Below are 911,990 nucleotides of genomic sequence, written 5' to 3' on the forward strand. Positions count from 1 at the left end.
CTTCGAGAACACTGTCCAACCATCTTGTCCTCTGCCGTCCCCTTCTCCTTGCGCCCTCCATCTTTCCCAACATCAGGGTCTTTTCCAGGGAGTCTTCTCTTCTCATGAGGTGGCCAAAGTACTGGAGCCTCAGCTTCACAATCTGTCCTTCCAGTGAACGTTCAGGGCTGATTTCCTTCAGAATGGATAGGTTTGATCTTCTTGCAGTCCATGGGACTCTCAGGAGTCTCCTCCAGCACCAGAATTCAAAAGCATCAATTCTTCGGTGATCAAACTTCTTTATGGTCCAGCTCTCACTTCCATACATCACTACTGGGAAAACCATAGCTTTAACTATACGGACCTTTTTAATTATGGGTGTTTATTTTAACGTTGTACGGAATTGTTGTATATTTTAATTATGTGTGGTTTTATTTTTTAATAATTGATGCCATACTTGTAAACCACATAGAATCTATTCTGGCATGTAAGCAGCATAAAACTTAATGATGATAAAAATCAGTGAACCCTGTTATAGCTTTAGCAATGGCCCATGATGCTGAGTGCGAGGAATGGGAACAATAGCATCATGTCAACACTAATGTTTGAGGAGTATTACTTCATCCAATACAGCAAGTTACTATAATATTATATAGATGGAAAACGTCATCAATTTGAATTTCAGTCTCGTTTAAGAGGGAAGACAAATGAGAAAGTTGTGTTTAAATTATTTCAAATTGAATCTGATGCACACACAAAAATGATTTAAGGGTTAGTCTTGTTTGTTCAAAAGTGGGCTTTACTTTTTGTTTACCCAAACAGCGTTCCTTTCATGAAGCACTCAATTAAAACAGATTGTACACCAGTTTGGAAATGATTTAGCAGGTTTAAATTAAACAATAGTTTCAAAGCACGACAACATTTGGTAGACAAAAATAGACACAAATTGGGAACTGGAGGGAGAGAGATATTCTAGTTGTATCAAAACAAGAAATTTAATCCACTTTATAAATGCATTGTGTTACCAGATTTTTGGATGCCTGTAGCTCATTGGAGGCCTACCACCAAGTTTCTGAAAACACACCAGAAGTGGAGCAGTGGGGATGGGGATGCTGGTTCCCCACTCTCTGGCGCTGTTTTGGTTGCCCTCATTTGTGGAGAGCAAATGATTGAAGCAGGGAGACTCCTGGATCCATGGAACTCCCTGTGAACAGTTCTGGAGTTTTGAAGACTGCAACCTCTTGAATTTCTGCTTATTCTCTTTGACTAGGAAAGTCCCCAAGTGAGAATAATGATAATCCTGCTCTGCTGTTCCACCCTGGTTATCTGGACTATGCTCTTTCAGTCTAAAGCATCTGATTTAAGAGGCATGGATATATAGCTCCAGTTTATCCTCTTTGTGAGCTGACTTAAGACATAAGACATGTTTTCCCTAGGTTCCTCTGTAAACAACTCGCCGCACTCCTGGCTTGATGGAAAGCCACTCCGACCCTTTAACACCAGGCTCAAAAGAAGGCTGACTTCTCACATCGCTCAGAGGTCCAGCATCCATTTCGTATGGCGAAGGCATTGGGTTCAGTTCCCACTGTCTCCAGGGTCTGAGAGCCACTGCCAGTCAGTGTTTGCAATAGTGAGCTAGGCAGGTTAAGGCTGCTTCCCATGCAGTAGCAGATGGGGCTTTGCTGCTCACCTGAGCTCACACCGGCTGATTTGCTGCTGCAAAAAGGCATGGAGAGGGGAAAGGATTGAGGCAGCAACAAGGTCAGTGCGGTGCAAACACCCGATGAGGCAATCTGGTGCCCAGGGCCAGCCCGCTCAAGAGGCACGGTGAGGCAACCAGCTCAGGTAGCAGGATCCACAGGGGCAGTGGATCCCAACGTCAATTTCCCCCGCCTCCCAGCAAGCACTTAACACTCTCTGCCATGCATAAAATCAAGGAACGAAGGCTGGTAATCCACAGGCCTGTGTCTAGCTTGTAGTCTTTGTTTTGTACTGAAGTTCTCACCCTGGGCCAGCAGGGGGATACTGTAGATAGTTCAGGTCCACATATGCAAATAAGGGATCGAAAGTGACGTTCAGTGATTGGATAGTTACAGAAAATGGTTACTGTTGCATTCTAGTGGAGCTCTATATAAGCAGGCTGGCTGAACCCTTCAGTTCAGTTCTGTTATGGCCTGTGAATAAACAAGAGCTGTTTGAAGAATCACTGTGTTGTCTGATATGTTCACCCACAACTTAACAGTTTTTAATGGTTGATGTGGCTGTGTTTTTATTATGTTGGAAGCCCCTCAGAGTGGCTGTGGCAAACCAGTCAGTTGGGCAGGGTATCAGTAATAATATTTATTAACAATAACATTCCCTTCAACATTTTGTAAGAAAAATTCAGGGCACTCCCCCTACCACCCACCATTTCTGTCGCTCACACTCTTGCCTTCCTTCCTTGCCCACCTGATCACCCCTCCTTCCCTCCCCTCTCTAACCATTGCACTCTTTGGCCTCCTGTTCAGCAGCCTAAAGCAGCCTCAGGAACGTAGTCCTAGGCCCAGAGGTAGGCCCAGGGGCCGGATCTGGCCCAATCACCTTCTAAATCAGGCCCGCGGATGGTCCAGGAATCAGTGTGTTTTTACATGAGTAGAATGTGTGCTTTGATTTAAAATGCATCTTGGGTTATTTGTGGGGCATAGGAATTCGTTCATATGTTTTTGCCCAAAATATAGTCCGGCCCACCACATGCTCTGAGGGACGGTAGACCAGCCCATGGCTCAAAAAGGTTGCTGACCCCTGGTAGGCCATTCGACTCTGGGAGATGCCGTGATGCCTAGAATGGCCTCCAGGAAAACTGGGGCATTCCAGATCGTGATCAGAAGCCAGGGCAGCTTCTGTAAATTTGGGATATCCCGATTAAATCGGGTCACACTTGAGGGGTCTTTAATCATCATCAGCCCTGAAAGAGGCTCTTTGACAGGAAAGGTTGATAGGAAAAAGGTACTAAATACTAAACATCTAGAAGCAGCTTCATAAAAAATAAGCCGTAGAAGACTGTCACAAATCAAAGGTATATCTATCTTGGGAAACATTTTGCCTCTGTACCCATCGTAGCAATACTTCATCTTTTACTGAAGAAAGCATCACAGGATGATAGCTGTTAAGGTTTTAAGAGTGTAAGATGGGATGCATCTAGCAAGGGTATCACATTCTGTAAGTTGCTTTAGTGCTATCAAGAGGGGTAATCTGATCTCCTCGGAAACACTGTATAGAATGAGTGGCTGAGTCCCCGTCTCCAAAGAAAAATCTATAATGGACATTTTCTTAAACATTTGCTTAAGAGAATGCAATATGCTGAAAAATTACTTTTTGCCATCAGAATTCCGATACGATGACATTTACCTTATAAGGAAAATGCTGTTGTATGCAATATGGTATATTTAAAATTGGAAATATAACTAAAAAGAACTACTTGTGGGTCTCTCTTTCTCTCTCTCTGTAGTGTTTGCATAGGTGCACAATTCCCTAGGAAGAGGGAATCTAGGTGACTTTCCTCCAATGGACAGCATTAGTGCTTGGAATTTATTTATCCTTTTCCTTATTAGCATCCTCTTGCTAATAAATGTGATCCCACGTCAACACACACATCCCAGCAACTGAAGCAACTTTCAGGATGGAGGAGAAATTAGCTTGGTCTGCATTTAGCAGCACACTGATCCAATCCAACTTTCTTGAGCCTTCTTGCAGAGTGGAAAGCAAGACCCGTTCAAAAGACGTGCTTTTCTAGGTTTTGCAAATCAGTTTCAGTAGAGGGAAAGTGTTCACAGGAATATGCTTTTTACACAAAAGATGTGTACAATGTGTGCATTTTATGGACATGCATTGAAAAGTTCATATTTTACGTTAAGAATGTGGGCAGAATATAGCTGGGATAGCTCAGTTGGTAAAGCATGAGACTCTTAATCTCTTTCAACCCCCACGCTGGGCAACAGATTCCTGCAATGCAGGAGGTGGAGTCGATGACCTTCATGGTCTTTTCCAACTCTTCCAAACCTACAATTCTATGGTTGAAAGAATGCATACAATTTAAGTGCAAATTTCCCACATGTTCTTTCAAAGATTCCACACAAAATGGGACTGAACAGACCTATGGCTGAGCACCAGCAGTACGGAAACAGGACAGAATTAGCTCCTCAGCCCCTCTGCAGGTGTAAGTGCTGAGTGCATTTCAAGTACCACTAACCCCTATTAGCCTTCTTGTGGCATCACTGGGGCAAGCAAGGCAAGTCCCTTTCCCTGCCCAGACCATTTTTGGCCTTGCCTTCCCACTCCTGTGTACTCCTGTGTACTCCTGTGTACTATTGTTAAGGGGTGATATGATAGCCATATTCAAATATATAAAAGGATATCACATAGAGGAGGGAGAAAAGTTGTTTTCTATTGCTCCAGAGAAGCGGACACGGAGCAATGGATCCAAACTACAAGAAAGAAGATTCCACCTAAACATTAGGAAGAACTTCCTGACAGTAAGAGCTGTTTGACAGTGGAATTTGCTGCCAAGGAGTGTGGTGGAGTCTCCTTCTTTGGAGGTCTTTAAGCAGAGGCTTGACAACCATATGTCAGGAGTGCTCTGATGGTGTTTCCTGCTTGGCAGGGGGTTGGACTCGATGGCCCTTGTGGTCTCTTCCAATTCTATGATTCTATTTCCCTTTTCAAAATACATTAGAGGCTGACTGTTCTCCCTTTGTGCCATTCATGGACCTTTTAAGTGGTCCTTTAAACAAACCAACAACGTCAAGAGCACCAGCAAGAATGCCTCTCTGCCTATGGCATTGTCCTACCATCTTATTCCTAGTTCTTCTTTCCCCTTAAAACAGTGGTGGGACCATTTTCTCCCCAAGGTCCAGCGTTCCTCATGAAGAGCCTTCTGGGGTGGGTGCAGCAACAGATGTGAGTCCAGTAGGCTGCAGTCCAGTTACACAAAGGTCAGGACTCTATCCAGGCAAGCAAGCAAGAGGCACGTGGGAAGGAGGTGTGATCTAAGGAGACACCTGAAGTCTAGATAGAGAGGCCCAGAGGGCTTCATTTGGCCCGAAGCCTAGAGTTTCCCAGCCCTGCCCTGACATTGTGTTTGAAAGTGAGTGCTCATCCCCTCAGCACAGTTTCTGTGAAAGAGGATAATCCAGAAGTCTCTCAGTTATCTCAGAGCCTTTTGGAGCCTCCTGCCATTTCAAACAGGGCCTGCTGAGTTCAGATGCTTCTGCTCATCGCTAGGCACAGCATGAGATGTCATTTCAATTTCAGCAGGTATTCCCCCCCCCCCATCCCAATATTGACAACAAACAATGTCATCCAGGGAATACAGGACTTCTCCATGATGACATCATGGTGCAACCCCCAAACAATTATGTATGGGAAGATCTGAGCTGAAAACATTGGCCCTCCCAGGGCTAATATGTATTGGTTAAGTAGGTCAACATTAAAACCTCAGTTGAATTTTCAGGTGTGGCCACTGACAGAAATGCTCCTGCCCCAAGAATCTTACAATGAAAAATGTGGCAGTGAAGGGCAAATGAAAGGAGTAGAGGAGTAGAGTAATAAGGGAGTAGAAATGGGGATATTGGTTTGGTTCACTTTTGCAAGCAAGCCCACTTAATTTGCACTTCCACAAGCCAATATATGAACTGAAGCACATCTATAATTTGAAATCCACACTTCTTTGAATTTGGTGACGCAGTTTTCCAAGTGCAAAAAAACACATATAAAAATGTGTGCACTAGAGGAATGGCACACTGTCTCTTGAGACAGACGGATGCCAACAAAAGGTGGCAAAAATATAAATATGCATTATATTAGGGTAAAATGCTTGCAAAAAAAAATGTATACTAGGAGACATGCACATGAAAAGATGTATAAATTTTAATGTGGGCTTTAAAAAAAAGGCCAACTAATGCAAAATGAGGTGAACTGAACCAAAGACTGGGGGGAAAGAAATAGGGAGAAATGAAAATTGACAGATTCATCCATCCTACAAAGGAAGAATTTGTACCTTGATATTTTGATATAACAATAATTACTGAAAAGTCTCCAAATGTCTCCTCTTGAGAGAGTATCATCATCTTCCCAGCTGTGAGGTTATTTGCAGATTCCATTTTTATATCCAAGAAAATATTAATAAAAGGAGATCAAAGACGGTAATCGGATCCCAAAGTAAGAAACAGGCAAACCCAACACAACAGAGCAATCTGGCAACTTTATTGCCATTCTTCCTATGCATTGCCAGAGATACATTTTGTCCACATGCTCATGTGATGCACAGCGCGAGTGAAATGTGACAGACTAGTTGGATGGACTTGAAGGTCCGCTGTTACAGGCTCAAATAAAATAGAGAAAAGCTGACGTGCAAGGGGGGGAAACATACGCAGTCTGAAAACATATGGGTAACCTGGATTTTGTTGAAAGAGAAGTACTGAAAGGGAATAATGGAGAAAAATCCAAAATCAGTATAATAGTTCCGATTTCCTTGCCCAGTTGTGAAGCCAGAGATGGCCAGGGTGCCATTATCTCTGCTTCACTCATGGAAATGTTTATTTATTAGATAAACAGTTGCTCAAAGGTTCAGTTCAGACATCATGTTGGGGCAGAATGTCAAAAACATCTGCACAGAAGTCAGAATTACAATGTGTGGTCCCAGAGGTCATGAAAGCGGACTCAACGTTCCAAGATCTGTATTACTCGAAAAGTGACATCACTAAAGCTCAGAGCTATTCACTCATTCTACATGCTACAATTCTACACATGCTTCCCTGGGACTAAGTCCCATGGAGCTCTTTTGGGTAGCATGCACAGGATTTCACTTCTAGCTACCTGCTTGTTAATCACAGAATCATAGAATCATAGAGTTGGAAGAGACCACAAGGGCCATCGAGTCCAACCCCCCGCCAAGCAGGAAACACCATCAGAGCACTCCTGACATATGGTTGTCAAGCCTCTGCTTAAAGACCTCCAAAGAAGGAGACTCCACCACACTCCTTGGCAGCAAATTCCACTGTCGAACAGCTCTTACTGTCAGGAAGTTCTTCCTAATGTTTAGGTGGAATCTTCTTTCTTGTAGTTTGGATCCATTGCTCCGTGTCCGCTTCTCTGGAGCAGCAGAAAACAACCTTTCTCCCTCCTCTATGTGACATCCTTTTATATATTTGAACATGGCTATCCTATCACCCCTTAACCTCCTCTTCTCCAGGCTAAACATGCCCAGTTTGTTTATTAAAAATATTTCCATTTAGCATTTGTCCAAAGCAGTATACAATGGGCGTGGGTCTGCCCCCATATAAAACCAAGAAGAACAGAATAAAGTAACCAGAAAATCACAAAAGTAATTCTACAGAGACTCCCAAGGACTCCCTACTCCTTGCCCTTTCTGCTGCCCATTTTTGGGAAGAGACAACAAAAGCAGGTTTAAATACAGTTAAATACAGTTTGATGACTATCGCTGAGGATCCATTTCAGCACTAGCTTATGGAAACGTAGAGATGGCCTTAATGAAGGCTTTTGATTCATTCGTTCATTTATACGCCCTCCCACCAGATGTCAAAGAGAACAACAACTACCAGACTTTTAGAAGACATCTGAAGGCAGCCCTGTTTAGGGAAGCTTTTAATGTTTGATGGATCACAGTATTTTAATATTTTGTTGGAAGCTGCCCAGAGTGGCTGGGGAAGCCCAGCCAGATGGGTGGGGTATAAATAATATATTATTATTATTATTATTATTATTATTATTATTATTATTATTAATTTGTATGCCTTATTATTATTATTATTATTATTATTTGTATGCCTTGCCTTAAGCCAAGTCACATTAAACCCACAATGCAATTCAGCCTTACACTTTCACCAGCTGTTTATTTTCTTCCTCGTCTGTGGGTCTGCCCTGTGACTTTGCTTTCCGCAGTCTATATATATCATGGGAAATATCTGCATTTGGTCAGGAAGTTGGCACACTTTTTTACAGCACGCTCACTGAGCGTTATCTTCAAATATGCCTTCTTCAAAAGAAAAGGCGATTGGATTTTGCTTGGGCCAGGAAGGTGATCTTTGTCAAAGGCTTGCATATACAGTTACTCTGAAAGCAGGGAGCAGCTATGAAAGAGAGTATCAGACCTTGGCCAAGGAGAAAAGGATCAATCTGACATGGGTTTTTACTCTCATTTCTTTGCTTGGATAATTAGTAATCGTCCCCCTGTCCTTTTGTTTCTGCTTTGGTGTTCTTTCCATTTCTACTGTATAATCTTAGGAATAACATATTTGGTCATGTACACTCGGTGTACAGTTTTTGTTGTACTTGTATTTCTTTTGACTGAATGCACAAGGACTTGCGGAAAGAAGAGTCAGAGGTGAAAAAGATAATTGTATGCTCTTGGTTAAGACCAATTCTTCTAGCACTCTTGCAGAATTCTGTTTGGGACAGAGAAGCTATGTTTTCTCAAGGAGTCTTGCTGCTTGCTTACTTGCTTGCTTGCTTGTTTTCTCAGCAGAAGGAAGTGAACATTCCTGTCTCAGAAGTCTTCTCTCAAGGAGCCATTTACTAACAAACCACTCTGTTCCTTTTTGATCCCAGGTATCGGCTTCCTTGTCAAATGGCCACCTCAGCCTGGGCTCTCTCAGGTTCTCTCAGGCTGAGTGAGGGTTCAGCCTCTGTCTCTAACTTGGAAGGGTTTTCTGTGTGCTATGAATGAGTCGGGAACGCACCCTGTGCATCATTCCAGGGCAATCTCTGGAGACAAGCCTGGTGAGGTCTCTCTCTGGATACAGAAGTCTTCTGGATCAGTGCCAAAGTTAGAGGAGGTTAGGGGATCCCTATTTTGGCCCTCTAAGAGGCCAGCATCTGGAGAGCAGCAAGCACTGAGTGGAACAATGCTGAAATCAAAAGAACTTGTCTTCAAGATCATCTGCCAGTGATTCAGACAGTGAAGTTGACGAAAAGATGAAAAAATCCTGTAAAGAAACAGAAGACTGCTAAAAGGTGCTGGATTGCAGAACAATTTGCAAGATGGGCATTTTTTAATGTGCATTAAAAGTGTATTCTGGGCAAAACTGCAAAAGAGAGAGAGAGAAGCATCTGATATGCCATAAAGTGGGTTTGAGGAACACAGCCACAGTTTTACAGTTATCAAATACTTTTCCTACCACATGGTATCTGTAAAAAAAAGGAAAGGAAAGGAATATGGTTCCAAACATTTTCACCATGCCAATCTGTAAATCTCAGAGGCTGACTTTTTTCATTAAGATTATGACTGCATTATTTGGATTAAACTGAAATGTAACAAGACAGCAAGAGTGATAATCTTTCGCTCTGAATCTCTAATTCCATCTTTTCAATGCTAAAATTGCATTTGATATACTTGGAGCTACGGAAACGTAGTATTTCCACATCCATAACAGACAAATATCTACTTCTCACAGTGATCTGAAAGCTCTCAGAACACATGAAAGAAAACATTCTGCTCTCCCCTTTTCCACTCAATTTTTAAATTGCTCTTCAATGTCTTTTATGTTCTTACTCTCATGAGCCGCATGAGCAGGTGCATAGTTGACTTTTGTTTGTGATCATTGTGTTGTAAACAAGTGCAGGGAGATCTGTATGCTGCAAGCAGCATGGGAAACTTCCTGAGCAATCACCTTGTATTGAAATGCCACTGTCCTCCTTGAATATTCAGGCTCCTTCCATCTGCTACAGCAATTCAGCTTAAAAAATCTGCAGCTGTATCTAAATTACTCAGGAAGATGCAAGCTTTCAGTACTGAAAATTACCATGTCCTGTTATCTCATTGAAATGATGATGGTTGCCTCTGATTTATCATTCAGTTGCAATGATAACCAGGTGACAAAATACATACACAACCCAAAAGACTTAAATGATCCTCAATGTATTTGTCCTTAACTTCAGAGGCCAACAATGGCATCAATCAACAAGCTGCTTACTGCACTGAATGAGGACCAGACCACTGAAGTACTTCTCATGAATGAATGAATGAATGAATGAATGAAAAGTAGAGAGTAGCCAGTTATCAGCTTTAAGATTCAAAACACCTGCACATTTAATCAAAGTGCCGCACTGCAGAAATTAACTCATTGCTGATCTTGATATACAATGAGCACAATTATCTAATTAACAGGGACCTGCTGGAAATCTATTTGTTTCAGCAACAATTCTTGGAGAATTAATTTGATTCAGTATTGATCATTTGTTCTGTAATTTATGATTTTATAGAATAGTTTTATGATGTTTTAATCATTTTATTGTTCACCGCCTTGATCTTCTTATGTGTTGGTGGCTTAGACATATTCTGACAAATTGGGGTTAGAGAAGCTCTAACCATGGGCCAAATTTGGCCAGGTGGCATGGGTGCCAATTTGACCCGTGAGGATATTTTTCCAAACCCCACTCATCTGTCCCCACCCAAATGTGACATTGTGTGGGGCAGATGTCTGTCTGAGCTGTCCAGGAAGAACTTGATCACACAACTGATCCCTTGCAGAAAGTAGCTTCGCTGAGGACAGAGCTGGGAAAACTGCAGTTCTTTAGCATCCAACAGCATCCAGGCTGGCGGTCAGGCACAGTGTCGTAGCGTGGGTTGTCAGCACCCAGGGCAAGGCAAGTAATTTGCGCCCCCTAACCTGTGGATTTGCGCCCCCTAACCCTAACCCCCAGATGTTGCGCCCAGTGTGGCCGGCCCCCCCTGCACCCCCCACACTACGCCACTGGTCAGGCACTTGGGGAACATTGCAGAAGGGACTGTAACAGGAGAGCGGGACTAGACATCAGGTGACTAACAAATGGGTCGTTTTGCCTACTTGTCAAAGTCAGCCTGAGGAGGTGGGGCAGAGAGAGACTTGGCCCGCCAGGCCAAAAAGCTTCCCTCATCACTTTTATACTTGAATCAATAAATCACTTATTAAATAAGTTGTTTGTTTAAAATATAGGGGCCCCTACCCACCAATTGGGGACATGGGTAGCACTGTGGTCTAAACCACAGAGCCTAGGACTTGCCGATCAGAAGGTCAGCAGTTTGAATCCCCACGATGGGGTGAGCTCCCATTGTTCGGTCCCTGCTCCTGCCAACCTAGCAGTTTGAAAGCACGTCAAAGTGCAAGTAGATAAATAGGTACCACTCCGGTGGGAAGGTAAACGACGTTTCCGTGTGCTGCTCCGGTTTGCCAGAAGCGGCTTAGTCATGCTGGCCACATGACCCAGAAGCTGTACGCCGGCTCCCTTGGCCACTAAAGTGAGATGAGCACCGCAACCCCAGAGTCAGCCACGACTGGACCTAATGGTCAGGGGTCCCTCTACCTTTACCTTTACCCACCAATTAACAATAGAATTAGCTCCCATAAAAAAGAAAACAGAATGACAATAAAACAGAATTACAGTAGCAGCACCAATGGACAAAAGCTAACTTGACAGAGCTACTTGAAGAGGCCAGCACTGAATGCTGCTGCTTTGGCTGACTGTAACTTAATTTTTCTTGTAACCTTTTAAATTGTAAATTTAAACTTTAACAGAATGGAAGTATATAAATGCAGCATATAAATATACATACTAACAAGAGATTAACATTCATTACAATAAAAGCTCCACTGAAATTAAGCTAGAAGGACTCTCTAACTTCTGCAGTGTTACTCAGAAGTAAGTCCCCATTGCACCCCGTTCAATAGTCCTTACACCCAAGTAACCACACAAAGGAGCTCATCTTCCACTTCTGATGTAAGGCCTAGCAAGAATATCTTGCAAAGGTGCTGGGAATGTATTCTATCATCTGTGTCGGAATTGGCGTATTAAAATTGAATAATGTATCAGATTTCTGCCTGAACTGAAAGAAAATAGAAGGTTAACAGGATGGCTTTTGATGGGCTTCCTGCTTTTACCAGCTGTGAAAACCACAGCAATATATTTAACATGATTTGAAATACCTCCTGTGATGCTAACATCCTGGCTTGCTTTTCTGTATTGTGGAATGTTTTGAGCAAGAATACAATGCACTAGTTATATAGCCTTCTTTTGTAGTGTTTTTTTCACTAAGGCAAAGCATTTTTACCATAATTTTGGAATAAGACTTTAGGTACAAACTGGGAATATGCACAGGTCACAAGATTTGCCTTCAATCTCGAGCTATAACATTGGGAAGCAACCTGGTCTTTATTAGATCTGACCTGATTTGACTTATTATTGGGTCCCGATCAGATCTATTAAATCTGGAACACTGTTCCCTCCCCACACCCACCCACAATTTATTATAATGGAAAATCTAAAACACCTATAACTTTTCCCCCTTTTCACAAATGAAATTTGCAGTCCAAGAAGCCCCTCTAGAGTGGATTAAGTTTGCCAAATTGCAGGCAGATCCATGCAAGGGCTTTTGTGCAGGGTAATGTTAAAGTTTATTAATTTTTAAAAAGGGAGGAAATATCTTAACTGTGCATCAATACGTATAAATTAGGATATATTATGAAAATCTGTGTGCTCGTGTCCTCAGGTCCTCTTTTCCAGTGTTGTGTAAGTTGTCAGCCTTTTAGCAACCAGGCAGGTGGCCTTCTCGGTGGTGGCGCCCACCCTGTGGAATGCCCTCCTATCAGATGTCAAATAAATAAACAACTATTTGACTTTTAGAAGACACGTGAAGGCCTGTATAGGGAAGTTTTTAATGTTTGATGTTTTGTCATGTTTTAAATATTCTGTAGGGAAACCCAGCCACATGGGCAGTGTATAAATAATAAATTAGTAGTAGTAGTAGAGAGGACGCTTGGGTTGTGAATGTGATCTGTGCGGGAAGCACGTTCGCAACCCACAGCGCTGCGAGTCGCGATTCGGCACTTCTGCGCATGCCCAAGCGCCAAAACCTGGAAGTAACGCGTTCCAGTACTTCCAGGTTTGGCATGGTGCGCAACCCGAAACTGCACGACCTGAAGCGTCTGTAACCTGAGGTATGACTGTAATACCTGTGCTTATTCTTCTAAGGTAGGGATGCGGGTGGCGCTGTGGGTAAAAGCCTCAGCGCCTAGGGCTTGCCGATCGAAAGGTCAGCAGTTTGAATCCCCGCAGCAGGGTGCTCTCCCGTTGCTCGGTCCCAGCGCCTGCCAACCTAGCAGTTCGAAAGCACCCTCGGGTGCAAGTAGATAAATAGGGACCGCTTACTGGCGGGAAGGTAAACGGCGTTTCCGTGTGCAGCTCTGGCTTGCCAGAGCTGCTTTGTCACGCTGGCCACGTGACCCGGAAGTGTCTGCGGACAGCGCTGGCCCCCGGCCTCTTGAGTGAGATGGGTGCACAACCCTAGAGTCTGTCAAGACTGGCCCGTACGGGCAGGGGTACCTTTACCTTTACCTTTTATTCTTCTAAGGAACATTGGGCTTTATTTTATTATTGCAACCTGTATGAACTGAACCATAGCAACCAACCAGCACCTCTTCTTGATTGCCTGCCAATAGTTACCTTGGCAGAGCTGAACTTATCTTTAAGATGAAGGCTAACCTTTGACCTCTTTTGGCATTTCCAGCTCTCTTGCATATCACGAATGTCTCCCTCATACTGCTAATCTTCATCCCTGTTGTTAAAAGACAGTCGCATAAAACTATTTAAATAAACAAGAACTACAACAGGCTCCCCCAGTCTGGCTACCTCCCAATTTTTGGGACTGCAACTCCCATCATCCCTGGCCACTGGCCATACTGGCTGGGACTGGTGGGAGCTGTAGCCAAAAGAATATGGAGAGCAATAGCATGGAAAGGTTGGAGAGTCCCTTTATTCCCGATTCCTCAAAATCATTTCCCCTTATTCACATTGACTTTTCTAGGTTTGTGGTTTGTGGTTCCATTATTAGCCTGGTTAATAGCAAAACGACTAAACCCAACACTTGGTCTCCATTATGTTTTATTCCTTATTGCTGTTTCCTCTGTTACAAGCTTTTTCTTAGAGCGGGCTACTTTTAATAAACAAGCAATTACTGGAAATGGCTTTCATACCCAACATAATCCTTGGAGGCCTGTAAATCTTCCTCTGCAGTCTTTTCTCCCATCCCTCCTCCCCAGCCCCTAGGTGAGGACCAGGGTAATGGCAACAACAACAACAAAAGGCATCCAGCGCTATCAAGGAAATTATGAATCAATTGATCAATTGGCCGAATCAATTGTTCTCGTTTTGACATTCTGCATTAATCAGTAACTAATTGCCCAATTTTAAATGCTTTTAAAAAATGTATTTAGGAAATCAATAATGCAGTAACTGCTTTTGAAACAGAAGACCGAGCATGGCTTCAGAGGGAGGAAATGGACAGGCAAAGCCGGGGCATGTTCGGCAGCACCGCTGCGCCTCGGAATGCCACTCTCCTTTCACGTGCCTTCCTCCTTCACGTTTGCTTCCTAACAAAACACGTCCATTTGCAGCAAATCAATAGCTTGCCTAGAATTTCAGGAACTGAATTTCAGGCTCGGGAATGTAAAGCCTCCTTCAGTTTCTTTCTTATGGGTTTTATAATACAGCATTCACAGGTGGAGCAGCAAAGAGAGATTTGACCTCTCATACTTTGCTTTCCACACTTTGCTTGGGACGCGGGTGGCGCTGTGGGTAAAAGCCTCAGCGCCTAGGGCTTGCCGATCGAAAGGTCGGCGGTTCGAATCCCCGCGGCGGGATGCGCTCCCGTTGTTCGGTCCCAGCGCCTGCCAACCTAGCAGTTCGAAAGCACTCCCGGGTGCAAGTAGATAAATAGGGACCGCTTACTAGCGGGAAGGTAAACGGCGTTTCCGTGTGCGGCTCTGGCTTAGTCACGCTGGCCACGTGACCCGGAAGTGTCTTCGGACAGCGCTGGCCCTTGGCCTCTTTGAGTGAGATGGGCGCACAACCCTAGAGTCTGTCAAGACTGGCCCATACGGGCAAGGGTACCTTTAACTTTACCTTTTACTTTGCTTTCCAGGAAGAACTCAAAGATCCTTTGAAAGGTACCGTATTTTTATCTCCATAAGACACACTTTTTTCTTCCTAAAAAGTAAGGGGAAATGTCTGTGCGTCTTATGGAGCAAATGCGAGGCCCCTGGAGCCGAATTGCCCAGGGGCAAAAAGCATATCATGCTCTTTTTTTTTTTGAAAGAGGGAAGTGGGTGTTGAAACAAAGCCGCTGATCAGCAAGCGATCAGAGGGAGATAAGGGACGCTAGCAATAAAGGAGGCTGCCTGGGAGGGGGCAGGTAAAGACACTTGCAAGGAGAGGAGACAGGAAGACTAAAGCAACAAGGAGAGAAATTAGAAGAAAAGGAGGAGCAAAAAAAAAACTGCTCCAGCTAAGGAAAAGACACTAAGGCAAACAAGAGGGAAGGGAGTGTTGAAAGGAAGCAGCTGATCGGCAAGTGATCGGGGAGGGAGATAAGGGAGCTAGAGATAAAGGAGGCTGCCTGGGAGGGGGGAGGTAAAAATCCATGCATCCATGCATCCTCAGGATTTTTGCATTGGGTCACCCCAAATTCACCATCAGATGACATAGCATGTCTATGGCTACAGCCTGCACCAAAAAAATCACGCACTCACTGTTGCGTGGTGCAAAAACGTGGTTACAAAGCATGGATCCACATGGATTCTCAGGATTTTTGCATTGGGCTACCCCAAACTCGTCAAATCACGTGTCTGTGGCCACAGCATGAACCACAAAAATCATACATCCACTCTTTCGTTCAGAATATTTTTTTCTTGTTTTCCTCCTCTAAAAACTAGGTGCGTCTTATGGTCAGGTGCGTCTTATGAGGTGAAAAATACGGTATCCCTATAAGCTCCCTGTGTAGAAGTCGTATGGAAAAGGAAAGGAAAAGAGCAGGTTCAAGATTGTATTTCTGCATTGCTTCCAATTATCTCACTTGGCTTGGGCAAGAGAACATACAAGTGGATTCTTTTCTGAAAATGATTTATTATGGGTCTTGCCATCATGGCTTCGGCATCCTTTACCCTTTTACAAATCGACTACGCCCACTTTTTTTCTGGATGAAACCAAAAACACAAGTTTATGTCCTTCATGCGGATCTGCTTTGTTCTTCTGGATTCCGTTTGCTGGAAAACCATTTGAGGGTTTTCCTTCTCAGACATTGGCTCTCATTCTAGAAACGCCGGCTGTAAAATGAAGAAAAGAATTCTTCCGAAGCTGAACTGCATGGGTGATTGTTGGGCTGGGGAGACAAGAAAGGACTGAGATCTATGTAGTAGATTATTCATATGCTTCTTGGGTGGTCATGTGCAAGTCATTTTCTCTTCATGTTTCAATGCTAGAAATAGGGTTGGGGGATAATATCCTGGCCTCCTTTCCTGCTCAAGATGCTGAGAAAGTTAATGGAACAATGATGTAAGTCACTTAATTATGTAAAGAGGCGCCGTGTAAAATTTAAGTGTTCTCCCCACACTTCTCGACTTGAATATGTTCTCTGGAAGTTGGAGAGCGGTTGTCTGGAGGATATTTTACATACATTTTCCACCTTCTTTATTCTACTTCTCTTTGCAATCTCCCCCTACTGCATTCATGAATCCATTCACTTAAATGTCTTGTTAATTTTGCCTAGTTTCTTTTCGCAAAAGCTCAGTTAATTGGGCCTGCTAGGCCTCCCCAATAAACCTGTGAGGCCTTTGGGGCCAAGCCACACCCACCTGCCCTACACCTGACATCAGGCCAAAGGGGGTTTCCAGCTGATCGGCTGATCGGCAGCACCTGCAAAGCCCTTTGCAACAGTGAACAAGAATGATGAGAGCTTGCAAAGCCCTACACATGGAGCTATGCAAATTCCAGTTATCAGCTGATTGTCAGGGCTTGCATAGCTCCATCTTCTCTGCAAGCCCTGATGATCATCTTCATGCCCTCCAAGCCCTGATTATCATCTTCATCGGCAAAAAATAGTCACCTGATATCATTGTGATGTCAGGCAAAGGACAAATGGGTGGCCTCATCCAGCGTTTACATTTGGCCCACAGGGGACGGAGGACATCCTACTGGCTGGATCCAGTTCGCCACGCCGGGTCTAGATGCAGTCATGCTCCATCTCAATATAAATGCAACCGTACAAATTGCAACAAGTTACTGCAGTTTGGGTGTTTACACTTGACAGCATCATACCCTCCAACATTTCTCTGATGAAAATAGGGATGTCCTGTTCCATACATTTATTATTTATACCCCACCCATCTGACTGGATTGCCACAGCCACTCTGGGTGGCTTCCAACGTACATTAAAACATAATACAGGGTTGCCTTCAGATGTCTTCTAAAGGCTGTATAGTTAGTTATCTCCATGGCTTAGGGGGTCACATAACTGCATACTCTCCAACATTTCTCTGATGAAAATACAGACCTCCTACTATAGCCTCCAATATTTCTACAGTGAAAATATGGACGTCCTAAGGAAAAATGGAACATTGCAGGATTAAATCAGAAATCAAGATGGCTTCTGTAAATCTGGGACTATCTCTGGAAAATAGGGACACTTGGAGGGTCTGCAGCAAATATTTAAACAGAACTGATTGCATGTTCACAAGGCTTTCTAATGCCTTCACCATGAATATTCCCAAACAAAAGGAATTAAAGCAGACTGGGGAACTCTTTTAAGTTCATAGGTATTGTAATGAGGCCTGAACTCCCAGCATAAAGGTACCCCTGCCCGTACGGGCCAGTCTTGACAGACTCTAGGGTTGTGCGCTCATCTCACTCTAGAGGCCGGGAGCCAGTGCTGTCCGCAGACACTTCCGGGTCACGTGGCCAGTGTGACAAAGCTGCTCTGGCGAACCGGCACCAGAGCAGCACACGGAAACACCGTTTACCTTCCCACTATAAAGCGGTACCTATTTATCTACTTGCACTTAGGGGTGCTTTCGAACTGCTAGGTGGGCAGGAGCTGGGACCGAACGACGGGAGCTCACCCCACCGCGGGGATTCGAACTGCCGACCATGCGATCGGCAAGTCCTAGGTGCTGAGGTTTTACCCACAGCGCCACCCGCGCCCCTCAAAACTCCCAGCATACCTCCTCCAAAACTTTAGAATGCAAGATGACACTTTTCAAAGTTACAGCAAACGCTTAAAGCAAAACCGAATCTAGTGATCCACCACCGTTTGAGAGGGAAAGCCTGTCACTCTGCTTGGTTGCACAGACTCTGCAGGAACAGGATGACAGAGCTGCTCCCGGAGTACTGTACTGCAGCCATGGGAACAAACCTGTGTACAAACCTCTTTTTGTTTCCTTGTGTAGATGTGCTCCACGGATTCACATTTGATCTGTGTTGGCTCCCTGGAGTATGTATTTCTGTCTGGAAGTAAAGTTTGCCCATGTAGGGCATGACTTCCCTGCAATCTGAAACACATCGCTCTGTGGCTCTATCATCTGAGGAAAACTAGGAAATGTCATTCTGAGACAGGGTTATGGACCTCTGTGAGAGAATTCTGAGGACCCTTGTGAAACCTCCTTCTCCCTGTCTTCCTTGGAGGTTGTGATGAGAAACACGCCGTCACTTTAAATAGGACTACATTTGTGGTACACATATGCCCTCTCATTTATCACAAGAAAACAGGCGTTCCTTCTCAAGTTTTAGAAAGGTACTAGGGAATTCTAGACCACAAGGGGAATTATCCATTTCAGACCCTTCTCAGAGAGAGAGAGAGAGAGAGAGAGAGAGATTGGAAATGTTCTGTGACTTTTAAATTCCTTGATACACTGATGTCAAACCTTTTCTTCAAGGGTGACAGAAATAGGCCTTTAGCTGATGTGAAGATTTAGGCTGATTTTTCCTCACTGCTAGTTTGTTCATTATAACATTCTATTGCAGCTTTAGTGTGAAATGTATATTTGATTTATTAATCATTTCAAAGGTTGGTTATTTTCTTGCCTTTATATTAAGGTTTGCGTGTTCTGCAAGCCACTTTGTGAGCCCTGCGCAAGGCAAAATACAGAATACAAAGGAACAAAAATAGATTTGATCCAAAGTATTGGTGTCACTTGCTACCTCAAATTCACATGGAGTTCTCCGCCTTGGAATTGCTTGTGCCGCTTGTAAAGGGATGGGGAACCAGTGGCCTTTCAGATGCTGTGGAATTACAAGCAGCACCTGATATAACAACAACTACCAGACTTTTAGAAGACATCTGAAGGCAGCCCTGTTTAAGGGAGCTTTTAATGTTTGATGTATCACAGTATTTTAATATTCTTTTGGAAGCCGCCCAGAGTGGCTGGGGAAACCCAGCCAGATGGGCGGGGTATAAATAAATTATTATTATTATTATTATTATTATTATTATTATTATTATTATTATTATTATTATTATTTTATTATATACTACTACTACTACTACTACTAATAATAATAATAATAATATTTGTATCCCGCCCATCTGGCTGGGTTTCCCCAGTCACTCTGGGCGGCTTCCAACAAAGATTAAAAATACATTAAAGTGTCACACATTAAAAACTTCCCTGAAAAAGGCTGCCTACAGATGTTTTCTAAAAGTCTGGTAGTTGTTTTTCTCTTTGACATCTGATGGGAGGGCGTTCCACAGGGCGGGCGCCACTACCGAGAAGGCCCTCTGCCTGGTTCCCTGTAACCTGGCTTCTCGCAGTGAGGGAACCGCCAGAAGGCCCTCAGCGCTGGACCTCAGCGTCTGGGCAGAACGATGGGAGTGTTGCAAGTGGTTTCCCCACACAGGACACCTAGGCCAGGGGGCGCAAAATTGAGAAGACCCATAACTGAGAAGATCCATTTGGAGTGCCATATTTTGCCCATGCATAGGGTGCTATGTAATGAAAGATTACCAAAGTCTGCCCCGGCTACAAGCCCTACAATACCTGATCACTAGCCCTGCTGGCTGGAGTTGAAGGGAGTTTCAAGTCCAAAATCAGGAGAGCCCCCATTCTGGTATGATTCTGGGTGCATGAACTGTGGAGCCATGACAGAGGAAAACAGAAGTGCAGGCCTAGCTTTATGCCACAGTTAGGTTCAAGCGTGCCAACCCCCCACTTCTGCCAATGGGGTGCATGTGATATATATATATATATATATATATATATATATATATATATATGATCATATTTTTCGCTCTATAGCAGTGTTCTCCAACCTTGGGCCTCCAGCTGTTTTTGGACTACAACTCCCATCATCCCTCGCTAGCAAGACCAGTGGTCAAGGATGATGGGAGTTGTAGTCCAAAAACAGCTGGAGGCCCAATGTTGGGGAATACTGCTCTATAGGACGGAATTTTCCCCCTCCAAAAATTAAGGGGAAATGTGTGTGCGTCTATAGGACTAAGCCCAAAGACAGAACAGGGAGACTGAACACTGCGGAAGAGTCTCACTCTTCTAGCTTGGGGTTAGCTGTGCAAAGCCTCTGCAGGGCAGTGGGGTGCCTTCACCCTGCTGCCCTGCAGACGCTAGAAAGGCTGTCCCAGAAGCCAGAACAGCGAAACGGAGCGCTCCGTCTCACTATTCTAGCTTGGGGATGGCCGCGCAAAGCCTCCGCAGGGCAGCGGGGTGCCTTCACCCCGCTGCCCTCCGGAGGTTACAAAGGCTGTCCTAGAAGCCTCAAGCCTTTGGAGTGCAGCGGGAACTCGCGCTGCGCTCCAAAGGCTTTGGGTCAGCAAAAGGAACCCGAAACCTTTGGAGCACAGCACGAGGTCCCGCTGCGCTCCAAAGGCTTCAGGGATCTTTGAGGCTGGCAGTGGGGGATAGCAGTGCTTCCCCCCACCGCCGCCTGCCGCACAAGCTCGGGGGCAGCGGGAAGGCGGTGTGCCGCCTTTGCGCTGCTCCCCGACCTCTTTGAGGCTTTTCCCCAAGAAGGGAGAAGGGACTGACACCGCAAGTCAGTCCCTTCTCCCTCCTGGTCGAAAAGCCCGCAGGAGCCGTGCGCTCCTTAAGGGGTGCGTGGCTTCTGCTGGCTTTTCTACGAGGTGGGGGAATTCCCCCACCTCATAGAAAAGCCCGCAGGAGCCGCACACCCTTTAAAGAGCACTCCACTCTTGGGGGCTTTTCCCCGAGGGGGGACGAGAGACTGACTGGCCGCGTCAATCCCTTCTGTCAGGACTCCTGCTCCTCCTTCTACGTCCACCCCGTCACTTCCCTTTCGGAGGTCCCCTGAGAAAACACCAATCCACACTGATTGGCTGCCCCATAAGGTCTTGTCCATTCAGTCCCTCCATGGCTTCCTGGGCTTCTTTGTACGTTTCTTTGTAACCCTTCAGGTAACCTGTCCGCCAGTCAAGATTCAGGTGGAGTTTCTTGATTTCCCTGAACTCTGCAAACTTGTCATGAATGTCCTCTTCGGTGGCCTCCTCATGGACACCCGTGACGAAGAGAATCCAGCCTTCCACCAATCTCTGGGGACCCGGCTCATCCCCATCTTGCTCCACGTTGTCATAATAATAATAATAATAATAATAATATCTTTATTGTCATTGCCCCCATCGGGGACAACGAAATTACTTAGTTGGGGAGCAACCAGCCGCAGCATCTACACGCGCCGCCATCTTACATCATCCTCACGGACTTGCGCTCTGGAACCCTTCTCTAACCCAAACCTTTCCTCTTCTTCGCTTGCTCCTTCAGTTTGTGGATGCTTTCATCGCCATCCTCACCGCCCGCCTCATGGAGGTCCAGTATGTCCGCCATCTTGGCCACTCCATGGGGTACATGTTATGACCACTTAATATGATACTATGAGACATCACTAATAAATGAGGATTATATCGACGAAAACTGAGGGAACAGCTAAATTCAGCAGAGTTATTTGCAGCTGAGATTGATCACTTTGTGCATTCAGCATCGTGCATATCATTTCTGGCATGTTCTGTAGAACAGCCAGATCTCCAAAAATCTGATTTGTAAGAAAGGGGATAATTGAGAACAAACAGCTGCACTGAGCATTTGTGAGGTTATTTGTTCCCGGAGTGGGGTAGAGATTAACAATTTTAATTAACACCAAATCAATCTATAAAGATGTCTTAAGAAGAGGGTTGTTGGAACAGGGTCGTTTTCATAGTTGAGCGAGTTGGCAAAGAGTCTGTAACAGCCCAGAAGTTACTCTGCCAAAACAATCACAAAGAGACTGTGACACAAAGGAATCAGATGCACTTATAACAGAAAAATACATGTGTCAGTAGGCTTTTCCCTGGAAATTGTGGGTTATAATCTCATATGTGATAGCCAGCCAGAGGGATAATGAAGGGACCCTATTTTTAGCCGGGGCTGTGCTCTCTGGCCTAGTTAGGATAATGATGGATCTAGCCCTAATAGCTCACTAGGGCAGCCTCCATCTGAATGGTGAAACACGGCAACATTTTTGAGAACTTTTCTCTCTGCTTTCTCTTGAGAGCATTAGAGAAACTTCTTCACAGGTTTTTATGAAACAGGGAACTACATTGTCTGGGAACAGGATGCAAAACTGTAGCAGCAATTTGACGAATTAATGAATGAATTAAAAAGGCAAGCAATTGTGACAGGGCAGCGTATTTCACAACCCCAATCTGCATGCCTTTCAAGCCTCTCGCATTCCCTATGTAATGGCCAGATATGGGAACCATTAAGTGGGGGAATTACAGGGTGTTCAGAGCCCCCCCCCCCCCCCCGCAGCCAGCCTCCCGGGCACAGAGTACTCTCACTTTCCGCTTCAGTGTAGCTTTCCAACTGCCCGGTGGCTTTATACAGAATCAATAGGACAGGAAGGAAATCTAGATTCTTGGCACCATTAAAGGGGACACGTATTGCTAGGCTACAGAGTGACTGTCAAACTGTGCAGATATTTAACTCTTAATGCATGTCTGCTTTCTTAAAATAGCTCCGGAGGATGCTGCTATCTTGCTTCCGTAGCTTTGGAATTAACTCCCCACATCTTCACCCTTTTCCTTTCTTTACCGCTTTCTCTGCAAAGAGCAGGGCTGCTTCCAGATGTGGGTGTTTTAGCAGCACCAAACAATGCTGTTCTGCTTTAATCTAGAAGAAGAATCCCAGCCTCTGCTTTTAGAATCTGTTCTAAAGCCAGTGTGGTGTAGTGGTTAAGCGCGGTAGTCACGTAATCTGGGGAACCGGGTTCGCGTCTCCGCTCCTCCACATGCAGCTGCTGGGTGACCTTGGGCCAGTCACACTTCTTTGAAGTCTCTCAGCCCCACTCACCTCACAGAGTGTTTGTTGTGGGGGAGGAAGGGAAAGGAGAATGTTAGCCGCTTTGAGACTCCTGAAGGGGTGTGAAAGGCAGGATATCAAGTCCAATCTCTTCTTCTTCTTCTTCTTCTGTAGCCAGGTGGGCTGTTCTTCATTCCCAAGCCTCAAATGTTGAAATACAGTGGAACCTCGGGTTACATATGCTTCAGGTTACATATGCTTCAGGTTACAGACTCTGCTAACCCAGAAATAATACCTCGGGTTAAGAACTTTGCTTCAGGATGAGAACAGAAATCGTGCTCCGGCTGCGCGGCGGCAGTGGGAGGCCCCATTAGCTAAAGTGGTGCTTCAGGTTAAGAACAGTTTCAGGTTAAGAACAGACCTCCAGAACGAATTAAGTACTTAACCCGAGGTACCACTGTAATGCCATTTCAATTATATGAGGTGTGGACCATGATGTAAGGGAATGCACTCCTAATCATGATACTCCCCCCCCCGGGGGGGTGGAGAAACAGGTATAAAGGCAATGGCAGTTGGAAAGGGAAGAGTTAATGTTATGTGCTGAATCGTAGAACAATAGGATCCAGAATGCAGCAGTCTAATTGGTCCGCAGGAGCCACCTAATCCAGCTCCTGGATGAAGTGAATCAGCAATCTGATTGGCCTGCAGGAGCAGCCAATCAGGCTTCTGGAGGAGGTGAATCAGCAATCTGATTGGCCTACAGGAGCAGCCCAGAATTAGCCAATCACGCAGGGTCCATTGTGTAAATAATGTATATATAGCTAGACATTTTAAGGAAAGTTTCGTTCATTGCTACTATGAGCTGAATAAAGAGCATGAAATTCACACTCAATTCTGAGTATATTTCAGTTAAAGTGAAGAGCCAATTTCCACAGAGGAAGGAAATGCAGGTTATAAGTAGTCAAATCCTCATAAAACAGCTGGGGGGGGGGATTGTGCAGTAGTTCACTTCTGTCAAATTGTCCATAAAGTCAAATTTTCTGAGTGGAGGGAATAAAAAACATGGGAGGAGGGTGTTTTGACCAGCATTGTATTTAAGTAATTTTGGAATCTGGACTTAGTGGTCTTACGGGGAGCCCTTGAGCTGGTAATGTCTGCTGCTTCATTTATTCCTCCTGTGTTTGAGGGACTATCTTCTCCTTCTGCTGAGTGGGATCCTGGGCTCCTGCCTCAAAGTCCTGCCCCAACACTGCCACTGGTTTTGATTATGATGCCGTGCAGATGCCCTGTTTAAAAGTGACTGAATGAAGCACGGCTATTCCACAATAAATGCCCATTGTGGAGGCAGCCTACTAACCACATGAATCTTTGGCAGCCATTTTTATACCAGTTTCTGGCCTGTAGCAATGAGGAAATAGTGTCCAGTGTCCTTAGGAATGACATCCTGCAAATAGGAGAGGCTTCATATGGCAACTCACAGACTGAGCAATCTATATTAGAGAATCCCCCAAATATCAATTAAGAGTTTAGAATAGACCTTTTTTAATTGTTGTGCACTAAAGTGCCTTTTACAGGCGCTTGACAGATGTGTGTTTCCTACAGGCGGTGGGGGGGGGGAGGAATCTCCAAAAGAAAGGGAATAATCTCTAGTGAAACCTTATAAATATTTAACTTCTCACCTAAAAAGAGACGTTTGCAGAGAAAAGAAGGTGAGCAAATTACTGTCACACTCTCACGGAATATAGTAATAGATGATGGCACCCTTGAAAAAGATGTGTGATACTCTCCCAGTCCGTGTTAATTGAGAACAATTACTCTTGTGAGGGCTCTGTTTAAGTTCATGCCACAATATGCTGTAAAAAAGCACAATGTGAATTGGGTTAGCCTTTTATGCAAATCCTTCCTGTACTTGGCATGGCTTAATTATTATTGATGGCCACTTAAAAAGCATTGCTGCTTTTTAAAGCACCTTGCATGTGAGACAGTTCTACTGCAGAAGACATTACTTTTGCATTCCAGTTTTCACATTTCCCTTCTTCCATGCCCACGTCTACCGCACTCCCTGCATTGGAAGTTTCTGTTCCACACTTGGAGGCGGATGGATCCAATTGGCTTATGACTGGCACTCCTGTCGAAGCCCTGGGCAACTTGCTTGTCGAGGTCCCCAGGGCCACCCCAATAACTCACACATCACACAGAATTTTTTGTTTAAGGTTTTTGGCATAATTTTGGCCACAACTTTATTAAAATACAAAAATGTGAGTGGTTGCTTAGGCATTGGTTGCGACTATCTGCCCCCACCATGGGGGACAGACTGACATTCCGCACGATGCGAAAGTCAGAATGGGGGAATACACTTGGGGGTTACACAGAGCAGGGAACCTGCCCTCACCCCAAATGCAACCAGGAGCTCATTGCTATGGCCCGAGCCCCCTTGACAGAGTGGACGAGCAATAGTTAGCCCCCAATTCCTTTAACGGAATCCCTTGCAGCAGCAGCACTAGAGGGGCAGGCACAGCCAATCCATGCCCCTCAACCAACCAAACCATAAACCAATGCCTAACTGCAACCTTACAAGTTGTGACGATTTGCTACGCAGTAGGCAAAAACCAAATGGCCCCAGCCAATCAGCCAGATGGACAAAATTCCTACCGGGCCCCTGCCCCAAGAGCAGACGACCCCATGACAGGCATAGCAAGGTCAAAGCGAACAACCCTAATTCTAGGGAGGGGGGACGGGCAATCCAATGCACGGGCGAAAAGAGGAAGCCCTAGCTTCGTGCAAGGAGTTATAGCATTTCTGGCTGTCAATCAACAAATGACAACATTAACTTCTTCCCAACAACAAGGGAAGCCCCAATCGCATCAGTGGCCAATTATCAATTAGCCCGCCCCCAACTTTGGAGTGTCCTGGCGGCCCCCACCACAACACGTGCTCTCCATGAAGGAGAACACGCTTTGTGGAACATCTGGATGGCTCAGGCCATTGACACAACCGCCACTTTGTGGAGCCCACTTCCGTCCCTGGTAGGGTGATAGCTTAGGGTGAGGAAACAAGCTGGGAAACAGCTTGAACATGAGTTGAGGTAAACTCCAGTCAAACACTGGTGAGGACTAACATCACTGAGCATACTTTGCTGCCTCCATTGCATCCTCATTGTGCCGTCCGGCAGAGCTTTTCCGAACCAGGATGAATGGCAATAAACAGCAACCCTAGTCTTTAATGTGCAGCAAAGCCGGCTGTTGTTTTTGCTGCAACAGAATAACCAGACAGTGGTTAGCTTTCTAGAAATAATTCCAGCTTGGGTTATACCTGCAGCAAGTTTGGGGTAAGAGAAGTTGTGGTAGCAGGACAGATATGGGGGCTGATTTGTACTTAAAAGAAGCAGACTAAAGGCTTAGCTACACATAATGCCAACTGTGTTTTTACTATATATATTTTCAGTGGCGTAGCGTGGGTTGTCAGCACCCGGGGCAAGGCAAGTAATTTGCGCCCCCTAACCCATGGATTTGCGCCCCCTAACCCAGATGTTGCGGCCGGCCCCCCCTGCACCCCCCACGCTACGCCACTGTATATTTTTAAGACAGGTAATGTTGGGAACACAGCACAGCAGAAGGGGCTGGCCAAATCTGTGAAAATTCCTGCTTAAATGCAGTACATGTGTGTCAGGGAAGGAGTTTCATTGTTTTCATGGTGGGGGAGAAGTTAAACCAGGGGTCAGCAAGGCTTACTGGGCATGGGCCAGATCACTCTCACGGAGATACTCTGTGCAGCACAACGCCGGAAATTGCATGTGCGCATGTCTGCAGCGCCGGAAATCACTTCTGCCCATGCCCAGACGCCGAAAATCGTGCCTGCACAGAAGCAATTTTTGGCATCTGGGCATGCGCAGAAGTGATTTCCGGCATCTGGGCATGTGCAGAAGTGATTTCCGAAGCCACAGAAGAGAGTCCCTGCGCTGCGCCAGACTAGCGCAGTGCACAGGGACTTTGTCAAGTGGGCTGCTCGGTTCAGGGGTGGCTCGGGGGCCAGTTAAACGGCCTCTGTGGGCTGCTTCCAGCCCATGGGCCTTAGGTTGCCGACCCCTGAGTTAAACCTTGCTTTTTGCAAGTTGTATTCCCAATGAGCATCACTCCCCCACACAAGCTGAAATGCTTGTGACAAGTTTGAATTTGGTGCTGCCTGTATACTTGTTTTTGCATCTCTTCCCATAATGCTTTGCAGCCTGTACACACATAAATAAGCACATGGCTACAGAAGAATGCCATAGTTGATTGGCACAGGCCGAGAATATTGCACCGTGGGCATTTGGTCCACAGGTTGAGACAGCTTTGGTGCTCCCTGTTTAGTGTCATTATGGTAGTTGCAAAGATGGACAGAGCAATCTGATTCCACTTCATGTCACTTTTGCATGTGTTGGTTCAATGTCTATTCCATCCTGTTTCCACATTAAACTATGAACTGTTGTTTATTTTTAAAAAATCTGTATGGAAATTATCACAAAATATTGATTTTATACCAAAGTACAGATTTCCAAAGCCAGTACTAGAAACTTCAGTTGTTGTTGTTTAGTCATTTAGTCGTGTCCAACTCTTCGTGCCTCCATGGACCAGAGCACGCCAGGCACTCCTGTCTTCCACTGCCTCCCGCAGTTTGGTCAAACTCATGCTGGTAGCTTTGAGAACAATGTCCAACCATCTCATCCTCTGTCGTCCCCTTCTCCCCTTCAGAGAAGTGTGAAATCTGAAGAATAACTCCAATTTGGTCTGGGAAGCAAGAGTTTTGCCTGTTCACTTAAAAACACAGACCAAATGAAATTTGCTTCCCTCCCTGTAGAGTTGCAATGCCTTCTACATATTATTTCTAAGATCCAAGTGGCATAGTTGTTTATAAAGAAATCCTATTTAGTTCAATAGACTGAAATATTGGCTTATTTTGCAATGTTCATTTTTTAAAAAGACTGAAATAAATCTAACATTATCACCATTATCGCCCAGGACACACATATTCACCATGCATAATGGTTATTATAGTAACTGCTGGCTCCCACATTATTATTAGTAGTAGAAGTAGCAGTAATAATAGTAAACTTGTTAGTCTCTCACTGCAAAAGTGTCTCTAAGCAATGAACAATAAATTAAGAGCCAAAGCCATAGCATAAAAACAAACAGAAGAAATTCAATAAAATGACAAAGACTCTCCTCCCCAGAGGGGAGGGGAGTGGTTGTGGACGGGAGCTCCAACCCCGCCCACGCAGGGGTGGGAGCCCCTGCTCCTTCTGGCTCACCTGGCCGGCGCCGCACGCCCAGGAGGCGGCTCCCACCTGGAGCCGCCCGTAGAGGGGGCGTGCCTGGCCTCCAGATATATGCTGGCGCCGGCCCCCACCTCGGCCTCTTTCCACGTCGCCGCTCCGAGAGTCACCCACCCTCCACTCCCTCTAGCTCAGGGTTAGTTTTCTTCTGGCCTTGCTATGGACCTTAGGTTGGTCGCCCGGTTGTCTGGGGGCCTGGTAGGAGTTTTTCCTGTTGGCCAGGCGATTCAGAAGAGGAGGAAGAAGGAGAAAAGGAGAAGAAGACAGATGAAGAAGAGGAGGAAGAGGAAGAGGAAGCTAAATTGTAAAATCAATAAAAAATTATTAAAATTAAAAATTTGGAGGACATGGCGCTGAAAATATGGAATTGGAACATCAATGGAATGAACGAAAAAAAAAAGAGGAACAGAATTGAACAATTTTTGAAGAAGAAACATTTAGATATAATTTGCTTACAAGAAACACACGTGGCAAGAAGACAGAAAAAGATACTGACTAATAAAAGATTGGGAAATGAATTTATATCTTCAGATAAACAAAAGAAAAGAGGAGTGGTCATTTACATCAACAACAAAATTGAAGCCCAACAAATATTTAAGGATGAAGATGGAAGGATAATTGCGGTTAGAATCAAATGGCAAGGAGAAAACTTAATCATAGTCGGGATCTATGCACCTAATGGTAACAAGACTGAGTTCTATAAAATTCTGGAAGAAAAACTATTTGAATATATGGATCAAAAAATAATAATAATGGGAGACATGAATGGAGTGGTTTCACTAGAAATGGACAGACATAGAGAAGGAGTAAGCAAAGAGGGGAAACTACCAAAATCTTTTTTCTCGATGATTAAAAATTTGAATTTGATAGACATTTGGAGACTCAGACACCCACTAGACAAACAATTTACCTACTATTCGGAACCGAACCAGTCGATGTCTAGAATCGATCAAATTTGGATCTCAACAGAACTTACCCCAAGAACCCAACAAATTGAAATTCAACCGAAGGTGATTTCCGATCATAGTCCAATAAAATTTGAATTGAAAGGCTATGAAGAAAGATCTTTCAGATGGAGGATGAATGACTACTTACTGGACGACCAAGAAGTAATAGAAAAAGCACAGAAGAAATTGACGGAATATTTTGTGGACAATTGTAATAAAGGGACAAAAATAAATGTCGTCTGGGACGCAAGTAAGGCAGTAATGAGAGGATTTTTCATCCAACAGAACTCAATCAAGAACAAAAACAAAGAAAAGAAGAAAAAAGAAATTTTGAAGCAAATAATGGATAACGAACAGAAATTAATTAGACACCCGAACAACACAAAGGTAAGAGAAAATATTAAAATATTACAAAGCCAATTTGCAATGATAATAAACAAAGAGGTGGAATGGAATATTAAAAGACTGAGACAAAATAATTTTGAACATGCGAATAAATCGGGCAAATGGTTGGCATGGCAAATTAAAAAAAGGAAAGAACAAAGCACAATAAACAAAATTACGGTAGAAGGAGAAGAGACAGCCAATCCGAAAGAGATTAGAAAGGGATTTTTGGACTATTATAGAGGATTGTATAAGAAGAAAGAAAAAAATAATTTGAGAAAAATTGAGAGATATTTAAAAGATAAAAAGGTGCAGAAAATCCCGACTGAGAAAAAACAGTGGTTAAATACCCCAATAGAAGAAGAGGAAATAAAGGAAGCTATAAAAGATTTGAAAAGGGGGAAAGCTCCTGGGCCAGATGGATTCACCGCAGGATATTACAAAGAAATGAAATCTATTATACTATCGCCGTTGAGGGAAGTTATGAATAATATATTAAAAGAAAGAGACATCCCGGAAACCTGGAAAGAAGCATTTATTACATTTTTACCAAAACCGGACTCAGACCTAACCCAAGTTAAAAACTACAGACCGATATCATTGCTGAACACAGACTATAAGATATTTGCAGGGATACTTGCGAAAAGACTGAAAAGAATATTACGAGATTATATACACAAAGATCAAGCTGGTTTCCTTCCAGGCAGACAGATGAAAGATAATATAAGAAATGTAATTAATTTAATGGAATATCTGTCTGTCAGGATTGATAAGCAAGCAACGATGATGTTTGTGGATGCAGAGAAAGCTTTTGATAATATAGCTTGGGATTTTATGTTGAAAAACTTGGAATATATGGAAATAGGTGAAGATTTTTTCAATGGAATAAAGGCAATTTACACAGAACAAAGAGCTAAGCTTATAATAAATAATGTCATTACAGAAGAATTGAAAATCTCTAAAGGAACAAGACAAGGATGTCCACTTTCGCCACTATTATTTATAACGGTGTTGGAAGTTCTTTTGAACTCGATAAGACAAAATGGAAACATAAAAGGAGTAACGATTGGGCAAAATGAATATAAAATCAAAGCATTTGCAGATGACCTGGTGGTTACAATAGAAGAGCCAGCAACTACGGCCAAGGAGGTGGTAGAGGAGATGGACAGGTTTGGAGAAGTGGCAGGTTTCAAATTAAATAAGAAAAAAACCAAAATGATCGTAAAGAATATGGACCAAAGTGAAATTGAAATAATGCAACAACAATTGGAGATAGAGGCAGTCAAAAAAGTGAAATATTTGGGAATATGGCTAACTCCGAAAAATATCGACTTATTTCAAAATAACTATGTACCAGTGTGGAATGCAATCAAGAAGGACCTGGAAGTGTGGGGAAGAATGAAATTCTCATTATGGGGAAGAATCTCCGTAATTAAAATGAACGTGTTGCCAAGAATGTTATTTCTGTTCCAGACGATCCCCATAATTAAGGGGATTAGTCTATTTAAAGAATGGCAAAGAATGATTTCAAGATATATATGGCAGGGCAAAAAGCCTAGAATACAATATAAACTCCTAACAGATACAAGACAAAGAGGAGGCTTTGCCCTGCCGGATCTGAAACTATATTATGAGGCATCATGTCTTTGCTGGTTGAAAGAATGGATAAAATTAGAGAATAAGGAACTGCTAGATCTAGAAGGATACGATAATAGATTTGGGTGGCATGCGTATATGTGGAAGGATAAGAAAAAAGTACATAAAGGTTTTGGAGACCACATCTTCCGAGGCCCATTAATAGAAGTCTGGGATAGGTATAAAAACCTATTAGAACCTAAAACACCACACTGGTTATCACCATTAGAGGTTATGAGTGTCAAAAGAACTAATATGAGAGGCGATTGGGCGACATATAGCCAATTGCTAGTGAAAGAAGGAGGAAAATGGAAGATGAAACCATATGAACAAGTCAAAAAATATGTTTACGATTGGTTGCATTATTATCAGGTAAATGAAATGTTTAGGAAAGACGTAAGAGAATGGGGTTATATAGATAAAGACTCGACATTTCAGTCCGAAATAGTCAATAAAGAGGTAAAAACCCTCTCAAAAATGTATAACTTGCTGTTAGAATGGAATTTGAAAGATGAAGAGGTAAAGTCGGTCATGATTCACTGGGCCAGAGACTTTGGCTATAATATACAATTGGTAGAGTGGGAAAAATTATGGAAAGAGAATCTAAAATTCACTGCATGCATGTTATTGAAAGAGAATGTGATGAAAATGTTTTACAGGTGGTACATAACACCGGTAAAACTGGCAAAAATGTATAAGACTTGTAATAAGTGTTGGAAATGTAAAGAAAATGTGGGTTCCTTCTACCATATGTGGTGGGAATGTAAGAGAGTGAAAGAATTCTGGGAACTGATATATAATGAATTGAAGAAGATTTTGAAGTACACTTTTATAAAGAAACCAGAGATCTTTCTGCTCGGTATTTTAGGAAAAGAAATCAAGAGAAAGGACAGTAAATTTGTTCAATATGCAGTGACTGCAGCAAGAATGTTACTGGCGCAGAAGTGGAAACAACAAGAAATACCGACACTCGAAGAATGGAGGTTTAAGTTGTTAGACTATGCTGAATTGGATAAGATGACTGGAAAGATTAGGTACATAAGAGACCAAAGGTTTACAGAAAACTGGGGGAAATTTGTTAAATATCTGGAGAGCCTAAGTGATGGACAAATAACGCTAGAAGGTTTTAAATGAGCACTGTGAATATTTGAGAGACATTGTCTAATGGAAGGTGAAGGACAAATATATCTAATGACAATGGGTAAAAAAAGAAATGCGAAAATCTAACTACGGCTACGAAAGATTTGCGGAAAAGCTGAAGGAAGTCTAAATCAAAAATTAAGAGACTGAAACATGAAATGTGAAATATATTTTATTTGTTTGTTATACTTGGTTGTAAATTAATAAAAATTATTTATAAAAAAAAAAAAGGAGTTTTTCCTGTTGGCATTAGGCCTATGGGTTTTTTCGCCTACCTCATAGCAACCGTCACAACTTTGGTGGTATTGGTGGGTAGGTTAGGCATTGGATTTGGGTGTCATGCTGTGTGGGAAGGCTAGGTGTGGCCATCGCCTACGCCTTCGATTTGGGTATTCCGTTAAAGGAATCCGGCGGTCGTGTATCCTGTCCGATGCCTGCTTGGCTGGAGGCCATGGCACGACCCCCGGTGACATCAGGGGTGAGCCTATAGTTGGATAGGCATCAACTGGCTCCATCTACTCTACTGATGATTCAACCCCTCTGCTGTGGTCATCCAATGCCTAAGCCAATACCTTTTCATTGCAGTAACCAATAAAGTTGTGGCCTTTTCCTTGCCCATAAACCTTATACCACGCGTCCTTGTGTGTTCATTTACACCTCACGGGGGTTGGGGGTCCTCGAACCACAAATGACCCCCTAAACTCACCTAGAAGTGCTGTGGAGATAGAATATAAAAATGGTGACCAAACTGATCTATTTTTCTAGTGTTGAAGAAGTTGCTCACTCAGTCTTTAAATGATTACATGTGTCAGAGGGCCTGGGCCAGGTTCCCGGTCATTTCACATTTAACCAAACAGAACTCCCCTTTGCTTCTAGGCATTTTCTCACCAAGAAATGCAAGCATAGCCATCTTCCTTCCTGGCCTTTGAATACTTTAACATGAGATGAAAACACAGATTGAAGTCTAAATGACTTACAGCCGCCTAAGGAGTCTTTTGTGATAAATGCTGGAATTGTAGAAATCTCATTTTGGTGTTTATGTGGTGTGAAGGCTAAGTGAGTTCATATTTCCATTTAGTAAATCAGTGGTCAGCTAGATGGCTTTCATATGGTAGCAGAAGTGGCAGGAGGAGAAAGTAATAAGATTTATTGGAAAACATAAGCTTAAATATAGTTGTTGTGACCACAGAAAGTTTCCAAAGTCCCGAAAGACCATTTCTCGTTCACTTACCCCCCACTGAAGCCATGCTGCACTTCTTTGGTTTGTTGCTGAAATGATGAGATTAAATGGTAAATAATAAGCGATAATCATAACCAGCCATATTGCACAGAATAGAATTGAAAGTCATGGGCAGAACAGCTGTCATTCTGTTTTCCCCCACTCTAAGATGCAAAGTGTCTGTTTCACATGGCTATACTAACAGCCTTATAATGGCTGTAAAAAATTAAAGGCAGACCCTCGCGGGAGTCTCCCTTGGGCAGCTTTTAAAATCTGAGGATGCAAATTTCAGGGGGCGCTGCCATTAGTGGTGTTATACAATATTCCCTTTTCAGGAATAGAGGGGTTGGTGGTCCACCCTTTGACATGAACTAGCCTAACCTCCAGCTTGGGATCAGCCTGTGCTATGACAACCTTTGATGCTTCTCTTATGGAAACACTTCGCAAGCACTTCCACATGAGCTGACAAATTACTGTGAGCAGTAACCTTTGTACCCAGTCCTCATGTGATATGATAATTCTTGGCATAGCTCTTTAGATGGCCTGCCAGTGCATTGTGGGATTTCACAGTCCCCCGTCTATTTCAATTAGCCTATAATAAAATGCTACCATATTTTTCAGTCATTGCTCAGAGTTGAGCACATGCATCATCCCTGTTAACATCCTTTAGGGTGAGGGAGGCTCTGCTAAAGCAAAAGTTCCCAATTCTTGTATAAAAGGAAACGGTTAATTAAATTTGCCTTTCTTTGTTGAAACTAATTCTCGAGCCCGCTCACGGTCTCAGAAGGAAACTCAGTTTTAGAGACACATACTTTGTGCTCCTTTATCTCCATCACACATTCATAGCCAGTTTATTAGATAAATGAGAAAAGCTGTCACTACCAGACTTGGAGCTGCTTCACACGTTTAGGACTATGTCAGGTGGTGGTGGAAAGACAAGATGGAGGTGAAAAATACTTCTGAGCAACATGGGAAGGGAACAAAGAGCAACAGGTGTGGTGAGTGAGTATACCCTGTTGTATGCCTGTCTGGTGTGCTCCAGAGCCCATAGTGTGCCAACCATATCACCTGGCATCTGTTTCTATAAAGGCAGGAATCTAAGAGAGAGACGTTTGGGTTGCGACAGGATCCCATGTCTAATCCAAAGATCCACAGTGACATAGAATCAGACTTTAAAATAAAAACTAGGAGTTCTGTATCCTCATTCCTTCACTGACCAGTCTTTCTCCATGTGCAGTCAACAAAAGAGGTTTAAAGACTCTATCTAGAACATGGGTAGCCAAACAAAGGCCTGGGGGCCAGATCTGGCCCAATCGCCTTCTAAACCCGGTCTGGGAATCAGTGTGTTTTTACATGAGTAGAATGTGTCCTTTTATTTAAAATGCATCTCTGGGTGATTTGAGGGCCTGTCTGGTGTTTTTACATGAGTAGAATCTGTGCATCTCTGGGTAATTTGTGGGGCATAGGAATTTGTTCATTTTTATTTTTCAAAATATAGTCCACCCCCCCACAAGGTCTGAGGGACAGTGGACTGACCACCTGCTGAAAAAGTTTGCTGACCCCTGTTCTAGGCAAATCAAAACAATCTAGTATAAACACTGACAATTGGGAGACACTGGCCTGCGAGCGCTCCAGTTGGAGAACAGCCTTTACCAAAGGTGTCATGGGCTTTGAAGACACTGGAACTCAGGATGAAAGGGAGAAATGTGCTAAGAGGAAGGCACGCTTGGCAAATCCACACCATGATCAACTCCTGCCTGGAAACCAATGTCCCCACTGTGGAAGGATGTGTGGATCCAGAATTGGCCTCCACAGTCACTTATGGACTCACTGTTATGACTGTGTTCATGGAAGACAATCTTACTTGGCTATGAATGATCGCTGAAGAAGAAGAAGAAGAAGAAGAAGAAGAAGAAGAAGAAGAAGAAGCTGTCATACCATCCCTTGACGCTGGTGCATGTGTGTATTTTTAGGCCTTAAAACAGTATTGTCACTTTAGCCCTCCAAAGAAATGAGCGATCAAAGGAGGAAGAAAATATAAAGAGTCAAATAGCATATTGGGAATAATAAGGGTGGCACTTTCAAATGAATGAATGTTCGTTGTTTTAGCTCTAGCCCCTAACCAAAGCAAAACTGTTGTCTATGTACTTAGTGATGGTGGTTTACAAATCCTAATGCGCTTGAATTGCAAACAGAGGGGCAAAAGCCTTTTTGTTTAATGCATGTTAAGGTCAGATTGCAGCATGTAAGGAAGCAAGAGGCCAGCCTCCTCAGAGACCTATTCTGCTAGAAGGCCAAGAGTCTACTTAATAATAACATACTTAGGCCTGTCTCCCATGGGTGCTCCAAGGATAATGCTTGTAAAGTGCTTTGAAGATGCAAAGTGCAATCTAAGTACTAAGAATTCGTAACCTTCAGAAGAGCCCTGATGAGAGGGATAAAAGTGCCTGGAGCCACTACTACCCTCCATTCAGCCTCATATGTCCTTACCATGAAGGCATAGGGAACAGGTCGACCTAGTTTATAATGCAGCGTAGAAGGCACCTCTTGCTTTGTTGCTTCGTCCAACACACAGAAAGAGCCTTGTGTTCAGGGTAAAGCAGTGCAATTGCTAAACCAATACATCATTCCTAACAATGATCTTTCAGAGCTGTTGACATCATGCTACCGCTTTGCTGCAGGTAAACATGTCAGGGTAGAAATAGGATTAGCACAGTGGTGGGGGGCCACCTCCCACTAGTGATTGGGGAGACCATTGGCAAAAGCAGGCTGAGCAATACATATAAATTTTAAACTAGGCTAGTTTCCACATACACTTACATACCCCTCTTTGTTCTCCATTGAGAGTTAGAATCATAGAATCATAGAGTTGGAAGAGACCACAAGGGCCATCGAGTCCAACCCCCTGCCAAGCAGGAAACACCATCAGAGCACTCCTGACATATGGTTGTCAAGCCTCTGCTTAAAGACCTCCAAAGAAGGAGACTCCACCACACTCCTTGGCAGCAAATGCCACTGTCGAACAGCTCTTACTGTCAGGAAGTTCTTCCTGATGTTTAGGTGGAATCTTCTTTCTTGTAGTTTGGATCCATTGCTCCCTGTCCGCTTCTCTGGAGCAGCAGAAAACAACCTTTCTCCCTCCTCTATGTGACATCCTTTTATATATTTGAACATGGCTATCATATCACCCCTTAACCTCCTCTTCTCCAGGCCAAACATGCCCAGCTCCCTTAGCCATTCATCATAAGGCATCGTTTCCAGGCCTTTGACCATTTTGGTTGCCCTCCTCTGGACACGTTCCAGTTTGTCAGTGTCCTTCTTGAACTGTGGTGCCCAGAACTGGACACAGTACTCCAGGTGAGGTCTGATCAGAACAGAATACAGTGGCACTATTACTTCAATGAAACGTTCTATACCAGGCAAACAAACTCAAAGTATGTGAGAAGCAGGGCTGAGGTTTCCCAGTGGTTTTGTTTAACTTGGGGATTGCTTTATATTTGAAATATTGGTTTCGGTTTTTTGACGTGTCAGCCACCTCGTGTTTTATCAAAGTAGGCCGGATTTATGTTTTTTTAAACGAGTCAATGTTGGGGACACCATTTGCATTTCCCTCAGTAGCCCAGAGCATCACTACAGAAGAATACTGTGGGGAGCTAAAATGGCAGCTTCAGAATCCTCCCCCTGCTTGCCACTGATGTTTGGCTGTGTCCCCTTTCGGCCTAGTAAAGGTTCTGTGGCATTGAAAAACCTTCATAAGCCCTGCACTGATGAGAGCCATTGGTCCAATACGAAAAGGTTGCCACCCCTTTACCGAGAGCGCCCCATCTTCCATGCCATTGTGGCCATGCCCTGTGGAAGCTATTAACAAGCTTATTAGCACTAACAAATCCTTTTATGAGGCATTTTGGAAGGCCTTCCCCTACCAAGGAGCAATGAACAGTTAATTTCCCTTCCATGCTTCACTTTCAGTATGTAAATAATTAATCACATTGATATTCTATCAATACATCTTTCTTTAATGTTTAAACACGTGTTAATAATTCAAATATCTATGGGTGACCTCTCTGCACTCCTGTGATTTTTGAAAGTCCCAGTGCTCTTTGAAGGAAGTCTATCCTTATCATGTACAGCACAAGTTAAAAGCCTTTTGTTTCATGATCTCCCTCCCTCCCCCTCTCCCAACCCTTCCAGCAGGGCTCCCTTTCAGAAGGTGTCCTCTTTGCCTGCACGGCCCCAGTGCAGTTTTTAATGGAATACAAAGTTCAAGGAGTTCGAACCACCAATTCAATTATAATAAACAGGCACAGCGAACCACAGGCTGATTGACAAAGGCAGCGTGATGTGAAATCTGTTCACCCTCAGTTACATCTTCGGGATGTGTTCTTGTTTGAGGACAAAATGTGAATGGGGGAGACTGGGTTCCATTTACATAATGAACTGGTGGAATCAATTGGCTCTTCAAAGCATACTTAAATACGGTGATTTCTCCCACAGTTTTCTTCAACGCACATAGCATATGACAAGACTGGGCATTTATTACTACACAATTGCTTCCAGGGCTATCTATCTATCTATTATCTATCTATCTATCTATCTATCTATCTATCTATCATCTATCTATCTATCTATCTATCTATCTATCTATCTATCTGGCTTTATATACTGTCCTGTTTAATCCTAAACAGCCTCAAAGCATTGTCATTGTACATTTCCGAGCACAATTCAAAGTGTTGGTGTTGACCTTGAAAGCCGTAAACGGCCTCAGTCCAGTATACCTGAAGGAGAGTCTCCACCCCCATTGTTCTGCTTGGACACTGAGATCCAGTGCCAAGGGCCTTCTGGCAGTTCCCTCACTGCAAGAGGCCAAGTTACAGGGGACCAGGCAGAGGGCCTTCTTGGTAGTGGTGCCCGCCCTGTGGAATGCCTTCCTATCAGATGTCAAAGAGATAAACAACTACCTAACATTCAGAAAACATCTTAAGGCAGCCCTGTTCAGGGAAATTTTTAATGTGTGACATCTTAGTGTATTTTTGGTCTTTGTGTCTGGGGAAACCCAGCCAGATAGGCGGGGTACAAATAAAAAATTATTATTATTATTATTATTATTATTATTATTAAGGGAAACAGACAAAAATAAACCAGCAACAGCAGCATTGTCATAACTTTACCCTTTTGGTATCATCTCAAGTAACATCTCAAAAACAGGAATAGTTGTTCAGTATAGTTTGTGACATTCATACGTGTGTATGGTCTGGTATTTTAAGTACTAAGACTGCAATCCTGTACATGCTTACATGGCGGTAAGTCTCATGGAATTCAATGAGGCTTACATTTGAGTAGACAATCCCTGTAAATATTTTTGTAAGCAGGGAAAGAAAAGCTACAGGGAACCAGGCAGAGGGCCTTCTCAGTAGTGGCGCCCGCCCTGTGGAACGCCCTCCCACCAGATGTTAAAGAGATAAACAACTACCTGACATTTAGAAGACATCTGAAGGCAGCCCTGTTTAGGGAAGTTTTTAATGTGTGACATTTTAATGTATTAAGCTTTGTTGGAAGCTTTGTTGGAGTTTTTGTTGGTGACTGGCTGGGTACAAATAATAAATTGTTGTTGTTGCTGCTGTTGTTGTTATCATTATTAACCTGTCCCCCTGTCCCCCATTGGTTTCATACATCACCCATTGTGGGATCCAGGTTAGCTAATGCATTTGACACCTTAAGATGTAGACCCTCTGTGGGCTAGGGTTAACATGCAAGAACTTCAGTAGATTTTCCAGCTTTCATGTAGCTATGCCACACAGAATAGCTGCCACTGCTTTGCCTTTTTCTAGGTCAGTAAAGCTATCTTGCTATCCCTCCCCAGAAAAGAAGTGCCTAGATCTGATGAGAAATCTATGCAGTCCCCCCACCCCATTTGAACCAGGGGTTCAACCGTATCGTAAACCTAATGTGTATTATCTAAGTACTAAGCAGGTTGATGCATTTACAGATTTGAACAGACATTCTGATCTCCAAGATAATCGTACACGATCCAGTTCTCTCCACCCCCTTCATCCAACCCGGACACTGAGGTCCAGTACTGAGGGCCTTCTGGCGGTTCCCTCGCTGCGAGAAGTGAGGTTACAGGGAACCAGGCAGAGGGCCTTCTCAGTAGTGGCACCTGCCCTGTGGAATGCCCTCCCACCAGATGTTAAGGCAATAAACAACTATTTTACTTTAAAAAGTCAACTGAAGGCGGCCCTGTTTAGGGTAGTTTTTAATGTCTGATGCTGTATGGTTTTTAATATTCAGTTGGAAGCCGCCCAGAGTGGCTGGGGAAACCCAGCCAGATAGGTGGGGTATGTATAAATAAATAAATAAATAAATAACAATAATAATAAATTACTACTACTACTACTGCTGCTGCTGCTGCTGCTGCTTTAAGCTAGCGCCTGCTTAGTCTGTACTATTTTTTTTATTTTTTTTGCAAGTAAATTTTTATTAATATTGCTCATTTATACATAAGAACAAATACAAAATTTATGCCATAACTTGCGCGTATCACATCAAATCAACAAATCAAAAATACAACACAAAATTCTTTTAGGCTCCGCCGAGCCGTAGACTTCCTTCCACACTTTTGGTAAGTATCAGATAAATTTGTATTCACGTATTTTATCGTTTTAATCCTGTATCATTTACTGTTAGAGTTAATTCAGCCCCGCCAGTGTCGTCTGAAAATTAGTTCCAAGATAAGTCAAATATTTATTCCAATTGTCATGAAATTTCTGTTCGTCTTGATCCCTTAATCTTCCTGTTATTCTAGCAAGCTCAGCATAATTTATCAACTGTACTATTTTTCCAATGGGCATCATAATATATGATTTGGCCTCCCAGAAATGCCTTCATTCTGTCCCACAGAAGTGCTCTGCTGACAGTAGACAAGTCATCAAATGGCAGGAGATCCTTGATTTCTGTTTTGATTGTTTGTTGAAAGTGTAGCTCATGTAGCAGTGATGTATTTGGTTTCTAGTGTGGAGATCTTTCACTTCCCATATTCTGAAAACGAATTGTGATAGTCACTAGGGTACGATCTGATATTATATAAGGCCCTATAAGTAACACAGCCGATAATGGGAGTGGAGATAAGAAAATAATCACGCTGTGAGCTTACAGTGGTACCCCGCAAGACGAATGCCTCGGAAGACGAAAAACTCGCTAGATCAAAGGGTTTTTCGTTTTCTGAGGTGCTTCGCAAGACGGATTTTCCAAAGGGCTTGCTTCGCTAGACGAAACAGCCCTGCCTCTCCTGTCATGGCGACGGTCACTGCACGCACGCTCGCTTCCCCGCTCCTCCGGCTCCCTCCCACCTTCCCGCTGACGGCTCCTCCGGCTCCCTCCCACATTCCGGCTGACGGCCGACCTTCCGGCTGCCTCGCGCCGCTGCCCACCCCCCTCGCGCGCTCCCCTCAGGAGCCGTTGCCGCCAGCAGCCAGCGTTGCAGCCAGAGTCACGCTCCTGAGCCCCGCCGCCCTCCAGCAGCCGCGTCGCGCGGTGGCCACAACGCGCTGGTGAGTCTGAGGTACCAGCTGCGGCAGCTGCCCTGCTTCCCCCCCGCCCCCCGCCATTGTTAGTGTTTAAATACAGTGGTGCTTCGCAAGACGAAAAAACTCGCACAACGAAAAAACTCGTGGAATGAATTAATTTCGTCTTGCAAGGCACCACTGTATTTGATAGTCTTTGGCAGATAAGTTATAACCCTTAATCTGTGAGCGACCCATCCCTACCTAAACGTACTTTGTACTTTGCCCTGTACAACTGGGGGGTGGGGACACGTCTGCAGAAGCCAGCTTCTCCCTATGCATGCCTCCACCTGGATTGCAGCAAATGTAGCACAGCTTCCCTGCACTGGCCCTACATTTCTGCACAACAAAGCAAAACTCTGTGTTTGCTTGTACGTGAGCAAGCTGAGATGCCAGTATAGCTATAGAGCAGTGCCACCAAGTGATTAACTGATTTAAGTAGCCAGAATGGAATATTGCATGACCACAAGCTCAATGTGAGTCAACAGTGCGATGCAGCAGCAAAAAAAAGGGCTAATGCTATTCTAGGCTGCATCAACAGAAGTATAGTGTCCAGGTCAAAGGAAATAATAATACCACTCTATTCTGCCTTAGTCAAACCACACTTGGAATACTGTGTCCAATTTTGGGCACCACAGTTGAAGAAGGATGTTGACAAGCTGGAACCTGTGCAGAGGAGGGCAACCAAGATGATCAAGGGTCTGGAAACTAAGCCTGATGAGGAACGGTTGAAGGAGCTGGGTATGTTTAGCCTGGAAAAGAGGAGACAGAGAGGAGATATGATAGCCATCTTCAAATATCTTAAGGGCTGTCACATGGAGGAGGGAGCATGCTTGTCTTCTCCTGCTCTGGAGGGTAGGACTCGAACCAGTGGCTTCCAGTTGCAAGAAAGGAGGTTCTTACTCAACGTCAAGAAGAACCTTCTGATGGTAAGAGCTGTTCAACAGTGTAACAGACTCCCTCCAGAGATGGTGGGTTCTCCTTCCTTGGAGGTTTCAAAACAGAGATTGGATGGACATCTGTCCTGGATACTTTAGCTGCAGGGGGTTGGACTAGATGACCCTTGGGGTCTCTTCCAACTCTACAATTTTTTGATTCTATGATATTTTAATGGGTAATATAAGAGATGACTGTCATTCCTAGTATAAATACAGAACCAGATTTTTCCCCCTTCTCTCCTAATGCTTCACTTTCTGTGCTTCCTGCCAACTCCATTTTCTTTCTTCTTTCTTTCTATCAGTATTTTTGATATGCTGCTGCTGCTGCTGCTATTATTATAATACCATCATTGTGCATGGCAAGTCACAGAAAACAAGAGAGTAGGTCCCTGCCCTGAAGTGCTTACAATGTAAAATTCAATACAGGGGAAACAACAGAGGAGGCAGAAGTAGACAGGAGATGAATGGGCAATTATTGCAGTTAAATGTACTTAGGATAACTTTCAGACTTAGTTATAGTGGGCCCTATTGGAAATACGCTGTCATATACAGTGGTGCCCTGCAAGACGAATGCCTCGCAAGACGGAAAACCCACTAGATGAAAGGGTTTTCCGTTTTGGAGGTGCTTCGCAGGACAAATTTGCTATGGGCTTGCTTCGCAAGACGAAAATGTCTTGCGATTCCTAGGGTGTTTTTTTCGCTCCCCACCCCCTTTTTCTAAGGCACTAAGCTGCTAATAGCCTTTTAGCAGCTAATCCGCTAATCCCTTAAGCCTTTAATAGCCGCTAAACCGCTAATAGCGCTAATCCGCTAATGGGCTTGTTTCGCAAGACGAAAAAACCGCTAGACGAAGAGACTCACGGAACGGATTCTTTTCATCTTGCGAGGCACCACTGTAATGACATTATCATTAACCTTACTGAGTGACATTATCTTACTAACATTTCTTTCCTAATTACACTTATGCTCAAATTTACGTGGTATGATTATTTCCTCTGTGGCCTTTTAAAAAAACCAAAACAAAACACCGAGACTTGAAGCAGCCTGCATCTGATCTGAAGCACAAGCAGAGAGAAGCTCACCACTTTCCCTCAAGCTAACCTAAAAGTCAGTTCCAGAACTAAAGCAGAATATAGCTCAAGTTTAGCTCTCATGTCTGCATTATTTGCTTTTTTCTGGAAGCAAATAACAGGGAAATGAGAGCTAAGCCTTTAAGTCATGTGAAAGCTCAAATATAATGCTGAAATTAACAGTTAGGGAAACATCAGGAGAACGGAATAAACTGCCCTATGATTTCAGCATTTGTCACTTCAGTTATGTACAGTGGTACCTCGGGTTACATACGCTTCAGGTTACAGACGCTTCAGGTACTAACCCAGAAATAGTACCTCTGGTTAAGAACTTTGCTTGAGGATGAGAACAGAAATCGTGCTCTGGCAGTGTGGCGACAACAGGAGGCCCCATTAGCTAAAGTGGTGCTTCAGGTTAAGAACAGTTTCAGGTTAAGAACGGACCTCCGGAACAAATTAAGTACTTAACCCGAGGTACCACTGTACATCTCACTTCTGCCTCCATGGCATACTTGAAATCTTTTAAATTTCAGTACAAATGTTGGGAGGGGCATAAAGGCTCTCCTTTTTCACACTATTAGCCAGAACCATGAAACAATAGGCAGGTGTTTCTTAAGAAGAAAATTCCATGTGGGTAACAATCAGCATGCTATGAGTTTTTGGGTTGCTGTGTTCAAGTCCCCCCACAGCGAAATATACAAGCAGGAACACGAAGAGGTATTACATGGTGGGATAACTCACTAAGTGGAGGCTGTTTCCAGAAGCAAAAGTAACAGGCGATCCTGCCCTCTGGCCCACTGGATGGTTTTAGTTTTCAGGAATGACCCAAAAGGAAGAAATCCATGCTTGTTAATGATGAACTTTCCAAGTCCAGTTACTTCATTCTCCAGTGAATGGCCAGTTTTAACCAGGAGCCGCATGTATCTTTATGCAGGAATTACCAATAAGCTGTCGTTGCCTTTTACCAAATGTGATACCATTAGAAGAACTTGTTTGATCACATGTGTCCTTTTTAAAAATATTTTTTAAAATAGATGATTATTTAAGAGTCATGTCGCATGAAAGCTGCAATGGAACACTTCCCACCCCCTTCGGACAATAAATGCTACATTCCTGAATTTGCAGAAAGCAACAAGAAGACAGCTTTTTAAAAGACAGACACTTCGATTCTATGCATACTTGAATACACAGCATACATGCCCAGAAGAATCCTGGGAACTGCAGTTTACCCCTCACATAGCACCCTTAACACACTACAGTTCCCATGATTCCTGGGGGCTAGGGTCGAATGTGCTTTAAATGCATGTGTGTACGCAAGCAAGTGCTGTTTATTTCATTGGACTCCTTGCCATTTAACTCTGCTTAGGATTGCATACTTACGACGTTGTTACCAATGGCAACTTACCCTGAGCTGGCATCCCAGCCTCCTCCTTCCTGAAGCATCTGTGCCTTCACTCCTTTGATTAAGGGACCGTCAGCATTCAAAGCAACACCATCTGCCTCTGTGGTGATTGTCTTGTTTGTTTCCGTTTATATCCCGCTTTTATGCAGCTTCACATTGAAACTGTGGTTCTAAATTCTTATTTAGCCGTGGGAGCTCATTGGGTCAGTGGAAGAAAGTCCCATTTTGGGGGCTAACTCTTACCTCACATATGGTTGTGTGGATGCAGTGGGATCACATACACAATAATAAATATATATGTCCGACAAAAGAGAGGTGTGGCGATCACACAGGGTTCCCGGATGTTTAACGGTCTATTGATCCCTGTGCCACCACAGTGATCGCTTCCCCACTGCCACCAGCCAGTTACTCTCTGGTAAAACACTGAATCCAGTCAGTTGTTAAAAGTGAACCACAAAAAACAAGTTCATTTTACAAACATAAACAAGTTTATGGTTTCTCCGATAATATTCCTGTCGGTATCTTAACTTTAGTTTCTTTACCAGCCTATACCTTCCTAATACAGTGGTACCTCGCAAGACGAATGCCTCGGAAGACGAAAAACTCACAAGACGAAAGAGTTTTTCGTTTTCTGAGTTGCTTCGCAAGACGGATTTCCCTATGGGCTTGCTTCGCAAGACGAAAACGTCTTGCGCCTTTTTTTAAAAAACCGCCAATGCATTCCTACGGGAAACCGTCAATATGCAGTGGTGCTTCGCAAGACGAAAAAACTCGTAGAACGAAAAAACTCGCAGAACGAATTAATTTCGTCTTGCGAGGCACCACTGTACCTTCTGACTATCTCAACTGTTTGACTGATTCCTCTTAACAAATTCTCTCACACCAGACTAGCCCAACCCACAGACTTATCTTCCCTCGCTCGTCTAACTCCAGACTGTCTTCTCAACCACTCTAACTTTTCTTAACAAATTCTATCTGTGCTTAGACCTTATACACAGTTAACTCTGCCTCTTGGGTTCCCATTGGTTAGTCATTTTACAATTAATGAACCCTTTCCCTATGAACCCAGTATGATGCCACACACATAGAAGGGCAATCGCCACAAGAGGTGCTTCTGTGTTTATGCTTGTGCATGCATAAGCATGTTCCAGACATGTATGAGAACACACACAGCAATGAGAAGACGCCTGCTGCCACAGTGCCACTCTCTGCCCTATGCACATTCGTTGAACATATGGAGCCCCAGAGGAATTTCTGAAAAGGCACTCAAGAAAGCACAGTACCACCAAATCCTATAGTTGCTGGAGACGTTTTAGAGAGGAGGATACAGTGGGACTCTGGGCATGTGCTAATGCAGGGGTAGGCAACCCAAGGCCCGTGGGCCGGATCCAGCCCAATCGCCTTCTAAATGCTGCCCACAGACGGTCCAGGAATCAGCGTGTATTTACATGTGTAGAATGTGTCCTTTTATTTAAAATGCATCTCTGGGTTATTTGTGGGGCATAGGAATTCGTTCTTTTTTCACCTTCAAAATATAGTCCGGCCCACCACATGGTCTGAGGGACGGTGGACCGGCCCACAGCTGAAAAAGGTTGCTGACCCCTGTGCTAATGGCATACAGTGGTACCTCGGGTTAAGAACTTAATTTGTTCCGGAGGTCCGTTCTTAACCTGAAACTGTTCTTAACCTGAAGCACCACTTTAGCTAATGGGGCCTCCAGCTGCTGCCGCGCTGCTGGAGCACGATTTCTGTTCTCATCCTGAAGCAAAGTTCTTAACCCGAGGTAATAGTTCTGGGTTAGCAGAGTCTGTAACCTGAAGCGTATGTAACCCGAGTGTCAGGGGTTCAGGAGCAGAGGCACAGGAAAGGGAGGAAATGGAGAGCGAGGGGGAGGAGTCCGAAGGAAATGTCAGCGATGACAGCGGTCCGAGGTCTCTGAGTCTTTCCAGCGAATCGGAAGATTCACAGAAAGGGGCTCCCATGGTCAGGGCAAGGGGGGTGCCTAGGGGGACACCCCAGGAAGAAGGGGCCAGAGGGGACTCAGAGAGCAGCAGTTGGAAATCGGGACCAGCGTCCACACCAGAGTGCAGTAGGGGGGAGGAGTCCCAGGCATCGGGATCAGGCGGCGCGCTGCCAGCGGGAGGACATGAGGCAGGACTGGCCACGCCTCCATCGGGGAGCGAGGAAACGGTCGAGAGGAAGGTTGAAGGCTGGGCGCGCACGCCAAGTTCAAATGTACAGGAGGGCGGCGCAGTTGGCAGCCCGGATAGGGAGCCAGGTCCCAAAGCCCGCCGAAGAGAGAGGGAGGAGTCAGGGGGGTCAACGTCTGCGTCGGAAGAATCCAGGAAGGAAGGGACCCCGGGGGGTAGCAGGACCCAGACGAGAAAGGAGAGACGGAAGAGGTGGAGTAAGGCTAGAATCTTAAACTGGTGTACAGGGGGCGGAGATTCAGATGGAGCTTCGCCGGTCTAAACCCTAGACGTAGAGCTGGGGCGCTCCGGCTTGAAAATGGAAACTGTACTTCAATAAAGACTTTTGTACATTACTACCGGCTAGCGTTGGTCCTCTGTGAGCTGGGACCTGGAGCCAGCTCTGACACCGAGGTACCACTGTACTTTCCTAAATGAGTGCTGCACAAGTCCTAATGGGAAGAAAACAGCAAAGTTGAAAATTGCAGCCCTCCCAAGTCAATAGGTTACCAGTCATGGCTAGATACACCTGTTTCCCACATAATGTTTTTATATATCAGGTTGAGATGTATTTCTTCCTTTAGGACTAAGGAGATGCCTGATTTAAGAAATAGCTTCTTCTACTTCTGGGTTGCTGTTTTATGATGTTTATTAGTTTTATGCTCTGTATCCACCTGGAGCAGGAACCGGCAAGCCACTCCAGTATCCCTGCCAAGAAAACTCCATGGACAAAGACAACAGGCATATAAAAGTTATGACGCTGGAAGATGAGCCCCTCAGGTCGGAAGGCGTCCAACATGCTACTGGGGAAGAGCGGAGGACAAGTACAAGTAGATCCAGAGCTGATGAAGCGGCTGGGCCAAAGCCGAAAGGACGCTCAGTTGCGGGTATGCATGGAAGCTAAAGGAAAGTCCAATGCTGTAAAGAAAAATATTGCATAGGAACCTGGAATGTAAGAACCATGAACCTGGGTAAGTTGGATGTGGTCAAAAATGAGATGGCAAGAATAAACATTGACATCCTGGGCATCAGTGAACTAAAATGGACGGGAATGGGTGAATTCAGTTCGGATGACCATCATATCTACTACTGTGGGCAAGAAACCCGCAAAAGAAATGGAGTGGCCCTCATAGTCAACAAAAGAGTGGCGAAAGCTGTACTGGGATGCAATCTCAAAAATGATAGAATGATCTCGATACGAATCCAAGGCAGACCTTTTAACATAACAATAATCCAAGTTTATGCACCAACTACTGGTGCTGAAGAAACTGAAATTGACCAATTCTAGAAGACTTACAACACCTTATAGAAGTGGCACCAAAGAAGGATGTTCTTCTCATTATAGGGGATTGGAATGCTAAAGTAGGGAATCAAGAGATAAAAGGAACAACTGGCAAATTTGGTCTTGGAATTCAAAACGAAGCAGGGCAAAGGCTAATAGAGTTCTGTCAAGAGAACAAGCTGGTCATCACAAACACTCTTTTCCAACAACACAAGAGACGACTCTACACATGGACATCACCAGATGGGCAGCATCGAAATCAGATTGATTATATTCTCTGCAGCCAAAGATGGAGAAGCTCTATACAGTCAGCAAAAACAAGACCTGGAGCTGACTGTGGCTCAGATCATCAGCTTCTTATAGCAAAATTCAAGCTTAAACTGAAGAAAGTAGGAAAAACCACTGGGCCAGTAAGATACAATCTAAACCAAATCCCTTATGAATACACAGTGGAAGTGAGGAACAGGTTTAAGGATTTAGATTTGCTGGACAGAGTACCTGAAGAACTATGGATGGAGGCTCGAAACATTATACAGGAGGCAGCAACGAAAACCATCCCAATGAAAAGGAAATGCAAGAAAGCAAAGTGGCTGTCCAATGAGGCCTTACAAATAGCGGGCGAGATAAGGCAAGCAAAATGTGAGGGAGATAGAGAAAGATACAGGAAATTGAATGCAGAATTCCAAAAAATAGCAAGGAGAGACAAGGAGAGCCTTCCTAAATGAGCAATGCAAAGAAATAGAGGAAAACAACAGAATGGGAAGAACCAGAGATCTGTTCAAGAAAATTGGAGATATGAAAGGAACATTTCGTTCAAAGATTACCATAATAAAGGACAAAAGTGGTAAGGACCTAACAGAAGCAGAAGACATCAAGAAGAGGTGGCAAGAATACACAGAGGAATTATACCAGAAAGATATGGATGGCTCATACACCCCAGGTAGTGTGGTTGCTGACCTTGAGCCAGACATCCTGGAGAGTGAAGTCAAATGGGCCTTAGAAAGCATTGCAAATAACAAGGCCAGTGGAAGTGATGATATTCCAGCTGAACTATTTAAAATTTTAAAAGATGATGCTGTTAAGGTGCTACACTCAATATGCCAGCAAGTTTGGAAAACTCAGCAGTGGCCAGAGGATTGGAGAAGGTCAGTCTACATTCCAATCCCAAAGAAGGGCAGTGCTAAAGAATGCTCCAACTACCGCACAATTGCACTCATTTCACACGCTAGCAAGGTTATGCTTAAAATTCTTCAAGGAAGGCTCAAGCAGTATGTGGACCGAGAATTCCCAGAAGTGCAAGCTGGATTTAGAAGAGGCAGAGGAACCAGAGACCAAATTGCAAACATGTGATGGATTATGGAGAAAGCTAGAGAGTTCCAGAAAGACATCTACTTCTGCTTCATTGACTATGCAAAAGCCTTTGACTGTGTCGACCACAGCAAACTATGGCAAGTTCTTAAAGAAATGGGAGTGCCTGATCACCTCATCTGTCTCCTGAGAAATCTCTATGTGGGACAAGAAGCTACAGTTAGAACTGAATATGGAACAACTGATTGGTTCAAAATTGGGAAAGGAGTACGACAAGGCTGTATTTTGTCTCCCTGCTTATTTAACTTATATGCAGAATTCATCATGCGAAAGGCTGGGCTGGATGAATCCCTAGCCGGAATTAAGATTGCTGGAAGAAATATCAACAACCTCAGATATGCAGATGACACAACCTTGATGGCAGAAAGTGAGGAGGAATTTAAAAACCTTTTATTGAGGGTGAAAGAGGAGAGCGCAAAATATGGTCTGAAGCTTAACATCAAAAAAACGAAGATCATGGCCACTGGTCCCATCACCTCCTGGCAAATAGAAGGGGAGGAAATGGAGGCAGTGAGAGATTTTACTTTCTTTGGCTCCATGATCACTGCAGATGGTGACAGCAGCCACGAAATTAAGAGACGCCTGCTTCTTGGGAGGAAAGCAATGACAAACCTAGACAGCATTTTAAAAAGTAGAGACATCACCTTGCCAACAAAGGTCCGTATAGTAAAAGCTATGGTTTTCCCAGTAGTGATGTATGGAAGTGAGAGCTGGACCATAAAGAAGGCTGATCGCCGAAGAATTGACGCTTTTGAATTATGGTGCTGGAGGAGACTCTTGAGAGTCCCATGGACTGCAAGAAGATCAAACGCATCCATTCTTAAGGAAATCAGCCCTGAGTGCTCACTGGAAGGACAGATTGTGAAGCTGAGGCTCCAATACTTTGGCCACCTCATGAGAAGAGAAGATTCCTTGGAAAAGACCTTGATGCTGGGAAAGATGGAGGGCACAAGGAGAAGGGGACGACAGAGGATGAGATGGTTAGACAGTGTTCTCGAAGCTACAAACATGAACCTGACCAAACTGCGGGTGGCAGTGGAAGACAGGAGTGCCTGGCGTGCTCTGGTCCATGGGGTCACGAAGAGTCGGACACGACTGAACGACTAAACAACAACAAGCTCTGTATTTTAATGAATTGTTTGTGTAACCAACCTAAGGTAAAGGTACCCCCACCCGTACGGGCCAGTCATGTCCGACTCTAGGGTTGCGTGCTCATCTCGCTCTGGAGGCCGTGAGCCGTCGCTGTCCGAAGACACTTCCGGGTCACTTGGCCAGCGTGACGAAGCTGCAGCTGGCGAGCCAGCAACAGCGCAGCACATGGAAACACCGTTTACCTTCCCGCTAGAAAGCGGTACCTATTTATCTACTTGCACTTTGAGGTGCTTTCGAACTGCTAGGTGGGCAGGAGCTGGGACCGAACGACGGGAGCTCACCCCACCGCAGGGATTCGAACCACCGACCATACGATCGGCAAGTCCTAGGCACTGAAGTTTTACCCACAGTGCCACCCGCGTCCCAACCCGCGTAACCAACCTGGGTTGGGTATAATACAGAAGAGAAGGAGAATTGATTTATTATTAGTACTTAAGAGCATTTTGTTGACATTGAAATGTCTTATTTTTTTGTCTGCCCGCCATTCTCATTCTTACTGGGAGAAAATATCTATGACAGGTTATTAAACTGTGGCTAGTAGAAGCAAGCTTCAAAGCACTCATTTTAAAAGCTTTTTATTTGTGCAATTAAGTGCACAGTTTTTTGCACACACTATGAAAATGGCTTGTGGTACATTATTTACTCAAGCAATACTATGTTTTAAACAAAAGAACATGTTTTGCGGAGTCCTGTTACGAAACAACACTGCCCAGTAAACTAGAAACTTTTCCTCAAGGAACTGTGTTCAAACATGTGCTAGAAAGTGGTTTATGAACATATTTAAGTATTTACATTCTGAAGACAATACAGCTCACCAGCCATGTTGAAAGCCTCTAGAAGAAATGTGACTTTCACATCCACCTAGCTCGTAGCACATGTCTACAGCAGTTCTGCTGCAGCCAAAGTCTTTCCCAGCCCCCTGAGATCCTTTAACTGGGCATGCCAGGAATTCAACACAATACCTTTTCCATACAGATCTTGAGCTCTAACTGAGCTTTAGGACTGAATCTAAAACCTACCCAAGTCCATCATATACAGCCTATGCTTGTTGTTGTTTAGTCGTTTAGTTGTGTCCGACTCATCGTGACCCCATGGACCAGAGCAGGCCAGGCACTCCTGTCTTCCACTGCCTCCCGCAGTTTGGTCAAACTCATGCTGGTAGCTTCGAGAACACTGTCCCACCATCTCGTCCTCTGTCGTCCCCTTCTCCTTGTGCCCTCCATCTTTCCCAACATCAGGGTCTTTTCCAGGGAGTCTTCTCTTCTCCTGAGGCGGCCAAAGTCTTGGAGCCTCAGCTTCACGACCTGTCCTTCCAGTGAGCACTCAGGGCGGATTTCCTTCAGAATGGAGAGGTTTGATCTTCTTGCAGTCCATGGGACTCTCAGGAGTCTCCCCCAGCACCATAGTTCAAAAGCATCAATTCTTCGGCGATCAGCCTTCTTTATGGTCCAGCTCTCACTTCCATACATCACCACTGGGAAAACCATAGCTTTCACTATACGGACCTTACAGCCTATGCTATCCCTCTACAATTGGGCTGCTGTGTGCATGTCTTTCATACCTTACGTGACAGACCAGAGCTAATTGCTGAGGTGCCTGAGCACTGCAGGGTGCTATTGGTTTGCGTTCATGTCCTGCTTGCAGCCTTCCCAGAGGCATCTGGTTGGTCACTGTGTGGTCAGAATACTGCGCTACTTGGGCCTTTGGTCTGGTCAAGGAGGGCCTCTTCTTATGTTTATCTGTGGCCAGCCATACCAACATTACATCATCATCTTTCCAACCTCATCCTGCCCTTTTGGAATGCTACAACTTACGGGAATTTAAAAAACAACAGCACTCACTGGCTACAAAGAGAGGGAGGTGTAACTGTTGGGATACTGCCAGGGAGACAAAGTCCATCATGACTCCACGTCGTCTCCGGATGTCCATCGATCTCCCGTAGACACGCGGTATCAGCAATTAGTGACACGAGCTCCAGAAATAGCTTCCCACATTCCAGAGCCGATGCACGCTCTATCAGCAGATAATGCACAGCGAAAGATGCACGCAGGAGAGCATTATTTACAAGTTTATTCAGCGTTGATCAGAACAAAGAAAACATGACTGCCTGCTTCAGTGTCTCAGACACACAGAGAGAAACGAAAGCAAAGACACAACAGAAACATCCTGTGAAACAGGAAATACGCAGGCTGTGACACAAACATCCTGCTCCCTTTTAAGGTAGAACGGAAATATCGTAACAGTAACAACAGGGCTTATTGTTTTTTAAATTCCATATTTATTTTTATTGTTGTTAGCTCTGTTAGCACCATTCATATACACGGGCGAGATACAAATCTAAATTATAAAATAGAAATCAATACAGGCATCCACTGAACCCTTTCTGGGGGGGGGGGGAGTTGCTGGAAATGAGCCAAAGTGCTGATTGTTCAAAAAGCTTCATGCCTTCTAAAAGGAAACGTTCTCTACAAAAGAGGTATTAATCCTGGGGGTGGGGAAAGTGATCAGCCCCCTTTGGTGCACTGGGTGAGAATATATTGCTTTCCATTTTTAGGAGGGGAACATCTGCATTCGCTGTGTCCACACAAATGTTATTTCTTCATGCAGCCAGGCACATGAATGGGAATACAGACAAAATGTCTCTGTCCCCTGCTTTCATTGCACAGTGTGATCCATAAGAAGCTTCTCCAGCTAAGAAACTAGAAGGAGGAAAACCAAGAGAGTATCATAAATCTCTCCACTCGCTCACTAAGCATAGAAGGAACCAAAGGACTAATGAATATGTAATTATTCACTGGCAAAATCTGGCAATTAACCAGCTACTTCTGTTTCCTTTGTTCGCTGAGCCAGGGGCCCACCTTCTTCTCTCCCACCCAGATATATTTTTGACATCCTTTCCTATTAGAATTCTGAACCAAAATTAAACCCATCTCACAATCGAGCCTTGTTGCTGAGGAAGGCTCCCACGTCATCTGTGTCATGACAACAGATGATAGAAACACAGCTATTCAGGATTCAGAGTGTGTATGTTTTTCTTCCCCTCCGTCCTCCTTCTCTCCCCCCCCCCTCCCCTTCTCTCTCTCTTTTTTAAAACAGCTTTAAAAAGATTGGATAACAAAAGTGATTACTTAGTGATGCTGTGCTGAGCTATCTAAAGCAAGGGGCAGGTAGACCTGCCCACACCTCAAGAGACAAAAATAAGGTAAAGTGGGTGATGCTTCCTGTTGAGTTGCGGGGGTGCAAGAAAAGGCACTTCCAGGGGAAAGAAGGTGGCCAGAAAATAGGGGTGCGAGAGGGAAGGAAGGAAGGAAGGAAGGAAGGAAGGAAGGAAGGAAGGAAGGAAGGTCATTAAAGGAGAAAAGCACAGCAAAAGCTGGGGAAGATCTAGCTATGGTAGAAGTGCCAGTATAAACATTTCAAATATATATTTTTGGCCATGTGGGCTCGGTGTTTTTTAGTTCCCTGTCAAAGCTAGGCAAGAGGCAAACTTATATATGTATAACCATTTGCTTGCTTGAAGGTGATTTAGCAATTCTGTAAGGAGAAACAGTTTTCCTCTGTTTAGGAAATGTGCAATTCAGTAGCCTTGCAAAGATATGGGGGAACATCCTCACCTCCTGCTCTGCCCACCCTGAATGCCTGACCACTAGGGATGTGCGATTCTGTCAATTTCAGTTTCAGCCCCACATACGGTTTTATAAAATCAATCCTCAAGGTTACAAATACTTGGGTAAGGACCCTCAAAAGGACCAGAACCTCTGTAGCAGACACTGGTGATAAACTTTTGGATGCTGTCACAACCTGTTTCTCCAGAAGGAAAGGAATTTTAGGAAAACATTTTAATTTTAGGAAATTTAAAATTTTAAGAAAACATCAATGCGCCAACATTAGTTTAGTTTGAGTACCTTTCCAACTTCGAAAGCAAGCATTAGAAATCCCTAGGTAACATTGGGGTTACTTACTAGAATTGTAGTCATCATGCCTTCATTCAACTCCAAGTCACTTGTCAGGACTTCCAAACTCTGATTTACGGCAAATTTGCCTATACAGTGGTACCTCAGGTTGAGAACTTAATTCGTTCTGGAGGTCCATTCTCAACCTGAAACTGTTCTTAACCTGAGGTACCACTTTAGCTAATGGGGCCTCCTGCTGCCCCTGCATGATTTCTGATCTCATCCTGAAGCAAAGTTCTTAACCCGAGGTACTATTTCTGGGTTAGAGGAGTCTGTAACCTGAAGCATCTGTAAGCCGAGGTAAAAGGTAAAGAGTAAAGGGACCCCTGACCATTAGGTCCAGTCGCGGACGGCTCTGGGGTTCCGGTGCTCACCTCGCTTTATTGGCAGAGGGAGCCAGCGTACAGCTTCCAGGTTATGTGGCCAGCATGACTAAGCCACTTCTGGCGAACCAGAGCAGCACACAGAAATGCCATTTACCTTCCCGCCGGAGCGGTACCTATTTATCTACTTGCACTTTGACGTGCTTTTGAACTGCTAGGTTGGCAGGAGCAGGGACCGAGCAACGGGAGCTCACCCTGTCGTGGGGATTTGAACTGCCGACCTTCTGATCGGCAAGTCCTAGGCTCTGTGGTTTAACCCACAGCGCCACCTGCGTCCCATAACCTGAGGTACCACTGTATTATTGATCCCAAGATCCAGATACTCTCTCACAACAATGTCATATAGATGTTAAACAACACTGGTGAGAAGCCATTATGTGTCAATTCTTCTTTTGCAGAACTAACTTCACAAATAGAAATGATAAGGGAGGCAGGTGGTGCTGTGGTCTAAACCACTGAGCCTCTTGGGCTTGCCAATCAGAAGGCTGGTGGTTCAAATCCCCACAATGGTCAGGAGTCCCTTTACCTTTTAAAAAAATATATAGAAACGATAGAAGCATATGGGACATCAGGCCCAGTTGGGGTAATCGGTTGTTGAAGTCAATCTAAACAAAGGTTATTTTCCACAACAGAGAGTAGGTGATCTTTTTGTTGACCTCCAGGGTCCACATGAGAGTTGTAAGAGTGCCCACCAGTGGGTACGGCCACCCCACATTCTTGCATGCACACACAGGGTGCCCAAACCCACCCACCCCTAATCTGATCCATGCAGAAGCCAGCTTGTAACCCCATTCATCAAATAAGTAATCTGACAACCAGGAAAGGGGTGATTTGCATCTCCATCAGAGTACAGAGCTAGGTGGGAAGATTTAAACTTCTCAGTGTACCTCAGCGCTTTGTCTGCTTTACACCCCCCCCCACTTCTTTTTGCTGTTGCTGCCAAAAATCAGTGAGATATTGAAGGGAAATTTGCTGCTTGGGCTCACTCAGGCCTGCAGGTCAGAGGTTAACCACCACAGTTCTACAATGTCAAAAGCTACGGAGAGGTTTAACCATATCAATAGGGAAACTTTCCCCGTCAGCCCTGAGGAGAGTCAGATTATTCATCAGGGCCTTTTATCTCAGTCCCATAACTACGTCAGGACCTAGACTGAAAAGAGTTTTGGGGAAGTTGTGTCATCCAGAAATGAACGAAGTTGCACAAAAGGTTGAATATTTGTTTAAAATTGGGATTTGCATCTTGTCAATAAAATATTACAGCTTAGGCAGATAGACATGTGATTTAATTCAGGGGGCATCGACCACCCTCTAAAGAACAACATATTATCCTAACTGGTTGATTTAAAGATGTGCCATGGCTTTTGGAGCGTAAGGTGTTGGTAGTTAGCTCTCAAAATAACTGCAAAAGCTGGAAGCAGAACCTGGGTTCGTGACTCCATTCAGAAATCCACTCATGCTTTCCATACAAGTCATTATGATTTATTACAAATTGTTCTGGGTGTAATTAACTTCCATTCTCTTCTGTCATCGATCCAATTGATGAGGATGGATTTGATTTCAAAATCTTTTAACGTGATAATTCTGAAACAGCTTTTCCTTTTACATCTGCGTAAAGTTAAAACAGCCACAAGAAAGCGCAAGCAAGTTGTGATGTAATGATGTGGGAAATGAAAACAAAAGCAAACTGTGCTGGCAAAGACATAAACTGGATTCGACTCCAGTAATTAAATGTGAGCTGTGGAAGACGGAGAGGAAAACCAGAAAAACATGCAAAACAAATTGCCAGAAAAGAAAGGGAGAAAGATAAATGAGAAATAAAAGGCCGAAAGATTATAAACAAGGCATCATTATATGAAATCAGGAAGACTGTTTTCTCTCACTTATCAAATTGTACACAAGTATAAAGCCACTTTTCTGTTTTAAGGGTAATAAGATTAAGGTCCCATGTAAATATGACCCAGTGCCTTTTTATATAAAATACGACATGTTCAGCAAGGAAGGATGTGGGACATTAGCATATCTTAACAGTATAGATTAAAGACAATTTCCCAGGCCCAATAAAGGCATTCCGCTTGCTCAAACAGATTGCCTCTCACATACAGGAAAAAGACTCTGCCATGGAAAATCCCTGTGAGGTGCTCTTGGCAGGACTGGAGCTGTATTTCAGTATTTGATCTAATATAGTCTGGGCAGGGTGGGGGGCGATCATCTCACACCCATCCCCACCATCCCACATGGTTCCCAAAACACACTCCTCCCATGCCTTTTTAATTAAAAATGAACAGAACATTTTTTTAAAGCTATGTTTTTTAGCTGCCAGGCAGTTATTTTTCCTACAGTCTACTTGAAATAACCATAGTTATCCCATATGAACCAAACCAACCAAGTCCTCAAGTGAACTGTCAGTGTGAGTGTCTTTAAAAAGCAGGCCCTACACGTTGCTTAAACGTAACAGGAAATCGCTTTATTCTGAATCCGACCATTGGACCATCTAGCTCAGGGGTCAGCAAGGCTTACTCCGTGGGCTGGACCAGTGCAGTGCGATGCTGAAAATTGCGTCTGCGCATGTCCGCGGCACCAAAAATAGCTTCTGCGCATGCCCAGACACTGAAAATCGCCTGTGCAGAAGCGATTTTTGGTGCCATGGACATGTGCAGACACGATTTCTGGTGTCTGGGCGTGCGCAGAAGTAATTTCTGGAACCACATAACAATTCAATGCCCTGACTGTTAAATGCGTATGACAGAACAAGATTGTGGGAAGAAGGTGTAACTTAGTGGTGGAGCCAGGGGTGCCATCTTGAATAAAATATTGGGGGGAGGCAGATAAGTTCCATCCCACATAATTGATCACAAGATTTGGCGTGTGTGTTCGTACACACACACACACACACACACACACACTGTTTGAATGGCTGGCCCCCTCAAATGTTTATTGGGGGACCCAAAGGGACCTTGGCCCCTAAGAGTTGGCACAATTTTAACATGCAGAAGATCTCAGTTTCAGCCCTGGGCATTTACACCGCTCTGTGCCGGTTTTCATGCAGCACTCGGGAACTTGCCAAGCGGGCAGCTCTGTTCAGGGGTGGCTCATGGGCCAGTTAAGCGACCCTCATGGGCTGCTTCCGGCCCATGGGCCTTAGGGTGCTGACCTCTGATCTAGCTCAGTACGGTCCACACTAACTAGCCTCAGCTCTCTGGGGGTTTAGGCAGGGATTGGAAGTGAGACCTTCTGGATGCGAAGCAGATCCTCTGCTCCTCAGCTATGACCCTTCAGCTAAGCAGGGGAATGTCCTTCCAAAGTAAGGTGGCTCCTTTAGAAAGGGAAGTCCTCTCTTTGGAGTGCTGTCTGCTCCAAGTCCAGTTTAAAGAGGAAGAATCATAAGAGTTCCGGCACCTCTTTTTCTAGAAAAATCACGCTGTGCAAAGCTGATACAAAACGATGTCCTATTTTGTCCTCCTTTGGTGAGGAAATATAAGTGGCCACCCTATTCCAAACAGGGAAGATTTCCCTAGTCACAATCTTCTTGGATACTAGGCCAAACCGCCTGTTTCTGCTGGATATTAACAGAATGATGAACTGCAGCAGAGTTCCCGTCTAATGAGATTTTGTTTATGAAATCCTTTAATAAAGCTGCAGAGAGTATATTTTTGTTCCCACTAGCTTCCAGCTCTCCTTTGAAAGGCAAAATTACCACAATTAATAATACCCTGTTTTGCTCTATATAATTCCTGCAGATTGCATTCTTTGTTCTGCTGTTTATCATCTGGAATTTTTAGTGTATGCGCATCAACTTCAGATCCATCTCTACACCCACTGGTGCTCTTTAGAAACAGAATACATTTCATGGATATTAAAAATAGTAAATGAATCCCATGTTTTCTTCTTTCTACAGCATTTTGTACCATGTAAAAGAGATGAAGCATATTTTTTTTACCGCTGTCTTGGCACCATGCCTCGTATATAGGGATAACACACACACCAAATTCACTTTTTTATAGTTGCAAGCATTTTTTCATTTGCCATCCTTTTTAGGTTGCAGAATTTTCACTCTAGGAATTTCCACAACAATATGCATTTTGACCAATTATTATGAATGTACAAAGCGACCTTTTAATGGCACAGACCAATGGGCAATCTACTACGATTGTCTGCTATGACTGGCAACTGTTAATAGCTCTCCAGGGTTCAGACAAGGATCTTTCCTAGCAGTGGCGTAGCGTGGGTTGTCAGCACCCAGGGGCAAGGCAAGTAATTTGCGCCCCCTAACCCGGGGCAAGGCAAGTAATTTGCGCCCCCCCCTGCTGCACTGTCCTTCCCCCAGATAGTCCGTCGCTCTCTCTCCGCACCGCACCGCACGCCTGGCACCCTCCCCTCCACAGTGGGCGGCGACCCGGCAGCTCGGATCGGATTCGCACAGCCAGCAGTGCAGTGAGAGAGAGTGAGTGAGCCAGGTGGGGGCAGAGAGCTGCGAGTGCGAGCGCGCGCCCCCCCCCCAGATGTTGCGCCGGTGCGGCCGGGCCCCCCCCCTGCACCCCCCACGCTACGCCACTATTTCCTAGCCCTACCTGTAAATGCCCAGGGCTGAAACTGAGATCTTCTGCATGTTAAAATTGTGCCAACTCTTAGGGGCCAAGGTCCCTTTGGGTCCCCCAATAAAACATTTCAGGGGGCCAGCCATTCAAACGGTGTGTGTGTGTGCGTGTGTGTGTGTGCGCACAAACACACACGCCAAATCTTGTGATCAATTATGTGGGATGGAACTTATCTGCCTCCCCCCAATATTTTATTCAAGATGGCACCCCTGGCTCCACCACTAAGTTACACCTTCTTCCCACAATCTTGTTCTGTCATACGGGTTTAACAGTCAGGGCATTGAATTGTTATGTGGTTTTTATCTCTGTTAAATGTTCATTGGCTCTCATGCTTCCACAAAACAGGGATTGGCCAATCAGTTGCTCCCATGGGTACCCACATGCAACCCAACCTCACTGCTGTCCTGTACTACCCCAGCTCCATTGCGGTTAGCTGCAACTAACCAGCAGACAATCATCCACTGAAGAGCTGTCCAGTCCAAGTCTGGTTTAAAGATTAAAAAATGCATTAATAGAGAGAGCAGGGCCCTTGAAGCTGTCCAACAAGAGTTAGCTCCAGGACAGCTGACTGAATAAGACACTGAGGTCACCAGGGCACAGTCTTCCTGTTAGAATTCCTGCTCCGTGATTGCAGTCATGGGATTGTTGTCTTTCACATGACGGTGTATGTTTTGACTCCACAGAGTGGGAAGTGACTGAGACAGGATGTTTGTGTTACTGTGTTACGTGAAGTGGGACTATTGTCCTTTGTTTCATTTTTTTCTCTTTGCTGTCTGATGCTAGAGAAAGAGGGAGCCATGGTGCAGTGCTCTGTGTGTGTTTATATGTAAATAAAGTAGATTAGCCAAAATGCTGAGTTGCTGAGATCTGTTACGCAAACTGCGAAGACTCTGCGGATCCCAAAGTGTGCCGATGTCTGTTGGCATCGGTCGCTGTGATGTTTGGGCTGAAGAAAGCTTTCGAAGCTCCCGAACGATTGACCAGGAGAGAGATAACATGCCAGTTGGGCATGTGGTCTCTGCCAGGGTCCTACTCGAGCTACTATGGTGAGATGCATTGTATTTCCATTTAGATTTACAGCTATTATTTCCAACTTGACATCTACACATATTAACATATGCAGTGCTTATGCAAATCTGCAACATCTGTTGTCCTCTTTTTTGTGACGTGTAATTGATCACCCTGGCAGGCGAAAGGACCAAGCAAGACCAGAAGGCTAGGCCCTTGTATTGAAGCCAGGCTTGGCCAATCTAAGGGATGCGGAACCTGCGGCTCATTTGATGTTGCTGTACTCTGATTCCTTTCAGCTCCAGCCACAATGACTAATGAGCAGGGATGATTGGAGCTTGTAATCCAAGAACATATGGAGGGCCATAGGATCCCCATCATGGATTTTGAAGGTTCAGAGTATCTACTTATCATAATGGCCAGTGCTGTGCTCACCTATTCCCTTCTGTGCCTAAAGAAGACTCTGATATCCAGTGCTTTTTTTCTTTAAAAAAAAAAAAAGTTTAGGGGTAATCTCATTTTGACTCAAGAAAATCACCAGTTTATAGTTCAAATCAGGGGAAATAAATACAGTAAATGGACAAAAGTACAAAGAACAAGCAATACACCGGGAAAGGAAATGAAGCCGCCATCAGAGGTGGTAACAACAAAACTGACCTATCATGGTGCTAGATTCCAACTCCTATTTCACACATTAAACGCCCGCTTCTGTCTGGGACTCAGGAAACACCATGACAGGAAATGAGGCCACCATCGAGGGTAGCAACGGAACTGGCGATTCACTGTGCTAGAGAAGAAACTAATATTTTTAAAGAAATTTAGTTTCTTCTCCCATTAGATTCACAAAGTGATTAAGGGTATGCGTACCCCAGTGTCCCCCCAGAAAAAAAGCACTGCTGATATCTAGCTAAGTGCATAGAAGCCTCCAAAGAAGCTAGACTAGGCATCAGTTCTGTTCTGTTCTCTCTCTCTCTCTCTCTCTCTCTCTCTCTCTCTGTGTGTGTGTGTGTGTATACATTCAGCATTCATTCACACAACTGCCCTGAACTGATCCCATGCAGACTTGAGGATTGCAATGCCATATGTCCTTTTCCACTTCCCCCAAAGCATTTTTTCCATATATTTGAATGGTGAAGGTGCATCTGTTTACACCAGGGGTCAGCAACCTTTTTCAGGTGTGGGCCGGTCCACCGTCCCCCAGACCATGTGGTGGGCTGGACTATATTTTGGAAAAAAATATGAACGAATTCCTATGCCCCACAAATAACCCAGAGATGCATTTTAAATAAAAGGACACATTCTACTCATGTAAAAACACGCTGATTCCTGGACCGTCCACGAGTTGGATTGAGAAGGCGATTGGGCCTCATCTGGCCCCTGGGCCTTAGGTTGCCTACCTCTGGTGTACACAATGGGGCATACACACCACAAAGCTGTGTCACACATTTAAATGACTGGAAATACCCATGCATTCAGAAACTCCATATTCAAATTACAGCTCTCAGGCTGTGCTTAAGAGTAATGTGAATCAATAAAAGCAATCCAAGAATTTCTCCTTAGTTCATGCTAGGAAGAGGTCTGCCTCCTCATACCACTGGATTTAATGCTGGTTAAATTAGTATGTCCTAGATTTACACGGTTCAGTGTTTTGAGGTTTTTAAATGTATTCAGCTGTAATGAAGTATGATCATACTTGCTGCATAAAGCCAAGCGATTTCCTGAAATCTGAAAGGCTTAGGAAATTGGTTTTTCACATCTCTTCAAGCACCTGTACCGACAAAATCCAGCAGTCCAAGGCCACATGCACAAGAAATACTTTACTGCTAAATAATATGATCCATTTTGTGTTTTGTTCAGCCATAAAGTTAGAATTTTATAAACATAAACATAGAATCATAGAACTGTAGAGGAACGGGGCTCAAACCCACAACCCTGAGATTAAGAGTCTCATGCTCCACCAACATCCTAGTATTAAGTGTTAGAAGACACTTAAATACTGGGTTGGATCCTGACTAAGGCTGCAATTCTAACCCAATTTGCCTCATAGTAAGCCCCATTGAATTCAGCTTCTGAGTAGAAATGGAGTAGAAATTGAGGTGTGCTAGTTAGCTCCCCTTTGTTCCCTTAAAATCAGTGAGACTGAAATCATGACCAACTTTTCAGACTGATTTAAATGGGACTCAAGAGCAACTAGTTTATTTGCCTCTAACCCACTGTCTTTATACTCCCAAATATTATTATGGTATACGCAACTACTCACAAGACTTGGCATGAAGAGTGGCGATAGGAAGGGGACTTTGTCACATTAATGAACAAAGGACAGACAGACAATATGTAGAATCTAGAAGGCTTGACGTTTACTACAACCCTGATAATGATTCTTTATTGAGATATATAATGAATGTGAACTAATTACACAGCAGGATCCTTGGAAAGAAATAACATTTATTTGCAAAAGAGGACCTCTGTGTCATTTGTCTTGTTAGCAGATGTATAATTGCAGAGCAAAAGTACCCAGATTGTCAGCCAGCTTGATGCTAAAATCTGCATTCAGAGGTGAAAATTCTGCAGTTATGCAGTTCTGGATTTACAAGCGTGACATTTTGTGAGTAAAATCTGAAGTTTGGCATCTAGAAAACGAAAATTTAGGAGGCAACATTTCCCCTCCTGAAATCAGTTTCTTGAACCTAAACTTACCTTTTTATTTCCATAGCAAACAAATTGGATTTCCAGTATATTTCTTTAAATCTGTCAAGGTGGATTCCTGATGTTCACTGAATGCAGTTTGAAACTGTAGGAGGAGGATTCTAATTGGTCAAGCTGAGCCTCATAGGAACATAGAAAGCTGCCTTCTACCTTCTATCCCCAAATGATATTCTTCAGGGACTTGGACGGAGAAAAATATTTTCCATCACCTGGTACCTGACCTTAAAACTGGGGAAGCAAGGAATTGAACCTGCAAAGTAGGTGCTTCACTACTAATCAATCAACCTGCTCTCATTTTTAATTTTTCAGTAACAACCTGGGAGCATGCATGCTACTTTGGGAAGCGGATGATTGTACCTTCACATATTTTAGAGAGATAAATGACCACAAATCATTTATTCCATTGTAGTCCCGTGGAACAAGAGATACAAGGCCAAATTGAAGAGGGTAGAGGTGAAGGTGCAGAGATCCCCCAAGCTGGTTCATTTTCTTTTTGATATTGGGGACGTTCCATGGGAATACTGTGTGCGGTTTTGACTGCCCCATCTCAAAAAGGACATAAGAGGCTAGAAAACGTGAGAGAGGGAAACCCAAATGATCTAAGTGTTGGCACATCTTACCTTCAAAGAAAGACACAAGCATTGTGGCAACCATATCTCCCTTATTCCTCTCTCACAATACTAAGTCACGGAGATACTCCATGACATTGATTAGGTTCAGGAAAGATAGAGGAAGGACTTCTTTGCATAATACAAATTTATGGAATTTGCTAACAGAAGAAGTGGTGATGTCCACAAGTTTAGATGTCTTTAGAATGGGAACAGACAAAAGTTCCCTTATTGCATAATCTGTTTTATACCCAGAAGAGGCCGGGGGACAGTGCTGTAGGCCCATCCCCAACATCATGTGGTAGCCTGCCTTGGTGTCCACTCATTGAGTATGGGCATCTGAGCAGGAAGCCTTCAATCATACAGCAATATGTGTATAGTTTTCCCACACAATAGTGAACCCTGATCACACAGGGTTCCAGATCACATGGAAATCCTACAGGTGGAGAGCTCTACATCTTGCTGAATGCTTCGTGATTGTTTCTTTTTTTGTATTTGTAATTGTTTGCTGAAGTTTTTAAGTTTCTCTATTCAGCTCCATTTGCCCACAGTCTTAGTATCTTCATTTCCTCTGTTGTTTCCCTACTGTCTATTTTTAGAGTGTAAGTTATTTGAGGACAGAGACCTATCTTTGCCTAGGGACCGTAAGGCTCAATGTACATGGATTGTGTTGAGGACAGAGATGTATGTATACGTTTGACTAGATCACTGTAAGAGACTCTGCAACCAATTGTGCTGAATTATTGTTATGATTATTGTGTAGAAGCAGTAGAAATTTATTAGTAGTAGCAGTACTTCAGTTTACTAAGATGAATGAACACAGGCAATTGAGCAGAGTGTTGGATCATCTGCTTTGCATACAGAAGGATCCAGGTTGAGTCCCTTGCACCACATTTTTAAAGGATCTGTCAACAGAGAAGTGGAAAGTTCTTTGCTTGAAATGGCTGCTGCGAGCCAGACTTGACAACACCAAGTCTGAGGGACAAATAATCTGACTTAGTCAGAGGCAGATTCCCGTGTGAGGTACTCCTGAATACTGGGGGATCTTTCCTCATAAATAATTCTGTGAATGTGGACCTTTTCCCATCCACCTCAGTAAGGGCTCTTCTGCGCTGCTCTCAAAAATCCACATTTTTCATATCCGTTTTGTGTATCGTTGCCCTCTGTGGTTCTGTACCTATTTGAGTTGTTCGCTGTTCTTGCATTCCGTTGTATCTGAACCACACATGCTGCCTATTTGTATTTCAGTTCTAGAGTCATGTTGCTTATTTAAAAAGCCCCACCCTTCACAAGCAAACCATAAAACCCACTGACATTCTCTTCTATCCCTGTTTCTGGCCTGCAGCATTACTGACAACTCAGTCTCAGGCACTCCTACTCAGAAGTACGCCTCACTGAGTGCAAAGGGACTTCATCCTAGGTAAATATTGTTACACACACACACACACCCAGTTTGTGAGCGGCATGAGATTTCAGGGGTTCCAGGTGCGTTTACCTGGGAAACCTGGGTTTCCTTTTAATAATGAGGCACAGCGGAGACTGTGGTATCTTTATGATCTATGGTTTATTTGCATATATATACAACCTGAGCCTATGACGGAGAGGTTCCATGCCACAGCCCTGGATTCAAATAGACATCAGCCATTGTGCCCTATGACTCACTATCCAACTCTCTAAGCTTCTAGCTCTCATTGCTTCTAAATTCTCACCCCTAAGCCTTGCCTTTTTTTGTAAAGTGAAAGCCAGCCCCCCCCCCCTCCATTTGCCATCACATGCAAAGTTTAATGGCTCATCTCCCAGGCTATCACACCATGAGGAAGTTAAAAGGTAAAGGGACCCCTGACCATTAAGTCCAGTCATGGACGACTCTGGGATTGCAGCGCTCATCTCGCTTTACTGGCCAAGGGAGCCAACGTTTGTCCGCAGACAGCTTTCGGGTCATGTGGCCAGCATGACTAAGCCGCTCCTGGCGAACCAGAGCAGCGCATGGAAACGCTGTTTACCTTCCCGCCGGAGCGGTACCTATTTCTCTACTTGCACTTTGACATGCTTTCGAACTGCTAGGTTGGCAGGAGCGGGACCGAGCAACGGGAGCTCACCCCGTCGCGGGGATTCGAACCGCCGACCTTCTGATCTGCAAGCCCTAGGCTCTGTGGTTTAGACCACAGTGCCACCCGTGTCCCATGAGGAAGTTAGCCTTGCTTAATTAGCTATCAATATTTTGTTGATTCCAGGAGATTAGCATTGTCTAGCACTAAGTTTAATATTCACAGGTCTGGCTTAATGCACACATGTCTTACACCCAGTCTTAACACTCCAAGCATTGATTAAATTCTAACCTTTGCTGGATCCAGAGATTATAGTGGTCTAGCACCCACAAACTCATAGCATTATGTTTCTCCCTGTCTGCTTCATGTTCGCAGGCACCCAGTGGCAGGATTCAGCAATTCAGAGGAGGAGTTAAGGGGAAAATGGGATAACCCCAATACTGTGATATGGCAAACACACATTACATAGCACAGCAGAATGTAATCGGTTTAAAAAAAAACCTTTTCAAATTGCTACTGATTAGCTGAAAAGCAGATTTTAGCTTCAGAAAAACTGATATGTCACCCAACCAGTAGAAAAGGCGGGTAATTTCTACTCCCAAAATGTAGGAAAATTTCATTTTACCTACACGGTAAAATTTGAGACAGTACAGATGAGGCTTAAAAAACAGCAACAACTGTTAGTGACAGAAAATGTGACTTAGAAAAACACTAGAGGGCAGTGGATGCTATGCGCTGTATCACAGTCTCCAATGAGCTCTCCATGCAAGTGAAGTTACCAAATTCCTTATCTTCAGCAAATGCCAGAGGATGACAAAGAACAGTCCTTTCAATTTTGGAGAAGGGACAAAGTGTGCTCGCAGGAGTTTACTGAACCTTAAAGATATGCCACATCCATTGCGCATCACTGTTCTTTTCAAGCTGGATTCCCATGTGTCTGTCTTAGGACATCCTTTTCAGACATCAAAGGAGGCTCTGTAGCAAAGCCACACACAGTGAATGCCAGCAGGCGCAGCAGAGGAGACAGAGACAGGAGAGACCTCAGAGTTAAAGTCATCTGTAATTACAGAGGCTGTGGGATCAAACAACAGGATTGTTTTTAAAATCCTGCCAAAAAGAAAGGGTCGCGTGAGTAAATAAATAACCACAGGGAGGCATTTGGGGAGAGGGTATTTCATTGATTAGCTTTTAAGCATTTGGCAGATATCTATCTATCGCATCTATCACGGCCTTAGTGCCACGATAGGTGCTTTGCATTTTAGTGCCCCAATCAAAGGCTTGCTCTTTGGGCTTTTGCTCAGGGGAGGCTTGGTGAAAGTAAGGGCTGTCCTGCTTTTCAGTTGCACAGGACAAAACCCACAGGAGAAAGGTGATTATTAACTCCCATCTGCTGGAAGGAGGCTGCTGGTGCTGTAGGGAGAGGTTTTGTTCCTGCAAGCTATGACGATCTGCTGAGAATTCTAATGCTTGTTTACCAACTGAAATGTGCTTTCTGAAAGAGCAGGTGAGCAAGCAAACAAGGTGTGAACATCTAACACACTCCTTCCCCTCTTTCCATGATCCCCACCCCCACCCTTCAGATAGAGTTAAGAATTTGGATTCAGTTCTGTGCAATTTCATTAACCCATTCATTATAATATTGCATACAAGAAGTATGGCATCCTTACAAAACAAAGAAAAAAAGATGGTCATTCCATCACTCTTTGTGCCTTTCACTAACGATGGCTCTGGAATATATATGATGGTTCCTTCTGCTGAAATGGCAGATTCGGGGTTTCTAATGCTTATGTTGGGACGCTGGTGGCGCTGTGGTCTAAACCACTGAACCTAGGGCTTGCCAATTGGAAGGTCGGCAGTTCAAATCCCTGTGACGGGGTGAGCTCCCATTACTCAGTCCCAGCTCCTGCCAACCTAGCAGTTCAAAAGCATGTCAAAGTGCAAGTAGATAAATAGGTACCGCTCTGGCGGGAAGGTAAACGGTGTTTCCGTGCGCTGCTCTGGTTCGCCAGAAGCGGCTTAGTCTTGCTGGCCACATTACCCGGGCAAACTGTCTGTGGGCAAACGTTGGCTCCCTCAGCCAGTAAAGCGAGATGAGTGCCACAACCCCAGAGTCGTTCACGGTTGGACTTACCGGTAACTGTCAGGGGTCCTTTACCTTTACCTTATCTCATTATATAGCTGTCCCAGTTTGTGGATTTATTTTTAAAAGAAAACTGAGAAATGTTTATAGGAAACAATCACGTGTAGCTACTGCTAAAAGAAATTGGGATTGGGCTGGGGAATAGCAATTATTGGTGCCGAGATCCCAGGGTGATCAACATGTGATCACATGTGATCAGCACCTTGCTGAAGCCAAGCAAGTCTAGGTTTGTTCAGTGCCTGAATGGGTGACTTCCAAAGATCTACTATGTGTTTACATGATGGAAGAAAGGTGGGAAATAAATGAAGGAAAGTTAACATTAAAATGAAAAAGTATAGACACCATGGTGCAAATTCAAACAGGAAAATCAAATAATGAGGGATGAAGTGTGAGGCAATGGTCACGAAGAGAGACAAAGGGCTCATCCATACTGGAGTTTAATGTGGATTTGAGGCTTCTTGTGTCTCTATTTTTATTTTTGCAGGTTCCACACAACAGTCTCCTCATCCAAGTGGCAGCATGAATTTCTCCTCCAATAAATTCAGATGTTCCTGATCCATGGATAATCTGACAAGGAAGAAAATATAAAATATAAAATCACGTCTAAACTAACTGTTGATGCTCTGAAGCATGTTGTGTGGGCAGGGTTTTAAAAACCTGTTTTGCTGAGTGTTGTCTATCACCACACCCCCTACTTCCATCAGTCCAAAGGAAACATGCAGCCTGCCCTTTCTCACAAGTTGTTGCTGAAGGCATGTCTGCTGCAGGCATTTTTATTTTGAAAAACTCCTTGGCACAGAAGTGCTCTTGCACAAAAGTATTGAAAAGGAAAAGGAGAATTGCAGCAGCCTTTTACAGGAATGACTCCAAATCCTTGCCTGTTATGGAGCGATACACATTTTATTTTATTTTTAGTGCTCTTTTGTGCAAATCAGGTATATAAGAAAACTTGTATTTTTAAAAAATAAGAAGAAGGTGCACTGGCAGATTTTGGAAGCATGAAATTGAAAGCACACATGGGTGCATGACAGTGACCAATATGGGCACAATGTATGCACAAATATGGGCACAGCCAAAGTGAAGGAGATGCCCAAACGAAGCACACAAAAACTTTTATCTTTTTGTTGGCACTGGGGCTGCTTAAATGATGCTCAGCCATTAAAAGAACAAACAAACAACTTCTCAATAGCCTTCAGCATTTTAGAGGAATCTAAATATTCCTACGTTGAGAAATCGGATAGCAATAATGTCTTTAAAAGTCAGAATTCACATGAGTATCAGGGATGGAGAACACCATGCTCTTCTTCATTGTTGTGTGGTACACTCTAAATATAGCATGTAGATAAGCCATGGGGCAGGGAGGGGGGAGAGAGAGTTCAGCACATCTTTTGTAAAGCCATAGCAGATAAAAGTGGCAGAACTGTGAAGTGAGCCCAGGAGCCAAGAGGGCCGCAGCAATATGGGGGAAGGACTGGCTGGGCCAATAAACTTATATTCAGGGTGAAAATATAGCCAGTAACAACAAGCTTTTTATAAAAGAATGGAAATGGTTTATTGGCTATCTGCAACAGATAAAGACATTGGCAGGATTATTTTAATAACCTGCAGTTTCAAAAGAATATATAATCAAAATAGATGAATAAAAGAATTTAAGGAACTGCAGAAAGAGGAGGAAGAAAGTCAAGGTTTGCAATGTTAGAACTATTGTTAAACTATTGAAATGTTTATAAATGAAATTATAAAAAAGAAAAAGAAAATATAACCAGTAGGTTTTTTTGTACCTAATTAATTAAAAGGAATCTAAAGCAGAAATATCGGTATACAAATTCCATTTGTCCATCCAATTAAAGGGAAAATGGAAAATATATAAGGAACCACCTGATTCCTTATATCACTGTGCAGTCACCGTGGTCTCCAGGGGAGTCACTGTTAGTGGTTTGCCATGGCCGCAGCAGGAGTTGTTCAGTATTGGGGGCCCAGTTCTGTGGAACTCCCTCGCAGATTAGATTCCCCCCCGCCTTGAACTTCCTATGCCAATTGAAGACCATTTTAAGTAATTTATCTGATTTTATGGTTAGCTTTAACTGGCTTTATCTTTATTGTATCTTTTTAACCCCACGGTGGCTGGATCTAGACACATCAAAGAAGCGTTTCAGTTAAACGTGTTGTAAACTCATACAGGGAAATCCAGTCGGGAAATACAGGACTCCACAGCGCCACCTGGTGTCACAGTGTTATATCACATTTTTTTAAATTGAAAAAGCCTGCGAATGCCCTGCCCCTGTTCTGCCCATTTAGTGACATATTTTATGACGTTTCCGGGTCATTCCGGGTTTGGCATGATGTGTGTATACACACATAAATGGGGTGTTGCTTGTAGTAATTTCTAAGCACTAAAACTGGAAGCTGACTGTAGACAGATACTCTGGTGATCACTGTACTGTTTCTATGCTGGAACTTTAATTAGGGATATCCCTAAGGACACCAAAGAAGTATTACTGGGCTGTGAAGTGACTGTGGAAAGTCAGATATCAGAGCTACTGGAACCAAAGTTTTATCCTAGCCTCAAAAGGTGGCGCACCAAACTCTGGCTCTGCCCACTACCACCAACACATTTCTTGGACCACTTAAAACCAGAAGGCATTAAGGGTTTCCCCAGTGGGATTGTGTGTATGGGTCTTGCCCAAGAAAGGAGATTCCAACTAAATATGAGGAATAACTTTCTGATGGTGAGAGCTGTTCAACAGTGAAACAGACTCCCTCCGGAGATGGTGGACTCTCCTTTGTTGTTGTTGCTTGGTCGTTTAGTCGTGTCCGACTCTTCGTGACCCCCTGGACCAGAGCACGCCAGGCACTTCTGTCTTCCACTGCCTCCCGCAGTTTGGTCACACTCATGCTGGTAGCTTCGAGAACACTGTCCAACCATCTCATCCTCTGTTGTCCCCTTCTCCTTGTGCCCTCAATCTTTCCCAACGTCAGGTTCTTTTCCAGGGAGTCTTCTCATGAGATGGCCAAAGTATTGGAGCCTCAGCTTCAGGATCTGTCCTTCCAGTGAGCACTCAGGGCTGATTTCCTTAAGAATGGATAGGTTTGATCTTCTTGCAGTCCATGGGACTCTCAAGAGTCTCCTCCAGCACCATAATTCAAAAGCATCAATTCTTCGGCGATCAGCCTTCTTTATGGTCCAGCTCTCACTTCCATACATCACTACTGGGAAAACAATAGCTTTTACTATACAGACCTTTGTTAGCAAGGTGATGTCTCTACTTTTTAAGATGCTGTCTATTCTATGATACCTTTAAAAGCATTCTTACTCCACTTCAACAGTCATGGCTCCCCCCCCCCAAGAATCCTAGGAACTGTAATTTAAGGGTGCTGAGAGTTGTTAGGAAACCTCTTGCAGAGCTATGGTTTCCAGCACCTTTAACCAACCATGCATGGTGTGGATGTGGCCTACACAAGCAACCTTATGACACCACTCAACTGGTTGGAGTACATTTTTCACATCAGCATTTATGCCACATACTGGAGAGGGTTATCTCTGCTTCTGCCACTGGTTCAAAGCCACACACTGGGCTTGCTTGTGTCCCTCACCTCAGAGATATACCCAACATGGTGAGAGAAAAGGAGAACCACGCCTATCAACTTCACCCTTGGTATGGGAGAACTCTCAGCCCTGACATCCATGTGATGGGCAGAGTATCAGAAAGAAGTATCTGCACACACCGACCACCTGTGCCCTCAGGAATCCTGATCATGCAGGCTTCTGGATGCTGTGCACAGCCTGAATATATACACTTGTACACACATGGGTTGGGACGCGGGTGGTGCTGTGGGTTAAACCACAGAGCCTAGAACTTGCTGATCAGAAGGTCAGTGGTTCGAATCCCCGTGACAGGTTGAGCTCCCGTTGCTCGGTCCCTGCTCCTGCCAACCTAGCAGTTCGAAAGCACGCCAAAGTGCAAGTAGATAAATAGGTACCGCTCCAGCGGGAAGGTAAACAGCGTTTCCGTGTGTTGCTCTGGTTCGCCAGAAGCTGCTTAGTCATGCTGGCCACATGACCCGGAAGCTGTCTGCGGACAAACGCCGGCTCCCTCGGCCAATAAAGCGAGATGAGCACCGCAACCCCAGAGTCGGTCATGACTGGACCTAATGGTCAGGGGTCCCTTTACCTTTTTACACACATGGGTACCCCCTTCCCACATTCTGTTTGACATGGATGTCTGTGGCATGTGAACACTGGGATGGGAGCAAGAGGCAGAGTCCCCCGCATGGATTATATGCACTGAGTGGGAACTGGAGAACTGCCCTAGGTCCTGGATTAGCAAATGACTATAATACCTGGGTCTACAGGCTTTGTTGCCAATGCAACAGGCCACAAAATCAAGCCATAAGGAGCTATAAAGAAGGATATGCATGAGAATAGCAGGTATGAGTCACCTCTGTGAATATTCATCTGTTGGATCAGATATCCATTTAGATGTGTTGTTCTCCTCCCAAGGAGCCCATTGTGTTAAGGTCTGTTACAAGACTCTGCCAGAAATACTCTTAGGTGTACAATAACTATATTGTGATTTGTCTGGCACAGAACAGAGATTTTTTTTTACAGATATTCCCATCACTGGCCACTTGTTCTTTTATGTTGCTCATCATGTCCTTCTTCCCTACCTGAGGCCCTCTAAGCAATCCTGTTGTGCTGTAAAGATTCTTGCTGTGTCCTTTCTTGCTGCGTTGTAGTTCCATGTAGCTGCAAGTACCATATATGGTTGTGCGTTTGTCTTATTTAGAAAATCAAGTTCTCTAGGAAGGAGCCAAGACAGCTTTTAACCCATTGACCAGAAATGAGAAAACATGCTCTGAAGAATGGACACTAAGAGAAAATGGTATCAGTATTTAGGTAGGGTTGCAGCTACAATGCAGCCTCTACAATAATACAATTGCTGAAGAACCGTGATGGCAAGTCATTATATTGACCGAAGGACCAAATTTCTTACCAGTGTTAAAGGTAAAGGGACCCCTGACTATTAGGTCCCGTCGTGACCGACTCTGGGGTTGCGGCGCTCATCTCACTTTATTGGCTGAGGGAGCCGGCGTACAGCTTCCGGGTCGTGTGGCCAGCATGACTAAGCCACTTCTGGCGAACCAGAGCAGCACGCGGAAACACCGTTTACCTTCCCGCTGGAGCAGTACCTATTTATCTACTTGCACTTTGATGTGCTTTCAAGCTGCTAGGTTGGCAGGAGCAGGGACCGAGCAACGGGAGCTCACCCCGTCGCAGGGATTTGAACCACTGACCTTCTGATCGTCAAGTCCCAAGCACCTTTTGGGTTTTCAGTGACTTCTTCAGGCAGAGGCTGCATAGCAGCCATCTCAACCTCCCCTTCTCACTTTCAAGAGCAATTCAGCAGGGAGACAGGGAAGCACGCTGCATTCATTTTCATTCTCACCCCTGGAGAAAACCTGCCATGTACTGAGCTGAATCCTAGAATAATATGATCCAGAATGCAGCAGTCTGATTGGTCTGGAGGAGCCACCCAATCCAGCTCCAGGTGGAAGTGAATCAGCGACCTGATTGGCCTGCAGGAGAAGCCAGTCAGACTTCTGGAAGAGGTGAATCCGCAACCTGATTGGCCTACAGGAGCAGCCCGGAATTAGCCAATCATGCAGGGCCCATTGTGTAAATAATGTATATATAGGTAGACGTTTTGGGGAAAGTTTCATTCATTGCTACTACGAGCCGAATAAAGAGCATGAAATTCACACTCAACTCCAAGTATATTTCAGAACCTTAAGTGAGATGAACAGCAAAGCTGCAGTTGAGTGGATGGGGAAAACACAGAGGCTTGTATCCAATGCAGGCATAAGCATCCTGTCAGCGCAAGGATTCCCACTTGTGCAATGGGCCGTGACTATGGGCAGCTCCCATTTAAAAGACTAACACTGAACCATTACCTTCCGGCTGTCAGTATTTTGTGGGAGGAATTCAAGTGCATACTGGAATTTTTTTAAACTAAAAAACAACAAAAAACCTATTTATCTGCAGCTAGAAAACTGACAGGGAAATATGTGAGATGAACAGATGATGAGTGGAAAGACATATAAGCATCCCAAGAGCATATCAGGATGAATGGTTGTTGCTGTATAACCACTCTGCAAACAAACTGGGATGAATACACTATAAAACTGGATATAGTCTAACTTCCTTGTGAACTTTGTGTAATCAACTTAGGATGAATGTTCAACTATTAGATCGCCTGGAGGAATGATCCCGCAGTTTCATTTGTTCTTTCTGGCACACTGATCTATTGGTCGATGGCTCACGATGGTTCATCTGATAGGCCAATTGTGCAACAGGCAGTTAGTTGCACTGTGTGTTTTCCTGCCTAGTCAACTTCATGAAGAAGAGATTTCATCCACAGGACACAAGATAAAAATGTGAAATGCTGTGCACATTTTTGGCTGTGGCCGGGCTTAGCAAATGAGAAAATATGGCTCATATAATTTATTTATATACAGGCATACCTCGAGTTGAACGTGCTTCGGGTTGAGTGCGTTAGAGTTGTGCTCTGTGATAACCAGGAAGTAATGGAGCACGTTACTTCCAGGTTTCGCCGCTCGCGCAGACGCTCAAAATGACATCACACACATGTGCGGAAGCGGCAAAACGTGACCTGCGCACGTGCAGACGCGCCGTCGCCTCTTGCGTTCCGTTCAGGATGCAAACGGGGCTCCAGAACGGAGTCCGTTCGCATCCTGAGGTACCACTGTAATTTATAAGTCAAATTTCCTCAGTAAGCCTATGGTGAAGGTGACAGACAGATAAATTAGAACTTAAAAAAAAAAGCCTGCACTTGGGTGCTTAGCAGTGATTCAAGCTTTAAAGAACTTGGGGAAACTTGTTCCAAAGCCCTGCTTTAGCAACCGGAGTACTTGGCTATTCTGTTTTGCTTTTAATGGAAATTGCTTCTAAAAAGCTCCTTTTATATAATGTGTAAGATGTCAGGAAAACCAATATAAATGTTATTGCAGGAGGAAACCTGTTTCAGTTCCCATGATTACACTTTAAAGCAGCTGTGCCCCTTGAGAACAATTGAGAGATTTATTTCTCTTATAAATCCTAATTTTATGAAAAGATCATGGTTTCCTTAAATAAAAAGGAATTTGTTGAAAGCTATAGGAGGAATGGCCTAAATTGTATTGTTATGAATTTGTGGGGAAGGAAGGAAGTTACATGCAAAATCCTTCTAAACTATGGTTACCAGATTTTTTCCAATGAATCCGGGGACACTTTAAAAATAATAATAATCATGTTTTATTATCCATAATAATAATAAAAATAATAAATTTTATTTATATCCCGCCCTCCCCAGCCTATTGCGGCTAACAACAATAAAATAGTACAACATTCTAAAATCATTTCACTATAAAATTAATTCAAATCAAATTGATGGCAACCATTAGGCTAAAGTTCTGTGAATATTGCCAAAGGAGGGAGTCAGGCTGTGCCCTGACCAAAGGCCTGGTTGAACAGCTCTGTCTTGCAGGCTCTGCGGAAAGATGTCAAGTCCTGCAGGGCCCTAGTCTCTTGTGACAGAGCGTTCCACCAGATTGGAGCCACAACTGAAAAAGCCCTGGCTCTGGTTGAGTCCAGCCTAACGTTTCTGTGGCCTGGGACCTTGTTTGAAGACCGTAAGTTCCTCTGTGGGACATACCAGGAGAGGCGGTCCTGTAGGTACGAGGGTCCTAGGCCGTATAGGGCTTTAAAGGTTAAAACCAGCACCTTAAACCTGATCCTGTACTCCACCAGGAGCCAGTGCAGCTGGTATAGCACCGGGTGAATGTGATCTCGCAGCGAGGACCCCGTAAGGAGTCTTGCTGCGGCATTCGGCACCCGCTGGAGTTTTGGGGTCAGTCTCACGTAGAGCGAGTTACAATAATCCAGTCTGGAGGTGACCGCCGCGTGGATCACAGTGGCTAGGTCAGGGTGAGAGAGGTAAGGAGCCAACTGCTTAGCTTGGTGGAGATGAAAAAATGCCGCCTTTGTTATAGCTGTAATCTGCGCCTCCATGGAAAGGGAGGTGTCGAAGATTACACCCAAAGTCTTAACGGACGGTACTGGCACTAATTGCACCCCCGCAAGAGATGGGAGTTCCCCCCCCCCAATCCCATACCGTCCCGTCCCAGCCAAAGGACCTCTGTCTTCGAAGGAGACATGCTTTTCATGGGGATCTAGGCTGTACACTCCTGTGCTCCTGGCAAAAAATCAAAGCCCTTGACAGGATCCAGTAAAAAGCTGGAAGTTTATTATTTGGAGGAAAATAAATACCTGTACAAATAAATTAATTCTCTAATAATTATAATTCCTTGGGTTTCTGGGCTGAACCCTATCTCAAATAGCTAGAAATATTTTTCGGAGGGGGAATAAATCTCCTCAGCCTTGACGATACAGCGGGTTCGTGCTGGTTTTTAAAAGGAGAAATGAAAGAGCCGGAAAGTCAGGTGACACGGGGGGGAGAGAAGCGCTTTGCTCATGCTCAGAGGCACTCTTCCCCCTCAGCCGTGAGTGAGCCTGGTGCATGGAGCTTCACGAGGGATCCTGGAAAGGCCCAGACAGAGGGGGGGGGGGGGCCATATGGGCCACTTGACCCGGGTCTCCAATTCCAAAGTGGGCCTCAGTCAGCATATTCACAATCACAGGAGATGCATTGGAGCGAACGTGGAGGTGCAAAGGCGGCAGTGGGTGGATTCCCTGGGGCCATGGCTGGCAGCGCGAGAGAAAAGCTTCCCCAGCATTTATATACTTACTTATTTACAGTCATACCTTGGGTTGAATATGCTTCGAGATGAGCGCGTTCGAGTTGCGCTCCGCGGCAACCCGGAAGTAACGGAGCGCATTACTTCCGGGCTTCGCCACTTGTGCATGTGCAGACGCTCAAAATGACATCATGCGCATGCGTAGAAGCACCAAAACGTGACCCCCGCGCGCGCAGATGCACGGGAAACGGGGTACGTTTGCATCTAGATGCGAACGGGGCTCCAGAATGGATCCCGTTCGCATCTAGAGGTACCCCTGTATAAGACTTCGGTTATCACCAGGGTAAAAAGGGGGAGGGACATTATCTACCTGGCATGGGCCTCTGCCTGGCTCTGCAAGGCCCTGATCCTGGAGATCAGCAGGCTGAGAGAGGAAAGCCTTTCTCTGCAGCCTCAGACGCAGCAGCAGCCACTGCTGCTGCCGCTGCTGCCACCAGTTTCCTGAAAGCCTGAGCCCCTCCTCCTCCAGCTGAGCCTCCTTCTGAACCTGGCTTGCCTTCTTTCCTTGCCACCAGCTCTGCATTGCCTGCATGTTTGACAAACACATAGCCAAATGATGCCAGCATTTTATACAAAATTTGCATATATTATACAGCACATGCACACACATTTTAAAATGATAGGGAGAATTTAAATAGAAATTGTTATGTACTGAAGTTCTCACCCTAGGCCAGCAGGGGGATACTGTAGTTAGTTATGCAAATGAAGGATCGAAAGTGATGTTCAGTGATTGGATAGTTTTAGAAAGTTGCTACAGTTACGTTGTTCTGGAGCTCTATATAAGCAGGCTGACTGAGCTCTTCAGTTCAGTTCTATTCTGGCCTCTGAATAAACAAGAGCTGTTTGAAGAATCGCTGTGTCGTCTGATATGTTCGCCCACAACTTAACAGAAATGCAGCACATCTTGTCACAAACTTAGAGCGGGTGACCATGTGCCTGATTAATCTGCTGCTGATGGGCAGCTTACAAGGTCCCTGCTCTCTCTTCCTATGGTTCTTTATGGTCTTAGCCCAATAGCACTTCAAATAGAGGATGCCTTCACACCAACAACTAAAAAACCAGAAAACTCACTCTGAATTGCCTGCTTCAACCAAGGAACCTACTTTTTTTCCTACATATTGTGGCACCTTTTCATCCCCCCCCCTTAAAACTTCTTATTCACATCTTTGCTGCTTCTGCATTAGCTCTGCAATTGGGAGACTCCCCACAAGAAAACCTCAAAAGGCTAAAATGTAGTTTTGTGCACATGTAGTGCTACTTCAAGTCTGGAAGTACTCAGAGTTGGAGCTGAGCAGGTCAGACAGGGCCAGTCAATCCAAAATAGTTCCCTTTGGGACTGTCTTTGTGAGTAGAATGCGTGGATCACTCTAAAAGTGGTTCTGTGTGGCATTTCCCTGGTACATTTTTATGGAAATAAAAGGATAAAGGTCTGCTGTCAACATCAGCTAGCAAATCACACTGGAATTTAGCAAGTACAAGACGATCTTCATATTCTGCCATCAGAAAGCCTGACTTCTGTGTTACAGATGACAGCAGCAAACCTCAGCCGCACACCAAACAGAAAACAAAGTTGGTAGCGGCCAAGTATGAGAGAAGATGGGTAACAGATTAAAAGAATGCATATGTCTTGGTTTTGGAAAAAGTGATTCAAGCAGGGATATTAATGGCATTGAATGCCAGTCGCCCTGACATATGCATTTGGTCAGACAAATGTTACTTTTCCAATAACATCCTTTGACTTTAGACTAACTTGCCAGCAATTTGCCAAACTATAAAATCACAAAACCACATTTGACAGGAAGCAACTCTTGCACAACATGAGTTTCAGAAAGTGTGGTGCAATGCACTTTGCTTGCTCCTGATTTCTGTCTGACTGAGTCATACTGCATAATATAGTGTTCTACAGTAAGCATTTGGAAGCTAGGAAGATCCCTAAGATCCAAGCATGGGGCAAGAGAGAGTCATCAGCAAAGTATTAAAATCACAGAATCATGCAGCACAGTGAAGCATGAGGAATAATAGGCTGTTAGACCTTTTAAATATTCTGTTTAGTCTGCTTACAGTGCTTCCCCTGTTTCAACCTCTCTCACGATGAACAGACCACACCATTTAGTAAATTCAAATGCTGTACTTACAAATTCCAAAGGTCAGATTCACACATTATTCCATGCAGCAGCAACTAAACTCAGGCAGAAATCTCGGGGTGCAAAATATAGTGAAATAGCTCTACGCACGCAGTCTGAGCTAGTAGGGAGCAATCTTAAATTCCTTCCTTCCAGGCAAGGGCTGTTACCCAACTGAGTCTAGGAATACAATTCTGTGGTCTTAACCCCTTCATGCAAGAAGGCCAATTTCAGAAAGCTTAAGGAGCTACTGGGTGAGAGACCATGGTCAGAAATCCTCAGAGAAGGTAGTCCAAGATGGATGGGAGTTTGCAAAAGGAAAAATACTGAAGGCTCAAATACATATATATATATAGCAAGTTGAAAAGTTAGCAGACATTGAGAGGAGAGGAAGTGCTGTAATGGCATCTGTGTGTTACGCAGCCATGAAAAGTCCATTAGACAGATCCAGAACCTCCATGCAAATATTCCCTTAATTATAATATGTATCTGGCAGGATACAGCCATCTTGTGAAGGAGTCACACTCACATCTTTGAACTCCGGGAAGGCCCTAGACCAGTTTGTGATGGGGAGCAGCAGCAACTAAACAATGAGAATGACCTTGGGAAGACAGGAATTTGCTACACATACTTTCCTAAAATCAGGGGAAATAATGCCAGCAATGTTTATTTTCTTATTGAAATTGGCTTCTAATGCTCCCAGATGTCCAGGATTAAGTAATGAATGGTAATGGGAACTGCTCTTGTCCAGGTCAGCCTTTTCCCTGGATGAATAATGTCAAGAAAAACATTACGGAACATGCCGGCCTTATATGCTTATACTCTCGCAATAGGGCAAAATTAAGGTTTGTGGGAGTTGCAGGGCAGTTCCTCCCTCCCTTGTATTAGAGGGCTGCCTAGGACAGAGGAAGCCTTAACCCATTTCTGTGTCTGTGTTTATAAGGATTTCTACACCATACATGAAGCCGGCCAAAGTTCAAATGTGAGGTAAAATTCTGCAGCTCCCGGCTGACTGCAAGAAAGTGATGTACAATGGGCTAGACAGCAAGTCACCACGGTTGCCTGTCAGTACCTCCTAAGTCACCTGTTAATGGTTTCACTAAAAATCTCCTCAAAAAGCCCCAAAGCATGAGAGATGGTTTGCTCTTCTTGCACTGAACACACAAACTGTTAAACATGTCAAATTTCAATGGATACCAGCATTGAAGACCTTCCGATCTCTTCTGAACAGAGGAGAGGTGAAAAGAGCTTCTCATCCGAGACCAGGGAGAAGAGTCGATGGAAGAAGATTGGAAAAAATTTAAAGTATATTTACAGAAATACTGCAAAATTAATGAATGCTAGAAGAATACTAGAATGAAGTTATATGGTTTTAGCAGAAATGTTATAAAGAATTAAGCAGAAACTGATTGTTAATGGGCTAAAGTGGAAAATGTAAAGTTAGATTGTGTTAAGATAAATTATAGAACAAAAAATTGAGAAAGAGGGGAAGGATTTGCTGAATTAGCTAATTTGAACTAGAATACAAAAAAGGGAGGTGTGAGGAAGTCGCGGAAACAAGTAAATGAAAGATAAAGATATGGAAACAGGATGTGTTTTTAAATGTTTTTGTTTTTCTTTTTGTTTTGATGTTTTTTTTGTTTTTCTTTTTATTTTCGATGTATTGTTAAATTTTTTATTGTTTCTTTTTCTCTCATACTTTCTTTTTGTAACTATAAAACTTCTAATAAATATTATTAAAAAAGAAAGGAAGAAAAGAGCTTCTCTTTGTGAGGAAGAACTTCAGGGCCAAATACTGATGGCTTTTCCCCTTCATGCGTGTGGGAGCAGGCTTATGGAAGGCATGCCCACCATTTTCTACTTTTTTAGATGTGTTAGCCATTTTGTGTTATGCCATGGCCCCACAGCAGTAATCTTTTGCTCTGTCATGCCACAGTGGCAGCCATTTTGTGACTGGCATTCACAGCACTCAAAATTATACATGTGCCCACTGGATCAAACATATTGGTGATCCCTGGTTACATATTATTGTCAGGCAGTTAGGAGAGATCAGGAGATAAGAAACAAATAGTAGTGGGACATGGAGATATTATCTTATGCTCCCTTAGTGGGGAGGGATTCATCTTTCTGTTTTGGTTTCGCTCAATCTCAAATATGCCACATTTCCACATCAGTTTGTGATATTATTATTATTATTATTATTATTATTTAAAAAACCCCACACTTCATGAAAATTCATCAAAGTTTTGGTGCTCCTTTTCTCAAATCCAAAAAGTTCAGATGCAATTTTGTCTAATATCCACGTGTTGCAAGTAACATTTCTTCATACAATGCAATTTTGTATGTTATTTTCTCACAATATGTATTTTTGCACACACTCTCCCCCACTATATGAATTTTCGTGCCCATTTGTTGGAGAAATGTATCACAAAATTCAGAAGTGTGTGAATTTTCAATAATAGTTTGAATAAAAGTTGTGCCCTTGCTTATGTATTGTTTTGGAAAGTGCAAATTAGGTAGGTTTGAATTAAAATGAGAACTGGACCCAATTTCACTCCTGTTTCCAAGTGCAAACCTTGGCAAGGGCTTCTGCAGTAGGGCTTTTCCCTCTTTCCAGCACCCCCAAAATTGGCTCTGGGGTCAGGAGAACCCCTAGAACAGCATACAGGGGAAGAACAATGTTGAATTCGATCCAAGTCCTTCTGATTCCAAATCATTCAACAGCAGCAAGTTTTAAAAACAACATCTTTCTGCCATGGCTGGCCTAGTGTTAATTGCTTGCCTCAACGCTCCTTGCCTGTAAAATCAGAGTATTGATTGGCTGCCCTTGATCAGATCTTTGTGTAGCCCTGTTTGTTGCTCTGCAAAAAGAGGAATAACCAGGCATCAATATGACATTAGAAATAGCAGCATTCAGACACCGGCAGGAGAAGGCTGCAATCTCACAAGACACTCTGTTGCTGACATCGAAGTTGCTATTCTCTAGCTTGAAATTGCTGAATTACTCAAGAGGGTTGATTCTATTTGATTAGACTTGAATGGAGTCAATTGTTTCATGCCCCGCAAGGGGTGTTAATTAACATAGCAGAATTAGGATGGGTTGTGTGATCAGCAATTACTGCTGTTGTGACCGGTCTCTTTGTTTATCTTAAAGTGCACAAAGGACTGTCGCAGACTGTACTTTTGCATTTCATTCCCATTTTCCCACTTCCACTGCATCCCATTCCCATGTATTTTGACATATTTTGTACAGTGGGGGGTATTTATATGTTGTTGTTGTTTAGTCGTTTAGTCGTGTCCGACTCTTCATGACCCCCTGGACCAGAGCACACCAGGCATTCCTGTCTTCCACTGCCTCCCGCAGTTTGGTCAAACCCATGCCGGTAGCCTCGAGAACACTGTCCAACCATCTCGTCCTCTGTCGTCCCCTTCTCCTTGTCCCCTCCATCTTTCCCAACATCAGGGTCTTTTCCAGGGAGTCTTCTCTTCTCATGAGGTGGCCAAAGTACTGGAGCCTCAGCTTCAGGATCTGTCCTTCCAGTGAGCACTCAGGGCTGATTTCCTTCAGAATGGATAGGTTTGATCTTCTTGCAGTCCATGGGACTCTCAAGAGTCTCCTCCAGCACCATAATTCAAAAGCATCAATTCTTTGGCGATCAGCCTTCTTTATGGTCCAGCTCTCACTTCCATATTTATATGTTGCAGTTATAGTTTGCCCTTCCTCCACGGACTTGAGGAGGCATGCATTGTTCTCCCTCCCTTCTTATCCTCATCACAACAACCTTGAGTCACTTAGTGAACTTCATGGTGGAGTGGGGATTTAAATCAGAGATTCCACTGTCCTAACTTGACACTTTAATCCAGCGTGGAGTCTTTTTTTCTAGGCCAAAAGCCACATTACCCCACAAGAATGTTTTCAGGGGGTACATTGAAGTTTTGGGGGGTGGCCAAGATGTTGCCCTCCAGATGTTTGGACCACAACTCCATCCAGCCCCACAGCCAATAGTCTGGGGAGGTTCCTGAGGGCTGGATAAAGAGGACTAGCGGGCTGCATTTGGACCCGCAGCCTTGAGGTACACCACCGCTGCCCTAATCCAAGGGATTTATTTTTGCTTCTTGTATTTAGCATTCAAAAGCTATGCTACTTTTGTGTTGCAGACCATATTAAAAGAATATTTTTTTCCCACCCTCTTTATCCCTAGGGACTGTACCTTTCAAGTAGGTTAACAAATGCATTTCCGGATCAAGAGGGATATTAATTTGCAGAGTTTTATCATTAAAGAAATCAATTGCTAACATTGCTTCACCTCTGAAGAAATCCACCATTACGTGTTTTGGCAAATCTCAGAACAGGGAGCGAATTGCTTCACCTCACTGGTAAATCTGCTACCTGACAGTTCATTGAGCGAGGGCAGAATTTGCTATAGGACAGCCAGTGTAGTCTGATAACCTCCTTCCATGCTATTCCCTCCTTTATCAGTTTTCTCAACTCAGCCAGTGGATCCCTGGTGGAGTCATCTAAGCCCATCAAATTCTGAAGCTGATTTTTAACTAGCGGCAGAAAGCAATGCATCTGAAGTAACCATAGAAACCACAGCAACTAGGACACAGCTGAAGGTTGCCATGTTTTGTTCTACCCCCTTTAAAAAATGTTCCTCATCCAAAGTCTTTTTTCACTTGCCATATAATTTCAGCTGGGGTTTTTTAAAATAATGCACGGCACCCTACGTAAAACCACCAAAAGCCCTGTGTTCGCAGGCTGCCTCTTGTGTTGTCCAAGCAGCGAAATTGTGGGGATGATAATGACTTACATCTGGCGGCCTCATACGCATTCCCATTTGCTTCATTGAATGATGAGTGTTCCTCTCCCAACCACATACAAGAACTGGATGTCTCTCTCCCAGATTACAAGACATTGTCAAACTTGAAGGAGAATGTCACATGTCATAAACATGAGCACAAGCTCGCCTTAAAAAGGCCTTCACTTTTTGAAATACAAGAAGATGTTATGTTCTCCTGGTTTTTCTGGGATGTGATGGGAGTCTATTGTTGAGCTGAAATTACCACCTGCTCCCACAACCCCATTCATAGGCCATGAAAGTGAGGTTGAACATCAGTCTTCAGTGCTTTCTTCAGGGGAATAAGACATTCTCATATACAGTGGTACCTTGGGTTAAGTACTTAATTCCTTCTGCATGTCCATTCTTAACCTGAAACTGTTCTTAACCTGAAGCACCACTTTAGCTAATGGGGCCTCCTGCTGCCACCGCGCCACCAGAGCACAATTTCTGTTCTCATCCTGAAGCGAAGTTCTTAACCCAAGGTACTATTTCTGGGTTAGCGAAGTCTGTAATCTGAAGTGTATGTAACCTGAAGCGTATGTAAGCCGAGGTACCACTGTACAGTAGAACCTCGGCTTACATTACCCTCGGGTAACGTAAACTTCGGGTTGCGGAAGTGGCAAACCTGGAAGTATTTTTCCGGGTTTCGCCGCTTGTGCATGTGCAGAAGTGCTCTATTGCGCAGCACACATGCGCAGAACAGGCATCTCTGGTTGCGGAAACCTCAGGATCCAACCTGAGCACTGAAATGGATCCAGTCCGCAATGGGAGGTACCACTGTATATATTGTAATGTCTATTTTTTCCCAATTCATAGAATCCTTTCTATATTTTTTATTTATTTATTTATAAATATTTTTATTAAGTTTAACATAGGAAAAAATAAAAAAGCATACAGTAAACAACAAACAGAACAAAAAAATACACAATTACAAAAAGAAAAAGGGGGGAAAAAGAAAAAGAATAAGAATGACAAGAATAAAAACAGTTTTATCTTCATACTGTTCCTTGCATTAACTTGTTTCTCCGACTTCCCCAAGCCTCCCTTCCCTGTATTCCAGGTCATACCATCAGACAGCAAATCCCTTCCCTCTGTCTTAAATAAATTTTTATCTTAATTTAAGTATCCTAATTTAGCTTATTCAATTCTTATATCTTAACATGTTGGGTCTTTTAATTTTTAAAAATTTTAACTAATAACCTTATTACATTCAATCTGATGTCTTCTAACATTCATTAATCTTATAGTATTTCTGTAAATAATCTTTGAACTTCTTCCAATCTTCTTTCACCGTCTCTTCTCCCTGGTCTCTGATTCTGCCAGTCATTTCAGCCAGTTCCATATAGTTGATTACTTTCATCTGCCATTCTTCCAGAGTGGGTAGCTCTTGTGTCTTCCAATGCTGTGCGATGAGTATTCTTGCTGCTGCTGTAGCATACATTTAAAAAGTCCTATCTTTCTTTTGCACCTGTTGGCCGACCATGCCCAGAAGAAAGGCTTCTGGTTTCTTCAGAAAGGTGTATTTAAATACTTTTTTCATTTCATTATAGATCATCTCCCAGAAAGTCTTAATCCTTGGGCACGTCCACCAAAGGTGAAAGAATGTACCTTCAACTTCTTTACATTTCCAACATTTATTATCAGGCAAGTGATAGATTTTTGCTAACCTGACTGGGGTCATGTACCATCTGTATATCATTTTCATAATATTCTCTCTTAAGGCATTACATGCCGTAAATTTCATACCAGTGGTCCATAACCGTTCCCAGTCAGCCAGCATTATATTGTCATAGAATCCTTTCTATATGGCAGTTGCATTCAGTGCGAGACACAGCTATCATAGGCCTTGTGGAAGAGGGGGAAGAGACATTTCCAGTGCTCGAGTGCTTACTTGGACATGTGGGGGAGCCTGCCCCTGCTTGTTCTCGTGTCAGACATTATTTCTCTGTGATCAGGGACAGGTGTCAGCCCTGCTATCAGCAATCCAGAAGGCTATCATTCTTCCACTCCATGTGCTGTTTCAAGTGAGGCATTATGGGGGTGGAGGGGAATATGGTGGCCCCCTGGCAGTGTTCAAGCTATAGTTTTGAAGGGGTGAGAAGGACGCTGCTGCTTCTGTCACTTCTCTTACCTTCCAAATTTTCTCTAACTTATTTCTGCCTTCCTAAATATCCTTCTCTCTCTCTTTTTCCTCTGCCCCTTTTTCAAATAAAGAAATATATTTTGGGCAGCCCTGGGTGGGGCTTATTTTCCTGTATCAGATCTCACTCATAATTGTCCTACTAATTTTTCCTGAGTCAACTGATTATACGTGATAAAACTTGAATTTTTCCTAGTAACACTTAATGGAATACTGTAAATAATTGACAATTTGCTGCCCTTTAAAGGTTCCCAAAAAGTTGCCGCCACATCCAGCCTAAACTGGGCTCTGTGTGAAATATTTTACCTCAGAAAAAGGTACATGGAATTAAGGATTAGGCTTTAAAGCATGCTCCCAAATCAACTCATCTTTTATCAGTATTGAACCTCTCTCTCTCCTTCCACAGCAAGATAGCCATGATAGTGTGGGTTGGGGTATACGGCGTCTCCGAAAAATTTTACACATCACTTGGGAAGACAGGCGAACTAATATCAGTGTAGTGGAAGAAGCAAAGATCACCAGTGTTGAAGCAATGATTCTTCAACATCAACTTTGTTGGACTGGTCATGTTGTGCGGATGCCTGATGATCGTCTTCCAAAGCAACTCCTCTATTCCAAACTTAAAAATGGAAAGCGTAATGCTGGTGGTCAACAAAGAGGTTTAAAGACTGTATCAAGGCAAATCTTCAAAAATGTAATATAAGCACTGACAACTGGGAAACACTGGCCTGTGAGCGCTCCAGTTGGAGAACAGCCTTTACCAAAGGTGTCATGGGCTTTGAAGACACTCAAACTCAGGACACAAAGGAGAAATGTGCTAAGAGGAAGGCATGCTTGGCAAATCCACACTGTGATCAACTCCCAACCGGAAACCAATGTCCCCACTGTGGAAGGATGTGTGGATCCAGAATTGGCCTCCACAGTCACTTACAGGCTCATTGTTAAAACCGTGTTTATGGAAGACAATCTTACTCAGCTACAAGTGATCGCTAAAGAAGAAGGAATACTGTTATTGAATAGCTTGGCTTCCAGTGGGGCTTAATTAGGTAGCATTTGATGAGCTCCTTCGTCATTTGATGGGGTCAGCTGTGGTGTGTCCATTTTCTCATCCCTATTTGGATCACGTCCCCAGGTCAATTTACAACTCACTTGTAAGAATGTTTGCTCAGAGGTAAGCCCTCTGAGATGTATTCAAGGAGACGTATTTTGCAGAAAGTGTGCACAGCATTAGTCTAAGGCTCCTTTCTAAAATTTCCTCTAATTTTAGGAAGGACTGTGGCAACATAACCACAAAAGTAGGAAGCTGAGCTGGCAGCAGCAAAAAGGGAAAGAACCGGAAACCACAGAAAGAAGAACAAGGGATTCTCTAGGATCCAAAATGTCTCCTCTGCCCCAGACAATGTCCCACTGAGATCTTCCTTTTCTGAACCATCAGCAGTCAGCAGACACATGTTCAAAGCTGTTCGTAAGGCACAGAACATTTGTTTTGGCGTTCTATTGAAAACAGTTGCGCGCCTCTCTTCATCCAGCAGATTCCAGGGCGGTGAACAATGAGCATATAAATAAATATATGTCATAGAAAACACTAAAATGTACAAGAAAACCAGAGTGTTGATCATCATACGACGCGGCAGGTTAAAAGCATTCAGTAGGCATTACATGAATTAAAATGCCTCGGAATAGAGACATGTCTTAAGATTGGTGTCCCCCCAAAAAGCGTAAAGGAAGCATACCTGTTTAGTGCATCAAACACATGGAAAACACGGCAGCTCGGAAAGTGCCCCCCACCCCATAAAAAGACAGCGATCCCAGTCCAACTATGTCCACATGTAGCAGCCAAACAGCGGACAGCTGTGGGTCTTGCTGGATCAGGCGCAGCTCTGGAAATTGGGGAGGGACGTGGGGCTCCATTTTGCAAGTAATGGTAGCGCTGCCTGCATTAGGAGCCCCTTCTGCTTGCATATTTGGAAGCAAACAGATATGACGGGCATACAGTAAGTCTCCAATGCTTTCTAGCTAAATCCTGTGGAATTCTCATCGCTGAAGGAAATTTGTGCTGTATGACAATACAGTGGTGCCCCGCAAGACGAATGCCTCGCAAGACGGAAAACCCGCTAGACGAAAGGGTTTTCCGTTTTGGAGGTGCTTCGCAAAACGAATTTCCTATGGGCTTGCTTCGCAAGACGAAAATGTCTTGCGAGTTGCTGCAATTTTTTTTCGCTCCCCACCCCCTTTTTCTAAGGCACTAAGCTGCTAATAGCCTTTTAGCAGCTAATCCGCTAATCCCTTAAGCCTTTAATAGCCGCTAAACCGCTACTAGCGCTAATCCGCTAATGGGCTTGCTTCGCAAGACGAAAAAACCGCTAGACGAAGAGACTCACGGAACGGATTCTTTTCGTCTTGCGAGGCACCACTGCAACACTTCAGCTGAATCCTAGATTTGTTGTTGTATCGGTTATATAGACTTACTGAACTCACTTACTGAGCAGAACACATCCTGCAGTGTCAGTTTTCATTCCAGGTATCAGAGTTAAAGGTAAAGGTAAAGGGACCCCTGACCATTAGGTCCAGTCGTGACCGACTCTGGGGTTGCGGCGTCATCTCGCTTTATTGGCCGAGGCAGCCAGCGTACAGCTTCCGGGTCATGTGGCCAGCATGACTAAGCCACTTCTGGCGAACCAGAGCAGCGCACACAAACGCCGTTTACCTTCCCGCTGGAGCGGTACCTATTTATCTACTTGCACTTTGACGTGCTTTCGAACTGCTAGGTTGGCAGGAGCAGGGACAGAGCAACGGGAGCTCACCCCGTCGCGGAGATTCGAACCGCCGACCTTCTGATCGGCAAGTCCTAGGCTTTGTGGTTTAATCCACAGCGCCACCTGCATCCCATGGTATCAGAGTTACAAGTAATCAAAACCTTACAATTTGGTTTTCAGGTTGTATGATACAGATGAGCAAGGTTGCTATAATGATAGAGGAATGCCTACTGAGAAAATATTCCAGTTCATAGTCTACGTATTGTTAATCTTTGAACTGAATCACATTATAATTTTCTAAATGAAAGGATGACATGAATGCCCCAAACGAGCCTGAAGTCCTGTACCACCTCACCTGGGAGTAAGCCCCACTGAAGTCAGTGCGACTTGCTTTTGAGTAGGCATGTACAGGATCGTGCAGTCAGCTCAGCTACCTTTAAGGGTGCATCTAAACTGCTGCCGGGCAGAAAGGATTTGGGAGGTATGGCTTCTCTCATAATTAGGCATTTTTGGGGTCTGGATTTGGCAACCTGAATAACGTCAATCTCCATTTCATTACAACTGCCTGCTATACTGTTTTCCTCATAAAAGCAGAATCTTGCTGATGTGAAGCAACAGACGGGAGGATACTGCCATCTAGAGCAGGAGACACATCAGTACATAACTGCAGAAAAGTCGTCAGGTTAAAGTCATAGTACACTTCAGAGATTTTATTTTTTAAAACATATTTTTATTAATGATTTCATGGTTTGCAAAAGTATGTGCAATGTCTCTTTTTTCAAGTTACATTTTCTAGAGATTTAGAACTTTTGTCTTGCAATAATGTGCATTAGGAGTGAGGGACAATTCTGCCACATGCAAACTCGTCAACTATATCCTGTCATAACCCAAACCCTGTCTCACTCAGTGACTCAGGCAATGCTACTATTATTGGAAGCTATTTGACAGGGCCTGTGGTATCTCTGATAGCAAAAGAACGTCCCTCTCCACCAGCCCTAGATTTGAAGCAGTTTTAAAAGGCTTTTTCTTTTTCAGATGAGCGTAAAACATGTGTGTCACCCTGTCTTACCACACAAGCAGCCCTGCAGGCGGAGAAAAAGAACCACACAAAAAATAGTGAAAGGTTACTGTTTTCTTTGAACAGTGCTCTGTCATTCAAGAACTGTTTTTATATTTACAATTGCTTTTTAAAATTGTTTGTTTTACACACACACACACACACACACACACATATATATATATATATATATATATATATATGTTGTTGTTGTTTAGTCGTTTAGTCGTGTCCGACTCTTCGTGACCCCATGGGCCAGAGCACGCCAGGCACTTCTGTCTTCCACTGCCTCCTGCAGTTTGGTCAGACTCATGTTTGTAGCTTCGAAGACACTATCCAACCATCTCGTCGTCCCCTTCTCCTTGTGCCCTCCATCTTTCCCAACATCAGGGTCTTTTCCAGGGAGTCTTCTCTTCTCATGAGGTGGCCAAAGTATTGGAGCCTCAGCTTCACGATCTGTCCTTATATAAAGATTATATATATATATAATCTTTATTGCGGTCCATAGACCACAAAAGTTTCAAAACAAGACACAGTTCGGACAACCAAACAACAGGCAGAAGAGACCAAGGTAGTCATTTTATTATGTCTAGAAGAGCATGATGGTCTTTTTTTTTTTCTGACTTCCGAAAGAAACTTTGCCACCGTCAGTGTAATATCATTTGACCTATCCTCCAGAAGGTATTTAATATGGGAGGCTTCAGATTTTCCCGGCAAAGGGTTTGATCAGTTGATCCCTTGCTTGCTCATACTGTCCACAATGCAGTAGGTTATGCTTCATACAATCAATGTCCCAAGAACATAAACAGAGCCTATTCTGATAGGGGATGCATCTCAGTCTACCATTTAGACTAAATGGAAGTACATTTAGTTTGGCTTTGGTAAATAAACACCGATAGGTAGGTACCAACAAATTCCTAAGGTATGAGGATATCTGAAAGCCGAACCTTATTGGATCCAGCTGCGACCAGGCTACAAATTACCTAAGATCGGGATCACAGGTCGCTATGTGAGATGTCCCAAAGCCTTTGCCTCAGGGATTCAATGACAGTGTCGTAACCCAGATGATATAAGAGGGATGATGGCAGTCCAATCGAGGTGGCTTTTCTGGCCATAGTTTTCAGCCATGGGCTGATACACACACACACACACACACACATGCAATCATCACATTCAAGAACTGTTTTTATATTTATAACTGCTTTTTAAAATTGTTTTTATATATGCAATCATCACTTTAACTGTTTTTACATATGTAACTGTTTTATATATGTTACTATATTGTAAATTGCTTCAGGATGCCTCAAGGGAAACTACTCATAAATAAAATAAAATAAATATTAACAACAACTAGAGATAAAATAAAATAAATATTAACAACAATAAGAACATTTCCTTCTTTGAAAAATGTGTGCTCTCCCTATTGACCAGCACCAGATTTCACATGTCCTTTAATAATCAAAAAATAAGAATATACTGTAAAACAAGATTCTCTCTTAAGCAGGTCTGGGTTCAGGCAAGATTCTTTCAGGCAACACACAGGGAGTGTACAAAACACACACACTGCTGCTAAATGGCTGGGACTACAACTACCACGAGAACTATAGGAGCATGGGAGAAATTATCCCAACTGATCCCAAAATGATCGTCGTCTTCATCTTGCGAAAAACAATGTTCTGACTCTTTAGAGACTTGGTCTCGTGATTGACCACAGAACTATTAAAGATGATTTTGAGAGTTTTCTTCCTCCCTGCTCCCTCGCATGTTCTGTGCAAAAGTGGTCATGAGAAACAGGATAGGCCAAGAGTGGCCATGACCTTACATGATATATTGGAATGAAGAAAATACTAGCTTACAGTGGAGTGCTGTAATTGTCTGTACAGAAGTAAATCCCACAAGACATATTCCCACGTAAATGCGTATAGGATTGTAGCCTTAGGCAGGCAAATACCATAATGAGACGAGTGAGAGCCTGAGAAAAATCTGATCTAAACCCAAAAATGCACGTTGTGGAGTCAGCAGTGAATGGCTATTCCACTAGACTCTAGTAGAGGGGGGAAATTGCTTTGTGGGAGGCCAGAGGGACAGTTTTTATTTCTTACATTAATAGATTTCCTCACTATCTCTATCTAACCTTTGGCTTCTGCAATTCTTTTGTATCAGTTTCGGAGCTCTAATGACAAAAGGATTGTGAAAACGAAGAAAATTCATCTCTGGGTGCTTAATTCACAATGTCCTTCCCCAAATTTTTACTGTTATTGAATAGTCAGTAAAGTAAAACTTTAAGTACTGATGGTTAACTTCAAATATATATCTGTTTAAAATATCAAGCAAAGGCCCATTTTCAAGTGAAACCAAAACAATACACAAAATGCAGGACAAATGAAAATAGAGAGGAAAGGAGAAGATTTTAATTTTTTTTTGCATTAAAGATGACCATAACGAACTCATTAAGGAGAAGAAATGTCTGTAATGTTTAATGCAAAGTACAATGGAGCACATCTATTTCATGTATTTGTAAAAAAAAGCTTTTGTTTCTTTTTTGTCGTCCGCCAAAGACATTTTTTATTATTTGTTCATTTTTCACTGGTTATTTATATATTTGTATCCAATTCAGTAAGTATAGTCCAAAGGTTCTACCCATCTATTAATTTTGAAATAGATTTATCAAGCTGAAGAGATCAGTATTTCATATATTAATGGAATAATGTCTAAAATGCTACAAGCAATGAAAAAAAACCCCAACAGGCAATGGAAATGAAGCTACCTTTAAATTTTGGAAATGCATGGTTATTTGGGCTTATTTTTTCTCTGCATGGTATATGCAGAGATACACAGAAAAGGGAACAGGTACCACATCTATATAGCAGCAGACCACTTATGTAGAGTTGTGCCTGCTTATAGGATATCCATTTTAAATACATGCATTGACAAGAAATCTACTGTATATTCATGTTGACATGAAGCAGAATTTGAAACGTATCAGATTCATTGCTCTTCGAGTTTAACAGAATTACAAAAATGTCTTAGTAGCAACACTAGTAATCTGTACCTCTTTTAAAACATGCCAAGACTTTCGCACTTTAAAGATTCTTTACACTCTCCAGCAAAAAAAAAAAGTACTGAAACCAGATGATAGTATTTTTTTTATTATACACTTACTTGATAAATAATATATCTGCAGGGGCATGCACAATAACATTGCCACAATTTATCATTACAGCATTACATTGAATAATTATTTTAAAACCTGGGCTTCCTGACTTCTCCAGAAACGTTTTCGTTTTGACAGCCTAATTTGAGTATTTGCTGCCTTTTGTCAGCTAAGAGAAGTGTAGTATTTCACATGATACTAACATCTGAAAATTGGCACAAATGGCAACCTTTGCCTGAGAGGTACAATACTTTAAAAGGAAAAATTCCAGCATTCATTAAAATGTATTACTGGAAAGATACACAATCTTCTCTCTTAAATTCAGGAAGTCCTCAAAAGTTAATAGGGAAGTACAACCCAAATCTATATACTTGCACCATTTCAAGCTTGCATCAGAAATCACTTTGTAAATTCAAAATTAGGTTAAAAGGCTTTTAAAAACACAGGGATTTATTCCATAACATTCACAGATTGCCTGCAAGATTGTTAAATCCTTATAGATTAAGGAGATGGGGAAAAGAAATGAAGTACTACTTGTTGTGCCAACGTAATTTATAAAAGCCCATGTTCACAAGAAGTTTGTTGGTTAGGACAATGCAAACAGCAAATAGGTAATTCTCATTTATGTTTATGGCAATATATCCCCACCACCACTTCTGTAAGTCACAAAAGGGATGGATCAAGGTTCTGATCCACAGTGTTACTGAACCACAGAGCAACAGATACGGGTTGAGTGCTGGCTCCTCAAACATCTGTTGAGGAGAAGGGAATCCTGGAGCCTGGTTGCGAGGATGTTACTGCCGCCAGGAGTCATTGCATGCCCCATCCTCCCAGCCAGAAATGTAATATCACCACTAGGAGAGTATTTCTATATACAGTGGTGCCCCGCAAAACGAATGCCTCGCAAGACGGAAAACCCGCTAGACGAAAGGGTTTTCCGTTTTGGAGGTGCTTCGCAAAACAAATTTGCTATGGGCTTGCTTCGCAAGACGAAAATGTCTTGCGGGTTCCTGCGGTGTTTTTTCCCCTCCGCCCCTTTTTCCCAAGCCGCTAAGCCGCTTAACAGCTGATTGCTAAGCCGCTTAACAGCTGATCGCTAAGCTGCTTAACAGCTGATCGCTAAGCCGCTTATCAGCTGATCCACTAAGCCCGCTAAGCCGCCAATAGCCTTTTAGCAGCTAATCCGCTAATCCCTTAAGCCTTTAATAGCCGCTAATAGCCGCTAATCCCTTAAGCCTTTAATAGCCGCTAATAGGCGCTAAACCGCTAATAGCGCTAATCCGCTAATGGGCTTGCTTCGCAAGATGAAAAAAAACGCAAGACGAAGAGACTCGCGGAACGGATTCTTTTCGTCTTGCAAGGCACCACTGTACCAGGGTCCCAGGGAACATTATTGGCACAGCATTCTGCAATGCTGCAAAGTGTAGCAAAAGTGACAGGTTGGGCCCTTAAATTTTTTTATACTGGTTTGGAACTACAATACTAATTCTTGGTTCTCGATATTTCGGTTCAAAGCATTTCATAAATTTATTCATTTTACCTTACAATGTGAAACACTTCCAAGCGTTTTTTTTAAAAAAGATCATTTGACAAACACACGCCAAAGAATGCTTTGATTATGTTATTTCTTTCCAGAAGTTTCTCTTGGTAAGTGAAGGACCAGTTACAAAATTAAACCAGTTCCTCTTGACCAACAAGCAGCTGGTTTAATTTGCAAAAAAAAACCCAAAACAAAAATGCAAACCAGCTCCATTTCTAATGCCCCCCAAACCAGAGACAGGTGTTTGTGAGGGTAAACAGGTGTGTTTTGTCTAGGAAGATGCAATGGGGAAGTAACACATGAAGTTCTGCCCTCTCAGTATTCATGCCTAGGTGCCAATTTTGCATCTGATTTGATATACAATCTCAAGAAAGTAAGATGTGGGGTGGGATGGGACAGAAACAGCAGCTATAATTGGGTATAGCCAAGACAAAATGAAAATTTGAGCATCTAGGGCAGGGGTAGGCAACCTAAGGCCCGGTTGCTGGATGTGGCCCAATGGCCTTCTCAATCCAGCCCACAGACCGTCTTGGAATCAGTGTGTTTTTACATGAGTAGAATGTGTCCTTTTATTTAAAATGCATCTCTGGGTGATTTGTGGGGCATAGGAATTCGTTCATCCAGCCCACTTCAATATAGTCCAGCCCACCACATGGTCTGAGGGACGGTGGACCGGCCCACAGCTGAAAAAGGTTGCTGACCCCTGATCTAGGGCATGTGCATATTTAGGAGAAATATTCCAGAGAAGAGGACACGGAGCAATGGATCCAAACTACAAGAAAGAAGATTCCACCTAAACATTAGGAAGAACGTCCTGACAGTAAGAGCTGTCCGGCAGTGGAATTTGCTGCCAAGGAGTGTGGTGGAGTCTCCTTCTTTGGAGGTCTTTAAGGAAAGGCTTGACAACCATATGTCAGGAGTGCTCTGATGATGTTTCCTGCTTGGCAGGGGGTTGGACTCGATGGCCCTTGTGGTCTCTTCCAACTCTATGATTCTATGTACCACATTTAAACTTTCTCAATTCTCATTTTAATTTTCTCTGAATCACGCTGAATTCTAGTGGTACAACAAATATGCAGCTGGAAACTCCATTCCAAATGGACACCACTATCCCTCTAGGAGTACATGTGCAGAACTGAGAAGTACAAGTGATGCATTCAGGGCACACACAATTTATTTTAGCTATGGGCATGTTAAATGGGGGGCGGGACTAAGGCATGTATCCAGCAACATTGCCCCATTTGTACAAGGACCTCCTCTTTCACAGCATACCTTCCCCCCTTCCCCGTGTGCCCTCTAAATCTGTTCTGTGGGTTCTTCCAAACCCGCATTTTTTTGGGGGGGGGCACAGGGAGAAGAGAGGGAGGGGAAGTCTTTTCATGAATGGGATGATTTAATTGAATACAACCATGTTCTTGGTATCTGTCACTAAAGATACATACAATTAAAGTTTATACTTACTAATAAAACAGGTTTCCCCCAAGTTTCATATTTACTTCAGGAGGAAGGTTATGAATGCATATATAAAATATATAACTCCTGGAAGGCTTAGTTCTCATAAAAAGCAGGTGAGATGGCAACTGTATGTCTGGACTATACCACTTCAATCTACAAGTGGGGGAGAGGCACATGACAGAAAGCTCCTCCATTAAAAAAAACCCACCACATAGAATGCTATGCCATGACGAACAGACTTCTGCCTGTTTTCTATGGTGATTTCCTATGCTCAGTAACTGTTTTTATATGGAGAAGTTTGCAACCATATGAGCTCCTACTTGTTGTATGAAGTGGTATAGTACAGACATAGATTGATGTGTTTTTACAAAGACTATCAAAGCCTTTGCCTGGCAAAAGGAATTACTGTGCAAAACACAAATATTTTCTGAATTAGATATTCAGATAGTAAAATCATGTAATCACATTTTATTTAAGGCTCAAGATATACATCACTCAGTACATCCGTTTTCTTTCTCAGTTAAGTGCAAAACAAACTACTGCAGAGCGAGCCCTGCGCTGTGTTAAACACAAACAGCAAAATGTGGAGGGGGAAATGTCCGCACAAACACACACAAAACCAACAAAGCTCTGTTTATGTGAGTTTCAGAAACCAGCTCAGAAGTCAGCATCGTGAGGAATAAAGTGTAGCTGCTGCCTTCTGAAACACCAATAACTTCTTACTTAATTTTTTTGGTAATTATAGGGATGAACACAAATAGCCATGCAACAATATTTAACAGGCAATCAAGTGATAAAGCTCAGTGCTCAGGATAAGAACTAAATTCTTTAAATAAAACAAGTGTCAACTCATTTAAAAGCCAGAGACATTTATTGTTTTTGAACTGGACTGACTGCAGTTAATTTGCTTGAGCAAAATCTCAGGATTAAATACCCCACCGTGTCCATCTTCCATAATCAAGCCAGAGTATTTAATTTCTTGTTTGTGCTCCAAGGATGTCTCAAGGCAAATGCGTCCTTGTAATTTCAGAGTCAGAATGTCCTTCTTCTTGGAGACTGGGCTCATAGTCACCAGCATTATTGGCCAACTCAACATCTGGCTCATCATTGCTCTCTGCACTATAGTCCACTTCTTCAAGAAAGCGAGGTTCATCTTCTTCCAGAACGTACGTAGTGGGGCTGCAGCAAGAACACCAGGAGAGTAGGCTTATCGTCTATTATGCTCAAGTGAAGCAGCTTCCCAGCATAAACATATTTAACGCAATAAAAAAACTAATCAGTTTTTCTAAAATGTGGCCAAGAGGCTCTGGACCAATAACATGATAACTATAGCCATTCATTCTATCATTGCATAGCTGTCAATTTACAGATTTGAAAATAAGGGATCAGCAGCCCAAATAAGGGATTTTGCTTAGCTTGTGAGTTCCATCGGCCCTTCCCCGCTCGAGAGAGAGGGAGACTCTTGCCCACGCCGCCCGTGAGCCCGGCATGAGGCGGTTGCGGCGCCGCAGCGGCCGCTGAAGCACCGCCCTTCTACGTCCCTCCCCATCCCCTCCTCTTCCTCCTCTCAGGCTGCTGCTGCCGCTGCCACCTCTGGCTTCCCCTGGCAGCGCGGCGGAAGCCTCGCAAGAGAGGGGCTGCCTGCCTGCCCGCCACCACCCGTCTCTTTACGACACACCCCCGAGGGGGAAAAGGGAGAGACAGAGACGCGGCAGCTCGTGCGCACACTCTCTCTCGCTCTCTCGAAGCGGAGGACCCCGAGCAGCTGCTTCCCTCCCGAGCCGGGCAAGCATGAAACCCAGGAAATTTAAGGGACATCATCAATCCGGGACAGCAGCAGGACACGGCGCTGGGATAAGGAAGTTCCCCGCCAAATAAGGGACGGTTGACAGCTATGTATCATTGAGTGCCAAATGTTCTATAGGAGATGCATTACCATTCTTCCCCAAAATTGGCAGCAACAACATCTTACTAAGCCCTTCGTCAATAAAGATGAATCTTATCTTATATTAACAAAACATTCTGAACTCTGAATTTTCAAAACACGCAACACATAGACCCGGAAATATGAAAGCCTGTGTGGCAAAAGGCCATATGCATTCTCTCTATCCTCTCTGCATAGATCAGCCCTGGTGGCTCCACCTATGACATTGCGCACTGAAAGGAAGGTCTGAAGGAGGAGTCTTGCATGTTCTCTTGAAGCCTCCTGGGAACAGAGATCTGTGTGATCAGGGCTCCCAATTACAGGAAGGATCCAGAGAGCATCCAGCTGGAGATGCAAAGAATCCAAGGCTGCAGCCAGCAGTGATGTGAATGTGGAGGCCAGTCATGCCTCCCCGCTCCTCCATCAACACATTTTTAGGCAGACACCAGAATAGGGCATTTTTATACACTGGGCAACTGTCCCTTTCACAGCATGCCGAACTGCACCAACTAGTTTGTCAGAGCCACAGAACGAAAAGACAAACTAAAAATAGAAAAGCAATTTCTACAGCAACATAACTGAGGCTAGTGTTTATAACAAAGTTATTCCAAGATTACTGAGATTTCAATGTGTTTTTATTAAAATGCAGTCAAGTAAAGAAAAACAAGCAAGGGGTATCAATGTGGTCTCCTAAGGAAACAGGTTTTGGAGATTCAATCAGGAGGACATTTTCTACAAGGCAAGTTTCTTCACTGAAGCTTTACCCTTCCCATGTGACAGAAGGGTCCCCCCCCCCTTACAAAACATTTTTGCAGAGCAAGTCAGGTCAACTTTCATATAAAACCGATTAAAGTGCATCGCACAAAGACAACAGAAATGAAAACAGTGAATCACTTCACGGTGACAGCACAGCAAAAAGCTTTAAAGCAATTGAAGTAGGTGAGTGAAACCACAGACAGTGGGAAGAGGGAAACGTCTTCACATGTCTGAAGACAAAAGGGAAATCTCACCATTTCCCAGGCTATGAGAATCTTTGCCCACTATCAATTCTAGCAGTGAAATGTGCCACTAGACTCTACCAAAAATCAATCTCAAAAGCTATCCAACAAAGATAATTTGAAACGTACCTCTGAAAGGAAGCTGGTCCTTTCATTTTAGGTGTTAAAATGATTAAAGAGCTGAGAAATCCATAGTACTACAAAATGTCTGTCTGAAATTGTGTTCTTTACACAGAGAGCCTGATCCAAGATTCAGCAACCCAGGCTACGGATGCAGAGTGTTCTTTACATGCACACATAGAAAAACTAGTTTGGACATGCTTGGGAGCAATGCTTTCCTTTCTCCATCTGTGTTACAGACACACACACACCCCAAAAAAATTTGCACTAAAATCTGCCTTCTGCTATAGTTATTTCATTTTAAATTCCCCGCCTCCAACTATTTCATAGGACATGACTGAGAACTGTTGCCTGGCAAGAGAAGACTTGCCTCCATCATGGACTGGATGAGACCCGGCTGCTCCATCCACGATCCCTTGTCTCTCAGATCATCAGTGATGTCTCATAGGCGGAGGCAGAGGGGCAAAACCAGGAAGGGCAAGGATGAAAGAAGGAAATGTTAGCTGCATAAGCCTGGCACCACAGGGGCACCATGGTATTCCTCTTCCTGTTACCAGATTTGAATGTATTTTTTTATTGTAAGAATCTCTTGAAAACAACTTCATAAGTGGAATTTAAGTGTTCTGAAACAAATAAACATTTAGCACAACAACATTTTAAGCTCTTACTACCTTGTCACTTTACAATTGGATTCAATCAATTCATTTTCAATGTCAAAGAGCGTAGATGGCAGGTTGTATTCTAGTGGTGATGTCAACCTTTTCAAACGCAATAAACCAGAACAGAACTTGGCTCCCATCTCTTCGAGTTCACGTGTCCCAATTTGTAAGCCCTAATTAGAGAACAACATATTCACGGAGTGGTTAGTTTAATTATGTCTGATGCTATTGCTAAAAATAACTCCTGGCGCAGTTTGTCTTATGAAGAGATGCAAGACCAGCTAATTAAAGTATTAAAGCAACAAATGAAAAACCGGATGATCCCCAAAGTTTATATCTTTATAAGATGTGTTTGGGGTCCAGAGTACAAGCTATGATAAACATGCCATACTTCAAAAAGTAGGCTAAACTGGCCACTTTATAAAAAGCAGTTTATAAAAAGCAGTTGCGGGACACCATTCTGAACACGCCTATTTTTTGCTTTAAAATCTCCTCTGCTATTAGCCCCCAAAGATATTGCTTACTGCAAAGCACATTCAGGGACAAATTACAGGCCTGGTTAGGGGCAGTTTTTGGCAGAAAACCTTTGCAAGGACACAATCCAGATCAGTGGCATGTCCCAGATTGAGACCTGACAGATTTTTCCCTTCCACCCCCCTTTTTTAAAGAAAGTGGCCAGGTTGAACCATTTTTAAAAAATGTTTGTTTACCCTAACATGTGGTTTGGCCCTTAGATAATACATATTTCAAAGTGTTGCTCTAAAGAGAATCCAGGCAATGAACAAGATTACTTTTTCAGACTCATTAAATATACAGATGCCATTTTTACAATTCAGTTTTATTTTTTACCTTGTACTTCCCCTGGTCACATCCACATAATGTGCTTTCCATGGTGTAACTCCGCTGAACGCCTATTTCTCTCCAAACAACCACACGCGCTGTAGATTCCTTGGACTTCTCTACCACAAAACTGCAGCTGCTCATGCAGAATGCTGGCGCCGTCTGACTCAGAATCTTTGGAAGGGTCTAGAGGAAGGAAGTGTTTAACAGCAGTCTGAAACTGTTAAAAAGTTTAGCAGGTACAATGTCAAGAAACCACTGAATATTAAAAGGTGCATTACTTGGTCCACTTTCAATATGTGAATAAGTACCATATTTTTCGCCCTATAGGACGCACTGTCCCATAAGGCGCACCTAGTTTTTTTTGGGGGGGGGAAATAAAGGGGGGGAAATTATTTTTCCCCCAGGCGCGGGGTTGGGGCGGGGGAAGCCCGAGCTTCCCCCAACCCCAGCCCCCAAACAGGCAGCTCTGTGCAAGCCATGGGAGCCCAGCGCTGGCACCCGCTGCTTGCTGAGAGGTCCGCGAAGCCTGGACGCGCTGAGCTCAGCGCACGCAGGCTTCAGCATGCAGGCAACTCTCCGCAAGCAGCGGGAGCGCTCCCGCTGCTTGCGGAGAGGTGCGCGAAGTCTGCATTCGCCCCATAGGCCGCACACACATTTCCCCTTCATTTTTAGAGGGGAAAAGGTTGGTCCTATAGGGCAAAAAATACGGTATATAACCGGAACTGAAGTCCTGTGGATTTCAGGCTACATATGATTTAGATGCAAATAAATAAAAAATTAAGGATAGAAGAAGGATGCATTCCAATAATTTATTTCAACCAATTTATACCCCACATTTCCCCCCAAAAGCAAGCCCGGGGCAGTTAACAAATATATAATTATAATAACACAAAATACAACAGCAGCAAAAAGCTCCACTTAAAATACCAATACAAACACAGAAAACTACTGTAATAAAACAGCAGGATGGTTAGCAGAAAAATTATTACACCACAAAGACTTGGCAGAATGAAAAAAGTTCTCACCGTGTGCCTAAAAGTAGCCAGAGTCAAGGAAAACTACACAAAAAAATGAGAGGAACTTTTGTGACGTAGTGGACACTCATGAGACTACCACCCAGCTATTGAAAAAAGGCAAAAAAGCAGGGCATTCCCTATTTACACAGTTTATACAACCAAATGGAAGTCCACTATGTGGGAGGAACAGCAGTATGAGATACAACCCAGCGTGTGGAGGCAGTGATACCAGATGTAGAACAGAGGGGAAGGAGCTTCTAGCCTCATGAGACTTGTCCAAACCGTTGAGGATCTGGCTTGCCAATTCTTCTACAATTGTACAGTGGTGCCTCGCAAGACGAAAAGAATCCGTTCCGTGAGTCTCTTCGTCTAGCGGTTTTTTCGTCTTGCGAAGCAAGCCCATTAGCGGATTAGCGCTATTAGCGGTTTAGCGGCTATTAGCGGCTATTAAAGGCATAAGGGATTAGCGGATTAGCTGCTAAAAGGCTATTAGCAGCTTAGTGCCTTAGAGAAACGGGGTGGGGAGCGGAAAAAAAATCGCAGCAACTCGCAAGACATTTTCGTCTTGTGAAGCAAGCCCATAGCAAATTCGTTTTGCGAAGCACCTCCAAAACGGAAAACCCTTTCGTCTAGCGGGTTTTCCGTCTTGCGAGCCATTCGTCTTGCGGGGCACCACTGTATTATAAATATACTTCTATTCTTAAGGCGGAAAATATGAAAACAACGAGAAGAGGCAGGAACAAAGATCTGGAGATATGCTTCAGAGGTCCAGACTATGGGGAGTCGGGAAAAATTAATAATTACAATTTGGATTACAATTTGGTTTTTTTATTTTATTTTAGTTTATTATTTTTAATTGGATTATGATTCAGGTATGTTGATTGGCTGTTTTTATTGGAAAAGCAATAAAAATTATTTTTTAAAAAATAAAAATAAATATACTTCTATTCTTTATCCTTTATAATTCTGCTGTCATCATAAAACTTTATTAAAGCATTTCCCTAATAATATATTACTGGGGTTTTAGGCTATAGCCGTAGAATGAACAGACAAGGAAAATTAATTAAAATATGTTTACATATGATGCATATCAACAATATATAGAATATTTATCTATCTATCCCCAATGTTTTAATAGTTTCTTACATGAAATTTTACTTTTTTAAAAAGGAAACTGTTTTATGTTCACTTCACTAATTAAAAACCAGATAGTTAAATTTTCCAAAATAGTGGGTTGTATTCATATTAGTCAAAGCTCATTGAGTGGACCCCCTGGAATTTGTGGATATGACTAACTTAGGTCTTTCAAATTCAATGGATCTCCTCTGGGCAAAATACTACTGGTATCTCTTGAGGATTAGACAAAAGAAATAGAAATAGAAATTATGAATCTGTTGTGGCCTTGTTTGGATTTTTAAAGAAACAACTCACCCTATAGCCAAGGTCTTCAACTACATCGCAAGAAGCAGCACTAAGATTAGTGTGCCACATGGTTTCCTTGATGCTGCAGCCATACATAAACACGTTTTTCTTGCGAGAATGACCATGATAATCACAAAAAACCTAGAAGAAATAAAGTTTTCAAAAGTTATAAAAGATGAAACTTTCTTGTATCCGTATTGGGCAGAGATACTGTCTTTTTTGTAAATAATTTTTTATTAGTTTTCAAATATTCCCCCAATAAGAGCCAAATTATAACAACATCAATTAATTGAGGGCAGAGATATTTTCACAAATATTCCCGCTCATCAATTATATACCGTTTGTTCAATTTCTGTGCCATCTTTTATTACTCTGTAATGAATCCCATTTCTTCAAGGAGTCAAAGACCACGTTTTGATGTAATGATCCCAGGCTAATAAACTATGGTTTATTGGCTCAGGAGCTAACTGCATGCTCCTGCCTTCTCTCACATAAGCAGCTTCAGTGAATCTATCTGTTTCTTAAACCAGTTTCTTATGATGCTTGAACTGGGAAATCGTTATTAAAATGTTCCCTCCAAATGAGGATATGAAACCAGAATCAGATCCTGCTTTTAATTGGGAACTCTTAGTCACAGATTCCCAGGGAAGGGCTAAGATGTTTTATCAGATCAGGACTGTTACATATGAACAAAGCGTGAAGCTTGGCTTAGAACTTTGATTTAAAAAAGAGAGAAGGAAACGTAACATAAAAAAGAAATGAATGAAATGGAATTAAGTATTGTTAAAAGTCACTTTACATAACAATGAAATCAAGTAACAAATCCTGAGAAATAGTCCAAAACCTCCTTACATTCTCTCTCAGATGGTTCAACTATGTAAAAAAGGAAGAACGAAAATTAGGCCCAACTAAATGTAACAGAGGGACGCGGGTGGCGCTGTGGGTAAAAGCCTCAGCACCTAGGGCTTGCCGATCGAAAGGTCGGCGGTTCGAATCCCCGCGGCGGGGTGCGCTCCCGTCGTTCGGTCCCAGCGCCTGCCAACCTAGCAGTTCGAAAGCACTCCCGGGTGCAAGTAGATAAATAGGGACCGCTTACTAGCGGGAAGGTAAACGGCGTTTCCGTGTGCGGCTCTGGCTCGCCAGAGCAGCGATGTCACGCTGGCCACGTGACCCGGAAGTGTCTTCGGACAGCGCTGGCCCCTGGCCTCTTGAGTGAGATGGGCGCACAACCCTAGAGTCTGTCAAGACTGGCCCGTACGGGCAGGGGTACCTTTACCTTTTTAAATGTAACAGAAGCATTCGTGTCTTTCCCTTTTCACCAATATTCTGCCTCCATTCACATACATACATCCTGGGATCTAATTTCCTCTGCCTGCTCTTCAAAGATTTTCTCTAAAGAGAGACCTTTGATCTTAGCATGAAACACCACAGCACTAAGATGTGGGATAAAACCTGCTTGCTTTTTGAGAGGGAAATGCAACATTTCCACACATATCCAATGCTGGAGTAGGGATAAATGCTGCTTTTTATGTTGCCTGGAATAACCTATGTTGGGACGCGGGTGGTGCTGTGGTCTAAACCACTAAGCCTAGGCCAATCGGAAGGTCAGCGGTTCGAATCCCCACAATGGAGTGAGCTCCCGTTGCTCGGTTCCAGCTCCTGCCCACCTAGCAGTTTGAAAGCACGTCAAAGTGCAAGTAGATAAATAGGTACCACTCCGGAGGGAAGGTAAATGGAGTTTCCGTGCGCTGCTCTGGTTTCGCCAGAAGCGGCTTAGTCATGCTGGCCACATGACCCGGAAAAACTGTTTGCGGACAAAGGTCGGCTCCCTCGGCCAGTAAAGCGAGATGAGCGCCGCAACCCCAGAGTCGTTCATGACTAGACTTAACCTTTACCTTTACGAATGACCTATGCATAGCAAACAGTACTGTGCACCTGCATGTCTACGTCTGCACATGCATGCATGCACACACGCTGGCCGCACACACAACTGACATGAGGCCTGCGGGGGGGGGGTGGCAAAGCGTCAAGATGGCTGTTGGACCAACAACAGTTAGTCACTCCTGATCTACAGAAAGCCACACCTACAGAAAACCACATGATGAGTCTCATCCGTCTAGGGCTGCTAATAATACTGACCATATTTAAAAGCAGAGCATGGGATCTGTGGAGGTAGAACTGTAGAAGTTGCTGAGGAGAAACATCTGTGAAAAGAGTTCCCTCACAGATTTCATATATTTTGGGAGAGGATGGGGCATTTTCATGCAACGCCAGAATGACTTCCGAGGCTTTTACTTCAGGAGAGTGAACTGGGTGAGCACACGGATACGAACACTTACCAGGGGCAAACGTTTTATGGTAGCCAAATACTGCAGTAGGCCTTTGGCATGATAAATGGTGGGGTGCAGATCTAGGTTGGGGTTTTGCCATTGTCTGTTCAAGTCCTCCCCGCTTAAAGAGCAGCGATGACTACAGGAGAAAGACAATCTCAGTAAGTTCTTACTGTCCCAAGCAAACATGTTTTCCCCCTCCAAGTAAGTTTGTGAGACAACTTTTGTGGATATTTTGTGCAATTTTATTAAGACAAAAAAAGGTGGCTCTTTAAAGTCTTGTTTTAACTGTTTGACTTTTTAAAAAACCAGTTCAGTGAAAATGAATCATGATATTAGAAAGCTAGCCTGCTTGTATCCAGTATTTGTCCAAACTGGTGGGAATTATTACATTTTGCGATAGTAAATTCCACAGTTTAGCTATGTGCTGCATGAAAAAGAGCTTACTTTTGTCTGTCCTGAATTTCCCCCCATAAGAGCAAACTCTTAGAGGCCGAGGTGCCTTTCCTCCCCCCCCCCCCAATTTTTTTGAGGGCACTGCCCCCCCCCCCCCCCAGCTGATGGGCATGACCATTCAAACGGTGTTTATGCACAACTTCATGTGAATTATTATGTGGGGCAGGGCTTACCTTGGGCCCCCTCAATATTTTATTCAAGTGGGCACCCATCACCCACATTTCAGCTTCACTGAAGACACGGGTTCTGGTGTTACGACAGGAAAAAGCCTATACAGTCATACCTCGGGTTAAAGTTGCTTCAGGTTGAGCGTTTTTGTGCTGCGCTCCGCAGCGACCCGGAAGTAATGCGTTCCAGTAACGCCTTACTTCTAGGTTTCGCCGCTCGCGCATGCGCAGACGCTCAAAATGACATCACACGAATGCGCAGAAGCGGCAAATTGCGACCCGCGCACATGCTGGTTGTGTTCTCTTCAGGATGTGAACGGGGCTCCGGAACGGATCCCGTTCGCACCTAGAGGTACCATTGTATACTTTTTCCACACCATGGATAATTTTACACATATAAATCATGTTCTCATTTAGTTTAGAAAAAGTAACCCCAAATGCTGTAATCTTTCCTTATAAGCCAGTTGTTCCAGCACCTGATAATTTTGGTTGCCCTTTTCTGACTTTTTCTAGCTCTACAATATCCTTTTTGAGGTGGGGCAGCCAGAACTGTGCACTATATTCCAAGTGTGGCCACACCATGGATTTGTATAAAGTTATTCTGATGTTAATTTTTATCGCTTTTTACTGATCCCTAACATGGAGTTCACAGCTGCTGCATATTGGGCTGACGTTTTCATTGCGCTGTTCATTGAATATTGAGGCAAAAGGACAAAAGGTCCATGGCCTAAACTTGGTTTGCAAGTGCCTAAGAAGCATTATCTTTGCTGCTGAATACACTTAAAAACTTACTTTCCATTAATGACCCCGTCAGGATTAAGCATTGGTACAATTTTAAAAATATAGGATTCTCGTAAACTTTGGGCAGCAGGAGTATTACTCATGAGATATTCCAAAGTTCCCTTCATAACCCAGCTTGCGTTAGTCTCTCCAGGATGAACACGAGCACATAAGAAAATATAAGGACGGTTTCCTAAAAAAACACAGCACAAGCAAAATAGCATGATACAATCACAAGTCACAGCAGCTTGCTTATTACAAATTGACACATATGAATTAGAACATGATATGCATGTAATTAAAGCACTTGAATTCATTAAATTAGAATATACATATGACATAGTGTTGAACAGGTAGGTGTGGCCGCCTGGCATGTTTAATTAGGCCCACAAATTACGCTTTCCAGAACATCTATATGCAATTCACGTATCTTTTACAAAGCAGCCTGCATTCAGGAATATATATATATATATATAAATTCTCAGTGAGAAAGAGAAAGACCTTATACTTACTGAACTGACAGATATGTTCATAGTAATCTGACTCCGGCATGGCTGTTATAGTTACTATGGGACAGCTGTTTCCAGAGAGAGTCTCACACAAAACGTCTTGTCGAAAATATATCTGCTGAGGATTGTGTGTGGAGTCCAGTTTTTTGAGATGCATCTTCATGACAAAAAGAAGTAGACTGTAAGCCTACAGCCAGGGTTCGTTTCATATTTTACCATAACTACAGGTTTAGCTTTTCCTGTGCTTAAAAGATAGCAGACACCACCAGCAGCTCTAGAACTGTTCTCCACCAGTATATTTGTAAAACAATGCAGTTTTATTTCAAAACAGAGTTTTTCTGAAGACCGCCCCCCACCCGACAGAAAACTGCTTCCTCTGTTATCAGAGGCCACCATACCTTTGGGGGGGGGCACTTGACATCTGTAAAGTTTTATATGTATTCCTACATTTATGGATCGTAACCTCTTGCAAACTGAATGTATTAAAGTTTACATTTATTATTTTGTACCAACATCATTTTGTCAAACCCAGTCTCTAATCTGCATTGCTATGGCCTACAGCTGAAACAAATCAAGTAGCGCCAACGTTGTGCTCTACATCTGCAAAGTCCTGGTTATTCAGAATTAATGCTAAACTTTTTACTGCAATAGTTTACAGGAGCTTTACTTGTAAAAAAAATTAAATTTTTACTTTCCTAAACTTTATGTATGAACATTTCAGCTGTTTTCAAACAGAAAGTGCTTTTGCATCTAGCTATTTTTGTGATCACTATCAAGCCATGTAGTTAAAATACTTGAAATCGTTAAAGTAAAAATGTGCATAAACAAATTATGCCTCTACCTAAGCTCAAATTAAAGGTAAAGGTAAAGGGAACCCTGACCATTAGGTCCAGTCGTGGCCGACTCTGGGGTTGCGGCGCTCATCTCGCTTTATTGTCCGAGGGAGCCGGCGTACAGCTTCCGGGTCATGTGGCCAGCATGAATAAGCCGCTTCTGGCAAACCAGAGCAGCGCACGGAAACGCCATTTACCTTCCCGCTGGAGTAGTACCTATTTATCTACTTGCACTTTGACGTGCTTTCGAACTGCTAGGTTGGCAGGAGCAGGGACCGAGCAACGGGAGCTCACCCCATCGCGGGGATTCGAACCGCCGACCTTCCGATCAGCAAGTCCTAGGCTCTGTGGTTTAACCCACAGTGCCACCTGCGTCCCATAAGCTCAAATTAACTCCCATAAGCTCAAATTAACTCACCATTAAAGCTGAGTAAGTATATGGGTAATGGTAAGCAAAGTAACAAACATCATCCTTATGCTGGAAACTGACAGTGAAGGTAATTGTGTAGTAGGATTTTCCCTTCTGGCCCCCGGCTGCAATGGAACTTCTTGAAAAGTGATTCCTAGAAACAACATTTTAGAATTAGATTAAAGATGCAGTGCATGCTACAATTTATGGTAAATAATCTGCAGAGATGCATCACTCACTCAACTATTACAGTACCTTTAGTACAAATTAACAAAGGTTGAAATTTGAATTCTCCTTTTATTAGTTTTTATTTTTAATTTTTTATTATAATTTTATTTACAACATAACACAAACCTCCCATCCCCAATACACAAATCCACCCACATTAAACATGAACATAACATACAGTGAGCATAACATACAACAATACAAACAACCAAATAAAAGACTTCCTTTATCCTGTATTAGGCCTCCTTATTTACTTCTTATAAACTGCTTCCTTTATGAATAATTATTAGGATTTTTCTAATTATAACTTAAATATCCACAAAGTCTCCTGCAGACAATAACCGAAACAAGTCCAGGTATGTATTTTAGGGCACTGTTTTGTGAAGTATTCTCTGCATTTCCCCCATGCTTTTTGAAACTCTTGTCTAGTGTGATCTCTAATTGCCTCTGTTAATCTAGCCAGTTCAATATACTCTATTATTAGTTTTTAAAACAGTGTTAATTACTAATATAGTTAAGTTAGTTTTTCAGCCCATTTAATTCAATGTTTTATTTCCTCCATTTACAGTTATACTTACTTGTAGTAACAAATATCAGTTCCTACACGAGTCCACCAGGGTCTGCCATTTAGTGCATCTTGAACAGAGTACATAAGGGGCTGCATACCTTCAAGCAAAATATATTACGTGATTCAACATGGTTGCATGTATTCAGTGAAGAAATATACTTGTCTAGAGCAAGGGTCAGCAAACATTTTCAGCAGGGGGCCGGTCCACTGTCCCTCAGCCCTTGTGGGGGGCCGGACTATATTTTGGGTGGGGAAATGAACAAATTCCTATGTCCACAGGCTGGATTTAGAAGGTGATTGGGCCGGATCTGGCCCCTGGGCCTTAGTTTGCCTACCCATGGCTTAGAGAGCATAAAGGAAAACTTAACTTTTTAATCAAGGAAAATACCATCTAATATATTAAAAGGTTATCATTCTGCATTCTGAATATGCCAAGATAAATAATCAACTAAGCTTGAGTGTCATTTTGACTGATAATAGTCGATAAAACTGTGTAACAATCTAACCCTTCAAAATATATCACTAGGGGGGAAAGCACCGTGAAGGTTTTGTACATCTGAATAAATCCACATTCTTCCTAGGCACTTCTTTTGAATAAGAGAAGAAAAACAGGTCTTACCATAATTAAACTGACTATTCGTCTTTTCACAGTTGATTATATTAAATCGGTAGGCAACTCCTGCTCGCATTCCGCTGGCTTCAAAGTAGAACCACTGGTGATAATGATTGCTGTTTATGTCAGAGTTCAGAATGAGATCATACTCATTTCTAAAGATGAACAGAAACAAGTCTTAAAACGAAGAACAGCTTCAAAATCAAAAAAAAAAACCAAACAAATGACAACATCTTACTTTCTGATCTGAATAACTTTGCGTAAATTTCCCGATTCAAATTTGGAGTTAAATTTCAGGACGTCTCCTTCATCTGGCACTGGACAGCTTAAAGAAATAAAATCACAGGGAAAGGAAAGTTATATATATATTTATCATTCCAATTTTATTCTATACTATAAATATGGCTGGGTGCATATAATGAAGAGGGCGATGGAAAATAAATAATAACAGTTCCTCCTTACGATGGGTTACAAATATCACTTTTAGTTATATGACCTTAATTATTCAGTGCTTCATATTCCTGGTTTCTTTTGAATCTGATTCAACCAATAAGGCACAGCCTACAGGAGTTTTGATGTTGCTCATCTGTAGGATTATTCTAGGGTAAAGAACATCAACTGAAGTATCTATGTAATGCTCAGTTGTCATATAGCAGTCTTTCCCAGCCTTCCAGATGATTTGGACTACAACTCCTATCAGTCCCAGGCAGTATATGTCTGTGTTGACACGGCCACATGGAAGTTGTAGTCCAAAACATCTGAGGCTGGGAATGGCTGCCAGACATTTTACTTTCCCCAACCTTTCTGGTCTTCTTACACAATAGGGTACCACAACCCACCATGATGTGTGTTCACCAGAGAATAACATCTCTCCAATCTTATTCTCACTGAATTTACAAAGAGTTTGGCAAAAACCTCAAACGGATACCTGCTATTTGCAGAAATCAAATATCCAATTAACTCAGGGATTTACTTAAACCCAACGAAAATGTTTAAGATGATATTTAAATATTAGAGTACAGTGGTGCCTAGCAAGACGAAATTAATTCATTCCACGAGTTTTTTCGTAGAGCGAGTTTTTTCGTCTTGCGAAGCACCACGGCGGGGAGGGGTGGGGAGAAGCAGGGCAGCTGCTGCAGCCGGTCCTTGGACTCACCCGCGCCTTGTGGACACCGCGCGACGTGGCTGCTGGAGGGCGGCGGGGCTCAGGAGCGCGACTCCGGATGCAGCGCTGGCTGCTGGCGGCAACGGCTCCTGAGGGGAGCACGCGAGGGCGGTGGGCAGCGGCGCGAGGCAGCCGGAAGGTCGGCCGGAAGGTGGGAGGGAGCCGGAGGAGCCGTCAGAGGGGAAGGTGGGAGGGAGCCGGAGGAGCGGGGAAGCGAGCGTGCGTGCGTGCAGTGACCGTCGCCATGACAGGAGAGGCAGGGCTGTTTCATCTAGCAAAGCAAGCCCTTAGAAAAATCCGTCTTGCGAAGCACCTCAGAAAACGGAAAACCCTTTCGTCTAGAGGGTTTTTCGTCTTCCGAGGCATTCGTCTTGCGGGGTACCACTGTAATCTTTGTTTCTCTTGGAGTGACTTCCAGTGGAGTCAACCTACTGATGCAATGGACCTCTGCTCACACAGATGTTGGGGATCTCTGCAGCAGACCGCAGGAGGGGACCTGCATAGCTATGGAGGGGAGGGAGCGCAAAGGGAAATCCCGTCACATCCATTCATGTGACGTTGGAATCACACATAAGACTTCTTTTAAAAAGTTTCTGAACTTGACAAAAAATAATGGAATAACACATTCCATATAAACAAGAATATGGGAATATTTGGCATAATGAATATCTAAGCGTGCAGTTAAATCGGCACACGTTAAGTTATTTAATGGCTTCAGTTTGCTACTCTACTGGCTAAAAGTGGTGTTTTTCAAGTGGCATAACTTAGAAGCTTTTATGGAGTTTGTTAAGGAGAAGACTAGTAAGAGGTGGAGAAAGCACACTTTTAGAAGTTTGCTCACTAACGCCAATCTTCACCTGCAGTGTGCATTCATAGGAGGGTGTTAGGGAAGTATTTTCAATTCCCATTTCATGGACCAATGGTGAGTTATTTTCCCAGAATACTCTGCAACACACAAGTGTTTCACTGCAGGCATAGAGAGGTTCCTCCGCAGATAAGGAGGCATATAATGGGTTACACGAAGCTGCAAAACTTGAAACCATTTGAAGTAAATATAATAGTGAATCAAATCAACCTATTTTACCAATTAATAAAGTGAGTTTTAGGTTCTTTTAATTGTTGTTTAAATACAAACAATTACAACTGATATTTTAAGCTATAACTGCATCTCATTTGAGCAGAAATTAACTCCCAGAACTTTTACAACTATATGAATAGTCTAGAAAAGCAACTGGCTACCATAACCTCACTTTCTCATCAGCTGCATTTTCTTACTTATTTTCTGTATGTATAAATTAATTTAAAACGAAAGGAAAACCAGACCAAAAGAGAAAGTTAAAACAGGAACTTTACCTGTGAAACCTACCTGGGGTTATCAAGGTCATACACAACTCTGTCTATGATATCATTAGGATGAATCAGCCTTTCAATATCTTGGGCAATTTTTGTCCTATAAAATAGAGAGAGCCCTTAGCTCATGTTTCATAACGAAAAAGGTACAACGCCAGTTATTAAAAATACATCATCAGGTAAGGAAAGATGAGGTATCTAATTTTGCATAGAATGTGATTATCTATCTGGGGGACACATCCCAATTATTTTCCTTATGGAGAGAATCAACCTGTACAGAAGACATCAAAGATTCAAGATCAAATGTTGGATTCCTTTTCCTTCCAAAGTGCATAATATCAGATATCAATTATTATTTCAATTAGTATTATTAGTTAAAACTAATTCAGCTTTGAGAACAATTAAGTTATATTAGCAATTCATGCAATTACAGCTGCAGTAAATACAGTTTCAAAGAGTACTGTGCAGTGATTGGGTTAGTGTGCGAGCTTCTCACCTGCGAAAACCTCTGCTTAAACATGAGGTTATAAAAAGTAAACTTAATGCAAGATTAACCGTGTGACACGACTATCATTTCTGCAAAATAATTCTATGCTTCCACTCTGTGGAGCATTATATCTGGTGTTTTTATTCTGCCATGTATAGATGCTGTAAGAACTCTTGAACCAGATCTACAAGTATGTCCGTAACCATGGGCACAGGAGACACAAAATTCTCTACACAAATGTGTTGTCTATGTCAGAAAGAAATATTCTTATGCCTCATGGCACAGAAAGCTTATGCAGTTGGAAATACCTGCTCAGAAAAGTTGAAAAACCCTAGAAATTAGCTTTATTCAATAGCTAAATAGTAAAGAGTGAAAAGCACGTACAATAATAAAAACAAAGAGGCAGATTTTGACATTGAAAAATATTTCTTAATTGCCATTCTGTGTCTGAAAATATATCCCGACTGGCCTTGATTTGGGATGTAGAAGTTGTGCCAAAACGGAATGGAGTTATTGTGTGGTAAGCTGACAGTGTGAACAAAATGAAAACCTACTGTAAACTATCATTCAGAAGACATATTAAGCACAGGCACCAAAATATAGAAATGAGTAGCTAAACTAATACAGTGGTACCCCGCAAGACGAATGCCTCGCAAGACGGAAAACCCGCTAGACGAAAGGGTTTTCCGTTTTTCGATGTGCTTCGCAGGACGAATTTCCCTATGGGCTTGCTTCGCAAGACGAAAATGTCTTGCGAGTCTTGAGGTTTTTTTCCGCTCCCCAACCCCTTTTTCTAAGCCGCTAAACCGCTAATAGCCTTTTAGCAGCTAATCCGCTAATCCCTTAAGCCGCTAATAGCCGCTAATCTGCTAAGCCGCTAATAGGGTTGCTTCGCAAGACGAAAAAACCGCTAGACGAAGAGACTCACAGAACGAATTAATTTCGTCTTGCGAGGCACCACTGTAACTAACATCTAATTCACAGCTTCCCTCTTTTACACTTTGTCAAAAGTAATGTTTATACAATGTCAAGAAAGTAAGTTTAGAATTGTTAGCAAGTAAAACCTAGACACACTTGCCACAATTTAGTTTTTTTAATGTCACCGTTAAGGACCCATCTGACTAGTCACATTTTTTAAAGATCCATTGCTACGGAAATTAGTCTTATTTTCTCCATCAAGTCTAACTAGGCTCATACAAACTTGTTTCTTAAGAAAAGCCTGATATTTAGGATTACAGGAATAATATAATGTAATAATAATGTATAATATAACGTAATGTATAATATAATATGTTTGGAATTATTCTGGAAATAATGTTTTGTTTGATTCAGTTCTTATATATTAAAATTATCTTAGATTTCTTCCTTTACAACGAAACAAAATCACTGACATACCGTACATATTCTAAGTTTGCTTCCCTGTTTATTTTATTATGCCTTAATATTTTCGGCATATTGGTAAGTGGCCCAGCTCGCACATAACACTAAGTCAAGGTTTGTTTAGCCAAACTGTAATTTATTTGAATGTCTGAACCCAGCTTAGCAGACTAACCATGGTTTATTTTCCGGCAACAAACCACAATGTTGAAACCATGGGTGGTGATTAGCTTATGAAGTACAGTTTGCTTTAACTATGGCTTGGCACTATGTCTGAACACAACAGCTATGGTCTGTTTGGCAACTCCACCTCAGGCACATTCCAGGTTACAAGGTAGATGGCAATGGCAAATTTTGTGTGTGTGTGGTTTTTGGTTTTTTAAAAAAAGCTTAATTTGTTTGCTTCTCTGCAAGATGGCCCTTGGCTTGTTGAACAAACCATAGTTCAGCATTCTGTAAACACAGTCATTATATTAAAATAGTTTCAGAAGGAAAGTAGGAAAAAACACATCTTTTAATGGAATAGTTTTGCACATGCTGTCAAAGTCTACTTGTGACGCTAGTCAATTCAATTTTTTTTTGAAATTATCTTACCTATTTTTTCTCAATACCAGAGACCAACATTATCTGATTTGGGGTTATTGCCAAGACCTGAAAAATAGTATTAAGCTAGACACTGAATATCTCTCAGTGGTCAAGTTGTAATTACACTTATTTATTATTTTGGAACTTTGATTCTTTGGAGCCATGACTACTAACTAACAAACAGAAGCTTCAACACTTCTAGTACACCTTTGAATCTTTCACTCACTGAACGTACAGTGCAAGGCAAACCAAATCTTTAACTATGAACGTTGCTACATTTACCTGTAACTCGCACAATGTTAACATGAAATTCTCTGAATATGGTGATGGGAGTCTTAGTTGTCACTGCATTTGTAACTGCACAGTGGCGTAGCGTGGGTTGTCAGCACCCGGGGCAAGGCAAGTAATTTGCCCCCCCCCCGCTGCACTGTCCCTCCCCCAGATAGTCCCTCGCTCTCTCTCCGCACCGCACCACACGCCTGGCACCCTCCCCTCCACAGTGGGCGGCGACCCGGCGGCTCGGATCGGATTCGCACAGCCAGCACTGCAGTGAGAGAGAGTGAGTGAGCCAGGTAGGGGCAGAGAGCTGTGAGTGTGAGCGCCCCCCCCCCAGATGTTGCGCCCGGTGCAGCCGGCCCCCCCCTGCACCCCCCACGCTACGCCACTGTAACTGCACAAGACACGTGCAACAAGAAGGAGTAATGTTGAACCAAAACTGAGGTGCAGAGGGCATCTCCATCGCATTTTCTAGCTCTGGCCCTTCCGGTAGCAAATGAAACCTGATCTAATTTGTAAGGCAAACACTTCCTTTCAGGTAATAATCTGAGGTACAGTCCACCTTCACAATAATGTAATCCTTGTTGCAGTCAAATTCTAACCTTAAACACAGAACCAAGAATGACAGCACAAAGATGAGGACATCAGAACATTTGCATCTGGTGCCCAATGAAAAAATGAAAGCAAGGTCTTAAGGTTCCCCAAAGTCTTTCTGAGTGTTTTGTGAACAAATGACCAGCATCAGTTGCTCTACTTATCCGCACACCATGCTGGGACTCTGGAATGACTGTAGATTCTACGTAGCACCACACCACAAGCTTTAGTAGCAATTCACACTGTGTATTAGAGCAATCCCATGTGTTTTTGATGTTATGGAAAAGAAAGGAAGGTTTTGAAAGAGAAGAGAGAAACCAAGATCATTTTTTAAAAAAACTGATTTTCTGCCCTATCAATTTGGAATAAGGTTCAAGGAAACTGCACACACCCATTCACTGCCAACTATTGCCAAAAAGGAGTTCAAGAGACCCCGATGTTATGAAGGAGAAATATCCAATATTTCTTTCACATACATCAGAGTTCGCATGTGACTGCCAGCCATTCTCTTCTTCCTTGTGGAAGAAAGGGAATAAAGTTTGAGATTATGAAACACCTGTGAAGTCCAACTCCTTTTTTTTCCTTTTTCACAACAACAGATCTTAGCATTAACATAGTACTTTAGCATGTTCACAGCAATTTATATACATTAACCCAGTAAGCTAGACCACCTCCCTGTGAAACAGGTTGTTGTTATAATCAAACACTGCAAATAAGGAAACTGAAGCTAACAGATTACTGAGGTTCATGGAAGAATGAGAGCTAGACAGGGGGCTTCCCAGCTCAGCTCACTTTGGTACTGTACCGCACCTATCTCCTGCTTTATATATATACTTCAGAATATTTATTTCAAGTTCTCAGTGGGCTTCATTATTGTTAAGCAGGGAGGGAGCTTAAGAGAAAACAAAATTCTGGGTTCAAAAAACATTCTCCCGTATTAGCTAAGAGCAATAGTCACAAAAGGAGTCCCCACTCATAGAAAAGGGTGTCATCACTTCTTTACTTCCTCTGTAGCCCTTCTAAATCCCCAGAGACAGTTTCAGGGAGGTTCGCATTGTGGGGGATATAGTCTGAATTGTGGGGGATATAGGGGGAAATGGCCTCCTCTGCACTGGCTCAAAGTCTCTTCCATTCACACACAAAAAATCATCTGCATTAAACCCAACAATATTTTATTTAATTTTACTGTTCACAGTGCAGTCATTCCTCGTGTTAAATATGCTTCAGGTTGAACGTTTTCAGGTTGCGTTCCACAGCAACCCGGAAGTAAAGGAATGGGTTACTTCCGGGTTTCGCCGCTCGCGCATGCACAGACGCTCAAGACGACGTCACGCACATGTGCAGAAGCAGCGAATCACGACACACGCAGACACGGGCTGCGTTCTGCTCAGGATGCGAACGGGGCTCCGGAACAGATCCCGTTTGCATCCAGAGGCACCACTGTAAATCGTAGCTTGAGATCATCCTTGAAACATGTTAAGAGAAATTGGAAACTCACCTCTGCACACCGTAAGGCCTTTCAAGAATAGGCTCTTTAAACGGAGGTGGAAAGTGTCCGAAATAATCAGGATAAGCCACTTCTGAATATTCAGGAACAGACTTCGTATTTTTCACTACCTCAATATAAAGTTCCGGGTCGTGGAGTTGTAGCTTATCAGGCGCCTCCAGCATCACTTGCTCTCCCAGAGAAATGGAACAGGAAATTTCCTCCTCTTCAGGCTCCGCTCCAGAACAGCACAGCTTGCCCAGCTGGACAGACCGCCCTTCAAACAACACACTTCCGCAGGATGAAGCGTGTTGAAAAGGTTTATTACAGGCAACTTCACTGAGGCTAGTTTTACACTCTTTTTTGGTCATGGCCCTTGTACTGTAAGAGTGCTCGTTTTTGGAAGCATTTTGCAATGAAATTCTGTCAAAGTCTCTAACTATTTCATGGTTTAGGCACTGGCATGATGAGAACAATTTTTTGCGATCGCTTTGATTCTGTAAGCTGTTGTCCGTGTTGCTATCACGGTTTACCAGACCCAAAAAGATGGGTCTTTTGTTACAGTCCTCTGTTTGTAGAGGAGGACCCTCCTTCGCGGGAATTTCTGTTGCAGGGTTTGCTGGAGATGGCTCCTCTCCAGCGGTAGGGACAACAATAGGCCCCCCTAGGGTTACATTGGGTGAAAAAGGCTTTGGTTCCTTGGAAACTAAGTCACACTCCTTAACATTAAGGAGAGAAAGGAAAAAGAGAAGGGGAAATCATTATTTAGACACTTGATATAACAATGCATAAATAACACCAAAACTCCTGCCCAGAGACCTTACAGTCTTAAGTTTTCAAAAGTGGAAGAATGAATCAGAAGGGAGAATCTTCCAGGCAACAGCAGCAGAATACCTAGAAGCGGAATAAAAAAGGAGGCGCCAAATGCAGGTGAACTGGTTTGCAAGAACAAGCAGAATGTGAAAAAAATGAGACTAGAGATGTATTTATAAAGAGCTTATAGGGTAAAAGCCTCAGCGCCTAGGGCTTGCCGATCGAAAGGTCGGCGGTTCGAATCCCTGTGGCGGGGTGCGCTCCCGTTGTTCGGTCCCAGCGCCTGCCAACCTAGCAGTTCGAAAGCACTCCCAGGTGCAAGTAGATAAATAGGGACCGCTTACTAGCGGGAAGGTAAACAGCGTTTTCGTGTGCGGCTCTGGCTCGCCAGATGCGGCTTTGTCACGCTGGCCACGTGACCCGGAAGTGTCTCTGGACAGTGCTGGCCCCCGGCCTCTTGAGTGAGATGAGCGCACAACCCTAGAGTCCGTCAAGACTGGCCCGTACGGGCAGGGGTACCTTTACCTTTACCTATACACTAATGCAGGAATCACTTTACAAGCATAAGGAACAATTTAGCAATATGTATAAATAGCAAATATCTTATCTTACTACTACTACTACTAATTTTTATTTATACCCCGCCCTCCCCAGCCAAGGCAGGGCTCATTTCTGAGAAGAAAAAAGAGTAGATTCTGACAACAGGCTACATTCAGGGAAAGAGAATATCTCTGAGTCTGACAGCAAAGGGTATGCTGGACTTTGGCAGGACATGAAGAGCCCCACCATTGGGAAGATCAGTTTGTTATCTTTAGATTCAAAAATTCACTCAGGAGCCGCTTCCAGTAAAATGTGAAATAGGACAGGGGATGAAAAAGAAGTGGAGAGAAAAAGAAAGAGTCAGCAATATAAAGGTGCTTGGTGAAGCCATAGGAACAAAATGGAAAAATAAGGTCAAAAGACCGTTAAAGTAGGGGAAATCATCAGAAAGGGACAGCACTGAGAAAGACATCGAGAGAACCAGGAAGAAAAAGTGTCACAGAAACCAAAGGCACAATTAACAAATTAACAAAAGCAGCAGACAGCTGAAGAAGGAGTGCTGAGAAGAAACAATTAGCTGGAAAAGGGTTATTAGAAATCTTGGTTACAGTGCATTCCATTAAGTGAAGGTCATTCATTCAAGGAGTCACAGAGGGAAGATGAAAGGGTAGCAGCAAAAGAAAAAGGGAGGTCTAATTAGGTGTTTTTCTTTCAACAAGCCTGAAATCAGATGAGTAGAAAGTGAGCAATGTTATGAAGAAAAAGGAGGGGTATGCTAAGGAAGCGTCAAAAGAGGCATTTTAACAGCTTATGGGAAAGGCAGATGCTGTTCCCTCCAGATGTTTCTGACTCCGGCTCCCACCATCCCTGACCATTGGCCCTGCTACGTGGGGCTGATGGGGAATCGGAGTCAATCAAGATCTGGAGGGCATCACACTGACTATCCCTGCCTTAAGATCTCCACTTTAACTTACAGAAATGGGCAGGTTTATTTACAGGTGGCAACCAATTCATGTGGGGGTTCTGTTCCCTGCCCCGGCGAGAATCGGTGGAGCGTGAATAAGCACGCCCCACCCTGCCTTCTTCTGGGTGCCAAAGGACCTGCATGTCAGCAATCTTGCTGGACACACCTAAAATGGTTTCTGCTTGTACTTACTGTGGCAATTCATTTTCTTTCTCCAGTTCAGTTTTTTGAATAGCAACTCTGCAAGCTTTGAATGCTGATTTGTATTTCAATAGAAGTAGCAGCCAAATAAAACGCATCTTAGCAAGACTCCTAAACTATGCTTTTATTATTATTATTTTTTAAAGATATCAGTGTCTGTACCTGAAAGTCCTCTATAAGTTCTGGGAAGAACTGTTCATACATTTTCAGATCTTCCACTGATCGCCCCAATTCCTGCTTTGGTTTCAGTTTGTTGATATCAGTCTCTATGTCATCATTCTGTTGGGGAGGAAATGAACTTGCATTATTAAAAGATTTGTGGGATACAGGATACAATTTCCAGTTTAAGAGAATGTCTAGTATTTTCTTCATACTGCAAATAAGGTTCTTTTGCACCTCAAGAGAAAATACACAAAAGCTCTTATTGACTGGCAAGCTGATAATGGAATGGATCCCAAAAGAAGGAATCTTCCTCCGTTCAACCCATTGAAATGATTTTACAACAAGATGCTAACATACTGGTTAAAGCCCTGATTTGTTGGAAGTGTTGTGATGTATTGTGAGGAAAAATATACACAGATAATGATCAAATGAAGAGAAGAGAAGCTTCCTTTGTCACACAGTATGGGGATGGTTGGAGACGGGGGGGCTAATATGCACAATGATGTTGGGTTGTGGCGTCCATGTATATATCACTACCCCCCATGCACACATTGAGAGTTCAGACAAATGGCTCAACGGGCATTTTCAAAATGCTTTGCTTGAAACAAGGCAATGCAACACCTGTCCCTTCCCCGACTGTTTTTACAATTAATTCACAAGCATATTTATGATTTGAAAAACAAGCGTATTTATGATTTGATGCACACACAAGCAATTTTTCTGAAAGCTAATGAAAATAATTGCACAATATCTTGAGTAGTATGCCCTCAGTTCCACTAACCTTAAAATCTATGTCATCTTCATTATCATTTTCAATCTCAGACTCTGTTTCGGCGTCATCATTGTCATCACTTTCATCTACTACGTCATCCACTGTGATATAAAATGCTCTATAAGTAGGGCAGATGTACGTTTTCTACAACATGTACATCCCAGAAAAGAAATGATGGCATGTGAAACTTTTCACTCTCCAACTGAAACCTAATACTACTTATGAAATTAAATGAGACCACATGCTGCATATGTAATTACACAGATTCTCAATCTTACAGAAACAAATCTGCTACACATAAGAGGACATGAACAATGTCAGGTAGAACAGAACAGCTAAGGCTATGCAAGCTATCAAAAGTTGTTCTCTGTATCATCCAGAGAGTAGAAAGAAATCTGGTAGTTTTTGTCCTTCTGAGGCACTCCAGCATCCTTGAATAAGGCACCTCAAATAGAAGCCCAGGGGAGTACAGAATAGAATGATGGCTTATGTAACTGTTCCTATACAGGATTATTTAAATATGAACAAATTCAGCAGCTTTAGAGCAAGGCCTTTTAAGGGTGGAATTACATTTATCTTGACAAAAGCATACTCCAAAACCTGCATTGGTTGTGAGTCCTGGAAGACCTGCTCCCAGCCTTGCAGGCCTTTTTCCACCTGGCCTGGGAGGGAGGGGCCCTGACTGACTCCAGCTACAAAAGCTGAGGCTGCTAACCAGACTCTTGGGCTGGGGTAATGCTTCGGGGAGTGTGTTGCGGGCAGTGGTGGTTGTTGTTACTTATTTATTTTTTTGGTATCTTTATGTTTAGTGAAAATTGTTCAATTTGGTTGCGTACATTTTGATGTGTTTTATTTATTGTTTAGGACTGCATTTGTTATATTTGTAATTATGTAAATGTTTTTCAGCTTATAAGCCACCTTGAACATAGTTTGAACTAGGTGGCATACAAAGAAAATTATGTATGTGTGGATGCATGCATGCATGCAATGCAGATTCAGGAAAAGTTGTATTTGTGAGAAAAATAGCCTGTGGGCTGGAGCGGTGCTTAACCCATTCCATGCCCACCATTTCTACCAAAGTGTATGTCTTTAATTCATGAAGGGCAGCACAACTTTTTATTTTACATACACTTCAAGAAGACCATACACATGGCTGTACACTAGACCATACTCCCCAATGCACCCATTCATTGTCAACTTCAAACCTTAAGTGGATGAAGTGCGAAAGTACTTTCACCCCTGAGATACACAAGCAAATTATAATTTTAATGTTCTGAATGCTGGATTAATAAAATGAATTCAGGATATACAGCACACATTTTCAGACTCATTCTTTTGGATCTGTCAGGCTTATTATATATTCTAAAGATTTCAAAAGGCAACAAACTTTGCTGCAGAATTTATCTTTGTGTTTTTGATTTTACTTAATCAAAATGGAAACTGAGGTGTCACATTTTGGTCTCCTATTTATGAGGCATAAATTTCAATCATCTAAATATATAAACTTTCCTTTAAAAGGAGGGTATAAGGTTGTTGTTGTTTTTTTAAAAAAAACCAAAGACATTCTGCATTGAACTGTGTAGTATTAAGACTTCAAAAGTAGGTTGCTAGAACAACCAGATAATTGTAAACTTCTGTGTCTGTTTTTTCCTAATTCTCAGATATACACAAGACCATGATGTTTCAAAATTAAACATACCTTCAGGAGGCAAACTATACAGCTGATACACTGGACCATTAACAGGGATGACAGGTAGTTGGAAATGGAAAGCACTTTTAATGGTTGGCAGTGGAAGACGGTTTTTAGGATAACATTTTCTCATGATTAGACTGGATGTGTTGACCAGTGGATCGAGCGTCCTTACTGCAAGGCATTCCTAGTACAATAGACAAGCATTATAAAACAAAGCACTGCATGTCAAATAATTTCATTGTTTGTGCACTATCGTTCTACTGTGGTAAAATGCTAGGAATAGGAACTCTTGAAGAAATCTCTTCATTTTATGATGGAATATTTGCCTTGATTATGTATTGTCATTATTAATATACACACACACCTTCAAATGATCTAAGCCAGGCATGGCCAAACTTGGCCCTCCAGATGTTTTGGGACTACAATTCCCATCATCCCTGACCACTGGTCCTGTTAGCTAGGGGTGATGGGAGTTGTAGTCCCAAAACATCTGGAGGGCCAAGTTTAGCCATGCCTGATCTAAGCAGTTCACATAGACAATATACAGAATACAATAAAAGACAGTTACAGATACAAATCACAAACTTCAGTATATAATAGAGTAAACTTAGAATGGAGATAAAATGCAGTCTAATCAAGGCCTGAGAAAAAAAGAAAGTTTTCAGTAAGTGTTGGGAAAATATATAAATTTGGTGCCTGTGCAACACATCCAGGGACAGAGCTCCAAAGAATAGGAACTACCAACCCAAATTTCAGTGACACATAACTGCTAACTAGAGACAAGGACCCTGCAGGACTTGACATCTTTCTGCAGGGCCTGCAAGACAGAGCTTTGGTCAGGGTGCAGCCTGACTCCCTCCTTTGGCAATCTTTACAAAACTTTAGTTTATGGTTGCCATCAATTTTGATTTTAATTAATTTTTATAATGTTTTTATAATGTTGCACTATTTTAGTGTTGTTAGCCGCCCTGAGCCCGGCTTCGGCTGGGGAGGGCGGGATATAAATAAAAAAAATTTTTATTATTATTATTATTATTACTACTACTACTACTAACTAGAAACTACTAACTGCCACATAACCATGGGGCTTGGAGTTATCAGTAAAAAATGTAGCATAACTCTAGTGAAATGAACAACATTCATGAACTATTGCTCAAGTTCAAAGGCGCCATAATGGCCCAAGGAAGTTGGGAAAGAACAAGGTAAATCCCATGTCCTGATACAAGGTAGAGATGTGGGATCACTGAAGCACAACTGTAAATGGAATTAAAATCAAAGTTCAAGCAGCAAGTGGGATGTTCAAGAATGGCTGCAGTTTACCAACATACTGCAAAATGTTGCAAAGGACATATGTTCAGTCTTGATTCAAATGCTTCTGCAAAAAGTCTATGACCAAATTCCTGATTACGTACATTAACCAACTTCAAGTAGGCCAAGTACCCAGTAATGTATACAATCCAATTTCAAGACAAATGGCCTTGCATAACTGTAAAAACTAGAACGTCATAATTCAGTTTGGAACAAATCAATAGCAGCACAGGTGTAGAATCTGCTCCCATGAAGATTGAGGGAACAACTGGCATAACATTCAGCAGATTTCTGCATTTCATTTTGCTGCTGCATTTGCAGTAGATAGAGGTGGCTTGCTTCAGCCTTAGCACCAAGAACACTGCAGACATTGATGCTATTACTGCTTTTAAGTACAGTCGTACCTTGGATCTCAAATGCCTTGGCTCCTGAACAAATCGGCTCCCAAAAGATCGAAACCTGGAAGTGAGTGTTCCGGTTTTCAAACATTCTTTTGGAAGCCGAACATCCAATGGGGCTTCCGTGGCTTCCAATTGGCTGCAGGACCTTTCTGCAGCCAATGAGAAGCCACACTTTGGTTTCTGAATGTTTTGGAAGTCAAATGGACTTCCAGACGGATTCCGTTTGACTTCCAAGGTACGATACATTGAGATCAGTTTTTTGTCTCCAATTGATTTAAATCTCCATCTGAGTCTCCCTCAAAAACTATCTGAAGTTCCACACTAACCCTTTCTAAGATACAAGTCTTTAAAAATAGCTTTTCAAGATTTTTTTTTAGTGTACCTTCTCTATGCATACTTCTTCCCTTTCTTAAAATCCACCACCACCCTTTTTTTGAGCATGATTCCTTGCTAGTGATAATAAAGATTCATAGAGGACTAAACAGATTAATACAGAACAGGGATATCAATTGTTAAGAGATGAGGTGATTGGGTAATGAACTGTCAAGTACAGATTAATTTAAATTTATAATGTCAAAAGTAGTGGGTGAGATTGAATGCATTTCCTGTGGTGTATGATGGATGATTTTTCAGTCGATGAAGAATAGCAATAATACAACTTATACGATTTTACCCATGTATTGGGACATGCACACAGGCAACTTTGTATTGTGGTTCAAGGACCCGACCCCCACAATGTGGAATGAATACACAAGGTCATGTGATATAAGGTTAATGGGCAAGAAAAGGCCACAACTTTATTGATTACAGCAGTGAAAAGGTATTGGCTTAGGCATCGGATGTCTAAAACAAGGGGGGTTTATTTCCCAGTAGGTGGAGCCTGTTGATGCTAATCCAACTATAGGCTCTCCCCTGATGTCACCGAGGGTCGTGCCATGGCCTCCCGCCAAGCAGGCATCGGACAGAATACACGACCGCCGGATTCCTTTAACGGAATACCCAAAAATTGAAGGCATAGGCGATGGCCACACCTAGCCCTTCGACACACCACAACACATTATTCCAATGCCTAACCTATCCACCAATACCACGAAAGTTGTGACGATTGCTACGAGGTAGGCGAAAAAACCAAAAAGCCTAATGCCAAATGGAAAAATTCCTACCAGGCCCCCCGGACAACCAGGGCGACCAACCTAAGGTCCATAGCAAGGCCAAGGAAAAAACTAAGACCCTGAGCTCAAAGGGAGTGGAGGGTGGGTGACTCGCGACGGGACAACGGAGAGTGAGGCCGAGGAGGGGCTGGCGCCGCAGCATTTAGGCTGCTGTAAACGCCCCCTCAGAAGCACCTGGTTGGGTGCCCGCCGATGGGCGTGGGCGCCAGCCAGGTGAGTGGGGGAGGCAGGGAGCTAACGCCCCCTGCTAGGGTCGGAGCTCGGGCTCCCGCCCACAACCACTCCCCTCTCTTCCAGGGTCTTTACCATCTTAATGGTACATATAAATACGCTTCACTGTGCATTCATAGCAATGTAAGCTTTTTAAACACTTACTTGTGAAGTGTTGTACAGAATTTTCATCCCATTGACATCAATGAATGCTTTTCTTCCCAACTTGATGTTCGTAATGCTCTTTATAGACTGCAAGATGCCCTTGCGGATCAACATGTGTCTATGCCGACTATCATGGCGATGCCAGTCGACGTAAATTGTCAAGAGCATTTGGACATAGCCTCTGTCTACGGCTTTCCTTGCATTTGTTTCTTGGAGGGGGGGAAATCAAGAGATCTCAATAAACTATAAGCAGTTACAACATGCCAAAATGTACCAAAATATGTAAATCTTTTTTAAAAAAAATGTCTTTTAGGATAAAATACATTTAGAAATGCATACACTGAGATTATCTTGTAATAAAATATGCACTTAAATATTTCCTCCCCTATATGCTTTAAAAAATATCTTTTCTGATTGCTGTGATTACAGGATGGAATGGACGTATGAACATATGCAAAATTGACACAGACAAGAAATAGACTTATCTGCCCATACCGAGCTATAGCCATGAACAGTTATTACACACAGAAGTCAGTGTGTGGTAGCTATCAGAATACTAGACTTAGACTGGGGACACTTGAATCAAATTCCCATTTAGGCTATTAAACTCGCTGGGTGCCTTAGCACCATCTAACATTCTTTCATCCCAACCTAACTCACAGTGTGGAAAATTAAAATGGAAGGCCAGGGTGAATGTATACATTTCTGAACAAACTGGAGAAAGTTTAGGAAACAAACTGTAATTTTTAATAACTCTCGATCAATCAAAATAGATATTGGAAACAATTCCAAATAGCATGATGAGTATTGCAAAACAGAGATTAATCCAAAGTGTTGCTAACAGATCTATGCATCTTCTGCATATTTTGTTCTGTTCTGTCATCAGAAGAGCTCACTGATCATGGAATTGCTGAGTCTTTCAATACACAATACTGGCTACTAAGCTGCAATCTTTAAAATGTTTATTTTCAGTTTTACCTGTGTAAACACAGGGTGATTGCCAGCAAAACTTATTTTAATCTGCTCACATTCCATATCTTCTGAAATATTAAGACACACACTTACTTGATTTTAGCAATGCAGCAAGGGTGTCTAAAGCAACTCTGTGAATATAAATATAAACAAACAAAAAACAGACAAACTATTAGAATTAGGTAACATTCCTGATCATTGATAAGCATCCTAACTCTGCATGTGACTGCAATCCTAAACATGAGAAAGTGTTGAAAATGAATTTTAATTTGTTTTATATTCCATAAGTTTGGTCTACCTGCAACAGCAAGTATCTTTGGGGTAGTGTGAGTTGAATGGCTAATATGCACAAGAACCGGGCCCAGAGCCCATTTATACTCACCATGTTTTCCCAGCTGCCACGCCTCCCCTCCTTGCCCCCCTCCAACACAAAAATTCAGCACAGCGGAAGTTTTTTAGAGCTTAGTTAGCGCATGGGAGGACAGGGCAGAGGAGAGGAGAGGAGGCCACAGACAGGATGGGAAGGGTCCGAGTCATATCCCACCTGTGGGCTACAAGTTCTCTACCCGTTTTGAAAGAACTTAGGTAATCTCATGGAAATCAGTAGGCCTTAATTCAAAATACATGTGCAAATGATCAGGCTGCATGTCTTTTGTGTACGTAATTAAGAATTCAGATGTTAAAAATAGATTTTCTGGTGCATTTATGTTATCATCAATTCATTCTTCCTTAGTTCTGTGAATGTATCAGGTGCTGGTTCTTGCTAGAAGGAACTTGTGGGGGGAGAAAACCCAAACTCCTGTAGGGCACACAGAACAAGCCACATGGTTCTCTGGAGAGGCTATTTCAGTATATTAAGTCTCAGGGACAAATACTTGAAAACAGAGATGAATCAATTCAATTGTTTTCCAAGACTCGTTTAGCAAAATGACTTCAACTGACCCATACAAATCACAATCTCCTCCCCACCACAACTGCTGGGTTTTATTTATCTACTGTTTGTACTTACATCCCACTCTTCACCAAATGACCCCAGGGTGGGTTACAAAAAGTATCGCAATTAAATCGGGTGCAATTTACATTCAAGTTGTAAAACAAAACTACAAAACGAACAAATGTCAAAGTTAACAAAACAGCAATGTTGTATTAAAATAAATGCGGTCCACAATATTAAAAAATATATATTTTCAGATTTTCTACTCACTTCATAAGACTGGTGTTCTTTTTGCTAAAAGGACCAATTATCTTAAATATCAATTCCACGAGTCCATTCCTGCCCAAGGATACAGCATTTACAGCTGAAATTTTATAAAAAAAAGTTACACCATAGTGCAAAGTTATAGATATAAATTCTTACACTTGAAGCAAGGCAAATATAACCAAAACACTGTCTTACCTATTTATATTTCACTAACTTAGCATAAAAATCCCAAAACTAAGCATTCAACTTGAAATTCTGTATGCACATGTCTAGTGAAGTTTCAGGATACCTAAATGCTACTTATATGAGTAAACTCTAATGCAGAACATCTGCTATTACACTGGAATGTTAACTATGTTTTGCAGATATACGCCTGTTGGCTATTGTTTCCAGAGCACCTGTGCCTTGGTTTTTGAACATTTTGAAACTTGTTTTCACAGCTTCAGCATTTCTGGAAATTTTACTATGCTAAAACACAATTCTTGCTTAATTGTGATTAAGGCACTGGGCCAAAAGAATCCTAATTCTAAGCCCCTCTCCTCCTGTTACTGAATTCCGCTTGTCCTTAACCACTCTTGAGGGTTATGTTGGCAGTAAATTAATAATGCCTAACACCAGTGAAAGTTTGCTGGCAAATCTTCAAGGGAATCCTGGTTATCATTAAGTATGGTTAATGTTAGCAATTCAACATTTAACTAAGATGGAGGCTGTATATCAAATTGAATTCAATGGGGCAAAAGTACACATGTGCAGAACTGAACTTTAAGGCTGGCAAAATCTTTTCCCCTCTACCCACTAAAACTGCTAGATCTACATACCTACTCTGCAACGTTCCATGCTCAAGAGTTAGAAAGCCAACATACAGATTTTTATAAGAAAAGAGAATGCCTACTAGCTTTCAGCACTAATGTAAATGGCAGATGAAGGTCCTTTGATCTTTCATATTAAACATCTTTGTAAACTGAGATACACTGAGAGAAGAATGTCACGGTACTTACAATTAGTTGAGTAGACTCGTAAAACTTGGAGACAAGGTAATATTAACCTTTGATTCTGCAAGTTCTGTTTCACTAGGTTAAGAGTTATATTTAAAGCACCATTAACTCTGGCTTTTACTCCAAATTTTTTATCTGGAAATTCAAAAGGAACAGCAGCAATATTAGAACCCATGCAAACTATAATTTGGGGTGGGGGGGTTAGCCGGCCACAGCTTTTTAGATTAAAAAACTGCTGTATTTTTTTACTTATTTATAAAATTTTCTGCCTTTCCACCATAAGATCCAGGGCAGGTTACAACGACCTTAGTAAAGATATGCATCTTCAGCACATAGCAGAAGCTGAATAATGATGGTGGTAGACACACCTCATTGAAGAGGGAGGGTCCACAATTTAGGGTCTGCCACAGAGATATACCTCTCCTCGACCACCATACCCTGCAATTTTTGGGGTGGTGGAACTACTACAGGATATTTGGGGGTCTAAGTCAGGGGTTGGCAAAGCTTACGGAGTCTGGGCCGGTCCACTCCCCTGGAGCTCTCTCTGCGGGCCAGATTGCGTGCGTGTTCACAGATGCTATTTTCGGTGTGGAGGAGACATCTGCATGTGCATAAGCGTACACTATTTCTGGCACTGAGGAGGTGCGGTGGTGGTGTCTGTGTGCACGACCCCGAGCCGTGCTGCGCCGGTTTAGCGCAGCGGGCAGGGACTTGCCAAGCGGGCGGCAGGGTTCGGGGCCGGCTTAAATTACTTCCGCGGGCTGGATATGGCCCGCGGGCCCACGTTTGCCGACCTCTGGTCTAAGTCATACTGGGCTTTAAACACTGATGTGATGACTGAACTGAACCCAGAAACAAACCGGCAACCAAAACAGGGAGAGTGAAGTGACAGAACCCACAAATCACACAGCACAGGAGAATGAATTACCCACAGAAGTTGGAAGAGAAGTTCATGTTAGTCTCTGAACAATATTCACTTGATTTGTTTCTCTTCCAGGCCCGTGCATGGGTCGATCTCAGTAACATAGTCTGGTACCAAGAAGGCCCTACATAGGGCTATTGCTCAGTAGAACAGCCCAAGCTAACCAGAGGCCCAAGATTCAATTCCTGGCCATGGACTTTTTGGGGAAAGAGACCTGCACAACCTACAGCCAATCTGTGCAAATGATGCAAGAACCAATTTACTAATTCAGGTGCCTCAAGTGGCCCCCAGTTTAGCTTTAGCTTCCCAAAACTGTTTCCCCTATGAATTTGCAAGCCTCCTTCATAGCCATGTGGTTAAATTAGAGTACCTTCAGTTTATTTTCCCACCTTGCTATCCATTTCCCCACTTCCATTACACAATTTCGCTGCATATAAACGGTATCACACCTGCAATGGCCACTGGAAGGAGAGTGAGATGTTGGCGCCTCCCGACTCAGATCTACCATTGTTCTTCCAATGGTAGGGTGCAGTTTTGTGGGGATGGAACTAGGCCCAGTTTGCATTGTGTGTCCAATCCTGAACACAATCAAAGTGAAAAACAAGGGGCTTGTGGGAATGTCACTATCTGCTAATCCTTAGTAGAACAGACCTGCAGAAGAAGCAGTCAAGGCTTTTATTGAACAGTGCCAGTAGCAGAATGAGTTCTTTTTTTGGAGGGGTTCTGAGCCTGGGAAAGCCACACGACGGCAGTTCCACAAAGACAACATATGCAAGAGGATTTTAGTTAGGTCTGACTTACCTTTTGGGCCAATTTTTGCAAGAAGAGAATGAAGCAGCACCATTAATTCTTCATTTGGAGGGGATTCTTTGCTGACATTCACAAGCAATTGCAGTAAAATCTGTGTCCCTCCTCTAGAAACAAGAACACTTGTTCTTCTGCTACTGCCTAGAAATAGAACGTGAGCCATTAGCAGCAATGCTAAGGTATTCAGATTTTACTACCAACTCTTACTTTTTAATAATATAGTCACAAGTATAAGGTCACATGTATAAGGCCAGTCATATATAAAAGGCCACATGAAGTATTTATTCTCTTTATGGCAGAAAACCTTAGCTATGTAAGTGTTTCTAAACCATCTAAGACTATAACAATTCACATTTATTAGATAAAAGACACTACAAGCCTAGACAGATGTTACAAATTTGCAATTTAATATAAAACACACCTGCTGCCACCAGTTCATTTAGGATGTTCAAGATATTTAGTGTAGTCTGAAGATCTCGGGTATTCTGAAATGAACAGAATATTTCATAGTTATCATACCTTTCATAATACATATATACAAACACTTTCTGATGGCAGAAAGTGAGGAGGAATTAAAGAACCTCTTAATGAGGGTGAAAGAGCAAAATATGGTCTGAAGCTCAACATCAAAAAAACTAAGATCATGACCACTGGTCCCATCATCTTCTGGCAAATAGAAGGGGAAGAACTGGAGGCAGTGAGAGATTTTACTTTCTTGGGCTCCATGATCACTGCAGATGGTGACAGCAGTCACGAAATTAAAAGACGCCTGCTTCTTGGGAGAAAAGCGATGACAAACCTAGACAGCATCCTAAAAAGCAGAGACATCACCTTGCTGACAAAGGTACGTATAGTTTGCTATGGTTTTCCCAGTAGTGATGTATGGAAGTGAGAGCTGGACCATAAAGAAGGTTGATCGCTGAAGAATGGATGCTTTTGAATTATGGTGCTGGAGGAGACTCTTGAGAGTTCCATTGACTGCAAGAAGATCAAGCCTATCCATTCTGAAGGAAATCAGCCCAGAGTGGTCACTAGAAGGACAGATCCTGAAGCTGAGACTCCAATACTTTGGCCACCTCATGAGAAGACTCCCTGGAAAAGACCCTGATGCTCGGAAAGACTGAGGGCACAAGGACAACAGAGGACGAGGTGGTTGGACAGTGTTCTCGCAGCTACCAACATGAGTTTGACCAAACTGCGGGGGGCAGCAAAAGACAGGAGTGCCTGGAATGCTCTGGTCCATGGGGTCATGAAGAGTTGGACACAACTAAACAATTAAACAACAACAAATATACCAACACCTTTTCTTAAAGCACTGGGATGGGGATCCTGGTGCCCTGACAATGTTGTTGGGATTCACAACTCCCATCTGTCCCACCACAGTGGTCAATGGTCAGGCATTATGGCAGCTAAAGTCTAACAACCTCTGGAGGGCCACACATTCCCTTGCCTTGACTTAAAGCTTTAAAAAGTACCAAAATTCCAGAATCAGGACCATGAATATAAATACAGTAGTATTTTAGATCAGGCATAGGCAAACTCTGGCCCTCCAGATGTTTGGGACTACAATCTCCATCATCCTTGACCACTGGTCCTGTTAGCTAGGGATGATGGGAATTGTAGTTCTAAACATCTGGAGAGCCGGAGTTTGCCTATGCCTGTTTTAGATATAAAAAATGACAGCTCTATCTCTGACATCAATGCTCTACGCTAGGTTTTCAAATCACATCTTAACTGTGGCACTGGCCAATTAACCAAAACTATCAATTCTTTTAAATGCCACTACTTTGGGACACCATCAACGTTGTGTTAAGTTGTGTTTGTTGTTGTTGTTTAGTCGTTCAGTCGTGTCCGACTCTCCGTGACCCCCTGGACCAGAGCACGCCAGGCACTCCTGTCTTCCACTGCCACCCGCAGTTTGGTCAGATTCATGTTTGTAGCTTCGAGAACACTGTCTAACCATCTCGTCCTCTGTCGTCCCCTTCTCCTTGTGCCCTCCATCTTTCCCAACATCAGGGTCTTTTCCAGGGAGTCTTCTCTTCTCATGAGGTGGCCAAAGTATTGGAGCCTCAGCTTCACGATCTGTCCTTCCAGTGAGCACTCAGGGCTAATTTCCTTAAGAATGGATGCGTTTGATCTTCTTGCAGTCCATGGGACTCTCAAGAGTCTCCTCCAGCACCATAATTCAAAAGCGTCAATTCTTTGGCGATCAGCCTTCTTTATGGTCCAGTTCTCACTTCCATACATCACTACTGGTAAGTTGTGTTAAGTTGTGTTAAATGAATCCTTCATTTAAAAAGAAGCTGCTATAGCTAAAATCTCTTAACATCTACTTTAAAGGAAAGTAACAAACTTCTTACTCTATTCCAAACATGAAAATCCAGTGAACAGAGTGACTACTCTGACTGAGAAGCAAACTTTAGAAATTCAAACTGTGCAAGAAACTTAAGTCATACCGACCCACTATCTTACCATAAATTAGTTTTTAAAATAAAAATAGTACCTCTAAAGTTGATAGAATAACTTCTATTCCAGTTGAACCTTTTGCAGTCATTTCCTTCCTGATTTTTTCTGAAAGTTAAATACATGTGAGCACTTGATAAACCAGGAAATTAATTTCAAATGTGGGCAACCAGATAGTAGCTGCCGAAAAGCATAAAGTTCAATAGTAAAAAAATGTTTTTAATCCCCAATGGTGATTACTTTAATTAATAAATAACAATCTACATTGCAAAAATACCAGATGCTTGAAATTATTCCTTTTAACAATGTAATAATTCCTACCTATCTGCATCAACAGAAATTAAAGTAAAAGAAGACTAATATTAGGAATGAACCTCATTATAAAAACTGAACTTTTTAAATACTGAGAACTCAGCTAGACTGGTAAAGAAAAAGCAAGCGTTATATATGTGATATAACATTGTGCCACCAGATGGCGATGTGGAGTCTCATTTTTCTCCACTCGTTTTCCTAGTTTAAATTTACAACGTATTAAACTGATACGCTTCTTTGATGTGTCTACATCCAGCCTGAGCTAAGTGACTACATCTTCTAATCAAGAAAAAAAAAGTGTTTCGTTCTATGTATGCAAGCATACTGACTACAATTTACCATCAGAACATAACTCTGTACCATGACATATGGGATGACATACGTATATTATATACAGAATATTTTCAAGAGTAAAATGCATATAAATTTAAAGGCTGATTTCAATGTACAAATATTTACCTTGACTCTGAGCCAGGTGGAGAATTTTTGATGTAACATATCTGGTAGTGTCTGCTTCCACTAAACATTCTGTGTTGATCTTTTCCAGTTGCGACAGCAAACTCAGAATCCGAGAATTGTTTGTTAGACTGGAGCAAATAAAATTATTATTATTATTATTATTTGATATTGTCACTTTTAATATGACAGGCATTTTTCAGAGTGGCATTTTAGAAATGCTTAACATTAGGGTGATGATCCCAAAATTAATAAGTAATTAGTTAATTACTCTCAGGTAAGAATGTAGCCTTGGTCTTAATTTAAGGTTGACACTGTGGAAAAACAGGGTCCTTGTGCCTTTAAGGGCTGTATGAGAAGCAGAAATTGAACAAGTTAAGCCCATTCACAATCAGGGCCTGAAGCCGACTTCTACTGATAACCATGATGTTGTTGGGACAGGGGAGTAGCAATTACTGTACTCTCTAATTTTCTGTTATGCCATGCCACCCTATCACAGCCATTTGGTGTTATGCTACACCCACTTGGCAGCCAATTTTTGACTGGCACCCACAACACCCTCTCAAAATTTGTGATGCATCTATTGGTCCAAAAAAGTTGGGTGATCCATGCTTTAAAGGTTCCAGTTATCCATTGTGACGTCACGCTCTTAGCCAGGGCTACCATCCTAGAATCCATTAAACCCAGAATTTCTGATGGGAAAACAGGAGAGAAAAATCCTCCCTTTTGCCTTTTGACATTGCTGCTGCTTTCGAAAAGCAGGGGAGGGAGTGCTGGTGATGGCATGAAACTTCATCTTCTAAGAATTCCTGAAAGCTCTGGAGAGGAAGGGTAGACATTTGAAGACTTGTTTCCGGTTTGGATTCAGGTCCTATTAACACCTTGGTTTCTATTCCAAGCCAGCCTCAGACAGACTTTCACACTATCTCTAGTTGAGACAACAAGAATTTCCCATCTTGGCAGAATTTCAGTTCTGATTAGTATCAAAAGGTCCATTAATTAATCCATTATGTAGCCTTAACATACCCCAAGAGAAGAAATATAAACTGCAAAAAAGTGGAAGTTTATTCAAATAAATTTTAGCTTTATCAGGCAGCACAGTGATTTACATTGGCTTCCACATTGAGATGTGGGAATGTGATTAAGCAATGTTTTTCATTCTATAATACATTTAATTAAGGATATTTATAACGTAAAATGTTTTCATTTTAAAGGGAAGTAATTCTACTCTCTGCCATGGATCCAGAGGCAGCTGTCTTTTGAAACTCTCAAACTCAAATAGGCCAAGTGGATTTCACATCAGGGGCAGACTCAAGTACCTGATGCTAACAATATCACTTAACATCTTGCTTTACCTGGCCTGAAATCCAGGAGGTGAGGATACCTCTGTGTTCACCTCTTCCTCTCACCCCAGTTCAGGACAAAATTCATTTTGCCTTGTCCCAACTCTCACCAGCCCTAGCCAATATTCACTCCTTGAGAATGAGTGAATATAGAGGACCACAGGCATCCCATCCCTGCTTTAAAGCAAGAAGATACACAAAATCATCCATGGAGACAGTGCTGCACTGGACTAGTTACAAATAGCACTTTAGGTTGGTTGGTTTGAAAGAAGTATTGATTTTGCATAGATTGAGATAATCATCAAAATGTTCACAGATCAGTTTCAACCCAGGACGGTATTTTTAAGCAATTGAGTTAGTACAAGGTTGTCATGAATTCTAGACCTTTTATCTGAAAACAGATTATTTTATTTACCGGAATGCTCAACTGGCAATACTCCTAACAAGTCCACTGAGTCATCATCGGGGCTCAGAACGGTCATGGATCTCTTACACACTTTTACACACACACACCTCAACTTACCTCTAAGCATCTACAGTGTAACACAATCTTTAAGCCATTAATGACATCCAAAATGTGACTCCACTGGTAAAAGTACACACGTTATTTTTGGAGTGATATCATTATGTAACTTTCCTTTGCCATCGCCTTTCTAGAGTGACAAAATGCTCCTGTTGCATTTAACTGGCACCATAAGCCATTCTGCTTGTCAGCTTACCATGCAGCTAGCTTATACAGCAAGTGACAATTTGTTATACATGTTACAATGAAATATGGTTAGCTGCAATAAAACTAAAAGTATATGGCACTAGTTTAATAAATACTGCCACTGCTGGTTTACCAGAGATATGATAAATTACTATTCTTCACTCAGCAGCTTGAAAACAGTTCAACTGCAGTTAGAAAATTATTCTGTATTTACCACCAAGTTGCTCTAAGATAGAGATCATCAATGTGGTGCCTTCCAGATGTTGTTGGACTCCAACTCTCGCCAGACCCAGCAAGAATCATAGAATCATAGAGTTGGAAGAGACCACAAGGGCCATCGAGTCCAACCCCCTGCCAAGCAGGAAACACCATCAGAGCACTCCTGACATATGGTTGTCAAGCCTCTGCTTAAAGACCTCCAAAGAAGGAGACTCCACCACACTCCTTGGCAGCAAATTCCACTGTCAAACAGCTCTTACTGTCAGGAAGTTCTTCCTAATGTTTAGGTGGAATCTTCTTTCTTGTAGTTTCGATCCATTGCTCCGTGTCCGTTTCTCTGGAGCAGCAGAAAACAACCTTTCTCCCTCCTCTATGTGACATCCTTTTATATATTTGAACATGGCTGTCATATCACCCCTTAACCTCCTCTTCTCCAGGCTAAACATGCCCAGCTCCCTTAGCCGTTCCTCATAAGGCCAGGCCTTTGACCATTTTGGTTGCCCTCCTCTGGGCACGTCCCAGTTTGTCAGTGTCCTTCTTGAACTGTGGTGCCCAGAACTGGACACAGTACTCCAGGTGAGGTCTGACCAGAGCAGAATACAGTGGCACTATTACTTCCCTTGATCTAGATGCTATACTCCTATTGATGCAGCCCAGAATTGCATTGGCTTTTTTAGCTGCCGCGTCACACTGTTGGCTCATGTCAAGTTTGTGGTCAACCAAGACTCCTAGATCCTTTTCACATGTACTGCTCTCAAGCCAGGTGTCACCCATCTTGTATTTGTGCCTCTCAATTTTTTTGCCCAAGTGCAATACTTTACATTTCTCCCTGTTAAAATTCATCTTGTTTGTTTTGGCCCAGTTCTCTAATCTGTCAAGGTCGTTTTGAAGTGTGATCCTGTCCTCTGGGGTGTTAGCCACCCCTCCCAGTTTGGTGTCATCTGCAAATTTGATCAGGATGCCCTTGAGTCCATCATCCAAGTCGTTGATAAAGATGTTGAATAAGACCGGGCCCAAGACAGAACCCTGTGGCACCCCACTAGTCACTCTTCTAAGAGTTGCCAATGGCCAGGGATAGAGGGAGTCAGAGCCCACCAACATCTGGAGGGTACTGTGCCGGCTATCCCTGCTCACATATGGCTGTATTTCAATCAAATACTTGTAAATACCAGGAACTTAGTGGAGGTTGGGGTATAAACAAGCCTCATCTAAAATTCACAAAACTATTCTAGTAGGAGGCAGCCTCAAACAGCGGTACCTCCGGTTACGAATGGGATCCGTTCTGGAGGCCCAGCCGTATCCTGAAAATTTCGTAACCGAAGGACTACTTCTGCGCACACACGAGTGGCAAACCCACTTCCGGGTTTGCTGCATAACCTGGAGGTTACGCAACATGAGGCACCACTGTACTCCTACATAGATACTGCAGTAAAACATGCAGCAACACAGAAACTGATACACTGGCACACATTCAAATAAGGGTCAGTGTAGCAAGTAAAAGCTATCTCAAGGTTCCAAGCTCTATTACATCACGTCAAAGCTGGCAACTTTGCACAACTGGCATAATCCTGATTACAAAATTGTATGTGCTACTTGCACAATTAAAGCTGCCCACCAATGACATCCATATAAACGTAGATGTGGGTTTTTTTGGGGGGGGGGGGACCTCCAAACTATATATAAACACACATTATTATTATTATTATTTATTATTATTATTAATCTGAGAGTGGAGTTGAGGTGGTTTAAACAGGCAAACTATTCTGAAAACGGGGTGCAGCTTTGGACATTTATAGACAAAATATTTTAAAAGTTTAAAGGAAGTAACATTCTCTCTTATTACATCTTTCAGAAAGATGAATCTCTTCCATGTGATATATGGAAGTTTGTTTTGGGACCAACAACTAATAGTATATGAAATAGGAACTTTCTAGAGAATTACTTTTAGGATACTTAGAGCACCAGCAAAACTTAAGTAACTGGAAACAGATACGCTGTTAGGACTAGTCTTAAAATAAATTGTTATGGAGATCCCAACTACTCTCAAGGCTGATATGAAAATAAACTGAGCAGCTGGAAGCAAAAATAGATGTTAAGTAAATAGTAAGTATAAATAAACATTAAATAAATAGTAAGAATGTTTCCCTTAGTATTATCATCATTCCACAGGCTTTTCCACTCACCGGGGATTAGTTCCTACAGGCCAAGGATGAGAGGAGTTGTCAGATGCTACCCACTTCCCAAGTGGTCTAAACATCCTGACTCTGATATGGATCCGAGTGCCGCGCCTCATGTTTGCATTATTTCCTCTAATGATGCCTTTGACCAAGCTACAAACTAAGTGCAACCTACAGCTTAACCATTTCTTACATAGTGACCTTATTCTAGAGTCCAACCCAGACACAATTGCATCGTAGGAAGTTACCATGGAAACCATTTTGTGTCATAAGGCTACAATTCCTCTAAGTTTACACACTCTCAGAGAGTTTTATTGGATTCAATAAAATGATTCTGGAATAAGCATAAGAAATGTTTAAATTTATTTGCAAGCAAGTTTCCTTAAAAAATATATGGGGTGAAGAATGGCCCCACAAAGTACCAATTCCAAAATAACTGGCACTTCAATGGATGACGTATTATATAACTTATATGTAGAGCAGTTCAGATTATTTTAAGCACATGTATCCAATGCTCCATGTGCTTAGTCCCACTGGCATAATGGAAGCCCCGCTTACATTCTTACATATGGCTTGATCAGGCCAACATTTGGTTCAGCACCCTGTTCTCATAACGGCCAATCAGACACAAGTAGGACCTGAGTACTAGAGCACTCTCCTTCTAACAGCTGGCTAGTAGCTTTCATTTCCTCTCATCCCACTGCACATCTGAACCATCTGGAGCTGATTTTGAGGGTGTGTAGGGAGCTTGAGGAGACCAAAGAGGAAGTTCGATTGCACACATAGAATCATAGAGTTGGAAGAGACCACAAGGGCCATCGACTCCAACCCCCTGCCAAGCAGGAAACACCATCAGAGCACTCCTGACATATGGTTGTCAAGCCTCTGCTTAAAGACTCCACCACACTCCTTGGCAGCAAATTCCACTGTCGAACAGCTCTTACTGTCAGGAAGTTCTTCCTAATGTTTAGGTGGAATCTTCTTTCTTGTAGTTTGGATCCATTGCTCCGTGTCCGCTTCTCTGGAGCAGCAGAAAACAACCTTTCTCCCTCCTCTATGTGACATCCTTTTATATATTTGAACATGGCTATCATATCACCCCTTAACCTCCTCTTCTCCAGGCAGAAGTCTATTATGCCAGCAGAGGTGCGTCAATTTCCATTGCGTTTATTATATACAAATGAAATCACAACTAACTGCAACTTCTAAGCATATGTTCACTACGAACACAAACCAGTGATAAGCTCAACAGTGATAAGCCCACATGCAAGATCATAGTAAGTGTCAGTTTACAGGATGCTATCACTAATTTCTAACCAGAAGTGTAGTATGTAAAGCAGTAGGGAAAGGAGGGACATGAAAAGAGCTCATGCAACCCTTGGATCCAATCCAATTTCCCAGTTCACATATCATGGTGAACACTAGTTACAGGTTTATCGCAAATGCTGACGTAGTTCCCACTGTGATCCCTTTGAGCCTGTAGCCATTGATGGATTGCATCGTAATCTCTATCTTAGTATCTATTCGAAACCAGGGATCATGGTTTGTTTTGCTCAAACAAAAAAAATGGGTTATTGTAAAATTACATGGATAGCATATAGGTACATGTATAGTTCTTTAAAATATCAAAGCGACAATTATATGTACACAATAAAAACTAAATAAAATTTATAATTACAGGCCACCAACGGAAAATCTTTTTCTTAATAATCTGAATAAGCCTGATGGCTTTGGGTTCATTTACAAGCTATCTTCAAGGAATACAAACCCAGCTGTTGGGGGAAAAAATCCTGCAAGGAAGATTAAGCAACCTCTGCATCTCCCCCCAATCCGCTTACCTTTTTTCTGATGCCATTTTTATTTTATTCATCATGTAAAGTTCTTCATATCAATCTGGAAAGCTTAGTTCTTCCACAGCAACATCTCTAATGATCGGCAAAAATGAAAAAAGAAGAAGAGTGTGTAAGTATACTCAAATTCTAGTGTGAGAAACAGGAGAATGTTTGAGAAAACACAGCAGAAATAACACCATCTGCAGAAACCAAGATAGCCAGCAAATACAGCCTTATAAGGGCCTGGGAACAAAAATGTCAGGGGGGAAATGTAGCTGTAGCCATTGGTTAAGCAATAAGCAAAGGTGTCTGCTAAAGAGGGTGTAGCAGTGACAAAGATGGCAGAGACTGTGGAAAAAGACATGGATAAGCAATCAGTGGAAAATATTGCTGGGGAGAGTAATAGGAGACCATTGTACCTCTTGGCAATAGGGACGTTTTGCCATGCTGACGTTTTTCACTCATTTCTGGCCCAAAATGGTAAATTTAAAAAACTGCAGCTCCGTACAAAATCCTGAAGAAAATCACTACTTTCCATTTGGGAAATGCCACATGTAATATTTTCTGACCAGCCCTCATAGAAGCTACTTGATATTAACATTACCCAATCAAAACAAGGTATCAGCAATTATATATAAGAAGCTATTCGTACCAAAAGCTTTTTCAAATTCTAGTCGTTGTTCTCAGCTAAACAAATCCATTTTTTTTATTACTGAATGCATACCTTCTTTAAAAGGAAAATGTTTTGCAGAATACTGAATTTTCCATCTTTGTGAGCAGCTTTTTTTTTGTTAATAGATGCTAGTATATTCTCAACTATATTACTAAGTAAAATCAAAATAATGTACTTTGCTGGAATAGTATGCTTTGCTTCATAATCACCCCTGTAATTTCTATTCACCAAAGATTTACTTATAATGGGGGTCTCTAAACTGTCATTATTCTTTAAATGATTTCATAACAGACACCAAGTTGTCATTTGCTTGCATTTACCATTACCGGAAAATCAAGATTTTCATAACAAATTGGAACCAAAAAGGTGCCATCCATGTGTTCCAGCTACCCTTTTTAATGGATAAGCCCCCCTTTTTACTGTAGAAACATAACTTCAACATTACATCAGGGAGTTATTATCAGTTACTCATCTCATTTAGTCCTCAGTTCTACTCCAAAAAGTTCTTAGCTTACTTAAATCAGCAAAACTGGAGTTTATAAATTAAAGACACAACCCACCAAAATATTATGTCGTACCGACAGAACACAATCCTTCCTCAAGGCAGCCAAGGCCTGGGGAGCTTCAGAAATGCATGGGAACCAGATATTGTGCAATCTGCATGCTCTGCATCTACTAGCTAAAAACCCCATTCTTTTGCAGGAGGAACTCTCCCAGGTCCTGCAGAGAATGTCCCTTATTTACTCTGATTCTGGATCCTCACAGTCAGACAAATCACTCTGAAAGCAACTCATTGCCCTCTGACGATAATAAAAGCAAAGGTAAAGGTACCCCTGCCCGTTCGGGCCAGTCTTGCCAGACTCTAGGGTTGTGCGCTCATCTCACTCTATAGGCCGGGAGCCAGCGCTGTCCGCAGACACCTCCGGGTCACGTGGCCAGCGTGACAAGCTGCATCTGGCGAGCCAGCGCAGCACACGGAACGCCGTTTACCTTCCCGCTAGTAAGCGGTTGCTATTTATCTACTTGCACCCGGAGGTGCTTTCGAACTGCTAGGTTGGCAGGCGCTGGGACCGAACGACGGGAGCGCACCCCGCCGCGGGGATTCGAACTGCCGACCTTTCGATCGGCAAGTCCTAGGCGCTGAGGCTTTTACCCACAGCGCCACCCGCGTCCCTTCTGACGATCATATCCTGGCAAAAACAAACAGTATGTGTGTTCCTATGCCCTGTAAATCATTGCCCCATACGAAAGATGGGGAAGTCAGTTTATATCAGACATTGCCCGACTCAGATGTATGGTTTCTTGAAAAATAAATGAGCTGTGAACTCAAATGTTTCCTCTTTCCTCACACTTGGCTTCAGAGGAAACTTCCTGGTTTATTAAACCACATGTTTGCCATGACAACCAAGCACAGAAAATGTGGTTTAACCAACCAGGAAGTTCCTTTGCAGTCAGATATGCAGGGGGAGGAAGAAGCGCTTAAGCTCCAAAGGTTGTATTGTGGTGTGTTTTTCTTTTGTGTGTGTGCTTTGTTGTGTCATTTTGAGATAAATGTGGGAAATCAATTTTTAAAAATGGGGGAAAAACCAAAGGTTGCTGGCTAAGAAATGCTAGATCCCTACATGGCACTGTTTGGTAACATCTTTGGCTAGCCACCCTTTCCAGCTATATTTTGATTTTGGCTGTTGTATTATAAAACCAATTCATGTTCCATATATATCAACTACTGTTCTGCTTTTCATAGTATCAAATACCTTAAAGTGCATTTCACTTTTCTTTTCTTTAAGATTTTCTTGATTTACAAAAATGCGTACAATGCCTCACTCTTGCATCCCCCCCCCCATGTAACATTTTTACAAATCAGTTTCATTTGTTGACACATTAGGAGGAAAAGGGGGAAAGAGGTGGAGGGGGGGGAAGCTGGGTGGGGGTGGGGTCGGGTGGCGATGTTTCTATTTTACTTAATATATGTAGGGTTTGGTGTCAGCGTTGCTTGTGCAGGTTCTCTGCTGTTCATTTGTGGTTCTTTGGTGGTGAGAGAGGTGGGGTTGGCCTAGGGTGTGGTTGTTCATTTGTGGTTGGCTGTGGTGGACTTTGTTTTCATGAGCATTTCACTTTTCTAAATCATAAACTTCATTAAGACCTTTCCCAAAATAGACCAACTGTTTTTTGAATGTATAGTATTGACACTTCCACATAGGACGAATAAAATTTAAAACTGAAGGTGAAAACTGGAGATACAACACTCACCTGAATTTACTACAAACAAAAATACCCACTCAACAGATATAATCAAAATTCTGCAGTATAGCTAATATACAGAAAAATACTACAAAACAATTTAGCAGTTCCCACATTCAATCCGCAGCATCTCCGAGCAGGGCTGGGAAATTACCTTGTCTGAAATCCTGGACAGTCACTATCAGTCAGTGTAGACAATACTTAGCTATATGAACCAATAGTTTGATTAGATATAAACCAACTTCCTTTGCCCCCATAGTTTTGCCTTAGAAAACTCAACAAACATGCTGTACTAAATGGGACACAGCTGTGGGCAGTCTGAAAAAGCACCATCCACCTTGGGCCTGCCCAGAAAAAGCAAGTCTTAAGTGAGGCACTGGGGTGATGTCTGCTGTTTCCAGAAACTCTTCTTGTGAGACTTTTGTGGGTGAGATGAAAGTTTGTTTGGACCCTGGGTGAGAATCTGGAGGCTGAGACGGTGTGTCAGAAGGAAAATGAATTGCTATTGATTTAGATGATAGACTTAATGTCTATGTAACTTCTGTAATATTTAAAGTTTCTGTTGTGTCAATTTCTTCTACAATTTTTAACATATTAAGCAGTATAGAAATTAAATGATCAATCAAAGGGCCCACAAGACAGACCGATAGGGCCTGACCTGGCTGATTTGAGGAGGAGTGCCATCAAGTATTTGGACCCTAAGTCATTTAGGGCTTTCAATGTTAAAGTCAACACCATGAATTGGGCCTAGCAGCAAATAGGTAGCCAGTGTCTTTCATGAGGATTGATGTTATACTGTTATAAGGTGTCTTGTGACACTGCTTACAGTTCTTACATCATTCCCGTTCCCTCCTTTCTCAATTTTGCTTCGTCCAGAATGTCTGTTTTCTGCCTAAACAGGTCCTACAACATTTGCTATATACAAATATCAACACTCACCAATTCTCGGAGACGTTTTATATGTTGTATCCGTAGCATGGGAGTAATTTTTATATGGCATTATTCCATGCTGCTGCTGTTCAACAGCAAACATAGAGAATCAAGCATTCATTCTCACTGGGTAGCCACTGCATGAGAAGAAGCCTTGAAATTAAAGGGCTTTAAACATACAGTCAGGATCAAACATTTCAGCAGAATAATGAGATGGAGCCACAAAAAAGCATTTCTACGTAGCTGCTGTAAGAAATAAAGGGCAAATGGCTCATCGCTCATATGATAAGGGATAAATCAGCTAAATCTCTGGCCAAATATAACATGAATTATCTTCTTACAGCCACTCAGTGCATCAGTCTCACAGCAACATGGAGAAATAAAAAAGCAGCTTTTGACTTCTAGTGCGCTCACAGATGCAAAATGACAGCTTGCTTCTTTCTGCAAACCGAGTGAGGCAAGGATATCTATGCAGACAGTAGATACCTTCCTGGAGACCTTTACATAGAACAAGAACCATTATCTCAGACAGACACATCCATATACTAGGGTGAAGTGAGCAAGTTGTCTTAGTGATAACCAAATGAAGCACGGTAAGACTCTGACTTTTGGTTTCCCTGTAACTTTTTGAAAGATCTGAAGCTGACATGTCAAAAACACTATAAGGGAAATCCAGAATAATGAAGAAAAACAAGGTGCCGTAATATCTCAGAGAACACAGTCCATTTGAAAAGGTAACCATCTCTCTAGTTGATTTTGATGGAATAATTTTTAAAATGCTGAACAAATACATTTTGGCTACGGCGAGTTGATGGAAACTAAAATAATCAGAATTCCATAATCAGTTCATTTCAATGCTTGTAAAATTAAACCCGTAACTACAGATGAACAAAACTGCCTATTGCAAACTGCAGACTTGACGCTTTCCCTCTGTTGGGACAAGGGGATGGGCTTAGCTAAGAGCTTAAGAGCTTTGTTAGCAATGCAAACCGTCTTGGGTGGTTGCCAACAAGTGATGCTAAAGGGCATCGGCCTAGTTTGTTGGTGTCCTTTTGCAGTGCTTCCAAATCCCAAACGCTCGCAGTAAGAAATAATGAAGGAGGTAAGAGGAAGCTTTATTTTTTTCTTCCTGCTCCTCAAAATTACTTTGTGGTAAAAAACGTGGAAGGCCATTTCCCAACACAGTGGGCCCAAGAAACCACATTTTTTGGTGTACCTTGGACCTAGTTTTGTCTTGGTGCTGTTCCTCTGCTACACAAGCAATGAGCTGCACAGGAGGCCCATGTGATCTGACAGATGGACTGCACTGCTTTGACTTTACTATGAGCTGTATCTAACAATGTTCTTCCATTCATAGAAGGCTCTTGGGTCCAGCAGAGGCTTCCATGAACACCAAACTATGTTCCAGATAGTTGTTGACGGGCCCTTTGAGAAAAGTATAGACGGTGCTAAATCAGACTGCAGCAGAAAGGGGAAATTATTAGAAATCTCGTTCCTTTTCCTTCAGTTCAGGGAAATCTCCAATGGATAGAAGTGACTTCTGTGAACAGCAGCTTTATGAGTTTAACCATTTTAATAGTATCTGACCTAATTTTAGCTGCACTTGCAATGTAATTTCAAGACTGGCAAAATAAAATACAAGCAAGCAGTGAGTTATTGTTTATAAATACTTTAGAGAACATTAATCAATTCCACTTTAAACATTTTACATTGCAGTTTTACTACATAAATTCATTTTGAAAGTGTGTGCTAAAATCCAAACTTGTTATGAGAAAGTTTTGAAGGTCACACAAATATGGCTTATAGTTGCTCAAATAAAGCATCAGTCTTCCAAATCAATCTTCCAAAGTCACTCAGGTTTGTAACTGCTCAAAATGCAGACCTTCAGCCACACTGAATCTCTGTGCAAACCATGGGCTTCCTGGATCTTTGAGTCACTCCACCCCATATCATTTGATTAGTCATTTTACCAAGAAGCTCAAATCTTGGAACTCAACACTATTATGGGTAAAATGATTACGACAACCAATCTTATTATTCTGTCTTAAACAGTCTGGTCCACAGTACCTCAGAAGTGCCTTCTCCCATATGAGCACGAAGATCAGGAACCCCCAAACGCGGCCCTCCAGATGTTTTGGGACTACAACTCCCATCATCCCTGACCACTGTTCCTGTTATCTAGGGATGATGGGAGTTGTAGTCCCAAAATATCTGGAGGGCCGAGTTTGGGGGTGCCAGCTGAAGCCCAGAAGGGCAAGCACTAATTCAAAGTGAAGCTTTTCCAACAGTGACACCTCATTTGTAGAAATTCTCAACTGCGAAACCTCCTGGGCTAGATCACGAAGGCCTTATGAACCATCCTGTTTCAGGAAGCCTTTGGAAAATAGCATGATGAGACCTGGCTTCTCCTCTCGCTGTGTATCAGGGGCTTGATTCATAGTGAAGGCACAATCTGCAAGCAGAGGTTTCTCCTATGGCTCACTAGAGCCACTTTTGTCTCCTCCCTTGCCTAGGCAAACAGAGAGATAGCTCAGTTGGTTAGACCATGGTGCTGATAACGCCAAGGTTGCAGGTTCGATCCCTGTATGGACCAGCTGCATATTCCTGCATTGCAGGGGGTTGGACTAGATGATCCTCAGGGTCCCTTCCAACTCTACAGTGCTATGATTCTGCTATAATTACCAGCTACACTAGGGGAACGAAAAGCTTGTACACACTTCCCATATCCTTGGCACAAGCTTCTCATTCTCCAGAACACACACAACCTGCATCAGGTGGAGCGGGAGAAGTGGCTGGGGATATGGGAGAACCACAAAGGCCTGGTTAACAGGGGTATACAAGAAGTAAGGACAAGAAGAGGGTTCTATTTTGTTCTATGGGAATTCCCACTACACAGGTGCCCACACTGCAAGTGGCTCGACCCACCTGTGCCTTACGGATCTGATCCCTTTTTTAAATGCCAGTGCATTATGATCTTATTATTGCCAGAGCTTCTCGTGGAATGGAAAAGCATAGGGGCCGAGCATCATAATAATTTATTCTTTATACCCCGCCCATCTGGCTGAGTTTCCCCAGCCACTCTGGGCGGCTTAGTGTTATAAACGATACAGCATTAAATATTTAAAATATTTTTTCAAAAACCATTAAAAACAACAACAGCTGATGAGGCCACTAACAATAAATCAAAGTTTGTTTACTGAACAGGAGCGCCGCATTGAAACGCAACGGGGCCGATTTCAAAGCTATCGGGGGGGGGGGGGGAGCAGCTTTGGGAAAGGAGGAAGGACCAACTTGGATGAAGCCTTTCGTCAAAAGGAGGTTTTAACGAGAAGAAGCTGCGGGGCCGAACAAGGCAGCCGCCCCCCATCCCCGCGCTGGGCGCCCCTTCTCCTCAGAGGGGTCGCCGCGACCTCCGCCCGCCAGGCAGGCTCCCGTCCCTCCCCTCACCTCACTTTTCGGCCAGGGCGGCGCTCTTCCTCAGCGCCCGGGCCCCCTTCAGCGCAGCCGCGTCCGCCCAGGTCGGTGGAGGCTCTTCTCGGGCGGGCCACCGAGCGAGGCAGGTGAGCCGCGGCGGGCCGGCTCCGGACAGCGCAGCCGCCGAACGCCGCTCGGAGGAGGAGGAGGGGCGACCTCGGGCCCCGCCCACAGCTCAGGCGGCGGCGGCGGCGACGAAGGAACCTGTCCGCATCCTGGAGACGTCACCGCGCTCTCCGTCCCCACCCCGTCCGCGCGCGCGCGTGCACGGCCGCCGCCGCGCGCTCTGCGCCGGTCTCTGCGCCCTTAGTTCTCCTGCGCGACCGCGTCGCCCTCAGGGCGCGCAGCTGCGGCCGCCACTCCCTGGGAGCCAAGAGCTGAGTGGGCACCCAGGTTGCCCTTCAGTTATAAAGAAGAATAATAATATAATAATATATACAACAACAACAACAACAACAATAATATTGTATTATTATATTATATTCTTTAATAATATAATATAATATAATAACAACAATAATAATATTTATTATTATTTATACCCCGCCCATCTGGCTGGGTTTCCCCAGCCACTCTGGGCAGCTTCCAACAAAATATTAAAATAATTATAATAATTAAAATTAAAATCTCTTTAAGCATTAAAAGCTTCCCTAAACAGGGCTGCCTTGAGATGTCTTCTAAAAGTCTGGTAGTTTTTCTCTTTGACATCTGGTGGGAGGGCGTTATTTGTGAACGAATAATGTAAATAAAAAATAAGGATTTGGGTTCACATGTGGGGGGGGGGTGTAAATACCTACAGTTTTTTGGGCAAATATAGACAAGGAAGCATGGGAATGATTGTGGAATATGGCAGTGTCGGATTTACGTATAAACTAGAGGGCCCCACGTATAGCTTAGGGCCCAACTCTCTTGGGGTTCCCCCAATGTTAAAGGGAACATTTCCAAAATGTAAGATAAAAAACAAAATAAAACCTACATACAGCAACAGTGTTTTGTGTTGTGTAGGCTCCTATGATGTAAGTAATGGGCCCTGCCTGCTAGCCTGCTCCCTAAAATATCACTGGTTTGCTCATTTATATATATATAGGGTGCCTACATTCTGCATGGACTTTTGGGAATTATAGGGACAGAACTACCTAAATTGTATAGAAACTTATTCATGTATGCTACTACCGCGGCAAGAATGTTACTCGCCCCAAAATGGAAAGAAGCAGAAGACCCAGCAAAGGAAGGATGGATACAAAAATCAACAGAATATGCAGAAATGGCAAAACATACTGGAAGAATAAGAAATCATGATAACAAGCTTTCTGTAAACGAATGGAAATGATTTATTGAATATTTACAGATAAATTGTAAACAGATAAGAACATTGGCAGGATTATTGTAATAATCTGCAGTTTTATAAGCGTATATATTTAAAGTGGATGAATAAATGAGCAAATTAAGTTTATTTGGATATGCAGAAGATTTTTTTAAAAAAATGGCAAAGGGTGTTTAAGGAGATAACAGAAATCACTGGGTTAAAGCTGACCCAAAATCCAGAGGTTGAATTATTATCAATTTATGGAAGGACTTGCTCACCAATTTATTGACAGGTGCGCGAAATATTATAGCTAGGAAGTGGAAGGGGCAAGGGTAATATAAAATGGAAGAATGGTATAAAGCGGTGTGGGATATAGCTATTAACGATAAATTAGCATGTGCCATTAAGGTAAGACGGAATATGCAGGAGAAATTATTTTGAGGAGATATAGGTGTTTGTAGAATTTGTACTGTTAAATACAGAAAGGGGTCAAACCATCGCAAGAGGTGTTGAAATTTTGGGAAGTTGGATAGTTACAATGGAATGGTCTCAATGGTAGGGTGCACATTTTTATTCTTATTTATTGATTCTTATTACTTTGACAAACCCGCTTCTCTTTGGAAGGCAGTTTTCATGTTTGCCACCCAGGAATTTTCATCAGGGCAAGGAGCCCTGGAACAGAATTGCGTGTGACTTGAAGCCCCTAGCACAACAGCAGAGAGAGTGTCAGAAAGAGGCTGCCTGCCTAAAGGTGTTTTGGGGCTCTATAAAGTTACCCAGGGAAATGGCCGGTGCCCCGACCTGTTTTGCTTCTGTTCTGCAGACAAAACATGGCGCACCATTAATAAGCAGTGTGTTGACAGGAACATTTTAAAGGGCGCTGCTAACAGAGAGCCCTCGGTAGTCTCCTTTATGCAAAGCAGGAGCGGCCCTTCTAATATTGTTATTTACTTTTCCTTTTACATTTATACCCCACCTTTCCTCCAAGGAGCTCAATGGTTGCATGGTTCTCTTTGCTCCCCCATTTTATTCTCACAAACGGCCCAAGGTCACCAGTGAACTATTGTACACTGCAAAATGAGGACTTGAATCCTGGTCTCCCAGGCCCTAGTCCAGTGCTAGCTACCCCACCACAGATGATGTTGGATCCCAGCTCACATCAGCCCTCGCCAGCATGGCCAATGGCCAGAGGTGATGGGAACTGAGGGCCCAACAGCAGCTAGAGAACCCAATATTAGCCATCCTGATAATGCCATCGACCCATTAAACACTTAAAGTTTCGCTACTCCATTTCTAGGGCAATTAAGACAATGTTTTTCAGTTTCCCAGCTTAAGTTGGATTTCAAGGAATGGAACATCTTTGATAGGCATATATCCTTGGTTTAGCAGCTAATATAGTCCATTAGAAGAAGAAAATATGCAAGATTTCCCTTTTTCAAGGGACCTCTGCTGGAGAATCAGTTATATATAATAGCCCCTTAGAAACCACAGTACTACAAGGAAAATTACTAATGCAATAATTTAGCTGTTGAGAATGAAAATGTTCATAAAGATGGAGATTAGATCTCAGTGCACAGGTTGCAAAGTGCATTTTAATAACATAACTTTAAGGGGAGATTAGAACATTTTTCAGTTAGAACTTGTACAATCCTATACATAAATGCCAAATCACTAATAACTGTATTTAGAATTGCAGTCTTCTGTCTTTGTAGCAAGGAACCCAAAAATGTTAGTTCAAGATTATACAGTATATTTAAAAAATATGGTGTTCAGGTTCTCAGGGCTGCAGGAAAATGTAATTTAAAATGTATACCACTTGGAGAGTGGATCCGCTCCAACTGTCCAATAATGCTAAATATGCAATGCTACAAATTACTCTCTACACTCTTGCATTTCTTCAAGGTCAAGAAAAACCCTCTAAACGTGGTATTGTCTACTGTACATTCAAGCTGGTAACAGCCCACAGCAAAAGGTACAAGGCAATATGGGAAAGGAATAATATTCATATATGACATACCTCCTTTCAGAACATTGAAAAAAAGGGAAAAGCACAACTATGAGTGCATACTCTGTCAAGGTTGTCCATTCCTAGTCAAACCAAACACCATTAAAATGTATAAAGCATCATAATCATACTCGTATCAAAATGTTCATTGGGTATGTAACATGACTGAGAATTTGACTGCAAAGTAATAACAACATTTAAGGAAAAGAGGGTAACTTTATGCTATTTCTTTATAAACGATTGCAGGCAAATATGAAAAGTATCAGTGTAGTTTCACTTGTAGATGTACTCTTGGATAAATGTCATAATTCAAGAGGTCATCTGTTTTATATTGTTTCAGGAGACATTAATAAAATGAATCACTATTCACATACGTCAAACTAAATTGGTCTCTTTCTGTGCATACATAAACAGAATGAGCAAAAGTTTGGTGACTATCCAAGAGAGCATTAAGAGCACTTAAGCCTGTTGAAATTAATGGTTTTAAGCGTACTTGACTCTATTGGATTGTGGCCTTTATTTTGATGATGACAACTGGAAATGTTGAACCTCCTATATAGCGGTAATTGTGGCAGTACACGTTCCAAATCTAGTATTCCAATAATGAAAGCGGATCAAAACACATAGTACAGCATGTAACAGAAGAAATGTTTGTGAACCACAATCCTGCAGTTGGCTTTATTTATCCTCTATATTTACACAATCATACCACCCATTCCTAAACACGCATACTCCATCTCTAGGCTTTTCTTCCAAATAAATCTATTTAGTATTGGGGTCTAGATTTCACAGTTGATAGCTTAACAAAACAATTTTTGTTTTCTGAAGTCCAGTCCTTTCTCCATCCATCTTAAGAATTGCTTGTCACTAGGTGATTCAGTTTCCTTTGTTGGAAGTCCTGTACAATTCCATACCTGCTTGCCAGAATGTAAGCCCCCTTGAACTCTTAAGTAGTCTTGTACAGGACCACACTGTCAGGTGTTATTTACTGGCACATAGCATTAGCAAGTAAGGTAATGGCTATTCAAGTAAGGCAAAGAGGAAGTGATTTGTACATTCATATACTGAGTTTTAATTGTCTTCCTTATTGGGGCTAGTTCTTTGATTCTTGCCTTCAGTAAACCCTTTTGGTGCAACTTCTGCCTGAAAGATACAGATTATCTGGTCTCATTTCCATCTGGCTTCCAAACTAGTTTTGAAATGACTTTGGCAACTTTAGTGGATGGCATGTTCCGAGACTAGAGTGCATCCTTTCTTATGCTTCTGGCTTTTCTGTCTGGAACGGGAGTTGGAAGCACCATGCTCAGTGGTTCTGTTCATATCTTACTGGTATATTTCAGAAGTTGCTCAGGGACAAATGCTCAACTCTGTGGCATGTATGCTACACGGTTCTGCATCGCTGTCTTGTTCCCCCAAGCTGTCTATCATCCCTCCTGATAGGGCCAAGGTTTAGTTTTGTTGCACCATCCATATACCGATTTCTGCCTTCATTTATTCTCCCTGCCTCATGGTGCTGCCGGAAGAGTCAATCACAGGCAGGACCAGGGTGGGCTTCAAGTTCAAAGAGGGCTTTAAATTTAGATGCTTATTAGTTTTTGACATTTGATAAGCTTCACAGCTTGTTTTTATGTGCATTGAACCAAAAGGTGACAAACACTCTCAGCTTAGAGCTGCAGATTCAAGATAGAGATAGGATTTGGTAAGTTAGATTTGAACATATTAAACTCTTTATTGGTTAAATTGATATCAAATAACAAAAAAGCCCTATCTGATCTGTTGGCACATAATCAGGAAGTGATCAATGAACTCTCTTAGACCAGCTATTCCTATAAACAAACAACTCCTCTTTTTTTCTGAAAGGAGGTACCTTACTATGTTAAATGCATCATCATTTTTTATTTTTATTATGGCTAAGGGCGTCAAAAGCTGGAAGTAGCTCAGGCCTCTCTGAATCTATCTGAGAGCCTGGCTACCTGAAGCAGGCTTCCCCGTTTGCATGGTCTGTCTGGCCCTGACCCCAGTTGTGGGATTCCCTGCCCAGACACAATCCCCTGCCATCTATGCCCAGTGATATTGATGTGATTACTGGTTTTAATTGCTATTCGTGTCATCTTTACTATATGTGCATTTACAAACTGCTCATTTCTGTTAGGGGCTTCTCATATTGTGTTATGGTGGCTTACAAATTTGACTTGAATGTCTGTATAGCAGAAAGACAGGCTCTAGATTTATTTTAGGTTAAGAAGAATACCAGAGAGTATCCCAACCAAAAGGAAACTCTGGAATGGTTTGACTTTGATTCTGAATGCTTCCTGAATAGGAAAAATGGCAATCTTTAAATAACAAATAGAAATAATCCAGCCTTTGGGAATTAAAATGAACATACTAATTATAGACTGTAGCAGGTTATCGTCTTTCCCACGCTTGTACATTATTCTTGGAGCCTTTATACACATTCCTCATAATTTCCTAATCCACAGAGTATGCATAGTTGTTCTTCATACTTTCTACAGTTAAGAGTTCTACACATAATTAACTGTATTGTTATTCATCACTCATTTTTTGGAAACATATTTCCCGTTACCATGGTACATTAAAAATGACATTCTACATTGCAATTTATTAATACCATTTATATGCCACCCACGATCAAAAACATAGAGACATGGCCAACTAAAATAAAAGTACATGAAAACCAATACGATAAAATGTACATCAGAATTCACAAGTAACTAAATTGCAGTAAACCACTTAATGGGGCCAAAAGGCTGAGTAAATGAATAGGTCTTCAACAAGTGTCAGAAGCACATTGCCATCAGAGCTTGCCTAATTTCAGGAGAAGTGATTCCATGGAGTGGCTGGCATGGCAGGGAAAGCCCTCCTGCTATTTACCAGAAGATGAACATGTACAGACTGCGGTATAACCAGGAGGGCTTCATTTACAGACCTCAGTGGTCAGGCAGGTTCATACGGGAGAAGGTGCTCTCTCAGGTAGCAGGTAGCCTGGCCCCAAGTTGTCTAGGACTTTAAACAGCATCAGCAAAACCTTAAATACAACTAGCGCAGATCTTTCAGAAGTGATTGTCATATACTCACATTCAGCAGCACTACCTAACTACCTTGTGATACTCTACCATTGCAAAACTCCACTGCACTGCTAGGTGGCTGAACACCTCCCTTTTCGCCTACTTGGCAGGAGGGGAGGCGTTCTGCAGAGCTTTGCTGCCAGTCCATCTGGGTGGTGGAATGAGGGTGGCACCCCTTGAGGATGCCGTCTGAGGTGGCCACTTCACCCTGTTTGGGGCTTGGGTCTATATGTATGACCCTTTGGATGAGCAGCAGCCTAGAATATTTCTTGATAAACAAGAAGCCTCTCCAAAGTGCAACAGAAGTGTGCACTTTTAAGTCCTTTTACTTTTCAATTACGTTTTGTGTGTTCTAAATGAGGTTACCGTATGTATTTGTAGCTCTGTATCAAGTTTAACTTTGCCTTTTTACATGATCAAATGAGATATGCAGCAAAAATAAACAGAACTGCTACTGTAAGCATTTTAACTCAAACGTTTGATTTTACTGTCTCTTTGAATGGGCTGTAGTTGCTTTGTTTAAATCTACTGTATTAGTTTGTATGTTTTTATTATTATTTATGATTATTACATTTTTATTTCTTACTATGCCGTTAGCTGCCCTGGAAACATAAATTTATTTTCAGGCGTGGGGTATAAATTATGAAAATAAATATGTTGCAGTGTGAAGTGTTTCTTCTTCATCATCCGGGCTACTTTGTTCGATTTCCTTTCCAATGCAGTGTTCCAGGTATTGCTCCCGATGTAGTCACTGAGCATGCTCAGTTATCAGTGGGATGATTTGGCAATTTTCCCCTTGAGGGTTCTTAATATTTTATGCATTTTGGATGCGCCACATACCTTGGGGTTCCCCCAGGACTGCCAATACTTCCCTCAAGCATATGTGTAGTATCAGGCAATGGAACTCATACCTGGACATCTGAATTAGAGGGAACAATACCAGATAAGTATACTTTTTAAAGCCCAGTGGTCAGGGACCAGTGCTCAGGGACAATGGGAGTTGTAGTCCCAAAACATTTGGAGGGCCGAGTTTGCCTATGCCTGAGTTAGAGACACCACTGAAGACTAGCAAGCCTTTGAAAATGCAGAGGTAGATTTAACTAAGGATGAGAACAACCATACTGTCGAAGTTCCTTTATTTTTTAATATTTCAATTATTTTCTTTTTTAACCTTTTGTATATTATTATTATGGGTATATGTCAATGTATACATATATTTTGGATGATAGGTGGTTTTTTAAATTGCATTAGCGTGAATTTTTTTTAACCAGTAGTTGATATGGCCACAATGGTTGAAAAGAACAACAATAAACTAACACATCTAGGAACAACCATACCACAATGCTAGAGCATTAGTTTTGCATGCAGAAGGTTCCAGGTTCAGTTCCCAGCACCACCTGGAAATGTCCCCTGCCCCAAACCCCAGAGAGCTCATGGAACCTCTGGTGCACAGATGTTGGACTACAACTCTCACCATCCCCAGCCAGCTTAGCCAATGGTCAGAGAGGATCACCCTATCTGCATAAACTAGGAATTCTAAAATATAGACGTGCTTTTACTCTTGCAAGATTGACTGTATTGCCCTCAGCTACACTTGAGGGACGATTCCAACAGATTCCACAAAAAAAACGCTTATGTCCCTGTGGAGATGGCATTACCAAATCGATGGCGCATGCCCTTCTGACTTGCACTCTTTATAAAGACTTGAGGAATGAGGTTATCACCCCTCTTTTATTGTCCATTCCGGGTCACCCAACCACTGCCACAGTGTCCTTTCTCTTGGCAGACCAAGATGAGCAGGTGACAGCAAAGGTTGCAAGGTTTTTAGCTGGGCAATCAGAATAAGATCCACGATTTGACTATTGATTCAAAACCCTAAAATGTATTTTATGTAAGTGACCTTTTATTTCTATTCTTTGTATATCGTATCGTTTTATTGCTATGGCCCATGCCTGGTGCAAATAGAAGATTAATTCAGTCAAACGGTCAGAGAGGATGGGAGTTGTAGTCTGGGGCCCATGGTGGTATTGACAATACCATGCTGCATGGCCTGATAAATTACAATAAAGTTTATTTCTATGCTCTTAAGGATATTAGAGTTTCTGAAGCGATATCAAAACCGACAGAAATGGACTGCAAGAACTCTATTAGCCCAAAAATGGAAGCAACAAGAAATACCAACAATCGAAGAATGGCAGGTGAAAATGATGGAGTATGCAAAACTGGCGAGGCTGACTGGGAAAATCTGAAACCAGTGTGATCAAGCTTTCCAAATAGATTGGAGTGAATTTGTACAACATTTGAAGGAAGGACAATTGTAAACAATTAACAACACTAGCAGGGTTGTTGGAAGAAGACTTGTAATAATGTTTATTATCGTTTTACATTTATTTAAAATATGTGATAAAACGAAGGAGGGAAACGTAAACTGGAAAAGGTACAAATGCTATGACGTAAAATTGGAATTATGAATATATATTTTTTTTAAATAAAAAATGTCCAGTAGCACTTTAGAGACCAACTAAGTTTGTTCTTGGTATGAGCTTTCAAGTGCATGCACACTTCATGCACACTGAAGAAATGTGCATGCACACAAAAGCTCATACCAAGAACAAACTCAGTTGGTCTCTAAGGTGCTACGGGACACACACACACACACACACACACATATATCTACTGCGTCAGACCAGCACGGCTACCTACCTGAATCTGGAATTATGAGGCAGAATAGAATAAGTCTTAGCTCGTATGAGCAAATAGCGAAAGGGTTTCATAAGGATGTATTTAATATTATAAAACGGAAAACTTAATAAATATATTATTTTTTTAAAAAGCGAGAGCTAGTGCCTTGACTGCACCGTCAGGAGGAGAGGGGTATCTCTGCCATCAGGTTTTACCTCACTCCCAACCTTTCTCAGCTTCCAGCCATAGGACCGCACTTGATCCATCGCCCTGGTCCGCCCTCCATTAAGGTCTCCCCTGAGCGAACGCGGCCCTCGAGACTCTCCCACCCCCCCCCCCCAGAAAAAAAGCCTCCCCGCCTCAGGAGCCAGACGCCATTCTCGCGCACGACACTCACCTGCCAGAGCGCCAGGAACAAGCCCGGGGCGATCCCTGAGGGGAACCCGCCCGGCATTGCCCTCAGTCGGGACCCCCGAGCCCTTTCGCGCGACACGCGCAGCCCCGCTTTCCTCCAACCGCGGCTGCCCCTGCCGCCCGCCCCGCGAAGGAAGCGACCCGGAAGTCCGCTCCCAGTCTCTGGGAAGAGCTTTCTGCTTTCTTATCTCTATGGCGAAAGGAAGTTACGGGCGCGACGTCGGCATCCGTTGCGGGGAAGGCAGGTGCGCGCGCATGACGAGGAGGGGGAATGTTTTGGTCCTGCGCACGCGCAGCAGGCGGGCCGGCGCTTCGGCGTCCTCTCTCTGGTCCGCGCCTGAGAGTGGGAGGGGAAAGCGGGCTCCTTCGGCTGCGCTGCGCGAGGCGAGCGACTCAGGTGAGGCAGCCACGGAGGGGGGGAGGGGAGAAGGTCGACCGCTCCCCCCCGCTTTCCCTTTTCAGCCGTTACGCTCCGAGGCGGGACAGGGAAGTGGCCGTTTCGGGGCCGGGGAGCCTCATTCCGGCGGAGCAGGTGGGAGGAGGCCCCGCCTCAGGACTGAGGCTGCTGAGGCGTCTCTCCTCCAGCCTCCTTGGTCGGGGGGGGGGGTGTCAGCAATTAACACGTCACGGTCAGGTTTTAAAACTGGCTCTCTCTCTCCCCCCCCCCCCCATGATAGTCTTAAAACCTCCTTGAAAACCGCAGTGACAGGACAAATGAGGCCCCTTTTCAAATAAAGCCCTTCCACTCCTCTCCGCGGTTCCGAAGGACCAGGTTTGAATGCTCTCTTTACCCCCCCCTCCCACCCCCGAAAAAAATCCTTGCAGGTTAAGATCATGGTTATGAAGGCTTCAGTAGAAGATGATGATTCGGGATGGGAGCTCAATATACCTGAGAAGATGGAAAAGAGTAACACGAGCTGGATAGATATCACCCAAGACTTTGAGGACTGCTGTAGAGGTAAACTAACACACACACACACACACCCGAAAGGTTTTTCTCTGCACAAGTCGATGCTATGCCCTCAAAACGTCTAGGGGGCAGATATGATACAGTTTCTGTAACTGAAATATATTGTCGTAATATAAAAAAAGGTGGAGTCTGTGACACATGAACTCTGCTGCTACTCCTGCTGCCTGCCTCTCCTTTGATGGGGAGAAATGCCAGGCGGAAACTTAGTGGAGAGTTGTGGACTTGACTTGGACCAGTTTGAAAAGTCCTTCCCATTTCCTCCATCACTCTCCCACCTTATGTGCCAACAATCTACTTTAATTAGTGGCAGCAGCTGCTTTTTGCCACTTGCTGAGATTAGGGGGTTGAAGCCCTCTTGGGGGCTGCCAAGATTTGTTTGTGTGTGTGTGTATATACACACACACACACACACACACACTAATGGATAGTGGAGAAATCAGGATTTCCCTTTTTTCTTGTGCAGCACGGGTCCAGAGGTTAAAATGGGGTCCACTGGCCCAGAGATTTTTAAAAAATCAGCCATGCCAGATTCTGTTTCATGCAACCCTCTTTCAAAAATACTATACTGTACTTTCTTCTTGGTTATTCTTATGATAGAGGCATGAATGGTTTACCTTCCTCTTTTTCTGGGAAGGGCAATGTTGACACTAGATGTGTATGTGCTGGACCTGAGCGCTAATTTCAGTGAATTGCTCAGTGTATTTTGTTATGATTTTCTAAAACCATGGATTTTAAAGTTATTTTCGAAATACTGATTTCTGCTTATTTCTCTTCATCTTTCTACTTACTTCTCTAAGTTCTGCAGCTCAGTTTAAGGAGACAATCAGAAGATTCTACTTTTCTTTTAGATTAACTGCAGTATAGTATGTCTTCCAAATCCTAAACTATGGTTAGTGAAAATAAGCCAGGATTGAAACTCATGCTTTGAACTTGGTTTGTTTCCACTAACCATATGAAGATCAACCATGTATGTTCAGATTATGCAACAAGCTTTGGTAAAGGGCAGTATATAAATGTAAGCCTCATGTTGCTCACAAAGTATGGAGAATGTATGAGCCAAGGTTGGGGAAAGTTAAGCTTGATGTTTTAATACTAAACTGTAGCTGAGCATTATGTCAAAACCAATCCAGTTTTTCTTTCTCTTTTATTATATATAATAGTTTTTGTGAGTAGTTATGTAAAGTTTTTGAGTTGTTCTTTTTTAATTTCCTTGTAGAATTGAAGTTGGGCGAGTTGCTTCACGACAAACTGTGAGTGAACCATTAAAAACAAGTTCTCATGTTTTTTCTCACATCTTAATCTGAAAAAAACACATAGAAGTGTCATCTACTGATTTTTGTGGTGCTTACGCTTAAGCATGTGCTCTTGACAAATCTGTTAGCTATTTAAAGAACATTAATTAACATTGTTTTGTGCTATCAATCTGAAAACTGTTTAAAGCAACCCAGAGCTTCAGCATTATGCACACTTACTTGTTGAGCTCAGGAGGACTTAATTATATATAAATACTGTATAGTCATACTTGCAGCTAATAACCTGCTCAGGAAAAAAAGCTGTTTAGGACTGGGGTATACAGTTCCTAGATAAACCAGATTCTTATGCCTCAGCCACAAACATGCTTAGTCAAAAATAACTATAGGTAGAATATTAATCTCTGGAACTGTTTTAACTGGCTTCTTTCATAATTGTTAATTCTGCTGCTTAGTTAAGTCCTCAATTTCTTAAAGCTTTGAAACCTTGGGCACATAACATATATTTGTAAAAGCTTTGTAAAAGTAGATGAAGATTGTAATCATTCAGATTATGGAAAACAATTAAACTCATGCTCTATATTTGTTACATTTGTTCACTCTATTTTTTTCACTATGGATATGACATTCACAGTAATTTCAGTCCATCATATATGTATTTTATGCATGCATGGAATGTCTAAGTCCATTAGCAGATTTGATTTCAATGTAAACTCTGACATCTGTGGACACAGATGAAATCTCCTCCCTGAGAATGCTAATTCCTTTACATCAGTGATAAGAAACCTCTGTGGCCCTCCAGATATTGCTGGGCTACAGTTTCCATCATCTCTGACAATTTGCTGTACTCTTGGGAGCTGGAGTCCAACAACATCTGTTGGGCAACAAATTCCTAATCCCTGTATCAGGGAAGCACACTTGCCAGTGTCACGGTGAGACTTACTTCTGTGTAGTCATGAATAGGATTGAACTGCTAAGGTATATCCATAGTAATGAATAATCTTACTGCTTCATTAATTCTGCATTTAGCTGGTAGTTTGCTTCTCAGTGTGCTGAATCTCCCAATTCCTTCCTTTAAAATGTTTTTGAAGACTTCATATATACGTTCTGCATCTTACCAGGGCATCTTACTATTCACTTAATTTAAGGTGACTACTCACCAGTTGCATGATATGAATACATTGCATAAACTCTTTGATTTTATTTCACAGTATTTGGCAGTTATGCTTTGAAACAACTTTTGCCTTATATATGAATTCATTAGTTCCAGCTTAGGTTTTCTTTTCTGTTTGTGTTGCTCTCCTTAGTTTTGGTCTTTTTGAAGCAATGTCTGCTATTGAAATGATGGATCCCAAGATGGATGCTGGTATGATTGGAAACCAAGTTAATCGAAAAGTTCTTAACTTTGAACAAGCTATCAAGGTTGGCACACTTTGTGTTTTTGTCAGCTGCTTGGTGATTCATGAAAATGATTATCATCATTTAATGAACTCTAATATGCTAAACTTCAAATTTAAAGCAGTGTGTAATTTCAGATCTACATGAGTGTAGAACAGCTCTGTTCCACTATTATTATATCCGCCTTTTTCTTCAACAGGGTCTAAAGGCAGCTTAGTACTAAAATAGATACAGTGTAAAACATAGGGGATGGGAAGCAATAATTAAAAAACAATTAAACATCAACTCACTTTGTGTGTTTGTGTTTTGATGATGTATTAAAACATACAGCCATTACAATAAAACTATGCATGGAGGAGAGGTTCTAAGGGAGAAGTCAGAGAGGACTGTATAGTGTTCGATACATGACTCTTGTTCCATCACACAGCACTACAAACTCAACAGAAAGCTGCACACTGCTTCTAGAGTCTCACTTCCATTTATGCACATCACTTTCGCCTCCCTGCCCCCATACAGGCGCTTTTTTTGGTAGGCTGATGAAATTTAATTTGCCAATGATGGAAATTCATGCGCGCACTCTCTCTTTTTTAGGATGGTACCATTAAAATTAAAGATTTATCATTACCTGAGTTGATAGGGATCATGGACACTTGTTTTTGCTGCTTGGTAAGAATTTTATGTTTTTATGTTTGATTAGTATGAGTAACAGTACTCCAGGAGTGTTTTGATAGAAGTTCCCAGTCAAGTTACTAGTTAGAACAGCTTATCCATTTTAACTCTATGGAGTTTCTGGAGATGCAGTTCTAAACACAACTACTAGATTTCTATTAATATGGGTGGGATTACTTCTGAGTAAACATGTATAGGAGTGCACTTTGAATTAGGGTCCAGATTAGAGCTATGGTATATTTCCTCCAGACAAATAATTTTTAAAACATGGCTCAGTTTGGATAATCAAACTTCTGACAAAATGAAAAATGTACAGTATTACATTTCATGCTCCCAGATTTTGTTTCCTTTGCAGAAATAAATTTATAAATGTAAACTAACATTGGGTAAAATCTAGGAAAACCAGCCAGTGCATCCTATGGAGGGAAGGTGAATTCCAAGGCCAGGTAGATTGCAGCCCTTACTGGTGCTCTTGTAGTGAATAGGGCTGTGTTTGGAGATGTGACCTACCATATTTTTCGCTCTATAAGACGCACTAGACCACAAAACGCACCTAGTTTTTGGAGGAGGAAAACAAGGAAAAAAATATTCTGAATCTCAGAAGCCAGAGCAGGAAGAGGGATCGCTGCGCAGTGAAAGCAGCAATCCCTCTTGCTGTTCTGGCTTCCGGGATAGCTGCGCAGCCTGCATTCGCTCCATAAGACGCACACACATTTCCCCTTACTTTTTAGGAGGGAAAAAGTGAGTCTTATAGAGCAAAAAATACGGTATTTGGCCCTCATCTGTCTGCCATGCCACAGCCTCCTACATACAAGTGCCCTGATAAGAGTAGTGACAATCTTGCAGCTACACTAGTCCTGAATAAACATCCCCTGCACAGATCCTGACTGATGTCTAGATGCTTTCCTGTAGGGCGTGGTAGTGTGTCCATTGTTGGGCCAAGCTTAGTGTGCTGTTTTATACCTCGAGCATATGTGAAAGAGCAAGTGGAAGGTCACTGTACCTGACTTCCTTTGGATTGCGGTTTTCTGATAGCGGCTCTGACGGAGTTTCTGCTTTAAGGCCCAGCTTATTGTGGAGTTTTATACCTGGTGAAAATGTGGTAGAGCAAGTTGGAAGGTCAGTGGGCCTGAAGTCCTTAAGAATTAACGCCATTTGCTGGTGGCACCTTTTAGGTTGCCACTCAAAGTTCATTTGTGCATGAAGTTTCTACTCCCTACCTTCTATGACTTTGCCTAGGATTCCAGATTGTGTCCATGAGCCTTACTACTTTATAGAACCTATTTGGTGCCCAATATTCACTGAAGTATAATGGATGTAAAACACATTAATGATGTAAATCAGAACATCTTTGTTTTTTCATGCGGTCTGTAGAATGGAGTAGGCAATATTCAAAGCAACATTTTCCCACCTCTTTTGGATCGTGGAATTGAAGTTAAATATTCAGTTACTCTTTAGTGAAAAAAATATGAATTGAGTAACAAAATTGGTCTTCTGCCCTTTTCATTCTGTAAGCTTGATTTCTTTTTCAGATTACATGGTTGGAAGGCCATTCTTTGGCACAGACAGTATTCACTTGCCTTTATATTCATAATCCAGACTTTATAGAAGATCCTGCCATGAAGGCATTTGCTCTGGGGATCCTCAAAATCTGTGATATTGCTAGAGAAAAAGTAAACAAAGCTGCAGTATTTGAAGAGGTAAGTCATTGTTCAGCTGATGATTTCTCCTACCCATTATTAGTAAATACAACTTGCCTTGTATAACTTTTTTTAGTTTGCTGCTGTCTTCCAATTGTAGTTTCTGGTTTTAAACTCATAACTAGTTCTTTATTTAATAATTCTTTATTTCATAAAAAATTACATACCTTTTGATTGTTTTTTTTAAATCTCATCGTGGCTTACAAAAAGAATAAACAATGAAATTATCATTAAAAATTGTGTGGGAAACTGATTTGTTAAACAGCTTCATGGGCAGCAGTGTTTTGTAACACTATGTCAAGGATAGGCAACATGTGATACCTTCCAGATGTTATGGACTACAAGCCCTAGCATCCCTGACCATTAGCCATGCTGGAGTCTGGAGTCCAGAACATCTGGAAGGACACTAGACTGCCTATACATCAGCTATATTATTATTCCAGGAAATTATATACAGCCTAGAATAGTTATCTTTGTTCCCCAGTACTTTGATGGAATGATGATTTAACATTTTATATTGCATTTTACACATCTTGCATTTTTTAAGAGCAGTCTACTGAAATTATCTGTAGGCATAGCTTCCACCTAAAGCTAGAACCAGATTTTCAGTGCTTTGTGCATAAAGTTATGAAGGAAGCTGTTGTTGGTAGATACACTTTGATTGTAGCATTTAATTTTTCTTTGGTGTGTTTAGGAAGATTTTCAGTCTATGACGTATGGATTTAAAATGGCGAATAGTGTGACAGATCTTCGCGTTACAGGTAAGAGCTGAAACAATTTGGTCCTTTTTCTGGGAAGAAAGTTGTGCTTCATAGGTTTTAAAGGATAAGATTCTAGTCCTATGCACAGTTACCTAGGATCCAGTTCCATTGAGCTCCATTGAACTTTGACACAAGTACTAATGCTCAGTCATTATGCACAGATTGTACGGTCAAGAAATTAGCTGTATTGAGATGGTCCTCCAAATGTCTTATCAAAGCCAAGCTTTATGTCCGATCTTGGTTTGGATTATTTGAAATGCAATGCCTTCAGGATAAGAATGCTGTCATTAAATTAGTGAAGGCAAATCAAAATAATAGATTTAGGGTTCTGAATTTTAAGATTTTAAGGGCTAAGGAACCTATGGCCTTCCAAATGTTGTTGGGTTGCAGCTCTGGCCATCATTCTTAATAGTGGGGGGGGATCAAAGTTGTGCTTCAACAACATCTGCAGGGACACAGGTACCCCCTCCCTGATTTCGTTAGAATGACTGTTGCATGTAGCATGGAAATATTCACTTAGATACACAAAGGAGTCTGCCAAGTAGCATTTATGCTTCTAAACTGAATTACTTTTTTCCAGGTATGTTGAAGGATGTTGAGGATGACATGCAACGGCGAGTTAAGGTACATTTCTTTTATCCCCCCCCCCCCCATTTTTTATTTTATATAGAAATTTGTAGCACAGTTAATGCAATCTAAATATAGCCCCAAAGTACAATCAAATGCAGCTAATATAAAACACAGAATCACAAACTTCAAGCTGTAGTTGCTGACTCTTAGTAGATCTGCAATATGATGTAACAATCTGGTGGCTCTTCATAAATTCTGTCATAACAAAACGTGTCTTAGGTTCTGTCACCAGGCAGTATTTATAAATATAGGCCAAGTTCGAGCACCTGAGAAGGAGATCATGGTGGCTTCGCTCCTTCATGGTTGTTTTGCTGATCTAAGCCATTGTTTTGCTTATTGTGTTGTCTGAGCCAATCTTTATCTTCTGACTTGTCTTAGTGAATGAGGACATAGAGTGCTCTCATCTAAACAGATTACTATGGAGGGATATATAATGGAAGACTTTATAAACTACTTAATCCAAAAATTTCTAAGCAGTGTGTATAGATAGAATCAGCAGAATCTGAAAAGTGAAATTTGTACTGCACTTAAGATCTAATTAAATTGTTTCTAATGTGTGTTATTGTAGAGCACTCGAAGTCGACAAGGGGAAGAGAGAGATCCAGAAGTAGAACTTGAAGTAAGAATGGTTGCATACTATTACAGATTGTAAAAAGGTTACTTAAGCAACTTCTAGTGACCTAGAATATGCTCTAAAATAAAATATTTCTCAAGAAACTATAGGCAATTATGCAAAAAGACCAATCACATGGGTGGTTTTTTGTTTGTTTGTTTTTGTTTTTTTTACTGGGTTTGAATTGCACACCAGATTATCTAGTATCTAAATATATATTAATCACATAAAATGCAATAATTTAATCTTATCAGTAGTAAAGTCCCAGCAAAACAATGGTTGTTGGAAAACAACTTTTGTATATATGAGGAGTAAATGTGCTTGTAGCATTTCGTCTAAACGTTATTTTTCTGGAAATTTGGAAATCATTAATTTTGGGATTTATTTTTCTCCCCTATAGCATCAACAGTGCTTTGCAGTATTCAGCAGAGTGAAGTTCACCCGAGTATTACTGACTGTATTAATAGCTTTTACCAAAAAAGAGGTATGATTGCTACAGAGTATTGCTGCTTCAAGTGTTAAAGGCAGATGGGTATGTGAAGCCTCGCTTTTCAGTGGCCCCCTATGGCTGAATAAAGATGCTGAGGCCAAAGAATGGTCGTGCTGGACAGGAGGCTGCTGTCTTCATGTCCTGCTTATGAGCATCCAAGATGTGCCCTTCATCTGTACCAGTAGCTGTTTTATGCCACACTAATGAAGCCTTTAGGATTACTATCAATTGCAGCATGTATAAAACAGAAGCATAGCTTTAGAGAGAAACTTTTACAATTATCTAACATATATAACATTTTTGTTGCATAATTTTATTGCTTTGTTACTAGACCATATGGTAGACATTTATCTGTTGCTCTTGAAATACAGTGGTGCCCCGCAAGACGAATGCCTCGCAAGACGGAATACCCGCTAGACGAAAGGGTTTTCTGTTTTGGAGGTGCTTCGCAAAACGAATTTCCTATGGGCTTGCTTTGCAAGACGAAAATGTCTTGTGAGTTCCTGCGGGGGGGGTTTCCTCCCCCCCCCTTTTTCCCAAGCCGCTAAGCCGCTTAACAGCTGATCCGCTAAGCCGCTTATCAGCTGATCCACTAAGCCGCTAATGGGCTTGCTTCGCAAGACGAAAAAAACCGCAAGACGAAGAGACTCGCGGAACGGATTCTTTTCGTCTTGCGGGGCACCACTGTACTGGTGTTATTTTATTGCCTGGTGTCATTCACAGAGATTTTTTAAATTGCTTTTTTAAGACTAGTGCAGTTGCAGAAGCTCAGAAGTTGATGACTCAGGCAGCTGACTTGCTTTCCGCTATCCACAATTCATTACACCATGGCATTCAGGCTCAGAATGACACCACCAAAGGAGGTAAGCAATTATCTTCAGAAGTGTTCTCTGCCTTTGTTCTCTGTTGAGGTATAAAACCACTCAGTGACCTGTTGCTACTCTCATCTAGGTTGATCTTTTGTCTTGATCTATTACTTTACCTTCTAGTTATTCAATCAGAGATTTTTTTACTGAACATCCTTCATAATATGTGGCTGTTCAGCTAATGCAGTCTTGTTCACCGATTCAGAACTCTTGTCCACAGAATGTAAAAGGTTGCAAAATTCTGTGGATTAAGAATTATTTAGGCAGCTTCCCATCTTGTAAATCTCCAAAACCCACTCTAAATGAATGGGTATTGGAGCTATTTCAAGAAGGAGAAGGAGCTAGTTCACATGTCATTAGGGAGGTTATTCTAGTGCAAGGTTGTGGAAGCTTTTTAGCCCAGTGGGTCAGATTGTTATCTCTTGTGGGCCAGGTGGGCCAGAGCTGCCCCCCAATCAATCACCTGTTGGCGCTAGGATGACAGGTGATCTATATTGCTTTTCTTCAGAAGCTCCTTTCAAAGCACTATTTTGCTCAGCGATTTGAAAAGGGCTTTTCAGGCACCACTGATTTGCAGTATAAACACCCCGTCTGCTGAACCAGGTGTTAAACTGCCCCACCCCCAGATGCTTGCCCTCTGTGCACAGGTGGGGTGTGGCAGAGCTTTTGTGGGTCTAGGCCAAGTTGGCAGCAATCTTTTACCTCATTTGCCCTCTGGATGTTATTGAATGATGCTATACCGTGCTTGATGGCATAGACTTCCCATGATACAGTCAGAGATTTGCATAGGTGCTGTGAAAAAGCAATCAGCTGGCTCTCATTGATAACAATTCATTAGCTATGATTTGATACATGTGAATCAGTACAAGGTTGTTTCTCAGAACACCCGACTGATGAGTCATAGTGGGCTATGGCCCTCTTAAAAACTCATGGCCAAAATCCAGTCACGTTGCATGTAGCTCTGAGACAGCGTCATCCGCACAAAGCAAAGTATACATTAATATGCATAAAATGGTTTCCCTCCTGAGAAGAAAAATGCACACTCATAAATCATAGTCACTTATTGATATATTGGGTTTTTTGCAGGTGCACTACTGCTCAAAGCAGTTTGCAAAAAAAAAAAAAAAGAATCTGTCTAAATACAACAGTACAAATAATCATAATACATAATAACAATTACAATGCCACTAACAAAACTAAATTACCTTGAGCATATTGTTTTTCTAATAGTCATTTTAAATTGTTTAATTGACAAGAAGAAATTGCTTAATATTTTGAATGCCTTGTCCCCCCCCCCCCCTAATTTTTCCCCCTGGCTGAAGTAGCTAGTGAATGATACAGCACTTAGTTGGGATTAAGAATAGTAATTGGACATCTGTCTTTCTTTTTTTTAATAGATCATCCTATTATGATGGGTTTTGAACCCCTTGTTAATCAGAGATTGCTTCCTCCAACTTTTCCTCGATATGCAAAAATTATTAAAAGGGAAGAAATGGTCAACTATTTTTCAAAACTTATAGACCGAATAAAAACTGTCTGTGAAGTTGTCAATTTAACTAATTTGCACTGCATACTGGTAAGTATCAACACTGAGCTTTTTGTTCATAGGGACATAAGAGAATGTTACTTGAATAGCTCCCGGCACTTCTGCCCAAATATCTGCATACTTTTTCTTTGATTTTACTTCTTGTTGTTTCACATGCGGAATAAATGTAGAAGAAACTTAGACTATAAAACTTTGATGAAAACTAGGGAGAGAAACTAGGGTGTGAAAACGGGGCTGGAGGCAGACATAAGCATTTCTTCTCACAGAAGACACGTTTTTGCTGATTTCCCCACCACCACCCATGGCAGTCCACCTCGTTATATTTGTTATACAAATCCCCCCACAACCCTCAGCAGGAGCATTTCAAGGGGTGCAGGGAGTGTGGCTGCAGTATGTAGAAAGGATCTGTGGCAACGATGTTGGGAATCTGAGGTGAGATGCCCATGCAATGGAAGTTGCCCTCAGTGCCAGTAATCATACAGAAGTTGCTTAAGGTCCAAAATAGTTTACAGCTGCAGAAGATAAGGCTTCAGTAATATAGTTTTGAACACTGATACAGTCATACCTCGGGTTACAGACGCTTCAGGTTGCGTTTTTTCAGGTTACGGACCGCCGAAACCCAGAAGTACCGGAACGGGTTACTTCCTGGTTTTGGCAGTTGCGCATGCACAGAAGTATTAAATTGCGCTTTGCACAGAAGCGCCGAATTGCAACCAATGTATGCGCAGACGCGCCGTTGCGGGTTGCGAACACTGCGGGTTGTGAACGTGCACCCCGCACGGATCACGTTCGCAACCCGAGCGTCCACTGTATATTCATACAGCTAGTAGTAGTAGTAATAATAATAATAATTTTATTATTTATACCCCGCCCATCTGGCTGAGTCTCCCCAGCCACCCCGGGCAGCTCCCAATCAAGTGTTAAAAACAATACAGCATTAAATATTAAAAACTTCCTTAAACAGGGCTGCCTTCAGATGTCTTTTAAAAATAGGATAGCTGCTTATTTCCTTGACATCTGGTGGGAGGGCGTTCCACAGGGCGGGCGCCACTACCGAGAAGGCCCTCTGTCTGGTTCCCTGTAACCTCACTTCTCGCAATGAGGGAACCGCCAGAAGGCCCTTGGCGCTGGATCTCAGTGTCCGGGCTGAAAGATAGGGTGGAGATGCTCCTTCAGGTATTTGCAGATACAGATATATACAAGCTCAAAGTATTTATGTTGCTCCAGCAATTCAAGATGTAACACAGATTTCACCTCACTTCTCATGGTTGACCCTGACACACTAGGATAGACTCCAATGCAGACAGCACAAGACCCCAGATATAATGAGCTGAGGCCATTGTCACAGCAACTGGCTTGGCTGACCTTGGACCTGTTGGCTTATCTTATATGTGGGGTGATTTGTGCTCATAAAGGAAATTAAGCCCTTCCTCCATGTCCAGTTCCTCCAACAAACTGGGTGTCCAGTCTTGCACAGGCAGAAGTGCTTCCGCTTCATGCCACTGCTGGCTGCAACCCTACAGTTAATGCAGAACTCAGGGAAGTTTTTATTTTTCTTCTCATTCTATCTGCCAAAATTTTCTCCATGCCAAATGGAGATAGTAAAACTCACCCAACTCTCTCTATGTCTTAGAGCAGTGTTTTTCAACCTTTTTTTGGGCAAAGGCACACTTGTTTCATGAAAAAAATCACACACACCACCATTAGAAAATGTTCAGAAATTTAACTCTGTGCCTATATTGACTATATATAAAGTAATTCTCTTGAATAGGGATCAAATAAACACAAAGAAGCATGGTTTAACATTCAAGCATGATTTAATATATTTTTTCTTTAATGGCAAACAAAAACGTCGCGGACCGTTCTCTGCTCAGCGGGGGTCGATCCGCTGATCCCCGCTGAGCCGACGGGTGACAGCTCCGTCTCCGCACTGTGTGCGGAGAGGGAGATGTCAGAGCCCCGCTGCTCTCTATGGGGAATCGGATGAGAGTGGACCGCCTGTCCACTCTCATCCGATCCCATCCGATCTGATCCCCACCCAGGACGGATGGAAAATAGGGCGGACACAGTCCGCCACCCCCCTAGTGGGCGAAAATTAGACTTTTTAAAAAAAATCTTTGGAATTTAATTTTTCAATTTTTCCCACGGCACACCAGGCAACATCTCGCGACACACTAGTGTGCCGGGGAACAGTGGTTGAAAAACACTGTCTTAGAGAACCAATACCCTCTCCCTTTCAACATTTTAATGGTATCTGCATCAGCAAAGTGGTCAAGGAGTAGACAAACAAATCAAATTATTGGCATTTAGGAGGTTATTGTGGAGAGTCCTTTCTAATGGACTCATGTGTTCACTGCAAAGCTGAATTTTATTTCTTCATGGTGTAAATCATTGTGTTATGCTAATCATAATTTTCCTCATTCTGTTTATAAATTAGGATTTTTTCTGTGAATTTAGTGAACAATCACCTTGCGTTCTTTCAAGATCATTGTTACAGGCAAGTAGAAAATGACGTATACAGAAAATACATTTTAGGTGTGTCAAGTCTCTGTGTGAAGTAACAAATGTATTGTTTGTTGCAGACTACTTTTCTTGTGGATAACAAAAAGGTATTTGGTACTCATCTCATGCAAGATATGGTGAAAGATGCCCTGCGATCTTTTGTCAGTCCTCCAGTACTTTCACCTAAGTGAGTAACAAAATCTAGTTTTGATATTATATGCATGTTTACCTCATGTCTCATTATTTAACAAAATCACACTGCATCTGACTAGATTCAGTTGAATGAAAATTGTTCATACTTTGGGACCTATACAAGGCAATTCTTTGCAGGCTGTGATACCAGAACGTGACTTAGATGCTACCTTCTACTGCATTGTAACTCTGTACGTGAATAATGGCCAATCATTTGCCTCTCCTTGAATGTCTGTAAGTAGGCCAAAAGGAGGTGATATTTATCTTCCTCATCAGGCAGTCCAGCATGACTGCAGTTGTTCCCATGTGACGCCAAACTTTTAAAGAGGAACACAAAAATGTTAGATGTAAATCTGCAAGGAACACTTAGAACCTAAAATAAGTTTATCTATTTTCCCATTCAGGATCATGCAGCTTTTTATACTATCAGCTACTTCATAAGAACGGAGTCCCTAATGAACACAATCTCTCACTAGTTTTCAATGCTTTTGGTTTACACATCCCCTTAGAAACAGTTCTGAGATCAATATGGCACAGCCATATTCAGGATGGTAAGCCAACCCCTTGATTTTACAACACTGCAGGATTTTCACTTAGAACAATTTTGTCCCTTCTCTCTTAGATGTTGTCTATATAATAACCACCAGGCTAAGGACTACATTGACTCCTTTGTCACGCATTGTGTTCGAGTGAGTATTGATGGCATTCCAGAATATTTAAACACTGATGCACATTAAGTATAAAAGATGGTATATTTTCATGTAAAAAGCAGGAGGACAGTACTACTCTCTCGCTTGCATTCCCCAGCCATTGGCATTTGGGTGCAAGCTGCTTCTGCTCCGAGAGGTAGTGCATGACTACCATGACCGGTAGCCTTTGATGGCCTTAAGTGCCATGCATTGTCTAGTCCCCTTTTTAAGCCTTCCAAGTTGGTAGCCGTTGCTACATCTTGTCATAGGGAATCCCATAGCCTATGCGCTGTGTAAAGAAGTACAGTGGTACCTCCAGTTGTGGATGGGATCCATCCTGGAGCTCCGGTCAGATCCCGAGGTTTCCACAACCGGAGGGATCACTTCTGCGCATGCACGCGCGGCGAAACACTTCCAGGTTTGCTGCTTTCGCAACCCGAAGTTTACATTATCCGAGGGTAACGTAAGCCAAGATCTTACTGCACTTCCCTGGTCATTCCTGAATCCCTTCTGTGACACTGGGGGTTGATATAATGACAGAGGGAGAAAAACGTCTACGTGAGGACCATGATTTATAATATAACTCCTTGGGAAAGGAGGAAGCCCAGCCTGAAGTTTTGGTTTCAGTGAGTTTGTTTTTTGTCCCCATGGCAGAAGTAAATGGAGAAATTCTGGATTTTACCGTAGCTGTGATTGAGTATCAAGTATCGCCTGCCCCCAGCACAGATTGCTCTCCTCTTCCTTGAGTTTCTTCAGTTTATCTGCCTGTAGGGATTGAAGTTACTTACACTTTGCAAGCTTGGATGAAGCAGTTGAGGCAGCAAAAGATAAAGTACAGAGATAGTTTGGATGGGCATTCTAAGTCACCTCAACTTGCTTTTCTGTAAAACAGACCTACCTCAGTCAGATGCTTCCCCTGCAAGCAGCATCTCATTGGGTCCTCAGGCACCTGATCAGGCTTTAGCACTCCCCCCCCCCCAATTGCAAGGTTCTATGGGAAAATGGAGTGTCTATGAAGCAGAACTCTTAAGGGTGCAGAGATCTCTGTGATGGAGACCTTAAAATACTTAGGAAATGTTCAGAACATTATCGCCTACTCTTCCTCCACCCCCAACAAATAGAAAAGAAAGAGGACTGACTCCTCATCCTTCTGAAGGCTCCTTCTCCCTCTTTACAGACCGTCCCTTAATGCCTGTTAAGGGCACTGGGACCCTTGCTATTCCTGCCCCACGGAGGATTAGAAGAAAGAGCTATTGGGGTGAGATCAATCTTTAGAAGCAAACTTTGTCCTTGTTCGATGATGGATAGAATGTTAACGTTTTAAAAGGCTTGGAGAGATCTAAGCAGAGGTTTCCACAGTCTTCATGCTGAAGAGCAATCCTAACACGAATGTTGAGCCTCCAGTTTTTACCATTTAAGGCACTGGTAGCAAGCTTTTACTTTGTTACTGCATCATTCTACTGAATCAGTGAAGTTAAATATCAGGCAGCCGGGGCTAAGAAACTGGCACCCACCTTAATCAAGATGTCACTAGTAGCAATATCTATTGCAGGTACCTCTCTCCAGCCTGGCAGACCTCTCTGCCCAAGCCATGTTCAGACTCCGAATCACTGATCCCCTCATCTCATACCCTCTTTGGCGAACCTCCCAACAGCTAATCATGGACCTATCAGAGAAAAAGAAAACGTTTCTGCCAAATCCTACTTTTTATCCCTTTGATTTCTTTGCTAGACACGTGCAGACGTTGTGCCAAGTGTATCCAGTTGCATCTAAAGCATCATCTTTGAAATGAGTGGCATCTTTCTACACCTGTTTGTTTTAGCAATATGCAGGATGTGTTTGGCTCTGTGTTGTCCAACCAGCACATAGACTCAGATAAATAGCACCCTGACTGCCTTAAGTCAGCACTGCAATTGAGCCAAGAACTCAGCCAGGTTTCCTTTGTTGGTGTTTCAAAAGGGCCAAGTTGGGCACTGATGGGCACAACAAAGTGTCAGGCTACCTCTAGTTAACTTAAGGAACAGCCTTATGATGTGTAATGCAAATAAAGTCTAGGGTGTGAAAATGAAGTATACAAGACTAAAAATTCACCAGACTTTCTTTTTTCCCAGCCATTCTGTAGTTTGATTCAGATTCATGGGCACAACAGGGCTCGTCAGAGAGATAAACTTGGCCATATTCTCGAGGAATTTGCTACTTTGCAAGATGAGGTAATTCAGAGGGAGACACAATACTGTACAGAGCGTAAGATCATGAACAGTGCTTTGTGTTTTCTATCCTTCCCCCACAACAGCTCTTGCAGTTGTCAAATGTGTAAGCTGTGCAGTCAGCATTAGAACCTTGGACAGAGTTTCTAATGGCCAGGCCTATCTGCTGCTGCTATTACTTCCTTGTGCCTCCAAGACCCCATTTGCAGGCTTGCTTTGTTGTACTTTCCTTGCTGTTTCAAAAAGCACTTAAATTTAATCCAAATTTCATTGTCCAGGAATATTTACCTTTAACTTTGGGGGGGGGGATTTTTCTTTACACATGGCCATACTATGTTTTATTGACAAGTGCTTAAAATGATGTGGCATTTACACAGGTGTATTAAAGTAGAGAATATGCACTGGGATTAGTGAAAGGAAAAGCATTTCACAGTGGGGAAATGCTGATTATAGTGGTTAAGAAATGTCTAGGTTACACACAAAAATTAATGTGCCTAAGAAGCAAATTTCTGGGGTGTGACATTCTCCAGGAAACAGAGTGCTTAATTTAATACAACTTAGAATATTTTGAGCATGACCTACTACTCCTTTGAACACTTCTTCAATTTTCTGTTTCAAGTACAGTGGTGCCTCGCAAGACGAAAAGAATCCGTTCCGCGAGTCTCTTCGTCTAGCGGTTTTTTCGTCTTGCGAAGCAACCCTATTAGCGGATTAGCGCTAATAGCGGATTAGCGGATTAGCTGCTAAAAGGCTATTAGCAGCTTAGTGCCTTAGAAAAAGGGGGTGGGGAGCGAAAAAAAATCGCAAGAATCGCAAGACATTTTCGTCTTGCGAAGCAAGCCCATAGAGAAATTTGTCCTGCGAAGCGCATAGAAAAACGGAAAACCCTTTCGTCTAGCGGGTTTTCCGTCTTGCGAGGCATTCGTCTTGCGGGGCACCACTGTATATGACATTCTTGTCATCTAGCTTCCAGCTTTGGATCTGGAATGTGACTGCGGGCATAAATCATGACTCTTGTCAATATTGTTTGGCAATTTACAGACGTGATACTTGAGCATAACGCCACTTTTTTCCACTTGTTAGGCAGAAAAAGTGGACGCAGCGCTTCACAGTATGCTGCTGAAACAAGAGCCCCAAAGGCAGCACTTGGCCTGCTTGGGCACCTGGGTCCTTTACCATAACCTTCGCATCATGATACAGTATCTTCTGAGTGGGTTTGAACTGGAACTCTACAGTATGCACGAATACTACTACATATATTGGTAAGAGGAACAAATTACTTGGGATCAGGGAGGAGATATTGTTGTCAGTAAAATACAGTGCATTCTGTAGCAGAATAGGCAGTGCACCATAAGTGCATTCTTTGAACTGATATTTTATACTGCACAAGATTTGCAAGAATTTACCATAAATTGCAAGGATGTTTGTTGTAGGGCTGGGCAGTATCTGGTTTTCAACATTGTACTATATCGTCAGGTAAATGCAACAATAGGCTGATGTATCACGATGTTTGAAATGCATCTCAACAGCTTCTTCCTCCCCACCTTAAGGAAGAAGCAGCCAAGATACATCGCCCATCCAAGCCCCAATACCTCTCCGACTTGTGTGTGAGCCAGAGGGACATTTTTGAACTGCTCAGCTGAGGCATGGAAGCCTTTCTGTGCCTCAGTTGAGCAAGTCGTGTGATAGCTAGAGGAAAGATCCTGCTCTGTGCCTGCTTTGTGGTTTGCTGCCCCCTGCAGGAGGCAGAGGAGAGCTGGACCAGTTAACAGACAAGAGCATTCTCTGGCTTCAAGCAGTTTATTGTCAGGGCAAATATTTTGAACTGCTTTATCACAATGTGGATTCAAAACTAGTTTTCAACAATCTGTCACCATATTGCCGAGGCCTGGTGTGTTGCTTATACTGAAAACCTGTTTTTGTATTTAAGGCATTTATAGTGGTGCTCTTCAGCTACTCAAGAATGTGGTCTTGGCCATCCCAGAAACGTAACCAAACTTTGCCTAAATTTGGTACTGTTTTCTGCTGTAGGTATCTCTCTGAGTTTCTCTATGCATGGCTAATGTCAACACTCAGCCGTGCTGATAGCTCTCAAATGGCAGAAGAAAGAATAATGGAAGAGCAGCAGAAAGGCCGGAGTAATAAAAAAACCAAGAAAAAGAAAAAAGGTATAGCTGCTTTTCAAATACCTTGCAAGCTGGTTTTTATCACATCTTATCTTTCTGTTAAGGGGACGCGGGTGGCGCTGTGGGTAAAAGCCTCAGCACCTAGGGCTTTCCGATCGAAAGGTCGGCGGTTCGAATCCCCACGGCAGGGTGCGCTCCCGTCGTTCGGTCCCAGCGCCTGCCAACCTAGCAGTTCGAAAGCACCCCTGGGTGCAAGTAGATAAATAGGGACCGCTTACTAGCGGGAAGGTAAACGGCGTTTCCGTGTGCGGCTCTGGCTCGCCAGAGCAGCGATGTCACGCTGGCCACGTGACCCGGAAGTGTCTTCGGACAGCGCTGGCCCTCGGCCTCTAGAGTGAGATGGGCGCACAACCCTAGAGTCTGTCAAGACTGGCCCGTACGGGCAGGGGTACCTTTACCTTTACCTATCTTTCTGTTAGAACACTTGAAATTGATGTTTTTCCAGCCATCTAAATAAGGTTCAATAGGTATTTCACTTATCTTCATATAGGATGAGTCTAATGTTTGTTGTTAACAATTTTAAAATGTAGATTCATAAGACTGCTATCTGTGACTGAATAATGAAACTGAACGATGAAATTGAATATAACTATTTATAGTTACTTTCCAAAATTGGTAACCACTGAATAAAGTGTTTTATTCTCTGTAGTCTAGGGATTACGGAACTAGATCTCGCCAGTAGGCCAGATCCTATATCCCCTACTACCCAGTCCCCAGGTCAGATTTGGCAAGTGCGTGGGGGAGTCCATCTGTTAATCACCTGACATCCCCAGTGATTGAAACCTTACTAATTGGCTGAACATTGGCGCTTCACTTTTATTGTTGGGTAATAAAACTCCTAATTCATCTTTTTATCATCCTATTTTAGTTCTTTATACAGCAACCGTTCTTCTGCCCCTGAGAAGTCGAAGCATGATTTTTGTTATGGCTACATGCATCTTGTAGTTAATTTTGGGTTTTGCAGGGTAGTAGGTCTGTCACTTGCAAGTTGTTTACATCCTGCATTTTTAAATTCTGGTGAAATCAACATTACATGGTAAAATATTTCTGTATATGAAATTTGCAGCTCGTCCTCTGAGCAGAGAGATCACCATGAGCCAAGCCTATCAGAACATGTGTGCTGGAATGTATAAGGTGAGTGATGTATTGTGAATTGTGATTGTAAAGATAACTTTAAAAAATAATAATGAAATTTGGATACTTTTCAGAATTAAGGCAAGAAAACTGTACTTGAACACTCCTAAATGACTGCATGTTTTCCTAAGTAATGCTTTGTGTAGGAACAGTGCAAACATAGCTTAACTATGAAACAATTTCAGTTGTTGGCTAAATTGGATCCCAGACTAGTTTGTATCATTCTTTCAGCTCAAAAGCTAGCTATGGGTTGGGCTTGGTGGGAATTTCTGGTGCTGGGAGGGAGAGAGCATGTGATCCTATAGTTTAAGAATGAGCAGTGTTATGTCTGCATTCCGTGACACTTTTCCAAATGAGTTAGTGTGTGGATAGAACTATAGTCAGCGTGTTGTGGTGTTAAAAACAAAGATTATGATCCAAAGAAACTGTGTTTGTCCTCATTTAAGATGGAATGCATTTTATATGCCAGATAGTACCTAAGGATGTGTTGGCATTCTTTTTGTTTTGTGATGACAAAGCAGAACTGGCACACACAGATTTGTTCCGTACAACTTGTATCAGAAGTTCCTCTCCTTAATACTGCCAAATTTGTCTCTAAGGTGTGAGGCTACTGGAATCAGTTTGGCAGATTGGTAAATACTTTTCAGTTATAACACCCCTTTCAAGAGACCAATGAGTGGAAACCATATGTGTCACATTTCACTGTGTTGCAGCTACATTTATTTTTCCTCTGGCATCTTTCTGGAGTCACTTGTGTCTGTATGTGCATCAGTGCTTCTGTTGCTGATACAGTGGTACCTCAGGTTACATATGCTTCAGGTTACATACCGTATTTTTTGCTCTATAAGACTCACTTTTTTCCTCCTAAAAAGTAAGGGGAAATGTGTGTGCGTCTTATGGAGCGAATGCAGGCTGTGCAGCTATCCCAGAAGCCAGAACAGCAAGAGGGATTACTGCTTTCACTGCGCAGCGATCCCTCTTGCTGTTCTGGCTTCTGAGATTCAGAATTTTTCTTCTTGTTTTCCTCCTTCAAAAACTAGGTGCGTCTTGTGGTCTGGTGCGTCTTATAGAGCGAAAAATATGGTATGCTTCAGGTTACAGACTCCGTTAATCCAGAAATATTACCTCGGGTTAAGAACTTTGCTTCAGGATAAGAACAGAAATCGTGCAGCGGCGCAGCAGCAGCAGGAGGCCCCATTAGCTAGAGTTGTGCTTCAGGTTAAGAACAGACCTCCAGAACAAATTAAGTTATTAACCCGAGGTACCCCTGTACATTGCAATAAGCAGATTTCTCATTCTGTGCATTTCTCTTCCCTGTCTCCCTGTTTCTCCTGAAGACTATGATTGCTTTTGATATGGATGGCAAAGTGAGAAAGCCGAAGTTTGAGCTCGATAGTGAGCAAGTTCGGTACGAGCACAGGTTTGCCCCTTTCAACAGTGTCATCACGCCGCCACCCGTACACTATTTGCAGTTCAAGGTGAGCCACAAGAACATTACAGGACGTGTGTATATTATATGGTTTCTTTTCCCTTCCTCTTGGATCTTTACCAGTTTTATGGGTTTCCCTCCATTGTAATGGAGGCAGGCAACATTCTGTTCAATAAGCCAGGGCACATCCCAAGGTTCCTTCTTTATTTGCCTGCCTACCTTGGGGAGCATGCCATAGTTAAAACCAAAGCACACGAAATAAAAAGCCATTTCCCCAAGTGTTCATTAGTTGCAAAGCATTAAATCTTTGCAAGTGGGACGCGGGTGGCGCTGTGGGTAAAACCTCAGCGCCTAGGACTTGCTGATCGCATGGTCAGCAGTTGAAATCCCCGCGGTGGGGTGCGCTCCCGTCGTTCGGTCCCAGCGCCTGCCAACCTAGCAGTTCGAAAGCACCCCCAGGTGCAAGTAGATAAATAGGGACCGCTTACCGGCGGGAAGATAAACGGCGTTCTGTGTGCTGCGCTGGCTCGCCAGATGCAGCTTGTCACGCTGGCCACGTGACCCGGAAGTGTCTGCAGACAGCGCTGGCTCCCGGCCTATAGAGTGAGATGAGCGCACAACCCTAGAGTCTGGCAAGACTGGCCCGTACGGGCAGGGGTACCTTTACCTTTAAATCTTTTTAAATTATTTAATAGATTGCCTTTTATCCAATTACAAAATTATACAAGGAAAAACTAGGGAGTAAATGTGTAGATACTATTTTGCTTCATTGTGCTGTCACCTCTGTGCCTCTAAAGTGTAGCCTCATTCAAAAGAAGGATCTATCTGGGGGATTTTGGCTGTTCTTAAAGGATGCTTATTTTTCTCATATTTAGGAAATGTCTGACCTAAACAAATACAGTCCTCCACCTCAGTCCTCTGATCTCTACATGGCTGCTAGCAAACACTTTCAGCAAGCTAAAATGATCCTGGAAAATATCCCTAACCCAGACCATGAGGTGAGATCCTTTCTAACATATTGCTAAGAACTGGCTGTATAAATTGCTGGCACTTGATTGGGGTGTTTTTTTAAACGGAGAACATTTAACGTTGCTTCAGTTACAGAATTGGAATTATCTTGGTATACAAATAGTCTTGAAGTTTGCAAAATACATTCAGTGTCCCCAACTCTGCTAGTATATACAGTGGTGCCTCGCAAGACGAAAAGAATTCGTTCCGTGAGTCTCTTCGTCTAGCGGTTTTTTCGTCTTGCGAAGCAAGCCCATTAGCGCTATTAGCGGTTTAGCGGCTATTAGCAGCTATTAAAGGTTTAAGGGATTAGCGGATTAGTTGCTAAAAGGCTATTAGCAGCTTAGTGCCTTAGAAAAAGGGGGTGGGGAGCGAAAAAAAACCCCCAGGAATCGCAAGACATTTTCGTCTTGCGAAGCAAGCCCATAGAGAAATTCGTCCTGCGAAGCACCTCCAAAACGGAAAACCCTTTCGTCTAGCGGGTTTTCCGTCTTGCGAGGCATTCGTCTTGCAGGGCACCACTGTATATATCCTTATTAGCATCAAATGTATCTGTCATGCCCTAAAATACCTGAAGTCTGTTTGAGTTTATGGTGGATGGAGATTCCTCTTTTAGGTTTCCCTTCAGTTGGCAAATGGATTGTAGGATCTGCTTTGAACTAACAAAAGTACCTTTTCTTCTTGCCCCATCTTCCAAAATCTTATATCCAAGTCTATAGAGTAGCAGCTGCAACTGTTTTGGTTTGGCTGATGACAGGTCTTGATGAGGTTCCATGTTTTGAAACTCATTTTACAGAAGTCCCCTTCCTCTTAAATCCAGCAATGGTTTGCTGATCTACTCCTATTCCTGAATTGGAGGATAAAGATTCTGTTGGCCTTACTGTTCAGTGGTGGTGCTCAGCTCTCTTCAGACTTCCTTTTTTTAGATGGCCGTTTCTACATGTGCTTATGGATTTCTTTGAGCCCTGACAGTCAAATGAGGTGTTGATTAGCTAGCTGTTTTAGGACAATCAGCTGTACTTTATTCACTGCCTTCACAACTTAAGTTCACTTTGGGATTTGGGTTAGAGGATCAACTCATCTGCCCATGTGTTTGTTGAATGAATGAATGAATGAATGAGGGTTTGTTTTTTGTTTTTTAAGTGCTTTTCCTTTAAAAGCTATTTGCCATATTCTAGCACATTAGATACATTTCAGCCCCACTGACTTCAGTTTGACGTTAGTATGCATTCAAATTTTAACTGCATTTAAATCAGTTTGACTTAATACTTAATATAACTTGAAAGCAGAGTGTTGGTGTTTGCGTCAAGTTTTGCTGCTTTTTAAATAATACAAAAAATGAATACAGTAAACACTGCAAGTACCATTTTATTGTGAATTCAGTTCTTCTTTTTTTGTCTGTGAACTATATCAAACTTTAATATTTCTGTTTAGGTCAACAGAATTCTTAAAGTTGCTAAGCCCAATATTGTGGTCATGAAGCTGCTGGCAGGAGGTCACAAAAAGGATTCTAAAGTAAGCGGATTGTTGCTAAATTAATATCACTGCTTTTGAAACGTAACATTGGACTATCAGAAGGGGTAGATGTATTGCAAATATGTCACATGCTAGCGGGCCATGATTAAATAATATATTTTTAATGGCACACTCGAGAATTGGTGCATAGTTTCAGTTAAAATGGCAGATAACAAACTATATTGGTGGAGCATGTTGCTGTAACTACTTAATAGTATAATATTTAATACATTTATTCTAAAGGACATTGTGCTATGTTGTAATACAGTGGTACCTCGGGTTACATACGCTTCAGGTTACATACGCTTCAGATTACAGACTCTGCTAACCCAGAAATAGTGCTTCAGGTTAAGAACTTTGCTTCAGGATGAGAACAGAAATCTTGCTCCGGCGGCGTGGCAGCAGCAGGAGGCCCCATTAGCTAAAGTGGTGCTTCAGGTTAAGAACAGTTTCAGGTTAAGTACGGACCTCCGGAACGAATTAAGTACTTAACCCAAGGTACCACTGTACCTTAAAAGTCTTGGTTGAGCTGCAGCCCTTTACCAAAATACTTGAGAATAAGCCCCATTGAACTCCATGTCCTGATTCGTACATAACACCAACCCACCAGTTTTGGGGGGTGGCGCTGTGGGTTAAACCACAGAGCCTAGGCCTTGCCGATCAGAAGGTTGGCAGTTCGAATCCCCGTGACGGGGTGAGCTCCCATTGCTCAGTCCCAGCTCCTGCCAACCTAGCAGTTCGAAAGCATGTCAAAGTGCAAGTAGATAAATAGGTACCGCTCCGGTGGAAAGGTAAACGGCGTTTCCATGCGCTGCTCTGGTTTGCTAGAAGCGGCTTAGTCATGCTGGCCACATGACCCAGAAGCTGTACACTGGCTCCCTCGGCCAATAAAGCAAGATGAGCGCCGCAACCACAGAGTCATCCATGACTGGACCTAATGGTCAAGGGTCCCTTTACCTTTACTTTCCTAAGTGAACACACCAGATCTCCACTTCCCAGACTAGTGTGCAGATTGGAATGTAGTTCTCTGTACGAATCTCACACTGTATTTTTATGAAGTGGTTGAGGGCTGATTTCAGTGCTTTTTGTTCTTTTAAAAGTTACTAGCTGCCTTGCACAGCTCAAAAACATAGCTCCCACCACTCAGGGTGACAATAAAGCTGTCATTGGAGTGGCAAGTCATGAGGATAAGACATCCCCCCAGAGACTTGTATAGAGGAAAAAATTGCTTTTTTCCATGCATTGTCCTTGAAAGCCTCCCAGGATCATTGTATGAGTGAAAATGACAGCTCCATAGCTGTCAACGTTTCCCTTTTTTAAAAAGGGAAATTCCCTTATTCTGAATAGGATTCCTCACAAGAAAAGGGAAAAGTTGACAGCTATGGACAGCTCAGTGGGTTTATCATGAGCTGCTATTCCCAGAGCCAGTTTCCACCCCATTTTCAAAATGTGTGGCAGGAGCTGCGCTTTAGTCACTCCAGGCAGTTTGCGCCTATGAAATGGGAAAAAATAAAGTCATCCCTTGCATTGCAAGTACTTTGAAGACCCCCAAAGCAAACCCTAACCCCCCCCAAAAAAAAATCAGTCTGCACACAATCAGGATGTACCGTATTTTTCGCTCTATTGGACGCACCGGACCACAGGACGCACCTAGTTTTTAGAGGGGGAAATCAAGGGAAAAAAATTTTCCTGTCTGCTTCTCCCAGAGCGCAGCCTGTCTGCTTCTCCCAGAGCTTCTTGGGGCTGCGGGGGAAGCCCGGGTTCCCCCACCAGCCCCAAAGAGCAAAGAAGCCAAGACAGCGCGCGGGATCCATAGCTACGCAACCTCTCCAGCCAGGAGCTAAACCTCTCCAGCGTGGCTAAAGAAGAAGACAAGGCAGTGAGCGCGATCCATCCCACTCGCTGCCCTGGCTTCCTCTTTAGCCTTGTGCAGCATCTTTAGTCTTGCGCAACAGGATGGATTGCGCCCGCTGTCCACCGGGGCTGGACTAGATGACTCCTAGGGTTCCCTTCCAACCCTGCAATTCTATGACCTCGGAAGGTGTTTGGGGTCTCCACCACTGGAGGCTTTTAAGCAGCGGTTGGGGGACCATCTGCCTGGCGTTATTTAGCTGTGATTCCTACATTGTGAGGGGGCTGGGCTAGATGACCCTCGGGTGGCCCTCCCAACTCTATACTACAGTTCTGCAGCAGGAGATCCACAGCCACTTCACACAATGCCCACTCCCAATTTTCATCTGAGAGACAAGTAGATTCAGTGTCTAGGTAGGTACCCCCCTACCTGCCACACTTCCCCCACCCCACTTAAGCTGAGGGAATTCCTGCCCAGAGAAGCTCCCAGGTGAGGCAAGGGTTAAGATCTACCTCTGGTAGATCTCTTGTGGCTGGAGAGGCGCGCAAGTCTAAAGAGGGAGCCAGGGCAGCGAACGGATGGATCTCCCTCCCTGCCCTGGCTTCCTCTTTAGACTTGCGAAGCCTCCCCCACCCCCCCACCCCACCCCCGCTGGAGAGGCGCGCAAGTCTAAAGAGGGAGCCAGGGCAGCGAACGGGATGGATCGCGCTCCCTGCCCTGGCTTCCTCTTTAGACTTGCGAAGCCTCCCCCACCCCCCCACCCCACCCCCGCTGGAGAGGCGCGCAAGTCTAAAGAGGGAGCCAGGGCAGCGAACGGGATGGATCGCGCTCCCTGCCCTGGCTTCCTCTTTAGACTTGCGAAGCCTCCCCCACCCCCCCACCCCACCCCCGCTGGAGAGGCGCGCAAGTCTAAAGAGGGAGCCAGGGCAGCGAACGGATGGATCTCCCTCCCTGCCCTGGCTTCCTCTTTAGACTTGCGAAGCCTCCCCCACCCCCCCACCCCACCCCCGCTGGAGAGGCGCGCAAGTCTAAAGAGGGAGCCAGGGCAGCGAACGGGATGGATCGCGCTCCCTGCCCTGGCTTCCTCTTTAGACTTGAGAAGCCTCCCCCACCCCCCCACCCCCTGGAGAGGCGCGCAAGTCTAAAGAGGGAGCCAGGGCAGCGAACGGGATGGATCGCGCTCCCTGCCCTGGCTTCCTCTTTAGACTTGCGAAGCCTCCCCCACCCCCCCACCCCACCCCCGCTGCAGAGGCGCGCAAGTCTAAAGAGGGAGCCGGGGCAGCGAACGGGATGGATCGCGCTCCCTGCCCTGGCTTCCTCTTTAGACTTGCGAAGCCTCCCGCGGCTGGAGAGGTTGTGCAAGGCTTTTCTAGAGGAGGGAGAAGGGACTGACTGGCGGTGTCAGTCCCTTCTCCCTCTTGGGGAAAAGCCCGCAAGAGCCGCGCGAAGCTTGTGTGGGGCTCTTGGGGGCTTTTCCTGCCTGCCTCCGCCCTGCATTCGCTCCATAGGACGCACAGACTTTTCCCCTTAGTTTTTAAGACGGGAAAAGTGCGTCCTATGGTGCGAAAAATACGGTATTCAAAAGGCACATGAAATGGATAAAGACTGGCCCATCCATCCCTAGTCCGATATAGTGCGCTTGGCAGTGTATCTAATTTTTGCATAAGTTCTTTATGGTTTGTGCCTGGAAGAGATGGCAAAGAGTGCTTTGTCTCACCTTTTTGCTGTTCGTCTTCAGGGTTTTCTCACTCTTGGAATCCAAAATGCTTAATTAAGGAGTTATTTGGACATCCTTTAAAGTATCTTTCCATGCTTTTTCTTCTAGGTTCCGCCAGAATTTGACTTCTCCCCTCACAGATACTTCCCAGTAGTGAAGCTTATTTGAGGCAAAGGATTAGAAGAACAAACCATCTATAATATGTACAACAGAGCTGCTTTGGTAGGCTCTTTTATACTGTGCTCAAAAGGGACATGATCCACTTGGACAAAAGTACTGTTGTATTGGGAGTAGCTTTATTTTGGCTTCCACACAGCCTGAGTGACAACTGCTGTTTTAAAGTGGTTTGTGTAATGTTTTACCCTTGGGCCTGATTTTAACAACTTCATTGTTAAAGCATTGTATGTTTTGGTTTTACTTCAGTTTTACCCATAAATCATTTTTATGAATGGCTTTTGAATATTTGTAAGCATTTCAGAACACGCTTGCCCACTTCAAAAGTACACTGCAGTAAGGGAGCGGTTATATTTTGATGACTAAAAAGCAGAACTCTCCTCTGAAGGAACACTGGTAGGCTCTGCGGATGTGCTGCGTGTTTTCATTAGACCACATATGAAATGTTCTTAACTTACACACACATAAAAGTGTATTGGAGTTTTGCTAAGAAATAATTTGGAAGGCATATCCTTTTAGAGTGCAAAATCTTCAAAAGAAGGGGGTGAAATTTCTGGCCACTGGTTGAGTATTCTAGACAGATGTCTTTGGATTTAATTGCTGAGAGTTTGCATTCAGGACCTGACATTATTTGGCAAACCTTTAGACATACATGGTTGCACCTTCCTCTCCACTTGTTTTAAAGGCTGCCCTATACCAAGTTATTTCCGTAAATTGAAAGACTTAAAATGATTTGGACCACTTTTATTTGGTTAGCTAAATGTTCTGTGCACTGTTTTCATATTTTAGTTTTTGAAGCATAATACAGTTGAGGGTTTGGGATTTTTTTTGTTTAAAAGTTTGAAGTATCAGCTAAACAGCAGCATTAAAGGTAAGGATATGCCTATGCAAATAAAGAGCCAGCTAGTTTCATGGAATGGTCTGTAGAATACATGTTTCCTTCTTCATAGCTTAAATAGGAGACCTAAAATCTAGACACACTGTATAGTACATTTTGTTTCCCTTTGGAGTATGTTTTACTTAGAATAAGACACCATCAACCAGGCTATTTGGGTTGTTTTTTTACTCTTTAATTTAATTCACCATTGATCGAAATAGGTTTTCATTTCACAAAGACTAGGCTGTTTTATTGAAGTAATCAAAATCAGATACGTAATGGAATATCTAATTGGTTAGCCTTGTGCTTATGCCACAAGTGGAAGGTGATTGCAAAAGAAGGGAGGCCATTTTTGTTATTACCATCAAGCATCCCCAAGACAGCTTTGGAAGGTTAGGGGATTCTCCAGAGATTTTCAATAGTTGGAGAAGGGGATAGGATTTGGGTGGGGGTATCCACCCCCTGCCTCAAAAGTGCTTGTGCAAGGGCACCAACTGGATAGAACCATTAGTTGATAAACATGAAAAAAGATTATGGAGCAACAAACTTGTACCACATTTACTATCTGCCTGTTATTTTTAAGGGTCACCACTACGGTCAAGGATGAATTTCAACAGGTATAAAGTTCCATGACCCTATACTGAGTCCACTTCAGCACCATGCTCTTTCCTATTCATGTGATAAGATTAGCGTACTGAGCTTTGTTTTACATTAAGATACTTCATAAGAAATAGTTGATACTATCTGAGGCTTGTAGATTCATCTTCTCCATGTTTCCAAGTTGCAATAAGATCATAAATCATGCTCTTGGCTACTACTATGGGCAAATATTTCAGTGTTTAAAACTGGTTTATATATATATCTTTAGATATTATATATAAGATATTCTATATATTTATATAGAATATCTTCTTTCTGGAGGAAATTGCTATGGAAAACAAGTACAAAATCCAGTAATGATTGGGAAGAACTGTCTTTCTTTGATAGGTAGAGTTTAAGAAATTCCAGTTTTGGTAGCTAGACAACTTGTATTTGGGGGCTTTTTTTGTTACAGTTCAAGGAAAACCAGAAGAACAGGTATAGATTCAATTTTTTTAAAAAAAGAGGCTTCCTCCTGAAATGTTTTCATGGCACGCTTCATGTAAGAACATTACATCAGGAGACAAGTTAATAAGGTCAGAAATTATTTAAATAAACCCTAATTGATCCGCTTCAGTCTAACATTTCAAGCCTTGAAGGTTTCAAGCCTTGTCTCAGTGTTTGTGGTTGTTTCCTGCAACAACTCATTATTCACAGCCTCTGTTGATGTTCTTCGCCAAGCTTAAATAAGTGGTTTTGCATGTTGGGTTCTTCAAGTTTCTGGACTGAAAAGAAGAAATTTTATGAAATTCTAAATACATAGAGTTCGGTTACTTAGATATTTAATCACAGAATAGTTACACATAAACATTATGCCTGTCTATCGGTCATGGTGCAAAATTTACATATTTTCAACTACAGTTTTTCACAACATAATGGCAGCTGTCAGCATGACGTCCCATGGTGCTAAATCAGGACAAAGTTCGCTAAATACCCAGTTTGAGAATGTTTTAAATGTCACTTAAGTAATGAAAAATCTGACTGATCACTGTGCAAAATAGTTTTAAGGTATTCTAGAATATCTTTGAGAACTATGACCTTCAGAACAGAAAAATGCACCACTTACCATTAAAGTCACTTTGGTTGTCAACAAGAGCAGCTTGCTTATCTGTTTCAGATTCCGCCTCGTTCATTTCTAAATTGTAGTCCACTACGTTATCCTGGTTTGCTGTTTTGATTCCAAATTCACCTGCAAAGACAAGTCAGAATACCGTATTTTTCGCTCCATAGGGCGCACCAGCCCATAGGACACACCAAGATTTTTTGGGGGGGGGGGAAATAAAGAAAAAAAAATTTATTTCCCCCCCAGGCGCTTGTGGGGCCAGCAGCGGGGAGAAGCGCTCTTCTCCCCACCGCCTGCCTTCAGACCAGGTCTGGGGACAGCGGGAAGACGCGCTGCGCCTCCCAGCTGTCCCCGGAGCTTGCGGGGCAGGCAGCGGGGAGAAGCGCTCTTCTCCCCACCGCCTGCCTTCAGACCAGGTCTGGGGACAGCGGGAAGACGCGCTGTACCTCCCAGCTGTCCCCGGAGCTTGCGAGGCAGGCAGCGGGGAGAAGCGCTCTTCTCCCCGCCGCCAGCCTTCAGACCAGGTCTGGGGACAGCGGGAAGACGCGCTGCGCCTCCCCGCTGTCCCCGGAGCTTAAGGGGCTGGCAGCAGGGAGAAGCACGCGTCTCCCCGCCGTCAGCCTCCAAACTACAGCGGGATGGCGGCGTTCCGCCTCCCCGCTGTCCCCGACCTTGTGGGGCTGGCACTGGGGCTCTCCTGAAGTCTGGAGAGCGAGAGGGGTCGGTGCGCACCAACCCCTCTCACTTTCCAGGCTTCAGCGAAAGCCTGCATTCGCTCCATAGGACGCACACACATTTCCCCTTCATTTTTGGAGGGGGAAAAGTGCGTCCTATGGAGCGAAAAATACGGTAATTCTTTTTATGAAGCTTATTGAATATAAAAGTTGTCTTTTACTGTAGAGCATTCAATATTTCAATTATTAACACTGGGCTTTCTCGGCTCATTACAATCAACCAGTCAACCAACCAGCATAGGCACGTTACATTTTCAGTAGTTAGGTGAGATTACTAATGGTTTTATTTAAATATTGTAATACCTGATAGTGCTCATTTGTCTCAACACTTTTATACCCTGGTAAACTCTTGCAACCTGATCATTTCTTTGAGATACAGGCAATATTTGCATTGGTGGCATGCTAGATCAAACATATTCTCATAGACACCTCTTTATTCCTTCAAGTGGTCTGCTGTATGATCTCTGCTTACCAATAGGTAAGGATCTTTTAACAATTAGCAAGAGGCTGGGTGGCATGTCCTCCCTTAGGGTTTGGAATTAGGATAATCGCTTATTTTAGAAACCTGCTATGCCTTGTCAATGCAGTAGAATGAGTTTTGGATGTGTAGCATACTGCAGGAATGGTCGGCATCCAGCACTCCCAAGAAAACTGACATCCTCCTCACAAAATGTTGTATTTAAAAAATAATTTTGACTTCCTATGTTGTGAGGCCCTCAAGGCTTCCTCCACTGGGGAAAAAATACCATTCCTACAGGTCCAAGATGTTTGAGACCTCCCCACCCCAAATCTGTCTTTAATAAACTGGCCACACACCCTTTTGGCCTCTGACCCAGCAGCCCAAAGGAGGTTAGTCACTCCTGCCCTATGATAACCTCTAACACAAAGAGGGAAAGTAGTATGTTCAAAGTCAAACAAGCTCACTTCTAAACATGGTTTTGGAACTAAAGATGCTCCACCATTTTGTTTCCAGTGGTAGGTAGACAAATAATATACTTCAAATATTGTGGGGAGAAAAACAAGTACCGCATTTTTCGCCCCATAGGGCACACCGGCCCATAGGGTGCACCTAGTTTTTTTTTGGGGGGGGGGTAATAAAGAAAAAAAAAAAATTTCCCACCCAGGTGCAGGGCTGGGGCGGGGGAAGCCCGAGCTTCCCCAGCCCCCAGAACAGGCTGCTATCCGTAAGCTGTGGGAGAGCTGCGCGACTTTGCGCAGCTCTCCCACGACTAGCGGAGAGCTGCGCGAAGCCGGAAGCCTGGGGCGTGCTGAGCTCAGCGCGCCCCAAGCTTCTGGGTGCAGGCAAGCTCTCCGCTGGCCATGGGAGAGCTGCGTGATTTCGTGCAGCTGTCCCACTGCTAGCGGATAGCTTCCTGAAGCCTGGAGAGCGAGAGGGGTCAGTGCGCACTGCCCCTCCCCGCTCTCCAGGCTTCAGCGAAAGCCTGCATTCGCCACATAGGAAAAATTGCGTCCTATAGGGCGAAAAATACGGTAAACATTTGGCATTCTGCTTCCTCGGCGATAACTATTAATTATAAACAGGAATGGAAGTTTGACACCAAGTGCTACACCCAAAACACAGTTTTTCAGGAGTGATAGATGTCAAACTACAGCTGGTTATATTTTTCCTTTGCTGTTTATTTATACCCTCAAATATGTCCTTCCTGGACAGCAGCCAAGCCTTCATACTAACCAGTCTTTCTGGTCTCCTGTTCATCCTGCTGCAGCTCATCATTTAAAAGGTGCTCTCGTTCAACTTCTTCATCGTCTGCTTTTGCTTGATTGGCATTTTGCTGGCGCATAGCTTCTGCCAAGTTGCCTGCCTGCTTTTCTGCTGCTACTTCAAGGACATTTTTAACTTCTTCATACGACTTCTGTTCCATTCCTGGTTCTGGGGGCAGACCATTATTATCTGCGTTAAGCTTAGCAACTATTTGTAGGTTGTCCTGTTCAACAGAGCGTTCCTCTTCCTTGGGTTCCTTTTCGTTGACAGCAAAAGCAGTTCCTTTTGTAAACAATTGTAAAAGCACAATAAGAACACAGGGCAAGAATAGGATTGGTATGAAAATTTAAGTATTTAAAACGTAAGCTGCTTTTCCTTGCCTAACCCGTTTCACAGAATGGGCACACCACCTATTGAAACCAGAAGTCCATGCAGTCTTTTGGTTGGTTAAAGGCGCTTGTCATACAAGACACTTACTGAACACATTGTTCCACTTCTGGAGACCATCCTGAGCTTCTCTTTTAATACACATTCATGGACTGAGAAAGTACAGTGGTGCCTCGCAAGACGAAATTAATTCGTTCTGCGAGTTTTTTCGTTGTACGAGTTTTTTCGTCTTGCGAAGCACCACTGCATTTAAACACTGACAACGGTGGGGAGGGGTGGGGAGAAGCAGGACAGCTGCCGCAGCCGGTACCGCAGACTCACCCGCGTGTTGTGGCCACCGTGCGACGCGGCTGCTGGAGGGCGGCGGGGCTCAGGAGCGCGACTCCAGGGAGAGAGAGGCGCTGGTGGCAACGGCTCTCTGAGGGGAGCGTGTGAGGGGCAGCGGCGCGAGGCACTAACCGGAAGGTGGGGGGGAACCGCAGGAGCGAGGAAGCGAGCGTGCGTGCATGCAGTGACCGTCGCCATGACACGAGAGGCAGGGCCGTTTCGTCTAGCGAAGCAAGCCCTTAGGAAAATCCGTCTTGCGAAGCACGTCAGAAAACGAAAAACCCTTTCGTCTTGCGAGTTTTTCATCTTCCGAGGCATTCGTCTTGCGGGGCACCACTGTATAAGGCTAGGAAAGATCTGCAAGGCATGCAACCTGACCTAACCTTTACACTGACTTGAGATCCTCCATGCCAAACATTCTTCATTCATTAGGCCCTGTTATCCAGCACAGTCAAATCAAGTATAAAATGGAGGAAGAAGTGTTGGCAAGGTACATGATAAAGGGACCCCTGACCTTTAGGTCCAGTCGTGGCCGACTGGGGTTGCGGCGCTCATCTCGCTTTGCTGGCCAAGGGAGCTGGCATACAGCTTCCGGGTCATGTGGCCAGCATGACTAAGCCGCTTCTGGCGAACCAGAGCAGCACACGGAAACACCATTTACCTTCCCGCCGGAGTGATACCTATTTATCTACTTGCACTTTGACACGCTTTCAAACTGCTAGGTTGGCAGGAGCCAGGACCGAGCAACGGGAGCTCACTCCGTCGCGGGGATTCGAACCGCCGACCTTCTGATTGCCAAGTCCTAGGCTCTGGTTTAACCCATAGCGCCACCCACGTCCCAAGGTACATTATACTGAGGGGTTAATATGAAACTGGTAATGTGTACGGTTTTACTGCTTCCAGTGGGCTGTTCCACTTTCAGAGTTTAGATAGTAATAGTCAATAAATAAAGAGAAACTTGCTCTACAAGGTGTATTTTGTATTACTTCGTGTTTACTGGGCAGGGGTCTAGGAATCGGCATGATGGCGAATGAGATGGGACTTTTTCACTCCCATTGTCCACACCTGCAATCCCTTAAAAAGGACTTTGAATAAAGATGGAAAATCAGTAAATACAAAGCAGCAAGTGAACATATAGCAGAGTTTTCTGGGCAAGCTGGATATTTCTCCTTAAGATCAGCAAAATGAGTGCAGATTTTTATACGCTTCCATCACGAGTTAGATGTTCAACATTCATCCCACAAATAGCAGCACAAAATACACAATGACGCAGTACAGGTATGACTCACTTGAGTCTATTTACCTGCTGTAACCAGATTTTACTACCATCCTCAAGGCAAGAGAAAGTTGGGAGGGGGATATTAATCAAGGAGGTGCATCAAAAGGGGGGGGGGAATCCCCAGGATCCAGAATCTCATTTGGGTTTGGGACAAAGTTCCAGCTTCAGAGGACAACTTGGGACAGGATGTGTCAATGTCCAAATGCAGAGATACATGAGCAACAGATCGAGCAACGAGAGAGGAGTGGAATGTTCCATGCAGTGTCAGAAAAACAGCTTAGGATCTAGTAAATTTTTCACCATAACAACAGTCAACAAGCATAGTCTTGCTTGGGCCAGTTGGTTTACAACAGAGGTGGTTAACCTTTTTCGAACTGAGGGCCACATATCAGCGGTAGGTATGGTCAAGGGTATTGTATGTACACCTGCACGCACACATGCAACATTTAGGAATGAAGAAGCTTTATCTGCCATTTTGCCCTCAACTGGATGCTAATTCTCAGTGTGCTGCTGCACTTAAATTCAAAGCCCTTTCCCCCAAGCCTTAACTTTGTATGAGGGAGAGAATGTTTCTGATTGTGGTAGTGGCTCCTATGCAGCCATTTTGGGGGTACAGTCACCTTTCCCTCTATGCACGCTACCAGAAAGACAATTATTATGCATTCACCATCTGAACCAGGGCGGACCCAGCTAGCACTGCAAAGGCTTTCTTTCATTGGTGCAGCAGGGCAGGTGTCCTAAAGTCTGAGCTTTCATTTAAATAATCATCTCTTGTCCTCCAAGAAAGGAAGTTAAGAGGCAAGATGTGCCGGTATCTTCTGAAACTATTTCTGTACAGTAAGTGTTGTATATTTTCCCTAATATTGAGGAATGATCCCTGTTGATTAGCCAGAAACTCACGGGGGGGATATATATAATCATGTTGTTGGGATGGTTTATGTTATGCCACATTCCTCACGGCAGCCATTTTGTGGCTGGTGCTCACAGTAGTCTCTTCAAATTCAAAATGTGCACGGGGGTCCAATAATGCTGGGAGACCCTTGTTCCACACAGTGACCTATCAAGCAATACAGTGGTGCCTCGCAAGACGAAAAGAATCCGTTCCGTGAGTCTCTTCGTCTAGCGGTTTTTTCGTCTTGCGAAGCAAGCCCATTAGCGGTTTAGCGGCTATTAGCGGCTATTAGAGGCTTAAGGGATTAGCGGATTAGCTGCTAAAAGGCTATTAGCAGCTTAGTGCCTTAGAAAAAGGGGGTGGGGAGCGGAAAAAAAACCCCAGGAATCACAAGACATTTTCGTCTTGCGATGCAAGCCCATAGAGAAATTCGTCCTGCGAAGCACCTCCAAAACGGAAAACCCTTTCGTCTAGGGGGTTTTCCGTCTTGCGAGGCATTCGTCTTGCGGGGCACCACTGTAGTTACTTCCACACTACGTGATAAATGTAAAAGGGACCCCTGACAGTTAAGTCCAGTCGTGAACGTCTCGAGTTGCAGCGCTCATCTCGCTTTACTGGCTGAGTGAGCCGGCGTTTGTCTGCAGACAGCTTCCGGGTCATGTGGCCAGCATGACTAAGCCACTTCTGGCGAACCAGAGCTGTGCACGGAAACGCCATTTACCTTCCCGCCAGAGTGGTACCTATTTATCTACTTGCACTTTTGATGTGCTTTCAAACTGCTAGGTTGGCAGGAGCTGGGACCAAGCAACGGGAGCTCACCCCATTGCAGGGATTCGAACCGCCGACCTTCTGATCGGCAAGTCCTAGGCTCTGTGGTTTAACCCACAGCGCCACCCGCGTCCCTACATGATAAAGATACAGTACAGCAAATGTGACTTAAGACCTTTCCTGCTTTGCAATGACACGTAGCATGGAATGGCATTATAAATAAGGGAGAAACACTGTTGTGCTTCCAAATGTCATGTGAGCAGCGACTGAGTTTGTGAAAAAATACCAGCGCAGCAATGCCTTGCAAACAATAGCGTCTTTGGTTTGGATCGCAGATGGGGAAATCCCTTTTAAAACCTAGCAGCAAACAGCCGAAGTAAAATAAGGCCACTAATCAAACGACTGGAAAATGGTTTTAACACAGCACCAGATTGCCCTACCCAGGATCCCCATCATTTAGCTGTGACCATATTTCATTCATTGGTGGGGTGGACAGGAGCCCGACGAAAACCAAAAGCACGTTCCCTTGCACAGACAATGAAAGCATCACTTCAAGAACTGAACACTCACATACCTATATTTCTAGCATTGCTAAGCTCACAACATGACTACTGTGAAGATAGTAAGCCTGAAATGGAAGACACAAGATCTACCCACCCGGGAAGAATGGCAGATGAAGCTGATGGACTACATGGAATTGGCGGAAATGACTGGCAGAATCCGAGACCAGGGAGAAGAGTCGGTGGAAGAAGATTGGAAAAAATTCAAAGTATATTTACAGAAATATTGCAAAATTAATGAATGTTAGAAGAATGCTGGAATGAAGTTATATGGTTTTAGCAGAAATGTTATAAAGAATTAAGCAAAAACTGATTGTTAATGGGACAAAGTGGAAAATTTAAGGTTAGATTGTGTTAAGATAAATTACAGAACAAAAAATTGAGAAAGATGGAAAGGATTTGCTGAAATAGCTAATTGAACTAGAATACAAAAAAGGGAGGTGTGAGGAGGTCGATGAAACAAGTAAATGAAAGGTAAAGATATGGAAATATTGGATGTGTTTTTAAATGTTTTTGTTTTTCTTGTTTTGCTGTATTGTTTTTTGTTTTTGTTTTTCTTTTTGATGTATTCTAAGGTATTGTTTTGTTCTGTTAAACTTTTTATTGTTTCTTTCTTCTTTTTTCTGTAACTATTAAACCTCTAATAAATATTATTAAAAATAAAAAAAAAAGATAGTAAGCCTGAGAGGCAGAAAGTGATAGAATCACTGTTTCAACTCTGGCCAAAGTCACAACTTTGTATTGGGGAACAAATCTTATTCATGCAAAGTCGTTCGGTGTTTAGGACTATTTGTTTTAGATGCTAACGCCTGATGACGAGATTGGAAATTTATAGTAAAACACTCTTACCTTTTTCCCTTTGATAATCCAGTTCTGCCACATTTTTTATGCTGGGTGGCGTTGGCTTTGAGATTTCTAGTTTCAAAGAATCATCAGAGATGTAATGGTTTCCTTGAAGTTCATTTCCCTGTTTCGTCAAGTCACGCTGCCCAAACTCTGTTGGCTCTTGAATATTTATCTAAAACAAAAACAAAAAAAACAGCCCTACTTGATTCATACAATTCTTCAGGGCAAATGAATAATCTACTATTAGAATTTTTACTTTAAGTGGTTACACAGCAAAATTAAAAAATAGTCCTTGGTAGAAACTGAACGACAGTAAAACAGACAGCAGTTTTCCCTTCTTGTGGCTGCTTCACAAGCCACAAGATAATGCAGCCTGCTATGTATGGAAGAAATTACATTTGTGGCCGAGATGACTGGCAGAATCAGAGACCAGGGAGAAGAGACGGTGGAAGAAGACTGGAAGAAATTTAAAGATTATTTACAGAAATTTATAAGATTAATGAATGTTAAAATGACATCAGATTGAATTTAAAAGGTTATTAGTATAAAAGTCGTAAAATTTAAAGATTTAATGATTTAAGATTTTAAGGTGATTAAGTTATATAAAGATGTTAAAATTAAGACAAGGATTAATTAAGACAGAGGATAGGGATTTGCTGACTAAATAGGTGTTTTGGAATACAGTGAAGGGAGGTTGGGGAAGTCGGGAAATAGGTAAATGAAAGAAATATTATAAAGATGAAACTGTTTTTATTAATGTTTTTCCTTTTGATGTGTTTTGTATTATGTTTTTGTGTTTTTGTACTGCGCATTTTTTTCGTTTTTTTTCCTTTTAGCTCTGTTTTGTTTCTTTTTTTTTCTGTCTAAAAAACTTTTTAAAAATATTAAATAAAAAAAAAAGAAATTACATTTGACAATAGCTACATGCATATATTTCACCGCATGCTTATGACCAGGTCCCATTAATTTCTAGGGGCAAGTTAAACACTTTTTTCTCCTACTGAAATCAGAAGAGACTTAGGTAGTTTTCAGCTTTACCACACTGTGACAGGATCTAGCCGGATTTGTGATTGAATCTCTCCACATAATTGTCTGCTCTTAAGAAAGGCTCATGCAGGGGGGTGACAATTTTAATCAAAGCCACTGTATGAGGAGAGTCAACCTCCCCATAACCCTTTTGGGGGGGGGGACCCATAGAGCTGCTATTAGCCACAGAGGGAAAAGCAAACAAGCATCCTGTTTGGATCAGGTCTGTGGCAGTGGGGAGGGGGAGAATAAAGCCACCTTCCTCCCCATGCCAGCTTTCAAAAGATTATTACTTCAGGGGATCCAGTCAGAGTTCTCTCATATAGTTGGCGTAATGAGAGAGAGATGGAGGGAAGGTAATTTTGGCTTTCATGCAATGTGACCAAACTTTGAAAGCTGTTTGGATACTTCTGAGCAATTTTAAATGCATTATAAAAACTCGCTTTTTACGGTTATTCATTTCCTCAGTCCTTCACAACTTTATGAAAATGTACTAAGTACAACTTTTATGTGCCACTCCCTGTCGCCTATGGTGACAAATGATTTTACGTCCACAAATAAATCTCAGTTAAGGAAGAGGAAGTTGGCATAGAATGGAGCTATACCTGTTGGCATAGAATGGAGCTATACTATTTACAAAAATACAAAAAAAAATGAGGGTCAAAGGTTTTGAAGGAAGGTGTCAGAAATCTTCCTCAAACAACAGGTGTTGAACTGAAAGTTCCTTGTTTAAGTTCAAGAACTTAAATAATTGTTGATTCTTTTAAGTTGTTGCTGCTCTAACTGGGGAGTTAGATAAGCATGCCAAAGTTTAGGAACTTCTAAAGTTAAATGAGCACACTGGAATTCCAAAAGGTCAAGGAAAAAGCAAATGGAAGGAATATACATTCAAAAAATGGAGATGGGAAGAGACGTATTGTGGTTCACCTTCTTCCTACTTTGGCCCATCAACAATTGTAGTTGTTCAGCCCCACATAGAGGTCTGGATAATGGCCTGAATCATTCAGCCAGCCTGGTTCACCTACAATTTGTGTATAAATACCCCTCTAAAACAAATTTTAAAAACTTACTTGATCATTTCTCTCTAATATTTTTGAGCTATTCTTCATGTCTTCTGGTATCTGGCTGCCTTTTTTGCAGGCTGCTTCTATCCTTTCTTCACATTGTTCTTTCAGTTCCTTCATCTGACTGATACACTGAGACCTAGAACCAAGCAACAGAATGTCGTTTGTAAAATGCGTTCTTTAAAACACGAAAAATCTGCACAACTTGAAACCCACAAAGTCAACCACAGCCTTTCAGACACATACTCCTGCCTTCTGCCTGATTGACAACCTCGATTTTGTAGTCCTAGAGAGATCATGAATTGGAGATTTATTGAGCTCCTCGTGGGGCTTCTACAGTCACAAATTGTGCAGGCCCAGTGGCAGATTTATAGCTTTGCACAGTAAGTGCAGAATTAGGGCCTCGTGCTCCTGAGAAACCTCCCATCTACTAGTGTATATTGTTAACCGAGGGGCTATCTTTGAAACAGAAATGTATTGCCAATTGCTGAATTTGAGTGTTTTAGCTGGTTGCATCGTCTCTGCTTTTCACTTCTCCAACTCCCTGATTAAAGTTAGTACAGGCTGGTCCATTAGGCAACTAGGGCTTGGTTCAAGCAATTAAAAAGTGTTCAAGCTATTAAAAAAAAGGTCCCAAAAATCTCAAAGCCGCACTTGTTTCTGTCTGACCCTGGCAGACATTTCTGCCAATCTCCTGAGACAACCAGCTCTCTGCACCACTCAGCCAATTTCAGGCCAATTGTTGTTGCCATGATGACAATCCAGCTACATTAGACTTTTCTGGGAGACCCAGGAGCCAGTAGAACTGAGGAGAGATATAGGTAAGGCAAGTTAGAAACATCCTATATTTAAATGCGAAATTGTACCCAACCTTTGTCGTTTTGGTTTGTTCACAGGTACAGTTAAATTCTTAGATTTGTGAGCCAGTGAAGCAAAATATTTACAACAGCAAACCTGATTTTTATATATTTAATCCCATTGAAACATATTGTTTAAAATCTAAATATGTAACAAAAGCTAGTGCTTGAATAACTTGGCTTGTGGCCATTTTGCCTATACAGAAGCTGGCCAATCGTCACATACTTACATGTCATATGTAATTTTTTTCTGAAGGTTTGTCTGGTTTTTCTTAAACCTGTAAATGTCGAGTTGGAGCCTTCCACATTCCTTCTGCAGACCTCTCAAGTTTTCTGAGTAAAAATAAAATTTTATTAAAAACAAACAGAAGGAGAAAATAATGAACGATGAGTAGGAAAGAACATTATTATTTCTTTCACCAATTATTCACAGTAGTTAGATTAAAACACTGCTTCAGTCTTTTCGGTTTATGTGACCTGTGTAGCTCAAACATATGCATGTTTAGTAAATTCCACTACATTCAACGGAGTTTACTGCCTAGTGTCTGTGAAATCCATACTGCACAAGCAGACTTCCATTTGCTCCCGGCGACCTCTCCTTCCTTTCTGCCCCCCAAAATCTGAAGCAGATTTGGGGGCAGTAGCAGGGGGGTAACATAAGTTCTGGTGTGCACCGGAAGCCTATTCTGCTGGTGAACAGGCACAACAGAATATAACCCTATACATGAATCGATAAGGATTGCAGCCTTAGAAGCATTATTGCAAGGGACCATGAAGCTATCATCCCAACTTCCATCTGCAAGGAGAATTTTCTGTTCACCTGAGTGAAGATCCACTTTTCCCTCCCGTACTTTTTCAAAGCTCCCCCTCCCTCCAAAAAAAAGAAATAGCACTTTGGGTTATTTTGTTTGCTTTTGCACCAAAAAATACTGGGAGAATGTTGAAAATGCACATTTTTAAAAGAAGAGTATTAACCGTATTTTCCTCCATATAACTTTTCGAGTTAATCTTTATAGTCTTGCATGATTCTAGCCTGAAATCCAGTAGCCTACGACTTCCATTCCTATTCCACCTGGTTCTTTTCCCTTGAGATTTGTGGACCTTACCTCCTGCAACAACCTTTAAGTCCCTCACAAATCGGTGTGTGTTTTTTTAAGATGAAGGTTCTCCTCCCTGGATACAGTTATTTATCCCTTGATGTCTGGTTAAATAAGATTTATTTATTTAGCTCTCTCATCACAGTTCATTTCATTAACTACTACATTAGAACTACATTAAGTGCATAATTAGATGAGATGTTGGAGAAGCCATGTCTAGCTCTCTTTAAATTTTTGAAAACACAGCCATAAGTAGCCAAATTTGAAATGAGGCTACTGCACTGGGGACAGGGGGAGGAGAGAGGGAGCTAACATTTCTACCATGGCATTTAATTGATGATTATTCCCTTTTCCCAAAACTATCCCCAATTGAGCAAACAGCAGCTAGCAGGGGCACCATGGCAATATTAATAAGAAAATCAGCATTGAGAAAGGTTTTAAAAAACCAAAACCCTCCCCCAGAATGACAATCTTGATCTAATAAAAGAGTCCCTTTCCGGCTGCTTTTAAGGAAAAAAAAAAAAAAGGATTTCCTAGGTTGCCCCATGGCTCTGTCTTCAAGTAGTAAATTTCTAGGTCCCACAGTTTTATTCTGTCTCTGTTTAAAGAGGGGGGGGGGTACATTCTGAAACAGCTACAGCTGCCCCCATACTTTCCTACTACACTGGTGCATCCTATAGAGTGAAAAATACAGTATATATAGGAACAAATAGTGTGGAAGGCATTGGCCTGGATTGCAAAAGTAATGGATTGATGACTGAGCAGTGGTTTCTGTTTCTTCTCTAGCCTAAACACGATATTCACGCAATATTTCAAAGAAAATGTAGTTATCCATGATCAGCCATGTGCAAAATACTTTTTCCATTACCTTGTTTTCGCAATATATATCATATATTTAAAGCCCCAGAAGAAAATGCAGATGTTTAACCTTCTGTTGTTCTAACCTAACACAAATATAAATACAATACAGTGGTACCTCGCAAGACGAATGCCTCGGAAAATGAAAAACCCGCAAGACGAAAGAGTTTTCCGTTTTCTGAGTTGCTTCGCAAGACGGATTTCCCTATGGGCTTGCTTCGCAAGACGAAAAATCTTGCGCCTTTTTTTTTAAAACCGCCAATGCATTCCTATGGGAAACCGTCAATACACATTGGTGCTTCGCAAGACGAAAAAACTCGTAGAACGAAAAAACTCGCAGAACGAATTTCGTCTTGCGGGGCACCACTGTATTCCAACTTTGGGGGAAATGTATCAGTAGACATACAATGGGCGAAGGTATAAAATAAGCAAACTTAATTGCTGTGCAGATGGTGCTTTGCTGAGATTTACCTTTCAAATTCTGGATCAGTCTTTCATTTGTTGTAATGTTATTCATCAGCATTGCCTGAATGAATGAAAGAAAGAAACAAGGGAATTGTTTGAGTGCTTGAAAAACAATGGCTTCCATTTCTACATTATATCCTAGCCCTATATATTCGTTGCCTATGTTCAATCAAAAGAGCAAAGATCGCAGATTGGCCATGGGGCAAACAAGAAGACTCCACTGGAATGCTACCTGAATGCTGGGTATACTTTTAAGAAAAGAAAAAAATTATCCCCAAGTGGCATAAAGAATCATCTTTTTCGGGGATTATTAACACAAGGATAGGTAGAATATACATCAGGGGTCAGCAAACGTTTTCAGCAGGGGGCCGATCCACAGTCCCTCAGACCTTGTGGGGGGGCTGGACTATATTTTGGGGGGGGGAAATGATGCTAGAGCACCACGAGGCCCCGGTGGCTGCTTACCTGTGTCTTGCAAGCAGAAGGGGCTGGTGGCGCCGGCGGGGGTGATGATGAGCGGCCCGCAAAAAGGGGCTGCTTAAAATGGCGGCCGCTGGAGCGCTGCTGCTGCTGGCACCAACAAAGCCCAGCCCCCTTCCTCCTCTAGGCAGGGCAGGGAGAAGCCAGGAGGAGGGAGGGAGGGAGGAAGCACAGCCACTGCCGTGTGAGGGAGGGAGAGGGAGAGGGAAAGAACGTGTGCACTGGCGATCCAGAAGGCAATTGGGCCTGATCCGGCCCGCGGACCTTAGTTTGCCTACCCATGATATACATGAATAATTATAACTGTTTCAGCTGTGGTTCTCAGGATCATCAAAGCATCCAGCAACAATACTGCACTTTTAATTCATCCCCAAGCATGAAGCTCTTTCCTTATCAAGCTACCTCAATTTAGCCTACAAGTTAAAACTGTGTGTGTAAACTCTTCTCACAAAGAGAGAGACCAGTGAGGTGGTTGGTACCATTCGCTGCTGGTTTTACAAAATCCTGTGAAGCCGTATGGAGCTCAAATTCAAACTAGCTAGGAAACTCCGCTCAATTATGTGGGCATAAGATCTGGCAAACGCCTTGTAGCTAACTCTGCACGAAGTTAATGCAGGCAACAGGAGAGAGAGAGAATACAGAAGGCCTCTTGTATTAGCTCTCCTTTAAATCTCGTTCTTAAAATAATACAGCAAGCCCTTGTTTGTGTAAAAAAGAGAGCCGATTCATTTATTACAGCTAGAGCTTAGATATCCGATCACAGAGTTGAACTGTAGCTAGTTTTGCAAAAATGTCTTGCTCCAGCTGGAAGGCAGATGGTAAAATACTGCTGGTAGTAATTTCCTGGAGAAAGAACAGCTACATAAAAATAATCAATTCAGAGCATACAAACTACTTCATTGTATATCTGTAGTATACATGTGTCAGTTTATTATGATCAAGGCTGTGCTGGACTACTGTGCTAATATAGAATTACAGTGGTGCCTCGCAAGACGAAAAGAATCCGTTCCGTGAGTCTCTTCGTCTAGCGGTTTTTTCGTCTTGCGAAGCAAGCCCATTAGCGGATTAGCGCTATTAGCGGCTATTAGCGGCTATTAAAGACTTAAGGGATTAGCGGATTAGCTGCTAAAAGGCTATTAGCAGCTTAGTGCCTTAGAAAAAGGGGGTGGGGAGCAAAAAAAATCACCCAGGAATCGCAAGACATTTTTGTCTTGCAAAGCAAGCCCATAGCAAATTCGTCCTGCGAAGCACCTCCAAAACGGAAAACCCTTTCGTCTAGCGGGTTTTCCGTCTTGCGAGGCATTCGTCTTGCGGGGCACCACTGTATAGGTATCAGATGGATAAGCCATGGTTTGCCCAACCCTGGCTCATGTTTAGACGCCCCCAAACTACAAGCAGTACAAACCTTGGCCTACAGCTCATGTTTTGCCTGCAGCTATACACACTGGCTTAGCTCTAGGCAGTGCAGCAGTAGCAGGATGACCAAGCAAGGAACAAAATGGCTGCAGTTTTTTCTATGAGCACCTGTGGCTATACGCTCTGGCATGGTTTGGCTTAGTGCTGCCTGTGAATCAAGGCCATTGAGTTGTATCCATTGGTTGCATGGGCAGAAGGCAGCTTGCAGTCCAATCTTTCTCTTCCTCTTCTCCCCGATGTAGACACAAAGGACCCTCTCTAGAGCAGTGGTTCCCAACTGGTGGTCTGTGGACCCCAGGGCTCCCACGTAACCCACCCAGGGGATCCGTGGCACAGTGGCACCTTTCACACAACAAAAGCATGGCTTTTGAAAAAGGGGAGGCCTTCAGTACTTAGCTAATTGGTAGCCACTGCTCTAGAGCGTTGGGGGACCTCCTGAGTGTACGCAGTTGCAGTACAAAGGAATTGGCCAATCCTTCCATCCAATTTTGGGCAAATCCCCCTTCCCTCTGCAGTGGATAAAAAGCACACCAGGCTGCGTTTGCAGGTACATTTGTATGCAGCCCAAGAAACCTACCAAAAACCTCACAAGGGCACTTCCACAGCAGACTCTCTGCTAAAATACCGTATTTTTCGCACCATAGGACGCACTTTTTCCCTCCTAAAAAGCAAGGGAAAATGTGTGTGCGTCCTATGGAGTGAATGCAGGGGGGAGGCAGGCGGGAAAAGCCCCCAAGAGCCGCACACAAGCTCCGTGCGCTCTTGCGGGCTTTTCCACAGGGGGGAGAAGGGACTGACTGGCCGCATCAGTCCCTTCTCCCACCTCCCAGAAAAGCCAGGAGAAGCCGCGATCTCTTTAAAGTGGTTGCGCAGCTTCTGCGGGCTTTTGCGAGAGGTGAGGGAATCCCCCCACCTCCCAGAAAAGCCAGAAGAAGCCACGATCTCTTTAAAGGGGTTGCGCGGCTTCTGCAGGCTTTTGGGAGAGGTGAGGGAATCCCCCCACCTCCCAGTAAAGCCAGGAAAGCCCTGCGCAGCGTCTCCCAGCAAGGAGAGGCTGCATGGGGCTAACGGGGAAGCCAAAACAGTGAGCGGGATCCATCCCGCTCGCTGCCTTGGCTTGATCCATAGCTGCGCGCAACCCCTCCGGCAAGGAGAGGCTGCACGGGGCTATGGCTTCTTTAGCGCTGCGCAGCGTCTCCCTGGAGGGAGAGGCTGCACGGGGCTTTAGGGGAAGCCAAAACAGCGAGCGGGATCCATCCCACTCGCTGCCTTGGCTTGTTCCATAGCTGCGCGCAACCCCTCTGGCAGGGAGAGGTTGTGTGCAGCCTATACGCTGCTCTTTGGGGCTGGGGGGGGGGTTCTTCTTGAATTCCCCCCCCTAAAAACTGGGTGCGCCCTATGGTCCGGTGCGCCCTGTGGTGCGAAAAATACGGTATGTACATTTGCATGTACCTTTTTAGGATCTTTCTAGATGCTGAGGTTTTTCTAGGATGAAGTCACAGCTATGACTCAACCACCCAAAGGACAGTGTGCTACAATTCTTCCACTGTGGAGAAACGGCTAGTAATCAACGTTCAGACTGTTAATCCAATCTGCCAGTAGATGGAAATGATCCCACCAAGCATGACATTTCACATCCCTCGCAATGTGGAAGGAGCTGTTTGTTAGTCTCACAGGTTGTCATACCATCTTCACAACACCCCACTTCAGTTTCCCTCTTGTGTTTTTTTCCCTCAAGAAGCTGCTTCCAGCACAAGGTGTGTAAGTAATAATAAACTCTCTTTAAAATGTTTAAAATGCCTTTTTATTTTTAACCTCATTGTTTTGAATGTTGCATTTTCCACCCTGGGCTCATTTCTTTATTCAATAAATAATAATTTTATATTAAATAGTATTTCTACAGTTTTAAGGCACCTTCGCTTTCACAGACAGCAGCAATGGCGAGGCCCTTTCCATTATGGTAGAAAAGAGGCAGTACTGGGATTTTTTTGAGCCTAAAATAATATTGGATAAATCCACTGTTTCTTTTGCAGCAGTAGGACAAAGGAGGAGCTGCATAGAGAGGCCCAGAGCAGAGCGACAAGGATAGATCAATAGCTCTTACCTTCTCATCCATGTGTATTTTGTTAGTGTTTTCCATCTGGAAGTTATGCAGGCTCTGAATTCTGTCAATCTGTTCCCTCTGTTTCTGCAGCTCTCCTTGGAATTCATTTTTTTTAATTTCTACAGCACCTCGTTCTACAGCCACCCGGCGGACTCTTCCTTCTAGCTCCATTATGCGGTTCTAAGAGGCAGCAGATAAAAAAATCCAGAAGAGAATGTTTGCAATCTTTGCTGTAAATGCGTGTAATCAAAATTTTAACTTCCCATTCTATGCTTCCAGAAAACAAAATTGGCCACCGCACAATTACCAGTCACCTGTGAGCCCATGCTAAATGCTTCTAGAACATGGGATAGGATGGATGGTAAGGGAAAAAATCACTAGGAATATTGATAATCAGTGCTGATGTGAGGAAACATTCTTGTTCTTTGGGTTGGGGACAGACAGGATTGTGTGTAGTTAACAAGAAGTGAGGCAAAAACGCTGTTCGAGTAGAGAGAAAAGGGACACAGAAGGAACTATTTTCTCTTAAGTAGGAAGTAAGGCAGAAAATGGACGAAGGGGCAGAGGCGCTGGGGAGCTGGGTGTTTGTTCCACACACTAATTCAAAACAGCCAGTCCCAACTTTGTCTCTGGGTCTGTGTTCATACATGTGTATCCATAGGCATGAGAGAAACAGAAAGAGTTTTTTACATTGATATAGCAGACAGCAAGGGTAGCATAAGGTAAAGGTAAAGGGACCCCTGACCATTAGGTCCAGTCGTGGCCGACTCTGGGGTTGCGGCGCTCATCTCGCTTTATTGGCTGAAGGAGCCGGCGTACAGCTTCCGGGTCATGTGGCCAGTATGACTAAGCCGCTTCTGGTGAACCAGAGCAGCACATGGAAACGCCATTTACCTTCCCACCGGAGTGGTACCTATTTATCTACTTGCACTTTGACGTGCTTTCGAACTGCTAGGTTGGCAGGAGCAGGGACCAAGCAATGGGAGCTCACTGCGTCGCGGGGATTCGAACCGCCAACCTTCTGATCGGCAAGTCCTAGGCTCTGTGGTTTAACCCACAGCGCCACCCACATCCCTAAGGATAGCATAAAGCTCCACAATTTCCTGGTTGAGCAGGATTCAGTATTTAACTACTATCGTCACAAGCTTCTCCCAGGCACTTCTCGTTTCTCTCACTATTTGCTCTCCTGGCCAGCACCCAAATTCCTGTCAGGTATGATGATTTGGAAACCCTGAAGTGCTTTTTAAACTTCAATAATTCACTGCAATTCTGAACAAAGGAAAACATCTTTGCTGATTCCATCAATGTGGAAAACCAACAGAAGAGTAATACCTGCAAATCAATACTGCGGGAACTTGCAATCCAGTAATTGAATCCCAGAACTATTATACAAGCCACAAGTGCCGCCACTAGGAGGGGTGGAGACTTCATCCCGCGACGGCTATTTCCTAGTCCCACCATCTCAAAGTGAAGATGCTAATATCTGTTGATTGAAAGGGGGAAAAGGCATATTTACATTTCCCTTCGCTGAACTTGAAATTGCATCCAAGTCACGCCAGAGACACTAACAGTTACGAGCTCAGAAGTAAATCCTGTTGATTTCAACTCTTAAATCTTATAAATTCCAGTTCTCTTGTTCTACAAAGATGGATGAACAAAGCACAAATATAATCTGTAAACAAACAAAACAGTCTTTAAAAAGTTTCTACCATTTGTTTTATATAGTATCTCCTATTAACATCAGTCAATAATTGTTTTTTTAACAGTACATGAAATCTTGAGATCATTTTAAGATAAAGGTGGTAGAATGAATGAATGAATGAGGCAGAAAAGGTCTTAGTTACTGAAACTAATATACTTATATTTGATCATCTTCAGCTGTATCTCCTTGAGTAGCCCTATGGCAGCTGCTAGGGAAGGGGAGAGCCGCCTCAGCTGGAACACTCAGAGAGCAAAGTTGGGTGGATCATGTCATATCAGTTCTGAATTTTACACAGGAATTATCTAACTTATACAGTGGAACTTCAGTTTTTGAACGTACAGTCATACCTCGGATTGCAATCGCTGCGGGTTGTGCGTTTTCGGGTTCAGACACGCCAAACCTGGAAGTACCGGAACAGCTTACTTCGGGTTTCGGCAATCGCGCATGTGCAGAAGTGCTAAATCACGCTTTGCGCATGCTCAGAAGCGCTGAATGGTGCCACGCGCATGCGCAGACACGGTGCTGTGGGTTGCAAATGCGGCGGGTCACGAACGTGCCTCCCGCATGGATCACATTCGCAACCCGAGGTTCCACTGTACAGTGGTACCTCAGGTTAAGTACTTAATTCGTTCCGGAGGTCTGTTCTTAACCTGAAACTGTTCTTAACCTGAAGCACCACTTAAGCTAATGGGGCCTCCCACTGCTGCCGCGCCGCCGGAGCACGATTTCTGTTCTCACCCTGAAGCAAAGCTCTTAACCTGAGGTACTATTTCTGGGTTAGCGGAGTCTGTAACCTGAAGCGTATGTAACCCGAGGTACCACTGTAATCCGTTACAGAAGTCCTTTCGACTTCCGAAACATTCGGAAACCGAGGATCAAAGGGCTGTCAGCAAGTTCAATGGGGGAAATTGAGAAATGTGCCTTGGAAGCCATTCAACTTCCGAGGCACGTTCGAAATCAGAAGCATTCACTTCCGGGTTTTCAGCGTTCAGCTTCCAAAACGTTTGTTAGCCGAGATGTTAAAAAACCGAAGTTTGACAGTACACTTATTATCTGGAGGCGAGGGAAGCGGAAACTAACTATTCTGCTCCTTCATTCACACAACACACTGTTACAACATTAAAAAAAAAAAGCAATTGTCTCTTTCTGCATGTGTTATGCTTGCGTTTGCATCTACTTTAGAGAAATATTTCCTTGCCAATTATGCCTCACTCTCAACAACTGTCTGGCAACATGAGCAAACCTCCGTTTCAACAAAACCTGCTATGCCCTGGAAAAAGCGGTGGTGAATGGAGTTTAGGTTTAACAAAAGTTCTTACTGTTACCCATTACTATAATCCTCAGCACAAACATTATAGAAAATGTATGAACAATTGTGTTTATTTATTGCCTGGCTAAAATAAGGTATCTCAAAATGCAACCGATAGATTATACTAAAGAATAACAATTTAATAATGTGTTCAGTTGATTGCTTTGTGTTAAACACACCATTAAAACATGATATATAATGGGAGTTAGCAAATATATAGAGCTGAATTAGTACAAGCCTCAATGAAATTAACGAAGCTTGAACTAAATAAGCCGTATTAATATTCAATATGCTATCTTTACCAGTCAGCCAGACCCATTTTTATCCATTCCACATTGGGTGGGTCTTCACAGAGATGTGCCTTTGAGGCGAGAGCAAAGTGCCCCTTCTATCACTTGAGTGGCAAAGATTTTCCTGCTGGTTCAGATCACATACCTCTTGGTTTTTAAATCAGACTACATCTTGCATCAGCAATTATTAAGGCTGCCCTTGAAAACTGTTCAGTGGTACAGAAGGCAGCCGATCAGCTTCTGGAAGGCAGGAAGATTAGGGAATGCAAATTACACCAGGGCTCCAAAGTCAGCCTCCCAAGCACAGACCCAGGATGATAAATGTAATCTCTAAAGCCAAGGACGGCTAATTTGTGGCCCTGCAGGTGACAGCTCCCATCGTCACTGACCGCTGGCCATGCTGACTGGGGCTGATGGGAGTTGTGAGTCCCACAACATCTCGAGCGCCACAAGTCAACCAGCCCCAAATTGCCCAAGGTCCTTGTTGTTGTTGTTTAGTGGTGTCCAACTCTTCGTGACCCCATGGACCAGAGCACGCCAGGCCCTCCAGTCTTCCGCTGCCTCCCGCAGTTTGGTCAAACTCATGCTGGTAGCTTCGAGAACACTGTCCAACCATCTTGTCCTTTGTCATCCCCTCCATCTTTCCCAACATCAGGGTCTTTTCCAGGGAGTCTTCTCTTCTCATGAGGTGGCCAAAGTACTGGAGCCTCAGCTTCAGGATCTGTCCTTCCAGTGAGCACTCAGGGCTGATTTCCTTAAGAATGGAGAGGTTTGATCTTCTTGCAGTCCATGGGACCCTCAAGAGTCTCCTCCAGCACCATAGGCCCTACAAACCTTGAATAGCAGAGCAACCTAGCAATAATGAACAAGTAGCTGCCCAGAGGAAATGGCAGGCTCGCTCACAGCATTATATTTGCTTAGCATCATATCCTATTACTGGTGCCACTTAAGACATACAGGAGAGACCTATTAGGATTGAATGACTTTTGCTTTCTCATACAGCTCGTTTCAGCAAGGGCATCAATCACTGCAAAGCCAGATAAGGGATGCTATGGAATACAATGAAGAGACAATTTCACCATGACGTGTTCCTCCCCTTCCCTGGTGATGATATTGTGTGACTGAGGATAGGCTGGTCTTTGAGCAACATGCCAGGGTGGATGCTAAACATCACTATCCTCTCCAATGTTCCAAGGCAATCTTTATGTTCAACTAGGGACGCGGGTGGCACTGTGGTCTAAACCGATGAGAAGGTTGGCGGTTCGAATCCCCGCGACGGGGTGAGCTCCCATTGCTCGGTCCCAGCTCCTGCCAACCTAGCAGTTCGAAAGCATGTCAAAGTGCAAGTAGATAAATAGGTACCGCTCTGGCGGGAAGGTAAATGGTTCGCCAGAAGAAGAAGAAGAAGAGTTTGGATTTGATATCCCGCCTTTCACTCCCTTTAAGGAGTCTCAAAGCGGCTAACATTCTCCTTTCCCTTCCTCCCCCACAACAAACACTCTGTGAGGTGAGGGGGGCTGAGAGACTGTGACTGGCCCAAGGTCACCCAGCAGCTGCATGTGGAGGAGCGGAGACGCGAACCCGGTTACTCAGATTACGTGACTACCGCTCTTAACCACTACACCACACTGGCCAGAAGCGGCTTAGTCATGCTGGCCACATGAACCGGAAGGTGTCTGTGGACAAATGCCGGCTCCCTTGGCCTATAGAGCGAGATGAGCGCGCAACCCCAGAATCATCCACGACTGGACCTAACAGTCAGGGGTACCTTTACCTTTAGGATCAACAAGGAGGATCTTGGTAATACTATGTCGAATATAAAAGGTAAAAGAATGAAGATACTGAATGCTTCTGAGCTTCATCAAAGCCAGTTCTGGAAATCTTCCAAACAAAGTGTTGTTTATTAAGGAACACATCCTTTTCTCCTCTTATGATTTGTACTGAACCAACAGCGTAGGGCAGAAAGCAAATATTCCACATCACCATGTCTGACTTGAAGTTAAGCCCAACAACAATAAAAACGCTGCAAATCAATTCTACTCCTGTCTACTGCATGCTGCAAATCATACTTGAAAGAAGTGATGCCACAAATAAATGCTATTTATCTGCTGAATTATCAGAAAGTATAATTCTGACAGCATACGGCTTGTAGACATTGCTTGCAGATGACTTGCTTCAGTTATCAGGAAAAGAGAAAGTCTTAGAAACCAGAGGCATTTCTCCTGGGCATGGTTGGCCAATTGGTGTTAAAGAAGGATAGAACTTTCTTTATGTATGCTACAACAGCAGCAAGAATACTTATCGCAAAGTATTGGAAGACACAAGAATTACCCACTCTGGAAGAATGGCAGATGAAGGTGATGGACTATATGGAATTGGCGGAAATGACCGGCAAAATCCGAGACCAGGGAGAAGAGTCAGTGGAAGAAGATTGGAAGAAATTTGAAGACTATTTACAGAAACACTGTAAAATTAATGAATGTTAGAATGATGCTGGATTGAAGTTAAGTGGGATTTTTAGCAGTAATGTTAAGGAATATGTAAAAATGGATTGTTAACAGGTGATAATTTAAAGCTATAATATATTAAGATAAAAGATTAAGATAAAATTAAAGAGGGAAAGGATTTGCTGAATTAACCAATTGAACTGGAATGCAAGAAAGGGAGGTGTGAGGAGGTCAGGGAAATAAGTAAATGAAAGATAAGACATGGAAAGACTGATTTGTTTTTAACTGTTTTTATTTTGTATTTTATTTTTATTTTTATTTTTCTTTATTCTTTTTAATTTTTGTAATATGTTGAAAATTTTAATAAATATCTTTTTTTTAAAAAAGAAAAGAGAAATCTTTCCCTAGAGGCACAATTTCCATATGGGAGGAAAAGAGGCAGGACCGGTAAGTACATGCTGAATCACTAAACGGAGAGACTCAAGTCAAGAGTGGATAAATCTCTGTGGGATCTGTGGAACACATGGCAGAATTCACTGGGATTTCTATTTTAACCCGAATACAGCAGGCTAATGTTTGATTGATTGAATGAATGAATGTATATAGCCACCTATCAATAAATATTCTCTGTACAGCCTTACACCAAAGCATTTCTAAAATATACACAAACTAAAGCAAATAAAAACAGAGGAAACTTCCTTAACAACAGAAAGACCATTACAAAAATGTACAGCCCAGACCATGGGTAGGCAAACTAAGGCCTGGGGGCTGGATCCGGCCCAATCGCCTTCTAAATCCGGCCTGCAGACAGTGTTTTTATATGAGTAGAATGTGCCCTTTTATTTAAAATGCACCTCTGGGTTATTTGTGGGGCATAGGAATTTGTTCATTCCCCCCCCCCATATAGTCCGGCCCCGCACAAGGTCTGAGGGACAGTGGACCGGCCCCCTGCTGGAAAAGTTTGCTGACCCCTGGCCCAGACAATGGTGTCCAACAATTCTGTGAACTGCCCTGAGACTTTATGATGAACATGATGCAATGTCGTTGCCAGTTCACAACCCTGAAAATAGGAGTATATTTCTCAAGGCAAGAGGCAAAAATGATGGCTTCTACTCCCTGTTTCTGCCCTGGTCACATTGGTCTGGCTCACTTCTGTCTGCTGCGTAGTCTTCCAACTATTTTGAAAGCTACTATTTCTAGCCTCGAGTCCTGCTCAAATCAACAGGCAGGGGAAGAGGTTCAAATGACAGGAGAGGACAACTGGAGGAACAGTAAAGAAAAACCTTGCTGCGCTGGGAAATTTAAGGTTTGCACACATATTTTCTGGTTTGGGACTCATCCAAAACACAGTGCAGTACTGACTGTATTCAAATAGGAGGTGGCAGGATTTGTCTAGGTCAAATATGTTAAATTTTAGCCGCTAAAACAAGTAACAGTATACAGTGGTGCCTCGCAAGACGAAAAGAATCCGTTCCGTGAGTCTCTTCGTCTAGCAGTTTTTTCGTCTTGCGAAGCAAGCCCATTAGCGGATTAGTGCTATTAGCGGTTATTAGCGGCTATTAAAGGCTTAAGGGATTAGCGGATTAGCTGCTAAAAGGCTATTAGCAGCTTAGTGCCTTAGAAAAAGGGGGTGGGGAGCGGAAAAAAAACCCCAGGAATCGCAAGACATTTTCGTCTTGCGAAGCAAGCCCATAGCAAATTCGTTTTGCGAAGCACCTCCAAAACGGAAAACCCTTTCATCTAGCAGGTTTTCCGTCTTGCGAGGCATCTGTCTTGCAGGGCACCACTGTACTCACTGGTATTTTAAGATTAGAAACATGGGAAGCTCCTTATATCAAGTCCAGTGTTGTCACTGACTGGCTCAGAGCAGCTTACAAAAACTAAAACACTAAAAGGACCTAACAAAACAATATAAAAACAGTTAATAATTTCTTCAAGGTATTTATAAGCAACCGTCTGGGGACATGCCTCCACAAAGTGATGCCTAAGGAGGGAGTATACTTTTTAACATAAATTGTTAAATTATAATTAGTGAATGATGTATATAATGTATATATATAATCTGTATTATGGTTTGTTTATTTACCGGTATATAGTTGTTCTTCAGTGCAACCTGAAGGTCTTTACCAAAATGTGTTGGCCACTGTACCATTTAATTACCGTATTTTTTGCTCTATGAGACTCGCTTTTTCCCTCCTAAAAAGTAAGGGGAAATGTTTGCACGTCTTATGGTGCGAATGCAGGCTGCGCAGCTATCCCAGAAGCCAGAACAGCTGTTCTGCCTTCTGAGATTCAGATTTTTTCTTTTCTTGTTTTCCTCCTCCAAAAACTAGATGCGTCTTGTGGTCTGGTGCGTCTTATAGAGTGAAAATTACAGTGCCTTTCATATTTTCAGTAACTACCGTATTTTTTGCTCTATAAGACTCACTTTTTCCCTCCTAAAAAGTAAGGGGAAATGTGTGTGCGTCTTATGGAGCGAATGCAGGCTGCACAGCTATCCCAGAAGCCAGAGAAGCAAGAGGGATTGCTGCTTTCACTGCACAGCGATCCCTCTTGCTGTTCTGGCTTCTGGGATTCAGAATATTTTTTTTCTTGTTTTCCTCCTCCAAAAATTGGGTGTGTCTTATGGTCTGGTGCGTCTTATAGAGCGAAAAATACGGTACTTTGAAGCTTTGCTGCTTTTTGCTTGCTTGTTTAACCCAAAAGCCTTCTATTTGTGATCCAAAGATACAAAAACCTTAAACCAGGTGTGTGTCAAGGGTTGCTAAAAGGAGCATTTACACACTATTTGCTTTAACAGTCAAGCTTCCTTTTTGAAATGTAAATGGAATGTTAATGAGTAACACTTATAGTGCTACAATACTGCTTTACAACCACAATTACATAGTTCTCTGACCAAACCAAGAATTTGGTGGTAATTCATACTGAAATTGGTTATTCTTTACCAAATAACTTTTTATTTTATAAAAGCATTTGTCTTTTGCTGTATAATCAAAGACCCTGCCTGGTATGGATGGTTGCTTTATCAATAACATTCCATTATGTTCGCTTGTCACTTTTATAAGCAAAACATCAGAAAAGAGTCTAATCTTGACAACTTAGAAAAGTAGTTGAGAAGTTTAAACACCCTCACCAAACTCTGCATATGGTTGAGCATGTGTGTGCATGAGTGTGTCTGCAAGAGAGAGCATGCATGCTATTCTACAAACTCTCCCCCGATGTTTCCCCCCGCCCCTTTCCCCACAGACCACAGGCAGACCTTTGCTACTTTGTTTCCATAACTTGGGGTACAGTACATTTTAGAGGCACGTATTTTACATATCCAATGCCGATCTATGCACAATGCAAAACAAGCACCCACCCACACACACAGATAAGTATGCAGCCATCCCCTGAAGTCTTTTCAGAGCCCCATAAACTCTACATTCAGGGACGGGTCAGAAATTGAGCAAACTCCAAAAAGTTTTTTTTCGCCCTACAGGAGAATACCAGAATTAGCCAATCACGTGGGACCCATTGTGTAAATAATGTATATAAAGCTGACATTTTGGGGGAACTTCCATTCCTCACTACTATGAGCTGAATAAAGAGCATGAAATCCACTCTCAACTCCCGAGTATATTTCACCACTGTGCTGATGATGGCCAGGCAGAAGGCACACAGGGAAATGTTGCCATGGTAACAGGAGGCGTGATGTCATCATGGGGAAAAGTGGGGTTCTTGCCGTAGGCTTTTGAAACTGAGGGGGGATACTGGAAGGCACTGGCTGGAGGCTGCACTGAGAGATGGGGGGGCAGGGGGGTGGATGGCTGCTGCTTTGGATCCAAGCTTGTGAAGCTATTAGGGGAGCAACAAGAGACACTCTCTGGCCATAATGGTCTGCATGCACATTCTCCACAGAAGGCTTTAGATGTAAATATGTGTAAAATAAACCACATTTCTGAAAAAGACGCTAGTCTCTGTTGTGCCTCCTTCCAAAGGAACACAAACCCTAGTTAAATACCAAGACCCCTGGAAACTCTTGCTTGGCAGAGATTGGGGTGGCCTGCAACATTATGTTAATATCCAACATTATGTTAATATCTAAAAAAGTTTAGTATAAACACCAACAACTGGGAAACACTGGCCTGCGAGCGCTCCAGTTGGAGAACAGCCTTTACCAAAGGTGTTGTGGGCTTTGAAGACGCTCGAACTCAGGACGAAAGGGAGACATGCGCTAAGAGGAAGGCACGCTTGGCAAACCCTCACCTTGATCAACTCCCGCCCAGAAAGCTATGTCCCCACTGTGGAAGGACATGTGGATCCAGAATTGGCCTCCACAGTCACTTACGGCTCTGTTAAAACAGTGTTCATGGAAGACAATCTCACTCGGCTGCGAGTGATCGCCAAAGAAGAAGTTAATATCCAAGCCTTTATATGTATTCCAACTGATTAAAAAATGCTCACTGTAATGAACTATATTTTCCCATCAAAGCATAATAAATTACACTACGATGGTTCTATTTTTTTCACAGTCAACGTGTAAAGAACTGAAGTCGCAGTCAGCATGAAGTTTAATTCTAAGGGGACAATCCTATGCTCAGTATAAAGTCAGATGAGTGATTTCAGGATGCCACGTTAGTGCTTTTCCACCGTCAGAGAAAGAGCTACCGTATTTTTCGCTCTATAAGACGCACCAGACCACAAGACGCACCTAGTTTTGGGAGGAGGAAAACAAGAAAAAAAATATTCAGAATCTCAGAAGCCAGAACAGCAAGAGGGATCGCTGCGCAGTGAAAGCAGCAATCCCTCTTGCTGTTCTGGCTTCTGGGATAGCTGTGCAGCCTGCATTCGCTCCATAAGACGCACACACATTTCCCCATACTTTTTAGGGGGGGGGGAGTGAGTCTTATAGAGCAAAAAATACGGTACGTTGGTTGGGCAATCTTATTCCCTTGCGTGCATCATTAACAGAAGGGAAGAAGTAAAAGCTTCTCACACACCCTGCCTGCAGCAAAATGTCAGGGCAATAGAAGTGGTTATTGCCCTGCCTTGTAGGTTTCCCCCCCCCCCCCATAAATATGCAGTGAAATTACTCTGTAAATAATTTAAACCTGATGCACAGTGACGTGATTTTTGGATTGTTGTGTCATAATTTGCACACCATCTAACAGCAGAAATAAAATAAGGCATCACTCATTATCATAATCACGTGCAGTGTAATTCACCTATAGAATAATGCAACTCCCCAATAAATAACTCCCCCTCAGGTGTCACTTACTACTGATACTTGCTTAGAGAATGTATTTATTTGGCATTGTTTTTTGAATACACCTAAAGGGCCATATAAAGTTGGTTGACTGCAGCCCACATGATGAGGGTAACTCGTCTTCATCATGAGAAATGTTTGTTTCTGAATTGTTATCTTTTCCATGTACAAAATAATGCTGAATTCTTAAGAAATTGCGTGTCTTCTCAAGTGGTATTTTTAAAGCTAACATTAGTGTCATCTTTAGTGTACTGCATTTCAATTCCTTAAAAGTACTAAGACTAATCTATGTATTATCAGGACAAAAAAGAGAGGGATTAAGCAATGCATACAAAATAACCACCAACACTTTCAGTGTTTGCAACACAAACATTTTATACCCAAAAAATAGCTAACTTAGCAGCAAATCAAGTTAAAACTAGTCTACCTGTATTGTCAAAGTGATGTCAAACTTTTAGAAGCTAAAAATGGGGAAAATTTTGAGTAAACTAGTTAGATTTTTTTCTATCTGCATAACTGCTGTACATATAGCCCAACTGAGCAAAGCAAAGTTTGTGTTTTTGTTACAAGATTTGGCAAAGGGACCCCTGACCATTAGGTCCAGTCGTGGACGACTCTGGGGTTGCAGAGCTCATCTCACTTTATTGGCCGAGGGAGCCGGTGTACAGCTGGCGAACCAGAGCAGCGCACGAAAATGCCGTTTAACTTCCCACTGGAGTGGTACCTATTTATCTCCTTGCACTTTGACGTGCTTTGGAACTGCTAGGTTGGCAGGAGCTGGGACCGAGCAACGGGAGCTCACCCCGTCGGGGGATTTGAACTGCCGACCTTCTGATCGGCAAGCCCAAGAGGCTCAGTGGTTTAACAGAAATTAGATACTACAGTAGATATGAGAATCTGAAATCAAAGAGGAAGTACTTCAAAGATACCTTGCAGCAATTCAACAACATTTTCAACTCCCCCGCAAAAGCACAAAGACATATTAATAAATGTCACAACCTGAAACACTCAGTATAAACTATCTGAATCACAGAGTAAATTATTTAACCACAGGGTCTTAATCTCAAGACATTCTGTAGGCCCTCTTAAAAATCAACTAATGACTTCCGCGTAACTGGATTCGTGGCAACTTGAAGTATCTGAAACATAAACCAGAACTGGGAATTATTCTGCATTTATGGGATGACTTTTTCAACCAAGTAATGAGATCCCACAACCTACATCCTTCTTCTTTCCATGCCCCTTTCAGAGGTGCCAACGTCAACAGTGGTCTCTTCTGAAGAGCAACCATGACCGAGCAAGTTTAATTTTCCAACCACCATGAGCTACTTTACTCCCTAGAAACGTCAGATTGCAACCCTCTCCAACCAAAAGTCTTTTTTAAGGGGTGAGGAGCCATAATCCTGCTGGACTGCGCTTCTTTTAGATGGGCAGGAAAGCCTTTTGGAGACATTGCCAAAGCGCAGGTGAGGCTCCCCGGGGAAAGGAAGGGCGCGCATTCCTACTGCGCCCGCCCCATCCCCACCGTTCTCTCGTCTGGTGGGAGAGGGGGGGTCTGCTGGGGACGCCTCGATTTGGGAGGCGGGGGTGGGGGGGGGGCTGACCTCGCTTAAAAGCGCCATCGGAGCCCCTGATAAAGGCAGAGCCCCCTTCAGACCAGAAGAAGGCGGGGAGACTTCGGAGCGCCCCCACACCCCTTCTCTCCAAATGGAAAGGTCGAGGGGGGCGCAGGGAGAGGCGGCCGCGCGCCCAGGGGACCCCGCCGGCAGGGCAAGCAAGCGCGCCCTCCTCGCGCGGGGACTTCGGTGCGCCCCGAAGAAGACCGGCGGCGCAACTCCGCGCCCCTTGGATGGCGGAACCGCGCGCGCAAGAGAAAGAGATAAAGAGCCGGCCGTGCGCGGTGCGCCTCGAAGCCCCGGCCTGCGCGGAGACGCCTCCTGCCCCGCTTTCCTTCCTCAGGGGAAGAAGAGGGCCTTTTTCTCGGTGCTGCCCCTTCCTCGGCGCCGAAGAAGGCAGGGTCTGAGGAGAGGCTGCCCGCCGCGCAAGGCGGAGAGGGCCGCTGGAGGAGGCGCGGCACGGACGCAAGCGCCGCGTTCGGGGGCTCACCTTCCGCGCTCCGCGCCGCCTGTCCTCCCCGGCGAGGCCCGCTCCTCCCGCCGGCTGCCCGAGGAGCAGCAGGGCGAGCGCCGCTCCCTGCCCCCGGGGAGAAGGCGAGGAAGCTGCCCCGGGGAAGGGTTCTCTTTCCCGGCGCCTTGGCAAACCTGCCCGCCTTCCTTCAGTAGCAGCAGCAGCCGCCGCCGGCCGGAGCGTCTGGCTGAGGGAGAGGAGGCGGCGAGCCGGAGGAGCTGGCGCTGCTGCTGCAAGGAGGCACTGCGGGCAGAGCAGGAAGTGCAGCAGGCGGCGAGGAAGCGGCGGGAAGAGCTGGCGAGGATGGCCGGGCAGGTTGCGCGCCGGGAGCTGCCCCCGCCGCGCCGCCCCCGGCAGCCGCTTGCGCGCGCGCGCGCGCTCCGAGGAGGAAGAACCGGCTCCGTCCTGCAGCACCTGCTCCCTCTCGCCCGCCGCCCGCTTCCTGTCTGGGGAAGACGGGCCCGCGAACAAAGGCTCCTCCGGAGAAGGGCGAGAAGACAGCAGCCGGTGGAGCCAAACAACGCGAGCCTTTCGGGGGGGGGGGGGCTGCTGCGCTCAATAGCATGGGGGGGGGTGTCAAGGTACACATTAGGGCGCAGAGAGGGAGCATTTTTATTAAAGGAAATGGGAAAAAGAGAGAAACGGTTCCTCGAGAAAATGCACAAATGCAATAGTAGTAGGAAAGAAGGAAGGTTTGCAAAAAACGGAATATGTAGGTTTAAAACACAGTAGAAGTGATCCCAAACGTTATTAACACACTGCTGCCGACTAAAAGTTGCATGATGCAGCAGAGAACATCAGCCCTCAGTGATGCGCATATTCATAAAATAAACATGAAATGGGATGGCTGGCACAATTTCAAACTATGCCTTCCATGGGAAGCCTATTGTTCCAAAATGACACAAAGGCTCCTAATGGTCTTTTTTTGCAAGAACAAAGTCTGACCAAATCTAAGCTAGATGTTTAGGATTGCAGACCTGTTTAACATAACCTTAGCATACTAGATTTGTTCAGCCAGTGAAAGGAACTTTGTTTTCTTTTTCTGTTAGTTGCCTATACAGCGGTACCTCAGGTTACAAACACCTTAGGTTACAGACTCCGCTAACCCAGAAATAGTACCTATGATTAAGAACTTTACCTCAGGATGAGAACAGAAATCGCGAGGCAGCGGGAGGCCCCATTAGCTAAAGTGGTACCTCAGGTTAAGAACAGTTTCAGGTTAAGAACGGACCTCCAGAACGAATTACGGTAAGTTCGTAACCAGAGGTATTAGATAAACAGGAAGAAATAAAGGAAAGCTTTGTTAGACATTTCAAAAGCCTCTGTAAAGCTGGCAGTGAAACAGATGAAGAAATAACAAAATACCTGCAACGGAAAAACATAGAAGATATGGTAATCAGGGATAAGACTGAATACCTAAACTCCCCTTTATCTACAATGGAAGTACCGTACATCAAGCGATAGTAAAACCTAAAACAGGAAAGTCCCCAGGACCAGACAGTCTTACCACAATGCATTACAAAAAAATAGAAGATTCCCTAGTCTTACCTATGAAATTATTAATAAATAAAATTTTGGAAGAAGGAAAAATACCTAAAACATGGCAGCGAGCACACATAGTAATGATATTAAAACAGGGCAGAAATAAAGAACTTATAAACTACTATAGACCGATCTCCCTACTTAATAATGATTATAAAATATAAGCGGATATCTTAGCTACAAGATTTTTAAAAGTATTGAACAAATATATTAATCAAGATCAGGCTGGTTTCCTACCAGGCAGGAAAATGAGCAATAATATAAGGGCAGTAATTAATTCAATAGAATACCTGGATTTGAACCCAAACAAATAAGCAGCTTTTATATTCGTAGATGTGGAGAGAGCATTTGATAATGTATCTTGGAAATTCCTTGAGAAAACAATTGAACAAATGGATATGAGAAAACAATTCACAAGGGGCTGAAAAGCAATATATGAAGGACAAAATGCAAACCTGATAATTAATAATGACATGACAGAATACTTTAACATTGAAAAAGGGACCAGGCAGGGATGCCCACTTTCACCTTTATTCTTCATATTCTTATTAAATGAAGAAATAAGACTAGACCAATAGATGAAAGGGATAACTCTAGGAAACAAATTTTATAAGTTACGGGCATTTGCAGATGATTTAGTATTGATGGTAGAAAACCCAGAAGAAAGCATCCAAAAGGTATTAGAGAAAATGGGAGAATTTGTCAAAGTCTTGGGATTTACATTAAACAAAGAAAAAAATGAAAGTAATGGTTAAAAATATGGGAGCTAAAGAAAAACGAGCTAGAAGAAAAAACAGGATTGAATATAGTAAAAAAAGTAATATATCTGGGTATACAATTACCGTGGTACCTTGGGTTACAGACACTTCAGGTTACAGACTCCGCTAACCCAGAAATAGTACCTCGGGTTAAGAATTTTGCTTCAGGATGAGAACAGAAATCGTACTCCAGCGGCATGGCAGCAGTGGGAGGCCCCATTAGCTAAAGTGGTACCTCAGGTTAAGAACAGTTTCAGGTTAAGAACGGACCTCCGGAACGAACTAAGTTCTTAACCAGAGGTACCACTGTATTGGCTAGGAATACACTGATCTTATTTTATAAATTTATTTTATTTGATAGTTTTTATGCTGAAGGGAGAAGAAACATTTAATATTCCCTTCATCTTGTTAGATGCAGAGTAGAAGTCTTGACATCAGCATCACTATGTCAGGGAATAGATGATCCCTGAGGTATTGTACTTTTCAATTTTGATTATTATCTCTAGAGATACCTAACCTGGATCTCTGTATCCCAAGTGAGTCTGAAATTATATTCTACAATTACTCAGATGATACATGCTCCTTTGCTACGTCAGTACCAAAACAGGAATGACATCTCAAGGCTGACAGAAAAAGTATCTGGTTCTTCACATGGTCAGCTGCCTTTTAGCAAGATTGCATTAAACATTTTCACCTAAAGGCTTAGATGAAAACTTTCCACAGAAGACAGATCTGCTTAAGGTGCAAAAAGCCTATGACAGAGGATCAGACCATGGGGTTAAAAATCTGCCAACGTGATAATACAAATGCCTTGTACATGGACACATGTTCCTTTCTGCAAGGAACCATTACAGGGCTGGAACTTAAGTGCTTAGAGATGTGCTGCTTCAAGCACATCTGTGGGCACCAAACAGATGTACAGCAGGCCTTGCATCTGAATTTTTAGGGCTCTTCCACAGCCTGTTCATTCATCCTGGTTTGCAAAGCTTGTTGTTGTTGTTGTTGTTTAGTCGTGTCCGACTCTTTGTGACCCCATGGACCAGAGCACGCCAGGCACTTCTGTCCTCCACTGCCTCCCGCAGTTTGGACAGACTCATGCTGGTAGCTTCAAGAACACTGTCCAACCATCTTGTCCTCTGTCGTCCCCTTCTCCTTGGGCCCTCCATCTTTCCCAACATCAGGGTCTTTTCCAGGGAGTCCTCTCTTCTCATGAGGTGGCCAAAGTATTGGAGCCTCAGCTTCACGATCTGTCGTTCCAGTGAGCACTCAGGGCTGATTTCCTTCAGAATGGATAGGTTTGATCTTCTTGCAGTCCATGGGACTCTCAAGAGTCTCCTCCAGCACCATAATTCAAAAGCATCAATTCTTCAGCGATCAGCCTTCTTTATGGTCCAGCTCTCACTTCCATACATCACTACTGGGAAAACCATGGCTTTAACTTTACGGACCTTGCAAAGCTTAAAGGTAAAGGTAAAGGTACCCCTGCCCGTTTGGGCCAGTCGTGTCTGACTCTGGGGTTGCGCGCCCATCTCGCTTAAGAGGCCGGGGGCCAGCGCTGTCCGGAGACACTTCCGGGTCACGTGGCCAGTGTGACGAAGCTGCTCTGGCGAGCCAGCACCAGCGCAGCACACAGGAACGCCATTTTTCTTCCTGATATAAAGCGGTACCTATTTATCTACTTGCACTTAAGGGTGCTTTCGAACTGCTAGGTGGGCAGGAGCTGGGACCGAACGGCGGGAGCTCACCCCGCCGCGGGGATTCGAACCGCCAACCATACGATCGGCAAGTCCTAGGCGCTGAGGTTTTACCCACAGCGCCACCCGCGTCCCCCTTGCAAAGCTTACTCAGTGTTTATTCTTATTTGTCTAGAGGGGAATTATAGGACAATGAGCATTCATCCTGATTTGCTTGTAGGCTGTTTGCATATCTTCCCAACAATGATTTGTTCATCCCATCCCTTTCCTAACCACAAAAGTCAATGTTGTTGTTGTTTTAATAGATTTGGTGTGCTAGGGTGACAGAGCACTTCAATCCATTTGAATTGCACAAACGTAAATATCTGGTATTAACTTGAATCCTTCCCACAATATTGTGACAACCTGGAAGCACCCTCAGAAATAATAATAAAAAAAAACATTTTCATTCCATGAGCTGCAGAGGGCGAAGGAACAGTAGGCAGCCAGAACAAACAGAAGGTTGGGAGGTGAACTTTAAACATCCGCACCCAGCAAGCATGCACATACAAACCTTCGCTGGTTGCCTTTGTCCCAGAGGCACTGCAGTTTCTTAACCAACTTGGCAAAACTGCACTGCCCCTTCGAAATGCACAACACCAACTGCTAGAGTGGGTGCCAGAAAGTATCCTTCCAGTGGTGATTTCTCCCCAAAATCATGATTCCGCCCCCCCAGATGCTCACTTAACTTTAGTAACATTAAACATGGCACCTTTAGAATAGTTGTTTCAAGGGTGCACCTAAAGCAGGGGTCAGCAAACCTTTTCAGCGGGGGGCTGGTCCACTGTCCCTCAGACCTTGTGGGGGGCCGGACTGAGGGACAGTGGACTGGACTATATTTTTTTTGGGGGGGGGGAATGAACGAATTCCTATGCCCCACAAATAACCCAGAGATGCATTTTAAATAAAAGCACACATTCTACTCATGTAAAAACACGCTGATTCCCGGATTGCGGGCCAGATTTAGAAGGTGGTTGGGCCGGATTCAGCCCCCGGGCCTTAGGTTGCTTACCCATGACCTAAAGCAGGGATAAGCAAACTTTTTCAGCAGGGGGCCAGTCCACTGTCCCTCAGACCTTGTGGGGGGCCAGACTATATTTTGAAGGGGGGGAAATTGTATCTCCTTTCCTTCTCATCTGGTTCCCAATACCAGTTCTCCCCCCACCCCACCCCCAATACTACTTTGAGAGGAGCACCACTCCTTAGGCATCTATTATGTTGCCTCCAACTCCCATCAGCCCCAGCCAGCATGCCCAATGGTCAGGGATGATGAGAACTGTCCATACATACATAAAACAATGTTATTTTTATGCTGCCTCCAGCAATCACCTGCTATGTGGTTGCCCCTTGCCAGAGGGAGTTTTGCTATAGTAAATTTACCCCTCCAAAGGGAACAGTGGAGCTTTAGGTCATGGGTAGGCAACCTAAGGCCCGGGGGCCAGATGTGGCCCAATCGCCTTCTAAATCCGGCCCGTGGACAGTCCGGGAATCAGCATGTTTTAACATGAGTAGAATGTGTGCTTTTATTTAAAAAGCATCTCTGGGTGATTTGTTTGGCATAGGAATTCATTCATTTCCCCCCCCTTCAAAATATAGTCTGCCCCCCCCCCAAGGTCTGCGGGACAGTGGACCGGCCCCCTGCTGAAAAAGTTTGCTGATCCCTGCTTTAGGTCATGGGTAGGCAACCTAAGGCCCGGGGGCTGAATCCGGCCCAACCACCTTCTAAATCTGGCCCGCAATCCTGGAATCAGTGTGTTTTTACTGTTTGGAAGTCACATACTGGCAGATTCAGGTTGTGTGATTGAAGTTGACCTGGAACTCTTGAGCGACAAATACCCTCCCCTCCCCAAAAAGACATAGGATTCGGCTGAGCACGGGTGCAATCACAAAGCGCAACATTGACTTAAGAGAGCGAAGGTGGTTCTGCATAGGAATGACATGAGGCTGCTGCCACCTCGTGGCCAATTCAAGACACTATTGGTTCTGAGATTTGACTCATTAGCCATTGCAGCATGACAGATGGCTTTATTTAACTATTCTGTGCTAGTCTGGGATTCAGGTGTTGATTTATTTGCCCTTTTTATTGTCTTTTCTCTTTGCACCGGCTCCTTTACATATCTGCGTCACAAAGCAAATTGTTAGATTGGGCAGCAACACCTTAAAGGAAGATTCTCCCTGGTTCTTCAAGTGTAAAAAAATACATAGTGAAACATCCATTAAATAACTTTTGATCATTAACAGATTATTAATGATAACTCTGGAACTTGATGGTCAAGTTGCAATATTAATTGCTATGTTTCTAGTTTTCCAGACCATCAGTAACATGACAAAGTTATGATGACTCTCACTTCCAGGCTATGTACTGCTTCTGTCATGTTCATTACTCAACAACTTTGAATAATATATTTAGGAGGTCCCTTAGAGGTCATTGAGCCCAACCCCCTACTCATTGCAAAGGAAACTTGCCTAGGAGGTAGAACTATTACTCTGCAGCAGTTGCAACTCCCATGAACAATCTAGCATTGGAACTTCTCCCAATAACAAACTAGACAACCTGTTTGTAAGTGACGTGGCTGCTACATGGCAGTCTTAAGTTCTTAAAACAAATACCTATATGTAGGGAGCAGGGCTGGGCGACATCTGGTTTTGAACATCACAATATATCAGCAACTAAATATGCAATATGCTGATATATCACAGTGTCTCTTCACTTTGCCCTTTCAGTGCCCTCCTTATGTACATAATGCCATATATACACATGTGGAACTGAAGCTAAAAAGGCAAAGGTACCCCTGCCCATACGGGCCAGTCTTGACAGACTCTAGGGTTGTGCACCCATCTCACTCAAGAGGCCGGGGGGCAGCGCTGTCCGGAGACACTTCCGGGTCACGTGGCCAGTGTGACATCGCTGCTCTGGCGAGCCAGAGCCGCACACGGAAACGCCGTTTACCTTCCCGCCAGTAAGCGGTCCCTATTTATCTACTTGCACCCGAGAGTGCTTTCGAACAGCTAGGTTGGCAGGCGCTGGGACCGAACAACGGGAGCGCACCCCGCCGAGGGGATTCGAACCGCAACCTTTCGATCGGCAAGCCCTAGGCGCTGAGGCTTTTACCCACAGCGCCACCCGCGTCCCTGAAGCTATCTGAAGCTAACTGAAGCTATCTGGGGACAAAAAAGGGCAAGTCATGGGAGAAACAAGTGATTCTGTCTGGGGTCAGCTAGGCAGATTTTTGGCAATTTGATTCTCCAGAAGGGAAATGAGGACTGCAAACTCTCCCCTTGGTTGCGCAACTGCACGGAAGGTGGCTGCAGCCAGATCCAAAATATTTCTGAATGTAAAAAGGTGAGATCTTTCAGTGATCAGGTGGCCCTACAGAGAAGTGTTAATAACCCAAATACAAGGTCGTTGTATGATAGAGGTAGAGGCAGCAGCAAAGGATTATGCTTGGTCTAGCACCATTGACCACTGGCAATGATGAGAGTTGGAGTCCCACAACATCTGATCCCCTGTTCCTGGTCATGGCAGATGCCCAAATGCCCACAGACGCAAATGGCTACGAAGCACCACACAACTCACCCAAGACCGAAAGGTGTTTAATGCCATTTTAGACAGATTTTCTCCACTGTCAGACCCTGCCCTCCAGCAAGTCTGTGTTTTGTGCAAACAGGACAACCATATTCTCAGAAAACTTGAGCGAGTCATCAACTATCCAGCCCTTAGGGATCAAGGGGAGGACGTACTCTGTAAACTTGGCAAAGGTGGTTCCTGTGACTCCGTAGCTGTAAGACGATTTCCTCTCCACGCCAATTGTTTTGGGTTTCCGTTTTGCGATGCCTTTGTATAACTTCCACTGTAGATCCCTCAGGCAATCAAAAGTTACATAGCCTGTTTCTTAAAAGAAAAATAGAGAAGAACGCCAGATTGCTTTTATTATTCAAAAGGGAGGTATGGTGGTGGGAGGTATGGCAGAAATAGATTAAAAAGCAACCATGAACAAGCCAAGCCAACCCCAAGAGTACCAAACATAGCCCAGTGAGGAGGACTGAGCATGCCCAGTAGGCAGAAACAGAAACAGAAAATGGGAGACAGGGAAGGGAAGGGAAGGAAGTGGCCTGGTTCTGCCATTTACCACTTACATTATCCTGGAGGAGGTCATGTCCAGTTAGCTGAACCCCTGGAGTAGGACCAGTGGCGTAGCGTGGAGGGTGCAGGGGGGGCCGGCCGCACCGGGCGCAACATCTGGGGGGGGGCGCTCGCACTCGCAGCTCTCTGCCCCTACCTGGCTCACTCACTCTCTCTCACTGCAGTGCTGGCTGTGCGAATCCGATCCGAGCCGCCGGGTCGCCGCCCACTGTGGAGGGGGTGCCAGGCGTGCGGTGCGGTGCGGAGAGAGAGCGAGGGACTATCTGGGGGAGGGACAGGGCAGTGGGGGGCGCAAATTACTTGCCTTGCCCCGGGTTAGGGGGCGCAAATTACTTGCCTTGCCCCGGGTGCTGACAACCCACGCTACGCCACTGAGTAGGACCACTCCTGTTAAGGAGAGATGATACACTGCAACAAATTTGTTGCAGCTCCCGCTTGCACTATGACCTCTACAACAATTACTGCTACTAATTATATATTTGTAATTTCCCCTGCTGCCCAGTTAAGAAGGGACACTTTTATAGCTGATTAATTGACCAGTATATGTTTAGTAGGATTGTATGGCACGTTGGGGATGGGGCAGTACCTCTGGTGGGGGACACTTTGTGCTCTTCCTAGGTAGGTTGTCCCCACCTGTGGCTCCTGGAAGCTGTCGGCACGCAACAGTGGCCACACCCTGGGAAGAGCTTCGACTGGCCGGCTAAACCAGATGAGGGTAGCTGATGGGTCTCAGTGGGTTGGAGACTTCCCCTACATGCGAAGACAGGCTCTGGCGGATTGAGCAGACAAGACCAAGAGTGGTTCCAACAGTCAAGAAGGCAGATACTGAATGTTTGTAGAGGGAAATGAGGGGCAGATGGGGCTGGCCAACCTGTGAAGGTACCCCATCTTGTTGGCATCTGTCTGCTTGAGAGAGACAATGGATTTCACCTCTGGGAGTGAAGTCAAACTGCTAAGTTAGCAGACCTTCCTGGGGCACAAGCTGGGCAATGTGTATGGAGATCCTGGGAGACAAAGTTCTGTTTGAGAGAGAGGGATGGAGATGGGAAATAGTATTTGTCTGAGGGAGAACTGGTTCTGATTTGAGAGGAACATCCACAATGAGAAGACTATAGCAAGAGGAAAGAGCCTCACAGCTTAGATGGGAAGACTGGGTTAAGTGTCTGGGGAAAGTACAGTGGTGCCTTGCAAGACGAAAAGAATCCATTCCGCGAGTCTCTTCGTCTAGCGGTTTTTTCGTCTTGCGAAGCAACCCTATTAGCGGATTAGCGCTATTAGCGGTTTAGTGGCTATTAGCGGCTATTAAAGGCTTAAGGGATTAGCGGATTAGCTGCTAAAAGGCTATTAGCAGCTTAGTGCCTTAGAAAAAGGGGGTGGGGAGCGAAAAAAACCCCCAGGAATCACAAGACATTTTCGTCTTGCGAAGCAAGCCCATAGAGAAATTCGTCCTGCGAAGCACCTCCAAAACGGAAAACCCTTTCGTCTAGCGGGTTTTCCGTCTTGCGAGGCATTCGTCTTGCGGGGCACCATTGTATACGGACAGGAATTAACTGGAGGGCTAAATTTGAGTCAGGAGAGGTAGAAGCTGTGAGGATACTGTCTACCTGGGTCTCATTCCAGTCATGAGGGGAGAGTTCTTCTAAGAAAAGAAGACTCCCAAACCAGTAACAAGGGGTGAGGTGATCCCCTGGGCCTGTAATACTAATTGGAATACCTCAGGAATGGGATTGCTAAGAGAGTGGGTAACTAGGGGAAAAGTGCTCCTCACTCGTGAAATTGTAAATTGTAGACATTCATTTAACTGAAGTACCATGAGGTGGGTCTGCTATGCTTAATTGGGGGCAGTTAGTGGGGTGAATCTGCTACATATTAACTGGTGTTAGTGGTGGGATGCGCTACAGGGGTGCTTTCATCATGGTAGCAATCAGGCCCAAATAGTTTTGAAAGTCCACCTCATAGTCATGTTTATGACCTGAACTAAAGCTTGAACATCCAGTCTCTGCTTGCCTGGAGTCTTCATGTCATGCTTTTCCCATTGCAAACCATAAACTATTTAATTTTCTATACTTTCACTTGATCCCACTCATTTGACTAGGCTGTAAATTGTACTGGGGCCTTCATTCCTACCTGTACATAACTGAATAAAATTTGCTAACCTCGAACTATTGGTAGCCTATGAGTGGGTTGTTCTGTCAACGCCGCCCGAGAGAGTAGTTTCTTCTTTTGCAGCTTCAGTGTAAAATACTGTATTCTGCACAATATCTCTCCCGAAAGACACTGCTTTTGAATGGCGGAAATTGGCAAGGACATGACCCTCTTGATTAAAACCAGGTAAGGAAGCAGGTGTGCTGGTGGCAGTTCTATGAGGTAACGTTTCTGTTCCGTTCTAGAAATAACGCTTTTGCTTTTTAATTTAGACTGACTGGAAGGCACAGGTGCAGAAGTCTCTTTGGTTTCTCGGGAGTCCTTAGCCAAATCAGGATCCCGTGAGTCTTTTGCCAAATCCGGCTCCTGTGAATCTTTTGCCGAATCAAGATCCTGCGAGTCTTTAGTTGAATCAGGATCCCATGAATCTGGATCTTGTGAGTCTTTAGTCAAATCAGGATCCTGTGAGTCTTTAGTCAAATCAGGATCCTGTGAGTCTTCAGTCAATTCAGGACCCTGTGAATTAGAGTCCTGTGAGTCTTTAGCCAAATCAGAATCCTGTGAGTCTTTAGCTGAACTCGAATCAGAGTCCAGAAAAGCTTTAACCAAATCTGGATCCCAGTAGTCAACATCCCATGAGCCTTTAGCCAAACCAGGATTCCAGGACTCAGGATCCCAGGAGTCCTGTGCCAACTCAAGAACCCATGTGAAAGGATCCCAGGAGTCCTGTGCCAACTCAGGACCACGCGAGTCTTTGGTCAAATCACGATCCTGCGAGTCTTTACCCAAATCAGAATCCCGTGAGTCCTTAATCAACTCAGAATCACGTGCACCAAGATCCTGTGAGTCCTTAGTCGACTCAGAATCCTGTGAGTCCTTAGTCGATTTTGAAGCCCGTACGTCAAGATCTTGTGAATCTTTAGCCAAGTCAGATTCCTGCGAGACAAGAGCCTGCAAATCTTTAGCCAAGTCAGATTCCTGTGAGACAAGAACTTTTGAGTCTTCAGCCAAATCGCGATCCTGTGAATCTGTAACCATAACAGGATTCAGCAAGTCAGGATTCAACGAGTCTTTATAGGAATCCTGTGAATCTTGAGCCAAATCAAGATCTTCCTTTAGAACAACCTCTTCCTGAGATGCGCCAAGGTCCATGTGACGACATTTCGTGACCTTCAAGGTTATGCCACCTTCATGCTCTCCAAACTGTCTAATAGATTTTGTGATTGAACGGATGGCGTGGAAAAGAGATGCGTGGGACTCCATAAAAGGCAGCCTATCGACAGGCTTTCCATGCCCTTGCTTAACGTTTTCAGAGGTCATTATCAGTTCCGACACCTGCACACAAAATAAGACACAATGCCCTTATATCAAGCAATGGCCAGAGGCATGTAGTCATAGATTAAAACATTTCTACCCTACCTTTTGATCTATGGATTCTACAAGCCAGTTAACGCCAGTGCTTGAATGAAGACAAAAATCAATAAAACTGAAAAAGCACAGCAATACACAATGCAACAAATCGAGAAACAGAAGCAACAGTAATCTCTCAGTGAGCCTCGGAAGCTCTCCGGGAGAATGCTCTACCTTTGGTTGGAACCTCCTGGTGCCACTGTTAAAAAGTCTCTGCCCACTATGGTACCAACCATACATCTGACCCGGGGGAGATATAGAGCAAGGCTCCCACCCATTCATGGGGCTCATGGGAGTTGTAGTTCAGCATTATCTGAAGAGCAATCCATCCCTGGATTAAGGTATTCCAGGTGGGGAGCAATTAGGGTTCGGCTTATCATGACATGATGAACAATTGGGGCTCCCCCATTGATTTCTATGGGTATCCTTTGCTTCCATTTCTGGAGACATTTAAAAATACCTCCTCAGTGTGAACCATGAAACCTCCTGCCAAAAAAATGAAAGGAGTTTTCATTGGGCTGCTTTGGAGGTTCCCCCCTCCTTCATGCATTTATTCCTCCTAGATCCCCCCCCCCCAGTAAAAAATTGGGTGGTTATGAGTTGGCTGATACCTCCTTGTTGTGGAAAGGGTTCAAAGGCTTTTAGTATTTCCCAGTCCTATGCCATGCAGCGTTAAAGCTCTGGTTTTCCCAGTAGTGATGTATGGAAGTGAGAGCTGGACCATAAAGAAGGCTGATCGCCAAAGAATTGATGCTTTTGAATTATGGTGCTGGAGGAGACTCTTGAGAGTCCCATGGACTGCAAGAAGATCAAACCTCTCCATTCTGAAGGAAATCAGCCCTGAGTGCTCACTGGAAGGACAGATCCTGAAGCTGAGGCTCCAAGACTTTGGCCACCTCATGAAAAGAGAAGACTCCCTGGAAAAGACCCTGATGTTGGGAAAGATGGAGGGCACAAGGAGAAGGGGACGACAGAGGACGAGATGGTTGGATAGTGTTCTCCAAGGTACCAGCATGAGTTTGACCAAACTGCGGGAGGCAGTGGAAGACAGGAGTGCCTGGCGTGCTCTGGTCCATGAGGTCACGAAGAGTCAGACACGACTAAACGACTAAACAACAACATGCAATGCAGCTTACGTTTTTAAACTTGGCTTCCCATACTTCCTGATGCTCTGATGGTGTTTCCTGCTTGGCAGGGGGTTGGACTCGATGGCCCTTGTGGTCTCTTCCAACTCTATGATTCTATGATTCTATGATTCATACATCAGTAGCAAACTTAAAAAGTAGTTTCTAATATATTTGCCGTCCTACCATGCTGGCCCTGAACTGGAGATGCATGAAGGAGGAAACAGCAGTGTTAAGATTGTTGTACCTGTGCGGGTGGCGCTGTGGTCTAAACCACAGAGCCTAGGGCTTGCCGATCAGGAGGTCGGTGGTTTGAATCCCCATGATGGGGTGAGCTCCTGTTGTTCGGTCCAAGCTCCTGCCCACCTAGCAGTTCGAAAGCATGTCAAAGTGCAAGTAGATAAGTAGGTCCCACTCTGGTGGGAAGGTAAACGGCGTTTCCATTCGCCAGAAGTGGCTTAGTCATGCTGGCCACATGACCCGGAAGCTGACTGCGGAAAAAAGCTGGCTCCCCCAGCCTATAGAGCGAGATGAGCGCCACAACTCCAGTGTCGTTCGCAACTGGACCTAATGGTCAGGGGTTCCTTTACCTTTACCTGTGCCAAGCACAGTTGCCACAAATACTGTTCCAGAGAGGAAAAAAGCATGCTCTTTCAGACAGGAATTATCCCAGAGAAACCTGTTCTGGAAATGTCATTTTATGTTAGAAAGCTTGTGACAACCGGCTTGTTCGATCATCTGAACAGCACCAGATCAGGGGGGGAAATGATGACTCTCCATGGATGCTGTTGAACTACAACTCCCATCATCCCTGACCACTGGCAACTCCTTTTTCTGCTTTTATAAATCATCTTTTAAAGGAAAATTATGAGAAGAAAAAAACTGCAGAACTGTCTGTTGCTTTTTCATTGAGAATCACTCACATTGCAGCTGCTCTTGGCTGGCTCATCATCTGGACTCATTTCAGCTGCACTTTGCTGAAAAATAAAACAACTGAGCTCTGGAAGGCAGAAATCAGAAACTATCGCCCTTAGAAAAGGCCTAAGATAGGGCTTCCCACTTTCACATTTTAATTTAGTATATAGCATAGAGAGGTTAGCTAACTTGGATTACACCCAAATATTTATTTTGACAAAGTTTATATATAGCTTGATTGTAATAAAACCTCAAAGTGTTTTGCACAAAGAATAAACAATAAAACTATCAGTAAAAAACAACAACAGTTGAAATTAACTATTTAAAACATTCAAAATGTAATTAAAAGCAAAATAAGCTAAAACCAGATTTAAAACCATGACAGCTTCTATGCGGCAATATGAAACTCTCAGAATTAGTGGTCGTTTTATTCCCGTGTGGCGCTGTGGGACGCGGGTGGCGCTGTGGGTTAAAGCCTCAGCGCCTAGGGCTTGCCGATCGAAAGGTCGGCGGTTCGAATCCCCGCGGCGGGGTGCGCTTCCGTCGTTCGGTCCCAGCGCCTGCCAACCTAGCAGTTCGAAAGCACTCCCGGGTGCAAGTAGATAAATAGGGACCGCTTACTAGCGGGAAGGTAAACGGCGTTTCCGTGTGCGGCTCTGGCTCGCCACAGCAGCGATGTCACGCTGGCCACGTGACCCGGAAGTGTCTTCGGACAGCGCTGGCCCCCGGCCTCTTAAGTGAGATGGGCGCACAACCCTAGAGTCTGTCAAGACTGGCCCATACGGGCAGGGGTACCTTTACCTTTACCTTACCTTATTCCCGTGTATTGTGTATTGTTTGGCTCTTGCATTAATGGGTGTTTGCTACAATTTTAGCTATTTATTTCATTATTATTTCTGATATTTAGTTCCCTCTCTTCACCATAGATGATCTCATTCCAGTAATAATATAGAATGCAATAAAATATAAGATGCAGTTAAAACTGGGAGGGGGGAGGGAGGGAGGAGAGAAATCAGTTATAATGGAAAAATAAAACACAGAGCAACACACTGATCACCATCTTGGTGTGCAGGCCATCTGCTCACATATTGAAAATGAGTGGAAGAAGCTGGTACCCCAAGAGAGACAGCATTGGTGCCTGCCAAACCTTGGGGGCAGGAGGGTGTTGAACAACCAAGGGGCCATCACCAAGAAGGCCCTTTGGTGAGTAATGGGTTCTCTGACCTCATGTGTTGATGTCATTATCAGAAGTGCTTCCTTAGCAGGTCGCAAAGGACAGGCAGGTCAGTACAGGGGCACGTGCTCCTCTATGTAACTGGCTCCCAAGCCATTCATTTTAGTCTCTCCAATTGTGAAATATGACAGCTTTCACTCTATAAAAATGGTGCCATTTAGAATTAAGTTTGATCTAGAATTCGTTATTGTTTAGATTTGCTTTATCATTTTAAGTCACCCAGAGAACTCCCCTTACTTGGTGACTGATAAATAGAACTGATGAATAATAGATTTCCTAAGGAAAGCCCACAATGGAGATGTTGCCAATTTTATCACATATGTGTGTATTAAACCTCTCTTTCAACAAATCAGAAATAATTCCGTCTCTTAGCCATTAAAGTTACAATCTCTTTTTTGAATTTAGTATATACATGCTGTGGTTTTCATTTGTTTCCCAGTTAAGTGTTTTGTGTATTTTCCCCCCGACTCTGATAAGAAAAGATTAAAAAAACAGAAAGGAAAGCTATAGATAAATAAAAAGATGGATAAAGTGGAAGCGACTGCAGAATTCTCTTTGGCTTTTTCATTATGAATCACTCACTTCGTAGCTGAAGGGAAATAACTCATTCTTCTCCCCATCGTCTGTTCCCTCGCTGTCCTCAGCTTGACTCATCATGGCTGCACTTTACTGACAATACAAAACAACTCTGTTCTGGGGAGAAAAAGACAAAGAGGGATATGCAGCGTGGACTTCTTGAAGTTCAATGTTGTTACAAAGCCAGAGGAAATTTCTAGTTGCTTCTTCATATTGTTTTAAACGCAATGTTGGGTTTTCTTGAACATGACACTTTGAGTGGATTTATCATGTTATGAATTGCCAAAAAACCCCCACAAAACCACAGCTAGAGGGGCAAATAGAAAAAAATATAATTGAATATATAAATAAATACTGACAGGGTTCGCAGATGCCAAAATAACTCAGCATGCCTTGGGTACCATACATCTTAGGGTAGCATGACTTGGGCAGGGCATCATTCACTGTCTCAGGCAGCAAAAGGTTTGGGGCTGGCCCTGGCTGCTTACTAATTCAGGATTATGCTTCATGCATCTGTTGACCCATGAAAACCCATGCCAGAATACATTTGCAAGTCTTCAAGGTGCCAAAAAACTCTTTTGTTGCTTTTAATGCAAGAGATGGAAGGTTGCTTCCATTTCTCCTGATATGTTTGCTCAAAGTTTGCAGTAAGGTTGGAAGACATTGGCTATATTTTGAGCACTTTTCCTGACTTGCTTGTGGGGAGGTTAGATAATATTGGGTCAAGCGAGTGATATCCCATTCTTTCTCATAACTGCCCTCATTTCTAAATGTCTGATTCTTTTTGGGGAGGGGAGGGTATTTGTCGCTCAAGAGCAGTGGCGTAGCGTGGGTTGTCAGCACCCGGGGCAAGGCAAGTAATTTGCGCCCCCCTGCCCGCTGCACTGTCCCTCCCCCAGATAGTCCCTCGCTCTCTCTCCGCACCGCACTGCACGCCTGGCACCCTCCCCTCCACAGTGGGCGGCGACCCGGCGGCTCGGATCGGATTCGCACAGCCAGCACTGCAGTGAGATAGAGTGAGTGAGCCAGGTAGGGGCAGAGAGCTGCGAGTGCGAGCGCCCCCCCCCCGATGTTGCGCCCGGTGCGGCCGGCCCCCCACGCTACGCCACTGCTCAAGAGTTCCAGGTCAACTTCAATCACACAACCTGAATCTGCCAGTATGTGACTTCCAAAACAGTATCCCACCTGTTTGGAAGTGTCCTAGCATAGGAGCCCCTTCTGGGAAATGCACCCATAATCATCTTTCCAACATGTGCACAAAGGCACTTCCAGATGGTCTGCTTATTCACACAAAATAGTATTGCTATCCCACCTATTCCAGTAGACCAATTATCCCATCAAAATTACAAAACTGATAGGAAAAGTGAGGGGAAATTGCACTGGGATCATTAGCTGGCAATGTCACATAACCTCTGCAAAAAACATCAGGATGACAGGTGTTCAATAAAGCAGGTGGCAACCTCTATTGAAATTTTAGCGAAAATGTCAGCGTGAATGCGCAGGAAATTTTGGTTGTCTCCAAAGGACTTATTTGCTGAGCATTCCCTCCAATTTGTGTGTGAGGAGGCAAGATGGCCTTGTGTCCGTTTCACAGTAAGTATTATCCCCACTAAATTTTCCCATCACTTTCCTTACTGCTTTTGGGTAAGCAAGTTTGTGGCAAAGAGTTTCAAATCCAGGAGATTGCAGACTTGGGAAAGGTACAAATAAGGGCAATCAAAACTATCAGTTGGTGACACTGGCTCAAGGGCAATGCCGACAACGCTTCAGGTTACAGACTCCGCTAACCCAGAAATAGTACCTTGGGTTAAGAACTTCGCTTCAGGATGAGAATAGAAATCATGCTCTGGCGGCAGGGCGGCAGCAGGAGGCCCCATTAGCTAAAGTGGTGCTTCAGGTTAAGAACAGTTTCAGGTTAAGAACGGACCACCAGAACAAATTAAGTACTTAACCCGAGGTACCACTGTACTTGAGGGGGGGGGGCTCACCCTGGCTACGTGGGCGACAGAGTAAACCCTCCCACCCAGTCTGGAAGCGCCCCAACTTTCCTGGCTGCGCTAGGAGCCTTTTTTATCCTTCACACGTGCCAGCCTATAGAAGCATCATCGTTACTCACAGGACTGATGCCGAAATCCACTTCCAGGAACACCTGATCTCGGGCTAGAAGATTTCAGGGCAGGTGCATTTTGGGTTGCTAGGAGACGGGGGCGGGCAAAGGACGCTGCCTCCAGCGTCCAAAAAAAAAAGCCTTGAATCCTTGGACTGGGTGACGGGGCGGAGTCGCGGCTGCAAGAAACCGACGGGGCGAGTCGGCGCTGCGGAAGGCGCCGATCCACTGGATCCGCGTTGGGGTTTTACAGGGAACCCGATCGGAAGCAAATCGTGCTGCCCAGAAGAGCAGCCGCGGGCCAGCCAGCGCTGCGAGGCCGGCAGCCGTCGGCGCGGGGAGAGGTTTTCATAGTGACCCCATTATCACGCCACAACTTTCCCTGCAGGGCGGCGGGCGGCACGGAGGGGGAATGACGCCCGGGCGCGGGGAAGGGAATCGGGCCGGGGCTGCTGCTGCTGATTTCAAGGAGGCATCTGCCGTCGCAGCCTTTCCGGGCCCAGATCAGGGCTGGAGGGAACCGATCCGAGCATTGCCCTTCTCCAAACGGCGCTCCCGGCGCGCTGAGTCCCGTACGTAGGATGCAAGAGGCGCGGAGCCCGGCAGGAGGCAGACCCGGGGAGCCGCAGCTGGACGCGCAAAATAGTTGTGCTGCGAGGGATCTCGCGATTCCCTTAAGGGCCTGTAAAACAGAGCTAATCCGCCTGGCTTTTAATCTGAATTTACCCTGATCTTTTATTCCTTCCTTCCCTTCCCCTCCCCTTTTTATGAAGATTACCCTCTCTGGATCCCACAGCTAATTCTCCCCTGGTCTCCTCGGACTAATTTAGCCAGCTAGCCCTGGTGATCGTCTAATGTTTATTGGATGGATTTCCCCCCTAAATTGGCTTTTGAATTCTGAATTTATTGTTATTCACGTTTTATATGGTTTTTAATGCTGTTTTTTGTTGCATCAATTCAGTGTTTTAAATTCGTTGTTAGCCGCCCTGAGCCTGGTTTTCTGAACCATGAAGGGCGGGGTATAAATAAAAATTTTTTATTATTATTAGGGCCAACCTTCGAGTGGAGAGTTGACACTCTGCCTGTCCCTGGAGTCACTACTTGCTGCACGGGATCCCGGATTTATGTGTAAGCAAGCTATAGCTTAGGGCCCCACTCTCATGGAGTCCCCCGGAAAATGTAAAGGAAAAAAGCCACTGGATGCACATTTCCAAAATATAAAAAACAAATAAAATAAAACCTACATACAGCAACAGTCTGTTGTGTTGTGTAGGCTCCTATGATGTAAGTCATGGGCCCTGCCTGCTAGCCTGCTTCCTAAAATATCACTGGTTTCCTCATTTCTGTATTAATTACTTTGATAAAATACATATTTTGTTACATGCAAATGGCTTTAGGTACCTATTAGGTCCACAATTTTCCATATAGCATATATTCAACACAAAAAACAGCAACAATTTGTTGTTGAGAAAAGGACAGCTGAACACATAAAGGGTCCCGTTACTTTCAGTAGCTTAGAGCCTCATCAAACCTAAATCTGGCCCTGATTGGAGTCAGAAGTTTTAGATGCCAAAATACAACCCGGCCCCAAAGTTTTGATGTTTATTTAGCTTTGAGGGTGCCTTACTTGCTCAGTGTTGGAATTAGGTAACGGGCCTTTATTAGAAGCCAGGCTTGTGGGACGTGTGCCTTGAGGTTGGTGCAATGTCTTTATTAAATCCCTAGAAACCCCTAAATCGCTATACACACAGCAACCATGAGAACAAAGCAGCGGGAGAGGGGAGTGCAGGATCTCACCATTGACTCATGGTTACAATAACTCTGTAACCAAGAACTAGTGATTGGGTTTCCTTTTTTCCCTCTTCCCTACCAATCTATGGACCCGGGTGGCGCTGTGGGTAAAAGCCTCAGCGCCTAGGACTTGCCGATCGAAAGGTCGGTGGTTCGAATCCCCGCGGCAGGGTGCACTCCCGTCGCTCGGTCCCAGTGCCTGCCAACCTAGCAGTTCGAAAGCACTCCCGGGTGCAAGTAGATAAATAGGGACCGCTTACTAGCAGGAAGGTAAACGGTGTTCCGTGTGCTGCGCTGGCTCGCCAGATGCAGCTTGTCATGCTGGCCACGTGACCCGGAAGTGTCTGCGGACAGCGCTGGCTCCCGGCCTCTAGAGTGAGATGAGCGCACAACCCTAGAGTCTGTCAAGACTGGCCCGTACGGGCAGGGGTACCTTTACCTTTACCAATCCATTTTCCTTGAGTGTTGCTTTTAGATTATAAACTGGAGGGCAGAGATTATCTTACAGATATCTGTAAGCCATGCTGGGAGGAGCCTTGCTTTGTTGAAGTGTAGGGTAAAGATCCTTAAAATAAAGCAGAAATCTAAAAAATTCATTTAGGATTTGATGTAGAAACTACAAAACGTGTTTTCCATGTTTAGCAAAAGGTAATATTTATTACATGTCAACATTACATTATTGCACACGTGATAGATGATTAATAGTTACAATCTCTTAAGCTACTGCTAACAAAAATTTACTTCCCATTCGAACATTAGGCATTTAAATACAATGTACTTTCATAGTACTGAAGTGCACACTTTCATAAAAGACAGAATATACAACATTTCTAAAAATATTAAGATATAAGAATACAGCAATACCATTTTTACTCAGTACTGTCTACATTCAGTGTCCACTCTTCATTCATTAAGAAGCAGTCAAATACTGGGGCTGTTCTCCATATGGAATTTTTGATTGCACTAGCCCAAAATTTCCACAGGGTAGAAATGCAGCAGTCCTAAGCAAAGGTTCTAATAGTCTCAGACATGCTCTTAGTCACAGGCCTGGTTTGCACAGTACATTAAGCCATGGTTTAATGTAAATGAGTTTCACACTGGTACACACTCTATGTAGTGCTTATTCTTCATTCCTGTTACTGACACACCAAATGAAACAAGCCAGAGTCTTAACTTCTTGTCACCCAAACCCAGCCTCATGTTTGTTCCCTTAAAACCAACCATGATCGCTAAGTTTGTTTGGGAGGAAACAAACCCCAAACCTCAGTTTGGAAAAATTTCTTTTCAGTCCTGAATCTTCCAGCATACTGCTACATAAGAAGCACATGAGTTCTAATGTGCCAACATGCCAAAGTTGCACAGAATCGTTCAAGCATTTTTTTAAGTTGCACATTTGGTAAAAAAGGTAAAGGACCCCTGGACGGTTAAGTTCAGTCAAAGGCGACTATGGGGTTGCAGTGCTCATCTCGCTTTCAGGCCGAGGGAGCCGGTGTTTGTGCACAGAGTTTACCTAGTTGCACATTTAATTTACTGCAAAGGAAAAGCCTGCCTTGAGCTTTTTCAAGAAAGTCTGCAAGGGAGGGATTCCACAGCTTGCCAGTTTGCTCCACTGCCAAACTGTCCTCACAGTTAAGATTCCCGCACTCCCAATGTTTAACTTAAATGCCAAGGCCTGGATGGACAGAACTGTGGCAGCTGATAAGGTTATTGCACTAGTAATCTTGCACTGAAACACATGTACCATCCTCCCAATACTGCAATTCCCTCTCACATCAAGCATAGTGTGAATGCCTGTCTATATAAGATAACTGCCAGCGTTAGAACAGACGTTATACAAAGCCTTATGAAATACTGGGGTGAAAAAATGGCTCTGAGTTTTCTCAAACTAATAAAACAGCCACCACCTTCTTATGTGCAACAGTATGCTAGCTGGAAGGTCATATAAACAGGCTTATTTTTTTTAAAAAAAAACATTCTTAATATGAAACATAATAAATCTAATTAAAATAAAAACAGTAGGTTTTTTTTTTTAAAAAAAGAAATTACTCCTCCCTCCCTACTTGAACAGTCATTATCAACATTCAAAGTTGGTTTTACAAGTAAGATGTTTTGTTCTTATTTAGGTTGAAATTTGAAGACTTCTTAAAATTAACTCAGACCACAAGCTGTTAGGGTGACGAAAACACATCACCCAGAAAAAATAGTGTCCTCTGCTGCTTGACAGGAACATAAAAATAAACTATCTAGACTTAGGAAATGTAGGGAGTGGTTTTAGAATTAGCTTCAGAATATTTTTAAACTGATTAAAACAAGCAACATCAAAGATTCCGCATTACCTTCTTTAAAATCACAGTGACTACATTGTTCCTTAAAATATTAGTGACTTTCCTAGTGGCAACCAAAAATTATTAATGCCTCTTAGAATAACATAGGAAGGTGGGAGAGAAGAGGGGGCTTAATATCTCATGTGTATGATGTCTGAAATGCAGATTAGATTGCAATCCTAACCCTACTTACCTGGGAGTAAGTCCCATTGAATTCAAGAGGACTTACTCCAAAGTAGATGTTGTTAGGATTGCACAGTGACTCACCGCAACTCTATTAGATCATATGCCCCTCAAAATTCAGACTTAACATTTGAAGAGAAAGTACTAAAAATACTTTGTAAAATTATAGTACATGGTAGGATTATTTTTGCCTTAAAGCATGCATTAATGTTAGGCCTACAGTACTGAAATTCCTTCCACTCCAAGATTTAAAAAGTAGCCATATGGCCTTAATACAATATTTTTCAGTCTTGCAAAGAACTGACAGGAGCTTTTTGCAGATTGAAATTTGAAGAGATATCTTACAGTAAACCTAAGTGTTTTGAACTTCTGCAGACCAATTCCTCTCCACACTATGAAACCCAAAATATACAAGGGCTAGAATTTAACACACAGATTACACTTTCAAAACACAGTACTTTTATTCTCCTGTAAAGGCAGCTGTATATTACAAAGCCTAAAGATGTGAAAACACACACACCGAGTGATTACTTCAGAAAGCAGTTTTGTCGTCTTAAAAGTTAACAGTCCTGATGTTTTAAATGTTAAAGCTTTCTCCACAACCACACGTTCCTTTGATGTTTGGGTTATTGAAAACAAATTCACTGGACAGTTTGTCTTCTATATAGTCCATTTCAGTTCCTAGAAGTGTGAGTTGCGCTTTCTTTTCAATAAACACTCTAACACCTTGAGAAAAAGAAGAAGAAACAATTATGAGATTTGAAAGAGAGCAAATTCTGGATCCCACCCCCATGCAAAATATTTGTGAACAGCTAATCCTTGTCCTAGCATGCATCAAGACACATTATTTCACAAAGACCTCAGGCCTGTTGCACTATAGTTTAACACCCCAAATTAGATTGCAACCGTTGCATGGCTGCTCTGCTCTAACTGCAGAAAAAGTGCTTTCTTCATAATTCAGCATAATTCTAGTCAGCTTGAGCTGATGCCATCTATTAGTGATTTATTTTCAATTTCTTTAAAATGTCTTGGCGGTCTCAATTCTAATGGACCATTTTTGTCCATTCAAAGCTGTGATTCAAAGCATAAACTTAAAAGTGCTGCTCCAGGATGTGAAACTTACCACATAAGAAGCACATTCAAATATTAGACCTTTAATGGCTAGTTACAGAAATCAGGTCTGACTGGCGACAGCACCAAGTTTATTTGAGAGAAAGTCAATTTATCAACAAAGTGAATTAGGGCTACCTTTTAATTTACAGACACCAAGTTTAGTGAGAAACCTGCACAACGGAGATTAAATGACATTAACAATATTTTAAAGGCGGAGGAGTCAAAAAGGACTTACAATTATCTCTGGGATCCCAAAACACACTTACCATCCTGTACTACTTCCTCATCAGAGTCCCCCTTTGATTTTGTGTATTCTAACGTATAAGAAAGTCCATTACAGCCTCTTGTACGGACACCAACTTTAACGCCTACCTGAAACGTAAGTTTAAAAAACCAGTAAGAAAACATTTTTAATTACTCTAAAAATTTCATAGCATCAGCAGAAATAGAAATTGTTTTCAAACATGCATAACCTCAGCTAATATGATTAGTACATTTACACTGCTGCACAGAGTAGAATTATAAAATATAAAAAATGTTTTTTTTTTAAAATGGTACAGAATGTTAATACAGGAAGCCTACAAGACAACAGTCAATTAATCTACTAAAATTTCATGTCTGCAAAGAAACGAAGGCCTGACATTCTCTGGTCTCCCAATCAGGAAAAGGTAATTAAGTTTCAGTGACATCAACAATTTGTGCATGATTCAAGCCTGGTAGATTTCATAAGCTGCATCCAACTGTATCCATCTACTGATAGGTTTTTTTTTCCAGGAGATGCTTGTCTAAGTGTAAAAGGGAAGTGGTGATTATTATTTTTTTGCCAATTCTACCTTTACAGTCCCCAGCACCCCTTACCCCAAAATCTTCTGCAGAAGTTTTAAATACCCTTTGAAACAGCATAGGAGGTGGGGCAGGCAGGTTATAGGAACATAGAAAGCTGTCATACAGAGTCAGACCATGGTCCATCTACCGTATTTTTCGCCCCGGGCTCCCAGGGCTTGCGGAGAGCACCGACCCCTCTCGCTCTCCAGGCTTCAGCGAAAGCCTGCATTCGCCCCATAGGGCGCACACACATTTCCCCTTCATTTTTAGAGGGGAAAAAGTGCGTCCTATAGGGCGAAAAATACGGTAGCTCAGTGTTGTCTATACTGAATGACTGCAGATCGCTCTAGACAAGAGTTCTCTCCCAGCCTTAACTGAAGATGCCAGGGATTGAACATAGAACCTGCTTATAAAATGGATTCTCTTCCACTGAGCCTCAGCCCTTCCCCAATGGAATCTGCAAGCAAGCAAACAAGCAATCCACATATTTCCTGCTTTCAATGGAAGCTTTTGCTGGATCTAAGAGCCTTCTAGCAGCAGTGGGACACAATTGGATACATCCCAACAGCACTAACTTTTTAAGGAGTGGGACAATGGACTTAATAATGAATGAATCACATGTTATTCCAGACATTCTCACATGATATCAAGATGCTCAGCACGTTTCACTATATTTTTAATACATGTGAAAAAACAACAGTGAAGTTTCATCACTATCAACATGCAACACTCTAAAACCATTTTCACCAGGAGCAGCATTGTTTTCTCCACTGCTGAACATGCAGTTGCAAGATTAGTATAGTCTCAAATTTAAAATACAAAGTCCATCATTCACTCTATTTTACAATGTATTAATTCCCAGGGTATCTGCTAGAACTATAACAAACAGCAGCACATGTAAACAAATATTAAACATGAGTAATGTCAGGCATACTCTCCATCTCTACTTACATGGTCAGGTTTGTCTTTAAGCAGTTGTTTTATCTTCTGCACAGCAGATGGGGTCTGAAAGGTTTTTAGGAATAGCTTTGGATTAGATGAATACTCAGCTACATCTTGTTATCTTAAATCAAACCTGTTTTTTCCTCACCACTTTCAGAGCCTAGGTTCAGTACAAATTCTCATATCCCCACGATCAACAGCTCATACTAGCAACGAACGGCAACTATTTGATTTCTTGATATTTTAGGATCAGGTTGTAACTAGAGATCTGTGAACTTCACTTGGTTTACTTCAAAACTGGGCTCAGCATACAATAGAACTGCTCAGCAAGTCTAGTTTTATCAAGCACAATCCCAAAATTTGGTTGCCACACTTCCAACGGCATAACATGGTCTCAATCCACCCCCCATCTTTGAGTCCAGCCCAATGTCTCCTTGTATTTCCATTTCCCTAATTTGATGGCAACTGGGATACCTCAATCCCTGGATGCTGCAAGGCAACTTCCCAGGCACCTGAGAAAAATAATTTCCCCAAATCCTTAAGATAGATTTCAGGTTTCCTGGAGACTACTATGTTGCTGCTGTAACACACAAAGCGCACAGACGGAGACACATCAGCTCGGATAATAAACAGCGCACAAGAACAACTTTCTGGAGAGATGTTGCTTTGTATGAAATTAGAGTGAGCATTAAGAGTTGGATAAATTTGTAATCCAAACCAAGTAACCATGAACTTAGGTAATGCCACTAGTTCTAAACATCTTCAATTACATAAATAAGGTGACTTTCTGAGATGGATTCTACTCTGATTACGCCTAACTGTCACAAACACTGCAGCACAGAAACCAATGCAAATTTCTGAGAAAAGCGTAAACTTCAGTAAAGTATGAAAAAGTAATCAACTGTCAGGAATAAATCACCCCGAGTAAGTGAAGCTAACTCTTCATTAGAAGAAACAAGGTGAGCTCAAAAGCGCTAGGCTTAATGAGCAATTATTTGGTAGTTCTTGCCCCTATGAGGCAGTTGCAGAGGCTAAAGATCCCAGCCTTCCCACAACTACTGGTACCTAAATCTCCTCCTCTCCTGGGTCCTTCCCAAGCAATCTGAAACTTCGCCATTGCACCCGTCTCTGTTCCTCCCTTTTCATACCTCCTTTGGTCCCGGGAGACCAGGGGAGGAGGGCAGCCTGTCACAGCAGCAGGAGGAGACACCCTGGATTCTTCTCTGCCTCTTGGCCTCCATCCTCTCCTGCTTCCACTTCTGCTTCTCTCTGCCACAGACTCTCCCTGCTCACTAAACCCTGTTCCCTCTTCCGACACCTCTAACCAACTGAGCTCTCCAGGCTGACATCCTCCTCCCAAGGCTTCTCCCTCTGACCACTCACTGTCATCCCACCACCAATCCCCAGGCTCTGAGCCATCATCCCTTGGGGGCTCTCTAGCTGGTGCCTCTCACCATTCCTTGATGTCCAGCCAGTCCATGACATCAACCACACAACCTGTATATGCTAATCCTAGTTAACAGCTTACCATGAAGAACACACTGATCTTGACTACATTGCTCCTTCCTGCTTCCAAACAGGAAGAACAAACCACGATCTTGGGCACAGTGTTTTATCCAATTCAGGTGACAAAACAAGCCACATTTGTTCTTGCCTTACTGACTATGGTTGCTGAATCCCCAACCCCCAAAGGTCAGTGTTGGTGCTGACCTTTAAAGCCCTAAACGGCCTCGGTCCAGTATATCTGAAGGAGCGTCTCCACCCCCATCGTTCTGCCCGGACACTGAGGTCCAGCTCCGAGGGCCTTCTGGCGGTTCCCTCACTGCGAGAGGCCAAGTTACAGGGAACCAGGCAGAGGGCCTTCTCGGTAGTGGCACCCGCCCTGTGGAACGCCCTCCCATCAGATGTCAAAGCGATAAACAACTACCTGACATTCAGAAGACATCTGAAGGAGGCCCTGTTCAGGGAGGTTTTTAATATGTGACATTTTAGTGTATTTTTTATCTTTGTTGGAAGCCGCCCAGAGTGGCTGGGGAAACCCAGCCAGATGGTGGGGTACAAATAATAAATTATTATTATTATTATTATTAACCAATCTGTGTAAGTTGGCAGGGGGAGAGAAGGGTCAGGCACACGGAGGCCAAGGAATGAACCTAGCAGGTGCCATCCTGCCTCCCCTGCATGCATTCCTCAAATAAGTTGTCCAGAATACGAGAAGAGGGTTTATGAAGGAAGGAAGAAAAAACATGCTATGCTACTCATACTGCATTTGGCCTATGAAAAAAATTCCTTTCTCATATTCTTCCTCCACTTTGTAAAAATAAAAAGAGATTCCAATGATCAGACACAGCAGATGACTAGGCTACATCTTCAATGGTTGCATGTAACATATTCAGTGGCTGGAACTTGTCTGAAGAGCTCTATGTGTTTTGTTTAGGGAAGTTTTTAATATTTGATGTTTTATCGCGTTTGGATATTCTGTTGGCAGAGCAGCCAGATGGGCAGGGTATGAATAATAAATTGCTGCTACTACTACTACTACTACTACTACTATTATGTATCTGGTCCACCTTAGCGGAAACAGGGCTTTCCCCAAGTAAATTCCTTTAAGGCAAAGGCTTGGGAACCAGCGAGACTGCATGGGGGGGGGGGGTCCGCCTAAATTATATAATTGGTATATTAATGATTGGTATTAGTAACTGTACAGTGGTACCTCGGGATACATACGCTTCAGGTTATAGATTCCGCTAACCCAGTAATAGTACCTCGGGTTAAGAACTTTGAATGAGAACAGAAATCGTGCTCCTGTGGCGCAGCAGCAGCAGGAGGCCCCTTTAGCTAAAGTGGTGCTTCAGGTTAAGAACAGTTTCATGTTAAGAACGGACCTCCGGAACGAATTAAGTACTTAACCCGAGGTACCACTGTACTATAATTTGGCATTGTTATTATGAGGCTATTATTGGGCCGTACTGTAATTGAAAACTAATAAAAATAATTTTTTACACACACACAGAGATAGCCTGCAGGAGGAGAGCAAGATCTCCCTCCCCCCTGTGGCGAATGGCATCTCCCAACATAGGCAACGAGGGGAAACGCTTCACCCTGCGAACTTCCGCCTGCCACCCAGAGGTCGTGAAGTCGCCTCTGAGACCTGCCCCTCCCCCAGCCCCTGGAACACGCCGCAACTGCGCCTGCGCAGTCCTCTTGTTTACCGGCCAGCGGAGGGTCGAGAAGCCCCGCCCCCAAGCGAAAGGTGAGGTGCGCGCGCACCCGCCTTCCCTCACACCCCCCCCTCAAGGACTGACCAGTGTGAGGGCGGCTCTGGTGGCCTGAATCTTCCTCTTGCTCACGGCCCGAACGGTGGCTCTGACCATGGAAGAGGCCATCTCTCCCGCTCCGCCCTGTCAGCCCCGTCCTCCGAGGTTGTCCATGGACACGGCGCACGGAGCGACGTCACGGCGCGCGGGTGGCGTCACCGGAGGGGGCGGGAGCTTAAGGACGGCGCGCTCCTATTGGGTACGCAGCGGGTCAGTGGGACGTCCGCCGTGAAGGTGTCTCTCTCGCGCGCTCTCTCCTCCCCCCACGTCCTTCTCAGGATGGCTGACCAATCAGCGGAGAGAGGAGGAGCGGGAGAGGCGGGAAGAATTCGATTCCGGCCCTTGAGGAGAGAGAGCGGCTCTGCCGCTGCGGAGGGATACGAGGCCGAGGGGCGCCGGGATTAGTTCTCTGCGCGGAGGTGTAATACTCAGGGTGACGTAGTTGCGCAATAACAATAACAATAGCAAAAACAAAACATTTGCTTTGTCTTATTTAAAACTCATTTTGGGGTGCTTCAATCTTTGGTACACTTTACTTGGGAGTAAATCCCATTCAATGCAGTGAGACTAGCCTTTGAGCAAAGGCATAATAATAATAATAATAATAATAATAATAATAATTAATAATAATTTATTATTTATACCCCGCCAATCTGGCAGGGTTTCCAACAAAACACTAAAATACAATAACCTATTAAACATTAATTTTTGAATTCTGGTGCTGGAGGAGACTCTTGAGAGTCCCATGGACTGCAAGAAGATCAAACATGTCCATTCTTAAGGAAATCAGCCCTGAGTGCTCACTGGAAGGACAGACCATGAAGCTGAGGCTCCAATACTTTGGCCACCTCATGAGAAGAGAAGACTCCCTGGAAAAGACCCTGATGTTGGGAAAGATGGAGGGCACAAGGAGAAGGGGACGACAGAGGACGAGATGGTTAGACAGTATTCTCGAAGCTACAAACATGAATCTGACCAAACTGCGGGTGGCAGTGGAAGACAGGAGTGCCTGGCGTGCTCTGGTCCATGGGGTCACAAAGAGTCGGACACGACTAAACAACAACATTAAACGCTTCCCTAAACAGGGCTGCCTTCAGATGTCTTCTAAAAGTTTGGTAGTTATTTTTCTCTTTGACATCTGGTGGGAGGTCGTTCCACAGGGAGGGTGCCACCACCGAAAAGGCCCTCTGCCTGGTTCCCTGTAACTTGGTAGAATGAGCTGCACTCTTAAAGACGTAATTTGGCGTCTCGTTCAATAGGATTGTTGAATAAATTAACTGAGAGGCCTTTTGACCAATTGCAGTAAATGGTAAAGGACCCTGGACGGTCAAGTCCAGTCAAAGGCGACTGAGGAGTTGCGGCGCTCATCTCGCTTTCAGGCGGAGGGAGCCGGTGTTTGTCCACAGTCAGTTTTCTGGGTCATGTGGCCAGCAGGAGTAAGCTGCTACTGGCGCACGGAGGACCATGACGAGTGCCAGAGCGCACAGGAACGTCGTTTACCTTCCGACCGCAGCGGTACCTATTTATCTACTTGCACTGGTGTGCTTTCAAACCGCTAGGTTGGCAGAAGCTGAGACAAAGCAACGGGAGCTTCACTCCGTCGTGGGGATTCAAACCGTCGACCTTCCGATCAGCAAACACAAGCGGCTCAGTGGTTTGGACCACAGAGCCACCCGTGTCCCACTGCCAATTGCAATATCATGAATTCAGAACCATTAATTAAGTTTTGGCAGACTGACTCCATTTCCTCAGGTCCACTGTTGTTTTCAGTTCCCGCAGCTTTCCGGAAAGCAGTCCATTTTAGTTTGCACAATCCATCCAAGAGGAGGATATGCAAAAAAGTTATTTGACCCAGGTTGCAATACCTGCTAAACTATTCCTGTTGTAGGTGGAGTGGGATCCTTTCTGGGTTCTGGAACTTGGCCTCTCTGAACCTAGTGCCTTGTTTGGGGCTAAAGCTCCCATTCTTTCTGATCACCACCTATGCTGACTGGGGCTAACAGGAGTTATGATCTAACATATTTAAAAGACACCAGGCTGGGGCAGACTGCTGTTAACAGACATCCTTTATTCTACAGCTATCCTTGAACCACAGATTCCAGAAGAAAGCCAGTTTTTGCTGGGTCATAAAGGAGTTTATATGAACAAGGTTTCACTTTTGTAAGTACTACTTTAAAGGCATCTGTCAAAGGTGGCGTGAAAACCTATTAAACAGAACCAAGTTCTACTATGATCTAAAGATATTGGGGACGTGTGATTAGGAATGCTTCACAGTACTTTTTATACTTCCACCAGTTGACCAGAGAGATTTTGACATACAACACAGTGACTAAACTTACTAAACGTTTGCAAATTGTATAACAAGCTCTGCATAGCAGGTCAACTTCTCAGATGCTTACTTAAATGTACAGTGTCAGGAACTGTGAGAAAAAGCCTGAAGTACAACCACATGCAGAAATTGTCTATCTGTGCTGCAGTACTTTAAACAGCAGACACTTGGACGCATGCTGATAGGGATGTCCATCCCACTGAAAGTGATATTCCAAGGGTGAGTAATTTCTGATTTCTGTCTACCTGATTTGCATTGACCAATCTTCTCCAGATCAGAGATTGTCAGTGAAGCTGATTACTGAACGTTTTACATCCTTTGAAAAGCCAAACCAACTCTGAAAAATTATTCGCTTCAACTGGAATACCTGTAACAGTGCAAGAGGGAAGCAAGCTGCTCTTACTGGACTTTTCACCTCAAGGCCATTCTTACCCCCAGCTGCTCTGTAGGAACGATCCGGATGACTTGTTATACAAGGACATTGTTCTCTCTTTTAAAAAAAATGTAAAGTCTAATGTTTTGTGCAACCTGCCTTGGAAGGATACATTGAAAGGATGAGTAACTAATAAATAAGACTAAATCTTCTTTATGATTCATACAATACAAAAAAGGAACTTGAAAGTTTTCACTTGGTTGGTTTATTTCAAGGTCATAAATAACAGTGGCCTAATTTTTTGCTGTATATTTTTCCTGGAAAGGGTATGTTGTACCATATCCAGAAAACCTGACATTAAGCCTTGATGACAATAGAAAAGCAAACGCTTGTCTACTTCATGGATCTTCCTCACTTTTCAATAAAGCAGAAGTGGATTCATTTTAACTGCCAAATATACCTCTTGTTTCCTTATAGGAGTTTTGTGTTTTTTTTTTGTGTTGCAGACAATGGGAAAATATGACAGCAGCAGCAAACAGAACCAGCCTCTCAGTCTCTCCGTACAGAAGCACAGCAGCATATCAAACCATAAAACAACAAAGGGAAGAATTCATTCAATGGCACCGCTTTTCTACAGAGATTTTACATAAAAGTTTGCTTACGTCCATGTGTTAGCTCCCCACAGATTAAAATATTTGCAAATACGGCAGTAGCAATCCAGAAACATTTCAAAACACTTTTACGCAAGGAATCAGTAAATGATCATAATTAATAAATACCCTTTTAATCCTTCAAATATAATATTTTGAAGGAGACACTATATTTGGCTTGCACATCATTTAAGTGCACTCAAAACATTCTGATCGAATGTAGAAACTCTTAGAAGTGGTTTGAGTTAGGAACCTCCCTGATCTACATGTTTTACCTAGTAAATACAAAAACATGGTTTTCTATTAAAATGCTCATCTATTAAGAGCTGGGATTCATGGTATGAACAAACATTAAAATCCATTGCTTTTTATCTTTAGCAATTTAATTAAAATAAAATGTGTTTTCTTTAAACTTATGTTGAAGACTGTTTGTGCTGCTGTTTTGTGAACCTGGAGGCTATAAAGAAAATAAACATTTAAGGAAATGGACGGTCTGTATTGCAACGTAAGATTGCTTCGATCCCTCATGAATCTTGATGAGGCCTCTTCTGTGAAGCTTTTCCCTGAGTCATATATTTACTGGAAAGGCTGCCTGTATATGGGGAGAAAGACCACAAAAATGAGTAAATAGGAAGAAACCAAACTAGTTAACTGTAATGGTTCTAGGGGTTGCTCGTGCGTAAGTTGCCTCTACTCCTGGCTAAGCTGCCTGGTTGAACCCTTTCTGTCAGGACAGCCTCAAGTTCCGTGGCTGCCTCAGTCGCTGGCAGAATCCGTCAGTGGGCGTTTCTTAAACCGCTTCCAGCATAGAAGCTGTTTGACGCCAAGTCTCCTCCCCCTTTGCCTGCGCGAAAGTTTTCTGCGCAAAGTGGGTGTGGGCAGCGGAGTACTAGTGCCCTCTCCGCTGGTCTCCTGCGAAGAGTCCTGGAGCCACCTCTCCGATTCCCCCATCTGCCCCCCTTCTCCACTGGTGTTACGCTGATTACCTTCCCCAGCGGATGGGCTATCCCTCCTCCTACTAGGACCCTCTCCACCATCGTCCGGGAGCCTCCTCTCCGCCTCCCGCTCCGATGGCAGTTCCCTGACATTAACTTTTTAGTAATGTATGTTTTTAGGTTACAATGATGCAAACTCAGCAGAGCCAAGAAAAACAGGGCACTTGGACATTTCCAAGTCTATTCCAAGCTACGCACCATGTCTTTGACTGTAACCTCCTGTTACACATCTACACTAAAGCACCTTCTTTGTTTTCTCTAAGCGTGTCTCTGTCATAATCTCAAGGTATATTTATCCAGCGGCACCAGCATGCCTCCACTTCTGTATTCCTTTCTTTGGTCTGTTATTTCTGCCCATACATTCTGTCACTAAATTTGTTTCTCTTGAAGTTTCCAGTCTAGCGCTTCATACAAAGCCTCTGTAGATGCCAAATATTGCAGCAGCTATTGGAAAGCTCCAAGTATCCCATTCTTTGTTGAAGTGCTTGAGTGGTGGCCGCCGTGCAAATGCAGGCATTCTGGGATAAGACTTTGTCTGGATCTATTTCAACTGGTTTTGTTATTTACTAGTGCTGTCTTGATCTCTCTGATGGAAGGAGAGGGGACCCCAACTCTGTTGGTTCTTCTAGACCAGGGTGGGGAATCTCTGGCCCACCAGACTTCCCCATTTGGCCTGCAGGGCTATTTTTGCCAAGCCGCACCCAACAGCTGATACAACAGGACACCAAGTGTGGGACAGGTATATTATTATTATTATTATTATTATTATTATTATTATTATTTATGATTTATACCCCGCCCATCTGGCTGAGTCTCCCCAGCCACTCTGGGCAGCTCCCAATCGAGTGTTAAAAACAATACAGCATTAAATATTAAAAACTTCCCTAAACAGGGCTGCATTCAGATGTATTTTAAAGATAAGATAGTTCTTTATTTCCTTGACATCTGGCGGGCAGGCGTTCCACAGAGCGGGCGCCACTACCAAGAAGGCCCTCTGCCTGGTTCCCTGTAACCTCACTTCTCGCAGTGAGGGAACTGCCAGAAGGCCCTTGGAGCTGGACCTCAGTGTCCGGGCTGAACAATGGGGGTGGAGATGCTCCTTCAGGTATATAGGACCATTTAGGGCTTTAAAGGTCAGTACCAACACTTTGAATTGTGCTCGGAAACGTACTGGGAGCCAATGCAGATCTCTCAGGACCAGTATTATGTGGTCCCGACGGCCACTTCCAGTCACCAGTCTAGCTGCCGCATTCTGCATTAATTGCAGTTTCCGGGTCACCTTCAAAGGTAGCCCCACAGGTAAAGAGTGCTATGCAAGGGACTTGTGAAGTCCTGTGAAGAATGCTCCAGTACACCAAACGACCAAGTGATTCTCATGCGTGCAGAATGCTATGCATAGGCCAAGTCTAGTTCACAAACCTGATTGGGGACTCAAGAATATTCTTCCTTTCTGTTTCTTTTTTTCCTCTTGTAAAAGCAGTCCCTTAAAAAGAAAAGCCAGGAGTGACCATTTGAAGACAGTTATTGCAAGATGTAATAGCAGCATAACGTTTAAAATAAGAATTGTGCTATGCGGCCAAAAGTTAATTTTTTACTTAAAAAATAAATAAATCACACGTGGTAACTGTTTACCTGATTCAATCGACCAGAGTGCTTAACAGCACTGGATAAAGGGGACCCGCATGGACTTTCCAACTTCAAGGCACCTAGGAAAGTTAAAATCTAATGAGATTAAAATTTACCTTACAAGAAAAATCTACTTTGGAAAAATCAACCTATTAATTGGAACAGTAAAAAGCATGCCAAAGGTCAACTTTCAAAATATTTTTTTCTCCCTTCAGGGCAGTTCTGATTTTTTTAAAAAAATAAAAATAAATTCCCCCACCCGCTGGCTTTGTATTTGACAACCACCAAGGCTGCCATTTGAAGTAGGGGCTTTTCTTGCCCCATGCTCCCACTGAAAATATCACATATCTTAGGCTGCCTTTACTCTCTCTCTCTTCCTAAGGGGGGGGGCAGCTTTGGTAGGGGAGCTTTTCAACAAGGAAATGGCATAAAGGGAAATGGTTAAAAAGCTACCAGCCACTCCTAGGAATCAAACAAAACACCTGAAAACATTTACTCTCTCTACTGAAATGTATTTCAGAACCACAACTTTAGAAAAGTTTTATGGGGCAATTTACTGCATTCATCCGATGTGGGAGGAGGGGGAACTAATTGTTTTGATAATGTGACTCTTAAGCTTATATCCTGTTTCTTGAATTTTTTAAAAAAACATCATATTGGTTGCCCTCGTCTGCAAAGAAAAGAGAAAAGAAGGCCACAAGTGTCATTAAAATTCCCAGTTGACCTTAAAACATATTTTTAGTACCATGAATACAGTGGTACCCCGCAAGACGAATGCCTCGGAAGACGAAAAACTCGCTAGACGAAAGGGTATTTCGTTTTCTGAGGTGCTTCGCAAGACGGATTTTCCTAAGGGCTTGCTTCACAAGACGAAACGGCCCTGCCTCTCCTGTCATGGCGACGGTCACTGCACGCACGCACGCTTCCCCGCTCCTCCGGCTCCCTCCCACCTTCTGGCTGACGGCTCCTCCGGCTCACTCCGACCTTCCGGCTGATGGACGACCTTCCGGCTGCCTCGTGCCGCTGCCCACCGCCCTCGCGCACTCCCCTCAGAGAGCCGTTGCCGCCAGCAGCCAGCGTTGCAGCCGGAGTCGCGCTCCTGAGCCCCGCCGCCCTCCAGCAGCCGCGTTGCACGGTGGCCACAAGGCGCGGGTGAGTCTGAGGTACCGGCTGCGGCAGCTGTCCTGCTTCTCCCCTCCCCTCCCCGCCGTTGTCAGTGTTTAAATGCAGTGGTGCTTCGCAAGACGAAAAAACTCGTACAACAAAAAAACTCGCGGAACGAATTAATTCCGTCTTGCGAGGCACCACTGTACTATTATTGTTGGGCTGAATACCTGCAGCTGCTTTGTGCTGAGGGCACTCCTTTTTAATATGTCCTTCCCTTCCACAAATAAAGCAACGCTTTTCTCTGTCTTCCTGTCGCTTCCATTTCTCTGCTGGCTGCTTGGGTGTCTTCTCTTTTGCCGTTTCCATTGCTCCCCTACCCAATTTGTTTTTGTTAGGTGTACATATCTGCAATCTCCCATCTTTTAGCAGGACATCCCTTTCTGCAATTTTAACAGGGGTCTCTTTTTCCTCTTTACTTCTTTTTTCTTTGTTTTCTGTGTATCTTTGGTTTTTATGATCTTCGCTCTCATGCCGTCTTCTGGGTCTAAGAATGCATGAATCACAGTTAGATTTCTCTTAAGGCAGCCTGAATATGAAAAAATGTACTAAAATCCCCTTAAGGCTTGCTAAATGTCACACTAAAGCATTTATATGTGCTAAGTATTACTACACCAAGGGGCTTCACACCCAACGTTCCCCAGTGCACTCATAATATTTCCAATCCGCTAACAATGGTTAGGAAATGGGGAACGTTATGTCTGCACTACTGTCAGTAAAAAAACATCTGCACAATTAGAGGCATATTATCCTTCAGCGAGGCAAAGTGTACTTACTTTCTCCGCATGGGACAGTCTTTCATGAAATGCCCAATTTTACCACAAATCCTGCAACATCTATCATTTGGGGCCAGTTCGCCTTCTGTCAGCACCTCTGGGTCAAAAAAATATTCCTAACAAAAATACAAAATGTTAGCACTGAACTGAAATGGGCAATTCTTTCTGACTAACGCAAAATAAGCAAACACTACTGGTTGCATATTCCTGTGTTTTAAAATTTCAGCAAGGACTAGTGAAACATCTAAGACAGGGTTCCTAAAGTGTGGCTCACAAGCTGAATTCAGGTAGTTTTCAGGGTGTCCATATTAAATATTTATAATGATTTTAAACTTTATTTTTGTAGGTACTTTTATTTCTTATCTATATAATTCAAACTGTAATGCAGTTCAATACAGCATAGAACATCTTAATAAAATGTTGTTAGATTTCTAACACACTCACCATTTTTGAAGAGTATTCTTTAGGAAATCCTCTTACCGGGGTGCCAAACACCCTCCTACCATTTATAAAAGCCTTCATTATAAAGTTTGTCACTAGAGTAATCAAAACAAAAACAACGATCAATTAAATGGAAACAGAGTCAGATAAAAGTATATCTCTGTACAACATAATTTATGGCAATCACTTACTTTTTCTTGACAAACCGGCTCCAAGATTGTGATTCAGGTCGAAAGGATCTGCAAGAAGGGTGTTGCAGGTTTTAACAAAACCCATATTAAAATAGCTCGTGAACAAACAGCATCCAAAGAACAAAAAAACCAATGGGAATGCTGGTTACACTTTTAACGCTGAGCCACATTTATAAAACAGATTTCTTCCCCTTCCTCATGTACAAAGAAAGGGAAAACACTGAAGAGTGATCTAAGATTTTGATGACAAGAAGATGAAAAACCTTCAACAAGAAAGCAACACTTGTTCAAACTGAAAAACTAAGCCAATCATTTTATTGCAAAAAAATGTATAGAGGAGAAAAAACTGTAGTACAGGGGAACCCCTACTTTCTCAGGGGTTCTGTTTGCGGCCACCAAGCAGAGTGAGTGGAGATTCCCCCCGTTCTGCCCCCACCATACCACCTTTCGGCGCCGAAAACAGCATGTGTCAGTGGGAGCATGCATGCTGATTGCACGCAAATGGGGAGACACCTGTATAGTAATCCACAGGCAGAGGGAGCAGGCAGAAAAAGAGCCACCAGTAAAGCGTGCCCGATCCTTGTATTTACCAGTTTATTAAGAATAGAGAGGCAGGGATTATATAGATAACACTGCACGGCCAAACAGAACTAGTCACTTGGGGATTACCAGCATGAGCTCCCTGACAGCTAGCCAATAATATTCTATGTCTATTCAAGGGACAGCTAGAGCAAATGCAAATCAAGGCAACAAGATATGCAAGAAAGCTGGAGTGATAAAAGGCTACCCTTTGATGGCCAATATCACGTGCCTAGCATGGCCCATGACACCTCATAAGACACAGAAGGGAGGATCAAAGGAAGCAAGTTCAGAGTCCAATGATGGCATACTACAAAACACCTCCATCAGTCCACTTTATATACCAATCTAACTTGGGGTCTAGGGATGCAGGTGGCGCTGTGGTCTAAACCACTGAGACTCTTGGGCTTGCCCATCGGAAGGTCGGTGGTTTGAATCCCCATGACGGGGTGAGCTCCCATTCTCAGTCCTGCCAACCTAGCAGTTCAAAAGCACGTCAAAGTGCAAGTAGATAAATAGGTACCACTCCGGCGGGAAGGTAAATGGCGTTTCCGTGCGCTGCTCTGGCTTTGCCAGAAGTGGCTAGGCATGCTGGCCACAGGACCCGGAAAAACTGTCTGCGGACAAATGTTGGCTCCCTCAGCCAGTAAAGAGAGATGAGCGCCGCAACCCCAGAGTCGTTCACGACTGGACTTAACTGTCAGGGGTCCTTTACCTTTACCTACCTTGGGGTCTATTGGTGTTTCCTCCCGCCTATATCTCACATCGCATTGTTTAACACAACGCCTAGCCTAAAGGTGGGACGTGGGTGGCGCTGAGGGTTAGACCACAGAGCCTAGGGCTTGCTGATCAGAAGGTCGGCGGTTCGAATCCCCGCAACAAGGTGAGCTCCCATTGCTCAGTCCCAGCTGCTGCCAACCTAGCAGTTCAAAAGCATGTCAAAGTGCAAGTAGATAAATAGGTACCACTCTGGCGGGAAGGTAAATGGCGTTTCTGTGCGCTGCTCTGGTTTGCCAGAAGTGGCTTAGTCAAGCTGGCCACATGACCCGGAAAAACCGTCTGCGGACAAATGTCGGCTCCCTCGGCCAATAAAGCGAGATGAGCGCCGCAACCCCAGAGTCATTCACAACTGGAACTAATGGTCAGGGGTCCCTTTACCTTTACCTAGCCTAAAGGTAAAGGACCCCTGGATGGTTAAGTGCACTCAAAGGTGACTATGGGGTTGTGGCACGCCTCTCGCTTTCAGGCCAAGGGAACTGGCGGTTTCTCCACAGACAGCTTTCGGGGTTATGTGGCCAGCAGGACTAAATCGCTTCTGCCGCAATGGAACACCATGAACATCAGAATGCACGGAAACATCTGTTTACCTTCCCGCCACAGCGGTACCTATTTATCTACTTGCACTGGCGTGCTTTCGAACTGCTAGGTAGGCAGGAGCTAGGACAGAGCAACGGGTGCGGATTCGAACCGCCAACCTTCTGATCGGCAAGCCCAAGGGGCTCAGTGGTTTAGACCACAGCGCCACCCGCATCCCTATAATGCCTAGCCTACTTCAGTCTCAATGTATGGGGCAGCTTTTTCATGGACTGAAGCTTCCACAGCTGAGTGTCAAAGAAGAAAAAGGAACGTGGTACCCTTCTCAGAAGGCATCAGGAAGCATACTGTGCAGGTGCATTACTGTCAAGTGGACAGCAATGTTCTGGGCGAGTCAGTGATCTCATCTGTGCTCATGCCAGGTGGGGCTCAGTGCTGAAGCAACAGACCTGTGGTGTCTGCTGTCTCTTCCCACCCCTGCTGGTAAGGGTCCTAGGTCCCCCCTCCCATATTCAGCTGAGCTAAGTGGCAGTTGTGCCAAGGCACTGCTAATCTACAGTCCGCATCCAATAACTGTGGCATCACAGCTCATGATGCTGTGTTCATACAACAGCTTGTGGTGTATTTTTAAAACTAATTTGCCAGTACAACTGCTTTTCAAATCAGATTGCTATAATGCAAATTCCTTCGAGCAGTTTGCTGCCTATACTGTGACAGACCTTTAACTGTATTACTCCCCCAACAGAAATTAAGCATTTAACCAAACTTGACCCTGTTGTTCAAATATACTTGTTAAATGATGAATAAAGCGCTCATAATTTAGAGGAATACCTTCAATAACTATGTATTTTGAAGTCCACTGCTTCTTGAATGTTGTAAGCAAACTTTTTCTTCGGATGCAGATAACGTGCTCTTTAAAATCAAATTCTTCAGTATAGAAACGGAGAAGTCCTAGCCATAATTCACCAATGGATTCTTTGTTTTTACCAAAGTCTGGCCAAACTGCAGGCTGGAAGTGAAATATATATCTTTTTCAGGTGTAGACAATAGCATTACTGATCTCTTGTCACTCTTTGCCTAGATGTGTGAATTGCCAGTTACCCTGAGGCTGCCAGGCTAAAGAGAAGCATACTCTAGCTCTATGTTTATGTAAATTATTACAATATATTGTAAGCCGCATTGAGAATCATTGGATTGAAAGGATGGATACAAGTCTTCTACTAATTTAAGTAAATTGGAGGGTGTGGTGTTTGCCCTCCTAGGTTTGTGACATCATACTGGGTTCATAAGGAAAGGGTTAACTAAGTGTAAAATGACTGACCAATAGGAACCCAAGGGGAGGAGTTAGAGTTAGAGTTAGGGTTGTTAAGAAGTCAGTCTGGAGTTAGAGAAGAGAGAGAGAGAGAGGGAGAGGGAGAGGGAGGGAGGGAGGAAGGATAAGTCTGTGGGTTGGGCTGGTCTGATGTGAGAGAGTGAGAGAAACTGTTAAGTTGAGATAATCAGTTGGAAGGTATAGGCCGGTAAAGAAACTAAGGTTAAGAAACTGAGAAGAAAATTAACTGAGAAACCATACTTGTTAATGCTTACAAAATAAACTTGTTTATTTGATTTAATTTTAACAACTGTCTGGACTCAGTGTGTACCCAAGAGTAACGGGTTGGTGGCAGTGGGGAAGCAAGCACAGTGGTGGCACAGGGATCAATAGACTGTCAAACGTCCGGGGACCCTGTGTGATCGCCACAACAGAGGGTTCCTAACTGAGAACTGCTAGTAAATCTTACATCTGCTGAGATCCTCGGATCTGGCTGCAAATATTTTGCCAATCATGAGCTACCAAATAAATGGTGGGTTAAAATGACCTCATCTACTTGATTGGCAAGCATTTCCAACATGAATTCTGCAAATAGGTGTGATAAGAATGAAACTGTTTTGATGGTTCATGTAAGGAAGGTTCCAACTGCTAAATATATACACCACAATTCAAGTTTGTAAGGGTTTTTTTAGTGTCTTTTATTAACTCCCCCAAAGCCTTTGCAGTGATATTTTTGCACACACATAAACTAATACTTAAGTAAATCAACAATGTTCTGTGGGATAATCTGCCTCATATAATCAACACGTTTAAGTCTAATTAATGAAGGGGTTAAGACCATAGGGTAAGCTGTCCTGCCAGGCTGAGCTTACCTCGGGAATTACTAATAATCAAGCCTTTGTTTCCCTCTAGCCTACATGTGAATTCCAGTGTGCAAAGAGTTCTGAGCTGCTGCCTCCAGCCACATGGCTCTAACAAGCCTCTTTTAAGTTCCTGTACCAATAATTTAGGAACTTTCACCAGTTTGGAATTAAACTAAGTTTTACTGCCTATGCAACATGAATCTGACCTCTGAACAATTTATAAGTAAACCATTTTTATCTTACCAAACATGCGGTCTTTTTCTATGCGAGGGAAAGAGTGAATCTTTGGAAGGAACTTAGAAGGGCATATTTCAAAGGTCTAACAGGCTATATTTCCACACTTTGTTGAATATTTTTGATTTAAACTCTCTGCTGGAGTTCTCTCACCAAATAAGACTTGTCCCAAACTCCTTTTATATCTATATTTTTTTCCACATTCTACATTTCACTGTGTATGCTCTCATAATGTTTTCTTTCTATCTTGGCAAAAAGGAAGTAGATAAATGCAAAGAATGAAGAAAATGAACAGAACTGGTTCTGATCTAAGGATCTGCTGACATAAATATTAGTGAATAACTTAAACATCATTTTAAGAGGCCACTAGATCATTAGGATCTTATGAGCACAGTACAGTGGTACCTCGGGTTAAGTACTTAATTCGTTCTGGAGGTCCGTTCTTAACCTGAAACTGTTCTTAACCTGAAGCACCACTTTAGCTAATGGGGCCCCCTGCTGATGCCGTGTCGCTGGAGCACGATTTCTGTTCTCATCCTGAAGCAAAGTTCTTAACCTGAAGCACTATTTCTGGGTTAGCGGAACCTGAAGCATATGTAACCCGAGGTACCACTGTACTGCCCTTTTCTCATGCTATACTATTGAGGTAAAAATGACCAACAGTGTCACAATGTCCTCTGCAGTTTATAAAAAGTTGCAACTGGGATCACGAAGCACAAGGTAACATACTTCGTTAAGTGTGAGCAAACTTACTTATTTCCCCCCCAATTTCCCCAATGGTCAGTTTGACCTCATTAAAAAGGTTAGGAGTGTAACTTTACTTAAGATTACATAGCAGAGTTGTTTTCGTATTAGCCAGACTCACCAGTTCATCTGTTTTGTCAAAGAAATAGACATTCCAGCCATCAACTAGAATTTCGGGTTTCTTTGGCTCTTGGTATATCTAAGAAAATAAATATGAAGACTATCAGGGCAGGAGATTAGTGCTTTTGAGATGTTTTCAAGTGAGTGTGCAAGCATAACAGGGTAGGATCCAATGCTGTGCGAGCAAAATTCCAGTCCTGCAATAGGACTTTGCTTTCCTCTCTTCCCCGGTCCCCACCGCATTCCCAAAATCTGTTCCAGAGGGTCTCCCGGCAGTGCAGAGCAGTTTTTGAGTGTTTGTAGGGGCTACAAGGTGGGACGCGGGTGGCGCTGTGGGTTAAGCCACAAAGCTCCTGTTGCTCGGTCCCTGCTCCTGCCAACCTAGCAGTTCAAAAGCACGTCCAAGTGCAAGTAGATAAATAGGTACCACTCCGGCGGGAAGGTAAACGGCGTTTCCATGCGCTGCTCTGGTTTGCCAGAAGCGGCTTAGTCATGCTGGCCACATGACCCAGAAGCTGTACATTGGCTCCCTCGGCCAATAAAGCGAGATGAGCGCCACAACCCCAGAGTCAGCCACGACTGGACTAATGGTCAGGGAACCCTTTACCTTTACTAGGGGCTACAAGAAGGAGGGAAAGGCGAAGTCCCTATGCACAATGTTGTGCACGCACACACAGGCTTAAAGTGTGTACCTCTTGAAGAACAGGAATGACAGGAGGGTTTCTCTGCTGAAGGAAGTAGAGCACCATTAGAGTATAGGCATAGGAAGATAGGCTGCCTCTAGATGCATCACCAATATCACACATCTGAAAAGGGGGGGGGGGAGTAGAAATTAGTGGAAAAACTTAACGGGTATCACTTTTTCTCCCCCAGTTAACTAGAACATTGATGTACCTTTGTGAAGACTTTCATTGTATAGCAGAGATATTTTACTCTTGGATCAATAGCTGCATAAGAGGACAAGAGTCTTGTGTTATGCAGAGCCTAGAAAGAAATGAGATTAGAATTTTGAGATGCATTGGTGAAGGAGAACAGCAACTGTATGACTTGGAAAGCTCTCTGAAATACCTCAGTCAACAGAAACAGCATTATTTCAGAAGCATGCAATTGGAATGTGGAATGAGCATGTACACCACAACCACAATTTTTTTTTTACTTGCTATCTAAAAATTAAACAACCTTGTTTGAAAAATACCAAGTGAATAAAACACATAATTTCAACAAAAATATGCTGAAAATCACAGTGCATGTTTGGACAGATTTTAATACCAACCATTTCTACAAGACACTGAAGTAACTACCTTGACATATTTATTTTTTTGATTTCCCAAACTCTGTTGATCAGTTGTCCACATGAACCCCATTTCTGTTCATCATAAATACGGAAGAACTCATCAATGTAATCTGGAAAGCTGTTTTTCCTCCATAACAGTAGCCCCATATCCTATTTGCTATATCTCCAGTGGCTATTTGAAGAAATGCTTCAATTTCAACAAGGAGATGTTCTTACCAATGTATTATACAAGCTGATGTCTACTTCAAGACCACTTCGTACGTGAAAGAACTTGACAATTGGCACTTTAGCAGTTGTTATCGGTAATATATTTCTTAGACCTATGGAAGTACAAAAATGAAGATTTATACCAGTTGAACTCCATGGGAATTATGTTGGCTGAAATTCAGAATTGTTAAGTACACAATGATACTTAGGCATTAACCCTATACAGAGTTATTCAGGAATACATCTCACTGAACTGAACACATCTCATTTTTGGCAGTGGTTTTCAACCATGTTCCAAGACATACTTAGGAAGCCTAGGGTGCCATGGAAGCTTATCAGGGATTCCTCAATGTGAAGAACAGTAACAGAAGACAGACAACTTGCACACTACTATTCATCTTTCTCTGCAATTTACACCCACAGGGGAGTGATGAGTGTATTACGGAGCACAGTTATTTCAGGAAAAGTGATGGCAAGGCCTCAAAGCCCTGGCTAGCACACTCTACGAATGCCTTATAACGTGCCCCAAAAGTTTTAAAGCTATGGGCTACAACATGCCTGGGTTTTCCTATACACTTTGTCCAGTTTTGACAATTCCACCCAGAGGCCATTTTCGGCGGATAAATCTCACCTATGTCTGGTGGATTCCGGATGTATGGCAGCCCTAATTAACTATGACCAAGCTGACAATGACAATGTTCTTCCAAAAGAGAACAACATGAATCCACACAGATCTGTCTAGTGTATTTGTTTTTAGCTTCAGAAATATCTATGAAGTGCTAGCAGCCTGGCTACAAGAAGACCCGGCTTCATTATTATTATTCCTCCTAAATTTAATATCTTCATCATTTTATGCAGACAAAGGCTATGTTAATTGTGATATATTTTTTGTTAGGTTTATTCCATCACCACCATTTTAGGTCATTGCAAGAACAGATTTTCACACTTTATGGCAACTAACTTGCATGTTTTTGTTTTGACTGTGGGCCAATGGCTAAGGGCAGACAGAGTTGCAGATATGTGGGCTAACAGACTTTAAGAATGTATCACTATTATTGCAGACAGACCAATACTATCAAGTATTGTGCATCCAGGAGGGTTTGGGGGGGAAATTAAAATTTGACTGTTAGGATTCTGTACCAAAAATCAAATGTAAAGGTAAAGGTACCCCTGCCCATACGGGCCAGTCTTGACAGACTCTAGGGTTGTGCGCCCATCTCACTCAAAGAGGCCGGGGGCCAGCGCTGTCCGAAGACACTTCCGGGTCACGTGGCCAGCATGACATCGCTGCTCTGGCGAGCCAGAGCCGCACACGGAAACGGCGTTTACCTTCCCACTAGTAAGCGGTCCCTATTTATCTACTTGCACCCGAGAGTGCTTTCAAACTGCTAGGTTGGCAGGCGCTGGGACCGAACAATGGGAGCGCACCCCGTCGCGGGGATTCGAACCGCTGACCTTTCGATCGGCAAGCCCTAGGCGCTGAGGCTTTAACCCACAGCGCCACCCGTGTCCCACAAAAATCAAATGAATGCATGCTAAATCAGGGAAGATGGCCAGTCTACCAATAACTAAGCTAAATTTCTCCATTCATTTATCACATAAATGATATGCAAAGAGAGGTCAATGCAAGTGGCTTTATGGTTTTCAGACATACTAGAAAGCTCTTGTGGCTAAAGTGCATCAAAGGCCTGATCCTAAATTTAAAATCCATTTGTGAGTGTTTTGCATCTGCAGAATCTGAAATTCACAAACACCCTCGCACAATTCATGCTCCTGTGTGCACGGTTTAAAAAACAACAACATACAAACCAACCAACCAACCACATTTTCAGCAACAGTTACCTGAATGTTTCTTGAGCACTCTTGCAAGTTCTTCAATAATCCTTATACAGTCAAGTCCCTGTGATAAAAAAAATACATCAGAATCCTTTTTTAAAGCTTTAAAAACACAGCAATGTGACAAAGCTTAAGGGAAAAAATTGCTCCCCAATATTACAATTGCCAGCATTACAACAGGCAGATCAATGGCTACAACATGCAGACCTAGTGAAGGTGCCCCACTGGGACTGGAAGTTACCGTATTTTTCGCTCTATAGGACGCACCTTGTTTTAGAGGGGGAGAACAAGAAAAAAAAATCTCCCGCTCTCTGCTCAGCGCCCCCTCAGCCAAGCGGCAGGAGAAACGGAGCCCCTTCCATTTCTCCTCCCGCTTGGCTGAAAGGGTGCTGGCTTCAGTGAAAGGAACCTAAAGTCTGCGGAGCGCAGCGGGAACTTGCGCTGCGCTCCGAAGGCTTCAGGCGGCTATCCCTGAAGCCTGGAGAGCGAGAGGGGTCGGTGCACCCTCACTCTCCAGGCTTCAGCAAAAGCAACGCGAAGCCTCCAGAGCGTGGAGGGAGCGCTCCCTCTGCGCTTCGGAGGCTTCGCGTTGCTATCGCTGAAGCCAAGGAGCCTGCATTCGCTCCATAGGACGCACACACATTTCCCCTTCATTTTTGGAGGGGGGGAAATGCATCCTATAGAGCGAAAAATACAGTACATCTGCAAAATGTTTTTGTTCTGCTTGTTGGAATGTTTTTTTCTTTTAGATTTTTGTAGGAGGCAAAACCGAATTAAAATTGTAAAAAACAAAAACAAAATTTACATCTGCAAAGTGTGACTTCCTCACCACATATGCTTCCCCCATCCCTGCAGAGACCTGGTAGAACCCACATAATGGATTTGGGAGCGATGCACAGGGAGAGGAGAGCAAGAGCAAGATCACTCCCAATGTGGTGAGTAGAACTCCTTTGCTTACAGGACTACTTCACTGGATGTAACCCAGTGTGTGTATGTGGTTTTTTGTTTTTTTTAAGGCCCTCTCATTCATACTGCACTTTTCTTCTATCATGAACCTGACTGTGTAACAGATCAATCCATACGGCTTTTAGCACCTCCAATTTAGAAAACGGCAAACATAAACTTGCTGTTGCACTCAATATCTCACAGCCCTGGTCAGATTTCGTCTGGCTATCCAGGTAAAATTTCACAAGGGGCTTCCCAATGAAACCTTTCATAATTCCAGTTTCTTGTTAAAGGCTAGGAGGGAGGGGGAGAAAAGTAAAGAAACTTTTTTCTGTTTCCTGCAAGAGACAGACCAAGGCCAAACTACTATTGGGAAGGTGTCTCAAGACTGGCCATCGTGAACAAGCAACAGCACTAACGTGTACAGGTTGCCCACAAGACACAGGTGTCTTTTTTTTTGTTTTGCCTTCCTGTGCAATAGGTTGCTGTACCCAACTACACCAGATTTACATAACGAATAGACTGTTTTCAAGTGCAAATTGTTGTGACTTTGTTTATTCTCCTTAACACATCTGAAGTAATTGCCAATGAAAGCTGTGTAATTTTTTAAAACCCCAGAAATAAACAGTCACCGTGATCAAGGTGTCACTAATATTTTAGGAGCTATGTCGGTGGTTTTATGCTGGTATCAATGCGACAACAGCATTGTAAGTGGTAGATTCAGGTAGGTAGCCGTGCTGGTCTGACGCAGTCAAAATGTATCAATATATAATATATAAAAAATTGTCCAGTAGCACCTTAGAGACCAACTAAGTTTGTTCTTGGTATAAGCTTTCGTGTGCATGAAGAAGTCTCTAAGGTGCTCTTGTACAATTTTTGTTTGTTTGAGCATTATAGGTGATTACTGAATATCCACTTTGATGTAAAAAAAAAAGAAAAGAAAGTGGCTTTATCTGGAATCTATCTGGAATCTAAAAGAGTGAACCTGCTCATTTATCAGCCTCTCGTTTCCTTGCACTGAATAAATTATGATTAACTAGACACGTCTGTGTGTGCACATGGAACACTAACAGCTTAGGGGGGAAAACCTGAGAAAGATGCTTTGTAGATCAGCCTATGTCTTCCGGAGGAATGAACTTTTGCTGGCACAATGGAATCTCCCCTTCTTCTGCCCCCTGCACTGCCCCCCGAAATCTGTACTGGAGGTTTGGAGAACCCTCAGGAGGAGGGGAAGGGGAACAAGAGGAAGGGGAAACAGCCCACTGTGCAACTGAGTGTCACCCATAATCACACTTATTTGTACAGTGGTACCCCGCAAGACGAATGCCTCGGAAGATGAAAAACTCGCTAGACGAAAGGGTTTTTCGTTTTCTGAGGTGCTTCGCAAGACGGATTTTCCTAAGGGCTTGCTTCGCTAGACGACACAGCCCTGCCTCTCCTGTCATGGCGACGGTCACTGCACACACGCACGCTCGCTTCCCCGCTCCTCCGGCTCCCTCCCACCTTCCGGCTGACGGCTCCTCCGGCTCCCTCCCACCTTCCGGCCGCCTCGCGCCGCTGCCCACCGCCCTCGCGTGCTCCCCTCAGGAGCCGTTGCTGCCAGCAGCCAGCGCTGCAGCCGGAGTCGCGCTCCTGAGCCCCGCCGCCCTCCAGCAGCCGCGTCGCGCGGTACCCACAAGGCGCGGGTGAGTCCAAGGGCCGGCTGCGGCAGCTGCCCTGCTTCTCCCCACCCCTCCCCGCCGTGGTGCTTCGCAAGACGAAAAAACTCGCTCTACGAAAAAACTCGCGGAACGAATTAATTTCGTCTTGCGAGGCACCACTGTACTTGTTGTGCTGCTCATGTTAAAAAGGCTACCTCCGCTGTTTCCAGGCCATCAACTGTCATACAAATATCGAGATCACTTTGCTTGAAGCCAAATCCATTCTTTGAAGAGCCAAATAAGTTTAATTTAGTGCCTGTAAAGGAGGATGTATTTCAGAGAATTATTTGAGCACGTTAGCATTCGTTAGTAATAAATATTGGACAATTAGGCCAAGAATAAAGAAAAGAAGCTGTAATAAATATAAAGCATGTCCTCAAATTTTCTGCTAGGTAACACATTCTGTAGTAACTGGATTGAGATTAGTGACCTAAGGACATCATAAAAAATTACTTTAGTACTTTGAAAATAAATATAATCACAAAGAACACCTGGAAACTCTTGTCTGATGAAATTTTCAAGATTTTGCCGTATATATTCACGAGCCTGGTCTTCTATAATGTTTGGAGCAAAGTCCTCTGTTGAAGAGACAGCATGTATTCACTTAGAGGCAGAATTATGATAGCAAGTAGATGCACTAGACAGATAATTTCTTCTATAATAATAATATTATGCTACACGTTAATTGACTGATGGTATATCTAGTTAACTTGAAGCATCAATATAAAATCTATAATGCAATACTCAATGCTGTTAGCCTAAAGTAACAGAACCAATTACAACTTATACATCTAAATTTTTGGACAAAAAGTTTGCGATTAGACTGTATCTTATATTGTGGTAAGCAGTGATGTACGAACAAAGACATATACTTTGCATTTTATATTAAATGCTAGTTAATATACAACTTCCCAATGAATGTATATTTTAAAAGTGTTTTGTGGGTTTTAAGCAGTACGCCTCAGCAGTGGACCTGGTTTGGAAATTGCCAAATAGCGGCAAAACAGTGAGGAATGACATGATTGGCAGCAGAGAAAATTGCAGGTAGGCAGAGGCACTTAATTCTTCCAACTACTTTCAACTTTCTTCTGCTCTCATCTTACAACCCTACCTCCAGAAATCATTTTCTCCAGCGATCTGCAAACACACTCCCCAACTCTAACATGGCGGAAGATTGTTGAGTGGAAAATAGCCCAAACTAAGAAAAATTACTTGACCCTGTTTATTTTGTACAAGTATTGATTTCCAACAAATTCCAACCAAAATGAAGTTCAGTCAACTTACTATAACACTGGATGCACACTTGATCCAAAGTATTTAAGAACTTGGGTGTTAATGGTGGCAAAGGGTCCAGCTCAATTTTTTTGAAGTCTTCTGGGCAGTCCCTCTTTAGATGACCTTCTCGCTTACATAGGCTACACACAACTGTAGGTGACTGTATCAAAGAGAAAGGAAGACATGCTTAAAACTTTTTTCTTCTCTGAGCTAAAGTACACTCTCAAGCTTGCTAAATGATAAGTGGGAACAAGGCCTGGTAGGAGACAGCAAACATCACCTAGCTTAAAGTATAAATGGGGAGATAATGAATATATCTGTTATCAGGAATGGCCAGACTATGGTCAATGACACTCTCTGTACATCAGTAACAGCTTATCATATTATACATGTCTGACTGCAACTTCCAACTGTCACGTCATACTGACCGTGTTTAAAGCCTGCCATGCTATTTGCTCAAACCTGTGAATATTTTGACATGTGGAAGAAACTCAAAATAACAGTCAGCTTGATTATGGATTGTAGAAATTATAATGCATCAATGGAATTTTTTTATTTAAAAAACAAAAAACTTGTTCCTCTAGTCCCGATTTATGACTCTGGAATTAAATGACATTTGTGGGACCAAACACACAGCCTCTAATGTAGATTAGTCCTACCTCTACAGATTAACATGCAATGGAATGAAGGAACTGCAGCATAAATAGTATTTTACAATTTAGATGTTATTACCTTGCCTTTTGTGAAAGAGTATTTATTAAACTCATAGAAGAAGTCAGATTTGCCACATTGATCTATGAGCATGTTGCTTTCCAAAGACGCTTCTTTTTCAACATTATCTTCTTTCTCCAAATCTGCCCTTGGAGGTTCATCTGCATTCTTCCTGAACTCACTGTCTTCATATTTGACAGAAATAAACAATTCTTCCTCTTCCGATAGAGGCTCTTCAACGCCAGATCCAGTGTATGTGTTATCCAGCTCATCTTCAGTATTGATAACATTACCAAGTTGTCTCTGGTTTATGATACTGTGAACTTCCTCCTCCTCTTCCTCTTCCTCTTCCTCCTCTTCTTCCACTTCCTCCTCCTCCGAATGATCCATTTCAAATACTTGCTCCTGAGTTGCTGGTTCCAGTTTGATCAGGGAATCATCCAGTTCATCAGTTCCTTCTGTGCTCTCTGCATCCATGTCAACCTTATCGTCTAGTCCACCGCCGCATTCTGAACCAAACCCGTCAAGAGCAGCTACTGTATTCTGAAAATTCTCCATATCAGAAATGCTGTCAGTTTCAACATCATGCTCGCCAGCTGGAATGGCAAGATCTCCACTTTCACTGTCTTCGTCCAAACCTTGATTGATACCCAAACGTCCCTGCCATTTTCTATCACGTTCGTGCCCATCTTCTTCTTCTTCCTCTTCATTTCCACTCTCTGTCTCCTCACAGCTCGGTTTATATTCCTCATTGTCGCCCGAAATAAATTCCTCAATTATGCAGTCTGAGTCCTCATGGGAAACACCTAAGTGCTCTATATCATCTGCCAACTGCTCTTCCACAAAGCTTTCAGCACCAAACACCTGAGAAGGATCCAACGCAGGTTCCTGAGGAAAATAAGAACTTTTCATGGTAGCAGTTACACGGCTGTCCATTGGCGATTTCTCTGCCTCATCATGTGCATTTTGTATGTCGGGGATGCCAGGTTTAAGAGCGCTCTTCTCCGGCTCTGAGAGTACCAAGGATTCAGCAGGTCTCTTTTGGTTGTTTTTTGTATTTTGTTTATGGGGCAAGGCAAAATACTTGTAAGTTGCCCGTAAGCAGTGAAGAATATATTCATAAACTAGTTGACTATTAAGGGTTCTTGCCACATTCCTCTTCACAGAGTAAGGATCTGGGGGAAGCAAGGGTCAAAGTCAACTATATCTTACTGAAGGTGTTACAGTAGGTCTTAACATTATTATCCCCGCCCCCCCCCCCGCCCAAAGTTTAGGCCAGGGGTCTGCAACCTTTAAGACAAAAAGAGCCACTTGGACCTGTATCCGAAAAAGAAAAAAAAACTGGAAGCCGCAAAACTCATCATTATAAAAATAACTTTTTTGTCACTTTTTTATTATTTCTTTGTTTGACCCCTCAATTACTCCTCCTCATAGAAATAAACGTTAAATTAACAAGTTACCTTTTTTTTGTGTGTGTGTTCTTCACTCCCCTTCAAAACAGTGACCAGCGTACATGCCCCCTTTCAATGCAGTGACCAGCGTACATGCCCCTTACAATGTAGCGGGCGGGCGGGAAGGTGACGTCGGGATGGTGCGTGACTAACGCACGCACTGCCCCCATGCGACGTCACAGCCAGTACAGCGCCCGCCACAGTGGGGAGTGTCGGGGCGCACAATGCGCCTCCTCCCCTCGCTAGTATCCGCCCCGGAGCCGCGGCAAAGCTGTAAAAGAGCCACATGTGGCTCCGGAGCCGCGGGTTGCAGATCCCTGGTCTAGGTGGATAATAAGATTTCCTCTTGGCACTCAAAAGATCATAAAGGAGGCATCAAGTGAACATCTCTGGGAAGCCTCTCTCCATAGCAGACACCCACTTCACAGATTTATCTATCATATCTGAGGCATGAATAAAACACACTTAAAGCCACATAAACAGATGGCTATTAAAACCCCACAGGATTTACTTCAATCACTGAACTTAAGAGAAAGCAATGAAGCTTTTTAGCCAACAGCAAGCTACATAAAGCAGGAGTGGCTAACCTTTAGCCCTCCAAGATTCCACTGAGAATACAGCTGCCACCAGTCCTGACCACTGGCTACTCTGACTGGAGTTGAGAGTCCCAATACAATAAACCTGCCCACCAGGTGATACGGGTCATTATGCCCGGACTGAGTCCAACTGCCTTGGTTTTGGGGGGTGCTACTGTTACTGTTCAAAGGGGTGCGGGTGGTGCTGTGGGTTAAACCACAGAGCCTAGGGCTTGCCGATCAGAAGGTTGGCGGTTCGAATCCCCGCAACAGGGTGAGCTCCCGTTGCTCAGTCCCTGTTCCCTTTATCCACCACCAGTGGTAGCAGGAGAGCACAGTTGTAATGAACACAAATAGAGAAAACAACAAAACAAAACTTAGTCTGAGTTTTCTCAACTGTAGCTAATACTGACAGTAAGACCTGTTTGGAGGGTTTTAAGCAGAGCTTGAGTGGCCACCTATCATATATGATTTAGTTGAGATTTCTGCATTGCAGGGGTTGGACTAGATGACCCATGGGTCCCTTCGCACTCTACAGTTCTAAGATTCTATGATTTGAGGGGTACCTGCTTAAGAAGAATGTCAAAAGGGGGGGGGGGGAAGGATAGTCTGCTTTAAATGCCAAACAATACACATTTCTCCAACGGTTAATACAAATTGGAGCTTCCTGCAAACGAACTACTTTCAAATACCTTCCACAGCAATCCGCTTTTTAGGCCAGTCCTTCGATTCACGAGACACTTTTTCTTTGAGGCGTATGCTAATGACTAAGTCAGCCAAATTAAACTCCAGGGCGTAGAAACGAAGCAGTTCAACCCAGAGCTGTCCAACTGGGACTAAACATTGATGATCCGAATCAAACACTAAAGGAACCTGCCAATGAAAACAAAGGCTGGATTATCTTATTTGCCTGGCGCCTGCACTCCAAAGGTGAAAAAAAGACAGTATCACACTTTGGCCTCGATTTTGAAGATTTAAGTTCAAGTGAAGTACAGTGGACCCTCAGGTTAAGTACCTCTCTGGATACGTAATCTTCGGGTTGCGAAAGCAGCAAACCCAGAAGTATTTTTCCGGGTTTTGCCGCTTGCGCATAAGCACTCTGCGAGCCACACACATGCACAGAAGTGCTCTATCGTGCTGCGCACATGAGCAAAAGCGGTGCCTTCTGGTTATGGATTTTTGGGGGTGTGCACAGACCCCAGAATGAATTAAATTTTATCCAGAGAGTCCACTGTAGGAGAAAAAGAGCTGTAATCTGGAATTTACCATATATTCTCCTGTACTGTATTTGCATTCATCCACTGTCATGCTTTGACCAAGTCAGCATGCACCCCAAATGAGCCCACCAGGGGTGGCCTAGGAACGCCTTCCCACACTGGGGAATGAAGGGAAGAAAGCCCTTCTCCTCTTCGTCTCTCCCTCCCCGCCACTGTCACCAAGCAAAGGAAGTTTGCATTTAAAAACAGCAGACTTCCTTCTCTGGGAGGCGGCAGAGCAGCACGGGGAGATGAGGGGGAGACTTGCTCCCCTTTATCCACCACCAGCGGTAGCAGGAGAGCACAGGGATAGGCAAGCTGTGAGGCGATGCTTCTTTTGGCCGAGCTGTAAAGCAAAATGGGCGGAGGCAGCAGCCCCTAGACAAGGGCTAATAAATTTGCAGCTGTATAGTGCAACCCCGTACTCAGACCAGCAAGATGTGCAAAAAAAAAAAATCATGGGATTAGGATGCTGGAATGAAGTCATATGGTCTTAGCAGAAATGTAATAAAGAATTAAGTAAAGGCTGATTGATAACGGGACAAAATGAAAAATTTAAGGTTAGATTGTGTTAAGATAAATTACAGAACAAAAATTGAGAAAGATGGAAAGAATTTGCTGAAATAGTTAACTGAAATAGAATACAAAAAAGGGAGGTGTGAGGAGGTTGATGAAACAAGTTAATGAAAGGTAAAGATATGGAATATTGGATGTGTGTGTTTAGTGTTTTGTTTTGTTTTGTTTTTTTCTGTATTGTTGTATTGCTTTTTTATTGTAATTGTGATGTATGTTTTGTTAAACTTTTTATTATTTTTTCTTTTTCTTTTTTCTGTAATTTCTAAACTTCTAATAAATATCTTAAAAAACAAACAAACAAAAAAACATGGGATTAGATAATACCTAAGTATTTTAGGGACCCAAAGACAGACAACAGAATTTCTATCTGACATTATTACAGCTGGAAGTACAGTCATACCTCTTGTTATGTTTGCTTCAGGTTGTGGGTTTTCAGGTTGTGTCCCGCGGCAACCCAGAAGTACCGGAAAGGGTTACTTCCGGGTTTTGCTGCTCGCGCATGCGCAGACGTGCAAAATGATGTCACACACATGTGCAGAAGCAGCAAATCGCGACCCGCGCATGTTGCGTTCTGCTCATGTTGCGAACGGGGCTCCGGAACGGATCCCATTTGCAACCAGAGGTACCGCCGTACTTGACTTCAAACATCAGATTATCAGAGCACAAGCTTCATTAGACAGGCTCTATCAAACATTTTGACATAATTCTTCAAAATCATCAGACAGTACCTTCAACAGACATATGTTTAAAGAAAGTGTTTGAGGCGATATAAAAAACAGCACAATCGTTTCTTGTTTAATTCTAGATTGCTGCTACTTTTTAAAAATAAAAGTGTGTGAAGGGTTTAAAACTTAAATTCCAGTTTTGATACCTTTCCCCGCTTAGGAGAAGTTTCCTTTGAAGAGCCAGGATCCTCAACCGCAGGATTGTGCTCCCAGACCACAATGTCATCTTCAACTTCTTTTAGATTGAAGTTCACTAGTTTGTTCAATGAAAACCCTCCAATCTAGCAACAGGGGAAGAGAAAAGGATTAGAAGTCAAATTCCTCTCAGCAAGCTTCCCGTGAGTCTAGGATTCCCCCCCCCCCCCAAACAGTCACTGTCCACTTAGACCCCATCAAGCTTCATAAGAGACTATAAATTTTTCTTCCAGTTCCTCATCGCTTTGCACATACAATGTTATCTCCTCTGACATTACTTTTGCTAGACACATGGCTTATAGATGACTTGGATTTTTTGTTATGAGCCAATACTGCTACCTTAATTTCTTGCTTTATGTCTGCCTTTCTTGTTTTTTTTCTTGTTTTTTTTTAAAAAAACCACACACATACCCTCACCTTCCTAAAACTGCACTCGAGGTAGCTTGTCAAGATCATTGATATAAATACAATAAATAATCTAAACATATAAAAGCAGGAGACAAACCAAAACTATTGTTATAGCTGGAGTAAAATCTTGCACAGGTGAACAGGTCGACTCTTCAGAGACTCTGGACCCAAATAGTTGAGGGTGTTAAAGTTCAACATCAGCACTTTGAACTGTGCTTGGAAGATATGGTCATCATCACAATCCCTGTTAATAACTCCATCACCATGTTCTGAACCAGATGAACTTGGGATTTCATCAACCTGAATACTGTGACTGTTAGGATATTTCCGTTCCACCTTAAAAAGGAGCAGGATGTTTGTGTCACAGCCTGCGTATTTCCTGTTTCACAGGATGTTTCTGTTGTGTCTTTGCTTTCGTTTCTCTCTCTCTGCCGGAACACTGAAGCAGGCAGTCATGTTTTTTCTTTGTTCTGATCAACGCAGAAATAAATTTTTAAATAATGCTCTCCTGAGTGCATCTTTCGCTGTACATTATCTGCTGATAGAGCGTGCACGGCTCTGGAATGTGGCAAGCTATTTCTGGAGCTCGTGTCGCTAATTGCTGATACTGCGTGTCTACGGGAGATCAATGGACGTCCGGAGACGACGTGGAGTCATGATGGACTTTGTCTCCCTGGCAGTATCCCAACAGTGACGTCATCTGCTAACCTCACTGTTCCGACAGAGACAGACAGACAGACTCCAGGTAATTTATTAATTTAAGTAGCACTAGTATCAATTAATTTAAGTAGCACTAGTATCAATCACTGTTAACTCTCTTCCACTTAACAATTTGGAAGAGGGTTTTTTTTTTTTTAACTTACATCATAACTGCTAGTTCACCTTCTTTGGTAAAGAAGTTTCTTCAAAACCTTTAGAAACCTCATATAATATCTGAAAGATCGGATGTGAATTGCAAATCATCAGATTGGGGTGTATTAAAGCTGTGCAGGTGAGGAAAGCAAGAGGAAACATTTGAGCTTGTGGAACTCAGAGGACTGTCTAGATGCTGCTACTGTTTGAAATGCATTCTTTCTCTCTCTTCAATACTTTTTATAGAAGTTTAAGAAACCTTTATGCAAGGCAGGCTTACCCATGATCCTAAGTATACAGGCAGAAAGGGTTCTTTCCTCTGTTGCAGAAAGAAAATGACCATTAAAGCAAAGACATAAGGGGGCAAGCCACCCTCTTCAGGACGATCTGCGCAACAGAGCTGTAAGAAAGGAAAAGGAAAAGGAAACATTCATTGAAGAGCACTGTGAGCAAGCTTCAGAATCCTATTAGATGTGGCCTGCTGTTAAGGTAATGCTGCTATAGTATGGAGATCACAAGCACCCTGCAGGCTCACATCCTTCTACGCCCCCCACTTTCGCTGTGTGAAATCCCCCCCACGGCTTTCATGTTTAGAGCAAAGATAGAGAAGTGTTACATATGAACAGGAACTTTCACTCAGATACAGTGGTGCCTCGCAAGACGAAAAGAATCCGTTCTGTGAGTCTCTTCGTCAAGCGGTTTTTTCGTCTTGCGAAGCAAGCCCATTAGCGGATTAGCAGATTAGCGCTATTAGCGGTTTAGCTGCTATTAGCGGCTATTAAAGGCTTAAGGAATTAGCGGATTAGCTGCTAAAAGGCTATTAGCAGCTTAGTGCCTTAGAAAAAGGGGGTGGGGAGCGAAAAAAAACCCCCAGGAATTGCGAGACATTTTCGTCTTGCGAAGCAAGCCCATAGGAAATTCATCCTGCGAAGTACCTCCAAAATGGAAAACCCTTTCGTCTAGCGGGTTTTCCGTCTTGCGAGGCATTCGTCTTGCAGGGCACCACTGTAAAACTGTTTGCAAACCCACTTCTATCCAGGGCTAGCCAAGCATCATTGTAGCTATGAACACACTACCATTATCAGCTCTGAAAATGAACAGAATGGGAGAATTTACACATCAGAAGAGGGGGAGAGGAAGGTGTGTGAGATCAAAGAGCACTTCCAATCACCTAACTGTGATTACGATATCAGGAAACATAATGTCTATACTTCAGTGGACTTCAGTACTGGGTACAGATCTTGGATCCCTGATTTGAGTTTTCTTTTTTTTTTTTAAGGAGGTAGGAAACATGGCTTTGAAAGTTTGGGCAATGGATTTTAGTGGACAAAAAAAAGTGTGCTGACTTTGACTCTGCCCGTGAATAGTTATGATCACACAAAGCCAGGATTACAACAGAAGCTATCTGTTCCAACTTATGTCATACCTTAGGAATACTTCTGTGCTTGGTTAGATATAGATACATAGGTGAAACAAGTCTTACCTCCAGGGTCTTGTCTGATTTGGGCGAAAAATCTCTTACAATCAGGCGAGGTATCACTTGAAGCACCAAGCTATATATAAAATAGCTAAACTTGAAGGGGCTGCCTTAGGTTTCTACCATTTTCCAATCACTTGCTATGACTATTGTTTCAGAGTTACAGCAAGTTGGAGGCCACACAAATTCTTCAGAAAGAAGTATGTTTCCTAATCCAATATTCAAATGCTACTAAACAGAGTTCAGGTGTTGGAAAATTTAGCTGTGATTGTCTAAAGCTAACTTTCCCCCCATGTTTAAGAAACACATTATTTCAGATAGAGTGGCTGGGGAAACCCAGCCAGATGGGCGGGATATAAATAAGAAATTATTATTATTATTATTATTATTATTATTTTAGTAGCTGGCATGCAACATTCAATCATGAATGCAGAAAGGCTCAGCTAGCTCCAAAGCATTAAGTACATTTGCTTAAATTAATTATATATACAGAATAAAGTTTTTTAAAAATTAAAAGACAGAGTACACATTGTACACACAACCTTAATCATGGCCAGTGTTAGAAACTGAGATATGAAAGCTAGAAGCTACATGGCACTTTAAACCGAGGTTATGGGCGCAACAACGGAATGTCTAGGTGTGCTTTTTAATAACAAGAATACAAAGCTGAAAATGAACGAACTGCAGCTAAAATATTATGTTCATTGTTCACATGGTCTAGGTCCTTTCCCTGCTCTCTCCCCCCCCCCCCCCCCCGCTAATATTCTTAAGAGGGTCTCTTCTCTGGTCTTCAGAGAGTAGCTGGAAATGGGGAGGCAGAAAAAGGTCCCCCTTTCCTTCTACTCTGCAGTTTTAATCTGAAATCTTAGGTGCAGTATTGCGTCCAGAGCTCAGAAACTGCTCGAGCTAATAAAATTTCCTGTTGCAAAATGCGCCTAGAACAATGGGATTTTTGAACACTGATCATGGCGAACAATGTAAGTATTTGTGCTTTGCTACAAAGCCAGACTTACCTTGGCCCAGTGTCTAAAGGCAATGACCAGGGACACAAGAGGAGGTTCTAGTTTTCCTAGTTTAGCCAAGTGATTTGTTGTCAGCCAAGCATTTTCATTCCCAGCACTTACTCTGCAAACAAGGCCACTAAAAGGATAAAAGACAGATATGTAAAAACCGTATTTTCACTCCCTAGGAAAAGCAAACTAAGGGTAGAACTGGAAATGAGTGGATACCGCAGAAAACAGCATTTCCTTATTTCTCCCAGAAACATGGCAGAAATAAGCAAGATATGACATCATGACTACAATGTTGGTGCATCACATGCTCTTCTACTAAAAATGTTATTCAGGAGGTGAGGAAGTGGAACAGCCGTGAAACTGGTATTTTCAGTGGCAGTCACTGAATGGGTGGTTCTATCTGATGTGTAATAAAGACTTAAATCACAGCCGCCATGATGTTTTTTAATTCACAAATGAGACACCTGCTTGTAGAGTGAGATTTTTCTATTTAGACTTGAATCAGGCGGTTGGATTAACATGCAGTAACAGGGGCCATATATAACAATCACAGCTGACATACTTGGGAATTATTGGATCCTAACTTATGGTTGCTTTATTGTTGTATGAAAGCTCATCTGTATACTATGGTGAATCCTCATTAGCAGGGTTTGAAGAAAGACAGGCTAATGGATTGTCATCCTATCAAGGAAGTAGCTAGAAGAATTTCTGCTTAAATGTCTGTACTGAAGCTATAATAAATATATACATTATGACTGCATAAAACTCACTTGCTGTGACCTGGATTACGCTTAATTGCAGTCATTACTTGCATTAGCCTTCTAGCAGACAATTATGCTTTGGAATAGCACTTTAATGACTCTTAAAAACTACATTAGCCTACTTTTTAATAGATGATTTACTTACTTCAGTTGGTAAACAAGTGCTATGTAAATGTAAACCATTTAATTAGGCTATGGCTCTTATTAACATATTAATAAACTGTAACATCTTTAAGTGGTGCTATGTAAATGGTTAGAAAAATATACCAGAGTGTAGACCTTTCCCCTGTTTAATATTAAAGTTGTGCCAGCTGTTCTTGATGTTTCTCATAGCACAAATATGTCTACTGAGAAGTTCTGAGTTCAATGGGGCTTACTACCAGGTATGCAGGAACAGGATTGAAGCCTTGGGGTGATATCCAACAGTAGTCATATTCAGAGTAGTCTCATCAAAGTCAATAGACCTAAGTAACTTAAGTCACGAGTCTACACTGAGTATGACTTAGCTTGATATTATCTTAGTAAGACCCTAACCCTAAACTTATTTACAAGAAACTACAACTGGGATAAGGCTTTATGCTTGCATCACATGTGGAAATTGCTTTTTTTTTTTTTTTTTTTTTTTTGCCCTTGGAAGGCAAGGGTGCAGAAATGAAGTGATTCTTAGGGCACTGATGAGAATGGAAGAAGCAGTCCTTACTGTTAGATTCTACCATAATTTGTCTGCTCACATTACTATGGGAATCAATATATTTGGAATGATTTAATACAGAAGCCAACAGAGATGTGTGGATCTTTAATTTACATTGCTCAATACTATACACACACACAAATTTGCTATCAGAGACCTTTGTTTTTCTTTGCACACCACCACAGGCACTCTAGCATGGAAATCTGCATCAACATCAACAAAAGATTCTAAGAAGGGGAAAAAGAAAGCCACATTAATCATGGTACTGAAGGAAAATAAGATGTAAAAACTGTCTCACACACAGAAGAGCAGAGGAAAATCTTCTACTCCCTTGCTGCTCTTTTACATTCACATGTATGCAGTTTTCATGTCACAACTACAGCCATCCCTTTGATGCTATAATGTGCTGGTTCTCCTGATAAATACCTCGTCAATACATACAGGGTTCAGCTGTCAGTGGGCAAAACATTTGCCCAAATGAATGGAGCTTCAGATGGTCATCTGAATCCATTCTTAGACTGCAAAAATTAAAGACCAGAAGAAACCCTCTAATGATACGAATAAATAAAACTAGTCAGCAGCAACAACAACAACTGTTCCGCTTAAGCCACACAAACCCATGGGCCTGATCCTTCACAGCTTGACCAGTGGTTCAGGCCCTTAAAATAAGAGATATAAATGCAGCAGTGTTTGCCTGTTCTTTCTCTCTTTTGAGTAAGTAAACAGAAATTTCTGGGCACAGTGGTATCTGTGCCATATTAAATCACACATTTGAAGATTAAGGTACTTATCCAAGTTTCAATTTACACATATATTTTGTCTTCATTCAGCTTCTATTAATTACCAAGGTATTAAAAAGGGCCACCAGCTACCTGTTTTTATAAGCATAATGGAAACAGGCAAATGAGTATCTTTATCCAGACATGAAGCTTGGTCCACATGGTGCTGATTAGGTGGCTGAGCTTGAAAAAACACCCGTAAAGCAACGGCTCAGGAGTAACTGCTAATAGTAATCATAATAATTTTATTAATTATACCCCGCCCATCTGGCTGGATTTCCCCAGGCACACTGGGCAGCTTACAGCAGATCTAAAAACATCAAGCACTAAAAACCTCCCGATAAAGGGGTGTCTTCTTAAAGTTGTGTAAATCTCCTTGACATTTGAAGGGAGGGTGTTCCACAGAGAGGGCACCACTACCAAGAAGGCCCTCTGCCTGGTTCTTTGTGGCTTCACTCCTTGAAGTGAGGGAACCAGCAGAAGACCCTCAGAGTAGGACCTCAATGTCTGGGCTGAATGATGGGGATGGAGACGCTCCTTCAGGTATACTGGGCCAAGGTCGTTTAGGGACTTAAAGGTCAGCACCAAGACTTTGAATTGTGCTTGGAAACTGGGAGCCAATGAAGGTTCTTTAGGACCTTTTTAATGTACTTATTAAAGATGTGGAAGTATGTGATAAGAAGGCAAACCATGTTAAGATAACTGACAGGCAAACAGAAGCAACAAAATGACTGGCGAGACAAGTCTACGGGCTATGCTTACACTCACAATAAAACGTGTGGCTTAGTAGTACGCAGGTTGTACTTACTGATCAGTTTGTATAACTGACACCTCTGTTGGTGTATAAAAAACCAGGAACGATTGTTTCAGAAAATGATGCACTAACTAGCATTAAATGCCAAGGACTGCCCGTGTTACAAACCTTATTTTAATTATTGGTATTCGTTAGCCAATCTGCTTTATTCGGGGTTCTTAAAAAAAGTTACACTGGAGTTTTGCCCACCATCTTAATGCAGGTTTAGGAGTGAAGTGGCAATTCCTGATTCTAACCTGTGGAACCAGCAGTCAATATTCCAGATAAATCAAGACAGAGTACAAGGACATAAGAACCTAAGAGCCCACTGTATCCGGCCCATATGGCCCAGTATTCTGTTCTCACGGTGGCCATCCCAGACATCAGATCACTTCTGTTTTCCTTCAATCTTCCCTTATAAACCATCTCTTTTAGCCTTTTCCTCATATCCTGAATGAAGCCTTAACAACAAAGAGTTGATGGGTTGCGGTTGTGTATGGCCAAGTGCATACTACAGAGGTGTTGCCTCTTTTGCTGCTACCTGATACATGCTAACACCTAGGCCCCATCAGCTCTAAGAACCATTTGGCAATACTTTTCTCCTGTAGCCAAAACTTCTGGGGATCCGTTATGGTCCATATGATTCCTCCATTCTTTTTCTCAAGCTATGGTTTGTTGGGCTTTGGATTAACTGCTTTGAAAGAATGATAAATCAACCATTCCGATCCAGACATCTATCTAGTACCATCTTCCACCACCACTGTGCTAATACTCTCTCCTCTTAGTTGCTGTATGAAAATAGGGACAATGGCACCAATCATTAGATACAGGCAGTCCTGTCCACTGCCTACCCTCAAGAGATATTTGTTTGGTGCTACTTGCACAGAAATGACATTCTCACCCGACGTGGGTGAGGACATGGCTAAGTCGAGATATGAATGAATGGGCCTTACCACTATTCTTCAGGCTCTCTTGTACAAGTAAGAGAACATCTGGTTGGGACATCTATAAAGAACAGCAAAACAAAAACTATAAAATTTTAACATTTACTGATGTTATTATTTATTTTGAAATATTAGTATAGTACTTCATGACATTGAACTTGGGAAAACTAGCTGTCTGGTGGTACTTTAACAACAACAACAACAACAACAACAAAATTTTATTTATACCCCGCCCTCCCCAGCCGAAGCCGGGCTCAGAGTGGCTAACAACAGTAAAATGATACAACATTCTAAAATCATTTCATTATAAAATCAGTTCACATCAAATTAATGGCAACTATTGGGCTAGGGTTCTGTGAGGATTGCCAAAGGAGGGGGTCAGGCTGTGCCCTGGCCAAAGGCCTGGTGGAACAGATCTGCCTTGCAGGCCCTGTGGAAAGATGTCAAGTCCTGCATGCAGTGGCGTAGCGTGGGTTGTCAGCACCCGGGGCAAGGCAAGTAATTTGCGCCCCCCCCGGTGCACTGTCCCTCCCCCAGATAGTCCCTCGCTCTCTCTCCGCACCGCACTGCACGCCTGGCAGCCTCCCCTCCACAGTGGGCGGCGACCCGGCGGCTCGGATCGGATTCGCACAGCCAGCACTGCAGTGAGAGAGAGTGAGTGAGCCAGGTAGGGACAGAGAGCTGCGAGTGCGAGCGCGCCCCCCGATGTTGCGCCCGGTGCGGCCGGCCCCCCCTGCACCCCCCACGCTACGCCACTGCCTGCATGGCCCTAGAAGAGGTGGCTTTAATGCAATAAAAAAATAAATAAATAAAAATAACCAGACAATAATTCAGGACATGTATCCACAGCAGTGACCTGTAATCAGAGGAGGAATGACCGCTGGGTTATGTGCAGAAAGAAGAAACACCATGGTACATCTATGTCAGCACAACCGGACACCCTCACTTGCCCCAGCTGCAACGAAACATGTCTTTCCCATATCAGTCTCGCAGTCACAGCATGTGCTGTAACTCTCCAATGGTTTGACTCTTCCACTGTCTCTGGACACAGATGGATGCCAACCAATAACCATATTAAAAAAGAGCTTCTCATTAAAACTTTAGTTCACATCAATAGTTAGTTGAGGTTTTGTATATGCATCTTTGCTATGCTTTGCTTTCATAAACTGCTCAAATTTATAACTGTAGGCGTGCATGTTGATTTTTATAGTACCATTATGGCTGCTATGAACCATGTAAACTTAATTTGGCAGCAAAGCTGCTAGAATCCCCTTTATACAATATTTCCTGAAGAAAATGATTACTTACATTAGCTGGAAACTGGATATCTAGATTTACATCTGAGTTTTTGAAACCAAATCTGCTGCAAGAAGAGCCATACAGTCTTAGAGAACAATCTATAGTGAATGAAAACGGAAAATTTCAATTTGAAATGCAGAACAGGGGAAAATACTTCCTTCTCCACAAAGAGGTCTTGACCAGAGCAGAACAACAGGGGTTTAAACTCCCCACATCCCTTCCTGGTTAACCTATGTTCTATCAATGTTTAAAGAACATGAATCTGATTTAGTGATCTTTAAGCACTGCTTATTTTTAGCCATTATGCTGGCTTCTCCTTTAGCAGTTCATCTATTTTACAGCGCTGGGTCTATATTTTGCATCAAGTACCTAAGATACTGGGACGCGGGTGGCGCTGTGGGTAAAACCTCAGTGCCTAGGACTTGCCGATTGCATGGTCGGCGGTTCGAATCCCCGCGGCAGGGTGAGCGCCCGTCGTTCAGTCCCAGCTCCTGCCCACCTAGCAGTTCGAAAGCACCCTTAAGTGCAAGTAGATAAATAGGTACCGCTTTATAGCGGGAAGGTAAATGGTGTTTCCATGTGCTGCTCTGGTGCTGGCTCGCCGGAGCAGCTTTGTCACGCTGGCCACGTGACCCGGAAGTGTCTGCGGACAGCGCTGGCTCCCGGCCTCTAATAATAATAATAATAATAATAATTTTTATTTATACCCCGCCCTCCCCAGCCAAGGCCGGGCTCAGAGCGGCTTACAAGCAATAATAAAAACAAGATGAATGATTACAACTTAAAAACAAAAGTAAAATACAACATGAAAATAATGTAACATTAAAATATTAAAATGTAGCCTCATCGCAGGAGGAGAAGGAAAAGAAAAAAAGAGAGGGAGGGAGGGAATCAAACTGGCTCCAAGCCAAAGGCCAGGCAGAACAACTCTGTCTTACAGGCCCTGCGGAAAGAGATCAGATCCTGCAGGGCCCTGGTCTCATGAGGCAGAGCGTTCCACCAGGCCGGAGCCAGAGCTGAAAAGGCCCTGGCTCTGGTTGAAGCCAATCTAACTTCCTTAGGGCCTGGGACCACTAGGGTGTTGTTATTTATGGACCTTGAGGCTCTCCGTGGGGCATACCAGGAGAGGCGGTCCCGTAGGTATGAGGGTCCTAGGCCGTGAAGGGCTTTAAAGGTCAAAAGCAGCACCTTAAATCTGACCCTGTACTCCACCGGGAGCCAGTGCAGCTTGAAAAGCACTGGGTGAATATGCTCCCATGGCAGAGACCCCGTGAGGAGCCTCGCTGCAGCATTCTGTACCCGCTGGAGTTTCTGGGACAGCTTCAAGGGCAGCCCTGCGTAGAGCGAATTACAGTAGTCAAGCCTGGAGATGACCGTCGCATGGATCACTGTGGCCAGGTCGGGGCGGGAAAGGTAAGGGACCAACTGCTTGATGCGGTGAAGGTGGAAAAATGTCGCCTTGGCTGTTGCTGTAACTTGCGCCTCCATGGAAAGGGAGGCGTCAAGGATTACACCCAAACTCTTAACGGAAGGCAATGGCACTAACTGGGCCCCCGCAAGAGAAGGGAGTTGGTCCCTCATCCCCATGCCATCCCAACCTAGCCATAGGACCTCTGTCTTCGAAGGATTTAGTTTCAATCGGCTCCCACGAAACCATCCAGCCACAGCTTCCAAACATCTGGTCAGTGTGTTCGGGGCCGAGTCGGTGTGGCCATCCATCAACAGATAGAGCTGAGTGTCATCAGCATATTGGTGACAGCCCAGCCCAAAGCTCCGGATAATCTGGGCAAGGGGGCGCATAAAGATGTTAAAAAGCATCGGGGAGAGAATTGCACCCTGCGGCACTCCACACACCAAGGAGTGGCGCGACGACATTTCCCTCCCTAGTGTCACCCTCTGTCCCCGACCAGAGATAAAAGAGCACAACCAGTTACGGGCTATGCCCTGTATCCCCACGTCTGCGAGGCGGTGGTCCAGAAGATCATGATCGACCATGTCAAAGGCTGCTGACAAATCTAAAAGGATCAGCAGTCCTGACCCGCCTCAATCTAGTTGTCTACGGAGATCATCTGTTAGGGCAACCAGAGCCGTCTCCGTCCCAAAACCAGGACGAAAACCGGACTGAAATGGATCTAATGCCGATGTTTCCTCCAGAAACCTACCAAGCTGTTCAGCAACCGCTCTCTCAATTACCTTACCCAGGTATGGAAGATTTGAAACTGGGCGGTAATTGGATAGGTCTAAGGGATCCAATGAAGTTTTCTTTAAGAGTGGACACACCACTGCTTCCTTCAGTTCCCCTGGGAATGTCCCCGTGTCAAGGGACAAATTGATAATTTCAGCCAGGGGGGTCCGCACAACATCTGGACACTCCCTAATCAGCCAAGACGGGCACGGATCAAGGAGGCAGGTGGTGGGCCTACCAACTTGGAGGAATCTATCCACATCAGTAGGGAGTATCCGATCGAAATGGTCCAACACTGGACCCGAAGTCAGTCGAGGGGCCTCCAGTTCAGTCACTGTATCTAAATTGGCAGGGAGGTCACGGCGGAGCAACAGGACTTTCTCCGCAAAAAAGCTCGCAAATGCCTCACAGCTGTGGGTCGAATTTGTGCTTAGATTTGGTTGTCCTCCTAAGGACGTTAATGACCTAATTATTCTAAAAAGTTGTGCCGGGCGAGAGCTAGCGGATGCAATGGAAGCTGCAAAGTAAGATTTTTTAGCAGCTTTCATAGCCATCTCATAGGCTTTCATAAGCGTCCTATAAGATGTTCTTGAGGCTCCGTCACGAGTCCGTCGCCATACTCGCTCTAGCCGTCTGAGATCCCGCTTCATTTTCCGGAGCTCCTCAGTAAACCAAGGTGCCCGGTTTCGACGGGGTCGCAGAGGGCGCTTAGGCGCGATCTCATCAATGGCTGCCAAGAGCCGGTTATTCCAGTCCTCAACAAGGTCATCTAATGAGTCGCCAGGAGGAGCAGGGTTCCGCAAGGCTTGTCGGAATCTATCAGGATCCATCAGTTTTCGCGGACGAGCCCAAATAGGTTCGCCACCCGAACCTAGAGTGAGATGAGCGCACAACCCTAGAGTCTGTCAAGACTGGCCCGTACGGGCAGGGGTACCTTTACCTTTACCTTTTTAACTAAGATACCATGGAAATACAACCTGGATCACCATTTGTTAAAGACAATTATAATAAAATGTTACCTGGCAATTTCTGATGCAATACACTTTCCATGGCAGTTTTAACTCCAAGCCGTTGTTCCAAGTCTTCATTGTTTAAACCAAACTCCTGCACTACTTTCTCAATGGCAACACCAATAGCTTCAATCTGCAAAGGCGTTGGTGGAGGTAGGGCAGTCAGCAGTTGTTGTTCTTGCTTTTCCTTTAGAGATAATATGCAAGAAATATATAATTTTTTCCTCACAGAATCATTTTAATAATGTAAAAAGTACAGTTTACCTACTTTTATTTCTCCATATTATTATTTTTTTTGGGGGGGGGGGAGGGACAAATTCTAATGTCCCTGCAAAGAGCATTTCCAAAAGTATGTTCTCTTACTAGCTAAAACATCACAGATAATATTTATTCACAGAAAGATTATTTCTTGTGCTAGAGAAAACAAATGTAAGAAGACGTACTATGTACTCCTATTTGTATCATGGTAGTAATGCGCATAACAGTTTGCAGAACCAAAAGGTCCCTAGGTAACCCAAGGAGCTTACAACATAAATTCAACGTTGTTTAGAAAAATGACAGCAAGCCAGATGCCTACAAGAAAGGTATTCATGAGATGGTAAAAAAACCACCAAAAAGAGGAGGGCAAGACAGGCCATCTTAAGCAGGGAATTTGAAATCTGTACCTTGGCTTCCTGCTCATGCCCAGATCCAACATGAACCAATTGCCCCAACTTGAAAGGACTTCCACAACCTTGCCACTTTCTGATCTCGGCTCTCTTACCCAAGTACATCCCTGGCTGCAACATTCGTTCCTCCATTTCAACCTCCCTCGGCTGCCTGAAGGTCTCTGGCTCCCACAAATGGCTTTGCTATTTCCTCCTTGCGCCAACCATCCAAAGACATCTTTTCCAGTAGGGATTTGGACTGCTGAGTCAACAACTTTTCTAATCAACTCCCTAGAGCAAGCATGGGACGTGGGTGGCGCTGTGGGTTAAACCACAGAGCCTAGGACTTGCCGATCAGAAGGTTGGCGGTTCGAATCCCCGTGACGGGGTGAGCTCCCGTTGTTCTTCAATCCCAGCTCCTGCCCACCTAGCAGTTCGAAAGCACGTCAAAGTGCAAGTAGATAAATAGGTACCCCTCCAGCGGGAAGGTAAATGGTGTTTCCGTGCGCTGCTCTGGTTCGCCAGAAGCGGCTTAGTCATGCTGGCCACATGACCCGGAAGCTGTACGCCGGCTCCCTCGGCCAATAAAGCGGGATGAGCGCCGCAACCCCAGAGTCGGCCATGACTGGACCTAATTCTCAGGGGTCCCTTTACCTTTACCTTCAGAGCAAGCATGGCTCACCTGCTTCAGCCCAAGGACTGCATGTTTGGCTGTAGGCCACTTCCTCTTGCACACACATGCAGCTCACAACATGCACATATTACCCCTCCCTGCGTCATCTCTATTGTTCCCTCCCCACTAGTTATAGGTCCCAAGCACAGAACATCCTGCCCCGAAGCAGGGAAGGTTGGAATAAGGTTGCTAGGAGGGGGCAATGTAGGGCCTCCCATGTTTAGCTGCTGCTGCTCATCAGCTACCATACTGACATGTGATATTTTGAGCTTTCTCTTAATAATCTGCACAACACACAGACACAAAACCCCTGTAATGCTTCTATAGCTCTGACTGGCCATTGACTCACCTTTATGTTTTTCTTGTGTCTCTTTTCTTTTATATGCTTATGAGCAAATGCCACCGACTCAATCAAAGTATCGCATAATTTGCAAGTGTATTTGGCTGTTGGGTAACTTCGAGGGCGCTAAGGAGAACACAATGTATTAAAATGTATTGATTTTAATTTATTTATTTCCTAAAATTTATTTACCGCTCGATCGTAGAAAACAACAACTTCAAAGTGGTTTACAGAAAAATTTCAACTGTAATTTAATATACAGTCATACCTCGAACGCCTCGGGAGTCTAACATTCTGGCTCCCGAACAATCAAAAACCGGAAGTGAGTGTTCCAGTTTTTGAACGTTCTTTCAGAAGCCAAACGTCCGACGGGGCTTCTGCAGCTTCCGATTGGCTGCAGGAGCTTGCTGCAGCCAATCAGAAGCCGCGCTTTGGAAGTCAAACGTTTCGGAAGTCAAGCAGACTCACAAAACAGATTCTGTTTGACTTCCGAGGTACAACTGTATACAAAAAGTTTAAACCACAATAAAATAGACTAAAACAAATCAAAGCTTCTACAAATATATCATTTCACAATGTTCCTGTCAAGACGAGTCACCTGGAGTCAGAGTCAAACCATTTGTCAGAAAGCATCTAGGATCATTTAAATAGCACTGAGAAGTAGCATTTCAGTCCTATAGGAAAGCTATGATATGTATCTCCATTCATGCTGAACGGACCTTCTTTCCAGTTCACTTAACAGCATGGTCTTTTCTGCACAGGCATGATACTCATATTGAAACATCTATGTACTACCTATTAAATCAGGCAGCTCCCTGACTCTAAAAATTGCTTAAGGTCCAATAATGTGCCTTTGATTCAGATTTGAAATGATTTTTACATATTCATTCCTTAGGCCTAAATCTGAGCTGCACATTGATTACTTCAATATCCGTGATGACAAGTGAGAATTTTATTAATAAAAATTACCCAGACATTTCATATTCCTGGATCAGTCAACATTTCAGTTATGTTAATGATTTTGTTGTGTGATTGGAATTTTTACAAAAGACTATGGATATGAGAGTTAACCACTTCCAAGGAAATCTTTCCTTGAGAAGAGAGGGGAGAATTAGACCTCTTGACGGACGGACTCTCAACACACACCCTCCTGAAAGTGTCTGCAACCATACGGAGATGTGACTTTTAAGAAGGATCTGGGTGAGCCTTTCCATTTTTTTATTCTAAGGATAGTACTGTGGCTTATGATGTTTAACATGAATTACATCAGATCATCAGTGTATCACAGAAATGGTAAGAATAAGAATACTTACATAGCATTCCAGCTATGTCTCTGCTCTTTAGATTTTCTACCTATTGACCACTTTGCTGAATGTTAAAAAAACCTTCAAATATTAATACAGTACGTCTACTCTGCCCAATGCAAGATTCATTAAACCCAAGGAATAAATTACAGGTGTTCATCCAAATTATTGCTGCTCATCATAACGAACAAGCAGCACTATCCCCTTGTAAGCATTTTCAAATACATAAAAGTAATCTGTGGTTAAACATGTTCCTTGCTTTCCCAAGTCCTTTCCCACCATTGTTGCTCTTCTCATCTACCAAGCATATTCCTAACTGGTATTCTTCAGTACCAATATTTGCACATTTCACCCCAAAACAAGAATATATATATATATATATATTGCAGAAATAGCTACCTTCCTCAGCCTGTAAATGAAGTCTCGCTTAAGTCGTTCTTCAGCCTGTTGAAGCCCTAGCAATTCTTTTGCTGTCAGCAAAGACTCATCTATAACCGGCCCATCCATATCCTCCTCTTGATCATTTTCTTCTTTTCTTATCCGTCTTGATCTTCTTGGCTTCCTATGTTTCTTTGTTTCTTTTGAACAGTTATTAGAACAAAGTTGCTGTAAGTGCACGGCACAAATAACGACTGTGACCTTAGTGCATTTCCGCACCTAAACAAACCGTCGTTGAGAAACCATTCAAGCTTCAGATGGAATCTACAGTTGCGATGCAAAAACTCTCGAATTTGCAACCCAACAAGGGAAGGCACAACATAACATAAGGCACCTAGAATATGAAAAGATGTGCAGTACAATCCAATGCCCCCATTGTACCCAGCAAGACTTCATTTGCAACCCTATCCTTTGCTCACTTACCTGGGAGTAAATCCCTTTGCCCTCTCACTAGCCATATATAAAACTTTGCTGTTACTGTGCATAGGGTTGCAGTCTTAAAGTATCACTGCTTTTATCTTCCTACAAATGCTGTTTTGGGAACCTTTTTAATGTACAGTGGTGCCCCGCAAGACGAATGCCTCGCAAGATGGAAAACCCGCTAGACGAAAGGGTTTTCTGTTTTGGAGGTGCTTGGCAAAACGAATTTCCTATGGGCTCGCTTTGCAAGACGAAAATGTCTTGCGAGTTCCTGCAATTTTTTTCCGCTCCCCACCCCCTTTTTCTAAGGCACTAAGCTGCTAATAGCCTTTTAGCAGCTAATCCGCTAATCCCTTAAGCCTTTAATAGCCGCTAATAGCCGCTAAACCGCTAATAGCGCTAATCCGCTAATAGGGTTGCTTCGCAAGACGAAAAAACCGCTAGACGAAGAGACTCGCGGAACGGATTCTATTCGTCTTGCGAGGCACCACTGTACTTATTAAAGAAGTGGAAGTACATGATAAGAAGGCAAACCATGTTAAGATAATTGACAGGTGAACAGAACCAACAAAATGATGAAGTACATTGTTATGGAGTGGATTTTTTATTTGGACTCTAATGCCAATAGGGTTGCTGTGGACCCCAGAAACTGTCTGGAATACAGTAAGCCCTCAATGTACACAGGGGTTACTTGCACTTAAAGCCAAAGTTGCATATGGGTGAGACTGCCAGTTTCCCCCTCCCTGACGCCTGCCCCCTTTTTAAATTTTTTTAAATTATTTGCCAAGCACATAAAGCTGAATGTGCACAAGTTAAATGTGTGCAAGTTGCCAGGCTTACTGTATTTGCAAACCTTTTTTTTTTGCCACGTGAACCACTTCACACTCTGTGTACTCCTCAACAATTATGGGGTCAGCTGTCCTGTGTTGCCCTGTTTCTCAGTTTAAAAAAAGTTTAACTTACTTATGGGTCCAATTTACCTATCTGGACAAATGGGAAAGTGAAACTATCAATGTCTAAGCTCACTGAGACCCACCCCATCCCCAAGCAACTTCTCCAAATAGGGTAGGAAAACCTCAGCATTTTGCCTATATCAAAATTTCCATTTTTATGTGCTTATACCACTTCAAGAGCACTGTAATAGATTTTTATGTTTGTATGTGTATATCATATACAGTGGTGCCTCGCAAGACGAAAAGAATCCGTTCCGCGAGTCTCTTCGTCTTGCGGTTTTTTCGTCTTGCGAAGCAACCCTATTAGCGGATTAGCGCTATTAGCGGTTTAGCGGCTATTAGCGGCTATTAAAGGCTTAAGGGATTAGCGGATTAGCTGCTAAAAGGCTATTAGCAGCTTAGTGCCTTAGAAAAAGGGGGTGGGGAGCGGAAAAAAATCTCAAGACTCGCAAGACATTTTCGTCTTGCGAAGCAAGCCCATAGAGAAATTCGTCCTGCGAAGCGCATTGAAAAACGGAAAACCCTTTCGTCTAGCGGGTTTCCGTCTTGCGAGGCATTCGTCTTGCGGGGCACCACTGTATATAGAAACAGAACAAAATGTACGTTCCTATGCACACACAAAACTTCTAAAGGATCCCAGGAGTCAATTTTAACACACACACACACACACAAAGTTAATTCTGCTCATAGCTGTCAATGTTTCCCTTTTTTAAAGGGAAATTCCCTTATTCCAAATAGGATTCCTCGCAAGAAAAGGGAAAAGTTGACAGCTATGATTCTGCTCCAAATTGGCTTTTATCTTAACATAGTGCAGACTCACAACACTGGTTTCTTTTCTGTAATATAGGTGGTGATCATTTCGCATGGGGGTTCCATACCTGCCCCCCCACCTCGTTCTGCCATTTTCCAGGTCCAAAAGAGCCCAAATGTCGGTGACTGCACATCAATGGGATGCACCTAAAATGGTTGTCATCTGAATTTTTTGGAGGCAGGGAGGACAGGCCTCCCTATTAGGCTATCAGGTACATTGGATTCCTTCCATTATTTACTATGAGTCCAGAATTTCAGACAGGCATCATTTTGCTTTCCCTTTCATTAACATTTAGGCGGGGACCAACAATTTGTTTTAGTCTACGCTTTTGAAATGTGATACCACATCCTGTTTTGTTAAAGTAGAATAGTGTTGAAATCACTCTCAGGGTAGTATTGAACTAAATTTTACTCAGAGTAGACCCACTGAAATTAATGGCCATAACTAAATTAGATCCTTTAATTTCAGTGGGACTACTCGAAGTAAAACATAGTTGTCAAATTACCCTTAACCTTTATTTTCAGATACAACTTTAAAGGGGTCTACTGAACCCCAATAGCAGATAAGCACTGTCAAAAAGTGGTGAAAAAGAGTTAACTTGATATGATTTTATTTTTTTGCTTAAATCATTTCCATACCACTTTATATCTCAAAAAATCTCAAAGTGGTTTGTTTTTCTTTCCAAAGTTTCCCAAACAGCTCCTGGTCATCTGAATTGCATTTAAAAAAAAATGAGATCACCTTAAAATTCTCTACCCAACCAGACACCTGTATGTTTTGCTTAAGATGTGGGACTAATCTTGGTAACAGCTAGGCTTTTTGTTTAAAAAAATGGGAGGTGGCCAATGCTTCTTTATTCCAAAATCCTAGGTGTGTAACCTGATCTATGTAGCATCTAGCAAAAATTTACTCAGCCTCCGACTTGGAAAGAAGTCTACAAAATCACCTTATGGCTACAGCATCTGGCCTACTTTTTGCATGTGTGTGTGTGTTGTTTGTCCTCCCCCACCAACTCCTTTATATAACACCTTACTTGTTGAAGACTTCTGCAGAACTCAAAACTTGTTATTAGTTTGTAGCATTCTGGTTGATCCTACTAAAGGTATTACCCAACTGTGAATTTTTGGAATTTAAGCTTGTGTCTCTTAATATTTGTGTCACCAAACAGAAAACAGCATTATCCTAAGCATCCTGTTCTCATGCTGCATTAACTTACAGCCATGAATGCAGGTGGCGGTAGAGGAAATCAAGTAGTTTTAAGATAGGGGTGGGGAATCTGTGGTCCTCCAGATGTTGAACTACAATGCCCATGCTAGACGCAGATGATGTAAGACATGGTCCAACAGCAACAGAAGGGCAGCAGGGTTCCCACCAATGCCTTAAGCCGGAAATCAAGCTTTTACTTAAAAGCACATTTTTATCCCTTAAGCGCACCCATTCAGGGCTTTGGGAGTCCCCCTGGCACCAGTGCACATTTGAGTTGGCTAGAGCAGGTAGCTGATGATGGAAAAATCTCAGACGCATTTTTTACTCAATCCATGTAGGGTACAATACACCCCAAAGTTCTCTTGTGTAAGCTGGGCACGACCATCACCATTTCAGTAAGGACTGTGCAACACAGCTGCCCATCAGATTTTGTCCCCAAGTACTGATTCTGTCACAAGGGCATTTGTGCAATACTGTGTAAATTTAAGGGCCTACTGTTAAATTTTAGATGGCATTCTTAAAATATTGGGACGACTGTTTATGAATCTGAAATATTTCCCCCCCCCCAACCTTTTCTGGTGGGTTTCATAGTTATTGGGAAGGCAGATAGCAACACAGCTTTTAGCCACTTACCTTACACAGGATACAACTGTGATTGCTACAAAGAACACCCCACAACAGCTAAAGCAAGATATAGGATTGATATCAACCCAGTCATTCTTTGGTTGTTCTTTAGATTAGCAGGTATTGTGCCATAACTTAGCAATAGAGCACTATCTTGAAATATTGTAGATTTTACATTTTCTAAGGTTAGAAGATACCTAAAGACAATTCTTAAGACTACAGTCACCCCAAAATATTTGAACACATTTTAAAATACAAGAAAATGATCTAAAGGTGTTTATATTACCCGAATTTCCTTTCCTATCTGATAAATCGTCACTTGTTAAGTCTCTCTGGAGCTGCTTCCTTCCATTTCTGTTTCCTTGGCTCTCACACTCATGAGAAGAATCCTTCCTTGTCCTGTTAACCACAGGAACCCGGGGCGTAGATCTGTATTCTCTCCAACTGTCTAAATTAGCATGATGGTTGTCAGACACCCACTTTTTAATTTGGTCTTTTGAGACTTCATTTATCCTCATCCCTTGATTGTGAACAGTGTTTTTAGAAGAATTTGGGTGATTGGAAACACCGTGTGCCCCCTTTCGGGGACTTGTTCCATAGTGACCCAGTGCTCCCTTTCTTTTCTCAATCCCTATGTCCATCTTGTTGCCGTGTCCATTTCCATAATCATCCATTGCTTGGTAATCGTGACGTAAAGCACACTTCTGGAAATCCTCCTCATTTAACATCCCCCGCTCCTTATTGCGTCTGGCAAAGCACGGTTTTGCGGCATCTCCCATCATATTAGCTGTTCGCGCTTTCCCTGTGGGATGGGGAAAGAAATACATGTTCAAAACGGGACAGGTAGGATGCCGTGAAGAGGGCAGGGGTGAGTTTGACTATGTGGGAGACTTTTTAAAAAAATATTTATTAGAAATTTGGAAATTACAGAAAAAAGAAAAAGAAAGAAGAAGAAACAATTAAAAAGTTTAACAAAACATACATTAGAATTACAATAAAAAAGCAATAAAACAATACAAAAAAAGAAAAAAAAGAGAAAAAGAGAAAAAAAAAAAAAAACCCAACACATTTGACACACACATCCAATATTCCATATCTTTACCTTTCATTAACTTGTTTCATCGACCTCCTCACACCTCCCTTTTTTGTATTCTATTTTGATTAACTATTTCAGCAAATTCTTTCCATCTTACTCAATTTTTGTTCTATAATTTATCTTAATGGTCTAACCTTAAATTTTTCATTTTATCCCGTTATCAACCCACTTTTAGTTAATTCTTTATTACATTTCTGCTAAAACCATATAGCTTCATTCCATTGTGGGAGACTGAGGGTCAAATTTCCACTAAGCTTACTGGGGCACCTTGGGCAAACTACTCTCTCTCACCCAGCCAAGCTTTTACAGTCATACCTTGGGTTACAACCGCTTCAGTTTGCGTTTTTCCTGGTTGCGGACCGCTGAAACCCGTTAGTACCGGAACAGGTTACTTCCGGGTTTCGGTGGTCGCGCATACGCAAACGCGGGTTGCGAACATGCATCCCGCACAGATCACGTTCGCAACCCGAGTGTCCACTCTATTGGTAAACATAGATTCATAGAATTGTAGAGTTGGAAGGGACCAGAAGAGTCGTCTAATCCAACCCTGATCAATGCTGGAATCTTTTATCCAATGCGGGGCACAACCCTGAGATTAAGAGTCTCAAGCTTTACCAACTGAGCTATCCCACATAAGAGAAGCCCAGGCCAAAGGCCCACCTAGTCCACTACTCTGTTCTCACGGTAGGCACCCCGATGTCTATAGAAAGCATGCAAGGGAGAACTTGAGCACAAGAGCATTCTCCCCAGCTGTGATTCCCAGAAAACCAGTATTCAGAGTCATACTGCCTCTGACTGTGGAGGTCGAACAAAAATATGTTACCCCTACACAAACCAATTGTCAGATTTTGAAATATAGCATGAAATGTGAGAGAGAAGAGAAATGGGTCACAGAATAAAATTTATGCCAAGTATTGTGACCGTCCAAGGTAGTCACACTAATACTGTACAGTAGTACCTCGGGTTAAGTACTTAATTCGTTCCGGAGGTCCGTTCTTTACCTGAAACTGTTCTTAACCTGAGGTACCACTTTAGCTAATGGGCCTCCTGCTGGTGCTGCGCCACCGGAGCACGATTTCTGTTCTCATCCTGAAGCAAAGTTCTTAACCCGAGGTACTATTTCTGGGTTAGCGGAGTCTGTAACCTGAAGCGTATGTAACCTGAAGCATATCTAACCCGAGGTACCACTGTAATATATCCAGATTTATACAAACTGCAGCGGATTAGCAGCTCCAGCAAGACTATTGCCTTTAAGAGCTCCTCTGAAGGGTGTGGGTGGCTACACAACCAACATTCCTCAACCTCTATCATTCTGCTAATGACCTAGAAAACATATGCAACACCCAACAGAGAGCACTGAACTCCAAAGACTAGCACAGCAAATAAGAAGCTGATGAGGCAACTACATAGTGCTAGCACTTTGAACTTCAAATTACAGGACTTGCCTCCTGCTCTTGTATTAGCAGAGGCAGATGTTGGAGCAAAGGAGTGGCATCAGTCTTAACTCATCCTACGATGAGTGTGCATGGCTTGTAGCTGTGAGAATTACATACATCCATAGCTGTCAAAATTCCCCACCCCTCTGTCTGACAGGATTACAGAAAGCAGCCACAATTAACAGCACAACTGATAGCACCTTTGGAACATGAATTCAAAGTGTGCTGTATAAAATGGCACATAGAAAGAGAATATAGTGAAAATAAAAACAGGCAGCAGCCAGACAAAAGCATTAACTCTATACATGCAGCAAAACTGTAAGAGATTTATTTAAAGTCCAGCCTGTTCTGTCATTCTTGAGACGGGAGACACTTTATCTTCATGCATTCTTAAGGAAACCATCACCAGCTAAGCAATTTAATGTGCATGCAACTTACAATAAGTGTGCACATAAAAGCTAGGGTTATTTCCCTTAAAAAGCAGGACTTCTCTTTCATCTTAAACTGGTATATCAAGTTAGCTGCTTTGAACACGACAGTGAATCTTTGTGCAAAACCATCACACCACAACCTTACACGGGAAGGGACCATAGGTCTAAGCCACACGATACCTTTAAAGCAATCCTATTCCACCATAAGTCATGACTTCACCAAAGAATCCTGGGAAAGGTAGTTTGTTAAGGGTGTTGGGAATTGTAGCTCTGCGAGGGCACTCCTAATAATTTTCAGCACTACAGTCCCCAGGATTATCTGGGAGAAGTCATGACTGTCTAAGTGTTTTAAATACACAGTGTGGGTTTGACTCATCCCTGGGCAAGCAGCATTATGTGACAAACTTCCTTGTTGCCAAGGCTTCTTGCTGGCTCTTGCAAGTGAGCAAGCCTAGTGAAGGAGGGTTGGGTTGCTTGCTGCCCATCTACCAGCTGAGATGATTGCTGTGCTAGCTGCAAAGGAACAAAAATGTATCCCTCCACATCCAGCATGGAAACACAGAGGGCTAGCAGTGAGGTGACAGATCACTCTGTTCCTCTTCCACAAGTGTGTTTGACAGGGAAAACTAGCCTGCTAAGACCCTACTTGTCGGTGTTTCCATTTTGGCTGCAGATGGCCTCCACGGCCAGTATGGAAATATAAGTTACTAGCCTCTTTAGAGGCCAATACAACAGAAAAACAAAAATTACAGGCTAGGTCCTTTTGTGGACTTCATTATAAGGCTGACACTAGCTCTTTCCATAGGTCATTCAGCTTCTTTTTATGTACATTAACAGATTCTCCATGAAGATGAGAGAATATCATAAGGATATCCTCAACCCTTCTGTTTTCTAATCATGTCTGGGGTAGGAGCTGACCACTATTTTAATTGTCACACAAAAAGGCACAGTGACAGGGAAACATAATTTCCGTATTTCTGCTTCATCCTCACCTTGAGTCCATCCACTTTTTCCTTTAAAAGTGCTGGTGGTTACAGCTGCCAAGCAGCAAGAACAGCACATGTTATATTTGAAAGTGTCCAACCAACAATAAACTCTGGCAGTCACCACTCACAAGGGAGTTGTTCCCTGGACCCATGAGTAAATATGTAATTACTAAGGCAGAAGCCAGCAGGCAGAGCTTTTTAACACAGAAGGCTAAAGAGCACCTCTGAAACTTCCCTGCTTTGTCTTTCACATATGAATGCTACAGCAGGACAGAACGAAGATAAAACCTATTACTTAATGGAATGTACACTGTGGCCTACATTACTTTATAAAAATTGTGTGTGCAGGTAACATTTCAGTCCCTATCGCAAACAGATGTAAAATCTCTTATGAAAAAGAGCTCCCTTTCCAATGAACAAACCGATTTCTGCAAACCTCCCTGAGCCCCTTTAAGGATGGATGGCCAGTCTCGGGAGTTTCATCCTCCCCGACATCTCCTTAAGGCGAGCGGTGATCACATTTGAGTATTATTCTCCAATTAAAGGCTTGACTACACGGCCCAATCAATTTTATTTTATTTTATTTCCTGCGGCCAGGCGGGCAGATTTTAAGCTGAAGTCGGTGAAACGACAACACACGGGAAAACGCCTCCGGCACCGAGCGGGGGTGATGGTGGTGGGCTCCCCTCCCCTTGCCCAGGCTGAGGTGACCGGGGCCACTTTGGGGGGGGGAGGGGAAGAGCCCTTCAGGCCCTCAAAGACCCCCCCTTCCCCTTCCCCCGGGCGCAACGTCAGACCGCCCGTCTCCCTCGCACCCCCGGGAAACTACCGGCGGCGGGTGCGCGCTCCCCCGTCCCCACCCGGGAGCCAGTCCGTGCCTCACGGAGAGAAAGAGGCGGCGGCGGCGGCGGCCGGGCGGGTATGAGGATGAACTTACTCGGTAACCGATCTAACCGCCCTTCGGGCCGCAGCCTCCTGGCTTTCGCCTCCTCGCCCTCGCTGCCACGGCCGCCGCACCCGGCGCCTTATCGCCGCTCCATTGTACCGAGGCGGAAGCCGCCCGCAGCAGCAGCAGCCCCCGTCGCACAAAACCGTCCGAGATCCTGCCCCCCCCCCTCCGTCGCCGCTCCTCGTTCCTCGTCCTTCCGCCCTCCAACTCCTCCTCCTCCTCCCTCTGCCCCGCCTCTCAGCAGCGCCCGGCGCGCCGCCTTCGCGCCATCCGGCGCGCGGTGTTTACCTCACGGTCTGCGGGCGCCATGACACGAGAGGCAGGTGAGACTCCTCTCCCGGCCTCCGCGGCTGGTCGAGAGGAGCCTCGCTGTCGGAGGAGGAGGGCGGAGAAGGCACGAAGGCGCGCTGACAAAACACAAACAACACATATGTACAACCCCAGCCACATGGGCGGGGTATGAATAATAAAAATTATTGTGAATTATTCTGCGTAATTTTATTTGTATGCCACCTTTCCAAAAGCATGCTCAAGGTAAAGGGATCATTAGCGTACAGCTTCCGGGTCATGTGGCCAGCATGACTAAGCCGCTTCTGGCGAACAGAGCAGCGCACGGAAATGCCGTTTACCTTCCCCCCGGAGTGGTACCTATTTATCTACTTGCACTGGCGTGCTTTCGAACTGCTAGGTTGGCAGGAGCTGGGACCGAGCAACGGGAGCTCACCCCGTCACGGGGATTCGAACTGCCGACCTTCTGATCGGCAAGTCCTAGGCTCTGTGGTTTAACCCATAGCGCCACCCTCAAGGCGGCTTACAACATGAAAATTTAAAAAATCGCATATTATTATTCATTGAATATTCTGCTTTTTGAGGGGGTTACAACCCCTCACAAAGCTGTTTGGTGCACAAATAAGATGGTAGTAGAAAAAGATACAGAAGGTTGAGGGGGGAGGACAGATTTCTTCCTGCCCAGCCTTTCTGGGTGGGTTTCTCTGGATGACTCTCTGAGGGGTAGAAGGCATTCATCCACCCTGCTTATTTAATGGCATCTCATGCTACCAGGCACAGACACATATTTAAAACATTCCCTGCCTTAGTGTCCATACTTTCAGCAGAATATGTGTGCATAGCTGTCAACCTTCCCTTTTTTTTGCGGGAAATTCCCTTATTCGAGCGCTGTTTCCCGCTGTTTCCCGCTCCTATCCCATAGACTGTCTTTGGGACAGGTGAGGCGGCTGATCCCTTATTTTCAAATCTGAAAGTTGACAGCTATGTATATGTTCCCTTTACAGCTGTTACTTCAAATGCAAGGGCATCAGTGGTCGGTGGTATGAGGGTGGCAGGGCACGTGGCTCTGCTCTTCGCTCCACATTTATTGTCAACTTGCGCAGCAAATGCATCTGTGCTTTAAATATTGTTGAATACTGTCCACAGTTGGCTAAAGGGGTGGGAAGGGGAGAATAATCAGTAGGTGCTGTGCCAGTCGTGTGATGGCAAGTCGCAAAATTCTAAATTATCATAATAATGTGGCTGTGGATGGAATGAAGTTGTATTTCACCATCACTCATTCTTGTGATTTATGTTCAGGGGGAACTGTAATTCCTGTGGAAGGAAGGCATGAGCTTCAGTAATGTTGCTTGGTTTTGTTCAACAAATGGCAAAAACTACAAACATGGCATGTCTAGAAGAACCATAGAGTCCAGTATTCCAGCTTTACTAGTTGTTGCTGTTTTTAATAGGATTGCCTGATGGCCTTCTGATTTTAAAAAAAAATGATTTACAGCCTCTTCATCTACATATTAAAGTAGTAATAGCACAGTAATCTCTTCAAAATAAAAGTCTTTGCGACATAGCACCACACCCAAGCAGAAACTAGGTCAAACTAGCATATATGAATGACTCTTAACCTCATCTATGGACTGATTAAAAGGACTTAGATGTGACAGTGTCTCCTTGGAAATAATTGTCAAAATTGCTTCCAAAACATAATCACTACTCAAGGTGTGTTTATAGCTGGCTTTTCCTTTAGGTCTGCTGTCAGAGCATGTGTGAGAAGGCTTGAGATACTGACTAGTACACCATTATCCAAGGGTGCGAACCAGCAGTGCTGCCAGCTATGTTTCTTGCCTGAGATTAAAACAGTTTTTGATGGGTTCTTGAAGGTAAAATCTATGTTGATTGCTCATTTGCATTCTCCCCCTTCTCTTCTGAACAATTATATTAACATGAAAGAGAGGGAGAGGTGCTTTAAGCCTCATGCATGTAGTAAACACTACAACTTTAAAGCTATTTAAGCCTCACACATGGGGGGTGGGGCACACAAATTAGACTTTTTGATTGAAATGCCAAAAGGTGGGATTTTGCCACCACATAAAAGGGAGACACCTAAGTGAAAGTATGGCCATTTATAACTGACTAAAATTATGATTTCCAATGCATCAAACATGAGATTTTAAAAATGTACTGTATTGTTTAATATAAGATAAAAATTGTAGGTGTGTGGCCAGCTTAGAAAAGGGATTTTCATTCTGTCACACCGTAGGGAATGCCCCTTCTAAAATGATATCTACTATGTTGTGCTTATAACTCATTCATTCATGTGCAAATATATGCAGATTTAGTTGATTATTTATTAAATCATGCACTTAATATTAAAAAAAAATTAGTCAGGCTATAGCTGAACTATAAGAGAAACCATTGCCTTTAGCTGATCACTTCAATACTAGAAATACAGACCTAGATTAACTTTGACTCTTCTAAGTTCTGCCTCTTCACTCTCAGTAGTGGCTAGTATCAGTGCTATTTTTCTAGAAAAGAGGTGTCAGAACTCACCATTAAGACTTCCCTTGTTTTCTTATAATGACAATGGTACCCACCAGAGCTGCCAGAACTGAGTTCCAGTGAGTTCCAGCTGAAAAAAGCCCCTGGTTATAATCAATCAATTTTTGCTAGAAATGTTTCCTGAACCAGCAGCAGAATACTGGAAATATTTAAGGAATGTTAGATTCCAACACTATATTTGCTCTCTTGCTCACATAACTTACATTTGATGCTGATGTGTTCAGATCACTACCCTGAGCAATGGGAAGTCCTGAGGCACAACACTTATTGGTGTTCGATTTCCATTGGAATGCTTAAGAGTAGGTTGGGTGGAAACAGGAAGGAAGGAAAGAAAGAAAGAAAGAGGACAAGGCTCCTTTACCTCCTGTCAGGGAGGGAATTTCAGTAGGCGTATATCAGCGAATTCCCTCTTCACAGCTATTAAAGGCACAGAACTATTAAAGGCACACCTTTGCTTATATCAAAGGTTACCCTTTATATCAAAGGTTACCCTCAAAGGTACCCTTTGAGTAAGGCCTGCGTTTAAAATGGAAAAGTAGAAGAGCAAAAGAGCTGTCCTCTTTGGTATCTAGCCACCCCACATGTATGGAAAGAGGCTGTATGAGGATGAAGACAGATTTCAATAGGAGGTCAAGCTAGAGATACTGGCTCTCCATACCACTACAGTGGTACAGTGGTACCCCGCAAGATGAATGCCTCGGAAGACGAAAAACTCGCAAGACGAAAGAGTTTTTCGTTTTCTGAGTTGCTTTGCAAGACGGATTTCCCTATGGGCTTGCTTTGCAAGGCGGATTTCCCTATGGGCTTGCTTCGCAAGACGAAATGTCTTGCGCCTTTTTTTTAAAACCGCCAATGCATTCCTACGGGAAACCGTCAATACGCAGTGGTGCTTCGCAAGACAAAAAAACTCGTAGAACGAAAAAACTCGCAGAACGAATTAATTTCATCTTGCGAGGCACCACTGTACCTCGCTTTACAAACTTAATCTGTTCCTGAAGTCCGTTCTTAAACTGAGGTGTGCTTTCCCTCATGAGGCCACCCGCCCCCGGTGCCCTTCCACCATTCGGTTTCCGTTTGTAGACCAAGGTAAAGTTCGCAAACCGGAACACTACTTCCAGTTTTGCAGAGTTCGTAAACCGAATTGTTCATAAACAGGACTGTTCTTAAGCCGAGGTACCACTGTAAAACATAAAAATATATCACAGTGGTTTACAATATTCACAAAACCCATATGATAGAAGCATGAAAAAGTTTAAAACAACATGTCCAGTAGGTCAGTTTCTGCTCACACTCACACATCCCTCTCTGCTCTCCATCCAGAGTTCATGGACTCATTTTAGCCAGACAAAAATATTTGGGATGCAAAGCAGAACCAGTGAGCAGTGTGTCTTGGGGAGATTTCTGAAGGCCAGAAGTCTGGATTTGGACCTGAAGTTTCCTACTCCTCTATGGCTTTAGTAGAAATGTTATAAGGACTTGAGTATAAATAGATTAATGGAATTTTAAAGGTAAAATAAGGTTAGAATGTGCTAGGATAATTATAGGACAGATAACAGAGGAAGATGGAAAGGAATTGCTGAAACATTTGACAGAAGTGGAATACAAAAAGGGAGGTGTGAGGAGGTCGGTGAAATAAGTGAATGAAAGATAAGATATTGAAATTGTTTGAGTGTTTTAAATTGTTTTTGTTTGGTTTTGTTAGTTTAATGTGCTTAGTGTTATGTAGTGTCTTTATATTGTATTGTATTGTATTGTTCTTTTTCTGTTTTTATTTGGTTTTGTAGTGTGTAAATTGTTCAAAAAGCAATAAATATTATTTAAAAAAAAAAAGAAGTTTCCTACTCCTCACCCCAACTGCAAGATGATGGTGGACCATGGAATACAATAATGCAAAACTGTAAAGTATAGGTGAGGGACAGAAGCAAAGCTGGGAGTATTTGGGGATGGTGTTCCCAGTTTCATTTTAATGGCAATCATTATAGTATCACAACATTGTTGTGAGATAATACAGAAGTTTCAAGAGTTGTCAGTCTCTTTCTGTGTCTGCCAACTTGCTTGCTTTCCCACTAAATCATGCAACCGACCTACAAGATCAATTCAATCTGGGTACAAATCTGATTTAGAATGGCAAGCGTTTTAAAATCAACAATTCTCACTAGATGGCAGCAGATTCAAAATAATGTGTAAAAAGGAGTGTAGCTGCAGCCCAAATGTAGATTTCTGATGTGTATTCACATCACCTTGTGAAACGGTCCCTCCCATTTTATACACAACATAATTTCAATTCAGTAGTCACTTTCCTGTAGGAATCTTTATATAAGCCTTTTTTTGTGTGAATAGCTAACATATGTGCTGGAAACAGTTGTATGTAAACTTGAAAGCTGCTCTTGACCAGATATTCTCATCATGTATACACATACTAATTTTCATATTTATGAGTTTATTACTTTATTAAATTTATATTCCACCCTTTATCCCAAAGGAGCTCAGGGTGGCAAGCAACAAGTGACAAAACAATAATAGAAAAATTAAAGGTAAAGGTAAAGGGACCCCGGACCATTAGGTCCAGTCGTGACTGATTCTTTGGTTGCGGCGCTCATCTTGCTTTATTGGCCAAGTGAGCCGGCGTTTGTCCGCAGACAGCTTCCGGGTTTATGTGGCCAGCATGACTAAGCCGCTTCTGGCGAACCAGAGCAGCGCACGGAAACACCATATACCTTCCCGCTGGAGCGGTACCTATTTATCTACTTGCACTTTGACGTGCTTTCGAACTGCTAGGTTGGCAGGAGCTGGGACCGAGCAACGGGAACTCACCCTGTCATGGGGATTCGAACTGCCGACCTTCTGATCGGCAAGTCCTAGGCTCTGTGGTTTAACCCACAGCACCACCCGCGTCCCTAGAAAAATTCAAACATGCATGTAAAACTATTATTGATTAGAATCCTGATATAAGCAGTGCTTTTTTTCTGGTGGAACGCGCCAGACCATTTCTTTGGTCAAATCCAGGAAGATGGGATGAATGAGGTGCCACTGGGCTGGAACTAGGGAACCTCATTTCTCCGGGGAAGATGGTGCTCATCAAGGAATTGTGAATGGTGGGAGTGCCGAGGGAGGGGAGGGAGTCCTCTGGCATTGTCCCCCTCCCCTTAGCGCCATTGCATGTGTCCGCCCCTCCCCATGGAGCCCAGAGGTGCAGGCCATTGGCATCCCTCCTCTCCAGCCGCTCCCGACTAAGGGGATAAAAGTGTGAGGGAGTCCTTCATCCACATTAGGGAGCACCAGCCTGGGCATTTCACACTCACATCCTCTCCAACACCGCCTTGTGGTGTTTTTGCGAGGTTGGGTGAGGAGCTGAGAAAGCAGCAGGGAGAGAGAAAGACCCCTTAAGCTGAGGGATGCTCTAAAGCTGTGTTTTGGAGCTGCTGAAAACTTTGCGCAAAGCAAGAGCCAGATGTTAAGAATCAAGCAACAGGGCCATAGAATTGTAGAGTTGGAAGGGACCCCTGAGAATCATCGTCCAGTGTTTCTCGAACTTAGGTCCACAGCTGCTGGTCTACAACTCCCATAATTCATTATACAGTGGTACCTCTGGTCACGTACTTAATTCGTTCTGGAGGTTTGTTCTTAACCTGAAACTGTTCTTAATCTGAAGCACCACTTTAGCTAATGGGGCCTCCTGCTGCTGCCGCACCGCCAGAGCACGATTTCTGTTCTCATCCTGAAGCAAAGTTCTTAACCCGAGGTACTATATCTGGGTTAGCGGAGTCTGTAACCTGAAGCGTATGTAACCTGAAGCGTATGTAACCCGAGGTACCACTGTACCAATAAAGGCTGAATGAATGAACTCCCATCATCCCTGACCACTGGTCCTCCTAGCTAGGGATGATGGGAACCTGCAGTTGATAACAAAAATCAGGAAGCGATTTGGAGAAGACGAGGGTAACATCTTCATGGTGAGTACCGCCACCTTTCATTCTTGGGAAAAAGCACTGGATATAATATTCACAAAAAATCCTGTGCACTAGTTCCATGTAGCACTTTCTTCATAGATAAACAGAAGGGGCTTTTTGTGAGAAATAAACTGTGGCTTTAACTCTGGCCTGGGCTCCCAGTGGCTTCCCACAGCTGAGGCTGCTGAACAAACGCTTGGGCTGGGGTTTGCCGTTGGGGGTTTGCCGTTGGGGGTGGGGTTGTTGCTCTTGTTGCTCTTGGCTTTTTTGTATCTTTAGTTTAGATCTTGTTTCGATCCATGTGGAAATGGTCCCGTTGGCTTGTGTATTCGTAATGTTTCATTTATTGTTTATGACTAATTTTGTTATGTTGTAGTTAAAGTATTTTTCTCATTTGTCAGCTGTCTTGAGTTTGAAATGTAGAAAGGCAATTAAAATTACATATATGTATGTATGTATAACATCAAGGACAGATTGTGCTGTTCTTGTTATTTTTCTGTTCCACTGAAATCAGTGGGATTTGTTGTGTTGTAAGCTGTCTATTGGGGACGCGGGTGGCGCTGTGGGTTAAATCACAGAGCCTAGGACTTGCCGATCAGAAGGTCGGCAGTTCAAATCCCCACAACAGGGTGAACTCCCGTTGCTTGGTCCCTGCTCCTGCCAACCTATCAGTTCGAAAGCACGTCAAAGTGCAAGTAGATAAATAGGTACCACTCCGGCGGGAAGGTAAACGGTGTTTCTGTGCACTGCTCTGGTTCGCCAGAAGCGGCTTAGTCATGCTGGCCACATGACCCAGAAGCTGTACTCCGGCTCCCTCGGCCAGTAAAGCAAGATGAGCGCCGCAACCCCAGAGTCAGCCACGACTGGACCTAATGGTCAGGGGTCCCTTTACCTTTACCTTTAAGCTGTCTATTTGTGAGCTTGATTACAGGTGGGCTTTTTTGTTTGTTTTTAAAGGCACAGTGGCAAACGTTTCTGAGCTGGTGGGGTTTGATGCATGTTCCACAAAGGGGCAATGAGTCCCAAATGCATCAGTTCTGACAGTGGCAATGATTTTTCAAGATATGTCCTCACCATATAAATCCTGCTTCTCTTTCCTTATAGCAGCTGATGTATTCATGGAAAGTTGCAGCTGCAATGGAAAACCTTAAGTCATAACTCCTTCCAGCCATCTAACTGAAGCACATATGTGTAAACTAGATGCAATATTTTATTACGGTTTTATTTTGCCAGATAGTTTTGCAGACCACATTTTCATTTTCCTTGTTTCTCTTTTTGCCCGGTGCCATGTTATCTAATTTCTCCCAAAATATGGCAAGTTAAACACAAGGTGTTAAAAATACATTAGAGTGAGTCTGAGTCATTTCCCCCCAGCAAAGTATATACAACTGGGATGGGAGTAGGAAAAGAGCTAATTAAATATAATTATTTCTAACATGCATACATAGCCAATGCTAATTGGTTCTGCTGTAATGGACTGCGTTAGTTTACTTTGGCCAGTAATCTGGCCCACAGTTTATTGCAATTTTGCTTTGGTGGTGGAATCATCGTTATGGATGTATATGATTAATTACTACAAAAGTACACAGTCATACCAGTTGATAGTAGGACTTTGGGGCCCTGATCCTGCTACAGTTAGTACTCACAATGAAGCCCAACTGGAATGAAAGGAAAGAAGTTGACTAACAAGGCCCATTGCTTTCAATGGGAAATGCAAATCTGGGGTGGGTAACGTGTGGCCCTCCGGTTGTTGTTGCCCTACAACTCTGAAAGCATTGTACTTGAAAGCATTCATTTCAGTAGTGCAGACCCTCCAAGTGCAGTGGCGTAGCGTGGGGGGTGCAGGGGGGGCCGGCCGCACCGGGCGCAACATCTGGGGGGGGACGCGCTCGCACTCGCAGCTCTCTGCCCCTACCTGGCTCACTCACTCTCTCTCACTGCAGTGCTGGCTGTGCGAATCCGATCCGAGCCGCCGGGTCGCCGCCCACTGTGGAGGGGAGGGTGCCAGGCGTGCGGTGCAGAGAGAGAGTGAGGGACTATCTGGGGGAGGGACAGTGCAGCGGGGGGGGGGGGGGAGGCGCAAATTACTTGCCTTGCCCCGGGTGCAGACAACCCACGCTACACCACTGTCCAAGTGTCCCTATTTTCCAGGGACGCCCCTCATTTAGAGAAGCCATCCCAGTTTCTGAATTGATACTGAAATGTCCCGCTTATCCTTAGGATGTCCCCATTTTCACTGGAGAAACGTTGGAGTTATCCAACCTCCAAGCCGTCTGAAGGCAATCCTGTATAGGGAAGTTTGTTTAATGTTTAATGTTACTTAAGTTTTTATATATCTTGGAAGCTGCTCAGAGTGGCTGGGGCAACCCAGTAAGTTGTGTGGGATATGTTAAGTTGTGGGTGAACATATCAGACGACACAGCGTTTCTTCAAACAGCTCTTGTTTATTCACAGGCCAGAACAGAACTAAACTGAAGGGTTCAGCCAGCCTGCTTATATAGAGCTCCAGTACATCATAACTGTAACAACTTTCTGTAACTATCCAATCACTGAACGTCACTTTCGATCCCTTATTTGCATATGTGGACCTGAACTATCTACAGTATCCCCCTGCTGGCCCAGGGTGAGAACTTCAGTACATAACAGGATATAAATAGTAAAATTATCATTATGAAATGGGACATCCCTATTTGCATCGGAGAAATGTTGGAGGGTGTGGTGGTACTTTCTATTACAAAATTTATCTGGATCTGCAAAGGCTAACCAGATGCACATACACCTTTCAAAGTTTTTGAGGAAGAGGTAGTTGGGCAGCTTCCTATATACCAGGCACCCCCAAACTCGGCCCTCTAGCTGTTTTGGGACTACAACTCCCATCATCCCTAGCTAACAGGACCAGTGGCCAGGGATGATGGAAATTGTAGTCCCAAAGCATCTGGAGGGCTGAGTTTGGGGATGCCCGCTATATACAGTGATAAATAAATAGGCACTTGCTTAAATTCCTTCTTGTTCAGTATTGGTTTTTAAAAATTATTAATTGCTGTTTTTGCTATGGTTGTTAGTCCCCTGGTTGCAGAGGCACTGAAAAGTGACAACACTTGAAAATGCAGAGCAGCCAGTCCTATGTTGGTTGTTGTTTGGCAGTGATGGCTGGGGATTAAGGTAGCATTACCACCTAGGTTGCTGCTGGCTAGCTCCTCTTCACAGGTGCCTCCTGGAAAAATCAGTGCGAATGACTTCTGGATGCACAATATTTTCCACAGGAATTATTCCAAAAAATACTGTCATGGAGGGAAATGTTTCACTGGAAGATCACAGTGTTCCACTGCTCTGCAAAGGAAGGAGGGCACTGGAAACTCCTGGACACGAAAGGCACATTGCAATGCACCACTGTATACCTACAATGAGGAATCTGTGGCTCTCAAGATGTTGCTGTACTCCAGCTCCCATCAGCATAGTCACTGCCCATGGATTATGGGAATTGTAGTCCCTGGAGGGCCACAGTTTCCCCATTCCAGATGTATACCATAGAACAGGCCTACACTGCTTGAGATCTACCCATCCAAACCAAGCATGCCCCACCAGGGGCTGAGGAAATCTCCTTTTGCATCAATCTGCAAAAACAAAGGTTGCCAAGTACTTGGCAGGCCCCATTGTACATGGCTGGAGGGGTTTGTTAGGTTTAATGTGTTAACAGCCGTGCAGACCTTTCAAAGGCCATCTATAGTTGTAGATGCATTTCATCCATTTTTCTGGTCAACAGGACACCACCACCACATTTTATAGGACCCATGTAGTATCTTTGCTTAGAAAACAAACTTTGGTTAAAAGGGGTAAAGCTTTGGCAATGTGAGATTACCAACCAAAAATTTGAAATGCCAAGGTCTTCCCCGTGCTTCATTCTTCCTGTAATGGAAGAAACTCCAGAAGTATCATTAAAGGAAGAATTTGACATTAAAAGATAAATATGCAGTTACGCTGACCTGATCTGAGGAAAGTAACAAGATTTGGCCTTGAGTTATCTTTACTTAGTTTGTCCTCAGGCACAAAATACCAAGAGGCTTTTGTTTGTAACCTAGGATTTATTTCTGCTTCCACTGCCTCCTTTCTTTGTCTCCATCAAAGGACTCAGTGGCGTAGCGTGGGTTGTCAGCACCCGGGGCAAGGCAAGTAATTTGCGCCCCCTAACCCGTGGAGCCAGGTAGGGGCAGAGAGCTGTGAGTGCGAGCGCCCCCCCCGGATGTTGCGCCCGGTGCGGCTGGCCCCCCCTGAACCCCCACGCTACGCCACTGAAAGGACTTTAGGTAAGTGGCATGAAAATATGGTCAAAACACCACTTTTGAGATGCAATTGAAAATAATCTAATAGAAAATTCTAGACTGTGGGGCTTGTGACAGATTCCCTAAGTCATTCCCTAATTTTAGGCACTGTTCAAGAGCAGCGTCAGGGCACTTACAGTTTGAGCATGCATTCTGATTTGTTTTCAGGGAAAGTATGGTAAAGGTAAAGGGACCCCTGACCATTAGGTCCAGTCATGTCCGACTCTGGGGTTGCGCGCTCATCTTGCTTTATTGGCCGAGGGAGCCGGTGTACAGCTTCCGGGTCATGTGGCCAGCATGACTAAGCCGCTTCTGGCAAACTAGAGCAGCGCACGGAAACACTGTTTACCTTCCCGCCGGAGTGGTACCTATTTATCTACTTGCACTTTGATGTGCTTTCGAACTGCTAGGTTGGCAGGAGCTGGGACCAAGCAACGGGAGCTCACCCCGTCGCGGGGATTCAAACCACCGACCTTTTGATCGACATGTCCTAGGATCTGTGGTTTAACCCATGAGCCTTCATTTTGAGTTGCTGATGGAAAAGTTAATGACGTTATGTCAAAGCAAAACTTAGGGCTACACTTTCCAGTGCATTTTCCCATCACTTTCCTTGTTGCCAAAAGCAGGTTTTGGAAAGCAGGTTTGTTGGGCGAGAGCTCCAAATCAGCCTTAATTCTGCAACCTGAATTTGCTGATATGTGATTGAATCCCGCCAGAAAATAGTGACTAGTCTGCAAGTGGCCTGAGTCAATGCAGGCTAAGTAGGGAAAGGGAACTTGTGGCCTCCACATGCTGTTGGACTCCAACTCCCATCAGTCCCAGGCAACTTGACCAATGTCAAGGGGTGATGGCAGTTGTAGTTCAAAGTTGGCCACAATCTTACATACACACCCAATTCCTGATCCAAGGTTTTACGTCAGAGGAGCAAAACAAGAGGGCATCTGGGAAAAAGAGCTGGGGCATTTGAGCTACTGCAAAGTGGGCATGACCTGACTGGAAAACGGAGAAGGTCAAAAATACATTGGAGTTAAAGGGGAATCTGGAAAAGTTGCAAATAGTTTGGTGAGATGCTTATTTGAGACCTGACATTCACATCTTCAGCCAGCACTGCCCAAACTGAACCTTGACTCGAGTTGTTTTCTAAGGCTTCCAGTGCAAGCAACATAAACAAAGTAGAGAACTGGGTTAGATACATAGAATTTGGGTTTCCATCTGTGGAAAAGAACTGGGCCTTTAAGACTATGACTGGGTGCAGGAATTGTGTAAATCAAGGTGGTTGTTTTTTGGCTGAATATATGCTTCTAGCCCATGTTCTCTCTGGTGTGTTGTTTGACATGAGGAAATTTGTTCCAAGGACTATTAAGCACATGGAATTGGAATCCAGTGAAACTTTAACACCTCCTTTTGATGTTTTTCCAACCGTTGAAGGTGCATAAATGTTCTGCCCAAATGTAGCAACTTAAAGCGACACAGTTCAGAAAATCAGAAAATGGAGAGCAAAGCAGTTTACACCAGGCACCAGTGTTATGGGTCTTGTTATATAAAGTAGCCAGGAGTTCTGGAAAAGTGAAGGTGAGATAATGAAGGTTCCCTTTTAGTGCCAAAGCACTTTTCCATTTTTCACATGGCTTTGCAGCAACCACTAGTCTGAATCGTAGAATGAAAGAACAGAAAGTACCATGGTTCCTCAGGGCATCTGTGCGCATTGCTCTCAAGATTGACCTGGGCCTATCATCCGGGTGGCGCTGTGGGTAAAAGCCTCAGCGCCTAGGACTTGCCGATCGAAAGGTCGGTGGTTCGAATCCCCGCAGCGGGGTGCGCTCCCGTCGCTCGGTCCCAGCGCCTGCCAACCTAGCAGTTCGAAAGCACCCCCGGGTGCAAGTAGATAAATAGGGACCGCTTACTAGCGGGAAGGTAAACGGCGTTCCGTGTGCTGCGCTGGTTCGCCAGATGCAGCTTGTCATACTGGCCACGTGACCCGGAAGTGTCTGTGGACAGCGCTGGCTCCCGGCCTATAGAGTGAGATGAGCGCACAACCCTAGAGTCTGTCAAGACTGGCCCGTACGGGCAGGGGTACCTTTACCTTTACATTACAAATTTCCATCCACCTCCACCATTCCACAATGGTCAAAATCAGGGGTCAGCAAACTTTTTCAGCAGGGGGCTGGTCCACTGTCCCTCAGACTTTGTTGGGGTCCGGACTATATTTCGAAAGAAAAAAAAAGTATTACTGGTGACTGCAGACATGACTGACTCATTGAAGCATGTGTAGAATGCTCCTGTTAGGAGTGACCTAAGAGTGTATGCCTAAAGTGGTTACAGTTATCCTAATATAGCCTCTTGTTAAAAAGGTTTGCTGGGTTTTACAATGCTAGCTATTTGTCTGCTTAAAATTGACCCTCCAACCGCCTTCCCATTTATAGGGGGAAAGATTGAGGTTGCTTCCAAACGATCTGTTTATGAAGAATCTGAACTGATTTATTTGCACAGAGTTTCTTGGCAGGTTATAAGGTGCCAACTGTTTATTGAGCATTAATTCTGATGTTTTTGTGGGGAGGTTATATGACATTGTGTCAAGCAAGTGTAACTCCACACTTTGCAGGGCATTTTTCTGTCACTTATTGCACAAGATTGGGGGGGTGGGGCAGTCAGTTTGTTGTTATGTTAGCTTTAATTATGCAACCTGAACTTACCAGTACGTGATTGAATCTCACTGGAGAATAGCAACAGTCTGAAAGTTTCTTGGTTTAGAATCCTGCTTCAAACATCACTAGCCTTAAGTTTGTACCACCAGGGGGAGCAGACAAGACATAAAATTTAGAGTTCTGTTATGTTCTCCTGTAAAAATGAAACATGGGAATTGGGTTGCTTTTTTTTAAAAAAAGGTAAAATTAATTATATCATTCTCTTTTTGTACGAATTGTTTACAGAGGTTCTTCAAAGGCTATTACAGAATTTAAATCACAACAACTGTTCTCAAGATATTTATTGAGAACTTCCCAATTTGAGGTGAACTCTTGCTTTGGCTTTTCTTTGATCCTTCTTGAAAGGTTATCTAGCTCAGCATATTCTACAAGTTTCAATAGCCACTCTGATTTGGAGGGTACTTCCAGTGTGCAGCAATCCTTGCAGCTAATGTAGCATATAGGAAAACGTTTGGATTATCTCCCAATTTCTAATGGAACAACAGGCGACAGAGTGACTCTTTTTAGTTCTGTCTGTCTCACAGATGCTAGGACCTTCTGTGGATCAGTGTCTCCAGTTGATCAATGAAAGATAAGGCTACCAGTGTCTACTAGGCATGAACAAAAACAAACAAGATGAATTTTAACAGGAAGAAATGAAGAGTATTGCACTTGGGCAAAAAAAAATGAGAGGCACAAATACAAGATGGGTGACACCTGGCTTGAGAGCAGTACATGTGAAAAGGATCTAGGAGTCTTGGTTGACCACAAACTTGACATGAGCCAACAGTGTGACGCGGCAGCTAAAAAAGCCAATGCAATTCTGGGCTGCATCAATAGGAGTATAGCATCTAGATCAAGGGAAGTAATAGTGCCACTGTATTCTGCTCTGGTCAGACCTTACCTGGAGTACTGTGTCCAGTTCTGGGCACCACGGTTCAAGAAGGACAGTGACAAACTGGAACGTGTCCAGAGGAGGGCAACCAAAATGGTCAAAGGCCTGGAAACGATGCCTTATAAGGAACGGCTAATGGAGCTGGCCATGTTTAGCCTGGAGAAGAGGAGGTTAAGGGGTGATATGATAGCCATGTTCAAATATATAAAAGGATGTCACATAGAGGAAGGAGAAAGGTTGTTTTCTGCTGCTCCAGAGAAGCGGACACGGAGCAATGGATCCAAACTACAAGAAAGAAGATTCCACCTAAACATTAGGAAGAACTTCTTGACAGTAAGAGCTGTTCGACAGTGGAATTTGCTGCCAAGGAGTGTGGTGGAGTCTCCTTCTTTGGAGGTCTTTAAGCAGAGGCTTGACAACCATATGTCAGGAGTGCTCCGATGGTGTTTCCTGCTTGGCAAGGGGTTGGACTCGATGGCCCTTGTGGTCTCTTCCAACTCTATGATTCTATGATTCTATGACAGCTATGTACTTTGGAGATATACTGCCCCTGTGGGAGTCAATATGCCTCTGAATGCTAGGAAGAGCTGTGTTGTACTCATGTCCCATTTTGTGGGCTTCCCATGGGCATCTGGTTGGTTGCTGTGGTAACAAAATGCTGGACTAGATGGACCTTTGGCCTGATCCAGGAGAGCTCTATGGACCTCAGCAGGTGCCCAAGCATGCTGCCCCTTGATGCCAACTTTGCACTGCCGTGAGCTCTGTGGAAGAGATGAAAATGTAATAAATATTGTTGAACCTGACGCTCTGCAAAGATGCTTTCAGATGCCCTGGGAAACAACTAATCTATCAATGTTCAAATCATATAGGGAAGGAGGAGAGCTCTTAAAACTGAACATTGCAATATATGTTTAGCTTCAAATTTCCCCGCTTTGATATTGTTTCTAAAGTGGTAGCCCAACAGGCAACTGTACCTAGCTTGAGACATTTTAATAAGGCAAAGGAAAATCTATAAAAAACACACACCTGAATTTGTCCCCAAAGTCTTCTTATTAAGCATAATTGCCACTTAATGGCCAGCTGTATTAGTGAATCCTGTACTTCTATCCCTCCTGATGGCTCCTTCCCATATAATATGCTCACTTCAGGGAACTGAGGGTGGCTGTGGCTTGAAGATCACTTCTGGTGCACAACTTGAATAGCAGCATCAGTAACTAATGATGTGTTGATTCAGAAAATGGCTATCACATGTGGCTTCTTGTGAGCTAGTGACAGAATTTAAAAAGACTGCGCCGCTACTTGTCCGCCCTGGGCATATCTCATGCCACAGAAAAGCCAGGGAATGTGGTTGTCTTTGGCCTGTGCTTAACAAGTCTAAATCCGTTCTCCAATTTCTGTGTCTGTCAGGGATGTGTCAGGCCTGGCTGGCGTGAAGGAAAACCCATGATTTCATCTAGTTTGTTTCCAAAATAGGAGGGACAGGAATCATCCTAGGCGAGAACAAGCCTACCAAAAAATCTTTGAAGAGGAGTCAGGAAATACTTTGCGCCAACCCAGTAATTTTGGCTGTAATCCTCTGCACGCTTACTTGGGAGCAAGTCATGCAAGAGACACCTGCTGAAATTCCATATTCTATGCAACTGTTAAAGACGCAGGAGGCCTCTTCTCTTTTGTATCTGGGTTAAAACACAGAGCCTAGGACTTGTCGATCAGAAGGTCGGCGGTTCGAATCCCTGCGATGGGGTGAGCTCCCGTTGCTCGGTCCCTGCTCCTGCCCACCTAGCAGTTCAAAAGCACGTAAAAGTGCAAGTAGATAAATAGGTACCACTCCGGCGGGAAGGTAAACAGCGTTTCCGTGCACTGCTCTGGTTTGCCAGAAGCGGCTTAGTCATGCTGGCCACATGACCCGAAGTTGTACGCCGGCTCCCTCGGCTAATAAAGCAAGATGAGCGCCACAGCCCCAGAGTCGGCCACAACTGGACCTAATGGTCAGGGGCCCCTTTACCTTTTTAGCCTACAAATAGCCAATTTTGGGTTCCAGCAGGGAGCCCCCCAAGTCGGCCTGTTCCTGAGATATCTCAGGATGACTTTTGATCATCACATAGTGAGAAGTAGACTGACTTTTTAAGGCTCCTCTGATATTCTCAGAGCTTGACTACACATTACACATTCACCATGCGATGTCTGTTTAGAATTCTGCGGTCTTTAGTCCTATCCAGTCATTGCTGCTCCCACATAGGGTGGGCTAAGGAGGTAGCAGACATGTTAGAGTTGACAGGAGTTGTAGTCCAAAACTTAAGGAGGGCACCAGGTTGGCAAAGCCTGATGCAGCCAAATTCTGAGGAAATTACATCAGTTCCTGTAGCCCCACGGCTGGATTGTTTCTGTTTGCAAGCCATACAGTGGTACCTCGGGTTACATACGCTTCAGGTTACAGACTCCACTAACCCAGAAATAGTGCTTCAGGTTAAGAACTTTGCTTCAGGATGAGAACAGAAACCGTGCTCTGGGGGCGTGGCGGCAGCAGGAGGCCCCATTAGCTAAAGTGGTGCTTCAGGTTAAGAACAGTTTCAGGTTAAGTACGGACCTCTGGAACGAATTAAGTACTTAACCCGAGGTACCACTGTATATTGAAACTCTCAGGCAAGTGGGGCTTTTTCTCTATGCCCCTGGGCATAGAGAAACACAGGGTGCCAAGCTTAAGTGAGTGACAGATCCTGACAGGGTGGGTTGTGTGTGGAAAACTTCCCTTTTCCTTTTTTGCTCTCTCTGGCAACAGCCGAACATGCACTGGCAACACACCTTCCATTACCAATACTTTGAAACCCCAAGTCGAAGAGCACCTCATACTTGCAGCCCTCTAATGTAATGAAGAATTCACACAGCTGCAGTAACAACCATGTAATTATTTAATTAGTTTTTGACAGCTTCAAATTGCACATACAAAGGAATGCCTCAACCACATTTGGAAAGCAGCCCAAAAAAGATTTCTTTTCTTTCCACACATGACTTTAGCAATAGTCAATGCAAAACTTTGAAATTTTACTGTATATAGAGATTTATATTAAAAAAAATAATAATTCTGCTACATCCTCTATTTGGTTTAAATTTCATCTGTGCATTCTCTCATCAAGTCAAAACCTGTGTGCTTGTTCTCCTATTTCTTCTGATGGTTGAAAACTCGATATAATTATTTGTAATCATTGTTTATATAGTATTTCATATCTTCACATTGTTACAGTTCAACACATTCATTAGCACTTGCGAAATGATATATTAGGGCCTCTCCAAATTTATTTTTATTGTGTATTCATGACGACTTGTGCTCATGATGCTATTAGGGCAGTTATACGCAATCCTGCTTTCAATACTATTTATGCCTGGGACACTCATACCGTTTGATTTCCTGTCAGTGCATATTCTGTAACTTCCTACTGAAATCCCATTACTCTTCATGCCACAAGTTTTCTGGGTTGTTTTTCCCCCTCCCACTTTTATTGCTCTATAGTCCATCCGAGACTATATAATAAAGCCGTACCCTACCTCACCTCACAAACCACAAATCAGATCTACAAAGGAGCAGAATTGTGTGACTGTCAATTTCGGTTTCTCTCCATTTCTTATTTTTCTACTTTTAAGTTTTCTCCACATTCCCACATCTGTTTGCTGTATTTTAAATATATAAAAAGCCCCTTGAGAATTTATCAGCATTTTAATGTAAATCTATCCTAATATACACATTTTTGTCTGCAATTTTGGCTACCATGCACATTTATGCAAAGCAATTTTCCATAGCATGCATTTTGCATTATACTTCAATAGTAATTCTTATCTTCACATTGTTACAGTTCGACACATTCATTAGCACTTGCGAAATAATATATTAGGGCCTCTCCAAATTTATTTTTATTGTGTATTTATGACGACTTGTGTTCATGATGCTATTAGGGCAGTTATACGCAATCCTGCTTTCAATACTATTTATGCCTGGGACAGTCATACCGTTTGATTTCCTGTCAGTGCATATTTTGACAATTGATATATGCATTAAATATGCACACTTTACACTAGTATATGCAGAAAAGTATGGATTTTGAAGGATGGCTATGTTTCAGTTTGCATATTGTTTTGGACGGCTTAGTCATGCTGGGCACATGACCTGGAAGCTGTATGCCGGCTCCCTCAGCCAGTAAAGCGAGATGAGCGCCGCAACCCCAGAGCCGGCCACCACTTGACCTAATGTTCAGGGGTCCCTTTACCTTTAAATTAGGTAAGCACATCTGTAAAGGTGAATGGAATCAAATCCCCGCCCCCCCCCCATGCAAATCCAATGCATGGTTTCACTGAACTGAACTGGGACATTCTACTCAACTCATGTCCTAAGGACTGCAGCTTTAAATAGCATTCACTTAATATGCCAGTGGGGACGCAGGTGGCGCTGTGGGTTAAAGTCTCAGTGCCTAGGGCTTGCCGATCGAAAGGTCGGCGGTTCGAATCCCCGCGGCGGGGTGCGCTCCCGCTGTTCGGTCCCAGCGCCTGCCAACCTAGCAGTTCGAAAGCACCCCTGGGTGCAAGTAGATAAATAGGGACCGCTTACTAGCGGGAAGGTAAACGGCGTTTCCGTGTGCGGCTCTGGCTCGCCAGAGCAGTGATGTCACGCTGGCCACGTGACCCGGAAGTGTCTTCGGACAGCGCTGGCCCTTGGCCTCTTTGAGTGAGATGGGCGCACAACCCTAGAGTCTGTCAAGACTGGCCCGTACAGGCAGGGGTACCTTTACCTTTAATATGCCAGTAATCAGTTCTGCCCCAATATTGCCTTTATTCTGGTTATTCCAAATAAGGAATGATGCCTCAGTTGCATTTCCACTCCTCACACATAATAAATGGTTATTATTCTCAGTGCCGTATAACTAGGAAATGTTCCCAGCAAAAGGCCAAACCATGTGGAACACGAATGTCTTTATATTTTGTAAGAAATGCAAAACTCAGAACAGGTTTGTTGAAAGGTTAAATAGAGTTTGAAAAATGTTTTGAGTTATATTAGGACTAATTTCAAGCAAACCAGGACTGGTTCATGGCTTCAAATAGAAGCCACATACAATTTGTGGTTTGGCAGCGCCTGAGATGAAGTCTAGTGGTTCCCTGCGAGCTTCATATTTGGGGTTTATCACAAAGAACCGTCTTGTTAACCTGTCCCTAAATCCATATATTTTAACCCTGCATAATAATTGTGGTAAGGGGGAAAAAAAAGTTTGGCAAGGCACTCCCAAGTGGAAAACCCCAGTTTTGATTCTATTACTATTTTTGACATCACTAAAACTGAAGTGATATCCTCTGACTGGAGAGATTTCTCAAGGTTTGTACTGTCAATTGCTGTGAGTAACTCACAAAGTCCACACCTAATGTCATGCCCTGTCCTGTGTAGCATTCCAGTTCTACATGTCTTAGGGCTGCCATTAGTGAGTCATAAGAATAGATACTAATCTTACTGTGACTTCCCTTATAGCTAGAAGTGGCGGGCAAATCGACCAGCCACCATCCATCAGCCATTGAGAGCTAGTGTATTATAGTTGCCAGACTCTTTGATTTGGACCCAGGAAAATGTGGGTTCAGATCCTTGCTCTGTGGCTTGTTGTTGTTTAGTTGTTTAGTCGTGTCCGACTCTTCGTGACCCCATGGACCAGAGCACGCCAGGCACTCCTGTCTTCTACTGCCTCCTGCAGTTTGGTCAAACTCATGCTGGTAGCTTCGAGAACACTGTCCAGCCATCTCGTCCTCTGTTGTCCCCTTCTCCTTGTGCCCTCAATCTCAGTGGCGTAGCGTGGGTTGTCAGCACCCGGGGCAAGGCAAGTAATTTGCGCCCGCTAACCCATGGATTTGCGCCCCCTAACCCGTGGATTTGTGCCCCCTAACCCCCAGATGTTGCGCCCGGTGCAGCCGGCCCCCCCTGCACCCCCCAAGCTACGCCACTGCTCAATCTTTCCCAACATCAGGGTCTTTTCCAGGGAGTCTTCTCTTCTCATGATTTGGCCAAAGTACTGGAGCCTTAGCTTCAGGATCTGTCCTTCCAGTGAGCATTCAGGGCTGATTTCCTTCAGAATGGATAGGTTTGATCTTCTTGCAGTCCATGGGACTCTCAAGAGTCTCCTCCAGCACCAGAATTCAAAAGCGTCAATTCTTCGGCAATCAGCCTTCTTTGTGGTCCAGCTCTCACTTCCATACATCACTACTGGGAAGACCATAGCTTTTACTATACGGACCTTTGTAGGCAAGGTGATGTCTGCTCTGTGGCTAGCCTTGGGTAAATCACCACTCTCTGCCTAACTTGCCTCATAGTGCTAAAGAAACACACACCACATTTGGCCATTTTGCAATAAGGCTAAGCCCCTAACCCTGTACTCACTACTGAAATGTTTTTAAAAATATCTAAAGTGCCCTGAGAATGATGCAGAAAAACAGAAGTGCCTTTCACAGAAGAAGAAAATGTTGGAGAAATTAAGAGGACAGAGTTTGGCACAGTGCTAGTACAGTGGTACCTCCAGAACGAATTAAGTTCTTAACTTGAGGTACCACTGTACTGTGCAACTTGACTTGTGTGGGGCACTATTTGCTGCTCCATATCAATCACCAAAACATTTGGCCCTAAAGCAAGGATGGGAACCTGTGGCCTTCAGATGTTGCAAAAACTGAAACTACTGTCACTCCTGACCATTGGCCATGTTGGCGGAGGCTGATGGGAGCTGGAGTCCAAGATCATCTGGAGGGCGATAGGTTCCACAGCGCCGCGTATAGTGAAACTAAGTAATGGGGTATACACAAAGGGCTCTTAACTTTGGAGCTGCCACTGTCTTTAAACCATTGTCACTTAAGAGCCGCTCAACTGGTTCTTGGTAGCCACTCCACATGTTTCTGGAACAACGTCCTATGGCCAATCCAGTAGCTTTCAAAGAGCATCATTATTAAGATTTCAAAGACATGGATTTATGGTTTATTATTTATTATGGGACACAGCTGGTAACACGTTGTCTGAAAGCACCTGTGTGGGCATTGTTGAATTATGAGTTTCACCCATCTTTATTTTGGCACTGGCACACGGCATCACCTTTGGGACCTCTGTTATTGTGAATAGACATTTGAAGGTCTGGAAGAAAATGGGCTGGGGTGGAGGAGAACATTTCCCCCTCTCCCCACCTGGGCTTTCACGTCTCTCATTGTGAGTAACAGCATGTGTAGGCATGATAGAGTTAGAGCAGAGATGGGAGAGGGTAGGAGAAAATGGAGGTAGCAGGAAAAGAGTGGACCAGGAGCCAGGAGCTCAGCCTACACTCAAGTAGGACTCTGGCAGAGACACATGCCCAACTGGCATGTTCCCTGCCTCCTGGTCTTTCGTTCGGGAGCTTCAAAAGCTTTCTTCAGCCCGAACATCACAGTGACCAATGCCAACCGACACCAGCACACTTAGGGATCTGCAGAGTCTTTGCAGTTACGTAACAGACCTCAGCAACTCAGCATTTTGGCTAATCTACTTTATCTACATATAAACACACACAGACCGCTGCACCATGGCTCCCTATAGCATCAGACAGCAAAGAGGAAAAAGAACAAAGGACAATAGCCCCACTTCACGGAACACAGTAACACAAACATCCTGTTTCTGTCACTTCCCACTTTGTGGAGTCAAAACATATACTGTCACGTGAAAGGCAACAATCCCATGACTGCAATCATAGAGCAGGAATTCTAACACATATTGTGCTAGCCTTTGTGCACTTGGATTCTGCCCTGCATCTGTGCCCAGCTCTCTGCCATACACTTGTTGATGTTCTGCCAAGAGTAACATGGTGGCCTCTGCTCCTGTCTCCCTGCTCCCTTTGCCAACTTGAAGTCGGTCTCGATGGCTGTGAAACCCCAGGCACCCCAATGCAGTCCTTTCTCCCTCTTCTAGTTCAAGGAGGTGATGGTGATGAGTTCTTGCTTAAATAACTAGCCTGGAAGCCTCCACGCAGTATAGAAAATTCAATATCCTAAAGCAGGGATATCTTTAGCTCTCCAAAGGTTGCTGGACACCAGCTCTCCCCATTCCTAACCCTTGGCCATACTAGCTTGGACTGAAGGGAGTTCGAGTCCAGCAACATCTGTAGACTACAGCAGGTCGCACACAGTGACACACATTTCTCTGTCTGAACGCATTGTTTGCAGTGTTACTTTTCTAGCACTCCTTTCATTGGTTCCACAAAAAGTTACAAGGTTTGGATGCCCCAAGTAAATACGTTTCTATAAACATTATCATGTATGACCTGCAATTTAGCCTCAGTTTTGTCTCCTGTGGCAATGGGCTCACAGTCTGGGCCGAACCACTTAAGCAATACGTGGTTGTAGAATTTTTAAGCCACAGTGATTATAGTAGAAGTGTGCAAGTCACCCTGCCCCCCCCAAAAAAATATCCATTGAAACTTATCTTAAAATAGAATAGAACTCAATTAAGAACAAGCATTTTCCCCACTCTAAGCTGATAGATTTCCGAGCAAAAGTGGGAATGCTGGAAAGCACAGTAAAGTTAATAAGATATGCATAGAGGAATCGCTGCCAATGATTTATTTGGGGATTGAGTCTCCATAGTTATATTTTCCAGGAATTAGTCAAGATTAGAAACTAAGGGAAGGTACTGCATAGAAGTGATTCAAACCAGAACATTTTCTACTAGGTTTGCCAAAATTTCTCTCTGAAGCATTGGCCCATCTGATGTTCATGATTACCCAAATGGGAGAACTAGTCAAGTAAATTGCTTGGCTCCTTCATAGCAATCCAACTAGGCCAAAGTAATATGCCCCTACAAGAGACAAAACGTGCTGTGTGTAGGTGTCCTAAAAGCCTCTGAGCAAAGATGGGCAAATGGGAGTGCTTTGTGAGTACAGTCACACCTTGGATCCAGAACGCCTTGGTACTTGAACATTTTAGCTCCCGAATGCTGCAAACCCGAAGTGAAAGTTGAATGTTCCGATTTGCAAATGTTTTTTGGAACCCGAACGTCCGACGGGGCTTCCACGGCTTCCGACTGGCTCCTGCAGCCAATCAGAGGCTGCACTTTGGTTTCTGAACGTTTTGGAAGTCGAACGGACTTCCGGAATGGATTCCGTTCGGCTTCCGAGGTACCACTGTATAACAGAAACATGGTGGAATGGAGAGAACCAGGTAGGACATTGTTATCTCGGGATACAAACTGTATAGGAAGGCAGGGAATACAGGTGATGTCGCTCTGTACAGCAAAGAAGACACAGTACAGCAAGCTAAAAGGAGCAGACTCCTGCACAGAGTTGCTGCGGGGGGCAATACCGATCCCCAAGAGTAATTTAGTACTGAGAGTATACTGTTGCTCCCCAAACTAAAATGCCTATGGTGAGCTTGAGATGGGGAATTAAATCAATGAGGCATCCAAAGATGGAAATACAGTGGTGCCTCGCAAGACGAAATTAATTCGTTCTGCGAGTTTTTTCGTCTTGCGAAGCACCACTGTGTATTGACGGTTTCCCATAGGAATGCATTGGCGGTTAAAAAAAAAAGGCGCAAGACGTTTCGTCTTGCAAAGCAAGCCCATAGGGAAATCCCTCTTGCGAAGCAACTCAGAAAACGAAAAACTCTTTCGTCTTGCGAGTTTTTCGTCTTCCGAGGCATTCGTCTTGCGAGGTACCACTGTATTGTAGCAGTGGTTGTATACGTTGCCAACACAGACTGGGTAAATGCATGTTCTGACAATGACAAGCAGGTAAAATCTCCAGCTGTCCTAAATGTCTGTGCCCCAGAGCAGCTGGTCACTGAACCAAGCAGAAAGGAATCAATCTCAGACATACCGTAATCTTAAGTGGTGCTCAGGACCTGGTGTGAGATATGAGTGTTGTTGAACCTAATGGGAACAGCGACCAGAGTGTTATCTAATTCAGCATATAATTAAGTGGACGATTGCCAAGAAAAATCCAGAACACTCACATTTGATTTCTAAAAGATCAAAATCTTCGAAAGAAAAAAAGAGGGGATTGCTAAAAAGGAAGATGAAAGAGAAAGGAAGTGAAAGCAGAGATGAAAGAGCAGAATCAAGAAGGTGTTCCTATGCTTTCAAATGTTCCCAACAATACTACTGTTCCCATTAATAACAATAAAAAGGCATGGGTGGTATTGTTAATGCATGCCAATGTCTCTTTTTTAGAATTACAGACAAGACCTGGACTTGATCTCAATCAAACTACTAATTGGGTCACAAATAAGAGTATATATGGCTAGATGATCTCACCTCTTGCCTTATTAGGCCCCTCCATTTAGATGTTATATTATTATTTTTTTAATGGGGGGAAATAAGCGAGAAAATCTAGTGAAAGTGCTTAATCTAAGGATAATATAAACCTGGTATATCTATATATTGGCATACTTGTCTTACGAATTTGCCAATGTGAGACTAAAAGTTGGAAGCTTCAGTGCTATACCCTTACTGGAGGTCTAAGCCACAATTCACTTGTGACTTCCTTTGTGAGTAAAAATTTATAAGGATAGCACTGTGATTTAGCAACTTTATTAATCAGTAAATGGGGAAGCATATTTATCTGGAGTACCATAATTGTGACACATGGGCACTTTTGCCTCACGAGTCACAATCTGTGCCTGACATTTATTTTGGATTGCTGGTTGGAAGATTACTTGGTCCCTGGTGCACACATGCGTGTTTTAAAAGTGGATCCAGCATTTCGCCAAACCATTGTTTCTCAGCTTTGTCAAGACGGGCATGTTTTGCAACGACCACAAAATCCTTCACATGTCTTTAAGAAAGATCTGGCATCAGATGGAATTAATGGAACTGACAGAAAAGACTGATAATTAGCAGAAAAGACTGATAAAATCCGAAACCAGGGGGAAGAGATGGTGGGGGAAAATTGGGAACCTTTTAAAACAGCACTTAGTATAATATTGTACAATTAAGGAATGTTGGGAGATGGTGAAATGAATTTATTTGACTTTAGTGGAAATATGATAAGGATTTGAGACATTAGGATTTAAGGGTATAAGATTTAAGGGTTTTCTCTTTTCTTTTCTTATTAGATTGGAGTATAGATAATTTTCTAGATGTTGATGGGAGGATAAGGTTTAAATGGATTGAGATAAATAAGTGAGTAAGTAGTGAAAGATGGAAAGAATTTGCTGATTTAATTAATAATTGGAATACAAAAAGGGAGGTGGGAGGAGGTCGAGGAAATAAGTTATTGAAGGATGGAATTCTGAAAAATGGAAGTGTTTCTTTTTTAAATGTTTTTGTTTTTTGTTTCTTCTCTTGTTGGTGGGGTGGAGGGGCGGTTTTTTAATGTATTTTTAATTTTTATTTTTGTTTTTTCCCCTTACTCAACTGTATTTTGTTTTTCTCAATTTTTTCTTTGTATTTGTGAAAATTGAAATAAACATTTTTTTTTTTTTAAAGAAAGAAAGATCTGGCATCATGCTTATTCATCCCTCCATCCACCCACTTTAAAGGGCAATTTAGGCATTCAAATTCCAGTATCAATATTGAGCATCAGGTATCTAGAGTTGGTCCTAGGTGTTATGTACTGAAGTTCTCACCCTGGGCCAGCGGGGGGATACTGTAGATAGTTTTCACTCAGGTCCGCATATGTAAATAAGGAATTGGAAGTGACGTCCAGTGATTGGATATGTACAGAAAGTTGTTACTGTTGCTTTGTAGTTGAGCTCTATATAAGCTCAGTTCTGTTCTGGCCTGTGAATAAGCAAGAGCTGTTTGAAGAATCGCTGTGTCGTCTGATATGTTCACCCACAACTTAACACTAGGATCATAATTGGGGTTGGGGAGGCCTAAGACTTGAGAGCAGTCTATTAATTTAGTTTTAAGTGAGCTCACATACCACGTACTGGGTGGGTGTGCAGCCTATTGATAAAATGCAATACCTGTAGACGACAACAGTTGCGTACATTATCATAACATAGTGGCAAGGTGTAGAGAGGTTTTGCTAAGGCCAACCCTAGGCTTCAGGCCTTTGGTTCCTTCCATCTGGAAGACACTACATTTGCTACCTCTGCTGAATTGGCTAAGGACATTGAAAGCTAAACGCAGCTTCCATGTTCAGAAACAGCGTATCTGCTGAGATATCCAACGTTGGGAATAAATAATGGGGGAGGACTCTTGTCTTCAACTTCGGCTTATACACACCTGGATAACCACTGTTGGAAAGAGGTTGCTGAACTAGATAGCCTTACCTAGCAGGGCTGCTTTTACATCTTACTGTCATAATCACATCTGGAAAGTCATGAAATATGTCTATCCTAGGTTACTATTATATGACAAGTATTGACTTAAATATTGACTCTGGCCCAATCAGTGAACAGTGATGATGGAAACAGCTGGAAGTTGACAGTTTTATTTAATGTCAGCCAATTTTCTGCAGCTCCAAAGTTAGCTTGTCTTGCTGTGGCTGGAAAATGCATAAACCCGAGGGAATACCTTTCAGGCTCTCTGTTATTAAAGAACAGCAGCAACAACAAAAGTCACTTTGCATAATCCACCCCTGGATGGAATCCAGATGTTCTTAATTAGCTACAAGCACATTTTACCTCTGTAGAGTTTTTCACTGAAAATGCCAGTTTAATCCTACTCCTGTTAAAGCTGTCAAAAGTAGAGTATTGCTTAGCGTACTGTTGGGTAGATTAGACATTAGCAATCCCCATGTAAAATGACAGTGGCCACCCAAGCCAGTCATTTTTAATCTTTGTGTCATTTATGCTATGATGGTTTGGTTGTTACGGACAAATATTTAATGGTTCGTCACTGAAGGAGAGGAAAATCTTGCCTGTATGGAAGCCTTGAACTGGATCCTTAAAATCACTGTAAACATAATCACATGTTCAAGGAAATTTAGAAATAAACACACACTGAGTTCAAACTGGAGTCATGCATGTTTCAGTGGTTGGATCATGGAACTGGGATAGATTGGTTCAACCTCGTGATCATTTATCTACTCACTGGGTGCCTTTAGGTCAGGGAAGAGGAATCTGTGGTCTTCTGGATGTTAATAGTCGTTAGATCCATCAGATGTGCCTCTTACCTATGGAGTAGCTTTTGGAAATCCTGTCATTACATGAAATACTCTACACAGAAAGACAGTCATGCACCATTCTAAATTGAAAATGAAAATAAGTTTCAGCAATCTTTTAAATATAGTCCATCACAAAATTTTAAAAGGAATGTCACAGCTATGGCTCTTGAAAGATATAAATGTAATAAAAATACTATTAAAAATAGTACAGCATGCTGGATTATGTAGAAAAATACTAGCCAGTGTGGTGTAGTGGTTAAGAGCGGTAGTCTCGTAATCTGGTGAACCGGGTTCGCTTCCCCACTCCTCCACATGCAGCTGCTGGGTGACCTTGGGCCAGTCACACTTCTCTGAAGTCTCTCAGCCTCACTCACCTCACAGAGTGTTTGTTTTGGGGGAGGAAGGGAAAGGACAATGTTAGCCGCTTTAAGACTCCTTTGGGTAGTGATAAAGCAGGATATCAAATCCGAAACTCCTCCTCCTCCTCCTCCTCCTCCTCCTCCTCCTCCTTCTACTACTACTACTAAAGTGGTCAAACCAATCTGTTTGTTAAGTCAATGGCTATAGCCAAGTTTGTTGAATATCTCTTTGTATGACTAAAGAGTGCAGGTGATTGACTACTGCAGAAACCAATTGTTGATGCTATAAAGAGGCCTTCCCCAGCAGCCCTGGCTGGAAGTAATGTAATTGGTGTGTATAAGAGAACCATAGTAGGGTTGTCAGACCCCCCTGGTCTGACTTGAAGTCTCCATGTTTGTCTGGTCACCCCCAGGTGGCACTGGGAGGGGGCTCAGATTTCCAGGTGACTGAGGACACTTTTCATTATTTATTTTGATTAAGAAGAGAACCGTATTTTTCGCCCCATAGGACGCACCGCCCCATAGGATGCACCTAGATTTTTTGGGGGGGGGGGAATAAAGAAAAAAAATATCCCCCCCAGGCGCGGGGCTGGCGTGGGGGAAGCCCGAGCTTCCCCCGACCCCAGCCCCCAGAATGGGCTGCGGAGCGCGCCCCATGCTTCGGGCTGCAGGAACCTCCCGCCGGGCGCGCAAGGCTTGCGGATAGCTTCCTGAAGCCTGGAGAGCGAGAGGGGTCGGTGCACACCGACGCCTCTCGCTCTCCAGGCTTCAGCGAAAGCCTGCATTCGCCCCATAAGACGCACACACATTTCCCCTTCATTTTTGGAGGGGAAAAAGTGCGTCCTATAGGGCGAAAAATACGGTATATGTGCAGCTTGCAAGCATCAGCCTCGGGGAGCTGGCTAAAAATTATTGCTTAGAATCTGTGCAGGAGGGAGAGCTTGCTCTCCTCTCCTCTCCCAATTAACCTCCATCTCCAGAAGTCAGTGGTGGGAGGGAATGCAGAGGCAGAAAAAGCACTGATCTGGGATCAAAAGGAGGAGGAAGTTCTGAAGGTTTGACATGAGGTGTAGAGCTGCAACAATAAGCGGAGCATGTGAGGAGTTGGAGCCAAGCCTTTTAGCCACTCCTGGATAGCCTTTGGGGACTGGAGTGATGACAGGAGTGTACCCTGGGGAATCCGGACTGGACGAGGTATTATTAATTTATTTTCCTTTGAAGTGGAATACAGACTAGGTGGATCAGTGTGAACATCAGTATCCTTTCAATGAAAACTGGATTTTAAAAAAAACCCCCACAAACAATACAGTTTTTAAGAGATGCTTGACAGAAAGCAGGGGTGACTCCTACTGAACGTCTATTGGCAAGGAGTTCCACAGGGCAGGGCACTAAAGACTAAATATGTATTTATACTTTTCAGATATATACATTTCACTAATTTTACATTCATTTTGACATTTTAAAACTTGACTTCCTTCCCCCCTCTTTCTGCGGTTCCTTAAATTTATTTTTACTATCTTCTGCCTATCCAAATTAACTTAACTTGCTCATTTATTTATCATATATGTGTGTGTGTGTATAGTATACATGTGTGTATGTATATATGTGTGTGTGTGTGTGTGTGTGTGTATGTGTATATATATATATACACACACACACACACACACACACACACATACATACCGTATTTTTCGCCCCATAGGACGCACTTTTTCCCCTCCAAAAATGAAGGGGAAATGTGTGTGCGTCCTATGGGGCGAATGCAGGCTTTCGCTGAAGCCTGGAGAGCGAGAGGCATCGGTGCGCACCGACCCATCTTGCTCTCCAGGCTTCAGGAAGCTATCCGCAAGCCTTGCAAGCCCTGTGGGAGGTCCCGCCGGGCGCGCGAGGCTTGGGGCGGCAGCCTGCCGCCCGAAGCACGGGGAGCCCTCCGGAGGATTCCCCGTGCTTCGGGCGAGTGTGCGCAAGCCTTGTGCGCCCGACGGGAGGTCCCACCGAGCGCGCGAGGCTTGGGGCGGCAGCCTGCCGCCCGAAGCACGGGGAGCCCTCCGGAGGACTCCCCGTGCTTCGGGCGAGTGTCAGTAAGCCTTGCGCGCCTGGCGGGAGGTCCCGCCGGGCGCGCGAGGCTTGGGGCGGCAACCTGCCGCCCGAAGCACGGGGAGCCCTCCGGAGGACTCCCCATGCTTCGGGCGAGTGTGCGCAAGCCTTGCGCGCCCGACGGGAGGTCCCGCCGAGCGCGCGAGGCTTGGGGCGGCAGCCTGCTACCCGAAGCACGGGGAGCCCTCCTGAGGTCTCCACTTGCTTCTGGCGGGTGTCCGCAAGGCTTGGGGCGGCAGCCGCAGCTGGGGGGGGGATAAATTTTATTTATTCATTCCCCCCCCAAAAAAACGAGGTGCGTCCTATGGGCCGGTGCGCCCTATAGGACGAAAAATACGGTACTTAATTTGCACTTCTCAATCCAATCCACAAACTAAAACACAATTATTCTTTGAAACTTACATTTCCTCAAATTTTGTGGCACAGTTGTCCAACCAAACAACATGTGCAAAATTGCATATATATTAGGGGGAAAGTGTGCACAAAATACATGCCTTAGTGAAATGAACATACAAAAAAATGCATTCAATTAGAGGAAATTGCTTGCAAAATGTGTAAATTAGTCAAAACCGCACCTAAAAATGTGTATATTGGGGAAAATCCACAGTAAAATGTTGATGAAATTTCATGAGAGTTTTTTTTAATTTAAATTGCAAAAACATGTTATCCTTCTCTACAATAAAATGGAGTTTGTTATCAAGTAAATGTGTTTAACATCAGGTCAGCAGAAGCCAGGACTACTTTTTTCCCTATAATGAAGATGGTGCAGCCGTTTAAGTGAGTTTTTTAAAGGGGAAACTGTGCATGCTAAGAGTACCGTATTTTTCACCCTATAGGACGCACTTTTTCCCCTCCAAAAATGAAGGGGAAAAGCGTGTGCGTCCTATGGGGCGAATGCAGGCTTTCACTGAAGCCTGGAGAGCGAGAGGGGTTGGTGCGCACCGACCCCTCTCGCTCTCCAGGCTTCAGGAAGCTATCCGCAAGTCTTGCAAGCCCCGGGAGGTCCCGCGGGTTCGCAAGGCTTGCGGGCAGCAGCCTGAAGCCCAAAAGCTCGGGGGACAGCGGGGAGGTGCAGCGCCGCCACCCCACTATTCCTCGACCTGGTCTGGAGGCTGGCGGGGGGGGGGGGAGAGCTTGCTTCTCCCCCCTGCCTGCCCCACAACCTCGGGGGATAGCGGGGAGGCGGAGCGCCGCCACCCCGCTATTCCCCGACCTGATCTGGAGGCTGGCGGGGGGGAGAAGCAAGCTTGCTTCTCCCCCCCCCGCCCGCCAGCCCCACAAACTCGGGGGACAGCAGGGCAAGCCACTGCCCCACGGATGCTAGAGAGGCTGTCCCTGAAGGCAGAAGAGGGAGACGGAGCACTCAGTCTCCCTCTTCTAGCTTGGGGATGGCTGCGCAAACCTGGGGGGGAAATAAAATTTTTTCCCTTGATTTCCCCCCAAAAAAACTAGGTGCGTCCTATGGGCCGGTGCGTCCAATAGGGCGAAAAATACGGTACACACACACTCTCATATAGCTGCAGGTTATTACAATAATCCTGCCAGTGTTTTTATCTGTTTACAATTTATCTGTAAATATTCAATAAATATCTGTAAATATTCAATAAACCAGCTCTACCTCTCTTTCAAATCAGAACCAGTGAAGGTGGTGAAGATCCTGTGTGAGTGCCTGGAGGATGGATGGCAGCTAACAGATTGAGGTTGAATCCTGACAAGACAGAAGTACTGTTTTGGGGGGACAGGAGGCGGGCAGGTGTGGAGGACTCCCTGGTCCTGAATGAGGTAACTGTGCCCTGAAGGACCAGGTGTGCAGCCTGGGAGTGATTTTGAACTCACAGCTGTCCATGGAGGCGCAGGTCAATTCTGTTTACCATCTCCATCTGGTACGCAGGCTGAGACCCTATCTGCCCGTGGACTGTCTTGCCAGAGTGCTGCATGCTCTAGTTATCTCTCGCTTGGACTACTGCAATGCCCTCTATGTGGGGCTGCCTTTGAAGGTGACCCGGAAATTACAACTAATCCAAAATGCGGCAGCTAGAGTGGCCGCAGGGACCATATAACACTGATCCTGAAAGACCTACATTGGCTCCCAGTACGTTTCTGAGCACAATTCAAAGTGTTGGTGCTGACCTTTAAAGCCCTAAACGGCCTCGGTCCAGTATGACTGTGAAAAGGTGTCATACAAATGTATGTATGTATGTATGTATGTATGTATAGATTTGCAGCTTTACAGCAAATCCAGAAATACTTTTAGCAGCCTTGAGTTGATGTTGTGTTGGTGTTGTTTTTGCTTTTTTTTAAAAAAAGGTTGTGCATGATGTATGAAAATACCTGTAAGCAAGAGCCTGATCTTTTTTCCAGCCACTGGTCATGTGTATTTTCAAGGAAAAAGCCACAGTATGTACCTAGGCATGTTCCTCATAACTGACATGATGCATAATGTATTTTGCATTCAGATGCCAGAACACCAATATACATTACTCAAAAGAAGCACCATTTTGGATACATTTATGCTCAATTCTGCAGTAGCTGAAATGCACCTTCCTGGAGCACTTTGTTATGAATATGTTAATTGGGTGTTGCTCACTTGTTAATTGGGGGCAAACATTAAATGGGGAAAAGACTCAACCAGCTGCCTTCATGAGCCAGAAAAGGGCAATTCTTTCAAGTGGGGGTGGGGGGATGTGCTGCAACATGCCAGAAAAAAAATAATAATTTCCAAGGGATAAGATTCTAGCTTTGTGAGGGTCATTGTCCACTGATTAGACTAGCATTGGACAATGGGCAATTGACTTATTCAGTAACTGAAACCAACAAAAGCTGATTGCCCAAATCAGGCCAAGAAGATGGTTTCTGGACGGCACCAGTTCACTGGTAAAACAACAAGCGAGAACAAGCAAAAGATAAAAAGAAAATTATTCCATGTGGTAGTTACTCAACATGTCTTAGGTAAAAAGGGCTCATCAGGTGAAAAATGGTATGAGTGAATTTAAAATAATAATAACTCCGTTAATAGAGAAGCCTGCCGCTCTTGGTCCTTGTTTGCCTTCTGGAAATAGTCAAGCCAGTTTTGGTTAGGCATGTTTTTCATCTCCTGTCAACTGTGATGTTTTATTGTGACTATCATGCATTGTTTTATTCAGTGGGGTTTTTTTCTGGGAGGGCACAGGGGTACACACAGCCCTAAACATTTTGTGAATCTAAGTTTGGCCTCATTGAGGGGCAGTATTTCAATATGGGACGCGGGTGGCGCTGTGGGTAAAAGCCTCAGCGCCTAGGGCTTGCCGATCGAAAGGTCGGCGGTTCGAATCCCCGTGGCGGGGTGCGCTCCCGTCTTTCAGTCCCAGCGCCTGCCAACCTAGCAGTCCGAAAGCACCCTTAAGTGCAAGTAGATAAATAGGGACCGCTTACTAGCAGGAAGGTAAACAGCGTTCTGTGTGCTGTGCTGGCTCGCCATATGCAGCTTGTCACGCTGGCCACGTGACCCGGAAGTGTCTGCGGACAGTACTGGCCCCCGGCCTCTTAAGTGAGATGGGCGCACAACCCTAGAGTCTGTCAAGACTGGCCCGTACTGGCAGGGGTACCTTTACCTTTACCTTATTTCAATATGAGGAGGAAAATGAGAGCACCCCTAAACATTTTTTTAGGAAAAAAAAATACTGGTTTTATGTTTCTTGTGTATATAGTTTTAACTGCTGGAAGCTGCCCCCCCCCACGTTTTAGGGAAAAGGTTATATATAAATATTACAAGTAAACAAACGGAATTGCTGTACCCATCACTAGTAAAAGCCCATCAGAATAGTACCCTGAGACCTGCGGGTACAGGGTGCTACAGTCATATACCTCTTCTTGTGAATGCTTCATGTTGCGTTGTGGTTTTTTTGGGTTGTGAACACAGCATAAGTCTAAAAGTCTGGTAGGGTTTACTTCTGGGTTTTGACGCATGCACAGAAGCAGTCTGTGCACTTTGCACATGTGCAGAAGCGCTCTATCGTGCTTTGTACATGCGCAGAAGTGCCGCTCTGGTGGCAGGCTTTTCGGGGCGCAAACAGCACCCCAGAACGGATCGTGTCCGCAACCAGAGGTACCACTGTACAGATCCGTTCTGGAGCCCCATTCGCATCCTGAAGTGAATGCAACCTACGTCTGTGCATCTCTGCATGTGCAAGTGGCAAAACCCAGAAGTAATGCGTTCCGTTACTTCCAGGTCGCCGCGGAGCATAACCTGAAAACGCTCAAACTGAATCATATTTAACCTGAGGCATGACTGTATATGGGGACGCGGGTGGCGCTGTGGGTTAAACCACAGAGCCTAGGACTTGCCAATCAGAATGTCGGCGGTTCGAATCCCCGCGACGGGGTGAGCTCCCATTGCTCGGTCCCTGCTCCTGCCAACCTAGCAGTTTGAAAGCACGTCAAAGTGCAAGTAGATAAATAGGTACCACTCCGGCGGGAAGGTAAACAGTGTTTCCGTGCGCTGCTCTGGTTTGCCAGAAGCAGCTTAGTCATGCTGGCCACATGACCCGGAAGCTGTACTCCGGCTCCCTCGGCCAATAAAGCGAGATGAGCGTCGCAACCCCAGAGTCGGCCGCAACTGGACCTGATGGTCAGGGGTCCCTTTACCTTTATGACTGTATATAAATTCAATAAATAAAATAAAATAATATCTTGGCTACTGCTTTTGGTTTGTTTGATGAGAAATAAACCATAAGTCCATATTCAGACAACATGGCAAGCCAAGCACTAGTTTTATCTATCGTTCAGCGCTAGCAGGAAGCAGGGAGGAACGCCATGGGACTCAAACTGCTCATTCCCATTGAACAAACTGTGGCGTGCCAAAAGGGCCCTAGGCAATGCTACAGTAAAGGGTTTTTGGACTCCAGGAGTCCAGAAAGAATTCAGCATGGAGCTTATTAAAAGCTGCCCTATATTTCCATTGTGGGAAGAGGAATGATATAGTGGGCACCAAACGTGAAGCAGTTTCCTGCATGGCAGACCTGAACCGTGTTTCTATTTATCTTGATCCCTTTGGACCCCTTAGAATGTAAGCATATGTTTACATTTAAGCAAATGCCAGGGTGATTTATTATCACTGTTGGATTTACACACGTGATTAACTCCTTTATTGAATTAGGACACCAGCTTGTCAAGGCAACAGTGCTGTTCATCCTATCGAAAGGGCTATGCTGTAAAACATTATTTATGCCTATGCACCCCTCTCTCAAAAAAAAACCAACCCAAAAAACTTTGAAGGCCTTTGTCTTTTCCCCACATTTCCCCCCCGATCAAGGGTTTGAAGCAAAAGTATTTTTGTTATATGACTTCTTAACAAAATGTTTTATTTGCCTGGTTCCATGAGTCTATTAACTTTGCCTCTTGTCGTGGTATTTTTAAAAATCTGAACAACGGGAAGCAATTTAGCCAACTTTTCTCCCCAGAGCTCAAAGACTGGAATGCAACTTTCTTAAGGGCTTTAAAGGGAGAGCTTTGACTGATCATTCATGCTGACATTTGGTTCTCGCACATCGCTTTAATAGGCCATAAGGTTCCAATTTTTGTCTTCAAAAGGTAAAAAGTATCTTTGAAAGGTCTGAGTTTGGAGAGCTAGGCCTAACTAGTCCTGTTTTATTGCCCTTATTTCTTCAAGAGACTGCATGCCAGCATATGAATCTGACGTTTGATTGGATCCATTCAGCCCAACTTGGGATCTTTATTTTTCTCCTGGAAATGATCTCTATAAAATGCAGGAATTCACACACTCAGATGTTTGTCTATTTTTATCACTCTCAAAAACCAGGGCAGAGCAAGGCTCTACTCTAGTTATGGCTGAGAAATTAGCCATCATATCCTATATGTTCTCAGTATAGGAGGAGAGAAGCATACAACCCAGGAAATCTTTTAAAAATGGAGTATGAATCAAAATATGCTCCAAGCGTCCTTGGAAACGCCTGGTAACACCACCTTCAGTCAGGGGGTGAGCTAGTGACAATGACCACAGAGACACTGAGCCAATTCCTACGTGCTAGTGCTACCATTGAAAGTTACAATTTCCAGCAACCCTTAACAAACTACAATACCCAGAATTCTTTGAGAGAAATAATGCATTTTGAATGTGCTCTAAAGGTATACTGCATGAAGCCTGAGAACTTCTGACGGGACACTTTTCATGTTCCCCCATGCCCCTGAGGGTCAGGCAACCTTTACCAGAAACCAAGTGTTTAGTGCGAAATGGTGAAACTTACTAGAAGAATAAAAAATCAAGATAACAAACTTTTTATAAAAGATTGGAAATCATCATCATCATCATCATATATTCTTATTTATACCCCGCCCTTCTGGCTGGGTTTCCCCAGCCACTCTGGGCAGCTTCCAACAAAATATTAAAAGACAATAGTCCGTGAAACATTAAAAGCTTCCCTAAACAGGGCTGCCTTCAGATGTCGCCTAAAAGTCTGGTAGTTGTTTTTCTCTTTGACATCTGGTGGGAGGATGTTCCACAGAGCCGGTGCTACTACTGAGAAGGCCCTCTGCCTGGTTCCCTGTAACTTGGCTTCTCCCAGCGAGGGAACCGCCAGAAGGCCCTCGGAGCTGGACCTCAGTGTCTGGGCAGAACGATGGGGGAGGAGACGCTCCTTCAGGTTTCCTGGACCGAGTAATCATAAACAATAAACCAAAATTTTAAAATACACAATAAAACTGAACAATTTCCACATAAATCACGTCTAGAATAAAAACAACCAGTAGCAACAACAACTGCCCCCTGCCAACAACACCCCAAGCGTCTATTCAGCAGCTTTTGTAGCTGGAGTCAATCCAGCTTTTGTAGCTGGAGTCAATCCAGGCCCACCCTCTCAGGGAGCAGGTCTTCCCAGACTCACAGCCAAGAAGCACACTTACCTGGAAAGAAGTGTATTTGAATTAAATGGGATCCACTTCTGAGTAGACCGGGTGTGTGGAACCTTTGGCCCTCTTGATGTTGTTGAACTACCTTTCTCTTGAGCCCCAGCAAGCATGACCAATGGCCAGGGATGATAGGAGTTGTAGTTCAGCAATACCTGGAGGGCAAAAGGTTGGCCACACCTGGATTATACAAAGGACTACACATCCAGTTTGTAATCTTACGCACATTTTCCTGACAGTAGAACCCATTGACCACAACAGGCCTTACGTTTGAGTAGACATGCACTGGCTTGTAGTTTAAAAGATATGTTTGTCGTGCAACACACAGCACAGTTACTTTTTGTGTGTGTAAAACTAATAAAATCAAATGTTTTCAGTAATCTCTACTACAAATGATCCCCAATGACTGTACAGCAGATTAAAAGAGCTGGAATAATTTGATTGAAATGTTTTTCCTTTTCAACTTGGCATCGTTCCTCACCTTGCTTCCTTGCGTAAAATGTTCTGTACTTGTGCCAGTCAGGAGTGCAAATAAACCGATTGCCGCAAGGGAGTTTGCGAAAGGTTGTCAAAATTGTTCGGTTCAATTTGTTCTCAAGCTACAGGGATGAGTTATGCTTACCTGTTGCTACCTGTGAACGCTTCATACCTGATGGCAAGACGAATGGCTGTGGTGCCAGGTAGGCGGCTGAACGGCAGTGTCAGGTTAGCTGCTTCATTTGCCGATTCCCCCCCCAAATAACACTGTGAGGAAAAGCCAGTGATGCAACTGGGCCACAATTATTCCAAAGTACCAACCAAACTGGTTCCTCCGCTTGCCCCCAATGAAGAGCATGCTGAATAGAGTTCATTCCCACTGCCGCTGCCCATCAGATTAAGCAAAATTAATGCATTCAGCATTAAGGATTATCCAAACAATTATTCAAATTTTGTTACAGCAGAGCTTCCTAAATTGGAGGATGGGAGAGAGAGTTTTAGCTCAGTGGTAGTGTGGGAAATGGGCTGAGGATTAAATTTGTCGCTTTAGATCTAAACCATGGGTAGGCAAACTAAGCCCCGGGGGCCGGATCCGGCCCAATCGCCTTCTAAATCTGGCCCGCAATCAGTGTGTTTTTACATGAGTAGAATGTGTCCTTTTATTTAAAATGCATCTCTGGGTTATTTCTGGAGTCTGCCTGGTGTTTTTACATGAGTAGAATGTGTGCTTTTATTTAAAATGCATCTCTAGGTTATTTGTGGGGCATAGGAATTCATTCATTTCCCCCCAAAAAATATAGTCCAGCCCCCCACAAGGTCTGAGGGACAGTGGACTGGCCCCCTGATGAAAAGGTTTGCTGACCCCCGAATTCTAAACCTTCTATCCCAACTGTGTGGGAGAAATACAAAAGGAAAAACTGGCTGTGAAGCCTTTTAGCAGAGTGAAGCACTTATAAATTTTGCAGTTTATGAAAGCTTAGGAATTAAGCTGCTTTTATGCATTTCATTTGTGGTCTGTTGACCTCCCCCTCTTCATCCCCATTGCAGAGAATGAACCACACCTTTTCCTATAAGATGAAATTTACAGTGCAACGTAGCCAGCAAATACAGTAAAGTAATGTGTGTGGGGAAATATTTCTAGTTTGGGATGTTCTATAAGAAAAAAGGGGAAGGGCTATAGCTCTGTGAGGAAGCATTTGCTCTGCATGCAGTGGGTCCCAGGCCCAATACTCAGCATTTCCAGATGCGACTGGGACATAGCTGTCAACCGTCCCTTATTTGGCGGGAAAGTCCCTTATCCCAGCGCTGTGTCCCGCTGCTGTCCCTTATTGATGATGTCCCTTAAATTTCCCGGGTTTCAAAGGAAGCAGCTCCTCTCCCTCCCTCCCTCCCTCCCTGCCAGCCAGGGAGGAGGGAGGCTCCAACTGTGTTGCTTGGCTGCATTGCTCACCCAATAAGGAGTCTAAGAACGACTGGGGGGTGGAGCTTGCATGCCTTGTGCTGATCAAATCGGCCGCGTTGCCTGGGGACTCGCCTTTGCTCAGCGCTTCCCAGTGGAGAGGTGACGGTGGTTTTCCTTGCTGCATCCCCTTTGCCGGGTTGCTGCGCTGTGGGAACCACCGCTTGAGGCTTCGTTTGGCTGCTGGCTGGGCTTTCTGCCTTTTTGCTCGGAGGGGTTCAGAAGTTGAACATACCTGTGCTTAGAAAATCCCTTATTTTGGCTGCTGGTCCCGTATTTTCAAATCTGTAAGTTGACAGCTATGGACTGGGAGAGCTTCTGCCAGTCAGTGTTGACAGCACTGAGGTATAGGGCAGCTTCCTGTGTTCCTAAAATATATAATGTTTGCTTCCACTAGGTGGCAGAAAACCCATTCCTTACCGATTAAGCCTTAGCCTGCATCACCAATATAATGCTAAACTGATTATGAATACATTCAGTTCATCAAAGTTTTCTCATTATGCACAGGTTTTCTTGTTTTACGGCTGCAACTTTTATTTATTTTATTTTAAAATTGTATATTTTATTGCAACCTTATCTTGTGGGTAAAAAAAAAAATCTAATAAAATAAACAAATAAATAAGGAAATAAAATGTGTTCAGTGCCTTGATAGGCATGGAAGCGTTTTAAATTCAATGTTGCATCAGCAACATTCTAACATTGTTAGAAAACACAGAATTGTTGGATTTAGAAGGTTATGGTAATAGATTTGGTTGGCACACGTATTTATGGTGTGAAAAGAATAGAGTGCATAAAGGTTTTGAAAACCACATCTTTAGAGGATCGTTGATTGAAGTCTGGAATAGGTATAAAAATTTATTAGAGTTTAAAACTCCATATTGGCTATCACCACTGGAGATAATGAGTGTGAAAAAGATCAATATGACAGGGAGATGGATTACATATGAGAATTTGATAATCAAAGAAGGTAATAAATGGAAATTGAAACCATATGAAGAAGTTAAAGAAAATGTGAATGACTGGTTGCACTATTTTCAGTTAAATGCAATGTTTAAAAAAGAGATGTCAGAAAGAGGTTTTCAGGAAAAGAAATCTAGGTTTCATCAAGAAATCTTGAATAGTGATGTTAAAATTTTATCAAAAATGTATAAATTATTACTTGAGTGGCATACAAAAGACGAAGAAGTAAAATCAGTTATGATTCAGTGGGCCAAAGATTTTGGTTATAATATACAATGTGATGAGTGGATAAAATTGTGGAAAGAAGGAATGAAATTCACTGCATGCACTACAATAAAAGAAAATGTTATGAAAATGTTGTATAGATGGTATGTAACACCAGTGAAACTTGGTAAGATGTATAAAGTCAGTAATAAATGTTGGAAATGTCAGGAAAAAGAAGGAACATTTTATCATATGTGGTGGGAGTGTAAGAAAGTGAAAGGTTTCTGGGAAATGATTTATAATGAGATGAAGAAAATGTTGAAATATACTATGTTTGAGGCACAGGGAGTCTGAGACCCTGCAGATGTTGGTCTCCAGGTCCCACATGAACAATGGTGAGGATGCTAGGAGCTGGAGTAAACTTTTGGAAGTCCACAAGTCTTCCATCCCTAATATATTCTACTTCCCTTTATTGTGTGGATTCCATTCTCTGGAATTATCTGCCCAGTAGAAGTACCTGTATGCGACTTTGCAAAGCTTTAGAAAATAATGTAAACAGTCCAGTTCAACTGAGCTTTTTTGAAGGTTGACCTGTTTCTCAAGAAGACCAGCTTGTTCTTTTTATTCCTTTGCACTGTCTGCTTTTTATAGCATGCCATATTTTGAGGTGGTGTTCAGATTTCATTGAAGTGGTATCATTATTGATGTCGTGTATCTGTAAGCTGCTTAGAATCCTAGGAGTAAGGTGGGCTAAAAACTTTTTAAAAACACACATCATATGTATGATTTTAGTGGTGTCTGAATATCAGCGGTCTTTATCTGTGGACAAATGGGTGAAAGAACATATGTTAAGTTGTGGGTGAACATATCAGACGACACAGCGATTCTTCAAACAGCTCTTGTTTATTCACAGGCCAGAACAGAACTGAACTGAAGGGTTCAGTCAGCCTGCTTATATAGAGCTCCAGTACAACGTTACTGTAACAACTTTCTAAAACTATCCAATCACTGAACGTCACTTTCGATCCCTTATTTGCATAACTATCTACAGTATCCCCCTGCTGGCCCAGGGTGAGAACTTCAGTACCATACAAGTGTATAGGTGGTTGAAATCCTAATCTGTGCATAAAGGAATAGTTCTCATGGGGAAATCAAGCTTCTGTTCATTCCTGCATCCGTATTTGTTCAGTCATGGAATTAAACTCAGAATATTTATTCCATGTCACCATCCTAAACATAGATAAATCCTCCATACATCACCCCAACCTCCAGGAACTTCCACTTAGAATCATAGAATCATAGAATCATAGAATCATAGAATAGAATCATAGAGTTGGAAGAGACCACAAGGGCCATCGAGTCCAACCCCCTGCCAAGCAGGAAACACCATCAGAGCACTTCTGACATATGGTTGTCAAGCCTCTGCTTAAAGACCTCTAAAGAAGGAGACTCCACCACACTCCTTGGCAGCAAATTCCACTGTCAAACAGCTCTTACTGTCAGGAAGTTCTTCCTAATATTTAGGTGGAATCTTCTTTCTTGTAGTTTGGATCCATTGCTCCATGTCCGCTTCTCTGGAGCAGCAGAAAACAACCTTTCTCCCTCCTTTATGTGACATCCTTTTATATATTTGAACATGGCTATCATATCACCCCTTAACCTCCTCTTCTCCAGGCTAAACATGCCCAGCTCCCTTAGCCGTTCCTCATAAGGCATCGTTTCCAGGCCTTTGACCATTTTGGCTGCCCCCCTCTGGACACGTTCCAGTTTGTCAGTGTCCTTCTTGAAGTGTGGTGCCCAGAACTGGACACAGTACTCCAGGTGAGGTCTGACCAGAGCAGAATACAGTGGCTTGGAAAGGATGAGTGAAATTAACAGATTTTGCATGAAAGTGTGCCTATGGCGCTCTGCAAAATTTCTTCTTTTCAGCTGGGCCTTCATTAATTTCCCCAGCCAACAGCAAAGCTCTAACAGCTCAGCTCATTCTCATCGGCGAGTCGAATGTGTGATGGTGGTGTGGGTAAATTCTTGTGTATCAGTCAGAACAAGTCTGGTCACTTTCTTCCCTGCTTTACATCTCCTAGGAGCATTTCACTGATAGTGGATTAATGTCCTAACATTTTAGCTAATTAGTGTAAAACATAGCCACCCTTGTGAAATGAGATTAGACAACGGCAGATGAAGTCAATGTAGATGTTCAAAATAATTTTCTGCCCTTTAGAGCAGCTGATGAGCATTGCTTGAGTTTAATTATTCAGAAGCGGGAACATACGAGAGACAGGTGCGGCACGGAGCGTAAGAGAGGCAGGGCACTAAGGAGAATATTCCCCCTCCTTTTGCACCCCATGCTTACTTGAAACATGGAGCCATCTTTGAGAAGAGTGACCATCTCAGCTGTCCCTGCACTCTGGCCAGAAGCAACACACTTCAGCAGAGAAGCTGTGGCACTTTTTCATTCATTTATTAGTTTGCTTGTTCATCCATCATAGTTTTCATGCTATAAGACGCACCGGACCATAAGACGCACCTAGTTTTTGGAGGAGGAAAACACGAAAAAAATATTCTGAATCCCAAAGGCCAGAACAGCAAGAGGGATCGCTGTGCAGCGAAAGCAGCGATCCCTCTTGCTGTTCTGGCTTCTGAGATAGCTGCGCAGCCTGCATTCAGGCCATAAGACGCACACACATTTCCCCTTATTTTTTAGGAGGGAAAAATTGAGTCTTATAGAGCAAAAAATACGGTGTTTATTAAACAAGATTAGCCACTTGTCACCGAAAGCATCATTGCTTTTATTTATTAGTTTGCTTGTTCATTTATTTATTAAACATAATTAGCCACTTGTCACCGAAAGCATCATTGCTTTTAAATTTTTCAATCAGAGAATTATACTAATCATGCCTCCTTAGCCCTGTCGTGATTAAAAAACAAAAAACTAATCTGTTTCAATAGTCAATGTATCGAATTTCCCACTGGCATACGTGTATCAACAGCTTTTATTAAACCAAGGGGATTTTTTTTTAATAAGGGGGGGACAACACCCTACATTGTCATATGAACACACTGCAGAAAGACTTATCTTTGGCATGAACTCATTTGGTGTTAAATTGTTTGCCATTAGTTTCGAGAACCAAAGTGGGTATGTTTGTGGGGCGCACAAATTGTGCATGGCCATATGTACCCTCATGCTGAATAGTACACACTTTGAACAGTTTTGCATGATGTCTGCAAACTGTTCTGCTTTCTCTCTGCTTCCTTTGTGTCAAGAGAAGCTCGGTAGTCGAGTGATTCACTTGCAGCAGCAGCCCTGCATTTTGTGGGGCACCTTGCCGACAAAGGTCCGTATAGTTAAAGCTATGGTTTTCCCAGTAGTGATGTATGGAAGTGAGAGCTGGACTATAAAGAAGGCTGATTGCCGAAGAATTGACGCTTTTGAATTATGGTGCTGGAGGAGACTCTTGAGAGTCCCATGGACTGCAAGAAGATCAAACCTATCCATTCTGAAGGAAATCAGCCCTGAGTGCTCAGTGGAAGGACAGATCGTGAAGCTGAGACTCCAATACTTTGGCCACTTCATGAGAAGAGAAGACTCCCTGGAAAAGACCCTGATGTTGGGAAAGATGGAGGGCACAAGGAAAAGGGGATGACAGAGGACGAGATGGTTGGATAGTGTTCTTGAAGCTACCAGCATGAGTTTGACCAAACTGCGGGAGGCAGCGGAAGACAGGAGTGCCTGGCGTGCTCTGGTCCATGGGGTCACGAAGAGTCGGACACGACTAAACAACAACAACAACAAAGCTTGAACTGTTATTGGGCCCCCTTCACAACCAGAAACGAGGTCTGAGTAACCACTGCCACCTTCAGTGGTGGTGCTACTGAGTCTGAAACTTTTGACAAAAAATTGAATCAATTTCAGTCGTGCATTATTATTTTTAAAAGCAATGTGGACTAAAGTCGCTTCTGGGGCCCAGGCAGGATTAGCGGCCCTGAAGCTGAAGCTTCCTTAGTTGCATCGTAGATCCACTCCTGCTCACATGTTTCACCTCTGAAGATTTAGGAGTGAGTCATTCACCTGACTACCAATTAGAGTCTCTGAAGAAGTAACACACAGGTTCTTCGTAAGGACAGGGTACGTACTGTATTTTTCACCCTATAGGACGCACTTTTTCCCCTCCAAAAATGAAGGGGAAATGTGTGTGCGTCCTATGGGGCGAATGCAGGCTTCAGGAGAGCCCCACCGCCAGCCCCACAAACTCAGGGGACAGGATCTAGGTGCGTCCTATGGGCCGGTGCGTCTTATAGGGCGAAAAATACGGTATATTCCAAAAGGGATTTGCAGGACAATGCAGTAAGACAAAGACCTGCAGGTGTGGTCTTTGTCTTACTGCATTGTCAATTACTGTCTGTGCAGGTATGCAAACACCTTCTGTATATGCAAATAGCATACTTGTAAAACATGTATTTTTTTTGTTTTTTTGCCTCCCACTTTAGATTATTTTTTAAAAAGTTATTTTGTACTTCCGCATAGCTAAGGGTTCTCTTGATAGCAGGCTGATACTGTTCTCTTGCTTCTTAGTAACATGTTTTAGCTGTTTCTGTCAACACATAAGTTTGCTGTTACAGCGAATGATGTGGCCATGATTCGCAGAGACTAAAGAACAGCAGTCTGTATCAGACATACCTAATTGATTGGTCAATGGCTCATCTTATTATGATATAGACTTAAAAAGTCAGAATGCAGGACTGAGTCTTAGTCTCTCCACAATGTTTGCATGGTTTTAAAGGACATGGCAGGTGGTGAATGGGAGTCCATAAGACCTCAGGATAAGGCAGCGTTCTTTGCAATCTGATGCTTTCCTTGCCTCCTCTGGTCCCAGCTGCCTGCACACTGTTTTCTTGTCCCGCTTCACTAACAACACGCCATAACAATTTTGTGTTGGTGCTGCAAACCATGCTGGTAGGTGCGCAGGGTACACCCAAGAAACTTTGTGGGCTGCATTTGAGAAGGGGATCATAATTGGGCATGCAGGTGCAAGGATAGTAACTTTGCTTTGGGGATGCACAAATAAAACTCCCCTGATTGTGGACTGGCATAGTCTTGACCTGCATATCTTAGTTGTTTGCACTGGATCCAATTCCTAATAAGAAAAACAACATCAGCTGAAACAGACATAAACAAACCAAGTAATTCCTGGGCAGATGCTGCGAAGAATAGTGCTGTGTTAGAAATGAGCCAGACTGATTTCTGAATCTTGGCATAACCACATCCTTCATACAGTATCTTTTGATGAACTAACTGAAGCTTAAAGTGCTGCAAGAAGTTTCTCAGCCTTACAGGGCTCTTACTACTGACACCGGAATTGCAAGCAACTGATAGGTTCAGTAGTTTCATTTGCATTGCTTTGTTGGCAGAACTGCTCTTTCCAGAGCCAGCAATAAAGCTACTCTTTAGCCTTGGGGACTTTTGAACTGTTTATGTCCGGAAACTTTATGGCTTCCTGGCACTGTGGAGTAATCATTTTGGTTAAATCTCTGGGCAAGACATAATTATCATCAGGTCTGCCTTAGCAGGTGGGAAACCAAGAAGTGCTGGCTTTGGGCCATGGGCTATAGTTATGCTGATAAAATGCTCATCTCAGGTTTAATGGACAGAGGCTCTGCACTGTAAAGCGTGAGAGGCTGAAATTCAGCAGATAAAGCCCTTACCCAGCATGGTAAAAGCTGTTTTGGGGAGCGGCAAAGACCATTATAAGGGAACAAAAATGTAATCCAAGCTATAACAGGACTAGGAAACCTGTGGCCCTCAACATGTTGGAATACAACTCCCATCATCCCTGACAATTGGCCATGTGGACTGGGAGCTGGTGGGAGTTGGAATCCGAGATCATCTGGAGAAGCACACCAGTTCTTCCCCACGTCTACTCAGATCTCAATACACTGTGACTGAAAGCTGGAGTAGTGAATGTGATAGTGAGAAATCTGGCCTGCTACCCCTTGGCTTCATCCCTGCATTAAAAGCACAGAGCATCTATCCATGATAAATAATGACAAGCTGGCAACATCATACAGTACAATCAGCGTAATGGTGACGTTCTCATAATCCAAGTCAAGCAAAACGTTCATTGCTCATTTGTACATTAAGCAGAACTCTGTCACATTGGAAGGAATAAATGGATAATTCTGCTTGTCTTGAAATGTTTAGTAGCTATTTGCCAGCCTTTGCTTCACTCTTTGTTTTAGTCCTACTATCATTTTGATCGTGAAGAACTGACCATTCCAAGAGGACTACCTTATGAATTAACAAAGAAGACATAAAAATACTGAATTCTGAGTGACCGAAAAGGAAAATGGTTTTTGCTTTCTTTAAAAGATTATCTTTAATTATTTGCAGGCAGATCTGTTCCGTAGCTGGACACTGAAAATACTGGCTGTTCTTCGCATGCACACAACTTAGCACTCAAACTTGCAAGGACACCCCATATTGGATCCACACACACACCCCAGGGAATAATGACACAGCAACAAAAATGGATTTTATGAACCCTTATGATCACTAAGAGACTTATTAATGAGGCTTTTTAATTAAAAAAAAAGTTTTTACACTGCTGTACAGTGGTGCTGGTGGCGCTGTGTGTTAAACCACAGAGCCTAGGACTTGCCGATCAGAAGGTTGGCGGTTCGAATCCCCGCGATGGGGTGAGCTCCCATTGCTTGGTCCCTGCTCCTGCCAACCTAGCAGTTCAAAAGCATGTCAAAAGTGCAAGTAGATAAATAGGTACCACTCCGGTGGGAAGGTAAACGGCGTTTCCGTGCGCTGCTCTGGTTCGCCAGAAGCAGCATAGTTATGCTGGCCACATGACCTGGAAGCTGTATGCCGGCTCCCTCGGCCAATAAAGTGAGATGAGCACCGCAACCCCAGAGTCGGCCACGACCGGACCTAATGGTCAGGGGTCCTTTACCTTACAGTGGCCTCACATTTTTTGAGAGGTTAGTATATAATTGCTTTTCTAAATGAAGAAAAAGATGAAAATAGTGACATCTAACTATATTTCCTGAAGGCTCTGCAACAAGGATGGGGAACCTGTGACTATTCAGATGTTGGATTTCAAATCCCATCATCCCTGGCCCTTGCTGGCTTTACTGGCTCGAGCAAATAAGACTGCAGTCTAACAACACCTCAAAAGGCATCAAGTCTACTAATGGTGCATCAATAAAACTGGTGGCACATTTGCAAAGCTAAGCAGGGTCCGGTATGGTTTCAGACTGGATGGGGAACCATGTGTTGAGATTCCTGAACTGCAGAGGGTTGGACTAGATGATCCTTCCACCTCTACATTTCTATGATATAAGTTCACTATACCTTCTCTACAGCAACTCTCCCAAATTTTTACATTGGACATTCTCCAATCTGCAGGTAATTGGGGAAATTAAGGGAAACACTCCCTGTGTTTCTGTCATCTTGGAGTGTCTTATGCTGATGAACTTTCTATCAGTCCAGTTACCCAATTGTTTCTATTCTAGCTTTGTGAGAGAATTCCTACACAATGAAATTACTGCAGTGCTTGCACTGGGAAGGCAAAATGTTGACATGATTAGTTCGAAATCAAGCCCTTGTGGGAATTTTTTGGGCAATTGCTGTGGGGATGGGGGAAAAGCCTTGCCAGAATCTAATGTCTAAATTGGCTCTGAGCTGAAGTGCTTTTTAAGTTACACTGGAACAATTGTGGCATTCCTTCCAGCTGTTGGTGTCAGTGAATGAGGAACAGTAACTTAAAATAATTCTAGGATATGCGTTTTTGTGGCAGAGCTAACCAGTCCTTGATGGAACAGCTCCATCGTTCTACACTAACCAACTGCACTATATTAAAACCAGTCAGAGCAGAAGTAGATTTTTGAAAAAAACCAAACAAGGCTTTTTTCTGTGAAAACAATAGCAGCAGTACAGTTTTGGCACCCCTGCTTATCCCTTGTTTGCTTAAATTGTTCTACCAAAGAAAAACAGCCTGACACAGTTAGCATAATGAGAACAAACTTTCCTTTGTTTAAACCGTCTTGCATTCTTTCAAGACATTCTTTTGCCGAGGAAGTGAAACCCACATTTTCTTCCATTTTACCCTTCCATGTCTCTTAAGAACCACTGAAGTCTCTGCTGGATTCATGGCATTTCTCTCCAGCACGCTTTGAGGGGACTTTTGCTCAGATAATGTGTGCGCAGTGACATCAAGGAACTAGACACTTTCACTCCAGTTCTAAAACATATGAGCTAATGGAAAGAGTCAAGCTCGTGCTATTCAGCCTGTGTCAAGGAGCTAAATCAGAACCAGATGAACCTGGCCAGCTCAACAGAATCGCAGTCATAACCTTTACTCACAAGTTATTGGATGTGTTAACTAAATACAGGCTTCATACCACCAGAGGAAGCTGAATATTCAGGCCCATCTTCAGTCATGGCTCTGTAGATCTTCAGGACTCCAAGTCCCAGATTTTGCAATGCAAAGACTGGGCAACACACAAAACAATGGGAATGCCAAAGCCATACACGACAACTCTGCAATTTACTTTGGACTGACACTGTTTTTTGGACCGTTAAAGGTAAAGGTACCCCTGCCCGTACGGGCCAGTCTTGACAGACTCTAGGGTTGTGCGCTCATCTCACTCTAGAGGCCGGGAGCCAGCGCTGTCCGTAGACACTTCCGGGTCATGTGGCCAGCATGACAAGCTGCATCTGGCGAGCCAGCGCAGCACATGGAACGCCATTTACCTTCCTGCTAGTAAGTGGTCCCTATTTATCTGCTTGCACCCGGGGGTGCTTTCGAACTGCTAGGTTGGCAGGCACTGGGACCGAGCGATGGGAGCGCACCCCGGCACGGGGATTCGAACCGCCGACCTGACGATCGGCAAGTCCTAGGCGCTGAGGTTTTACCCACAATGCCACCCGGGTCCCTTTTTGCACATTGCCTTGGAAATGTCCACATTCTCGGGTTTTAAAAACCTTCTGTAAAGCCTCATTAAAACTTTGCAATGTGCACAGGGATGGATGAATCTGCCAATTTCAGTTTCACATTTTCTCAATCTTAATTTCGCCACATATTTGCACCAGTTTACATTTCCCCCCAACAGCAATTTAGTGTGCATTTCTTCTAATATATAGCTCTTTTTTGCCTAATATTGTTGCAAGCAGTTTCCCCTAATATAATGCATTTTTGTATTCTGTTTTCACTAGCGTTTGACCTTTTAGGCACATATTCTTCTTAACAGACACATTTTTTTTGTACACGGTTTTTGGTCAGAGAAGTGTGAAGAGTTCCATGTCGGTTCACAGATTGTTTTGAGAAGCGCAGCTTATGAACTGAACTTAATTTCTCCCCCATCTTAAATTTCACTCATGTGGTCACTCTATGAGGACTTTGAATAGAGGGTTGGGAGACACAATTCTGAGGTGCTCTGCATACGGAGTTTCCTTCCCAGGAGGGTATAGTTGGGCTTGCTAGTCATTTTCTTTTGATTATTACTTCATTATTACTTTACCAAGCTTGAATGGCCTGGTAGTGCGAAAAACACCCACACACATCCGTTAGTAGGTGGGCGGCTGTTTGGTATAGGTGGCGGGAAGTCAAGTTCTTTTTGTGATATCAAATGTTCTGTGACTGGCTGTGGTTACTCAGCAGCGAAGGAATGACAGTCTGGTCATGTAGAAGATCCTTTATTATGGCTCCACAAGATCTAGGATTCAGCCCTGGCAGTAAGACAAGTTTCAAGGTTAGGTCCTGGCACAAGGTAAAGGTAAATGTAAAGGTAAAGGGACCCCTGACAGTTAAGTCCAGTCACGAACGACTCTGGGGTTGCGGCGCTCATCTCGTTTACAGGCCAAGGGAGCCGGTGTTTGTCTGCTCCACAGACAGTTTTTCCGGGTCATGTGGCCAGCATGACTAAGCCGCTTCTGCCGCAATGGAACAGCGACACCAGAGCAGCACACGGAAACGCCATTTACTTTCTCGCCGGAGCGGTACCTATTAATTTACTTGCACTTTTTTGGGGTGTGCATTTGAACTGCTAGGTTGGCAGTTGGGAGCTCACCTGTCATGGGGTTTCCTTTTGATTGGCAAGCCCAAGGCTCAGTGGTTTAGACCACAGCGCCACCCGCGTCCCTTCCACAAATGATGCTCTAAATTGTTCACCCTCTTCACCTGCCTGCTGCCAAGCGTGCTTCCCAGCCAAAGGAACGTACATAGCAGAAAGTGAGCTCTTTATTGTCAAAGATAGCACTTGCAGTCGCTTCTTCAGCTATGGATGTACACCAATCTAGCGTCTAGGCAGCTATTCCCTATGGAGCGGTTGCAGCAACAGAAGGCAAACCTCCCTTCCACCAGTTTAGGCACCTTCCCCTGATGGGCTGTGTGCATGTAGCCAGAGACTGCACCTACAGAGAAGCTGCCTCTGCTCTTCCCACTTCACTTCTCTCCTGGTTCTGGGAGACAGCAGTATAGGGAAAGGTGGGGAAGCACCCGGCCCTTCACTTCCCTGACCTGCCTCTTTCTCCAGCTCTGAAGCTTCCCCTGCCTCTGATTCTTGTTTTGTGGATGGTACAGGTCCCCACAAACCATTGCCCCCCTTTCCTGAGTCAGACTCCAGCCCCCCTCCAAATCACCCTCATTAGCATCCTGTCAGTCTCTGACACCTGCCCCTTGGCATGCGGGGAAATTGAGCTTCCCGAGAAAACATGCACATTGACCCCTCGACTTCTCGTTCTCAGTTGTGTTGCATATTTACTCAGTGGGAAAGAGAGATGCGTACTGCAGACACAAGAACTACCCACTCTGGAAGAATGGCAGATGAAGGTGATGGACTATATGGAATTGGCAAAAATGACTGGCAGAATCAGAGACCAGGGAGAAGAGACGGTGGAGGAAGATTGGAAGAAATTTAAAGACTATTTACAGAAATATTATAAAATTAACGAATGTTAGAATGATGTTGGATGGAGGTTAAAGGGTTATTAGTAATAATGTGGTGAAGGAGCATGGAAAATTCGAAGGTTAAAAAAAATAATGAAGAATTAAAGGTATAATACACTAAGATAAAGACAAGGATAAGACAGAGGGAAGGGATTTGCTGATTAAATATTCGAATTGGAATACAGAGAGGGGAGGTGTGGGGAAGTCTGGGAAACAAGCGAATGTAAGTAATACTATGAAAATGGAATTGTTTTTACTTGTTTTTCTTTTTCTTTTTGTATTTTTCTTTTTCTTTTTTATGTGAAAATCTCAATAAAATATTTTTTTTTTTAAAAAAAAGAGAGATGCGTACTGCACATACTCAGAAACATCTTGTGCTTCATTTATTAGTTTGTATGTGCCAGTGCTTAGCTGTGGGTACCACTCTGGCTACTCTGTCTCTAATCCAACCAGGAATGGCCTCCTCATTGATTGGCTTCCTGCAGCCAATCTGAAGCCACACCAGCGTTGCTGAAGTCAGTCTGTGCCGCGCCGGTTTCGTGCGGGGACTGACTGAGCGGGCAGCAGGGTCTGTAAGGTTCGCGGACCGGATTAACAAGCCCAGTGGGCCACATCCGCCCCCAGGCCGTAGTTTGCCAACCCCTGATGTAGAACATGGCCGTTTTAGTCAAAAAGTAAGTTGGAAATTTGGGGTAGGATTTCTGTGACCTTTAAATTTAATTTCGCAACCTGTTTGCTAATCAAGACAAATCAGGAAAGGAAGTGCAGGCACTTTTGGAAAAAAAACTGTGAAGCTTTATGTGACATTTATTATTTTCCCCAAGGGCATTTATTTCCATCCATTCTGCATATATTAGCAAGCATGATTCGGACAGCTGCTCTGTGTATCCAGAGCAAGGGCAGCTGAAACTCATGAGAAACAAGAGCCAGTCTTCAAATCAGTTATGATAACCATGCTAACCTTGTGTGATCATGTTTCTAACTACTCAGAATGTGACAGGACCTTTGTCTTTCTGCTTCCTTCAGCCTAAACTGGGATTCAGATGCTTCATGCATGAACTTTAACATCTGGAGCCATCCGGAGCAGTTTCCCAAATTCTACTCGCAGCCTTGAATTTTGCAGCAGCCCAGCATAACTCATTGACAATTCCAAAAAGTGAAGGGCATGTAGAAATTATTCAGAGCCATTACAGAGCGTGCCGAAGGGGGAAATACCTACAAAGGTGTACATAAATTAACACAACAAAGTAAGCGCTCCTGCGGAGTGTGAACCACAATGTTGTAATCAATATAGAGGCTGCATGTGGCGCCTCAACAGTTTCCATGATAATTTTATCCACAAAGGGATTGTTATTGAATTGGTGTTAAAGAAGGAAGACACAGGAGACTTCTTCAACACAGCACCTCAGTGCAACGTTTCTGCAGCCACACCTTCCTCTTCCACTCATTTCCCTTTCTACTTATCTTAAAAATGAAAACAGTCACACTAGATTTGGGGAGGAATTCAGTGTAGGGTGGAATCTCAACATATATAAAAAAACACGTTGTGAAAATGATTTTTTAAAAAACATTGTAAAAAAGAGATTGAATTTTCCGTAGCTCACCATCGCCATCTAGTGTCATCTAGTGTATAATGCACTTTACAACACATTTAAAACGTTTTATTTGCAGCTGTGTAGCTGAGTCCTAGCACTAAGGAGATTGCTCCATCAGGCAAACATAAATGCTTGTGCATTTATCCTCGGCTTGTTCACTGTTCTGGGGGTTCTCCCGACCACTCTGATCCAATTGGGGGAAGGCACAGGGACACATGAGGGCAGTGTTGCTGTGCTAGTAGAAGACTGTGGTGGTTATTTTTGTGAAACATTTGCCAGCACACTTTCTCCCAATATACCGGTCCTCAATAGAAAGTGTCCTTTCATACTGCATCACGGTGTGGTACGCTGGTTTGACATCATCTGTTAGGAAGGGCCTACAGAGGGTGCTGAATACAGCACAAGATATTATGGGCTGTCCCGTGAATCCACTGGATGAAACAGCAGAAGAACGTTGCCTCAGGAGAGTGAGGAAAATTCCCAGGGATGATTCACACCCTGGCCAGCACTTTCTTGATCTCCTGCCCGCATGATTAGTTGCACCAACAGGGTAAAGGACAGCTTCTATCTGTGGGCTGTTGGGCTGCTGAATGAAAAGATAACAACAGGGCAACTGACTTTCGGGTTTGGTGTGTGTGTGTCAGTAAACGAGGGGAATTAAGACTAAGAGAGCTGAGTGGGGGGTGCTCGTGTAATCTCACTGTATTTTTTTTTTTTTGAAAGATATTTATTAAAATTTCAACATATTACAAAAATAAGAAAAAGAATAAAAAGAAAAAGAAAATACAAAGTAAAAACCGTTAAAAACAGATCAGTCCTTCCATATCTTATCTTTCATTTGCTTGTTTCCCTGACCTCCTCACACCTCCCTTTCTTGTATTCCAGTTCAATTAGTTAATTCAGCAAATCCTTTCCCTCTTTGATTTTATCTTAATCTTTTATCTTAATATATTATAGCTTTAGATTATCACCTGTTAACAATCCATTTTTACATATTCCTTTATAACATTGCTGCTAAAAACCACTTAACTTCAATCCAACATCATTCTAACATTCATTAGTTTTGCAGCATTTCTGTAAATAGTCTTTAAATTTCTTCCAATCTTCTTCCACCGACTCTTCTCCCTAGTCTCGGATTCTGCCGGTCATTTCCGCCAATTCCATATAGTCCATCACCTTCATCTGCCATTCTTCCAGAGTGGGTAAATCTTGTGTCTTCCCGTGTAATCTCACTGTATACAAGTTGTGCAAGTGACAATAAAGGATTTCAAAAAGGAGTCAATATTTTAAAAAACCAGATTGAGAGAGAAGTGTGGGAAGGCACACTTCAGAGGAGAACATCATATAGACAAGGGAGAATGAATGGAGATACTGGAAGCTTACTATCCACATTAAACAACAGCATGGATAAGCCCTAAAACAAATATTTTTCAGCCCTTTGGTGACTTCTCAGATATTCCCATATAGTAGTTTTATATTGAATTCAATGCTAGACGGACCTTGGGCAACAAGGGAGTGGAAAATGTGGTTTTCAAAAATGCAACACTTACTCAGCTGGCATTTTACTGTTTATGCTACCCCTTTCTCCTTGATGCCTTGCATGGGTACATGCCACTTGATGCACTATGAGCCGCCGTCTCTTGCGTGGAGGGTGGCACACACAGCACAATGGATGGGCAGCTTGTCAGTTGCCAGGTAGATGGCAACGCATGCACATTGCAGAAAGCGTGTTTTCCTTCATGGAGAGCATGTGTTGCGGGGGGGGGGGGGGGCTAACAAGACACCCCACTGTTGCTGGGCGGGTAAAATTTAGTTGGCCACTGTTGTGATTGGGCTCCCTTGTTGTTGGGGAGATTTTGATGTTGCCATTTGGTGACTGACAGCCAGAAGAGTTAAAACTCCCTGCACGCACCTTTGAGCTTCCTCTTTTCGCTGCGCACATCAGATCACCCGCCCACCCTCTCTAATCTAGGGCTATTATGTTAACCTTGCTATGCTTGTCATGGGGTCTTCTGCTCTTGGGGCAGGGGCCCGGTAGGAATTTTGTCCATTTGGCTGATTGGCAGGTGCCATTTTGTTTTTGCCTATTGCGTAGCAAATCGTCACAACTTGTAAGGTTAGGCATTGGTTTAATGAATTGGTTGGTGGAGGGGTATGGATTGGCTGTGCCTGCCCAATGCTGCTGCTGCAAGGGAATTCTGATAAAGGAGTTTATTTATACTTAACTCCTTGTAATATTTCTGCTAAAGTCATGTAATTTCATTCCAACATTTCCCAACATTCATTAATTTTACCATATTTTTCTAAATAGATTTTTAAAAAATTTCAAAAAAATTTTTTTTCAATCTTCTTCCACCGTCTCTTCTCCCTGGTCTCGGATTCTGTCAGTCCTTTCTATCAGATCTACATAGCCCATCAACCTGGTGATCTTCTATCCGATGCTCTTAACTCTTCTCCATGTCCCATCTGCAGGTCTTCTTCAAATTTATGCTTACACTTTACTTCCATCTTGACAGTTCCTTTATTCCTTGTCGGCAGGTCGGCCCATACTCCATATACATAACTAAAAGATAGAAAGCAGTGAAAGACGGAAAGGATTTGCTGATATAATTAATAACTGGAATACAAAAATGGGAGGTGTGAGGAGGTCGAGGAAATAAGTTAATGAAAGACAAGGATTCTGATATATTGTGTTTTTCCTTTTTTTGATGTATTGTTTTCTTTTTGTGTGTTTTGATGTACTGTGGTTTTTTTTGCTTTTTTTCTATGTAATCCCCCCCCCCTTTTTTCCCTCTTCGCTTTTTGTGTAACTTTTAAACCTCTAATAAACATTTAAAAAAAAAAAAAGGAATTATGTTAAAGGAATCCAGGGGCTCGCCATGCTTTTGTCCAAACCCCTGTCAAGGGGCTAGGGCCATGCAAGAGCCCCTGGGAGCATTTGGGGAGAGGTGAGGGCAGGTCCCCTGCTCCATCGCTCTCCCCAAAATGTTTTCCCTATCTGACTTGCACGGTCGTGCGAATGTCAGTCTGTCCCCATGCGGGGTCAGACAGTAGCAACCGATGCCTAACCACTCACATTTTTTGTATTTTAATAAAGTTGTGTCCAAAAATTATGCCAAAAACCTTAAAGAAAAATTCAGTGCGAGTCATGTTTTATTGGGGTGACTTGGGGACCTCAACGCGCAAACTGCAGCCACCAATTTTCCTGCTTGGCTGCACATACCCAGTTCTTCTTAGCTGGGTGACAGCAGACATCCAGCCTTTCTGTTCCTCCACCCTGGGCTGACACTGGGCCTGTTGGTAGGGGGTTGGGGGGGGGGAGAGAAGAAATTTGATACATTTGGAAGCTTCACATGCACAAGCCCCGGGGAGTTGTGCAAGAGCATCTGTGCCTTGTGCAGCTGCCATTCATTTCACTGGAGTTTGGATGGAGGAGGCTGTTGTGAATTCTGCCCTGGTTTTTAACGCTTTCTTATAAACAAGGGAAATACTTTAAGCCAAGTGGTGCGGCACAAATTTAAAAATAAATGCAAATTGTGATATACTTTCTTGCATGTTAAATTTATCTCTCTTCTATATACTGTAACAACAAAAGGCTGCAAAAAATACAAGAACAACACCCCTCACTCATCTATGCTTGCATCAAAATCGAAGCCATACCAACCCCTGTCTTTGAACACGGGAACAAATCTTTTGCTATTATTTAAATCTGAAAACAAAACATCCCAACAATTTATGAGTGGAAAAATATCTAACAGGATCCAAAAAATCAGAGTGGGCAGATTGCAAGAGACTGGAGAAAGACTTAAAAACGAATTCCAGATGTTTATGCTATGTTCTATCCTATAGAACATATGAGCATTGTTTTTTAAAATCTAATTACTGAATATTTGCACTGGGTTATGGTATCGGATAATATATGACTATGTTTTCCTGAGAGCAAGCCCACTGAAATGAATGACTAAGTTAGGGCCATGAATTTCAATAGGTCTACTCTGAATAAAACTTGATTGAATGTCACGCAAGGGGTTTAGCTGAGCATGACTAAACCTGGATATCACTAAGAATATTCGAAAAGCAGTGCTTTTAGAAATCCTAGGAAGTCTTTGCTTAGAAAAATCTAGACTTTATCCAGATCTAGTCTGGATACTGCTTTGGAAATAGCTTTGTATTTTCTGTTCTTGGCAAGTTATTGATGTACTCTTGTACTGATGTAGTCACAGGTGGCTCTGCTCAGAAATTCAATTCTCATTTCAGACTGATTAGTGATATATAAGGTGAGGTGAATTATAAGCTACTTCTGGCCATTGCTGGAGACTGGCTGTAGCTCAGTGACTGAGCAGCTGCTTTGTTTCCCATGTTCCTAAATCAGCACCAGTGATGATCTCAGTTTCCTTATTTAAAACCAGGCTTCTTCAGACCATCTAGCCCAGGCGTGGGCAAACTCGGCCCTCTAGATGTTTTGGGACTACAACTCCCATCATGCCTAGTGAACAGGACCAGTGGTCAGGGATGATGGGAGTTGTAGTCCCAAAAACATTTGGAGGGCCGAGTTTGCCTATGCCTGATCTAGCTGCATTTGGCAAAGGTGTTCCCCCTTTGACCGCTTCATGTTTGATCCTAAACGTGTTTCCCTGGAAAGCCTGCAATACTAAACAATGATACTTGGGGAACCCCTGAATAAACATATCACTGGGAGAGCATCTGTTTTGCATGCCCAAGGTACAAAGTTCAATCCCTAGTGCTATGTACTGAAGTTCTCACCCTGGGCCAGCAGGGGGATACTGTAGATAGTTTTCACTCAGGTCCACATATGCAAATAAGGAATTGAAAGTGACGTTCAGTGATTGGATAGTTACAGAAAGTTGTTACTGTTGCCTTGTAGTTGAGCTCTATATAAGTAGGTTGGCTGAACCCTTCAGTCCAGTTCTGTTCTGGCCTGTGAATAAACAAGAGCTGTTTGAAGAATCGCTGTGCCGCACCTGTCTCTCGTATGTTCCCACTTCTGAATAATTAAACTCAAGCAATGCTCATCAGCTGCTCTAAAGGGCAGAAAATTATTTTGAACATCTACATTGACTTCATCTGCTGTTGTCTAATCTCATTTCACAAGGGTGGCTATGTTTTACACTAATTAGCTAAAATGTTAGGACATTAATCCACTATCAGTAAAATGCTCCTAGGAGATGTAAAGCAGGGAAGAAAGTGACCAGACTTGTTCTGACTGATACACAAGAATTTACCCACACCACCATCACACATTCGACTCGCCGATGAGAATGAGCTGAACTGCTCCTCAGGTTGTTAGAGCTTTGCTGTTGGCTGGGGAAATTAATGAAGGCCCAGCTGAAAAGAAGAAATTTTGCAGAGCGCCATAGGCACACTTTCATGCAAAATCTGTTAATTTCACTCATTCTTTCCAAGTGGAAGTTCCTGGAGGTTGGGGTGATGTATGGAGGATTTATCTATGTTTAGGATGGTGACATGGAATAAATATTCTGAGTTTAATTCCATGACTGAACAAATATGGATGCAGGAATGAACAGAAGCTTGATTCCCCATGAGAACTATTCCTTTATGCACAGATTAGGATTTCAACCACCTATACACTTGTATGGTACTGAAGTTCTCAACCCTGGGCCAGCAGAGGGATACTGTAGATAGTTATGCAAATAAGGGATCAAAAGTGACGTTCAGTGATTGGATAGTTTTAGAAAGTTGTTACAGTAACGTTGTACTGGAGCTCTATATAAGCAGGCTGACTGAACCCTTCAGTTCAGTTCTGTTCTGGCCTGTGAATAAACAAGAGCTGTTTGAAGAACCGCTGTGTCGTCTGATATGTTCACCCACAACTTAACACCTAGCATCTCTGGATAGGGCTGGGAAAGACTCCCTGCTTGAAACCTGTAGGCACGTGGCTTCCTGCAGTATCTGGAGTCCTCAGAACAGATTGCTGTCATTAGTTTTTTCCTTAATGCTCTTGTGCCTTTAAGACAGTCTGCCATACAGAAACTTAGCATGTGGAGCTTCTGCAACACAGGCATGGGTGGCCTTCCCAATATTGCCGGACTACAACTCCTATCTTCCCATCAGCCCATGCTGCCAGAGGCTAATGGGAGCTGGAGTAGCATTGGGAAGGCTGCAGCTTCCCCATTCCTGCTTCCATGATCTCAGCCATTCTGAACTATAGCAGGTGAAATTTTACCCAGAGATAGATAATGCAATGGGATAAGTTCCCCCCATTCCATTACAACATCAGAGGAGGCCAGTGAAGAAAAAGACAGTGGTAATCCTAGGACTCAAGATGGCACCACCACCGGGGAAGAGATGGTGGGAAAAATTGGGATTTTTTAATAAAAAAAACAGCATTTAGTATAAAAATTGTATAATTAAGGAATGTTGGGAGGTGGTGGAATGAACTTATTGGACTTCAGAGGCAATATGACAAAGATTTGAGATATTAGGATTTAAGGGTACAAGATATAAGGTTTAAGATTTAAGGATATAAGTTAAGGTTTTTCTCTTTTCTCTGTTTATTAGATTGGAATTTGGATAACTTTCAAGATGTTGATAGGAGAATAAGGTTTAAATGCATTAATGATAATTAAGCGAGTATGCAGTGAAAGATGGGAAGAAATTGCTGATCTAATTAATAAATTGGAATACAAAAAGGGAGGTGGGAGGAAGTCGAGGAAATAAGTTATCGAAGGAAGGAATCTAGAAAAATGGGAGTGTTTTCTTTTTTAATGTTTTTGTTTTTTGTCTTTTTTCTCTTGTTGGTGGGGTGGAGGGGTGGTCTTTTTTACGTATTGTTAATTTTTATTTTCCTCTTCTTATTTTATTGTATATTGTCTTTCTTAATTTTTCTTGTATTTTTGAAAACTGGAATAAATATTATTAAAAAAAACCCAACAAGATGGCACCACCACCACCAAGGTGTATTGTCTCCACAAAACTTACTCTAGGTTTTGTGCACCACATACAGCTAGTCACACTGGCCAGCCTTTCCTGGGTCCGGGCCTGTGGGATCTACGTCAGGAATTTGTGAATCCACTATGAGCCCGAAGTCTAGTGCCAGAAAACATGGGCCCATGTGCTTATGTTTATCTATGTGTGTGTGTCTGCAATTATAATATTTAAATGAAAGAGCATACAGTGTAATTAAACATCAGGCAAAAATCTTCTGCTATAAAAACAATGTTTTCAATTAACTGAGAATTTATTATTTCACATAAGAGCTTTGTGGCCCAAATGGTCAACACATTGAAGGCTTCAAGTGCTTCCAAATCCAGCATTTGAAGCCTTGAATATTTCTGGCATTCTATGGCTGCCCTTGGATTTGCGTCAACTCATAAAACGCTTTCATGGGGGGCCATCTCTTATGTGTTTTTTGAGGTACAAATCGTTCTTAGAAGAAATGTCGCTTTTCACTTTGATGCAAATTAAGAAGTCCTGTCTTGTTTGTTGATGTCTTTGATTTATGGGTGCCTTTCTCAGGCAGTCGAATAAAGGCTCTTCAGAATAAATTATCATCCAAAATATACTTTTTATAGATCTCATTGTCTGGAAGGCTGCCTGGAAACGCTTTCTACCATTTGAGCTTAATATTGTGGGAGACAAACAAACAAACAAACAAACAAACAAACAAACCAAAAGGATAAAAGAAACCAGAGCAACTCAGCTGCCTGAATCTTTTCTGCACAACAGTTTGAGGGAAGTAAAGATATTTTCAAAACAAAGTTAATTGAACTCAGGAATCAATGAGACTTAAGCCATGACTAATGCGTCCCACTGATTTCAGTTGGAATTAACAAACTGCATACACACTAAACCTTTAAAGCACATTCAAGCCCACATATTCCCCTCAAAGAATTCTGGCCACGGTACTCACAGAGTTACAGTTCCCAGCAACCCTTAAACTACACTTGTTCTGAACTGCAGGCCCAAAGGAGGACTCTAGGAATGGTTGGGGGCAGGGATACCAAAGAAGGATGTCATAAACATCAGTATAGCTCATGATAAAAAGGTAAAGGTACCCCTGCCCGTACGGGCCAGTCTTGACAGACTCTAGGGTTGTGCGCCCATCTCACTCAAAGAGGCCGGGGGCCAGCGCTGTTCGGAAACACTTCCGGGTCACGTGGCCAGCGTGACATCGCTGCTCTGGCGAGCCAGAGCCGCACACGGAAACGCCATTTACCTTCCCACTAGTAAGCGGTCCCTATTTATCTACTTGCACTTTGACATGCTTTCGAACTGCTAGGTTGGCAGGCGCTGGGACCAAACAACGGGAGCGCACCCCGCCGCAGGGATTCGAACCGCCGACCTTTCGATCGGCAAGCCCTAGGCGCTGAGGCTTTTACCCACAGCGCCACCTGCGTCCCAATATAGCTCATGATAGTGCTTTATTAAAGAAAGGTGTAGACTTACAGCAAATCAGCCTTCCAGGTCTCATAGGCTTTACAAATATGGGGCGGACACTTCAGCAAGGAGGTAGCTTGTCTGCACCTGTTATGTACTGAGTTGAATATGATCCAAACTGCAGCAGTCTGATTGGTCCTAGAACAATAGGATTCAGAATGCAGCAGTCTGATTGGTTCTAGAACAATGCAGCAGTATGATTGGTTGGCAGGAACCACCCAATCATGCTCCAGATATAAGTGAATCCACAACCTGATTGGCTTACAGTAGAATTCCAGAATTAGCCAATCATGTGCAGCCCATTGTGTAAATAATGTATATAAAACAGATACTTTGAGGGGACTTTCATTCATTCCTCCTCACCACTATGAGCTGATTAAAGAGCATGAAATCACTTTGCGACTCTGAGTATATTTCAGCACCCAAGCAAACACATGTATATTCTTTATACACAAAGCAGCATACTTGATTTTCCCTAGGGCTTCCCGTTGTTTCGGGATGTGGGTGGCGCTGTGGGTTAAACCAATCAGACTTGCCAATCAGAAGGTCGGAGGTTCAAATCCCCGCGACGGGGTGAGCTCCCGTTGTTCAGTCCCTGCTCCTGCCAACTTAGCAGTTCGAAAGCACATCAAAGTGCAAGTAGATAAATAGGTACCACTCCGGCGGGAAGGTAAACGGCATTTCCGTGCGCTGCTTTGGTTCGCCAGAAGGGGCTTAGTCATGCTGGCCACATGACCCGGAAGCTGTATGCCAGCTCCCTCAGCCAATAAAGCGAGATGAGCGCCGCAACCCCAGAGTCGGCCACGACTGGACCTAATGGTCGGGGGTCCCTTTACCTTTTACTTTCCCATTGTTTCACCTGCCCAGGTGAGGGCATAGGTGGCAAATACCCAAGTCTTACAAACAGTTCCCCTTTCTGCGCTCTGAGCCCAGCATCCCAAGCCCACAGATAAGGATAGCATCGAAGCCAGCCAATTAGCCTATATCAAAGCAAGTGAATGTGAACTCATTGCTACAGCAACTACCAATTAACAGGGGGGGGGGGAGTTATTTGACTACCAAGATGGCATTTTTAGCAAAGCTTCCGGAACAGTTCACCTTTGGTTCAACACAGAATTCTTTTTTTCTCTTTTTGCGGGGTGGGTGGGTGCACGCTTCCAATGTACTGTTAAAATATACTGTTTACATGGCTTAAGTTCAGCTAGCTTAGGGGGCAATGCAACCCTGGCTGCAGTGCAGCCCAGTTGGGATGGAAAGAAAGTTACCTGAAACTGGCATAGCAATCAGGTCCACCCCAAGGCATCCTGAGCTAGCTGAGCCCTTCCACAGCCTTGGAATGCTCCATTTCAGAGTTTCCCACTGGTTGCCACTTTGTGTGTGTGTGCAATCTCACTCGTGGCCCTTACCCACATGTTGGGCAGGAGAGGTCAGCAGGCGTAGTGTCAGGATGCTGTCAGCAGCTCCCGGCTGATTGCCCAGGAAAGTTTAAAGGCAAGGAAAAGTCTCTTACCGTCCTTTTTTATTTCAATATTACAGAGAGAGGCTATAGAACCCAGCCTCTTGGATAATGCCGTTGTCCGGAGTGAATCTCCGCGCACGCGCACACACACACGCACACACGTCTCTCCCACTTTCTCATTCGTCACTTGGGTGCTGCTACCTGCCCTCTGTCTTTGAGCTCTTTGCTCTCCTACTTTTAAGGCCCGCCGGGTTCTGGGAGACGGAAGGTCTGGAATGCTTTCTAAAGACACTGTGTCAGTCAGCTGCCGTTCCGGTCCTGCCTCCTCCTCTCCATTTATTGCCCAGCTTCCCCCCCTCACCTGCCTCTGAGCTGTGACCTCCCTCAAACCCCTGTTGTAAATCTAGACTGTCTCCCTCTTTCTCCTCCCTGGAAGGGTCAGGATGGGGAGGCCATCTCCCCCATTCCTCCTCTGCCCAGTCCCTGATAGGTGGGCAGAGGGCTATTTCCAACCAATCCACATTCAGCCGCCAGTCATGAAGTCAATGGTAATATCTGGTGTAGATCACAGCTGCATTACAGACTGCAGCCTTGGCTTGTCCACAAATAAGATTTTCCTGCTCTGGTTCCTCTGCTATACTTCATAGTAGGTGAACCCTTACGTTATCGCAGGCCAAAGCCATGCAACCTATGTTATATTACCACGCATCCACACGAGCCCTGATCATGAGACTCAAATACATTTGTGAAAGGAGGAAGGTAGAAGAAGAAGAAGAAGAGTTTGGATTTGATATCCCGCCTTTCACTCCCTTTAAGGAGTCTCAAAGCGGCTCACATTCTCCTTTCCCTTCCTCCCCCACAACAAACACTCTGTGAGGTGAGTGGGGCTGAGAGACTTCAAGGAAGTGTGACTGGCCCAAGGTCACCCAGCAGCTGCATGTGGAGGAGCGGAGACGCGAACCCGGTTCCCCAGATTACGAGACTACCCCTCTTAACCACTACACCACACTGGCTCCAATCGCTAGAGTCCAATCGCTGCCATTACCCAAGGTGCATTCACTGGATGGACTTTGTGTAGGCCTCATGCAGTCCATGTGTCAGGGATCCGTCTTTTTTCATGGTCCCTGACCAAACAGAGAGAGCCTATGAGAGTACAATTTGTATGTGTGTACAGACCAAGGGCCACGGACACTTGCTTCCCAGTCTCCCACCCCAAGCTCCCGCAAAAGGCATCAGTAAATATACCCTCAAAATTCTACAACATACAAGAGATTGTTTGCTTTTCCTCCTCGGTTCCTGTTTGCAGTGGCTCATGCTCTCCTGCATTGAACAGGCCCCTTAAAGACATTTCATTAGATGCCAGTATTGGGCACCTACCCATCATTCCCTTCTGAAGGGAGGGTAGGTGCAAGGAGCTTCGCTCTATGTGTTGGCAGGGTGGTGGCTGATGTAGGTGCCTTTTCACCGTCGATGAAGATGGTTGATGGTGAGGGCATGCCCACACTCTTTTTGGTTCCTGTCTTTTTTTCCTGCTCTTTAAGGTGTGGAAGCCATTTTGTGTTATGTCACATACCACCTTGGCAGCCATTTTGTGACTGGCACCCATGGCACTTTCTCAAAATTCCAAATGTGTCCACTGGCCTCTAAAAGTTGCCAATCCCTGGGGCAGAGAGTCAAGTGAAGGTGTGCGGCTCTTTCGCTGTGCTCCCTGCCATTCTCCAGTTCTTGTTCCGTGTGTGTACATTGTACAAATGTTCATCACACTCCTGAAACTGGGATGTACCCTAGACGTGTTATTTCCATAGGTGTACCGAGATTCTCAGGTATATTTTTTTCAATTTAATAAACCCCTAGCAATTCCACTTGTCAAATGTATATTGTCAAGAAATTATGCAAGCTGTTGCCTTACACAACAATAGCACCGTATCCATTACGAAAGCTAACCAATGTGTTCTTGCATCAAATTCTTATTTGCCACCAGCCCTCTGTTCATTTTCGGTGGAGCTCTGCCAATCTGCCCTGTTCTCCTGCTTTGCTCTTGTGCAGCCCCTGAAAGTGAGCTTTTCATGGGCTGTCTGTGATTAGACAGTAGGGTCTCTGTAAGTGTGGTCTCATGTGAGCAGCTGTATGGGCTCCCCCCCCCCCTTTCTGTAGAGGGAACTTGTCATTAAAGAACTGAGAAGATGAGTGGGTGGTACCTTGGGCTGTTTTTCTTTTGCTTTAGACGCTAGGATGGCGTTTGCGCTCCTTGACGGTGCCCGCAATTCACTTGTGCTGATGAAGGCTGCTTGACAGCTGCATAAATCACGCTGCTAGATGCCCCAATAGATTGCCGCATAAGAATTTGTACCAGACCACCCAAGCACAGAGCTCAGGGGCGGCCCAGTCACACTAGCCTTGCACAGAAGTACAGTAATGCAATTCTCTTTAACCCTTTCTCCTTTTCACTTGAACTTCACATCATTTCCCTCGTCAGGGACTCAGACGTCTTTCTGAACTCTGCGTTGGATTTCAGGGCCTGTCAGGCAAAGGAATTGTGCGTCCCTGATCTCCGGCCCTGAACCTCCTGTTTTAATTGCTGTTTTAACTGTGCTGTTTTAATGGGCTTGTCTTATTGTGGGTGTTTAATGTTTTGATGGAATTATGTACTTTAAGTGTGTGTGTGTGTGTGTGTGCATTTATTGATTTATTTAACAAGTTTCTAATGCTTTTCTTTCTGACATCAGTGCTTATGGCATATATTTATCTTCTTAAAGGGTTGTTAGCTTTCATTTTTAAAATAAAGCCAGACAATACAGCAAATGGGAAGATCTGCTGTCTCAGAGATTTTTGTTTCTGAAGAAGCTTTCAGAGGGAATAGTAATCCTTAAAACATTCATTGCGCTGTCAGTCTGATGCTGAGCAATCTCTCCTGCCTTCTGCAACTGTGGCCCCACCTGCACTATGCATTCAAAGCAGCATCTTACCACTTTAAACATTTGTAGCTTCCCCCAAAGAATGGTAGTTTGTTAAAGGTGCTGAGAATTGTCATCAGAGACCTATTCCCCTCCCAGAGTTACTATTCCCAGGAATTCCTGGGAAGATAAAGGGATTGTTAAAACATCAGGCCTCTTTTAATATCCCTGTCTAGTGACTACACCAATCTCTCTCTAAATTGTAAACGCCCATTCGGCAAGGTCTGTGCAAGCCTGTTGTTACATAAACACAACCTAGCATTGTTTTGTTACAATATTTGTTATAGTGCGTAAATTTGCTAATATTGGGTTTTTTTTTAAAAGAAAGAAGGAGCAGGGATGGAAAGGGGGAGCGATTATCACTGCAAAAACTTTATTGCTAAGAAGCCAGGTGTTCCTTAATCACTTTAAGACGCTAATTGTACAGCAGCAAATGTGACTGAATAGATTGCATACATTTAACAGCCTACTTAACTCACACTTTTGAAATATGTTTGTTTACAGTAAGGTATAAAAGGCTGAGACAATTAACAGTGAGATGATCAGGATAAGGATTGTTGTTTTCTTTCAATTCCCTTTGGTTTATGTTTCTTTGTCGCTGAAGCTCTGCTAATCTTTTGCATCATGGTGCCAATTCCTGCAGAGAGAGCGTAAGACATAAAAACTTCCACTGTCTTATGGATAAGTTATCCAAAGAAATATCACCACTTACACAAACTTTCTATGTTGATCCTCCTGGATGTTTTGAACTTAGAAGGGTTTCTTAAAAAAAAAAAAAAAATAGAGCAGAGAAGAACTCTCTCTTAAACTCTCTCATCTAGGTTTTAAGTGCTACAAATAAGTAAGGTAAAGGGACCCCTGACCATTAGGTCCAGTCGTGGCCGACTCTGGGGTTGCGGCGCTCATCTCGCTTTATTGGCCGAGGGAGCCGGCGTACAGCTTCCGGGTCATGTGGCCAGCATGACTAAGCCGCTTCTGGCAAACCAGAGCAGCGCACAGAAACGCCGTTTACCTTCCCGCCAGAGTGGTACCTATTTATCTAATTGCACTTTTTGGTGTGCTTTCAAACTGCTAGGTTGGCAGGAGCTGGGACCAAGCAACGGGAGCTCACCCTGTCACGGGGATTCGAACTGCCGACCTTCTGATCGGCAAGTCCTAGGCTCTGTGGTTTAACCCACAGCGCCACCTGCGTCCCTTAGTTACAATTAATGTGGAAAAAAGACATTTTAATTCTACTGTGAGTGCATCAGACTTTTTATTTATAATTATGCCACTCAACAATGGCTTCAGGTTGAGTATATAGAACTGCAATCATGATAGATCCTCATCCCATTCCAACACAGGTCAGAATGACTTATTACCCAACAGGGTTATCCTAAGGCATCTCATCCACAGCCAGGATGTTTTCAATTATGTATTTTTTAGCAGAATTCTTCTAGACCCTTGTTGAGTCCTGCTCACCAATCTGTCCCATGCATAGATAACCAATACTAACAAGATGGTTCCAGACCATAGATCCTTACATGAAAATATGAGCTGCTTATAGATTGCTGTTGACATACAAGCATCTTCTCTCCCAATCATTAGTCAAAATTGCTAGTTTTGAGAGTGTCGACTGCTCCATCTTGCACTGTGTAGAAAGCAAAGCTCAATCACCCATTCCCATTGAGTGTAAGAAGGCAGCCTGCAAAGGGAAGTCCACAAGAACAGCAATATCATTGGATGAGATTGGAAAAACACCTCTCCCCTGTGTCTTCCAGAGTATGAAAATCAGTTGAATGCTTTCCTGAAATGATGGACTGAGGAACGCACTGTTATTAAACTTCTGAAAATGCATCTTCTTTCAGTACATCTATCTTTCATTGCTACAAACAAAAGCCAGCCTTTATATTGATATTGCCAATAAAAAGTAAAGGTAAAGGGACCCCTGACCATTAGGTCCAGTCATGACCGATTCTGGGGTTGCATGCTCATCTCGCTCTATAGGCTGAGGGAGCCAGCGTTTGTCCGCAGACAGCTTCCAGGTCATGTGGCCAGCATGACTAAGCCGCTTCTGGTGAACTAGAGCAGTGCACGGAAACGCCATTTACCTTCATGCTGGAGCGGTACCTATTTATCTACTTGCACTTTGAGCGGTTCCTATTTATCTACTTGCACTTCCTGCCGGAGCGGTACCTATTTATCTACTTGCACTTTGCTAGGTTGGCAGGAGCAGGGACTGAGCAACGGGAGCTCACCCCGTTGTGGGGATTCGAACCGCCGACCTTCTGATCGGCAAGTCCTAGGCTCTGTGGTTTAACCCACAGCACCACCCGCCAATTGTGATGGTCTATAAAATATCCAGGAAAGTGGAACCTGAGGCTCTTCAGATGTTGTTGGACTACAGCTGCCATGAACTCTGACCCTTTGCCATGCTAGCTGGGGCTCATGAGAATTGGAATCTAACAATATCCGGAGGGTCCAAGTTCCCCATCCCTGCCTTAAAACCGCCTGGTAGCAAGTTACCTGAAAGACCTTCTGTCTTCATATGTGTAGCATGTAGGCTGCAGAAGTTCCACATGCATACGTGGATCACCGTGTCTGAATCTGTGTGAACCATTGTATTCATTCTCAGGAGAGTTTGAAAAACTGAATCAGCAACTATAACATGCTACATTGGAGGACGTTCTGTGTGGCAGAAACAAGGAGCTCAGGAGAGGAAAGCAAAGATGGAATTTAACACTCTTGAGGAGATGGACTAAAATGTTTTGAGAGCTCGTCTTTGAACCTCAAGTTCACACAGCTTTGGAAGCCTCCTTCAGTTTTCTTTTGGACATCACATTTGTTGTTCTTCCCTCTAGTGTTGCACGGAAAAGGAACATCCAAAGAAAACAAAAATTTGGTTACTTGGCGTTCAGTCCAAAGCCTACACACAAAAGGAAGTTGGATTGTCTTCCGAAGTGGTAACAGACAGAACCAAATCTGACATCAAAGTAACACTCTGATTCTTTTTTAAAAAAACAAAAAACACCTTATCTGAAAGATAATACAATATTTGATTTTTTTAAAACTGTATGCACTTAAAAAAATGTTTTCAAGCCTTCCAATTTTGATGCTTTTAGCAGATTGGGGTTTATCTGTTGCAGTGGGTCAAACTGACATACTGTGCAGATGAATAGATGGGAAATTTTCTGCCTAACCACGAAAAAGAGACATGTTGTTACTATTAATGTTTTTTTCTTTTAAAATGGAATATCTGACTCATCCTGAAGCTGATACTTCTGTGTTCTCAATGTTCCTGTGCTCTGAATTTCAAGAAATAGGATAAGAAATGACCAAATAAAAGAGTACTTTTATAGACATCAGGAGGCTCAGTTTCTGAAGGATAGCAACAGCAACACACATCGACAATGGTTTCAAAGAATATGTAATATTTCAGAATCTTGCATAGTAAACATAGTTTTATATACCCAGAAAGAGGAAAAGGACAACTTCAGTATCAGTCTGCTGCAAACTCTTTTATCTCTCAATTTTAGTGACCTTTTATTGTCTCTCAGAGCCAGCTTTAGATGTTCCTACAACTACATTGCAAAAAAACTATGATAACCTTTCACACAACAGAAGCAGGAAAACAACACTTTCTAGAAACCTGCTGCTTTGCAACTTCATAAACATCATGTGGCTTAATGGTGACGATCACTCGACTGTCATGGCTGCATCTAAAGGCCTTTTCCAAATCTCCAGTGTGGTGTAGTGGTTAAGAGTGGTAGTCTCGTAATCTGGGGAACCAGGTTTGCGTCTCCGCTCCTCCACATGCAGCTGCTGGGTGACCTTGGGCTAGTCACACTTCTCTGACATCTCTCAGCCCCACTCATCTCACAGAGTGTTTGTTGTGGGGGAGGAAGGGAAAGGAGAATGTTAGCCGCTTTGAGACTCCTTAAAGGGAGTGAAAGGCGGGATATCAAATCCAAACTCTTCTTCTTCTTCTTGTCTGAATCTCATGGTTGGAGTCAGCTGTTCTAGAGCCCTTGTTGAGAGCCACTATGGTGACAGATGGTCTAATGTACAATGATCCATAGTTGGGATAGAAACTCTGTTCCATACAATAATTAGAACAGGAGCAAGGCAGCTGTGGGCCTTCAAATATTGGTCTACAGCTTCCATCAACCATGGCCTCTGACCATGATAACTGGGCTAGTAGGGGTTTTGGTGAAACAACATTTGGAAGGCCACAGTTATGGAATTGCTTCAATCCTTTAAACAATGCAAATGTTTTAACTCCAACTGAGATTCTCCACCATACAATGATTTATTCCAGAAATCTTCATTCTATTCTGGAACATTAGTTCTGTGGTGATGACTCACACAAATCAGTGCTCAAAGTGTGAGTTCTGAGTCAGTCGCACTATTTCCTGTGGTACTTTAACTTTGGTTAGGAGGCCTTTCATCCAAATATTGTCTTGCGCAATCAGATGGTGGCAGAGAGCCACAGTACAATCAGAGGGAAATTTACCATGTGGCTACCATTAAACCTAATGGGAGTAACTCACATAATTACCCATATGCATTATATAGTGGGGAATGTGTCACTCGCTCCTAACTCTCCAGGGACTTACTGTTCAAGCTATATGGCTGTTTCTTATCATCCACGGTTCATGGGGATGGAAATGGGAACACATCTCATTAGTCCACAGACAAACTTTCTGAATATCACCGGCATGTGTCATCAAATGAAACATGTTGGTTTGGGTTCACAGAGTTTAACCCAGTAGTAGCCAAGTTTGGGGGGCATGCAGAACAAATCAATCATTCCTTAGGTTTGATTTGTTCTACACTTCTCCCCAAGTTTGGCACTGTTCTAGTGCGCACTATGGCTAGTGCATATGAAACTGACCAGCCATGAACTGGGAAATTTTTGCTTCTAGTCTGCTAATCCTAGGAGAGACAGCAGTGCCCGAGTTGAGAAGCAGGCAGATGTTTCGGCTGGATTCTGTAGCATAGCCAAGCCCATGAACCCTCCTAGCCCTGTCCAGAAGTGTCCAAATGTCTGTACCACTTGTGTTACCCAGTCATCCATGGATATGATACATAACTTTGATGTGTTAAAATATTATTGTGCTATATACATATCCATACCATATATTTAGGGACACGGGTGGCGCTGTGGGTTAAACCACAGAGCCTAGGACTTGCCGATCAGAAGGTCGGCAGTTTGAATCCCCACGACGGGGTGAGCTCCCGTTGCTTGGTCCCTGCTCCTGCCAACCTAGCAGTTCGAAAGCACGTCAAAGTGCAAGTAGATAAATAGGTACCACTCCGGAGGGAACGTAAATGGCATTTCCGTGCGCTGCTCTGGTTTGCCAGAAGCGGCTTAGTCATGCTGGCCACATGAACCGGAAGCTGTCTGCGGACAAACGTCGGCGCCCTCGGCCAATAAAATGAGATGAGCGCCGCAACCCCAGAGTTGGCCACGACTGGACCTAATGGTCAGGGGTCCCTTTACCTTTACCATATATTTAAAGCACATCCAACATACATTTAAAACACACAAGTTCCCCCAAAGAATCTTGGGAACTCCATTTTCTCCCTCATGGGGCTAAAATCCCTGGTATTCTTTTTAAAAAAACACACACAAAAAACTACAGTTCTCAATAATCTTTGGGGGAATTCATGTGCTCTAAACATGCATAGAATATGCCTTAATGTATGGCGTGGCGCCACCCTTAGTTGCAGAATCACTTTTGTCCAATTTGAGGCAGCTGCTTTAAGCACTTCCATTGGCTATTGCCATAGATGGCAAATAATCATTTTCTATCCGATATACTATCCAAAACTCCAGAACAACAGAGTAGAAAAAAATAATCCATGCAAACCTTTTAATGCAGCAGTTTCAAAATGGCCAGGGGAGCATTAGTCTGCTGGGCTTTTTGTCGCCAATATGGAAGGCTCTCTAAATAGTTAGGAACTTTCTGAATATGTTGTTGGTGGCAAAACATACCAGCTAAAGTACAGCACCTTGTCATACGGAAACTAATTTTCCCTGATGTGCTCCCAACGCACAGTGGGACAGTGAAATAATGTAGACTGTGGACTTAATTGTCTTATTCTCACACTGTTTAGATGTAAATGTGTATATAGCATTTGCTATATTTGGGAGCCCTCCTGCTAATTGTGCTAATAGCACTCATGCAACAAGGGACTAGAGCTGAAGGGCATCCTTCAAACATGGATAGCCCTCGTTTCTTTGTTAGCCTCCTATTAGCAAAACGCATTCTACTAATTATGTTCTATAAAACCCCAGAAAAGCCTGAGCTTTACCATGCCATTGGCTCAGCTTACAGCAGTAAACTGAAGCTTAAAACAGACACTGCTCACAATGTCTTGCTCTGAGAAAGGAGAACTCCAAAAGACTACATATAGCTTTTCCAAGGGGGCGGAACCACCAGAAGCGAAAACACGAGCCATCTTAAGCCTTCAGGTGAGCCAACGCTACCCATATCTCAGCCAGCAGGGGCTACTGGGAGCTGGTGTTCAGAGTCCATGACCAGCACGTGGTGTAGAGGTCAGAGCTAGAATCAGGGCAGGGGGTGAGCTAGGAAGAGCTAAAGATGAATGAGTTCAGAATGGATCTGTTAACCCAACAAAGGACTCAAGGAGATGGATGGACATATAATCACTGCCAGATCCTCTGCTGGGTTGCTTGTAGCTGGATCTTCTCTCAACTAGATCCCTGGCAACAGAGTTATCTGGCAACCAAATTGTGATGGCCTGGGACTCGGTCTCGGACTCGGAAGTGGAGGAATCTCAGTCTGCACCAGATCTTTTGCCTCAGGCAGCATCTGAACCTAGTCTGGGGCCTGATTCTGAAGAGCCCAGTCTGCACAGGTTCCCCTGCAACAAGCACCAGCTGGGCCGAGCCAGGGGCCTGAGCCTGCCCTGGCTCCAGATGCAGGGAATACCTTGTTGCCCTCTGCTGGGCAATCACGTACAGCTGCTCCACTACCAGGAGAGGCTGAGGGGGCCTCTGGGTCTAGTAACCCACCGACATCTCCCGAGCTGCAGAGACTCAGGTCTGAGAGAAGGAGAGACCTGAGTACTCGCAGGAGGATTGCTCACCTTCGGGCGAGACAGGAAGGTGAGTCACCGGGGGATCAAGACCGGCCATTACCCCGACAGAGACAAAAGGCTGCTGGACCCTGTCCCAGGTTGTGGGAGCAACATTGCTGCTTGCTGGAACCAGCCTGAGACCCTTTGTCTGACCTAGCCTGGTTTCCTGCCTTGTGACTTGCCCTTGGCTCTGTTGGACTGCCTCCTCGCAGAATCCTTGAATTCGGGACCGGACCTGGACCACGTTGCTCGGGTTTACCCCCGAGCCCAGCACACAAATGGGTGTTCCTCCAGTCATTCTGGGCTTCCCATTAATTCCGCTGCCACCTTCATACCTGAATCCTGGGGTGGGATGGGGCCAAAGAGGAGATCAGAGAGAGGCTCAAGATTGGGTTGAAAGGATCCTTGAGGGGGTGGGGAAGGTTTCTCCAGCATCTGGGAAGGGTGTTATATCTTCACATCTGCCTTGCCTTGCTTTGGACTGGTTTTGACTTGGAACTGGAAGAGGCTCTGGTAATTATTACAACTCCTCCTGTGGGCCCCAAGCACATGAAAAATAGAACAGTTTATAGCTCTGTGAGCAGAGTCACCAGTGGAAAGCCTGAGGGGGCAACCATTCCACTCCTACCCCCAATCTCTTGTTTGGGGAAGGGACTCACTTTGCTTAGGGAGAGGGCAGACCCCGGAGCCCTACACTGATGTCAGTTCCCATCTACAATATCAAGCAGTCCAGTTTAGATGCTGGTTTATTTCTTTCATTTATTTATTGCAATTATTTATTTCCCACCTTTCAAAATATGAATCATTTGGACATAATCTAGAACACATTTTACCAGCTTTCCCTCAAGAATATCATGGACACTGAGGTCCAGCTCCAAGGGCCTTCTGGCAGTTCCCTCGCTGCAAGACGTGAGGTTACAGGGAACCAGGCAGAGGGCCTTCTTGGTAGTGGTGCCCGCCCTGTGGAACGCCCTCCCATCAGATGTCACGGAAATAAACAACTATCTGACTTTTAGAAGACACCTGAAAGCAGCCCTGTTTAGGGAAGTTTTTAATGTTTGATGTTTTATCGCGTTTTTAATATAGTGGTAATACAGTGGGTTACAGACACTTCAGGTTACAGATGCTTCAGGTTACAGACTCTGATAACCCAGAAATATTACCTTGGGTTAAGAACTTTGCTTTAGGAAGAGAATAGAAATTGTGCGGCGGCAGCAGGAGGCCCCATTAGCTAAAGGGGTGCTTCAGGTTCAGAACAGTTTCAGGTTAAGAATGGACCTCCGGAACGAAATAAGTTTTTAACCCAAGGTACCACTGTATTCTGTTGGGAGCTGCCCAGAGTGGCTGGGGAGGCCCGGCCAGATAGGCGGGGTATAAATAATAAATTAGTATTAGTATTATTATTATTATTATTATTATTATTATTATTATTATTATTATTTTCACACTGAAATCAAGGTATGTTACATCCATAGCATCCCACTGATCCACTAAGAAAAGAAAAGAAAGGAGATTAGTCTGTCATGACTTGTTTTTGAAAAACCCATGCTGGCTCTTAGTAAATACAGAATCCTTTTCTAACTGCTCACAGACCAACTGTTTAATGAACTGTTCTGGAAGCTTTCCTGGTATTGACGTCAAGCTTATCAATTAGTAGTTCCCTGGGTCCTCTTTTTTCCCATTTGCAAAGATGGGGGCAACATTTGCCTGCTTCCAGTCTGTAGGCACCTCACCTGTTCTCCCAGAATTTGAAAAGGTTATAGACAGAGGGTTTCTTTAGTATCGTTGGATACAATTCATCAGGTCCTGGAGATCTGAATTCATTCAAAGTAGCTAGGTATTCCCTTACCACCTCCCTTTTTTTGCCTGGGAGAGTCAGAGGTTTCTGCATACACCACCCCATATCTCTCTCCATCCAGGCAAGCCAGAGATCTTTCCATAGTCCATATAGAACATGTACCAGTAAGAAGAAGAAGAAGAGAAGAAGAGTTTGGATTTGATATCCCGCCTTTCACTCCCCTTCAGGAGTCTCAAAGCGGCTAACATTCTCCTTTCCCTTCCTCCCCCACAACAAACACTCTGTGAGGTGAGTGGGGCTGAGAGACTTCAAGGAAGTGTGACTGGCCCAAGGTCATCCAGCAGCTGCATGTGGAGGAGCGGAGACGCGAACCCGGTTCCCCAGATTACGAGACTCTTAACCACTACACCACACTGGCAAAAGCACTAAATGAGGGTGCAGAGCAAGGCCAAGGAAGAGCACTGGGATGGAGGGGGGCATGGCAAGAATCCAGAGGGACAGCTTGGGGGTGTTTGGAGGCTGCATTTAGCCCCCAGGGCCTGAGATACCCCAGCCCTTCCCTAAAGGAAAGCAATATATAATTTTTGGTTGGGACCAAGACTGCAAGCCCAAGACAGCAGACTGCTTCCATATCATGTCATTATTTGATGATAGGAATAAGTTTTCTTAAAGCACCCCTGGCCCTGCAAGTGAACTGAACCGCTTGTGGGCAGTGAAGAATCTGACACACAAGCAAGTACTCAGTGAGATATCCTGTGGTTACCACAGTTTGAAAGCTCAAAAAATGAGCCTCCTCGGATTCTAGAAAATTATAGCAAGCAATGGGCTTAGTTTAAATAAACCATCTCTCTTGCTCTTCTCTGACATAGACGATGAGTGGCAGAACAAGGCTTAACTTCCCTTTCACTTGTTCTTAATCCTTTGTTTAGGAAGCCTCTGCTGTTGTGATAGAGGTTTATGTAGCTTCATCAAAGAAAAAAGATCCTCTTCAGCATGACCTCACCTGTTTCATACACAGAGCGAGTGAGAACGAGAGCTGTCTAGTGACATATTGAAGGGATTTAAGGTTTTCAACAGATTCTTCTCTATTGTAGTGCCAGAAGAATCAATCTTGGTTTCAGCTGAAGGTTATAAACATTTCTCTCACAGTAGGCTGGCTTTTGTGTGCGCAATGATAGTCTCTTTTACTAGACAGAAAAGGCGCTTGGCTTTCTTTTAAGTTGTGAACCACCCTGATATCTACAGATGTAGGGGGGTTACAAATAATGATGATGATGAAGAAGAATACTTCCATAAGTAGCGGACAGTCCAAGATCAGCTCTATCATTGGGTAGCATGAGGCAACCACCTCAGGAAGCTGATTATGAGTGTCACCAGAGAGGAACACTAACTGATCAGCAGAATGGCCCATTTAGCAAGAGATGGACTCTCTTTATTGGCTATTGGAATGGAAAATGTAGTGACAACATCAACCCCCTCATCCTATTTAATGTTATAAGGTAAAGGTAAAGGACCCCTGACAGTTAAGTCCAGTTATGAACAACTCTGGGGTTGTGGCGCTCATCTCGCTTTACTGGCCGAGGGAGCTGGTGTTTGTCCACAGTTTTTCTGGGTCATGTGGCCAGCATGACTAAGCCGCTTCTGGAAACCAGAGCAGCATGCAGAAACACTGTTTACCTTCCCACCGGAGTGGTACCTATTTATCTACTTGCACTTTGACATGCTTACAAACTGCTAGGTTGGCAGGAGGAGGGACCGAGCAACGGGAGCTCACCCCGTTGCAGGGATTCAAACCGCCGACCCTCTGATCATCAAGCCCAAGAGGCTCAGTGGTTTAGACCACAGCGCCACCCACATCCCTATATTTAATATTATCTTCCCCCACAAATCAACATAGCAGATTTCAAAGCACTTCTAATCTCTAGCGTATTTATGAACAAGCAAAGGGGGAAATAATGTGATTATGAAACTCAGCCATCTCATACTATCTTTATACAGAATGAGGAATACTGAGTCTGATCTTTAAAATGAAGAAGAAAAAAGATCTTTCTTTAAAGGTCTTTACCAGCATTGGGAAATTGGCCTGTATTTGAATAGACAACTAGTGCAGTTGTTGCAAAATTGGTGTAAAAGGTAAAGGTAAGGGACCCCTGACAGTTAAGTCCAGTCGCGAACGACTCTAGGGTGCTCATCTCGCTTTACTGGTATGGTCTAAATGCGTAATATCTGGTGTTGTTGTTATTATTTTTCATTTCAGCTGACACTTTTGAGGGATGTGTACAGCTTGCAACTACTTTAAAGGGGCTGAGCTTTATGCCACATCTGCAGAAATAAAAGAAAAGCTGGCGCATGTGTTTGCTTACTAGCTTCAAAGCATCATCTAATGGGAAAGCAGAGCCCAATTACTGGAAGGTGTAACTAAAGACACATTCCTGACATTTCTCTGCAAAAGGCCCAGTGGTCAAATGGATGGAATGTGCCTGCAAGTAACAAATTTCTCACAGCTACTGTGATAGGTATGTCTGTTATATTCTTATTTAAATTGGAAAAGTCAGAAATGAGACCCATGTTAAATGAGAAAGGGTAGCAGGGGACCTTGATGTCTGCCAAACTTTACTTCAGTTATGAAATAGTACAGTGGTGCCCCGCAAGACGAATGCCTCGCAAGACGGAAAACCCGCTAGACGAAAGGGTTTTCCGTTTTTCAATGCGCTTCGCAGGACGAATTTCTCTATGGGCTTGCTTCGCAAGACGAAAATGTCTTGCGATTCTTGAGATTTTTTTCCGCTCCCCGCCCCCTTTTTCTAAGGCGCTAATAGCCTTTTAGCCTTTTAGCCTAATAGCCTTTTAGCAGCTAATCCGCTAATCCCTTAAACCACGGGTGTCAAACACAAGGCCCGCGGGCCGAATCCGGCCCGCCAGACCTCATCATGTGGCCCGTGTAGCCGCTGCCGGCCGCCAGCCTTCACCTTTTATTCTCGCTTTTTTTTTTTTTTTTTGACACAAGAAAGCCGCCTCTTCAGCGCATGCGCGGCCTGAAAAGCAGGCAGGCGGGTGGGCGGAGCCTCCGAAGACGAGGCCACGCCCCCGCTCCCGCTTTCCCTCAGCGGGGAAAGAAACGATGAGCCCAGCTTTTTATCTGCTCCAGTAAGGCCCGCAAGCGGAGCTCGTGCGCGCGGCGCCCCTGCGACCCCTGAAGCATGTAGGCTGCGTTCACGAGCCTCTCGCTGGCCACGAAGTTCTCCATATTCATGACGGAGGAAAGCGAGGGAATGATTTTTATTGATTTAGAGAGGGGCAGCTACCCCTCTGCCCCCCTTGGCTACACCCTTGATGCTAAGGTTTTCCATTCCCTCCCCCCATTTTAATTATTAGTTTTGTGCATCCCCTCCCTGTTTTGCTATATTTTTAACGACTGGATATTGTTTTAAAGTTGCCTAACCTTGTTTTCTTGCATGGGATCAAAGTTTTGTTTTTAGAATTTGAAGATCTGTGGCCATTATAATAATTTGACAACATATCATGTAGAATTAATGTGCTCAGAATTTAGTGATGTAAATATATTTGTTTTCAAACAGGAAATATTTTTGCTTCATGATGCTGTTTATTATTATCAATAATTGAATGCAGTGACAATAATTTATGATAATAAAGAGTGGACACATAGTCCTACAACCGGCCCTTTGAGGGTGGCCCTTTGAGGCTGATGCGGCCCCCGATGAATTTGAGTTTGACACCCCTGCCTTAAACCTTTAATAGCCGCTAATAGCCGCTAAACCGCTAATAGCGCTAATCCGCTAATCTGCTAATAGGGTTGCTTCGCAAGACGAGAAAACCGCTAGACAAAGAGACTCACGGAACGAATTAATTTCGTCTTGCGAGGCACCACTGTATTTACAATATTTCAGAGTGTATGGGATAGAAACTGAGAACCTAAAAGACAAATTTGTAAGCATATTGATGGGTTGAAAGGTGTCCAAATGTCTCTTTGGTATGGAGTGGGATTTCCAATCTCTTATCCTTCCCACATCCCTCTGTTTTCTTTTCTCTGCCATTTCTCTTATTCTGCCTTACATGTGATTCCCTTCATCTCGCAGACTTTCTTCCAGCTGCTATTTTCAATTTCTCATCCCCTGTCTTTTGAATTTTGGCCCATGCATGTCCCCAACCTGGTATCTTCCAGATGTTTTGGAGTCGACTAAAACTCCCACCGTCCCTGACGAATGACGAGACCGACATGGACTTATGGGAGCAGTAATCCAAAACATCTGTAGAGCACCACGTTGGGGAAGGACGATCGGAAATAATTTTGGCATTTGTGTGTATGCTTCCAGAGCTTCAAGGTACAGTGGTACCTCGGGTTACATACGCTTCAGGTTACAGACTCCGCTAACCCAGAAATAGTTAAGAACTTTGCTTCAGGATGAGAACAGAAATCGTGCAGCGGCAGCAGGGGCCCCCATTAGCTAAAGTGGTACCTCAGGTTAAGAACAGTTTCAGGTTAAGAATGGATCTCCAGAACAAATTAAGTTCTTAACCCGAGGTACCACTGTATTATAGAAGATATAAGATATTGTACAAAAATGTACTTTGTAAGAAGCAGAGTATGCTATGTAATCCTATGCCAGGGGCCGGTAAGGTCAGTGGCGTAGTGTGGGGGATGCAGGGGGGCGCAGCCGCATCGGGTGCAACATCGGGGGGGGGGGGCGCTTGTAGCTCTCTGCCCCTACCTGGCTCACTCACTCTCTCTCACTGCAGTGCTGGCTGTGCGAATCCGATCCGAGCCGCCGGGTTGCCGCCCACTGTGGAGGGGAGGGTGCCAGGCGTGCGGTGCGGTGCGGAGAGAGAGCGAGGGACTATCTGGGGGAGGGACAGTGCAGCGGGGGGGGGGGCGCAAATTACTTGCCTTGCCCCGGGTTAGGGGGCGCAAATTACTTGCCTTGCCCCGGGTGCTGACAACCCACGCTACACCACTGGGTAAGGTTTACCTTGCCTGGGCCGGTTCACTCCAGCAGAGATACCTCCATGAGCTGGATCATGCACGTTCATGAGTGCGATTTCCAGCATTAGCATTGTGCAGACGCAATTTCTGGCGCCATGGAAGCCAGTCCCCGTGCCGCGCTGCACTGGTTTAGCACAGTGCGCAGGGACTTGCCAATTGGGCGGCTTGTGGGCCGGTTAAACAACTCCCATGGGCTGCTTGTGGCCCATGGGCCTTAGGTTGCTGACCCCTGGCCTATGCAATGGGGCTTCCTGTCAGTAAAGTGTTTCTTACCATTAAAACTGCATGAAGTAGGAGCCCCATCAAAAAAACAGGAAAGAAATATCCAGTACAGTGGTGCCTCGCAAGATGAAAAGAATCCGTTCCGCGAGTCTCTTCGTCTTGCGGTTTTTTTCGTCTTGCGATGCAAGCGCATTAGCGGCTTAGCGCTATTAGCGCTATTAGCGGTTTAGCGGCTATTAGCGGCTATTAAAGGCTTAAGGGATTAGCGGATTAGCTGCTAAAAGGCTATTAGCGGCTTAGATCAGCTGATAAGTGGCTTAGATCAGCTGTTCAGCGGCTTAGGGGCTTGGGAAAAAGGCTGGGAGGGAAAAAACCCCCCCAGGAATCGCAAGACATTTTCATCTTGCGAAGCAAGCCCATAGCAAATTCGTTTTGCGAAGCACCTCCAAAATGGAAAACCCTTTCATCTAGCGGGTTTTCCGTCTTGCGAGGCATTCGTCTTGCGGGGCACCACTGTATGTATTTGTCACCATCCGCAGTTTTACTTCATTCTGTGACGTCCTCCATACCAAACTATTACAAACTTAAAAGCCTTATCATCATCTTGTTCACTTACCAGAGCAATCCCTCAATTATTCTGGTGCTCCAGCAGACGGTATGATCAACCCTGTACTGAAAAATGTGGACTCCCACTGCAACACACTTGCCAGCAACAGATTCACCTGCTGATCGTACAACAACCGCTCACTACTAGTGTGCTCTGGTAAGATGTATTGCATAATAGACTGGCTCCACAACAGCTGTTCTCTTCCAGTGTGTTTTGAGCAAATTGTATTGTGGAAAGTCATTGCCACTCTTTGGATCAATGCACAGGGCATCATGGCCTTATTCCCATTACTCTGCTAAGCAATTCAGACAAATGACACCCTAGGAAAAAGAACATTGTGGTGTTTCTCGAAATACACCCTGGAAATCTGCATGGCCACAGCCAGCTATTCCGCCTCTGCCCTCTGCTGGATAAACGGTCCCTTTCAGGCCATATCATGAAGTATAAACTGTGTCTAATCACAAATGTGCACCACAAAGTTCAAGAAGGACACTGACAAACTGGAACGTGTCCAGAGGAGGGCAACCAAAATGGTCAAAGGCCTGGAAACTATGCCTTATGAGGAACGGCTAAGGGAGCTGGGCATGTTTAGCCTGGAAAAGAGGAGGTTAAGGGGTGATATGATAGCCATGTTCAAATATATAAAGGGATGTCACATAGAGGAGGGAGAAAGGTTGTTTTCTGCTGCTCCAGAGAAGCGGACACAGAGCAATGGATCCAAACTACAAGAAAGAAGATTCCACCTAAACATTAGGAAGAACTTCCTGACAGTAAGAGCTGTTCGACAGTGGAATTTGCTGCCAAGGAGTGTGGTGGAGTCTCCTTCTTTGAAGGTCTTTAAGCAGAGGCTTGACAACCATATGTCAGGAGTGCTCTGATGGTGTTTCCTGCTTGGCAGAGGGTTGGACTCGATGGCCCTTGTGGTCTCTTCCAACTCTATGATTCTATGAAATAGCTTAAATCAGTGTTTCCCAAAGGGAGTGATACCACCCCTGGGGGCGCTGTAATAATCCAGGGAGCAATTGGGGGCGTTGAATAAAAATAAGGGGGTGGTGGAGGCATAAAAAGATAAAAAAATTGAAAAACCATTCAGACATGTTTCATTTCTTGTGTCATGATGCTTACCGTCAGGTCAAGCTTCGTTGCAGGATGACAGCAACACCTTCTCTGGATCTGGTAGCCATGGTAGAGGCAAGGGGTTTCCCCTTGGCTTTAGTCCGGCTTGCCCCCTGGGTTTTCCATCCCAGAGCCTAGTCCACCTACTTGTCCAATTTTGAAAAACCATTTGTACATGTTTCATCTATTGTGTAATGATCTTTACAGCCAGTGTGGTGTAGTGGTTGAGAGAGGTAGTCTTGTAATCTGGGGAACCGGGTTCGATTCCCTGCTCCTCCACATGCAGCTGCTGGGTGACCTTGGGCCAGTCACACTTCTTTGAAGTCTCTCAGCCCCACTCACCTCACAGAGTGTTTGTTGTGGGGAGGAAGGGAAAGGAGAATGTTAGCCACTTTGAGACTCCTTAAAGGGAATGAAAGGCAGGATATCAAATCCAAACTCTTCTTCTTCTTCTTACCTATGTAACATATCCTTAAAGGTTCATCCTTCTCATTGGGATTGTTTTAAATGTTATTGGTAATTTTTATGTTACCCTTCGTTATCTTGATTTTCTGTGTGTGATGTGAATGTTACTGTGGTCAATTTTAATAAATAATTTTGTAATTTAAAGCTTCCAGGTGTCTTATTTACAACAAGATCTTTCTTTACTTTGTTGTAGGGCATAAGTGGAAATATAGATACATAAAAGAATCCAATTTGTCACTTTTTTTTCTTCCCTAAAAAGGGGGTAGTCAACCAAATAAGTTTGGGAACCTCTGGCTTAAATGAATGGCTGCCTAATATATTGCTTTGCCTTGTGAACCTGCGGTCTGTGGATATGAACTTAAAGCACAAGAGCATACAAGCCGCTCCGTTGCCTCTCCCTTCCCAAGTATCTGCCCATGTTTGGTATTAGGTGGGTTGAAGTTCAGCCCCGGATAGTCAAAAAGGGGTGATCTCAGTTTCAAGTGAAACAATCTCACAGAGGAATACCCATCACCAACTGTGAATACCAAAATTCCTCTTGAGAAAGACCGAGTCAAAACACTTGAGGAAATGCAAGCGGGTCAGAGAGGCACACACTTCAGTTTGGAGCTGATTAATGTGCACCACTAGAGAAGACCGTTTCTCATTGTGGGAATAATTCTACACAAACACACCCCTTCACAGTGTTAAGCTCTCAGAGCTGTCTAGTATTAACCCTTCTACGGCTGGAGGAAAGACAAAGGAAGAGGACATTCAGGGAAACTTTAAATTGTACTTTGAAGGAAAACAGAAGCATTTACTCACTTATTCCTTTTAAAAGGGTGTGTGGGTGTGGGTGACAGCATCGCTTGATTCGCTCATTTAATTCCCAGGGAGACTTTTTTCTTCTTTTAAATTTAAAAAGTGAGAGTAAAGGAATCAGGGAGGAGACTGTTGGATGCATTCTTGATTTGCACTGCAGCTAATTCTCTGCTTCCTATCGAGAGGTCAAGGACATACGCCAGACTCCAATAACATTCCAAATGAGCTTGGCTTTGCCCACTTTTAAAGAGATCTATCATCCCCATAGCCTAGTTTACTGATATGAGAATAAAAGCTGCATCATCATAAGATTGTAGTACAATCTGAGAAAAGGAAATAAACATGTAAGTTCACTTCGGTTTAGTATGGCTTACAACTGGGATGGCTCACGCTATTTGGCCAGAGGCCACATTCTTCCTTGGCCAACTCTCTTGGGGCCACATGCCAATGATGGGTGTGGCCCCCAACATCATTGTGCATACACATTGTTGTATACACAGAGAACACATGTATAGGGATGAGTGAACAGGTCAATTTCAGTTTCTCATTTTACCAATCTTCAATTCAGCTCTTCACAATTTTGCAACCATTTGAATTTTTTTTTTAAATCCTCTTGAAAATGAGGCAACATTTCTGTGCAAATGTCTGCTGTTGCACGAAATTCTATATGCAATATATCACTGAAAATAACATGCAAAAAAGGCATGATGCACATTTTTACGAAGAACTCTTCAGTAATATAATGCCTCTTGCATGCTGTTTTGTGGGGCTTACACCAGTGTAAGATCCACCAGTCTCGGCTGATCCCAGATCTCAGCTAATCCCCAGCTAAGCCAGGATGTGGGGTTTATGCCACTGTAGGCCTTCAGCGATCACTGCAGATGGTGACAGCAGCCACGAAATTAAAAGACAATTAAAAGGCTTCTTGGGAGAAAAGCAATGGCAAATCTAGACAGCATCTTAAAAAGTAGAGACATCATCTTGCCAACAAAGGTCCGTATAGTAAAAGCTATGGTTCTCCCAGTAGTGATGTATGGAAGTGAGAGCTGGACCATAAAGAAGGCTGATCGCTGAAGAATTGATGCTTTTGAATTTTGGTGCTGGAGGAGGCTCTTGAGAGTCCCATGGACTGCAAGAAGATCAAACCTCTCCATTCTGAAGGAAATCAGCCCTGAGTGGTCACTGGAAGGACAGATCCTGAAGCTGAGGCTCCAATACTTTGGCCATCTCACGAGAAGATAAGACTCCCTGGAAAAGACCCTGATGTTGGGAAAGATGGAGGGCACAAGGAGAAGGGGATGACAGAGGACGAGATGCTTGGACAGTGTTCTCAAAACTACCAGCATGAGTTTGACCAAACTGCGGGAGGCAGTGGAAGACAGAAGTGCCTGGCGTGCTCTGGTCCATGGGGGCACGAAGAGTCGGACACGACTAAATGACTAAACAACAACAACAACAGCAAGGCCATCAGCAGGAACCAGGCAGATAACCTGGAGATCCGCACAGAATCCTAACTGTGTCTTCTCAATGGAAGTGCAGTAGCTTGTACAAATGATGGAACAGCCATGTACTGTACTCCCAGGGCAATAACTAACATGATTGTGCTCAGTCTTGCCTCCCAGGTATAGATGCCTTTGGAAGAATGCTAGATGGATAACATCACTGGATCATTTGCTGTAACCATGACCTTGAACATCCAAAGTCAAGTCTGGAGTACCATGGGGATAGCTCCTCAGTTGTTTTCCCTTTGTGTCAATACCCATAACTTGGTACAGTGTGACAGGTCCATTCTGGATATCATTCTAAAATCTGGAGTTTTGCTGCAGTATCCCAGGTCTGCTCTTCTTCTCCATTCCCCCTCTCTGAAAGTGTTAAGTAAGAGGAAATGGCTACCTTTTTTCAAGAGCTAAGAGGAACAGATGTGGCATGGATCAAAAGGTGTTACAGTGGTACCTCGGGTTACATACGCTTCAGGTTACAGACTCCGCTAACCCAGAAATAGGTTAAGAACAGTTTCAGGTTAAGAATGGACCTCTGGAACGAATTAAGTACTTAACCCGAGGTACCACTGTATAGGTCAGTCAAACCATTGGCTACAACATGAGGGCTCTTGCTTTTGAGTGCCATGTCTATGTGATTTTTCTTTGGTCATGAATGGAGATTATTAAGCATGTATATAGCATATTTCGGGGTTCCTTTAAACTCGGAGCCTTTGGCCAGCTATGACTGTGTGTCATTCAGTGAACCCAAAGCTATAGTGTTGATTTCCAGCTAAATCTTTTTTGGCTCTTGGGGCTTTGTGAACAAAAGCGTCAGGCACCAGAGTTTGGGAACCTGAAAGTGAAAGAAAGGTAATAATTGCATTTAACCGGTCAACAAAAGCAAAGCTCACCTCTAGGCTTGTAAATTTGTAGTGAAGCAATAATTACATGGGACTTCTATGGCGGCATTGTGTTTGCTTTGAGAAAGGGAATGCCTGCCCACCCCACCCCCAAACATAATTGGATCCTGGCAGGTTCCTCTAAATCAAAGCAGGGATGCAGTCAACGTTTATTTACCCAGTGCTTGTTAAATGAAAAACTGAATGGACTGGGAAAACTCCCACTTTGGAGATGAGATTAGACACTCATATAGAGCAGTGGTATTTACGCCACAGCCTGCCACTGCCATAGACTAGTCCTCCCCCCCTGCTTATTCAAGGCTTTTTGTTTCTAAATCTGCTTAGAAAGAAAAAGTAAATTGCTAGAAGTGAGATTAGAGGAGAATATTGTTCTAAGGACAATGGGTCTCTATTGCTTGACTGGCATGAGATCCAGGCTTTCAAAACGCCCAAGACCTGGAGGTGTGTGAGTTCTTAATTGCCTACCTCTGATAAACTGGCAGCCAAAGGGGGGTGGGGGACACAGCCTCTTTCAAGGCTGAATTGGCCTGTGGATCAAACCCACTTGCTAATCAGAGTTTAATTAGAGCACTGCTAACCCGAACATATTCAAAATGTGCAAAATTACCGTGGCCTCTGTTTGTGTGGTGAGCATTCTCCTTTGCCCTGCAATCTCTGTGTCTGTGTGTATCCACAGAGCAAGGCGCCCGAGCTTGGAAAAATTCATTATGCTTGGACTATGAATTTTTATAAATCAGAAACCTTGCCATGACATCTGGACTGTGCATACTCAGCCTTTGCTAAAAGAACATCAGGCACCTGCAGAAATCCATGAAATAGCAGGATTTTACCCACTTACGTTACAGAAGCCCACAAATCATTGCCAGGTTCTAAAATTACTGAATCTATACAAAAAAACATAAAAAATGGAAAATGCCCTCCCCCATTTTCTTTTTCTGCCTTGAATAATTGACTGTATTTTAATAAGTGCATGATTTAGAACCCTGACGGTCCCAATGTTTATGTGATATGGGGAGCTTCTATTGATGCACAAGGCTTTCTGCTTTAGAACGTTTCCCTCAAACTTGTGGAGAGCTATAAATAGGACAAAGGTGATTCCCCAGATGAGAAGTGTGCCCTGTTGTCCCTCACATTATTATTTTTTACCCATGAGTAATATGAATACCCAGATATGGCTGCATAGACTTGCTCCAGGACCAGAACTTCTTCCTGAGCACAGGTGCTAATAACTTCATTTACTTGACACCTCCCTCCCTCCGACAACATATTGAATCATTCCATGTAGATAAAGCTTCAACAGCAAAGTCTGAAGCATAGCCAAGTGGTATGGACAATGGACAACTGTTCATGTGTAGTATATAGATGTGTAGCTCAAAAAGTCAAGGGCCTTGTAACATCCTCCTTGTTCTGCAATCTCCCCCAGACGAGAGCCACCAACCTATGAGCCGTCTTGGAGCCCCCAGACCTTGTCCTTCCTTCAGAGATGCGAGTTCCTGACTCCTAGTATAGGAGGTATGGGATTCTTCTCACCATTGAGGCGGGCAGGTGTGGAGGACTCCCTGGTCCTGAATGGGGTAACTGTGCCCCTGAAGGACCAGGTGCGCAGCCTGGGAGTCATTTTGGACTCACAGCTGTCCATGGAGGCACAGGTCAAATCTGTATCCAGGGCAGCTGTTTACCAGCTCCATCTGGTACGTAGGCTGAGACCCTATCTGCCTGCAGACTGTCTCTCCAGAGTGGTGCATGCTCTGGTTATCTCCCGCTTGGACTACTGCAATGCGCTCTACGTGGGGCTACCTTTGAAGGTGACCCGGAAACTACAACTAATCCAGAATGCGGCAGCTAGACTGGTGACTGGGAGCGGCCGCCGAGACCTTATAACACCGGTCTTGAAAGACCTACATTGGCTCCCAGTACGTTTCCGAGCACAATTCAAAGTGTTGGTGCTGATCTTTAAAGCCCTAAATGGCCTCGGTCCAGTATATCTGAAGGAGCGTCTCCACCTCCATCGTTCTGCCCGGACACTGAGGTCCAGCTCCGAGGGCCTTCTGGCGGTTCCCTCACTGCGAGAGGCCAAGTTACAGGGAACCAGGCAGAGGGCCTTCTCGGTAGTGGCGCCTGCCCTGTGGAATGCCCTCCCATCAGATGTCAAAGCAATAAACAACTACCTGACATTCAGAAGACATCTGAAGGCAGCCCTGTTCAGGGAAGTTTTTAATATGTGACATTTTAGTGTATTTTTCATCTTTGTTGGAAACCGCCCAGAGTGGCTGGGGAAACCCAGCCAGATGGGCGGGGTACAAATAAATTATTATTATTATTATTATTATTATTATTATTATTATTATTATTATTTTGAGTTCTCCTTGAGGTTATTGGGTTTTTCCTCTTCCCTCAATACCTGTTCCTAGAAGGAGCTTACTTCCCAACTTGCTACAGGGTTTTAACCCAGAAAGAGCTCCCCATTGCTTCCTGCTGTGTCTCCCACACTGAGGCAATGCTTTGCTAAGCATCACTTCCTTCCAAACCTATGCTGCTCCTATGGCTCCTGTCTGCTCCCCAAATCATTTCCCTCTGTATTGCATGCTATGAGGCTTTCTGGAGAAAAGCAGTCGCTTGAAACCTTTGACAAGTCCCGGTGACAGCCAGTTTCTAATTGCCATGTCACCCCTCAAAGAAATCTGGGAATTACAGTTTGTTGGGAAAGATCTCTTTCACCAAAGTAAAGTTTCCAGTTCTCAAGGAAGAGGCAAGCCTGTCTTTGGGAGTTGCATGTGCAATCTGTTCAGTCCAATGACCTTTGAAACTGGCATAGTTTTGAATGTAGAAGAAGAAGAAGAGTTTGGATTTGATATGCCGCTTTATCACTACCCGAAGGAGTCTCAAAGTGGCTAACATTCTCCTTTCCCTTCCTCCCCCAAAACAAACACTCTGTGAGGTGAGTGGGGCTGAGAGACTTCAGAGAAGTGTGACTGGCCCAAGGTCACCCAGCAGCTGCATGTGGAGGAGCGGGGAAGCGAACCCGGTTCACCAGATTACGAGTCTACTGCTCTGAACCACTACACCACACTGTAGACGTGCTGATAAAGGGATTGTGCCCTTTATCTCCACGGGAAGAGGGGAGACAGAATCATTAGATAGCGCTGCTTATTGCAGTGATCATATTTCTATGTCCATCCATTCATTATGAAAATGATTGGTTGGTTTCACTCACGTGGCTGGTTTTTTGGACACCTGATGCATTGCAACATGAATTGGAGCATGGAAAGGTTTCTGCCTCTGGGCCTTAGTAATCCAGGCAATTGTTACCGAGAAAATGTCACATCCGTTTTGTTGAAAACTGGGTATAAGAAGCAACCAACAGCTGCTTCTACTAGTTTATCAAACGTGCAGTTGTTCACACTGTTTTGGAAGTAATATAAATAAGAAGCTTTGGCTTGAAAAACAAAATAAAAAAACCTGGGGATTAAAATTAAATAGAGCTGATATTTTATCCTAACCCCAAGAAGATGTTTCATGTTGGCTTTGAAAGCCATTTACAAGACCAGAGACCTTTTTCTTCTTAAGTGCTTTTGCCAGGATCAGAAATCCCAGCAGTTTGGAGTTTCAGTAATAAAGTAAGGTTTAGAATTCAGACTGTTTAAACAAAACCACAGTCAATATGACACAGCACTACAAGAAAAACTGAAATATTTATATTCTTCACTCAAGTAATTGCTTCGGTTCAACAAACGTGATGTGCTTTGAATCATCACTTCTCACTTCAATTAACATGATATTCCTGGTGGAGAAAAGCAGTGAATGCACTCCTGGGCATAAGGAACATAATTAACGTACTTTCACCTGAACAATCTCCATTGAAGAGGGCTGTTCGCCTTTTGCTGGAGGCAGACAATAGCTTTTTAAAAAGGGGAACTGAAAGCTGTCTGAGAGAGGCTTTGCTTCCAATGGTGTGCACACATTTCTCCATTCACCCCTGATCAAGCAGCTGGTTGTTGTTTTTTTTGAAACAATACAAAAACCTGCTAAGCCTGTTTACCAGAGGCAGCGGTGAGATGAGCAGCAGTCAGTCCTTCACACAGCTTTTGGCTCTCTGAAAAAAACAAACACACAGCTACCACCATCTCACATCTAGATAATGCGAATGAAAGCTCAGTATCAGACATAGTGGTGAGCCTTGTGAATCTGGAGCCATCAGCTGGGAGCCCGGGACAGGTAACTGGGTTCCAAAGCCCTAGCAGGGCACATTGGCAATGGTGTTGAGCAGGCATAGGCAAACTCGGTCCTCCAGATGTTTTGGGACTACAATTCCCATCATCCCTGACCACTGGTCCTGTTAGCTAGGGATCATGGGAGTTGTAGTCCCAAAACATCTGGAGAGCCAAGTTTGCTTATGCCTGGTGTTGAGCCCCTTACATCAAAAAACACACTGTTGTGTACTGAGTTGAATAGGATCCAAAATGCAGCAGTCTGATTGGTCCTAGAACAATAGGATTCAGAATGCAGCAGTCTGATTGGTCCTAGAACAATGCAGCAGTATGATTGGTCTGCAGGAGCCACCCAATCCGGCTCCAGATTCAAGTGAATCCACAACCTGATTGGCCTACAGGAGAATTCCGGAATTAGCCAATCACGTGTAGCCCATTGTGTAAATAATGCATATAAAGCAGATACATTGAGGGGACATTCATTCCTCCTCACCACTATGAGCTGAATAAAGAGCACGAAATCCACTCTCGACTCTGAGTATTTTTAATTTTTTGTAGGATGGTAAATTAAAACGCGCCCCCTCACTCTTTGACAAGGGCCTCCTCAAGCCTACAGCTGCCCCTTCCTAGGCTCTCCTCTCCCCAGTAAAATTCTCTATTGGTGGTCATTTATGTGCATGAAATGGTGTGGCTATTTCACCTGAAAATGAAGTAGACTTGGTCTCTGTTCCACCAATGAGTGGGAATGGCAGGGAAGCAGATTTCAGCTAAACACTAAGAGAACTTCTTAATGGTAAGAGCTGTTTAGCAGTGGAGCAGGCTGGACCCTGCATTGAGAAGGAATTGGACTCATGTTTTTTCCAATGGTTTTTCCAATGCTAGAAACCACTGGAAACAATGATTGGCAGCCGCTTCCATGAAACACATCTGTAAGCACCTGGGTATATACATTTGTCAGAGATGACAAACTACATGTGGGATTTGCACCATGTAGAAGTGAATTCCATGTGGGAAATCTCATCTAGTGTCACACATCTACAGAAAGTGTTTAAATTATATATTTCTGTTGGCTGTTTTTGGCCAGCTAATAGTTTAAATATTTTGCAAGCTCTTGAACTCTGGCCATGATAGTCAGGGCGAAAGTGCTGCGATTATTCAACAGTTACTAAGCACAGACATTGTTGGAGGCACTTGGCAGGGGAATTTTGTAACTTGTCTGGTCTGATGGCCAGACCTGGCTTTTCTGTCTGGGGTGTTGTGACCTAAAAATACAGACTACATAGGAAGCTGCTTTAGACTGAACCAAAACCATTGGCCCATCTAGACCAGTATTGCCCAATGGAGGGTTTGGGGCAAGGGGCTTTCAAAGTCCTACCTGAAGATGGAGGAGATTGAAGCTGGGGACCCCTTGCAAGCGAAATGGATGCTGTACCACTGAGCTGTGGCCCTTCATCGTAAGATAAAAGGAAGCAAGAAATGTATCAGGTGAGTGGCACAGTACACAATTTTTCTCTTGCAGCAGATTTTAGAAATTCTAGTGTGGCTATATGGACCGTATCTTAGAGTGAGAAAAGGTTTTCTGTTTCTGCAATGTATGGCTCTATCCAGTGCTAATTCTACTCAGAGGAAACTCGTTGAAATGAATGGGCATAACTAACTTAAGCTCATTGATTTCAGTGGGTTTACTCTGAGTAGGACTAACATTGGCTACAACCCAGTACAGTGGTACCTTGGTTCCCAAACTTAATCCGTTCTGGAAGTCTGTTCCAAAACCAAAGCGTTCTAAAACCAAGGCGTGCTTTCCCATAGAAAATAATGCAAAATGGATTAATCTGTTCTGGACTTTTAAAAACAACCCCTAAAACAGCAGTTTAACATGAATTGCTAACGAGACCATTGATCCATAAAATGAAAGCAATAATCAATGTACTGTACTATAAAATGAATAAGACAGTATTGTAAATGATAATTTTTTTAAAAAAAAATTCTTACGTGCACTGATGATAGTCATTGTTTGGACTATCCATTTTATCCATTTCTGCAGTCACTCAATCAATCAATCAATAGCTGAACTGGGTTCCACACAGTCACAAAAACAAGTCACAAAAACGAAGTCACAAGCCACAGTCACAAGTCAGTCCCATAAAACAAAGAACAAGTCACGGTCAAAAAAACGGAAAAGCCACACAAACAAAAATTAAAAAAAATAGCAAAAGCAAAAGCTCCAAATACCGGTATCACCTCTGTGTTGCATGGGTACTCGGGACTTAACAGCCAACAGACTCAACAGGAAGCCTCTGATTAGCAGCGGGGGACTCAATTTACAAATGGAATACCCTCAACATGTTCAGCTTCCAAGGCAAAGTTCACAAACCAGAACACCTACTTCTGGGTTTGCAGTGTTCTATTTCCAAGTTGTTCATAAACTAAGCTGTTCTAAATCCAAGGTACCACTGTATGTGTTTACTGAAGAAAAATGCATCTCACAGTGATAAAAACACAGATACCAACAAAATAGATGTGGACCCCAAAACACACCCTTAGCGCTTATCCTAACAGTGATACTAGATATTATGTTAATCAGTTTTGGCTCTTAAACATTTGGGTGCTGTTCTCATTTTGCTTCACAAGTCACATGCAAAGGAAGTACAGAATAGTTAGCTTGGGTTGGCTCCCCTTTCTCTTTATTCTGCCTTGTTTAGTTCTTAGAAGGCCTACTTTTATATAAACTGGGAGATAAACTAGGGATGGAGAACCACTGGCGTTGGATTCCAGTTCCCATCATCTCCAGCCAGCATGGTCAATTGTTCACTCCAACAGAAAGTGCAGCAACATTTAGGAAGCCACAGGTTCCCCAGCCCTGAGTTATATGACCCTTCTGAAGCAGCACTGGCTTGCACACCACCTGTCACGGAAAGCTTTTGAGGGGGACACACCAGTCAAGAACTACTGTCTCTGTCTAGCAAGAACAGGAAGAGGAAACACTTGACTCCTCCCAGATGCAACTAAGTCCACTGCTGCCTAGTGACTAGACCATATAATTGTTAGGATATTTCCGTTCCACCTTAAAAGGGAGCAGGATGTTTGTGTCACAGCCTGCGTATTTCCTGTTTCACAGGATGTTTCTGTTGTGTCTTTGCTTTCGTCTTAGAATCATAGAATCATAGAGTTGGAAGAGACCTCTCTCTGTGCCGGAACACTGAAGCAGGCAGTCATGTTTTTCTTTGTTCTGATCAACGCAGAAATAAACTTGTAAATAATGCTCTCCTGAGTGCATCTTTCGCTGTGCATTATCTGCTGATAGAGCGTGCATCGGCTCTGGAATGTGGCAAGCTATTTCTGGAGCTTGTGTCACTAATTGCTGATACTGCGTGTCTGCGGGAGATCGATGGACGTCCAGAGACGACGTGGAGTCATGATGGACTTTGTCTCCCTGGCAGTATCCCAACAATAATGACACTAGCTGCAGATCAGTCTTCAAAATCAACATCGGAAAGTTTGGGTGTCCGTTGACAGGGCCATTCTGTTGATGTTGTTGCAGCGAAACAGACATTAACTATTTTTTTCCAGCCTCCAGAGAGGGAAAGAGAGCCAGAGCGCGAGAGTGCTCATTTACGCACTGGGTGAAGATTTGGGTCAAGTTTCAGGATGGTTTCTTGACCCTCTAATTACTATTATTAATGCTCTTAACAAGACTCTTTAGAAAATCCTTCTGCTAAGAAGGGCTGGAGTGAGCTAATGAGCACGAGAGGGTGGAGAAAGTCCTCGCTGGTATTATAAATACAGTACTTCAGCTTGCTAATTGGGAGCTGAGACAAGATTCTTCGTTTTAGGATGGGTGGGGAAGAGAGAGAGAGACTCTGAGAGGCTAATGGAGTGACTAAGAACAATGTTGTTTTTTTAAAGTCTGACTTGTCATTTTTAAATATACCCACTGCTGCTTTGACATAGCGCTGGATGTATTTTAAAGCAACGGTAAGTAACTCTATCCTCCCTACAGGCTCCCGCAGGATTTATTTGTTTTTGTTTTTTAAAATGAGCTGGCCAGGTTTTTCCAAGGGCTCACAGCTTTAATGAAGAATAATAATCTTTGGCTGATCCTGGCAACAGCCATCTCCCTTTTTTCCTTCCCAAATAAAACCTGAGAGCCAGGACAGCTTGCATCCACATCTCTGTTACCGTCATGTAACCTTCCAGTACTGTAACAACAAATAGACTCCCTGGAGACTTTGCTGAGAGGCCTGCTGTCTCCACATCGATTGCACTTTGATGACTCGTGGAGGTTTGAGGAGGCCTTTTAAAGGCATGAGGAAAGAAGATTTAAAGTGACTCTCTGGGCAGAAATACACAGAGTCCAAGTAGCAAATGTCTCCTTTTCGTAGGGTGGGGAAAGCTGCTTGGGGACGGTTCAGTTTGTAGTGGAGAAATGGCAGTATGTACTGTATATGTTGACAATGGTCCCCAAACTTCTTTATGGAAGGGTAGGGGGTTAGGGTGTACGTTTAACCTTAAAAGTCATAGGACAGGCTACTAGGAAGAGGCAATTTTCATCAGAAAAACACCATTCTCCATCACATCACAATCACATCTCATTGAGCTATGTCCCTCCAGTATAAAACTCCAGGTCCCATGAGTCCTAGCCAGGATGGCCAATGATAGGAAGGTTGGTCCAGGAAGGGTAGCAGATGGTGGAGAAACTTTATTCCTCATCCAGAGCCAGGGCTTTTTCAGCTGTGGCCCCGATCTGGTGGAACACTCTGTCACAAGAGACTAGGGCCTTGCGGGACTTGACATCTTTCTGCAGGGCCTGCAAGACAGAGCTGTTCTGCCAGGCCTTTGGCCAAGGCACAGTCTGACCCCCTCCTTTGGTAATCCTCACAGAACTCTAGCCCAATGGTTGCCATTAATTTGATTTTGAATTGATTTTAGAATGACTTGATTTTAGAATGCTGCGTTACTTTACTGTTGTTGGCCGCTCTAAGCCCGGCTTTGGCTGGGGAGGGCGGGATATAAATAAAATTTTATTATTATTATTATTTTATTTTTTTATTCCTGCACATGAATTTGCTGTCAGTGGATCCATTTAAAAAAACAAGCACATTCCTTCCCTGCATCCTCAATCTTTATGCATGTATTCACAGTGCAACAACTAGGGGGGGATCACTGCCCCCCCCCAAATATGCAGTTGTTAATAGCTTGCAATTTTACCTTTTTTTAACAACTTGGGGTTACAGCTCCATGGTGAGTAGGCCTGACTATTATTCTCACCCAGAGGCAGACAGCTGTTTCCAATACCCTTTCCAAAAAAGCAGATCCTGAAAGAACTGCAAGGTGCCATCCATGCACTCTGGCTATAGATTTATGAAAAGCTTTGATGGGGGGGGGGGGGACACGCGGAATTGGCAGCCTCTCTCCACACAAGAGCTCTGCAACTAGCCACTTGGAATGAACTTTGACGGCTTTTGAAGGGGTCAGCTCCATGTACTCTTTGAAACAGGTTTTAAGCAAAAGCAGATTGTTGTTTCTGTTTTCCTCCCCCGTCTCCTTGACATCGCAACGTGATGCTGCCCATCCAAGAAAGGCAGACGCAAAATGAGCTATATGCGTGGAACATATGGAATTGGTTTCCTTCTCAATGATAAACACGTGAATTTCCTTTATATCTTTGTCACCGTTTTAGCAGCTCTGAAATAACTTGGACACAGAGTTGGACTGTGAAGCAGGCAAATGATGGTTCCCAAAACACAGCCCTGAACTTGCCAGGACATAAATAACAGAGCTAGAGTTGGATGAAACTGTTCAAATAAATAAAGGGGGTGGAATCATGAACTAACCATTTGTTTGTGAAAACGTCTCTTCCGACAGCACTAACAAGTTCAGCCTTCTACTGTGCGCTGTGAAGACCTGAGATCTGATTATAAGCACATCTGCGAAGGTGTCACTTCTCTGTTCTGCTTACACCCAAACACCACGAAATGATTAGAATGCCTGCTGTCCATGCAAGAAGGTTAGCACCACTGAACTAAGAGCTTCAAGCTTTTTCCTATGTATATTTTACAGGAATTGGATCTATAAAAATATAATTAACTTGGGTGTAGAAGGCAAGTTCCACAAGGAAAGGCTGAAGGATATTTAACAGTGTTGTTGTTGTTGCTGTGTCGTTCAGTTGTGTCCGACTCTTCATGACCCCATGGACCAGAGCACACCAGGCACTCCTGTCTTCCACTGCCTCCCGCAGTTTGGTCAAACTCATGCTGGTAGCTTCGAGAACACTGTCCAACCATCTCGTCCTCTGTCGTCCCCTTCTCCTTGTGCCCTCCATCTTTCCCAACATCAGGGTCTTTTCCAGGGAGTCTTCTCTTCTCATGAGGTGGCCAAAGTACTGGAGCCTTAGCTTCAGGATCTGTCCTTCCAGTGAGCACTCAGGGCTGATTTCCTTCAGAATGGATAGGTTTGATCTTCTTGCAGTCCATGGGACTCTCAAGAGTCTCCTCAAGCACCAAAATTCAAAAGCATCCATTCTTCGGCGATCAGCCTTCTTTATAGTCCAGCTTTCACTTCCATACATCACTACTGGGAAAACCATAGCTTTTACTATACGGACCTTTGTTGGCAAGGTGATGCCTCTACTTTTTAAGATGCTGTCTAGGTTTGTCATTGCTTTTCTCCCAATATTTAACATAGCACCCTTCAAATACCAGAGGGCTGTCAAATGGAAGAGGGCAAAGATTGCTGCCTTGGAGGCCAGGACTAGATCTAATGGGCTTATATTAGAAGAGGGTAGATTTTGGTTGGACATAAACTGATAGTAAGATCAATAGAAACAATTGTCTGTTCTCCCACACTTAGAGGCTTCCACGCAGAGGCTGGATAACACCCTGGCAGGATCCCCATTGTTGCCAGCCCTGGTTCCTTCATTCTTTTGAGGGGAAGGGTGCTCAGTAGAATTATGCACTAAAAACAAAATTCAGTTTGGATCCCACTTTAGAAATTGGGCTAATTCAGCTTAGAGCGCTTGACAGGTGAAAATCAAAGCTTCACTCTGAGAAAAGAACAAGCACAGCCAATTAATGAACAATTGAAATACTTGTTTCTTCGCTCAGCTTTCTCCTTCTGCACATCCCCGCCCCAACAGTCCTCCCGTAACTGATCCTCAGTTTTTTCCCCTCCTTCCCATTTGCACAGCTCATGTTCCTGAATCTTAAAGTGTCCTAGTTTTCCATCCTGGTTTCTGATTTGATCCCAGAATGTCCCACTTTTCCTTAGGATGTCCCTGTTTTCATCGGAGAAGTATTGGAGGATATAACGCTCTAAGAGCCTTAGGTATTGGTAGTCAAGAAAGGGAGATGCGGCAATGAAATATTCTCGGAGTTGAGAGTGGATTTCATGTTCTTTATTCAGCTCATAGTAGTGAGGAGGAATGGAAGTTCCCCCAGAATGTCTGCTTTATATATATTATTTACACAATGGGCCCCACGTGATTGGCTAATTCCGGGATTCACTTGTAGGCCAATCAGGTTGTGGATTCACTTCCACCTGGAGCTGGATTGGGTGGCTCCTGTGGACCAATCAGACTGCTGCATTCTGGACCCTATTGTTCTAGGACAAATCAGACTGCTGCATTCTGAATGCTATTGTTCTAGGACCAATCAGACTGCTGCCTTTTGGATCCTATTCAGTTCAGTACATAACAGGCAAGATACTGTTATGGCTCGTAAAAAGCAGGAAAAGGAAGTAGAGGTGGAGTTCCATAAAGGAGGGCTGATCTCTTCTGGGAGAGAATCTTCAGCCTTTTACTTTTAGAAATGGCTGCTGTTCCATTCTTTTAATGTCCCGTCGTTTAATGTTCATTGAGGGCAGGGATGAATAACTGTAGGCACAGAGGACAAATCATATGGCTCTCTAGGCTTCTCAGTCTGACTCCGGGGACTCTCTTCGGGCCAAACCCTGTACTGGCCTTGCTTCACACCCACTTTGAGTGTTTTAGCCAGGCTGGAATGTACCCTTGCACTCTGACGGTGACCCTTGGCTAGTGTGGAAGGAGAATAGAGGGAGTGCGTGTGAGTGTGGAAAATAGCTGTCAGGGGACTGCCATCGGAACAGGGGAGGGAGGCAGGGGAATACAGAGAACCTCCTACGCTTCTGAGGAGCAGCTCCTCGTCCAGCGGTGGGGAAAGCCACACCTCCAGCGGAGCAGAGAGGGAAGGGGCCAGCCAAGCGAGGAGAGGGTTCAAAGATGCTGAAGAGCGCTTAAGCGCCTCACCTAGCCTGGCTGGCCAGGAGGCAGACACGTCTCTTCCGTCGCCCACCATGCGCAGAGGGGTGAAACATAAGGAGGGGAGACGGAGGCTTGGGGTGCCGAAGTTCTTATGTTGGGGGAGAAGCCAGACGGGGCCACTCCCAGATTCTGCAAGTGACTAGAATCATAGAATCATAGAATCATAGAGTTGGAAGAGACCACAAGGGCCATCGAGTCCAACCCCCTGCCAAGCAGGAAACACCATCAGAGCACTCCTGACATATGGTTGTCAAGCCTCTGCTTAAAGACCTCCAAAGAAGGAGACTCCACCACACTCCCTGGCAGCAAATTCCACTGTCGAACAGCTCTTACTGTCAGGAAGTTCTTCCTAATGTTTAGGTGGAATCTTCTTTCTTGTAGTTTGGATCCATTGCTCCGTGTCCGCTTCTCTGGAGCAGCAGAAAACAACCTTTCTCCCTCCTCTGTGTGACATCCTTTTATATATTTGAACATGGCTATCATATCACCCCTTAACCTCCTCTTCTCCAGGCTAAACATGCCCAGCTCCCTTAGCCGTTCCTCATAAGGCATCGTTTCCAGGCCTTTGACCATTTTGGTTGCCCTCCTCTGGACACGTTCCAGTTTGTCAGTGTCCTTCTTGAACTGTGGTGCCCAGAACTGGACACAGTACTCCAGGTGAGGTCTGACCAGAGCAGAATACAGTGGCACTATTACTTCCCTTGATCTAGATGCTATACTCCTATTGATGCAGCCCAGAATTGCATTGGCTTTTTTAGCTGCCGCGTCACACTGTTGGCTCATGTCAAGTTTGTGGTCAACCAAGACTCCTAGATCCTTTTCACATGTACTGCTCTCAAGCCAGGTGTCACCCATCTTGTATTTGTGCCTCTCATCCCCCCCCCCCCAGATGGACTAGATGGACATGAACTTTGTGTCTCTGCACTGTAAATAGTTTGTACCAATAAACCTGTAAAAGACAGGTCGGAGTCCTGCCCGGTTACTCATGAGCAACCACCATCAGCACCTGACAATAGCCTACCGTACAAAGCTAAACATCACAATAATTGCTGTGCCTACTTTCACTTCCGGCCCCAACCACCACTGGCATGTGGCCCCCAGGAAGCCCTCAGGCTGAAGAAGATTCCCTACCCCTGTACTATGATGAACAGTGAGGAAAAACTTCTGCAGTTTCCTCTCGTTCTCGGCACCTCTTGTTATATTTAGCAATTCTATATATGACATTTTGTCTCCCTGCGAAAGACTTATCCAAAACATGTTTCACATTTTTATAAACCTTTTGGTCTTCTGCAGTGAGAGACATGCCCCCCCAAAATCTTGCCTGCAGTATTCCGCCGTTGCAAAAAAAATAATAATAGACCATCGTTCATGCTTGTCTGGTTTCCACATCAACCCAGAAGCTGTCCTCTATCACTGAAAATCTCCTAATCCAGCTGGGCCAGCTACCTGTATTTTAAAAATCAGATTTCTGCAGTTGGGTTGTTTCTGTTTTGGGATCTGTAGCTTTCAAAACAGAATTCCACTTGGCTCTCTGACAATTCCAGGGTTTCTCTACCACTACCCCTCGGCCAGTGGCGTAGCGTGGGGGGTGCAGGGGGGGCCCGGCCGCACCGGGCGCAACATCTGGGGGGGCGCGCTCGCACTCGCAGCTCTCTGCCCCTACCTGGCTCACTCACTCTCTCTCACTGCAGTGCTGGCTGTGCGAATCCGATCCGAGCCGCCGGGTCGCTGCCCACTGTGGAGGGGAGGGTGCCAGGCGTGCGGTGCGGTGCGGAGAGAGAGCGAGGGACTATCTGGGGGAGGGACAGTGCAGCGGGGGGGGCGCAAATTACTTGCCTTGCCCCGGGTGCTGACAACCCACGCTACGCCACTGCCCTCGGCCCAAGGTTCGTTGTTGCTTTCTCTATTGATTTGCAATGCTTCCCCCTGCTCTGCTTGCCCAGTTTTAAAACCTTGCTTCTGTTCTTTTTTCCTCCCATTAGATTCCCACTAACCTTTCTTCACTCGGATCATCTCTGCTGGGTCACAATATTATCCCATTCTGACATTGTGTAGAACTGTGCATGAAAGAAAGAGAAGCAGCCATATTTGGAAGGGTCACCTTGCCTTCCTATTCCCCCTTTAATCCGCAGAGAACATACCATGGTAGGCATTCCAGCACCCACCAGATAGGTCCAGGCCAGGGCCCCACCCCCAAGCCTGGAGCTAGCCCATAGAGGGAACATAATGAGCCTGATCTTCTCAGGACACAGGAAGGAAGGAAGGAAGGAAGGAAGGAAAGAAGGAAGGAAGGAAGGAAGGAAGTGTACGGTTTACAGGAAGGGTACAGGAAGTCTACTGACACTCAGTTGTGGCTGTCAGCATGATGGCACCTCAGTTTTACCTGTGGAGGTGCTTAAACATTTGCTGGGCTCAACCATAGTTAACATAAAGCAAGGTTCATAAACCAACAACAAACCATGGCTTACATTCATTGATTACTGCTGGATTTGAGTGTGGTGTTGATAACACCAAGGTTGCAGGTGCAATCCCCATAAGGGGCAGCTGCAGATTCCTGCAATGCAGCGGGTTGGACTAGATGATCCTCAGGGTCCCTTTTGACTCTACGATTCTATGAGAACAGGATGCTGAACTATGAGATTATGCTCACAGATTCAATGAGCATGTGTACAACAGGGATGCTATGGCAAATGTCTGAATGGCATGACGCCGACTACCACATCAGTGGGTTTTAGGAGCTGAGATCATCGTAGGCAGGTAAAGCAATCTCACAGGATGTTTATAGCTGGGACTAACAATTTAATTTGCAGTCGTTTTGTGGATGTGAATTCTGTAGAAAATTCATTTTCTTATCATGACGGTGCTATATTGCAAGCACCTTAGTGCACCGAAAGTCTCAGATGCCGATGGAAAATTGCAACCTCCCTTCTCTGATTTTGTGTCCTACTGAACCAATTATTTTGCTGACCTTAGGGTCTAAATTTCAAAGCATCCTGAAGACAGGCTTAGACCTGCTGCTATGGCAAATTCCAAAATACCCAATTACTGACCTCAGAAGGAGTCAGCATTCCAGAGATTACAGTCACTGGGAGTTTGCTTCATGAATTCACTCCAAACAATATACCCCGGTGTAGACTCTATTAGCCTGCCTTTTCAGTTAGCAAATGAGATATGTCTTAGGGCAAAATAGTTATTAACAGTCAAGAGTAGGAGTTACAGCCCTTAATTGGAAACAGCAACATCTGCAAGGGAAAGTAATAAAAACATATAACAAGTAGGTGCACAGAGTGAATTACGGTAAGTTTAGGTAATCATTCCATGAGGCCAGTTTTAGCAGAAACAAAGAGAATTTCCATGCTTCAAGAATTCAAAATAACTCTGGATGTTGAAAAGTATCCCAAGGATTAACTCTGCTCTCACTTGCCAATTTCATTACCATAATATGGGCACATTTCCCAGGTTTCTTTGGTATGTGCATTGCATTCATCTGGAAGTTTGTTCCATCTGGGATGGGGGAGAGACAAATAACATTTCCCCCCTTTCTCGTCAAGAGCCATTTTTCAATAACAACACTTGGGCATGGTGTGACCACTTAAGGAAGAGTTGTCAGGGCTGGATTAAGCAGTACACTTAGACGGTGTGCAAATGACTAACAGTATACATGCATCCTTAGAAGTAAAGCTCACTTTGTTCAGTGGGGAGCCTGTGGCCCTCCAGATTCTACTGGAGTACAACTCCAAGACTTCTTGCCCATTGGCCATGCTGGCTGGGCCTGGTGGAAGTTGGAATCCAATCACATCTGGAGGGCCACAAGTTTCCCATCCTTCTCCTATGCAAATGCACATAGGATTCAGGGATGGCTCTGCCAGGAGCTCGTCCTACACTCAAGTAGGACCCTCGCAGAGACTCATGCCCGACTGGCATGTTCTCTCCCTCCTGGTTGATCATTCAGGAGCTTCAAAAGCTTTCTTCAGCCCGAACATCACAGAGACCAATGCCAACAGACACCGGCACACTTAGGGATCCGCAGAGTCTTTGCAGTTCGCATAACAGACCTCAGCAACTCAGCATTTTGGCTAATCTACTTTATTTACATATAAACAGACACGGAGCACTGCAACATGGCTCCCTCTCTCTCTAGCATCAGACAGCAAAGAAAAAAGAACAAAGGACAACAGTCCCACTTCACGCAACACAGTTTTTTTAATGGAGGAGTGGTGTTTCAGCACTGCATCCTGTTGGATTCTGGGGTCTTGGCAGCTGTCCTAGGGTGTCTAGTGCTGATGCTGGCCCTGATAGGATTGCAGTCAAACACTTCACACACACACACACACACACGAAAACTCAAACCCACCCTCAGAAGGTAGACTTAGGCTCAGATGTGAGAGGAGCAAAAGAATTATGTACTAAAATTATGTACTAAATTTTTGTAAGGTTAATTTTACAAAAAGTAATTAATTTTACAAAAGTAAGGACATACATAAAATACGATTGAGATTTTAAAAATTCCATTAAATTATAATTTAAAAATTTGCCGTAGCACAGGTAAAAAGATACCGGGATCTGGTAAGACCTGTGCTTTTAATAATGTATGTTACCGTACTTAGGGAAACAGTCAGCCTAGGAAAAAGCTGAGATAATTTTATTTATTGTCAGCTAAACATTACAAAATACCAAAGTTGTGTACAATAACAATAAAATACAGCAAATAAAAACTGATAAGAGCAATTCTTCAATGATATTGCCCATGTCTGTAAAAAAATTTTTAGCATCCAATGAAACATATACTATAGTGGAGCTTATATAACTTCAATGGGTAGCGTTGTCAGGGGCTGGACTTAGGAGGAATGGTGGGGGCTACCCCTTTTTCCTGATCCTTCCCGAGAACAAGAGGACAGTATAGATATAGAACAGTGGTTTGCAGAAGGCCATAGTTCAGAGGCTGCAGAGGGGAAAAGCTGGGAAATATTGGGAGAAGAATACAGCAGGAAAAAGAAACACTGGGGGAGAGACAGCTGACAGACTCAGCATCTTTGGAAAGCAATCCTGAGCCCCCCCCTTTCCCAGGATTAGGTGGGCACTGAGGGTAGTAGAACAGAAAACTCAGAGGCAGAAAGCTCCGTTCAGCCAACACAGGGACAATGTAGAATAGGAGCGACGGAGGGGGTTGGACTTTACTTGGAGCAACGCCATTATTTAAGAGAGACAGCATTCCTTTGTCTCTCTCTGTGAATACTGAATAAATTACGTGGTAAGAACCCTTCTTGTTTATCTGCTTTTTGGCAGCCACTGGGGGGGGGGATCAGATTCCCTGAAACCTGACAAGTGTATTTCACATGGCAAGTGCTGCTGTCCAGAAGGGCCTAGTCCCAGCTGTCACGGAACAAACCTCCAGCACCTGTGGCACCAGAAGGAGATGTCCCCTGGGCGACCACAGTGAACGGGCAGGTGAAGTAGTCTGTCAGAGGAGGAAGGACACTGGGAGAAGATATATCAGGTGGGGTCGAGAGGTGTCAAGAGTCTTTGTGGAATGTGGAAGGCCTCAATATTCAAGGCTCTCTCTTCCTCTAATTCTCTATGGCAGGTCTGCATGCAAGACCACTTAACAATGCAAAGCAGACTCAAGCAGCACCAGAACTGAGATAATACAGGTCAGTGTCTGGCATACAGAAGTATAAAGTCATTGGAAACCATTGGGTCTACATCCAAGCAGTCCTGTTTCACTGGCTTTGTTGTGAAAGGCTGCCAGAGTGACCATGGCAATATGCATAGTATAAAAGTCAAAAAGGGTGAGTCAGACCACTTTCTTAATTTACCAAGTAAATGCCGATGACGGCGTAAGCACTCTTGAACTTCATTCGTTCTGGCTTAGTTGGCTGGTCCTGAGCTGGGGAAGCAAAACACTTCAGTTCACATTTAAAGGCGAACCTGAGTCAAACTTTCAATACACAAATCAAAACTTTCAATATGCAAACTGAGGCACAACCATCCTTTGAAATTTTCACTTCTCTGAATATTGCAGTGCCGTTCTCCAGCCAAGTAATATGCGCAAAAATGCATGTTCTAGGGCAAAGTGTGTCATCCGAAATTGCAACGGCTGGAATAAAGCAGCCCTGGAGGAGGGCAAGAAAGAAGAACACGCCACTTGCCGGACTTGCTTGTGAATCTATAATCCTAAATTCTGCTAGTCTACTAACAATGGGCTGAAGCCACTTCAACATCGCTTTCATGCTTGTCCATGCTGCCTCCTGTATGTTTTGTGGGACATTTATAGCATAGGGATTTGCTTTTGTTTTTAGCATCCTAGCCCAGTGACACACTGAGGAAAGCAAGTAACACCAGCTTCAAAAACTTTTCATAAAATTGGCAAAGCCTTCCACACATTTATTCCACCAGACGCTTGACTTCAAAGGAAGAATAAAATATTGCCAGGATATAAATAATGCCCTTAAAAATAGAACTTTCCATTCAAAACAACAGGATGGGAAACAGATGATGGAGCTGCAGAAATGCTTTTAATTTCACCCAGGTAGCATTTTGCTGACACTGTTTGCTTTGCGTCTGATCTAAACATTGACACGGGCATCCTATAAAAGGATTCGTGAAGGATAATTTTATAAGTTAATGGGCCTGGCTCACAGTTTTTACAAGGATTTTTTGTCTTGTTTTCTGGCAACTTGCACATTTTGAATGTATATATACACAAAACAATACCATGATGCAGTGACGGACAATTAGATTTCATGAAGACTCCAAAACACCATGAGTTAATGTTGGAATTCAAAACATGGTTACCACCCTCTGCACATGAACACTCTCTTATCTGTCATGTAGCCATGTCTCGTTGCACCAGATCCTGTCTACCAATCAGTGGCGTAGCGTGGGTTGTCAGCACCCGGGGCAAAGCAAGTAATTTGCGCCCCCTAACCCGTGGATTTGTGCCCCCTAACCCTAACCCCCAGATGTTGCGCCCGGTGCGGCCGGCCCCCCCTGCACCCCCCACGCTACGCCACTGCTACCAATCATGCATCTTGAATATTTCTACAAACGACACGAGCATATTAATTGTCTCCTAAAATTAGAACTTCAGAGTAATGTGGGATGTTTGCAGCTTCATAATACTATTGAATACTTTCTGAAAGTTTCCTCTGCAATATCCCCAATACTATCAAGAGCACCGATAGTGAACACACAGGAAAATGGATGCTTTGAAGGGCCCTAATGTCCCTTCCTCCACTATGCAACTGAAGGCAGCATCCAAACGCATTTTGGTTATTTTCTGGTTCAGAAACTGCAGCAGTTACCTTGGTATCTGCCAGTGACCCTAGTTCTCCATTCATGTAAACCCCGGGCCGTTCTGTGTAATTAAAAGGGAATTAAGGAGGGGAAAATAAATATGTAAGGGTTAATGCCCAAACTGTTAACAAACTATTTCAGCACCCCAGCTGTGCCACGTGGAACTGGTCAGTTAGAATTAAACTTTTAATAACATTTTAATTGTAATATTTTTACTTTTTGTTAAAAATAATAAAGAAACACAAATTCTTCCATATGGTGCTTTGCTTCCCCATAGGGATTGACGGTAAGGCTTTAATACTTCAATCACTTTTGAATTACAGGTATGGAAAACATTAGATTTTCTCTTTCTTTACATTAAATTTAAAACCACACTAGGTTTTATTTGCCTCTAATTCAAAAATAGTTTAATCAATTTCTCTTCTACCTGGCAAAACAATTCTTCTCCAACCAGAAAGCAAGGCTGCCAATTCCTAGATCGGGAGGTGAAGCTCCAGCCAAGCTTAAGGAGACTCAAATGCCATTTAGACTGGGATTGTTAGTAAAACGACAATCTGGCAAGATGTGAAATATTCATTCCCCTTTAACTGAGCAGTCAAACTCAAATAAGAGCTATTTGCCTTGGCAAAAAAACGACTTAAGCATATTAATTTAAAGCTGACCACATGTGTGATCTGCAGCTGCACAAGGGTTTGCCTTTACCTCTGATTTTTGCACTGGCACCTCTGTGATTTGGGAATATCACCCAGAACCTGGCTGCATGTGAGCTGTAGCTGACTGGAGAGGACATTTTGATCTTTGAAGTGGGCTCCTACGGTGTCACTGCATCAAAATCAGCCACAGGCAGTGGCGTAGCGTGGGGGGTGCAGGGGGGGCCGGCCACACCGGGCGCAACATCTGGGGGGGGGGTGCGCGCTCGCACTCGCAGCTCTCTGCCCCTACCTGGCTCACTCACTCTCTCTCACTGCAGTGCGAATCCGATCCGAGCCGCCAGGTCGCCGCCCACTGTGGAGGGGAGGGTGCCAGGCATGCGGTGCGGTGCGGAGAGAGAGCGAGGGGCTATCTGGGGGAGGGACAGTGCAGCGGGGGGGGGGGGGCAAATTACTTGCCTTGCCCCGGGTTAGGGGGCGCAAATTACTTGCCTTGCCCCGGGTGCTGACAACCCACGCTACGCCACTGGCCACAGGAGTTTCAAACAGTGAAGGAGCAAGGAGAGATCTTCCCGAATGTGAAAAAGAGGCATAACGATGGTCCACTTCCTCGTAGTCTTAGGGGTCTACGGATGACTTAGGGGGTATTCCAAACTCAAGATCTGCCAGAATGAGTGGAGTTTGGAATGGATGTCAACTGACATCCCCCATAGCAGCTCAGCTGAAGATAGGTAAAGGTAAAGAGACCCATTAGGTCCCGTCGTGGCCGACTCTGGGGTTGTAGCGCTCATCTCGCTTTACCCGCCAAGGGAGCCGGCGTACAGCTTCCGGGTCATGTGGCCAGCAGGACTAATCCGTCTCTGGCGAACCAGAGCAGCGCACAGAAACGCCGTTTACTTTCCCGCTGGAGCGGTACCTATTTATCTACTTGCACTTTGACATGGTTTCAAACTGCTAGGTTGGCAGGAGCAGGGACCGAGCAACGGGAGCGCACCCCGTCGCAGGGATTTGAACCGCCAACCTTCTGATCGGCAAGTCCTAGGCTCTGTGGTTTAACCCATAGCGTCACCCACATCCCCAGCTGAAGATAGCCCAGTGTTAAGTCCTCTAGCCCAGCTGAGCCCTGAGCTGAGGCCAGGGTAACTTCTGGGAAAGGGGCAGTGGCGGGGGTGTGGCAGGGTAGGGCTGGGGCGGGGGCAATATACCTCTATTCCAAATTCTGATCAGCTTGGTCATGTGGACTAGAAACCCAGCAGAAGACTAGCTCAGTGGTAGAGCATCTGTCTTGTGAGCAGAACGTCCCAGCTTCGGCCCCTGACATCTTCAGTTGGGGCTGGGAGAGACTCCCGAAGAGCTTCTACCAGCCAGTGTAGACAATCCTGAGCTGGATCTGACTTGGTGTAAGGCAGATTCCCATATTCCTAAATTGTACTGGGGGGAAAGGTCTTGTAAAAATTTAAAGCTTGTTTTCCCACTGCCAGACTCGGGCTGGCTCAGCCGGCAGTAACCCTACTCCTGAATGGACTGTGGAATAGGGGTAAATGACATCAACATAATTTGTTGTTGTTGTTGTTTAGTCATTTAGTCATGTCCGACTCTTCGTGACCCCATAGACCAGAGCACGCCAGGCACTCCTGTCTTCCACTGCCTTCAGTTTGGTCAAACTCATGCTGGTAGCTTCGAGAACACTGTCCAACCATCTCGTCCTCTGTCGTCCCCTTCTCCTTGTGCCCTCCATCTTTCCCAACATCAGGGTCTTTTCTAAGGAGTCTTCTCTTCTCATGAGGTGGCCAAAGTATTGGAGCCTCAGCTTCAGGATCTGTCCTTCCCAGTGAGCACTCAGGGCTGATTTCCTTCAGAATGGAGAGGTTTGATCTTCTTGCAGTCAATGGGACACATCAAGAGTCTCCTCCAGCACCATAATTCAAAAGCATCAATTCTTTGGCTATCAGCCTTCTTTATGGTCCAGCTCTCACTTCCATACATCACTACTGGGAAAACCATAGCTTTAACTATACGGACCTTTGCTGGCAAGGTGATGTCTCTACTTTTTAAGATGCTGTCTAGGTTTTTTTTCTCCCAATATTTAACATAGCACCCTTCAAATACCAGAGGCTGTCAAATGGAAGAGGGCAAAGATTGCTGCCTTGGAGATCTAATGGGCTTATATTAGAAGAGGGTAGATTTTGGTTGGACATAAACTGATAGTAAGATCAATAGAAACAATTGTGTGTTCTCCCACACTTAGAGGCTTCCACGCAGAGGCTGAATAACACCCTGGCAGGATCCCCAACATAATTTACTCTGGCATAAATTACTCTGGCTTCATATAGTTTGGAACTGCTGTGAGACCTCCAGGCATATGGCGGTATATAAATTCAATAAATAATAATTATTATTATAAACCAGTCATCTGCTGTTTTAAACAGGCTGAAACCAAGCCAACTGAATTAAATTATCCTTCCAAAATTAATACTGGCCCTACCTTGCCCCATCATCCGCTCCCCTCTCTAACTGCTTCTCTCCTTCATTAGCCCTATAAGCTCTCTTAATGCAGCCATGATAGCCAAACTTTAGGATGGCTTCAAAAAGCATGCAGACAAATTCATGGAGGATACAGCTATCAGTGGTTACTAGCCCTGATGGCATGCATTGTCTCCAGTGCCAAAGGCAGGATAAGTACCAGTTTCTGGGAATCACAAATGGGTAGTGAAATATACTTGGAGTCAGGTGTGAATTTCACGCTCGTAGTAGCAATGAATGAAACTTTCTCCAAAACGTCTAGCTATATATACATTATTTACACAATGGGACCCGCCTGATTGGCTAATTCCGGGCTGCTCCTATAGGCCAATCAGGTTGCGGATTCACTTCACCCAGGAGCCTGATTGGCTGCTCCTGCAGGCCAATGAGGTTGCTGATTCACTTCCACCTGGAGCTGGATTGGGTGGCTCCTGCGGACCAATCAGACTGCTGCATTCTGGATCCTATTGTTCTAGGATTCAGCTCAGTACATAACAGGTAGAGTACTGTTGCACTCACGTCCTGCTTGTGGACTTCTTGTAGACGTTGGGTTGGCAACAATGGGAACAGGCCGCTGGACTTGGGTCTCACTCAGCAGGACTTACGCATTCGCCACTCTCTTTTGTGCACCAGAAGAGAACAGGGCAGGAGTGAAGGATGCTCATCTAGCTAGTGCAAGTGGGGGGAGAGACCTTTATTAGACCAAGGGGCTCATTTCCTCATGGGCAAACATCCGAGGGCCACATTCCAGTGGCAGGCAAGGCCAGAAGCTGAGGTGGATGAGGGAGCAGAGCCACACCTAACACATGTAAGCAAGAGACATTGGACTCAGCTAGACTGGTAAAGAAAAAGCTATTTATACGTGTTGTGCAGTGGTACCTTGGTTTGCGAACAGTCCGGTTTGCGTATGTTTTGGATTACGAACACGTCAAACCTAGAAGTGCATGTCCTGGTTTGCGAACTTTTTTTGGATTACAAACAATTTTTTTTGGATTACGAACAATTTTTTTGGTTTACGAACAAACTTTTTTGGATTACAAACAATTTTTTTGGGAGGCCCCATTGGTGAAAGTGCTCCTTGCATTACGACCTGTTTTGGTTTACAAATGGACCTCCAGAACAGATTATGGTCGTAAACCAAGGTATCACTAACATTGTGCCACCAGATGGCGACGTGGAGCCCTGTTTTTCTCTACCTGTTTTCCCTGTTTAAATTTACAACGCTTCAAAACTGAAACGCTTCTTTGATGTGTCTACATCCAGCCATTGTCACAGTTTAAGGATGTGAACTGGAAAGGGGTGTGGCCTAGGAAGAGTCCCAAGGGCCAGGCAGAGAGGTTTGGAGGGCCACATTCAGTCCAGATGCCTGATGCAGTAGAACAGGATTCCCTAACCTTTTCACTTAAGGCTGTCACCCCCAAGGCAGCTAGTTTTTCAGGCCGTCAAAAATGTGGGCCTAATGGAACTGGAGGCCTCTGGGGGAAAGTGGCAGGTCAATTTCTTCTTTCTTTTGCATTCAGATAATCTATATGGGCTTTCATATAAGAGGTAAATATCTATAGTTAAGGCATATATTCTTGCTCTTCTTGGATGAAAACAGTATCAGAAGTAACCTAAGGCTACTGCATTAAATTGAAGGTCTCCCAACATGGCGGGATGTCAAGTTTTGGCTTGACGCGATTTGAAAGCAACAAAGTCCTTTAAAAATGAATTTTATAATGGAAACGCTGACAGACCCTTAACTGCGCAGCATTTCTGGGCGCCACTCTAATAAAAGGTGGCAACGATCCAGGAGTCTTCGCAGCTGCATGTCTAGAGTTTATTAAGTATCTGATTATAGTTTGCAGGTCTTCGCCAGATCATAACTCATTTAATACTGACACATTCCACTTCATAATTAGTGTTTTACTAATATGTTCCTAACTGGTACTATGATATTTTTCCTGTTTTAAAAACCGGTGATGCACTGATTTGGCAAATTAAGCAAGCTTAGATTTTTGGATCCCAGAGCTAAAACAACTCAAATGCTACATGCCAATGCCTATAAAGAAACTATTCAGCATATGAAATCGACAAGCAGCCACACACACAAAGCAATACCCTTCCTCGATTCAAAGATTGGCAACTGAGAAATCTTTGAAAAGGCAAGATGAGCAAACGAAACAATGAAAACAAGGGAATTGCTGAGTAGTCATAAATATGTTACCATTCTGTGGGACAGATACCTACATAAATTATGGAGTAAGGCTGGTTTGCCAAAAGGGGAAGAAGACATTTGCTCTGGGCACTAAGCTGCTTGCGGCTGGAAGTTAAGCAGCTAGTTTTCAGATGCCTCTGCTAAATGCAGCATTATGAAGATTAATGCTGTCATATTTGAAGGCAGAGAAATTAAGTTAAATCTTTTAAAAATTTGATTCTTTCCCTGTACTTACAAATTCCAGTCTAGGAATCTCCAATTACCGTATTTTTTGCTCTAATAAGACTCACTTTTTCCCTCCTAAAAAGTAAGGGGAAATGTGTGTGCGTCTTATGGAGTGAATGCAGGCTGCGCAGCTATCCCAGAAGCCAGAACAGCAAGAGGGATTGCTGCTTTCACTGCGCAGCGATCCCTCTTGCTGTTCTGGCTTCTGAGATTCAGAATTTTTTTTTTTCTTGTTTTCCTCCTCCAAAAACTGGGTGCGTCTTGTGGTCTGGTGCGTCTTATAGAGCGAAAAATACGGTAAGTTTACTGATGAACTGGATGCACAGACCCAGGTGACCAGACTGAGGCCTTTCTTGCTCAGCTCCATTCAAGATCCTGTTCAGCAATTTGAGACTTATTAATGTGCATCTCAACTGACTTGTTTTCGAAAGCACAGCAGGATTATTTTTTTAAAAAAAATGGTATCAATGAAAGCCACTAGTGGCCACAACATTGACACCTGATCCTTGCATAATTTCAGGATCTGATTCTGCACCACCATCTGAAAATGGCACAATTCTTCACCATCCCTAGCAGAGCATAAGGAAATACAGTGGTACCTCGGGTTACAGACGCTTCAGGTTACAGACTCCGCTAACCCAGAAATAGTGCTTCAGGTTAAGAACTTTGCTTCAGGATGAGAACAGAAATCAGGTTCTGGTGGCGCAGCAGCAGCAGGAGGCCCCATTAGCTAAAGTGGTGCTTCAGGTTAAGAACAGTTTCAGGTTAAGAACGGACCTCCGGAATGAATTAAGTACTTAACCCGAGGTACCACTGTACTGGGAGATTCCAAAGCAAGAAGGATGGAGATTGGCTTTAGGCCCAGATATTTCTCTCTCATCAACCTTTTGCGTGTTCAGACCTTTAAACCTTCCCCTTAAATAAATTCAGGCAAGACTCAAATTTTGGTTTGGTTTTTGGCAGAATTTAGGCCACATCTTTATTGATGACAGCAAGTGAGTGGTTGCATAGGCTCTGGTTTGACTAGCTCCCTGCACTGTTGCAGATAGCGCTGACCCAGGGCAGCAGCATAGGTCAGCCTAGGGTGAACACCCGGATAGGCAGAAAGCTGGGAACAGGCTATGTCCACCACCTAAATGCCCCCCTGGACTCAGGCACGGGCACAACCCCCTCTCAGGGTTGACCAAACCAAGTTGAGACCCTGGATTCTTTTAATGGAATACCCTTCACATAGTGATGGCGAGAGCGTTCTCCCATCCCTATCACCTGAACCAGAGCCTATCCGCAACCTTACAAGTTGTAATGATTTGCTACGTGGCAGGTGAAACCCAAATGACACCAGCCAATCAGCCAAGTGGGGAAAATTCCTGCCGTGCCCCTGTCCCAACGACAGACGGCACACGGCGGCATAGCAGGGTCAAGCACACAGCCCTAAAAACAGTGAGAGGTGGGCGGGTGTTCTGATGCACGCACCGAAAGAAGAAGCTCTGGGTCACATGCATAGGTATATATAGGTCCCTCGGTCCATTTAGACAGCACCCCATTGGCCAGATTAAACCCAGCAACGAGGGACCTACCAATCGGGTGTTGTGACTATCCAAACGTACTCACCCACAACACAGGGTTAGGTTGCCAGGTCTCACCACAATATGTGCCCTCTTTAAGGGAGGACACGATTTGTTATTAAGAAGCCTGTTGAATGAAGCCCATTAGAGGGACTGGTGGTGGCTGTGATGTTAACATATGAGAGTGCTGGAGGTAAAATAGTTAAACAGGTTACCCAATCAGAACCTAGGGGGTGGAGTCAGAGGGACTATAAAACCAGCTTTGGGAGGGGCAAAAGGAGAGTTTGTTGGGAGTTGGGTGGTTGGCTGGAGTGGGAGTGAATTGGGATAGAGTTTGTGGGTAGGTTGAGTTAGTGTAGCGAAATAAGCTGATTCAGGAACAGTTAGGGGCTAGGAAGACAAGCAATATCTGAGAGGTGGCTTAGTGAGTGAGAGCAGGTAGCGGAAGTTATAGGTCTGGATAGGCACCCCATGATTGTAATTGACTGATACCATTTATGAAACCACACGCTTGTTAAACTGCAATAAATAAACAGAAGTTTATGTTCCAATTTAACCCTGACTGGACTCATTACTGTACCAGGGAGGGCCTGGGTGGTGGCAGAGAGAAATAAAGTGGTGGCACAGGGATCAATAGATGGTGAAACGTCCAGGGACCCTGTTTGATGGCCACAGTGGCATCTTGGCCCTTGACTCCTCCAGCCAATGAATCTCTGCACATTCATTCTGCTGACTTTTCACATCTGTAATGAACTGCAGTGAGACCAGTTGGCACTTCTCTGTCTCTGCTCCTCACACATATGCATTTGCCATTTTTTTTGTCTAAACTAAAAGCCATGTTGCTACAGATGGACCTGTCTCTGGATACGTTTTATGTATAACCATGTGTAATATACCGCTTCCATGTGCAAGCCCTCGGGGCATCATTTCAAAAAGTGCTTCTATGAGTGCCAAATGGTACATTGGAAGAGGCCCTTGTGATATATAAAGACCTGCTACAAGGAAACCTGGAAACAGTCCCCGCCCCCCCAATGCAAGTCATGTCATTACTCTTTATTGCATGTTCTAAAAACCATCCCCACCCCACCCCAAAGTCACATTTTGAAACATGCCTTTATTTCAGGTGATGTCAGTATTTAAGTGTTTATTTAAGTGTTCTTCCTTCTGCCTTTCTGCATCACCCCCCCCCCCAGTTAATCCTGAAGCTAGTGAGTAATGAAACACAAGTCCCACGAAGGGGCTGCAGATATTTCCAGTAACAGGACTGATGGTCATTATGACACAGAAAAACAAGGCAATGAAGTGGGGGTGCAAAGAAAGGGGTTCAGAACCCAAAACTGGGATTAAAATGTAGTAATAGGAATTCATCATACTCTTCTTTTCTTTGTATTGGTCAATTTTGTAGGGGAGGTCAGGGCTGACAGTATACCTTGTTAGGTTTCTGTTATGCCACTGTGCAGTTCTTGGAGTCACAAGGCTCTGTTGACATTCCAGACTGTTGGAAGTCTCACGGGAGACGGATGTTGATGTTACTGGTTTCCTGTTCCTTTGTTCCTGTTGTTTTTCTGTCTCTCACAGAGAGCAGGCGCATATTCTTTCTGTCCTGCATAGTTAGAAATAAATGTAACAATGTAGCACATATTTCTGGCTCTTCTGCTGCTGTCTGGGTACTCCGCATAATGGGGAGCATGCCTGAAGCCTCATGCAAAGGCTTAGGTTGTTAATCACCGTCGGAAGAGAGCCTAGATGGATTCCGAAGATACGATGAGGAAGAGAGCCATTACAGCTCGGTCATACGGAGGCTCCGACATACCTGAAGGAGTGTCTCCACCCCCATTGTTCTGCCCGGATACTGAGGTCCAGCGCTGAGGGCCTTCTGGTGGTTCCCTCCCTGCGAGAAGTTACAGAGGGCCTTTTCGGTACTGTGGAATGCCCTCCCATCAGATGTCAAAGAAATAAACAACTATCTGACGTTTGGAAGACATCTGAAGGCAGCCCTGTTTAGGGAAGTTTTTAATGACTGGTGTTTTAATGTATTTTTAATATTTTGTTGGAAGCCGCCCAGAGTGGCTGGGGAGACCCAGCCAGATGGCAGGGTATAGATAAATGATAATGATGATGATGATGACAGTAGGCAGCAGTGGTGTAGTGGGGGAAGGGCCAGGGGGGCATAGTCCCGGGTGCAAAATTCTGAGCAGATGCCGGCTTCCATGGGGATACCTACCCCAGTGAAGGTGGCAGAGCAGCCCAGCAACCACAGAGCTTCACACAGGCCAGGCAGAGGGCTCCACCAGACTTCCTCATGCTCTCAAGGGCACATCCTTGAGGCCGGGCCGCCCTTCAGTCTCTAGGCTGGTGGGGGTGGGGTCACCCGGACACCGGCAACCCCCGCTATGCCTCTGGTAGGCAGCATCTATCCTCATGCTCGGGAACACAGACGACAGGTTTTTCAACTGCTGTTGTCCACATAACCCAAGTTTTCAAAGTTTAAAACTCTTCTTTCTTTGTAGTCCAAGAGCTGGTAATAAATCTCGAAAGGACCAGAACCTATTGACTGTAAAAAGCACATCTGTGTCATTCATTTTGAATCAAAGGCATGGATTACTGGGGTTTTAAGCAGCTTTTATTCAAGGATCACTTTCATTAAGGAATTTGCATGGTGAAAACTAGAAAAATGCAGAGTAAGATTTTGAAGTGGTGATTCTAATACGTGTTAGTGATTGCGAGGACAGATGGTTGGGTTTTTTCTGAGTCCAGGCTAAAGGAGTGTCATCTCGAGAATGCTTCCTGGAGGAAGGCAGGCTAGTAGTTCCCCTGTAACATTACTCCAGGAATCTCAGTGCTTTGTATTGTTTAAAAATTCCCTTTGGGCACCAAAGCTCTGCAATTGCAGCTCTTGCCCTTTCTCTAGCCTGTAAGCGATTGGCCCAGCCCGGCCCAAAGTGCACATAAACACTTGCAGTGCTTCACATTTACTGCCATATAAGGGGGCAGGGAATAGCTCGGAAAATCGCCTTGTATTTCCTTAATCATATATTTTATTACAGGACACGGTTATCTCTTTTTCATGCAGGGTTGAGTCACGCATGGCTTTAGTTTCTCTGCCCCCCTATCCCTGCTACACACCGTTTAATGCTCTCAGTAACAAAAGCCAGTTTTTAGATCCAGAACATGCAGTTAAGGAAAGAGCCGAAGTTACAGCCCAAATTATTCTGGTAAAGCATTATTATCATACAGCTTGCTTATATCAGAGCCACGGTAATTCGTTTTTGGAACAAAAGCCCTTTATTCACATTTGTTTCTGATACAACAGCCCTCGGTAAATTGTGAAAACCCAGATGTTGGCCCAAATGGGACTAATTTAGTGGGATTGTTACTTTCAAAAATAGCAAATGCTAATTTGAGATTTATTTATTTATTAAGCGGGCCTTGGGGAAGAAATCCTCTATGTGATTTATATTAGAAGAAAGAGCTAAGTCAACGAGCTACGAGAACTCAAACTCCTAGCATTTTCACACTCACCAAGTACAGTGATCAATTGGGTATAAAAATGGATGAGATGGTGCTTCAAGCGTCCTGGTCCCAAGCTGTCTAGGGCTTCATACACCAAACCCAGCACCTTGAATTTAGCCTCGCATTTAGAAGTACAGTTGGTAGGAATAAAGGAGAGAGACTTTTCCATTGTCGCACCCAGACTATGGCACTACCCACCTTCCAGAATATATGTCTAGCTCCCTTCTTAATGTTGTTCCAGCAGACCTTCTGCCTGTTTTCTCTTGGTGTTTAAAGCTGTTATGTACTCCACACCAGGGCTGGATTTACGTATAAGCTAAACAAGCTATGGGATGTGGGTGGCACTGTGGGTTAAACCACAGAGCCTAGGAAGGTCAACGGCTCGAATCCCCGCAACAGGGTGAGCTCCCATTGCTTGGTACCTGCTCCTACCAACCTAGCAGTTGGAAAGCACGTCAACGTGCAAGTAGATAAATAGGTACCGCTCCAGCGGGAAGGTAAATGGTGTTTCCGTGTGCTGCTCCGGTTCACCAGTAGCGGCTTAGTCATGCTGGCCACATGACCCTTGGCCACTTAAGCGAGATGAGCGTCGCAACCCCAGCGTCGGTCACGATGGGACCTAATGGTCAGTGGTCCCTTTACCTTTACCTTAAACAAGCTATAGCTTAGGGCCCTACTCTCTTCAAAGCCCCCCAAAGAATTAAAGGAAAAAACAATTGGATGTACACTTCCAAAATATAAGATAAAAAACAAATAAAATAAAACCTACATATAGCAGCAGTGTTTTGTGTTGTGTAGGCTCCTATGATGTAAGTAATGGGCCCCGCCTGCTAGCCTGCTCCCTAAAATATCACTTTTTAATTGTATTTCAGTTCACCAATTACTTGGATAAAATACATATTTTGTTATGCGCAAATGGCTTTAGATACCTGTTAGGTCTGCAATTTTCCATATAGCATATATTCAACACAAAAAACAGTGACAATTTGTTGTTGACAAAGGACAGCTGGACATATAAAGGGCCCCATTACCTTCAGTAGCTTAGGGCTTCATCAAACCTAAATCCGGCCTGCTCCACACCCATGTGTGTACACACACACACAGAAACACAAAAAAATCATGTATAATCTTCTCAGTAGAACCTAGGATATTTGCAGTTGGGAAGCCAGATGTCTGATTCCTTTTGCTTGAGTGGAGTTGGTCTCTGGCCCAACAGTGAGACTTTTGATCCTTCCTGCAAAGGGATTTTGGTTGCTTTCAGTCTCCTGCACTTTTGAGGTTCTCAACGTTGCAAAGATACAATTTTGTATGTGTGTGAGAGAGAAAGCAGGGGCAAAACTAGGCTTTATTTCACCCAGTTTGGCACCCCCATGCTAGGACGCACAGCCTGGGAGCCTCAATGGCACCCCTCTGGAGGTTTCACCCGGGGCAAAAAACTTGGCTAAACCATACACGCATCAGTAGCTACAGACTTGCACATTTGTTCCCTATGGTAGCATGACCATTATACAGCTGTTGTAAAATATGATTGATAGCCGAACTGACAGGATTTAAATCCTTTGTGGTAAGGAAAGTGGTATTGACCTAACCACCAGACCCTCTCTAATTTCCCCCCTCTTTATCTGAAAACTTGCTTGTAAGTTGCAAGGCAGGGTAATGCATTGCAGTTTATTTAACCTAGAGGATGTCCTTACTGCGGTCTGAGGGACCTTTGCAGTGGTTTGAGGGATCTTGGTGTGTGGAGAAACGAAAAGCTGGCGTTTGCCACATGAGAGGAACTGCAGTCCTTTACCGATATGTCGATTGGGAGACCTGAATAAACACTGTTTTAGTAGCTTGCGACCAAATATAAATGGGCTTCGACGCAAGTAAACATGTTGGGTTTTTTTAAGAGAGAGAGGGTCACAAGCTAATTGCCAGTGGGGATAAAGCTGCTACTGAGGACCTGGGAATGTGCAAGACACGAGGTTGCTTGAACTTACCTCAGCTCTGCTGCCAACTGGGTAATGTGGTGGACACAAAAGTTGATAAAAAGTCTGGGCTATTTAACATTGGAGGTGTTCCAGTTAGTTGGGGAAGGAAGGCCAGAGAGGCCATGCGCGCCACTTACTTTGCATTCCACACACCGCAACAAACACAATGCGCACAGTTCCCTCTTGGACCCTGACAAGAGCAAAAAGCAGCAGTCGGTCTGCAAACTGTCAGCCATTCACCACAGCATTCCAGAGTCCTGCCAGCCCAGGGATGGGAAAGTGGCGACTTTTCGATGAATCTACATAAAAATCTGCCAGGCTTTGAGGCTGGTGAAAAATCACATCGAATTGCAGTCATCGTTCTAATTATGTCATTACAAGAGCTAATCCACCCTGATTAGAAACAGCCCCATTAACAAACCACAGGCTTTTTACCTCTTTTCAAATGGCTACAGCAGAACCACTTTTCAAAACATCTACATAGAAAATAAATAAATCTCGAAACCGTAGAAACACACTGTTTCAGAAATACTTGCTTCCTAGTGGGAAAGGGCAGGTTTTTTCTCCCTTGCCATTTTTTAACCATCCAAGCTGCAGTATATCTAGTGATTACAGAAGAGGTATTTTAAAAAAGCAGCCCTGTATTTCTGTTGATTTGTACAGACGATCAGATGAATGTTGTTATTCAGTAATAGGAAATCTCACTACAGTTGTACCTCGGGTTACAGACACTTCAGGTTACAGACTCCGCTAACCCAGAAATAGTTCCTCGATTTGAGAACTTTGCTTCAGAATGAGAACAGAAATTGTGCTTCGGCGGCACGGTGGCAGCGGGAGGCCCCATTAGCTAAAGTGGTCCTTCAGGTTAAGAACAGTTTCAGGTTAAGAACAGATCTCCAGAACAAATTAAGCACTTAACCCGAGGTACCACTGTATTCCCCATCCGTTATTTGTATCTGGCTCATCTCTATACTCAGTTTTTGCAGTCTTTGTAGCTCTCCTAGAAGGAATGGACTTCCTTCATTCATGGGTGTGATCAAGAAGGCTTAGAATAGCTCTTCCCAAAGGCGATACTGGAGTGGGTCCACTATCATTCTGAAATTGCATATTCAAGGATGCAGCTAGGCTTTCTTTTACCCGGGTCAAAGACTCAGTTCGACACACCTCCATGTGCATCTGCATACACACAAAACACCCACACCCACACCTCAACACATTTGTTCTTACAAGGCATTGAAAAATAGGCAAGATATTATCTGAATACAAATACAAAGTTTTGTTTTTTTATATAGTATATAATCTTTCATTATTATATAATAGTATATTGATATTTTTATTGATTTCCAACATAATCTACACAACTAAATATCTAACATAACTTATAACAGCAAGTAAAAATAATAATACAATATTGTGAAAAATTGCATTACCAAGGTTTTCCCCCCACTATGAATCCATTTCAAGAGCAGATTGGCAAATCCTATTACACTAAACAGAATATTAACTGCAAGATAAATAATATAATGTAAATCATGTGCATACATACCTGCACTCTGAATGTCACATCCACTATGTTGGAAAATCAAATGCAAGTCTCCATAGCCACTTCAGAAAATATGGCATCTATTACGAGAAATCAACAACCACACATGACCTCTTGCAAGATATTTCAATTTGCGTGAGTATTCAGTCCTGGGAATATTTACAGTAGGAAAACCACTCCCTCCACCCTGAGATGCTAAAACCTCCTGGCCTCAACTTGGAGGATAATACTTAAACTTTTACCTATGTTCTTAATTCTTTTTAAACCTCTTGCAATTTTATAGCAGATGAAAAATCCCTTCACCGTCTTCCACATTCTTAAGAATGGATTACTACATGGGATTACCATCTCAATAAAAACTAGGCCTGTCTTAAATGGGATGTAGACTGGAATCAGACTTTTCCCCCACTATGGTAGATCCTGTTATGTGGAACTCCCTATCTGATGCCTAACTAGTAAACCTCGTTGCTTTTGAAAGAAATGTTTTCACCCTAAAGTCGTCTCCAGGCACTGAATGACTTTTCCTTGGCTGAGTTTTTGATTAAACTGCTGCTGTTTTAGTCTTTTGAGGTACAGTATTCCAATTTGTTTTCAATATTTTTTGAAGTTCTACATTTTACTGACTGTATTTTTAATTGAAATGTAGTAACAACAACTGCTTTTTCCATCTGCAAGAGAACTTGACTTAAAATACCAGGGACACCAGGCAGACTAAGGCTTCATCTGACACTACAGAAAGCCTACTCAGGGGTCAGCAAACATTTTCAGCAGGGGGCCGGTCCACTGTCCCTCAGACCTTGTGGGGGGCCAGACTATATTTTGGAAAAAATAATGAACGAATTCCTATGCCCCACAAATAACCCAGAGATGCATTTTAAATAAAAGCACACATTCTACTCATGTCAAAACACACTGATTCCTGAACTGTCCGTGGGCCGGATTGAGAAGGCAATTGGGCCAGATCTGGCCCCCGGGCCTTAGTTTGCCTACCCATGGCTAGCACTGAGCTTGTGATCGGCTTCTCTATACCGATGACATGTCTTTGCCAGTGGCTGCACTTTGATTTCCATTCTGTATCCCTAAACTGGCCTTCAAGCAACGAGCAGGCTGTTCCATAAGAAAATCATCTTTCTCATTACCTGTCATACAGGACACAAAGAAGGGTTTATATGATGCTTCTCAAAATATTCTGGAACTGTCATGCTCTTTCTTTCAAGTTCTTTAGGTTTTTCTTCACCCTTGCCAAGCACCCCTGTTCTGCGAAGAGGTAGATCCATTGCTGCAGCAAAAGATTTTCAGTCCATGACTATCGAGATCTTTCCCACTGGAAATAAATTAATGTTGTGGGATTTGGTGGTTGGGGTTGGGCAGGTGAATGGATCCGGGGGCACAGCTGGAGATCTGCCTTAGGAGTTCCTTTGTTAGGGAAATGGCAGGTAAAAATGGCCAAGAAATTCTAGAAAATATTTCCACGTTGGCAAAAGGGCAAGCCTTTCTTAACTACTATGACTGATAAGATCTAGGTCTCTGTGAAGAAAACCAAGGACAATTTGCAGAGTTTGAGACAGAGGCGAAGAGGAGCACAGAGATCTTATATCCCTTGCAGATACCTACAGATCCTTAAACTAACAGAGGATCGGTGGACTTTGGCTATCTTTTGGAGTGTTTGAACTGTACATTCAGGGATAATTCAGTCCTATGTCATTTCCCTCTTTGTTTAGGATCCCCTTAGCCACCAACTTACCTCGCCCCATCCCTGGTGTTTCTCTTGAAAGGGAGCTGTGCCCACATATAATACTGAAATCTCCTGTCATGAATCATACAACTGTAGAGTTGGAAGGTACCTTAAGGATCATGTAGTCCAACCTCCTGCAATGCAGGAATATGTAGCTTTCCCATACAGGGATCGAACCTGTGACCTTGGCATTATCAGCACCATGCTCTACCCAACTGAGTTACCTCAGGAGCAAATCCTTCCCCTGAAGATGCTCGTAGGATAAGACAAAGCTTCTCCAAGATACCTGACTATTGTTTAGATTAGGGATGGGGAACCTTTTTCAGGCTTAGGGCTGCATTCTGATCTGGGCAACTTTCCAAGCGCCACATGCCAGTGCTGAGCCAGAGGCAAAAGTACACAGAGCAATTAATGCCTATTTCAGCTTTCTACAGTCGGCTGGTTTCTACACATGCATATAGAGCCCTATCTTCAGTCCATCCGGGCAACCAAGAGGCATTTCCAGAGTTCAAGAGCACATTCCAAGCAGGGCAGTGGCGGAGCTAGCTGCTCCTTGCACCCAGAGCGGCGGGGTGATCTGCCCACGGGGCGATCGGCGCAGTGCCACTATCCTCTGGGAGTGTGATTGCGGCACAATGGTGTGATCCTCCTGGTGGGGGGCCGACCATGGTGCGGTGGCACGATCTGCCCTGGGGGGGAGGTTGTCACCACCACCCCTGGGATGGCACCTGGGGCAGACCACCCCCCCCACCCCTTTGTACGCCTCTGGCAGAGGGTCAAGGAGGTGTGGGGTGTGGTTTGGGGAGAGGGGATGTGGCTGAGGAAGGAATCTGACCTGGGGAGAGTCCTGAGGGTTAGAGAGAGAAGCCGAGGGGTTCCATTTGTTCCCCTGGACCTGAGGTTCCCCAGCCTTGATTTAGATACAGTGGTACCTCGAGTTACAGACTCTTCAGTTTACAGACTCCGCTAACCCAGAAATAGTACCTTGGGTTAAGAACTTTGCCTCAGGATGAGAACAGAAATTGTGCTCCAGCAGTGCGGCAGCCCCATTAGCTAAAGTGGTGTCTCAGGTTAAGAACAGCTTCAGGTTAAGAATGGACCTCCGGAACGAATTAAGTTCTTAACCCGAGGTACCACTGTACTTGAACAACAACAATATTCCTTCATCTTGTGTTTTTGTGAAATGCTTCTATATACCAGTACAGGAGCTCCTGGTCGGGTCAATGCCCTTTATCTGAAAGAAACAGGTCTTCTGAGCTTCTCTGAGACAGCAATCCTATGCACACTTTCCTCAAAGAAAGCCCCATGGAAGACAGCAGGAAACACCCAGATGACTGTGCTGCATAAATGTTAAGTCAATGAGGCCTCACAGCTGACTTATTGCTGCTCTTCTCTCGACAGCAGACCAAAGATCTCTGCCAAACTATGCGGTGTGGTTTTGGCAGCGTGACCTACTTCCCACAGAAACGTGAGTGAAGAATTGCACTTCTTGTTTGGGAGAGAAGGCTGGGCTTGAAGCGTTTAGCTGTGGCCCAGGGCGCAAGAAGCAACTGCTTTAGCTGCCTCTTAACACTTGGGTTTATCCACTCTCCCAGTGGACACCACACAGAAATATGTACAACATTTGTGGCCTTGGATATCCTGGTTGTGTCCCAGATTCCTTTTTCCATTGATCTTTAGGTTAGGTTTTCTTTTCAAGATTCCACCCTACTGCCCAAATTCAAAACTGGGAGCAGGCAGACTGGAGTGGGACTGCTTATTTTGAATTTTCATTATTTATCAGTATTGCATTGATACCCCTCCCGCTTTCCTCCCAGTTCAAGGTGGCATCCAAGGATCTCATTTTCCCCATGTTATCCTCACAACCACCCTGTGAGGTAGGTTAGGCTGAGAGTTAATGCCTGGCCTGAGGGCATACAGGGAGGTTTGTGGCTGAGTTGTGGTTTTAACCCTGCATGATTAGTGGACATCAACGACAGCTTTTTGGAGTCATTTCCTTCACCATAGATGTGTACCGTATTTTTCGTCCCATAGGACGCTCCGTCCCATAGGACGCACCTACTTTTTTGGGGGGGGAAATAAAGGAATTCCCCCCCCTTTATTTCCCCCCCCCAAACCAGGTTGGGGAACAGTGGGATGGCGGCGCTGCGCCTCCCCGCTGTCCCCCGAGCTTGTGGGGCTGGCCGATGTCTGCCCGGCGCGAGGGGAGCTCTGCTTCAGGGCTCCCCACGCGCCGGGCAACAGGCTGCGGACACCTGCGCGAAGCACGGGGTGTCCTCCGGAGGGCGCCCCGTGCTCCACGCTGCAGGCTGTCGCCCGCAAGCCGTGCGCGCCCGGGGGAACTCCCCCCGGGTGCGCAAGGCTTGCGGATAGCTTCCTGGAGCCTGGAGAGCGAAAGGGGTCGGTGCGCACCGATGCCTCTCGCTCTCCAGGCTTCAGCGAAAGCCTGCATTCACCCCATAGCACGCATACACATTTCCCCTTCATTTTTGGAGGGGAAAAAGTGTGTCCTATAGGGCGAAAAATACGGTATATTTAGTGTTCTGCACTTCCAGTTCTTCACAATTTTGTCATTAAGCAACTCCTTAGTCTTCAGCTGAAATGTTAACCAACAAACATATACAAATCACCCAAAGTACTCTAGACAATAGTCCAACTGAAATAAAAGTGCTACTTTAAAGACATGAAAATGCGAATACTAAAAAGTAAAACAGAAATGCAGAGGTTTCTCTCTTTCTTTAAGTTTAGCCCAAACAGCCTACGGATAAATAATCCCTAGTCCCCAGAGGAGATCTTATTGCTAATATAGTTCATAAGCTGAGGGGGGGAAAGCAGGATGTCAGAAGTGATTTCCACGACGAGAATCCAAAAGCACAACTCCACTCATAACATTTTGCAAACCCCCCTGGGGGTCTCCGAATGTCTGGAACCAGGAAAAAGCCGGGCAAAGTTCACAAACGTGAAGAGCATTAAGAAGGAGGATGGGCCAGACCCAATACCCACAAAACATCTGGCCAAAAGAGAGTTCTAAATGAAAAGTGATGGGAGATTCTTGCAAAACCGAGAAGGGACTGTGTGTACCACTCATTCGAGGAACTTTTAGGGATTTTCCTCCCCTCTTCTTTTCACAATACAGTGGTGCCCCGCAAGACAAATGCCTCGCAAGACGGAAAACCCGCTAGACGAAAGGGTTTTCCGTTTTTCAATGCGCTTCGCAGAACGAATTTCTCTATGGGCTTGCTTCGCAAGACGAAAATGTCTTGCGATTCTTGCGATTTTTTTTCGCTCCCCACCCCCTTTTTCTAAGGCACTAAGCTGCTAATAGCCTTTTAGCAGCTAATCCGCTAATCCCTTAAGCCTTTAATAGCCGCTAATAGCCGCTAAACCGCTAATAGCGCTAATCCGCTAATAGGGTTGCTTCGCAAGACGAAAAAACCGCTAGACGAAGAAACTCGCGGAACGGATTCTTTTCGTCTTGCGAGGCACCACTGTATGTCACTCTATCTCAGATCCCCTTTCCCCAAAAGTATGTCGTAAGAGCCCCCCAGGGCACTTTTTTAATGCCTGCAATGTATTACTCACCCCCCCCCCAAAAAAAAACCCCTGGAGAAATCAACAAGTAACAAGGTTTACACTTTCCCTCTGGTGTTTGTCTTTCTTTGTTACATTTATTTTCGCTTGCTTATATTCCACCTACAACCTAGATTTCTCAGGGTAGACTGTCAATATACTTAAAATAGAATAATAGTGACTAAGAAGGGGAAGACGTGGATTCAACTCCCACCCCTCAATCCTCTGAATTCCTGGGCCTCCCAAAAGATCATAACTCAGAAGAACCTAGGCGCAGATATGGCTGCTCAAGAAGCCAGATGTTAGTGGGACTTCTTCTGGGCTATTGTTTCTGCCACCGCCATCTTTTGTGACTTCTGGGGCTCTGGTGGCAGATAGTTGTCCAGGGGTACAGAACTTGGCCAGCTGGATCTTGAGTTCCCTCGTGGCCAGCAGGCCACTTCAATACATGGGCAGGTCTGCCAGGCTGTTAATCACAAAACATCACCAAGATGTCAGGTGAGCCAAGTTCAAAGGAAAGAATCAAGACTTGCTCCAAAGGCATTCCTGGTTGTCCCCTTCTTCTTCCATCCCAGTTTGAACTCAAGCTGGGCTGCAAAGGAAGATCCCTTCCAAAAGGGGTTTTTCAGATGTCACTGATCCCTGTCAATCACAGGGTTTGCAGGCACTGCTGATCAGCTAGTTCAGTGCCGGTTTGCAAATCCTGCTTTTGAAATGGATCGGCTCCACCTGGTTGCTCCAAAGTGGGACATCTCCTACTACAGCTTGCATTTACTTGTTATCTTCACCTGCCAGTATGTTTCTGAGCACAATTCAAAGTGTTGGTGTTGACCTTTAAAGCCCTAAAGGGCCTCGGCCCAGTATACCTGAAGGAGCGTCTCCACCCCCATTGTTCTGCTTGGACACTGAGATCCAGTGCCAAGGGCCTTCTGGCAGTTCCCTCACTGCGAGAGGCCAAGTTACAGGGAACCAGGCAGAGGGCCTTCTCAGTAGTGGTGCCCGCCCTGTGGAACGCCCTCCCACCAGATGTCAAAGAGACATTCCTGACATTCAGATGTCAAAGAGACATATCTGACATTCAGAAGACATCTGAAGGCAGCCCTGTTCAGGGAAGTTTTTAATGTGTGACATCTTAGTGTATTTTTGGTCTTTGTGGAAGCTGCCCAGAGTGGCTAGGGAAACCCAGCTAGATGGGCGGGATACAAATAATAAATTATTATTATTATTATTATTATTATTATTATTATTATTATTCCCCACATCTGATGTCACTTGTGTGGGGAAGGTAGCTGTGGCTTGAGGGAAATGGTCTCACCAGCCAAATTAGGACCCCTTCTGGGCCCAATTAAACTTGTGGGAGAGGGGTTCCCCACCATAGACTTGGGACGCGCAGAAAGCAGTTTCTAAACTGCTTATGAAATCGCCTGTAATTTGCTGTTCCATGGCCTTCACGGAAGTGATTCCACATTGCGTGAGTTTCTGTGAGCATCTGTGGGATTACAATGCCCTGGGCTGTCCTTCTTTGAAATTTATGTAAATGTTTTCAAAATAATTCTTTTGAAAAACTTTTTTTTTTTTTTTGGTAATAATAAATTCTGTTCTGTTGGCTTCCCATATCCACCTCAATGCAATACTAAAGGAGCAACACATGGCTGTGCATTCTTGACTCCAAAAGTGACATTTGCGGGGTCTCTCAGCACCTCAGACACCCACTGGGTGGGATTCAGTCATAAAGAGGAAGTGTATACAATGAAAGCTACAGTGTGTGTATATTAAAATATATATATTGACATGATTTGTATAAAAATTATCTGATTTCCTGTGGTTGTTCCTCAGACAAGAACAGACTTATCTCCTTAAAAAACCTGTACTGGTACAAAGAACTATAGACTTTTAAGTCTTAAGGGCATGCCTTCATAACCAATATAATTTGAAGAGCACAGCGTATTTGTAAACGTTTTCATTTCAAAACAAACTAATTACAATGTTAATTGTTTCAGATGTGCTTTACGATGGGTTGTTGGCTACCCAGGTACAGTAACGCAGGTGGGATAGGAAATCCTCAGGGCAGGTGAGTCAGGAGAGAGGCTGGAGATGCCAAGGTGTGGTTATGTCATGGGCACAGCCCATTTGTCAAGCACCAATGCGGACTCTGTTTCCAGACCTGATGACCTCTACCAAAGCACCTTTGGGTTACCATCATTTTACCCATTTCCCCTCTGAACAGCCCTGAACGTTCCTTGGGTATTAAAAGAGATCACCGTAGCTTTTTTGCCTGTTCACTAGTAAATGAGAGTGGGGCCTGCAACAAAACATTGCTGTGCATGATGCGCCTGTTCGGTCTTCCAGTCAGCTGGCCATGCCCCTTCCCCAGGTCACAAAATGTTTTGGCATCACAAAATCACTGCGGTGGACCTGTGCAGTTGGTCAGTAAAACAATATTTCTTTTCTTTTTGAAAAGTCACTTTTTTACAGTTTGGGTATTGTCAGGGAACTGCCATCGGAGCAGGAGGCGGAGAGGAGGCTCCCGGACGATGGTGGAGAGGGTCCTAGTAGAAGGAGGGATAGCCCATCCGCTGGGGAAGGTAATCAGCGTAACACCAGTGGGAAAGGGGAGGAGATGGAGGAATTGGAGAGGTGGCTCCAGGACTCTTCACAGGAGACCAGCGGAGAGGGCACAAGTGCTCCGTTGCCCACACCCACCTTGCGCAGAAAGCTTTCGCGCAGGCAACGGGGGAGGAGACTGGGCGTCAAACAGCTTTTATGCTGGAAGAGGTTTAAGAAACGCCCACTGACGGATTCTGCCAGCAACTGAGGCAGCCACGGAACTTGAGGCTGTCCTGACAGAAAGGGTTCAACCATGCAACCTAGCCAGGAGTAAAGGCAACTTACGCACGAGCAATCCCTAGAACCATTACAGGTATAGTAGAGTAAAAAGCTGGATCTCTGTGCAGATTGTGATATTTGATAATCAGCTGGAATGGATACAGTGCTAGGTTCTCTTTGAGGCTACATTTTCTATAACATACATATTTTTTTGAGAAAAAATACAGCAGAGGGATCCTATACCAGGACCTTTTATGTGCAGTTTATCACATTTCCTAAAACTACCAAAACAGCAGCAGCAACCTAAAAGGAGAAAAAATATTGTTTGCAATGTTGATCCCATAGCACAGCTTCTATGAATGTGGAGAGTCATATATCCAAAATGTCGCAAATCCATTATAACTTGGAGTGTTGCCATGCCATTTTATGATTTTATTGCTTATGGCATTATCAGTTTGTTTTGCCATCCGGTTTTTATTCAGTTAGGTTTTATGATAATTTGTGATGATCCATGCTGTTTCATATTAAAAAGTCTACTTTCTTAGCTACCATTACCTTTGGGGCCAGTGGTGAATAAATCTATCTGTCTTTCTATCTTTTTTAGGGTTCTACACTTCCTTCTTTATTCAAGATTAAATAAAAAACAGATCTGATACACAGAAGAAAAAGAAGAAAACTTAAGTTCTGTCAGAATCAAAGAATATGAAGCCCCTCTAAATGAAAATTTGATACAGGAAGAAGATGGTTGAACAAACTTCCTGTGGGCTAAAAGATCAAATGGAATCAAGAGCAGGGTAGTTAATGGAATGCATATTTTGCTGTATTCTGCAAGAAGATAACAGCTGAAAGGAGAATCCTATATGAAATGAGAAAATATGGTGCTGATGAAAACATCTGGTTTCATAAAATCAAGGCCAAAGTTCTTACTCAGGTGTGCATCGTATTTACCAGAGATAAGCATCAACAGTATTTGCTGTTGCAAATAAATCATGAAATATTATTTCCTTTCTAAGGGCCCATCAAGTTTGAGGGTGGATGAACTGAGAGCTCCAGTGTTTTCCTCCTCCAGCTTACCACCCACCTCCATGTTCATTCATCTCACACTTCCTGAGTGGAGAAGCTGGCCTGAATCACTTTGGCCCATCTGCTCCAATGACCTTAGTTCTGAGATGGTTAGTAGCGGGGATGGGAGAGAGCTTCCATTCACCCCTGCCCTGCCCACCATGGATGGAGCTTTGGAAAGTCCCAATCCCCCAATCCATTGCCTGCTTGCCCTCTAACAAGCAAAGTGAGGAAGATACATGAATCAAGAGCTTTTGTGGGGACACCTGCTTGACAAAGACATGGATGGTGGAAGAATCCAAAATCAATTCCTAAACTTAGCAACTGCCCTCAGGTGCCTTGAGGGATGCTGTCCCCTTGCCAAAGTCATTGTTGAATTGCCAGGCTTCTGCATGTGGAATGAAGGAGTGGCGGGCATTTTATCCTTTGCCTCAGTAGCAAAATGCCCTGGACCTGCCCCGACAGCCATCTTGTGTACGTGTAAACCCCAAGAAAGACCAAAACATCTGGTGGTTGCTTACTGCTACTCCCTCACAACCTGAATAGAACATAGAAATGGATATTTTTCAACATGCTTTTTGTCTCCATTCCTTCTGGCCTGGGAAAACTCTGTTCCCTTCCCCAAATCTTCTCCTATTGATTTGGGTATCCTGAGTAACCCCTCTTCTAATTCAGGATTGCTCTGTTAATCAGCCAGATTTTAAAACTTTTTAATAAACTAAAAAGGTGCACCAAATGAACAGGCAACATCTGAAATGCCCCAAAAGATTATTTCCAATAGAAATGAGGAATGGCGAGATAGAGTCCATTTGCCCCCAGCATAAGGTTACCAGATTTTTTTTCAAAGAATCCGGGGACCCCTTTTTTCTTTTTGAAAAGAGAAAAAAAGTTATTAAAAAAAGTTATTTTTTTTAAAAAAATTAAGAAGTAACATGTTCTCTTCTGTGGTCTCCTCTGTCATGCGTGGAGTAGGCTCGGGTCAGGCCTGGACTCGGCCATGTGTCCTTGCCCTCCCAGTGCTTTCCTACCTGTCCTCTGCAGCAGTGGCGTGGCAAGGTCAGGGCTCCCCTCTTTTTTCTCCTACCTTTTTCTCTCTCTTCCTTCTCCTCCTTCTTTCCTCCTCCCTGCATCGGCTCCAGGGTTTTCCTGGTCTCAGAGCGCCACTGGGCAGCCGGCTGGGCGGCCGGACACTCTTGTTCCTGGCTCAATTTGGGTCACGGGGGGGGGGGGTAAGCGGTTCCCCCAGTTGACGTGCTGGGTGCCCCCAATTCCCCCTTGGCAGTGGTGGTGACAGCAACAGTCTCAGCAGCCCGGAGCCAGCCTGGTACAGTGGCGTAGCGTGGGGGGTGCAGGGGGTGCCGGCCACACCGGGCGCAACATGGGGGGGGGGCGCTCGCAGCTCTCTGCCCCTACTAAAATCCACGGGTTAGGGGGCGCAAATTACTTGCCTTGCCCCGGGTGCTGACAACCCACGCTACGCCACTGGCCTGGTAGCGCAGTTGGCTCTGGCTGGCTTCAGGAGCTGCTCGCTATTGTGACGCCCACCATTTTGCCTCACCAGAAGTCCCCATATGATGTGTCTTGTGCCATTGAACCAATCACGCAACGTTCATTCCCAACTAATAAATCTACAACACTTAAAATATAAATCCGGGGACATTAAATGAAATCCGGGGACGGATTTTGTCCGGGGACAGATTTGTAAATCCGGGGACTGTCCCCAGGAAACGGGGATGTCTGGTAACCATACCCCAGCAGCCCCTGTCCCGAGGCTGATCAGAAACTGTCTGCCGGAGGGAATACTGCAGAAATCAGCTAAGCAGTTGGAAAATAGAATCTACTTACCCCAGCAGTCCGACACCCCCAAAGTACCCTATGAGCAGAAAATGTCTCCAGAGGGCCCCCCCCCCACTTTCAAGTTTGCCATAAAATGCTGTGTAAGCTGGCTAGTCCAGAAAGTCAGTCACAAGAAGATGAGCTAACTGGTGTCTGGTGTCTGTTTTTAAACTTGCATAGGTCACAGTTGCAGAGAGGACAGGAGGGAAGGGGGAAAGAGGCTAGAAAAAGTTCTTTTTTGCCTGCTATTGTAATGTCAAAGAGGAACTGTTTTTTGCCTGCTATTGTAATGTCAAAGAGGAACTGTTGAGACAATCCCAGAAAGAGGAACGGCTTAGGAAAGGACTCTTGTACTGATTCTTTGCAAAATTGTGTAATATCGCTTTGCACATGCTCTTGTACCCCTGTCTGGAAGTTTTTTGTGACACATTTAAAAGTGAGACCCAGATAGAAATCGGGGCTCAGCCTTTGATGTCGCTGATGCCAGCTGCAGCTTAATAAACCAGACCTTCCTCAGAGAACCCGGTGCCTGTCATTATTGACTAGGAAAATCCTGCAACAAGTATGTCTTATAAAAACTGCAGGTGGCAAGCAACGTTGGATTTCAATCGCATATATTGATTGCATATTATGTATTTACTTTTTGCTTGTGATTTTGCAATTGTAATTTGTGTGAAGTACTTAGAGATTTTGTTATATTAAGCAGTATGTATTAAGCAGTATGGGACGCGGGTGGCACTGTGGGTTAAACCACAGAGCTTCGGATCAGAAGGTCGGCGGTTCAAATCCCTGTGATGGGGTGAGCTCCCATTGCTTGGTCCCTGCTCCTGCCAACCTAGCAGTTCGAAAGCAATTCAAAGTGCAAGTAGATAAATAGGTACCGCTCCGGCGGGAAGGTAAACGGGGTTTCCGTGCGCTGCTCTGGTTCACCAGAAGCAGCTTCATCATGCTGGCCACATGACCTGGAAGCTGTACGCCGGCTCCCTCGACCAATGAAGCGAGATGAGCTCCGCAACCCCAGAGTCAGCCACAACTGGAACTAATGGTCAGGGGTCCCTTTACCTTTATTAAACAGTATGTAAGTAGACGGATAGGGATGCGGGTGGCGCTGTAGACTAAACCACTGAGCCTAGGGCTTGCTGATCGGAAGGTCAGCGGTTCGAATCCCCACGACGGGGTAAGCTGCCGTTGCTCTTTCCCTGCTCCTGCCAACCTAGCAGTTCGAAAGCACCTCAAAGTGCAAGTAGATAAATAGGTACCACTCCGGCGGGAAGGTAAACGGCATTTCTGTGCACTGCTCTGGTTTTGCCAGAAGCGGCTTGCTCATGCTGGTCACATGACCCGGGAAAACTGCGGACAAACTTCAGCTCCCTCGGCCAGTAAAGCGAGATGAGTGTCGCAACCCCAGAGTCGTCCGCGACTGGACTTAACTGTCAGGGGTCCTTAACCTTTTTTTTAAAGTAGGCAGACAGATCTTAAAAGAGTTATTCTCTCCCAGACAGGAGAATGCCTTTTCTAACCCGATAACACATATACATCATATAAAAACAAAGAAGATATGCTTCCTGCTTCATAAATATCCAGTGCTTTTTTCTGGTGGGACGCAGGGGTACGCATACCCCTAAACATTTTGTGAATCTAAGTTTGGCCTCCTTGAGGGGCAGTGTTTCAATATGAGTAGGAAAAACGAGAGTACCCCTAAACATTTTTTTTAGAAAAAAAAACACCGTAAATATCCACATGCAAATATATGCACATTTGATAGTTTAATAGACTAAAACTCATAGGATAAACTGATTGGAATTTATTTAATGTTAATGAATTGCTTTCTTTAATTGGATTCTAGCCCTCAATTGCATTTTAGCCATTTCATTGGATTTTAGCAAGTCAAACTAGGCAAAGTTTATCATTAATGTCCCCTCAAAGATCCTGGGTAATCAGGCTGAGAAGCAGCAACGTCCTCAATGAAATCCGTAACTGAATCGGGTCCACTGCTGCACCATCCTAAAACTAAAGAGGAGTGCAGAATTGCCCTTAGACCAAGGCTCATTTAAGTACTTTGTTTTAGCAGGGTTCATAAAATGAACTTGCTTCAAGATTGGAAATGATGACTTTTGCAGCTCCAATTATGCCACATGTCCTGGCCTGCCTCTCACAGTCATGCTGTTCTTGTATTTTGCGCATGAAGCCTCAGCTATAAAGAGTCTGGAATTGGCACTTAGCTGACAATTTCCTTGACGATGCTTGAGGCAGAACGCAATTCACCACATTCTGTTGCAGCAGCCCTTGGCTGGGCAGACCGCACTGTCGTCCCAGCATGCTTTCTTTGGTAAGCAAAAGAGGAGACAGCTGAAGGAATCTGATCAGATCTCATCTCTAGTGATCTCGCCTTGGAAATACTGCAGAAAACAAACACCTTTCAGAACGCACCAGTTGTGCCAGTAAAATTCATCAAAGTCTTGGTAGCACTGGGCATCATTTGCAAAGCATATGAATTCCGATTCCCTGCTTTTTGTTACTCTCCAGTTGGAGCACAATGGCTCTTTTGATATTTGCAAAGCATTTCTTTCCAAAATATTCCCCTAGAAACTGGATCAAAATCCATTGTTATAGCAACAGGCTCTGTTCCCAGGCATACATTACCATATTATGCTATCAGTGCTATAGCATTAACCTCAGGTTGGTTAGGTTCAGATATGTTTGTATAAACAGCCCTTTAACCCTTTCTTTTTTTTTAAAGAGGCTTCAAAACTGCTCATGAATCTGTCAGTTCCAGCTGAGTGAAGAAGGAACAGGCACCCGTTAAATTATGTACATTCTGTAGGATCAAATGGGCATTTATCTGTGAACTGGGCCATAAGACTGCATTTCTAAGCAGTCTCACAATTAATTCTTCAGCAGTGCTGCCCAATTAGGACAAATGCTTCTTTTCTAGTTTAATTAGAGATGGGTAAGCTTTTTGGCACTTATTTGTATGAAATATGTGCTCATTAAACACGGCTTGGAGCTTATTCAGCTTGTTATCAGTGTCCTAGAGTGGCGGAGCAGGCTGGGAAAGAAAATATTTTTCCCACTGCCTCAGCCAGTTTTGTGAGCCTCTTAGCTGCTACAAGTCTGATGAGCAAGTAGGTGTCCAAAAAATAAATGCCATTGCTTCTTTGAACAAGCGAGCCTGCTGGATAGCAATTGAGGCAGGCTCTGAAACTCAGGGCTACTCTGACAGGGTAGCGTGCCCTAGACCTGGACCTGTTTTAATCTTTTTATTACTTTTAACTCAATATGCTGAGTCTGTTCTGGGGCCATTTTGTGCTTTATATATACCCGCATACTAGTTTTTGGGCGCTGGCTATTATATCTTTGCATTATTGTCTTCGGGTAACTTAAATGTCACTACGCCAGCCAAAACACCTGAATTTTGCTGGGTTGCTTGTCTCTAGTTTGTCTTTTTTTCTTTTTTGTATTGTCTTATTTTGCTATGGCAGTTTGCTAATGCAATAAAGGTTTTGACTTTGACTTTGAGGCATTTTTAAGCTTTCAATTTCCAGAAAGGCCATTTCCCCTGCACCCTGCTTACATATATCTGCTCTCTGTGATGTGACTCAGTTTGGCTAAAATAGTCGCACGAGTATTATGGTGGGAATTTTTAAAGTGGCATATTTAAGGCACTATATACAGCAGGGCAATAATACACAAATTCCTGCTAAACATTTACCCAAAAAGAAAAAAAGAAATAACGTATGCACATAATTCTCACTGATACATTAAATGCCCGTTATTCTTTCTCTCGCTCCCTCTCCCTCTCTCTCTCATTAAGGCCATGTAAGCAACCCAGGAAGAAGGCACCTGCTTGAGTATTGTGTATTGAAAGCTGCCCCTTCCAGCCTACTGTAAATATAGGGCATTCAATGTTTGGGTTTAGAATAGATTTTCTATGCCCTTTTGTATCTCCCCCCAGCTCCGAGGTCTTGGCAGTGGAGGCAAGTGAGAAACCATTTAATAAGTTCCAGTTTCTTGATATTTATTCGTGGCTCAGGAGCAAGGAACCTATTGCACACAACAATGCGATGCCAGGGCAACTAGAGGAACAGCAAAGAAAACACCAAACCAATTTGTCAAAAGCTTGGAACTTTGTTCAGCCGGGTATCAAACAATTTCTTAAGGGGAGACTGCTCAGGCAAGCCAACAGTGGATAAAAACTACATCAGCCTGTTGTTGTTGTTTTTGGAATATTTTATTAGTTGAATATAAGAACAACTTATAAGCAAATATAAGCAATCAAATACTGTTTTCTCCTACCCACCACCACAAAACAGCCCCAACTACGTCCAGGTAATTACATTAGTAATATAATCAAATAAAAAATTATTTCTACAGTTGCTGGTTTAAAAAATATCATTCCACATGCTCCCATGTGTCTTAGGTGGTTTAAATCATGGGTAGGCAAACTAAGGCCCGGGGGCCGGATCTGGCCCAATCGCCTTCTCAATCCGGCCTGCGGACAGTCCGGGAATCAGCGTGTTTTTACATGAGTAGAATGTGTGTCCTTTTATTTAAAATGCATCTCTGGGTTATTTGTGGGGCCTGCCTGGTGTTTTTACATGAGTAGAATGCGTGCTTTTATTTAAAATGCATCTCTGGGTTATTTGTGGGGCATAGGAATTCGTTCATTTCCTCCCCCCCCAAAAAAAATATAGTCTGGCCCCCCACAAGGTCTGAGGGACAGTGGACTGGCCCCCTGCTGAAAAAGTTTGCTGACCCCCGGTTTAAATGCATGTTCTTTCTTTGATGCAAATGTAATAAAGGAGGAGCTTGCCAACTGAGTGCCCTCCAGATGTTTTGGACTACACATCCCATCAGTCCTAGCCAGCACTACTGTCCAACCCAATGCATGTTTATTCAGGGTATATCCCATTGTACTCAATAGCGCATACTCTGTCTGAGGAAAATGTGATTAGGACTGCAGTCCCATTCTCGTTTGTTCTAATCATACACTTCTGTACTTCCTCTTCTTCCAAAACACTTCTGTTTGCAAAGAAAGAAAACATCCCAAGAGTTGAGAGGACGATAAAAGCTTCAAAAAGGATTAAAAGCTGAGTTCTGGGAGTGGAAGAGTGTTTGGAAAAGCACATACAACTAATGGCAGAGAAGTGCCAGGAATTTCACTTGGGCCAAGAAGACAGTAAATTGTTCAGACAGGTTTGGGTTGGGTTTCTGCTTTCCAAAACACTCCATCTCACAGGTCTAGAAAATATTACTGCAAGTGGAAAAAGTTAACATATATCAAAACGAGAAAACTTTTTTTTGCGACAGATTTGCTAAGGAATACATAACAGAAGGTCAATGTGTTTAGTGTTTGCTTGGCACTCAGAGACAGTTTTTATATAACATTAGTGTGAAATGTTTTTATTTCATCCAAAATATCAGGTTTATGGAGGGAAAGTGATGACAGTGCCAGAAAGCAAACTCACCTTTTTGCATTGATGGTATTTTTGTGAGTAAGGTAAAGGGACCCCTGACCATTAGGTCCAGTCACGGCTGACTCTGGGGTTGCGGCGCTCATCTTGCTTTATTGGCCGAGGGAGACGGCGTACAGCTTCCAGGTCATGTTGCCAGCATGACTAAGCTGCTTCTGGCGAACCAGAGCAGTGCATGGAAACGCCGTTTACCTTCCCGCCGGAGCGGTACCTATTTATCTACTTGCACTTTGATGTGATTTCGAACTTCTAGGTTGGCAGGAGCAGAGACCGAGCAACGGGAGCTCACCCCGTCGTGGGGATTCGAACCACCGACCTTCTGATCAGCAAGTTCTAGGCTCTGTGGTTTAACCCACAGCTCCACCTGCATCCCATATTTTTTGTGAGTAGAACACCTTTAAACAAAAATAGTAATTGAGATTGTTGCAATCCTAAAGTTTAGAACATCTTAAGCACGTGGACAGAGCACATGGCTCCGGTCGTGATTTCTCACCTTCTTCCTCCATCTCTCCTCAGTGGGCAGTGTTAGTGGCAGCTCCCCCCCCCCCCCCACAGCTGGCCCTGGGCTAGGCCACATGTGGGCATCCCTTTGCCGGCCATGAGGAGAATGAGGCGCTGCTACTGCCCCAGCTCTGAAGGCTTGGCCCAGGCTTGCCTTGCCTCCTGTAGCTCCTGCCTCGATGAGGGAGCCTGTCGTGGGGCGCCTAGTTGCACCCCCTCAGAAATCTGTGTCTGGGGCCATGGGCCATGCCCCCCCATGCTACGCCACTGCAAGGAAGGGAGGGAGCCCAATTAATCTTAGCAGGATTTACTTCTGAGTAAATCATAGAATCATAGAGTTAGAAGAGACCACAAGGGCCATCGAGTCCAACCCCCTGCCAAGCAGGAACCACCATCAGAGCACTCCTGACATATGGTTGTCAAGCCTCTGCTTAAAGACGTGTAAGATTGCAGTGTCCATCTGTGCTTTTTCTTCCCTGGCTTCCCATTCCCTCCAGTCCATTCATTTGAGCTGTGGAATTCTGGGGACCCAAAAAAGCTCATTCAGACATTTGGCGTGGATACACTGAAGTGTGACTAATTTTGGGGGAAGCATGGTCATTTCCACGACTTCAATTTAACTGAAGCAGATTTAAAGCATCACACTTGTTAGGGGTTGTTGTTGCTGTTTTTTGTTTTTGTTTACAGCTGTAATGCCATCCTTAGCCTGAAAGTACACTTGGTTAACATATGCTGCAGACTTTTTTTCAGGTTGGAACATTTGTATTTAAGCAAACTACCTGGGCTGAGATTGTTCTCCATGTCATTAGGTGAGTATCCTGAGTATTATGGATACTGTTTTCCTGTAGAAATCAGAAGTGCGCAGGCCCATTAAATATCCTTAACTGAATAGCTGAAAAATGTTTTAAGTTGATTGCTTTCTACCATTTAAAGCTTCAATCACATGACTTACCTGGGAGTAAAGTCCTAATGAGCACAGGTTACATCACTAAACATGGTTATGATTGAGCTGATCATCTGCAAGCCACGTATTTTAAGAATACAACTGAGCATTTTGCAAATCATGCAACTGGTTAGCAGGGTTGAATTTCAGGCTTCTACTTACTTTAAAACCAGCCGTGAATGACTTTTATGGAAAATAACCGGCCCCCAAACAATACACTGGGAAAACCCTCAGCGGGATCACACTTGGCTAGCCTAGTTACTGGATAATATGAGCTATTTTATTTAATTAAGAGAGAAGCCTGGATGCAGGATGGAGCTAGGAAAACATATTACCAGGTGCTTACCACATGAGCAGGTGAAAGCAATAAAGTGGGTTTGGAAAAGCTTTATAATCTTTGACATGTATTTCCATAATGCAGTCAGCTGGAGGGCAGCATTAGTATGTTAAGAAAGGTTTTGTGATTCAAAATTGGCGATCAATCGTTGGCACGTACAATTAATTTAAGAAGCCGCAGCCCAAAGAACGCCTAGAGGCACTGTGAGGAATTTTTTAAAAACTTATTTTTATTTATATATATGTCTATAAATCATATGTGGCGCTTGGGAGTGGCTGTTCATTTTCCAAATATTAAAATACAGTGGTACCTTGGGTTACAGACGCTTCAGGTTACAGATGCTTCAGGTTACATACGCTTCAGGTTACAGACTCCGCTAACCCAGAAATAGTACCTCGGCTTAAGAACTTTGCTTCAGGATGAGAACAGAAATCGCGTAGCAGCAGCGGGAGGCCCCATTAGCTAAAGTGGTGCTTCAGGTTAAGAACAGTTTCAGGTTAAGAACGGACCTCCAGAACAAATTAAGTTCTTAACCCGAGGTACCACTGTACACAAATGTATGCTTTGTTTTTACAGTGGACGCTCGGGTTGCGAACGTGATCCGTGTGGGAGGCACTTTCACAACCCACAGTGTTCCTAACCTGCAGCGCTGCGTCTGCGCACGTGCAGGTCGTGATTTGGTGGTTCTGCGCATGCGCGAGCATCGAAACCTGGAAGTAACTCGTTCTGGTACTTCTGGGTTCGGCGCAGTGTGCAACCAGAAAACACACAGCCTCAAGCGTCTGTAACCCAAGGTATGACTGTAAATAAATGAATATAAATAATTTGTTTTTAAACAAATAGGCTGGATTCCCAAAGTCTTAACCTACAGGGGTCCCTAACCCCTCTTTATATGTGAATGTGCATTACTTCACTTACTTCAAAATGTGGTGGATTCATCCTGCAGGGCACAGAGGGTGAAAAGCACCAGGGGGGGCACCTGGTTTGTGCCCCCTCCCAAGATTCTGTGCCCGGAGCCACGGCCCTCCTGGCCCCTCTGTGCTACGCCACTGTGCAGAGCAGATGCTTTGTCACTGAGCTATGTCCTTTCCTAGCACCCACAGGCTAAGTCTGCTGGATACATGCATGTATTTATGTTTAAGGAAGCTTTTAATATCTGAAGGACTATTGTATTTTAATATTTTGTTGGAAGCTGCCCAGAGTGGCTGGGGAAACCTAGCCAGATGGGCAGGGTATAAATAATAAATTATTATTATTGTTGTTGTTATTATTATTATTATTATTATTATTATTATTATTAGACAGTGGAATTTGCTGCCAAGGAGTGTGGTGGAGTCTCCTTCTTTGGAGGCCTTTAAGCAGAGGCTTGACAACCATATGTCAGGAGTGCTCTGATGGTGTTTCCTGCTTGGCAGGGGGTTGGACTCGATGGCCCTTGTGGTCTCTTCCAACTCTATGATTCTATGATTCTATGATTATTCATTTAATTTGCCTTTCCATAGTTAAAATCAGTGCTTTTTTCTGGGGGTACGCAGGGGTACGCATATCCCTAAACATTTTGTGAATGTAACAGGAGAAGAAACTAAAATTGAACATTGAACAGTGAATCGTCAGTTCCGTTGCTACCCCTGATGTTGGCCTCATTTCCTGTCACGGTGTTCCCTGAGTCTCAGACAGAAGTGGGCGTTTAATGTGTGAAGCAGTGTGGAAGGTGGGTGTGTGGCGTTTCACCAATGAAAGTCGGGAAGATGTTAGTGCACACAGCCTCATGCCCAAGTGGAAGCTGTGTAATACGAGATAAAGCTTGTCCTTTGTAATTTTGTCCATTTACTGTATTTATTTTCCCCGATTTGAACTATAAAATTGTGGTTTTCTTGAGTCAAAATGGCAGCACAGTGGTATCTCGGGTTAAGAACTTAATTCGTTCCAGAGGTCCGTTCTTAACCAGAAACTGTTCTTAACCTGAGGTACCACTTTAGCTAATGGGGCCTCCCGCTGCTGCCGCGCTGCTGCTGCACGATTTCTGTTCTCATCCTGAAGCAAAGTTCTTAACCTGAGGCACTATTTCTGGGTTAGCGGAGCCTGTAACCTGAAGTGTATGTAACCTGAAGCGTATGTAACCCGAGGTACCACTGTACCAGTAAAAAAAAAAATTAAGAAAAAAACACTGGTTAAAATCCTACTTAAAACGTGACAGCATTTCACATAGGGCACTATGTTAAGCAACCACAAACCACCGGTCTCTTTTTCAACTGTCTTTATCTGGCTCAACGTAGAATTAGCGAGTGCAAAACTAAGGTCAAGATGTGAATGCTTTTTCACTAGGACCTGGTGGTTTTTAGGGTAGGCTCTCATTTTTCAGCTCCAGATTATAATCTCTCCTGGGGCTGTTGCTCTAGCCCCAAGGCTAGCTCTCTGATATTGGTAGACTCGTTTCTTTTAGCAAATGCACATGCATGCATTTTAAAATAGTTGCAGCTGCATCTAAAAAAACCAAACATGTTTACAAAAAATTATGTTAAACAAAGGCATATGTGAAGAATCATTCTGCTTTTAAAAATCAATACATGATTATTATTTTTAAAACAGTGCCAGCAAAGCTGAACTTTTGCTAAACCGAGATTTGTCCAACTTTTTGGATGTCATCTCGATCATCAGCCGTGAGCTGATGGGAAAGACAATAAAAAGTGTTTTTGTACGGATTATGTACGCTGTGTCATTTTGCTCGTGACTGGCGGGGTAGGAATCTTAAAACGGATGCAATGGTGGAAAAGAAAATAAACAAATATGCCGAGTTAGGGCAAACTGAATTAGTGACGTGTGAGAACATGGGAGAGATTATACGAACAGAGGAAATTTGCTCAGGGCTATGGAGTTATCCAAAATTATGTCACTGAGAGGAGATAGAACAAAAACAACAAAAAGCCTTCCCAAGCCTTCTAATGAGCATTTCCTGGCCTCTCTCAGAGATTTCTATTCTTCCTTCCCAGTTCCTTAATTATCATATTTTCATCTCTCTCTCTATTTAAAAATAGGTTTTATAAGGCAATGATCACTTCAGTGTGTTTGCACCCTTCACTAGTTCAGGGCTGGTTTGCAAGTGTTTAGTGAACCAGCACGTTATATGCCAGTCAATCTCTCTCAGTCTCACCGACCTCACAGGGTTACGGTGAAGATAAAATGGGGAAGAAGAACCATGCAGGCCACATCCTGAACTCCTTGGAGAAAGGATTATTAGTTTATTTAAGAGTTTTTTATATGCTGCTAATGGATTGAGGTTGAATCCTGACAAGACAGAAGTAGTGTTTTGGGGGGACAGGGGGAGGATAGGTGTGGAGGACTCTCTGGTTCTGAATGGGGTAACTGTGCACCTGAAGAACCAGGTGTGCAGCCTGGGAGTCATTTTGGACTCACAGCTGTCCATGGAGCTGCAGGTTAATTCTGTGTCCAGAGCAGCTGTCTACCAGCTCCATCTGGTATGCAGGCTGAGACCCTACCTGCCCGCAGACTGTCTTGCCAGAGTGGTGCATGCTCTAGTTATCTCTTGCTTGGACTACTGCAATGTGCTCTACATGGGGCTACCTTTGAAGGTGACCTGGAAACTACAACTAATCCAGAATGCGGCAGCTAGACTGGTGACTGGAAGCGGCCTCCAAGACCACATAACACCAGTCTTGAAAGACCTACATTGGCTCCCAGTACGTTTCCTAGCACAATTCAAAGTGTTGGTGTTGACCTTTAAAGCCCTAAACGGCCTCGGCCCAGTATACCTGAAGGAGCGTCTCCACTCCCATCGTTCTGCTCTGACGCTGAGGTCCAGTGCCAAGGGCTTTCTGGTGGTTCCCTCACTGCAAGAAGCAAAGCTACAGGGAACCAGGCAGAGGGCCTTCTCGGTAGTGGTGCCCGCCCTGTGGAACACCCTCCCATCAGATGTCAAAGAGATAAACAACTACCTGACATTTAGAAGACATCTGAAGGCAGCCCTGTTCAGGGAAGTTTTTAATTTGTGACATTTTGATGTATTTTTGGTCTTTGTGGAAGCCGCCCAGAGTGGCTGGGGAAACCCAGCCAGATGGGCGGCGTACAAATAATATATTATTATTATTATTATTATTATTATTATTATTATTAATCCCTGGACAGTTCAGAACATGAGTTTACAACAAAATACGATACAAAATATTACAATACACAGTTGTAATCTTGTGTAATCCTGACACAATTAAAATCAATTACCAAACTTCAGTACCAATTCAGGCAAGAGAATGGAACATGTCTGCGTTTAAACTCCATCCCCCTTAGAGCAAAAAAAAAAAAAAAAAAAAAAGTAAATTCATTTTAAATGATTGGACTTGGGGATTGAGTGCATTTATTAAATAATAATAAAATAATACTTTGCTGCCGTGGTAACGGTAAAGGTAAAGGTACCCCTGCCCGTACAGGCCAGTCTTGACAGACTCTAGGGTTGTGTGCCCATCACACTCAAAGAGGCCAAGGGCCAGCGCTGTCCGGAGACACTTCCGGGTCACATGGCCAGCGTGACAAGCTGCATCTGGCGAGCCAGCGCCGCACACGGAAACGCCGTTTACCTTCCCGCTAGTAAGCGGTCCCTATTTATCTACTTGCACCCGGGGGTGCTTTCGAACTGCTAGGTTGGCAGGCGCTGGGACCGAGCAACGGGAGCACACCCCGCCGTGGGGATTCGAACCGCCGACCTTTCGATCGGCAAGCCCTAGGCGCTGAGGCTTTTACCCACAGCGCCACCCGTGTCCCTTGTGGTAAATAAACAAAGTGAACAAAAATTAACAAAGTGGTAAATAGCTGCAAAATAACACTTTGTCCACTGTCATAGGCCATCACAGCTTGTTGTGCCCAAAATGTGGGCATCCTGGGGTATCGTACATAGTGAAGACTGCAGCTGATCTTGGCTTAATCTTGGGGATGTTAGGAGGGAATTGAGAAAACTCTTTAAATTCAGGAACTCAGCAATATGTCAAGATTAAGCAAAGCTCTAGATATGGATTTGCATTCTCCATTTTCCCCAAGAGATGAGGTGATATCAGAACCAGCTCTAAGGTTTCTGGGAAATGGGGGGGGGGTTAGGGGAGTGAACAATAATAATTTCAAAGATGTTCTGACTTGCTTCATAAATTGGTTAATAACTCTGGAATGCAGCAAAGAAAAAGGATGCTTAATTTGACAACATACCGAATGTACCTTATCTATATATTGGCTGCTTCTCCTTCTTTCTCACACACCTATAATTAACTACTTTAGGGTTCTTTTTATGTGTAAAATATGCACATTATAAAGACTTTTTAAAATTAAAAAATGTGAAACGCCAAAGAACTTCCATATGTCTTGTGCGCTAGATCAGAGGACTTCTTTTTTAAGCCTCTTTTCCAAATCAATCCCTTAGGGGACTGTACATTAAATCAGTGTTTGTGTGGCAAAGTATCTATGACTTCTCATCACCAGTTACTCCGAATGAAAGAAAGAAAAAATTGGCACCCTGATGGGATACTCACTCATGTACAGGATGAAGGCTGGCTCCCAAAAGACGTGTGTCATTAGATAATTAGGAACATGAGAGGCACACCCTTTTTGCCATTAAATGTTGCATGTGTGATCTCATGCTGAATTGGGGCTGGGAATCGCTTTCCAACACAGAACAGACTGAACATAAACTTCTGCTTTTAAATGACAGTTCATTCTAGGCATATCATGAACTTGTGTTTTGGCCTAAATTGGTGAAAGGGAAATGAACAAAGCATTCTATATAATAAAGCATTCTGTAACTATTCTGTGAATAAAACATTCTGTAAAACAGAACAGTTGAATACAGTGGCACCTCAGGTTAAGTACTTAATTCGTTCCGGAGGTCCGTTCTTAACCTGAAACTGTTCTTAACCTGAAGCACCACTTTAGCTAATGGGGCCTCCTGCTGCCGCCGCGCCACCGGAGCACAATTTCTCTTCTCATCCTGAAGCAAAGTTCTTAACCCGAGGTAATATTTCTGGGTTAGCGGAGTCTGTAACCTGAAGCGTTTGTAACCTGAAGCGTATGTAACCTGAGGTACCACTGTAACTTGAAAAAAAATACAAGTATAATACAAGTATAAAAAAAATACAAGTATAGCCTGGAGAAGAGGAGGTTGAGGGGTGATAGGATAGCCATGTTCAAATGGGAAATCCATATGGTCAAATATATTGATCTGCCCTTCAACATGTGGAACACATCTTCCATTCACAGGAGGAAAGTTTTAGGTATACAGTGGAACCTCTACACACGACCACAGTCCATTCCGGAGGCCTGTCCTTATGGCGAAATGGGTCGCTGATAGAAGCACCATTTGTGCGCAGGGACATTTGGCGGCAGCTCGCTCCTGCGCATGTGCAGACGGCGGCGGCCGCTTCTGTGTGTGTGTGAATTGTGGCAAACCCAGTGTTTACTTCCAGATTTGCCGCGGTCGCGACTTGGAACGAGCCTAAGTAGAGCAGGACATAAGTAGAGGTTCTGCTGTACCTCACTCTAGAGCTGGGGTGGGGAATGGGTGGGCCTCTGTCTGGCCCATGGGACACCCTCTCCAGGCCCCGCTTCTCCTCAGGCTACGTCCCTCCCCAGCTCTGCTCCATGTCCTCCTCAAGTGCTCCTCAAGTTCTACTCCTTGAACTGTGATAATGCCTCTTTCTTGCCTAGGTGGGGAGCAGAAAAATGCATGTGTCTAGAAAAAAAGCAGAGACATCACCTTGCCAACAAAGGTCCATATAGTTAAAGCTCTGGTTTTCCCAGTAGTGATGTATGAAAGTGAGAGCTGGACCATAAAGAAGGCTGATTGCCGAAGAATTGATGCTTTTGAATTCTGGTGCTGGAGGAGACTCTTGAGAGAGTCCCATGGACTGCAAGGAGATCAAACCTCTCCATTCTGAAGGAAATCAGCCCTGAGTGCTCACTGGAAGGACAGATCCTGAAGCTGAGGCTCCAAGTCTTCTCATGAGAAGAGAAGACTCCCTGGAAAAGACCCTGATGCTGGGAAAGATTGAGGGCACAAGGAGAAGGGGACGACAGAGGACGAGATGGTTAGACAGTGTTCTCGAAGCTACCAGTATGAGTTTGACCAAACTGCGGGAGGCAGTGGAAGACAGGAGTGCCTGGCGTGCTCTGGTCCAGGGGGTCACGAAGAGTCGGACATGACTAAACAACAACAACAACAACAGAAACCTCTGACTTGGAAGTTGGCCTATTGTCCAACGGTCAGCGTCACATCCATTGCTCTGCCCATTTTGCTTCTGGCCCCACCCACTGCTGACATGCGACCCCCGCCCCCACCCAAAGGTGGCCCATGAGAAAATTTAGTCCTTGGGCTGTTCTCAAGGGTTACAGAAAAATTCCTGAAATTAAACATTAAGCATGAGAACATATATTGCATTGACTTCTCTTTGCAAGCTCCAGTACAAGTGTTTGTGAACAGCGCTCGCGGGTATTTTTCATCCAGTCTGAATTGTAACCTACTCACAAAACACAAATCTAAAGAGCGATGTCCTTTGGCAATCAGTAAAGAGCAATCTCTTGTGATTCAGGCATCATTTCATTGTAAGTTATAGAACAGACTTTTTTGTTTCAGCCTTAATCTGACTATTTATCACTACCTAATTTTTTTATTATTATGGCTTTCATGGAAAACTTAAGGGAGTGTCCTTCAGCCTTTGATATTTGCATGACAGCAGAAATTTGAGATGTCCAGGTCTCCCCATCATTTGACACCTCCATTCCTGGAATGCTGCACCTGTTGAAAACCTGCCTGCCTCAGGCAGCTGGTAAAGGCAGAGAATCCCGGTCAGTTAAAAAAACAACACACACAAAAAAACGACAACCAGCAAAGGGGAACATTTCCAGATATATGCGACTTCTTCTTCCATTATGTGGTTGCCACTTCTTCAAAAAATGTTTTGGTTAGATTTATTACTGGGACGCGGGTGGCGCTGTGGGTTAAAGCCTCAGCACCTAGGACTTGCCAATCGAAAGGTTGGCGGTTCGAATCCCCGGGGCGGGGTGCGCTCCCGTTGTTCGGTCCCAGCGCCTGCCAACCTAGCAGTTCGAAAGCACCCCGGGTGCAAGTAGATAAATAGGGACCGCTTACCAGCAGGAAGGTAAACGGCCTTCCGTGTGCTGCGCTGGCTCGCCAGATGCAGCTTGTCACGCTGGCCACGTGACCCAGAAGTGTCTTCGGACAGCGCTGGCCCCCGGCCTCTTTGAGTGAGATGGGCGCACAACCCTAGAGTCTGTCAAGACTGGCCCGTACAGGCAGGGGTACCTTTACCTTTACCTTTATTACTGGGACACCTTTCTGACTAAGCAGTCCCTTGTGGTCATTACTTAGTGGGTGAATTTAGTGTGTTTAGTGAATTTTCTTTTCAAACATGTTGCAGATTGTTTATTTATTTTGTAAAATTTATACAAAATTTATTTTGTAAAATTTATACAGTGGTACCTTGGGTTACAGACGCTTCAGGTTACAGACGCTACACGTTACAGATGCTTCAGGTTACAGACTCCGCTAAGCCAGAAATAGTACCTCGGGTTAAGAACTTTGCTTCAGGTTGAAAACAGAAATTGTGCGGCAGCGGCGCAGCAGCAGCAGGAGGCCCCATTGGCTAAAGTGGTGCTTCAGGTTAGGAACAGTTTCAGGTTAAGAACAAATTAAGTTCTTAACCTGAGGTACCACTGTACACTGCTTGATGGTTAAAGAAGGTCAAAGCAGTTTACAAAAAAGAGGAAACAATAAAATTGTCGCTAAGAAAAATGATCAACAATTACTTAAGGCTTCCAAAAAGTTAAAATAGCAATTGACTAAAAACAGATTAAAACTTGCATCAAATAACTGAACAACTGAAAAGCCCGAGAAAGTTGCCTAGGAAAGAATTCTGCTTTAGGCTGGAAAAAATTATCTACTCCTGCTCAAAGGGCACAACTACACATGACAAAAAATATGTGTGATTGGCTGTTCCAGTGGATTATTATTATTAATAATTGTAGAGAGGGAATGAATTCTATCAGGACCATAGTCCTCATGAAAGTAAAGCTCCACTCTTTGCTCTATGCTGTGGTCTTGATGACCTCCCTCAGCCCAGAAGTTAAAAACAATGAGAGATCTGTTATGTCTAGTTTGGCACTTTTTATTATCCACATTCCCTTAGAATACATGAAACGCTGCCCCAGAGAAAGAAAAAAACCCCTCCTCATCGAGTAAGCATTTTCAAGACATGCATCTTAATTTTGCCATTTGGTTTTTGTAAATCTTTATTGCCCTTGACAGAACATGCAACTACATAACAGTGCTTGGGAAAATACATTTCGGTACGAGATGACACAAGTGTTAAAAAATACAGAGTTGAAAACAAAACAAAAGCAGCCAGCGTGAAATTAATAGAGAAACCTATCTGTGGTTGTGTTTCCCCATATGAATGCAACGAATTAAAAAAATGCAATAAATTCATTCATCGACACCCATTTTAAATATCTGAGCTGATCAACAGTTCCACTGATGTGCAGCCAGGCTTTGAAGTCTATCTCAGTTGCCTGGAATTCAACCAGCCCACTTTCCAGACCATGTAATGCATTGCAGATCTTTCTATATTATGCATTCCAGATGGCTGTATTAATACTTCTTCCATTCCCCCCCCCCCATTTTTTATTTAGGTTACTGGGTAATTTGGGAACAAAAGGTGCAGGCTACATAGTGAGAGCATGGAGCTATCCTTCCACTTTTATCTTGCTTGAACAGAGGCGAACAACTTTAACAAGTTTAAGATTTGGGTTGCCGTCCTGTATCTACATATTAAAGTTTGCTTATCGTTTTGATGCTTGTCATTTTAAAACAATTGGAGAACATCCATGTTTGCTTTATGGAAGTGCTTTATGCTCAGCAAAACTGACATTACAGTGGTACCTCTAGATACGAACGGGATCCGTTCCGGAGCCCTGTTCGCATCTAGAGGTAAACGTCTCTAGCAACTGCATGTCCGCGCACGCGTGTGTGACTTTTTGCTGCAACTGTGCATGTGCGTGACGTCATTTTGAGCGTCTGCACATGCGCAAGCGGCGAAACCCTGAAGTAACGGGCTCCGTTACTTCCGGGTTGCTGTGGAGCGCAACTCGAACGCGCTCAACTTGAAGCAAATTTAACCCGAGGTATGACTGTACTTGTCACTGTATAAGTCCTGTAGGACACATAGCACCCCCCCCCCCCAAATTCAGGCTATACCCCTCTCAAGAATTCCCACCTGCCATTCACATGGTGGTGTTTGGTGGTACCTCAGGTTACGAATGCTTCAACTTACCTTTTTTCGGGTTACAAACAATTGTAACCTGGAAGTAAGTTGTCCAAGCTCTCGGAGGCCTCGCCGATGGCTGGAGCCAAGCTGATTGTGATTGTGGAAGTGGACCCTGTCAGCATCGCCCTTGAGCCAGTGCCACTAACTGGACTCATCCACTTCAGCCCCGACTGGGCTAGGTGAGCTGGGTAGCACTTCCAGAGACCACCTTCTGCACAGGAACAGGTCAAAGTGCTGTGGACTCACAGTTTAGAGTTGTGAGCACTGGATTCACTTCCAACAAGTAGACAGTCGTCCGCACAGCAGAGTATAGCAGAGTCCAGCAGAGTATATAAACAACTCGGAGAGCAGCTCCGTAGAATATTCTCTTTATTCTATAACTACAGCTATTATACAACTATATACAGAGCTAAATAGGTCTAAGCATAAAGAATGCTGAATTGCACTGAGTGCCTGCAGCTGCTCTTAGCAGCAACCTTATCTAAACACACAATCTCTAACACTCTCTCCGACTGACTGACTGACCCACACACTGACCGACTCACTCACTGACCGACCCTTTGATGTGGTGCTGGAGCAGAATATGTAGAGAGCAGAACACGCCTCCTCCTCTCTGCAGAATCAGCAGACTCCTCAGGAGATTCTTGGATATGGGAGGGGTGAAATCTCCTCAGACCCTGAGTCCCCATCCAAACAATGACTATCATCAGCGCAGGTAAGAAAAAAAATCACATTTTCATTTTGTACAGTTTTATTGATTTCATTTTATGGATCAATGGCCTCTTTAGATAGTAAAATTCATGTAAAATTGCTGTTTTAGGGGGTCGTTTTTCATCGTCTGGTTCCTTTTTGCGTTTTGGTTTCTGTGGCTTTTTCAGTTTTTTGACTGTGACTTGTTCTTCGTTTTATGGGACTGACTTGTGACTTCATTTTTGTGACTTGTTTTTGTGGCTGTGCGGAACCCAGTTCAACTACTGGTTTATTGTGTGACTTCAGAAATGGATAAAAGTCCCCCATCCAAGCTGACTTACATGCAATCAGTGCATGTAAGAAAAGAAAAGAAATGTTAGTTTTTTCATCTAAAATACTGTCTTATTTGTTTTACAGTACAGTACATTGATTATTGCCTTCATTTTATGGATTAATGGTCTTGTTAGACAGTAAAATTCATGTTAAATTGCTGTTTTAGGGAGAGTTTTTCATCATCTGGAACGGATCAATCCACTTTCCATTACTTTCAATGGGCAAGTCCGCTTCAGGTTAAGAACACTTCAGGTTAAGAACGGACTTCCAGAACCAATTAAGTACTTAACCTGAGGTACCACTGTAGTTAATCCTTTCTGACAAGAACTCAGCAGCCTACTGGGCTGCTGGCAAATACCAATGGCCAGTATCCCTCTGTGTACTTATCTGTGAGGGAAATTTTCCAGCCACATTTCCTTCTGCGTAACTTTCCAAGGGCCACATGCCAGAGAGGCAAGAAGAGCAATGATTGTGAAGCTTACCTTTGTCTAGCGGGGCTCGATTCTGCCCACACAGCCTTCTCTACTCTCCATCTAGGCAAGCAAGAGGGGTTGTCGGAGTTCTAGTTTGCATGAAACTGAACAGGATCGCTGGCCCAGTCTGCTGATTTGGAGAAATATAGCTTTGTAGTTCTGTTGCAGCTTCTAATTTAGCCTTTGAGGATCGGTCCTCTAGTACATTTGTCCAGCCTATTGCCAGCGTGTAGATGGGGCTCAGATTTTTCTGATTAAAAAAAAAAAAAAGCATGGAGAGACTGGGGAAAAAGCTGCCACACTTGTACGCCAGTCAAATTGCTTATGGAATATACCTAGCTGCAAACCATATGTCACAAGAATTGAGGATCATGTACAGTTCACAGTATGTATTATAGTCTAGATGCTATGCTGTGTACTCATGGTGCACCCACAATAAGTGACAGGATGCCATAAGTACATGCTCCAGGGAGTCCCAACTGGCTGTTCAATGGTGGCTGTTCCATGCTCTAAAAGCCTCCCATTTACAATATTGTAACTTGCTATACATAGGACCACGCCTGAAGACAATTCAGAGCGCAGAGTGCAAACTGTTGATGAACTTTGTTGCACATTACTATGTTATAGACCATGTGTGTCTCTCAACGAATGCATTTCAAGGTGTTAGTTTTGGCCTATAAAACCCTGAACAGCCTGGGACCTGTTTACAGTGGTACCTCGGTTTAAGAACAGCCCTGCTTACAAACTACAGTGGTACCTCGCAAGACGAATGCCTCGCAAGACGAAAAACTCGCAAGACGAAAGAGTTTTTTGTTTTTTGAGTTGCTTCGCAAGACGAATTTCCCTATGGGCTTGCTTCGCAAGACGAAAGCATCTTGCGCCTTTTTCTTAAAACCATCAATGCATTCCTATGGGAAACCATCAATGCATTTCCTATGGGAAACCGTGCTTCGCAAGACGAAAAATTCACAAGACGAAAAAACTCGCAGAACGAATTAATTTCGTCTTGTGAGGCACCACTGTATGTAAGTAGTGTTCTGGTTAGCGAACTTTACCTCAGTTTACGAATGGAAGCCAAACGGTGGAAGGGCACTGGCGGCGGGAGGCCTCATTAGGGAAAGCGTGCCTCAGTTTAAGAACAGCTTTGGTTTAAGAATGGACTTCCGGAATGGATTAAGTTCATAAACCAAGCTACCACTGTACTTGGAAGAGCACCTCTCCTCGTATGCACCTCACCTAATCTGTGAAGTTCAGCTGAGGAGACCCTCTTCCTTATACTATTGCTGAATGAGACCAGAGGAACAGAGATCTGGCCATGAGCCTTCTTGACATTGGCACACTCTACAACCTGAGGTTTGGCCTGTGCCAATAATATCCATCGTTTGGCACCAGCTGAAGACCTTTATTTATTTTGCACTAGGTGTTTCAGGCTGTTTACTGCAACGTACTGAAGTTCCACTGTTGTGTTTTGTTGATCTTTACTATAATTTATGTAGTTGCTACCTGCTTTGAGATCATCTGTGATGAAGGGTAAGATATAAACTGCACAAAAAAGTATCTTTTTAAAAAGGTACCACCAACACCCCAGTCTACAGTGTTCACCTGCCAGTGCATTGTCATTAAATTTAAGCCAGTCTCCTAGATAGAAACATAACAAGCTGTCTTATATTAAGCCAGACCATTGGTCCATATAGCTCAGAGGCTTTCCAGTGTTTCGACAGAGGTCTCTCCAAGTCCTACCTTGAGATGCTGGAGGCTGAACCATGGATCCTCTGCCCTTCCCTACTAAGGTTATGCTTATATGCATATTATACGCAACACAAGACTATAATCCCATTACCGTATTTTTCGCCCTATAGGACGCACCGGCCTATAGGACGCACCTATTTTGGGGGGGGAAATCAAGGAAAAAAATTTTATCCCCCCCCCCCCCCAGGTTTGCGCAGCCATCCCCAAGCTAGAAGAGGGAGATGGAGCACTCAGTCTCCCTCTTCTGCCTTCAGGCACAGCCTCTCTAGCCTCCGTGGGGCAGCGGCTTGCCTTCAGATCAGCCTCCAGATCAGGTCGGGGAATAGCGGGGTGGCGGCGCTCCGCCTCCCCACTATACCCCGAGCTTGTGGGGCTGGCAGGGGGAAGAAGCAAGCTTGCTTCTCCCCCAACCCCCGCCAGCCTCCAGACCAGGTTGAGGAATAGCGGGGTGGCAGCGCTGCGCCTCCCCGCTGTCCCCCGAGCTTTTGGGCTGCAGGCTGTTGCCCGCAAGCCTTGCAAGCACGCGGGACCTGCCGCCGTGCTCCGAAGACTTGTGGATAGCTTCCTGAAGCCTGGAGAGCAAGAGGGGTCGGTGCGCACCGACCCCTCTCACTCTCCAGGCTTCAGCGAAAGCCTGCATTCGCCCCATAGGACCCACACACATTTCCCCTTCATTTTTGGAGGGGAAAAAGTGCGTCCTATAGGGCGAAAAATACGGTAAGTGATAAATGCAAGAAGCATAGTTAAATGATTTGCCCTGCAACTGCAAGATGGATTTTGACTTTACTTAGCAGGACGTAACAGACGTGTTGGGCTTTCTGAGGCAACGTTGTTCTTGATTCCTCCCCTCCCCTCATCTCCACAGTAAACGCTCACTCACCAGATGCCCCCCACATGTTGGGCTCCAGCAGCCACGGGAGTTGTAGTTCAGCAACATCTGGATGGCACCAAGTTGCCTACTCCTTAAATCCTTACTGGAGACATCTCCATACCAAGAGATGAAACACTAATTCGTTTGTGCCTTTTTTGTGTGTACTACTGTAAAACAACCACGAGTATATTTATTTACACCCTCACCAGAGCAAATGAAAGCATCTGTTTGCACATCTTTTAATAGAAGAGATACCAGTCCCATGACACTGTGTTCAACAAACACAAGGTAAAGGTAAAGGGACCCCTGACCATTAGGTCCAGTCGTGGCCGACTCTGGGGTTGCAGCACTCATCTCGCTTTATTGGCCGAGGGAGCTGGTGTACAGCTTCCAGGTCATGTGGCCAGCATGACTAAGCCGCTTCTGGCAAACCAGAGCAGCACACGGAAACGCTGTTTACCTTCCCGCTGGAGTGGTACCTATTTATCTACTTGCACTTGACGTGTTTTCGAACTGCTAGGTTGGCAGGAGCAGGGACCGAGCAACGGGAGCTCACCCCGTCGCAGGGATTCGAACCACCGACCTTCTGATCGGCAAGTCCTAAGCTCTGTGGTTTAACCCACAGCGCCATTCTTTCCTTATTTTTCTCTCAAGCACTTCGAAGCTAGTGCTAAAGCAAGCCATTGACAGATGGTGCCCCTTCCATATTTGGCCCTCCAGAGAGCAAATGTGAAAGATGGACAAATAAATTTGTGGTTTCTAGAGCTCTGGAACAATGTTTTATGAAGGAGGATTGCCAGCTTTTTTTTCTGGCAGAGCTCCTGTGTCTGCTTCTTGACAGCTACGTGACATGATGCAGAGTCAAACTCCAGGGTGACACATTTCCCAGCAAGCAGATGGAGTAATGGGAAAGACTTCGCCACCTGAATTTCTGCTTAGCGCATGGATGTCAGAGATACAGCAGCCTTTTAAGGTGGGGTGGGGGGAGGTGGTTGCCCTAGTCAGTAGAATTATTTACAACTTCAATTAGTTAAGGCCAGAACTTACTTAAAGAATTGACTCTGTCCTCAATGCCCAGCTGTGATTTTGCTGTAAAGCCAGCACAATGTCATGCTTTGAGGCAGTGGGCTGTTGATACAACCTCATTCTAAGCCCCAGTCTTTCTGAGGTGTGGCCTGTTAGGTTTTGGGGGTTTTTTTACAGTGCATGCACATGGGCTAACATCATATTGAGAAAACAGTTAAGTAATTAGATTTCATCTGTTTTAAAGCAGCCCTCTTTGCAAATAAAATTAAAGTTAGTGCAAGTCGCCTCTGGAGCAATGTTTACACAGCACCTTATGCATAAAGAACATTCTGCATGGAAGCAAATTAAGTGCTCTCTAAATACGGTGTTAACATAACAAAGAAGCTCCCCAGTATGTTTCTGTGAAGCTGTGGTTTCCTTAACTAACACCTGTGATTCACCAGCTGTTGGGGGGGATAAGCTCATTCTAACAATCCTTATGACAGATGTTAATATGAACAACAGGGAAAAAAGTTGCAGACAACAGTTTCTCCTGTCTTCTCATCCCTCTTCTCACCCCCCAGCTGCACTAGGCAGGAAATTAAGTTTTCTTCATATCCACTGCAGAGTGATTCACCAAAAATACAACCCCTGTGATCATCTGGTTTCACTGTGGAGAAGAGGGCTATACCACTGATGGGTGGACAGAAACACAACCACCACTATCAAGGTGGAAGAAAGCCAATTCAGAATTCAGTGGCCCCAGTCTGCAGAGGTGCTAGGGATGTCAGTTTTGGTTCTCTCAAGCTCCCCATTTCCCCAGTCTTTAATTCAGTCCTCCACATTCCTGCAACAATTTGTGATCTTTTTCTAAACTGTTATGAAAATTCTTCAGCGTTTGAATGTTAATTTCTTCTACCATACAAATTTCTGTATGCAGTTTTTGTCCAACGTACACATTGTTGCAAGCAATAAAATCCTAATATAATGCAATTTTGTATGTTATTTTCACTAATACGTCCATTTTTTTAATGCACACTTTCCCCTATTTGTGCATTTTTGTAAACATTGCTTGGTTGGTGAACTGCATTGCAAAATTTAGATAAGTACAAATTTTCAAGGGTGGCTGGGTGTTCAGCTTGCAGTACCTCTTTGTCACTCCTCTGCAAGCATTACCAGGTTTTGCTTGGGGGTTTCCCATAGACATCTGATTGACCACAGTGAACACAGGATGCTGGAATTGACGGGCCTTTGGCCTGCTCCAGTAGAGTATTCTTATGTTCTTCAGAGGGAAGGCCTACCCCAGTGGAGGGGTCAGTCGGTGGTTTGGAGCTGTCACTGAAAAAGCCCTGCTTTGGGTCCTCACAGTGCTGACCTAAACCCTTGCAGGGATTATTAGGAACGGCTCATCAGCTTTAAAGACCAGAAAGGTTGGCGTAGGGTATGGCATTATTTCAGGTATTTGGGTCCCAGGCCATATAAACCACGCCTTTCCCCCAAAAAAGCAATCTTGCACTGATTTAAAAAATGCAGATTGCACCTCTCTTATATAAATATAAATATTTGTTGTTGTTGTTTAGTCGTGTCCGACTCTTCGTGACCCCATGGACCAGAGCACACCAGGAACTCCTGTCTTCCACTGCTTCCTGCAGTTTGGTCAAACTCATGCTGGTAGCATCGAGAACACTGTCCAACCATCTCGTCCTTTGTCGTCCCCTTCTCCTTGTGCCCTCCATCTTTCCCAACATCAGGGTCTTTTCCAGGGAGTCTTCTCTTCTCATGAGCTGGTCAAAGTGTTGGAGCCTCAGTTTCAAAATCTGTTCTTCCCGTGAGCACTCAGGGCTGATTTCCTTCAGAATGGATGCGTTTGATCTTCTTGCAGTACATGGGACTCTCAAGAGTCTCTTCCAGCACCATAATTCAAAAGCATCAGTTCTTTGGCAATCAGCCTTCTTTATGGTCCAACTCTCACTTCCATACATCACTACTGGAAAACCATAGCTTTAACTATACGGACCTTTGTTGGCAAGGTAATGTCTCTGCTTTTTAAGATGCTGTCTAGGTTTGTCATTGCTTTTCTCACAAGAAGCAGGCGTCTTTTAATTTCGTGGCTGCTGTCACCATCTGCAGTGATCATGGAACCCAAGAAAGTAAAATCTCTCACTGCCTCCATTTCTTCCCCTTCTGTTTGCCAGGAGGTGATGGGACCAGTGGCCATGATCTTCGTTTTTTTGATGTTGAGCTTCAGGCCATATTTTGCGCTCTCCTCTTTCATTAAAAGGTTCTTTAATTCTTTTAATATAATCTTAATAAAAACCTATAACACCAAGATTAAGGTTACCAGATTTTTTCCAATGAATCCGGGGACACTTTTCAACTGCCTAAATAGATGGATTTTGTCAGGGGACTGATTTGTAAATCTGGGGACTGTCCCCGGGAAACAGGGTAACCTTAACCAAGATTTCGTCTTTCCCACAGACTTTTGAACCATACTTGAACAGCACTTCTACAAAGTGGGTGAGAAAATCCTCACCAGAAAAATACCATGCAAATATTTAATATAGCTCACTCTGTGCCCCTCCCCAACACTAGTATCATAAGGTTTTTTTCTGACTGCCAACGAGAGTCCAGGCCAGCTGTGTGGGTGGTCTATGGCTCAGCAAGCTAGAGCTGTGAAGGAATAGATGACCTCATGGAGTCATATGGCAGGCTGACAAATCTATTTGCCTTTTCCACCAACAACTTACAGGAGCCTATATTGCGATGGAGCATTTGATGCAATGTCTGTGCTCTTAATTCACTGTGTTTAACAAAAATAAATAAATAAGCGAAGGCCTCCAAAATAACTTATTTAATAGCTCTTGCTGACCTACTTAAATTGCTGTTAACTTTATTTTCATGACTCAAAATATGGCATCATTTGTTTGCACTATATTTTGCAGGAGCAGGCCAGTCCCTACATTCTGTAAGAAATGTCGACTACTCGTAACAGCTGTCCTAATAATAATTTCCATTAAGGTGGGCACTAGTTCTAGTGCAGTCAGCTAATATGGCTTCAGTGATTTTGAGGAGGACATTCAAGCAAAGGAAGTCCTGGTGATAAACACTTGCTACAAGTTTGGACCATGAATGGGAAAACTATTGTTATGCCTACAAGTTGTATGGAACGCTCAGATGCCCCGAAGCAGATTCTGATATTTTAAAAATGTAGGATGGAATGTGGCTGGGAAATGTCTGAAACAAACAGCACAACATACGATTGTGATAGGGAGATGCATGTATGAGAGAAGTTTGTCTTTTCTGGAATGCATGTGTCTCATGCTCAAGTTGTGAAATCACAAGGCCAAATGATGTGGCCAAATTTCCAACTTAGCTTTTGCACCCAGGTAGCACAACCGTTGGATGGCAACATGGATTAAGAGGTCAACACACATTTTGAGAAAACACCTCCATAACGTTCACAGTCTGTATAAAAAGGGCACATGTGATTTTAAGCTGAAGGAGATGCACTCATTCTTATTAGTAGATAAAATAACTATTTTAGAAGACATCTGAAGGCAGCCCTGTTCAGGGAAGTTTTTAATGTTTGATAGCATATTATGTTTTGATTTTTTGGAAGCTTCCCAAAGTGGCTAGGGTAACCCAATCAGATGGGCAGCATATAAACAAATATAGTAGTAGTAGTAGTAGTAGTAACCTATACACACATGCCAAACACATTCTTCACAGTGAAATATAGTAGATACTTTATGAATAAACTCCACAATACCCACCATGCTGTTTTATGTGTTTTTCAAAACTGTCGTTTTAATCTGCCAAGCTGATAGTGGATCTTATGCTTGGCAAACTTGCAGATGTAGAGCTACTCTTCACTGTGTTTCTTCTGGGCTGGCTGAGAAGGCAGGTTTAAGAGAAAACACCACCACGATGAACAGCCTCCAGAATTCACACACGGCGACGTGACACAGTCTAGACAGCAAGGCGAACTTGTCTGAAGAGAGACGCACGGCTCGCTCCCGCTGTGACTGATCTAAGACTGGTACCACTGAACTGATTCATTTTAGGGGACTGTCATGCCAGCTCAAAACCCAGCCGGTGATGGATTGCGAAATACACTTTATCGCCCCCTTAGAAGCAGTTCAGTATAAATGATATGCGGCTGGTTATGCTCTCCTGTGGTTAGCCCTTATTGGCTCTAAGTGATTTTTAAGGTGGATTTAGAAAAGCAGAAACCAAATATCTTGGTCTCTCTTAATGGCTGCCTTTTTTCATACCCAAAAGGGAACAAATGTGTTTTTTTGCTTTTTCGTTCGGTTCTCAGATATCTCGCCAGCTGGCTTATGAGCATAATACGAGTTGTTAGTATTTGGCAATTTCCTGACGACTGGTCTCCAGATCAGAGATTTCATATTCATCCTGTGGGCTCATTTACAAAAAATGTCTCAGCTTTTTAATGGGGGGGGGGCTGCAGTCCCCCTAGTTTTGCTCTCCTCCTGCCAACATGTTGTGCAAGTTCCTGTAGCCTCACCAGAGATCTCAAACTCCCTCCTTTAGCCTCAGCCATGCTTCTGGTGCATGATCATGTTGTGACTATAAAACCATGACTTGACTCCATTATATACATATTGTGTTTCAAAGCATATGAAAAGGTTTCCTTTGTTAAAGTTCTAGATTTCTTTTAGTGCTTAAAACATGGCAAACACTTACTAGATGCATAAAAGAGTAACTGTTCTTTCCTACTTTGCAAAACTCATATTTTTAAAAATCAACTCGTCATTCAAATGCCACCATTGCAGGTGTATTTTAGGAAGTAAAATTAATAACCCACCAGGATTGATTAATTTACTGTGGACCGATCACGTGAAACTATTCTTTTTCAAGTGTCATTGGCATGTGTTAATACAACCCACCTTTTCTTTACGTAATTTCCTCAATTCCCCAAGACAAAGCAAACAGCTCATAATAGTGACACACTCCTCCAAGCCACAACTTAGCACATGGCGAATTAATTCAATCCAGGTCCATTTGATTCCCTTTTCTCCTTCTCTTCTCTTCCCCATTTCCCCATTGAAACTGAAGGAATCAATTGTGAGTTTCATGTGGTGGTGTGGAGAATAAAAAAAAAAAAGTATTAATCTTAAGTGTATGTAAGAGTGGAACTTACTTCAAAGTAGACATGTTACTATTGGACTATACACAAGTTTGTGAAGGTGAAGGTAAAGGGACCCCTGACCATTAGGTCCAGTCGTGACTGACTCTGGGGTTGTGGCGCTCATCTCGCTTTATTGGCCGAGGGAGCCAGCGTACAGCTTCCGGATCATGTGGCCAGCATGACTAAGCCACTTCTGGTGAACCAGAGCAGCACACGGAAACGCCGTTTACCTTCCCACCGGAGTGGTACCTATTTATCTACTTCCACTTTGATGTGCTTTCGAACTGCTAGGTTGGCAGGAGAAGGGATCGAGCAATGGGAGCTCACCCCATCGCAGGGATTCGAACCGCCGACCTTCTGATCAGCAAGTCCTAGGCTCTGTGGTTTAACCCACAGCATACACAAGTTTAATTCATGGTAATTAATTCAGATGAAGGGATTCAAAGGTACATTATTTTTTAATTTTTTTAAAAAAAACAAGTTGGGTTCCAAACAATCAAGCAGTGGCTTTATGACCATGAAAAACAGTGTTTGTCTCCTCACACCCAGACACCCTGTTCTCCAGAGGCCCTAGGCATAACTACTTCTTATGGATTTTGTGCCAATTACCCAAAAGATCTACTACTTCCTTCCCAGTGAAGAGCTTTTATGCTCACAAGACTAAATGCATTCCCCTCCACAGTGACCACATGTACATACTTGCAAATTCCTTATCAAGCCCGCCTCTGTGCCTGTAATCAGGGAGTACCAGATTCACTGGACCATAGTCTTTTGGAGTGCCCTTTGCACAGCAGTGAGGAAGTGAGAGCTTTGCCATAAAGAAGGCTTGATGCTTTTGAATTATGGTGCTGGAGGAGACTCTTGAGAGTCCCATGGACTGCAAGAAGATCAAACCTATCCATTCTGAAGGAAATCCGCCCTGAGTGCTCACTGGAAGGACAGATCATGAAGCTGAGGCTTCAGTATTTTGGCCACCTCATGAGAAGAGAAGACTCCCTGGAAAAGACCCTGATGTTGGGAAAGATTTAGGGCACAAGGAGAAGGGGACGATAGAGGACGAGATGGTTGGACAGTGTTCTCGAAGCTACAAACATGAGTCTGACCAAACTGCGGGAGGCAGTGGAAGACAGGAGTGCCTGGCGTGCTCTGGTCCATGGGGTCGTGAAGAGTCAGACACGACTAAACAACAACAATGGCACAAATTGCCAAATTATTGCCAAAAACCTTAAACTAAAATTCTGTGTCTATTATGTATTTATTTGGGGGGTGGTTTGGGGGGGTCTTCACATGCAAATGCTGAATACACACCTCTTTACCCTGGCCTTTAACACCTGATATGTATATTTTTTGGACCCACTCTGTTTTTGTGATTGCAGGTTGTTTTAAACTGTGTATTTTGCTGTATTTTTAAACTGCTGTAATAAAATTTGCAATCCAATGTTTCTCATGGACAAAATCTGTCAGATCAAACTCTTAACATGGAACGCAGGTGGCGCTGTGGGTAAAAGCCTCAGCGCCTAGGGCTTGCCGATCGAAAGGTCGGCGGTTCGAATCCCCGCAGCGGGGTGTGCTCCCGCTGTTCGGTCCCAGCGCCTGCCAACCTAGCAGTTCAAAAGCACCCTCGGGTGCAAGTAGATAAATAGGGACCGCTTACTAGCGGGAAGGTAAACGGCGTTCCGTGTGCGGCTCTGGCTCGCCAGGGCAGCGATGTCACGCTGGCCACGTGACCCGGAAGTGTCTGCGGACAGCGCTGGCCCCCGGCCTCTTTGAGTGAGATGGGCGCACAACCCTAGAGTCTGTCAAGACTGGCCCGTACGGGCAGGGGTACCTTTACCTTTTTATCATCCCTATTGAAAAGGAACATCAGATTTGAAACACTGTGTGACATAATTAGGTTTTCAAAACAACAACAAAGCAATGGTGGGTCAGGAAAACAATTGAAACAATTTACCTGCCCAAAGTCTTCAGCTGTTTTTTGGGGTATATCCATTTGGCGTTTATCTTGACTGCTTGATGGTTCTCTCTTTTTCCTCTCTTTTTCCGCTTTCAAGTGGTGACAGTGGGCCTGCAGTATCTTAACAAATCCTTGGCTAAAACAACATCTGTGTTCTCAGGAGGAAAAGCCAGCTAATCAGCTATTAAGAAGGTTTTAGCAGAAGCAACCATAGCATGACTCTGTCAACAACTCTAAGATATGTGAGAGATAATAGCCTGGAGGGGAAAAGAGAAAGCGGACAGACTTTGAGTTTTCTGGTTTTTTATTTGTACTTTCTTTGTGGCATCTCCACATCATTCCTGAGTACCAAACTGGGTTAATATTACGTAATTCATTAATAAGGAACACTGGGGACAGAATAATTACTGCAGTATAATCCTTTGCAGATGTGGGGCATGTACACCTTAGCAACTTAAAATGCATCAAGATTCTCCCTCACACACATAGACTGCATTCCAAGTTGTTTTTACCTTTCTGGACACATGATGACCTGATTTGTTTCCCTGTATCTGCAACACCACCACCCTGAACTCCTGTTCAACTCCTTTGTCTCATGTCTCAGCTATTGGACCATAGCCAGTCTTGAACGGACTCACTGTATTTGACCTTAGCTTCTCCTTAAGATGCTCTGTTTCTGGAGTGCTGATACCCAATTGCTGATACCCAACTGCTACTAAGGCAAGGCAAAGCAAGAAGACTCCTACATTACTTGTGTGGCAAGGTCCTGAACCCTCCCCCATTGTAGAATAAAGACATATGACACCAGAATTTAGGTTAATGGGCTGAGAAAGGCCACAACTTTAAGACCACAACAGAATGTGAGTGGTATTGGCTTAGGCATTGGAACCAATGACTATATCTGACTCCTGCCCACCTGCCGGGAGTCTAGTAAGGGTAAACCACTGATGGGGGAGCCTTGTTGATGCATATCAACTAGGAATTCCCCCAGGGTCACCGATAGAGGTCATGCTATGGCTCTGGCCCCTGTCTGGGCTTCAGACAGAGGACACCCCCCCCCCCAGATTCCCTTAACGGAATACCCTTGAAATAGGAGGGGTAAGTGATGGCCCCCACCTCACCTCACCTCCAACCGAACACTCCAATGCCTAACTGCCACATGAGCCAGGTAAAAGAAGGAGCGAGCCTGGCTGCGGCTTGTTTAAATGGGCTAAGCCATGCCCCCTTTGGCCAATCGGACTGGCCGATATGAAAAGACCTGGCCAGGAACTCCCTGTGACGTGGTGCTACCTAAGCCCCGTGTGCATGGGTCAGGCTCGTGATCTGCCTGCAACGTCGACTCCCTGTGAGGGGATTCAGCTTTCCTAACCCCACCATCAACATTGGAGGGTTAGGACTGGTCCCTATGCTACCTTTGCCAACAAAGGTCCGTATAGTAAAAGCTATGGTTTTCCCAGTAGTGATGTATGGAAGTGAGAGCTGGACCATCAAGAAGGCTGATCGCTGAAGAATTGATGCTTTTGAATTCTGGTGCTGGAGGAGACTCTTGAGAATCCCATGGACTGCAAGAAGATCAAACCAATCTATTCTGAAGGAAATCAGTCCTGAGTGCTCACTGGAAGGACAGATCGTGAAGTTGAGGCTCCAATACTTTGGTGACCTCATGAGAAGAGAAGATTCCCTGGAAAAGACCCTGATGTTGGGAAAGATGGAGGGCACAAGGAGAAGGGGACGACAGAGGATGAGCTGGTTGGATGGTATTCTCGAAGCTACCAGCATGAGTCTGTCCAAACTGCGGGAGGCAGTGGAGGACAGAAGTGCCTGGCATGCTCTGGTCCATGGAGTGACGAAGAGTCGGACACGACTAAACGACTAAACAACAACAACTATGCTACCTAGGTAACAAGTGAAATTATGGATACAGTGGTACCTCTGGACGCGAACAGGATCCGTTCCGGAGCCCCGTTCGCACCCTGAGCAGAACGCAAGCCGAGTCTGCGCGTGCACAGGTTGCGATTCACTGCTTCTGCACGTGACATCATTTTGAGCGTCTGCGCATGTGCGAGCAGCAACACCCAGAAGTAACCTGTTCCATTACTTCCGGGTCGCTGCAGAATGCAACCTGGAAACGCTCAACCTGGAGTGTCTTTAACCTGAGGTATGACTGCACTCTGTTCTCCAAATAGGGGGAAGATTTAAGCACATGTTAAATCAACAGACCTTAAAAGCCCTTAACTCTGGATTGATTTTGCCCAAAGTTAGTTCACCTCAGTGGACAGAGTAAATACAAATGAAACATATACAAAGACTAAAAACCTAGATTCTCTTCATTTGGAAATTACATCATTTGAAAGCTCTTAACTCTGAGACAAAATATGACACAAAACTCCAGTACTGCTTAAAGCAGGAAGTGAAGAATATTAGGCTTCACTTCAGTGGAAGGAATAAATTAAGTGAAGTATATAATTGTTTCATTTGGAATCTGACCAAGATAGGAGGATGGGAAACATGTCTGTCCTAGGGGAAAGTGAAGTGAAATAATTCAGCTCATGGTTTTATATACTATCTCAAAGACAAATATGGTAGCCATCAGAATTTGTTATGGAATGGATTGAAATTTGACTCTGTTACAAGTATAAGCAAATATTTTTTGTGCCCACCCAGCACACCATATGTAGATTAGACCATTGGTCCCACCCACAAAATGTGGCAAAATTTGCACAAAATTTGCACATGTTCTGATTTATGTGCATAGATGGGCATTTATAAATTATTAGAACAATTTGAATAGAAACACAGTACATCTGACCACAGTGGGGAAGACTGAAAAGATCAGGTGATCTCTTACCCTCTTTAGCAGCTCTTAATTTTGTTGCTAAACATAAGACTGGGTTGGGGAAAAGGTTTTCTATAAGAGGCTATTAAAAGGTAAAGGGACCCCTGACCATTAAGTCCAGTCGTGGCCGACTCTGGGGTTGCGACGCTCATCTCACTTTATTGGCTGAGGGAGCCGGCGTTTGTCCACAGACAGCTTCCGGGTCATGTGGCCAGCATGACTAAGTTGCTTCTGGAGAACCAGAGCAGTGCACGGAAGAAGAAGAGGAGTTTGGATTTGATGTCCCCCTTTATCAGTACCCGAAGGAGTCTCAAAGCAGCTAACATTCTCCCTTCCCTTCCTCCCCCACAACAAACACTCTGTGAGGTGAGTGGGGCTGAGAGACTTCAAAGAAGTGTGACTAGCCCAAGGTCACCCAGCAGCTGCATGTGGAGGAGTGGAGACGCGAACCTGGTTCACCAGATTACGATACTACCACACTGGCTCTGCCATTTACCTTCCTGCCGGAGCGGTACCTATTTATCTACTTGCACTTTGATGTGCTTTTGAACTGCTAGGTTGGCAGGAGCAGGGACCGAGCAACAGGAGCTCACCCCGTCGCGGGGATTCGAACCACCGACCTTCTGGTTGGCAAGCCCTAGGCTCTGTGGCTTAGACCATAGTGCCACCCATGTCCATTAACTCACCTAAAAACAAGGGTGACACACAAGTAATAATCTGTCTGAGAGACAGAATGTCAATAAGTGATGCGTTCCCCATCATTGCATTTCTAGGCAGGCAAAGATGTAACCTGATGAATTTCTGCCTGCCAAAAGCTGCTAAAGACTTAAGAGCCTTGCTTTCCCGCAGGGACAGCCCTCAACCATGAGTTATAAGCCAGTTTTGTTGCTGGGGTTTTTTGATTAACTCGCTGGCAATACGACATTCAGTGCAAGTCCAGGCATGGTATTTTAGACTGGGGTGCGGTGGGGTCAGATGAGATTTAAGATTTATAGCAACCAAGGTTCAAATGCCTATGCTTGGATAAGTTCAAGATGAGATTGGTAAAAAGCAAGCAGTGCATTCCAAGAGCATTTGTTGTGATTATTTATAGCAGTGTTATTTGCATAGGTCAAGCGGTTGCTCTTTTCTTCCCCTACAAAAAGAATTTGAACCTTTTACATGGGTATACACATTTAAGTGCTTATACCATCAGCAGCAACCCATCCATAAGAATCCCTGTATTTCCCTCATGTTGCTGCTACAATAAACTTCACAGTAGCCTCCCCCAACACATTTCTCTGGATAACAGTTTTGGATTACATACATACATAGATATATGCATCATTTTATTTGCATACCACCTTAATAAAGTTAGAACCATGCTCAAAGTCTAAATATATAAAAAAATTGTCCAGTAGCACCTTAGAGACCAACTAAGTTTGTTCTTGGTATAAGCTTTCGTGTGCACGCACACTTCTAGAGCCATGTTCAAAGTGGTTTACAACATTAAAAATACATAATTCAAAGTAATCATCAACATTAAATAAAACACTGAAAATGTACACAACCAAATCAAACAAATACCACACAAATCATAATATACAAAAATTAAGGGTAATAACAGCAACAACCACCCACCCACAACCCAAAACAATACCCCTGTTCAGCAGCCTCAGCTGTTGTAGCTGGAGTCAATCAGGGCCCACCTTGCTAAATAATTTAATTCACTGAAATTGTAAATGCTTATATGCATTTACTTATATGCATTTAAACTATGTGTTTAAATTTGGTTGGTTGGTAACTGAATTCTAGAGAGTTCTCATGTGATTGGCTAACTTTGGTCACATGGGAGGCATCTAACGAAGGAGAGACCCTGTTTTATGTGAAGCAAGATGACTGTTTTAGAATCCACTGTGAACACTGCTAAGTTGAATAGAGTGTCAGAATGCTTCTTCCCTGCTTGAAAGAAAGAGAGAAAAAGCTACAGGAAAAGGCACAAGTGGAAATCTCTCATAGGAGTTGCAAGGCATGGCCGAACTGAGGTGCAGAAGGCTGAGCTCTGGAAAGAAAGGAAAATACAGTTGTTTGGGAAGTTAGAAGAAGTGGCTGTAAGCCCATGCTTGGAGAAGCATGTGACTGTAAATATTAATCTATAACTACAGGTTTCTGCAACCGGGACGCAGGTGGCGCTGTGGGTTAAACCACAGAGCCTAGGACTTGCAGATCAGAAGGTCGGCGGTTCGAATCCCCGCAACGGGGTGAGCTCCCATTGCTCGGTCCCAGCTCCTGCCAACCTAGCAGTTCGAAAGCACGTCAAAGTGCAAGTAGATAAATAGGTACCGCTCCAGCGGGAAGTTAAACGGCGTTTCCATGCGCTGCTCTGGTTCGCCTTAGTCATGCTGGCCACATGACCCGGAAACTGTACGCCGTCTCCCTCGGCCAATAAAGCGAGATGATCGCCGCAACCCCAGAGTTGGTCACAACTGGACCTAATGGTCAGGGGTCCCTTTACCTTTACCTTTACAGGTTTCTGCAAGTTTCTGGATGTTAAAGTCTGGACATTGGTTTAATTTCCAATGAAGGGTGTCAGTCCTATATATATATATATAAGTTGAGCTTATTAACTGTGTTTTTTGCAACTCTTATTTCAATACACGGGACGCGGGTGGCGCTGTGGGTAAAACCTCAATGCCTAGGACTTGCCAATCGCATGGTTGGCAGTTCGAATCCCCGTGGCGGGGTGAGCTCCCGTCGTTCAGTCCCAGCTCCTGCCCACCTAGCAGTTCGAAAGCACCCCTGGGTGCAAGTAGATAAATAGGGACCGCTTACCAGCGGGAAGGTAAACGGTGTTCCGTGTGCTGCGCTGGCTCGCCAGATGCAGCTTCGTCACGCTGGCCACGTGACCCGGAAGTGTCTTCGGACAGCGCTGGCTCCCGGCCTCTTAAGCGAGATGAGCACGCAACCCCAGAGTCGGTCACGACTGGCCCGTACGGGCAGGGGTACCTTTACCTTTACCTACTTCAATACACCTTTCCAGGCCAGGTGAAAAAAGGCCTGCAAGGTATTCCAGGACTCACAGCCAAGATAACATGCAGGGTTATTGTACACTACCATGGGTGTAGCCAAGATTTTTGTGGAGGGGGGCAGTAGGCCTTTGTTGGGGGGGCAGAACCTCAGCTATGTATTTTTATTGTTTTTTTTTTATTGATTTAGAGGGGGCAGCTGCCCCTCCCTGCCCCCCTTGTCTACATCCATGTACACTACTTTCTCAAAAAAAAACCCACAACGACAACAACACTGTCTAACAACACTGAGCTGCAAGGCTTACGTATTCCTGCTCTCTCAACCACAGTGTCCACCCCCCCCCCCAAATGGGGCTAGTAAAGCTGAACTTTATTTTCATTTATTGTGGTAAGGTACCTTTTCTAACATTTATAAACTTGGGGGACTCCCCCCTCCTTGGTTTTTGACATGTCTCTGTGTTCTCTGTGTTCATTAAGTTACTCCGTTATGAATGTGCTGACATTGCCTCTTAAAACATCATATAATAGACTCTCACAAGCTTTTGCTCCCGTTGGCATGGGGGATATTTTAACAGTTTATGCTCAATCAATCTTCCTCTCCTCATTGGTTCTTTCCCTGTGAACTCCAGAATGAAAAATGATACGCTTCTGATCTTGCATATTAAACCATAACTGATGTTTATTTAATCGATTTTCAGTCTCCCGAGCTAAAATGTCAATTGGAAAGCATTTGAAACATGCAGTTAGGCCATGAAGCAGAAAACCTCTGAGTGTGAGTTTATGGAGGGAATCTATTGTAAGCATGACTATGATCAGGCTGTAAATATGAATCAATAAATTTACTTCTCTTGGTCCTGTCAGTGATTTTTATTATTATTATTACTGAATGAAATGTCAGCAGTCTGACTTTCTTTCTTTCTTTCTTTCTTTCTTTCTTTCTTTCTTTCTTTCTTTCCTCTTCTTCCTCCAACAGAATAGGAGGAAGGCTGTTCTGGAACTGGCTTTTGATACAAGACCAAGTGAAAAAGGTCACAGCTCAAAGACAGAACATGCAAGGTTCATTCAGAAGATCCAAGGTACGATCCCTGGCTAGGGGTGGCAGGGATTCAAATCAGTTCACACTGAAAGTGAAGTTTTCCTAATTTGCAGTTTCCAAGACCATATAAGAACCAAAACACAGCCATCCTTCGAAATTGACACTTCTCTGAATTTTGCCATGCATCTCTTTTATACAAGTGCAACTACCGTGTATAAAAATGCATATACGTGAGTAAGGTGCGCACAGAAATGCATATATTAGTGAAAACGGCATACAAAAATGTGTTGCATTAGGGGAAATTACTCTGCAAGATTGGGTATACAGTGGTACCTCGGGTTAAGAACTTAATTCGTTCTGAAGGTCTGTTCTTGACCTGAAACTGTTCTTAACCTGAAGCACCACTTTAGCTAATGGGGCCTCCTGCTGCTGCTGTGCCACCGGAGCACGATTTCTGTTCTCATCCTGAAGCAAACTTCTTAGCCTGAGCTACTATTTCTGGGTTAGCGGAGTCTGTAACCTGAAGCGTATGTAACCTGAGGTACCACTGAATTAGGCAAAACTGCACACAAACATGTATATTAGGAGGGAGGTCATGATGACTATTTTAAAATTGCAAACTGATGTGGAAATGTGGACAAGTGAATTAAAGATTAGAAAAATGAGGGAAACTCAGGGAAACCGAAACTGACATATTTGCCCCTCTCTATTCCCAAGGGACGCGGGTGGCACTGTGGTTTAAACCACAGAGCCTAGCACTTGCTGATCAGAAGGTTGGCGGTTCGAATCCCTGCGACGGGGTGAGCTCCCGTTGCTCGGTCCCAGCTCCTGCCAACCTAGCAGTTCGAAAGTACATCAAAGTGCAAGTAGATAAATAGGTACCGCTCCGGTGGGAAGGTCAACAGCATTTCCGTGTGCTGCTCTGGTTCGCCAGAAGTGGCTTAGTCATGCTGGCCACATGACCCGGAAGCTGTACGCCGGCTCCCTTGGCCAATAAAGTCAGATGAGCGCCGCAACGCCAGAGTCAGCTACGACTGGACCTAATGGTCAGGGGTCACTTTACCTTTACCTATTCCCAACATCTCTAGGTAGGGCTGGGAGAAAATGCTGTCTGAAATCACGGAGAGTTGCAGATATGGTCAGGGGTCCCTTTACCTTTAAGAGTATGTTTGGCTAAGGCATTAGGCACGTATCTTGCCTGCTACCTGATAGGAACCTGGTGGGGTTGAACTTGTGCTGGGGATTGGACCCCAACATGGCCTGGATGCCACGACCTCACACAGGCCGCCATTGGGAGAAGTGTATTGTCCCAATGGTCCCCCACTGGACTCCCAGACAGAGTCACCCCTCCTGGACTCCTCTAACAGAGTACCCCTGTACTAAGGATCCAGCCCAATGCCTTATCCACCCAAGTTGTGACAGCTGCTATGAGGTAGGCAAAAATCTGCAGTCCGGCCAATTTGCTTGCAGGAAAAATTCCTCCCTGGCCCTGAATATGGCGACCAATTAACCATCAATGTCCTTATGTGTCAGGGAACTGCCATCAGAGCAGGAGGAGGTGAGAGGGCTCTTGGACGATGGTGGAGAGGGTCCCAGTAGGAAGAGGGATAGCCCATACGCTGGGGAAGGAAATCAGCGTAACACCATTGGAGAAGGGGAAGAGATAGAGGAGGCGGAGAGGTGGCTCCAGGACTCTTCGCAGGAGACAAGCGGAGAGGGGACAAGTGCTCTGTTGCCCACAACCACAGCGCGCAAAAAGCTTTCGCGCAGGCGACGGGGGAGGAGACTGGGCGTCAAGCAGCTTTTATGTTGGAAACAGTTTAAGAAACGCCCACTGATGGATTCTGCCAGCGACTGAGGCAGCCACGAGATAGAGGCTGCTCTGTCAGAAAGGGTTCAACCATGCAAGACAGCCACGAGTAAAGGCAATTTACGCACAAGCAATCCCTAGAACCATAACATTATGCTAACCTGCCCACTCCCCCACTGAGCAGGTCCCTAACAGTCTGGGTGGGATGCAAATCCTGTGTCGGTCAGCCAAGAGGGTGGCCTGCTCCAGGATGCCCTCCTAAATACCCCAGGGGTGTGCAGGGCACAACCCCCATATTCATGTCCTGATAGTCTTGTGGGCCAGGCCTGCCCAAACAGTGGATCTGGCATGGCCAGGGGAGGGTGGGGCCAAGTGGCCATCCCCCTCCTCTGACCAGGTAGGACAAAGGCGATTTTCTCCGGATATGGCCACAGCCGCACCATGTGTCAAACCCTGCCTGAAGCCCAAGGTGAGCAGATATTTCATATACTGCAGGCTTCCTCAACCTCGTCCCTTCCAATGTTTTTGGCCTACAACTCCCATGATCCCTAGCTAGCAGGACCAGTGGGAATTGTAGTCTCATATCATCTGGAGGGGCGAGGTTGAGGAAGCCTGACATACTGTATATGCAAGTCACACTGGTTTCTTTGAGATTGGTCTCCATGTAAATCGGGTCCTCCCTTAAAGAGGGCACGTGTCGCGGTGAGACCTGGCAACCAAACCCTGTGTTGTGGGTGGGCACGATTGGATAGCCACAACACCCAGTTGGTAGGTCCCTTGATGCTGGGTTTAATTAGGCCAATGGTACGCAGGCTAAATGGATCAAGGGACCTATATACTGTATTTTTCGCTCTATAAGACGCACCAGACCACAAGACGCACCTTGGTTTTGGAGGAGGAAAACAAGAAAAAAAATATTCTGAATCTCAGAAGCCAGAAGAGCAAGAGGGATCGCTGCACATTGAAAGCAGCAATCCCTCTTGCTCTTCTGGCTTCTGGGATAGCTGCGCAGCCTGCATTCACTCCATAAGACGCACACACATTTCACCTTACTTTTCAGGAGGGGAAAAGTGAGTCTTATAGAGCAAAAAATACGGTATACCTATGCACGTAACCCAGAGCTTCCTCTTTTGGCATGTGCATTGGAACACCCGCCCACCCACCCCTCCCTATATTTAGGGCTTGTGTGCTTGACCTTGCTATGCCGTTGTGTGTTGTCTGTCATTGAGACAGGGGCACGGCAGGAATTTCCCCCACTTGGCTGATTGGCTGTTGCCATTTGGGTTTCGCCTGCCGCGTAACAAATCGTCACAACTTGAACGGTTGCAGATAGGCTCTGGTTCAGGTGATAGGGATGGGAGAACGCTCTTGCCATCACTATGTGAAGGGTATTCCGTTAAAGGAATCCAGGGACTCGATGGTTTGGTCAACCCCTGAGAGGGTGTTGTGCCCGTGCCTGAGTCCAGGGGAGCATTTAGGTGGTGAACATAGCCTGTTCTGGCTTTCCGCCTATGCGGGTGTTCACCCTAGGCTGACCTATGCTGCTGCCCTGGGTCAGTGCTACCTGCAACGGCACAGGGAGCTAGTCAAACCAGAGCCTATGCAACCTCACTTGCTGTAATCAATAAAGTTGTGGCCTAAATTCTGCCAAAAACCAAACCAAAATTTGAGTCTTTTCTTCATTTATTTAAGGGGGAGTTTTAAAGGTCTGAACACGCAAATGTGCTTAAGGCTGAGCCTTCATGGCTTGCCATAATGTTGCTTAGTGCTGCAGTATGTAACAAAGAGAGAGTGGAACCTTGTAGGTTATTAGTCTTCCACGTTTCTCAGCAACTGCTCATACACATTTAACAAAGCGCTGTGCTTGAAAGCGCTTTCACGAGCAAACTCGGAGGTAGTAAGAATATCTCCCCTCTCAAGGAGACAGCCAAAAGTTTTCCGAACACTTGAGCGACAGTCAGTTGTCGCACAATACTCTGAACAGTCTTCCAAGTGTAATAAATTGGTCCAAGTCTAGCAAGACAAAGCACCTGGCTAGGCAAGAAAGAAATTCGGTGCACGGTGCCAGGAAAGGCTGATTAATATTCTCCCGCCCCCTGGAGTTAATTTTGCCATTCTCTCATCAGGTACTTTGAGGGAAGCCTGCTCATACATGAAGACAGCGATTACTGCGGAATGATTCCACTGCAAACTTTAATCAGGGCTGGAAAAGAAGTCTGGGCAGATGAGAGGCCCTGATCCTGGCTGCGAGTTTTGGAGGGCCTCTGAGGCTGAAAGCTGACACCAGCCAGCTGAGAAAAGGGACGTGTGTAGAGGCCGTATCCAAGACAACAGAGTATTTTCCTTGACATGGATTTGTGCAGCAAGGTTAAAGTTCTGTGAAAGCAACAGCTGTTGTAAAAACATTGTATTAAATATGCTTAGAACTGGAAAATGTGCATTATTCGTCTTGGACTCATGGGCAGGAATGCAGGATGTGTAAAATGTTTTATATAAACTTCTTGTTGCAACAAACCTTTTTTTTTTTTTTTTTTGAAGTATTCTGTGCCCTATACTCATATGAAAAATAAGATTTTCCTGCTTGCACATATTACCTTCTAAATAAGTATTTTGTGGTTTAAAATACATGCAGGTCAAACCTAAGCATGATTACTCAGAAGAAGTCGTTCCGAGATCAATGGGACTTGCTCCCATATACATGAGCATATGAGAGTAGTTTTACTGGGCAATCCTGGGCACGTTTGCTCAAAAGTACGTCTACTAAATTCAATGGGATTTACTCTCTAGACTGAGCAGGTTTAGGATTGCAACCTTACTGTGACTCAAATCATTATTTTTAAACTGAGCCACAATTTATGTGCACTAACATATATTTGTGAATCAGTTTTGATCCATGATTTTCCCATACCTCCCTCCATTTTAAGCCCCATGTATGATGTCTTTTCCAAATTCTGCACGACCACTTTCTGTTTTTGTTTTTGTTTTTAAATATTTTATTGGGTTTTACAATAAGTATAAAATGACAAAAAATAAAACACAGCACAACAAAAAATAGAAAAATACAACAACATACAAACACAAAACAGCAAAAAATATAAAAAATAAAAATAAAAAGAATAAAAACATTTTTTATCCTCCTTGTATTCTTTGCATTAACTTGTTTCTCCGACCTCCCCAGACCTCCCTTCTCTGTATTCCAGATCATATATTCTATCAGCAAATTCCTTCCCTCTGTCATACTTTGATTTTATCATAATTTTAATATCTTAATATAATTACATTTCCTTATATCTTAAAATATTAGATCTTTTTAATCTTTACGCTTTTTTACTAATAACCTTTTACATTCAATCTGGTGTCATCAAACATTCATTATCTTATAATGTTTCTGTAAATAATATTTGAACTTCCTCCAATCTTCCTTCACCGTCTCTTCTCCCTGGTCTCTGATTCTGCCAGTCATTTCTGCCAATTCCATATAGTCGATGACTTTCATCTGCCATTCTTCCAGTGTGGGTAGTTCCTGTGCGATGAGTATTCTTGCTGCTGCACGACCACTTTCTGGCATGTGATTACCTCTGGCTATGGTGGTACAAACATTTCTGGTTTCTCCACATTGAAGAGCTGCTTCAATAAAATGCCTGTTGATCAAATCTCTTCCCCCTTCATAAAAGCCTCTTGTTTTCATGTGCCATTTTCCAAGTCATAAGACACTCTTCGTGCAAAGTCAACGGCACAAGAAGAAATAAATATATGCTTGTGTAATACGTCATACCGCTCAACTGTCTCGAAGTTGTCTCTGCTTCTGTTTGAATTCTGGGATGCCCCACTTCCACTGCCTCTCCTCTGCCACCACTGCCTCTGCAGCGGTCAGGGTGGCTGTGGCAGTCTCTGCCACGGCTTCTGCCGCCGCCTCTGCCTCCACCGCACATCTGCAAGCAGGCACAAGACACCTGGAAGCATACTTCTAGAAGCAGATGCACCATTTCCATCTACAGCTGAGGGCTAGCCACCACCATGGCAGCAGAGGAGGGATAGCTGGCGAAGGTGTGGCAGTAGGTGAGGGTGGTATGAAGATTGGGTGGGGGCGAAAAAAAGCACAACTCTGGGTGGGGTGAGAAGGAGAAAGACAAGGGGTTCTGGGTGTATTTGTCCCCCTTCCCCATCCAGAAACGTCAAAATCACAATTAATAATAATAATAATAATAATAATAATAATAATAATTTATTTATTTATATCCCGCCCATCTGGCTGAGTTTCCCCAGCCACTATGGGCGGCTCCCAATCGAGTGTTAAAAACAATACAATATTAAATACTAAAACCTTCCCTAAACAGGGCTGCCTTTAGATGTCTTTTAAAGATAGGATAGCTGCTTATTTCCTTCACATCTGAAGGGAGGGCGTTCCACAGGGCAGGCGCCACTACCGAGAAGGCCCTCTGTCTGGTTCCCTGTAACCTCACTTCTCGCAATGAGGGAACCACCAGAAGGCCCTCAGAGCTGGACCTCATTGTCGGGGCTGAACAATGGGGGTGGAGACACTCCTTCAGGTATACAGGACCGAAGCCATTTATTGCTACAGGGAGTCTAGAGTGGGATCACCTCCGTACAGGAGGTTTCCTTCCAGTCCCACCATAGCCAGAGGTTCCTACAGATGTGCACATGCACACCCCGCTCCACCCTCTGTTCAAGAAAACAAGAGGCAGGTACAGTTCAAAGGCACCTTCTGGCCTGACAAAAACTCTAAATGAGAGAGCAGAGCAGGGCTGGTGAGGGACGGGGCTGGCTGGCCCAGGCAGAGTACCAAGGAACAGCTAGAGATGCTTGGAGGGCCACATTTAGCCCTCAGGCCTGAGGTTCCCCACCCTGTGCCTCATCTGTTTTAGTTCATTCAGGGCACTGTTGCAGAGAATGTTGCCTTCCGAAATGACATTGTAATGGTTCTAGGGGTTGCTCGTGCGTAAGTTGCCGCCACTCCTGGTTAGGTTACCTGGTTGAACCCTTTCTGTCTGGACAGCCTCAAGTTTCGTGGCTGCCTCAGTCGCTGGCAGAATCCGTCAGTGGGCGTTGCTTGAACCTTTTCCAGCATAAAAGCTGTTTGACGCCCAGTCTTCTCCTACTCTCCCTGCGTGGAAGTCTTCTGCGCAAAGTGGGTGTGGGCAGCGGAGTACCTGTACTCTCTCCGCTGGTCTCCGGCGAGGAGTCCTGGAGCCTCCTCTCCGATTCCCCCATCTGCCCCCCTTCTCCACTGGTGTTACGCTGATTTCCTTCCCCAGCGGATGGGCTGCCTCTCTCCCTACTGGGACCCTCTCCGGCATCCCTCTGGAGCCTTCTCTCTGCCTCCAGCTCCGATGGCAGTTCCCTGACAGACATCTGCTTCATTCTGTGCATTTTCCATTGTGAAATGAGTGGAATCTAAGGGAGGAAGAAGAGGAATTGCTCACACAGCCAAAACACCCTTCCTAACCCTCCTTCCCTAAGGAAGACCAGTTCTTACTTGCCTCCCCAAACTGAATGAACATGACATTTCTCAAGAGGTGTTCATGGCTGTTGAGTGGATGAGTTCCTCTCCCCCGCTTAGCCTGCACAGCAAACATTTATCTTTGCTGATGACAGCTCTGAAAATCAGCAACTTTTAGGGTGGAGTGATGCAATGGCTTGCCTTGAGTGCATTTTACTGCAAAATGGTTGGCTTTGCCCCCCCCCCAACAAACACCATCTCATTTATGCGTATACAACCCCCACCCCATCAAATCTGGTGCTCAATTTACCAAGGGTGGGGAAGAAGGACTGGATACCCCAAACTTGATAGTCCCCTTATTTCCTGCTTTTAAAAAATTGTCAAAATGGGGTTAAATCAGAGGATATACCAAACTGGAACCAGAGTATATATAAATGTGTACACTGCCTGGGTGTGATGACATCACACTGCACTTTTGTTTTATTAAATATTGCTATGGGAAAGATGAGAAATAGATGTGGAGTGGCTGCTTCAGTGATAGACAAGAATTTGGCTTGCCGTATGTTGTTCTCTCAACAGTGGTTTCTTCTTACAGCAAAATAACTGCATACAGAAACCTCTTTTTGCAACTTTGGGGAAGAAGCAGGGAGCACGTTTGGCTCCCATCCAGAGAAAGTCACTCAGGTTTAAGTCCCGTCGAAATTCGAAGGATGTAACTTAGCAGCCGCTAACTTGTCCCATTGCATTCAATGGAATTTAAGTGCACCTAATAGCCTTTACTAGGGACGCGGGTGGCGCTGTGGGTTAAAGCCTCAGCGCCTAGGACTTGCCGATTGAAAGGTTGGCGGTTCGAATCCCTGCAGCAGGGTGCGCTCCCGTTGTTCGGTCCCAGCGCCTGTCAACCTAGCAGTTCGAAAGCACTCTCGGGTGCAAGTAGATAAATAGGGACCGCTTACTAGCGGGAAGGTAAACGACGTTTCCGTGTGCAGCTCTGGCTCGCCAGAGCAGCGATGTCACGCTGGCCACGTGACCCAGAAATGTCTCCGGACAGCGCTGGCCCCCGGCCTCTTGAGTGAGATGGACGCACAACCCTAGAGTCTGTCAAGACTGGCCCGTACGGGCAGGGGTACCTTTACCTTTTTAATAGCCTTTACTGGACTGGGAATTTACCTTTGCCCGGAAGGAGAGCACAATTATACCTTTCGTGTATACCTTTTGTCACCACTCCATACATAAAATGTTCATGTGCATATTTGGCTGAGAGTTAGCTTGAAAGTTCATGTTGACATAGGAATGTGCATGATAAAAAAAGAGGTTGATTTATAGAAGTGTTTTATGACAGACAACTCCCATATATGTCTATCCATAAACACATATATTGTGTGTAAAATAACTGGACTTGATTTATTCCCTTTCACCCTCTGGGCTGGGCTTCTCTTCAAGGAAACGGAATCTGTATCTTTGACTTTTTTCATCAAACAGAGAAATGGTCATACAGTCATACCTCAGGTTGAATATGCTTCAGGTTGAGTGCTTTTGGGTTGTGCTCTGCAGCAACCCGGAAGTAACGGAGTGTGTTACTTCCGGGTTTCGCCACTTGTGCATGCGCAGACGCTCAAAATGACGAGACCAGGGAGAAGAGACAGTAGAAAAAAGATTGGGAAAATTTTTTAAAATTTTATTTAGAGTAATATAGCATAATTAAGGAATGTTGGGAAATGGTGGAATGAAACTATATGACTTTAGTAGAAATATGATAAGGATTTAAGTACAGATAAATTTTAAGATTTTGATGGTAAGATAAGGTTAAAATAAATTAAGACAACTAAATGATAGAAAGCAGTGAAAGATGGAAAGGATTTGCTGATTTAATTATTAACTGGAATACAAAAATGGGAGGTGGGAGGAGGTCGAGGAAATAAGTCATTGAAAGATAAAGATATGGAAAATGGGTGTGTTTTTAAATGTTTTTGCTTTTTTTTCTGTGTTGATGTAGTTTTTTTTTCTTTTATTTTTGATGTATTGTCTCTTAATTTATTTTTTTACTGTCTTTTTCTTTTTTTCTGTAACTATAAAACCTTTAATAAATATTATTTTTAAAAAAACAAAATGACGTCACGCGTATGCGCGGAAGCGGCAAAACGCGACCCGCGCACGTGCAGACGCGCCATTGCATCTTACGTTCTATTCAGGATGCGAACAGGGCTCCGGAACGGATCCCGTTCGCATCCCGAGGTACCACTGCAATTTGACAAGCCAACGGCAAAGTCCATGAGGGCAGCGGGAGCACTCTTACAGGTTACCACAACAGGATCCCAGTCTGTAGGAGATGGAGCTTCTACTGCCATGGGCAATGGTGTGTGTGTGTGTGTTGCCCCTACTGCAACAATATTCACAAGCACAGCTTTTGCTATATGCTCAAGCCGTCAGAATAGAAACCTTGCAATTAGTGACTGGAAGGGCCCCAGACTGATTTTTCTTTAAAGCAAATGTGACATATTGAAAAGTTCATTGCTTATTTCCTGAGCCCTAAGTTATACCCATTGCCAGTGTTGTAACATTCCATATGTCTGGTTCTCAGACAGGTTGCCACAAAGAAGCAGCAACACACTGCTGTTATCGCAATAAGAGCTCTGCGCCCATCTGCACTATGCATTTAAAACAGCATCGTACCACTTTAAACAGTTATGGTTCCTTCAAATAATTCTGAGAACTATAGTTTATTAACGATGCTGAGATCCCTGCTCCCCTCGCAGAGCTACAATTCCCACAGTTGCCTGTGAAGAGGGATTGACTGTAAAACCACTTTGAAATTGAAATTGAAAGGGAGCTGGGCATGTTTAGCCTGGAGAAGAGGAGGTTAAGGGGTGATATGATAGCCATGTTCAAATATATAAAAGGATGTCACATAGAGGAGGGAGAAAGGTTGTTTTCTGCTGCTCCAGAGAAGCGGACACGGAGCAATGGATCCAAACTACAAGAAAGAAGATTCCACCTAAACATTAGGAAGAACTTCCTGACAGTAAGAGCTGTTTGACAGTGGAATTTGCTGCCAAGGAGTGTGGTGGAGTCTCCTTCTTTGGAGGTCTTTAAGCAGAGGCTTGACGGTTGTCAGGAGTGCTCTGATGGTGTTTCCTGCTTGGCAGGGGGTTGGACTCGATGGCCCTTGGGGTCTCTTCCAACTCTATGATTCTATGATTCTATTCTATGATACTGCTTTAAATGTGTACTGAAGACGTGGGCCGTAATATTCTGAGGAGAATTTCTTTCAGTGCGTTGAATGAAGTTATGCAGCTACAGATCAACCTGGCATTGACCCACTGAAAATGAGGAAAGTATTTCGTACAAACTCACAATTTGTCTTTGTAATTAGGGCATAAATCAGCCCTATGAAAGCATGTCCTCATGACTAATAAATTGAGCAATTTCAAAACAATTACGTTTTCCTCCTGTGTAATGTTCAGCACTGTTAGCAACGTTCGCAATGGTGTCATCATTGAAGCCTTTGAAAATCAAGCAGGAAAACACTCAATAGTTTGAAACGCTGAGTGGCGTTGTTACTATTTTGACTCTTTTGCAAATAACAACCAAAAACCACGAGCTCATTGTTTAGCAAGCATCATTGGAAAATGACCCCAAAGGCAGCCTGCTTTGGGTGCCCTTGATGACTTGAGAGCTACAGCTGTGTTGGTATTTTAAGTTGTGCTACAGCTGGCCCAGTTACTGTTAAGAGTTTCCCTTTCTCTATCCTTTCTATTCTCCTAAGCTCCTCCCATTCTGGTTTTTCACACTGTCCCTTCTTCAAGATGACCTCTCTCCCACCTCTGACCTCTTTCAGAGTTTTTGCCCTCGCTTTAACAATGATTTATGATGTGCCTGTGAAAAGGTCAGGCCCAGTTTTACGGTTTGCTTAAAATATTTCTTTTTAGGCTAGATACAGAAGTGGTGCTCTGTAAGTGCTAAGTAAATAAACAAAAGGATATAGCCGGCTTCCTCTTCTTTGCTAACTACTGGTTCTTTTAAACACTCGTTGTCGGGGATGTTTACTAAGTCCTCCAACAAATTAACAGATACCTATAATCATTTGGTAGGGTAATGAAATGTGTCAAGGGTTTAGGATATCCAGAAAGAGTAATTTCAAATTAAGTTGTCTCACAGTTCAATGAAAAGGCAACTGCTAGAGATAATTCAAAAGCTTGAAGAAGTATTAGACAGGGAGTCTATTTTTCTTTGAGTTTGACAGATAGATCTTTTTCAGTAAAAAAAGTAAGATGGTTTGCCAACCATGAACTCACATTCAGTCCTGTCTTCCACAGTGGGTCTCTCTCCCCGCCCCCTTGCCTGAGTAAAGATGGCCACACAGGGCTCCTTGCTTTAAAATAAATTCTGGTCTTTTGTGATACGAACTTTCTGCATAGTCACTAAAGTGCACATACACAGACTGTGCAACTCCCCTCAAACCTTTCTTTAAGTGTTCCCAGTCTGGTTGCAAAAAGAAAGATATCCTTGAAGATACAACAATGACAGCACTTATTATCAAAAAAAAAATAAATGAAGTGAGTTGGAAGAAAGGAGAAAGTATGACGAGTTTCTCAGTTTTGCAATGCATTGTCCAGTTATACATGCTCTTTAAACTCTGATACATGTATCAATGCCTGGGCTAAATAATTCCAGATGGAATCTTTACACATGCCATACGAGACACTTGCAGGGTTTCTTAAAGTTATGAATTCCCCCCCGGCCAAATGTGTGATTTACTATTCTGACAACCTTAACAGGGAGACGGGGAGACATTCTTCGCTTCTAAAATTCTTTAAAATGTTGCAAGAGTGAAAATCCTGCCAATTTTTTTTTATTATTATTTCAGCAACTTCCATAGCAACCGTGAAAATGTCATTGTGGAGAGAAAAAACACATTGGGTTCTCTTTACTGCATTTATACTTTTTCTTTTCTGTATTCTCCTTCACGGAGACAGTAGAAACATATTCGCTGAAAATGCTTCTGGATTGTTTATTTTAATGAGGAAAGAAAATGCTATACAAACAGGATTGCGCTATAGCAGTGGTGGCGAACCTATGGAACGTGTGCTAGAGGGGGCACTCAGAGCCCTCTCTGTGGGCACATGCGCCGTCGCCCCAGCACAGAGCCGCCGCCAGAAGGCGAGGGTGGCGCGTCAAATCTTCAGCTCAACTTGGACCATGTGCATGGTGGGTCAGCACAGGAAACTGCACAGAAGGAGCGGGATGTGATGCCCGTCTCTCCAAAACAGGGGTCACAGCTATTCTTTGGCCCAAGTTCATTGCACCCAATTGCCCTGAGGTTTCGGATGCTGCACGAGCAGGACAGTTGTTGTTGTTGTTTAGTCGTTTAGTCGTGTCCGACTCTTCGTGACCCCATGGACCAGAGCACGCCAGGCACTCCTGTCTTCCACTGCCTCCCGCAGTTTGGTCAAACTCATGCTGGTAGCTTCGAGAACACTGTCCAACCATCTCGTCCTCTGTCGTCCCCTTCTCCTTGTGCCCTCCATCTTTCCCAACATCAGGGTCTTTTCCAGGGAGTCTTCTCTTCTCATGAGGCGGCCAAAGTATTGGAGCCTCAGCTTCAGGATCTGTCCTTCCAGTGAGCACTCAGGGCTGATTTCCTTCAGAATGGATAGGTTTGATCTTCTTGCAGTCCATGGGCCTCTCAAGAGTCTCCTCCAGCACCCGAATTCAAAAGCATCAATTCTTTGGTGATCAGCCTTCTTGATGGTCCAGCTCTCACTTCCATACATCACTACTGGGAAAACCATAGCTTTTACTATACGGACCTTTGTTGGCAAGGTGATGTCTCTGCTTTCAAGGTGCTTTTTAAGGTGCTGTCTAGGTTTGAGCACGGCAGTACAGAGCCCAAATCCCCAAACTGGCCCATCTACTGCAGCGCCTTTAGGGGTCCTTTTGCTCAACCACTCTGCCCAGGATGCCCAGACCAAGAAGGCACCCTCGTGGCCAGGGAAAGGGCAGGTGGGGCATTGGTCTCATTAGGATATGTGACACTATCCCCAAGCAGGTGCTCATGTTGTTTTCAGAGGCTGGGCATGGATGCTGAGACTTGTGTCCGAGTAGAAGCACCTCGGATGGGGCGTCAGGGTGGCGGCGGTGCAAAACGGAGCCACAACCCCCAGGGTGTGTGTTTTCCCTTGGGGAGCCTCCGCTGTGGGTGGCCCTTTGCAGTAATCAAGTGGGTTTTGGGTTGCAGTTTGGGCACTCGGTCTCTAAAAGGTTCGCCATCACTGCACTATAGGCTTTTTCACGCAGGTAGCAGCATAGTCAGATTGTCAAGCACATCCTTGATAAGCTGAGTTGCAATCCATCCAGTTTCTCTGTTGGTGGGATCTGTACAGTATACATTTTTTTTGTTAGATCGTTTTTATTAATTTTCCAATAAAAGACATCCAATTAACATATCAAATCACAATCCAATAAAAATAAAAAAATAAAATAAAAAGGTCAAATTATCTTCCAAATTGTAATTATTAATTTTATGACTTCCCATAGTCTGAACCTTGAAGCATATCCGAATCTCAGTCCTGCCTCTCATCGATATTTCCATATTTCCACATCTCGATTTTAACTCTCCAAGCTTTTTTGTCTCTGGCTCGGCGATCCTCAATCATGTCAGAAATCATATAACCTTTCGTCCATTGAATACAGATTTCTTTGTGTAATATACTTTTTCAACTGTCTTTTTGCTGATGCAGCTTCATCTGGCTCCATTCCAATCCAGGCTGTTCATAGAATCATAGAGTTGGAAGAGACCACAAGGGCCATTGAGTCCAACCCCCTGCCAAGCAGGAAACACCATCAGAGCACTCCTGACATATGGTTGTCAAGCCTCTGCTTAAAGACCTCCAAAGAAGGAGACTCCACCACACTCCTTGGCAGCAAATTCCACTGTCGAACAGCTCTTACTGTCAGGAAGTTCTTCCTAATGTTTAGGTGGAATCTTCTTTCTTGTAGTTTGGATCTATTGCTCCGTGTCCGGTTCTCTGGAGCAGCAGAAAACAACCTTTCTCCCTCCTCTATGTGACATCCTTTTATATATTTGAACATGGCTATCATATCACCCCTTAACCTCCTCTTCTCCAGGCTAAACATGCCCAGCTCCCTTAGCCGTTCCTCATAAGGCATCGTTTCCAGGCCTTTGACCATTTTGGTTGCCCTCCTCTGGACACGTTCCAGTTTGTCAGTGTCCTTCTTGAACTGTGGTGCCCAGAACTGGACACAGTACTCCAGATGAGGTCTGACCAGAGCAGAATATCCAACTCTCTGAAGTTTGTACACTATGCATTTATCACATTACACCTTCGCTTATAGGGAGCATGCCATACGCTCCAAGTGTCCCAATTTTCCAGGGACAGTCCTGGAATTATGAAGGCCATCTCAGCTTCTGATCTGATCCCAGAATGTCCCTATTTCCCTTTCCAGTGCTGCTGCCGTCGAGCTCAGGGAGGTGGATGAGCTGATGCTTGTCCTGAGTGACAGGCTGTCAGGGAGGACCTGTTGCCTCTCCATGGTCTCTCCACGGCCACCACTATTGGTCTTCTCCCTTGGGCAGCTCATAGCAGCTGCTGGAGAGTGGAGAAGAAGGAGGAGGAGACATGCCAGCTTTGAGGGGCAGGCAGAGGGCAGAGTGGGAAGAAAGGAGGAGAGGAGTGGACCTCAAGGAGTCTTGAGGTGGATTTGCCCTGCCAGACCTTAAACTTTATTATGAATCAGCAGCTTTCTGCTGGTTGAAAGAATGGCTGCTTCTTGAAAACACAGACATTTTGGATTTAGAAGGCTTTAATAACGCATTTGGATGGCATGCATATTTGTGGTATGAAAAGGTCAAAGTGCATAAAGCATTTAAAAATCATATTGTCAGGAAAGCACTGTTCAATGTCTGGATAAGATATAAAGACCTACTTGAAAATAAAACCCCAAGGTGGTTGTCACCGATGGAAGCAAAGGCTGTGAAAAAGCTCAATATGGAGGCCAAATGGCCAAAATATTGGGAAATCCTGGGACAAGAGGGAGATAAATTGAAACTGCAGAGTTTTGAAAAGCTAAAAAACAAAGTGCGAGATTGGCTTCATTATTATCAGATAATGGAGGCATATAAATTGGATAAGAAAATTGGCTTCCGGGTGGAAAAATCAAAATTGGAAACAGAACTGTTAGATTCCAAAACTAAGAATATTACTAAGAGTATTTTTGTATTTTTCTTTTTTCTCTTTTTCTTTTTGTAATGGTTTGGAAAATCTTAATAAAATATTATATAATAAAATAAAATAAATGTTTTGTGCATCCTGCTTGATGCAGGAGAAAGATGAAATCATGCTGATAAATAGGCCCAAGACTGCAGCAATCCTGAACCCACTTACAGATTCCTCTTGAACATCATGTGACTTGATGTTCTCAACAAGTATGCATTGGTAGGATCATGTGCCACAAGCAGATTATGCATTTTGTAATTTAAAATAAAAAAGGACTTGAAAATGTTTTTTCCAGCCACATGTACAACTAAAGGCACAGGTGGTTTCTGCAGTGGAACACAGGAAGCTGCCTTAAACTGAATCAGACAATAGGTCCAACCAGACGCCCAGTCTGACCTTGAGATGCTCCAGGATGAACCTAAGACCCTCCGCTACTGAGCCATGTCCATCTCCCATCCTGACGTATCTATTAGCTAGTTCCTTACTCTTGTGGGAAATGGATGCCTCATTATTGCTCCCAGGTCCCTTGTGTGAATATAAAAAAGGGTAAAGGTAAAGGACCCCTGGCAGTTAAGTCTAGTCATGAACAATTCTGGGGTTGCGGTGCTCATCTCACTTTACTGGCTGAGGGAGCCGACGTTTGTCCGCAGACAGTTTCCCCACCTGGCCAGTATGACTAAGCTGCTTCTGGTGAAACCAGAGCAGCGCACGGAAATGCCGTTTACCTTCCCGCCGGAGTGGTACCTATTTATCTACTTGCACTTTGACGTGCTTTCGAACTGCTAGGTTGGCAGGAGCTGGGACCAAACAACGGGAGCTCACCCCGTCGCGGGGATTCGAACCGCAGACCTTCTGATCGGCAAGCTTCCTCCAATATTGTTGGTGACTGGCTCACCTCTCTTCTTTTATTGCCACATACTCTGTCTTTTCTCTCTCTTTCTCTCTCAAAAGTAAAGCTGATTTTGCACATATCCACTTATTTATCACATATTTATTTCTGGGGCCAGTGGGAGGGGAGCTGTTTCTAATCCCAGGTGCTTTCCGCAGAGTGTTTCAAATCACACACCCTCAGCATCTAACAGTGCAATCCTGTGCCTGTCTACTCAAAAGTATGACTTAATGGGTTCAATGAGCCTTATTCCCAGGTATGTGTGTGTTGGGTTGCAGCAGGCAGAGCTATCCTAGAATCATAGAATCATAGAATCATAGAGTTGGAAGAGACCACAAGGGCCATCGAGTCCAACCCCCTGCCAAGCAGGAAACACCATCAGAGCACTCCTGACATATGGTTGTCAAGCCTCTGCTTAAAGACCTCCAAAGAAGGAGACTCCACCACACTCCTTGGCAGCAAATTCCACTGTCGAACAGCTCTTACTGTCAGGAAGTTCTTCCTAATGTTTAGGTGCAATCTTCTTTCTTGTACTTTGGATCCATTGCTCCGTGTCCGCTTCTCTGGAGCAGCAGAAAACAACCTTTCTCCCTCCTCTATGTGACATCCTTTTATATATTTGAACATGGCTATCATATCACCCCTTAACCTCCTCTTCTCCAGGCTAAACATGCCCAGCTCCCTTAGCCGTTCCTCATAAGGCATCGTTTCCAGGCCTTTGACCATTTTGGTTGCCCTCCTCTGGACACGTTCCAGTTTGTCAGTGTCCTTCTTGAATTGTGGTGCCCAGAACTGGACACAGTACTCCAGGTGAGGTCTGACCAGAGCAGAATGCAGTGGCACTATTACTTCTCTTGATCTAGATGCTATACTCCTATTGATGTAGCCCAGAATTGCATTGGCTTTTTTAGCTGCCGCGTCACACTGTTGGCTCATGTCAAGTTTGTGGTCAACCAAGACTCCTAGATCCTTTTCATATGTACTGCTCTCAAGCCAGGTGTCACCCATCTTGTATTTGTGCCTCTCATTTTTTTTTGCCCAAGTGCAATACTTTACATTTCTCCCTGTTAAAATTCATCTTGTTTGTTTTGGCCCGGTTCTCTAATCTGTCAAGGTCGTTTTGAAGTGTGATCCTGTCCTCTGGGGTGTTAGCCACCCCTCCCAGTTTGGTGTCATCTGCAAATTTGATCAGGTTGCCCTTGAGTCCATCATCCAAGTCATTGATAAAGATGTTGAATAAGACCGGGCCCAAGAAAGGAACCCTGTGGCACCCCACTAGTCACTCTTCTCCAGGATGAAGAGGAACCATTGATGAGCACCCTTTGGGTTCGGTCAGTCAGCCAGTTACAAATCCACTGAGTGGTAGCATAGTCAAGACCATAGTCAAGATCCTAAGTCTGCCCCTTTGGGCAGATGGTGTCAAGGGCCACTTCATCCCATCTCAACACCCCCAGCCACCCACAACAAGCCATATTGTAGTACTGACCCCTCATTTCTCGGAGTGGGTATGGCTGAAAGGGTGTAAACGGGTGTAAACATCAATATATGTGACACTACTGGCTATCTGAAGTGATAACAATATTCTATTGCTTATGCTATAATAATTAACTACAACAATTAACCATCTGGCCTCTCTCCCTGTCTTTTCCAATATGCTGTGGCGACGCCGGTGGCTGGAGGTTAGGTCAGTGCTGCCATTCCTCTTGACCATGGGTAGGCAAACTAAGGTCCGGGGGCCGTATCCGGCCCAATCATCTTCTCAATCCGTCCCACAGACGGTCTGGGAATCAGCATGTTTTTACATGAGTAGAATGGGTCCTTTTATTTAAAATGCATCTCTGGGTTATTTGTGGGGCATAGGAATTTGTTCTCCCCCCCCCAAAAAAAAAATATAGTCCGGCCCCTCACAAGGTCTGAGGGACAGTGGACCGGCCCCCTGCAGAAAAAGTTTGCTGACCCCTGCTCTTGACTGACCTCTGCATATAAATAGCCATCCCTTATCCAACATGGAGTTGTCTAACACACTTTCAAAGCCATTTAGTTTGGTGGTCATCACTACATTTTGTGGGAAGGAACAAAATGCTTTGACATATCACAGTCTAAATCTAAAATACCAAAACAAGCATCAGGAAGTAACACAATGCAGCTGGAATAAAACCCAGAGACAATTAAAAACCGCTTCAGAGAAAACAGCCATTATAACACACACACCCCCCCACAAAAAGCCTGTGAGGACAAAATAGCAGCTTTGAGGTGGGAGGTGATTTTTGTTGGGACTGTAGCAGGATATGAAAGAGCACAACCTTCTCCTTTTTACCTTCTGCAGTCCAGAGGCAGGTCAGGCTTCCTCGGGGGCTGCTATTTACATAACAAAAAGGGGCACATTAACTTCACCTTGAATGCCATGGCTAGTTTGAAGAGGGGTGGGGAATCACTTTCTGCCAGGGAGATACGTGCCCTCATTGGCAACCCTCCAGGGCCACATGGCAGCAATGGTTGGGGCCAGATACAAAGACAAGCAGAACAACTAAGATGCCTCTTGACTTACGGTCATGCAAAAGTTCTTGTCTGTCCTTCCAGGCAAGCAAGGGGCAGAATCCCAGTTCAAGTGCACATTCCAGCCAAGCAAAGACATTCAAAGAGGACTATAGAGCAGGGCAGGTGAAAGGCGTGGCCTGCAATGAGGGGTGTGGCCTAGGGAGAATCCTGAGGGCCAAGCAGAGAGGCTTGGAGGGCCACATCAACCCTGTGTCCTGTAGTTCCCCACTCTAAGTTTGGCCCTCCATCTATTTATTTCATCTTGGCACAAAGAAATAGACACATGGAATAACAGAGGCCAAGGGCAGCTAGCTCATGGGTTGGCAAACTAAGACACGAGGGCCAGATCAGGCCCAATTGCCTTCTAGATCTGGCCTGCGGACTGTCTGGGAATCCAGGCAGCCTGCATAGCACACGCACAATGGTTTTTGCGACTCAGCCGGGCTTGGGGGTCAAAAGTGAGGTGGGTGGCTGTGTCAAGACAAGCCCCATCTCTGTCCGTTGAGCATGCGCAGCAATCTTTTCTTCCGGGGTGGGGAAGAGGGCAGAAGAAGCCACAGTTTGGATTTCAATCATGAAGCTCCCGGCAACTGGCCTCACGAAGGGCAGTTGTGGTGGCAGGGACTTGGAGGCGCCCCGGGAATGACGCCCACCGGTGTGTGTGGCGGAGGTGCTCCCCGCCAGAGCACCTGGGCAGCTGTACTCCAAAGCAGTTCTGCGCTCTGCTGGGGAGGCTGCTTGTTAGCTACACGGTGCAAACCATGGAAAGGTAAATAGCCGCCGCCTCGTCTTCCCTCACGCGCAGAAAAGAATGTTTTGCTTGCTTGACTTTTATCAGCCAAAAACTGAAAATCACAAGAAATACCAACAGTAGAAGATTGGCAGATGATGATGATGTTGGATTTTTTGGAGCTGGCTGACCTGACTGGAAGAATCCGCAACCAGAAAGAAGAGGAGACACAAGAGGACTGGAAGAAATTTAAAGAATATTTAGCTAAATATTGCAATATAAGAGAATTAGAAAATTTTTGGAAGTAACAAATAGGCTTAGGGGTAGAATAAGAATATGTGGTAGTAAATATTAATGATTTGAATAATAATAAAGGAGAAGAGCTTAGTTAATGAAAGGAGTTAATATTATTAGAAATATGAAATTGGAGAACTGTTATACAGGTGATATAATGAAATTCAGATAGAGGGGATTTGAGGAAGTCAGTTACCAATGTTAAGAGATTTAGGTATTTGAAGTAATGATTTTCTTTTGTGTCTAGTTTATTGTCTTTGTTGTGTGTTTTGTCATGTTTTCTCTTTTTTCTGTGTGAAAAATTTGGAAAATCAATTTTAAAAAATTGGAAAAAAAGAATGTTTTTGCTTGAGCAGCGCTGGCCTGAATTATTTGGCCAACAGCTTTTCCCTTCACACATGCTCTCCAGAACTGACAGGAATGGCATGCTTACCTCAGCCCCCCACTCCCACCCCACATTAATAACTGTCAACACATAAAATGCAAAGAAAGCAGCGTGGGTGTGTGAGGGAGCCCCCCCCCCCCAAAAAAATCACATTTGAGCAACGCTGGGGTTAGTCCCAATAAGTTTTTTTGTCAAAAATGTGGGTCATAATCATGGCAATATATAGTCCGGCCCACCACAAGGTCTGAGGGACAGTGGACTGGCCCCCTGCTGAAAAAGTTTGCTGACCCCTGAGCTGCTAATAATAATAATAATAATAATATTTTATTTATACATAAATAAGAGACATCGTCATACAAATGCAGGTAGACAAGAGGAATTAGAATAATTTATCTGGCTAATTTAATGTTGCTCGATCTCTGGAGCTCTGCATTGAGATTGTTGTAAACCTCTTCAAGATGGCTGTGATTAAGCACTATACAAATTGTCAAAATAAAGAAAATGAACTTTCAGAAATATTTAAAATGTTACACTTCAAAGGGGCTAAGGAGTGGATACATCTCTCAATCATTTGTCCTTAATAAGCAGAGCGGCCATGTCTCCTACTTTATAGAGTGAAGTCCTCTATTTGAAGGGCTGTCAAGTCTAGTTTAAAGATAAAGACCCCTAAGAAGGGTGAGCAGTTAACCATCAAGGTCTTCTTGGGTGAGCAGAAGTGGCCATGATAGTCTTAAGTCCTCCACTCTTTGCATTAAAATTCCCTGTGGAGGAAGAGGCCTTTTGAGGTTGAGGGAGGACTGCCTCCATTTTATTTCAAATTTTGGATTCTTTTTTTGTAACCATACTAGAATTGGGCTGTGGAGCAAAACTCTGTTTATGTGGTATGCCAGGCATCTTGGTATCAGCATACTAGATTGATGTACTGCTTCTAGCCAAGCTGCTACTGACCTGTAAGTGCACCCTGAATTTCCAAATTTTATGCACGATGCCAGCCAGGCTCAAAACAGCGCATGCTTCTGGTCTGCCAAGCAACTAGACATTCTCATGGTTCTCCAGACCTTATCTCTTGAATCTGTTTTTGATGACCAGGGTTAAATTCTGAAACAGGTAAAGTCAAGTTAATTTTAAATTCCTCGAAGCTGGTTTAGGGTATTTATTTCAACACACTACCCCAGTCCTGTCCCCACAATCATACTTACTTAGGATTCAGAAGCAAAGCTTCTAAGGAAGATGGAATGGAGGACTCAGTCGCGCACATTGCCAGCTAACCCAAGACAGAAGCAGTTCACGAGAGATTCTGCCCTTATAGTTTGAGACCAAAATATTCTGCCACATTAGTCTGCTCCTCCACTGCATTCTGCAATGAGAAACCGTGCTCTGCATCTTGGGATGTTATCAGAAGTCCAGTTGGCTGGCTAGCACGTCAGGAATAGAGTGTTTTTGGTTGTGGCTCCCAAATTGTGGCAATTCCTACCTCAGGAGGCCCAGTTGGTTTCCTCTTTGTTGACTTTGTGATAGACCTTTCTTTTTTGTCAATATTTTGTTTTGTTGTTTTTTTAAAAAGTTTTTTATTTATACAACAAGAAAAACAAACAAACAGAAAACACAAATACCAAATTATACACAAATTACAAAAATAACCATAGACACATAATATTCTTAGCAAACAATAAAACATCTATTGGTCTTAACACTAAAGACCCAACCTCCCGTCTATTCCATACTTCAAATTCATATTACTTATTGCCAATACACATTTTTTTTTCATAATTAAACTTATTCTCATTAAATCTAATTTCTTATATCTACCTTACAACTATTACTGAAGTTCCTCGAATGCTGCAACAGAATTTAAACTACTATATTTATTTTTCAGATATTCTTTAAAAACCTCCCATTTAGAAACAAATTCCTGTTTTGATTTATTCTTTATTTTTTCTTTTGTCAATATTTTGGATTGATTTAACTTTTTCTGGTCTCGTAAGCAATGTACAGCTTTTAGCTCTCTTTTTTTAGCTCTCTGATTGGTTGGTTTGTTTTTTACAAATTGTATTATATTTTTAACCTGGAATTATGATCTGCCATGCATGATAATAACAGTTGTTATAAATGCATTTATACACTTACAGTGACCATAAACACAAATTTGGAACCCTGTAGGAAAAAATCCTGGGGTGAGAGTTAGAATGAAAAAATAGTGCGTAGTAAAAGGGTTAAGCATATACCCCTCTGTAGTCCACTACTCCAAATTTCAGTCTCCCTGAACTATTTTTTAAATGGTATGGTGGATCCTAGTCCACATATTTAACACAGTGTGTAGTTGAGCCCCTAAGCAATGTTCATATTAACCATGATTTATAACTGGCCTCAGTGATACACACCTTCACCACTTCATATATACACACCTTCACCACTTCATTCATATATATATATATATATATATATATATATATATATATATATATGAAAATACACATAGATCACGTTTTCATCTTGAGGAGCCAGTGTTATCCAGTGTTGACTAGGAGATGGCATGAGAGAGAAGAGGCCTGAAGGCTAATGCATAGTATTATTTTGCTGTGTCTAAAACACTTCTGTGTGCTGGGATTCTTCCTTTGTAGCCTTGGCTTGAATTCAAGTCAGGGCTGCAAAGATGCTTGCAGAACGCAGAGGCTGTATTCAGCACAGAATTTCAACTTAGCACCAGCTGCAAATTTCTGCTTTGGGAAGTATGAGCTTGACTTGGGGGCTCATAAGAGGACTGCAAGCAAAGTCAGTAGGGCTTGAATTTACCGTATTTTTTGCTCTATAAGACTCACTTTTTCCCTCCTTAAAAGTAAGGGGAAATGTGTGTGCGTCTTATGGAGCGAATGCAGGCTGCGCAGCTATCCCAGAAGCCAGAACAGCAAGAGGGATTGCTGCTTTCACTGCGCAGCAGTCCCTCTTGCTGTTCTGGCTTCTGAGATTCAGAATACTTTTTTTCTTGTTTTCCTCCTCCAAAAACTAGGTGCGTCTTGTGGTCTGGTGCGTCTTATAGAGCGAAAAATACGGTAACTCATCACTGACTGCAAGCCCCCCTCCTTTTCAGCAGAGAGTGGCTCAACTCTGGAGCTCTGAGTGGGTGCTCTCAAGTGGAGCCAGTAGCAGTGGGGCTGCATTTGGTGCCAACTGGGAGTGCAATTTAAGACTCCTGGTTGTACTTTTGAAGCTGTGACTTTAGCTAACCCACACCAGATGCCATGTGGCATCAGGCATGGGCCAGGTGGGCATGGCTGGGGACAACTGCCTCTTGGGCAAAATTAGGACCTTGCCTAACTTGTAGGCTGGTTGTTCCCTATGCCTGCTGCTATACTTTAGTAGTCTTTTAAAGTCCAGTTCATTATTTAAGGGAGGCACTCTGCTTGAAAGGAAGAAGAAGAGAAGAGTTTGGATTTCATAAACCGCTTTATCACTACCCTAAGGAGTCTCAAAGTGGCTAACATTCTCCTTTTCCTTCCTCCCCCACAACAAACACTCTGTGAGGGGAGTGAGGCTGAGACTTCAGAGAAGTGTGACTGGCCCAAGGTCACCCAGCAGCTGCATGTGGAGGAGCGGGGAATCGAACCTGGTTCACCAGATTACAAGTCCACCGCTCTTAACCACTACACCACTCTGGCCTCCAAATAAGCAGTTTACATGAACTCAGAGTTACAAGTGTACCCTGCAATTCAAACTGTTAGCATGGAGTTAGTACTTGGCCAATGCAATCGTAAACATGTTTGCTCAGGAGTAAGATGAGTGTCAACACAATTACGTTCACATTAGGGGGAAATCCTATTTCAGGTGTCGTAAGCCAGTCAGGCCTTATTTTCTGAGAGTACATCTTCTGTGGAAAAGGCCTTGGGCCCTGCAGAGAACCCTAAAGCAGCCAGTAAGCTGTCCAACTCACCTGGTCATACAGACATCTTGCCTGGGGGTCAGGCCCCTACGCCAGACTAGCAAGCTCAACCAGTTCATCTCCTGCTGCCCTCCCAAGAGCTAAGTCAAAGGGAGCCCAGTGGCAGATTGGTGGAGGAGTACTCACTTGGCTACAAGGGGACCCTCAGGACAGAGGTCGATTCAGAAAGAGGGGTCTACCCAAGATGAGGCACCATATGCATTTTATAGCCCAGCTCATGACCAGGAAGGAGCGTGTCTACCTACTATCTCCCAGTATGACTTTCTTTTGGACAGCTGTACTTCCAGTCCCTGTCTACCTGGCTGTCATGGACTGGCTTGATGCAGAGGAGGAGTGGGAACCCCCAAGGGGAAGACGACTTAGAGGCAGGTGGTGGGATGATGGTGAGTGGTCAGAGGGAGAAATAGGAGAAGACTGGGAGGAGGAGGAGGTGTCAGAAGCCAAAGGGGCAACAGGGTTTAGTGAGCAGGAAGCAACCATGGCAGAGAGCAGCCCAGAACCAGAGGCAGAAGCAGATGCTGGAGAGGAGGGGGGGAAAGAGGCAGACATGACACAGGCTGCTGAAGAATCCAGGGAGTCTCCACTTCCTGCTGTGACCAGCTCCCCCACTCTCACCCTGGTCTCCTAGAACATGCAGAAAAATGAAAAGGGCAGAAGAAAGTTTGGTTATGTTCAGACGCAGTCTATGACTGCTTGGAGAAATCCTGAGAGAGGAGGGGACTTAGATAGCTGTGGGACCTTCAGTCCTCCCAACATCCTCATTGGGGCAAGACCTGCTGTGAAGAGATGCTGTTTTGATTTTGACTTTGAAAGAGTTAACTTCGCTGACACCAGTGTTTTCTAATTGCTGACCTTCACCTGACACTGGTCTTGGATTCTGTTTTTGTGCAGCTGCAATTCTTGTGTCAAATTCTGCCTGGACACACCTCAGTTCTTGGGCTGCCTTGGTTACAGTCATAGCCGCTACACCCCGGAGTCTCAGGTGAGTCAGAACTCGGACTCTCTATCTCAGCATTGTGTTACCAGACCTCCCTAGAGATGCTGAGGACTGAGCTTGGGACCTTCTGGATGCAAAGAGGATGCTTTCCCACTGAACTGAGCCCCTTCCCACGGACCTTGGAGACTCGCACTGAGACGTTTTGACTTGCAGCGTCGCTATGTCATGAGCTACTCTTCCTGATACGATGAGCTTCTGTATGTTGCAGTTATACTCAAGCCCTGCATGTGCGCTTCCACACACAATACACATACATTGCTATCTGTATTTCTACAGCTGGCCTTTACATTTACCGGTAAATACATGATCCATTTCAAACCAAATGCAACATATGCACCACAGATGAGTTTTCTGTGTCACCAGCTTTCACATTTTTTAAAAAAAATAAAACATGTGAAGAATATTTTATCTTTCTTGCTGAAAACACTTAGAGAGGAAGAGTAGGAAAAAGACAATTTAGAGGAGGTGGAGTCGAAATAATCCACCTAAGAAGATTGCTGGGGGTGGGGGCAGATCTGCGAATTTCCCCTTAAAACATTCCTATCATGCTGTTTCATATTCATTAATTAGTCTGAGGGTTCCTTCGTGTTTATTTTACAAAGGCACTTAAACCCACGCACCCATTCAACATATTTATGACCCCAGTTTTCTTTCTTTTCTCTGAGACTGTACCGTAATTGTTCTCAGGACTCAGGGGCTGCAGAGGGCCTTCCCTGATGAAAAGAGACAACATAAAGAAGGAAATGAATGTGTGAGGGATGAATACCTTTGACAAAGCAACTGGGCGCAATTTGGCCAATGGCCCCAGGGGTCACTTTAATAGAGTGGTGTCTCAGCCTCTATTGAGTGTACGGGAGACTATTAACTCTTAACAACTCTTGGTCTCAGGTTATTTATTTATTGCTTAAATGATTTGTTATTGCTACTTGAATTTAATATATCCTCTGGGAACTGAGATGGCAGCATCGTGTTACAAAAAACCTACAAGTTATTTTAAAACTGTAATTGAGATTTTATGAGCGCCATAAAATCTTTCTGAACAAATAACGTACCATTAGTCAGAAACTACAGCAGGAGATCTGTAAAATTAAGCATATATTAGAACAGTACTGTATTTGTGTGCCTCTCTTAAGGCCTGGTAATGGGGGAGGGCAACAGAAAGGCTAAATATTTACTGCTTTGCATGTTCATTATTACCATTAGAATTTAATAATGCTTAACACTTACGTAGCACTTTATAATAGTAAAGGCAGAACAGGCAAAATGTGAAAAACATGATCACATAAAATTTGGAAGCTTCTCACATTTACAGCAAAAGCCATATAAAATTGGCCCCTTCAGGGGGGGAAACTCCTGTCAGGCACAGCACAGTATCTCTGTCTAGCTAAGGAATCTGAATCTAGCTAAGGCATCTGAAGAAGTGTGCATGCACACAAAAGCACACACTTAGTTGGTCTCTAAGGTCCTACTGGACATTTATATATATGTATGTATGTATATATATACACAGAGAGAGAGAGATTAGCTAAGGATTGCCCAAGCTAAAGCTTCCATCCTGTACACTGTTTGGGTCCCAGTAACTTCAACAGTTACTGTTGAACGCGGGTGGCACTGTGGGTTAAAGCCTCAGCGCCTAGGACTTGCCGATCGAAAGGTCGGCGGTTCGAATCCCCACGGCGCGGTGCGCTCCCGTCGTTCGGTCCCAGCGCCTGCCAACCTAGCAGTTCGAAAGCACTCCCGGGTGCAAGTAGATAAATAGGGACCGCTTACCAGCGGGAAGGTAAACGGCGTTCCGTGTGCTGCGCTGGCTCGCCAGATGCAGCTTGTCACGCTGGCCACGTGACCCGGAAGTGTCTTCGGACAGCGCTGGCTCCCGGCCTTTAGAGTGAGATGAGCGCACAACCCTAGAGTCTGGCAAGACTGGCCCATACGGGCAGGGGTACCTTTACCGTTACCTTTTTAACTTCAACAGGTGAGTAAAGTAGTATCTGTGCAGAACTGCAGCCTAAACTCTTGCTAAAGTTAATTTTAGTTTACTTTTCTTCCTTTCTTTTGCAGTGCCCATAGTACATTTCACATGCACACATATTTCTTCTAGTCGATGCTTTTTAAAGCTTAATAACAATAACTATGTTCTGGTGTCTGCGAATATCCAGTAAATCAATCAATCAAATGCCGTGTGTGCCATAAGCATGTCCACAAAGTGGGGGAAATATTGAGATGGATGTTATGAGTTTGTTGTCTGATTACTGTCAATAGGTTTGTTTCTATAGTTTTGACAAAAATGAAGGTTTATTGGATTCTGGCCTTTTACGAAACACATGTTCAGTTGGCTCAGAGAAGCCATGTGAACAGCCACGGAGCTACTCTCCAGATTGGTAGAGCATGTGGCCCCTTCCACCTCTACAGTTCTATTGAGAAGCAGGGTTTTCTTGCCAATCCAGCTGCTGAAGATGCAATATGAGGTTGGATTAGGACAGGGTAACCAACATGGTGCCTGCCAGATGTTGGTGGACCACAACTTCCATGAAGCATGACAACTGGACTTGCCTGATGGAGGTGATGGGAGTCGGAGTCCAACAAAATCCAGAGGACCACAAATCCCCCACCTTGGATTAAGGCTATATAGTAGTTTCTAGGTGAATTTGGGAATGGATGGAGCAAGGTATAAGGTGATTGAAGAGAAGGTGGAGAAATGGAGAGGTAAAAAGGACACGAGGTAACAGATTATGGGACCTAGTGTAGATTTTGCTGTCTATTCCCCATGTTTCTAAGCATGCATACTCACTGTGTGAGGTTACCTGGGGATTTGGAGTGAGGTGTCACCCATATGCAGGTAACATCCAGCTCTGTTTCTCCTTGCCAGTGGCATCAGAAAAGGCTGTGGAAGTGCTGAACCACTGTCTGGACTCAGTGGTGGGTTGGGTGGGTCCCAAAAACTGAAGCTAAATCTTGACAAAGTGGAGGACCAAGAAGTTTGTGTATTACTTGATCTGGTTGGGGTTCCATTTCACCTGAAGGAGCAAGGATGGGGCTTGAAGTCCTCCTTCAACCACCATTGCCAGCTGAAGCCACCTTTTACCAGATTAATTTAGTTTACCAGCCTTTCCTGGATAGCGGTAGCCGGGCCAGAGCGATCCATGCTCTTCTAGGATTGCTGCAATGTGTGATATGTGGGGCTACGCTTGAAACTGGTTTGGAAACTTCCAACTAGTACAGAATTTGGCTGCCAGAATTCTAGTCTGAACCATGTTACACCAACTCTTAAGGAACTACATTCTGACCATTAAAGACTGTCCTGTGGTGCATATCTTTCAGTGAGGAGTGGAGTATTTTAGGAATATTGTATTGTACACCTCTTAAAATTTGGCTACTAGTTGATTTTATCTGTTTGAATTTTATTTTGCTGTTAAGTCACTTTGAGACACTTCTTTTTTGTATAAAACATGGTAGGCAAACTAAGGCCCGGGGGCCAGATGTGGCCCAATCGCCTTCTAAATCTGACCTGCGGATGGTCCGGGAATCAGCGTGTTTTTACATGAGTAGAATGTGTGCTTTTATTTAAAATTCATCTCTGGATTATTTGTGGGGCATAGGAATTCATTCATTTCCCTCCCCTCCCAAAAAAAATAGTCTGGCCCCCCACAAGGTCTGAGGGACAGTGGACCAGCCCCCTGCTGAAAAAGTTTGCTGACCCCTGGGCTAGTGCTATAAACAAAACAAAACAAACAGTAAATAAATAAAATTCTCAAGAGCAGATTGAGCAGAACAATAATGACACACAAGCATGCATATTCGGGGGAGGGGGAGCTGTGAAACCAAATCAACCATCACAAATGAAGACGTCGTTCATTTTGATATGGTTATGATGGCTGTTTTCAAAGATAAAGGTAAAGGTACCCCTGCCCGTACGGGCCAGTCTTGCCAGACTCTAGGGTTGTGCGCTCATCTCACTCTAGAGGCCGGGAGCCAGCGCTGTCCACAGACACTTCCAGGTCACGTGGCCAGCGTGACGAAGCTACTCTGGCAAGCCAGAGCTGCACACGGAAACGCCGTTTACCTTCCCACCAGTAAGCGGTCCCTATTTATCTACTTGCACCTGGAGGTGCTTTTGAACTGCTAGGTTGACAGGCGCTGGGACCGAGCAACGGGAGCGCACCCCACCGCGGGGATTTGAACCGCCGACCATGCGATCGGCAAGTCCTAGGCGCTGAGGCTTTAACCCACAGCACCACCCGCGTCCCAAAGATGTTTGAAAACATCTTTGTTTTCAAAGATGGTGGAGTGTAAAATGGCTGCCATATCATTAAGGAACTTCAGACCCGTGCCTGGAGTACTGGTAACCAGGAATTTACTAGGAATTTCCCTAGCAATGTGTGGAAATGGGCTAGACACTGGGGCTTCTCTGTAAAACAGTACTCGCCTGCACTTCAGTTCAGAGCCAGGAGAGCTGAAGAGCCTATCCCAGGAGACTCAGAAAACAGGCAGCACTAGGAGTCTGCTGCCTTCCTTCGCATAAGAAAATGCAGGGACTGTGCTCAGGAAAAATCACAGGAATAACCCATAACCGGATTAGTAAATGCAGAACGCAATCCAGAGTAGCACCCCAGATCTGCTGTATCTGCTGCTGGAGGAAATTTATAGGCCAGGCATCCTCAACCTTTGGCCGTCCTGATGTTTTGGACTACAGTTCCCATCATCCTGTTAGCTAGGGATCATGGGAGTTGAAGGCCAAAACATCTGGAGGGCAGCTGATGGACACTCAACCATGGGTGTAGCCAGGATTTTGTTAAAGGGGGCAGGCCTTTTGTGGGGGGGGGGGCAGAACCTCAGTTTGCTATATATTTTTATTGATTTTTATTTATTGGGGGCAGCTGCTCCTCCCTGCCCCCCCCCCGCTATGCCCATGCACTCAACCATCAGAGTTTGCTATTTGATGAAATGATATTATGCACACACTGTAAGTTTATATAACTCATATACAGAAATTATATTTTGTTCTCTATTTTGGAATTCTTTAAGGGTATTGCAGCAGGTTAGCAGAATATAAAATACAAATACAGACAAAAGGCCTACATTTCTTGCCTCTCTTTGACCTCAGTGGGTGTTCAGCCAGGTTTATTATGTATAAAACTCTTTTAAGTTTGTTCCTGACGTGATAAATACTCATTATCTTGAACTGAATCCAGCTAAGTTAGCCGCAACTGGTTCCCATTTAACTCAATAGGACTTTGGTTAAGTCGCAGCTAACATGCACCATCTATTTCAGTGGATCTGTGTAAAACTAGTTTAGGGTACAATCCTAACCTCACTGGGAATAAAGTAAGCACCATTTGATTCAACAGGACAAACTGAGGTGTAGACCTGGTTAGGGTTGTGCTTTTAATCTGGATCCAGTCCTTTACTGAAATTTCTCCTATCTGTTATTTACTTCAGTACACCTACATCTCAGGAATTCAACTGGTGTCTCAGGCTGCAGAAAACTGAACAGTGATAGCAGTGGTTATGTGAAAGATATTTTAATTTGTGATGTACTACCTTTGTTGTTAGGGACGCGGGTGGCGCTGTGGGTAAAAGCCTCAGCGCCTAGGGCTTGCCAATCGAAAGGTCGGCGGTTTGAATCCCCGCGGCGGGGTCTGCTCCCGTTGTTCGGTCCCAGCACCTGCCAACCTAGCAGTTCGAAAGCACCCCCGGGTGCAAGTAGATAAATAGGGGCCGCTTACCGGCGGGAAGGTAAACGGCATTTCCGTGTGCGGCTCTGGCTCGCCCGAGCAGCAATGTCATGCTGGCCACGTGACCCGGAAGTGTCTCCGGACAGCGCTGGCCCCCGGCCTCTTGAGTGAGATGGGCGCACAACCCTAGAGTCTGTCAAGACTGTCCCGTACGGGCAGGGGTACCTTTACCTTTACCTTTGTTGTTGCTTTTCTAATTTCAAGAATTATCTTTAGTCTTCCATTACATTTCCCCAGAACAATTGCTTCATTGCTCTATATGGTGGCTTCTGATAATTTATGTGATTTAAAATATGTTGACCTGTTAACGATCTAAAATATTATATGGACCTAGGCAGGTTCTGTAATTTACTGCTGTTCACATTTTTATCAGAAAGTTATCTTATTTTACACTCTTGGTGCTCTCACAAACAGTGTGTTTAAAGTGAATTAGAGGTTGTAATACTTAGCATATTAGTTATTCCTGATTACTCTAGGACAGCTTGCCCCAAAGAGAAGAAGTTATGTGAACAGATGTTTGAGTCTCAAGTAATTTAATACCCAGCGCTGAACTGAGCGAAGAGATTCAGGCCACTTATGCTTCCTGAGTATCGGTTTCACTGGTAATATTTGGTTCAGTGCTACTCTGTACCATGAAGACTTATGAAATAAGTGTTTGTTTCACAGATGAAATGCTTAAGTGGCATAGCTAATGAATTATTTGAAGGAATGTTGCTTGGCTTATTACCGTCCATAAAAGCCCCACAAAGCTCAGCAAGAAAACTTTCAGATTCCATGAATGGGGACCACTTTCTTTAGGAGGGAAGTGAAGCCGTCGGGCCCTGTTCCCTAGGAAAAGGATTGTCGCCTACACATTGCCAAAAAAGGAGTGGATGTATCACTGAAAAAGAAAACACACATAGCATTTCCATGTGCTGGTTTCTATTTCTAGGTGGGAATTTAGAAATAATTACTAAAATTTAGATCGATATACCTGTGTGTCTGCTCAGTCTGCTGTCCAGGTGCTGATTGTCACCAGGCAACTTCAAGACCTTTGCTCTTCCTTCTTATTTACTGACCTGGAACACGCCCTTGAAGAAGGGTTCGGATTTGATATCCCGCCTTTCACTCCCTTTAAGGAGTCTCAAAGCGGCTCACATTCTCCTTTCCCTTCCTCCCCCACAACAAACACTCTGTGAGGTGAGTGGGGCTGAGAGACTTCAGAGAAGCGTGACTGGCCCAAGGTCACCCAGCAGCTGCATGTGGAGGAGTGGAGACTCGAACCCGGTTCCCCAGATTACGAGACTACCACTCTCAACCACTACACCACACTGGCTCTCAATGGGGGACGCCTTCAATTAGAGGGTGGTCCTCTGTAAAGTAGGACTTATGACTACTCTACTTGGTCAAATGATGGAACATATCAGGTTGGTTATGCCCTTGTGAAGTGAATTTTTTTGTTATGTGACTACAATTCCACTTAAGGTTTATTAGAAGAGTAAATAAACCAGACATTATTCATATGATGATTTTAATTTCTTCAAACAACCACCACCACCCAGGCTTCTCACTAATTCATCATCATCAAACCTTTTATTGGCATCACATACATTCATCCAAAACAAATCAATACAGAATTACCACTTCCCCAGTGGCGCAAAACGTTTACTAAAAGAAAGGAGGCAGAGCAGACTATCATCACATCTCTAGGTCTCCAGGGAGATCAGACGTCTGCAGTGTATTTCGACAACAAAAAACCAAATAGAGATATTTAGCCACTACCTTGGTGAGCTCCTGATCATTCCCCAGTAATAGAAAATGTAAGACCTCCTACTCTGGTTTTCATTTGGGGATACAAAGTCGATCTAGAAATTGCTGATGGAGATCAGCATATAGTTTATAATTAAAAACCATACGTGCGAGAGTTTCCACCACGTAGTCTTCACATGGACAATTCTCACTAATTGTATAATGGGATGGGTTTGCAAATTCTTGTTATATGTCAAAGTACTTTTTTTGCATGTATGTATTATGTAACCAAAAAGGGACATGGGTGGCGCTGGGTCTAAACCACTGAGCCTCTTGGGCTTGCCAATCAGAAGGTCGTGGTTCGAATCCCTGTGACGGGGTGAGCTCCCGTTGCTCGGTCCCAGCTCCTGCCAACCTAGCAGTTCGAAAGCACACCAAAAAAAGTGCAAGTAGGTAAATAGGTACCACTCCAGCAGGAAGGTAAATGGGGTTTCCGTGTGCTGCTCTGGTTTTGGTGTTCCATTGTGCCAGAAGTGGCTTAGTCATGCTGGCCACATCACCCGAAAAAACTGTCTGCGGATAAACGCCAGCACCCTTGGCCTGTAAAGTGAGATGAGCGCCGCAACCCCAGAGTCGTCTGCAACTGGACTTAACTGTCAGGGGTCCTTTACCTTTTATTATGTAACCACAGGGGAAAAGAAGTTAAATGTAATTCAGGACAAATAAATGTAATTAATTAAAAAAAAAACTTCTCAGGAATTCATGCAACTGGTTCCAAAGTCCATGCTATATATAAAAGGTCTGTGGTCTTAAGAAATACTGAGCTTTGGCAGGATCATGTCCTTTGTCTGAGCATGCCTTTAACAAGACCTTCCATCAAAATTAATTATGCAATGTAGGATCCAAAAACCTACAATGCAGGATCCATGAATCTGATAGGGCTTTACGCTGTCTCCCACCCTCCTGCCAACTGTGGCCCCTGGACTCATGTGGTAAATTGCTCCAGGAGAATTTCAAAAGGCATTTGTCATGAATCATAGAATCATAGAGTTGGAAGAGACCACAAGGGCCATCGAGTCCAACCCCCTGCCAAGCAGGAAACACCATCAGAGCACTCCTGACATATGGTTGTCAAGCCTCTGCTTAAAGACCTCCAAAGAAGGAGACTCCACCACACTCCTTGGCAGCAAATTCCACTGTCAAACAGCTCTTACTGTCAGGAAGTTCTTCCTAATGTTTAGGTGGAATCTTCTTTCTTGTAGTTTGGATCCATTGCTCCGTGTCCGCTTCTCTGGAGCAGCAGAAAACAACCTTTCTCCCTCCTCTATGTGACATCCTTTTATATATTTGAACATGGCTATCATATCACCCCTTAACCTCCTCTTCTCCAGGCTAAACATGCCCAGCTCCCTTAGCCGTTCCTCATAAGGCATCGTTTCCAGGCCTTTGACCATTTTGGTTGCCCTCCTCTGGACACGTTCCAGTTTGTCAGTGTCCTTCTTGAACTGTGGTGCCCAGAACTGGACACAGTACTCCAGGTGACGTCTGACCAGAGCAGAATACAGTGGCACTATTACTTCCCTTGATCTAGATGCTATACTCCTATTGATGCAGCCCAGAATTGCATTGGCTTTTTTGGCTGCCGCGTCACACTGTTGGCTCATGTCAAGTTTGTGGTCAACCAAGACTCCTAGATCCTTTTCGCATGTACTGCTCTCAAGCCAGGTGTCACCCATCTTGTATTTGTGCCTCTCATTTTTTTTGCCCAAGTGCAATACTTGATGTTGCATGACAGCCCGCATGACAGATAGCTTAAATCTAGCCAGGACTGCTATCATTTGACACATCTTTCAGATTCTATAATGGTGTTGAGTACACACATCTATGTCAATTTTAGTAAAAGAGTACTTTTGGCTCAAATTGTGAATGGTCACTCGTGACAGCTTTGAAATTAACACACTATTGTTTGGTTTAAATTACAACAAGGAGGCTCCCTTTTCATGTTTTCCTCTAGCCAAGGGAAAATTAGCGCTGATGCTCACAGAGGCTGAAAAATTGCAAGGTCATGTAAATGAATGGGACAGGGCATTCAGCCTTAATTATTGTTGCACTTAAAAACAACAGTCTCATTAGTACATGATTGCAACCAAATGAACTTTGGTATTTTCTCTGACAAGGGCAGAAAAGGGGGGGGGGTAAGAGGTGCAGTCCCTTGAAGGCAACAAGTGCAAGCAGCCAGTAATTTCAGTAGGACTTGTGTATTAGTTTTCCTGATGGGGTGCCAACTTGAATAAAATATTGGGGGGGGGGAGGTAAGCCTGCCCACACAATAAATCACATGACATGACATGACACACACACACACACATGCCCCATTTGAATGGCAGTGTCCTTCAAATGGGGGGGCACCTCAAATATTTTATCGGGGGGTGAAGGGACCTCAGCCCCTAAAAGTTGGCTCCTATGCTTCCTTAAATGATTCCCTAGAAAAGTGGTATGGTTTAGACACAAATAATTTTTTTGTAAGCTGGATTGTCCATGTATGAATAGAGAAAGCTACTTTGGGATGCAATCCATCAGGCATTGATAAAGATGGTGTAGCAAAACTGAGGAGCCTGCAGCTCTCAAGATGAGGTTGGCCTTCAACTCCCATCATCTATGACCATGGGCCAATGGAGGACCATAGGTTGGTAGACCCACCCAGTAAAGCTTTCTTCACCCAACAATCAAATCTCTATAAATTATTTTAGTTGGGTACAGAAGAGCTTAAGGAACCTCTTCCATTATCAGAGGAAGTTGTTCTGGATCTAGCCCTTACATGTTAAATCATGTCCATTTGCAGGTGATCTAGGGGGTAATATACTCTCTCTGTGTGTGTGTGCCTCACAAAAGAACACACACCACTTTATTTAACATCCAGCCTGAAAAAGCATTCGGAAGAGCTCAAAATCTTTTGTGACACTTTAGTTGGTCCTACTAAAATTGTAAGTTCTGATGCATATTTTTTGTCATGGACAAACATGATACTTACATCTTTCCCCAGTTTTTTTAAATGATTGTTTAAGTGCTTACATTTTAGTAGTGTGAACTGAAGGCTTTTTTCTTTTCCAGCAGCGGCAGAGGAATGGTTGCTTTTCGTTTTCAGTTCTTGGATCACAGAAGAGATCTCGGCTTTCATGAGCGCCTAAGACCTTTACTCCTCGTAGTTCTCAAGTTCTTTTCCTTTTTACATACAATGTACAAAAAAATGCGAAAGTTTCCCCTCCCTTCCCCCACTCCAGCCATTCAAACTGACTCAGCGTAATTGAATTTTGCACTCTTGATTCCTAAGGTACAGCTCCAGTTGCCCTGTTTGGTGGGCAGAAACAAATAATAATAATAAAAATCAAATCAGAATGCTCACAATCAAAACAACAACAATCAAGAAAGGGCAAACATTTTCAAGGTATTGGGTCTCCACACTCTTCAGTTAAGAGACCCCCAGATTTCAATGCACCCTGAAAAGGGTGATTAATATAAAGTGAGTGGAGTCTGTTTCTTTAAGACAAGCTCATAAATCGTGAAAGATCACCACTTCTTTTCAAAAGACTCTCCACGGTCTGAGTTTCCCTTCTGGGTCAGTAAAGGCATTGAAGTTTTAATGGCATGCCATGGCAGATTACACGATACAGCTGTCCCGGCACCGTGAAAATTAAGTTATGCCCCGTGTCAGCAAGGGTTTTTTTCCCTCCCCTCCCCCCTCTCCCTATTTCTTTCTTTCTTTCTCCCCCCCTACCCCTTCCCGTCCTCTTTTTTTATTCCTCTTTCTGCTGGGAAGTGCACATCCGAGAAGAAGTTGGGGAGTCTGTCGGGAGCTGTTACTGCTGCTCCTGTCAGGTCTCAGCTATTGAGCATTAGTAAATGGAGCTGATGGGGCCTTACTAGTAAAGAATCATCAAAATGGAGACTTTTGTTCTTTCCCCCTCGGCACAAAAAATCACTCTTCTCTCCTCCTCTAACGCACAACCTTCTTACGCCTTCTCTCTCCCCCGTTCCACTCTGTCTCACACAGCCCATTAGGAAATTATTGACCGGCCCGGCTAATTTATACATTTGATCCCTGTGCAACAAATGCAAAGAAAACCATTTCTGTGTTTATGGAGCTTATCAGAGTCCTTGTGGAACTCTGTGAATTAAAAAGCAAAGCCTTAAAATTTTTAGGCTTAAAAAACAAAGCCTAAATGCCTTAATGTCTCCTAAACTAGGGCTTCAACACAGTTTAAGCTGCAACATTTTGCCCAGTTTTCTGGGAGTAAGCCCCGCTTACCTCAGTGAGATTTGCATCAGTGTAGACAAGCATAGGATTGCACTTTAAAGGCTACTGAACATCCTGGGACATAATTATTAGTATTTATGCATCATAATTGTTAGTATTTATGCATAAGAACAGGTTGTAAAAACCCCCAAAAGCCAATCTGTGTCAGTCTAGATTTTACCCAGCATCAAATCCAGAATTTTATAGTCAGAATATATTTTTTGAAATTGCTTTATTCTCTTTAACCTCCTGGTTTATTAATCTCCTTCCTTCCTTCCTTCCTTCCTTCCTTCCTTCCTTCCTTCCTGACTTCAGAAATTCCTTATATAAGAAGCCCTTTTAATTCTCACCACCCCAAAACCTTTTGAGGTTGTATTATCCATTGCTATCCTTCTCTGTACAAAGAATATGCATCTATATAATCCTATCTACCTATCTATATACAGTGGTACCTCTGGTTACGTACTTAATTCGTTCCGGAGGTCCGTTCTTAACCTGAAACTGTTCTTAACCTGAAGCACCGCTTTAGCTAATGGGGCCTCCTGCTGCTGCCGCGCTGCCGAAGCCCGATTTCTGTTCTCATCCTGAAACAAAGTTCTTAACCTGAAGCACTATTTCTGGGTTAGCGGAGTCTGTAACCTGAAGCGTATGTAACCTGAAGCGTATGTAACCTGAGGTACCACTGTATTGTGGAGAGGATCTCTCTTAGCAGAAAATCCCACAGCAACAGTCAGCAATGCAATACACGTTTAGGACCTATTCATAAATTACTTACCGTATTTAGGCAAACACTCACAATGTTCTTAAAGTAACCATACTAGGCATGCAGGATTGGCTAGAGCTCCCCATAGTTTGCATAAATAGTGGGAAACTTGGTTTCGCTGTCCACCCTATGTTAAATGGTCCTTTTTCAAGTGGACAGCCAACAAAAGAAAACACAGTAACTCTCACAGCGGATACTTGTTGTTGGGATGTCATAATGCAGTCCACATTTTGAATCCACTGAGTTTGGGCACTGTGGTACCAAAGGGAATTCCTTTATTTCCATCGTGCTGATTTATGAGAGTAATACCCAGGTTCTCTACATTTTACTATTCTGGACACCACTAGCAACTATTATTATTATTATTATTATTATTATTATTATTATTATTATTATTTTATACACCAGCCATCTGACTGAAATGCCCCTGCCACTCGGGGCAGCTTCCAGAACATAGAAAAAACCATGATAAAACGTCAAACATTAAAAACTTCCTGATCCAGGACTGCCTTCAGACATCTTCTAAAGCCATGTAGTTCTTTATCTCCTGGACATATGATGGGAGAGTATTCCACAGGGAGGGGCCACTACTGAGAAGGCCCTGTAACTTCGCTTCTCACAGTGAGAGAACTGTCAGAAGGTCTTCTTCACCATTGCTATCGCCACTTGGTATGCTCGATGTTGAGCTCTAAACTGCGTTCAGTCCTATTCGGAATGAGTTTTTCGCCACTGGCGCTCTAGCCAGCTCAGAAATTGTTTCATCGCCCTCAGCTGAAGGGAAAACCAAGGGGTCATCTGGGCTTCATGCAACCAGAGAGTGACAAGTGAACACCACCCAGCTCTTGCCTTCTCAAGCTACAGGGCATGATATTATTTCCAGTCAGCTAATATAAGGAGGAAAGGGGATAAGGAAAAAGCCTTTACTTGTGCTGCTTTAATTCGCTTCAATACCTCCTAATACTGGAGTTAAGGGGTTTGCTGTGCAAGGCAAATGATCCTACAAAGCAGACATGCAAGGCAGACTGTAGTCTGCAGAGAAGTTACAGAACAGTACAAAGTATCTGTATTTTACTTGGGCCTACATTTGATTTATTCTGACAATGCAGTTCAAGGCTGTATTCACCAGGGTCATATTTTGCCTTGACCTGGGGCCTGTAATATCAGCATACAGCATTGGAGAAGTCTGCTAATATCACCCTAAAAAATGGACCAGCTAAAGGGGCCTTTCTCATCCCCTAGAGCAGGCTTCCTCAACCTCAACCTCAGCCCTCCAGATGTTTTGAGACTACAGTTCCCACCATCCCTGACCACTGGTCCTGCTAGCTAGGGATCATGGGAGTTGTAGGCCAAAAACATCTGGAGGGCTGAGGTTGAGGAAGCCTGCCTTAGACCCTGTGGTTTTTGTAATGCGGTGCTAGCCTTGAGGATGATGTTGGTGCTGAAGTGGAAGAAAGGGTTGATTAAGTTGTTTCCAGTGCCGCCACCCTCTGCCCCAATTTTTCAGTAGTCCACAGAAAAGGGTTTGACAACCACTGACATTAAGTGATCAGTCCCTGGAGAAGAGGAGGTTAAGGGGTGATATGATAGCCATGTTCAAATATATAAAAGGATGTCACATAGAGGAGGGAGAAAGGTTGTTTTCTGCTGCTCCAGAGAAGCGGACACGGAGCAATGGCTCCAAACTACAAGAAAGAAGATTCCACCTAAACATTAGGAAGAACTTCCTGACAGTAAGAGCTGTTCGACAGTGGAATTTGCTGCCAAGGAGTGTGGTGGAGTCTCCTTCTTTGGAGGTCTTTAAGCAGAGGCTTGACAACCATATGTCAGGAGTGCTCTGATGGTGTTTCCTGCTTGGCCCTTGTGGTCTCTTCCAACTCTATGATTCTATGATTCTATGTCCCTCCAGAGTGCCTACAGAGCTCATAATGGCAGGATGGGCAGGGAAAGCGTGGGAGAGAGTACCATATTTTTCCATGTACAGTGGTACCTCTGGATGTGAACGGGATCTGTTCCGGAGCCCTGTTTGCATCCTGAAGCGAACGCAACCCGCGTCTGTGCGTGCGTGGGTCGTGATTCACCGCTTCTGCGCATGCACGTGATGTCATTTTGACCGTATGCGCATGCGCGAGCAGCAAAACCCTGAAGTAACACACTCCGTTACTTCTGGGTCGCCACGGAGCGCAACCTGAAAATACACATCCCGAAGCTACTTCAACCCGAGATATGACTGTATAAGACTATGCTTTTTGCTTTTTTTAAAAAAAAAGGCAAAAATTGGGTGTCGTCTTATACACGGATAGTGAATGCTGGGGGGGGGGGGACACACATGCGATTAATGGCGGCAGCAAACAGGAGATTGGCAGTGGCGATTGGGCGGGTGATTGGTGGTTGCAGGAAGGCCTGATGGCGATTGGCTGTGGCAATTGGGCAGCTGGGCATGCGACTGGCGGTTGCGGCAAGTGGGTGGGTGGGCTGTTGGCGGCGGCGAGAGGGCTGTGGTGAGGTGTGCAATTGGCAGTGGCTGTGGCAGGCAATCGGCACTGGCGGGCAGATGGGCGAGCGATTGGCGGAAGTGACCTCCCCCACCCCTCAAAAAAGCTAAACAACTTAATTTCTTAATTTTGGGTTAAAAAACATAGGGGTCGTCTTATACACAGAAAAATATATAGTGGTACCTTGGGTTACATACGCTTAAGGTTACATATGCTTCAGATTACAGACTCTGCTAACCCAGAAATAGTGCTTCAGGTTAAGAACTTTGCTTCAGGATGAGAACAGAATTCATGCTCCGGCGGCGCGGCAGCAGCAGGAGGCTCCATTAGCTAAAGTGGTGCTTTAGGTTAAGAACAGTTTCAGGTTAAGAATGGACCTCCGGAATGAATTAAGTACTTAACCTGAGGTACCACTGTAGTAACTTCTTTATCATCAGAGCCAAAATAGGTACCACACAGGAAAAATATGAGCAGTCCTCTGACACTCCTTACTGTATGAAAAGCAGCCATAGAAGCCACAAGTCAGGGCAGAAAAACAGCGTGAGGGAGAGAGTTAAGCAACCCCTCCCTCGCACTATTTTTCTGCTCTCACTTGTGTGAGAGAAGGCTTGCTTGACCCTTTCCCTTCTGATCCATTTACTCAGAATTCGCCCCTCTCCAAGGTGCTTTCTCACCCATGATGGGGGGCAGAATATACTCCCTTGTGAAGTGAAATGCACATCTAGGAGAATGATTTTATGCAGGCAAATGCCAGGAAGAGAAAGGTTAAACAAAGCAGACATTCACTCGGCATTCCTCCGTTGAAACTGGCAGCTGCATTTTCATTTTAAAAAATCACTTGGAAATTGTTTATGGGGCTCTTGGTTTTGGACCATTGTTCCTGGCCTTCAAAATAGTCTGTGACGGGGCCAGAAGATGGCGCTTTTCCAGTCCCCTCCCCACACATTCCACATGAAGAGTCCAAATGGATCAGCAATGCCCTGGCATCTTTCCCCTGAAGGCAGCAGGCTAAGTTAAGGCGTACAGGCCAGAAGATGTACTTTGGCTACATCTTCAGACACCTTGCCAGCACTACTCTCCATCCCCACTGGAGATCAGCTGCATTTATGGTAGATTTCTTCTCTTGCTTATCTCTAAAAACAAAATGTGAGGGCCCCATGAACGCTTCCACAGATGAGCACTGCAGTAAGAGGTACACTTAGCCTCTGAAGAATGACTTATTTGGATAGAACACTAAGAGTACATGTTACTTGCAAATACAGCATCCAGTAGGGCTTATGTCAATCAATCAATCAATCAATCAAGTTTATTACGGCCATGGGCCCATACAGAAAAAACATAAATAACAGCTTGTGGACATGGGGAAAGAAAAAAGAAAAAGAAAAAAAAGAAAAAGAAAAAAAAGAAAGAATAGAAATAAACAGCCGCTAAAACGCCCCTATAACAATAAAATACTGTAAGATGGAATGGCATCCTACACCTTAATTAGCTTGTAGTGCTCCTTGGCGTCGCTTTTGGGTAAGGACCGCGGCCAGGAACCTAGCCACTTTCAGGGTCGTATGGGTATCCTTATCCTGCAAGATTTGGGCAAGGTGGAATGTTGGAGGGGTACCCACTAGTTTCTGAATGATTGATCCCAGCAAATTTGCCCGTAGCACATTAAACAAGGGGCAAGAGAACATAATGTGCTGGAGCGACTCCGGCGTCACCTTATCACATTCACACATGGCGGGGACTTGGCCCTTTGAGAATCTATGTCTCAGGACATTGGAGGGAAAAACGTTAAACCTCGCTTTGGTGAAGGCCAGTCTATGGGCAACAGTCGAAAGGGAGGAAAGGTATGATGGGACGCAGTAAGTTAAAGTGATACCAATGCTCTGGGGCGAACAAACACCTCCCCCCAGCATATAATTTCGCTGTAAGTCGATGTCGTCCAGTCTTTGGCGGATCAGTCTTTGAGCTGTGATTTGATCTAATTTTAGGGAATCTGAGGGAGAGATTCCATAGCTCAAGAGTTTGGCATGAATTCTACTAGACCAAAGGCTAGAGAATTCATCTCGCCATAGGCATTGGACAAGGTAATGGTTTGGTAATCTGTGCCACAATGATAACCAGTAATTGAAGACTTGCTTCCACAGGCAAGTTTCTAAGGATGCGATCTTCAATTCTAGTCGCATGGCTGCGTTGCTAACGCACATAGGGAGCATTAGGAGCCGACGTAGGAATTGGTTTCCAGAGTCTCAAGGGGGGCAAGATCTGTCAACACGGCCCAGAGCGGGGCAGCATAAGCGAGCACAGCCACCACGTTTGCCTTGAACACCTTTAGGGCCGAGGGAACATGCAAAGCTCCATCCGAAAAGAAAAATCAGAGGAGCGCATATGACAGAGTTTTGGCCTTATTAAGTAGGTGTTGGATTTGAGCTTTCCACCCCAGATTGTATTGGAAAATAACTCCTAGGTATTGAAATTTTAAGACTTGCTCTATTTTTGCTCCACCAAGCTTCCATTTATATAATCTCCGACTTCTGGAGAAAATCAGAATCTTGGATTTGGCATAGTTGATGGTTAATTGGTTGAGTTGACAATACGTGGCAAAGATCTTCAGAGCTCTGGTTAGTCCAACACGTGTAAAAGATAGAATTACTGCGTCGTCCGCATATAAAAGGAGAGGGCAACGGTAATCCGCTAGTCTAGGCGCGTGTGTACTTGGAGATGAGTTAACTAGGGGTGCTCGCATGTCGCTGATGAATAGGTTGAATAGGCAGGGAGCCAATATACAACCTTGGCGCACTCCCTTGTTTATTGGTATCGGGTTTGTGAGGTCGCCCGCGGGAGTGAGTCTTACTCTGGCAAGGGTACCTTCGTGGAGTTGACTTATAAGCCATAAGAGTCTTCTATCAATGCCCTGTTTCGCAAGTTTCTCCCAAAGAATGTTTCTAGGCACGCTGTCGAAGGCTGCCTTTAGATCTAAAAAGGCCGCACAGAGGTAGCCCCGATGAGGGGAGGAGTACTTCCGTGCCAGATGATAAAGCACTATCGCATGATCGGTTGTAGAACGTTTAGTTCTGAACCCTGCTTGTTCGTGGCCAATCTGGTTAGTCTCATCTACCCATCGCAATAGTTTAGTCAGCAAAAAGCTGGCATAAATTTTCCCTATAATCGAAAGGAGGCTGATGTTACGGTAATTTTCCGGCTCCATTGGAGAACCTTTTTTGTGAATTGGTACTATGATGGCCTCCTTCCATATTTTGGGGATGAGACCAGAGGCGTTGATTGCGTCGAAGGTTTTGGCCAGGATGCCAGTCCACCATTTTGGGTGTAGTTTAATGGCTTCGGCAGGGATCAGATCGGGCCCAGGGGCTTTGCCCGGTTTCAGCTGAGCTATTAGCTTGACTATTTCGTCCGGATCGGTGGGAGGCCAAATGGGTAGGTGGGTAAACAGGTGCATCAGATGGTCGGAGGGAGCATCTGCTTGTGAGAAACATTTCTTCAGGAATAGTTCCCATGTCGGTGCAGAGATGACTGCCCTTGGGTATTTCCTCACCCTTCTGTTAATCAGAGACCAGAATTCCCTGGATCTGTGTGGTTTTGAAGCGGTAATCAAGGCCTGCCAACGATTATGTTGCCACTCACGTTTGGCAATTTTTTGCATGCGTTTATAAACTTGCTTGGCTTGTGCGTAGCTAGCTGGCAGAGTAGATGCATCGGAGGTCTTATATACATTATATATAGCACGAAGGCGCTGTCTTGCTTGTTTGCACTGAGAATTGTACCAGGGGGCACCGTGAGTATACTCGTTTCGAATTGAATTTTTGGGTGGTAACCTGAAGAAGGACGTAAGAACAGTCGTATGGTGGTGGAAGCGATTCAACACTATGCTATGCTCATCTGAGGCAGAGCCTATGTTGGGATGAGGCCCAAGGATTTCTTTATGAAAGAATTCCTGATACCTTTGAGCCTGGGTCTCCGACCATTTGATTCCTCTTATTTGGAAAGATTCGTTGGTTACCATCTGGGTCGCATGTCTATCCGTCTCTGGCTGCCAGTTCAGGGAAAGCTTGGCTACCAGGGGGAGATGATCACTGGATTGTACATTCTCAATCTTAAAGGTGGAAATACACTTAAGTAGATCCCTGGAGACCAACAGGTAATCGAGGACGCTGTTTGACTTAACGCTCAGGTGAGTGAACTCCCCTGGGATATCAGGGAGACATGCGCCATTTAAGGGGGCCAGATTTAAACGGATGGCCATTTGATATAGGAGTACACCAGCCTCATTTACTCTGTGGTCTTTAGAGGATCTCCTCATCATGTGTTCCAGATCATAATTATCGAGGTTTGGGGTAACCCACCATTTGGCTTTGGTCAGCGAATCCCAGTTTGCTGCTGTGCGGGCATTAAAATCGCCACCTATTATGGCCGGGGTGTTGGGAAACTTAACATAACATGAGAGCAAGTGATCTTCTAGCGAGCCCCATTTAGAGCCCAGTTCAAGAGAGGAACCCCCAGGAGGCAAATAAACATTTGTGACTAGGAGTGAGGTCTTTTCCCCCACTATCAGCCCGGTAAGGGCGTAAGGGGGTAAGGCCTGTACTAGAGAAAATTTAGAAATTTAGAATGAAGGTTGAGAGAGATGCCTATTATTAGGCCCCCTTTAGGGCGGCCTCCTTTCAGGGAGGGACAGGCAGGGAGTTCTAGAAGCTCAAAGCCATCTAGGACAATTTTCTCTACTTCCCACGATTCTTGGAACAAGATGATATGAAATGGGTTAATAAACTCCAGGAATTCTGGGTCAAGTTTTTTTCCCCTCCAGCCCGCAATATTCCAGCTCAGGACTGATAGGGGGGAATTCCTGTTGAGTCCGATTCGCTGTCATTTCAGGGAGGGATATGTCCATATAAGTAACCCTCTTCACATTTTCCTGAGTGTAAGTTCCACTTAACTCAGTGGAACTCCCTCACCCCCCAATACCCTTTTGGTATATTCTTCCCTCACCCCCCAATAACCTTTTGGTATATTCTTCCATAACGTCATGACCAGTGTACTGAAGTGCGCTTCCGTACGGACCTATGGGTTATAGTGGCTCTGCAGATGAACTTAATAGGACTTTCAAATAAACATGCATCGGTGTGGCTCTTTGTTTTAGTATATATATACTGTATCCCACCATTCTTATGACTGTATATTGACAGTGACCTGATGCTTAGCTTTCGATTTTTCTAATTTTCCTTGTATGTTGGCTCTCATTTGTTTGTTTCCTTGAGAATATATATATATATATATATATATGCTTTCGTAGATTTTCACGGGTACAGGAATGCAGGTTTTGGTGTCCTCGGGTGTCTTCCCGTGTAAAAGTTGGGGTGTCTAGGCGACGTTTCGACGAGGTCTCACTCGTCATCTTCAGGCTGGTGCTTTCGGCTTCTTGTTACTGGAACAGAGCAGGATCTCAGTGTTTGAGTTCCTATAAATACTGTTGAGGAGGTGTGGTGTATAGCCTCCAATGTTCTGGGCAGAGAGGAGGTTCCCAGGCTAGTGTGCCTTTTCTTCTTTTGTTCCTTAATTACTTGAGGGATATCTTGAGTGATTTCTTGAGTGATTTCCTGAATCCCACTTAGGTGGGTCATTAGGTGTGGATTAGTTGCTAAAGCCTTCGTGTCTTGAACTCTTGAACTTTGTGAAGAGTTTTTTCTGAGAAGATGGCTGTACTGCACTTGGTTGTGCTCTGGCTTGGCTTCGTGTATAGGGGCGAGCTGTGGTTTTGTGGCCTGTGCCAGCCAGATCTGTGTAGGGATTGCAGGGGGGTGCAGCATCCGGAGGTGCCACCCTGGTTTGGCTACTGGATGGTGTCTGTAATTTATCTGTGGAGAGGGTCTGGGTTTGGGTCTGGTGTGGTTGATTGGTGATGGCGTTCTGTGTGCCTCTGGATCTGGTGTCAGATTTTGTGGGGAGGGCTAATTTCCAGATGTCTGGCAAGCGGGATGTGTCGTCACGCTTGTTCATGTTGTGAGGGTGTTTCTCTATCTCGATGGCTTCCATGATTATTCTTTTGTGGTGATGTTCCATGTTAAAGAGCAATTTGGAATCTGCAAAATTAATTTCGTGTCCTGTTTCTTTCATGTGTTGGAAAAGAGAGGAAGTTTTTTTCTTCTTTTTTGACGGCATTCTTGTGTTCTGCGATCCGTGCATTTATTCGTCTGTTTGTTTGTCCAATGTACGTGGCTGGGCAGACTTTGCAGGGTATTTCATAGACCCCTTGGTTTTCCAACTGAATTTTATCCTTGGGGTTTCTGAGGATATTGGATAAAATTCAGTTGGAAAACCAAGGGGTCTATGAAATACCCTGCAAAGTCTGCCCAGCCACGTACATTGGACAAACAAACAGACGAATAAATGCACGGATCGCAGAACACAAGAATGCCGTCAAAAAAGAAGAAAAAACTTCCTCTCTTTTCCAACACATGAAAGAAACAGGACACGAAATTAATTTTGCAGATTCCAAATTGCTCTTTAACATGGAACATCACCACAAAAGAATAATCATGGAAGCCATCGAGATAGAGAAACACCCTCACAACATGAACAAGCGTGACGACACATCCCGCTTGCCAGACATCTGGAAATTAGCCCTCCCCACAAAATCTGACACCAGATCCAGAGGCACACAGAACGCCATCACCAATCAACCACACCAGACCCAAACCCAGACCCTCTCCACAGATAAATTACAGACACCATCCAGTAGCCAAACCAGGGTGGCACCTCCGGATGCTGCACCCCCCTGCAATCCCTACACAGATCTGGCTGGCACAGGCCACAAAACCACAGCTCGCCCCTATACACGAAGCCAAGCCAGAGCACAACCAAGTGCAGTACAGCCATCTTCTCAGAAAAACTCTTCACAAAGTTCAAGAGTTCAAGACACGAAGGCTTTAGCAACTAATCCACACCTAATGACCCACCTAAGTGGGATTCAGGAAATCACTCAAGAAATCACTCAAGATATCCCTCAAGTAATTAAGGAACAAAAGAAGAAAAGGCACACTAGCCTGGGAACCTCCTCTCTGCCCAGAACATTGGAGGCTATACACCACACCTCCTCAACAGTATTTATAGGAACTCAAACACTGAGATCCTGCTCTGTTCCAGTAACAAGAAGCCGAAAGCACCAGCCTGAAGATGACGAGTGAGACCTCGTCGAAACGTCGCCTAGACACCCCAACTTTTACACGGGAAGACACCCGAGGACACCAAAACCTGCATATATATATATATATATATATATATACCATACAGTGGTGCCCCGCAAGACGAAATTAATTCGTTCTGCGAGTTTTTTCGTTCTACAAGTTTTTTCGTCTTGCCAAGCACCAATGTGTATTGACGGTTTCCCATAGGAATGCATTGGCGGTTTAAAAAAAAAGGCGCAAGACGTTTTGTCTTGTGAAGCAAGCCCATAGGGAAATCCGTCTTGCGAAGCAACTCAGAAAACGGAAAACTCTTTCGTCTTGCGAGTTTTTCGTCTTCCGAGGCATTCGTCTTGCTGGGCACCAATATATATATATATATATATATATATATATATATAATAGGACATAGATCTTGCGCTGATATAAGTTGGCTGGTTGCTTCTGAACTATCGTTCATCATGATGACTATTGTATTGCTTTACTTACATTGCAAGGAGTTTGGTGGGGAGAGCGTTTTAAAGATATTGCTGTATTGCAGAGTAGTCCTCTGACAAATTTTATTTCCTTAGAAGACTGCAACATCACACAGTGATGCTTTTCTCCCTAGTTTAACCCCTTTTTGCTATACAGTGGTACCTCGGGTTACATACGCTTCAGGTTACATACGTTTCGGGTTACAGACTCCGCTAACCCAGAAATAGTGCTTCAGGTTAAGAACTTTGCTTCAGGATGAGATCAGAAATTGTGCTCCGGCGGTGCAGTGGCAGCAGGAGGCCCCATTAGCTAAAGTGGTGCCTCAGGTTAAGAACAGTTTCAGGTTAAGAACAGACCTCCTGAACGAATTAAGTACTTAACCCGATGTACCACTGTAGTTTCTTTATGAAAGCATTCCCCCCCAACCTTCTTTTTGATTGAAACTACCACTTGAATGACATAAATGGGCAGGTGTAATGTTATGAGAGAGAGGGCCCCCCCATTCCCTAGTAGACAATAAGATGATTTAATTTAAAAACCAAAAAGAAATCAGCACCAGTTCATATTCAGAAACCTTTCTGTCACAATAAGCACATTTTTGATGCCTTGGAGAAGTGCCAGCTACAATGGCCACAAACTAAACACGTCTTTTATGTTTTCTCACTGATGCTTTGATTCCTCATACTTGCCTTTCTGCTCCTGACTAATTTCTTGATCCCATTTCATGGGTCACAGAGCAACATACCAACCACTTAGAAGACATACTTACCCACTTTGGGGATATAGAGTGAATATGATGTCATCAAACTTAACAGAAGCCAGGAACAGTCCAAGATGTTGCCAGCAAATACGCAGGACTTTGCTTCTTCTTCTTCCTCCTCCTCCTCCTCTTCTTCTTTAAAAAAAATCATTATAAGAGTAGATTTTATAGTTTTGTTTTTGTGGCAGGCCATTTTTGTCTCAATGGATTATACTACATTTTTGAGAACAGGAAGTCTGCTGGCTCTGATAAATGCAAGAATTTGTCTTCTTTAAACCTTCATGTTGAATGTGCTTAAATGTGTTTTCAGGGTGAGTCAAGAGTGAGAAGGGAATGAAGGCAATTATAGCTAAAGCTGAAGCCTCTTCTAAACAGGGGAGGCACCTTGACAATAAAGTTTTAAAAACAATTTGTCAAGGAAATTGCACATTATGAGTGTTTCTGTGTGAGCACTTGCACTGCTGGTTATGGGTCTGTGTGTGTTATGTGTGTGGGGGGTGGTTTGAGAAATGCTAATCTTCTGGCTCTCAGGACCTGGTGAGTTAGACTCCATCTGGTGTAACTGGATTAAAAAATCTTTTCTCATTTCAAAGGTTTGATCTCAACAAGGGGTTGATGTGATGAAATCAAAGTGGCAGCTTGGATTGGGAAACGATTTGGGATTTCCTGAAATCCCAAACTTGGTTAGAGAAGTGGCAGTGGGCATGAATATATGGAAAGCACCAGTGCATTTCAAAAGAATTGGTTGCACTTAGCTGAACCATTATGTGGTGCAACTGGTTTTATTATGAAATGAAATGCACTTGGAAATACCAGTGCAAATTAATTAAGCTCTCTAACAAAGCACATTTTCATGAAGCCTCTGATTTCTGTCCATAGACTAGGTGCTGCAAAACTGGGGAGACAATGTTAATTATTTTCAACAGGTGGAATTTCAAATAATTAACATTGGCGCTGGGGGTGGGCAGTGAGGGTTTCCTACTGACTGTAACGGAACATATACTGAATATGTTTCAAATGAATCAATTCCTCAGCTCATCTGTTAACACATCGTTTCTTTCATTTAACACCAAAAGAGATGTGCAGACACAGGAATCTATCCAGTACAGTGTATGCTATATACTCAATTTTTTTGGACATTTTTTATTTAAAAATATGGGACGCTTCACGAATTTGCGTGTCATCCTTGCGCAGGGGCCATGCTAATCTTCTCTGTATCGTTCCTATTTTAGTATATGTGCTGCCGAAGTGAGCACTGTTCATTGAAAGTATGTTGTGCGGGTCTTGTTCACCTCAGATATTCCAAACTCCTTTTCTGAATTTGCAGGTTTGGGGACCTATGGAAAACTTACTCTAAGAAACACACATCTTACTACAGTGCAATAGGTCTAATACTAAGAGGACGCATTTGTGGAGCTGGAAACCTGTTTCTTCACATCCATCGAGGCCATGGAGTAAGCTCAATAAAGGGCCCTCACTTCACTGGTTGGGCATAGAATAGAATCATAGAATCACAGAGTTGGAAGAGACCACAAGGGCCATCAAGTCCAACCCCCTGCCAAGCAGGAAACACCATCAGAGCACTCCTGACATATGGTTGTCAAGCCTCTGCTTAAAGACCTCCAAAGAAGGAGGCTCCACCACAATCCTTGGCAGCAAATTCCACTGTCGAACAGCTCTTACTGTCAGGAAGTTCTTCCTAATGTTTAGGTGGAATCTTCTTTCTTGTAGTTTGGATCCATTGCTCTGTGTCCACTTCTCTGGAGCAGCAGAAAACAACCTTTCTCCCTCCTCTATGTGACATCCTTTGATATATTTGAACATGGCTATCATATCACCCCTTAACCTCCTCTTCTCCAGGCTAAACATGCCCAACTCCCTTAGCCGTTCCTCATAAGGCATGGTTTCCAGGCCTTTGACCATTTTGGTTGCCCTCTTCTGGACACGTTCCAGTTTGTCAGTGTCCTTCTTGAACTGTGGTGCCCAGAATTGGACACAGTACTCCAGGTGAGGTCTGACCAGAGCAGAATACAGTGGCACTATTACTTCCCTTGATCTAGATGCTATACTCAGAATCGATGCAGCCCAGAATTGCATTGGCTTTTTTAGCTGCCGCGTCACACTGTTGGCTCATGTCAAGTTTGTGGTCAACCCAGACTCCTAGATCCTTTTCACATGTACTGCTCTCAAGCCAGGTGTCACACCCATCTTGTATTTGTGCCTCTCATTTTTTTTGCCCAAGTGCAATACTTTACATTTCTCCCTGTTAAAATTCATCTTGTTTGTTTTTGCCCAGTTCTCTAATCTGTCAAGGTCGTTTTGAAGTGTGATCCTGTCCTCTGGGGTGTTAGCCACCCCTCCCAGTTTGGTGTCATCTGCAAATTTGATCAGGATGCCCTTGAGTCCATCATCCAAGTCGTTGATAAAGATGTTGAATAAGACTGGGCCCAAGACAGAACCCTGTGGCACCCCACTAGTCACTCTTCTCCAGGATGAAGAGGAACCATTGATGAGCACCCTTTGGATCCGGTCAGTCAGCCAGTTACAAATCCACTGAGTGGTAGCATAGTCAAGACCTCATTTTACCAGCTTCTTTACAAGAATATCATGGGGCACCTTGTCAAATGCCTTGCTGAAATCAAGGTAGGCTACATCCACTGCGTTCCCTTCATCTACTTCATCTCATGTTATGAGTTTTTCTCCAGGCACCTCATCGTTTGTTCATAGCCTTCAGCTCAGGTGTATACCAAGGAGCCTCATGGAAGCAAGTGCTTGGGAGAGATCACATCAACCACCACTCTCCATTCCAGAAGCCAACTGGGATTTCAGCGGCATGAACCTGACCACTTGGGAAATTCCACAAAGCCCTAAAAAAAGATCTATCAAAATCCATTTGCCTCTGTGAGCAAACCGTTTGGGTAGGTCTTCCACTCCTGCAAAGCAATTGAGAGCCTAAACCTAAACAGGAAGTGAGCTGATCACGGCAGGAAATCCCCCGCCCCTATTTTCTTTCTTTTTTAAAAAAAAAAAAATATTTATTGGAAGTTTAATAGTTACAGGAAAAAAAGAGAAAAAGAAAGACAGCAAAAAACATTAACCAATTTAACAATCAATACATCAAAAGTAAAAAGAAAAACAGAGAAAAACAATACATTAAAGCAACAAAAAGAACAAAAAAAATTAAAAACACATCCAATGTTTCCATATCCTTACTTTTCATTTACTTGTTTCATCGACCTCCTCACACCTCCCTTTTTTGTATTCTAGTTCATAGCTATTTCAGCAAATCCTTTCCATCATTCTCAATATTTTTGTTCTATAATTAATCTTAACACAATCTAACTTTAGATTTTCCACTTTGGCCATTACCAATCAGTTTTCACTTGATTCCTTATAATGTTTCTGCTAAAACCATATAACTTCATTCCAGCATTCCCCCCCCCCCCTATTTTCAGTCCATCTTGTTCAGTTGAAAAACAAAAAATCTAGAACGCGTCCTGATTCTTGCTCTGAACTGATTCATGTCCAGCACATACGTTTAAGTACCCCAGTACAATCATTCTGGGAGTTTTCAACAATTTGAAACAGAACAGGAGGGCAACGACCTCATTTCATTTTTAGATGGTAATATGTACATAACCTTGGTCAGATATCCCCCTCAACAGATGAAAGTAGCAGATAATTGCCTATTCCCCTGTCCCTAATAACCTAATCACCTGGATAAGGCTTTGTCCAGAAGTTTAGAATATTTGTCCTAGATTTCCTGCAGTTTTCTCCAGCTGTCCCAGTTGTTCAATAATTAAGGAACAGCTGCCCGCCCTACAAAGCCTGACATTATTTTTTTTTTAAAAAAAATCAAGATATTTTACTAGAATTTCACCATCCGATTCACTATTTTTCCTTATTCAAATGTGTGATTTGGAGCTAGCTTCACAAGATGCTGTAATGAGTTGAGTAATGTCAGCTGTACAAGAGCAGATCGTTTGCATCTTAAACACCTCGGCCGCTTTGAGATGCTGGATGGAACAGCTTATCCATGAATCCGTTGGAATCGGGGCCAGCTCCCAGGCTGAGAACCTCGGAGGACCTTCAAGGACCTCAGAGCAGCTGTCCTCAAACAAAAGTGCATGAACCCAAGATCTCAAGAGGGACAATGGATTCTGTTCTCATTGGTGAGAGAAGGCATATCCTTATTTACATAGGGTTATAAGATAAAGCTTCTACTGAGGTATTTCCTTTTAAATCATAAACAACAGCCCTTAGATGATTGCAGTAGCTCAGTTCATTTCAGGATCTGATATATCAGGATTTGATTAGTGTATGAGGACTCAAGCACATTTTTAAAAAGTTTATTGCCAAGGTGCTACATTCTTTTTATTTTAAAATAAAGAACCACGGACTAACACAACTCTAAATTTCAGTTTTCCGTTATACATACAGTGCAATTTTAAACACATTTACGGTACTCTGCAGCAAGCCACATCCATCAAACTAGGGAGTTTACTCCCTAGTTCTTATCACAGCAGCCTTAGTAATGGCACAGAATGAGCTCCTGGTCCACAAATATAGCTGCTGGACTTGATTTGATGGTGTGAAAGTGTGTTAAAAGGATTTGTCAGTAGCCAAGATCCCACAGTTCCACTCATTCCTCACCTAAAAGTTGAAGATATAATGGTCTGTGAAATCCTGTGCAGCCACACAGCATTGTGGCTGCCACCTGCACATTGACATACACAATGTGCCTATCCATTGGCAAGCACATAGCATGGGAGAGCTCATGTGCCTCAGTCTCGCGTGAGGGTAGATAGATAGATAGTTTATTACGGCTATAGGCCCATATTCAATACATCATACAGCAGCACATGTATAACAAGATAAAATTAATAAATTAAATTACGTTAAAATCAAGTACATCTCAGACCATAAGTTTCTAAATTCCATTAAAATAGAACAATATAGCACTTAAAATATCAAATTATCAGTATAAATCAATATTTTTTAGGCAAAATCAATAATCATTAATCATGGAGTAATCCATTTTTCCTTTTATAGGCTAATACTGTTATCAGAAATCTGGCAACAGAAAGGGACCTACTTGGATCAGAATCTTGCAATAAATCTCGCGAGGCTATATGCAGCTCTCAACACTAAAGGAAAAGCCACATGGGGGAAAGGTGGTGAATACAGCAGCTTCATACATTGCCCAAGCCAAAATCTGTTACAAAAGAAAAACGGGAGCTGCACAAAGCGAACACAACACTTTCGTCCCCACCCTCCCGGTAACATTTTACTATCTTTCTTTTACTTCCAGTATGAAGAATGGGTGTTATGGAATCATTACAGCATAGTGGATAGTCTCAGACTATGGAGAGCATCATCTTAAATCCCCACTCCACACCCCCCCCTCGTCCGCCCCATCCCCATCCTTCAACACACTGGGTGGTCTTGGAGTCACAGTCCTTGTTCGGCTTCAGCCCCTACCTATAAAATGGGGACATAATTAGCAATCTATCTCATTGGGATGTTATGAATGAGATCATGGCGTAAAGGGTAAAGTATTTTTCAAACCAGTAAAGTTCCAAGTGACAAACAGGAGCGATATGAAGGGATAAAGGCATTTCTCTTTAGTATTCACAGTATAATGAAGAGGAGAAGGGAAACTGATCAGCTCAAAAGCTGAAAGAAGGAGGGGCACACAACACAAATCGCAAAGAGACGGTGGCAACAAAGGCACTTCTCACACGGCAAAGTGCAGCCTGACTCCTCAGTATAAAATTCCCTCTTTAAAAATCCCTTCCCTCCTTTCTGAGTAGTCTGTGCACCACATCTGTTTATTGGGTTGTCATGGGTGGAAGTTTTGTTACCTTAAAAGACACCGTTTGTCCTTTCTAAGTATGTATGTGCTTTCCAAATAAGCCGTACAAAAAAATGAGGATTGCAGCAAGCTTTCAGCTTTTAAAAGACCCCAGGAAATCACTGTAGAAAGAGTTCCTACCGAGACTTCAGAAAGGAGTTGTCTGAGGGATAAAGTCCTGTCTGAAGTCTCTTCGGTTCTGCCTCTTATCTGGTAGTCACAGTTGTGCTAAACGTCTTACCATTTTTGCATCAGAGAGCAGAGAAGGACTCAAAAGGCCCAGGCCAAAGCAAACCTTCTGAAAAGATCTTTATGAAATCATTTCTCTTTGCAAATCCATAAAAATCGCCCCGGCCTCCTTATCAATGGAGCGGCTTAAAGAGGGTGCAGAAGTCGCTGAATTATGATGTGCTTGTTTTAATGAAATTCCACCCCTGCGGAGATGTACCCTGCAGATTTTCCATATTTCAGCATGGGAAAGGTTTGATGCTTTCCTGCCGGTGCCAAGAGTTAATTGAAAACATTTCAGGAGAAATTCAGCTTGGGGGCCAACGCTCCCATGCCTTCATTATTCTTAACAATACCAGAGGAGTAAATAATTATTAATAGGCATGTTGCGTTCTCTTATAGTGGCTGTGCATTTTCGAGATACGTGACTTTCACATTCTTCCCGCCTGCCCCAATAAGATATTTGAAACAAATTAAGGGAATAAAAAGTTCTGGAGATAAACATGTCGATCTAATATACTATACAGTTTGTCACTTATCTTTCACACTAGACAGTCATAGCTAATTAAGTGGATGGTGTTTTAAAAAGGCACACAATTGTCTTCAAGGCTCTACGGTGTGCTTTTCATTAAAAAGCTAAAACACCAGCATATCATGAATGATATTTGTTTGTTGGCCTCCAGCCTTTTCAACTGCATAAGAATTCTCAAAAGACTAGTGAGAGAAATGAAAAGGGCTAATGTGGCAATTTCACAATAGAAAATTATAGTTGCTTTTAATATGCCTAACCAGTGTTTTAAAAACTTTAAACTGATTTTGAAACAAAAACCTTATGATGTTAGTGTTTTAAAATGCTATTTAAAACAATATCTCTTTCCCCCACACCCCTGCATAAAAATGATTGTCTTGTTGGCTGGTTTACTAGCTACCTCTTGCCTCCCAAGGCAAGCTGTTTATGTTTTAATTTACCAGCATCTCTTCTCAGTTTCATACTCTGGCTCTGTGCCTTGACACTTTCACTCTTCTTTTTATGTTACCTTCCCAGCGCAAGGCGGAAGAATTAAGCAGGTTTTGCACTGCAAGCTGAAACATTACAGGAAATTATCAGGGGTTGCCTGCATTGGTGTGCATCATTACTTAAGGATGCCCTCCGCCATACCAATAATACAGTGGTACCTCGGGTTACATATGCTTCAGGTTACATACGCTTCAGGTTACAGACTCCACTAACCCAGAAATAGTACCTTGGGTTAAGAACTTTGCTTCAGGATGAGAACAGAAATTGCGCGGCGGCAGCGCGGCAGCAGTGGGAGGCCCCATTAGCTAAAGTGGTGCTTCAGGTTAAGAACAGTTTCAGGTTAAGAATGGACCTCCGGAATGAATTAAGTACGTAACCAGAGGTACCACTGTAAATAGTTATGTGATGCTCTGCTTCACCGGTCCATTTTTAAGTGAAAATGCAGGAAACTGACAAATGGCCATAGCAATGGATCTGAATTTCACAACATATAAACTAATAACAATTTATATGTTCAAGGTTCTTGTGTTATTTCACAAAGCTGTAAAAGTACCTTAAAGACCCCCTGGTTTGTTATGCTCCACCTCAGTCACTGAGAACTTCTGGTGAGGCACTTTCAGTGATCCCCTATGCTCCTGAGTTTTGGCTGGAAACTTTAGTGACAGGCCCTGTGGAACTCATTGCCATTAGAAATTAAGCAGGAGATGCCTAGCGGGCTGCGTGGAAAGGCTTGCCAGACAAGAGGTTCCCTACTTCCTTAGATATTTTTCCCTTAGTTTTTTTGGGGGGCGGGGGGTCCCCAAGCCTGCTGACAACTCCCTCTTCTATGAGGATAATGCAATTTAGCTACATAAGGATACCACAATCAGAAAAAATGAGTTTCCTATTAATATATATGGACTTTGACAGATAATTTTCTCTCTTTCTCTTTGCTTTCCACCAGCCCAGTAGCCATTGGCACCAGAGTAGTTGTGAATTATTGGGAGAGAGAAGAGAGAAGGATGTGATGGGGGTGAGCACTGAATTGGTTCTGCCAGTGTGTTAGCACTACGCCAACTGCAACACTGCTTTGTCCCTTCCAGTAATTCCCAGTATCCCTTGTTTTAGAATGGAGTTAATAGCTCATGAGGGGTGGTGAATTAAGGATCCCAACTCCATTCTATAACAAGGGATACAGGGAATTGCTGGAACTACAAAAAGAGAACGAAAACTGAATGGCATAAGCTGCAAATTGATCAGCAGTAGCTGTGCAGTTGAAACCATGAGACCATAATCCTTTCAGCAAATGGGGATGTTTTCAGTCTCTGCTGTTGCTAAGCAAACTGTGAAGTACATATTTTGGAAAACTGTAGTAGTTACGGCAACAGCTCTTGTAGCTATTGAGCACGCAACTGAATGAAATTATATGAGTCTGATAATGAAATTGTAGAAGAAATCTCCATTCTGTGGTACCTCATTCTCTTTTTCAGTTGACTCTCTGGGTGTGTGGCAGAAACACCTTATGTTTATAGTTCCGCTGCTGCAACAGACTTATGGAACACCAAGGAACCCAAAAAAACACAAATGCATGTATTTTGAAAGGATGAAAGTCACTATTGTGAGAAAAACCTAATTTGTTCATGGGATTTTCAAAGTGGGCCTTCTATGTACCAGTGGATAGCACTCATAGGGTACAATAAGATGGAGATGTATGATGGTGCTAGTGAGAGTGATTTTTCACTTCAAGTGTGAAAATGTCTCGAGACTCTGCTGTACACAAGCTTATATCCGCATCTCCAACCCTTCATGCTTCCTTGTTAAATCTGTTAACTGTTAAGACTTGAATCAACATATTTACAGAAATATTAGATATTTCAAATACTCATCTGGGGTTTTTTTCTGTGCTCTGATACAAATGCTTTTGTACAATTGTCAAAAAACAACTATTTCAGAGGGTTATGAAACACAAGGACGCTGCAGAGTAATGGTAGGATTTGCAAAGTCAATGTTCCTTGTGTTTAGTTGCATAAAGCCCCATTCTTTGGCACCTAAAAGAGTTTGAGTGTACCTGGACCAGAATATGACTTTTACAAGAAAGTAATGCTTACCTGAATTACACACCAAGTGTGTAATTCAGGTAAGCATTACTTTACATAGAGGAGGGAGAAAGGTTGTTTTCTGCTGCTCCAGAGAAGCGGACACGGAGCAATGGATCCAAACTACAAGAAAGAAGATTCCACCTAAACATTAGGAAGAACTTCCTGACAGTAAGAGCTGTTCGACAGTGGAATTTGCTGCCAAGCAGTGTGGTGGAGTCTCCTTCTTTGGAGGTCTTTAAGCACAGGCTTGACAACCATATGTCAGGAGTTCTCTGATGGTGTTTCCTACTTGGCAGGGGGTTGGACTCGATGGCCCTTGCGGTCTCTTCCAACTCTATGATTCTATGATTCTATGTATTTCCACCCCTTAATTTCTTCTATAGCTTGTAATGTGTGGGATGCAGGTGGTGCTGTGGGTTAAACCACTGTGCTGCTTGGGCTTGCCGATTGAAAGGTCAGCGGTTCGAATCCCCGCGACGGGGTGAGCTCCCGTTGTTCGGTCCCAGCTCCTGCCAACCTAGCAGTTCAAAAGCACGCAGTGCAAGTAGATAAATAGGTACCACTCCAGCGGGAAGGTAAATGGCGTTTCCATGCACTGCTCTGGCTTCGCCAAAAGCAGCTTAGTCATGCTGGCCACATGACCCAGAAAAACTGTCTGCAGAAGCAGACAAACGCCGGCTCCCTTGGCCTTTAAAGTGCAATGAGCGCCGCAACCCTAGAGTCGTTTGCAACTGGACTTAATTGTCAGGGGTCCCTCTACCTTTACCTTTAGCTTGTAATGTAAACAGAGCTTCAGCAAGGAGCCCTGGGAAATGTAGCTTCCCATAGTGCCTGTGCACATGGTAAAGAAGTCAGGTGTCTTGGAAATTGTGTGGTCTAAGACTCCTTGAATCATAGAATCATAGAGTTGGAAGAGACCACAAGGGCCATCGAGTCCAACCCCCTGCCAAGCAGGAAACACCATCAGAGCACTCCTGACATATGGTTGTCAAGCCTCTGCTTAAAGACCTCCAAAGAAGGAGACTCCACCATACTCCTTGGCAGCAAATTCCACTGTCGAACAGCTCTTACTGTCAGGAAGTTCTTATATATATATCTCATATATTCAAAACATCTCCTTAGACTTAGTTGAGGGTTTGGGGGATGAGGCTGAAATAAATTGGGGGAAGACTTAGCAGCCAGCAGCAGTTCTTCTTAGCCACTTGCAGTCTCTGGAATCTCATGACCAGGAGCTCATGATCAGGACTTGTAAACAGGGGCCTTCAGTGGGAGAGGCCCAGAGTGCTGTCTCACGGTGTATGTCGGGCCAAGAGACGTGGGCAGCAAGGGGGCTTCTCCAGCGACCTGCAAGTCCTTTGCCATGTTTGTCTTCCTGCCTGCAAATTTGCAAAACTACACCTGCAGCAACTACAAGCTGCTTGCCTTGCTGGTGGAGAAGCTGTAGCAACTTGAGACCTGACTATCCACACTTTGAGTTGTCGGGCAAGATGCAGAATTTCTCAACAGAGCAGAGTAGATTGTCCTGGAACAGCAATGTGCTGGTGGGGGGCTGCCCCCAGGGAAGAGGAAGGTTGCACAGTGCAGGAGATGAACCCCTGGAGGAATGTGATACACACAAGCAGGACTATCAGGACCCACGGAGCTGCAAAATCAATTCTGTGTCCCCACCTTGGACACTGATTCTGGGCCAGAGGAGCAAGGACCTCAGAACATACCAATGTGGCTGTGGTAGGTACAATGCACAGAATGATTCCTGCCACCCCCCCCCCCAGAGAAGGCAGAGACATATAGCGGCAGTAGGTGACTTCCTACTGAGCAGGAGAGAGGCAGCGGTGTCTGGCAATAAAAGGATGCTCTGGAAGGTGTCCTGTCTTCCAGGTGCAAAGATTCATGATGTGACAGAGAAGTTACCAATCTTATAAAGCCCACTTACAACCCCTTCCTTCTGATTCATGTGGGTACAAACGATACTGTCAGACACAGCCTTCAACATATAGCAAGGGAGTATGAGACTCGGGTGGCACTGTGGGTTAAACCACAGAGCCTAGGGCTTGCCTATCAGAAGGTCGCCGGTTCGAATCCCCATGACGGGGTGAGCTCCCGTTGTTGGGTCCCTGCTCCTGCCAACCTAGCAGTTCGAAAGCACGTCAAAGTGCAAGTAGATAAATAGGTACCGCTCCGGTGGGAAGGTAAACGGCGTTTCCATGCGCTGCTCTGGTTCGCCAGAAGTGGCTTAGTCATTTTGGCCACATGACCCGGAAGCTGTACGCCGGCTCCCTTGGCCAATAAAGCGAGATGAGCGCCGCAACCCCAGAGTCTGTCACGACTGGACCTAATGGTCAGGGGTCCCTTTACCCTTTACCTTTATGAGACTCTAGGTAGGAAACTTAAAGGCCTTGAGGCATATGTGGTTTCTTCATCACTCCTTTCTGTTGAAGGTCATGGCCCAAGAAAAGAGGAAAATGCTGGAAGTAAACCACTGGCTGCCCAGACAGTGTCACCAGCAAAGGTTTGGCTTCTTGGACCATGATCTTCCACGAGGAAGGATTTCTGGCAAAAGATGGGCTGCACCTCAGAGCAGTTGGCAAGAATGTCTTTGCTAAGAGTCTTGTGTATCTGAGATCAGGAGAGCTTTAAACTAAATCCTAAGCAGGATGGAGACAATATTACAGACAACAGGGAAACACCTGGGATAATAGCTTCAGTGATGCACAGGGAATGAACCAGTGCTACAGAAACCCATTAAAGGGCAGAAAACTACAAGATGGAAGCAGATGGAGGGGATGACGTTTTTGGAGAAGCTGCTAAATTGTGGGCTGGATGAGACTACCATTAGATGCATCTGTAGTTGGGTTGACTGAGAGAACCCAAAGAGTGTTTACTAATGGTTCCTCATCACCCTGGAAAAAAGTGACAAGTAGAGTTCTGTCAGGGTTCTGTCCTGGCCGCGTTATTGTTCAACGTCTTTATAAATGATTTGGATGAAGGAATTGAGGGAACGTTTATCAATTCTGCAGATGACACCAAGCTGTGAGTGGCAACCAATGCCACAGAAGACAAAATCAGGATTCACAATGACCTTAAAATATGCCCTTCTAAGTTCCTTCCAAAGTGCTGCACTTCCCTAAGCACAGAAAAAGACTACACTTTTGGTAAGAATTGTTTACATACAAACACTCGAAAGGTTAGATTCATGTGCTTTTCCATACAGCAGTCAGAAAACACAGGCATTGAAACTTGGCTTAGTTACAGGGGTGAAAGTTCCTGAATTATTGGCCTAGGAACACAAGAACGGCTCATAAAAGCCATGTGGTCTGAGCCTGGAGCAACCAGCTCAGAATCTCTTCACTCGTTGAGCTTCTTTGGTAGACTGAAGGGGAACAGTATCTTTGATTAGCTTCCTCCCAAGATGGGGAACCTAGCTAAGCCTAGCAGGACAGCTTACTCTATGGTGTTAACCCCTTCATGCATTGATTAGACTTAAGCATGTTGGTTATCCCACAATATGAGTGTGTGAGCTAAGCTTTCGTTAACAAAGCCAGTCTTACCTTCAGGCTGTTAAATTGTGTGCACCTAGACTCAGAGAATTGGAGATGGTAACTAGAAGTACACCTGGATTCTTATTTCCTTCTTCCAGATATTAAGCACAGCCTGATCAGGGATAGAAACCTCCTGCATGCAATAAGTATTCCTTACCACTTGTAGCTTCTAATCATCATTCAGCATTTGATCTCATATCTATACTTCTGGTTGTACAGGTGTATGCATTGTTTTAATGCCAATTGATTCTTATTTTCTCTTGTAATTTGCCATTAATATTTCCTTCCTTGATGATAGCAAAATCATCTCTTCCCTTGCAAACAGGTTATTCACACTATGGCAATTTATTGCCTTGACTACTCTTAATTCCAAAACATGTGCTTTCAAATATCTGCTCCCCTCACAATGTTCATCCACTTGTCCTTCTTGGCCATTCTAGTATCATTTACTGCCAGAGGTACCAACTTGAATAAAATATTTTGGGGGCCCAGGTAAGCTCTGCCCCACATAACTGATCACATATTCTGATTTCTTGTCTCTGACATGGCATTTTAAGCTTCATCAAGAACCACCACCACAAATCTATGTTGAATCTTCCTGTTTCTTGCTTTTTCTTTTCCATAGACCTCACCTCTTTTATTTTCATAGCACATTCACTATGGAGGTACTAAAATGGTTAAATTATATTTTCAAAATGTAGCCTATTGTCTTTTATCCAAGCCCACCACAATCCGCATATTGCAAGACTGCAAGTCCATATATTTTATAGAAAGAACTCTGAAGCTTTGCATTTTCTCTTTCAGTTTGGCAGCCTGGGCGTTTATGCATATTTGGGATGAACTTGGTTTTTCATTATCTTCCTATCCAAATCCTTGGAGGCTACTGGGGCTGTAGATGTATGGATTTGTTGAATTGCAGTAAAATGCCATGGACTCATAATAAATCCAGTGAAAGAATGAATTTGAATAAAATGTCTTGTCCCAAACTCTGCTCCTGCATGGCTGCCCGTGTCCCTCAGTTATGCTGTTTAGTAAAGGAGTTTGTAGGTAAACCTCCAAAATATTCTGAAACAAGCTCTCCAGAAACCAAATCTTTCCCACATCCTTCCCTGCAGTTCCTCTTTAAGAGGTGTCAGCATGGCTGAAAGAATGAAGTGGCTCTGCATTGTTTGCCTGAACTATTATGTGCTTAACATTTCCATGACAAAAGTGCCACTCGACTTCTCCCCGATTAATGCAGCTTGAGGGCTCTTGTCCTCCTTTAATAAAACATTGTTGAAATCATTTATTTAGAGTCCCTGGTTACTAGTGGGAGAATGACCATCTTTGTGCCAAAATATAGTGTATACAGTTCACTATTTTGTAGTAGATCATTCCATTATTTGAGAAATTGATTAAATGGATGCCTTACAAAGTATTTATGCTAATAGCGCATTACTTGTGTCATTCAGACAGCCAGTGTGAGGCTTTTCAACTGTCTACCACAACCAATACCTCAAATAAAATACAGTAGGCTTGTATTCGCACATGCTCTCCTTGGGCTGGACTGCTTCTTACCCTGTGTTAACCTCCATGTTAACTATTTCAGTCCTGCAGCATTTGTAAGCAAATGGAGGGAGCCTCTCCCCTCCACACCCCGTGGTCTGTTATTTTGGGCAATCCATATGGGAACATTCTGTACTGCTATGTACTGTGGTATCTGTCAGAAATGATCAAACCGGCTAGGTCTGTGCTCCACAAAACATTTCCCCAGACTGCTCAAAAGCCTTGCTGGATCATGAAATCAAAACCAAGTCTTACTTAAGAAAGAACATTCATCGGCAAAGTCCAGCTTCTACTGTACAAAGGGGACTTCTTGTAGCAGTTGCGTATGAGTCAACCAATGAACATGCCCATGGCTTGATAAGGCCACCTATATTTCCCATTTGAAAACTAGGTGCCCAGGCAGGAATACAGTCATTTGTATTTTGCATGAAATATGGATACCATTGTTGGGTCCGGAAGACACAAGTACTAGGATCACGGCATTTATTTGCTTTTTATTTTTTAAAGAATGCAGTGCTTGATTCTCAGGAAACATAAATTCTTCTGTGCTGCTATTACTTACGTACAGCAAGCTTCTTGTTAATGCGCAGTTCCTTTGAACCATAGAGCATTTCTTGGGAGATACTGTGTGTGATTTTGAAAGCAATAATCTTCATCTTGTGACTTGGAAAAGAGACTGGCTGGAATCAGTGGTTTTGCTTAAGTGCTGTTGCTTTTCAGTCTACTTGATTTGGTATTTGCAATTACTTTCCAGGTGATGTATACTTGCCTGCGTACACTGGTTTATATTGTTAAAAATAAACAGAGACCTTATGTTATGCCTATTGTGATTGTGTACAAAAGCCCCACAGTGCTCTTGGGTGATCAGTGAAGCTTGAATCTCCTTCTATTTACTGTATGGTCACTGTCAGTTCAATGAACTGCCTTCTTGTTCTCCACCATTGTCCCACACTCCCTTAAACATTTGTCACTGAAGTGCCTCCAAAGACAAATAAACTGTCACCGAGAATTCAAACCTGGTAACTGGGAAGAAAGGGGGCACAGGGAGACCCAGTGGATTATTTTACATGAAATTGAAGGGGGGTGGAGAGAGAGCGAGAGAGAAAGAGAGGGAACCTTTCCTTCCCCAACTCATTTTGTCAGAGGTGGGCCGAGGGTTGTAAATATTTTGAAAATCTTGGAAACGTCAAAGGTTTCAGTGTCCTTTCTTGGAAGCACATTGCCCCCCTGGCAAGTCTCACCTGCTTTGCAGAATGCAAAGTCAACTATGGGACCGGAAGGCTTGTGAGAATGCAGTGGCGTAGCGTGGGTTGTCAGCACCCGGGGCAAGGCAAGTAATTTGCGCCCCCCCCCCCCCGCTGCACTGTCCCTCCCCCAGATAGTCCCTCACTCTCTCTCCGCATCGCACCACACACCTGGCACCCTCCCCTCCACAGTGGGCGGCAACCCGGCGGCTCGGATTGGATTCACACAGCTAGCACTGCAGTGAGAGAGAGTGAGTGAGCCAGGTAGGGGCAGAGAGCTGCGAGTGTGAGCGCCCCCCCCCCGATGTTGCGCCCGGTGCGGCCGGCCCCCCCTGCACCCCCCACGCTACGCCACTGTGAGAATGGAAACCAATGTGTCATCTCAGAAATGCTTGAGAAGCAGAAAGGGTGTGTTTGTGCGCGCCTGTGTCCTTTTTGGTACGGACAGTTATTTCTTCAGCGGGGAAAGAGAATCCTCTATAATGCTGCTTACAAGTTTGTTTTTAAAACTCTTTTTAATTGCTATTAAGGAAATGTAAGTTGTGGCAGATGCCAGTGTCTAACAGAGGCATTGCAGTGTTGAAATATGAATATCCCTTCAGGATACAGGCCCATGAATATCTTGAATATCCCTTCAGGATACAGGACCGTGAATTCCTCAATAACCTTGATCCCTTTTTGTTAGTCAGTTATGGATACAGCAGAGAAAGTGCATTTGTGTGCTAATGGCCAACTTCTACATCCAATGCTCCAGGAAATATACTAGAGACATGACACAATTGCATTCCCAACCCAACGCCAAGCTCAGGGTCAATTACTTCAGGCAGCTGCTTTTGACAGGAGCTTCGCTTCTCAAATCAAAGTCTTCTTGTGTCTATTGGAGAAGTTATTTATCAGTCCTTTCCTGTGTTTCTGTATTACTTACTCATTCCTGGATCAGGAATGGACCCTAAACATATTTCCCCACTATCCGGGATGAGTTGGCATTGAATCAGATCCATAAGAGGGGATAAAACACGATTAAAATATGCTTGACCACAATCCAGGAAGAACACCAGATTGCATCCTTAGAGGCCTGCAAACTCAGTAGTTAAGGCATCCAATTCATTTCACTGTTCTTTGTTCTTCACATAAAAGTAACCATTTCAGTTGTAACAATAGGTTTATTCTACCATTCAAGTTAACCTCAGCAACAAATTTAGATCATACTTGCAGAATTGTTATATGGTATCTCAGCTTCCCTGGTGGTGGCTGTTTTTGAAGGTGGAAAACTCGTAAGGTTTTGCGAACTGATGGGAAAATTGAAAAAGCGATCTAGCGAAAATGGTGAAAGGCATGGTGGGAAGAACAGATCTCATATAAGGAAATTGACTGTTTTGCTAATTGCCTCTAAACAAGTAGCAAGCCTGGTTTTTACCTTTGCTCGGGGTTTTAAAAAGCCAAGCGAGTTAACTAAGAAAAAAACGACAGTCCTTGCTGATCTTCTCCCCAACCCCCAGTCAAGGTTTATTTGTTGTGGCTTTTAATCTTCTGACTTGTCTTCCAATCACAGCGTTGAAAAAGAAAAGTTTTAAACAAACAGAAAGGATACAAGATAAATAAACGCTTCTCTTTTTTTAAAAGCAAGTGCCTAGCTTGGCACAGTTCAAGCGCAATCCCCTGGAGGGAGGACTGAGCGCTGTCTTTTGTGTTAATGTTTAAAAGATTTCCAAATGCCGGAGTTTATTCCAACTGCAAACATTTCTATTTACAAGGTCAATTGTATCAGCACTCGAGACAGCTTAAGAGCGTAATTATTTATCTAAGGGCGTTTGAGTGTAGATCAGTAGCTCTGGCAGCAAACCAGCCACCAGCAGGCTGAAAAACAACTGCGCAGGCCAGTATCAGACAAGGGCTTGTCATTGTTGGTCACACATGCTTGTTTATGTCTGCCCTCTTCAGCACCGGAAGGTGAGCTGGTATGCAAAGTGCCCTCAATTCTGCATCAAATGCAAGCATTTGAAGGGTATGCCCCCTTAATGTGTTACTAGCACTCGTGGAATGTGACCTCCTTCAGTAATGAAGGACTGCAAGCAAGAGACTTGTGTACTAGCACAGGGCTTTCTATGAAACTGGCCTTCACTCCTTCAAAGAGGAAGCTGTGGCAACAGCATCATATTTCTGTGGAAAGACGAAAAGCATCACTGGAATTGTCCTCCCCAGCTTTAACTCTACTTCATTGTAGCTAATGCAGCTTAAGACTTATAAATCTACCACTGGGAATGTTTTCAAAGGGGCACTGACTTCTTCCAAGTAATTATTCACTAAAATAGGGCATGCCATTACCAACAGCTACAGAGTGATAGCTAGGATAACCTCCAGTTGCTCATATGCAAGAGAGTCTCTCAGAATTCCATGGGTTTACTTCAGTGTAAGGGTTTTGAGGAATGCAACCATACATTAACTACTTGCATGTGTGTTCCCATTGCCTCTAAACTATCTCAAGAGCAGTGCAGTATCTAAAAAACAACTTCACCAGATATATATTCTTTAAAAATCTCTCTTTACTAATTTACACATAAAAATACACAAGCAATAGATACTTAAGACATGGGACCTTTTCACACATTCTATAAAAATACAATGTTCAAGGCAGCTCAGAGAGGCATTTATACAATTCTACAAAGTTCATCAAGTCTCTCCAAACAATACAGATGTTAACTTCAAATCTATAAAATACACTGTACATTTGATCTAGCATTTTTCCATGGGAATTACTGTTGCTTGTATCCCTTTACATATCAAATGAGATCTGTACCTTTGCAACAAAAGAATAGCAGATGCATTTATCTTGCAATTGGGGTGCATTTAAATCTTTAATTTCTTAAAAAATAAATTATTCCCAAGTATACAATTTATAAATTTCTATATACATGCAAAAACGACTGGTAACAAATCCCAGTTTTAAATACATTTTATATAAGATTTACCAGAGGTCAGCCCCCTGATAGGATTAGAGGCAATATAACTTTTTGCGATGTTTGCAGATACAAGTTCTTGAATTTTAAAAGTGTCTTTTGAAGATGGCAGTGCAGAGCTCTTTTAAGACAATGGTTGCATTGTTCGATGTAGCCAACAAATCAGCATTATTTTTCCTACTAGGTTGAGGCAAGAGAAAATTGCTGATGAATTGTATTGCATTGCAATTCTGAGTGGTGCAAGGGCCACTTTGAACATTATGGGCTAGGGGAATCCTTGGAGGAGAAAGCATGAAAACAATGTGTGAAGTTCACACACACACCTATTTTACTGGAAAGCCACAACTTTAGCTTCCCAGCATACATGCACCATGAAAAAAAAGCATGTGCAATCCTCACACGTGACAAAAATACATGGGGTTTCCATACCTTAACACAGAATAAACTCCCTACCACTAATGTTCAAAACAACCCTGAGAAAAGGTGTTGGAAAACCCTCACATATACTCAAGTCTCCTCCACTCAAGCACACACCCAGTTAACAGGAATCGAAGTTTGCATCTTCTTTTAGGCATCATGATGAATGCTGTGAATGGGAGGAGAGAAAGGACTCCATTTCAAGATGCTGGCTAGCTCTGTAAAGCAGCATTTCTGAAGGCGCTCTAGGGAAGAAGCCTAACTCTTTCTTACCTTCATGTCTACAGCTTGGGGGGGGGGGCAGGGGACGGAGAGCAAACATTTGCTATTTGCAAGTTGGTTTCGTGGTGCGATGACCCACGCTACACATTTATTGTGAATTCATTTTCTTGCTTCTAAGGAGCCAAGTAGCAACAACTTGCATAGTGCAGTGAGGGGTGAATCACGCCTTTCCCCTGACATGGCTGTATGCAGGGGCAAAGTGTGTGGGGGGAAGGGAACAAACCATTATATACACTGCTACTTACTTTCCTGCATGTACAGGGGAAAGGTTAGGAAGCTGCAACTGATAGTGATTTGTACACAGGGAAGAAAGGACTGCACAATCTTTGTATATGACAGGCATATCCAGGTTGCTTCATACAGCCCCACAGGAGGGGGAAATGCCACGAGTAAAACATCTCTAAGGCTGCAGTCCTAAGCACACTTATTTGGACATGCACGGAACGCTTGGAACCAAAAGTAACAAATACCACAATTCTGGGGTCTGATGTACAAACAATGGCTAAACGTTTGCCAAAAAAGGATTCGGATTCAATGGCCTTTCAAATATAATTTTAGAAGTGGGAGGGGGAGAATGCCCAGATATAGAGAAATGAGGACAGGAGGAGGAAGGAGTGACCACAGCGCAAAGAAACCATAACATCCAGCCCAGCATCTGTTCCAACTGAACTAGTCAGGCGAGGCAACAGGGCCCAGTGAGGACACGGAGGGGATCCCCATCAAAACCAAAGGCATACTGGAGGTGCAGAATAAGGCACACTGCTTGAATACAAGGCTCGGGGGGAAGAGAAGAGAGGCCCATCTGCCTGGGGCGAGTTCAGAGTCCCCGGTCTCTGCAGGGCCGCTGCTGGGGGTGAGGCTCTCCTTTCTCCGTGCCCAAGCCCCGTCCTCCCGGAGCCAGGAGAGGAGCCAGGGCCCCGGGGCGAGCGCAGGCTCCTTCCCTCCCTCTCCTCGACCCGGCCCGGCCTCCTCCAGCGCCCCTCAAGAGCGCCGGGCTGGAAATGGCTACGAGAGCAGCAGCAGCAGCAGCAAAATGGAGGCGGTGGCGCCAAGCGTCCAGGGAGCCGCGCGCGGCGGGCAGCCGTCCTTGGGCTTCCTGGGCGAGGCGGCTTCGGAGCCGGCTCCGGCCACGGCCGCCACGTCGTCCAGATCGTCCCTTCCGCGCGGGGCCAGCTCCTCGTCGTACTCCTCTTCCCAGTAGTCGTCCATGGCGCCGTCGGAGGCGCCGCTGCTGCCGGGCCCCACGGCGTCGGCGCCGAAGCAGAGGCGCGCCATGTTCTCCTTGACGGACTCGCAGATGGGCCGCTCGAGGCCGTCGCAGACGCAGTCGTTGAGCAGCAGCGCCTTGGGCACGGCCAGCATGTCCTCGATGACGGCGCGGCAGTCCTCGGTGCAGCGCACGCCGTTGAAGACCTTCCCGCAGTAGGTCATGTAGCGGCCCAGCGCCGCGCTGCAGCGGCTGTCCCAGTCGCAGCGCCGACGCGCCTCCGTGCAGCCGATCACGCCGCCGCCCGCCCCGACGCCGCCTGCTCCACCTCCTCCTCCACCTCCGCTGGTCCGAGGCAGGCAGGGCTCGATGGCGCGCTTGGTGGCGCGGCAGTTCTCGTCCTGGTCGCAATCGCAGTCCTCCAGCGCCGGGCCCCGCCTGGTGTGGTTGAGCTGGATGAGCGCCGAGATGCAGTGGCTCGGGCACCGCCGCCTACTGGACGGCGCCGCAGCCGCCGCCGCTGCAGCAGCGCCCGCGCCGTCCCCCGCGGCCATCAGCACCGGCGCGCACGCCTCGGCGTACTGGTTGTACGCGTAGCTGCAGTCGGGCTCCTCCTGGCACTGCAGCATCGCCTGCCAGCAGATCAAGCGCCGGCCGTCAGCCCCCGGCGGAGGGACAGCGGCGACCAGCAGCAGCAGCAGCCCCAGCCGCGGCACCGCGGAGCCGGGCAGCGGGAGCAGCGCCGCCCGCCAGCGCCGCCCGCCTGCTGCTGCTGCTCCTCCTCCTGGCCGGGCTGCCACCATCGCGGCCGGCGGCAGGACAATCGCGGGCGGGAGGCGGACGACGAGGGCGAGCGGGAGGCGCTGGGGGTGGGGTCGCAGCCGCCGGTGGGAAAGTTGGCCCAAGTCCTGCGCGGTGTGGGCATGAGGGTCCCGCTCATCAATCCATCCGCGCGGCGCCCCGGCTCGGCCTGCGATCCCTCCGTCGGCGGGGAAGCGGCGCCTTTTCTTGCCGCCGCCGCCGCGCGCAGCAGCCTCCGCCCCCTCCTCCTCCCGGGCTGGGGAGGCCGCGAGGCGGTCAGTGGAGCCTGGGGCTGCGGGGCCGGGGGCTCCCTGCTGAGCTCATGCCGCCGCCGCCGCCTCGCTCCCGCCGATCTTCTTTCTTCGCTCTCAGCGCTCGGCGGGCAGCATCGCCGTGCATGCCAGGTCGCTGGGGCAGCCGCCGTCGCCGGGCGCCCGGTGCGCGCCGCGAGCCTCCTTCCTCGCCCGGCGAGCGGGAGGCTGGCTGCACAAGAAAGAGCCGCCCGGCTCGCTCTCTCGCTCTTCCTCACTCCGGGATGCTGCTGCTGCTGCCGCCGCCGAGCCCCGCGAGCCGTTTCTCTCCGGCGGATCCTTCTGCGGAGCTGTTTTCTTTCGCGAGGCTTTAAATACAAAAGTGCCCTCCAAGCTGCCGCCGCCGCCGCTGCAGCAGCAGCAGCGTGCTCTGATCAGCCCTCATTATGCATGCATGGAAAAGCAAACAAACAAAAAAAAATTAGCAACGCTTCTTCTCCTTTTACACATCCCCCCCTCCGCCCGAGCTCCCTGGCTGGCTCGCTCTTTCTCCTTTTCTCCACTTTTTCTTTCCCCCTCCCGTTGCTCGGCCCCTTTTCCTCGCTCTGCGACTTGCTATTGGTCCGGGCTGTTGTTGAAACTCCCCCCCCTCCTTTCTTTTACGATCTGCTGGAGAAAGGGGGAGGGTGCGGGGCGGGGGGCTAGTGGGCAGCTCACATTCAAAGCTTGAAAGGAAAGGCTTAAAGAGATTGACAGCAGCCCCCGAGGAGCCCCTCCTCCCATTTAGGAGGCTTCTCCAGGCAGCGTAACTTGCAGCGCTCTCAAAGCAGAAAGCAGAAACTTTGCAGTTGTTTGCAGCGGGCAGAAAGGGCTGCTGCTCGATTGACGGTTTTGTTTTGTTCCGCTGGCGGGTTTTTTTAGGCAGAACGTTGCTCTGAAAAGTTTCTCCGTGTGGTGGAACCTTGAACCGAACTGAAGGGTTAAAAGGTTCTTCATCATAAATAGGTACACACTTGTTTATTTATACTGGAGAGCTTCCGAAAAGGTGGCTTCCCTGTGAGTTGCTTGGTTGGGAACTTGGAGACAGAAATGAGCCCTCAGAGGATCAGGGATCACACTCTTAAATCCTCTTGACAGGGAGGGAACCTTTCCCTCAAACTTTCACTTAAGACAAGATCCTGGGATTCCACAACCAGAGCATCTGTGGGAGAACCCCTTGCCTACTCCAACTCATTCAAAACACAAATTTGCATTCAAGTTAAGCTTTTGCATATGAACTCCATGGGATGAAGCACATGGATTTAGAGGCAGGGGCAGAAGAAGGGATTCAAACATGTAGATTAACTTGAAACATGTTAAACATTTGTAACCAGGATAACTGTAAAGTTTTGAAAGTGTCTTTCTTAGGGTGAAAAACAGTAACAATTCCTTGAAATCTGTGACAATGCTGAGAAGGAAATAAACCCAACCACTCATGTCTCTTGCTTGGCATTCGTTGCCACCTAGAAAAGTCAAAGGGAAAAAATTAACCTAAGGGATTAAAAACTTTGGCATCAAGAGTGTCCTGCACACAGCCACAGTTGTTTTGTTTTTAGTTTAGTGCTTCCTTAGTTTCAGAGTTTCACAGTCATTTGACCACCAGGGGCATCAGTGTCTACGGCCTGTCAAAGACGGACAATTCTTTCTCTAGGAGACTGTGGCTCCATCTGTCATAAAAATCAAGACTAAAGCTATTTTCCAGAACCAAAAGGAGCTTGGATTTGTGAGATAAATGTTGTCTTAAAATCTCACATTATTATGGAAGTGCCCCAAAATTAGGAGTCAATCTGACAATCTTTTTCGAAGCATTTCCCAGCAGGCATGTGGTTCTGCATCTGTTTTTACACTCAGGAGATGATTCACAGTTTAGAAACTTAAGACTCTGGTCTCTTTCACACAAATTCCCTCTTGTGTAGGAAATAGTGTAAAACTTACACAACTATCTCCCTTGTTTATATGCTGCAGCACATAATTACATTGCACATAAGAGTATAGGTGTGCCATCCTTACACACGACGATGGATGTGTGGTGTTCCTTTACATTTATATATTGCTCTTCCTCCAATGACTTCAGAAGGCACACACGATTCTGCCCCTCCCCATTTTATCACCACAACAACCCTGTGAGGTAGGTTAGGATGAAAGATAGTGACTGGTCCAAGGCCACCCAGCCATCTCTCTGGCTAGTTGGGGCGGCCAGGCATTGAACCAGCTTCTTTGTGTCCCAAGTCCAGCATTCTTAACTTGCCATTCCACACTTGCTTTGGATTCCCATTATTATTCCTTAGACTCAAGGTGAGTTTTGTGGTTTGGTGGGGCTTTTAAATCAGGTCTCCTCAGTTCCAACCCAACACACCAACCACAACACCAGTGGTCCCCAGACTTTTTACTTCCATGGACCTCTTGAAAATCACTAATGGTCTTGGTCGACCACTTAATGGCTTTTCTGCCTGATGTAGCAAATGCACTGTGCTAGATGCTGTTTGATCTATCTGCTGTGCCAGTCATTTACCGTAGATTTGAAAAGGACTTGGATCTTTGCAATTGTCCTTCACAGGATGGAAGCTAGGAGATGATCTGTGCATGCATGTTAATCACTTGATGGCTGCAATGTCAAGTAGTGTATGAATGGATGGGCCTGGCTTTGAGCAAAAGTGCCTTCCCTGCTCCATTTCTGGGCAGAAAAGCTGAGAATACTACAGACAGCTGGAAATTCTCTAACAGATTAAACTGTTTCTGGTGCAATGAGACACTGTGATGGGTGCCAGAGCACACGGAAATGCCATTTACCTTCCCACCGCAGTGGTACCTATTTATCTACTTGTGCTGGTGTGCTTTCGAACTGCTAGGTTGGCAGGAGCTGGGAGGTCACCCCATCACAGCAATTCAAACTGCTGACCTTCAGCAAGCCCCAAAGGTTCAGTGGTTTAGACCACAGCGTCACCCGCGTCCCAACTGACTAATGAAGGCCAGCATCTAGGGACCCAGTGCAGCCTCTGAGATTTATATATCTCATACTTTTGTAGAGTGTGAGACTCCAGCAGGTGAGTGACTATCTTCAAAACACATTTCTACTCTGATTGGTTGTCCTCTTTCAGAGGTAGGTGTCTGTGTATGTGGCTATGCTGCCATCACTGTTGAGAAAGGAAGGTTTATTTTCTCCTTGAATATGAAAATACAAATTCCAGAGAGCAGCACATAAATGCTTACACAAACGGTCTTTAAAGCTCTTCCCAGTCTGTGGGTCTTTTGTCTTCCTAATATATCATATTTGCTTGCTTGGCTGCCTCCTTAAAAATGGGATTGTTATTTATATGAAATGTAAGTATTAAGGAGGGTATTTACCCCATGTATGGTAAACATAGAGATATTGCTCAATTCTTTACTGGATCACTGCTTTATAAACCCTTTCCCAATATAAACTGCAAACTGGACCACACATGTTGCTAAAACAAAGCTACAAACAGAAGAGGAGTCAAATACCCCTTCATTTTTGACTTTACTAACTGCAAGGGTAATTGTTAAGCCAGGGGAGGCAAACCTGTGGCCTTCTGGAAGATATTGGACTCCAGCACCCCTCAGCCTCAAGGATGATAGGGTTTCTAGTTCAGCAAAATTTGGAGGTTCACAGGTTCCCCAACCCTGTGTTAAACAAATACATGGATATCTGTTAATCCATCTACATGGGAGATTTTGCATAACCAAAGAGAAGTGTTAGCCACACACACATTGTTTATATGTACCAGACATTGTAGATAGCATTATTATGGGAGTTATTTCTTTGTGTTCGCAGACAGCTTTGTATATGCAGACAGCTGTTGGATTGTTTTATGCTGTTCTCTAGATCAAGCTTCCTTTTGTGGCTACCAGAGCCACATTGAAAATCTAGAAGTGCTAAAATCAAAATCTAGAAGTGCTGAACTTCCCAGGATGCTGCAAGTTAACCCAGGCTGGACTCATCTTTAGGTGGGTTTCATGGCTGCCACCAAAATCACCCTCCTTCCTTCTTGATGTGCTATCATTGCCTGCTGACTCGTTCAATTTCCTTGTCACTCGCTCTGCCCTTGGCTCCTGCTTGTGGGTGGGGAAATTCAAAGCATGGGGATTTAGAATAACCAACTGTTGGACACGAGGGCGAGAAAATCTAATAGGCACTGCCCCATCCCAACTAGATGGCAAGTGTGAAAGAAAGCAGTGGTTGTTGTCCCCCTGCTGTGGTGCTCTTGAAAAGTTCTTATGTGATGGTTTGTCTTTTTGGAAGGATTAGTTGATTTTTATCTTTGTTTTCGGCTGCTGTGAGTGTCTTCCCTCATGGAAAGACTGGACAGAAGTCTTATAAGAAATGTTGGGTTGGGTCAAGACTTGAGTTAGATCATCACTTGATAATCGCAAACCATATACAGGGCAGTAGGGCTGGGCGTGGCTTGAAGACTGAAGAGGGGAGGAGATACACCCCACCTGCTCCTCCCATGTCCTGGCACACAGCCATGGCGGAGTCCCAAAAGTGTTTTTTCCTCTTCCTATGGTTCCACTTCAAGCATGCTCCCATCCGAGCCTCTTTTGAGGCCAGGCGGTGGAGTGATAAAATAGTGAACATTTGGCTCCTGAAACAAATAATTCTGTGTCTGTGCCACAAGATTAGGATGGTCATGTCCTCTACAGAAGAGTGTCCTCTATTTACAGGGCTATCAAAGGGCAGTCCTGTGTTTGAAGGCGGCCTTTATTTGAAGGGCTGTCTGGTCCAAGTCTGGTTGAAAGATAAAAATCCATAAGAAAGGAAAACAGGCCTTGAAGTTGCCCATCATCACCAGGACAGCAGACCAAGTGGGCATGCAGCTCTCCTGATCACTGTCTTCCCCACTATGGTGATGTGTATATCTTTGCATTTAAACATATACATTAGCATATATACATGTTATACAAATTGGTGACCCCCCCCCCCTTTTGGCAATTCAAAAGTGGCCATCCTAAGCATGATGTTTTAAATATGTAAAACAAACATAACTACAATGGTTTTACGCTTGCAGAAGCTTTTGACTGCTTCATAACTCTGTTTTAAAAGGATTTCTGCTTTAGATTTCTTTTTAAAAAAATATTATAGTAGAGAGAGTACTATTAAACTGCCCCACTGCAAAAGAGACACCTAGATTCTGTTTAGGTTCTCAAAGAGCAAAGTCCAGGGCCTTGACTTGTACACAGCAAATATACAAGTTTAAGGGAAACTGTCATAAAGAGATTTAGACAGCCCACTGCAAATTACTGTCTAGATAACACTTAATCTGTTTATAGATGGTCATGCAAATGACCCCATTTTTTGTGGTATTATTGGATGGGTTTTCTGAGCAGCACCTTTTATAACATTTGCATCAGGGTGCTCCCTTACCTGTGTAGACAATGAGCGGAGAAATGTTCCCTGGTTTGGCTGAGGTTTGGTAATTGCTTGCTATTAAAAAGCCAAAATGTCTGGGAAGAAACTGTGGTGGAAGGAAGCCTTGCGGGGCTTGGCACTCCCTGCAGGAAGGTGGGTATGAGCTTGGCACATAAATAAATCTTTCACTGGGTAACATTTCAAGTGGTTGGAAGGCTTGTCAGGGAAGCATGTAAGGTTCTGGCTTGGAGAGGAATTCTAAGAGGAATTCCCTGGAGGGTCTGTTCCGTCCCTCCTGTGGAGCTTTGAAAGAAGCCACACACTTGAAATGGATTTCCACAGCTGGACACACAAATCTAATAACAAGAGCATAACCTCTGGAGAGTATCTTCCAGGAATCAAGCCCTATTTTCCCCACCCCAGTATCAACTGAGTCAAGTTCCTCTGCAGGTTTAGCTGAGAACCGAATCACACGATAGTTCTTTTTGAACTTGGGACCCTTTTTAAAAAATGCCTATTTCCAGTTTTATCAGCTTAAGGTTTTTTTTATGAAATGATAAGAATCAGAAAACATACATTGCAGCTGTTAGAATATGACAAGATCTCATATTCTGTATAATCTTTCAGACCTCAGAAGAGAAAAGCTTTCCAGTCATAAGACGTTGCCATTTTTTTGCAGAAATGAAGAGATTGATAACCATTCCTAAACCTGAGTTACCCATGTTAGTCTGTAAGTATTGAAGCACCAGTTTTCTGGAGGAGAATTATTTATCTATCAATTGCACAATATTATCTACGCTTTAGTTCATATGCTTGCCTCTACCATGATGTATGTAAGATTAAGTGTGAACCGGGCACTGCATACAAATATTAGATTACACTTCACAGTCTGTTTTCCATCTCCTCTGCCATGATTGGGCCAGTTTGAACAAATGTCTGGAAGTAAGAAAGATCCAGCCCAATCTCATGACTGCTCAATTCAGCCATGCTCCATGCAAACTTGGACACATAATGGAAGATCTCCCCCTTCCTTAGGCTGAATACCTTAGCTGATTTCCACTAGTCTGGATTAGGCCACTGATTTCCACCTGATGGTTTTGAAGGTTTTCACCATGCCACGCCTGCAAGCCTTTTCAATATGCTTGTGTTTCTAATGCTATTGTTTTGTTCGTTGGAAATTTTTTTTGGGGGGGGGGGAGAGATCTTGAGGCACCTTTAACTGTAGTTGTGGAAGAGGGCAATAAAGAACCACAAGGTGATTTTCTTTAAAGAGCACGGTAAGAATTTTTTGCCAAGGTTTGATTTCACCACAGATCTACAACATACTCTCAGGTTTTCAAAATGTTGCTGATGGATAAAAGTGTTATTCCGCTCATTAAGGAGGGCAAGGAAGCTGTTAAACAGTATTGATATGAGCAAATCAGCAATGCTTTATAAGAGCAAGAGTTACCTGAAATGTACCAGTGCACATTTTGTTCGGATGCCTGTGAATGGTTTAAATATACCCCTTGTAAAATGCTTCGGCTCCAGAGCCAAAGGGCACTGCATTGAAAAGGATATGCTGTCCTCCAAGGTGAAATACTCTGAATGCTTGTTTGCTTCATAAAATCATGCCTAAAGCAATACCGTCTTTAGCCTGTTATATATATTGCATTTCATGAGTTGACTCTCAAATTGAATTCACTGCCATCATTTTGTACCAGAGAACATCTTGAAAAAATCAAGCGGCAAATAATGACTGGTTTTTTAAAGGTCAAAAGAAATTGAAGAAAGAGTGAGAGAAGGGAGAAAGGGGGAAAAAAACTCAGAAAAGAACATATTTGGGGAGGGGGAAATCTTCAGGAAGCTGTGAATATTTATTTACTGATATCATCTTTAGAGCCCGAGGGTATTTCCAGGCACAGGCTGCTACAGTTTTCAATAATAATAATAATAATAATAATAATAATAATAATAGTAATAAAGTTTTCAAAACTGGGTTTCATTCCTTATATTTCATACGAAACAGCCTGAGTTCTTTATCTTTTGTGAAACTTTGTGCTTTTTGACCTTCATTATTTTAAGAATGGCAGAGGGATAACCATTGCATAACTTCACACATACTAATGGTACCATTCTAGAAAGAAGAAGAAGAGTTTGGATTTGCTATCCCGCTTTATCACTACCTGAAGGAGTCTCAAAGCGCCTAACATTCTCCTTTCCCTTCCTCCCTAACAAACACTCTGTGAGGTGAGTGGGGCTGGGAGACTTCAAAGAAGTGTGACTGGCCCAAGGTCACCCAGCAGCTGCATGTGGAGGAGCGGGGAAGCGAACCCGGTTCACCAGATTACAAGTCCACCGCTCTTAACCACTACACCACGCTGGCTCTCTATTCTAGAAAGTAGAATAGATGCCACCTGCCCAAGTCAATAAAGGTTGGGTGAGAGGAGCTGCTTATCAAGCTACCTGTAAATTTTCTAGGGCCTCAGATTGTTAAGTGGTTCCTAATTTTCACTTTCAATTTATCTCAGAATAAAGAGACACATTGTCATACTTTCCAACATTCTGCATGAAAATCACCTGTTTCCTTTGGAGCTGATCAGGAGTGACATTAGAGTGATTTAAAGGTGCCAGGGAGCGGGAGAGAGAGGAGTTACACAAGCTTCAGGGGTTTCTGCAGGAATCTTGAAAACTCTGGAAAAAGGAACCCTCCCATGCTAAATTTACAGGCCCAGCTTATTGTGAAAGAGGCTGGCATAAAAGGTAGATTGGACATGAAAGGTTATGGCACTCACTCCAGTTCAATTCAGTTCACTTTCTTTGGGGGAAACTGTTAATCGCAAACAATTATTAGGAAGCAGTGCCTCCAGTCTTAGACAGGTCTGTGCTTGTGTGGTTTTGTTCATGCTATCTTGCAATTGCCTTGTAGTGTTTGCTCCTTGGTATGATCCCATTCCCGTATTTGTACACATCATCTTTTTCACGAGTGGCGCTGTGGTCTTAACCAGTGAGCCTAGGGCTTGCCGATCAGAAGGTCAACGGTTCAAATCCCCGCGGCGGGGTGCGCTCCCGTTGCTCGGTCCCAGCTCCTGCCAACCTAGCAATTCGAAAGCACGTCAAGTGCAAGTAGATAAATAGGTACCGCTCCGGCGGGAAGATAAAGAGCGTTTCCGTGTGCTGCTCTGGTTTGCCAGAAGCAGCTTAGTCATGCTGGCTACATGACCTGGAAAAACTGTCTGCGGACAAACGTCAGCTCCATTGGCCAGTAAAGCGAGATGAGTGCTGTAACCCCAGAGTTGTTCACGACTGGACTTAACTGTCAGGGGTCCTTTACCTTTTAATGCAGGAGTTAAAATGATTGACTAGGATTGGGAAAATCCAGGTTCAAATCCAGATGGAGCCATGAAGTCCACTGGATGACCTTGGGTTACTCACTGTCTTTCGGCCTAACCTACCTCTCAGGGTTGTTGGGTGGATGGAAATGGTGCAAGAGAGAGCACCATATGCGTCTATTCAAGTTCCATGGAGAAAATGCTGGATAAAAACGAATAATAGTTCTGATGGTGACTGTCCTTCTGGCTATTGGCTGGGGCGTATTTGACTGTCGGTGCAGTCAGTCTCTCACAAGAGCCGTCCTGCAATGGAGTGATCACAAAAGGAAAAGGAAAAGAAATGAAAAACCACAGACCAAGAGACTTGGTGCACTCATATCAAACTATGGTAAGATCTTGGGGTTAATGAAATACTTGTCTTCATATAATTTGTTTAGCTATAAAATAAAAGTCGCATACAAATTGAAATCATTCCCCACTGGCAGAGTCATTTGCAGCAGGGAGGTCATTCTGATTTCTGTTTAGGTTTCTTGTTTATGATTTTTCTTCAAGTGCACTTGCAGAATATACAGCCTTGACTAGAGTAAAAAAAAGTTAATTAAAAATAACAAAAAATGTGTTTTCTGTGTTAGATTGCTCTGCTTCGATCCAGTATGCACACACAGGCAGGCAGCAGAGTCTCTGCTACATATATCTGTAATGATGGCAGTGAAAATTAAGAAAGGGATGACCTTTCCCAACTTCCCTATTTTTTAAAAAAGCAGCAAAGTTTTCACTAAGTGCTCATATTAGATGAAGAAACCTGGGCGTTGTCGACTTCTGGTGCTATAAAGTTGGGCTTGGCTGCAACATTCCAATTCCCTTTGCAGACTTGGCAGATAAAATAACAGCGTAATTTGTGATTCTTGAAAACAAATTAATGAAAGCAGTAACAATTTATAATCTGTCTTTCAAACAGAGGAGACTGAGGCGCAGATGGGTTGAGATAAAATGTTCCTAATGCTGGTCTGGTGCTTATGGTGTCTGGTTCTGTTTCCTGATTCATCAGTCACCGCCCCAAAGAACTCAGAAAGATTTCACATGTGACACCTAAAAGTATTCTTGACTTCCCCCACATGTGCATGAGCGAAAAACAGAAATCTAGTTGGGGGGGGGGGGGAGTTTGAGATTGATAGACTCCATACAAGCCAGGCTACATACTACTTTGGAAGCAAGTCCAATTGAACTCACTAGCTGAGTGGACACGCATAGGATTGCATTGTTAGTCTCATTTCCAAAATGTGAATGAGAAGAAAACTTAGATTTCCTGTGTGCAGAACTTTGGTTTTCCAAAGACACATTTTATTTGAGGTGTGTGTGTGTGTGTGTGTGTGTGTGTGTGTGAGAGAGAGAGAGAGAGAGAGAGAGAGAGAGAGAGAGAGTGGTTGTTTAGTTAAATAGCATATGTCTGGCCCTGGTAATGGGTTCAACTAACAAATAGCAGACCCATTTAGATTCTGTTTTGGCCAGTATTTAGATCTGCATTGGTACAAAATATCTGCTCCATCCAACACTTCACCAGTGTGGCTTACCTGTGCATAAGCTCTGGATTCTTGTATTATGCAGCTTGTGAGCTATGCAAAACATTTCAATAAAAAATCATACTAAAGGCCGCCATTTATTTTCTATACACATTGCATAAAAATACTCAGTCAAGAATGTTTTCATAGGGCTGTTTTTTTTATTTTAAAAAATCTCTTTTTATTTTTACTGGTACTGTTTCTTGTATCTTTTGGCCTGCAAAGTCATGTGCTTTTATTACCATAAGGAAAATTAATACTAATAAATGTATAACATGTCTAAAAATAACAGGGAAAGTATCTTTTTCTCTCTCTCCGTATAAAGGTGCTACAGCTTGAGAAGCACAGAGCCTTCCTATGTCCTAACAGGAGCATCTGCTACCACGAAGAGGTTTGCCCCAGGGGCGGTGACAGATCCAGGGAACCACGTGCTCATATAGGAGATCCATGTGTGGATTGGGATGTGCATGGAGGGCTTAGACGGTTGATGAGTAAGAACTAACTTCTCAAAGCTCCTCCCTACATTTCCATTTTTTGTGCATCTGGATTTATAACTTGAGTTCTGCGCACATGCTTGAGCTGATATAAGGCATATTTACGGGACCACCTCTCCTGGTCTGCCCTGCAGAGGACCTTAAGGTCCATGAATAATCATAGTTTAGAGGTCCTGGGCCCTAAAGAAGTCAGATTATCCTCCACCAGGGCCAGGGCCTTCTCAGTGATGGCTCCAACCTGGTGGAATGCTCTGCCCCATGAGACAAGGGCCCTGCAGGATTTAACTTCCTTCCGCAGGGCCAGTAACACAGAGCTATTCCGCCTGCCTTTTAATCTGAACTTAGCCTGATCTTTTATTCCCCTTCCTTCCCTCCCCCTCCTCTTTTTATGACGATTACCCACTCTGGGATCCCACAGCTAATTCTCCCCTGGTCTCCTTGCTGGCCAAAATAGGACTAATTTAGGCAGCTAGCCCTGGTGATCATCTAATATTTATTGGATGGATTTCCCCCCCCCCTAAATTGATTTTTAAATTCTGAATTTATTGTTATTCACGTTTTATACTGTATTTTATGCCTTTTTTGTTGCATCAATTAAGTGTTTTAAATTCGTTTTTAGCCACCCTGAGCCCGGTTTTCTGAACCAGGAAGGGAGGGGTATAAATAAAATATTATTATTATTATTATTATTATTATTATTATTATTATTATTATATCTGTGGGGAGAGGCTGCTCAAAAGAACACATTATATATATCCTCTTTGAAGCACCCAAACGCATTTGATTCCCATCATGAAAACACAACAGAAGGGTGTAGCTGGTCACAGTTCTCCCACATGTGTGCTATTCATGTTTATGTGGCAGGCCAGATGCATGTAACTTAAGCACACTTAGGCTGCATCCAGACAAGGGAGACATTGGGTTAATTTTCCTTATTATAATACTAAGTGTTTCTCATTTTCTTTCTCATTTTACACTGCAGTCCTGGTTGTGTTCGGGACGCGGGTGGCGCTGTGGCCTAAACCACTGAGCTTCTTGGGCTTGGCGATCGGAAGGTCGGCGGTTCAAATCCCCACGATGGGGTGAGCTCCCGTTGCTTGTTCCCAGCTCCTGCCAACCTAGCAGTTCAAAAACATGCCAAAAAAGCACAAGTAGATAAATAGGTACCACTCTGGCGGGAAGGTAAACGGTGTTTCTGTGCACTGCTCTGGTTTCGGTGTTCCGTTGCGCCAGAAGCGGCTTAGTCATGCTGGCCACATGACCCGGAAAAACTGTCTGAGGACAAACACCGGCTTCCTCGGCCTATAAAGCGAGATAAGCGCCGCAACCCCAGAGTCGTCTGCGACTGGACTTAACTGTCAGGGGTCCTTTACCTTTACCTTTTTACTGGTTGTGTTATGGAACTGAGACTTTTGGAGTGATATACAAGTATGCCATGCTAAACTTCATTCATGGCAGTGGGCACGGTGTGATGCAACAACGGAAGTCACTGGAAAACGTTTCTACTCTCCCACCCTTTCCGCACCTTCTGCCATGGTTCACCCCATAGGTGCCAACTCTATGGGGCCCTGGTCCCTTTGGTATGCCCAATAAAATATTTAGGGGGGGGCCAGGGCCCCATATTTTCTGCCGGTTGGCATCTCCCTCCCTCACCTTTCCTCCACCTCTTTGGGTGCCCTCCTCTTCTCCAGCTTGATGCCTGGCTTTCAGTGCCAATTTTTCACCTACACCACCTTTATGTCTGTTAAACCTGTTTTGTTTTGTTTTCCAAGCAGAAAGCTAAAGAATCCTGCACTTAGCTCATCTAGGCTATGAATTCATGCAATCTGCTTACAGATATTTTCCAGGCCAGGGATTTGCATTTTTTGCATTCCGAGTGGTTACAGTCTCTGATGTCATAGTGGCGCCACAAAGCGTGGTTTTATTTATTTTTCAATATTATCTCCTGTATATTAAGCAATAGCGTGATACACAGAAACAGCAGAATCTCCCCCACATGTAATTTGATGCCTAAGCAAATCAGGCAACAATCCCAGAATTCCTCTTTGCTCAAATGGATTAAAATATGTTTCCAGGGGTGGTTTGGCTGGAGTAGCGCTCCCTGGGGAAATGCGAGTTGAAAAGTCTCTCTTTTTGTTTATTTTGTTTTGGTGAAGATCTCTATTTCTGTGAAAGAGCCATAAACGCTTTTGGAGTTGGATCAGAGCCAGAACAGGGAATGCTTAAGACGTATTCCTCTGCGTGAGATCTCATTAATAAATCGCAACGGAAGGAAATCACAGTTTTAGTTAAAGCCCAAAGAAGGCAAGAGAGAGAAAACTACTTAAAATATTTGTTAAAAAATAAAAATAACTTCAGCTACTGATGAGCTTATTAGATGTGGCGGCAAAGGGCCTCCTTGAGGACAGTGAGTTCAAAGCTCAGGGATTCTCACTGCCACGGACGTGTAAAATGGAGGTGGGTTGTAGAAACCTATTGAAACCTGCTGAGCTGGGAATAAAAATGTAGGAGGAAGCCATTTTTAATGGATTTATACAAGGGATTTTGCAGTTCTGGCACAATCAAACTTTGCTTGCCTCAAACAGACACTTAGATCTGAACCATTTATACATGACTGCTGTTTTTTAAAGCAACTTAACTAATTACATGCAAAACTATACTCTCTGTCTTTCTCCCCGTGTCAGCCAATCTGAGTATCGCCCACCTGTGCCCAGTCTTTATCCACATAACAACCACAATGATCAAGTTGTGGACCTAAGATATCTTCTTTAAACTTCCTCAAGCCTTCACATCTGGGGATCTTGGCTTAACTCTTTATCACACCATTTTGGAGTTCCATTGTCAGTGAGTAAACATTAGTGACATTGCCAGGTAAAAATGGAAGGGATTGTTATATAGACCAAGAATCTCAGAAGAATAGCCTGCAACTATAGCTATACTTTGATCATACGGCCCACTATTTATATTTTACACCTCTGGTCAATTTTTTTGCCTTTTGTCTGGTACGCATGTGCTATGAGCAGTTTTCATTCCTTTTTTAGGACACGGAATAACCAGACCTTACTTGGTCTAAAATGCAAGAAGTGCTTCACAATCTGACTTGCATTTCTAACAATGTTTAGCTGGGAAGTCGGAGGAGCATTTGGGAATAAAATTTTGTTAGCTTCTTGGTGCTTTCTTCTGGGAGTACTCAAGGCTGAGGTTGATGAGAGTTATAGTCCAAAATATCTGAAAGACACCAGTTCTGATGAAGGCTGCTCAGGAATAAACCACCTCTGTTTCATAGCTCAATAATACTGGTATTCAGATCTTTATTTTATTTGAGGTGTGGTGGGCAAGACCACCACTATTCAGACTTTATTACTTTGAGACAGAGAATCTTTTTCATGTATACTTTCTAAATGCAGAATACTCATCTAAATTTGGGACTAGTTTTAGATTTCTGATGTCCTAATGCCATTCAGATGAATTCTTTTTAGTTCAATATCTGAATTTTTGCTATGGTTTTGCTCAAATAATGGACATCACATGGACATAAAATGATGCAGTTATTAGTTAAATCCACACATTTCATGTGGGTCTGATTCCCATCTTTGTAATACTGGATTATCCTTATTCTTCAGAAAGGGGTTATATTAATCAATCAGCACAACTTCATGGTCCAGCTTATCTGTCTCTCTGTTGGCCATAAAAGGGGTAGCCTATTTTTGGCAGCTCCTGGCAATATCATGTTTCAAAGGCATTTCTTGGAAGAACTGTGGCTGTGCACAGAGCAAAAAAGAGACATAATGGACTTTTGTCCTCTGCCCAGCCTCATATCTACATTCAAGATCAGCTGCTCTCTGGCTTCTATATCAAACTCAATGTCTTTTGCCACAGATGAAGACCTAACGTGAATTCTGAACATTAAGTCACACAAACCAGTCAGGTACATTTGTGACCCATTGCCAAATGTAGTTCTACTAGTTGGGCACAGCCGTTCATCACGGGCACAACAAACTGGGGTGGGGTTGTCAAGGTGCCTGCTAGACCAGCATGCATTGTCTGTGGGCTGTGTTTGCCTGGGGGGTGGGTCTCTTTGGTAGGCCTGATATTGACACCTTTATCTTTTCCTACCAACAGTTAACTATATACTTGGTGGATAATAAGAATCAGGAGCCAGATGTACAACAGAAGGAAACCAGCATCTATTTTGGGTGGGGGAGTTGGTTTGTTTTTCTATTTTATGTTTAGATGTTGTAGGCTAAAGACCAGTTTCCAGGGATGGAAAAGAAAGACAAAGCGTCAGGGCTAACAGTCCATCAGGGATGGGTAATCTTGGATGCTCAGGCTGTGCTGGGCAACATTGCTGCTGAGGAGCCAATTTAGGAGCACATTCCTCAGATGAAAATAGAGACATATCTCACTGTACTGAACTGACCCTCCAAAAACCCCTCCCCCATTTTTGCCCCTCCCCTCGCAATGCATTTCCAACATTACGACACCAAGGGGGCACAGCACAAACACACCTTCCAACACCCTGACAAAACTCCTTAATCCCAATTTTATTTCATTCTTTGCAAAAAGAAAAAAATACACAACAATAGATAAATTTTAGAAAGGGGCAAGATTAGACATGGTGTCAAGGCTTTAGGGAAGCCTATCCCTCCCACGGTGGAATGCCAAGAAGCCGAAAAACAAGAGTTCTTACCAAGTAGTTTATTCAGTATTCACAGAGAGAGAGGAAGGAATGCAATCTCTCTTAGATAATGGCGTTGCTCCAAGTTAAGACCCACCCACCCACAGTCCCTCCTATTCTATACCACCCCTGCACTGGCTGATCTGTGCTTTCTGCCTCTAAGCTTTCTGTTCTCCTACTCTCAATGCACGCCAGGTCCTGGGAGAGGGGGGCTCAGGAATGCTTTCCAGAAATACTGAGTCTGTTAGCTGTCTTTCCCATGGTCCTTCTTCTTCCTTCTTTCCCAGCTTCTCCCCTCTGCAGCCTCTGAACTATGACCTTCTGCAACCCACTGTTCTAAATCTATACTGTCCTCCTCTTCTTGGGAAGGTGCGGGAAGGGAGGGATGTGTGATGTTAACATATGAGAGTGCTGGAGGTGAAATAGTTAAACAGGTTACCCAATCAGAACCCAGGGGGTGGAGTCAGAGGGACTATAAAACCAGCTCTGGGAGGGGCAAAGGGGAGAGTTCATTGGGAGGTTGGTTGGAGTGGGAGTGAATTGGGTTAGAGTCTGTGGGTAGGTTGAGTTAGTGTAGCGAAATAAGCTGAGTCAGGAACAGTTAGGGGCTAGGAAGACAAGTAAATATCTGAGAGGTGGTTCAGTGAGTGAGAGCAGGTAGCGGAAGTTATAGGTCTGGATAGGCACCCCATGATTATAGTTGACCGATACCGTTTATGAAACCACACACTTGTTAAACTGCAATAAATAAACAGAACTTTATGTTCCAATTTAACCCTGACTGGACTCAGTATTGTACCAGGTAGGGCCTGGGTGGTGGCAGCGAGAAATAAAGTGGTGGCACAGGGATCAATAGACGGTGAAACGTCCGGGGACCCTGTGTGATCACCACAGGGGGTTCCCACCATTCCTTCTTGGTCCAGCCCCTGACATGCAGACACACAAAGCGTTTTTTTAAAATATAAAAAAATCAAGACTCCTTGCACTCCACTCACCTCTGCCTTTCTGGCCCTGCCCTCTGCCTACCCCTCAGAGCCAGCATGACACACAGAGCTGGGTCTCAGTGGTGTTAGCCTCTCTTCCTCCTCGCCTGCTCTCCAGCAGCTGCTGTCAGCTGCCCAAGGGAGGAGACTGGCAAAAGCAGCAGCCATGGGGAGGCAATGGGGTGCTCTCTCACAGCTGCCACCACTACCACCACCACCACCAGTACTCAGGACCAGTGCCAGCTTATTTCCCTCCCCAAACTCAGTGCCAGCAGCACTGGCAGGGGAATCAGAGGCATTCCGGGATCAAATCAGACACCGGGGCATTCATATTTTTGAGACTGTGCCTGGAAAATAGGGACACTTGGAGGGTGTGGGAGCAGCATTATATTTCAAGTGAATCGCCACTGAGCTTTAGTCAGTGGCGTAGCGTGGGGGGTGCAGGGAGGGCCGGCCGCACCGGGCGCAACATCTGGGGGGGGCGTGCTCGCACTCACAGCTCTCTGCCCCTACCTGGCTCACTCACTCTCTCTCACTGCAGTGCTGGTTGTGCGAATCCGATCCGAGCCGCCGGGTCGCCGCCCACTGTGGAGGGGAGGGTGCCAGGCGTGCGGTGCGGTGCGGAGAGAGAGCAAGGGACTATCTGGGGGAGGGACAGTGCAGCGGGGGGGGGGCGCAAATTACTTGCCTTGCCCCGGGTTAGGGGGCACAAATTACTTGCCTTGCCCCGGGTGCTGACAACCCACGCTACGCCACTGGCTTTAGTATCCCCTGATCCCCTGCTGTGGTAATAGTTGTGATACGATTCCCTGGCCATCTGTGGTCATTGTGCTTAAACAAAGAACTGGTGAGCTGTTCCATAGCAGTGGTACAGAGAGTAAGGTTCTGTACCTTACCTGGGCAGTTCCCCCAGGTGAGGTGCCTTCAAAATTCCTTAGCATTTTTCTTTCCAGTACAAGAGGAGATGGCAACATGAGATGCTTTACCTGAGGTGGAATATCAGCTGATACTTGTTCACGTGCCTTCCTCTTGCAGACTCACCAGGAAAAGCATTAAAGAAGTTGTTGTTTTTTTGGGGGGGAGGTTAAATCAGGATTAGGCCTCCAAGGGCTTATTCAGACCCCAAACATCTTGAGGCTTGAAGTCATTACAACTTCATTTAGATTATATTTTAAGGAAAATTCAAATGTACAGATCTCACAAGATTAAATGAAATAGTGGCAAAAGCAGGGCAGGCACGCTGATAAATTACAGTGCATTTTTATTAGATTAGCAATGTGCTAGCTTTGACATCAGTGGTAATACAAGCTCATATTGCAAAAGGTTTTTTTTAAAAAAAAATACATATTCAGTGTTGTGTTTGGCTTCCTCTCCTGGCATATCTTTTTACTGAGAGCTGAATGTGTATAGTTGCAGGCCAGAATTCTTAGGAAAGTGATACCCTACATGCTTGCACTTGAAAGTACTCTAAGCACCAAGAGAGGCTACAGAGATGCTGGAAGGCGTAGAGGAAAGACAACACACAAAAGGGTTTTGTAGCCTGATCTCCTGGTCTAGAATTTACCTTCTGTCAACCTTTATAGTCTACTCTGAGAACAATGTGCTGAATGTCAGTCATGGATGGGCAAGCTAAGAGTATGGCGGCCCCTAGACAATGCATTATTTGGCTATGATGGATGTGGGGAAATGTGATCCACGGTGAGTCAGATGGCATTATTAGGAGAAAGAATGCAAGCAATTCTGCACTGGAAAAAGAACTTTCCATGTTCTTTTTAAGTGTGAAAATATTGCATCATCCATCTGTTCCATATTATGTATGAAACCTCCTGATCAGTGCAAGTAGAGGAAAATGAAAAGAAGAATGGGAAGAATAATTTTTCAAGGCAGATTTGCATCATGCACTTAGGCCATGCAAAAGTGTCTTGACATTGCAGGAGGATTTTAAACATCTGCTTTATGGAGTGCATTTATGCAGAGCATCCATTTGCCAAGTTAGGCAAAAGTGATAAACCAAAGCTGTTGTTAAAGTCTCCGCTGCTGTAAACAAGTGAACCAAGTGTGAGATAACAGATTCTGAAAGGACAGCACAAGAGGAGGGGGGGGGGGAAACCACCTGGAGGAAAATCTGTTTTGAAAAATGGTTTCTGGTTTCTCTCCAGCGTTGTCATTTCTGTAAGAAAGATCTCTCAAAGTGCTCTTTCGATCCAGCTTTGACTTCTCTTCCTGCTGTGCTTAAAGCAAGTGAGGTGGGTGGGTCTCCGAATGACATGAACAGGGCTTGGGGTTGGGTTCCTAAATATTTATGTGTAAAACCATGTTGAACAGCCCTGGTGCGAGGGGGAAGGACATTTTTTAAACGAAGAAACTGTTGCTGAAGAAAATGTTTTATGTGAATTTCCATGCAGTGTTTATTCCCCCCCAAAAAATTCATAACTTGAGGTAAAAATGGAGCAAAGTGAACTTAAGACTTGAAAAACGAGAAACTGAGAGACATCAAAATTGTCAGATTCTTCCATCCTACTTGATGGCCCAGGTGGAAGAGAAGAGCAGAAAACTTTCTTCTTGATCTTTAATTTTGTAATAGTGACTTCTCCTTGTTTTCTTTGGACTCCTTCCCCCCCATTTCCCTTTTCTCACCTTTTGTTTTTCTTGCTGCCTTCAAACTAAGTCTTGGGAATTTGATGGCAATATCAGCTCTTCTCCCTCCCTCCCTCCCTGTGTTTCACCTGTCTCTAACTTTGCTCTCCCCCCTCCCCATGTGGTGCTTTAATTCACAATTTGACAACCTATTTGTACGGCTGTATTTTATTTGCAATAAGTTATTCGCAGGAATGGCGCTGCTTGCTGAATGCACCTAACAGATGACTTGAAAATTACAGAGGTGGGTGCCTACATCCTAATCTTTTTATACCATAACCTGTTCTAGATAATGAGCTTTAAACACATGATGACAAAATTGTAGAAGAAAACCTGATTACCTGTAATCTTCTGGGTTTATTCTCCCTTTGTGCATGTGTTTAAGCAGTGAGTTGTTTTTTTAAAAAATCATTCACAGTAGTTATGTGGGAGACCTGAGGGAGAATTATGGTCTTAGCTCTGAGCACAGTAAATTTGTATATTGAGTTAATTGTCAGTCAGTGGTTATGGTATATAAAGAGATTATAGAGCCACAATGCTGCCTTCTATATTGTCATCACATCTTAGTTCCTTTTCCCATTGCTTTGCAGAAGTTCCTAGCCACCAGACTTGCTCCCCTGCTTCTTCCCTTTAGAGCCATGAAGACTGTGAAACTGCTTCACCAATCCAGCACAGTTTTGGTGGAAACATAGGTGGTTCTTTGTAGAAAGCTCCTATTGGATCAACTCACAGCAGATGCTTTAGGCTAGACTCTGATCATCTTTGCTGCTCGCTACCTGGACAACCCATGCAGCTGTTTTCTTGCAAAGTCTGCCTAGGTGTCCCAGAACACACACACAAAAATTCAGCACTGAACCAGAAGACCAGAAATCTGCACCTGAATGATCCCTAAGGAACTGGACACAACTTCAGTTTCCAGGATACCTTTTTACAAGATCATATAGAATTTGGTATTTAAAATATAGATGGGATTGACACAGGACAAAATGCTATGAAATATACACTTCATATATGTGGGTAATTTAAAGGCTAACTGATGTGTAATGGAGCTACACCGTTCCCCCCAAGAGAGAACAAAACCTTGCAACACTCTTTTCAAGTGTGTGTTACATGCTCCAAACTAGGGAACAGGAAGGGGAATTAAAAGGGGAGGGATTTCTAATACAGTAGCTGTGTAGACAGTAGATCTGAGCTGGAGTTATTCCAATCCACTTTAACCCCTGGACATAATGTTTACTTGCTAAACAGTGGAACGCCAGCTGTTATAACACACATAGCTCTTTTCCAGCACACCAAGCAAGAAGGTGTGTTTATACAAGCCTGAATGGTTACTTGCAGACAAATAGCATCCATGCAATGATGCTAGTAGTAGACAGTCAAGTGAAGCAGAAGTTCAGTCACGGTCCATGATGTCCAGCATTAAACCTGGCAAATATTTAATGCCAAAGCATCATGTTGATCCAGATTTTTAAGATGGCACCATGATACCACCATGAAAGCACAGATAGGTGGCTGAGAAACTCTTTTGCCTAACGATGTAGCAATTTGTTTTCTTATAAATAAATGTTCAAGAGAAATCAGGGGAGGTGTTTTTTCATGTGCCTCATCTGCTTTGCTTGAAAGCAAGATATCTAAGCAGCTTCCTTAAGAGAAATGGTCAGTCTGCTGCTGTTCTGGTCATTTGCCATTCAAGCTGCATAGGACTGAGCAAGATCAAATTCAGATTGCATCCTGAGGTGGAATTAGTCCACGTGAGTGGAACAGTTGGTGCCTTTAGATTATTGGCTTTTCTGAAGGCTACGGCTGCAGTGGGGCCACCTGAGAAAATAAAATTATTCCTGGGGAATCCTTTTGATTATTAGCTATTCTGCATAACACTGACCACACGAAGAGTGGGCTTTAGGGTGGATGGAGGACTGAATAAAAATGCACTTTTTTAAACCACTAGTGAGGGTGACTCAGGATCAAACCTCTGCTTTTTTGCTTTTTTTAAGTTACAAGAAAACAACAGGCCACTTTCCTTTAAGTTCAATTCTTGGTAAAACGGAATTAAAAATGTGTTTCCTGTCCTCAGCCAATGAATGATACATCTAAATTGTATTTAATGTTACTGCAGATCTGCACACACAAAAATTCTAGCCTCCTGTCTAGAAGATTGCGGAAGGTTGCTTTTCAGTCTCCCTTATCTCTGTTTTCTTATTTACTTCTTGGATCCCAAGGAATCTTTCCCATCTGATTTTGTTTCCTCTACTTGTCACTCACACACCTTTCCCCTCTCCTGTTCTTCCCACCCAAAACTTGCCACCACTTGCCACATTTTTTCTTTCCACTGCAAAAGTGTCCCACTTCTTTGGCCCTGGCATGTTTGGAAGGCTCTTATAATTTATGGTGGCGTGTAATGAGTTTAGAGCAGCAGGCCTCACTAAGTCTTTAAAGGATGCAAACTCACCAATCCTTTCTTCAAAAGGTGACTAATCTCACAACTATGCATTCTTCCCCGTCATGCCCAATTTAGTTATTTAAGTTGCACTTTACTAAATTTTCCCATTAAGCATGCTTCTCCCCTTCCCCCCTTTTTCTAAAAGGGCAGTTTAAATCTCTAAACATGTGGAATGAAAATGCATTGAAACGTCTGGCAAACAGATGGTATTTAGGTTACCATGGTGGAAAACATCCCAAGATCATTATGGTTACCTCTGCCCTAGAGATAATGATTTCAGGATGATAAAATTAATTCCTTCTTGAGGAGAAAAACATCAAAATTCAACTGAAATTAATGGTAGCCTCTAGTTTACAAATTAATTTAGAGCGGCCTTTCATGTTTCACTTAGAGCCTAGCTACACACTGTGCTAAATGACTCCCTTGTGATATCAAGGGATTCTCTGCCTTCAATTCTAGGTGCAGGAGCACAGATTGGCACTGCAGGATGTGTAGAGAGAACGATTTGTGCTGTGATTGTAGCACGGAAGGGTTAAACATCCCCGCCACTGCAGTTGTATCTGGGAATAAAGAGGTGAAATTGCCCCTGCAAGCAGCACATTTAACTTAATGCCCCTAAGGATGGAATTTATATGTACAAACACATCCTCCAAAATATTTTCACTCTTCCAGTTGTATCAAAAGGGAAAATACAAATGTTCTCCTGATGATGCGCACATACAGAGGATGGAGACCCATTGAGCCACCAGATGTTGTTGTTGTACCATAACTCAACAAGGATGGCCAAGACTCAGGGGTGGGCCCACAGATTTCCTCGCCCCTGGTATATAGCATACGCATCAAGTGAGCTGTGGGGAGGGCTAGCACATCTCTCCTTCACCCTTGATAGTGAGGCATTCTAGCTGCCTCACTCACCCACTTCAGGTTGGATAGCCAAAGCAGCATCAAGGTTGGTGCAATGAAGTCAGCAATGTCTAGGCAACACGATGACCATATACAGACATAATAGACAATCTTTATAGAATTGCTTCAAACCATAACAAGTACAAAATGAAATCCTTCGTCTCAAAGTCTCTGAAAATCTTTAAATGAAGCGAGGTACCAAACTTTGCACGATGAAAGACAAGCTGTGAAGCTTTGTGTATTCAGCAAACATGTAAATGAAAATATCAAATGCTGTGGAACAGTGCTACATCATTACATGAGCGCTGTTCCACAGCATTTGATATTTTCATTTACATAAATTCATTCAAAATAAGACGGGTTTATGAAGCAATTCTATATCCTCCCACCACGCTGATGAAGAATTCTACGAAACAGTAGTCAATAACCGAAATCACTGTTCAGTGTTGGACATCATATTTGCTGAATACACAAAGCTTCACAGCTTGTCTTTCATCGTACAAAGTTTGGTACCTCGCTTCATTTTAAGATTTTCAGAGACTTTGAGACTAAAGATTTCGTTTTGTACTTGTTATGGTTTGAAGCAATTCTATAAAGATTGTCTATTACATATGTATATCGTCATTGTGTTGCCTAGACATTGCCGGCGTTCTCTTTGCAACACAGGGGTTTGTTTGGTGCAATGAAGTAGCATGGCGGCACTCTTTTCATTCTTTTAGGGAAGGGCCATAGCATCTGTCATCCATGTAGAAGGTCACAGGTTCAATTCCTGGCATCCCCAGGTAGGGTTGGGAGAGATCTTGGTCCGAAACCCCGGAGAGCTGGTGCCAGTCAGTGCAAATAATACAAGGCTAGATTGACCAATGGCAGTAGAAATTTCCATGTTGCCAAAAAGACTCTTTCTCAGCTTTAAGAGACCATGGGATTCCTTGGCATTGGCGGCTCATTGCTTCAACCCCAGAAAAAAACAAGACAGTTTTTAATCTGTATCAATCATTTCTTAGAAAAGAAAACCTCCAGCACAAGCCAATTCTATTTGCATGGTCTTTAACATAATTAATGGTAACCTCTAGGCTGCCCCTATCCTCCAATCTGTCCAATTCTCTGTAATACCAAACCATTAAGAGAAGAAGAAAACAGATGGAATAGGCAGTGTCGTTTGTTTTTATTTTACTAAGAAAAATCTAGTGTAAAATGTAAAGCAAACTTAGAGGGGGGAAATGTTCTTCTGAAAGCCGAACAATAATATTATAATCACTCTGGTGCCCGCATGCTATGTTAATCCTGGCTACCAGCCCTGGAACGAATCTCAAAATTGATTGGGCCAAAATACACAGGTCACAATCCAGCACAGACTTATGCATGAACACGTCACATTGATTTCAACGAAACACAAGAGTGCATACTATTTATTGAACTGTTGCTAGAGAATTGCAGTTTTGTAGTTGTGCTCCCATGGAAAATACTCCACACAACAGATGTAAATTGCATTAAAATGTCAAAACGTGCAAAAGGCAACCCAACACCCACAACTATATGGAAACTGCAAGGCTCAGCAACAGGGTAGAAGATTCTGGGAGCATCTAAAAAGCAGGCACAAAATGCACTCAAACGTGAACACTCGAACATTGCCATTGCTATGCCAGCATTTGCTTTTGCAGACCTTAGAATAACCAAGGGACACAATGATTTTGTTCTAAGTAAACAAGCAAGCTGGGACAGTTGGGCTGTGAAGACTCTTTTTCAAAAGCTCCAGCTCCAATCTGATCCGCTGCCTTGAGGTCCAGACAGGCTGCCCTCTCTGCTGGCTGGCAGGAAGGAGATGTTATCAGTCTTGTGCTGAGGCCTCCCATAATTGCATCTCATTCCTGATTCCTACAAAATAACGAATGTGTTCTCCCTGTGGTTTTCAGAACATATGAAGAGGAAATGGAAGGGCTGCCTGCAAATGAACTGGCATAGAAATTCTAACCAGATGATGGGGGTGGGGGGGTTGTTTTGTTGAACTAAGATCACTTTGAGAGAATATGTGTGTGTATCTGTGTGTGTGACCAGAGAGGAACAGAGAGAGAAAGTGTGGAATTCTCTGGAATTGACTCATGCTATTGTGACTTGTTATTTTGACACACTCTTGCCAAATGTTCCTGTCTAATGTTCACTGGGGAGAAAAAGCAACAGATTCCAGCGTATAATATTCCTTCGTTATTGGCAGTACTATAAAGCGCTTTTTTTTTTTTGCGAAAATGAAAAGAAAAGCAATAAACGATAGTATTGAGAAAGAAAACTTCATAAAATAGCATTATGTTCTCAACTTTATTAAATAACAAGAAAAGGAGAGATTAAAATATTCCTATAAATCTAATGTTTGTTTTGTGGAGGTTTTCTTTGGATTTCCAATGTTTCCCGTCCAGATCTCTCCAGAGTTTGCTTCTCTCAGATGTGGCATTGCTCAAAAAGTGCTTTTATAGGTTCACACCCACTTTTTAAAAGTGTTGCATCTCAAGTAAACCTCAAAACAGTCCCTGGGGATAGCATTTTCAGAGTCTAGGCTCTCCGTCTAATTAAGGCATTTATTTTAAGGAGCGATGCTAATTTACCGACAGCAAAATCAGCACACATTTTTGAACCAATCTGAGTAAAACTATCTTACTAAGGTAACTGCAGGGTGGTAGTAGAGGAGCAATAAGAAACTGCTCTCAATTCTAAATAAAACATTTGAACCAATTCAGATCTGCTAGTAGTATTGTGTGTGTGTGTTTTGAACATTAGTTTGCCAATCCATACATTAAATCTTTTACCAAAAAAAGAATAAATATTCCTTTATTCTTCTGTGCCCCTTTTTCATTCCTTCGTATTTCCTCAAGGCTTTTCAGTTTGTTTTTTATTTGATTTTTAATATTAAAACTTGTTTTGTTTCCACTTAGCCACCGCTGGCCTGTCTGTTGCCAAAGGGCTTTTTAGCACCTTTTGACATTTTAGTCCCCCACCCCATTTTTTGCTTTTATAAATTTCCTTTGTGTTTGATGAATCACTGTTAAAGACTCTCTTTGATTTATTTTATATGATGAATTTGAGCGAGGTGGCTGAGCACCGCTTAGAAAAGAAGAAAAATAAAAAATCATTAAGGCTATTTTCTTAGGAAGCACCCTTCTTTCTCATAAGTTTGGCCTTAGCAGAGGCAATTGGAGCAATTGCTAGGGACCATCCTCTATTCAAAGGCACTCACAGATTGAAAGGCTGCCTGGTCTATGCCCAAGTTAATGGTAAACTAGAGCAAAGGGTCTGAAGTTGCTCACCAGCAGGTAGCCCCTAGACCAGGCATCCCCAAACTTGGCCCTCCAGCTGTTTTGAGACTACAATTCCCATCATCCCTGACCACTGGTCCTGTTAGCTAGGGATGATGGGAGTTGTAGCCCCTAAACAGCTGGAGGGCCGAGTTTGGGGTGCCTGCCCTAGACAGTGGTCTGAGCAAGCACACAGATCACCTGGCCACAGTTGTCCCCACTTGTGGAAGACTGAACTATGCGAGGGAAGAGTGGCCAAGCAAGCAGTCAAGCAAACCCCTCTGTTAACTGCTGCGCATGGGATAAAGGGCAAGGCAACAAGTCAAAGAGTTTTTGAGAAAACTAATTTGGAAAGAAACACAACAACTAATCTTACCATCTGAATAGTTACCCATAGCAGTAAATAAAATGACTAAATTAATATAAACACACTCAGCTACAGTGGTACCTCAGGTTAAGCACTTGATTCGTTCTGGAGGTCCACTCTTAACCTGAAACTGTTCTTAACCTGAGGTACCACTTTAGCTAATGGGGCCTCCAGCTGCCGCTGCGCCACCACTGCGCTATTTCTGTTCTCATCCTGAGGTAAAGTTCTTAACCCGAGGTACTATTTCTGGGTTAGCAGTCTGTAACCTGAAGCGTCTGTAACCCGAGGTACCACTGTATTCTTATTCCAGACTGTTTCTCTAACCAAGCCAATGCTTATCAATTTGCTTCCCTCAGTGCAACTTCCAAGCCCCTTCATAGTTCTCTCCTTGTTCCTTTCTCCTGCGACACCCGAAGGTGTTCGTTCATTCTTTCATTCTCTCTCCCTCTCCTCTTTAGGTTTCCAATTCCAGAACCTTCCACCTAACAACCCTGTTTTCTACCTCCTGATATATACTACTTTTTCTCCCCTACCAACCCAGTCAGCAGGGGAGGGCAGTTTCTCACATTCCTGAGATAAACCCTTGACCCTTCTGTGTGAAACATTCTGAGAAAAACATCCTTTTAAAAAAACTTGAGATCTTCCTGTGAACATCAGGCCCCTGGTGCAGAAGGACCTGTTAGAAGTGACCATTTTACAACCAAAACCCCAACACAAAATGGATGAAAGTAATTTTCCATTTTGCCCATTTCACTTTGGTGAGATGAAGTATGGCACTTATAGCACTTATATTTTAAATGTGCATCTACACATGTACCGTATTTTTTGCTCTATAAGACTCACTTTTTCCCTCCTAAAAAGTAAGGGGAAATGTGTGTGCGTCTTATGGACTGAATGCAGGCTGCGGAGCTATCCCAGAAGCCAGAAAAGAAAGAGGGATTGTTGCTTTCACTGCGCAGCGATCCCTCTTGCTGTTCTGGCTTCTGAGATTCAGAATATTTTTTTTCCTGTTTTTCTCCTCCAAAAACTAGGTGCGTCTCGTGGTCTGGTGCGTCTTATAGAGCGAAAAATACGGGTAAGTTAGCATATGTACATTTTATGCAAACCTGTGCCTTCCTTTTCAAGAAGTGTTTTCTCTTTCCTGGTGATGCGTAAGTAGCCACTGAAGCCATGGTCCAGATCAGAAATGGCTGGGATTTCAGTAGCACAGGCTGGGAGCTGAGAGTAGGAGGAGCCTGCCATGGCTTAAAGGATGTTGGGGTGCATTGGAAATGAATACAGGCATCCCCTCATCACTTATGGGAGTTCTATTTGAGCATGACTGCATATATGCGCAGGCTGGGAAATAATTAACTACTTCAATTCATACACGGAAATGGCTGGAGAAAGCTGGAGAGTCCTTGTGGTTCGTGAGGAGACCCTTCCTGAGCCCAAAGAGGACATCAGTGAGGATGGAGGAAGTCCTGAAGAGAACAAAGTGGGGCTTTGTTTAATGCTGCTCAGCCTCCCCACCTAACAGCTGATATCCGGGATAGCGTAGCAGCAGCAGCTGCTTTCCAAGTATCCTTCAGCCTCCTGCCGACTCCAGAACTTCAATTCAGAACTTCAATTCAGAATTCAATTCAATCCAATTCAATTCAATCCAATCCAGAACTTCAATTCATAACTTCAGAACTTGTTGGTATGTATTGAAGCGAGAGTGGCAGAGAGGGCATTTAAAGAGGTTTTAGAGGGTGCGCCCCAATTTAGGCCATTTCACTTATGTGCTTGGAACATAACATGTAAGAAGGGAGTCACCTGTAATTGGTTCACATGTGCACTTTAAAAAATAATGAATAATGGGATTTGGTTGGACTTTAAATGGCATAAAGAAAAAAGTTGTACTGAGCTAGGAAAAGTCTTTCTATATTGGAAAGTGTAATTGGTGCCAGCAGGCCTAGGTTTTAGGCCTGTGATGAATTTGGTAACTTGGTTAGCCAGTGAAATAAAACAGCCAATTTAAAGAAGTCTTTCGACTTTAAATAACGCTATCGTGTCCTGGGTGAGCACCAAGGAGGAGAACCGTCTGTCTCTGTCTTCTGTTAGCAGAAAGGGAGGCACCTGATTATGTTGCAATAAGAAAGAGAAGCCTGGGAAGGTCATGGCGCCCTTTTCAATATTGTTTTGGATAAACATTCAAACTGAAGCCTCGAAAGGGAAATGAAAAAATATTTTTCTACGGTTAAACATGCATTTGTATTTGAAACGAGAGAAAGGTTTATTGGAAGGCTAATATTTGCTTTTTCATTTCTCCTTTTGGAAAGGGTGTGTGTTGTTTTTTGCCAAAGGGATAAACTTCTTGAAGTCAATCCAAGAATTCTTTTTCAGGTTCTCCCCACCCCCATCTCCGCTTGCTCAATGTACTCAGAACGTCCATGAAAGCGCATTATTAATCACAGCTTGTCACTAAGAAACTCATGCATTTTAAATTTCTGAAGAGGCCTAAAAAGGAGAGACCTTGTGTGCTTCGCAAAATAATCTACAAAATATGGTATTTTCAAAATATGGCATTGATTAAGACTAAAATAGGTCTATTCTTTGTTGTGACCACATATAAAGGTAAAGGGACCCCTGACCATTAGGTCCAGTCGTGGCCGACTCTGGTGTTGCGGCGCTCATCTCACTTTATTGGCCAAGGGAGCCGGCGTACAGCTTCCTGGTCATGTGGCCAGCAGGACTAAGCCACTCCTGGCGAACCAGAGCAGCGCACAGAAACACCATTTACCTTTCCCCCGGAGTGGTACCTATTTATCTACTTGCACTTTGACATGCTTTCGAACTGCTAGGTGGGCAGGAGCTGGGACTGAACAACGGGAGCTCACTCCGTCGCGGGGATTCGAACCACCGACCTTCTGATCAGCAAGTCCTAGGCTCTGTGGTTTAACCCACAGCGCCACCCGCATCCCGTGACCACATATACACCATACCTTTAAAGTGTTATGATACCACTTTAAAGAGCCATGGCTTCCACCAAAGAATTCTGGGAGCTGTACTTTGTTGAGGATGGTGAGAGTTGTTAGGAGAACCCTGTTCTCAGTGGGGTCTCCCTGGGAATTGTAGCTCTGTGAGGCATCGTAGTGCTTTAACCTATGGTGTGAATGTGGCCTGTATACCAACTGCATTGGTGCTAATTCATATTTCTTCTATATAAATAGGATTGGGAGTAATGTGAGTGCAGGTCTGCATTACTAGTTCAGGATATATTGCTGCTGAGTTGAAATTAATTATTTTATTTGTTTAAAGTTGTTGTTGTTGTTTACTCTCCTCTTCAGCCCCCAAAAGGTCTCCTATAGTGGCTTCCATATATCAGAAATAATACATTCCCTGTCTTCAGGCCTACAATCTTCAAAACATGGCACAAAAGGAAAAGTGACTGGGATGGCGGAAGGGGGAAAGGCAAACGGACACGGAGCAATGGATCCAAACTACAAGAAAGAAGATTCCACCTAAACATTAGGAAGAACTTCCTGACAGTAAGAGCTGTTCAACAGTGGAATTTGCTGCCAAGTAGTGTGGTGGAGTCTCCTTCTTTGGAGGTCTTTAAGCAGAGGCTTGACAACCATATGTCAGGAGTGCTCTGATGGTGTTATCCTGCTTGGCAGGGGGTTGGACTCGATGGCCCTTGTGGTCTCTTCCAACTCTATGATTCTATGATTCTATGAAACTCAGGCACTAGTTCTTGGTGACAGAGTTCTTGTAATGACCAGCTGGAATGCAAATATCTCAAGGAACGGAGGATCCCAGAGTTGCTGAACTTTCAGCTGAGCCAATGAAGAAGCTCTGCAGTCCCATTTCTTCCTCTGCTATAGGGGCACAAAATTTCAACACCCAGTGCTGCCTCCGGGTCACTGGGCTCCACTGAAAATGGCTTCTCCATGCGAACCAGAATGTGACCTCTCCAGACAACAGAACAACTTGTCTTCCCTTATCTCTGCAGCTACAATCTCCTGGGTGATGCTGATGTCATTAGGCAGTTGAGTGTGCAAGCATACTCCACCCATTTCCCTCCTTCCTTCCCATCCCTCTGCATGGTCACGGGCGCTGGCAATCCACACTATGCCACCACTGTTAGATAAAGTTGAGGGAGGAGTCTGATAAAGCTGGTTTTTCAGCAGAGCAGAAGGTGAGGCCTTGCAATGATCCACGTTTGACTGGAGCACATGTATGGATAGGTGAAAAGCTGTGTAGACTCAGGAGGACCAAACTAGATGTGGCATCAATATACAGTGGTGCCCCGCAAGACGAATGCCTCGCAAGACGGAAAACCCGCTAGACGAAAGGGTTTTCCATTTTTCAATGCACTTCGCAGGACAAATTTCTCTATGGGCTTGCTTCGCAAGACGAAAATGTCTTGCGGTTCTTGCGATTTTTTTCCGCTCCCCGTCCCCTTTTTCTAAGGCACTAAGCTGCTAATAGCCTTTTAGCAGCTAATCCGCTAATCCCTTAAGCCTTTAATAGCCGCTAATAGCCACTAAACCGCTAATAGCGCTAATCCGCTAATAGGGTTGCTTCGCAAGACGAAAAATCCGCTAGACGAAGAGACTCGCGGAACGGATTCTTTTCGTCTTGCGAGGCACCACTGTATTTGAATGCATCACTGATCTTTATACAGTGGTACCTCGGGTTAAGAACTTAATTCGCTCTGGAGGTCCATTCTTAACCTGAAACTGTTCTTAACCTGAGGTACCACTTTAGCTAATGGGGCCTCCAGCTGCCGCCGCGCAATTTCTGGTCTCATCCTGAAGCAAAGTTCTTAACCTGAGGTACTATTTCTGGGTTAGCGGAGTCTGTAACCTGAAGCATCTGTAACCCAAAGTACCACTGTAATAGATCAGAGACAACAATGGTGACAAAATCGGTATCTGGGTGATTGCATATAAATCTATGGATAGAGGAATCTACTGGATCAGTATTCTGGTTCCATTGTTCATGGACATCATGACAATCTATGAATAAGAAAATTGGAGAAGACTGGTAGTGCTCTAAAGCCATTTAAGTACCGTTTGAAAGCCCCATACCCACATGTGGGGCAACCTCAGCAACATCCTCAAGAAATCCTATTATTTTGAGAATGCTCCTGTTCAGGAAATCAGTCTTTATGGGAAATGCAATGAATTTTAAAAGCCACTCTTTGAAAGTATTTAGTTTCTTCCATCCCAACCTCCACCATGACTCATTCCCCAGTACCATATTATGCACATTCCTAATGCATTTCTGAGCCCCGAAGGACCAACAACTGCGCTTCTTTCCCCCATGTAAACAGCGGATCCCATTTTCCCACTCTTTCTGATAGCCCAAGATATTCAGTCTTTGATGCTGGAATGTAGCATTAGATCTGGCAGGCACTGAGGCAGTCTCCTTTGTGACAATGATAAAGGCTTGACTGACATTTACTGTCCCATCCCAGAATGTTTGCCTAGTTAAAGGCACAGAGACCTCCTCAGAAAGGCTCAGCTGCTTATAAATTAAACTAGGCAACTGACTGAATATTAATGTATATCATACCCATTCTCAAGTAAAAGCTTGCTATGTTAAGTAGTTCATGTGGGAGGAAAAGTCTACAAATTGCCTTATTTTGCTGACACATAGCAAATATTCAGCATATTTGCAATTAATGTTGAATAAAAAGTAGAGACATCACTTTGCCAACAAAGATCCGTATGGTTTTCCCAGTAGTGATGTATGGAAGTGAGAGCTGGACAATAAAGAAGGCTGATCGCTGAAGAATTGATGCTTTTGAATTATGGTGCTGGAGGAGACTCTTGAGAGTCCCATGGACTGCAAGAAGATCAAACTTATCTATTCTGAAGGAAATCAGCCCTGAGTGCTCACCGGAAGGACAGATCCTGAAGCTGAGGCTCCAATACTTTGGCCACCTCATGAGAAGAGAAGACTCCATGGAAAAGACCCTGATGTTGGGAAAGATGGAAGGCACAAGGAGAAGGGGACGACAGAGGACGAGATGGTTGGATGGTGTTCTCAAAGCCACAAACATGAGTCTGACCAAACTGCGGGAGGCAGTGGAAGATAGGAGTGCCTGGCATGCCCTGGTCCATGGGGTCACAAAGAGTTGGACACGACTAAACGACTAAACAACAACAACAAACAAACAGATATCAGACCTACTTGATTTGTTTTTCAATGAACATGAAGCTCCTTCATTTGTAAGCTGCATCCATTTTATAGCCCCTTAACCTAAGCTGCATCCATTTTATAGCCCCTTGACCTAGTTTGCGGCAGCTGTAAAAAAGGCAAATTGCATGCAAGGGTTCACTGGGAAAGGAACTGAAAATAAATCTGCCAATATCATAACGCCGTTATACAAATCGATGGCATGATGTGTCCAGTTGCCTCAGCTCAGAAATGATATTGTAGAGTTGGAAAAGACTCAGAAAAGGGAAACCACAATGATTGAGGGGGTGGAGCTACTGCCCTGTGAGGAAAGTTTGCAGCACCTGGGACCAGTGGCGTAGCGTGGGGGTGAAGGGGGGGCTGGCCGCACCGGGCGCAACATCTGGGGGTTAGGGTTAGGGGGTGCAAATCCACGGGTTAGGGGGCGAAAATTACTTGCCTTGCCCCGGGTGCTGACAACCCATGCTACACCACTGCCTGGGACTTTTTAGTTTAGAGAAAAGGTGACTAAAAGGTGAACATGATATAAGTTCATAAAATTCTGCACAATATGGGGAAACTGGATAGAGAAAAGTTCTTCTCCCTTTTCCGCAACACCAGAACTCGTGGAAATCCAATGAAGCTGATTGGTTGGAAGATTCAGTTCAGATAACATAACAGAAAGCACTTTTTCATGTGGCGCATGGAAGCAGTGCACAATCCAGTGCATGTGTTACTCAGAAGTAATCCCACTTTCCAGTGGGGTTTACTCCCTGGTCTAAGTCTCACTGAGGTATGTGTAGCTGGCAATTCCATCCTAGACACATTTGCACGTTAAGTCTTACTGATTTTTTATGCACACAGAATATGCCTCTGCCTGATTTTCAGCAAATCCAATCTCCTCTGCAGTCACCTGCATCGTGACCCACCTCACCCCATTCCGGAGGGTTCTCTGACCCTCAGAAGAAGCTTTGGGGGGCGATGCTGACAGGGAAGGAGGGTTGAGAAAGTCATTTCCTACTCATGCTTTCTGCCATTAGTTTTGGGATGCAGACAGAGACAGGTATCTTCTCTGGTGCCAGGGACTGGGCTGAGGAGGAATGGCGGAGACTGCCTCCATAGCCTGAACATGCCAGAGAAGAGAGAGATGGTATAGATGTACAACAGTGGTTTGGGGAAGGTCATAGCTCAGAGGCTGCAGAGGGGAGAAGCTGGGAAATATTGGGAGAGGAACAGGAAGAAGAAGAAGAAGAAGAAGAAGAAGAAGAAGAAGAAGAAGAAGGAGGAGGAGGAGGAGGAGGAGGAGGAGGAGGAGGAGGAGGAGGAGGGGAGAGACAGCTGACAGACTCAGTGTCTTTAGAGAGCATGCCTGACACCCCCCTCCCAGAACTTGGGGGGCACTGAGAGTAGGAGAACAGAAAGCTCAGAAGCAGAAAGCTCAGATCAGTCAACAGAGGGATGACATATAATAGGAGAGATGGAGGTGGTGGGACTTTACTTGGAGCAATGCCATTATCTAAGAGAGATGGCATTTCTACCATCCCTTGAGACTGACCCAGAAACTCCAGCGGGTGCAGAATGCTGCGACGAGACTCCTTACGGGGTCCTCGCTGTGAGATCACATTCACCCGGTGCTATGCCAGCTGCACTGGCTCCCGGTGGAGTATAGGATCAGGTTTGAGGGGCTGGTTTTAACCTCCAAAGCCCTATACGGCCTAGGACCCTCGTACCTACGGGACCGCCTCTCCTGGTATGTCCCACAGAGGAACTTACGGTCTTCAGACAAAAACATCTTGAAGGTCCCGGGCCACAGAGAGGTTAGACTGGCCTCCACCAGAGCCAGGGCTTTTTCGGCTGTAGCTCCGATCTGGTGGAACGCTCTGTCACAGGAGACTAGGGCCCTGCGGGACCTGACATCTTTCCGCAGGGCCTGCAAGACAGAGATGTTCCAATGGCCTTTGGCCAGGGCACAGCCTGACTCCCTCCTTTGGCAATCCTCACAGAACTTCTAGCCCAAATGGTTGCCATTAATTTGATTTGAATTCATTTTATGATGAAATGGTTTTAGAATGTTTTATCATTTTACTGTTGTTGGCCGCTCTGAGCCTGGCTTTGGCTGGGGAGGGCGGGATATAAATAAAAAAAATTATTGTTATTATTATTACGTCTCTCTGTGTATATTGAATACAAGACTTGGTAAGAACTCTTCTTGTTTACCTACTTCTTGACTGCCACTGTGGGATGGATCAGATTTCCTGAATCCTGACACCTGCGTTCTGCTAACCCAGCTGCTGAAAATTGCTAGCTGCACCCGTGGACACCCCACAGAGTGCAGGCTGCCCACGTGACCCCACCACCAAGAAGAAGAAGAAGAAGAAGAAGAAGAAGAAGAAGAAGGAGAAGAAGAAGAAGAGTTTGGATTTGATATCCCGCCTTTCGCTCCCTTTAAGGAGTCTCAAAGCGGCTAACATTCTCCTTTCCCTTCCTCCCCCACAACAAACACTCTGTGAGGTGAGTGGGGCTGAGAGACTTCAGAGAAGTGTGACTGGCCCAAGGTCACCCAGCAGCTGCATGTGGAGGAGCGGAGACACGAACCCGGTTCCCCAGATTACGTGACTACCGCTCTTAACCAGTACACCATACTGGTTCTGACCAAGAACATGGTCGCTGCCACTCTTTCCTCTATAAAAGGAATGACTTCCATCTTCTGAGCTGCGAAGAACTTTATGGAGCTCAGCAGAGAAAGCAAATCTGGCGCACGCAGGAGTTTGGCTCTGGTCCTGCTCCTTTGCATGCGAAGCTTCATGGTTAATCGAGTCATGATGCATCTTGGGACAACTATATGCCCCGCCTTTAATGTACTATGAAAGCACTTGCCTGATGCAATCTAAACTAGGGAAAGGGAGGGGGGAGTGCAGTAAGAGTTTGGAATATTTAGCTCACCATAAAAGTTCACATTTTTGTAGCTTTCATGCCCTGTTCCAGTTCTTGCATAATTAGGGCAGTGGGGAAGAACTTTCCTGGAAAAAGTCGTAGCTAAGATCAGCCAGTCTGGAGCCAGCCTCATTATTACTATTTGACATTCAAATCTTTCTAGATATTGTACCCACATGGATTAAATATTTTACAAAACAGTGCAACAATGCCAGGAAATGTAACACTTGGAGGGCGCTGGATCATGACAGCTAGACCCAGCAGGACTTAAAATTAATTAACAAACAATCACATAATGTTAGTTTCCTAGGCATCATTAAATTTGCTTCTGTGGCGAAGCTGCTGAAACTTAAACCAGCGCTTTGACTTGACAGGAACAGTTTGCCTTACCTTTCAAAGTCTCTTCTTAGACGACAAAAGACAGCTTTTGTACAGCCCATCTTGTACAGATTAGGACTTTCCAGATGACTTTTCTGCTGGGAAGACCGTGGAATGGTGCCTAGATCAGCTAAATGGCATACCAGCAAGGAGGGCCAGCTTATGGCATTTCGCTGCCTGAGGCAGGACAGCTAATGGAACCCCCTTCCCAAGTCAAGGATCATCATAACCGAGACTAGTCAGGTTAGTTTCAAGCCTGAGACAAAAATAAATAAATACCCCAAGTGCACCTCCCTGGAAGTAAAACAAAAACAAAAAACCCAATAATAAATGAAATAATTATCCATTACTGCCCTTTCATGACATGCAGAACACACTGCTACTACAACAGAGATATTACATTAAGAGTTATTTTAACTTTAGTTGGACTGGCTGATAAGATAACTGTGAGCACACCAGTGCCCTGAGCACTTATTAGATGAGCATTTGCATCCATGCATAATTGTCCTACATATCACAAATTTCTATCTGCCCTCTTCTTTTCCCAAACTATTCCCTATTGCTTTATCTCCCCTACTGGTTTGAAAGCATGTGGTCCTGATGTTCATGCAGATGGGAATTTATGTAAAAAGAAAAGAAAAGAAAACTGGACTATTCCTTCTCCAAGCAAAGAAGTCCCGAGCCCTAAGGAAGTCAGATTATCCTCCACCAGGGCCAGGGCCTTCTCAGTGATGGCTCCAACCTGGTGGAATGCTCTGTCCCATGAGACTAGGGCCCTGCAGGATTTAACTTCCTTCTGCAGGGTCTGTAAGACAGAGCTATTCCACCTGGCTTTCAATTTGAACTTAGCCTGATCTTTTGTTCCTCTTCCTTCCCTCCCCCTCCTCTTTTTATGACGATTACCCACTCTGGGATCCCACAGCTAATTCTCCCCTGGTCTCCTCGCTGGCCCAAATAGGACTAATTTAGGCAGCTAGCCCTGGTGATCATCTAATGTTTATTGGATGGATTTCCCCCCTAAATTGATTTTTGAATTCTGAATTTATTGTTATTTACGTTTTATACTGTATTTTATCCGTTTTTTGTTGCATTAAGTGTTTTAAATTTGTTGTTAACCACCCTGAGCCTGGTTTTCTGAACCAGGAATGGCGGGGTATAAATAAAAATTATTATTACTATTTCTGGGTTAGCGGAGTCGGTAAACTGAAGCGTCTGTAACCCAAGGTACCACTGTATATAACAATAGAGTTTCACGGTTTCACAGCTGCTGCTGATAATCCATTGAAGACTGGATACAGAGTATGCCTTGACCCTCCCAAGAAACATAGTTTACATAAAGAAGTGACAATTGCAGAGAAAAGTTACAATTTCCATTTTAGATATTCATTGAACACAGAGCGGCACATACAATTTGAAACCTCCTGAGACCTCTAGAAAAATGTTTCATAACTATATACAGTGTTTTGACACCAGGAATAAAACTTTAATTTGTTACATAGCACAAGTGGTTGTTCCTTTCTTTATAGGATGAGGCACTGCAGTTATTTGGGATTTGTTGCTGTCTTGCCGGACAGGCCTCTCTACACAGTTCTTACCGTTACACACTTGCTTGGAGGGAGAAGTGGGGTTCCAGTCTGGAAAACGAGTGTCGGGGTACTTGGGCGGCGTAAATCAGTTCCAACTGGATTCTGAAAGAATATATAACCTATTTACCAGAGTTGAAATTGGTGTCTCCACACACCACAAGCTGCAATCCCTCTCTGAGTTCCTTTAATTCTTGCAGGTCTGTGTCCAGTATGGTCTGTGTCCAGTCAACAAAAGGCAGGGTGGTTGAGTGACTAAAATGCTTGATTTGATGGGAGAGGCTGGGGTGCAAATTCTTATTCAGCAACGGATGGACTTACCGGTAGCTAAGTCATTCACTTTCACCCTCAGGTCTCCCATTTCTAAAATGGGAATTTTCAGGACCTGTTTCACAGCATCAGGGTTGACTGAGATAAAGAGTTCAAAAAGCGCACTGGACATTTAAAAGGCTATAGCCGTCAGTGCGATTGATTAAGACCTTATTTCATTAATTCCTGCCCCCTTCAAAGCCTTTCCTTTTGAAATATTGAGACAAACTTGTTGTGTTTCTCCCTGTGTTGTAATTACTCACTTTCCTCAAGCATGAAATGCCGTTCTAGACAACAAAAGGTAGCTTGTTTCCCCACTGATAAAATAGCTGTTTTAGCACCTGTAAATCTGGTTTGCATTTCATATGGGCCTTTATTCTGCATTGATAACAGGATCAGAAAATGGGCTCTGACAGCACGTTGTGCTTTTACAGTATCCAGGGGTAAAAAAAAAAAAAAAGCTAGCTAATTAGGAGCACATGGCTTTTGAGAGTCATACTTTTATATTTAGCTCCATAAATCTGCCGAAGTGAAACCCCCATTCTATCTCTAGAGCATTTGCTACTCATTAAGACGTTAATTGTTTGTGGTGCTTTTCTTGTACGTGTGTGTGTGTGTGTGTGTGTGTGTGTGTGTAAAAAGTTAGTCTCATTGCTCAAGATATGGCTTTGAAGGAAACCTAGGACATTTCCTCTTTTTTCTGTGCATCTCATGTATCTTAATAGGGTTAATAGGAGGTGTTGCTGCCAGAGCTATTGCTCAAACAAACAAACAAAAATGTCTGCTGGAATCTCACACAGAGGCCTCTGTGCTGGAGCGTTTTCAGCGGCGCAATTTATACGGTGTCTAGTTTCAGCCTCTCCCACCCCCAATACCAAGGTCATAATTTTCAACCATAGATGGTTCTCCCAGATGTCTTTGGTCAAGTTAATCACAGTTTGCCTGAAGGTTACGCTTTCAGGTAATCCGTCAAGGCATAATTGTAAATCAAGACCTCCTCCCAGCCCAAGGGACACATATTAAGTGGAGACTTGGAGGGATAAATTAAACTGGGCCCAAGGAACAAGCCACGCTGCTTATTATTTTGAAGAGCCATTAATGTTCTTGTTTGTATGTGATTTGAAAGCCCAACAGTGAGACGTATTTTAAGCAATGCTTTGAAAAGGAATCTACACACCGTTGCACTCTTTTCCACTTCTAAAGGCCATTGTTCATTAAAACGTCATTTCTTCTTCACAGATATCAGTGCCAGAAAGAAACCTGCAGTGCCGTGAAACAAGCAAGGGAGATTAGTTTGTCATTTCCCATGCTATACTGGGAATCACGAGCAGATTTGATTATCCTGACACCATTCTGTGGCGCACATCTGCACATCATGGCAAGACGTAAACAAACCATGGTCTGTACACCAAGAACAAACCTGCTCTAACTATTGTGGCTTGTGGAGTCAAACAAACCACGATAGCTACCTCAGACATAGCACTAAGGGGATCGTGTTTTGTTTCCTTTATCTGCTATCTGGGAGGAACAATACCAGTGCAATTCAGTCATGCAGGTATGGTTTGTGGCTTACAATGATTTAGGGCTTTCTGTGATGTGTGAATGTGGCCAATGCAAACTCCATAAGTGCTACAAGCTGTAGATCTAAATTCACATGTGGAAGAATCTTTGTGTGCTCCCTCACCAAATATGGTTGGTGGTTAGCTGAGGGGCAGGGGGATAGAAGAAGGGATTACTAAAAATATATATATTGAGAAACAGTGAATTAAAATTACTGTACTATGTCAAGTTGATACTCTATAAACTGTAGGACTCATTGTCTTTTTAAGTGCTCTCGTCAAAGATATAACAGTCCTTTTCATGCCAGCGTATTGTCAAGCTGTCCTGAATCTCTTCATGGCTTAACAAGACCACAAACTAAAATAAATAAATGTGTGTTTAATGTCTATTGGCACATTCAGTTATTGCACATTTAAGGGAATCACACAGTAAATTTCTTCCATGAAAAAACCACTCCAGATCCAGGGGGTGAGGGGGTGTTTATGCACCATAATTCCATGCTAAAGTATATATGGTTTCCCCCCCTAAAATATGTCAGTCCCACTTTTCAGATCCTCACAAGACCCTTGAGGGGTCTTACAACATTAGTTAAAACAATGTGCCATGCATAAAACCATAAAAACTAAACAGAAACAAACTTAAAAAAAACACCAAAAAACCACAGCTTGATAATCAAAAGCATAGAATGGTGTGGAAAATAAGCATAGTCAAATTTAAAAGTTTTAGTAGTATGCTGAAACACCAATAAATGGTGTGGCAGTAAATAGGAGGTGGAACTACACAGAGGGCCTTCTGCTGATCTTAGCACCCTAGAGGGTAGGAAGGGAGGACGGTGGTCTTTCAGATATTTGGGGCCTAAATTCTTCAGGGCTTTAAAAACAAACAGGAGCACCTTGAGTTGGGTCCAGAAAAGAAACTGGCAGCTGATGCAGATGTTTCAGAACAGGGGTTATATAAGTTCTCAAGGAGATCCCAGCCAGGAATTTAGCTGTTGCATTTTGGTCCAACGGAAGTTCCTGGGTCACCTTCAAGGGCGGCCCCTCAGAGAGCATAGTGCAGTAATCCAATATGGAAGTTCTCAGAGCAGGGACTACCAAGTCATCTCTGGCCCACTAATGCTCACGACTTTTGAATTATTTCTTCTACATTCCGAAGCAGAGTATGCTAAAGCAACTTTTGAAAATACTATTTAGAAGGGAACCTCCAGCTTATCATTTTGAAAACCTTCAGTTTTCTGTAAACCTGCAGAGGTTCAGCAAAGCCACCAAGATTTACCCTGGATGAAGATTATAGATATGGAAATATCCATGAATATTTTTTTTTCTAAGACGCATGCTGTGTATTTTAGTAAATAGTTACAGTGACAGCAGATTATCTGCAATACCAAGTCATTAATGCCTAAGATTAAAGTAAACTAGTTTTTTTTTGAAACTCAAACTAAACAGAACTTGGATTACTCAGAAATGCAAACTTTGGATAACTTTATTTTCAGCCCGTCACTGCCAGTATTTGTTTAATCTCTTCATGCCATCTTGCACTGTAGGAGTGCTGCTTTTTCATAGGGTAGTGCAATGCAAAACACATTTGCTTTCCAAGAAAATCATGCCAAAATTGCTTCTAATACCTCTCCTCCTCTTCAATCTTTTTGTTTTGCTCCTGGTGCTCCTGGTAACAGCAACAGCTGTCAAATATGGCTTTAGGCTGTCTGACTCCCAAGGGAGAATTTATGCGTTTTTCTACTTCCTTTTCTTATTAGGGGCAGGAATCCACAACACCTATTAGAACAAGTATGCATAAAGGGTAATGACTCTGCAATTTATTAGGGGTCTGTTCTTCTTCAAGCAAGTCATCAAATATAAGCAGAAAGTCTGACTCATTGGCCCCAACTGAGAAAACTGCCAGGATGCAGCAGGTGAATATGAAGAAGTCTCAGTTAGGGGTGCAAAACTTGGCCTTCAAAAATTCTGGCACCTGAAGCCCAATGCCTCTGAGAGCACGCAGAGTGCCTTTCTGCCCCAAATGAAACTTTTTTAAAGGGCCTAATGGCAAACATAGCTGAGCTCATGTGCAAAAAATCTTTGCTTTCTGGCAGTGGTGTGCAGCGAAATTTTTTTTTTTGTAGGGGGAAAGTTAGGGCCAGAGATGCCAGCTTGCGAGAGTGATTGGTCATGGTGGGGAGTCACGACGTCCTATGGTGCGTTTCAAAGAATCCAGTTTCAAACCACTGATGATGATGGCTTGATCACCAACCATAGTCTAAAGTATCCACTGTTCCATAAATTTATAATATGTGAGTCAGAGAGCCATGCCAGCTCATTCATATAACACTAAACCATAGTTAAGTGCTTCTTAGTAGGCTTTGTTGAGCTTGTTAAACCAAATTAAGAGTCTATAATTCACAAATGAAGGCAATGTTTTTTAAAACTTTTGAAAGGTGTTGTAATTATGATTCAATGCTAGTATAAACACAGTGAATCGATCTGAGGTCCTGCGCCCATTTATTGTAGAGACAACAAACAGCCAGCAGAAATACTCAGGATTTCTAAGAGCACAAATGAGGAGAAGGCTGGCTGTTTGGTCTTGTTCATAAAATTATCTTCCTTCCCTGGAATTTCTTTTTTAACACTACTCTGCAGTCAAGAATCCTGCCTCAGCATTCTGAAATTACCGTATTTTTCGCTCTATAAGACGCACCAGACCATAAGACGCACCTAATTTTTGGTGGAGGAAAACAAGAAAAAAAATAATCTGAATCTCAGAAGCCAGAACAACAAGAGGGATCGCTGCACAGCGAAAGCAGCAATCCCTCTTGCTGTTCTGGCTCCGGGGATAGCTGCGCATTCGCTCCATAAGACGCATACACATTTCCCCTTACTTTTTAGGAGGGAAAAAGTGAGTCTTATAGAGCAAAAAATACGGTAGCTTTACTATGCTGTAGACCTCCAGAGATCATCTACAATTCACCTTGCCATTCCTCCAACTCCCATCCTAAAGCAATAATCTAAACAAAACGCACAGAAAAGCTCAAGATACACGTTGATCTACCCACACGTAGTTGTGATCTCTGAGAAACGTAGAAAATAACAGGATATATTTATTCCAAAGTCTTCAAACTTACACAACCCTTTAAAAATTAGCTGATGAAGGTGAATATATCGAAACAGGGCCCTGTCCTGGTTTCTGATCCATAATTGACGTCTGACTTCTGCTCAATGATTGAAACTAAGACCTTCATGTTGAATCTGACTATGGACTAACATGAACTTATCTCTTATTCATAAACTCTTATCTCTAATTCTGTAACGAATTATTGTGTTATACATATTTTTATGAGTTTGAGTTTGTAATCTCTGTTTGAGTTGTCAGAATACATACTTTTGAATGGATTAGTTTTTGTTACAACTGACAATTAATTTGCGAGTAGGGACCACTCCCACTATTGAAACTTACATTGGCCTGAGTTCTTGATGTGCTTTTGTCTTGGTATATTTGATAACAAGAACTCCAACTTATGTAACGTCAGTCATCATAGCATGGCAGAGAATCTGCCCTACCATGTAGAGTTCCCTTGAAGGGAATGGCAGTGAAATTTCTTTCTTTCTTTCTCTTTCTTTCTTTCTTTCTTTCTTTCTTTGTAATAGGAGTATATGAGATGTTTGTGTATATTATGGCCCATGCACATTATGGCATGTTGCATGGGAACAATAAACACAAAGGAAACTGATGTGGGTTGGAAATGGCTACAACTTTGCTGGTTACAGCAACACCAGGGGTTGGCATGGCACAGGGCAAGGATCCTGCCACTCAACAGCCCATCAGCTGCCTCTCCCAACCCACATGCTGGGAGCTGGACTTACCATGGCAGAGGCTGCTCCAGTGGCGCCGGCTGACAGCCTGGGGTGTGGCAGGCCAGTCCCCCATGGTAGGGTCATAGGCTGATATCATAGGATGACATGCACAAGGCCTTGCTGAAGGCTGGCTCTACCATAACAGAACTTGTGACAATAGACATTCAGTAGCACAATATAAACAGTGGTTACTACGGGGAAAGCAAAAATTTCACAGCATCTTTTCTAATTGCAATGATGAGTGAAATGGTTCCCCAGCCCTAAAGATAAAGGTAAAGGACCCCTGACAGTTAAGTCCAATCGCAGACAACTCTGGGGTTGCAGCGCTCATCTTGCATTACAGGCCGAGGGAGCTGGCGTTTGTCCGCAGATAGTTTTTCCGGGACATGTGACCAGCATGACTAATCTGCTTCTAGCGAACCAGAGCAGCGCATGAAAACGCCGTTTACCTTCCCGCTGGAGCGGTACCTATTTATCTACTTGCACTTTTTTGCATGCTTTCGAACTGCTAAGTTGGCAGGAGCTGGGACCGATCAACAGGAACCCACCCCATCATGGGTATTCAAACCACTGACCTTCTGATCGGCAAACCCAAGAGGCTCAGTGGTTTAGACCACAGCACCACCCGCGTCCCTCAGCAACTGACCACGGTCCAGAGCAGCCTTTCTCAACCTGTGGGCCCCCAGATGTTGTTGAACTACAACTCCCATCACCCCTGGCTAGTAGGACCAGAGCTCAGGGACGATGGGAGTTGTAGTCCAACAACATCTGGGGACCCACAGGTTGAGAACTGCTGGTCCAGAGCAACATAAGCTATTAACCAATGGTGGGTGAGTGGGAAAGCCAATGGCAGCAATGCAAAAGTTGTGGCTGCAGTCTGTGCCTGGATTTATAATCCAGGAATATACCAGACCCGCTCGTCCATTCATGCCTACCTCTTGAAGCCAACCCAGCTACTGATTGGCTCCCATGAAGCAAGGCCTGCAGTATAGCTGAGGAGGAAGGAAGCATGCCACCTTGCCCCTGCAGCTGAGGGGGCCAGCACTGTGCGCCACGCAGAAGCTGTGCAACTTGCTTGCGGCGTGTGCGCTGTTAGGATATAGTTCTGTTCCACCTTAAAAGCAACAGGCATGACTGTTGTGTGTCACATGCCTGTTTACTTCCAGCACAGTCTGCTGGGAACTTCCGTTTTGTATATTGCTTTTGCTATGCTGCTGTGTGCTTGGACACGAAGGGAAGCAGACATGTTTTTCCTTTGTTCCTGAGCTATGCTGAATAAATGCCTGTAAATGATGCTTACACATGTCTCTGTCCACCACTTCCGTTGTGAAAAGTTATTCACTCTGCTGATAGAGCATGCTCAAGTTTCTGAAGGCTTCTGAAGCGATGAGTCACTGATTGCTGCTGTTTCAAGGGAGGTCGGAGTTTGCCCGGCTGCTGGCCAGTGGGCTGGAGCCAGCTGGGGCCTGCCAAATGCCCCTGTCTCCCCAGCAGTGTTCCAACTGGGAGAGCCAGTGTGCTGTAGTGGTTAAGAGCGGTAGATTCATAATCTGGGGAACTGGGTTCGCATCTCCGCTCCTCCACATGCAGCTGCTGGGTGACCTTGGACTAGTCACACTTCTCTGAAGTCTCTCAGCCCCACTCACCTCAACAGAGTGTTTGTTGTGGGGGAGGAAGGGAAAGGAGAATGTTAGCCGCTTTGAGACTCCTTCGGGTAGTGATAAAGCGGGATATCAAATCCAAACTCCTCCTCCTCCTCCAACACTGTGTGACATGATGACATCACTTGGGCATGTTGTGCTGACATGTCGCACACACGATATGCGGTGTGCATGTGTGGCATGCCCATGATTACCACAGAATATTGAGGGGGCCAGTCCCTCTCCTTGAATTTTTCTTTTGGGGGGGGGGACCAGCTACCCCTGCCCCCCTAGGGGTCACACTGTGCAGGGGGCATACCAAGCCACCTCCCTGCCTAATGGTGTGGGAGCTGTATTTTGCTTTAGCCATTTTCTAAGAAGAGAAGCTCACTGAACTCTTGTAAGTTCTCAGGACTCCTTGGAGTACAGAATATTTACTTTTCATGTTGTTTTTCCGCATGCGATACAAACGAAAGGAGTGACAGCTTAATCCTCAAACTAAAACAAGGGCAGAGCTCCAGAGATGATGCCACTTGATAAGATCTTCCTTCCGGAATAAAGTTAATTTAGCATTGATTAAAGGCACCATCATAACAGCCCTCAAGACAGAGATCCCTGCTCATCCACAAGAGGAGGTTCAACCCTTGGTGTTTTTGGAACCAAGCAATGTTTTCCGTGCTATTGTGGGAAACAGAGAGCAAGTACTGTATTATCTCAGGGAGAAAAGCACCAAGAGGAGGACATATTTGTTGGCAATGCTCCGCATCTGAAGAGAGAGTTTTTTAAAAACCCCCACAAAAAACACAATATTGTTTCCCCAGGAACAAATTTCTGCATTTCCAGAAAATCAGACTTGCAGTTCCCAGTAATAGCTCTAGTTTGACATCCGCAGTCTGGTAAAGACACATCAGGGAAAGACAATGTGCCAATCCTTACTCCACATGCTTCAAAAGCGTGTATCTGTTTTCTGCATGAACTGAGGCCCATGCCAGATCCATAGCTGTTTTTCTTCTTAGCTCTTCCTTTCTTCCAGAAACCAGGCGCAAGCAATGCAAAAAAGCTGCCTAAATTATTTAACTACTTTATCTCGTCTCACTTTTTCCAGCTCTTTTGGGACTGCCCACCGCTAAAAAAGTCAAGCAGAACAACAGCCGTTCTTGATTCCATAGTCACAATCACTGTTGCCCAGATGTGGAGAACCTTCGGCCCCCCAGATGTTGCTGAAATATACCTCCCATAAACCCCAGCAAGGATAGCCAACAGCCAGGGATGATGGGATGCAGTTCAGCAGTTTTCCCCTTCACATAGGGCAATTTCACTACCATATTCATTTTTATGCAGACTTTTCACTAATATATGCATATTAGCATGTACTGTTTGGTTGGAAAACTGCATTGCTAAACTCAGATAAAGCGTGTTCTCCAATAAATGAGAGCACGTGTTGCGGTGTGGGCCACCAGGCCAGGCCTCTTGTTGCCAGGCAGGTTAATAGTTGTTGCTTGGCATTGTGATTGGATAACCGGGTTGCTGGGGCAAATTGTATGTTGCAAATTGGGTGGGTGGGACCATAGTCTTTAAATATTGGTGCACTCTGGTTTCTCTTTCTCTTTGCAGAGTGCATTGGATCACCCGCCCGCCCGCCCGCCCTCTTTTCCGGTTGACCTTGCTTTGCCTGTCATGGGGTCGTCTGCCTTGGCGCAGGGGCCTAGTAGGAATTTTGCCATTTGGTGATTGGCTGTGCCATTTGGTTTTTGCCTACTGCGTAGCAAATCATCACAACTTGTAAGGTTGCGGTTAGGCATTGGTTATAATATGCTGGTGGTGGAGGGGTCAGGACAGGCTGTGCCTGCCCCTCCTATTGCGCTGAAGGGAATTCCGTTAAAGGAATCCTGGGGCTTGCCACGATTTCGTCCAATCCCTGTCATGGGAATCCTTGTCATAGGACCGGGCCGGCAAGCTTTCGGGGAGCTGCTGGGGTGAGCGGCGTGGGTCCGACGCTTAGCTCAAATGACCCCCAAGTTTGACTTTCCCTTCTACTGGCTACCGATCGGACCTCGGGATGTCAGTTCTGTCCCAGGCGGGGGGACAGATAGTCATAACCAATGTCTAAACAAACACTCACTGATTTTGTATTTTAATAAAGTTGTGGCCAAAATAGTACCCAAAAACCAAAACTAAATTACGTGTTATGTGTGAGGTTATTTGAGGGGTGGCCTGGGGACCTATACACGCAAATATGAATTTCGAAGGATGTCTGTGTTTCTAGTTCTCATATTGTTTGGGAAAATGCACATTGGACAGATTTGTCTTTAGATGTGAACCAAATCAAATTTCTCCCCCATTCCTAACCCCAACTGAAAGATTTGCTAAAATCACACCAAGTTTTCTTATTATTACGCTTCTATTTAGAGATTTATTTCGAGTCTGTCTTATACCAAATTTTGACGTAAGTATAATATAAGCAAGAGTGAATGTGAGTTTATATATTTCACAGTACTGTTTATAGTCAAGCATGCACAACTGTATTTTTCTTAAAAATAAAACACCTGTGCACAGTATTTGTGTATCACGCATAGCCATGATTTATAGAGTCACACTGTAAAGTAGCATTGTCAGCCAGCAGTTAGAAAAAGAAGGCATAAATGGTGGGAGGAGCAGGAGTTCGTTCAGACAAAATGCAGGAGCTGAGGTGCGATCATGTGGTAGGAACAGCGGAGCCAAGGAACAGAAAGAGGGAGCAGCTGGTCAGGAGGGGAAATTGAGGAGAACACTTTTGCAGGAAGAAAGCAGAAGGGAAAGAGACAGAGGGGCCAATGGGAGTGGAAAACATGTTCCTGCTTGCATCGGCATAAGATAGCACAGATCAGGAAATCCGAGTCCACACCAAAATGCAGTCCAATCTGAAAGTGGTAAGTAGATCCCACAAAACGCGAAGGGCTCTGTAAGTGAAATGAGACCTGGGAAGGACATTTTTTAAAAATGTGAACTGGGCATACATGGAGCAGTCATCACTGCTTCTGGTTCGAGGCAGATGCTCTGTGTTGAGGGCAAAGCCAAGCCATCTTAATCATCTGAAATATACTCAGAGTCACAAAGTGATTTCATGCTCTTTATTCAGCTCATAGTGGTGAGGAGGAATGAATGAATGTCCCCTCAAAGTATCTGCTTTATATACATTATTTACACAATGGGCTGCACATGATTGGCTAATTCCGGAATTCTACTGTAAGCCAATCAGGTTGTGGATTCACTTCTATCTGGAGCATGATTGGGTGGTTCCTGCCAACCAATCATACTGCTGCATTGTTCTAGGACCAATCAGACTGCTGCATTCTTAATCCTATTGTTCTAGGACCAATCAGACTGCTGCCTTTTGGATCCTATTGTTCTAGGACCAATCAGACTGCTGCAGTTTGGATCCTATTCAACTCAGTACATAACATCATCACCACTACATCCAAAGGAGCAAGGATCTCCGCCCCTGACTGACCAGGAAAAGAGGTACCTGCTCTACAAGAGTGGGGGATGACCTGTATGGGTAAAGGGGCCCCCTGACCATTGGGTCCAGTCGTGGCCGACTCTGGGGTTGCGGCTGTGGCGATCACACAGGGTCCCCAGACGTTTCACCGTCTATTGATCCCTGTGCCACCACTTTATTTTTCACTGCCACCACCCAGGCCCTACCTGGTACAAGACTGAGTCCAGTCAGGGTTAAATTGGAACATAAACTTTTGTTTATTTATTGCAGCTTAACAAGTGTGTGGTTTCATAAACAGTATAAGTCAATTACAATCATGGGTTGCCTATCCAAACCTATAACTTCCGCTCCCTGCTCTCACTCACTAAACCATCTCTCAGATATTTACTTGTCTTCCGAGTTCCTAACTGTTCCTGACTCAGCCTATTTCGCTACACTAACTCAACCTCCCCACAGACTCTAGCCCAATTCACTCCCACTCCAACCAACCACTCAACTCCCAACGAACTCCCCCCTTTGCCCCTCCCAGAGCTGGTTTTATAATAATAATAATAATTTATTATTTGTACCCTGCCCATCTGGCTGGGTTTCCCCAGCCACTCTGGGCAGCTTCCACAAAGACCAAAAATACACTAATATGTCATACATTAAAAACTTCCCTGAACAGGGCTGCCCCTGTTCTCACTGACTCCACCCCCCTGTGCAACCTGTTTAACTATTTCACCTCCAGCACTGTCTCATATGTTAACGTCACAGCGGTGCTCATCTCGCTTTATTGGCCAAGGGAGCCAGCGTACAGCTTCCGGGTCATGTGGCCAGCATGACTAAGCCACTTCTGGTGAACCAGAGCAGCGCACGGAAATGCCGTTTACCTTCCTGCCAGAGTGGTACCTATTTATCTACTTGCACTTTGATGTGCTTTCAAACTGCTAGGTTGATGGAGCAGGGACCGAGCAACAGGAGCTCACCCCATCGCGGGAATTCGAACCGCTGACCTTCTGATCGGCACGTCCTAGGCTCTGTGGTTTAACCCACAGCGCCACACGCATTCCACCTGTATGGGTACTGAGGGCCAACTGGCAAAACTTTAGGGGGGCTTCATGGCTGTGGTGGGTGAGGGCACCCTACATTGCTGCATGTACACTCTTGCATGGAAGCCATACACATAAAAAATGAGTGTAGGCCTCGCGACGTGGAAATAATGGTTTGGGGAGGGCAGAACAAGCCCCTGAATGAGAGGTTAGTCACCCCTGCCCTAGAAGACAACAGCATAATGGGGAGGTGTTATTTCATGATACCACTTCATTTACTTTCCTGTCTTGATCCCAACTAGAGAATTCTAAGTTTTGTTATTCCTAGTCCCATCAAAGACTTCAGGTAAGTGAATTTCTAGCATCCTTGCTGGGAATGTTGGGGTTCAGGGGTGGGAAGATGTGTTCCTCATGAGGGCCGCTTTTGTGCTCATAGCTGCAAAGTGGGGTGTCCCAGAAAACTGCATTGTATTTCTTCAGTGACACCACGGCCGTTAGAAGTTTTGAAAAAGAATGCACGGATGGCTGAAAGGGGGTACAGAATGGAAGGCCAGAGGCAGGAGCACACAAAAATACGAAATATTTTTCTTTCTCATAATGGCTTATGTTCTATGCCATGTGCTTTGATATTTTTTGTAGTTTTTTAGCTTTTTCCATTATTATTATTAAGCATTTTTCTTTTGTAATTTTGGTTGTTTATATCTATCTGTATTTGTTTAAAGCAAACTAAGAGTATTTTTTAAATCAAAATAAAAAGAAAGAAAGAAAGAAAGAAATATTTTTTTGGGGGGGTGCCAAATTCTGTCCTCACTCAGGGCACCATATTTCCAAAGTCCGCCCCGGGTGCAAGGCAGACCTCCTATGTCCCCCTGTGGATCTTCTTTCTCCACACTTATGATATCAGAGAAGGGCGAGTGAATGCCTAGTTTGTTTTTCTCTCCCAGAACACTCACTTCTTTCTCTAATTAAAACAACTCTCTCCGTTCTTTTGGCAGACTTCTCAAGAGCCAGAAGGGTTCTTCACTCTTTCCTCAAGTAGTAACAGGCTGGTACTGCGAGCCAAAGTACAGAACAATTTGAGGTGTTTCCTCATCTTCGTGCCCATGAAGATGGATGGAGTGCAGGGGAGTGGTACCCCTGCAATGATCCTGGCTTGTCACCTTGAATGTGAACTTTGATAATTGCACAGGTGCTCATTAGGAGAGATAATTGCCCTGGCATTTCACACCCCACCCCACTGGTTTTTCAGCAGCAAGCCATTTAGGAAAGGAAGGCGCAAGATCTGCCATGTAGCAGGAAACACCCCCCCCCCCATCATTCAGTTTGTACAAATTTCACACACACTCACACTCACACACTACATACGCTACACTTCTGTTATAAATTCATAGAAAATCAACCATACATCAGATTTGCACTGTTCCACTTTTATTTTACTCCATGAAGGAAAGACTACAGAATGGGGAAGGTTTGATACAGGGCGCCATAATCCCTTCACCATCCCAGCACATCCACAGGAGCCCTGCCCAGTTGCTATGCCAACCCTGATGATCCCAGACAGAAGACAATCAAGATCACAAAGAACTTGCATATGGGAGTGGATTCAGCAAAGGACAATGATCAGATCTTCCCTCAGGGGGCAGGAAACTGCGACTACCTTTTGTCTTCAGAAAATGACTCATGGGGAGGGGTAGAAGGGAACCAGCCAGGTGACAGGACACTCAGGTTACCACCACAACTCCTCCCTCAACCCCTCCTTTCTGTAATGTATGCATGATGTTTCTGGGGGTGGGCTTGACCTAGAGGATGAGAATTTCAAAAGTTTTTATAAGGTCTTGCACACCATTTTTCTGTGTCTTTCCTCTCTCCTGCGAGTGAGGGGAACACCCTGCTGCAACAGTTCAATAAAGGCCAAGCCTACAGGCTGCTGATTTGCTCCAATTTACTCTGGTTGGTGTCTTTACTTTTTGTCCAAGGGAGCCCTCGGATTTTTCCGGTAACAGCCACACAACTGGAGCCAAGAATTGGTGCAAGGGCCCATTCCCTGTCTTTTGCTGTTGACATGGAATGCGACTTGCAGAGGGGAAGATGTGAGTTCATTCTAGTAGAGCAGGGTGGAATATAATGGTTTTTAAGAAGCATTTAAAAAAATATTAACAATTTCAACATAACAAAATATCAGAACATATCATCTTCATTATTTCTCCCCCTTTCCTCCCAACCTCCCCAACAAACTCTCCCCCCCTCAAGTCTTCCCTCAAGTCCTCTCTCTGGTTTCTTAACACATATTGTTCTCTGCATGCTGTAAAAGTGTACAAATGCTTATATTATCTATCCACTATATTAACCATCAATAGATTTGTGTATGTTTATTCAAAACCTGCCAAGGAGTCCAGTTCATTTTGTTGTCTTTTTAAATAATATGTAAAGAGCTCCCATTCTTCTTTGAAGTCACAGTTGTCCTTACCTCGCAATTTGTATGTCAGTTTAGCCAGTTCTTGCCACTCTTCTTTTGTCGGGGTTTCCTCATTCTTCCATCCTTGTGCTATCAAGAAAGAAGCATTTTATACACACACACGCGCGCGCACGCGCGCACAGACACACACACACACTGAATTTTCCATAAGGCTCACCTTCACCATCTAGTGTCACATTGTATATTGCACTTCAAACACACTTAAAACGTTTTATTTGCAGCTGTATAGCTGAGTCCTAAGTGTGCGGTGGGGTGGCAGGGGGGAGGGTGAAGCTTAAGGGCAAGGATGTAGCTTTGTCAGTGCTATTTTTCTATTTTAAAAAAGAGGTGCCAGAACTCACCATGAACACCTCCCTTGTTTTCTTATAATGGCAATGGCACCCAGCTGAGAGGTGCCGGAACTGAGTTCCAGTGAGTTCCAGCTGAAAAAAGCCCTGAGCTTAGTTACATATGGGGATTATGGGGAATTTTGATTCACTTTGCACTGAAAGGCAAATCTACCTAATTCTCACCTTCCAAAACACTTCACCCAGCCAAACACAAGCCACCTTTCAAAATTTGCACTCATCTGAATTTTGAAATGCAGGTCTCCAACGAAGTAATGTGTACAAAACTGCATCTTCTGGGGTCAACAATGCACAAAAAAGGCATATAGTAGTACCTCGGGTTACAAACACCTCGGGTTACAAACACTTCGGGTTACAGACTCCACTAACCCAGAAATAGTACCTCGGGTTAAGAACTTTACCTCAGGATGAGAACAGAAATCGCATGCCAGTGGCGTGGCGGCAGCAGGAGGCCCCATTAGCTAAAGTGGTACCTCAGGTTAAGAACGGTTTCAGATTAAGAACAAATTAAGTTCGTAACCAGAGGTACCACTGTATTTGTTAATTGGCCCGAATTTTCATTTTGATATCTCAAGCTCTGAAGCAGATACTATGTTATACTCACTCAGAGGAGAAGATGGTGAAATGCAAACAGGGGACACAGAAAGGGCTGAACTCCTCAATGCCTTCTTTGCCTCAGTCTTCTCCGATAAAGAAAACAATGCCCGACCTGAAGAATTTGGAGCAAATGATTCAGTAGAGAAAACACAGCCCAGAATAACTAAGGAGATAGTACAAGAATACTTGGCTAGTTTAGATGTATTCAGGTCTCCAGGGCCAGATGAACTGCATCCAAGAGTATTAAAAGAACTGGCAGATGTGATCTCAGAACCACTGGCAATCATCTTTGAGAATTCCTGGAGAACAGGCAAAGTCCCAGCAGACTGGAGGAGGGCAAATGTTGTCCCTATTTTCAAAAAGGGGAAAAGAGAGGACCCAAATAATTACCGCCCAGTCAGTCTGACATCAACACCAGGGAAGATTCTGGAGCAGATAATCAAGCAAACAATCTGTGAGCACCTAGAAAGGAATGCTGTGATCACCAATAGTCAGCATGGATTTCTGAAAAATAAGTCATGTCAGACTAACCTGATCTCGTTTTTTGACAGAATTACAAGCCTGGTAGATGAAGGGAACGCAGTGGATGTAGCCTACCTTGATTTCAGCAAGGCATTTGACAAGGTGCCCCATGATATTCTTGTAAAGAAGCTGGTAAAATGCGGTCTTGACTATGCTACCACTCAGTGGATTTGTAACTGGCTGACTGACCGGACCCAAAGGGTGCTCATCAATGGTTCCTCTTCATCCTGGAGAAGAGTGACTAGTGGGGTGCCACAGGGTTCTGTCTTGGGCCCGGTCTTATTCAACATCTTTATCAATGACTTGGATGATGGACTCAAGGGCATCCTGATCAAATTTGCAGATGACACCAAACTGGGAGGGGTGGCTAACACCCCAGAGGACAGGATCACACTTCAAAACGACCTTGACAGATTAGAGAACTGGGCCAAAACAAACAAGATGAATTTTAACAGGGAGAAATGTAAAGTATTGCACTTGGGCAAAAAAAATGAGAGGCACAAATACAAGATGGGTGACACCTGGCTTGAGAGCAGTACATGTGAAAAGGATCTAGGAGTCTTGGTTGACCACAAACTTGACATGAGCCAACAGTGTGACACGGCAGCTAAAAAAGCCAATGCAATTCTGGGCTGCATCAATAGGAGTATAGCATCTAGATCAAGGGAAGTTATAGTGCCACTGTATTCTGCTCTGGTCAGACCTCACCTGGAGTACTGTGTCCAGTTCTGGGCACCACAGTTCAAGAAGGACACTGACAAACTGGAACATGTCCAGAGGAGGGCAACCAAAATGGTCAAAGGCCTGGAAACGATGCCTTATGAGGAACGGCTAAGGGAGCTGGGCATGTTTAGCCTGGAGAAGAGGAGGTTAAGGGGGGATATGATAGCCATGTTCAAATATATAAAAGGATGTCACATAGAGGAGGGAGAAAGGTTGTTTTCTGCTGCTCCAGAGAAGCGGACACGGAGCAATGGATCCAAACTACAAGAAAGAAGATTCCACCTAAACATTAGGAAGAACTTCCTGACAGTAAGAGCTGTTCGACAGTGGAATTTGCTGCCAAGGAGTGTGGTGGAGTCTCCTTCTTTGGAGGTCTTTAAGCAGAGGCTTGCCAACCATATGTCAGGAGTGCTCTGATGGTGTTTCCTGCTTGGCAGGGGGTTGGACTCGATGGCCCTTGTGGTCTCTTCCAACTCTATGATTCTATGATTCTATGATAGCACACCCCGCCCCCAGCAGCCTGAAATGGTTCAGTCAAGAAACAGTCCAGAATATATCGTTATCCAAAAGCATTTTGCTTGACGGAATGAATGGCAACTATCATCACGGCAGACATTCAGTTTGTAACATTCAATGAGAGAGAAATTAACATATTCATTGGCCTGTAAGCTTGAGTATCCTTTCAGAATCTATTTTGATTACTATAAAAATTTATTAGAAGGAAAAAAAGAAGGTTGGGCTCCTTTTTCAGTTCCAACACCTCTTAGGTGGCCACCAATGCCATTCTAAGAGAACGAGGGAGGCATTCATAGTAATTTCTGGCACCTCTTTTTCTAGCAAAACAGCACTATCTATATGATACACTGCACAGAATTTTGTGTGACTGATAAGACTTGCTAATACCTTCCTGTTTCAACTCACAGAAACTCAAGACATTTTTGTAGCATTATTCTTCATACAGTAAAGTTAAACCAGAATTCCAGAAATGATCTGGACCACCTTATCAGCCTTGGATTAAAAACAGAAGACATATATCAGATTCAAATGCATTAGTCACTTTTCCTCCTGTTCCTCCTCCTCTTCTCTCTCTTTCTTTTTAAGGTTTCTGAGAGTAAAACCAGATAACATTTCTGTGTGTGTCAGGAACATGGTTTTTGGCACAAACAAAAAAGATGTTCGATAAAAAATTAAGTTTCACAATTTTGGACCGAGTTATGCGGAGCTTAGCTGTGATTAAGGTTTCACCACTGCAAAATACCAGCCATATTTTGAAAGTTCAAAAGTCCTCCGTATTAAAACAGAGGTTCTGTCTCTGCTGCAGTGATCCTTGCTTCTTTCGTAGACAAAACTCTACGCTTCACATTGCGTCAAGCGGCTTAAAGGCTGGAGCCATAGAAAATCCATGATCCTGAAATAGGTTCCTATCCATTTCTCTGAAAAACAGGTACACAAAACTCTCCTTGCGGTGGTGTGTGTCTGGCCTCATCATGCTGGCAACGCTAATCCAAATGTTTCAAATACGCCGGTGAAAACAGTACCTCCTTTGCAGAGAAATTCTTCATAAAAATTACAAACGTTCTATCTATACTACAAGGTTGTAAGCCAGAGTTCCGCACTATGGTGTTTTTCACATATGACTATAAAAGTGCAATGAGGTTTTTATATGGTCTGATCATCTTTCTCCTTTCTTTGCTCCTTTTTGAAATAATAATAATAATAATGTCCTCATTGTTCAAGTGAAAACTAGAAAGGCTTCATTTCCCCATAATAATACAGGGCAGGAAAGAACCCAAAGCCTCCATTGATTATGCACAAAGGGACTGTTCTTATACTACTTTTCATGGCAGTTAAGTAAGTTGGCTATTAACCAGTGTGATGAAAGGGCCAAAGATGGGAAACAGGGAACCTGCCCTATCATGAATAAGACCCGTCACAGTTAGAAAACTCTGATCATCACGCTGTAATCAGCAAGAAACAGACCAAACTGTCGGGAGCTAAAATATTTAAATCTTAACGACAGGCAAGATATAAGCTGTGTGAGGGAACATTTCAAGCTCCTGTCAAAGCGCAGACTCTCTTGCTTTCGGGATGAAATGATTTGGGTGGATGGAGGGGGAGGAGAGGGTATGTCATTTTAACTATTCATTATAGCTCATCTACACAAACTCAGGGCCCCTAATGAAAAGAGAAATAAAACACATGCTATTATGAAATATATCATCAGGGCGAGTGTTCTCTCCATTTCTGTATGTGAGCAATGTTGCCCTTATCCATTTCTATGGTCTGATCTAATAAAAATATAATATGGAGGAACTCAACATATAAGCTCTGATATATTTACTATTAGGCATGTTTCATATTAAAAAGCTTCAGGCCAATCAATGGCGTCCAGGTAAACACAACAAATAAGAAACAAAAACAAAAATTTAAAAGGAGCAACCAGATATGGATTTTTAATTCACCATATCCTAAAAGCTATGGGAAGGAAACACTGTGAATGAAACAAAACATATACAAAGCATCAAACAAATAAAATAGTGAGAGGTCATATCCAACTATGGCTGCAATCCTAACCTCACTTACTTGAAAGTAAGCCCCACAGAATTCAATAGAACTTACTTCTAAATAGACATGGTTAGGACTGTGCTTATACTCCCAAGTAAGTGTACACAGAATTAAAAGCCTAAGCATAAAATCCTATCATCTGAAACTGTTCTGCGAGCGAGCTCCCATTTTTCTTTCTCCTTATCTTCTGGGTTTGCTTTTTGACATTATCATGAGACATGTCAGTTATGGCCAAAAATGTGCTTTCATCACAGGGCTGCCATATTAAAGAATTTGAATATTCCTGGGAATATCTTTCATTGCTCTTCACTTACAAAAATGTAAATCATGAGGGAGGGAGAGTGCATGCAAGAGTGGATGAGGTTAGGGGCAAGTCTCTTTCTTTCTTTCTTTCTTTCTTTCTTTCTTTCTTTCTTTCTTTCTTTCTTTCTTTCTTTCTTGCCAAGGGTGTGAGGAAAGAAGATGCCTGGTGAAGCAATTATTTGGGAGCAAAGTCAGCCTTTGAGGGGAAGGGTCTACCCAGCAAAAGCAGTAGACAGTGTCTTAAATTACAGAAGTCCCCCCCCCCTTCAGACGTTGTGCCTTCATTCCACACTTACATACAGGCACACAGACACACACACAATTTGCTCTGATGATTTATTCCTTTGTTGTTGTTTAGTCGTTTAGTTGTGTCCGACTCTTCGTGACCCCATGGACCAGAGCACGCCAGGCACTTCTGTCTTCCACTGCCTCCCGCAGTTTGGTCAGACTCATGTTTGTAGCTTCGAGAACACTGTCCAACCATCTCGTCCTCTGTCGTCCCCTTCTCTTTGTGCCCTCCATCTTTCCCAACATCAGGGTCTTTTCCAGGGAGTCTTCTCTTTCTTGAGGTGGCCAAAGTATTGGAGCCTCAGCTTCACGATCTGTCCTTCCAGTGAGCACTCAGAACTGATTTCCTTAAGAATGGATAGGTTTGATCTTCTTGCAGTCCATGGGACTCTCAAGAGTCTCCTCCAGCACCATAATTCAAAAGCATCAATTCTTCGGCGATCAGCCTTCTTTATGGTCCAGCTCTCACTTCCATACATCACTACTGGGAAAAGCATGGCTTTAACTGGATGGCTTTAACATGGATTTATTCCTTTACTTACTAGTAAGTAAAGTGGAGTTCATACCCTACTTTCCTTACAAACAAATTCAAGCAGCTATGAGTAGCAAATGTTAAAAATAAGAAAAGAGACTTAAAACAATAAGAACAGAGGGCGGAAAGAGACCTCCCCACAGGCCTGGAGAAATGGAGAACATCACCACAAACCAACGAGAAGCCTTGGTGGGAGGTGGAGGAGCAGACCTCAGAAAATAACTAATGACAAACAATGCTTCGTAACAGTTTCAGGGCAGGTAGCTGTGTTGCAGGAAAACCAAGAACACCAGAAAATATAATGTCATGGTGATTCTGCCCATCTTTCTTTGCACAGGAAGAGAATGCGGGCGGAGACCACTTTTTGTTAAGGTTTTCCTAATCTGCCACACCTGGCGCCCCAAATTCGTGATTGTTTAAGAGATTCCTCTGGCACCAGTTAGCTCCCTGTTCACCTTTCTGAATGGCGAAATAAAGCCTTGGCCTGAGTCTCATTAACACCAGTCCTGTTGCAACCCATTCTTCTCTCGTTTTTCTTGTAAGGACCATCTTCCTACTACCTTATAGGTCAGGGTTGTGGAACCTGTGGTTCTCCAGATGTTGCTGAACTACAACTCCCACCAAGATGGCTGTCAAGAATGGGAAACTAACCAAGGAGGTTCTGTTCTTCTTTGCAGGGATAGCTTCCTACCTTCTGGAGGTGGACTTTGTTTCCCGCCTACTTCTCTCTCTCTCTTTTCTTTTTTTGTACTATTGTTAAATGGAATGAAATCGTTATAAATTAATATGTATGTTTTGTATTTTATGATACGACGTTGACTTTTATGGAAACCGCTTTGAGGTCTGCATGACATAAAGCAGTGTATTTTTGCTCTATAAGACGCACCAGACCACAAGACGCACCTAGTTTTTGGAGGAGGAAAACAAGAAAAAAAATATTCTGAATCTCAGAAGCCAGAACAGCAAGAGGGATCGCTGCGCAGTGAAAGCAGCAATCCCTCTTGCTGTTCTGGCTTCTGTGATAGCTGCGCAGCCTGCATTCGCTCCATAAGATGCACACACATTTCCCCTTGCTTTTTAGGAGGGAAAAAGTGAGTCGTATAGAGCAAAAAATACGGTAAGACTTACAAACAAACCTCATCCCTGACTATTGGCCATTCTGGTTTGGAGTCCTACACAACCAGCATCTCTCCTTGGTCTAGCTGTTCACAAAATCTTGCTATCCTCAATCACTCCTCTTCCACAACTCGGTGACTTTTCCTTCGACCATCCAAATGTTTTCCTCAGCTCACATTCTCTTTCCTCCTAAGCAGACTGGGCCTATTCTGCTCTCTTTTTCCTTTGCTGCTTTGCCTGACTATTCCTTTCAATGGAAGCCCTCCCTTCATCTATAATTTAATAATAATAATAATAATAATAATAATAATAATAATAATAATAATATATCTTTATTGTCATTGCCCCCTTCGGGGACAACGAAATTACCTGACTGCTCTATAAAAACACTAATTAAACAATACAGTATGATACAGCAAGGGAGATTAGTTGACTTTCAAAGTCCGGGCTTCCCATTCAGGGTGAGATCGCTCTGGAGAAGAAGCTGTTCCTAAGACGGCTCGTTCTTGTCTTCATCGTCCTGTATCTCCGTCCCGACGGCAAAAGCTCGAAGTGACAGTGACCAGGATGCGATGGATCTTTTACTATGTCCAGTGCCTTCCTATGGCACCTTGTGGCATAAATCTGCTCTAAGGTGGAGAGTGGGCAGCCAACAATGCTCTCTGCTGCCTTAACAACCCTGCACAACCCCATCCTGTCCTGGGTAGTACAGCTTCCGTACCACACACATAAGCCATAAGTGAGCACGCTCTCAATGGCACAGTGATAGAAGGCAAGCAGGCAAGGCAATTTCTTCACAGACATGAGTAGATAAGGCTTAATCAACAGGTGACAAGTGGTGTTTCCTATTTGCCTTCTGGGATCTATATTCTCATTATATGAAGAAAGGTTTGTGCTCATTTAAAGTTCACCCATCCTGAGCAATTATGCAAAGCAATTATAAGGAGATAGAATGTGGAAAATAATGGTGGGAGGGAACCCTAATTAAAAACTTATATAAAATTGGCGGAGAACCAAACCCCTTAAGGACTTCTATACTATAGTCCCTGTGTTGCCATAAATCAGGCCAACTCTCTTCCTATGAATGTTCACCACAAGCTAAGACTTCCATATACACACACCATAAGTTGCCTACACAACAGCTGAGACAATTGGATATTTTTATAAGATACCCAAGGTTATTGAGGTTTTAAAAAAATGGAAGAAAAACCATGACTAGATAATGTCAAAGCTGTCTTTACTCGGATTACATGTCTTAAATGATGACTGCAATGGGCTTGTGTAGGAAACAAGCCTTCTCATTGTTAGCCAGGAGATTCGGCTTTGCCAATTTTTCTTTCCCTTCAATGGCTTGCGGGGGCAGAGAGAGTGTGAGTGAGAGCAGAACACAGAAAGGTGATCCCTGTCAGCTCGCTTGTTGCCCTTCTCTCAGGAAATACCTGCTTTTGGAGGACAAGAGGGAGAACAGAATGGCCATTGTTGGAAGAGGGATCGAGGAGGGGAGCGCAATCTGGCGACAGATCTGCCTTTCTCTTTGTGGAGCAACAGTACAATCCTATATTGGTACACTCAGAGGCAAGCCCCAGTGAGTTCAATGGGACTTATTCTCAGGCAAGCAAGTATAGGATTGGAGCCAGAATTAGCCTCCAACTAATTTTGGCTTGAGTTACAAATTACAGAACATAGTGCTGTATTGAAAGGGAGACATATTGACATGCTGGCATGCAGACATATTGAAAGGGTTTGCAGGATCTCAAGGGTGGAGTTGATGGATTCATACAGAATATTATAAGGCTTTGTTTGCAATTAAAAAGCCAATAAGCAAAAAGGTTTCTGAAAATAATGACGATAAGCTTATCTGCATGGACTTTTTTCAAACCATCATCTCCTTGATAGTTTTGAGAGGCAAGTTTTCAACTAAAAATAGGAACAAGTCTTCTGCATTATGTTCATTATTATATGCTTTATTACTCATTATTATACAGATGTTATATGCATATGCACTCCAGGTCTCCTAAAGTAGCCATCACATAAATAGACACCTACAATAATATACACGGTGAATAGTGTCTCTTTTATATGTATATTTGTGTGCATTTATATTCATATTTCTGTGTATACAAATTGTGAGTGAGCAGCTCAGACTTAAGAGAGTGCTTGATGGAAGAGTTGGTTTGATGCAAGCAAAGCTTAGTTGGGTCAGAACCACCAAATTCCAGTCTGTTCTGGAAACCATTATTCTTCCTATATTCTTCTTTTCCATTGCAAAAGTCAGTCCCCTCCAGACTAGAGGCTTTTTGGCAGGGAAAAAACACCTTTTCAGCTAATCAGATTTTGTACTTTGCTCCATGTCTGTCAGTTAACTTGTTTTTGTTAGATTTGTTCCGCCATTGCATTTAGTAAATGTCCATGAAAACTTTAATTGCAAATCTGTCTGAATCAGAAAGGAATTAAGATATGTGTTTGTCTCATTCGGATTCTTAAAATAAGTCTGATAAGAAATTTTGGCACAACTCAAGAACCACGCGGTGAGAATCACATAAATTTTGCTGACTTTTGGTCACTAAATACGAAAGAGTTGTATCCAACTTTTCCCTGAATGCTGGTTTGAGAGGGGAAAGAAATATGAGTTGGACTACAAAATTTCCTTGAAATCTACCCCAATCTTTTCTTGAGTACTGAACTCAAACCTACATATTAAATCCTCCCACAGAGAACTTGCATTTGCTTTAATGGAAATTTTCTCTATCATAATAACTCTGCAAGAATGGAAATACAGTTGTGGTCTCTTTGCTGAGAGTTAAAAAAGATTCTTGTCCCCAGTGACTCATAGGACGTGCAGATGTCCCATGCTTGAGTTCCTAATCTTTAAGTATTTTGCAAGTCAACAACAAATAAAAGATTTTGGAGGGAAAAAGGACACAATATGTTTAACCTTATGGTTTTGCAACTATTTTCTTAGTGCTCACTACAGAAGTTTTGAAGCGATACAAGAGTCGCTTTATCCCTGTCATCATAAGAACATTAAGATCTATTCAGCTCACATATTCATTATTAAAACAGCCACCACTCTGCCCTTTAGTATAGAAAATGAAGAATGGAAATGGATCTGGAATCATATACTTTAGAAATTAATTGCTACAGGTTTAAAAGGAAACTTCTTTAAATCTCAATAGCTGTAGGAAATGTGGATAGGATCAGTTCACATCAGAATTTACAGAAATCAAATTCTTCAAGCACCCCCACTTCTTGTGGTCGCTATAGCCAACAGACTGGACTTTGTGGCTGAAGAAGTATGTCGGAGATGCAACCCATTGCAAACTCAGGGTTTCCTCACCAATATCCATATATAGTGCTTTTTTCCCTTAAAAAATGTTTAGGGGTACTCTTATTTTGACTCAAGAAGATCACCACTTTATTGTTCAAATCAGGAAAAATAAATATAGTAAATGGAGAAAAGTACAAAGATTCACAAAATGTTTAGGGGTATGCGTACCCCTGCATACCCCCAGAAAAAGCGCTGTCCATATATAAGTTTGAAAACTTGAAGTAAGTTTAAGAATGCGCGCATACACACACATGGTTTGCATAATGGAATGTTCCCAAGACTGACTCCAAGTTTGATGAGGCCCTTCTGTGAGGCTTATCTTGTGGTGGTGGCAGCTTTGGGCAACTGGGAGCTGCCATTTTTATTTCCCACAATGCCCACGGTGACAAGGTGTCATTCTTGGACACTGTGGGGAATTTAAAAGTCTCTGGAGTGTCTGGAGGCGGTTGGATGACAGCTAACGGATTGAGGTTGAATCCTGACAAGACAGAAGTACTGTTCTTGGGGGCAGTGGCGTAGCGTGGGGGTGCAGGGGGGGCCGGCCGCACCGGGCGCAACATCTGGGGGTTAGGGTTAGGGGCGCAAATCCACGGGTTAGGGGGCACAAATTACTTGCCTTGCCCCGGATGCTGACAACCCACGCTACGCCACTGCTTGGGGGACAGGGGGCTGGCTGGTGTGGAGGACTCCTTGGTCCTGAATGGGGTAACTGTGCCCCTGAAGGACCAGATGTGCAGCCTAGGAGTCATTCTGGACTCACAGCTGTCCATGGAGACACAGGTCAGTTCTGTGTCCAGGGCAGCTGTCTACCAACTCCACCTGGTACGCAGGCTGAGACCCTACCTGCCCGCGGACTGTCTCGCCAGAGTGGTGCATGCTCTGGTTATCTCCCGCTTGGACTACTGCAATGCGCTCTACGTGGAGCTACCTTTGAAGGTGACTTGGAAACTGCAATTAATCCACACTGCGGCAGCTAGACTGGTGGCTGGGAGTGGCCTCCGAGACCACATAACACCGGTCCTGAAAGATCTTCATTGGCGCCCAGTACGTTTCTGAGCACAATTCAAAGTGTTGGTGCTGACCTTTAAAGCCCTAAACGGCCTCGGTCCAGTATACCTGAAGGAGCGTCTTCACCCCCATCGTTCTACCTGGACACTGAGGTCCAGCGCCGAGGGCCTTCTAGCGGTTCCCTCATTGCGAGAAGTGAGGTTACAGGGAACCAAGCAGAGGGCCTTTTCGGTAGTGGCACCCGCCCTGTGGAACGCCCTCCCAGCAGATGTCAAGGCAATGAACAACTACCAGTATTTTACTTTTAAAAGACAACTGAAGGCAGCCCTGTTTAGGAAGGTTTTTAATGTCTGGTGCTGTATTGTTTTTAATATTCAGTTGGAAGCTGCCCAGGGTGGCTGGGGAGGCCCAGCCAGATGGGCAGGGTATAAATAAATTATTATTATTATTATTATTATTATTATTATTATTATTATTACTGACTCGAAGTCTTCAAGCCCCACCTTTCCTGGCACCACCAGGAAAACATGTCTAAAGGCAGCTCCAGAACAGGCATTGGGGGGGGGTAGGGGTGTTGGGTGCTGACACTAGGCCTGTTCTCAGCACATGCAAAATCCTTCCAACATCCTGACCACTTTTGAGGGGGTTTTCCTACAATCCAGTGGCATATACATTTTATGAAATAATAACAACGACAACAACAACTCCTTGTGGATTTCCATCATGAGGTCACTCCTAAAGTCACCTTAGTGGGGAAAATATTGTGTGAACTTCTTACAACAGATCTTTCTAAATGAGATACAGTGGTACCTTGGATTAAAGACGCTTCAGGTTACAGACGCTTCCTCTAACCCAGAAATAGTACCTCGGGTTAAGAATTTTGTTTCAGGATGAGAGCAGAAATCGTGCTCCGGCGGCGCGGCAGCAGCAGGAGGCCCCATTATCTAAAGTGGTACCAAACGTTAAGAACAGTTTCAGGTTAAGAACGGACCTCCAAAACGAATTAAGTTCTTAACCCGAGGTACCACTGTATATGGCTTTCCAACTTCGTTCCATCATTGTTTGTGGGATGCCACGCAGCTCTGGGTTAAGTAACTCCTCTAAAGCTTGCTCACCCATCCACCCTGAAGTAAAATATTTGGAGGTGTCAACAGCAGAGGGGCACCCCTAATCCAGAAGAAAAGATGGAACAGAGAAGATGGGGTCAGTTTGAGCTCAGACCAGCAGAGGCACCGCCACTCCTGGAGCAAAATTCCACGCCTAGCTGGCCTGAGGGCACATCACTCCTAGACAGACATCTGGCATACCTTACATATTAGACTGTAATGTAAGTAACTCTATCTCACTGAGTCATTCTTGGGAAAAGTTCGCAGCAATTACAGAGAAAAACACTGATGAGCTCTCTCTGCGTCTCTCTCTCTCTTATGTCTGTCTGATAGGTTGTGGCACCTAGGGGCTTGTGGGTAGGAATGTCAGGGGGCAGCGATTTGCTCTAGGTTAGCCACAATCCGTACTGTTTCCATTCACCTGTTAAAAGCAACATCGTTCATCTCTCCATCCACTGTGACTGAAACTTATGCAATTAATTTAATTGCATTTCGATGTAAGGGAAATATAAAAAAATACAGAAAATAACATAGTTGTGTACATAATTATTGCATGTAAAAAATTATAGCAAATGGCACTCATATTTGCTTGCCACTCATACATACTTCCATGACTTCTATGCTTTACCTTGGATGAACATGCAAATTGTGAGAATTTCTGTTTTCCATTTTCAGTGGAGTTTTCTGGCATCCCTGCAGACCATAGGCTGTGCTTTTTGAGGCATTGAGTTCTGTAGCCTGTAGCGCAATTCTTTACATATTTTTTAAAGAAATATTTGCAAGCTGTATTCACATAGTAAAGGCTATGATGTTAAGGCAAAACTCTGATCTTCCATGGGACTTGAGCAACGTACTCTAGTTCTGAAGCTGAACAGCTTAATAAATATCCAAGCTGTTTATGCTAATTCTGTCTCCCTCCGGGTCTTCACCGCCCCTTGACATGTGCGTGCATTGATCAGGGTTGTCTGCATGTACACTCATTGCATGCTGTATTTTCCTGGAACTGATTTCGCAGTGTAATTGCTAAATCATCATTCTTTCTGATCCCATGAACTGGTGATGAAAACCATAACCCATAGGCAAGTCTGCAGATTTGAATAGGCACAGTATTAATCACACACTTTAATTGAATGCTGAGCCTTTATTTAATGGCATACAAAGTTATGAAATAGACAGTTCATCCCCTGAAGTAATGTTGGCATATATGGTAGTTATTTTTACCAGGTTTAGCCTCATTTATTTATTTATAATAATTTTTTTCCATGCTTGTTACATAACCAAGAAAAATAATACAAAAAACAATCCTGAAAAAGGGTACAAAAGGATACAAAAAAGGGGAAGGAAAAATATATATAAAAAATAAAACTTACACAATCTGTTATTAAGATAAAAAGTATGACATAAATTTGTGATTCCAATTTCAAGTTACAATAAAAATAAAAATCTCATTATCTTTTACACCTGACCTCCCATTTATTCCTTAATTCTTTTTACATATCTTTACTGCCATACCAAAATACTTATTTTTTGTGTTAATAGTTTCACAATTTATAAATGTTTATGTTTATATAAGCAATGGCTAAAAACTGCTGGGATCACTTAAAAGCTGCTACAGATCTTAACCTGGTATAATTTTGTTTAAGATACGTTCTGACGGCCTCCCATTTTGATACAAATTCAGTTCTTGGTTTATTTTATTCTCCCCCCGCCCACCGATAGATTGTCTAATTCAGCATATGCAGTCAATTTTTTGAATCCACTCTTGTCTAGAAGGAATTATGTAGCCATAAGGTCTCTCGCTGCCACTGCTGCATACAAATAAAGATCTCTGCATTTTTTAGGAATATCTGAATCAGTGGTGCCCAATAGATATAGCCTTCTTTAATTGTACATCACAGTCCACCACATCTATGGTTCATATAATACAAATGCGACTTGAACAAAAAATTCTCACTCACCCCCAGACTGGCATAAACTGCAGTAGATCTGCACCCTTATTTCTTCTTTAGTGCGTAGCACTCCATCAGAGAATGGTGCAAGATATTTATAGAATCACAGAACTGTGGACATGGATCTAGTGTACGATTACCAGATTTTTTTCAATGAATCCGGGGGCACTTTTTTTTTTTGAAGCTGAGTAGCATCAGGGAGTCAGTAGTAGGGATGGTGAGGCAAAAGACCCTGGGCCCAAGCACACATGCATATTGTATAAAGGTGCAAATCCCTTCTTTCGCACCCTGTGAAACATAAATGCACAGAGTTTTTAAAAAACTGGGCAACGGCCGCCTGCCTGCAACTCTCGAGCCTCCCCTGATCAGTCAAAACAAAGGGGGAAGGGGGCAGGAGATCTGTACCACCGGACGTCCCCAGTTCCCCTTCGGCAGTGGCAGCGGCAGCCCGGAGTCAGCCTGGTAGCGCTGTTGGCTCTGGCTGGCTTCAGGAGCTGTTCATGGTCGTGGCACCCGCCGTTTTTCCTTTTGGGAAGTCCCCATATGATCTGTTGCGCACAAGACACATCATATGGGGACTTCCGGAGAGGAAAAATGGTGGGCGCCAAGGCAGCGGGCAGCGAGCAGTGTAAAGCAGTGTAAAGTGTAAAGTATTGCACTTGGGCAAAAAAAATGAGAGGCACAAATACAAGATGGGTGACACCTGGCTTGAGAGCAGTACATGTGAAAAGGATCTAGGAGTCTTGGTTGACCACAAACTTGACATGAGCCAACAGTGTGACGCGGCAGCTAAAAAAGCCAATGCAATTCTGGGCTGCATCAATAGGAGTATAGCATCTAGATCAAGGGAAGTAATAGTGCCACTGTATTCTGCTCTGGTCAGACCTCACCTGGAGTACTGTGTCCAGTTCTGGGCACCACAGTTCAAGAAGGACACTGACAAACTGGAACGTGTCCAGAGGAGGGCAACCAAAATGGTCAAAGGCCTGGAAACGATGCCTTATGAGGAACGGCTAAGGGAGCTGGGCATGTTTAGCCTGGAGAAGAGGAGGTTAAGGGGTGATATGATAGCCATGTTCAAATATATAAAAGGATGTCACATAGAGGAGGGAGAAAGGTTGTTTTCTGCTGCTCCAGAGAAGCGGACACGGAGCAATGGATCCAAACTACAAGAAAGAAGATTCCACCTAAACATTAGGAAGAACTTCCTGACAGTAAGAGCTGTTCGACAGTGGAATTTGCTGCCAAGGAGTGTGGTGGAGTCTCCTTCTTTGGAGGTCTTTAAGCAGAGGCTTGACAACCATATGTCAGGAGTGCTCTGATGGTGTTTCCTGCTTGGCAGGGGGTTGGACTCGATGGCCCTTGTGGTCTCTTCCAACTCTATGATTCTATGATTCTATATTTCCCAAGGACAGATTTCCAAATCTGGGGACGGAATTTGTCCGAGGACAGATTAGCAAATCTGAGGACTGTCCCCGGGAATCGGGGACATCTGGTAACCCTAATCTAGTGCAACCCCCTGCAATGCAGGAATCTCCACACATGGTTCCCATCCAGTTTGAAACCACACTGGACCCTGCTTAGCTCTGCAAATGTCCTAGCAGTTTTACTGCTGCACCACTACGAGGACTCATGGGGCAGAATTGAGTGGTGTGCAAGTTTCATCTTCACACAACAGTCTTGGGTTGGGGAATGGAAAAATTTCCAGTGGCAGCTAAGATTATTTCTATCCTTGCACAGTGCAAACTGTATTTACTGCTATATATACCTACTAAAATCAGGCAACTGATTATGCCAGCCAGGGCTTCAGACAACTGGCACAGACTGGTAAGCACTCATCTTGCAGCTCAGGGGGCCTCCATACTGGCAGGATTTGGGGGAGGGATTCAAGTGCTTACCAGGGAATTTAAGTTTGTGCAATTGTGCAGTGGATTGAAGTGCTCTGTTGCCTAGTGCAACAAATCCTAAAATGGATTCTTTTAAAATAAAAAAGAAACAAAGTTTAGCAGCTACGGAAATGCAACGGAAAATGTTAGTTTGTACATCTTTGTGGGAAGATGTACACACACCGCTCCAGTAAATCAGGATGAATGCTAGGCAAATGCTCACTGTCTTTTAAACTCCTTGTAAACAATGCAGAATGAAGACCAGCCATTATGTAACCTCTGTGTAAGCTTTGTGCAAGTAAATCAGGATAGATGCTCAATAAATGCTCTAGGGGAAACTGCAGGTTCTTAAGCGATTCTTGGTGGACAGTAATCTTTTATCTACCCAACTGTTTTGCAGAGAAAAGTAAAAGGGAAATTTTTCTCAAAAAGAAAATGAAAAAATGTGGAAGTATCCCAGACCACATAGAGGGATTGTTTTCCTGTAATGTTTGAAATTCACTGGTAAAAAGGACTTCCTTATCTTTTTCATCGCCCTGAGTTCTGCTTTTGTGTGGTCTCCTCTTCTTTCATTTTGGAATGATGATCCTAGGCAGTCTCCTTTGCTATAAAACTAAATCTAAGAAAGTTCTGTCAGCGTTTCTCTTTGAAGGCAACGCTGTATAGGCGAAGAGCAAACTCAGCCTCTAGGTGTGGATCCTTATGTAGCCAAAGTGTCACTGTCTGGACACAAGAGAGAGGCATCAGCAGGCTTGAGGGAGCTCCCCCCGAAAAAAGTCCAATGAGGATTGAACAATATCATTGGCCATGAAATAATAATAATAATAATAATAATTATTTATATATAATTATTATAATAATTATTATTTATATCCCGCCCTCCCCTGCTGAAGCTGGGCTCAGAGCGGCTAACAACAGTAAAGTAATACAGCATTCTAAAATCAATTCATTATAAAATCAGTTCAAATCAAATTAATGGCAACCATTGGGCTTGCCATTAATTCTATGAGGATCACCAAAGGTTGTGCCTTGGCCAAAGGCCTGGTGGAACAGCTCTGTCTTGCAGGCCCTGCGGAAATATGTAAAATCCCGCAGGGCCCTAGTCTCTTGTGACAGAGCGTTCCACCAGGCTGGGGCCAAGGCCGAAAAGGCCCTGGCCCTGGTCGAGGCCAGCCTAACCTCTCTGTGGCCCGGGACCTCCAAGATGTTTTTATTTGAAGACCGTAAGGTCCTCTGTGGGACATACCAGGAGAGGTGGTCCCATAGGTATGAGGGTCCTAGGCCGTATAGGGCTTTAAACCAGCACCTTAAACCTGATCCTGTACTCCACCGGGAGCCAGTGCTGGTATAGCACTGGGTGAATGTGATCCCACAGCAAGGACCCCGTAAGGAGTCTCGCCACGGCATTCTGCACCCGCTGGAGTTTCTGGGTCAGTCTCAAGGGCAGCCCCACGTAGAGTGAGTTACAATAATCCAGTCTGGAGGTGACCGTCGCGTGAATGCTTTCAGTGAGACTGAAAACTGGTGGGAATGGGATGGAATGGGGTATCCAGGAGAAGGGTATGGCTGGCTGGCACCCTGAGCACCCCATGTTGCAACATTTTGTTGCAGGTCCCAGTTGCTAAGAATAAACATAAAAGAGTCACCTGAAATGTTTTCTGATTCAACTCTCATCATCCCCAGTCATCACTGCCAATGTTCAAGGATAATGGAAGCAGGGCCACAGGATCTGTCCGCTTTCGTTTTCTCATTTCCCCAATCTTAAATTCAGTTCTCCATATTTCTGCAGCCATTTGCACATTTTAAAAAAATCCTCGTGCAAATTTGTGGCCTCCTCTTTTAAGAAAAGCAGGCTACCCAGCTTTCTGATACCTAAAGGTAAAGGTAAAGGTACCCCTGCCCGTACGGGCCAGTCTTGACAGACTCTAGGGTTGTGCGCCCATCTCACTCAAAGAGGCCGAGGGCCAGTGCTGTCCGGAGACACTTCCGGGTCACGTGGCCAGCGTGACATCGCTGCTCTGGCGAGCCAGCGCAGCACACGGAAATGCCGTTTACTTTCCCGCTAGTAAGCGGTCCCTATTTATCTACTTGCACCCGGGAGTGCTTTCGAACTGCTAGGTTGGCAGGCACTGGGACCGAAAGACGGGAGCGCACCCCGCCGTGGGGATTCGAACCGCCGACCTTTCGATCAGCAAGCCCTAGGCGCTGAGGCTTTAACCCACAGCGCCACCCACGTCCCTTCTGATACCTACGTTCTGATACCTACTGGCCCTCAAACTATAGTGTCATGTTTTATCTTCGCACACAAACACCCAGGATTTCATAGGTGGAAATGGGGAGGCTGCTTTTGTCTCATTCAAAATACTTAAGGAAGATTGTCTTCATTTTCCCACTTTTCAGGGCCAGCTTCAGCCAGGGATAGACTCAAGCCTCACACTTTTCAGGGGCTGTTTCTGGTGCCACCACATCGCAACTCGGAGCTAGAAGTTCTGCATTTCTTGGCTTGGGAATGAAGCGCTTCACCTTTTTCAGTAGGCTGTTATTTCAAGCTTTACTAGGACGATTAATCCTTTAAATCAACACTCCCTCCACCATGCAGTGGTATTTACAAAACCACAAATTGCAAATATTTGCTTGCCTTAATACAAGTCCCCCTCTCAAAAGCAAGGCAATTGTGCAACTAATCTCCCGGGAATCCCATTGTTCCTTAAATTCTGTTTACATGTGGCATGTCCTCGCCTTACTTCTCTGTTCCACTGACCCTCAAAAGCTACTCCTATCTCAGCTCTGTCTTTTCTCATGTTGGCTGGGTAAAAATGCTATGGCAACGGGCAGGAAGCCATGCTGGTATTTGGGGCAGAGGGATCCAAAATGAGGACCAACTATAATAATCCGGATAAAATGTCACAAAGTTGTGGGCAAAGCTTCAAGCCCACCAGAAACTTTATTCAGGCTGGATGTCTCAGCATCGCCCTTGAGCCAGTGCCACTAACTGGACTCATCCACTTCAGCCCGACTGGGCTAGGCGAGCTGGGTAGCACTTCCAGAAGACCACCTTCTGCACAGGAACAGGTCAAAGTGCTGTGGACTCACAGCTTAGAGTTGTGAGCACCGGATTCACTTCCACAAGAAGACAGTCGTCGCACAGCAGAGTACAGCAGAGTCTAGCAGAGTATATAAACAACTCGGAGAGCTGCTCTGTAGAATATCTTCTTTATTCTATAACTACAACTATAATACAACTATATACAGAGCTAAATGAGCCTACGCATAAATGAATGCTAAACCGCACTGAGTGCCTGCAGCTGCTCTTAGCAGCAACCTTATCTAAACACACAGTCTCTAACACTCAGTCTCTCTCTCCGACACACTGACTGACTGACTGACCGGCTCACTCACTGACTGACTGATGTGGTGCTGGAGCAGAATAAGTAGAGAGCAGAACATGCCTCCTCCTCTCTGCAGAATCAGCAGACTCCTCAGGAGATTCTTGGATATGGGAGGGGTGAAATCTCCTCAGGATGTTAAAGAAAAACACAAACTTTTGTGAGTAGGTGGAGGAAAAGATGTAAGGCTCTTTCAGATTTGGAATACAGTGGTGCCTCGCAAGACGAAAAGAATCCGTTCCGCGGGTCTTTTCGTCTTGCGGTTTTTTCGTCTTGCGAAGCAAGCCCATTGACGGATTAGCGCTATTAGCGCTATTGGCGATTTAAGGGCTAAAAACGGCTTTTTAAGGGGTGGGGGATTAGCGGTTTTGCTGCTAAAATGCTTTTAGCAGCTTAGCGATTCAAAATAAGGGGTTTTGAAGCAAAAAAAATAAATTCAATTTTTTTCGTCATTTTTCGTCTTGCAAAGCAAGCCCATAGGGAAATTCGTCCTGCGAAGCGCCTCTGCAAACGGAAAACCCTTTCGTCTTGCGGGTTTCCAGCATGTCCTGCCTGCGAGAACAGAATGGTGGACTCTTCTTCTAGTTGTATATTCAGCTGATATTTCTTTTGCAAAAGAGCGGAGATTGAATATATGGCTGCTATGGGAAATGTGTGGCCCTCCAGCTGTTCCTTGGCTCCAACTCCCATCAGCCCCAACCAGCAGGACCAATGGTCAGAGATTATGAGAGTTGTAGCCAACATCTGGAGGGCCACAGGATCTGTATCCCTGATCTATGGCGTTTCCAGTTAATAGGTTCTCGTGGAAAGGGAGATTATGAAATTCATCGGCTCAAGCGCCTTGCTGCTCCCTCAGTAGGGATGTAATAAGGCAGAGATTTCCATTCTGACCTGCATTCATCACAGTCATCACTGCTTCCATTCCGCTGGAGCTTGGTTTCCACCAAATACCACATTATTCATATCTGCTATTTAACAGAATTTAGTTACATAACCATTTACATAGTTTAATGCTAATTTTAATGTAAAGGAAACGTAAAAACTGTGCCAAAAACCATGAACTAATACCAATCACATTCATTTGAGTGACTTCTGCTGCTGACCGCTGATGAACATGAAAACTGAAGCAATTTCCATTTCTTTTTTCTGTTTTGTCAGAATTCTCCGACATCACTATCCCTTAGGGTGTCCCTTTCTCACAACAGCTTGGCATCTCCTGTCCCCGTGAGGTTTCGCCCCAGAGCAGACTCACTTTCTCCCAGACGCTCTCTCTCAGAGGCTCAGTTCAGCTGTAACACTAAGTCTTAATCTAGCTCATCTAAAGTAGGGGGTTTTGGGGGGGTGTCTCCCAGCTTTTTTCTTCTAATGCAGGCACCCTCAAACTCTGCCCTCCAGATGTTTTGGGACTACAACTCCCATCATCCCTAGCTAACAGGACCAGTGGTCAGCATGATGGGAATTGTAGTCCTAAAACATCTGGAGGGCTGAGTTTCGGGATGCCTGTTCTAATGGATCAGAATCCCTTGTGTGACTCATTTCACTCGTGTGGTTGTCATCACATAGCAAGACACGTGTGCCGGCAAATCTCACCACCTTAAGGGTGAACTTCTCCATCCTTACAGCCCTCCATGAGTTGAAGGACCCCAATGAAAGGAGCCTCCTGTACTTCTGGAGACTCCAGGTGGTATTCTACTTACATTTTACTCAGAGTAGACCCACTGAAATTAACAAACATTACTATGTTAAACACCCTCCCTCACATTAGTGAGTGTTAGCAAAGTCACTGAAATAACACAGAGTCCAGCAAGAAAAGTAACACTTTACAGAGGGTAACTGAACAAAAACAGCATATAACACGAGGGGAAAGGAACAGAGAGGTTTCGTCTTTCTTAGATCAGGCCTTGTCCATAGCTGAAAGGGGAACTTCCTCAGAACTACTACTACTATTATTAAAATTTCTAGACCACCCTCTATCCAAGGATATCGGAGCAGTTTACAATATACAGTGGTACCTCGGGTTAAGAATTTAATTTGATCTGGAGGTCCGTTTTAACCTGAAACTGTTCTTAACCTGAGGTACCACTTTAGCTAATGGGGCCTCCCACCATTGCCACACTGCCGCCACACGATTTCTGTTCTCATCCTGAAGCAAAGTTCTTAACCCGAGGTACTATTTCTGGGTTAGCGGAGTCTGTAACCTGAAGTGTCTGTAACCTGAGGTACCACTGTACAAATACATAACATGCTACCTCAATGAAGATCATGCCACTCTGGCTGGTTGCTAAACCGCACATCCTTCTCACCTCACCTTAGTTAGTCGCTAACTAACACTGAAATAAGAATTAACCCCTTAAGATGCACACAGAATGATCTCTGTCGTGGCACTTCCAACAGTGAGTGCCCAAAGAGAGCTGTTGTGGCTTGTTTTAAGTGGTGCCAATCCAGCCCCATACAGCTGGCATAGTATAGTGCCAGCTCTTGTTATGCATGCAATATTGTATACTGTTCGATGAATGAACTTTAGAACTACTTGAGGACTGAAGGGAAAATATTGCCCAAACGAACCAATGCAGAGCTGCATGAAACTCATTAGTCTGCAGTGTTTTATCTTTTGATATGTCACAGTCACCAGTCACCTTTAAAAATAGCATTCTGTGGTTTCCAAAACATCTTCAGTTAATGCTTGCTTAGTTTGGAAATGGATTATGTTTGCAAAGAGGAGCACGTCTCTGTGGCTCTGATGTATGCTCCCCTCTGCTCTCATCCAACATAAATTTCCATTATGTACAGTACAAACTCTACAGCATTAGACACAGCCAGGGTTAGGCATTTGAGCTGTAAGCAGTAATTTTTATTTTTATTTTATTTTAAAGCAAGGGCCTCGTTTGCATTGTAAAGGGAAAGCACATTCTTGAAAACATGCCAGCTAATAGATGGACACGGATGAATTTTCTCCAGGGATCATTTCAGAGGTAGAAAAACAGCTATTCAAGAAACTAAAGGGAGGGCGACCCATAATGGTTCTGAGAAAAGCTCTGACCTAGATGCCATTCAGGGGGTCTAAATAGTTAGAGCTGCTTTGCCTGATTTCTTATAATCGTGGCTACTCTTTGATAACCTGAATGTGTTAAAGCTGCTGTCACAGATTTTACATGTGGCTTATGTTGTGAGGCAATTCCCCATTGAATTGGAAGCAAGCTGTGAAATGATAAGAACCAGACTATAAATATATATGTAAGCCCAGTTCCCGGTGCCCCTCACAGAGATACAGTTCCCAGAGTGGATTAATCATTCTTCCCAAGTACAGTGGTGCCCTGCAAGACGAATGCCTCGCAGGACAGAAAACCCGCTAGACGAAAGGGTTTTCCGTTTTTCGATGCGCTTCGCAGGACGGATTTCCCTATGGGCTTGCTTCGCAAGACGAAAATGTCTTGCGAGTCTTGAGATTTTTTTCGCTCCCCACCCCCTTTTTCTAAGCCGCTAAACCGCTAATAGCCTTTTAGCAGCTAATCCACTAATCCCTTAAGCCTTTAATAGCCACTAATAGCCGCTAATAGCCGCTAAACCGCTAATAGCGCTAATCCGCTAATAGGGTTGCTTCGCAAGACGAAAAAACCGCTAGACGAAGAGACTCGCAGAACGAATTAATTTCGTCTTGTGAGGCACCACTGTAATCTGGGAATTGTAGCTTTGTGAGCGGAGCAGGGCTTTCCTAACAAGAAAAGCCTTGGCCCAGGTTCTAAAACGCCCTCACAAACCGGTTGCGTGGTCCAGTTCCGTTGGTCACTAGTTCTGCATAAATCCTTGGTTACCAGGCCACTTTGAGAAGCAACGTGAGGATGCAACTGGCCAGCATCCCAAACCTCATCTCCAAAGAAGTAGAGATCCAGCAAGACCAAAATGCACAGTGTCTCCATATCATTCTTTGAGCTCTGTGTTGTAGCTGAGGGGACACACCTCTGCCTAGGGGCAGCACCTGCTGTTCCCTGTGATAACTACTGGAATAACTGCTAGGTTATAAATCAAATATCAGCAAATATTATGTACATTCATAGCAAACACACAGTTCACAAGAAACATCACTGTGGACACACACATAAACACAAAGGTAAAGGGACCCCTGACCATTACGTCCAGTCGCAAGACTTGGGCCAGCAGCCTGCAGCCCAAAGTATGGGGCGCCCTCCGGAGGTGTCTGCAAGCCTTGTGCCCCCGGCGGGAGGTCCCGCCAGGCGCTCAAGACTTGGGGCGGCAGCCTGCAGCCCGAAGCACGAGGCGCCCTCCAGAGGGCGCCCGGTGCTTCGCGCAGGTGTCCCAATTCAGCAAAACTGCAGTTTAATTTGTTGCTCTATCGGAAGAAATGATAGTTGCAAGCACAGCGTAAAAAGCAAGGAAAGTAGATGCAGAGTAAATACCGTATTTTTCGCCCTATAGGGCACACCGGCCAATAGGATGCACCTCAGTTTTTTGGGGGGGAAATGAATAAAAAAAAAAAGCCCGAGCTTCCCCCGACCCCAGCCCCCAGAACAGGCTGCGCCTCAGCTACAACACAGAGGTCAAAGAATGATATGGAGACACTGTGCATTTTGGTCTTGCTGGATCTCTGCTTCTTTGGAGATGAGGTTTGGGATGCTGGCCAGTTGCATCCTCACATTGCTTCTCAAAGTGGCCTGGTAACCAAGGACTTATGCAGAACTAGTGACCAACGGAACTGGACCACGCAACCGGTTTGTGAGGGCGTTTTAGAACCTGGGCCAAGGCTTTTCTTGTCGGGCTTTTTTTTTTATTCATTTCCCCCCCCAAAAACCGAGGTGCGTCCTATTGGCCAGTGTGCCCTATAGGGCGAAAAATACGGTATTTACTCTGCATCTACTTTCTGTCGATTATTATTTTTTTAAAGAACTTCAACTCACAACCATGTTCGTACAAAATTTGGAGCACAAATATAGGAGTCATTTTTAAATAAAAAAATGGCCTCCCAATTCAGCAAAACTGCAGTTTAATTTGTTGCTCTATCGGAAGAAATGATAGTTGCAAGCACAGCATAAAAAGCAAGGACCACAGAATGCCACGAACAGTCATACATCTTGATATTAAATTCCAACAATATGCAATTACAAAAAAAAAAAACCCTCCCAAATGCTAGAGGATTGCTTTTGATTAGTTCTGGTTTGTGAATCAACTTCCATGTCTCCTGTTTCCATGGAATAAATGGATCAGATGGAAAGGGAAAAATCCTCCTGATAGTTGGAACAAAGTAATCCACAATCTTTCTCTGCTAATACACATATTAGGGGGGTGGGAACAGATGGTTTGGGTAGGTTCTTATTCTTTGGGGGGGGGATATATTCTTGATGACAGCTATAACAACAAGTGGGGCAATGTGATGTATTTATTTCCTGCATCGTGGTTGCGTGGAGACTCTTAAGTTCTCTTTGGGCATCCAAGCAACATATTGTGGGTTTAGGGAAGTGTGCGGAAGTACCAGGGCCGGCCCAATACATTTTGGCACCTGAGGGAAACCACAAAATGGCAGGGAAGAAGAGGGGACTGAAGCTCTACATCGGGAAGAAGGGAATAAAGATCAACATCAATAACAGCGATGGGAGGAAACCAGCTGTGCTTCCCATTCATTGAGAGGCTGCTGTGGAGGCAGCACTGAGGGGAGAGGTTGCCGAGAAAGCGAGAAATCCAGCTTTCAAGGAGCCTGTGGCAGCTGCTGCTGGCACCGTGGAAGCAGCAGTGGGCGATGTGCTCTGTGGAGGCCAGATCTGCCCCCCGCCCCTGTGGATCCTGCCACCTGAGGCAGTCGTCTCACCATGAATTTGTTCATGATTTTATGTCCCAACCACAAAATTGCTCTTGCCTTAACACACTTTTGAAAATGAGTCCAAGAAACATTGTGGAAAAGGAACTTGATTACATCAAAATCATTCCAGCACCTCTGCCACATACATGATCCACCTAAACTTTCTCCTACTTACAGCACTTTATTCCCGGAAACAAAAGAGGGTGCACTATAAAATTATGTATCAGTCACATCGGAAGACTGGCTTTATGTTCTTCCGTCTCTTCAGGGAAGCATTATCCACTGGAAATGCAGATATTCATAACTGCTGTCTTCATTTTCTAAATCCAGTGGATACAACACAAGCGGATTCTACAATGTACATGGTTTTAGTTCATGCCCCTTCTTAATTTTTAATCTGTCTCCTGCCTTTAAGCTATGCATTCTTCAGTATGAGGATATCAATCCCCACATAGTTATATGCTCAAGTCTATTAAGAAATCATGTTTGGATTTAACAAGTAATTATTCTTAATGCATTTTTATTCTCCTTTTCGTCTTGAAATGCAAGCAAGTCTTTGTTGACAGAAACGGAATTTAAGATTGCATTCCTTCTCTGAAACTATGATAGCTGGAAGCTTTTCCTCTTCTCCCCGCTTTTGTTTTTTTTGTCATGAAGAGAGACATTTTCTTGGTTTTAAATCGAGATCTGGAAAGTATGCAAGAGTTGAGACCCGGCGTGGGAACATATGGCCCTCCAGATGTTGTTGTACTTCAAATTCCACCTGCCCCAGTTAGCATGGCTGACAGTCAGGGATGGTGGGTGTTGTGGTTCTAGGGATTGCTTGTGCGTAAATTGCCTTTACTCGTGGCTGTCTTGCATGGTTGAACCCTTTCTGACAGAGCAGCCTATATCTTGTGGCTGCCTCAGTCGCTGGCAGTATCCGTCAGTGGGCGTTTCTTAAACCTTTTCCAACATAAAAGCTGCTTCACGCCCAGTCTCCTCCCCCGTTGCCTGCGCGCAAGCTTTTTGCGCGCTGTGGGTGTGGGCAACGGAGCACTTGTCCCCTCTCCGCTTGTCTCCTGCGAAGAGTCTTGGAGCCAACTCTCCACTTCCTCTATCTCCTCCCCTTCTCCACCGGTGTTACGCTGATTTCCTTCCCCAGCGTATGGGCTATCCCTCCTCCTACTGGGACCCTCTCCACCATCATCCGGGAGCCCTCTCACCTCCTCCTGCTCCGATGGCAGTTCCCTGACAATGGGCTTCGCAGCACAGCAACATTGGGAGGGTCACAGATTCCCCACCCCTGGCTGAGATTATGGATATAGCAAGGCTACAACATTTCTCACCAGACAAATGTGTCTGTAGGAAGTGTCTTTTTAAAGATTACATCAGTTTCTTGATTTTATAAATATTTTTTTTATAAATATTTTATTAAGTTTTACAATAAGTATAAAGCGACAAAAAGTAAAAAAATAAATAAACCACAGCACAACAAAAATAGAAGAATACAATAACACACAAACACAAAACAGCAAAAAATATGAAAAAATAAAAATAAAAACAATTTTTATCCTCATTATATTCTTTGCATTAACTTATTTCTCCGACCTCCCCAGACCTCCCTTCTCTGTATTCCAGATCATATATTCTATCAGCAAATTCCTTCCCTCTGTCTTAATTTGATTTTGTCATAATTTTAATATCTTAATATAACTATATTTCCTTATATCTTAAAATATTAGGTCTTTTTTGATCTTTAAACTTTTTGCTAATAACCTTTTACATTCAATCTGGTGTCATCAAACATTCATTATCTTATAGTGTTTCTGTAGATAGTCTTTGAACTTCCTCCAATCTTCCTTCACCGTCTCTTCTCCCTGGTCTCTGATTCTGCCAGTCATTTCTGCCATTTCCATATAGTCCATGACTTTCACAGTTTCTTGATTTTAAATTGGGTACCCTGCAATTTAAATCTCAACGATTTGAATGAGGTGTGTAATATAAGTCACCCTTTAATGATTCAGACAGAATAACTGGCATAAGATGCCCTGCAACTTACTGCAAATTCACCGGGGGTGGGGTCCTGAAAATGCATATAGAATTTGTGGCCTCTGGGAAATTTTCAAAACTCAGCTGAGTAGCTTCTACTTATGAAGTTAAACTAAACCACTAGTTCTATGGGATGTGTGTTTCATCTGAATCCTTGGCCAGAGGTACTCTATGCAGTAGATGGCTTCGACTCAGGTGTCTCTTTGTACTTTATATATTTCTCTTCTCTTTCCATTTGCTATTGTAGTGAACGTTCCCTTTGAATTCTACAAAAAGTAATTTCGGAAACCTGGGACGAATCTGAATTTTCATTATTGCTCAACCGTCTTGTGGCCAACCTTTCGACTATTATCACTTGGACTGAACAACCGTATATTCTTAAATAATGAGTTGCCTGCATTTTGCTGCCACGGTCAAGCATAAAAATGCGCTAATAGCCATTATTAAATACAAGTGCTAATTATATAAAACTCCTTCCATAAACTAAAATTAAACTGTGTGGGTGACGTCTTATACAGGATTATATTTTATAGCTTTGTTTTTGGAGATCTCTCAGACCAAGCTAAGAAAATGGGCTACTGTTTGATGTTTAATAGCCTGGTCATTATTATAGTGGCTATAAAACCTCATTCCTGCTGTTATGTGGGTTCTTCTGTAACTGTAAAATCAGCACGTTTCAGTTACAAAATATTTTCCACAGCAAAAAAAGGCATAATGGAGAAGGCATATTAAAAAATAAGTCTTATGAAGGCCTTTATAGACAGATGTGCACTAGTATCGTTCTAGCAGTTAACATTTCTTTCAATTTTTTTGGTCTGTTTACCTATAGTGTGACGCAAAAGTAAAACAGAATTCTGAAGTGACATTCAATTCAAACTGATGTGTTGATAGTTTAAACCCCAAATCATGCTTTAGCCAACAGTAAATGAAGAAACATATCTTTGTGTTCTTTTCAGTCCCAGTTAACTTCTAATTTTTTATTTTATTTTCATATATGACCATATTTTTCTCTCTTAGACCTAAGGATGAGGGAGAAATGTGATTTGCATCTAAAGGCAAAGTTGCTGCATTCAGTTTCAGAATAAAACATAAATAAAAACACAGCCATTCTCCAAAATTTCCACCTCTTCAAATCTTGAAAATTCAGTTCTCCAACCAAGTAATGAGTCAAAAATGCATTTTCTATGATATTAGTGAAAATAGCATGCAAAAAATGCATTCTGTTGGGGGAAATCACTTTGCAAATATAAGTATATTAGGGGAGCTTGCATATAAAAATGTGTATACAGTGGTACCTCGGTCTACGAACAGCCCTGTTAACGAACTACTGTATTCGGTTTACAAACTCTGCAAAACTGGAAGTTAGTGAACTTTACCTCAGTCTAAGAACAGAATCCAGACAGTGGAAGGGCACCGGCGGTGGGAGGCTTCATTAGGGAAAGTGCACCTCGGTTTAAGAACAGCTTTGGTTTAAGAACTGACTTCTGGAACGGATTAAGTTCGTAAGCCAACGTACCACTGTATAATGATAAATTTGCACTAAAATACTGATGAATTCTCATGAGGATTTTATTTCAGATTGCAAACCGATGTGGAAATGTGGAAAACCAAACTTAAGACTGGAAAAATGAAGAACTGATATTAATGGATTCTCCCATTCCTACTTAAAATACAATTCTTACCATGTCTTCTCAGGATTAAGTCACATTGAATTCAGTGGTGTTTACTCCCTAGTAGGGATGGTGGCAAAATTCACTACATGTGGATCAAGCATTGAACTGGTCCATCGTACGCTTGTCTGGGCGGCTGCCTTTAAAAGTACTCGGAAACTTCAGTTGGCCCAAAGAGCTGCAACCAGACCATTGTCTCCCTTACTCCACTGACTTATGGTTTGTTTTGGGCACAACTCAATGTGCTAGTTATGACCTATAAAGCCCTATGAACTTGCCTGGGCTCTGAAATCCCCAGGGGAGGCCATTCTCTCAATCCAGCCATGCTCATAGGCACATTGGAGGAGGTGTTGGACTTTTGGAGGAAGAGAGGGGAACTAGCCCCATTGTATATCAGGGGGGGTTGTGTGGAGAGGGTCTCTTCCTTTAAATTCCTAGGAGTTTACCTTAATGAAGACCTCGCTTGGAAAAACAATGCAACAGGTGGTTAGGAAGGCCCAACAGAGACTCCGTTTTTCTCAGGGTCTTGCGAAAGACAACAATTGATGACCTCCTTCTACCGGTCCACAATAGAAAGTGTCTTCTCATATTGTATCACAGTGTGGTACGTTGGCTTGGCAGCCATGGACAGAAAGTCTTTACAGAATATTATCTTTTATATGTTTTTAGTTTTTTTTAGTTTTATCTTTCTTTGTTTTAATTTTTGTGAGCCACCTTAAGTCCTGGTTGTGGAAAGCAGTATATAATAATAATAATAATAATAATAATAATATTGTCTACTTTCTTTGCAAAGCAACTTTCTAGGCATTTTCCTGATACCATTTTAAAATAGAATTTTTGGAACATGACATTTTCCCCAATATGATTAGGTCAGCTACCATCGCCATCAGTGTTTGATCATAAAAGTTTGCTGAAATGTGTATTCACTTTATCTTATGCCTCATTGATTCACTGTTAAAGTGATAGTGTTAGCCGTTCACAACAGTTAACATTCATTGTTTTATTGTTAACCTTTCTCTCACTCCCCCACACCAGTGACCTAGCCAAATGCACACAGAAAGAGCAATCATTGTCTCATATCTTAATGTGAACTCATTGTATTGTATTTATTAAAATATTCAAAATGGGTTTTATTTGTAATTTGTGAGCATCAAAATGTGAGCCTCAGGGAAATATTTTTGCAATAACATTATTACATGATTTATGATAATGTTATAATAAACCGTAAATTTTCCAATCGTCCTGTTTATGCTTATTATTTTTCATTATTAACCCATGCAAAAATACAAGCTTCCGTTTAAACAATTTTTTTTACTGGGCAAAGTGTGTGTGTGTTTGTGTGTGTGTTTAGGGGCCCTTTGACTAAACCAGGTGAGGGTAGCCGATGGCTCTCAAACTCGCAGTAAGTTAAAGATGTCCTCTGCATGCGAAGACAGGTTCTGGTGGATTGGGTGGATGATTTTTCATGATGATTTAAAAAAAAAAAATAGGACGGATTAGGAAATGTGGAAAACTGAATTTAAGATTGGAAAAAATGAGAAACTGAAGTTGAACCATCCCTACCAACAACCAAATCAAATGAGAATACATTCAATCAATCTTTGGGCTGTTTTACTCAGAATCGGTCTCTGTTTGCTTTGCTTTTTGTGTTTCCCTGAAACCTAACTGTTGTACTTGTGAGCTGGGCCTTGTCTGCTGCACACAGTCATGATATCTGCGGCAGCATCTTGTTTTCCCCTAAACCCTGTGAAGAGCAAGCCTGTTTTGCCTTATTTAGAAGTAATGCTTCTATTATGGAATTGTCTGAATTGTTAACAAGGAGGGAGATGGAAGGCCAGTTTGGAACGTTGGATTTTTTCATCATTGTTTGTTTATAAGTTTAAAATAATTTAAAAGGCAGAAACAAAACAAGATTAGAAAATTAAACATTGTGAAAACAGTCAGATTAGAACATGACCCATTCTGGTGCCCACGCTCTCTCTTTTTCTAATCGTTCCGTTTAATGAAATAAATAAAAATAACGATTTCCTTGCAAATGCTATCGCCCTTGAGGAAAAGCAGCAAGGGTGCTGCTCAAAACCCCCAATGACTTTTAAAGCATGGAGCCTGAACACTTGTTTGGGCTGAAAGTTTGTGGCGTGTCACTACTGATTTGGGGCACCTGCTAGATGCAGCCACACGGTCTCAGGTGTGAACGCCTCAACTTACAGGCACAATCCACACTGCGGAGAAGTGGCAGGCTTGTGCGGAGTTGGGGGAATACACTGGGAAGTCAGGGAGGGGAACTGAGACCCCCCCCACGCCCATATGTGACCTGGAGTTGGGCAGATGCAGAGCCAGTCATTAGGTAGAGTGAGAAAACCGTCTAAGTGTCAGGCTGCTGCCAGCGGTTGCTCAGGAACGTACAAAGACGAGGGAATGTTTCTGACTATTGTGACGTTACCATATGAGAGTGCTGGAGGTGAAATAGTTACAGGTTACCCAATCAGAACCCAGGGGGTGGAGTCAGAGGGACTATAAAACCAGCTCTGGGAGGGGTGAAAGGGGAGTTTGTTGCAAGTTGGGTGGTTGGTTGGAGTGGGAGTGAATTGGGATAGAGTTTGTGGGTAGGTTGAGTTAGTGTAGCGAAATAATCTGAGTCAGGAACAGTTAGGGGCTAGGAAGACGAGTAAATATCTGAGAGGTGGTTTAGTGAGTGAGAGCAGGGAGCAGAGGTTATAGGACTGGATAGGCACCCCATGAATGTAATTGACTGATACTGTTTATGAAACCACACGCTTATTAAGCTGCAAATAAATAAACAAAAGTTTATGTTCCAATTTAACCCTGACTGGACTCAGTATTGTACCAGGTAGGGCCTGGGTGGTGGCAGCGAGAAATAAAATGGTGGCACAGGGATCAATAGATGGTGAAACGTCCGAGGACCCTGTGTGATCACCACAACCGTCTACTTTTTATTCAGTATTTACACAGAGAGGCTATAGACCCCAGCTTCTTGGATAATAGCGTTGAATCTCCACCCCCTCGTATTTCCCACTTGCTCATTCGTCTCATCTATGGGTGCTGCTACATGCCTTCTGTCTTTGAGTTCTTTGCTCTCCTACTTTCAAGGCGCGCCAGGTTCTGGGAGAGGGCAGGGGTCTGCAATGCTTTCTAAAGACACCATGTCTGTCAGGGAACTGCCATCAGTGCCGGAGGGAGAGAGCAAGATCCAGAAGGATTCCAGAGAGCGTCCTGGGATTGGGAGAGGCAGCCCATCTTCTGGGGAAGAGAATCAGCGTAGCACCAGTGGAGAAGAGGGGCAGATGGGGGAAGCGGCGAGGCGGTCCCATGACTCCTTGCCGGGGACCAGCGGGGAGAGTAGGGGTCCTCCGCTGCCTACGCCCTCCTTGCGCAGAAGGCTTTCGCGCAGAGAGAGTAGGAGGAGACTAGGCGTCAAAGAGCTTCTTTGCTGGAAGAAGTTTAAGAAACGCCCACTGACGGATTCTGCCAGCGATTGAGACAGCCACGGGTGAGTGGCTGTCCGGACAGAAAAGGTTCACTCAGGCAACCCAGCCAGGTATGGCGCTGATTTACGCACGAGCAACCCCTAGAACCACTACAATGTCCATCAGCTGTCACCCCCCTGGTGCTTCCCCTTCCTCCTCCTCCTCCTCGACCATTATTTCCCAACTTCCCCCCTCATCTGCCTCTGATCCGCAACCTCCCTCGAACCCCTGTTGTAAATCTAAACTGTCTTCCTCCTCCACCATTCCTCTTCTGCCCAGTCCCTGACACTCAGTCAACAGGTGTGGTGGCAAGCTGTTGTGGAAGACAGGCTTGGGTCTGCCTTGCAGTCCGTCATGTGCCTTCTGAGCCAACCTTCTGTCCTCACATGCTGTGGAGGACGCCCATGTTGAAGAAGATTTCTGTTGCCAGTCTGATCTATTTCTATACAGTGGTACCTCGGGTTACATACACTTCAGGTTACATATGCTTCAGGTTACAGACTCTGCTAACCCAGAAATAGTGCTTCAGGTTAAGAACTTTGCTTTAGGGTAAGAACAGAAATCGTGCTCCGGCGGCGTGGCAGCAGCAGGAGGCCCCATTAGCTAAAGTTGTGCTTCAGGTTAAGAACAGTTAAGGTTAAGAGCGGACCTCAGGAACGAATTAAGTACTTAACCCGAGGTACCATTGTATATGGAATGGGAGATGAAGTGCTACCTTGCCCTTTTCTTCAGGGAAAAGATGAACCGTAGGCAAATGCACTGGGCTGAGGTCAGCAACGAGGACAAGGGAGCTACTTACTCAGCCTGTGACCTCCTTAAGTGCATGAGGGAGGTGTCTTCCCCCTGCCCTTTCTGGGCTTGCAACATTTTTATTCCATTCTCTGGCCAAGAGGTAGGAGCATTATACATTTATATTCCATTCTTCTTCCAAGAATTCAGGAGGTAAAGGCTGAGTATACTTGCCAGGAAATTGAAAATGTGTATATACTCTCCCATAAATGATACTATTATTATTATTATTATTATTCCCTGCCCATCTGGTTCAATTGTTGTTGTTTAGTCGTTCAGTTGTGTCCGACTCTTCGTGACCCCATGGACCAGAGCACGCCAGGCACTCCTGTCTTCCACTGCCACCCGCAGTTTGGTCAGATTCATGTTTGTAGCTTCGAGAACACTGTCTAACCATCTCGTCCTCTGTCGTCCCCTTCTCCTTGTGCCCTCCATCTTTCCCAGCATCAGGGTCTTTTCCAGTGAGTCTTCTCTTCTCATGAGGTGGCCAAAGTATTGGAACCTCAGCTTCACGATCTGTCCTTCCAGTGAGCACTCAGGGCTGATTTCCTTAAGAATGGATGCATTTGATCTTCTTGCAGTCCATGGGACTCTCAAGAGTTTCCTCCAGCACCATAATTCAAAAGCATCAATTCTTCGGCGATCAGCCTTCTTTATGGTCCAGCTCTCATCTGGTTCAATAAACTACATCAATTTGAAGAAACCGAGGAACTTCCCTGTTTCTGCTAACTTTGCTGCAGAGGAAAATTTGGGCAGATTTATCTGAGAAATTGACACATATTTTTTCAACCCACTGCTTTGTGCAAGTCTGGTATTTTGGAAAACTAGGATCTAAAAAAATGGCCCCTTGCACAGGTAAACAAACACCTGTGCATGGCCGCATGTTTCCAGAACTCAGGGAGAGTAGGGAAGTACTGACAGAGGAAGGAACAACAAAATGCAGGGTGAATAAGCATCCTATTAAGCTCCCACCTACTTGTGTGGATGGGAGAGAGTTTAAATGAAAATGCTCACAAGTGAGTGAATGAACTAAAAAATGTGCATGGACAAATGAGATCTCTGCAACCTATACACACATTGATACTCAGTGGTGTACCCAGCCTTAGTAAGCCTGGGGCATTGGCTTGTTCCACTGAGCAAATGCTGGCTAGTTCCCATTGCCTCTGTAAATCTGTAGGTAAAAAATAAATAAAGCTAGAGTTGGCATAAGAGCAGTTTCAAAAAGGGATCCGCTTTCATAAAATAAACTGTTAACATTCCTTTTCTACACTGGAAGGTAGCAGTAGTTCAGCTGCGCTGATGACTAAATTCGTGGCAGATCTCTTGTTGTGAACAAAAGCAAATCCACAGATTGAGCAATCAAAGTAGGAATCACATTTAATTACCTCTGTTAGAAATCTCATTGCCATAGCTTCTGACTAAAGATGCTCGACTGCTATTTGTGTCTAATTCATTGTCTGGATAGAATAGACTAGATGACTAGACCACAACTCTGAAGAAAGCTAGTATATTGTTTTATCCACTGTTAGGGTCACCATGGGACGCGGGTGGTGCTGTGGGTTAAACCACAGAGCCTAGGACTTGCCGATCAGAAGGCTGGCGGTTCGAATCCCCGCGATGTGCTGAGCTCCCGTTGCTCGGTCCCTGCTCCTGCCCACCTAGCAGTTCAAAAGCACAAAGTGCAAGTAGATAAATAGGTACCGCTCTGGCGGGAAGGTAAACGGTGTTTCCGTGCGCTGTTCTGGTTTGCCAGAAGCGGCTTAGTCATGCTGGCCAATAAAGCGAGATGAGCACCACAACCCCAGAGTCGGCCACGACTGGACCTAATGGTCAGGGGTCCCTTTACCTTTACCTTGGGTCACCATATTGCAGGGCTTTGGCCTTAAGCTATTAAACAAAAAACAAAAAAAAGTGAGAGTATTATGTCTAGATTTTTCTGTATACTGTGCCTTGAAACTCTTACTGGTCCTTGCTGTATTGACTGAAAGTGTGGAAAATCTCTGCCGGCTCACTTGGGTGCGATAGACCTTACTTCCAAGCCAGAGAGCATCGAAGGACTGCAACCTAACAATGCAATCCTATGCATATTTACTCGGAAGTATATCTGACTCTTTTTAACGCCTACATAAATGGATTTAGGATTGCAGCCTAACAGCACAATCCTAACTAAATCAATTCACTGGGGATTACTCACTGGTTTAATGGACCTAGGATTGCAGCCTAAGTTTATATTGTCGTGAAGAAGTGAAAGGATGGGATGTAGACAAGAGGGGAAATCCTGAGAGAGGACTTCTCATGGCTACCTTGAAGCAGCAGCACTGTATTCTGACTCAATGGGTACATCTTATTCGACCATTGCAGTCCCCGCTCACCTCAGGCCTCTCGGTATTTTGGTAGAGGGCTTCAAATGCATAAGGGAGCTTTAGGATTGCGCAATTAACTTGGTATTAAAGCACCGTGTCTCCTTGGCACAACAAATCCACTTAAAAATAAAAACACCGTGTCTCCTTGGCACAACAAATCCACTTAAAAAAAAATTGTGGTTAGAAAAGTGACCGGAAAATGCACTGAAGCCTATGAGATGTATTAACAGGTTAACAGGAAGACATGGAAACACACCAAGTGACTCAGAATGAAATCAGAACAGATGCTTAATAAAGACCAGCTATAGCCTAACCTCAATGTCAGGATCAATGCTCAATAAGCTGGTTTCCTGAAAGAGCCCTCAGTGGGTTAACTTCACTCAAATTCATAATGTTGCAAACTTTGACATTTTAATCTGGCTGTGCATCCTTTTTGTGCATGAACCTTCCCAATGTTAAATTCAAGACTTTGTATTCTTTTTACCTCAAGCATTTTGCTCTGTGTCATTATGGCTGTTCCTCTGTTGACATAGTCAGCATTTATACAAGGGGTTTTACAAATGCCCACCCCTAACAAATACACACAGAGACTCATGAAATCACACGCTGTAAAAATGATAACTTTCTGTGTGAAACAGGAGTGAGTTGCATTTTCCTAAATTAGAGAGCACCGTCCAAGTACTTTTCCTCCCTTCCTATTTCCTGTAGCTCGTGCTTTTAGGAGGTCATGCATATTGTTCTTTCTCTGCACTGCACAGCTGCCAGAGTCTTTAACTTGTGGCTGACAGAAATGGTGCAGCTGCTCAGGACTTTCTTCCCATTGTTTGCCTCTGTCAAGGGTTTTGGGCAGACCTTGGTAATCCTAACTGAACAATCAGCCAATAGATTGATCAAAAATACTGATCATTGTCTACTTGCCAGTTCCTTCTACCCCTTCCTCCTTCTCAGTAAACAAACTTCTCTTTATTGCCTGGGGGAAATCTCCCTGAAAATTACAGCCAAGCTTAAATTAATGGATAATATTATGGGATTTTGGTTTACCTTGGGAATCTAGACAAAGCCTTATTATTTGTGGGGAGAGGAAATTATTTTAGCATTCTTCTATTAGCTCATCGTGAGTAATAATAATAGGATTACACTCCCTTCTACTTCAGTTCATAATACTAAATAGAGATTCAGCATATGTTAAAGCCTATCATGGAATCTTTGGATTTACAGCATCTGCCCTGAACAGATCATAAAATGGATTACATTATCCAGACTATCGTTTCTGCGATTTGCAGCCCTTTGGCACTAGCTAGAGAAGCTGCATCTATTTCCACAGTGTGTTCCCTGGAGAGGGTGTCCTCTATCCTAAACGTCCGCATGGAGGTAAGTTGGAAGCTCACTGGAGCCCATTTTGTTGTTGTTGTTGTTGTTTAGTCGTTCAGTCGTGTCCGACTCTTCGTGACCCCATGGACCAGAGCACGCCAGGCACTCCTGTCTTCCACTGCCACCCGCAGTTTGGTGAGACTCATGTTTGTAGCTTCGAGAACACTGTCTAACCATCTCGTCCTCTGTCGTTCTCTTCTCCTTGTGCCCTCCATCTTTCCCAACATCAGGGTCTTTTCCAGGGAGTCTTCTCTTCTCATGAGGTGGCCAAAGTATTGGAGCCTCAGCTTCACGATCTGTCCTTCCAGTGAGCACTCAGGGCTGATTTCCTTCAGAATGGATAGGTTTGATCTTCTTGCAGTCCATGGGACTCTCAAGAGTCTCCTCCAGCACCATAATTCAAAAGCGTCAATTCTTCGGCGATCAGCCTTCTTTATGGTCCAGCTCTCACTTCCATACATTACTACTGGGAAAACCATAGCTTTTACTATACGGACCTTTGTTGGCAAGGTGATGTCTCTACTTTTTTAAATGCTGTCTAGGTTTGTCATTGCTTTCCTCCCATGAAGCAGGCGTCTCTTCAACTTGTTGTCATCCCTGGATGCCATCCAAATCCCACCATCCCCGGCTAGCATGGCCAATGGTCAGGGATGCAGGTTGGAGGAAGGGGGGTGCAGGCTGCCCCAGGTGTTACCACTGTTAGAATTCCTGCTCTATGATTGCAGTCATGGGATTGTTGCCTTTCACGTGACAGTATATGTTTTGACTCCACAGAGTGGGAAGTGACAGAGACAGGATGTTTGTGTTACTGTGTTCCGTGAAGTGGGACTATTGTCCTTTGTTCGTTTTCTCTTTGCTGTCTGATGCTAGAGAAACAGGGAGCCACGTTGCAGTGCTCCGTGTGTGTTTATATGTAAATAAAGTAGATTAGCCAAAATGCTGAGTTGCTGAGGTCTGTTATGCAATCTGCGAGGACTCTGCGGATCCCTAAGTGTGCCGACGTCTGTTGGCATTGGTCGCTGTGATGTTCAGGCTGAAGAAAGCTTTTGAAGCTCCCGAATGACCAGGAGGGAAAGTAGATGCCAGTCAGGGATGTGTCTCTGCCAGGGTCCTACTCAAGTGTAGGACGAGCTCCTGACAAACACTGGGGGGGGGGGTGACTAAATGCCGAGTGGCACTCACCGTGGGGCCTGCAGTGTGCCCAAGCCACATATCTCTCCTGGGCGCCCACAGACACCACACTGCCCCCAAATGGTCCACCCGCTGCCTCCCCAGCCCCAGCTGTAGGGCAGCTGAGTGGGAGGAGGCAGGCAGACTCCTTGGAGGTCCCATTAAGTGTCCTGCCCCGGCTTGCCCCGCCCCCGGGCGCAGGGCACAGGCACTGCCCCAGGAGCCCAATCGACTTGCTCCACCACTGCAGGGATGATGGGACGTGTGGTTCAACAACCTCTGGAGACCCAAGGCTGGGAAAGGCTGCTTGGTCCATTAAATTTTGTGAGTGAGGCTTAACCAGATAGGTCAAATGAGAAGGTGACTACAGAAGAGGGGAAGGAAATCTTGTTGGCCTGGAAGATTATATCCCTGAAATGCTAAAGGTGGGAACTCACTGCAAATCTTTTCTGAGTTGGTACAGTGTACTGTCAGAGGTACTGCCATTCTGCACCAGAAGTGAAATTATTCCAGCATCAGAACCTTCCCCATTTAGATCCAGAAACCATAATGGAGACAAGCATTTATTATGGAGACAAGCATTTATTAACATAATGGAGACAAGCATTTATTAACACTGCCACTTTAAAACATGGCCTCAATCTGGTTCATGCTGTACTGAGCAATGTAGGATGGTTTTGAAGCATGCTACATCAGGCATAGGCAAACTCGGCCCTCCAGATGTTTTTTGGGACTACAACTCCCATCATCCCTAGCTAACAGAACCAATGGTCAGGGATGATGGGAGTTGTAGTCCCAAAACATCTGGAGGGCCGAGTTTGCCTATGCCTGGGCTACATACTAAAGCCTCTCTCTTTTGCTACACTTCCTTTGGGAGTTTGTCTTAAAGCAACAGCAACATTAATGAAAATTTCATGCTTGATTAGTGGCAATTTTGCTCAAGCAGCTAAGCAAAACATATAAAAATTAAAAACCTTTCTCTGTTTTTTTGCACAATTCCCAGATAATAATTCAAGCTTTTGCAGAGTTTTGCAGCACTACCCCCCCCCCCGCCGCCAAAATGCAAAATGGCTTATTGACAATAATGAAACGATATCAAGGCTCACCTTGCCGCAACCACTTTTTGAGGAACAGAACCAGGACTGAGCAAGAGATCAGGAAGCTATGAAGTACTTGATAAGTGGAGGCAAGAACTCACAGCTTCCATGCTGAGCTACTGCTAAACTACACTGGCTCTAATTTATATAGAAAATGCAGATTCATACATTTCTGTCCCTTTGAATACAATCCACATCTCATGGAATATGGTGGGTCTGATTACAACCTTAGATTACATAAAAATCTGTATTTAGAAGCAATGAGCCATGAAAAAGTGCAAAGAACCAAATGCAATTGGGAACATTCTATGGGTTATTTAACTGGAATAAATAGGATGCTGAAAACCCCATAGAATAGGGACAATTGGTGTGTGTGAGAGAGAGACATATGAAAACCAGTAATTTTGGTTTGATCTCAGCATTCCCAGAAATGGCAGTTAAACTCAATAAGGAATACATAGTGGGGCCTTTTAAAAGTTGAACAATAAGTCAGCTTCATTACAGTGATTATTGATAATAGGAGAGACTGCTCTGGTGTTTAGTCATAGCCGTATAAAATGGTCATTTTCTCCTGAAACCATCAACTCTGCAGCTTCAAAAACAGCAAATAACAATTTCCAAAGTACTTAGTGACAAAGCTTTCTTTTGTTGCATTTAAGTTAAATGAATGAAACCCTTGGGCTAATCCTACTAAAATTTGTGCGATGCCACTTCTGGAGGGAAGCACATTAAGCAGGAACTTTAAGCATTATAGTGAATATAAAAAAAGCCTCCAAGATATGACCTTCTTCATTACACACAAGGAAAGAGGGCCGGCCCTATCATCAGGCAAAATGAGGCACTTGTGGCAGGTAGGAGGGAGAACTGGAGCATCAGGGGGTTGTTGGAAAACAGAACTGTTTGTGCCAGTGACCTGCCAACCATTGGACCGCTCACTGAGGAGGCACACCAAGAAGGGCCTTAGAAGATGATTGTGGGGTCTGGGGAGAACCATTTAAGTCTTTACAGGTCAAAACCAGCATTTTGAATTGGGCCTGAAAACTAATTGGCAGCCAGTACAGTCGGATTAGGGACGCAGGTAGCGTTGTGGTCTAAGCCACAGAGCATAGGGCTTGCTGATCAGAAGGTTGGCAGTTCGAATCCCCACAATGGGGTGAGCTCCCGTTGCTCGGTCCCTGCTCCTGCCAACATAGCAGTTCAAAAGCACATCAAAGTGCAAGTAGATAAATAGGTACCGCTCCGGCGGGAAGGTAAATGGCGTTTCTGGCTCTGGTTTGCCAGAAGTGGTTTAGTCAAGCTGGCTACATGACCTGGAAGCTGTACGCTGGCTTCCTTCAGCCTATAGAGTGAGATGAGCGCCGCAACCCTAGAGTCGTCCGCGACTGGACCTAATGGTCAGGGGTACCTTTACCTTTACAGTTTGGTTAGGATTGGCATTATATGCTCAAACCATCTTGCCCTGGTGAACAATCTGGCCACTGAATTCTGCACCAGCTGAGGTTTCTGAACTGTCTTCAGAAGCAGCCCCATGTAAAACACATTGCAGTTATCTAACCTAGAGGTTAACAGTGCATAGATGTTATGCTATCACTATCAATATAGGGGTACAGCTGGGCCACCAACCAAAGCTGATGGAAAGCACTCCACACCCAGCTGAGCTTCAAGCGACAGCAGTGGATCCAGAAGTAGCCCAGAGCTGAATACCAACTCCTTCAGAGGGAGTGTAACCCCAGCAGGCCAGCCATCCAGTCTAGGGAACCACCCACTAGCAGTGCTTCAGTCTTACCTGGATTGAGCTTCAGTTTATTGGCTCTCATCAAGTCCATTTGGGGCGCGGGAGGCACTGTGGTCTAAACCACTGAGCCTAGGGCTTGCCGATCAGAAGGTAGGCGGTTCAAATCCCTGCGACGGGGTGAGCTCCCGTTGCTCGGTCCCTGCTCCTGCCAACCTAGCAGTTCGAGAGCACGAAGTGCAAGTAGATAAATAGGTACCACTCCAGCGGGAAGGTAAACGGCGTTTCTGTGTGCTGCTCTGGTTTGCCAGAAGCGGCTTAGTCAAGCTGGCCACATGACCCGGAAAAACTGTCTGTGGACAAACGTCGGCTCCCTTGGCTAGAAAGCGAGATGAGCGCCGCAACCCCAGAGTCGTCCGCGACTGGACCTAACGGTCAGGGGTCCTTTACCTTTACCTTAAAGTATGTCTGTGCAACTAAATTACCATTTTAAGCCTGCCTGAACAAAGCTGCTGTATCTGTTGCTCTTCAACCAGTATTCTGAGTGAGTAAATGCTGTTTTTACCTTTTTCAATACTATTTTGTATATGATTGTTAGTTTAAGGGGGAGAAAGCGGGAAAATGCCAGGAGAATCCAGTCTCCCTTAAAGCATCCTGGATTACTTAAACTAAAAGGCTAAAACTAGCCTAGCTAAGCTTCCCTTTTAATCTGCAAAGGGATGCACTCTGCTGAACTCATAAATATTAGGAAGGAAGGGAAATATCTGATAAATATGTCCTCTCCTAGCATCTAATCGCATCCCTACGCAATCTGGATACCTGGCAATGCACCTGTGCCTTTAACAACGGGAGGAGAAAAATTCAACAGAGGATATTTTTCCTACCGGTGCATCTGTTGTGAACTTCATCTGCCATGTTGCAAGCTATTAAAGGCAGAGAGGAACTGACGAGGAAAAAATTGACCACCCCTGCATTCTGATGATATCGCAGTAATGCCACCTTGGGATGCACGATAAGGAGATCCCAATAACGTATGTTCAGGTTAATTCAGATTTCATACACAAAGAACCACCCATAAAGTTAGTTTCAGATTTATAAATTATTCTGTAGAGAAAAATGAAGGGGGAAAGCCCTACGCATTAGGCTTGCCGCCTTTTTCAGATGCCTTTAATATCTACATGAGCAGGTAAAACCTCCACAGCTGTTGGATCTCTCCAGCATAGAGATGCAGCGTGGAAGAAAACTTTCCTTGATGAATTTCTTTGTCCAACAGCTGTAAGGAACAAAAGCTATGTAGGACAGGGGAGCCAGAAACCTTACCTTACATGGATTTAAGTGTGTGTGCTTACTTTGTTTTGCTTTCCACTGCTGCTACAGTGATTATTTTTTAAATGAAGGTTTGAGGAAGAATGCAACAAATAGACTATCCAGAGTTTATACACATATGAAGAGAGTGAGGTAATAATAATAATAATAATAATAATAGGTCTCCCAAGGTCTTACATACAATAATTGCCCTCAGCCATTACTCTTTTTTTTCTCTTTTAAGCAACCAAAAATAGTTTAAAGCATTGTATTTTTAAACCAGTTTGGAAATGGCACAGATAGGAATTGCCTGGTTTAATGTGAAGTCTTCGGAGCTGCATGTTTCTGTCTTTGCACTTCAGCGCAAGCCTGTGGCCAGTTATTGTACCATCCGACCCACGATTCCTGACGTCTTTAACTAGAATAGCAGAAGGCTGAGAATGGAATCATGGCAGAGCATTAGCAGCCACTAGAGAGCTGGGCCGGAATTCCAGAGAAGACCACAAGCTGGTCCACAGCCCTTGTGTTTTTCATTACGGTCCCCGCAGTAATGCTAGTTTGTAGCATTCCAGTGGATACTCAAACCTGCATTAAATTAAACACAAACACAAATCCCCCTATATTTAAATTACATCTAAAGAGTCAAAATGAAAGAAGGGGGGGAGAGGGGGAGGAAGCCAGGATATATAAAGTCAAGGCAGATGCGCTGTTCTTGAGATGCAACAGGAGAGAGAAAAATACCCAAGCGAGCAAATTATTACGTTAAGCTAGGGCTGGAGAATGCATTACTCGCATTCTTGGCTTGTGGGGATTCACTCAACTAATTTCATCACTGTGAGCACAACTAGCAGTGCGGCACGCAGAGTCAGCAAGTTTCTGACACATCAGGATGGCTATATGTCTTGTTCCTGAGAGTTTCCTGCTATTGATATTTGCCTTTTTATCACACATTCTGACAGAGAAGACGGAGGTGGAATTCTAGGCAAAAGGAAAGTCTGCTATGACCGGTCTAGCTCTTTTTAAATAATCTGTCTAAGGGTCACCCAGGGGCTAGCCTGAGTTGCAAGGGGTGAACTCCTATGTTTAATGAGTTGTATTACAGATATTTCATTTTAAAAAAACATGTAGTCAGCTGTCTGGGTAACACGGGTTGGACTAGAATATGAACTGGCACATGATCATTTTTTATATACAGTGGTACCTCGGGTTAAGAACTTAATTCGTTCTGGAGGTTCGTTCTTAACCTGAAACTGTTCTTAACCTGAGGTACCACTTTAGCTAATGGGGCCTCCCACTGCTGCTGACACCACGAAATTTCTGTTCTCATCCTGAATCAAAGTTCTTAACCGAAGGTATTATATTTGGGTTAGTGGAGTCTGTAACCTGAAGCGTCTGTAACCTGAAGCATCTGTAACCCGAGGTACCACTGTATATAAAAAAAATCAGTTCCCGTTGCAGACCAATTCCTTGAAACTGCCTCCTAATGATAAAAAACTGATTCCCAATCACAATGAAGCTTCCAAACATATTCAGCTGAAGACACTTACAAGCTCCATTCAGACTTTGGTACTAAACATATTGTAGTATCTTATGGGTTTGGGAAGGATACTCACTGTGTGAGGAAGCCTTGCAACAGGTCTGCCCTAATAACAGAAAACAGCAGGAATTGGGATATCTTCAATAGTTGTATTTATTGACGAATAAATAGATGACAACTCGCCATAGCAGCTAGGACTTGCTATGTAGGCAAGACTAAAGGTCCAGCTAGTTCCCACTGACCATAGAAGGAAGGAAAGTTTCCACCACAGAGAAGACATGTCTCTTAAAAAGAGAGTTCACAGATACTATACACATTAGGATCAGGACTGGAGGGGGTGTGGCACGTACAAGATGCTGGGGCTGGGACTGGCATACTGCTCCTGTGCTTTGAGGTGGAATAAATGTGAAGCCAAGTGTCACATATAGAAAAACACACCCTGACCACAAGTCTGGTTGTTGTTGTTTAATCATTTAGTCGTGCAGGCTGAGCCCTGTTGACGTATCTGCTGTGGACAAACAGGACGCTTGTTGTTGTTGTTGTTGTTTAGTCAAATTGCTTTCCTAAGAAGCTGCGCACAATCACAACTGTTGTGGGTTCCTGGTGGGCTTTGAAGGGCAAAAGATCCTGCTCTATTTAACCATCTTTCAGTTGCTTCACATGCTAAGTGGAGACCTGGAAAACATCCTCCTTCAATTCTATCTCTAATTTACATTTCATAAAAAGAAGAATGGTGAAAGAGGCAGTGCCTTCCTGCTTCTGCCCCTTCTGTAAAACACCTGTATGCCAGATATCTGTGGCTGCATGTTAATTGCTACCAACACTACTGAATAATGTTGTCAATGCCCCTTCAGGTGATTGGGAACCTTGAAAACAAACCTAGGTATTTTGGTATTCAAGGAATCCTGCTGTCACTTAAATATTTGGACAATAGATGACATGTAAGATCTCAGTAAACCAAAACGTCCTAAACACGGGCCAAAAGGGAAGCTTCAAAGAGCAAGTTTATCAACTAATATTGCAGCTAGAGGATCAATGAGTCGCTGAATAGGGATGTTTGAAGGCAGTGATTTCTGTCCTGATCAGCCTTTGTCACAGATCTGTCTTTGTTTCCGTTCAGTTATGGTTTGATTTCCACCGAATACTACATAATTCATCTCACAGTCCACTATTTAATTTAATTTATGTAATTATTTATACAATATAAGTAGCAAATTTAACATAAATTAATGATATTATTTCCACACCATTCCTTTCCATGTAAAGGAAACATCGAAACAACATCAAAAGAATGTATTCATTGCAGCCTTTAAAAAATAAGAACCATTAACATTATGAGTGAATACGAACTGAATTTGCTGGATTGATTTCTGTTCTGGACCTGTGATGAAATTAGAAACAGCAGCAATTTCCAATTCCAATTCCATTTCCAATGGAATTTTCTGACATCCATGTGGCTGAGTACCTGCATTTACTGTGCGCTAGAAAAGATCAGGGGACCCGGGTGGTGCTGTGGGTAAAAGCCTCAGTGCCTAGGACTTGCCGATCGAAAGGTCGGCGGTTCGAATCCCCGCGGCGGGGTGCGCTCCCGTTGTTCGTTCCCAGCGCCTGCCAACCTAGCAGTTCGAAAGCACCCCCGGGTGCAAGTAGATAAATAGGGACCGCTTACTAGCGGGAAGGTAAACGGCATTTCCGTGTGCTGCGCTGGCTCGCCAGAGCAGCGATGTCACGCTGGCCACGTGACCCAGAAGTGTCTGCGGACAGCGCTGGCTCCCAGCCTATAGAGTGAGATGGGCGCGCAACCCTAGAGTCGGTCAAGACTGGCCCGTACGGGCAGGGGTACCTTTACCTTTAGAAAAGATCAGAGATGGTAGGAAGAGTGTGTGGCACACATGTCATGCAAGTAGTCTAATAGTTCACCCAAGGAGGGAAAAACATGGAACTTGAATCTGGGGTCAAAAAGAGTGAGGAAGCCACAAAAAGGCTGAGCTGCTGCTACCTGCTGGAGAGTTAAGGAAGTCAAAGGGTGTCACCACCTCCTGTGGATCAGGGGACAAGCACCTGAGTTTGCATCAGCCAGGTATCATCTCCCAGACCAAACCAGTGTTATCCTTGCAGGTCTGGGTATCAGAAACCCACCACAGCTACCTAAGTTGCTCAAAGCGAAGCTCTCCATTTCTTCCTTCTTTTTGAGGTGTAAAGGTTTTATTTACAGTCATAGGAGCCAACTCCTAGGGCTGAGCTCCCTTTGGTCCCCCAATGAAATATTTGAGTTGATGAGCATTGCCATTGGTGTGCGTGTTGTGATTGATTATGTGGGGAGGGGCGTAGCTGCCCCCCCCCAATATTTTACTCAAGTTGGCAACCCTGTTTACAGTTAAGCAGTATTCAAATTTTGTTACATCATTAAATTCAACACAGGTCTTCTTGATGTGCCTGTTTTGCTAGGGTGCAATGAATAAAAACACAGTCATAGGAAGAGCAGGGGAAGAAGAAGAAGAAGAGGAGGAGGAGGAGGAGGAGGAGGAGGAGGAGGAGGAGGAGTTTTGATTTGATATCCCGCTTTATCACTACCCTAAGGAGTCTCAAAGCGGCTAACAATCTCCTTTCCCTTCCTCCCTTCCTCCCCCACAACAAACACTCTGTGAGGTGAGTGGGGCTGAGAGACTTCAGAGAAGTGTGACTGGCCCAAGGTCACCCAGCAGCTGCATGTGGAGGAGCGGAGACGAGAACCCGGTTCACCAGATTACCAGACTACACCACACTGGCTCTCTAGAGTAGCAAGAAGTCAACAGCTGATTTTGGGATCTCTCCCATCCCAACAAGACCAGAGTAGTTTGAGAAACGGGGGGAAGTGGAAAGAGGAGAGGGCTGGAAGTGATGGTTTTATATGTACAGTTGGTACCTTGGTTCTCAAACGGCTTAGTTGTTGAACAAATCAGCTCCTGAACACCGCAAACTCGGAAGTAAGTGTTCTGGTTTGCGAATGTTTTTTGGAAGCCAACCGTCCGACGCAGCTTCTGCTTGAGTGCAGGAAACTCCTGCAGCCGATCGGAAACTGTGCCTTGTTTTCTGAACAGTTTTGGAAGTTGAACGGACTCCCGGAACACATTGAGATCGAGAACCAAGGTACCACTACACTGTAAGCCGCCAGATGGGGGGCTGCTATAATAATAATAATAATAATAATAATAATAATAATAATAATAATAATGTAGTATCTTTTTTGTTTAACCAGAGGAATCTCTGGAGGTCAACTAGCCAGGCCTTTAACACCATCTCATAGGAACAGTGAACACAGCTTGCATTCTGCAAATGTGCACATATTTCAAACTGCCCCTCCTCCTCAGCATGGAAGAGACATTATGTGGCTTCTTCTGTTCCCAGAATTATGCTTTTGCAAATCACCACCGCAAATCCCTTCTCTCCTAATCCCAAAGCAATTGATGTGGGTGAAGGTGGAATTCCCACAGACTTCTGGTTCATCCGACGTACGGCTTGTCTTGCTTTCTGCTGGAGTGCCTGCCACCATTTATTTATTTATTCGGCCAGCATTGCATCATTTTAGACAAATACACTTGCAGTGCACATCTCAGTGTCTTTTACACTCTGTAGGAAATACCCGTAGATCCTTTTATGTGTTGATGTTCCAGTACTTGAATGAACTTTACATTTTATATATCATGCTGGTTGACGGACATCTGGAGGTCAAGTGATGGTCACCACAACTTGATGCTCCTGAAAATGGTCTCCTGGGATCATTAATCCCCCTGCTGGCCTTGACATTTGTCAATAACTGCCATGTGACTCACACCCATCACATCACATTCAGGGTCTCTGTGGGAAAGTGATACAGTGACTTGGAGACTCACAAAATGATGGGGTTGCCAGTGGGATGAGGCACCCTCAAGGCCAGGAGGCCATTTCCAACAGTGTTCCCTGCGCAGCCTGAATGTGCTCTCTGGCCCCGATAGGCAGGGTGGGGTGGGGAGTGAAACCTCTTGAAGATTCTGTAAAAGGAAGGTGATGGAATCATTTTCAGCTTGACTTCAGAGAGGCACACATCTGGTTTCCAAAGCCCCCATCTCTTCATCACTCTTTCAAGTTGGCTGGGCTGCCGTCCAGTATGTCTCTGCCTGTCGCTTAACAAATTCAAGCTGTGGTTTCCAAGCTGATAAAATTTATGCTAATTAACAGGTTGAGGGAAAATGTGATGTTATTGCTGTGGAATGTTCTTGAGAAGCTGGAAGCACTTAACTGCAAAAACTACATGTGGTGAAATAACCAATAATTTGCTTAAGAAACCCACATCTGTTTTTTGCCTGCTACAAACAGGGGTTAATAGTCTGTCGGGGGCAAGCAGTGGCAGTGAGTAGCCCTAGGATAAACAAAAAAGCCTTAACAGCAGGAAATAGGCTTGTTCTCCTAGTGTAAGCATTTACATTGGCCGCTGACCAGCAAAAGACGTAAAAGAAGGTTGGTTTACACTTTGTTTTCAAATACAGATTGGGGAAAACAAACAGCCTTTTACATTTGTATATTTGTGAGGAGGGGTCAGGGGTGTGAATGAATCGGGGCCACTTCGCTTTCACAGAGCACCATGGCCGTAGCTCAAATGAACAGGGCCAGCGGCTTCAACATAAATTAGCATTGCCATATTTCAAAAAGTAAAAACCAGGACACCCCATTTTTTCAATTGAGTTGCCTAGGATCCAGGACAAAGCGACACCTTTCAGACATCAATTCCACCCTCAAAATCCCAGTAATGTCCGGGAAAATCCAGATTTATGGTAGCCCTATCACAAATGTGGAAGGAAAGGTATCTAAATCAGTATCTAAACCAGTAAGCAGGCAACACTGCAGAATGGGGAGGTAGATTTACTGTTCATATATAAATGCAAACAGACATGCCCCTCCTCATCCTAAAGAAAGAACGGAACTAAAGTGCTGCATGAAACACTAAAGCAGAGCTTTGTTTTTGTGGTTTTTTTAAAAAAGGAAAATGTGGTTCAGGTCACAGATTCCAATTCTAAGCCTAGAGAGAAGACCATGACCTAATAGATTTTATATATGTTTATAGTTTTACTTCCAAAAATGTTTGGTTGTTTTTTAATTATTGTTTTTTTCTGTTTTAGTCGTTCTCATTTTTATACGTAAGCCGCCTTTAGTCCCGCCATGGGAATAGGTGAGAGATAAATAAACATATAATGATTATGGTGATGGTCTAGCACAGTAGCCCAACTTTTTCAGTTCCAAGATGACCCACCTTTAACCCGAACATGCATTTGTGGAGCAGTGTCTTTTTCCTCTTTTAATCATATATTTGTATGGTGGTGCTGCTGCTGTTCTAAACCACATTGAATCAGGCCATGGGCCGGTAGTGAGTCCCGACCCACCACTTGGGTGCAAGGGGTCTAGCCAAAGTTAAGCACTTTTTTAATCTTACTGGCTCGACACTTTCAAGAATCAATGGGACTGTGCAGCTGTGACTGGATGTATGTCCCAGAGCAGGGCTCAACAAACTTTGTCAGGAGGGGGCCAGTCCACTGTCCCTCAGACCTTGTGGGGGGCCAGACCCACCCTTTCCCGAAAGCACCCCCCAAAGGACTCCGCCCTCCGCCACTCATGCCGCCACCACCTTATCTTCGACAGCGTCGTCGTTGTCCTCTGCCTCCCCGCCACCGCCACTTCTTTTTTTATTATTATTGACAATAAAAAGATACAATACAGGAATACAACAAAAACAAAACAAAAACATTTAAACACACATCCAAATTTCATATCTATATCTTTCATTTACTTATTTCCTCGACTTCCTCGCACCTCCCTTTTTTGTATTCTAGTTCAAATTTACTAATTCAACAAATCCTTTCCTTCTTCTTCTATAATTTATCCTAACACAGTTTAACTTTAAATTTCCCACTTTAACACATTAACAATTATATTCATATAGTTCTTGATAACCCTTCTGCTAAAACCATATAACTTCATTCCAGTATTCTTCTAACATTCATTAATTTTGCAATATTTCTGTAAATATACTTTACATTTTTTCCAATCTTCCTCCATCGACTCTTCTCCCTGGTCTCGGATTCTGCCAGTCATTTCCGCCATTTCCATATAGTCCATCAGCTTCATCTGCCATTCTTCCCGGGTGGGTAGCTCACCACCGCCACTTCCTCCCGCTCGGCTCTTGGCCGTCCGCGGCTACCTCAGAGGGAGGGAAGGGGCATCGCCCAGAGGCATCCGTGGCTTCAGATTGGCTGCAGGAGCTTTCTGCAGCCAATCCAAAGCTGTGCCAGCGTCACGGAAGTCAGTCCCTGCAATGGCGAGGCCTCCGCGCCGATTTAGCGCCGGGACTGACCAAGCAGGCGGCAGGGTCCGCAAGGTTCGCAGGCCAGATTAACGAACCCAGTGGGCCGCATCCGGCCCCCGGCCCTTAGTTTTCCAACCCCTGTCCCAGAGTATATCAATGGCATTTACTCTAAAGTAAGTATGGCTTTCTGTGAAATCCTACACGTCTACTCAGAAGTAAGTTCCATTGAGTTCAACGGGGTTTACTTTCAGGTATAGGATTACAGCCTTAAACATTTAACTTTGGTGGAGTTTATTTATTTATTGAGGCATTGCTATACTCAGTGTTGTTTTTTTCCTGGGGGTACTCAAGAGTACGCGGTATCAGCACCTCTCCACCCGGCAAAATGTTTAAAGTGTGGCACTTACTTTGACAACTTAATGGTGAGTACCAGCACCATTTTTTCTTAAACATAAGCACTGGCTATATCACCTAATCAACCGTGTCCCCCTGGGCACTTCACACTTTAAAATCAATAAAATGCAATCCAAAAATCTATCATGTTCTAGCACTGATGCAGAGATCACAGCCTTATGGAACAGTGCATGCATCAAACAAAACATTGTTCCAAAAATCAACTGGGGCTCACCCATGTCAACCAGATGGCATTCTCAAAGTCTCTTTTCCACATAACAATGGAGGCAGAGAAAGGAAAAGCACAAACACACAAATACCCATGATGAGGAAAATCTGACAATGCTTCTGAAACAGAAGGAGAAGCTAATATTGAAAGTTAACAGTAGACTCTGGTCCAGAGATGTGTCAAATATAGTCATGTGTGCCTTCCAATTACATAATCTGTTGGCAATAGTTGTCATGGTGCAGGGGTAGCAATAGATGCGCCAGTTTTAAGGCATAATAATAATAATAATAATAATAATAATAATAATAATAATTTATTATTTGTACCCCGCCCATCTGGCTGGGTTTCCCCAGCCACTCTGGGCAGCTTCCAACAAAGATGAAAAATACACTAAAATGTCACATATTAAAAACTTCCCTGAACAGGGCTGCCTTCAGATGTCTTCTGAATGATGATGGCATGGCCATTTGTGCCATCTGCACTAAAATCTTCCTTTAGAATTGTTAATCCTTTTATGCATGATACTATCGGTGTTTGGCAAATGGTCTTTAAAAAACTAGCACCCCCATTTTCTTCTTAATTCCAGTGCGTTTCCATCCAACAGTTAAGGATGTGGAAGAAACCTTAAATTGAGATGGTTGGGAACAGGCTGGGCAGTATTGGCTAATAGATTTTAACCTTGTTGGTATCCCAATGTGGAGGGAACAGATTGAAGCTAAAATTACTAATCTCTGATGGTTCTGGCTCCTGAAATTAAGATGTTTTATTGTTGAAGACAGAGGTGACTGCTCAAGCAAGCAGAACTCTCACTGGTTTTGAAAATATGATCATCCATGTTTCCCCTTCAACTAAAGGTAAAGTTTCAGTAGTGTATAAATCTCTGAGAGAAACTGAATATGGTGATTTTTTTTTGCACACTAAAATTTTATGGGAGTCGGACTTGGGAATCAAAATTGCTAATGAACAATGGAGTGCTCTATGGAAAAAGAGACCTTTAAAATCAGTGTTAGCTAAAATGACAGAAATTAACTAATCAAATCAGAAGTGCCCAAGGAAATTTCTTTTCCTTTTATGACACTTTGCAACCATTTCTAGAGTTCTAGAGTTCATGGAATGATTTACTGAATTGATCCAATACAGACATTTGGGACATTTATAACTTTTATTCTTATAGGAAGTTGTGACAACCAATGTGCTGTGATGTTCTTTGTTGGTTATATAGTTCTGATGACCGAAAAATGAATTAACACATACACATTCATGTGTTTGTTGAGCATTTCCAGCAGGGGCGTACGATGGGGGGGGGATGGAGGGGGCAGTCCGCCCTGGGCACCACTCGGGGGGGGGGTCAAGATGGCCCACTGCCCCCCCAGCTGTAGAGCAGCCAAGGGCGCGTACGCAGTTAGTATGGGCTCCGTGTGCATGGCGTCCGTACAGGCTGCCTCTCACATGGCAACTGTATGGGCTGTTGGTATACTTCCAAGGAAACGGGGGCAATTTGCAAGCCCCCAGCCCACCGACCGGTAGCCCAGCAATCTCTGGTCCTTGGCTCAGCATGAAACAGTGATCCGCAGCTTCAGAAGCCTTCAGAAGCTGGAGCACACTTAATCAGCAAAGTAAATAACTCTTCACAACAGAAGGGCAGATAAAGGTAAAGGTACCCCTGCCCGTACGGGCCAGTCTTGACAGACTCTAGGGTTGTGCGCCCATCTCACTCAAAGAGGCCAGGGGCCAGCGCTGTCCGAAGACACTTCTGGGTCACGTGGCCAGCGTGACATCGCTGCTCTGGCAAGCCAGAGCCGCACACGGAAACGCCGTTTACCTTCCCGCTAGTAAGCGGTCCCTATTTATCTACTTGCACCCAAGAGTGCTTTCGAACTGCTAGGTTGGCAGGCGCTGGGACCGAACAACGGGAGCGCACCCCGCCGTGGGGATTCGAACCGCCGACCTTTCGATCGGCAAGCCCTAGGCGCTGAGGCTTTAACCCACAGCGCCACCCGCATCCCAGAAGGGCAGATAGAGGCTGTGTAAAGCATATTTATGAGCAGTTTATTCAGGACAAAGGAAAAACATGTCTTCTCCCTTTCGTGTCCAAGAACAAGCAGCATAAGCAAAAGCTATACACAAACAGAAGTTCCCAGCAAGCTGTGCTGGAGTGTAAACAGACATGGGACATACAACAATTCCACACGTCTGTTAAGGTGGAATGGAATATCGTAACATGCCTCTCGCACGGCGACTGTATGGGCTGCCATGCACGGACAGTCCTTATGGGATGCCACACATGCACAGTCTGTATGGACATTGTACATGCGCCGCCAGGCAGTTTGCCCCACCCCTCCGGGTGCCAGAGAGGGTTCCTCTGCCACTGATTTCCAGCACCGAATACACTCCCTCAACATTTTTGATAATGGCTTCAAAGATGTTCTTCTATTCATGAATCATTGCTCTCACTCCAAAGTGACTTATTTCACATTGACTGGCGTCAGCGTCATAACATCACTGAATTCATTACATCATCCTTGAATGGCTGATGGGATTTGGAGTCCAACAACATCTGGGAGGCCAAAGGTCCTCATCTATGAGCTAGGGAAAGTAATGAACACCACACAGGATTTTAAAAGGTGGATATTCTCACAATTAAAAGTATTTTGGTTGGAAATTCCACACTCCCTCAAATGGCTCATTTTTGTTTGAAGATTAAAATGGGAGAGTATTTGGCACAGATTCTGGTCCCTGGTGGTCAGTATTTTATATATGTGATATTATGTCAGCCATAAAAATGAAAAGCAGAGTTAAACTAAGATGGGAGATTATATTCAGAAGTGGTGCTCTGTGTGTGGCAGGGGAAGACTATATTTATAGCAATTAAAGAAACACAGAAAGACAGTTTGGATACACTAAAGGCTGTGACTAATACTTTGTTAGTTCCTAATTCTCATTTTAAATAAACTGAAGATGATATACCAGAGTCAATGGAAATGGAACAACGCCCGCTCTACATGCCTTGTTGGAAAGTCTGCACGGTGTTCCTGGGGTTAGCCAATGAGAACAATTGCTTTTATATACCTAAACCATGTATTTGACACACCAATTTTAAACAGGGTTTACTTTTGCTCATGCTCAGTGACCTTCCTCTACTAAATTTAGCTGTAAAACTGATTCTGAAGAATACTCCAGCAGCCATCATGTGATCAGCCAGTCTACTTTGTCTGTCTGAATATTTTGTAAAGCAATGGCTGCCAAGCTACTTCATTTGGAGACTCACTGACAGAATGTTTGCCTTTCTTGCCAGACTGGCCTTTTAGAATCTCAGATACTGATGTGCAATGAGTAAGCCTAAGATGTTAGATAATATACTTCTTTTGCCGTTGTAGCCCTACTGTTTTCAGGGCCAACCCTTCCAGGAGGCAGAGTGCTGGATGTTAGGGAAAGCATTCCACTCTTGGCCACATGACCTCTCTTGCACCCACCAAGAAGGCCTGGTGTCCTCAGGTGTGTTGAAGGATGCTATCCTGTCACCAGTAGGCAACAGACCAATTTCTTGGGCATGGGAACCCCTTAGATGCAGCGCCTCCCTCTTGCCTGGATTCAAGCTCAGTTTGTTCTTCCTCATCCATCTCACATCTACATCCAAAGCACAACTGGCTATCCTACTTTCTTTGTAAACCCTTGTCTGAGTTGTATACCGTATTTTTCGCTCTATAAGACGCACCTAGTTTTTGGAGGAGGAAAACAAGAAAAAAATATTCTGAATCTCATAAGCCAGAACAGCAAGAGGGATCGCTGCGCAGTGAAAGCAGCAATCCCTCTTGCTGTTCTGGCTTCTGGGATAGCTGCGCAGCCTGCATTCGCTCCATAAGACGCACACACATTTCCCCTTACTTTTTAGGAGGGAAAAAGTGAGTCTTATACAGCAAAAAATATGGTACTTTCAGACTTACATGACTTGCTTTTTTTAAAAAATGAACCCCTTCTTAGAGGAAACAGGCATGATGAGGTGAAAGTTGCATGTCTTCCTCACTACTAGTTTTCTAAGTTGAAGTTGAACTATTGCAGTACTGGTACCTCTTGTTGTTGTTAAAAAGTGAGTATCTCCACCTATTTTTTCTAGAAAAAAAAGCACTGGGTTCAGACATAGTGACAAAATTATGGTTTATCATAGAACAAGCAAATTTGAGTCTCATGCTCCTTACGCATCTTCTCTCCTCCTTCATGCATGAAGGGAGGAAATATAAAGCTTCCAGTTGCAGTCTGTAACAAGCCATAGTTTCCCACTTCATCTGAATTTAGGAAACTATGGTTTCTTCAAAACATAGTTTGCTAACTAACCAGGATATCAAACCAGGTTCTAACTATGATTTGCACAAACTGGTTTCCTGCCTTTGGAGGAAATGTTATCAACCACCAACAGAAGATCTAGGTATCCCACCCTTTGATAGAAGGAGGAGGAGCCCATTTTCATATTAAAAAGAATCCCGAACCTGGCCTATTTCATCGCATTTCTTACTTCAGGCAGCAGGTAGAGGACTGAATGTCTGAATGCTTCCCAGACGTCTTGGAGAACTAAAACTAGGATGGAAGGATGGAAGTCAAAGGCTAGATTTCTCACTAACACAAACTAGTTTTGAATGGCTAGAAAGTTTGTTTATCTACATAAGGGAAGATTTTCCATACAGTATTACTTGTGGCACCAACTGAGTTGATCAAGGAGCACAACGAAAGCTGAAACTCTAACAGGCCATCTTTGTTCCGTTTTCTATCTTTTGTTGTGAACTGCCCTAAGATCAGGAAGACACAAGATTTACCCACTCTGGAAGAATGGCAGATGAAGGTGATGGACTATATGGAATTGGCGGAAATGAGCGGCAGAATCCGAGACCAGGGAGAAGAGACGGTGAAGGAAGATTGGAGGAAGTTTAAAGACTATTTACAGAAATATTGCAAAATTAATGAATGTTAGAATGATGTTGGATTGAAGTTAAGTGTTTTTTTAGCAGTAATGTTATAAAGGAATATGTAAAAATGGACTGTTAACAGGTGATAATCTAAAGCTATAATGTATTAAGATAAAATATTAAGATAAAATCAAAGAGGGAAAGGATTTGCTGAATTAACTAACTGAACTGGAATACAAGAAAGGGAGGTGTGAGGAGGTCAGGGAAACAAGCGAATGAAAGATAAGATATGGAAAGATTGATTTGTTTTTAACTGTTTCCATTTTGTTTGTTTTTTTTTTACTCTTTTTTATTTTTGTAACATGTTGAAATTTCAATAAATATCTTTTTTAAAAAAAGAACTGCCCTAAGATCTACAGATAAAGGGCGGCAGACAAATTTAATTAATAATAATAATAATAATAATAATAATAATAATAATAATAATAATAAATAATGATATATTTTCCCGCTAACATCAACACAAATAGAGGACATTGTACATTTTAAAAGAGTTATCCAACATATTGTTGATAAAAAAGGACTACTGTTTTATTTTATTCATCTTTCTTTCTTTCTTTCTTTCTCTCTTTAATTTATGTATGTGTATGTATACACACGCCGTATTTATATCTCCAGTCATATTTACAAGAATGTTAACATTTTTCATCCATAATAATTTTTTTTAAAAAAAACCTAGAACAAAAAAGCCATTAAGAATGGATTAGTGGGTAGGTGAACAAACATCACTGTAAGTACCGTATTTTTCGCCCTATTGGACGCACCGCCCCATAGGACGCACCTAGTTTTCAGGGGGGGAAATCAAGGAAAAAAATATGATTTCCCCCCCGCAGCTCTGGGAGCAGCGGACAGGCTGCACGCAGCCTGTGCGCTACTCCAAGACCTTCTCCCTGCTTTTGCGGGAGGTGGAGGAATTCCCCCACCTCCCCCAAAGGCCCACAGGAGCCGTGGGCGACTCCTGCGGGCTTTTCGACCAGGAGGGAAAAGGGACTGAAATGGCCAGTCAGTCCCTTCTCCCTCCTCGGGAAAAGCCCCCAAGAGTGGCGCGCTCTTCAAAGGGTTCGTGGCTCCTGCTGGCTTTTGCGGGAGATGGGGGAATTCCCCCACCTCCTAGAAAAGGCAGCAGAAGCCAGGGAACCCCTTTAAAGAGTGTGCGGCTTTTGCCTCCTTTTGCGGGAGGTGGGGGAATTCCCCCATCTCCCGCAAAAGCCACCAGGAGGGAGAAGGGACGGACTCAGCCAGTCAGTCCCTTCTCCCTCCTTGGGGAAAAGCCCCCAAGAGGGGCGCGCTCTTCAAAGGGTGCGGGGCTCTTGCGGGCTTTTCTGCGAGTGGGGGAATTCCCCCACCTCCTAGAAAAGCCAGCAGAAGCCACGGAGCCCCTTTAAAGAGCGCGCAGCTTTTGCCTGCTTTTGTGGGAGGTGGGGGAATTCCCCCATCTCCCGCAAAAGCCCACAGGAGGGTTGGAGAGTAGGGGGAAGGTGTCGCGCGCCTTCCTGCTGCCCCCCATCCTCTGGGGCTGGCGAGGGGGGAAGCGCTGCTTCCCGCCAGCCTCAATGCCGGGATGGAGAGTAGCAGGAAGGCGTTGCGCGCCTTCCTGCTGCCCCCCATCCTTTGGGGCTGGCGAGGGGGGAAGCGCTGCTTTCCCCCCCCCCCGCCAGCCTCAATGCCGGGATGGAGAGTAGCAGGAAGGCGTTGCGCGCCTTCCTGCTGCCCCCCATCCTTTGGGGCTGGCGAGGGGGGAAGCGCTGCTTTCCCCCCCGCCAGCCTCAATGCCGGGATGGAGAGTAGCAGGAAGGCGTTGCGCGCCTTCCTGCTGCCCCCCATCCTCTGCGGCTGGCGAGGGGAGAAGCGCTGCTCCCCCCCCCCCGCCAGCCTCCAACCTGGGTTGGAGAGTAGCAGGAAGGCGTCGCGCGCCTTCCCGCTGCCCCCCATCCTCTGGGGCTGGCGATGGAGGAGGCGCTGCTTTCCCCCACCGCCAGCCTCAAAGAGCAGACTCTCCTGGCTTCAGCGGAAGCAACGCAAAGCCTCCGGAGCGCAGGCTTCGGAGGCTTCGCGTTGCTATCGCTGAAGCCAAGGACCCTGCATTCGCCCCATAAGACGCACATACATTTCCCCTTCATTTTTGGAGGGGGAAATGTGCGTCTTATAGGGCGAAAAATACGGTAATTCACCAATATGGCCAGACCACATGCACCTGTGTTATGCTTTGCCAGTAAATGTTCATTTTTATTCTACATATTAATTAAATGGGGGAAATTCCAGAGCTCCTATGTAGAACTGAAGTCTGACTGTCATATAGCACACGAAAAAGAAAGACATTGCTCCCTGCACTGCATTTTAGTATTACTAACGCTGCAGTCCTGCACACCTTTACCTGGGAGTCAGCCCGGTAGAATTCATAGGTTTGCACTGCATAATCATTTCCTCCTCTTTTCATTTTTAAGTAGGGTTGCCATATGTCCGGAATTTCCCAGGCAAAGCAGACCCTTATTCACTAGAGGAGGAAGGGGAGTGTGGTGGGTGCGGTCCATCCTGGGTGTCATGCCAGGGGGGGGTGACATCACTGCGCCGCCCCCTGGGGCGTTTGCCCCACCCCCATGGGTGGCTAGCCCCGCCCCCAGGTTCCAGAGCATCTAGCTCCGCCTCTGCCCTTATTAGCAGCATCCGGGCAGAAATCACTGCAATGCCCAGGAAAATCCAGACATACTGTATGGCAGCCCATGTTGGAAGTGTCAAAACAGCTCCACAACTTTTGTGTCTGTATTTTCACTTTTTGAGATATGGCAACCCTTTTTTCATTTGCATTCAAATTTCAATTTCCCCCTTCCCCTCTGACTTCCCTCAACTTCCATCCCTGATTTATTACATCTGTAATATATCCTGCTGTTTACACATACTTCTATATTGCCATGCTATTAGATTTCTTATTTTTTATAAGTAAAATTGCCAGTGTTTATTTAAATCCTGCCAATGACGCTATATATTTCTTGTTGTTTCTGCAAATATGCTGTAAGAGGTTCTCATCCTTTTTCAAAATCGCTAGTGTCTTTTGCACGCAGTTTATCTGTTAACTTTGCCAACTCTGCATAGTTCATCAACCTCTCTTGACATTGTTCCTTTGATTGTATTTCTCTAATCTTCCAATTCTGTGCTTTCAGAATTCTATGGCAACCCTATTTTTAGACCTCTTATGGGTGCCCTTTTCAATTCTGTTTGTGCCCATGCTTCCTAGTACTGATGTCAGAGCCATTAAAAGGAGGCCCTAGCCCCCAAGTGCAGATTAACTTCAAATATTATATACACAAACCCTGCTTTATGAATTTTTTCCATGCAACGAACCACTTTCATGGAAACCAAGCCAGATGTAATACAGTATGTTTCAAACCAGCTGAGAAATACTGGTTATTTAACTGTTTAAAACTGGAGGGAGGCGGGGAATAATTCTAAAAGTAATATATGCTGCATGTTTCACCAATACGTCTGGCTACAAAACCACTAGGAAAGCTATATGGTGACAACCTGTTATGGTGTTGAAACCTATTTAAGTTAATGTAGTGCTGGTGGAAAGGAGCCACGTATAAAGTTTTAAAATGCATTTAGCCAGGATGAAAACAACCTGAACTCTCTCTGAGGACAGAGAGCCAATCTAAACATGATGCTATATGAGAGGATTGAATTCTGGGCTATACCACTTCAGATTGGAGGTGGGGTGTTTTGGGGCAGTTTTATATGTTCCCCATTGGGACACGGGTGGCGCTGTGGGTTAAACCACAGAGCCTAGGGCTTGCTGATCAGAAGGTCGGCGGTTAGAATCCCCGCAACGGAGTGAGTTCCCGTTGTTTGGTCCCTGCTCCTGCCACCCTAGCAGTTTGAAAGCACGAAGTGCAAGTAGATAAATAGGTACCGCTCTGGCAGGAAGGTAAACAGCATTCCTGTGCACTGCTCTGGTTCGCCAGAAGCGGCTTAGTCATGCTGGCCACATGACCCGGAAGCTGTACGCCGGCTCCCTCGGCCAATAAAGCGAGATGAGTGCGCAACCCCAGAGTCGGTCACGACTGGACCTAATGGTCAGGGGTCCCTTTACCTTTACACAATAATTCTATCTATGATCCTTAATCTGTATGTTACATACACAGTTCCATAAAGTGAAACGGACACTGATACCTAATCCCACCACCCATTTAGTCTCTTAACCACGTCATGTAGTATTCCTTGTCAAGTTAAGAAAGCATTGACTCTTAAAAAGTGTATAATTTTCTCTATATCACCATGATTTGATTCCAATAACATTATCAATAGCCACCATCAAGGTTTTGCTATTTTTTGTCTACCAAACCTAGCATGACCTACCGAACCTACCGAACCTAGCATAACCTAGCGGTTAGAATCCCCGCAATGGGGTGAGCTCCCGTTGTTTGGTCCCTGCTCCTGCCAACCTAGCAGTTTGAAAGCATGCAGTGCAAGTAGATAAATAGGTACCGCTCCAGTGGGAAGGTAAACGGTGTTTCCGTGCGCTGCTCTGGTTTGCCAGAAGCGGCTTAGTCATGCTGGCCACATGACCCGGAAGTTGTATGCCGGCTCCCTCGGCCAATAAAGTGAGATGAGCGCCGCAACCCCAGAGTCAGCCACAACTGGACCTAATGGTTAGGGGTCCCTTTACCTTTTATATGTTCCCCATATAGTTAACAACTGGGCAAAGTCTTGTTCTGAAACAGTGGGAAGAGTAGGATCATGAGTCATTGTATTAAATAATAAATTGTAATGCATAAGCCTTTTTACCACATTCAGGAGACTTTTTAGCTTAAGACGCAGTAAACAACACTGATGGTACTGACTGCAAGCTATTAGATGGCGTGTTCCCTTTTCTCAGAAAAACTAGAGGATGGAAATTAATGATCACTCCTGTGTACCCCAGATATTGTTCTGGGTTAGGCATTGTATTTCAGTCTTTTCTGTCATGATTTCATTAACCTTTATTGACATTCACATTAGTAAAACATGAACAAAAACAAAATCATTTCTCCTTCTTTGAGAGATTATTCTGCTGGTTTAATAAAAATCAAGAGACACACACTGCGCATTAAGTGTGTTTTCAGCATGCTTTCAAGGGCTTTGATGCAGGAGTTTTTCTACATTACCAGAAATAAGTGCCTCTGCTATGGATCTATTTATTAGCTATAGAAATCTGCTTCCGTTTTTCTTAAAGAACGGTGCAAAGTAGCTTAAAATGTGAAATGTATTTCTGGCAAAGGGAATACAATTTCTCTGCATCAACAGGGCAAAATCTAGTTCTTACATAGTGGATGGAAAACTACCCTTCCTTGCAAGGTTACCAGATTTTTATTTTGAGTTTTAGTAAGAGTGGATGAGTTCTCTGGCTCCAGGGTAGACATGTGCCCTTCTTTAAAAGTTGAAGGGATACCAGAGAACAGCCCTTTAAGTGAAGAAATCCTCTGTTTGTAGCCCTGTCTGGTCAAAGTCCAGCTTAAATACAAAGAGCCATAAGAAGGAAGAGCACAGCATGGACTTTCAAGTTGTCCATCTATAGTTAGCTCCCGGACAGAGGCTGAGCAAGCATACAGTTCACTTGGTCAATTGGCTATTATTTCTGCATTTCCAGCTCTCTGTGTAAATTAGCATACGCAAATCATATGCAGATTTGTATCCTCTTACGTTCTCTTTTTCCTTCTTTGGGAAATGTGCTTGAGGCCATCCTTTCCAGCTTCAGCTTTACATAGAGGAAAATGCACAGGTAGCAAGGAATTAAAACAATAGCAACAATTTAGGAAGCAATTTGTTTCTCTAAAATTGTTTTAACCTTGCTTTCTTTGAACATTGTATTTTTAACACAGGAGAAAACAAAAATAGCACTGGGCAGTCACTTCAGCGCAAAAGGTGAAGGAAGTCACAGCCACCCAAGGAATTGGACTTTAGGAAATGTAAATTGAATATTCAGCCACTTATTATTGAGGGGAAGTGCATATAACAGGTCTCAGTGTTTCGATTTCTGAGAATGGCGTTTCTCCCCTAGCATGGGGAGAAAACAGCAAAGACCCGATGAAGAGAGCACAGCAAAGATTATATTTTCTGAGAATCCTCTGAAAAAAACAATCTCTCAAAGGACTTGTTGATGGCATTTTACCATTGTACTGTGGAGAGTGTATTAACTTATGGTCTGTGTGTGTGGTTTGGGAGCTGCACGGTCAGGGGAAAACCAATGCTGTCCAGGGTTGTAAAGACTGCGGAGAGAATAATTGGGTGCACTCTTCCCACCTTGGATCAAATCTATGCTTCCAGGTACCATAAGAAAGCTGCAGAGATAGCGCAGGATAGTGCGCATCCTGGAAATTATCTCTTTCAGCTTCTGCCTTCTGGAAGAAGGTACAGGGTTATAAAGACCAGGACTAGCCGCCTGAGAAACAGTTTCTACGCAAATGCAGTTCGGGTTCTAAACGCAGCATAAGGAGTCTCTATAGTATATTGTATTTTAAAATGGGGTTTCAGAGTTTTTAGGAGTTTTTGAATGTCTTATGCAGATTTTTCAATTTCATTGTTATGTATGGGACAATGACAATAAAGATATTGTATCACATCGTAAAATTACATTTCACAAAATGGCATGACCAGGAGCTGTCTTGGTCATCCTTAGTGACATCACAGACAACAACATAAGGTAACACTTGTGCTTCTGCACTACAACCAGAATAGCAACATAGCAATGTGCTCTCTGGTGTTGGGTAAGGGTTGAAAACGGCACCATGCAGTTACGAAGTATAGTGATCAGGAAAATTGCTACCCCAAAGGAAAATATCGGAACAGTACACACCTAATGTGTGTAACTATTGCATATTTCGACAAACCTAGACAGCATCTTAAAAAGCAGAGGCATCACCTTGCCAACAAAGGTCCGTATAGTTAAAGCTATGGTTTTCCCAGTAGTGATGTATGGAAGTGAGAGCTGGACCATAAAGAAGGCTGATCGCTGAAGAATTGATGCTTTTGAATTATGGTGCTGGACTGCAAGAAGATCAAACCTCTCCATTCTTAAGGAAATCAGCCCTGAGTGTTCACTGGAAGGACAGATCCTGAAGCTGAGGCTCCAAGACTTTGGCCACCTCATGAGAAGAGAAGACTCCCTGGAAAAGACCCTGATGTTGGGAAAGATGGAGGGCACAAGGAGAAGGGGACAGCAGAGGATGAAATGGTTGGATAGTGTTCTTGAAGCTACCAGCATGAGTTTGACCAAACTGCGGGAGGCAGTGGAAGACAGGAGTGCCTGGAGTGCTTTGGTCCAGGGGGTCACGAAGAGTCGGACACGACTAAACGACTAAACAACACAACAATTGCATATTTCTGTTGTGCTAAACTGATCTGGTGGCAATAGTCTTGAGTTTCAGGGATGCTGACAATGGTGAACCGGTAGGATCCTGGGTAAGCGAATGGCGCAGAAGTCTGAGTGAAGAGGCAAGGAATTTAAAAGCTCCGTGAAGAGAAGATTTCAAAACAGCCTGTGGTGGAACTGTAACGTAGTCCTTTTCTGTATTCTGTTCCGTTTAGAGCTGTTTTTCCTTTTGTGGAAGACAAAAACTGGCTCAAGTCCCAAGGTGGACGTTTTACATCTGCTTTATTGAAAAGGGCTCCTCCCTCCATGTTAGGTCATAAATCATTTGTACTTTGGCTCTGCTTTCTCAAAGCGTTCTTTCTCTCATTCTGGGGGAGGAGGCCTGTCCTCAGATATCCAAAGTCTTAACACAGAAAGTTCTGGTGTTCCTTAGATAGTGTGCTTTGCACAATTTCCGCAGTCTGCTCCCATTTTTATGGCAATCTTAAGCCCAAGAAAGAAACAGCACATTCTCCTCCTGCTTCAAGGCCTTTCCTCCCTCCTGGAATTTGACTCTATGAAAAGTGCTGATGTGCTTCGACTGTAATTCCCCCCCCAATACAGTCCTAATCTTTCCCTTTAACCCCTAGAAGTCTGTGGTGATGACAGCTGTTGAAAAAGACAACTGTCTTCTTGGTGAAATTGCACATTATTAACATACTACAGTTTCTATCACCAAGAGGCTAATCAAACAGAGTTCTTTTCCCACAATGTGCAGAATCTAGATGCTTAGAGAGAGATCAAGATTCTCTTCGGGTTCAGCCCTTTGCATTAAGGTCGTATTTGTAAGTCTGATAGCATCACAGTAGGATTTAATATCATCTATCTTGTTATAGATGATATAACAAGATAGGGACGCGGGTGGCGCTGTGGGTTAAAGCCTCAGCGCCTAGGGCTTGCCGATCGAAAGCTCGGCGGTTCGAATCCCCGCAGCGGGGTGCGCTCCCGTTGTTTGGTCCCAGCGCCTGCCAACCTAGCAGTTCGAAAGCACCCCCGGTGCAAGTAGATAAAGAGGGACCGCTTACTAGCGGGAAGGTAAACGGCGTTTCCGTGTGCGGCTCTGGCTCGCCAGAGCAGCGATGTCACGCTGGCCACGTGACCCGGAAGTGTCTGCGGACAGCGCTGGCCCCCGGCCTCTTTGAGTGAGATGGGCGCACAACCCTAGAGTCTGGCAAGACTGGCCCGTACGGGCAGGAATACCTTACTATCTTGTTATAAGCCAAACTAATGGAACTAATGGAATTGGCAGACAGTGATATGAGCAGCATTTCTTTTCAGCTTGGCAGTCTGCATCCTTCACTTTACTTTTGATAGGTGGCTGGGCCCTCCCACCTGTCAATCACCTGATGTCACAAGTCATGCTGCAAAGGACTTCCTAGGACCTCCAAGCACAGCTTGGAGTCACCACCAATCAGCTGAACCAGCAGGACTTGCAGTGGCTCCAAATTCACAAGGCATCAAATGCAAACTCCACTTGAAAATGAACAAGTGGCAGTGTATTTGCAACCACTGATGACACCAGGTGATGGAGTGCATGGTTGTAGCTTGTGGAAAACAGTATTGCGGGCCAAAATAGGACCCTTTATGGGTCTAATAAGCCCACAGGATCGCTTCTCTGCCTTTTGGCTAAGATCAAGTGTAGTATCTAATAAGCCCACAGGTCATAATGTTGTATTTTAATCTTGTTTTTTAAGTTGTATTTCAATTAAATTGTTTTTATATCGGTTGTTAGCCGCCCTGAGCCTGGTCTTGGCTGGGGAGGGTGTGGTATAAATAAAAGTTAATATTATTATTTCCTGTTTTTCTTAGATTTTTTAGCCAACATAACCAAACATACAGGGGTGCTAATAACTTGGGCATAAAGAGAAATTGCATAGTGTCTGGAGGAAGACGTTAGAACTGTGATAACACTTCTTAAAACTGCAACATTCTCTTTGGAATGTAATCTTGCAGCTGCCTTAAGGGATTTCATAGAAATTTGCTTGCTTTGTCCAAAACCTGAAAAAGCGAAAGAATCTTAATTCCATAATAGGAATTTGTGGTTTCTGTCAGAACTAAAAAAGAGGATTAAAAGAGCCAAAGGATGTCACTCAGTAAACCAAACTTCCCAGTCAATTCAATTCCGACATTAAATCTCTGTTTACTCAGTGTATTAGATGTAATATGTTTGTCAAACCAGCACCTTCTGCCTAGAGGTTCTGCTAAATCTTGGTTAAATCTGCTTTAAACTTATTTGGCTCAAGACCCATATCTACAATAGCTGTAAGAGCTGTTTGGCTTCTCAGGGTGTTATTAACTGTATACCTTTGTTGGTGTTTTCAAAACTACTGTCAGCAGCAGCTGTTCCTGTTGTCTGCATTAGGATAAAAGACTGGCAGATGCCTGTGAGAACATTTATAGAAATGATTACCATTCCTTGAGAACCTGTTGGCACTAGGTACTTCCGTGAATGGATACAGATTTTGAAAAAGTCATTGGCAGTCATGCTCAGTCTCTGTTATGGAGCGGGACACAATTTGACCCATTTCACATTTTTAAAGGTCAACCTACTGAATTTTCACTTTCTGAAACAATGCACGAACCCAAAACAGCCTTCCTTTGCAATCGCAATTATCCAATCCAGCTATGAGCACAAAAATCCATATACTGGTTTTTGTAAAGTGTGCTTAAAAGTCCATGTATTAGCAAAAAGAACACCAAAAAGTGTTACATCAATGGAAATTGTTTTGGGAAAATGTGTATACTGGGCAAAATTGCATACAGACATGTATATTAGGAGAAGTTTGAGCTAAAATGCTAGTGAATGTTCACGAGGACTTAAAAGAGTCACAAACTGAGGCTGAGATGTAGAGAACCAGATGTAAGACTGGGAAATTGAAAAACGGAAAGAAATGGAAAGTGATAAATTTGCCCATCCCTAGACCAAATGCAAACTTTCAAAAAGCCATTGGCATGAAGATACCTTGGAAAGTTTTGCTCAGTGTTTATGCTTGGCCATAAATGGCCCTAATAGAATGCAATAAGAAACACGACATTGTTTTTTGTGTAAAGGATTCTTGGGTGTACCTAATGGTTACCCAGCCCTCAGTCCACTCACCTCACTTTGATCATAGCTGTCAACTTTCCCTTTTTCTTGCGAGGAATCCTATTCGGAATAAGGGAATTTCCCTTAAAAAGGGGGAAACGTTGACAGCTATGACTTTGATTAAAAACAAACAGACCCACAGCTCCCGCAGAATGTCCCACAGCAGGCATAGGCAACCTCCGGCCCTCCAGATGTTTTGGACTACAATTCCCATCATCCCTAGCTGACAGGACCAGTGGTCAGGGATGACACCTTGCTTGCGCGATTTGCCGATCTACTACCAAGCCAAGTTTAAGGTTTCCCTTTAGAGGATGACTACATAGGAACCTGAAGTTGTATTAAACGTAGCACTAAGGAGAACGTTCCAGCAGCGCAGGGGTTTTCCTTTGCACAATGGAACATTCTCCCCACCATGTGCCCCCTACATCTGATGAGCACATGGTATAGGGCAGGCTTCCTCAACCTCGGCCCTCCAGATGATTTTGGCCTACAACTCCCATGATCCCTAGCTAGCAGGACCAGTGGTCAGGGATGATGGGAATTGTAGTCTCAAAACATCTGGAGGGCCGAGGTTGAGGAAGCCTGCCCTGGTGCCAGAGGAAGGGGGAGCAAAGTTCCACCGCACTATCACTGTTACGGAAATTACAGGGGGGGCACATCTTTAAAGTTGTTAAATGTTACAAATAGTATGCATAAGTGTATCCTTTTTACTTGACAGCTCAGGAAAGTTAAAAAAGGTAAAGGTACCCCTGCCCGTACGGGCCAGTCTTGACAGACTCTAGGGTTGTGCGCCCATCTCACTTAAGAGGCCGGGGGCCAGCGCTGTCCGCAGACACTTCCGGGTCACGTGGCCAGCGTGACAAAGCCGCATCTGGCGAGCCAGCACAGCACACGGAAACGCCGTTTACCTTCCCGCCAGTAAGCGGTCCCTATTTATCTACTTGCACCGGAGGTGCTTTCGAACTGCTAGGTTGGCAGATGCTGGAACCGAGCAAAGGGAGCGCACCCCGCCGCGGGGATTCGAACCGCCGACCTTTCGATCGGCAAGCCCTAGGCGCTGAGGCGTTTATCCACAGCGCCACCCGCGTCCTCAGGAAAGTTACCTAGCTTTAAAAATCATATAAAACCAACTCCTTTGCCAGTGACCTCCAATCCAACGCTATTTTGCCCTTGAAAAAGGGACTCCAGGAAGTGCCCAGAGCTGACAATTTCTGAGCTGACTGCTGGCCAAGGAGAGCTTAATCCCATCACCAGACTTGCCAAGGGGTCCAGACATGCAAAGGAAGTTCTATTGTACTTTGGGTGGTGGGACTTCAGAGGTGTTTGTCTATGCTAATCTTATACCCGGGTCTTGCCCTGACATGTCTGCTTATGCTAATCTTGTACCAAGGACTTGTCTGGACATGTTTGCCAAGGTTAAACTAGTGTAACCCCTGTCTACCCCTCCCCTTTTGTGACATGTCAATGATGTATCAATGATGCTGTATAAACTGTATTCTGGGATATGGTGGGAAAGTTTTAAAAGTCATTATCACCCCATCCTCGGGGTTCAAAATTCCTCTTTGAACCTGTTGCGCAATAAACTTTGGTCTACAGCTATTTGCTCCAGTTGGTGGCTGGACTCCTTCCTTTATTCCACAGGGACCCGCGGGCTCTGCCCGACGAGCTGGGTAACTGAGCAGCCTCACCCCTAGATTTTTTTCGTAGGAACCACTAATCCTTGCATTAGTGCAAATATTTAAATGAATACTTCCCACAGAGAGCTGCCTTCTACTGGGTCAGGCCAGTGGTCCATATACCTCAGTATTGTTGATAGTGACTGGCAGTGGCCCTTACGGCTTTCAGGCAGGAAGTTTTTCCAGCCCTACCTGCACTGAACCCAGAACTGCCTGCGGAAAAAGCAGATACTGTATTTTTTGCTCTATAAGACTCACTTTTTCCCTCCTAAAAAGTAAGGGGAAATGTGTGTGCATCTTATGGAGCGAATGCAGGCTATCCCACAGCTATCCCAGAAGCCAGAACAGCAAGAGGGATTGCTGCTTTCACTGCGCAGCGATCCCTCTTGCTGTTCTGGCTTCTGAGATTCAGAATATTTTTTTTCTTGTTTTCCTCTTCCAAAAACCAGGTGCGTCTTATGGTCTGGTGCGTCTTGTAGAGCGAAAAATATGGTACTCTGCCGATGAGCTGTGACCCTTGGCCATGGGGAAACCATCTTTTTCTATAGGAAACTGTTTAGCATCGCTAAGGCTCCTTCCCTCAAACAGGCCTTCTGTCCTCCCAGGAAAGAGAAAGACCCCTGGATAAATTAAAAGCATAGGGAGTAATTCCTTACCGGATGGAGCCAACTGCTGGCTGTGTTGTTATTTAATCCTCTGGTATTTATCAAGGGGGGAGCAGTTAACTCCCAAATTGCAAATCTTCCCTGTACCTCTCCTGATAAACGCCAGAAGATGAAGGAAAAAAACCAAGCCAGCAGGAGACCATGACATGACTCCCACTATCAGAGAAGGAATTTCCTATTGCGTTAATTCTCACTGTGCTCTTTCTTCATCCCGAGAGGGCAGGAAAAAGTGAGGGTAGAGAGTCAGTCAGTCCTTCAAAGCACTCCAGCTTCCCCTAACTTTTGAGATCATGGTGGGAACGAGTCATTTGGGATTCTAAACAGGCAGCTTCCTATAGGAGCAACTGTAGCATGTATGTAGCCAAGCTCTGCGTAACTAGAGTGCAGTATAAAATCCTACATATTACGAGGCCCACGCCGTCAGGTTTCCTAGTTACCACATCACCATTACATATGCATAATGTAACATGAGAGGGAATGAATAAAAAGAAGGAGCCCTTGCAAGGCAGGCTGTGCAATGGTTTTAAAGGCAATGCCAGCAGTTGTGGGCGAAGAGAAGGAAGGAAATGGTGCTTAGATACAGGGGTACCCTGTACTCATACTGAATGTGGTAAAGGAGGAACATAGAGGAGACCACTCCGGCACATTTGTCACAGCAGGAGCAATGACATCATCTGCCACAGCAGCATTTGCCAGTGCTGTAATTTGCAGGGTTCAAGGATAGGTCTGACCTGGCCCATGATCCCTTTGACAGGGAGTGGTCTAAGGGTCACCCACTCAACTTCATCAGGGATGTGGACCCAAATATCCCCCAGCAAGTCCAACCACGGGACTGCCCTTCGTAGCTCACTATTCTGTGCCTGTCCACTGATCCTAATAAACTGGGTGATATGTTCTGTACTGCTGCTCTGTGGGATAGATGTGGATCGACACAAGTGATGTAGCTATGAACACTCTTCTGAGGGCGTTGCTGCCATGATGAGCCCCTGCACGACAAGAATTACCACTGGGTTAGCTAACTTGTGGCCCTCCAGGTGTTGCTGAACTATAACTCCCATCATCCCTGACTACTGTGCCTCGCTGGCTTGGGCTCATGGGAGCTGGAATCCAACATTTTGAGAGCCACAGTTGAGCAACTGCTGATATAGCACCGCACCAGTGTCTGCATGTAGACAGGCACAGCTCTGTATTCCTCATCCGTTATATTTTTTTTTATCTGAAAGCATCTCGTTCCAGCTTTAATCTGTAAAGCTGACTAGGAGTTTCAAGAAATAGTTCCCCAGATAAATTCAGCTGATCATGCTGCTTGTTGCTGAGTTCTCTCTAACCGCAGGAGATCCAGAAGCAATCATCTTGTGCTCACCAAGGTTTCCAGAATGGTTCACTGTTTTACTCCACAAAGCAAGGGAAGTGAAGCCCAGATACGAATCTGAACCTTGGCAGCAATTTAAGATGATGTGTGGAGTTGAAATTGGTATAATGATTTCACAGTGCTTAGTGAGTTTACTCAGGGGGATGCCGCCCGGATCCGAAACCTAATTTAAAAAGAAAAACAACTTACGAGAGCCAACTTTTGGCGAGTGTTGCTCACCAATGGCTCTGATTCTCATAAACATGTTGGAGGTCAAAGTTGATTCCCTAGCAGCAAGTTAAAACATGAGCTAATGAAAGCAGACAGAGCCTGCTGTTGCGATGGAGGGAGAAAGGGAGATCACAAAACCCTGTGGTGAGCTCTGGAAAAAAGAAGGGAAAATATGAGGAGTCTTTAACCGTTGGAGAGTGTTCCTCTACCATCCCTATCTGTTCTGCACCATCGCCACTCAGCCTCATGATACCCCTGATTGCTATATGCAGGAATATGCGGCATTCAATAATAAAAAGCACATACCTGCAGTCACATAAACACATAAACACTTTCACTCACAGTAGTGCTCTGATTATCTGGCCATCTGAGGCTGCCAACAATGAGACAGGAGAGATGTTATTGAATTCTGTCTCTGCCTGTTGCACACAGTCCCCTTCAAGCCCAGAATGAATTCCAGATGTCGGAGGGCTATAAATGTGCCTCTAGCCTGCAGTCTGACCCTCCATCACACTGGACAATGCTGCCATTGCGAGGAGGGGGAGCTGACTGGTAGAGATGTACGAAGGCTGCCTTGTGGTTTTCATAAATTCCAGCAGAATGAGAGCAAGGCTCAGTCTCCGGGAAAGCTCTTCATGTATCAGTTTCGTAGGAGGAATTATTCATCACATGGACATGCAGCCTCCATGCTCAAGTTAGGTTACTTAGAAAGCCATTCAGGTCACTTACAGACAGCCTCCTTATCAAGAATTCATCCTGATTTGTTTGCCTATATTTGTGGGGAGGTTAGATGACTCCAGCAGTTCTGTTTTATATGCTGGGAGGCTTTGTTATTCCACCTGTTCCAATGCATTTCCACATCACTTTCCTTAACACAAGTCATGGACAAGGTTTTTTGTTTGGTGGGGAATTGTACAAGAGTGCCAAATCAACTTTAATTGTGAATTTGCCAGTGGATGAGATAATCTCACCTCAAAATAGCAACAGTCTGGCAGCACCTTTAGGTTCAGAACAACTTCTATGTTTATATTTAAAATATTTTCTTCCTTCTTTCCATTTTCTTTTCCTGTTGCTCCTCCATTTATTACAGTGGTACCTTGGGTTAAGAACTTAATTCGTACTGGACGTCCATTCTTAACCTGAAACTGTTCTTAACCTGGGGTACCACTTTAGCTAATGGGGCCTCCAGCTGCTGCCACTGCGCCGCCACCACACGATTTCCGTTCTCATCCTGAAGCAAAGTTCTTAACCTGAGGTACTATTTCTGGGTTAGCGGAGTCTGTAACCTGAAGCATCCGTCCCTGCCCCCACCCAAAAAAAAGCTGTACAACTCCAGGGTGTTCTGGTTTTTACTTTTTGAAATATGGCAGCCCTAGCTGGTATAGATTTGCAGCCTTAATATATTTTCTATTCCTAGTTCAAGTTAGATTAAGCACGAACAGTTTTTTGAAGTGCTGTGACCATCTGTAACCACCTATTTTACTTCCAATATGGTTTTGATTTCTAAACCCTGTGCTTTACAACCACAGTGAAATTGTTAAGTTGGTTCGATTGTGACCGAGACCATATAGTGATGGCTAATATGCCGAAAAAGAGGCCACATCCTGAACCTAGAGTACGAAGTTATTGGTGACTCATAGCGCATCTGCAACAAGCTGATGTGCATAATTCCACCACCTATGTTATGATCACCTTTTCTTCACCCTGATTATGTTTCAGAAACTGTAGAGCTATGAAAACAGTGTGGGATAGGTCAAGTACTCTACTCATGTGGTAGAGGGGGAGCGGGTGTGAAAGCTGCCTTTGCACTGAATTTCCTGGGGTTTATGAGTTTAATCAACACTTTTCTATTGCCCTAACAGCTTTTATAAAACAGTTTAATTTCCGCTATTTTTAAAATGAAAATCTTAAGTCTGTTTCCTGGATATATACACAGTATGGGCCTCTCACTTCAAAACAGGTTCAGTTTCTATGTGCGTGAACATTGAAAAGGTAAGGTGTGATGCCCTGAAGCTATTCTGTATTTTTTAAAAAGCAGTACATTAAAAAAAATCAGCTTCAATGCTCGAGAATTTGGGATAAAGTTTAAAATGTTACCATTGTAGACTACACCAAGGCTCCATATAACAGACGTAGGAATTATGTCGGAGTAGAAGGGGAAGAAATGGAGGTAGTGAGAGATTTCACTTTCTTGGGCTCCATGATCACTGCAGATGGTGACAGCAGCCATGAAATTAAAAGACGCCCGCTTCTTGGGAGAAAAGCAATGACAAACCTAGACAGCATCTTAAAAAGTAGAGACATCACCTTGCCAACAAAGGTCCGTATAGTAAAAGCTATGGTTTTCCCAGTAGTGATGTATGGAAGTGAGAGCTGGACCATAAAGAAGGCTAATCGCCAAAGAATTGATGCTTTTGAATTATGGTGCTGGAGGAGACTCTTGAGAGTCCCATGGACTGCAAGAAGAATAAACCTATCCATTCTGAAGGAAATCAGCCCTGAGTGCTCACTGGAACGACAGATCCTGAAGCTGAGGCTCCAATACTTTGGCCACCTCATGAGAAGAGAAGACTCCCTGGAAAGAAGATTCCCTGGAAAGATTGAGGGCACAAGGAGAAGGGGACGACAGAGGACGAGATGGTTGGACAGTGTTCTCGAAGCTACCAGCATGAGTTTGACCAAACTGCGTGAGGCAGTGGAAGATAGGAGTGCCTGGCATGCTCTGGTCCAGGGGGTCACAAAGAGTCGGACACAACTAAATGACTAAACAACAACAACAACATATAAGCAAACAGACCATGGAGAGACTGTCTAGGCATGACATTTGAACCAGGACACATTATTTGCTGCCAGTCTACTGCCAATCAGTTGTACTGGTGATCATACAGTTCTCTAGGATGGGAAAAAGGAGAAAAGTGATTTCTATTCACTTTCTATCTACTTCGGGTTCACCGGTGACGTTTCTGGAAATTTGTTCCTGTTCTGCCTAACTTCCAAGGATTCCCAAGGATGTATGTATGTGATATACAAAGCTGCTGCTTATTTTCTATGTGCTTAACAGGCTGCCTTAAAATATTCTCTTAATGCATGACTATGGCAGAAGTTTGAACACACAACTTCATTCTAGCCGTGATTCAGGTGGAATGAGTTGAAAGGGAACCAGGCTGTTGTTTCCTTTGTGCTTACAGATCTTCAAAAACTTAGCCAAAGATTTTAAATTCTGCTGCTCTGTTTATACTCATTAGTGACCTAGAGGTATCAAGTAATCACTTTCACTGTACCTCTCTGAAGGGGTGACTCTGTAGAAGTAAAATGTTCTTGCAGAATTGTAATCTGGCATTGCTTGGGTACAAATCATTGTTGCACAAGCTAAACTCTGTGGAGAAAATGGCCTGTGCCACTTGCATTGACATAAATATCAAGAGGTAGGCCAAAGTTATACACTTTATTTCGCTTGGAAACTAAGTTTACACCTGCCTCTCATTGAATTGAATGGCACTTAAAAGGGGTTAGCTTTTTGGCTGGACTGGTAAAATGTATGATTATTTTTTTGTATGTGTTTACATATATTTTAATCCTCCTCTTCTCTAGTTGGAGCAGTTTAGGGACATATTTACTCAGAAGTAAGTCCTGTAGCTTTCAGTGGTGCTCACTCCCTAGATAAGTGTCTTTAGCATTGCAGCGTAAGTTGGTCTTTTGCGGCTACAACTGGGAACAGTCTCACCTCAGCCCTTATGTTTGGCAGATGCAGTTTCACCTCATCAGCCAAGATGTGGTTCTGATCAAATAAATCTCCACTTGTCGGCAGTTATGTGGATGAACCAGCTTATAAGGCGGCTGCGGCTGAAGAACACAGAGGCTGTGCTATTTTTTAAAAGCAGACCAGCATGGTCAGACTGAAAGCAGATGCAAAGCTAGTCTAACATCTTTACTGGCAGCTGCCCTTATCCCACATCGCAAGATGTAACATTACTGTTTAAGTAAAAATGTGGAACATTTTGAGCATTGCAAAAAGGGGTACTGCACATTAGCAAAAGCATATATGCATCGCGCTGCAACAGAAAGAGAGTGTTTCCTTCCTACGACAGACACAGATGATATCTCTAGTTAGGGATGGAGGAGAAACTAATTGAATTCGCTTTTGAAGGTGATCTTATACCTAATTTGCGTATTATGAAACAATACGCATAGCTGAGCTTTGAAATTTGTGCTTTTGGAATGCAATTCAGCTAAGTACTGTGTACAAAATGTATACACTAGGGGAAAGTGTGCATATAATAGAAATTCAGCAGCTTCTTCCTGTGTCAGCTTTTAAATATCTGCTTAAAACTCTTCTATTCCACCAGGCCTATATAGGCAGTTAAGACTAAGTCCTTACACCGTGGTTACTGGATGTCTGCTTTTAACTTTTCTGTGCTTTCATGGTTTTATTGCTGCAAACCATTTAGATATATATTTTTATGACACAGCAGTATACAAATAAATGATTAAATGCATAATATTAGTGAAGTAATATACTAAAATGCATTGTATACTGCAAAATTGCTTTGCAGTACACAGGGTGTACAAGGTCCTGTCCCAGCCACAAAGAGTTTACAATCTGAAATTCACACAGGGAAAGACTTGGTTACAGGTTTACCGCACAATCCTAAACTGTCTACCCAAAACTAAGTCCTACTGAATTCAATGAGGTTTACTCCTCAGATAAGTGGAGTTAAGCTTGCAGCCTTAGTTACAGCAGGGTGAGAGAACTAGGCAGTGAGCCAAAGGCATCACATAAAAGCTGAAGCAGGAGACCCTCAGAAGGTGGAGAATGGCATATGGGGAACACTCAGATCTTTCCTTTGTGAACATAAGCAGACGTCATCTTAGGAATACTTCTCGATAAAAGGTAAAGGGACCCCTGACCATTAGGTCCAGTCGTGACCGACTCTGGGGTTGCAGCGCTCATCTCGCTTTATTGGCTGAGGGAGCTTCCGGGTCATGTGGCCAGCATGACTAAGCCGCTTCTGGTGAACCAGAGCAGCGCACGGAAACACCGTTTACCTTCCCACCGGAGCGGTACCTATTTATCTACTTGCACTTTGACGTGCTTTCGAACTGTTAGGCTGGCAGGAGCAGGGACCGAACAACGGGAGCGCACCCCGCCGCGGGGATTCGAACCGCCGACCTTTCGATCGGCAAGCCCTAGGTGCTGAGGCTTTAACCCACAGCGCCACCCGCGTCCATTGGAACTCTTAACTGATCACAAAACATGTCAAAATAAGTTCTTCCCAAGTCCCCATAAATGCCTGCCTAAAATTAAATGTCTTGGGGGCCCTTTGAAAAAGCAGTACAGGGTGGCCTCCCTGGACAGCTTATCCCATGCTATCAGTGTCTTCTGTGAGAAGGGTCTGCTGTGCCATCTGCATTCATCACATTTCTGATAGATGGGACAATGTCCACGGCCAATTTAGTGACTGATGGGGTCTCCCTGAGGGAAGCAAAACCTCGTTGATACATGATGTCCATCAAACATTCAGGTGACCTTTTCACCACGTGCCCTTTGAGAGGAAAGAGACCAAATATATATATTAAAAGTCAGAATAATCTGAAGATGGCTCTCCAAAGAAAATTGTGGCATTGGTTCTGCACCACATGCATTCTAAAAATGCAAGCCTTCCTCATGATCTATGTTTCCACTCCATATCTGAGGTGGGAAGCCAGGAATCGATGTTCTCTGCCCCATAAGCACAGGGGGAGATGGTTATGGACCAGTTCTTTCCATGCAAACACTGATATTTCCGTATTATGGAGATCAGAGCCATTAGCCGATGACAGTCTGTAAACTCCAAGCTGGTTTGAGGTTTATCTTTCCGTTAACTCCATTCACAAGGGCTGGGCGGTATTGAGGGTTTTCTCTCCTCCACTGAGACTCTTCGAGTTACTGCAGTTTGTTTGGATTTCACTTCTCCTAATTGCTGCCATTTCCACGGATGATTTGGGCTATGTTTGAAGTTGACGTGCAATGTGGAGTGTAGGGCATTTACTGCTGCGCTCCATGTGTCAGGAAATAAGAGAGGGGGGGCAGTGTGTATATGAGTGTGTCTCTGTGTAAACACCTGCCATGCAACTTTCTGCTACTCGCTGTTGTGTCCAAGGCTTGCTGCACCAGAAGCATCTGGCTTGCTTAAATGCTTCCTCTCTTGGTGATAATCACTCAGGATGCTGCTACTGTGCAAATCAATTACAAAGGAAGGGAAAAAAGATGGATGCTCAAGAGACAGATGGTTGCAAAACTATCTGATAGGGTGGGTTTATACATACATTAGATAGATAGATGATAGATAGATAGATGATAGATGATAGATAGATAGATAGATAGATAGATAGATGATAGATGATGATGATAGATAGATAGATAGATAGATAGATAGATGATAGATAGATAGATAGATAGATAGATAGATAGAGATAGATGATAAATAGATAGATAGATGATACATAGATAGATGATAGAGATAGATAGATGATAGATATAGATAGATGATAGATAGATAGATGATAGATAGATAGATAGATAGATAGATAGATAGATAGATGATAGATAGATGATAGATAGATAGATGATAGATAGATAGATATAGATAGATGATAGATTAGATAGATAGATAGATGATAGATGATAGATGATAGATAGAGATAGATAGATAGATAGATAGATAGATAGATAGATAGATAGATGATAGATAGATGATAGATAGATAGATAAATGATAGATAGATATAGATAGATGATAGATGATAGATATATAGATGATAGATAGAGATGATAGATGATAGATAAACAGATGATAGATAGAGATGATAGATGATAGATAGATAGATGATAGATAGATAGATAGATAGATGATAGATAGATAGATAGATAGATAGATGATAGATGATAGATAGATGATAGATGATAGATAGATAGATAGATGATAGATAGATAGATAGATAGATAGATAGATAGATAGATAGATAGATGATAGATAGATATAGATAGATAGATAGATAGATAGATGATAGATAGATAGATGATAGATAGATAGATAGATAGATAGATAGATAGATAGATGATAGATATAGACAGATGATAGATGATAGATAGATGATAGATAGTGTTCATACAAAAAACCAGTCCACAACTTCATGAGGCACAAAGTTTGCTTTATTGTCCCTGCTTCACACGTGTTCTGTACCGTTGATTACTCATCAGTTGATTACTCAACACATAAACCCTGTTCAGATGATGGACAGGGTACACTGGAAGTGGGCTGAGCAGGACTGGAGAGGGCAGCTTCACACCAGAATTCTCCACCTTCAGCCAAAGGTTTACACCTAGCCTAAAGGCGTTCCCTTGATCTCATGACCTGAGTCTCCCATGTTGCTTTAACGGGGTTTCTTTATTGCATGGTTTATTTGTGGCTGTTTTTAATTTAATGCTTCTGTGACTGATTTTAATACTTGTAAACCACTAAGTCTATTTTGGCATTAGGCTGCATCTGATGGTGATGGTGATCATGGTACTTGTGGCCTGTAGGCTCTGCACAGCTGGGGTGTTTCACAGACTTACCCGGTAAATCATTCTCCATTTGTTCTGAGTACCAGAACTAAACAGAGCACACAATCTATCCGTACTGAAATCTACTTTTCCCTACCCTAGCTTTCTTCATTTCAGCAGAATAATTTGCCAGGATGAGGTGGGTGGGAAGAGTTATTTTGTTCTTTTGCTAAACACATGGGAAACCTGAACTGATATGCTTCAGTTCACCCAGAGAATACCAGTGGATCCCAGTATAACTTCTGTCCGTCCATGGTGAAGGCAAACCTTCAGCTGAATACATGCAGATCACAGAACTATAGGGACCATAGGGGCAAGGACTGCTGCCCTCTATACATGCTCAGTATACCTTCTTTGTCTTCTTGAACAGGACTTTGATGACTTCCATGAGACTGTATGAATTGATTCCAATGAGCAGTGCTGTGTTTGAGATTATGTGAGTAAGACACAAGACGCGGGTGGCGCTGTGGGTTAAACCACAGAGCCTAAGACTTGCCGATCAGAAGGTCGGCAGTTCGAATCCCCGCCATGGGGTGAGCTCCCGTTGCTCGGTCCCTGCTCCTTGCCAACCTAGCAGTTTGAAAGCACGCAGTGCAAGTAGATAAATAGGTACCGCTCCGGCGGGAAGGTAAACGGTGTTTCCGTGTGCTGCTCTGGTTCGCCAGAAGTGCCTTAGTCATGCCGGCCACATGACCCGGAAGCTGTACGCCGGCTCCCTCGGCCAATAAAGCGTGATGAGCGCGCAACCCCAGAGTCGGTCACGACTGGACCTAATGGTCAGGGGTCCCTTTACCTTTACCCAATAGTTCTATCTATGATCCTTAATCTGTATGTTACATACACAGTTCCATAAAGTGAAACGGACACTGATACCTAATCCCACCACCCATTTAGTCTCTTAACCACATCATGTAGTATTCCTTGTCAAGTTAAGAAAGCATTGACTCTTAAAAAGTGTATCATTTTCTCTATATCGCCATGATTTGATTCCGATAACATTATCAATAGCCACCATCAAGGTTTTGCTATTTTTTGTCTACCAAACCTAGCCTGATGGATGGGGGACCTGTGGTCCTGCGGTTGTCATTGGACTCCTACTCTCATCAGCTCCAGTCAGGAGAGCCAATGATCTGGGTTGATGTGAATTGTGCTCCAGCAACTTCTGGAAGCCTACAAGTTCAAAACCAGGATGCTCGAAGTTTATGCAGCCAGTCTTCAATCTGTGTTGCATTTATGTGTTTTCCCTTAGTTGCATGCAATGGCCATCGTCACTGCCCTGAGCATATGTTGTACATTTTCCTTTGGCTACAACATGACATTTTCTGATGCTCGGGTATCAGGATGCTGTCAGAGGCTCCCAGCTGATTGTCCAGGAAGGTATAAAGACAAGGAAAAGTTCCTTACAGTCCTTTTTTATTTCAATCTTCACAGAGAGAGGCGATAGAACCCAGCCTCTTGGATAATGGTATTGTCCCGAGTGAATCTCCACCCCACCCCGGTCTCTCCCAATTCCTCATTCGTCTCCTCTGCTGGTGCTGCTATGGGCCCTCTCTGTCTTTGAGCTCTTTGCTCTCCTACTTTTAAGGCTCGCCAGGTTCTGGGAGATGGTGGGTCTGGGATGCTTTCTAATGACAGCGTGGCAGCTGGGTCTTGTCCTGGCTCTCCCATGATTTCCCAACTTCCCCCTCATCTGCCTCTGAGCTGTGACCTCCCTCAAACCCCTGTTGTAAATCTATACCAGGGGTAGGCAAACTAAGGCCTGGGGGCCGGATGAGACCCAATCGCCTTCTCAATCTGGCTGGCGGATGGTCCGGGAGTCAGCATGTTTTACATGAGTTGATTGCGTCCTTTTATTTAAAATGCATCTCTAGGTTATTTGTGGGGCATAGAAGAAGAAGAAGAAGAAGAAGAAGAAGAAGAAGAAGAGGAGGAGGAGGAGGAGGAGGAGGAGGAGGAGGGGGGGGAGGTACTCATGAATTTTACCTGTAAGAGCCAATCATAACTTCAGTGATTGACTTAATACACAACTGACCTCACATTGTACTAACAGCTTTGCTTCCTGTTCACACAAAGCAAATTCATTTCCATTTGTATTAGATTACATTTTTTAAAAAAAGAAAGAAAAGTCCACCTGCCAAGTCTGATGTGAAAATAATATGTAATTCAATTGTTTAAAAGGGATAGGGAAGTATGAGTTCTGCACTGGATATATTTATGAGATGGAAATCAAAGATAAGACTTCCTTCTCAGGTATAAGGAACACAGTGTAATGTCTGAGATTTTCTTTAAAAAAAATATTTAGTGTCTGGATGCATGAAGACAACATAAATATCTGGTTTCAGTGATGGAAATGCCTAATCAAACCCATTATGAACCTTTTTAATGACACCTCCAGTAATCATTCAAGAATCGATCTCATGTTACTTTGTCTCTCCATTTCCCCACTTCTCTGCTATGCTCTCTTCACAATGTTTTCCCCATCCTATCTTCTTCATCTAATATAACAGAAATGGGGAATCTGGAGCCTTCCATATATTGTTGGACTAAAGGTAAAGGTAAAGAGACCCCTGACCATTAGGTCCAGTCGTGGCCAACTCTGGGGTTGCGGTGCTCATCTCACTTTATTGGCTGAGGGAGCTGGTGTACAGCTTCCGGGTCATGTGGCCAGCATGACTAAGCCGCTTCTGGCGAACCAGAGCAGCGCATGGAACCGCCGTTTACCTTCCCGCTGGAGTGGTACCCATTTATCTACTTGCACTTTGACGTGCTTTCGAACTGCTAGGTTGGCAGGAGCAGGGACCGAACAACGGGAGCTCACCCTGTCACAGGGATTTGAACCGCCAACCTTCTGATCAGCAAGTCCTAGGCTCTGTGGTTTAACCCACAGTGCCATCCACGTCCCTCCATTGTTGGACTACAACTCCCTTAATCTCTTACCATTGGACATGCTGTCTGGGGCTGACAAGAGGTACAGTCTAGCAACATCTGACAGGTCACAGGTTCCCTGTGGCTATCAATCTGTTTTCTATGCAATACACAGGGTGCTGTTGGTACAGAATAGAAACAGTTCAGAGATTTAAGGGTTAAACACCTGAAAAACCAACACTAAAATCAGCAGTGCATTCACCATCACCCCAGATCTATCTACTGCTGGCTGGCTGGCACCTGTGTTAGCATGTCTTGTTTTGCACGGTTACCAAACGCACCTGGAATGAAACATGAGCAAGGCTGTTAGTCCAATTTGCAGTCATGTGAAAATATCCTTTGAATCCAACTGCCTTGATAAGAATTCGTGATATGCCTCTTACTTGTGTTGTTACATGGCTCAACAGAGATTGAGGAACTTCATTTCCTGTAAGAACTCATCTTCAGCTTACATCTGTGTTACCTTTGATCAAAAGAGCAGACTATAAGGGATTAGCGATTGTGCTGGGAAATGACTCAGTTTCAGGTCACATAAGAAGTGCAAGAAGGAATGAGATAAGAACCAATTAAAGCAATCTAAAGGCATAACACTAATTGCCTTGATTTCAATCATTTGTATACATTTTTTTTTCTTTTGAAAATATAACACCCCACAGGAATATGATTTAATGATTTTTCGAAAACCATGTTAATAAGAACAATAATTTCTGACTAGAAACAAGACAACACGTGACATATGTCCCATAGAGCCATTATCTGCATGACATCACTGCCATCTATCTGATCTAGCTAATTCCTGTGGCAAAATATTCATCCTAAGTGTCTTAGGTTAAGGTAAAGGGACCCTGACCGTTAAGTCCAGCCACGGACAACTCTGGGGTTGTGGCGCTCATCTCGCTCTACAGGCCGAGGGAGCCGGCGTTTGTCTGCAGACAGCTTCCGGGTCATGTGGCCAGCATGACTAAGCCGCTTCTGGCGAACCAGAGCAGTGCACGGAAACGCCGTTTACCTTCCCGCCAGAGCGGTACCTATTTATCTACTTGCACTTGACGTGCTTTCAAACTGCTAGGTGGGCAGGAGCTGGGACCAAGCAATGGGAGCTCACCCCATCACGGGGATTCAAACCGCTGACCTTCTGATCGGCAAGCACTATGGCTGAGTAATGCCCATATTTCAAAATCAAGAGATATTCCTGTTTATCTATTCAAATTAAATTCAATCATTGGAAAAGTATCTCCAAGAACAATACCTGAAAATGTTATAGCCTATATAGGGACCAATGAAACTGCTGATTAGCGTTAATAGTGCTGATTGGCATTAATTCGTATTTTAACCAATTAATCATACAGTCGTAAATTACACCGAAAATTGTTGCTCAATTTTATTCATTGTGGTATAGATGATCCAGACATACTAATAAATAATAGCAAATCATCTGCACACATCGCTGCTTGAAATTCCACTTGAATTAGCTCAGCAATACATCTTTCCCAATGCCTTTTTGATTGCACCTTAAAATTAGTTTGAGGACTTCGGTGAACCCAAAGTCATTTACTTGTTATGAGGAGTGTCATTTCTCAGAAATCTTTGCTGTGATTCCTTTGTACATTGCAGGGACAGGCTTCTCCTTCTGTGCCCAGTGCCTTAGAAGCTCCTTAGAAGCTCTCCAAAAATAGTAGAGCTGGCATTTCATAGTCAAAAAAGTGCAGAGGATTGACATATTGGACCGAGTCTAATCAATAGGAGATTTAGAGTGTTTACATGAGCAACTGTGGGAGTGGAGGAAGGAGATTCAATTTGTGCAATTTCTTTACTCCCAACAATGTATATGGTCTCTAAAGGATACACTTCGTGTTACACGAGGAACCCATGAAGAATTTCACAGGTACACCCCAATCTCATGGTGATGGCAACAAAGGGAAGGGAGAAGGGCTACTTAGCTCTTTTGCCTCTGCCCAAAATTACATTCCCCAATTGCTTTTCTTCCCATCAAATCTTATCCTAACTAGGTAGCAAAGCAGCTGGGAGCAGGGACGACAAATGGCAGAAAATGAGACAGTTATGCATCCCCGCCACAGCCTCCGAGGCTGCTTTTCGGATAAAGAAAGAAAACAATCAGATGGTGGTTATTGCTTCTCCTGTGTGACATCCAATTTCTCTTTTACTGTAGGGGCTTTGCCCTTGAGCTTGACAGCTTCATCATTCCTGAGGAAAGCAGCTGTCAGGGGGCATCACTGTCATAAACAGAAGGCTCCCCGTGGTATCCTGGAGCAATTCCACCCAGGAGCTTGAAGATTACTGCTGTGACCTTGGACTTGACCTCACTCTTCATAGGGAGACAGATCAGAGGTTCACATTGCTAAGGAGATGTCTTGCATTCTTCTACAGCTAAGGATTTTTTTCCCATGAGTGCTAGGCATAAAAAAATATAATAAGTCCCCACTGCAAAATGAAATAGCCCATTACACTCTATTGGGAAGTTTTCTTGAAAGACATTGAAAGACATTGGGAAGTTTTCTTGAAAGACATGGGAGCTATACATGGTAAGGATGGGACAGAAATCTGATTTGGTTCACATTTAAAGATGATCTTGCTTGATTCACGCTTCCTGAAACAATATGAAAACCAACATCCAGGAATCCTTTGAAATTTGCACATCTCCAAATTTGGCAATGCAGTTCTCCAGCCAAGTACTGCGTACAAAAATGCAAACACTATGGGAAAGCTGTATGAAAATGCATATATTAGTCAAAACCACATACAGAAATGCATTATATATGGGGAAATTGCTTTGCAAAAATTAGTATATTACACAAAATTATATAGTAACATGTATTTATTATGAGAAAGCCATGTGAAATGATCCTGGATGTTCATGAGGGCTTGTTCTTTAAAAAATTGAAAACTTATGTGGAACTGTGGAAAACAGAACTTAAGAGTAGAAACCAAAATCCACAAATTTCCCATCCCATTTTTCTGGACCTCATACACGATTATTTCCTAATATGTCACAATGCATCACCTTTACAACTTCTGCCCTTCTAAGTAGTGAGGAGTTCAGAAAATCTATAAAGTAAACAATAACACTAACACCTAGAGAACTGCTACATGTTTGAATAGTGCAATGTTACATATAGTTTTTCCCAGTAGTGATGTATGGAAGTGAGAGCTGGACCATAAAGAAGGCTGGTCGCTGAAGAATGGATGCTTTTGAATTATGGTGCTGGAGGAGACTCTTGAGAGTCCCATGGATGGACTGCAAGAAGATCAAACCTATCCATTCTGAAGGAAATCAGCCCTGAGTGCTCACTGGAAGGACAGATCCTGAAGCTGAGACTCCAATACTTTGGCCACCTCATGAGAAGAGAAGACTCCCTGGAAAAGACCCTGGATGTTGGGAAAGATTGAAGGCACAAGGAGAAGGGGACGACAGAGGACGAGATGGTTGGATAGTGTTCTGGAAGCTACCAGCATGAGTTTGAGCAAACTGCGGGAGGCAGTGGAAGACAGGAGTGCCTGGCGTGCTCTGGTCCATGGGGTCACAAGGAGTCGGACACGACTAAACGACTAAGCAACAACATGTATATTTACTCAGAAGCCCCACTATTTTCTATGGGGCTTATTCCTAGGAAGGTGTAGGAAGTTACATTGTTTTCCTCTTCTCACTGGTATTCTTTTCTGTTCTGGTTCAAGTTTCTGTAGCCAGATGTCATTCAAACTCACTGCGGATTGCACCTTAATATTAGCTTGAGGACTTCGGTGAACCAAAAATCATTTACTTGTTATGAGGGGAGTCATTTCTCAGAAATATTTGCTGTGACTCCTTTGTGCATTGCAGCACACATTGTGAGAAGCTTCTTCTTTTGTGCCTAGCGCATTCAGAAGCTCAGAAAAAGCTCTCCAGAAACAGTGGATATTGTAGTCTTTAGTTGATGGGGGGAAAGTGCTGAAGATTAGCATGGTGGATCAAGTCCAATTGATAGGGGATGCTGATTTCAATCTGCATTGAGTTGAAACCACAGGAAGAAATTACAAGCAGGGCTATTTTTCCAGAAAAAGAGGTGCCGGAAATCACCATAAACTCCTCCCTTGTTCTCTTAGAATGGCAATGGTATCCATCTGAGAAGTGCCAGAACTGAGTTCCGGTGAGTTATGACTGGGAAAAAAAGCCCTGACAAGTACCGTATTTTTTGCTCTATAAGACTCACTTTTTCCTTCCTAAAAAGTAAGGGGAAATGTGTGTGCGTCTTATGGAGCGAATGCAGGCTGCGCAGCTATCCCAGAAGCCAGAACAGCAAGAGGGATTGCTGCTTTCACTGCGCAGCGATCCCTCTTGCTGTTCTGGCTTCTGAGATTCAGAATATTTTTTTTCTTGTTTTCCTCCTCCCAAAACTAGGTGCATCTTGTGGTCTAGTGCATCTTATAGAGCGAAAAATACGGTATACCTTGAATGCCAACATGTAAGCAAAGAAGCTCAGACCAGACTCCTACAAAAGAGATCCATGCTTCCTTTAAGTAATATATATATATTCAGCAGGAAAACAGCTGGAGACTGTCACAGAGAAAGAGGGAAGTTCATATTAGAGAAGTTCGGACTAAAAACAATGGGGGATATTCCATCAGAAGTTATTTGGCACGACATCCCATTGACAGTAACATAATGCCACTTAAGACACCGTAACTTAAATGTGACTGATTTCAAAAGGACTTTAAACATAGAGATCCCTTCAATTTAATACTTCTCCCAATGCTGTGATGCAGTTCTCAGTTCAAAAATAAAGTGTCTGTATTTTGAGAGAAAATACATTGAGAAATGCATAGTTTGTGAGAAAATATGCAGAATTTCATGCAGAGTTTTTTATTTTAATGCAGATCGTTGCAGAAATGAGACAGAATGGACCTATGACTGAATGCACCTGTGTGGCTGATATTTGCAAATACAGTGGTACCTCGGGCTAAGTACTTAATTTGTTCCGGAGGTCTGTTCTTAACCTGAAACTGTTCTTAACCTGAAGCACCACTTTAGCTAGTGGGGCCTCCTGCTGCCGCCGCGCCGCCAGAGCACGATTTCTGTTCTCATCCTGAAGCAAAGTTCTTAACCTGAAGCACTATTTCTGGGTTAGCGGAGTCTGTAACCTGAAGCGTATGTAACCTGAAGCGTATGTAACCTGAGGTGCCACTGTATCTTTGTTTAATTCACACTGAGAATTTGTAGGTGTCTGCCTCAATATATAAACAGTGTGTGGTTGTACTCAGTGATGTCAATGAAAGCAGAATTTTTTCAAAAGATTGTACCACGGAATCAGGACTGGGAGAAAGGCATCAAAGTTTATACAGTCCAGTCTCTTCTGTGAAGGCTACAATTGGCACATGCCTTTTAATTAAATCAGAAAATAGTTTCTTGCAATGGCTGTTAGCATTCATTTTCGTTTTTCAAGTGAAAGCAACGTTCTAGATTTGCTCCTGTCAGTTCTTGGGTGCTGCTGCCAAGATCTCCCGCTTTCTACTTAAGATAAATAGAGTCGAAATATCGGCGAGCTGCACACTCACCGCTAAAAGGCTTTCTGTTTACATAGTGATATATATTTTCTGCTCCTTCCGCCAAGCAAGTGTCAAGAAGTACAAATACTGGAATTCTTTGCGTGTTCCTCCCTGCCTCATAACAAGCTCTGGCAAAGGAACAGAAAAGATACAATTCAGATGACCTGGACTGCCAGGATTCTTCAGCGAAGGTAGCAAGGAAAGTACAGTTTGCTTGAGAAGTTTTAGTGCTTTGAGTGGCTGGAAAAGTAGCAGCCCAAACACATAAAAACCCTTCTGCAAGGCCTGGTCCATACATGCAAGTTCACCATTTGACAACTGCAACATCAAGGGGTCAAATGCTGGTGTAAATAAGCCTGAACTATGGTATCACTCCAATCACAGTGTGAGCGAACAAGGCCACACTCACACAATACATTTGTAGCACTATAAATGTGTTCTGCTTGGGGGCTTCCCATATGCATCTGTTTGGCCATGTGAGAACATGAAGCTGGACTTGATGTTAAGTTGTGGGTGAACATATCAGACGACAAAGCGATTCTCCAAACAGCTCTTGTTTATTCACAGGTCAGAACAGAACAGAACTGAAGGATTCAAGTTGCCTAATACATGGCCATCAACTGATGACAGATATGCAATCAAAGCTAAATCTCTGGATTGAATGTTTTGAAATCATTACGCTTACTCGGGAGTCGGAGTGCCCACTCTACAGCTAAGCCTTCCTTCTGGAGCCTTAACCTGGCCTTCTCTAGGATTCTCTGGAAGCAGTCAGCTTTGCGTGGGCAGGCGGAGTCCCCCCAACCCCAGGTGACCTCCGAGCGGAATAATGACTCAAGGCAACGTGCTATGTGTTAAGTTGTGGGTGAACATATCAGACGACAAAGCGATTCTCCAAACAGCTCTTGTTTATTCACAGATCAGAACAGAACTGAACTGAAGGGTTCAGCCAGCCTGCTTATATAGAGCTCCAGTACAATGTAACTGTAGCAACTTTCTGTAACTATCCAATCACTGAACGTCACTTTCAATCCCTTATTTGCATATGTGGACCTGAACTATCTACAGCATCCCCCTGCTGGCCCAGGGTGAGAACTTCAGTACATAACACTTGATATGTTCATATAGTAGCAATTATTCAAAACCAAATAATGTTAGGGGGGAACTCTATACAGTGGTGCCTCGCAAGACAAAATTAATTCGTTCTGCGAGTTTTTTCGTCTTGTGAATTTTTCGTCTTGCGAAGCACCAATGTGTATTGACGGTTTCTCATAGGAAATGCATTGACGGTTTCCCATAGGAATGCATTGACGGTTTTAAGAAAAAGGCGCAAGACGTTTTCGTCTTGCAAAGCAAGCCCATAGGGAAATTCGTCTTGCGAAGCAACTCAAAAAACAAAAAACTCTTTTGTCTTGCGAGTTTTTCGTCTTGCGAGGCATTCGTCTTGCGAGGTACCACTGTATGAAAGCAAGCAACACGCATACACAAAACAGGGAAAAAATGCTAAGGGGAGTCTTGCCCTTCTTTCCCTCCATACTCCAATAATCAGAAAACTGACTATTGTGCATTTCTTAAACAAAAAGCATCCCATCTAGTAAATGGGAAAAGATCTAATTTTATGGAGTTGTGCACAACAATACCCTAGAAGGCACTCCAGTAATAAGACCTCTTCCAATTCTGCCAAGCATATTTTGTTTATTAGGGGTACATAAGAGTGCATGTTGAAATGCACACATTTGTTCCAGTCAATGAGCCTCTATAATGTGCTGTTTATTGAAATTATAGGCAGTAACATGTCACATTCTGTTGCTGGTTTCCTCAAGGCTACCAGGGCATGCTTGATTTCTCCTAAACTCTCTCTACCCAGTACAGATTAGATAGTCAAGGGAGCATAAGGGCACAATTTGTATCACAAGTAAGTAAACAAACAATATTTGGTTCCCTCTTTGGCTACTGTACATCCAAAGAGAGTCTAAAAAAATAAAAAAAGAATGCTTTTAGCCATAAAATTATAAGGCAAGAAAATGGATTTAGATAAGGCCATGAGCCCTAATTGCATGTTTGTAAAGTTACAGACAGGGCTTTCCCTCAAATATAGCTTCAGTTCAAATACCATAGCACAGAGAGAGACCACATTCTCTTTTCCATTTGCTTCCAAGTGACATGCAATCAGATAAAGCCATTCTTGGGATGATCCTGTGTCTAATTTATGCATAGTCATCATTCAGTCGCAGTACTGGCCACAAAGCCAGCCATATAAGGAAGAAGTGGCCGTTCGATGCTATGTCAGAAATAGAGGGCTGGGTCTGATGAAGCCCTGCAACAGCTTCTCAGCAGATGAGTCACTGTCGCTCAGTGGCATAGTGTGGGGTGTGCAGGGGGGGCCGGACGCACCGGGCGCAACATCGGGGGGGCGCGCTCACACTCGCAGCTCTCTGCCCCTACTAAAATCCACGGGTTAGGGGGCGCAAATTACTTGCCTTGCCCCGGGTACTGACAACCCACGCTACGCCACTGCTGTCGCTTAAGGCAAATGGGGAGGTTGGTGCAATGCAAAGGTTGGTGCAATGCAGCCGATTCAGTGCTTCTGCCACTGCATTTACACCATGCCAGCCTCCCCATTGCTTCCCATCCCCCGCTCATAGTAAACTAGCAAAGCAGCTTCACCCCACCCAGAAAGCTATTTCTGTGTGACGTTTATCATTTTCTACTGGCTTGCCTGAATCTGGTATCATGTGTGGTTCATTACCTACAGCGATTGCTAACAATAGTCAGGAGAGAACGTAAGAAAAGCCTGCTGGATCAGGCCAATTGACCAGTAATCAGGATTTGAGCCCAAGAGCGCTCTCCCCTCCTGTGGTTTCCAGAAAGGTGAGTGGCAAGAAACTTCCTTAGTTAGTTTAATGCAGCTTTACTTGTGACTGAACTCTCAAATAATACTTAACACTCTTGCAGCCCACCTTCCATCTTTCCAAAGGTGATAAGCCCCCCTCTCAGCACCAGGCGGCCATCTTGTGTTTGGCTTAGCAGCCTGTCGTGCAAAGCCATCTGGGTACATAAGACCTTAAATATTGATATCATCCCTGAATTCTGTTGCCTCCCATGTTCTGTAACTGATGCCAGAAGCCAACGGAGCCAAAGATGACCGCCAAGAACAACTTTTGCTATGGTAGTTTCATCTAATGTAGGAACAGGTAGGCCAGTGTTCTGGTGTAGTGTTGTGAGGTGTGTGTGTGTTTTGTGTGTATATTAACTGTTCATTCCGCTTCCCCTATTTTCAATTCTCCTTTTAACTGCTTAATTGGACTCCTGGCCTGTATACTGGTTTCTGGCCCAACGGCTGGCGGTCCACAATGCTCGTTTCAAAAGGAAACCCATGTGCTTCATAGAGTTGGAAGAGGCCTTGTAGACCATCTTTTCCAACCTATTGCTCAATGCTGGAAATCCGGAGCTAGAGCATCCCTTGAGAGATGGCCCAGCCTTTGTTTGAAGACCATCTAAGCACCTTGCTGACTGCTCTTTCTGGCAAGACATTTCTCCTGATGTTCAACTGAATCTGCCATGTTGTAACTTAAGCCAGTCACATCTAGTCCGGGCAGGCAGCATTCTTCTATGTGACAGCCCTTAGCTGTTGAAGCTAAGCAGCTGAAGACTGCTATCATGCCCTTTTGTTTCTCTCAGTCTTTACATCTCCTGGCTTCTCTTTCTATTTCAGAAACAACTGCATATGGCTTTTCAGGAGGGATATGACTGGGAGCTGCAGTATGACTGACTGTCTCCAAGATCTTACCATAAATTGAGCATGGGTCTGGCATGGGATACATCTAGTTTCTCATGTTAGATCCCCTGTACAAATGACAGGAAAGCCAAACCAATGTGCAAATGTACAAAACCTAACCCATTGAGATGATGTTTAAGTTCATCCAGGATCAGTTTAATGGCAAGGGTGAGTCATGAGCACTTAGCAGCAAGGAGACCATGTCCAAAGCTAAATAGAAGGAATGGGAGAGACAGAAGGGGTGGAGAGTCATTTAGGACAACGCCATTATCCAAGAGGCTGTGTTCCAAGGCCTCTCTCTGTAAATACTGAATAAAAAGTGAAGTGTAAAAATTTTTTCCTTGTCTTTGTACATTTCTGGGCAACCAACCATGGGAGTTGCTTGCAGCTGCCTGACAGCCATAAAATGAGCCCTCAGCACCCAAACCCATGGGGTCCTAGTTTCGCCAGAAACACAACGTTGTCGATTCACTGAAAAACTTTGCCAAACGTTGCAAATTGGCCCCTGCAACGTTTGTCGGTGCAAACACCATGTTTCACAGTAGGCCGTAAAAGGAGCCTTCGGTCACTGTTTCACCCCAAACCCAACATCGTCCAATTCACTCGAAAGTTATGCCAAACACCTGCAAATTGGCCCCTGCAATGTTTGGCAGTGCAAACCCTGCATTTCACGGCAGGCCATAAAATTAGCTCTAGGCACCCTAATCCGCAGCATCACGGTTTCACCAAAAACCCAACGTCATCCGATTCACTCGAAAGCAATGCCAAACACTGGCAAACTGCACCCTGCAATGTTTGGTGGAGCAAACACCACATTTCGTGATAGGGCAAAAAATTAGCCCTCATGGCTCTGCATGCCTTTGCCATCTCTGACCTACTTGCTGAGGGGCAATAAGTAGAAGAGAGAGAGACAGAGAGACAGAGAGAGAATGAGCTATAAGACAGAAAAACTGGTGGAGACCTGCCTAAGCACTGCAGCCAGCACTCATTACAAGCAAGTGTCTTGCAGAGGGAATACAAATTAATTCACATAAAGCAAAATAAACACCAGAAAGATCAGCTGCACAGAGTAGCTCATATAAAATATGAATGCGGAAAAGGTTTGCAAGTCCTCAGGGATTCCAGCTCTGTGAGCTTACCACACAAAAATGCAGGCCCCAGCTATAAAAAATGCTGGAGGGAAAGACCAACCCCCCCCCCTCTCTCTCTCAACATACCAGGAGAGCTGTATAAGTGATTGCAGCCCACAGGCTCTCAGGCTGCTCTCACGTACACCACGGCTGTTTTCTTGGTTGTTCTCCGAGGCTGAGATGCCCTCTTAGCCTTGTTTGGGATGAGCAGGGCGTTGGAGTTGGGGGAGAGCGAGAAATGAGAGGAGATAAATCAAACCACATTCCATTATCGAACGCTGAGATAATATTTTGCTAAGGGTTTTTTGAAAAGGTCTCTTTCCAGATGTTTGATTTGGCAGAGATGGATTTCAGCAGCTTCTCTTCTTGCAGCTCAGAATGTGTGCTTCAGCTCCACACTTTGCAAAAATTCTAATGGCCGATCCCTTTCCCCTCTGCAGTACATTATTAGTAGAGTCCAGGGAGCACAGAAAACCCACCTGGTGACCAACTGCCTTCTGGATGTCTCGAAATACACCAGACTCAACTACCAAAGCTGTTTTCATTAACCCCATTTACCCCATAGCAGAGATATAGCAAGTTCACCCCGCTATACTTCCCTGATCTCAGCTGAACACCTGTTTGCCATCTTGGGTTGAGATAGATATTTATTTCCATCAGCCACTGCAATTTGCGCACAAAGTACAGACAGATATAAACACAACTAAGCAGATAAAATTGCATAAGTAATTTAAAGATTCTATCGTTTCATACACTATTATGACATTATATTTTATATCCCGCCTTTCCTCCAGAATGGTTCCACTCCTCCCCGTTTTATCTTCACAACAAACCTGTGAGGTAGGTAGGCTGACAGACTGTGACAGGGAGACTGAACCCATGGTCAATCCATCAGCTTCATGACAGAACAGGAATATTAACTGTGGTCTCCCTGGTCTAGTTCATCACTGTCTCTCTAGACCATCATCATGGCCCTGATTTAATGTCACTCGAAATTTCACGGCCTTTACTGTTACCAGCTCACTTTGGTCCACAAGGAGAAAAGACACACAATAATCAGCTGAATGCCTTGGATGAGATGATGATAACAGTAGGAGTAGCAGTGGGGTGATCAATAAATCTCCGTACACACGTTTATCTTCTTGAGCATGCAGTTTCTAGAACCTTGTTATGTCTTCCTCTATTCTGACTTGGATCCTGAGGTTCTGAACTTTTGACATGATTTGCATCTCAGCCAACTTTATGGAGTGAGCGGGGAGCTTTTCTGCTTCTCCCAAGACCTCCACTCTACTCCTTCCTTTCTTCTTCCTTTCTGCATACATCCTCTCACCAAGGCCAACACCAAAGTCATGACTTCTTCACTTGGGTCCGAACCTAGGTCTTCTATCATTCACTCACATAGCTTACTAGCCATGACATCACTAGCTTATAACCGGTGTTGTTGTGAACATCTGCCCAACAGTTTATCATAGAAGAAGGAGTTTGGATTTGATATCCCGCTTTATCACTACCCTAAGGAGTCTCAAAGCAGCTAACATTCTCCTTTCGCTTCCTCCCCCACAACAAACACTCTGTGAGGTGAGTGGGGCTGAGAGACTTCAGAGAAGTGTGACTGGCCCAAGGTCACCCAGCAGCTGCATGTGGAGGAGCAGGGAAGCGAACCCGGTTCACCAGATTACGAGTCCACCGCTCTTAACCACTACACCGCACTGACTCTCTAGCAACAGACACCCCTGTTCCACTAACATGAAATAGTTTAAAAGGCAGGTGCATACAAAAGTGTGCTTATAAGGAGAAATTCACAGTAATTTATTGTTATTTTTATTTTTAACATTCTCAAATTGCTGCAGAAATGTGGAGAACTACATTTAAGAGTGGTAAAATGAGAAACTGAGGGACCCAAATGGACAGATCCTTCCATCCCATGCTTCCACAGAAGTAAGACCTACTGAGTTCAGCTGGGCTTTCTTCCAGGTAAGTGGATTTCGGATGGTAGCCTAAGCTCTGTACATCTCCATTCAGCAGAGTCAAGGGAATATGAACAACTTCTTGATGCCCATATACGGTCTGTATATCATACGGAGCTGTCTTATACTGAGTCAGACCATTGGCCCATCTAGCCTAGTTCTGTCTGTTGAATTCCGAGCCTTTATCAGCAGAAACTGGCATCTCTCCCAGGCACCCGGCTCGGTCTCCTGTTGACCTCCCGGTCTGCTCTCCCGGCAAGGACCAGGCAGAGGTCACGATAGGCGATCCTTCTCAGCGTGAGAAGAACACACCTCTCTTTCCTGCCCCCCCGGCAGGGGAAAGAGATAAGACAGAAACGTATTTACATGGCTTTATTTCTGTCTCTGCAGTGTTACAAAAATATGTCTGCTCTCATCAAACTCCAGCAGACGACTACACAAGCACTTCCTGTGCAGCTCATATTACACTCTGAGCTAATTCCGGTGCTGTCTGTTTCCCACAGACACTCCCAACATCATGTGACTTTTCCAGCCAATCAGCTTGCAGCATCATTGCTTCAATATCGTAACATACTCCCCCATTTGATTCAATGTGTGCTGCGAGATCCAGAGAAGAAAACAAACAGTTGTTATACATATAACACTCCCCTGTTGTTTCAGTTCCACCCTTGGAACTACCCGCCACTGGTTTCCCCAGTGTACCTCTCTGGTTGTCTGATTTCCAAGGAATGAGTGCATCTGCATTTCCTTGGCTAGGGAATGTAGTGTTACGCTTAGCAACTCCCTGTTGTGTCTCTGTCTCTGACTTAGACACAGCTCTAACCTGTCTTGAGTTGTCAACAATAGTAACACATGCTACAGCTGAGTTAGCAAACTCAGGACTCTTTGGAGAACCAGTTCCAAACAGTGGTTCATCTTCCGCCTGTGAAGGTCTAGCCATTGTGTGAGATTTCCTCTCAATGACTGTGTCAACTGAGCTCTTCGAGCTATCACTATCACTCTCAGTACCACTGTAATCAGTAAAATCATCATCATCATCTGAACTGTCCTCAGTGGGAAATGTGTGAACAATTACTCTCTCCTGTTCAGGAGCACTCTCTAGAAATTTTGTGAGAATCACCTGACCAGATTCAGACAAAATTACTCTGTAGAGACCCTTTTCATAACCCACAAAAATGCCTCTGGCATTCTTCACTCCATCTGGAGTTTCTGTCCTGATTTGTGATCCAAAAACCTTAAAATGCGCGACAGAAGGTTTTCTGTGGAACAGCTTCTCAAAAGGAGAACATTCCATACCTTTGGAAACCTTTCTCACCCAACAATAACAATAACATGATAGGGACTCCGCCCAAAACTCATGTGGCAAATGTGAACTCAGCAATTGCGCCTTCATCCCATTTTGCAATTCTTTGTTCACTTGTACACAGACACTTCTGTTCCATGCATCTGCTGAAACAGCAACCTTGTGCCTAATTCCTTTCTTTTGCAGGAAATCCTGAAAATCCTGTAAAAGAAAAACTGGCTTTTCATCTGTGAAAAGACAATCAATGTTAGCATCATGAATATCCTTAACCTTGCCACAAAACTCTTTAAACCTTTCTAAGGCTTCTTGTGGTCTGTTCAACATGAATAACCACACGTAATGAGAAAAATGATCCACACACACAAGATAAAATCTTGCATTGCCTCTAGACGGTGCTAGAGGACCAATCACATCAGCATACACTCGCTGAAAAGCTTTGGTTACTCTCGTAGTCTTCGTCGTACCTGCAAGAGAGATCATGTTAGATTCAGAAGCATTACATTTTATGCAATCACTTTCATCAAAAGTCAACAAATACAGTCCATCTTTCTCTCTGGCAGAAAGATACAGTTCTCCATCTTTGAAGATTTTGCAGCTTTCTTCATCATAGGACAATTTCAGTCCTTTCTTTGTGATCTGCGACACACTCAGCAGATTGTACTTTAAATCAGGAACCAAGTACACATTGTTTATAGTCAAGTTCAGACTTTCAAGATACACAGTCCCAAACCCGATCGCTTCCAGCTCCTGGCCATTGGCCAATTTCACAGTGAAGCTTTGCTTCTTAAACGTTGAAAACAGTCCTCGGCGCGACGTCATGTGTTGCGTGCAACCCGTGTCAATAACAAAAGCGTTCTCCATTGAAATTTCGGCTTTTGTTGACAGCAATGCTTTTCCAGGTTTCATCTGGGACTTGGTACGACTTTTGCCTGACGCCTCAGGCTTTGCAGAGCTCCCCTTAGCTCCTTTCTGTTGACGTGGCTTCTTACAGTTCCGCTGAAGATGCCCAGTCTGTCCACAATTGAAACAACGGACAACGTTCAAAGCAACAGCCTGTTCTTCACTTGCAATAGCAGTGGGGGTGTCAGGATTCCGGGCTTCTCTCCCCCTGTCTTTGACATCTATTGCAGCAAGTCTGTCTCTTTCGTTCAGAACGACTGAACAGATTCTTTCCACCGTTAAATCGGCCGCTGGTAGCGAACCAAGCTGACTTGCAACGGTTTTATAAGTCCGATTAAGGCTGTTAATAATCATGAAGCAGAATATCTCTTCCTGTAGAGGGAAATTGCGTTGCGCCATCTGCTGGCGTAAGAATTTCATCTCTGTCAAATGCGCTTGTACATCTCCATCAGGCGCTAGCCTCAGATTGGTCAGCTTCTCAAAATGCAGCAACGCTGAAGAACCAGCATCTCTTTGATGTATTCTACGCAGCGTTTCCCAAATCTCACGTGCGTATTCCAAATCCTGAACATGCACGAGTTGATCATCTGAGATACACAGAATTATGGCCGTCCTGGCTCTAACATTCTGTGAATTCCAACCTGGCGTTGGTGCAGCAGGGATGGGGTTCTCAATCACCCTAAAAATCCTCTGATTCTGTAGCAGGGCTTTCATCTTTACAGACCATGAGGCATAATTGTCATTAGTCAGTGGAGGTGGGTAAGGTAAGCCTCCCCCCTTCTTGGTATCCATTTTGAATCCAAGCCTCAGCTCTCACTCTCGAGCCTGTTAAAATCCAAGAGTCTGTTGGATTGTTTACTGCCTTTTTGCACCTGGCAGCTAAACGCAGGCAGCTCTGGAAAGTCCCTTCCAAGAGTAGTGAGATAAGTCAAAACAAACGCTGGAATGTTTACCCAGTATTTTTCCAGCCTCTTCACAGTCCCAGCCTCTTCCGGTTGGCCAGTGATTTTCCACTTCCTTTTCAAGCTAGCTATCTCCGAAGTAGCTGAAAAGATTGACGTCTCGTTGCTTAGCAACTGGACATTCCAAGCTTGAACAACAAGCTTCTTATCTTTGCCCTGGTATGCGAAGTATGTGGCTCTCTCTCAGTGCCGTTTCTAATCCAAGAAAACAGCTCTCGTGAACCAGAGAATCTTCAATCTGCGTTCACCCTTTTAGCCCATAAAATCAGCATACCTTGGGGGTTCCGTTGCTCGTTTCCTTATCAGCAAAACTGATTCCATCGGTGCTCTGCCGGTCTTGCAGATTCCATCCGCCCGCTACCATATCTTCCCTTATCTTCAAGCAGAGGATGAAGTTACGATCCACCAACCTCTATCGCTGCTCTCATGGAATGAAACCATCCTCTGCTACCAGATGTTGAATTCCGAGCCTTTATCAGCAGAAACTGGCATCTCTCCCAGGCACCCGGCTCGGTCTCCTGTTGACCTCCCGGTCTGCTCTCCCGGCAAGGACCAGGCAGAGGTCACGATAGGCGATCCTTCTCAGCGTGAAAAGAACACACCTCTCTTTCCTGCCCCCCCGGCAGGGGAAAGAGATAAGACAGAAACGTATTTACATGGCTTTATTTCTGTCTCTGCAGTGTTACAAAAATATGTCTGCTCTCATCAAACTCCAGCAGACGACTACACAAGCACTTCCTGTGCAGCTCATATTACACTCTGAGCTAATTCCGGTGCTGTCTGTTTCCCACAGACACTCCCAACATCATGTGACTTTTCCAGCCAATCAGCTTGCAGCATCATTGCTTCAATATCGTAACACTGTCTACTCGGACTGGCAGTGGCTCTTCAGGGTTTCAGGCAAGAGTCTCTCCCAGTTCTTGCTGGGGACACTTGAGATTCAACCTGGGACCTTTAATGTACAACGCAGATGTTCTGCACTGAGCTGCAACCCTTCCCCTGTACCTCTGCAGTATAGAACAAAATCTTTTTTATTACCCATTTATGCTGTAATCAAGGTTTCCTGAGTGCATGAATTTAGTGGGAATCTGGCATTCACAGCTTAAGTTTCACTCTGCATTTATTTTCCTTGTGGTTTGTCTCAGATGCCTGCCCTCTTCATTTGAGCAGAGAAAGCCTGCCCATTAACAACAAACATAGACCTCCTTTCAGATCTGATTTCTTCAAGCTACAGAGAGCACTGTGCATTTCACCTGATTAATTCGTATCTGAAACCAGCATGCATCGTCTCCCCAGGTATAATCCCTCACCGCAGACCTGAAGCACCCTGCAGGGCCTGTCTCCGTCATGATAAGGCCTGCCAGAACTTCTCCCTTTGGAGGAAATCCAAGTAATTAATGAGCTTCGAACATTAGCAAGGACCTAACCCTAGTTTGCGATCTGCTTGCCTTTTCTGACCTCTGCTTTGTGAAGGGGAAACTTGCTCCCTGTTTTTCTTTAACATCTATAAAAGATAAAGCATGCAAGAAGATTCAAAAACCTCTTTCTCTTCTGAATTCAACAAGAGTGCCTTCTTGTATTTGTTTTATTTTATTTTTTCAGAAAGTGGTAACCTTCAAATGTCCATGGCAGCTGGGGAACCATATGTATGCTACCTTGGGCTTCCTGAAAAAGGAAAGACGGGTTATAAATGTAAGAAAATAAATCAGTGAATAAAATACATTATCTATGTCTTGAGCCACATGTTAAGTCAGCAAGTCTTTCAAGTGGAGTGGTTCAAGCAAAATACACCAGTGATTTGGCTTAAATTTCAGCACAGAAGAAAATGCTGTAGCATTTTGTCTAAGTCAGGCATAGGTAAACTCCGCCCTCCAGATGTTCTGGGACTACAACTCCCATCATCCCTAGCTAACAGGACCAGTGGTCAGGGATGGTGAGATGCATGAGCCAAAAGAGGAAGCTCTGGGTCACGTGCATGGGTTCATATAGGTCCCTCGATCAGTTTAGACTGCAACCCCATTGAAATCCAGCATCGAGGGACCTACCAGTCGGGTGTTGTGGCTATCCAATGGGCCCACCCACAACCAAGAGGTCAATCTCCAGATCTCACCGCAACACACGCCCTCTTTTAGGGAGGACATGATTTAACAAGCTGAAGGGCAATCCACAGAGAAACCCACAGCAAACAGGAAACCATTATAAGCGTCTTTTTTTGAATTGAGCATTACTTCCTGTTTAATGCTCAATTAACTGCAAAAGAGGTGGGATTTAAAGGAGCAATACATCAAAGGATGGAGGTGGGGAAATGGTGCTGTCTCTGAGGTCTACTCTGTTAGGTGTCCTTGTTTTTAGAATAAGGCCAACTCTACATAGAATAGAGGAATTAATTGCTTCAGCATCATATAATTTCCAGCCTTAAGTCTATTTACAGCATCCAAAGTTATCATTGCCACAAGGCTGACCTCTAGGTATATAAAGCGAGATGAGCGCCGCAACCCCAGAGTCGGTCCCGACTGGACCTAATGGTCAGGGGTCCCTTTACCTTTACCTATGTTCTACAGAAGGAGCCCGTGGGTCTTCAGATGTCCTTGGACTCCAACTCCCACCAACCCCAGCCAGTGGTCAGGGCTGATGGGAGTTCGAGTCCAGCCACATCTGGAGGGCCACAGGTTTCCCATCCCTGTTATATGGCTTACAGATAAAGTAATAACATCTGCAAAGGGAGAAAGAGCAAAGGCATCTTCAATTACACTAGTGCAGTATAGAAGAGAAGAAAGCTAATGAGGTAAAATTAAGAAAAAGAGCAAATTGCAGCTTTAAGTTTTTGTTTTTTTGCTTTGAAAAAAACCTTCCAGACAGTGAGGTATATGAGAATGTGGTTTAGACTCCAACAGGAAATGGTGGGAGCACTTAGACTTTTAAATCCCAGATTGCACAAACTAGACTAGGCTGGACGAGGAAATACAGGAAACAATTGTGCACTGGATAATTAGACAGTTTCTTGGCAATGTATTCAGATGGGCCTTCCCCCCCCCCCCCCATCACTAATTTACAAGACCCTATGAATAATTTTCCCTGAAATGAATGGGAATTATATGGAGCTGTATAGATCAAAAACTGGATTCTTTACAGGAAACCTGTGAGCTAAAATGCAGGCCTGCCGTCTCTTGGGAAGAATAGGCATCTGTACGGAGTGTCACCTGGTATGTAATAATAAAAAAAGAAGAAAATCTCTCAACTGTTTGCTTTAGCAACTAAAATTATGGTGCTCTCAACTCAAGGCCTTAGATGACGAGTCAGGTATTCAAGGTGTGCTTAGATAAGAAAGCAAAATAATATGTGTGGCAAGAAGAAGAGTAATGTAAACACAGCCTGGTCATCCATTCTGCTGTTTCCAGTTCTTGAGGCAGGATTTACAAATCCAGCATTGGGTATAGTTCAGGTGAAAATATAGATTTCATTCAGGAATAAAAGTGTTTGAGGAGCAAAAGCACGTTGTCAGCCGAAATAGAGAAAGACTCTAGTCTAGATTTGGCACAGGTGTTCATTGTGGAGTTTGGATTTTAGAATCTAAGGCATAAGTTAAGTTCTGACTCTTTATAATCTCATTTGAAGACTAAATTGCCAAAAGTTACACAAGTCAGTGAAATAATACATGTTTTTTAGATGGCATATTGAACTAATCCAATAAATAAATTTGTTAGAAGCAGATATAATTTGGGGTGTGTCAGGTGCAATTCCATCCAGCAAGCTGGACTGCTTCCACAGACTGAACAACTGGAAGACTGTGGTGTTGAATTCCACCCCCTGAGATTAAAATCCTGGGGGAAATGCCAGTTTTATTATCCCATTTTATAGATAGAAGACTGAGGATGATGATGATAGTAAAGGTAAAGGGACCCCTGACCATTAGGTCCAGTTGTGACCGACTCTGGGGTTGCGGCGCTCATCTCACTTTATTGGCCGAGGGAGCCGGCGTTTGTCCGCAGACAGCTTCTGGGTCATGTGGCCAGCATGACTAAGTCACTTCTGGCGAACCAGAGCAGTGCACGGAAACGCTGTTTACCTTCCCGCCAGAGCGGTACCTATTCATCTACTTACACTTTGACGTGCTTTCAAACTGCTAGGTTGGCAGGAGCTAGGACTGAGCAATGGGAGCTCACCCCATCGCAGGGATTCGAACCGCCGACCTTCCGATAGGCGAGTCCTAGGCTCTGTGGTTTAACCCACAGCGCCACCCGTGTCCCGATGATAATAAGAATAAATAATAAATTTTTATTTATACCCCGCTCTCCCCAGCCAGGGCCGGGCTCAGAGCAGCTAACACCAAATATAAATTATAATAAAACGTAATAGAAAAAAACAGTTAATTAAAGTATGGCTTAAAATACAGCTTAAAATGCAGCCTCATTTTAGTTACAGCCCATAGATCAAGACCATAAAGCGAAGAAACATCAGATATTCACCTGAGCCAGCTATCCATGCTGGTCCTATATGGGCCAGCAAAAAAGCCAAGGGAAAATTTATATACCAAAACCCATATATGGGGTCAGAGTAATTCTAAGCCGAAGGCCAGGCGGAACAGCTCCATCTTTCAGGCCCTGCAGAGTGATGTCAAAGAGTATGGCATGCCGGAGACCACACAGTGAGGCCAAGTGAGCTAGCAGAGATTTAAATAGGATATTTTGTAGTTTCTACTTTTTACCACTATGCTACACTAGGAAGGGGATTAATCTTGCCTGCCAAGAGGAAGGGCTTATCCATACGTACTTACCTTTTGCCATGCTCTCTCGAAGCAGAGGTCCATACTTTTAACGCTCTGTGTCTAATCATTTTTTTTTTTGCCCCAAGCTAAAAACTCACTCTTTAAAGCTGAATTGGAGGAAACATCCATTTGGGGTTTCTGTGGTTTGCCATTTGCTCCAGTTAAGCTTTAAAGAGCACTTTTTTGTGGGGAAAGCACCAGAGCAAAAAACAAACAAAACGCAGTGCTCAAACGTGGAGATTTTGCACTCATTTGTACTCATGTGGTTCCAGTTGCAAGATAATAAAAATATCTGACTGATATCACCATCATTATTGCTTTTCTAAATACTGTATATTCTGCAGTTAGGTTTGAAGTGCAATGAAAACCAGCAAAGTTGTGTTGTTCAGAGACCATAAAAAGGTAAAGGTAAAGGTACCCCTGCCCGTACGGGCCAGTCTTGACAGACTCTAGGGTTGTGCGCCCATCTCACTTAAGAGGCCGGGGGCCAGCGCTGTCCGGAGACACTTCCGGGTCACGTGGCCAGCGTGACAAAGCCGCATCTGGCGAGCCAGCGCAGCACACGGAAACGCTGTTTACCTTCCCGCCAGTAAGCGGTCCCTATTTATCTACTGGCACCCAGAGGTGCTTTCAAACTGCTAGGTTGGCAGGCGCTGGGACCGAGCAACGGGAGCACACCCCGCCGCGGGGATTCGAAACTCCGACCTTTCGATCGGCAAGCCCTAGACGCTGAGGCTTTTACCCACAGCGCCACCCACGTCCCCTCAGAGACCATAGTGGAACACAAAAATCCTGCCGCCCTGATTGATGCTGCCTCAAGCTTCTGAAAAGGTTTCATTTCCAATCAGTTCAAAGAGCTAAATGGAAAAATGAATTCCTTGCTGCCCATGAGACCAAGGTCATTCTTTTTTCATTTCTCGTGAGTAGCCAGTGGTTTGTAATACAATGACTTTAAATTCTTCTTTTGTAGTCTGCTGCTTGCTTAACAAATTTACTTTGGCTTGTCAAAGAACACATGAACTGAAGTGAATGTCAAAATGTTATCCTGCTCCTGTAGGCCTTTACCTTTGAGATCATGCTCTCATTGTGACAAGGCTTCCTGGAAAAAGAAAATCAATATTTGCCTTAGTCTTAGTTACATTAACCCATTTGTGTTTTGCTAAATCATAGCATGAAAAACAAATCTCCGGACTTAAGAAAAACAGAAAAGTTTTAAGCAAACTATGGCTTTTTCCTTCTTAGATAACTGCAATGCAGTATTTTCAGTTTTGCCTTTTATCCTGCCCGAATATTTGACTAGTGCTTTTTGTTCTGGGGGTACTCAAAGTTTGCAGTATTTTTTTTATGTTAAAAGTGTGGCCCGTACTGTAACAACCTCAAAGTGAGTAATGGCACCTTTTTCTCTTAATAATGAAAAAAGCAGTGTGTTTGACAAAATAAAAATATAAGTGTAGATTTATTTTCCTCACTCCACTGACAATCAGTAAGCACCATTTTCTTGATCCTGTCAGGGACCAGGAACTTAAGAAGATCTCACCTGGTGCAGAAGTCTGTTCTCAGTTTCCCCAGCCCTTTGTGCTCCCTTGCAGACTTACTCCCTAGTGCTGATGTCATGCTCAACTCTGGGTCCATTAAAGGGCTGTCGATGCTGGATGAACACAAGGGCAGAAAGGGGAGCAGGAATCAGTGACAGCACAGGACCAAAGTGAAAGCAGGTACTGAGTGGGGACCAATCTGTGCTGGGCAGAGCCTACCAAGCCCAGTTGGACCTGCAAACATATGCATGCGATTCCCTGGCTGGACCTACATACACATAGCACTCTGTGAGAGTAGAATCGGTTTTTTAGGAAGGAGAGTAGATGGCTAGATTTAGGACTCAGCTACATTAGGGTGGGGGGATGTTTTGGCACCAGAGAGTAGAATTTTTTGTGCGCAATTTTCCATAGGGTGGTTGTTGTTGTTGTTGTTGTTAAACAATCTAATTTCTGACTTATTTGTAGCGGGTTTTTTCCTGTGTATAGATCCACCCACTGTCCCCTCTTCTCACTGAAGAGATAAATAGTTCCTTTACGGCTCATATGATGGGGCTGCATATCTGTAGTCCTAGCTGCTGCATGCTTGTAGATGAATTAGCATGCTAATATACCAACACTTCAATAAAAAAAAGTCCAGTTTTGCGTAGGCGAAGCATAGAAGCAGCGGAATTAAAATTGTGAGATAATGGGTGCATGCTAATCAAGGCTATATATTTTCCTGAAAAGCGTCGTCATGACACTTCCACTTAGGCAAAGTTACTTTGATGTTTTCTTTTTCGATGCACCTAAACACTTTCCCCTGCATTCAACAGGTTGTGCATGTCGCAGAACCAGGAAGCATGCCACAATGAATTACTGTATTTTTTGCTCTATAAGACTCACTTTTCCCCTCCTAAAAAGTAAGGGGAAATGTGTGTGCGTCGTATGGAGCGAATGCAGGCTGTGCAGCTATCCCATAAGCCAGAACAGCAAGAGGGATTGCTGCTTTCATTGCACAGCGATCCCGCTTGCTGTTCTGGCTTCTGAGATTCAGAATATTTTTTTTCTTGTTTTCCTCCTCCAAAAACTAGGTGCGTCTTGTGGTCTGGTGCGTCTTATAGAGTGAAAAATACGGTACTTGGAAACTCTCACACGATTTATGGAGTGTGAGCCAATTATCTGAATGGTGACCAATTCACATGACTGATGTGATAGCTAGGCAGCCCAAGATCTGCATGTATGGAAAAAGAAATGCACAAAGTGATTGTGTGTCTTCATCGAATCTGACGCACTGGATCTGGAACATTTAAATCTATCTCCTGTTGTTGCGCTTCCAGTTCCTTGTTCTTTTTCTTTCTCCTCTTCTTCCTACTGTTAGAATGGTCCAAAATTATCAAAAGGATTGCCCAAAGTCTTCTGTTTTTCTCTTGTGTATATGAAACCTTCCCACAGGACTTACCTGCAGACACCCTTGTGATTTAAAATCAATGTGACTTTTAGTCGGGCCAATAGGCCTTTTGCAGCCTTCTATAGTTGGAAGGGGAACAATTTGCCTTCCAGCGGAAATAAAGGAATCGTGCATTGAAAAAACAGATACAGCACTCCCACGATCTAGTCCCATAGGGAGTAAAGTTTCCATACAGATGTAAAAATTCTCCCTTGGAAGAAGAGCTCATGGTTGATATTGCAGATGGATTATCTGAGGCATAAAAAAAGATTTGTCAGGAAATTGCTCCTATAAGGGAAAACTCGAGTAACTACTTTGTCTATGGAAAGGCTATTGTCTTCGTGTAATGCAGCAATCATTATCGTTTCAATGCCAAGATTCCACCAAGGTTTATAAAAAGAGAGCAGCAGATCTGTTTAACAGAAACATGTCCTCTGCTCCAGAGTGCGAGTGAAACAAAAGAGGCCCTGTTAAATGCATGCCTTTTCCAGAAACAACTATATGCATATCCATATATGCCAACATTAAGTTGTTGTTTTAAATAGATCTTGGTTTGGCAGTCCATTGCAGGGCAAACATCTCCCTTGTGCCTTTGATAAAATATTTCATTTGGTAGTGTTTTGCATATGTAAGCTTTTGAGCCGAATCTGAACCGCCTGATTGTTTGCTCTTTTATGTTCTAAGTGAGTGCTTTGTATGTATATGAGACCGCACGTTTGATCCCAGAGATATTAAGAAGTAGAATAGCCAAGATTTTTGTTTTAAAAGAGCCTAGAAAACTGGGTTTGAGAAATTAGAAGTGACATGATTTTGGGGGCGGAGGAGGAGGGGATTCTCATGCAAATTATTCCAGCTTGAATCGGCTGACAAATGTTTCTATCCTCAGTTCAGCAAAAACCACCTCAAAAAAATGGAGAGGTCTCTATAAGACCTCTTCCCACATGACCAAGCCTCAGTTTGTGGGCAAAGTGTTGCCTAGTCTGATGCCAGCAGCCACAGATGCTGCTGATTTTCACATTTATTTGAACTAAGGTGACATCTGCATTTCTTTTTTTTTCCATTTTTTTATTAACAATTTCAACATAATATATCAAAACATATCATATTCATTATTTTCCCCCTTTTTCCCCATTCCCCATCAAACCCTTCCCCCCCCCCAAACCTCCCTCAGCTCCTCTCTCAGATTTCTCAACACATGATATTCTCTGCATATTATAAAATTATTTCAATCCTTATGTTATCTATCTACCATGTTATCAAGCACTAAATTTGTGTATGTTTATTCAAAACCTGCCAAGGAGTCCAATTCATTTTGTTGTCTTTTAAAATACTTTGTTAAAAGTTCCCATTCTTCTTTGTCCTTATCTCACTGTTTGTATGTCAACTTAGCCAGTTCTGCATAGTTCATCAATTTTTCTTGCCACTGTTCCTTTGTCGGGGTTTCCTCATTCTTCCATCCTTGTGCTATCAAGACTTTTGGCGCTGTTGTAGCATACCTGAATAAGTTCTTTGTTTTCCTTGGCAGGTCTTGTCCTACAATTCCTAACAAAAATGCTTCTGGTTTTTTTTTACAAATGTCATTTTCAACATTTTCTTCAATTCATTATGTATCATTTCCCCCCAAAAATTCTCTACATTCCCACCACATATAATAAAAGGTCCCTTCCTTTTCTTTACATTTCCAACATATGTTCAACCCGGTTTTGTACATTTTTTTCTATCTGTACTGGTGTTATATACCATCTGTACATCATTTACAGACATCTGCATTTCAAACAAAAGGCAACCAACCAACCAGTTGTGCTATATCTCCCAGGAAGCTGCTAGTCTAATTCTGGCATATCTAAATAGGTACAGATACCAGCAGGATTTTAGAAGAAGCAGATTGAGCTTCATCTTAAATATTTTGGACTGTGGAGTTTACCGTAGATCAGGGATCAGCAGCCTTTATCAGCTGTGGGCCAGTCCACCATTTCTCAAAATATAGCTGGACTATATTTTGGAGGTGGTGAACGAATTCCTTTGCCCCACAAATAACCCAGAGATGCATTTTAAATAAAAGGACACATTCTACTCATGTAGAAACACACAGATTCCCAGACCGTCCGCCGGCCGAATTGAGAAGGCGATTGGGCCGCATCTGGCCCCCGGGCCTTAGGTTGCCTACCCCTGCCCTAGATGCTACAATGTGCATATGAATAGCTCCCAACAAGAGCACCTCCATCAGTAGCCTAGTATGCAAGCAGCTGCAGAAGTTCAGTAAAAATTGTGGAATATTAGCGTCCTGCTATGGAAGTGAGAGCTGGACCATCAAGAAGGCTGATTGCCAAAGAATTGATGCTTTTGAATTCTGGTGCTGGAGGAGACTCTTGAGAGTCCCATGGACTGCAAGAAGATCAAACCTCTCCATTCTTAAATAAATCAGCCCTGAGTGCTCACTGGAAGGACAGATCCTGAAGCTGAGGCTCCAAGACTTTGGTCACTTCATGAGAAGAGAAGACTCCCTGGAAAAGACCCTGATGTTGGGAAAGATGGAGGGCACAAGGAGAAGGGGACGACAGAGGACGAGATGGTTGGACAGTGTTCTTGCAGCTACCAGCATGAGTTTGACCAAACTGCAGGAGGCAGTGGAAGACAGGAGTGCCTAGTGTCCTCCGGTCCAGGGGGTCACAAAGAGTCAGAGAAGACTAAATGACTAAACAACAACAACAACCCATGTGGGCACTGAGATGCCAGTGTTAACTCTGTGAACACCAGTCTTATTAGACTCCAACTCTCCACTTTCCTGACTGTTGCCATGCAGGTTGGAACTGACGGGAGTTTGACTCCAGCAATGCCTGGAAGGTTCCCCATCCCTACTTAAGAGAAATGGTCACCAATCAGCTTTGTGTTATCAGAAGACTTTGTTTGTTTGCTTTTCATTGTGGCTCTAATGGGGCAATATAAATTCCAGGTATAAATTGCTAAATTGCAAGCAAATCACAGCATTTCATTTCAGCTGGAGTTTAACAGCCAGGTTAATACAACTGTGCTCTACTTTTAATCACCTTTTAAACACATCATTTTATACTTTAATTGAGCATTTTATTGTGCTAGTTTTAGCACGCCATGTTTATAATGTGTTTTAATCTACTCTGAGCCCTCGGGATGAGTTAGGAATCAAAATAAGCAAACTATAAAGCAAAATAATAAAGCAGCCCCCAGGACCAAGGGAACAACTTCATTTCTGAGAGAAACAGAGAGAGAAGGCTTTTGAAGGCCTGGGGAAAGTTCTTTTCAGTGTCTCCATGGGAGTCTGGTTGGCTGCTGTGAGAACAGAGTGCTGGTCAAGATGCTCCATTATTTTGTGTTTTATTATGCTTTTATATTTGTTGAAAGCTGACCAGAGTGGCTGGGGCAAATATTATTTTATTATTATTATTATTATTAACCTAATCCAGCTAGCTCTTCCTATACAGTGGTACCTCGGGTTACATACGCTTCAGGTTATAAATGCTTCAGGTTACAGACTCCACTAACCCAGAAATAGTGCTTCAGGTTAAGAACTTTGCTTCAGGATGAGAACAGAAATCGTGCTCCGGTGGCGCGGCAGCAGCGGGAGGCCCCTTAAGCTAAATTGGTACCTCAGGTAAAGAACAGTTTCAGGTTAAGTACGGACCTCCGGAACGAACTAAGTACTTAACCCGAGGTACCACTGTATTCTAATGCCTTCATGCTGGTGGCACCTCAGCAATGAAATTCTCCGTTACCAGATCAAATGTCATTTACATACCACATTAAAAGCAATTGTGCTTTCCTAGCTATTGATTGGTTTTCGATGAGTTCTTAATTGGCTGTCAGTGGCTCTTGCCAGTTTAATCTGCTTCTCCTGGAAAAGGCTTCTGTTTTATGTGTTTCATATATTTTTTATTGCCACTTTTTTTAATTAAAAAAAAAAGTCAGCCTGTAAATATTCTAAACATATAAATAGGAAGCATCATGTCATTCAAAAGGAGAAACTAGTTTTCCCCAAACCATAACCAGTGCAGCAACAGTAGGTGTGGGCGGGTGTGTATTTTGATGAAACCGCCACTGGTGCCCATTGGAAAGTCTCTTCGCCTTCCCAATGCATAAAACAGTCTTAAAAATAATAATTTTTATTATAATAAAAAGTTTTTCTTAAAAATTATTATTATTATTTGTACTTTGAAAGAATGGGCACTTTTCCATATGCCTTTGGAAGAAAGGTTACCAGCTTTCCCACAGCAATGTCTGTTACTTTCAGGATTCTTTTTTTGTAAAAACAAGCTATTCATCTTTGAAATTGTGTCTGGAACAAAACTGTTCTGTCTTTTAAAAATAAAAATAAAAAGCTGGCGTAAACAGTTGTTTCTCCTTGCATCATCTGTTCCCTTCAAAACAACATATACTCTGCACATAAATTAGAATTTAATAGCTTGGATGAGCACACAGCACGTTCAAGACCCCAGTGTGTTCTTTGGCTTCAGGTTAATTTACAGTGGGACCTGGTGCTTGTTTATTCAGAAATTAAGTTCCATCATGTGCAATGGATCTTACTTCCACGTAACTGTGTAGAAAACTGCAGCCTCACAGTACAGTCCTGTGCATGTTTATTTTATTGGAAACAAAGCCAACCGTGTTCAATGAGGCTTATTCCTTCGTAAGTGTGCTTTCGTTTATATAACAGTAACACTGAAACAGGTAATCTGGACAAGCCCCAAGATCCCTGGTCTTGCTAGTGGCTACACTTAGTGAAGCTTTGTTCACGTGGTTGTGACACTGAATGGCAGCGGAAATTGTGGGCACCACTGACTTTAGCCAGTTAATGGTTATAGTAACAGATATACAGTGGTACCTCGGGTTACAGACGCTTCAGGTTACAGACTCAGCTAACCCAAAAATAGTACCTCGGGTTAAGAACTTTGCTTCAGGATGAGAACAGAAATTGCACGGCGGCAGCGGGAGGCCCCATTAGCTAAAGTGGTACCTCAGGTTAAGAACAGTTTCAGGTTAAGAACAGACCTCCAGAACGAATTAAGTTCTTAACCCGAGGTACCACTGTACTGAGCAGAAGTTTTTACTGAGAAGTTTAAATTCCTTCTCTCTGCTGTCTCTGGACTGGTCTTCCTCTGACCCTTTGTCGACAGGGCAACTTCTGGGTGTACCTTAACAATGACCTTTTATCACAGGTAAAACTAAAAAGTTAAAAAAAACACCACTCCAGATATTTCCCTGGAGCCCTTTCTGAATCGGGAACTTGCAGCCTTTGCCCTGGGCTACCTTTATTCATGGACTGCAAGAAGATCAAACCTATCCATTCTTAAGGAAATCAGCCCTGAGTGCTCACTGGAAGGACAGATCCTGAAGCTGAGGCTCCAGTACTTTGGCCACCTCATGAGAAGAGAAGACTCCCTGGAAAAGACCCTGATGTTGGGAAAGATGGAGGACACAAGGAGAAGGGGACGACAGAGGACGAGATGGTGGGACAGTGTTCTCGAAGCTACCAGCATGAGTTTGACCAAACTGCGGGAGGCAGTGGAAGACAGAAGTGCCTGGTGTGCTCTGGTCCATGGGGTCATAAAAAGTCGGACACGACTAAACGACTAAACAACAACAACACCTTTATTCAACTGCTTTGCATGCAAAAAGTTCCAGGTGCAATCCCTGGTTATATGCCAGATATTTGCAATGTGTCAAGGAAGGGCCGAGTCTTGAATAGCTAAAGAACTTCTCAGACAGACGCTTGCGATGCACAGACCTAGAGAACTATCACTGAAAGAGCAACTTAGGCCCACACCGCTCTCTGGCCTTTTGTCTACATGTGTAACATTTTCAGGATGTAATAATAATTTTCAAACATGTGCACCTAATGTGCACCTCTGAAATATTGGGGAGCTACATGAAATGAATACAGTGGTACCTCGGGTTACAGATGCTTCAGGTTACAGATGCTTCAGGTTACAGACTCTGCTAACCCAGAAATAGTACCTCGGGTGAGGAACTTTGCTTCAGGATTAGAACAGAAATCATGCAGGGGCAGCAGGAAACCCCATTAGCTAAAGTGGTACCTCAGGTTAAGAACAGTTTCAGGTTAAGAACAGACCTCCAGAACTAATGAAGTTCTTAACCCGAGGAACCACTGTAGTAATATGCATTCTCCCATGTGCAATCAATTATAAATAAAGTGCCAATTCTATTGGGACTTGCTGGCAAAACCGAACCTTTCCCAATTGATGTGCAGTCAATTATAAATAAAGAAAAGTGCCAATTCTTATTGGGACTTGCTGGCAAAACCGAACCTTTCCCAATTCAAAAGCAAAGTCTTAAACATGGGCTGTATGGTATAGGTATCTTTCCAGTAATATCACAAAAGCACCTCAGACTAAACATACACACCAGACCACAAGAAAATATTAGAGTACTGTTGTCAGCACCCTGATAATGACCTGGAAGCCCTACTGTATTTAATAGAATGGACCTTCTAGCATGAGTTCATTTTATAAGTATCACCTAATGCGCAAAATCTATCTGAGATTTTTGTGAGCAAATCCTTCACTGCATCCTGATGCAGAAGTATTAGGCTGCCATCTAGTGGTGCTTGGCAGACTGGCATCGTGCAAAATTCAGTTTTTAAAAGAGGTTGTCCCTGTATGCACTGTAGTACAGTGGTACCTCGGGTTACATACGCTTCAGGTTACATACGCTTCAGGTTACAGACTCCGCTAACCCAGAAATAGTGCTTCAGGTTAAGAATTTTGCTTCAGGATGAGAACAGAAATCGTGCTCCAGCGGCGCGGCGGCAGCAGGAGGTCCCATTAGCTAAAGTGGTGCTTCAGGTTAAGAACAGTTTCAGGTTAAGTACGGACCTCCGGAACAAATTAAGTATTTAACCCGAGGTACCGCTGTATTACAGCTGGAAAACAATGAGATTGCATAGGGGAAAAGGCTTCTGTGGAAGATGTGGGAAATTTTCTACAAAACCTGCTTCCGGCAAATTTAGTCAAGCAACCGGATCAAATACTTTGTAAAGTAGGACATAGAACAGTGTGCAGAAGGATCAGGCTTTAATATACTAACCCCCTGATACTGAGCATAAGTAAGTCATGCTGAATTCATAGAATCATAGAATCATAGAGTTGGAAGAGACCACAAGGGCCATCGAGTCCAACCCCCTGCCAAGCAGGAAACATCATCAGAGCACTCCTGACATATGGTTGTCAAGCCTCTGTTTAAAGACCTCCAAAGAAGGAGACTCCACCACACTCCTTGGCAGCAAATTCCACTGTCAAACAGCTCTTACTGTCAGGAGGTTTTTTCTAACGTTTAGGTGGAATCTTCTTTCTTGTAGTTTGGATCCATTGCTCCGTGTCCGCTTCTCTGGAGCAGCAGAAAACAACCTTTCTCCCTCCTCTATGTGACATCCTTTTATATATTTGAACATGGGACTTATTGTCAGGTGAGAGCATTCTACAAGCAAAGCACCCCTAGTAAGAAGCCCCTGTCTCCTGTCGCCACTTGCTTCACCTTAGGGGCACCTGAAGAGGGCTTCAGCCAAACTCTGTTGTACACCTTAAGGAGCAGTCCATATCGGAGCAGGTGATTCCTCAGATATTGGTCTCAAGCTGTATAGGACGTTATATGTCAAAAGTAGCATTCTGAATAGTGCCCATCAATAAATTGGCAGTTAGTGAAGGTATATATTCCTATTGGCCTCTTCCAGTTAATAACCAGACTCCCAACTGTAGTATCTGAACAGTCTTCAAGGACAAAGCAAACAAGTTATGCCGTGAAGCCGCTAAGGGGGCCTAAATCAAGCTCTAACCAAATATGAGAGGGCAGCACAAAGCCAAATAAGGCGTATACAGTACAGTGGTACCTCTGGTTACGTCCTTAATTCGTTCCAGAGGTCCGTTCTTAACCTGAAACTGTTCTTAACCTGAAGCACCACTTTAGCTAATGGGGCCTCCTACTGCTGCTGCGCTGCCGGAGCACGATTTCTGTTCTCATCCTGAAGCAAAGTTCTTAACCCGAGGTATTATTTCTGGGTTAGCGGAGTCTGTAACCTGAAGCGTCTGTAACCTGAAGCGTCTGTAACCCGAGGTACCACTGTACTAGCTAAAGGAAGATGTCTTCTCAATTGCACATTAAGTACTGATCACATTTCCCCCTTTCTAGTCTACTGTTGAGTTTATATACCATTAAACCTATTGATTGATTGATTGATTGATTGATTGATTGATTGATTGATTGATTGATGATTGGTTGATTGCTGCTGCCCATTCCCAAGTCCAGGAGAAGCCTGAGGCAAATGTTCCACCTGTTCCCTTTTCCCTAGAAAGTAGTGATCTGGGTGAGATGTTTGCCCTCTGATCCTGACCTCATGGGCTCCAGGGACAGTCCCAGAATTACAAAAGCCATCCTGGCTTCTGATTTGATCCTGGGATGTCCCTCTTTCCCCCAGTAGCACCACCACCAAGCTCCAGGAGGAGAAAGAGGAAGTGATGCTTCTTGCCCCAAGTGACAACAATGGCGGCTGTGACTGCGATGGAGCATCTCCTTGCCTCTCCATGGCTGCCACTGCCAACCTCCTCCCTTGGGCAGCTCATAGTGGCTGCTGGAGAGCAAGCAAGGAGGAGGAGGCCCAGCCCTGTGTGATGTACCAGATTTGAGGGGTGGGCAGAGGGCAGGGCTGCCTTGGGCGGGAGGAAAGGGGGAGCGCAAGGAGTCTGGATTTTTTAAAATAATGCTTTGTGCATCTGTGTCTACCCTTTTCTAAAATTTATTTATTGGCATGTGTTTTTCTTCTTGTAAATCTACCAAAGAAAAAAAATAAAATAAAATGGGATTAAGGGGTTTTCTAAGGCCGGGTGGAGGGTGGGTGTGGTGAGTCCCTCTTGCCCACAGGAAATGCTCTGTGGAGGGCACAAAAATGGGGTGGTTGAGGAGGGTCAATTGATGGGGGGCGGAATAGAAATAGCCCTACTTTCATCTGAGGAATGTTAGAAGGTGTGTGATTGCTCTTTGGTCTTGACTCCTGGCTCCTGAATCACTCCAGAATTAGAATTCTGCCCTAACAGTCTTTTTGAGATGATTTTTAAAAATTACTTCTTTGACGATCACTCATAGCCGAGTAAGATTGTCTTCCATGAACATGATCTTAACAGTGATTCCGTAAGTGACTGTGGAGGCCAATTTTGGATCCACATGTCCTTCCACAGTGTGGACATAGGTTTCTGGGCAGAAGTTGATCACGGTGAAGATTTGCCAAGTGTGCCTTCCTCTTGGCTCATTTCGTCCTGAGTTTGAGTGTCTTCAAAGCTCAAGACACCTATGTTAAAGGCCCATCTCCAATTGGAGCGCTCACAGGGCAGTGTTTCCCAATTATCGGTGTTTATACTACATTTTTAAAGATTTGCCTTGAGAGGGTCTTTAAACCTCTTTTGTTGACCACCAGCATTATGGTTTCCATTTTTAAGTTCGGAATAGTTGCTTTGGAAGACGATAATCAGGCATTTGCACAACATGACCAGACCAACAAAGTTGATCATTGCTTCGACACTGGTGATCTTTGCTTCTTCCAGTACACTGGCATTAGTTCACCTGTCTTCCCAAGTGATGTGTACATTTTTTGGGAGACACCATTGATGGAATCTTTCGAGGAATTGGAGATGGCATTTATACAAGGTCCACGTTTCACAAGCATACAGTAAGGTTGGTAGTATGATAAATTTGTAAACAAGCATTTTGGTTTCCTGGCGAATGTCCTCAAACACTCTGCACTTCAATCAGGAGAAAACTGCACTCGCAGAGCTCAGGCAATGCTGGATTTCGGCACCAATGTCGGCCCTTGAGGAAAGATAACTGCCCAGGTAGGAGAAGTGATCAACACTTTCCAACGTTACACTTTTAATTGGGTTTGTGGCACTGCAGAGGGGTTGTTTTGTGCTTGTTGGTGCAGCACTTTGGTTTTTTGGATGTTGAGTGATAGGGCAAGCTTTGTGTTAGCTTCTGCGAAGATATTTAGGATGGTTTGATCATCCTCTGAGTGTGCATACACTACGTTGTCATCAGCATACTGAAGCTCTATGACAGAAGTTACGGTAACCTTACTCTTTGCTTACAGCCTACTCAGATTAAAGAGCTTTCCATCTGTTCAATATATAGGGTGGGGAGTTTCCCTTCAACAAAGTGTAGGATCATATTTACTTTTTGGCTCAGCCTCTATATAGACTTCACTGAAATGTCTTGCCTTTCTCTGAAGCTATTGGATATAATTACAAAGAGGCTTAATACTGCATGCTAATTTGCAATAATAATAAAAAAGCAAAGCACTGAATGCTAGTTATGCATGAATAATGCAAAATATTGCTTATGAATAGTCATCCACAGTATTACATCAGCTTTGGTGTTCTTTTATTTCTTCCTAATATCTTCTAATAGTTAAAAGCATGCCGTTCCCTAAAGGGATATTTTTGGAAGGCATGATTTTAAAGAGGGCATTTGTGGTATAGAGCGCATTCAGATTATTTAAAATGTAAAAGCAGGCAGCTGGAACTGAAATCTAGTTCAGGAATAGAACAGCCATTATAAGTTCAAAAATATATTGTTGCACATTCACAGGGTTTCAAAGTAAATTACTGGCATATTGTGTAGTTAAAATATGAGAGGATTAATCAGAGATGAATGGCATCAAGCATGAATTATGTGAGAAGGGCTACAGCTGTCAATCAGCATCTGAAGAGCTATATGTTCTCCACTCCTGCTCTTAGACTTTTGGTTGTACAGTATATTCACACACACCTCAGAGTATTTACCTCACTCCTGCCAGTTCTTTTCTCCTTCTCTTTCCACCCTTAACTTGAACCCTATTCCTGTCCCCAATTATCAGGTTCTTTCATCCTTTATCCATCTCTCTCTTTTTTAACATCCAGGCCTTCCTCCTATAACAGCTTCCTTCTCTTATCTTCTTCCTCTTTATTCCTGCTCTCTTATTACTTTTAAAAACATTAACCTAATATCCGTCAATGCCCTCTCTGGACTTTTCACCTCAGGGGAGGAAGGAGAAGCTTCCTGACAGGAGGGAAGGAAGGAAGGAGGGTGTGTGGGTGAGAGAGAGGGAGAGAGCGATAGAGAGAGAAGTGGAAGACTTAGTAGCTCCCAGGGGCTTCTCATTTTCCTCTCCTTTTTTCGCCCCTTTCAGTTCTGCCTTTCCACTTCTCTCTTTCTTTCTTTTCCATCCATCATACTCAGTTGACGACACTGTCCATGTCCTCCTCTTTCTTTCTCTTCTTCCTATCAACGCTTCACTCTGCTCTCTTCCCTAATCCTGTCTCCACACACATTTATGCATTGTATAAGTCCAGAGCAGCTACAGCTAGTATCCAGCCAACCTGGGGTGGGTTGTGGTGCGGAGGCTCAGTTGAAAGTGGCCTGAGGTCCACCAATGCTCCCTGTCCCATGGGCTGAATCTAGGCATATATATAAAAAACGCTGTGAAAACACTTTTTAAAAAAAGTTTTAAAATATATGTCAAATTCGCCATTAGCTCCCCATCGCCATCTAGTGTCACATTTGTATAATGCGCTTAAAATGTTATATTTGCAATGGCCATGGTTGGACGTTATCCTATTATAATGCAGCCTGCATGCCATTTTCATTAATATGTGCATTTTTATGCATACTTTACCAAAGCAAATGCATTTTCCAGCCATCTCTGCCTGCAGCTCAGAAACAGAAACTCAGCCCTTGCCTTTATGCATTATTCTACTGTAGATTGCAATGGGAGACCTGTGACACTCCAGACTTTTTTTGCACCACAGTGCCTAAGACAAAGGTGTGATAACAGTTTAAGAGGTGCCGTATTTTCCCCTGTATAAGACTATGTTGTTTTTTTAAAAAAATCAAGCTAAAAAGTGGAGGTCGTATTATACATGGATAGTGCATAGAGTGGATGTTTGATTGGTTGCTGCCACAGCTGTCAGCGGCTATTGTGCGTGCTATTGGTTGCTGTGTCAATGGGTGGTATTGATTGGCTGACGCTCCAGCTGTTGGGCGGGCAATTGGCAGCTTCTGCCAGTGATGGAACAAATGGGAGGCGGGTTTTGTGAAGCGTGTGGGTGATCGATTTTCGGCAGTCCCCCCTAAAAAAAGCCAAACAACCCTTGATAATCCCCCCCACAAAAAAGCTCATCAACTCTGTGCCATCTCCCCACATTTTCTTAAAATTGAGTCCCCCAAAATGTCTTATACATGGGGCATCTTATAGACAGAAAAGTATGGCACTTATTTTACATGAGGAAAGCCTGTGCAAATAAAACAGGGCCCTTTACACAGGAAGTCTATAAACTTACTCTTCCCACTGTAATATTGCCATCATATGTTTCAACTAGTATTTGTCACCATAGGTAAAGGTAAAGGGACCCCTGACCATTAGGTCCAGTCGTGACCAACTCTGGGGTTGTGGCGCTCATCTCGCTTTATTGGCCGAGGGAGCCGGCGTACAGCTTCTGGGTCATGTGGCCAGCTTCTGGCGAACCAGAGCAGTGCACGGAATTGCCGTTTACCTTCCCGCCAGAGCGGTACCTATTTATCTACTTGCACTTTGACATGCTTTCGAACTGCTAGGTTGGCAGGAGCAGGGACCGAGCAACGGGAGCTCACCCCGTCGCAGGGATTCGAACTGCCGACCTTCTGATCGGCAAGTCCTAGGCTCTGTGGCTTAACCCACAGTGCCACCCACGTCACCATACTTTATCATAAAAATAGCCCCCACCAGGACATTAATAGGCTGAAATCCACCCAAGACTAATCAAGATTAGGCCAAGTCAATCACAAATTAAATATCACATGCATTTCATGAACACACAAGCGGTTGGGTAGAAAAAATTGTTATTTCTTTATGTATCCAAGTTCTTCCTATTTTTGTCTGATGTTTGGACAGTCATAGTATGTTACTTGTTCACCAAAAACATATAATACTTTTGAGCCCTCCAGCTACATGCCACAAATACTTTAAATATATCACAAAGAAGCTCTGTGTAAAAGCACCTTGGTTTTTTAAAAATCCTATATAAAAATAGCGGCTCAGCTTTGATTTCCAAAGAACACTTTAACAGAAACACTTCTTGAGTAATGTGCCTGTTCCTAGGCAACTAACTAATGAATGAGGTAGATTAAATATTCCTTTAATAAACAGGTGTTGCTTTCTCTGGCTCAGGTGAGCAAATAAATCAATTTAAGGCTGCAATTCTAAACACAGTTTACTAGGGAGCAAGCCCCCTTGAGTTACCAAGTGACTTATTTCTGAGTATAGGACTGCCCTGAGAGAGAACAATAATTCTTAAAAACTAAATTGTCATGATGTGCTTATTCTGGGCACAGGGAAGTACTCTAAGCAATACAATGAAGGCATTGTTTCATGTTTTCGCTTTTATCCAGCCCAGCCTGCCACTGTTATGTGCAGAGATCCATAGATAACCTGTGTCTACAGACCTCTATTTATGGCCATAAAGGGGGAAACAGATCTTCTAAGAAATGTCAGTATATAAAAAATGGAGATATTCTGGAACAGGACAGTAGTGTATGTATTAAAAGTGCAAGAGGGGGAGTATCAATAAACAGGGCGGGCATGGGGAGAGGCAAGCCTCAAACTGCAAGGTTCATTCTTACTAAAACTTTCTCCCTCCTCTATATGACATCCTTTCAAATATATAAAAGGATGTCATATAGAGGAGGGAGAAAGGTTGTTTTCTGCTGCTCCAGAGAAGCGGACATGGAGCAATGGATCCAAACTACAAGAAAGAAGATTCCACCTAAACATTAGGAAGAACTTCCTGACAGTAAGAGCTGTTTGACAGTGGAATTTGCTGCCAAGGAGTGTGGTGGAGTCTCCTTCTTTGGAGGTCTTTAAGCAGAGGCTTGACAACCATATGTCAGGAGTGCTCTGATGGTGTTTCCTGCTTGGCAGGGGGTTGGACTCGATGGCCCTTGTGGTCTCTTCCAACTCTATGATTCTATGGTTACCAAAAGCCCAACCTATTGCAAATGCAATCTCCTCTGGGGGCAGCAGTATTATTTCCATCAAGAAGAATTATGTTGAGAGCAGGGCTGGCTCAAAATATTTTGCTGCCTGGGGCAAAGGACAAGATGGTGCTCTCCACTCCATCTACATAAGCTGACTTGACTAATTGTGGAATCTTGTTGCAACACCAATGATGGGACAGAGTCTTTGATTGCACTGGCGGGTAGAAGTCTAGCTTATTTATTTATGATTCATTTAATGACATTTATAGCCCACCTTTCTTCCATCGTGGAACACTAAGTGGCACACACGTGGTTCCTAGGATGTCACTTATTGAGGCGATGACTAGACCTCAACCTCCTTCAGGATCTCTCTAGTGTTCATGAAAATTGCTTTACTTGGAGGTCACAGAAAACAAGGAGTGGTACATCTATAGAGATTACCCAAGGTGGTTATTTCTTGTACACGTTTGGAGACATTTATTTTTCTTACAGCTTCACACATTGAACAACTCAGCCCTAAAACTGGAAATCATTCCCAGTGCTAAGGCCTGGGTGTGATAAATTTTTACACAAGTAGCAGCAGATAATCCAATATTTCAGTCCTCATTTTTCAGTCCTCCTGTATTTTAGATTGTTTAACAAATAATCCATTTAAATCCCACTCTCTCGCACCTTCCAATTCACTCTTAATGTACCACAAACTACCAATCTTACCTTAAAAAACAAAGAAACAAAAACAAAATCTGGGCCATGATCAGTTTCTCTCCTGTAAACTGATGTGATTTCAAAGCTTTGATATAAAAGCCCTTTTGAACATATATGTTCTGTACCAGTGAATCTACCTTTCTGTGTTTTTTTGTTTTTGTCTTTAGCTAACCTGTTCTGCTTGGACGCGGGTGGCGCTGTGGGTAAAAGCCTCAGCGCCTAGGGCTTGCCGATCGAAAGGTCGGCGGTTCGAATCCCCGCGGCGGGGTGCGCTCCCGTTGCTCAGTCCCAGCGCCTGCCAACCTAGCAGTTCGAAAGCACCCCCGGGTGCAAGTAGATAAATAGGGACCGCTTACTGGCGGGAAGGTAAACAGCGTTTCCGTGTGCTGTGCTGGCTCACCAGATGCGGCTTTGTCACGCTGGCCACGTGACCCACAAGTGTCTCCGGACAGCGCTGGCCCCCGGCCTCTTAAGTGAGATGGGCGCACAACCCTAGAGTCTGTCAAGACTGGCCCGTACGGGCAGGGGTACCTTTACCTTTAACCTGTTCTGTTATGGTGATTCTCTACCATTTCAGAGGACATTTGAAATCTGTACTGCTCTGTGCAAGGGCATTCTGTAAACAGAGAATTTTCCGTCATTTGGCAAAGATGGCAGGGATGGGGAGGAGACTTGCATAAATTGTGATTCCATCTTAAATGATGTGCCGGTAATAATCAAAAACGGGGCTTGGAATATTATGCATGACTAGTCAAAGAGGATATTTTATTTTATTTATCCAGTACTAAGAGCAGAGCCTCCCTGCAGAACTCCCATTGATTTTAATGTATGCAAAATTGGACCCTAGCTGAGTTAATTAGCACTTGACAAAAATTCACTCCCCACTTTACTCTGATTAACATATCTTGAAATTTAGATAAAGAAGGGCAAAATAATTACTGGATGCAAATGAAGGCTGAAGGATGCTGACTACAAGCAGGTACAAATGGGAAGAGCTCAGGAGCAGCCCTGGCTCCATTTATAACTCAGTTATTGTTTAACTTTGTCGTTTACCCTTCTATGTGAGTGGCAGGGGGAGAAATTGGGTAGAAATTCAGGTTGGCAATCCTACCTAATCCACTTTCTGACACAATAAGCAAAGTGAAACTAACCTTCTAAAATCTGTACTTCTCTCAATTTTGTAGTTCAACAACAACAAGCCAATTGGGGGCCATTTCTCCAACCTGCAGGCAAGAATCCACAGTCAGGATTTGACTATGAGAGGTAAATTATTATTATTATTATTATTATTATTATTTGTATCCCGCCCTCCCTGGCCGAGGCCGGGTTCAGAGCTGCTAACGTCATAAAAACAACACAATAAGCATAAAAACAGACATCAATTAATTAGAATACATCTTAAAATTAATTCAGGCAAGTTAAAATCCGGGCAGGTGGCAATTACCAGGGTGGAATTGAGAGTAGTTAATAATTGCCAGGACCAACTGTTTCCACTGATCATACTGTTAGAATATTTCCGTTCCACCTTAAAAGGGAGCAGGATGTTTGTGTCACAGCCTGCGCATTTCCTGTCTCACAGGATGTTTCTGTTGTGTCTTTGCTTTCGTTTCTCTCTCTGCCGGAACTCTCAAGCAGGCAGTCATGTTTTTCTTTGTTCTGATCAACGCTGAATAAACTTGTAAATCATGCTCTCCTGACTGCATCTTTCGCTGTGCATTATCTGCTGATAGAGCGTGCATCAGTTCTGGAATGTGGCAAGCTATTTCTGGAGCTCATGTCGCTACTTGCTGATACTGCGTGTCTACGGGAGATCGATGGACGTCCAGAGACGACGTGGAGTTATGATGGACTTTGACTCCCTGGCAGTATCCCAACACATACAAGGACCTGTCAGCAGGTTGGGGGCCTCCTTTGGGCTTGTTTTAGACAAAGGAAAGTAAGTCAAACTGCATCTTACCCCAAGGCCTGGTGCCTATCCCAATCAACCAGGCAGCTCTCAACTATCAACAGCAGGCTTCCCCAGCCTGGTGCTCTACCTCCAGATATCATTGAAGTACAACTCCCATCATCCTTGCCCATTGCCCATGCTGGCCAGGGCAGATGAGAACTGCAGTCCAAAACATCTGGAGGGCATCAGGTTGGTTAAAGGTAAAGGGACCTCTGACCATTAGGTCCAGTCATGGCCGACTCTGGGGTGGCGGTGCTCATCTTGTTTTATTTGCCGAGGGAGCTGGCATACAGATTCCGGGTCATGTGGCCAGCATGACTAAGCCACTTCTGGCAAACCAGAGCAGCGCACAGAAACGCCGTTTACCTTCCAGCCGGAGCGGTACCTATTTATCTACTTGCACTTTGACGTGCTTTCAAACTGCTAGGTTGGCAGGAGCTGGGACCGAGCAACGGGAGTTCACCCCATTGTGGGGATTCGAACCGCCAACCTTCTGATTGGCAATTCCTAGGCTCTGTGGTTTAACCCACAGCGCCACCCGCGTCCCTTCAGGTTCGTTAAGGCTGGCCAATAACAGCAAGCAGCTGGTCAGACACATGCAAAAGAGCATCTGCTGCTCCCAGATTTTTGACCGGGGCTTAGTGAACTTCGCACACTGAAAGCATCTAGGGGAGAAATAAAAATACACAAGTCATTATATTGTTATTTGCGCTTAAGAGGGGCTGTCAATAGAAAATGTCCTAGAAAGGTCTTGTGTTTCATGTCTTCTGTGTCTTGTTTGTTGCTAAAAGGCAACACACACACCCCATGACCCCTTGTTCCAAAGTTTCAAAGGGATTTCGAAGGAAGCATGAACTGTCTGTTCAGCAGGCTACGAAAAGGTCACGTCAGCAAACTCTGCATGCTCCCTGAGGAACATTCGCAGGACTTCTGTACTAAATGTTCTCCCTTGCCTTTAGCAGCGATATACAAATTAAAATGCATGTCAGTAAGAAAAGACATGTATATAGGCAAAAAATACCTCAAATTATCATGATCAAATGTCATTTAGCTTCAAGATTCATTGCTCACAGTGAAGATATTTCATTTGATGCAAGGGAAAGAGAGAACAAAAACGTGTGTTCTAGTTCCATTTACTTTTTTTGCATATCTAAAGCGACTGGTAATACTAGCTTCGCTGAATACATTTAAATCCTTCCAAATTGCTTCCGCCAACCTAGCGAAGATTGCCGTGATTTCAACACTCTTAAATGATACAGTAATGACAGGGGTGGAGACCAACATGATGACTGACTTCAAAAGACACTACTCATTATTCAGAGAGAGGAACTGCAGAGATATCCCTGGCCCGAGAGAATAGCAGCCCCTTAAACAAAGGTCAATTTGGTGGCTATGGAAACTGTAATTATTTGATCCTTTAATAAGAAACCTCCACTTAGTTGGGCAGGACATGCAGCTGACTAGCTACAGAACAGCAAGCGCTGCCACCTTTTTCATAGCCTGAAATAAGACAAAGGGATTCTAAGTGTGTTAGCTTCCAATGGCCATAAGAACATACTCTCAACACCAGATGTTTTGGGACTACAACTCCCATCATCCTGTTAGCTAGGGATGATGAGAGTTGAAGTCCCAAAACATCTGGAAGGCCAAGTTTGCTTATGCCTGCTCAACACAATCAGTTGCACTTAAAGGAGCACCTTTCTTATATTTTTGTATTGTGGGAAAAGTTCTTTATCACTGTACCACTGCCACAAATGGCAAAGATGCTGGGAACATGCAAAATGGCTTCCCTGGCATGTTCAGAAGGAATTTCAAGATGGATGTTGTTGTTGTTGTTTAGTCGTTTAGTCGTGTCCGACTCTTCGTGACCCCATGGACCAGAGCACGCCAGGCACTCCTGTCTTCCACTGCCTCCCGCAGTTTGGTCAAACTCCTGCTGGTAGCTTCGAGAACACTGTCCAACCATCTCGTCCTCTGTCCTCCCCTTCTCCTTGTGCCCTCCATCTTTCCCAACATCAGGGTCTTTTCCAGGGAGCCTTCTCTTCTCATGAGGTGGCCAAAGTACTGGAGCCTCAGCTTCAGGATCTGTCCTTCCAGTGAGCACTCAGGGCTTATTTCCTTCAGAATGGAGAGGTTTGATCTTCTTGCAGTCCATGGGACTCTCAAGAGTCTCCTCCAGCACCATGATTCAAAAGCATCAATTCTTCGGCGATCAGCCTTCTTTATGGTCCAGCTTTCACTTCCATACATTACTACTGGGAAAACCATAGCTTTAACTATACGGACCTTTGTTGGCAAGGTGATGTCTCTACTTTTTAAGATGCTGTCAAGATAGATATATTTGGCCTTTAAAAGGGGCCAGGTTTCGTTAGGCACCATCGCTTCATTTATTGTATACTGGATATTGTTTCATTCGATTATATGTTGTTAACCACCATGGGCACCCTTCAGGGAGAAAGGGCAGATTATAAATGTAACGAATGCATCTATGTATGAATCAATAAATTTATAAATAAATTATAGTAATAATAAACTTATTATAGCATTATTGGAACTTGCATTTTTCTTTCATGGACTTGTAGAGCTGGAATACATAGGGATGGTGAAGAAACTGGATTCAGTTTGTATTTAAAGGCAAGCCTCCCTCATCTGCACCTTCTGAAACAATATGAGGACCAAAACACACCCATCTTTTGCAGTTCGCACTTCAGTGCTGTTCTCCAGCTAAGAGGTGTGTGAAAAATGCATATGCTAAGTCATAGTGTGCATAAAAATGCTCATATCAGTGAAAATGACATACAGGAATGCATTATAGCAGGGGGCACTGATTTGCATTAAAAAATAGGCAAAATTGCATACTAAATGTGCATATCGGGATAAATTAACATTAAACAGCTTGTGAATTTACATGAGGTCTTTTTTTTTTTTAATTGCTTGCTGATGTGTAAACAAGAGAATGGAATTGAAGATTAGGAAAATGAGAAAACAAGAGAAACCAAAACCGGCAGATTTGCCTTCAAGTTGGGAATAAGCAAGTTTATGCCATGAGGCTGTGCATATTTACTTGGGAGTAAGACCCACTGTGTTCAATGGAGTTCCTCTTCCCACTTTCCCCACTAAACTGAACATTCCCCCTTGGTTTAAATCACCCATTCAAAGACCTCTTTATTCAGAAAGTAGGAATACATAAAAAGATTCCCCCCCCCCAAAAAAAAAGCCTTCCCCAAAGAAGGAAATGATTCAAACTCAACAGAGTATTGCTTGTTTTCTGCTCATCAGGAACATAAGCTTTGGGTCACTAATCACCACGCAAGACTTTCTGATAGTGGGAACGGAGGTGGAGGAAAATGAAACACTTCATTTCAGTAAACACTTGACTTCATTTATCTGTCTAATTTTTGCACGTACCATTGCTAGATTTCCAATTATTCTTTGGGCAAAGAGTATTCTCCCCAGAGGTATGACTCAAGCTCCTCAGTGGCACGACCTTTCAGAAAAGTACATGTTCTGTAAATGCATTTTCCTTGATACAAAAGGTGTGTGATTTCCTTTGTGTTCCTGTCACTGCTCTATAAGGAGCAACTCTGAGAGACAGACATTCTCTTTACTTTTCAGCTTAATAAAAAGAGTTTGCTTTAATAATAATAATAATATTAATAATAATAATAATAAATACCATCTAAAACAACTCAATCTTTAAACTGTATAGACTTTTCTTCTCTGTTTTTTCAGATTCTAATCTTGAGCAAACCTGCCCAGCAGAGGGTGGTGTTGCACACTTAAGTGTGCAAATCACTTGAAATGAAGACAGGATTAGCCATCAACCACAGAAGAATAAATAAAGCATGGATAAATTTCATATAGGGGTTTGTTTTTAATACAATCGAATCTTAAGCATTTGAATGAACCATAGATTTATGTTTTATCATAACTATCTGTTATAGAAGAATGCATATTTAGGCGGGCACACTTCAAATAAAAAGGAGGGGGGAGATTGTTCCAGTTGGCATAAAAAACTACAGGTGTTCCAGCTTGTAGTTTGTGATGAATGTGCGGCAGAGACTGTCTAAAATATTGGATTGGGGAAATTGCTGATTACAGGGACAGCATTGGCCAATGCAATTTACATCCTTCAAGAGGACACAACTTTTCTCCTTTTTCAGGGTCTCCTTGCACTCCTGCTTATCTTGCTTAAATAACCTCCTAGTTTGCATAACCATATCGTCCCTTCTATTTTCAGTGTTCTGATTTTTCAAAACTCTGCAGTTTCAATTTATCTCCCTCTTGTTCCAAAATTTCCCAATATTTCAGCCATTTGGCCTCCATATTGAGCTTTTTCAGGGCCTTCGCTTCCATCGGTGACAACCACCTTGGGGTTTTATTTTCAAGTAGGTCTTTATACCTTATCCAGACATTAAACAATGCTTTCCTGACAATATGATTTTTAAACATTCTATGCACTTTAACCTTTTCATACCATAAATATGCATGCCATCCAAAAACATTATTAAAGCCTTCTAAGTCCAAAATGTCTGTATTTTCAAGAAGCAGCCATTCTTTCAACCAGCAAAAAGCTGCTGATTCATAGTAAAGTTTGAGGTCTGGCAGGGCAAAGCCTCCTCTTTCTTTTTCAGTGTTCTGGAATGAGTGTCCAAAATGGCACCACACACACACGAAAGAAAGAGAGAGATGAGGGAACCCAAAGTGTACAGAAGTACAAAAATATTTAGGGGAGAGGAAACCCCAATAGGGATGGGGAATGTCAGAACAATCCAATGCTCACTGGCCTTGAATACTGACTGACGGTGGGGGGATGGAGAGGGGAAAGGACAACCGGGTAGAAAACAGAAATGGAATGGAGTATTTTAGGGAATTCCATACAGTGCAATTTTGTTGCAGGTCCCACATGTTGAATGTTAACAAGACTGCAAGGGTTTGTATACGCTTGTGAGGTGCACACTTGGATGTTTCTATGCATCTTTGTTGCAATCCCAATCACCCCATATCATTTTAATACATACATAGCAACCACAAAGGGACATTTTTCTTGCCTGACATACTGTCAAAGACATGGTACGGTTAGCTCAGCAACCACCCTCGAGAGATTCCTGTGGAAGGGAATATGGATATATGTGGAAGGCACTTTGATGCCCAGCTGCAAGGGTACAGCAATTCCATTTGTCGCCATAAATTATCAAGTGACCTCTTAAATATGCCATACTGAGCAGTTCCACAAGCCTCATCTAGGTGACATTTCACAAGGTAACTTTCAAGAGGTCCCCCCCCCCCTCACTGATCCATCATAACAGCTCAAGCGTATAGGATATTTCACATTCATGCATAGAGACACATTAAAGAATATTATTAATTCAAGGGTGAGCTAATTCCATGTTCCAAAAACTCTTGACAGAGCCTTGTGTGGTTTCTTTTGGTCAACGCTTAAAGTGCATTTCTACAATAATTGCAGAGAGCTTCCAAAGAACGAACCTGAGATATGGATTTTTGAAAACAAACAAACCAATCGATCTTCAAGAAGAAAACAAAATGGTTCTAAGTAGGGTGTGCACCACAAGAATTGGTTTAGATCCTGATGTGGCACTTTGGAAGATAGCCTCCCTGTGTAAAAGAGGTACTAGGAGAATTTAGGTTCTGAGTCTATTTTAATTCCCTACACCAATTCACTATTGACTTCCCTGTAGCCCTTTCGGTGCCTGGTGGAGATGTTAGTCTTTCAACAACAAGACTCACCATACCCTCCAACATTCCTCTGATTAAAATAGGGACGTCCTAAGGAAAAGCAGGCCATTCCAGGATCAAATCAGAAACCGGAATGGCTTCTGTAAATCTGGGACTGTCCCTGGAAAACAGAGACACTTGGAGGACCTGCTGTTACAGTTTAGGGATGGCGTTAAAAAGCAATTGCTTAGTCGCCCCAAGTGTTTTGTGGGCAACCGGTCTGAACACAGCGTCTGAAGGACTTGGAGCAACAGAACAATCTGGCCATTATAAAGAAACTCTGTCCTTGGTATGCCTCCCCCCCCCCTTCTCAGTTTGATTCCCTGGCACTATATTTGTATAAATTAACTATCCCAAAATACAGACATGCCTTCACACTGGCCAGACTGGATGTGATGCCCTCTGCCGTACTTGAGGGCAGATACCAAAAGATTCCAACTGAGAAACGACTCTGCCAATGTGGAGATGGAAATCTGGAAACAGTGGCTCATGTTCTCCTGTCCTGTCCCCTTTATAAAGATCTGAGGAATGAAATCACCACCCCACTCTTACTTACCATCCCAGGCCACCCATCTGCGGCCACATTGTTCTTTCTTTTATCAGATCAAAATGATCAGACAACAGCAAAGGTTGCTAGGTTTATCGAGGGTGCAATGAGATTAAGGGCCACTATCTGAACGATAATCTTGCTCATTTGATTGTCCTTTTTACCCATTGTTGTCTTTTTAATTGTACATATTGCTTGTTTTATGTTGCTATGGCCATTGGCTAATGCGAATAAAGTTTATCTATCTAAACCAGTCTGAACATTTCAGATATGGGAGTGATGCCCCTGGGTGAGCTTCCTGCCAAATTGCAGGCAAATTGGTCCAGGGGTGTTTGTGCCAGGCAGAGAACTAAAAGAGATTAACTCTCAAGGGAAAAGCATTCCCTCCGATTACAAGTGTGCCCTGTCAGTTACAATGAAGCTCTCCCTCTCTGGCCTCACTAGTTCAAATGGGGAACATTCCTCTCTAGAGATATAGTTGTAAACCACTGGGATGGTGGAGGTTGCCAGCTTCATCCCATATACTTCTAGTGTCTCCCAACCTGACAACTGAAGCATGTGTCTTTGCAGGCCAGCCTTCTGCAACCTGCTGCTCTCCAGGTGTTATTGGATTACAACCCCCATCATCTCTGACCATTGACCGTACTGGGTGGGATTGATGGGAGTTGTAGTCTAAAATATCTAGTTGGAAAAGGCTGGTGTAGACCTTTGACAAGCCTATGGAGGGGCCACTAGCTGGTTAGATAGGTTGATGAAGGCAACTCTGCAAATGAGGCCATCTCACTTTTTGGTCACTTCATGGCTTGGATGGCCTAAATGTGCATGTTTTCTTCCCCCCTCAGCATTGTGTACTTCAGAATTTGTGGTGTTTGTTTGTTCTAAAAGAATTATCCACATGCTTTGCATATGCCTGAGGGAGCATTCTTGATCTTATAACCTTGCCAGATCCCAAGAGATAGGAAGGAACTGGCTCACCTAAGCAATTGCTGCCACATTACCATCGCTGTGGGGAAATCCTCTTGCGTTTAATACATATTCATCACCAATTGATTTTTAAAGGGGCAGTTGGTGTTTTTTTAAAAAAAGCTATTTTGAGGCTATAGGCTCGGCAGTTATTTCCCCCGTCCATCATCATGCTTCCCATCACTCTGGATAATAAACCAAATGCAGCAAGAAGTAGCTGACTTGCTAAATAAGCCCAAGGGAAGAGAGCAGCTGGAATTTTCAGCTTATTTGGGAATGTTTGTTTGTCAGAAAAACAAGGCATATTGGAGGAAGGTCATGGCTCAGGGACAGAGCTATGGGTTGGCAGGCAGAAGGTCTGAAGTTCAATCTTGAAGGTTCAATAGCAGTACAGAGGGCCCTTTGCTTCACTTCATTTTGTGATAAGAACATTTTAAAATGTATTTATTTTGTTTCTTCATTCTAGACAAATTATCTACTGTAGACGTTTTCATACCATTTTTCAACCATATTCCCAGGGCAATTTACAAGGAAGAATAAAACAATTAGAATGGTCATTGAAAATGAACTAAAGGGCTGCACAAACCACAAATGCATCATAAAACAGTTGGCAAGATTAATTTATATCTCAAACACATGCAGTGGGACACATTCTCAAAGGAGAATAAGGTCTCATCCACAGCATAAAGCACACTGAACACACATTTGAAGCACATGGCTTCCCACAAAGACTCCTGAGAACAGGGCATTGGGAATTAGAGCTCTGTGACGGGTAAAATCAGTTTCAGGAATCTTGGCAAGAAGCCATGCACTTGAATGTGCTTTAAATAGATGCCGTGGATGTGACCTTGGGTGCCAGGAAAACCTCTGAAAAGGGAGTTCTGCATCTGGGTGCCATCACCACTGAAATGTTCTTCTCTCTGGTAGCCACCCATCTCACCTCACCTGGTGGGCAGAAGGCTCTCCACCAAAGACCTCAGTGTACAGTGTATTTGGTGTCTTCAGGTGGAACTGACATACTCTCAATGGCAAAAGGAGAGTTAAGGGAATGTCTTGCTGACTGGATTGAGTTCTCAGAACTAGAAGGCACCTTAGAAAAGGCATAGGCAAACTGGCCCTCTAGCTTTTTGGGGACTACAACTCCCATCATCCCTGACCACTGGTCCTGTTAGCTAGGGATGATGGACGTTGTAGTCCCATAACATCTGGAGGGCCAAGTTTGCCTATGTCTGCCTTACACCCTGCCTCACAGAAGCTGCATCTAAGATATGCTCCCTCAGCATTGGTTGGTGAGGAATATGCATTGATCTATAATCAGCAGCAGCTACAACTAAAAATATATCTACAAACATATAAGGAAGGAAGTCTGTACCCATCTTCAGTAGCCTTCAGAATCCCAAATATTCAGCAGCACAGGAGATAAGCCATCAAGATCCTCTGGAAATACCAGGACCTGATACCATATGAAAAACAGGGCATAGAACTTAGACATGAATATCTGAAGGGAATATTTTGGTAGATTAAATCCCAGAAGTCAGTATCTAAGCATATGGTTAGCACACCCAACCGTTTTGGCTAATTTGAAAACCGTTGATTATTAACTGACAATGTGCTGTGCTTTAAATACAGGGAATAAATAATTCAGTTCTCTTTGGTCTCACATGCACACCTCAAGTTTTGGCTCAGACTTCCTGAAAAATGTGGCTTCCATACTTTCACTTTCTAGATGGGAATCACATCAATTGTTGCCATGAGAATGTGATAAGACTCTCCACAAAGTCTATATGATTAGATCCAAAAATAGCTGGTTCTCCATTTTATTCAAATGAACACTTATGTACTGAGACACCTTGAACTTCTTACCAACCGCTTCCCCAAAACAGTCACTGTCTAGTATTACTTTTGGTCTGAGGGCTTGCCTTTTCTACTAAGAATCTAGTTCTTTCAGGATGGTTTCAGGAAGGGAAAATGCTACAAGGCCTGGTAAACTGCGTCCTATACATCAGGGGAACCCGTGGCCCTCAAAATGTTGTTAGATTAAACTCCCTTGATCGTTGACTATCAGTCACAATGGCTGAGACTGTTGGGAGTTGGAGATCAATGACATCTGGAGGTGCAGATCCCCTACCTCTGCTTTAAATCAGGGGTTGCCTAGATAGTTCCGTCCAGATTGGACTACAAATCCCATCATCCCTTACTATTAGCCATGCTGAATGGGGCTGATGGACTCCAACAATAACTGGAGGAATGTAGGTTTCCTATCCCTGTATATTTTGGCAGTTGGAGGTTCCAATAAAAATCATACTGACAAACAACTCCAAGGAAATATTCCTTTAAGGAAAGACTAATGCAGTGATGGCCAAACTTGGCCCTCCAGATGATTTGGGACTACAACTCCCATCATCCCTAGCTAACAGGACCAGTGGTCAGGGATAATGGGAATTGTAGTCCCAAAACAGCTGGAGGGCCAAGTTTGGCCATCACTGAACTAACAGATGAACTCATACGCTCCTCAAACCCACCTAGCAAATTGTTTAGTATCTGTCATGAAGGCAAGGACTATACAAAAAAATGCAGCACTTTGTTGACTAATGAATTTCTGAAATGATAGGAATGGAAGCTCAATTTGATGGACCTTGACCCATCTACTCTGATGTAGAGGCCACAGTTTTCCAGGTCTTGTAGCATCTTTCCTTCCTGAAACTATTTTGATCCCTGATGGTGGGGCTGCTGGAAGCTGGTATCCAACAACATCTGGAAGTCCACCGCGAACCCACCTACACAGAGACACATTTTGTACACAATTCATTTCCTTCACCAAAGCTCCACCAAATTTCCACGTGGTGGCAACAGTGGAGCCAAGTCAGCATCATCTTGTGGCCACACACTAATGACAACCAGTTCCCCGCACTGGAGACAACTCCCTAGTCGTTTTGCACATTATAACATCGCCACCATCATCATCATGAATCAAATATTGTTGTGGCACCTAAAAACATACCAAAAGAGATAAATGACAACAAGGCCCTGGTGGCAGAGAAAATGTCACTGGAAAATGTGTCTTGCAGGACACTGTGCATGTTTCCAGCAATAGCAAAATGACAGATAACAAGATTAAAGCAGAAATGCTAATGGATATGTGTTAAAATGCAGCGTTTTAGAGCATGTGGTTCTCCGGATAAAATTTTTCTCTAAATGCTCAACTCTCTAAAAATTTGCAAAAACATCTTTTCCTCCCCTGTTCTCTGCGCTGCCAAAATATATGTACCTGCCCACACAGGAGGGTTTTTTTTCCTTCTTCTCCCAGAAACCTTTTTCATTAAAATGCTGCCACTGCATGCTACAGTATCTTAAAAAAGTAAAGGTAAAGGTACCCCTGCCCGTACGGGCCAGTCTTGACAGACTCTAGGGTTGTGCGCCCATCTCACTCAAAGAGGCCGGGGGCCAGCGCTGTCCGAAGACACTTCCGGGTCACGTGGCCAGCGTGATATCGCTGCTCTGGCGAGCCAGAGCCGCACACGGAAACGCCGTTTACCTTCCCGCTGGTAAGCGGTCCCTATTTATCTACTTGCACCCAGGGGTGCTTTCAAACTGCTAGGTTGGCAGGCGCTGGGACCGAACAGCGGGAGCGCACCCCGCCGCGGGGATTCGAACCACCGACCTTTCGATCGGCAAGCCCTAGGCGCTGAGGCTTTAACCCACAGCGCCACCCGCGTCCCTGACAGTATCTTAGAAACTGTTAAATGAGCAGTTTATCATAACATGTCTGCATGAAAGAAATGCATTAAGAAAGTCTGCTCTAGTTTCTCCCCCAAACTTGTAGAATCACAGCAGGAGGTTTATTATCAAAGTTACCATCACTTCTTATGCTCCAAACTCTAGAGATCTGAACATGTTAGAAATTCAATACCCCAAATGTATTCCAAGTTGTAACTTGTAAAAATGTTAACCCTGCTGATTCAAGTGCTAATTTCACCTCCAGAACTAAGTGAAGGTAAGTTCTGCTTTTAAAAATTAAAGTCTGATGTAAAACCTTGATTTTATATTTAGTTTTATATTTAGTTTACACACACAGCTGTTTGCACGAGCCATTTAATTGGGGTGCTATTGAAAGATAGAATAGCCCAACCGTTGGTCAATGTAGATATTTGTCTAAAAGGCCAGTTTATATAGGTGCCAGGCACTAGACTGCCTGTCACCTCCAGTCATGCAATGATTTCCACATGATCAAGTCATTATCCAGCCTGTGACTGCAGGCTATGCCTCAGAGGGAAAGGAAGGAGGGAAACCTCACTATTATTTCTTTATTTAATGTACTCATAATGTACTGCTTGGGAAGCGGGTGGCGCTGTGGGTTAAACCACAGAGTCTAGGACTTGCCGATCAGAAGGTCGGCGGATCGACTCCCCATGACGGGGTGAGCTCCCATTGCTCAGTCCCTGCTCCTGCCAACCTAGCAGTTCGAAAGCACGTCAAAGTGCAAGTAGATAAATAGGTACCACTCCGGCGGGAAGGTAAACGGCGTTTTCGTGTGCTGCTCTGGTTCGCCAGAAGCGGCTTAGTCATGCTGGCCCCATAACCCGGAAGCAGTATGCCAGCTCCCTCGGCCAGTAAAGCGAGATGAGTGTCACCACCCCAGAGTCAGCCACGAGTGGACTTAATGGTCAGGGGTCCCTTTACCTTTAATGTACTGCTTAAGCACTACAGTCTGCAAGTGGTGAACATAAAAATTATAAAAATCATACAAAGCCATTTCCCGTCCCTGGGGAGATGACATTGTGGGCTGGGAGCAAGCCCTCCCCACGCGCATGGGGCGAGATAGCCCCTGTGCCATTGGTTGGTCCTCAGCCACGTCATTCCAAGGCTGTCCAATCCAGACAGTCTGGGGGCGTGGTGCGGGCTATTTAAACTGCCCATGGCTGAGGACATGTTCCTTTTCTCACTGCTCGGTCAATTCTCCCACCCTCCCTCCCTAAGGTTAGGCTCTTTTTCTCCTCACCTTGCTATGGACATCGGTTGGTCGCCTGTTTTTTAACAGGGCCCTGGTAGGAATTTTTTCCACTTGGCAAACTGGCACTGGCCATTTGGTTTTTCACGTAGGTAAAGGTAAAGGGACCCCTGACCATTAGGTCCAGTCGTGGCCGACTCTGGGGTTGTGGCGCTCATCTCGCTTTACTGGCGGAAGGAGCCAGCGTACAGCTTCCGGGTCATTTGGCCAGCATGACTAAGCCGCTTCTGGAGAACCAGAGCAGCACACAGAAATGCCATATAACTTCCCACTGGAGTGGTACCTATTTATCTACTTGCACTTTTGACGTGCTTTCAAACTGCTAGGTTGGCAGGAACTGGGACTGAGCAACGGGAGCTCACCCTGTTGCAGGGATTCGAGCTGCCGACCTTCCAATTGGCAAGTCCTAGGCTCTGTGGTTTAACCCACAGCGCCACCCGCGTCCCTTTTTTCCCCCTCCACCTACCTTGTAGCAAATCATCACAACTTTGTAAGGTTTGGCAGTTATGCATTGAAATATTAGGTTGAAGGGGAGGGGAGGTAGTGGCCATCTCCTACCCCTCATATTTCAAGGGTGTTCCATTAAAGGAATCCAGGGGGAGTGCTCGATGTCCGAAGCCCAAGACGGGAGGGGGGGCTAGGCCCATGGCATGGTGACCCTGGGGGAGTTCCTAGTTGATGTGCATCAGCAGGGCTCCCCTTTCTGGTGTTTAACCCTTCCAAGACTCCTGCAGACGGGCAGGAGTCAGATACAGTCGTGTGGTTTCCAATGCCTAAGCCAATACCACTCACATTCTGTAACCAATAAAGTTGTGGCCTTTCTTGCCCATTAACCTAAAATACTGTTTCATGTCTCTTTATTCCACTTCCCGGGAGGGTCTGGGACCTTGCCATGCAATGGGTAAAATCAATTCCAATTAATTATGAAAAACAGAAAACTTGCTTAAAGTGCCTGCTGAAATCGAAAGATCTTAGTCAAATGGCTGAAGTTAGAGAGGGGGGCCTGTCTAATCTCAGCAGGGAATGGAACCACAGAAATGGAACCACAGACCATAATGCACAGTTTCTGGTGGATATGAGTCAGGCATCTGAGACAATGTGAGACAACTCACAGAGATTCCTCTGAACATCTCAGTGATGGGGCAGGGATAAAAGGGGTCAGGTGGTCCTGAAGGTATCTTGGACCCAAGTTGCTAAGGGCCTTGTAAATGATTACAAAAACCTTGACCTTGTAACATATGGGCAGCCAGTGTAAGTTTTAAGCAGCATAGTTGCGTGCTGGCTGTTGTCTGCCCCCACCAACAACCTAGCTGCAGCATTCTGCACCACCTGAAGCTTCCAAACCACTGTTCCCTTTTGATAAGAGCACATAGCCCTCTGTTTTTAAGGAAGTGCTCTACCCAAGGAAGATGCTAAGAATACAACAGGATTAGAAAGTGTTCCCAGACAAAAGAGGAAGATTTGCTCATATTCAGCACATAACTGGAGGGAAACAGGAACCACGAAAGGAAAGACGAAGGGGTCAGGCTAATCAAAAACAGAGGCCAGCACCCAGGTGGTAGCAGTCACACGGGGCACGGGGCCTGGGAGGAGCCATAGGGGGTGCCACAACTATGATGTAGAATGGAAGGCGAGAGGCAGTGGGCACTGAATGTTGGTGCCACTGAATGTTGGCACCACTGGAATTTGAGACCCCAAGGTTTAAATTATGGAAGCTGGCTTGAGTGGAGTATAAACCCTCAGAAAGGCAGGGTTGAAATCTTGTAAATAAATAAAAGGAATATATGCTAATAATACATATTTCCAGTGCTTTTTTTTCTATATATAAATGTTTAGGGATACTCTCATTTTCCTACTCGTATTTAAATACTGCCCCTCAATGAGACCAGACTTAGATTCACAAAATGTTTAGGGCTGTGGTACCCCTGCGTATCCCCAGGAAAAAAGCACTGCATATTTCTGCTCCATAAGGTGCTTGCTTACCCTGTGCTGATACCGTTGCTATAGAGTTTGTTGTTAGATATATAAGAGAAGGGGGTAAATGACAATAGATTATATATTACAGGTACAGCAGGGGTCATTTCAAAAATGTTCATGATATTTTTTTCCCCAGCATGATGGACCTTACTGCATCTAGACCTCCATATTGCCCTCTTTCTCCCCCACTCTGAAATGGCACTTTTTACAAAGTAAAAGATTGGTGAACATGGCTGAGGTGTGGGAAATACCGCATTTTGCGCACCATAGGACGCACCGGCCCATAGGACGCACCTAGGTTTTTTTTGGGGGGGGAATAAAGAAAAAATATTTTATTTCCCCCCCCCCCCAGGTGCGGGGCTGGAAGAACCAGGTCTGGGAACAGCGGGAAGGCGTGCTCCACCTCCCCGCTGTCCCCCGAGCTTGTGGGGCTGGCGATGGGGAGAAGTGCGCTGAGCCTGGGACTGGAGGCAGCTCTGCGTGGCCATCGGAGCCGGTCTCCCGAGGATTGCACAGAGCTTCCTGAAGCCTGCATTCGCCCCATGGGACGCACACACATTTCCCCTTCATTTTTGGAGGGGAAAAAGTGTGTCCTATAGGGCGAAAAATACGGTAACTGAGGAAAGGAGGGGCGGAAAGTGGCGAGAACCTGTGCTCTGCCTCTTGCAGATGCCTCACAAAGAACAATTTAACACAATTTTCTTTTTTTTTAATCCTTCATACAAAAGCCTGAACAAGCTGTTCCACTTGCAAGTACATCAAACTGTTTTGGATTATACACATTGCAGCGTCCTTCCTTCCTAATTCTGCCTGGCAGCAGTCAATGTGTTGTCACGTAATTCTTGTGCATCTGGCCTGTGAGAACAGCCTCGCTGTTTGCCTCCAAGCTTCAGCATGGTTTTTGGAGGGTGGGTGGCTGAGTGGGTCTTCAGATTACATACAATGGATTCAGGGTCTGTGGTCCAGCAATACAGGAAACTTGCTGGAATTTTAAGCACCTTAAAAAAAAATTTGCTGTGGAAGTGAACACATTTACAATAAGCAACCAAAACAACAAACCTGCAATAAAATGATTCACTGCTGTCTGAATCTCATCTCTGTTCTCTCTTCTTGAATGACCGCTCCCCACATTTTTGCGTGGTCATGCGCAGTCCCCTGGAACCCAGTGCAGCTCCTGGCAGTACGGGCTGGCTTCGCCCTCCCCAGGCTGAATACCCGGAGGTCTCCGCCTACCTCAGCCAGTCACCCAATCCTGCCTGGGGAGGCGTTGCCAGGGGATTGGCCAGGTAGGGGGAGGGACCGCCCTGCCCACACAACAGAAGGTGGATCTTACCTGTGAAGCGTCTGTTGGCTCCAGAGCTTCTCCCACCCTGCCCTCCCTCAGTTAAGCCTTCTTTTTGCAGGTTAACCTCTTCTCCACAGGTACTCAGGCGCTGCTACGTCATGGTTGATGTTGAAGGGCCGGAAAGGAATTTTCCTGCATTGGCAGGTTTTGCCTTCCCCGTAGCAAAGGGGTTTGAGGGGAGGCATTGGCCATACGCCAAGAGGTTGTCATTGCTCTCCCCTGTGACAGCGGAGAAACGGGGGCGGGCTCTCTGCTTGAACGTATGTTCTCCAGAGCCAGCCCAATCCCCACACATTCTGGATAACCCTGATGTCTCCCAGATCCCCGGCTGGGGACTGGGAAGGATAAATGCCAGTGCCTTAGCCAAGGTCTCCCTACATCTGAAACTTAATAAAGTTGTGGCCAATTTTAATCCCATAGTGTTATGTACTGAAGTTCTCACCCTGGGCCAGCAGGGGGATACTGTAGATAGTTCAGGTCCACATATGCAAATAAGGGATCGAAAGTGACGTCCAGTGATTGGATAGTTACAGAAAGTTGTTACAGTTACCTTGTTCTGGAGCTCTATATGAGCAGGCTGGCTGAACCCTTCAGTTCAGTTCTGTTCTGGCCTGTGAATAAACAAGAGCTGTTTGAAGAATCGCTGTGTCGTCTGATATGTTCACCCAAAACTGAACACACAGCACGTTGCCTTGAGTCATTATTCCGCTCGGAGGTCGCCTGGGGTTGGGGGGACTCCGCCTGCCCACGCAAAGCTGACTGCTTCCAGAGAATACTAGAGAAGGCCAGGTTAAGGCTCCAGAAGGAAGGCTTAGCTGTAGAGTGGGCACTCCGACTCCCGAGTAAGCGTAATGATTTCAAAACATACAATCCAGAGATTTAGCTTTGATTGCATATCTGTCATCAATTGATGGCCATGTATTAGGCAGCTTGGAATAAGGTCAAAAAATTCCTTTTGGGAATTATAGGGACATAACTACCCAAACTGTATTGAAATTTATTCATGTATGCAACTATAGCAGCAAGAATGTTGCTTGCCCAAAAATGGAAAGAAGAAGAAGTCCCGGCAAAAGAAGAATAGATAAAAAAAAAACTTGTGAAATATGCAGAAATGGCGAAACTTACCAGAAAAATAAGAAATAAAGATAACAAACTTTTTATAAAAGAATAGAAATGGTTTATTGAATATTTACAAACAAACTGAAAAGAGGTAAGAACATTGGCGGGATTGTTGTAATAACCTGCAGTTTTATAAGAGTATATATTTAAAGTAGATGAATAAATGAGCAAATTTAGTTAATTTGGATATGCAGAAAATATTAAAAATAAATTTAAGGAACTGCAGAAAGAGGGAGAAGGAAGTCAAGTTTTGAAACGTTAGAATCGGTGCTTTTTTCTGGGGGCGGAGCACAGGGGTACACATACCCCTAAACATTTTGTGAATCTAAGTTTGGCCTCATCGAGGGGCAGTATTTCAATATGAGTCAGAAAATGAGAGTACCCCAAAACATTATTAGGGGGGAAAGCACTGGTTAGAATGATTGTAAAATTATTGAAATGTATAAAACTGAAAATCATAAATTATATATGTGTGTGTGTGTGTGTGTGAGAGAGAGAGAGAGAGAGAGAGAGAGAGAGAGAGAGAGAGAGAGAGAAGTGACTAAGATATATGGTGCAATATTGGGGGATGAAAGGCAGAAAATGGTCAGAAACTATGGGAAAGAAGAAAGTTGGATGTTACATAAGAGCAACCCTGTTGAATCAGCCTAATAGACCATCTAGTTCAGGGATAGTCAACCTAAGGCCTGTGGGCCAGATGTGGCCCAATTGCCTTCTCAATCCAGCCCGCGGACGGTTCGGGAATTAGCGTATTTTTACACGAGTAGAATGTGTCTTTATTGAAAATGCATCTCTGGGTTATTTGTGCGGCATATGAATTCGTTCATTTCCCTCCAAAAAATATAGTCCAGCCCACCACATGGTCTGAGAGATGGCTGAAAAAGGTTGCTGACCCCTGATCTAGTCTCCTGAGCTCACCGTAGTTGGCATTTAATTAGTTGGCATGTTAATTTGTTGGCATTTTCTTTCTGCATTAACTTTAACAGTTGCCTCCTTTGAAAACTCACATGCCTGAATAATTGGCAAAAGAAAGTGTAGGACAGAAATCTGCAGAGAAATACTACGCTTGTAATTTCGATTTAGAAATCCAAATATTATCAAAAAGATATTTTTTGTACATTTGAGGATATATTTTCTGAGTTTTGACAAACTTCACGTTTGGGGCTCTCGGTTTGCTTTTATAAAGGTATGATTGTGAAATCTAAGTTTCAACCCCTAATAATGTTTTTAATTCAAATACAGTGGTACCTCTGGATACGAACGGGATCCGTTCCGGAGCCCCATTCGCATCCAGAAACAAATGTAACTAGTGACGGCACGTCTGCGCACGCGTCGCTTTTCGCCGCTTCTGCACATGCGCGTGGCGCCATTTTGACCGTCTGCGCATGCGCAAGCGGTGAAACCCAGAAGTAACGTGCTCTGTTACTTCCGGGTTGCCATGGAGCGCAACTCAAACGCGCTGAACCCAAAGCGCATTCAACCCAAGGTATGACTGCATTGTATTTCAAATGTTCAGAAATTGAGATTTTTGATCCAAAATGACAACTTCTGAATATTTGACAAATACTTTAATGAAAAGCTGCAGAATTTGGGGGAGCTTTTTTCTTGCAGCAGTGCACTCCCAGATATCTGAACTGCAATAGAAAACAAAAAACCTAACAGTTGCACAGAAGTCAACTCCCACATTAGGCAGGAGAGAACAATCTGCTCTTGAAAAGATCACCATCACCTCCCTATTTATAGTATTTGCTTTAAATGTTTCAAAACCACCAAAACACAAAATAAGGCCTATTTTATCTCCTTCACAATATAAAACCGTTTTTTATAGGTCTATATATGCTTCCAAGGAAGAGGCTGGAAGAGCTTCTCTTCCAAGAGCAACTCTGTTGTGCTGTTTAGGCAAGGAGGCTACCCAAATCAATAAAGTTGGCATCTATTATAACACGTAATTTTACTTTACAGTGTATGTTATAACTGCTGGTTTTATTTATATGCATATTTTGAATTTCGTATTTGTTTTGGTTCCCTTGTTTTAACTCTCATTTTTATCAATAATACTAATTAAACACCTCTGCTTACTCCTCTCGACAACAATGAATAACTGTATTAACTGGATTGGTTTTTGTTCCAGATATTGATAAGCAAACACTGGCAATTTCTGCTCCTATTTCTGTTGGAATTCACAAGCATTCCTAATGGTCATTGCCCTCACATAAGGCAGTATCATTTAGGAATTTCTCAGCAGATAAACATGCAGATCTGTGCACCATATTGCTCAGCAGTGGAAAGACCTAATGATCCACAGAGGTAAAAACATGTATGAGAGGACTTGCCAAAAAAAGTTGAAAAACATCTTCATGTATGCGACAACGGCCACGAGAGTTCTGGTAGCACAAGGATGGAAGACTGAAGAAACCCCAACTAAAGAATCATGGCAAGAAAAATTGATGGACTAACCAGAACTGGCAAAACTGACATATAAGCTACGGGACAAGGATAACTGTGACTTTAAGGATGATTGGGAACCCTTTACAAAGTATCTTAAGACGCAACAAAGCGTACTGGACTCCTTGGCAGGCTTTGAATAAACATTCACCAACTTTTTATTGATAATAATCAGCTAAATAGTTTGAAGATCTATACAACTTTGTAACATGCAGAAAACAGCATTCTTAGAGAAACCAAAGACTGGAACTGAGGGAAGTCGGGGGTGGGGGGTTGTGGGGGGGGGAATGGGGGGGAACAAGGATGATATGTTTTTGGATAATATGTCTTGTTATAATTTTGAATTAAAAAAAAACTAAAAAAAAATGTATGAGAGAACATGTCCCCATGCTCCTGAAATTCATTTTCGTCTACATTTGATACTTTCTCCTACTGAACTGTACCATATATAGCCTAGCGAAACTTGCCTAGTGGCAGAAACGTGCTTGCTCTCTCCTGGCCTGCGGCACAAAGGTGAGAGAAAATGTGGTTCTCAGAGAGGAAGTGAAGGGAAAACATTTGCTGACTTTTAGGGAGATGTTATCTTTCGTTCAGGCATACCTTTCATTCCTCTTGATCCTTTAATCTTATGCTCAACCATAGGCCTCTGTTTTAAAAGCAGAAGCTGCCCACAGCACAGTTGGCTAACAAACATCAATGCAACTAAATCAATATTTATTTGAGCCTACTTGGGAATGAAATAGCACCGATTCGATCACAACGCACAACCCAACTAATGGCGTAAGTCAGAGGGCACAACTTGCAGTTCAGTCCATAGAAGAGTGGCAAACTATTTTTTCCGGTTGCTTGTACGCCTGCAAAAAGTGCGCCCTCACTTCAACATGAGAACAGCGGGTGTGCTATGTCCTCAGTTAATAATCAAGGCCGTTTACAGAGAGAAAAGAGATTCGAAAGAGCTGTAAACTGATTTTGCCTTTGGAATCGCTGGTAAACACTTCATGGCAGGTGAAAGTAATGTGACCTTCTGCTGTTGGTGCTGGATCTAAAAGAAATCATCATCATCATCATCTAAAGAGAGGCAGGATAGCAGGCCTGGACATCTTACACTTACTGTTCAGATAAATACTGAAAGACACAATAAAAATGGAGCATGCTTTTTGTCTTTGTGCATCCTATGGAAAAAAGCATGAATTGTTTTATATCTACAGTAGAGGCCTACAGCCAAAGAACTAGCTGGTTAGACCAAGCTGCTATGTGAAATTCTAACCTCTCTGCCTTTTTTTCTCAAGCCCTCCCTGTATATTCCTCATATTTCTTTTTATTTTATTTTCATCCATTGTATCCTATGTTCAGCTGCTTTATCACTGGGCTTCCTGCCTTTTAGCTTCACTATATTCTGGGACTTCTTCTGGTCCTCAGCCTTCCCCACAAAACTATTCCTGTTCCTAGGTCCATGTGAGGCGACTTTTCTTTATCTCACGAACAGTCCTCCACAACTTCCTGAGAAGTCTGTTCCCTCGGCAGTTGGAATAGCCATGAACATTCCATGTACCATCACAGCTGCCCAACCAATCCATCTTCACTGCTACAAATACAAGACAATATAGACAATCCCTGTTTTTTCAAGCAAAAAAAGCAGTCACCCTCTTTTCGTATATTGCAGCCCTGCCATCTGAAATGTAGAGTTCACCAAATCAATAAAATCTTTTTCTGGCAGCCCAGGAACACTCTGTGAATATGCAAGAATTGTCGGAAGCATGGATGAAGCAACCAGACAGATTTCCAAAAGACGGAAATAATGTGATTTATTCCTCTTGGCAAGGAACATGAGAACCAGGCCTTATTAGTCTGCTCTGTTCAACACAGGTCCCTCTTCTTTCTTCTTTATAATAGATGATCCATGATGTGGATTATAAGAACATCTCGCTTGTATGCTGACTGCAAGAGTACTTCCCTTCAGACGTTACTTGTGTGAAGAGATGTTCAATCAATCAAGGGGCAGCAGGGTTTCTTTGCCTACTCTGAAACTCACCTACAGGTGGTACCTAACACCAGGAAAACTAGCCCTAATACACCCAGGAATCTCACCAAAATGCTGGAGAGGGTGCACCTCCACAGGCACATACCTCCACATGTGGTGGGAGTGCCACAAAATCCAACTATTCTGGACAAAAGCCGTACAAGAAATATGTAAAATAACTAAGCAAGTACTAGACATCACCCCAGAATTGGCCCTACTAAACATCTTCCAAGACAACTATGCCCATTTACACCACAAAGCACTCATAACCCACCTACTTTCAGCAGCCAGAAACACCATAACCAGACACTGGAGAGACCTGTCAGGAGTAAGCATGGGCCAATGGTACCAAATAGTATGGGAAACAGCCTACTAGAAAGATTAACCAATAAACTGAAACTGACACGGGGACAAACAGAAGAAGACGCCTTTACCCCGGTATGGCTCCCCTTTATCACATACACAGCCCAACAAGACAATGACAAGAATCCACCAACAGAATACAAATCAATATGGCTAACCTGATCCAAAACACCCACACACCCCGCTGACACACGAAAACAAAGATCGCCACAGCCAATCACAAACAAACAACCACACCCTAGGCCAACCCCAACCTCTCTCACCACCAAAGAAACACAAATGAACAGCAGAGAATCTGCACAAGCAACGCTGACACCAAACCCTACATACATTAAGCAAAATAGAAACATCGCCACCCTCCCCCCTCCCCCCCATGCCTCAACAAATGAAACTGATTTGTAAAAATGTTACACGGAAAAAATTACAAGAGACATTACACATACTTCTGTAAAACAAGAAAATCTATAATAATAATAAAAGAAATCATGACTTCCGGGTCTGAACGCGATCGGAAAATGGCTGCTTTCCTCTGATGTCTCAGAGGAAGAGCTCCGAGAAGGACAGGGTTTTACTGCTTCGACGACGCGAAAACCCCATAAAACCGCAGGCGGGGAAAGCCTACGGCCGTGGGACTCAGCGGGCACCGAAAGCGCAGCTCCAGATCGTCTCCGGGTCGTAAACAGCCCCGGAGAACGGAGGGGGGGCTGGCGTGGTGCTGTGAGGCTATTGCTACCTTCTCAGAGCGACGTCGCATTGCCATCCGGAGAGCGTTCGACCTCTTCTTGTTACAATTTGGATTACAAAACAGAATAATCGTGAGTAAACTACAGTAAATTTGAAGGACTTTAATTTGGAAAACTTGAATTGGAAAAGAATCGGGACTTTAAATTTCTTTAAGAATGATCGGAACAGAGGCGGGAAGGTCTAAACAGGAAGTCAGCCTTCCGCTTTGTATATAGTAGAAAGTAAAGACTATGCTCTTAACATTCTAAAATAAGAGATTGAAAAAGCTACTCTGAAGCCATAGAAAGGATTGTAACCCCCCTCCCAAGAACTGGAAAGGAGGGGGAGTATTTTGGGAAAGACTAAATCCCCCGGAGAAAGAGGCTGCGGTAATAGAAGCACCGCTCTGATTCCCAGGTCCTGAGCTGTCTAATTTGAAAATACTAGCCTCAGAAAGGGGATAGTGGACGGCGCTTGATTAATGAGAGTTAAAGCTGCTATAAAACTGTTATAAAGGTGTTAGCACTATAAAACTGTCGCCAAAAGGATTGATGATACAATTCGGTCTTGACTGTAAACCAAAGGACATTTTGTTTCTTCTGATTGTGGAATCTTAGAGTCCCCCTAGTGGGCACAGACATTGTTACAAGTCTACTGGTAATTTTCCACTGTAACATCTTACTGCAACTTCTTATCGGACTGTCTGTTAGTGCCACAAGCCCAGCTGCAGCTGCAGTCTGACCGTGGGAAAGCTTGGCTTATGGCTGAGAAAGAGAGTTATCAGGAAAAGACGACAAGATCAGGCAAATCCTTTCTTCCAGGAAGAAGAGGTTCTCTAGACCCTACAGGAGGTACTGCCTCACAACAGAAGGGGAAAGGAATGTCCAGTACAGATGAACTGATAAGTTCGGGCTTTGCAAGGCTACAAGGGGCCATTGATAAACTTACAGCGGAGGTGTCAGGGACGAAAAAGGAGATTGCAGAAATTAAAAATCAGGTGGTAGAAACGAACAAAGGGATTGCAGATGCATCTTCTAAAATAGATCAGAATACGCTGAGCATCCGGCAAAATACAGCTGCAATAGAGAAATTATTGGGCGACTCCGATAAAACGCGAAAGATTGCAGAAGAAGCTCGACAGGTTGCAGCAGCTACGGAGGAGAAATTACCATCGATGACCAGACAGTTGGAGGACTATAAGGTTAAGTTTTCTCTAATTGACTTGAAAGAACGAGAGGCAAATCTTAGGATCAGAGGCTTGCCTGAAATTGAGAAGGAGAGCCTGCGGGACTACCTGTCACAAGAGTTTGTGAAATTTTGGGAATTAGATCCGGAAAAGGAAGAAATAAAAATTTTGAGTGCCTTCCGACTGGGAAGAGCAAGTAAAAAGATCAAAACCAGAGATTGTCTGATCATATTAAGATCCAAGGAGGAGAGGGATAAGATCCTAGGACTGCATTTTCACAAACCTTTGGAAATTTCTCAATCGAGAGCTGAAATTTTTAAAGACATCCCCAAACTTTTGCTCGATCTCAGAGCCAGATATAAAGACTTGGTGACCTTGCTGAGAAGAAATAGTATCATCTTCAGGTGGGAATTCCCAGAAGGACTCTCCTTTAGTTTCAAAGGACGAAAGATTAAAATAAAGTCAGTGGAAGACAGAGACAGTTTTTTGGAGGCCTGCGGGGAGGACCTACAGAAAGGGACAGTAGACCTACTAGAGGAAAGAAGAAAGAAGACAGCAGAGGCAATATTGAATCTAAATTTGGATGGAAAGACTCCACCAGGAGCAGAAGAAGACAAGTTACCAGAAGCAACGGGAGGAACAGAATAACAATAATACAACATGTCTCTGCAGCTTTTGAGTTGGAATTGTAATGGTTTGAACATTCCTCAGAGGAGGAAATCCATTTTTCACATATTAAAAAAAGAACATGTGGACTTGATTTGCTTGCAAGAAACACATGTGACCAGGCTTCACAGAAAAATTTTAATTAACAAAAAGTTGGGACAAGAATTTATCTCATCGGACAAAGTCAAAAAAAGAGGAGTTGTAATTTATGTTAAAGAAGGCCTGGCACCAAAATTTGTTTTTAAAGATGAGCAAGGAAGATATTTGGCTATTGAAATACAGTATCATGGACAGAAATATTTGATGGTGGGCGTATATGCGCCCAATGAAGGGAAATCAGAATTCTTTAAAAGATTGCATGAGACATTGTTGGATTATATGGAGTACAATGTGATTCTAATGGGAGATTTGAACGGAGTAGTCTCAACGAATATGGATAAGGCACAAAGACAGGTAGTTACCAAAGATGGGAGACTACCGAAAACCTTTTTTGAAATGACTGATAACCTGGACTTGATTGACATTTGGAGAACGAAACATCCCTTGGAAAGAGAGGGAACCTTCTTTTCTGAAGCCCAAAAGACTTGGACTAGAATTGACCAAATTTGGACCACTAGAGAACTGGCCCCAAAGATAAATAAGGTGGAAATCTGCCCAAAGACTTGCTCCGACCATAACGCTGTTAAGATGGTAATGAACTTACAACCAACTGGATCCTTCAGATGGAGGATGAATGACTCTCTTTTTAGAGATGCGGAATTTGTAAAGAAAGCCCAGAAAACTCTGAAAGATTATTTTGAAATAAATTTGAACACTACGGTGGAGAAAAGAATTATATGGGACGCAAGTAAGGCGGTTATGAGAGGCTTTTTGATCCAACAAAATGCACTCAAGAGAAGATTACAACAGGAAAAAAGAGAAAAGATTTTGGATAAGATCAAGGAAGGTGAAAAGAGATTGAGAACAAACCCAAAATCACAGGAAATATTAAGAGAGATAAAGTTGTATCAAGTACAGTACATGCAATTAATAAACCAAGAGATTGAATGGAAAATCAAACAGATGAGACAAAGAACATTTGATTCGGCAAATAAGTGTGGAAAGTTATTGGCATGGCAAATAAAGAAGAGACAAAAAATGAACACTATTACAAATTTGGAAGTTGAAGGAAGAATGTTGCAATATCCCAACGAGATCAGGAGTGCTTTTCAAAAATATTTTAAAAAGCTCTACTCTCAACAACCACAGAAAGAAACAGAGATAGAAGAATTTTTGAAAGTGAATGGGCTACCAAAAATATCGCAAGAAAACAAACTTAAACTGAGCAGCAGGATAACAGAACAAGAGGTAGAGAGTGCCATCCAAAATATGCAACTAGGCAAAGCTCCGGGACCTGATGGGCTGACTGCAAGATATTATAAATCATTGAAAGACTGGCTAACTCAACCCTTAAAAGAAATATGTAATGAAATACTTCAGGGGAAAAAGGCTCCAGAATCGTGGAAAGAAGCTTTTGTGACTCTTATACCAAAGACAGACGTTGAAAAACATCAACTTAGGAATTACCGGCCTATATCATTGTTAAATGTGGATTACAAAATATTTGCAGATATCTTGGCGAGAAGATTGAAGAAGGTATTAATAGAGGAGATTCATAAAGATCAAGCAGGCTTTCTCCCAGGAAGACATCTATCAGAGAACGTAAGAAATATAATTGACATTTTGGAACTTTTACAGGAAAATATAAACACAAAAGCGGCGTTGATATTTGTGGATGCGGAGAAAGCCTTTGACAATATCTCTTGGAGTTTTATGAAGAAGAATCTCCAAGGCATGGGGGTAGGCCAAGAATTTGAAAATGGTATAGGGGCAATCTATTCTGAACAAAAAGCTAAATTAATTGTAAATAATGTTTTGACAGAAGAGTTCAGAATAGAAAAAGGAACACGACAAGGGTGCCCAATTTCCCCACTACTTTTTATATCGGTCCTGGAGGTGTTGCTGAATATGATCAGAAAGGACCAATTGGTTAAAGGGATACAGGTCGGAGCCAAACAATATAAATTAAGAGCTTTTGCAGATGACCTGGTTTTGACGTTGCAGGAGCCAGAATCTAGTGGGAAAAAAGTTTTAGAACTGATCCAAGAATTTGGCCAATTGGCAGGTTTTAAATTAAATAAAACAAAAACTAAGGTTTTGACAAAAAATCTGACAGAAATTGAAAATGAAAGGTTTCAGAAAGAAACAGGTTTAACAGTAGTGAAGAAAGTTAAATATTTGGGAATAACTATGACAGCAAAAAATGGGAACTTATTTAAAGACAACTATGAGAAATGCTGGACGGAGATAAAAAAGGATCTACCGTATTTTTCGTCCTATAAGGCGCACCGGCCCATAGGACGCACCTCGTTTTTTGGGGGGGAAATGAATAAAAAAAATTTATTTCCCCCCCTCAGCTGCGGCTGCCGCCCCAAGCCTTGCGGACACCCGCCAGAAGCAAGGGGAGCCCTCTGGAGGGCTCCCCGTGCTTCGGGCGGGAGGCTGCCGCCCCAAGCCTCGCGCGCTCGGCGGGACCTCCCGTCGGGCGCGCGAGGCTTGCGGACATGCCCCCGAAGCACGGGGAGTCCTCCGGAGGGCTCCCCCTGCTTCGGGCGGGAGGCTGCCGCCCCAAGCCTGGCGCGCTCGGCGGGACCTCCCGTCGGGCGCGCCAGGCTTGCAGACACGCCCCCGAAGCACGGGGAGTCCTCCGGAGGGCTCCCCGTGCTTCGGGCGGGAGGCTGCCGCCCCAAGCCTGGCGCGCTCGGCGGGACCTCCCGTCGGGCGCGCCAGGCTTGCGGACACGCCCCTGAAGCACGGGGAGTCCTCCGGAGGGCTCCCCATGCTTCGGGCGGGAGGCTGCCGCCCCAAGCCTGGCGCGCTCGGCGGGACCTCCCGTCGGGCGCGCCAGGCTTGCGGACACGCCCCTGAAGCACGGGGAGTCCTCCGGAGGGCTCCCCGTGCTTCGGGCGGGAGGCTGCCGCCCCAAGCCTGGCGCGCTCGGCGGGACCTCCCGTCGGGCGCGCCAGGCTTGCGGACACGCCCCTGAAGCACGGGGAGTCCTCCGGAGGGCTCCCCGTGCTTCGGGCGGGAGGCTGCCGCCCCAAGCCTGGCGCGCTCGGCGGGACCTCCCGTCGGGCGCGCGAGGCTTGTGGACACGCCCCTGAAGCACGGGGAGTCCTCCGGAGGGTCCCCCGTGCTTCTGGCGGCAGCCTGCTGCCCGCAAGCCTTGTGAGCCTGTGGGAACTCCCACAGGGCTTGCAAGGCTTGCGGATAGCTTCCTGAAGCCTGGGGAGCGAGAGGGGTCGGTGCGCACCGATGCCTCTCGCTCTCCCGGCTTCAGCGAAAGCCTGCATTCGCCCCATAGGACGCACACACATTTCCCCTTCATTTTTGGAGGGGAAAAAGTGCGTCCTATGGGGCGAAAAATACGGTAGATACGTGGTCTAGCTTGAAACTCTCACTACTTGGGCGTATTGCTGTAATTAAGATGAATGTATTCCCAAGAATGCTATTTTTGTTTCAGACACTGCAGATTATTGATAAAACTGATTGTTTCAAGAAGTGGCAAAAAGATCTATCTAAATTTGTCTGGCAGGGCAAAAAGCCAAGGATAAAATTTAAAATATTAACAGACGTTAAAGAAAGAGGGGGCTTTGCCCTGCCAGACCTAAAACTCTATTATGAAGCAGCAGCTTTCTGCTGGTTGAAGGAATGGCTACTTCTTGAAAACACAGACATACTGGATTTAGAAGGGTTTAATAATGCATTTGGCTGGCATGCATATCTATGGTATGATAAAGTTAAAGTGCATAGAATGTTCAAAATTCACATTGTTAGAAAAGCACTGTTCAATGTCTGGATCAGATACAAAGATCTTTTGGAAAACAAAACCCCAAGGTGGTTGTCTCCAATGGAAGCTAAGGCAGTAAAGAGACTCAATATGGAGGCAAATTGGCCGAAGTATTGGGAGATCTTAGAACAGGATGGTGACAAACTGAAATTGCAGAGTTTTGACAAACTAAAAAGTAAAGTCCGAGATTGGCTTCATTATTATCAAATAATGGAGGTATTTAAAATGGACAGAAAAATTGGCTTCCAGGTGGAAAAATCAAAATTGGAAACAGAACTATTAGAACCTAAAACAAAAATATTGTCTAGAATGTATAATTTGCTGCTGAAATGGAACACACAGGATGAGGAAGTGAAATCGGCTATGATTAAATGGGCTCAAGACGTTGGCCATAACATAATGTTTGCTGACTGGGAAAGGTTGTGGACCACTGGAATAAAGTTTACGGCATGTAATGCCTTAAGAGAGAGTATAATGAAAATGATATATAGGTGGTACATGACACCAGTCAAGCTTGCAAAAATGTATCATATGCCTGATAATAAATGTTGGAAATGTAAAGAAGCAGAAGGTACCTTCTTTCACCTTTGGTGGACGTGCCCAAGGATCAAGGTTTTCTGGGAAATGATTTATAATGAATTGAAAAAAATATTTAAATATACATTTAGAAAGACCCCAGAAGCCTTTCTCCTGGGTATGGTAAACCAACAGGTTCAAGTGAAGGATAGAACTCTTTTTATGTATGCTACAACAGCAGCAAGAATACTCATCGCGCAATACTGGAAGACGCAGGATTTACCCACGCTGGAAGAATGGCAAATGAAGCTCATTGACTATATGGAACTTGCAGAAATGACTGGCAGAATCAGAGACCAGGGAGAAGAGATGGTGAAGGAAGACTGGAGGAAATTTAAAGATTATCTACAGAAACATTATAAAATTATGAACGTTTGAGGTATCAGATTGAATGTACAAGAATGTTACTATAAAAACGACAATGTTACAGAAAGGATATTTAGTAAGACATAGGGAAATGTAAGGATAAATAAGACAATAACATTAATCTGAACCAAAGATACGCCAGAGGGAAAGAGTTTACTACCAGAATATAAGATCTAGAATACAGAGTGGGAAGGCATGGGGAAGTCGCAGACTTAAGTTAATGCTGAAGAATACAATGACATAATATTTGTTTTTAATTTTTTTTATTCTTATCTTTTTCATTTTTTTTTCTTTCTTTCTGTATAATGTATGTATTGTTTTGTTTTTGCTATTTTCTTTTTGATGTGTTTGTCGATTTGTTTTCTGTTTGTTTATTGAATGTGGAAAATAAAATATTATTAAAAAAAAAAATTAAAAAAAAAATAAAAGAAATCATGAGCTTTCCCCAGTATCCTGTCTTTATATTCTGATCTCTTCAGAGGGATAGCCTATGTGCACAGTGTCACCATATCTTAAATGTATGGTCAGCAGTGCAGCCCCCACTAATCTCTAAATCATGTGGACACCTCCTCACAAAAGTTTTTAGACTGGAAACAGGATTGATTTTTGTTAATATTGTCTATTTTTTGGAAAAAAGGAACACAGGTATCTGCCTTATATGAGTCCGAACACTGATCCATCTAGCTCGGTACAGTGGTACCTCCAGTTACGTAACCCTCTGGTTACGTAAACTTCAGGATGTGAAAGCGGCAAACCCGGAAGTATTTGACCGGGTTTCGCCATGCACGCATGCACAGAAGCGGTCCTCAGATTGTGGAAACCTCGGGATCCGACCGGACCTCCAGAACGGATCCCGTCCGCAACCGGAGGTACCACTGTATTGTCTACAGCAGCTCTCCAGGGTTTTAGGCTGAGGTGTCTCCCTGTCCTACCTGGAGATTCCAGGGATTAAGACTGCGACCTTCTGCATGCGAAGCAGATGCTCTAACCACTGAACCACAATCCTGCCCCTGAACTTGGTGTGAAATGTCCAGTAATAATAATAATAATAATAATAATAATAATAATAATAATAATAATTTATTATTTGTACCCCGCCCATCTGGCTCGGTTTCCCCAGCCACTCTGGGCGGCTTCCACAGAGACGAAAAATACACTAAAATGTCACACATTAAAAACTTCCCTGAACAGGGTTGCCTTAAGATGTCTTCTGAATGTCAGGTAGTTGTTTATCGTTTTGGCATCTGATGGGAGGGCGTTCCACAGGGCGGGTGCCACTACCGAGAAGGCCCTCTGCCTGGTTCCCTGTGGCTTTGCTTCTGGCAATGATGAAACCGCCAGAAGGCCCTCGGCACTGGACCTCAGTGTCTGGGTAGAACGATGGGGGTGGAGACGCTCATTCAGGTATACTGGGCCGAGGCCGTTTAGGGCTTTAAAGGTCAACACCAACACTTTGAATTGTGCTCGGAAACATACTGGGAGCCAATGTAGGTCTTTCAAGACTGGTGTTATGTGGTCTTGGCGGCCACCCCAGTCACCAGTCTAGCTGCTGCATTTTGGATTAGTTGTAGTTTCCGGGTCACCTTCAAAGGTAGCCCTACATAGAGCGCATTGCAGTAGTCCAAGCGGGAGATAACTAGAGCATGCACCACTCTGGCGAGACAGTCCGCGGGCAGATAGGGTCTCAGCCTGCGTACCAGTGACATACATATTGAGACAGGGGCCTCACAAAATATTTCAGTAGAAGGTAACATCATAAGTGACCTATAGGATGGGTACAGGTGTATGGGGCTCTCTTCCTTTCCCTTTGTGTTGTATCTTTTAGATTGTAAGCCTGAGGGCAGGGCCTCTGACATTTTTTAATTTATTGTACAGTGTCTATAAAGCTTTAGGTATCTTATAAAATACAAACATACATACAATCAAGTTTATTGTTTTCAAATATTGCTGCTCTCTACTGATAATCTTTTATTCAAGAAATGAGGGCACCTCCATGGCAGGGTCTATTGAAATCTTCCTTCTAAATTACCCTGCCCTACTGTCACAACTAGAGGTGACTACAATTAACCCTCCAGCCAGGGCCACAACTGTCATTACACTGGTGCATTTAAGATGATTCTGCAGTTGTCATGGCAATCTGACCGATTGTTTGTTCATTTATTTAAACCATTTGTACACCAGGTTGCTAAAATTTCTCAGGGTAGCTCTGAACAAAAGAATATCCAGTACAGAACTCAGAATAAAAAAATATGTTTGAAATTAACTCAGCAGAAGCAAGAAAAACAGTGGAGAGCGGTAAGAACCATTCAAAGCATAAAAATAATTGGATAATATCAGCTGAGGTTATGGAATGCCTTGGCAACTAAAAAAGTTCTCCAGCTTGTTGAAAAAAGGCATCAGATTTAATTCTAAGTGCTACAAATAGGAGCACAAGAAGCAGCCTTATACCAAGTCAAACAACTATTCCATCTACCTCAGTATTGTCTACACAAACTGGCAGCATTTCTACAGGGTTTCACAAAGGTGACCTTCTCAGTCCTCACTGGAGATGCCAAGGACAGAACGTGAAACCTTCTGCATGCATATCAAGTGTTCTGCTACTGAGCTGCAACCCTTTCCCCAAAATTGAAAAGCCCCTCTTCTCCAGTCATCTCCTAACCTTGGAAGATGGGACGACGCAAAGGATTCAGGTACGATCAGGATAGCGTTTGATAGGCTCACATAGGGTGTGACCATCATTTTAACTTAAGGGTAAAGGGACCCCTGACCTTAGGTCCAGACATGAACGACTCTGGGGTTGCAGCGCTCATCTCGCTTTATTGGCTTTATTGGGTCATGTGGCCAGCATGACTAAGCCACTTCTGGCGAACCAGAGCAGCTCACGGAAACGCTGTTTACCTTCCCGCTGGAGCGGTACCTATTTATCTACTTGCACTTTGACGTGCTTTCGAACTGCTAGGTGGGCAGGAGCTGGGACCGAGCAACGGGAGCTCACCCCATTGCGGGGATTCGAACTGCCAACCTTCTGATTGGCAAGCCCTAGGTCTTAACACAATGCAAGAACATTGCAGAAGCCTTTGGCCTAAGGGCCTGGTGTATAAAAGAGCTAACAGGTTAGCCATGATTAAGTCCAGTTCTTCCAGCAGTAAAGGTAAAAAAAATAAATGATGTGTAATTAGCCTTCATGATCACAGTTGTGGTAATCACTGACAGTGCCCACAAAAAGCAAATAGGAAACAGCTGTGACTTTACAAGCCAGTGCATTCAAGCTCTTCTCTGTGTGCGCAGTCTGAAACTTCAGCTGTGGAACTGCTGCTTTTGCACCTGCTCTAATGAAATCTCAGAGGAGCCTCCCTTGCCATGATTGTTCAGAGGTCTGCTGGCCTGTCATAGAATCATAGAATCATAGAATCATAGAATCATAGAGTTGGAAGAGACCACAAGGGCCATTGAGTCCAACCCCCTGCCAAGCAGGAAACACCATCAGAGCACTCCTGACATATGGTGGTCAAGCCTCCGCTTAAAGACCTCCAAAGAAGGAGACTCCACCACACTCCTTGGCAGCAAATTCCACTGTCGAACAGCTCTTACTGTCAGGAAGTTCTTCCTAATGTTTAGGTGGAATCTTCTTTCTTGTAGTTTGGATCCATTGGTCCGTGTCCGCTTCTCTGAAGCAGCAGAAAACAACCTTTCTCCCTCCTCTATGTGACATCCTTTTATATATTTGAACATGGCTATCATATCACCCCTTAACCTCCTCTTCTCCAGGCTAAACATGCCCAGCTCCCTTAGCCGTTCCTCATAAGGCATTGTTTCCAGGCCTTTGACCATTTTGGTTGCCCTCCTCTGGACACGTTCCAGTTTGTCAGTGTCCTTCTTGAACTGTGGTGCCCAGAACTGGACACAGTACTCCAGGTGAGGTCTGACCAGAGCAGAATACAGTGGCACTATAACTTCCCTTGATCTAGATGCTATACTCCTATTGATGCAGCCCAGAATTGCATTGGCTGTTTTAGCTGCCGCGTCACACTGTTGGCTCATGTCAAGTTTGTGGTCCCTTTGCTCTGATAGTCCAGGTTCTGGGTCTATTTATCTACCTACCTGAACCTCAAAGAGCTGTTTCATATGCTAAAGATATGTGGGATTGCAATTTACAACGCTTATTCATGATAACCTGTACGCTTTCCAGGAAAATGCCATTTTACATTGAAGGCAAGGAATACTGACAAAGTTTGCATATTTAGCTTGCAATATGTAATTTAATTTAATTTAATTTTTAATTTAATTATTTATATACCTCCCTATACCCGGAGGTCTCAGGGCAGTTCACATAACAAATTCAAAATGTAAAACCACAATATATAATCATCATCAACCAATAACACACACAACCCAAAAAGAACCACATTTTAAAAGGGCATAGGTTGTCAATCAAATCAACCAAAGGCCTGGTTAAAAAGGAATGTTTTTGCCTGGCGCCTAAAGGTGTATAATGAAGGTGCCAGGCTAACTGCCCACAGATGGGGAGCCACTGCAGAAAAGGCCCTGTTCTCATGCTGCCACCCTCCGGACCTCTCGAGGAGGAGGCACCTGAAGAAGGGCCTCAGAAGATGATCTCAGGGTCCAGGTAGGTTCATATGGAAAGAGGCAGTCCTTGAGGTATTGCAGTCCTGAGCCATTTAAGGCTTTATAAGTTAGAACCAGCACTTTGAATTGGGCCCGGAAACTAATTGGTAGCCAGTGCAGTCAGACCAGGATCGGTGTAATATGCTCAAACCGTCTTGCTTTGGTGAGCAACCTGGCTGCTGAATTCTGCACTAGCTGAAGTTTCCAAACCATCATCAGAGGCAGCCCTGTATATAACGTATAGATTACTGCAACGTGTTTAATGCAATGCTTTTCTTTGTTAAGCTGTAACAAGCGATGAAATGCTAGAAACATGGAACCAGGTTCCCTTCCACGAATGGAGGGAGCCTATTCATAGAAGGCCTTGCATCAAGCAGAGCTTCTGCAGACAAGGGGGGAGTAGATTCCCCCTCACCCCAACAGTGGCACTCAAGCTCTTAAAGCAGTCTTTTGGGGGTGCATAGGTTTAATGGGAGCTGAAAGCCTTCTGATCCATAAGCCAGACTCCATTCACAGACCTCCACCCCAACCTTTTACAATAAGGATTAAAGACATACATTGAAACAACACATAAGGCATGTTTCGTTGTTTCTGAGTGTTCTGGGTCAGTATCATTATCATCCGTAACATGGAAGAAATATGCCTGTGATTAATGGCCTGTCCATTTCAGTTATCATTCCAATCTGGCCCAACATGTCCCATGGCCTGTTTATTTAAGAATCGTGATCCAAATTTACGTGCAAGTTGAGCAATTTTGTCCATCCACCCATTGTCCTTTGGCTGACATTTCCGCTCTGTATTCGTTTTGCAACAGCAGAGGAACAGATAAGGGCATGTCACGTTTGTTGGGTTGGTGTTGAATCGCATCATGGCAAGCGAGCCAGTTCCGTTCAGCTCCTGTGTGACCAGTTGTGCTACTGAGGGCCAATGCCTTATCTGTCTTCCTAACTGTGGGTGTGTCTTCCCTGCACACTGCTGCACTGTTGCTTTCACACAGCTCTCAATTCCACAGAAAACATATATCCCTCAATTTTCATTTAAAAGCATCATTGTTGCATGTTCTTATGCACTCTGCAGCTATTCCGCGCCATTACTTATTCTTCCTTATTCTTCCTTATTATTATTTCCTAGGGCCAATCTTGTTCTAGGTCTAAGCTGTGGCTCATATAAAACTCTGCTTCTTCTTAAGCATAGGTAGAGATAGCCTGTGTACACATAACATTTTATCCTAGAATTAATACAGACCGAGTACTTGTTTTTCTAAAATAGTACACACACAGTTTAGAAGTATTATCATTCTTGCCATTTTGGATGTCAGTATCTAGAATCAATCTGGACTGAAAGCAACTTTAATAATAATAATAATAATAATAATAATAATAATAATAATAATAATTTATTATTTATACCCCGCCCATCTGGCTCAGTCTCCGCAGCCACTCCCGGCGGCTCCCAATCAAGTGTTAAAAGCATTACAGCGCTAAATATTAAAAACTTCCCTGAACAGGGCTGCCTTCAGATGTCTTTTAAAGATAGGATAGCTGATTATCTCCTTCACATCTGAAGGGAGGGTGTTCCACAGGGTGGGCACCACTACCGAGAAGGCCCTCTGCCTGGTTCCCTGTAACCTCACTTCTCGCAGTGAGGGAACCGCCAGAAGGCCCTCGGAGCTGGACCTCAGTGTCCGGACTGAACGATGGGAGTGGAGACGCTCCTTCAGGTATACAGGATCGAGGCCATTTAGGGCTTTAAAGGTCAGCACTAACACTTTGAATTGTGCTCGGAAACGTACTGGGAGCCAATGCAGATCTCTCAGAACTGGTGTTATGTGGTCCTGGTGGCCACTCTCAGTCACCAGTCTAGCTGCCGCATTCTGGATTAATTGCAGTTTCCGGGTAACCTTCAAAGGTAGCCCCACGTAGAGCGCGTTGCAGTAGTCCAAGTGGATGAGGAAGAGCATGACCGATTCCCAACTGAGGAAAAACTACATTTTCCTGCTACAATGACCGCTCCCCACATCAAATGGGGGGCGCCTTTTGTGTGGTCGCACGCAGCCCCCCAGATCCCAGTGCAGCTCCTGGTAGTATGGGCTGGCTTCACCCTCCGCAGGCTGAATACCTGGAGGTCTCCGCCTACCTCAGCCAATCGCCCAATCCTGCCTGGGGAGGTGTTGCCAGGGGACTGGCCAGGTAGGGGGAGGGACTGCCCTGCCCAAAAAACAGAAGGTGACTCTTACCTGTGAATCATCAATTAGTGTGTATGCAACCATATAGACTGAATAGCATTTGTTTTGCTACATTTGCATGTATCTGTGCGCACACATGTTTTTAAGAGTATTGCTTTGGTTCTCAAACTTCATAGCCTTGCCAAGGAATAACTGTCGTCTTGCGGAAAACAAATTGAAGGTGGCAACAGAGCTCCATCCACGCTGTGTCTGGCTTCCAAGTAAATAACATTTAAAGAGAGAGAGAACTTTTTGGCAGAGATCCTTGAGCTTTGATGCCAAAGAACAAGAAATAGCTCCCCCACTCCAGATATTTGAATTAATAAGACTATAAACCAGCAACTTTAAAAGAGGGTTTTAATTATGCTTTTGTGATTCTTTTGAACTGGAACCTTTTCCTAAAAAATGTTCTTTGTTGCTATAGCAATAGATTCCCAGTGAAATTATATCAAACTGGCTTTCTTTCAGGTTTTCAGCAATGTGCAATCAACTCCCACTCGTTCTTCAGTCTGTCAATAATGTTCCTGCCACCATATTCCCCAGTAGCTAACTATATACGAGGTTTAAATTTGGGGGAGGAGTGTAGCTATGCAGCTAGCTAGCTATGCAGCAGGCCAGTAGGGAATGAAGGTGGATTTTGGAATTGTTAAAAGGGAGCTATTTTGCAAAACACCTCTTCAGCGATCCAAGTGCAAAGGAATCCTTAGGAATACTTTTTGCTACCTTTTCACATATAATTGAAGGCGGCTCTCCTTATTGATGATGAGATGAGAACCAACATCTATTAGACTGATGCTGCCAAGGCAATTTAATGTTTCAAGCTGCATCTTGTTCTCTTGAGATGAAATTCTACTGCATTTACACAGTGTGGTTCGGCCTCCCTCATTCAACAGCATTTGATATCTCTACAGGATTAAAGGTGGGGGGGGGCAGAAATCTCCAATGTACCAGGAGAAAATATACCCTTCATGCCAAGGAAGTGAATTAGTTCCAAAGGGGGGGGGGATATACTCTGTGGTTTAAAAGATTTGTAGTTAGCATTTCAGCACTTAAGAAAGAGCCTGTACAATTAGTCTAGCAATACTTTGTTCTCTCCCTTCATTTTGAGTTTGTTTGCAGCATCCCACAACACACAGCAAAAGCAATTTACTCCTTGCTTCCCAGTGTTTTCACGTCCTCTGTTTTTTTTAAAATGGTCTATTTCTACTGAAAGGAGTTTTTCATTACAAGTGAAGAATAGAAAAAGATCTCCGCACACGTGGGCAATAGGGGAAGCAGGCGGAGTTGGGAAAGGAAAGAGGAAGGTTGAGATTAATTCAGCAATAAGAAGGGAAATACCTATACAGAACTGGGTAGGAAAACAGATTACATGTGTACTCTGTCTAAACTGACACTTTCAGGATAAAAAATAAAGACAACAATGCAATAAATGCATGAAAATCTGACTGCAATTAAAATTTATTGGATCAAAACCAGGTAATTGGCTACAAAAACCATTTTGACACAAATTAGTATGGTATGGTTTGCAGTGAGCTTGGTTTAGGGATACATAGTTAATAGGTATGTGGAACCCGTGGATATAAATATATTGCTGGACTCCAATACCCATCAACCCCAGCCAGAAGCCAATGGTCAGGGTTGAAAGGAGTTGGGAGTCCGGCATCATTTTATTTATTTTTAAATAAATGTTATTAAGGTTCATAGAGTAAGATACAAAACTTAATATCTTTTTCCATTTTTTTAAACCAAACCATTAATTTTATCTAAATACGATAAAAATGCAAAGGGGGAGGGGAGATAGAGAAAGAAAAAGAAAGAAAAAGAGTAGAAAAGAGGTTAAAAGAGACAGATAGAAAAATAAGATTCAGAAAATAAAGAACTTCCTATTCTTCATCTGTCTGCTATTAAAAAAAAATAATCACTTCGTCCAATCAGTATAACACCCAACTAAGCCACTTTCTATAAACAAATATTATATTCAAACATCAAATTCAGATATCATTATTTCTTTTTCTTTTTCACGCAGAGTCTACAAGGGGTTTCTAGTCTTTAACAAATGTTAGCAATGACTTTTCTCAGCTAAGCCTGTTAGCAGTGGCGTAGCGTGGGGGGTGCAGGGGGGGGGCCGCACCGGACGCAACATCTGGGGGGGGGTGCGCTCGCACTCGCAGCTCTCTGCCCCTACCTGGCTCACTCACTCTCTCTCACTGCAGTGCTGGCTGTGTGAATCCGATCCGAGCCGCCGGGTCGCTGCCCACTGTGGAGGGGAGGGTGCCAGGCGTGCGGTGCGGTGCGGAGCGGAGAGAGAGCGAGGGACAGTGGGGGAGGGACAGTGCAGGGGGGGGCGCAAATTACTTGCCTTGCCCCGGGTGCTGACAACCCACGCTACGCCACTGCCTGTTAGTTTTAACAGCCATTCTCGCATTGTTGGTAATAATATGTCCTTCTATCTTTGTGCATATAAACGACACACAGCCGTAATCATATATTGTAACAAAGTTCCATTGGCCTTTTCTAACCAGAGTCCAGCATCGTCTTTGGAGCCACAGTTCCCCCATCTCTGTTTAGCTGCCTCAGCTCCATACGAGCTCAGCCTTCCACATAAGAACCAGTGTGGCGCGGTGGTTCGAGTGTTGGACTAAGACCTGGGAGATCAGGGTTTGAATCCCCACTCAGCCATGCAGCTCACTGGTTGACCTCAGGCCAATCACTCACTCTCAGCCTTATTCTTGTTGCAAGAATAATATCGGAGGACTATGTACTTTGATCTCCTTGAAGGAAAGGTGATCTATAAATGCAGTAAACAAATAAACCCATGGAAGTCCAAGGCTGCAGCATAAGAAAATTAACTGGGGCTGGGGAAACCATGAAGGAAGATAGTGTGAGTTTGAGGGGGTAGAAAGTATGAGCACAGGCTTGCCAATCCCAGTCCCCTTGTCTAGGCAATGGCTGTAAACAGTTGAGCACCAGAATAGTTGAGCATCATGATTAGCATAACCAAAGAAGGGGTGGTGCCTTCTGAACAAATGGGTGAGCCATTCCCCTCCTCACCTGGCTAGTAGTTAGAAGGACAAGAGCCAAAGTACTGTATTTTTCGCTCTATAAGACGCACCAGACCACAAGACACACCTAGTTTTTGGAGGAGGAAAACAAGAAAAAAAGAATCTCAGAAGCCAGAATAGCAAGAGGGATTGCTGCGCAGCGAAATCAGCGATCCCTCTTGCTGTTCTGGCTTCTGGGATAGCTGCGCAGCCTGCATTCGCTCCATAAGACGCACATAAGACGTACTTTTTAGGAGGGAAAAAGTGAGTCTTATAGAGCAAAAAATACGGTAAGTTGTGTATCAGCTGAGCAACACAGCAGGCTGAGAAACAGAAAGACAGAGACAAGCTTGATTTGATATCTAAGGCTGTACTAATGAAGGAGCAAGTTCTGTTAATGTTGTGAGCTCCCCCATCTCAGGCTCGGGTCATATATATGTGCAGATAAAACCATCTCTCCTAAAGACACCACAGTCTCCGCTGGCCTTCATCCCAAGGAAACCAAATCCCAGGTAAGCGCCTGGAACCCTTTGCAGTCTCTCACCGTTCAGAGAGGGGTGGCATGTAACAAAACACATTGATCTTTTTCACACACAGAGCCAGTGTGGTGTAGTGGTTAAGAGCGGTAGTCTCGTAATCTGGGGAACCGGGTTCGCGTCTCCGCTCCTCCACATGCAGCTGCTGGGTGACCTTGGGCCAGTCACACTTCTCTGAAGTCTCTCAGCCCCACTCACCTCACAGAGTGTTTGTTGTGGGGGAGGAAGGGAAAGGAGAATGTTAGCCGCTTTGAGACTCCTTAAAGGGAGTGAAAGGCGGGATATCAAATCCAAACTCCTCTTCTTCTTCTTCTTCATATATCTGGCTGCATTTTTGCAGCCAAGGTGGGACCAGACATAAAAGTACAATTATATGCTTGTTTACACAGAAGTAAGTCCCACTGAACATAATGGGACTTACTTCTGAGTCAGCACATGTAGGATGATGATGCAATTTTAGCCCAACCATGGATGTAAAACGCACTGTTTGCCGCCTCCCGAGCAGAGACTAAGCAGTGCCTTTTCAGCTATTATTGGAATAAGAAAGCTCACTCAGATATGCTGCTAATTATGTCACACTGAATATCCGTATTGGATATTGTTTAATTAGATTCTATTACATCCATTAAGAAACTTCTGAAAGTGCATTGAAGGAGCAAGTCAGCTTATAGTGAGGAATAAATGCTGCCAAGTTATAAAAAAAGGCTCACATTTATATTGATTTGCCTTGTGCTCAGACCGCCATTTAATAGTAAGTAGGTTTAAATGGACAAGCAATAAGAACTCTTTGTATCATCTGGTTCTTTTACATCTCTTTAGACTTCCAGGCTGTGTGTGATTACAAAAGACCTAATATAAATTAATGTGCACAAGAGACATGCATAAAGCAGTGCATTAAATTTTAGCTAAGAGGAGACATTCATTTTTCATTAGATGAGCTACTTTTATAATGCAAAAAAGGTCTTTGTTTAACAGGCTAAAACGCTGGCAATGATGAACAATTGCCCCATTTCAATATGCTTTGAGTGTGGGAATTCTGATTTGCACATAAAGCTGTCTTGTCAATGACTTCTGCTTTCACTTCAAGGTTCAGGTACGATATATCAAATAAAAGCATATGAAATATGAAGCACAACTTTGTCCGACTAAATAAAGACCGATTATAAGGATGGCACATTTCTTAAACATTTCAAGTGAGGCAGAATTGATGCCACATAGAACGAGCAAAAATCCTTCATTTGTCATCGGCAAGACCTTTTGCAGTGGCAAAGATGCCACCAATTATATTCAACCTTTCATACAATGTTTGTAATCCTGTGCAGGAGCACTATGAGTCATGCATTCTTCATAGCTGGAAAGTGGAGCCACAGGCAAGCATGGTGCTCTGTGTTCTGTTCCATATCTTCATACTAATGATGACATTACATGGTTTTATATTAGTGTCCTCCTTGGAAATGTGTGATGATTACAATTCCAAGGGCTTGTTGAGATGCTTAGAGATGTTTGATGTCAATGCTAGATTGATCATTAATTTTACAATGTTTAAGCAGAGGGCTGAAGATGAGGATCATCAAGTGTACTTAGTACCCAGGTACTAATCTGAGCCATGTAATCAACACCTGAAAATTGTGAGTTTAGCATACAACCTGTTTCTAGTTGAAAGGCTCATACCCAGGACATGTGACAAAATCATGTGAGGAGAGAGAGCCTCTGAGCATGCATTCATGTCACCATGATCTATACCTGCATGTTGAAACTTCCAGTACAGTGGTGCCCCGCAAGACGAATGCCTCGCAAGACGGAAAACCCACTAGACGAAAGGGTTTTCCGTTTTGGAGGTGCTTCGCAAAACGAATTTGCTATGGGCTTGCTTCACAAGACGAAAATGTCTTGCAATTCCTGGGGGTTTTTTTCCGCTCCCCACCCCCTTTTTCTAAGGCACTAAGCTGCTAATAGCCTTTTAGCAGCTAATCCGCTAATCCCTTAAGCCTTTAATAGCCGCTAATAGCCGCTAAACCGCTAATAGCGCTACTCCGCTAATGGGCTTGCTTCGCAAGACGAAAAAACTGCTAGACGAAGAGACTCACGGAACGGATTCTTTTCGTCTTGCGAGGCACCACTGTATTATTATTTTTTTAACGTTAACTATGTGAATGTCTCTGTGAGAAAAGGCTGGTGAAACAAAGCAACTCTCATGCTGATTTTGGAGAGCAGGAATGGGGAGCCTGTGGCCCTACAGACATTGATAGACTACAGCTCCCATCATCCCTAACCATTAATCGTACCGGCTGTAGCTGATGGGTGCCAGGAGTTCAGTAAATCGGATCCTCTTCAAGGGGGGTACGCATTGCGCTTGGGGCCCCAGGCATCTTGGTCCCTAAAGCCAATGGCTTGGCTTGGGGGGTGGCCATGAAACGTTCTTTAATCCCTGCGCAATGTTTGCTGGACCTCTTTGTCTTCGCGCGGCGGATCACTCGCCCACCCCACCCCCTTTATCTGGTGTGTTGGCCTTGCTATGGACGTTGTTGGTTGCCTGTTTTGCAATGGGGGCCTGGTAGGAATTTTTCCATCTGGCAGATTGGCAGAGCCATTTGGTTTTCGCCTACCATGTAGCAATCGTCACAACTTTGTACGGTTTGGCGGTTAGGCATTGGATCAGCCATGTGTGGGGAGGGGAGGTGCAGCCATCATCTGCCCCTTGAAGCTCAAGGGTATTCCGTTAAAGGAATCAGGGGTTGGCCTGGGTATTGTCCAAAACCCCGTGGTAGGGGCTAGGGCCATACCAGGATCCCACGGGGGCACCGGGGGGAGCTTGAGTTGGTTCGCATCGGTGGGGCTCCCTCTGGAGGTGTTTCACCCTTTTATCAGATTCCCCACAATGTAGGTGGAAGTCTGATATAGTTTGGATGATTCCAATGCCTAAGCCAATACCGCTCACATTCTGTAGTCAATAAAGTTGTGGCCTAAATTTGGCCCAATAACTTAAACTAAAATCCTGTGTCACTGTGTCTTCATTTTTGGGGAGTGGTTGGGGGTCTCAAAGTGCAACATCAGGAGGACCATATGTTTATGTTGTTGTTGTTGTTTAGTCGTTCAGTCGTGTCCGACTCTTCGTGACCCCATGGACCAGAGCACGCCAGGCACTCCTGTCTTCCACTGCCACCCACAGTTTGGTCAGATTCATGTTTGTAGCTTCGAGAACACTGTCTAACCATCTCGTCCTCTGTCGTCCCCTTCTCCTTGTGCCCTCCATCTTTCCCAACATCAGGGTCTTTTCTAGTGAGTCTTCTCTTCTCATGAGGTGGCCAAAGTATTGGAGTCTCAGCTTCATGATCTGTCCTTCCAGTGAGCACTCAGGGCTGATTTCCTTAAGAATGGATGCGTTTGATCTTCTTGCAGTCCATGGGACTCTCAAGAGTCTCCTCCAGCACCATAATTCAAAAGCGTCAATTCTTCGGCGATCAGCCTTCTTTATGGTCCAGCTCTCAATTCCATACATCACTACTGGGAAAACCATAGCTTTTACTATACTGTCCTTTGTTGGCAAGGTGATGTCTCTACTTTTTAAAATGCTGTCTAGGTTTGCCATTGCTTTCCTCCCAAGAAGCAGGTGTCTCTTAATTTATGGCCAAGCATTAAATATGAAATAAGTAATACAATGAACTGCTTGCTGCAAGCTCTGCGCACCTTCCATTAAAGTTGCCTTTAAACAATAGTGCCAAGATCCAAGAGTCCCTTGCAGGAATGGGAGCTCTGAAATGCTCCTACTTCCATTTCGGTGTCAGAGGCAGCCCCATCACACCCAACATGAGAAACTGTTGGGACAGTATTTAGTTAGCAGCGGAGAAGTCTGCATCTCCCTCTTCATTTCAGAGCTCTGTTTCTTAGGAACAACGATCTTTAGCACAAAAAGTTGTGCAGCAAATTGTGCAACAAATTAACTTATGCTGTCTGTATTGATTGTTGTACAATTTAATGTTGTCTAGATGCTGGAGAGGAAGGCCTTCCAGCCTTGCTGCAAAACTTGCCTCCTCTTTCAAAATGTGAAATGGCATGCTCCAAAGGAATGTACAAAGCTGAACAGGGAAGCACACAAATTTGGATCAGGAAGTACAGCTGTAGTCCTGTATCTGAGCTATAGCTGCATCCATTTAAGCCAGGTGTCTTCCAATAAACAATTCTTAAAATTGTCTACCTTCAGGGTTCAATAGATCCCTTTCTACATCATCTTGTCTGCTGCAGAACCACTGCATATCTGCCACAAAACTCCACAGATTCGGCATGTCCTAAGGCATAAAAGGTCGACCAAAGTGACCAAGGGGCTGGAGCAGCTCTCAAATGAGGAGATTTTGGCTTGGAGTGCAGGGAAGGGGCTAACATGAATAAAATTGTGTACAGTGTGGAAAACTTGTGCATAGGTTTTTTTCTCCCTCTCCATAAAACTGGTCATCCAATTAAGTTAAAACTGAAGTGTGGGAGATTCAGGACAGACAAAAAGGAAGTGCTTATTTGCACAGTACAAATTTCGCTACCACAAGTAATGGTTGCATCTCCAGAAGAGGATTAGACAACTTCACAGTGGATAAAGCTATCAAGGCTATCAGCATCTGGTACAAGTCAGATGCAAATGTCATATAATCCACAATTGTGTCAAACATGAGATGAAGGCTTTGAAATTTGATGTAGGATGATTTGCCCTCAAAGTAAACAGTGTGCTTTCCTCCTCAGTCAATATGACAGACTTGCTTGTGTCCTTTTTTGACTTTGTATAACCAGAATACAAAGGTGTGCTTAGGCACATGCCAGCAAGGTAGCTGTCACTTCTATATGCTATTGAACTCATACTACCATGCCAGCCAACAGTGAGGGCATACTTTTTTTTCAGAGGAGGGTTTCAGATTGTGTGTTCAGCATTCGGTGAGGAAGAACACAAATCCCCGCTTCTTTGTTTTGCTTACTTTCTGCACAACCTGATGGAAATCCTTGACATGGTGCGCTGAATACCTGGAGAAATTGTATGGTATTGAAACATCACTTATAAAAACAGGTGTCAGTGCTCTCACTTCACAATGACATGAAATGGACAGCTTTAGAGTCTCTTTCTACAGCACTCCACATTGAGGTAGACATTTGCAAGCTGTACGATGACTTCTTCTGCGCTTTGCAACAAACAAGGGATGAGATGATCTTGAAGGAGCAGAATATAAATCAGAGATGAGGGGAGACTTTGCAGATGAATGCCAGAGGGCAGAGGTAAACAAACTAGTCTCTTTCACGCTTTCCATTCCTGGATCTAATGTGAGAAAGTTTTCATAAATAAAGTCCAAGGACAGAAACAGGCTGAGAAATAGTGTAGTGAAGACTGAGGTCCAGGTGCAGCTGAACATTCACATGGCCTGTGCAGATTCTCTTGACTGCTTAAGAAAAGAACCCAGATCTGCTAAGAGGAGCAAGGGGCCAGCTCAAATACAAATTTTAAAGGAAGGAAGGCCAACCCAGCTTTCAGGTAAAAACTGTTAGGATTCTTGCTCCGTGTTTGCAGTCATGGGATTGTTGTCTATCACATGACGGTGTATGTTTTCATTCCACAGTGTGGGAAGTGACGGAGATAGGATGTTTGGGTGTTACTGTGTTCCGTGAAGTGGGGCTATTGTCCCTTGTTTCTCTCTCTTTGCTGTCTGATGAGAAAGAGAATTCTCTGAGTGTATTATACGCAAATAAACGTAGATTAGCCAAAATGCTGTGCTACTGAGTTCTGTTATGCAAACTGCAAATACTCGGCGGATCCCTAAGTGTGCTGATGCTTCTTGGTATCAGTCACTGTGATGTTCAGGCTGAAGAAAGCATTTAATTTCAATTATTTCACTATGAAGGTGGCACGTCAACTACCTAGCTGCAGGGAGGGAGAATACAACAAGTTTGGGAGGGGGACAGACATGGCCCTGGAGGTTGACTCTGGGGAGACCCACTACTCTCCCTGGGGTTTAAAGGTGAGCTGAAGGGGTCAAATTGGGTAGAAATTCACTGTCTTTTTTTGGGGGGGGGATCTTCTGGAATTTCTTCCACCACAGTTGATAAATCTACTTGAGCATCACAATTACTCTTCTTAGAATGGAGAACGTGAGCTAGAATATACGTCTTACATCTTCAAGCTGAAGGGGGAGATCAATAAAGACAGACAAACTGCCTTCTGGGGGAACTTGTCTATCACTTCTGATCTTCTCATATAGGAACTACTGAAAGGCTTCCAAGGAATCTCAAGTTCCCTGGAACGTATCTTGAATACCAAGGAGCCATAGCATATAAAACTGGGCACAGGATTTCAGCCTTTCTTTTGCACCATATATTCTAGTTTATTATACCATACAACTCTATGAATAGAATCACAGAATTGTAGAGTTGGAAGGGACCCCAAGGTTCATCTAGTCCAGCCCCCTGCAATGCAGGAATCTCAGCTAAAGCATCCATGACAGATGGCCATCCAACCTCTGCTTAAAAACCTCCGAGGAAGGAAAGTCTACAACCTCCCAAGGGAGTCAGTTCCACTGTTAAACAGCTGAAAGAAATTTCTTCGATTGTTTAAAAAAAACCTTAAGGCTCCAGTGCTAGACCCTGTTTTTAGGAGTAAGCCCCACTGAATTACTTCCAAGTGGGCATGTATAGGATTGTACTGTAAGCTACTAATAGGTAAAGGTAAAGGTGTTGGGATATGAGTACTACGCAGCTGCAAACTAGCAGCTCGGTGTTTACATCACATGATGGCCCTGACCGTGGGACAGGAAGCTCCAGGGAATTCATAGGGCGATTCACAGGGATTTGTTCTTTGTGTAATATGAGACCTTCCTGTTGCTTTTGTGAAGGAAGTCTCTTGCAGTTGCTTGGAGGAGACTGAACTAAATGGACATGTTTTTGTACACTGAGAGCCAGTGTGGTGTAGTGGTTGAGAGTGGTAGTCTCCTAATCTGGGGAACCGGGTTCGCGTCTCCACTCCTCCACTCCTCCACATGCAGCTGCTGGGTGACCTTGGGCCAGTCACACTTCTCTGAAGTCTCTCAGCCCCACTCACCTCACAGAGTGTTTGTTGTGGGGAAGGAAGGGAAAGGAGAATCTTAGCTGCTTTGAGACTCCTTAAAGGGAGTGAAAAGGCAGGATATCAAATCCAAACTCTTCTTCAACTCTTCTACAGATGTACAGACAGAAATAAACCATAGATGAAACAGACTTTCTGACTTTCTTCTTTCTCCTGCTGGTATGCAAGGAAGAAGGGGGTGTGCATTTTCCACGCTGGGAGATGTCGCCTATCAAGATCTAGCCTGGACTGCGGGGATGACAGCCAGAGCAGATCACCGGCAAACAAACCCCCGGGAGCCTGGAGAGGGGCCAGCCTCTCCGAAGGGGGCTAGTTTTCCAACAAAAGGGACCCCTGACCATTAGGTCCATTCGTTGCCGACTCCGGGGTTGCGGCGCTCATCTCGCTTTATTAGCCGAGGGAGCCGGCGTACAGCTTCCAGGTCATGTGGCCAGCATGACTAAGCTGCTTCTGGCGAATCAGAGCAGTGCATGGAAACGCCATTTACCTTCCCGCCGGAGCGGTACCTATTTATCTACTTGCACTTTGATGTGCTTTCGGACTGCTAGGTTGGCAGGAGCAGGGACCGAGCAATGGGAACTCACCCCATCGCAGGGATTCGAACCGCTGAACTTCTGATCAGCAAGTCCTAGGCTCTGTGGTTTAACCCACAGCACCACCGCGTCCCTAAGCTACTAATAAGTGACAGCAAAAGGGTGGTGGCAAGATAGCGAAGTATTCCATGACTTTATGAATAGGTGCATGTCCTAGTCCAATTTTCCACAACCTAATTCCCCCCCCCCCCCGATGATTTGGACTACAACTCCCATCAGTCCTAGCCAGCACTGCCAATAGTCAGGAATGCTGTGAATTGCAGTGAAAAACATTTGGAAGGTACCATGTTGAGGGGAAATTATCCTATCCATTGGCCGCTGACTGATGTCCAATTTACCACTCTATGATAAATGACTTTGAATTTGAAGCATTATTCATTAAATTAGTTAAAGCTTTTATAATCCACTTTTCCAGCCTACAGAAACTGCCCAGAAGTCACTTACAGCTAGCACATTACAATCATGCACGGTGTCATATTTAAAAAGCAAAACGAAAACAAGAAATGCAAGAGACAAAACTAAAACGAGAGACTGAGACTATGAAATACAGACTTTTACACCCACCTTAAGAGTTCAAATGGACTGCTGCACCTTTTCAGGAAATGAAACAATTTTAGCCGTTTCTTTTTTTAAGTTTTTGTGACAAAGGATGAGAATGACCTATATTTAAAAATCCTAGTCAAATGAGGGGGAAGAGGGCATTAGCCACATAGAAAGCATAGCTATTTTCTGCTCCAGTGGTCAGGTTTTGAAAGCTCTTTCGTGTGATGCTAAGTGACAGCAGGAAGGCTTACTGCCACATGTACACTGTAAATGCAGGTGACAGGCCCCCAGGACATTTAGAGACAGAAGACCTTAGCAAGGCTCAGGGGACATGGGTGGGGAACAGACTTGGCTGCAGCCCCGTTTCAGGAGAAGACAGGATTGTTAAAGAGCAAGAAACTCCTGACGGTAAGGAGTTAGAGGCCCTTATGTCCCATTGCAAATTTTGCCTAGAGACACTCCTTGTCTAAAGGCGTGGTGGGATCCATGCAGCTTCTTATCCACACATCAGTTTCCTCAGTCCAAACTGTGTTCGCATACGAGGGTACTTCTGTTCCAAGTGGAAAGAAGCGCAACAGCTCTGTGTGTGTAAATATCATGCTCCAGATATTTTAATCTGATCTGTGCCTTTGTGTGCAAGATAGACAGGTGGAGTGTACATCTGTGAAATATGCCACACATAATTATAATATCTCTAAAACGTCTTGGTGACACTGTTTGCATAGATTTGATCCTTGTTATTTCATATACATGAGTGTTTACTTTAGGAAATACCAAGGGATGTGGGTAAATACTCACAGAAAATAGTGCATTCATGTGCTAATTTAAGACCATGCAAGAAGCATTTAGCTAAGAGCTGCACAGGGCAGTTTTTGGAAATATTTGGCTTGTTAGTGGGGGTAGCTGGGTGCTGCAGAAGCAGCTATCATACATTTTTGTTGCAGACATGTTATTTCCAGATCTCCAGAATTTGAAAATAAATCTGCCTTTCATATTCTGCTACTGGAACAGGACAAAATGTACACTCACAATGCTATTTTTCTTTTTAAAATGTAACCCTCAAATGATCATGTCTTCTTCTTTTAAGCTACATTTAATTCCAGTCAGGTGCTGATTTTATGTTTGAGCTAATCTGTCATGACTCTTGACTACTGTGAGATGCACATAGGAAAACCACAGTGAAAAGCCAGTTAATAACTGTATGACCCAGTTATTTACTTAGGAATTACAGAATTCCCTTGTTAAATACTAGTGGAAGCTGCTCTATTGGAGATAAAGGGGCATGGCCCACAAATCTCATTCTGGCCTCAGCCAGTCCTTACCTGCCTCCTGGGGGTGGCACTGCCTATGTAGGATTCAGCAGGGAGAAGGATGGAGACAAAACTAGAATTAGTTGGCTCTGCCTCTTATTGGCTCTCGCTCTCCCCACATTTAGGCTCCACATTTTCCACCCTACCAGTCCAAAGGATTGCCATACAGTATTTTAAAAAACCAGGACACCTCGAAAGCCTTTTTTAGACAGACCCCAAAATTACAAAAAAAACCGCCAATTTTGTTGCATGCTGAAGTTCCAGGACAAACTGCCGCCTTCCAGAAATCCACCCCGAACGTCAATTCTGCCTTTGAAATTCCAGTAATGTCCGGGACATATGGCAGCCTGCTACAAGCACCAGCCACCACTGCTAAATCCTCCATGGGGCTTATGTATGCGTAGCAATAAACTATGTCCTAACAATTTCCCTTTTGTTGTGGTTTAGTCATTTAGTCGTGTCCGACTCTTCGTGACCCCATGGACCAGAGCACTCCACGCACTCTTGTCTTCCACTGCCTCTTGCAGTTTGGTCAAACTCATGCTGGTAGCTTCGAGAACACTGTCCCACCATCTCGTCCTCTGTCGTCCCCTTCTTGTTGTGCCTTCCATCTTTCCCAGCATCAGGATCTTTTCCAGGGAGTCTTCTCTTCTCATGAGGTGGCCAAAATACTGGAGCCTCAGCTTCAGGATCTGTCCTTCCAGTGAGCCCTCAGGGCTGATTTCCTTAAGAATGAATAGGTTTGATCTTCTTGCAGTCCATGGGACTCTCAAGAGTCTCCTCCAGCACCATAATTCAAAAGCATCAATTCTTCTGCGATCAGCCTTCTTTATTGTCCAGCTCTCACTTCCATACATCACTACTGGGAAAACCATAGCTTTTACTATACGGACCTTTGTTGGCAAGGTGATGTCTCTGCTTTTTAAGATGCTGTCTAGGTTTGTCATCGCTTTTCTCCCAAGAAGCAGGCGTCTTTTAATTTCGTGACTGCTGTCACCATCTGCAGTGATCGTGGAGCCCAATAAAGTAAAATCTCTCACTGCCTTCCCTGCATTCACTCATTAAAAGCAGCAGCAGATGAGTTGGGAAGGGCAAGTAAAATAGATCTGGGCCAAATGCAACACTGCCACCCTGACCCCAGTCAAACAAAGGCTTGCAAGGTCCCCTGACCACAGTACATGTAAGGATGTGGCAGGGAAAAGGTTAAGACAACAAAAGTCTCTGGGCTTGTATCAGGCTATCTGTTTTCACAGATGGTCTTTGCGAGCTGAAATCTAGGCAGCTGGATTATAGTGATGTAGAAATCTTTGATTCTAATTATAATTTGTTGAGTCTGAATTCTGAGATTCACAGGCAATTTGATAATAAATTAAGCAGTGCCAGAGCATGGCTATTCAGTAGGCTTTTAAATGACACGTTGCGGGTTCTAATCACTTGAGCTGTCTCTGAGCTTTTTCCCAGAAACACAGAGGTAACACCTTCTGCTTATAAAGGTAAGGTAAGGTGATTTACATAAATCGAGATGAATGTAAATAAACCTACAAGCATGTGATAGACTTTGAATGGGTCTATCTTGCAGTTTTTAAAATTAGAAAGCCACTGCAGCGTTTTTAGAAAGTCTGCAGGGCTTTTCCTTCCTTTCTCTAGATGTAATGGATACATTAATTTTGAGCAAGGTACTTCTTGTGCCTCAGATCTTCTTGACTGAATAATGATACACATATCCTTATTGAACCAGCTGAATCACGATCTCTCAGGCGAGCCACTGCCGAGAACAACAGAATGATAGATACTCAGAAGCTGACCTTGGGATAGACACGGGTGTATGGAAGCACTCTGAACCCTTGGTCCCATATATAGAAAATATAAATAATATGCTTCAACATAACACATTGTCATATAATGGATAAATGATGGCTGTAATCCATTTCAAACATAAGAAGAGTCTGCTAGATCAGGCCAGTGGTCCATCTAGGCCAGCATCCTGTTCTCACAGTGGCCAACCAGATGCCTACAGGAAGCCTGCAAGCATCACAGGAACACAACAACACTCTGCCCAGCTGCTATTCAAAGGCATCGTGCCTCTGAGAGTGAAGGTAGAGCCCAGCCATTGTACCCAGGAGCCACTGGTAGCCTTGTCCGCCATTAAATTGTCTAATCTTCTGATAAAATGAGACCTTCGTAGGGTTTGCTGTTTAAATGAAAGGAAGAACATTATATATGGTTCATTGGACACAAGACATCACCTTGCTGACAAAGGTCCATATAGTTCAAGCTATGGTTTTCCCAGTGGTGATGTATGGAAGTGAGAGCTGGACCATAAAGAAGGCTGATCACCAAAGAATGGATGCTTTTGAATGATGGTGCTGGCGGAGACACTTGAGAGTCCCATGGACTGCAAGAAGATCAAACCCATTCATTCTGAAGGAAATCAGCCCTGAGTGCTCACTGGAAGGACAGATCCTGAAGCCAAGGCTCTAATACTTTGGCTACCTCATGAGAAGAGAAGACTCCCTGGAAAAGACCCTGATGTTGGGAAAGATGGAGGGCACAAGGAGAAGCAGGCGACAGAGGACGAGATGGTTGGACAGTGTTCTCGAAGCTACAAACATGAGTCTGACCAAACTGCGGGAGGCAGTGGAAGACGGGAGTGCCTGGCGTGCTCTGGTCCATGGGGTCACGAAGAGTCAGACACGACTAAATGACTAAACAACAACAACTACCTATAACCAGGACCTGTGCTCTTGATGTCATTACAGACCAAGTGGCTTATTCTCCTGGTCCTGAGACTTCTGATCTAAATGCAACTGCCTGCAAAAAGAAAATAAAAGACTGAAAAAATGTATAATTTAAGCTTGGTATTTTTACCCTTGCTAATAACATTCTTGAGACCAGATCCTCTGGTCCATCAAGTTAACTCCGCATCACTTATGCAAGACCAAATGTCGGGAAAAGTTATTTTTCATAGTTATTTGTGTGTTTCCAAGTGGCGCCAGGTTTCCTTGTTCACCAACAGTGCTCTTCCACTGTCCATTATCTGATATGTGTTTAAAAACGGCAAAGAATGTCAGTGTCCTCTTTTCTGATGAACACACTTTGGGACTCATCACAAAGAAGACAAGTTCAGCCGGAGTCTGAGGTATTGTGATGATACCTAGAAGTGGGTTAAATTGCTTTAAAATGGCAACTATGTGTATTGGGACCAGGAATGACACTATGGCAGAGATGGAAGCTTTCTGCTTTGCGTCTGCAAAAGGTTTGGTGCAGCCATACCCATTGCTCCCTGTCCTGTAACATCTTGCTAAAATCATATAACTTTTTATAACACAAGTGTTCTGACTGTGAGTTTTGTATCCCGTTTCTCTTGTGCTATAGTGCAAGAGTGCAATGATGTGGTTTCAGGAAGCTTCACAGAACTAACGAAGCAGAATGATGGGTGGTCTGATACAAATCCACCACAACTGTACTATTATGTCAACATGTTCCAGATTACACCTGCAAAACACACCAATCTGGGGGCAGGGGACAGCGGAATAGATTTCAGGAATCAGGAATAAGACTATTGGTCAGAAGATGGATTAACATCCCTCCCCCCTGTGATTCTTTAGCCTTTCAAAATACACTCCCACTTTACACATGAAAATCCAGGGGTTTATCTGCCACCTTCATGTATAGTTTGGAGTTATGTAAAGCAGCTTTGGACGCACAGTGTGAAGCTGATGGAATTTAAATATAGTCTATGTGGGCAGGATTGCAGCCTTTATTTTTTTAAAAAAAGCTTCCAAACAGTTCATTATGCTGTTCAGCATCCATGGCAACAAATGCTAAACGGTCTGCCTCACTAGATAATGCAGAAAAAGCAACAGAACCAAGACAGTGTATTCCAAAACATTTTGTGGCTGCCTGGTATCAAAACAGAAAAGGAACTGTTATATTCATGCAGAATTACATTTCGCTTCCTAATGTGCAAGGTTTTGGTGTTTTCGCTTCAAATTAAATGAACGGAGAAAATTAATAAATCTAAGGTTGCTGAACTGATGTTTACTCAGATAAAATGGGCTTGTAAATAGGTCCTGTCCTTGGAGCAAGGATGATTGCCTAAGCTCTTGCCCTGTGTTTCAGATGGCTCTTCTTCAGCTGCTGCACATTAAACTGATGACCATGGATGAGCAACATCGTGGGAGGGATGTTTGAGAACTAAGGTGAAACTGTGAAGCTCCCTTTTTAATTTTTGCTATCAGATGTTGCATGTTGTTTCAGTAACCTGGTTATATTTAGTATTGAAATGTGGATTTTTGCATGTTTTATTTTTGTTTTGTTATGTTATTATGAAATTCTTACTACATTATTGCTTTTGCTATGTTATTATGAAATTGTTGTTGTGTCATTGTCTTGCTGTGCTATTGTGGTATTGTTTTCGTAATATTTTGCGGTGGACCCCCTCTATAATACTGCCGTGGGTTATCTTTTAGTTTTGTGCGAAGGTAAATTTAGCTACTTGGAGACTCAGGCAGAAGATGAACAAATAAGAAAGATTTAATTTACCGAACAAAGTTGACAAACAACAATGCTATTCCTTAGCAAAAAGCACAGAAACCTTGTAATACTGAACTCTATAGGAAGGCAATATACAGGGTGAGCCTCCATTAAATTTACCCTGAAGAACATCACACAGAATTCAGTGGCCGTTACTTCCTGCAAAATATGCATAGGATTTCTCTCCCCAGTGCCTAAGTGTATAAACCATTCAAGGACATACAGACATGTATCCCCAAATGAGCAAGCTATGATAATGTTTTGTTGCCACCTTCAATTCCCAACTGTTCTAGAATTGTGTTTGATTCATTACAATGCCTTTTATTAATTACAGGGAATCCAGTCTGGCTGAAAGCCTTTATATTCCCTGGCATGGTCCACGGAAATAAAGGTCCCATTATCTCAACTAGGCAAATGATTTACAACCCTCTTCAAGTATCACTTATGCTCAATTTACACAGTCATCTTTACATACAAATAACAGGCAAACAGTCACATAAATTTTGGCTTTGCACTACAGCTGCTTTTGTGATTCGGTTGTTAGCCAACAAAGCAACACAATTTTATCCTCTTTGGCTTTTCCTTTTAGAAGGTTAAGCCTCCTCGATTATCAGCAAGTGGGGTAATATTGGCCCTTTCCATTTTCAGCAAGAAGGGAAGAATATTGTCTGTTTACCCAGGGATAGCAGACCTGTGCATGATTAAAGGCAGCAAGCCCATCAATGAGTCCTTGTAACAAGCAATGGAACTCATCCTGTGCTGTGTTGGACTGTGCATTTACCCACCCCTGCTTCACATCATTGGCTGCCATTGGTTCAGGGTTGGGTGGGGAAAATGTGCATCCTGATGTCAGGACAGAGGATAAATGGAGAAACTTACCAGAGGGAGGGAAGTGAAAACTCCACAATGGCTGCCATGTCCTTTGTAACAACAGTTGCCCTCCTTTGTGAGCTGTACTGTGAAAATTTGCATTTTCCATTAGTTCTTATAGCCAAGAAGGACTTTGGTTTTCTTCCTTTTTGCAGCGGCCCTTTGTGAAATGGGACGCGGGTGGCGCTGTGGGTTAAACCACAGAGCCTAGGGCTTGCCGATCAGAAGGTTGGCGGTTCGAATCCCCGCGACGGGGGGAGCTCCAGTTGCTCGGTCCCTGCTCCTGCCAACCTAGCAGTTCAAAAGCACGTCAAAAGTGCAGATAAATAGGTACCCCTCCAGCGGGAAGGTAAACGGTGTTTCCATGCACTGCTCTGGTTCGCCAGAAGCGGCTTAGTCATGCTCTCCACATGACCTGGAAGCTGTATGCCGGCTCCCTCAGCCAATAAAGCAAGATGAGCACCGCAACCCCAGGGTTGGTCACAACTGGACCCAATTGTCAGGGGTCCCTTTACCTTTTACCTCTGTGAAATATGACAGTGGCTTAGGCTACTGATTCCAGGGTATTTGATTATGTTCTCCTTAAAAAAGTGGTGCTTTGTTTATGCACAGTGCTTCTATCTCCTTTGTATTGTACATATAACTATTAAAGGCACTGTATCAAGAGATAGAGAGATAGGCTAGCCAATGTGATCCTTGCTTTGGAAACTTCAAGATCATACTGCTGCAGAACAATTAAACCTGTTCCCTGTTCTGGTAATCCCAGCAGATCTTACACCTCCCCCTTCCAGTTAGATCCAGATTGAACCCCAATATTTTGGTAGCCCTTCTCAGGGTCTCATACTAGAGTGTGATAGAATGTCATGAGAGTTCAAGAAAGATAATAAATCCATAGAGAGAGATTTTGGTTTATATCACGTTGTATGTCAAAGCTATGCTAAGACAAATGAAGCAGGATATTTAATGCACACATTAGATCTAGAAGAAAGTTATTTGAGGATGGGAAATGAGTAAGTCTGGATACTAGAAAACTACTGCTTAAGAAATACAATGAATGATAATTAATGCTTATTTCTGTGTGAAAAATAATTTGCTATACTTGCCCAGCCTTTTGGGTTGTTGCCATACCTGAAAATCTGGAGTACTTAGCTTTTCTACAATCAAGCCTGATAAGCCTGTTTTCCTTCCTGCTTGTTTATTACAGCCTTTAACAAGCCAGCAGGATATAGCAGGTTACCAAAGGATATCCTCATACAGTATTATTTTTGTGACGCAGTGAAACTGGGGAAGAAGAACAATATTGTGGAATGGAGTAAGCCTTCACTGACACAGCCTCTGGTACCAAGGAGACCCCAGGACAGCAACAGTGATTACAGCCAACTGCTCTGCATTATATAGATAATTTCTGCATTATTTGAAGCTGTAGCACAGATTAAACACATTGCACATAACCATGCAGTTGATATTAAACTAATCTATATTTGTACCCAGTAGTAATGCAGCTTTTAAGACGACCTAAAACTTTCTCCCTTAAATATGTCCAGGAACACTTAAGGAAGTGAAACAAGCGTGGTCTGAACCATTAGATGTATTTATGTCTCTTACTATGTGAACAGTATCATTAATGCTTGTAATATTCAGTGTAGGTGCTATCAGCACCCAACCCTAGAGTTGGAATAATTATGGGTTGCCATTGCACAATACAGAGAGAGAGAGAGAGAGAGACCCTTCAAATAGAAGATACCAATTTAAATGCATTACTTGTTGACTTCCAATTTACTGCTTTAGCCATTATTGGCCTCAAACAAGATCAACTATTTATTGCTAGGGAGAAAATATAGTTTTTCTACATCTCAATACAGTAAATTTTTAATTGACCCTGACAAATGATGGCACAACAACAGAATATATTTTATTGCTAAAATAAACATGGCCAGATAATTCTAATAACTTGTCTCTCTTTGCCCTAATGAACAGCTAGCAAATTTCAGGCAATTAAGATTACCCTCTACAAAATTCAACAGAGTTGTTCTCAAGTGATAGCCTAGCAGATTAACTGTCTGGATTTTGAATGGCTGCAGTTGGTTGTTGCACTTGTAACCCTGCTCTTCTGCTCTTAAGTGGCTAACTTTACGGTTCCCAGATGGTCTTAAATCCAGATAATGCTCTGGGCAAGACACACAGATTTTGCAATAATACTTCATCATTCTCAGCTTCTGTGCCATCAGAATGGAGCTGTACGCAATGCTACACTGTCTTCCTGAATACAGAGACTGGTGGCTGTCATTCATGCTCTGGCAACCTCCAGATTACACTCTTGTAATGCACTCTGCCTGGAGGTGCATCTAAAAAAGATTTGGAAACTTCCAGCTACTGAAGAACGTGGTGGCCCATGTTAGCAGACATAGAATGGTATTCACGTTAGTGGGGGGGCGGGGGGGTTGCAACAGCATTTCTCATTGCTAAATTTAAGGAACTATGTTCACCGTTTGGTTAGGGTATCCACAGAACCTCTTTCCATTCTCCATTAGTAACCCCACCATGATAATTATAGAATATATTAGAGTTACATTAGGATCCCTGTAACAGACCAACCCAATTAGTTTACCATCCTTGCAGAGGTAAGCAACCTTGATTAGGTAGCTGTCTTATCTGTAACAACGTCCTTATATCAATGTCACTAATAATTTTAGATTAATGGAGTCTGCCTAATACTGAAAAGTAAATCTAAAGCTTGAACTTTGTAACTTTTTAATATTCCCAATATAACCTAGGACAACTCATTGGAAGTTATGACAGCCATGAAGTCCTTCTTGGACTATACTACGCATTTATTATACATAAATCAGGACAAAGAAAAACATGGTCGTTCTTCTAAGAGAGAGAAAAAAAACAAAAGCAATACAGAGTGGATGTTCCGCTCATGGGACTCCAGCAATCTGTGCTGGAATGTAAACAGACATGTGACATGTAACAATCCCACATATCTGCAGCAAGGGTGGAATGGAATTCCCAACAGTCCTAAGTCAGATGACCTTGGCATGAGTGTCAGGGGACATCCAGTACCATAAGCAAGAATGCTTCAAACACCAGGCTTAAGATCACCTCTATCTATTTGATCATAGAATCCGCTAGCTCCCTGGCAAGTTGCTAAACTAAGCAGAATGTTAAACTTGTCCTTAGAAAAATACAAAAAAACCCATAATCAATGCCAGACAAAATGTACCCTGGGTGCTTGCACAAGGAGAAATCAAACCTGTTCACCTCATTCAGCTACATCAAATTAGTTCTCTTCTCCATCTTTATTATTCACAACTTCATATTATTTATCAAGTTTATATGGAGGAAGTTGAGAGCCATGGATCCCATATTTCTTGGGATGAGAAAGACTACATGTCGACAGTTCTTAATCATGCTGTATCCAACACCCAGAATTACCCAAATTATCAGTTCAGATAAACTGAGTCCTGGAGAGACAAAATATGTACACCTACACACCAGCCATTAGACAACTGGGGTTCCTTGTGTATGAAGACATGCCTTATGTGATTGTTGTACTTCCTTTGACCTTTGATGATCAGCATTTTTTATGAGGTAAAAGAGTTCACACAAAAATTAAAAGCTGCTCATCTGCAGTGGGTTTTATGCTCCTTTGGGGTTGCGTATGACCTGAAAACTTGTCTCAAGCATGAAAAGAAATAGGTAAGATAATACTGGATTAAATGGGTACAAAAACATTTAGTAGAATCGTGGAATCACAATCTCAATCATGAAAAGAAATGGGCAAGATAGAACTGGATTGAATGGGTAAAAAAACATTTAGTAGCATTGTAGAATCATCTAATGCTTACTTTTTACTTACTAATGAGTAAAAAAAAATCACATTTTTCATCTTGGTAATAAAGTGTGAAATTTAATAAATACTGCAACATTTCTGTATAATTAGGAATGTGTTTTGTTTTCCAAACTGCCTCCGTTTGGTTTCCTTTCTTCAATCCTGAGTCATCCCAAGAGTTTCATCATATTATATAAGCCAGCTGGTGAAGCAATCTATATCTACAGTAATTCTAGGCACTTCTCTTGGTTTTGTTTTGGCAATTTAAATTTCAGTACTGTCAATATGTAACAGGAGCAGGATACAGGATTTGTTTTACACAGTTCACATTGACTGAAAACTCAATGTGGATATAGTTTTGTTCTTAACCTTAAAAACCTCGTAATCAAATGCATTGGCCTTCAGAGTAATACAAGGCTCTTTCTTCTTCACCTTGAGCATAGTTAGATTGGAATTTGCTCCTACAAAAGGCAGTGATTCCAACCAACTTGGATGGCTTTAAAGGGGGATTAGATAAATTCATGAAGGGCAAGGGTATCAATGGTTACTGGCCCATGAGAGATGTTCCACTGTTGGAGGCAGTTTTGTTGGTAGCCGTCTTTCTCAAGATACAATGGAGTGTGCCTCTGGGATCGAAGGCAAACTGCTGGAGAATCACAGCGCCTGCTGTGGTTGCAGAGACGGATAACTCATAACTGCTGCCTCTTGCATTGATTGTTTTTGCTGCATTAGTAGCACTGAAGTGACCTCTCCAGGGCGCAAGCTTGGGCACAGTGTGTGTGGAGGTCCTGGGCGGCCCAGACAACAAGATCCTCCACTCAGCCTCACTGATGCAGTCCAAGGTAAGCAGAACAATACTTCTGGCACCAGTAGGGCTGCAGGAGTTGCCGGAAGGAGGCATACAAGATGCTATTCAGCCGTCTTAGGGACTTCACTTTGGATTTGTGTAGGATTTGCTCCTTAACCTTTTCTTCTCCTGAAGATGCCCCACTAGGCAGCAAGTAGGGATTTTTCCTTGTGGTTTACTCCCAAAACCTTTCTCACGAGTAAGTATAATCTCAGTATACCAGCTACTAGGAATTACAAGTGGGGAAACTGCTGATGCATTCAAAATCTGCTTGCGGGCTTCTCACAGACATCAAGTTGGCAACTGTGAGGACATAATACTGGGTAAGATTTGCCTCTGGCATGATTCAGCAGGGCTCAATTTCTGCATTTGATTTACACAGACATCCCTCTGGAAATTCATTCAAACTAAATTAACATACATATCTTGAACAGTAATGTCCTTTTAATATGAGTTTCGTCTTTGGTGCTGAGCAAATCAGCCCATCTCCTCCTAATGGCAATCGATCACTGGCAACATTGTTCCAGTGTCTGCTTCTAAAAAGAATGTAAGCCGCTTGTTTTGACCAATACACAGCTAAAAGGCTTCAGACTAAGAACAACAAAACTTAACCAATCACTTCTTTCCCTATGCTGAGCAATGATGCTAGTTATCTGAAATCAGCCAATGGTAGAGTCCTATCAGCATCCCTTTTCAGGCAAATTTAGCAAGGTATGTGGATAAGAGTCATCCCCTGGTTATGCAACTCCTTCTCTTCAGATACCCTTTGAAGCTAAGGGTAGAGCACCTTTCAGAAGCACTGCAAGACCTATTTGGACTCACTTGTTGTGAAACTGACAGAAGGATGGGGAAATTTACAGTATTTTAATTTGGTTTTGTAGGTGTTGCTGTAAATCTCAAAGTCTATAAATAGCAGTCCCTTGCACAGTAGTAGACTTAAACTAGCACCTTCTGCCATCTTCCCCAACACACATTATCTCAGCCAATTTTAAATCATTTTAGGCCTTCTGGAGTCAGTCACACTTTCGGAAAGGCTCATCTACCGCACACATTACAATACTTTCTGCCCCCTCCCCAGACTTTTGTGAAAGTAAACAAAAAAACTATGTGAGTTGTTCCAGTTTTGCTATTGTTCACCTTTTATGTTCAAGAAAGTTTCATGTTTCTTAACCTGGTGCAGCTACAAGACAATCCTTTTTAATACGGTCCTTTATCCTATCTAATAAGCTTATCTTGCTTATCAGGCCAGAGAGCATAACTTGAAAGGGCAAGCTGAGGAGTGGGCTGTGATTCAGAGCCTCTTCTCAACCACAGGCTCCAGCTCCTGCATGCCTGAAGTCACAATGTTGTTGTTGTTGTTTAGTCGTTTAGTTGTGTCTGACTCTTCGTGACCCCATGAACCAGAGCACGCCAGGCACTCCTGTCTTCCACTGCCTCTTGCAGTTTGGTCAAACTCATGCTGGTAGCTTCGAGAACACTGTCCAACCATCTCGTCCTCTGTCATCCCCTTCTCCTTGTGCCCTCAATCTTTCCCAGCATCAGGGTCTTTTCCAGGAAGTCTTCTCTTCTCAGGAGGTGGCCAAAGTATTGGAGCCTCAGCTTCAGGATCTGTCCTTCCAGTGAGCACTCAGGGCTGATTTCCTTAAGAATGGATACGTTTGATCTTCTTGCAGTCCATGGGACTCTCAAGAATCTTCTCCAGCACCATTATTCAAAAGCATCAATTCTTTGGCGATCAGCCTCTTTATGATCCAGCTCTCACTTCCATACATCACTACTGGGCAAACCATAGCTTTAACTATACGGACCTTTGTTGGTAAGGTGATGTCTCTGCTTTTTAAGATGCTGTCTAGGTTTGTCATTGCTTTTCTCCCAAGGAGCAGGCGTCTTTTAATTTTGTGGCTGCTCTCACCATCTGCAGAGATCATGGAGCCCAAGAAAGTAAAATCTCTCACTGCCTCCATTTCTTCCCCTTCTATTTGCCAGGAGGTGATGGGACCAGTTGCCATGATCTTCGTTTTTTTGATGTTGAGCTTCAGACCATATTTTGCGCGCTCCTCTTTCACCCTCAATAAAAGGTTCTTTAATTCGTCTTCACTTTCTGCCATCTAGGTTGTGTCACCTGCATATCTGAGGTTGTTGCTTTAGCACTTTGCCCTCTCGCCGTCGATTAATCCCAAGCGGAGCCATTGCGCCCGGCTGCCTGGCCGTCGAAGCCACTCCAAAGGGCGCCGCAGGTGCGGCAGCGGGCCTAAGCGCCTCCTCCTCCTCCCCGCTGGGCAAACCGAGGCGAACCCTCGGGCGGGCAGCTCTTGACACCTGTACGGCCGTGTCGCGCGCCTGCGTCCGCGCGCCGGGCTCCCCGCCCCTTCGCAGGTCAGGAGAGGAGAAGGAGGGGGGGGAGCGCCGCGCGCAGCTGCCTTCCCATTGGCCGCTGGCCGGAGTCCTTCTCCAGCCTTGCTCGGCTCTCCCGGGAGCGAGGACGTCGGCAGGGGCCGATTGTCGCCGCCGCCTGCAGCCAGTGCGGCCGGTGAGTCGCCGGCGCGAGAGAAAGAGAGCGCTGCATGTCGGAGGAGGAGGAGGAGGAGGAGAAAGAGGAGGGGGCGGGTTCTCTCTCTCTCTCTCTCTCGGGCTGCCCCAACCCGGGAAGAGGGTCGCTGCGCCAAAGGAGAACTCCTGGGCGCGCGCTCCTCCCCCTGCAGCTGCAGCCGCCGCCGCCACAGCAGAGCGCGGCGAGGCGGAGGGCTTCCTTCCCTTTCTCCCTCCCTCCCTCCGCCGCTCCCTCCCCTCGGTTAGTTTAGCCGAGCTGCTGGCCGCTTCCCTCCTTCTCCTTCTGCGTGTGGGGGAGAGGAGGCCGAGCGCCGAGGAGGGGAAAGGGAAAGGAGGAAGGGGTCCCCGCGCCCCTGGAGGCAACCTGGGCAGGCCGGCGCTGGCTGCCTCCCGAGATGGATGTGGTCTCCTCTGAGGCAGGCGCCTTTTAAACCGTGCAGTAGTAGCAGCAGCAGCGGAGGAGGAGGAGGAGGAGGAGGCTCCTCCCGGTAGCACGTCCTAGTTGACCGGGTAACGGAGGGGGAGTCGCTGAGGAATGTGGCGCCCGGGCGGCTCGGAGGCGCCTTCCTGAGGTGGAAATGGTGGCTGCTCGCGGCGCTGCTCCGGCTTTCTCGGCCAGCGAAAGGTGAGGCGCGCTTGGGCGCTGGTGGCGGCGGGGCTGCGCTTTGCTCTCTCGCCCGTGGAGGGGCTCGATCCGGGAAACGAGCGTTGCTTCTTCCCGCCGCCCCCTTCCCTCCCACAGGCCGGCGCGTTTCCCATTTTGTAGCTTTGGAGGAAGGGGGAAGACGAGGGAGAGACCTTCTGCTATCTATGGACGGGAGGCCGGGGAAGGAACGGCGCCTCCCATTTGCCGTGAGGCGAATCGGCAGCGCAGCCCCGGAGGTTCCTGGAGAGCAAAGTTGAGGAGCCCAAGGCCGCGCGCGGGCTGATCTTGCACCGCGATTCTGAAACCGGGGTCGCCGCCGCCTCCGCCGCTGCTGCTATCTGGCGTTAACCGGTGCGGGTTGGGTGCATGTTGCAGTGTGCGGATAACCACACCCCTCTTGCAAACGCAGGCGTTTTAATTAAACAGCTGTCTTTCCCCATCCGCGTCCCCACCTCTGTTTCTTCAGGGATTGCAGCCGCAAAATGCTGGAGGATTTTACCAGGGATGTGATGAGTTGAAAGGCGGCGACGGCCGAGAGTGTTGTTTTCCTTGCTGAGGAGTGGCAGCTATCATGACTGTCTTCAGGCAAGAGAACCTGGATGATCACTATGAGATCGGGGAGGAACTTGGAAGGTACCGTACTTGTTGGAAGGAAAAGTGCATGCCAGGTGTGGGCCTGTATCAATAAGATTGCCCCCGGGTAAGGACCAGATAGCAGAGGGTCTGTGGAGGAAAAGAATCCAGCCGTGCTGTTGGAGGAAGCAGGGGTAATGAGCAGACTGTGTTGGATTGGAGTGTAAATTCATTTGCTGCTAACCCCAGTGAGCTGCTTATATGCCTCAGATTAGGGAATGTTCTGTGGTATATTTCAGAGCCTGTGTGCCTTATAAGAGTTAATATGTAAGCCAGAAGCAAAACGTGTCACACTTGGCATCGCTATTAGTGTTTCATAGAGAGGTGTCTCCTTGCATACATTATATGTACTCAGATGACATTGCATAGAAAGGTGATTCTAAGCTAAAGCGATTTTCTTCTGTATCTTTCTTCTGGCTGGAGGATTGAAACATTACAGTTGATACTTGTATGTCTATTTTTATGCTGATTGCAAAAGTGGTTTGCATAGGTGGGTGGGTTTTGTATGCACACTTAAGTTCTGATGATAGCAGTAGTGAATTATTAGTGTATGTGGAAGAATGCAAACCAGTTTGCAATATTAATACTAGCATGCAATATTAATAATTTATCCAGCTTCACCTCGGTTCTTTAAGTATGAGGGTGCCTGAATACAGATAATTTCTAGCATTTGTTTTCAATCCAGTGGAGATCGATCGGTTTCAAGGTATCAGAGTTCAATTATTCCATTCCAGTCAAATGTCAGATCAAGAGATTTATAGTCATTAAGCAGTGTAGATTTAACACGGGTCTCCATAAAGCTTGTTAGTTGAATACTACAGAATGCTGTGTCTATGCCACAGCTTTGTGCTGGAAAACCCAGACCATTGACTAGAGATTATAGTTTGCTTTTGGTTTTAAATCTCCTAGCTTAATTGCTAAATGAAGTGTGTGCTTTTTACTGTGTGTTGTGTTCGCGGCTTGCATTTTATCTTTTAAGGTATTGCTAATTTTTAAATTTAAAAACTAGGTGAACTATTGGTGCTTTGCAGTATAGCACTCTGCAGTACACTAAGGGTAGGATTTACCTAACAAACTATGTAAGTGGAGGCTCTGCACAAGGGTTGCACATTAAGGCTTTTTCCCTGAACCCCCAAAATGGTTGGGTGAACCGCCAGAGTAGGAATGGGAGGGTTCTCTAGCAAGCTGATACACTTGCACAGATAGAAGATTCATCATAGTGTGAAGTTAAATTTCACCCTGTGTTTTATTATTCTTCCCTACCATCACAACAACTCTGTGGGGAAGATTAAGTTGAGCCACTGACCTCCATACCATGATTTGGTGTGGGTCTGCAAACAATAGTTTAAAGATTAGCACTAACCATGGCGTACCAATTTGGACATCATGGCAAGCCATGGTTAGCAAAAAGTAGTTAGTGGATGGAGGGAACTTGCATGCAAAGAGAGAACATGCATTTAAACCTATAGAGATGCTCCTATTCACCAAACTCTTGTTTGGCATTACATCTAAACTGAGCTAGTGGCTTGACCAAAGTCTATACTGTGAGCCTGCCCTGTGGATGAAGGGGCTCTCACGCTTGGAAGAAAAGCATTAGTGTTGGCTTCCATCTTGATTTTTGTGCTTGCTTAAATGAGTTTACTTTTACCAGTGATGTGTGTATCATACATAATTGTTATACAAAAATAGAAATCTGATGCTGCAGCCTTTTATTTCAGTGGTGTAAACCCTGTTTTTTTGGGGGGAGTGGAGATGGGGAACAGTGTCCCTTCAATTATTGTGCATTGAATGTGCACTATTTAGTGTATAAAAGCTAAATTCTGTACCTCGACATGTTACGGGGGAATCCATTTCTCCCTAAATTGTACAGTAAAACAGTTGATCGCTTTAATTCAGTGACCTTTAAATTTGTTTCTGGCAATCGTCATACAGTGGCTGATAGGAAAACAAAAGTAGTGCTCCCATAATTCGTCTTAAATTTAAACATGGATGTTCTCCCATTTTACTATGCGCAGTGCTTCTTTTTGTGCAGATTGCATCAGTACTGATGATTCCCAAGTACCATCTTAACAGGTAGTCAGTAACAGTGCAAGCCTGTGCATGTCTGCTTGGAAGTAAGCCCCTCTGAGCTCAGTGGGACTTGTTCCCAGTAAGTGAATAAGGAAATGCATCCTTCAACAGAATACTGATCGGAACTAATTGGGACGATTGTAGCATGTGCAATGTCACGGCATTTGGGACTTGGAGGTGGCATGATAGAAGCATATAAAATTATGCATGGCATGGAGAAAGTGGACAGAAAAGTTTTGTTGGAAGGTTCAGGACAGATAAAGTACTGTATTTTTTGCCCTATAAGACCACAAGACGCACCTAGTTTTTGGATGAGGAAAACAAGAAAAAAAATATTCTGAATCTCAGAAGCCAGAAGAGCAAGAGGGATCGCTGCGCAGTGAAAGCAGCAATCCCTCCTGCTGTTCTGGCTTCTGGGATAGCTGCGCAGCCTGCATTTGCTCCATAAGACGCACACACATTTCCCCTTACTTTTTAGGAGGGAAAAAGTGAGTCTTATAGAGCAAAAAATACGGTACTACTTTAATGCAGTGTGTAGTTAAACTAGGAAGCTCTGCTGCGGTGGGAGGTGGTAATGGCCATCAACTTGGATGCCTGTAAATGAACCTTGGTCAAATAAATAGAGGACGAATCTTTCAGGGGCTACTAGCCACGATAGCAATGTTGTGCCTCTGCAGGTGGAAGAAGTATGTTTCCGAACGCAGGCAAACCCCGATTTGTACAGAGGTTATGTTCTGGGTCAGGGGCCCCTGATTCACATGGAAGCACAAGAAGCACCTCTTTTGCCACACACAAGTCAGCTGGCTCGATAGAGAGGTCAGCCACCAACCTGGCACCCAGCAATCTCCACGTAGTCGCCATTGGATCCGCACCAGTAGCAAAACATGCCTGGTGCTTGGGGAATTTCAAACATTGGGTGCTACCAAAGCAAAATAAAAATAATCCACCATGGAGAAAATACGTAGTGTAGCAAATAAGTTGCAAATGATTTCTAGTTAAGTTGGAATCTAGCATGTTCATTTGTGCGCTGTTTTAGAAAGCTCTCTGAACTGGATTATCTTAATTAAGGGATTAAGTTGCAGCTCTATACTGAGTCAAATCACTGGACCATCTGATCCAGTGTTGTCTATTCTGACTAGCAGAAGACCTCAAAGGTACGTGAGATCCTTTAACTGAGGGTGCTTATGACTGAGAAGTAGGTACCCTATCTCTTTTTTAAAATCAATAAACAGAGTGATAGGAGATTTGAACCTACAGCCATATAGGCAAATGCTGCAACATAATTACCTGTTTTAAACCGAGACGAGAGTGTCCTGAATACTTGCCATATGGACTGGAAGCCACTTCACAAAAATGCCTTGCTTTGTGGAGCTGTACTCAAGTAATTACCCAAATGTTTTCCCATGTGGGCGGCAGTAACTATGAATCAGGCCTTATATTTGTCACCTTGAGAGTAGCTCTATCAAAATCAATGAGACGCCCGGTTAAAAATATTTAAGATTGGAATGTAAAATATTCACTACTCACATTATCTCCATTAAAATACCAAACTTAAAACTAAGATAAGTACTCCCTTGCTTATCTTTTAAACAGATGTTTTAAGCAATCGGCTCATCATGCAATTTCAGAAGACCAAAGCAGATTTCAGTGGAAATGATTATGAAATGCAAGCAAATATAAGCCTGTTTCTGTTTAGTTCTCTTGCGGTTGCAAGCAGTGTGGCTGTGCATTTTAAATAAACAATTCTGCAGTTCTTTTATTATACTTTGTTGTTTCAAGGACTTTGTGTATGCGGTTGCCACAGTGCTGCATTCTTCTGAAACTTTTTTCATTGATCCTGATCAAAACAGTCAAAACACTTAATCCTCATGAAGGTGGCTTAGTTTTACAAAGACCTGCCCTGCATCTAGGAAAAAAACACACATGAAAAAACAGAAAAGTTGAGTGAAACTGCAAGAGTGCTGGTCAAGTCGTTCATGATATGCTAAGTGAGCTAAATGTGTGGAAGGCATCTATAAAAATGTTCCCACTGTGGAACTGGAGCAAGCCTGACTCACAACGACTCAAGCAGCTTTGCCTCTCTTACTGTCTCTCATGCATACAGACAAGTCTCATACAACTGCACATTTAAGGCGCAGGTTCATTCTCTCAATCTCTGAATACAGTTGCTGCAGGCAAATGGGAACGCAGTTGCCAATGAAACTTGTTTGACAGTTTTTCATAGGTATTCCACTGGTCATTGCTGCAAACACTGTGTTCAGCTAAACGCACATAAGTAACGTAAGGAGGCAGACTGAATGCAAGGCAGAGGTGGGGCCTGAACTCCAATGCCTTGCGCCCCCACGACAACTTAAATTAGGTGCTAGAAAGTTTACAGGATCACAGAATTGAAAGTGACCATGAGATCATTTAGTTTAGCCCCCTGCCCTGCAGGAATCTTAAACCCAACATGGAACTCAAACCCACCACCCACTGAGCACAGTTGTATCCATTTTGCAGAAGGCAGATGGCAGGATCCTGCCCCTAAATAGATTGTCCTTTGTTTGATTTAACATCTCCAATTGCTATTCCATCCCAATTGCACTTCATTAGTTTTTCCTCTTGGCTTCGCCCCTCCCCAAAAGAAACGCTCCCTCTCCGCTCTGCCTCTCTGGAAGGCCTAGGAGAGTCTCTTGCAACATTGCCTCAGAAACGCGAGAGGCACGCATGGAAGGCAAGGGAGGAGCTGCTTCTTGGGTCGGAGCTGCTTCCCTCACTTCTTGGCCTGGGTTGCTGAGTTCCTGCCAAGGCAGACCTTCGATTCTTTCCCCTCCGTATTTCGGACGTTGTTGCCTTTGCTTTGCTGGAGCTGGTGGTGCAGGTCAGCAACTGGGATGCCTTTGGATCGTGCCCTCCCACACCTACCTAGGAATTTTATTTACTTTATTAGGCACCATCAGTGTTTTTTTTTTTTTCTAGGAAAAAAAGTTGCCAGTTCTGCACTTTTGAGTACCACCAGGAAAAAAATCAGAGTATACTTTAGTCCAGAAACTCCCAATGATTTCATTAAAGTGTCTAGTTGAAAGTTCTTAGCACTTTAAAAAATCTTATCTTTGATGGAATGTACACCCATATTTGAGTCCCTATCCAGGAATTGGATGTTATCTCACAGAGCAAATACTTAGTAGCTACAGCTATTTAAGTCCTACTTTGGTATGTTGTGTAGAGTAAGTTACCATGGAACTTTCAACTTTGTTGGAATAAACACTCATAGCAGTGCACCTTTCAGTTGGCTCTTGGCTTCAGCTGTTCTGTGTGTTTTAATACAGTGAGTGGTAAATAAGAGGCTTACGAAATAAGATTGTGTTTGAAGTGCTTATATTAAGCTAAACGCTTGGTGAAATTGCAGGCCCACAGCCTGATGCACGCAGATCCATTCTAATATGCTTGGAGATGCATTTTAAAAAAGAAGGAATATACTGTGCAGACTAGCTAGTTGTGCAATGATCCTTCCTCTAGTAACGTCCTGTTATATCTGCTTTAGGGGATGAGAGCTTTGCTATTCAATACAACTTTTGCTGCCTTGACACTGGTTGCATTTGGGCATCACAGTAAGCTATGGTTCACTGTGATGGGAATGAGCCATTGGGTGCAAGGCAGAGATCTAAGGCATTTGCTTCCATTTTTGACTAACCACATTAAAGTGTTATATATGAACCCTAAACTCTGGTTAGCAGAAATTATGGTTCGCTCGAAACAAGCCAGCTTCAAAAACCACAGTTTGTTTCAAACAAACTATAGTTAAGATTAATCAGAGTTTGTCAAGGTTTGGACATGCTAAATTCTAAAGCTTCATAACTTCTTCTAGTGGCTGCATTGGAGGGACTGAGGGAGTGTATGAGATGAAGATCATCAGGCTTTATCCTTGAGCTCAAATGCAACCACTGACTCAAATCAGCTTACCTGTGGTATGAGTTCACCAAATTAACAAAATGTGATTTGCAAATCGGAATCTAGGTTTTGAAGTGGGTTTGCAAACTAAGTTTAGTAATATGAATTGTCATCTTTTAAAATCTACAAGTATTCTAATAAAAATAACTTCTTATTGCAACTCACCATAATTAATGAATCCCTTTATCAAGCAGCCTGGGGTGGCTATCAAGTAGTAAATTCATGAGAAATAGAAGAAGTGAAGAAAGCCAACAAAAAACCATGAAATAACAGCAGCACCAGCAATCAGTGAACAGATGCTATTAAACTGGCAGGGCCACTTCCACTATGAACCAAAGACCTGCAAAAATAAATGAGTCTTAAAGCTGCCTCCTAAATCAAAACAGCGCTGGGACTGGGTAGCTCAAAGCTGAGAGGGAAGTCCATAACTAGAGTGGTGCCATGGAGAAAACATGTTAGATACAGATTTGTAAATCTTTGAATCTGTTTGAATATAACATTTCAACCACACTTAGGCACAATTTATTGTGCCCCGCCCCTATCAAACGTGTTAGAAAAGCTTTTACAGCAGTTCTGTTTTTAAATGCAAGTCAAATAATAACAATAAGTCATATCTCAGTTGATTTGCAGCTGTGGACAACCCATATCAAACAAATGGGACAACCCATTCAAACAAAAACATCTTGGAGGTCCCAGGCCACAGAGAGTTTAGGCTGGCCTCAACCAGAGCCAGGGCTTTTTCGGCTGTGGCTCCGATCTGGTGGAACGCTCTGCCACAAGAGACTAGGGCCCTGCGGGACTTGACATCTTTCCACAGGGCCTGCAAGACAGAGCTGTTCCGCCAAGCCTTTGGCCAGGGCACAGCCTGACTCCTTCCTTTGGCAATCTTCACAGAACTCTAGCCCAATGGTTGCCATCAATTTGATCTGAAGTAATTTTTTAATGAAATGATTTTAGAATGTTGTATTATTTTATTGTTGTTATCCGCCCTGAGCCCGGCTTCGGCTGGGGAGGGCGGGATATAAATAAATTATTATTATTATTATTATTATTATTATTATTATTATTATTATTATTATTATATATCTGCTACCCCAGCAACACTCAGCCCAAATTTCTGTATTGCCTGCCCTCTGAGGTTGCTTCACTGATGCTACTTTACCTGCCTTTTTATCACAGTGCCCTGTGCTCTGCCCATATTACTTAGAACATAAAATGACTATTGATACAGAACTGGACCTGGGACTAAAGTAAGGGGAGGAACACAAATTAAATTTCTAGGGGCCACGTGAAAGTTAAACGTCTCTCCCCATCTCAGTTCCATACTATTTACTAATACTGTATAGATTTTTCGAAACAGTAGACTAAACTGTGCCTGTAACTGTCTGTAATTAAAATACATTCTTGCTTTTAAAACCTTAACGTTATCTTGGCAAACTTGTGTTTCCAGTTCTTTGTTTGCCAATATGCATTTGGGGGGAGGGGGGGTGGACGGCAGAGATGGCATTTGTAGGGAAAAAAGCAGTGGGCATGCAGGAGAGAAGGCTGCTTAAAACCCATGTCTGGCAATCCTCCCCAACAACTCTTCTGCCTCCCCACCCAAAGTTGGGCTGGCTTCCAGTTTCAGCAGTTGGCTGAGAAAAATGATTTAAAAACAGGCTTGAGGTTGGGTGGATTGATTTTTAAATCAGTGTTGTTAAATCATCTAGGGAAATGGCTGCTTTTCAGCTTGATTGACACACTCAGAGCCATTTATTTTAACTTCCATTCCCACTGTTCTACTCTCCAGATGAACAATGAGCTGCCTTGCCTTGCAGAATATTTAGAGGAGGATTGCAAAGAAGCTGTGAAGCACGCTGAAATCAAAGTTGCAATTGATCCATACTACTACTGCAAGTGTTAATAAATGGGACCTAATCATGATATGGGATGAGGGTGACGCTGTGGTGTAAACCACTGAGCCTAGGGCTTGCCAATCAGAAGGTCGGCGGTTCGAATCCCTGCGACGGAGTGAGCTCCCGTTGCTCTGTCCCAGCTCCTGCCAACCTAGCAGTTTGAAAGCATGTCAAAGTGCAAGTAGATAAACAGGTACCGCTCCGGTGGGAAGGTAAACACCGTTTCCGTGCATTGCTCTGGTTTGCCAGAAACGGCTTAGTCATGCTGGCCACATGATCCGGAAAAACTGCGGACAAACGTTGGCTCCCTTGGCCAGTAAATTGAGATGAGCGCCGCAACCCCAGAGTCATTCGTGACTAGACTTAACTGTCAGGGGTCCCTTTACCTTTACCTTTAGCCATGATATGTTGTTGAAAAAATAGTTGTGTAGCAAAAAAAAAACAAAAAACCCAAACCCCTTTTAACCATAACAATGTTACTTGGCATTTGCTAGAGGAATTAATCTTGCTGTACTTGTTTCTTGTTTTCAGAAGAAAACAAGAAGATGCTGTAGCATCTTCTGAAACAAGTATTATAAGCTAGAGTTGCCTTGGGAATGTTGTGGCATTTGTTCTGATTGTCCCCTATGGAAGGTTTGAGGGTGGGGGGAAGAAACGATCCACTTGTCTGTGTGTTTTCATTTGTATTGGCTTCTCCACAAAGAAAATATGAACCATGTCCCAATGCTAGTTCTCAAGACAGTGTTTATGACTGAAGTGTGCAGTTAAGTGCTTGAGAGCTCTGAAAACATAAGAGTTTTGAATCTATTTAGTTCCCCTTCTTTTCTTTTCTCTTAGTAAGGTAGAAAGGGGACTGGTACCTTCGTGATCTCAAAACTCCTTTTAGAGGGACTCGGTTATGTTGGCACAATGTTCTACCCCACCCATTGTTTAACTCCCTTTTATTGCCATTTAGATTGTCTAACTGGCTGTGTTTTCTTAGTTCTGTTTGTTATATTCGTGTTTGTTTGATGTGTTATACCGCACCATGTTGTGAAACATGAATAATTTTTTTTTAAACCTTATAATCCTCATGAATTTGCTATCCCTCATAAATGAGCATGATTCACGGGTCCTCAAAGCCATCTGCATCAAGATCCTACATCAATCTTCTTCCTACAAAAGTGTTTAGGTATGCTGTTCTGACCCCATTATAGCATGCTTATTACCCTAGTCCCATGCCCTTGTACTGAAATGGTGATGTGTAGAAACCCCATGGTTTCTTTGATCTGAGGCACTGTGTACAGCCTGTGTTCCTTCATCTCATCCCTCACCCACCTCCTCTGCTTGCTGTGGCTGAAAGAAATCATATTCCACTCCACAATATGAAGGGTTTGATGAACCCACCAGTGAATGGACCAATGGATGCATTCTGCATCATGTCTCAGAGCATCCTTATCTGGTCTCTAAGTCTGCAGTTCTAAGCCTGCTTACTTGGAAGTAAGCCTTATTGTTAAATTATCATCGTCATCATTCAGTAGCTAGAAAAATAAGCACATCAACCATATATGCACCCTGGAAATTTATTTCTTGGATTTTAATATCCACTAAAAATAAATAAATAGTGCATCCATGTTCAGAAAACATTAGCTATGAGGAATTGGCATATGACTGCTTAAGTACTGTTTTGTCAGTTCCTGGCTTACTGGGAAATCTTAAGTGTATTTTATTTTATATGTTCTAGGACAAAACTGTATCTGTTACTTACATAAAGTTTCAAAAGTTCTAATTATTATTTGCTGGAAGTCTTGTATAACTTCTGAGGACAGAATAAATCTTCTTTTGTCTCCATTCATGCATTCCTTGACCTTCATCTGTCTCAATTTAAAGAGCAGGCTTTGACCTAATTGCTTAGTTCCATGTGATCACAGTTGTTCCCTACATCTAATCAGCTAGGCCTCTAGCCATAAATTCTTTTTTTTTAAGTTGTGCTTTTTAGTTAGTGAATTAGCATCAGTAGGAGATCTAAGTTACAGCTGTTAGATTTCCCACCACTTTCTTTCATGTTTCCTATCATTGTTTGCCACAACGTTTTCTGGAGTGCACAATATAGCCTCTGATCAAATGCAGAGTAAATTGAGCAAATGAATTGACAGTTGTAGAGTAAAAGTAGATGAAACAGGCCTTGCAAACAATAATGGCTAAATAGATGTGCTTGGAGGAGGATGACTTCCTACTTATGCCTAAAATTCAGCTATCAGACAAGTATTTCCCCCCCCCCCATAACTGATATAAATAAATTAAATTTAGGAGACTTAAATCTAAAGAAAGAAGATTAAAATATTAGCTAGTATTCCTGGCAAGTAGTCCTCAGTTAAGTCCAGTAACTTCTCAACAGAGTTGGTTCATATACCGTGACAGGTTAGAAACCAAATTTGAGTGCAAATATAACTTGCTGTGCAAAGTTCTGTCCTTGTGCTATGTTGCCTTTCAGTTCACCTGCCTCTCAGCAGACTTCTAGGACACTGTCCCAAATACAGTAGATCTCCCGTGTGTGACTGCTGGCAGAATGACTTTATTTGTGGCATCACTTTGTAATTTGGATACTGCTATGAACTATGGAAGCTGTCTGTGGACAAACGCCGGCTCCCTCGGCCTATAGAGCGAGATGAGCGCGCAACCCCAGAGTCGTTCGCGACTGGACCTAACGGTCAGGGGTACCTTTACCTTTTATGGAGTTCAAAGGGACATGGGTGGTGCTGTGGGTTAAACCACTGAGCCTAGGGCTTGCCGATCAGAAGGTCGGCGGTTCGAATCCCCGCGACGGGGTGAGCTCCCGTTGCTTAGTCCCTGATCCTGCCAATCTAGCAGTTCAAAAGCACGTCAAAGTGCAAATAGATAAATAGGTACCACTCCAGCGGGAAGGTATATGGCATTTTCATGTGCTGCTCTGGTTTGCCAGAAGCGGCTTAGTCATGCTGGCCACATTACCCGGAAGCTCTACGTCGGCTCCCTCGGCCAGTAAAGCAAGATGAGCACCGCAACTCCAGAGTTATCCGCGACTGGACTTAACGGTCAGGGGTCGCTTTACCTTTACCTATGGAGTTCAAATAGTTGATTACTTGCCTGCTTAACAACATTCTCTCAGCTGTCTTCTCCAGCACCAATTTCCAAAGCATTGCCATCCCTTCACACACACATACACACATCTTTCTGTCCAAGACTAGTGAATACATTTTGCCGGGAAAATTATTTCTGTTGTGATGGCTGTAACATGATCTATTCAGTTGACCCATGTGTGTCCCCTACCACACCACCCTCAACTCCAGCATAGCACGTCTGCTGTACTTTGCAACTGTATTCTCATTTCCAGTATGATTTGTCCTGTTTTTACAGTCTGTTCTCTAAAGTACCTGTGTTCAACCAGAGGTAATTCAGCAGTGCTCTGATTCCTGATGGTGTTAAAGTAGTGTCTACTTTGGGAATTGTACCTCAAATTTTGCATTCATAGCATTGAGCGGAAAAGGTAAAGGGACGCCTGACCATTACGTCCAGTCATGGCCGACTCTGAGGTTGCGGCACTCATCTCGCTTTATTGGCCGAGGGAGCCGGCGTACAGCTTCCGGGTCATGTGGCCAGCATGACTAAGCCGCTTCTGGCGAACCAGAGCAGCGCACGGAAACGTCGTTTACCTTCCCGCCAGAGCGGTACCTATTTATCTACTTGCAATTTGACGCGCTTTCGAACTGCTAGGTTGGCAGGAGCAGGAACCGAGCAACGGGAGCTCACCCCGTCACGGTGATTCGAACTGCCAACCTTCTGATCGGCAAGTCCTAGGCTCTGTGGTTTAACCCACAGCGCCACCCGCGTCCCAGCATTGAGCGGTACATGGAGCCAATATAAAGTGCATGTCATTTACAATTCCATCCCTTTCCAGTTTGCAGAGACCATTAATGACCTGGTTAGAGAACAATAACAATGAATTTTTTGCTTAAAAGAGAAAACTAATTCCATAAACAGATTATTGTAATGTGAATATAGTCATCTGAATTGGAGAATTCCTATGGGTGTCTTAGAGATGTCAGTAACAGCAGCATATCAGCAGGGTGGTCAATGTGCTGTTCCATCCACATACCCCCATTTTCAAAGCACTTGGGTCTTCCCATTGTCAAGCAGCAAACACACAAAGATGCTGTATTTTCCTTGGGAATATATTGTGAATCGCTGTGTATCCTTCTAGCTACAGTCTTATCCCAAGAAGAGATACATTTAGGAACTTGGAAAATAACTTCAGTGTTTTCAGTAGCCTTGAAGCAACTGAGTTTATGGCTAGAATAAAATTATTAGTAAGGTTGCTCTCTTTTAGTGTCTTTAACCGAGAAACAGGCATTAGGTATTAAATTTTACCATTCTCAAAGCTTGTTAGGAATATAGCTGCAAATTCTTTTTCTTATTTGTTGCTGCTGTTTCCATGCAAGGTAGCTGGGTGATGCCTAATGCTGGAGTACTGTTCGTTTGTTTGTTTTTAAATATATTTTTATTAAAGATTTCCTGGTTTACAAAAGTATGTGCAATGTCTCTTTTTTCAAGTTTTGTTTTCTACAGATCAGTTTCATTTGTTGTGAGACATTAGTGTTACATTAGGAAGAAAAGGGGAAAGAGGTAGAGGTGAGTGGGTGTTGTTGTTTTTAGTTGCATGCTTTAAGAATACAATACAAACCTGTGGCCCCTTCCTATTTGATAACTAGGTAGGTATAATGCAAGTGCTAATGCTATTCTAGGCTGCATCAACAGAGGTATGGTGTCCATATTAAGAGAAGTAAGGTACAGGTAAAGGGACCCCTGACCATTAGGTCCAGTCGTGGACGACTCTGGGGTTGCGGCACTCATCTCACTTTATTGGCTGAGGGAGTCGGCATACAGCTTCCAGGTCATGTGGCCAGCATGACTAAGCCGTTTCTGGCGAACCAGAGCAGTGCACGGAAACGCCATTTACCTTCCCGCCGGAGCGGTACCTATTTATCTACTTGCACTTTGATGTGCTTTCAAACTGCTAGGTTGGCAGGAGCAGGGACTGAGCAATGGGAGCTCACCCCATCATGGGGATTTGAACTGCTGACCTTCTGATTGGAAAGCCCTAGGCTCAGTGGTTTAACCCACAGTGCCACCTGCGTCCCATTAAGAGAAGTAATACCACTCTATTCTGCCTTGATCAGACCACATCTGGAATACTGTGTCCAGTTATAGGCACCACAATTTTAGAAGGATGTTGACAAGTTGGAAGGCGTGCAGAGGAGGGCAGCTAAGGCAATCAAGGGTCTGGAAACCAAGTCTTATAAGGAACGGTTGAAGGAGCTGGGTATGTTTAGTCTGGTAAAGAGGAGACCCAGAAGAGTTATTATAGCCATCTTCAAATATCTAAGCGACTGTCACATGGAAGATGGAGCAAGCTTGTTTTCTTCTGGAGGGTAGGACATGAACCAGTGGCTTCAAATTACAAGAAAGGAGATTCCGACTAAACATCAGGAAGGACTTTCTGACAGTAAGAACTGTTCGATAGTGGAACGGACTCCCTCTGAAGGTTGTGGGCTCTCCTTCATTGGAGGTTATTAAGCAGAGGTTGGATGGACATCTGTCCTAGATGCTTTAGCTGCAGGGGGTTGGACTAGATGACCCTGGGGGGTCCCTTCCAAATACAATTCTATTATTCTAAATGTGTATTATTATTATTATTTTTTCCCAATACCTGAAATAAAAGTAATTATTTTACCAAGTAGGCTGCTTAGTTTTTCTACTTTGTGGGTTTAGATTTACTAAATAACTGGAGATGATTGATTCCTACCCACCACCACAGCATATGCGCACAACACACCAAGAGGAGTGACTGAATCTCCATAGGACGTTTCCTACCACCAAATATCAAACTCTCATTTCTCATCCTGGTTTGTTTTTCCTAGCTAGGGTTTAAGCAGGTGTTTCCCAAACTTGGGTTGGGTCTCCAGCTGTTTTCAGACTACAGTTCCCATCATTCCTGACCCACTGGTCTTGCTAGCTAGGGATGGTGGGGGTTGTAGACCAAAAACAGCTGGAGACCCAAGTTTGGGAAACACTGGTTTAAACAAACAATAGTCCCTGATATAAGACAGAACAGAGAGCTGTATTGGAAATAGAAGCTTCCATTCTCCTGCTATGCTGAAGGTGAGGAAGAAGCACATGATCTCAGGTCTTTCTGTGTCTTGTTTGAAAAGCGGGAAACTATAGTTTTCTAACTTGAGCCTGGTTTAAGACTCAATTGAGCATCATGATCCCAATATGCCAAACAATAGTTTGAAAGACCGGGAATGTGCCACATGCTTTCACACTCTTCCATTTCCAAGTCAATCCTGGTTAATGCTAACCACAGTGTCCCCAATTAGTGCATTATTGCAAACCAAGAGAAACGAAAGAAATTCAAACATTTTATATAAGTCTTCAAAACCATGGTTTGAAATAACAGTGGTTCTAGGCTGACCAGTCATTTCATTGAATAACCTTATACAGGTTAAGAAGGTTTGATAATATTCGGAACACCAATTCCAACCATTCTACAAACATCAGGGTTACTGACTATTCTTAAATTTCTGAAAAAAAGGAAAAGTACTACTGTCTCTTTCCACTTCACAATAAATTGAGCTGTCATCCCATTTGGATCAGCAGTTTAAAGATGTGATTGTATTGATGATGAGGGAAGAGAATTCCCTAAATTCATTCTTTTAAAGACTCCTGCATTTAATTTTCTGAGCGCTAAGGTGGCAGTTGGAAACCTCATCTCTCTAAAACTCTGCTATCCATATTTTTGTTTCAAGTTCAGGACAGCTGTATAACTGCTTATATTTAGCACACTGCTTTAGCAAAGCTCCAAATGCAGAATACAATAAAGCTGGATTATCAGTATTTGTGTGTTTAATCTTAAATTGAAATCTCAGGAGAAGAGAGAGACACAGATACGCTTATCTTCATTTCAAGCTTTCATCATCTCTCTCTCCCCCTCATTCTTAGTCAACTATGACTGCCTATTATTAGCTAGTAAATTTGCATGAAAGGAGTGGTATTTTATACATAAGGTCCCCAAGGGATATACCCAACATCAGTCATACTTGGGAGGAGACCCACCGTAATCAAGGAAATTGATTTCCATTGGGTCTACAGTGGATATCACCTCAGATGTTTTTGTCCATTTCTGAGCTTAATCCATAAAATGCCATTCATTGCTGAATGCCACAAATGGAGAGAAGGGCTCAAAAAATCTGTCTGCAGGACAGACAGCTCCCAATGATTAACATAAGTAAGCAACGCAGTATGCTTCTGTTTAATCTATTATAATGAGATTCCAGCATGCTTGGAAGCCACGCCACCTGACATGGCAACTGTTAACCAGGGAATAGGCTATTTCTGGTGATGATTTGATGGTGAGGGAAGACACACTGGATGTGCTGGGCAAGGCACTTTTTTCTCATCTTACATTTCGAGAAAAAGGCTGGGATGCCTCTGAAATGGAACTGCGGCTTCTGCCTGCCTCTCCTCCCTGCTGCAGTTGAAGAGAATGGAATGGGGTTTCTTCTTCTGTCTGCCTCCACTGCTTCCCCACTTGTCTTGGAAGTAACGGAGGCTGGTTTCCACTCCTTACTCTCTCCTCCTTGCTGCGATACCTTGGAGAGGAAGGAAAACAATCTGCTACGGCCCTCTCAGTGCTGGTATCATGTATGGAGGAGTGAGGAAAGGCATCCGAGTCACCAGAAGTCCTCCATGCGAAGGTTCCCTCTCTTGCCTACCAGCAGCTTTGGGCTGCATGCGATTAAGCATATATTCGCTGCCTATGGAAAAGGTCCCTTGCATGGGATGTGATTGCACTGTGTAAAAACCTTTTTTTAAGATTTTGAGCCGTCTTAAATGCACTTGCGTAAAAGATGGAATTGATATAATTGACTTAATGGTAAAAATATTTTTTCTAGAAGAAAAATAGTTTCTAGTAGTGTACTACTAATGTCTTCTTGAACCTTATTATGGTTTATGGTTCCTTTTTATTCTGCCTTCTTGCAGAGTAGTTTACGTGTCTCCCCTCCATTTGTAACAGGATAATAATTGATGAGCTTACTTGTTCTGTTTTGTATCTGTTGTAGAACTTTTATAATTCCTTACGTTTAAATAAAAATTATTAAATTTACGTGTGTATGAATTAAATCAATTAAATTAAATATATTGTTGCTGACTTGCTTCAGAGTGAAAGTCCTGTTGCTTAAAGGAAATAATGTCGAGTTTATTTTCCATTTTATGCATTTAGTTGTCTTATCTGTCTCTCATTGTAGGTGTGAATGCAACAGGGTAATGGCCATGACTTCAAGTTGGAAGTCTTAATCCCTAAATAATACTTGCCTTATTTTCTTTTATTTATGTTCTTTGTATGTCCAGACTCTTGTGTTCACTATTGTTTAGGGAGTTTTATTGTGTGTGGGGGGGGGGTTGTTGCCGTTATTGATATTTATTGTTTATTTTCTTTTTTAAAAAACTATTATGATTTATATGGGAATTTCAATTTGGTTGTGTATTTTTTGATGTTTTATTTATTGTTCGTGATTACTTTTGTAGCATTTAGAATTATGTATTTTTTTACATGTTGTAAGCTGCCTTGAGCATGGTTTGAATTATGGAAATGCAGCATACAAATACAATTATGTATGTACTGTATATTAAAATAAATATAGGATGATTCAGAAATTTTTCTCCTTCTTTTATGTAAGCAATACTTTTAGCAGACATTAATTTCCCTTCCATGATGGTTTATGCAAGTGTTGTTCTTAGGAATATTATTAACAGTAATGCATTGTAATTGTACACTGATAATTTGCTTTCTGGAAAAGCCACAGTCAAATTTGCTTTCAGTCAGACTTGCTTTACATTTTTAGTTTGGTGTACCTTATGATGAAAGCAAAAGTGAGGCTTGCTGTGCTTTTATCTATTGCTTTGTATAATAGAGGCAAACAACGTATAATGAGATTAGGAAATGACCTATTAGGCAAGTACCTATTTCTGTACATGAAGTCTACATGTTCATGAAGTCTAAAAGTTGCCTAAGTTTTTTAGTTAGTGTACACTGGGCTGCCTGTGTCGTGACTCCTGGGAGGACGTCTTGGCAGGGCTGGTCTGAAGGAGCTTGGGAGGTGGCCATCAGGATGCTGGAGAGGGGTTGAGCAGGTTGTCAGGAGAAAGCCCCACCTCAGAGACATTGGCTGTCCCAGGCGCCAACTGAGGAGGGTCCAAATTAGCCCCTGTCTCACCTACTGCTAGCAGGTAGGCACCTGAGCCTAGGTTGAACAGTGAACTGGCACAATCACCTTTGCCTCCATCTTCAAGGACACAGTGCTGCCGGCTGTGGTGTTGTGAATAAACTCTGCCTACTCAAAGGTGTGCCTGCCTGCTTGCCCAGTCCTGTGGATCAATGATCTGCATGTAAGACTGTGCCTGCTCTTCAAAAGGGGAGCTCAGTGTGTGTGTGTGTGTGTGTGTGTGTGTGTGTGTGTGTTTTAAGTGTTGGGATGATGTCTTACCTTAACACCAAGCCATGTACTTAGAGCTTAGTATTAATCTGCTAAGTCTGCACCTTGTTACCAGATTGATATTTAGACTGTGTAGTGAATTTTGGATTAAATCTATGGTAATAACTAGGCCAAAGGTCTGAGTACTGCACCCATGAGTGAGAGCCTAGGCAGTTGTTCTGGAGTTTACAGTCCTTGTACAGTCCTTACAGATAAACACCTCTTTCAGATTTGATAAACGTAAGTGGAACTGTGCCCAGTGCTTGGGCATTTTTCTTTCTTTCGGAGGGCTGCGTTATGTGAATTGCTATGTACCTCCACACACCTTCACTCATGTTTTTCTTGCCAGTGTCATTTTAGACCCACACGTTAGTTTGTGTGGGTCTTGCCATTAAATATGTTTAACTGAAAGTGTTCTAGCTCAGATGCAAAAATTGTTGATTTTAAATGCGCTATCAAATTGCACAGTGGCACCGACATTTAAAAAATAGTTGAGCACAAATTAAGAAATGGTTTTTAACATTGCATGTCCCCTCTTCACATAACTATGTTATGCTCATGAGTATGGATGAAGCACAGCTAGATATATACTGTACACTTTAAAAGTGCTATACTGCCCCAAAGTGTAGGACATGGGTAGGCAAACTAAGACCCAGGGGCCGGATCTGGCCCAATTGCCTTCTAAATCTGGCCCACAAACGGTCCGGGAATCAGCATGTTTTCACATGAGTAGAATGTGTCCTTTTATTTAAAATGCATCTCTGGGTTATTTGTGGGGCATAGGAATTAATTCATTTCCCCCAAAAATATAGTCCGGCCCCCCACAACGTCTGAGGGACAGTGGACCGGCCCCCTGCTTAAAAAGTTTTCTGACCCCTGGTGTAGGAAGTCAATTGAAATTCAACATGTAGCTTACAACAGAAGACCAATGTTTGGTTAGCTCCTAGGAGCTGCCTGGTCTTGAAGCACCCACAGATGATAATCTGGAAGAAACAAATATGCTGAAGTTCTTACGAGATACAGGAAATGGAAAGAGGATGTAAAAAAAGAGAACAGAGAAACTTTAACAACAATTTCCAGAGGCATAGCTGTAATAGTTTCCTGCAGCAAAAACAACATTTTTGGCATGTTAAAGACATATGCGCTTATTATTGAATAAACCTTTATGAACTACAATCCACTGCCAGGGTTCAAAACTCCCATTGTTCTAGGCTCATTTTGCGACAGGGAATTTCATTAGCGTGAGCAGTTTCTGAGCTCTGGGCGCAGTACTGCACCTAAGATTTCGTATTAAAACTGCAGAGTGGAAGGAAAGGAGGACCTTTTCTGCCTCCCCATTTCCAGCTACTCTGAAGACTGGAGAAGAGACCCTCTTAAGAATATTAGTGGGGAGGGCAAGGGAAGGACTAGACCATGTTAAAAATTACCATTTTATTTTAGCTGCTGTTCATTCATTTTCAGCTTTGTATTGTTATAAGTGTGCTTAGACATTCCGTTGTTGCGCCCATAACCTCGGTTTAAGGTGCCATTTAGCTCCTACTTTCATATCTCAGTTTCTAACACTGGCCACTGCATCAATGTATGAAGCTACAGAGCTACAGGGGTATATACAGAGACAGTTGTGGATCAGTAGGAATTGTGAACAGGGAGGTCAAGGAGGAAATGAAATACAGAAGATACAGACAGGGAAAATTACACCAATTGTGGCCATTCACAGGACAACAGTAGTTTCGCTGCAGTTTGTAAGGTATTAGTCTTATTGCCAAAGCTACAGATAGATGGTCGTGTGTCTGGGCATAGTTAAATTATCTGTGCAATTTATGCATATTTATTAAGAAATAAGTACCTGTCCATTTCCTCAAGTCAGGAAGGCTGAGATGAGAATTTTGCCTCTGTTCATTTTAGGTAGAATCCACAGACTCATAAATGGAGAAGGCATTTTTGTTGGTATTTTCCTTCCCAACCCCACATCCCTTTCAAAGTATTTTTACCAAGCTCTTGTAATGTCCTTCTCACATTCAACTTGTACCTTACTTTCCCCCAAATGGCAAATTTCTTTCATTGCTCTTCCCTGGTCATTTTACATTCACTTCTTCCTCCTATGATAGCTTTCCTTCAATCCCCTTCCTTTCTATTCCCAGTTTATTTATACTGTATTATCTTCAATAGGGACGCGGGTGGCACTGTGGGTTAAACCACAGAGCCTAGGGCTTGCCGATCAGAAGGTTGGCGGTTCGAATCCCCGTGACGGGGTGAGCTCCCGTTGCTCGGCCCCAGCTCCTGCCCACCTAGCAGTTCGAAAGCACGTCAAAGTGCAAGTAGATGAATAGGTACCACTCTGGCAGGAAGGTAAACAGTGTTTCCGTGTGCTGCTCTGGTTTGCTAGAAGTGCTTAGTCCTGCTGGCCCCATGACCCGGAAGCTGTACTCCGGCTCCCTGGGCCACTAAAGCGAGATGAGCGCTGCAACCCCAGAGTCAGTCATGACCGGACTTTACCTTTACCTATCTTCAATACCTTCTCCATCCCTTAGAGGGGGAACATATTCCTTCTATCCTCTCCTCCCCCCCAAACCCCTCTGTTTCCTGGCCATCTGCATGCCAAGGAGTTGCCTGGTGCTGGCATTGGTCCAACCAAAAGGCTTGAGGACAACAAGCGGGTGATGAGGCATCTGGCAGGCTCTGGCACAAGGCCCACTGCTAGATCCCAACCTACTATTTAAGGAACTAATTCCATACACTGACCGTAAAATGCTGGCTTTCTAATTTCTATTTCTGACATCAGAACTGAGTTTACTTGTCATGGATTCATGTTGCTGAGGTGAATGTTTCTTTGATCAACTTTGGAAATTTGATCTGCCTTGAATCTCTCTGTGTGTGTGTGCGTTTGTGTGTTAAAAGTTCCAAACAGTAGGACTTGCATCAGTTGCTCTTTTTCATACACTGTCTACCAGGACTAGTGTCTCTTCAGGAAGGTGTGTGAGAAAAAGTAAACAAACGAGTGTGCTCCATTTATTTATCTAGCTACGGCAATGTTTGTGTTAGCACTCCTTCTTGGCTTAAGATTAAGGTGACTTTCAATAAAAGCATCAATACAAAAAGCAAAAGCTGCCAAACAAAACAAAGTTCCTACAGTTTAACAAGCCCAGTTTAACATTCACTGACTGAATGTGAGTGATTTTAATAATAATAATACTACTAATAATACTACTACTACTAATAATAATTTATTATTTGTACCCCACCCATCTGGCTGGGTTTCCCCAGCCACTCTGCGCGGCTTCCAACAAAGATGAAAAATACACTAAAATGTCACATATTAAAAACTTCCCTGAACAGGGCTGCCTTCAGATGTCTTCTGAATGTCAGGTAGTTGTTTATCGCTTTGACATCTGATGGGAGGGCGTTCCACAGGGCAGGCACCACTACCGAGAAGGCCCTCTGCCTGGTTCCCTGTAATTTGGCCTCTCGCAGTGAGGGAACCGCCAGAAGGCCCTCGGAGCTGGACCTCAGTGTCCGGGCAGAACGATGGGGGTGGAGACGCCCCTTCAGATTTTAGTCAGCAAAATGCTTAATCATAGTTGCAAAGTCCCTCACAGGCCCAGTGGTGGTGAAAAGGTGTACAGATTCCTTACTAGATTCATTCTCACTCACACAAACTCTTTCTTTCTTTCTTTCTTTCTTTCTTTCTTTCTTTCTTTCTCTTTCTCATGGGCAACAAGTTGCAGTAAAGCATGTAGGAGTAAACTCTCCCTCCCCCCACTGGAAAAAAGCAGGTCGTGAAATTATTGTTATTATCAGATATTACATGTTTACAGTGTGTTCTAGGTTATCAAACTAGGCAACCAGTTTGTTCTGATTAGGGAATGTTCCACAATCTGTCATTCACAATATGTACCTGTCTGATATTTAATAGAAAATGTATTGGCCAGATTATCACTAAGAATTACTGCAATATAAACAGATTAAATAGCACCAGTTAGTGTTTTACATGTGCAATTTGAAGCGCTTGTTTGTTTGTTTGTTCATTATTACTTGCACTTAAACTCTGCTTTCTATCACTTTACAAGGTGGATACAACTAACATAACATTAGTTCGTAAGTGGTGTTTTTGTTTTTTTAGGACAATGCTTTTAATGTTTTCATATTGGCTTTTTAGTGTGTTATAATTCATAGCCTTGGGCATCAGGCAGCATTAAAATTCCAGCAAATTAATCTAGAGATTTATGACACATCCCTTAATACCTTTTCTACACCTTCCTTACATCCTGCTCAACATGAGTATTATGCAAGGATTCTTGTATTTGATTATTTCGTGCACACTCATTCCTGCAGTATCTAGAATAGCCTTTCCCAACTTTTTCCCATGTGCGGCACATGACTTCTTGAGTTCTTCACTTCGTGTCTCTGTAGTAGCCTGTTGGGATTGAGAAGTGTGGCTCTAACTTTGATTTGTGAATTCATATGTCAGCAGCAGAAACTGGTTTTCAAACCAGCTTCAGACTGTGGTTGATGTCCTGATTTGTCTGTTCCTTACAAAGCATGATTTGTGTGTTGAAATAGGTTCAAACATAACTGAGCTTATGGATACATTGCCTGAATGTATAGGCTCCATACAGATGTAATATTGACAATCCCTTAACCATGCTGATCCCATGGTTAAGGGAATGATTGGGGGCCATTCGTGAACACCCTTCCTTCTTCCATATTAATCCTCCTTCTCTTGTAAGTGTTAGCCAGACTTCACACTAATACAGAATGAAGGCTACATCAGACTTCCTCAACCTGGTGCCTTCCGGATGTTTTGGGCTACAACTTCCATCATCCTTGGTCAATGGCTGTACTAGCTGATGAGGGTTGTGGTCCAAAACATCTGGAGGATGTGAGGTTGGGGAAGACAGTCTGTACACCGCCTTAGTACTAACCAGAGCTTTAAATGAAGATTTAAGCTGTTTTTTATTTTGTTTTTCAAATTCTGGTTAGCGCTAATGCTGTTGGTGCCAATTTAGATGTAACACTACATCATGTTTAATGTTTGGAAAGGAGGGATGAGTTGATGCTAGAACAGAGAAGTCAGACAGAAGGGAAGGTAGCTCACAAGCCAAGCCCACCCCATAAAGCATGTTTAAGAGATTGGCAGTTGTGCATCTGCACTGGATCATAAAGAGGATGAAGCAGTGGTACAACCAGCCTTTACTATGGTGCTATCCCGTATTTTGAATCACCTTCTCTCCAAACCAAGCCAAAATCATTTATACTTTTTCAGCACCTCCATCAAAGCATATTTGTGTACTGTTGGTTTTTAAATCCAGCATGTCACTTAATTTGTTCATTTTCAATTTCAGCTGCATTTATTTTGTATTATCTTATCATTGTGTTGGGCTTTTTCGTACTCCCTTCAGACAGATGTGGGAGGCAGTGTAAGCCGGTTTAAAAATATTTGTTCATTTTGTAAATATTACTATACTAGCGAGTGTTTTTAATAAGGGAAAATATTGTACAGTATATATCTCCGGGGGGGGGGGGGGTAGGGAGTGATACATTCTATGAATATATCATGAATTGACTTCTTAGCATTTTCCTTTTTCAACTTCCCTAAGTTCCAGCTGCCTCTGTTAATTTTTGCCTTTCACACAGTTGACAAAAAGAAATGACAGTATCATCTGTTTTTAAGAAAACTGTGGCTTTAAATTGAAGGCTTTAAAAGAGGCCCCTTGCCATCTTTATTGCTAAAGTTCTATTCACAGAACAATAGCTTTTCCATTGTCGCTTAACAGACTAATCTCTATTTGGTCAAGACTGATCTGTGTGCATTTGGCTGTCTTCATCGTTCCCCTCCTTCTAAGAAATGAGACATGATAATTTTCCAGAGACATAAACCCGAAAATTAAGTTTAAAAAATATGCCTCGTAGTGGGCATGCATTGTAACTCACCCAGTCTCCTGTCAGTAGAGTCACTGCCCCTTACTGGGAAGGGTGAGGAGACAGGAAGGCCAGCGCTGTGCTCACACACCAGCAGGATCAGTCTAGCATCCCCGTTGCCTACACCATGCAGACCTCCTCTCCATCTCAACCCTCTCAGCAAGGGCACTGATTTTGCTGCAAGAAAGGTTGTGTTGTGGATCCACCTCAGTGGGCAAGCAACTTCTGAATATTGTCCGGACCATGAAACACAGAACTAAATACAATCAAATCCATTTAACTGATGGGGCTTCAGCTTCCTTTAAGACATATAGGCTTAAATTTTTTGTTCAGTGAAATTTCTTCTGATAAACTGGTATTGTAAAGTCTTACAGAATTTCTAAATTAATTACAGTGCAGGGGGTGGAAATGGTAAATACAACTTACTATAATTTCATCTAGTAAAGGTAAAGGGACCTCTGACCATTAGGTCCAGTCGTGGCCGACTCTGGGGTTGCGGCGCTCATCTCGCTTTATTGGCCGAGGGAGCCGGCATACAGCTTCCGGGTCATGTGGCCAGCATGACTAAGCCACTTCTGGCGAACCAGAGCAGCACACGGAAACGCCGTTTACCTTCCCGCCAGAGCAGTACCTATTTATCTACTTGCACTTGGATGTGCTTTCGAACTGCTAGGTGGGCAGGAGCAGGGACCGAGCAATGGGAGCTCACCCTGTCGCGGGGATTCGAACCGCCAACCTTCTGATCGGCAAGTCCTAGGCTCTGTGGTTTAACCCCCAGCGCCACCCGCGTCCCCAATTTCATCTAGTAGTAATAGCTTTATAAACATTCCAATGTCTGATTCTTTTTATCTTTTTCTATAAAGAGAAGGAGGTTGGGCTGCCGTGGGAGTTATCATTGCCCATGTTGTGCTAATTAGTAATCCTTTATGTGTGCACCCTGCTGGAGAGCAACAAGAGGGCTGGGACACAGAGCCCGTTTACGTAAATTTGTGAATTCCCTCTTCACCTTCTCCTTCCTCCCCACGCTTTGTTTTAAGCAGCAGCTTATGATTTCCTGGACTAAACGCTAAAACACAATTTTATCTGTCAGATGATATGCTAACTGGTCAGAAAGATGGTTGAAAAAATCATTACGCATACAAAACTTGCATTGCCTGATGCCAAGCACCTTGAACAGAGGAGATTTAGAGTAGCAATTATCCACCAATTCAAAGAGAATTGCAGGATCACAAACAAATCACTGTTATTAAAAGACAGCACTTATTCTTGCAAAGTGCTTTCATTGTGATTCTCACTGTCTTCAACTGATATTCTCCCATGAGGGGAATTATATATGCTATTTAATATTATTTAAGTAGAGTTCTAGGCAGCATTATTATTATTATTATTTAAATTATCTCTTCAATTCTAATAAAACCTATGACACTTGGCACTATATTTTTGAAACCTGCAGAGTGTTTCCTGTATTTGCAGCACAGGCAGCTGTGACGAGGCATAGTAATGAAATGAGGGCACACTAATGTTGGAGTTAATTTTTAGCAAAATGGCTTTCAGGATTTCTTCCCACACTTCAGCTCACAAACACCCATGGAAAGCCCTCTTATTTCAGTTTATACCTGCCTCTGTAGTAATAAAAATCCCACAAGTCCTTAATCGTATGAATCAGTAATATATATTGTTGATATTTCTTCATTACAAAACAAATTAACACTGGAAAATAGGCATATGCAGTAAATAATGCCAAATTTTCCATAATATTTAGAAATATCTGCTGCTAAGTCAGATTCAAGGTTTTTGTATTAACGCACAAAACCTGGAACAACTTACCATATTTTTTGCTCTATAAGACTCACTTTTTCCCTCCTAAAAAGTAAGGAGAAATGTGTGTGTGTCTTATAGAGCGAATGCAGGCTGCATAGCTATCCCAGAAGCCAGAACAGCAAGAGGGATTGCTGCTTTCACTGCACAGCGATCCCTCTTGTTGTTCTGGCTTCTGAGATTCAGAATATTTTTTTTCTTGTTTTCCTCATCCAAAAACTAGGTGCGTCTTGTGGTCTGGTGCGTCTTATAGAGCGAAAAATACGGTAGGTCCAAGGAACCTTAGGGACCACCTGAACCCTTATTTTGTAGTTCAGTCACTGAGATCATCTACAGAATGGTTGCCCCTTGGGTTGCTGTTGCTTATGAACAAAGGAAGATCTTAGCCACCTTTGAAATTTGTATCAACATGTAACTGAATCACAGTACTGGTTACACTAAATTCAAATGAAATACACCCTTCAAATGAAATAACAGTCTTCTTTACATTGGAGTTTTGGTTATCATGGGATGCTTCCACACCGGGCATTTAATGTGGAATTACCATGCTTCGTTCATTTACAGTGGGCCCACTGCATTTGCGAGGGTTTGGTTCTAGGGGTCTGCTTGCAAAGGCAGACATGGGGTCTGCCTCGTACCTACAGGACCACCTCTCCTGGTATGTCCCACGGAAGACCTTACGGTCTTTAAACAAAAACACCTTGGAGGTCCCAGGCCACAGGGAGGTTAGGCTGGCCTCGACCAGAGCCAGGGTTTTTTCGGCCGTGGCCCCGATCTGGTGGAATGCTCTGTCACAAGAGACTAGGGCCCTGCGGGATTTGACATCTTTCTGCAGGGCCTGCAAGATGGAGCTGTTCCACCAGGCCTTTGGCCAAGGCACAGTCTGACCCCCTCTCTCCTTCTGTAATCCTCAAAGAACTCTAACCCTGTGATTGCCATTAATTTGATTCTGAATTGATTTTAGAATTAATTTACTCTGTGATTTTATGTACGGTGGTACCTCGGGTTACATATGCTTCAGCTTACATGCGCTTCAGGTTAAAGACTCCGCTAACCCAGAAATATTACCTCGGGTTAAGAACTTTGTTTCAGGATGAGAACAGAAATCGTGCAGCGGCAGCAGGAGGCCCCATTAGCTAAAGTGGTGCTTCAGGTTGAGAACAGTTTCAGGTTAAGAACAGGCCTCCAGAATGAATTAAATACTTAACCTGAGGTACCACTGTACATTGTGCTATTTTTACTTGTTGTTAGCCGCTATGAGCCCGGCTTAGGCCAGGGAGAGCGGGATACAAATAAATTATTGTTATTATTATTATTATTTGTTGTTGTTTGTTCATCTAAAGTTGCATTTACCTAATTTTAAGACCTGCTAAGGAACAGGTGATTATGTCCTTATATGTAAAGCCACAGAATTCAAAGAAGGTGTGCTTTCTTTTTCCCATGACTGTAAATAAATGGGGCACGGAGGGCAGTGGATTCCCCCAGTTTTCCATTTATTTATTTCCCCCACCTCACTTATGTAAGGTTGCAGGTGTCAATCATCTACGTAAAGTGAGAGCAAGTTGCAGGCTTACTGTGCTTGTTATGGGGCATTGGGGCATCCAATGGTCAGCATCCTGTATTTTCCTTAGGATTCATCCCCAGAAGATTGGGCGCACGATCCACAGGTATAGATGCCCTTAAGGGTGGTATTCAGTGCAAGGATTTCCACTTGCCCAAAGGGACTTCCTCCCCCCTTTCTCTCATGCACACTCCACACTTTCCCTAAATCTGCTCCAGAAGGTTGGTGGAATCCTTAAAGCAAATTTAGGAAGCACGCAAGAGGAGGAGAGTGAAAGGGTGTTCCCTTGTACATGGATAAATAATTGTGCTGATGGAATGAAAGACTTGGTGCTACATAGGATTCCACCTTAAAGCGTTGCTCTGTTTTGTTTAAACGGCAGGGTTTTGACTCTGGCAGTGATGTGTCAAAAAGGTGGTATCAGTTTGGTACACATCCACTCTAACCTTTGTTATGTGCAGCATTTCAAAGCCTATTTTAATTAGTTCTAAATTGCTTTTCTGCTGATTCCCCACCCCCCAAAACATTTTCCGCATTGCAGTTAGGGATTTATTTCTTTTTAAATGAGTGGTTGTATTGGGGGAAGATCACAGCTCATTGGGTGAATCCGTAGCTAGCACCAAGTGAGCTAAATGGACCAGTGGTGTCACCAGGTATGAGCACATTTCTGTGTTCCTTTCATATTTAATTTTTGCCTTTTTTTCTTGCCGAATAATTTTTTATCAGTTTTCCAATATTAACCCAATTTTGCATATGCCAATGAATTCCAAATTTTTGTCATTTCTATTGTGTGTAGCAATAGAAAATATTTTTGTACTATACTTAATAAATACCTTTCCTACTGTCTTGTGTTTCTTAGTGGACAGTTTGCAGTAGTAAGGAAATGTCGAGAGAAGAGCACTGGGGCACAGTATGCTGCAAAATTCATCAAGAAGCGAAGAACAAAATCCAGCCGCCGAGGAGTGACTCGAGAAGACATTGAACGAGAAGTAAACATACTGAAGGAAATCCAGCATCCCAATGTGATTACTCTGCACGACGTTTATGAAAGTAAAATGGATGTAATTCTTATTCTTGAACTGTAAGTAGTTTTGAAATTGCTTTTTAGGGGATGGGGCAGTTTCTGAAAATCAGAAATGTATGTTTTTGGAAATGCACCTTCTGTCAGTTTGTGCTGTAAAAAACTGTGGTACGGATCTTAATAAAATATCTGCAGCTTTTTGAGAGAAGGGTGGTAGTTCTGGGTGGTAGAATTGTGAAAAAGAATTGTGTTGTGTGTGTGCACAGAGGTGAGTTAGAAAATTTATTTTGTTTTAGAGTTTGAGAGTTAAACAGTGAGGAAACAAACAAGAGAATCAAACTGAGTGGTGAAGTGGAAATCCCTGTCATTTTTACCCACATGTGGCAATTAGGTTTCTTTTCCCCCCGGTTGCAAGTTTCTTGCATTTTGCTTGTTGGTGGAGCAATAGAAGTACTCTATTGCTCCACCAATGCATGGTTAGAGGGAGCAGGCTGGGAGAAGGTGGAGTCAGAAGCTGAAGAGGCAACAGAGTTTAGTGAGCAGGAAGAGGCTGGGGCAGAGAGCCTCCCAGACTCAGTGGCAGGAGAGGAGAGGGGACAGAAATGAAGCAGGCTGCTGAAGAATCAAGGGGTGTCTGCCTCCTCCTGCGGCCATCTCCCCTCCTTCCTGGTCTCCCAGGACACACAGAGAAATGAAGAGGGCAGAGCAAAGGGAGACAAAGCGAAGGAGCCTTAGGCTGCTGGGGAAGGCACAGAGAGAGGAGCCTAAGATAGTGGTGGGAAAAGCAGGGACCCTTAGTCCTTGCAAGTATGATACACTGATTTGGTTTCTTTGAATAAAGCATCCACTGACACCAGTGGTTGTTTTTTTATTGCTGATTTACTCCTGGCACTGGCTCCTGACAGAAACGAAGCACTGTTAAGTAAATATCTCAAATGCATGAAAAAGGAACTCATTTGGTTTGGGGAGTCGGGCTGGAAACTTGAACCATCAATTTTTCAAACTTACTCATTTAAAAATATAATTTTCAATAAAGGTTAACTGCCAGACATCTGGTCTGCTATTGCTGAATATTTCCCTATAATTTATTCCTTCTTGTTAGTTAACGCTGCTTAGCTGGCTTAGTTAGTTAGTTAGTTAACACTGCTAGTTAACTAGTTAATGCTGCTGAGCCCCATGGGGGGGGGCGGGGATTTCATCTAGTATTCAGTATACATAGGATGAATCTGAAAAGGATACAGATTTAACATGAGAGTGCGCGCAGTGCTGAGAGGGCAGAGGAAGCTGATTTCGGTGTGGCTTCTGTGACTGGCTCCTCCTGAGAGCCAGAGAGGAGGAGCTGCTGGCCATTGAAGCCATGCTGCACTGGGGTCCATGCTCAGCCCCCTCCTGATGAAGCAACATTGGGTACACGATGTCACACACACGTGACACCCGCTGAACCCCCTCAATCTTGTACTAAAGTCGGTGCCTATGCCGACTTTATCACTCTTTTCTTTTCTATCTTATCAAGCAAGAAGAAAAGCTCTTAACTAAACGTTCAGGCCTCATTTTTCACCATGAATGATCAGTGAAAAAGGATAGGCTCCCCAATAGCAAAACCAATCAGGCTAATCTCTGTTTTGTTCCGATTTACTCTCCGTTTCCAATGTAGGCCATTTTAATTTTGTTAAACGCACTGGGCTTAAAATGCTCCATGGGACAATAACTATTTAGCTGGTGCCTTAATTATTTAATCAGTTCATTAATAAAGGCATGTAAGTACAATGCTACTAGCTCATTAAGGAATGATGATGCTGGTTTTTGAAGCTAATCTGTTTCAAGGTTACTGTTTAAAATCTATAATTATATCTTATGGGATGTAGCATTTAATCCCAAAGCTTGAGAAAGGGTTGTTTGCTTCTTTTGAAAAATAATTATTTTCTAGTGCTGTGTGATATATTTTTCCTCCCAGAGGATGGAAGTGTTGACTGCACGCATCTTTTTGTTACTGTTAAACACAGTGCTTGATCTTCTTGAAGATTCTCAGTTAAACCTTGCAATAGAACCTATAGCCAACTCCACATGTATGTTTTCTGTTGATTCCATTTGTAAACTCCTTATGCATGCATAAAAATATAATTGCCTCTTGTGATCCAGAGAGGGAGTACTGTAGATACAGCTTTCTTGTGCGTTAAATACTGAGGGGTTTCATTGGGTTTGCAGCTGTTTTGCTCTGGGTATATAGGTCTCAGAAAAACAAACTCTGCAATGGCTCCTTGTTGCTTCTACCTCCAATACAGTAATCACAGTCCTGGTCTTGGTTGTTGGTGCTTCTTCCATACAAGAGATTAACCAACATGTCAGAAAAAGCAATTCTCAAAGAGCTTGTTTCTGGAAAATGTTTTATGTTAAGGATGAAACTAGAACAAAAATGAAATGTTAGGTTGCTGAAACGTTGGTTCTGTGGTTGTTTATTCTTACAAGGATACAGCATATGCCAGTGACTAATAGTGTCTGCTGTTTGCTTAGTGTGATCTTTGTGTTATTTTATGCTTGGGGAAGCAGTCAGTATAAACTTTCAGGTACGAATTGGAGAAATTGCATTGGAAAGGTTACTTTTCTGCTGCTGAATGAGAAAGCTGCAGGGTTCATACATGATCTGAATTTAATGTAATTATATGCTATGTTCGTTAGAAGTATTTGGAGTCTGTGGGTGGCACTCACTATAATGTTCTGCTAATCAGAGTTCAAGAGCATGCAGTTCTTTAAGGAGCTATGCAGAATTTACTCAGTAATCCCTATTAGAGAACCAGAAGGAAAATAATCAATTAGACTTGCCCTCAGCTGTTGTCATAAATATGCTGCAAATAAAATCTCCTGTGTGGAAAAAATATGGCGGCTAATGTAGGGGACAAGTTATTTCTTCAAAGGACAAGTTAATCATCAACTAATTAGCACCACTTTGCTGCGCTGCATTTCTTTTCAGAAATATTTATAGCAGATGTTCAAGAAGTGAACTTCTGAAAACAGAATTTTAAACATTCCACTGGCTTCATCTGGGTGAAATGGAGATTATTCACATTTTAATTTCATAATTTGCTTTTTAGTTCCATTAAGGTGAATAAACTGCTCAAGCTTAACTTGGTGCATGCTGTGGCATTATAATGAATCACAAAGCAGCAGTGCACTGAAATGTGGGATGTGTTAGCAGTTACCCTGCTTAGGTAAACCTCTTAGATGTGGCCTTTTTTTCATGTTTCTAGCCTATTTGATGAAATGCCTGCCCATTTACAATGGTTTCACCTGCATTTCACATTGAGAAGCAAAGGTTGTTTCCTGCCCATGGCTACCGCTACTTTTTTCTTCCGCTTCTCTTCATTTCTTTAATACTACTCCAATCCCCTCTAATCCAACCATAGGTTATGCCCATTACTGTCTCCTTTAATTGTTCCTATTAAGTTGTTTTTCTGTAGTACCGGTATATACAGTCTTTATTGTTCGCATCTATCTGTCTCAAGAGACTTATGAAGTGTGCCTCTGGGGGTGAAGGCAAACTGCTGGAGAATCACAGCGCCTGCTGTGGTTGTGGAGACAGGTAACAATGCCTGCCTCCCATGTTGTTTTTGCTGCTTTAGCAGCACTGAAGTGACCTTTCTGGGGTGCAAGCCTGGCCAGTGTGTATGAAGGTCCTGGGTGGCCCAGACAACAAGACCCCACACTTAGCTTCACTGATGTGGTCAAAAGGGAAGCAGAACAGTACATTTGGTACTAGCTTGGCTGCAGAAACGAGTTGCTGAAATGAGGCGTATGAGACACCATCCAAGTGTCTTTCGGATTCCACTCTGGATTTGTACGGAGTTTACTCCTTAGCAGATACAGATTTTTTCCTCCAGATTTGCTGCCAAAGCCCTTCTCATGAATGAGTACAGCTGCAAGGCAGCAGAGGTTCAGGATCAGAGCTTTCCTTTTCCTAGATGGGTGACCTTACCAGGTTGACTAGCCCCATCTGCCCCTCAGTTCCCTCTACAACATGTGCAGTAACTGCCTTCTTGACTGTTGGACCTGCTGTTGGTCTTGACCGCTCAATCCGCCAGAGCCTTTTTTCGAAAGCAGGGGAATTCCCATAGGCTATCCTCTCCAGGTTTAGCTGACCAGTCGAAGCCATTTCCTTGTGTGTGGTCACTGCTGCATGCTCACTGCTCACTGCATGCTCACTGCATGCTCACTGCTTCTAGGAGTCACGGGTGCAGGGTATACATTATCCACCTAACATGAATAGCAGCCTTTATGCGAAAAGCCCATAAGCAGGACCTGAGCACCTCAACACTTGCCTCTTTCCTTTAAAGTCAGATTGCCTGACATCACAGTGACATCGGGTGATTGACAAGTGGTGGTCCAAACCCCTGTCAAAGTGGCCTGTGGAGGAGCTCGGGATCCTACCGGCTGGCCAGAACCTGTTCTCCATCACCTGTTATACACAAAGCGTGGTGGGCGCTTTATACGTGCAGCTATTCATGTTAGGCGTATAATGTATAAATTCAAAGATAATGTATCTTGGACAAAGCAAACTTCTGCAGGAGAAAATGAAAGTAGTGTGGGATATTGTCATACTAGCAAACTTTTAAATGAAAATATATTCTATAAAATAAGGGACCTGTGGTTCTCCACGTGTTCTTGGACTGCAACTCCCATCAGCCACAGCCAGTATGACCAGTGCTCAGGAATGGTGAAAGCTGTAGTCCATCAACACCTACAGGCCACAGATTTGTGAAAGGATATTCAATGAATGGCCCTAACGAGTGGGATATTCGGATTCTTGAGCTATTCAAAGTTGAGTGGAAGGCAGAGAACTGAATTGAGCATTGGGATATGGCTTGACATGTGGAGTATTTTTAATCTTGGCCTGCAACCCTTTACTCCCCTTTTATCTTCTGTCCAGTTTTAGACTAAGCTCTTCAGGGTATGAGCATGTCTCTCTAGCTGCTTAAAAATGACGCAGCTGCATAAGCAATAAGAATTAATAATGCTCTGCGACTGATGGTCACTCAGGACTAGTTCAGATTGCTAGGGAAGGCAACACTCTGTACATCCTTGGGACACCCATATGCATGCCTGCCTTTCACATGAAATTTTCATATTGCCCTACATACATGCAAATGTATGATCACAGCTGTGCTATAAAGTAGAATTGATTGCACATAAAGGGCACATTGCATTTATTCATATATATTAGCTGCCTCACAAAATAATTTCTCTTGCCAACGTACAATACATCAAATATTATAAGCAAGGTTATAAACACAACAAAAATACAATACAGTGGACCCTCTGGAGATGGATTTAATTTGTTCCGGGGGTCCATACGCACCCCGAAAAATCCATAACCAGAGGCGCCGCTTCTGCACGTGGCGCACAGAGCGCTTCTGCACATGCGTGAGCAGCGAAACCCGTAAAAATACTTCTGGGTTTGCCGCTTTCGCAACCCGAAGATTACGTATCCAGAGAGGTACATAACTCGAGGGTCCACTGTAAATTTAGCACTGAATCCAAACCCAGCTTAGAAGGATAAAACATATGTCAGCCATGATCGCAAAACATTTTTAACATAAAAAGAGTGGGAAAAAACACCTCAGCCAGCCATATAGGACAGTGATTGCATGTGTGGTTGTATGTCTTCATATGAACAAGAAATCATTATGGGATTCACTGCGTCAGATAGTGAAAGATAAGGCCATTGTTGAGATTTGTGTGCCAGGTATGCTAGTGGTTTCTTGCAGGGAAGATGGAGTGTGGGACAGAGGAGGCTGTTGCCTTCACACCCTGTTATGGGACTTTCCAGATACATCTCACCAACCCCTGGTGGACTTAATGGCACTTTGTCTATGGGCTGTTCTAATGCCTGCACAACACCCCAGTGGTGAGATGAAGGTACCCATGATTACCCCTGACAGTACTACAATTGCTTTAGAGCTTTAAATTAAATAGAAATACGGGCTTGGCTGTTTCATACATACTTTGGTAGCTTCCAGATTGGCTTGCATACCATGTTCTGTATAAGGCTACTTTTGGAAGGCTGGAATAGTTCAGCTTGTTCGGAATGATGCAGCGACACTGTTATCTGGGTCTGATCACAGAGCACATATTGTGCCTCTTGAAGCTTGACTGCCTACAAGGTAGTTTGCAGGCACAATAAAAAATAATGGTGTTAATTTTTAAAGCCACAGACAGCCTAAAACCAGGTTACTTGAGGGAAGACTGATTTCCATTCAGACCTTTCCAATTTGTTGTTGTTGTTGTTGTTTAGTCGTTTAGTCGTGTCCGACTCTTCGTGACCCCATGGACCAGAGCACGCCAGGCACTCCTGCCTTCCACTGCCTCCCGCAGTTTGGTCAAACTCATGCTGGGAGCTTCGAGAACACTGTCCAACCATCTCGTCCTCTGTCGTCCCCTTCTCCTTGTGCCCTCCATCTTTCCCAACATCAGGGTCTTTTCCAGGGAGTCTTCTCTTCTCATGAGGTGGCCAAAGCCTCAGCTTCAGGATCTGTCCTTCCAGTGAGCCCTCAGGGCTGATTTCCTTCAGAATGGACAGGTTTGTTCTTCTTGCAGTCCATGGGACTCTCAAGGGTCTCCTCCAGCACCATAATTCAAATTTATATACGGTTCCAATTTATATACGGTTATAGGTAAGGTCTTTTCCATCTCTGTGTTGTGGATCTCCACAAGGAAAACCATCCAGTTGACTTCTTCTCCCTTGTCTTCTAAAGATTGCTTAAGGTATCTTTCCCACTTTGAAGAAGAAGAAGAAGAGGAGTTTGGATTTGATATCCCGCCTTTCACTCCCTTTTGTTAGTCTCAAAGCGGCTAACATTCTCCTTTCCCTTCCTCCCCCACAACAAACACTCTGTGAGATGAGTGAGGCTGAGAGACTTCAGAGAAGTCTGACTAGCCCAAGGTCACCCAGCAGCTACATGTGGAGGAGCGGGGAAGCGAACCCGGTTCACCAGATTACGAATCTACCGCTCTTAACCACTACACCACACTGGCTTGGGTTGGTTTTTTTTGTTTTTGTTTTTTAATTACCACTGTTGAGTTTCAGTGCCAAGTTGCTTCTTTTTATGGGTTAGTTGCTGCTTTGAGAGCGCTTGGTGAATGGGAAGGAGATATATAAATAAGTAATAAATACGATAAAGACAGTGGTAATAGGGAAAGATCTTTTCATCGATGTTTCATTTTAAAATCCACCTTTGTCACTTAACATTTGTTGCTAATAATGTAGATGCTGACACAAAGAAGTAACGTTTGGAACAAAAAAACCAAGAACATTGCTCCGTTGTTTTCAGAGAGTGTTGCGATTCAATTTTGTATAGAACGAAAGGATGTGATGGTGAGCCAGTAAACTGTTATTGTCAGCTGCTATTCATCATCACAGAAAGTGATGGATGGAAAAGGGGCTGTGCGTGTACACATTCATTTGTAAGAGTTTCTTGACAGATTTTACAATCAAAATATTTGAGAACTTTTAAAATGTAGTCTTTATGCAGGCAAAGGGTACACAGAAATATTTAAAATAAAGTTTGCTGCAGCACTGAAAATTATAACCAAAGTATGGAAATGGTTGGGAGATGGCAGGAGTCAACGTTTATAGAGTTATGGCGAAAGAATGTGTGACTTTTCTGTGTTCTGCTTTAAAATCAATAGTTGCGTATAATATTGCTATTTCTCTTCTGCCACCGGAGGCTTTCTAATACTCCCACTTCCTGTCATCCAAAACAGTGTATGAACCTCATTGATTTTCATAAATTAAAGTACAACCTATGATAATAAAGCTAGAAAAATAGTTCAGTATACCAGAACAATTCTTCAGAGGCAATCGTCAATTTTCTAGGTGCCTAGAATTTTCAAGCATGCATTGTTACATGGCAGACTGAAATAAACATTTGAATTGTAATTAAAAAAAACAAAAACAAACGTGTTCAGATCCTGTGCAGGAAGCTTTTAAGAATGGATTGCCTTTCTTAATATGGCTGTACAAAGTCCTTAAGCTGAAAAAAAATCAATAGGCTAAAGTCAATAACTGCTGCTCCTATTCTCACAGTGTTGCAGGAGGGGAGCTCTTTGATTTTTTAGCGGAAAAGGAATCTCTGTCTGAAGAGGAGGCCACGGAATTTCTCAAGCAAATCCTCAATGGTGTTAACTATCTGCACTCTCTGCAAATTGCACACTTTGATCTCAAGGTATGTTGGATAGATTTTAAGTTTGGGGAATAGTGCCTAAAGCAACGCTTAGAACTTGGATAGCATAATAAAAATCCCCATTATTTATGTGAAAGGTAGCTATTGATAAGAGTATCATGGTGGTGGCGGAGCATGCCCCGGGGCTTCTGCACTATTTCCTAAATATTTTGTGCCCCTACCTACTAGTCCACTCATTTTGCCCGCCTGAAAGAACCTGTGCAGTCTCAGTGCCAAACCAGACTTAATGATTGATGAATGTGAGTAATTATTAATTGAAGGAATACTCTGGTTTTGAACTGGATGTGGAAAATGAATTGAGGAGAACTTAATTAAAGACTTGCTGATTTAGGGTAGATGGGGAGGGGGCTCAAATTAATTGAAGAATTTATTTTACTTAGGGTCATTTGGATGAGAAATAAATTAGCTTTCTGCTGTGAAGTTTATTTCCAAACTTGTATTTGTATATACAAATTAGCATGTGCAAATGTGTGTTTTACGGGTCTCTGCTTCAGTTATTTTAAGCACTTAGGAATACTCCTGATTTTGAAAAGAACAAATGGGAGTCTTGCAGCTCTTCTATGCGCAGGACCCACCATTATATTATGATGTTTGGATATAATAAATCATCATCTGGGAACCCTGTGTCAAGTCAGGATTCAGTGTGAGGAACCAATGTGTTTTCACAGCCACAGGGCCATTTCCGTTGAGTGTGATGCTTAGAGCATATGAGTTTGAGTACTTGTCAGGAAGAGATTATTTTTCCAAATTGTTCCTGTGTTTTGCAACTGCTCACACGCAACCAATCTTTTTCTCTTCAAAGCCTGAGAACATAATGCTGCTGGATAGAAATGTACCAAAGCCTCGTATCAAGATCATTGACTTCGGCTTAGCGCATAAAATAGACTTTAGTAATGAGTTTAAGAACATTTTTGGGACGCCTGAATTTGTTGGTGAGTGTTGTACTTCCCCATTTAGCTGTTGTGGCGTGTTTGCATGACAGTGCTGAAGTGGACTGGTTCATATAGCCGGAGCAGAACTGACCTCCATTTTCCACATGAACTGGAAACTTCAGTCTACTCAGTCTCTCACCTGTACTGTCTGTGCTGAGAACAGGGGCAGTGGTTGGGCAAGCACAACCTGTCCAGATTGCACAGCAAAAGAATTTACCTAGGACGATCCTGTAGTGTGTACTTCTCCCAGTTTCTCATTTGCCATGCAAATAAAGGAACATACATTACAAGTTCGCACACATTTTTCCAGCCCTCCTGTCCCCATATTCCCTTCTTAGAAATTAGTGACAGATGGATGGCCTGAAAATAAGAAACAGTTCTACCCATTTGCAAACGCCTGGTAACCTGGAGCTCATTCCTGGTGCCAGATGGGAGACCTTTTATTTATTTAAAAATATTTATATCCTGCTTACTCATCAAAAGAAATACCAAGAGAGGTTTACAGGAATCTGCTGATGACACCCAGCTCTGTTTCTCTCTTATATCTGACCCAGGTGTTGGCATGGTATCAGCTGGTATCTGGAATCAGTAATGGGCTGGATGAGAGCTAACAAATAGAAGCGCAATCCAGATAAAGAGGGTGATGATGATGAATGATTTATCAATCCAGGAAAGTGGTATTCAGCCTCTTCTGGATGGGGTTGAGCTTCATGAGAATCAGGTCTCTGAGTTCTGCTTGCCCCTGCTTTGCAGGGATACTCAGGTGGCCTATGTTTCTTGTACCCAATCTCCAAAAACATCCAGGTTTGGTGTCATGTGTTAGACATGGGGCCACTCTGGAAGAACATCCAGAAATTACAGCTAGTTTAGAGCATGGTAGCAAGATTGAGTCAGCACCACAAGAATACTTCAGTGGGATGGAGAACTTCACTAGCTGCTAGTTCATTGTTGAGTTCAATTGAAGGTGCTGGTTTTGGCCTTTAAAAACCTAAATGGCTTGGAATCAGGGTATCTGGGAGACTCTTTTCTACCAGATAACCATCAACTAAAATCTTGGTTCGTTTGGTTTTTGAGATTGGAAGGGTGGCTACCGGAGAGAGAGGTCCATTTCACTGGTGGTGCCCAAATTATGAAACTCTCTCTCTCTCTAGGTATGTTCACCTTGCACGTTTATTGCAGCTTCCCAGGAAATGTCCTAAGCTTTTAATGACATCTGATCAGCATTGATGGTATCCTGACACCCATTTTAAATGGATAAATTTGAAACGCTTAGGACATTTTTGTTTAGGCACGCTTATTCAAACATGTTGCTGTTTTTAATCTTTTTTACTCTTGATTTTAAATATATTTCAATGTTATTGTTTGTAACTGTTTTTACTGGACTTTTAATACAGCTCAGTCGGTAGAGAGTGTGAGACTCTCAAGGTTGTGAGACTGAGCAAAAGATTCCTCCATTTCAGGGGTTGGACTAGAGCATGGGTAGGCAAACTAAGGCCAGGGGTCTGGATCCGGCCTTATGAGTAGAGTAGAATGTGTCCTTTTATTTAAAATGCATCTCTAGGTTATTTGTGGGGCCGGCCTGGTTTTTTTACATTACTAGAATGTGTGCTTTTATTTAAAATGCACCTCTGGGTTATTTGTGGGGCATAGGAATTCATTCCTTTGCCCCCCAAAAATATAGGCTAGCCCCCCACAAGGTCTGAGGGACAATGAACCGGCCCCCTGCTGAAAAAGTTTGCTGACCCCTGGACTAGAGGATCCTTGTGGTCCCTTCCAACTCTACAATTCTATAATTCTATTATTCTTGTAAACCATTTGGATGTTTTTCTACCATGAAGTGGTATATAATTTTTTTAAAATAAAAATAAATTTGTCCAAAGCTTTTTTTAGTATTACTGTCTGGCTGCTGCTGCTCTTTTTTGCTTATTTGTTCTTTAGTTGGTTGTATGCTGGCTTATTGTTTTTATTCTAGTTGTTCTAAAGCACGTGTGGAATATATAGATCTCTAAAAAAAAAAAATCTCGCATCCATTTTAGAATATGTGAAAAGGGTACAGACTGAGCCACAGGCCAGTTCCTGAGACTGAAGGGGGAAATATATTAGCCTGATAGGCAGTAGTCAAAGGGAAGGTAAACAAATACAGAAAAAGTGAGAGAAAACCAAATTATAAAAAGAACACAGATGAAAAACATTGTGCCACTAAAGGAGGAAGAAAACAAGACACTTGTAATTGAAAAAGAAAAGTTCAGAGACCAGCAAGTGGTTCATACTAGAAAAAACATATAGGAATTTAAGCAAGGTGGATGAGTGTTAATGCAAAAATAGAAATTCTGTGGAAAGGAAAAGCTGTCGACAAAAGTGCGTAGATTGAATAAAAGGAATAGCTGTTAATTTAATGCATAAAAGAGTGTTCATTTATCTCTTTGCATGTAGCAACATATAAAGCAAAGACAGTGAGAAGGAAAAAATGGATGTTTTATTTTAAGTTCCTTCCAGGCACTAAAAATAGTCCACATGAGGGAGGAAACTGTTGGGAACTAATGCAAGTTTTTAAAATAGACTCCATAATGACTTGGAAAATATGTTGAAATACCAATAACAATGTAGAACATTCCTACTGTGGAGTATAGGGAAGGAAGGCAGAGGGAAGCATTATATAAATAAACCATATAAAGCAAAGTTGTTTCCATATCGAAATAAGAAAAGGGGGAGAGCATAGAACAAGGGCTGTGATAAAGGGAAAATCTTCAGGTTGACATAAAGCAAAGGCACCAGGCATTTGAATAATTGGGGGGGGGGGTATTGAACAGCAGGAGGAGAAGGAATATTTCTAAAATTAACTCAAGAAAAAAATGTCATGAAGATAATAAACAAAGATAACCACACAAAAACCTTGCACACAAGACCAAAGGAGTTAAAGTGACTAGGAACAGTCAGGAAAACATTAAAAGCAGACTTCTGGGGCTTGTATGTTTCCGTATGTTAAGAGAGCAAAACAGGAGACAATAGCAAGTGGAAGAGAGATTAACAGAGAAATAATGTTGAACGTGTACATGTTCATCAAGCAGAAATAAAAGAAGAAAATGGTACGAGAGTGGGTGGTAGTGTTTTATATGTTAGGAAAAACATAAGCCTCTCAGAGTGCCAAACACATTATTATTAGGCAGTTTGATATGCACATGTCACTATTGCTTAGGGCTACATTTCATATGTGAGCAGTGGTGATCATTACATGTGTTCAGTCTTTACAAGTTCTCTTTAAATGTTGCCCATCCTCTTGAACACTGTTTCTAGGTAGATAATATTTACCTGCATTCAAACTAATTTGAATTTGAATATTTGCAAATTTAACACCCTTTCCTTTCTGTATGTGGAAGTCCTGATTTTCTGCCTGTACTTTCTATACTATATATATATATATATATATATACACACACACACACACACACACATACACACACACACACACACACATATATATATATATATATATATATATATGTGAAAGGTTTATGTCCTACCTTTCAATATAAAGCTTGTAAGGTGGATAAGATGGTAAAAACAACTTAAAACAATACTTTTGAAATAAAATCGCAATTTTGTGTTTACCTGATTGCTTTGTAACTAAAATCCCTAACAAAACCACAGACAAAGTAGCAGTAAAATAGCAGTGGCCAAAGGAGAGAAGGAAATCAGTTTAGTGGAATGACATTGCCTTACTTTGGGGCAGGCATGTGCAGATCGCACAGTAAACTTGATCCAAAGCTGCTCTGACCTTTTCCTCCTCTTGGGAAAATAGCACCCCCTCCAGGATGATTCTACTCTGCACCTAATCACTGAAGGCAGGTCATTCCCAAAGCTGATGCACAGATTCCTATGGAAGCAGACAGTCCCAAACTAGTGTACAGTGGTGCCCTGCAAGACGAATGCCTCGCAAGACGGAAAACCCGCTAGACGAAAGGGTTTTCCGTTTTGGAGGTGCTTCGCAGGACGAATTTCCCTATGGGCTTGCTTCGCAAGACGAAAATGTCTTGCGATTCCTGGGGGTTTTTTTCCGCTCCCCACCCCCTTTTTCTAAGGCACTAAGCTGCTAATAGCCTTTTAGCAGCTAATCCGCTAATCCCTTAAGCCTTTAATAGCCGCTAATAGCCGCTAAACCACTAATAGCGCTAATCCGCTAATGGGCTTGCTTCGCAAGACGAAAAAACTGCTAGACGAAGAGACTCACAGAACGGATTCTTTTCGTCTTGCGAGGCACCACTGTATATAGTTTTATAAGTTAAAAACTTTGACATCTCTCCAGATATAAATGTGGCAATTTTTAGTTCTGGTTTGATGATCCTGGCCCAGCTGAAGTTTCTGGGCAGTTTTCAAAATCAGTCCTGCATACAGTACACAGCTGATGTTTTGGGAGCGTGAATACTTCTGGCAATAGTATATACATGGAATGTGTTGTTTTCAAATACAGGGGATCATAATGAATAAATATCTTACAGAACAGTCTGAATCAGCTTCATAAAAAGTTTAAAAGGGGGTGAGGTTGTGATAGAATGAATTGTAAAATAAACTAACGATAAAATGATTGTGGGTCTGCATTTGTGTAAACTAATGCAGCTTGTAAACTAATGTTCAGATGATTCCTGTTGGAAAATCTGCTTTTTCCCTTTGCTCTTTCTAGACCCCACCCTTGTGGTATGTATACTTCATAGCTGAAAAAAATATATCGTTTTGTGTAAAACTGCTCTGCTATAGACTAACGCTTCTGCTTTGTCTCTTAGCTCCTGAAATAGTAAATTATGAACCGCTGGGCCTTGAGGCAGATATGTGGTAAGTTCACAATTCTTCTGCACTTGAACGTTTTGAATTTTTTTTGTGTCTTTTTGAACAGTGATAGACACTCTCTTCTTTTTTCAGGAGTATTGGTGTAATAACGTATATTCTGTAAGTATTAACACTCTAAGTCACTTTGTTTTACCCATTTGGTTATTAAATCAACTCTACAAAGTTATAGTCAAGGTTACTAATCTATCCAGGCCCATATTTTGGATAGTTGTACATAATTTTCCAAATATATGCTTCAAACTACTGATTACAAACATAATTTGTAGCTGTCCTTATTTTCAATGTTACGATTTATTATTATGCTCCTCTATATGGGAACATAATTTTATTTTATTTGAATAGTGTGAGTTTTTCCATGCAGTCAGCATAAATGATGAAAAGCGAAAATATGTAAATTCTGAGAGTTGCAGTCACTGTGAGAAGATAGTGGAGGCCTTGTTTAAGTTATTGGGCTAAGCTTCAGAATCACTTTTAAAACTCAATCCTGATACCAAACTTTTTGTCCTGGAGTCATACTACAGTGGTACCTCAGGTTAAGTACTTAATTCGTTTTGGAGGTCCGTTCTTAACCTGAAACTGTTCTTAATCTGAAGCACCACTTTAGCTAATGGGGCCTCCTGCTGCCGCTGAGCCGCCGGAGCACGATTTCTGTTCTTATCCTGAAGCAAATTTCTTAACCTGAAGCACTATTTCTGGGTTAGCGGAGTCTGTAACCTGAAGCGTATATAACCTGAAGCGTATGTAACCCGAGGTACCACTGTATATCATTGTGACCGAAGTTACTTTTTGCAGTCTGAGTGGTGCATCGCCGTTTCTCGGAGAGACCAAACAAGAAACATTAGCCAATGTGTCTGCAGTGAACTATGACTTTGAGGAGGAATTCTTCAGTAACACCAGTGCTTTAGCGAAAGATTTTATAAGAAGACTACTAATCAAGGATCCAAAGTAAGTTTCTTCCAGGATTCATTTTGTGATTCAAGCAAACAGGATTAGTTGGTAGTTACCCTTATCCCTTTCAAAGTGAAGGAGATCTTTTCTTGATCCAGACTATCAAGTTTGCTGCCCTTACCACCACCACTTTTGCATTTGCTTATTTATTAGTTACTTCTAGCATGTTTTCATTGCTGTATAAATATGTAGTGGAAGTAACTGCCTGAAGAATATGTTAGAACCAGTCTGGTGTAATGTTCAGAAGCTCCAGTTGGAACCAGGAAGACGTAACGTTTAAGTGTCCACTAATCTATGACGCGGGTGGCGCTGTGGGTAAAAGCCTCAGTGCCTAGGACTTGCTGATCAAAAGGTCGGCAGTTCGAATCCCCGCAGCGGGGTGCGCTCCTGTCATTCGGTCCCAGCGCCTGCCAACCTAGCAGTTCGAAAGCACTCCCGGGTGAAAGTAGATAAATAGGGACCGCTTACTAGCGGGAAGGTAAACGGCGTTTCCGTGTGCGGCTCTGGCTCGCCAGAGCAGCGATGTCACGCTGGCCACGTGACCCGGAAGTGTCTCCGGACAGCGCTGGCCCCCGGCCTCTTGAGTGGGATGGGCGCACAACCCTAGAGTCTGTCAAGACTGGCCCGTACGGGCAGGGGTACCTTTACCTTTACCTTTAATCTATGAAACTGACCATGGGCCACTCCCCATTTCTCAGCCTAACCTACCTTACAGAATTGTTGTGAGAATAAAAATAGGGATTACGTATATGCCTTTTTGAGGCCTTTGAAGAAAATACAGACCATAAAAGTAATAAATGAAATGAAATATTTTTTTTCTCCTTTAAAAGGAAGAGAATGACAATTCAAGACAGCTTGCAGCACCCATGGATTAAGGTTAGTGTGCAATGCATAGATTATTATATTAGTTTTACCTCTTTCTTTTGCCCCTGTAGAAGGCAATATCTTCTTTGTTCATTCTTCTTCGCTGAAGGCTATAGCATTTCAAAGTGCTGTTTTAATTTTCTCACAGCCGAAAGATACCCTTCAAGCACTTAGTAGAAAAGCATCTGCCGTGAATATGGAAAAATTCAAAAAGTTCGCAGCACGAAGGAAATGGAAAGTAAGACCTAACAGTTCTTTATAGTAACTATTGTTCTTTGGCTTTGGAATAAGTACATGTAACAGCGGGTCACATGAAATCATAATGCTTAACTATGCTCTAACATGGAACAAGCAGCATGATGGTACCCACGGCTCATCCTCGTTTATTGTCCCCAGCACAACTGGGCCAGGAGTAAAGAAGGAGCAGGTGGGAATGAATGGTTAAAGATTAAGTGTAGTTTAACATGGCATGTCAACATAGCCAGTATATATTAACACATGAAAGCTATTGAGAGTTCATCTGGGCTTTAAATGATTTGGTTAAGTTCAGTCCTGAACTTCTTGTATATTTGTTAGACTTTTAGAGTGAAATTGGTACAGGGCATTACAGCTGAGCAGCATATAGTATTTCCAGTGTATCGTGAGAAATGAAAGACGAGCAGGAGGAAGTAAGAGCAGCAAGGAGTTTCTTGCAAACTGTGGAAAAGAGACGTGTAGGATAACTTGGAAGAAAGAGATATGGAACAGTGTGCGTAATTATCATCAGGGGATAATAACTGTTAATAGAGAGAGAGAGAGTTAGCAAATAAGTCCAACCAAAGAAAATAACTCCTCCTTGGAAACGAGATCAGCAAATGCAAGGCAGATGTGGCTGTTGATGAATTCAGCCCTATAAAAATAGATCCCAAATTTGTCCTAGATCTGACTTTCTAATGTGATAATAAGTCATTCCAAGGTTATTTGGCTACATCAGTGGCAAATATTTAATGTCCAGTATGCCTTGTCATATTCACCATATGACAGAAGCCCTAAAAATTAGATGCCTCTCCAAATGCACAATGGCACATTGAACCATGTGCCACATAGAACAACATGCCACATAGTGCTAACATGGTAATATTGGTGGTGTTGCTGCTTGGCAACCCTGTTTTATTAATATGCTTATTAGCAATCATTCACTGATGATAAGTGGATCTTTCCTCAGTGGGAAATACAGGCAGTGACTGTTTTAGGTGTGTCTGATATGTGTGCGACTGCATCATTCCAGACCTAAAAGTGACCTGAAAACATCAGGGACGGAGTGTGGTGTTTGCAGGCTTTTTCAATGGGTGTTCTGATTACATGTGATTTCACACAAGTGCACAATGATCCGGAACGCAATCCCCACACAACTAGGGAGTTGCCTGTAATGGTGCCCTCTAGAACAGGCTTCCTGAACCTCGGCCCTCCAGATGTTTTGAGGCTACAATTCCCATCATCCCTGACCACTGGTCCTGCTAGCTAGGGATCATGGGAGTTGTAGGCCAAAAACATCTGGAGGGCCGAGGTTCAGGAAGCCTGCTCTAGAAGTTGTTGGACTATAATCATCATCCTGGACCATCAGCTATCCTTTTTGGGGCTGATGGAAATTGAAGTCCAGCAACATCTGGAGGGGGTACCGTTGGCTAACTCACCATCAGACGACACTATTTTATTTTATATTTTGGATGGGCAATTTGTCTATAGGGAATCAGATCTGAGAGGATTGTTCTGCAAGGTAAAGTGGGAAGAAATAGAGAGAGTTGGCAGTTCAGTTTGGATACAACAAGGGCAGGGGGAATAAAGGTTTTAGCAGGACTTAACCTGGACTGGAAACAACTGTCAGGCTGTCTGCACTTCCTTCCTGCAAAATTCATGTAGGAGCAAATCTTTTTGCTGCCCTCTGTAGCGATCCTGCTGAACAAATATTGCAGATACATTGTGAGTCTGCAGCCTCTTTCATCTAGAGGACACTATATTTTAGAGCATGACCCCTGGAATGCTCAGGGAAGTATGGAGTGTGTAACCATACTATTATCTTGAGGCAAATGGGTCATATAAAAATACAGACCTTTGAGACTTAGCTTGATTGCAACTACTAACAGTTTAGCCATATTGCTTGCGGAACTGAACTCATATCAGAAATGTTTCCTATAATGAGTTTTTATGGTTTCACATAAATATTTGTCTCTTCTCTTACAAAAGCAATCAGTGCGCTTAATATCGCTATGCCAAAGATTATCAAGATCCTTTTTGTCCAGAAGTAACATGAGCGTGGCTAGGAGCGATGACACTCTGGTAAGTAAATACTTGGGAGTATGGGGATTAACATAGCATATAACATCTTCTGAACTGCAGTAATTGGAACTGTAATGTCCCTTGCAGGTGTTTCAAATTGATCCCAAGGAACTGAGCAATAAATACAGACAAAAGACAATATGTGAACAATACCTGTAATCTAGTTTAAGATAGATGACTAAATTTTGCTCAGTCAGTTCTGCTTTCCATATTTCTGCATGAAGCTAATTCATTGCAATGCTATTTGAGCACCACTAATGGGTTAAATCTAGAAACAAGCCAGGAGTCTCTCAAGTAGATAGAGGAGAACAGCAGGTATCAAACAGAAAATTGGGCTGGCGTTTTGTCTCCCTCCTTCGTACAGGTCACCTTAATTACAGCAGTAGCTTGGCTGGCGGACATTGGGGTACCAAAGTGTAAGAAGATTCTCCCCCTTTCGCTTGTCTGAGCTGCCATCAGTGTGATACAGTTGAGAGGTGCGGCCCCCTTATTTGCTTTAGTGTAACCGTGTAGCTGGCCAAGAGATGTGAAAAGAGACTCTGTGTCATTCCCAATAAGTTGTTGGTCACCCAGTGAACTTCATGGCTGAGTGAGGGTTTGAACCCTGGTTTCCCAGGTCCTTGAACAGACCCATTAAAATTAATAAACATAACTGTTAGACCCCTTAATTTCAGTGGGTCTGCTGAGTAAAACACCCATAGTTTTTGGTTTTAAGACTAAACCATATTTTAGTGACCATAATGCAAAAACTGGAAGCATTTGCTTCCTGGTTTTAAACTTGCTTTAGATACTCATCATGTCTACACTAAGCAAAAGTGTGGTTACTTTGAACTATGTTTTTTTTTTTAAACAAGCCAGGCTCAGATTGTGATATTTGGTTTAGGTTTGCTTTAATAAACCATAGTTGAAACAGCTGTTCTTAATTTAGAGATCATAATGTATTGCGTGTTTAGTTTAAACCAGCAACACTTCCTTTTTATGCTTTCACATGAAAGCAGGTATGCTATCTGTTTTGAGTCTTTCTGATTTACACTTGGAGGTGCATAAATCCTGTAGATTTCTTTTTAAAGGTTTGATTCTGTACTTCATGAAATGTGTTCTTAAATACAGTGGTACCTCGGTTTACGTACTTAATCCATTCTGGAAGTCCATTCTTAAACCAAAACCATTCTTAAACCAAGACGCGCTTTCCCTAATGAGGCCTCCCACCACCGGTGCCCTTCCACCATTCGGATTCCATTCCTAGACCGAGGTAAAGTTCGCAAACCAGGACATTACTTCCGGTTTTGCAGAGTTTGTAAACCAAATCATTCGTAAACAGAGCTGTTCTTAAACCAAGGTACCACTGTACTAGTTTTAATAAGTATCAAGCAAACATTTTTTCCCTTAGAATTAAAAGTCCTTAGGCATTAAAAATTCTGCAGAGTGGCAAGTCTTTCTGTCTTACTCTCTTTATCTCACTTTGCTAACTTCTACATTTTTGTAAATAAAATCTCTGCTTATTGATGTGCTGTTATTTTTTAATGTTGAATCAGTAATCGTAACCGTTGCAGAACCAGCTCCCAGTAGAATTGTAGCCTCGTGCCACTGTGGTTTAAAACCTTATAAACTCTAGATAGGAGTAATTTATAGCACTGTTCTGCTTTAAGATGTCGTTCTTGGGAAATAGATGCTTCTTATTCCTGTTTTTATGTTGATGTAGCTTTTAAAAAACGAATTGTGAAATGCATAATAGAGCTCTTTTAAATCAGGGTCAGTGATATGTGCTGATGCATAAAAAAGGAGACTCTTATTAGAGAAAGTAAATTACCTCCAGAATTTAAGCAGATGTTATAACAGCTTGTTTCCCATTGGGAATGGCAGTCATACTGTGAAATGACAATATATTGCTGCTGAAGAGTTTATTTCCTTTCCATACCCTCTTCCCTCTCAAAGCTAATAACTTTTTTTCTCTTGTCTTTCCCTTCCCATCTACTTTCTGGTTAATTTATGAGGACGAGGAAGATTCATTTGTAATGAAAGCCATCATTCATGCCATCAATGATGACAATGTTCCTGGTCTCCAGCACCTTCTGGGCTCTTTGACCAATTATGATGTCAATCAACCTAATAAGGTATGCTGTTGCTGTATAGATTTAGCAGCTAAAGAAGAAGAAGCTATCATTTTTACTGACAAACAAAGATCAGCCCAAAGACTCATGAGCATTCCAATATCAATTCAGGAAAATCTTCCTGGGAAGGTTACAGAGGACACCGGTTTTGTTTGGGGGGTTTTATTTGCATGTGTGGACAAGGAGCTATCTCTCCCACTTGATACCTAGCTTTTAACACCCGTTTTGAGAAAATATCACAACATCTATAGACAGTTACTTCCGTTCTTGATGTCTTTGCCCAGATTTGCCAGCAGTGATGAGTGGAGAAGAAGGAAAAGCTAAGGCTGTTGAGTACAGTTTAGGCCTCCCCTCCAAAAAAAACCATGTCGGATCCAAAGCTACCATTGCTGCCTCTCATTGGGTGGTCCTGGGGAGGGAGGTATCTGGTGCTGCCTGCATGAGTGGGTGGAATGGATGGTTGTTGCTGTGAGAATGAGATGTTGCATAGTTAGCTGTTCCTCTTCCTTTTCATAAATGCTTGAAAACCGGCAGTGTACCTCCAGCCCTGAAAAACTTGCTTTTCTATATAATTAAAATACTCAGCGCCTTTATCCTTCAATCATTATTTATCTTCCAAATCTTTCGTTGTCTTTGCATCTCTCCAGTGAATTGGTTTTTCATGATTTGTCAATATCCTTTTTGAAATACGATGCCAACTTACACAATGTTCACAAAGCTAAATTTAGCAGTCCTGTTCCTCACTACATTATGAAAACAATAATCCTAATAATGAAAAATAAAGACTCTGCATGTTAGCTGTAGGTTTTATTACATACAGAGAGCTATTGTACATGGTGCACCGGACCCACTCTAAATCTTTCTCAGAAACTCATAGCATTGCATTTTTGGATGTTTGTTAAATGTATCTGGACTTTCAGAGCGATTTTGATGCAGCTCTTCAAAAGCAGACGCTTACTCTTCGTACACAGATTTTGCATCAGCTAAAACATGAGAGGCAGTGTGGTGTAGTGGTTAAGAGCGGTAGTCTCATAATCTGGGGAACCGGGTTTGATTCCCCGCTCCTCCACATGCAGCTGCTGGGTGACCTTGGGCCAGTCACACTTCTTTGAAGTCTCCCAGCCCCACTCACCTCACAGAGTGTTTGTTGTGGGGGAGGAAGGGAAAGGAGATTGTTAGCCACTTTGAGACTCCTGAAGGGGAGTGAAAGGCGGGATATCAAATCCAAACTCTTCTTCTTCTCTTCTATATGTATTTATAAATATCCATATACCACTATATCATTAAAAAATCAAAGCGGTTTACAATCTTGTCTTCATATATAATAAAATCTGTTAAAAAATTAAATCAGAGACTATCAACTAGCTACAGTGGTACCTCGGGTTAAGTTCTTAATTCGTTCCAGAGGTCCGTTCTTAACCTGAAACTGTTCTTAACCTGAAGCACCACTTTAGCTAATGGGGCCTGCTGCTGCCGCCGCACCGCCAGAGCCCGATTTCTGTTCTTATCCTGAAGCAAAGTTCTTAACCTGAAGCACTATTTCTGGGTTAGCGGAGTGTGTAACCTGAAGCGTCTGTAACCCGAGGTCCCACTGTGTGTGTGTGTGTGTGTGTGTGTGTATGTTGTTCTCTCCCATAATCTCTTGAGACCCAGCCAGATGGGTGGGGTATAAATAATAAATTATTATTATTGAGAAAAGTGATCAGTTTTTAACAGTTTGTTCATTGCAGCATGGGACACCTCCATTTCTGATTGCTGCTGGATGTGGAAATATTCAAATGCTTCAGTTATTCCTAAAGCGAGGTGCCCGCATTGATGTCCAAGATAAGGTGAGACAATTGTTTAGAGTGGTATCTAAATTTGTTACTTATTCGCAGTGCATTTTAGAAGGAAACAGATTGAACATTTGTTTACATTATTGTAAATCAAGATTATAGATTGCAATCATTCCTGCAGCTCAGTCAGTCATATTCTAAATTTGGCAAAGAGCAATTGCATTTCTCACCCTTTCGTTAGTATCAGCAAGTTAATACCCATATGAATTCATTTTATTTGAATGAACACCTAAACAAAATGTTTCCACTTTGGAAAAGTCGCTTTGTTAGATCTTGATAATTCTCCTCATCGTGTAACATTATCCTAAGTGTGTTAAAAGAGGTTGCTGCAATTTGCTTATGGTTTTATTGATTGCCATCATCAAATATTTTGGACAGGCAGGATCTAATGCAATCTACTGGGCGTCTCGACATGGTCACGTCGAAACTCTGAAATTCCTCCATCTAAATAAATGTCCTTTGGATGTTAGAGACAAGGTAAGGGCAAACTTTTAAATCTGTTGGAGGCTATTTTAGATAGCCTTGTGGTGCCATCATATAGCTTCTCTACTCAGAAAGAATCCCCACTGACTTCAGTGGGACCTAAGAAAGGTAAAGGTAAAGGACCCCCGACAGTTAAGTCCAGTCGCAGACAACTCTGGGGTTGTGCCGCTCATCTCGCTTTACAGGCCAAGGGAGCAGGCGTTTGTCCGCAGACAGTTTTTTCCAGGTCATGGGACCAGCATGACAAAGCCGCTTCTGGCAAACCAAAGCAGCGCACAAAAATGCCGTTTACCTTCCCGCCGGAGCGGTACCTATTTATCCACTTGCACTTTTTGGCATGCTTTCAAACTGCTAGGTTGGCGAGAGCTGGGACCGAGCAACGGGAGCTCACCTCGTCCCGGGGATTCAAACCGCCGACCTTCTGACTGGCAAGCCCAAGAGTCTCAGTGGTTTAGACCACAGCGCCACCCACATCCCTTTCAGTGGGGCCTACTCCGAAATAAATGTGTATGTGAATGCAGCCTGACCCATCCAGTGCTCATGTTTAAGGCAGGCTACGGTGTTTCTAAAAATTAAATAACATTGATTCTGTTAAAGTACTTGTTCTATGCTAACTCCTGAAGTTTTCTGTTAGAGTAAGGTTAGTATGTGCCACAGGTCTGTTGACCTGCACTGGGATGGGTTGGGTTCTCCACCAGTCAGTGTGGATGCCTGTAGGTAATGCTACCTGTCAGGGAACTGCCATCGGAGCGGGAGGCGGAGAGGAGGCTCCAGGACGATGGTGGAGAGGGTCCTAGTAGAAGGAGGGATAGCCCATCCGCTGGGGAAGGTAATCAGCGTAACACCAGTGGGAAAGGGGAGGAGATGGAGGAATCGGAGAGGTGGCTCCAAGACTCTTCGCAGGAGACCAGCGGAGAGGGTACGAGCGCTCCGTTGCCCACACCCACCTTGCACAGGAAACTTTCGCGCAGGCAATGGGGGAGGAGACTGGGCGTCAAACAGCTTCTATGTTGGAAGCGGTTTAAGAAACGCCCACTGACGGATTCTGCCAGCGACTGAGGCAGCCACGGATCTTGAGGCTGTCCTGACAGAAAGGGTTCAACCATGCAACCTAGCCAGGAGTAAAGGCAACTTACGCACGAGCAACCCCTAGAACTATTACACTACCCCAAGCTATTTTCCAGCCAGCAGTAGCCCACAACAAGCTCCAAAGCAGAACCTTTTTGTTTATTTGTAGTATTCATATTATTGCTGCTGTTGTTGTTTTTCTTTGAAACTGGCATGGGAGAAAAAGGGCAAATCTCTCTCTATAGATTGCTCCCATCCAGCATTTATAGGAACCAATATAATCCATGATGTTGGGAGTACAGTGGTACCTCGGGTTAAGAACTTAATTCGTTCCGGAGGTCCGTCCTTAACCTGAAATTGTTCTTCACCTGAAGCACCACTTTAGCTAATGGGGCCTCCTGCCACCGCTGCACCACTGCTGCACGATTTCTGTTTTCATCCTGAAGCAAAGTTCTTAACCCGAGGTAATATTTCTGGGTTAGCGGAGTCTGTAACCTGAAGCGTATGTAACCCGAGGTACCACTGTATTCCACAGTGTGGCATGAGGAATAACGCTTGTGTGTGTTTTGTCTTCTTCTCAGTCTGGAGAAACTGCACTCCATGTGGCATCTCGGTATGGTCACGTTGATGTGGTTCAAGTCTTGTGTAGCATTGGCTCAAATCCAAATTTTCAAGATAAGGTGAGTAGTAGAGATTAAGCCTTTTTTCTGCTGCTAAGCAAAACCAGGATTCCTTCCCATTCAGTGCTTGAAATTACCATGTGGGTTTTTTACTTAGAGTAGAAATTAGTGGTCCTAACGTTCCAGTTTCTATGGGTCTACTGTGAGTAAAACCTAGTTGACAACCACCTAATGAGGCCTGTAGTCCATATTACGCACGTACTAGTAGCAAATTTCATTCATTCGTTCATTTTATTTGTATGCCACTTTCCCACAAGAACGGGACGTGGGTGGCGCTGTGGGTTAAACCACAAAGCCTAGGTCTTGCAGATCAGAAGGTAGGCTGTTCGAATCCCCGTGACGGAGTGAGCTCCCATTGCTCGGTCCTTGCTCCTGCCAACCTAGCAGTTCGAAAGCACATGAAAGTGCAAGTAGATAAATAGGTACCGCTCCGGCGGGAAGGTAAACGGCGTTTCTGTGCACTGCTCTGGTTTGCCAGAAGCGGCTTAGTCATGCTGGCCACATGACCGGGAAGCTGTACGCCGGCTCCCTCGGCCAATAAAGCGAGATGAGCGCCGCAACCCCAGAGTTGTCCACGACTGGACCTAATGCTCAGGGGTCCCTTTACCTTTACTTTCCACAAGAAAGCCTGCTCCAGGTGGCTTACAGCAAAGAAATAGGGATGTACTTCTAACAAGCTACAAAACAATTTCATAGTAACAAAGCAAAACAAAATATAACATATCAAAAAGCCACATTTCAGTACTATAAATATAGTAAGATTACGTAACAACATGCAGCTTTCCAGCGTTTCAGACAGCAGTCTGTCCCAGGCCTACCTGAAGATGCAAACCACGTGCTCTACTGCTGAACTTTGGCCCTTCACCAACTAATCACCAACACTAAATATTAAAAAAATAGGGACGCGGGTGGCGCGGGGTGCGCTCCCGTTGTTCGGTCCCAGCGCCTGCCAACCTAGCAGTTCGAAAGCACTCCCAGGTGCAAGTAGATAAATAGGGACCGCTTACTAGCGGGAAGGTAAACAGCGTTTCCGTGTGCTGCTCTGGCTCGCCAGAGCAGCTTCGTCACGCTGGCCACGTGACCCGGAAGTGTCTGCGGACAGCGCTGGCCCCCGGCCTCTTGAGTGAGATGGGCACACAACCCTAGAGTCTGTCAAGACTGGCCCGTACGGGCAGGGGTACCTTTACCTTTACCTTAAATATTAAAAATGGATTGAAAAGGCCTGTTTAAGGCTACTTCTCACTGAATGTTTCTGTGAATATATTATAATTGCCAACTTGGTAGAGAAGCATATGGGACCCAGTCAATCACAAATATAGTCATTGCTGATTTAATAAATTGCAACTCTTATTTACTCTGTTTAGTGCAGTCTTATGAGTTGTTTCCCACTGTGATTGCTCCAGAATGGGTGGGACGTCTCATGTGTTCACACAGATTGTTGGGCTATCTGGTCCTAAGTAAAAATTCCCCCCCTTTTTTATAAAGAGTCCTCCTTCCCTATACCATTCGTAGCTATGCTAAATGGGATTTACCCTGTATCCCTTGAGTAATTCACTGCATGTATTACTAGTGATATCATCCAATTTAATCATGGTAGTAGTAATAATATTCTTTTCAGTGTTTGTTGATGGGGGAATTAACTCTTGGGATTGTTTGTGATCTATAGATATGAAACTGTTGGGTTGAAATAAACGACAGACGAGTGACAAGTGTCACATGGGAGGCATCTGCCGAGCATGTCTCGGAGAGTCCCTTTTATTGAATATTACAGCATTGCCACATATGTGCTTGTTGCTGTATGCAAGGGTTGCATATAGGCATTAATCATCAATAGATTAAAGGTTGGGAAAGGGAACACAGAATTGGACAGGTATGAAAACCTCCTTATTAAACTGTTACTAGTGATTGATATAGGAAAACTAAACATTCTAGGGTGGGTGAGGAAGGAATGCTTCAGCTCAGAGCGGTTTGCCAGACTCATGTGCAGAAGCAAAACCTCCCATCATGAAACTAATAAAATTTGCAGTTCCACAAGTCTGCCGCACATCAGCTGGGGAGCTGGAGCACACTGCTGTTGGAGATCATGACAAGGACATCTGCATGGATGAAGCCTGTGCACAAATCTCCTACTTGTGTGTGCTTCCTCCTTCAGATATCGACCCCAGCACATGGGCCACTATGCCTGCTTGATGCATTGAAGGACACTAATTCACAAATACAAAGCACATCCTGTTGATAACCTTTTTTTAAAAAAATAATATTTGTTAGAGGTTTAATAGTTACAGAAAAAAGAAGAAAGAAACAATAAAAAAATTAACAGAACAAAACAATACCTTACAATACATCAAAAATAAAAAGAAAAACAAAAAACAATACAGCAAAACAAGAAGAAAAACAAAAACATTTAAAAACACATCCAATATTTCCATAACTTTACCTTTCATTTACTTGTTTCATCGACCTCCTCACACCTCCCTTTTTTGTATTCTAGTTCAATTAGCTATTTCAGCAAATCCTTTCCATCTTTCTCAATTTTTTGTTCTATAATTTATCTTAACACAATCTAACCTTAAATTTTCCACTTTGGCCCATTAACGATCAGTTTTTGCTTAATTCTTTATAACATTTCTGCTAAAACCATATAACTTCATTCCAGCGTTCTTCTAACATTCATTAATTTTGCAATATTTCTGTAAATATATTTTGATTTTTTTCCAATCTTCTTCCACCGCCTGTTGATAACCTTTTAATGGGATTGCAACATTTGCCTAGGAGTTAGATTTATTGAGTCAAAATTGGAAGTGTTGTTTAAGCTTAATGTCAGCTTTGTTAATAGCAATGTTACTAAATTGTTTTATAGGAAGAAGAAACTCCTTTGCACTGTGCTGCTTGGCATGGATACTACCTTGTTGCCAAAGCACTCTGCAAGGCAGGCTGCAATGTGAATGTTAAAAATAAAGAAGGGGAAACTCCACTCTTGACAGCCTCGGCTAGAGGTTACCATGATATTGTGGAATGTTTGGCGGAGCATGGCGCTGACCTTGATGCAAGTGACAAGGTTAGTTATGGTTGAATTGAGTCGCATTTAGCAAGAAATTGTCTATAAAGGTTTTGAATAGTAGAGAAGAGCTTTAAATAGCTTTCATAACTTGTTTGGATATTGCATGTCATTGTTAATCATTAAATGAAGGCTGCCTTAAGAAGTAGGATACAGCACTATGAAAAATTAATTAATTGCATTTACTATGCTTATTTCATATAACTGTATAGTGGTTCAGCTGTTCATTTTGGGAGACATCAGGCTCTTCCACCAGAACATCCCAAATGATAGCAAGACTTTTTAATTTTTATTAAATACTTGAAGTAGAAATAAGATGGTGAAAATATATGATGCTCAGCATACAGATAGATTACTAGAAGTTTGCAGTTTCCTCCTTGTCTGCATCCAGTCTTTGAAGATTGATTGATCCAACTCCGACTCCAGCTTGACCCTATGAAAGGATAATCCATAGTCTGGATTGATGGGCTCTCATCCATGGTCAGAGCCCTCTATCCTGTCTGCAGCAGGAGCTCAGTTTGGTTCTTTATCAACCAGAGAGACACTTAAAAGGCAAAGTGGTAAAAGAAACAAGGCATTTTTAGCTGAATAAGAAGTTCAAGCTTCAGTCCTTTTCCCACTTTCCTGGGAGTAAGCTGCATTGAATTCAATGTGAATTACTTCTAAGACATAGAGCAGCATAAAAAACAAATCAAAAAATGTAAAAGTCTTTGACAATAACCCTAGATTTGAGGCCCCTTTTTGAATAACTCAGAGATCTTTTCCCATATACCGTAAGCAAGCAAATGAAGCTTTTATTTCCAACTTTTAAGTATCTGAAATCCAGGAAACTCTAGTGTGTTTGTGAGTCCTCCGTTTACCACAAAGGCTCTTTCTCATATATGAGGTTAGAGTCTCTCCAGCAAAACTCCGCTTACTGCTTAGAAGTGTCACAATGAGTACAAACTCAGCAGTATTCATTATCATCAAGACATACTGAAGAAGAAAAATACAATTCTATCTCTCTTACTAGAAATTCGGGGTTTCTTTAAATAGCTCTTTCTTTTGCAGTTTAAGAGTTTTCATTGTGAGTCTTACTTGCAATTCTCTGCATCTGTACTGTACTTACAGCAAAAGAATCCTTGTGGAAAGTGGAGAAATTCAAGTGGTTTTGTCTGTGATAGATTCATATAGAAATTTCCTCATAACCTTTTAAGCACTGCACAATGCTAACTGAATGTGCAGCTAATTAAACAGGGCTAGTTTTTCATGAGGTAGTTTTGAAGTTTCTGTTTGGTCTTTTTCTTGACACCTGTAAGGGAGTAGCTTTCAGTACCAGGGAAATGTACATGGGCTAAGCTGTGCTATTTAAATCTACTCTTTCATTTATCTAGAACATTTCTTTTTTCATTTGGGTCCCAAACAAGCCAGGAAAGGATGTAACTTTTTTATGGGACAAACCATTTGTACCTCAGTACAAGATGGTCACGGTTGAAAACCTATGGTGATTGCCATTTTATCCTAACCGCAACTCTAAAGTTGATGACCCCAGATCATCAAATGGGCTTCATGGTCAAGCAGGGCATTAAGAACATTCCTCTACAATCCAGCCCACAGCCCACTGGACCACAGTGGGCTGGTTCAGAAGTAAAGTGATAATTTAGCATACAAGAACAATCCTAGCCTCTTGTTCCTTCATTTCCCTCCTCCTTTGGTTTTCCACAAGGAAGAATGGAAGCATCTGTTTCCTCTTTAGAATTAGCTACAGTTTAGGAAATCAGCCCTGAGTGCTCACTGGAAGGACAGATCCTGAAGCTGAGGCTCCAATACTTTGGCCACCTCATGAGAAGAGAAGACTCCCTGGAAAAGACCCTGATGTTGGGAAAGATGGAGGGCACAAGGAGAAGGGGACGACAGAGGACAAGATGGTTGGATAGTGTTCTCGAAGCTACAAACATGAGTTTGACCAAACTGCGGGAGGCAGTGGAAGACAGGAGTGCCTGGCGTGCTCTGGTCCAGGGGGTCACGAAGAGTCGGACACGACTAAATGACTAAACAACAACAACAGTTTAAGATGCCTTCTGAAACCTCTAAAGTGTGATTAATCTTAACTTTGGTTAATGGGTTATTAAGCTGGTTTATATTCATAGTTGACATTAACCATACTTTAGAGTTCACACACCAAATGGCAGTTAATCTGAAATGGAGCCAGAAGATTGCAGACGCATCACAGTAATGTGCCTCCTCACAGTCATGTGAGGACAGAAGGAGCACAGCAGTCCAGAGGGAGGTTAATCTTGTTCTAGTAATTTTAAACCACGGTTTAGTGTTGCATCCAACTGCAGACACTGACTTAACTAGGAAGTTATCGGGTTCCACAAAGCCCAAAAGGAGCTCTGTGGTGCTCAAAATGACTGAATATTATTGTATTTGCTTCTGATATAAACCTGTTAAAAAACCAGTTATTGATTTTGTTTGCAACGCAAGAAATAGCTGGTCATTCTTTTTTTGTGTGCATTTAGGACGGACACATAGCCCTTCACCTTGCAGTCCGAAGATGTCAGATGGAAGTGGTTAAAATGCTTATCATACAGGGATGCTCCATAGATTTCCAGGATAGACATGGGAACACACCTCTCCATGTGGCCTGCAAAGATGGAAACATTCCCATTGTGATGGCTCTCTGTGAAGCAAACTGTAACATCGATATAACCAATAAGGTACTTTAAAAAAAAAAACACCCGGCAACCCTACAGTGTTTGTACTAAGGGCTTTTCCAGATGACAAATTGTTCCAGCACTGAATGCACAGTAGGTTTGCACTTGAGAGGGATCAAACAGTTCTTTCCCCCCCAAAAAAGGCTACAATTAAATGAAAACTCCCATTTTCTGAGTACCGAAAACGTAATTGCTAATCTCTGAGGGAGGAAAGGGGATATTTCTCCACAGCTAGTGGTTCCATTTCAAGAGTGAATGCTTGTTGTTCAGTGTAATTAGTACCTATTAGGTAGTTCTCATGATTGTCTACCCCCCATGTCCTTTGGTGAATTTTATATTATTTTACTTGAATAGCCTCAGTATCCAGAGAATGCCTCGTCTCTTGACATACTAAGCTAATATACTTATATAGTGTTACCTCGGTTTACGAACTTAATCCATTCCGGAAGTCCGTTCTTATACTGAAACCGTTCTTAAAACCGAGGCGCGCTTTCCCTAATGAGGCCTTCCGCTGCCGGTGCCCTTCCATCGTTCGGAGACTGAGGTAAAGTTCGCAAACCAGGACACTACTTCCAGTTTTGCGGAGTTCGTAAACCGAATCATTGGTAAACAGGAGTGTTCTTAAGCTGAGGTACCACTGTATCTTCTAGACATGTTCATTAATTCAGTTGTATTTTTATTTCATCATGCCAGGTTAAGTCACTCTTCATTTTATTTGCTGAGAATCTGAATTTGACACATACAGTGGTACCTCAGGTTACATATGCTTCAGGTTACATACGCTTCAGGTTACACACTCCGCTAACCCAGAAATAGTGCTTCAGGTTAAGAACTTTGCTTCAGGATGAGAACAGAAATCGTGCTCCAGTGGCACAGCAGCAGGAGGAGGCCCCATTAGCTAAAGTGGTGCTTCAGAATAAGAACAGTTTCAGGTTAAGAATGGACCTCCGGAACAAATTAAGTACTTAACCCGAGGTACCACTGTTGTCCCAGTTTACACAAAATTATTCATACTGTTCTTGTGCAATCAGAAATTTATCAGTGCAGTTTTCGGTTCTGACATTATAGAGGCAGATAGACCCCTTCAAGGTGTTTTTCAGCAACATTGCCTACCCACCTCCTGGCAGGTTGGCCACTTGCCTTCTGGCAGTGCTCAGCTGCTTCTGAGGTAGCAGAAGCGAGCAAGAAAGTTGCTGCATTAAGCAAACTAGTAATTAACTGGGGAAAAGGTGCATTGGTGATAGGTAGCATGTGGGTGTAAGGATGCTTTTAGGTCCTAAGGTGGAAAGGCTTAGGTCCCTTAGACAGCTTCTCATGTTTTATTTTGCTTCCATGCAGCTGGTAAATAATACATCTCAGCAACTCTTGTTCCTTTGTGCATTAGAAGATTACTGTTAATTGCATTGCAAAAACACTGTATGCCTCTGTGGTGTTGGTGTTACTTCTTTCTGAAAATGGCTCAGCAGTATGTGGGAAAGTGAAATACAGTACTTAGCAGGTTTGGCTCTTGTGACTTTCCATGTAGGAGTTCATAGAACTTCAGGATTTTTCCTGGTGCTAATTTCAATGGCTTTAGAGATCCTAAAGCTGACACACTGTGTGTGTGTGTGTGTGTGTGTGTGTGTGTGTGTAGGTGTAGGTAGGGAGGCAAATCTTGGATTCTGTAATGCTACAGAAGCGAAGGATATTTTGAATCATGCAGCTTTTATATGACACAAATCGGTTCAGTTCAAGAGTCCTTGCATTCCTTTCAAGGAACATTGTAATATTGCAGGTACAGCCTAACCACCTAAACACCCTTCATGACCTTCTGTGCTACAACCCACCATGGAAAGTTGCGGGTTTTTGGCTGACCCTGTGCAGTCATTTATTTGGATTATTTTTAAATTTAAGTGTCACCAGCTGCCAAGTAAAAAGTTTATGATAATAAGCCCTCTGCCCTCTTGTGTTAGCTTAATTCTGACTGATTGAGCAATTAAATGCAGAACCATGATAGAAATTCTGTTTTCTGGGAAGCAGAGTTAATACAGCTGAAGGCTTGGCTTTATGGCTGAAAATCTTCTACTGGTCTCAGTGGCTTGGCACCAGTTTCCCCCTGGAAAAAAAAGCAAACCCCTCCATCTAAAGAGGTCAAGTAGTTTCGTTACACATGTATGATGGTTTGCACCTTAAGCTCTTTCGGGTTGTGACATCATTAGATGCCATGAATTTTATTCAACTAGCTTGTTCGACTTTGAGCACAAAACATTCTAACTGTAAATCATCTTCACAATCAAATCTTTTGACAAGGAATAATGGACTTAATGAAGCATCCATTCTGGATCCTTAAACGTGACATTAATCAGTTTATTGGATATGTCACTGTCTTGTATAGTGTCAGGTAAATAATCTGTTCAGCCTAGTGGAGATTACTCTAACTGACAAGGGTTCTGCAGAGTTTGGGGAAAATATTTTTCCCAGCTCTGCAGCTGAAGATCCTTCGACTGTAGATGCCAGGAGTCATAAATGCAAGTAGTTCTCAAACCACCAAGCTCTTATTAACTTACTTTCTTTGCTGCTTCTCCAGATTAATTAAGGAAAGGTGAAATATTACTGGGCATGTGCTCTAAAAGGTCATAATATTTGATGAAATTACAGCAGCACAGATAAGGTAATATCACTAAGCAGCTTTGCCCAGAAGGTGCACAGAAAATGTATGTAAACCAAGTAAATGTTCATTCTGTGTCTGGCAGTAAAGCCAGGATTTCACAAAAACGATGGAAGAATTAACAACATACATGGTTCTAATTATCCTACAAAAAGAACACAGACTTGTATGTAATTTGCGACAACTTCATATTTTAGAAGTAAAACTTCTAGAAGCCTTAATACAAGCTTTAAAATATACAAACACTTGTGTTTCTGCACTCCTATAGAAATCCCTAAATAATATGGTCATAGCAGAATCCATATATATATATATATATATATATATATATATATACACACACACACACATATACACACACACAGTGGTACCTCAGGTTACATATGCTTCAGGTTACATACGCTTCAGGTTACAGACTCCACTAACCCAGAAATAGTGCTTCAGGTTAAGAACTTTGCTTCAGGATGAGAACAGAAATCGTGCTCCGGCTGCACGGCGGCAGTGGGAGGCCTCATTAGCTAAAGTGGTGCTTCAGGTTAAGAACAGTTTCAGGTTAAGAACAGACCTCCGGAATGAATTAAGTACTTAACCTGAGGTACCACTGTATATATATGATGCCACTCCTGTTTTAGATGCTTTCCCCCCTCTCTCCTCCTCCCCCCTATAGTAAACAATGCAGATATCTAGGATTTTAGTACTGCAGTATTCATGACTGGGCAGTAGAGTGCCCTCAAGCAAAAGTTATCAACAAGTGTAGGAATTCCTTTAATGTGTTTAGTGTGAATCCATAGTTCCCCTCTCCAAACAGCAAGATGAATTACTATAGTACTGTGACCTCAACATTCCTTTCAGATGTTGTTTCTAAACACTGATTCATGGACGTTTTAAAGGTTTCTTTAAGGAGGAAAAAGTGAGTAGGCACCGCTGTAAAGTTGTTTGCTTCTGCTGAAGATTAAGCCTTGGGAGTGCACTTACTGAGTTACAAACCGCCTTGCTAGATTACGGTGTGCTGAATGGTTTCGTCACTAATCTGCAAGAGGCATGATTATATCAAATTGGTATATTGAGAGGCTCCTAGAGTATGACCCTGCTCAGATACAATGCTGCGCACAAGGAGCCTTGGTCTTACAAGCTCCCACTTCTCCTTTCTCTCACATTGCCAAGAGGAAGCGTTTGAAACCTTTCACTTTTGCTCAACTACAGCCACCCACTTCATTTGAACCAGGAATCGAAGTTTAATACGATCCACTTTATCCAGGAATTGTAGTTTAATACCATATGGTCCGGTTTCAAAACAAGCTAACTTCAAACCATGGTTCAGGAAATGTGACGTCTTTAAACCAGCCGCAGTTAGTGATAAACTTTGATTCCCACTTTGGGGGAAAATAGGAAACTGTTGTTCACCAAACGCCTCCTTTCAGCTGCATGGAAGGAGGACTGAGTGCAAGACCATGTCATAGAATCATAGAATCACAGAGTTGGAAGAGACCACAAGGGCCATCGAGTCCAACCCCCTGCCAAGCAGGAAACACCATCAGAGCACTCCTGACATATGGTTGTCAAGCCTCTGCTTAAAGACCTCCAAAGAAGGAGACTCCACCACACTCCTTGGCAGCAAATTCCACTGTCGACCAGCTCTTACTGTCAGGAAGTTCTTCCTAATGTTTAGGTGGAATCTTCTTTCTTGAAGTTTGGATCCATTGCTCCGTGTCCGCTTCTCTGGAGCAGCAGAAAACAACCTTTCTCCCTCCTCTATATGATATATATATATTTGAACATGGCTATCATACCACCCCTTAACCTCCTCTTCTCCAGGCTAAACATGCCCAGCTCCTTTAGCCGTTCCTCATAAGGCATTGTTTCCAGACCTTTGACCATTTTGGTTGCCCTCCTCTGGACACGTTCCAGTTTGTCAGTGTCCTTCTTGAACTGTGGTGCCCAGAACTGGACACAGTACTCCAGGTGAGGTCTGACCAGAGCAGAATACAGTGGCACTATTACTTCCCTTGATCTAGATGCTATACTCCTATTGATGCAGCCCAGAATTGCATTGGCAAATTGTCTCTGTCTGCAAGCCAATCACAACATTTTAATATTTTGACTGGATTATTGTTTCAGCAAAGTCTTATTTTATATTTTATAGTATGGTAGGACACCTTTACATCTGGCAGCGAACAATGGAATTCTCGATGTTGTCCGGTACCTTTGCCTAAGTGGAGCAAACGTGGAGGCGTTAACTTCTGTAAGTATGACCTAGTATATGGGTTTGGCAGTTATCTGAAATCTCCCCCCCCCCCACACACACACACACAAAGAGCTTCTGAGCTATAACACTTAGGTTTTTAAAAAATCTTACACACAATATACAGGCTTTTCTGACACTAAGCCTAAAATAATTTAATTTGGAACGCGGTTCCTAGCTTAGCGACAGTATTCTTGCTAAGAACTCGGCTACTTCGTTTCCAGTAACGTGTTAGCTATTCCGCTGACAATGTGTGTTGAAAACCTATAAATACAATATTTAGGCCTTTTTGAAATTAGTTCCTCTGGAAAGCTTTCATGCTAAAAATAAGAAGGATAATTCACAGTGTACTCCCATGTGTGGGAGGCAGAGTGAATGGATCAGCAAGCTTGCAGGTGAACTTTTAAAACAATTACTGCTTGTCCAACGGATCTGCGCCACTGCCTCCAATCAGCACCACCTGCTGTCTTTTCAGCTCTCACCAGGGTTGAGTAATGTTCCTAAAACTGACCTTCTTGAAGAACCAAATAGCTATCACACACATCATTGCCTGCACTTTAACTAAGTAACGTGTGGGGGTTTTCTGCAGGAGGCGCATAGAGCTTGCACCCAAAATGTGTGCCCCCTCCCCTCGGTCTACCTGCATAGTTGTCAGGGCTCTCCTGCTGCAAGCCAAAGAGTTTTATGTCGTAGGCTCACAACATTGCTGTAAAGAGAACCAGAAAGAGAGAATTTTTGCGTGCAATTTATGTGCCTGTATTTTTCATCTTTGTTGGAAGCCGCCCAGAGTGGCTGGGGAAACCCAGCCAGATGGGTGGGGTACAAATAATAGGTAAAGGTAAAGGGACCCCTGACCATTTGGTCCAGTCGTGACCAACTCTGGGGTTGTGGCGCTCATCTCACCTTATTGGCTGAGGGAGCCGGCTTACAGCTTCCGGGTCATGTGGCCAGCATGACTAAGCCGCTTCTGGTGAACCAGAGCAGCGCACGGAAACGCCGTTTACCTTCCCGCCGGAGCGGTACCTATTTATCTACTTGCACTTTTATGCGCTTTTGAACTGCTAGGTTGGCAGGAGCAGGGACCGAGCAATGGGAGCTCACCCCGTCGCAGGGATTTGAACCGCCAACCTTCTGATCGGCAGGTGCTAGGCTCTGTGGTTTAATCCACAGCGCCACATACATCCTGTGTGCAATTTATGTGCCTGTATTTTTCATCTTTGTTGGAAGCCACCCAGAGTGGCTGGGGAAACCCAGCCAGATGGGTGGGGTACAAATAATATATTATTATTACTATTATTATTACTATTATTATCATCATCATCATCATCATCATCGCCCCTGCAGCACTTGCAGTGATTTAAAGCTAATTCACATATTCAAAGGAATCTCCATGAACTGTAGTGCAGAATAGGGAAATAAAGTGGCCTCATCTTGAAGATTTTAACTTTTTACTTGGAATTTAATAATCCAGAATAACTCCACCTATGTCCACACTTGCATGCACGCTAACTAATAACAATTAGAATTACTACTTGGTCAGCATCATAAGGTTGTATTGAAAAACTGGGGGGGTGGGGTTCACCACACTTGTGTTTTATTTAATGGATGGGTATAAAGTGCATTCATTTAAGTAGCTTAAGGGATATGTGATTATGGAAGCATAGTTTTGGATAGATGAGGTAGCACAGTGTCTTCAAATGCTTAGCAGAAAAGAACCACTTTGAGTTCCAGTATTTTGTTGATCTTGGTGGTCTTAATTGAAGACATGCTAACACACTATCAGAAGGACTGCATTAGTTCTCCTTGCTTAAATCGAACATGCAGTTCTGTTTCAGAAAAGATGGTAAATACAGAATGGGTAGGTCCTCAAGGTATAACAGTTGCGCGAATGCAGCCTTAAGAGGCTACTGCAGTAGGCAATTTTTCTTATACTTCATTTCACACCAAACTGCTGACTCATGGAATGTGGGTAATTAAAATGCTGAAGACAGATTTGCTCCGCTCCTGAGTTTGCCTAAGCTGTTTAAAGCTGCGCTGTCATCTTCCCTGCACTAACACCTCCCAGAGACGATAGAGAAAGTAACCAAATAATTCATTTCCCCCTCTCTATTTCTCATAGCTATATAAACACAATTCATGATTTCTTGCATCCTATTTAAATGAGCACCAACAGATCATCCTCGCTGCATTTTAAAGATTCATATTGTTCATACGCAATATTAGGAACACGTGGCTTGGAAAAAGCATTTTGTGTGTTCCTTTGTAAAGATGGGAGCAATCATGCTGAAAGTGTTTCTGTAATATCAGGATGCTTCTATAAAAGAAGCATTAAGAGAAAAAAGAACAGAAAGAGAACAAAATAGAGATTCCAGCTAGGAGGTCCTTGCTATTTCTTTCCTTAATCCATTTGCTTCTGACATAATTTATTTTCTTACCACCCTGAGGATATTGGAACATTTTTGTTTCTATTTTTCTCTTGTGGGCTAGAAGTCATTGGAGCTAATCACTTGTCTTCTAACAGGATGGGAAAACAGCAGAAGATTTGGCTAGAGCAGAGCAACACGAACACGTAGCCAGTCTGCTTACAAGATTAAAAAAGGTGAGGAGATGAGTGAGAAATCGAGCTTTATTTCGCTTTTTCACTTGAACTTAAAATATTATGAAAAATAATAGATCAAAAAAATAAATTTTAGTAAGGGTTTGTAATGCATTGACAGATATCACTTTAATTTTAACAATATCCCCTAAGGGTGGAGCATTCCCTTTTCCCTAGAGGAAAGCAGGGTCGTATCCAGCAAAGTTGTCCCATTAGCACAAAGGCTTCCCCTTGTGCCACAGGGCTTTGTCTCCCCTATCCCTCCCATCATTCGTTATATTTTTGCTACTTGAATCAGAATACTAATTCCTGCACAACTGCTTTACTCTGGAAAATATGGGATGTTTAAAGAAGTAGAAGCATTTTGATGTTTGGCGTTTCTCTTCACAATTATGTGTTTGCTTCATTCTTTGCTTTCACCTTATAGGATACACACAGAGCACTTTTCATCCAGCATCTTAGACCTACTCATAATCTGCAGCCGAGAATAAAACTTAAGCTTTTTGGACACTCGGCATCTGGGAAAACTACTCTTGTGGAGTCTCTGAAGTGTGGGCTCCTGAGAAGCTTTTTCAGAAGGCGCAGACCAAGGCTTTCCTCTACAAACTCTGTCCGGTTTCCCCCTTCACCTTTATCTAATAAGCCATCAGGTACCATTTTAAGGCTTTTTGTGTTGTTGCTCTTAATAGTCATTGTTTTTTACCTCAGTGCATTGGGTGAACATAGTAGTTTACAGCAACTGTCTTAATTTGTGGTGTTCGTGCTGGGCCTAATCTAGTTACAGTAATGCAATGACCACTTTTCATGCAAAGTTGGAGAAGGCAGAAGAGTAGCCTTCCTGCAGGAAGGTGGGGCTTGCTAGATACCGTATTTTTGCATGTATTAAACAAGGTTTTTGCATGTATTAGATGAGGTGGGGAACGATCTAGGGAGTGTTTCCTGCCCGCAGCTGCGTAGGGAGAGAAGCTCAGCAATTTTGGGCCATCTCCCCTCATTTCCTTAAAATTGAGTCCCCAAAAATTATACAGTCATACCGCATGTTGCGTCCACTTCAGGTTGCGTTTTTTCGGGTTGCGGACTGCCAGAATGGGTTACTTCCGAGTTTTGGCAGTCGCACATGCGCAGAAGTGCTAAATTGCGCTTTGTGCATGCACAGGTGCACTGAATCGCTACCCTTGCGTGCGCAGATGCGGGTTGCGAATGTGCATCTCGCACGGATCACGTTCGCAACCCAAGCGTCCACTCTACATAGGGGCGTCTTATAGATGGAAAAATACGGTACATGCCAGCTTTAAAGATGGCAGGTGTTAAACTCTTGGAAAGAAATGTTTTGGTTTTTTTAGAAGGAAAGACCCACAAAATGGCATAACTTTGCTTGGGGAGTGGTGATGGTCTGCACCATTCATTTTTGGCTCTTGACATTTTATATTTCAGTAGTACACTAGCATAGAACTTGGTTTCTAACAAGAGTGGATGCGCCACTGTTCAGATGGATGAGAATGCTTTACAGTGTAGCATTAAAGGTGCAGTTAAGATAAAACTGTTTTTCATATTAAAATATGTATTTATATTTATTTCAGCTTTCACCAACTGGGTGCCCCCCAGGGCTGTTCTGGCTGGGGCTGATTGGAGCCGTAGTCTAAAAACAGGGCACCAAGTTGATCAAAGCTGACTTGCACCTTCAGAAATGTCAGGGGTGCCTTAATTATTTCAACCACTAGAGGGGGCTAGTTCAATACCAAAAGTAATAATTATACATATTTACAGTGGAACCTCTGGTTACATACTTAATTCATTCCGGAGGTCCGTTCTTAACCTGAAACTGTTCTTAACCTGAAGCACCACTTTAGCTAATGGGGCCTGCCATGCTGCCACCGCACGAGTTCTGTTCTCATCCTGAAGCAAAGTTCTTAACCCTAGGTAATATTTCTGGGTTAGCGGAGTCTGTAACCTGAGGTGTATGTAACCTGAAGCGTATGTAACCCGAGGTACCACTGTACTAAATTTGCATGGTTTCTGTTAGTTACGGATAATGAAATGGCTCTGCTCCTTCATGCTTCTACTTGGAAAAGATACAGGTTTGCTAATTATTATTCAAATCGTTACTTTATAGGTAGCCTCCTTAATATTTAGATAATAACATACTTGTTCAAATCATTGATCCCTGCAGTAATAATTGGAGAAATATTGCCCTCACATGTAAAGTACCAGTGCCTCTACCCCTCAAAAAAAAAAGGTCTCCAACCATAGCCTGGATAGCTCAGTTGGTTAGACCATGGTGCTGATAATGCCAAGGTTGCAGGTTCAATCCCTGTATGGACCAGCTGCATATTCCTGCATTGCAGGGGGTTGGACTAGATGATCCTCAGGGTCCCTTCCAACTCTACAGTGCTATGCTATGATTCTGCTATGCTATATGTAATCTACCCAGCTGTGAACTGGGAATGACCTCCTTTGTCACCACGGGGCTGTTCTGAACTGCTGATTCACCTCTAGAGAAGATAGGAGGGCTTTGGTTGTGATTGATTGTTGTGTACTTGTATATCCGAAAAGAGAATATTCCTTTTTTAAAAAAAATGATATTTATTAAAAGTTTTATAATTACAGAAAAAAAGGGGGGGGGAACAGTATGTATATAAAAAAAGAAAATAAAAAAAATAAGAGATAATACATCAAAAATATAAGCAAAAAAGAAGACAATACATCCACACAAGAAAGAAAACAAAAACATTTAAAAACACATCCATTTTTCATATCTTTATCTTTCAATGACTTATTTCCTCGACCTCCTCCCACCTCCCTTTTTTGTATTCCAGTTAATAATTAAATCAGCAAATCCTTTCCATCTTTCACTGCTTACTATCGTTTAATTATCTTAATCTATTTTAACCTTATCTTACCATCAAAATCTTAAAATTTATCTATGCTTAAATCTAAAAAACCTTAAATCTTAAATCCTAAAATCTTAAATCCTTATCATATTTCTACTAGAGTCATATAATTTCATTCCACCATCTCCCAACATTCCTTAATTATGCTATATTACTCTATATCTGAAAAGAGAATATTCCAGGCAGCTGCTGATAGCACCAGCGCCTTATTTTTGCCACCAACCCTTGAACCTGCTCTGTGGAGACTTACCACAATGGTCTGTCCACATGGTTTTGTAATAATGCTGTTTTTAAAAATTCGAGGTTTTTAATCTTTTGTCCTTTTCTTCCTATAATCCAGTTTCAGTAAGTATTACAAATCTGTATCCTGGCTGTGAGAATGTTAGTGTGAGAAGCCGGAGCATGATGTTTGAGCCAGGCCTTACCAAAGGGATGTTGGAAGTCTTTGTTTCGCCCTCTCACCATTCCCACTGCTCAGCAGATGACCAGTCAACCAAGGCCATTGACGTTCAGAATGCCTATTTGAATGGTAAGACATGAACTTGAATCCTCTTCTTTTAATGTAACTAATCTGGTCCTCTGCGCAAAAACGCTTCAGTCTGAAATCCACTTAAATGATTTATTGGTTTATTTTGTTAGTTGCCGAACACAGAGCAAGCTCTAGGTGGCTTACATTGGGTTGAAAAAATCCAAAATTGTTTGAAACACCCATGAAAAATTAACAAAAAACAAAATACATAGAACAGTGCCAGCTGCCACAGAAAACCAACAAACATTTATCACTAACCCAGAGCACAGCTGGTTCATGTTCCATCAAGTGTCCTGGGAATGAGAAAGTGTTAACTTGGCAGTGAAAACAGGTGAGAGAACATTCTACAGGCATAAGTCTCCCCTATAGTTTCCACCCTTGAAACCTCTCTAAGAGGGGGCACACTTTTAAGTATATCAATGCTTTATCCCTAATTTCAGGGACACAGGTGGCGCTGTGGGCTAAACCACAGAGCCTAGGGATTGCCGATCAGAAGGTTGGAGGTTCGAATCCCCGCGATGGGGTGAGCTCCTGTTGCTCCGTCCTGCTCCTGCCAACCTAGCAGTTCGAAAGCACGTCAAAGTGCAAGTAGATAAATAGGTACCGCTCCAGCAGGAAAGTAAATGGCGTTTCCGTGCGCTGCTCTGGTTCGCCAGAAGTGACTTATTCATGCTGGCCACATGACCCAGAAGCTGTCTGTGGACAAACGCTGGCTCCCTTGACCAATAAAGCGAGATGAGCGCCAGAACCCCAGAGTCGGCCACCACTGGACCTAATGGTCAGGGGTCCCTTTACCTTTATCCCTAATTTCAGACTCTCTACCAGCACAATAATAGCTTGCGATAAGGTGTAACATTTGCTATGTCAACACAATATCTCAAAAAACATTACTATTTTAAAGTTTCTTCAGTGTCAGCGTAGTATCTCAATCCAGCACTAATCCTGTGAGAGCCAAGAGATACTGGCCAAAGCCAGTGGCGGTATTACATTTTCAGCAGAAGCTCCATTTATTGATGGAATCCCAGAAGTGTGATTTAACTTGCTGTGTGCTCTGTACAAGCATCTCTATGAGGAATACAAGCTGCAGAGAGCCATTCTCTGAGGAGATGTAGGCCCCTTTGCAGCCTGCAAAGAAACCCTTATACGAGGGACGGTCTTCTCCAGGGTATTCAACGCAGGGTTGAACAGACATGATGGGAGCATTGTATCTGAATTCACTCTGCCACTGATGAACAAACACTGTGAATTGCTTACTCAGGGCTTACTCACTGCTGTTTAAGAAGCTCTCATTCAGCCAACCTGTACCCAAAGAAAGGCTGAGTCCTTCCAACCTGCAGGTGTACTAATGGGTAGATATTTCAGATGTTTACTCGTTATTCTTCAAAGCTTCAAAAAACAGCAGCCAAATATTCCACGAGCAGGAGGAATAGATTGCATCTCCACCGTCGTAGGACACAGTATTTGTCAAAAGTGCCAGGGGTTTGTCATAGAAATTATGAGCTTAGGAAAATGTCACAATTTTTGAAGGAATTCCTAAAGATAGTATGTATTGGGGCTTAAATTCCAGCCTGGAATGAGCATACTTTCACTACCAGCTGTAGCCTGACATCCTGTTTATATATACAGATTGAGATTATTACACTAGCCAAAGTATTTGCTCAAATCCTCCAGATTAATAAAGATAACATTTCTGAACTACTAATATCTGAAATTACAATTCCTTTTAAAATGCTGAGGGATTTTTCTAGTGCTCCCGCCTTCCTGAGATGCATTTATTTATAAATCCTATTAATTAAAGTTTGTAAAAATGCCTATTACTCTCTGGAGGAAAGGGAATAAACCTATTCTTCTCTCAGCTTCAGAAAATTAAAAAAAAAATTAAAATTGCATGATAAAGTATTGCATAAACTGGCAGTTAGTAATGAACTATGACCATTCTAGTCTCTCTCTCTCTCTCTCTCTCTCTGAGTTTACACTTACACATTATTATTCTACTGTCTTGTGAAACAAAATGGTCTGTTCTGATTTTTTTAAAAAGAAAACCTCCTGTTTTGACATTTTATATAGCACAGTAATATGCCCGTGTAATAGGATGCTTCAGATTCTGTCAAACAAGACAAAAATAGTAAAATTACTCATTTAATATTTTAGCAATTAACTCTCTTGCAGTGGTCTTATCATGTACTTCTGCACAAACTACAGCTTTAGCCGTAGGTGTATTGCGTCATGTTTTCTATAGTTTTTACAGAAAAGTTGTGGGGAAAAGTTTGTCTTCTAGTGTAAGACCCACTGTGGTAAAAAAAAAAAGAAGACTTGAATTTCTTCAGTGGATAAACTTGTCTAATTTTGACTGCAGTCTTGCACCCAGTATGCATGGCTTGGTTCTTTGAAATCAGTAAATGTAGCTGTGATCAGGATAGCAGCCTCTGTCTCTGAATATAATAGCTAATAATAATAACAATAATGATTGTTAGGTATACTTCAACAACAACAATAATAAAAATGTTTGTAAAGCTTGTTCTACTTAATGTCTTGATAATCTCTATTTGCTTGTTGCAGGAGTTGGTGATTTCAGTGTGTGGGAATTCTCTGGGAATCCTGTGTATTTCTGCTGCTATGACTATTTTGCTGCAAATGATCCCACCTCAGTTCACGTTGTACTTTTTAGTCTTGAGGAGCCCTATGAAATACAGTTGAACCAAGTGACCTTTTGGCTTAGTTTCCTAAAATCTCTTGTTCCAGTCGAAGAATCCATAGGTATGCCACAAGTACTTTATCTCTGCCAGCCCTTCAACATGGGAGAAAGCAGTATTTCTTCATGGTTTTGTAGAGCTATGTTGAATCATCCCATCCTTCTTTTTACTCTACTGCCTTGATTCATACAAATTAACCTTTTTAGAATTCTTTGCTGTTCAATATACTTCTTAAATTAGATCACTGGTCAAATATTTTAACTGGGCATGTTGCTTTAAAGTTGGGTATGCCAACAAACTTAATTGCTCCATATTTTGGAGAAGTATTAAATATATATGTTTAGCTAACATCATAAATATAGCTTCATTATGGTAAATTACTCTTCACCTACTGTGGAAGTTTTTTGGAAGAACAAAGTAATGATGTCTGTCTTCACTTCATCAACAGCAAAGTTGCTGAAATGTGTGCAACAAAGCCATTAAACGATCATGGGACTAACGGTTTAACGAAGACCATCGTGCTTGTTATAAATATAGGAATATAAGATGAACCAGTTAATTGGTCCATCTAGGTCAGCATTGTCTACATCGAGGTAGAGAACCAGATGTTGCTGAAAAGCCCCAGCAAGCATGGCCAATGGTCAGAGCTGATGGGAGTTGTCATCTAACAAAAACCCCTGGTCTTCATTGGCTACCAATGGCTCTCTGGAGTTTGAGACAGCGCTCTCTCCCAGTCCTACTTGAATTGAACATAGGACCTTCTGCATGCAAAGCACATGATCTGCTGCACATTGGAATGCATACAGATCATATTTGCGCTGGAACCAATATAGGGATTTGGGGTGTTCTAGATTTGCACAGAATTTACAAAGAGCACAAAACAGAAACCAAGGATTGTATTGGACATGCTTATGTTCCATGGAAGTCTGAAGTATGCTTATCTGTATTCTGCATTTGAAGAATGTATGTGTTTAGCCCTTGCTCATACGGATTTTTGTGGTATTGCCTCTAGAGTATGTGCCACAATACAGGTAATAGCAATAAAGTTAAATTCAGTATTTTCCGAAATTTGGCAAAATACTTTCATCTTATCAAGATGATGTATAAGCAAGCAGGCTGTACAAATTTGTGTTCAGTGCTGTTACCTCATTCATATCCCATTTGTATCTCTTTCTCTCTCATTCTTTTTCATGGTATCTCCCAGGCTTTCCTACTTAACTCTCACTTATGTGAGAATTCTTTGTTTGTGTAAGTACTGTAAAGTTGCATTCATACCACTGTATGAATGTTTTTTAGATTGTTTGTTTCCCTGCCTATAATAATCTCACCCATAGTATTGTAGACTAGTGCGGTCAATGGATGATCTTTTTAAAAAGTAGCTGTAGCTGAAAAAAAGCATTGCCCCTTCTCCAAATATATATTTTGTTAGAAACAAAATAGAGGGTTTACAAAGATTTATTGTGATTTGTAATATGTCTCTGTTTTATGACATGGACCATCAATTTTGCTTTGGAATGATGAACGACTGTTTTTTGTGCTTTGGATGTAATCACACTAGCCACAGTCAGCCTCTTAAGTTTGGGGAAACATTTAATCAACCCCTGACTTGAGCGCCAGGTTCAGATATCACGCTAAGCCAAAGTTTATAGACCAGTAACAAACCATGGCTTACAGGTATGGTTTGTCATGGTTAACAAACCGTGGTTAAGCTGCTGGTCCAAGTTCAAATGGTCAACTAATTATAACAATTTAACATACCATAAAATGTTACATTTGAACCATGCCATTAGAAGAGAAAGCGTTTCCCCTCAAAGTCTTCCTTGTGTTGTTTTTTTTCTCCTGAAGCATTTGGAGGAAAGCTAAAAAACCCACTACATGTTGCACTGGTGGCTACTCATGCCGACATTGTCAATCTTCCACGTTCTGCTGGAGGAGAATTCCAGTATGACAAAGATACATCTCTTCTGAAAGAAATCAGGAACAGGTAAGACCGGGGGGGATTGTATTTTTAAAAAAGGAACGATTGCTTTTCTAAGAAATTAATATATTATAAAACTTGTGTGCATGTTAAGACCTTGAGCTAAACTTTTTTTAAAAAAAGAAAAGGCTGTACTTTCATACAAATAAAGAAAATCTACACCTTTCATTGAACTGGTTCAGATGCAGAAAGGAAACAATGGATTTCCCTTTTTATCTTTAACTAAAGAGAACCATAAAACAAATATAAAACAGATCAAAAACATCAGAAACAAAAGCAGTTATTGTAGCAAAAGTAAAAAATACAAAAATCAGTAGATATAAAATCAGTAAAAATCCTGGGCAATCTTTTTTTTTATGTCTAAAACAATGGATTTCCATTATGAAAACGTGCCACAGCAAACTTGAGCTCAGGCATTCCCTACTTCCACATACAAGCATCTGCTTGCTTTCCATTTTGAACAGACGTCCATTTTCTATTTTGTTTGAACTCTTGAGTCAAGCAAAGCAGCATTAAACCATGGTTTTCAGATTCTGTTTCAAGTGAGCACAGTTAGAGTAACCCACAGCTTTCTAAGTCCGGGCATAATGGGAAACGGTAGTTAATTCAAAATAGAAAGTGGGAAGGTTTCAATTTCCTTCGCTCATGCTCAACGTAGTTTCAACTAAACCAGGGCACTGTGTACCACAAAAATATGCACACTTACTGTGGGATAAGCACCACTAAATTTGGAAGGATCTGCGTATATAGAAATAGGATCAAGTTACAAGGGATTTTTTTTTTTTACTAGATATGTGATACTAGTAGAACTTGCTTCCTCAAACTGCTTCAATTAATACATGGAATAAGAATGAAAAAGATGGATGCGGTACTGTAAAATGACAAACAGGTTCTTTATTCTTTTCCTTTCAGGTTTGGAAATGACCTTCACATTTTAGACAGGTTATTTATTTTGGATGCTGGGGCATCTGGTTCTAAAGATATGAAGATTCTCCGCAACCACCTCCAAGAATTACGTAGTCAAATTATTTCTGTAAGTCGCGTCTTCTTAGTACATCCATTGGCCCAGGCCTCATGAGAGTATTTCCATTTTGAGTGCACCTTGAATTATGAAGTTGCCTTGTGGTTATAAGTATGGGAAGGAAGGAAGAGAGTTAGAAATATGAATCAAGTACAAACAAGGTCTGTATGGGATAAATTAGATTCATTGGCCTGAATGCCCTCTGGTGGTGAGCAAGAAGTATTAAATAGATCATGAGCCCATAAATTCTTTCAGCTCTTTCTTACGCCTTGTAGAAAAAAGGGGGCAAGTAAATTTAGATAGAAAATATACTTGTCTCATTCTGCAGAAACGGCCTAATAAATATTTCATTGAAGTATAGCAAGTTTTTAAACATGTATCTGCAGTGTTGAACTAGTTCTTCTGAAAAGCTTTGGGCCTCTTGAATTCCATGTGACCAAACCATTCTGAACCTTTCAGTGAGAGTCATCTTTGTTTTCTTCATTTATACTTTGCCGTTCCTCCAGGGAACTCATGGTGGAATAAATGAGCTTATTCCACTTTATTCTCATATCACATGAGTTGCCCACCTACTGAGCTTTATGGCTGAGTGGTTGTTTGAACACTGGTCCTAGTCCAATATTTTATACGGTATACCATAGTGGTGCTCTCACTGCTTCGGTTTAATTTTGCACATCATTTACTCAGCCACTTTCACTTCCAACAAATTTGAAAAAGGGATTAATTTGTCTGGCATCCAATTGGGGGGGGGGGGTGTTGGGGAAAAAACCACATAGTATACATACAGAAGCATACTTTTCTGTGTAGATCAATTATCTCTCCTCTGCTGCATAATTCTTACACTCTCCTACTGCTGGGTTTGCCACCAGATTTTTTTGGTGTATAAAATGTTTCTCACTCCCAGAATAAGTATTTAACAATGCTGTCAAACAGGCATCAGCTATACAGCTTGTTTCGGTATGAGTTTTCGCCAGAGGCAGGATTCTGAAGAATGCAACCCCTTTTAAGCAGTGTGTGTTGATTCCTGCTTTCACATGTTTCATAGATTGTAATGTTGTCGTGAAAAGCTGGTCCTTCTTTGCCAGAACCACTCAGCTAAACTAGTGATCATTTTACTGCTCTTTTTCTGCAGCATATGCATGCACTTGACGTTCATACTGTTAACTTGTGATGGTGACAAGAAACGGAGTTTGTTTTGTTTGAGAAAGTTCGTGGTACTGCACAGTTTTTCGATTAAAAAGACTTCAAGAGCCTGTCTGCTTATGCCAGTACAGATTTAATGCAAGCTGTACTAACACGTTGTGCTGTCTTTATGAAACGTTTGAAATATAAAAGAAAAGGCTCGTCAAAAACTGAGGATAATGTACTGTGACATACTTTCACATTACAAATATAAAAGGGATGAGTGTTACAGTTATGCTGTCGCAGTTTGCTTTGGGGTTTGTTGGGTTTTTTAAAAAAAAAATACAGTTTACATGATGCCTGGAGCAGGAGTGACTGTGACTAAGTACTTAGCATAATCTGTGATTTGATAGCTTCTTTCATTCTTGTATTCCTTTACAGAATGCATCGCCTTGAAATGGGAATGACAGAATAGCACAGCCTTCACATTCAGCAGAATGAGCATGCAAGCCAATACTGCTAGGGCTGCATCAGTTGTGGAAATAACTTCCACTTCTAGCATCATTACCAATAGAGGAGTATACATGGCCAAAGAGAATCAATGCTCTATTCTTCAGCATCCAGTGAGGTGTGGCAGAGCCATGGAGCCAGCAGCCCTCACAGTACTTCAGCTTACCTGGCCAGGTAGAGACTGTGCAGATACACCAGTGGCGGCAGCAAATTGGCTCTGCTGTTGTGTCTGTGTAGCATCACACCTGCCCTGCCACAGACCCATCTGGCTAAGCTGTAGTAACACCAGTCTCAGAAGTGCGGCTCTGTGACTCTGTTCCACCGCACCTGCTAGGATATGACTGATTGATGGCATATATTTCTTTAAGTGTAAAGATAACAGTTTACCTTCTCGAATTAGAGCTAATGTCCAATCTGGTGTTTTCCATAGACATGTCCACCCATGACACACTTGTGCGAAAAAATTGTCTCCACGCTACCTTCATGGAGAAAAGTGAATGGACCCAACCAGCTCATGTCACTGCAGCAATTTGTGTATGATGTGCAAGATCAGCTTAACCCCTTAGCAAGCGAAGATGAGCTGAGGCACATTGCCCAGCAGCTACACAGTATAGGAGAAGTAAGTAAACTGCATTAATCCAATTTTAATTCTATAGGTAACTCTGCATTCTTTGCAGCTTGGCCATCAAAAGAGGTGAATGAATTTTGGCTCAGCTTGATACCCAGCCATAACTTGCGGTCTGCACTGTCCATTAAGTGCTGTATGCCAGAGAACTCAGCCCAGGGAGTAGCTCTCCTCCTTTTCTCAAATTCACATTTTTCATTGGATGTAGATAATGGACCATATGAGAACCTATAGTCCTCTTACAGTTAAAGCTGCGATGTCTGCAAAGCTATTCCTTTCTCTCGTATTTGGATTTGACTTGTGGCTTTTCTTCTGTTCAACAGATCAATATCATGCAAAGCGAGACAGTCCAAGATGTTGTTCTGCTAGATCCTCGCTGGCTGTGTTCAAATGTGCTTGGAAGACTCCTGTCCGTGGAGAACCCCAAGGCCCTCCATCACTACAGAGGCCGTTACACCATAGAGGACATCCAGCGCCTGGTCCCAGATAGCGATATAGAAGAACTCATCCAAATCTTGGACGCTATGGACATCTGTGCCAGGGATCTCAGCAGTGGAACAATGATTGACATTCCCGCTTTAATCAAGACTGATAGCCTCCATAGGTCTTGGGCTGACGAGGAGGATGAAGTTATGATTTATGGTGGTGTTAGAATTGTTCCTGTGGAACACCTCACCCCACTGCCTTGTGGGATATTCCACAAAGTTCAGGTGAATCTTTGTAGATGGATCCATCAACAGAGCACAGAGGGAGATGCAGACATACGCTTGTGGATCAATGGATCAAAGATTGTGAACCGTGGAGCTGAGCTCCTTGTCCTGCTTGTGAACAATGGTCAGGGTATTGAGGTTCAAGTTAGAGGCCTGGAAACGGAGAAGATAAAATGCTGCTTGTTCCTGGACTCTGTGTGCAGTACGATTGATAACCTGATGGCCACAACGTTACCCGGACTCCTGACAGTCAAACACTATCTCAGTCCTCAGCAGCTGAGGGAACACCATGAGCCAATAATGATCTACCACCCGAGAGATTTTTTCCGCGCACAAAGTCAAAAGGAGACCTCATTGACTAATACCATGGGTGGCTACAAAGAAAGCTTTAGCAGTATACTGTGCTTTGGGTGTCTTGATGTCTATTCACAGGGGAGTTTGGGGATGGATATCCACGTGTCTGATCTGAATCTGCTTACGCGAAGGAAACTGAGTCGGCTTCTGGATCCACCTGATCCCATGGGCAAGGACTGGTGCCTTCTTGCTATGAACTTGGGCCTTCCTGATCTGGTTGCGAAATACAATACAAACAATGGGAGTCAGAACGACTTTGTCCCGAGCCCATCCTATGCTCTTCTTCAGGAATGGGGAAATAGCCCTGAAAGTACTGTGGGCACCCTAATGTCTAAACTGAGGGAACTGGGGCGCAGAGATGCAGCTGACTTTTTAATGAAAGCATCCTCTGTGTTTAGAGTCAGTTTAGATGTGAATGGCCAGGAAGCCTATGCTTCAAGCTGTAACAGCGGGACATCTTATAATTCAATTAGCTCAGTTGTCTCTCGGTAAAAGCAAACACGAGAAAGCACACACTTTTCTAATAGCAGATAGCGACAAAGGATTAAGTACGACAGTTTTGTATGTATTTATAAGTTTCTACATTCATGGGTTGCCGCTGCCTCCCAGCACCACTTTTTAAGTGACCAATCATCTTATTTTTTTACTGTGACCTCTTGCTCTTATTTTAGTTATAAAAGGCTGGTGTATTTCTGGGTATTTCACAGTTTGTTTCTGATTATACATCGTGCTGCTTAAATACTGGCGTTTTAACTGGGAGGACTCTAGCTTTTCGGTACCTAGAGGTTTTTAAAGTCATTTTTCCAAACAGAAGAAGCATACGTAGTGATACAAAGCTCGTTTCCTAAGTCCTCTCCTTTTTTATCGTGCTTGTTTAATTTAAAAACGAAAGAACATTTCTAGTAAAACAATGCTAGTATATTTCAATTTTAACACCAGACTTAGAAATGAAAAAGTGAGTGCCTTTTGCAGAAGATAATGTGGCTAAAATCAAGTGATCCTGTTGAAGCTATAAGACAATGCTACCTCTATTTCACTGTCTCTGCATGCTGGTTGCCACAAGTGGAGCTTGCCTCTGTGTTTTTCTGGAGTTTAAGATACTTGGTAACATGAAAATTGTTCTGCTGAAGAGCTCTCATGTTGAATACCGTGCGAGTACAAACATTAAGACATTATCAGTTTTTATTTCCGTTGAAGTGGAATGGAAAAATTGAAGCCCCATGAACTTGCACCTTCCATTCTTTCCACATATCTCAGGTAAAGATTTTACACAGTTGTAAAGTTCACCAAGGCACATATACAAGTGTTAGCTAAACAGAATTACTCTGTACTTAACAGTGATCATTTGTGCAAAGCAAATGTTTTTTTCACTTTCAGATACTAGTGTGCTTATTTCTTATACTTGAAAGTTTGGTTTTTATTTTTATTTTAATTAAGGAAAGCAAGAATTTCTTGCGGTAAGAGAAACTGGTATGGTATGAGGGATCAAGACTCTTCTGTTCCGAAAAGCATGTAATTTTAATTGTACAAGATACATTATGTGTATATACATATACAATGTATGTATATATATTAATACTGTTTTTCCTTAATCTTTGTTGTAGTAAAATTTTAAAGTTTTTTTTACAAATAAATGGTTGCCTGTTGCAACTTTTTCATCATTCCTCATTTCCTAGCTGCATTCGTCTTAACCAGCAAACTGAGCATTGCTAGCTGTTGGTTCCAACAACTTGACTTTTTAGCAGCAGCTGTGAACTCTGCAGAACTATTTTACTCCCTGCAGTTTTTATATTAAGAGGTTGCTGTAGACATGGCCTGCCTTTTTTAACCTGCGGGCATGCCAACCTGGTAGCCACCATTACATTTATGTTCCACCTTTCTTCCAAAGTCTGCTGTGATTTGTGAGCCATCCCTAGAACATTTACGATAAAGGCTGTAATTTGCTTCTGGTAGTGATTCGGATATTGCTAGTAAGTCAAGCAGAAAGGGAACTATCTCCCCACCCCATTTAAATAGCTTGTGCACACTAGAGGAGGGCTCTGGAAGACACAAAGGTGAAAACATACGCAAACATGTTTTTGAAGAGTTTCCTCTGCTGAATCATCTGTCTTTTTTTTAAGTGTGTGAAGAGGAAATGACTTCTTTTGTAAATACAATAATTTCTGGCCAAGGTCTGTGTTCATTTCCTCCAAAAGTGCTGATTCTGCATAGTTGGAAAGAGCAGTGATAGTGAAGGGTGGGGCTTTGCTTAAGCATGCAGAGTGAATCACCATCACCAGACAGCAGAATCCAGGATAACTTTCTGCAAATGGTATGTGCTGCATTCATGAGTGCATAAAACGTAATTTGTGATTAAGCTTCCTTTTTTCAGCAGTAGTTCCTATCAGTATGGGATCTCGGTTTCAATTCCCACCAATCTTTGGACAGGAATCTCCCGGTTTCAATTTGCATTTATTATTATTATTATTATTATTATTATTATTATTATTGAAATAAGCTCAGAGTCGAGAGTGGATTTCATGCTCTTTATTCAGCTCATAGTGGTGAGGAGGAATGGAAGTCCCCTCAAAATATCTGCTTTATATACATTATTTACACAATGGGCTGCATGTGATTGGCTAATTCCGGAATTCTCCTGTAGGCCAATCAGGTTGTGGATTCACTTCCATCTGGATCTGGATTGGGTGGCTCCTGCAGACCAATCATACTGCTGCATTGTTCTAGGACCAATCAGACTGCTGCATTTTAGATCCTATTGTTCTAGGACCAATCAGACTGCTGCATTTTGGATTCTATTCAACTCAGTACATAACTAGTATTATTATTTACATGCTGCTCATTTGACTGTGTTGCCCCAGCCATTCTGAGTGGCTTCCAACAAATTAAAAGATCAAACACAGTAAAACATCAAACATTGAAAATTTCCCTATACAGGCTGCTTTCAAATGTCTTCTAAAAGTCAGATGGTTTTTCAATGCGGCGAGATTTCTTTTTTCTATGTTCATTTTAATACTTACTTGCACCCTACAAATCCACAGTGGGATGGCAGTGCTGCTTCTAGGAATAAGACGTTTTGCAATTGCTTGATTTTATAAAACCCACTGTTTATAATGAAAATATGCCTTAAGGCAGGCCTTATTCGGCACTTAAAACAAATCTTCCTCTGGCAGAATATTCTTGTTTTGACAGAGGTCTGGTAGCCAGGTGGTCTGGCTCCTTTGCAGGGTCTATATTTTGGCAGAGCATGAAAAGTTAGATTTTCAAAGGTCCTCAATGTGGCCCTTTTCAGGACCTGTTTGTTTATTATATATAATATGTAAGTATCTCCATAGGTAGATAGATGTTCCTCTCCTCTCTTCAAGGAAAGGAAGCCGCCTTATACCTATTTGAATCAGCATTCCAGTTTATTCCAGGCCTGTGCCTACACAGGTAAGGTGTTTTCTGAGATTTAAGTCCTGTTAAATTCAGTGACATTTCCACATAGAATCATAGAATCATAGAGTTGGAAGAGACCACAAGGGCCATCGAGTCCAACCCCCTGCCAAGCAGGAAACACCATCAGAGCACTCCTGACATATGGTTGTCAAGCCTCTGCTTAAAGACCTCCAAAGAAGAAGACTCCACCACACTCCTTGGCAGCAAATTCCACTGTCGAACAGCTCTTACTGTCAGGAAGTTCTTCCTAATGTTTAGGTGGAATCTTCTTTCTTGTAGTTTGGATCCATTGCTCCGTGTCCGCTTCTCTGGAGCAGCAGAAAACAACATAGCTTAGCTATAATTGTTTTTTAACCTTTGAACTGAGAAAAGTTCAACTGCACACAGCCACACAGCAAGGGAATGTGCAAATTGAACTATGACAGATTTCATCATGCGGACCTTGTAATGCCTGCCAAGAAGTACCATTTTCAATCAAAAGACCATTGTTGCGGTAGCAATCATTTATAATAGCTTCCTATTTGTTAGTGAGAACTGCCTTTTAAATAATAGGTAGTTCCATGAAAATGGCAAACCTACAGAACCGTTTTTAATTTGCATATTCTATATCATAGGAGCCAACTGCTAGGGTCTGAGATCCAATTGGTTCCCTCAATAAAATATTTGAGGGGGCTGTTCCCCCCCCCCCGAGTTGATGAGCATTGCTATTCAAATGGGGGTGCTGTATTGTGATTGATTATGTGGGGCAGTGCTCTACCTGGGCCCCCCAACATTTTATCCAAGTTGGTACTCCTGTTCTATATCATTTTAAAGATAACTTTCCAGCAACAGTTTTTCAAAGTGGCACTTTAAAAATGAGTAAAGCGACCAGAAGTGTGATGTACAAAATGGCTCAGGATTTCTCTTAATTATTATTTTTTAAAGTTCAGTTTAAAGACCTCTCCAGAAAAACAGATGACAGATGAATGACCATTTATTGTATTCATAGTTTTGCTTTCTCATTTTGTGAATGAGGAAGAAATTATATATTGGGCAATAAATAAATAAATGATGAGCTTAGGACAATCAAACTTACTTCACTGAGGGTGTTACGTTAGTGATATAAGCAAATACCCCTCAAAAAATGGAAAGAAAATCCTTGTTTCAACTTTCTTCTCTTTTTGAGGATTTTAAAGGTAAAGGACCCCTGACAGTTAAGTCCAGTCGCAAAAAACTCTGGGGTTGTGGCGCTCATCTCGCTTTACTGGCCAAGGGAGCTGGCATTTGTCTGCAGGCAGTTTTTCCGGGTCATGTGGCCAGCATGACTAAGCCACTTCCGAAACAGAGCAGAGTACGGAAACACTGTTTACCTTCCCGTCAGAGCAGAACCTATTTATCTACTTGCAGTGGTGTGCTTTCGACCTGCTGGGTTGGCAGGAGCTGGGACCGAGCAATGGGAGCTCACCCCATCGCGGGGATTCAAACTGCCGACCTTCTGATCAGCAAGCCCAAGAGGCTCAATGGTTTAGACCACAACGCCACCCACGTCCTTTGAGGATCTTAGCATTAGGGAACTATATTTAGATGTTACCTGGAATATGTTTTACACGTAACGTTTATTGTAGTCTTATTGTGGCCAATGTGCAACTTCAGTAGAATCAATGTGTGTGTCATTTAAACCTCTCTTTAGGACTGTCATAAGTCCTTCCCTGAGAATGTAATAATTATTAGGCCTATATTTGCATCATACCATGAATGTAGGGCATTGTGGAGGGCTTTTATTTGTAAAAGCCAGGTGCCTGTTCTCAAGAAGCTTACAATCTGAAAGAATGTGAAGAATAGCAAGTATGACTTGTGCAACAATCAATCATATGACTGAAATGTGAGGTAAATGTGAGTGTTTTTCTTTCCCAACTGTCCTGCTGAGGAACGACAAAAAGGAGCAAGAGACTGACATAGATAGTGTTGATCATGTTAAGTTTGCAGTTTCCATCTTCTGACTCACAGCTGCAACACGTCACAGTCAAACGTCTTGTTTGTGCTGCTGCTTGTATTTCAGCTAACATAAAGCAGAAGGGAAGACTGATCTCTTCATTTTGTTCATTCCCTACTCCATACCCTCCAACATTTCTCCAATGAAAATAGGGATATCCTAAGGAAAAGCAGGACATTGCAGGATCAAATCAGAAATCAGGATGGCTTCTGTAAATCCGCAACTGACCCTGGAAAATAGGGACACTTGGAGGGTCTGCTACTTTTATATGCTGAACTGTTAGGAAATTAATGTAATCTACACTGAACGTATATAAAAACACTCTTCAAACCTTCTCTAAACCACTTCCTGTTTTTCCTTTCCAACCCTTCCAGCAATCATTGACTCCAATTACTTCCAGTGAATAAAAAAAAAACTGCTTTTGAAATCCAATGCTGCTGAAGGCCTAGTGACAACATCTACCAGGCAACTGGATCTGTGAGCCACCATGTCTCACAATGCTGCCAACATGTTACTTTTGGGAATTGTGGCACATTTAAAATGGCGGCTCATAACAGCCCACGGCTGCTGCCCACTAAGTGTGAGTGACTGACAGGGTTCTGAAGAACTTTCCATTTGAGATATAATTTAGTACACAACCTATAGAGTGATTTCTGAACCATTGTAGGGTTTTGTTTTCTTCCCCACCTGTAGTTTATTCTGTTCTCTGGAAAACCACTAATTTTCATAATGTGGCAAATGGTAGCCAAATCAGCTTCTTGCAGATAGGGTGTGTCATTCTGTCCAGACAGATAAAAACCAGTAGCAACGTTCTCTGCTCTTTTTAAGACAATCATGTGCAGGAGCAGTTCTAAATGGATCATGAAGTAGTTTGTGACTGCTACTCAGTACTTGCCTCAACAGCTGAGAACCTGTGGCCCTTCAAATTTTGTTGTAGATCATCTCTCGTCATCCCTATTAGCCGTTTTGGCTTGGGCTGGTGGGAGCTGGAGTCAAGCAACAGCTGAAGGGCTACAGCTTTACCAACCTTGTATAAAGTGTGTGTATGCATTTTGTGTGTGTATTTATTTATTAAAGACTCTTGCCTTTACTTTAAAAATAAGAGCAGTTTGGCAGGTGGAGAAGGCACATTGCTCCTGCGTTGTGATCCCCAACGCATCTGCTATTCACTTGGACAGCTCCAATACAATTACACCCACCTCCACATTTGTTGTTGTTGTTTAGTCGTTTAGTCGTGTCCGACTCTTCGTGACCCCATGGACCAGAGCACGCCAGGCACTTCTGACTTCCACTGCCTCTCGCAGTTTGGTCAAACTCATTCTGGTAGCTTCGAGAACACTGTCCAACCATCTCGTCCTCTGTCGTCCCCTTCTCCTTGTGCCCTCCATCTTTCCCAACATCAGGGTCTTTTCCAGGGAGTCTTCTCTTCTCATGAAGTGGCCAAAGTATTGGAGCCTCAGTTTCAGGATCTGTCCTTCCAGTGAGCACTCAGGGCTGATTTCCTTCAGAATGGAGAGGTTTGATCTTCTTGCAGTCCATGGGACTCTCAAGAGTCTCCTCCAGCACCATAATTCAAAAGCATCAATTCTTCGGCGATCAGCCTTCTTTATGGTCCAGCTCTCACTTCCATACATCACTACTGGGAAACACCTCCACATACTGTAGCCCTTATCCTAATTCTCCTTCCTACCACCCTGCTCTCCAAAGGCTGTTGTTCTCAAAGTAAATTTTAAAAATGCCTCAAATGCTTTTGTGCATTCAGCATACTGTCTTGTGTGGCCCTGGCTCTCATTCCTTTGTCAGTCTAAAAAATGCTATTGGGATGAAGAGACCAGTTTAGTTTCCTCCTATTTCCATTCCATGTGGGCCCTTCCTTCGGACCATTCCATCACATTTCTGCATAAGTGTTAAGTGTGTGTGTGTGTTTAAATCCACATACACACTCCAAATGTTCACCCTACTTAGATCAGATCAGAAGAATCTTTATTTGCCTCAGCCACTGGCCACAGCAATAAAATAAAATGTACTGAAGATAGAGGTAGAAACTTAACGATAAAAAATACATTTTGGAGGTTTACATCAATAAAAAAAAAATGGATCTTATTCTAATTGCCCCTGATAAAAACCTTGCAGTTTTTGCTGTCACCCGATCAACTTGATCTGCTTGAAGAAAGGAAACAGTATCGATGGTTGAGCGAACCGGCATAGACAATAGTAGAGGGGTAATTACCTCACTTCTCAAATCTTTATAAAAGAGTGCAAACCAGAAGCACATGAGCCACGGACTCCATACTGCCATCTCCTCAGGGACATACTGGTAATCGTTTTTCAAGCGGAATTTTTTGAAATCGACCCTCAAGTACAGCCGTAGTCAGTACAGTGGTACCTTGGGTTAAGAACTTAATTCGTTCTGGAGGTCCGTTCTTAACCTGAAACTGTTCTTAGCCTGAGGTACCACTTTAGCTAATGGGGTCTCCCGCTGCCGCCGCACCACCGGAACACGATTTCTGTTCTTATCCTGAAGCAAAGTTCTTAACTCAAGGTACTATTTCTGGGTTAGCAGAGTCTGTAACCTGAAGCGTCTGTAACCCGAGGTACCACTGTGTATTGAATCTTGCAAAATTGAAAGCACGCCTGTATTTGGAAATTGTAGAATTTTGCAAATAGAGAACCAATTCAACCTACTTAAATTATTATGGACAGCCTTTTACACTCTTTTTTTTTTTCCTTCCAGCAGTTGTTTTGCTTAATTTGGCTGAAGCAGAGCCACGGGTCAACAGGCTATCATGTCCTACCTCCCCCAATGCCCATTACAATCCAAGCAGTAATAGCCACACTTCTAGCGGCCCTAATTTACCAGTCTGAACGAAAGAAAGATGTAAACGACAAAAGGGAGCCCACTCTCACCACCTTGTAGAACTTCACGTGAGTTGGGTGTGGATTCTGAGGAGGAACGCAACCGACCTGCGCACTAATCTGTCACCTCGAAGTACAGAGCACCCTCCCTAAAATAATTATCCAGCTTCACTAGCCGTTAACGATGTTTCATATGTCTTCAGGCATCGATTCTATATCTCTAAAGCGGCATGCATATCCAAGCGGTGTTTTATTTACCTATTTTACGCTCCAATATGTTACTTATTCGCTGTGAATGTAAGCAGAGTACGGGATTTCCAAACACACTTTAAGCTTTCTGGAAAATAAGTATCGGTCAAGCTGTGGAGATGCTTAATGATTTTATCTGTAAGCCGCCTTGAGTCGCTGTCAGGGGAAAAGGTGGGATATAAATAGGTAAGGTATATCCCCTGGGATATAGATAGATACATGATAATGCTGGTGATTTAGGGACGCAGGTGGCGCTGTGGGTTACACCACAGAGCCTAGGACTTGCCGATCAGAAGGTTGGCGGTTTGAATCCCCGCAACGGGGTGAGCTCCCATTGCTCGGTCCCTGCTCCTACCAACCTAGCAATTCGAAAGCACATCAAAGTGCAAGTAGATAAATACCGCTCTGGCGGGAAGGTAAACTGCGTTTCCGTGTGCTGCTCTGGTTCGCCAGAAGCGGCTTAATCATGACCCGGAAGCTGTACGCCGGCTCCCTTGGCCAATAAAGCAAGATGAGTGCCGCAACCCCAGAGTCGGCCACGACTGGACCTAATGGTCAGGGGTCCCTTTACCTTTACCTAATGATGGTGATGGTGGTGATGATGGAGATGAATTCTGAAATCAAACACAAATGAAAAAGCAGCTGTAGAAGTGCAGTTTCAGGAAAAAACAAGGGTTAAACCCCACCTTTTAGATCACCTCTTTCCAAAAGTAATTGATAATGCTGGAAGTGTTATTACACATGGCTGAAGTATACTACGTGGTTTTATCAAATGCAGCATGTTTGCATCACTGCTTTACATTGGTATAATGGCTGCAGGAGTGTATTGGTAAATCCAGTGGTGATGTGTTATTAATAGCAGGTATGACTGAACTCTGAATGCTCTATTATGTAGGTGTGGAGGAGATAAATTCCTAGCAGGCTGCATCCTATTTTAAAAAACTGACTCACGTTTGAGGAAGTACTTCCTCTGGTTCTTCAAGGTGAAAGAGACTTGAATCTATTTTGCAGTTGTTTACTTAATCAAGTTAGGCCTCCTAGAGAAGGATGATGTTTTATATGTAGATTTACACACACACACACACACACACACACACACACTGCACATAGAAGCCACAGAATATACAGACTTTAGTAACGCGTACCTCATTTTCAAGTTTCCTAACCATTTATTGCAAGAGGTGACATTAGCCATCACATAACATTTCTATGTTACAACATATTAGTCCATAAAGAGCAGGATTTGTCTTTTGTTCAAGGTGCTCACATCAGTGACCTACATGACTTAGACCCCAAATATCTGAAAGAATGTCTTCTTCCATACAGACCCTCTCAAGTATTAAGATCAGTGAAGTGGGGGCAGCTTGGTAGTTCCACCACCCACATAAATTTGTGGGTGGGGGAGGGAAGAGGCCAGTGAGAGATCATTCTTTGTGATAGCCCCTGGGTCAGGCATAGGCAAACTTGGCCCTCCAGATGTTTTGGGACTACAACTCCCATCATCCCTAGCTAACAGGACCAGTGGTCAGGGATGATGGGAGCTGTAGTCCCAAAACAACTGGAAGGCCGAGTGTGCCTATGCCTGCCCTAGGTGGTGGAATTTCCTTCCCCACAGAGGTGTGGCTGGCACCTCCATTGTACAGCTTTTGTTGTATGCTGAAGACACACCTCTTTGACCTCTGAGATGTGTTTTGGGGTTCCACTCTATTCCCATGACTCTGATTTGTTTTAACGTTGAATTTTAGATTGTTGTAACCTTACCTGGAACTGTTGGTGAAGGATGCTTAATAAATGTATAACCATAACAATAGCAAGGGGGACATGGGTGGCGCTGTGGGTAAAAGCCTCAGCTCCTAGGGCTTGCCAATCGAAAGGTCAGCGGTTCGAATCCCCGCGGCGGGGTGCGCTCCCGTTGTTCAGTCCCAGCGCCTGCCAACCTAGCAGTTCAAAAGCACCCTCGGGTGCAAGTAGATAAATAGGTACCGCTTACTAGCGGGAAGGTAAACGGCGTTTCCGTGTGCAGCTCTGGCTCACCAGAGCAGCGATGTCACGCTGGCCACGTGACCTGGAAGTGTTTTCGGACAGCGCTGGCCGCCGGCCTCTTGAGTGAGATGGGCGCACAACCCTAGAGTCTGTCAAGACTGGCCCATACGGGCAGGGGTACCTTTACCTAACAATAGCAATAGCAATAATAATACCCAGAGGGCTGAGAGGAAACCCAGAACAGATTGGAAGGGGGCTGCAGGGACAGATGCCCATTGTGTGGACTTGAAGTCCTTGCAGTAATGGGGTGGCTTTGTTGAATACTGCCCATAATATTGGGAGGTTCCTCAAAACTACTCTAATCCAAACCCCTGCTAAAGCAGGAAATCTACTTTTACAACATCCCTGATAGGTGGTCACCCATCTTCTGCTTCAAAACTTCTACTGAAGGAGAGACCACCACCTTCTGAGGAAAGCTGTTCCACTGTCAAACAGCTAGCAACTTCCGGATCCTCGGTCCTAACGTTCTATCAAAATCCTCTTTTAATTTAAACCTATTTGTTCAGGCCTTACATTCTGGAACAACAGCAAATAAACTTGCTCCATCCTCCACGTGAGACAGCCTTTCCAATACAGTGGTACCTCGAGTTAAGTATTTAATTCGTTCCGGAGGTCCGTTCTTAACCTGAAACTGTTCTTAACCAGAAGCACCACTTTAGCTAATGGGGCCTCCTGCTGCCGCTGTGCCACCGGAGCACGATTTCTGTTCCCATCCTGAAGAAAAGTTCTTAACCCGAGGTACTCTTTCTGGGTTAGAAGAGTCTGTAACCTGAAGCGTATGTAACCTGAAGCATATGTAACCCGAGGTACAACTGTATTCTTGATGCCATTCATACAGCACTACCAATGAGCTACAGATCCACTACCTTCACAAGCAAGATGAACAGGTTTTGTTGTGCCTCAAATTGGGATTTATTCTATTTCCATTTGGGCCTTAAAATTCTTAATTGACTTTTAATGTGGTTGTTCACAATCGCAAGTGACTTAGGAAAAGCCTACACGTTCCTTCTTTCACGTAATGTATTAATTCACTCCATGTTGGGGTTCTTGCCACACAAAGTAGATTGGTTGCAGATCTCTTTTAATGATCCCTGGTGGAAGTGGAGAAGGCATAGCTGTCAACTTTTCCCTTTTCTTGCGAGGAATCCTATTCGGAATAAGGGAATTTCACTTTAAAAAAGGGAAACGTTGACAGCTATGGGAGAAGAATATCTGGTCCGTATGCTGGAGACCACAATAGAACATGATTGATTGTAAACCAGCCTTGACTTTGTCTTGTTGACAATAGGGAAAAAATGTGGTGCTTCTTCTATTTCAAAATGATGCACGAGGTGAAATGGTTTTGCCAAGCTGGTTGAGCTCCTTAAGTAGCAGATTCTACTGGTTTGACTAAGCATATTCAGGCTCTTTGGTGACTCAGCAGGAACCACACCTCCGGGATTGCGGACACAGCAGTGTTTTTTCTCAACAGGCTTGAAGGAAATGAGAAACAGACCCTCATGTATACAAAACACTTCCCTTGAGGTAATGTGCTTTTATCCATCTCCCCCTCCCCCAGAAACGTTATTATTAACGTAGAACAGAAGCCAGCTACTTCAAAACAAACCACCTATCTTTAGTACCAATGTTTCCATTTGCAATCCCATAATATTAACACATTCCACCTTAAAGGCCCCAAGGGGCTTTGTTGTGAAGTGAAATGAAATACCGTATTTTTTGCTCTATAAGACTCACTTTTTCCCTCCTAAAAAGTAAGAGGAAATGTGTGTGCGTCTTATGGGGCAAATGCAGGCTGCGCAGCTATCCCAGAAGCCAGAACAGCAAGAGGGATTGCTGCTTTCACTGCGCAGCAATCCCTCTTGCTGTTCTGGCTTCTGAGATTCAGAATATTTTTTTTCTTGTTTTCCTCCTCCAAAAACTAGGTGCGTCTTGTGGTCTGGTGCATCTTATAGAGCGAAAAATACGGTACTTTGAAGAAATGTTTATCCTGCCTTTGGGGAGAAAAGTCATATAATAGATTAGCTGGCCATAGCTTGAGCATAAAATGTAAAGTCAAAATTGTCTTTACAATTGACGGAATATATTCTTCAAAAGTTCCTATTTCCCAGGGACATCCCTGATTTAGAAAAGCCGTCCCGGTTTCTGATTTGATCCTGGAATGTCCCATTTTTGCTTTGGATGTCCCTATTTTCACTGGAAGGTATGCAGTTATTCTGGCAAATCCCAAGCCATTTGAAGTCAATCTTTTATAGGGATTTTTTTAAAAATGTTTAATGCTTTATTATGTTTTTATATATGCTGGAAGCTGCCCAGAGTGTCTGGGGCAACCCAGTAAGATGTGTGGGATATAAACAGTAAAATTATCATTATGGAATGGGATGTCCCTATTTTCATGGGAGAAATGTTGGAGGGTATGGACCATGTTGCCCTCCAGATTTTGTTGGACAATAACTCTGACTACTGCCTATGCTAGTTGGGCTGCTGGAAGTGGCTGTTCAACAATATCTGGAGGGGACACAGATTCCCTACTCTTGAGCCCTAGTCTATACCACACTGCCTAGTGCAGTCGTAAGCTGACATGACTGAATACAACTCCATACAAAATTTACCAGACTCGTGTTGTGCCTGACATCTAGTTTTTGGAGATTTTCTATGTGCATTCAGTGATGTGAAGCTCTGAAGTGGTACAGCCTCAGACACACGTAACACTAAACCATGGTTTGTTTAACAAATTCTACAAAGAGCAGGGAGTCGGCCAGAGATTGTAGCACACTGGCCATGAACGTGTATATTATGAAAATCTTTGGGCACTAAAATTAGGAGTGTATATAATATAGTGGTACCTCAGGTTACATAACGCTTCAGGGTACAAACTCCTCTAACCCAGAAATAGTACCTCGGGTTAAGAACTTTGCTTCAGGATGAGAACAGAAATCGTGCTCCGGCGGTGCAGCAGCAGCAGGAGGCCGCATTGGCTAAAGTGGTGCTTCAGGTTAAGAACAGTTTCAGGTTAAGAACGGACCTCCGGAACCAATTAAACCAATTAAGTACTTAACCCGAGGTACCAATGTACTCAATAACCATTTTTCAAAAAGACTTTCCAGAATAAAATGAAAAGAAGTTAATAGATCCGAGACTGTACCTTGATCTAGGCAGCCTCTGGCAGGCTGCCCTTCTGCTATCTAAACTGCATTTCCAAATCATTTCTGGAATGTTCTCTTGCATCTCCTTTTATTTGTGTTCACAGTAAATAGTTTTTAATTATTCATGCATTCAAAGCATCTCAACATTTCTACTTGGTTAACTGTGAAGACGGTAGCAAGTTGTAGTACAGAATAAAAGGTATCTGTCCCTGAGCTGTTTGAACTCTGCTGCATACTGCATAAAATTGGCGTAACAGTCTCGCCTGCCGTTTTATACATATTTGAGATCATTGCGTGAAGATAAATTGCTGAGGGAGTCGTAGTGTGGGATACTCTCTGCCAGTTTAGCAACCAACTAATACTGTAGGCGACAGTGCAAACTCTAGATTTATTTTATTTTATTTTATATGTCCTCCAAAGATCTCAGGCTGGCTTACATATTTATGTGCGTATGGCGTACATATTCCCCTCACTATTTTATCCTCACAACAACTCTGGTGTGTTAGGATGCCTCTGGCTTGCATAGATGGATAATAAAGAAGGTTGTGTCTAGAAATTAGACAACTGTACAAGGGCAATAGGGACACAGGTGGCGCTGTGGGTTAAACCACAGAGCCTAGGACTTGCCGATCAGAAGGTCGGCGGTTCGAATCCCTGTGATGGGGTGAGCTCCCGTTGCTCGGTCCCAGCTCCTGCCAACCTAGCAGTTCGAAAGCATGTCAAAGTGTAAGTAGATAAATAGGTACCGCTCCGGCGGGAAGGTAAACAGCGTTTCTGTGTGCTTCACTGGTTCGCCAGAAGCGGCTTAGTCATGCTGGCCACATGACCCGGAAGCTGTATGCCAGCTCCCTCGGCCAATAAAGCGAGATGAGCGCCGCAACCCCAGAGTCGGTCACGACTGGACCTAATGGTCAGGGGTCCCTTTACCTTTACAAGGGCAATATGTGCCTTTGTTGCTTTACTCACTTTCGTCTCTGGCTGTTGGAAGGTCATCCAGAAGGGAGCACGGATCTCATGATTTCAGCAGACTGGTAAATAATATGCACAGACATGTGGTGATAATTTCGGGCATACCTGAAGGTATCTTTCCCCCACATGCACTTAACTATCTTGAACTGTGGCCCTGGGTCTCATTGCAAGGATTACCGACAGTGGTGACTTGTAATCACAAGTAATATACAGGCATCTCCCCATCTATGTACGATCAACTCGCACATGACCACATAGAAGCGCTGCGCCATGAATTAAAAAAATTAAAAGATTCAAACCCGAAAATGGCGGGAGAAAACTGGAGAGTCATCGTGGCTCGTGAAGAGACTCTCCCCGGAGCCCAAAGAGGATGTCAGTGAGGACAGAGCTGTGAAGACCAGCCCTGTAAATACCGGAGGGCTTTGGTTAGGCTACTCAGCCTCCTTGCCTAGCAGCTGACATGTGCGGTAGCGCAGCCAGTCAGCCTCCAGCCAGCCCCAGAGCTTAAACTTTAGTTGAAGACACAGTTCTGTGGAGGGAGAGTAGAGGAAAAACAAGCATTTGGAGGCTTCTTAAAGGGTGATCCCCACTAATGCAACTTACACTTATGTATGTGGGGGCCTAGAATGCAACCCCCGTGTAAATGCCAGTATACGTTTCCTAAATGAGACTGGTGAAATAGTGCAATAACCTATAATAAATAGCAAATGTTCTCAATGGTTCCAGGTTTTTAGAAAAACCACTTCTCTTTTGCTAAAGTTTGTGTATAACAAATATTTATTTGGACTCTTTAAAACTAGCAAAATGACTATGTACCCATGCATTACCAACAGCAGAACATGTGTATTACCTGAGTCTCTTAGTCATTTTTGACATTTTGTGCTTCACTTAACAAAACTATTTCAGGTACTCTTAAAATACTTACAGGTGAACAAATATTTGTCTAATGGGAAGTTAAGTGGGGCTGAAATCTTAGTGAACAGGGAGGATGGGAGAAGTGCTAGTTTTAAGAAGTTAGTTTTTAAAAGCTATTGCAATATTGCGTTCTTTAGTTGCAGGAAAATAACAGATTTATCTCCTGTTGGCTGAGGTGGTAAATAACTGACTGGTCAAACAAAAGGCAAGCACTTTAGGGAAGGGCAGATGGCATGTGACATCTCTGAAGGGAGAGAGAAAGAGCAAAGATCTGAATGACAAAGGTATGACAAACACTCAGGAATGTAGACTGATTGACCAATCTTAACCCTAGTCACTTGATTTGTGTCTTCAGAAAGATTGCAATCTGTCATACATATTGGTAGTTCCTACACAATATTTCAGCTAGTGTGCATCAAGAAGGCGGTGGAAAGTTCATTTCTCCAGTTACTATCCTTTTGTATTCATCGTAGCCTACAAAAGTGGGTTTTCTTGTACACTGGTACACTAATACCCTATTTTCAAAATAATCCTTATAACCAAGAGGTTTATACTTGTGAGAGAGAAGAGAGTGAGATTTTAAAATTGCTATTCACATAGCAGAGGTTGGGGTAGCAGAGGTCTGTGATAAAAAGATTTGCAAATCTGCAAAGAAGGCTTGAATATGGAAAGTCTTATGTGCCTATGTTCAGCCTAAGTGATCTGCAAAGCCAATCAATGGTAATAGAGTTGCTATGTTGAGTTTCTTTTTTCCAAGCAACAATTCCAATGGGTTGCCTCCTTACTCTCCTTCTCCCTTCTCCAGGAGATTCCCCAAGTTAAATTTGAGAGCTGGGGTGCAAGGTGGAGGAGAGAAAGGAAAGGCTTGTTATGCAAGCAGAAAACTGTTCCATTGATAGATATACCGTACCTTCCTCCCCACGGAGTTTTCTTTTAACTTGGTCTGCGCCAGAGAACGGTACTTTAAAGACTTTGCTTGAGGTTTTATATACAAGATGTTGTACTTCTGGCTTCCTTATTCTTATATAATTGCAGTGGCTACTGGCCTTCTATCTCCATAAAAAGCTTGCTATTCTCTATTTACGAAGAAGACAGCCAAGTACTAACAGTCACTGAAGAGTAGAACACTTTTAGAAATGCAAACGCTCTCAGAAATGGAAACAGGCCAGGGAAGTACTGTACAGGAAAGGTGGTGACATGCAATGTCAAGAACTTACCAACCATCTCAAGAGTTACCAAGGCCAGGATAACTGGAAGGCACGAAAGGGTGTGTAAGAGGGAGTTTCTTCTAGAAGCTCTATGAAGAGGCGTGATCCCCAAAACTCATGGGGGGACGGACACACCTGTGAAAAAGTGAGGCTACAATTATTCACAAGACTAATTCATGAGCAATTTTCCTAGGCATTCAATAACAGGCTTGAAAGTTGTCATACTTCTGCCAAAAGGTTTCAACTGGTTGATGGTTTCCATTGTTGGATGAATGCCTTGCCTCCAGTACCTTTTGTGATAATGACTTCTATCCCAGGTGAGGTCCTGTACTGGAAAAGAAACTTATCTGTTATCTAAATTCTACCATTTATCAATTTCTAACATTCACTATCTCTAGCAGAAATCGGTGCTCTTGTACCCCGCAAACTCTGTTACCCCAAATCTGTAACAATATACAGTGGTACCTCAGGTTAAGTACTTAATTCTTTACAGAGATCCATTCTTAACCTGAAACTGTTCTTAACCTGAAGCACCACTTTAGCTAATGGGGCCTCCCGCTGCTGCCGCACCGCCAGAGCACGATTTCTATTCTCATCCTGAAGCAAAGTTCTTAACCCGAGGTACTATTTCTGGGTTAGCGGAGTCTGTAACTTGAAGCGTATGTAACCTGAAGCGTATGTAACCCGAGGTACCACTGTATATGAAATCAAGGTTGGCAATCATGAATCCTAGCAAGACAATGCTATATGTATTATAGTGCACAAACAAGATGCTTGTATATTAATATTTCAACTGTCATTGACTGTGGTGAATTTCTCGAGGGTATGTGGACTGCTACTGCAGTGAAAGCACAGCCTGTGTTTCCATGGCTTTTTATTCTCTCAGCAGCAAGGATGACTAATTGGTGCTTCGTTATGGCAGGGAGCTGTTTCCCAGGCTGGCAATTGTGCCTGATGGCTGAAAAGTATTGTGCTATTAATGTCAAGCCAAATTCGACAGTGATATTATTTTTTTTAACAAAAGGAGCAGCTGAGGGCTTGAAATGTAAACAGGCTTCCTGGTGCAAAATAGGTGGAAAGGTAAAATAATGTTGCAAGGTGCTTTGTTTTGTTTTAAACTACTTTAGGAGCTTTAAAAAGGTTTTTTAAAAGGTTAAAAAGTTTGTTGAATGGTCTGAGTATTGGAATATTCACCCTGCATGTGGTGTCAATCCCAGCAGCCCCACTGAGCCCGGCCTATGGTCAAGGGTGATGGGAGTGGTTTTCAACATCTGGAGGGCCACAAGGTCCAATTCCTTGCTCTGGGTTTTTTCCAATGTTAGTCACAGAATCATACAATTGTAGAGTTGGGAGTGTCATTTAATCTGCCGTGCGGAAATCTCAGCTACAGCATCATATTCAGAGCAGTCCCACTGAGAGTAAAGGTCACGACTAATGTAGGCAGAAATACAAGTAACCATCAGTTTTTAAAACTTAGGTTACGGTAGGGTGAGCCAACATAATACCTTCTGTATATTTTGGACTACAATTCCCATCAGCCCCATCCATCAGAGTTGTAGTCCCAAATATATAGAGGTCACTAATTGGCTACCCCTGGCCTATAGGGCTGAGCTGATCTGCACTCAGTTCTGATGCTCTGGACAAAATTTTATGAACTAAAGCTTCAACACTGTATTGATTCTTACCAGAAGTAGTTTCCATAGGTAAAAATTTAAATGCAGAGTAAATGCAATAATAGCTTTTGTGGAACCAGCTAGTCACTTCAAACACTGGAAATAATATTTCAAGTACAGTGGTACCTCAGGTTAAGTACTTAATTCATTCTGGAGGTCTGTACTTATCCTGAAACTGTTCTTAACTTGAAGCACCACTTTAGCTAATGGGGCCTCCTGCTGCTGCCGCGCCGCCGAAGCATGATTTCTGTTCTCATCCTGAAGCAAAGTTCTTAACCTGAAGCACTATTACTGGGTTAGCGGAGTCTGTAACCTGAAGCGTATGTAACCTGAAGCGTATGTAACCCGAGGTACCACTGTAGCCACTTTCTTTCTTTTTTTGCCTTTAATAAATTTTTAAAAAATAATTTCTAAGGCACCTTTCTACACCAAAGTGTATCCATGGTGCCCATAAAATGGCAACAGATGGTAAAAATCTGAATCGTAAATATAAGCCAACCATTGCGTCAGTCATCCAGTCAAATTTGCTAACAACCATTGGTTATCGCAAAATTGCAAACTGTCAAGTTGAGCGATAGGTTTTAACAGCAACAGCAAGAAAAAACAGGAAAAGCGTCAAAAAAGCCACTTTGGAGCACTTTCAGGAATGAATCTTAGGGGTTCAGTGCAATGATACAACTGTGCTGGTGTCAACACTGCTGAGTCTGCAGATATTAGAACAAAAGGAAAGGAAAAGGATAAGATTACAAACACTCAGGCCATGCCTAGAAGCTTCTGTTTTCACAGACCTTGTGTGGGGCACTCCTGCAAGTACTGTGTGCCCCAGAGGTGTGCTTAGTTTCTGCTAGAAACTGGGCTTTTAGCGTTGCAGCTCCACCCCTCTGGGGGATTTTCCAGCTGAAATGACTTACAGTTTGTTATTAAGAAAGCTTTCCGTGAGGCATGACCCATTTATTCAGTATACGTCTGTGGGGATTATTTTATGGGGGTTTTTTTAATAGTTTGCAGAAATGGTTTTAACTATTTTTAGAATTTATATTTTCTTAATCTTGTTGTACACTGCTTTGATGCAATGGCAGCATGAGAAAAAAATTATGGGAAGGTGAAGGAAATTTCTAGGTAGGCTAGGAAGGAAAATAACAGCATATGTTGATGACAGGAGCTCAGCAATGGGAGGCAAGTGGGGAAGTGAGATGATTGTTGGGGGGGGGGTTGCCCCTCCTGCACGCTCCCCCCCCCCCACACACCATCTATACTTTGATCTCCTTAAGCCAGTGGTGTCCAAACTTTTTTCAAAGAGGGCCAGATTTGATGAAGTGAAGGGCTACGGGGGATTGAAGTTGTTAAAGTTTTTTTTAGGATTTTACCCCAGGAAATAAACTGTCACAGGGACCAAATTAAACTGACCGGTGGGCCGGATTAGGGCCCCCGAAACGGATTTTGGACATGCTTGCCTTAGGCTCTGAAGCTGTTTATAACTTTGTAAAGCAAATAAATAAATTGTTGTTTAGTCGTTTAGTTGTGTCCGACTCTTCGTGACTCCATGGACCAGAGCACGCCAGGCACTTCTGTCCTCCACTGCCTCCCGCAGTTTGGTCAAACTCATGTTGGTAGCTTCTAGAACACCATCCAACCATCTCATCCTCTGTCGTCCTCTTCTCCTTGTGCCCTCTATCTTTCCCAACATCAGGGTCTTTTCCAGGGAGTCTTCTCTTCTCATGAGGTGGCCAAAGTATTGGAGCCTCAGCTTCACGATCTGTCCTTCCAGTGAACACTCAGGGCTGATTTCCTTAAGAATGGATACGTTTGATCTTCTTGCAGTCCATGGGACTCTCAAGAGTCTCCTCCAGCACCATCATTCAAAAGCATCAATTCTTCGACCATAAATAAATATGTGTAATAAATAAAAAGACAAGGACCTGGGCAGGGAGTGAGAAGGTTTTGCTGTTTCCCAACCAGTCTACTTCTATGAGTGGCTCTACAGTTCTTCCCCACCCCCCTCATGCAAGACAAGCATTTAATTTCATCACTCTGGGGATTGTTTGTCGACTTAAACTTGTGACCAGAAGGGCCAGTTGATATGCAAAAAGAGAAGCTTTACTGACAAGTTAAAAAGGTGCCTCCCATTCAAAGGACATCTTTTTCAAGATAAGGTTACAATGGAATTTCTCAATGCGGAGCAGTGTGTCTCCAGGCCACCTTAACCCATTTTTGTAGACCATTTTTTGTACTGTGTAGTTCCAATGTAAAAGATACCCTCCCATCTGGTGCAAAATTAGCCTCGCCTTCCACTTTCTATAAAAGGTCCCTGTTCTTTTCTGAGGCAAATGTTTAATTCCTGAAAATGGAATTAAAATGACAAGTAAAGTCCAGTAAGAACCATGCGCTCAACAGCTAACCAGGACATCCACACCAAAGAAGTTTAAATTGTTGTGTTTTAAGATATATATAATGGATGCTGCCAATTAGAATTAATCATTTGCCACATCTTAACTTGTGGGGCGCACAGAGAAGCGCACATGACAAGGATTTTAAGGATTAGTTAAGTATATACAGGTAACCTGGTCCCAACCAGTTCAGGGTATTAAAGGCTAAAGCTAGCACTTTAAATTTGGCCCAGAAACCAAGAGCAGCTGCTGGCATATGAGCCAATTCCGAGGGCCTAAGTTCTCTTCGCCGTCGTCCCAATAAAATATTGGAAGGACTGAGGCTCCCCCAAAGTTGATGATGAGTGTTAGTGTGTGCATGCCACATCTTGTGATCAGTTATGTGGGGTGGAGATTACCTGCCTCCCCCCAATATTTTATTTAAGCTGGCACCCCTGGTGGGGTTGGTGCCATGGATCTGCCCTCACCCACCCAACAGCAGTGTTGCAGACACATATAGGGATGGTGACATGGCAGTTGTGCCACTGTCGGGTGTCCACTCTTGCCAGAAACAGACTTGAGAGCCAATACAACTTACAGAGCACAGGCATAATGTGGTCTCGCAGTCTTAAAGGTAAAGGTAAAGGTACCCCTGCCCGTACGGGCCAGTCTTGCCAGACTCTAGGGTTGTGCACTCATCTCACTCTATAGGCCGGGAGCCAGCGCTGTCCGCAGACACTTCCGGGTCACGTGGCCAGCGTGACATCGCTGCTCTGGCGAGCCAGCGCAGCACACGGAACGCCGTTTACCTTCCCGCCGGTAAGCAGTCCCTATTTATCTACTTGCACCCGGGGGTGCTTTCGAACTGCTAGGTTGGCAGGCGCTGGGACCGAACGACGGGAGCGCACCCCGCCGCGAGGATTCGAACCACCGACCATGCGATCGGCAAGTCCTAGGCGCTGAGGTTTTACCCACAGCGCCACCCACGTCCCCCTCGCAGTCTTATTTTGGAGCAACTGTGATTTCCAGACCATCTTCGAAGACAGCCGCACATAATATGAATTGTGCATCATGCACGACTAGCAAAATAAGTTTGGGCACCATATTTCTGCTGAGATCTGCCCCCTCCATAGATCTAAAGAGAGCTGCTAAAAAGAATATCCATAACAGTAACAGTTTTTAAGGACCCATACAAATTAGGGGGAGGGAATGTTTTCCCCAAAACCACAGCGCTAGCATCTGGGAAGTGAGTAAACTGAAGGTCCCATGATCTCTGCAATTTGTATTGTGCAACATTAGAACCCAAAGAAGGCAAGTTTCCACTGTGAGAGAGAACTGATTGATATCTGCATGTTGTTTCATTGTTGAAGATGCAGTGCCAGACGCAGTTCCAGCTCCAGCTGCCGCCTGCTTAACTCATGGCACTATTTATTTTTAGCAGCTGTGTAACCACGGCCTATTTTAATGTGCAGAGTACGCATTCATCTTTATCCAGCCACGTGCCAGAAAACTATTGCAGTTCCCATTTTGCAGATGAGTAACTGAGGTTAAAATATGCCTCCAGGTGAATCCAATGTGACGAAACAGAGATTTGAGCAGAGACCAGACAGTTGTCTGTTGAAATGGCAATAGTTATGAGCATGGCCATAAAAATAAATAAATGAAAGCATTTCGTAAGTAATGGCAGTGGGAAGGAGACTTGCAGAAAGTGTTGGCTGATCAACCTACCCCAAAACATTTGCGGTCCCAAGTGAAGTGGTTTGGAGATTTCCATCAGTTTATCGGATTATCCCTTTATTGGGTAAACCCAGTGCTTTTTTCTGGGGGTACACAGGGGTACGCATACCCCTAAACGTTTTGTGAATCTTTCTATTTTTGTCCATTTATTTTTCCTGATTTGAACTATAAAATGGTGGTTTCAAAATGAGAATACCCGTAAACATTTTTCTAGGGGAAAAAAGCACTGAGTAAACCCAAATTTACAGGGGGCAAACATTGAGACTGGTGCTGTTTGGTGGTAATATCATGTGGACTAAGTACTTGTACATTAAATGGGAATGCAAACCTCTGCAAATACACTATCAATTCCAATGTGGACAAGCCCTTAATAGCATATAGCAGGGGTCGGCAAAGTTTTTGTGGCTTGGGCTGGTTCACAGTCCTGCAGACACCGCGGTGGGCCAGAGTGTGTGCGTGCGCACGCATGCACATGCATGCACACACACATGCGCAAACGCTATTTCCTGCGCTCCTTCCAGCATGGAGGAGGCGTCCACAGCTTCCCATTGGCTGTAGCAGCTTCCTGCAGCCAATGGGAAGCCGACCAGTGTTGCAGAAGGCGGTCCCCGCTCTGCTCCGCGCTGGTTTAGCGCGGCACATGGGAGCTGACCGAGTGGGCTGCTGGGGTCTATGGGCCAGTTAAATGACCCCCCATGGGCCGCTTATGGCCCATGGGCCTTAGGTTGCCTTCCCCTGGCATATAGGCTGCTACTTGAATCCAAGATCCTTCAAAACCATATGAAAGGTAAAGGGTAAAGAGACCCCTGACCATTAGGTCCAGTCGTGACCGACTCATCTCGCGGCGCTCGTGCGGCGCTCATCTCGCTTTACTGGCTGAGGGAGCCAGCGTACAGCTTCCGGGTCATGTGGCCAGCATGACTAAGCCACTTCTGGTGAACCAGAGCAGCGCACGGAAACGCCATTTACCTTCCCACCGGAGTGGTAGCTATATATCTACTTGCACTTTGATGTGCTTTCGAACTGCTAGGTTGGCAGGAGCTGGGATAGAGCAACGGGAGCTCACCCCGTCGTGGGGATTCAAACCGCCAACCTTCTGACTGGCAAGTCCTAGGCTCTGTGGTTTAACCCACAGCGCCACCTGCGTTCCTCTGGTTTTATTAAAAGAATGAAAGTGGTATTTGCTTTGCTGCCATTATATGCTGCCTTTACATATGTTTGTTAAATATGCATAGTACCTGCCAACATGATTCTGTAGAACAGTCAGCATGGCTTTAAATGCCTGCTGCAGCCTTCTGCTAAGTAGATTTACTCAGAATTAAATCCCACTTAGTTAAGTGGTAATTGTTTCATGAAATGTATGCTAAGGATCGTATACATATTCACTAGGAAATAAGTAATACTTAGTTTGAAAGGACTTGTCTAAAATTCTATCTTAACCATCCTCCTATTCCTGCTTATGGGGATGTAAAGTCCAATTTCATTCAATAGGTTCCAAAAAAAAAGTGGAAACAGAAGTGGCAGTGCAGTGTAGTGGTTAGTGTCCAACTGGGACCTAAGAGACCAGGGTTCAAATCTCCACTCAGCCAGAAAACTCACTGGGTGACTTTGAACCAGTTTTCTCAGCCTAACCATGAAGAAAAAGGTAGAGTTTTAATGCAATAAATGAATTATTTTGACCTTGGTGGGTTAACTGGTCTTTCATTATGAAGGGTAAAGGAGTGGTTTTCTGTGGAGTGTGTGTCTGCTATGTGTGTGTACGCTAAAATCTAGTAACAATTCCATATGCTTGGCCAGCTAACAAGCCATTTTGCCAATTCAATGAGAGCCAATCCTTTTTACATATGTCCTACTACAATCATCACTGCTGTTGTGGAAATTTACACAAAAAAATCCCAATTCAAAGGACCTTTGGTTTTCAGCTTAGACTATTCAGACTAACTACGCTACTGTTTAACTTTTAATTAGAAGAAAATGTGCTTTGAAGCCTTTCAGTTTAGTTTAGGGCGAAAATCCAATCATTTCAAAGACCAGCTGAAATCCTCACATGACTTCAGAAATCATGTGCTTTTTAACATAAGAGTGGCTGAATACTGCCAGAACTTAAAGGTAAATGATCTCCATTTGTCCCACCCACTTTCTCAACACGAAAACTTCAATTCTGGACAACTGGTAATTACTAAATAAATAATTTGACTTATTTGCCTGATATACATAACAATAATTACCTGAATGTTGTTTAAAGTGTCAGACATTTGTAAAAGTCCAAATATAAAAGAAGCAAAGGATTGGAAACTTTATATAATGTGAACCTATCTAAGGGGACCCCCTCTTACACTTACACTGATATAGTCTTATTGGTTTCAAAAATAATATCTGAACTTAAATGCAACTTAAGTCAATTGTGGTTAATAATTACACAATTTCACTGTCAAACTTTAAATTGTGGGGGTTTTTTTACTATTGTTTGCACAATATTGCATATTAATGTTACACATGTGAAAGCAAATCTGTTACAGTCTTATGTTTCTACCCTCTTGCAACTGTCACTAATTTTTTTGAGATTTACACTAATGTTCTACAATGGTTTAGTAAAATATATGTCAAAGTAAGCCTACTGAGAACTAGAGGCTGACATGTGCACATGTATAGATGTGTTTAGATTTGGGGTTTTGTTCAACATTAAACCTTTGCATGGTTGTACACAGAAATTACTTCTCATCAGAAATTCTATTTTCAGTGTAATACTAATTGTATTTATCAAATGCATTGGATTACAGTTAAGCAACATCCTAATTCTATGTGTGCCTAGTCAAAAATAAGACTCAACGAAAGGATTGCAGAATTACAGCAAAATCCCATTGAGCATTTCTACTGAATCCAGTGATACTTGTTTCCAAGTAAACCTGCATAGGATAGTACTGTACTATTAGAACACCAGACAGAGAGTATTATGGTGTTTGCCTCAAAATTTTATGCATTCATTTAAGGAAATTAAAATGCTACAATAACTTCTAAATTGCATTTTGGAGTTTTTTGTTTGAGTACTGTGTTATGCTTGAAAGCACAAAGAAATGAACATTGAGATCTCTGCCTGGCTATGAAGCTCTTTGGGTGATAATGGGCAACAGAAAATCTCCCGGCCTCAGAGGACTGTTTTAATATATAGAATATTAATCTGCATCTGAGCTTCTTTAAAGAAGGTGAGAGACCAATGGAATTATGTAAAAAAATATGTGTGTGTGCCTGTTTTGTGAGTTCTGAAGGTATTGAAAAATCTGTATCAAAACCAGTAAGTTTAAAGACGAATAAAGAATTTGATAATGAGTGAAGGAAAGGGTCACAGTCCATGACAGATGACATTATTTGCATTTTAAGGTCTCAGATGGAGCCCCTAGCAACTTCAGCCTCAGTAGACAATACTAGACCACAGAGTCTGACGCAGGTTAAATTTAGTTATCATCACTTTGTTACTTTTATTTCATTAAAATAAATAAAGAAAATGTTTCCCTCTGTGAGGGAAAGGCACAGATGTCAATGAAAATGTTTTCTAAGACTATCATCCTACATAAACTGCTTAGCAGTAAAATCAAGGAGAATTTTGGGCTGCACAACTCAAAATTTTATTTTGGCTCCCAGAGTGGTTTCCATACAATCATTTAACACAATAAGAGTTTTTCATTTATTTGCTGTGGGGAATTAAATAATGTTTCAGGCCTGATCTGTAGCCAGCAGAACTCAGAGCCCGTAGGTCAGTGGCATTGAATAAAGTTGTGGGTTCAACTTCTGTCATCTGGGGTTTCGGATAGCAAACTTGAGAATGACACCTGAGATCTTTAGGCGCTGCAGCCAGCCAGCCTAAGCAGTACCAATGATCCAACTTGTTTTCTCAAAGCAACTTCTGATATCATTAACTGAGCAGGCCTAGTTCGTATTGTCCTGAGTATGATTATAGGATGTGGCATAAACAGGAATGAGAAGTAGGTGACCAGCTCTGCCTTTTTGACAGACAGTTGGGTTTTGTACAAACACCTAGACATGGAGAAAAATGGAGCCACCATTGCTACAATGCAGAGATTACCTGCCTGTGCCATTATTGTGGTGCCCATGATGGAGGCCAACCATGGGCGGAGGGCAGCTGCCCCCCTTCAAGTTAAACAATAAAAATACTGTACAGTACTTAACTTACTGACCAATGACGTTGGTTCTGTCCCCCCCCAAGCAAAAATCCTGTCTACGCCAATTGGGCCAATCTAACCAACCCCTAGACAAACCTAGACAGCATGTTAAAAAGCAGAGACATCACCTTGCCAACAAAGGTCCGTATAGTTAAAGCTATGGTTTTCCCAGTAGTGAGAGCTGGACCATAAAGAAGGCTGATGGCCAAAGAATTGATGCTTTTGAATTATGGTGCTGGAGGAGACTCTTGAGAGTCCCATGGACTGCAAGAAGATCAAACCTATCCATTCTGAAGGAAATCAGCCGAGTGCTCACTGAAAGGACAGATCCTGAAGCTGAGGCTCCAATACAGTATGCCAGCTCATGAGAAGAGAAGACTCCCTGGAAAAGACCCTGATGTTGGGAAAGATGGAGGGCACAAGGAAAAGGGGACGACAGAGGACGAGATGGTTGGACAATGTTCTCGAAGCTACCAGCATGAGTTTGACCAAACTGCGGGAGGCAGTGGAAGACAGGAGTGCCTGGCGTGCTCTGGTCCATGGGGTCACGAAGAGTCGGACACGACTACAGTGATACCTCGGGTTACATATGCTTCAGGTTACAGATTCCGCTAACCCAGAAATATTACATCGGGTTAAGAACTTTGCTTCAGGATGAGAACAGAAATCGTGCTCCGGCAGCACAGTGGCAGCAGGAGGCCCCATTAGCTAAAGTGGTGCTTCAGGTTAAGAACAGTTTCAGGTTAAGTACCGACCTCCGGAACGAATGAAGTACTTAACCCGAGGTACCACTGTAAACGACTAAACAACAACAACCAACCTTTAGGTGCGCCCCAGGAGATATGCATAGCAGAAAACATAAAGAAACCCGAGTTCATCTGCATTTTATTTAGTTGTAGTCCGATGTCTACCGTCACGTCTGCTGGTTTGTTTTTGCGCTTTGCAGGCGGCGAAGGCTTTTGAGTTGGACGAAGAGAACCACGCCTTGTCTTGCGAGGTGAAACGGCCCGAATGCGCGCTGGCTGCGCTTCGGGGCATTCAGATCCTATCTGCTTGCAACGTCTCCTTTCCCCCCTGGCATTGTTTTGAAACAGGATTTCCCTCGCCTTGCTGACTATCTTATTCCATATCGAAAAGCTTGTGCCTCTTATGATTTCCCAGCAAAAGCCACAACCGAGCCAGGGCACGGGTCCTTGTCCTCGGCCGCCCCACGGCTTCCCATAAAAACAAAACACCCCCCCCCCTCTCCCTCCCGCTCCTCCATCACGGAACAGGTCCGGGCACCGCTCGGATCACGGGATCGGGAGTCACGAACTTCGGCAGGATTAGCCCTCGCTCCGCCTCGGCGCCTTGCAGCCAATCGAAGCGCAACAGGGGCCGGCCTTCGGCAAGCCGGGCACATTTAGAGCAAAGCCCCCGGCCCGAACCAAGCCAGAGCAGGGGCCAGCCGAGGAGGGTGTTCCGTTCCTGGGGCCGACAAGGTGGGTTTGCAAGCGCCGGCGGGTCGCCAAGAGCCTCCATTTCGCTCCTCTCCGCGGGCTATTTTTGTGTAATGGCTGAGCGCTGGGTCTCCAGCATCCCTCGCCGCGCCCCGGTCCCTGCCGCTAACGGGGGCCTGGGGAGAAGAAGGGGGCTCCCTTGGCTGATGCTCGGAGCCACTCGGGTTCCTTCTCCCCGGTGGAGAAAGGAGTCCTGGAGGCGCCGCTGCCCGTTTAACGGGGTGTTTTTGTGTGTATCTTTATCGGCGAGCGAAGGGCAAGGAGGCGCCCGGGTGCTCGGCTGAGCTTATGTATTTTTCCCTGGGTGGGCAGCGCTCCGATGAGCCCCCTTGCCCATTTTTCAGAAGTGGGAGTAGCGGGGATTTGGGGCGCGCCCGATTTGCTTTTGCGCGTTTTTTTAGGGCGCACCCAGACCCTTCCTTCCCAGCTGGCTGCTGCGCGGGTCCTTCTCTCCCTTCGAGGCAGCCCAGCGCTGGGATTTCTCATCTTCTCCTGGGTTGAGGGATTTCCCCCTTTTCCTTTTCTGGACTAGAGCGCAGCGCGCTTCTGCTCCAGCGCCGTCCTCCCCCAAGCGATTTGGCTCCGGATCAGCAGCCGAACGGGCTTGTTTACACCGGGCCCGGCGCCTGAGCGCCCTCCCCCCTCGGCCGCCTATCATGTGAGGGGCGCTCGCGTGTCTGTTTACTGGAGCGGGGTCACGTGCTGGGTTTGGGCTTTTTTTTTTTTTTGCAAGGACCCCCCCTCCTTCACCCCCCCTTGGTACTCCGCCCCAGACTGGGATGTCGGGAGAGCGGAAGTGATTCCTGGAAAATGCCTGATGACTCATATCGGTATCCCGGGAGGCTTCTGAAAGCGCCAGCTATTAAAATGCTTACAGATCCCTCCTGTTTTTCTTCAGCCTTCGGCAAGGGCTTTGAGAAAAGTACATATGGGGGGGGGGGAAGGTCGCTGTCTTAGTTATCTAACCTGCAAAGGAAAAATCTGTTTGTAAACCAGCCAATCTGATTTACTCCGATTGAATATTTGTGCGGTGGGTGGGGGCTGTAATAATAAAGTATAGGACTGTTAGAGATGTGATTTGTGGGCATCTGGCAGGATTGGGGACCCTAGGCTTAGTAGTTGCTTGAACAGGCCTTTCATATACAGTGGTACCTCGGGTTAAGTACTTAATTTGTTCCGGAGGTCCGTTCTTAACCTGAAGCACCACTTTAGCTAATGGGGCCTCCTGCTGCCGCTGCGCCACCGGAGCCCAATTTCTGTTCTCATCCTGAAACAAAGTTCTTAACCTGAAGCACTTTCTAGGTTAGCGGAGTCTGTAACCTGAAGCGTATGTAACCTGAGGTACCACTGTATCTCATTTAGTTAGTTTCTGCTGCTCATTTTTCACTTGCCGCAGAACCACGATCTGAAACACGTTGTATATACATACTAGGTGCCTTGTGTGGTAGCGTTGTTGTACATTTATACCAAAACTTTAAACAAGTAATTTATTCTCACTTCAGTGAATTTCATTTCTGTATAGTTTGCATGGCCTCATCAGTGGAGATTAAACTGTTTCTGACTATTGGTTCCTCGCTGTAAGTGAAGGAGAGATTCCCGCCTAATCAGACCTTTTTCTTGCCCTATAGAGAGGTTTCACCATGAAGTTCTATCTGTGCGTTTTGGCCCTAAGTTTGGAGGCGTGCTTTGCTGCCCCAGGCCTGGACCCTGCTTTGGATGATCACTGGGGCATGTGGAAATCGTGGCATAACAAGAAGTACCATGAGGTAAGGGTCACTACATACCACTCAGTGTGCATGGGCAAAAGGTGTTCAAAAAAAGGTGCGGTAGCAAAAGGTGTATGAATGGTTCGTGTATCTGTTGGTGAAACCATCTGCCAGCCTAGGTATTTGGGTATAATTGCCACCTTAGGGGACACAGACAACACTTCAATAATCTGAGAGTTATTAGTATAGCAGATCATAGTTAAGAACATAATGAACACCTTTTTAGTCCAGTATCCTGGCCAACCAGATTCCTTTGAGAAGCAGGATTTGAAGTACTGTTCTCCCCAGTTGTGATTCAGAGGCATACATCAAGCAGGCAAGTTGTACAGGTAGACTCAAGTGCTCTAGATACTTTATTATCAGATACGAAAAGAATTTTTCAATATTATTTTGCTGCTTGAATAAGTCTCATCTTGGGAACAAAAAATGTAGCTTCCTTTTATATGGGAATACCAAGCTAGCAAGAGTAGTCATGTTAAGTATGAACTACTCAAATATTAGGGCTAATGTTTGAAATGTTTCTCATAGCAATGGTAAGCTGCTTAGAGCAGCAAAGAAAAGCTAGGCATGCTTTTCATTGCTCGATTCAGATGTCATTGCAAGCCACATTTAAGAAGTCTGGCTTGGCATGATGCCTGGATGGACAAATCATGATTTGTAATGAGCCAGTAAACCAGAACTGGATACCATGATTTGGTGTGGTGCGTGACTTTACAAACCATAGCTGCAGCAGCCTATGGCAGTTGGAGCCGTAGCTATACCAAATAGATGGGGAAACCAAAACAGGGAAGCAACCATGGTTTGCAGGAATATACAGAGGTTTCAACCATGGTTTGTCACAAACTATGGTTTAGAACCCAAACTATGGTCTGATGTCTGAATTGAGCCTATGTCTTTAGCTGTTAGAGGATGTTGGGTGCTCAGTTTTCCTTGTTGCTTTCTTCCTCTTTTAGAAGGAGGAAGGCTGGAGAAGAATGATCTGGGAGAAGAACCTGAAGATGATTGAATTGCACAACCTGGACCACAGCCTGGGCAAGCACAGCTACAGACTGGGAATGAATCATTTTGGAGACATGGTATGTAAATGCCAAGTTGCCCAGCTAGCATCTCTTGAGTAACTGCTTAGATGGCAAGCTGACTTATTTCCTCTTTCTTCAGACTAATGAAGAATTTAGGCAAGTCATGAATGGATTTAAACGCTCCAAAACAGAAAGGAAGTTTTCAGGATCACAGTTCCTTGAACCAAATTTCTTGGAGGCGCCAAGATCTGTTGACTGGAGAGATAGAGGATATGTCACACCAGTGAAGGATCAAGTATGTATCTGATCGTCTGGGTTTTTTCTTTTCCTTTGCCTAACACAAGCAGCTTAGTCTGTGGTTGGATTTCTAAGTGGTACTTCAGCTTCTGTAGGACTTAACAGCCAAAACATAGCTACGTTGCCAAGAAAAAAATAGCTCCTTTACCGTACTTTAGTTATGGGAGGTAGCTGAAGAACCCGAGGACAATAAGAGCCTGTTGGATCAAGCTCCTAGGGAGCTATCCCAATCTCAGAGTGACCAGCTAAATGCAGCACTTTCTCTGTCCCCAGTGTAGAGCTGTCATTCAATAATATTATTATATAATATTATATATTATATATAATATTTATATCCTGCCCCATCTGGCTGAGTTTCCCCAGCCACTCTGGGCGGCTTCCAATCAAAGTTAAAAATAATACAGCATTAAATATTAAAAACTTCCCTAAACAGGGCTGCCTTAAGAGAAGATAGCTGCTTATTTCCTTCACATCTGAAGGGAGGGCGTTCCACAGGGAGGGTGCCACTACCGAGAAGGCCCTCTGTCTGGTTCCCTGTAACCTCACTTCTCGCAATGAGGGAACCGCCAGAAGGCCCTCGGCGCTGGACCTCAGTGTCCGGGCTGAACGATGGGGGTGGAGACACTCCTTCAGGTATACTGGGCCGAGGCCGTTTAGGGCTTTAAAGGTCAGCGCCAACACTTTGAATTGTGCTCGGAAACGTACTCAATGAGTATCCATTGAGAATTGGTTGAGGGATGCTTGCAATGGGGTCAAAAATACAAAGTGCATTTTTCTTACTTGATGCTAGTGAAATTGAGTTGCCTTTGCACAGGGGATGGGGACCCTCAGGCCCTGCTTTGCACCTTCCTTGGGTGTCTTTTGCCCAACTGGAATGTGTTGAGCTTGAATAATGCCTCTAGATTGTATGTTTTCTGTCTAGGCCAGCCTTAGCTCCCACCTGGCTCCCTCCTGTTGTTGGACTGCAACTCCCGTCAGTCCCACCCATTAAATACTAAATTGAGAAGAGTAGTGGCACTGCCAAAGCAGCATTTTCTCCCGCTGCTTTACTAGAAGCATTACAGTAGCATGGGCTGAACTTCTTCCTGGCTTTAAACCAATTCATTTCTCCCCATTTGCCCTCAGGGTCAGTGTGGCTCTTGCTGGGCATTCAGTACCACCGGAGCCCTGGAAGGACAGCACTTCCGCAAAACCGGCAAGCTGGTCTCTCTGAGTGAACAAAACCTTGTGGATTGCTCTCGGCCCGAAGGGAACCAGGGCTGCAATGGCGGCCTCATGGACCAGGCTTTCCAGTACATAAAGGACAACGGCGGCATTGATTCTGAGGACTCCTACCCATACATTGGAAAGGTGAAATGGCTTTCTGACTGACAGCTTCTTCCTTGTCTGTTCTCTTGTCAGATCTACCAGGTCAACATACCTCCCAGGAAAAGAAATTCCAAAAGTTGTGTTGGAAGAGGTCGAACCCAAGCATACATGGGGGTTTCACTGAGTTGTTGGCAGCCCAACAGATGAAAATGGCAACTAGGCCTTTCCCACCCCCTTTCATCATTGGCCTGAATTGGTTTGAAAGCCTTGAGCAATGATAGTGTTGTGGTTGATTTAATTAGGTTGCACATGCTAGATAACCCTTTAAAGCTCTACTTGCGCAATGCAAGTTAAAAATAATAACTACAGGTTGTTGACACATCAGTGAGTTGCTGCTGGCTAATTATCTCAAAGGACTTGATAGGATTCTTAAACAGCTGAGCATTCCTCAAATTCCTGTAAATCTATATAGCTTTCAGAGTTACACTACTGAAACCTTTCTTCCACAACTTCTTAACTGAACATTCTGTTTTATTTTTCTACTTGCCTCTAATACCACTTGTTGGGTGGCAAGTTGGATGTAATACAACATTAAACTGCTGTTAGCGTGTTAAACTGAAGTTTTAACTTCAAGGCCCACCTATGACTTGGGCAGCAAAGAAATAAAATTCTTAACACTTTGGAAAGGGAGAAGCTGTGGCCATCTAGATACTGTTACCCCCTGACCCTCCGTCATGCTGGCTGAATCTGCTAGTCTAGCGTTCTCCGGGGAGCCCTCGTTTTCCCATCTCTGCTGTATATTGAGTTGCTTCAGAAAGTGTTTCTTGAATTCAGGAGTGTCTTTCCAATACTGCTCACCTCTGGTGCTGTTTCATTGTGGAGATGAAAGGACAGTTCTGTTCAGATAAGAACTCTATCTCTGCTAACGTTTCCCTGTTATCCATAGTTCTTTCCTGGCATCATAACTCTGTTTTGCCTGGGCAGACGTTGCATGCATTGTAGAGATTCCTAGGGGTGGAATGTGAGACTTGTCAGAAGTGCTGTGGTGGGGGATTGATAGATGTGTAGGGATTCTGTGGTCCTTCAGATGCTGGAATACAACTCCCATCCTCTGACTATTCACCCTGTTGCCTGGGGCTGATGGGAGTTGGAATCCAGCGATATCTGGAGGGACATGATGTATGTCAATCAGAGTTGGAAGGGACCTCAAAGGTAATGTAGTCAAACACCTTGCTGGTGCAAGAAATCAACTATTCTAGCGCCCCCTGATTTAGTCTTTGTTGAAATAATGACATCTGGGAAGTGGATGGTTTTGTCCAGTATATCTTCTGTAAGTTGAAGAGCATTGTGTGCACATGTTAAAATTGGCACCTCTTTCACATGTGGAATATCTTTGGGTTTGGGAACAAGAGTAGTTGGGAAGACCTAGTCACAAGCTCAGATGTGATATTTTCTCGTTGGGGCACATACTACTTGTGTTATTTGTGGTTATTTACATTTGTATGTGTATTTATTTTTATTTGGGGTTTTCTTTTGCGTTCACCGACTTTCTGAATTCTGAACCACAACCAACGTGACTGTTCTTGTTTCAAAGGATGACGAAGATTGCCTGTACAAGTCTGAATACAACTCTGCTAACGACACCGGCTTTGTGGACATCCCTGAAGGGCGGGAAAGGGCCCTCATGAAGGCCGTCGCTGCAGTAGGACCAGTCTCTGTGGCGATTGATGCAGGGCACACCTCCTTCCAGTTTTATGAGTCAGGTGAGCATTAGTCTAAGGATCTGAAAATGATTTGTAATGGACTTGGCTGAATGGAGTATTGCGCAGTTTGATTTCAATGTGGGCAACAATATTCTGGTGCGCGCTAGTCTTGCACATCCTTGGGCCATTTTATCTATGAGGTGTATTGGGTTTCTGGGTCTTGTTCCAATATGCATGGATGGTTTTTGCAGAAGCATTGCAAGGCTCTTGCTGCTTCTGCATAAATATAAGACAGACCCCATTCCTTGTATTCTTAGTGAGTTCATGCAAAGTTTTGGCGGGGAGATAGTTGCCTTTTGCAAGCTGCCAAGGCTTATAGAGCCCTGTGTCAGTTTCTTCCACTGGGCAAAACTAGCTTAGTGCTAACACTTTCTGGACAAGGGGCACCCGTCAACTGAGAGGGCAAGGACTTATAGTTCAGTGGTGGCGCTGTGGTCTAAACCACTGAGCCTCTTGGGCTTGCTGATCGGAAGGTCGGCAGTTCGAATCCCTGCAACAGAGTGAGCTCCTATTGCTCTGTTCCAGCTCCTGCCAACCTAGCAGTTTGAAAGCATGCCAGTGCAAGTAGATAAATGGGTACCACTGCAACGGGAAGGTAAACTGCATTTCCGTGCGCTCTGGCACTCGTTACAGTCCTCCATGCGCCAGTAGCGGTTTAGTCCTGCTGGCCACATGACCCGGAAAACTGTCTGTGGACAAATGCCAGCTCCCTTGGCCTGAAAGCGAGATGAGCGCCGTAGCCCCATAGTCGCCTTTGACTGGACTTAACCGTCCAGGGGTCCTTTCCCTTTATAGTTCAGTGTTACAGAGACTTCTCTCTGAAAAGCCCGGGCAAGCTGCCTGCAGTCAGTATAAGACATTACCAAGCTACATAGGCCCCTGGCAGTTCCTATGACTGAGCATTCAGATGGATAACTTTGGACCTAGTAGACGAGGGAAGGTTGCTGTTCTTCTGGAAGTTGACCCACTGTTTTTGACTCCTTCCTTTCTAGGTATTTATTACGAGCCGGAGTGTAGCAGTGAAGAACTGGATCACGGTGTTCTTGTCGTTGGCTATGGCTTTGAGGGTGCAGATGAAGATGGCAAGAAATACTGGATTGTGAAAAACAGGTACTGAGATGTCTTTAATCTTTTGATCTCTGCCAGACTGTTTCTAGGGACGCGGGTGGCGCTGTGGGTTAAAGCCTCAGCGCCTAGGGCTTGCCGATTGTCAGGTCGGCGGTTCGAATCCCCGCGGCGGGGTGCGCTCCCGTTGTTCGGTCCCAGCGCCTGCCAACCTAGCAGTTCGAAAGCACTCTCGGGTGCGAGTAGATAAATAGGGACCGCTTACTAGCGGGAAGGTAAACGGCGTTTCCGTGTGCGGCTCTGGCTCGCCAGAGCAGCGATGTCATGCTGGCCACGTGACCCGGAAGTGTCTTCGGACAGCGCTGGCCCTCGGCCTCTTTGAGTGAGATGGGCGCACAACCCTAGAGTCTGTCAAGACTGGCCCGTACGGGCAGGGGTACCTTTACCTTAGACTGTTTCTATATACAAGTTTGGTTTTCTTCTGGCTGAGGTTTGCGGAAATCCAGGCACTCATACTTCCCACCTGAGTCTTGAAGTTGTACAAACCAAGAACAGCTTTTCGGTTTGAAATCCGCTGAATGTATAAACTGTCCCAAAAACAGATATGCAGGGCACTAAATATTCCTACGGGCCTAATAATTTCTAGGTTGACCAAACACTTTTGGCTAGTTGCATTGCTTTCAGCTAGAGAAGCAGCCCATCTGTTATGCATTCTGTGCAAAACTACCGGGGGGGGGGCGGCGGTGTGGAGGTACAAAAGTAAATCCTGTAACAAGAGACAAAGTTGTAATGTTGTGTTTTTGTTTTTTTCCAGCTGGAGCGAGAAGTGGGGCCTCAAAGGCTATATCTACATGGCTAAAGATCGGAAAAACCACTGTGGAATTGCTACAGCAGCTAGCTATCCCCTAGTATAATTTTGCAGAAAAAGGAGCCACTGGAACAGCCACAGCCGTTAACTTGAGGAAATATGAACCACTGGAATAAGCTTTGCAGCTTGTTGGTCGCCAGACATCTTCTGAGGCCACCAAGCATTCCAACTGCAGAAAGACTTTAAACTGACTAGTATCTGTTTCTTCCAAGATTGTTGTTGGTTTTTTTTTTAACCTTGAACCTCTCTGATGTTTACTTGATGGCAACATGTGCCCCTCTTTTTTCCAATTTTTTTTATTACTTGATGTAAATGTTGCTTATGTGCACAAGCTTGTAATATTGATAGCTTGCAGACTGGCTAAACCATGTAGATTTTCTTTTCTTCTTTTTTTTAATTTTATTTTTTAGGCAACGACTTGCACAGAACGTTAATGCTTTTAAAATAAAACACCAAACATTTCAATGTACCTGAATGGATTTTGTGTGCTTTGTACATGAACTTGACGCTGTATCCCCCCTTCTCAATCAAATCAATTAGTTTGGGACCAATTTGGTTTCTGATGTGGTAATAAAAGCTGCAAAATAAGAGAACAGCAGTGCAAAGCATGTAATGCAATGTTTTGTATATGGGATTAGAGTTGAGGTTCTCCATCTGCAATGAACACCTTAAAAGATTCCTAGCAAAAGTCATTACAATCCAAACTGGCTTATACCGCAATATATTTGTTAGTCTTGAACGTTCCACAAAGCTCCTTGGTAGCCTTTGCTGCAGCAGACTTCAAATGATTTCACAATAGGACTATACAATTTAATGCCAGGGACCTGATCTCTCTGCTGTGCAGAGTTTTCCTTTGGGTAACAGTTGAATAGGGTATCTTTTCCATCTGCTAAAATGACACCTGTTCTCCAAGCACAGCAGAGTGCACTGTACCAGTTCAAGTCTGTTGGTGAGTTATAAAAATTTTTTGTGTTTTTTTTTAAAAATAATATTAGAGGTTTAATAGTTACAAAAAGAAAAGGAAAGGGAAAAAAACAATAAAAAATTTAACAGACAATACATCAAAAATAAAAAGAAAGACAAAATACATCAAAACAAGAAAAACAAAAACATTTAAAAACATATCCAATATTTCCATATCTTTACCTTTCATTTACTTGTTTCATCGACCTCCTCACACCTCCCTTTTTTGTATTCTAGTTCAGTTAGCTATTTCAGCAAATCCTTTCCAACTTTCTCAATTTTTTGTTCTATAATTTATCTTAACACCATCTAACTTTAAAATTTCCCACTTTGACCCATTAGCAATCAGTTTTTGCTTTATTCTTTATAACATTTCTGCTAAAACCATATAACTTCATTCCAGCATTCTTCTAACATTCATTAATAGTTATAAAAAATTTTTGAATGCTCTGCAAGCAAAGTGATTTGCAGTCAGTAAACCAGTAGAGTTGGAAATCCAAATCTGAAGAAAGCTACTGTGCAGTTTTCTGTCTTAGGAAAAAATGTTGTGTTAACTTGGGGAAAACAGTAAAGTTGAAATCTTGCCCACATTATGAACTGATGCAGGTTATGCTACCACCTGTACCGCCTTAGAATGCAGAAACAAGTAAAGAACTCCACAGCGGCTTAGTATTTTGTTTATGAATCTTGTGAAATAAAAATAAGCACCGATTGTAATAAAATCTCAAAGCTGTTTCCAAAAAGAAAAAAAATGGTACAAAAAACCCCCAACTCTTTACAACTTACAAGAAAAATATTAAAATCAACAATTTTTACCCTTTTTAATATGGTGGGGGGGGCATAGTGATCTTGCCTCTACAGAGCTGTCTTGAAGATGGTCTTCTAAGCAGTTTGCACAGTGAAAAGTGTTAATAAAAATGGTTGTAGCATTCTGTGACCAATAAGGCTCCTTTCTTGATGGACTGAGAACCTAATACTATATTATAAAAGCCTCTATGTACAGTGGTACCTCAGGTTAAGTACTTAATTTGTTCTGGAGGTCCGTTCTTAACCTGAAACTGTGAAGCACCACTTTAGCTAATGGGGCCTCCCGCTGCCGCCGCGCCGCTGGATCATGATTTCTGTTCTCATCCTGAAGCAAAGTTCTTAACCCGAGGTACTATTTCTTGGTTAGTGGAGTCTGTAACCTGAAGCATATGTAACCTGAAGCATATGTAACCCGAGGTAGTAGTACCTTGTCACTGTAGTAGACAAGGTAAACTGCTGAAATGTGAAAGCTCCTGTTTTTGTCGCTTCGGTTATGCTGTCATGAAAGATGAGGCGCTGGGTACAGTGCAAAGGAAGCCCTTCCTGCCTTTATGGATTGGGCCAAAATCCCTTTAGTTTTGGTGCTTTGCCTTTTTCTATTTGAAATTTTCTTCCTGTTCTTCATTCACTGCCCCGTGGAGATTCCCAATGAAATGGAGAGAGAGAGAGTGTGTGTTTTCTATAGGGTGGATTATTTGGTATCACCTAAGAAAGGTGCACAGATTTTGTATAAACTAATGTGTTTATGCAAATTTAGAAATACAGTGGTGCCCCGCAAGACGAATGCCTCGCAAGACGGAAAACCCGCTAGACGAAAGGGTTTTCCGTTTTGGAGGTGCTTCGCAGGACGAATTTCTCTATGGGCTTGCTTCGCAAGACGAAAATGTCTTGCGATTCCTGGGCTTTTTTCCCGCTCCCCACCCCCTTTTTCTAAGGCACTAAGCTGCTAATAGCCTTTTAGCAGCTAATCCGCTAATCCCTTAAGCCTTTAATAGCCGCTAATAGCCGCTAAACCGCTAATAGCGCTAATCCGCTAATGGGCTTGCTTCGCAAGACGAAAAAACCGCTAGACGAAGAGACTCACGGAACGGATTCTTTTCGTCTTGCGAGGCACCACTGTAATAAAAAGTAAACCGAAATACAATTCATAGCTCCATAGTGGAGAAAACTTGCTATTTAAGCTGTGTGCCTGCTCAGTTTTTCAGTGTGCTCTCCAGGTGCTAATTGTTGATGGGTGATTTCGATGCCCCTGCTTTTCCCTGATTTATAAACCAGATCTCGACTGGGCAGCTCTTCTCACACAGAACACCCACGAGTAGAGGGTTGTGTTCTGTAAAGCAGAGCACATGGCCTCCCTTGTTCTCTGCCTGAAAGTCTGCATAATGCATTTCCCCCAACTTCTCTCAACTGTTCATGGGAAGCCAATTTGGTGTCTTCCGGGAGTTGAGCTATAACTCCTATCCGTCCCAGGCATGGTCAGTGGTCAGAGATGGTGGGAGCTGTAGTCCAACAACTCTCCCTGATAGGACCCCGACCTTGTGGTCATCATCTGTGGCTCTTTGTGTGCCACTGCCACAAGAGGGTGGCAACGGAAGAACAAGCCCTTACTGCAGTGGAATGCCCTTCCCAGGGGGGCTCGCTTGGCACCATCATTATACATCTTTAGGCTCCAGGCAAAAACATTCCTCTTCAGCCAGGCCTTAGGCTGATTAACATGCTATGTCCTTTTCATAGAATCATAGAGTTGGAAGAGACCACAAGGGCCATCGAGTCCAACCCCCTGCCAAGCAGGAAACACCATCAGAGCACTCCTGACATATGGTTGTCAAGCCTCTGCTTAAAGACCTCCAAAGAAGGAGACTCCACCACACTCCTTGGCAGCAAATTCCACTGTCGAACAGCTCTTACTGTCAGGAAGTTCTTCCTAAAGAACACAGCTGGTGTTAGTTTTATGTATTTGGGGAAAGATGTAGGGCACAAGGAAAAGGGGACAATGGAGGACGAGATGGTTGGACTGTGTTCTTGAAGCTACCAGCATGAGTTTGACCAAACTGCGGGAGGCAGTGGAAGACAGGAGTGCTTGGCGTGCTCTGGTCGATGGGGTCACAAAGAGTCAGACACGACTAAACAACAACAACAACAACAATTTAGCATTCATATTTTGTGTTTTGATGCTGTGAACTGCCCTCAGATCTTCAGATGAAAGGTGGCATTCAAATTTAATCAATACATAAAATAATAAATAGTCGCCGGTGCTCATGACAGACATCCATTGCAAAACTGGGGGGGGGGGGGGGGAATAGTGGCTTTGCAATGGATAGCAGAGATGCAGCAATGGAGAAAGACCTTTCATTATTTTCCTGCCCCAAACTGCACACCTTCAGCATTTCAAACCCTGCAAAGGAAAAATCTGCAGCAGCAGACTGAAGTAGCTTTTAAACCAACTCAATGGGGAGATTGAACTATAGTCACGTGCTGCCCTGGGCTCCTTTGGGAGGACAGGCATGATATAAAATTAAATAACAAAATAAATCTGCCTGTGATGTGTGCATTAGCAGTGTTTCCCAACCTTTGGCCTCTAGCTGTTTTCGAACTACAATTCCCATCATCCCTGACCACTGGTCTTGCTAGCTGAGGATTATGGGAGTTGTAGTCCAAAAACAGCTGGAGGCCCAAGGTTGGGAAATGCTGCATTAGGGTGTCCAGTTATGCTGTCCGTGTTAACATAAGGAGGGTCTGCATCACCCTAAAGAGGGCAGTTATTTGCATATGGCAATGATATATATAGAAGCAAATGTAGAAATAATTACCATAAATAGTAATAGAACCTCACCCGGGGGTGGGGGTGGAGACGCCAGGTGGTTTGTATGCCTACTCAGTCTGCTAGCATCAAGCTTGTCTCTCTCTTTATGGTTCCTTCTCTTAAAACAAGACTTGGACTGGTCAGCACTGAAATACAAGACACCTTCAAATACAGCTCTTCAAAACAGTAAAATAAAGTAGGTCACATGACTACTCAGCTATCCATTTATATGTACATAAAATACCTTGGCGGGTCGGCTCATAGCTTACCATTTAAATCTAGATCAACAAGGTTCCCACCGTCCTGACCTAACCAGGTGATAAGTACATTGGTGATTGAACTCTCTGTTCCTGCAAAGCCGTCTAGCCTGATCAGATGCATGTTTACTCAGTACACAGTTACCAAGAACCAAGGAGGACTTAGTTCTTAGCACATGTGATGAAGGTTGCAGCATTACTTGTACCAAGTGTTGTTTTTGTTTTGTTGGAACTTATGTTTGAGGTTTTCCAACCACCTTTTCGCATCAATGAGACTAGTTTTTTTTAAAAAAGCCCACACGCGAACGTTGATGACAGGAAAGCGAGTTATTTCTCACTAAGACTGTGGGGCTGGGGGTGACCCAAAAGGTTCGACTGGAACAGGAAGTGGAACAAAGAAGACACCCTCCTACACTAGGTTTGCTTTTGTATCGGCGGATATTAAGAAAGAGAGAGGAAATGTTGGAGGGGAAGCCTATAAATTGCTGCCGTTGGGTTTTTCAAGTAAACTGGCATGTGTCTATCTGGAGCCTGTGCTGATAATGCATTTTTGAATCTCGCTTTGAATCAACGGGGCATAGCAAGCAGTTCTGCCCTGGGCTGGGATTAGGCTTGCTCAGTGTGTTTGTTATTGCACAGCCCACGACTGAGTGAGCAGTTGAGCAGGCAATATGATCTCTTTCTCAGCAGTGAGCAAACTGTTCCACTGGTGATCAGTACAGGAACCAAGCAAGAAGACTTTCGCTTGGCTTCGGTTCTTAGGTTTCACGGCCCAGCAAAGAGCACCCCATCTTTGAAGATTTAATCATTTTCATTCTTGTTCAGACGGGTTGTTGCATTTGAAACCTAAAAGAAAATGTTGAAGATTGCAGACTGAAGAAGAAGAAGAAGAAGAAGAAGAAGAAGAAGAAGAAGAAGAAGAAGAAGAAGAACAACAACAACAACAACAACAACAACAACAACAACAACAACAACAACAACACAAAACGAAAAAACCTGGTCTCACCTTAACTTTTTAGGGGTCAGCAAACTTTTTCAGTAGAGGGCTAGTCCACTGTTCCTCAGACCTTGTGGGGGGCTGGACTATATTTTGGGGGGGAAATGAATGACTTCCTATGCCCCACAAGTAACCCAGAGATGCATTTTAAATAAAAGGACACATTCTACTCATGTAATCCGTGGGCTGGATTTAGAAGGCGATTGGGCCGCATCCGGCCCCCGGGCCTTAGTTTGCCTACCCATGCCTTATGCCATACATACCAAACGAGCAGAAAGTACGAGGGAAAGGGTAAACAGAAATAATGTTTAATTTTTAAAAGGGCTCTGCAATGTCATGGCCCACTCATGTCCCAACACCTACCCTTCTAGTTCTTCCCTATGGATTGCATAGACAGATGGGATTGGGACAGAGAGCCCAAGTCACATACAATGGATTGGGTCCAAAATATTCTGTTGGCACCCCATAGCTCAGAGTAAACCCTGACAGCAGGAGTTTGTCACTTGCCCCCTCCCCTGCATATTGAAATATGCCCAATGGACATATTGAAATGTTATGGAAATTTGTGCTATGGACTTGTGCCCCAAGTCTTTTACGAACGCAACAATGTCCTTGATCAGATTATCCCCTCCAACATCCAGCAGAGCTCAGGTCCTACCTCCTTCCCTAAAGGGCAAACCATGCCATATCCATGGCATATCTTTGAACCATAGTATGGAGAAGAGATATTTTCCGTTCCATTGAGATAACACAAATGGCAGCAGCTGGGCTTCATCCATTTTCTATCAGGCAGTGCACAGCATGAAGAAAACCTTGCCTATGTACACCTTAGTATCTTGAAATTAGCTGTGCATGAAGTCGCATTCTTATGATGCTGTACACCAGGGGTCAGCAGGGGGCCAGTCCACTGTCCCTCAGACCTTGTGGGGAACCGGACTATAAGCCACCCCCCACTGACTCTCCCCTCTCTTCTCCACAGCACCAGACAAGCCCTGGTGTGTGTTGCAAGTGGCGGCCATTTGAGTGCTGCTGCTGTTAGCACCAAGAAAGCCCAGCCCCCTTCCTCCCCTAGGCAGGTCGGGGAGAAGCCAGGAGGAGGGAGGGAGGGAGGGAGGGAGGAGGCGCTGGCACCACCACCGAGGGAGGGAGAGGGAAAGAGTGTGCGCGCTGGCGATCCACGCAGCGATTCCCAGACCGACCATGGGCCGGATCCAGAAGGCAATTGGGCCTAATCTGACCTGCGGGCCTTAGTTTGCCGACCCATGCTGCACACACTAGAGAGTGTGTGTGGATGTGTCTTGTCCTGATGCGCATTACCTGATTTGCTTCTGTGTCTGTAATCCCCACAGCCCTGAACTCCAATTCAATGAAGCAGTCATGTGCAATGGCTGTCTGAAATGTAGGCATCTCAGTTTAACAGGTGCATCTCTGTTGCATGGAGCTGGTTTGAGGGAAAGTACACAAACATTCTATTAAAAAAAATGCAGCGTACATGTGGATTGTGCCTAACACCATGTGCACTCAGGTTCAAACACCAGTGGTGGGCATGTGCTGGAGCCGCCATAAACTGCACTGTGCTGAGATCCAAAGTTCCACAGCCTGAATTTGTGTTCTGTATGAGGAATGGCAGTGTGCACTGTGGAAGCTGCCTTCAGAATAAAAATCAAGCAACATCCAAAAAATATGCATAAGCCAATTGTGTGAATATTTTCTGCATTTGTTCTCCCCTGTGGCCATAATTTATTTTAGCCTTTTGACTTTAGATTCCTAATTTGTTTTAAGGAAGTGGTTTCATATTGCCTTAATCTCATTTCCTAAACTAAAGTTAGGCCTTCATCTTAGAATTTCAGGTCCTCTTTTATTTATTTAGGGTATTTCTGACCCACTTCCTGATCCAAACAGAACCACACAGAGGGGGGAAATCACAAAGAACCTCAAAGCAGCTAGAAGTGAGTGATTCACACAACACTCTCCCCCCAAAAAACCAATGTACATTTTGACCCCCCAAAAGTTGGTACCCTCCCACCTTGAATGCATACAATGCATATTACTATCTAAAGAGCAGTCAGACCACAGAGTCAGAAATTACCTGACTGCGCCACGGCAATCCTGGAAACGTGTGCAGCTGTTTCACCCAATTCATTGGATTTCAAAAGCAAATTCAGTTAGATTAATCGGAATGCATAGAAGCTGTTTTGCAAAAAGAAATAAACCTAGGTGCTTAGGATGAGGTACATCGTGTGGGTACATCATACAATGTACCCACACGAAAGGCACTGATATCGTGTCTGAGTCAAACATGCTAAAGACACATTTGTTAATCCTGTTAGGTTGCTCCATGAGAAGCAGTCTGTAAATTAAACCAATCAATAAATCAAGGAACACAGTTGCCTTGACAATGAAGTAAAATAGCACATTCATCATATACTCTTTCATTCCATATAATGTTGCCAGCTTTGCCTTCTTCCAAGCCTCTCAATCGTTCTTTACCTTGTGCAAGTTTGGGCTGGCAGGACTCGCGCTGTAAACAATGGTTTCGCGTCAAAAGTTTAACCTTTACACTTGACGAAGTAGAGCTTCAGGCTTCAGTCAAACTCAGTCATCTTAGTGCTATGCTAACTGAGGCCAGCGAGGCAGAGATAATAATCTCAAACATTCCAAAGAAGACTTGTTTGCATGCTAATGTTTTGCTGGGACTCTGATTGGACTCTTCAGATGTTCCAGCAGATATATCTATGTTCCAGCATTTCTTCAGAGCATGTGCACATGTTGTTATGTTTCAAGTTCAGCTGGGCATGTGCCCATGGGTTTATTCTTTTCTCTGCAAACAAAAAAACTGCTTTCCCCTAGCTATGGTGAGGAACAGTCCACTCTGAAATCCATTTGACACATAATGATGTGAGGAGAGTTATTCTTAAGGCATTTATGTGTATTAGGACTGCAACAAGCATATACTATATTCACATACACATATATGATATACCCAAACCCATTGTCAGAGGACCAAGGCTGCTTTCAGACTATTGCCATTTTGGGGAGAGATTCAATCACATACTGTACCATCAAATATGTTTTTAGTAGCTCTCATTTTTACATGAGACAGGAGTCATGTGAAAATGAGAACTACTAAAAACAGAGGGAAAGGTGGGGTATATATAAATAAAAAACAACAACAACATTCAGGTTATGCAATTAAATTGATTGGGGGGGTCTTGTGTAAAAAACCCACTCCCCCCATTTATAACTGCTGTACTTATGATATTATTATTCCAGCTATATACTTTATGAATTTAAGAAGAGTTTGGATTTGATATCCCGCTTTATCACTTCCCGAAGGAGTCTCAAAGCGGCTAACATTCTCCTTTCCCTTCCTCCCCCACAACAAACACTCTGTGAGGTGAGTGAGGCTGAGAGACTTCAGAGAAGTGTGACTGGCCCAAGGTCACCCAGCAGCTGCATGTGGAGGAGCAGGGAAGCGAACCCGGTTCCCCAGATTACGAATCTACCGCTCTTAACCACTACACCACACTGGTTCTCAATTTAACACTTGTAGTAAGAGGCCCAGCATTCCAATTAAGTCCAAACTGGACGGAAACAAATTTGTGAACAACTCTTAGTTACACAATTCTATATTGGAGCCTTCCTCTGAAATATTTGTTGTTAACTTTGAGGTTGGCCTGTACATATTACTGGCTGAAAGAACAGCTAGGTAGTCATTTTCCTCAGTCTGGATCGAAGCTGGGTTGGGTGGGGTGGGTGTGTGCATCAAAATACAGGATGTATAAGAAACAAGGAGATAAATAGAGGCTAGATATTTGTGACTCACATCATGTGCATACAGCTTCTCAAACTAGTGGTTGGGAGTGCACTGGATGTGGAATAAACAGGGTTTTATCCAAGAGTTTTCATGACTTTTGATCCAAACAGACCAACATGGCCTCTTCTTTGGAGGGAAAACACAGGGGAAGGTTGATATACAGAAGTGATCTATGTTAGCTAGCTGGAGAGAAATTCCATGCTTCGAGATATGATACTTTTAATAAGCATAAATAAGCTACCAAACTGGAAAACAAAGAGGCCATCTTTATCAGAACAATGTGGGGTCATGTTGGTTATACAAAAGTCCAGTTGTTGCGGCCTGGCAGCCAAGGACAGTTGCCTTCTGATTTTGATCAGCTGCCCCACAGTAAAATTGGGAAAATAAACATGTTACCTCACAGGTCACAAGACTAAGGGTAGTCTCATGTGGCTGAATGGAAAACAAACACCTGAAGCAGACTGATTAGCTGAACTGATGGTTTGAACATTGACAAATGTTTTATCTGAGTAAAGGAGGAAGATGGCAAATGACTCACTTGGTTCACTAATCGCCATTCTGCAGGCTGCATTTTTATTTGTGTATCACAGAAAGGGAGGTGAGGAGTGTCATATTTTGCATTAGCAGAAAATAAACCATTTTATTTGTAAAAAAACACAAAAAATGGCTTTTTCTATTGCTTGTTAGCAGGGTGGGATTTTTTCACTCTTAAGCATCACCCTCTTCCCAGTGCGCAGTGAAAAGCAGAAGATCACGAGGTGCTCTTTGCGTGTTTCTGCACGAAGCTCAGGTATTCTTGAACATCATCCGGAGAACCAACAACAAAAGGGACTCTTTGGTGAATGGACTCTGGCTTCACATCCAGCACAGCTTCTGTCCCGGTGGTAGCTACTCCTCCAGCCTGCTCTATGATGAAAGCGATGGGGTTGCACTCATAAAGAAGTCGGAGCTGTGGCGGAAGAGAAAATCCTTTATTCGGTTTAGGTGGTTGGTGGTAGTTTAGAAAGCAACCCGGGAACTTACTGTCAACTAAAACAGTTTTTCAAATTATAGACACTCTGTATATTACAATAGGGACGCGGGTGATGCTGTGGGTTAAACCACAGAGCCTAGGACTTGCCGATCAGAAGCTCGGCAGTTCAAAGGTTGACGGTTCGAATCCCAGCTCCTGCCAACCTAGCAGTTTGGAAGCATGCTAGTGAGAGTAGATAAATAGGTACCACTCCAGCAGGAAGGTAAACACCGTTTCCATGCGCTGCTCTGGTTCGCCAGAAGCGGCTTAGTCATGCTGGCCACATGACCCGGAAGCTGTATGCCGGCTCCCTCCGCCAATAAAGCAAGATGAATGCAGCAACCCCAGAGTCGGTCACGACTGGACCTAATGGTCAGGGGTCCCTTTCTTTACCTTTACCTTATATTACAATATCATAATCCTTTAATTATTATTTCTTAAAGAAAAAAAATACTACAATCCAGGCAACGTTAAGTACTTGCAAGTCCCATTTATTTCTGTTGGAGAAGAAAGAACTTGCCAAAATCGCTTCCCTTATCTTGCCACTACTACACCAAGGCTGGAATGGAAATTGGCCGCTCTCCCACTAGCTAGGAGCCTTAGGGTGGAAAAATTCCCATTAGTGCCATTGGAGACTTTTTTCTAAAGCTCCCAGCTCCACCAAAGTGGAATTTACATACTATTAGGCTATTTTTTTCCATATGGAATACATTCTACCCTGGCATCCCAGCTTATTTATCCATTCTTGGACTATTCCAAACTACTGTAACTTCTTGTCGCTAACTTAACAATGGTCCCTGCAGCTCTCTTAACTGCTCAGGAATCTGAAACTGCTTGTGTTCTCTTCAGGAATAGGTGGGCAAAAGGCCATGTTCCATCATGTACTGTTTCCCTTTGTACTCTGCATTATTTGACAAAGCAGTTTGCAGAGGTTAAAGGCATGTGACACAAACATGCGTCTGTGCCCAGAAATGTACAATACGGACTGCAATTCATAGTACAAGAGTACAGCCGGTCAAGTCATTCTCTGCCAGTTCAACCATGGCATCCTTCCTCTCCCTCCTGGCCACAAAACATTTTGTGCACTAACCAATTGTTTCTTACAGAATCGCTAATCTTGTATAACCCTAATTCAGTCCACAATTAACTAATAACATTTCTTAGTACTGAGCATTCTGCTACTGAAATTCCATCAGTGGAACTAACAATTCTAACCACTTTTTTGGAATGAGAAAACCGTTGAATTCATCGCTGCAAGAAGTGAGGTTACAGGGAATCCTGAGAGATCTGTGGGCAACCCAGTCAAGTGGGCGGCATATAAATTATATTACAGTGGTGCCTCGCAAGACGAAATTAATTCGTTCTGCGAGTTTTTTCGTTCTGCGAGTTTTTTCGTCTTGCGAAGCACCGCTGTGTATTGACGGTTTCCCATAGGAATGCATTGGCGGTTTTAAAAAAAAGGCGCAAGATGTTTCATCTTGCGAAGCAAGCCCATAGGGAAATCTGCCTTGCGAAGCAACTCAGAAAATGAAAAACTCTTTCGTCTTGCGAGTTTTTCGTCTTCCGAGGCATTTGTCTTGTGAGGTACCACTGTATTATATAATACAATATATTATTATATCATATTACTATTATCCACAAAAGCTCATGCCATGATGCCATCATAAATGTGTTATTCTTTGAGGTGCCACAAAACTCTTTTATTGTTTCAATATAATTATACACCGAGTATGGGATGAGAAAAAGTTACCTTTCCTTTTGGACTCTTCTGGTTAGCCGGATACAAAAAGATCCCACCATACACCAGGGTACGATGAACATCAGCCACCATGGAGCCCACATATCTGGCTCCATAAGGAGAAACACCTTCCTATGAAAAAGAGGGGTAGATATATTGGCCACATTGATTTGCAACGGAAAAGGTGAAACTAGGTGGAGGAAAACCATGCAAGGAACACCCGTCCACAAAAATACTATTGCTCACATGAAATGATGATTTGGGCTTAAAGTATAAAAGATTGGTTAGATATTAAGGATTGCTAAATCCTTGATCAAATATGGGACTTTTGCTTTTAACACCAACAAAGACACTGCCCAGGTGTGGGAAACCTTTGGCCTCCACACGCTGCTGAACTTCCACCATCCTTGGCCATTGGCCATCCTTGCTGGACTGATGGGATTTGTAGCTCAGCAACACTTGGAGGGCCAGGGGTTCCCCACACCTGATATAGTTGTTGCTCTTTCACCAGTTAATCTCATGTTATCCCCGTCTGCTGTAGGACAGAAATATAATCTTGCAGGCAAAGGCTGTGGGTGGATTTCCCTTTCAGATGACAAAGGGAATTGATGGTACCTGACAAACTTGGAAGGATTCAATGTTCTTTTCCTGAAAAAGCAATAGTGTGAATTGTCATAATTGATGTAGTAACTTGTCTCCTTCTGCTTGGAATCCTAGAAGTGTATTGTTCTCTGCGATGCCGCTCAATCAAACATTTCTTAAGTGCTCCTAATAGGAGTCATCTACCCACATTTTGTGGGGTAGATTCCGCAACATGAGAAAGCTTCTTGGTTCCATCTGTTGTGCTCTTGCTTAAAACCAAGAAAGTACTGTTACTTGTTCTCAGCTTTTAAGTTCCCTGGCTTTGCACCTGCATTTTAAGGAGGAAGTACCAGCCATAAAACTCAAAAGAAATGATTCTGCAGTGAGCAGCAGAGCAGCATGTTCCGCTTCCCTTCATAGATACCAGTCTCCTATAAGTCAGCAACATACACAGCTGTTACAAGAGGCTTCAAAGGTGATTTGAGATATTGGGGTTACAGGGACATCTGATGGAGTTTCAATTCCTTCAATGGCTTCTTGCATAGGAAACATTCTTTTTTGGCCATAAGATTTCCCCAGCAGCACCTGGGAACCATTTTTACTTTTAAAAGATGAAACTCTTACAATGGGGGGCCAAGAGAGCAGCCAGGCATTTAAAGAATTTTGAAACTCAGCTCGGTGGCTTTCAGGCAGTGAATCCAGTAATTGTGATTCAATGACCTCCTGCTTTTAAACAATTCATTAGCTTTGAGTACAGATTAATTACTTAAGCTGGACTGTGTGCTTGACACAGGGAAGATGGAAAATTCAGCCATGTGGCATGAAATTTTCAAGAAGTCCCAGTTCCAGAATTTTACATGGTGCTAGCCCCAATGAGAGGGATGAGGGTGGCACTGTGGGTTAAACCACAGAGCCTAGGACTTGCTGATCAGAAGGTCGGTGGTTCGAATCCCCACGACGGGGTGAAAGCACATCAAAGTGCAAGTAGATAAATACCGTATTTTTTGCTCTATAAGACTCATTTTTTCCCTCCTAAAAAATAAGGGGAAATGTGTGTGTCGTATGGAGCAAATGCAGGCTGCGCAGCTATCGCAGAAGCCAGAACAGCAAGAGGGATTGCTGCTTTTACTGCGTAGCGATCCCTCTTGCTGTTCTGGCTTCTGATATTCAGAATTTTTTTTTTCTTGTTTTCCTCCTCCAAAAACTAGGTGTGTCTTGTGGGTCTGGTGCATCTTATGGAGCGAAAAACATGGTAGGTACTGCTCCGGCGGGAAGGTAAACGGCGTTTCCATGCACTGCTCTGGTTCGCCAGAAGGTTGGCAGTTCGAATCCCCGTGACGGGGTGAGCTCCTGTTGCTCGGTCCCTGCTCCTGCCAACCTAGCAGTTCGAAAGCACGTCAAAGTGCAAGTAGATAAATAGGTACCACTCTGGAGGGAAGGTAAACGGCATTTCCGTGTGCTGCTCTGGTTCGCCAGAAGGGGCTTAGTCATGCTGGCCACATGACCCGGAAGCTGTACGCCAGCTCCCTCGGCCAATAAAATGAGATGAGCGCCGCAACCCTAGAGTCGGCCACGACTGGACCAATGGTCAGGGGTCCATTTACCTTTATCTTTAGCCCCAATGAATAACTGGGAGGTGATTCTCCCCCCCCCCCCCCCGCCCCAGTGATTGATGCTTGAACTGTCTGCAGCTCTAACGAAAACCAAGCACCTGATCACCATTAACAGGAAGCCCTGTGATTATGATGATTGTGGAACAAGGAGAGTTGCCACCTGGTTTCCTGACCAAAGTTCTACAATAACTTTGCAATGAAATGTCTGGGAGAGCTGCATCTGTTTAACTCTGACATAATATGACTTACTGGGAGATGGGTGGTGGCAAGGACGAGAGAAGGTAGCAACCCTATTGGCTACTTAGAGATTTTAAGGTTCTAACATTTCAAATAAATGCTTTCTCATATAGCTCAAATTCTAAATAGCACCATCTTAAACTGGTTTGTACAGGGTGTGTTTACATCTAGGTAAAGGAACCCCTGACCATTAGGTCCAGTTGTGGCCGACTCTGGGGTTGCGGCGCTCATCTCGCTTTATTAGCCGAGGGAGCTGGCGTACAGCTTCCGGGTCATGTGGCCAGCATGACTAAGCCGCTTCTGGCGAACCAGAGCAGCACACGAAAATGGCGTTTACCTTCCCGCCTGAGTGGTACCTATTTATCTACTTGCACTTTGACGTGCTTTCGAACTGCTAGGTTGGCAGGAGCTGGGACCGAGCAATGGGAGCTCACCCCGTCATGGGGATTCGAACCGCCGACCTTAGGTCGGCAAGTCCTAGGCTCTGTGGTTTAACCCACAGCGCCACACGCGTCCCGTGTTTACGTCTACCTGCTTCATTTTGTTACTGGATATGAATTACGGCAGTTGAACTGATATTCATGAGAGCAAGTTAGGGAACACAACTGAACTATCATTGGATTCCACAGTATGATTCCGTGTTTGAAATATAGGTAGCATGGTGACAGAGTGATGTCACTTCCTTGATTTGTTTTGTGCTTGCTCTTTTTGTTTGTTACAAATTGCACAAGCAGTTGGTTTTAAATGTCAGGTTTTCTGGTCATGTTCTGACGAATGTACCCGGAGTTTACAAAAATAAGACAGGGTAAAACAGAAGTGCCTGCATCCTACTCAACTGCTTACTTTTTGAAACCTGTGCCAAGCAGTTCGGGTTTCTACAAAATCAAACCCACTTCTCTGTTTCCAAGAAACTGTAAGTTACTGTAATGCATTACAGCACAAACAATATCCTTTCCAGTCTGAAGAGTGCTTATACATTTTGCATAAGGCTAATTTTACCTCAATCCATTCAGCTAGCAATGAAATCATTATGATCTCACTATGGGGGTGGGGGATGACGCAAGGAATTTATTTAAAGGGATACCCTCAGATTAGAATAAAAAGAACACCAAATTTACAAGGGCCATTGGAAGTCATGGTCTTGGAATCCCAGTGACAGGTTCAGAGGTTAAGCTAAGCTATTGTTTAAGAAGCGTTTTGTGTACAAGTCACAGCGCAACTCACGCTTGTGTGTTTCCCAGTTCTTTCCACTGCTCTGGTGTATGCCGGAAGAGAAAAATGGAAACATCTACTTTTTAAACTTTTTAAATAACCATAAATCTCATTTAAGTCCAAACTTGGGGAACCTATAGATTCTCAAGTTTGGACCTGAGGCACTCTGGTTACTTTAAAACTTCAAAAGAAGCTTTTGATCTCCTCCTCTGCCATGAGAAAAAGGAGCGGGGAGTAAATTAATGATTTTGATTTTAATTAGGCTATGGACTATAGCAGGAAGGAAGGGAGAGTTCACAATTCTAAAGCTCATAATGTAAAAGTAAACTATGGTTTTGCATTACATCTGTCTTGACGACAGCAAACACAGGTACGCTTAAATTGGAGGAAACCCAATTTAAAAATGTGGGACTTGCTTTCAAGTACAGTGGTACCTCGGGTTACATACGCTTCAGGTTACATACGCTTCAGGTTACAGACTCCGCTAACCCAGAAATAGTGCTTCAGGTTGAGAACTTTGCTTCAGGATGGGAACAGAAATCGGGCTCCGGCAGCGCAGCAGCAGCAGGAGGCCCCATTAGCTAAAGTGGTGCTTCAGGTTAAGAACAGTTTCAGGTTAAGAACGGACCTCCAGAACAAATTAAGTACTTAACCCGAGGTACCGCTGTAAATATACTTAAGAGTTGGTTGTGTAAACTGACAATCCTATAGGAGAATCCTGCCCATTGTTAAGTCCTGCTTTTTGCTTGTAGATAGACTGTGCTGTGTTATTTTAATAGCCTTTTGATTTTTCATGTTTTATTACTGCCTTGTTAAGCAGCCTGGGATCCATGTGAGTGGAGGGCCCTTAAGAAATCTAATGAACAAATTAATAAATAAAAAATATTCAGTGTGACAAGCTTAGAAAATTGTTAACATATAGCTTTACTTGGTCATTTTTTGTGATGTCATTACCCAGTACAGAGTACCAACAGCTCTTTATTTTTCTTTTATTTGTTGCACTGGCTTTAACACAATAGGTTATTTCATAAGCGGAATCAGGTAATACCTGTATTGAGTTTAGAGCATTCCAAAGAAAATATAGATGCAAAGAGCAGGAAGGGTGACGTTGCTGCAGTACTTAGCCATAATAGTACTAGCAGGAAGTTTTCTACCATAGATCTTGAGTTATTTTTGTATGATACATAAATATTATGTTAGTATTTGCTAGAGCAACACCAACATACCATTGATACTTGATACATTGATACTTGATACTAAGGAAATGCTGCTTAGTTCTTTTCTACCTAAAATTATTTTTAAAAGGACAGCTCTGGGTTTGTTTGTTTTTTGCCAGGTGGTGGTGGGGGGGCTGCTCCATAAAAATCAGGGCTGCCCCTTGAGAACACTTGGGCTGCAGTCAAATAAACTGCTATTTGCCTAACTGTTAACTTCTGCATGATATTTGAGCTTTCATATGATGTAAAAGCCAAAGCTGGAACTATAGTGGAACAGAATGCAAGTTTAGTACTGGTATCCAGTGCTTTTCTTCTACAAAAATGTTTAGGTGAACTCCCACTTTGACTCAAGAAAATCACCATTTTATAGTTCAAATTGGGAAAAATAAATACAGTAAATGGACAAAAGTGCAAAGATTCACAAAATGTTTAGGGGTATGCGTACCCCTGCGTAACCCCCAGAAAAAAGCACTGCTGATATCTATATTATTTACAAATAGGTTTTTTCTCTGAAAGCAAATAACATGGAAGTGAGTCCTAAACTTGCACTACATCCCACTATAGTTCCAGTCTTTGCATGCTGTTAAAGCTCAAATCAAAGGGACACGGGTGGCGCTGTGGGTTAAACCACAGTGTCTAGGACCTGCCGATCAGAAGGTCGGTGGTTCGAATCCCCGCGATGGGGTGAGCTTCTGTTGCTTGCTCCCTGCTCCTGCCAACCTAGCAGTTCAAAAGCACGTCAAAGTGCAAGTAGATAAATAGGTACCACCCAGGTGGGAAGGTAAACAATGTTTCCGTGCGCTGCTCTGCTTCGCCAGAAGCGGCTTAGTCATGCTGGTCACAAGCTGTACGCCGGCTCCCTCGGCTAATAAAGCGAGATGAGCGCCTCAACCGCAGAGTCGGTCACGACTGGACCTAATGGTCAGGGGTCCCTTTACCTTTAAAGCTCAAATATAATGCAGAACTTAACAGTTAGGGGAAAGCTGTGAATAAGCTGCCATGTGAATGCAGACTTCCTGAGTACAGGCAGTTAACATTTTGTGCAGGGGTTCTGTTCCTGGCCCCCACACATGTTGGCAGAGTGAGCATAAGCCCGTTCTGCCCTCTTCTGGGTTCAAAAGGACCCGCGCATCAGCAGTCATGTGTCAATTGGACACAAACATAACAGTCCCCATTTGTACTGGTATTTTCAGTGGCTTGAAGGCTGTGACTGTTTTGCTGCCTCGCTCCTTTCCAGCTGAAGCTAAGTGAAGCTGCCTTTGTATAGGAATGTTTTAATCTCCACTAAGTACCGTATTTTTTGCTCTATAAGACTCACTTTTCCCCTCCCAAAAAGTAAGGGGAAATGTGTGTGCGTCTTATGGGGCGAATGCAGGCTGCGCAGCTATCCCAGAAGCCAGAACAGCAAGAGGGATTGCTGCTTTCACTGTGCAGCGATCCCTCTTGCTGTTCTGGCTTCTGAGATACAGAATTATTATTTTTCTTGTTTTCCTCCTCCAAAAACTAGGTGCGTCTTGTGGTCTGGTGCGTCTTATAGGGCGAAAAATATGGTACCTTACTCTTTCCTTTGCCTGCCCTTATCTGCCGCATGTTGTCATGGGTCTTCATTTGCAGACACATTTTAAGAACTCTCAGATCAACAAATACGACAACATTGACTTTTGTTCCCTTCTATTTAAAGTAGATTTGAGTGCAAACAACTGAGGTTTCTGATGCAGACTTCTTATGTTGCAAGCATCTTGCAATCTGCCCATACCAAAGGGAACAATCAATGTTCTGACCTCTCCTGCTGCGATCCAGTTTGTCCCCAGTTAAAGTGCACCCTTTTAGCGTCAGTGAGAGATAAGGGAAGAGAATGTGGTCCTCTGGGAGAGATAGGAACCAGAAGTGTCTAACATGGTGCATTTATTTTACATAGATTGAGGAGCTTCGTTTGTTTGAATAGAGTCTAATAGCACATAGAGTGGTACCTCTGGTTACATATGCTTCAGCTTACATATGCTTCAGGTTACAGACGCCGCTAACCCAGAAATAGTGCTTCAGGTTAAGAACTTTGCTTCAGGATGAGAACAGAAATCGTGCTCCGGTGGCACAGCTGCAGCAGGAGGCCCCATTAGCTAAAGTGGTGCTTCAGGTTAAGAACAGTTTCATGTTAAGTACGGACCTCCGGAACGAATTAAGTACTTAACTTGAGGTACCACTGTACAGCTATTTCACCTGCAAAGTGAGTGCACTTTCTGCATTTTCATATTTCAAGGCAATTTAAATACACATGGTTCTATATTCGCTTCTGTGGTGTGGTGTCAACGTTGACTTGAATGTTTGACTCACCTAGTTTCCAAAGGTAGGGAAATGTAACAACCTAGGTTACAGGAAGACGAAGGGAACTGCTGAGAAGTGCCCGGGACTGGTATAGGAAGGTATAGCCCAGGGGTCACCAAGGTTTATCTTGCCTGGGCTGGATCGGTCCCGCAAAGATCCCTCCATGGGCCAGATCACGTGTGTGTGTGAGCGCGGCCCCCCGCTCAGACACAATTTTTGGTGTCTGCGCAGATGCGATTTTCGGCACCGCGGAAGCAAGTCCCCACGCTGCACTGGTTTAGTGCAGCGCGCAAGCGGGAAACTCACTTCGGTGGCGGCTCGGGGGGCGGTAAAATGACCTCCACATGCCGCTTCCAGTCCATGGGCCTTAGGTTGCCGACCCCTGGTATAGCCAGATAAAGCAAGAAAGATGATACATTAAATTCATATGTGCATTTAATGTATCTTGCCTTTTGCTTTAAAAATAACAGCCATGGAGGATCTAAATCAAGATTGCAACCTTCCCCCTGAATAATCCTCACCTCCAAGCTTCCATTGGCACCATGCCACAGTCCCTCTCAAAGGAAATAGCAATTGTTACGGTGTAGGATTTCCATGGTACCGGAAGATAAAATGTCATGGACGTTTCGGGGGTGGGGGGTGCAGCTGCATTTAAAATACTAAATTAACTGAGGTTCTGCACCCCCCAGCAGAAGCCTGCCCCCCCCCATAATGTCCTGTTACCCATGATCTCCCCTAAAACCCAAAAAAGCTCAAAAAGCAAAAAACTAGCTACGCCCACGTAAATGTATACCAGCGTATCTGCAAGCTGTGCTTTATGTATAATGATGATGAGATTCGCCCAGTTTCACAGACAGTAGTACCCAGTAGACAGTAGGCCCTCAATAGAGTTGCAATAAAACGGTATATTACCTCAGGAAATTTCTTCTTTTGTAAATACTCTGTCACTGAAGGATCAAAGTACTTGGCATAGCCCTCATTGAGGCTGTAGATTTTCCCTTTCTTCTTGATTTTCACGTCTTTTTCCACCAGAATGAACTCACCGAGAGCCTGCAGAATAGTTAAAGGATGTCATGAGTAATAAATGCCATGGGTATACTTCCTTGACGTTCTGAGGCTTGTCCAGATACGACCCTAATATACAGTTACATGCTCCCTACTCTTTCAAAGAGTAATAAGGCTTGGTTGCAATCCTAAATATACCTGCCAGGGTACGAGACCAATGGAACACCCTTCCCAAACATGCAGGGGATTTCAATATGAGTTCCTTTTCAAAAAGAGAGTCCAGGAAACTTACATTGCATTTGTAATATTTGCTTTTTTGCTGTGGAAAAAGAGGGCATTAAAGGGCACTCAGATATCTCCTGACTCTCAACCGCCATCACCCTTTCCGCTACTTTTTTTGCAGCTTGTTTGAAGCACCCACCGGATGAGACTTGAGCAGCATTTCTCTACCAAATTCTTCCTTCTTTCTGGTGACATAATTTAGTTGTCCTTCTAGCTACCTAATAAGGGATCGCACTCCTGCTACGATGATAGCGTGATGCAAAGTGTTAAGTTGTGGACGAACATATCAGACGACACAGCGATTCTTCAAACAGCTCTTGCTTATTCAGAGGCAGAACAGAACTGAACTGAAGGGCTCAGTCAGCCTGCTTATATAGAGCTCCAGTACAGCAGTTACTGTAGCAACTTTCTAAAACTATCCAATCACTGAACGTCACTTTCGATCCTTCATTTGCATAACTATCTACAGTATCCCCCTGATGGCCCAGGGTGAGAACTTCAATACATAACACAAAGTGAGGTCAGGAAGCAATGCAATCACTCAAAATGAGTGGCCAGGAAGGGAGTTACACTCTACATGCTGAAAGGGTGGGGTGAATTTCATATGAATACGAGAGGGCGGCAGAAAATAGTATTAGTAATGAATGTTTGCACAGGTACCGGATCCAGCATGAAGCAGTCCACTCCTTGCCCCGTGGAAAGAGCTACCAAGGTTGCACTCCCGTACAAAGCATAGCCGGCTGCGACGATGTTGCGCCCAGGCTGCAAGGCATCTTTCTCAGAAGGCTCGTCTTCTGATGTCTAAGGGGAAAGCAATGGTTGTACTCAAATCTCAAGTATTTTGCTGTTGTTATTAAAACGCATTTGAAGAAGAAGAAAAATAAAACCACAATTTCAAATAGGACTCTCTCCCAGTTACGGTGCACATTGTACAACAGGCCCTTGTGAAAGGTTTGTATCGACACCCGATATAACGAGATAGAGTTTGGGGGCATTTTTGTAAGAGGATCTCGAGTGATAATTTCAGTGACAAACTGCAAATAGAGAACCATAGGAAGGGCACATCCAGCAGTAGTTTAAAAATGGCAGTAAACGGACAGTGTTATTTTTATCTATCTATTTCACTCACCAATTGCTTCCCATGAATCATCCCACAGTGATTTAATAATAATAAAATCAGGAGCAAGGAAAGCCATTTCAAATCCAATATGTAGATAGGCTGTGATAAAAGACTTGTTGAAAAAGGAAGGCCTTCAGTAGGTGCTAAAAAGAGTAAAGAGCATGCTGTCTGCTATGCAGTGGGAGGGAGTTCCAAAGGCTAGGTGCCACCACACTAAAGGCCCAATTCTTGCATTATACAGAATGGATCGGCTGCTGTATGGGGTTTGTACAGCAAACACCTTGAATTGAGCCCAGTATCTAACTGGCAGCTAGCGGCAATAGAATATTCATCTAATGAAGTATATGTATGGCATTTGCAAGCGAAATTTATTTGGATACCCACAACATAGCGAAGATATAAAAATAAAACATGCTGCCAAGTTACTAATGTCCTTAACAAATAGAGAATCACCATATTTTTACATTCCATACCCCTATTAAGAATGTTGTAGTATTGCTTTGAGACTTAAATCCCATACCCACTTTCTGGGAATAAATTCTACCAAACTCCCATTTTTTTTAAAAAAAAGTTTTTATTAAAGTTGTTTTTTGTGTGTGTTACAAAACAAATAAAGAGGGAAAGGTACATGCCTTGTCTCCACTTTCAATTCATAGTCTGTTTCACACTTTGCTTGCATTTAGTGATACACACTTTTGTCATAGACATCATGCATTTAGGGGGGTGAGGAGGAAGAGGGCTGAGCCCCCATTTTGTTCCATTTCTCAACTTACCTTCTTGTAAATAGCAAATATAGTTCCTATCGAAGCTAAGCAGTCTATGTTGGAAGAGCCATCCAGTGGATCAAAGCACACAACATATTTACCCTGAAAGAGGAGGAACCAATCAAATGAAAAGCAAATAAATAAAAATGTTTTCTCTCTCTTAATCTTTCAGATCTGGCTGGAGTACTACGCACCAAAACAATTTTGTATTATACTAAAATACACTGGTATAACTTTCATGGCTTCACCACCCTCCCCAGAACCCTGTGAATTATAGTTTTCTGAGAGGCAGAGAACACTGCCTCAGCACTACCTCCACAAAACTACAATTCCCATGATTTCATAGAATCATAGAGTTGGAAGAGACCACAAGGGCCATCGAGTCCAACCCCCTGCCAAGCAGGAAACACCATCAGAGCACCCCTGACATATGGTTGTCAAGCCTCTGCTTAAAGACCTCCAAAGAAGGAGACTCCACCACACTCCTTGGCAGCAAATTCCACTGTCAAACAGCTCTTACTGTCAGGTACTTATCACTTCATTCAGTTTAGTAATCACACAGACCCCATTGCTCAGTTTCCATTTATTAAATCTGTCTCCCTTTCTGGTATGCAGTTGTGTTTAGCATCTTTCAGGTAATCAAGCAAACGAGTTCTTTTCTCTTCAGAAATACAATTGTGCCATCTGCTGCTAAAAGGAGAGAACAGCCCCTTTTCCCAGTCAATGTGTACCGACCCTCTTATCTTTTGGAGTAATAATAGCTTCTTTATTCTCCTCTGAGACCAGGACACATGTGCTGTAGGAGGACTGTAGCATGTTAATAACCAGAGAATTAGATAAAACATCAAGCTTCTTCTGTTCATCCCCAGTCACATTCACAGTGCCAGCTATTCCGAACCTATAGGAAAGGGCTTCGTTATTATAATAAGGGAACACCAAAAAGTACACATTATACTGCAATACTGTTTTACATTATTTCCTTACTATTCCCTTTTACTTGACTTTCACACTGACATAACTCAAACTGTCCCTCATGTAATTGTCTCAAACTTCCCAAACTTTTTACTAGTGATAAAAAGGTACCAGGGCCAGTCTTGACAGACTCTAGGGTTGTGCGCCCATCTCACTTAAGAGGCCGGGGGCCAGCGCTGTCCGGAGACACTTCCGGGTCACGTGGCCAGTGTGACAAAGCCGCATCTGGCGAGCCAGCGCGGCACACGGAAACGCCGTTTACCTTCCCGCCAGTAAGTGGTCCCTATTTATCTACTTGGACCCGGAGGTGCTTTTGAACTGCTAGGTTGGCAGGCGCTGGGACCGAGCAATGGGAGTGCACCCCACCGCGGGGATTCGAACCGCCGACCTTTCGATCGGCAAGCCCTAGGCGCTGAGGCTTTTACCCACAGCGCCACCCGCGTCTCCCTTTACTAGTGATAAATACCAATTAAAACCTGTGTTGGAACTCATCTGTTCAGAAAACTCAGCTGGATGCTAGTTATAGCAATACACTATAGTTTTATTTTGCTTGACAGCCTGATGATAATCCCCATGATACATGGGTGATCCTAATCTGTATTTGCACAACACCGCCAAGAGAGAATTACAATCATGATGCAATGGCTGTATGGAGCTAATAGCACATGAATCAACTATGAGTGATAAAATATTCTCCTCATACCGCAGAAGAAAGCTTAAATAGAAGTTTCTATGCCCTTTCCTATGCACTCAGAGGACAGCCTTATTGATTTGATTTCGGGTAAGCATGCTTAGGACGTGAAGACTGACACATCGCCATTGATTCAGTGAGCTGGACCTGAGACTCTAAACATGGTAACAATAGTTTGTGTGTGAGTGAGCAGAGACAATGCAATCTTAACAGTTAAAAAAATATTGTGGGAGAGAAATGGAAGCAGAAAATATGGAGTAATAACAACAGCACAATAACAAATTGGCCACATGACTGACTAGTCTTCAACATGTACTCATTTCTCACTGGAGGTATCTACTTCCTTTCACAAGCTTCCAGCTTATGACTTTGCTCTAGCATTTCATTTGCATATTTTATTGTTTTATTTTTTAATTGTGAAATATGTCGTACCCTGCCCTGGAATAAAATTTTGAAGGGCGGATGTCAGGGGTTCAGGAGCAGAGGCACAGGAAAGGGAGGAAATAGAGAGCGAGGGGGAGGAGTCCGAAGGAAATGTTAGCGATGACAGCGGTCCGAGGTCTCTGAGTCTTTCCAGCGAATCGGAAGATTCACAGAAAGGGGCTCCCATGGTCAGGGCAAGGGGGGTGCCTAGGGGGACACCCCAGGAAGAAGGGGCCAGAGGGGACTCAGAGAGCAGCAGTTGGAAATCAGGACCAGCGTCCGCACCAGAGTGCAGTAGGGTGGAGGAGTCCCAGACATCGGGATCAGGAGGCGCACTGCCAGCGGGAGGACATGAGTCAGGATTGGCCACGCCTCCATCGGGGAGCGAGGAAACGGTCGAGAGGAAGGTTGAAGGCTGGGCGCGCGCGCCAAGTTCAAATGTACAGGAGGGCGGCACAGTTGGCAGCCCGGATAGGGAGCCAGGTCCCAAAGCCCGCTGAAAAGAGCGGGAGGAGTCAGGGGGGTCAACGTCAGCTTCAGAAGAATCCAGGAAGGAAGGGACCCCGGGGGGTAGCAGGACCCAGAGGAGAAAGGAGAGACGGAAGAGGTGGAGTAAGGCTAGAATCTTAAACTGGTGTACAGGGGGCGGAGATTCAGATGGAGCTTCGCCGATCTAAACCCTAGACGTAGAGCTGGGGCGCTCCGGCTTGAAAATGGAAACTGTACTTCAATAAAGACTTTTGTACATTACTACCGGCTAGCGTTGGTCCTCTGTGAGCTGGGACCTGGAGCCAGCTCTGACAGCAGCATACAGATTTCTAAAAACAAACAGATAATACTACTTCATTTGGAAGTGTTCATAATATTTTAGAGACTAGGAAGGGGTGGGCAAACGCCATTATAAATGTATGGCAGAGAAAGTGGATTCACACATGACTTGTTCACTTGAATGTCCCTAGCATATACAACTGTACAACTCTTTGAACTTTTGCAAACCCTAGGGAAATAGGGGTCATGATCACATGAAGTAAACCCTGCAGGTGTCACGAATGTCTGGCTATGAGGCTGCTGGCTGCTGAGAGTTGGTGGGTTATAAGCTTTGTATAATGTGAGTGGTCATTATGATCTTGGAAGATGTTCAGTAGGGCCAGTTCTGGGGTGAGTTCTAATACCTGTTTAGTTATTTTGCATATCTCTTGTAGGACTGCTGTCCAGAAGGGTTGGATTTTAGGGCATTCCCGCCACATGTGGAGGTATGTTCATGCGGAAGTGCAGCCTCCCCAACATCTTGGTGAGGTTCCTGGGTGTATCAGCGCCAGTTCCTGTGGTGTTAAGTACCATCTGTAGGTGAGTTTCAGAGTGAGTTCCCTTGAGTTTGGCTTGCTGAGATCATGCTGCATCTTGAACTCTGCTCTCTTGGGCAAAAAAAGCTTTGTCCTCTTTGGACTGAGACCCTAGATCCAGAGCAGGGGTCGGCAAAGTTTTTGTGGCTTGGGCTGGTTCACGGTCCCGCAGACGCTGCAGTGAGCCAGAGTGTGAGTGCGCACACATGTGCAAACGCTATTTCCGGTGCTCCTTCCAGCGCGGAGGAGGCGTGCACAGCTTCCCATTGGCTGCAGGAGCTTCCTGCACCCTATGGGAATCCAGCCAGCATTGGGGAAGGCAGTCCCTGCTCTGTTCCTCGCTGGTTTAGCGCGGAGCGTGGGAGCCGACCGAGTGGGAGCATGGAGCATGGGAGCCGACCAAGTAAGCGGGGGGGTGTCCATGGGCCGATTAAACGACCCCCATGGGCCGCTTGGGCCTTAGGTTGCTGACCCCTGCTCTAGAGCATGACAGATGGAAGAGTCACAGCTAAAACACAGGATTACAATGATGGGATAGGGTTCCCTTGGAATAAACGAAGGATGACAATTCCACACAATATTCCTAGTGGGGAAACCTCCATATATAACTGTTGCTGAAAAAAGTAAGGAACAGTTAAAATTACTGTGTAACAACGATTCTCCTTGGCAGTATTTTTCCAGCCTAATGGGAGAGCCAACCAAACAAAACTAATAATCGGAGTATAATCTCTGAAAGCTGTTTTTATACTAGCTTACATTTAACATTGTCATAATGTTAATTATAACTCTTTAACCAGAAGGGATAGCCTTCAGATGCTGTTGGACTACAGCTCACGTCAGCACCAGCCAATGGTAATCTGCAATGATAGGAACTGTAGTCTAGCAACTGGAGTTAAATACCACTGAACATAATGGGATGTGCTTCTGAATAAAGATGTGTAATAACTGCATGTTTTGTATACTATTCTCTGAGGTTCTCACATTTTGTATAGTACCACTTAGAGTAGTGGTGACAATTTCTTCTTTAAAATTTATGCATGAGATGAAGAAATGAGTTTTAATATGAATTTTATAAGAGTGGGTTTCTAGACAATGGCCAACGTGTATGTCCATGCTGAATGAAGAGAGTGCCATTCCAATCACTTCAGACTGTGTAAATTCTGACTGCACCTTAAGCCAAATTAACTGCTTGACCTTCTTGTCTGACCTTGATGGCAATAGAAATGGGGCACACAAGAAAAGCAGCCTATTCCCATTTCTTTAAATCTAACAAAGTAATGCAGGTAATTTACAGGTGCTGCCACTCCTATTATTAAAGCAGTTAGTAGTTAAGCTGCAGTAGTTATTCTTAAAACTATGGCCAGACTAAAATCAGTGACCATTTGATTGTGGAGTTTCTGTAATTTAACATACACCATGACTGCGATACCGGCCTTCTTTCATTCCAGGCACATGGAATTCCCATACTGCTATTCTGGCCATGCCATTTACCGTATTTTTCGCTCTATAGGGTGCACCGGCCCATAGGGCGCACCTAGTTTTTTTTAGCCTTTGCTCCTGGAGCTTGTTGCTATCCACAAGCCTTCTGAGCCCGGCAGGAACTCCCACCGGGCTCCGAAGGCTGGCGGATAGCTGCCCAAAGCCTGGGTGCGCAGTGCTGTGCTCCCCGGGCTCCAGGATGCAGGCTGCCATCCACAAGCCTTCGGAGCCCAGCAGGAACTCCTGCCGTGCTCCGAAGGCTTGTGGATAGCTTCCTGAAGCCTGGAGAGCGAGAGGGGTCGGTGCGCACCGACCCCTCTCGCTCTCCAGGCTTCAGCGAAAGCCTGCATTCGCTCCATAGGACGCACACACATTTCCCCTTCATTTTTGGAGGGGGAAAAGTGCGTCCTATAGAGCGAAAAATATGGTAGTTTAAAAGCTTCATGCTGTGTTTAAAATAAGGAATTCCCAATGTTCACAACCCCCCTTTTATATTTAAAACGATTCTTATCCTCCCCAATTCTGTGCAACTCACATATGAGCAAGGCCTGCCTTCCGAACCGCTGAAGAGATGGCCTTTATGGCAGTGAGCATCGAGTTCAGCAGCTGAGTCAATTCTCCTGTGGCCCCTTTAACCCGCCGTCCTTTCTCCATGACATATCGGTTAAGGGTTAACATGTCTGTTTCAAAGGGGCTTCTGTCCGACATCTTGGCTGGTGAAAAGGGTCTGTTTTCTTCACTAGAATTTAGCAGTTCCTTTGCACTCTCAGTGTTGCTGCTGTTCAGTGGCCGTTTTATTTTAAGAAGAAGCAGTTGGCTTGCATGCGAGAAGCGGTTTAGTAAAAGGTTTCTGAGCCCATGTGACTTACAGGCTTGGAATAGATGGGCAGTGCAACTCCTCTGAATTTTCCAGTCTGCAAGAGATCCTATTAATCTTAACCTTAACCTTCAATGCCGGCTAAAAAAAAAAGTTGGTTTGGCAAGCCTACCCAACTATGTAATTAAGTACATTTGTTTTTCAAATTTATTTTAACTTTATTTTGATAATTTTTTGTTTAGTGTTTTGTTGCCTTTTTATTTGCATTTTAATGAATATTTTATAGCATTTTATGTGAACTGTTTTGAATCCCCCCCTTCCCCTTAGATTTTTCCTAGGTGATTTTTGTAAAAATTAAAAACAAAATTCTTAGAACAATAATTTTTTGATGGGAAAATGTCAGTAATAAACAGTAAAAAAAAAAGTAAAGGACCTCTGGGGTTGCGGTGCTCATCTCGCTTTCAGGCCGAGGGAGCCAGTGTTTATCCACAGACAGCTTTCCGGGTCATGTGGCCAGCATGACTAAACCGCCTCTGACGCAAAGGAACACCATGACAGAAACCAGAGCACACAGAAACTCTGTTTAGCTTCCTGCTGCAGCAGTACCTATTTATCTACTTGCACTGGCGTGCTTTCAAACTGCTAGGTTGGCAGGAGTTGGGACAGAGCAACAGGAGCTCACCCCACCGCAGGGATTCGAACCACCAGCCTTCTGATTGGCAAGCCCAAGAGGCTCAGTGGTTTAGATTACAGCACCACCCACATCTTTACCTGATAAGCAGTATACGTGATGCAAGTTAGCTACAAGGACGATCTGTCCACAGAATACACGTGGCATTTATTGCCAATAAGACCATTGCCAATCACATGCTCACCAACTAGTTTGGCTGGTTTATCAGCTGCCTGGATGACTTGGTCTCTTTCCTGGATAAAATCAACCTGGCCTCAGTTACTCATGTCCTACTTATATCCTGCAAGTAAACTGCACTACCATAATACATTTATGTGGGTGTGTCTTTAAAGACAATTTGGAAACTGCGGTTGGTAGAAAAGGTGGGTGTCAGAATTAGGGTTGGAGTCTGATAATTGGAGCGCATCATACTAATGTTCTGTTATCCCTTACCCCAGTATTGTTTGTTTGCAGTGAGTCATTAGGCTTGAAGGCTGCATCCAGAAGTGGCTAACCCTCTTTTGGGCCATGTGACATCACATGACTGAAACTTCAAGCTGCAGCTTGAAGCACTGAATTAAAGTTCAGCCTGCAAAGGAAGAATCTTATGACAACTGGTGAGTGACTCTGTCTGCCAGAGTGAACCACAGAGGGTTAGCTACTTTCCCACTCATGAAATGTTATATATGAAATATTTAATGATAACACAACCTGTATTATCTAAAGTG

At 43.7% G+C, this 911,990-nt stretch overlaps 10 protein-coding genes, 2 long non-coding RNA genes and 1 pseudogene across 26 annotated transcripts; 4 read left to right on the forward strand and 9 right to left on the reverse strand.

Moving 5' to 3' along the window:
- Nucleotides 1-21,025: 21,025 nt before the first annotated feature.
- LOC310660278 (RNA-binding protein 8A-like) lies at nt 21,026-21,644 on the reverse strand (annotated as a pseudogene). Its single transcript has 2 exons — nt 21,493-21,644; nt 21,026-21,376 (listed from the first exon to the last, which is right to left on the reverse strand). The product of its transcript is annotated as an RNA-binding protein 8A-like (transcript).
- Nucleotides 21,645-92,979: 71,335 nt separating this feature from the next.
- LOC310659763 lies at nt 92,980-95,264 on the reverse strand. The gene is made up of 2 exons (XR_014502977.1): nt 94,366-95,264; nt 92,980-93,868 (listed from the first exon to the last, which is right to left on the reverse strand). It is a non-coding gene; the product is annotated as an uncharacterized lncRNA (long non-coding RNA).
- A 1,583-nt stretch (nt 95,265-96,847) lies between these two features.
- Nucleotides 96,848-157,056, reverse strand: AGTPBP1 (ATP/GTP binding carboxypeptidase 1). Of its 6 annotated transcripts, none has more exons than XM_083403336.1 (27): nt 156,794-157,024; nt 140,006-140,092; nt 133,723-133,850; nt 132,992-133,059; nt 130,910-130,973; nt 130,483-130,629; nt 128,763-128,894; nt 127,768-127,861; nt 126,657-126,694; nt 125,592-125,800; nt 122,342-122,519; nt 120,652-120,743; nt 119,871-119,987; nt 117,203-117,909; nt 116,181-116,219; nt 112,402-112,485; nt 110,109-110,195; nt 109,877-110,025; nt 109,268-109,355; nt 108,471-108,615; nt 107,223-107,376; nt 106,723-106,903; nt 105,317-105,446; nt 102,987-103,118; nt 100,546-100,722; nt 99,709-99,869; nt 96,848-97,174 (listed from the first exon to the last, which is right to left on the reverse strand). In XM_083403336.1, exons 2-27 carry the CDS (start codon nt 140,038-140,040, stop codon nt 96,997-96,999), a joined length of 3,714 nt encoding a protein of 1,237 aa, XP_083259462.1. In that variant the 5' UTR covers nt 140,041-140,092; nt 156,794-157,024; the 3' UTR covers nt 96,848-96,996. The 6 variants fall into 6 exon arrangements, with proteins under 6 accessions (XP_083259462.1, XP_083259463.1, XP_083259465.1 ...); XM_083403337.1 differs by lacking the exon at nt 156,794-157,024 and adding an exon at nt 147,291-147,605; XM_083403339.1 differs by lacking the exon at nt 116,181-116,219 and having other exon boundaries at nt 156,794-157,056.
- Nucleotides 157,057-157,082: 26 nt separating this feature from the next.
- Nucleotides 157,083-184,583, forward strand: NAA35 (N-alpha-acetyltransferase 35, NatC auxiliary subunit). Of its 4 annotated transcripts, none has more exons than XR_014502951.1 (23): nt 157,083-157,207; nt 157,636-157,768; nt 158,997-159,030; nt 160,338-160,452; nt 161,020-161,094; nt 162,630-162,797; nt 163,492-163,558; nt 164,139-164,182; nt 164,757-164,807; nt 165,202-165,285; nt 166,040-166,154; nt 167,555-167,733; nt 170,141-170,200; nt 170,286-170,392; nt 171,020-171,086; nt 173,198-173,296; nt 174,377-174,555; nt 175,325-175,461; nt 176,546-177,432; nt 177,708-178,091; nt 178,918-179,040; nt 180,485-180,565; nt 184,243-184,583. XR_014502951.1 is itself a non-coding variant. In XM_083403433.1 (23 exons), exons 2-23 carry the CDS (start codon nt 157,645-157,647, stop codon nt 184,300-184,302), a joined length of 2,178 nt encoding a protein of 725 aa, XP_083259559.1. In that variant the 5' UTR covers nt 157,083-157,207; nt 157,636-157,644; the 3' UTR covers nt 184,303-184,583. The 4 variants fall into 4 exon arrangements, 3 of the variants coding, with proteins under 3 accessions (XP_083259559.1, XP_083259560.1, XP_083259561.1); XM_083403433.1 differs by having other exon boundaries at nt 176,546-176,613; nt 177,951-178,091; XM_083403434.1 differs by lacking the exon at nt 157,083-157,207 and adding an exon at nt 157,272-157,342 and having other exon boundaries at nt 176,546-176,613; nt 177,951-178,091.
- A 779-nt stretch (nt 184,584-185,362) lies between these two features.
- GOLM1 (golgi membrane protein 1) lies at nt 185,363-217,332 on the reverse strand. Of its 2 annotated transcripts, XM_083403502.1 has the most exons (11): nt 212,177-213,583; nt 211,315-211,916; nt 205,103-205,253; nt 203,771-203,950; nt 199,777-199,831; nt 197,581-197,683; nt 196,500-196,632; nt 194,407-194,575; nt 189,315-189,626; nt 186,891-187,013; nt 185,363-186,549 (listed from the first exon to the last, which is right to left on the reverse strand). In XM_083403502.1, exons 3-11 carry the CDS (start codon nt 205,229-205,231, stop codon nt 186,476-186,478), a joined length of 1,278 nt encoding a protein of 425 aa, XP_083259628.1. In that variant the 5' UTR covers nt 205,232-205,253; nt 211,315-211,916; nt 212,177-213,583; the 3' UTR covers nt 185,363-186,475. The 2 variants fall into 2 exon arrangements, with proteins under 2 accessions (XP_083259628.1, XP_083259629.1); XM_083403503.1 differs by lacking the exons at nt 211,315-211,916; nt 212,177-213,583 and adding an exon at nt 216,873-217,332.
- A 7,170-nt stretch (nt 217,333-224,502) lies between these two features.
- On the reverse strand, nt 224,503-234,924 carry LOC310660248 (uncharacterized protein). 2 transcript variants are annotated; one of them, XM_083404565.1, is made up of 5 exons: nt 234,591-234,924; nt 232,481-232,591; nt 230,673-230,726; nt 227,227-228,550; nt 224,503-224,818 (listed from the first exon to the last, which is right to left on the reverse strand). In XM_083404565.1, exons 2-5 carry the CDS (start codon nt 232,553-232,555, stop codon nt 224,553-224,555), a joined length of 1,719 nt encoding a protein of 572 aa, XP_083260691.1. In that variant the 5' UTR covers nt 232,556-232,591; nt 234,591-234,924; the 3' UTR covers nt 224,503-224,552. The 2 variants fall into 2 exon arrangements, with proteins under 2 accessions (XP_083260691.1, XP_083260692.1); XM_083404566.1 differs by lacking the exon at nt 230,673-230,726.
- A 2,076-nt stretch (nt 234,925-237,000) lies between these two features.
- Nucleotides 237,001-245,336, reverse strand: ISCA1 (iron-sulfur cluster assembly 1). Its single transcript, XM_083403545.1, has 4 exons — nt 245,065-245,336; nt 241,769-241,822; nt 240,259-240,364; nt 237,001-239,605 (listed from the first exon to the last, which is right to left on the reverse strand). Exons 1-4 carry the CDS (start codon nt 245,143-245,145, stop codon nt 239,457-239,459), a joined length of 390 nt encoding a protein of 129 aa, XP_083259671.1. The 5' UTR covers nt 245,146-245,336; the 3' UTR covers nt 237,001-239,456.
- Nucleotides 245,337-245,363: 27 nt separating this feature from the next.
- LOC310659757 lies at nt 245,364-248,844 on the forward strand. The gene is made up of 3 exons (XR_014502969.1): nt 245,364-245,495; nt 247,155-247,236; nt 248,285-248,844. It is a non-coding gene; the product is annotated as an uncharacterized lncRNA (long non-coding RNA).
- Nucleotides 248,021-296,291, reverse strand: TUT7 (terminal uridylyl transferase 7). Its single transcript, XM_083403307.1, has 29 exons — nt 296,048-296,291; nt 291,448-291,963; nt 287,109-287,287; nt 285,415-285,531; nt 283,755-283,932; nt 280,560-280,648; nt 279,261-279,312; nt 276,893-276,962; nt 275,284-275,410; nt 273,074-273,193; nt 271,485-271,619; nt 269,474-269,654; nt 266,777-267,930; nt 266,054-266,204; nt 265,261-265,347; nt 264,925-265,025; nt 262,131-262,188; nt 260,298-260,401; nt 259,682-259,771; nt 259,480-259,593; nt 258,789-258,866; nt 256,346-256,523; nt 253,622-253,669; nt 253,434-253,525; nt 252,990-253,105; nt 252,384-252,700; nt 251,056-251,129; nt 250,843-250,906; nt 248,021-249,020 (listed from the first exon to the last, which is right to left on the reverse strand). The coding sequence occupies exons 2-29, from the start codon at nt 291,941-291,943 to the stop codon at nt 248,953-248,955; spliced, it is 4,638 nt and encodes a 1,545-aa protein (XP_083259433.1). The 5' UTR covers nt 291,944-291,963; nt 296,048-296,291; the 3' UTR covers nt 248,021-248,952.
- On the forward strand, nt 296,004-847,451 carry DAPK1 (death associated protein kinase 1). Of its 3 annotated transcripts, none has more exons than XM_083403321.1 (26): nt 296,004-296,019; nt 767,939-768,040; nt 795,644-795,865; nt 803,883-804,021; nt 804,842-804,971; nt 809,750-809,798; nt 809,886-809,912; nt 810,606-810,758; nt 811,592-811,637; nt 811,774-811,863; nt 813,849-813,941; nt 815,936-816,055; nt 817,783-817,881; nt 818,266-818,364; nt 820,020-820,118; nt 822,979-823,176; nt 825,678-825,875; nt 830,663-830,761; nt 833,283-833,360; nt 833,785-834,007; nt 836,589-836,777; nt 839,337-839,534; nt 841,316-841,454; nt 842,361-842,481; nt 844,532-844,720; nt 845,050-847,451. In XM_083403321.1, exons 2-26 carry the CDS (start codon nt 767,979-767,981, stop codon nt 846,280-846,282), a joined length of 4,293 nt encoding a protein of 1,430 aa, XP_083259447.1. In that variant the 5' UTR covers nt 296,004-296,019; nt 767,939-767,978; the 3' UTR covers nt 846,283-847,451. The 3 variants fall into 3 exon arrangements, with proteins under 3 accessions (XP_083259447.1, XP_083259446.1, XP_083259445.1); XM_083403320.1 differs by lacking the exon at nt 296,004-296,019 and adding an exon at nt 760,766-766,741 and having other exon boundaries at nt 767,874-768,040; XM_083403319.1 differs by lacking the exon at nt 296,004-296,019 and adding an exon at nt 766,594-767,386 and having other exon boundaries at nt 767,874-768,040.
- On the reverse strand, nt 529,601-539,558 carry GAS1 (growth arrest specific 1). The gene has a single exon (XM_083403525.1). The coding sequence runs from the start codon at nt 532,739-532,741 to the stop codon at nt 531,737-531,739; it is 1,005 nt and encodes a 334-aa protein (XP_083259651.1). The 5' UTR covers nt 532,742-539,558; the 3' UTR covers nt 529,601-531,736.
- A 26,413-nt stretch (nt 847,452-873,864) lies between the features above and the next one.
- CTSL (cathepsin L) lies at nt 873,865-882,588 on the forward strand. Of its 2 annotated transcripts, none has more exons than XM_083403521.1 (8): nt 873,865-874,015; nt 875,664-875,799; nt 876,753-876,875; nt 876,958-877,113; nt 878,241-878,465; nt 880,018-880,186; nt 881,179-881,296; nt 882,066-882,588. In XM_083403521.1, the coding sequence occupies exons 2-8, from the start codon at nt 875,674-875,676 to the stop codon at nt 882,163-882,165; spliced, it is 1,017 nt and encodes a 338-aa protein (XP_083259647.1). In that variant the 5' UTR covers nt 873,865-874,015; nt 875,664-875,673; the 3' UTR covers nt 882,166-882,588. The 2 variants fall into 2 exon arrangements, with proteins under 2 accessions (XP_083259647.1, XP_083259646.1); XM_083403520.1 differs by lacking the exon at nt 873,865-874,015 and adding an exon at nt 874,876-874,955 and having other exon boundaries at nt 875,662-875,799.
- A 9,713-nt stretch (nt 882,589-892,301) lies between these two features.
- Nucleotides 892,302-910,672, reverse strand: LOC310659733 (fructose-1,6-bisphosphatase isozyme 2). Its single transcript, XM_083403519.1, has 7 exons — nt 910,311-910,672; nt 905,603-905,765; nt 904,877-904,969; nt 903,644-903,784; nt 902,609-902,746; nt 894,526-894,645; nt 892,302-892,712 (listed from the first exon to the last, which is right to left on the reverse strand). Exons 1-7 carry the CDS (start codon nt 910,481-910,483, stop codon nt 892,515-892,517), a joined length of 1,026 nt encoding a protein of 341 aa, XP_083259645.1. The 5' UTR covers nt 910,484-910,672; the 3' UTR covers nt 892,302-892,514.
- Nucleotides 910,673-911,990: the final 1,318 nt, after the last annotated feature.

Source organism: Podarcis tiliguerta, assembly GCF_965153285.1.
Source record: "Podarcis tiliguerta genome assembly, chromosome: 11".
NCBI classification, from domain to species: Eukaryota; Metazoa; Chordata; class Lepidosauria; order Squamata; family Lacertidae; genus Podarcis; species Podarcis tiliguerta.

Excerpts from the sequence above, each read along its gene's own strand:
- GAS1 (XM_083403525.1), bottom strand. The coding sequence starts at position 532,741 with ATGGTGGCAGCCCGGCCAGGAGGAGGAGCAGCAGCAGCAGGCGGGCGG.
- TUT7 (XM_083403307.1), bottom strand. The coding sequence starts at position 291,943 with ATGATGGGAGATGCCGCAAAACCGTGCTTTGCCAGACGCAATAAGGAG. Across the intron at positions 280,649-283,754 it reads ATTGCATCAGAAATTGCCAG|ATTGTTCTCTAAGACTGTAT; the intron begins GTAACATTTTAT and ends CATTCACTATAG. Across the intron at positions 260,402-262,130 it reads AGTGCTCAAGAAACATTCAG|GTCTAAGAAATATATTACCG; the intron begins GTAACTGTTGCT and ends GTACTTCCATAG.
- LOC310659733 (XM_083403519.1), bottom strand. The coding sequence starts at position 910,483 with ATGTCGGACAGAAGCCCCTTTGAAACAGACATGTTAACCCTTAACCGA. Across the intron at positions 903,785-904,876 it reads TATTTGCTATTTACAAGAAG|ACATCAGAAGACGAGCCTTC; the intron begins GTAAGTTGAGAA and ends CTTTCCCCTTAG. Across the intron at positions 902,747-903,643 it reads ACTGCTTCATGCTGGATCCG|GCTCTCGGTGAGTTCATTCT; the intron begins GTACCTGTGCAA and ends ACTATTCTGCAG.
- ISCA1 (XM_083403545.1), bottom strand. The coding sequence starts at position 245,145 with ATGGCCTCTTCCATGGTCAGAGCCACCGTTCGGGCCGTGAGCAAGAGG. Across the intron at positions 241,823-245,064 it reads CCAGAGCCGCCCTCACACTG|ACCCCATCTGCTGTGCAGAA; the intron begins GTCAGTCCTTGA and ends AAAACCTTTCAG. Across the intron at positions 239,606-240,258 it reads TGAGGAAGTAGTACAGGATG|GTGTTAGAGTGTTTATTGAA; the intron begins GTAAGTGTGTTT and ends CTTTTTCTCAAG.
- LOC310660248 (XM_083404565.1), bottom strand. The coding sequence starts at position 232,555 with ATGATGAGTCAAGCTGAGGACAGCGAGGGAACAGACGATGGGGAGAAG. Across the intron at positions 230,727-232,480 it reads TATTTCCCTTCAGCTACGAA|CAAAGTGCAGCTGAAATGAG; the intron begins GTGAGTGATTCA and ends TTTATTTTTCAG. Across the intron at positions 228,551-230,672 it reads CAGCCAAGAGCAGCTGCAAT|GTGTCGGAACTGATAATGAC; the intron begins GTGAGTGATTCT and ends TTTTGTGTGCAG.
- DAPK1 (XM_083403321.1), top strand. The coding sequence starts at position 767,979 with ATGACTGTCTTCAGGCAAGAGAACCTGGATGATCACTATGAGATCGGG. Across the intron at positions 833,361-833,784 it reads TGCTTACAAGATTAAAAAAG|GATACACACAGAGCACTTTT; the intron begins GTGAGGAGATGA and ends TTCACCTTATAG. Across the intron at positions 836,778-839,336 it reads TCAGAATGCCTATTTGAATG|GAGTTGGTGATTTCAGTGTG; the intron begins GTAAGACATGAA and ends TGCTTGTTGCAG.
- AGTPBP1 (XM_083403334.1), bottom strand. The coding sequence starts at position 138,283 with ATGAGGCGCGGCACTCGGATCCATATCAGAGTCAGGATGTTTAGACCA. Across the intron at positions 126,695-127,767 it reads AAGAACACCAGTCTTATGAA|AGTTGCTTTAGACACCCTTG; the intron begins GTGAGTAGAAAA and ends TTATATTCACAG. Across the intron at positions 99,870-100,545 it reads GTGACCAGGGGAAGTACAAG|GGCTTACAAATTGGGACACG; the intron begins GTAAAAAATAAA and ends TTCTCTAATTAG.
- GOLM1 (XM_083403503.1), bottom strand. The coding sequence starts at position 205,231 with ATGGTGGGACTAGGAAATAGCCGTCGCGGGATGAAGTCTCCACCCCTC. Across the intron at positions 197,684-199,776 it reads ACTGATCCAGAATTTGAAAG|AAAACTTGAGAGGTCTGCAG; the intron begins GTAAATCTCAGC and ends ATTTTTACTCAG. Across the intron at positions 196,633-197,580 it reads AAAAAAATTACATATGACAT|GTCTCAGTGTATCAGTCAGA; the intron begins GTAAGTATGTGA and ends GCTTGGTTCTAG.
- NAA35 (XM_083403433.1), top strand. The coding sequence starts at position 157,645 with ATGGTTATGAAGGCTTCAGTAGAAGATGATGATTCGGGATGGGAGCTC. Across the intron at positions 159,031-160,337 it reads GAGTTGCTTCACGACAAACT|TTTTGGTCTTTTTGAAGCAA; the intron begins GTGAGTGAACCA and ends TGCTCTCCTTAG. Across the intron at positions 164,183-164,756 it reads ACATGCAACGGCGAGTTAAG|AGCACTCGAAGTCGACAAGG; the intron begins GTACATTTCTTT and ends GTGTTATTGTAG.
- CTSL (XM_083403521.1), top strand. The coding sequence starts at position 875,674 with ATGAAGTTCTATCTGTGCGTTTTGGCCCTAAGTTTGGAGGCGTGCTTT. Across the intron at positions 876,876-876,957 it reads TGAATCATTTTGGAGACATG|ACTAATGAAGAATTTAGGCA; the intron begins GTATGTAAATGC and ends CTCTTTCTTCAG. Across the intron at positions 880,187-881,178 it reads CTTCCAGTTTTATGAGTCAG|GTATTTATTACGAGCCGGAG; the intron begins GTGAGCATTAGT and ends CTTCCTTTCTAG.